This window comes from Rhinatrema bivittatum, chromosome 5, assembly GCF_901001135.1.
Source record: "Rhinatrema bivittatum chromosome 5, aRhiBiv1.1, whole genome shotgun sequence".
Lineage (NCBI taxonomy): Eukaryota > Metazoa > Chordata > Amphibia > Gymnophiona > Rhinatrematidae > Rhinatrema > Rhinatrema bivittatum.
Genome location: NC_042619.1, coordinates 238,731,683 through 239,885,115, shown reverse-complemented (window position 1 = coordinate 239,885,115; position 1,153,433 = coordinate 238,731,683). Strand labels below are relative to the sequence as shown.

At 45.0% G+C, this 1,153,433-nt stretch overlaps 10 protein-coding genes and 1 long non-coding RNA gene across 31 annotated transcripts; 8 read left to right on the top strand and 3 right to left on the bottom strand.

The window, feature by feature from the left end:
• The first annotated feature begins 86,781 nt into the window (after nucleotides 1-86,781).
• On the top strand, nucleotides 86,782-123,426 carry LOC115092579 (interleukin-22 receptor subunit alpha-2-like). Of its 3 annotated transcripts, none has more exons than XM_029603571.1 (8): nucleotides 86,782-86,933; nucleotides 87,282-87,384; nucleotides 98,791-98,920; nucleotides 108,197-108,375; nucleotides 113,765-113,946; nucleotides 118,525-118,702; nucleotides 120,717-120,811; nucleotides 122,983-123,426. In XM_029603571.1, the coding sequence occupies exons 2-8, from the start codon at nucleotides 87,339-87,341 to the stop codon at nucleotides 123,103-123,105; spliced, it is 933 nt and encodes a 310-aa protein (XP_029459431.1). In that variant the 5' UTR covers nucleotides 86,782-86,933; nucleotides 87,282-87,338; the 3' UTR covers nucleotides 123,106-123,426. The 3 variants fall into 3 exon arrangements, with proteins under 3 accessions (XP_029459431.1, XP_029459430.1, XP_029459432.1); XM_029603570.1 differs by having other exon boundaries at nucleotides 86,842-86,998; XM_029603572.1 differs by lacking the exon at nucleotides 86,782-86,933 and adding an exon at nucleotides 87,098-87,116.
• LOC115092580 lies at nucleotides 93,431-97,232 on the top strand. The gene is made up of 2 exons (XR_003857028.1): nucleotides 93,431-93,552; nucleotides 94,951-97,232. It is a non-coding gene; the product is annotated as an uncharacterized LOC115092580 (long non-coding RNA).
• Nucleotides 123,427-149,443: 26,017 nt separating the features above from the next.
• Nucleotides 149,444-192,278, top strand: IFNAR2 (interferon alpha and beta receptor subunit 2). 2 transcript variants are annotated; one of them, XM_029603567.1, is made up of 8 exons: nucleotides 149,444-149,578; nucleotides 149,939-150,034; nucleotides 156,849-156,978; nucleotides 158,868-159,043; nucleotides 160,264-160,445; nucleotides 172,151-172,319; nucleotides 176,332-176,465; nucleotides 189,549-192,278. In XM_029603567.1, the coding sequence occupies exons 2-8, from the start codon at nucleotides 149,941-149,943 to the stop codon at nucleotides 190,242-190,244; spliced, it is 1,581 nt and encodes a 526-aa protein (XP_029459427.1). In that variant the 5' UTR covers nucleotides 149,444-149,578; nucleotides 149,939-149,940; the 3' UTR covers nucleotides 190,245-192,278. The 2 variants fall into 2 exon arrangements, with proteins under 2 accessions (XP_029459427.1, XP_029459428.1); XM_029603568.1 differs by having other exon boundaries at nucleotides 149,936-150,034.
• Nucleotides 192,279-195,982: 3,704 nt separating this feature from the next.
• IL10RB (interleukin 10 receptor subunit beta) lies at nucleotides 195,983-228,765 on the top strand. Of its 7 annotated transcripts, none has more exons than XM_029603566.1 (7): nucleotides 195,983-196,001; nucleotides 211,170-211,293; nucleotides 212,502-212,677; nucleotides 213,620-213,786; nucleotides 220,196-220,340; nucleotides 223,007-223,164; nucleotides 227,636-228,765. In XM_029603566.1, exons 2-7 carry the CDS (start codon nucleotides 211,205-211,207, stop codon nucleotides 227,864-227,866), a joined length of 966 nt encoding a protein of 321 aa, XP_029459426.1. In that variant the 5' UTR covers nucleotides 195,983-196,001; nucleotides 211,170-211,204; the 3' UTR covers nucleotides 227,867-228,765. The 7 variants fall into 7 exon arrangements, with proteins under 7 accessions (XP_029459426.1, XP_029459422.1, XP_029459423.1 ...); XM_029603562.1 differs by lacking the exon at nucleotides 195,983-196,001 and adding an exon at nucleotides 196,269-196,526 and having other exon boundaries at nucleotides 211,159-211,198; XM_029603563.1 differs by lacking the exon at nucleotides 195,983-196,001 and adding an exon at nucleotides 196,269-196,528 and having other exon boundaries at nucleotides 211,170-211,198.
• A 28,555-nt stretch (nucleotides 228,766-257,320) lies between these two features.
• IFNAR1 (interferon alpha and beta receptor subunit 1) lies at nucleotides 257,321-372,217 on the top strand. 2 transcript variants are annotated; one of them, XM_029603557.1, is made up of 11 exons: nucleotides 257,324-257,555; nucleotides 290,952-291,081; nucleotides 302,557-302,744; nucleotides 309,212-309,369; nucleotides 312,045-312,192; nucleotides 333,291-333,414; nucleotides 342,033-342,226; nucleotides 355,823-355,989; nucleotides 367,583-367,733; nucleotides 370,724-370,879; nucleotides 371,716-372,217. In XM_029603557.1, exons 1-10 carry the CDS (start codon nucleotides 257,429-257,431, stop codon nucleotides 370,813-370,815), a joined length of 1,479 nt encoding a protein of 492 aa, XP_029459417.1. In that variant the 5' UTR covers nucleotides 257,324-257,428; the 3' UTR covers nucleotides 370,816-370,879; nucleotides 371,716-372,217. The 2 variants fall into 2 exon arrangements, with proteins under 2 accessions (XP_029459418.1, XP_029459417.1); XM_029603558.1 differs by lacking the exons at nucleotides 290,952-291,081; nucleotides 302,557-302,744 and having other exon boundaries at nucleotides 257,321-257,555.
• Nucleotides 372,218-411,141: 38,924 nt separating this feature from the next.
• On the top strand, nucleotides 411,142-479,494 carry LOC115092574 (interferon gamma receptor 2-like). The gene is made up of 8 exons (XM_029603556.1): nucleotides 411,142-411,872; nucleotides 412,088-412,358; nucleotides 427,282-427,414; nucleotides 435,023-435,189; nucleotides 447,738-447,880; nucleotides 451,592-451,754; nucleotides 464,867-465,024; nucleotides 471,353-479,494. The coding sequence occupies exons 2-8, from the start codon at nucleotides 412,289-412,291 to the stop codon at nucleotides 471,470-471,472; spliced, it is 954 nt and encodes a 317-aa protein (XP_029459416.1). The 5' UTR covers nucleotides 411,142-411,872; nucleotides 412,088-412,288; the 3' UTR covers nucleotides 471,473-479,494.
• A 33,274-nt stretch (nucleotides 479,495-512,768) lies between these two features.
• Nucleotides 512,769-573,863, bottom strand: TMEM50B (transmembrane protein 50B). 3 transcript variants are annotated; one of them, XM_029603553.1, is made up of 7 exons: nucleotides 573,803-573,863; nucleotides 564,535-564,689; nucleotides 549,240-549,352; nucleotides 536,323-536,390; nucleotides 535,847-535,939; nucleotides 535,463-535,520; nucleotides 512,769-520,708 (listed from the first exon to the last, which is right to left on the bottom strand). In XM_029603553.1, exons 2-7 carry the CDS (start codon nucleotides 564,631-564,633, stop codon nucleotides 520,663-520,665), a joined length of 477 nt encoding a protein of 158 aa, XP_029459413.1. In that variant the 5' UTR covers nucleotides 564,634-564,689; nucleotides 573,803-573,863; the 3' UTR covers nucleotides 512,769-520,662. The 3 variants fall into 3 exon arrangements, with proteins under 3 accessions (XP_029459413.1, XP_029459415.1, XP_029459414.1); XM_029603555.1 differs by having other exon boundaries at nucleotides 573,791-573,839; XM_029603554.1 differs by lacking the exon at nucleotides 573,803-573,863 and adding an exon at nucleotides 573,175-573,267.
• Nucleotides 573,864-603,904: 30,041 nt separating this feature from the next.
• DNAJC28 (DnaJ heat shock protein family (Hsp40) member C28) lies at nucleotides 603,905-631,423 on the bottom strand. The gene is made up of 3 exons (XM_029603552.1): nucleotides 631,328-631,423; nucleotides 622,049-622,282; nucleotides 603,905-605,911 (listed from the first exon to the last, which is right to left on the bottom strand). Exon 3 carries the CDS (start codon nucleotides 605,877-605,879, stop codon nucleotides 604,740-604,742), a length of 1,140 nt encoding a protein of 379 aa, XP_029459412.1. The 5' UTR covers nucleotides 605,880-605,911; nucleotides 622,049-622,282; nucleotides 631,328-631,423; the 3' UTR covers nucleotides 603,905-604,739.
• A 13,079-nt stretch (nucleotides 631,424-644,502) lies between these two features.
• On the top strand, nucleotides 644,503-775,654 carry LOC115092419 (trifunctional purine biosynthetic protein adenosine-3-like). Its single transcript, XM_029603252.1, has 21 exons — nucleotides 644,503-644,647; nucleotides 653,989-654,084; nucleotides 655,764-655,938; nucleotides 664,657-664,768; nucleotides 666,601-666,669; nucleotides 674,260-674,373; nucleotides 686,475-686,562; nucleotides 687,430-687,515; nucleotides 694,977-695,145; nucleotides 699,289-699,520; nucleotides 707,775-707,857; nucleotides 714,850-714,959; nucleotides 716,568-716,766; nucleotides 718,269-718,520; nucleotides 722,917-723,069; nucleotides 726,346-726,549; nucleotides 727,285-727,437; nucleotides 731,587-731,717; nucleotides 737,217-737,358; nucleotides 745,574-745,689; nucleotides 775,252-775,654. Exons 1-21 carry the CDS (start codon nucleotides 644,503-644,505, stop codon nucleotides 775,441-775,443), a joined length of 3,021 nt encoding a protein of 1,006 aa, XP_029459112.1. The 3' UTR covers nucleotides 775,444-775,654.
• Nucleotides 775,655-784,091: 8,437 nt separating this feature from the next.
• GART (phosphoribosylglycinamide formyltransferase, phosphoribosylglycinamide synthetase, phosphoribosylaminoimidazole synthetase) lies at nucleotides 784,092-914,445 on the bottom strand. Of its 3 annotated transcripts, none has more exons than XM_029603548.1 (22): nucleotides 914,212-914,432; nucleotides 891,342-891,527; nucleotides 884,654-884,749; nucleotides 867,088-867,262; nucleotides 864,870-864,981; nucleotides 864,385-864,453; nucleotides 863,646-863,771; nucleotides 858,428-858,515; nucleotides 846,418-846,503; nucleotides 843,790-843,958; nucleotides 842,675-842,906; nucleotides 821,184-821,278; nucleotides 819,955-820,064; nucleotides 818,749-818,947; nucleotides 809,983-810,234; nucleotides 806,276-806,428; nucleotides 805,249-805,452; nucleotides 802,357-802,509; nucleotides 802,021-802,151; nucleotides 794,944-795,085; nucleotides 794,223-794,338; nucleotides 784,092-784,601 (listed from the first exon to the last, which is right to left on the bottom strand). In XM_029603548.1, the coding sequence occupies exons 2-22, from the start codon at nucleotides 891,484-891,486 to the stop codon at nucleotides 784,395-784,397; spliced, it is 3,060 nt and encodes a 1,019-aa protein (XP_029459408.1). In that variant the 5' UTR covers nucleotides 891,487-891,527; nucleotides 914,212-914,432; the 3' UTR covers nucleotides 784,092-784,394. The 3 variants fall into 3 exon arrangements, with proteins under 3 accessions (XP_029459408.1, XP_029459409.1, XP_029459411.1); XM_029603549.1 differs by having other exon boundaries at nucleotides 891,342-891,488; XM_029603551.1 differs by lacking the exons at nucleotides 784,092-784,601; nucleotides 794,223-794,338; nucleotides 794,944-795,085; ... (6 more) ...; nucleotides 819,955-820,064; nucleotides 821,184-821,278 and adding an exon at nucleotides 826,601-826,748 and having other exon boundaries at nucleotides 914,212-914,445.
• Nucleotides 914,446-914,813: 368 nt separating this feature from the next.
• Nucleotides 914,814-1,151,452, top strand: SON (SON DNA binding protein). Of its 7 annotated transcripts, XM_029603545.1 has the most exons (13): nucleotides 914,814-914,987; nucleotides 937,385-937,435; nucleotides 1,037,798-1,037,961; nucleotides 1,039,195-1,040,901; nucleotides 1,041,498-1,041,667; nucleotides 1,093,148-1,093,291; nucleotides 1,118,829-1,119,008; nucleotides 1,130,333-1,130,443; nucleotides 1,144,898-1,145,014; nucleotides 1,149,457-1,149,604; nucleotides 1,150,012-1,150,080; nucleotides 1,150,188-1,150,303; nucleotides 1,150,910-1,151,452. In XM_029603545.1, the coding sequence occupies exons 1-13, from the start codon at nucleotides 914,908-914,910 to the stop codon at nucleotides 1,151,066-1,151,068; spliced, it is 3,216 nt and encodes a 1,071-aa protein (XP_029459405.1). In that variant the 5' UTR covers nucleotides 914,814-914,907; the 3' UTR covers nucleotides 1,151,069-1,151,452. The 7 variants fall into 7 exon arrangements, 3 of the variants coding, with proteins under 3 accessions (XP_029459405.1, XP_029459406.1, XP_029459407.1); XM_029603546.1 differs by lacking the exon at nucleotides 937,385-937,435; XR_003857026.1 differs by lacking the exons at nucleotides 1,150,012-1,150,080; nucleotides 1,150,188-1,150,303; nucleotides 1,150,910-1,151,452 and adding an exon at nucleotides 1,148,832-1,148,900 and having other exon boundaries at nucleotides 1,144,898-1,148,056; nucleotides 1,149,457-1,149,591.
• The last annotated feature ends 1,981 nt before the right edge of the window (nucleotides 1,151,453-1,153,433 follow it).

The window sequence follows — 1,153,433 nt, the reverse complement described above, 5'->3', positions numbered from 1 at the left end:
CAAAGAGAGGAGGAATAGCCTAGTGGTTAGAACAGTGGACTATGAACCAGGAGACCAAGGTTCAAGTCCCGCTGTCGCTCCTTGTGACCTTGGGCAAGTCACTTTACCCTACATTGCCTCAGGTACAAAAACTTAGATTGTAAGCCCTCTGGGGATAGAGAAATACCTACAGTACCTGAATGTAAACCGGTGTGATATCTCAATTGAGATGAATGTTGGTATATAAAAATAATAAAATAAATAAAATAAAATCCGGGCAGATTTAGGCGAGCAGGGCCCTGTGTGCCGGTGAGCCTATTTTACATAGGCCTACCGGCGCGCGCAGAGCCCCGGGACTAGCGTAAGTCCCGGGGTTTTCGGAGGGGGGTGTGTCGGCAGCGTTTTGGGGGCGTGGCTACGGCCCGGGGCGGTCCAGGGGCGTGGCCGCGCCCTCCGTACCCGCCCCCAGGTCGCGTCCCTGTGCGCAAGAGGCCCGCTGGTGCGCGGGGATTTACGCCTCCCAGAGGGAGGCGTAAATCCCCCGACAAAGGTAAGGGGGGGGCTTAGACAGGGCCGGGTGGGTGGGTTAGGTAGGGGAAGGTGAGGGGAGGGCAAAAGGAAGTTCCCTCCGAGGCCGCTCCGATTTCGGAGCGGCCTCGGAGGGAACGGGGGTAGTCGGCGCGCGCCGGCTATACAAAATCAATAGCCTTGCGCGCGCCGATCCAGGTTTTTAGCAGATACGTGCGGCTCCGCGTGTATCTACTAAAATCCAGCTTACTTTTGCTTGCGCCTGATGCGCCAGCAAAAGTAGGCCAATTCGCGCTATTTGAAAATCTACCCCAGTGTATAGCTGTGTTTAAAAAAGGATTGGATAGGTTCTTGGAGGAGAAGTCCATTACCTCCTATTAAGTTCACTTAGAGAACAGCCACTGCCATTAGCAATGGTAACATGGAATAGACTTAGTTTTTGGTACTTGCCAGGTTCTTATGGCCTGGATTGGCCACTGTTGGAAACAGGATGCTGGGCTTGATGGACCCTTGGTCTGACCCAGTATGGCATTTTCTTATGTTCTTATGTTCTTACTTTACAAACTTGTGCATAGTACCCACTGTGGAACCCCACCCTGCGACCTCTGCGTGCGAACTCCCTAACAATTCTAATAACCATTATGTGTAAGACCTTTATCTGAATGACTGTCCTTCCTGGGAACTTTCCAGATTTGACCTGGAGACTCCGGAATTCTAAAGACTACCAACCAGACCCATGCAAAAGAGATACTGAAATAACATCTGGCATCAACCATTATAATAGCAATATGAACCTATAATTAACAACGCTAGAAGACCATCCCAAAGATGATTAAATACCAATACTGTTACCATAATCCTTTTCCCTTCATTTCCTTATGCTCCCTTTTTCACCACCAACCTCTCCCCCATCCCTTCTTCCCTCCCACTATTAATTTGTGCAACTATGTTTTAATTGTTTATTCTCTGTTTGATTTTTGTAAACCGTTATGATGGCTGCACCGAATGACGGTATATAAAACTGAACAAATAAATAAATAAACAAATAAATAAATAAAGGAATTTCCAGGTCTCCAAGCCAACAGCGGAAAACTCCGAATGCCCTGCTGCCTCAGACTGTACCCAAGCGTTTTTCTATTCCAGGCCTGCACAGATTGGACGTGACATCTGATTGGCCCGTGTGGACTGGAAGAAGGGCCTCCGATTGGTCCTCAGGGAAGGAAGAAAGAAGAAGGCCTCCGATTGGCCCACGCAGGCTGGAATGGAGGAAGCCTCAGATTGGTTCCCGGGGCAGGAAGAAGGAGGGGAGTGCCATCGGCCCATGGAAGAGCAGTAGCATATGGCTGGAAGAAGGAGGATTTCTATCAGTGATGAGGAACCCCCAAGGAGGAGGTTACTGCTACTGGTGGGTTCCAGGTGGGTAGAGATAAAATGAAGGGGGGAGAGGGGAGGGAATGTATGTGAGTGGATATGGGTGTATGAGGAGAGGAAGGAATATATGTGAGGTGACGAGGGGGGGGGGTAGTGTGTGTGTAAGTGGGTATGGATGAGTGTGTGGAGGAGTGAGTGCATTTAAGCGGGTGTGTAGGGGAAGGGAGGCAGTGTATGAGGTGATGTAGGGGAGGAGAGGAAGTTTATGTGAAGTGACGTGGGAGGGACGTGTGTGTGGAGGAGTGAGTACATGTAAGTGGGTATGGATGTGTGTTTAGAGGGAATGTATGTAAGGGGGAGGGGCGGTTGTGTATATGAGGTGATAGGGAGGGGAGGGAGTTTATGTGGGAGGGAAATGTGAGTGCATGCAAGTTGGTTTGTGCGGACGGGAGAGAGTGTATATGAGGTGATGGGGAGTGTGTTTGAGTAGATATGGGTATGTGGGGGAAAGGAGGGAGTGTATGTGAGGTGACGTGGGAAGGGAGTCTGTGTGAGTGTGTATGTGGGGGAGAGGAGGGAGTGTATGTGAGGTGACGTGGGAAGGGAGTCTGTGTGAGTGTGTATGTGGGGGAGAGGAGGGAGTGTATGTGAGGTGACATGGGAGGGGAGTCTGTGTGAGTGTGTATGTGGGGGGAGAGGAGGGAGTGTATGTGAGGTGACATGGGAGGGGAGTCTGTGTGAGTGTGTATGTGGGGGAGAGGAGGGAGTGTATGTGAGGTGACGTGGGAGGGGAGTCTGTGTGAGTGTGTATGTGAAAGTGGGAATGCGTATAAATGGGTGGTGGGGGAGGGGAGGGAAAAGTGTGTGTGTGTATGCATGTGGGAGAATGAGGAGAATGTGAGTGAACATGTGTGTGAGAATGAACAGAAAGTTCCCGCCCTGCCTCTTCGTCCCCTGGCCCAGCACTAATCAATGGAAAGCTCAGGGTGACTAGAAATTAAAAGTTCTTAGGTATGGTGACTGTGAATTGATCCCGCTGGGCTGAGAAGCAAGTGCTCATTCCATTTTTATGAGGCTGCAGCAAGTTTTTTTTTTAAGACTCTGCAGGGCCCAAAGAAGCAGGAAGAAACTGCTGGATCAAAAATAATAATTTAAAAGAAAAAAAGCCAAGATGAGTGGCAGCAAAGAGTCTCATGGCACTTGCCAGATACTTGTGACTTGGATTGGCCACTGTTGGAAACAGGATACTGGGCTTGATGGACTCTTCTTCTGACCCAGTATGGCATATCTTATGTTCTTATGTAACTTAGGGAGTGCCCTCAGTGCCCTAACTAAACATGAAGATATTCCTTTCTGGCTCATGGCCATTACAATGTCAGGGGATGCCTGGCTCGGCTGGGTATGGATCTACTTTAGGAATACTCAGGTGTCTATGAGCCCAATGTACTGAAGAGCTTTTCCCATTCTGTGTTTATGGAAAAAATACTCAGCAGTACATCTGATCCTGTACCTGCAGCAGGGCAGCGCACAGCAAGGGTGGACTTAACTAAACCCAGGGCCTGCTCTTTCTGTGCATCCCTTTGCTGACTCAGCAGCCAGAGCAGCCAGGTCATCTCTCAGTTTTATGTCCTTTTACCAGAATCTTCTTTCTTTGTTTTAGTTTTTGGGGGGTTTTTGCTGTGATAATGCTCCACCGCCCAGATACTAGTTTGCTTTTGTTTTAGTAATTCAGAGTAACAATCGCATCTCCTAATTAGGATTCTTCCCTGTCTAGTTAATACAATGCAAACTAAAGAAAGGCCTAAAGAGTGAATAATTATATTTAAATGATCGACCTGACATTTAGAGAAAATATCATTAGAATGAATTTAAGATATATTAATTATTTGACCTTTGGAAGTAGTTTCAGGTCTAAGAAGAGGCCGTCAGATAATAAACTTCTTTTCAGGGCTGGTTCTTCAGGGCCAAGGGCATCAACATTTGCAGGGCTCCTGGGCGGCAGCAGAAACCTTCAGGTGCTGCCTACCCACTTTTAAAGCATGGCATCCCAAAAAAGGAGGGAACGGATGCTGGGCAGATGTAGGGGAAGGAGGAGTGGAGATAGAGAGGAAGCTGGGTGGGTGGGGGAGTTGTGCAGACAGGCTGCTGGGTGGGGGGAGAAATGCAGGGTGCTGGGCAGGGTTGGAGAGCGAGACACGTGATTCTGATCAGGTAGGGGTGGGGAGAGAAAGTGATGGGCACTGCAAAATATTGGCAAAGAGTCTGGGGGGATGCTGCTCTGCTGAGCAGGAAATGAAGGGAGAAAGACGAGGACATTAGAATGGGAAAAGGAGAGCTGCTGGACAAGGGGATACAGAGGAGGGTTGCTGGGCACTAATATAGACAGGAGGCAAAAGGAGGGGAATGAAGGAGTTGGCCATAGGGTAAGAGAAGGTTGCGAGGCGGATGCTAAGTGGGACGAGAGAGAGGGGGAAGTCGTCCCAGAGCCATCACCAATAGGCAGGTGTGTAAAGGGGAGGACGCGAGATTGAAGGGTCGCCTAAGGCACTTAATACCCTTGCATCAGCCCTGCTTCTTTCTGTAGGCAAGTAAAACTGTTCTCATTCAATAGTCCTGCTGGCTGGTCATCTTACAAAGAGCCTCTAGGGCCACCCTCACCAGCCTTGCAGACGGATGCAATAAAGTGTGCTCAGCTTGCACAGTTATACCCACACTTAAATGCATATTTTGTGCAGGTAAACATTACTCCTGGTGTAGGAAGGAGTTTTACCCAAAAAGCAAAGCGGAAGCCGATCAATAATGCTGGAAAGCAGAACAAATGGTGGTGGTCGGTGTATCAAGGGATTCTTTATTGGTATTGCCCAGGGCAATACCAATAAAGGTTCCCTGGAAGGAGTTTTACCTGCACAAAATGTGTGTTTAAAAATTGCGCTCAGCTCACTGCTCTCACATGAAAATTCCATGCAAACAAGGGCCTTAAGCACTCCCTCCCAATGCAGAGAGGTGAGCTGGGTGAGCGCACATTTTCTTAATGCTAGAAACTTTACTCCTGGTCAGAGGTGGAGTAAAGTCTCTAATGCTGGATCCACCGCCGGGGCTCCGCTCTCCCGCAAGGACAACTGGCAGAGGCTTGACAGCGCGTTTATTTATTATTTTTTTTAAGTCTAACCGTGGCCAGAAAAACTGACTAGCAGCACAGCAGGAAATGTGCTCCTATATCCTCTCTCCCATGCAGCCTCTCCCCTTCCTTGGGTCAGCCTGTGCTGACTGCACATTTTAACTCCTGATGCACAGGGCTTGATTTGTGGGGGGGGGGGGGGGGGGGATTGGCCTGGAATACAGTTCCGGCACTTCTTTTCAGGCTTAAGAGGCAGAACAGCTGGGGTGAGGGTGTTCTGATCCAGTCCCTCACTTCCAGGTAGCCCCAGGAAAAAGAAGAAAAGGGGGTGAGCCTGGAGCACACAGAGAAGAAAGCAGCCACTCTGCTCCTAATCCAGCCGCTCCCCCACACAGGGAACAGAAGGGGAAGGGGGTGATACTGAAGCAGAATCTGCAAAGCAAAGAAGACTTGAAAAAGGTTTGGATTAGTACAAGCTTGAAACTTATGAGCAGTAATACCAATTGTCAAGGCTTCAACTAGGGATGTGAATCGGGCTTCGGACGATTGAAAATATCGTGGATATTTTCAAAATCGTCAGAAATCGGGGGCTCCCCCAAAACGATAGGAAAACCCCACGATATTGTTCGTGGGGGTTCTCTTATCGTTTTGGGGGAGGGCGGGAAAAACGGCACACAAAAATAACCCCTAAACCCACCCTGACCCTTTAAAACTAATCCCTTAGCTTCCCCCACCCTCACGACCCCCCCCCAAAAAACATTTTACAGGTATCTGGTGGTCCAGCTGGGGTCCCGGGAGCGATCTCCCACTCCCGGGCCGTCGGCTGCCACTAATCAAAATGGTGCCGATGGCCCTTTGCCCTTACCATGTGACAGGGTATCCGTGCCATTGGCTGGCCCCTGTCACATGGTAGGAGCACTGGATGATCCCCGTGCAATTTTGGTGCCGGGGGCCGGGGTTTTTTGGGGAGTGGGGAGGGTGGGGGAAGCTAAGGGATTAGTTTTAAAGGGTCGGGGTGGGTTTTTTGTTTATCGGCTCGGGTGCAGCCGATAAACAAAACCGCGATCGTGCTGGACGAAAAAAAAAACACGATGTGAATCCGAACCGGAATCCGAACCAATTCCGGTTCCAATTCACATCTCTAGCTTCAACCCTAGCCTTGATGAATGCTACCACTCAAAACATGGCTCTTCAAAAAAGCCTATGAACTAACCTGAAATTATTCTTTGATAAATATCCTCAAAATTACATAGTCAAGTGACTGATCATTCTCTTAATATCCTATTACTTTTATAGATTCTTACATCTTCTGTTTCAATAATTCCTTGGAATTACTAATCCTTTGAAGTAATTACTAACGTTCTTATCTTTTATATCTATTATTCACACATTTATATTAATGCTGTTTGAAATTATTATTACCTTACTTACAATGTTATTCAATGCTATATATGTAAACCGTTATGATCTACCTCTGGAACAACGGTACATAAAAAGCTTAAATAAATAAATAAATAAATACTGCAGACTTGTGCTAATTCAGCCCCTTTTTGTGTCCATTACCAAGGATTTAATCTCTGGAAGAATAACCAAGAACTGTGTTCTGCCACATTTTTTTTAGGACCAAGAAAGCGGAGCAGAGCCAGCAGTGTCTCTCAGTTGTGGCTCCCCTGAGGAAACAGAACAGATCCAGCATGGATCATTCACAGCCCTTGGAGGAAGCAGAGAAGAAAGAGCGTTGGAACTGTGTACCTGGAGCCAAGGGCAGCCACATGGCTCTGATTGGGGTATGTGTTTGTGTGTGAGAGAGTTCACTCCCAGTCCCGCCCCTTTGCACAGGTCATACATGACCCCTGGCATTGCCCATCTCAACCTGCCCTCCACCCAGTTCTTCTTCCTTTTTATCTACAAATGTAAGCCCTGCTGAAGCATTAGCTTATTTCATTAGGAGTTTAAAAAAAAATGTAACCTGTGTGTTAAAACCGTGCACCGAAATTCAGTGCACAAGTGCTGAATGCACAGGGTATTGCATCAGCTTCCCAAACCCCACATTTGCAGAATGGTGAATATGCAATAAAAACTCACATCATAATTAAAGCAACATACAGTGCTGAATCTAAGCCCAAGATCTGTAGAGAAAACTAACCTTCTCAGCATTACATTACAGATATAGGGTCCCTGATTCAATCGCAATTTTTGTTTTCCATTCACACAGAATGGGTAAAAGCTATTTTTAAATTAGGCCCTTAAAGTTTTGTGTTTTTTATTTAATGAAGGGCAATACGCTCTAATATATGGTACACAACACGTTCTCAGTGATCCAGCATAGCGGTGTACAAAAGTTTTTAAAAGAAATAAAATAAATAAATAAAAGCCAAACAAAAAAAAAAACCCAACTGCATAATGAGAATATTTGTTAAATATTATTTATTGCAATGATAAGAGTTCATGCACAGCGGAGATATAGGAAAAATATGTTCTGAAGATCTAAAGTGAGATTCAGGGTTCAGTCTTATCAGAATCTGTCACAAATTATTTGGTCAGAGTCTTACCTTGAAAGAAAGATTCTTATAGTAGATAAGGCACAGGCTTCCCATAGAGAGTAGCAGGCAGTGCAAGCTTTCGGACGAGAGATTTTCTACAGACAGCAGCACGCACAGGCTTCACCTTGCTCAGCAAGACTTACATTCATTGTACTTTTACTCCCAAAAACTAAATGTGGCCCCCTCGGTCCCTTTTCTCTACTCACAAAACAGGTATACTACCTTAGACTAGGGGGGTGTATAAATTCAATGCAATCAACTTATTTTTCAACATGCATTAGGTTAGGTATGTGTCAGAAAATGAACTGTAATATTTTAGCAGTATAATACCCCCTACTCCTTGGTGCTAACTAAACCAAACCCTGTCCTCCAGAGTAGAATCTGCATGGCAGGAGTTAACTTTCCATATATTCTTTATCAATATGCCTTATTTGTAATACATGTTGGCTTTCAGCTTAATCTGTTATAAAGAGGGATTCCTGTAATAAATTTAGGGGTTGAAGGCTGCTGCTTCACAGAAAGGAGCAGTACTAGCAACAGAAAGAACCGGTTAATTCAGTTTGCAGGAATCTAAAGCTTTGAAATTCTTCCACTTCCCTCCTTTTTTTACTGAACATTTTACTTCATTGTTAAAGATATATTTAGTGTTTTAAAGCATATGCCATTGCCACCATTATGCCTTTGAGTAAATCAGGGATGCTGCAGTGCTGATCATCATCAGACACCCCACTCCACCCAAGTATCGCACATTTATTTATTTTATTTATTTATTGTTTTTGTTATACCGAGTTTCATGACAGGCATCACATCAACCCGGTTTACAATTAACAAAGTGTGAAAGGCATAACGTAGCGTAATAACAATATTCTCAATAAAAACCTTGAACTTTAAATACAGGGAATCAGAAAAGGATGTGAGAAAGTTACAAAAAACAGGGAAAATTAACTTGGAACTGGAAGAGGGGAGAATGTAGAGCAGGAGTAAGCACATGTAGAGCAGGAGTAAGCACATGTAGAGCAGGAGTAAGCACATGTAGAGCAGGAGTAAGCACAGTGCACCCTCTGGGAAGGAGATGCTTCAGCGTGGGTGTAGGACAAATAAAATACATTTGCCCATCAGAAAAAAAGAGTAAAGGGAATAATGGAATCTAGAAACAGGCACCTTGAAGAATCTAGCTAGTGTGGCTCTGTTTTAAAGTAAAACGTTTTTATCTTTAAGTCGCTTTATTTTCCATTGCCTCAGGTCCAAACTTAGAGGTCCAGGCATTCAGCAGAGCAAACAGTTTATTCCGCAGTTGTGTGCAAACTTAACTGCCACACAGCATGGCGTTTTGCACCCAAAACATGGAGCATAAAACTCTGATTTGTTCAGCACCCTCACATACGGGCCGATACAGTAAAAACGCGGGAGAGCGGGCGAATGCCCACTCTCCTGTGCACATGATTCAGTATTTTAATTTATTTTAATTAGGGCCGGCGGTAAAAAGAGGCGCTAGGGACACTAGCGCATCCCTGGCGTGTCTTTTTTGACAGGAGCGGTGGCTGTCAGCGGGTTTGACAGCCGATGCTCAATTTTGCCGGCGTCAGTTCTCAAGCCCGCTGACAGCCACGGGTTCGGAAACCGGACGCCGGCAAAATTGAGCGTCCGGTTTTCAACCCGCGAGCCGCAGGCCTATTTCAATTTTTCTTTTCTATTTTTTTTCTTTTTTTAACTTTCGGGACCTCTGACTTAATATCGCCATGATATTAAGTCGGAGGGTGCAAGGAAAAGCAGTTTTTACTGCTTTTCTGTGCACTTTTCCGGTGCCCGGAGAAATTAGCGCCTACCTTTGGGTAGGCGCTAGGTGCCCGGAGAAATTAGCGCCTACCTTTGGGTAGGCGCTAATTTCTGAAAGTAAAATGTGCAGCTTGGGTGCACATTTTACTTTCTGTATCGCTCAATAGGGCCATCAACATGCATTTGCATGTTGATGGCCCTATTAGGTTTGGGGGGGTTGGATGCGTGTTTTTGACGCGCTATTACCCCTTACTTTATAAGGGGTAAAGCTAGCGCGTCCAATTGTGGGGTAACAGTGCACTCCACCGGAGCGCACTGTACTGTATCGGCCGATAGATATCCTAAGCTAATGAAGACATTAGCAATTACCCTGCACCTCCCAATGCAGAGAGGTGCAAAGGATGAGCACGTGTTTGTTTTAGCGCTGGAAACTTAATTCCCAGTCAGAGGTGAAGTAAAAATTCCAGGGCTCAAGTTAGTCTATGGGCAGAAATGGATTTTGGTACCAGGACCTCTAATAGAGATTTGTCTGCAGAAAACTTGCATACGCTATAAAACATGTTTTCACTGCAAAAAGCAGGGAGAGGAGTGCTCAAGCAGATAAACTTAAGGGGGCGATTTCCCAAGTGTACAGTTATCTTAATAAAGCTCCTCCAACCAAGCCGGTTTTTGTGAGAGCTTGGGAAAAGGATCTGGGCAAGACGTTATCAGAGGAAACATGGGACTCCATTTTTTTGCACACAAAAAAGAGTTCAGCTTATGTAGCTTTGGCAGAAAATAGTTACAAAATCTTGCTTTCCTGGTATTTTACGCCAGAGCGCATTCATAGGATACGGGCTACTAGTAGTCCAATGTGCTGGAAGGGGTGTGGGAATATTGGTTCGTTTTTTCACTTGTGGTGGACCTGCCCTAAAATAACCACCTTCTGGCAATTTATTACACGCCTTATTAGAGAGATTTCGGGGGCTGTGGTTCTGTTAACCCCTGAATCGGTGTTGTTGAATATTCCTCTTGATGTTCCAACTAATAAACTAAACCTGGTTCATTTTATTGTAATTGCTGCTCGCAGGGAACTGGCAAGATTTTGGAGAACAGAGAACATACCATCTGAGAAGGATCTTAGACTCCAACTCGCTAAATTGGGGTCTGTACATAAGGCAATTGCTACTTATAACCCACACAATCAGCATACCTTGCATGCATTGCAGCCACTCTTTGCGTGGTTGGCCCAGGTAGACTCCTAGTGAATTTTCCTAGGATTTGTTTTTCAAGACATGTTTTTGAGGCGTGCTCCGCCTGTACTCAAGGGGCTTCTCTTGCACCTTTACCATGCAGTCACATCAGACCATTTACTTACTTATCACTCTGCAAAGGCAGGGGGGTGGGGGGGATTAGAGGAAAGCGAGTTCGCTTAGGGGAGGGGGGGGAAACGTAAAAAGTGGGTCAGACACGTTATATCAATGTGATTTTGTATTTACGTATTTGATTCTGGTTATCTTTATGCACTTGCTTTTGCTGTACAAAGGTGTTGTTTTTTCATGAGAAGTGTTGACACCAATAAACATCTAAATGGAAAAAAAAAAAAGCAGGGAGAGGGGAAGGCGACTCTGCTTCTGCCCCGTGCTTTTCTTTTTCTACAGTGCTGGAGGCTGGATCTTGCTTCTGTGCGCATAAGCTCCCCCTTCTGAGTTAAAATGTGCATGCAGCCTCAGCAAAAGGCTGAGTGTGCATCTAAACTCGGGTTTGCCTGCTTTTTTAACTCCCAATGAATTAGCATTCCATTTGCTTACTACATTATTAGTTAACATGCTTTTACGGCAAGGGTTAAAAAACTCTTTTACGTCAGGCCTGTAGATTGTGAGCCCTCTGGGGCAGGGAAAATACTGTTCCTGGATGAAAATCGTCTTGAGCTAGTAATGAAAAGGCATGGATTAAATCCAATTAAATAAATAAATAAATATAACTCTTGACTAATACAATCTTGACCAATTGTACAATTAGCTGCTCTTTCTTGCACAGATGATACCTTTTTATTGGACTAGCTTTATTTATTTGATTTAGATTCTGCTGTTACGTGTGCCGTCCGCAGCAGACCCGCAGCACGGCCCCCTCACCTTTCTACAGTGACTCCTGGTTCCTCCTCAGTGGCAGTAGTGGGCCGTCAGCTCCATCCTCGGGCCTCCCTCGGTGCCTCCGGCTCTGCCACAGTCCCCGGTGTTCCCGGTCCTGCTACCACTTCTCCACGTGGCCCACAGAGAGACGCTGCGCACGTGCGTACCATTGATCCTTAAGTAGGGACCGCGGTGGGAACCTAGCCGCGGCCCCAGATGATGACGTCAACTTAGCTACAGTATTTAAGCTCAGGCTCCGCTCCTTAGCGTTGCCTTTGCACCAGGTCTCCTCGCTGGCCGAGTACTCGTTGCCTCCTAGATATTCGTCTCATCCCTGCATTCCTGTTCCTTGTTGTTCCTGTCTCCTTGTTCCTACCTTGCTTCATATCTCGGATTGACTACACGGACTCTGACTTTGCTTTGCCTGACTTTGCCATTGATTCTCTTCAAGCCCAGATCTCCGCCTCGCCTGATTTCGCTACTGCCTATCTCCAGACCAAGACCTCTGCTTTGCCTGACTATGCTCTTGAATATCTCCATGATCAGACCTCAGCCTTGCTTGCCACTGCCTTCGGATTGCCTCCAGCCCTGACTCAAGCCTGCCCTTGGATGCCTCTTCAGCTTACTCCCTGGACATGGTTTCTTCAGGCTTCGGCCTGCTTTTGCTCAAGCGCCCTCTGTCTGCCTCTGTTCCATTGGCGCCCAAGTTTCCAGGACATTACCCAGTCCAGAGTACGACTGTACCATCTCTCACCTGCTGTCTCTGGGCTGAACCAACTCTTACTTCAACTACACACAGAGGCCCACCTAAGTCCTGCCAGCCCCGGCACCCAAAGGCTCAACCCGAGGGGAACGAGGGCTGGTATAGGTGAAGCTCCAGCGTCCTCTGTCTATCGGCCCACTCCACCTGCTGACGGTGGGGACCCGAAGGTCCTTACCTTCGGGTTGCATCAACCCCACCTCAGCCCAAGGGTCCACCTCCAACGCAACATCTGCTTTTTGGTCACTTCAAAGTGGATTACATTCCAGTACATCTGTGACTAGTTTTCCAGAGTTATTCCCTGCATATTCAAGTAGATTAAGGGGGACATCACAATTCTTTGCACAGGTGAAAATGTTTTCTTTTTTTTTTTTTTTTACAACATTCAAAATGGGTTTGGTTTCTTTTTTTTATCCCTAAATTGAAGGTCTCATCCCTTGCCTTGTAGAGAGATAGAGAGGGGAGAGCAGTATAAAGAAGAAAACAGCCTTTCTCCTGCCTGATGTTATCTCTGTCTGTGCCTCATTACTGTGTGCTGGCTGCTTTCAGGCAAACAATTGCAGGTTTCCAAAATAGCAAGGGGCCCGTGGTGTGTGTGTGTGTGTGGCACGGATTCCTCTGAGGATCAGAAATCTCCAATGGAGAGCGAGGTGGCTTCTTGTTAAGCACTGGAAAGCAGCTGAATTGTAAATGCATATTCCTTTCCACAGTAGGCCTAATTGCCCATAAATGTCATTAACTCAAGAAATGTTTTCCACCAAATTAGCTATGACTGCTTTTGTCTAATTAGCGGGAGAAGCTGCAAGATAACAACTTATCAGTTAGCGGTTTAGAAAACAACCTGTTTAAACTGTTGACTTTTTGTTAGCCATCCTGTTGTATCAGGTACTGTGGCTGTCAACACGGAGTATGATCACAGCAATTAGGCTGAGGCCGCCTGGCAGGCTCCTGGCACGCTGGCTCCTGCTCTGAAGCACCGGCGAGCCGTGGTCCAGATGCAACACAGCCTGGGAGTCGCAGGGGAAAAAGAGGGTTCTGGAAGTCCCGGACTTCTCTTTGCTGAGGGGCTTGGTGGAGCTCTCCGAAGATTTCCACAGAAAGGGGGTGGCGTCAAAGGGACAAATCCACTGCTGTGTCTCCTTCTGTACTACAGCAATACCACACTGATTAATAGAATCAGTTCTATAGTGCTACCAGGCATACACAGCACTGTACCAGCACCTATAAAAGACAAGTCTCCGCTGCATGAGTTCACAATCTAGTCAAGACAGGCAAAAAGCGGAGAGCCAGGGGGGGTTAAGATTTAAAGCAGTCTCAAAAGGTTGTTTACAGATCACTAATCTAACCGGTTAAAGCTGCGAGCAATCAGGCCTCTGGATCATCCCAATCTTCTGTGCTAGTAACTTTCACTCAAAGCATTTTCACACGCGCAACACACAATTATTATTACTATTATCACCCTGTTACAACAGATACTTCTTTCATCCACTACCAGACTGCGCAATGCCGAGGCTACACCTACGATTGGCAAGGGTTAGTGACAGGCAGCGTCAGCCCCTCACAGAGACCTCTGGCTCCGGTGGAGATCCTTTTCAGATCACACTATTAATAAAGTAAATTATAATAAGAGAAAAAGTGAGGCAGTTAGTGAAAGATAGATGTACATGGATCTGGGGAAGGAGGGGGAAGGTTAACAGTATTGAAGATGGGAGAGCTGTATTATAAAGGATTTATTTATAGCGTATCATTTAATTCAATTAATGTTATATTTATTGATTTAAAAAATATAGTATTTGGTATCCTATCTTTTTAAAAAAAACAAAAAGCAAATGTGGACACTGCATAGGCGCTGTCACAGTGGCTCATTCAATATTTAAAGGTTAATTTTACACCAGTGCTCTGGGCATACTCTCCTGTGTTCTCTCTAGCACGTCTCTTTTTTGAATGCCTGCAGCCAGTAAATTGCTCCTTTTTAGATGGCTGCTTGCCGCTTGGCTGTCCTCGGACCACCGCTGATGAAATACTTCCTCAAGGGTTCGCTATTTACTACATTCAGCATTTCCTTCGTGCACGCATGGATCCGTCTACATAATAATAACTTGCTGGGACACAATACAGCTAGTTGAGTTCCTGGGTCTTTGTCCCTCCCAACATAGCCCTTGTGGCGAAACATGGTCTGTGCCAGGGAACCGAAAAATCTTTTCCTTAAAAGCTACCTTCATTGCACTTCATTACACTTTCGAATAATGGTAGGGGGCATTTCATGAAGTTAGCAAGTAGCACATTTAAGACTAATCGGAGAAAATTCTTTTTCACTCAACGCACAATAAAGCTCTGGAATTTGTTGCCAGAGGATGTAGTTAGTACAGTTAGTGTAGTTGGGTTCAAAAAAGGTTTGGATAAGTTCTTGGAGGAGAAGTCCATTAATGGCTATTAATCAAGTTTACTTAGGGAATAGCCACTGCTATTAATTGCATCAGTGGCATGGGATCTTCTTAGTGTTTGGGTAATTGCCAGGTTCTTGTGGCCTGGTTTGGCCTCTGTTGGAAACAGGATGCTGGGCTTGATGGACCCTTGGTCTGACCCAGCAGGGCAATTGCTTATGTTCTTATGCTTATTGACTGACTGATTCATTCGTACATTCCTATAAAGATCCTTAAACTTCTACCGCTATACCACAGACTCGGGTTTAACATCAGAAAATGTTTCTTTCTAGAAAAAGTAGTGGATGCATGAAACGGGCTCCCGGTGGAGTGCTGGAAACACGAGCAGTAATTGTTTGGGAATTGAGCGTGGATGGAATTTCTCTTAAGCCCTCATAAACAAAGAACACCTAGGATGGGCCCAGAGGAAACCCTAGTGATGAGGAGGTGAATGGAAACCCTAGTGATTAACTGGGGTCTATGAGGCAAGGGGAGAGGCAAGAAGAATAAAACAAAGGGTGGATATAAGGAAGCTTGGCCCAGTGCTACTGCAGGCCATGTGGTAACTGGGTTGATACCAGCAGCCTACAACTCTCCAGAAACCCACCAGGATGGTGATGGCTGGGTACTCAGCAAGGCCATTGTTGGGGGGGGAGGGGGGAAGATCTAGGAAACGGAATGTTCCAGAAGCACTAGTGTTGGTAGCTGTTTAGATTACAAAGCTTGATGGTACGATACGGGAGTGGAAGTGTGTGTGTGTTGGGGGGGGGGGGGGAGGCGATCTAGTATGCTCATGTATCCAGGATGGTAGATAATCAATGAAATTTTTAAAAAATGACTTGAATAAGGAATGATGAGCGGCCAAGGTTCCTCGGTTGGCAATAGGGATATATCCTAGCAACGTGAACAGGAATAACTGGATGGACTGAATGGGATAATTGGACTTATTATACTGTGATCTATTATGTTGTTATGTTATAATGTTACTTTCCAGTGGTTAAAGCTGAAAATGTTTAAGCATCATCTCTGCAGTTCTGATCCCTCGCGAGTTAGAATAATCACACAAATGCCCTTGCATACGCGGGACCTGATGAGTTAATACTGACTTTCATGTAATAAACGGCTGTGATACCTTTTTAAAGGGCCAATAAAAGAGGCTGTAGTGCATGATCCCTCAGCATCCCACAGGACTTTTTTCTCAGATGAACCGATGATATACCATTCTGTGCATTGTAATTCATGGCCCTGCTTTGGGCATGGCTGCTCCCTAAGGATTCAAGAGAATTGCAAAGAAGCAGCTGAAAGAATTTTAGTTGTAATCACCTCAGCTAGAGACTTAGAAGATTTCCCAGCCAAAAATGTACCTGCAGCCACAAGCAAATAAATAATCATATCCCAAGTTTGAAAAATGCAAACAAATGGCCCACTTATCTCAGCAGCTCTGAATAAACCCCTTTTAAGTGGCTTTTAAGCCTGCCCCTGCTCTCTGTGATATACTATATTATTGGATTCATTACAATATGCATGAAGCTCATTATTCCTTTCCTGACAAGATATCCGCAACATCTGGAACTGGATGATGAAAGCCCAAGCCAAAAATGCTTGACCATAATTCCATCAACTCACTGCCTCATTTAAATATTTGCTCAAACACTTATACACTCCGGCTCCATAGGTCATCATAGAGGAAAAGTGGAAACAGAAACAGATTATAACAGCAAATAAAGCCCATATGGGCATCCAGTCTGCCCATTCATACCTCCCATTTACATTTATAATCCCTCCTACTCCCTCATAGATCCTCTGCGCTTGTCCTGTGCTTTCTTGAACAAAGACATTGTCCCCATCTCCACCAGCTCCCTGGCTCCATGCATCTATCGCCCTCTCTGTAAAAAAGTATTTCCTTAGATCATTCCTGAGTCTATCCTCTTTCACCCTGATCCCATGACCTCTGTGTCCTGGAGCCTCCTCTCCATTGAAAGGGGCCTGTCTCCTGTGTACTTATTCCATGGAGGTATTTAAATGTTTCTGTATCACCCTTTTAGCTACTTTCCTCCAGGGTATAACATTTAGTCTGTCCTCAAATATGCCTTATGATAAAGACCATTGACCATTTTAGAGCTGCCTTCTGAACTGACCTTATATGGTTTATATCCTTTTGAAGGTGCAAGCTTCAGAACTGTGAACTGTCCAAATGAAGTCTCAGAGACTTCTACAGAGGCAATGTCACCTCTTTTTTTCCTGCTGGCTATTCCTCTCCGTATGCACCAAACATCCCTCTGGCTTTTGTCGTCATCTTATCTGCCTGTCCGACCATCTTAAGATCTTGATCACCCCAGATCTTGCTCTGGTTTTAAGCCCAGAATGTTGCATTGGAGGTAGACCCTTGGGCTGAGGTGGGGTTGACGCAACCCTTAGGCGAGGACCTATGGGTTCCCACCATCAGTAGGTGGAGTGGGCTGAAGCTAGAGGCCACTGGAGCTTCACCTATAGCAGCCCTCGTTCCCCTCGGGTTGAGCCTTTGGGTGCCGGGGCCGGCAGGACTTAGGTGGGCCTTGAGGTTAGCTAGAGTAGAAAGGCAATTCAGCCCAGAGACAGCAGTTGGTAGTTGGCGCAGTCCTATTCTGGACTGGATTCAGTACTGGAACTCAGGCGCCAAAGGAATTGTGAGGAACTGAAAGCGCTTGAGCAAAGGAAGGCTGAGGCCTTGAAAGTTCACGTCCAGAGGATAGGCAAGGAGAGGCGTCACGGACAGGCTAGGGTTAGAGCCGGCGACAAGTAGAAGTTGTGGCAAGCAAGGTAGAACTCTGGATACTGGATAGTCTGTAGCATAGTCGTCCAAGGCAGTGGTCAGGGCACGGAGAAAGCAGGTGTGGTCAAACATAGTAGTGGTCCGGGGCTGGAGAGAAACTGAAGGATAGTCGTTGAAACAGGAACTAGGAGAACAGGAATCGGGAACCACAGGAACACACGATGAGATTAATCTGGGATCAGCAACGAGTACTCGGAATATGACGAGACCTTGTTGCAAAGGCAACGCTATGGAGCGAGGCCTGGGTTTTTATACACTGAAGAGTTTGACATCAGCATCCAGGTCCGCGGCCAGGTTCCCGCTGCAGGCCCTTTAAAAGAACTAGGTATGCGTGCACGCCTAGGAGGGGGCGCGGCGCTGATGGTGGCGTCTCTCCACGGGCCACGCAGAGAGGCCCAACGAGCAGGGACGTCTTGGCTGGCAACACTGGGTAGCGAGGCAGGACTGGAGGCACTGGAGGGAACCCGAGGTCGGAGCTGGCGGCTCCTCTCCGCCAGAGAAGAGGAGCCAGACCCTGGAGTCCATCCATGAAGGTGAGAGGGCCAGGCCACGGGGTTGCCGCGGGCGGCGAGCGTAACACAGAGGATCCTCACCCCTGTACAGTACTGCTCACTTGAGATTTTGCAACTCAAATGAATGATTCTGCAATTTGTTAGCATTAAATCTTAACTGCCAAGCTCTGGACCATTCCTTAAGCTTCATTAGAGCCCTCCTCATGTTTCCCATATCTTTCTGGTATTTACTCTGCTGCAGATTTTAGTATCATCCGCAAAAAAAATTTTTTTCCCAATAGCCCTTCCACAATATTGCTCATGAAAATGCTGCACAGAACCAAACTGAGGATCAAACTCTGCAGCACACCTTGAAATGAATTCTGTTTACCACTACCCTTTGTCATCTTCCACTCAACCAGTTTCTAACTCTGTTAGTCACTTTAGGGTCCACACCTAGGGCATGCAGTTTGTTTATAATTCTTATGAGAAACTGTGTCAAAGGCCTTGCTAAATTCCAAGAACATGATATCTAGCTTTCTCCCTTGATCTAACTCTCTGGCCACCCGATCAAAGAAATTGGTTAGATTCATCTGATGAGCCCTACCTCTGGTGAAACTATGCTGCTTCAGATTCTGTAATTTGGATTCCAGAAATTGCATTATCTTTTGTTTTAGCAGCAATTCCATTAATTTCCTCACTCCCAAGATCAGACTAACTGACTTCTGGTTATCAGACTCCTCCTTAGGTCCACTTTTGTGAAGAAGAACTATATCTGCCTGCCTCCAGTCCACTCCTTTGGAACCCCTCCTGACTCTCAAGAAGTATTGAAAAGAAGCTGCAACATACATATAGAAAACCTCTTATAGCCAGAAAAGGGGTCATCCGATTACAACCACAGGTCCACCTGGTCTGCTCTTCTTACTAGTAAGAGTAAAAAAATCTGCGCTGCTTAAGGAAAATACAATACTTTAACAATGAATCCACGAACGAAACAAAAAAATATCAGAAAGCAAGAATTCCACTCCAAGTGTATGCAATAGCAATAGATTAAAAGCAAATGTATGAACTTTTAGTTATGACCTTCATAAGTATGCTGATGGACTGCATCAATTGTTTGGATGGCTCACGTTCACATGGGTAACGTGGAGCATAATCATAAGTCAATGGGTGTCTTAGCACTCATTAAATGTGTATATATATATATTTATTTTTTTTATAATTTTTGATATGCACATAAGCAGCAAGAGTGGCATTTTTTAATATATAAAGTACTTTTCTGACAAAGCATGAACAGGAGGAGTCAATGAAGGCTTCTACATATAATAAATCAAATAAAACCATGTTTTCCAAGTTAACTCTCTACCTTCTCCTTAATTGACAAGCAGCTCTTTTGGTGGAAAGGTGTAGTTAACAATGGCTGCACAGACTGCAAAGGACACTTTGTGTTGACTCTGAAGAAGCAGCACCATCTTTTAAAGACAAAGCTATCTAGACCCTAGCCAAACCCATACAAATCCAAACTAAGCACCATTAGACTGTTATACAGGTTCATAATGCTCACATTCCTTATTTGATTACCTTGAACTGCTATGTTCCTACACCGTTTGCTCATCATTTTTCACGTCGCATCATTCACCTTTTCAAAGAGGTAAATGTGATTTCCACGCCTTCTCTGGGAAAGAAACGGAAGGATTGTCCATCCAAGGGCTGGAAGTCACAATCCCTCACCATGCATAACTTGGGAGGTAAGAAGGCCCAGGAACTGAGAAAAGGTGTCCAGTAACTATTACAGGGACCGTCCTTCAGCCGGGGATCACAGACCATGGCTCCCTGTGGAAGTCTACCATTAGGTGTCACCGTTACTCAATGGCTGAGGCTCCCTCCTCCCCTGAGGCTCTCCATCCCCATTTGCTGGCCTTGAATTATGAAACTCTTTACCTCAAGAGTGCCATTTTTACTAGTGGTGAGCTCCACTTTTGTGAGTTAGTAAAAGTTTGGTTCTTTCAAGGAGCTTTTGTTTAATAGCTTAGAATTTTTCTGAGGGTAAGTCTAGGACCAGACAGTTAACAGAGATTAATGTTTACTAATATGAATTGGCTGGGTTGGTTTACTGTTTATTCCTGAATTTTATCTGTTATTTATTATGTATTTGTTTGCTGTATTATTAGATTTTACCCATTTACCTGGTTACTACTTATTAAATAGTTATTTCTTATGTCATTGGATTCTAAGAATATATAAAATTTTGTATGTATATTGTTTTAGGCATGAATATTAATTTTATTACATGATCTTATTGTCTTGTATTATTGAGTCTTAGAGAGGAAGGAACAATAAAGCAGAGTAGGAGATGTGGCTGGGCCCTACCACCATGTTTTATTTTTCTGTATGATTTTGTCAGACTGTATATTGGTTTTTGTGAATCCACTTTGAGTGCTCTTGACATGAAAAGGCAGATTATAAATGCAATAAATATATAAAAAAAAAAAAGTAATTAACCTCCAATGCTATAGGAGGAGTTGGGCCTGAGCAGTGGCCACACCTACTTCTTTCATTCATTTGCTCCTCATTTTACTCTGGACTGTATGCACCAATAGAGTGGCTACATTTCAGGAAGTGTAGAAATAGTGGTCCAGAATTTAGCTGAGAATTTTACTATGAATTAGCTGCCAGATTCCTATGACCAAGTTTGAGATCATAGTGCCATAAACAGAAGATTGGGGAAGAGGGGGCTGCCTCTGGAAATTAGAAAGCAGCAGGTGGAGTCCTACTTTTGGATGGCCTTCATAATTTGGCCTCCTAAGGCACCTCCCTTTTTTGCCTGTGCCTAAATCTCACCCGCAGATTTCCCTGATAGACCCATTGTTATGCTCAGGCTTCTGAACCCTTGGGCCAACTGGAGGATGTGGTACCTTAGGAAGTGGATCCATAGGTTCTCCCGTCAGGTGGCGAGGCGGAACAGCTGACCCTCGGCACTGGAAACTGAGGCGACAGTGGAGGCAGATGAAGAGTCGTGACGTCGAGGAGAGGAGCTGTGTCTTTGCCACTGGAAGCCTGCGGTGTCGTTGTCCCCCCCCGGAGGAGCCTGTAGGGACCTGGGCCACTGGGAATTAGGTAGGCCCTTGGAGACAGTGGTCAGAAGAAGTCCAAGGTCAAGTGCCAGAGGGTCGTCGCTTACCAGTCCGAGGTCACACACCAAGGGATCGCCGCTTGCCAGTCCAAAGTCAGGAACCAGGAACACCAAGACAGACAGGAACAAGGATCCAAAGTACTAGAAGACTCACCGAAGCAAGGAGACTTAAACAGCGCTACAAGAGACGTTGCCAAGTCAAGGAATGAGCAGAGGGAGCTTCCTTTTATACTTCCTCTGCTCTGGCTCATTGAAGACAGCTGGAAGTAGTTAAAGGGATCAGATCCCTTTAAATCTAGTGAGGAGGCGCGGCCTCGTGCCTAAGATGGCGACGGCCATCTTGGATTCTGGCCGCGGGGAAGAAGCTGTTTGATGCCGCGCAGGAAGAGCAGGACGGCTCCCAGCCCGGCGGTCACATCGGGGGCCCGCGCCAACGTGCGGGAACAACGGCACCAGACCACAGCTCTCCTCCTAATGCTTGCCGCGGCGGGTCACCGTCGGGCTCAGTTAGGGGGGCGCGCCCGCGGACAGCCATATTTCTCCCTGCTCAGCTTTGCTGGCCTCGTATAATTAGGTCTATATTCAAAGTCTTTTTATAAAGATAACTTCTGAGTTATCCAGATAAATGCAGAGTTTTGAATATTGTCGGCAATTATTCAGATAAAATGTATTCATATCATCTGGTACTTATCCAGAACATTGTTTTGTGAAAGCAATGCTGGACATGCCAGGAGCTGGATGATTGTTCCAGCTTCATTAAGGGGTTTAGGGGATTTTGGGTAGGGTGGCTTTTTGGGGGGGAGGGGTGCTCCTGGAAGGGTCATCTATTTAGGGTGGGGTGGGGGATCGGGCTGCTAAGCCTGCTTTATTTTTTATTTTTTAATTTTCATCACTACTTAACTGGCTATAGTCTTTGGGGTCGGTTTTAAAAGCATCGCTCATGCAAAAATGCCCACATATGTGCGAGCAATGCAGATTGATTTTAAAAGTCATGATTTAAGTGCATATATATCCCATCTGCATGTCAAAAAATAAGGGGACAGAAAAGGGGCGGGGCATGGGCATTCTGGGGCTGGAACAACACACGTGTAACTCTATATTTTAAAAACGGTGGTCACAGCACACGGCAGCTGCGTAACTTTACTCTTGTGCCTGATGAGGAGCAAGTCTGTAGATCTCGCATTTTAGGGCCTGCACGACAGGATGGAGGGGTCCAGGTCAACTTTGAGCGTGCAGGATGAAGAAGCAGAGGGGTCTGGAAGATCTCGATATTAACTGGACAAACTGGTGGACTAACTGGAAAAACTAGGAGCATGTGTGAGCATGTTTTAAAATACATACATAAAAACCAGCAAAGTCCTACGAATGATATGCATACCGGGCTTGCTCGAGTAACATCTTAAAATTAGGAGCATACTTATGCACAGAAAGTGTTTTTTTTAAATCGTGCGCGTGTGATTTAAAATTCCAGTGTATCTTCTCTTGTGCACCGATACATGTGCGTACGGGCACACGCGTGCTTGTTTTAAAATTAGCCTGTTTGAATATAGCTGGTCACGGATAAAGGTGTCCGGATAAAGTTGAAAACTAACCAGCGATATTCAAAATTATCTAGGTAGGTAAACCCGAATAACTTTATCCAAGGATATTCAGGTTTATTCCACAAAGTATATCTGATAACTTATCCAGTTAACTGTGGCTGGATAAGTTTCCCATTTTTACATTTTTTTTTTTTTTTTTTAAATTGACCCCCTTATCTTTAGAAGTGAATTGAAGAAACAAGCTAGTCGAAGTGAAAGTGAACGTCCAATCAAGGAGGGAAGTGGATTAAGTGCATAATAATCCCCAGCCTTCATGGGTCCTGAATATGCAGGCTCCCTAAATCTTTTTTCCTGGAGCCTGTTTTTAGCTCGAGCGCAGAGAAAAGGAAAAGGCTCCTCGCCACACACAGAGGAACTCTTGCTACCTGTTGCCCACGAGCGCTTCTTCTGTCTCCGTTACGAGCCTCGCGCGGCTGTCAGGGACCACATGCTCTCAGCTCAGCTGGGGTGGCCCAGCCCTCATTAGCAAAGGATTTCGTGCGCGCTCCTTAATTGAGTCCCGTTCTCCACCACCTGCCACTCGCGAGCCTCATCTGTGCACTAACTGCTGCTAATTGTCATCATACGGCCGGGCTCCCCGCAACAACTTGCGAGCAGATCCCTGGCAGCGCGTCTGGGGCCGGCCTGCGAGCCTTCTGGGGGCGCGCCTGGGTGGGAACAAAAGGCAACTGTAACAGTTTATCCCGTCACCAGATGTTTCCGAAGGGGAGAGCACCTGGTTCTGAAACCTTGGGGGTTGTTTGGGGGTTTTTTTTAGCAGCACCTCCGATCTCGCGTTCTAAATCAAGCTAGGCTTTCCTTTCCAGGCTTGATTTACATGGCGCGTTTCTTAACAAGTTAAGAGGTTTTCAAATGAATTTCAGCATTTCACCTGCCCAGGCGCCAGCCCACAGCAGGCTTAAGCATCCCATCTCCTGAATATCTAGGAGCAGTGTACAATCGCAACTTAGTGACCCTGTAACCAGGATTCCTGCAAAACAGTCAGGCAAGGTAATAATAAACCTGCATCCTCACTTTGCAAAGACAGTTGTTCAAAATGAATTTAAGAATGCAGGGGCGGGGAGGAATACATTTCTCTTTTATCCAGATGACCCTAGATGGGAGAGGGGTTGTTGTATTTGTGAGCAAGTGGGGGGGGCCCAAGATGATCTGCAAATCCCTTGACCCGCCCTGGTTTGAAGCCACGCATCTTTTGCCCGGTGATTTTTCCTGCAGCTTCGGGAAGAGAAAAGAAATTCACAGAAAAAAAAAAAAGTTAATAAACCAGATGCATCTGCAAAAAAAACTCCCAAAAAAGTGTTTGGGGTCTTTATATCAATTAATTGCAAAGCTCTCAAGAGCCAAACCGCCCCACCTCCATTGCCCAGCACATTTTTACAGAAGTTTTTGCTTTTAGAGCTTCGAATTGTCTCCCCTTTCTGAACCTTGAACTAAAGATACACTATTTCGGAATTATACAAGTGCTGTGATAACCGTAGTAGTCTGCTTGAATATTTGGAAATAAAAGTCAACAAACAAGTTGTAGCTGAGACCTTTTAATTGGACTAACTCAAGACGTCTGTGACTAGCTCCGAGAGCTAAGCCCCTTCAGCAGGTCAGCGAAGAAACAGCACAGCTACACTGGGTCTGAATAATAGTACAGACTAGAGTCCGTTATGACGTTAGAGGGGGACAGAGACCTGTATTTCACCATGGGTGAGAAAGCTAGTGGCCTTTAGCACTTCTTTCAAAGTGTTTGCAAATTGATTTTCAGTTTCTTTGCACTTTTTTGCCCTACTATTGCCTGAAATGTAAATCTGGGCCTGCCTCTCCCTCACATATGGCCCATATATTTTATGTTGCTCAGATAAAAGGATGGCTCTGGATTTCTAAAGCTTTCTCCACCTGCTGCAGCCTTCCCAGAGCTGTGCCTACTGATGGGGAAGGACCCTGTGAAAGCTGAAACACATCCCCTGGTGAAATCCATAGGAGCTGTAGGCATGCTGCCCACCATGACATCTGCAGGGTCTACAATACTTCAGCAAACCAGGTTTATGCGCTTCATTTATATGATACAAGTACGTGACAACTGTGCCCTGGAGAGGCCTGCTTAAAACTGAGCATCAAAAACTAGCTTTCTTCATAGTAACATAGTAGAGCTTGGCAGAAGTCTGCTCAAGTGGTGATTCCAGTCTGTCCAACAAGCTTTTTATTATTATTATTATTTTATTCTTAGGGTAATTACTGCTCTGTGCAGATTACCCCAGTCAACATGGGTTACCCCTTTTCTTCATTACCCATCCTTTAGCCACTGGGGATCCTCTGTGCTTATCCCATTGCCCTTTTGATTTCCTTTACCGACTTTGTCCTCACTACTTCTTCCAAAGAAGTGAAAAAAATACTTCCTGACCTTGGCCCTGACTCTACCAATTCGGAGCCAGCGGTGGTTCTATCGTGAGGCAGCCGTCTCAGGCAGCAACATTTTAGGGGCAGCAAAAACTGCCCCCCCCCCCCCAAAAAAAACACTCCTGCGACGGCCGCCTCACTTTGCCATAAACATCCTTCTGTGGCCTCAATAAAGAAGAGGCCCAGTGGGGCCACGGGGGAGCACAATCTGCTGTGACTCGAAGAAAGAGGAGGCCCAACAGAGCCGCAACAGAGCCCATCCCTCTGTGGCCTGAAGCAAGAGGAGGCCCAACAGGAGAAGGAGGCCCTAGGACTGTGTGGGTGCATGTGTGTAAGAAAGTCTGTGTGTGAGTGAGAGCCTGAATGCATGTGTGTGTGTGACAGCCTCTATGCATGTGTGTGTGTGTGTGCGCGCACGAGTGTGACAGCCTGTGGGTGTGTGAGAGAGCCTGTATGCATGTGTGAGGATGTGGATGTGAGAGAGCATGTGTGTGTTTGTGTGGTGTGTGAGAGAGTCTATGTGCATGTGTGAGTGTGTGTGGTATGCATGAGAGCTTGTGTGCATGTTTGAGTGTGTGTGAGAGCTTGTGTGTGTGAGCAGGGCTGGATTTAAGAGTTTTGTGCCCATAGGCAGAGTTGAAGAGTGGGGTGTGAGAAACCCTGGAGATCAGAAAGTGGAGGAAGTTTCTGTCACTCCACCATCCCCCAAAGTCCCAGAATGCTATAGTAGCGCACCTTTGAAATGGATTGCTAAAGCAGGTTCCTCCTTAGCACGGTTGCACTCCATTTGGCCCTGAGTGTTTGACACCCTAGGCAATTCCCAATGTTTTTTATGCCAAAATCCAGGCCTGCATGTGAGGGAGAGAAAGAGTCTGTATATGTAAGAATGTAAGAACATGGGTGTTTGTATGTGAGAGGGAATGTATAAGTGTGTGTGTGTGAGAGAGAGAAAGAAGATAAAGTTTGTGTGGGCCCCTCCCCCAATCCACAAACTCAGTGTGACTGGAATTCAAAAGATCCCAGGTATGGAGAGTGGAGAATGTTTTGATTCTTATTAGATTTAATTGATGGGTGTTATTTGATGTCTATTGTTTTGAAATATTATTGAGTTTTGAGAACTTTTTAAAATAATTTTTTGTTTAATTATTGAATGATGTCCTGTTTGTCAGCTGTTCTGAAAATGTATTCTTTCTATTAGTATAGTTTTACTATCACGATTGATTGTTATATTTCTTGATTTTATTATTGTTTTATGAGGAATGATGGTCTTTCTGTTTTTCCACTGTTGCACTGCATTCAAAGTCTGGCTTCTTGCTTTTTCCAGTTCAGTTTTTTGTCTGCACATTTCTGTTTATACTTTATTCTGTATTTGGTGTCAGTCCATCTGTGTTCTGCATGTGTGATCAAGCTGACGTATTCTGTTTGTTTGTAGCTTCTGCTAAGGGATTTATAGCAGCCTGGCTTATTCCTTTTTCCTAATAAGAGAGGTATTGGTGTGTAGAGTCTGGTGTAATACTTGTATGTTGCCTTTTTATAGGTAGGGTTATTACTATTTGAAGACTAGCATTTAGTGCTGTTTTGGTATTGGAGGTGTACTATATTATAATTTTAATTCAGCTTACTCATGGCTTTCTCATGCATTTTTACAATAGGCCTAATATCATATGAGTTCCAAATGTCTTTTTTGCAGGATTTTCTGGTTGGCCTCACAGCTGTGTATGTAAAAATATACATGTTGTGATATTTTTACCTTAGAAGACTATAAATGTTCTTATTCATGTAAAATCTGTTATTATAAATACACAGTTTTTAATTGTGTGTGGGAAGGTGGGGGTCACAAGACTGTAAAATGTGCCTCTAATACTCTTGCACCGACCTGGGGACAGTGTGTCGCACAGAGACTCTCCACCCTTCACCTATCACCAAATGCTTGGAAACATTGGAGGCAAGTGGTAAGGGTCCTGGGGGTGTGGCAGGGTTAGAAATATCATCAATGACGCTCTCTCTGCCATGCCTCTGAGAATTCTGACCCCTACTTTCCCTGTTCTGCAGCTTTTCAGATCATTGAAAGGGCCAGACTCAAAGGGGACTTCCCCCTTGACCCTCTGGATGATTCTGCCTTGTACCGTGCCTTGAGTGTGTGTGTTTGGGGGGGGGGAGGTGCAGGAGCGCCATCTCATCCCTCGCCTCAGCCAGCAGATTGCCTTGGGTTGCCCCTGCTTGGAGCTTCATAGTATGATCCCTTGTTCTCTGGTTTTCTTTCCATCAAAAAAGATTTCATTCCTGTACATTATTAATAGCCTTTTAGGTATTTAAAAGTCTGTATCATATCACCCATCTCGCCTCTCCTCCAGGATATACATATTTAGGTCCTTGAGTGAGTAGATACTATTCTACAGAAGTTCCTTAACAAAGAGGAAGCAGTTTCAGAATGGAAGATGTTATCAAATCCAGAAGGTATATTAATGCCCTAGACTTTACACACACGTTTGTCTTAATGTAGATTACTGTAATGCCCTCCGGCATGAATATATCACACCCATCCTCTGATCTTTGCATTGGCTACCTATATCCTTTCATATACAGTACAAAATTCTCACAATGATTCACAATTTAATATACTATAACTCTTCTATCTGGTTATGTACAGCCTTATGTATCTGCAAACCTGGAAGACACCTCGTTCAGCAAATAAAAACCTCCTAGACATTCCTATGACTGAGATAGATAGTCTTGACTTCACTAAAAAGCGTGCTTTTTCCATCGCTGGGCCCACTCTTTGGAATGCTTTGCCTGACTTGCTCTGCTTAACATCTGATATTAAAGTGTTTAAGAAAAATTTAAAAACACACCTTTTTAAAAGGCTTTTGGCAACACCGGTTGAAAAGGTGTCTGTCAATTTAGATTAATAGTTTTATTATCTAAATACCGAAGCATGTCCGGAAAGTAAATGTTTTCTTTTCTTTTTTTGTAAATTGTTCACTGTATATTTAACTTATTTTAATTTTTTATTTTAAATGTCCTAAATTGTTTTATTATGTAACACTGTGAATGTCATATTGTAAACCGCCCCGATCAACAATGTTTGAAGGGTGCGGTATATAAAGAATTTTAAATAAAATAAATAAAATAGAATACCCTCAACCATGGAGAGCCAAAATGAGCCGCGCTGCCTTCCCCTGTTCCCTCCCCCCCCCCAGCCCTACTCTAACCCCCCCCCAAATTATCTTACCTTTTGCACCTGCCTCCAGCTTGCCGGCACGCAATCCTCCGACACAGCAGCAATGGCCGCTCTGTTGGAGGCCTCGGGGCTTTACGCGCGTTGCCAGGCCTTTTTAAAATCCGGCCCTAATGCTGTAAGTAGAGGGGATTTATCAAAGCGCAAGAAGTCTCAGCGTTGTCTTTTCCTGTTAATGAATTAATCTTTCTTCAGACAAAAGTTTGATCGCAAGGGCGTTGTATTGAGTACTGTGAGCATGATTTGTATATCTATCCACAGATAGGACCGGATTTTCAAAATGCTACGTGCGCCGGGCCTATTTTGAAAAGCCCTCGGCGACGTGCGTAAAGCCCTGGGACACATCTAAGTCCCGGAGCGTTCAAAAAGGGGGGGGTGGTGGTCCAGGTGCAGGGTCAGAGGCTCCCGGCACAGTGGCCATTTGCTGCTGTGCCAGGGGATCGCACGCCTGCATTCGGCCAGTGCACGCAACTTGTGCCTGCCTGGGGTTTAGCTTAGGGCTGGAGGGTAGGGGAGTTAAGGGAAGGTGGGGTGGGGGGTAGGGAACGGGGGAAGGCAGCGCGGCTCAGCACGGGCTCGGCGCGCACAAGATGCACAATTCATAATTTGGGGAGGATCCAACAAGGAATTAGTGACGTTTGGGAAGTGGATTAATACGTGTGACGAGAATATCAAATTCACTTTAAATAGCGATTTTTATGAACTTCCCTTTTTAGACTTAATTGTGTCTAAAACAGATACAGGGGAAATAAAACAAGTGTTTTTAAAAAAACCAACCGATAAAAACACTTTCCTTCATTATTCAAGTGCTCATCTGTTACCGCTGAAAAATAGTCTTCCTGTTTCACAGTTTTTTAGATATAGGCATAACTGTTCAGATACAATCAAGTTCAAGATGAGATCTGATGAATTACAAGAACAGTTTAAAAAGAGAGGTTATCTGAAAAAATGTATTAAAGCGGGTTACAAGCGAGCATTGTATAATGACAGGGATTCGCTGTTGTCTAAAAGAGAAAAATCTTGCTCTAAAAGCAGTGAAACAGCGACTTGTGTCATACGTTATTCACCACTCAGCAGACAAATAGTGAGAAGCATGCGCTCCCATTGGTCTATAATTCAAATAATAGAAGGATTCAGAATGGCATTCTCAAGAAATCGGAACCTAAAAGAGATCCTGTGTCCGGCTAACCTTCCAGAAATGGATAATGAACAAGCTACAGTAGATATGATTGTGAAAGGCATCATAAATGTGGACATTGCAGTATCTGTGATCAGACTTTACAAATAAAAGAATTCACATGTTTAAAAACAGGAATAAAATATACTCTGAAGAATTTCACAACATGTGCGTCAGTATTTGTTGTGTATGTAATACTATGTCCATGCCCATGAACTTATGTTGGTCAAACATCGAGATCGTTAAGACAACGGGTTTGTGAACATAGAAGTTGCCTCAAACATAAACGTGAAAATGCATCTTTAGTAAAACACTGCACAGAGTATAAACACTCTTTCTCAGAATTAAAGTGGTTCATGATAGAGCAAACGAGGTGGGGATTGGATGAAAATTTTGTACCATCAAGAACAGCAGTGGATATTCAAGTTGAAAAGCGAAGAACCAGTTGGTATGAATAGTAAAACAGAGTGGAATACCCTATTATGAAGGAAGACAGTTCTTTGAGAGCAAATTGTAAAATCCAATTGACGAACAGGTAAATGTGAATCGTACAACGTCATGACGTGTTGAATTATGAGTGGTTCAACTAGGCTTAAAAAGCACACCTGTGTTTTAATAAATCAGACTGTGGGATTGTTGTAAGGGATGTTTAAAAGGTAAAATGGAGCAAGTCAATATGAAAGCATTCAAAATGGAATAATTTACGAATTGGAGAATGTAATCAACAGACAAACAGATGAATACCAATACATATAAATATCATGACGTGTCGATCTACGATTGACTATAATGGGTTTAAATAGCATATCTCTGCCATCGTGGAATCTGTTGTAAGAAAGGCTTAGAACGTGAAATGGAGTAAGCACAGATGAAAGTTCTTTTTTATTAAAAACATCACACTGCACTGTACATCCGGTTGTGGGAGGGAGGGTAGAGGGGGGTTTTATTATTATTATTATTATTATTATTATTATTCTTAAAACTGGCGGTACGTGGGATTTTAGTTCCCAAGATTCATCTGTTAATTGTTGTACACGTGTTTCTTAATATTGCCTTTCTTTTGCTTGTATATAACCCGGCTGCGTGTATTGTTCCATCGCCAATAAAAAATTGTTTAAATAAAAAAAAAAAATGTGGAAAATTTCGGTATATCTAACTGAAAATAGTGTCATTACAGAATTATATTATCTTGAAAAAGAGAAATATTGCCCTGACGCAGCATTGGCGAAACGTTGTCAATGTCGGCGTCTTACTAGTAGCTATTACTGGAACCAATGCGCACACATGGACCCCAATTTTATAACATGCGCATGCAAGGGGCTGCACAATTGTGCACCTTGCGCATGCTGTGCTGCGCTGCCCCTAAAGTAGAGGCTTGTAGGCGCTTCATGCTAGATATAAGCGCTGACCACCTCACTTTCTTTTCTTGCCCTGGCCCCGCCCACATTTTAGGGGCACACATTTTATGCACTTGGCCCTAGTCGGTGTTAAAGAGGGCAAAATTAGGTGTCCCAACCCTAATGTGTGTATTATTATGGGTGAAAGAGGACAGCCTTTACCTGTGCTATTTCTATAAGCAGGACATTATCATAAAGCAAGGGGACCCTCCTAATAACACAGGCTGGGAGTTAGTTAGAAAGTGAATTTGTCATAGCAGAATTTGCTTGTCTGGTTAATGCTGCACTGATCTCAACTTGCTGCATGCAGGATGTTTTATAAAAAGGGAGTGGTCTACTTGTAAGGGGATTATTTTGTAACCGCTTGCACTGGTGCAAAGTGTGCGGATGCTTTTTATCTGCAACCTTGACATCAGTTTTCAGAAGGAATGTCAGGTATATACTTCCCCTTTTGCAAAGGATCCCAGCAAAAACTGGCCATTTACAACCGCTAATGTGCAGACAGAGTCTTTCAGAGGAAAATACCTGCATATGTTTGAAAAGTCAAAAATGCACGCAGAATCCCAAAGCCCACCTACAAGAACGCCTCCTCAAATCGTGGGCAAAGGGATGGGCACAGCCCTATGTGTGTCCTCTCACCCTCTGATCGGGCGGGCAGTTTTGTAAAAGTTCATTTCCATCAGTAAAGCACTGTTTTAAGCACGGAAATGACCGTTTATGCCCTGAAGTTCCTTCCAACGCATGTATTCAATAGATTTATTAATTTAATTCATTTAATTTGTTTTCCTTTCAAAAAGATTAATTAATGCTTGTCTTCAACATTTATTCCTAAACTGTCTCTTCTTCCTGGCGTGAACTGTGACCATTTCAAAACCAGAAAATATCCACTAATCCTGAAACGGTTGGTACATCTGTAATCCTTAAATGATGATGCATGGGGGGGGGGGGAGGGGGAGTTCTGGGTGGAGGGAAGCTTAGAGGTTATCCCCCGGCCTATGAACCAGAAGCTGGGGGGAAGCAGGGGAGCTTTGCTGTTGCAAAGCATAGCAGGCGTCAGAAAGAGAATGGCAGTTTGACACTATCCTGTCACAGTCAAAATGGGTCCTTGGTGTGACCCAGGGCTTGGACGCGGAGGCTCTGTACCCAGTGACAGCTGAAGCTGCATCTGCCGTGCTCCATGGGCTCGCTGCTCCATGCTGGGCTGACAGCTGCCTCGGTTTTGTGCAGGGGGGCTCATTGCACTCTCCTGGCCAGGCTGCAGCAAGAGAGAGCCCCCTCATATTCCATCACTGGACTTCGCCTGGCTCCCCAGACAAGATCCTGCCTGTGCAAGATTTTCACTGACTGGAAACATAAGAGGGTATTTTTTTTCACCCCCCCCCCCCCCTTTTGTTTGTATAAAGCTCAAACGAAGCCCAAGAAACTCCTGAAACTGTTCTTCTGAGACAATTCTCTAATTTCGCTGAGTCCGAGACAAGACGAGCCAGAAAATCTCATCCCTGGTTCAGGAAATAATGTGCACACTAACAGACAGATAAAGCAAAATACGTATGCCATATTTTTAGGGGGAAAAAAAAAAGTAGTACTAAGTCTAAGGATGTGCATTTGTTTAAAATGACAGGAACTGTCCAATTTTTTGTTTTTCTTTCATTTTGTTTACAGCCTGCCCTGCCCCCTATCGCCTTCCCGCCCCTACCGATAACGTCCTCTTCTCTCCCCCGCCACCCCCTGCCTTTAATCCCACTCAATCCCCCCCCCCGGGATCCAAACAGGGCAGGAGCGTTCTGTAGTCACTCCCACCCCCCAAAGGTGCTGTTTTCGAAAACTGCAGCAGCCAATGCGAACCTTATTCTTTTGCAGTAAGTGGTGCAGGCTCAGAAGTCCTATGGGCTGCTGTTCAAGCGACAGTTTGGGGCAAAGCCATAGCCATGCTCCCCGATTCTGAGAAGCACGGATTACTTGTAAGGTATCTGTAATGTTTTTATGTTTGCATTGTATGTTTTCTTGTACCTTGCGCCGAACCTCGAAGGGCACAGGAAATCAATACTTTAAAATAAATAGATAAATAAAAAAAGACGAGACCACATGGAAACTTTTCCAATAAGAGATACAAATCAAGAATCCTAGAAGTCAGAGTCACCCAGACTAGGGAGAATTATTCAAAACTGAGTGAGCTGAGGAGACAAAGACAGCATCCCAGTGACAAAGAGAACAAGGAGGGCATATTGCTAATGCAGAAATTGAGAGGCGTGAGATGCAGTAATTGCATAAGCGATATTTTGGAAGAGATGGGGGGATGTTGCAGTTGTCAGAGGGACTAAGTGAATGTTTGCTTCTTCTTACTGTAAGCTTTCATGGTTCAAAATTAAGGGGGATGGAAGATATTTTGTCATAGCCAAGAGATGTCATGGGGAATGAGCTACCAAAATAGGCCAGTTTGGAGTCAGCATTGGCGATCTTCCCCCGTAGGAGGGAACCGAGGTGATATTATCAACCCCGAAATCTGGCAAGAACTCGGGCATGGAAGGGCTGCACAGTGGCAACTGTAAGAAACTGGCAAGGACATTGGACCCTAAGGCCTAGATTCATCAAATTGCTACAATTACTGCAGGAATATGGCACGTTAGCGGGCGCAATGAAAAAGGAGCGTGGTTATGCAAAACTGTGACATTCTGCATTGCACAGGTAAGTATCGTAACCTGTGATATTTGTTTGTGTCGCGGGAAGCAGTCTTGCGGTGTGCGACGCATTGGCGCGTCGCATGTCTAAACCAGGAGATAACACCTACAAGTCAGGCCAATATGTGCAGAACGGATTTTCAAAGCCACCCGAGTACGCCCATCCCTCCCGATATGCGCACAAGTGAAAAGGTTCGAAAAAGGTGCAGGATGTTAGAGGAGGATAATAGATGTGCGCGTATATACTTAAGTGCACAGGCACTTGCTGGGGTCTTCTGCCTCGTAACTTTAATACTGCAATGGATGGCATATAAATCATTTAAAAAATCTAGACTACTCAGAGGGCTTTTATGGGTTGGGGCTAATGGGGGAAAGGAAGACAAATAAACTAGGTGGGGTTAGGAAGTCCTGTCCCTTGCCTGGGTGAACTGGGAATAAACTGGCGAAACTGTCAGTGGTATCGGGGCTTGTCCCTTTTTAGTTTAAAACTTTTTATTAACCAAAGTAACCAAATACACAAACATTCAGAGTGCAGTATCTCATATGCACTCCAAAGACAATAAAAAAACCCAAACATTTTCCATTATCACCTTGTTTCCTCTCAACCTCCTCCCTTGCAGCCCAGAACAAATCCACATGAACACATATCCCATCCTTAAAATCCCCCCACTTACTTGATGGGGGTGGGATTTGCACGTGTGCGTACATTTCAAATAGAGTGGACATGTACATGCTTTCAGCCTATTTGATACCATGCGCGCATATACACGCCTTTTAATACAATGGTGGCAGCCATTATGACATAGAGGCTTATATGCGCGCATGGTATCAAATGGGTGATAGTGCATATATGTGCACCCTTTTTGAAATGTATGTGCACATGTGCATGCAAATTCCGCTTCCATCACATAAGTGGGCCAGTGAAGCAGCCAGTATCCCACTACTAGTACACTTCCCCCTAACATAGAAGATTTAGGAAGATAGAGCAGGTAAAAAAAGATTATGGGGTAGATTTTAAAAAATTGTGCACATGTGCCCATGGGCGCACGCAACCCAGCACGCACACATGGACGCACGATTTTATAACATGCGCGCACTGGCGTGCGCGCATGTTATAAAATGCCAGATCGGCGCGCACAAGGGGGGAGGATTTTTGCAGTTACTCGCGGCGATGCATCGGGGCCTTCCCAAGTTCCCTCCCAGTCCTCTCCAATTAAGGAGGGGACTGGGAGGAAACTTCCCACCCCCTAGCCTGACCTCCCTTCCCCTATCCTATGGAAGAGAGGTGGAACTCCATGCCTCTTGACTTACGCTCTGAAACCTCCACACCCACCTTCAAAAAGAAACTCAAAACCTGGCTCTTCCTCCAAGCATACCCCCAATCATCATCACCTACCAACACCCTAACCCTACCACCCTCTCGTACTAACACCCCCTCCACAGGACCTACACCCACACCCTCTAAGGAAATACAAACCCCACACCTAACCTCCAGCACATAATTTTTGTCACTTAACACAACCGTACACACCTTCTCACCCCAAGTACTGAGCCTCTACACGCTTAAACAATTTTGTATATAAAATATGTATATATCAATAATCACTCGACCCTTGTACATATTTTTTCCTTATGTACCAGTTTCACCCTCCCCTGCCCCTCCTCTGTCTCGATCACCCCACCCCCTCCTTCCACAAGTTATCTAGTTATTTGCTCCGTTTTTTTGAGCTTATGTTTTACACTGTTTCTTGTAAAGGCTTTGCCTATATATCCTTGTTGTAAGTTATCTGTAAACCGGCACGATGTGCAAACGGTTGCCAGTATATAAAATTAAATAAATAAATAAATAAAATAAATATATTTTTTAGTGTGTGTGTGCCTGTTATAAATAGCAAGCCAAAGATAGTTAATAAAGTTTGTGGTGTGCCTGATATAAACAGAAAGTCAAAGATAGTTAATAGTTTAGAGTTTGTGTGTGCCTGAGAAAAAAAAGCAAGCCAAAAGTAGTTAATTTTAGTTTCTGACTTACCCACCCCTAGCTTATCCTTTGATTTATAGGCAAAAAACACATTCACATTAAAAATCAATTAGGCTTTTATTGAAAACATAGGATTGCCCCAGCCCTTATCAAGAGTTTAATTCTCCCCTTGCAGGTCACTACCAGATTAATAGTGAAAACACCAATAAATTTAAAGGACTGTAATTTACACATTCCTTCTTCCTTAGCAACCTAAACTTAAACTAAGAACTCAACATAAAAAAACGAAGGCATCAATCCAGCAGCAAGTGGGTGGCTTTCCAGTCTTTTGCATCGAGTGTCACGTGTATGATTTTTTACCCGCTGGTGAGAGGTTGTATGTGTGCACCTGGTGCAAAGAGCTCCTGGCTGTCAGAGAATGAGTGTGATCTCTGGAGGCTAGAGTGGCAGACCTGGAGAAGAAGAGACAGACAGAGAGGTATATACAGGAGACAAAATAGCCAAGTCTAAACTCCAATCTAGTTCCCTGGTGCTGCCTTGGAGAAAGAAGGTCACTTGGATGGAGACCATCACCCTGGTATAGCAGGAAGTGAACCTGTAGCAAGGACCTGCTCTCCAGTTGACGCATTGTCCTCTCATACTAAGGATGAGTCTCCCAGAGCTACTGCCCAGGAGGGAAGGGTTAGGTCAGCCATCATAGTTAGTGATTAGATTGTTAGGAATGTAGATAGCTGGGTGCCTGGTGGATGTGACGATTGCCTGGTAACTTGCCTGTCTGTTGTGAAAGTGGTAAATCTTTCGCATCATCTAGATAGGATTTTAGACAGTGCTGGGGAGAAGCCATTTGTTGTGGTACATGTGGCATCAACAATATAGGAGAGTTTCTGGAAGTCAAATTTAGGATTTTAGGTAGAAAGCTGAAAACCAGAACCTCCAGGTTAGCATTCTAGCTCCCTGTTCCACGCGCAGGTCCCCAGAGGCAGGCAGAGCTCCAGAGTCTCAATGCGTGGATGAGACGATGGTGCAAGGAAGAGGGATTCAGTTTTGTAAGGAACTGGGAAAACTTTTGGGGAAAGGAGAATCTTTTCCGAAAGGACGGACTCCACCTTAAATAGGGTAGAGCCAGGCTGCTGGCGCTAACCTTTAAAAAGATGATAGAGAAGCTTTTAAACTAGAAAAAGGGGGAAGCTGATAGTCACTCAGTAGCACATGGTTCAGAGGGAGGTATCTTTGAAGGATACTAATGAAACAGGAGAGTTAGGGCTTCCCATCAGAGAGGTGCTAGCAAAGCAAAAGTAGTCCATGTGCCTATAAGTAAAGAATCACCTGAGTTAAAAGATTCCAAGTTATCCCTGTCAACTGAAAAGCAAGTTGTTAATGCAAACAAAAAACATACTTGGAGATGTCTGTATACCAATGCCAGAAGTCTAAGAAGTAAGATGGGAGAGTTAGTGTATAGCAGTGAATGGACATAGACATAACTGGCATCTCAGAGACCTGGTGGAAGGAGGATAACCAATGGGAAAATGCTATACCAAGGTACAAATTATACTGCAATGATAGAGAGGATAAACTTGGTGGGAGTGGGTGGCACTTTATGTCCAGAACAGAATAAAGTCCAACAGGATAAAGATCCTGCAAGAGACTAAATGCACAGCAGAATCTTTATGGGTAGAAATCCCATGTGTATTGGGAAGAGCATAGCAATAGGAGTATACTTCCGATCACCTGGCAAAAATGAAAAGATGGATGATGAAATGCTAAGAGTGCTGCAGTCAGGCTTGGGGCCTGAACACTGGGAGAGCATGAGCCCTTGGGCCACAGCACAACCCCAGGGCAAGGCTCCAAGGTACGCATTGTGCGTAGGCGACCGCATCTGGGCACGGGCTGGGCTTCAGACTAGAACACTCTTGAACTTGGAAAGTGGCTTGATCTTGGAGCATAGCGTGAACTTGGAACTCTTGAAGGGTTCACTGAACCTGCACACACAGGCGTGAGACCCAGCAATGCAATGCTGGTCTCGGAGGTAGCCCTCCGACCACTCGATAGTCCTTTCAGACCTGCCACTTGGGAATGGCTTGTGCGTCAGGACAGATGGAGGCAGAGGACTCAGGAAACTTGGAAGAGCAGGACTCAGGAACATGACAAAGACTCGGTAACCAGGAACAAGACAAAGACTCAGGAACAAAGACTTGAACTCCGGAACAATGGTGAAGACTTGGACTCAGGACTGAAAATACTGAAGACAGGAACCAGGAACATGGAACGAAGTACAGAAGACTTTGATGGTGATAGCGATCCATTGCAAAAGCAACGAGGGACTGGCAGAGAAGACCTTTTATAGGTTTGCAGTTATGATGAGGCAAAGACGTGATCAGGAAATGTCGCAGAGCTTTTTCCGTCGTGGGCCCTTTAAATTGAGAGGATAGGCACCCGTGCGTATCTAGAGGACACCGTCAGTTGAGAGGGTGCAGGAGTGAACAGTAGCAGCATCCCAGCGCTGTGAAACAAGTTGGCGGCGGCATACAGGCCGCGAAAGGAAGGCAGCATGTCTTCTGCCATGGGGCAGAAGACAGTGCGCTGGGCAAAGCGGCACTGTCAGCTGTGCTGGCAACAGGAAGCATGGCATTGGGGTGAGTAAGCCGCTCACGGGCCTGACCACTGGGAGCAAACACAACAAAGAGAAATAAGGGAAGCTAACCAATTTGCAATGCAATAATAATAGGAGATTTCAATTACCCCAATATTGACTGGCTAAATGTAACATCAAGGCATGTAGAGAGGGAAAGTTCCTGGATGGAATAAATGACTGCTTCATGGAGCATTTGGTTCAGGAACTGACAAGAAAGGGAGCTATTTTAGATCTAATTCTTAGTGGAATGCAGGATTTTGTGAGAGAGGTAATGGTGATGGGGCCACTTAACATGATCAAATTTGAATTAATGACTGGTAGAGGGACAATAAGTAAATCTACAGCTCTAGCACTAAACTTTCAAAAGGTAGACTTTGACAAAATTGAGGAAGAAGTTAGAAAAAACTGAAAAGTGCAGCTACAAAAATTAAGAGTGAATAACACGTGTGGACATTTTTTTAAAACACCATCTTAGTAGCACAGTCCAGATGTATTCCACATTGAGAAAAGAAGGAAGGGAAAACAACTGCCAGCTTGGTTAAAAGATGAAGTGAAGGAGACTATTTTATCCAAAAAAAAGTCCTTCAAAAATTGGAATAAGGATCCATCTGAAGAAAATAGAACATGCATAAGCATTAGCAAGTTAAATGTAAAGCATTGATAAGACAGGCTAAAAGAGAATTTGAAAAGAAGCTGGCCAAACAGGCAAAAACTCATAATAAAAGCTTTTGAAAATATATCTGAAGCAGAAAGCCTGTGAGGGAGTCGGTTGGACCATTAGATGATCGAGGGGTTAAAGGGGCACTTAGGGAAGATAAGGCCATGTGGAAAGACTAAATTAATTATTTGCTTTGGTGTTTACAAATGAAGATGTGGGGAAATACCCATTCCAGAGATGGTTTTCAAGGGTGATGATTCAGATGAACTGAACCAAATTGCGGTGAACCTAGAAGACAGATTGAAAAAATGAAGAGTAGCAAATCACCCAGACCAGATGGTATACATCCCAGGGTTATGAAAGAACTCAAAAAGAATTTTCAGATCTATTATTAGTAATTTGTAACCTATCATTAAAATCATCCAATGTACCTAAATACTGGAAGGTGGCTAATGTAACCCCAATAGGTAGGGTTGTTTGGATAAGAGGGATTTGGAACAAGTATGGGTATTATTAATAGAGATGATTTACATCAAGAGAGAACTATTGTTAAGTGAAGAGGGAGCTTGTAGTACTGTGTTGTGTGTCTGCAAACAAAACGGGGGGGAGGAGAGAGTGGTGACGTAGAATTTTGGGTGGAGAGGAGGCAGGGTTTGTGCCGTTTTGTAGTGAGCATGTGCGGCTGTGTACTGTTGAATGGAAGCAGGCAATGATGCAAGTTGGAGCAGCTGTTAATGGAGGTAAGGGTGTGTAAAAGTTTTTATCTGGGATAGTTTTGAATGGATGGGATGTGAGGGTGATTTTTTGGTTTATGTTTATATTTAAGTTTTGGTGATCCCCTGATGCAGGCGGCTGTGGGCTGCCGAAACGCTGCAGTGTCAGGTCAGCAGGAGCAGTCGTAACTATGCAGAAAAATACAAGATGTAAGCAAACATAAATGAACAGAAGCTTGATAATTTGGCCCACACTAAGGCACTGTAGGAGGAGATGGTGTGCTCGGGAGGTTGAGCCACAGTCCCGGTGATTTTTGCAGCAGTAACAAGTCTGAGTAGTTAAGGAATTTAAAGGTCAAAATGGCGGTCAGCTACAAATATGTTTGAGCAAACATTGGGATAAGGAAGAAAATCAAGTTTGTGTTGAGCCTGTTTGAAATTGGAACAGTACAAGTGATCATACATGGGACAGAGAACGAGAAAGGTGGCTCAGAATTGGAAATTCTCTGTGGGCTGAGAAACAAATCACAATGAAAATTACATTTGAAAGGGATAACATTCGTGGAATAAAGAACATAAATCTGGAGTTGCGTGGATAAAGATTTTGAAGAGGGGGAATTTGTTTTAAATGTGTGGGGGTTAACAGCTATACGTCCCACAGTGCCAGGGTCTGTATAGGTGGGGTGAGAGAGGGCACGACAAGATCTGTAAGGTGTACATTGCTATAATATATGTATGGTTAAGATTGTTTCTATATACATTGTATAGTGCCCTTGGGATTTGGTGCAAGGATTGAGAGAGTGTGTGGTAGTTATGAATGTGGGATGAGTATGAAAGGTGAGGTGAGTGGGGTTTTAGGTGGAATATAGGAAAAATATTGGGAGAGTGTATGTGAACATTTGAAGATTGGGTTCGGGAGATAACGAGTGGGGGATAATGCTTTATTAAAAGATAATGTTTCAGTGATAATGTGAAGTAAAAATTGTGAAACAGAAGAAGTATGTAGGAACAGTGAAGTGTAACCATAAAGACACAAATTTAAACAAGAAGGTTAAGGGTTAGGAAGTATATTTATAGTGACTGTGTTCCTAAAGGAAATTAGGTGTCTTTTGGAGTATTGATATAAACCTATTCTCTGTTTTCTGTCTTTTAACCAGTTTGCAAGCCACAAAAGTACATTTCTTGTACTATCTGGGAACATGTGGGCCTTTAGAGGTGACATCCTGTAGAGTACTGATATGGGTTATATTACACAATGCCTGCTAGAATGGTCAGCCAGCCAGATGTACACCCAGGAAAATCCAGGCTCCCTTCCAAGGACAGCACGGGGTATAACAATGTTCTCTTACGTCATCTTCCAACTCCCTTGCCACAGTGGCTGTGGTACCTCTGGCCAACAGTGATAGCTGGAGACTGGAAGGATCTGTACCAGGTCACTTCATTCACCTCCTGAAGGAATGGAAAGGGCCCTTTCAATCTGATAAAAGTTCTCTGAAATCGAGTACATTTTCCTAGAGGGAAGGAAATGTGCTCTCCAGACCCAGCACAGCAGTCTGTCTCGGAAAATTTCTTATTAACTTCTCGCTGGCAATTGATCAAAGATGGATTATCCTTAAAAACTGAAGGGTTTTTCTGCTATTGATGGTCAGTTAATTTTCTCTTCAATCAGTGCAATAAGCTTGTAGGCCTTTATGTCATCAACTGCAGCTTCCCCACTGTTAGATTTATCATATTTTTGTTTGTAAGTCTCTGTAACTGTGAATTTGCTGTTCAGTGAATACATGGGAAGATTCCTCTGAAGTAAAATTATATCGACAGTGGCCAATATTCAAATAAAATCGAACGGATTATTTATCCAGCTAAATTTAGCAGGATAAGTTATCCTGAATATTCAGTGGAATAAACTTCCCTCTGAATATCCCTGATTAAAGTTATCCAGCCACCTTTATCTGGATCACTTTAAACAATACAAAATAAGGGGTTTAAATAACTTATTAGCTATAAATGTCCAGTATTTGTGAAACAGGTATATGCCATAACTATAGTTATGTCTTAGAACGTGTAATATACCATTTTTTAATCTCAAATTTTAGAAATCATTGTGTCTATTTTATATTTTTTTTGTTTTTGTAATGCAAATAAAAAATAAAAACAAACTTCCTCAAGTTCCTCTAAATTGAAAAACTCTCAGGCAAAATGCTCTCTCTCTGAGAAAGGAGAATCGGTGAGCAGGTCAAACATCTTAAATTGAAGAAAACCGCAGTCTCTTTAAACCTTGTTTCCTGCCTTTCCCCAATACCGATTGTCCACACGGCCAGCGTTTCGACAACAGATGTCTGCTTTGGGGGCCAGAGAGAGCTGGAGAGAGCAAAATTAAATCAAACAACATTACAGTCCTGAACTAAATATAGCTATAGGTTTTAAAACTAAATGTTTTTGTTAGCGTCGATCTTTTATGTGGCCGCCATTTTCAAAGTGTCTGACAGCGTGTGCTCACTGTAGAAGTTTCAAAGGAGCACAGGCCAATCCTAGGGGATCCATCCAGGTAATTTCAAAAAATCTTTATTGGCAAACAGACAGACCAGCTGCCCGATGCTCACTATAATGCACCATTTAACCAGCAGTATTAAACTTCTATTGAACTACATAGAATTCAATAAAATGCTGACCAGTATACCTCTTTGTTGAGATCAAAAGGAACTATGATTCCAATTATAAATAAAATGCTGTTTCTAATTGCAGTAAACAAAGATCAAAGTCACCACCTCTAGCAGAGCATTGCAATTGTATCAGACAGGCTGCTTTAATATCCAGATGCCTCAAGCCAATGTGACACTATGGGGGCCTCTGTTCTTTGACGTTGTATGCAACCTAAATGTTCTTGAATTCGTGTTTTAAACATAACACTTTGTTTTACCTATGTAGACCAAATCACAGGGTTACCACAGTGCATATATGATAAAATTTGAAAGGTTTGCAATGGGGAAGAAAAAGTTCCTTGCCTTGAAAAACCATCTTACAAAGGTTAGATTGCCCACATGAATAGTGCCCTGGTGGTAAATGCTCTTGATCAGCAGCTTCTTGTCTGTTAAACGCTGAATGCACTAAATGATCCCGTACATTTCTAGCTCTAGTCAGAGCAAAAATGGGAGGAGTACCAAAAATGGCATGCACACTTAACACTTGCCAATATTTCCAGATGCTAGCCTTCAATCTATATGTGTTTGGTGTATAAGGTAAAACACAAATGAGTTTTTGACCTGTGTCTCTTGCTGAAGGATGAAATAATAGCTATCGATTTGCCTTTCGGACCCTTTTATAAGCCCTCTTAATAATATGATTAGGATACCCTCTTTCTGCGAAGCGATGTTGCATGATGATTGCTTGTGTCTTATATTCTTCAACTGTGGAGCATAGGCGCCGAAGTCTCAAAAATTGTCCTGCTGGCAAATTATCTCTTAGATGTTTGGGATGGAAACTAGAATAGTGTAATAAGGTGTTACGAGCTGTATTTTTGCGACAAATACTGAAACAAAATTCACTTAGTGACAAAGATCTGGATGTCTAGGAAAGATACTGTTTCACAACTGTAGGTGGAAGTAAATTGTAAATTAACATCCCGGGTATTTAACCAAACTACAAATCTCTCAAAATCTTCAGTTTCCTTGCTCCAGAGCATAAAAATGTCATCAATGACATGCTTCCACAGGTGAATGTTAGTCTTAAACGGACACTGAGGTAACCGTGTATGTTCAAAATGTCCTACATATAGGAACTTGAGGAAGTTTGTATTTATTTTTTATTTGCATTACAAATACAAAAAAATATAAAATGGACACTTAAACAATGATTTCTAAAATTTAAAATTAGAAACGGTATATTGAGTGTCCTAAGGCATAACTGTAGTTATGGTATATGCCTGGTTCACAAATACCGGACATTTATAGCTAATAAATTATTTATACCCTTTATTTTGTATTGTTTTAGGCGTTTTCAAGAAGAGGCAATTTTGGTTTGTGTATCTCACGTTAAACCTAACCAGCTATCTCTTGAATATCACCAGCTGAAGGTCTGATTGGGAGGGTGGGAGGATGAGGTTTGGAGTGGAACGGAGGGAGCTTTGTCAACATTAAGCTGCATTGGGGAGTGAGAATTGGAAGGCTGACACTGGATCCCTTCAACTTTAGCTATTTAAATCCATTCTAAGGGGTCTGGGGAGGGTGTGTATGTGTGTGTGTGAAGGTTTGGCCTGCAGGACTGATGATTTAAAGTTTGAGTTGGGGGGTAGTGATTGGGCCACTAGGCCCGTGAACTTCTCCTTTTTTCAACCGCAGCACCTCCAAACCAGCTGTATTCTTTTTATGAAAATAGCCAGTGAAGGCTAAAGTTAACTGCCAACGAGGTGATATTCAAAACATAGCCAGTTAGGGTTAAATGTATCCATCTGGATAACTTTAATCAGGGATATTCAGTGGGACATTTATGCCACGGAATATTCAGGATAATATTTCTGGCTAAATTTATCTGGATAAGTTATGTTTACTTCTCTTTGAATACTAACTGCTTATATTCTGTTTGTGAATTACGTACTTTCCCCCCCCCCCCCCCCCCCATTTTTATGCAAACGAAGATTCCATTGTGTGGCTCTGGCCTGCACCTCACTGCCTGCTGTAACTTTACAGATGTTCCCCGTAGCTCAGTGAATTCTAGAAAGGGGAGAGTTACAGGCTCTCTTGTTAAGAGGTCTGCAAGCACCATTAGCTCCTAGTAGCAAATTGTGTCAGACACTTCAATCAGGCAGAGATTTGATATACATCTGCTTTTTTCTGGGCCATCAATTCTTCCCCTCCCCCTCCCCCCACCTCCAAAAAAAAGGAACAAAAATAAAACAACAGGCCCCCTTGTTTGTTGTGCCTTTTCAGAATTAAGAAACCCCTGGTTTCAGTTGCTCTTGGGACAATCCTTGGCCCGCTGGCACATTGCCAGTTTGTGTGGTGGTGGTGGTGGTGGGACAGGAGATGTATTGCCAGAGTAGGATAGGTGTCTGCACTGGGCTGGGTGAGGCCCATGTCTCTTACCCTTCTAGGAGTCAAGTGTTTCGTCACCACAAAAAACCGAGCTAGGGAATGCTGCTGCATGGACTGTACTGAATCTGTTTCCTTATTGCAAACAGAGCGAGAATCAAAGATTGTATTATAGAATCACTAAGGGGAGGCGGGGGGGAGACATGCATTTTTAAAAATAAGATCTCTCTTCTTTGTAACCAGCAGGCTTCTCTTCTCTAGCCTGTGTTACTTCTTGATACAGCCCCTGTGTCACTTTCAATGACCCCTGGGGGGCAGCAATTTTTTATTCTTTTCCTCTCCACCTCCAGCCGAACGGTCAGTACTACTGGACATCTCAGGTGCTGTCTTCTCCTTCTCCCTTCTTGCTCTTCCTGTCAGTTCAACAATTAGGGATGTGCATAGAAAAAATTGTTTTATTTCATTTTCCATTTTTTAAATTTCATTTCATTTCATTAGATTGATTTTTTTTTTAATTTTTTATTTATGCCTTATTTATAATCCATCACAAAGAAAACTTTGCTTACATATTAGAAGAAAGTTACACAAAGGAAAATTGTTAAACCTAAATTTTTAAGATAGGTAATGGTACTTTCATTCTTGATCTAAAGAAACATGCGGGAGGGAGATATTAAGGCAAAAGAGGAATATTCAGCAGAAATTATTATTATTACACGCTCTCCTTTAAACCATATCATTCATTAAATAGGCGAGCTTTGACTTGTTGGAACAACAGTTCTGGCATTTAAGAACTCCCTTAACTGTTCTGGATTATAGAAAACAAAAGTATTTCCAGAGTATTTTATTACACACCTCGCCAGATATCTCAATATGAAATTTGCGCCCAGGGCCGAAGCCTCTGCTCGCATCGTTAGGACATTTTTACGGCGTAATTGAGTAACTCTGGAAAGATCAGGAAAAATACGAATTAACCCACCCATATAGGGGAACATTCATAGCTTTAAAGTAATATCTAATTATTATTGCTCTATCCTTTGCTGAGAAAAATGAGACAAACAATACCGGTCTTTCCACAATTTCAAACCCAGAATTCTCTAAATAATCTGTTAAGTTCTCAAACCCTCCAATATCCCCCGTTGGGGATATCTGTATCTGGCTTTGTCTTTGTCTCAGGAATAATATCTTTTTCAAAGCTGGTGTTTGATCTGGGATTTTCAGGATATCTTTCAGGTACCTTTTAAATGTTAATATAGGTATTTCTCCAGTCACTTTAGGAAAATTCATAACTCTGATATTTAACTATCTCAGGAAATTTTCCACCGACTCCAACCTCCGCTGAAAAATAACCTGATTTTTCATACATTCAGCATTCACACCAGTCAGTTGTTTTAAATCATTTCCAACCTGAGTCATGGCTCTAGTTTGCTCTTCTTCTTTCAATTTGACATTGTTCTCTAACACAAGAAATTTCTGTGAGTTTTCTTCTGTTACTTGGGTATATGCTCATTAAATACCTTTGTCATCCTCGTGATCAAGTCCCAGAGTGATTCCATAGTTATCACTGCCGGTCTGACTATCTCCAGGGGGCTCTTCGAAACTCTTACTGCCTCCCTCTCTCCGGCTTCTGATATAAATCTTTGCGGTTGGCCTTCCACACCAATCCCTCCGGAGATCTGGAGGAGGTCGAGGATCTCTCCCGGTCCAGCACAGCGTCGTTCTGGCCACCTGACAAAGGCGTCTGCGTGGGCTCACTCACCGGCGACTATGCCGTCCCGGCGCTGCCTGGAGGAGGTGCTTTCGGCTGTTCTCGCGGCTCTGGCGGGGTCAACGATATCTCCCCAGGTGACGCCGTGCCTCCTCCTGCCGACTCGCCAGCGGGGCTCGAGACCCCAATATTTGATATGGATGTCGCATACTGAGATATAACCCGCTGCCCTGGGGGAAGAAAGGGCTCAGGTGGGAACACCCTTACTTTCCCTTTTCTCTTATGAGGTATATCGGTAGCAAAAGTAACTTTTTCTGAAGAAATCTTGAAAATCCTTGGGAGCGTCCGCGTATGCGACCGTATAGGGAGCCATCTTGAATCTCCCTCCCATTAGATAGATTTTTAGTTTGTGCTTATTATTTTTGCAAAGCATGCTAGTTTTACAGCGCACACACGTTTGCAAATAGTGCATGCTTCATTATTTTTTTTGGCTTGAATTATATTCTGCTTTTCATGCACCTTGAAGTGGATTACATTCAGGTACTGTAGGTATTTCCCTGTCCTCGGAGGGCTTACAATCTAAGGGCCTCATTTACTAAGCATTTTTCCCATAGACACAGAATGGGAGAAAAACTTTAGTAAATCAGGTCCTGAGGCAATGGAGAGTGAAGTGACTTGCCCAGGGTCACAAGGAGCAGCAGTGGGATATGACCTCTGGCTTCCCTGCTTTGCAGCCCACTGCTCACTAAACCGCTAGGAACTGAGCCCTGTAGGACTCCACAACTCATTCTACACCCCTCCCCATCTCAGTCATTGCAACAATGGTCATCAGCTGGGGACAGTAAGCCACAGCTCTCTTTGGAACCCTGCTAATGTGAACCCTAAGGCTGTCCACTAGATGTCACAATTGCACAATGACTAGGCTTGCTGTAGTACAGTGAATGCTTCATCTGCTTCCTCAACAGTGGGAAACTGTTATTGGCCCTTAAATAATGGGAGCTTGTGCTCTCAGTGGGCACTGCAGCACCCCCAGCTTTCTTAGTTCTAACATCTCTAGTTCCAGATTACACAGAGACTCACTCACACTGAAGACAAGAGGTAGGCCCTGCTCTAGATGTTGCCAGTGTATAATGACTGGGACTCCCTCCCCCTAGGGACTGTGTGTGAATGCTGCCTCTATAGCATTTCCTGCCATGGAATTAAAGTCTTGACCTGGGAATTGGCACTACCTCAAAGCCACCGGGTCAGTGCCAGAAAAAAACTATTTTAAAACATACCAGGCAGAGAAAACTGATAGGGGTAAATTTTCAAAGGTATGCGCGGGCGTACCTTTGAACAACATTCAGCCAAAACCATCTGCTAGTGTCTTTGTTTTAGCGTGGACTATTCCAAGTAAACACATTGCAAAACTTATCACACGCTAAAAATAACATGCATGACAAAAATGATATTTCATTAGTTTGTTGCATCATTGTGAATGGGAAACAACACAAAACAGTATAACTAATATTGTTGATACAATGACGGCACACTCCTACTGGCATTAGCTGTACCTCAAATGCAATCTCTGCATCTGAAACAAATGGCACAGGTCTTATTCAGTACATTCAGAAAGTGGTCTCCAACCAGTATTTATCTGTAAACTGTGTTCAGCTTTTGTTTACAACTGGTGTAAAATGCTTTGAAAGGAACTGGGAGAAAGTTAAATGAGGCTTGCACTGTGATGGCATCTTAAGATGCCCTTACTAAAGGTCTTTAATTCTTTATTTTGTCCTTTTGTACTCTTTTACTGGGTGTCCACTAAAGTTTCCTTCCTTCAATGCATTTTAATGGGAGATTATGAAATTACAGCCTTCATAGCTCTAATATATATATATATATATATATATATATATATATATATATATATATTTATTTATTTATTTATTTATTTATTTATTTATGATTTTTATATACCGATGTTCATTTCAAAAAGAGATATCACATCGGTTTACAATAAGGTACAATAGGTAATTCACTATCCCCTAAAAGGGCTTACAATCTAAAATTTTTGTACCTGAGGCTAAGAGATTACAAAAATAAAACCATCAAAATCAAAGTTCTTAACAATTAAGCAAAAGGTATAACAAGGAGCATATTAAAGAAATAACACAAAGGGTTGCACGAAGGGGTGCACAAAGGGGAGTGCCCCTTTGTTGCGCCCCTTCAGCGCGCGACGCACAGCACGCAGCACCTGCTGGCTTGGCGCCTTTCAAACTGCCCGGCTCCATTTGCAATGATGTCAGGGGAGGGGGCGGGTCTCAGAATCATGGCTTTCCCCACAGAAATCTCTTCTCAGTTTCAAAGGCAGTTTTTTCAATTTTTTTTGTCTTTTTACCTTGGATGTTAGCTGTTACAAGGTGATCAGCACTGGTGGGTAGCCCTCCCCAATATATATATTTTCCCAGTAGAAGACTATGGGCCGGATTTTAAAAGTCCTACGCACACCGGGCCTATTTTGTAAAGCCCTGGGACACTTCTAAGTCCCGGGGCTTCGAAAAAGGGGCGGGGAGGGGGTGGTGTGGGGCGGGGCCAGAGGCCTCCAGCACAGCGGCCATTTGCCTCCGTGTCGGAGGATCGTGTGCTAGCATGCTGCTGGCGCGCACAACTTGCAGGTGCAAAAGGTAAGTTAAAGGAATTGGGGGGGTTAGGATAGGGCTAGGGGGTGGGAGGGTTAGGGGAAGCGGTGGGAAGGTTAGATTAGGGGAAAGGGAAGTTCCCTCCCAAGCCACTCTGATTTTGGAGCGGCCTGAGAGGGAACGGGGGAAGGCCGTGGGCGTCAGCATGCGCAAGATGCACTAGTGTGCACCCCCTTACGCACACCGACCCCCAATTTTATAACTCGTGCGCATCTGTGCATGCATGTTATAAAATCGGGTGTCCATGTGTGCGCACCAGGTAACGTGCGCACATGGACGCCTGCGCGTACCTTTGAAAATGTACCCCTATCAGTTTTCTCTGCCTGGCTATGTTTTAAAATAGTTTTTTTCTGGCACTGACCCGGTGGCTTTGAGGTAGTGCCAATTCCCAAGTCAAGACTTTAATTCCATGGCAGGAAATGCTATAGAGGCAGCATTCACAGTCCCTAGGGGGAGGGAGTCCCAGTCATTATACACTGGCAAACATCTAGAGCAGGGCCTACTTCTTGTCTTCAATGTGAGTGAGTCTCTGTGTAATCTGGAACTAGAGATGTTAGAACTAAGAAAGCTGGGGGTGCTGCAGTGCCCACTGAGAGCACAAGCTCCCATTATATAAGGGCCAATAACAGTTTCCCACTGTAGAGGAAGTAGAGGAAGCAGAGGAAGCATTCACTGCACTACAGCAAGCCTAGACATTGTGCAATTGTGACATCTAGTGGACAGCCTTAGGGTTCACATTAGCAGGGTTCCAAAGAGAGCTGTGGCTTCCTGTCCCCAGCTGATGACTATTGTTGCAATGACTGAGATGGGGAGGGGTGTAGAACACCCCCCCCCTCCCCTCGGTTGTTGTAAATGAAGGTTTAGGACACAGTAGAAGCCAGTTCCAATAGAACTGGAAGCCCAAAGGACTAGGAGAAAACTGTCAAGCAAAAGGAAAAAAAGGATGGTGGACACAGAAAAGAGTCTCCCAGGGAGAGCAGCGGTGCCAACAAAATTAATAATAATAATAATAACGTAATTTTAAAAAGTAACAGACAATTGCAGAGGATCCTAAATGGCAGGGAACCGAGGGTAAATCCAGAAGTCAAACTAGAATCAATAATATTACAGCCTGCAGGGAAAATGGACATATCTTATTTGTTTTCATTTGTTGACCATTATTTCACATGTGGGTCCTTTCAGACTTTATCTGGCACCAAAGTTTGTTTCCACAATGCAGTTTTGCTTTTACGGAAGCAATTAATGTTTTAGTATTTCAGTTGGCTGTTAATTTTTTTTTTTTTTTAAGATCCCTGTTTTATGGTTTTTATTTACTGCTTGAGAAGATATTAGTGTTTTAATTTTTTTTAAATGTCCCCTTCCATTAGCCTTGGTAGCTCTGGGCTCTGCTGTGCTGGATCTTATTAGTAGCACATCCAGGCACGGCACTGATAATGTCCGTAAAACCTGAATACAGCATGGGCACTTGAAAAAAAAGAGAGGAGCAGGAAGGAGATTTATAAACCCAGGGGACAAGGTGCAGCTTTTCAAAACATAAGAGACCCAATGGGTGGGGATAAAAAGGAGACACGACCTAGGAATAAGACTAAGAGATATGACAGAAGCAAGACGCAGCTGAGTCGATATTTTGAAGACTTGCAGCTGCCTGCTCCTTGAAATCTCCAAAGCTGCTTCCTGACTGCCGGGCCTGTTTTCATGTTTTCCATAGACACAAAATGGGGAAAACCCATACATCTGGCCCTTGGAGCTGTACCTGAGTTAGGAGTTTAGGAGGTAAAGGGGCACACTGGAGGTGCTCCTTAGCCTCTCAACGCTCGGAGTATTGCCTGGGTTCACAAGGCTGTGGTAAGACTGCGCCAGAATCAACCTCTGAGAACAAACTGAAAAGGATATAATACAACATCTTCCCTCACGTGCATCCGTTTTCCTAGAAAATCCAGTTTCCATTTGTGGTCTAAAAAGCTCAGCAGACTTTGGTACTCCCATGGAGATAAAGGGAAAGGCAGATTTAATTCTAAGCAAGTGTGTTACACATCTCCCAATCCATATAATGAAGCAGAATTTAAGCCAAGTCACCCATGGTAAAGAAAGCTGGGACTTGGTTATCTGATAAGCTCCAGGGCGTAGGTGATCCCACCAGTGGGCTTATGTTACATAAGGGGCTTAAAGGTTGGATGCACTAAGGGGGTCCGAAGGGATCACAGGTGATAGGAAGTTAATCTGCATTGTTCATCTATAGAAGAAAACGTACAAAAACAAGCGTTGGGGTGAACATGTCCTTTCCCGGCTGACTGTTACATATACAAATGCAAAACAAGTGTAATCTCCTCCTGTGAGATGTGCACTACATTCCTTGGAATCCCAAGTTCAGGGGGGACCCTGTTATACTGAAGGATCGACCTTTTTGTTATAATGAATGTTCAGCTGCAGTGAGCTTTTTATGAAGTCTTACTTCCTGCGTTTCACCAAGGAACAATCTCTCTTCTAATGAACACATCTACCTGTGGAAAACTGGGGGCGCGCTCCAAAGGTTATTTGAATGGACACATCACGTTCAAGAAAGATTTCATCTCTGTCCCGCTCTTTAATTATAAATCCAAAACTCAGAATTCAGAATTGCATGCTAGACTAAGATATAAGCAAAGTTCAGGAGTGCTGAAGGGGATGGGGGGGGGGGGGGGGTTTGAAACATTTTTGTAAGCACGATGATGTTAGGTGAAGAAATAGCTTTCTGGACCATTTATTACGTGGTCTTAGGATGTTGGCCTCAAACTATCTGTAAAATGAGAAACCTCTAGAATGACAAACAATGGGTCCAGGGCAGAGCTTGGTCAGTGGCAGGGCAATGGTTGCTTGGATCCCTCCTCCACTAAAGGAGAGGTCCGGAGCAGCTCCACCGATCACAGTTTCCAGGGAGGAGGGGGCCCGAGGAACTCACTCGGGAGTCTCCTGGCCTGTGGTGTTTTCCTGGTGCCACGTGTCAGGGGCAAAGGAGCGCCTGAAGCCGGCTGGCACCAGTTTGGAAATGGGCCCGAAGCACAGTGGGTGCCGCGGCTCCCTCCGCTGTGCCACCAGGGCAAACAAGTAAGCGGATTGAGGTGAGGAGCACCAGAAGCCGCACCAGACCCTTTTGAGGCCTGAGCCTGGGAGTGTCAGGAAGTGTGTAGGCATCCCGATGCGCCCAGGGAAACGTTAGCTGCATTCTGGAGGGCAACATAAAAGTACCAAGGCTGTTGAAGCTGGCCTGGGATGGTCCTTGAATGAACGGAACAGAGCTTGCTCAGGGAGCGTCAACACAGCTTGAGACAGCCATAAGGACAACAAGAGCTGGACGAGCTGTAAAGACAAGTTGATCGTGCAAGTGCAACCTAGCATATGAATGCATCTTCCAAAGTTTTTTTCTCTGGGTTATGGAAAAAGAAAGGAATTGCTTAAACATGGAAAGTTTTACACTGTCACTGTGCAAAAATGATGTACTTTTGTCTTGCAGGCAGGCCCGGATTTAGGCATAAGTTAACCTAGGCTACTGCCTCTGGTGCCAGAGTATTGCCGCTGCTGCTGCTGCTGCTGCTGCTACTGCCTCTGTCTAAATCCATCTCTGCTGCTGCCTCTCTTTACTTGCAATGGCGGCGGCAGTAGCAGAATGTGAGGCAAAATCAGCACGGGGCCTTCCACGGATCCTTCAGTGCCGATGGACTCCGCAGCGTGAGTTTCCCTGGCAACAGGAAGCCCGTGGGGGGTGAGGAGGCAGAGTGCCGCAGGGTCCATCAGCGCAAAAGGGCTGTGGAAGGTCCTGTGCTGATCTTTCAAGGTGAGGAGGGAGAGAGAAGCCCTGAGATGAGGATTTGGGCAGGAGGGTTCATACCCTTCCCTTCCCGGCCCCTCAGGGAGGCCCTCCCATTGCTTAGATGGGCGCAGAGCAGTTTCATCCAGCCCTGGCTGTGGGATCTGCTGACGTAGAGAGGAAGGTAGTTGGGCTGTAAGTAAAGGTAGAGCCTAAGTTGAACAGGAGAAATCAGGGAAGTTGTTGGCCATAGGTTGGCACAGGAATGTGTAGAAGGCACATTCCTGACTGGGAGGAGGGACAGCTCCTGGCTCTCACCGTTCCAGAAGGATCGGCAGAATGCTGATTGCCAAAAGAAGTTTAAAGGTCAAGTTGCAAATCCTGGAGGATAAGGTGGTAGTGGAATGCTCCGTTGAATTTGGCAGTTAAGCTATTGTACCTTTATAGATGCTGGAACATGCTGGAATTTTAGTGAGGGGTGAATGTAATATGTGGAATGTTTTACTTCCAATTCTGGAATTTTCCTGAATATAATTTCTTGATTTGTGTATGATTCTATTTTATAAATGTAGTTGGTACAGTCTGGTCTTCCCCAGCATTAGGGTGTAATCCTGGAAGAAGCCTCAGTTTAGCTTTCTCTCGAAGGTAAAGGTCGCTGCTATTTGCCTCTGCAGTACTGTTCTAAATTGCAAAGATCCGTATTGATATTTCATTTATGTTGTGCATGATTTGTATGTATGACATCAGCTCTAGAGGATGGCTTTCTATCTTGAAGGAAATAAACCTGTTTACTACTTTTCCCTGTGGTGAATCCTTGGCGAGCAAGAAGGAGCTGGCCATATGGTTGAGTCTGGGAAGGGTCTGATACAGCAGGTTCTGACTGAGCTAGAAGCCCAAAAGAGCAGGAGGAAACTTCAGGGTAAAAGAAAAGCTTAAAAAGCATTATTTTAATTTAATAGAGAAAGTTGCACATTTCTATAACAATATTTGTTATATGAATTTCTGTGAAATAAGTAGAGATAGGTATTCCCTATAGGAAGCTAGGCAAGATATGTTAGCTGGTGTTCACAGATAGTAATCAATGGCAAGGCAGCTTCAAAAATGCTCAGTGTCAGTTTGCCATCATCACAAGAGAAGACCACGGTTCTGGTGAAGGTGGATTCATTCACCAAGATGGCCCATTTATAATAGCTACTACCGGTCTTCCCTTTTCCCACGAAACAGCAGATCCACTAGAAGTGATGTGCCTGCACGACCTACCATCTCATATCATCTGTGACCGGGGCTCCCAGTTTGTCGCAAGATTCTGGTGGATAACCACACTTCTGGATATCCGACCCCATTTGTTTTCAGCGTACCACACGCAATCTGACAGAACAGCTAAATGAGATTCTGCAGCGGTATTTCTGCTGCTTCTGTAAGTTTCACCCGACAAATTGGGCGCAGCTGCTCCCTATGGCAGAGTTTGCAAATAATAACTCTCGGGCCAATGCAGTAAAGTGCGCTCAGCCAAGCGCACTGCTTAACCCGTGGTTGGATGCGTGTCCACAACTCCTTATGCTAAAAGGGGATTAGCGTGTCCAAAACTCGCGTCCAACACCCCCCCCCCCCCCCCCGCAAAGCTAATAGTGCTCATCACATGTACATTTATGTTGATGAGGCTGTTAGCTATTACCCCGATGCAAACAAAATGTGCGGCTGATGAACAGATTATTACTCTCAGAAATTAACGCCTGCCCCGGAGCAGTGTTACGTTTTGAGAGAAGCCTCTAACATTGACAGAAAAGCAGAAAATTCTGCTTTTCTGAGGTTCCTCCGACTTAATATCGTGGCGATATTAAGTCGGAGGAACTGACAAAAGGAGTTAGGTGAAAATAAAAAAATTTTTTTTAAGTGTGCTGGTGACAGCCACCTCTCCTGGGCGCCCGCTGCCAAAGAGGTACTGGGGGCGCACATTTTCCCCTAGTGCCTCCTTTTTACCATGGTAGCCAATTTGCGTATTGCATCAGGTGCCCCGGAGAGGTCAATCAGCACGCATTAGGAGAGTGGGTGCTCAATCCTGAGCACCCGTTTTACACACAACAATATTGCATTGGCCTGTCTGAGCACTCGGCAACTAAAGCCTTCCCATTCTTCGCAAATTATTGCATCCACCTTTCGGAAAAGGAGGTGAAGGCAAGAACAGTGATGGAATTCAAAAAGGCGTGGGACAAGTACAGAGAATCCCTGCTCGCTAGAGAATGGAAATAAACAAATGGGGTAACTTTATTATTACTCTTAAAGTTTACATTTAACAGAAGGCTAAAGTGTACATTTCACAGAAGGCTTGGGGGGTAGCCTGCATGGAGCTACTATCCTTAAAAATTGAAAAATAAATCAAATTAAAAAAAAAACTTGCTGGACAAGACTGGATGGACCATTTTGATCTTTATCTGCCGTCATTTACTATGTTACTGTATTACACCCTTGTTTCCACTTGGAGGAGGCATGGCAGTTCAGGTTGCCCTCAGCAGTGCAGTGGATAAATGCTTTAAGAGGTACCTGTGCAAGTCCAATGTAAATTAGAACGGGCTAAAGAGTCACAGAAAAGAACTGGCAATCCCAGGGAAACCCCACAATTAGCCTTTTTTAGTTTGTTTTATTTTGTTTAATTTGTTTTATTCTGTTTCATTTTGTCTGCCCTATACATTCATGTTTTATGATTTATTTTTTTTTAGTAGTATTTTTGTGATATGTGTGGCTTGGTTTTTATAATTTCTTTTATATTGTTTAGAATGTTGTGACTTATATTGTTATGCTGAATTTGTTTTATGTTCATTTTTGATGGTTATTGATCTGTTTTTGTATTGCCTATTTTATGGATGTTGCTGTTAACTGCCTAGAATTGATGATGCAGTGGTATACAAGTATTTTAAATAAATAAAAAATAATTGTAGAGGAAATTTGCATGATGATATCACATTGGTTTCTGATCACCCTGAGATTTCAATGGAATCAAACTGAACTGACCTGTTTCTTTATAGAAAATAGCATGACTATTTGCCAAAAATGCATTTAAATGAAAGTTGGTTTGGTTTTTTTTTTGTTTTTTGTTTTTTTTTATTCGGTTCATTTGAAATGAACTGAAAACAGGCTAATTCTTTGCTGGTTTCAAATGAATACAGATCCCTAGTTTTTTCATTTTTTGGTGGGGAGGGAGGAGATGGAATAAAATACTTGTAAACGAAGGTTAACTGAAGCCCTGCCTGCTGTCCCTCAAGTTGTATCAAGAGATGCAATTAGGTAATTTATCGCTCCTATTATATGGTTCCTTTACAATAGTAATAAACAGGACATTGTTTGACACATTTCAACTCTTTCTTCAGGCAAAGATTGCCGTAGTTGGACATTGCGTAGGAGCACAGGCGAGCACCGGCATCTCAGGTCTATTACCAGAGGTGACAGGATAAATAAATACATTCTCTAAGTCTCATCAACATGTTTAGTATAAAACAACCACTAAAAGTTGAAATAATTACCTACAAACAGTGTATATGGGGGTTTTTTTTTTATACATAATTAGATAATCTGCCCAGGTGTTTAATGCTAAGAAATCTGTGCCTTAATTGGGAAAAGTCAAGAATAGAAACTAATTAGTAGCACTAAATCAAAAGCAGAAGTCTAATGATAATTAACCACAAACCACTAACAGGATCAGGTTCCTTTATTATCTGACTCTTAAAAATAAAAAGAAACTAAATAGAATATGGAGAACTGTTATACAGCTGTTACATTTTAATCATCTACATTCTGATTCCCAAAAGCAAGGAGAAAGCAGAAAATATGTAAAAAAGAAGGACCCAAGGACAAATAAATTGCATGTAGCTGCAGCATAATACAATATAACAATTTAGTATGCATTAGACGGTATTGGTGATATCCCTAACCAATCAGAAGGTAGATCCCAGGGGTCTTAGTCAGTGGTATAGGATTCCACCCTTTTGTTGAGCAGCTTGATTGTGTCTCAAGACTACTTATGGTTTGTAAGAGTTTATGGGATAGAACAGCTTCATTTATTTCCAAAGTCAGAGAATTATGGTTGAGGGATGGCTGAAGCGCAAGAGATGCCAAGCTGAGAGCAATTCAGGCTATTTATTTAAAAAAAAAAAAAAAAAAAACCCCAAACAATCACACAGCACTTGTTGGCTCCTGCCAAACTGGACTGGCAAATAACATCACTGGACTTGATTCACCTGAATCTGGGACATAGAAAAGCTCATAGCCTGCAGTTATTTACCAACCTTGGCAAACTAAAAAAAAAAAAAAAAAATCACATGTGATATTTAAACAAGCACAAAGGTCCTCTGGAAACCTGTGTAAACCTCTATTACAGAGCTTCCCAAACCTGTCCTGGTCATTCCACAGCCAGTTGGGTTTTCAGGATATCCACAACAAATCTGAATAAACCAGAGGCCTGGTATATGAAACCATTCGCAAGATGCACAATATATTCATTGCCAAAAACCTGAATGGCTGTGGGGTTCCCAGGACAAGTTTGGGAAGTCCTGCCCTAACCTTTTTTTTTTTTTTTTTTTTAGGATGTCTTTGCCTCTAAATAGCGCAATACGTTAACAGCTTCGTGCAGACATGCCATAATAATTAGGCTTCTTTTCCTTGGCATCACCAACACCTGGAATTGGGTAGAAGAAATGCTCTGTGCAAGATCCCAGCATAATGAAAACAGGAAGTAAGGGCAATAACCCCCAAAATGTTCAAACCCCATACGTCAAGTCACCACACTGCCTCAATTCCAATGAAAGTAATGGGAAACCAAGAAAAATAGAAATCCATCCTTTCTGGTGGGGGGGGGGGGGGAAATTAGAGTAAGGAACACAGGAGTTAGGGAAGACTCACGTGTTTGTAGAAAAAAAAATTAAACTAACAAAGGAGCATCCACAATGCCCACTTTGCCTTGCTGTCAAGGGAACTGGCAGTGGCCATTGTTCATCAAGAAGGATCATTCCCTCCCCAAACAACAGACTGAAAATGTCCACGATTCTGAGGCTTTCATTCTGCAGTGCACCTCCCCTAGAACAGCAGTCACGTCTTTAAACTGCACCATATAAGAAAGCTATCTAAATGGACAGAATGAGAGGGGAGGGGTTTGTGTGAGGTAGGGCCATCTGGAGAGAACACCAAGAACATCCTCAGGATCACATATCACTGATTTAAAAAAAAAAAATAAAATCTATGTCATAGAAGCACCTCGGGACAGCTTCTTTCTCATGTACAATACAGCCATAATAGATGTACTGGACTGGAGGATCATCGGGGCAATCTGATCTAATCCTGTTTTATTTATAAACCGCCAATCTAAAATACACTGAGCAGTATACAAAAATAATCTATAACATAAAAAATACAAAGCAATAAATAATAAGATTAAATACAAGTACAAACACCACATTAATAGCAAACAGGCCAATACACTACAGTGCGCTCCGGTGGAGTGCAGTCCGGTGGAGCGCACTGTTAACCTGTGGTTGGACGCGCGTTTTTGACGCGCTAGCTTTACCCCTTATTCAGTAATTTCTGAAAGTAAAATGTGTGACTTGGCTGCGGGCCCAAATTAGCATATTTTTATTTACTGTATCGCGCGCACAGGACACTGGCCTGAATAAGGGGTAAAGCTAGCGCATCGAAAATGCGCGTCCAACCCCCCCGAAACTAATAGCGCCCGTGACATGCAAATGCATGTTGATGGCCCTATTAGTTATTCCTGCATGATTCAGAAAGTAAAATGTGCAGCCAAGCCGCACATTTTACTTTCAGAAATTAGCGCCTACCCAAAGGTAGGCGTTAATTTCTTTCGCCACCGGGAAAGTGTACATAAAAGCAGTAAAAACTGCTTTTCTGTACACCTTCCAACTTAATATCATGGCGATATTAAGTCGAAGGTCCCAAAAGTAAAAAATAAATAAAAATTTAAAATCAGCCCGCGGCTCGCAGGTTGAAAACCGGACGCTCAATTTTGCCGGCGTCCAGTTTCCGAACCCGTGGCTGTCAGCGGGTCCGAGAACAGACGCCAGCAAAATTGAGCGTCAGCTGTCAAACTCGCTTACAGCCGCCACTCCTGTCAAAAAGGAGGTGCTAGGAACACGCTAGTGTCCATAGCGCCTCCTTTTACCGCGAGCTCTAATTAGCATATTTTTATTTGCTGTTTCGCACGCACAGGACACTGGCCTGTGCACGCGCCGGGAGAGCAGGCACTCGCCCGCTCTCCCATGTTTCTTTCTGTATCGGCCTGATTGTTATTACAATAAATAACTAAATTAAAACATTACTAACCTTTAAACTCAAATTCAGCACATGAGGAAACATCTCCCTTTTAACATTTTTATCTTTCTTTTAAAAAACATTATTTATAACCATGAGGAGGTCCATATTCAAAAGAATTTAGCCAGATGACTCAGAAGTTATCCAACTAAATGAATATTTGGGCACTTATTCCAGTAAATTCTAGCCAAATAATTTAGTATCTGGCTAAAATTTGGCCAGATAGTTTAGGGGCATTCCAGGGGTATACATGGGAGGAGTTGAGTTAGCCAGATACATTATCCAGCTAATTCTGATATTAGGAACTGGATAACTTATCTGGCTAAGTCTGGTCATCCCATAGACATGTCCTAAAGTTAGCCCAATAGAATTGTACACAGTGTTCAAGGTGCGGTCTCACCATGGAGCGATACAGAGCATTATGACATTTTCCATTTTATTCACCATTCCCTTTCTAATAATTCCTAACATTCTGTTTGCTTTTTTGACTGCTGCAGCACACTGAGCCAACGATTTCAAAGTATTATCCACTATGGTGCCTAGATCTTTTTCCTGAGTGGTAGCTCCTAATATGGAACCTAATATCGTGTAATTACAGCAACGGTTATTTTTCCCTATATGCAACACCTTGCACTTGTCCACATTAAATTTCATCTGCCATTTGGATGCCCAATCTTCAAGTCTTGCAAGGTCCTCCTGCAATGTATCACAGTCTGCTTCTGATTTAACTACTCTGAATAATTTTGTATCATCTGCAAATTTGATAACCACACTCGTCGTATTCCTTTCCAGATCATTTATAAATTTATTGAAAAGCATCGGTCCAAATACAGATCCCTGAGGCACTCCACTGTTTACCCTTTTCCACTAAGAAACTTGACCATTAAATCCTCTCTGTTTCTTGTCTTTTAACCAGTTTGTAATCCACAAAAGGACTTCATCTCATATTCCATGACTTTTTTGTTTTTTAGAAGCCTCTCATGAGGGACTTTGTCAAACACCTTCTGAAAATCCAAGTACACTACATCTACCTGTTCACCTTTATCCACATGTTTATAAATCACTTTAAAAAAAAATGAAGCAGATTTATGAGGCAAGACTTCCCTTGGGTAAATCCATGTTGACTGTGTTCCATTAAACCATGTCTTTCTATGTGCTCTGTGATTTTGATCTTTAGAATAGTTTCCACAATTTTTCCTGGCACTGAAGTCAGGCTCACTGGTTTATAGTTTCCTGTAACACCCTTGGAGCCCTTTTTAAATATTGAAGTTACATTGGGCACCCTCCAGTCTTCAGGTATGATGGATGATTTTAATGATAGGTTACAAATTTTAAATTAATAGATCTGAAATTTCATTTTTTAGTTCCTTCAGAATTCTGGGATGCAAACCATCCAGTCCAGGTGATTTGCTACTCTTTAGTTTGTCAATCTGGCCTACTACATCTTCCAGGTTCACAGTGATTTGGTTCAGTTCATCTGACTCATCACCCTTGAAAACCATCTCCGGAACTGGTATCTCCCCAACATCCTCATTAGTAAACACAGAAGCAAAGAATTCATTTAGTCTTTCTGCAATGGCCTTATCTTCCCTAAGAGCCCCTTTAACTCCTCAGTCATCTAACGGTCCAACTGACTCCCTCACAGGTTTCTTGCTTTGGTTATATTTTTTAAAGTTTTTATTATGAGTTTTTACCTCTACGGCCAACTTCATTTCAAATTCTCTCTTCACCTGTCTTACCAATTTTTTACACTTAACTTGACAATGCTTATGCTTTTTCCTATTTTCTTCAGATGGATCCTTCTTCCAATTTTTGAAGACTGTTTTTTGGCTAAAATAGCCTCTTTCACCTCACCTTTTAACCATGCCAGTAATCGTTTTGCCTTCCTTCCACCTTTCTTAATGCGTGGAATACATCTGGACTGCGCCTCCAGGATTGTATTTTTAAACAATGTCCAAGCCTGTTGAACATTTTTAACCTTTGCAGCTGCACCTTTCATTTTTTTTCTAACTATTGTCCTCATTTTATCAAAGCTTTGGTGACTCTGAGACTCGAAATTTAGTGACGGGGCTGGAATAGAACTGAAGCACATGAAGATAGATTTGTTGGTCCAAAGTAACCCAGAGAGTTAATGGCAGAAGACCCATCCCAAGACTTCTTTTGAATCATGGCTTAATGCTCTAACCACACCCCAGTGATGTCATTACAGTAGAATGCCATCCAGACAAAACAGGCTCAGGTGCTGAATCAACTGGAACAAAAGAAGAGAATGTTCCAAAACTATTTATTACCTAGCACTGTAAAATATCTGTGTTATTGTATGTAGCAACAGAATCCCCCATCTCACTTCATGCATTGTACAAGTGGCTTGTACTGTATATTTCCAGCTTCCACCATTTACCTTTCAGAAAAGTATTGTTTGCTTCAATGAGGCATTCTACCAGGAAAACTTTCTGATGAGTCACGCTGGAGATTTGCAACATGGAAGAGTCTGTAAATAAATCCTGCCATTGTACAGAGTACAAAGCAACTACACAGTGATGAGCTGGTAGGTTTCTACCTCCTTCTGCTGATCAGAGCAACATTTCGCTAGAAAGCACACATGGGAGAGCAGTTGTAGAGTGATTACTGGTCATTTTTCCAGCAGTGGCCAGAAGAAAAACCTGATGTAATGTTGCTGATGCTGTGATTTAGGTCTATCACAGTACCTCAGAGAATCCCTCAGGTCCTAGATCACCAGGTCCCACTTTGCTTGAGCAAGAAAAAAAAACCATCCATTTCATTTGGATTGTGTTCTAAGAATAATTACCATCCATGCTGATTGGTCCTTGGGGACTTGATTCAGAGCTAAAGATTGCAGACAGTGAAATCCCAGCTGATCCATGCACCATTTAGAGAGCTGTTTATTGTGACAGAATCCCACACTTAGAACGTAACTGAGGAGAATGGAGATTAATGCCCACACGTTTTCAGCAATAGCTAAACAGGCACTAGCAAGCCGGGCTTCATCTGCTGCCTGTCTTTGTCATTTCTCTGTTGGCCTTCACAACATCCTCTTGCGACACCAGCATCTGCATCTGTTTGATAACATGGATTCTCTGACTACCACAGAAAGGATTTTTCTCTTTTTTTATTTTTATGTTTTTCTCCAGCGGAGGAGCACAAGTCAGAAAAAACAGGAATTAACTGATCAGATTCAGTATTTTCCCTGTATGCAGTTGGGTCAAATACTCTTTACCTCCTAATACATAACCTGAAGTGGTAAACGGCTGCTTAGCAATGCCGTTCCCTTCCTAAAGTAAGCCATTTAAAAGAAAATTAAGCAAAAAGCACTGTTTTATCACATTGCTGTTCACTGTTATTTTTATTTTCACGTAGGTAAACATTGCTATATAGATGCAGATGCAAACACAGGTTAGGAGTGTGCAGAAGATAAGGAGGGCCTTGCTCTACAAAGTGTACAATCTCAGGGGCTGATGTACAACCTTGAAGAGAGCTCTGGAGGAATGGCCCAGTAATGCAAGATATTTTTCTCATGACACAAGGCCATTTACATATTATGCAAAATAACTTTGTCATTCATTTTTTTGTGATCAAGTCTGTGTGAAACTGCAGACTTTATTGCAAAAAAAAAAAAAAAATCCTTAACTACACCTCAAGTTGTACAGTAGTTGAGTTTTGCACAAAAAGACTGTTGTGTGTGTATGATAATCTAACTATGCCAACAGAGGTAATCAGTTGACTTCCATAATTATGCAGCTCCTGACCTAGCTTGGCATGGAGTTTGCATTGGGCTTTATCATAGCTGAATAACATGTGGAAAAGAGCAATCAGAGTGCACAAAATTTCACCAAGTGAATAGCACACACCTGCCCGCTTATTTTGCGTGTTAACACTTTTACATAATGTGATACACCACAGTACATTAGTCTATCAGTGGGAGGAGAGAGGCATGCAAGAGATGAGGGCAGGTGACGGAGTCATGTTGTGGTGAATAAAATCATGCAAATATGCACTTAAAAAATTTATACCACAGAGTCTTATATATTTGTTAGCTAATGTTCCGCAATAAAGCAACTGTTTCTAAGACATGGGACAAAGTAAATGCTGACTTGGCTGTTTTGGATCCAGCTCTTTCCAAAGTTAAACTGAAATATATGAAACATGTTCTCTTGAATCCTGATAATGTGCCATAGCTTTATTGGCAAGGAACTGACAATCCTCTGAAAAATATGTTAGGAACATCTCTACCAGCCCTTCACTTGTTGCTCCCAATGCTAAGCGAATTAAAAAAAAAACAACAACAAAAGCAAACTGAATAAACTAACATTTCTAATGTTTACAAGTTTCAGTTTAACGTTGAACTTTTTCTCGGCTCCAGATGTGGGGAATACTTCCCCCACCAGGGAGCTTTCTCATGTGGAATAAGAGTTAATTGGCAACTATCTCCTGTACTGCAAGAATGTTCAGGGGGATTATTCACTCTGTAACTCAGTCGCTTTCTTTTTCTGAACTGCGGTGTGTCTATTTGCTGACTTGTGATGCATGGTAGTGTGTGTTATTTACTGCCGCTCCCTTGAATGGCAGTGGAGCCGATTCACTAGTAACATGTGATCGCACGTGTTAGCACGCATCACAGGACAGTAAATAGAGACCCCTGCGAATCAATAGTTTCATCTTTATGTAGAAGCTATAGAGATAGAGGTAGCACGGATGTTAGGAGGCAGGGCCTTGAAAAGACCTGGTCTTGGTGAGAAGGCATAGCAAAATTCTTTTGATTGTTGAAGGCAGGGCCTTTGGAACAATTTCTGAAACAAAAGGTTAAAAACGTTCTCATTGTCAGTCTGTATTCATCGTACGTGAACACACGGGGGGGGGGGGGGGTGGTAATTTAATAACTGCCTGCACTGGTTCAAAGTCTGTGGTACTTTTTATCTGCGGACTTTGCCCCTAACATTTACAATCAAAGCTTGTACATATTTTCTTTTATATTTATATATATTGCTTTTACAATAATTCCAGGAACAAAATCTTGTACAGAAAATAGAAAACATGATCTAAGTAGTACACAAAGAGGTTGATTTTAAAAGAAGCGCATGTGCGTCCATGTGCACGCGGTTCCCAGCGTGCACATGGACGCAAGTGAATAGATGAAGTAAGCTCCGCGCGCTGGCCGGCTGCCGGCGTGCACGTCCCCAAGACAGGACCTAACGTCCGCTGTCCTGGCCTGCCCCTTTTTGATGGCCCAGCACTTCTGCGCATATCGGGGGTTACGCGCGTGGGCGGGCCCTTTTCTAAAATGCGGTTGGTGCACGCACAGCCCGGCCACACATGTAATCCCGGGTATTTGCGCACGCAGACCATTGAAAATTCGGGCAAAAGTGCATAGAGAGATTTTTTTTTAATTTTTAGCCCACAATAAAGAGGCGTAGTGAAGACCAGAGAAGAAACATTTTTTAAGGAAAAAAAATGGCTTACATTAGTGTCAGCTCAGCAAAATATTCAAATTTTGCCATATTTATGGAGGAGATAACACACGAGAGAGTAAAGCTGGAGAGGAAATAGATGTTTGTCTTAGAGCAATAAACTGGTTGGTTGTTGGGGATCAAAAAAAGATATATTTGACCCCCTTCAGCTTAACCACACATTTACAAGGAAAGTTTAGCTAGAATAAGGCTCCAAGTTGTAACACACCAGGCCTCAGGAGCAGAAATCTTTCTTCTAAGCTGGGTTGCTTTTGGTACATTGGGAAAAATATTAACTCGATGATTTAAAAAAGGGGTAATTCTGTTATGAAAGAAATATTTCATCACAAGGTCTCGATCAGAATCCACCACAACTTTAACCAATAAAATTGAAGTAGACATCTCCACTTGATCGGAACTTTCCAACAAATCAGTAACATTCACAACATCAGAAGAAAGTTGGTGAACAGAGTATATGTGGGAATTCTTCCTGGCAGAAAGTAGAAAGTAAACTTTGGCAATAAGCCGTAAAATGCTCTCTGGTATTTTCAATATATCCAGAAAATACCTCCAACATTTGAGATGGTGGCACTTTTCTTTAGCCTAGGAAAATGGATCAAATCTGATATTTTTTGATCTAACCGCATTTTCTAAAAGTTCCATTTTAAATTGCTAAGCTGTGTGCTTTTCATAATAGTCCCAACATTGTCTTTTAATGAGGACATCAGAGGTTGTAGCTCTGCAACGGGAGTGGAGATCTTCGCCAACTCTTTTGCAAGGACGTAACAAGAGACTGTTGAGAAACTACATACTGTCCCAAATGAGAAGAAAGACCAGCAATTGCCTCCCATATAGAGTCTAGAGTAATTATAGAAGGTCTGGAAATAGCAGAGTCTTCAATAAATTTAGAGGAGATTTCTAAAGGCAACACAGATTTACCTTGATCAGTAGCTTGAAGAATATTAACTGCTCCCACCTCTCCAATTCCCTCAACCTCTGGCTGCTTCAAAATTGCAAAGCAGCCCGTGATCATCCCATGAAATCCCTCTGGCCGCAAATCCACATAGACACCAGAGAACACCTCTTCCACCAATTCGGGCAGAGGCTGGCGGAAGGAGGGCGTTTATCCAGCGAAAGAGAGATAATGGAGTCCAGGGAGAGCGATGCAGTTCCCACACACACCACTCTACCCAAGGACTTTTCGCTGATACCCAAAGGCTGGGCTGAGTCTCCTTCTGTGATGATCACAAATCTGTTGATGGGATTGGTAACCACCGGCGAAGAAACCTCAGGGTAAGTGCGAACTTTCCTTTTCGCTTCCCCATCAGTTCAAAGCAGAAAGAAGTTTATAGAGGAAACATTTTGTTTAGGAAAATTCTGTTTATTGAGTAAAAGGTTATTAACAAACAATGCACCAGTAATGACATCATTGAAAGCATATTAGAAAGTAGACAAAAGGAGCATGACATAGTAACTCAAAGTTTCTCCAAACACCTTTGGCTCAGTCCCGTCCCCCCCCTTGAAAGTCCCTATCATTAATATTTAAATATGTAACGTTGTCCCAAACAGGCTACAGATTCTCATCGATAGCGATTTAAGATATGGATCCCACATTTTTAGAAGTTTTGATGCCTCTTTGTACTACTATAGTATAAACCACTGTTAATTTTTCCTTCAGCAATAAAGAATGCATACAGTTGCTCCACATTTCTAGACTAGGAGAGTTCTCATTCATGCATTGTGATAATATACATTTCTTAATCATGCAGTTTGCCTTCCAAGCAAATAATAACAGATTTGCGGTTGCTATAGTATGCTCATTCAATATATCTGATAAACACATCTTTACTTCAGCCATTATTGTACATCCTTGCCATTTTGAAATATGTCCAAAAACAACTTCCCAAAATTTCCGGATAGATGGGTAAGTCCAAAACAATGATACAGGGTACCTTCTAACGCATCACATCTGAAACATTTCTTTTCCAAAGTGATACGGGCTCTAAAAGCTCTCACAGGGGATAAGTATAATCTGTGCAATATCTTAAAATGCATCTCACGTACATCCGCACTTTCAATCAATTTACTTATTCTTCCCAGTGCAACCTGAAAATCATCTTCCTCCAAGGTAGAATTCAGATCATTAGACCATTTTGCCATTATTACAGTAAGGAGGTCCGAGCTGGAAAAATTTTGTTTGTGTGGAAAGCCTCGTTGGGAGTAAACACCCTTAGGGGTAGATTTTAAAAGGTACACATGGGCGCACATGTACGCTCGATTTTATAACATAAGTCGGGGGTCGGCGCACGCAAGGAGGTGCACAATTGTGCACCTTTCGCGAGCCGAGCCGCTTTCCCCCGTTCCCCCTAATCTAAGCTTCCCACCCCTTCCCCTAACCTTCCCCCCCTAACCTTACTCTAACCCCCCCAAATTCTTATTCTACCTTTTGAGCCTGCCTGGAGGCAGGCGCAGGTTGCACACGCCAGCAGCCTGCCGGCACGCGATCCTCCGCCACAGCAGCAAATGGCCGCTGTGTCGGAGGCCTCTGGCCTCGCCCCTGGACCATCCCTTTTTGCAAGCCCTGGGACTTACATGCCTCCTGGAGCTTTACACGCGTCGCCGGGCCTTTTGAAAATAGGCCTAGCGTGCAGAGCCCTCCCCCCCCCCCCCCCATGTGCGTAAGGCTTTTAAAATCCAGCCCTTAGCCTGTAGATATTTTCACTTTGAAAATTATCCTGTCAAAAATGACCTGCACACATTTACACTTGATGATTTGAGCAATCACTTTTTTCTGAGAGAAAAAATACACACTTTTTATAAATATGCAAAAATATATGAAACCCATCCCTTCCCTGCCCTCCCCCGGGAATGCCTCTTCTTCTCAACACAGATAAAGTTCCAAGTGTTGTGGCACTAGATCCATAAGTATATCTGCCCGCATAGAGGCAATTGTTTTGAAATAAATAAATAAATAAAAGCTCCTTTCCACACGGAAATGGTTTTGAAAATGACCCTCCCTATGGAGTCAACTGCTCATCTTGGTCATCACATTTGTAATATCCATCAATGTAAACTGTTGATCAGGACACTGAGTTTAGTGAGTAGCCCAGCTCCTACAAATTGTAGACTCTAGGATAAACTGTTAATAGCCCACCTAACTTCAAAAGTGCACATATACTTTCCAGCCTTCCTAAACCCAGCCCAATTCTCAAACACAAGCTACCCTCTATGTGTCTAAGAGTACACACCCACACTGACTTAGGCAGCATTGAACAACGGCATGACGAACGCACATTAGCAGCACACCATCTATACTCACGCAGATCTGAAAATTAAATATAAGCCCAGGGAGCCTAACTTTCCAACCTATCTGCAGGAGAGCATTTGTGCACATAGCTGGACATGTGGAGTTTTATGCCAATATTTTATAAACTGTGTGGCAAGACTGTCTGGCACAGTTCATAAAATACAGCTTAGTTCTGCTCAAAAAGTACGTGCATATGTTTCAGTATGCGTGAATATTTCCAATGCAATGAAAGTGCTTACTTTCGCTATTTTCTAAACAATAAGCATGTATAATTTAAGTGTAAAAAATATAATACATATGCGTAATAACCCAGATTTACATATGGAGGCAGGTATTTTATAAAATATGCACATATATACCATTTTGAAAGTACTTGCACACATACCTGACATCACCAGTTCACCCTGAACCCTCAAACTTTCCAGCCAAAGATTGCAGAAAACAGACAAGTTCAATTTCACTTGTGCCAGTCAATTAGGTGTAAAATTGTACAAATAAGTTTGATAATTTATATGTGTATATCTCTTATAAAATAACAACTTATGGGGGCGGAGCAAGATGGCGGCGTGTGAGTAGTGAGCGCTCCCTGTTTCTCTTCAGTTTGTGTTTCCTCACTGATTTATGCCCCCTGAGCAAAAGGGGCAGATAAGGGTTTTCTCCTCTGAACCAGTGTACCTTCCTGGCCAGCAAACAAACACTGCGTTCTTGCCGTTGAGCCCGCTGGTTTCAGGGGATGTGCTCTCCATTGCGGATATCAGTGGTGGAGCACCAGTTTCGCCAAGAGATGAGATCCCCCTCAGCCCTTATGATCGTATTCCACCGCCGAGAGAGCAGGTCTGATGTGGTGCTCGATGATGGTATCAGTGCGACAGATGTGGAGGGGGCCCATGGTGTCTCAGCATCCTTGCAATTGACAGACTTGACGAAGATGGTCTGGGATTAGTGCAGTTTCAGCCTCAGTGGTGGTTTGGTTTCACCAGCCATTGGAACTGCTGGAACGCTCCTCTGCGAGGCTGAAATGGTAAGACTTGAGCCTTCCTGTGAGATGTCCTTTACCACCCCCCCATCAAATCAGAGATGGTGACCCTGGAATCTATTTGGGAGTTGGTTTTATGCTTTGGGAATTTCCTCAGTACATGTGGGATATTTCAGGTCAGTTGGAAACCCTTGTACTTCTGCATCAGGGGCTCCAGGAAGAACACAGTGCTAGACTTTCTCAAGTGGAAAAGGAACTCAATAACATTCAAAAGTTAAATGTAGCCATGATAAAGGAACAAGATTTTCTATCAAGGAGGACTGAGTTTTTGAAAAATCAGGCCAGACATTGAGATTGTTTAATTTTCACAAGATTATGGGAGAATGACCTCTTTCTACTTTAAGGAACTATTTTTCTGAAGTTTTGAAGATTTCCTCTAAGATTTTCCTTCTATTAATAAGTTGGTTTTCTTACCTAATCAAGTGGCTTCTCAACAGCAAGTCCAGCTTACTGCATCTCCCTTAAATTTGTCTAATTTAACAGCTTTTCTTGGGGTTTTGACTCCTGAAGTTATACATTTACATTTACATTTTATTGATTTATGAATCGCCTAACAAATAAAGGACTAGGCGACGAACAAAAGGAAACATACATAATAAATAACATCAAATAAAACAAACTTTAAAAAAAATTCATAAAACCAAAAATGAACGTTCCACATTGTTGGTATCATTTATTTCAGAACTCGATCCAAGTATGGTAATGAAAAAGTATTTTCAAAATATAAGTATTTCATTTCTTGCTCAGAAGGTTAGGATATTCCCTGATCTCTCTAGATTAACTCAGGAGAGAAGGAAGGGATTTCTAGCATTTAGATGTAAGTATTGGCATTTTGGGGGGGAGGGGCTTTCTTTTATTAAGATACCCATGCACATGTATTGTCAATTATAATAATCATTGTGTTATGTATTTGTTGCTCCTGAACAACTCAAAGTGTTTGTGGATTCCCGCAGAATTCTGACATCACCTCCTGCTCCTATGTAGCTTCAGGTAGCAATCTATTATTGTATTCAGGGCTCGTCACTTTATTGCAGACTTCGGCTGTTTTGTTGTTCTTTGACTCGCCATTATTTCTTTCTGCACCTCTCTATTATTAGGTGTATTGAGGAAATGAGAAATGTAATGTTTGATTTGTGTTTGCTATTCAATTATATTATCTTTATTTTCTCATTGTATTTCTGATATGCAAAGTTTCTTCACTTTGCATAGATACATTTCATAAAGAAATAGTTAAAAAAAAAATAGCAACTTCCATGCGAACCTCTTGACCACGCACTGGAACATTCCAAACCACCCCTTTTTTGTGCTGATAAAATTAAAACAAAAATACATGCAAACTTTTGATGTTGCTAAAAGAGCATATACAGGAATACAGGCTACTTACGCACGCATATGCTATTTTACTATGCAGAACCGCTTTGAAAATGTACTAAATAGCTTCCACTCACACCCCTAAAATGCCCCTTGGAGTACTTCTCCCTAAGAACATAAGAACATGCCATACTGGGTCAGACCAAGGGTCCATCAAGCCCAGCATCCTGTTTCCAACAGTGGCCAATCCAGGCCATAAGAACCTGGCAAGTACCCAAAAACTAAGTCTATTTCATGTTACCGTTGCTAATGGCAGTGGCTATTCTCTAAGAGGTAGATCTTAAATAAGTACGCGCAACCATCGCGAACAAAAGTACACCAGATTTTATAAGATACGTGCGTAGCCGCGCGTATCTTATAAAATCCAGGGTCGGCGCGTGCAAGGCTGCACAAAATCAGCAGCCTGCGCGCGCCGAGCCGCGCAGCCTGCCTCCGTTCCCTCCGAGGCTGCTCCGAAATTGGAGCGACCTCGGAGGGAACTTTCCTTCTGCACCCCCCCCATCTTCTCCTCCCTTTCCCTATCTACCCCACCCCCCAGCCCTACCTAAATCCCCCCCTACCTTTTGCTGTGCAAGTTACGCCTGCTTGAAGCAGGTGTAACTTGCTCGCACCGCCTCGGCATCCCCCGGCACAGGCCGCAGTGCCAGGGAACTGGGGACCGCCCTCCCGGCCCACCCCCGAACCATCGCCATGCCCCCGGACCCGCCCCGGACCGCCCCTGACCCCCGGACATGCCCCAGGACATGCCCCCGGACTGCTGCCATGCCCCTGGACACGTCCTCTCCCGCCCCTTTTACGAAGTCCCGGGACTTACGCACGTCCCGGGGCTTTACGCGCGCCAGCGGCCTATGCAAAATAGGTGCGCCGGCACACAAGTGCCCTGCGCGCGTAAATCCAACAGGATTTACGCACGCAGGGCTTTTAAAATCTAGTCTTAAGTAAACTTAATAGCAGGTAATGGACTTCTCCACCAAGAACTTATCCAATCCTTTTTTAAACACAGCTATACTAACTGCACTAACCACATCCTCTGGCAACAAATTCCAGAGTCTAATTGTGCATTGAGGGAAAAAGAACTTTCTCCGATTAGTTTTAAATGTGCCACATGCTAACTTCAGGCAGTGCCCCCTAGTCTTTCTATTATCCGAAAGAGTAAATAACTGATTCACATCTACCCTTTCTAGATCTCTCATGATTTTGAACACCTCTATCATATCCCCCCTCAGCCATCTCTTCTCCAAGCTGAAAAGTCCTAACCTCTTTAGTCTTTCCTCATAGGGGAGCTGTTCCATTCCCCTTATCATTTTGGTAGCCCTTCTCTGTACCTTCTCCATCGCAATTATATCTTTTTTGAGATGCGGCGACCAGAATTGTACACAGTATTCAAGGTGCGGTCTCACCATGGAGCGATACAAAGGCATTATGATATTTTCAGTTTTATTCACCATTCCCTTTCTAATAATTCCCAACATTCTGTTTGCTTTTTTGACTGTCACAGCACACTGTACCGACGATTTCAATGTGTTATCCACTATGACGCCTAGATCTCTTTCTTGGGTTGTAGCACCTAATATGGAACCCAACATTGTGTAACTATAGCTTGGGTTATTTTTCCCTATATGCATCACCTTGCACTTATCCACATTAAATTTCATCTGCCATTTGGATGCCCAATTTTCCAGTCTCACAAGGTCTTCCTGCAATTTATCACAATCTGCTTGTGATTTAACTACTCTGAAAAATTTTGTGTCATCTGCAAATTTGATTATCTCACTCGTCATATTTCTTTCCAGATCATTTATAAATATATTGAAAAGTAAGGGTCCCAATACAGATTCCTGAGGCACTCCACTGCCCACTCCCTTCCACTGAGAAAATTGTCCATTTAATCCTACTCTCTGTTTCCTGTCTTTTAGCCAGTTTGCAATCCACGAAAGGACATCGCCACCTATCCCATGACCTTTTACTTTTCCTAGAAGCCTCTCATGAGGAACTTTGTCAAACACCTTCTGAAAATCCAAGTACAGTACATCTACCGGTTCACTTTTATCCACATGTTTATGAAGCAGATGTGTGAGGCAAGACTTGCCTTGGATAAAGCCATGCTTACTTTGTTCCATTAAACCAATTCTTTCTATATGTTCTGTGATTTTGATGTTTAGAACACTTTCCACTATTTTTCCTGGCACTGAAGTCAGGCTAACCGGTTTGTAGTTTCCCGGATCGCCCCTGGAGCCCTTTTTAAATATTGGGGTTACATTTGCTATCCTCCAGTCTTCAGGTACAATGGATGATTTTAATGATAGGTTACAAATTTTTACTAATAGGTCTGAAATTTCATTTTTTAGTTTCTTCAGAACTCTGGGATGTATACCATCCGGTTCAGGTGATTTACTACTCTTCAGTTTGTCAATCAGGTCTACCACATCTTCTAGGTTCACCGTGATTTGATTCAGTCCATCTGAATCATTACCCATGAAAACCTTCTCCAGTACGGGTACCTCCTCAACATCCTCTTCAGTAAACACCGGAGCAAAGAAATCATTTAATCTTTCCGCGATGGCCTTATCTTCTCTAAGTGCCCCTTTAACCCCTCGATCATCTAACGGTCCAACTGACTCCCTCACAGGCTTTCTGCTTCAGATATATTTTAAAAAGTTTTTACTGTGAGTTTTGCCTCTACAGCCAACTTCTTTTCAAATTCTCTCTTAGCTTGTCTTATCAATGTCTTACATTTAACTTGCCAACGTTTATGCTTTATCCTATTTTCTTCTGTTGGATCCTTCTTCCAATTTTTGAATGAAGATCTTTTGGCTAAAATAGCTTCTTTCACCTCCCCTTTTAACCAAGCCGGTAATCGTTTTGCCTTCTTTCCACCTTTCTTAATGTGTGGAATACATCTGGACTGTGCTTCTAGAATGGTATTTTTTAACAATGACCACGCCTCTTGGACATTTTTTACTTTTGTAGCACATTGACAAAAAGTATTGGTTTTCCCGAGGAAATTAGGGTTGACGGATTTATCGCCATAGGAATCTAGGATTCAAAGGGTTAAGCGGCTAACTCTGAATATCAGAGGTAGCAGAATAACTTTTGCAGCTGAGGCCCGCCCAACAATGCCTCTGAGTTGTGCACCTAAATTCTAGGCCCACATCTCAATGTGGACCTAGAATTTAGGAGTACATTGCGCCGAATATCCTCAGCTAGCCATTTAGATGGATAACCTTTCAGTTATCCATCCAAATGGCTTTGGAATATTGGCCTCTATATAAATAATGTGCTTGGTCACCAGATGTTGTCTGTTTGCCACCGGGAGTGGAGGGCTGCACCCCCAGCTAGGGCGGAAGGTGTTTGCCACAAGACGAAAGTGGGTGGCTAGTGACATCCATCTGACCAATCCTCGACAGAGTTGGCTATAGGGAAAGCAGAACGGCGCATTAAAGTGGGTGACTGGTAGAATAAAGCATGAGCACATCGCCAGTTCCTCAGAGGCCCATGGTCAGTCAAACGTGTCAGACAAGATATGGCTGGGGGCATGTGCATGCGCATTCCAGCAGCTGTATGAACCGTGGGGGGCTATCGAGTCGTACTCCAGACAACTCTCTGCTGCATACCACCTGTACTTGCAGCACACAGGTCTGCTGCCAGCAGTAACAGTGGTGACAGAAGAGGAGGCAGTTCCATGGACTGGCTGCCTGCAGTATGTTATGGCCAAACACTGTGGCCTACCCCTTCAAACATCTACACTCTGCATAGGGTTCTCAGCTACCCATACCTGAATTTTCTACCCATGCTTATCCAGTTGCATTGCCACCACCACCTGGGGAGGGGGATCAAGAGTGTCATCGCTTTGAGAAGAAGATTGACTTTCGGTTCCAAAAATGCACCAGAGAGAAAGACAACAACCAGCATCACCTGAATCTGGCTCCTAAATGTCAACACCCCTGGTCGCTCCTTTATGGACTCAGCTCCTACTTTGGCTCTTGAAAAACTTCAACTCAGGAGAGCAAAATTATCTGATGAAGAAAAGCAGAGACGATGTTGCTTTAACATTTGTTTATACTGTACCAGTCAGGGACACTGTGCCTCCCAATGTTCCGAGAAGATGGAAAGACTCTCGAGCCCTAGGTATTCTCCAGCCTCTCTTCAGTGCTCTCTGGAGCAGCAGCAGGTGAGCGCCCGCTCTTCTAACGGCCCCCAGGCCCCTCTCCTGGGCGCGCAATTCACTATTTAAATTAGGACCCGCGCCAATAAGGAGGCACTAGGGACACTAGCTCATCCCTAGTGCCTCCTTATTGGCGGAAGCGACTGTTGTCAGCGGGTCTGACAGCCGATGCTTAATTTTACTGGCGTCGGTTGTTGAACCCATTGACAGCCATGGGTTCGGAAAACGGATACCGGCAAAATTGAGCGTCTGTTTTCGGGCCGCGGGCAGATTTTTTTTTTTTAATTTTGGGGCCTCCGACTTAATATCATTATGATATTAAGTCGGAGGGTGTACAGAAAAGCAGTTTTTTCTGCTTTTCTGTATACTTGCCCGGTGCCGTTTGAAATTAACTCTTGTCTTTGGCAGGAGTTAAATTCTGAAAGTAAAATGTGCGGCCAAGCCGCACATTTTGCTTTCTGTATTGCGGGGTAAATACCTAATAGGCTCATCAACATGCATTTGCATGTGATGAACGCTATTAGTTTCGGGGGTTGGCTGCGCGTTTTCCACGCTCTATTACCCCTTACTGTATAAGGGGTAATAATAGCGCGTCAAAAACATGCGTCCAAACAGGGGCTAACGGTGCGCTTGGTTGAGCAGAACATTCTGTATTGGCCTGATTGATAGCAGAGCTGTCTGACTTTCCACAGGAAGCTAAAATATTTACTAAACTGGATCTCAGACGAGTTAATAATCTCATCCATATTTGTGAAGGAGACAAATGGAAGACGGTGTTTAACACGTTTGGGCATTATGAATATTTGGTGATGCCGTTTGGTCTCTGTAATGCCCTAGCTGTATTCCAATATATGGTCAATGAGATATTTTGAGATCTCCTTCACTGATGTATATTAGTATACCTAGATGATATTCTCATCTTTTTTCATTCCCTGTCACATACCGTATGGTATGGTATGGCCGGCGCCATTTTGCAATACGGCCGGCGCCATTTTGTAATACGGCAGGAGGTCGCTCCCAGACCCCCGCTGGACTTTTGGCAAGTCTTGTGGGGGTCAGGAGGCCCCCCCAAGCTGGCCAAAAGTCCCTGGGGGTCCAGCGGGGGTCCGGGAGCGATCTCCTGTGCTCGTGACGTCGGGGGACAGGAACCAAAATGGTGCCGGCGCTACCTTTGCCCTGTCATGTGACAGGGCAAAGGTAGCGCCGGCGCATTTCTATTAACGCAGCCGTGGCCCGAGAGTGGAAGATCACACCGGGACCCCCCCACTGGACCCTAGGTAATTTAAAACATTTTGGGGGGGTTCGGGAGGGTGGGGGATTTATTTTAAAGGGTTGGGGTGGGTTTTAGGGTTGTTTTAGTGTGCCGGTTTTCCCGCCCTCGCCCGATTTACGATTTAAACGATTTAAAAAAAAAAACAAAACCGCGACGATCCGATTCCCTGCCCCCCCCAGCCAAAATCGATCGTTAAGACGATCGATCACACGATTCACATTGATTATGCTATAATTGTTAGATTTCATTTATAAGATTGTTTTTTTTGCTTGCTGCTTTATTGACTTTGTATTGTAAAAACACGTTATGTGCCTTGATCATAATTTGGGAAAGGTGCTACACAAGTGCAAGATAAAGACGTAAAACCCGTCCAGTGTTGTTTCTTTTCAACCATTACTGTGCTTTGTTGTTTTCTTTCACATTTTCATTTATTTCACAAAAAATTCTGTTCCACAGATCCAAGCAAACTTTCTGGCCGTGGAGTACAGCAGGAAGAAAAGGATTCATTTTTAGCTGCTGGGCAGCTGGATAACCTTATCGGTCTGATTTGGCTGGGATATTCAGAGCCCCGCCCGCATCACTGAATATGCCCCAGCTATGTAAAAGTTAGCCGGATAACACTGTAAATCCACGTTATAACACCACTCCGCCCCAGAACATCCCCGGGCCATCCCCGACCTAACAGGATAACTTTTTTAGCTGGCTAACAACTTATCTGGGTATGTCAGGGATGGCCAAACTGGTGGGAGTTTTCAATCCCATGGTTTATCTGGCTCAATCCAAACTTAGCTGAGTAAACCGTTTTAAATATTGACCCCCAAAATATACGATACAAAAGCAAACCATTCCTGGCTTGTCCCTTCTTTTTCTTTTCTCTGTGCTCCCCTTCTCCCTTCCTGTCTCAAAGTTTCATGTGCTGCAGCATCTAATTTCTGGCACATTCAGGCACTACGAGTCTTCTCCAGTGAGTCAGAGCAGTTCTCGTTCATGCTACTGCTCTGCCTAGTGGATGCTCTGTAGTAATGCCTGGATCTCAGCAGATGCAAGCAATGCAGCTTGTGGATGTCACACTCAGTCATTAAGCACCCTATAGTTCAGAAGGCAGCATACCCTGTACAGTAAACGTTTTGGTTTTTTTTAAGTACAGTTCCCCTGGTGCAAATTTACAACTGAAAAGCCTCTTCACTGCATCCATCAATGGAATCAGTGAGCAAAAGGACCCCACTATAATCTGACCCAGAGATAACCCATGGAGGAGTCCCTTTCTTGTTGCGGCCTCTCCCACATAGTGTTGTCGTAAAGATCTCAGAGAAGGATCATTTTTAAAAGGATTTACGCACATAAACCCCAGTTCTAGGCACATAAATGGCCTTTTGAAGAGGGGTTGTGCATGTAAAGGTATATGCAAAAGCCGTTTTGGGCGTCCGTGTACGCTCTCTGCAAAGAGGCATGCCAGAGGGGAGCGGAGTTGGGCTGGTAACAGAACTTCATGCACCTAGTTAAAGTATGCCTGTAATGAGGTTACACTTTCTCCCCCGTATGTTGGCACCGGTTCTGTGCACATCCTCAAATTTTCAGAGTGGATTTATGCGCATCGATCTGCTTTGAAATTTGGCTAAAGTCTGGAGACTTTAGCTCATGCGGACTGTTTGAAATGACAACACAGTACGGTAACAACAAAGCTCCATGCCCAAAGCGAAAGAATGAAGCAGTCCTGCTTTTCCCAGATTGCATGCAGTTCCTTAGCCCCACTGCTCCGTGCAGCGCTATTAAATGCACGCAGCACTGTACAGAGGCACATGAAAGACCATCTCCGCTTCTCGGAGCTTACAGTCGAGTCAAGACACATGGACAAAATAAGAGGTTTCAGGAAATGTATTCATTACAGTGAACATGATTAAAATTGAGAAGGCGATGAACTGGAAGAGCCAGAACGGGTTTGTACATTAGGCTTACTTGGCAATTGCCTAGAGTGCAGCGATTTTGGGGATGGCAACAGGGGCATCCGTGCATGAGCTCACAGGCCTCTGCTCCATCACTTTGTTGCTCAGTGCCCCAATCTCAGGCAGCAGAGAAGAAGCTGCAGGAAACAGGAGGGGAAGAGGAGAGCCTGGAGAGCACAGAGCAGGTGGAGGAAGAGCTATCCTGATCCCTAATGTAGCCCCTCCCCCTCCTTCTTTCTCTCTTCCCTTCCTGTCTTTTAGAGCACAGGATGGGAGGGGGTGAGGGAGGGAGGCTAGAATGGCAAGGCAAGGCAAAGCAAAGCAAGGAAGAGCCAGTCTGGTCCCTAATCCAGCCCCTTCCCTTCTGTTGTTTTCCCTTTCTGTCCTGCCTTGCAGGGAACAGGAGGAAAGGGGGAAGGCTGAAGTGGACAAGAGGGTCTGCATGTTTTTATTTATATTTTAGTCTCCAGATCTGCATTTGGTGAGGAGCTTTTTGTATTCTGTATGTGACCAGCATGAGATATTCTGCTAACACCTAGTTTCTGCGTGGTCCAGCTGGTTCTGTATTCCCAATAGGAGGAGTATTGCTAATAATTTTAAGATCAGCTTTCCAAATAATGCTCAAGGTGGCTTAGAACATTTTTAGAATTCAGATACAATAAGTCCTTCCCCCAAATCGCTTACAGTCTATGGGCCTGATTTTCTAACACAGTTACACACTTAAAACTGGGTTTTACATACGTAAATGCACTTTACCCATGTTAGTAGGCTTTTTAAAATTGCTACAATATATGCCACTGAATTGTCAATAGATTTTACTGAGTTAAGTGCACTTTACACAGGTAAATGTCTTTTAATAATTGCTAGTGTTACATTTACATGTGAAACTCCTTTGAAAATTCACTTGTAAGTGGGTACCTGAGGTAACGGGAGACAAAGTGACTTATTCAAGTTCAGCAGAAGAGACAGTGGGATAAGTGGTTTCCCTTGTTCTCAGCAGGCCAGACCTTTTCCCTGCTGGAAAGAATGGTAATGCCATTCCAGAGCCTGGTAAAATATTTCCATTGCTGCCTTTTCATAGGTAGGGCTGGTACTGTTTGAGTTCTGGGAGTTGGTGGTGTTTCAGTATGAGACGTTTTCAATATAGGCTTTGAGTGACCTTTTTGCAGGATTTTGTATTACCTCACCTGCCTGTCTGTGTCACTGTTACTGAGGTGACAAAATTAATTGAATTTACTTTGCATGGTGAGTGGTAAGAGGAAACCTCTCAACTGAGCCCAGACAGACAATCATTTCAGTGACTATCTTCAGACAGTTTGTTATGGATTTCTTTTAATTTCTAAATTTTATGCCTTGATTTTTTCTTATAGTCTACTCCCCAAAATTATAGAGGCCACATTCATCAGACACTGAGGCATGATTTCTGAAACATATTTGTAATATGCATAAAATATTAAAAACTTTCAGATTCTTTTAGCAAAATGCGTTATGGCGTTATTTATCGCATCATGAGATGCGTATACAAATATTTAAATTTTAGTCAAAGGGGAGGAGGTTTGGGTAGGGTTTATGAAAATGAGGGACATTGGAGAGGGAGAGGGGAGTGGAGTGTATATATAGAGAGAGAGCCTCCTGGTTGGCACACAAAGTAGTCAACTATTTATACCACTATAGGAGGGCCAGCTAGTAACTCAAGGTGAGGTTTTGGTGGTGGTCTAGGGTTTGGGGGCCAGTTTTACATGCAAAGGCAGACATACGAACAGCACAGTACACATCAGTAAAGATTTGATGTGATTTGGAATGGGGAAAGGTACACACAGATGAGATTTCTACAGTGTTCTCTCGCCCTAGCTTGATGCACTCTCTGTCTGGGTACCTTTCCTCATTCCAAATCCCCTGGTGTAGGCCCGATTGCATCGCTGTGCATTATTTTTTAAGATTTCCCCCCCCCCCCACCCACCCTCCTGCACACGCGAGACACCATCTGCTTGCACATGCGCCCGCCGATATTAAAGTCGGGCGCACATGTGCGTACGGGAATCATATTTTATAACGTGTGCGGCGACACGCACATGTTATAAAATCGCCACTCGCACACGGACGCACGCGTGGGCCTTTGAAAATCTACCCCTTGGTGCGCAGTGAGATGTACATGCGCAGCATTTTATAACACTGTGCTGCTCCAACCACACAATTCATAAAATACAAAGGCAAATCTCTGCGCGTCCCACTTATGCGCATTAATGTTCTATTGCAAATAATTTTCAAAGTTATCCTCCCTATTTCAAAGTTGCTTTGCCCTGCCTACCAAAGAGAAAAACCGAGTATAAATTCCCTTTGAACTGTGTGTACTTTTCGCTACTTTTATGGTGGCCAATTTTCAAACAGTCCTTTTGCCCGGGCAAATCGCAATCGGTATTTACCTGCATAAATGCCTTCTGAAGTTTGTTCCCCCCACCCATGTCCAAATATGTATTTTACGGGATTGTTCTGGGAGGGGCGATGGTGGAGTCATCATGCTTGTCAAGTTTAATTATCAAAATCTCATCGGAGGGGATGGCCAAAAGGGACTGAAAGTTAATGAAGGAGAATAAAGCTGAAGGGTCACCTATGTCTGTTAGAGCTAAAGGTCAGATAGATTATTTTAGGGGGATGGGCCCCCAACAAACCAGACACGCCAGGGTCCCAGATTTCTCTTTAAGGGTCCGGATGTATGATAGAGAAAAAAACCAAAACCATTGGTCACAGATCCTTGTGATATTTGAAAATAAATACTTCTTTAACGTACACGCACAAATGTGTATTCATACATACTCGGTCTCTGCCAGTCTCCACATCATTCATAACTCATATCAAATCATATCACAAGTACATTCAGAATATTTTTTAACATTTTTTTTTATTGGAAACAAATATTTTTGAGCGTTTTCATATATTCAAACAATATTTCATTCATCGATTGTTTCTTTGCTAATTATAATATTCAGTAAACAGTCCTTAAAATGTATCTATTTTTCCCTCCCTCGGAATTTTTAGAACAAATTCATAATAAAAAGATAATTGATCTACACTGGTTAGGAAACAGTGCCATCTACAGGTCACAGCAAGTTTTTCCTTATGTAGCAAATGCCAGTTTCTACTCTCTCTGTTTTTAAGACTTTCATTCATGCCTGCAACTGAAAACAAAAATGTTTAAGGGAACAATTTTATGCTGTTAAAATTCTGTAAACTATCTTCAGGTACCATCTGGAACCAACAGATTTACAGCATCACATACTGAGGACAAGGCATAAATAAGGTTTTCATAAATGAGGTTTCTTTATAAAGAGGGAGAACCGTATTTGCTTTATTTCTAATTGATCCTTATTCTATTGAAAGAGTATTTATTACCAGTATACTATAATACACCTGCCTTTTCAGAAAATGAAGGCAATGGTGGGGAAAGAGATTTGAACTTCTGTTGTCCCCAATACCGTAGTCTGGCGTTCCTTCAATAAGTTGCAAAGTCATGAAGGTAAGGCAAAGAACTGGCACTATAGTATTACTCCACGAAGTAAAGTGGGCAGACTAAATAGGCCTTACGGGCTTTATCTGCTACCATATTCACTGTTCCTATGAGCTTTTAGCAGTACCCTGAATGTGGCCAGGATTTTCTGCATCATTTTGCTTGCCTTCGTCGAAGCAGCTCTTACTTTGACGCTTCAAGAGTCTTTAAGCATCTTGGCCTTGATCCATCCCAAACCACAGTGAGCTCTGGAGATCAAGCTAAATAGAAACTATTGTAAAAGGAGATATTTGGCTGTTGCAGCGTTACTGACCATAACCTGCTCTGTCTCACTGCCAACTCGTCTGGAAAAACACACAGCCAAGCATGTGCAGGAAAGCAAATTTAATTTCTTACACTGTCTATTCCATCACAGCCAACAGCACAATGTCATGCCTCTGCCGCACCCGGGTAATGCCAGATAAGTATAGCAAGTGTGTAGATATAAACTAACACAAATTATATGTGGCCCTCTACTGGCCACTAGAAATCATTGCTATGGTTGATAACGGGGAACTTTCCAGTTAATGGAAGGTTTCTGGGAGGTATGTGCCTAGGCTGAGTGAAAGAGAGTTCCTTCCCACAAAAAGGATGGGTTTGGGAGAAGGTTACTTAAGGGATTTTCACAAGCCCAAGGGGGAGTTGCAGCGGGAGTTAAGTAGTTGGAGCAGCTGAAGGAGGAATGAGCTGAGCTTCTCATGAGTCAAAAATCTGCAGTCGGAGGGGGGGGGGGGGGGTGTGGATGTCATTTACCATGGAAGGTATAAATAACATGGGGTCACCATCTTCTTAACGAGCCAGCAATGGCCCTAAAGAAAACCCCAAAGACCCCCATTCCCTGGCACCTCTAGAGGCGGTCCAGCAGTTCCAACAGTTAAAAAATGGATTTAAAAAGCTGTGTGGTGACACCCCGTCCATATAGAAATGTCCCCTTTCCCACAAGATCACCCCCTTCCATAAAAACCCCCGAACTCCCTTCCCATCCTAACACCCCTCCCCTGCCATACCTGGTAGTCCAAATCAGTGGTTCTCAACCTCTTTTTGTCCGGGACACACCTGACAGATGTTTCTCACGTGCGTGACACGCTGAACATGTGACCATCACAGGGCTAAATGTTAACATGCACTCTGCATCCACAGGAATCCCCTCAACCCCCAGCAATGAGTGCAGAGCAGATCTAGGGCATTACCCTGTACAACTCACCATACAAAAAGATATTCTGGTTCTGATGACATCTCAGTAAAAGCAAAACAAACTCCCTTTACTACCAGGCACAATAGCCTTCCTTATGAAAAGACAGTAATTTACCACTAATGCATATCCTATTGAGAAAACACAACAAATAAGATTGATACAAATGCCTACATGCTAGTAAAACACCTCACTTTGGTCACACACCCAGAACTGACCTTCACCAAGTACAGAAAAAACACAAATTATAAATATGGAGACAGAAACTGGAACGGAAAACCAAAAAAGCCACTCTGCATGCAGTGCGAACCTGGAGAAATGGAAAGAGAAATATAGCAGCTAACAGACTCTCAGGATTTGCAATAATGGACACAAACTAACCCGCACAAAGTTACACCTGTATTATGGAACACACTCAACAGTAACAACCCTATCTAAGAAATACAACTATTAAACCAGGCCCTAAACACTAATACATTTCCTATTGGGAAAACAGAATAAGTAAAGCTGCTATAGAGCCCCACACAGAAATAATTGTAAAGCTATACTAAAAATGTAACAAAACAGCTGCTGAATAGAATAATATCAAACAATTAAAAACTCATAAAAATTAAAACATGTCCAAATATCAATAAAATACTTCAAAACAGCAGACATTGCACAATACCCAATAATTAAAATGGCAGTCAATCAAGAAAAATAAATTTAAAAAGCCACCTTTACTTACCCTCTCCAGCAACTCTCCTACTCCTTTCCCTTCTAGGCCAATAGCACTCACCAGAAGCAGCAAGGGCTGCTGAAGCTCTGTCCTCACAGTCCTCTTCCTTAGCACCCACAACCAGTCACTCACACACACACACACACACCCAATTAGACCCCATGACCAGTCTCGGTCTCTCTCACACCAGTCATCTTCCTGACCAGTCTCTCTCTCACACACAGAAACATATCACCTCCCTGACCAGTCTTTCTCAATCACACTCTTATATACAAGCTCTCAATCACACACAAATGCTCTCGCACCCACACACACAAGCTCTCACCCAAACACCCATTCATACCCATACACACAAGCTTTCACCCAGGCACCCACACACAAGCTCTCACTCATTCACACCCACAGACACAAGCTCTCACTTAGGTACCCATTTACACACACAGACACCATCTCTCACCCAGGCACCCATTCACACCCACATACACAAACTCTCACCAAAAATTTCTTCTTCCTTCACTGCAGGGATGGGCTCCAGTTCCACCGCGGCTTTATTCCAACGGGCCTTCTTTTTTTGCTGCCACAGGGATGGGCTCCCGTGGTGGCCTCGGTCAGGGTCGGATTTCCTCTTTGCTGCCACAGGGATGGGCTCCAGTAGTAGCCTTGCTTGTTCAGGGTCGGGTTTCCTTTTCGCCACCACGGGGATGGGCTCCCTTGGTGGCCTTGCTTGGTCGGGGTCGGGTTTTCCTCTTCGCCACCACGGGGATGGGCTCCCATGGTGGCCTTGCTTGTTTTGCGCAAAATGGCGCCGGCCGTATGGCAACACGATTCGACTGCAGGAGGTCATTCCGGACCCCCGCTGGACTTTTGGCAAGTCTTGTGGGGGTCAGGAGGCCCCCCCAAGCTGGCCAAAAGTCCCTGGGGGTCCAGCAGGGGTCCGGAACGACCTCCTGCAGTCGAATCGTTTTTCCGTACGGAAAATGATTCGCGGTAGGAGATCATTCCGGACCCCCGCTGGACTTTTGGCAAGTCTTGTGGGGGTCAGGAGGCCCCCCCAAGCTGGCCAAAAGTCCCTGGGGGTCCAGCGGGGGTCCGGGAGCGATCTCCTACGCTCCTGCCGTCGGGGGACAAAAAAACAAAATGGCGCCAGCGCTACCTTTGCCCTGTCATATGACAGGTCAAAGGTAGCGCCGGCGCCATTTCTACAACGCACGGAGGTCCGAGAGTAAAAGATCACACCGGGACCCTTCCTCTGGACCCCAGGTAATTTAAGGCATTTTGGGGGGGTTCGGGAGGGTGGGGGATTTATTTTAAAGGGTCAGGGTGGGTTTTAGGGTTGTTTTAGTGTGCCGGTTTTCCCGCCCTCCCCCTTCCCCTCCCCCTTCCCCCGATTTACGATTTTTTGACAATAAATCGGGGGAATTGTTATTGTATCGCGGCTCTAACGATTTTTGACGATTTAAAATATATCGGACGATATTTTAAATCGTCAAAAAATGATTCACATCCCTACAAAGTAGCTACCCATAACCACAGAGGGAGTGTAAGAGGCAGCCAGGGTAAGGAAAGAATGAAAACATAAGACGCTACAGAGTATTGCCAGAAATTAAAGGGTTTTGTAGCCACTGCCATGAAGACTCACATAGAATGGGTTAAGGGATGGGAATGGGATTGGGGTGAGGGCTATGTTAACCTTAGACCCCCTTAAAAATTCAGTTCTGACTAAGCTGCTAGTAATAAGGTCCAAATTTCACTATTTGTGCAACTTGGTTATTTTTAAAGGGCCCGATATTGAAAGCGCCTTTTAGCGCTCAATAGCCAGATCAGTCACTTCTCCGGCTATCTCTTAGCCAGCTTGATAGTGGGCAGGCAATGGGCAGATCTGTGCGGCGCTACTTAACTGGATAACTTATCCAGATAAGTAGCAATATTTAGCCTTGGCCACATAAGTTGTACCTGCCAACAAGCAGGTTTAACATAGCTGAATATAAGTTATCATGCCATGCCACTGAATATCCCTTGTAACTTATCCCTTGTAAATGAATATCCCTTGTAACTTAGCCAGATAAGTCATATCCTCCTAAGTTACTTAAATGGCACCTTTCTATTTTGGGCCCAAACTGTTAGTGTGTATTTATTTTTTACTTGTTTATGTTTCACTTGTATTAAGTGGAGCAGCTTTGGTCAATAACAGGCGTTTGGACTCGCGTTTTCGACATACTAGCTTTACCCCTTATTCAGTAATGGTACTAGCGTGTCGAAAACGCGCGTTCAAATGTGGGTTAACAGTTGGGTCCCTTATTCAGTAAGGGGCTCAACTGTCGAAAATGCGCGTCCAACCCCCCCGAAACTAATAGCGCCCGCAACATGCAAATGCATGTTGACGGCCCTATTAGTTATTCCCGCATGATTCATTAAGTAAAATGTGCAGCCAAGCCGCACATTTTACTTTCAGAAATTAGCGCCTACCCAAAGGTAGGCGTTAATTTCTGCCGGCACTGGGAACACCCTCCAACTTAATATCATGGCGATATTAAGTCGAAGGTCCCAAAATTTAAAAATAATTAAAAATAAAAAAATAAAAATTGTTAAATCGGCCACCGGGTTGAAAACTGGACGCTCAATTTTGCCAGCATCCGGTTTTCGAACCCGTGGCTGTCAGCAGGTTTGAGAACCGAAGCCGGCAAAATTGAGCATCGGCTGTCAAACCCCCTGACAGCCGCCTCTTTTTACCACGGGCCCTAATTTGAATATTTTATTTTTTTTAGTGAATTGCACACATGAGAGTGGGCTCTCGCCTGCTTTCCCGTGAATTTTACTGTGTCCGCCTGAAAGTGAATAATGAATGTAAGTAATAATAATGTCTATTTGTGTTTTCTTTTTATGAAATGTACTCTTTATATGGTGTGGATTATTTTTACAGGACTGTTTCTTAATGTTGTAAGTTGCCTTGGGCTCCTAGGTGAGAAGGCGGGAGCTAAACAAAGCTTTTGTTATTATTATTGTAGGGCTGAGGAAGGAATCCTAATGCCACCAAGGCATACAGTCTGGTCTTGGATTTAAAGAATGATAAGGGGGAGAGAAAGAAAAGCAGATTGGTACATTAATATCTTAAGCATTATTTGATATCTTGTAGGTACTTTCTAGAGACAGAATTCGCGGGCATCAGCTGAATTTTTTTTAAACCATTTATTTATTTATTACTTTGGCAATATATGCACAAATTGTCATGCCAATAATGCTTCCAGAATCGGTAAATAATGACAGTCGTTTCGTCTTGTGCCGTTTCGCATTCTAACAAAACGTTTTGTCTCTATCGTTTTAACGGGTGCTAAAACGAATGGGGAAAACAGTAGATAGAAAATGAAGAGGAAAATGAGATTTTTTACATGCACATTCCTAATAACTCAGGGCTCGTATTTGGGTGTGGAGTGGTTGCTCAGCTTCTTATTAGTGCTAAGAACTCTGCCCAGCCTTCATATGAACAGGATTTTACCTAAGTATCTTCGGGTGCAGCTGAAATGATCACTCCGATGGGGTAAAAGAAGAAGAAAGCTCGTGGGGTTCTCCACTTGCTTAAGGGTGATTATAGAGCGGAAGAGATGCGGGGGTTAGATTCTCTCATTTTACCCCCCCTGGTGAGGCTTCTTTGTGAAGAATGTACGGCCCGTGGGTATTCCCGCACCTGAAGTTTCCCTAAATTAACTTTGTTGCCACCTCCCCCCGCTCCCGCATGTCACCGCTACAATCTGGGCCCTGCCGACTTTCTTTTTCCCCTGATTCACGGGGGCACCCCCCCCCCCCCGCTCTTCCCTCTCTGGCCCGACCCGGGCCGCCTCCCTAAAGGCGGAGTCCTTGCGGGAAGAGGCGGGGCAAGAGCGCACTGGATGTGGCACCGGCTCGTGGGAAGGAATGTAAGGAGCTGGCCGCGGGGCGGGAAGGCCGCAGTGCCGGCCACTTTCCTTCTGCCTCGCCCCGCGTAAGCTCGGGGCTTTCGGCGGAGAGATACGGCGCTGCTCTCTCGCCTGGGGCTGCAGACGGGAGGCGGCGGAGGGTTGGGAATGAACTAGTACTGCCTCCCTAGGGGTACCAGACAGGTGGGGGAACAAATCAGATTGGGGGCGCCGAGAGTCAGATCTTTGTACACTTTTTATTTGTGGCAGATCACGTTAGGAAATAGTGTGCCCCTTCTCTGATAGGCACGTAGCAGTTACGTGCACTCATCTTGCTTAGTGGTCTTATATCTTTCATTCCCTTTGCAGGTATGGAAATGAACCGAATGCCAAAGAATCTATACTAGGATATACTTTGAAGCAGAAATGTCAGTGAGTGGTCTATTGCACCTTTGTCTACTCTGCATACTGGGTAAGCTCCTATGTAGATTTAAATAAGAGAGGAGGCAACATGATAGGAAGAAAGAGCCAAAGGTTGTTGTTGTTGTTGTGTTGGGAACCCTTCTTCATAGAGGTACAGAGCTGCTAAATTTGGAGATCATAGATTCATAGAACAATAGTGCTGGAAGAAACCCCAAAGTGATCATCTAGTTCAGGGGTTCACAACCTTTCAGGGAGCATGGACCCCTTTTCAGCTTCAAAACATTTCATATACCCCTGCACACTTCTCTTTAATAGTTGCATGCCATAACAAACGCAATAATGAGATGCACTGCAGAATCAGCCATAATGCATAAAACTTTGATCTAAACTGAATATGTAGGGAGGGAAATTTCCAAAGCTTTAAAAAAAAATGCCCTCATAATTGAAGGTTGAGGCCATTCCACCTTAAAATTTAGCTGCAATGGGAAAAAGGAAGCAAGTTCAAAAAAAGTTTCAGGTTGGACCTGGCAGAAAATCAGCACTGGTACCTGCAGACCTGCAATCTAATCTTCAAAGAGAAAGTGCCCACGGTTTCCTTTTGTAAACTGAGGCTGGCAGGAGAAAGACAGTACTTTCATCTGCTTTTGAAGCAGATGCAAAGTACACCTGTGAAAGTTTGCACAAGGATTTCAAAATTAAATCTCTACATGTACTTTCCCTCTCCCAACCTAGCCCTGCTCCTTTTTTCCCCCCACAGGTTAAAGTCTGTATGCTGTTCACAGCATAGCTATTTTTACTCTCTGTGGCAGGGAACAGACATTTTCAAAAGGATCTTTTTACATAGGTAAACAGGTGTCTGCCCACATAACAAGTTTTGAAACCCTCTTTCAGCCTGCTTTCACTTTATACTTTATTATATTCTTTTATGATTAGATTTTAGAAAAAGCAAAACAATAGCCTGCTTTTTAATAGGAAGAAAGCTAATGAGATCTCCATGTCTGTCTGTATCTCCCCCTAAATAACTTGTGTTTAATGTTCTATCCAAATTGGCTGTTTCCTCTTCCTCCTGCCTCCTTGATCCCTGGCAGTCATCTTTCCCTTCTTCCCTCCTGGATCATGGTGGTCCTCTATTCCTCCCTTTCTCTCTACCTCTATCCAGCATGCTTCCTGGGGGTCCTCTCCTCTCCCCTGATAGGCTGCCATCCACTTTCACTCCCCTTAACCAGGTCAATCATGGATTCCTGTCTCCCTCTTTATCCACCTTTTCTTCCTTCACTCCTGTCTCATTCCTTCTCCCTTTCAACCCAGTTCCATTTCTTCCTTTGAGCCACTTTTTTTTGGTACAGCTCTCCTCTCTCAAGCCAGTGGCAGAGCACATGGCTGTAGTGGGAAATATTTCTCACCAATGCGGTAACCCAGCTTCCTTCTGCTTTTCTTGGTGTGCAGCAGGGGATGACAAGATTCTGACAGCCGCAGTAGGCCCTTCGCTTCCCCACAGCCTCACAAAGTGCAGCAGTAGGGTTTATGATTTGCAAGGGTTGCAATTGATCTCTCTTCCCCCAACCTCTGTTCTCCTGGGTGCGAACTGCCCCTTCTCCTCTTTCTGGTCTGCAGCAACATCAGGTGACATTTTCAGGGCCATAATGGACCCCATAATGGACCCCATAATGGACCCCACTCTCGCTTGCTCCCTAGCTACATTTTCTTGCATCCCTTCTCGAGGACCCCCTGGGATAGACTGAAACCCCAGGTTGGGAACCACTGATCTCTTTCAACCTCCTGTCCTTGGCATGATCTCCGGTATTAATAATCGGACAAATGCTTGAAGGGTTTTAAGCTTCAAAAAGCAATCACCTGCATCAAAATGCAACCTGTAATTTTTTTTTTTCAATTATATGTACGTGAAGGATTCTCTCATAGCCGGTTCACAATGACAGTTTGTTAGTGAATTTGTGAATCGTCATCGTGTCCCATCACATGTACAAGATTAATATTTTTTTCTATATGAATGCAAATAAATTTTCTTCAATCATCAATGTCTGAAGCCATCTCTGTAACAAGAGCTGATGCTCTACATGGACCGTGTTCCGAAGATGATCTTCTTCAGCAACAGAAAATTAAATGAGATGCCAGACCATCATGGAAATGTTTCTCTTCGTATTGATGTTAATGGTTGGTTTTAAGAACAGCTTAGACTAAGATCAAAATTCTGCCTACTTGTTCACATGTTCCAGTGCTGGACTGCACTCATTTAAAAAGTTCTTCCTATCATTTAACCTAAGTATTCTGTTGTGCAATTGAAATCTCTCACTACTTGCCCCTTCCTCAGGGATTGTATGAATAAAATGACTTTTAACTAGGGCCATCTTCCTTATGCAAGGTTGTCTTTGCCTTTAGTTAAACAGGCAGTATCTCGTACAGTGTCCCAGAGTGGGAAATATGTTGGTAAGGGTAATCTCTCCCCTTATTAAAGGTTATATGAACCTTTCTTAGGTATTTAAAAGATAACTAATTTGTTTCAGATAACCAATAGGCTTTTATCCAGCAGACCTGGGGCAGGGGGTGAAGCAGCTTCAGAATCCTCTTTGTCCTTGTAATCAACCTTTGTCAAAGAGTCAACAGGCTCTGAGGGTGCTTCGTGCTCATTCTTAGAGGGCTCGGGCATCCTCTGTCTGGAGCAAAGGCCGCAGCACTTGTTCCAGAGGACATTTAAGGCAGCCACTTGCTCATGACAGTCTCTCATGGACTCTATGGATTTAGATGTGCACACCAATGAATATTCCACCCTGGGACAAGCACTCTTGGATCAGCACCGTCTTCTTCCCACCTGTGTTGGAATGGGCTTTGGTACATTCCACTAGTCTAGACTGCTGTAGTAGGATGATAACGAAGGTGAAATTCGGTCTTATCTGTTCATTTCTTTTCTTGAGTCCTGTCACACCAATCCAGAACCCTCCTGGGAATTCAGGGCCTACCCTGTTATCCTGAGCAGAAAATGTTGATTTCACCTTTGAAGTGTGCCCGAGGCTGCTACTTCTGTGCTAATTATCTTGCCTCTGGCACTGTTTGGCACTGTACACATATACATGGGATACAGTTTTCTTTCTAAGCAGGACAAATAGACCAGAGAATTTTCTCTGTCCCTTCTGTTTACAAAGTCTCTCTTTTTTGTTCCTAAAATTAATTAAAGGTTATTTTCTAAGGAGTTACACGTGTAAATGTAAAATATTATCACAGTAATTTTCAAAAGCCCATTTACGTGCTTAAAGTGCACGTACATGTGTAACCTAGTGATGCTTCAATGGTATATATTCTAGCAATTTTCAAAAGCCCACTTACACATGTAAAGTGCATTTGCATGTATATCCTTTTGAAAATTACGCTCTGTTGCATTTTAGGAGCAGTTGTCGGTGCAGCACTAGCCTATATACCAAGTAATAATGTTACTGAGAGAGAAAGTGTCATTTGTCTTCATCTGCCAGCAGGTGGAGATAACCCACTAGTCTGGACTGGTGTAGCAGAAGTCAAGGAAAGGAAATGAACATATAAGAACAAATTTCACCACATGCAATAGACCCTGGACAAGTTGGCTTGAAGGACAAATGTTCTCAAAAATAAATACATAGAATAAAACTGTAACAAAACAATTATATAAAACCAAACAAAAAATAAGATATTCTAGTTCTTTGGAATCCAAAACGACTCAGCTGCATAAAAAAATGTATAAAACCAATCAAGCTGTGCAGTAGACCCAAAGCCAGACAAAACTAAAAACACAAGAGCCAGTCTGGCTAGGCTAAGGTGCCTGGAGAAGCACGTACAAAATATTGCCAAGACAGCAGCTGAAAAGTATCAAATGGAGCAAACATGCAAAATTGGGCTACATCCCTAAAAGTTACTCAATTAACAATTCCCATCAGAGACTAGTACAGAGCCTACAAAATAAACTACAACAGGTTAGCGGTCAGCAAACAAAATCCTGGCAAAAAACCAGTTCTTCACCAGGTGAAGGAGAGAAGATGTAAATTTGTGATTTGTCTATTTATAATTTGGAACACAGAACTCTCTCTGCTATCTTGCCTTTTTTACCTGTAAATGTTTGCTGTTGCTGACAAGTTCCTAATATTAGTAATAAAAAGAACCAGTTATTCTAAGAAAACCATGTCCTCTTGATCTCTGGGGGAAGTGGCCTCACAGGCAGAAATGCAGATGCCAGGATTTCCATCTTTAAGCACTCAAGAATACATGTCAGCAGGATCTAGGGATTTGCAACGATCTAGTTCATCTAACATGGACTTTCTGAATTTGGTTTTCGGATGTGCTTAGCTTTGGTTTTTTCCAATCCTAGGGAGGGTAATTTTCAAACAGACATCTGTGAGTAAATAGTACTTTACCTGCATAAATGGCCATTTAGAAAACTGCATGCTTGAAATGTGCATAAAATCCCAATCACACATACTATATAGGTGTATTTGTATGCACATAGGGGACAGACTGGGTGAGATTGGGACTTAGGTGCACACACTTTGATTTTTAAAGAGTATGTGCATAAATTTAGCACCAAATTGTAAGTGTGTGTGTAGATAATTTTCAGAGTGGACTTAATACACAGATGTCAGCTTTGAAAATTGATGCAGTTTATGCAATGCTACAAGATGACCCTCTAAATGTCACCCCAATTCTTTATTGCATAGTACAAAGCTGAGATGTTTTTTTCTTTTTGTGATACGTTCCACTCCTAAATCATTTTACTTGTTAAACAGATGCACTGTAATTTTACTAAAATAATGGTGGTAGACTGTCATACATTGGACGCTAAGGCAGATTCATGATTGTTGGCCATTGCTCTACCATGTAATTATAGATCCTTGTGCTGCTTGTGACTTAATTATTAGAGATGTGAATCGTGTCCTCGATCGTCTTAACGATCGATTTCGGCTGGGAGGGGGAGGGAATCGTATTGTTGCCGTTTGGGTGTGTAAACTATCGTGAAAAATCGTTAAAATCGTGAGCCGGCACACTAAACCCCCCTAAAACCCACCCCGACCCTTTAAATTAAATCCCCCCCCAAATGCTTTAAATTACCTGGGGATCCGGCGGTGGTCCAGAACGGCGGCGGTCCGGAACGGTCCCCTCAATAGAATCGTGTTGTCTTCAGCCGGCGCCATTTTTCAAAATGGCCGCCGCAAAATGGCGGCAGCCATAGACAAAAACGATTCGACGGAGGAGGTCGTTCCGGACCCCCGCTGGACTTTTGGCAAGTCTTGTGGGGGTCAGGAGGCCCCCCCAAGCTGGCCAAAAGTTTCCTGGGAGTCCAGCGGGGTTCCGGGAGCGATTTCTTGCCGCAAATCGTTTTCTTACGGAAAATGGCGCCGGCAGGAGATCGACTGCAGGAGGTCGTTCAGCGGGGGTTCCGGACCGCCGCTGAACGACCTCCTGCACTCGATCTCCTGCCGGCGCCATTTTCCGTAAGAAAACGATTTGCGGCAAGAAATCGCTCCCGGAACCCCGCTGGACTCCCAGGAAACTTTTGGCCAGCTTGGGGGGGCCTCCTGACCCCCACAAGACTTGCCAAAAGTCCAGCGGGGGTCCGGAACGACCTCCTCCGTCGAATCGTTTTTGTCTATGGCCGCCGCCATTTGCGGCGGCCATTTTGAAAAATGGCGCCGGCTGAAGACAACACGATTCTATTGAGGGGGCCGTTCCGGACCGCCGCCGTTCTGGACCACCGCCGGATCCCCAGGTAATTTAAAGCATTTGGGGGGGGTTCGGGAGGGTGGGGGATTTAATTTAAAGGGTCGGGGGTGGGTTTTAGGGGGTTTTAGTGTGCCGGTTTTCCTGCCCTCCCCCTTCCCCCGATTTACGATTTTTTAACGATAAATCGGGGGAATTGGTATTGTATCGTGGCCCTAACGATTTTTTGACGATTTAAAATATATCCGACGATATTTTAAATCGTCAAAAAACGATTCACATCCCTATTAATTATGTGCCAAAAGTGCATATTTGTGAAAAATATATTTTTGAGACCTTTTTTTTTTTTTTTTTAGTGAAGATTATATTACTTATCTTCAAAGTAAGTTCCACTTGAAAGATATACGACCACCACGCAAAGTCCCGGCACAGGACTGAGTTTCTGGTAATATTGATCTTCTTCAGGGGAACACCATGTCTCTTCAGACTGACATGCTGTACACAAGGAACAGAAGGTTTAACGGTAAATCATCCGTATTTATTAAAGAAAGGGCCAATAATTCCAAGACATCGCTATCTGCAATTGGTAACCATTTTTTCCAAACTATTGAATGAACCCGCTATCGACGCGGTCACACTTTACGAATGGTATAATCATTTTAACACACTGCTGCATGGACCAATCAATAGCATTTACCACATGCTGTGCTATTCTATCTCTTCATTAAACCTGAAGGGCTAAATGCATTGCAGGGTGAATATTCAATACTGTGCCCTTTGATTGAGCAGTGCATCCTGATCACCACCTCGCCATGATACTGGTATATGTTCAATCGCAGTCCATTTAAGTTGGTCAAAAATATGTCAAAACAATTTGCAGTGTCCAACATTAAGAGCCTGGACTTTTATCAGTATTGAGCAAACTCTTGTGTTCAGTAGGTCTAACACATACAGATTTCTTTATGCGACCAACATAGATAAAGGAACGTGTATTGTATGAAATAAACCACATACTTGGACTTACAATTTATGTTATACTTGTGAAACATCCTGATACTGGGTGAATCCAAAAACCACCTTCAGTGCTTTGTTGGCAAACATGCCAACATGTCCTGATTTGATATATTCATATTCAGGCACTGTTTTCTAATGTTAGGGTCTCTCAATAAAGAAGTTAGTCATCTGAAAACACCTTATGCATAGAGAGTATGTGCTAGTGTCATCCAATAGATGATGCTATACTGTGTGAGCTAAGCGCATAAGAATGCCATACTGGGTCAAACCCGAGGGTCTATCAAGCCCAGCATCCTGTTTCCAACAGTGGCCAATCCAGGTCAAAATACCTGGCAGGATCCCAAACAGAGGACAGATCCCTTGCTGCTAACTCCCAGGGCTAAGTAGTGGTTTCCCCATGTCTACTTGGCTAATAACAGTTTATGGAGTTCTTCTTCTCTAGGAACTTGTCCAAACCTTTTTTAAACCCAGCTACTTTAACTACCTTTACCACATCCTCCAGCAATGAATTCCAGAGCTCAATTGTGCATTGAGTGAAAAAGAATGTTCTCTGATGTTTTAAATGTGCTGCTTTACTATTTTATTTAATTACAATCATTTATATTCCACCAATCCACAACTCTTGGTGGATCATAATAATATGTTCAAAATCTTAGACATATCATAAAAACAAAACTAAAAGTAAGCTAATGCAAATTTTAATCTCATACTAAAATTTCTGTAACCTATAAGCCCAGAGGAAAAAAAATTGTTAAAATATTAAATTCCCCCTCTTTCCCTACCCCAAGAGTAATATCTACTATCATTCAGTTCTTCCTAAACAACTAAAAAGAGAAAGCTAATACAAAAAAATTGGCTTTGAGAATCTTTCTGAAATGGGATAAATCCTTTTCTGCTCTGATTTCAGCTTGAAGATTATTCCAGAGGGTAACCCCTGCAATTTTAAACATCCCGTTATGAGAATCCATTAATCTAATGTCTCTTATTGAAGGAATTTCCAAAAAACCTTGGGAAGACAATCGCAATAAACGTCCTGGATGATAACACTGTACTGTTGAAGAAATGCAAGGAGGAACCAAGTTCCACTGAGCTTTAAAGATTAATACTAATGCCTTGAACTTTATTCACCACATAACTGGAAGTCAATGCAGAAAAGCTAGGACTGGTGTTATGTTCCCTTGATTTTGACCAAGACACTAAACGAGCTGCAGAGCTTTGTATCAACTGAATGGTTTTCAAGTATGAGTTTGGAAGACTTAAACACATTACAGTAATTCAATTAATGACTGAGTCACTAACCAAAAATCTGAGTGGCTAAGGTAAGACTTCAAATTGTGTAACAGGCGCATTTTACAGTAGCAAGTCTGTGCTAAAACATTAAAATATGGTCGAAGAGATAGGAGTATATCTAGATCCGGTACTAAGTTCCTAGTCTGATTTTTAATTATTATTGGAGTGAGTACCTTCGAACTGAATGCTTGGGGTGACATAAATAACCCCAGACTGCAATAAAACCACAATCCCCGTCTTTTTAATATTTAACAGCAGCTTGTTCTGATAAAGCCAATTCTTAATCTGGTCCAGGCACTCTGATAACCTTACCTGTGCTGCCTCAGTTGAAAGTGAAATGGGAAAATAAAACTGTATCTCATCAGCATAACATTTTAAATGAGACCTCCAGCTTGGAAAGAAGCGAGCAAAGTGGAGCTAGGTAGATGTTAAACAAGATCGGCAATAATGAAGAACCTTGGGGTGCCCCAGTAAGAAGTGGGTATAACTTCAGCCTGGCATCCCCCCATCACAACTCCGTAAAAGCGATCCTGCAGAAAAGGAGAGCCAGGCATAGACAGCAGCTCTTCAGCCGCTCCAACAAGATTAAAGGCCGAAGATACATCTAAGCGAACCAACAGATATTTAGTGCCTGAATCAAAGCCGTGACGAATATAGTAAAAAATAATATCCAGGAATAAAGTCTTCGTGCTATGAAGTGGGCAAAAGCCTAATTGAGAGCTAATCTAAAAAGTTATTATCTGTTAAGTAATCCTGCAACTGTCTAAATATTACTGTCTCCAACAGCTTTGCCAGCAGAGGTAAAGTGGATACTGGACAATAATTGGATAGTTCATGGCAATCTAATTTCATGGAAATATCTCCTAGTTTTTGTCTTCACTAAGTGCCCTTTAACCACTTGATCATCTAACAGTCCAACCAACTCCTTCACAGGCTTCCTGCTTTGGTTATAATAGTTTTATTATGAGTTTTTCTCTTTACAGCCAGCTTCTTTTCAAATTCTTTTTGTCTGCTTTGTCAGTGCTTTACATCTAACTTGTCAATACTTATACCTTTTCCTATTTTCTTCAGTTGGATCCTTCTTCTTCCATTTCTAAAGTGTGACAATGCCGATAATTGGTTCATTCAATAGTGTTGGGGAAAAAATGGTTACACCAATTGTAAATAGCTGCATGTCTTGAAATGATTGGCTCTTTCTTTAATAAATATGAAGGATTTACCACGTAACCTTCTGTTCCTTGTATGGAGCAGGGGTGAGAAAACTCGGGGGGCTTGAACAATCCTGAAGGGGGGGGCCCCCTGGCTGCCCAGTCAAGGAAGAAAAAATGGCTACGCTGTGACGCCTCAGTCCCATGGTGGGCACTGCAAGCTCAGGAGGAAGAAGCTGCCAGAACGTAGTGACATTATAAGCATGCCGTGGCTTAGACAGGTCTCTTTTGGTGGGCCGGGGAGAGGAGCTCCTTCTGCTGTGGTGGGCTTAGGCGGGAGCTGCTTAATCTGTGGCAGAACTGGACCTGGGAGGAGCCACTGTGGTGTTCCACAGCCCCAGGAAGAGATATCATCCTCGGGCCTCATCTCAGGAAAAGTTCCTGCTGCTGCCGCCAGTGCCCTACCCAGAGCGAGAAATCACAACTGTTTCTCACTGGAGAAAAAGAAGTGGTGCTGCAGGCAAAGGGAATGGGTAGAGAGGCTAGAGCGGGAATAAGGAAGTGGAGGGGAGAGGGAGGAGATGGGGGACAGAAGAATAAAGGCAAAAAGTTAAATAAGCAAATCTAAACATGAGGAAATAAAAAAGATGAGCAAATTAAGAAAAAATAGAAAAAAATTGGAAAACTAGTGAAAAAAGTAAAAAAAAAAACAACAAAGAAAAATGTTAGTGGCATGGAGTTTCTCAGCTCCTAAAAACGTTTGGCTGGCACCTTGTAGGAGTAATGAAGAGGCATCAGACAGCTTTCATGGCAGGCAGGAAGAGGGAGAAGGCAAGAGGGCTTAGCCCTCACGAGGCTCTTCCTTTTATTGTACATTCATACAAAGGCAGATGATGTGTCATTACATGATTGGCTACTTTCCCATAGCAACAGACGAGTCATTACACCATTGGCTTTGGCTCAGGGGGTGTGCACGGATCATATCATTGGCTGCTGAAATCTATACCTCCTGACTTTGTCCTGCCTCTGACTAGGGAACACCCAGCCCCTCCCCCAGGAATTCAGGGCCAACAGGTATCCTTTCCCAGGCAGAGACTTAAGCACAAGTGATGCTTTTATTCAGGCAAATGTCAGGGAGAAGGGAAGTTAGTGTTTAACCCTGATGAAATGGCTTGCTGGCAAGCGCATATTTCCCACACACCTAAATGTTTTGAAAACTGTTCTAGCCCTTAGCATTGTGATGTGTGTGTCTAGTGTGCTTTGACCTGTGGGAGTGGTCTCTCTCGGTGTATGATGTGGTCTGTCTTGGTGTAGTACATTTGCCTCTGCCTATCAAGTTGTTGGGTTTCTGTCTCTCTGTGGAGTGTCTCTGTGTCTGTCTGGGTATGTGGTCTCTTTATGCATCCGTTTGTCTCGGTGTCCTTTTAGCTTTGTCTGCCTGGGTATGAGGTGTCTGCCTCTTTGTGCCCATGTGAACCAACTTCTTTCAGCAACTTGAAGCGATACAAACTGAGGGCTTCCAGCCACTGGTTGGCCTTGTGACTGCCTGGTGGGTATGTGTATATACAGTGTATATATTAACCTAGCTTGGGGGCCCCAACCAATCACATGAATGGAAGGGTGAACCACTGCTCAAAATGTGTGCTCAGTCTAAAGAGGCACAGCACTTCCTCTGAAGGGGAGCAATATACTAATATTTATTTTATATTCCACTTTTCAGCACTTCAATCTGTTTGTACCTGAGGCAACAGAGGGTAAAGTAACTTGCCCAGGGTCACAAAGAGTAGCAGTGGGATTTGAACCCTGGTCTCCCTGCTTCAAAGCTTGCTGCTCTAATCACTAGGCTACTCCTCCACACCAATGCATCCCTGTTGAGGAACTTTGAATGGTGGGCATGTATCTTTCAAGTGGAACATATTTTGAAGATACATTTTTGAAAAAATATTTTTTCACAAATATTCACTTTTTTGGCACATAATTAAGTCACGAGAAGCATAAGAATCATGATTACATGGTGGACAAATGCCAATAATCATTGTGAATTTGCCTTAGCATCCACTGTATGATGGTCTAACAATTTTAATAAATTACAGTGCTGCTGTGACATATAAAGTGATTTAGCAGGTGACATTTTTTCATTTTGATTTGTTTCCATCTTGTTGGGTTTTATGTACTGGTTTTGTATCTTTAGGTAATGACATTTATTTGTTAATCTTGATCTCATTTTGCCTGATCATTAAAACATGGCCGTGATTTTGTGTTATGTCCTGTCACAGGCATTGTGTTTATGAATCTTATTTCTTTTCAAGTATCAACAGCAATAGCGCTAAATTACCACAGCAAGCTAATATCTGAGAATTTCCGCCACATTCTCACCTGGGAAGCTGGAAATGAGACCACCATCCCAGCGTATTACAGAGTGCAGTATGTCAATTACAAGTATGTGAAATTTGTACCTACGGTCCTCAGAAGAATAACTTTCTGGTTTATTGGCTCTCTTCTTTCTTCTTTTGCTATCTTGAAAGATGCTATCTTTCTGATTTTAGGGTGATCCAGTGGTTAAGGTATTGAATTGTGTCAGAACTCCTGGAATGCGAGTTTAAATCCCTTTTATCACTGACTCCTTTTGCAGCCTTGAGCAAGTTGCTTTGCATCTCTATCTCATAGTTCTAGTCTCTACTCTTCTTACTGATCTGCATCACCTTGAGAAGATGGCTTCTTTTACCCAACAGTAACAGAAACATTTCTTTTCCTGTCTCTGCCTTGGAAGGTTTTATATAAACAATCAGGTGCCAGTGGTGTCCTGTGTGTGCTTCTGAAGTGTTATGTCATTGTGGTGAGGTGACTATCAGGAGGAAGGAACTGATCACAGAAGAAGAGACAGGCTGATACAGTAAAAAATGCGGGAGAGCGGGCGCTCCATGTTGAGCGCCTGCTCTCCCGACGCATGCCCAGGCACTTCTCCTGGGCGCACAATTCTGTATTTAAATGAGGCCGGATGCTAATAAGGAGGTGCTAGGTCCATCAACCGATGCTCTATTTTACCAACGTCGGTTTTTGAACCCACTCATAGCCACGGGTTAGGAAAATGGACACCGGTAAAATTGAGTGCCCGTTTTGCTAACTGCTGATCAGTGGACACATTTTTTTTTTCTTTTTCTTTTTTTTTTAAGGTTTGGTTCCTCCAATTTAATATCGCTAGGATATTAAGTCGGAGGGTGTACAGAAAAGCAGTATTTTCTGCTTTTCTGTACACTTTACCGGGTTGCTCAGAAAGTAATGCCTGCCCTTGGGTAGGTTTTAATTTCTGAGCATAAAATGTGCAGCTTGTATAAAGAGTAATAGACGCGCGTCAAACACACAGCCAATTGCAGCCATACTGTGAGCGCGCCATACTGTATCAGTCGGATAGTAATTGGGAAATACAGGTGAGGCTAATTAAGGTTTACTTAGAGAAGGCAGAGTCTCTCCAGAGAGAGAGGAGATTTCTAGGACAGGATCTGGACTAGACAAGGCCAGAATGCTCACAGCCCGCTGTTAAGCTGTTTTCTGAAGTGCCTGGCCAGGCTGTTTTCATCAGTCTTGCAGGTGGTTGGAGTGGGCCAAGGGCAGTGCCCTGACACAAAGCACATGGTGATCCCATTGGGATAGGCAGTGCTAAATTGATCCAAATAGTTATTTTTCAGTGTTTTAATTTTTTTCTCCAAGGCTTTCCTTTAGCTTAGTTTAAAGCTGTCATAGTCAATAAGGACCAATCTCAGCACCATACATGTTCTTATGGTAGTGAGGGACATCGAGTCAAGACACCATAGGCCTGTCATTAGGCAGTCCCCAGGATTTTCATCCCCTTTTTCCTTTACATCTTTCCCCTAGGCCACAGCTCAAGCTGTACCATTTCCCCTCACCCTGTGTGCTGTGAACCTTGGAGGACCTTTCAGGAGCTGTCAGCTGCAGAGAGTCAGCCAGTCAGTATCATTAGAAAGCAATGTTTAGGTTCTCTCAGACTCTGCCAGTATAATTCTGGGCTACGTAAAGGAGGAATACTCCCTACACAGCTGCCAAGTCACCCAGCTCATAGAGGGAGATTTTACAGTCCTGACTTTTTGACTCCCTCCTCCATAAGAAAATAAGAAATGCCATACTGGGTCAGACCAAGGTCCTTTGAACCCAGCATCTTTTCTCTGACTGACCGTGGCTAATTTGGGTCACAGGTTCTTGGCAGATCCCTAATAGTCTATCTGCTTCACTCCCAGGGATAAGCACTGGCTTTCCCCAAGTCTTCCTGGCTAATAACTGTTTATGGACTTTTCCTTCAGGAAGTTGTCCAGTCCTCTTTTGAACCCCACTAGGTTAATTGCCTTGACCACATCCTCTGACAACAGTGCACAATCAAACTATGGAATATGAGCGAAAAAATACTTCCTTCTAATGCATTGTGGTGCCGGTGGTGTTGATTTCAGTTGCAATTGAGCGGGATCACAAATTGCATTGGGACATAAGTTCAGTTGCAAGACCGGCCTCCCAAGCCTCTTTTCAGGAGCCGTATCACTTGTCAGGTTTGATAGCATAATCAGCTGAAGAGTGAACTAGATGGAAACGTTTTTGGAAAGGGGCCATAGCCCTAATAACATAAATGTCCATATAACCTCATTAGGCACTTCAGAATGTGAAAATATTCATAGAATCTCATAAGCTGGGTATAGTTGGCTGTATTGGCTCCTTTTAGCAATGACCACTAAAGTATCAACATACCAAAATGGGCCAGGCACCCCTTTCAAATCATTATAAAATAAAATAGTTTATCGCAAACCACAGCCATTTTATTTATTTATTTATTTATTTATTTAGAATTCTTATATACCGACATTCCTGTAAAGTATACAGATCACACCGGTTCACAGTAAAACAGAACTTTGGATCTGAAGAACTTGCAGGAAGGCATTGGAAGCAGTGATAATGGTGTAATAAAGGATTTTATTTTGCAGCAGTTTGATATTTTCATAATAAAGGGAGCATAGCTGTTAATATTTTGGAGAGTGACTTGGTGGAGCCATCAAGGAATTGCTAAAAAAAAAAAGAAAAAAAAAAAAAGTGCATTTCCTAGCGTGTAGCAGATGGACTCAGGACCAATGGGTATAGTGTACTCCTGATAGCAGTTGGAGATGGATCAGATTTCAATCTGAAGTCAGGCCCTAGCACATATACCCTCTGCAGGAAGTGCAGCTCTTCAGTATTTTCCGTCTCCATAGCAGTTAGGAGCTATCTGCATGCTCTCACAGCGTTTGAACAAATTCAACGGAGAAAACCCAAATTCGGAAGAAAACCTACCTCTGAAGACGAGCCCCGCTCTCCTGCGGTGATATCCTCAGGTCCCTCCCCCAATTGAGAATTCCCGAGGTGATTTCCGTGGTGCCTCGGTCTGGCGGCCGATTCGCGGCGAGGACCTAGCCCCCCCGATCCTGGGCACGGCTGAGAGGCAGCGGGTGCACCCTCGAGCGCGGCAATGAAGGTATTTGCCCTCTCCCCCCCGCAGCTGGAGACCGCCTGGAATGAAACCGGGAAGCGCCGAGGACAAGGTAAGGTAGAAATCTTCAGCATAGACTCCGGTCTTCGAGGTTCAAGGAGTCGCACAGGTCGCCAGCCGGGACCAGTGCCGCCGGGTTGATCCGCCCTAGCAGGGCCAGGCCCCGGTTAGTTCCAAGGGTCTTCCCACGTGGAGACCCTCTGAGGTGGTCGCCATATTGCCTGCGTGGTCGCCGTCGCTCCGTTCGCTGTCTCGACCGGGCGCACAAGGCTAACTAGGCGCACAAATTACATATGCGCATAAGTTATTCGCACAGAATTCATGTGCGCATAAAGTTACGTGCACAAGGGCCGTGCGCATAAGACATACGCGTGTTGCGCGCCTACCGGGCTGAGCGCATATCCGTGACTTGGGCGCACAACTGCGCGCGCAACCCACAGGCACATCTTAGACGCGCCAGAGCGCATAAGGGTTTACGTGCCGATAACCATGGCACCACCGGAAATGGAGATCAAGGCTCAAGGCCTCTGCCCAGCATGCCATCAGAGCCGCACAAAGTGAGGAGGCCAACGCCCTGTGCGCTCAGTGCGAGGAGACCCTGGGAGATCCAGTCCCAACCAGAGCCGAGCACTAGCTCCTCAGTGGGTACTCCGGACCTAGCAAATTCCAGTGGTACACCCCCGCAGACGGGGGCCCCCAGAGACTCAGACACTGGGTCCAAGCTAAGGGGCGTTATCTCTTGTTTACATGCAATCAGAACCTTTGGCTGATCAGCCACAGCTTCCGCCAGAAGACCTCTATGCCCCACCTATGGGGACACGGACAACTCTGAAGAGGAAGCAGAGCCCCTAGAAGAGGGGGAACACCCCCTGGGGACAGAGCCTCATCGAACCATGAGACGCTTCTTCACCAAGGACGAGCTCCCTAACCTGGTCACCCACAGCCTGAAGGAGCTCGCTATCCCGGGCGCAAGTGCCTCGGGGAAACCTAAGCCGAATCTCCTGCTAGAGGGCCTCCGCCAGACCTCCCGCCATTTCCCTCTGTTACAAACTGTCCAGCAGCTAATTGACCTGGAATGGAGTGCTCCAGTGTCCACATTCAAGGAGGGATGAGTTATGGCAGCCATGTACCCCCTGGACCCGGTGGCCAAAGACCTTCTGATATGCCCAAAAGTGGATGCCATGGTCTGCGCGGTCTCAAAGTGCACTATTATCCCAGTGGAGGGGAGGAGCAGCGCTCAAAGATGCTCATGACCGGCGCCTGGAATCCATCCTTAAACAGTCCTTTGACGTCGCTGCTATGTCCCTACAAATAGCGGCCTGCTGCACCATAGTGACACGTGCCTGCCTATCTCAGACCAGGAGCAGCACCCCTGGGGAGGCCATGGAACCAGCAGTATCATTCCTTGCAGACGCTGCTTCCAATCTGGTGCGCACAGCGGCCAGAGGAGTGTCATCGGCGGTGGCTGCCAGGAGACAACTCTGGCTCCGAAGCTGGTCGGCCAACACATCTTCCAAAACACGTCTCACAAGGATGCCCTTCAAAGGATCCCTCCTGTTTGGCAGCAAACTAGAGAAACTGGCCAACAAATGGGGCGAGTCCCCATTGCCGCGCCTACCGGAAGACATGAATAAGAGAAATCAGTGACCCTTCCCCCGATCCTCCAGGGGCAGAAGTTCACAGTGCTTCAATCCATACAGAAGCAACTATCAAGCGCCCCGCCCTACGGGCAGAATCCAGTCCTTTTGGAACAAGCACAACAAGAGGGGAACCAGCTCGGGTCCAGGCCCCAGCCGTACCCCACAATGAGATTCAGCCGACCTGTCCAAGTGAAGAATTATTCCCTTGGACAGGTCGATTATTCAGATGTAGTTACACTGCCCCACTATCCACTTTACACCAAATTTAGGCTTAAGCTCCTCCTTGGCTTCCATTGTTCAGTTAGTTTCCCCAACCGCACTATTTGCAGTCATGTCATTAAGCCAATGCCACTTAAATTATTATGCTTATGTGTTAATATTAAAGTTTAAGGATTATGCTAAGGATTTCTATTAATTTTATTAATGCTTTAATGTTTTAAGGTTCTAATGTTCATAGGGTCTCCCTCTCGTTCCATTCAAATTTGTTATATGTTTTCTTATTTCGTATTTATATCCTCTTAGACGCAATGTTTCAATGTAACGCCTTATCCGCGACTGTTCTGTTGTATTGTAAACCGGTATGATTTGTATATTATACAGGAATGTCGGTATATAAGAATTCAAAATAAATAAATAAGAAGCCATAGGGAGCAGACTAGTCCTATTCTACCACAGATGGGTCGAGATAACTTCGGACAAGTGGGTCCTAACCATCATCTGAGAAGGGTACTACCTGGATTTCCTGCGAACCCCTCCGGACAAGTTCATGGAGTCCCCCTGCCACGACCTCTTCAAGAGGGCGGCAGTGGAAACTACACTGACCAGACTACTGGCCCTCGAGGCCATAACCCCAGTGCCTCCAAAAGAGATAAATAGTGGGCATTATTCCATTTATTTTATTGTCCCCAAGAAAGAGGGGACGTTCAGGCCCATACTGGACCTCAAGTCGGTCAACCGCCACCTGAGGATTCCCCGCTTCCACATAGAAACCCTACGCTTCGTCATAAGGGTGATACAACCGGAAGAGTTTCTCACACCCCTGGATAGATCGGAGGCCTACCTACACATTCTAATTCATCAGGAACACCAGCGCTATCTATGCTTCAAAATCCTGGACAGTCACTACCAGTTCCGGGCACTACCCTTCGGGTTAGCCACAGTACCCCGGACGTTCACCAAGATCATAATGGTGATGGCGGCAACACTGAGGAAGGAAGGAATCCTCGTACACCCTTACCTAGACGATTGGCTGATCAGGGCGAAATCCCCAGAAGAAAGCCGCCAAGCAACGAACAGAGTAAAAACTTTACTGGAGAGCCTAGGATGGGTGGTTAACACAAACAAAAGTTGTCTGCAGCCCTCACAGTCTCTAGAATACCTAGGAGTCCGTTTCGACACCAAAGAAGACAAAGTCAGCCTGACTCCCACAAGGAGATCAAAACTGTGGAACTGGTTACAAATCCTGCTGAGCGAACCTCGTCCCACAGCATGGGATTACCTGCAAGTCCTCGGTCTGATGGCATCCACACTGGAAGTAGTGCCATGGGCGTGAGCTCACATGAGACCCCTGCAGCATTCACTTCTATCACGATGGAATCCATTGTCTCAGAACTACGCTGTACGTCTATCACTCCCGGGAAGAGTCCGGGCCCAGCTACGGTGGTGGCAACAGGTCAGCCACCTGAGCCGGGGAACAAGACTAGCTTCCCCAACCTGGACCCTGCTCACCACAGACGCCAGCCTACGAGGATGGGGAGCACACTGCGAGGAGTTAACCGCCCAAGGGCAGTGGAACGCAGAAGAGTTGGGATGGAACATCAACCGCCTAGAAGTGAGGGCGGTCAGACTAGCCTGCCTACGATTCGAGCACAGACTCCGAGACAAAGTGGTCAGAGTAATGTCAGACATCGCCACAACAGTGGCCTACATCAACCAGCAGGGGGGAACCAGAAGCCAGCAGGTGTCTCTGGAAATAGACCCCCTAATGGCATGGGCGGAAGTAAACCTCCAGGAGATCTCAGCCATCCACATCGCCGGGAAAGACAACATCACAGCGGACTACCTCAGCAGAGAAAGTCTAGACCCAGGAGAATGGAAGCTGTCGTCCGCAGCATTCCAAATGATAGTGAACTGGTGGGGGACACCAGACCTGGACCTTCTGGCAAACCGGTCCAACGCCCAAGTACCCAGGTACTTCAGCCGCAGGCGGGAACCTCAGTCCCAGGGGATCAATGCCCTGGTACAGACCTGGCCACAGGGGACCCTATTATACGCCTTCCCACCGTGGCCTCTATTGGGCGCAATCATTCACAAGATACAGCTACACAGGGGACTAGTACTTCTGGAGGCCCCGGACTGGTCCAGAAGACCGTGGTACGCAGACATGAGAAGACTTCTGGCAAGGAACCCCCTGCCACTGCCGCCACACAGAGACCTGCTTCAACAAGGACCGATCCTCCACGAGGATCCAGCTCAATTCTCTCTTACAGCCGGGCCATTGAGAGGGCTCGCCTGAGAGAGAGCGGATACTCGGGGGCTTTAATCGACACCCTACTCCGAGCTCGCAAGTTCTCCACATCTTTAACGTACGTAAGGATTTGGAGAGTATTCGAAGCCTGGTGCGAAGACCATGACATCATACCACGCTCAATTAAAGTTCCCGAGGTCCTGGAATTCCTGCAGAACGGGCTACAGAAGGGGCTGTCCCTCAACTCCATCAAGATACAGGTGGCCACATTGTCATGCTACGGCTCCAAGAGCGAGGGTGGCAGCATAACCTCTCACCCAGACGTGTCACGCTTCCTGAAAGGTGTCAAACACATCCGCCCACCTCTAAAGTGGCCGGTACCTCTTTGGAATCTCAACCTGGTCCTGGATGTTCTAGCAGGAACCTCCTTCGGACCCCTCCGAGGTCTGTCCCTCTGCCTGTTAACTTTAAAGACAGCATTCCTGCTGGCAGTTTGTTCAGCCCGCCGCATTTCAGAACTACAAGCACTGTCCTGCCGGGAGCCGTTCCTCAGGCTCACCCCGGGAACCATCCAGCTACGCACGGTCCCTTCGTTCCTTCCCAACGTGGTGTCACACTTCCATCTTAACCAAAACATCTCGCTACCTTTGCCAGATGAGTCAAAGAATTCAGAAGAAGCTCGTAGTCTACGCCATCTCAATATCGGCAGACTCCTATCCAGATACCTGGAAATGTCAGAACCCGTACGAAAAACAGACCACCTTTTCGTCCTCCACAGCGGGAAGAGACAAGGGGAAGCGGCCTCGCAGGCAACCATAGCCCGCTGGATCAAGGAAGTCATCAAGGCAGCCTAAGTAGAAGCAGGCAAGCCACCGCCTTTACAGGTCAAAGCCCATTCTACTAGAGCCTAGGCAGTATCCTGGGCAGAAACCAGAATGCTGTCACCCGCCGAGATTTGCAGGGCGGCGACGTGGTCCTCCATACACACCTTCTCCAGATTCTACCGCCTGGATGTTCAGGCTAGGGAGGACACGGCATTTGCAAGGGCAGTACTAAGTGGGTCACGGGCAGCCTCCCACCCAGTTCGGGAGTAGCTTTTATACATCCCGTTGGTCCTGAGTCCATCTGCTACACGCTAGGAAATGGAGAAATTACTTACCTGATAATTTCGTTTTCCTTAGTGTAGACAGATGGACTCAGCATCCCACCCTTGGCTGCCGTCACGCATGGTCCTTCAAATGATTCAAGGGTAAGCCATGCTTTTCATTCACTTAGGGCACCCACCCTACCGGGTGTCAACGCTTTCCAGTTGAGTACACTGGCGGTCTCCAGCTATAGACAATCAACCAGTTCAAGTTAATCAAGTTTTAATGTTTAACCAAGTTATGAAGTTATTCAAGTTGATCAAATTAGTCAGTCACACATATATCCACAATGCTTTTCGAGGAGAATACTGAAGAGCTGCACTTCCTGCAGGGGTATATGTACTAGGGGCTGACGTCAGATTGAAATCTGATCCATCTCCAACTGCTATCAGGAGTACACTATACCCATTGGTCCTGAGTCCATCTGCTACACTAAGGAAAACGAAATTATCAGGTAAGTAATTTCTCCATTCCTGTTCCTTGGGCCAGTGAAAGAGTGAGCACTGCAAAGGATTTTAAAAAACATCAGTTTGTATTTCAAACCTTCAGCTGATGCCATAAACACTGTTGAATTATATCTCTCTTTGTGTTGGGTATAGCGTTTAACGTTCTTGCTGTTCACTTCTAAATACCAGCCTGGAGGATCTATCCCAAGTTGTTTTCAAAAGATAATTATGATTGAAAAGCTTGGGGTTTTGTTTTGGGTTGGGTTTTTTTTACACAGTGCTGTTAGGGATTTTTTTTTTCTCTTTTTAAATGTACTGAATGTAAGGATATATGGCTCAGATCAATTCTTGATTACCCTCTGCATTAATTCTTGCTCTTTGCTCTGGAGTTGGGACTCTGGCAAGGGCACAGAGTGTTTTAAACTTTTAAAGCATAGAGAGGAGTATGAAGGTATTCCTGTTGCATTGATTTACTTTTCTACTTGACTTAAAGGAAGAAAAAGATTTTTAGCTATTCTAAAGAATGTTTCAATACCACACACCTAAGCTGTGATCTGACTGAGGAATTCTTGGATCCTCGTGGACAATATTCAACAAAAACAGAGGCCTTCACAGAAAATGGAACCTCTGTCTGGGTGGAATATGAGAAGATTTTCATCCCAGTTCATCAAAGTAAGTCCTGTCTGGGCTGGCTCACATGCAGAAAAGCCCCAGTTTGGGACTTGCACTTTCTGGGTGGGCTGGGAGTGCTGTGGAAGGAGCATTCAGAGAGGGAGGGAGCCCTGGTCATTGTGAAAACACCATTAACGCATGCGAAAGCACCATAATGCATGGTGCGATGCAAATGAGAAAAAGGGGAGGATATTGGGGTGGGATTTTTGGCCAAGTGGACTGGGCTCACAGTTTTGCAAAGCTTTTATTGCCTGATTTAAGCTCCTGGAGAGCCAGCCTAGCTATCAGGGCCCTCCTACCACCACTGGGGGGGGAGAGAGAGGCTAGCCATAATACCATCACTCTAGATAGGTATTTATATCTCTATGGGAGGCGCACCTAGTCACTCGAGGTGAGGATTAGGTATTAGTGTAGGGGTTAGGGGCCACTTTAACATTCAAAGTGAGACGTACGAACAGAACAGTGCACTCTTGTGAAGATTTGATGACCTTTGGAGTGAGGAAACTCAGCCAAAGATAAGATTTGTGCAATGTTCTCTCAACCTAGCTTGATGTTACCCAGGTAGAGAGTCCATCAAGCTAGGTTGAGAGAACATTGAGAGAATGTTAATGTGGCCCCTAACCCCTACACTAATACCTAATTCTCACCTCGAGTGACTAGGTGTGCCTCCCATACAGATATAAATACCTATCTAGTGTGAGGGTATTATGGCTAGTCTCTCTCTCTCCCCCCCACCGGTTGTATGTAGGAAATTCAACAATTCTGGCACTTATCGCAAACTGTGAAAAAGTTAACACAATTTGCACTAAGATAGCACTTCGCATAGGTATTAGCGCAAATTGCAATAAACTGCCTATTATCATAAAACACACCCCTTTTTCTTTCGCAAGCGATATTTACTGCAGTTTGATAAATCCAGGCCTAAGAGAGGAAGAGTGTGTGCTCCATACATAAGTTGGGGAAACCATCGCCTCTATACAGGGAAGGCTAACAGTAGAAACTCTGAAACCGCAGTCACATCATGGAGCCACATCACTAGCGACACAGCCAACAAGCTATGCCCCATAATAACAAAAGAAATCCCCGCCGATGCTAAATCTAGACAACCCTGGTACACTCCCGAATTAAAGCTACTAAAGCACAAATTGAGAAGCCTAGAAAAAACATGGCGCAAAGACCCAACCACCTCCAATCTCAACAAATATAAATCCATGCTACACACATACAGATCAAACACGCTCAATACTAAACGAGACTTCTACGCTACCAGAATACACAATTATCAGTTCAATCCTAAAGCCCTATTCTCCTTCGTCACAAGCTTAACAAAAACGGCACCCAACTCCACTCTGGACGAAGAAAACAACAACAAATGCAACGAGCTCGCCAAATTTTTCCATAACAAAATAGCTAACATCACCTCACGCTTCACCACCTCTCCCTCACCCACCAAAACCTCTCTTAAAGCCCCCAATCATCAAATGGATGCCTTCGAAACCACATCCACTTCTGAAATCAGATCTATACTAAGTAAAATGAAACCCTCCTCCCACCCCTCAGACTCAATACCCACCAAAGCACTTCTATCTATACCAGATTGCATCGCACAACCCCTATCTGACCTCATTAACACATCCCTGGCCTCCGGCAACGTTCCCAACCAACTAAAACTAGCCATTGTAAAACCCATTCTAAAAAAGCCCAAACTAGATCCTACAGACCCAACTAACTTTCGCCCCATCTCCAATCTCCCGTTTATTGCGAAGGTCCTAGAAAGAACTGTTAACACACAATTATCCAATTATTTAGACCAGCATCAAATCCTCCTACCTTCACAGCACGGCTTTCGCAAACAATTTAGTACAGAAACCCTCCTGACGTCACTCTCAGACTACATCATCAGAGGACTAGACATGGGTCACACATACATCTTAGCCCTACTAGACATATCAGCAGCCTTCGATACCATCAATCACTCCATACTAATCGACAGGCTGACCGAAATTGGAATCTCAGGAATCCCCCTCCTATGGTTCAAATCCTTCATCAATGACAGACACTTCAAAGTCAAAATCGGAAAGCATGAATCCAAACCCATCAATATCACGTGCGGAGTTCCCCAAGGCTCCTCCCTATCTTCAACCCTATTTAACATATACCTCCTACCCCTCTGCCACCTCCTTCTGAAACTTGGTCTCCCACATTTTGTTTACGCCGACGATGTACAAGTCCTCATTCCCATCACAGACTCTCTACCCAATGCCCTTCTAAAATGGGGAAGTGCCCTCTCCTCCATCAACAGCCTTCTCACTCAACTCAACCTAGCACTAAACACTAATAAAACTGAACTAATGATCATCGCCCCCCAACAACTCAATCCCTCTCCCACCAATATCAGATCTCTGCACCCCCTCCCAGACTTCGTTCAACACGTAAGAGACCTTGGTGTAATTCTTGACTCCCAATTCAACCTGCAAAAATTCATCAACACTACCCTTAAAGAATGCTACTTCAAACTACACACACTCAAAAAACTAAAACCACTCCTGCATCCTAGCGACTTCAGAACTGTGCTTCAGGCTCTCATCCTATCCAAAATAGATTACGCAAACGCCATACTACTAGGCCTTCCCAAAAATACCACAACCCCCTTACAACTTCTTCTAAACGCAGCCGCGCGCATACTAACAGGCACACGCAGAAACGATCACATCACGCCCATTCTGAAACAACTACATTGGCTCCCCATATCTTCAAGAATCATCTTCAAGACCCTAACTCTCATACACAAAGCCATCCACAACCCAAACATGCAATGGTTCTCTGACACCCTACACCTTCGTACGACATCAAGGCCAACCAGATCACCATACCTTGCAACAATACCTACTCCTACACCCAAACTATCCCACCTCGCTTCCACCAAACAACGCTCCATCTCCTTAGCTGGTCCCAAGCTATGGAACTCTATGCCCACCAGTCTACGCCTTGAAATCTGTCCAAAGAAATTTAGACAGAAACTTAAAACATGGCTTTTCACGCACGCCTACTCTTAATCTGCCATCCCAGTACCTTTCCCCCATCCCCCACACCCCCCTCCTAATCCACTCTACCCTACACCCTGACTCCTTCCTCCCCCCCACCCCCATCCTTCCTCTTCCCTCCTTAACCTACCCTCCCCCCACTCCCTCGTCTTGTATATAGAACGTACATAATAGATTGTATATAGCATGTACATTACTCCTGCTTTTTGTAAATTAACCCTGTACTCCCCTCCCCTGTTCCCAGCATACTCATTAGCTCCAAGTTACTGCCCTGCCCCTTCCCCCTCCTCCCCCCCCAGTTAAAATATCAGTTACAATGTAAAGCCCTGTTGGCTGATTTTGCTGTTGTCTGGAAACCGATGTGATGTCTCGTGCGAATGTCGGTATAGAAAAATGTTAAATAAATAAATAAATAAATAGAAGAAAGGCTGTTGGCCTACTGCTCATGTGCTACCAAGGTCAGGGACTTCCGAGACAGGCAAGACACAGTGAATGACACAGTTGCAAACTGCGTTTTTCATAAAGGCAGGGTAGGTGCATCCAGAAAGGGGAAGAGCAGCAGCTATATGTAGACAAGGACAGAAAGCAAGGTGTACATACAAAATGGTATCATGGTAAAAGAGACAAGGTTAGCAATACAGAACACAGAATGGGTACAGTGGCTGGCTCCCTTTCTGTTTAGAGACAGCAGAGTCGCAGCCATGTTCACAGTGATAAAGCAGTGTGCATAATATATTCAATAAAAAGAGCTCTGCCCGCACTGCTAGATAGAACAAACAAAGGTTCACATTTCATCATATGGAAAGCGAGAACAGAGCAGTAGGTTGAGAGACCCAGAGGTTCAAGCTTGTCACAGAAAACCTAAACCAAAATATGTAACTATATTTATTTTATTTTTTATTTATTTTAACATGTTTTGTATACCGTATATTCGGTTTTTCCATCATAACGGTTTACATTAGGAGAATAACATTAGAGTTTTAACAAATACAATTTGAATATAAAGTTGGGTAGCATTGGGGGGGTAATAGAGGGTTAGATTATATAGGGAAAAGTTCTTAGATGTTTGTGGTTTTATTAGTCCATCATAAGTTGCTAGGATGGGGTATCTGTTTTCTTTGGAGTTGTCTGGTTGGGAGTTTGTTGGTGTTGGTAGTTAAGATCTTCTGAAAAAGCTCTGGTAAAAAGCCAGGTTTTTAATTCTTTTTCTGAAAGTTTTGGTGTCAACTTGAGTTCTTAGATTTAGTGGTAAGGAGTTCCATAGGGATGGGCTGGCGATGGATATAGCTCTCTCGCGAGTTGATACCAGGTGTGTGATTTTTGCATGAGGAGGCCTTTATTCATTGAACGAGTGTTCCTTTTTGGAGCATGTAGTTCAGTGTGTTCAATTAGCAAATGGTTTTGTTGTCCTGTCATTAATTTGTGGAGGATTGATAAAACTTTGTATTCTATTCTGTATTTAATTGGGAGCCAGTGCAAGGATATGAGAGTAGGTGTTAATGTGTGCTTGTTTCTTGGTTCCTGAAAGAATCCTGGCGGCTGCGTTCTGGAGTATTATACCATATTATTACATACCATGGACACAGTGGCCCGATGCTTTAAATATATGGATGGGTCCATCCTCCAAGAATACATCCTTTCGTCTTGTTTAACCTGTCATGCTAGCTCACTTGTAAGTGAATGCTGTGCTGTAGTGTCACCACTAGGTGGCGGGGTGGAACTTCTCCTGCAAGTGAAAAGGGGGCTTGCTGGGAGGAGCAGGCAGAGCCAGGCTGCTGATTTGAGTCCTGGTGATTAACAGTAAAGGTTCCTAGCATACTAAACTGCCTCCAGTTTGTTCTGTGCATGAATGGCTGATGCCCATGATGCCAGCCAAGATGACAAGACAGAGTAGCACAGGGAAACCCATATTTGTCTTGAGTGCTGGAGTTAAGTCTGTTTCGAGACTATCCCTTGGTGCTGTGCTATGGTGGACAGGAAAGAAAAAAAGGTGCACACCCAATTTCTCTTTGGTTCCCTGGACATAGGCATGGTGGTGCCAAAACGCTGTAGCATTTGGTTTTGCTTGTGAATTTTCTTTCTGGACTTTGTTTCTAGAGCACAAAGCAGGGCCATAATTAAAGTCCTGAGCACTATACAGCACCTGCTAGCTTAACCACGGACATATAATATATACGACTAGCTGCTAACATACATAAGAATTTTTTGTTTCTGATTATAGAATGCTGAGCTGGTGGCCACGCTGCCTTGTTTCTAGTGCCCATGTATTCGGTCAACCCTAGTGCGTTAATGCATGTTTGTTCATTTTACATATCTGTGCTTTTGTATTTTTTCTTTTAATACAGCAATGCTGGGCCCGCCCGCTGTCCGCATGACTGCCTGTAATGGCTGCCTTGTTGTCACAATTCAACCTCCAGTCTGCCATCTCAAGTCAACTGACAAACTGACGTTTCTCTCTATGGTCCCTGATGTGTATCCTGAGCTTATATACAAAGTTAAATTAATCAAAGCAGAAGTTATGAATGAAGTAAGTATTGTTATCAAAGACTGATTAGAAATCAGACAGTCAAGGTAGAACCTAAAAATCTGTGTGTGAGCCTGGTTGACCATTGTTGTAGAGCAGTATATATCTTGCATAAGGAGCATACATAAATACGGCTAAGGTATGCAACCTTCCCAGTTAGGATAAAGTTGGGCAGCCTGCCAGGAGTGTAAAATTGGAGTTCTGTGTGCGCTTCATTTGCCAAATAACATTTTTTAAAGGAATTTTATCTGCGATGATATGCTCTGTGTTTTACTTATTTATTTAAGAAGATTTCTAGTCCTTAGACACAGTTGTTGAAGGCAGGGCAAAAATTAAAATGCAAGACAAAACAGACACAACATGAAGTGTTCCCATTACAGAGATGTCACTATTGTAGCAGCTGAAAGCTCTGAAGTCCCTTCCTCTTAAGAAGGTGGTGTGGATTACAAGATGGATCAAAAAGCAAACAGTTAAACATCTACAATAACTGGGAATGCCAGCTTAAATAGAAATATTTGTAACTTCTTTCTAAAAATCTGAGTGCATGTTATTATACAGACTATTTTGGGAGGGGGTCTCAGTGCTCGTAGAGTATTGTATATGTGCAGCATTGAGTTTATCCAATGAGAGATGTTGCAATTCAAGATCCAAAATTTTATCAACTTTAGTTCATGGTCCAAATTTGGGTTCCAGGCTGGCTGGGATAAGACTACATATAGAAACATATAAATGACGGCACAAAAAGACTAATCGGCCCATCTAGTCTGCCCAGCAAGCTCCCACACGTATTTTCCCATATGTATCTGTTTCACCAACCACCAAGTTCAGGGCCCTAATTGGTAACTGTTTGATTCAAGGTTCCTGCCATCCCCTGCCATTGATGCAGGTAGTATTGTTGGTGTTGCATCAAAGGTGAGTATAAGGCTTAATGGTTAAGGGTAGTAACCACCGCATCAAGCAAGTTACCCAGATGCTTGTTTACCCAGACTGCACAGATCATTGCCTTGTTGAATGTTGTCTGAATATAAATCCTGTTTTCCACATTTCCCCCCTGCCGTTGAAGCAGAGAGCAACGCTATATATGCATTCAAAGTGATGTATCAGGCTTAACTGGTTTAGGGTAGTAACTGCCGTAATAAGCAAGCTACCCTCATGCTTATGTGTTTATCCAGATTGTGAAGTTCAGTCTTTGTTGGTTATTGTCTGAATGCAAATCCTCTTTTCCACATTTCCCCTTGCCATAGAAGCAGAGAGCAATATTGGAGTTGCATTAACCTTGCAAAGGCTTATTGAGTAGCCTCCACTTCAGTAATCCACCCCCATGGCTCTTCACTTCCTTCCCATTCTCTAGCATTTATGGATCCACAGTGTTTATCCCATGCCCCTTTGAAATCCTTCACAGTTTTAGTCTTCACCACTTCCTCCTGAAGGGCATTCCGGGCATCCACCACCCTCTCCATGAAGAAATACTTCCTGACATTGGTTCTGAGTCTTCCTCCCTGGAATTTCAAGTCATGACCCCTAGTACTACTGATTTTTTTTTCCAACAGAAAAGGTTTGTTGTTGACCATGGATCATTAAAACCTTTCAAGTTTCTGAAAGTCTGTATCATATCACCCCTGCTCTTCCTCTCCTCCAGGATATACATATTTAGGTTCTTCACTCTCTCCTCATAAGTCATTTTATAAAGACCATCCACCTTTTTGGTCGTCCTTCTCTGGACCGCCTCCATCCTGTCCCTGTCCCTTTGGAGATACAGTCTCCAGAACTGAACACAGTACTCCAGGTGAGGCCTCACCAAGGCCCTGTACAAGGGGATCATCACTTCCTTTCTCTTACTAGATATTCCTCTCTCTAAGCAGCCCAGCATTCTTCTGGCTTTTGCTATCGCCTTGTTAGATTGTTAGACACTATCACCCCAAGGTGTCTCTCCTGCTCCGTGCACATCAGCCCTTCACCCCCATCAAATACAGTTCTTTCTGATTTCCACACCCCATATGCATGACTCTGCACTTCTTGGCATTGAATTTCAGCTGCCATATCTTCGACCACTCTTCCAGCTTCCTTAAGTCATGTCTCATTCTCTCCACTCCTTCCGGCGTGTCTACTCTGTTGCAGACCTTAGTGTCATCCGCAAAAAGACAAACCTTACCTCTATCCCATCCGCAATGTCGCTCACAAAGATATTGAACAGGGCCAGTCCCAACACTGATCCTTGCGGTTCCTGCTAAAAACCGCTGTCTCTTCAGAGAGCGTTCCATTTACCGTCACACATTGTCTTCTGTCCATCAACCAGTTTGCAATCCAGGCCACCACCTCGGCACTCACTCCTAAGCTTCTCGTTTATTCACCAGTCTCCTGTGCGGGACCGTATCAAAAGCTTTGCTGAAATCCAAGTAGATGACATCGAGTGCGCTTCCTTGATCCAATTCCTTGGTTACCCAGTCAAAAAAGTCAATCAGATTTGTCTGACAGGATCTTCCCCTGGTGAATCCATGCTGCCTCTGGTCCATCAATTCTCCCGACTGTAGATAGTTCACTATCTCTTTCAACTGTGACTCCATTACTTTTCCCACCACCGAAGTGAGGCTAACCGGTCTGTAGTTACCAGCCTCTTCTCTATTCCCACTCTTGTGAAGCGGGACCACCACCGCTCTTCTCCAATCACTCGGCACCACTCGCGTTTCTAGGGATCTATTGAACAGGTCACACAGCGGACCCGCCAGCACATCTGAGCTCCCTCAGTATCCTGGGATGAACCTCATCAGGCCCCATGGCTTTGTCCACTTTCAGTTTCTCCAGCTCTTCTCATACATTTTCTACTGTAAATGGAGTTACATCTACTCCAGTTTCTTGTTAACTAGGGACGGTCCTTCTCCAGGATCCTCCTTAGTGAACACAGAACAGAAGTATTCATTTAATATTTCTGCTATTTCTTCATCTCTCTCCACACATTGATCCTTTCAATTTCACTATACCACTTTGAACTTTTCTCTTTTCACTGATGTATCTGAAAAATGTTTTGTCTCCTCTTTACCTCCTTGGCAGTCCTCTCTTCTGCTTGACAATGGTTGTGGGTATTTACCCATCGGCCCAGGTAGTGGTAGAATAGCTCTCTCTGTAGAGAGAGCTATTCTACTTGTGAAGAATTGGGGAAGCTGTATTGTTACTTCTCAGTTACTGTGGGCTGGGCTACTCCCACCCAGGCTACAGTTGGCTATAGGTAAATCCAGCTGTTCTTAAGAGCTGGCCAGCAGAGAGTTCTCTGCTAGTACACTGACTCCTGAGCCGCCTCTGATGGGTCTGAACAAGGCTGTGCTTGAGGGACTATGAGCTGAATTGAGACTCCCTAGATTACCCACTAAAGGATACTGCATCTTTTGAGTACGCTGGTTGTTCCCTGCAAGCTGGAAATGAGGAAGCACACATTTAATTTTCTATTTTTTTTTTCTGCATATCAAGTGAAAGCGCAGCTGTTGTGTTTGTTTAGATCCTGAGACATATCTGCACTTATGAATGTGTTTTATAATTCTTTCTATATAGATAGATAAATTACTTGTTAACAAGTAATACTTTTATCAATGGTACTGGACTCAAATCATCAGCCGCCTCAAATCTTCATATTTGAGAACCAACACATACCTATAAAATCCCATGCAAAGAATTTAGGAGTGATCATTGATTCTAGACTATCACTGTCTGACAATATATCAGAAATAGAAGAAAAAATCCCTTTTCAAAATACATATGTTGAAAAAGCTCAAACCACTACTATTACCATATGACTTTCATTTAGTTACACTAGCTTTGATTCTCACAACCCTAGATTACTGCAATTCCTTATCTTGGTCTACCACTATCTACAATACAACCATTACAACTCGTTCAAAACGCCACAGAAAGAATGTTATGTAATGTATCACGCAAAGAACACATTACACCTATATTACAGCAGTTACACTGGATTCCAATACCGTACCGCACGACTTATAAAATTCTGTCTATCATTCACAATTTACTACATAACTCCAACTGAATTTGGCTGTGTTCATTACTGAGAATATTCAGACTCACCAGACAACTCCGTACCTAAGATAAATGCATACTGGAAATTCCCTCAATAAGAACTGCCAGCTTAGCACTAACCCGAAAAAGAGCTTTTTCAGTTGCAGCTCCAACTTTATGGAGCTCTCTTCCAGCAAATCGTACAGAATTTTAAAAAATGCTTAAAAACCTACCTTTTCACACGTGCTTATAATATACAATAACGAACTCCTCCATTCTGAACCTTACACTGTTTAGCATGATAAATAATTTTAATGTAAATGTGGTGATGTATTTTAAATGATGTATGTTACAATATTGTGTATGTTCTTATTGTAAACCGCCTAGATGGATAGACTTCTACCCCACGGTGCGGTATATAAAACCTTTTAAATAAATAAAATAAATATCTAGTGTTATCCTTGTGAAACTGTAATTCTGACTTTTGGCTATTAAGAGTTTGTCTTTCTCAGATAAAATGTGGGGGTGTGTATGTATATATGCATGTGCTTTAATATCAGATAATGTTTTTCTCAGTCTTTCAGAATCCGCGAGTTCTTGTCCGATAAAGGGAATTTTACCACCACAATCCTTGATTTGCTTCCATTGACAAATTATTGCATTTCTGTTAATGCCACGGCAATTATCAATCGGAACCTGCATCCCAAACCCTCCGCTTGGCAATGTGCTGTCACGGCTCTCATCAGGGAACCAGGTATGTTTTTTGTTCCGGCCTCTTTCAGCCTTCTGTAGGTTGATATTTATGTTTGTGGGAGCTATTGCATAATTCACATTTGGTTGCTAAAATTAAACACTGGCTAGCCGATACACTTCTTCATTTTCCTTGGAAAATCAGCATCATTTAAATTGGTCCTTTTAATCCTTTTACTCTTCTGTGACTGTGGCCATAGCACTTTGGGGGGGGGGGGGCAGGCACTGTGATATTCCATGATGGGAGCACTCCTCCCTCATGTGCCAGACACATGAAGAGCAAGCAATCCCAACCGTTTCATAGCAGATATGTCCGTAGTGCATTCTCTCAAAATAAAATTGAAATACTCAGTCGGTCATTGAACAAAATTTATACATTTTAGTATCTTCCATGAACCTGTAGAAGCAGCAAGAGTGGCGCACATTACATTACAGCTCCTGGAATCTGACTGATGCATATTGGCTGCGTTGTAATACACACATGCCATCCTCCACATGAAGTCATTTGTGACGCTCTTCCAAGCAGGTTCAGGTGAAACGCAGGAAAGCAGCTTAAAAGTTTTCCAAACTGATAGTTTTGATACGGACATTTTAAAAGAGTAGAGCGAGAATTTACCATTCGCTGTGTGTGCTCCAGAAATATAGCACATTTATTTATTTAAAAACTTTTTTATACCAGCATTAGTGGGTACATCATGCCGGTTCACATTGTAACTGGAGAAAGGAAAAGAAATACATCAAACAGGGGTGAGGGGAGGGGGATGAAAGGATAGAGAGAAGAAGGAAGGATTAAACTGCAGAAAAGTCATTAACAATGTAAGGTAATAATAATAAAAGCTCGTAAAGTGACAAATAATATACTGTCATTAACATCTTATGGAAGATCTCTCTTAACTGTGTCTTCTATTACTATTTTTATTTTACCTGGAAATCATTATAATAAAACCAGGATGGTGTCTGGTGCCAGTTGAATGAGGGCAAGGTCTGCATGATGTTCCCATACATAGGGCATTTTTCCACTGATAGAACCCCCTGTTAGTTGTTTTCCATTGGATGCAGAGGTCACTGGGGTTAGAAGGGGTGTTTTTTTTTTTCAGGGTGGGATTTGAGCCTGGGAGGCTGGAATTAACACAGCTCACTGCTAAAGTTATTGCCGCCTCTAAGGTGGAATTAAATTTGCATAGTGTTGGGTGGGCTGCGTGAAGCCTGGAAAGTACATCGTTCATACCTAATGAGGCCGATTGAATTGTTTTTAGATCATTTGCAAATGCATTAGCATTAGCATTACTGATGGGGAACTGTATTAGAAAAAAAAAACCCATAATGAAAGGTACAGGTCCCAGTACAAGATTCGTGCTGCACACAACACTTTCCATCTTATACCAGGCAGGATGGCATTTATCAGCACCCTGTGCATCCTGTCTTTCATCCTGTTCCCAGTCAGGTAACCTGATTTACTAGCTTTGCATGTGGCACTATGCCAGAAGCCTTTGCAAAGTGCAGGTACATGATAGCAGCCCTATTACCTTATCTCTTTCCTCACTCTGATCTCAGTGCAGTGAGGTAATCTCTACGTGACGTTACTGCTCTCCCTAACAACCAGGCCGCATCTCCACGGCACTCTAAACTGTAGAATTCCTGATTGAATATTGGAGAAATCTGACTTCTGACACTATTTCTTATGCTGCAAAAAAGATCTTCCAGCCAGCTCCATCCTGTGGAGATTTACTCCTCTGCGTTAATTTCTTGATGCACCACCACATTTTGCTGGATAGAGCCCTAACTGATTTACATTTTTCAGAGTGACAGGTGCTGATATTTTTCCTGGTACCTCTTTTCCTTTTTCCCTTTTTTTTTTTTTTCTCAAGAGTTCTGCCTAATCACAGAATGGGAGATCTTTTCAACTATAAAACTGCGTCTTTGCTCACGCTTTAACTAGCCGATCTTTTCAACTATAAAACTGCGTCTTTGCTCACGCTTTAACTAGCCTAGTAACTAAGTCTTATTCTGCACCGCAGGCTATCCCATGCCAGCAATGATATGTGGGACTTTGTTAACGTTTGGCTTCTTCCTGATGTTGGTTTTGGTTATGCTGAAGTGGACTCCAGCGCTGGTAAGGAGTTTCTACTTTTAAGATTTTCTTCAGAAAGTGCCTGATTGCTCCTTCTCCCACAATGCTGTTTAAGATGAAAAAAACCAACGTGTGTGTTGTGCACTGAAGAGTGGCGTGGCGTCCCGCGGTGGTGGTCACCGGGCCTGTGGCTGTGCGCCAGGCCTCGCGCTGAGCCTCGGCGTCCTCAGCATCCTGGGCCTTGCCCCTAGGCATGCGCAAGCATACTAGCAGCTATGATGGAGGCTCCAGGGCGCTCCTTTTGGTATGGGACAGCTCTTACTGGCATAAGAGCGACAGATTGTTCCCTATTGAATTAAGTAAATATGGCGAAAATGGCCTACAGTCTCCCATACCTCTTTTTTGCCAGGCTTTAGACCACTAGTTAGGAGCCACTTTAAAAGCTCCTCACTTTCTCCTTCTCCTTTGATACATTTGGGACACCAATTTAATATCCCAAATTGACCTTGGTAATTCATAGCCACTAATTGATCAGGCCAAATCTTCTCTAATAACCCCCCCTCTGACTGCCAGAGTTGTTTGCTCTTTGGGTAAGTGACCTGGCTGACAGGAGCGCTCTGCAGGCCTGAGGCCTTGGAAACATCCTGGCAGAAGGACGAAGCTCGTGAGAGAGGAGGAGCAGAAGTCTGGCTCTTTTTCCATTACTGTAGGCTGGCGGCTGCGGCGCTGAAATATCCAAGTTAGTTTATCTTCCTTGTACCATGCAGAAAAAGGTAAATAATTAAATTAGTGGTGATAGTTACATTCCTGACTTCCATTTTATGTTCTCGCCATCGCCAGGAAATGAACCTCCTTATTGGATACAAATATGTACCCAAATATTAGCTAACTAATTGTAACTTGCTTTGAATGCTGAACACTTTGAAAGCTGTACTTATTTAGCCATTTTTCCATGAATAACAGCACAAACAAAACTCAAAGGATGTAGCTGTAAGAAAAACTGCAAAAAAATTAAGAAATAGGTGAAAAAACTATGAGACACAAAGCAAAGCCTTGCAGTGGAACCAAAGAAACAGGCAAGATGACTCTTGATCCCATCCTGTTCTCATTATCATCCATTTTGGCTTACTCTGTATCATCAGTTCAGCGGTCCGCTATAGGTTGGAAGGTGTCCTGGTCGGGGCACTGTATAAAAACCTTCTGGCTAATATTTCTACTTAGGACAGAAGAGGGATGGTGAGTCCTGAGGTCACTGAGTTATGACAGAAGATGATTGTCTGGCATTCAGTACAGGATGTGATGGTCATTGGATTCTGAGTAGTTTACTTCTTTGTATGCAAGGAATCTTAACTATGTTTTAACTGTTTTTTTTCAGAAGCCATCTACCCACACAGATGGCTACTGACTAGAGTGAATGGGCTATCTGAAAGTTGCCCAGCCTGTGTGCGGGGCATTGGGTTCCACGACCCGCATTCTCCAGGGGCCCAGGGGAGGCAACATGAAGGGTTTTTTTGCATTTTTCAAAAGCAGGCATGTTGTTTTTGCTAAACAATTTGTATTATATATTAGCAGGAAAGAGCGGGTGCAAGTTTTCCTTGTTCCTTGGGCAGTTTTTAAAGGGAAAGAGTGCCAAGCCTGCTGGGTAACAAGCTCCAAAGTTTTGAAAGTCGTCCTTAGGAAACATTTTTATCAAAAATTGACAGATTTTCATCCCGTTTGATGATCATGAAGCAGTCTGAGTAATGGCGTGATAGTGCATACATTGAAAGCAACTCCAGAATCCTAAGCTGCCTGCTTGGGTAACATGCAGATTCTTTGCCTAATAAACGCATAATCCGCTGTTATACTGCTGGATTTTCTCTGGTTTTTGTCATAGGGGACAAAACTACTTGAAATATTTGTGGTTGCCTGCCCCTTGACTGGCCCCTATCTGTATGGAAGTCATTGTGTCTTAGGGTTTTTGTTTTGGGTCCATCTCGTCTCTCCGAGGTTAATTTCATGGATTTCCATCTCATTTTTAAACCAACCTATGATGCTCCTGGGAGATTATTCCCTTCCCCCCCCCCCCCCCCCCAATAAATCAGTGCAGAGCATCTTCCTGTTGCCAATAGGTGGGTGACTGATTTGCATTTGAGATGGTAAATTTCTTTGTCCAATAGTAAGACCAACAAATCTAGTAGCAAATCCTAATAATTCTCTGTGCTTTCTTCCAGAATTCCTACAGTAGAAGGCATGTCAGCCATACCCAGTATGCAGAGCCTGTACTTCTGTATCCTTCCCAACAGAAGGGAAATCATTCTGCTCCGACGGGCTGGAGTAAGATACCAACTGAATAACATTTTGTGATGCTCTCTTACACAGAAATACAAAAAGATTTTGCTGCTCATTGCCAGTTAGCGGCCTCCTGCGCTTCGTTTATTTCGCCCTGGCTGGTTGTTCACAGTCACTTTGATTTGGCATGTAGTAATATCAGATACAGTCCAGAGATCTGACCTGTGGAACTTTCTAATAAAGTATGATTTCCACCGAATGCTTCTTTGCTAGCTTTTTCAGATAATGAGCTGTTTGCACAGTAGTGAATCTGTCTTCTGTGTATGATAAAATAATTGCATTCTACACATTTTCCCATTACAAGTAAAAGTTCATGTTTTCTTTGATTCAGGTATTTCCCATGTGTCTTAAGTTCTACTGAATGCATTCCAGGTGCTGGTGGTGAGGAAATAAGGGATTATAAGAGGCATGAAAAAAATATCAGGGAAATAAGTGTTGCAGTTTTTTGGGATCTAACCCTTACTTGGATTATGCACTATTTTTGTATGTCTTATTTTTCTGAGCACCAATTAGAAGATAATCAGTAATTGAGGTCTGTTCTAGGAGAATCTATGTCTTCAGCTGAAAGACAAACCCCAGCTGCCCGCATGACAATATTAGATTATATTTGGTACTGACAGGGCCGTCTTTTAATCTGGACCTGCACCAATTGGTAATTTTGCAATTTTCAGTTGGTGCCTATTGCTAAATGAAATGAGGCATCTATTTTTTTGCATTTCCTTGAGTTTTGTCTATGGCAGCATATTCATTGTGGGAAGCCCCATGCCTACCCCCGTGTGAAGGGGGTTAATAAACATGTAGATAAGAGGAAGCCGATTGCTATGATGTATCTGGATTTTCAGAAGGCATTTAACAAAATCCCTCATGAGAGGAGATTCAGGAAATTCAAGGTTTATGGACAGAGTCCCCAATATCCTGTAGCAGATTTTTCAAGATTCTGCAGCACTAATATAGCAAATTTGCAAGTTAAATGTTTTGTTTTATTTTTTTACTTGACAGTAATAATAACTTTCTAATATTTGTGACAGTTAATTTATTTGGGTCTTTATTAGAGGACAGGGGATATTTAACGATTGGGGCTGGGGCGGAAGGCAGGGAAGGAATCTGGGAAGAAATGGGAGATTACAGAGGAGGGAAATGAAGAAGGAATCTTAGGCAGAAGGATAGAGAGGTAAGGGATTGAGGACAACAGAGGGAGAGGAGAGTGGTTTTAGAAAAAATAAGGAAGGAGAATGAGAGGAGGAAAGAGATGATGGTAGGAGCAGACCCTCGGAACCTAGGCAAAACCCTCCTGCCCGGCTCACCACATCACGTGACTCATAAGTCATTACTCTTATGTATTATATCACACTTTATTTATTTATTTTTATATATTGACATTCGATCTGAGATATCACATCAGTTTACATTCAGGTACTGTAGCCTAGTGGTTAGAGCAGTGGGCTATAGACCAGGGTTCAAGTCCCACTGTTGACCTTAGGCAAGTCACTTTACCCTCCATTGTTTCAAGTACAAACTTAGATTGTAAGCCTTCTGGGGATAGGGAAATATATCACACTTTTGCTAAAGAAATGTTCTGGGGAAAACTAGTAGCTAGAATATTGTAGAAAGAAGTACTTAGAAATGTATAAATGTGCCAAAGTTCAGTCCCTGTATCCCATCTTAGTTATAGGCTCATCTTACACAGTATTTGCATATTACACTGATTAGGCTTGTAGGAAGAGCCAAGGCTGCTGAGTCAGAGTCAGCACTGAGTTTGGTTTTGCCTTCTGGCTCAGTTTACAAGAAATCATATGACTTATAAGAATTCAATCTCAGCATATATAAGATAAAATTTTAATGCCAGCCAATTGGGAAAGAAAATGTTATGCAAACAAACAAATTAACTAATTGTTGTGTAAATTGAGGTGCTGATCTGTTTAATCTATTGACTCTTTCTGAATTGCCTTGCTGATATTGGCACTCTCCTGAGAGATCTCATTTCTTTCAAAATAAAAGATCTTTCTCTTTTAGCAGCTGGTGTTGTGCTTATTTACAGCCCCACATCAAGTTGGTGGGGCAAGAAATATAAAACTCGGGCATAGGTACCAGCTCTGTGGGTGCTTGAGCACTCCCAATCTTCAGCAACTCCTTCACTGTGTGCAAGGTGGGGTTATTTGTGTTGACTTTAGCACCCTCAATCATTGTGAACAGTTGGCTGCTATGAAGACCTGAACTCTAAGCCGGGCAAACCCTTTTGAATATCGAACTCACCATAACCTAAAACAAAACAGCATCTTTCACCCATAGTTTTTTTGTTTTTGTTTTTTTACCACAAAGACAGATTTCAGTTTCCATCTGTCTGCTCAGGCATCTTGTTTGGTGTCTCTCTGGTGCAGTTTAGTCTTGTGTCAGTGCTCTTCCTCAATGCTCTGTGTTTTTCTCTGGAGGCAGGGGAGGGGGTTGTCTTTCAGCACAATCAGAGCACAGGCAAAGCAGCAAAGATCTGACCTGTTTTTGCATTCTGGGTGTAGTTTTAAAGAACTTCCTGCTGAGTGTCTCAGTTCCTCATTTTGAATGGAGGTGAATGGGGGTAAAAAGGAGCGGGTCTTCATAAATCCTTTGTACCAGAGACTATGATTGTCTTTATCCTTAGAAAAATGGCTCAGCTTGCTTCTTTATAGGTACATTTAATGGTTCCAAACTTACTTTATCATAGACTTATCACATACAGGAAGTCCTCAGTCTTAAGGCATAAACTGCATCTGAAGTCAAAACTTTGTAAATGGAAACAGAGTGCCCCATAACAACAATGTTATAAATGGGGGATTGATTCCAGCACTAAGGCCTTATTGTCACCAAAATAACCCGAAATTGAGTACTATATAGTACTGTAAAAAGCGTAGACACATTTTTAAAGTATTACATTTTTTATATCTGAAGAGGAACGTGCCCAGGCATGCTTACGGAGCATTACACTGGCATTGTTTCAAGGAGAGAAAGTGCCTGGCCCTCTTCGTGCCGATGTCACCTCACTGGACCTCACACTTATCGCCGGCCGGGAAACACTTGGGCATCTTAAAGTCAGAAGAGATGTAAGTTCAATAATGACTGTCAGTTCAGAAACATTTTAACTTCACACTGTTGTAATTTGAAACACCTTAAGTCAAGCACTGCCTATAATAGCTTATTTCTGGCATCACCAAATAAGAAGGTAGCAATTTCTCTGAATAAAAGGAACAAAAATGAAAACCAGAGAATTCAACCACACTGCTCCATACGCTGGGTGGAACTTTCTCACCTCCAGCCCTGCACTGGTTTGATCTACGAATTAGATAACCCAAATACGCTTTCAAACAAAACTGTCTTCGGCAAAGAGAAAAGTCCATGTTGAGGCAGTGATATGGACAGACAATTATTTCAAATTTTTAACTTCAATTGGTTTTAAAGTTCCAACTTTTTGTCCTAGGGCTATTTGTAAATTCAGGGATAAGAGAGATCTTACGTCCTCAAAGTTTTCATAGACTGCCAATTATTATACTTATTGCAGACTTTCTGATTATCAAGTAAATTATGAAAAATTAACTGTAATGGAAATATGACCAAAGAACAAAATTCCCTGTTGCCTGGGGAGATTCACAGTGACAAGAATTGGTTTTCAATATTTAGGGATCAATGTGTCTCCCAATTTAGCAGAGCTATATATATTGAATTTCCCGGAGGCTATCCAGTAGGTAAAATCAGATCTGAATAGGTAGATGTCTTTTTCTTTGCATTTTGCTAGGGATCAGTTTGAAGGATCTCAAGCTTGGGGAGACAGCTTGGCATTATTCCTGTGTTATTCTCCTGGAGCACTTACTCTTATGAGAATTGACAGAAACAACCTGATTGTATCCCACACTATAAAAGCATGGAATCTATTTACCTTTTGGGATCCTACCAGGTGCTTGTGACCTGGATTGGCCACTGTTTGTGGCCAACAGTGACCTGGATTAACCAATGCTGGAATACTGGGCTTGATGAATCTTTAGTGTGACCCAGTATGGCAAATCTTATGCTCTTATGTACAAATAAATGATTTAAAAAAAGAATATGAGAAGTGTTCACCTATTTCATCACTGATACAAAACCCTCAGATATCTCCTCTTGCCTTTTATTTTGAGTCAAAGGACTGATATGATAAAGGGCATAGATTCGAAGGGAGATTTTTTTTTTTTTTTGGAAGGGAGATCATTTTAAATTCATTTACAAACCTAGTGGAAGAGTTTGAGAAACCAACGTATTCACATTATATGTTTTTGCAGTTATTGAAGGGACATTTTTATTAAAGGGGAGAACAAAGTACACTAAGGAAAAGAGATGGATTAGAAAAGATTCTTGAAAGACAGTTTTCTGGCAAAATTATATCACAAATTTATTGTTATCTGTGTAGCAAGGTGACAGCAATGGAGACATGCCAGTTTGATAGGTGGAATGTAGATATTGACAACTGGCACCATGCATGGTGTTCCATTGAAAAGATATCAATCTGTGAGAAATGTAAAGGGTTATTGTAAAGACTTTTTCATAGAACGTACGGGTATCCATTATATTTTTCCAGGTAACTCAAGTCCACTGTGTTGGAGAGGCTGTGGGGTATAGGCTTCATGCATTCATGTGTGTGGGAATGTGCAGTAGTGGGCCAGCTCTGGGTAGATACAAAAAAACCAAAAAGATATGCACTCAATAACTGGACATTAATTTTTCTGCCTTCTCAGGAGGCACAGACATTTTTACTATCAGAGTGAAGCAACTGATTTCTCATGTATTACATGTGGCTAAAATAACTATCTCATTTTACTGGTAAAGAATGCCACAGCTGGAATACTGGAGAGGGGAACTGGCTGAAAGGGTCTCAATGAAACGGATTACCCATTTATTTAAGGACAGATCAGAAGGATCAGAACAAGTTTAAAGAGTTTCTTGGGCATAGTGCAAGTCATTTTGCAGTCTGTGATAAAAGCAAGAGATAAAAATGTCTTTGTGCTGCCATTTTTCAGCTGAGTTCACCTAATTTTTTTTTATCCTAAATGATGTTCTGTTTTGTGTGTCCTCTCCATGAAGTTGTATTTATTTATTTATTTATTTAAACAGTTTTATATACCATTGTATGGAGGATCCGTCTCAACGGTTTACAACAAATCAATATAATAAAAACAAGAAGATATTAGAAGAAATGAAAGTACATATTATAATATTATAAAATCTAAAATTACCATCTACAAAATATAATTAACCAGAATTAAAAATAAAATACTACCATTTAAAAGAATAAGAACAGTAAAAGGTTTAAGACTATAAGAGCCAGCCAGTAACTAGATTGCGAGGAATTCTTATATGTTCTCTATTCATCTATATATGCTTGCCGGAATAACCAAGTTTTTAAGTCCTTCCGAAATTGTTTTTCATCCTGTTGTATTCTCAAGTCCAATGGTAATTTATTCCAAAACTTCGGACCAGCAATTGATATAGCACGTTCTCTCACTTCGCACAAGTGGGCTGATTTAATATTTGGGATTGTAAGGAGTCCCTTTTTAGATGATCTTAAGTCGCGCTGTGGCACATGCAATCTTATTGTTGTGTTAAGCCAATCAGACATCTCTCCATATAAAATTTTATGGATAATACAGAGTACCTTAAAAATTATTCTCTGATCAACTGGTAACCAATGTAGCTTTTTCAATACTGGAGTTATATATTCTTTCTTTTTGGTACCTGTCAATATACGTGCTGCGGTATTTTGTAAAATCTGTAAGGGTCTGAGTATGACTTTTGGTAGACCAAGGAACATAGCATTGCAATAATCCAATCCTGTAAATATCATCGACTGTAATACTAATCTAAAATTCTCCTGTGATAACAGTGGTTTGAGTCATTTCAGCATCATTAACTTCCCATATCCTTCCTTAACTATCTTTGAAATATGTTTCTGGCAATTAAATTCTGTATTGATATGGAAACCTACATTTCTTACTACATTTTCAAATTTCATATGCTTAATATCAGTAGTCAAACTTAATGTTGGTTCATCATAAAACCTTTTCCTGTCTAAAATAATAAATACAGTTTTTTCAAGATTTAAAATTAATTTCAGTTGTGTCAGTACTTGATTGATAATTTTTAGATACATATTAATAAGCTTAAAAGTCGCATCGACATCATTCTCAATAGGAAACAAAATCTGTATATCATCAGCGTACACAAAATATATCAGATTAAGACCTGCTAATAAATGACACAGAGGCAATAAATATACATTGAACAGCGTCGCTGATAACGCCTGACCCCTGTTGTTAGTTGAAAGCTCTCTGACATATTCTCGTTAATTTTAACGGCGAATGTTCTATTACTTAGAAAGGAACTAAACCATTTTAATGTTAGATCTGTTAAACCAATTTCCTCAAGTCTAGTTAACAGGGCGAAGCTCCAGTTGGCCTTTGCACCGTTGCTCTGACCTCCCTAGGTCCACCTAAGTCCCAGCGGTCGGGTCCCTACAGGCTCCTCCCGGGGGGACCGCAGACCACCAGTGGTGAAGAACACAGCGCCTCATTTCGTCTCTTCATCGCCTCCGTATTCGCCTCAGCCTCCAGTGCCAAGGGTCAGCTGGTCCCGCCTCCTGTTCTGCCTCGCCACCCGACAAGAGAGCCTACGGACCCTCCGAAAGGTACACCATCCTCTTGTCAGCCAAGGGTCCACAAGCCTGAGCATAACAGTCTCCTGTATGTACTAGTTAAAGATAATGTATATTATTGTATATAATACTTTTTGTTATTATTGTATATAATACTTTTTGGAGTGTATAATTTATATAAGGTTACCCACAGTGTATAAGGTTATACACAATCCCTTACTGAGTGTATAATTTGCAATGCTGCTTATTATGTTCTTCTGTTGTTTTCCATCAGGTACTGTTCCTTTTCTCCTCTTCCTGTTTTTCCCTCTCTTCTCTCGCCCCTTCTCTCTTCCTGTCTGCTCCCTCTCCCCCCACCCTGGCTTTTTGTAATTTCCTCCTTCAGTTATATCGTAAACCGGCATGATGTACCCACGAATATCGATATATAAAAGCAAATAAATAAATAAATAGATAGTGGCTCGAGGCACGGGATACACCGGAGAGGATCCCACAATGAGGCTTGGTATAGTTGAAGTCCATAGTGGTAAAGTACTCACAAGAGGTGGTCCCGGGAAGCGGGAACAGATCACAGTCCAAGGCAAGAAGGCCCTCCGAGGAGCAGATAGCCAGAGACGAGGAAGGGCCCCCGAGGAGCAGGTACCCAGAGTGTCTCACACCAAAGTGCAGATTCTGGAACCGGAAGTCCAAAGGATGGAGCGGATTCAGCAACGAGAGAACTCCTTGCTAACTCGTCAAACCATAGGGCCAGCCAGCTTAAGTACAGCAGCGGGATGACGGCATCCGGAGGGGTTGCCCCCGAGGTTCCCACCATGACGTGTACAAGAGTGGTCTGTGCACGCGCGGGCTTAGGTGATCCCTGAAGCAAGATGGCGGTTCGCAGCGCCCACGCCGTCCGGGGAACACCAGGCAGGTCGGCGGTACTTGGCGGAGGCCGCCATTCTTCCAATAGATGACAAGGCAGCAAAGAAAGAGGTGAGCATTAGTGGTTGCAGCCTTCTGCGACCGACGGGCGTAACAGCCTCAGTATATTGCTGATGATTTATGTGTTACAGTATCTTTGGTTGGAATTATTATGGAATTATTATTACTGGCAATGCCCTTTCCTGGATACGATCGTATCTCCAGGATCGCCTTTTCACAGTATTAGTTGATAACAATGAATCTGACCCCATCAGTCTTCCCCAAGGTGTGCCCCAAGGTTCTTCACTCTCCTCCACCCTCTTTAATATATACATGCTCCCCCTTACCACCCTCCTCACTAACCTCCACATCAAGCATTTTATTTATGCGGATGATGTGCAACTTATTTTCCCATTCTCTGACTCTCTCCTTACTGCCCTTCGCAACTGGGAATCCTGTCTCTCAGCCATCAACAAATTACTAAATGACATGCAACTAGCGCTAAACCCCAGCAAGACTGAACTTTTAATTATATCTAACAGGCCACCGCTCCCAGACATCCCACCTGCATACTCTTCCACAACTTTCCCATCACACGTTCGCAACCTTGGTGTTTTCATTGATAACCATCTTACATTCAAACCTTTCATTAAATCTATCATTAAGGAATGCTTCTTTAAGCTCCAAACCATAAAAAAACTCAAACCACTGCTACACTTTTCTGATTTCCGCACTGTACTACAGTCTATCATTTTATCTAAGGTAGACTATTGTAATGCACTTTTTCTAGGCATCCCCGCTACCCATATCAAACCCCTACAACTACTACAAAACGCTGCCGCCAGGATTCTATCAAACACGAAAAAAAGAGATCACATCACCCCTACACTCATCGAACTTCATTGGCTCCCTATACACTCTCGAATTCTCTATAAATCCTGTTCCATCATCCACAAAAGTCTGTTGAACTCTAACCTGAATTGGATTAACCCCCCACTCCTCCCCCGCACCTCGAATAGACCCACACGTACTGCCCTCCAAGGAACCCTACGTGCACAACCTATCAAATCTTTCAAATTATCGTCCACTATAAACAGAGCTTTCTCCCTAGCCGGCCCCTCTATATGGAACTCCCTGCCTCCTGATATACGCCTGGAATCATACACACCCACTTTCAAAAAAAAACTGAAAACATGGCTCTTCCAGCAAGCTTACCACACATCACCTCCCATTACATAAATCCTTACTGATTAAATAAGTGATTCTCCTAGAATCTGATACGCGACGTATGATTTATTTCTCGGATTACGTTGTATGCCTATCGATTTTGTACTTTGACTCGGCTATTTATGTACTTATCTTTTGTATATAGTTTTGGTGATATGTATATAGTGATTTTGCTGTTCTCAATTTTATGTAAGGGCCCTGCCCAAAAGTTAACCTGTTTGCAATGTTATATGTAAGGGTTCTGCCCAATGGTTCCTGTTTAATCTGTAAACCGATACGATGTGTGAACGGTTATCGGTATAAAAAAGACATTAAATAAATAAATAAATAAATAATAAATATTCTTGCTTCAGTGATATTGTTTGCTATATGTTTGTGTGGTCTTAAAATAAACAGTTATTAAAAAAAAAATCCAATTTCTGTCCAGCCTGCAGCAGGGTTATATGGAGTCTCCTGCACATTAAATACCTATTAAAAGAAACCACCGTATCGGAGAACACCAATTTATTTCTTATCACCTTCAGAAATGCCCTTTTTCAAGATACTCATCTCTTCCAAACTAGGCCAGCTTTGCGGTATGGTCTTGGGTTTTTTTGGTGAAGGTTATTGTGTCTGTGAAGTCATATGCGACTCATATTTCTAAAATGTAGAATTGCTTTATGTATTAAAATAATGTAAATGTGATCGAAATGTGCACACGTGTGCCCTAGGATTTCAAAGCCTTTCTCAGAAAATTTACTGCCTGACCTTCTGGCAGGAAGGTTAATCGCCTTGGCAACATATTCGCGAGACACATACCTTTAACCGAGCTGGGCCTGGAGCTTTAATTTTGAACTACTAAAGAGTGTTTCATTTCCTTGATTCAGTTCTCTCTGGGTTATTTCATGGTTCCCAACAGCTGGAACTCTTGCTGAAGAAGTTAAAGTCCTCAGCTGTACTTCAGTTCATCCCCATCTAGGTACTAAAGTGCTTGTAAATGTTAGAATAAGTCGTCTCCAGTGAAGGATCTCCCGTGACCTAATTGTGGGCTATGAAATGTAAGACAGAGTTATATTTCCTGTAGTGATTATGTAATACATGGTGTCATTACTAATTTTTCCTTAAATGTATACAATTGTATCATTGAAAATATTCAATAAATAAAAAATTTAAAAAAAAAAAAAGTGGTTGTAAATATGGCCTTTCTTACCATCTGTATTATTGTGGTCTGCCTTAGCTTTCAGAATCAGGCATGATTTCCTTACACGTTCATGCCCAGCCTAAACCACAACTCTCTTTTCTATATTGCAGCATTTCCTATTGAAACTCAGATGTTTGATTCATGGTTGTTTTTCTGTCTACAGCCATTTATGCAATATATATTGAATTTCCCTTCAGCTGAGGTGTTTTGAATTCTTTTTCACGTGCAGTTGCTTTCCTGCCTATAACCGAGCTGCCTTTGCTCTTCCTACGGCTGTGGCGGTTTAAATCAGTTTCTTTTGCGCTATATAGGACGCTGGATTTCTTTCCTCCCCATTCAACCTGTCATTTTACTTTTCCCTCCCATCCCACTCCTTTATCGCTATCCTATGCCCCATTAACTTTTGTTTACATTTCTTATCTACGCCCCTTGTGGTGCCTTTGTTAGTATTTAAATCCTCTCTTCTTTCCAGTTTGCTGTTCACTGCCATTACTTCTTTTTTTTTGCTGATTTCTCCTTTTGATATTGTTCACTTATCTCTGTTCTGGCCTCCCTTTTTTTTTCCAGACAAGTGCCCTGTGGGATTCCCTGTTTTAAACTGTGGTGAGGCTCCCTTCTGCGCTACCTCTTCTCTGAATATATACACATTTTTTGCATCCTTTTAGTCCATTAATCCTTCTTTCTCTGCTTTATCCCTCTGCTTCTCTGCACTCTATTCCTGAGTAATTACCCCTTAATGATTTATGTAATTACTTGTATATAATTTGCTTTGACTGTGTTTATCTTTTTTTCAGACAATTTGCGCTGTGAAGTTTTCCCCCTTAAATTGTGGTGAGATATTTGTTTTCCCTCTTTTTTTTTGCTGGTCTCATTTGTTTTTTGCTGGATTATCTGCTGTTCAGTTTTTCATTGCTTTTATTTGTCCACGATTTTAAATCTTGTATTTTTCTAATTTTAGATGTGACTTGGTCCCTCTCAGTGCAGGCCTCGAAATGCAGCCCATACCAAGGGATCGCTAAACTTTTGCTGCAATTAAGCTCGTTCTTTTTTGCTACCACTTAATAAATGCTGTTACGCTCGCCGCCCGCAGCAGCCTCGCGGTGCGGCCCTCTCACCTTTCCAAGCAACCTCTAGGCTCCAGCTCCCCGTTGCTTGCGGCAGTGGGCAGCCGGCTCCAACCTCGGGCTCCTGCCATCGCCTCCAGCCCTGCTCCACTTCCCGGGACTCTCAGCCAGGATACCTCCATCCATCGGGCCTCTCTGCGGGGGTCGCGGAGAGATGCAGCCAGCAGCGCCGCGCCCCTCCCTAGGCGCGCGCGCATCAGTAAATCTTTTAAAGAGCCTGCAGCTCTTTAAAAGGAACCTGGCCGCAGACCCAGATGCCGACGTCAGATCCTTCAGCATATAAAAGCTCAAGCCCTGCATTAGAGCTTTGCCTTTGCAGCAGGTCTCTTCGGTTACCTGTTTGATTGGGAGTACTCGTTGCGAGTGCATGTTATAAAATAGGGGGTTGGCGGGCAAGGGGGTGTACAATTGTGCACCTTGCACACGCCGAGCTGCACTGCCTTCCCCCTGTTCCCTTCCCTCTAGCCAGACCTTCCCACCCCTTTCCCTAACCTTTCCTCCCCCCCAAGGCTCTACTCTACCCCCCCCCCCCCCCGACTTTTATATTACCTTTTGCGCCTGCCGGCATGCGATCCTCTGACACAGCGGCAATGGCCACTGTGTTGGAGGCTTCTGGCCTCGCCCCCGCCCTGCCCCCAGACTGCCCCTTTAGCAAAGCCCCGGGACTTACTGTTATGGATATTGATATTTGGGTGGATCCTTGGACACTGTGGCAGCTGACCACACCCACAGGGGGCAGTCCCATGAGGGACCACAGTGTCAGGCTAGACTCTGGACACACAAACACAGATTGAATCTTTTATTAAACAGTATGGTAACCACCAGAGGTGGCAGTAGTGAGTAAATGATGATCCCAGCTGCGATGGTCTCCCACAGAACGCTGGAACAGCAACTCCTCAGTAGTCTGTGCTGTAGTGGATAGAGACTGAGAATTATGAGTACACAGAGATAAGCAGTAAGGGTCCCAGATGGAATTAGGGAAAGCTCCGAGGCAAGGAGAGCAGACCCTCGAGGAGCGAGTACCTGGTCCCTTAGAGCAGACACTTAGTTGTATAGTACTCACATTGCAGTACAGAGATTTAGCACTGGTACAGAGGGCAGGCCCTCGAGGAGCGAGTACCTGGTTCCAGTGAAACAGTACTGTGGAATAGATGGCATGTACTCACAGATGGAATCTGTTGGTGAGGTCTTCCAAGTAGCAGGTTGAAAGTTGCAGGCAGCGAGTCAGGGAACATAGGCCCTCGAGGAGCGAGTACCAGTTTCCTGATGTCACCTGTAATAGAAAGAAGGAGCCCCCGAGAAGTGGGTACTCCGAGATAACCCCGAAGGGTGTTAGAGTCCAGAAGCGCTGGAGTGGCAGAGTAGCTTCGGTAGGGAGAGCGAATCCCATCTGTAAGGAGTCCATTGCTAACTCGATGAGCTAGCCCCGTGATGGTCACATGTTCAGCGTGTCACGCATGTGAGAACCATCTGTCAGGTGTGTCCCGGACAAAAGAACCACTGCTCTAGGGAACTGATAAGCATGGGGCTAACTTGCTGATGCAGCTGTTACCACCCTTAACCAATAAGCCATGATACTTCTTATGAAACTCCAACATTTCTCTCTGCTTCAACAGCAAGGGCAAAAGAGGAATTGGATTCAGACAGCAACCAACAAAGACCTCGACTTTTATGGTCTGGAGAACTGATATGCGTAGGGGTAACATGCACGGAGCGGCAGTTACTGCCCTTAACAGAAGGCAAGGGATTACTACCCTGAACCAATAAGCCTTGATGCTTTTGATGCTACTGCAATATCGCTTTCTGCTTCAAGGGGGGAGGGAGGGCAGGAAAGAGGAATTAGATTCAAAGACAACCAACATGAGCCCTGATTTATTTTACAGTCTGTGGTATTGATGTGCAGACATAAGGGAAAAAACACAGGACTGCTTCTACGGCTAAGTCCATAACTAAAGCACATCAAGCAGCACTGTTTGAATTTTCAAGTAGGCTCATAACCCAGTAAAAGTTTTGCTAGCAGGAAATTTTTATGGGTTATCATAAGACTTGGGAATAACTGCATGGAGCGGCAGTTGCTACCCTTAAGAGAAACATGGGGGTAACCTGCACAGCACAGCAGATACTACCATAAGAAGCTTCCTGGGCACACTGGATGGACTATTTGGTCCTTTTTTGCCATCATTTCTATGTTACTAATTAGTCCCAGAGAGTGGTCCGGTGAAGCCAGGGAAGGTGAAGAACAAGCTGCATCAAGGTCCAGGCAATAGTCAGGGCAGACGGAAATCAAGCATCGTCAAGGTAGGTAACGGTCAGGGCAGGCGGAGATCAATCAGCGTCAAGGTCCAAGCAATGGACAGAGCAAAGAAATTGGTCCGAGAGGCAAGGCATGAGAGGTAACAGAGAAGCATGGAGAAAGGGCAAGGTAGAGGCAGGCAGGAGCAAGGCAAGGAAGAGCAAGGCAATGGACTGGAGAGAAGAGAAGGCAAGACAAGGAGCATTTCAGGAGGGCAAGGCAAGAAATGACAAGGCAAGGTGAGGCAACCAGTACTGTGGCTAGGAAGCATAGCAGGAGGATCCATTGTGAAGGCACTGGCTGGGAGCATGGCAGGGATTTAAATACCTTGCCACGCTGAGGTCATCAGGAGGTGCCGCTTCTGTTTCCTGCTGCAGAGCCATTATAATATGGTGTACGGTGCACGTGTGCACCTAGAGACAGAGCTAAGAGTGTACAGGAACTGAGCTCGGCATCCTGGTAAGTAGACCAGTCACGGGGAGGTGGAGGAAGGGAAAGGGGTTGGAAGGTGATGGAGTGGAAGGGGGAAGGATGGAAGGGAAGGTGGGGGTTTGAAGGTGGGGATTGCTGGAAGGTGAGGGAGAGGAATGAGAGGATGGAAGGGAAGAGTAGAAAGGGAGGGATGTTGGAAGGGAGGGAAGGCTTGAAAGTAAGGGGCTTAATTTATTTTATTTATTAAAATTGTATATGCCACCTGTAAATCATGTTAAACAAGCAAGGGTACAAAAAAACACAGTGGAAATAAAATCAAAATAAATCAACACATACAGGGGATACAATAAAACACACTCAAAATTAAAATTAACAAAAGTAATCTAATAATACAATTACAGCTAAAATAATAAGGCTACATATGTCACAAAGAATTTTAAGATCGTCCAACAAAGGTCTGTTATCCATCCCATCCTTGGAGTGAATGTGGAACACATGGATTAGGGTGGGTGAGTTTGTAGGGAGAGCAGTAACTGCGGGTCAGAATGAAGGATAAGTGGAGGATTGGACTGGAGACTGGGACTGGAAAGAGTGGCAACTCAGGGTGGGTGGGGACTGGGGTATTTAGTGGGAAGAATAGCTAGGGCATTGAGGGATAGGGATTGGGTGGGAGATGATTTGTGGGGACTGAAAAATTGGGGGTGAGTGTGTAGGGAAGTCAGCAATCGGAAGATCAGTGGTGGCTGGGGATTGGGGACTGGGTTGAGCTGGTGCTGTTGCAACTAGGGTGTGAGACTAAGAACAGTGATTATGAGTATCCCACACATCCTGTATAGTGCGGTATGGTGTGGATTACATGTGAACATTCATAAAACACATAGAATAAACATCATCTAAACCAATAACAAGACAATAAAACTAATACAATAAAACTGATACATACTAATACAGTGCTATATCAGGGTACAAATAGTATCACAATGATAAGGAGGATCAACTTAGTGGGGGTGTGGCACTTTATATCAGGGAAGGTATAGAGTCCAACAGGATAAAGATCATACAAGAGTCTAAATGCTCAGTAGAATCTATATGAGTAGAAATCCCATGTGTGTTGGGTAAGAGTATAATGATAGGAGTATACTACCGTCCACCTGGACAAAATGGTCAGACAGATGATGAAATGCTTAGAGAAATCAGGGAAGCAAACCAATTTGGCAGTGCAATAACAATGGGAGATTTCAATTACCAAGCAAAAGCATGAAGCAGAGATATCTTGCACAACAATCAAATCAGCAAATCCAGCATGCAAGGAACAGTGACAAAGTCCATCAGAGAATTTATAATAGATTTTTTATTGAACCAATATATAAACTATCATTCATGGCAACTCCATGTATCTTCAAAAGTGCAAGTGCAAGAGTCCCCCGACACGGTCCGTGTTTCGCGGTAGCTGCATCGGGAGGGACCCACGGATTAATTTCATCTATAACATAAAAAGACCAATAAACGATGGACCTTATGAATGTGGCCATTAAAACTTAAACAAATTACAAATAAACATACCTTATATGTTCATCCTGGAGCGCATCGGCTCGTACAACAAGTGAACTATTTAAAGAGGCAGTTTTGGCGCCAAGGACAGGAAATATCGCGATAGAATCACAAGATCGCGATAGAATCACAGAACAAAGAATTTGTCCTTATCCTCGCTTTTTCAGGGACCACTGCGGTTTACATTCCGGAGAGGTAACAATCTCCGGGACCAGTTAGTACACGCTAGTTTCAATAGACAAGCAAGGGAGAGCAGGGAGGGTCAACACGGCCCCTGTGGGCACTGTTCAATGTGTAGTCACACAGCTCAGTCAGACTCCTTTACTCATCCGGACACTGGGCTTCGTTTTAAATTTCGAAACATGTCGGATTGCACTACCCGGGGTGTGGTATATGTTATACAGTGCCCCTGCCCCTTACTGTACGTGGGTAAGACCTCGAGGATGGTGAAGACCCGCATTATAGAACACTGTTCAAATATCCGTCTACTCAGGATGGATGAACCCCTAGTTACACATTGGGTTCAACATCATCATTCTATTGCTGATTTAAGATTTTCAATTTTGGAGGTTGTGGTACCCCCGTTTCGGGGAGGGGATTATTCTGAAATCCTGGGTAGACGGGAACAAAAGTGGATTTTTAAATTGTCTTCTGTCCATCCGAAAGGTCTAAATAAAGATATTGAATGGTTTTTGTTCAGCTGAATTGTCTACAGTGGGGGCATGGCTTTGTTCTGTGATTCTATCGCGATCTTGTGATTCTATCGCGATATTTCCTGTCCTTGGCGCCAAAACTGCCTCTTTAAATAGTTCACTTGTTGTACGAGCCGATGCGCTCCAGGATGAACATATAAGGTATGTTTATTTGTAATTTGTTTAAGTTTTAATGGCCACATTCATAAGGTCCATCGTTTATTGGTCTTTTTATGTTATAGATGAAATTAATCCGTGGGTCCCTCCCGATGCAGCTACCGCGAAACACGGACCGTGTCGGGGGACTCTTGCACTTGCACTTTTGAAGATACATGGAGTTGCCATGAATGATAGTTTATATATTGGTTCAATAAAAAATCTATTATAAATTCTCTGATGGACTTTGTCACTGTTCCTTGCACGCTGGATTTGCAGATTTCAATTACCCCAATATTGATTAGGTAAATGTAACATCAGGACATGTTAGAGACATAAAGTTCCTGGATGTAATAAATGATTGCTTCTTGGAGCAATTGGTTCAGGAACCAACAAGAGAGGGAGCTATTTTAGATTTAATTCTTAGTGGAACACAGGATTTGGTGAGAGAGGTAACGGTGGAGGGGCCACTTGGCAACAGTGGTCATAACATGATCAAATTTAAACTAATAACTGGAAGGGGGACAATAAGTAAATCTGCAGCTCTAACACTAAACTTTCAAAAGGGAAACTTTGATAAAATGAGGAAAATAGTTAGAAAAAACTGAAAGGTGCAGCTGCAAAGGTTAAAAGTGTTCAACAGGCATGGACATTGTTTAAAAATACAATCCTAGAGGCACAGTCCATATGTATTCCACACATTAAGAAAGGTGGAAGGAAGGCAAAACGATTACTGTCATGGTTAAAAGGTGAGGTGAAAGAGGCTATTTTAGCCAAAAATACATCCTTCAAAAATTGGAAGAAGGATCCATCTGAAGAAAATAGGATAAAACATAAGCATTGTCAAGTTAAGTGTAAAACATTGATAAGACAGGCGAAGAGAGATTTTGAATTGAAGTTCGCCATAGAGGCAAAAACCCATAATAAAAACTTTTAAAAATATATCCGAAGCAAGAAACCTGTGAGGGAGTCAGTTGGACCATTAGATGACTGAGGGGTTAAAGGGGCTCTTAAGGAAGATAAGGCCATTGCAGAAAGACTAAATGAATTCTTTGCTTCCTTGTTTACTAATGAGGATGTTGGGGAGATACCAGTTCCAGAGATGGTTTTCAGGGGTGATGAGTCAGACGAACTGAACGAAATCACTGTGAATCTGGAAGATGTAGTAGGCCAGATTGACAAACTAAAGAGTAGCAAATCACCTGGACCGGATGGTATACATCCTAGGGTACTGAAAGAACTAAAAAATGAAATTTCTGATCTATTAGTTAAAATTTGTAACCTATCATTAAAATCATCCATTGTACCTGAAGACTGGAGGGTGGCCAATGTAATCCCAATATTTAAAAAAGGCTCCAGGGGTGATCTGGGTAACTATAGACCAGTAAGCCTGACTTCAGTGCCGGGAAAAATAGTAGAAACTATTCTCAAGATCAAAATAGTAGAGCATATAGAAAGACATGGTTTAATGGAACACAGTCAACATGGTTTTACCCAAGGGAAGTCTTGCCTAACAATTTTTTGAAGGGGTTAATAAACATGTGGATAAAGGTGAACCGGTAGATGTAGTGTATTTGGATTTTCAGAAGGTGTTTGACAAAGTCCCTCATAAGAGGCTTCTAAGAAAACTAAAAAGTCATGGGCTAGGAGGCGATGTCCTTTCGTGGATTACAAACTGTTAAAAGACAGGAAACAGAGAGTAGGATTAAATGGTCAATTTTTGCAGTGGAAAAGAGTAAACAGTGGAGTGCCTCAGGGACCTGTACTTGGACTGGTGCTTTTCAATACATATATAAATGATCTGGAAAGGAATACGACGAGTGAGGTTATCAAATTTGCAGATGATACAAAATTATTCAGAGTAGTTAAGTCACAAGCGGATTGTGATACATTACAGGAGGACCTTGCAAGACTGGAAGATTGGGCATCCAAATGGCAGATGATATTTAATGTGGACAAGTGCAAGGTGTTGCATATAGGGAAAAATAACCATTGCTGTAGTTACACGATGTTAGGTTCCATATTAGGAGCTACCACCCAGGAAAAAGATCTAGGCATTATAGTGGATAATACTTTAAAATCGTCGGCTCAGTGTGCTGCAGCAGTCAAAAAAGCAAACAGAATGTTAGGAATTATTAGGAAGGGAATGGTTAATAAAACGGAAAATGTCATAATGCCTCTATATCGCTCCATGGTGAGACCGCACCTGGAATACTGTGTACAATTCTGGTCGCCGCATCTAAAAAAAGATATAGTTGCGATGGAGAAGGTACAGAGAAGGGCAACCAAAATAATAAAGGGGATGGAACAGATCCCCTATGAGGAAAGGCTAAAGAGGTTAGGGCTGTTCAGCTTGGAGAAGAGACGGCTGAGGGAGGATATGATAGAGGTCTTTAAGATCATGAGAGGTCTTGAACGAGTAGATGTGAATTGGTTATTTACACTTTTGAATAATAGAAGGACTAGGGGGCATTCCATGAAGATAGCAAGTAGCACATTTAAGACTAATTGAAGAAAATTATTTTTTACTCAACGCACAATAAAGCTCTGGAATTTGTTGCAAGAGGATGTGGTTAGTGCAGTTAGTGTAGCTGGGTTCAAAAAAGGTTTGGATAAGTTCTTGGAGGAGAAATCCATTAACGGCTATTAATCAAATTTACTTAGGGAATAGCCACTCTATTAATTGCATCAGTAGCATGGGATCTTCTTAGTGTTTGGGTACTTGCCAGGTTCTTGTGGCCTGGTTTGGCCTCTGTTGGAAACAGGATGCTGGGCTTGATGGACCCTTGGTCTGACCCAGCATGGCAATTTCTTATGTTCTTATGTTCTTAAATGCATAATTACAACAATACAGACAATTCCAGCGCTGATTCATATGCCTCTCTAAATAATAAAGATTTCAACTGCTGTATAAATGCACTTAAATTAGTCTCATGCCTTAAATGAACTGGGATGGCATTCTACAGGACAGGTGCTGCCATTGAAAAGGCTCCAGCTTGGGTCTGTGCGAATCTGTAACCCCCTAAAAGGAAACCTGCAATTATTTCATCCCAGAGGAGCACTTGGTATGTATAGGGGTGTAGCACTTAAATTTAGCTGTGAAGAAATGGCAAAGTGGGAGAGGAACAGAGATGGAAATAGGAGAGCTTGAAGGAGGATAGTTGGGACAAGTGAGAGCAGATTTTTGGAAGAAAAGTCAGCTTAGGGATAGTGGGAGATAAGAGAGCCAGAAAGGAAGTATCACTGTGGTAAGAACAAGGAAGTCATATAGCTACAGATCAGTGAGGAGGAGATGGAAGGTTGAGAGGAAGCAATGAAGGATAGAGCTGGGGAAACGAATAGAAGAGGCAGGGAAAAGGAGGGCTGAATAGAGCAAGCAGAGAAATGAAATTAAAGGAAAAATGGAGTTGATTGCCTGTAACAGATGTTCTCCAAGGACAACAGGATGTTAGTCCTCACACATGGGTGACATCATCTGATGGAGCTCGACACGGAACTTTGATCTCAAAGAATCTAGAACTCTCAAACATCTCCTATTGAGCATGTGCAGCTGTAGTCATCACCCTGCCCCCTAGGCAGAGTCCCTCAATCCATGATATAGCTAATACATGGAGAAACCAACTCCCAGGGGAAGCAGGTGGGTTTCCTGAGGACTAACATCTTGCTTTCCTCTGAGAACACCTGTTAAAGGTAAGCAACTCTGCTTTCTCCGAGAACAAGCAGAATGGTAGTCCTTACATCCTTACACGTGGGTGAATCCCTAGATATAGGCTGTCCGAACAGGATAAAGCAGGAAACCACACTGTGCTGAAAGCATTACCTATCTCCCTTTTGCTTGTGAAGCAGCCAACCCACAAGGGGTCCAGGCTGGAGAAGAGTTGGGTTCTACAAAGAAAAACCATAGAAATGACTGAGACACACTCCCCAAGCGTAGCAGGGACGTCTAAGACAGCGAAGTGATGTGAGTGTGAGCAGAAGCATACTCTGCGCACAGAAGGTACAGTGAAGAGCAACCAAAATGATAAAGGGAATGGAACGACTCCCCTACAAGGAAAGGCTGAAGAGGTTAGGGCTGTTCAGCTTGGAGAAGAGACGGCTGAGGGGGGATATGTAGAGGTCTTTAAAATCATGAGAGGTCTTGAATGAGTAGATGTGAATCAGTTATTTACACTTTTGGATAATAGAAGGACTAGGGGGCACTCCATGAAATTATCAAGTAGCACATTTATGACTAATCGGAGAAGATTCTTTTTCACTCAACGCACAGTTAAGCTCTAGAATTTGTTGCCAGAGGATGTGGTTAGTGCAGTTAGTGTAGCTGGGTTTAAAAAACGTTTGGATAAGTTCTTGGAGGAGAAGTCCATTAACTGCTATTAATCAAGTTGACTTAGGGAATGGCCTCTGCTATTACTGGCATCAGTAGCATGGGATCTTCTTGCTTTCGGATACTTGCCAGGTTCTTGTGGCCTGGTTTGGCCTCTGTTGGAAACAGGATGCTGGGCTTGATGGTGCCTTGGTCTGACCCAGCATAAGAACATAAGAAATTGCCATGCTGGGTCAGACCAAGGGTCCATCAAGCCCAGCATCCTGTTTCCAACAGAGGCCAAAACCAGGCCACAAGAACCTGGCAATTACCCAAACACTAAGAAGATCCCATGCTACTGATGCAATTAATAGCAGTGGCTATTCCCTAAGTAAAATTAATAGCCATTAATGGACTTCTCCTCCAAGAACTTATCCAAACCTTTTTTTAACCCAGCTACACTAACTGCACTAACCACATCCTCTGGCAACAAATTCCAGAGCTTTATTGTGCGTTGAGTGAAAAAGAATTTTCTCTGATTAGTCTTAAATGTGCTACTTGCTAACTTCATGGAATGCCCCCTAGTCCTTCTATTATTCGAAAGTGAAAATAACTGAGTCACATCTACTCGTTCAAGACCTCCCATGATCTTAAAGACCTCTATCATATCCCCCCTCAGCCATCTCTTCTCCAAGCTGAACAGCCCTAACCTCTTCAGCCTTTCCTCATAGGGAAGATTTTCCATCCCCTTTATAATTTTGGTTGCTCTTCTCTGTACCTTCTCCATCGCAACTATTTCTTTTTTGAGCTGCGGCGACCAGAATTGTACACAGTATTCAAGGTGTGATCTCACCATGGAGCGATATAGAGGCATTATGACATTTTCCGTTCTATTAACCATTCCCTTCCTAATAATTCCTAACATTCTATTTGCTTTTTTGACTGCTGCAGCACACTGAGCCGACGATTTTAAAGTATTATCCACTATGATGCCTAGATCTTTTTCCTGGGTGGTAGCTCCTAATATGGAACCTAACATCGTGTAACTACAGCAATGGTTATTTTTCCCTATATGCAACACCTTGCACTTGTCCACATTAAATTTCATCTGCCATTTGGATGCCCAATCTTCCAGTCTTGCAAGGTCCTCCTGTAATGTATCACAGTCTGCTTGTGATTTAACTACTCTGAATAATTTTGTATCATCTGCAAATTTGATAACCTCACTCGTCGTATTCCTTTCCAGATCATTTATATATGTATTGAAAAGCACCGTCCAAATATAGATCCCTGAGGCACTCCGCTGTTTACCCTTTTCCACTGAGAAAATTTCTTATGTGCTTACGGAAAACATTATAAGCAGGATTTTGGATCAGTAATCCCTGACAATGAAAGTAGGTCTAGAACTTCCTGGGTTCAGGAAAAAGCCTAGAGATGTAAACAAGAGAAGGACTCTTGAATGAAGACTGCACAGTTTCCTTCAGTGTTAGAAGACAACCGAAAACCCAACTGGGGCCTGAGAACTCCCCAGAAAGAAACTGCAGTCCATTGATATCCGAAGGACAGAATGTCTCTGCAGAAGTGTGCCCAAATGTGACTGATAGGCACAATGGGCAGAAAAACCCAAGCAATGCTTGGAGAATAATCAACAACAAAGGCAAGGCCTCAGACAGACCCTACATGCCAAAGTACCAGACCTAGCTGACCTCGAAGGACAGTCTCAAGAGTTTCAGGGGATGAACGGCAACCCCTGGATCAGATGCTAGCCCAACTCCCGAGCAGGGAAAGAGGTTAGGCCCAAAGCTCATCCACACTGCACCCTGTCCAGGCCAGGGCTATCCATCCTGTCTATGGGATCAGTCAGATGAGCAGGAATGCACTTTGGGCAACCTAGTGAAGTGAGAAAATGAAAGGGCAGTATTGGCCAGAGCCTGGCGAAAATATTGGGAAAACGTGGTGTATCTTTCCCTGCAGGAATACACTAAGATATACCAGGAATGCCTTAGCTTTTCCTCCCCTCCCCTGACATTTCAACTGGAAATCAGAGAGAGCGAGAACACAGGAGGCAGACCGCTGGACTGCCAGAGTAGGCACAAGTTGCTAGATTGTATATCCCAACCACAAGCGAATAACTCACTGACGATTCCAGTAGGGAGTAACCCACCAAGATAGAGCCCTCAGCCTGCTTGGAACCGCTGAAACTGAGAGCGAATTCCCCAGAGAAGAAATCCAGAAACACTCCACTAAGAGACAGGAAGCCGGGGAGCCAGGATTTCTTCACCGGCCTGGAAACCCTGAGGGTACCAAGGCAGGGCCAGGGCGATCTTGGAACAGATTGCCAAGCACTTGGCTTAGGTATTAATACCTCAGATTGCAAATACTTCCCCCAAGGAAGCACGCAGTCCAGTAATGGAACAATCGTTGCATGAACCAGGACTTCCCTGTCCGCAGACAGGGTTATCCCTACAATGGGGCAGTATAGCTTGCAAGCCACTGCAACCAAAGAGCAGCACCTCTGTTGCGGGGTTCCTCGTCCCCCCCAACTCCCTAAGCCATGGGGACAGAGTACGAGGGACACCCCTTGTAGGGGTGTACAATTGGGCATCCAGAAGGGAACCCATAAGTGTTGCCCTGGAACCCAGTCAAATCTCCCCTTCCTGAAGGGAGAGCAGTAATGGGAATCGGGACCTCCCGATCCCCCCCCCCCAAAAATTTCAACTCTCCAATTGAGAGTTGAGTTACAATCACTGATCGCTGAGGTTCAGAAGTGACCAATCCATCACTGGCAGCTACCTCAGATGGGGTAGGCCACCACAGAGGAGCCCCATCAAAACCGGTCCAACGATCGCCGCTGCTGTTCCCCAGCCCTGGCCTCCCAGGAGATGCACCAATTCAAAGAATCGAGGCTCTGCTTCAGAGATAAACATGCCAGGGATGGAGCCTCAGGGGCTTCTCCACAAAAGGGGTTTGTGATATGGGAGAGGGTCGAAAGACACATTCCTCTTCTGCGGGAGGAGAGGACTCCCGACACTACCCTCCCAGTGTCTACTCCCCTTAGGGTTCGATCAGGCGTGCACTCCTAGGTCAGTACTGTGGCTGTGGCGCACAACCTGTTGCGCTCACCAGAAGGGAAATACACACACAGGCACACCCATACAGCAGAGGGCAACTGAAAAAAAAAGAGCCCTCCGCTGTAAAAGCATGCTTACCAGTTGTTGTGTTCGTGCCTCCTCTCGCCCCTCGCTCCACCCTCTCTACTCGGGATGCAACTCCCTTTGGCTGTGATGGACAGTTGCAGCCGCGGCTTCTCTCCGCCTCATGGTCCCGGTTCCCCTGGGTTGGCCCGACGCTACGGATCCGCCATGGTCTTGATGACGCAAGGGTGCGAACCTCGGGGGCATTCCCCCGTAGTGACGTCATCTATCTGCACTTTAAAGGGTTTTTGTTTGCTAACCTCTAACGAGTTAGCAAGGAACTCCAATGGGACTTGCTTCGGCAGTCCACGATACTTGCACCAACGATCCGAGTCAGCAGGGGATCCCATCCCCACTGCTCGGCCTTTTCAAACTTACCAGGAGTACCCGCTCCACGGGGGCTCCGCTCTCTCTTCTTGATTTCAGATTGCCAGAACACTCGGAAGACTCCTCATTGCCTGGAAGCGATCACGGACGTGAACACAGAGTGAGTTCTATTACATAGGAATCGGTACTCGCTCCATGAGGGCCTACATTCCTATTGCGCTGAAGACTCCCTTCCGTCCAAGACGTTATCACAGGTACAGAGATCAAGAGTTACATTGGCAAGATTACAGATAGGAACCGGTACTCGCTCCACGAGGGCCCATGTTCCTAGAATCTTATACAGACTCTCTTCTACTCTAGAAGCCATTTCATATATAGCAATTGTGAGTTCTTTTTTTTTTTTTTAAACTGTTTTTATTAGGAGTTTAATGGTTACAAACATAACTGTTACATATCCATAATACACAGAACTAATTTCCCCCTCCCCCCCCCCCTTTTTTTTTCCAACCATCCTTATCCAATATGTCTTGAAATTCTTAATATAATAGTTTAGGGTCCGTATTGACAGATCCTCCTAAAGCCTTTTTATGAGAGCAGATGTCCTCTGGTGGGGGGGTCGTGTGGTGTCTTCTCTCAGGTGTGCGGAGCCTTGTCCAAAATCCATGGGTCTCTGTAGTTTCCAACACGAGAGGCTAGATATTTTGTAAAAGCATTCCAAATTAAAGTGGTACGTACAGACTTTTTTGGTGTCTCCAGTGTGAGAACAGCATACTCCATAGAGCATAGGCGTACCATTTTTTTTAAACCAGTGGTCGTAATTTGGGGGACCATTGTTTAGCCAGTTAGTGAGAATAACTTGTTTCCCTACTAGGCCAGCCCTTAATAAAAATAGGTGTTCTGGAAGTGAGATTTTTGTGTGGGGTGAATCATCCAGTCCAAAAAGCCATAGATTGGGGTCAGGTGGTATAGATTTTTGCAAAACGTTTGAGCAAGCATGACACACCTGCTTCCAAAATTTGGAGATTATTGTGCACTCCCAAAAACAATGAAAGTAATTACTATCCGCATCTGCACACTTGAGACATTGAGGCGTTTGTGCAAATTTCATTTGATGTGCGCGTTTAGGCGTAATATAGCTCAACCAGAGAAATCTGTACTGCATTTCCTGCAAAAGTACATTTTCTGATATCATGGCACCTTGCAAGATATACTGTTTCCCTCTATCTTTCATTTAAAATATAATGTAAGAAATATTTAAGTTACCATATACTATGTTGCTAGAATGTAAGACATCTTGCAGGATATATTGTTGCCCCCATTTTCATTTGAAATATGTTAGAAATATTATGAAGTTACAATGTAAAATAAGATGCATTTGTTTTCTTAGAACCCTAGTTGCACTGTAAACCGATGTGATATTCCAGATCAAACACCGGTATAGAAAAAATAAATAAATAAATAAATAAAAATAAATAATACCATATGAGTTCCAAGAGTCTTTTGCTTTTTGTAGGAATTTCTGGTTGGCAGTGCACCACAGCAGCGCATGTAAATTTAATATGCATATTGTAAGTGATATTTTTACCTGAGAAGACGGCTTTGATTGTTCTTTTTCATGTAAAATATATTATAAATGCTTAACTTTTAATTGCGTGTGAGGAGGGTGTGATGGGTTGAGGAATGCAAGGCTGTAAGGTTTTCTTAGGGTGCCTTGCATGTGCCATGGGCATTGCTGTCCAAACAATGAACATTCTCCCAACTCCAGGTGTTGTGTTTTGGGTAATGGGTGAGGGGCCGGGCACAGTTTTTCACTTGGTCATAGGCACCACATTGCCTGGCTCTGAAAGGGGTGATAGATACTTTGGGGGGAATAAAGCATGGAAGGGGAGAAATGACCGAAGACTGGGGAGGGGGGGAGGACGGCGTATTACACAATCACTATAAAGAACACCTTCGGGAAGGTTTATACTTTTCTAATCTTGTTGTTACATGAAATTGAATTGCAGTTGCGATAAAAGCATAGAAAGCTGAAATCACCTTGCAAAGTAGTAGAAGACGACAATCTTTCCAAATGTATACCGCGTACCAGCTACGACCTCCCTCTCCCCTAGTGGGCAGGCCAGGCTAGGCCAAGCCTGGCTTCTCTGTTCTGCTTCCTCCCCGCAGCGCTGGTTCCGCTGGCGCAGGAAGTGGCAGGCGTCTTGGCTGAGCGAGCGGGTTCGCCCCTCGAGTATATGCGGCGCAGGGAGAGGCGCGTGCGGCCCCTGGGTCTCCCTCCTCCGCCGTGCGCTGCTGGTAGGGAGCCAACGCTGCCCTCCCTCGGCGTACGGGCGGGGAGAGAGAAACCTGCGCTTTCGCTTTCATTTGTATAGATTACGTAAAAGTAAAGCCCCGATACCCGCAGGGAATCCGGCCGGGCGGAAATCTGCCATCGCTCCTGGCAGAAGGTTTGTACCACAAATGCGTGGAAAGAAGCGGTGCAGAGCGAGGCTCGGGCCCGTAGATCGTGCCTCCGGCGGGAGCCCCCCCCCCCCCCCGCTGCGTGCGGGCTAGAGCTTCTCCTTCACCGGCGCAGAGCCTGGGCACCGTCTGCTCCGCTGGCGGAATTATAAACACCAGCTTTTCTGGGTTTTATTGGCACAATTCTGTTGTAGCGACAGCCTCCGGCTAAGTTTGGGGAGGAAGCTACTCCCGCTCCATCCTACCATCTCCTCCTGTTGAGGACAGTAGAAGGGACTCGTTCCCTAGCGTGCAAAGGAGCCTGTAGCCCTGCCGCACTTAACGATGACCCTTCTTTCTCTTAGCAGTTATGAAAATAAAATGCCTGCCAGTTTGTAAGATGCGCTTTGGGGCAGGAATAACAGCACGAAGTCTTTTGCACCTTTGTCAGTTTGTTGCACTCGGTAAGTACCCGTTTGGATTTTTATTCACGTTAGAGAGGAGGTAGCATAACAGGAGGTTAGAGCATAATTCCCATACTGGGTCAAAGCGAGGGTCCATCAAGCCCAGCATCATTCTGCCTCCAGTAGTGGCCAATGTAGGTCACAAGATCCCAAAAAGTAAATAGATCCCATTCTGCTATTGTGCAGTGATAAATAATGGCTATTTCTTAAGTCTGTTTGGTTAATAACAGTTTTGGACGTCTCCTCCAGGAACTTGTCCAAATCTCTTTTATACCCAATTATGCTAACTGCCTTAACCACATCCTTTGATAATGAAGTCCAGAACTTAATTATGCATTGAGTGAAAGAATTTTCTCTGACTTGTTTTAAATGTGCTATTTACAAACTGCATGGAGTGCCCCCTAGTTGTATTTTTTGAAAGGGTAAATAGATTTAAATTTACCTATTCCGCTGACTATTCCTACACTCTGTTTCCTATCTTTTAACCAATTTACAATCCACAATAGGTCATTGCCTACTAAGGATGTGAATCGTGTGCCCGATCGTCTTAACGGCCATCTTTAAAGACGGCGGCGGCCATCTTTAAAGATGGCGCCGGCCAGCCAGTGCTCCTACCATGTGACAGGGGCCGGCCAATGGCACGGATACCCTGTCATATAGTAAGGGCAAAGGGCCATCGGCGCCATCTTTATGAGTGGCAGCCGATGGCCTGAGAACTGGAGATCGCTCCCGGGACCACCACTAGACCACCAGGTAATTTTAAAATGTTTTGGGGGGATCGGGAGGGTGGGGGAAGCTAAGGGGTCATTTTTAAAGGGTCGGGTGGGTGTTTTTTTTATCGGGCCATCTGCGCCATTTTTGAGTGGCAGCCAAAATGGCGCCGCTGGACCGAGAGCAGGAGATCGATCCCCGTGCCCCCACTGAACCACCAGGTACTCGTAAAAAGTTCTGGGGAGGTTCGGGAGGGTGGGGGAAGGTAAGGGATTAGTTTTATAGGGTCGGGTGGGTTTAGGGGTTGTTTTGGTGTGCCGGTTTTCCCTGCCCTCCCCCGATTTACAATTTTTCACGATAAATCGGGGAAATTTCTATTGTATCGCGACTCTTAACGATTTTTGATGATTTAAAAAATATCTGACGATTTTTTTAAATCGTCAAAAAACGATTCACATCCCTATTGCCTACTATCCCGTGACTCTTGGACATCTCTTATGGGGTACCTTGTGAAATGCCTTCTGAAAATCAAAATACACTAAACAGGCTCACTATTATTCACATGTTTATTAACCCTTTCAAAAAAATGTAGCAGCTGGGTGAGGCAAGATTTCCCTTGTGTAGATCCATGATAGCTTTGTCCCATTAAACCATGCCTTTCTATATGTTTTGTGATTTTATTCTTTAGAATAGTTTCTATGAATTTTCCTGATACTGGTCAGACTCGCCAGTCAACAATTTCCCGGATCATGCTTGCAACCCTCTTTAAATATTGGAGTTACATTGGCCATCTCAGTTGAAGGCTATTATAGACTTTCATAATCACATGAACATTAAACAATGGGTACAAATAGAGAATGATATCGCCTATGGCATCAGGATACGACAGATCTTCTGGACAGGGGGGTTGAAAAGATTAGTTGAGGATTGTGTTTCCCCATGTACTATCCCCATGTCCTATACCCCTACCCCCTCCTCTCCTTTCCCCCCCTCGCTCCCCCTCTCCCCTTCTCCCTGCCCCTGCATTTAATTTTAATTTTGTAAATAAGTTCATATGTTAATTTCTTAAGTGTAAATGCATCCTTAACATCCTGTTGCATACCTACTCTTAACATGGATAATCATCATCCAGTTCGTTTTTCAAAGCTGTATCCCTGCTCGTTGACTCTCTCTATCCTAGTTCCTAGTTCATTGTAATATCGTTGACTCTCTCTATCCTCGTTCATTGTAATTTCCTTTCTCAGTTAATTGTGAACCAACATGATGTGTCCTACGAATGCCGGTATATAAAAATTGTTAAATAAATAAATAAATAAATAAATAAATAAATAAATGTACTGCTACCTCCATCACCATTTGGAAAGCTTGGAAGAAGGTATTAATGGGAAACCGTAGATTTTTGTATTATACTTCAATTAGAGGCTGTGTGGTGTTCCCGGCCGGGTCAGGTATGGCATGATCTATTTTCCAGATCCTACAATTTCAGCATGATCTCTTCATTTGTGTTTTGCAGAGCAGTAAGTTCTGTTTTAATGTGGGAGGCTTCCAAAACCTGGTCTTCCACAATGTTTTCCATGTCCTCCATGCGGTGGCCATATTCTCCCATCTCTGTACAGAACTCCGCCAATGCCGTGTACATGTCAGTTTTAATAGATTTTATGTCCTTTTGTATTTCTTGGAACCACAGCCAAAAATCATCTTTGGTAGGTTCCACTACTGGCCTCGACTTATCAGCCTCCTCTAATCCTTCACCGACTTGTGTTGTCGGCTCCCCGCCGCCTGCCATTCTTTCTTCTCCCGTTTCCATAGACTCTCGCAAAACGCGAACCCCCGGCTTCGTACAAGAATGTCTTTAAATCAATGGATTTCTTCCTAGATGTCATCCTGCGTGCTTTAGCAATCCCAAGTTACTCCTCAGATCGATCAATTCACATCGATGGCGCAAATTTGGAAAGGATTGTAAAAAGGGTGAGGTGAGCTAGAGCCTTAAGCGACCATTTTGCAGGGATGACGTCACTCCCCCCCCCCCCCCCCCCACGTGGCCATTCTTGGCTAAATTACTGCAGCATGCTGTATGTAGGTATCCCACAAAAATCCCTAAAATGTTAGTGCAGAATTCTGCAGCACGGGTGTTATCTGATTGCGGCCGTAGAGACCACATTAGCCCAGTCTTCCAGAACCTGCACTGACAGTCCCCTGCCAGCTCAATTCAAAGCCCTCTGCTTTGTCTTCAAGCCACTGAACAACCAGAGCTCAGCTTATCTGAAGTATTGCTGGTCTCCTTACGAACCCTCCCGCAGACTAAGATCAAAACAGGTGCACTCTCTGCCCCCTAAAGACGCCAGGCTAGCCCAGATCCATAAACACGTGCCTTCTCATCCTTCATTCCCAGGTTCTGGAATGTTCTCTCCCGACAGAAGCCGTACTGACCATTGACATACTGACATTGCATCATACAGTGAAGACTTTGGCTCTTCCACTGAGCTTACCCTCCTTAGCCAGCAGCATCCCCTTGGTCACTCTAGGAAGCAAAAATACTACCTCATACTTCCGACCTCCTCACCACCAACCTTCTGGCCTTCAACTCCACGGTTTCTTTACCATCCGTCTTGGTGTGTGATATATTTGTGCTGTGTTTGTTTTATGTTTTATTGTACATGTAAAGTATTCTGTACCCCTTTGTCAGTAGGGATCCTCTTGAAGAAATTTCCCTGCTGCTGGAAGCATTCATTTTGTGCTGCAACATCGATAGAATCTTCCAGTGGGCCCACAAAGGAGAGAGGCGCCTGCCCTCCTCCCTCCACAAAGGGGGCGGTCACCCCTGGCTGCTCTCTTGCAGCTGGCATAAGATGACCCCCAGTAGTATCAAGGAGCCCTCCGTGAGGCAGCTGGTTCATGCTCCATGTTCAGGGGGACAAACTGAGCCAGTCCTGGTTTTTACCCCTTTTGTAAGCAGGGAGCTGTAGTAGGAAACTCAGTCTCCCTGAAAATTTGATCATATTATACCAGTTCTCAATCATTTACATTGGCTTCCTATTTCAGTTAGGTCACAATACAAGGTTATTATGCTTATCCATAAAGCATTATATAATGATTACTCCACTTGGTTACAAAAACCCCTTTATCAGTGTAATCTACTAGAAACCTCCGTTCATCAGACACGGGTTTACTGTCAATTCCTTCCCACAAAGAAGTTCACCGAGCATCCACTAGGATTCGAGCCGCTTCTATAATAGGTCCTCATATATGGAACTCCCTACCATCTTCTTTAAGAACTGACTCCTCTACATCTTCATTCAGAAAAAGCCTTAAAACTTGGCTTTTTTTTTGAAAGCTTTCCTCTCACAAAGTTAATTTTTTAACAGCAGCCATTCTACAATTTCCTTTTTTTTTTTTTTTAGGTACACATAATATTGTAGAATAATAGGTTCCCTTGTTTATATAGGTTTGTTTTTTTTTAATTTATTATTGATTTTAATTTTATATTTTTAATTTTATATTTAGTATGTTTACCTGTTTTACTGTATTCTGTCTTCATAAGTTTACTTAGAGACAATTCTGTTATGTGTAAACCGATGTGAAATTTTGAATGTCAGTATAGAAAAACAAACAAATAAATAGATAAAATAAGGTAATACCAAAACTGGCTAAACTTGTCCTCCTGAACATGGAGCTACATGGTCACCCTACTCATATACCTTCTTGAGTTTAAAAATTATTCAGTGTCCAGACAGACCTTTTCTACCTTGCTGGATAACAAGCCATCTTTAGTTTTGTGCATAAAATGTTCTCTGAGTAAAATCATAGCTGTTAAAACTCCCAGTGACCTAAGAATTGGCACCTGGCAACTGCTGGGCCGAGAGAGAGAGAGAGACAGTGCCACCACCACTGTGGCTGAGCTGGACCTAGGGAGAGAGAACACCACCACTGCCACCGTGGCAGGGCTTGGAAAGAAGAGATGCGGGCAGGGCCTGCCCAGGGCTTATCTCTGCCACTAGGCTGTACTGAAGTAGAGAGGAGGGTGGGAAGAGCAGCTAGAAGAAGGGAAGAAGTTGGGGGAAAGGATGAAAGAAAAGAAGGGGAGAGCGGCTGGAAGAAGGGAAAGTAAGGGGAAAGAAGCCAAAGGATACAAAGAAAGTCAAAAGCAAGAGGAGTAAAAAAAACCTCCCAAAGAGCAAAAAATCAAAACAGGATAAAATCAAAAAACCCCAAGCAAAATAAAGAAGAAAACAACAAAATCCAAAAAATGGAGCAAAAACTCATAAGGAAAACCAGTTTCCCTGACACCTAAGTTTTTTTCTAAATAGTTTTACATCCCTAAGTAAACTTGCTTTTGATTCTGTGATATTTGAAGTGTGCATATTAGAGAATCACATGCCGAGTATCTCTGCTCTAAAAACAGTTAGACAGTGATATGGGAGTGCTCTTTGTTTCGCATCATGACCCCCAGAGAGAAAAACCTAGCAATCCCCAGTTAAAACATGCTTTTTCCTGCTTTATTTGGTTATTGTGTCCTATGCACACACGCACTGTCAGAAAAAAAAAGTTTCTCTTCTGTTACACATCTAACTGCCTGCACGGAGACTACAGACATTTTTTTTTTATTGGGGGGAAGGGGGGGGGGGAGTGGTGGTGAAGGACAGGCATTAGGGCTGTATGGGATGGCATGCTGTGGGATTCGTTGCCTTCCTGATTTTGCTCAGTTGAATGACATTTTTTGAATTACAAATGTTTTCAAATCAAAGAGGATTTCCAGATCAGCTCCTTCTCTTCTGTGCATACTATCAGATCCCCTTGCCTGCTTTCTCATCACTTCCCGCTTCAATTTCTGCAGCCTGTTCCTCGCAGGTCTGCCACTGAATGATCTTTCCATTGCAGTCTCCTCAAATTTCAGCAGCACCACTTATCTTCCTCACTATACTCGCTCCCCATCTGTTTCCTCATAAAATCCAAGCTGCTTGTTCTCACCCACAGATGCATTCACTCTTCAGTGCCTCATTACCTCTCCTCTGTCATTTCTCCATACCTTGTCTTCCCAAACTTTGCTCAGCAGGTGAGCTGCTCTTCTTTATGCCTTTCTCCATTGATGAATCTCAATTGCTCACCAACAGGATCATTTATCAAACCACGATAGTGCCCTAACGCATGCGATAAGTATATCGCATTGCGAGATGCATACGCAAATTTTAAAAATTTAGTCAAGTGGGAGGAGTTTATGAAAATGAAGAGTGCTTAACATTGCGTGTGTTACCTTATCGCACGCTATCGCAGGATTTAACGCCGGAAATAACGACATCTTTTTTTCCTGGCATTATGCCTGCGATAGCTGTGCATGATATCGCAAATCCTGTTGAGGGGAGAGGGAGTGATATCGCAAATCCCATTTTGGAGAGGGAGAGAGAGAGAACACTTCTGGGGAGGGTTTGTCTACAAGTGTATACATATTGAGATAATGACATTGGTGTGTCATCACAGTTTTTTTTGAATTTATGAACGATGGCTTATGAATGATGAGGAAAAGGTTTTTACATGCATTCTACAAATTATATATAAAAATTACATAAAAGTAGACCTTGAGTTATACAGTGTATGATATGTTCAATATACATTGTCAAACATTGACTGTCCTACAAAACATTTTTTCAAATACTTTATTGAAGTTTAATACCAAGATCTTTTTATACTTTTGGATTAAGTATTCATTTTCAGCCTACAACAGATTTGCAATTGAAGTTCTACATTTAGACTGGATTGTTCTGTGTGACTACTGTACCAATATGTTTTAACACTTCCAGTTTTTTGACCTTGCCAATTAAAGGTATTACAGCCTTTAAAGACTCCAGTTTTCCACAGGACCAATATGGCTGTTTGACTCAGCACCCCAGACCAAATATTATGCTGAAGCTGAGCCCTGGGGAATTTGCTTTCCCGGCAGTCTTGTTAAAGCAGAAAGATGGTCTGCCCACTCACACAGAACAATGTTGGGAGATGTTCAGTTTTATGGGGGTAGACCTTTATTTGGTAATATCAAGGGCTATCCTCCTTTCATTTTTCTTTCTAATGTGTGGCCATGCATCATGTTAACAGTTTTTCTCTTTTCTAGCATCACATGTGCTGGCAGCACATAGCCACATCAAGCTGATATCTGAGAATTTCTGCCACATCCTCACCTGGGAGGCTGGGAGCCAGACCACCATTCCAGCATATTACAGAGTGCAGTATTTCGAGTTGAGGTGTGTGAAATTTGTATCTACAGTCCTCAAAAGATTAACCTGTTTGTTTCTTGGCTGCCTTCTTCCCTCTGTTGCTTTGAAAATTGGGAGCTGCTTTTTCTGTATTCTTGAAATGTTATCTCTCTGAATTTAGGATGATCCAGTGGTTAAGACATTGAAGTGAGTCAGAACTTCTGGGATGCACATTCATATCCTTCATATCATTGACTCTTTATAGCCTTAGGCAAATCCTTTTTTTTTTTTTTTTTTTGCTGTCCCTCTGTTTTAGTCTCCACTCGGCCACTGATTCTGTATGACTTTGGATACATTATCTCCCTGTGCCTTATTTGTCCCAACTTAATTTGACAGTAATGAAGAAAGTATTTATTACAAAAATGTTATGTATCACCTAATCCAAAAGTTCATCGTGGTTTATAGCAGTACGTTCATAATTACATAAAAACAAAAACTTAAAAGATTAAAATATGCAAAGCTTAAGGTGTCAAATGTGTGCTCCCAGGCCATCCACCCCAGAGGTGGGTTTCTGATGTGCTTCGCCAGCATGACTGAAGAGTTAATTCATTATTAATACAAAAATGTAACGATGCTTCAGTGACCAGTCCTAAAAGTGCCTGGAAATACAGACTGATGCCTTGAAAACGTGGGCTTAGGATCAATGTTTATTCCGTTACCAAAGCTGTCTCCATCACAGGTTCATTTCTCATCCAATAATCCATGAAAGTCAAATTGATTATACAGCAATTGAAAAATTAAAAGTTGCATCAACCAATCACCATAGTGTGTCTGCAAAAACTATCCCCATGTTTGTCTTGCTGAACTAAAACAAACAGTTTCACAAAAATACAATTTAAAAAGAAAAGCTTGTTGGATAAATAAGGACACTTCACTTTCAGGTTTTATTTTATGTTTCCTGGGAATTTCAATCTTATAACAAAACAATCTGTGGGGAAAAATGACTTTGTTGTAACACACCAAAAAAAAATTCAGTGCAAGTGTCATTTTTCCTACTGATGTGTTTTGTTTTGGTTTAATTTTTTTGTTTATAACAAATATGCCCTGGCATAGGTGACGCATAAATCTGTGAAATAATAAAAAAAAAAAAAATTGAAATGTCCAGGAAAAAATAAAATAAAAAGTAAAAATGAAGGTCCCTGTGGATAAATGACGACACAACCACGTGCACTTTTAAAATGCAGCAATGTGCACGTTGGGCACTCCCGTCAGTACTAAATACCAGCCTGAAGGGCCAACCTCCAGTGGATCTCGGAAGAGGATTCTAAGGACCTTTTTTTTTTTTTTTTGTGCAATTTTTACACGGAGCTTAGTAGGGTTGTTTCCTCCCCCCCCCCCCCCCCTCCCCTTTAAAAAGACATTGAATATATAGAAGAATTCTTGCACAGATCAGTTCTTAATTGACTTGTGCCTAATTCTTGCTCTTTGCTCAGGAGCAGGAGCTCTTTGGCAAGGGCACAAATTGCCTTAAATATTTAGGGGGTCATTTACTGAAGTATTTGTGCATAAACCCCAGTTTTATGTGTGTAAATGGTCTATTAAAAATTACCCTGGGGAGGCTGTACTACAAAGAGGGGTTCTGAGGGGGGATGGGGATGGTGACTATTTATTTTATTTTATTTATGTGCATACTTTTGTTTTTTTTGAAAGTAAATGCGTAAATCTACAGGCACGGAGTTACACTTCTTCCCGAGCTGGTGCATGGATGTCAGCACCGGTTCCACGCATACCCGCACATTTTTTAAAGTAAATTTTATGGGCACCAAATGCTCTTTTGAAAATTCTGGCTAAAGTCCATGCTGTTTGAAAATGACCCTCTTAAAGCATAGAGAGGAGCATTAATGTTACACTGATTTGCATTTCTGTTTGATAAAAAGCATTTTGAAAGAGAAGCCTTCAGAAGAGTGCTTGAACACCACCCGCCTGAGCTGTGACCTGACGGATGACTTTTCGGATCACAGTGAACAATATGTAGCACAAGTAGAGGCCTTCTCAGAAAATGGAACAATGCTCTGGAGGGAAAATGGCTCTGGGTTCATTCCAGATATGAAAAGTAAGTATTGTCTCTTTGCTGGGTTGAAAAAAAACAAACAAAAAACTACAGTTACAATGTCCTGCAGCCGAGTCTGAACCAGGGTTGGGATCTGCAGCCTGAACCTTCATTTGCAACCTACTGTGGGATTTTTTTCCCCCTTATTTAATATGGGCTGGGGGCCATTTGTCCAGGGCTCCTTAGTCCGACCACTAGATGTCATCCTTGAGCGATGAGCAAGACTCCCTCCTACTGGGAGCTGTGAATGGGGCATCTCCCACATCTTCAGCCCCAACCGACCCCGGGGCATGGAAGATGTGCTCAGGGATCAAACCAGGAACCTTCTGGCCCCAAGCCTTGTCTCTGTGTGTACTCAGGCTCCGCAGCATCCTACAGATAGTCACAGCTTAAGAAGCTGTTTCTGCTTTAAGCTGTTGCCCCCATCGGCATGCATTAAATGATGCAGGATGTCAGTATGTCCATTCGAAGAGAGAAGGTGACTAAGGAGTTAAAGAAAGTTGGATAAAGAGCAAAGAGGGGATAGAAGAGAAGAAGAAACAAAAGGGAGACATTTGAAATTACTGAATGACTTCAACAAAACGCAAGAGATTTAAAGAACGTGACAAAAGAAAAAAAGGAAGCAAGAAAGCATTAAACAGTAAGTTGAGGAGAAGACCTAGTTAGAAGTATCTAATGTTGTCTGTATTCTGACCAGTCCGGCTTCTCATAGATTGTGCTGATTTACATAGTACATAACTGCTGTATTCAGAGAGGGAAAAAATATGGGGTGCCTGAGCACCTAAAATTTGGCACTTGCTGTTGGTCCTGGGCTGAGCAGAGGCTGCTTCTGCAATGGGAGCAATACGAACAGCCAGACCCTGGTACTGCCCTCTGCTACCAGGCCAAACTGAAGAGGCGAGAAGGAGGAAGCCACCCTCCTAAGACAGCTCCCTAGACATGCTGTGGTTAGAAATTTGGGTTTTTCAATATTATTTCTGTACATTATGAGGACTCGCTTGCTGGTGCCTCATGTCACTTGTGTTTAATATCATATAATTGCTTAATGCTAGTAAGAAAAAGGAAGTTAATTTTAAATATATATTGACCTAGGCTACTATTTATGCAGTCAGTACATCCAATCAGTGGATAATCTCCAACTTGATATATATATTGACTTTTAATCTGTAAAGAAATTGCACAGAGTAATTTTAGCTTGTGTGCTTTTTTTTTTTTTAATACAGCAACGCTGGGCCCACCCACAGTCCACATCTCTGCCTGTAACGGCTGCTTTATTGTCACAATCCAACCTCCAGTCTGCCACCTCAAGTCAAGCAATAAACTGACGTTTCTTTCCATGGTCCCTGATGTGTATCCTGAGCTTTACTACAACATTGCATTAGTAAAAGCAAGCAATATAAATAAGGTAAGTAATTCATTTGAATGTTATAATCGAAGCCTGAGAACAGCTATTAAATGCAACACACAACTCAGCGCACGCACGCGCACAAACAACCTCCCTCTCCTCCATATACACACGGGTGAGGAGGGGGAAGAAATGTCCCCATTCGTATACACACAGCCCCAACACTCTCTTCCCCCACCTCCACAAGCGCACATACCACGGCTTACAAAAGTATTTGACCCCCTAAAAAGTGAGCAGATTTGTGTGGGTTACAAATGACTCACAGATTGTTCCAGACAGTAGGTTTGTTGCAAGCCAGTATGCGCTTAAAGCAAATTTTCAAAGTCAGAATTCATTAGTTCTCTGCATTCTCACAGGACAAGCAGGATGGTAGTCCTCACATATGGCTGACATCACAGGATGGAGCCCAATCAAGGAACACCTCTGTCAAAGTTTCCAGAACTTTGATTGGCCCCTACTGGGCATGCTCAGCATGGCACTAACCCTGCAGCCAGCAGGGGTCCCCCTTCAGTCTTCTTTTTTCCACGGTTAAGGAGCTCTGCAGAGATTCCTGACAGGAATTTTCCTCACAGAATTACTAAAATTTAATTTACCCCACAGGGGTCCCTCCTTCAACTTTTTCAAGCTGCGGTACTCCGGTAAGTTTTTTACCAGTTTTCCGTCGATTACCGTCGAGTTTGGCCCTCACGGCCTATTTGCCATCGACCATACAGCGGCTCAATTTTTTCATGGCCATGGCGTCGAGGTTCCGCCGGTGTCCGACTGTAATCGCACCATGTCCATCACAGACCCTCACAAAGTCTGTGTAATGTGTCTCAGATGTGAGCACGATGTCCTGACCTGCACCAAATGTGCCCTTATGACACCAAAAGGTCGCAAGGCTAGAATGGAGAAGATGGAACTTCTCTTCCGTGCTCAAACCCCGACGCCATCTATTGCATCGACGTCGTCAGAACCAGCACCGTCAACTTCGCGCCAGCATCAACCGTCCGGCTTCGACGACTTTCGGCCTTTGACATCCTCTACTCCCCCTCAGGACCGAGGGGATCGTAGAGATAAACATCACCACCGGCATCGAAAGTCTCAGACCATCGAGGGAGCGAAATCATCGACCTCGCCATCGTCCGAGCCGCTGTCGAAGAAACCCCATCCAGAAAAGGCACCGACCTTTCCAGCGACCGGGTCACCGAGGCAATCCTCACCCGACAGGGTATCGGGAGCCGCGACTCCGCCTTTAACGGTGGTCCCTCCGGCTATGCCTCTGCCTTCTTCTGTTTCAGAGCCGGGGCTGCTTGCTCCAGGTCTCCAAGAAGAACTGGACTGGATGGTTCAGGAGGCCATCGGCAAGGCGATGCATCGACTCCAGGTTCTTCCAACACCGGTATCGATTGCGGAACCGACCACTGACCCAATTCCAGCAGCGTTGGTACCGCTGCTCTTGTGGATGGAAGCGCTTATGGCCGCTTTTCCACCGATGGACCCTGGGTCACCGATGGCTCCGGTGCCCTCCCCGCTTGCTTTGTCATCAGGAGGAGAAACACCGTTTCGCATCCCTCCATCGGGAGTTCTGCCAATGCCTCAGCCGTCGATGCCGATACGTCCATCGGTGCCACCAATCCACCCATTGGTGCCGACACGTCCATCGGCACCACCGAGCCAATCATCGATGCCCTCGATGCCTGCACAAGGTGCCTTCGATGCCCTCATCGGTGCTTCCAGTTATTCCTTCGAGTCCTTCAGAGCCTCGACCAGGACCTTCAGGGATCCTACCGCCCCATCCTCCTCTAGTCCCTAGAGGAGCAGGTGCTGATCCCTACGACACCTGGACTGATGATTCTTCACCAGACACCGATGATTTGCCTTCACCTACTGAAAGCAGAAAACGTTCTCCTCCAGAGGACCTTTCCTTTATAAATTTTGTGAAGGAGATGTCTGAATTGGTTCCCTTCCAATTGCAGACTGAACAAGATGCCAGGCATCAAATGATGGAGCTGTTACAATTCCTGGATGCTCCCAAGGAAATAATCTCCATCCCTATCCACCAGGTTCTTCTGGATCTCCTCAAAAAGAATGGGAACATCCTGGCTCTGTTGCTCCAGTTCACAGGAAAGCTGACACCACCTATCTCGTTCTCAGTTCCAGGCTTTCGCAAACCTCAATTGGATCACCAATCTGTGGTTCTCAAATCTGCCCAGAAAAGAGCAAGGAGATCAAAACCTCACACTTCCTTTCCCCCAGGCAAGGAACAGAAATTTCTAGATGCCATTGGTCGCCGTGTCTTCCAGAGATCAATGCTCATCTCTAGAATTGCCTCTTATCAGCTCTACATGACACAATATAATAGGGTCTTATTTAAGCAGATACAAGACTTAACAGATTCCCTGCCTCAGCAATTTCAAGAGCAACTCCAAACCCTAGTAAACAAGGGTTTTGAGGCAGGGAAGCATGAGATCAGATCTTCTTACGATATTTTTGACACTGCTACCAGGATGTCTGCAGCTGCTATCTTGGCAGGAAGATAGGCCTGGCTCAAGTCTTCTGACCTTCGCCCTGAAGTACAAGACAGATTATCTGTTTGGCGAGCAGATTCAACGAACAGTGGCGGAACTCAAGGACCATCATGAGACCCTAAGACAGCTCTCTCTGATGCCTTCTGAGTACTCACAGGAACACACAGGAATCTCAGATCTGCCAACAAAGCCCTCCTAACTATACCCTCAGTAAAAACTGCAAAACAAACCAAGTCAGAGAAAGAGCACTATCATTGGCTGGGCCGATTCTATGGAACACCATGCCCACAGAGGTAAGATTACAGAGAGACTTCAAGGCTTTCAAAAAGAGCTTAAAAACATGGCTCTTTAGAGAAGCCTTTTCACAAGGAGAGCGAGAATGAGAGAAACGCTGAAAGCTGTACACATATAATCTTTATACAGCACTAGCACAATATATGTATGTACGTCATGGTTCGTTTACTACACCCTTAATTGAAATGTTTAAATAAGTATTTTATTGTAGTCACAGGACATATTAAACAACACTGAACATATAGCCTTTTTATGAAACTTTGTTACCGAACTTATAAGGCACCACCCTAATATTAGGAACAGAAACATGTACAATTTACTATATGTGCCTCTATGTAAACCGTTATGACGGTAACATACTGAATGACGGTATAGAAAAGATTTTAAATAAATAAATAAATACTCTTCAAAGCAGCCCTTTCGGAAGGACTCTAAGAAGTCATTCTTCCGCCCAAAGAAGTCCTACCTGCCACCAACTAGAACCCGTTCTACAAGACCAGTCTCATCAGACACGAAAACAAAAACCACAAACTGCTCCTGAGCCAGGCCCTGCTTCCGGTTTTTGACTCCTGCATAGAGAGCAGCAGCCAACTTCCATTGCCCCACATACCAGTGGGGAGGTCGATTGTGCAATTCAACAAGTAGTGGCACTCAATCACCTCAGACCAGTGGATCCTAGCGATAATTGCTCAAGGTTATCGTCTGAACTTTCTCTCCATTCCACTGGACTCCCCACCTCTACTGACGTGGAGAACATCCGATCACTCCATCCTTCTGGAACAGGAGGTCTCCCTCCTCCTCCAGTCCAAGGTAATAGAACTAGTACCCTACTCTCAGCATGGCCTAGGGTTCTATTCCCAGTACTTTCTAATCCCCCAAAAATTGGGAGGCGTTCGTCCAATTCTGGATCTACGTGCCCTCAAATACCTCCAGCGAGAGAAGTTCAAAATGGTAACCCTGGGCTCTCTTCTTCCTCTTCCACAAAGAGGAGACTGGCTCTGCTCTCTAGACCTCCAGGATGCATACACTCATATTGCAATAATTCCATCTCACCGCAAATACCTGAGGTTTCTAGTAGGCCCCAAGTACTATCAGTACCGAGTGCTTCCATTTGGCCTCGCATCTGCACCACGAGTCTTCACAAAATGCCTTGTCGTAGTTGCAGCCTTCCTCAGGACTCAAGGTGTTCACGTCTACCCCTATATAGACGATTGGTTAATCAGGGCTCCCACTCAGCAAGCTGCTCTGTCGTCCCTACATCTTACTTTACACACTCTAATTTCATTCTGATTTCTCGTCAACTATGACAAATCCTACTTAGTTCCATCTCAAACCTTATTGTTCATTGGGGCAGACTTGGACACCTTGCAGGCAAAGACTTTTCTACCTCGACAACGAGCTCTAACTCTCGTGTGTCTTGCACTCCACAACTGCACACTTCTTTCTCATCCTCCTGGGACACATGGCGTCCTCAGTTCAGGTCACCCTAATGGCCCGCTTGGCCATGAGAGTCATGCAGTGGATTCTAAGGTCACAATGGACTCAATCCATTCAGCCCCTGTCGACCATTGTCTACGTAACCAACTCACTCCGTCAGTCTCTCACCTGCTGGAGAAATCAGGTCAATCTCCTCCAAGGCTTGCCCTTCCAGGCTCCAGACCCTCAAATAACTCTCACCACTGATGCTTTCAACCTCGGCTGGGGAGCCCACGTGGCCGATCTGTAGACACAAGGATCTTGGTCTCCAGAGGAAGTCAAACACCAAATAAATTTCCTGGAACTGCGAGCAATCAGATATGCTCTCAGGGTATTTCAGGATCGCCCCTCCAGTCAAGTCATCCTGATCCAGATGGACAACCAGGTGGCCACGTGGTACATCAACAAACAGGGAGAGACGGGCTCCTACCTTCTGTGTCAGGAAGCTGCGCAGATATGGGCGGAAGCCCTCTCCCACTTGATGTACCTCAGGGCCACCTACTTGCCAGGAGTGGACAATGTGTTGCAGACAAGTTGAGTCGCACCTTTCAACAACACGAGTGGTCTCTCAACCCCTCAGTAGCGAACTCGATCTTCCAAAAATGGAGTTATCCTCAAATAGACCTCTTTGTGTCACCTCAAAATCGCAAAGTAGACAACTTCTGCTCGCTCACTCGCAGCCAACACTATCAGCCAAGAGACGCGTTCTCCCTATCATGGGCAACCAGTCTCCTATATACATTCCCTCCACTTCCACTTCTCTCTCAAACTCTCGTGAAGTTACGTTAGGACAAGGGAACTATGATCCTGATAGCACCCCACTGGCCGCGCCAAGTGTGGTTTCCAATACTTCAGGATCTCTCCATTCGCAGGCACATTCCCTTGAGAAAGGACCCACTTCTAATCACTCAAAGAGACTGGTGCCTATGCCACCCCAATCTTCAAGCCTTGTCCCTGACGGCATGGATGTTGAAAGGTTAATCCTTCAGCCACTTAACCTTTCTGAACCAGTTTCCCGTGTCCTGATTGCTTCACAGAAAATGGACCAGCTTCATGTCATGGTGCTCTTCTCAATCCCTTGACCCCTTTACCTGTCCAATCACGAAGTTTCTGGACTATCTCTGACACTTGTCAGAGTCAGGTCTAAACACTTCCTCCATCAGAATGCATGTCAGTGCGGTAGCCGCCTTCCATAAAGGTGTCGGGGATGTTCCCATATCAGTACAACCCCTTGTAACATGTTTTTTGAAAGGCTTGCTTCACCTCAAGCCTCCTCTGCGTCCTCTGGCCCCTTCTTGGGACCTCAACCTAGTTTTGGGTCGGCTCATGAAACCACCATTCGAGCCTCTTCAATCCTGTGACCTTCGATATCTCACATGGAAAGTGATTTTCCTTTTGGCAATCACTTCTGCTCGCAGAGTTAGTGAATTACAGGCTCTAGTTACCTATCCGCCTTACATTCAACTTCTGCAGGACCGGGCAGTACTCCGCACTCACCCTAAATTCTTACCTAAGGTAGTTTCGGATTTTCATCTCAATCAATCCATTATATTACCTACCTTTTTTCCCAGGCCCCATTCCAATCCAGGAGAGCAGGCTCTGCATACCCTTCACTGCAAACAGGCTCTAGCGTTCTACCTAGACCATACAGCTGCCCACAGGAAAAGCACTCAATTGTTTGTCTCTTTCCATCCTATCAAATTGGGAGAGCCTGTAAGTAAACAGACTCTCTCCTCCTGGTTGGCGGACTGCATATCCTTTTGCTATCAGCAAGTGGGCATTCCACTTCAAGACCGTGTTAAAGCACACTCTGTGAGGGCCATGGCGACTTCAGTGGCACACCTACGCTCGGTGCCGCTTCCTGACATTTGCAGGGCTGCCACCTGGAGTTCTGTCCATACCTTTACAGCCCATTATTGCTTAGACAAAGCCGGAAGACAAGATTCCATCTTCGGCCATTCTGTCTTGCGCAACCTATTTCCAACGTGAAGTACCAACACCCTTCCGCCTGCCCAGTGGGGTTCAGGATGCCCTCAGCCAAATCTCATCCCAGGCCTAGTGCCTTGCACACCTGAGTACATTTGGTGCAAACTCGGACATCCTCAGCTCGGTACTCACCCATATGTGAGGACTACCATCCTGCTTGTCCTGTGAGAAAGCAAATGTTGCTTACCTATAACAGGTGTTCCTGCAGATCGTCTCCGGGTCGTAGTAGTCACGGGTGCCGAGGATGGGCCCTCCCCATCCGGCAGGCACCCGGAGCAGAGCCCGCTGCAGGAGAGCCGCGTGGCAGGCTCCCCGCAGGCGGTACACACATTTAAACGCAGCATCAGCTAAAGAAAAAAAAAATTGATGCGAAGGGAAAAACGGCTGAGCATAGCTGTGCTGAGCCAGCCGGTCAGCGGAGGCAGAGACTGAATGCTGCACGCTGCCGGAGCTGTCCACAGTTTATAAAACAGTAACTAAATAGGGCTGAGTTTAAAAAAATCCTTCTCTACCTTTTTTTTTTTAAAGCACAGCAAGTGCAGAGGCTTTCCAAGGCCCTAGAAATGACACTTTTTAAATGTGGACAGCTAGCCAAGGGAGAGCGACTGGATCACCAGTATCATCCCAGAAGGTCACCGGGAATGGGGAGCCTAGGCTGAAGATTTCAAGGGACAAGCCCCCCATGGCCCCCAGCAGAGCGAGGAGACAGAACTGTCTCCCAGACACAGAAAGAGAAATCTTTCAAAGTGGTGTTATTTTTTATTTTTATTTTTTTTAATAATATAACCAAGAACTAATACTTGCTTGATCCTGATAGAGAAAAGAAGGTAAGAATAAGAAGGGGAACCGTAGGTTCAGCTGCCTGCATCTGCTGGAGACAGACGAATACTGAAGGGCTGCAGGCAGGCTCTGTCCTGATATAGGATACCCTTTCAGTTTTGGTCTGTCTCCATCTGCTGGACAGGAGGCTCAACCCATGGTCTGGACTGATCCGGGTACGTACAGGGAACCACTCCTGTGTTGCTTTGGCCTTGTGATTGGGATCAGTGTCCTGCTGAAAGGTGAACTTTCTCCCAGGTTTCAGTTTTTTAGCAGACTGTCTTGCAGTAACTCCCTTGTATACTGCACCATCTATCCGTCCTTCCATTTTAACAAGATGCTCAGTCCCCTGTCGAGGAAAAACATCCCCACAACATGATGCTGCCACCCCCACACCTTACTGTTGGGATGGTGTTTGATGAAGAATGGGCGATGTTAGGTTTGCGCCACACATAGCATTTTGAATTTTGATCAAAAAGCTCCATTTTTGTCTCATCTGATCACAAGATCATGTCCCACATTTTAGCTGGGTCACTCTGATGCTTTCTGGCAAAACTACAGACATGCTCTGATTTGTTTTTTTCTTCAGTAATGGCTTCTTTCTAGCCACTTTCCCATGCAGGCCAGTTATATGCAAAGCTCTTGATACGGTTGACTGATGCACCTCCCCTCCAGTCTTTGCCACTGAACTCTGTAACTCCTTCAAAGTAATTGTTGGCCTCTCTGTGGCTTCCCTCACAAGTCTCCTTCTTGTTCTGACACTGAGTTTTGAGGATGACCTTTTCAGGCAGTATCTGGATGGTATGATGCAGCTTCTATTTCCTCACAATTGTTCCAACAGTGCTCACTGGGATATCCAAGCACTTGGATATTATTTTGTAGCCATTTTCTATCTTGTGCATGTCTATAATGTCATCGTTAATTTCCTTAGAATACTCTTTGGTTTTCATTTTCACAGCTTTCCTTCAGATTCACTGTCTGACCAATGGTACTGGAAGTAGGGGGTCTTTTATCCAGAAAAGCTGACTTTTTTTTTTTTTAGCGATTCACAGGTAGAAGTCAATTGTTAGGGCAATATCTTTCACCTGTGTACACTTGGAGCTTTCACAGCACAGGGGTTGAACACTTATGCAAGCAGCAGTTTCCAGTTTTTAATTTTATTTTATCAAAAAAGCAAATGTTGCTTACCTATAACAGGTGTTCTCACAGGACAGCAGGATGTTAGTCCTCACATTGGGCTCCATCCTGTGATGTCACCCATATCACGGAACACTTCTGTCAAAGTTTCCAGAACTTTGACTGGCCCCTACTGGGCATGCCCAGCATGGCACTATCCCTGCAGCCAGCAGGGGTCCCCCTACAGTCTTGTTAAAAAGCTACAGGTAGTGCCGAAAATAAAACAAGAAAACGTTACGAACCCAACACTGCGGGGCGGCGGGCGGGTTTCGTGAGGACTTTGCGCCTGACTCAGAAAACCGCAGGAACGGTGACCATTTTGGATGCACTTTCTAATGCTGAATCGGGGCTGCAGGAGGAAGGTGAGCCCGATTCTTTAGTTTCCCCTCCGGATTTGAGTCCCCCTCATCCCACGGAGGGGGGGTCTGACCCTGTCCCCCTCCCCCCCTGGGAAGTCCATGTCTCGTTTTTCTACAGAGTTTGTGCTCCTTATGCATAAATCTTATCTCGTTAGTCTACAGGAAGAGGAGAACCCGCGGGTTTCTTCGCCGCAACCTCCTCAAGCGCTGGAGAGGCATTAGGGTAAGGGGGGTCCCAGGGGTCCCCCGGCCTCTGGACCCCCCTCAGCCTCCGTCAGTCCCTGATCCGGATGCTGATCCACTGCTTCCCAACCCCCCCCCCCCTCGAGGGGGACGATCCATGGGTACTTCGCTTATCCCAAAGGGAAGAACTGGAACCGCTCATTACCTTCATATTGCAGGAACTGTGAATTGAGGTGCCCCCTGAGGATACGGTTACAGCCGCTATGCCTGCTAATGAGGACCCGGTCGTGGCAGGACTTAGGGCTCCTCCATGTATGTTCCCCTTCCATCCTATGCACAAAGCTGATGCTCTTTCGGAAATGGGAGTCCCCGGAGGCGGGACTCCGAGTGGGTAAGGCTATGGACAAGCTCTATCCTCTCCTGAGGACTGCGTGGATATGCTTAAGATACCCAAGGTGGATTCTTCCGTCTCTGCGGTTACCAAGCACACCACCATCCCGGCGGTGGGAGCCACAGCATTGAAGGATGTCCAGGACCGCAAACTGGAATTTTATCTAAAGCGCATTTTTGAAGTCTTGTCCCTAGGAGTTCGGGCGACAATCTGCAGCAGTCTCATGCAGCGGGCAAGCCTCAGGTGGGTTCAACAGTTACTCAGCACCCAAGACCTCCCATCTGCAGAGGCGGAGCAGGCGGATCGGCTAGAAAGCGCGATTGCATATGGGGCCGATGCCCTTTGCGATCTTCTACGGGTCCAGGCCAGAGCCGTGGTCTCCACGGTCTCGGCCAGGCGTCTCCTCTGGCTGAGAAATTGGTCTGCGGATGCCTCTTCTAAAGCGCAGTTGGGCACTCTCCCTTTCAAGGGTCAGTTGCTTTTTGGTGAGGACTTAGAGCAGCTTATTAAATCTCTGGGGGAGGATAAGGTTCATAAGCTGCCAGAGGACCACCCAAAGCAGTCTAAGGCCTTCTTTCCTTCCCGCACTCGCTTCAGAGGTCAACGTCGATATAACAGCAGAGCACGGGGCTCCTTTCCGAGAGGCAATGCTTCCAGAGCACAATCCTGGTCTCATTCTTTTCGTGGTCATCGACCCTTCCGGGATGGTAACCAGCAGCACTCGGCCACAAAGTCCTCTTCCCAGTGAAATGCGGCCGGCCCATTCCTCCGTTCTAAACTTAGGTGGACGACTGTCCCTCTTTCTCGAGGAATGGGCCAAGATCACGATGGATCAGTGGGTCCTCGAAGTAATAGAAAAAGGCTACGTATTAGAATTTGCTCGAGATCTACCAGACCTTCACCTAATCTCTCCCTACGGCAGTCGAAAGAGGCCTGCAGTAGACCAGACCCTGAGCAGGCTTCTGGAACTGGGTGCCATAGTGCCAGTTCCGGTGGAGGAAAAAGGCTCCGAGCAACACAGGAGTGGTTGAACAACACAAAGCTGAATATTCTACAATGGCCAAGTCAAAGTCCAGATCTCAATCCAATCGAGTTTCTATTTGAAAATTGCAGTCCATAAGTGTCATCCAAGAAACCTGAAAAATAGGCAAAAATCACTCCCAAACAGTGTGCAAAGCTGGTAGAAACTTACCCCAACAGACTTAAAGCTGTATTGCAGCAAAAGGTGGTTCTATCAAGTACTAGTCTGAAGAGGTTGAATACTTATGCAAACAGCATTTTTTAGTTTATTTTGCAAAAAACTGCAGAGAAATAATGAGTTGTGACTTTGAAAATGTGCTTTACGAGCATACTGGTTTGCCAGCCCCGGGGTGCATGTAAGTCCCGGGGCTTTACAAAAGGGGCGGGGTGGCAGGGTGGGGCCAGAGGCCTCTGACATAGCGGCATTTGCCGCTGTGTTGGAGGATAGCATGCCGGTAGGCACAAAAGGTAAGACGAGTCGGGGGGGGGGGGGTTTAGAGTAGGGTTGGGGTGGGAAGGTTAGGTTAGGGAGAGGGAACGGAGGAAAGCAGCGTGGCTTGGAGCATGCAAGGCGCACAATTGTGCACCCCCTTTGCGTGCACCAACCCTGGATTTTATAACATGTGCATGCACCGGGCAACGCACGCACATGTAGGCCATGCACACTTCTTTTAAAATCTACCCCACTGTTTGGAGCAATCTGTGTAAGTGTCATTTTGTAATGCACACAAATCTGCTGACGTTTTAAGGAGTTGAGTACTTTTCCAAGCTGCTGTAGGTAAGGAGCAGGGTACAAAGTTGAGTGTGAGAGAGAGTGTCTCCACCCATATAACATCTACACCTTTACCCTCACCCCCACATATATGGCAGAAGGAGACAGCTACAAAGGAGAGAGGAAAGTGGAGAGTACCATGGGGGAACACAGTGTACACACACACACACACAGCCAACGGTGATTTTCTGCCAGGTCAGCAGCCTGGAATCTTTTTGAACTTACTTTCCTTCTCTTGGAAAGAAGTGGAAGGTGGAGGCTGCTCCTGGCCCTGAGCCAATACCTTATTTTCTATAAAAAAAAACAAACAAAAACTATTTCCCCCCCCCCCCCTCCATCACTGGCTTAAAGAGAAGGGAATGAAGTGGAGTGTGCAAGGGGGAAAGCGTCCCTTCAGCCTTACACACCCTTGCCCCACTGTCACCCTGACCACACAACTTCCCCCCACGCACCCAGAAGGAGGGGAGAGGAGAGTGCGAAGGGGTAAGAGTACAGATGCATACCCCACCCCCCCCTATTCCTTCTACTGATACCATATAAACAACTACCTCACTGACTGGGCTGGCAAATGAAGTGAGCGGGGATGCAGATCCGTGTGTGTGTGTGTGTGTGTATAGAGAGATATAGAGATATTTACAAATATACTATAAAATGTATGCAGTGCATTAGTTAGTTTGCATGTATGAACATTCTATAATAATCGCTGTTTATTTCCACAGTCTTCTGAAATACATGAGTATGAGACAGTTGAAAAGAATTACACCATCCGTGGTTTGCTTCCAAGGACAAATTATTGCATTTCTGTTAATGCCACTGCAACTATCAATCTGCAACCTCCCAAACCCTCTCTTTGGCAATGTGCCGTCACGGGCCCTTTCAGCGAACCAGGTATGTTCTGCGCTCTTCTTTTCCTTTTCTTTTTTTCTTTATTTATAGTTTTTGGCGATAACAGTCATAGACTGAAATACTTCAGCTTTAACAATATACAGAAAGAAAATGGGACCAGCAAATTACATAATACAAAATAGAAGGCATAAAACATAACGTACCAAATATCACCTGTTTTGGTATCTTACCAGACCAGTTTGGTCATACGATTGTCCCAACTTGTTCTTAAAACAGTTAAGTAAATTCCAACGACGCATTTTTTTTTTTCTTTTTTCCCGGTAAAGACCCCCATCTATTCCCTCTCTAACCCATACCAGTAGATCCACCCTTTCTGAGGAGCTGATATAGTCGTCATATAAAAAGCTAATGCCTTTAAAACAGTGCTTGCCATGATTTATAGCGTTGCCATCTTTTTTCAAATTTGGTTGCTTGTTTTTTCCGGATGGCAGTCAAATTTATTCAAATAATAAACATTCGCTAGCCTCTGCATAATCTTTTGCAAAGGGATGCACATCCTGCTGCTTCCATTGGGATGCAATTCCAGCCCTTGCTGCCAATATTATCTGCTGCATTATATAGAAATCTAACGGTTCCAAATCTCCAGGGTAAACATTTAACAAAAACAAGAAAGGGTCTTTGGGTGTTTGTTCACCCACCATATCCAGAATTAGTTTCACAATTGTATCCCAGAAGATGGTGATCTTAGGGCATGCCCACCACATATGGAGGTATGTACTGCTTTCTCCTCACCCTCTCCAGCACTGGTCTCCTATTGTGGGGTAGACCTTAGGCAATTTGGGAGGAGTGATATACCAGCGGTATAACATTTTATAGCTATGTTCAGTAATTGATGCCGATAATGAGCTACGTTTAACAGTGGAGAAGCAAAGCCGCTCATCTTCTAGGTCCTAAAGTAATTTGTAGCTCCCTCTCCCAGTTAAAGATGTGAGATGGGTTATATTTTTATTCCTATTTGAGGTTATATATTTTAGAGATTACCCTTGTGACGATCTCAACCTTATTGCAGGACCCCCCTCAAATAGGGATTTTTCCCTCACTTAAATCTGACCTGATCTTGCGTTGTGAAATAAAATGATATGCCTGTAGATAAAAATAGTGGTCAGTAACAGGAATCCCAAAGTTCTCCATAATTGCCGAGAAATCCTTAATTTTCCCACCCTGCCAAAAATGTTCGAGCCTGGAGCCCTCTCTATTTCCCCACCTGCATGCAATGGTCCTTGAGTTCCCTGGACTGAAATCAAGGTTAGAAAAGATAGGAGACCTGTAGCAGTAATCTCTGGATCCTATAAGCTCACTTTTCCAGCTATCCCAAATTTTCAAAGTGAGTGCTACTGTTGTGACAAGTGTGTTTTGTGAGTGGCCTAGCTCTGGGGAGCAGCCACAGTAGAGATGCTGGAGGGATCCCTTGAAGAATATCATTCTCCAGCTGGACCCATCGTTTCTCTGATGCTCTTTCGTGCCAGTCAGGAATTGGTCGTAGCTGTGATGCCACATAATACCAAAGAAGGCATAGAATGCCCAACCCCCCCACTTACCTTTGGATAAATAGAACACCCTACTACTGACCCTGGGTGGATGGTGCCTCCAAATAAAGCGGAGTAATTTCCTCTTCCATATCGTGAGCGAGTCCGCTGGGACTTCACTAGGCAAAGTTTGAAAGAGGCAGCTGAGTCTGGGTAGGACATTCATCTTAATTGTTGATATTCTGCCTAACCATGACAGATCGCTCCATTGCCACCTTTGGAGGTTGGATGATATCTTTTTTCCAAACCTCTTCATAGTTGACCCTAAATAGCTCAGCCAACTTAGGGCCAATTTTTACCCCTAGGTATTTCAGAGTGGAAGGAACTATCTTAAAGGGAAGCTTCTTTTTAATCTCTCTGAGCTGTTCTTCCACCAGAGTGATGTTCAGTAGCTCAGATTTGTCAGCGTTCAATTGATATCCCGAGAGTTATGTTCTGCTCTCTTTTTGCTTCCTGTAGATTGGTGTTCAAGTTGTTTAAAGCCTGGGCGGGGGGCATTACTGTATTAAGCTGTTGCATAATTTACATTTGGTTACTAAAAGCTTCTAACTAGCCGATGTAGCCTAGAATACTGTCTTCCATTCTGGCGACTATGCCTCGGGAAGGGTATAGAGAGCCTGGAGACAATCCAGAGAGAGACAACCCAAGTGGTGAGGGCTCTGCACTAAAAGCTCTGCAAGATGAGACTGAATGATCTCAACGTGTACATCTGGAAGAGAGGAGAGATTGGGGGGGGGGGGGGGGTATGATACAGACATTTAAACACCTGAAAGGCATTAATGCCCAAGATACAAACCTTTTTCATTGGAAAGAAATTGTAAAACGAGGAGTCATGGGGATAGACTCAGAAACAATGTCAAGAAGTATTTTTTCCATGGGGAGGATGCGTGGAATGCCCGTTTGACGGGGTAGGTGGAGTTTAAATGGTAACAGAATTGTAAAAAGGACAGTGGGATAAGCACAGAGGATCCCTGGAGACAGAAGATGGTGACAAAGCACTAGGCAACCTGCACGGAGTGACAGCTGTATCCCTGGGCAGGCCCGATAGACCATTTTGGTCTTTATCTGCCGTCATTTACTATGTCACGTTCCTTGGAAAGTCAGATTTTTATTTTTTTTTAATTGTTCTGTTCGGTCATATTACTTTTCTGCGTTTTGGGGGAAGATGTTACAGAAACACACAGCTCTTCTGCACAATCCTAAAGCAGAACATCTGTTCCCCCCCCCCCCCCCCCCCCACCACCATTTGGACTTTGTTAGGCTGGAAATGGAAAAGCAGTCTGCATTTGTACACAATCCCAGCTGTTTCATGGCAGATATATTAACAATATGTTCCCCCAAAATAAAATGCTTCAATGATTAAGCCATTATTAACAAAATAAAATAATAATAATCCCTTCAGCATCACCCCCCCCTGGAACCTGTGGGAGGAGTCATTTTAGCAAGAATCTCACATATGCGTTCATACTCATTGAATCTGGTGCATAATGGCCATATCTAGGGATCTTCGTTTTCAGTTTTTATTTTATTTTTTTTTCTGGGAATTTCAATGTGACAACAAAAAAACAATCCCGTGCATTATAACAAAAGTCATTTTTCCCCCTAACTGCTTTTTGTTGTCACATTGAAATTCCCAGGAAAAATTAAAAAAAAAAAAAAATGTAATATGAAGGTCCCTGGCCATATCACAACAGACAATAACAAACACCCACCGCCTTCCAGATGAACGGGGTCCCCGGTTTGTTGTGATTCCACGGCAGTTGCTACGGGCACAACTTTATTTGCCACAAAATCTTGGCAACATTTGCCGCTCCTCTCCCAGGATGTTCGTCAGTGACCACTACCCTTTTCCTTTCTCCAGCTTCCTCTTCCCCCACCAGTGCTCTTTTCCACCTCAGCTAGTAGCTGTCTCTCTCCTCTGTTTCCCACCCCAGCAACCGTCCGATCTTACCACCATTACTCTGCCCTCACCTTACCGACGCAGCATCTAGCAATCCTTCACCACGGACTGCTTAATTTTATCTCTTGGAACTGTGAGGCCTAGCAGTGCTGCTCCTGCCTCATGACATAGTAGCATAGTAAGATGACGGCAGATGAGGACCAGTTGGCCCCCACACATTCTGCCTAATTGTTCCTGCCTACATGGCTCATGCTAAGGACCTCTGCCAGCTGTTGGGTGCATAAGCTAGACCATCTGCAGAAATACCCAAACATACCTTTTTGGTGTAATTCCCAAGATAGAAGCCTAAATGATTTCATTTTTCCATAGTTGCTAGATTCTAATATTTTCCCCGGTATTGATGTCATATAGACTGATGTGTAATTCACCAAATAACTTTTTTTTTTGGTCTAGCATTGGAGAAGCTGTTTCAAACAGAGGGTTCTTGCTATTTTGTACAAGGGTAATGATGCATGCATAAATGTACTTTACTTGGACTTAAAGCATATGTATTCTATTACTTTGCTAGATGTTGCAGACAATAATTACATCCCAGCGGTGATAAGCGGGATTTTCTTAACATCTTTCCTTTTGCTGCTGCTGGCTGTATTGTATAAAGGAGGCTTTATTTGTCTGAAGTGGATCCCTATGCCAAGATCCTTGGTAAGCAGTCTCTCTACTTTAAAACAAAAACAGATTCTTCAGAAAATGCCGTAAAACTTCAAAGAGCTAGCAGGAGTTGTAGCCTCGCGCTTCCCTAGGCTCCTTGGCTTGTGAGTCGGCAGCCTTGCACGTTCCTGTTAGGCAATGCTCTCCCAGATGAATTAAGAGCAAGCGAGTACATTCACATTCAGAAAAAGGTCATTAAAAAAAAAACTATTTTCTTCCAACTGGCTTTTTTTTTTTTTTAAATTTGAAGTTTATTGATAATACAACATGACATAATAAACAATATTAACATAATACATATTTTCCAGGTAGATCTGTCTTACACCTTATAAACCAAGAATTATCAAGGAAATCAAAATGCGTAATAACATAATAACATGCGGTGCATTCTGACAATGTCAAGGAATGTTGCTGAGATCAACTGCAATAAAATAGCATGGGTTCAAAAAGAGGATGCTATCCATTTTTTCGTTTCTTTTAGTCAACTTCCTATTGGCAGACAAATAGTTTCCCCCTGTTTCTCTTCTCTCCCCCCCCCCCCCCCCCCCCAGTAAACTGCAAACTCCAATATTAAAGTTGGACACAATGAAACTTCTAAGAGTTGTGTGGTATCAAAACGCATCAGAGTGGGGACTCAAATTGAATGTGTATAGACCCCTCCTCCCCAGAGTCCAAGTCTCAAATAACCAAGATCAGAGAGCGTCGTTGAGCAGTGGGATAAGGCCGTTACATACCTCTAGTACCCGATGTGTGAGTGTCCCCTCCCTTTCCAGGGTAGGTAAGGCTGCCATACTTTCTCAAAAATATGAAGTTGATCACATCTAATAGCTGTTAATTTCCCCATATAGAAGACTGTTTTCAACCGGGACAGAAATTGGTTTAAGGATGGCACCTTCAGCCTTGCGCCACCATAAAGCAATTTCACATGTGGCAGCAGGAAAAACATGTTGTAGCCAACGTGACATATAAGTAGAGCCTGCCTCAAATGGGGTGCGTAGTAAATATACTTTGGGATCTGCAGGTACATTTACTCCTGCCACCTGGTAAATAAAGTCTCTGACATCCTCCCACATCTTTTGACACCTTCGGACATTCCCACCACATGTGCAGAAAAGTCCCATTTTGTCCGCACTTTTTCCAGCAAGTGCCGTCTGATCCACCGTGCATTTTACAGATTTTTTCCGGTGTAAGATACCAACGGTATAATATCTTGTACCCATTTTCTTTTATGGTGGTGGACACTGAACTCTTGCTAACAGCAGTGAAAATCTGATCCCATTCACTATCCTCTAGATCCCCCCTCCCAATCCCATTCCCATGCTCACTGGAACGATGCTTTACTCTGGTATGACCCCCTAATAAAATCAAAAGTATTCTTCTAATGAGTTTTGCCACATGGGATGTCTGGGAGCACAGGCTTTCAACAAAGGCTAGCCCTTACTTAGTTCCAACCTTATAAGGGCTGTAGCGAAATAATGTAAAACCTGATTATATGCATAGTAATCCATAGCTGGTAAGCAGTATGTTATGCCCGTCAGTCGCAGACAGCTGCGAACTTTGCTGCTCTTTTTGCTTTCAGTCCCACTTCTCTTGAAGATGGCCGCCTCTGCCTTCTACACGCCGATCTCCCTGGCGTCTCTCCTGGGATGGTGTGGGTAATCCCGGTCGCCATCTTGTTTCTGGAGTGACCTAGGGCAGTGGTTCTCAACCGGTGTGCTGGCAACACACCAGTGTGTTGCCAGCACCCGCAGGTGTGTCGCCACACTTCCCGTTCCCCCGCTGACCCAGCTGCTCCCCCTCCCAAGCAAAATAGGTCCTCCACCTGGGCTTAAAATGCTGATAGCCCGGGCGGAACGCAGCAGGGGTCAGCGGCACTGGTATGCTCTCTTCTTCCTGTGCCCCCCCCCGCGGCCCGGAAGAGGGAAGTGGTGAACAACGGGTGCAGGCGCGGGACGAAGAGACTTTGCTAATGCAGGCAGCGTCAACCCGAAGAAAAGAAGAGAGGCGCAGCCTAAGGAATAGCTGTGCGGCTTGGAGAAAAACAAAGAATGTCGTCAACCCCCGCGGCCGATGGGACTCCTTTCTCTGTGAGGGCTGAAAATGAAGTAGGTTGCTGCTGCCTTTAGGGTTAGAAGTGGAGGAGGCTGCTGCTGCCGCTAGTTTGGGGGAGGGGGGGAGAGTGAGTGAATGAGCAAGCATGTGTGTTTGAGATCCTGTGTGTGTGTGAGTGAAAGAGCATGTATGTGAATGATTGAGAGCCTGTACATGTGAAAGAGAATATGTGTGTGATTGAGAGCTGGTTTAGGTGAGGGAGCATGTGAGCATGTGAGAAAGATAGAGCATGTGTGAAAGTGAGAGAAAGAGAGAGAGCATGTTTGTAAGCATGTGAATGAGAGTCTGTGTGTGTGAGAGAAAAAGACAGCATGTATGTGTGTGATTGAAAGCCTGTGTGTGTTAGCCTGAAAAGATTGACAGTATGTGTGTAAATGTGTAATAAAGAGCCTATGTAAGTGAGAGAAAAAGTACGTGTATATGTGAGCGATTGAGAGCCAGTGTGAGAGAGAGGAGAAAGTTGCAAGCAAACCATCCCTCCTCCTGCTAATTCAAAACAATCTCAGGGCACCTGGATATCAAACGTTCCCAGGTATGCAGAGCAAAAAATTGTTTGTATTCTTATTATTTTTCATTACTTTGTGTCTGCTATTTTGAAATATTTTATTGGTATCTAGAAGTTTTGTACATGTTTTTAATTATTGGATATTCCATTCATCAGCTGTTTTGAAATCTGTTCTTTTTGTTAGTATGGTTTTACTGCTACTGATTTTATATTTCTTGATTTGTTTTATAAAGAGGGGTGATGTTTCTTTTTTTCCTTTGTTACATTGCATACAGAGACTCTGGCTTCTTGTGGTTTCCAATTCAGTTTTTGTCTGCATGCTTCTAGTTATGCGTTTTGGTCTCTATTCTTTGTTAGGTGAGGGTCAGCACATGTGATTCAGGTGAGACTTTCTGCTGACGTGTAGTTTCTGTGTAGGGCTCTATAGCAGCCTGACTTGGTCCGTTTTCTCTTGGCAAAATATAACATTCACCCGTCCCCTCCTCGCCTCTTGAAAAAGAGACTTTCTTTTATAGGGCGAGTTAAGCACCTTTGTATTTACAGACTTGGGGGCGGATTTTAAGAGCCCTGCTCGCCTAAATCCGCCCAAATCCGGGCGGATTTAGGCGAGCAGGGCCCTGCGCGTCGGTGAGCCTATTTTACATAGGCTCACCGGCGCGCGCAGAGCCCCGGGACTCGCGTAAGTCCCGGGGTTTTCTGAGGGGGGCGGGCCCGAACCGCGCGGCGTTTTCGGAGCGTGTCGGGGGCGGGCCCGGGGGCATGGCTACGGCCGGGGGCGTGGCCGCGCCCTCCGGACCCGCCCCCAGGTTGCGTCCCTGCGCGCCAGTGGCCCGCTGGCGCGCGGGGATTTACGCCTCCCTCTGGGAGGCGTAAATCCCCCGACAAAGGTAAGGATGGGGTTTAGACAGGGCCGGGCGGGTGGTTTAGGTAGGGGAAGGGAGGGGAAGGTGAGGGGAGAGCAAAAGAAAGTTCCCTCCGAGGCCGCTCCGATTTCGGAGCGGCCTCGGAGGGAACGGAGGTAGGCTGTGCGGCTTGGCGCGCGCCGGCTATACAGAATCCATAGCCTTGCGCGCACCGATCCCGTATTTTAGCGGATACGCGCGGCTCCGCGCGTATCTACTAAAATCCCGCGTACTTTTGCTTGCGCCTGATGCGCCAGCAAAAGTACGCCTATTCGCGCAGTCTGAAAATCTACCCCATAATGCGTATCTCGGCCATCATTAGGTGGTGGTAAAGATTGAGTAAAAATGGAGCCCCATACATAACTCAGGTTTTGAGAGAAGAAGCCCCACCAGCACCCACAACATAAAAATCTAATATGACTTATGTAGCCAGTGTTTGCAATTTTCCCGGTGCCAACTCCACCCCATAACCAACCAGAATGAGGCCCACCACCAAACCCAGTGGGCTTCTAGATGGAGGAGTGCGTACATCGTCATACCCAACCCCCCCAATCCACCCCTCCCAATCCACCCCTCCCCCGGCTCAGTCCTTCAAAAACAGAAAAATTAAATATATAGAAAATGTAAACCCTGAACCTGAACATCAGTATGCAGCACCAGAGTCATATCTTCGAGTAAGTCGAATGTTCATCCTTGGAGTGTTTGAAAATCCACAAAGGTAGACACCATCAGCAATCAACCCAGACAGTCTTTCAGATGCATGGATCCGCTTGAGTGGCGCCGCAGCCGTTTGCCTCCCTTTTCAACGCGTTGCCATCTTGGTGTTTCGCCATGAGGTTGACCGAGCTTCTCAGTTCCAGCGGGGGCGTAGGACCTGATAGTAGGAAGAGTCATACTTGCCGCTTGCAGGATATCTCCTGCTTCCTCTGGTGAAGAAATCCTGGAAGTTACTCCAGAAACAGTGAAGCTCAGTCCAATGGGAAATAACCATCGATATTTAACATTATGGCCACGAAGCGTGGCTACCACCTCTCTGAAGTCCCTTCTCCTGCGAATGGTAGTAGGTGCTAAGTCCTGGTACACCTCGATGCGGTTTCCTTTCCAATGAACTGGTCTTGTCTTGCGTGCTTTCATGGCGACTTCTTCTTTCTGCATATAGCTATGAAAGCAAACAACAATATCTCTCGGCCAGTTAGCCTTTGGGGGCCCCAGAGACCTGTGGGCTCTTTCCAGTTTCACCACCACTGTAGGTTCAGAACCCTCAGATTCAAGCCCCAGGATATGAGCACAATTGCTATTTACCACTTGCTAACAGTCTGTGTAGTCAGATGATTCAGGGACTCCTCTAAAACATAGATTAGCCCTCCATGATCTATTCTCTAAGTCCTCCAGCCTGTTTTGCAGCTCCCCATTCACTTTTAGGAGTCTGTCCTGAGCTATCTTGCAGTTGGCAAGTTCTGAGGCCTGGTCCTCCAGCCGGATTTCCACCTCCTCCACTCGGCCTCCCAGAGCTGCGATCTCCCTGGATATCTCTGAGCGCAGATCCTTGATATCTTGCTGCAGCCCCAACATAGCGTCCCTGAGCTCGCCAAACCAGCCCATAAATTCGGCCTGACTCGGCGCTATGCCTCCCCGCTCCGTCCCCTCCAGCCGCGCTCACCTCCGATTCCACCTGTCCTGTCTGCTCCCCCTCTGTCTCCTCTGCCGCCATCTGCACCGCAGCGCTGGCAAATGAAAAACGCTGCAAATCTGCTTTTTTCCGTGTCAGGGACATCTCTGCTGTGTGAGAGCGGGCGAGGTTGACGTTCAAAACCGGCGATTCTAGCGGTTCAGGGCTGGATGGAGAGGGACTGAGCTGAGCCAGGGCAGTAGCCCGAAATCAAGCGGCCATTGCCGGCGATGACGTCCTTCCAATTGGCTTTTGATATAGGTGACAGCTCAAAGCAGGAAAATTTCAGCCTGGGGGATTTTTTCAAAACCGGCTTACTCTGGGTATCTGACTCACTTATGTGCTGTGCAGCAGCACGTGCTTCAACAACTTCCAAAAGCACACCAAGCTAATTGCTAAGAGATCCCATCACATCACCTGCAGCCTGGCAGAACCGATACAAAACAATCTCCCAACATATGTTTCATTTTTCCCTAAAAACAAAGTACAGCATATGCAAGACCAGGGGTGAACAAACTGAGCAGCATTCCCACTTCTATCCATGCAATCGGTCAGTCTCTCCCCTCCCAGGTTTGGTTACATCTCTCATATATCCTGGGTTCCTGGTTTGGTGTTAGTCTCTTGCCAACCATATCAGTTCTTGAACCATTGCCAAGTATTGAGACACTATACTGCCAGCACACTCTCAATCAGACATAGACAAAGACACACACACACACACACACTCAGACACTTGCTGAGTGCTGCTTCTCATGGGCTCATTCAGTGACTACTCCCTGCCCTAGCACTGCCGCATCATTATGTAAAAGTTGATTCTTGTTGCCAGCCTTTCCCTCCGCCTGCAGCAGCCCCCCCCCTCCCTTTCCCATTTTCACTCCCTTCTTGGCACCCTCACGCTCCAGGAGACTCGCTGGTTCCACAGCCAGCGGCTCCTCTCGGAGCTCGGCCCAGCCATTTCAGACAGAAGCCTCGCCAGCACTGGCACAGGTACCTCCTCCTCCTGGTTCACCCCCTCCCTTTCTATTACAGTAGCTTGCCTCCACTTCTCAGGGCCTCCCCCCATGCCGCCAATTCTCATGGACTGTGTGCTGCACAGAGTCTGCTGCTTTTAGGGTTCCCTAAGCAAGTCTTTCCCGCCTTTTTCATACATTAAACGAACCTACATTAACAAAAATGTTGTGTGACACACCAGCCTCCATGGAGCAGACAGTGTGAACATGGAGAGGACTTATATGGCCAGAAGGGCTAGGGAAGCACTGAAAGCCCCATCAATCTCTCTTCCAAAACAGAAGAGAGGGGGCAAAGACAACCTGTCACAATTTCTCCCAAGGAAGAAGGGAGAAATTGGTGTGGTCCTTTGCTGCTGCTGCTGCTAGCACTCAAAATGAGTCACATCCAGTGCACACTCTCCCTGTCTTATTCGACTTAAGACAGCCACGGGTTCGGAAAACGGACGCCAGCAAAATTGAGCATCCATCTTCCAACCCGCGGGCAGATTTAAATTTTTTTTTTTTAAATTTAAAAAATTTTTTTTTTTTTTGGGGGGCCTCCGACTTAATATCGCTATGATATTCAGTCAGAGGGTGTACAGAAAAGCAGTTTTGATTTTTATTTAATTCTTTTCTATACCGACATTCAATACACATGTCATCACATCGGTTCACATCAAACAAGGGAGTTTAACTTAACGATAAGCTAGATAGCTACTGATAGAGTTAAGGGAAGAGGTAAGTAGTAAGTTACAAAGAACGAGGGTTACAGGAACTTGGAGGTTGGAAGAGAGGAAGGAGAGAGGAACAGTTAAGTTACAGTAAATATATGGAATAACAATGGTAAGAACAGTTAAATGATATATGTTATGACAATAATATATATAAAATAAATATGTAGAACAATATATACAATATAGAATAAAGAATACAGAATGTAACGTTACCGCTTATATGGTTATTGATAGGCTTGTTTGAACAGCCATGTCTTTAGTTTTTTTTTTAAAGGTCCGGGGGCAGTGTTCCTGGCATAAGTCAGGAGGCAGGGTGTTCCAAAGGGATGGCCCAGCTGCAGAGAAGGCACGTTCCCTGGTGGAGGTGTGAAGAATGGATTTGGGAGGGGGAACGTGTAGGGTTCCTTTATAAGCAGTTCTAACTGGTCTTTTTGAAGTGTGGAGTCGTAGCGGGATTTTTAGCTCGAGTGAGTGCTGATTGTGGATGGTTTTGTGAAATGATAGTGAGAGACTTATGAAGGATTCTAAAGCTGATAGGGAGCCAATGGAGTTTCCTGAGGATGGGCGTGATGTGCTCTCCTCGGCTGGAATTGGTTAGGATTCTGGCGGTGGCGGCATTCTGGAGCATCTGCAAGGGTTTTGTGGTAGTTGCGGGGAGTTCTAGAAGGAAGGAGTTGCAGTAGTCTATTTTAGACAAAAGGGTAGCTTAGAGGACAGTCTGGAAGTCATAGAAGTGGAGGAGTGGTCTTAGTTTTTTCAGAATTTGTAATTTGTAGAAGCAGTCTTTTGTTGTGGTGTTAACAAATTTTTTTAAGTTTAGTCTGTTATCCAGTACTACGCCGAGGTCTCTTGCTTGGGCAGCTGTGGCGGATGAGGGGTCAGGGAGGGAAAGGTTATTGTGGTCCGAGGAAATATGGAGTAGTTCAGTCTTGGCCGTGTTGAGGACGAGATTCAGACTGGAGAGGAGGAGGTTGATGGAGTGAAGGCAGCTGTCCCAGAACATGAGGGTTTTGGGGAGGGAATCTGTTATGGGAATCAGAATCTGCACATCATTGGCGTGAAATGAGTTAGGTTTAGTTTTGCGAGGAGCTGACAGAAGGGTAAGAGAGAGATGTTAAAGAGGGTAGGGGAGCGGGAAGAGCCTTGGGGTACTCCAAGGGTAGAGCTGATGGGAGGGGATTCTTTATTGCTTATTCTGACCTTTATAGTATCTGTTGCTGAGGAAGGACTCAAAGCATCTGAGGACTGTTCCTGAGATACCTATGTCTGAGAGGCGGTTTAGGAGGGTGGAGTGATTCACGGTATCAAACACAGATGAGATATCCAGAAGTGCCAGTAGATATGGTTGTCCTTTGTATAATCCTGTGAGAAGGGTATCTGCTTTTCTGTACACTTTCCTGGTGCTGGCCGAAGGCGTTAATTTATGAAAATAAAATGTGCGGCCTGGCTGCACATTTTACTTTCTGGATTGAGCGGGAATGACTAATAGGGCCATCAACATGCATTTGCATGTTGCGGGCGTTATTAGTTTCGGGGCGGGGGGGTTGGCTGCGTGTTTTCCACGCGCTATTACCCCTTACTGTATAAGGGGTAAAAATAGCGCGTCAAAAACGCACGGCCAAACGGGGGCTAACAGTGCGCTCAGCCTGAGCACAGTTTACTGCATCGGCCCGATTGTTGGGATGAAGATACCACTGATTTATTAACAGAAGAGGCAAACGTTAAGGCCAATGTACTAAACCGCGAACAGTTTCGCAGGCATGTTTTACATGTGCTAAAGTGGTAAAGAGTGTGTTCTATCACACAATTTTGCGTATGTGAAACAATTTACAAAAATTATGCTAAAACACTAAATTAGCTGAAAAATCATGAAAATTGGTTCTCATTAGCAATTCAGCATCAGCAAAATTAGGTACAAGAAATTGCAAAAGCCACAGTTTTCCAGAAAACTTAACTACACTTCGTGGACTTTTGATGGCAAATTCCATGCTGTAAATTGGATTTAAATAATATTTAAATGAGCCGGTATTGCAAGCAAAATGTCTTGCGGTAGTGGCTGTTTGCTGTGGCACTAACCACACGGTGGTACATTGGCCCCATTGTGTGTTATCCGGTGAGAAGAAAACACGGGTATCGTGCGTCAAAGTGTGAAATGACACCCTGGATAATTAAGTGGCAGGGGCGTCCCGGATAAGTCCACTTTATAGCCACACTTTACTTGTGTGGGATGACCTTTACTGGGATAAGAGTGAAAAAGTGCTCCCTTTTTAACTAATGGGCCGATATAGTACAGTGCGCTCCAATGGAGCGCACTGTTAACCCGCCATTGGACATGCGTTTTCCCTTACCCCTTATTCAATAAGGGGCCGAAAACGCACGTCCAATCCCCTGAACCTAATAGCACCCGCAACATGCCAATGCATGTTGATGGCCCTATTAGGTATTCGCACGCGATTCAGAAAGTAAAATGTGCAGCCAAGCCGCACGTTTTGCTTTCAGAAATTTCAGAAAGGTAGGCGCTAATTTCGTCGGGAACCAGGAAAGTGCACTGAAAAGCAGTAAAAACTGCTTTTCTGTGCAACCTCCAACTTAATATCATGGCGATATTAAGTCGGAGGTCCCAAAACTTTCCAAAAGTAAAAAAATAAAAAATAAAAATTTGAAGTCAGCCCACGGCTGTTGGGTCGAAAACCGGACGCTCAATTTTGCCGGCGTCCAGTTTCCGAGCCCGTGGCTGTCAGCGGGCTCAAGAACCAACGCCGGCAAAATTGAGCGTCGGCTGTCAAACCCGCTGACAGCCGCTGCTCCGGTCCAAAAGGAGGCGCTAGGGACGTGCTAGTGTCCCTAGCGCCTGGTTTTACCGCCGGGCCTAATTAGCACAGGAGATCGGGCATTCGCCCGCTTTCCCGCGGACTTTACTGAATCGACCCATAAATATGAAGAAAATGCCCGAGAAGCCTACCGTCTCATGTCAGGGTTTTTTTTTTTTTTTGCCTCTCCTCCAGACCACTAATTGCAAGCCACTTCAAAATGTAAGAGTCTCTTGCCCCTCACTTATCTCTCCTTCCATGCTTTTTGGACACAAATTTAAGAGTTCTGACTTTAGTTCCAGTCTCCCCAGCCTGTAGATGGTATTTTAATACACTGTAGCAATTCACCCGGATTGTGGTCACATTTCCCCTGCCAGAGAATGCTCTATTACAGTATTGTGCATTGTGTTAATCATTGGCTGTCTCATCTCATTCTTTCATCCAGAGTCCTTTTTTTTTTTTTCCTTTCCTTTACATCCTGTGCGGCAGTGGCAGTAATCACTTTCAGCGAGTTTTGCACGCTCTTGTTTGCGCTCTGACTGTGGCACACTCTTAACTTCTCCCGCATTCTGCTGGGTAGGAGCAGCTTCCTGGTTTTTCGCTCATGGCTGTAATTGGGCTCAGTCTCTCCAGCTTTGGGGGCTGCTTCCTGTTGCCATACAATTGCCTTTGGTGTCCCTTGGCGGCTGAAAGTCACGTACTGGCCTGGCTTAATAAGGTGCGCTAACCTCTGGGAACTTCTATACATGCATTTTAGCTCACGGTTTTGTGAATTATAGTTTACTCACAGTTTAATAAGGTTTTTAGCACTCACAAAATGCAAGTTAAAAACGAGTACTAAAATTAGCGCACTTCCATGCAAATCCCATGTAAATAAAGGAATTGGCTATTGCTCCTCCATGCACAGAGGTTTGTTAAAGCCTTGAAGCTTAATTCATATTTTGTAATGCTGGAAATGTAACTCCTGGGTCAGAGGTGTTCTGGGGCTATGGTATTAGTTTGTTGCGGTGCCAGCACGCTCCTGGACCTGGAGTTTCTGGGTGCGGTGGTCCTGGGGCTTGAGTTTTCTGAATCTAGGGTGGACCACCACACCCAGGAGCTCCAGGACCGTGCAGGCACAGCATCAGAGACTAATATTAGCCCTAGAAATGTGACTTGACGTTGCTCTACCTCTGACCCAGGAGTTACATTTCCAAGCCTTTAATAAAAAAAAAAAATAAAAAATGGGTTAAGCATTGGGGGTAACTGAATTTGCGACCCTCGAGACTAGGAATAACCCACTCACTCCCCAACAAGACAGGCTGATACCATTAAAAAAAGTGTGGGAGAGCCGGCGCTCCGTATTGAGCGCCCGCTCTCCCGACGCACGCCCAGGCACGCAATTCTCTATTTATATGAGGTGTTGCACTACTAAGGAGGCGCTAGGGACAATAGCGTGTCCCTAGCGCCTTTGGGTAGGCGCTAATTTCTGAAAGCAAAATGTGCGGCTTGGCTGCACATTTTGTTTTCTGAATCGCGCGGGAATAACCTAATAGGGCCCTCAACATGCATTTGCATGTTGAGGGCGCTATTAGGATCGGCGGGTTGGATGTGCGGTTTCGGCCCCTTACTGAATAAGGGGTAAGGGAAAACGCGCGTCCAATGGCAGGTTAACAGTGCGCTCCCCGAAGACTCGTGGGCCGGCAGGCACGAGCAGCTTACTTCAACTCGGGAACTGAAGTAAGTTTTAAAACAAAGAAGAAAAAAAAGGGTAGGTTTTAGGGGGTGGGGAGGAGAGGGGAAGAGGGAGGGAATTTAGGTGGGGGGAGGGAACTGGGGAAGGCCCGACTACGTCGCCGTGCGGAAATTGCAAAATTCCCCCCTCCCTCCCTCCCCCTTGCGTGCACCGCCCGCACATACATGCGCGGCCCACGGATTTTCTGACATGCACGTGCCAGCGAGCGCATGTTAGAAAATTGGCACGTCCATTTGTGCGAGCCGGGAAGCACGCGCACGTTTGAAAATCTACCCCCACAGGCTTGCTCTGTCAAATTTTTGGTGACACACCAGTGAGTCCTTCACACTGGTTGAGAACCATTGGTTTAGTGAGCAGGTGGGGGGGAGGGGGGAGTGGAGATAGTTTCTGGTCCTGGGGGAAAAAGGTTTCTGAGTTCCAGTTCTTCTAGTTACACTTTCCACTAATTAGGGCAGGTTTGACAGAAGGGGAGAGTCTTTTGCTGGACTTGTTTCATTTTATGCCTGTTTTTAACGCGTCCTTTCAGTTTACTCCTTTTTTTTTGTTGTTGTTGAAACTGTCGATTTGCTTGACATTAGGTTACTGCATCCGGATTTCTACTTTGGCGTGCAAGTAAAGAAAAACGTGCACTGAATTTTTGTGCCCCTCACATTTTATTACGTTAGCCTCTTAGTGACAGGATGTTTTGATTCCATCTATTTCTCTGCTGTTTGACTGCCGGGTCAGATCTTCTCATGTTTATTACATTTTTACCCTCCCCGTTGCTTTACTTTATACTCAGCATAGCTTGTTCAATTCTAGCTATGATTTCCTGGCCCAATAAATCAAATCCGTGCCGGCCCTGTGCCGCCTAATGCTGATCTTTAACAAAAAGAGTGAAACAGGTCTGCTAATAAGAAAATTGTTCTCAAAGTATGGTATTCAGCACCATAGGGGAGTTTTAAAATATTGCAATTTAGGTAACAGACGCCAGGGAGAGGAGGGGGATCTCTGGCTTAGTTTGTTACTTAAATGATGTGTTTAAATCTCCTGCACCATGCTGCTGAGGGAGATGAAGGGAGTAAGGAGCAGGACTTGGTCGATCAGACACCAGTACATTTTAACACCATCCGGCCACGCTATTGCTACGTTTTAATGGAACTTTTTTTTTTTCCGGCCAGGGGGAGAGAGAACAATTAGATAATTAAAAGTTATAACTAAGTAACTGATTCCCATTTTATTTTCTGATTTATATATTATTACACGGGAAGAGAATAGTATTGGAAAGCTCCTCCAGTGTAGCCTCATGAATCTAAGTGAGTGGGGGGGTTGCTGTGTTCATCACATTGGGTGCATGAATTACAGCTCAAATCACCAAGAAAGACAAGGGTTGTGACTAATATACACTAGAAAAAGATAAGAAACAAAAGATTGAGCCTAAGATGATAAAGGATGAATAAGACTCAAAAGCAGAAGCAGGGGAAACCAGTAACTAGGCAAGGTATTATTTTTCAGAAGTCTAGCTAGTTCTGCTGGTTTTAGAGGAGATGGACGCATCCTGAGGTCGCTGGGTCATTGTGTGAGAATTATTGAGTTGATCTTTGAGGAATTGCTTTTTAAACTCTGTCTCTTTCTCCTGTAGCATGAGTTCCCATCCATGGAGCAGGCATTCTGCAGCAGCAAAGACCAGCTGACCCCCGAGCCTCTGTCTGCTGTGAAGATCGACTCCAAAGGCGTAAAAAAGAAAATGCAAGAATGCAATGACGAGGGAGAGACAGACAGCGAGGAGGACGATGGATACCCTGAATACACCCATCACTTCAGAGGGCGACCTCCAAGTAGCTGCGAGCATTCCAGCACCAGCACAAACAGGGCCGGAGACTCGCTGCTCGGAGAGACAAGTAACCAGGAAAGTACTCTCCTGGCTGCCGAAAAAGTTGATTCCGGAGCATGCCAGCCTGTCCTCAACGAAGATGGAAGCGTAGGCTCCGTGCACTTTGCCCCCTTGCTAGAGGAGACCTGCTCTTCCAAGCTTTCGGGAAACTGCAGCAATTTTAATGTCAACTTAAATTCAGTGTTACTGGGTGATTCTGAGGGGTCCTGTGAGGAGAGTGGATCCTCACAGGTCCTCTTATTTCAGGACCTGGAAAAATCATTCATCGCACAGGTTACCGGTGCTCTTCAGTGCGGCCTTTTGTGTGAGCCAACAGCATTGACGATGGGAACCCAGCCTCTTCTGTCCAAGATGTGCCCTTTACATGAAGCTGCTCTGTCCACTGACAGTGAAGAGTCTGATTCTGATGTGGACCAGGACTTTGGATACATGAAGAGAAAATGAAACTTTTCAGTATTCTGAGCATGAGATGAGACTTTCTCTGGTTTACATGTTAGTTCTCAGGTTTTTAGCAGATTTTATATGAGCCACTCTGTCTAATGTATATTTCACTTTTTTTTTTAACGTCTGTACTTATACACATGTGCCATTTTGTAAAGACTTTGTTTTGTTTTACTGAAGTTCACTGTTGTGAGGAGAAATGGTTGTTTTAGGGCATGGATGACCCTTCTTGATCTCATGATTGTAGAGAATGGAGTTGCCAATGGAATCTTTGCAGGGAAGGCCACAGAAACCTTAGCCTTGAAACTACAGCCTGTGTCGTTCTAGACACATTCGCATTGAGTTTTAAAAAAGACAAATGCTCTATTCCAGTATAAAAATATACTACTCCTGCTAAAGACTGAGTGGATGAAACCTGAGCTATATTAATCATGCCTAGCAAAAACTTGTGTTCCCTGGTAAATCTGGCTCTAGTTAACAATGTGCTGTGGAATCATTTGTTGTTTACAGGGCATTACCTGTTTTTTTTTATTGTTATTTTCCCTGTGGGCTTGCTTCTCTTCTTAAACTCTTTGAGCTCTCTTACTCATATTGGCTATGTTGATCCTGCTCATCTTCACCTGCTTCTCCTTGTAAAGGGAAGAAAAAGCTTACATTGCTTAACTCAGTTTTATATTGGGAAGACCCCCAAATGCTTCCCTTCGAGTGTGGTACTGCAGCAGCCTAAGGATGTTCCTTTCCCTTAGGAGCACATAGTGCTAAATAAGGAACAAGCTCGGGCATTGCATTAATCTCTCTCCTTCCCCATTTGGAGTTGCCTTTAGTGCTATTCTTGGCTGGCTGGTGAGCAGTCATCGCTGTAAGGGCTGTGTCCCAATCAGCTTCTTATCCAAGGGTCACCCCCCCCCTTCCCCCCAACACGTTCAGTTGACTGAGATGCAGGAGTCAGATTTCATGCCTAGAAGCTCCAAGGCCGCCGCCATCTTTATTTCAGCCCTTGTGAACATCTTGTGTAGTTGGTTTGGTGATTTGCTTGCCCCCACCCCTCACTCTCCTTGACCTCGTTCTCTTGGGCTGAATCTAGAGGCCATGGCTCTGCAGGCAAGTCAGTAGGGTGAAGATGAGCACAACCCTGAAGTGCTCATAAGCCGACCACTGAGAAGAAGTCTCAGATTTTAGTTTAAGAACATATGAATTATTCCAGTACTGTTCAAAAAGATGTACAACCTCAATCAAAACCTGCAAGTAGCAAAATAGGTGTCATGCGCAGGCCAAGACCATGGGCACTGTCCTCCAGCTATCAGATGGCGAAAGAACAGTTCCTCCTTTAAGGCCATTATATATGTTCTGTGTGCATTTTGTTCTATCTCTCAGCAGAAGGAAATACTGTTCCAATCTACTTAGGATAATCTACCAGTGCTAGGCGTCAAGTTTTTTTTATTCTGTCTCCATTTACTTGCTATAATATCACATACACAGAGAGATCAAGTATATTCAAATTTATCAAATTATTTATTAGAAATCACAAGGTCTTTCCCTATCTAGACATTAAAATCTAAACTCACACACTCATTCATCAATCACACATCATATAAAAACATCCATATACATGAACAATATTCAAAGGTCAATAGTTACAATTGATTGCAATCGGTATAACAGTATCAGATATGTAACATGGTTTTTATATCAAACCCTTCTCTTATCCGTCCAACAAAGGATCTCTTTATTTCGCCTAAATGATCAGGCTTCCTCAGGGACTAACAATATCCTGTAGCTGGTCATATCTCTCAGGACTTGAACTCTGGTTCCTACACTCTCAAGAATCATAAATTTTCATGAACTTCCAGTTTATCACCAATATGACCAAAGGTAATTACTGCTTTAAACATTTTCCGAAATGTGCTTTCAACCGCTACTATTTTCCATGTCTCTCGATAATGTCAATCATTACCAGACAAACCGCTACTCATTTCAGTCTTTGAATGACTTTAAATTCCAAATATGTCTCAATAAATCCATTTCAGGAACCTTGCAGATTGTGCTTCATTGTATCTGCACGTGACCAGATACAATGAAGCACAATCTGCAAGGTTCCTGAAATGGATTTATTGAGACATATTTGGAATTTAAAGTCATTCAAAGACTGAAATGAGTAGCGGTTTGTCTGGTAATGATTGACATTATCGAGAGACATGGAAAATAGTAGCGGTTGAAAGCACATTTCGGAAAATGTTTAGAGCAGTAATTACCTTTGGTCATATTGGTGATAAACTGGAAGTTCATGAAAATTTATGATTCTTGAGAGTGTAGGAACCAGAGTTCAAGTCCTGAGAGATATGACCAGCTACAGGATATTGTTAGTCCCTGAGGAAGCCTGATCATTTAGGCGAAACAAAGAGATCCTTTGTTGGACGGATAAGAGAAGGGTTTGATATAAAAACCATGTTACATATCTGATACTGTTATACCGATTGCAATCAATTGTAACTATTGACCTTTGAATATTGTTCATGTATATGGATGTTTTTATATGATGTGTGATTGATGAATGAGTGTGTGAGTTTAGATTTTAATGTCTAGATAGGGAAAGACCTTGTGATTTCTAATAAATAATTTGATAAATTTGAATATACTTGATTTCTCTGTGTATGTGATATTATTGTATGTCATTAGAGAGTTTAGCCAAAAAAATATTTTTCCCTCTGTAATATTACCTCCATTTACTTGCTGGCAGAAAGAACGTTTGCCAAGGTTTTGGATTAAGTCAAACCTGCTTTACTCATACACAGTTTGGATACTTTGTGCGATTAGTACATTTAGGGCTAATTTTTTAAAAATGTAGTTGGACATTCAAGTTGCAAAGTAAAGCATTGTGTATAAAATTGTAAATGGACAATATCGATTTTCAGCCGTCTTAAAATATGCACATAGTTTTATTACACACTCAGCATTGACTGCCCTTGAAAAGGACATTAACAGTATGGTGGCATCAGGTCTCCAGGAAGGCTACAGTAACCCCAGAATGCTATTATAACCCTAATGTATGGGCAGTGGTACAGCAACACTGGGCTTCCAAGAGGACCACAGTACTCTGCACAAAGCAGCTGCCAATATAACCCTCACAGCAATTAGCAGGTATGGGGCAGATGTAGTGGTGAGAGACCATGTAAAAGAGACAGGGTGGTGCAGAGCGAATGTTGGTTTAAATATGGAAACTTATATACTGCTGTACCCAAAGTGGTAGAAAACCGGAGAGGAAGATAATTGTGTAGACTGGCTGGACCAGCTGGTCTGTATCTGCCCTCATTTACTATGTTACATACATTTTCAAAATGTTATATAGGTAAACAGGGTATCATTTATGCATGTAACTGTGCACCACATATAAATGTATCACTTTGCCCCTTTGCATATACTAGCTGCATATGCACCCAAATTTTACTTCCCACAGCCTCCCAACACACACAAAACCACCCGCCTCACACCCCCACACACATGCCAAATGTATTTACTTCCCAGGCCCTCACAACACACACAAAACCTGACAGAAGTCCGGAAGGCTCCAGCGGGGGGCCAGGACCGGTCCGGGACACATCTCCTGCACGACGGCCGTCGGCTGCCAGCAATCAACATGGCGCCGACTGCCCTTTCCCTTACTATGCCACTCGGGGACACCAATGACGGCAGTAGCCCATGTGACATAGTAAGGGCGAGGGCCTGTCGGCGCCATTTTCAGGACTGGCAGCCAGCGGCCCTTTGCCCTTACTATGTCAGAGGACCTACCGCTGCCATTGCTCCACCCCACTGACATAGTAAGGGCAAAGGGCCGTCGGAACCCGTTTCACTGCTCGCAGCCGACGGACCAACGCCAATACATCGCTCCCGGACCACTCCTGAACGCTCGCTCCACCGACTGACATTTTTATCAGGTCTCGGGGGGTGGTAATGAATTTATTGCGAACATCTTGGGGAGGGGTCACGAGGGGGGGCAGGTTTCATTCATTTGGCAACTCTGGGGGGGCAGAGGGGTGGGCTACTGTTTTTCGCAGGGCTGGGGGAGGGGGCAGGAGAGTGTGGGGTGGTTAGTTTAAGAGAACATTTCTCATAGGGTTGATTTTTGGGGGAAGAGGGAGGTTCACACACAAATACATACACTAAACTTGCACGATCTCGAGAATGCACCAAAATAGCCCTCCCCAGACCACAAAACAAATTTGGGAGTGCAAATTTGGTTAGGCACTCCCCTATTTGGCTACATAATGCGCACAGACGCCCAGGGACAGACCACATGTAGCACCAACAACTTAAATTTCCCAGGTCTTGGGGGGGGGGGGGGGGTTATTATTTACCACACCGAATTTAAAAAATTTGTAAAACACACTTTTTTAAAAAAGCGTTTGGGGATTCAGACACAGGACTATAATTAACCCTGAAATGTTATACTTTTTTTTTCCTTTCTGCAATTGCTTAAAGAAGTGACTGTGGACTTAGGTACAGAATCTCATAATTTAGCTGGGAATAAATTGGCTTATACTGTTAACATCATAGTACTCGCAGCATATTATCAATAGGTTATTAGGTGGATACCTTATCAGTTTTTACTCTTATTTCTGACTTTACTTATCTTTGTAAAATAATTGAGCATAGTTAATTTTAATTACGGTATTATTAAGAGATTTTATTAGATTTAGGGTTTAATTGAATTTATTGTACTTTCTTTGCTTTTTCATTCTTGCTTTATCTTTTGTTTGTATAGTTTACTTATATTTTACTTTATTTTACTCATTTATTTAATTTAGTTGTTAATTATTTTATTTTCATTTTATTTTTCTCTAATTTTTATGTTTCTTTTTTTAAACCGTTTTGGTGAGCGATTTCGCTTTTGAAAGACGGTATAGAAATGTTTTTAAATAAATAAAATAAATAAATTTGATTTAAAGGGTTGGGATTGGGGGGTTTTTTTGGGGGGTGGGGGGTTCCCACAGCAATAGAAAGACAAAAGTTTTCTGCTCTGAAGGGTAGGCAGTAGGCGAGGGGAGGGAGAATGAGGGGGGAGGTGAGTGTGAGAGGAGAGAGTTGGAGTGGGGACAGGGGAGGGAAGGGGGGGTGAGTGACCAAGGGGGAGGAGGATGAGTGACTGAGGTAAATGAGCAAGGGGAAGGGGGAGGGAGGGAAAAGAACTTGACTCTGCCACTGCAACGCGTGGCGGGGTACCGCATGTGATATTTTTACCTCAGAATACTGTACTTTGATATTTTTTGTGTAAAATATAAATGCATAACTTAACTGTGTGTGGAATGGGGCATGGGGCGTTGTGCAAGGCTATAAGGTTTGCCTAGGGCACCTAATACCCTTACAAGAGCCATTGGTATTGGGGGGGGGGGGGGGTGTCAGTTTTTAAAGTTTATCATCACTGAAGGGAGCTGGGCTTTTTTTTTTTTGGGTGGGTCCGGGACAGAGAATGTATGAACTGCAGGCTGCAAAAAAACCTAGCACAGGCCCTGACTATATACACAACTGGAGAAAAGAGAACAGAAAATCTAAATAAATGAGAGGAAGGCAGGAAAAGAAGTTGTAAAAAGAGGGGCGAGGTAGAGAGGGAAGTTGTGGAAAACAAAGGCAGTTGATAGTCATCAAACTGCAAAGGCTGGAAATGTAATGTTTATTTTCATTATGGTAATAGTTTCTTGCTTTTTTTCTTTTCCGTGCTAGATACAGGCGAGGGCAGGAAAGCAGCTGGTATCGGTTGTCACTAAGGTAAATAAGATTCATTTCTCCGGGGGGCAGGTAGGTGCTTGGGGGGGGATATTTGATGTCGATCGCTGGAAAGACCCTTATTAAAAATTATTCCCGCTTGGCAGCTCTGCCACGGCAGAGAAGGCGCTTTCAGCATCCGGCGTGAGACTTTTTCCCCATCGACCAGAAAACGGGCGAAAGCCTTTCGTACATGTAGCGCAAGGTGAAGCGCTTTAAAAGCGCCCCCTCCCAGCGGCCAGATGGGGCTGCGCGTGATGTAAGAGCCGGCTGCGCCTCTCTCGTCTCGGCAAGCCCCGAAGGAGGGTCGGAAACCACCTGCGTGCGGGGAAGGCGTCGGGGCTCCGCCCACTCGCGCGCGCTGCCTTTCCTGTAAGTGCGACGCCCGCCGGCTTCTTACCGCAGTCTAGCGGAGAGCGAGGCTGGTTCCGGCCATGACCGCGTCCCTCTGGCGGCAGAGTCTGCTCGCTGTCTGCCTCGTGCTAGCAGGTGAGTGGGCAGCACTGCCGTGGCCTTGCAGACCTGAAACGGTAGGTAATGGAAATGTTGGAGGGAGGGAGGGGAAGTGTTTCTTGCCGGGCGGAGCCTATTTTTAACCCGAAAGGGTGAGTTGGATCAGGCGTTAGTTTTCCTCCCGTGCTTATTCCTTGTGCAGTTGAAGGATTCGTGAGTCCTGGACTTTGACAAGTAATAGCTATATATATATATACACACACACACACACATATATATATGTATATATATATATATATGTATATATATATATATATATGTATATATATATATATATATATGTATATATATATATATATATATATATATATATATGTGTGTGTTAGGCACTGATTGAAATAATGCTTCTATGTCTAAGGAATACAATTAAGTTCAAGCTAAATGTTGTACGTCATGAACTTATATGACCAGGATCTGAAGTGTAACTATGAGGACCTTGCCTTATCTCCCTGCTGAGAGTTCTCTGCACCACCAAAGTCAACTTTGATTGCGTTTTGTGAGTCATTTTTGTTGTATTTTCAAAGCTCGACGTTCGAGTTTAAGCATTTTGGGTGACTTTGTGTCCCTGAGCACAAAGAGAAGTAAAGCTCTCCAAGGTTCCCTTTCTGTTAAGCATTGTATATGATGATATACCTCTCAGTTGGGACAGCTTGGTGCGGTTATTTAGTTACTTATTTACTGATTTTTATATACTGTCTATATCGGAAGACCGAACTAAGATAACAAAAGCAAAGATATCAGTAAAGTTCCTTCAAGTTAAAACTATTATTGTGCCATAGGAACAGAGAGCTGGTCCGTCTTCTGGTGCCTAGTGCAATTTTGCTGTTCACTGTTCTCAGATGAAAAAAAAACCAAACTGATTAATTTTATTTAAAAAAAAAAAAAAAAAAGCTTGTATTCCACTTCCTCCAAAACATTTGTTCAGCGTGGATTACAGCTATTAGCATCCGTAAATAGAAACGCATCATAAAAACAGTTCAAACGGACATTGATCTTAGAGGCAGGTTTGGCTCCAACAAGTTTTTTTTTTTTTTAACGTCTTTTTGAGATGTATGTTGAGATCACCTGTTTTCTTGGTTCTGAATCAATAATTGTATTAATCCCTATGTTACTGCATCAGTAAAGGTGGTCTTCCTCTGGTGGAAAGGGGTCGCAACCCTTTCCTTGGGACACACCTAACCAGTCTGGTTTTCAGGCTGTCTACAATGACGATGCATGAGGCAGCTTTGCATGCACTGCCTCCTTTGTATGCAAACTTCTCATAAGAACATAAGAATTGCCATGCTGGGTCAGACCAAGGTCCATAGAGCCCAGCTTCCTGTCTCTGACAGTGACCAGTCCAGGTCCTAACTGCCAGATTCTATAAAGTAGTTGTAATTCCTGTTGCTCGCTTCCAAGGATAGCAATAGCTATCTTTAATCTACCTGGTAAATGTATTATGGCCTTTTTCCTCCAGGAACTTGTCCAAACATCTTTTAAACCCTGCTATGCCAGTTTCCTTGATCACATCCTCTGGTAACAGATTCCACAGCTTGATAGTGTGCTGAGTGCAAAAAACACTTTTTTTTCCTATGATTTGTTTTGAGCTTGCTGCAGGGCCGGCGCAACCCGCTGTGCATTTGCACAGTGCTGTGGCCTGGGGGCTTAACTCACGTGAAGGATAGGGGGCTAGTGACGGAGATAATGCCACCGCACCCCCAATCCACCAGGTGGTAAGGGAGAAAGATGCTGCCAGCCATCTCTGCCAGGCAGCCAGAAGAAGGCCATGCCACGAGGCTGTCCGCTGGTTCTGGACCCTCCTGTTCTGGAACCAAGTGGTTGAGGTGAGGGAGCTGTTGGGCCACCTACTGGTTCTCAACTGCCACGTGGCTCAAATTGTAATGCCTCTTACCTCCAAGTGCTCCTGGCAGAGCATCCCACGCCTGCCGCATGTAGCATTTCCTGTTTCCCTTGAGCTCCTCTTTTATAGGCCTGGCAGCTGGGACTTCCTGGGGTGCTGGCTGATAACATCACATCGTGGCCAGATGTATAAGAGAGTGCTTGCAACCAGCCAGTGCCTCAGTAGCTGGTCCCTGTCATACCTTGCCTGTAGTTGCTGTTGGTCCTGCTACTTTCTCTTTGGATCTTGACCACTGCCTGGATACCAGTGTTGCCTGATCTCCATCTGGCCTGACTACTGCCTGGATACTGACCTGCCTGGCTGTTCTCTTCAGACCCTTGCTTTAAGTCCGTCTGGCCTTGGAACCCAAGGGTTCAAACTGCAGGGGAAGAGGCTGATACAGGTGAAGCCCAGTCCTTGTCCCAGTGTGTGTGTGTCTGCCTGCTATCAGAGGGGGGGGGCCCAGCTGGTTCTCCAGGTGGGCAGTATCAATCTTGCCACAGTGACTTGCCCAAGATCACAAAGAGCGACTGCAGGACTCGAGCGCTGGTCTCCTGGTTCATAGCCCACTGTTTAACCACTAGACTAGGCTATTCCTCCACTCAATCCAAAGGACTTGCAAGTTGTGACAGAAATGAGGGAGCTGTGGGGCCACCTGATGGCCACAATTTAAAAAGCTGTGAGGCAGTTCCCAACCTGCCGTAGGGTAGAAGTGGAAGGCTAGGGCTGCTGGGAAAGGAGTGTGTGTGTAAGAGGGAGCATTGAGACAGATGCAAACACCAAGCTCTAGGGATGATGGCGTAAAAGGTCTAAATAGTAGTAAGCTGTAAATTCTGCAGTTTATATCAAAGGTTGTGCTATTGAAGCATAGGGTGTTCTCTTCATGTTAGTATGTGAGGGACGGAGCATGCATGTTCAGTATATAAGCATGTATGTGTGAGATATGGATCGTGTGTGTATATGTAGGGGAAGCATATATGAATGTGTGTGTACGAAGATATAAATCTACAGTATATCTACCTGTGAGAGAGCTTGTGGATTAGTGGGAGAGGGATGCACAACAATCTCAGGGTGAAGAAATCAAAATTTCCCAGGTATGGAGAGTGGGATACATTTTTTTTTTTTTTTTTTTAATCTTTATTAGTATGACTTTTGGATGTTTGTGTCTGCTGTTTTGAAATATTTTATTGGTGTTTGTACAATTTGTTTTAAATTTTCCATAAGATTTTAGTTATTGGATCTTCCATTCATCAGCTGTTTTAAAATATTCTTTTTATTAGTATTTTTTATACTATTAGTAGCCGTTAAGCCCGTAACAACGGGCTTCATTTAAAAAAAAATTTTCGGTCCATTTCCTTCCCACTTCCAACCCCCCTCCCCCCCTCTCTCTCCTCCCTCCCCCCTCTGTCCTCCCTCCCCTCCTCAGCTCACTCACTCCCCTCCCAGCTCATCCACAACCGACAGACAGGGGGGGTGTCCCTCCCTCGCGAGCGTCGCCACCGCTACTGCTCCTCCCTCGCGCGCGCCGCCGCCGCTACTACTCCTGCTGCTCCTGCTTGCCGCTGTTCCTACTCCTAAGGAGCAGGCGCCATTTTTTTTTTTCCGGGCACGCTCTGCTTTGGCCGACATGCTCGCATGCGCGGTAGAGCTGCTCTCTACTGCGCATTTGCGGCACGTCGGTCAGGGCTCCCTTATCTAGTAGATGATTTATTATATTTATTGATTTTATTGTTTGTCTGAGGATTGGTGATTGTTCTGATTTGATAATTGCACTGCATAAAGTCTGACTTGTGATTTCCAGTTCAGTTTTTGCCTGCATGTTCCTTTTTCTATTTTGTTTCTTTTCCTGTATTTCATGAGGATCTGTCTGTGTTCTGCATGTGTGACCGAGGACAGGTATTCAGCTAAGCATGTAAGAATCTATAGCAGCTTGGTTTGTTCTGTTTTCCTAATATGAGGTATCTTGGTGTTTTAGGGCCTGGTGTAATTTAGTGTTACTTTTCGTAGGTGAGGTTGGACTTTTAAAGTGTTGGCAGTTCTGTTTTTTGGTGTGGGAGGTTTATTATATAGTAATTGTAATTTACTCATGGCTTTGAGGGTCAAGCCCACTCCGTATGCATTACAGTAGCCCAAATGCCATATGGGTTCCAAATGTCTCTTGGCAGGGTAGTCTAGTTGGGTACTACAGCGGTGCATGTAAATATATTATGTTGTGATATTTTTTACCTCAGAAGATTGTACTTTTTTCATGTAAAATCTGTTATTAATGCATAATTTCTAACTTGTGTGGGGTACAAGGGTATAAAGTTTGCTTAGGGCACATACTCTTGCATAGGCCATGGACTCAGGGAGGGGGGGGCTGAAGACATAGCGGTGTGACAGGTTTTTAAAGACTGAGATGCTGGAGGGACCACTGATGTTACTGGCATTAGTAGAATGGGATCTAATTAATATGTGGGTACTTGTGACTTGGATTGACCACTGTTGGAAGCAGGATGCTGGGCTTGATGGACCCTCGGTCTGACCCAATATGGCAACTTATGTTCTTAAGGAGGTGGGCTTTTTTTTGGCAGGCCCAAGACAGAAACTGAATGAAAAGGAGGGGAGGAGGCAGTTGTTTTGAAATCCTGTTTTTTATTATGGCTTTATTTCTTGGTTGGTTTTGAGGACTGGTGATGTTTCTTTTCCCTTTGTTGCACTGCATAAGGAGTCTGGTTTGTTGTAGTTTCCAGTTCAGTTTTGTCTACATGTTTCTAGTTATGGTCTTTGTTTTTATTGGCTCATATAGTAAACAGTACAGAAAAGTTCGGCACAGAACTCATATTGGTACAAATAGCTACAAAGTGACCAACTTTTCTAACTTAAGGAAAAACTGCAACCCAGAGTACAACAACCATACACACCCACAACCACTACAATACATGCAATCCTTACCACGATAAACCCATGGACTATATAGCAAAAAAAAAAAGCCCCGAAGCCTGAAGAAGGCAGACTCCAGAAACTAGCGGCAAGTACACCTCAAGGAGTAGAGAGTAACTTATCCATAAGCAAAGTACACATTGGAGACCAGGAGAACATGAGGAGACCAAGTCTCGCTTCCAGAGTAGTTCCATTTGCGCTGTCTGCCGCATCAAGGCTTCCATTGATCAAAGGAAGGACATCCTCAAATTTCCAATGCATCAGGATAGCTTTTTTGGCTAGAAGAATGCCACCTCTAAAAAGCATCTGCCCCCCTTGTGATAAGAAACAGCCCCAATAACAAAAATACAGAGACCCCCAGACCAGGAGAACAATCACAACCCCAAAAGTTTGTCCAAATACTTCATATGCCATCCTAAAAAGATTGTAATTTATGACACCCAGTGAACATATGATAAAAAGTACCAGGAGCAATCTTACATTTTACACAGATATCAGAGTCCCACAGATTCATCAAAACTCCCCTATCCCTGGAGATGAAAGACCTGTGCTATAGCTTAAACTGTATTTCCTTCATATAGGCAGCTGATTAGTACCTACAAATAAGCATGAGCTATCCTCTCCAAGTTCTGCATTCCACTTCCCAGCCAACCTAGTCAGGTGGGGAGTGGGCAATACAGAGAGAAGTCTAGCCCATATAGCTTTTTATTGAACTTGGGCGTGGGCTCAAACTGTCCTGATCATCAGTAAGAGCAAGCAAAGAAATGTTGCCAATAGTGCTGGGCTTGAAGAAACGCACAAAACTGATATGTTATATATATCTGTTTTATATGTTATGAAATTTGCTGTAACAAGTTGTTTTAGATGTAAACCAGCGTGAAGGCCTGTACCAAACTTCGGTATATAAAAACACAAATAAATAAATAAAATAAATAAATCGCTGTATGTCTCACTTCTCCAGCAGTTGCTTAAAGGAGTAAAGACATTCCGAATCAGTCCACCCTCTGAACTACACTGCGAAGGCCCATCCCCACTCATCATTGAAAAATGTAATCTCCCAAATCCGAGCCAAAATTCAGATTGCCTGTCAAGGACAAAGGGGGTGACCATCACACTGTGAGCCCCCAGCCCCTGTCACCAAACCCAGACCTTCCTCAGACCCTGAAACCAAAATATGGAAAGTTTTTTTCATAGAGAACAATTTGCTCACTGGGAGATGTACTAGGTTAATCAGGGCAAAAGGAGCCACCCATTCTGGCATCAAGCTCTCAATGTCAAACTTAGGACGACCGGACACCCACTCTTGTAAATAGCACATAAGACATGTAGCATTGAAGATGCATAAGTCTGGCAAAGCATCACACCTCTTCTTACGGTCAGGCCTCAACACATCTTCTCCAGTCCTCGCCTGTCTATTAAAAATGACACACTAAAGAGTGATACACTTTGAGTTGAGGCAGAGAGCCATACTGGAAGCATTTCCAAGGGATAAAATAACTTCGGGAGGATCACCATTTTTAATTGGAGCACAACATCCTAGTACTGACAAAGGGAGTGCTTTCCACTTTGGCAGTAATGCCTTGATATGATTCATAGTGGCATCAATATTGATGGCATAGAGGTCCTCCAGGGAGCATGCCACCTGTATACCCAAGTATTTAAAATGAGATCCTGCCCAGGTAAATGGGAAAGGCCCATCCCAGATAGCCAGTAAAGTAGGAGAACAAGGGAAAACCACCAACTTTCCATAATTAATCCGAAGCCCCAAAAAGGATCCAAACTGATTAATAACAGTAATAATGACCCCCAAACAATCCACTGGCTTTTCCTACATAAAACAACATATTAGCAAAAAGGCTTAATATGATGATTTTTTTCTTAATCTGGATGCCTTGAATCGAGCGAAGAGCTCATACCTTTATTGCCAATAGCTTCAGAGCAAGGATGAACAATGGAGAAGGGGGGCAGCCCTGCCTAGTCACCCTTCCTAATAGAAAAGCCTCAGAGAGAGCCCCATTAACAAACAGTTGTGCCTGGAGAGAATGATATAACAGTTTGACCCAAGCCAACATAGAATCCCCAAAGTTATAATGTTCCAAGACTTGATGCAAATAAGATCACTCCACACAGTTGAATGCTTTTTTTTCAGCATCAAGTCTAAGGAGAAAGACTAGTCAAAAGTATTACTCGCAGGAGAAAGAGCAGTCAGCAAAGTTTTAAAAAGATTAGTATTAGAAAGCTGCTCTTTGATAAATCCTGTCTGATCTGGGCCTACTACTTCAGTGATGACTGAATTCACCTGCTGAGCCAAAACTGTGGCCAGTAATTTGATATCTTGGTAAAGGAGGGAAATGGGCCGGTAGGACAAGGTTAAAGCAGGATCCCGTCCGGGCTTGGGCAACAGGACCACAGTAGCAAGGTTATGTCCTCTATCAAACTCCCCCTGCTTTTGAGCTGCCTGAAACATATATTCTTTAGGGGCAGCAGAATATGATCACACAATAGTTTGTAAAATTCAGGTCTAAGACCATCAGGCCCCGGTGCTTTCAGCAGCTTCAGCTGCCGGATAGCCTGCAAATTTCTGCTTCGTGAATCGGCATTTCCAAAAGCACATGTGCACTTAAAACAGGGAGATCCAGGCCCTCCCCAAAAATCCTGGTAAGCTTGTGTATTAGATGGTCCAGTGGTGTACAGAGACTTATAATATGAAACAAAAGCTTCCAATATTAGAAGTGGTAGTGAGATTCATCAAGTTGTCCCTGATGTGAGTGATAAGACCCTTCGATGTCTGGCAGAGTTCACCAACTGGGCTAGCAATTTACCCAATTTGTCTCCCCACTGGTAAAGTTTTGTATTTAAGATATAAAACATTCTTTCGCTTTCGAATCAAGTAGGGAGTTCAGTTCCCGACAGGTGGCATCCAAACTCGCCGGTGTATCCCTGTCCAAGTTCTGCTGATGAGCCCGACGTAAAGCATAATCTTCTTAGTAAGTGCCAAAATGGCAGAAATCCGTATCCCACTTAACACGAGTGTGATAAGCCAATATATGGCTCAGCAGCCCAGCCTTAGCCATGCTCCAAAAAGTGATGGGATCAACATCAGGAGTCAGATTAAACTCAACATATTCCTTCCATTTATCTTGGAGAAATACAGCAAAACATTTATCGTTATACAGATAGGATTGCATCTTCCGCCGAAACTGAGCCAGAGGCATGGGGGAGTAAGTTCAGTGTGATCAGTACCATAGCATGATCTGAAAAGGGAATATCATGAATCTCACTAGCCACTAACTTGTTGTAAAGAAATTCGGAAATAAGAATATAAACCTGATGGACATGAGTTAAAAAAAAGTATACTCCTGATCCTCCAGGTGAAGAGTATGCCAGGCATTGATTAATTGTAGCTCATGCAACATGAAGCCCACTTCCTTATCTGCCTGAGCTTGCTTAGGGGTCTTGGATGGCTTGCAATCGACCAGAGGATTGACTACCAGATTAGTCTTCTCCCACTATTACTCATGACCCTCCCAGGCAGCTACTTTAGCCAAAGAGCAGAAAACAAAACTGAGTATTGGGTATATATATTGGGGGCATAAAGATTGACCAGTACCATCTTAACACCCTGTAATTCCCCATCCACAATAAAATAGTGCCCATTAGGATCAGACAAACATTTTGTCAAGGTGAAGCTGACAAGTTTGCTAATAAGTATGGCCACACCAGGCCGCTGAGAAGAAAACAATGACCAACCCATTCCTGCTGTAGCTTGCGATGCTTCCCATCTTCCAAGTGAGTCTCTTCCAGAAAAGCAACCTGCACCCCACGTCTCCAAGTCCATTAAAAGCTTTTTCCTCTTAATTGGGGAGGGCAAATCATCTATGTTAAGAGTAGAGAGAACAAGCTTAACCATTAGGGTCAAAAATAGCATACATCCATAGCATTATAGAGATATACATGGAGAGTGGGATTCCCCAGCATAGATCCCCCCCCCCCCCCCAAAAAAAAAGCTGGAATACTCAATGGAAAAAGAAGCGTGGGATTCAGGTGGGACAACAAACATACAACCCCAGTCTCACCCATTCACACACAACAGCCAAACCTTAACCAACCACCCAGACATAATAAACCTTAACTCTCAATACCTCAATCAGTAGGGGCACCCTCCTAACAAAAAAAAACAAGCGGCAAGGAGGTTGTTCCTTCTCTCCTCGCCAAAGGGTGTGCCCACTGCCAATTGGGGGCTTCCGGAACCGGCAAGGATCTTAGATAAGTACTCCAGGCCCCTCATCCAACACAGCCTTCAAAAAGGAGATAGAGCAGCTTTTAAACTAGCACAAGTGGGAAAGCCAATGGTCACTCAGCAGTGCATGCTTCAGAGGAATGTATCTTTTGGCATTCCAATAAAAGCAAAGTAGCCCATGTGCTATAAGTAAAGAATCACCTGAGCTAAAGAATTCCAGATTATACATATCAACTGAAAAGAAGGTTGTTAATACAAACGCACTTTGAAATGTCTGTATGCTAATGCCAGAAGTCTAAGAAATAAGATGGGAGAACTAGAATGTATAGGAGTGAATGATGAGACATAATTGGCATCTCAGAGACCTGGTGGAAGAAGATAACCAATGGGACAGTGCTATATTAGGGTACAAATTATACCACAATGATAGGGAGGATCAACTTGGTGGGGGTGTAGCACTTTGTCCGGGAGGGTATAGAGACCAACAGGATAAAAAATCATGCAAGAGACTAAACACTTATGAGATTTCTACCCATATAGATTGTACTGTGTGTTGGGTAAGAGTATAGTGATAGGAGTATACTATCGTGCACCTGGCCAAAATGATCAGATGTGGTTAGTGCAGTTAGTATAGCTGTGTTTAAAAAAGGATTGGATAAGTTCTTGGAGGAGAAATCCATTACCTGCTATTAATTAAGTTGACTTAGAAAATTACCACCACTATTACTAGCAACGGTAACATGGAATAGACTTAGTTTTTGGGTACTTGCCAGGTAATTGTATCCTGGATTGGCCACTGTTGGAAACAGGATGCTGGGCTTGATGGACTCTTGGTCTGACCCAGTATGGCATTTTCTTGTGTTCTTATGTTCTTATAGAACACGAGCCCCACCCACACATATATATTCACACCCACACACACAAATTGTCCCAGAGTTAGTTGTGCATTCCAAAAAGGCCAGAAAAACAAGGGACCTTGATCCTAAGAGGATTAACAAGTCAGTCTGCTGTGTGAAAAAATGGTTGAAAGACAATGTAACAATGACCATCTCAGCCTGGAAGTCGATCGAGGAACTCTTTTAACAGCAGGAGCCGAGGAAAATATCAGTCTCATCAGAGAGACTCGCAGCCTCGCTGGGTACTGAAGGGTGAATTTGATCCCATGATGATACAGCTGAGTGCAATATGGAGAGAATTCTTTGCATGCCACTTGTACTTTGTTGGAAAAATCTGAAAACAGTAGGAGTCTAGCCTCTCGGTATGTGAGGTTTTTCCAATTCCGGTAAGCTTGCAGGATTCTAACTTTATTCGTGTAGTTTAAGTAGCAAACAATGGTTTGGCGTGGCAGTGACTGGTTCGGTCCCCCCCAGCCCCTAATTGATGCACATGCTCTAAGATGGGCCTTTCAGCTGTACTGACCTGCAGCTGTTTGGGGATCCACTTTTCGCAGCCTTATCAATTCTTCTCCAGATAACGTTTCCGGAACCCCCACAATCTGCAGATTATTCCTGTGACTGCAGTTCTCCAAATCCTCCAGTTTATCTTCTAAGGATTTGTGATGGGTCCTGCGCTCACACGCTCCAGCATAGCCGGCTACTCCTCGTAAGCCCTGAGTGTAGTCTGCACCCCCACCATAGCGGATGCATAGGCCTCCATTCGATCAAACATCATCCACTGATGTCTGAATCTGGTGCAGCTGGTCCTTGAGCGCCGCCGAAACAGCCCAGGTGAGATCTTTCAGGGCCGCCTCAGAGAGGCCAGAGCCCTCCAGGTAAGGGCTCTGTCGCTGTTTTGTCTTCACCCCCAATGTTGTGATCGCGACTGGCACTTCAGGCGTCCCACTATTACTACTTACTATTACTACTTACAAACTCCAAAACTCAGTTGCAGGAGGGTAATTGGCATATAATCTATTTGACAGATACAGATGTCAGGGAACCGGTAAATTGAACGAGCCCCGCCGGTTCCTAGGAAGCGAGAGGGAGACGCGTGTGCTCAGGCTGCCAGCATAGCCACGCCCCTCTATGGTCTCTCTTCTTTGTTAGGTGAGGGTCTGCACATGTGACTGAGGTGAGGTTTTCTGCTGGCAGGTAGTTTCTGTGCAGGGCTCTATAGCAGCCTGGCTTGTTTCATTTTCCTAACAGGAGGTGTATTGGTGTCTTAAGGCCTGGTATAATATTTTCAGTGTTCCCTCTTCTTAGGTAGTCGTTACTGTTTGAGTGCTGGAAGTCAGTGCTGTTCTGGTATGGGAGATTTACTATCTTTGTAATTTCTGTTCAGAAAGAGTACTTATCTTTCCCTTGTGTCATTCTTAACAATGAAAGTAATACTGGCTTTTTATTTATTTTTATTTCCGCTGTGGATTATGAGCAGTGAGTGTTTTTCGTCAGGTGTGTCATGATGACAAAGGTTGAGAACCCACTGGCCTAGAGCCTCACCGGTCCAGGGGCAGTGACAGCATGGTGTCTCCTTCCTGCCCGCGCAGCCCAAAAAAGGAAGCTAGGGGACGGAAGGAGGAGAGGCCATAGCAGGAAAAGGAAGCCTCTGCCTTGGGCTCATGCAGCACAGGAGGAGCAACAGCGCACTCTTCCCCCACACCCCCCCCCCCCCTCAAGACCAGGAGGCTGCCCGCTGGACTTCTGCTTCTAAAGGGAGGGGGGGAGAGAGGGGTGCGTGTATCTGAATATGTGTTTGCACGTATATATAAGAGAGAGGAGAGAGCCTATGAGCAACAATCTGTCTCCTCTTCCCTGCTAATCCATAACAATCTCAGGGCATCTGGAAATCAAAGGATCCCAGGTATGGACAGCAGGGGTTTTATCTTTTTGTTTTAAGTATTGGGTGATGTATGAGTCTGCTGTGTTTTGAAATATTTTATTGGATGAAGGAGCTTCACTGGCTTCCTTTTTGGTGCATAGTAAGGTGCTTTCAATTTGTATTTATTTAAAAGATGTATAGACCACAAAATATGTAAAATATCACACAAGTTCAAACTTTATCGTGGACGTTTAAGGTATTGAAAAGAACTGGGCCTCAATATCTTGAATCATTTGGTAGGAGGCTGCCTCTTGAGCCCTAAGGTCTGCACATAAAGCATTTATAGTTCCCCTCTCTGTTCAATAGATAGATCAGGTTAAGACAAGAGCAAGCTTTTTCTACAGTAGCACCCAGACTCTGGAAATCCCTTCCATATCAGATCACATTAGAAGAGCCACAAAAGAATATGATTGTTCTTACAATCGAGCCGATGCAATAAGTTGCATTCAGCAGCGTACTGCTTAATACATGATTGGACACGCAAAAACTCCCGATGCAATAAGGGGGTTAGCGTTTCCAAGACTTGCGTCCAAACAGCACATAGCTAATGGCCTCATCTACATGCAATTTATGTGATGAGCGCTATTAGCTATTACCCTTTGATTAAAAAAAATTCCCGCGTGGCCGACACACCCATTGTAATGCAAGTTTTATGCCAGCCTGGGAGCTGGCATTAAGGCATGCCACACTCAAGGGCTCAACCACTAAAACAAAAATCCTGCTTTCTGTGGTTCCTCCTATTCGTACCATTGCAGTGGCTAGCAGGGTGGATAACTCTGTGGTCACCCTGCTGCTCAAACGGAGAGGTGAGCAGTACCCTCTGGCTGGCCCGGGGTAGCGGGCTTGATTGGCACTTGATGGTTCCGGTGACTCGCAGAGGGAAGGTGATGACACTTAAAACTCTTTTAATCACTCCATCACAGCGCTGATTGGTCCATTCACTATCATATGTCAATGAAAGGACCAATCCCCTTTCAGAATGCTGTCCTGAAAGGGGATTGGTCCTTTCACTGACAAGTGCCAGTGAAAAGGACCAATTGGGAACAGCCCTGCTGGGGGTGGGGAGGGAGCTCTGACCAGGTCAGCTGCTAGGTGCACAGCCACGTCTCCTGGGTGCCTGATGCTTGAGTGCTAGGGACATACAAATTTTACCTAGTACATCCCTTTTAGTGTGGCACTCCTTAGCATTCTGTCGCTCGCCCAGGAGAGGTGGATGTGCACATGTTGAAGAAAAATGCACCTAGTTTGGATGCATGTTTTTGTGCGTGATAAAGCATTGGCCTGTTTGTGGAGGTAAACCTTAACTGCTGATGCAGCAAGGCGTTTACATAAACTAAATGCGCCTGTGAAACTCTGCGTCCTGCTCAGCACCTTCAAATGGAATTTTTTTTTTTTTTTTTTTTTTTGATGGCAGAAAAGGACCAAATGATCCATCCAACCTTATGTCAGAATCTGCTGCACTGTGCACTTTACCCCCATGCTTAGTTTCCCAGCCCGTAAAAGTCAGGGTCCTCTGTTTGAATCCAGTTTCCCTTAACTGTTGCCGTGGAAGCGGGGAGCAATGTTGGAGTTGCATCAAAAGTATCAGGCTTACAGGCCGATGCAATACCTGTGCGAGGAAAATGGGTGCTCATGATTGGTGCGTGTTAGAGCGGGCGCACTATCGACCTCTCTGAGGCACCTGACTTAATATTTAAATGTGCTGCAGCAGTAAAAAGGAGACACTAGGGAGAATTGTGCGCCCTAGCGCCTCCTCGGCAGCGGGCACACAGGAGAGGTGGCTGTCAACGGGTTAGAATGGAAACTCAATTTTACAAGTGTCCGTTTTTTCCTAACCTGACCACCAGCACATCCCGTTCCCCCCCCCCCCCCCCAAAGGAGGAGAACCTTTTTGTTCCTTCAACTTTAATATCACCACGACATTAAGTCAGAGGAAGTACAGCAAAGCAGTATTTTCTTCTTTTTTGGGCTGCTCAAAAATATTTCTGAGGGTAAAAAATGTGTGCATCGGGTGCATTTTCTTTTTTTTCTTTTTTTTTCTATCAGGAGAATAGTTGTTAACCTAATCAACATGCATTTGCTTGTGATGAGCGCTATTAGTTTTGCAGAGGGTTGGACGTGCGTTTTGGATGCGTTAATCCCCTTATAGCATAAGAGATTGTGGACTCTCCTCTAACCACGGATTAACCGCTCGGCTGAGCGCACTGTATTGAATCTGCCTGTTCATGATTAAGGGTAGTAAGCGCTGCATCAGCAAGTTATCACTCATGTCTGTTTGTTCCCCAAACCGTAAAAGTCTGGGCCCTCATTGGTTGTCTGAATCCAATTCCCCTTTTTCCCCAGCTGCCATTGAAGCAGAGAGCAATGATGGAGAAGCATTAACAGTATCAAGGCTTATTTGTTAAGGGTAGCAACTGCCTCACCAGCAAGTTACTTCCATGCACTTTTTTTTTTTTCCCCTTCATTTCCATCCTCAAGCCTTTAAGGGATCACAGTGTGTATCCCATGCCCCTTTAAATTACAGTAGATAATGGCCTCAGGAATGGCCCCCACCCTAATTACAAGATCCTGTTCACATCCTGCCTCTAGTTGCCATCCGTTTTTGGACTGAAAATGCAAATTCTCTTGGATTCCATGTTCTTCCAAGTGTTCAAGATAGCCACACGACACGCCTGATACACGAGAAGGATTTTCCCATTTTGTGTCGGGGGGGGGTGGGAGGAATGCTGAGTACTTACAGCCCTGTCATTTGGAAAATGTATCTACTGAGAATTTTTTATTTTTTTTTTCGTCTTCGCAGTGTCTGGAGAAGTTCCTGTACCGCAAAATGTAAGAATGGAGTCAGTAAATTTGAAGAATATTCTGAAGTGGGATCCACCTATATCACACAAAGAGCATATGACTTACACAGCACAATATACAAAGTAGGTTTGGGAGTTGCAGGGTAAGACATAATGAAGGTGCTGTCACCTTATAATATCTCGCACAGCCCCTGTTCTGCTCTGTTCAAGTGACTTATCCATGCCCTATCTCATTTCTCTGTGTATTAACGCTTTGCTTTTGCTGTTCCTAAACAGCTAGCCTACTCTGCTGCTGGCTGACTTGTTTCCAACCAAATTCACTATAATTTATCCTCTTAACTGCTCCCTATGTGATCTAGGCCGATTTTCAGAACAGTGGATTTGTACAATTTGCATATTGATCTAATGCAGAGCCTCAAAGGCTGTAAACAAGTTGGGTTTCCCAGATTTCCACAGTGAATTTGCATGTACTGCCTCCATTGTAGGATAGGTATCTCTGAAATAAAAAGGAGCATTGACTTGGCAATGAGTCAAGCATGTTAAGGGGAAAATACAAACCACTGAGTTGTCAAAGCACTGGTTCACCCATTCTCATCATTTTGTCCCAATCCAGCCTAGCCCTGCAGCCTCTGCGCCAGCTTCAACTAGCATATTTGTATTTGCTGGCCTGCCTGAATAGATGTCTGTCTCCTTTCTTGCCTGAAGACCTCATTCTATCTAGAAGAAAGGTGTGAAAAAGAACATTTTTCATGTGTGCTATTAGGCCTGTTGTAACATGTTGGGTTTGGCTTTTGTCCACAAAAAAGCATGAATAAAATGAAACTAAACATTCAAATATCCAGTAGGCTTCAGTGAGGTACCAGAAGGAAGCATTTTTCATAGAATAACAAGCTGAAGGACAAGGGGGATTATCATATGAAACTGAAGGGAAGGTAGCTCAAAGGGAATGAGAGAAAATCCTTCTGCATTGAGAGAGTGGCAGACACCTGGAACGGTTGTCATCCAGCAGAAGTGGTAGGATTGTAAATGGTGATCAGAATGGCCCAAGTGCATGTGGACCTCCTGGTAGGGCAAAGGAGGGAGAAGACCAATGATAGTCAAAAGCAGGTACAAATCAGTGGCCTGGCTAGACAGTGACCTTTATCTGCTGACCATCTTCTGTGTTAATCTGCAAAGAATCAGTTTTCTCGGAGTGGAATGACTGCTAGATCTCTTTACTGTGTGAAATTTTTAGGTTGAGTTTTTGTTTGTAGATTCAAAAGGTGGGGGGTATGTGTAAAGCACACATTTTGGTATCTTGGAAAAAAAAGTCTTTCTTTTTTTGTTTACAGTGATTTTCTGTCTACTTCCTTCTACAAACCAGTTCCAGTTTGCCAAAATATTAAAAGGCTTGAGTGTGATTTCTCAAGGCTGTCTTATGCTGGTTACTTTTATCTGCATGTGAGGGCCGAGTTCCAGAACAGAACCTCCAACTGGGTGAAGATCCACTTCACTCCCCTTTCACAAAGTGAGCTTTACTCTCTTCTTATTGCAAAAAAATTCTCCATAATAAGGGGAAATGGAAGCTGTCCTATTCATGTACCTTCCCGAAAAGAACAGAGAAACGAGCAGAGGAAATGCAGTTCTTTGTTCGTGGTCATTGTTGCTGTTGTACACGGTTGCCACCTCACATTATTTCACTCAGATAATCCAGTTTCATTATGTAAAGAGTTTTGGTTTAAGAGTGTATCTGTTTGTTTAGCTCAACCTTGTTTGAGATGACCAAAGGTGCAGGTAGAAGTGAACGACCTTTGCAAAACTGGAGCCAGTGATCCCATTAAGGTCATCCAAGCAAATCCCTATATAAATTGTACCTGCCGCTGTCCCCAATTCCAGTGCAATCCTGGTTCACCTCTGTTGTTATATGGGTGCCATTTATTAAGGTATATCTTTTATTTCAGTTCAGGTATTTGATACCCAGATTTCCTCCCAAAAAGTCCCATAATGCCTCTTTTTCAGTGGCAGCCATGCTGCTATGAGAAAGTAAATATTGACTACAATCTGAGTAAATAACCTTAATCGTCTTCAGTCCCTCCCCTCACAATGGGGAAAGCCATGGATACCAACACAAGTAACAAAGCACTATTGAATTCCTTAATAAATGTAGATGTGTAAGAGCATGTGTACTGCTGAGGTTTCTGTACAAATCATGATAAATGTACATTGAGAAAGTTGCCCCAACAGGAACTAAAGAGCAGAAAGCACATATATGCTCAAGAAGGGCTTTTTGTATTATAGGAGATGGTTATTATTGTAACAGGTTCACTGTTCACAAACATGGCCAGGCAGCTAGGTTAGGAAATATAATGTGCTAAGCGCATGTGATATGCTCCAGTGGAAAAGGCAGCTGGTTACTGGGATAGCTAAAACTTCATTAACTTTCATTTGTGTTCCATTCTTCCTTCTGCAGCAATCATTGGACCACCTCAAGTGATTCTGGAGTCTCGGAGTGGCTATCTGGATGTGATCTGTATAGATCCTGTGCACGAGTATGAACAAAGGTCCCTGAAGGAATGTTATGGTTCTAGCTGGACTTACGAGGTGCGCTACTGGAAAAAAGATGACCCCAATCCACAGGTAATGGTTACGGAGGTAATCTTTATTCTGTATTTTTAAGCTTCTTTCTTTCAGAATTATTTCATTAGGTAGGAAAGGGAGGGGTTTCTATTTTTTCAACTTTGCATCTTTTGCAAGGGCCTGCTCTTTTCTCTCTAGCCAGTGGCGTAGTAGTTAGCAGTGGATGGGTCCCCATAACACCATGTTGCCTTGAAAACCCTGTGAGAGTGACCAAGCAAGTCTTCTGGATGGGAGCAGAAAACCATGCCGACTCCAGCCTTTTCTAATGCAATTTCAAGTTTTTATTACTATAACATCACAGAGGACTGCGTTACCTCCGGACAGTGTACTCACAAACCTTCAGAGAAGGTCAGGAGCTCCTTGCTCCTGGAGACAGGGGGGGGGGGCGCTCTCCAGTTCCAAGCTGAGCTCTCTCCCTCTATGGGATTTAAGGTGGACAAGGCTAAATGCCTTGTCCCGCACAGGTTTAAAGGGGAAAAACAGGGGCGCTTTATCACAGACCAAAGAGTCTAAATAGAAATATGCAGACATAACTGAACTAGAAACTGCAACAAGCCAGATTCTGTATGTAGTGCAACAATGAAAAAACAGGAACATTACCATTCTTTATAAAACATCAAAAAATAAAATCAAGAAATATAAAACATCAATCATAATAGCAAAGCCATACTAATAAAAATAGATATTTGAAAACAACTGACAAAATAGCCAATAAAGCTCTGGAATTTGTTGCCAGAGGATGTGGTTAGTGCAGTTAGTGTAGCTGGGTTCAAAAAAGGTTTGGATAAGTTCTTGGAGGAGAAGTCCATTAACGGCTATTAATCAAGTTTACTTGGGGAATAGCCACTGCTATTAATTGCATCAGTAGCATGGGATCTTCTTAGTGTTTGGGTAATTGCCAGGTTCTTGTGGCCTGGTTTGGCCTCTGTTGGAAACAGAATGCTGGGCTTGATAGACCCTTGGTCTGACCCAGCATGGCAACTTCTTATGTTCTTATATGTTAAGTTCTCAAACGCCAATAAAATATTTCAAAACAGACACATCAAACAATTCTTAAAACTAATAAGGATTTTTTAAAAATACCCTGCTCTTTCCATACCTGAACTCCTTTTTTTTGTTTTTTTATTCCAGTCACCCTGAGCTTCATGGATTAGTCGGAGGTGGAGGGTTCGCACAGACTTTCTCTCTCAAATATACGCTTGCTCACACATGGCCACTGATTCCTTGCATGCTTGCTGACATGCGTGTGTATTGTCACATGGATCATCGCTTGCTCTCTAATGCTCATTTATGCATACTGACACATGCTCTGTCATGCATGCACTGATACATGCCTGCTCTCATGCATGTGCACTTGCATACTTGCTTTCATATGCATTTGCACATTTGCTCTTGTACTTGCTCTCTGTGTCTCACATTTTGCTCTCATACTTGTGCTTGCTCTCACACTCACATACAGATCACTGACAAAAAAAATAGTTTTACTTTACGTAGGGGGTTCTAGAGGGGCCCTAGGAGTACATGGTCTGGATGGACTGCCAGTTAATGCTCTGGAAGGAAGTGTTCTTGGTGTAGAAAGAGGCAGGCTGCAAGTTCCCTATAATGGCTGGTGTTTTGGTTTTTGGGGGTCTCTTTTTTTTTGGGGGGGGGGAGGTTTTTGTGGCCCAAGGATAAGGTATTCCACGCTTCCAAGCAGGTTCAATTCAGCACCTGACACTTTTTTCTATTGCATTAGAATGCCAATCTTCCCCAATCCATTGAATGAGGATAATCCAAGACTGCAAGAATGAGTCTCATTGTCCCAGCCTGACAAAGGCTGAGGGGTTCTACTATCTCATCCAGTTATTTGAGCAGCTTCCGATCCCACTGGGATTTCTCCATCCCTCAGTGTGCAGGAGGATGGACAACTTTGTTATCCGAACCTCTCCTCCCTAGCCTTGATAGCATGGGTATTGAACGCACAGTAGCTTCCTCCCTGCGCCTTCCAACAGAAGTGGAAGACATCTTGATCTCAGCCAGGAAGTATTAGACTAGAAAGTCTGATAACTTCAAATAGAGGTTTTTGGCTTATAGCCAAAGGACTTAGTTATTTGTTTTCACGTTCTTCTTCATCTGGTCCTAATACATCCTCTGTGAAAGTATACCTCGATGCCATTATGGCATGCAATCATCTTGTAGAAGGAGCGCCAATATCCATTCATCTTTTAGTATCTAAATTTGTGAATGAATTGTAGCATTCAAAACTTCCTATCACTAAGCCTCTGTGCTTTGGGATTGTAATTTCATCATAACTCAGCTCATGAAGTGTCTGTCTTGAGCCTCTTAACTCTCCTTACGTGGAAACTGCTGTTTTTGGTAGTCGTATCTGCTAGGCATGAATCACGGTGAATAAGAGACTCATGTTTGTATCTCCAGTTCTTCCATAACGGTGGTCCTACATAGCTTCCCCAACTTTCTTCTAAAAGCGATTATCAGCTTTACATATCAATTTATTGCTCTTCTAACTTTTTTTTTCCCCAAGTCGTCATGTGCATAAAGATGAGAAGGCTCTCCGTTTGTTCTTTGGACTCTGACAGGCCGATGCAATACTGTGCACTGGCCGCAGCACAGGGGTTAGCATGTCCAAAACGGGTGACCAACCTGTAAATTCATGTAGATTTATGTTGATGAAGCTATTAGCTATTTCCCCCAAAGCAAAAAAAAATGTACGCCTGACGTGCACATTTTTTATCAAAAATAATGCCTGACCTGGAGCAGGTGTTAATTCCTGAGGAGCCCAAAAGGTTTACAGAAAAGCAGAAAATACTGCTTTGCTGTAGTTCCTCCGACTTAATATCATGGCAATGTTAAGTTGGAGGAACCGTAAAAGGAGAACCCTAAAAAAAAGTGTGCTGGCAGTCAGGTTAGGAAAAGGGATGCACAATTAACAAGTGTCCGTTTTCCTAACCCGCTGGGCGCCTGCTGCCGAGGAGGCACTAGGGGCGCACAATTTTCCCTAGCGCCTCCTTTGTACCGTGGCAGCCCATTTAAATATTACATCAGGTGCCCCGGAGAGGTGCATCTATGTGCTCTAGGAAAGCAGGAGCTCGGTCATGAGCTCCGGTTTTCCACACACCAATATTGCATTGGCCTGTGCGAGCTTTGGCTTACTATTTGAGAAGGACTCTGCCTCATCGTCAAGCTTCCCAGTTGTTCATATCTCTTCATCCTAAGAGAATGGGAGCAGCAGTTTTTAAAAAGAACTCTAATTCGCTAGAAGACTGTATTTCACACTGTTATGCACTAGCTAGCTTGCAAATAACAGACCCTGTCAAGGCTCATCAGGTTAGAGCCATGGTGACGTCAGTGGCTCATCTCAAGGCCACTTCAATTGAAGACATCTGCAAAGCTGCAACTTGTTTGTCTGTGCACATCTTCTTCATTCTACTAATGCCTGGACAGCAAATCCAGAAATGACACTAATTTTGTACAAACAGTTTCGTGCAACCTGCTCACCTAGTAGTCCACCTTACATTGGTGGGACAAGGTTGCTCATTCAGTTTTTGCTCTGGTGTGTGACCCTTAGCTTGGGACTCCCTACATGTTTAATGGCTAAATCAGCCCTGCTTTTCAACTGAGAAACAGTTTGCTTACCTGTAAACAGGGTTCTTCATGGACAGGATGACTTAGCCATGCTTATTTCTTGCCCATCTCCCTGGCGAGTCAACTTCCTCACTATAGCTCCTAATGGACCGAAGAACTCATGAGGCAGTATGTGTGTGGGAACCAGCACGCATTCTCTAAGATTTTTGCTGAGTCTTGAGAGACTAATCCATTTAGTGCCGTCAGATGTCACCCGCATGTCATAGCAAATGTATTCTGCTATCTATAAAGAACCCTATTTTATGGCTAAGCAACTTGCCCTATTTGCTCTTTGGGGAACAATGGGTAAAATTATATTTTGGTGAAAGAAAGTACTCTATTGTACTAAAATCAAGCTTTTAAATCTGTGCAAAAAAAGAATAAATACAAACAACATTACAAAAAGGTCACACAATATAGTTAATATTAAATTGTAAAACAATCAAACTAAACTAAAACTAATTCAGATAAGACCAAATTTGAGGCAGAGACAAGAGTGTGCCTCCTGTGTTTTAATGCCTTGGCCTGAGGTAGCATAAACTCACCTCTCTGGTCCCCATGATACTCTATTGCTCTGTCCATGTGGTAGCATCTAGTTGTTTCTACCACACTGGGCACAGTGATAGAATAACTTTAGCCACCAGAAATGTAAGTTTACTCCACCTCAGACCAAAAAGGAGTTACAGGACCAGCGTAAGCTCTCTGGGGCTCGCAGCTTTGCAAACTATAAGCTTTCTGGGAAGGACCTTAGCTGCATAGTATGCACTTTAGTGTTGTGCATCCTGAATGTGACATACTGTTCAGCTGTAGGTGCCTTCCCTGGAGAGCTTACACAATGTTCAACTGTAGGCTCCAGTTTCTGAGAACTTACATTTCTGTGTGAGTCCTTCCTGGGTCTGAGGTGGAGTACCATGCTGGACACAATAGTAGACGGCATTGACCACCAGAAATGTGAGTGTATGCCACCTCAGACAGAGAAGTTAAAGTTCCAGTGACTTTGGCATCTTGTTTAGCTGCAGATGCCCCCTAGAGTTTTATGCTTTAAGCTAGCTGTAGGTGCCTGCCCCAAGAGCTTATGCTTTGCCAAAATGGCCTTAGATGCAATAATTTACTCTCTGGATGGGCTCTTACAGCTAGCTGAACAAAATGTAAGCTCCCTGGGGTGGGCATATAGAGTTTACCAAAATTGAAGCACTGTCGGTGTACTGTTCAGCTGTAGGGGTCTGCTCCGAGAGCTTACTGGAAATTAAACTCTTGAGACCGAGGTGCAGTAAACCCAAGCTTCTGGTGGCCAAAGTTATTCTATTGCTGTGCCCGGTTTGGTAGAAACAGCTAAACACTACCACACCGGGCACAGCAATAGTAGAACATGGCCATCAGAAATGTGAGTTAAGGTTTCTTCCTTCTGACCCAGGAGTTAAATTTCCAGTGTTTAAGAAAATGTGCTTTAAGCTATCTGCATTGCTGGGGAATAGCAATAGCTAAATGCCATATTTCATGAGATGTGCATGCACCCATACGAAGATTTTTATTTTTTGGCACTAAAACCCATATTACATACCTGTGTACGGTTAGTGCCAAAAAACTCTCTGTAGGTCCAGTGCATATTACATCCACTCTAAAGCTCTTTTGGAAGTATATTCCAAATAGCAGATGCAGTGCAAGAAAGTCATTTGTCTGGTTCTGGCTGACTTTGCGCCCCCCCCTTTTTTTTTTTTATTGAAAGAACCAACAAAAGAGCTGACCTTAACGTATACACAGAAGTGTACTTTACTAGGCATTCTCGGAGATAACATGAGCCCAAAATTTATAGAGGGATTTAAAGGTCAAAATAACCTCTATAAAACAGAACCAGCGAGTAAGAGGGCCCCCGTATTTTGAACAAGTTGCAATTTACGAGTATTTTTTTTTCCCTTGGGCAAGCCAATGTAAAAGGATATTGCAGTAATGAAGCCTAGACAAAAGAAAATTTTGGATCAGAATAGCTACATTTACATAAATAGAAAACCATTGGGCGTTTCCGAAAGGTATGGCAGCCGTATACTGTTTGGCGGGTAAATTTGGTTTGACTGTCTTAGTTATTGCGCACACTTGCCTAGACAGCAACCAACCCATACTGGTAATCTTTATTTTTTTCATCTCATACATGTTATATATGCTCTCCATTAATATTACTCAACCTTAGCAGGATAACATAGGGACTAGGGTGGGGGGTTCATGGGGGCACACAAATGACACAACTTGAGGGTTTGCAATGGTTTATTATTCCCTGTTTTCACCCCTCTGTTATGAGATTACATCAATTTCACTTCTGTAGAAAGGGATGTTTTCTTTGTACTTCTATTCCATTATACCATTGTCTATTGTGTATATTGTTCTGTTGTAATTGTCTCAAAACTTTAAATTACAAAAAAAAGCTACATTTGCATTGTCAAAACAGCTCGGCGAAGGAAGAAAATGGTTTTCGAACCAGATGACTCTACACATGCTTGTAAGCATCACATCCAACACTGTTCTCAAACTCTTCACTCTCTCTTTCACTGGCAAAACGACCTTTTCCAGGATCAAGGACAAGCTTAGAATCTGTGGGGATTCTTTTCCCACAAATAGTATCTCAGTTTTGGCAGGCTTTTTAACATCAATTTTGTTTCCTGTCATCTGCACCCATAATAGCCTCAGCTCTTGCATTCAATCTTTAGCTCCTTGCATTAGACCAGGATGTAGATGTTTAGTTTCAGGCTGTTCAGGCACCGCTCATAGACTGTTTTGTTTATGCCCAACATTTCAGACTGCAGTCACTACCCAGAACATCAAAACACTCTCTGGCCTGGATCCCTGGACAATGTACTGCCTTGAAGTTCAAGCGGTTGCTGAGGACTATAACCAGAGGGGACAGCTCAGTGGTGTGCACTGCGAGAGGACCACAGACGATGGTAATCTCTTTAACATGGCTAGCTTAAGCCAGTGTGCTGGCTCTCAACCATTTGGCTGCAAAATATATTCAGATCTGTATTCAAGTGCCTTTTGCCATGGGAACATATGCCCAGCGGGGCAGAGACAGTGGGTTCAGTAAGCATCCAGCACTTTAGTATTTAGCGATTTCAACTATCATTGGTAAGCCATTGCATATAAATGTCTGCTTGCTCCTACCCACCTTCCTATCAGTAGAAATCATGCACTTCTCATCCAGCTCTCCTCAGAGAGGCTTCCTGTGGCACACCCAAAACATTTTCCCTGTATTTAGCAACTGTTCCATTAAAGGCATTAAGGAGAGATTTCCCCCTCCACTCTCCTTCTCCAGAGACATTTCTTAATGTTGGTTATTGACCAGCAACTGACCGGCAGATGCAATCCTCTGGGTGTTAAGAAGCTGTGTACTGGTTTTCAGAGCACGTTTCTAACGCCCAGATTAATTTGTTTTAACTCCTGATGCAGTAAGCCAATGGTAGGCTAATGCATTGGGAGTTTAAAAAAATAAAATGAAAGTGGGTTCTGTGTAAAATGTGTACCGAATGCACAGTTTAACTCAGGAAGGTGATGGGGAGGCATCCTTGACAGGCCGCAGCCACCTGCCCAGGTAAGTACAGACTTATCTGGCTGTCTGGTGTGGTTCACCTTTAGTTAGGCATTCAGCATGTTTTCTCAGGGCTGGTATCTGGTGATACGTCAGTGGGAGTCCAAGCTGAGGATGGCACCCAGGCCTCTTGTTACTGTACAACGTCCAAGGGACAGGAATGGAACCCAGGCTGCCCACATTAACACTAAACCCTAAGGCATGTGGTTGGGCCCCTGCTTTTTACCTCCTGAATTGTAGCAAATACTTTTGTAAGGCCTTTCTAGCATAGTAACTATTGCAGAGATACACTTCAAGATATATGAAGATCACACATCCTAACAAATCTCTATTCCGTCTCCTTATGAAGTTTATGAAAAGTATAACTCGTAGGGAGTTGCAAAATCCACAGGTCCTTTTACTCTGATTTTTGCACCTCAAAAGAAAAACGTGTGCCTACTTTTCCCTTTTGAAAATTTGTCTAGGGAAAATGGACCCACAGAGATTTGCCCCTGCTTTATCTCCGTTGCCTTTTCCCTCCCATGCATGATGTTTGCATTTTCAAACTTAAAAACCGTGCATTGTGGCATCTCCCTTCCTAACCCTACTTCTGAACCCATTTAAATTTTCCACAGATAAAAGTACAAGTGTTGATCCTGGCGCTTACCCACAGAAGGAAGGAGGGGGGAGGGGGGAGGGTGGTTTAAAGCCCAGTGATGGATTACCACCCTGTTCAAGGCCTGCACCTGCTTCTAATTCTCAGACTTGTTGGAGCTGGTATAAACCAAATAGAATTCCACTCATGGAACCATGTGGCGTTCAGGGCTGGACAGCATTACACAGTGACCAAAACGTCACATTGCCCATGTTCCAGTAGTACTGTAAAATCAGAAAACGAGTCCTCTCTACATTCCCATCTAACGGTGGCCTCTAGAGTGACTTGAGCTGCTAATCCCAATGGGAAACCTTTTAGGCTCTGTGCAGAGGGCGAAGGTTCACTGGAGCTGGAGTTCCACTAAGGGCTCCACTTCAAATCCAAAAGGAAAAGGGAGATTGAGGAAGTTAAGGAGAAGATGGCCCTAGAAGGTGTGCCTGGTGCCCTGGTCTTAAACTTCTCCTTCCAGTGTCTTAAGGCAGGAGTCTGATAAGTTGTGTCCTGGTTTTATTCAGATGTGGTTGGGAGGAAGAGGGCTATACAAGGGTAGGAGGAAAAGGTGACTAGGTGTGTAAAGGTGTCACCAAAGTGTCCTTATTATATGCATCATAGTCTTCAGATGCCAGAAGTGCATAGGGTTCTCTCCCACTCCCTAGTGGGAGCTGTCTTGTAAAGGAGTGTTTGACCAAACTCATACGCCTACTGTAGCTCATGGCCTCTCATACTAGGAAGGTGGCCTCCAGCTTTCCAGGAAGAAGGAGATTTTCTTGGGTTCCAAGGAGGATCTTGAGACTGTGAGAACCAAAGGAAGGGGGCGTTAGACCCATGCTCCTTGTGCTTATTATTGGTTTTGCCTTGAGGGTTTGCAGAGTAAAGGCTGTCTGAGTTCTTTCTTAGGATGAGCTACTGCCAATTCTTCCTTTCAGGAGAATGTTCCAGCTTTTACTGGCTACAGAGATCTGCACACCCGGGGGGAGGGTCCCACTTTCCTTAGAGCTAGTGGGGTAGTGTGCGAAGACTTGCCATGATAGTAACTATTTTGGACTGTCCTACCAGGTTTTTCTGTATGATTGCGCTGTTGTTGAGTGTGCACTATACAGAATCTATTCCTCTGCATTAGTTAAAATCCAGTAAACGATTTATTTTGAACACCACCAGACACTTTTTATTTTTTTTTTTAACTGGATGATGACAGGAGACCTAAGGGCTTTAAGACTTTACCTCCCTCCCGCCTCTGTCAAGACGTGATCCATGTTCCTGGGTTCAAACTTAGCCTTGGGATTCCCTGTGTCAGATTAGCTGGTGGAATATATACAGAGAGCCCCATATAGACACACATAACAAGAGAGCTGATGACTGAGTGAATAATACAATGCCTGTGTGTGTTGTAGGTAAAACTCCAGAATGGGTGATTATCATCACATTCCTACTAGCCATGGCTGTCATGCTGGGACTGGTCACTGCAGGTTACTTCACCATACTGTATATTTACAGGACAGCAAGATATGTCTTTTTTCCTGCATGTTCACTTCCACATCATCTGAAGGAGGTTAGTCTTTTTTTTTTTTTTCTCCTGCAGATGTAATTCTGAACTCGGGAATATGTTAAGATTCGTAGGGGGAAGTCATATACACAGTCGCAACCACCCTCTTCAAAACCTTGTACAGTGGATTCTTCAGGGCAGGATATTTATTTAAAAATTCTTATATGCCACTTATACAAATGCATTATAGATCTAAGTGGTTTATAAAAATGTACCCCCCCTCCACCCCCCCTTTTTTATACCCTCTGAAGTAACTATTTCCCAGTTTTACCGCCTTCTTCAACTTTCGACGTCTCCGTAATTCTACGTAGTTAAATGACACCTATACAGTTCTCCTGTACATAGTCTCCCCCTACTCTTTTGTATTCTCCCCTTACCTCCTAACTATGCTCCCCCCCTCCCCCCCCCCCCCCCCCAATTCGGCTCCCATGGTTTCATTTTTGTACTGTTTTATTTGTTCACTTTGTTATAATGTTACATTGTTATGTTATATTGTTATATTGTTTCACTGTATCTCCCACTTGAGTTCTTTGTAAACCGGCATGATGTGCTTCACGAATGTCGGTAAATAAAAGTTAATAAATAAATAAAATAAATAAATAAATATACAAATTCAAACATTACAAACAAAAGGAGATAAAAATAAATATGCAAGTGTAAATATGGAGAGTTATAAGAGTTGGACATATATCGTTAAGAGAGATCCTCTGGGACCCAAGGCATTAAGAGTGTCAATTACAAAGTACACTTAAAAGAATCGAAGGGACACATGACTGGGGTTCAGGCATAAAAAGTATTTACCAAAGTACTTATGGCGCAACAGGGATCTAACACAGAATACGCTTTTCTGTTGATTAAATCCACAGTCCAGAAATAAATATTTGAATTTGCAACTGGGTGCTTCCTCCTTTCTGTTACTGAGGTCCCCCTTATTCCTTTCTGAAACTTGGTCTAAATTCCAACAGCTTGTGGAAGCCTATCAGGGCTCTGTACGAATGGGCACACCCTCCACTCGTAAATTGTACCTGAATGAACAATGCTGAAGTATAAATATTTGACTCCTTACCATCTACTCCTTTCTCTTTTGACTCTGGTATACACCAGAGAGAGATTGCCAGTGAGTAATCTATCATTGTCTTCTCCTACTTCTTCTGTATACTACATGAGCAAGATGTTTGCCATGTGGGCACTGATTCTTAGGCTGAGAGAACCAGAAGGAAATAAATTTTCTAAACAAAAAGAGGAAGGTAGAAAAATGTCCTTTCAACAGAAGATTAAAAAAAACAAACAAAAAAACTCCTCTAACCTCAAATAGTAAAATCAAAGTCTTTTAAATCTCCACAAATCCCATAGCCCAGTGAACTGGGCCTAGGATTTCTCCAGGAAAAAGGGAACTAAAAAAGCCAAGACTTTCAATTCAAAATAACCACACCTCCTCTAGGGACTGTCTTTTATAGAAACACAGGAAACAACCATTACAGCAGCCTCATAGAGGGGTTGCTGTGGCTTTCTGTAAGGCTACACCTTCGTAGGGAACCTAGTGAGGGCCCTACAAAGAAAAATTAAGAAGACATGACTGAATTGTCTTGTTCTCAGTGAGGGTCGTGGTTTGGTTTGTTTTTTTGGTTTTTTTTGTTGTTTGCAATGACTAAAATCCTTAACCTTGCATTTGTGTTCTTTTGACTAGATTATAGTAATTCCCATTTAGCTGGCCTATCCTTCTCTCTTCTTCCTCCAGTTTCTTCAAAATTCACCTGCCTGACTCACAAGTGCCAGCTCTTTGTGTGCTTAGGCACCCCAATAATAAGCAAACGCCATTCACTATGTCTGGAAAAGAACAATTTTGTGTTCTGTTTAGCACCCCAATCAGTTTTAAAAGCTGGCTCCCATGGCCTAGTGTTTCCTGCCCCCTTCCTACAGAACCTTCACTGGCTGCTCTTTGTGGTTTTGCTGCTATCTCTTTCTAACTCTTCATCTCTCAGTCTCTCCCCCTGTGCCTTCAGGCCTGACCTGTCTCTCTTCCTATAGCTCCTCCCCCATCCGCAGGCTCTAGTCTGTATTTAGTCCTTGTCACTTATTCCTCTTGCACTAGAACCAGCTGTTTGCCTACATATTTATCTGCTTCTTACTGATTTTTCAAATATCAACTCAAACTGTTGCTGCCACCCCCACCCCCTTCCTATCTTCCATTCTACAAATACCTAATCTCTTTTCAGCTATATCCTGATGGGCCTGCCCACCTGTTACCTTGCATGTATTAAAATTCCTAGGAGCTACAGAGGGGGATGTATCGTCTCTGGCTTGAGGGCGTATGACAGATTGCAGGAAAAATGTTATATAATTGAGGTAAAACCTTGAATGTTTGTAAGCTAGGGAATTTTAGGAATAATGGATAAACAGTGATTATTTTTAGGATACCTTTTTAGGTTTGTGTATCAGCACGATGCACACTATAAAAATCTGCCAGTATCTTTCCTAGTAATGAAATGGCATACACAAATTAAGATTCTTAATTATGTGAAATGTATTTAATCTTAATATAAAGGGCTAGGCCCCAGAGGCAGTTGGGAAATCTAATAGAAACGAAGCCTTACACAGTCAAATAGTTTACTGTCTACCCCTCAGAATACGAGAAGCACCAAAAACCCATTCTGTCTCAGAAATAGCAATAATAAGCTATTTGAGGAGTTCTCAAGGATTAATAAAGGATTAGACTATCTCAGTCTTAAAAAGGACTTTAGAATTTCTATTTGATCCCAATTTGTGCTAAGTTACTCTTTCCTTTATAAAATAAAGGGATCCTGGTAGAATGAAGTACTTTGGGGAAGAGCATAGCACAAGGCTGGGTGGCATTGACTTGTGCGTTCTCTCTTCCCTCACAAGAAATTAGCTGGTACCAGAGGATTGCTCAGGACATATGTATATGTACATAAATGGCATGAGATCTGAATCTAGTAACTTTATTTAACATTATTTATATACTGCTTATACAATGGGTGTTAGGTCTAAGCATTTAACATCTATTCCAGGAACGTTCCTAGCGTTGATTATAATGAAAGAAGGTAGAGAATTGGCAAAAGCTTTTCTTGAGCATTTCAGGTCAAAAGATAATTACACAAAGTAGACAACCAGTTCTTAGCCATATATCTAACTATATTATCTATGCAGACAGAGGGAATAGGGAACTAAAGGTTGCATGATGATCTAACTCTACTTTACTTTCCTGTGCAGATGATGATGATTTATTTTTAAAACTGGCTTGTTTATGTTCAGAATACAAATGAAAGCACTGATGTATGAGAGAGAGATTACTTAAATAAAAGAAAGCAGAAATGAAACCTCTACTGATTAAAAAAAAAATGCTGAGACAAGTGAATAATGCTAGCTTTGTAGGATATAGGAATCAAGTTTATGCTTGTTATGTAGAATCTGACAAGACCTGTCTTTGTCATTGCTTCTGTTGATGAGTGCACATCAATAAAAGGTAATTACTTACTGCAGAAACTTGGGTGTGACAACATGGCTTTTTGTCACAAACTAAGCTGATCAGAAATAACCTAAAATATAGACCAGATAAAAAAAAGTCAATGGAAGTTACTTTGGATTTGACAAAATATTTGGTAGAAAGTTACCATACTACTTTTTTTTTTTTTTTTTTTTTTTTTATTCCAAGTGAGCAGAGAATTGGTTGAAAAGATACATCCCAGATCAATAGACAGAGCATGGATTTGATGTGGCATAAGTAGCAAGATTCAGTGTGGTCTGTTTTTAATCTCTTTATTATAACACATCTCCAAATTATCTAAAGAGTAATATTTTATTTTTGCTGACAAAATTTAAACTTGGTGGTGAAGGGGGAATTTCAGCAGAGGAGACATTGCATAAAAAGCCAGGCACCTAGGGGAACCATGCAGTTCACTGAAAGATGCAGTTTAATGTGGATAACGATAGAACAGTCCTTCCTGATAATGATAAAATAAATATTTGCTAGTGATAACCAAAACAAAGTGGCAGTAGTATCTACATGTTAGAATGGATCAGAAGTGGTCAATGTAGACTACTGCTTTTAATATTAGCATGCATTAAAAATGAGGAGCACTATTCCACCATACAAAGCTCTCATTGTGTTAAGAGTATGGTGTCTAGTTCTGGGATCCATATTTAGATAGGTTATCAGAACTTTGAAAAATTACAAGAAAAAGACATCAACTTAATAAAAGGGATGGGATCCAGGTGGAGATGCTTTCTTAATATGAGCTACTTGGTCTATCTGGTTTTCTCTCCTTTGCATGCAGTCCCAATCGGCCAGTTACGCTGGTCGATGTATGAGCCAGGTGGCCGGTCTCTTGCTAAAGGACATCCAGGCAGCTCATACAGTTATCAGTAGCATGAGAGCAGGTTCAGCTGTCCTATAAACCATATGCAAACTTAAGCACAAACAATGTGAAGAAAAATTCTTGTTTTCCTTCTTTCACAGTATCTGAATAAGCCCTTCTACAATGCTCCATTTCTTGCACCAGAGAAACAAGAAAACCATGAATCCTGCACTGTATGCACCGTGGTTACAGACGAAACTGAAGCCTACAGCCAGGAGCATGCTGCATTCACTGACAATAGAGCAGAGCTGCTTCACAACTCCCGAAGACCTCTGTCCAATGAATGTGAACACTTGGCACGGATGCCGCATACTCCTTTTACCCTGCGCTGAATGCCAGCAGTGGAAATGCTACTGAACAAGAGGCATGAACAGTAGCATAGAGACTTTTCTGACCAATCTCTGAATAAGAGATGTTCACAAGGAAAAATAAGACAGAGTGTGTTGAAGAGGAGTCTTACCCTCTACTTACATGTAAGCTAGGACCAGGAGTACCTTTTTAATGCACTGTATTACTATTCAATCATTTAGTAATTATTCATGTGTAAAATTGTATGTCAATATTTCCTGAAGTTTATTTAATTTTTCAACATTTTGTATCTTTCTGCAGTGTATATAGTTTTTGTATATAGTAAGCCTGTGTTTTGTTTTTTTAAAAACTACCCTCATAAAAGAAACACTTAGAGGTATAGCTTGGGTTGCTTAAGTAATTGATATGTAACCCAGTACTATGCTTGTACCTGTGAAAATTAGGAGCCAGTGTGGAGTATTTATCTAAAATTAGCTCTGGTATAAAACTTGCTCTAGTTTTGGTTTCCCCTACTGTAATGTCTGGAAGATTTTCAATGATAAAGCTCCAGTCAGTTTTGCGGTGAAGCACAACTTTGCTAAAATCCCCTTCCCACCCTGCATCCTGTTTAGTAAAGTCTGCACTTCATGTGCCTGTGGGGCCTGTCTAGTACACAAAGCCCTAAAGTGTGCTACACAAACTGCAAAGGAAGGGTGAATCTTGAAAGTGGCCCGGAGGCGCACATGTGCACCTATGTTGGCCCAGGGATGGGGCTATTTTGTAACCTACACGTGGCTATGTGTGCCTATTATAAAATAGCCTGCCTGCAGCACATGGGTGCTGACCTTTAAGTAGACATGTCCCATTTGCACAAATCCTACTTCTACCCTGTAAGTGGGGGGGATTAATTTTAAAAGGGATGCAGGCCAACACCATTGCCAGTTTTCCAAGTTAAGGAATAGGTCTTCCAAACTCTCTTCTTGCCTGTTAGCTCTGCCCCTTAAAATACCACTGCTCTGCCTAGATTTTTATCACTTACATGTCACCCATGCCAGAAGTAAAGTTACACTGAAGTGGATCCTGGTGCTTGCCAGTGTACGTAAGTATTTATGTACAAATTTCAGATTAAAATCCCAGAAGGCCCATGCCCTGTGCCTTTTTCAGAAATTCAGAGATGTGCACACAGTGGCCTTTACCTGTGTACCTGGGCAGCTTTTAAAATCCACTCAGTGTGTGTTGGCCTAACATTTGCATATCCTTGATTGATTGCGTGCATCAGGCATTTAAAATTCACCTGTAAGTTACAATGCATTAAATCTGAGACATATCTTCAGTATGGCACGGCAAGGAGAAAACAATGCCGTAAGGTGGCTCAGTTAGAGGAGCCTGGCATCAGAGGAGAAGCGTTGGGTTGTTTTTAAAATCTTGATCCGGGGAAAGCAGTAACAGCATGAGTAGCAGCATCCTAAAACTAAAAAGTGCCGTGGTCACTTTTAGAATGTTTCAAATTTCAAACAAGACCATAAAAATAAGCGTATGTCATAATATGGGCTAGAATTTAAAAGCCCTGTGCCGATGTGCCTATTTTGCATAGGCCGCCAGCACGCGCAAAGCCCCGGGACGCCTGTCTAGTATACAGCTTTCAGCAGACTGATGTTACAGATGTACTGGGCCGTGGAATTTTTGCCATGGATAGGTAAGGCCCCTGATTTTGCAACCCCTGTGGCAGAATCAGCCTTGCTGTGGACTTTAAGAGACTGTTCCTGGGTCCTATGAGTGGGCAAGCACACTTTTTTTTTCTCCCTGCTAACAATCTGACTGGCAAGAGGAGAAGGATGGCTATGCCGTAGGCTGTTCCCTCTGCCTCTGGCCTCCAACTTGCACTTTAAACCGCTTGCCAGTAGGCTGTCCTGCATGGTTGTAAATGCGACTGAAGCTCATGGAAAATGGAGAAGATGGCCTGAGGCGCTGCCACTTTCATGCTGCTCCTGCGGGCTGGACAGATGTACATGGGTGAGGGAATCCGAGCCAGGAACACTTGGGAGGATGAGGAGGGGCTGGGAGGGAGATGGAGTATGTGAGAGAGGAGATCTGCTTGGGGGAGGCATAAAAGAGGGGGGAATAATGGGAGGAATGGGTGATTGTATGTGAGAGAGAGTGGAACAAGGCTGGGAGTGGAGTGGGATGGGCACAGATGTCTATCAGAGGGTATATGGGATTGGAGCGGGGAGGGCTGTGGACCAGGGATGGGATTAGGAAGGAAGAAGGAGCACCCCTCCCCCTCCCCTTTTTTTTTTTTCTTCATGCTATTCCCTCACAATTTCAGACCCTCCTTCCTTCTTATCTCTAATCCCAGAATGTCATTGCTACTCCCTGAGGTGCCCTCCCTGGGGCCACAACTGAGATCCCTTTTCTTTATCCAAAAAATCCTCAAATTATACAGCCCTGCAAGCAACATCGGAAAAGCATTTTAATTTTTCTAATGTAAAAAAGTCACCTTCTTTAGGAGGCAAGTTTCAGAAAGCTCACATAGTTACGCAGTCCATGGCTACTTCATGCCTGCAGAGCTCGTAAACGGGTGCTTTTCCTTTGAGAATAGTCTGCGGGAAGAAACTATCTGCAGTGGGCAAAGACTGACTGGAAAAGTTCACATCTGGATTTGAAATTCAAATCTGCGGGTGGCGTTTCCTTACCCCATCCTCATCTCCACGAAGTGCATTCCCATCAGTCAGCTACAAGCATGCGTGCTGTACAAATCTGCCTGTAGGTTTAGCGAGGGGAATTATTCAGGCCAATTTACCCAGGTGGAGAGCTTTGAAGATTGCCCTCTTAATATGCCAATATGCCCCAGAATTGCTGCTGATTCTCCCCTTAAGCTGCCGCAGGAATCTGGAGCCTGTGTGTATATGGAGGAAGGTGCCTGGTGCAATGAGGGATTACAACACTCTTCAAGTTTACACATATTCCCAGAGACCAAAGATTGATTGTGCTGGTGCCTGTATCAAAGCACTGTGTCACATCAAATTCTACAAAAAAATCATAAATTGCTTTGGCTAAGGTGATCACAGCCAATCATGAGAGTATAATATGTTGAGATGGGATAAAAGGGCATCTCATAGCACCAAGTCTTGAACATCTGCTAAAAATGTGAACTTCTCGATTGAGCTGGGAATTGTGAAGTGATTCTCCATGATTCTCCTGTATGCTAAGAGAATGCTTTTCATATTGTGCGTCTAAGCAGAAAGTGTCCTGCCGATCAGCAGTGGGAGGGGAAAGATAGAAATGTTAACCCATTCTGCATGTGCTGGTTTGAAAGAACAAAGAATGGTAATTAATCATTTTCTGATATGTTGCATTCATAAACTCTGTATTGCAGACAACTGGGCAATAATATTCTGTAATCCATTAATGCTGTGAATTTGTCAGTAGTTGACATTCCATACTTGGGTGTAACCAATTTCTCATGTTAGAAAAGACGAGAGCCTACGCAAAGGCGTTCTGTACAGAAGTGAGTGGTTCCTGAGTTAGTTATGCAAACAATTCAAAGTCCAGCTCTAAGTGCTGAATTTCAGCAGACGTTGAGTGAATGTTCAGATTTTCACCAGCTCCACTAGGAACAATTGTTGGATTTTACCAAAGGAGTTGGTAAAAATTTGACATCCAAAGCAACTCTGGTTCAATAAAAATAAGAAATGTGGATTAAGTGTAACAATATCCAGTGTAACTGGCTGTTGCGGTCTCTACCGCTTCCCCTTCGCTAGCTCTGAACAGTGCCTACCTCCGCTGCTGGAAACGCCGCGTTCCGCGTGGCTGGGACTCCAGCAGCTCTGCCGGTTCCACGTGGCGGCCGCCATTGCTTGCCTGTCTCCCCGCTGCCTCGCACGCGCGTGAGGACGCCCACTTTGTGCGCACAGCTCCCGGAAGTCTGGCCCCGCCTGTGCTGATGCCGCCACGCCCTAAGGCCGATATAACCGGCGTCCGGACTCAGTCTCCTCACCTTGCAACGAGGTTCACTACTGCCTAGCAGTTCTGAGTTGCGCTTCGTCTGTTCCTCGTTTCTGACTTAACCTTTGGACTGCCTTTTGACTTTGCTTCAGCCTGCCGCCTGCCTCTGACCTTGGCTCGTTCCCGACTTCGCTTCAGCCTGCCGCCTGCCTCTGACCTTGGTCCATTCCCGACTTCGCTACAACCTGCTCCAGTCTACAGCCTGCTTCAGTCCACAGTCTGCTACAGATTCCATTCCACTCTTCAGCATGCTCCAGTTCCTGTATTCTACAGACCCTGCCTCAGTGTCCGGTTAGTTACAGCTCCCGCTGCCGCCCGCTGCCCTGTCATCAGCTGGCCCTCGGCCTGTACAGCCGGTCCACGGACTATCTTATACTTTTGGACTTCCTATACTACACTCCCAGCCTAGGCCTTAACTGCCACTGGACTTTGAGCATATTCCCCAAGTCCCAAGGTTCCAGGACCCTACGGGCTCCTCCTGGGGGGCTCCTGGTTCCCGGGTGAACACCGCCAGCCTGTGGCTCCGCCTCCCGGCCTACCCTGTCATCCTTGGTGGGCCGGCCCAAGGGTCCACTTCCTCGCCTGCAGTATCCAACTGCAACAGTGGCTTTCTGATTTGGGTAAGATTTTTCTCGGATGGTTTTAATGTGTATGAAGTTTCATGTTGTCCTAAATACATGAGTGCTTTTGATTTGGCATGCTCACAGACCTGTAGGTATGCAAAGCACCCTATTCATTTCCTATGCTGTATATCAAAATTGTTCAGGTAGCCAAGTAGTTGAACTGAAATGTTGGATTGGGGAACAAAAAAAAATCAATGAAGCCACTTAAAGGTGAATTTTAAAAGCCCAGCGCACGCATTAATTAGGGGATGAGCAAATAAGTTAGGCTCGCGCAAGCTGAGTGAATTTTAAAAGCAATGCAGATCCGCACATCTCCAAAGTTTTCAAAATGGGACAGGGCATAGGCGTTATCAGGGTGTGAACCAGAAATGTACACGTAAATACTTATGTGCCCGCCGAGACCCCCTGCCACATAAGTTTACTTCTGCTATGGAGGAGGTGTAAGTTATAAAATAAACTAGGCAGATTTATGGGGTTTTAAATGACAGGGCTAACTGGGGGGGGGGGGGTTTGGAAGACCTCTCTTATTTGGGTGAACTGGTGAAACTGGGAATGGCAGCGTATTAAAATCCCCCAGTTTACATGGCAGAAGCGGGATTTGCATGCCCACTTAAAATTCGGGCCATGTGCACGCAGCCAGGCTATTTTATAATATGCGTGCACATATGCACACAAGTTATAAAATGGCTGCATCCCTGGGTGCAGGCCAACGTATGCAAGCAAATGTGTGCCCATGTGTGAGTTTGAAAGTTACTGTCCCTATGTGGCTTAAATGTTATTCTGAAATAATTTCAGAGCTTGAATTTACTGAGCTTACCTAATATTCTGTTCATTGTTACTAATGACTTTTATGAAAAATTCATTTTTAGAAATAGAACATTTTCCACCCCTCATTTCTGAATGCAATCTACTTTGGATAAAAAAAAAAAAAAATCAAAAGTAGGTTTTCAAACATTGGGTTTGTCAATTGAAGAGTTAAAGTCGTTTCATGTTTATTAGATAATGGGTAGATTCTAAGTTTGGCATGCAAGAAACAGATGGAAAACCAGTAGTTTGAATAAAACTGGAGATAGCTACTTACAAATTTAGATGTTTACCTGATTATTTGCACTCTGACAACTTTGCCAATAAAGATGGAATACACAAAAGATTTAAAAAAAATTTGTGAACTAATTCAAGGAAACTTAACACTTTTACCAGGTTCTTGCGCCATCTGTTAGAGGCTATACACCTTTTGAAATAGCTGCTTCGACCCGTGCAATCAAATTTCAGTCTGACAACCAGTCAAAAAATGTAGGCATGAAATACATGAATGTCTGCATGGGTTTCTCTAGGGAAAAACATATGCAACTTGAGCCTCAAGTCCTCCCACCTTGCCAAATGCTGAAGTAAAAGCTGCCATACCATTACAGAGTTCAGTCTGTCACATGAATGCAAAGCAGTGAGGAAAAGAGGAATGGAAACCAGCTGCTTTGCAGGAAACTAGAACTGTTTTTAGAAATAAGCTTTATTGGTACTGATTTGCTCATGTCTCAGTATAAAAAAAAAGTTTCTCTTCTAATCTTGCAGTGAGCTGAAAATAAGGTTGACTTTCCCCACATACTGAACATAAACATAGGACTAGAACATCTAATCTGGGGGATCCAAGATAGTGCTAGGTTGGCAGGTTCCTTTTGTTTGAGCCCCTTTTTAAATTCCTCAGTATCGGACAAAGTACATATCGTAGGAGGAAGGAAACTCCATAGTACGGGTCCCAAGATCGAAAAGGCAGCATGTTGCTGACAAAAGGGCACCACGGAGAGAAGAAACATCAAGGAGACTTTGCCCAGAGAATCTGAGAGACCTGGTAGGAACATATATGGAAAAGACCATCTTTGGACTGTCACTGGTTCAAAATACAATCCTTTTGCACCTTGAGTAAAGTGTAGCAGAAAATTTAGATCTCCCTTGGCTCCTGAAAGATCTCCTTTCCCTCAAATACCTCCCAGACTCTTTCCAATCCCCATGGTATCAAATCTTTTCCCCAAAGAGCTTGTGGGGGAGGAACCCTCCAGAGACCTGTTGATTGAAGTCCCCATGGACAACTTCTTCAACCACATGAGAAAGCAAGATGTGCTCTCAGTAGACAGAAGATCGGGCACGTGCTCGTTCTATCTCGGAACCTGGGAGGGACACAGTCTCCTGCTGTCTTTCCTCAGCCCCCTTGGTTGATGTCTCCTCCCACTCCCTCCCGTGCCTTATTGAGTCACCTTTATGAACTCTCAAGCTGACTAACCATTTTGGGGACAGGTCCTTGCTATTATTCAGCTTTTGTTACATCTTGCCTGGAAGCTTCCATTGCTGAAAACTTCCTCATATAAACCTATGGTGAAGCCTATTGAACCTTACATGGAAATAAATATTTTATTTATAAACATCTGATATTCCACTTTTTACCAAGAATGGCCTCAAGGCATATTACAATTGATTTAAATTAAACAGTACAGAATATTGTGACGGTTACTGTATCACTGCAAGATTTTCCTTCTCCCTGGAACAAAGAGCAGCAAGGAAGGACAAAAAAAAAAAGGGGGGGAGAGAGGATTAGGAAAACGGACTCATCTTCTAGGAGTAGGTAGGATGTGCAGTAGGTTTCCAGGATTTGGGGTAATAAGTATAAGAGCATAGGTGCATCAACAATAAAGTTAACGTCTGATGCAGACGAGCGAGAATCCCGTGGTGTTTAAGTAATAGTCATTGCTCAAAGTTCTGAGGTCAAGTCAATATGACTTAGTCTTTGCTGAGAAATCTAAGGTAAATATCTTATTTCCTCTGTGGTGTTACCTTTTTTTTTTACTATGAGAAAGAGGAAGTGCAAAACAAGGGTTTATCCTCCTGCAACCTCTACTTCTTCTCAGCCATGCGCTTTGCCCTTCTTTGTGAAGAGATCCAGTGATGTGTCCTCAGATGGATCTGATGCTGAGGCTCAGGAACAGAGCCTTGGCTGGATGAAATGTCCCTGAGTCCCAACATGAGCGTCCCACTGGTTTCAATTATTTTGTCTGCTAGGACACTTGAAGGAGGAGCAAGTTGAGGAGCATTGAGGCAGCTCTTAGGAGAGGAAGCCATGGGGGAAGGTAATAGGGGGTTAACCCCATGGGTGTGAGAATACCTATGTGCAGTGCTGACCTCTCATCAGCAGGGGCCCTCAGTGGGCCACGTAATCTGCTGCCTTAGTCCTCCAAGCCCTATAGCTTGGAAGACCTGTTGATGGCCATGATCTCAGCACTCCCTGTTAAGTACCTGGCTTCAGCCTGGAGTCTCTTGCACTCTATGTTGTGGCCATTCTAGCTCTGATTTGGCTTAGTCCATAGCCTTAGCTTATGTTTGGCTATTTTGCCTTCTGTTCTTTGTGTGGATCCAGTTTAGTGGTGTTCTTGTTTGTCCGTGCTTATTGCATTGGTTCTGGCCTTTCTTTTTTTTTTTTTGCAAAATCATTTTTATTGCGAAGATGTGCATTTCCACAAACACATAAAGGTATGCAAAAAGTGAGACCAACAATATAACAATCAAAACAGTGGTTATGCAGATCTTCATTTGAACAGCATCTGCCACCCCTGTTCTCAAAGTGAACACCCCAAGCTAGTCAGAATTCTCATTCAGACCATTCATAACATGCACACCTCACGCATCTCACCCACACAACCATCCTCACCAACCAACGGATGCTGCCCCTACCCCCCACCCCCAACCAACCCAGAAGCCCCAAGTCCCACATACGGAAATAAAATCTAGGATGCAAGAAAAACAAATGGGCATCATAGTCCCACTCAAGGCTTGGGTGCGGATGGAGCAGTGGAATACCAATTGACGCGGTAGCCTGCTGAGATCAGATGACCTTGAAAGTCTGAAGAAAGAAGAGAGTAATATAAAGCCCAGCAATCAGCATATTGCTTGTCCGTTATCTTAGGTGATTTTGTATAATCCATTTGCTCCAGCAATACCATGTCCATCATTCAATGATGCCAGGTTGAAAGTGGTGGCGTAGTTAAGGGATCAGTCCAGACAGCAAGTACATGGGTACATTTTTAAAAAGAGCGTGCGCGCGTACTTTTGTTCGCGCCTGGTGCGCGAACAAAAGTACGCCGGATTTTATAAGATACGCACGTAGCTGCGCGCATATTATAAAATCCGGGGTCGGTGTGCGCAAGGGGGTGCACATTTGTGCAACTTGCGCGCACTGAGCCCTGCGCGCGCTGCCCGTTTCCTCCAAGGCCACTCCGAAATCGGAGGGATAGGGCACTGCATGCAGGAAGATCACAACACCCCCGGTAACTGGGATAGGGCACTGTGTGCAGGAAGATTTTATAAGATACGCACGTAGCCGCACGCACCTTATAAAATCCGGGGTCGGCGCGCGCAAGGGGGTGCACATTTGTGCAACTTGCGCGTACTGAGCCCTGCGCGCGCTGCCCGTTTCCTCCAAGGCCACTCCGAAATCGGAGGGATAGGGCACTGCATGCAGGAAGATCACAACACCCCCGGTAACTGGGATAGGGCACTGTGTGCAGGAAGATTTTATAAGATACGCATGTAGCCGCATGCACCTTATAAAATCCGGGGTCGGCGCGCGCAAGGGGGTGCACATTTGTGCAACTTGCGCGCACTGAGCCCTGCGCGCGCTGCCCGTTTCCTCCAAGGCCACTCCGAAATCGGAGGGATAGGGCACTGCATGCAGGAAGATAACAACACCCCCGGTAACTGGGATAGGGCACTGTGTGCAGGAAGCTCACAACACTCCCGGATTCAGGGATAGGGCACTGCGTGCAGGAAGATCACAACACTCCCGGTATCGGGGATAGGGCACTGAGTGCAGGAAGATCACAACACTCCCGGTATCAGGGATAGGGCACTGTGTGCAGGAAGATCACATCACTCCCGGTATCGGGGATAGGGCACTGAGTGCAGGAAGATCACAACACTCCCGGTATCAGGGTTAGGGCACTGTGTGCAGGAAGATCACAACACTCCCGGTATCAGGGATAGGGCACTGAGTGCAGGAAGATCACAACACTCCCGGTATCAGGGATAGGGCACTGAGTGCAGGAAGATCACAACACTCCCGGTATCAGGGATAGGGCACTGAGTGCAGGAAGATCACAATACCCCCGGTATCAGGGATAGGGCACTGCGTGCAGGAAGATCACAACACTCCAGGTATCAGGGATAGGGCACAAGTTCTAGTCATATTGACTGATCACATTACTTTTTTTGTCAAGCTACCAACCGTTTCCATTTCCCATCCCCCATATATTGTCAGTGGGAACCTTGGTAACATGAATAAATAAGAGGGCAGCCAATAGGAATACATATTCATTCCTAAACTGACCTGAAAAGTGTCAAATTGTAACATTTTCCGTTAGTGCCCACTAACCGAAAAACTGATTTTTTTACAAAAAAAAACCATGCCGATCAGATTCCCCCCCCCCCCCCCCCCCCCCCCCAGCCAAAATCGATCGTTAAAACGATTGGGCACACGATTCACATCCCTAGAAAACAATAGTTAAAAAGTGAAAAAAATGTCCCGGCAGGTAAGTGGTAGCAGCCGCCACCACTTACCCTGATAATTTACGATTTATCCAAATATCTGGCAGAGGGAAGCTGCTGCCAGATAGCCAGATAAATTGCTACTTATCTGTCTGTTTGGCATGGGTCAGTGCTACTTAGCTGGATAAGTACTTTATCTGGCTAATTAGCAGTGACCAGTGGAAGACAGATGGATAAGTACTATTCCTCCGGCTATCTGGCAGCTGCTTCCTGCTGCCAGATAGCTTAATAAATCAGTATTTATCTGACTATGTGACAACAGCAGCTGCCACCAGTTGTCAGGGTCGGCCTTCCTTTGTTAAAATGTTCATTTGCCCTGTGCCGAATGCACATTTTACAGTTTTTGCACATTTTAACTCCTGATAATGAAGGAGTTCAATTTCGTGAACCTCTGAAGACTGAACAACTGAAAAGTCTCTCGTCTAACCATGCCAGCAGTGAAACGCACAGCCATTTTTAATGTACTAATATTTGCAACGCAAACGGCACGTAATGCGTAGTGACGCAGTTACGCACTAACATTTAGTGTAACGTGACTCCATTTTGGAATAATAATTTGTATTGTATTAATACGAACGCCGCTGTAAAATGTCTAACACGTCAATTAAATGACGAAACAAAGAGACGGTTACATTACGTTAGCATATCATTAGCTTATTGCATCAGGAGTTAAAAAAAACAAATTAACCCCAGCGTTCAAAATGTGCGCTGGAATCCAGCACACAGTTTTTTAGTGGTCAGATTACTGCATCCGCCTGTTAGGTTGTGAGCCCTCTGGGGATAGAGAAATAACTACAGTCCTGATTGTAATCCATTTTGAAGTGCCTTAAAAAGTGGAATATAAATCAAATTACAGCAATGCAAAAAGACTCTATGTCTGCACAGACTAAACTAGAGATGCTAGGAAATCCAACAAGGTGGATGAATATACGATTTTGAGCTTTCCCTAATTGCTCATTACATCTCAGATTGAAATGTTTAAAAAAATATTTCTCTGGGGGGAGCCTTGACTGGGAACCTGCCTGTTTGTGGGAGACAGTGAGAGTGACAGTATCTTCACCTGAGGTGATTCCTCTGCCCTCCCAATGTCATTGGTTGGCATCTTCGAGCACTAGAAAAAATGTGCACCTGCTCAATTTTGGCTTGGTCTTAATTTTGTCACTTGATGGAGAAGAAAAAGAAAGGAGCCATTCCAACTAAGGTAGAGGTTCCCTCCTTTTTATTCTTTTTAAGAACATAAGAATATAAGATATGCCATACTGAGTCAGACGAAGGATCCATCAAGCCCAGTATCCTGTTTCCAACAGTGGCCAATCCAAATCACAACTACCAGGCAAGTATCCAAACATTAAACGAATAGATCCCAAGCTACTAATCCTTATTGATTAATAGCAGTTTATGGACTTCTGCTCTAGGAACTTATCCAAACCTTTTCTAAACCCAGCTACACCAACTGCCATAACCACGTCCTCTGGCAATGAATTCCAGAGCTTAACTATGCATTGAGTGAAAAAGAGTTTTCTATTATTTGTTTTAAGTGAGCTACTTGCTAACTTCATGGAGTACCCACTAGTCAAGTGAGCTACTTGCTAACTTCATGGAGTACCCGTTCAAGTCCTTTCATTATTTTCTAGACCTTTATCATATCCCCCCTTCTCCAAGCTGAACAGCCCTAACCTCATTAGCTTTTCCTCATAGGAGAACCGTTCCATCCCCTTTATCATTTTGGTCGCCCTTTCTCCACCTTGTGCCCCTTTAATCCCTCAATCATCTAATAGTCCAACCAATTCTCTCGCAGGCTTTCTGCTTCAGATATATTTAAAAAAAATTTATTATGAGTTTTTGCCTCTATGGCCAACTTCTTTCTATATCTTTTCTAAGATGCAGCGACCAGAACTGCATACAGTATTCAAGGTGCGATTTCACTGTGGAATGATACAGAGGCAATATGACATCCACCAGTTTTTTCACCATTCCCTTCCTAATAATTCCTAACATTCGGTTTGTTTTTTTGACTGACACATCACACTGAGCTGATGACTTCAATGTATTATCCACTATGATGCCTAGATCTCTTTCCTGATTGATAACTCCACAGCAAGGGTTATTTTTCCCTATGTGCATCACTTTGCACTTGCCCACATTAAATTTCAGCTGTCATTTAGACACTCAATCTTCCAGTCTCACAAGATCCTCCTGCAATTTATAACAATCCACTTGTGATTTAACTACTCTGCATAATTTTGTGTCATCCGCAAATTTAAACACCTCACTCATCGTGCCTCTTTCCAGATCATTTCTAAATATATTAAAAAGCACCAGTCTAGTACAGATCCCTGAGGCACTCCACTATTTACCTTTTTCCACTGTGAAAACAGACCATTTTGTCCTACTGTTTCCTGTTTTTTAACCAGTTTGAAATCCACAAAAGGACATCACCTCCTATCCCATTTCTTTTTAGTTTTCTTAGAAGCTTCTCATGAGGGACTTTGTCAAACACCTTCTGAAAATCCAAATACACCACATCTATTGGTTCACTTTTGTCCACATGTTTATTCACCCCTTCATAAAAATGTAGATTTTTGAGGCAAGACTTCCCTTGGGTAAATCCATGCTGACTGTGACCCATTAAACTATTAAATGTTCTGTGATTTTATTCTTTATAACAGTTTCCATGATTTTTCCCAGCACTGAAGTCAGGCTCTCCGGTCTAAGGTTTCCTGGATCTCCCCTGGAGCCCTTTAGAAAGACTGGAGGGTTACATTAGCCACCCTCCAGTCTTCAGGTACAATGGACGATGTTAATGATGGGTTTAAAATTTTTACTAATAGGTCTGAAATTTCATTTTTACGTTCTTTCAGAATCCTGGGGTGTATATCATCCAGTCCAGGCAATTTACCACTCTTCAGTTTGTAAATCTGGCCTACTACATCTTCCAGATTCACCATAATTTGGTTCAGTTCATCTGAATCATCACCCTTGAAAACTGTCTCCGGGACGGGTATCTCTCTAACATCCTCTTCAGAAAACACCAAAGCAAAGAATTTGTTTAGCCTTTTCGCAATGGCCTTATCTTCCGAAAAAAACTCAAGACTTGGCTTTTCCTCCAAGCCTACCCTTAAGAACATAAGAACATAAGAAATTGCCATGCTGGGTCAGACCAAGGGTCCATCAAGCCCAGCATCCTGTTTCCAACAGAGGCCAAACCAGGCCACAAGAACCTGGCAATTACCCAAACACCTAGAAGGTGTTTGGGTAATTGGGTGTTTGGCAGAGAGGCCTCCGCTCCTCGGGGGCCTCTCTGCTTCTTTCAGGTCGCTATCAGGAACCGGTACTCGTTCCTCGAGGGCCCATGTTCCCTGACTCGCTGCCTGTGTCCATCTCCTCTTCTACTTGGAAGAATTCGCTGCAAACACCATCTGTGAGTACTACTACCATCTACTCCTCAGAGCTGTTTCCCTGGAACCAGGTACTCGCTCCTCGAGGGCCTGCCTCCATTCCAGTGCCAGTGCCATCTCCTACTTGGAAATGCTGCGTGAGTACTTGCCAACGTGCCTCTGCTCCCAGGGATCTGATACTCGCTCCTCGAGGGCCAGTTCTCCCTATCTTGGGGCTTCTCCATACTGGGGACTCTGTGAATGTCTTATTGTACTCATTCTCTCAGATCTTTTCACTACAGCACTGCTACGGGAGGAACCGCTATTCCAGCACCCTGAGGAATACCCTTAAGTTCTAATATTTCAACAGTACTCTCATTCAGTCTCAGCCCATTTGGCTAAATGCCCGGTCCAGCCACAGCATAGACATACGTTCTCAGCCTCTAGTTATTTCTGTCCTTTTATTTCCAGGCTACTCTAGCCCCCAAGTTCTTTCTCCCTGTTATTTGTAACTGCGCCTCGGCCTTCCTGTTATATGGTTATGTTTAGTTAATCCCTAAGTTCCATGTAAACCGATCTGATATGAAGCTTGTCATGAAGTTCGGTATAGAAAAATGTTAAATAAATAAATCTTCCCTAAATGCATGTTGCAACCGTTGCTGCCCGACGGCTTCACTCCGCCTACCTTTCTTTTTCTGCAACTCCTCCTGCTCCTTGTGGACGTCTGGCTGCTGCAGCGTCTGCCCACCGTCCTCTCCAGCATCCCCGCCATGCTCCTCAGGTACCTTAGAGCACGCGTGCCATGCGGCCTTCATTCTTATTTCCTCTATGGCGCAAACCTCAGGGGCGTCCCCCTGTGATGACGCACGCGGCCCGGATATTTAAGCCTACTGTTTATTGCTAGCCGTTGAGTTAGCAAGGGATTTCCTATGGATCCAACTTCTGCCTCCAACTTCTATTGGACTCTTTTCTGCTAACTGGGTACCCGCTCCTCGGGGGCCTCTCTGCTTCTTTCAGGTCGCTATCAGGAACCGGTACTCGTTCCTCGAGGGCCCATGTTCCCTGACTCGCTGCCTGTGTCCATCTCCTCTTCTACTTGGAAGAATTCGCTGCAAACACCATCTGTGAGTACTACTACCATCTACTCCTCAGAGCTGTTTCCCTGGAACCAGGTACTCGCTCCTCGAGGGCCTGCCTCCATTCCAGTGCCAGTGCCATCTCCTACTTGGAAATGCTGCGTGAGTACTTGCCAACGTGCCTCTGCTCCCAGGGATCTGATACTCGCTCCTCGAGGGCCAGTTCTCCCTATCTTGGGGCTTCTCCATACTGGGGACTCTGTGAATGTCTTATTGTACTCATTCTCTCAGATCTTTTCACTACAGCACTGCTACGGGAGGAACCGCTATTCCAGCACCCTGAGGAATACTAGCCCAGCCGGGCTCCATCTTCTACACTACCACCACCTCTGGTGGCTTCACAAACTGTCTAAATAAAGATATAATCTGTGTTTGTGTGTCCAGAGCTGAGCCTGACCTGTGGCCCCTCACGGGACTACCCCCGTGGGCGTGGTCAGCTGCCACAGTGTCCAAGGGTCCACCCAAACCTTACAAAACATAACAGATTGCTAACTCCATGGATCCGGCACAGCTCAATGCAGGCCGTATCGGGCCTGGCCCTGCGCATTGCTGAACAACAAGACACATTGGAGAAACTCATTTCTGCATTCCATCAGCTACACACACAGAAGAATCAAGGTGCTGCTCCCAGTAATGATGGTCAGTTACCTGAAGTAACTAAAGACTACAGTACCTCTGGTTGCTCCAGTTCGTTTCTCTGAAGAGATTCAAAGGACTAGAGGTTTTCTAAATCAGTGCTGCATGCATTTTGCATTACAGCCTTCTCACTTCCCCACGGCCTATGCCAAGACTACTTATATTCTATCTTATTTTGATGGAAGGGCCTTGTCTTGGGTCTCAATGCTGTGGGAACGTAAGGATCCAATTCTGCAGGATATTGACGGATATTTTGATTTGTTTAAGTCCGTTTTTGACGACCCTGCTCAAGTGACTGTTGCTGGTTCTACTCTGGACCTGAAGCAAAGCAACCGACCACTGGCTGATTTTGCATTAGAGTTTAAGACTCTTGCTACGGAACTATGCTGGGATTCCAAATGCCTAAAAACCCTCTTCTTCAGAGATCTGGATACTTGCTTGAAAGACGAGCTGGCCGCTCGTGAGACACCTGACTCACTGGATGAACTAGTGGCTTTGGCTACTAGAATTGACCACTGGCTCCGCGATAAAGTGAAAGAACCCAAGCCTACAGTAGACAGGTTCAGAAGGAGGTTTGAGCTAAACCTGCACTCCAGATAGTTCCAGCAATACTTGTCACCAGTGGAAAAGGACCAATGCAACTTGGTCGCAGTCACCTGACTTCTAAAGAGAGAAGACTTCGGAAGAGGCATGGCCTGTGTATGTACTGTGGACAGACTGGTCACGATGTCCCAACATGCCCAATTCGTCCAGGAAACGGATGGGCCTAAGTCCTGTGGGAGGACTGTTCTTAGGCCTTACCACAACCTCTCCTCCACTCTCTCTCCCAGTCTCCCTGATCTGCGGACCGTCCGAAGTTCAAACTCTTGCCTTGGTGGATTCAGGCCAGGAGGCAACTTTATACTTCGATGCCTAGTGGTACATTTGAGAATTCCCCTCGCCACTTTGGAAGTTCCACTGCTTTTATCATCTATCCATGGAGAGTCTTTGCCAGGTGATGTGACCTGGCATACTGAACTGGTAACCCTTCGCACCGGAGCCCTTCATTGTGAGTTAATTTCCTTCTTTGTGTTAGAGAAGGCTGTGCACCCTATCATTCTGGGGTTACCCTAGTTGCAGTTGCATCACCCTCAATTCGACTGGTCCTCCTTGGAACTCTCCTGCTGGGGCCCAGGTTGTCATGGCAAGTGCCTTAAGGAGGTTTCTCCTGTCCTCTGCATGCCTACAACTCCAGTGTTGCCAGGACTTCTGCCTCAATACGCATCATTCAGTGATGTGTTCTCCAAAGAAGCTGACATCCTTCCTCCACACAGATCTTACGACTGTGCCATAAGGCTGAAACCTAACACTGAACCTCTTAAAGGACGTGTCTATCCACTCTCTGTTATGGAGAACAAGGTTAAATCCGAATACATCGAGGAGAATTTACAGAAGGGATTCATTAGACCATCAAAGTCTCCAGCCGGCGCAGGTTTCTTCTTCATGGGGAAGAAGGACGGTACCTTGCGTCCTTGTATCGACTATCGAGGTCTGAATGAGATCACGATCAAAGACCGATATCCCCTGCCTTTAATCTCAGAGCTGTTCGACAGGCTTCAAGGTGCCAAAATATTCTCGAGACTTGACCTGAAGGGGGCTACAACTTAGTTCCCATTCGCAGTGGCGATGAATGGAAAACAGCCTTCAACACTCGAGATGGTTATTTCGAGTACTTAGTAATGCCCTTCAGCCTGTGCAACGCAACCACCATGTTCCAGAACATGATGAACGACATCTTGCGGGACCTGTTGTACAAGAGTGTCATGGTGTACCTCGATGATATCCTGATATTTTCTCAGGACTTGTCTACCCATCTATAGGACGTCAAACAAGTACTACGAAGACTACGAGAACATCGACTGTACGATAAGCTATAAAAGTGCGAATTCCATAAGGACTCTGTGCCTTTTCTTGGCTACATTGTGTCTAAAGATGGCTTCCAGATGGATCCCCAAAAACTAGAGAGTATTAAAAATTGGTCCCAACCTACCTGCCTGAAGGCCCTGAGATGATTTTTGGGGTTCACCAATTATTATAGAAGCTTCATAAAGAATTACTCTTCTTTAACCGTGCCGTTAACTGCAATGACCCGGAAGGGGGCCAACGCTTCTAAATGGTCTGCGGAGGCCATTTCCGCATTCGAGAATTTAAAGATTGCCTTTTCCACCGAACCATGCCTGCGTCATCCAGACCCCAACAAGCCATTCATCGTGGAGGTCGACGCCTCTGACATTGGTGTGGGGGCTATATTGAGCCAAACCGGAGACTCCAAAGCATTTCATCCCTGCTCTTTCTTCTCACGACATTTCTCTCCGGCAGAGAAGAGCTACAGGATCGGAGATAAAGGCTCCTGGCTATTAAGTTGGCATTCGAGGAATGGTGGCCGCTCAACATCAAATTACCGTGTTAACGGATCATAAGAATCTAGAGTATCTCCGCCATGCGCAACGTCTTGACCATAGGTAAGCCAGATGGTCCTTATCTTTTAGCCGTTTTGACTTTGTGCTCAAATATCACCCCGGAGACAAAAATACCAGAGCTGATGCCCTAACATGCTCCTTTCTCTCAGAGGATGTTCCAGAAGAACCTCAGCATATAATAGACCTGAAGAAAGTCATCTTGGGTGCTACCCATTCTGTGCCCGCTGGTAAAACCATCGTGCCTAAACATCTCAGGAAGAAAGTGCTCTATTGGGCTCACGATTCAAAGCTGGCTGGCCATCCTGGTCAACACTGTACCCTGCTGAAGCTCCAGAAGTATTACGGCCAACTATCAAGGAAGATACATTCTCCTACGTAGCATCTTGTGCCAACTGTGCCAAGCACAAACCTACTTCTGGCCAACTGTGGGGATTGCTGCAACCGCTTCCAGCTCCGGAACAGCCCTGGACACATATCGCTACTGACTTTGTAGTTGATCTTCCCCTCTCTGGAGGTATGAATACATTTGGGTCACAGTCAAACGTTTCAGCAAGATGGCTCATTTCATGGCGCTGCCTGGTTTACCTTCAGCCTTGGAACTTGCGAAGCTCTTCATAACCAACATCTTTCGCCTTCACGGCTTACCAAAGCACATAGTATCGAATCGAGGATCACAATTCACGGCAAAATTCTGGAAGGCTTTGTGCAAACTTTTCAACATCTCTCTAGACTAAACATCAGCCTATCATCCTCAATCAAATGGCCAAACAGAACGGATGAATAGGACCCTGAAACAGTTCATTCGGGCCTATGTGAGTTGCCATCAGAATAACTGGGCCGAACTGTTACCATGGGCTGAATTCACCAATAATTCTCATCCAGCAACATCCACTGGAACACCTTTTGAAGTGGTATATGGACGTTTACCATCTCCGCCACTTCCACTGAAGCTCTCAGTGACATCCCCAGCAGCTCAATCCACTGCTGATGATATCCATCAATTATGGACTCAGACGAAAGAAATGCTACTCAAAGCGAGCGATCGAGCCAAAAGATGTTATGACGCTCACCATTCCAAAGCGCCTATCTTTCAACCTGGAGACAAAGTCTGGCTTTCCACTAAGCACTTTAGACTGAAGTTACCCTCCACTCAATTTGCTCCTCGCTACGTTGGACCATTTCCAATCCTCCGACTTCTTGGCAACATCACTTACAGTCTGAAGCTACCTCTAGATTGAACATCCACAACGCTTTTCATGTTTCACTTCTGAAACCACTCATTCTCAGTGAGTTCTCTTCCAAGTCTCAGGAACCATCGCCCATCAATGTAGAAGATGACCTAGAATACAAAGTCGAAGCCGTTCTTGATGTCCGAAGACGAGGCAAGACTTGGGAATGCCTTCTTTCATGGGAGGGTTTCGGCCCCGAAGAAAATTCTTGGGAGCCTCTGGCAAATATCCTTGACAAAGAGATGCTCCATCAGTTCCATCTCTCGTATCCTTGGAAACCAAAACCTGGTACCCGCAGAGGAGACCGCCCTTTGAAGGGGGGTACTGTTGCAACCGTTGCTGCCTGACGGCTTCACTCCACCTACCTTTCTTTTTCTGTGACTCCTCCTGCTCCTTGTGGACGTCTGGCTGCCGCGGTGTCTGCCCGCCGTCCCTGGACCTGCTTGGGCGCTGCCTCCTGCCATGCTCCTCAGGTACCTTAGGGGGCGCGCGTCGCACAGCCCTCATTCTTATTTCCTCTATGACGTGAACCTCAGGGGCATCCCCCTGTGATGACGTCACGCTGCCCGAATATTTAAGCCTACTGTTTATTGCTAGCCATTGAGTTAGCAAGGGATTTCCTACGGATGGGATTCGCTCTCCGTACCCAGCTACTCTGCCTCCAACTTCTATTGGACTCTTTTCTGCTAATGGGGTACCCGCTCCTCGGGGGCCTCTCTGCTTCTTTCAGGTCGCTATCAGGAACCGATACTCACTCCTTGAAGGCCCATGTTCCCTGACTCGCTGCCTGTGTCCATCTCCTCTTCTACTTGGAAGAATTCGCTACAGACACCATCTGTGAGTACTACTACCATCTACGCTTCAGAGCTGTTTCCCTGGAACCAGGTACTCGCTCCTCGAGGGCCTGCCTCCGTTCCAGCACCAGTGCCATCTCCTACTTGGAACTGCTGCGTGAGTACTTGTCAATGAGCCTCTGCTCCCAGGGATCTGGTACTCGCTCCTCGAGGGCCAGCTCTCCCTATCTCGGGGCTTCTCCATACCGGGGACTCTGTGAATGTCTTATTGTACTCATTCTCTCTGTTCTTTTCACTACAGCACTGCTACCGGAGGAACCGCTGTTCCAGCACCCTGAGGAATACTAGCCCAGCCGGGCTCCATCTTCTACTCACTACCGCCACCTCTGGTGGCTTCACAAACTGTCTAAATAAAGATATAATCTGTGTTTGTGTGTCCAGAGCTGAGCCTGACCTGTGGCCCCTCACGGGACTTCCCCCCGTGGGCGTGGTCAGCTGCCACAGTGTCCGAGGGTCCACCCAAACCTTACAAAACATAACAGTGCACCTTTAACCCCTCGATCATCTAACGGTTCAACCAACTCCCTCGCAGGCTTTCTGCTTTGCATATGTTTTAAAACATTTTTAATATGAGCTTTTGCCTCTACGACCAACTTCTTTTCAAATTCTCTCTTAGCCTGTCTTATCAATGATTTACATTTAACTTGCCAACGCTTATGCATTATTCTATTTTCTTCATAAGAAATTGCCATGCTGGGTCAGACCAAGGGTCCATCAAGCCCAGCATTCTATTTCCAACAGAGGCCAAACCAGGCCACAAGAACCTGCAATTATCCAAACACAAAGAAGATCCCATGGTACCGATGGAGATCTCACACAACCTAATCACACTCAATAACAACAAAAACAAAAACAAAAAAAAAACATGGAGATCTCACACAACCTAATCACACTCAATAACAACAAACAAATAATACTTGCAGAGAAAGTCCGGAATCTAGGAGTAATAATAGACACAGAAATAAGCTTAAAACAACATATATCCATAAAAGTAAAAGAAGGATACGCCAAACTCATGGTCCTCAGAAAACTCAAACCACTTCTAACGACCGCCAACTTTCGATCAGTACTACAAGCACTAATATTTGCAAGCACTGACTATTGCAATACCCTTCTACTAGGTCTACCATACACCTCCATAAGACCACTACAAATATTGCAGAACACGGCTGCAAGAGTATTAACTGGAAAAAGGAAGAGAGATCACATTTCGGAAACACTAGCTGAGCTGCACTGGCTTCCCATTGAACAAAGAATTCAGTACAAGACACTATGCACTATACACAAATTAATACACAATGAAAACGCAGACTGGCTGAACACAGCCCTTCGAGTACACATCCCCAATAGAAATCTAAGATCAGCCAACAAAGCTCTTCTGACTATTCCATCAGTCAAGACAGCAAGACTAACGCAGGTAGGAGAGAGGGTATTATCACTAGCAGGACCCATATTATGGAACTCCATGCCATTGGAATTAAGACTACAAAGAGAAAACAAAACTTTCAGAAAAAATCTTAAAAGTTGGCTATTCAAACAAGCCTTTCAAAAAGAGAAGGGAGAATAGAATCCAGGGAAATGCAAGGTTCAAACTAGGTAAGTGCAAGTGAAAAAACACCCACACAAACAGAAATCACTAAGGGTGTATGTTTTTGTTTTAATAGAATTCATCAGTAAAGGATAAGTTACTTATAGAATGAGTCCTCAACTCGAAACCGCTATAGAATTCACAGGGACATGATAGTGATCACACTCATTTAACAACTAACTTTGATTAAACTATGTTACCGAACATTATGGCACCTGTGTAAAATGATAGAGGTTAATAGCATTACTTTTGTGCCTTATTGTAAACCGTTGTGATGGTACCCACCTTAACGACGGTATAGAAAAAGATTTAAATAAATAAATAAATAATAGCAGTGGCTATTCCCCAAGTAAACTTGATTAATAGCCGTTAATGGACTTCTCCTCCAAGAACTTATTCAAACCTTTTTGAACCCAGCTACACTAACTGCACTAACCACATCCTCTAGCAACAAATTCCAGAGCTTTATTGTGCGTTGAGTGAAAAAGAATTGTCTCCAATTAGTCTTAAATGTGCTACTTGCTAACTTCATGGAATGCCCCCTAGTCCTTCTATTATTCGAAAGTATAAATAACTACTCTTTCAAGACCTCTCATGATCTTAAAGACCTCTATCATATCGCCCCTCAGCTGTCTCTTCTCCAAGCTGAACAGCCCTAACCTCTTCAGCCTTTCCTCATAGGGGAGCTGTTTGTTAGAAATCTCTGTACGGAGTTAGCAATCTGTTATATATCTGCTAAGGAGTTAGCAATCTGTTGGCGCTCACCCCGCCAAGGGGGGAGGAGTTAGTGATCTGTTATTGATCAGCTCCCCCAGAGGGGAAGAGCTGGCAATCTGATGTAGATTACCCCGCCAGGAAGGCGGAGTTAGCAGTCTGATATGGATCTGCTTCCCCAGAGGGGAGTAGTCAGCAGAGTGATGTACTCCGTAGATGGAGTTAATGATCTGTTGTGGGTTGACTCCCACAGAGTGGCAGACTGTATGATACCACTCTAGTAGTGTAAGGAAATTTGTGAATCCTTGGGCCGATGGCAGATGACAGCACCCCCAGGAGGATATCCTGAGAGGGACCACCGCCTAGGCTGGAGTATGGAGACAAACACAGACAGTTCTTTATTAGACAGGAAATAGAACCACCAGAGATGGCAGTAGTGGGTTGATGTACCTGGCAGGGCTGAAGTCCCTCAGATACTGGAACTGTGATCTCTGGGTTGCTGAGCTGTAGAGAGAGAGTATAGATAGTGAGTAGACAGGGTATGCTGGATACATAACCAGTAGTAGATGATACACTCACAATTGTAGATATCTGTAATGGCTTCTATGCAACAGAGAGTCTTCAGTATATTCAGGAACAGGAGCCATAGGCGAGAACTGCTTCCTATATGCAGTCTGGAATAAGAACTCACAATATCTGTGTATGAGGTGGCTTCTGTAATAGAAGAGAGTCTTTGGAAGGTTTTAGGAACATAGGCCCTCGTGGAGCGAGTGCCAGTTCCTATCTGCAATCTGTAATAGTACTTCACAAGATATAGGTATGCGATAGCTTCTGAGATAGAAGAGAGTCTGTGAAGGGTTCTAGGAACATGAGCCCTCGTGGAGCGAATACCAGTTCCTATCTGCAATATGAAATAGTAATGTACCAGATATAGGTATACGATAGCTTCTGAGATAGAAGAGAGTCTGTGAAGGGTTTTAGGAACATGGGCCCTCGTGGAGTGAGTACCGGTTCCTATCTGCAAACTGCAATGACAACTCACGATCTCCGTACCTGCGATAACCTCTTAGACAGAAGGGAGTCTTCAGAGATTAGGAACATAGGACCTCGTGGTGCGATTACCGATTCCTATCTGTAATAGAACTCACAGTGTTCACGTCTGCGATCGCTTCCAGGCAGTTAGGAGTCTTCTAAGCATTCAGGGACTTAGACCCTCGAGGAGCGAGTACCGGATCCCGCCTTAACAGTCTGAAATCAAGAAGAGAGAGCGGGGCCCCCGAGGAGCGGGTACCCCTTGGTAAGTTTGTGGAGGCAGAGCAACAGAGAAAGATTTCCCCTTACTAACTCGATTCGTAGTAGCAAACAAAGACCTTTTAAGTTGGAAGCGGATGACGTCGCTACGGGGGAATGCCCCCAAGGTTCGCGCCCTTGCTGGTACAAACTCTGGAGCGCGTGCGCCCATACGTCATCAGGAACATGGCAGATCTGCAGCATCAGGCCAGCCCAGGGATTCCAGGTAGACACGGCGAGTAGAAGCCGCGCCAGCATCTGTCCGTCAGACCCGAAGGGAATCGCCACAAAGGTAGAGAGAGTGGAGCGAGGGCGAGAACAGGCACGAACGCAACACTGTTCCATCCCCTTTATCATTTTGGTTGCCCTTCTCTGTACCTTCTCCATCGCAACTATATCTTTTTTGAGATGCGGCGACCAGAATTGTACACAGTATTCAAGGTGTGGTCTCACCATGGAGCGATACAGAAGCATTATGACAAGAAGGCCAAGAAGGCGCCCAAATTGGACGTGCGTTCATGCACCTTTGCCGGCGGGGCTGCTGGAAGCCGCTTTAGCCGCCGGCTGCCCCCGGGAGGCAGGGGAGCCGTGGTGGGCGCCTCGGGAGGAGGGGAGATGCATGAAAACGTATGTCCAATTTCGCCGCCGGCTGCCCCCGGGTCTTCTTCTTATGTTTGGTCTTCTTCTGCCGTCATTTCTATGTTTCTATGTTACAATTAAAGCCAGGGCTCAAATCCAGCAGCCACTCCTCATGACCTTGACAAGTCATTTCACCCTCCATTGTCTCAGGTACAAACTTAGATGGTGAGGCCTCTGGGCACAGGGAAATACCTACAGTACCTGAATGTAATCTGCTTTGAAGGGTCTGAAAAGCAGAATCTAAATCAAATAAATAAATATGAATCACATATTTAAGTATTAACAGTTTCGCTCTCTTACACAGAATAGAGCTGTGTCCGGCCTGCTGGCAAACATTTTCCATAAAACCTCCTGGGTCTTCATAATACATTAACTGAGAATCACTAATTGAGTAGCAATGACTGAAGTGATCAGATCTACCGATGTTTCAAAAATATTCAGGGTAGTTAAACCACAGGCAGATTGTGAGGAACCACCAAAGGACCTTGTGGGACTAGAGAAATGGGCATCTAATAGGTGAAATTTAATGTGGACAATGCAAAATGATATACATAGGCCCAATTAACCCTAATTTTTGATACCCAATGATGAATTCCATATCAGGAGTAATCACCCAGGAAAAGGACCTTGGAGAGTATGGTTAAATCCTCAGCTCAATGTGCAGCAGTGTTCAAAAAAAGCAAACAAAATGCTAGTAATTATTTGTAAGGGAGTGGAGAATAAAACTGAACATCATATCTCTGTATAGATCAGTACAGTACAGTTGCACCTTGAGTATTGTGTGTAATTCTGATCACCCTCATCTCATGAAGGATATAATGGAATTAGTTTCCCCTCTCTTATTTATTCTTACCGTGGAACCCCTAATCCACCGGTTGAAGGCCACCCCATCTGTTACGGGCATATCTGTGGGCAATCAGACTTATCTCACGTTATTGTTTGCTGATGACATTTTACTACTATTGTCCAGAGCTAGGCAAGCGCTCCCGGCGGCCCTAGATATTTTTTCCCAGTATAAACTGTTGTCCGGGTTTAAATTGAATCTCGACAAAACGGAAGCTCTAGATATCTCGGGATCATTGAGGGATAACTGGCAGGGCTTTCCTGTGAAGTGGGCATCCTCTACTATTAAATATTTGGGGATCACGATTCATTCCAACCCTCAAAAGTGGTATATGCTCAATATCCCTCCTACGATCCAGAAAATGACTGCTAAATTGAAAGGCTGGAAAACTCTTCCGCTGTCCCTACAGGGGCGTATTGCGGTACTTAAAATGATAGTGGCACCGCAATTACTGTATAAGTTCCTAATGTTACCATTCCTCCTGCGGATGAGGGATCGTCGGCTTTTACAATCAGAAATCCGGCGGTTCCTTTGGAGGGACAAAAAGCCCCGTTTGGCCTATACTACTCTTATGACACCTAAGACTGCAGGGGGATATGGGCTTCCTAACTTTTCTTTCTATGCTATAGCGGCCAATATGCGATTTTTGGGGGATTGGTTATGCAGTACGTCGGAATACACGGATTTTGACTTAATAAAAGCTCTGTGCTCTCCTCTGGACCCGGTCACTGTACTGCATGCCTCGACCCCAATTTTTCTACAACTACCGGTCCGCTTTAGTCTGGTAAAAACGGTCAGAGCAGTATGGAAAATTATTCGTAATCGACTGGCCTTATCGCCAGTAGTTTCCCCTCAATTACCCTTGCGGGGAGTCTCAGTGGAGTCTATGAGTGTGCTCCCCCTGTATCATAGCTTTGAGATACCAGCTAATTGGCCTTTGGGAGCTCTGTTAGCCCCTGAAACAGGCCAGATTTACTCATTTGTTCAATGTCAGGCTCGGTTGGGCCTTGGCCCTCAGCATTTTCTATTATATGGCTTCTTAAGAGCTGTGGTGACTAAGCTATTGGCTGGGGTGGAAGGGAGATTAGACAATGTTCATTACTCTGCATTGCTTACCTGCTTTCAAATGCGTAAAGGTTCACTTTCTTGTATGTACTCTTTTGTGCATGTGATCCAACCCTATATTATATATGACTCGCTGCTCTCTACATGGTCTGTTGACTGTCAAGAGGACCTGGACGTACAGATGCTTAAAAATTCATATGTGTCTATCAATCTTCTTACCAACAACGTGGGCCTTCGAGAAATGCAACAAAGGATTTTTCACCGGATTGTGTACTCACCGGCAAGAGCGTTTCAGATGGGCCTAACTCAATCGGCGGCCTGCATTCGGTGCAAGGATCTATCGGCCACCCTGATACACTGTTTATGGGCTTGCCCGCATAGCCAACATTTTTGGGACAGGATACGGAGATTTCTCTCAGGAGTGTTCAAAACTGAAATCAAGTGGTCATGCTCTTTTTGCTTCCTTAATAATGACGTCGGTGACCACAGTCTCAACATAGAGAATTCTACATTTGTGGCGAAGGCTTGCCTGATTGCCAAGAGGTGCCTCTTATTGAAATGGTTAGAGGCTGAAGCACCAGCGTGGGGCTTATGGTCCGCTAAGATGACTGAATTATACCTATTGGAATATGGTTCAATGTACAAACGTTTTACACCTAGGAAACAACGACTCTTTAGGGACATCTGGGCCCCTTATTATGAGACTCTATCCCCAACTGTCCAACAAGTAGCACCACTGCCGAGTACATGACCCGGTGATGTGTGGGGGTATCCCACTTTCCAAATCTGGGGAGCTCCACTCGGCGACAAAAGTACTTTTCCCACTGACTTTTTTTTTTTTTTTTTTTTTGGTGAGGCCATGCTGTTTCCTTTTCGTAGTAGATTGTGGTGTAGTACTACGCAGCACATTATGTGAATTTGAAACCATATATGTTTCGTTTGTACTTTTGCAACGTGAATCTCTACTGGGGGGTGGTGGGAGGTGCGGGGAGGGGGGCAAGGGGAGGGTTGGGGGGATTCTGGATACAAAACATAACCCAAGAAAACTTGTTATTGGAGTGATGTTAAAGAAGGTTTATATTGTTAACATGTTTTGTTGATGTAGTTCTGCATCCTCCAATAAAAATATATTGAAAATAATGGAATTAGTTGTTGCGACCGTTGCTGCCCGATGTCTCCACAACGCCCACCTTACCTCTTTGGCGACTCCCTTTTTGCCTGTTGGAAGTTTGGCTGCCGCGGCGTCATCTTGCCATTCTCCTCCGGCGTCCCTGAACCGGCTGAATGCTGCGCTCTGCCATGTTTCCCAGCAGCCTAAGGGCACGCGCACGGCGTGGCCCCGACTCAAGTACCAGCAGTGGCGCAAACCTCAGGTGCGTCCCCCTGAGGTGACGTCATCCTCACCGGATATTTAAGATCGCTGAAATCGCTAACGAATTGAGTTAGCAAGGGTTTTCCTTCAGGTATCGGCGGATGGGATTCGCTCTCCGCATACCTTGCTACTTTGCCTCCTCGGACTTACCAGGGGTACCCGCTCCTCGGGGGCCTCGCTTTCTCTTTTGCTTTTCAGACTGCAGTCTGGAACCAGTACTCGCTCTTAGAGGGCCCACGTTCCCGGACTTGCTACTGAATACCACTTCTGCCCATCCACTGAATACCACGGCCCATCCAGTCTGCCCAGCAAGCTATGTACTTTTTTTTTTTTTTCACATACTTGTTACTCTTGGCTTTTAGTACCTTTTTGTTCTATTTCCCCTCCACCCCACCATTAATGCAGAGAGCACTGCTGGAACTGCATCCAAGTGAATATCTAGCACAATTAGGGGTAGCAACCGCCGCAATAATCAAGCTACACCCATGCCTCCGTCCACCCAGACTACGCAATTTGGACCCCGTTGGCTGTTGTCCATATACAGATCCTCCTTTCTACATTCCCCCTGCCGTTGTATCAGAGAACTATGCGTTGAAAGAGAAGTGTTGGACTTTCTCCCCTGCCGTTGAAGCAGAGTGCTATGCTGGATATGCATTGAAAGCAAAGTATTGGCTTATCTGGTTTTGGGGAAGTAACCGCCGTAACAAGCAAGCTACATCTCGCTTCTTTGTGAATGCAAAACCTTTTCTTTTTTTACTTCCACATTTCCTCTTGCTGTTGAAGCCCAGAGCAACGCTGGAGTCTCACCAACCGTGTGCATGTACATCGAACAAGGGCATTATCTCCAGGTAGTAGCACTCATTCTCGTGAGCCACATTAACAATCAACAAATATTGAACAAGCCTAATAATTGGCAATACCTATAGCCTATGTCCTAACTGGTAAATTTACATACTCTTACCCACCCCTCTGGTTTTTTTTGGAGACGGCAGCCCTCCATCCTTCCGCTCCGTGAAGGTGGTATACCATTAGCATCCCGCTCAGTGAATGCCACTCCAGCCTTCCGCTCCGTGAAGGTGTTCCACCTTCACGGAGCGGAAATTGTTTCATACACATTCAATAGGGATATCCTGAAAACTTGACTGGCCGTTGGCCCTTAAGGACGGGAACCGCCACCCCTGGAAAAACATTGTATGAACTAGTGGAAGGAACCCCACACCTGCACTTTCTTTCATTCCGGCCATTGCTTCTCCTCCTTGGTATCCACTGAAGAGAGCAAGGACCAACATTTCACACTGTGTATGTTCGGTGTTATCATTGTGACATCCCTATCTTTTACTTAAGCAGCGAACATCTTGAAATCAGTCTCAGGCATTGCTATAGTAGCAGTTGCTTATGAATCAATTGTAGTATGTGCAGTAAAAAAGTAAAGTAAATTCTATTGTTATCTTTCCTTGTGCTATTTTTAAATATTTAGAATTTTTTGAGTTCAGCCAATGTAAGAATCATTCATCAGCGGTGTCACGGTGGAAAAAAAGGTTGACAACAACTGTACGAGATCTTTAATGAATAAGTTGTCTTGGATGGTTTGGAAAATAAGCGCAAAATAAATACAGTTACAAGGAAAGTCATTTATTTAAGGTTTAAAAGATCTGCTGTTCTCAAAACTCCTTTCTTGCAAAATGTATAAAAGACTGTTCTCATCCTGCTAAGATGTGACACAATTTCTGGGCATTTTAGGCAGGATTTCTCCACAGCAGCGCCGCCCACGGTGTGAGCTGTCATGGAACTATTAGGGCCTAAAGCAATAAAGGGGGGGGGGGGGGGTTTCCCATCTAGCGTCTGTGCGGAAAAATGGTTAGAACATGCTCCAAGCACCCCTTCCGTTGGCAGTGGCAGATACCCTGAACCCTTCCCCGTGCTGCAGTAACTGACTCTCGGAGCTTTTTCCCCACCCCAAGCCGCTCAAAATGATGTCCGGACGGGGGCGCCGCGATACCCATTTCCCGGATCTGTCACTGGGGGCTCCGTTTGCAGGAAGCAGCCGGCTATTGGCGCATGCGCATCCGGGCGCTTTGTCGCCAGGGACCGTTAGAGCGAGGGTGGAAGCTGTTTGCGGGCGCCCTACGTCACGGGTCGTCGTCGTCTTCTTGGAAAGGGGCGGGGCAGACGCAAGTTCGCTCTCACGTATGGGCCGGCGGCGTCGGTGGGGTCAGGCGGAGGTTGCTGCTGCTGCAATGGTAACGGCAGCGGGTGGAAGCTGGGCCTTACAGCCGCTTCTCCTCCTCCTCAGCCTGTGTGGACTCTGCCTGGCAGGTGAGACTCCTCGCTACCCTCTGCTCTGCTGTCTTCGCCGCTTTGCTTGCGTTAGTGACGTTCTCCCCATGGCCTTATAGACCGGATGTCTGGCGGGAGACTGTGGGCTCGGGGCTGGCGATTTGACAGCCCCATCCTCTCCCGATGCAATAATGGTATCTGCGGCGCTGATGGCAATTGGAATTCGCAGGACTATAAATGCAATGCACTTAGGGTTGCCAACTGTCCAGTCTTGGACCGGACAGCTAGATTTTCTGGCATTGTGTGCAGTGTCCAGCCAGAAGTGCCGACTGGACACTAAAAGTCCTCTCCCCCACAGCCTCTCAGTTGAAAGGCAGGGTCGGAGCCTATCGGAGGAGAGCTGTGCTGTATCCCTGCCCCCTTGCTTGTTGTTGTAACTGGACAGCATGGGGAAAGGAGACAGGACACCGCACAGCCCTCAGTTCCCAGTGGCTCCATAGATGTGTGAGCTATGGCCTTCTTGGTCCCAGCCCCTCTCTCACAGTAATGCTGGGCCGGGACCCAGGAGAGGGGCTGCAGTGAGCCACGGAGGAGAAGGTGGAGAGACAGGAAGACAGAGAGAGGTAGAGGCTGGGGAGAGGAGAGGAGAGAGACACATGGTGGGGAGCATGGGATGGTTGAGATTCAGGTGGGCATAGAGGGAGGGAATGGGTCACAGGATCTCATGCTCAGTCCAGCCAACAGCTGTCTGAGAAGTTGCTCTGTAGGCTGTATGTTCCTCCCTCCTGTCTCACTCTGGATCCACACCTTGTCCCTTAGCAACTTGGAAGTTACCTTGTGTTAAATGAAAAACATATATTGTATAGCAGTGACCGCCCCTCTCTGCCCATGACTGTATCCCTTTCCTGGCCCTTTCCCTTCCCCAAACAGTCTCCCCTCTATCTCCCCCCCCCCCCTATAATCTCCCTGCTTCACTCAGGCCTGTTGCTGGGCTGCCTAGTGCCCCAGGCAATGCAGGTAGCATGGCTAGTCATGAGGGGAGGGACAGTATCTCTCTCCTTTGACATGACTGGCCAGCAGTCACATAGGGGCTAAGGAGTGCTTGTTTCACTTCAATGGTGGCATGCAGCATTGGCACTCGGCCCCTTGATGAGATGTTTTAGTGCCCTCTAGGCTTGGCACCTTGGGTAGTTCCTGCCCCTCCTGGCAGCCCAGCCTCCCCTCTATTTCCCTTCTTCCCTGCCCAACATGTTTCTCACCCTCTGAGATAGAGTTTGAGAGAGAGAGAGAGAGAGGTAGCATGTGTGAGTGAATGTGTTTGTGTGCGAGAGAGAATGAATATGTATATGAGAGGAGAAAGTTTGTACCCCACCCACCACCATTACCCCCTAATTATCCATGAAATAAGAAATGGGGAGCAGCTAAGTGGCAGGAGCCCCCTTCTTTGGCCTGAGAGTCTGAAAGAGAAACTGTTGCCTGTGTGAAGCCTGTCAGCCAGTTTATTGCCTTGTTTAGATAGTTCACTGGCAGGATCTAAAATGTATGTAAATGGGGGTACCATCTCTTCCCTGACCCCCCCCCCCCCTTTTTTTTCTGGTCCTCTAGTGTCTAGTCCTGGTCTGTGGAAAAGTTGGCAACCCTAAATGCACTCTGATGTAAATAGGAAAACTTGGATTGGCTCAGTGTTTTCCTCCAGAGTCAGGTCTTCAGTCATTCAGCTGGAAGTATTTTATGTCATACATATGTTTATGTATCCATCTATAATAAACAGCTATACAACATAAAAAAATGACATTGCAAGTGTTCTGTATTGATTTTAGAATTTGGGCTTTTATTTTAATTTCCAAAGGTTAGAGGATGTTTCCATGTCAGAATACATGAAGTTTTTGCCTTCTGAAAAACAAACATCACTCCAGAATTTTTAAAACATATGGGTCACATGGGGATGATATTTAGGGTTAAAAAGATGTGAATGTGAATCTTTGAGACTCAACTCATTGATCAAGTGACTCCTGGAGTGCCAAAGGTTTAGTATCACTGTTTTGTTTGTTTATGGAATGTGCTGCTGTTTGGTATCCACGGATGAGGTGTAGAGCCCCAAGGTGCTTTTCTCCCCTATGAGGAAAGGCTAACGAGATTAGGGCAGTTCAGCTTGGAGGAGAGACAGCTGAGGGGAGATATGATCCTAAGGTTAGGTCAGGAGGCGGAGGGGAGATATGATAGAGGTCTTTAAAATCATGAGAGGTTTAGAACCGGTAAATGTGAATTAGTTATTTATTCTTTCGGATAATAGAAGGACTAGGGGGCACTCTATGAAGTTAGCAAGTAGCATATTTAAAACTATTCGGAGAAAATCTTTTCACTCAACCCACAATTAAGCTCTGGAATTTGTTGCCAGAGGATGTGGTTAGTGTGGTTAGTGTAGCTGGGTTCAGAAAAGGTTTGGAGAAGTCCATTAACTGCTATTAATCAAGTTGACTTAGGGAATAATTACTGCTATTTTATTTATTTATTTATTTAACATGTTTTGCATACCGTCATTTGGTTTCGCCATCATAATAGGTTAACAGTTACAACAGGGTTTCTACAGTAAGTATAATAGGTGAAAAAGTTGAGTAAAAATAAAAGCATCAGGAAATGTTGGTTATTACATATTGAAAAGTTTTCTGAGCTGTATAGTATAGTATAGTTTCCCGTATAGTAGGTTTAGGGGTTCAGATGAGACTCCATGGGTGGAAACAATGGTATCTCTGTTTTCTTAATGTTGTATTAGGTGGGAGACTGATTGTGTTGATGTTTGAGAGGATCTGAGTAGGCTCTGGTGAATAGCCAGGTTTTTAACTCACTTTTTTTTTTAAAACGTTTTGGTGTTTGAGTTCTTAAACAGGGCTGGCGATGGATATAGCTCTCTCACAGGTTGAGATCAGATGAGTGGTTCTTACGTGAGGGATTTTGAGGAGGCCTTTATTCGTTGAGTGAAGGTTCCTTTTTGGAGTGTGTAGTTCGATGTGTTTACTGGTATTAGTAGCATGGGATCTACTTAGTACCTGGCAAGTACCCAAACACTAAGTAGCTTGGATTGGCCACTGTTGGAAACAGGATGCTGGGCTTGATAGACCCATGGTCTGACCCAGTATGGCAGTTTGTTTCTTGCAGCTTATTCTCAACATCTTGGATGCTTTATGTCCCTCCCCTGCTGATGCTCTTCAATAGAATACTTCATGCCCTGTCATTCCAGTGCAGCAAAGAAATGATTTTATGTTGAGTCACCAAAAGTTAGAAAAAAGCATAGTAATCAACATTTATAAGAAATGTTATGAGCCAACACATTTATTATAGAGAGAATTTGACATACAATAACTGCTTTAACATATCGTGCATGAATGACTTTGGGAGTGAAGACTTAAATGTGTTTTGACCATGGATTGTTTTGAAAGAAAATTGATGTATTTGAATATATCTAGGAGCCTTCACTTTCATGTGTTCATTATAATCAACATAAACAGGACAAAAATCAGTGGAAAAACCTTTTTCCACTGAGTTGCTGTATAGGTGAAGAGTTGCATAATGCTGTTTCACAGGCCAATGCCTTATTTTTGTACATACTAATAATTTATAAATAGAACAAAATTATTTCAACACCCCTTTTGAAACTTGGTTCATTGCAAAGGTAGTTATTTAAATTTTAGATGCAAAAGCATCTTATACTGGAGTGTTTAGTAATGGAAATCTACAGCTTAAACCTACGGATTGAGGGGCCTCTTAATAAAATATAAAAAGAATTTCCTAAGTTTCAAGTTTTGCAGGTTGTTGGTTTGTTCGTTTTTGTTTTTTTTTTGGAATGCTTGTAAAAAGTGGGGAAAAGGGGGGGGCGGCTGAGTGGTAGGTTATATGTCACAGAATACACAACACACTTAATTACAAGTATAGAAGCTTTACTTAAGCCTGAGAATAAGCAATCGGAGCATAGAGTTTGCATTAAAAAATATATACACAAAATACTTTCCTCACAATTCCATATGTGATATCTTTTGGAAATCTGGGACAACGCGTTTCAAAATCAGCAACAAGCTGTTGGTTCTCTGATTTCACAGTTAATCTCATGTTGCTCTTTTTTTAAGTTAATATTTATTTATTTATTTATTTATTTAGAAACTTTTATATACTGACAACCGTTTGCACATCGTATCGGTTTACAGATAACTAAAAACTTTAGGCATTGCCTTTACATGGAACAGAACTGTGAACTAGGGAACAGCAAACATCTAAAAGCAAATTAATAGTATTTACAAAAGTAAGAGACAAATAGATTAATTACAGCTTGAAAACTGGGAAGGCAAGTGGGGCAAATCGTAAAAGATAGGCAACTTCGGTAACTGGCAAGACAAAGATGGACAATTTACAAAATATTAGACAAGAGTTAGGTTGCAAAAGCGTGAAGATCAGAGGGCAGGCAAGGAGAGGAAGAGGAGGGGAAGGAGAGTGTTGCTAAAAACGGAAGTAGCAGCAGGGAGTGCTGGAAGATAAAGGAGGTGTACTCAAATGGTTTAGGTGGTTTCAGGAAGGCGGTTCATGTAGGAAGGATAGGCCTGTATGAACAGCCAGGTTTTTAGTTTTTTTTTTAAATTTTGACCTTTGTCCTAGTTTCATTCTCTGGACCACTCCCCATGTGCTGGTTGAAGCCCCAACTATCCATTATCACATCAGCAAAAAACAGTGAGGTGAGGCCAGGAGGCTAAGTCCTGTTCTGTTCAGATATCTGCAGTTAGCCTTTCTGAATAATGGCTCTCCAATATATCTGATCTCAAGACTTGTTAGTTTTTTGTTACAAGCAGGCTAAGGAAAATGGCATATGTATTCTCAGTATCTAGAGGTCTTATATCAAATAATTAAACTAATATCATTGATTTTCTCTGCTTCATTCCGGTCTATCGAGGCACAATACTCTTCTGCATGCTAACTCCCTCCTTAAAATAATTTCCCACAATGCTGTGGGGCTTCTTCAACTTGACATAGTTTATGGCTTCAGTATGTCTTAATCTGGCCCTGGAAGGGGATATAAAACAAGAGAGATAAATCCCCAGGTAATTGTGAACAAAGGTTTAGGATGCAGATTTTGACCCTCGCTCCATTTGAGCTAGAAGTACAAAGGAAGAGGAGGAAACTGCCAGATCAAAACAAAGTAACCTTGGAAGGTTCATGAAATATATACTGCCACTTTGGTATTTCACAACACATTTACATGGAAATTTAATAGAAATTATATCCCCTAACTATAAGACCCTAAGTCTCAAAAGTAAAAATTGCTTTCTCTTCCTTATGGATTACTTAAGGATGTTCTATCCTAATGATGCTTAAGGACAAGTCATAAACAAGTCTATTCTTGAAAAACCTCTCAAGGAGGCAATCTGTCTGGATCTACTATAATACAATCAAAGTACCTGGCACAGCCAAGCCTAATTCTGATCTTTCCAGGATATTGGTCAGATCCAAGCAGTCAAAGGGCAGTTGGGATGTTTACAACTGTCCTATCTCTTTATTTTTAAAGAGTGGTAAGAAAACTCTCTCATTCTCTTGAAGTTTCTTCACCTTGTCTTCAAAGTACTAAATATGGTTTTTAATTGCAGAAATTTCAATTGCTTGAGTCCCAAAGTTTGCTAAGGAGTCTTCAAGTCAATCAGAAATAGTACCATTCTGACCTGAGAGATTTCTCCATAGTAATAATTGCTTCAAAATTGAAAACTTTGGGTCTCACCAACATTGGCAGTGAGAGATTCTGAGAAAATAATTCCTCTTTTACATCTGAGCCTGGGACTTGGGGATATAGTATTTTATTTCCAGCTTCTAGAGCAGTGATGGCAAACGTCAGTCCTTGAGTGCCACAAACAGGCCAGGTTTTCAGGATATCCACAATTGAATATGCAAGAAATAGATTTGCATACAATGGAGACAGTGCATTCCATGAGAGAAGTCAGCATAAAGGTGCCAATTCTATTTGTGTCTTATGATAAGAACAACTGTAAAGCTACAAACTAATCATACTATTTTGGCAAAATAGTATGGAACAACTAAATGGCACTGTATAGTTAGATGATCCTGTATGTCTTTCATGCAGCAGCAAAGCACTCACATGCAGTGTACATTGTCTATAGTCGCTGTTTTTACAGTTCGGACCATAAGTGTAGACTACACTTAAGGGAAAGTTCACAAAATGTAAATCTGTAATGTGGAAACAGTTCATATGCTGATGGCTACATTTTCCATTATCTAATTTTCAGATCTGTACTAATTCCAGTATAGGAAGATGGCTGTTATGCAAAGATGGTGATCTCAGCAGATTAAAACTGGGTTGATTTCTCTATTTTAGTGACCTTTATACTAAAAGAATAAACAACTAAAAGCTAGAATGTCGAAATTCCCCTGCTTCCCTCTCCCTCGCTGCATTTATAATAAATAGCCTGATCTAGCCTTTTTTATTATGGAAGAATTTGAAAACATGGTTTGCCAAAACATGATCTTACATGTATGTATCTGAGTGAAATAACTAAAATAAAATAAACTAAAATCCAGCCAAAAAATGCAGAGACTTTGGAATAAAAGGAAAAAAAAAACCCCTCTGAGATCAGGGTCAAACTAAACATAGTCCCTAGCACATATTCACCATTCAGAAATTGTGTGGGAGCACTGAGAGGAAAGGATCACCTTGCTGGTGGCTGAAAAGAATCAGTAAGAACTGTGTGGGGAATTTTTTAAAACGTAAGTATTGGGGAGAAGTAAACTATTGGGTTATATTATTTAGTGTGTTTGTGTGTCTGTATTGAATAAATAGGCAGGCAAATAACAGAAGTTTGTATTTCCAGCTCATCCTTTAATTTATAGGCAGGTGACAATTTCACGCTAAAAAAACTCCCTTAAATCAGGCTTTTAACTTAGATTCAGAAATTCCCCACACCTTATCAAGAGTATAATTATTCCCTTGTAGGTCACTACCAAGACCCTAATTGTACACAACCTAAAACCTAACTAGGAACCAAACAAATTTAAGATGAAGACAGCAGTCCAGTAGCAAAAGGGAGGCCTCCCAGTCTTTTGCATTGAGTGTCACATGTGTGATTTTTTTTTACCCACTGTTGAAAAATTGTATGTGTGCATCCGATGCAATGAGTTCAATCTCTGGAGGCTAGGGTGGGAGACCTGGAGGAGCTGAGGCAGACAGAGAGGTATATAGATGAGACCTTCAGGGATATAGTAGCCAAGTCCCAATTCCAGTCTAGCAACCCTGGTGCTGCCTTGGAGGAAGAAGGTCTCATGATTGGAGAGCATCAACCTGGTGCAGCAGGAAAGGATCCTGTAGCAAGGACCTGCTGTCCAGGTGGTGCATTGTCCTCTCGCACAGAGGATGTCTCTCCCAGGGCTACTGCCCAGGAGGGAAGGGTTAGGTCGACCGTCATAGTTTGTGATTCGATTATTAGGAATGTAGACAGCTGGGTGGCTGCTGGCGTGAGGATCGCCTGGTAACATGCCTACCTGGTACGAAGGTGGCAGACCTCAAGCGTCAGCTAGGTAGGATTTTAGACAGTGCTGGGGAGGAGCCAGCTGTCATGGTACATGTGGTCACCAACGACATAGGAAAATGTGGGAGGGAGATTCTGGAAGCCAAATTTAGGCTTTTAGATAGAAAGCTTATATCCGGAACCTCCAGGGTAGCATTCTCGGAAATGCTCCCTGTTCCACGCGCAAGTCACCAGAGGCAGGCAAAGCTCCAGAGTCTCAATGCGTGGATGAGACAATGGTGCAAGGAAGAGGGATTCAGTTTTGTAAGGAATTGTGGAACCTTTTGGGGAAGGGGGGAGTCTCTTCCGAAGGGATGGGCTCCACCTTAACCAGGGTGGAAACCAGATTGCTGGTGCTAATCTTTAAAAAGGAGATACAGCAGCTTTTAAACTAGCACAAAGGAGAAAGCCGACAGTCACTCAGCAGCACATGGTTTGGGGGAGGTATCTTCAAAGTATACTAATGATGCATTAGAATTAGAGCATCCAAACAGAGGTTCCAATAAAAAGAAAAGTAGTCCAGGTGCCTGTAAGTAAAAACTCACCTGAGCTAAAAGATTCCAGTTTATCCCTGTCAACTGAAAAGCAGAATGAAAATGCAAACAAAAAACAAACTTTGAAATGTTTGTATGCTAATGCCAGACGTCTAAGAAGTAAGATGAGAGAATTAAAATGTATAGCAGTGAATGATGACATAGACTTAGTTGTCATCTCAGAGACGTGGTGGAAAGAGGATAACCAATGGGATAGTGTTATACCGGGGTACAAATTATATCGCAATGACAGAGAGGAGCACTCGGGAGGAGGTGTGGCGCTTTATGTCTGGGATGGCATAGAGTCCAACAGGATAAAGATCCTGCATGAGACTAAATGCACAATCAAATCTTTATGGATTGAAATTCTTTGTATGTTGTGGAAGAGTATAGTGATAGGAGTATACTACCGTCCACCTGGCCAAGATGGTGAGTCGGACAGTGAAATGCTAAGAGAAATTAGGAAAGCTAACCAACTTGGTAATGTAGTAATAATGAGAGATTTCAATTACCCCAATATTGACGGGGTATGTGAAACATCAGGACATGCTAAAGAAATAAAGTTCCTGTATGGAATAAATGACAGTTTTATGGAGCAATTAGTTCAAGAACCAACGAGAGGGAGCAGTTTTATATCTAATTCTCAGTGGCGCACAGGATTTGGTGAGAGGTGACAGTGGTGGGGCCACTTGGCACTAGTGATCATAATATAAAATTTGAATTAATGCCTGGAAGGGGGACAGTAGGTAAATCCATGGCTCTGGCACTAAACGTTTTCAAAAGAGAAACATTGATAAAATGAGAAATAGTTTAAAACAAAACTGAAAGGTGCAGCTACAAAGGTAAAAAGTGTGCAACACGCGTGAATATTGTTTAAAAAAACAAACAAACCCATAATAGAAGTGCAGTCCAGATATATTCATGCATTAAGGAAGGTCAAATGGCTAAAAAGTGAGGTGACAGAGGCTATTTTAGCCAAAAGATCTTCATTCAAAAATTGAAAGAAGGATCCACCAGATGAAAATAGGATACAGCATAATTGATAAGACAGACTGAGAAAATTTGAAAAGAAGTTTGCTATAGAGGCAAAAACTCACAGTATAAACTTTTAAAAATATATCCAGAGCTGAAAGCCTGCAAGGGAGTCATTTGGACTGTTAGATGGAGCACTTAGCCATTGTGGAAAGATTAAACAATTTCTTTGCTTCTGTGTTTATTGGGGAGGTATCTGTTCCGGAGACAGTTTTAAAGGGTGATGATTCAGATGGACTGAACCAAATCACGGTGAACTTGGAAGATCTGGTAGGCCAGATTGACAAACTGAAGACTAGTAAATCTCTTGGACCAGATGGTATACACCCCAGGGATCTGAAAGAATTAAAAAATGAAATTCCAGACCTATTTCAATGAATTTGTAACCTATCTTTAAAATCATCAGTTGTATCTGAAGATTGGAAGATGGCCAATGTAACCCCGAAATTTATTTAAAAAGGAAACTATAGACCGGTGAGCCTGATTTCAGTGTCGGGAAAAATTGTGGAAACTGTTGTAAAGAATAAAATCACAGAACATTTAGATAGAAATAGTTTAATGGGACACAGCCAGCATGGATTTACATAAGGGAAGTCTTGCCTCAAAAATTCCTAAATTTGTTTTGAAGGGGTGAATAAACGTGTACAAAGTTGAACCAGTAGATTGTGTATTTGGATTTTCAGAAGGTGTTTGACAAAGTCCTGCATGAGAGGCGTCTAAGAAAACTAAAAAGTCAAGGGATAGGAGGTGATATCCTTTTGTGGATTGCAAGCAGGTTAAAAGACAGGAAACAGAGAGTAGGATTAAATGGTCTGTTTTCACAGTGGAATGCCTCAGGGATCTGTACTTGGCCAGTGCTTTTTAATATATTTTTATTAATGATCTGGAAAGGGGTATGACGAGTGAGGTGATCAAATTTGCAAGATGACACAAAATTATTCAGAGAGTAGTAAATCTCAAGCGGATTGTGATGAATTGCAGGAGGACCTTGCGAGACTGGAAGATTGGGCATCCAAATGGCAGGTGAAATTTAATGTGGACAAGTGCAAAATGATTCATGTAGGGAAAAATAACCCTTTCTGTAGTTACACTATGTTAGGTTCTATCTTTGGAGTTACCACAGGAAGGAGATCTAGGCGTAATAGTGGATAATGGAAATTGTCAGCTCAGTGTGCTGTGGTGATCAAAAAAGCAAGCATGTTAGGAATTATTAGGAAGGGAATGGCAAATAAAAAGATGGTTGTCATGGTGATACTGCGTCTTGAATACGGTGTGCAATTCTGGTCGACGCATCTCAAAAAAGATAGTTGCACTGTAGAAAGTGCAGAGAAGGGTGACCAAAATAAGGGGCATGGAACAGTTGCCCTATGAGGAAAGGCTAAGGAAGTTAGGGCTGTCCAGTCTGGAGAAGAGATGCCTGAGGGGGATATGATAGAGGTCTTCAGAATCATGAAAGGACGTGAACAAATTAATCTAAATAGGTAATTTATTCTCTCAGATAATAGGACTAGAGGGTACTCCATGAATTTAGCAAGTAGCTCATTTAAAACAAAGAAAATTCTTTTTCACTCCACGCATAGTTAAGCTCTGGAATTCATTGCCAGAAGATCTGGTTACAGCAGTTAGTGTAACTGAGTTTAAAAAAGGTTAGGATAAGTTGCTAGAGGAAAAAATCCATAAACTGTTGTTAATTAATAAGCAATAGTAGCTTGATATTTATTTAATGTTTGGGTATTTGCTAGGTACTTGTGATTTAGATTGGCCACTGTTGGAAACAGGATACTGGGCTTGATGGATCCTTGGTCTGAACCAGTATGGCATTTCTTATGTACGTCTTATTTTGTAACTTACCCTGCCAGTGAGACCTCAAAAACCCCCCTTTGAAATGTTAGCTCATATATTGTTCTGGAATCCCTGTGATTTACCTCTGCAATAAAAGCTAATCTGTTTGGCATAGGTTTTCAGGGGGCTTTTTTTCCCCCCGGGCACAGAGAATTTGGTCTATACTGAGAGATTTCTCCCATTTTTAGGAATATTTCATGAGTTTTATTTTTATTTTTTTTTCTGTCCATTCACAGTCTCCTCCTGCTGGTGCAAGTGCTTGTATAGGTTCGCACTAACTGTATTTACTTCCATTTAGCAAATGTCACTACACAAGAGTCCGTAGCAATGCGCAAAACTTAAGAACAAATGAAATCTGAATACTACATATCACAAAACCTGTCCCAGCCTGTTACATAAAGTACCAAAATCAATAAAATTCCCACAGCAGTGCAAAGTGACCCCTAGTGGATAATAAGTAGTTGTACATGTGCATGCGATGCAGAGAGCTCCTGGCTCTCAGAGAACGAGTCCGATCTCTGGATGCTAGAGTGGCAGACCTGGAGGAGCTGAGGGAGACAGAGGTATATAGATGAGACCTTCAGGGACATAGTAGCCAAGTCCCAACTTCAGACTGGCAGCCCTGGTGCTGCCTTGGAGGAAGAAGGTCTCATGATTGGAGAGCATCAACCAGATGCAGCAGGAAAGGATCCTGTAGCAAGGACTTGCTCTCCAGGTGATACCCTCAGTGCGAAAGGACAATGCATGTTCCCAAGGCCTACTGCCCAGGAGGGAAGGGTTAGGTCAGCCGTCATAGTTGGTGATTCGATTATTAGGAATGTAGATAGCTGGGTGGCTGGTGGGCGCGAGGGTCACCTGGTAACATGCCTACCTGGTGCGAAGGTGGCGGACCTCACGCATCACCTAGATAGGATTTTAGATAGTGCTGGGGAGGAGCCGGCTGTCGTGGTACATGTGGGCACCAGCAACATAGGAAAATGTGGGAGGGAGGTTCTGGAAGCCAAATTTAGGCTCTTAGGTAGAAAGCTTAAATCCAGAACCTCCAGGGTAGCATTCTCTGAAATGCTCCCTGTTCCACGCGCAGGTCACCAGAGGCAGGCAGAGCTCCGGAGTCTCAATGGGTGGATGAGACGATGGTGCAAGGAAGAGGGATTCAGTTTTGGGGAAGGGGGAACCTTTTGGGGAAGGGGGAACCTTTTGGGGAAGGGGGAGTCTCTTCAGAAGGGATGGGCTCCACCTTAATCAGGGTGGAACCAGACTGCTGGTGCTAACCTTTTAAAAAGGAGATAGAGCAGCTTTTAAACTAGAACAAAGGGGAAAGCCGACAGTCGCTCAGCAGCGCATGGTTCAGAGAGAGGTATCTTCAAAGAATACTAATGATGCATTAGAATTAGGGCATCCCGACAGTGAGGTTCCAATAATTAGAAAAATAGTCCAAGTGCCTGTAACTAAAAACTCACCTGAGCTAAAAAATTCAAACTTATCCCTATCACTTAAAAAGCAGAATGCTTTTTGTTTGTATTTTCAAACTTTGAAATGTTTGTATGCTAATGCCAGAAGTCTAAGAAGTAAGATGGGAGAATTAAATTGTATAGCAGTGAATGATGACATAGATTTAATTGGCATCTCAGAGAAATGGTGGAAGGAGGTATAACCAATGGGACAGTGCTATACCAGGGTACAAATTATATCGCAGTGACAGAGAGGAGCACCCGGGAGGAGGTGGGGCGCTGTATGTCCGGGATGGCATAGAGTCCAACAAGATAAACATCCTGCATGAGACTAAATGCAAAATTGAATCTTTATGGGTAGAAATCCCTTGTGTGTCGGGGAAGACTATAGTGTGATAGGAGTATTCTACCGTCCACCTGGTCAAGATGGTGAGACGGACAGTGAAATGCTAAGAGAAATTAGGGAAGCTAACCAAATTGGTAGTGCGGTAATAATGGGAGACTTCAACTACCCCAATATTGACTGGGTAAATATATCATTGGGACACGCTAGAGAGATAACGTTCCTGGATGGAATAAATGATAGCTTTATGGAGCAATTGGTTCAGGAACTGACGAGAGAGGGAGCAATTTTAGATCTAATTCTCAGTGGAGCACAGGACTTGGTGAGAGAGGTAACGGTGGTGGGGCCGCTTGGCAATAGTGATCATAATATGGTCAAATTTGAATTAATGCCTGGAAGAGGAACAGTAGGCAAATCCACGGCTCTCGTGCTAAACTTTCAAAAGGGAAACTTTGATAAAATGAGAAAAATTGTTAGAAAAAAACTGAAAGGAGCAGCTACAAAAGTAAAAAAATGTGCAAGAGGCATGGTCATTGTTAAAAAAAAAAAAAAAAAACCAAACAAAAAACAACAAAAAAACCATCCTAGAAGCACAGTCCAGATGTATTCCACACATTAAGAAAGGTGGAAAGAAGGCAAAACGATTACCAGCATGGTTAAAAGGGGAGGTGAAAGAAGCTATTTTAGCCAAAAGATCTTCATTCAAAAATTGGAAGAAGGATCCAACAGAAGAAAATAGGATAATACAAAAACTTTGGCAAGTTAAATGTAAGACATTGATAAGACAGGCTAAGAGAGAATTTGAAAAGAAGTTGGCTGTAGAGGCAAAAACTCACAGTAAAAACTTTTTAAAATATAACCGAAGCAGAAAGCCTGTGAGGGAGTCAGTTGGACCGTTAGATGATCGAGGGGTTAAAGGGGCACTTAGAGAAGATAAGGCCATCGTTGAAAGATTAAATGATTTCTTTGCTTCTGTGTTTACTGAAGAAGATGTTGGGGAGGTACCCATACTGGAGAAGGTTTCATGACCAATGATTCAGATGGACTGAATCAAATCATGGTGAACCTAGAAGATGTGATAGACCTGATTGACAAACTGAAGAGTAGTAAATCACCTGGACCGGATGGTATACACCCCAGAGTTCTGAAGGAACTAAAAAATGAAATTTCAGACCTATTAGTAAAAATTTGTAACCTATCATCATTAAAATCATCCATTGTACCTGAAGACTGGAGGATAGCTAATGTAACCCCAATATTTAAAAAGGGCTCCAGTGGCGATCCGGGAAATTACAACCGGTTAGGCCTGACTTCAGTGCCAGGAAAAATAGTGGAAGTATTCTAAACATCAAAATCACAGAACATATAGAAAGACATGGTTTAATGGAACAAAGTCAGCATGGCTTTACCCAAGGCAAGTCTTGCCTCACAAATCTGCTTCACTTTTTTGAAGGAGTTAATAAACATGTGGATAAAGGTGAACCAGTAGATGTAGTATACCTGGATTTTCAGAAGGCGTTTTGACAAAGTTCCTCATGAGAGGCTTCTAGAAAAGTAAAAGTCATGGGATAGGTGGCGATGTCCTTTCGTGGATTGCAAACTGGCTAAAAGACAGGAAACAGAGAGTAGGATTAAATGGACAATTTTCTCAGTGGGAGTGGGCAGTCGAGTGCCTCAGGGATCTGTATTGGGACCTTTACTTTTCAATATATTTATAAATGATCTGGAAGGAAATACGACGAGTGAAATAATCAAATTTGCAGATGATACAAAATTGTTCAGAGTAGTTAAATCACAAGCAGATTGTGATAAATTGCAGGAAGACCTTGTAAGACTGGAAAATTGGGCATCAAAATGGCAGATGAAATTTAATGTGGATAAGTGCAAGGTGATGCATATAGGGAAAAATAACCCATGCTATAGTTACACAATGATAGGTTCCATATTAGGTGCTACAACCCAAGAAAGAGATCTAGGCGTCATAGTGGATAACACATTGAAATCGGTTCTGTGTGCTGCTGCAGTCAAAAAAGCAAACAGAATGTTGGGAATTATTAGAAAGGGAATGGTGAATAAAACGGAAAATGTCATAATGCCTCTGTATCGCTCCATGGTGAGACCGCACCTTGAATACTGTGTACAATTCTGGTCGCCGCATCTCAAAAAAGATATATTTGTGATGGAGAAGGTACAGAGAAGGGCTACCAAAATAAGGGGAATGGAACAGCTCCCCTATGAGGAAAGACTAAAGAGGTTAGGACTCTTCAGCTTGGAGAAGAGACAGCTGAGGGGGGATATGATAGAGGTGTTTAAAATCATGAGAGGTCTAGAATGGGTAGATGTGAATCAGTTATTTACTCTTTCGGATAATAGACTAGGGGGCACTCCATGAAGTTAGCATGTGGCACATTTAAAACTAATCTGAGAAAGTTCTTTTTTACTCAACGCACAATTAAACTCTGGAATTTGTTGCCAGAGGATGTGGTTAGTGCAGTTAGTATAGCTGTGTTTAAAAAAGGATTGGATAAGTTCTTGGAGGAGAAGTCCATTACCTGCTATTAATTAAGTTAACTTAGAAAATAGCCACTGCTATTACTAGCAACGGGTTAACATGGAATAGACTTAGTTTTTGGGGGTACTTGCCAGGTTCTTATGGCCTGGTTTGGCCTCTGTTGGAAACAGGATGCTGGGCTTGATGGACCCTTGGTCTGACCCAGTATGGCATGTTCTTATGTAGATAAAACTAGTAGGAAAGTAGGAAACCAAAATCCAGACCATGCTTGTTCAGAAAATATATCTAAAATGATTTCTTATTTGTTTTGCATGTATAGACTGGTACATATACTTATCCTTGCAATGTTTATTCCATGCAGGTGTCACAATGCTACCTCTTTCCCCTGACCATGACACCACTCATGCAATATACCATTTTAGTCTCTCCCTCTCAGCCTGGTACATATTCAGTACTATCTGAGCTTACTGAAGAATCAGTAAAGATATTAAAACACAAGGCAAAAGGAATAATTTTCAAAAGGATTATGCCCTGAAAAATGGGTTTTGTGAACGTAAATGGGCTTTTGAAAATTGTTACGATATTTGCTACTTTTTATGTGCATAAATCCTTTTGAAAATTGTTTACTCCTGTGTGTTTACTTTGTGTTTCGCTGGAAGCACAGACTTCTCCAACTTGCTCATTCTGGAATTGGATTTATACAAGTTATTTGGGAAAAATAAGATCCATTACCGCCAAACAATACAAGGTATCTTCTCCCTATCCCACTACAACACGAGTTCTATCCAACCCAAATAAATCACTCTTCTATCCTTTCAGTTAGGCCTTCTTAATGTTCACTTTGCACACTGCAAATCTCGCCACATTCAGGATCTAATTGTCCTCGAAAGCTCATGCTTTTAATAATTTGGTTAGTTTATAATGTGCCACTCGACACCTGTCATTTCTGTTCAGAAGTGACTTAGTGCCAGTGGAAAAAGTGAAACTGAATCTAGCATTTAGGAATTTCCCAGAAGTGGTATTTCAGTTAGTTGTAGATTTTTAGATTAGGAAGACTTGTCAAAGCATGTTAGAACTGTTCTTGCAATTCAGTTATAATAAAACACAGGGGCCAAACCCGCTTTGACATTCAGGTTTCTTTTTTGTAATTGCATTCTCACTGCTGCTGGTTACATCATATTCCCCATCCATACTTTACCCTTGTCAATATGACTCAATCTTCTTTTAACACAGTACTCTTTGCTAATAGTATATTGACCAAACAATACAAGAATGCTTCAGAAATCAGTGTCTCAAATTATACAGTTATTATATTATCCAATGATGGTATATTCTCATAATGTCCTCATGTTAAAAGAAGATTGAGTCATATTGAGAATAAAATGTTTTAGCATGGGTATGGTTTTATTTGAGATGTGTGTGAATGGTATGAATTGAATGATTGAAGGGTAAAGTATGGATGGGGGGAATATGATATTTTAGGTAGTATAATGAAAGCACAATGATAGATTTAGAACAATGTGGTCTATTTTGTGAATAAATTGTATGTTTGAAATAAGGTTGTAATTGTATTATACAAAATAAAAATAGAATTTGGCATGTAAATTTGCTTAGTACCTCTGATTCTATATATGGGTTTGCTGAGTATTCAGAGGATATGCATGTTTTGTTCACCTTATAAATTCAGACTTAACCAGACAAACTATGAGATTTGAATTTCTCACTGCTCTGACTGTTTCTGATTTATTCAGGTAAATTTGTTTAGCTGGATAAAACTTACCGAGGTAAATTGGAGGCATTCTGAGCAGGACTAAGTTATTATGATAATGCTAATCAGCGTTATTCAGATGTCTAGTAATGCCTAAGGGTAGGCTGGATAAAATTACCCACACAATGTTAAGACAAGTTAGATTTTATCTGGGTATATTCTGCGGAATGCATAACTGGTTGTATTCTGTTGAATATACAAGTACAATTATTCAGGTAACCTCATCTGAATAAATTGGCCACTCCCTGCATTGTTAAATATGTACCTCTGTATCTAACATCTCATTCAGACACAGCTTTTTCTTCCTTCTCATTGTAGATGTAAGTAGTGTAGACAAGTAACTTTCTCAGCTGTGCTTTTTCAGATATGTAATACTGCACAAACTTTAATGTTTTGAATTTGGATTTTTTTAAAAATTGGTTTATCTGAGATAGGAAACGTCATTCAAAGTCTTTAAACTAGGAATTCCAAAGAAATTGTCAGGCACACTAATGTGCCTAGCTAGAAATCCTACTGGAAACACAATCACTTACATAGCCAGATCTCTCTGTTAGCATGCAATGATAGTTAATTAGCAGTTGGATCTAGAAGTGCCAGAGGAATCGCAGGTGCTCATGTAGTAATGTTCAGGGACGGATTGCAGGAAAATATCAGCCTGGAGATTTTTTTTCAAACTGGCCCATGAGGTATCTAACTCCCTTATACTCGTTCTCTGAGCTCATGTATCAACAGCTCTCATAAGCACACCAAGTCGATCCTGGAACCTGGCAGAATTGATCCCAAATATCTCCAAACTAGAATTTCACATTTTTCCTAAATAACTAAGAAGTAGAGCACTCTCTAGACCTGCAGTGAGCAAACAGAGCTGTAGCCCCCATTCCATCCATTTAAATTGCTTATAAGTCTGCTTATATCTCTAATATAAATATATCCTGGATTCCTGGTGGCCAGCCAAGCTGCTCAGTGCAAGTAATGAGACAACTACATTGCCAGCCAGTGTTAGACATACAAACGCTAAGTCACACACACAGAGATTTCCTTAGCATTCGGGCAGATCAGTCCCAACAAGTGGGTTATGCACCTCTGCCAGCAGATGGAGACGGAGCAAAAGCTGAAGTCACTGTCATATAGTCCCGCCTTGATTTCAGCCCGCCAGTATTATCAGTCTCCAGCAGATGGTGGTCATGCATTTCCCTTTGAGGGATTACCTGTGAGTAAAAAAAAAGGAATTGAAAGATGAGATGTCTGTATAGTACTGCTTGCCTCCTGAGGTGATACTGTGCGGTCCCTCCCTCAGTAGCGTGCCCTCAGTCCGGTAACCTTGACTAGCGTGGACCTAAAATTTTAATAGCGCTTGCAAGCCAAGAGAGGCTCGGCGATGAAGGATTTAGCCCTGTCCCCCCCCCATAGCCGGGACCCATTCCTGCTGTCGGCCAGGGAGGGCTGAGCTCAGGTAAAAGATTTTAACTTTACAAAAAAAAAAAAGAACAGCGAGAGGAAAGCAGGAGAAAAGGTCTGTTATCTTGGTGTTCAGCTGTCCTGCTCACATCTCTGGGAAGTTCAGTGAGGTGAGGAGGTAGTGCAGGTATGGTGGCTTGAGCAGCTGTTGGGCTAGGCCCTGCTCCCAGGCATCTTGCCTTTTGGCGAGTGGTAGGCCATGAGGTGATTTTGCACGTTTTTCACCGTGGGCTGTCTGCGCACATCTGTGTGCCCAGTTGTGCGCCCAACTTTGACATGTTTTGGTTTTGGTACTAGGCGACCAGTGTGGGCACCTAGTTGGCCGTGTGGCCTAGGTGTGTATACTTGCGTGCACAATTTCTGTGCGTCCATTTTGGTTGCGGGTTTTATGCGCGCATATCTAGGCTCGAGCCTTTTCTCTCTACATGCTTACAACCATGGCTCCCAGGGGCGGATTGAGGGAAAATAGTGGCCTGGGGGATTTTTCTCCATACTGGCCCATGGGTACCCAATTACATATACAATATAATTTACATATATAATTTACATATATATGCACATTCGCCTATATTTCGGCATGGTCCTCCCGTATCAACACAGTACTATTTGCCAACACTCAAAGAATAACAACCCCACCTATGAAAAAGAATACCACAAATATTACACCAGAATCTAAAATATCAATACATCTCCTATCAGGAAAACAGAACAGGCCAAGCTACTACACAGATCCCTACAGAGAAGCCACATGCTAAAAGAATGCTTCATCTCAGTCTTTGCATGCAGAGCACAAACTCTCACCAAATACAGAATACAAAATGAAGGAGCACAAATGACAAAAATTGAAATGGAAACTCCAAGAAGCCAGAATCCGTGTATTAACAATAGAAAAATAGAACCACCATTCCTCATAAAACAAAATCAAGAAACAAAGCATCAGTTATAATAGTAAAACCATAATAAAAGAACATTTTAAAACTACTGATAAATAGAATTTCTATTAATTAAAATCATATACATTTTTTACAATTTCCCAAACACTAATAAAATATTTCAAAACAGCACATATATCAAATAACATTCAATAATTAAAACTAATAAGGATTTTAAAAAGCTCCTGCTGTCCCCTTCTGTGGGAGCTCTTGATTTCCAGTCACCCTGATATTGTCGAGGATTAGGAGGTTATCCTCTCTCTCTCACACATACTCTGTCACATACATACATATTCATGCTCTTATATCCACCATAAGCTTTCACTCTCACTGACAGGCTCTAAGACACTCTCTCCCCCTACACACACACACACAAACTCTTACTCCCTTGGATTTTCTCATACACACTCATGCTCTCACACTCGCTGGCTCACACACACACACACACACCCCCAGGCAGGCTCCCATTCATTTTCTCACACTACCTTCCCATCCTCCAGGCATGCACACATTCATTCTCACACACACAGACCCCCAGGCAGGCACCCATGCATTCACACACGTACACCCCCAGGCAGAGTCCCATTCATACACATGCACACACCAAAGGCAGACCCCCCTCTCTTTTGCCAGCAACCTCGGAATCTCTCTCATTCCTCTGCTGCCACTGTCACTGATGCCGCATGGCTATTGGGGAGGCGCTGATTGCTGCTACTGACACTGAAGCCCATCCTGCTGCCTCCTCTGTGCAGGCCCCGTGGGCTTCCACTTTCTCTATGCTGATCTTGTACATTGTGAGATCCGTATAGAGAGAGTGCTATTCTTTCACATTCCCAAAGATTACATGTGCCAATCACTAAAAAGTAATTTATTTATTTTTTTTACCTTTGCTGGCTGATCTTGGTTTTCTATTCGGTTTGCCACAGGCTTTTTTTTTCCACCTTCCCTTTCTTATTTTTTTTCTAATTCCTTTTATATTATCTTTTTTTCTCTCCATCTTCTTCCCTCAAACACAGTCAGGTTCTCATTCTCACATGCATTTCTCTCTCTCTCACACACACACAGGCTCTCACTGTCACATGCTCTCTCTCATACAATCATTCATACACAGTCTCTCACTGGCACATGCTGTCTGACTCTCACACACACACAGGCTCTCTCTCACTCCCATATGCTGACTTGCACAAGCTCTCACTGTCACATGCTGTCTCTCTCACACACATAGAGGCTTTTACATGCTGTCTCTGCAAACATTCAGGTCCTCACTCCCACACACAGTCTCTCAACTCATCTCATACATGCACGCACACACCCTCTACAGACCCTCAGCCTCTCTCTCACCTCTGTGCCTCCTCTTCGCGGGTCGCCGCAGGATGGGCTCTGCAGCGGCCCTGATCTTGTCGGGCTGCGGCGGCCCTGCTCCGGGCCTCTTCTTCTTCTTGGGCCGCCTATTCCTCTTCTCTGGCCGCTGAGATAATTCGCGGCGGCCCGTAAGCGCAGCTCCTCGTCTGCTCATGCTGATGCTCCTCCTCCTTCCTGCCCATGCGGCTCCGGCAATAATTACTTCCGGGGCCGCGCAGGCAGGAAGGAGGAGGAGCATCAGCGCGTTTAAACGCGATCTTTTTCTTCGGGCCGTGGTGACGTGAGCTCCACCACAGCCCTGCCGATCTGCCTGCTACATGCGTGTCACTGGCGGCCGCATGAGCCTCCCTGCGCCCGGGGGCATTGGCTCCCCTCGGGATACCACTGCTCGCGGCACCCCCTAATACTTTGGCTGGAAACTTTATAATTAAAAAAAAAAAAAAAAATCACGTGACAGGAGTGACCAGCCCACGGGGGTAAGCCTGATCCCCCGATAGGTCAATCCGCCCCTGATGGCTCCCATGGCGAAGAAGCCTAAGCGCTTATCCATTTGTGCTGCATGCCACTTCGGAGCCATTCAGGCAGAGCTATCTTTAAGCCTATGTCAGTGCTGCTTGGTTGCTCGGTGATATTTAGCTCCTAATTTTGACGATGACGTTCCATTTCCTCGGTCTGCGAGGAGTGGGGTTGAGAGCGGCACGATGGGGGTGTCCTCTCCCTCTGTCAAACCATGGCTCTAGTCATCAGGAGACTTTCACTCTCAGTATGTCAGCTTCAGGCCTATGGGACCTGGAATGGACCTGTTCTCCTTTTCCTGGGTAGAATTCTTCCAGGGATTGCAGACATTTCTACAGGGGCGGTCTTCTGAGTCCACACTGCCTGCTAATGTAGGTCCGTGCGTGTAGACTGCTCCTCTGCCTGTCTCCACAGTCGAGCGCCATGGCACAGTGCGGTCTGACAAGGCTCAAATGCAGGTGGATCAGGATGATATCAATGATGATGGTGGTGGCTCTCCTGGTGAGGAAGGGGAGATTCCCCCAGGTTTGGAGCCTTATAAAACTCTTCTTTGTTTGTTTCATAGAGATGAATTGCCAAGCTCGATCTCTCTCTAAGATCCTGAAGACCCTCGGAGTGGCTGGGTCTGACTCCTTGGGGGATGCAGATGAAGGATCCCATTTTGGTCACCCTTCTTGTTTCTTTCCCCTCCTGGATGCAATCCAGGATTTGATTGATCTGGAATGGAATGCGCCGGAGGCGTCCTTTTAAAGGAGAATGTATCTTGGTGGGTTTATATCCCTTGGATCCCCAGCCAGAGAGCAGTTGCACTTCCCTAAGGTGGATGCCTTTGTGTGTTCTGTCACAAAACATACCACCATCCTGGTAGAGGGAGGTGCAGTATTGAAGGATGCTCAGGATAGAAGAATTGAGGCTATCCTAAAGCAAGCCTTTGAGGCAGGGATGATGAATTACAAATTGTTTCTTGTTGCACTTCGGTAGCTTGGGCTACCTTGCGTCTTTGTCAAGATTCTGCTAGCGCCATGTCTTTTCTTGGACCTATGATTGAACCGGGGGCCGTCGTCTTAGCTGGTGCAGGCTGTGACTTGGTTCGCACAGTTGCCAAAGGAGCTGCTTCGGTTATTGCGGCCAGGCGACAGCTGTGCCTGCACAACTGGTTAGCACAGGGCTTCCCAAACCTGTCCTGGGGACCCCACAGCCAATTGGGTTTTCAGGATATCCACAATGAATATGCAAGAGAAAAATGTGCATATACTGAGTCTCCATGGTATGCAAATATTTCAAACTGCTGATGGATAGACATCTGGTGATTACAAACATAACATTGTTTGGGTTTTTTTGTTTTGTTTTTAAATTTCCCAGACATCAATAAAATATTTCAAAACAGAAGACACATCAAACACCCAGTAATTAAAACTAAGCTAAAATAAATGCCCTGCTCTCTGTACCTGGGCACTTTAGATTCCAGTCACCCTGAGGTTGTTGTGACTTAATCAGAGGTGGGATGTATACACACACTTTCTCTTAGGACAAGCAGGATGGAGCCCGGCACGGAAAACTTATGTCAAAGTTTCTAGAACTTTGACTGGCACACTGAGTATGCCCAGCAAGCCACTATCCACGCATCCACACGGGGTTCCTCTTTAGTCTCTTCTTTTCCCCAGAGCTATCATTTTGCGGTTGTGGAGCTTGTGCTCTTTTTCTTTGGAAAAATTTTTGTTCAGTTTTTCGACTTTCCCGCGCCAGGTCACTCGCCATTCCTCCTGGCCTTAGTTTAACTGGGTGACGCAGTAAGTGTTTTTCATTGTGTTCTATCGATTCCTGGCAGTGGTGTCCTCTGCGATCCATCAGTCATCGACTGCTCGCCGGGTTTTCGTGTCTGCCTCCAATGCCCTCTGACGATGTCCCTCATGGATCCACACAATGTGTGCATCCTTTGCTTGGGGGCATCGCATGACATCTGGGGTGTTATTTTTGCAACCAGATGACCCCCAAGGGCCAGCGCACCTGCCTGGATAAGATGGCGAAGCACTTCGGATCGAAGAAGTCTGAGCCTTCGACACTAGCGTTGGGAGCATCGACCCCGAGGAGAACTGATGGACACAAAGTCTTCAGTGTCCACCCCTAAGCTGGGACCTTCGGAAAGGAGTGCAGATTTATCCATTTGTGCTGCATGCCATTTCGGAGTCTCTTCATTCCAAAGAAGATCTGGTTGCGCCTTCTCCTCCTCAATGCGTCCTGTTGTCGTCTGCTTTCGAGGAAGAGTTGGAGTGCATGGTAGAACTGGTAGTTGTTCAAGCCCTTCAGGGAATCGAGCAGCTTACTCCACCAGTGCCCCCACTGGTGTCATAGTCCATGCCGTTGATGTTTGTGCCACTGCTGGAGCACCTCAGTGTTCTTCTAGGCATCTTTCCCACGCAGCTGTTGCCGGTGCACAGAAGGGCCATCAATGCCTTGAAGGCCACTGTTGCTTCCTCCACCCGGTTTGTTCCCAGTTCTGGGCTCCTCCTCGGAGGAGAACCCGTCGAGCTGAGTGCTCCATTGGGGCCTGTAGTTCATCAGCCGGCCTTGCTTGGTCCGATTCCAGGGCCCTTGATGCCCAAGCTGCAGGGCCTGGGAAGGGCCCCTCTACTAGTGTCTCCAAGCACCCTCAGCGAGGATGACTTCCCTTATGGAACCGTGGGGGGATGATACGTCAGAGTCTTCCTCCGATGACTCTGGTGACCTTCCCTTGAAACTCTTTCCTCCAAAGGAGCAGCCCCGCCTTTGGAGGAAAGAGGAGGAAATTCTCTGCCACCATGGCAGAGACAATTTCCTTCCAGCTTCTTACGGAAGAGGATGCCGGGCACAAAATGCTGGAAGTTCTTCAGTTTGTAGATGCCCAAAGGAGGTGGTGGCTGTTCCAGTCCATGATATTTTCAAGGACCTATTCCTTACGTTCTGGTAGTACCCCATCTCCATGCTTCCAGTAAATAGGAAAGCCGATGTGGTTTATCTGGTCCAGCATGCCTCGGGCTTTGAGAAGCGTCAACTCCCACACCAGTCTGTTGTGGTGGAGTCTGCCCTTACAAAAGGCTAGGCATTCTCGCACCTATGCACCCCCCGGGACATGAGCACAGGACGCTGGATGCGCTGGCTAGGAAGGTGTTTCAGGGCACTATGTAGATTGCCCGTATTGCCTCCTACGAGTTGTACATGATGCAATATTCTTGAAACCTCTGGGAGCAGATCCAGGAACTGATTGAGCGCCTGCCCCAGCAACAGCAGGATGTTTTTCTGGCAGTTGTCCAACAGGGTCTGAAGTGTGGCAAGCATGAGGTGTGCTCCACCTATGATGCCTTTGAGATGGCAGCAAGAGTGGCGGCCGCAGGCATTGGTGCCCGGAGGATAGCCTTGCTCCGAGCTTGTGATCTCTGGCCGGAGGTACATGAGAAGCTCGCTAATCTGCTGTGCATTGGCAAGAATCTCTTTGGGGAGAAGGTGAAGGATGCAGGGTCTCAGCTGAAGGACCACCATGATACCCTACAGCACCTCTCTGCTAGCATGTCTGACCCACTGTCTTCTGCCAGGAAGTCCTTGCAGCAATTGCCAAGCAGGTTCTTTATCTCCAAAGGAAGTACTATCCTCCAGCCTCTTGCACCCATTCCCAGCTCTAGGGGCCGTGCTAGACAGCAGTGGACCCCTAGACCTCAGCTGGTGCCCCAGGCCTGCCCCGCTAGAGGGTTTTCACTGTCTGTGAGGGAGAATAAGCCACTCACTCATACCCTTGTCGCCAAGCCCTCCAGTCGGAGGCTGGCGATGGTTTTTTGCTGACTGTTGGCCCATGGTTACCTCAGACCAGTGAGTTCTCTCCATTGTTTGTCAAGGGTATCAGCTAAACTTCTGGAGTGTCCCTTTGAGCTCTCCCCTATGCCCTTCCTGGGGCCTGTCCTCGCATCAGGAAATACTTGTGACAGAGCTCTCCATCCTCGTAATGGCCAGGGTAGTTGAACCCATTCCGCTGCATGAGCAGGGGTTGGGGTTTTACTCCTGGTATTTCCTGATTCCAAAGAGAACAGGGGGACTCCGTCCTATTCTAGATTTGAGAGCCTTGAACAAGCTTCTTAGAAAAGAAAAGTTCAAAGTGGTTTCTTTGGGCACCTTGATTCTCCTCCTGCAAAGAGTGGACTGACTTTGCTCCCTTGATCTGAAGGTCGCGTATGCCCACATCGAGATCTTCTGCGGTCACATGAAGTATCTCGTTTGTGGTAGGCAAGCATCATTTCCAGTACAAGGTGTTGCTGTTGGCCTCGCTTCAGCCCCATGTGTGTTTACCAAATGTCTGGCTGTAGTGGGCGCGCACCTTCACAGACTTAGAGGTAGACGTGTTTCCCTACCTGGACGATTGGCTGGTCAAGAGCATCATCCAGGAGGGAACGCTTTGGGCCCTGCACATGACCCATTGGAATGTTGGACACTCTGGGGTAGAATTTATAAATTTACGTGCGCACATACTTTTGTTCTCGCACCAGGTGCGAACAAAAGTACGCTGGGTTTTATAAGATACACGCGTATCTTATAAAATCCGGGGTTGGCGTGTGCAAGGGGTGCACATTTGTGCAACTTGCGCGCGCCGAGCCCTGCGTGCACTGCCCGTTCCCTCCAAGGCCGCTCTGAAATCGGAGCGGCTCGGAGGGAACGTTCTTTCTACCCCCCCCCCTACCGTTATCGGAAAAGTTACTACTGCCTCTGGGCAGTAGTAACTTACGTGCGCTGGCGCGGCAACTCAACCACGCCCCCGACCGCCCCTTTTTGCAAGCCCCGGGACTTGCGCGCACCGCCGAGCCTATGCAAAATAGGCTCGGAGCGCGCAGGGGGGTTTTGGGGTAGGTTTTCGGGGGGTACACGCGTATCCCTTTGAAAATCTACCCCTCTGGGTTTAGTTAACTACCCAAAGTCCCATCTCGACCCGTCGCCTCAGTCGAGCTTCATTGGCGCTTGGTTGGACACATCTCAAGCTAGGGCTTCTCATATGCGATCGGGCACTAATGCTAGTATGCCTCGCGGGAATGATCCACAAGAGCCGGCAGGTCACTGCTCATCACATGCTACGGCTCTTAGGGCACATGGCTGCGACTGTCCATGTCACTCCCTTTCCTCGCTTTCATGTCCGCAGATCTCAATGGGCCCTGCGGTCCCACGTTCGCATCCACATCACTCCACCTCTCCAGGATGCCTTGTCTTGGTGGGAGAGTCTCCTCAATTTGGAGAAGGGAGTTCCTTTTTAGACTCCCCCCTACTCAAATTGTGCTCACTACGGATGCGTCCCACCTGGGGTGGGGTGCCTATGTAGAAGGGCTCCATATCTAGGGTCAGCAGTCCGCTCAGTGTAAGATCAACTTCCTGGAACTTCGTGCAATCCGGTACGCACTCTAGGTGTTCAGGGATCATCTGACCAACCCAGCAGTCCTAATCCAGACAGACAACCATATGGCGATGTGGTACATCACCAAGCAGGGAGGTATGAGGTCGTTCCTCCTGTGCCAAGAAGCAGTCCATATTTGGTCATGGGCTGTGTCCCAGGGTATGCTGGGACACAGCCATGTATCTGGCTGGGAGGGAGACTTGGTGGCAGAAAGGCTGAGTCGGGCCTTCTGACCCCACAAGTGGTCCCTGAATCAGGATGTGGCAGATCAGGGGAGGAAGTGACGTCATCGTCTTGATGGCAGCCTGACTCCGGAGCTCCTCACCAGCCAAAGCCCGATAGCGATTCAAAACGTGGTAGCCAGCGTTTTGTTTTTTTTTCTCTTCCCCACGTTTATAAATAGCCCGAGACACCAGCGATTATGGCAGCAAAACGAAAGTCTGTAGACTTTCACCAATTTTCATACCGGGGTGCGGAGAGTGCAGAGGACACAGGGAGCCAAGATGGCGCCGGCGCTGACCCCGATGCTACAATGCTGCCGGAGGGAATGGAGGATAACTTTCAGACATCGGGGGAGGCCCCCTTACATGCTGAATTTAGAGAATGGTTCACCAGCCTCAGACAGGACATTAAGGGTTATAAACAAGAAATTAAATGCATGTTGGAGGATTTTCATGAAGAACGTCTTGCATTGGGCCACTGAGTGGATGATCTTGATGTCTGCCTGGATGCCCAAACAGAAACATCTAAACATCTTCAAGAAGACTGCACAGCCTTACAGGATGACAATATGGCTATCAAAACTAAACTGGCGGACTTGGAAAATAGATCTCGCAGGAGCAGCCTACGATTCCGAGGGATATTAGAAACGCCAGCTAATGCAGACTGCTCCATAGTTGACAGTCGCTTCTGTAAGCGCCTCCTGGAATTCCACTTTGACACCGCTGAAACGGCAGTACTGGACAGAGCACTTACGGCATTGGGCCCTCCAAACAGCAACCGCGTAAGAGATATCATAGTATGCTTTAATGATTATGGTGTGAAGGAACAGGTAGCCACTGTGGCCTGAAAGCAGCAGACCTGGCAGTGGGAAGGCCAGGACGTTGCAGTATTTGCTGATCTATCACAAGCGACACTGCAAAATAGATTGGAGCTGCGGGAAGTTACGGCCTTCCTCCGTAAGGAAAATGTAAAATACAGATGGCTCCATCCCTTTGGTCTCTTTCACCTGGGAGGGATGTACTTACAAACTTCAATCTGTGACTGATGCCATTGATGCGCTCAAAGATAAAGGATTTCGTCCCAAGGAACCTCTTTCTCCTGCAGTTAAGAGATTCGTTTCTGGAAACCAGCTGCCGAAATGGCAGCGAGTGGGATCTCGTAACAGTTGCCTCAAGCGGAACTCTGGCGTAGCCACGAGTCTCTCACAGCCGACGTGAACCCAGTGTTCCTATTTTAATTATGTTCCATTTTTGGAATTTTTAGCCAAGCAGCTCGGCTGCTAATCCTGAGCCAGTGTTGGGCTATCTCAGATTATTGTTGGTTGGATCATATGAGGTTTTTCTTGTTTACAGGTTCGCTAGCTTATTGTGGAAAGGTTTACGTGAATTTGAAGCTCTGGCTGGAGAGAGCTTACATATTTTAGGTTTATATTTGGTTCCTCCTATTGGATGGGTTACATAGATCTGCTGGGAGGTACTCACAGATCAATTCATACTAGGGAGGGGATGGGGATGGGATCAAGGTACTGCACTTAGTATGTTTATTTCAATATGTGACGACAGATACGGATTACCATGGGCTATCTATATTGCTTCAGGGGAGGACTTTTACGGAGGGGTATCATGTTTCTCTTCCTTTTCTATTTTTCTACATGCAGAATCTAAGGGTAGCTCTGCTATTTTATTTCTTGATAGGTTACCATGGCTGATTTCTGCATCATTTCTTTAAATGTTAAGGGTCTTAACTCCTCCTTTAAAAGACACATGCTTTTTTGGGAATTGACCAGTATCAAGGCAGATATAGTGTTTACCCAAGAAACCCATTTAAAGGGAAGATATAAGAGGTTAATGCGGTCCCCTAAATATCCTAATCAGTATTTCGCATCATGTGGAAAGAATAACAAGTATGCAGGAGTAGGCATCCTTTTCTCTATGAATTTCATATTTGAATGTCATGCTTGCTATGCGGACCCCTTGGGAAGGTATCTTTTATTACAAATTTCTGTTAATGGGGTTGCCTATACATTGCTTAATATATACGCTCCCAAGACTGGGCAAAATGTGTTCCTAGACCAAATCCACTCACTGTTGCAGAAACACCGCAAAGGGCCACTGATTGTGGGGGGGTGATTTTAATTTAGTGCGTTCCCAGCCATCGACATGTCTAAAGGGGAGTGCCACAGCACCTCTTCTACACAGGATGTGGCAGATCGGATCTTCCAACTCTAGGGAGCCCCAGACATGGATCTGTTCGCATACCCCTGCAACAGGAAGGTAAATCAGGGGTACGGCAAACCAGCCTTGAACGCCTTTGCCTGTCATAGGGGCAAGGGCCTTCTGTATGCATATCCTTTGCTTCCTCTGGTGATAAAGACTCTCCTGAAGCTCCGATAGGATGGAGGAACTATGATCCTCTTAGCTCCTCATTGGCTAAGACAAATCTGGTTTCTGCTCTTGTGGGATCTTGGGGACAGCCCCAGACCTAATCATGCAGGATCAGGGTAGGCTGCCCCATCCCAACCTCCGGGCCTTGTCCCTGACAGCCTGGATGATGAAAGGTTAATTGGAAAGCATTGGCAACAAAGTAAAAACAGAAACATTCCTCACAAAACATCAAGCAATAAAATTGAGAGAGAAAACATCATTCATAATATTAAAACCATACTAATAAGAATAAATGTCAAAACAGCCACAAACATCCTATAATTTAAAAAGTCATGTAAATTTGTTCTAATATTTCCCAAACACCGATATAATATTTCAAAACAGCAGACACATGAAATAACACCCCAGAATTTAAAATAATGGAATTTAAAAAAAATCTTCAGCTCTCCATACCATGAAATAAATAAATACCTGAGATCTTTTGATTTCCAGTCACCCAGAGATTGCCATGGATTTGGAGGAAGGGGGCCGCTCAATATTTATCTTCTCTCCCCTTCACGTACAGAGGTGCTCTGTTGCGCTCATACACAAATGCACGCTTATTTGCTTTCTCTCGCACACACAGGCTCACTCTCATCCACATACCCTCTCTCATATGCATGCTCTCACACATACACACGCAGGCTCTTAGAAATACATGTGGATGCTTTCATATAGAAGCATGCTCTCATCACACAGGCACTCACGTGCATGGAGGCTATCTCTCTCATACGCATGGAGGCTCTCTCTCACACACAGACATACAGGCTCTCACAAGTACATGCAGCTGTTCTCTCTCGCTCTCACTCTCTCAGGCCTCCTTATGGGCTTTGGCTGCGCTGCTCCTTACTGATGGATGGGAGGTGCAAATGCTAGTTACGTCCTTCTTCCGGCCCCACAGGCTGTAGCAAACTAGGCTCTACCGCCACCCCACCAAGACCACCTTTAGGCTGCAGCAGGTTGGGCTCTGCCCTGGCCCCTTTTTTTTTTTTTTTTAGAGAGTTTTGCCGCTGGCAGGCAGTCTCAGCAAGAGCTGAGATTAAACCACAAGACTGGTGTGAGCCATCCACCAGGACATGTCCAATCCCCCAATAGGTCAATCCACCCATGGCAAGGTTTTTCTGGTAGATTATGTGCTGCTTGTGTTGACCAGCTTTATGGGGGCCAGATATTTGGGCATCAGCCACACTAATGTTGGCAACTGGATTATTGTGGAATCTTGTGGTTGACGAAAAGAGGGAAAGATGCGCTGAGTGTAAACTTTAAAAAAAAAAAAAAAAAGGGGGAGGGGGTGGGGGCATCGTGCATGCTCAGCCAGCCAGGAGGGAGGAGTACTATGGCAGAAGACGTATTGTGTGAATCCTGTATGGGATTATTGTGGTGGTGTAACTTTGCATGTAATGTAAGTTGCTATGAGCATTTTTTTTGACAAAGCGATTAATTAAATTGAACAAATAGATAACCCTTTTGGAGAAAAAAAATTGATATCCTACAGATGGTCGTGCTTTATGGCTGGCAACTGGCATAGATCCTGAGCCATGGGGGCAGGACTAACCATTTATTGTGTTACCGTATGCAGAATTAATGATATTGGGGCAATTTTTAAAACTGCCTACAGTGGTGCACAGTCCACAGGCCTTGCACCTGTTCTCAGAGAAGGTACAAGCAAACTTTCCCCTGAGAGATTTTCTTAGGAAAAAGTCCCTGCAGAGTTTGCACCTACTTTTTTTTGTAGATTGTATATAATTTTGAAAATGGAAAACTATGCACATTGTTGCATTCTCTGTCCTTGGGAACACCTCCAATCAATGCAGGTAAAAATGTTGTGGAACTTTTACCCTGGGGGAAAGCTGGGTAATTTTCAAAAGCCTTTTTATCCAGGAAAATAGCTTTTGAAATTTGTTCTCCATAATTTATAGTGCTTCAGCATTTCTGTTGCCTTCTTCCTTGGAATTTATTCAGCTGTGTTTATGCCTTTAATGTTACGTGACTTGACTTTTCCTTCAGATTGCATTAAGTAAAAAGTTTACATGGTTGTTAACATTTGTGTTATCTGCAGTAGCTTTTGTGTGAAAATGTAGCTTAATTTTAAAACAAACTAGAGGAAGAATACATTAAAAAAAAAACCTTTCTGTTCCTTGGAAGTATATCTGGTGGGCACTGTCAGGAGCTTGTATTGTTAGAGCTGCTCTCTGGTAGACTCCTACAGAACATCAAAAGACATAAGAGCATGCCATACTGGGTCAGACCAAGGGTCCATCAAGCCCAGCATCCTGTTTCCAATAGTGGCCAATCCAGGCCATAAGAACCTGGCAAGTACCCAAAAACTAAGTCTAGTCCTTGTTACCGTTGCTAGTAATAGCAGTGGCTATTTTCTAAGTCAACTTAATAGCAGATAATGGATTTCTCTTCCAAGAACTTATCCAATCCTTTTTTAAACACAGCTATACTAACTGCACTAACCACATCCTCTGGCAACAAATTCCAGAGTTTAATTGTGCGTTGAGTAAAATAGAACTTTCTCCGATTAGTTTTAAATGTGCTACTTGCTAACTTCATGGAGTGTCCCCTAGTCTTTCTACTATCCGAAAGAGTAAACAACCGATTGACATCTACCCGTTCTAGACTTCTCATGATTTTAAACACCTCTATCATATCCCCCCTCAGTCGTCTCTTCTCCAAGCTGAAAAGTCCTAACCTCTTTAGTCTTTCCTCATAGGGGAGTTGTTCCATTCCCCTTATCATTTTGGTCGCCCTTCTCTGTACCTTCTCCATCGCAACAATATCTTTTTTGAGATGCGGCAACCAGAATTGTACACAGTATTCAAGGTGCGACACAGCTTTATAAAAATATTCAATGCTTCCCTTATTTCCTCATAAGAAATGAATGAAACTTTGGTCTTGACCCATGAACAGGTTTGTATTATGGCCTTTGTGTACCAGGTTCACTTCAGTAACTTACTGTAAATGTGCCGCCATCATCACATATATGTGGAAGGCAGTCAGAGCTCCCAGCTTTGGTGTTTGTTTGTTTCAACAAAGCTGGTACATGCAGTCCAGACGTTGACGAGGGTAAGTCTGTGCCATATTGGCTGTCGCTGCCAGCACCGCGATACCGCTCCTGCCCACCTGAGGAGCGCTGCATGATGTGGGGTAAGGGAAGAAGGGGAACCAACTCAGATGGATATGCGTGTCCGCTTGGGGATGGCAGAGAGGCGTGGGTACTGTGTGGAGGCTTGAGAAGAGGGCGAAGCAGAGCAAGGCCCTTCGCTCCCATCATTTGTGGTGATGTTTTTTTTTTTGTACTAGTAATTAAATAAGATTGTGAGTAGATTTGATGCTGTGATGAGCCTCTTAGTCTTTCCTCTTCTCAATCTTATGTAACACTTCTCCGGCTTCTTTTCCATGGAAAGAGTGCCGCACACTAAATGTTTGGAACAGAAGCTTAAAGTCCACCATTTCAGTCTCTGACCACAGTTTTCTTGAGGTCCCAAAAAACACAAAGGAAGGCGATCTAAAGCCGTGAGGAACAAAACAAGGATTAGACGCCAAGATCTTTTTCCAGAAGTTTATTATACATCTCCACCATAATAAACTTCTGGAAAAAGCTCTTGGCGTCTAATCCTTGTTTTGTTCCTCACAGTTTTCTTGAGGCCACAGCCAAGCAGCATCAACTTGTGTATTTGATGTTATAAATAGTAGTTATATCCTAATTATTGGAAAAAGGGAATCCTCACATTATCCCCAGTAATATATTAATATGTAGTTAAAAAATCAAAAAGAGAGATTGTTTCCTAAAGCATGAGGCTTAGCCCCCATCTCAGGATCAATACATTTAAAATGAGGGCTAGAAACACAGTCTTCTTAACTGTTAGTGTGCTGAACTTTCTCTGCATGTTGAGCATTTATGGAGTTGATCTGCGCTGTCCTAGGTCTTTATGGACCAAACTAGATGCCTTTGGCTAGCATTTCTGAATATTGTGCATGCCTTGTTTTTATGGGGTTTTTTGTTGCCTTTTCCCCTTTACTAACCGATCTATTCCCACTCCCACCACACACGCACTTTTTTTTCATGTTTTTTCAGATCAGGGGAACCTGCCGAAACCTAAGAATGTTCAAGTCCATGTAATGAACACAAACTTTACTCTAAAATGGGACTGGGATGGTAAATGTAATGTGAAAGACTGCAATGTTACTTTTTCCACATATCATCTGTAAGTTTGTCCTTTTTATTATAAATGAAAATGTTAAGTTTGAAAATGAATTTCTGTGATCTGTTTCCTTCTATGTCCGCATGCACAGAGTTTCCTTTGCTTTATTTAATAACTTTTTATATGTAATACTTCCATATTCAGACTATCTTGTTTTGAGGTAGAATATATTGTCACGCAGATTTTAGGCTTGAAATGACTGCTAATCAGGTGCTAGCTTATTCCTTCGTATAGTACAATAAGACAAAAATGGCCAATTGCAGAACTGTCTTTTCTAGAACCTACTCCATTAATCTGCCAGTGCTTTCATGATAAATGCAGCTGCAATTATTTTGTTGGATCACACAGCCAATATGTATTCTTTTTAGCACTTTTCAACACAAGTAAAATGCTTAGGGATTTGTTCAATCCATCCATCTAGGGGCATAGTAACTTCTAGTAATATGCACCAACTGGGCCCAAACTTGGGAGGGTAAGGCCCACCATAGATATGGTACACTATGAAACATGACTGGAAGCGGTAGAGTAACATTAAAAAGCACTAGAAAGTCCATTCAAATGCATAAGCTTAACATCATTGTTATAGTGAGTAAATCACACATGAAAAGTCAAGTTAACATGTAACTAAATATTTCATGTGTGTGTGATAAGTGGAATATTACATGGCCTAATTTTTAAATACAAACTTTAATTTATTATTAATCCTTGCTTCTTTAATGTTGCTCAGGGTTTTATAAAGATCAAACATAGCTTTAATTTCCACCACCATTTCTCATATTTTCAAACTGGTCAAGTAACACTAGGGGTGTGTGTATGTATATATACTGTGATATAAATATAGCTAAATCTCTCTCGCTCTCGCATTTATATAAATATATTTATATTGAGGCATGAGCTTTCAAGGACAGAATCCACATCTGACAAAGTGAACTTTGGTCCTTGAAAGCTCATGCCTCAATAAACCGGTAGATATATATATATAGAGAGAGAGAGAGCGAGATGTACAGATATATAGATTTTGCTATATTTATATCACAGTATGTTAACTTAGTAATCATCTTATAAAGCAGCAAGACAAATGTCTAATTGTAATTATAAAATAGGTTTATCCCTAGAGCACCCTAAGATTTATATACTAAAAGGTATTTACCATACATTTCACAAGGTTCAACTGAACCCAAAAAATAATGTTGGCTGCTAATTTTCTACACTCCTAGTAAAAAATCAAATCAGGCCTTTGGGGTAGCTGCTTTGTGCAGTTTAAAAGGTTCTTGGATATTGGAAGAGGCCCAATATTGGTGCCTAAGTGCCATCGTAAAAGAAGCACATATTAAGCAATATAAAAAACAAAGGGAAAAATAATGTAAAACATTTTCAATTGAGGGTTGCAGAATCTTTGTGGGTTTTTGTTTTTTTTTTTTTGCAGAAGAATTGGGTTCTTTAACATGAACAAGAATAAACAGTAAACCACTGCTGTTTAAATTGGCTTACACTGAAGAATACATCAATATTAAAAATGGTCCACATGTCAGTAGAATTGAATAACAAAACAATATATAAAATGATAAAGCAATTTGACTGTATGGTTTTGTACTATACACAAAATTACAGCCCGAGAGAGAGATACACCCTTAACAGGTATAAAGGGCAAAGGAAGAATATTTACAGGCAAATTTACTTTCTTTAATTTGTGACTTGTCTAATTTCTTTTGCTTATTTTCTTCAGTTAGCTAAATACCTTTTTAGAAATTTTTTTGATAGTTGCTTATTTTTCTCTTGTTTGTTTTGCTAGCTATTTTCCCTTTTCTTTCTTTGCTCTCTTCCCTTCAACTTCTTTTTCCCTCTTTCAGCCTCTTCTCTCCCTCTAATTTCTTCTCTCCATCTAGCTGCTTTCTCTACCTCTTACCATGTGTATGACCCAGCAGTAGTGAGCAGGCGTAGCCCGTGACGCTGCCACTTAAGTCTGGGCTGGGCCGACTGTCCACAATGGCAGCATCTTGGTCGGGGCTTCCCACAGTCTCCTTGGTCCCAGGGTAGGACACAGCAGTAGTCTTTCCCTGAACTGGGCTGGTCTTAGTTGAGTTCTGTGCTGACCTGGTCTCTGGATGGGATTCCAAGGGAGAAGGGATTTCGGTGGGAAAAACTTCAAATTTTGATCCCATCTTTTGCTTAGGTCCATGTTCATCATGTTCTTAAAGTGTAAGTAGAAAACAGATATAGTATTTTAGAAAGTAGAAAATGTGCCCATTTGATTAGCTTCTTGTGAAGTAAAACATCATGGCATTGCTATGAAAGCAATTGGCTCATTCCATTTCGGCTGGCTTGCACAGTCTCTTAGTGAGGTGGTTGTCATGGTAGTCCACTTGGATATACAGAAATTAAGGTCAGTCTTAAAGTTGTAGGAGGTATCTTTTTTTATTTTAAACTCTATTTTCAGTACTTTTCACATTCTTACAAGTCAAAGACATTCAGAATGGATCGGATAACAAAAGGGAATATACAAATAAGGTAAATATAAATGGACCTTTTCAAATGGAGGAAAAAGCACTATAATAACAAACTAACTCGCTTTAACAAATAGATTTACTACATTAAGGGAGAACAGGTGAGGGTCTTTCACGATTTTGAAGAAAACCTTCCAACTGGTCAGGGTCAAAGAAAATATTTATTAATACCTATTTTTAAGATACACTTGTAGGGAAATTGTAAAAGAAATGATGCAACAGCATCAAGCACACTTTGCTTTTTAGCCAAAAAGGCCTTCGTCTCAGTCGCCTTGGCAACATCAGGAAATAAAGCCAGTTTTTGACCTAGGAAACATTTATTAACAGAACAAACATTTTTCATAATCCATATATGATTGTGTTCCATAGCGAATACTACAAGCAATGTAGCAGTACCCTGTATGTCAATCGGAGATTCTGGCAACAGCGCAGTTAGATTTTTTTTAATGCATTAGAAGGCAATAAGGAATGACTCTGTCTAAAGGGTAAATAAAAGGCTTTAGTCATAGGAGGAACAGAATCTTGAGGAGCTTTAAGAACTTTAACATAGGATTTCCTTAACAATTCAATTGGTGAAACACTTAAGGACTTAGGAAAATGAAATATATTCTCAAATTTAATTTCCTACAATTATTCTCAAGCGCTTCCAATCTGTTGTATAAATTCCTGTCCTTTAATCAAAGCCAGGTCCCGTTTCCCAAAAGGTTCCTGCTGTTTCTCTAAGAACTATGTTCAGTATTACTTTTAATCACTTGATTGTATCCGGGTACTTGATTTTGACCTTGCACAACAACTGAATTAATATTATTGCATTTTGACACCAAACACTGTTCTAAACCCTTAATATCAGAAACACTCTGGATTGCTATTATCTGTGCAGGTGTTTCAAAACTTAAACTGCAGGAACAGTTTCCAAAGTCAGAATTACCAGAGTCTCATTGGTATTTCTAGCAAGTTCGAGGTTCTGTAAAAGCAGGTTCCCCCACCTCTGGAAGAAAACTCTGAACACCTTGAGCTTGCAAAGAAGCCTCCAGTGAACTTGTCGAAGCACCAGAATTCAAAAAAGGTGGCAGGCGAGTATCAGGGCTGAGGGAGATAGAATTCCCAAGAGAAGTGGCATGAAAATCCATGCCAAGCTGAATAGGCCCTGAAGGGGTACTAGTGCAGACAGGTTGCATGTAACCTTCAATAGTCTGTGAGAAAGAGGATGGCCCCATAGGCATTGGTGGGGGAAAGCATACAGTTCCTTTTCTCTTCTTCCACATTCGATCAGAAGGGATTTGCAAATAAGAAAAAAAAAAAAAAAAAAAGCAAGAGAGACTTCTGGGATGAGTCAAACTTCGTGAAGGCAGAGGAAAATATGTAAGTCGCACGCCTCTTTGGTGAGTGTGCCTTTGGCGGGGGCGCTACTGTTCTCTCTCTTTGTCTCTCTCTCTCTCTCTCTCCCCCCCCCCCCCCCCCCGAGGTACCCTTTTATTGGACTCGGTTAATATATTTGTGATTATGCAGCCCTCGTCGGGTCGGTGCTGAATGAAGTTTGCCACAGTTCATTCTGTACTAACCTGACTCAAGGTACATAGCTACAAATGTATTAACTGAATCTGATTAAAAAGGTATCCCCTATAACTTCTATTTCTACTTTCTGATAGGAAATATTAAAAAAATGAAATGTTGTAGTATTGCCTTACACTGCACACACAACTCTTGATAAAGGTTAGCTAAAGCAGTATCTTTATCTGTCCTGGAATACTTTGTGCTTCTAACCTATATGTAGCAATGCTAACCTATGTCATCTTACATTTTCTTGCCTTAAGCAATTTCTAGCATATTGGTAAGTCACACAATGCAGGTTTGATAGACCCTTGGTCTGACCCAGCATGGCAATTTATGTTCAATTTCTTATGTCTCAAATGGTTGGCAGTTGCTGACATCACTTAACAAAGGATTTCTAGCATGTAGACAGATGGACTCAGGACCAGTGGGTTATGCTCCCCTGCCAGCAGATGGAGACAGAGCAAACTGATGTCACAGGATATATATACTTCTACAGTGACACCAGCCTGCCAGTATTCTCCGTCTTCAGCAGATGGTGGATGTCCATCTCCCTATGGGGATTGCCTTCACTTTGAAAGGAAAATTCTAAAAGCCCCGCTCTTCTGCGGTGATACCTAAAGGTCTCTCTCCCAGTTAAGATATTCCTGAGGTGATTTCTGTGGTCCCTCAGAGGTGTGCCTTGGTCCGGTAGCCGGTTCGGACTTTGCTGCTCGTGCAGCTAAAAGGCAGCATAGGTGCATAGGCCAAGTGAGGCGGTGATAGCAAAAGCCCTCTCCTGCTGCAGACAGAGACCGTCTCTGTGCTCAGTTGGTAAGTGCTGAGCTCGGGTAAGCTTTTTTTTTAAAAAAAAAAAAGAAAAAGTGTTTTACATTTAGCGACAGAGACAGACAGAAGGGTTTCAGGACTTCCTCCGGTCTCCATGTTCCACATGTTCCGACGTCTTTTCCCCCTCCTGACAGGGTTAAGGGACTTGGGCAGCCTGGCGGGTCAAGCTGCCCCAATGGTTTAGGCCTTGCTTTAGGGTTTGTAGGCACTGTGTGTGGTAGGCTGTGGCAACGTTTTTTTTTTTTTCATGCGCTCCTATGCGTGCCTTACTGCCCTCTACAGAACATTGGTGTGCGCAGTGTGTTGGCTCTGCGCATACGTTGTGCATGTAGAGTTTGAATGTGCCTTTGCACGCACAACTTTTTAGTGCATGCAGCAATGCTTTGATTTGGTGCTCATGTTGTGCATGTGCCTTGTCGTGTTTTATTCCTTGGTGCCTGAATTTTGTGCGCATAAATATTTTACACAAACCGATTGAACGCACTGTTACCAGTGCTAATGGCGCAGGTAACCAAGAAGCCTAAGCGCCTTTCTCTTTGCATTTCCTGTCCTATTAAGGCTTCTCAACCTGACCTGTCTTCCAAAAAGTTAACGCTGTGCAGATGCTCAGGGAGAGTTGTCTTCCTCGGATTTTGCTAAGGCTGGATCTTCTCATTCTGATGGTCCATTTCCGGTATTGATTGAAGCTATACCAAATCTTGGTACTTTCTTGACTGGTTCCTCCACAGGAGATGGCTGTTCTGTTGGGCCCACTCCAGTACCTTCTGGGCTTGGCCTGGATCTGGCTGCTTTTTCTTCGGTGGAGTTTTTCTGTTTGTTTTTTTCTGGGTTTTTTTTGTTTTTGGTTTGTTTTTTGTTTTTGTTGGGTTTTTTTTTTTTGTTTTTTAGTGCTTACAAGCCTTTGTTCGGGCTCAGGCCTCTGCTTCACCCACTGCTGTCAGGTTGGATCCTCAGCCGGTGGCCCCTTCCTTTTCCACTCCTATGGTTAAGAACTGAGGAATCTCTTGTTTTGCCATAGGTTTCCCCAGCAGGGACCCGGATGGCATGGACGATGAGATGGATTCTGATTCCTTGGAAGATGGGGAAATTCCTCTTGGTTTGGAACCATATCTGAATATGTTATGGTACTTTCATAAAGATGAACTGCCGGCCCTTTTTTCCCCAGACTTTTGGAGATACTGGGATTGCCTGGGGCGGATCCTCTGTCAGAGCAGAAGAAGAAACCCATTTTGGTTTCCTTGCGTAAAGCATCTTGCTTTTTTCCTGTTTATGGATGCTGTTCAGGAGCTGATTGATCTTAAATGGGACACCCTGGAAGCAAGTTCTAAAGGGGGTCAGGCATTGGAGGGTTTCTACTCTTTGGATCCAGCTGCGACAGAGCATTTGCATTTTCCCAAAGTGGATGTGCTGGTTTGTGCAGTCTCTAAGCAGACTACTATTCACGTGGGGGGAGGAGTGACCATGAAGGTTGTGCATGATAAACTCAGTTCTTCTATCCTTAAGCAGGCCTTTGATGCAGGGACCCGTTCTTGTCTGCTCCTCTCTCAGGAGGTGGATGATTCTGTGATCAATTCCAGAGCAGTAATGGAACCCGTTGCTGCTTGCTGTTTTTTTGTTTTTGTTTTGTTTTTTGTTTTTTTTAGCAGATGCGGGTTGTGATTTGGTCCATACCTCTGCCAGAAGAGTGGCATCGGTGGTGGCGGCCAGATGTCAGCTGTGGTTGCAGAATTGGTCAGCTGACACAGCATCCAAAGCTAATCTTACAAAATGCCCTTTAAAGGCTCACTTTGATTTGGGAATGAGTTGGAAAAGCTGGCCAGTAAGTGGGGCAAGTCTCCACTTCCCCGGTTGCCGGAGGATAAGAAGAAACAGGTGCAGCACCCCTCTTCTATGAGGGCTCATATTAGGGGTTCCCAGCGTTTTCATCCCTACAGGAACTCCACATTTCAGATGCCTTGGCCTTTTGGTAGGTCGCAGTCCTTTCGCCCCCAACAATCCAAGAGAGGAGTTCTCTAATACTGGCCCATCCCTATGAAGGGATGCCGACCCACCTTTGGGATGAGGAGATAGGGGGCCGCCTATCTCTCTTATCTGAGGTGGGTTAAGATCACATCGGGTCAATGGGTCCTGGAAGTGATACAGGAAGGATATGCACTGGAATTTCGCAGCACTCCATGTAATCATGGCATCTCCTTGCCACTCTTCGCAGCCTGACGACGGTGGCCTACATCATCTGGACTGCAAGCATGCCAACCAGACCACCCAGGCCTCCAGGCGATTGATATTCCAGAGGACCTCTTCAACCATCCAACGTCCCTGGGCTGCCAGTTCCTGACAATGAGATCACCAACCTAGGAAACTCACATCTGTCATGAGAACCAACCACATCGGGGAGGACAATGACACAATCCTTCTCAAATGAGCCTCGTGCAACCACCACTGGAGGCGAGAACAGATGGCCATTGGCAAGTAGAGGTGAACCGAATAGTCCTGAGACGGCAGTGAGCACTGAAGAGGACGCATACGCGCTCTCGCCCATGGCACCACTTCCGGGGTTGCTGCCAAACTGAGCATCTAAAGATAGCTCTACACTGTCAGGTGTACTGGGTTCATCAACTGACACTCTAGGGACATCAATTTCTAGATCCATGCATCTGGCAGAAAAATCTTGCCCAGCCTCATCGCGAACTGAACACCCAGATACTCCAATGTTTGAGAAGTCTGAAGACTGCTCCTGGCCAGATTCACCACCCAACCAAGCTCTTGCAGCAAAGAGATCACCTTGTTGGTCACCAGGCGCTCTCTTCCAAAGACATAGCATGAATCAGCCAGCTGTCCAGGTATGGGTGCACCAGAATTCCACTCCTTCTTAATGCCGCTGCCACAACCACCATAAACTTGGAAAATGTTCTGGAAGTAGTGGCCAGACCAAAGGGCAGTGCCTGAAACTGATAATGGTGACTCAGCACTACGAAGTGCTCCAAATGGATGGGAATATAAAGGTATGCCTCGGACAGATCCAGGGAGGTCTTAAACTCCTCCAATTGCACAGCCATTATCACAGAGCACAAGGTTTCCATACGAAAATGAGTCATGCACAGATAATGGTTGACGCTCTTCAGGTTCAGGATGGGGCAAAAAGAACCTTCTTGGGCACAACAAAATAAATGGAACACCACCCCACACTTTCCTGAGATGTAGGTACAGGAACCACTGCCCTCAGGCTGAGAAGCCTTAGAAGTGAAGACTCCACTGCCTGCCTCTTCTGCGAAGAGTGGCAAGGAGATGCCATGAATACATGGAGTGCTGCGAAATTCCAGTGCATATCCTTCCTGTATCACTTCCAGGACCCATTGACCCGATGTGATCTTAACCCACCTCAGATAAGAGAGATAGGCGGTGGTAGGAGTAGATAGTGTGTCAGACATTGATCGCCAGGGAGAAACCAAGAGCCAGCAAGTGTCGCAGGAGATAGACCTTCTTATGGAATGGGCAAAAGTACATCTACAGATGATTTTAGCCTCCCACATTGCAGGAAGTGTCAACATGAGAGCAGACTTTCTCAGCAGGGAGAATGTGGACCCTGGAGAGTGGGTGTTGTCCACCAAGGTGTTTCAGCTGATAGTGGATTGCTGGGGCCCCCCATCCCTTGACTTGCTGGTGACTTCTCGCAATGTGAAGGTTCCTCACTTCTTCAGTCGCGGGAGAGATCTGTGGTCCCTATGCTTCGATGCCCTTGTTCAGGCCTGGCCGGGAGACAAGTTGAATTATGCCTTTCCTCCGTGGCCCTTGGTGGGCAGGATCATTTGCAGGATCAAAGACCACAGGGGGCTAGTACTCCTGGTGGCTCTAGATTGGCCCAGGTGTCCGTGGTATGCAGATCTGAGGAGGCTTCTAGTAGAGAACCCCCTTTGACGTCTGCTGCACACGGATCTGTTGCAGCAGGGGCTGGTTCTTCACGAGGATCTGGCTCAGTTCTTGTGTTATGGTTTGGTGCTTGAGAAAGCTCTCCTGTTGAAACGTGGATATTCTTCTGTGGTGATTGCCACCTTATGTCACACTCAGTTCTCCTCTTCTCTAGCATGTGTGTGGGTTTGGAGAGTGTTTGAGGCCTGGTGTGAGGAGCACGATATTCTTCCTCCTTCGGTTAAGATCCTGCTTATTCTGGATTTTTTTGCAGGATGGGTTGAATAAAGATTTGGCCCTTAATTCCTTGAAGGTTCAGGTTGCGGCTCTTACCTGCTTCTGGGGCGAGATGAATGGTGTCTCCTTGTTGTCCCATCCTGATGTGGCTCATTTTTTGAAGGGAGTGAAGCACCTTTAGCCTCCCTTGAGGTTGCTGATTCCCTTGTGGAGTCTTAATTTGGTGCAACCTTTCTTTGTGGTTATTGACCTTGAAGACGGTGATCCTGATGGTTATATGTTCTGCGCATGAGCTGCAGGCCTTGTCTTGCCGGGAGCCATTCCTTCGGGTGACTCAAGGGGCGTTATAGCTGCATACTTTTCAATTCAAGGTTGTCTCGGACTTTCATTTGAATCATTCCATTTCATTGCCCCCTTGGATAAGGTCAGGGATGCAGAGGAGTATAGTCTATTGCGTTCCTTAGATGTCAAGAAGTTTGTAGTGTGGTATCTGGAGGTTTCTGAGCCTTTCCGGAAGACTGATTGCTTGTTTGTCCTTCAGGGTGGAAGGAAGCAGGGCAACCCAGCTTCGCGAGATATGATAGTTCGCTGGATTAAGGAGGTGGTTACAGCCGCAAATATGGATGCTGAAAAGCCATTGCCTACTCATGTTCAGGCTCATTCCACTAGGGCTCAGGCAGTGTCATGGGTGGAGATTAGATTATCTCCCTTGGATATCTGCCAAGCTGCGACGTGGTCCTCCTTGCACACTTTTTTTTTTTGTCTGGATGTGCAGGCCTGGGAGGACACAGCCTTTGCATGTGTGGTGTTGACTGGAGCGCGAGCAGGCTCCTGCCCTGTTCGGAAGTAGCTTTGGTACATCCCACTGGTACTGAGTCCATCTGTCTACTCGCTAGGAAATTGAGAAATTATTTACCTGATAATTATGTTTCCTTAGTGCAGACAGCACAAGCATTGACAGCTGAATGCTTGTGTCAATAGTCCTCCTGTGGGGCTAAGTTTTCCAAGGGATTACTAGTAAGTGTTCACCCAGTCCCTAGCTTGGGTACCTTTGTTCTTTCTTGAATTCAGTGTTTAACGTTGGTTGAGTACAGTTATGGTTGACTGTTTTTTAATGTCTTTAATCCAGTTTTTTTGCTAGTCTGTCCATAGTTGCTTTTGAAGAGAATACTGGCAGGCTGGGGTCACTGCAGAGCTATATATACTGTGATGTCAGCTTGCTCCATCTTTATCTGCTGGTAGGGGAACATAACCCACTGATCCCGAGTCCATCTGTCTATACTAAGGAAAACTAAATTATCAGGTAAGTAATTTCTCCATTTTAACTAGCAAATTGACACACTGTCTACTCCTACCACCCCTTCACCATGGATTCCATTCAGTAGTCAGTGCAATAGTCTAAATTTGGAACAAAAGGCTGCAGCTTTATTTTATAAATCATAAAAATAATTTAAAAAATTCCCTTCTAACTAAGCTAGCTATAACTAAAACTTTTCCCCAGTTCCTCACCATGCTTAAATTGGGCAAATTGATAATGCTTAAGTCATCCAGCCTGTGGTGTTCAAGCTACACTAGATTCCTGGCAGCATCTTGTAAACCCAGGGTCTCACTATGTTCACGTTAGGCGCCCTAGCCAGAGAGACTAAACCCAGCCCTTACCACTGAGACTTACTCAAGGCTCTCCAGGTGCTGTGCTGAGCCACCCATTCGATAACTCAACATAACGTTACCTCGATTGCACCCGTGTGGCCCAGAGAGCTCCTTGACAAGAGGGCTCTGGCACCTTGTGGGAGCAGGGTTCTTCCCCCCCCCCCCCCCTTTTTTTTGTCAGGAGACAGCTCTATTCAATATTATTCTCGCTTTAAACTCTTCCCCTTTAGTTCAGGTACCCATCTTTCTGTGACAGTTACACAGTTGAACGAAATGCGTATTAAATATGAATTGAAGCTGTTCTCTCGACCTATTGTCAGACAAAAATTAAACTAAAAGCTAAATACAAAAGTTTTGAGTGGGTGATTGCTACTTGCTGCAAAAGAGGCAATAGCAAGGGTACTACTGCTATGTATGGCATACATGACCTAACACCCACTCTTCCTACAATTCCCCGAAGGAAGAAAAATAGGATGGGGCAGGGAGGTCACTGCTCCATGTAAAACAGACTTTACTTTCCAAATAAGCCTATTTATGTTCTGATAATCTTGCAAGGATGAATGGTGAAAACTAGCAGAGCTGTTCATTATACCCTTCTCCAGTCTGTCACAATAATGATCTCTGAACACCAAGTTAGACCCCTGTCACATGAAATAATATTTAGAAGTGGTGTACATTATATCTGTAATGGTAAACATTTGAAGCAGATGTACAGTTCACAATTTGCTCAAGCCTTTCTAGTAACAAACAGTGCTGGGAGTTCTTTGCCATGAACTTTATTCTACAAATTTTCTTGCTCAAGGGTCAAGAAAAAACATTTCAGAGTTTGGCAGAAGCTGTCTGGATGTATCGATGTGGCTGCTACCATGTGCGATTTCTCCTCAGCGAAGCTGGATTTTTTAAGAAAGTATAAACTGCATGTAAAAGCTGAACGGGGAGAGGACAGCTCTGCGTGGTCAAATACTGTCGTATTTGTGCCAGATGAGATTGGTAAGACACAGCTGTAGCTTGGTTTTTTAGAGGCTGCGCACTCTTATTCTGTTAGTTTCCATCTTTGCTGCCATTTGCTATTGTTGCAGGGTTAAATATTGCTGCTGTGGGTATCCTGGAAATTCAGGTGTTTACATTGCAGTCATTTTCCCTTGTTCTAAGAAATACACTAAAGTTTAAAGCAGAACAAAAACTTATCTTTTTAGGCTGGCATTTTTATGAACTTGCTACTTTTATCAAGGCTATTTGTGATATATTTTCTTTATTGTTTGTGGTGAAATAGGTTCTTATTTTCACACTTTGGGACTGGGCCTAGGTAACTTAGGAAATCGCAGACATAGACACCCAAATGCATGTGACGCCTCTCCTAGGGCTTTTAGGGAGGAGAGAGAGGAGTCTTTGATCCCTTCCAGGTTCAGAATATTAGTAGCCCAGCTTCTTCTGTCAGCTCATTTCACAATTGCTTTTATGTTCTAGATACCTGATTCTCATTGATAGCAGGCCTGAATTAGCCATGCTGTCTGTGAAGCGTTGCGATCCCAAGTAGGCGGAGATTCCTCAGTGAGTCACAGAGCTTTGACTCTGTGCAGCTGCGCGGTGGTGTTCCTGCACGATTCCCTCTCTTCTTCAGTTTCTTTTTTTCCGCGAGCTGATCGCACATGGGGTTTTCTCCTCAGTCTAATTTTTTTCGGCAATTTTTCGCTTTTTTCGACTAAATTTTGATTCCAGATGGCTCCGAAGCCATCTGGCTTTAAATACTGTCAATGTGGCAAAATTATGTCCATCACTGATGGACATAATTATTGCTACATATGCTTAGGCCCTGACCACGATCAAGCCTCGTGTAGAAACTATGGTTGAATATCACCAAGGGCCTAACCGACTTCAGCTCACTCTTTGCTGGGACCGTCAAAGAAAGAAAAAGTCCCTACCAAGAGGGCCTCCTCCCTGGGACCCACCGAGCTGAGTCACTCTGCGTCAGGTACCAGGCCTGGGTTTGATACACCCTTAGAGCCTCCCAAGAAAGCCAGGGCTCCGGCAGCGGTACCGCACAGAGAAAGACTCGGAGATGCGTCGACCGGATCACAGGGCTCTGTTCCCAGTCAACCCTGTTCTCTGGCGCCAAAAGCATCGACGCAAAAGAAGCATAAAAGGAAGTCTATGCACAGCGCACGATCGATGCACTCGACTCCATTGCATGAGAAGCGTCATAAGCTCACGACGCACCTTGAACATTCAACGACTCATTCAACACAAAAAAGATCTGAAAAGAAAAAGTACACCCATGAAACACCAAGAGCTCCATGTACAAGCCCAGTCATTGATATTGAGATTCTTTCTGATCTGGAATCTCACTCTTCAAAACACACATCAATAAGTGAAAACTCTTACTCAGGACTCTCTTCGGTGTCTCGCACTAAAAGACTATCTCCTTCATTGCAGGTTCCCCTGGCTAAGCGTTTTAGACCATCACCGGTAATTCCGCCAAAACATCAGCTCAAACAAACGTCTCCTCAGGACATCTTATTAGCTGCCATTCCTACAAGACCGTCTCCCATGCTGGTGCATTTACCACCTCAGGGTACGTTGGCAGCTACCGCCATGATGAAAATTTCCAATGTTTTAAGTTCCTTTTTCGAGGATCTGGAGCAGGCAGAGTGTCCCACCAACAGAGTCTCCTAATGACTCTCCACCTTCATCTCGGTCCCTGGACCATCTGATCCAAGCGTTATACCTATACCGGTCCCTCCAGACAGTCCGGACTCTCAACTATCTTCATCTTCAATAAATTCTTCCATGGGAATTCCCTCTGACCTGCCGGAAGGTCTACCGGAGCCTAACATATGCCAAATTCATAGCAAAGGTTGGTAATCTCTTCCAAGTGGAGACCGGGAAGATCCCTGATCCCAGAGCGGAGATGATGGGCATTCTAAGAATTTTCGAAACACCTCCAGAACCAACAGCACTACTACCTCACACGGTCCTGGATAACATTCTCCATAAAATGTGGGAAACACCCTTTTCTATAACTGCCGTGTCTAGAAAAATAGATCTGAAATATAGGATGCAAAACTCAACCATTATATGAATCCTCTCAACTTCCCCATAACTCCATAGTGGTGGAATCAGCATAAGCGAAAAGTTCCAAGTTACACGCAAACGCTCCTCCAGGCCATGACAACAAATGCTTAGATGATTTTGGCAGGAGAATGTACCACTCTGTGATGTTGTCCCCCTAAGATCCAACATCACCAATTTTATACAACACAATATCTTTACGAGTGTCTCCAGAAGTTGCACCCAGTCTGCTTAGCGGAAGATAACACTCTCTCCCAACCTTTTCTAGACATTGAAGAGGGTCTCCGGCACTTGCTTAGATCAATCTACGAGGCCTTTGAATCTTTGGCAAGAGCATCCGCTTCAGCCATAGCGGTCAGGCGACTCGCTTGGCTAAAAGCAAGTGCAATTTGTGATGATGTTCACGATAAATTAGCTGACATCCCATGCAGGGGCAACAATTTGGAGATAAATTTGGAGAAACTGTCTCACTTAAAGGAGCAGAGCATGGCTGTACTCTCGCTCACCACCCCCTCAGATACTCACAAAACCCATCAAAGGTTCTATCCCTCCTATCGCAGGAAGTCTTATCAACGACCATACTCCAGACCGTTTATACACTACAGGTCTCAACAATATGGTCCACCCAGGCATTCCTCCCAAGGGGCAGATCTCAGCGACAGCAAAAACAAACACCGGCACCACAGCAAAAGCAGCCACTGGCTTTTTGAGTGCCATGGAGCCACCACCACCAACGTTTATAGGAGGACGCCTGCGATTCTTCATTAGCAAATGGGAATCCATCACAGCAGATCAATGGGTGCTCAGCATAATCAGGGAAGGTTATCACCTGAACTTCTTCAGCGTTCCATCTCTTCCCCACATCACTCATCATCCCTCAATACAGAGGTAGCGAACATGCAGATCCAGAAATCCATTCAATCAATCCCTCTTCAACAACAAAATCAGGTATTCTATTCCCAATATTTCCTCATGCCAAAGAAGTTGGGAGGTCTCCGTCCCATTCTGGATTTACGACACCTCAACAAATATATCCAGAAAGAAAAGTTCAAGATAACATCTCTCAAAAACATCTTGCCACTGTTACAACCCAACGATTAGCTATGCTCCATCAATCTGAAGGATGCGTACTCCCATATACCCATGCACCCATCTTCCTGGCGCTACTTCTGCTTTCAAGTTCAGAACATGCACTACCAATACAAAGTTCTGCCATTTGGCCTGTCCTCAGCCCTAAGAGTATTCACGAAATGCCTAGCAGTGGTGGTGGCTCATCTCTGACAACTCTCGATCCAAATATTCCCTTATCTGGACGATTGGTTGCTAGTTTCTTCGGATCCCTATACGCTACAAGCACATACGTTACACACAATCAACTATCTCCAGACACTGGGATTTCTCATCAATTACAAGAAATCACACCTACAACCTACACAATTCTACAATTCATAGGTGCTCTCATCAATATGGTGAACGAGAGAACCTACCTTCCCAGGGACAGAATGCAGACTCTTACTGCACTAGCTCAGAGCTTATTCAGCCGAAACCAAGCATCAGCACGCCAAATTCTTCAACGTCTGTCACATGGCGGCAGCCATCTATGTAGTTTCCCACACGAATCTGCATATGCACTGCTTACAATGGGGCCTGAAGATTCAATGGTCACAATTCCAGCAGCCCCTCAACTACAGAGTTCAACTCACCAAAGCAATGAAAGCAGACATTCAATGGTCATTCTCTCCCAGCAACCTATCCTCAGGAGTTCCCTTCCGGTTGCCCCCCTCATCAGCTAACGCTTACAACGGATGCCTCCAGGAAAGGTTGGGGAGCCCACCTCGACAGCCTAAAACTCAGGGACTTTGGACTCCACAAGAATCCACATACCAAATCAATCTCCTAGAGTTACGGGCAATCTGGAGAGTGCTTCAGACCTCTTCTCAAGTCTGCAGAACACGTCTCATGGTGTACCAGACAACCAAGTCACCATGTTTTACATAAACAAAGAAGGCGGGTCCGGTTCATGGACTCTGTGTCGAGAAGCGATTTGAATACTTTAATGGGTGAAAACAGCCTAGGTATCCCTCCAGGCCACTTACATTCCTGGTCTGGACAACGTATTGGCGGACCGCCTCAGCAGGGTTTTTCACCTACACGAATGGACATTAAATCCAGAGGTGGCTCTAACCATCTTCCAACAGTGGGGCTTCCACGGAAATCAACCATCAGACTCAGGTCTTTTGCTCCATCTACCCCAGCAAACTTCGATATGCCTCCAATGCCTTTCTCATCCCATGGAGGTCGGTCTTAATGTACGCCTACCCTCCCATTCTGCTGATATTGCGGAAAATTCAGAAATGCATTCAAGATGTATCGGACATGATTCTCATATGCATACCATGGCATATGAGAATACCATGGCAAAAAAAATTAAAGAATCTGAGTCCATCCTGGGCTTCCCTTATCCAAGATGCTCCACCCAGTGTGCCCTGGTAGCTCCCTTGAAAAGTATATGGTAGCCGTTGAGGCAGGAGAAATATCTGAAAGTGCTGGTGAGTGCTGAGCAAGAGCTCTGCCAATAGATCATCATAATGCGTTGTCTGTAAATGTAGAAGGAAAACTCAAGATGTCTGAAGGAGATGATGGATTCCTTTTCTAAAGATGCTGGCAAACTTGTATCTGATTTTTCTACAAAATTCCCTTTGATTTTGGAAGATGCATTGCTACAGTGGGTATTTGAGGCTAAACATATCTCTTTGGAGATGCTTTGGAGGACCTCACGTTTTGAAGCATCTTCTTACCGATTAGCTTGAATAAATCAAGACTGGACAGTTTTTGTGTATGTGTGTGGAGGAGAGGCCTGTTCCGTTGAGCTCCATTGGAACACTGATCATTATGCCATGAACCTTCGTTAGCAATTACCCAGGGTGCTCTTTCCCTTATTTCATATCCCCCTTCCCCCAAAATACCTAATCTGGTAGTTGTGGCAATGGTCAGTAGGCCCAAGAGCCATGCACCAGGTTGCCTTCTTGACCCTGCCACCATGAACCCTAAATCTGGCCATTAGATATTGCCCTGAAGTGAATACCACAATTCCTTTCCTCCTCTTTCTCCTGGTGGCTGTGAATGCTGTCTTTGTAGCATTTGCAGTCCCAGCCGACCCAGGGAATGGAAGACCTAATGCAGGGATCTTCCACATGGTGGTGTGAAATACTGCCACTGAGCCACCGGGCTGGCCGGGAACAGGAATTTAAATCTTTATTTCCAAGCTGGCCACTCAGGAAACTGAAATGGTTGTTAAAAGGCTGCCTCAACTGGAGAATAAAATGACTGAAGTGCAAGAAAGATGTTTGGTCTTACAGAATGACAATGTAACATGACACAGGCAGTCTGAGGCTCCTGAAAAGTGAATAGGGAATGAAAACCTGACTTATCTATTTTCCTAAATTAGAAAACATCAGATCTCATGAACTTTTCATCACGGTTTAATAGAAGCGCTGAAAATTGCTGAATGGTCTGTTCCACCTATTATTACATAGTGATAAAGGTTTATCAGGTTCTGGGGAGGATGTGTCATCTTATCTACAGGTGTTTTGTGAGAGTGCCGCAATTAATTTGGATATTTTATAATAATTCTGAGACATTTTTCCTATGTTTCCGTTTAAAGCAGTGTTGGTAGTTGAACTTGCATTTCAGAGAAATAAAGATTTAATTTTGAAAACTTTTTTTTTTTAATGGAAAGAAAAGTTTTCTAACCTTGCATTTTCAGGTGTTTCCTGATATGACCTGAGTCATACAGGTCAGGGAGAAAAGGTTTCTTGCCAAACATAGCGATGTGTTGAAAAGAGAGGCTTCCTTTTCCCTAATTATCCCTGCCAGATGCTGTGTAACCTATAAGGGTTTAAAATATCTTTTCTGTATCCCAGCACATCTTCAGCAATTTTATATTTCTCTAAGTTGCAGTTAAACCTGCTGACATGGCATGTTCTGAGTCGCCTCATTTCAGTGCTGTTGCTCTTGGCTGACACCAGCAAATTGTTTTCCTTGATATTGTAAATTCACCGTGATTTATTTTTATAAGTTCTTTTTGATGTTTTTCTATACCTTCCCCTTCTTTGGTTTTAAGAACTTGTTGAACACTTATGTATGTGTTTTTATCTTCCTTATAGAAGTACTTATGGTGCAGGCACCCAAACTTTCATAGGGAAACTGTGGAACATTTCCCTTTGAAAATTTGCTTGTGGGCCCCACGGATACATTGTAGTCACAAGCCTTCAAGCAATGTGGGGACCTCAAAAATTGCTCCTAAATGCCTAGTTATAGCTCTGCAAAAGCTAATTGACCTCACTATCAATGAAAATAAATGGCATGGCTTCCTTTTGCCTTTTCAGCTGAAATTGGTCCTCCCTCAGATGTTCAGGTAGAGGCCATAGATGGATTAATAAGGATTAATATTTTGGCTCCAGGCAGCACTGATAAAACACCAATGTGGGAAGCATCAGATTTTAGCTATCTGGTAGAATTGCGGAAGAACGGCTCCAATGAACAGGTAGAGCACATTCTGTCTTCAGGTTAGTGTGGTGGAAGTATGTAATCCTTACAGCGTTTACTGGATGTAAAATGTGCTATAGTGAATGTCGAGATTTAGAAATTCATCCTGTGCTTGCTTGTCTTTTTGGCTAGAGCAGCAGTGCAATTTTAGTCATTTTTCTGTTTACCATAGGGAGGATAATTTTCAAAAGGACTTCTGCAGGTAAAGTCGAAAATGTACTTAGAAAATTGTGCAATTGATGTGCAGGTAAAAATTTGTGCAAAACCTATGTGCGCATAATTTTACCCACAAAGGGGAGAGGTGCTTCAGGGAGTGGAGTCTGGGCTGGGTTGGGATTTACATGAATAGTTCTTCATTTTAAAAAGTAGGCACACAAATACTATTGGCAAAACTACATGCACCAAGTTAGCAAGTGTAATTTGTGTGGGGTATATTTGGTGAGAGAATTTTCAAAGTGGACTAATGCGTGTAAGTTTGCTTTGGAAGTTGGCATAATTTATGTGCAGTGTAACAAAACTACCCCCAGAGTGTACATATCGCTATAAAATATCTCTGCGACATATCTCAACCTTATTTATTTAACAAATGTATAACCTGCACTAATTCCATGGTTCATGGCAGGATACAGTGTAACAGACATAAAAACAAGAGACAGTCTGCGTAAAAAAATAAAGTAAGTAGTCTCAACATTTTACAGTGTCCTAGAGCAAAATGTTTGTTTGGGCTAAGTCCAAGAAGTGGTGAGTCTTTAAGCTAAGAAAATAGGGCATGAATCATTAAAATAATATAACATGTATTAGCATGAATCACACTGGTCCTCTCTTCTCTGAAAATGTGATTATGTTCAAGGTTTCAGTTTTAGGTTTAATTGATTTAAACACCAGAAAAACACCACTGCCTCTAGTATTCTCCTACTCCTCCCCTTGCCTTCCTGGGATCAGACATTGTGCCTTTTCCATGCTGACAACTCCTTGGTTGCACAAGTTTTTAGCTGCTGATAGGCCTCCATCCTTCTCCTCCCACTGGCTGTGCTGCACAGATTAGTCCTGGGGGAATTCTGTGCTACTGTGGAGCGCAGAATTCCCCCCCCCCCCCCCCCGTGCAGAATTGCCACTTTCCGCATAGAAAATGGCAGAGGAGGGCCCCGACGCGCCATTCGCAGCAAAGATGAAGGCCCTGGTGAGAGTGGGTGTAAGGGGGAGAGCAGGGAGGGGAGTGGGGGGGGAGATGTTTGAGTGCCATTGAGAGGAAGCCTATATGAGGAGATTGTGAAGGAGTCTGTGTATGTGTGTGAGATTGGGAGCTCGTGTGTATGTGAGGGTGCTAGCCTGTGTGAAGGGATTGTGTATGTGTGAGACAGAGCCTATGTGAAGGGGGTGCATGAGAGAGACATAGGTAGCCTGTGTGAGGATGTATATATGAGAGAGAAAGGGAGCTTGTGTGGGTGTGTATACAAGAGAGAGGGTCCTGTATGAGGGGATGTGTGTGCGCGCGAGGGAGCCTGTATTAGAGAGAGGGAGCATGTGTGTGAGAGAGGGAGGGACATAGGTAGCCTGTGTGAGGATGTATGTGTGAGAGAGAAAGGGAGTTTGTGTGGGTGTGTATGCAAGAGAGAGGGATCCTGTATAAGGGGATGTGTGTGTGTGTATTAGAGAGAAAGGAGCATGTGTGAGAGAGGGAGGGACAGAGGGAGCCTGTGTGAGGGGCAGTACTGAGAATGGGGTCAAACTCCCAGACTGGCGATAGAGTGGAAAGGGTTGAGGTGGAGGGGAGAGATACTGGCAGGTGGAGGAGTTGGGGCCTCAGAGGGCAAAGTGGCCAGGGGAGTAGGGAGAGCGAGTGGAGGGGACACTCTTACAGTGAATTTCTAGGAAATTCTGCTCATAATATTTAAAATTCTGCATCTCTAACTAATAACATTTTTCTGTATTAATTTAAAATGTAATTACTTAGACTGTCATGTAAATTGTTATTTTGACCAATATAAAGTTTGCAGAATTTTAAGTTTTTTTGTGCAGAATTCCCCCAGGAGTAACAGATATTTTCAACAGCAATCATCTGAGCTAGCGATAGGACAGAATGAGCAAAGAAGGGAAGTCTGATACTAGTAGGGACAAGCTGTTGGGGGGGGGGGGGGGGGGGGGGAGGGGGAGAGAGAGAGTGCAGGCACTGGGATTGTGTGGGAGAAAGAGGACTAGGACTGGCATGTGAGGGAAGGGGGCCGGAGCTATTGGGAGGGGTACGTGGGTTACTGGGAGGAATGTGAGGATTATTTTGTTATGGCAGTACATTTTTGGTAATAGAAATATTTATTTTATTCAGCTAGAAAAGGTACCCAGCAGTACTTCTGCAGCACAAATACCAATCTTTATGTATCCTGAAAGAACCCCTATTTAGCTGGAAAATTAACTCCTACATTTACAGTTCATAAACACTTAAAAATAGAAGCCCTAGTTATGTTAGAAATTCTGTTTTCCTCCATATGAAGCATCTTGCATTTCTTAGTAGTTTGCATTTCAGAATGCTACCTTAATGTTAACTATAAAAAGCATTGCAGTTAATGCAATGGCTGCTTTAACCTTACATTTATTTATAGTATTTGCAATTTTCAATGTATATTATTTACTTTACTAACAATCTTTTTTTTGTTTTTTTGTATGTTTGTTTTGTAGAAACAAATAAAATTGGCTAGTAACAATGAGAGAATTGATAAACTTTCACCAAATACTACTTATTGTTTGAGGGTCAAGGCACAATTAAATGCTGGAGAAAAAGAGGGCTCTTTTAGCCCAGAGTACTGTGTACACACTGAAAGTGCAGGTAAGCCAGATAGCACTGTACTTATCATATTAGTGATGTGTAGCTCTAGGTTAGCGAAATGCAGGTGGCAAATTTTGGTAACTGAAGTGTTGCAAATTTTAGATTAGACCTGGAATATTCCTCAAAAGATTTATTTTTTGTGGATTTGCATTGTTTTATAGTTAAGGTTGGTGTCCATTATTGATCCCTATAGTAATATTGCATCTGTATTCACATCTGCACAATAGCTTAGTGTCTTACCTCCCCCGTACTGATTAAGGTATCACTTTGATTCTTCAAGAGTAATTTACTTTTTCAAAGTGTCACAGATGACTGGTCACATGACCTGTCATGTGATGCTCTGCTTTCCAAGAGTAAAGTTCTAGAATTTAAGGCTTTGCCTCATACCCATCTGCTAACCTTTCTCTACTACCATCTGTTCCTTTCTTTTCACAGCTCAATGAGGAGCTTCACTCTGCTTCTTCAGCTATTTATTTGAAAATTAAATTCATTTTTAGCAGGTGCCTTGCTAGTTCATTATTGAAATCTTCAGGATCCCGGGTCTATTCCTCTCCAGAGGTTGCCACTTGAGGATGTGCTTGGCTCCTGAGAAAATCACACACTGCAACTCTTCTCCTGTTTTAGTTTCTAGACATATCTTCTAAAGTGCTTTCAGTCCTTTTTTTTTTTTCCTGCAGGCATTCTTGTAACCATGCTGATTGATCCCTGTCCTTATGAACCTGTTGAAATTATCTTTGAGAAGGATAATTGCATGACCATAATTACTTTCCTCAAAAGTACTCTTTCCAGGAATTCACATAAACCACCTTTTCCTTCTTGAGGAGATCTGTGGTGTGTTCTCTTTATCTGTTCTCTGTAGATTGAAAAGGAATGGTTGTGGGAGTGAATGGTTAGTAGATGGTTACCAGGCAGAATTCTAAATTCTTGAATTCTAAATTTGGAGACGTCCATATTCAGAAGCTTTTGGCTGGATAACTCAGAAGTTATCCAGCTAAATTAATATTTGGGCACTTATCCAGCTAAAATGTGGCTGGATAAGTTAGGGGAGTTTCGGAGGTGTAACTGGGAGGAGCTGAGTTAGCCGGATAAGTTATCTGGCTAGCTCCAATATTCAGAACTAGCCAGATAACTTTTCCGGTTAAGTCTGGTAATCCTGAAGACCTGTCCTAAAATTAGCCAGCAGCTAATTTTAGGATAGTCTGTGATGCTGCTGAATATACAGGCTATTAGCTGTATATTCAGTGATGCTGCTGAATAGACTTATCCAGCTAACTAGCTGAGCCACACAGCAGCTGAATATGAATACCAGAAAATCCCTTGGGGCAGCACATGTCGCCAACCATAAATGTGCACCAGTGAAAATACTTATCTTAATTGTTCTCCAGACAGTAGTATCTTATCTTGGCAGCATTAGGATGTGTGTTTGTGCTCATGGAGCTTTGACACTGCTGTGAGCACCAGTACTAAATCATTTTTGCTTGCCTCCTCAACACCCTACTCATCACGAAAGACCAAGGTGTTACATAGCCCCTGCTGACCTGACTGGTGGAATTGACATTTGTATTGCTGTTGATTACTTGGCAGTTTGTGTTTATTGTGATATCCATATTAATATTGACTCACAGTAACTCAGTATATGACAGATGCAAAAGACAAAATTGGCCCATCTGGTTTGTCCTCCTGTTCTTCTTCTTTGGGTAGGTAAGTACTGGCCTTCACTGTTAGGCCATTTCAGACCTTGCCAGCTTTCTCTTTGACTTCCTACAAGACCAACCCTAAATCCAACAGTGTCTTATTACTGTCTTTTTTTTTTTTTTTTTATATATATATATCTTCAGTAGTATGCTGATCTGTCAGAATGGCTTTAAATGTCTTGTTTCAGTATATACATAAAAGCAGATTTCTGAACACATTTTTGAAGTCTACAATGCATAGAAATTTGTAAATACTAAAAGGCATCCCCTTGGTGGTAATCTTTAATAGTGAACTAAATTTGGAAATTAAAATATAAAGCTCTTTTTGACGTAGACTAGCAAAAAGTCTTAAATATATTTGACTGTAACATAGTAAATGTCAGTAGATAAAGACCAAAATGGCCATCCAGTCTGCTTGTTACAAGTAGTCCACTTTGGGTCGATGCGCACACACATTATCACATGGAACATGACATCCACTCATCTAAGGTCTTTTAGGGTTACCCCATGCCTTCTAGGAAGCACAGTGCAGCCATATCACTGCAGTTTTAGGCTGTAACTGCCACTCTGTCTAGGTTACCCCCATTCATATCACTATTGTTTGAGCTGTAACTGCCACTACATGCATAATTTACCTTTATTTCCTTCGTTACATAGTAATTGACATCAGATAAAGATCAAAATGGTCCATCCAGTCTGCCCAGCAAGGTGTTCAGGGTTATAACTGTTGCTCCATGCAGGCTACCATCAGGTATTCTGTTTAGGGATGTAACTGCCACCACAAGTCACCCTGGTTCTTTATTTCCATCCTCTTGCCACTAGGGATCCTTTTATGTTTATCCCATGCCCTTTTGAATGCCATTGCTTTTCTTTTCTTCACCACCTCCTCCAAGAGGGCATTCCAGGCATCCACCATTCTTTCTTTGTAAAAAAAAAAAACAAAAAAAAACTTTCCTGATGTTGTTCCTGAATCTGCCCTCTTGACCTGACCCATTTTTCTAACAGTTGGCAGGCGTTAACGGACAACACACATGACAAATGTGTACATAAACAGGCACTTCTCAATGGAAGCATGAGCAACTAAAAATCACAATTTAATGTAACTTTGTGGTAACCATAGCTATGGTGGTGATACTCCAGTGCCTTAATTTTGGTATTGATAGCGTGAAGATCATAAACAGTATCTCTAGCATGTTTGATTTAAGAATGAACATATTACAGGCTGTAATAAACTCCTTTTAAAGGGTTGTATTGTTCAGATACTAATGCAAGAAATCCGTTTTTTTCCTCCCCTGTATGTTCCTTATGGGATTACAGCTCCATTTGACACACACAATTGCTTGAAAAGCTGCTTCAGTATCTCAAACGCATAAATTGTGAGATTCTTCAATATTATGATTTCTCCTTTGGTCTGCGGGTTTGATGATCACTCCTTTTTAAAACTAAAAATGGATTCCTTTTCATTTATTGTAAAACTAATTCCCTGTACGTACCAGGATCAGTCCAGACTGCTGGGTTATGCCTCCCTTCCAGCAGATGGAGTCAGAGAGAAACTGAAAAGGCACCTCCTATATACCCTGGTGCGCCACCTGCGATCCCTCAGTATATCTCTGACTCCAGCAGATGAGAGAGCATAACCTGCGGTCCTGATCTCCTCTAAATTGGGAGGGGTTCCTCGGTCAGGTTTGATTTCAATTTTGTGGGGAACCCTATGACTAGATCAATTAAAAAAAAAACAAAAAAACACTCAAACAAGAGCCTTAGCAGGCCAGGCAGGGCATTGCCCTAGAGTCTTTCCCGGAGTGTCTTTGCTCCCTTACCCAGTGAGAGGAGGGGGAGGATTAATCGGTGGGCCGGTCACTCTCCCCCTCCGCCTCCAGAGACGCACAATTCCTCGGAGAAGATGTGGCAGAGGGGTATTGTTAATTGGCAACCCTCTGCAGGCTCTCAGGTTTTCTAATAAAGTTTATGAAAAAAAAAACAAAACCAAAGGCAGCGATTGGAAAAAAAAAAAATAGAAAAACAAGGTATGTTTCTTTCCTTTGTGTTGTCCCCTGCCAGCTTCCTCACTTGGGTCTCCGGAAGGGGTGGCCTGCCACCCGGTCCCGTTTCGCGCTGCTTCAGGATGCCAAGGGGGACACTCTGTGCCGCGTGTGGGGAGGCGGGGCTACGGCTCTCGCGCTAAGGCCTCTGTTCCCGATGCGTTCCCGGGGACAAGGGGCCTTCGCGGGGAGCGACCCCGAGGGAAAAACCTCTGCTGCCACTGCAGAAAGTCTCTGGCAGGCAGCGGTACAGCTCGCTCCCGATATCGGGGGTGGCGGCCATCTTGCCCTCTTCCGAGCAGGCGGCGGCCATGTTAGAGTAGGAGGGGAGTGAAGCGGATTCAATAGGGGACAAAGAGGATCTTCCTCCTCTGTCTCCTCCGGACCTTAGCCCCCACCGACCCCGCGATTTACAAGGGGAGCTTAATTTTCGGCCTTTGGACACAAAGGGAGGTCCTTTGAAGAGGACACATCCTTTTTCATCTCAGTTTTGTACTATTGCTGCATAAGGCTTACATGGAAGCCGAGGCTGAATGGGAGCCAGGGGGTCCCTATCCCCGGTAAATGTGGTAAGCCTTCTCCAGGTCAGGTTGGCCTAGAATTGGGGGGTTCTGGTCCGGTTCCAGCTCCTAGACCTTCTCCCAGTGCAGCTCCCAGGCCTTCCCCCAGCGCAGATGCGGATCCGTTATCCCTGGGCTCACACTCTCCGGATGCAGGGATTGATGTGGCGGCTGCGGACTCAGTAGAAGGGGATGATCCCCAGGTGCTTCGGTTATTCCACAAGGAGGAGCTGGATCTTTTAATCACGCATGTCCTTCAGGAGCTGGGGATTCCGGTGCCACAGGCAGAATCCTATTCCTTGCCAGGGGACTTAGAGTTGTCCGGGCTCCGCGCACTGGCATATACATTTCCCTTTCATCATAAGCTTTTTCAGATTGTATCCCGAGAATGGGATACTCCGGAGGCTACTTTGAGAGTCAGCCGGGCTATGGATAAACTTTACCCGCTCCCTCTTGATTCCTTGGACCTCCTTAAGGTGCCTAAAGTGGATTCGGCGGTCACAGCCATTGCTAAGCATACCACCATCCCAGTGACAGGGGGCACGGCTCTTAAGGACCTTCAGGATCGGAAATTGGAAGTCTTGCTTAAGCGGATTTTTGAGGTTTCAGCTTTGGGAGTGCGGGCTGCAGGTTGCAAGGTGCAGAGGGCTACCCTCTGCTGGGTACAGCAGCTATTAATGGCTCAGGATTTGCCTCCGGAGGAAGCTGAACAAGTGAACCGTATGGAGTCGGCGGTGGCTTATGCTGCAGATGCCTTGTATGACCTCTTACGCACCTCGGCCCGTTCCATGGCTTCGGCGGTTTCAGCACGACGGCTACTATGACTGTGTCATTGGGCGGCAGATGCCTCTTCCAAGGCGCAACTAGGTTCCTTTCCGTTTCGAGGTAAACTTTTGTTTGGGGACGAGTTGGAGCAACTTATTCGCTCGCTGGGGGAGAACAAGGTGTTCAAGTTACCGGAGGACAAGCCTAAATCCTTTCGTGCTACAGGCACCTTCCGTGGCCATTTTCGAAATCAAGGCCGGTTTCGCTCCGGGAGGGGTTTATCCTCATACCCCGAGATAACCACCCACACAATCGCAAGCGTGGACACATTCCTTTCGCGGCAGACGGCCATCGCGCACTGGCACGTCCCACACCTTTGCCAACAATAAGACGACACAATGAGGGGACACTGGTCCATCCCTCCGTTCCGGAAGTCGGGGGACGACTCTTCCACTTTCGGGAGGAATGGGCCAGGATTACTTCCGACCAGTGGGTTCTCGACATTATAAACCACGGCTACGCTTTGGATTTTGCACGACCCTTGCGCGATCTGTTCCTCATTTCTCCCAGCGGATCTCCGGCAAAGCAGCAGGTGATTTCTCAGACACTAGTGCGGCTGCAGGCCCTGGGGGCTATAGTTTCGGTGCCAATAGCCGAACAACGGACAGGTCGCTACCCGGTTTACTTCATTGTTCCCAAGAAGGAGGGCACTTTTCGTCCAATACTGGTTTTAAAGCAAGTCAACAGAGCATTACGGGTACCGTGCTTCAGGATGGAGACCTTACGTTCAGTCATTGTGGAAGTCCACAAAGGTGAATTTTTGGCCTCTTTGGATCTAACAGAGGCTTACCTACACATAGGGATCCAGGAGTTTCATCAGCAGTTTCTTCAGTTCATGATCCTGGGGTCCCATTACCAATTCTGTGCCCTGCCGTTCAGTCTAGCGACGGCCCCGAGAGTCTTCACCAAGGTAATGGTGGTGGTAGCAGCGAGCCTTCGGAGAGAGGGCATATTGGTACACCCGTACTTGGACGACTGGCTCATTCAGGCAAAATCATGGATACTCTGCGAGGAAGCAGTACGGCGGTCCTACACCGTCTGAGTTCCCTCGGCTGGGTGGTAAACCGGTCCAAGAGCAAGCTGACGCCATCTCAGAGTTTAGAGTTTCTGGGAGCCCTCTTGGACACCAAATTGGGCAGGGTTTTCCTGCCGCAGGCGAGGATGGAGCGTCTGATGGCACAGGTTCGTCGGCTATTAGCTCTTCCCTTGCCGGTGGCGTGGGATTACTTGCAAGTTCTTGGGTATATGGTGTCCACTCTGGAGTTAGTTCCTTGGGCTTTTGCACATATGCGACCTTTACAGAGAGCACTCCTTTCACGGTGGGACCAAAGTCCGAGGAGTTCGGGTTGCCTTTACCGCTTCTAGACCCGGCCAGGTCCAGTCTGCATTGGTGGTTGGTGCCGGCGCACTTGCGACAGGGAGTGGATTTGGAGCCCCCTCAGTGGATCATCGTCACGACTGATGCCAGCCTGACAGGTTGGGGGGCGGTCTGCCCAGGGGCTTTGGACACCCCAGCAGACAAGGTGGTCCATCAATCGTCTGGAAACCAGGGCGGTTCGCCTGGCATTACAGTGTTTTCTCCCACTGGTACAGCATCGAGCAGTTCGGTTTTTGTCCGACAATGCGACTACGGTGGCTTATATAAATCGCCAAGGGGGTACCAGGAGTCAGCTTGTGGCTACCAAAGCAAGCAGGTTGATGGATTGGGCGGAGAAGCACCTACTTCGCATAGCGGCGACACACATAGCCGGAGTCGACAACATTCAGGCGGACTATCTCAGCCATCAGCGGCTAGATCCGGGGGAATGGGAACTGTCACAGGAGGCGCTAAAGCTCATCATTCAAAGATGGGGGGACTCCTCGATTGGACTTCATGGCGACTTATTCGAATGCGAAGGCAGCGCGTTTCTTCAGTCGCAGAAGAGAACACAGGTCCAAAGGGGTGGATGCGTTGGTTCTTCCATGGCCCACTCATGTTCTTCTTTGTGTTTCCCCCGTGGCCGCTGATCGGGAAGGTACTGCGTCGAATCGAGTCCCACAGCTGACCAGTCGTCCTCGTGGCTCCGGAGTGGCCAAGGAGACCGTGGTTCACTGACCTAGTCAACCTAGCAGTGGAAGGTCACCTGCCTCGCCTTCTGAGGCAGGGCCCAGTGTTTTTCAACCAGTAGATCGCTTTTGTCTAGCGGCTTGGCTTATGAGAGGCGGCAATTGAGAAAAAAGGGATATTCAGAGTCGGTCATCACCACTCTTCACGCTCGAAGAAGATTCGATGCTTGGTGTCGTGGGTTGCGCATGTCTCCACGGCAGGCTAAGGTGGCTCATATTTTGACCTTCTTGCAGGAGGGTCTGAAAAAAGGGTTATCCTATAATTCCCTCCGAGTGCAGATAGCAGCCTTAGGCTGTTATCGCTGCAAGATTGATGGGGTTTCCATAGCCATGCATCCTGACGTAGCCAGATTTTTGAAGGGAGTCCAACATTTGCGTCCACTGGTGAGAGCTATCTGTCCCTCTTGGAGTCTGAATTTGGTCCTTCGTGGTCTCTGTACTTCTCCTTTTGAGCTGCTACGGAGAGCTACGCTCAAGGATTTAACTCTTAAAACAGTTTTTTTCTTGTGGCTATTTGTTCAGCTAGGCGAATTTCAGAGATTCAAGCGTTGTCCTGTAGGGAACCTTTTCTCCGTATCTCTGATTCGGGGGTCTCGCTTCGCACCTTTCCCTCCTTCTTACCGAAGGTAGTTTCGGCTTTTCATGTCAATCAGACGGTTGAATTGCCAGCCTTCTCCGTGAACGACACTACCACTCCTTGGGGCAAGGAGCTACGGCGGTTGGATGTCCGAAGGGCGCTCTTACAGTACTTGGAAATTACCAATCCTTTTCAGTTATCCAACCATCTTTTTGTTTTGAGGAGTGGTCCTAAGAAGGGGACTAAGGCTTTGAAGACTACTATAGCTCGATGGTTAAAGAATGCGATTGCTTCGACTTACATTTGTCAGTGACTCGCTGTTCCGGAGAGACTTAAGGCACACTCTCTTCAATCACAAGCGGCTTCTTTAGGACAGCTTGGGTACTTCCCAGCAGTCTGGACTGATCCTGGTACGTACAGGGAAAGGAAAATTAGTTCTTACCTGATAATTTTCGTTTCTGTAGTACCAAGGATCAGTCCAGACGCCCGCCCATAGCAAGATGAGTCCCGCACGTATTCTGGTATTTCTGTTTCCTTTTTATTCCAGTTTTCGAGAGCACTTGGATGTGTGGATTATAGTTATGTACGATGGCATTTTTTCGCCTGGTTTCCTCATTTTCCAAAAGTTCAGGTTTGAATTGATCTAGTCATGGGTTGTTACTGTAAATTTTTTATCATTCTGCTTTGATATCGATTATACTGAGGGATTGCAGGTGGCGCTCCAGCAGAGCGCACTGTTAACCCGGTTTTGGACGCGCATTTTCGACGCGCTAGCTTTACCCCTTATTCAAATGCATGTTGATGGCCCTATTAGTTATTCCCGCGCAATTCAGTAAGTAAAATGTGCAGCCAAGCTGCACATTTTACTTTCAGACATTAGCGCCTACCCAAAGGTAGGCGTTAATTTCTTCGGGCACCGGAAAAGTGCACAGAAAAGCAGTAAAAACTGCTTTTCTGTTCACCCTCCGACTTAATATCATGGCGATATTAAGTCGGAGGTCCCAAAAGAAAAAAATAATTTTAAATTTAAAAAAAAAAAATTTTAAATCGGTTTGCGGGTTGCAAACCGGATGCTGGCAAAATTGAGCGTCGGCTGTCAAACTCACTGACAGCCACTGCTCCTGTCAAAAAAAAAGAGGTGCTAGGGTCGCACTAGTGTCCCTAGCGCCTCTTTTTACCGCAGGACCTCATTTGAAAACCGAATCGCACACAGGAGAGTGGGCGCTCGCCTGCTCTCCTGCGACTTTTACTGTATCGGCCTGAAAATAAGAAAAAGCAGGCAATATAAGATCAGCACTCTGCATCAAGTCTCTGGGGCAGATTTTAAAAGCCCTACACACATAAATCCAGCCAGATTTACATGTGCAGGAGACTTGTGTGCTGGCGCGCCTATGTTGCATAGGCCGCCAGCACACGCAAAGCCCCGGGACACGCGTAAGTCCCGTGGCTTTGCTTGGGGGTGTGTCGAGGGTGGTGCAGCATTCAGGGGTGTTCCGGGAACCGTGGGCATGGTACCGGCCCGGGGGTGTTCCGGGGCGTGGCCGAGGCCTCCGAACCAGCCCCCGGTCCGGGGAATTGCGCACTCAAGTTATTTATTTATTTATTTATTTAAGGTTTTTTTAAAGGTTTTATTTATTTTATTTATTTATTTAAGGTTTTTATATACCGGCAATCATGAGGACATATCTTGCTGGTTTACATGAAACGGGGTGCATTAAATACATCAAACTAAAACTGTGGTGATCGAAGGAAACAGTTACAATTAACAAGGGTCACAGAACTTGGAGAAGAAGGAAGAGATAGGAAAGAATAACTGGTTAGACAAAATACAAATTAAATTAATTAAATACTATGTACAAATGGTATTGTTAATGGTTGAATGTTTTGGGGAAAGTTGGGGTTGAATGTTTTGGGGAAAGTTATGCCTGCCTCGGGCAGGCATAACTTTCTTAACAAAGGTAGGGGGGGATTTAGTTGGGGCTGGGGGGTGGTTTAGGTGGGGGGGGGGGGACCGGAAAAAAAGTTCCCTCCGAGGCCACTCCGATTTCGGAGCGGCCACAGAGGGAACGGAGGCAGGCGGCTCGGCGCGCACAGGTTGCACAATTGTGCATCCCCCTGTGCGCGCGCCGACCCTGGATTTTATAACATGTGCGCGTGGCAGCGCGCACATGTTATAAAATCGGGTGTAGATTTGTTCACGCCGGGTTGCACGAACAAATCTACACCAGTGCATAACTTTAAAAATCTACCCCTATATGATTTTATTTTAAGATGCACTTTTAACGTTAGATAAAGAACAAGAAAGAGCGACATGTAAATTATCAAGGATACATGTAACAAATGGACTAAACATGAGATTAATCATCAAATAGTCTTTGTATTGAAATTTTCTGTAACTGGAACCCTGAGGACACTTTCTATAGTTGTATAACTTTTGATAACATACTACTCATTAGTATTTGTGCTTACTGTAAACCGTTGTGATGGTACATAATGGTATAGAAAAGATTTTAAATAAAATAAATAAAACAGTCTCTTATGTAGCCTATTTAAGAAAGATACCACGTTAGCATTAAAATATGATTCTGAATTTTGATTTAAGTTAATCAGTAAGAAGGCAGTTTTTAAATTGGGTACTTTGTACCGTGGGACTGCAAGCATATTTTTGAAAGGATTCTCTCCATGGAGTTTTCTTTTGAAAATTTGGCCAGCTGCAGGTACTTTTGCACATGCTTTCAAAATGATAGTTCCTACACATGCTCTCCCTCCCCTGACCCTGCCTCTTGTTTGCCAAAGGTATTTTTACCCATTTAATGTTGATTAGAAAAGGATTTAAGATATAAATAGTGGATGCAGTAAGATGTGATTTTGAATGAGTCGGCTTTTTGAGACACCAAATAAATCCCAAGTCATTGGTAACTAGTGGAGGAGCCAGATAAAAATGTGAAGGCTTGAGAAAGATTGAAAAGCTTGAGTGGGTGCATGTTTATATATTTTTTTATATTCCACTTTCAAAGAGCACATCAAAGTAGATTACATTCAGGTACTGTAGGTATTTCCCTATCCCCAGAGGGCTCACAATCTTTGTACCTGAGGCATATGTGTAAGGGTGACATTAAGTAGGAATGGTGGACTTCTTTTTGCTATTAGTGACTCTGCTTATTAAGTGTGGTGTTTGTAGCTAACGTATTGGAAACGTTTTGTGTGTGAGAGGCTGTCTGTTTTGTGTGGTAAGTGAGGGCAGAGTATCTGGAACTGAGTTGCAGTGCAACCTGAGACTCATTGGCACTCCCATGGTTGAAATTGGCAATTTAGTAACTCTGGTCAACCAAGGCTTTCATGCAAAGTACTTTGCAGAGAGGAGAGGTAGTGGCCGTGCAAATGGTGGTGCTGGGTAGATGTGTGAACAGTGCATGCAGATAGTAGTGAGAGGGGATGGATTGTGGGATCCAGTGCTGCAGCAGGAATGAAGGCAGGAGCTGGTTGGGATTGAAAAGTGAGTTCTAGAAGGTGTGATCACAGGATAATGGCTGTGGCATCCTCTGCAAATCTTTGAATTGTACAGTGGTTTTACCACATTCTCAACTTAATACTATAATGGGGAAGACTGTCAAAAACTATTCTGGAGTGGGGGGTTTGTTTTTTTTAATTTTTGAGTGGCTCCCTGAATTTATAAAAGCTTGTTGAATCATGAATGAAAAAGAGTTGGGGAATTATTGGACTAGAGAAGTAAAAAATAAAAACTCATTGCTCATCATGTGTCTCAGAAAAGCATTTTGTGTAAGAGTTCTGGACTCTGGAGGATGGATCTAATGGATCATCGGATGACCTTTTGGTTTTTATTATTATACCTATGCTATAGGGTCAGGGGATGTGTGCATTAAACAATGAAATGCATTTCAATTATTTGTGATACCTTGTTAAAAAAAAAAAAAATGTTTTGACCAATGATGCGTCTGCCTTCATTCATCTTGGGCACCCAATAAACTTGTAAGTGGGCAAGACTAACAATGGAAAATCAGAACCTTACATAAATTGTACAGCTGATGTGTGTATGACCCACTACTTAAAATCAACCTTGAAATCATTAAAACTCATACCAGGAGCTGCCTTGAAGAGGAGTTGGTTATTTGTCACTGGAGGCTTACCATATCCTGGGAGGGATGCAGTTTCTTTGGTAGCACATGTAAAGCTTCAGAGGAACCTAATGGCAGAAGGAGAAGCCAGATGCATAATAAGGGGCAAAAAACCTCCACATTTGTATTTAATGAGAATTGTAATAATTTCTGAAATGACTTTCTAGAATCCTTGGAGGCTGGATGACTAAGTGGATGGCACAGAGATACAGAGCCTTCTATAGCACTTCTTGGTCACCGAATCGAGCTTAGGGACAAGAGTGAACAAATGTCCTTCACATCTGAAAAAGTCCTTTAGGAGACAAGTTTTCAGTTAGCCTGCAAATTACATGTGTGCTTTATCAAGATTTTCGGGGGATAGTAGATAGATACTTTCCCTTTGAAAATTTGGGTAAAGCATAGGCATGAAAACCACTTGCATAACATGAACCTGCTCTTTTGTGCAGGCAGCCGAGAGGAGGGAAACAGCATGTAGTTCTGAAAAGGTTACGCATGTGCGCTGACCTAAACCCTCCTTTTTAATTCAGTGTTTTATTTTTCTGTCACAAGCACGACTCCGAAAGTTGTTTTCTTAATCAGTTACTTATTTATTAGTTATTCTTTAATACACTGCGTATCATCAAAGGTATACGCAGGAAGCAAAAGCATAATATACTCACATAATGTACATAGCACATCTAGGTCTGGAACGTTTGCTTAATTTTTTCTTTTTGCAGGCTCTCTTTATATACATCTTTTTCTGTAAGTTAATTGATGACTTCTATATTTGTTCTAAACCACAAGATTTCAGTTAATCTTGCTGCTAATGCAGCTGCTCTTTATTTATTTATTTTAAAGGCTTTTATATACCGGAGTTCATGCACTTGTGCATACCACTTCGGTTTACACAGAACAAGGAACAGAAAATTACATCTTTGTTCCTGTTTTATCTTATCTTACTTCATATGCACAAACTTTCTTCACAGATACCCTTATCTGTTATCTTCACAGATCTGTTATCTTCACAGATACCCTTATCTGTTATCTCGTTCTCATGCTCATCCTGTGGCTTACTTGTTTACGTTTCGACTGGATTCTGCTGATGTGTGTGTTGCTTGCAAAACTAGGTCATGCTAGTTTTCTTATCTTCTTCAAAGCCTGGTTCATTTTTGAGGTCTCTGGTATTTTTTCATCAGCACATTCTACAATCCTCCCTTGAGCCAGGTTGACTCTTGGCTCATACTGGTCTTTCAATTCTTCACACAGGGGAACAGCATAGAGACTAGAGTTTCTTCTTTATATCTGTGGACACTTACCCTGAGACCTCCCTTTTTAACTATTCTCACTTTCCAATTCCCATCTATCATCTGTACTGGTTGTGGTTTGGAGCATTCTAGCAGTCCTCAAGTTTATATTGCTATACGCTATCATATTGGTTACTGATTTTGGCGTTGGCATCTTTGGTCGACAATATTGCAATACTGAACAAATACATGGAATACAAAAACATAATATTATGCCTAAAACTAGTAATCCGAACAAAACTCCTACTATCCCCTTCAAGTGACTAGATAAATTAGAAAACCAGGAAGTTATGGAATCCCACCAAGTTACTGAGATTCCTCCCTCAAAATCGCCAACTTGAAGTCTAGCTAGTTCTTGTATCTTTTGCATTGCGTTGTAAACTATATGAGAACGATTGACCACTACTGTACAACATTCAGAGCTATTAAGTAATGTACACAATCCGCCTTGGGCAGCCAATATATAGTCCAGACCGTGTCGATTATATGTAGAAACCATAGTTAATTCGTCTACTGTGTCTTGAAGGGCTTTGAGGGCGATCTCTAATTCATGCGTGACTACATGGAGGACAGATTGTAGTCGCCGAATAGCCATTCCCAATTCAGCTGCAACTGCAGGTTGGGCAAATGGTAACCATGAGGTATAGCTTAATGCATCTAATCTAGTTTTAGTTAAAGGATAGGTGGAGTTAATATAAGCCAACGAGAGTTGGATTGCTTGATCTTCAGGGACAGCTGAGGGAACACTCCTTCGGGAGCGGGTATGCATAGGGTGATTTAATGGAATAATTCAAGAAAAATAGTTAAATGTAACTAACACACAAAATTCATAGTATGTAGGGAGTTTGAGGAAGACTATTCCATCACACAACCAATAATGTCCAACATAAAGATTCGCAAAGTTTTGTATTACGGTATCATTGCTATTGTCATAAGGACCATAAACAAAAGGAGATTTATATTTTCCTAATACACTACAAGGAACCAAAGATAAGTCATTTTCAGATGAACAGTTATTGTCTGCTATGTTGAAGAGGTCACACAGACGTGGACAGACAGTGTATGTGGAATTAAAAATGCGTATGTATTGGGTGTCGGTGGCTACATGTACAATCTTGGACAGATTTGCTATACATGGGAGGCAACCTGGTGGAGGAGATGCAGTAATATGTGAAAATGTGCAATTACATCTTATTACAATGTCAGTGAAAGGCGTGCTAGGTAATATGGTTCCCTTACGAATAATCCATGTTGTATTATATGTGGAGTAAGTATAGTTGCAAGGAATAGGGTTCGGGGAAGTAACATTACTAAGGCAAAGAAAACCAATTTTTGGTAGATCGGCTGTAAGTGGAGGAGGTTTGGCATTACCCAAATATTGTGTCCATGTTTGTCCTGCTAATGGATCTATGATCATATTATGTTTTCCATTGTCTTTAAATCCTAAAATATGGTGTAATGGAACTGGAAAGGAAATGGCTGGGACATGTGAATGGGCTTTTTGATGTGGAGTGCAGACGATACAATCCGTAATATTTGCTGGAAGAGTCTTTACTAATTCATGTATTGTCTGTACCCACAAATTTGTTAATCCTGAGAAAGGGGCCTGTTGGAGAGGGAAAGGTGTAACAAGTGGCCATGTATACATTAGTACATATAAACAGGTTAGTAAACATAACATTTTCATTTCTGCATTCGTCAGTTCACTTAAAAAAAAATAATGCAACAGTCCAATTATAGTATCGGATTAAATGTCCGTATGTCCGACAAATGTACCCAAGTGGAATGTCCCGTTAGCTTAACAGCCGTGTGACTGAGTTCTTTGATAGTAAACGGTCCAACGTAGATCGGATCCTTCCAAGTCTTGTGTGTGTAATTCTTTCGTAGTACTTGATCACCGTTTTCCTTTAACTGCTTCAATCATATCAGTGTAATCAATGTGCCATTCCAAACCTGGTCCCTGGGGAATGGGTAAGCTGCCAGGACTCACAGCTGGACCTCGACGAGCTATATGAGTAGAACAGACTAAACAGTTATGAATTATCTGTACAGCTAAAGCATAGAGATTCTGGTTCCAATTATTACTTTGTATGCCAGCTAATAATGCAGTGGCAGACAGATGCATGGTTGCATGCCATGCAAAGAAGTATCGCAACACTTCTGATGTTGTCAAACATTTTGCTTAGACATCCTTTCATTCAAACTGTCACACATCTATTCATTGCACAAAAGACAAAACAACAAATAACACATATTGTGAGCTCAAAAATCAAATCAAAAGGTAAAGTGAAACCAAAAAAAAAACTGGAAAATGTTTGAATTGGCCAGGGTAAAACAAAAATCAGAATTCTGTTTAAAAGTGGAAAAGAAAATAACCTGGAAAAATCTGGAAAAAATGAAATTATTAGTCTCACTTTTTTCATGGCAGGAAGGCTGTCGTTCTGGAAAATAAAATCTATACAACAAAATCATTATAAGAATGATTACAGTCAAATTATTTCATATTTCTGTTAAGCCTCAAGGAGGCACTACTACAAGGCACTCTAACTTGGCCCTGGTCTTAACAGGGACAGCTTTCTTCTTTGCCTTAGGAGCCACTGTGGAATAATATCAATTTTAGTTTTTAACCTTGGAGCATAAAGTCCGTTAGCAGAAATTCTGAGCTACAATGATATCTCTGCCCTCATCGCTGAGGCCTTGACTGGAGCTTGTATTGGAGACAGTTCTCCTATACAAGCTGCGGCCGTGCCGACTCAGAATTGTGTTTTCATAGTAGGGAAGACAAATACATTCCGTTCCCTTGGATAAAACTGTACTGGCAAGTAATCAAAAAGTCACCCTTTAGCATAATATACTCTAAAACATTATTAAAACATTTTGTCAATAAAACTTTAGCAGTGACTGCTTTACTTAAATGACGTCAGAAGCTATTGTGTATTCAGTGCACTTTTCTAGTCAGTAAACTCTGTCTTCATCTACACACAATGACACACAAACAAAACACATAATGACAGAGAACCACAGACAGAAAACAATTATCGAACATTAAAGTTCAAAAAGTAGGCCTTTTAAAAGTAAAAACAAAAATCTTTGGATCCAAAATTAAGCAAAAATCAGAATTTTTAAAACAGATCTGTTCAGAAAAAGAAAACCAAAATCTAGGAGAGAGAACAACCCTCAGCTTCCTGTACGACAGCTTTTATTCTTGTAAATCTGTAAAAGAACAATCTCACATACAAAGAGAGGTTAATTGTAATCTTTTAAATCACATTACAAAGTTTTAAACGGCTAGCTATAAGTAACTGAGCAGCACCGTTAAGGTTAAAAATCACTAGATGGGAGAGAAAAACAAGTTTAGTCTCTCCCTGCTTCTGTTTTAGCTAAATCTATAGTTGCACAATTAAAATATTACAAGCTTTTCATTAGGTTATCAGCTTAGGTTATCAGCTGAGGCCACATAGGGGCCTGCCAGGAAGGGAAGGTAAATACTGAAAGTAAAATCCAGGGGTTTATGACAATTTTTTCCTGTATGTCCTTTTCTCAATAACAAATGCCACAAAACTTCTAACTAAATATAAGCCTCCCTTCAACATCCTGTTACAGATGTATGCAATGGCGGATTTTCACTCCCCCCTCTTCTGGATCATTTGCTCCTCTGTTCGCAGTGGTGTTTATATTAATCAGAGGAGGATTTGGTTTTATGTTGTTCCCAAAGGATTTCTAAGTCTCACTTAAATCAGTCTTACACTGCTCATAGCGTTATATATCTTTTGCCAAATGGGCAGGGAAAAAAAATATTTGTTTTCTCCAGTTTTTAGCCAATCTTAACAATAGTCATATCAAAGCTGTGCTCATTTTTTGAGCATTGTGGCATGGATATACTTAAAAATCTTATTTTCTATATCACCAAAAGAATTTGTCTGCTAAGGCATTAGAATACCATGGATTCTTCCCACATACTGCTGCTCCAAAAAGTGCTTTTTCTTAGTTGCTGCTTTTAATTCTAGTTTAGTGTCCTTGTACTTCCTAACAAACGACACCTTCTGTTGTCACATAATGCTAAAGTTAAATACACACAGAATGGGATACATAATCATGACATATTTGTGTAAGAGTGACAGAACAAAAAAGTGTTCTACTACTGCAAAGAAAGGAATGATAGGGGCAATAAAATGTAATGGGAGTGTTGCCAGGCACTCCCCTTTTCCCAAACCTGGTATTGTGTGTTACTGGGGTATTGTGTGCCACTGGGGCATCTACCCTATCTGCTGTTGTCTCATGACAATTTTCATTCTGTCCCTCAATTATTCTTAAACACTTGTCTAAAGGTTTTAAAGAGGCTGGGTCATTATGCTGATAGCCACAGGCTCCAAATGTGTTATTAATCTGTTCACGGGCTGGGGAATCTAATTCTATATGGACTCTGTTCTTGATATCAATCCTAGCGGAGTTCCCTGTAGGCTGATATCCAGCTGCCTTTAAAGGCTGGTCACTAACTTTCTGTGTCTGTATAGCGGGAAATTCATGCTCCATTCTATCTTGCTGTGTGAAATCTTCTAACACTTGGGTAGCCTCCTGTTCTACCGCTTGCCGAACAATAGGGCATGCTTGTTCGACAGTATTTATTTTTGACGGGGATTCTACTTCTGCCTCCTCTGCACTGTCTGTATCTGTGGAATCCCAAATATTCCCGTCCCATGTTTCGGGATTCCATTCATTTTTCATTTTATTCACTTGTCTACGCTTTCGATATTTATGCTGTGCCAGCCGCACAGCCGCTCGTTCTGCCACTGATTGATAATGGTCTGCTTTCTGGGAAACTGTTTCTAAGTGGCATCGCAACATAATGTTGTCTTTTTGCAGACCATCCATTTCCTTTTCTAGTGCAGCTAATTTCAATTGCAAACTGTGCTTTTCTTCGTGACAGTTTCTATATCCTGTCAATAAAAGCCAGCCATGTCTTCCTACTGCCTCCAATTCCTTCCCTTTTTTTACTGGGACCTCTTGTAATTTGTCTACAATATTTACAGGCTCGCTACCTACATCCCATGCTTCTGCCAATCCCATATTCATTGCCCATTCCTGTGCCAGCACAGAATAGGGAGTTTTTTCCCATCCTGGGATTTTAACATCCACAGGAGTAACAGGTTCGGATGGCTGCTTTGCTTTCTTTCTAAATAAAGCCTTTTTAAATAAAGCCATCCCTACCCTCGTCGCCAAATGTTAGGAGTGAGGTAGGCGAGAATAAGGTAAGAGTAAAATAATATGTCTATTGATATACAATCTTAATAATCCTAGGTATTAAAGGTATACAGTTCTAAGTACTAAAATATATAATTCTAAGCATATACAGTTCTAAGCACTAAAGTATACAGTTCTAAGTATTAAAAGGTACAGTTCTTACAGTTCTTAAGCATCAAAAACAATTCTAAGCATATTCATCTGTATCCGTGTTCCGTCTACTTATTCTACGCACCAGTAACTGAATATAATAACCAATGCAAAATAGGAACAAAAATATATACACGCTAGTATCAAACCACACAATAAGTACAAGAAAAATATCACTTCAATCTTTTCTGCAGTATTTTAACCCTGGGTACCCGTTTTTCCAAGATTCACACAGGACTTGGCTTTCCTTTTACACCAAGAACGTGAATCTAAACCCTTTGCGCGCTTTTCATCAAGATTCACACAGGACTTGGCTTTAAACTGACTACTCCTTGACCACGGTTGATCACTCCGAGTCAAGGAAATCACCAAGAACGTGAATCTTCTACTTTTCACAATTCTGACACTTTAAATGCATAACACTGACAATTTAAATGACCAGAGTTGTTCATCAAAAAAAATTTTAAAGCCAAAACGCGGTCCTGCCGCGGTCGCCAGATTGTTTTATTTTTCTGTCACAAGCACGACTCCGAAAGTTGTTTTCTTAATCAGTACTTATTTATTAGTTATTCTTTAATACACTGCGTATCATCAAAGGTATACGCAGGAACCAAAAGCATAATATACTCACATAATGTACATAGCACATCTAGGTCTGGAACGTTTGCTTAATTTTTTCTTTTTGCAGGCTCTCTTTATATACATCTTTTTCTGTAAGTTAATTGATGACTTCTATATTTGTTCTAAACCACAAGATTTCAGTTAATCTTGCTGCTAATGCAGCTGCTCTTTGTTCCTGTTTTATCTTATCTTACTTCATATGCACAAACTTTCTTCACAGATACCCTTATCTGTTATCTTCACAGATCTGTTATCTTCACAGATACCCTTATCTGTTATCTCGTTATCTCATGCTCATCCTGTGGCTTACTTGTTTACGTTTCGACTGGATTCTGCTGATGTGTGTGTTGCTTGCAAAACTAGGTCATGCTAGTTTTCTTATCTTCTTCTTCAAAGCCTGGTTCATTTTTTAGGTCTCTGGTATTTTTTCATCAGCACATTCTACAGCAGGTAAAATGTGCATGTATGTGTGGGCTCTCTGAGAGGGGCAGCTTTCAGATACACCACTTTACCCTGATGACTTGCCTTCTTGGTGGCCTTCATAAAATGGGTTACCCGTGCTCTACCTATATAATAGAAAAATACACCATCACACAATTTACGTTATCTGTAACCCTTCACAGAGACCAAAGGATGAATGAGTGTGGACAATGGAATCATCTTTTCACTCTGGTCCGTTCCCCCCCCCCCCCCCCCCCCCCCCCCCCCCCCCCCCGAGCAGAGTTGAGAGATGTTAGTATGGCAGGCTGAGGAAAGCTGCATTCCCTCGGCCTGTGCTATACCTTTTCTATGAATGAACCCAGAACTTCACATTCAAGTGGTAATTTTCAATAGTCTATGTAAATCAGCATGTCTAAAGTTACAGCAGTGTATGTTAAACGTGTGGTGGGAGCCTCGCCGTTTATATAAATACAGCATATCTCTGTCCCAAAAGTATGTTACAGTATGCACACTTTTGTAATACAGTAAACCACATACTTTACCTATTTTATAATTTTTACAATTTTATAATTGTAATGTGTGTGCACAAAAACCCTATTGTACAGTGTGACGTGCATGTTATAAAGAATGCAGATACTCCGCTTATGAAAATACTTGTGCATGTACTTGGAATCCTCGGTTCTCGGAAACCTCCACCAGTTCACCCAGAGCCTAATTCCCCACCACCACCATTTAACCCAGAACTCCCACCCAAAAACTGCAGACAAACCAAGTGCAATTTCACTTCCATAGCTTAATTAGGTGTTAAAGCGCACCAACAAGTTTGGTAAGGTATGTGCATATCCCGCTTACAAAATCACAACTTGTGCGCAAACTCCCAAACCGCATCCTAAACTGCCCTTTTTTATTTCTCATTTCCGTTGTGACATTGCTAGTGCGTGCATACTTCGGGATTTTGCAAAATGCTATTTATGCACGTAATGTTAAATTTTACATGTGTAAATGGTTTGAAAATGTAACCTATCTACCACCTATCACTGATTTTGCTAGAAACAAAATTAAGAAAAATTTGCCCTTAATTAGAAGGAAAAACTGCCAGCTATACTGTAATGAGTCATTGGAAATGGAAACTGAAGTAACTCTGAACTTGAACCAGTCTGCGATTTTCTTTGTGCAGTGCCATAAATCCGTGCTGAGCTTAAAAGGGAAGCTTTTCTCTCTCTCTCTCTCTCTCTTCGTCATAGCACATGTCTATTAGCATGTTTTATTGTGAAGACTGGGAAAATTACAACATAGGAGATAATAGATGCATAAGGAAGTTAAGGAAAATCCATGAAAGGAAGGCAATTTAAAAAAAAATTTTAAAAAAGGGTTTTCTTACTTGCAGTTTTTAACCAGCACTTTTGCCTGTTTGATTTCTAGATGCAAATGTATTGCCTCGCCCAGAGAATGTGCGAATTCATGCCTTGAACACACACTTCGTTCTGAAATGGGACTGGGATGAAGCGTATGGGGAGAACGTGACCTTTTTGGTGGAATGCTGCAGGTAGGTTGAGCAGTTTCGAGAGCCTGTTACTTGACAGTTATTTTGTTCTAAGGGCATTTACCTGTGTTAACTTGTCTGTCAGTTGCCTACCCTTTCTCCGTTATGTATTTTCCTTTTGACAGTTGGTGCCATGTCCATGGGCTAAAGAACTTACTGACTTCCAAAGAAGGGCAACCAAAATGATAAAGGGGATGGAACAGCTCCCCTATGAAGAAAGGCTGAAGAGGTTAGGGCTGTTCAGCTTGGAGAAGAGACGGCTGAGGGGGGATATGATAGAGGTCTTTAAGGTCATGAGAGGTCTTGAATGAGTAGATGTGACTCGGTTATTTACACTTTTGAATAATAGAAGGACTAGGGGGCATTCCATGAAGTTAGTAAGTAGCACATTTAAGACTAATCGGAGAAAATTATTTTTCACTCAACACACGATAAAGCTCTGGAATTTGTTGCCAGAGGATGTGGTTAGTGAAGTTAGTGTAGCTGGGTTCAAAAAAGGTTTGGATAAGTTCTTGGAGGAGAAGTCCATTAACGGCTATTAATGAAATTTACTTAGGGAATAGCCACTGCTATTAATTGCATCAGTGGCATGGGATCTTCTTAGTGTTTGGGTAATTGCCAGGTTCTTGTGGCCTGGTTTGGCCTCTGTTGGAAACAGGATGCTGAGCTTGATGGACCCTTAGTCTGACCCAGCATGGCAATTTCTTATGTTCTTATCTTCATAGTTTTGAAAATTGTCCCCTTAATTGTGTTGCATAAAATTAGGTGTATTTGTTTTAGTCTGGTACCTGGAAAGCATTAGCTCAGTGCAGTAATGTATAAAGCTCATACTGAGATTGTCCTTATGACATATTAATCTTACCACTTATTTCTGTAGTGCTATTAGACATACAAAGTACTGTCCAGATTCATATAAACCACAGTCCAAAAATTACACTTAGAGCGGCTAAAAGTATGTGCAGGCTTTGTAGCATGGGGAGAAAAAAACTTTCCTGTAGGCTATTAGCTTAGGGAAGGAAAACAGCTTGCATGCTTTGTACTTGCTAGTTTTCAAAGAGAAACAATGCAAGTAGCTTCTTTTTGAAAATTTGCATATAGTACGTTCATTAAAAGCACCCATGTAGTTTGCAACTGTTAAGGGGCAAATAGCTCAATTAGGCAAAATAATAAATTCTATCGAAGGATTATTACTTGGCCCAAACAGAAAACCAGTCTCTTCTTGCTTTGTAAGTGTTCACTTGTGGAGATGGTCTAAACCTAAGTATTGTATATAAGAACTGCCATACTGGGTTAGACCAAGGGTCCATCAAGTCCAAAATTCAATACCCAGCCCTTTGTCTATGATTTACTACCTCTGCCTACATTAGGCTCTGTATCATGTAATTTTATGTATTTTTATGTTATGAACCCCATATATTTATTTCCAAGTTACTTCTACCTGTTCCTTGTAAGACATTTACTTGTCACTGTTATTGTTCAGAATGTAAACTGAATTGATCAGTAATTCTGTTATTGGAAAGTCGGTATAGAAAAGTTCTAAATAAAATAAATAAATATCCTGTTTCCTACAATGGCCAATCCAGTTGACTAGTACCTGGCAGGATACAAAGTAGTAGACATGCTATTTATGCTTAAGGATAAATAGTGGCTTTCTCCAAGTCTACCTGGTTAATAACTGTTTTTTAGCATCCAGTCAGATGAATCCAAAACAAGTGGGTTATGCACTTCTACCAGCAGATGGAGACAGAGCAAACCGACGTCTCAGTATATATACTCCTGCAGTGACAACAGCCTGCCAGTATTCTCAGTCTCCAGCAGATGGTGGACATGCATCTCCCTACTACGGATTACTTCATTTTAAAAAAGGAGAATTAAGGATATTACATTTGCCCTGCTCTCCTGTGGTGGTGCCAAAAGGTCCATCCCCCAGTTGAGAATTCCTAAGGTGATTTCTGTGGTCCCTCAGATGTGTACCTTGGTCCAGTAGCTGTTTCTTTCAGTCTGCATGGACTTAAGCGGCTGAAAGGCAGCAGTGCAGGAAGCTGAGCACAGTGGTGATGGAATATGCCCTTTCCCCCTGCAGCTGGAGACCATTTCTGTACTCAGCCAGGTAAGGCTGAGCTCATAAGTTTAAAAAAAAGAAATTATTTACAGAGACATACAAAGGAGGCTTTTGTAGCATGGGGTTTCCTCCTTTTTCCCAGTTTCCGTGCTCAGCGTGCCATTCCGACATTCGTCCCACTCCGTGGAAGGTCAAGGGACATGGGCAGCCTTGCGGGTTGAGCAGCCTCTCTAGGCTAGGCCCCACTCTGAGGCTTTTTTTTGCTGCGTGCCATGTGGTAGGCTGCAATGGCATTTTGCGCGCTTTCTTAGGCTGCCCTCTACAGCAGTGGTTTTCAACTGGTGTGTCGCCAAGCACACGCAAGTGTGTCTCCACACTTCCCGGTCCCCTGCTGACCCGGGCTTAAAACGCTGAAAGCCCGGGCGGAACACGGCAGCGACGCCGGCATGCTTTCTTTTTCCCACCCCCCTGCAGCCCGGAAGAGGAAGTGGTGATCATGCTAGTGCAGGCAGCGTCAGCCCGAAGAAAAGAGAGGCGCAGCTGAGGAATGAGCAGCGCGGCTCGGAGAAAAACGAAGAACGTAGTCAACCCCCGTGGCTGATGGGACTCATTGCTCTGCGAGGGCTGAAAATGAAGTAGGTTGCTGCTGCCGTTAGGGTTAGAAGTGGAGGAGGCTGCTGCTGCTAGTTCAGGGGAGGGGGGAAGAGTGAATGAATGAGCAAGCATGTGTGTTTGAGATCCTGTATGTGTGTGTGAGTGAGAGAGCATGTATGTGAATGATTGAGAGCTTGTACATGTGAGAGACTATGTGTCTGATTGAAAGCTGGTTTATGTGAGGGAGCATGTGAGTATGTGATTGAGAGCCTGTGTGTGAGAGAAAAGGACAGCATGTATGTGTGATTGAAAGCCTGTGTATGTAAGCCTGAAAAGATAGACAGCATGTGTGTAAATGTGTAATTAAGAGCCTATATAACGGGCTGATACAGTACAGTGCGCTCCGACGGAGCGCACTGTTAACCCTCTATTGGACGCGGGTTTTCGATGCACTAGCATTACCCCTTATTCAGGAAGGGGTCAAAAATGCGCGTCCAACACCCCGAACCTAATAGCGCCCGCAACATGCAAATGCATGATGATGACCATATTAGGTATTCCTGCGCGATTCAGAAAACAAAATGTGCAGCCAAGCCGCACATTTTGCTTTCAGAAATTAGCGCCTACCCAAAGGTAGGCGCTAATTTCTTCAGGCACCGGGAAAGTGTACAGAAAAGCACTTTCTGTGCACGACCGAGCCCAGTGGAGAGCGCCTCTGTTCCTTGGGTACGGTCGGGTGTTTTGGTTCCAGTACCCGGACTCGTTTGGGCATGGAAGTGCCAATAGCACCAGTCTTACCTTCCCCAGTGACAGAGGACCCAGTCCCAGTTTCCAGGGAAGAGGTGACTACCATGGTCCAGCAGGCCATTGTCAAGGCTTTTCGAAACTTCCAGCCTCCCTCCATACCATCGGTACCGACACCGACCCCAGAATCGATATCGGATTCGTCGATATTTCAGCCTTTGCTGAACAAAATCGACGCCTTGATAGGAATAATTCCTCCGGCACCTACGACGCCGGTACCACCGATGCACCCATAGACTCCATAGATGCCGACGCATCCACCAGTGATTCCTTCCATTCCGATCCCCAGGTCATTGGAAGAAGATGATAGGGACTCTGATTCAGTCCCAGGACCATCGGGCCTTCACCGTCATCTGATACCGAAAAAAAACATCGATGCCAATAAAAGATCCCTCGATGCCAATGCATCCCGGTCCATCGGGTGACACCCGACATCGATTCCCATCGATTCTCCATCGATGCCTTCATTACCTCCTACGTTGCCAAAGCAGATTCCATCAAAATCTGTTTTCAAAACAAAGCATCATGTACAACCAGAGGATCCTGAATCGCCTTATCCTCAGTATACTCCCTGGAAGGATGTCTATTCTGATATTGAGTCAGAAGAACTACAATCCGAGCCTTCTCCACCAGAAGAGAGGAAAAAGTCCCCTCCTGAAGATTTGTCCTTTACAAATTTTATTAAGGAAATGGCAGACACAATTCCTTTCGAATTAGTGACTGAGGAGGACACAAAACACAAGGCCTTAGAAGTCCTTCAATTCGTGGATGCACCAAAGGAGGTAATGGCAATCCCAATCCATGAAGTCCTTTTAGAACTCCAACAAAGGATGTGGGAACATCCCTGTTCAGTACAAGCGGTGAATCGAAGAACAGATGCCACATACCTGGTGCAACATGCTCCAGGTTTCCAAAAACCCCAACTGCCTCATCACTTGGTAGTCGTTGAATCAGCTCAGAAAAAAGCCAGAAAACAGAAACCTCACTCTTCTGTCCCACCAGGAAAGGAGCATACCAGCTTTATATGTCACACAGTACCAAAGGAACTTGTGGAAACAAGTTCAAGGTATTGCCGATGATCTCCCTCAGCAACAACAACTGGCTCTGAACACACTTATTACAAAGGGGCTGGAATCTGGTAAACACGAGGTACGGGCAGCTTATAATGCTTTTGAAACATCAACTCGCCTATCAGCGTCAGCAATTAATGCAAGAAGGTGGGCTTGGCTTAAGGCCTCGGACCTCAGGCAAGAAGTCCAGGAAAGATTGGCGGATCTCCCTTGTACTGGAGACAATCTTTTCGGAGAAAAGATTCAGGCTACTGTCTCTGTTAAAAGATCACCATGAGACACTTTGCCAGCTCTCCAAACTGCCATCAGATTAGCCATCCTCCTTAAGAAAATCAAGCAGAAGGGACACCAGGAGACCCTTCTATAGACCTAGAAGATATTACCCACCTGCTTCTTCAAGGCATCCATACCTTCCACCACAAAGAGGAAGTCCTCGCCAGCCAAAACAGCAAAAACCCCAACCCCCACCACAAACTGGTCCGGCAGCAGGTTTTTTGAAATAAATCAAGAGAACAGAAGCCTTTCCATCAACCCTATGCCCCACTTGCCAGTAGGAGGTTGACTTCATCATTTCAAACACCAATGGAGTCTCATCACAAAAGACCAATGGGTATTAGCCATACTATATCGGGGATACTGTCCAAAATTCAAAACAATACTCCCGCATTCTCCACCCATTCCACTTTGGACAAGCATGGTCATCACGCCTCAACTCCAAGTAGAACTCCCTACTTTGCTGATTGCCAGGGCTATCGAACCAGTGCCCCAGTCTCAACAGGGCAAGGGGTTCTTTTCCCGCTATTTCCTAATTCCAAAGAAAACAGGCGGCCTTCGCCCTATCTTAGACCTCCACAATCTCAACAAATTTCTTCACAAAGAAAAATTTCGGATGCTATCCCTGGGAACCATCCTTCCATTGCTTCAACGGGGAGATTGGCTCTGTTCTCTAGATCTTCAAGACTCTTATGCACACATACCAATTTCCACACAACATCGCAAGTATCTGCGATTCATAGTGGGAAGAAATCATTACCTGTATCGAGTCCTACCATTTGGACTTGCCTCTGCTCCTCGAGTACTCAAAAAATGTCTAGCAGTGATTGCTGCACATCTAAGAAAAAACAGCATTCATGTTTTTCCATACCTCTTCGATTGGCTAATCAGAAGTCCATCCAGGCAGGGAGCTCTGTCTGCCTTAAAAAGCACAATAATACTATTGCACTCCCTGGGATTTCTCATCAACTATCAAAACTCCCACATCGATCCGTCTCAACTCCTCACATTCATCGGAGCAGACCTCGACACCACAGTAGCGAAAGCTTTTCTTCCAAAGGACCGTGCCAACAATCTAGCACGTTTGGCGAACTCTATAACCCAAAACCAGTTCGCATCTGCCCATCAACTACTGGTGCTACTAGGACACATGGCCTCGACAGTACATGTTACCCCTATGGCTACGTTAGCCATGAGAAGAGCTCAATGGACTTTGAAGTCTCAATGGCTACAAGCTTTCCAACCACTGTTGTACACAGTTCAAATCACCCATCAGTTATGCCTATCCTCCACTGGTGGACAAATCAAACAGCATTGAAAGCTGGTCTCCCATTCCAACAGTCAATTCCGCAAGTTATCTTGACCACAGATGCCTCCAACTTGGGATGGGGAGCTCATGTCAACAACCTTCAAACACAAGGGACGTGGACTGCGCTCAAAATGAAGTGTCAGATAAACTACTTAGAACTTCGAGCAATGCGATATGCCCTCTATGCCTTCAAAGACTTCCTCTCAAACAAGACTGTGCTGATACAAACAGACAACACAGTAGCAATGTGGTACATAAACAAACAGGGAGGCACAAGCTTTTATCTGCTCTGCCAGGAAGCGGTGCAGATTTGGGCTTGGGCTCTAGAGCACTCCATGCATCTCCAAGCAACTTATCTAGCGGGCATACAAATCGTCCTAGCGGACGATCTCAGTCGACATTTCCATCCCCACGAATGGTGTCTGGATCCACGTGTAACGAGCAAAATCTTACAACGCTGGGGTCGCCCAACCATAGACTTCTTTGTGTCCAAACTGAACCACAAAGTGGAAAGCACCAGCCAAGTATAGATCCCTGAGGCACTCCACTGTTTACCCTTTTCCTACTTTCTGTTTCCTGTCTTTTAACCAGTTTGTAATTCACGAAAGGACATCGCCTCCTATCCCATGACTTTTTAGTTTTCTTAGAAGCCTCTCATGAGGGACTTTGTCAAACGCCTTCTGAAAATCCAAATACACTACATCTACCGGTTCACCTTTATCCACATGTTTATTAACCCCTTCAAAAAAATTAAGCTGATTTTTTTAGGCAAGACTTCCCTTGGGTAAATCCATGTTGGTTGTGTTCCATTAAACCATGTCTTTCTATATGCTCTACGATTTTGATCTTAAGAATAGGTCGAGACTGTACCTGTTAGATATCTTGGAGGATAGATGTCATATATGTATGCTTAGCAGAGAGACAGCTTTGAAGTCTGCTGGATTATTGATTTGTTGAACAATCCGTCTTCGTTAGATTAAAGAAGGCTTAGTGGAGATTTATTCTCTTTATGCATGAAAACTGAACATGCAAAATGTAGTTAATTTGATTAAAAACAAGTAGAGAATTTGTGACACCAAGTAAACCTGTTCTGTGATAAAAAGAAAATGAGTCTTTTTTTTTTTTTTTTTTTTTTTTTTATTCAATGTCCCAAAAGTAGGTTTAGTCAGACAATCTTCATAGACAATACAGTTCCCCAATAAATTCATTGTAAGAATGGTGGCAAATGCAGAATCAAAGGAAGGAACTGCAGCAGACAAAAGTATTTGAACATACCAGGGTGTGTAGTTACAGAAGACTTTTTTAGAAGATACTTCTAAACTGGGATTTCTGTGAAATTACACAAGATCAAAATAATATATATACTATGATGCACAATGTGTAAAATAATAATAAATAGAAGCTAACCTGATTCAAACTCTATTAGAATACACAGGATTCAACAGCAATTAAACGAAGAGGGTTGAGAAGGTACATTAGCGCCAGAATTTAGTATCTGGAAAGTGTACAAAAAATTCTCAGGAATATGAAAATAGCTGAAGCCAATTGTGGCAGTCTTTAAAAAAAACAAACTATGTACCTACCATAGGTTCCTAGCATTAGAGGTTTGGGTGGCGTGGCAGTATTAGTTCAAGTACCGAGCACTTACAGCAAGCGACAGTAGGGGATTTAAACTTTTTCTCGTTTACTTGATGGGTGTGGCGGAATATAAATAATTTTAAATATAACATAACAAAACATATAGTAGCATAGTTTTTTTCTGGCAGAAAAAGACCAAATGGTCCATCCAGTCTGCCCAGTAAGTTTCTTATGGAAGTAACTGCTGCTCCATGCAGGTTACCCCCAAGCCTTATGTTAAGGGTATTAATATTAGCAATCAAATCCAAGCATAGTGAAACCCATATCAAAACTACTGCTAGCAACATTTTTATGGGGTGAGCAGCCTTCTTGATAAATTCAGACAATGCTGCTTGAACATGCTTTGCTTTTGGACTTGGCTATAGAAACGGTCCTGCACTTTTTCGCTAATGTCTGTGTATCAGTACCTCGGACCGTAAAAGTCAGGACCCTAACTTTTTTCCACCCTGCTGTTGAAGAGAGCGATGTTGCTGTTGCGTCAAAATCATGAAAGCTAATTGGTTAAGGGTAGTAATCACCATGCCTTTTGTTAGGGGTAGTAGCTGCCGCTCCATGCAGGTTACCCGTGTGCACCCTTTTCTTCATTTCCACCTCTTGCCTTTAGGGATCCACAGTGTTTATCCCATGCCTTTTGAATGAATAAATTAAATATTTGTGGATTGCACTATAACAATCTCAGACTCACACTTCACCTAGTACTTGTTTTACTAATTATATTATGTCCACATATAAAACAATGTAAATGTTTCCATTTTAACATTATTTCTTAAATACACAGCTTCTCTTTAGCAGGTACCGTACTTATAAAGAGTTCTTGAAAATGACTACAAAGACAGTGTCTTTAATAAACAGCTGTCTACATCTGTTTCAGGGCCTATGATAAGAAGTACATGGCTTCGAATTGTTGGCATGCAGTACCTAGCTGTAAAGAGGTTACCACTTCTGAATGTGATTTATCCTCCGAAATTTGGTTTGAAGGAACTTATGAATTCCGTGTGCGAGCAATCAGCGGGACAGAAGAAAGAGCTTGGTCGAAGGAAATAACATGCAATCCCAGCAAAGACAGTAAGCAGCGTGTCTTAGAATTTTTTTTTTTTTACCCCTTCTCTTCTTGTGTTCATTTTTCTGCACTTTTTTTAATAATACTATTATGGCTCTTAGATTGTAATTTTGTCCAAAGCACTTTAAAGACCCAGAACACAATTATTATCCAATTACAAACAGTATTCATTATATTTCTTCTAGGGCAAGCAGGATGGTAGTCCTCATAGATAGGTAACATCATCAGATGGAGCCCAGCACGGAAAACGTTTGTCAAAGTTTCTAGAAGCTTTGACTGGCACGCTGAGCATGCCCAGCATGCCACTATCCGTGCATCCACACGAGATCCCTCTTCAGTCTCTCTGTTTTTTTTTCTGTGGTGCACTTGCTTCGCGGTGCTTGGAGCTCTAGTTTGTGCTCTCTTTTTTTTTTCCTGCTTTTAAGAAATCTTTTTCTCCCGTTCTTCGCAGTTCCCCATTCCTCTAGATGGTGTCCCTTCAGCACAGTAGGCTATTTTTTTTTTTATTTTTTTTTTTACCATTCAACCTTTTTCACGATTCCTGGCAGCTTGCTTCTCTGTGACTGCCGACCATTGACTGTTCGCCGGATCATTTTCATAGTATCCGGTTTTCACCGATGCCCCCAGTGTCCGCAGACCTTGCCCATCAAGGACCCGCATGAGGTTTGCATCCTTTGCCCTGGGGGCATCGCATGACTTCTGAGGGTGTCAGCTGTGTGATCAGATGACCTCCAAAGGCTGTTGTGCTGTGCTAGTCTTGACAAAATGGAGAAACGTTTTGGCCCCTAAAAGTCCACTCCATCTACGCCGGCTTGAGAGTCCCCGATGTCCGGGGGTGGGGGAACCGCTAGATACGCTGTCCCTCTCTACACCCCTGGCATCTACTTCTGAGGATTGGGGAGCCGGTGATTGGGCATCGCTGCTGTCAGTGCTCTCTCAGACATTGGGTTCCTTCACTTCCTCTGTGCTGGGGAAGGACTGGACTGAGCACCAGGGGAAGCATTGCCACCAGTTGCTGTTGGCGCATGGCTCCGGCACTAGCGGCCGCCGTGCTGCCACCAAAGAGGCCCCGTGGTGAGGAGATCCCACCCCCTGGCAGACCGGGATTCCTAGGCATTCCCCACAAACTTCATTGCTGGGCACTGAGCCTCCTCAGGGCTCCGAGGGTCTCTGGTGATGCCTCGTCCCGCTCCATCAGTAATGTTTTCATAGGATTCCAGGAGGAGTTGGACTGCAAGGTGCAGTGCTCAGAGCTTTATGGGGTATTGAACTGCCCACGGCACCAGTCTCCATATCAGTGTCGGAGCCCACACCATATCTATTGTCACTCCTACTCGAGCATCTGGACATCCTTCTCATTGGCCTTCAGATGTAGCCATTGCCTGTGGGGGACCATCTGTTCCCCAACGGCTGTTGATGCCCTCCTCAGGAGTGATTCCCATCATCAGGTCCTCCTCAGAGGAAGACATGCGCCGTCCGGTGCTTTGGGACAGAGGCCACAGTTCCTCGAGCCTGTGCCCAGGCCATTGGGCCTCCCACAGCCATCTGTCCCCTCCCTGCTGCTGATGCCGATGGTCCCCCTCCCTTCTGCCGGTGTCATCTGTGCCCTCTGTCCCCAGACAGGAAAGTCTAGACAGGCCTTACCCATGCAGGTCCCCACGGGCCTAAGTGAGGAGGAGGGCCCATACGATCCATGGGAAGATGAATTTCCAAGTCTTCCTGTGAAGATTCTGGTGACCTCCTCTCAGAACCTTCGCCGCCAAAGGTCTTCCCTGAAGGACCCTCTCGTTTGCGCGGGGTTTGTGAAGCCATTCCCTTCCAACTCCTAACTGAGGAGGATGCATGACATAAGATGCTGGAAGTTCTCCAGTTTGTCGATGCACCTAAGGAGATAGTGGCTGTTCCTATCCCCAACATCTTCAAGGATCTCCTTAGGATGTGGTAACACCTGATATCAATTTCTCTGTTGAACAGGAAGACTGACGCCACTTACCTGGTGCAACAGGCCTTAGGTTTTACGAAACCTCATCTCCCCCACCAATCTATGATTGTGGAGTCTGCTCTTAAAAAGGTCAAGCGTTCCTGCACCCATTCTTCTACCCCCCCCCCCCCCCTCCCCAGGGCGAGAACATCGGGAGCTTGGATGCCTTAGGTAGGAAAATCTTTCAGGGCACTATGCTCATTGCTGGTATCGCCTCCTATAAGTTATACATGACCCAGTACAACCAGAACCTGTGGAATCAGGATAAAGAACTTGCAGAATGTCTGCCTCAGCAGCAACAGGAGTCATTCTCTGCTGATGTACAACAGGGCCTGGAAGCCGGAAGATACGAGGTGAGATCCACCTACGATGTTTTTGAAACAGCAGCATGGGTGGCCGCCGTGGGCATCAGCACCCGTAGGATGGCCTGGCTGTGTGCTTTCAACCTTTATCCAGAGATCCAAGAGAAGTTGGCTGACCTCCCTTGTACAAGGGAAAATCTCTTTGGGGATAAGTTCAGGGATGTGGTAGCCCAGCTAAAGGATCACCATGAAAACCCTTCAACAGCTATCCACTAGTGCTTCTGACCCACCTTCTTCTGCCAGGAAATCTTCCCCACTGAGTTCCAGGAAGTCCTTTTATCGGCTGTGGAAGTATTATCCTCCAGCCACCCAGACTCACACGTCTCAGGCTGGTTCTAGAGGTCACCCCCATCAATAGCAAACTCCCAGGGCCCAGCCGGCTCCCCAGTAGGCCCCAGCTTATAGGCTTTTGACTTGAGGCGAGGGAGCAGGCTTCAGTGCTTGTACCCTGGCACATGATCCCCCGGTGGGGGGCAGGCTTATTGGCTTCACCCACCGTTGGCCGCTCATCACGTCGGACCGGTGGGTCCTTGCCATCGTTTGCCAGGGGTATTGTCTGAACTTCAGAGAAATCCCAACAGACTCTCCCCCATGGCCATCGTGGGGTTTGTCCATCCTGCAGGATATACTTCTAATGGAACTCTCCACCCTTCCAGTGGCAGGAGCAGTAGAACCCGTTCCCCATCGTCAGCAAGGGCGGGTTTTACTCAAGGTATTTCCTGATACCAAAGAGAATTGAGGGCTTACACCCCATTCTCGATCTCAGGGCCTTGAACAAATTCCTCCACAAGAAAAAGTTCAAGATGGTCTCTCCGGGCACTCTGATACCACTCCTCAGGATAGGAGACTGGCTCTGTTCCTCGATTTAAAAGATGCCTACGCTCACATTGCCATCCTTTCGAGGCACAGGAAGTACCTTCACTTCGTGGTGGGGCAAGCTCACTACCAGTACAGAGGTACTGCCATTTGGCTTGGCATCAGCTCCTTGAATCTTCACCAAGTGCCTGGCAGTGGTTGCAGCGCACCTCAGGCATTAGGGGGGGTGCATGTGTACCCCTACCTAGACAACTGGTTGGTCAAAAGCAACTCCCACGAAAGAGTTTTGAGTGCTTTGACCCTTGCCATACAGGTGCTGCACTTTCTGGGGATTGTCATCAACTACCCGAAGTCCAACCTCTGCCCGTCCCCTCAGCTGTACTTCATTGTAGCCAGGCTGGACATGACTCAGGCGAGAGCAGAGGTTGGACAGTAGCAGTATCAACCCGGATTTTCCACATGTGGGGAACTCTGGATGTAGATCTCTTCGCCTCTCCCCTACATTTTCAAGGTGAGCAACTTCTGCTTCCTCTTCAGGATGGACGCCCAGCCTCATATGCCTTTGCCCTCCATTGGGGCGCAGGTCTTCTCTATGCGTATCCTCCTATTCCACTTCTCATGAGGACTCTCCTGAAGCTCCAGCAGGACCAGGGGACCATGATTCTAGTGGTGCCGTACTGGCCCAGGTGAGTTTGGTTTCCTCTCCTCCAAGTTCTGTTGATAAGGACCCCCATCAGCCTAGGGATTGCGCCCAACCTATAACTCGGGACTGGGGCATGCTATGCCAGCCCATTCTCCGGATGTTGACCCTGATGGTTTGGATGTTGAGTGCCTAGTCCTACAGCCCCTGGACCTGTCTGATAATGTGTCCCAGGTGCTGGTGGCCTCCAGAAAACCTTCCACTAGGAAGTCTTACCAGTTGAAGTGGAAGAGGTTCTTAGCCTGATGTGGGGAACCAGGACTTAGATCTGTTCTCTTGCCCAATGCTGAGATTTTTGGATTACCTGTGGCACCTTTCTGAGGCTGGACTCAAAACCACCTCAGTCAGAGTCCATTTGAGTGTGGTCAGTGCTTACCATAGTGGGGTAGCTGGCGCACTCATCTCTGTTGAGCCCATAGTAGGTCGCTTTATGCCCCCTCTGTGGCCTGTGGTCTCCTGGGATCTCAACATAGTCTTGGTGCGGTTCATGCGTCCTCCTTTTGAGCCTATGTGCTCCTGTGAGCTGAAATTCCTCACCTAGAAAGTCCTTTTCCTGGTGGTGGTTACTTCAGCTTGTAGTGTTAGCAAGCTTCAGGCCTTGGTTACGTACCTACGCTATACGAAAATCTTTCATGATCGTGTGGTCCTGTGTATGCATCCTAAGTTCCTGCCGAAGTTCGTGACTGGTTTTTCACATCAATCAGTCCATTGTTTTGCCCACCTTTTTTCTGAGGCCTCATTCTCACAAAGGAGAACAGGCTCTACATACGTTGGATTGCAAAAGGCTCTGGCCTTCTATTTAGAACACTCAGGCCATAGACAGTCCTCCCAACTGTTCATATCTTTTGACAAGAACAGAATAGGGGTTGCAGTGAGCAAACAGACCTTATCCAACTGGCTAGCAGACTGCATCTCATTCTACTATACACAATCAGGTCTGCATCTAGACTGCAAAGTTAAAGCTCACCCTGTGAGGGCTATGGCGGTGTCGGCCCACTTACAGGCAGTCCCTGTTGTCGAAGTCTGCAGGGCTGCGACGTGGAGCTCCCTACACACGTTCACTGCCCATTACTGCTTGGTCAAGGATGGTCATCAAGATGGTAGATTCAGCCAATCTGTCCTACACAATCTCTTCCAGACTTAAACCCAACTCTTCCTACCAGAACCCCCTGGAAATTGAAACAAGCTGTTTCCCCACCATCCAACAGTACCTCAGTTGTATTTGTGCCGCCTGTTGGCACCTTGTTTGGTACCTGTTGGCCTGGGTTGTTTCCGGGAACAGCCTGGAGCTTTGTATTCACCCATCTGTAAGGACTACCATTCTGCTTGTCCTAGGAGAAAGTGCAGTTGCTTTCCTGTAACAGGTGTTCTCCTAGGACAGCAGGATGTTAGTCCACAGGAAACCCATCCGACACCCCACTGAGTTGGTTTCTCCATTTTTTTTTTGTTTTGTTTTTTGTGCTCGTATTTTTTCTATGTTATGAGACTGAAGGGTGACCTCGCATAGACGCACGGATAGTGGCATGCTGGGCATGCTTAGTGTGCCAGTCAAGCTTCTAGACACTTTGACAAAAGTTTTCCATGCCAGGCTCCATCTGATGGTGTCACCCATCCTGCTGTCCTAGGAGAACACTTGTTACAGGTAAGCAACTGCGCTTTACCTCGAAAGGTTAAATGATTCTGTTAACCATGCTGAGATTCAAGCCTGTAAATATTACAGGAAAATGCTAGCATATTTTTCTCTGACTTGCTAAACCGCAGTACCAAGGAATGCCACTCTCAAGCTCAGAAAAAGTGTGATTGGTATTTTGAATTGTAAAGCACTGCTGATTACAACTGGCAGGATCTTTTGGACTATGAGCACCTATTGTCTCTATTCCAGTTTGTGAAAGAATTATGCTGAACTTTGTATTCTGCTACAATGACTTTAACATCCACTTTAAACTTTCAGCATCTTTAAGACTTAAAAAGGAGATGGGTCTATTAAAGCTCTGCATAAGTGTTGATCAGTCTGTAGGGACTTTTGCAATGGAGCATAAAATCGATCAAGGTCCCCCTTTTTGCTATGCACGATCTCCCTGTTGGAGGTGGGCAGTGTTTGGCACCTGGGCAAGTCTGTCTGGCAATCTCAGTTCAGAACTGCATATATATTTTTTTATAATTAAGTTTATTACACAAGCAAAAGTACAGGGACGTCAGCTCATCATATGTACAGGATCAAAGACAACATAATATAAATAGCATCAAATAGTTTTCAACATTTTCTCCCACCCATCAACTTTGGCATCCAAAAACTTCATGGTGTGCTCTGAAAAAGATATCAATCTCAAATAAACTTCATATTATACAATCAGACACAAGGATAGCACAAGGAAAATCAGGGCTGCTGTTCACTTTGCCAGCTAATATATCTCTCCCACACCTTATTAAAGATCTTCAGTTTATCACATCTCAAAGCTGTAAGACACCCTAAAAAATATACTGTATATCATGCAACCTTTTTCTGACCACTTCTAATGATGGGCACCACGAATGCAACCAGAAGCCTGCCAAAACAGTTTCTAGCAGCTAACACAATTTGAAGTATTAAATGTTGAAGTGATTTAGACAACTCAGGGACTGGAATATTCAACAGGAAATATTTGGGATCTTTGGGAATATCTTGTGATGCAACTAGTTTGATAAAACTCAATATTTCATCCCAACAAGATATTACCTTGGGGTATTCTCACCAAATATGGAACAAAGTTCTACTATCGCATTATCTCCAAAAGTGTGAGGAGGCCTGAAGATATATTTTATTAAGTTCAGCAGGAGTTAGATACCAACGAAATAGGACTTTGCATCCATTTTCCATTAGAAGTGAAGAATGGATCTTCTACTGTACTTAAGACAAAAAAACAAAGATGCCAGTCTCTTCATCCAAAGTAACGCCAAGGTCAATTTCCCAAGATATAATGTGCTTCAGCTTAGCCAATAATTTTCCTATTTCCTGGCGTGTAGCCAGATGGACTCAGAACCAATGGGGATAGTATCCACGTGCTAGCAGTTGGAGACGGATCTGACGTCAGCACGGGGTATATAGCCCCACAGGAAGCGCAGCGATTCAGTAATTTCCGTCTCCAAAGCAGTTTGGAGTGCCTACACGCTGGTTTAGCGTGCTTTCCAAGCCTACTTTAATTTTCTCTTTTTCTCATTCTAGATTCTACCTTTCTTCTTTACAAACTACTATCGAGCCCCGCGCTCCTCAGGGGACGTTTCTGTCACTCCCCCCAGTTGAGCTTCCCGGGGCGCTTACCGTGGCCCCCCGGTGGGAAAGTCCTCGGTCCGGCCGAACCGCAGCAGGGACACAGCCTCCCGGGGGAGACTCGGGTGTGGCTCCGAGGCCCTCGGTCCCGGCGTGGACGAGGTAGCGGGTGCAGTTCCTCCAATTGCGGCGGTGAAAGGTACCGGCCCTTTCCCCCCGCAGCCGGAGACCGCCTGTGTTCCAGCCTAGAAGCGCCGAAGATCGGGTAAGGCGTATATCTCTTCGCCCAGGTCTCCGAGGTCTTGAGGATCGGCGGCGTGGCAAGCCGTGGAGGACGCCATTTTGTGGCCCTATTCAGGTATTCCGCGCCCGTAATGGGCGCGGCTTTCTTCCTCCTTGTGCGTATATTGTATTGTTTTCGCATATTGGCTGCCACTGTGAGTCTCTGCCGCATATTATTGAAAGCCTATTGCATGCCATAGCGCGTATATTGCTAAACGGCTTTGTGCTGCTTGCCTATTGAATACCATTAAGCGTATATTGCTAACTGCTTAACTGCTGATTGCCTCTTGAATGCCATTACGAGTATATTGCTCTTTGCTTAGTGCTGTGTGCCTATTGCTCTTTGTGCGCCTGTTGTATTACGCGCCTATTGACGCCGCGTATTATTACTATTGTGCGCCTTTGTATTGAGCGCCTATTGCTGCCGCATATTCTTACTATTGTGCGCCTGTTGTATTGAGCGCCTATTGCTGCCGCATATTATTACTATTGTGCGCCTGTTGTATTGAGCGCCTATTGCTGCTGCATATTCTTACTATTGTGCGCCTGTTGTATTGAGCGCCTATTGCTGCCGCATATTATTATTATTGTGCGCCTGTTCTGTTACGCGCCTATTGCTGCTGCTATTGTGCGCCTGCTGTATTAAGCGCCTATTGCTGCCGCGTATTATTGCGCGCTTGTTCTATTTGGTATGGATCAGCACGCAGCCGCATCCTCAGCGGCGCAGCCGCTTGTCTCCGGCATTTCAGCCCTTGGCCTCTGCTCTGCATGCCACCTTAGAGCCATACGCAGTACTGAGCCAGACTCACTATGTGCCCAATGTGAGGCGGCAGGGGGACCCTCCGGCCAGGACCAGTCTCAGCCACAGTTTCTTGACAGTTCCCCTGGGGCTACCCCGGATTTGGGGGGCAGTCTTGACCATTCGGGAATCCCGGGGGATCTTGTACCCCGGCGATTAGAGGCTGCTTCCATTTCCTGGGTGGATCTCTTTAAGGGGATTCATGCCTTCGTCCAGATGCAGACGGCTTCCCATCCCGGCCCTACTGTCCCTGCTGCTCCGGGGGTTCCTGCTGTTGCTGCGGTTCCTGCGCTGGCTGCATCTGCGGCGCCTGCTGCGGCCGCCGCTCCGGTGGCAGCACCTAGGGATCCTGTGCCTGGACCCTCACAGCCTTCTCGGGAGCAGGACCTCCCGCCACTGGACAGTCCAGATCAATCGGACCAGGAGGTTTTGCCGGACGAGTCCGACCTCCCGGATGAGGGGGACCTCCCCCCAGGGATTGAGCCATATCGAACCATGAGGCGGTTCTTTCCTAAGGAGGACCTCTCGGACCTCGTGACTCAGTGTCTGGCGGAGTTGGATATCACTGGTCCCAGTGCTTCGGTGCCTTCTGCGCAGAACCCCCTGCTGGAAGGTCTTTGTCCTACAGCTCGCCATTTTCCATTCTTGCAGGCAGCTCAGCAACTCATAGATTTGGAATGGGCGGCACCGGCGGCTTCATTCAAAGGGGGCCGGGCCCTGAAAGGCATGTACCCATTGGCACCGGCTCTCCAGGACCTGCTGGCTTGTCCTCAGGTGGACGCCTTAATTAGCGCTGTGGTCAAGCGCACTACTATTCCAGTGGAAGGGGGGACGGCCCTCAGGGAGCCCCATGACAGACGAATGGACACCATTCTGTAACAAACTTTTGAGGTGGCAGCTCTTTCTTTGCGGATTGCGGCCTGCTGCACTGTGGTGACGCGTGCCTGCTTGTCTCAGGTCAGGAACAACGCTCCAGCGGCTGACATGGAGTCCGCTCTTTCCTTCCTCACCAATGCCGCATCGGATTTGGTTCGCACTACAGCTAAGGGGATTTCATCCTCCGTAGCCGCCAGGAGGCAGCTCTGGATCCGGCCGTGGTCAGCTGATGTGCCTTCGATGTCTCGTCTCACCAGGTTACCCTTTCAGGGCTCGTTTCTGTTTGGCAGTGACCTTGATAAGCTAGCCACTACCTGGGGTGCCTCTCCTGTGCCTCAACTTCCGGAAGATCGATCCAGGAGGGGACAGCGCTCCTTTCCACGGTCCTACAGGGGCAGGAGTTCCCAGCGCTTTGTTCCGTATAGAGGGCGCTATCAGGCGACTCGTCCTCCGGCCAGGAATCAGTCCTTTCGGACCAAGCAGCGCAAGCGTGGGGCTGGCCCGGGCTCAGGCCCCGGTCGCGCCCCGCAATGAGAATTTGCCGATTCATCTGGGAAACGAAGCCATAGGGGGCAGGTTGACCCTCTTCTACCCCAGATGGGTCGAGATTACGTCTGACCAGTGGGTCCTCGCCGTTATCCGGGAAGGATATTATCTGGATTTTCATCTTCTTCCTCCGGACAAGTTTGTGGAATCTTCATGTCCCCGGCACAAGAAGGCAGCTTTAGAAGCTACCCTGGCGAGACTCCTGTCCTTGAACGCCATCCTCCCAGTACCTGCCTGGGAAGTGAATTCTGGACACTATTCCATTTATTTCATGGTACCCAAGAAAGGGGGTACTTTTCGGCCTGTGCTGGACCTCAAGTCAGTCAATCGCTACTTACGGGTACCGAGGTTTCGCATGGAAACTCTGCGCTCCGTCAAAGCCGCAGTCCAGCCCGGAGAATTCCTCACGGCATTAGACCTGTCAGAAGCATATCTGCATATTCCGATCCATCCGGATCATCAGCGCTACCTGCGCTTCAAGGTTCTGGGCCTCCACTTCCAGTTTCGGGCTCTACCCTTCGGGTTGGCCACGTCCCCACGGACATTCACCAAAGTGGTAGTAGTGGTGGCAGCGGCACTCAGGCGGGAAGGGATTCTGGTCCATCCCTACCTAGATGACTGGCTGATCAGGGCGAAGTCTCGAGAGGAGAGCCTGCGGACAACCGACAGAGTGATCGCCCTTCTGGAAAGTTTGGGCTGGGTAATCAACCTCAGCAAGAGCTGCCTACTGCCTTCCCAGTCAATAGAGTATCTGGGAGTGCAGTTCGACACTCGGGGCAGACACGGTCAGTCTTACGACCAAGAGACAGTTGAAACTTCGACAACGTATCCGGTATCTGATGAGGGCCGGTCGGCCCATAGCCTGGGATTATCTGCAGGTTCTGGGTCTCATGGCATCCACCCTGGACGTGGTACCTTGGGCGCGGGCCCATATGAGACCTCTACAGCATTCCCTGCTCTCTCGCTGGAGCCCCCGTCGACGGGACTATTCCACGCACCTTCCTCTACCGGACAGAGTTCGGACCCAGCTGCGGTGGTGGTTGCAGTCCAACCACCTGAGCAGGGGGTCGAAGATGTCCTCGCCCACGTGGACCTTGCTCACCACGGATGCCTGCCTGAGCGGCTGGGGAGCACATTGCGAAGAACTCACCGCGCAAAGGCGATGGAACAAGGAGGAGTCAACGTGGAACATCAATCGCCTGGAGGCCAGGGCAGTCCGACAACGCCACCACGGTGGCCTACATCAACCGGCAGGGCGGAACCAGAAGCCGACAAGTATCTCTGGAGATCGCCCCACTGATGGTTTGGGCAGAGGCGAATCTGCAAGACATCTCCGCCGTCCACATTGCCGGGAAGGACAATACCACAGCAGACTTCCTCAGCAGGGAAAGCCTGAATCCAGGAGAGTGGCAGCTGTCCCCCACAGCTTTCCGGATGATTGTCGATCATTGGGGGATTCCGGCCATGGATTTACTGGCGGACCAGTCCAATGCTCAAGTACCCAGATACTTCAGCCGCAGGCACGACCCGTTCTCGCACAGCATCGATGCCCTGGTCCAACCATGGCCTCCAGGGGCTCTACTATACGCCTTTCCTCCATGGCCTCTGCTGGGCGCCCTCATCCACAAGATTCAGACATACCGGGGCCTAGTTCTTCTAGTGGCACCAGACTGGCCAAGAAGACCCTGGTACGCGGACATGAGAAGACTACTGGCAGGGGAGCCTCTTCCCCTGCCTCCTCTCCGGGACCTTCTACGTCAAGGTCCCATCCTGCACGAGGATCCAGCTCAATTCTCTCTTACGGTCTGGCCCTTGAGAGGGGCTAGCCTGAAGAAAAGAGGTTACTCGGGGCCCGTGATTGATACACTCCTCCGAGCTCGCAAGTTTTCCACATCCCTCACCTATGTACGGATCTGGAGAGTGTTTGAAGCATGGTGCGACACTCACGGCACCAATCCACATGCCACCACCATACCTATTGTGTTGGATTTTCTGCAGGATGGGCTTCAGAAGGGTCTCTCCCTCAGCTCCATCAAAGTTCAGGTAGAGGCACTGTCTTGCTATGGTCCCAGGAGGGATGGCAAGACCATCGCCAAGCACCCAGATGTCTCTTGTTTCCTGCTGGGTGTCAAGCATATTCGTCCGCCACTAAAGTGGCCTGTGCCCTTATGGAACCTTAATCTTGTTTTGGATTTCCTCGCGGGATCCACCTTCCGATCCCTTCGGGGCTTGTCTCTCCGGTCTCTCACCTTGAAGTTGGTGTTCTTGCTGGCGGTGTGTTCCGCACGCCGCATCTCGGAGCTGCAAGCACTGTCCTGCCGTGATCCCTTTCTACGAATCACTCCGGAGGCTATCCATCTTCGGACGGTTCCCTCCTTTCTCCCTAAAGTGGTTTCACAGTTTCATCTTAAACAAACCATATCCTTGCCTACCACGGTAGGTTTGAAGAAATCTGAAGAAGGCCGTTTGTTACGCCATCTCGACATCGGCAGATTTCTGCCCAGGTATCTGGACGTGACACAAGACCTGCGAAAGACGGACCACCTGTTCGTCCTACACAGCGGGAAGAAGCAAGGTGAAGCGGCCTCTCGGCCCACCATTGCCCGCTGGATTAAAGAAGTTGTCAGAGCAGCCTACGTGGAGGCTGGGAAGGCTCCGCCTCTACAGGTTACGGCTCATTCTACCAGAGCGCAAGCGGCATCTTGGGCTGAATCCAGGATGCTGTCGCCGGCAGAAATCTGTAAAGCGGCGACGTGGTCCTCCCTTCATACCTTTTCCAGGTTCTACCGTCTTGATGTCCAGGCCAGGGAGGACTCGGCTTTTGCGAGGGCGGTACTACATGGTCCTCAGGCAGCCTCACTCCCCGGCGGGGAGTAAAGCTTTTGTACATCCCATTGGTTCTGAGTCCATCTGGCTACACGCCAGGAAATGTTGAGATTACTTACCTGGTAATCTTCTTTTCCTTAGTGTAGACAGATGGACTCAGCATCCCGCCCAGCTGCCTGTGTACATGAGTTTTCACCGGTTCCAGGTAAGCCAGGGCATTTGTTTACATAAGAGCGTACACTCTACCAGTATCTGCGCTTTCCGGTTGTGAATGCTGGCGGTCTCCAGCCACTGTCAATCGGTCAGGGGAATCCTGTTTTCACTTTTCACTGAGCGTCAGTACACACATCCATAACAGCTTTTGCAAGGAAGATTACTGAATCGCTGCGCTTCCTGTGGGGCTATATACCCCGTGCTGACGTCAGATCCGTCTCCAACTGCTAGCACGCGGATACTATCCCCATTGGTTCTGAGTCTATCTGTCTACACTAAGGAAAAGAAGATTACCAGGTAAGTAATCTCAACATTAGTTTATAAATTTTTTATATAATACCCTTTTCTTTACCACCAGTATTGTATATCCCTTCAAAGAAAAATTTATTCTTGTTCATATCCATATAAGCTTGTTTAGATTTCATGTAGTGACAAACCTGCAAATAAGGATAAACATATCTAGCATCAAGATTATATTTATCCTTAAGTGCATCAAGATTATATTTATCCTTAAGTGCATCTAAACAAATGAGGGTAGTATTAGCGAATGCAAACCCAAAGGTTCCCATCTACGAAATACTTCTGAATCAAGGCTTGGAGGAAAATCTTTTAGAGTGGTTTTCTTTAAGACCCTTTTCTATTTCCCCTTTTCCACCTTCATTGAAAGCTGAGTATGTGGTGAAAAATTGCAGGCATAGACCTACATTTCCTGGGCAATCAAAATAGAATTTCATATTTTTATAGTAAAATTTTTTTATCATTCTCTTGTCTAACAAAAATATATTTATAGCATATAATTAAACTTGGCTTAAAATCATATTGGACCAGAAATTAATTTTCTGATTCATTTTGGTGTCTGGTGTAGCAAAACTTTCCACAGATATATTTTTTTTTAGTTCTATAATAATTATGGTTGAACAAAGCATCTTTAAAATGTCCCATAATTCTTTCAGCTGAGATCGGCCCTCCATCAAAAGTAGAGATAAATTTGATCAATGACTCAATCGAAATCAAAATCTCTCATCCAGGAGAAGACACAAACAAATCCATGAAGGACATTCAAGGCTTTTATGACTTATCCTACCGAATATTTGTATGGAAGAATACTTCAGATAAATGGGTAATAAATACAGGCTATTGTTTAAAGATTTTAAATATGTTTTTACAGCCTAGTATGTTATGTTCATTTTTAAAATTGTTCAGAAAATTGGAGCATTGTGGTCTGCTAGGCAGCCTTGTGATGTGCATCAATATCCTTCAATACCATCAGCATGTCACAGAGCACTGACTGATAGCAGGACAGCTAATGACATTACTGCTGTAGTCCCAATAAAGATTGAGCTGAGACAGTTGACAGTACTACAAAGAAACATTACTTTTATAATTAAAAAATAACAAAGTCTGAAATGGTCCCCAAAGTATTTTGGAAAAGCCCAGGGTTTCTAACCAAGGATTTGTATATTTCCTAATTCCTTAAATGCCCTTGGCTTCATGCATCCCAATAAACCCAGCGTACTCATTTAAATCTTTGTGATGGCAATTTTCAAAACCCATTTCTGCGGCAAAATGGGCAATGTCTCGCCATAGGGCACTGACCAATCGCAAGCTGACTGCATTGAAGGATATTGATGCACGTTTCATAAGGCTAACAGGCTACAGTGCTCCATTTTTCTGAACAATTTATTTCTTGCAGAAAAGGGTTTTGAAAATTGCCCTTCCTGTGTGTGGATATGGTTAGATGTGTAGTGCCACTGAACACGTAACTTTACCCGCAGTGAGGGGAGGTATTGCCGGGACTAGGGTTGGGAAGGAGTTTACATTTACATTCATATGTTTTGGATTTTGACACACACACATGTAAATTTAGAAGTTAATCAGCTCTGTACTAAAGGACTGATATTTTTCATAGTCTGTTTCAGTTCAGCCAAATATGCAATGTTATCCAAAATTCAATTTTATTAAGCAAGATCCACACTCTAGTTGTTAATGAATCAAGAAACCACTTCCAGATTCACAAAAGCTTTTTATGGTGAGGCAGTTTGGACGGTAACTTTTAAAGCGGCACGTGGGCGCACATGTGCGCATGTTTGTCGGCCTGTGCCCAGGGATGCAGATATTTTTAACACATGTGCGTATATGCATGCATGTTATAAAATAGCCTGGCCATGTGCACAAACGCACTGAATTTTAAATAGGCGCACAGCTGTACACACAAATCCCGCTATTACTGCGTAAGGTCTTTTCAAAGGACGCGCGCCGACACACATTGCCAGTTTTACCAGTTCGTTTCCAGTTTGCCCAGTTAACAGGTCCTCCAACACCCCTTTGGTTTGATAGCCTTTACATCCCACAGTTACCCAAGATCCTTAAAACCCCTCTGTAATGGCTTTTTTTTTTTTCCCACTTAAAACACCATCCATAGCAGAAGTAAAGTTACACAGCAGAGAGCCACAAATTTCTGGTTAAAATCCCAAAATGCCCATGCCCTGCCTCTTTTTGAGAAGTTCTGAGATTTGCGTGCAGCAGCATTTACACGTATCCAGGCAGCTTTTAAAATTCGCTTGGAGCATGTGAGCCCAGCATATTCTCGCATCTCCTAATTTTGGCATGCGTCTGGTTTTTAAAATTCACCTTTATCGGTTTAACACAGACATTTTTTCCATGGCCATTAAACTGTGCATCTGAATCTTCCACATTTTGCATTTGTGGGCTCTTTATCTGTCCATTGGCTCAAACTACATGGTCTAATAACTACACAAGACTTGCGCACAAATATCAAAAGATCTTGATCATCCAGTACATAATTATCTGTTATATCTAAGAGACAAAGTTCAGGATCCAGGTGCAGGGATGAATTGGCCTAAACAGAGATGCAGTAAAATACATCTTCCCAAAATTTTTTAATAAAGGGGCATTCTCCTAGGATGTTAGTCCTCACAGATGGGTGACATCATCAGTGGAGCCTGGCACAGAAAACTTTTGCCAAAGTTTCTAGAACTTTGACTGGCACACTGAGCATGCCCAGCTTGCCACTATCCACACATCCATGCGGGGTCCCCCTTCAGTCTCTTCTTCCCCTCCCGCGGTGTTAGTTGCCTCATGGTTTTGAGCTTTGCTCTTCTAGTAAAATTTTCTTCAGTTTGTCACAATTTTCCCGTTTTTCAACATCTGGTCTCCCTTCTCTGGTCTGAGTCCCTTCAACGGCGTGATAGATTTATTTTTACCTTCTTTGCAGTCGATTCCCAGCATGTTGCTCCTCTGTGGCTGCTGGCCATTGACCACTCACCGGCTGTTTTTCATGGCGGCATCCGGTTTTCGGTGGTGCCCCCATGGTTTGCATCCTCTGTCTGCCTGGGGAACATCGCATGACATCCAAGGGTTTCAGCTGTGCGATCAGATGACCCTAAGAGCAGTCGTGCTCAGCTGGATAAGATGGAGAAACTCTTTGGTTCCAAAGGTTCTACTCTGTCCATGCCGGCATCGGAGACTTAGACGCCTGGGGCAGAGTCGATCCGCTAGATAACCTGTCCCTATCTACACCCCCAGCAGGTTCATCCAGGGAGAGAGAGGCCAGTGATAGGCCATCTCTGGTGTCAATGCTTTTGAAAACATCAGGATCTTCGGCTTCTTCGGTGCTGTGGAAAGTCTGGGCCGAGCATTGCAAGAAGTCCTGCAAGCACAGTCACCAGTCGCAGTCTGTGCAAGGCTCCAAAACTGGTACAGCACCAGCGGCTGCCGTGCCCCCACCAAAGCGACCCACATAGTGAGGCGCCTTATCCTCTGACAGTCCCAGGAGTCCCAGGCATTCCCCACCGATGTTGGTGCCGTGTACCGAGCCTCCTCAGGGCTCCGAGGAGTCTTCGATGACACCTCGTCGTCCTCCATCAGTCCTAGCTTCACCGGATTTCCAGGAGGAGTTAGACCACAAAGTGCACATTGCGGTGCTTCGAGTCCTGCAGGGCATCGAACCACCCCAGCACTGGCCCCATACCGGTGACGGAGCCTGTGCCATCTCTGGCACCCCTGCTAGAGCGTCTGGATGTCCTTCCGATGCAACCAGTGCCCCGGGGGTGGGCCCTCTGTTCCCCAACAGCCACCGATGCCCCCCTCCAGAATGATTCCCATTCTTGGATCCTCTGAGGAGGAAGATTTGTTGCGGCCACAGACAACGTCTGGTCTATTGGTCCCATGACCAGAGTTCCCCCGAGCCTATGCCTGGGATGTTGGGAACCTCGTTTCCACTGGTGCCTTTGCTGCCCTCGAGGTCACTGATGCCCTCTGTGCCCAGACCAAGGAGCTTGGACAGGGCCCACCCAAGCAGGCCCCCCCCAGGGACTTCAGCGAGGAGGAGGGGCCCATATGACCCTTGAGGAGATGGTATTTTGGAATCTACTTCTGAGGACTCCGGTGATCTTTCGGAACCTTCACCTCCAGATGAAAGGTATAGGTCTTCCCCAGGAGATCTTTCCTTTGCTGGTTTTGTCCAGGCTGTGGCTGAAGCCATTTTCTTCCAGCTCCTCACGGAGGAGGACGTTTTACATGAGATGCTGGAAGTTCTCCAGTTTGTCATTGTCTCAGTCCACGATATTTTTAAGGAACTCCTCAGGATTTGGGAACATCCGGTATCAGTTCCTCCAGTAAACAGGATGGCATAATGAAGAATATGTCTGAGTAAGATAACCAAGAATACCCAGACTCCTCTGCTGTACTAGCCTGTCAGAGGTGAATGAACTTTGAGAGACTTTCTGACTATCACAGATTCAACGGATGCAGAAGAGTTGGGAAACTGGTAAATCCTGCAAAGCTTATAATTACAGGCCAGGAAGGCATCAATGACTTGCAGAGAATCTCTGAGACAGATTTGCTGGCAACAAAAGGAGAGAGGCCTATTTTAATGGCCACATTTACTTCACAATGCAGGGATACTCGTTCTGCAGGAAACCAGGATGCAAGCCTTTATCTTGCAGATATTGGTTTCAATGACCTGAAACCAATTTGAATGAATCCTGGTGCCAAGCTCTATTCAAGACCCAGACTGGGAGGTGTTTACAATAAACAAAGAAGAACAACAGAAGACAAGAAGAGAATACTTGCATCAAAGCCAGTATGATACAGGAACTTGTTTACAGTGGGAGGAGAAACAGGGTTAGAAGAATTCTTAGTTGAGGGAGGTCCTCACAAGCATTTCCTATACAGGATAGATTGTCATGACAACCGTATCATGTGTTTGTGGGCGGTTACACTTTTCTGGAAGCTTCGGGAAGGTTGTATTTAATTATATAAGTCAAAGCATGGCAGAGATTCAGGGAGATGCTACTTATTACAGATAGAGGGCAGATTGCATCTCACAAGAACACTTGTCTTTGCATGTCTTTTGAAAAAGCCAAAATAAACTAAATTTTAAAACCTCTTGCTGAATTGCAGTGTTCTTGTGCCCTAAGCTATGAGTCCCAAAATTAGACAATATGCCCTCTATTTGGTCCAGCAAGCTTTGGGATTTGAGAGGCACCACTTCCTTCACCAGTCAGTGGTGCTAGAGTATGCTCTCAAAAAAAAAAAGCCAAGCACTCCCACACCCATGCTTCCACCCTTCCGGGCCAGGATCACAGGGTGCTGGATGCCCTAGGCAGAAAGGTATTTCAGGACACTATGATCATTGCCCACATGGCCTCCTTCCAATTGTATATGACCTAATACAACCGGAACCTGTGAAAGCAGGTCCAGGAGCTCTCAGAACGCCTGCCACAGCAGCAGCAAGATGCTTTCTCTGCGGTGCTACAGTAGGGTCTGGAGGTGGGAAAACATGAGATAAGGTCCACCTATAATGTGTTTGAGACAGCGGCAAGAGTAGCTGCAGTGGGCATTGGTGTCCGCAGGATGGCCTTGCTCTGCACCTCGGACCTTCAGCCAGAGGTCCAGGAGAAAGCTGGCTGATCTTCCCTGCATGGGAGAGAATCTTGTCAGGGATGCGGTAGCCCAATTGAAGGACCACCACGAGATCCTTCATTAGCTATCGGCTAGTGCTTCCGATCTGCCATCCTCAGTCAGGAAGTCCTCACAACAAGGTTTGAGGAAATCCTTCTATCTTCAAAAGAAGTATTACCCTCACTCCTCCTGGGATCATACACCCCACGCTGGTTCCAGGGGTGGTTCTCGCCAACAGTGGACCCCCAGGCCTCAGCCAGCCCCCAACAGAGCCCTGCTATGGGGTTTTGACTAGATGCGAGGGAGCGCGTGAGTCAGCCCTCCAGTTGGAGGCAGGCTACTGCGCTTCGCCCACTGCTGGCCCACTGCTGGCCATTCGTTACTTCAGAGGGGTGGGTTCTCTCAGTCATCTGCCAAGGGTATCGGCTGAATTGCAGGGACATCCCTGCAGACTTTCCTCCATGACCAATATGGGGTTCGTCCACTCCGTGGGAAATACTCTTGACAGAGTTCTCTGCCCTTCTGATGGCAGGAGCAGTAGAACCCATTTCCCTCTGCCAATAGGGCTGAGGGTTCTATTCAAGGTATTTACTGATACCAAAGAGAAGTGGGTGCCTACGCTTGACCTCAAAGCCTTGAATAAATTCCTCTCTGATCATCCTGGTCCCACTCCTCAGAAGTGAAGACTGGCTCTGCTCCTTCGACCTGAAGGATGCCTATGCCCACATTGCAATCTTCCCAAGTCACAGGAAGTATCTTCGCTTTTTGGTTGGAGAAGCTCACTACCAGTATAGAGTACTGCCATTTGGTCTGGCCTAAGCCCCTCGGGTCTTCACCAAGTGCCTGGCAGTGGTGGGGGTGCACCTCAGACTTTGGGGGGTACATGTGTTCCCCTACTTGGATGCCTTGCTGGTCAAAAGTGACTCCCAGCAGGGAGTGCGGCACTCTTTAAGTCTGACCATGCGAGTGCTGCAAACTCTTGGGTTTGTCATCAATTACCCAAAGTCCACCTGCCCATTGTCCCACCTGGACTTCATAGGAGCCAGACTGGACACTATTCAGGCCAAGGCGTTTCTGCCCCGTGATCAGGTGCTTGCCCAGTCATCGCTGGTGAGCAGGTTCCTGCTCGTCTGCTGCTTCGTCCTTTGGGCCACATGGCTGCCTCTGTCCATGTCACTTTGTTGGCCCGCCTTTGTGTGCACAGTGTGCAGTAGACATTACGGACTGCAATGGCAACAGGCATCGCAGGTCCTCAAGGTACATATCTCCATCATGCCACCTCTGCAGGTTTCCCTGTCCCGGTGGGAGATTCTCTCCAATCTGGAGCAGGGAACCCCTTTTCAGGCTGCCCCACCTCAGAGAGTACTTACCACCGATGCCTCGCCCCATGGTTGAGGGGCCCATGTGGGCAACCTCCACACGCAGGGTCAGTGGACGGATCAGGAATCTCTATGCCAGATAAACTTCCTGGAGCTTCGGGCGATTCGTTATACTCTTTGGGCGTTTCGAGACCGCTTGTCCCACAAGGCAGTCATGATTCGGACAGACAATCAGGTAGAAATGTGGTACATCAACAAACAGGAAGGCATGGGATCGTTCCTCCTCTGTCAGGAGGCAATACAGATTTGGGCCTGGGCTTTGTCACAGGGCATGTCCCTGAGAGCGAAGTATCTATCCGGGCTGAAAACCACCTTGGTCAGGGTTCACTTGAGCGCCCTCAGTGCTTACCTTCAGGGTGTTGCTGGCACACCCATCTCTGTGCAGCCCATAGTGGGATGATTTATGCAGGGCCTCCTTCAACTGAAGCCCCCGCTCTGGCCTCCTGTTGTGTCCTGGGATCTCAGCAGTGTGCTAGCGTGGCTCATGAGAGATCCTTTTGAGCCTTTGCGCTCCTGCGATCTGAAGTTCCTCACCTGGAAAGTTCTATTCCTGGTGGCGATCACTTCGGCTCGTAGAATTAGTGAACTTCAGGCCTTGGTTACGGAGCCACCCTACACAAAATTCTTCCATGATAGGGTGGTCCTACGTATGTATTCCAAGTTCCTGTCTAAGGTGGTGACTGATTTTCACCTTAATCAGTCTATTGTTCTGCCCGCCTTTTTTCCAAGGCTCCATTCACACCAGGGTGAATGGGCTTTTCGCACATTGGATTTCAAGAGGGCCTTAGCCTTCTGTTTAGAACGCACAGCATGCCACAGGCAATCCACTCAGCATTTCATATCTTTAGACAAGAATAGGTTAGGAGTTGCAATGGGCAAACAAACCTTGTCCAATTGGCTAGCAGATTCTATCTCCTGTTATGCACCAGCAGGCCTTCAGCTAGGAGGCTGAATCAAAACTCACTCTGTGAGAGCTATGGCAGTGTCAGCCCACTCACAGGCTATTCCCGTCGCCGACATCTGCAGGACTGCAATATGGAGTTCTCTGCATACGTTCGTGGCCCGCTACTGCTTGGAAAAGGATGGTCAACAAGATGATAGATTTGGCCAATCTGTCCTACCTGAACCCCCTGGAAGTTGAAACCAAGCTATTTCCCCACCATCCAACAGTACTTATGAACCAGGAGACCAGGGTTCGAGTCCCACTGTTGCTCCTTGTGACCTTGGGAAGTCACTTTACCCTCCATTGCCTCAGGTACAAAACTTAGATTGTAAACCCTCTGGGGATAGGGAAATACCTACAGTACCTGAATGTAAACCGATGTGATATTTCAGATCGAATGTCGGTATATAAAAAATAATAAATAAATAAAAATAAATACCTCAGTTACATTTGTGCCTGTTGGCACTTTGTTCGGTACCTGTTGGCCTGTAGCTTGGTATTCACCCATCTGTGAGGACTACTATCCTGCTTCACCTAGGAGAAAGAGTTACTTATCTGTAACAGGTATTCTCCTAGGACAGAAGGATGTTAGTCCTTAGGAAACCCGCCCACCACCCCACGGAGTTGGGTTCTCCTGCGTTTTGTTTTATTTTTTTCGTTAGTGAATTTTATGTTACGAGACTGAAGGGGGACCCCGTGTGGATGCGTGGATAGTAGCAGGCTGGGCATGCTCAGTGTGCCAGTCAAAATTCTAGAAACTTTGACATAAGTTTTTCATGCTGGGCTTCATCTGATGTCACCCATCTGTGAGGTCCTAGGAGAACACCTGTTACAGGTAAGCAACTCTGCTTTCCCAGACACAAGAGGTATGAACCCTCCAAAGTCTCTCATTTAAAACAATTACTAGATCACAAATGGCAGCTTTCTGAGCCCTAAGGGGGTGAATATGCATTTTGTGCAGAAATTTGAAATATAATTCCCTTAAGCTTACACTTTCTACCAACTTATATATTTATTCCCAACTATTTGTAAAATCATTCACCACTATTTCCTTCCCCAAGTCAGTACTCCTCTTCCTCACCACACCAATAACTGGATCCGATACAAACTCTTGAACCATATTTTTTTACAAATTAGAAAGTAGTTTAGATCCTGTTTTGACCTTCAACACACCACACTCTGATCTGCTAAGAAAGCCCCATTCTCTTCTGCTGGTAAAGTATGAACATATTTTCACTACTGAAGATATGTATATGGTTCCCTATTCTCCAAACTAAAGGTATCCTTTAATTGTTGAAATGAACAGGCCCCTTCCCTATTATCCTGCAAAATTTTGCCCAAGAGGTCCATCTCCAAAAAATATTATCCAGCCTGGCTGGAAATTATATTGCCTCCAATTGTAAGGTAACCTAGGGTTGGGAAGACAAGTTATATTTCTTCTCACTCACTACCAAACTGTCCAACTAGGACTAATTAGATTATGCTTCTTAAAAACCCGTCTGAGCATGCCAAACAAAAAAATGACACAGGACAAACTAGCTGCTGTTTCAACTACACATCAACTATGGTAGAGGAGGTAAACACACAATCATGAACCACTTTCAAACAGGCCACATTATTTAACAGTATATCTGGCAAATTTCAGCCTCCATCAGTGATCACCATCTGCAACAGTTTAATGCGCACCTTAGGTTACCAAATAAATACAACTAATTTGTTCTTCTTCCTAACATCTGCCGTCTTCAACATTATTGGTAAACATTGTAGGACATACAACCACTTGGGGAATAAGATTCAATTAATTAAAATTAAGTTATATAAAATTGTGACCATACAATGATAAAGGCAAACATTTCCAACTGTCAGGCAGTTTGGCTGTGTCCCTCAAGAGAAGCCCAATATTTTAGTGAATATAATTGGTTCAATTCCTGAGGGATATCAAATCCTAAATATCACAAAACATTTTCTTCCCACTACAAAAGGAATGAGCCCAACCAACTCCACCGCAGTTTCCTCAAGACATCCAACGAGAGATTTCCCTATATTTTAAGCCCAGAAAAAAATGTCCTGCAGAATCCCCATTAAATGCACCAAAGATTCATTGGCCAGGACAAACAGATGATCAAGTTATCAGGAAATAAAGCTACTTTCATTTCCATCTTTCTAAAACTAACCTCAGGGATCCATTTAGGAGGCAAGATCTTTCTTGCCAATGGCTCCATACTTAGAATAAACAAAAGTGGGTAGAGAAGACACCTCTACCTAGGATCCCTCAAAAGGGGAAACCGCTCAGAGAGAGTGCCATTACATAAAACTGCAGCCACCAGATTCTTATGTAAAATTTTAATTCTAATAATTATAGCACCATTAAACCAAAACTTCCACTAAGTAAAAAAAAAAAAGTTTCAGGCTAATTGATCAGATGCTTTCTCAGTATCAAAGCTAATCAAACTCTTCACAAATTCAGCATTAGCAAGCAAAGCCAAAACCTTACGCATATTTATCACAATATTTCTCCCTTAAACAAAACCCACCTGCTCATTGGAAATGAGAGCAAGAAAAAGTATTGACAACCTAACGACTAAGACCTTAGATTAAATTTTGACGTCCATATTCAATAATAAAATAGGGCAATAGGAAGCCGGATTCTCCAAATCGTTCCCCTTCTTAGGTAGAACTGTTATAAATGCATCTTTAAAGGAAGATAGGAGTTCCCCATTTACCACTGAATCACAAAACATGGCACACAAGGGCTGGGCCACAAATTCATTTCTAAGTTTAAAAAAAAATTCTGAAGTAAACCCTCAGACCGAGGTGGTTTTATGGTTATCAAGAGTATGAATCGCGGCAGACGCCTCCTTCATAGTTAAAGCCTGATTAAGCCAGTCTAGTTTAGTTTATCCTTATCAAGCTGAGGCAAATCCAGTCCTGCAAAAAACTTCTTTCTGCCCACAACACTATCCCTACCTTTAGCATATAAAGATGCATAAAAGCTATTAAAATAAACAAAACATTATTAATCTTTGGAATGAACTCAGCCCTCTACCTCTTTTTGCATTGTGGAAATAAAATGAGGACTACTCACGGTCTTGACCAATCTCGCTAAGCTCCTACTAACCCTATTACCATACTTAAAGAACTTATGCTTCTGGAATAACAGAGTATTAGAATTTTGCTGCTGCAACAAAGCCTTCAGATTGCTTTGTACCATAAAGAAGTGTTCTTTATTCTCTGAAGTCCTATTCCTGGCCAGCACCAGTAGTGCCTTCAGAAGTTGGTTCTCCAGCAACACAGTAGCTCTATTCAAACGCTTCTTTGCAAACGAGTAGGCTACAACTTCCCCTCTTAAGACAGCTTTAGCCATTTCCCAATACTACGTTGGTGAAGACAAGTGCTGTACATTATAGGCCGGATTTTAACTCCTTAATTGGAGCGAACTGGGGAAGGCCTAATTGCGACGCCGTGCAGACTTTGGATAAATTCACACACCCCCCCCCCCTTGCGCGCGCGGCCACCCAATTTTATAACATGCGCACGTATTATAAAATTGGTGCGTCCGTGTGCGCGCACGCGTTATAAAATCTACCCCTATGCTTCTTATAGTCTCTCTGTTTACCAACCAGAAACTCTCTAAAATTGAAATCCTCAGCTAAATTAGCCGGCATCTGCCAATAATAAGATCTATGAGCACTGGAACATGATCTAATATCACATAAACACCAATTTATGGTGATCCACCATTTTGGCCTTTTCCTCTCTTTTGCTAAACTTTGTAGCTGTAATGTCTATAAATATGCTTCCAAAAGGTTGAGGTATAGATCGAAAAGAGTTGGCAATCTCCACAAGCAGATTAAGATGAGAGAAATTGGGAAAATCACTGAGTTAATGGGGATGGCACGACTGAGCAACTCTCAGTAACGCGTGATGTCTTTATGTAATGTTAGTTTTTAGTTTCTCACTGCTTAAGATTCAGTATGGATCTAATGAAACACACAGACAGTTTTGTGAGAGGTAGGTCTTTCTGTATCCTTTAGAGGACAATTTTTTCAAACCCCCCCCCCCCCCCAAACTATGGATAAAAATGTCTGCGTTGTTCTGTGCTCAGTATACATGTCACAAAAGGGACAGGGGAGGGAAAATAGGTCCTGGCTTTCATTTTCAAAGCCCGGTGCACATTTTCCACAGGTGCAGATGTATGTGGAGGTCATTGGACCCTTTGTCTTTCTTCCCTAAACCTTTCCAGCTGAATTTTCAAATGGAAATATCACAGGCAGGTTCCACTTGAAAATGTGCTTGTAGTCCTGCAGGTAATGTAAAAATTGCCCCTATATAGCACTGCTGTCTTCTCTAAATACTAGAGCAGATTGAAACTGTTTGCCTTGTCAGTTTTAACTGATGGCTAGTATAAATATTCTCCTGAATCAGCATAACTGCTTCAGCTATAAGGAATGTGTTTTCTCTTTCAGGAAAAGTGCTTTGAAGATGAACATACTCTTTATACGCTTCCTGTATCGGAACTGAATCCTGAGACGTATTGTCTAAAAGTGCAGGCATTTTCACAAATGTCCAATAAATCTGGCCATTTTAGTGCTATTAAATGCATTACAACTGAGGCTGGTATGAAATCAACTCAAATCTATATTTTTAAGAGATGCAGTATATATCTGCGAGTGCTCCAGTACTTAAGAGGGGTTTGGGCATCCATCTCCAACTCTGTTGGACTTTCAATGTAATCAGAATTTTCTCCAATACCATTTTGATAGGGAAACTCGAAGCTGAGACATTTGTGGGCTTGACTGCCTCCTTTTCCCTGTTAATCTACCTCCTAATTGGGTATTGTGGCCAGTAATTCTTGTGCTAAGAAACATGAACAGAGACTTCTTCTGGAGCCTGCTACAAGTACTTCCTTAAACAGAAGCAGATCCAGTAAATGATCTCAGGCATACATCTACAGAAATATCTTCACATGGATTTGTGAGCATTACCTCTGCAGCCAGAGCATGTTTTCAGTTTTTTTTTCCTGCTTTCTATTCAGCCTTATCACTCACCGTTGTCGGGGGGGGAGGGGATGTTTTACATGCAGACTTTACTCTGAATTTTCAAAGTATTTATGCGCATAAATTCCCATTGAAAATTTGAAAAGTAATTGGCTGGGAATACATACAAATTTACCTGCACAGTTAAACCTGCTTGTGCAGGTTATGTTACACACACAAAGGTGAATTTTAAAAGCCCAACGTGCATCAATAAGGGAATGCGTGAATATGTCGGGCCTAGGAGCACCGAGCGGATTTTATAAACCACTCGTGTATATGCGTATATCTTGCTGCATGTACAAATAAAAAGTTTAGAAAAAGGGATGGGTTGTTGGCGTGGTCTTGGGCCATGGGTGTTCTGAGATTCACACTTGAAATTTGTGTGTGCATATGTATTTGCACAGGGGTCATGCATAACTTTACTTCTGCTATAGATGACGTAAGTGTTAAAACAAAAAAATGTAGGCAAGTCAGCAGGGTTTTAAGGGTCGGAACTAACGGGGAGGGGGGAGGCCATTAAACTAGGGAGGTTTGCAAGTCCTATCCCCCAACTGAACTGGGAAAATGGCGTTGGTGCATGTACTTTGTAAAGTTTCCCCCTTACGTGGTAGATACGAGATTTGCTCGAACATGTGCATGTCTGTAAAAAAAAAAAAAAAAAAAAAAAATGTGTACACTTGTACGTGCATCCAGGCTATTTTATAATATGCGCGCCTATAAGCATGGATGTTATAAAACGGATGTCTCTGTGTGTGGACTGACAAATGTGCACACACATGCACCTGTGCATCTCTTTAAAAGTTTCTGTCATAGGGCCTGATTTTAAAAAGCATTTACATGCTTAAAATTGGGTTTTACACATGTAAATGCATTTTACCCGTGTAAGTGGGCTTTTGAAATTGCTACAATATATGCCATAGGATTTTCATGTGCAAGTACACTCTACATATGCAAATGATTTTTTAAAATTGCTACGATAGTATATTACAATAACATGTGTAACTCCTTTAAAATTACCTCTATACTTTTTAAAATGGAGAAAGTATGAGTGGAAGTTCCAATGGCTTTGAAAATTCAGCCCTCAGGTATATAGTGAACAAGCCAGGGAGCAGGAAAGTTAACTAGGTAAAGTAACCCAGGTAAATTGGAAATTCAGTGGAAGAGAGCTAGATATGCATTCCACTGGCTAAAGTCAGTTATCTGGATAATTTTAAGGCAGCCCTCCAGTATGACCAGAGATACCCAGATCGTGCTGAATATTGACGCTAACCAGCTTAAGTTAAGCGCTGCCCTCAGATTGCCTCTCATCACTGCCTCTTCTTTTTATTTGTCTAAAGTTTGTTGGATAATGAGTTACTAGGACAAAATTTAAATGGACAACAGAGGAAGGACATTTTTTAAATCAAAGCTTTGTCTGGGTAAGCCCCATAGTTGCCCAGATAAATCTTTTGAATATGGATCTTATAGACCCAGGGCCGGCGCGTCCATTAGGCGAACGTCGGTGGTCGCCTAGGGAACTGAGCCATAGGGGATGCTGAAGAGCAGCCACGTGGTGCCGCAAGCGGGGCCTGTCCCACTCACAGCAAACAGAAATAGAGACTGTGCTTCTCAGGGCCCCGCCGCTTGCTCGCGGCCCTGAGAAGCACACAGTCTGCGCAAAAACAGGTCGGGGGGAGGGAGCGCAAGGGTCACCTAGGGTGCCCAATAGCCTTGTACCGGCCCTGTATAAATCCTAAGCTTTTCTGTGTTGGTCCTTAAAGACAATTTTTAAAATGTGCAGGACTTGTGTAATTCCTGATCCTGGCTTCTGCTCCCTAGGCCGGCAGGAATGGGGATTCTGGGGAGTCCAGCCATCTCTCACTACCACTACCACCACTCGGGGAGCTGAGGCATATGTTTTATGGTGCAGAATCATCACAGATGATGGGCTGGATGAGAGTAGAGGGGGTTAAAATAAGGGAAAATGGCAGGTAGTTGTAAATGAAGGCTCATGTTGCCACAGCTACTAACAAAGGCTGGTTCTGACTGAGCTAGAAACCCAAAGGAGCAGGAGGAAGCTGTTGAATCAAACACCCACACACAGGAAAAAAATACATAGGAGATATTCTAAAACTAATGAGCTGAACCATGACCTTGGATTCGTGACTCAGCACCACCTGCTCAGCATATTACCTTATTGTATTTGATTTGATTTATATTCTGCCCTTCAAACACTTCAAAGCAGATTACATTCAGTTAATGTAGATATTTGACAAACTCCTTTCACAATCTTCACAACTCCAGTGCTGAGCTCTGCTAACTGATGCTGCTTATCCAGTCTCCACATAGTACCTTCACTTTGAGAATTCCCACCCTCACCGGAATCCCCTGAAATATCCATTCTCATCTGAAGAAGGGGGCCTTGTTGACTTGACACTCATGTTCTGCACTATCTTAAACTGTATTACAACATAGAAAGAATCTCATTTTTATCAAATGACCTTTGTTTTGCCAGAGACCTGCTTTTTAACAGAGTGTAGACAAGATTTTTTAAGACATCTTAATTTTTAACACACATGTCTTTTCTTCTAGGTAACAATCCAGTTGTCCTGGTGGTTGCAGTTTTTTTTTTGCAACACTGTTGTCTTCAGTTTTATAGTTGCTTTTTGTTACGGTGCTTATAATTTGCACCGCTGGATCAAGTATGTGTTCTTCCCATCATGCAAACTCCCTTCAAACATAGAAGAGGTAGGTGCTTGCAGTTAGAAATAAGTAAAAAAAAAAAAAAAATAGAAACAAGAGCAAGAAAAATTCAGAATTTGATTTATTCTGGGAAGAGACTTATTGGAAAAAATGTGGACTTCAGACTATCAGTCCGATGCAACATTGGCACATGCATTGAGCGCCCGCTCTCCTAACGCATGGAGATCGACCTATCTGGGTTGCCCAGTGCAATATGCAAACTGGCTGCCGCGGTAAAAAGGAGGCGTTAGGGGAAATTGTGTGCCCCTAATGCCTCCTCGGCAGCGGGGGCCCAGCAGAGGTGGCTGTCAGTGGGTTAGGAAAATGGACGCCCAATTTATACAAGCATCCCTTTTCTAACCTGACCGCTGGTACATTTTTTTTTTTGGACAGTTCTAATTTTTCAGTTACTCTGACTTAATATTGCCATGATATTAAATCTGAGGAAGTACAGAATACCAGTATTTTCTGTTCTTCTGTACACTTTTTGGGCTCCTCAAAAATTAACGCCTGCTCCAGGGCACACACTTTTTATTTCCCCTCCCCCCATCGGGGAGGAATAGCTAATAGCCTCATCAACATGAATTTACATGTGATGAGCGCTATTAGCTATGCATGCGATTGGACGCGCTAACCCCTGTTGTGCATCAGGGGTTATGGATGTGCGTCTAATCGTGCATTGAGCCTGCCGCTGCCTAAAATTACCCTCAGACAATAGGGAAAGCAAGACAGCAGAGTAAATAAATGTCATGAGAACAACAATAGAAAATAGAGCAACTTGTTGTTCAAAGTATAATATATTTCCTTTGTAGTCTATAAAATGTTTGTTTTTCCTTAAACAGTGCTTCCATGAAGTATCTTTTGAAAAGTTCCTTCGTATCGTGTGCAGAGGAAACCACAGAAAAATGCTCTATAACCATGAACATTGTTGCTGAAGACATGGATGAGTATCTGATAAAGACTTACTAAGCACTGTACACAAAGCAGTGTTGATTCAGGAAACTATTCCAATGAAGATGAAGTGAATGAAGGTGCATCAGAAGAAACTTGACAGCAGACAATACTTGAATATACTCAGTGTGCCTTAAAATGTTTTGGCCTAGTAAGCAATCTGAAAAACAGATATGGCCAGAGAAGACCGATAGATATCCCTTGGAATACTCCTGTTTTTTTTCTCCAGTACTTTCACACTTGATATTCTGTTTCATATAGGCATCCCAAAGTAATTTATAATAAATGTTAAAATATCAGATGATACAAATTAGTGCAAAAAAATGAACACAAAAACAAATACTGCAATAATACAAAAGCAGTGAAAATTTAAAAAAGCAGAAATATATCCAGTATACCGAATGAACAAATTATTTACTCAGGAAAGGCCTGCATGAATAACCAGGCCTTTAACCTTTTCCTAGAGACTGGGTAATGAAGCTCTGAGCAGATATCTAAAGGAAGTGCATTCCACATAATAGGAGCAAAATATAAAAAAGCAGAGTGATGACTGGACTTGTACTTAATCACAGATGGTTGTGGGACCCATAACAACCCTGTGAAGATCGGGCAAGCTTGCACAGGAGATCAAGGTACTCTGGACTGATCCTGAAAAAGCTTGGCAACCAGTGAAGCTCCTCCAAAACTGGTATAATATGATCTCTGATTTTAGATCCTGTTAGTCAAGCTGCAGACTATGCAGCAAACCAGTCTGTGGAAAAACAAATGCTTATCCTCTACACTGGTCTTATGATCTTTGTTTTATGCTAGTAGCTGCTTCTGCAGTTAGTCATTTGCCATACACATCTAACAACTGGATTATAATTCTCTAGTTGATGCAAGCTATATCTGTATGCTGATGGCATCAGCTGAACTGGGTGCTATCTTCAGCTACATCTGATACATTCTTTATGGAGCCTGATGTCTCCAGAGATGAGGAAATTTTAGGCTCATGCATTATTAGTTTAGTTTAATTTATTATTTAATATACCTCGGATCCTTTGCAAAACATCAAAATAATATGCAAAATAAAGAAATCTAAAATTATGCACAAAATCATAATGTCTGAAGACTAAAATTATAATACATAATCATAACTTAATACAAATCTCAAGTTAAATGTCATCTGCTGGCAGGCCTAGGGATAATGCTTTACATTTGCGCAGACGACATTCAATTAATTCTACCAATAGACGACACAATTGAAAAAACATTAAGTCTAGCTAACATGTACCTAGACATAATTAAACAACTACTAAACCAAATGGAACTGGTTATCAACACTGACAAAACTGAATTCCTTCACCTTGAAAGAAAACATACTGAAATCATTCAAACACCGATAACCCTAAGAAATAACCAAAAAATTGAGCTAGCCAAAAAAGTAAGGAATCTGGGAGTAATAATGGACCCAGAAATCAACCTGAAGCAACACATATCTATAAAAGTAAGAGGAGGCTACGCAAAACTTATGGTCCTCAGAAAATTGAAACCATTACTCACACCTGCCCACTTCAGAACAGTATTGCACACACTTATCTTTTCTAGCACTGAGTACTGCAATGCACTCTTTCTAGGACTCCCAAGCACATCGATAAGACCACTCCAGATACTTCAAAATACTGCAGCCAGAATACTGACGGGAAAAAGGAGGAGGGACCATATAACCGAAACTCTAGCAGACTTACATTGGTTACCCATCGAATAAAGGATAAAATACAAAGCCTTATGCACCATACACAAACTAATATATGATAAAGAAGCAGACTGGCTAAACACAGCCTTACGAGTACATGTGCCACAAAAAAACCTCCGCTCAGCAAACAAAGCACTACTAACAATCCCTTCAGTAAAGTCAGCAAAATTAACCCAAGTGAGAGAAAGGGCTTTATCATTGGCTGGGCCCATACTATGGAACACGATGCCTCCTGAACTCAGATTACAGAATAATCTCAAAACTTTTAAGAAAAATTTAAAAACATGGCTCTTTAAAAAAGCCTTCACTAAAGAGTGTGGAGGGTAGAGAATGAAAATACAGGGTAATGCAGATGAGAATGAATTTACTCAATCCTAGATTTAAGAAGTAATATCTCAAAGCGATAGTTACTCAAATAATGATTTTATTTATGAAATTGTAACCGAACTTTATTGGCACCTGTTAGAATGTACGATATCCTACATTTACTTACCTTAGTCTGTGCCTATTTGTAAACCGTTGCGATGGTATATAACTTAGCGACGGTATAGAAAGGTTTTTAAATAAATGAACACAAAACCACCCAAAGTTTCATAGAATCTAATATCCTAAGATAAAAAGTTGTGAAATGAAATTTCTCCAAGGACAAGCAGAATGGTAGTCCTCATCCATGGCTGACCTCATCAGATGGAGCCCGGCATGGAACTTTGATCTCAAAGAATCTAGAACTTTCAAACACGTCCTACTGAGCATGTGCAGCTGTAGTCATCACCCTGCCCCCTAGGCAGAGTCCCTCAGTCTCTATTTTTTCCCGCAGAGCATTATGGTCATGGGAGCCATGTGTCTCACAGTATTCCGCTTTTCTTTCTCCTCACAGTTTTTGTAAGTGATTTTTTTCTAGAACTGCAGCTGTTTTCTTTCCTTTACCTTATGGTAGTTATTTCTTTTCCCTTTTCTTCTTTTCTCTGTCTGCCAGCTGCATGGCAGACCTTAGTCACTGTGCAGTCTGCAGAGTCTATATCTCTTATAAAAAATAAATAAATAAATAAATACTGCACTGGCAGTTTAGTATCTATATCATCTCCTTGTGCTGTCTGATTTTGTACCTTTGTCAGGTGCTGGCAAGACTGACTGAATGCAGTCTGTGGGTAATCTCTGTGGGCTGCTGAGCCCAGGGACTCGAATCGATGGAAGTTCAGACAGTGCAGAGATCGAGGAAAACACTGTTCCTGTTGGGGGGGAGATCTCATCCTCCCCACATTCAAAAGAACTAGTCTCCACAGGCAGGAGCCCTGGATGAGGTAGCCTTCCCTCCTGTTTGCCAGTGATGCAGTGTAGTCTCCTTGCAAGAGAAGGTAAGCAGGAGCCTGGGCAAGCAGCTTTCTGCCGCACCTTTGGTGCTATGCCCAGTAACAGTTGCCCATGCACATCTGTGACCAGCGCATCGTTGATCTGTTGCATCAAAGTCAGGACTGCATAAGGGACCAGGACTGCCATTGAGCATTATAGTCACCCATGATGTCGAGGGTCAGGGGTGCCCTAGCCATCGGGGTGCATGACTACCTTCAATGCCATAAGGGCCTTCTGTGCCGTAGGCATCTGTGGATGTAGATCTTGATGAATCGGAGACATCGAGCACCTTGGGCCTCGATGTGGCAGAGTAGTGACACCAACCTTTTGTGTCAGGGACCAGGTCTGCATGAAACGCCATGATTCCCACTCGAAGCCATTGGAGCCACCCTCAGTGACTATGCCATCGATGCCCTCGATCCCATCGAGGTGCGTGAGTGGCCACCTTCAATGCTGCAGCCACCTTCAGAGCCATCGAGTTGCATGGCCTCTGCCATCAAGGTGTGGAGCTGCCCCAATACCATCGACCCCCTTGATGCCATTGAGGTGAGGGGCTACCATGGAGGCCATTAGGCGTGTTGGCCACTGATGCCTTTCGTTGCCACGCTCGACAATGTTGAGCACCATTAACGAGGCACTGGGATCGCCATTGAATGCCCTGGTCGTCCCCAAGGCCATTGACCACTAGGGCTCTTGCAAGCCCTCACGTGACAGATTTCGGGCTTGAACGGATTGAGCACCATTTGCTCAAGGTACCCTGGTACACCAAGGAATCCAGGCACAGTGGTCTGGTGCCCTCGAGGATCCTTGGCGGTGTCCGAGGCACTGAAGGGCATTGTACTGTCCCATCACTGGTCTATGGCTATCGGGCACCGTGGATGCTGATGATCTTGGGAGCCCTGATCTGCTGGGATCAGGGGGCATCTGAGGCTCCACCTGGATTCATGCAGCATTGGTGTTTAGAGTGCTAGCAATTCTATCGTCAGCCATAGCTGCTGGTGAAGTAAGTCATTGAGCTAGCAGTACCGATGTCCTCAGACAGATAGGTGAGCCGAGGGGAACAGACGATGGTGCTGGCATTCATCTGTTCCTCTGGGTGCCGATGAGGCATGTCAGGACTGTATTGGGGCTGCAGAGCCTCTGCCTTCAAGCACCCCTGCCATCCTTGGTACCTCTGGTCCATTGGTGCCTTTGGACACCGGGGTCTCTATCGGTGCTGTTGAGGTCCATGGGTGCCTGTGGCACTGGGGATGGTGCTATATTATGTCAAATTGATCAAGATTCAGTCAAGCGCTGTTCAAACCCTGGGTGTAGCATCTTTTGGTGCCCTTGATGTGATCCATCGTTGGCAAGTGTGAAAGCGCTATGGGCCCTATAGGCGCCATCAACACTGTGGGCACCAGTAGATGCTATCAGATGCCACAGGACACAACTGCAGAGTGCCATGGGCACAGTCTGTCGCCATGGACTTCGCTGCTGTCATTCACTAAGGGAAACAGCAGTGAGCCATTCCTGACGCAGTTTCAAGGGTTGTGTCCAGCCTCTTGAACGTAATCAGGTACTGGAGGGGACAATGCCATAGAACGCCACCCACTGCCATGCCATACCCAGAGCCCCAGTGGCACTGGGAACACAGTTACTGTTCCTATGCATTCCACTGGTAGTTACTGTAATAATGGAGCACAGCATTAGTGGTCGGGTACAGCAAGGCATCTACTCCAAGCGCCTCAGGAGATGGCAGGTGGCATTCTCCCTGTCTGTGGAGTTCTGTCATGCCAGGGTTCTGCCATCGTCACACCAAGGTCTCAGCCTCCTTGTCAGTTCTGCACTACAAAGTGCTGGGGAGGACTGGTGAGGAAGGTGTCATCACATACTCTGTGATTTGCCTTTTGGCAGCACCTTTCCAATGACTCTAGCAAGCGGTGCTCTGTTCTGGCTGTTCTGTGGGATTCTATCCCCAAGCACAGCGAGTGGGGTCATAGGTGTGCCACCATCCATAGGATGGGATACCGCTGTACAAGTACTGGTCAGCTTGCTTTTACAGCAAAGGACTCTATTCTCTAGTTGTCCTCTACTGTGTGTGTGTGGGGGGGGGGAGGTGTTTCCCTCCTGGCAAGCACGATAGGTTGTGCACTACTGCCACATGACTGATGTAGGACTGCGTTCCTGGTCAAACCCTAAGGAGAGTAGGCACCAGGAGGGTAGTGTCAGGAGTCTTCTCCTGCCTCAGAAGCGGAATATGTTTTTCAACCTCTTCCGTGTCACAAATCCCCTTTGTGAGGAAGCCCCTGGGGCTCTGTACCTGGCAGATTTATCACTGAACAGGAGCTTTGAATTGGTGCATCTCCTTGTAGGTCAGGTAGAACAGCAGCGATGATCATCTTACTGTTTTTGCTGAGGCCCCTTCTTTACCATGGTGGCCTTCCCCAACCAAGACTGGCTGCCAGTGGCAGATTGGTTGCTTCTGAACCTCAGCAATCAGTGATTGTGTCTCAACGCCAACTGAAGAGTTGACGGGTTTTACGGGATCAGGAGGCCCCAATTCCCATTGCTTTCCTGTCCCTTCAGAAAGGGGGGATTTGACTGAGTTCCAGGGCAACTCTTATGGGTTCCCCTCTGGATGCCTGGTTGTCCACCCCTGCAAGATGTGACCCTCATTCTCCCGTTTCCTGAAGAAGGCATGTCGCTGCTTCTGACTGGTGGTCACTCTGTTCCTTGTTGGATCTGAGAGCCGGTCAAGTGGTACCGCTCTACTTAGGCACATCAGGTCTATTTTGCAAGGGGATCCTTTCCAGAGTAGCTCCCCTGTGAAGATTTGGGGTGTCTCCCGTCCAGGAGTCAACTTTTATACCTGCTGATCTTAAGCATTTTTTGATTAGGATCACTATTGCCAGGCATTCTCATGTGTGGGACCCTACCTCAGTGAGGAGGGTTGTAATCCATTTAATTGGGGAGTATGCCTTTCAACCTATTGCCATATCCATGGCTGAGGGAGTTGGGGATGAGGGACCCCACAACAGAGGTGCTGCTCTTTGGTTACAGTGGCTTCCAAGCTATAATTCCCCATTTTAGGCATAACCCTGTCTGCAGACGGGGAGTCCTGGTTCATGCAATGATTGTTCCATTTTCTGGACCATATGAGAGAAAAGAAAAGTGCGAAACTTGCTGGGCAGACTGAATGGGCCGTTTGGTCTTCTTCTGCCGTCATTTCTATGTTTCCTTAAAGGAAGTATATGCTATGGCTGAGATATTAATACCATAGCCAGGTTTGAGGTAATCTGTAGTGAGATTGCCCTTGCCCTGTCCTGGTATCCTTAATTTCCAGGCCGGAGAAGAAATCCTTGTTTGACGGGGGTTTGCACCTGCAGCACCCTGGCTTTCTGTCTCTTAGTGGAGTGTTTTTGGATTTCTCCCCTCTGGAATTCGCTCTGTTTTAGCTATTCCAAGCAGGCTGAGGGCTCTATCTCAGTTGGTAACTCCTGGAATCGGCCAGCGAGTTATACAACCTAGCGACTTATGCTTATTCGGCAGTCCCGCAGTCTGCCCTCCTGTGTTCTTTGCTCCTTCCGACTTACAGTGGAATTTCGGGGGGAGGGGGGAAAGCTAAGGCATTCATGGTATATCTTAGTGTATACCTGCAGGGAAAGAAGACACCACTTTTTCCCTTTTTCACCAAGCTCTGTTCCAGTACTGCCTTAGCTTTATCATTTTACTAGGTTGCCCAAAGTGTCTTCCTGCTTACCTGAATTATTCCTGTAGACATGATGGGTAGCCAGCCCCTGACAGGGTACGGTTGTAGGTGAGGCTTTAGGCCTAATGTATCTCCCTGCTTGGGGGTTTGGGCTAGTGATCCCATTCAGAGATTTGCCATTTCATCCCTGAAACTCTTGATGATTCCTGCTGGTCAGCTATGTCTAGTGCTTTTGGCATGTAGGGTCTGTCACAGATCCTGTCTTTGTTGCTGATTATTCTTCCCAGCCTCGCTTGGGTTTTCTGCCATTATGCTTATTAGCCAAACATGGGCACACTTCTGCAGAGACATTCTATCCTTTGGATGTTAGTGGAGCACGGTTTCTTTCTGGGGAGTTCTCGAGCCCCAGCTGGTTTTTCGGTTGTGTTATAACACCGAAGAAAACTGTGCGGTTTTCATCAAAGACCTTCGCTTGTTTACATCTCTAGACTTTTTCTTGTATCCAGGAGGTTCTAGATCTATTGTTGTCAGGGTTGACTGATCTGAAACCTTGTTTGTAATGTTTTCCATGGTGTAGCACTCATATCACTCCCCTGCCTTTGGCGCCTCTGGTACGCATCAGGGTTTTGTCTCACTCTTTTCTGTGGTTTTTCTCTTTTCTAGAACCCAACTCTTTCCCTGCCTAGACCCCTTTGTGGGTTGGCTGCTTCACACGCAAAAGGGAGAGAGGTGGTGCTTTCAGCACCGTGCGGTTTCCCGCTTTGTCCTGCTCGGACAGCCTATAGTTTGGGGTTCACCCATGTGTAAGGACTACCATCCTGCTTGTCCTCTGAGAAAGCAGAGTTGCTTACCTGTAACAGTTGTTTTCTGAGGACAGCAGGATATTAGCCCTCATGAAACACACCCACCTCCCCTGGGAGTTGGTTTCTCCATGTATAAGCTATATTATGCCCTGAGGGACTCTACCTAGGGGGCAGGGTGATGACAGCTGCAATTGCTCAGTAGGGCATGTTTGAAAGTTCTAGGTTCTTTGAGATCAAAGTTCTGTGCTGGGCTGCATCCGATGATGGTCACCCATGTGTAAGGACTACCATCCTGCTGTCTTCGGTGAAGACCCGTTACAGGTAAACAACTCTGCTTTACACAACAGATCAATTTCCCAATAAACAGTACAAATTAGGAGCAATATTCAAAGTCTTATATGACAGCCAAAAAGATTGTTTGAATGTCCATGTCTTAACCCTCTTAGAGAATTTTTGATAGTCTTTTGTCATATTTCAACAGGAATAGTATTTCAAAATAAAAGGGTTGCATAAGAAAAAGAGTGATGGGTACCTTCTTGTCTAATTACAGAGGGCTACCAATAAGGAAGTGCTGTACTAACTGGGGAAAAATCCATAGATTTACTTTGTAAAGAGAGATTTGTGACATTTTATACTTGTCTTTTAAGTAAAGAATATTTTTTTTATTTGCAATTATATTGCTTTTTAAATTATAAAAAAAAAATTACGAACTAACTGTATTTTGCTACTTGGTTGTCAGTAGTGGGTGAAGCTTGCTAAGTAGAAGTAGTAATAAAACTGCTTGAAAGAACATAGAGTAAAAATGTAGAAGCGTTTACAAAAAAGGCCTTTTTAATTAGTAAACAGACAATAAATTACCAGAATAGCATGGTTCAGGAAGACAATGGTAAACCAAAAATGTAGTTGTTATAAAGTTAAGTGTAGTCACCAAGGAGCCTTTTTTATTTTTGGTGAGACCTCATTTTGGAGGCTTGTACTATCACAAGGCTGGAGATAGATGAAGGCAGTCCAGAGAGAGGCTACCAATATAGGGGCCAATGCATTGTGTGCATAGATGTACACGCAGTTGGATGTGCATTTTGGACACACTAGACTAATATCCGATGCAATAAGGAGACTAGTGTGTCCAAAACACGCACCCAAACAAATGTGTGGGTGATAATGCCCATCACATGTAAATTCCATGTAGATGAGGCTATTAGCTATTACCCCAATGAAGAAAATTGCTGGATGCCCAATGCACACTTAACGTGGCAAATTTAACTCCAGCCAAGTAGCAAAGGTCAATCCGTGAGTCAAGGGCTCATGAGAAATCAAAAATGGTCCTCTTTGGCTCCTCCTATTTCAGTCTTTGTGACACTTTAATTTACTGCTTGTGGTGTTGAAAAATACATGTATATTGGCTTGATTTAAAAAATCAAGACGCCCAGAACTAAGGGATGCTTAGTTCTGGGCGTCTTCAGAAACTTCAGCAAAATCGGCCAGAAGAAGCGAGATGAAAACGGATGTTCATATTGAGCACCTGTTGCAATTGTGGGCACCCAACGCATTTGAGCACTAGGGATGCACAATTCTTCCCTAGTGTCTCCTTTTTTATGCTGCCCCTCATTTAAATACTGCATCAGGCGCCCAGGGGATGTGGCTGCGTGCGCGTTCAGAAAACGGGCTCAATGAGCACCATTTTCAACATGCGTCTTATTGCACTGCCCTATAGTGAAGGGTCTGCACCAAAAGAGATATATATATATATATATATATATATATATATATATATATATGATAAGACGTAAGGTCCTAAATATATATATAACCAAGAGGAAGAAGAGTATGTGATGGAAATATTCAGATACCTGAAGTGTATAGATAATGCTCAAGAAGCAAAACCTTTTCTGAGGAAAGAGTGCCGTACAAGAGGTCATGATATGAGATTCCAAAGAGGAATAGATTCAGTTACAAACTCAGAAAATATTTTGTTATAGAAAGGGTGATGGATGCATGGAATGGCTTCTGCATGGAGGGGATGGCGACAAAAATGGTAATTAAATTCTAGAAAGGTTAGGATAAGCATTAATAAGTCAGATTGGGGGGGGTCTATAGAATTGCACCAGAACTACAATTGGGCAAATTAGATGGGTCTTCTGGTCTATATCTGCCATCATATTCTCTGTCTTTGTGTTTCATTGTCATAATTAAGATAAGTGGGAGATAGGAAAGTAACATATACTATTTATACTGATTAGTTAAAAAGATCTTCACTTTATGCTATTGTTTATAAACACCTACCCCCAGTTACAAACAAACCTAAAAGTAAATGTTTGGAACAAATAGAAAAAACAAGTAAGTAAATATTTTAAGGAAATTCTTGTTAACAATAAAAATTCTCAGTTACAGCATTTATGTAGACCCCACATTTAATGCATTATGCTCCTGTCCCCCACTAAACCCAGAAGGAGCGGCAATGTCATACCATGTTACGGTAATTTGATAATATCCTGAGAAACCAGGTCATTGCCAACCAGGGTTTGTTATACTAGCAGGCCTTGCTGAAATCTTACAAGATATACTGATGAAACAGTGCTATATTACAGTCAAAAAGCTGCCTGCGCCGAACAGCTACATCCTTCCTTTGCTACCTCCTTGAACAGATGCGCTTTCGCTGCCATAAAGGCATTCCTGGCCCGTAATTAATGGTATATACTAAGGTGGTGCAATCGTTTTTTCTCAAATTGGAGAACCAAAAAAGATTGAATTTTTTCTGAAATTTCAGAAAAATGTATTTTCCGGTTAGTTCGCAACTTTAGTGCATGCTAACTCCCGTTAGCGCTCACTATCGGGTAGTTAATGCGCACTAACTGGAAAATTGGGGCCCCCGAAAAAAAAACCCCCGAACTGCGGGAAATGAACCCCGACACGATCTAAGAATCTGAAGCACATCTCGAGTATACACTGGAGTTTTCTTACCAGTTAAGAAAAGTAATGTTGGTGATTTATTTTTTTTTTTATATTTTGGTGCTTAAAATATATTCAGATGTACTGTGTTTTTCTATAAAGAATAAAATATTGACTCTAAGGCTATGGATCTAAAAGCGTTTTCTTTTTTCTTTCACAAGAGTAAGAAAATTTTGTGTCCTTAAGTGTCTACCGTGTACTTACTATATCTGTATACAGCATATTTATCCATATATGTATATAAATATTCTGCCTCTTATAACACATCAAAGTGGATTATATTCAAGTACTGTAGGTATTTCCCTATCCCCAGAGGGCTCATAATCTAAGGGCTTTGTTAAGTATTTTTCCTATAAAGACAGAATGGGGGGGGGGGGGGAAAGCCATAGTAAATTGGATAAAAGTTATGTCTGAGATGTTTCGTCTTTTTTTTTTTATTTTGGCTGTTAAATGTATAAATAATATTTTGTGTAACTTTGCTTTTTTTTATTTTGTTGTATAGTAATTATGCATTTTATTGCTGCAAATTGCTTTCCTTATCCCCAAACCAGCCCATAATGATTGGGTTTTTCTCTTCTTACTAGCAGATGGAGAAAAGGAAGGCTTTATTGTACTGTTTGGTACTTAAGTAACTGTCAGGCCGATACAGTACAGTGCGCTCCATGTTAACCCGCCACTGGACGCGCGTTTTCCCTTACCCCTTATTCAGTAAGGAGCGGAAAACGCGCGTCCAATCCACCGAACCTAATAGCGCCCTCAACATGCAAATGCATGTTGATGGCCTTATTAGGTATGCCCGCGCGATTCACTAAGTAAAATGTGCAGCCAAGCCGCACATTTTACTTTAAGAAATTAGAGCCTATCCAAAGGTAGGCGCTAATTTCTTTGGGCACCGGGAAAGTGCACAGAAAAGCAGTAAAACTGCTTTTCTCTGCACCCTCCGACTTAATATCATGGCGATATTAAGTCGGAGGTCCCGAAAGTTTCGAAAAGAGAAAAAAAAAAAAAATTCGGCCCGCAGTTGTCTGGTCGAAAACCAGACATTCAATTTTGCCGGCGTCCGGTTTCCGAGCCCGTGGCTGTCAGCGGGCTCGAGAACCGACGCCAGCAAAATTGAACGTCGGCTGTCAAAACCGCTGACAGCCGCCACTCCTGTCAAAAAGGAGGCGCTAGGGACGCCCTAGTGTCCCTAGCGCCTCCTTTTGCCCGTTTTTACCGCCAGGACTAATTTAAATACTGAATCGCGCGCACCGGCGAGTGGGCGTTCGACCACTCTCCCGCTGACTTTACTGTATCTGCCTGTGTGTAACCTACAGTCACTAGTATTCTCTGTTTCCATCCATCAGATGATAGAGGTGCAAAACCTGCAGTCAGACTTTGGAGACTAAATTGCTCCAAGGGTGTTAGGTTCTGATGTGAAACTTGAACTCTGTCCTTGAGGGTTTGATAGGGGTGCTGGTTCCCTCACTTCCTAGCCTCCACTCTCTCTCTCTCTCTCTCTCTCCCTCTGTTTCTAGCTGATCTTGCCTGAAGACTTCTCTAAAGGAAAGTATTATTAACTTCCTCCTTTACTATTTGTAGGAAGTTGGTGGTTTTTGGAAGGAGATTGGTCCCTTTAAGTAATACCTTTTACTTTTTGTATCACCTCCAGACAGAATGGGATCACAGATTGGTTGCAGGGAGTACATGGGCTCTGCCGGTGGTGTGGGCTGGTTCAGAGTCAGTCTTACTGCTTAGAGAGAGGGCAGATAGAACCACAAAGCCAACCCACGGTGTAAACATATCTGCTCCCACTGAGCGCAGGAAGCAGTGCCTGGCCTGTGGTGAGCACAAGGGGAAGCTGCAGGCCTCGGGGATGTGCGCAGCCTGTGATCATGGAGGGGAAGATGGCTAGGGAGCTTCTCTTTTTCTCCCACTGAGGAGACCACAAAAAAGGTAGCAGTCCTAAGGTTCAGAAACATGCATCAGGGAAGATATGGAACTGCAGGAGCAGTGACCATGTTATCTTCCTGTGTGTGGACCATGAGATCTTGGGGAGGATTAATGCTGACATCTCCACCCCTGCCCTTGGTTATTACCCATTGTGACCCAGGGGCAACGTTGCAGGAGATTCTGGGCTGAATGCTGCTGATTTAGATGCAGAAGTCGATATTCAAAAGTTATCTGTCTAAATGGCTAACAGACTATTATTAAAGTTAGAATTTAGCCGAGTAAGTTGGGGGTGATCCAGGGGCAGGCGGGGGAGGTATTTTGGGTAGGAGCGGAGTTAGTCGTGCTGTAGAGCTATCTTAAAATTTAGCCAGATATACTTATCCGGCTAACTTTAAGGTAGCAGGGTATAGAATATCCCCATTAAGTTATTTGGATAGCTATATCCGGCTAAGTTAACTAGCCAATCTGTGGCTGAATCTGTTCCAGAAGAGCCTTTTTCTGTTGATTTTGTACTTTTGATGCACAAGGCCTTTCTGAAGAAATAGGCTTGGGCTTTAAGGGGTCCTTGTTGAAGACATTCCCTAAGTGGGAGGTGGTTCCCTCAAGTCTCAAAAGGAAGGAAAATTGAAAATGTTTCACATCTGGATTTTGGGATAGATGCTTCAGGGGAGGACAGTGGGGCAGAGTTCGCAGATGTCCCTCTAGAGGATTCACCTGGGGACGATGATAGGGATCAGGAGCCTCTGGAGGAAGAAAAGCTGCTGGCAGCTGAAGGGGATGATCCAAGTGGTTATCTTTTTAAGAGGGAAGAATTGCCCATGATTGTTAATTCATGCAGATTGGTAGATGAAGGACAAGCAAGTAGAGTCAGAGCATGAAGGAGAAAATCCAATTTTGGAGGGTCTTTGGGGTCCTCCTAAAGTGTGTCCTTTTCATAGAACTTTTAAGGCCCTAGTTTTTAAAGAGTGGGATGCTCCTGAGTCTGGTCTGAAAGTCAGTAGGGTCATGGCCAATCTGTATCCTTTGCCAAAGGAGGCCTTACATCTTTTTAAATTGCTTGTTAGATGCAGTATTTCCAACGATCACTAAAAGATTACTATACCAGTAAAGGGCTGTGCATGCATAAGGATTCTTAAGTTCGGAAGATCAAGCTCTGTCTCAAGAAAATATTTGAGGTTTTGGCCCCAGTGCTCTGTTTTGCAGTGTGCAGTAGTTCTATGACTCATCCTGTTTATGCTGGGTACAGCAGGTTCCTGTAGCTGAGAACAAGGAGACACTATCTGAGAAACATGGAACAGCTGGAGGCTGGCCTAGCCTTTATTGTGGATGCCTTGTATGATTTACTTCAGACATCAACCAGGAATATGGTTTTGACTAGGAGGCTGCTGTTGTGACAGTTGCTGCCCGACGTCTCCACTTCGCCCTCCTTGGCGACTCCATCTTGCTCAAGTGGAAGGTTGGCTGCCGCTGTGTCATTCTGCCATCTTCCTGCGGCGTCTCTGGAGCAGCTCGACGCTGCAATCCGCCATGTTTCACAAGGGCCTAAGGGCGCGGCCCCGACTGATGTACCAGCAAGGGCGCGAACCTCAGGGGTATCCCCCTGAGATGACATCAGCAGTACCGGATATATAAGGTCTTAGAAATCGCTAACTAATCGAGTTAGCAAGGATTCGTTCTACGCTACTCTGCCTCCTCGGACTTACCCGGAGTACCCGCTCCTCGGGGGCCTTGCTCTCTTTGTTTTTCAGATCACAGTCTGGAACCGGTAGTCGCTCCTCGAGGGCCCATGTTCCCAGACTGGTTGCTGAATACTTATTACCTGTACGTACCTAGATCAGTCCAGACTCCTGGGTTTTGCCCCCCCTCTAGCAGATGGAGACAGAAGTTTACAAACAAAACTCCGCCTTATCTAGGCTGGTGCCACCTACAGTCTGGCAGTATTCTTCTGTCTCCTAGCAGGTGGAGAGGGTGCAAAACCTACAGTCTGAGCTGAGGCCTAGTTTAAAAAAAAAAAAAAAATTTAAGAATTCAGGATTAGTGTTAGGTAGGTCAGTAGAGGGTACTCGCTCCTCGAGGGCCTAACGCATTCCAACACCTGGACTACTTCTAGAGACTATTGTGTGAGTGTTACCATCAAGGTTCTGTTCCTGAACTCTGCCTACTCACTATATTCATCTTCTCTACAGCTCAGTTATCCAGGATCACTGTTCCAGTACCTGAGGGACTACAGCCCTGCCGGGCACTTCCAGCTTACTACTGCCACCTCTGGTGGTTCAATATATACTGTTCAATAAAAGAACTAGTGTGTGTCTGTCTCCATACTCTGAGCCTGACTGGTGGTCCCTCTCGAGATCTTCCCACGGGGGTGTGGTCATCTGCCACCGGCCCAAGGATCCACCCACAACTATCTCAAACACCAACATGCTGTGAGGTGCAACTTGTATGGTCCAAGTCTCAGCTTGGTAATCTCCCTTTTAAAAACAAACTGCTTTTTGGGGAAGACTTGGAAAGGTTGGTTAAGCATCTTGGGGAGTCAAAATCCCATAAATTTCCCAAGGGAGCCTGAAAAACCTTCCCACTAGCAAAAGTTTAGGGAGGCCAGGCATTAACAGCCAGGAAAGGGGTCATCTTCACAGTGGCCGTTTGTGTCCATGTTGCAGTCTTCTCAGGGGACCCATAAAGGTTCCTGAGAGACCTCCAGGTTCTGCTTCTGGAGGACCTAAGAATTCTCAGTGAGGCTCTCTTGGTCCACTCTTCATTGGTGTGCATAAGGGGGTGGTTGGCCGCCTTCTACCTGGAGTGGACCAAGATAAAGGATCAATGAGTTCTGTTCATGTGAAGAGATGATTATGCCTTTAGATTTTGCTCGACCAGTGGGCAAGGCCTTCATGGTATCCCCATGTACTCTGATGTGGGTGCTCATAAGCCCTTAGTCTCAGTGAAATACTTTTTGACGTCACACAAGAAGTCATTGTTCCTGTTAAGTTTTTTATTTTTAATCATAGGCAGCCTTTAACCAAGTATAATTTTGTAACATGGCATTTCCTAGCGTGTAGCAGATGGACTCAGAACAAATGGGTATAGTGTGCTCCTGCTAACAGTTGGAGACGGATCTGATGTCAGCACATAGTACATATACCCCTGCAGGAAGTGCAGAAGCTCAGTAATTTCCGTCTCCAAAGCAGTTTGGAGCTGGCTCACGCTCGCTGAGCGTTTTTTCCAAATTCTAACGACTAAATTCATAGAAGAATCCTACCTGAAGACGAGCCCCGCACTCCTGCGGTGATACCCTCTGGTCCCTCCCCCAGTTGAGTTTCCCGAGGTGATTTCCGTTGTCCCTCGAAGGTACGAGCCTCGGTCTGGTGGCCGAATCGCGGCAGGGACCTAGCCCCCGAGTGAGAAGGGCTCGGGCGCGGCATAGAGGCAGCCTCGGTCCCGATCCATTCGTGGTGAGGACTTGGCCCCCGAGCGAGACGAGTTCGGGCACGGCCTAGAGGCAGCGGGTGCACTTCCTCGAGCGCGGCGGTGACTGTAATCACCCTCTCCTCCCGCAGCCGGAGACCGCCCGGGTCACAGCCGGGAAGCGCCAAAGATCAGGTAAGGCGTACATCTTTACTTTTGCTGGTCTCCGAGGAACGAGGATTAGCGGGGTCTGCCTACGTGGCAGCCCGCCAAGGAGGTTGCCATTTTGCCTGCCTGCTCGCCGTCGCCATCTGCCCTGGTTCGCCGCCTCGCTCTAGTGCTCAGACCGGACTAAGCATACAGGCAACGGGCACGTATGTTAGGCGCCCAAAAATAATTGGGCACATATTATTTAGGCACACATTGCACGTTGCTGGGCGCACATTGGTAGCTGCACATTAATAGGCGCACATCTTTTGCGCATATTACAAGGCGCATACTTTCGGCTGGGAGCGCACCGGCGCATAGAGATAACAGACGCCATGGAGCGTATGAGAGCCCATGCGTCCACAGAACCGGCACCTCCAGAATCAGGCATAAGAGCTCTAGGCCTCTGCTCAGCATGCCACCTCAGAGCCACACAGAGCGAGGAAGCAGACTCCCTATGCGCCCAATGTGAGGAGGCCCTGGGAGTTCCAGGCCAGGGCTGGTCCCAGCCCAGCTTAATTGCCAGTTCCTCAGGGAACACCCCGGACCTAGCAGGCCGAGGTGAGCAGCCGGGGAACCCTAGAGACCTGGTGCCCCTAAGGCTAGAACCTGCTTCGCTCTCCTGGATGGAATTATTCAAGGGGATTCATGCCGTTGTCAAGATGCAGTCTGATCCCCGAATGGACCCATACGTACCGGATGACCCTGCCCCTGGACCCTCAAGACCTAGGCACGGCCACCCGCCACCCGGAAGCCCCACTTATGGGGATTCAGATTGCTCTGAGGAAGAAGGGGAGCTCCCCGAGGAGGGAAAACTTCCCTCAGGGATAGAGCCATATCGAACCATGAGACGCTTCTTTCTTAAGGAGGATCTCCCAGACCTGGTCTCTCAATGCCTGTCGGAGCTGGCTATCCCGGGCCAAGGCACCCCAGGGGAACCTAGAATGAACCCCCTGCTAGAGGGCCTTCGTCAAACGGCTCACCATTTTCCCCTCCTACAAGCAGCACAGCAGCTAATCGATCTGGAGTGGAATGCGCCGGAGGCCTCATTCAAAGGGGGTCGGGCCTTGTCTAGCATGTACCCCCTGGACCCGGCAACCAAGGAGCTGCTGGCGTGCCCCAAGGTGGACGCCATAGTTTGCGCAATTGTGAAGCGCACCACCATTCCAGTGGAGGGAGGGGCGGCCCTCAAGGATGCACATGACCGGCACCTGGACGCCATTCTGAAACAAGCCTTTGAGGTGGCAGCCATATCCCTACGAATCGCGACCTGCTGCACCGTGGAGACGCGTTCCTGTTTATCACAAGCCAGGAACAACACCCCGGGAGAAGAAATGGAATCAGTTCTATCGTTCCTCACTGACGCTGCCTCCGACCTAGTCCGTACGGCAGCCAAGGGAGTGTCATCCTCAGTGGCAGCCAGGAGACAGCTCTGGCTACGAAATTGGTCGGCCGACTCCTTCTCCAAGACGCGCCTTACAAGAATGCCCTTTAAGGGATCCCTCCTGTTCGGCAGCGACCTCGAGAAACTGGCTAACAAATGGGGCACCTCTCCATTACCCCGTCTACCAGAAGACAAGTCAAGGAGGAACCAGCGCCCTTTTCCTAGGCCATCCAGAGGTAGAAGCTGTCAACGCTTCAACCCTTACAGGACTTGCTACCAAGCACCTCATTCTCAGACCAGGAACCAGTCCTTTCGGACCAGGCACAACAAGAGGGGAACAGGCTCTGGTTCGGGTCCCGGCCGCACCCCACAATGAGAATCAGCCGACCCATCTGGGGGAAGAAGCCTTAGGGGGCAGGTTAACCCTATTCTACCGCAGATGGGTCGAGATTACTTCGGACCAGTGGGTCCTCGCCATTGTCCGAGAAGGGTATTACCTGGACTTCCTTCGTCTCCCTCCGGACAAGTTTGTGGAATCTCCTTGTCCGCCCCTCAAGAGGGCGGCACTGGAAGCTACCTTGGGGAGGCTCCTGTCCCTAAAAGCCATAATCCCAGCGCCTGCAGGGGAGATAAATTCTGGGCAGTACTCCATTTATTTCATCGTGCCCAAGAAAGGGGGCACCTTCAGACCCGTCCTGAACCTCAAGTCGGTCAACCGGCACTTAAGGGTCCTAGGATTTTGCATGGAAACTCTGCGGTCAGTCAGAAGCTTACTTGCATATCCCAATCCATCGGGATCATCAGCGCTACTTACGTTTCAAAGTCCTGGGACAGCACTTTCAGTTCCGGGCTCTACCCTTCGGGTTAGCCACTGCACCACGGACCTACAGACTAGATAATCTGCAGCTTGAGTTCCAGATCACTGCAGAGTCTCAAAACCTCATTTAGCATCTAATAATCCTTCGAACCAAAAAGGAGTTTGATTGATATACAAACCACATTTATTATTAACATCTTTTATCAAAACAGAATAAAAAACATGCTTTAAGGTTTAAGATCTTCATGGACAGTCTCCATGCTTAATATTCTTCATTCAAAAAAGCCATCAACCTAATAAATGAAGGTTGACCGACGTGCCGCAAATGCGCAGTAGAGAGCAGCTCTACCGCGCATGTGCGGGCGAGCACGTCTGTCTCAGCCAGCGTCAGAAAAAAAAAAACATGGTAGCGTCGAGTGGCGGAGGCGGCGGGTGGCGGTGGCGGCGGCAGCGAGCGGCGGCCAGTAGCGAGAGAGGGAGGAGAGAGAGAGAGGGAGGGATGGACTGAGTGAGAGGGAGGGAGAGAGGGAGGGACTGAGTGAGAGGGAGGGGGAGGGACTGAGTGAGAGGGAGGGAGGAGTGGGTGAGTGTGTGGGAGGGAGGGAGGTAGGGGGTGGGGAAGAGTGAGGGGAGAGGGAGAATGAGGGAGAGGTGGGAGGGAGGTAGGGGGTGGGGAAGAGTGAGGGGAGAGGGAGAATGAGGGAGAGGTGGGAGGGAGGTAGGGGGTGGGGAAGAGTGAGGGGAGAGGGAGAATGAGGGAGAGGTGAGAGACAGGGATGTGAGTAAGTGGGAGGGAGGGAGGTAGGGGGTGGGGAAGAGTGAGGGGAGAGGGAGAATGAGGGAGAGGTGGGAGGGAGGTAGGGGGTGGGAAGAGTGAGGGGAGAGGGAGAATGAGGGAGAGGTGAGAGACAGGGATGTGAGTAAGTGGAAGGGGGAGAGGGAGAATGAGGGAGAGGTGAGACAGGAATATGAGTAAGTGGAAGGGTAAGAAGTTGTGGAGCAGAGAAAAAGGGAGTGGAGGAGGGCTGAGGGGGAGGGGATGGGATTGAGAGAGGTGGGAGTGACTGAGGGAAGGGGAGGGAGGTGAGAGTGAGGGGAAGGAGGCAGTGTGAGACAGAGGGGTGAGTAAGACTGAGTGGAGGGAAGAGGAGGAGTGAACGCGGGGAAGGGGGAGAGAGGGAGAAAAAGTGTAGAAGGGTACTGTTAGAAAATGGACTGAAAAAAAATGTAATGTAACTAACGTTTATGTAATTAACGGCTTGTTAATTACATAAACAACTAACCAGAATGGACTAGTATGCAAGATTTGTTTATCCTGTAAAACTGGGGATATACCAACCATAGGAGTCAGAGATAATCATCATAATCCAGTAAAATGCATCACATGCAATCTTCCTTCACTCTGATGCTGTGGTGAAGGGGACTGTGTTTGTTTTTTTTGGGGTTTTGTTTTTTTTTTTTTTAGGACTCTTCCAGATTAGCCAATCTCTTTCTTGGCACTAGAGGGCAGTATTGGCCTGTGTGCCAGAGCAGTGCACCATATTAAATGACCGTGCTGTCATGATGATATTAATGCAAACTGACTCTTTAGGTAAGACTAGACATGTTTTACAAATACAGAACAATTTTATTTTATATACCTTCTATAATACAAATGTCCCCAAACCCTTCAGTCACACATAGTACACCCAAAAACCACTTAAGACTGTCTGTACTTTAGAAACAGGACACTAAAAAATAATGTGAAGACAAAATTGGGATGGGGAGGAATGACAATGTAAGTCTTTCTTTTGTAGGTGTACTATACATAAACAAGACACTAAAAATGACAGTCACATACAGTTGCTCACAATAATCAGTTGACAAACTTATTTAAATCTTTATTGATAAATTGTTCATACAAAAAACCTTAAGCACTATACATAATCCTCTTTATCTCTCACTTCTCAAGAATATCTTTGTGTATATCACTTCTCAGGATTAGCTTAGCATACATGCCTTAAACTATCCCTCAGTTCACCACCTATCACAACAACCCCTTATCTCCCCCTTCACATGTAGACAGGACACCACAAAACATTGACTAGAGCTTCAGACAAAAAAAGGGGGTGAAAAAAAGAAAACAAGTGAAAATAGCAAAACAAAAATAACAATATCACATTTAAATAAAACTCCGCATGGTTCGAGTCTTTTAAACATTTATAATCCTCTCAAAGAAAAATGCCGGTTCACCAATGTCATTATCGTGGTTATAGTCACAGTTGCTTACTTCCCTGTGTGGCTGGAGTCAAATATTATTGAGACAGAGTATTAAAACCATGTTACAGTCCAATGAAGGTCTCCCATATTTCAGGGCCAACTGAAGAGTGAGATTTGTCGCCGCACAACCTGACCCTGTAGGAAAGTAACAATTAAAACGTCACAAGGACGGCAAGGATAAAATCCATCGTCCCCCAACCAAGCGGGGAGATGGCGCACTTTCACGCCGCCTGCTGAAGGTAAGAGCGGCAGCAGCCAGACTCAAGTTCACCACACCCAACGCTGCAGCATTTAGGCACCAATGCTGCCTGCATCAGGGGATTATCATTTTTAGTCTGAAGCCAAAATATCACTAAAAGGCCTCACACTAGACGCAAACGTACACAGACACAAAAACTCACCCCAAACAAATTAGACCCAGCTTCAGTCTTCTTTTCTTACATGAGCGTGAGCATGCTCATATCTTAAACGTGCTAAGCCTGTCCACCGTTGATTTGACAGACACACAGCTCGACTCAATGGCTCCCCGCGTGTCAGATTTGTAAACATCAATTTAAAGATCGCTTAGGCCGGGATTTTCTAACCATGCACAGCTCTATGAATTGCGCGGTGCAGGGGGGGCAAAGCGGGGGACGGGCCTGCGATAGCCGGCAGCGATCGCACCTCCGCGGTGCGATCGCTGCCGGCTTTCGCACCCAATAGTGCCATCGTAAAAGGTGGTGCTATTGGGCGCGAAATTGGAAGCGAAAAGGCTCCTTACTTTTTCGCCGTCCGCGCTGTCTTCACGGTGTCCACCCTGTGCCGCCCCAATTCCTCCCCTTCCAGTGGTTACTCCTCCCCGATTTAGCTATCGCACGCGAAAAGGGACTTTTCACGTGCGCTAGCTTTAGAAAATAACCCCTTTAGTCTGTTGAAAAGGCAACCGCTAGAGATTTAATAATGGACGTAACCCTAATACAACAATATCTTTCTATTAATATAATTAATAGAAAACATTCCATTCTACCTCCTTGTTTGAATGCCCCGGAGCTACAATACCTCATTGAAAAATATTTGTTCTTTCTGTGTCAAGACCCTATTAAAGTCCCCACCTCTTATGCCTGGAATGGGCTTTTCCAACACCACAAAGGTCAAGTCTTCAATTTTGTGGCCTGCCTCCTCCCAATGAGAGACCAGGGGAGCCTCATACCTGCCTTATCTAATACAACTAATGTGTTCTGGTATTCATACTTTAAGGTTAGGGCTAGTCTTACCTACATAACACAGATAGCATGGGCACCTGTGGAATAACAGGAGGACTCAGATCGTAGTTTAAAAGGACATCTTTTGAGCAGAGCAACTATATCCCCCTCAAAAGATAAAGGACAAACACTACACTTCCCACAAGGGTAATGTCCCCTTCCGGTACATGCATGTCACAGGGGATGGCATAATGGAGTGAACCAACCGGTCTCTAAGGTTACAAGCTTGAGAGAGAGCAACAGTAGGACCCTCCTGAAACACTGGATGTAATCTTATAATGTTCCAGTGTGTAAGTATACTTTTGTGTACCTGCCATGTGTCGGGTGTAAAGGACAAAAACACAAGTCAAATTTGATTTCTCTCATGAACTATGTGATTGTAGTAAAAGATCCGGTTGGCCTACCTACCCCTCTTAAGGGACTGTTTCAAGACCCTACTAGGATAGCCTCTCTAAGAATCTGTTGTGCATGTCAGTTGTTTTATAATAATATTGAGTATGAGAAGAGCATAATTACCTTAATCTCAAAAACTGTCCCACAGGAACATTTTGTTTCAATTTCAATGGATGGCAACTATTGAAGTGTAACAACTTATTACAGGCCATCTCTTTCCTAAAAACAGAAAAATGAAAGCCCTCCTCATGTGTTATAGCTATGTCCAAAAAATGTATCAATGTGTCACTCACCATAGAGGTGAATTGCAAATTATGGTCTTGAGTGTTAAGCCAGACCAAAAAGCAGTGCGACTGCCTGACCATAGTAAAATTACATCATCAATGTAACTCCTCCAAAGAATTATATTGTTCCTAAATTGACATTGCATTAACATTTGTTCTTCAAAGTGGCCTATAGGTAGGTTAGCAATATCAGGGGCCATTAAAGCCCCCATAGCTATTCCCTTTATTTGTTGAAAAAAGGTCTCCCTAAACTAAAAAAAAATTATTTTTTCTAGCTAAAGACATAGGGCCGGATTTTCAAAAGGTTACGTGCGCCGGGCCTAAAGCCCCGGGACGCGTGTAAGTCCCGGGGCTTTACAAAAGGGGCGGAGCAGGGGTGGGGCGGTCCGGAGGTGGGGGCAGGGCCAGAGGCCTCTGCACGGCCACTGGGCCGGGGATTGCGTGCCAGTAGTCGGCCAGTGCACGCAACTTACTTCAGCCCCAGGGCTGAAGTAAGTTTTAAAACAAAAAAAAAAAAAGAAAGCATTAAAGGTAGGGGGGAAAGGGCGGGGGAGGTAGGGGAAGGGAAGGTGGGGGGGGGGGGGGTAAGGAAGTTCCCTCCGATTTCAGAGCAGCCTGGGAGGGAACAGGGGAAGGCAGCGCGGCTTGGATAGGGCTCGGCGCGCACAAGGTGCACAATTGTGCACCCCCTTGCGCGCGCCGGGTAGCACACATACACGTACTCACGTAGGCCACGCGCGTATGTTTTTAAAATCTGGCCTATAATGTCAACTAAAAACATGGCATGGGTCTGGTCGTTGTTCTAACCACTCTCATATAATATTAAACAGCCTCATCTTGGGGGCAATGTCGAAGGTAACCATCCGGAGATCTGAATATAGGAGCTGGCAAACTTTCTAAAATTGTAAAAATATGGCCCGAATCCCTAATGTAGGAAGGAAGCTCTCAACAAAAACCCTCACATTTATCAACATAAACAGAAAGGGTCTCAAATAAAGAGCCTCTTGACGACACTATTGGTCTCCCTGGGGGTTTGGTTAAACGTTTATGAATTTTGGGCAATATATAAAAAGCTGCACATATGGAAAACGGTACTGTCATGAATCTCCGTTCCTTAGCAGTGATCCACGGTTACTTTTAACTGGTGTAGGATCAGAAGTTAAATACCTAACAGAACTCTCTATTCGATAATTGTAGTTCAATTTCATCCACAGAATCACCAGTGTTCATAACAATTGCACCCCCTTTGTCTGCTGGTTTGATAATATCCTCATCAGACTGTAATTGTATTATTGCTCACCGTTCGGACTTAGTCAGATTGTCACTATGACTATAATGTAATGGATCTATTAGCCTGAACATCTCTTAACTAGTTCTACAAAAGTGGAAATAGTGGGATCCAATGAACCTGGAGGTAGCCATGAAGATTTAGGATTAACTATTGAAATCTCATTCAAAGACTCCTTTTGGGCTGAAAAAAATAATCTTAATCTCAATGATCTTGTAAATCGTTGTAAAGCCAATTGCATCTGAAATTCATTAAACTGATTAGTTGGTGCCAAACATAAACCCTTCTCCAAAATAGAGAGTGTTAGTCAGATTTTTGTTTTGTTTTTTGGTTTTGCTCGTTTTCTTTTTTAACCCTCTTTTTTTTGGTCTGAAGCTCTAAATGTTTTGTGGTGTCCTGTCTACATGTGAAGGGGAGAGATAAGGGGTTGTTGTGATAGATGGTGAACTGAGGGATAGTTTAAGGCATGTATGCTAAGCTAAGCCTGAGAAGTGATATACGCAAAGATATTCTTGAGAAGTGAGAGATAAAGAGGGTTATGTATAGTGCTTAAGGTTTTTTGTATGAACAATTTATCATTAAAGATTTAAATAAGTTTGTCAACTGATTATTGTGAGCAACTGTATGTGACTGTCATTTTTGAGTGTCTTGTTTTCGTATAGTACACCTACAAAAGAGAGACTTACATTGTCATTCCTCCCCATCCCAATTTTGTCTTCACATTATTTCTCAGCCAGTAAAGCAGAAAATCATGTCAGTCAGATGTCTTTCCGTTTTGCCAGGCAACTTCATCTGAGCGTCAGACTTGTTTTGGTGGGAGCTTTTTTTTTTTCTCCCAGCGTAACCACCCCTGAAGGCAAAGGAAGTAAAGCATAAGAGAAAGTCTCTGCAAGGAATATAAGTATAGAAAAGATGATAGAATTAAGAAACTAAAATGTATTGATATATTGGGATGGGGGATACTTTAATTTATTTTGAATTTTCAGAGAGAGAATTCTCTATGAAACATTTAGCAATGCATCTTCATTATATTTAATGCGCTTGGGGTAAATTTTCAAAGAAGCGCGTGTGTCCCCATGTGTGCGCGGTTTCCGACTGCATGCACATGGATGCGGCAATTTTACAACACGCGCACATCACTGCATGCATGTTATAAATACGATTCCCGCATGCACATGCGTGCCTGATTTTAATATCGGCGCGTGCATGTGTGGGTGGGTGGTGTCTCACGCGCGCAAGGTTGGGGGGATTTTAAAAAAATACTTGCGGCGACATGAGTAGGCCTTTTCCAGTTCCCTCCCACTCTGCTCCAATTAAGGAGTGGCCTGGGAGGGAGCTTTTCTATCCACCCTACCTAGCCTTCCTCCCTTTTCCCCCTCTCTCCCCCCTGACCCCTAAACCCACCCTAACTCCTCTAATTTTTTTTAAGAACTTATGTGCCCCTTCGAGCAGCAGTAAATTCTGCAAGCCGGCTTCCCTGGGACAGGGCCTAATGGCTGCTGTCCCAGTTGGCCCCCGCCCCTTTTTGTTCTGCTGGCACTTCTGTGCGTGGCCTGGCTCTTTTGAAAATGTGCTTGACGTGGCCAAGTGCGTATCTGCAGGATTTGCGTGCACCAGTGTCTGAAAATTTGGGCTTATGTGCAGAGGAAATTGTCTGTTGGCACTAGTATCTTGATGGCTCCCAAAACTTCTTCCTCAGAGATAGGGGAATTGAATGTTTCAGAATCTTCCACATTCAATTTATAACAATATAATGACCTTAAAAAAGGTCTGTGGGCCTATACTCATCCTCCATGTCACATGAAACTTACAATGAAACATATAACTCCCAGAAATCCCCCACCATCTACTCAGGAGATGAGCATAATGTATCACCCAAACTAGAAGAAGTTCTGGTACCTTTTAACTAGTTAGCCAGAATCCCTTTTGACTTATTGCTTTTCTCAAAGTAGAAGAAACACCTCTGGGTCTGGTGACTCATAGTGCACTGCAGGGGGTCATCAAGAACTTCTTTAATCAGAACTGAAGTGCATTGGAGGTAGAGACACTCACTGCTACCTGTCCTTGTGGCCAGATAAGTTTAATTTTTATTTAACATTAGCCATAATATAGATTTCTTTCTTGCTGACATTTATTGTTCTGCATGTCTGTGTTACGTGGTTTGAAATCTCTCTCTCTCCAAGCTGGTCTGTATTAAGTAACTGTGTATGTTGTTTAAAAAAAAAGCGGGTATCTATAAGAGTTATTTATCCTGGAGGAGAACTGTGGATTTCCATAGATTGATAAATAAGGAGGACAGCAACTTTGAATGTGAAGTTTATTTTTGCAGAGCACATTCCATGCATTCCTACAGGATACTACTACCAAGCTACGCTTGAAACTTTTCAGGTAATTTCACCAGCCTTACTTGTTAGTGTAAATGGACAGGCCCACTCTTGTAGAAAAACCAAAGAGGAATAGTCTTGTGTTTCTAGCAGCCAAACTTTCACGTGTTTTAAGAGACTCTCCAGATTATATTCCTGCCAGTTCGGGTATGATAGTCCCCCTTGAGCTCAGGATCTCAATAAAATTCATACAGGCGCCCCTGCTTTCTGCTTCCTCCATAAAAATCTTCTCATTATCTGGTGCATCGCTGTGATGCTTCTCTCTTTCAGCCAAATGGGTAGAAGCTACAAGACATATAACTACTTAAACTAGTGCCATCATTTTCAACAAATTAATTTTTCCTATCAGAAAGAGAGGTAGGGAAAGAGAGAATGAGTGGGTATGGGGAGGAGCTGGTCGGTCTGGCGTTCCACTGCCCCTGCTAGGTAGCCTTCTCACTGTGGCATGATAGTAATATAATAAATGATAGTCAATAAAGAGCAAAATGGCCCGGCACCCAGTCTGCCCAGGAAGCTGCTATGGTTGTAATTCCTGCTCCCTGCAGGCTACTTCTAGGCAGAAACGTTACCACATAGTACCTCAGTGCTTCAGTTCCATCCTCTTGGTGCTAGGGATCCTCTGTGGTTTTTCCCACATCTTTTTCAATTCCATCATCATTTTTGTCGTCACAGTCACCTCCGCCGGGCGGGCATTCCAAGCATCCACCACACTTTTCATGAAAAAATATATCCTGACCTTATTTCTGACTCTATCCCCCTGAAGCTTCCTATCATGTGGGTGGCAGGTGCTTCTGTCACACAGTGGCGTAGCCAGAACTGATTTTTTGGGTGGGCACAAGGTTAACATGGGAGGGCCATAGGCATGCAGGTCTGAGACCTACTACTTGTATTCTTATTGATAAATAATACCATATACTCCTTCCTACGATAGCTTTCTAAGTAGTTTGCAACAGCCATTATGCATCAAGTGTGAAACTTTAAAACATTTTACCTCAATTATTTCAAGCACTTACCAGCATTACAAATTCCTTATTAATCTGTATTAATTTTTTATATTTAGTGCAGTTTATAAATGCACAAGTAAGAACATAAGAAAATGCCATACTGGGTCAGACCAAGGGTCCATCAAGCCCAGCATCCTGTTTCCAACACTGGCCAATCCAATACCCAAAAACTAAGTAAAAAACTAAAACTAGGTAAAAAGCAAAGAAAACAAACAGATCCAATCAATCGTAATAAAACGAAAATCAATGTATTCTTTCATGAATCCTCTTTGCAGAAAGCCAGAAATCATCATAACTACAATAACATTGCTCTGCACCTATTCTGTGTAATGCTGAGCTAGGACAATTAACATTACAACCAACAAGAAAAGAAAAATTCAAATTCTGGTGTCACTTCAACAAAAAATATCCCTCCGTTGCTAAACATTTTGTGAAGTAACACAAACTCCTGTAAAAATAAGAGACATCCAGAGTCTTTGCCATACCATACAGTCACAGCACTGACTCTTAGGACTCAAATAATAGTAACACTATGAAAAAGCAGCAATGCATGTACTACACCAGGCCCTAGAACATTAATACATCACCTACTGGAATAACAAAACAAGCCAGACTACACACGCACACAGGCAAAACAGAGACCGACCTTTACCTAATATAGAAATAAGAGACTACAAATTAGAAACAGAAACAGGCACACAAAACCAAAATAGAAAGCCTGAGAAACTAGACTCTGAACAGTGGAATATTGAAGAAAGAACAAAATACAAAAATATAAGAAATGCACAATCCCAAAGTTGGCATATTCCAATTGTTAAAATCTCAAAATATATATATATTTTTTACCTTTGTTGTCTGATCTTTATATTTTTCTATTCAGTTGGTCCCAGTCTTTTTTTAAATAATTTAAAATATAATACAGAAAAAAAGTATTACTTAAAGATGCAGAATTTTAAATATTTTGAACAGAATTTCCATAGAAGCTCACTGTAAGAGTGTCCCTTCCACTCTCTCTCCCTACTCCCCTGGCCACTTTGCCCTCTCAGGCCCCAACTTCTCCACCTGCCACTATTTCTCCCCTCCCCCTTTAGACTCAACCTCTTCCACTCTACCTCCACTCCCAGAGTTTGACCCCTCTCTCAGTACTGCCCCTCACACAGGCTCTCTCTGTCACTCTCTTTCTCTCTCACACACACATCCTCAAACAAAATCCCTCTCTGTCACACACACACACACCCTTATACAGGGTCCCTCTCTCTCTCACACACATCCCCTCATACAGGGTTCCTCTCTCATGTGGCATACACCCTCACACAGACTACCTATGTTTCTCTCTCACACACCCCTTCACCCAGGCTCTCTCACACACTCCTTCACAATCTCCTCATATAGGTTCCCTTTCTCTTGCATCCGCACCCACAAACTTTCACACATGCTCTCTCTCATCCCCCCTTCCCCCAGGCTCGCAGTCTTACACATACGCACACACACATTTCTACACATACTCACTCTCAAAGGGGTTGCTCCATCTTTGTCCAATTCTGTGCAGAGGGGAAAATTCTGCGCTCAGTAGCGCAGAATTCCCCCAGGCCTAACAAACACAAGCTCTCACTCTCATATACTCTCCCACACACACATACACACTCTCTCACATTCTCTACACACATACACACAAGTTCTCACCCTAATATACTCTCCCACACACACACACACTTTCTCTCTCTCTCTCACTCTCACATGCTCTACCACAAATACAAGCTCTCACTCTCACTCCCTGACTCCCATTCTCTCACACAGAGATGTACACCCAGGTTCTCATTCTTATACACCCAGAGATGCACACCCAGACTCCCATTCTCACCCACAGACAGATACAGACTCAGGTTCCCAGTCTCATGCTCTCACACATACACCCCCAGGCTCCAATTCGAATTAACACACACACCCCCAGGTTCCCATTCTAACCAACACACACACAGGCTCCCATTCTCAGCCACACACACATGGGGCCTTTTCATTAGGCATAGCCAAAGTCCTACTTCCTCTGTGATTAGGATGGGATCTCGTGACAGCCTTGCAGCTACGGCTCTCCTCTTTGCTTTCACGGGGATGGGATCGCGCAATGGTCTTGCTGCTCTGATGTCAGACAGCCCTGGATGGGTGGGCCTGAGCCCAATAGTGATGGGCCATCCCCCCCCCCCCCCCCCCCCCCCGTGGCTCTCCACTGCTGCTACAAGCAAAGTCCCAGAGAAAAGGAGGCAGTACCTTTCAAGAAAAAACAAATCTTTAAGCGAGCTGCAGGTTCCAGGAGAGAAATTTTAGGCCACACCTAGATTTCTGACAACCCCACCCTGAAGCATTCTGCTACCTGCCATGCTAATTTCACATCTAGAAAGGGAGCTTAATAATTAAGTCTGAGGAGAAATTAGGAAATATGGAGAAGAGACTGACGTATTGTGAAAGTTGGCAACAAAGGCTTACTAGAATGGAAATATTATATGATAAGAAAATAGAAGGTTTAGAAAATACCTCAAAATATTGAAATTTGAAGTTGATAAATGTTCCCAGACATCATTTGATTACACCTCAGGATATGCTAAGGGAGTATATGCAATATATATTAAAAATGCCTTTACAGTCTCTGCCTCCTATATCTAAAATATATTATATTTCCTCGAGATCAAAAGGAGATGCATTAATAAGATCAGAGGAACAAGAATCATTGAATTTGACTGCAATTATAGAGGCCACTTTAGATACAGAAATAACCACTAAGGCGACACTTTATGTTACCTTTGCTCACGCCATGGACAGTCTTTAGGTTATTTATGAGAAATCGGTTAGCATTATTTCACGGTGAGAAGGTTTGGATATATCCAGACCTATCCAGGCAAACACAAGATAGAAGAAAAAAATTCATAGCCTTGAGATCAGAAGTGGTAAAAATAGGAGGCAAAATGACTTTAAAATATCCCTGTAAATGTGAAATAATCTGGCAAAATAAGAAATATATATTTTTTGAACTATCACAATTACAGAATTTTCTAGCTTCTAACCCCCAAGATATTGTAACCGAGGTTGTTGAGGCAGTGGAAAAGTAACAGTTGTATATCTCTTGAATTCAATTGTTTCCAGAGGGGATTATGTTTTTTCTCTCTCTGTTTTCCTCTTATATCGCTCAATGTAATCTAATCTTTTCCTGGATATTACATGCAACAAATACAAGATGGATAGATTTAGAAATATGTTTTTATTTGTAATTTTGAAATATATGTTACAATCCGTCCAATTAATTATGATTGTAATAATTGAAATGGCATAAATAAAAAAATTAAAAAAAAAAAAAAAAGAAAGGGAGCTTAGCAATATATCCATGCTTTGTGATGCAGTATGGAAAAAAAAAAAAAGCAGGACTAGCCAAAAGTTTCCCTTCTTGAAGTGGGTAACTTGTCAGTTCTGCTTTCTTGCAGCTGTTCACATAAGCCACAGAAGTCAGCTCCAATGTGCCTTTGGCCACTGGTTTCCTCTGGGATACTCTGAAGTGTCTCTCACTTCTAGCTCTGACTCATCTGGCAGGCATATTTTATTAGTAAGCAAAGCACGATGTGACCTCCCGCCAGGGCAGCTCACAGAGCCCGCGCTGCGGATTATGGAGTCGATGCAGTCAATATCTACTTCCTCAAATCTCTGAGGTCTTAACGATCTCTCTCTCTCTCTCTGCTGTGCTGAGGCGCTGTTGCAACTGCCATCGCACTTCCTCCAGCTCCGGGCTTGGCTCAGAGGTGGGGGAAATTTCGTGAAAGCCCTGAAGCTATTCGGAATAAAAAAAAACCCCAACAAGCCCCAATCACGTTCCTTTCCTCAGCGGCACCAAAGCCGCTTCGGCTGCGGGAGGAGGGGGACGCGAGCCGCTGCACCGGCTACGGTAAGCCAGGCTTTCTTTATACTGCGCCCACCTTTTGCTGGAATACGAAGAAAGCGATGAGACATTCAAATAAAATATTTGTGTGCTATGGAAAAACTGCTGGGTGCAGCTGTTTCTGCGCCCAGGGCAGATATTTAGGGTTAGACCCCTCTCACCCCCCCCCCCCCGACCCCATCTTACCAGTGGCTCTGGCAGCAAAGGCACCGCTGTCCTCCTGGGGGGGGGGGGGGGCAACTTACTCCTGGGGGGAATTCTGCGGACCAAAACTTACAATTCTGCAAACTTTATATTGGTCAAAATAACACCATTTACATGACAGTCTTTAAGTACCGGTAATTACATTTTAAATTAATACCGAAAAAAAGTTATTACTTAGAGATGCAGAATTTTAAATATTTTGAGCAGAATTTCCCTAGAAATTCACTGTAAGAGTGACCCTTCCACTCGCTCTCCCTACTCTACTGGGCCACTTTGCCCTCTCAGGCCCCAACTCCTCCACCTGTAGGCTCAACCCCTTCCACTCTATCGCCAGTCCCAGAGTTTGACCCCGTTCTCAGTACTGCCCCTCACACAGGCTCCCTCACTCTCACACACACACATCCCCTCCTACAGGGTCCCTCCCTCTTGCATACACACCTGTGAGCTCACTAGTGTTGCTCTTACAGTAGGTAATACAGTAAAGAAAAAACTGTATTTCCTTATTCTCTTATATTTTAATTTTAACTGCTAATATACAGACCGATACAGTACAGTGCGCACTGTTAACCTGTCATTGGACGCGTGTTTTCTCTTACCCCTTATTCAGTAAGGGGCGGAAAATGTGTGTCCAACCCGCCGAACCTAATAGCGCCCTCAACATGCAAATGCATGTTGATGGCCTTGTTAGGTATGCCCACGCGATAAAGTAAAATGTGCAGCCAAGCCGCACATTTTACTTTCAGAAATTAGCGCCTACCCAAAGGTAGGCGCTAATTTCTTCCGGCACCGGGAAAGTGCACAGAAAAGCAGTAAAAACTGCTTTTCTGTGCACCCTCCGACTTAATATCATGGCGATATTAAGTCTGAGGTCCCGAAGGGTAAAAAAAGAAAAAAAAATTTGAAGCCAGCCGGCGGCTGTCGGGTCTAAAACCAGACGCTCAATTTTGCCGGCGTCCAGTTTCCGAGCCCGTGGCTGTCAGCGGGCTCGAGAACCGACGCTGGCAAAATTGAGCGTTGGCTGTCAAACCCGCTGACAGCCGCCGCTCCGGGTCAAAAGGATGCACTAGGGACACTAGCGTGTCCCTAGTGCATCCTTTTGCCCGTTTCTACCGCCGGACCTAATTTAAATACTGAATCACGCGCATAGGCGAGTGGCCTGCGGGCGTTCGCCCGCTCTCCCGCAGACTTTACTGAATCGGCCTGAAAGTAAAGTTAGCTAGAGAAACTTCTAGTAGTTAGAAGCTGTTAGAAACTAGTTCTGCTGCACTGCCCAGCAGACCCCCCCTGCTTCTGAGAAACAGTAAGGCATAAGAATTAAGTAGCAATTATAATCTGTTTAGGCCATCAGATGGGAGGAGGGCCTGTGAACAATGGATGGTCAAGGAGGGGAGGACAACACCCCCCGTTGGCAGGTGTTAAGTATACATAGACTATGCCCCTTCATGCATTCCTCCTCACCTACTTGAGGGCCTTTGCATAGCAACAAGAATGACCAGAAAAAACACCATCTAGAAACAGCATGAAAGCATAATGATTGGATACAAGGAGGGAGGAGGGGATAAAAGGGGGGGGGGGCTGGCTTTCAGGGGTAAGAAGGAGTGTATAAAGATGCTGCTCGGACCCACGGAGGGGTGCCTACTTCTGTATGACACCCGTACTTGCAAGTTGGTGAAATAAATAATTATATTGTTTCACAAACTTTTTGTGCTCACTCTCTTACCTTCCAAGAAGGTTTAGTCAGTTTCTTACAACACCCCACACAAGCTCCCTTTCTCTCTCACACATACATCCTCACACAGGCTACCTATGTCCCTCCCTCTCTCACACACATGCTCCCTCTCTCTAGTACAGGCTCCCTCGCACACACATCCCCTCATACGGGACCCTCTCTCTTGTATATACACTCACACAAGCTCCCTTTCTCTCTCATACATACATCCTCACACAGGCTACCTATGTCGCTCTCTCTCACACACATACACACTCCTTCACAGTCTCCTCATAAAGGCTCCCTCTCTGTGGCACCCACACTCAAGCATCCCCCCCCCCCCCCGCTCTCTCACCTCCCATGCTCTCTCTCACACCCTCCTGCTCACCTTCCCCTCTCTCTCACAACCCCTCCCCTCCCCCACACCCCCTCCTTTCCCCTCTCCTTTCTCATACCCTCTCCCTTTTCTCACACCCCTCTCCCTTTCCTCTCACACACACATTCACTCTCATGGGGCCTTCATCTTCACAGGAAGCGGAGCACACTCCATTCACGGCACATGGGGGCCTTCATCTTCGCTGCGAGTGGAACACATTCCACTGCACAAGGGGGTCTTCATCTTTGCCCCAAACAGCGCACCAGGGCCATCCTTGTCGCGCACTCTGGGGTAGATTTTCAGAGCCCTGCTCGCCTAAATCCGCCCAAAACCGGGCGGATTTAGGCGAGCAGGGCCCTGCGCGCCGGGAAGCCTATTTTACATAGGCCTCCCGGCGCGCGCAGAGCCCCGGGACTCGCGTAAGTCCCGGGGTTCTCGGAGGGGGGCGTGTCGGGGGGCGGGCCCGGTCGTCGCGGCGTTCCGGGGGCGTGTCGGCAGCGTTTTGGGGGCGGGTACGGGGCGTGGCCGCGCCCCAGGGGCGTGGCCGCGCCCTCCGTACCCGCCCCCAGGTCGCGGCCCGGCGCGCAGCAGGCCCGCTGGCGCGCGGGGATTTACGTCTCCCTCCGGGAGGCGTAAATCCCCCGACAAAGGTAAGGGGGGGGTGTAGACAGGGCGGGGCGGGTGGGTTAGGTAGGGGAAGGGAGGGGAAGGTGAGGGGAGGGCAAAGGAAAGTTCCCTCCAAGGCCGCTCCGATTTCGGAGCGGCCTTGGAGGGAACGGGGGGAGGCAGCGCGGCTCGGCGCGCGCAGGCTATACAAAATCGATAGCCTTGCGCGCGCCGATCCAGGATTTTAGTGGATACGCGCGGCTCCGCGCGTATCTACTAAAATCCAGCGTACTTTTGCTTGAGTCTGATGCGCAAGCAAAAGTAGGCTGATCGCGCTTCTTTTAAAATCTACCCCTCTGTTTGCAGCATGCTGGGGTCTTCTCTGCCATTTTCTGTGCAGAATTTGGCAATTCTGTGCAGGAGAGGAATTCTGCACTCTGCAGTAGTGCAGAATTCCCCCCAGGACTAGGTCAACTCCAGCAAAGCAATCATCCGCCCCTCTATCTCTCCTCCTACCCAGCATCCCCCTATTTCTCTTTCCTCACCCTGTGCCCAGATCCCTTTCTCTTCCCCTGCATCTCCCTCAATCCACTCTGTGTCCTGTATTCCTCTATCATTCTACTCCTTCCCAGTCCATCACCCCCCTCTGTCCCCCCCCCAACTCCATGCCCTATCCCACCTCTTTCTCTCCCCCCAATGTCTTGGCCCACTCCCCCTTTTACCCTCACCCATTTCTTAACTCTACATTCTTTTCTCCCCTACCTACTTCTTGCCCTGCATCCCACTCCCTCTCCATTCCTTGTCCAGTAGCATTCCTCCTCTCTCAGCTATCCCTCTCTCGTGCTCTCTCTGTCCAGCAGCAGCAGCTCCTCTCTCTCTCTCTCTCTCTCTCTCTCTCTCTCTCTGCACCCCTCCCCCCCAACCTCACACCCAGCAAGAGCTCCTTCATTGGCTTTCCCCTTCATCCCCTGCGCAGTGCCAGCCGCCTCCTCCTCCTTTCTTTCCCTCTTGTGCTGTTCGGGCTTCAACTCTGTAGATCTTTGTGCAGCACTAATAGCTGTAGAAACTTAAACTAAAATTAGCACAGGGCCTGTGAGCCAACCTGCACCTACAGGCCCTGAGATAGCCTTAAACCTTCTCCCACCCAAGCTTAAATCATTGCAGTATCCTGAAATATCGATGGGCTTGGAACCGCTTCCCTGAGTCCTTCAGCTTTCAGCCATGTATATCCTTGCTGTCTCCTCCTCCCATTGATTTTCCTGCCCTGATTTCAGATTTTAGTGACTAAATCTCAATCATTATGTCCCCCACTACAACCCGTCCTGTGAAATCATATAATTGGACATCATACTTTTAAATATTAAAGTTTGCTTTGTTATATATATACACATAATACAAATGTATTTCAGAAATCATGTCTCAGTGTCTAATGAATGTCATCTGTGATTTCTGGAGATGGAATGCAGAAAAATAAATTCCAAGAAATACTTAAATTTATCAATTAAAAGACATTCATATTACATTGGTTGAAAGTAATGGCTGGCTGGGCTGAAAAGGAATGCTTCACCTTCATACTCGCCATAGGAAGAAGAATCAAATTATGCTGGCACTTTGGTAACAGTGCAACAAAGTCCCTCCATTACCAGTCACTTTATGAAATAACAAAACCTTGCAAAACGTCACGCAGACCCTATATAGCAAACCTACCATGCCAAAACTGTGCTAACTCCCAGAACTTGGAAAGCAACAATTCTGTGTGAAAAGGCAACACTGCAAATATTCCACCTGGACTCAATACCAAGACCCCTTCTAGTGGGAAAACAGAAAAAGCTGGACTACGACAGTGCCCTACACAGAAGCTAGTTACCAAGCATTATCCTGCACCTCAGTCACTCATGCAGAAGAGACGGACTCTCACCAAATACAGAACGAAGATTAAAAAATTAGAAATAGAAATATGCTGACAAAAACTGAATTCTTTGTTGTGCAATCCAATCTATATCATCTCTCCTCCGATCCCCCTCCTGTTCCTGTTCCCTGCAGGGAAAGAACAAGAAGAGAAGGGGACCGGATTAGGGAGCTGCAGGATCTTCTTTGCTTTACACTCTGCTCCAGGCTATACCCCACCTCCTCCATCCTGTTCCTTGCATGCTGCCTGGGAGGGGAGAGGCTGAGACAGGGGCTGGAGCAGGAAGCCAATGACTTTATTGGCTAGTGCCCCCCCAAGACAACAGAGAATAACCCATTCCTTGCTGCCTGAGAGGGGCACGAACCAATAAAGTCATTGGGGGCAGAGCCCTGTGTGCTTTTGCCCAGAGCTAATAGCAGCCCTGGTGATGACACCCCCTTGGGCTTGACCCCTGAGGCAGCTTCCCCCCCTTGCCCTCACATAGTCCTGGCCCTGAAATAAACTATTGTATCCCACAAATTGCTATTGTAAGGTTTTGAAATGTCCCCAACTTTAGCACCCTGAGTATTTCATTAGTCCAAATGATGAAGTGCCATGGTTGTAAGACTATAAGATGGCAGAGCTCCTCTGGCCTGAGGAGCTTGTAAGTGCAATCATCATCAACCTACCTGCCAAGAGGGAATTGCATGAGAGGAAGAATCTTTTAGGAAGGAGACACAGAGAAAATCAGTCACATTTTTGCACGACTGAAAGGGACTCTCCCTTTTAAAAAGGGAGAGCGTGCGAATGTGTAAAATAAGTAGGCTGTGTCTGGATAGCTTTCTCACCGTGAAGGTGACCACATCCTGATCTGGGGCCCAACCTTTTCTGCAGATGGCATTGCTGCTTGCTTGCTGCTGGATAGCAGAGGAAGGTGCCTGGTGGAAGCAGTGGAGTTCAGGCACTAACACCATCAGGCCAATGCAATATCGTGTGCTGGCCACAGCACATGACTCAAACGCACAGCCAATCGCATGTTTGGACGTGCATCCATAACCCCTAATGCAAGACGCGCATGTAGGTGATAGCGCTCATCGCATGTAAATGCACGTTGATGAGGCTACTATCTATTCACCAGCGCCCTACGCGCACATTTTTACTCGCTGAAATTAATGCCTGCCCTGAGCAGACATTAATTTTGGAGGAGCCCAAAAAGTGTACAGAAAAGCAGAAAATACTGCTTTTCTGTAGTTCCTCCGACTTAATACCATGGCGATATTAAGCTGGAGGAACTGAAAAATTAGAACCGTCCAAAAAAAAAAAAAAAAAAGTGAGCAGGCAGTCAGGTTAGGAAAAGGGGATGCTGAATTAAAGAGCATCCATTTTCCTAACCGGCTGACAGCCACCTCTGCCAAAGAGGCAGTAGGGGTGCGCAATTTCCCCTAGCGCCTCTTTTTTTTACTGTGGCATCAAATTTAAATATTAAATCGGGCGCCCGGGAGAGGTGGATTGTCGTGAGTTAAGGGAGCGGGCTCTCAATCATGAGTGCCCATTTAACGCACGTCGATATTGCATCGGCCTGCATGACAACTACAGCTCTGTCCCCGGAGGTCTATCTTTAATCAGGTTCACTTGGAAATCAAGCCAATGACTCGGACTTGCTAAGCATGTTCTCTCTAGATACCTAACATGAATAGTCTCCCACTTCAGAACTCCAAAACGTTCAGGGCTGGAAATCGCCTGAGAAGCTGATAAAGTAAGAATGCGCACATACACAGGCTCCATTTTGCACAATGCATCCATATGAGAGAACGTTATAAAATATCACAAAATCACTTTTAAAATCATTAGTCAAATTTTAGCTTTCAATAGCAGTAATCTCATCTGGAAAGAGTATTTATTTATTGTCAATTAATGCCCTTCCTCGGTTTGAAGCCCTTGGTTTCAAAATTCAACTCCACAACTTTGTTGATGGAGGCATTTAAATACCTTGAGGGCTTGAAGAATCAAACCTTTTTCAGAGGAAAGAATGCTCTAGAACAAGAAACCATGGTAGGAGGCTCGGGGGGAATGAACCATGAACAAAATCCACAAATATTTCTTCATAGAAAGGGTGGTGGATGGAAGCCCAGAAGAAGTGATGGAGACAAAAATGGTAATGGGATTTTTGAAAACATGGGATAAGCGCAACGGAACCTTAGTGACAACAGAGGATGGCAAAGAAGCACATACCTTTTGTATGTGTGTGGTGACTAGACAGAGCAGGGACTGTCTCTCTTGTGCAACTCTGCATACCTCTAGTAGCACTATAAAAAGGATAAGTAGTTGGAGTAATGGTTCCCCCTCAGGCCTTCAAGTCCATCCGATGAAGTACTTATTGACAATAAATACCTTATCCATTCAAGACTGCTATTTAACTTATCTGAAAAAACGTATAACTGTCAACTGTATTTTTCAACAGTTCAACTTAAAAGCGGGAATCCTCACTGTGTAGGGAATTTACTGGCCTGTCTGCAAGAGTCCCAGACTTAAAGCAAAGCCCAGGGCCTATAACTCAAACTGGGCATTACAATACAATAAGCACCCCCTTCAGGGAGATTTAGTGATATTGCAAGCTAAAAAATATTTGTTCTAGGGTGTTTTGAAAGCTTTTTTTTTCTTAAGTGATTGTCAAAACATTGCAAACTGATGTCACCGAAGCAAGCTTTTTCTAGACCACTAACATCCTGTGCTCCAGCCAATTGGATTGTTTGTTTAGAATCTGAGGTTCCATTTCACTTATAAAAGAAAACATACACTAACATTTTTTTATGCCTCCGCTTCTCTCCTTCCTCTGCCTGATTGCAGAGTTACACCTTAACCGCTGTGACCACAATTGTACTCTGCTAGAAAATGGTTTTTGGATGGTTAGATGTTAACAAAAAGCTCTGTAACCTTTGTAATATAAATCTGCCAAATCAAAATGGTGAATCTTATTATCGTGAAAACAATATAGAGAGAAATCATGTTTTTTTAATCAATTCAAATGTTAATCCATTCTTATCTAATTATATAATAAAACCAAAAGTTATATACAAAAATACAAAAGTATTTAAATGAAATTACAGATATTTAAATACAAGGATTTTAATTAGTACAAAAAGTATTTTAATTAGCACAAAAACATTGCTGAATATAATAGATGTAAAAATAGTATCAAAAACATTCACTCAACTTTACTCAAAAAAAAAAAAATCGCATTCACAAACACCTTTCATAAACCCATCCCATGTCACACTCCTAATGGTAAAAATAAAGGATATAAGTTCCTTCTAAATCGAATATTAATCATGAAGTATCAGATCTTCAATATATATTGATGTATAGATGAGATATCATCTTCTTCAACATTACTTCTTTTTTTTTTATTTTGCAATTTCAAAAATCCAGACATTAAATACATGTCCAAAGAAAATACAGGCATAGTAATTACATTTACCACATTACATTTTTCATCAAATTTACTGCCTGATATTGATACTTATATACTAGCATGGGGAGATCCAATTCACTTAGAGCAATATTACCAAGAACCATACTAATAAAATAATTGAAAGACAGTTAACATTTTTTAGCGCTGCTCTTTATCTTATCCTGTTTCTAGAGTCCATTGGTGATTTTGCAAAAAGTTCTCCAATTGTTCAGGGTCGTAAAATACATATCTGTTTCCTTCCACTCTTGTCGTACATTTACATGGAAATCTCAGAATTATCTGAGCTCCATGTGTTCTAGCCTGAGGTAACAGTAAGAGGAATTTCTTTCTTCTCCTCAGAGTATCCTTAGATCCATCTGGGTAGACCCAAATTTTTTGATTTAAATATGAAACAGATCAATTTTGTAGACTCTTTTTCATTATTATATCTCTGTCCCTCGATGTTAAAAATTTGACTAACATTGTGCCTGATATTGTTGAGAAGTTTCCAAAAACTCAGTAACAAAGAAATATAATAATAATACTAGCCGATACATTTCTTGACTAATTTTGAACCTGTGGAAGGGCGTGTGAATTCCTAAAAACGAGTCAAGAAATCTATTAAGTCGGTCCACTTAAAAACGATTACGGCCGTGCATCGGAGTGGGCGAACGCAGGGGACTGTACGTCTCCACGATGGATTTCTGGCTCATTTGCAGCCAGACTGCATTAGAAGGGACAGCCACCGCCATGGAAATTCCCCGCCGTCGCGGGTATTTCCAGCCCGGCAGGGACCCTCGGGCGGATCAGTGGCGAGGAGCGCAGTGCATATACCGCAAGGGGGGGGGGGCGGGGAGGAGAGAAGAGCGCGGTGTTTACCGCAGGGATCGAGGGGGGGAGGAGAGCTCCAGTTTCGGGGGCGGGCCCGGTCTTGGGCCCGCCCCCCGCGACCTCTCACTAACGCCTTGCCTCTTTCTGTCGCCCGCAGGTGGGCGGCTGCGGTGAGGGAGGCGGCGCTTCCGGTGGGGGCCGGAGCTCGCTCGGAGAGGAGAGCAGACGGGATCGGCGCCGCCGCCGGAACCAGGAAGACGGACGTGGGGCGAAGCAGCGGCTCCCGAGGATGCGGCGGAAGAAGCCTTGAGCGGAAATGTTGCGGTGAAGCTCCCCCCACCCCCCCCCCGGCTGGGACATGAGCCGCTTCCCGGCGGGCCCCCTTCTCTTCCTGCTGCTGTGCGGCCTTCCCACCCGACTGCTGGCAGGTACTGGCGCGGGAGGAGAGGGAGGGCGGAGCTGGCGAGTACCTTCTGCTCCCTTACAGAAACCCATTTTACTTCCCCTTTCTACTGTAAATTAGACGAACAGCAGCCGAGGCGGGATAAGGCCCAGTCTGCCCCCCCCCCCCCCCCTCTTAGCTTAGGATCTTTCTCAGCCGAGTTTGACAGTGCAGGAGGGTTCAGGTTTCCTCGGGGTGGCTAACTGCCTGCCAAGTTGCTCCAGTAGTACTAAAGAGGGACATAGGTGGAGTTTCCTTGGGGCCCTTCTTCTTAAATCCAAGGTCCAGAAAGGTTAGTAAAGTAAGGAAAAGTTTGTCTCTCTCCCCATCATTCATCAAAATGTGTTAAGGTGTTAACGCATGCAAAAAGTATGGTAACATATGGCACAAATGCACATTTTTTGGTTAGGGCAGGATTTAGTTAAATTAGGGGAAATATCGCACGGTTTTAATGCCGGAAATAACTACAACTTTTTTCCTGGTGTTAGCCTGTGCGATGTGCCCAAAATAGCCATAACGCAATTTGTAATAAATTCTTTTGGCCATTTCTGAGCGAGGGGAGGGGGAGAGAATCCTAAGGGTTTGTTAGTGACACTAACAGCTGCAACAAGGTGTTTGCTCCTGATGGAACAAATACAAATCCTGAAGCTTGGTCAAGTGACAAAAGCATGACAATTTATCCAAGATAGATTTCTGGATCATTTTCCGCATCTACAGGCAGCAAGCACAAGGGGATGAAGGGGAATATCTACTGCAAAGGATTTTCCCAGCTTCTTGGGTATTTCCAGCCTTTCAGCTGTCTCTCTTCTCCCCCCCCCCCCCCCCCAATGCAAAAAGTCCCTACCTGTCCCACTGATCTAATAAACAGGTTCCTCCAGGAGTCCTGCCACAACTTCCCACCCCTCTGATTATACCAAGAGGCCCTTTGGGGGGGCTGTGCCTCCCTTCCAATCCAACCTCCAAAAGCACACCTGACCACTCTTCATCTCCCTCCCACTATTCCAGAGGGACCCCGATTCTTTCCAAGGAGGAGGGAATTGCAGGCCCTCCTGCTGGCTTTGCTGCTACATGCTGTACAGTACCTCCTAGCAGTGCTTCACAATTCCTCATCTTTTACTCTCTGTGGTTTCTGTTGCTCTCCAATGCCCAGGTGGCTCAGGGCTTGCTAGTTTGAGGGCTGAAGGGTTCCCTTCTCTGAGCCACATCATTGGTGCCACTCAAATCAGCAGGGGCCACCATGATAATGGCAGCTGTCTTCCTTTCCTCCCTGGACATGAGTGCATCATCATGGTGTGTGTCCAGGCATGGCCAGCCCAGGCGGACGAGGGATCTGAAACTCAGATTAGCACTCAACATGGTTCAGAAGATTACCATGTGATAACATTACCCAGGAATTTGCCACAATTCTGGGAATGTAACTCTTGGCTGCATATTCAGTTCACATTTAGCCATGTAAAAACATTATCTCCAGTGTGTTGTCAAATATGGATTTGGATTTTAGATTTAATTACTTGTGTATATATATAATCATAATCATTTAATATAAATATATATATATAATATAATATATATAATATATATTATAATATATTTTTTATATAATCATAATCATTTAATTACTTGTGTGTATATATATAATCATCTATATATTTGATAATATTCAGTCCTGAGTACAAGTGATTATTATAGTCCTAAGTATATGTCTAGATATTATTTATTTCTGAGACTAAATATTATTTATTTCTATGTTAGCCATGACTCTGGCTTTTCCTCCTCCCAGTTCAAGTGCCCCTGTTTTATTGTAACTTTCATTCACTTTTTCTCTCTTCGCCTATTGTTCACGTTGATGTTAATGTTATTGCACCGCTGTTTATTGTAAACCGATACGATATGATTGGTATCATGAGTGTCGGTATAAAAAAAGCCCTAAATAAATAAATACTTCTTTCCAAACCGGAGCTCAAGGTGAGTTAAAATCTAGTTCCCTCTCCCCAGAGGGTTTACAATCTAAGGGCCTATTTATTGAGCTTTTTTTTCCCATAGACCAAGAATGGTAGGAAACCTTCAGTAAATGGGCCCCTAAGTTTGTACTTGAGGGCGAGGTGGCTTGCCTAAGATCGCAAAGAGCATGCGTGGGGAAAAGCGGGATTTGAACTCTGGCTCTCTAGCCTGCTCTAACCCCTAGAGCACGGCGGACACAATACACAACTGCCCTTTTCCCCATTTGTCAAAATGCTCACTGCCTTGGGGAATGTTTACAGCTGAACTGTGGGAGCAATGCTGTGTTGCTCCTCATATCTGACCATGAAAGGCTGGAGGTGGAGACAGTGTCAACCATAAAAGTAATTAGCACATGACATTTCCATCTGGAATTAACTCTTGATGCATTTCACAAGTTGGACAGAAGTGGATGAACAACGATCAGTTTGAATCGTATTCTTCAGTTTGAATCATATTCTGGCCCAACTAACTACATTTCTGGCCATGCAAAGCTGGAGGTGGGGAGTGCATCAACCAAAAGTAATTTGACAATATGGGGGAGCAATATTCAAACATTTCTATGTGAGTAAATGTGGGCTGAAAATTGCCCCCCCCCCCCCCCCCCACACACACACATGAGAAAAGTACATTTTCCTGCAGAAAAAAAGGACATGCTGGGAGGGAAAGTGTGCATAGAGGTTTCTCTGAGAGTACTCTGGTGCACCCTTTGCAGCAGCTCCAATGCAATATAGAGTACCTGGGTACTTTTGTGCCCACATTAGTGCTAGCGAGTTGTTTTCTTTTTAAAAAGGGCTTGCAGTATCGGGATTGTACTTGCTGTCTTTGATGTGAATGTGTTTAGTTCCTGGAATAACCCTTCTCTAGAAGAGAAGCCCAGAAAGAACCTTGAACAGAGCACTTCTCTTGGCTTGCCTGGAGCCATCCATGAATGAACAAGTGGTGAAAGGATTCCTCCTATGATTCAGCTGTAAATATTCCCCAAGGCAGTGTATGTTAATAGACAAATGGCAGTCATGTTGGTGTCCAGCTTCTTTATTATTTATTTATATACTGACATTCGATCTGTTTACATTCAGGTACTGTAGGTATTTCCCTATCTTCAGAGGGCTTACAATCTAACGGGCCGATTCAGTAAAGTCTGCGGGAGAGCGGGCGAACGCCCAGGCCACTCTCCTGTGCACGCCATTCTGTATTTAAATGAGGCCCGGCGGTAAAAACGGGCAAAAGGAGGCGCTAGGGACGCCTCCTTTTGGACCAGAGCGGCGGCTGTCAGCGGGTTTGTCAGCTGACGCTCAATTTTGCCGGCGTCTGTTCTCTAGCCCGCTGACAGCCACAGGCTCGGAAACCGGATGCCGGCAAAATTGAGCGTCCAGTTTTTGACCCGACAGCCGCCGGCCGACTTCCATTTTTTTTCTTTTTTTTTTTACTTTTGTGCACTTTTCTGTGCACCTTCCCAGTGCCCGAAGAAATTACCTTTGGGTAGGCGCTAATTTCTGAAAGTAAAATGTGCGGCTTGGCTTGGCTGCACATTTTACTTTTTGTATCGCGCGGGCATACCTAATAGGGCCATCAACATGCATTTGCATGTTGTGGGCGCTATTAGGTTCCGTGGATTGGACGCGCATTTTCGCAGTAAGGGAAAACGAGCGTCCAGTGGTGGGTTAAGTTTGTAGCTGAGACAATGGAGAGTAAAGTGACTTGTCCAAGGTCACAAGGAGCAACAGCGGGACTCAAACCCTGGTCTCCTGGTTCATAGCCCACAGCTCTAAACACTAGGCTACTCCTCCCTCTCCATGTGTGGTAGTATATCTTGAACTTAGCATTTTTTTTTATATTTATCCCAAGTTCTGTCAAAGTTTCAGATGTCTTGCAGATTCAGACTTTGATTTTCTCTCAGATTGGAGCCTGTTGGTTTTGTCAAGCAGAGTGATTAGTTTTATGAGGCCAATATGCTTTTCAGGGAACTGAGCCGTGCAGGCCTGGATTTGTTAATGGGTACACACTAGGCCTGTACCTTTGGCATAAAAAATCAGGCTGGCTGAAGATTTGCTGCCTTTCAGCTGTGCAGATCTCACTGGGAGGGGGAGGAAACAGCCTTCTGCTTCCTGATCCAGTCTCCTCCCCTCCCAGGTAGTGTGCAGGAGAGGGAGGGGCCTGGAGTACATATAGCAAAGCAAAGATGATCTATTCTGTTCCCTAATCTAGCCTCTCCCCTCCAGTCATTCACAAATGGGGGAGGAGGGGGGGGGGTGAGCCTAGAGTAGTGGGAGCAAAGGGAATCCTTTTAAGGAGGCTAGGAGAGGCTGAGTGGAGGATCATCAGGAGAGAAGGGATCAGCTGGGGCAGCATGTGTCTCAGGAACAGGATTGAGCAGCATTTTTGTATGTGTGTGTGGGTGAGCGAGAAGGGTTTGATGTTTATGTATACCAATTTGGATGGGAGATTAGAGAGTTAATGCCAAGGGGATCAGGACCAGAATACCCTAAGGACATCTGCCACCTCCCCCTCCCCACACTGCAATTCATATCCTCTCGCCCTTGATTTTGGATTCTGTCCCCCAGATCCTAGAACCTGCCTTACTTTTCTACCTCTTACCTTCTCTTCTCTGTACTTAAGATATTATTTTATTTTATTTTTATTGGGCGAGGAAAAGATCCCTTTTCCTCGTCCAATAAAAAGAAAATAAATTATACAGATGCAAGAAAAGTTGGAAAACTACTTTTATTAAAATAATGTAAAATAAAAGATGTAAATGTTTGTCACTGTTCTGCAGAATTTTCACATTTTTGCCACAGAATTAAAGGAAACTGGGAGTCAGCACCTTAGACTTTCTACTGCCTCTTGTCTGACCTTATGAGGAGGGTGGGGCAGATAGCACCAGCATTGCTAGGGGTGGCAGAATCCAAAGTCTCTCATGGGCTGCGTGCTGGGAGTATTGTCCTTGCATAACTTACTAACAGCAGCTAGGGGGGGGGGGGGGAATCCCAGGGTGAGACTTTTCATAGGAAGTGAGCCAGAAAGAGCTGAGTGACTCAGAGCAGAGATACCAGCTTTCTTAGCCATGTGCTTTTAATCACTGAAATATAAATATGCCTTCTGTGGTTATTTCCCCGGGTGTGCTGATGTAAACTTTTTCTGATTTGGGGATTGGAAGAACAACATTGTACCAGTAAAGACATGTGACATACACCTTATCTCTTTTTTTTTTTTTTTCTTTCTTTTTAGTCATCTCAGCTGTCACCACTAAATGGTATCTTTTTGTGCGTCTGCACTTTTTTTTTCCTTGTTTCACTTCCTTTTAATCTGATTGTAGGCAGACGTTGTACTCTGCTAGCCTGCATGTGGTAAGATACGGAGTTACCCAGGATGCAGCACAACCGATCTTTTTTTGTAATTTAACTTTTTATTTGGATAAATAACAACATACAAGCCAATAATTTTCATACAGCTACGTCTCCATAGAGACAAACAGATTATCCAAACAGTTTCCCCTGTACGTACCAGGATCAGTCCAGACTGCTGGTTATGCCTCCCCTCCAGCAGATGGAGGGGAGGCATAACCAGCAGTCTGGACTGATCCTTGGTACTACAGGAACGAAAATTATCAGGTAAGAAACTAATTTTCCTTTATACTCCCAACCCCCCCCACCCCCTACCCCCTCCCTCCCTAGTGTACAGCAAATACCATTGCTAGTATGGTTGTCACAATGAAACAATTGCCCCCTCCTGAACGGTAACAAAATATGTAGAGGCATCTTGTGCATTATACATAAATACAATTAGAATAAAATAAAATACAGTGTCCCTGACAGCCCTTGTGAACACAAATAAAATATATATGGCAAACATTTGCCTCTGCTCATACTTATAGTAAATAATCGGAGGAAAAATAAAGAAAAATGAAAATATACTAACATGCCAGAGATCAACCTATTAACCGATTGCTCTGAAGCCATTTGTCGAAGGGTGCCCAAATTTTCTCATATTTCGCTAAGCATCTCTGCGATAAGCAGCAATTTTCTCCATTGCTCTGATGCCTATGAGCTTGGTAACCACTAATCTCAGCGACGGTGCACCTTTCCTCTTCCACCACTGAGCAATCACTAACCTAACCGCTGTGGCCAGATAACGCAGGAGCCGCAAGGTAGTTATCCCCTGGTCCTCCGGCCGTAGCCCCAAGAGCCACATTTCTGGGTGTAACAATGGTTCCATTCCCAACATATCTTTAGCCAACCCATGAATTTGACGCCAAAAAGCGTGAATGAGCGGATAGAACCACCAGATATGGATAAAAGTGCCCGTTTCTTCTGTACACCGCCAGCAGATATTGGACAGCATGGGGTAGCACATTGCTAACCGGTCAGGGCAGAGATACCACCTATAAAGCAATTTATATTCATTTTCAATCATAGCAGCAGACATAGAATGGCGACCTAAACCCAAGAAACATTTATCCCATCGGCCTGTGTCCCAACTGCCCCCCAACTCCGTCCCATAGGCTTTGAGATGTATGGCAAGGTACACCCCATCATCATCCAATAGTCTATTTAATTTTGACATCAATTTAGGAGGTTTCTTAGTGACCATACAAAACCCTTCCATCAAAGAGACTCCGCGTCCCAAGTCATGAGAGACCTCAGGGCTGTGGATGAAATGACATAACTGAGCATAAGCCAAGAAATCAGACTGTGAAAGATTGTATTCCCTTTGCAAGGTTGAGAAAGGAGTCACAGCTCCCACCTCCCATACCTGTTGTACTCTATAAAGTCCCTTTAAGGCCCATTTTTGAAAAGTCTGAGATGCCCGTCCAGCAGGGAAATCTGACAGAAATCAAAATTGGGCAGGGAAAAAATACCCTTTTTCCCCGTTATGCGCTCCCTCCGGTTATACCATATCGTCAAAGTACAGTGTAAAGACAGCAAGATGGAGGGGTCCGTCAAAAATGGTTTCTTTTGCTCCCAAAAAATGCTCTCCGGTGTCTCTTCCCATTCTAGAGGCCTCAATATCCATCCACTGCTTCCTGTTACCTACGATGTGATAGTCTATGACCACTTGGAGTTGAAGGCTACATAGTATTTTTTCAAATGTGGTACTCCTAATCCTCCCTTAGCCCTGATCCTATACAAGACCATACGCGATACTCTTGGAGGGCGTTTTTTCCAGATATATGCAAAGAATTTCCTTTGTACAGCCTTGAACCAGGAGTCTGAGATCAGACAAGGTAATACCTGAAAAAGATAGCTCAACCTGGGAAATAAATTCATCTTCACAACAGCAATCCTACCCAGCCAAGATACTTGAAATCTATCCCATTTCTGCATATTTTTATACAGAGTATTGAGTAAAGGATCATAATTCACCTTTAAAAAGGGCTTTAGGATCTTCCACCAAGTTAACCCCTAAATATCATATAGGGCCTTTCGCCCAACGATATTGAAATAATTGGACAGATTAGATTGTTGTGTGAGCGAAAGATTCAGAGGTAAAATCTCTGATTTATCCATATTAATCCGGAAACCTGACACTGTTCCAAAATTGTCGTCAATGCCCTCAGGGAGATTTCTGGGTCTGTGACCGTGAAGATAATATCGTCAGCATATAAAAATATTTTTAATTGGGCTGTATCTATCCGCACTCCATGGATATCTCGGGAGTTTCGAATCAATTCTGCTAAAGGTTCTACACAGTGCAAAAAGCATAGGGGATAGGGGGCACCCCTGTCTAGTACCCCTATAAATAGGGATAGAATCCGTGTAAACACACACCCCCCCCCCCCACATTTATTTTTATGCAAGCCCTGGGATCCCTATAGAGTTCCTTCACCCAGCCTAAAAAATAGCCTCCCGGTCCCATCTTTTCCATTACTGCAAACAGGAAAGGCCAGTGAACCCTATCAAAAGCCTTCTCTGCATCGATAGTTAGCAGAATGGACGGGCACTTATTCTGGTTTAACACAGATATAATATTGAGAATCTTACGAATATTGTCAGAGGTGGATCTCCCTGGCATGAAGCCTGCTTGATCTTCCTTTACAAGACCTAAAATCACCATCTGTAAGCGAGTGGTTAGTACTTTGGCTAACAATTTGAGGTCTATATTTATCAATGAAATAGGGCAATAAGAGCCACATAACTTTACATCCTTACCAGGTTTAGGGAGGATGGTTATCCCTGTCGTATTTCCGTTAGGTAATAAATGCTGAACCTCCCTAAGGGCATTAAACATATCTGTAAGCGGATTTGCTAGAACTCCCATAAATGTTTTATAAAAGAGGGGGCGTCTACCCATCTAAGCCAGATGCCTTCCCAGCTTTGAGAGATTTGATAGCATTTTGCACTTCCAACACTTGGATAGGCGACCCCAATAGATCTTGCTCCTTTTGTGCAACTGAAGGCAATGACAGCCTACTTAAAAATTGGGAAATATCAGCCTCTGTGGTGATGTGATCAGTTGCGTACAAAGTTTCATAGAAGTTCATAAAGCAGGTCTTGATCGCTGATAACCTGGTTTGGTCCTGGCCGTGCTTATCTTGAATGACATGAATATGGGATTGTGTTCTCTATCCTTTCAGTTTATGGGCCAGCAATTTACTGGGCTTATCACCCTGCTCATAATATAATTGCTTCACTAAATCTAGTTGATATGCAACTTGATCCGCATCCAACCCCTTTAATTCCTGATGGGCCTCTTCTAAGTTGCGTAATGTATGGGGTTTTTGTCCCTGCTTATGTTCTTTTTCTAGAGCGGATATCCAGCTTAACACTTTTTGCCTCTTTAGTTCTTTTTGCTTCTTGTGATATGTGCTCAGACTAATGAGATTCCCCCGCATGGTGGCCTTCAACCCTTCCCACAGTGTCACTGGAGAGATCTCAGGAGTGCTATTGAGTGTTAAATATTCTTCTATCTGGTCACACACTTTGGGAAAATATAATTTATGTTTGAGTAAACTGTCATTCAGCTTCCAAAAACGAACTCCCGGCTCCCATTGTGGCATATCCACCTCCCACCACACCGGGGCATGGTCAGACCATGTGATATTTTCTATATCAGCCTGCCTCGTATGGGCGCTCAGATTTTTATCAATAAGGAAATAATCAATACGTGAATACGTATCATGTGGTCTGGAATAAAATGAGTAATTGTGGCTGTGGGGGGTACAAAAGTCTCCAAATATCGAGTAAATCCGTCTGCCATTAGCCACATCAAAGAACGCCTATCTCCCTGAAACGATCCATCCTTCCCTGAAGAGGTATCCTTGCCAATCTGAAGTGTCAAATTAAAATCTTCCCCAATCACTAAAAAGCCACCATCCAGGAGAAGTAATTTCTGATTGATCTCATCCAATAACACTCCCTGATTGTGGTTTGGACAGTACACATTTACCAAAATAAACTTGCAGTTATAAATCTCCACCACCAGTATGAGATATCGACCCTTTGGGCCTTCCACCTTGTTAAGTAATTTCATCCCTAGATTATTTGCAAACAGTATGCCAACCCCACTGTATTTAGAATCCGGGGTGCTGGCTGCAAAATATTTTTGGGAAAAGGAGCGCAGCTTCAGTAAGTGTTCATGGTGGCGCCTTAAATGCGTTTCCTGTAAGAAAACTACAGAAGCATGGAGCCGAGCTAGGTCATTACATAACATCTTACGCTTCATTGGCGAATTTAAACCTATCACATTAAGAGAGAGAAATCTAAGTGGAGTCATGATCCCTCATCTCCCCACCATTGCCCACACACCCAAACATACTATGGATCATTCTATCACATTCTAACACAACCATACAGAAATCAGACCCCCCCCCCCCTGAAGATATCTGAAGTCTCCCCACATGTGGCAGACGCCTGAAAGAGGGAGTGACGTCAAGAACCTCCATCCCCTCCCTCGAAACTTATGGAAAAGACATTGAAAAAACAGTCCAGTTCCAGAAAAAGAAGTTATATGAGAAAACACCATAGCAAGTCAAAGTTAAGTCTTAAACTGTATCGATGGTATAGATACTCTGGTGATGACACAGTAGTCCTCACACAGCAAACTCGCAAAACCCAGATGCATACCGAAAGTGTCTGCGCCCGTTAGATCTTCAGGTGGTAGTGTAGTCTTTCCGATTATCGGTATTAGCCGATTGCCAAAGCTCACCCGAGCCAGATGTTCTCTTCAGGCAGCGACCTCCTTTTCCCGCCCTCTGTCATTTTGCAGGTTCCACTACAGGTACGGCTGGGTCCGCAGATGAAGCCATGCAGGGAATCTCCATACCTCCTGCCCGCATAATAGTAATGGCTTCTTCTACTGTTTTGTCCCTGGAGGTCACTCCTTTAACTGTGAATGCCATCCCACATAGATATAGCCAATGATATTTATGATGATCTTTCCGGAGGAATACAGTTACCGAATGAAAATCCCTGTGCTGTTTCAAGGTAGCTGGTGAGAGATCATTATAAACAGAGAAGAGATGACCTTCCCATTCAAAAGCTTCCAAACACCAAACTGCTTTCATTATAGCTTCCTTTGTAATAAAGCTATGAAGACAAATGACGATATCCCTCGGGGTATTTCTTGGGGCCGGAGCCAACGCCCTATGCGTCCTCTCCACCACAATAGAGCAGGGGACTCCAGAGCCTCACTGCCATCCATCGTTGCTGCGGCTTGGAGAATTGCAGTACAGATGAGCTGAACTACTTCAGTGGTATTAGCGTATGCCGGTTCTTCCAGTAGGCCCCGTATGCGTAGGTTATTGCATCTAGTGCGATTCTCTATATCTTCCAATTTCAGCGCAGTGTCCTCCTGCTGCCATTTCAGAGTGTCTAGCTCGGATGTTAACGTTGTAATTCGGGTATCGTGAGCCTCAATCTGTGCTTCGTTGTCCTCCACCCGGTGCCCTAGCTCTTTGATATTGCTGCGTAGGGCAGAAACGGCGTCCCGAAATTCATCCGCCAAAGCTTTAATGTCATTTTTCAGATCTTGAAAACAAACTTGTAGATCTCTTTTTTGAATCGGCTCGACTCCCCCAGCCGATTCCTGCAGCTCCGAACGCTGTTTGTTTCCCACCACCTCCGGGCCCTCTCCCAGCCCCATGGCCTCACAGGGAGCCACAAACCGAGATCCGCCGGAATCAAAGGAAAATTGCTGGAGATCCACCGCTTTTTTCTTAGACGCCATAACTACGCTGTTTAATGCGTCTTATTAAGGGTATTGAGAGCCGATACACCGTTGGAACTGGACGTTTTATCGATTAAAGCTTAGAGGAGAGTAGGAGAGAAATTCTAAGCAGCCATCTTAGATCGATGACGTCACTTCCTCCAGCACAACTGATCTTAGTAGCCTCAGCTTGGCCCCGACAGCTGTGGAACACTTATCTCCTGGACCTCTCCATAGCAGAAGCAATCCGATTGCCAGATCTTCCAGATCTCCTAACGCAGGAAGATGGCACTCTTCAACACCCAATGCATGTATCCCTCCACTTGACAGCATGGAACAAGGAATTTCATTAGAGGCGCAAGCAGTCTTCTTGAACTCAAGAAAGCCTTCCACTACACGGGCTTATGGGTTCAAGTGGAAAAGGTATTCCTCTTGGCGCACATCTAAAGGAATAGAACCATTGAACTGTTCGCCAGAGGCCCTTCTGGACTAACTTCACAGTTTATATCAAACTGGATTAGCGACAGCATCAGTTAGAGTTCATCTCAGTGCTATTGCCACCTATCATAGATCACACCAGGGACAATCCATTTCATTTCACCCATTGATCTCCTGGTTTCTAAGAGGCTTACTACACCTCCGACCGCCAGTTACTAAGCCTCCAATACCATGGAATCTAAACCTGATCCTAGAACAACTAATGCTTTTTCCATTTGAACCGCTTGACTCGGCTCATATAAAATACCTCACATGGAAAGTGGTATTCTTAGTAGCAGTGACTTCGGCACGTTGAGTCAGTGAACTTCAGGCCTTAGTTCACTACAGCCCATATCTTCAATTCTATCATCATAAAGAAGTAATGAGAACTCACCCGTCATTTCTTCCGAAAGTGGTCTCTCATTTTCACTTGAACCAGTCAATTGAACTGCCAACGTTTTTCCCTAAACCTCACAACAATGATAGTGTTCTTTACATACATTGGACTGCAAGCATGCTCTCGCTTACTATAAGCAGAGAATGCATTCCCTAACACGGGCATCACAACTATTTGTCTCCTTTCATCCTGAAAAGATGGGATCTCCAGTAACAAAAAGGACCATCTCTAGTTGGATAACACAGTGCATTCAATTCTGTTACGATAAACATGATTTATCTCTTCCTTCAGCGCCAACAGCTCATCAGGTACGAGCAGTAGCGACATAATTGGCTCACTTAAAACACGTACAACCGAGTGACATTTGTAAAGCAGCCACCTGATCTTCTCTCCACACATTTACATCGCACTACTGCCTAGGTCAACAATCTAATGATGCAAAGATGGGCAGGGCGGTTCTGTATTCTATTTCAGAGTGATTCCTTATTCGACTATCCATGTCGTATTAGATCCCGCAAACCACGATTACAGATACCTACAGGCATGATCAAGAGCTTGGGACTCCTATGACAGCATGGCTAATTCAGCCCTGCTATCGACGGGAAAAAGCAAGTTTGCTTACTGTAAACGGTGTTTCCGTAGATAACAGGATGAATTAGCCATGCTGACCCATCCGCCTCCCTGGATAGTCAACACATACTACTGCCGTACCTATACTGCTTAATCACAGACTGAGGAGATTGCTGTTTCCTGCGCGGGAACTCATGCGCAGCCGCACAGAGCAAAGCTCTGTTTCCTTCTTAGGAAGCTCCGCCTCCCGGGCCCTGATTGACAGTTCCCCATGACAGCATAGCTAATTCATCCTGCTATCTACGGAAACACAGTTTATGGTAAGCAAACTTGCTTTTACTTGTTTTACCCCAATATATTTTATTTCTTATATTCATACGTTTTAGAATAAACTCTGAATAACTTTTAAGGCTTTCTTATAAATTTCCTTTCGAGAGTCTGTTTTCAGTTGTTCCTGCTGTAGCTAGGTTTGAGGTTGCATCATTGTGATGTTCATATCCTCAGAGCACCATATGAGCATGAGTGCCTCATTTTGCTTACAAGATGTTTGCCCTTCACTTTTGCAAGCTTTTTACACTTCCTGCCTTGATTATTGCAACATCTTACTGGCCGGTTTACCTAGTTTTGCCCTCTGATTTCTGTCCCTTCTGGGTTCTTCAAAATTGTAGACATTGACTCCTCTACCAATTACTGAGCTGCCAAGTTACTTAATTCTGGAGTATTTTTAGGGGAGGGGGCAAAGGGGCTAAGATCTCAGTTTCAGGAGGAAAATGAGAAGTTCTGTCTTGGCTAATCTGAGTTTCAGATGGTGGCTGGACATCCAAGTGGCAGTGTCAGGCAAGGGTTGTGATTTGGCTGTAGATGCTGGATGAGCATTCAGGTGCAGAGAAGTAGATCTGGGTGTCATCCGTATAAAGATGATACTGGAAACTATGGGAGGTGATAAGATCACCAAAACAACAAGTATAAAGAGAGGAGAGCCCAGAAGAGAGTCCTGAGGGGTATCAGCTAGTGGCAAAATAGCTGAAAGTGTGATGAGAGCATTAAAAAGAGAACCATAATAGAGGAGGGGTGCAAAAATCAGGTGAGGGCATAGACATCGATGATCTGCTGTGTCACAGGCATCAGATAGCTTGAGAAGGCTGTGGACTGAAGAGACCTTTGACCTGGGCCATGAAGAAGTCACTTGATACTTTGGCAAGAGCTGTTTCAGTGGAATGAAAATTGGAGTGGATTAAGAATAGCTTGAGATGTCAAGAGGCAGGACAGAATGGTATGTTCATGTAGTTTGGATGCAAAGGGAAGGAGGGAAATGGGACGATAGGGCATGTGATGGGTTTTTTTTTTTGAAGCGTGACATGATCACAGCATGCTTGAAGGCCATAGCAACAGTTGCAGTAGAGAGGGATAGGCTGAGGATATAACAAATGGAAGAGAGAATCATGGAGGAAATAGAACTGAGAAGTTGGGTGGATATGGAGGTCAGAGGAACAAGTAATGAATTTGAAGGAGGTGGGAAGATGGGCAGTTACTTCCTCCTATGATTTAGCAATAGGAGGAAAGGATGGCTGCAGGAAGGGTAGAAAGGTGGTGGTGGCCTAATAGAGACCTGTGCCCTTCTTCTCCAAATAACTTTTGAAGTATTCATCCAATTTCATTCAAATTTACGCCAAAGGTTTGAGAGTGCCTAGTGACCCCCGGCTCATGCTTTTCACATGCCCTCGATGCTCCTGGCCCTGACACAGAATCCCTTCTTTTTGTTTCAGTTAATCTCATGGAAATAACCATATGCACATTTCTGTCTCCAAGAAGGAAATATTCACATGTCTTTTCTTATCCTGTGGTAGTGTTCCTTGTATTTTTACATTTGTTTGGCACAAAGCTTCTGGCCCAGGCTTCCCACGTACCTTTTCTTGAATAGCTCTTGGTCACTCCAGCTCTTTAGTGCTCGTGAATCATGGTGGGTGGTACAAGATCTAACACAGCGATACAGAATCGCTCCCTGCCCTCTCTTTATCTAGGTCTAAAGCAGTGGGAGTGGCTATAGCAGGCACTACCAAAACTCCAAACCCTTGTTTTGTCTTGGGAAAGAAAACATGGAATGCAAATGACTTGGTTCTGTTAAGTGACATAGTAAAAAGAAAAACTGCAAAAGAAAAGGAGATGTGAATGTGGCTCTGGAAAGTGGGAAAACATCTATTTGTATATATTTCTTTCATGACCTGGAAAAATCAGTCAGTACTCACATTGATTTTTAACCTCCTAAGCTGAAAGAGTTTTTAAGAAATATTTTCACAGTCTCTCTGCTTTGCTTTGATTACAGAATCTCTATCCAAGCTGCCTGCTCCGCAGAATGTAAGAATTCACTCCTACAACCTAAAACAGGTGCTGCTCTGGGATCCTGTGCCTGTGGAGGATGATACGGGCAGAGTGACATACTGGGTGGAGTACATTGGGTAAGTGAATGTGAATCGCAGATTGGCTCTGCTGCACTCTAATGCGAAGAGCATTGGAGCAACCTCATGATGCTGGATTCGTGACAAAGGAAGCAGTGCTCTCAACAGCAGTATGTGTCCCCCATTGACTCTTGCTATAGCGAGGGCTGGTGCATCCCATTAGGCGGCCATGTGGTGCCGTGAGCGGAGCCTATCCCGCTCGTGGCCAAGACGAATAGAGGCTTGGCTGGCTGAGAGCAGTGCCCATCCTGCTCACGGCTGAGAAAAGCAAACACGAGCGGCATCTCAGTGAATGAGGTAGGGACTGGGGGGGGGGGGGGGGGGGGGAGGGAGCTGGGTGAGCGCAAGGCAGGTGGTTTTGCCTAGGGCGCCTTACACCCTTGCACCAGTCCTGTCTACTGTTCCATTTATTTTATCCTGGGAAGAGTTTTCCCATTGACCTGAGTGTGGGAGCATGAGCATTCAGTTTTAGCCTGCACCCTTTCCTGCTGACTCTACCATGGCCTCCTCAACCCTTCAGTCTTTAGCACTTAGCACACCCTATCTTTCACCAAGGCCTTGGAATGCCTCATCATATTCTATGGTGAAATCCTCTGTTTTCATAGCTTTTTGTTTGAAAAGTTCCAACCTGACAAATAGTGACTTATTGCCAGTGTTCAGTGGTTTGGAAAGAGAGGGTAGGAATGCAGTTTTGATCCCTACCAGTGTCAAACTGTGCAGATTTTGGCTCCCGACATCTGCAGCAGTGGATCAGAGCAGCACGCAGCGGTCTCTAGTGGAAGACTGCCCCTTAGTGGCACCTTTAGAAGTGTGATTTGTTAGCCCCTCTAGAAATCAGCTCTCCTAGAGCAGGTTTGGGCAACTTCTTTTTAACTGGGGCCACATTGCTGGGTCTCATTTGTAGCAGGTGCTGGAGTGGGGGGGGGGGGACCCCCTTTTGAGCTCCTTCAGTGGGAGGTTGGGGAGTCTGCCTTGGAGCTCATACCATTTCTCAGTCACTGTCGTACCTGTCTCCTCACTCATACACACGCTCTTACTGTCTCTCATGTATACACTAATTAGTGGGTAGTGAACCAAATTATATTTTCCTAGCTAACTTGATCAAGCTGATGTGAAGCATGCTTTGAACTATGCCTGCCCCCACCCCTTCTAACCCCACACATTTCTGCCCCAGTGCGGCTCACTCTGGTATGCGAGCTGCTGTCAAACTTCTTTTTGAAGACTCTGGCATTTCTGGAGGTGCGTGCGTGACACGTTACCTATCTGGGAACTCATGGCGATGTCAAAAAAAAAAAGAAAAATAGGACAGGGGGAGGAGAAAAAGAGCACTACTGCCATTACTTCCCCTTCCTCCTGGCTCTGCCGCCTCCTTATTCTCCTGGTTGTCTTGCTTTGGCTTGTGCTGGCACAAAGAAATACCCCCTTTCCATTCTAAATCTCACTGGAGTCAAAGTTTACATTGGCCAAGAAGCTTCACTGGCTAGCGATTGGTCCTCAGCTAGCTGTCCTTCATGTGCATTCCAGCCTTTCGATTGGATCCAGCCTTCCACTGCAAACATTCTGCCACTGGGGGTAGAGTAAGGGCTGCCACTTGTGCTCCTCATAGTAGCTTTTGTCCCTATCACCAGCATGGTCACATCCATGCAGTGCGGCAACTGCCTTGAGCCTCACTGCCATGCCAAGATAGGAAACGAGAACAAGGAAATGTGGAATCTGGCCTCTTCCTTTTCTTGGGATTAGAGCGGTCCAGCAAATAAACCTGCTTGCTCCTGGGTCTGGTCACTCTTCCTGCTGTCCTACCAGAAGGCGGCGTCGGTGGGCTGGTCAGAATAGAGCAAGGCAGGAGGTGGGCGGGTTGCATTAAACGGGGGTGAAGGGCTGCTTCTGGCCCCTGAGCTGTAGTGTGCCCATCCTTGTCCTAGAGAACATGCTGCAGTGAATCCAATATCACTGCAGGTCATTAAGGCAATTTCTGAATTATTCATCCAAACTGCTAGCCTAATGGAGTCCCAAGCACTGGGGTGTGTTTGTATTTAAGATGCTCATGTGACTTGTGGTTCACAAGCTGTCTGCTTGAAGCAGTCCACGAGTAGCAAGGAGCAGAGAGTCTGGGAAATTGTACCTATAGATACCTGCAAATTCTGCAATTTGTTAGCCTTGGGTGCAGTCCATGTGGTGATATAGGTCAAGAAATGAAATGAAAATGTTTCTTTGTGTAATGGGGGAAAAGTGACCTAGAAGACAAGATTGTGCATGGCATTGGGGTGGGAGAGGGATTGCTATCTCTGTGAGGGGTGACTAGAAGAGGACAGGAAGACTTGACTGGAGTTACTGAAAGGGATCAATAGGGAAAAAAATTGTAAACATAGAAAAAGTTGCTTATATCTACCTTTTGAAAATTTTGTGTACATCCAGATGGCTAAATAGCTTGCACTTGCAGTGATGGAAGTGCATGGGATCGCAGCGTATTGCAATACTGACGCTGCAAACTGGTGCTGGGTGGGAGAAGAAGGGTTTTTTTGGGGGTTTTTTTTTTTAATTTTATCATTTTCAGCAAACTTACAAGTAAGAAAACACAGAAAAAGAATGAGTAGCATATAGAATATCTAAGAAAGCATCATCCAGCAGAATATAAATTAATTTCCCTTACTCTTATTCCCAATTTAGGAAATAGTTTGAGGGGGTTGGAATACAGGGAGATCATAAGCAATAAATAAAGACAAGGTAACAGGTTTAATGTGCTCACTGCCTCCTTATTCAAAAATCTTCTAGATATTTATTAGACTGGGTAGTTATGTTCCTGGCATTAATAAAATGGTAGAAGGAAAATAAACGAATCATTCTGAGAGCATATCAAGCAATTACAAGGATATCTTAAAGAAAAAGAGTAACAAAGAGAGATTATCTGAGGCTTTAAGGAAAGCAATTCTCGTCTCCTCTCCTGAGTCACACGTGTGAAATCCGGATATAGTCGGATTTCTTGAGTGAAAGCAGACGGAGATATTTAAAAAATATATCTTCACTAATATCTTGCTCATTTTAAAAAGTGATCAGGAGAGTAGCACTTTCATAGATGAATTTTCCAAAAATGTACTTAAATTTTCCAAAGTCTCTGTTTTTTTTCTTGAACTTTAACCAGTATAGGCAGAAAAACTATTTTATTAAGAAGGTAATCTCTCTTCCTCACAGGAGGTCTGTTGTTTTTTTTTTTTTAAACTTTAGCTTACCCGAGGTGGGAGTGGGAGGGCTAGCAGAGAGAATCTTGCTCAAGTTTTGACATTTTTCATTGGAAGGTTGGTGGGGTTACAGGCTCCGCTAGTACAAGCCTTTTAAATTTTATATGGAGGGTGAGTGGGGGGATGGCAGGTTCTTTTATTTTAAAACCTAAGAGTGATATTAATAGGATATCTTCTGAAGATATCCAATTAAGTGACAGGTTATCCAACCATACTGGCTATATTCAAAAGATGGCCAGTTAGGTTTAAAATTAGCCGGCTAACTTTAATCAGGGATATTTAATAGGATGTTTATTAATATCCATGACAAATCTGGATATTTTTAACCAGATAACTTGTTCGCTTACTGAATATGGATCTCGCATGTGGAAAAATGTTTTTTTTTCTTATGACTTTTTAAAAAAATATTTTCCCCTTTGCTTTTTAATGTGGTTTTTTTTTCCATTTTATTTGCTATATAAACAGATTGATACAATATCAGTGTGCATTAAATTGGTGCTCATGATTAAGCGCTCGCTCCCTTAATGCGCATTGATCCACCTCTCCCATGCGCTTGATTTAATATTTAAATTGGCTGCCATAGTAAAAAGGAGGTGCTAGGTGAAATTGTGCACCCCTAGCACCTCCTCGGCAGTGGGCATGCAGGAGAGATGGCTGTTAGGTTAGGAAAATGGACGCTCAATTTTATGAGCATTTTCCTAACCTGACCTCCAGCACACTTTTTTTTTTTTCTTAATTCTCCTATTTCAGTTCCTCTGACTTAATATTGCAATTATGCCCCTTTAAGTTGCAACGATATTAAGTCGGAGGAACCGAAAAAAGGAACAGAAACGCAGTATTTTCTGCTTTTCTGTAATTTTTTTGGGCTCCTCAGTTGACAGCTGTTCCAGGCAGGCGTTTGTTTTTGTGGGTTAAAACGTGTGCATCGAGCGCACCCTTTTTTTTTTTTTTTTAAATCGGTGGGGGAGGGGAATAGCCTCATCAACATGAGTTTACATGTGATGAGTGCTAATCCCGTTTTGCATCAGGGGTTATGGACATATGTCCAATTGTGTGAACTGTGCGCTGTGGCCAGCACACAGTATTGCATGGGCCTGTTTGTTTTTATTTGTTTGGGATTTTTAAAACATTTTAACTTTTTTTTTTTTTTCTGGCAGGATTGAGGTTTAAAACTTTTTTTTTTTTTTGTTTATATTCTTCTGCCTTCCAGACTGTCTTTGTCTCCTCCCCCTTCAGCTCTCTTCTATACAGAGAGCAACTATGGGCCACTGTGGCCTTCTTTAGGCTTGGACCCGCCATGTCGGCAGCAGATCCCATTAGGCCTGGACCAAGCCCAGCAGCTGGTACTAGATGCGAATTTTTAGGCACTTGAGTGACAGGGTGCCCTGGACTTTTCCACTCCTGTGTGTGTGATTGCATGTATGGAGGGGACAGATGAAACCACATGGCAGCAACAAGTCAGCAACAGTGAGAAGGGGAGAGGAGCTTCGTGGAAGGGGAAGAGGCTCTTGGGAGAAGCGAATGTTAAAATTATGGTTAACAATAAGTTTTGGACAGAAAGAAGAGGTATAATTTGTTTGAAAACTAATAGTTGTACAATGTGTGGATGATCACTAATGTTGATGGACACTGGCATTTTTACTTTATGCATTTTACTTTATGCATTTGGCTCCATGGCGATCCGGGAAACTACAGACCGGTTAGCCTGACTTCAGTGCCAGGAAAAATAGTGGAAAGTGTTCTAAACATCAAAATCACAGAACATATAGAAAGACATGGTTTAATGGAACAAAGTCAGCATGGCTTTACCCAGGGCAAGTCTTGCCTCACAAATCTGCTTCACTTTTTTGAAGGAGTTAATAAACATGTGGATAAAGGTGAACCGGTAGATATAGTATACTTGGATTTTCAGAAGGCATTTGACAAAGTTCCTCATGAGAGGCTTCTAGGAAAAGTAAAAAGTCATGGGATAGGTTGCGATGTCCTTTCATGGATTGCAAACTGGCTAAAAGACAGGAAACAGAGAGTAGGATTAAATGGGCAATTTTCTCAGTGGAAGGGAGTGGACAGTGGAGTGCCTCAGGGATCTGTATTGGGACCCTTACTGTTCAATATATTTATAAATGATCTGGAAAGAAATACGACGAGTGAGATAATGAAATTTGCAGATGACACAAAATTGTTCAGAGTAGTTAAATCACAAGCAGATTGTGATAAATTGCAGGAAGACCTTGAGAGACTGGAAAATTGGGCATCCAAATGGCAGATGAAATTTAATGTGGATAAGTGCAAGGTGATGCATTTAGGGAAAAATAACCCATGCTATAATTACACAATGTTGGGTTCCATATTAGGTGCTACAACCCAAGAAAGAGATCTTCGTGTCATAGTGTGTATGTTTGGTTGTAAACCGTTTTGATTAATTCTTTGAATTGTAAAAGCGGTATATAAACATTTTTAAATAAATAAATAGTGGATAACATATTGAAATCATCGGTGCAGTGTGCTGTGGCAGTCAAAAAAGCAAACAGAATGTTGGGAATTATTAGAAAAGGAATGGTGAATAAAACGGAAAATGTCATAATGCCTCTGTATCGCTCCATGGTGAGACCGCACCTTGAATACTGTGTACAATTCTGGTCGCCGCATCTCAAAAAAGATATAATTGCGATGGAGAAGGTACAGAGAAGGGCTACCAAAATGATAAGGGGAATGGAACAACTCCCCTATGAGGAAAGACTAAAGAGGTTAGGACTTTTCAGCTTGGAGAAGAGACGACTGAGGGGGGATATGATAGAGGTGTTTAAAATCATGAGCGGTCTAGAACAGGTAGATGTGAATCGGAGAAAGTTCTTTTTTACTCAACGCACAATTAAACTCTGGAATTTGTTGCCTGAGAATGTGGTTCGTGCAGTTAGTATAGCTGTGTTTAAAAAAGGATTGGATAAGTTCTTGGAGGAGAAGTCCATTACCTGCTATTAAGTTCACTTAGAGAATAGCCACTGCCATTAGCAATGGTTACATGGAATAGACTTAGTTTTTGGGTACTTGCCAGGTTCTTATGGCCTGGATTGGCCACTGTTGGAAACAGGATGCTGGGCTTGATGGACCCTTGGTCTGACCCAGTATGGCATTTTCTTATGTTCTTATGTTTAAGAAAAATTAATAAAGATATTGTGGAGAAAAAAAGAATGTTTTGTAATAAGTACTCTGTGCCTGACATCCCAGTCTGTGAGCTTTACCCACATGTTTTTGGTATTGTAAAAATTTACTTTTAGTTTGAGCAAACCTTGTAAACCAGCAGTTCTACCTATATTGCTAAAAATATTGGTTGACCTGTTTCCAGCCTTGTTGTATCTTATTACATATTTTTGTCCTAATTTGATAATTTTGGAATAACAGATTGGTAGAGTCACATTCTGCTTTGAATCTGTCTTCCCCTGGGTGTGCTAGGTTCATGCTGTAAGTGCATTAATGTGATGTCTGCATGAGGTGCTAAGGAGTTGTCAGCACAGTATCCAGATTCATGTAGATTATGAAGATCGGGGAGAGGGAGCACTAATTTGCAGGACCTTTCAAAAGCTTTAAACTTTTTTTTTTTTCTTATTTTTTAAATAATGTTTCCTAGTGTGTAGCCAGATGGACTCAGGAGTTATATGCTCCCCTGCTAGCAGATGGAGATAGATTTCAAAACTGATGTCACCCTAGATACACCCCTGCAGTGACCTCAGCTCCTCAGTATCTCTTCGTTTCCTAGCAGATGTGAACGCGCTTTCCCTATCGAGATCACCATACTCTTTAGAAGAAGAAATGTTACCTTTAAATTGGAGAAAGATTGAGCCCCGCTCTCCTGCCATGATATCTAAAGATCCTTTCCCCAGTTGAGAATTCCTGAGGCAGTTTCCGAGATCCCTTAGAGGTGTGCTTGGTCCAGTTGCCGGTTCCCGGCATAGACATTGCTGCTGTGGATGTACTGTTGAAAAACTGTATATGAAACCTCCTCTATTTTTATACATTTTAAATTGTTTTTACATATTATGTAGTTCCCTCTCTAGAGATGACAGCGTAAATATTTTAGTAAATATTCTTCTTCTCCTAGGCCCACATGAAGAAAACATCTGAGCAGGCTTTGTGTGTGAGAAGGCCATGAGCCCAGGGTCGGCCCTTGTCTTTGGAGTTCTAGAAGGATTTGTTGTGCTTCAAAGGAAGGATAATTACTCAGATCGGAGTGCATTATATGCAGTGTCATGTATGGGTTCCCCAGATACCATTCTTGCTGTGTGGAAACTTAAGTCTGTTTCTGGGGACTGCTCTATTGACAGTATTGGAGCCCCAGTGATGAAACTGACAAATATTTTTCTGTCTTGTTTAGCCATAATGACAAAGACTGGAATGAAATAAACTGCTCGAATATCACAGAAACGAAATGTGATTTTGAACAGCACGTCTACTGGAGAGTTACACTACGTGTTCGAGCAATGCTCGGCCAGCTTACATCTGATTGGGTGAACACGACGGAATTTCAAGCAGACCGAGACAGTAAGACTCTCTCTGTCCTTTCTCCCCTCCCCTCCTCTGCCTCTCCTCATCTCCCACTCCTGCTTACAGCTGTATTTTATGGGATTGGATGGAAGCATGGGATGAGCTCTGTCTCCCATGGGCCAGGAAGCCTGTTATGTGTTGATTTATGATACTCCAAGTGATAAACATTGGGCTGCACCCTTCAGATAATTGTCAAAACTTTTTTAAAGCATAATTATACAGGGGGAGAAAGGTTCCAGGTCAGGAGCTTGAGGTAAACAGCACTCAACCTCTATAATATGCACAAAACAATCAGGCATACCCTTTATATTAAATGTGAAAGTTGTTTACTCATGTAACCAAAGGAAACCATTTCGATCTGACTGTCCATGATAGAAATGGAAACATTGGTATATTTTGACCACACAAGTATACATTGTAACCCATATATTGCTTGTTTATGTTTCCTTCAGTCATTAAAAAGACCAGAATAACTAACGTGTGAATTTTCTCCTTTTTGGTCTTTATGTTGATCAGAAGCAGGATTGAATCGGCAGTTTTGAGAGATTACGGGAAAGCTCCAGTATCAAGAGAGCAGCTCAGAGGGAAAAGGGGGAGGAGATTTACTGTGATTCATGGAAGGGTCCATATAGATAATGGCTCTGAGGGAATAGAGGGAGGAGATTTGCTATGATCCATTGAAGGATCCAATCAGAGAGCAAGTCTGAGGGATGTGGGTTTCTATCTCTCTACAGATCAGTGTGTTTGATATAGAGAGAAACTAGGCAAATAGTGGACAAATATTAGGTTTGACTATCTTTTCGCAAATATTTGCTGTTGTAAAAAGGGAATATTTGTCTGCTTTTAAGTAATGTTTTGAAACCCTCCTGAAGTGATTTGAAAGGGCATGAATAAAGATATTTGGAGTGCAGAGGAGGAGAGCAAGATTAACTCTCAAATTATTGGGCTCTGCTGTAACTCAGGTATCACCCCTAAAGAGTTAGTCACCCACCTAGATACTTGGCTCACATTTCAGTGCCACTATAACATTTTCAGCTCTAACAAACTTTGTACTTTGATCAATTTTGGTACAAGGTTTCACACGACTTTGCAGATGTTCCCTAGAAAACTTTGTTTTTAAATATCTCTACAGTTTTGATTTGATTTTTTTTTTTTAACTTGTTGACTGGAATAAAAGCTTTGGTCATTTTGGTTGATTGTTCTTTATTGCTAATATATGGATTTGAGGGCAGGTAAGAAGTCAAGCCTTCAGTGTTTTGGGGTTTTTTTGTCACTGGAGTCTGTAGCCTCCCTTAGCCCACACAAGTGATGTTGGCGAGCAGAGCCCTTAAGAGGCAGCTGGTCAAGGAGAGCAGGAAAGCTTTCACCTATGAAGGCAGCAGGGGCAGGAGAGGATTTTGCAGCTGCTAGCCATTGCAGCCCCCATGCTGCCCAGTTTTGCTGGTTGGTTTGTCCCTAGTTTCTCTTCTTCCATCTTGGGAAATGGCAACTGTTCTTCCACCCCTTGAGTGATGTCAGCAAGCTGAGCCTTAAGACTGTTTCCCAAACATTGTGTCATGGAGAAGTTACCACTGCCTGATGCTTAGGTGCAGACCAGCACCTGGGCTCTGCTCTCTGCATCTTGCAGCAACAAGAGACACTAGTGGTGACTTTTAAGCATGCAGGAATTATTTTCTGAGCTCATATGTAATCGTGCGCGACTCTGCTTCCTAACTATTTTAAGAGCCTCAGAGTGTTGGAATTAATGGGTAGCATGGATAGCTGCAACTACTTTGTGCAGCATTCACATAGAAACAGAGAAATGATGGCAGAAAAAGAGCAAACGGTCCAGCCAGCCTGCCCAGTGAGCTTATTGGTAGCATCTGCTGCGCCATACGGGTCACCTTCATATTTAGTTTCCCAGACCGTCAGCCAGGGCCCTTGGAGGTTGCCGTCTGACAGCATAAACACCTCTTTTGCTCTGGCTGATCGCCATGCCTGTGAGACGAGGAAAGTATGCACTGAGCTATGGGTGTGATTTATAGCGAGCGTTGGCAGCAGCAACTGCTGCTGAGCTTGGCAGCCACTTGCTGTTTTCTCTTACAAATAGAAGGAGATGAAGACAGAAGTGGGGAGCTCTTCTTAAATAGAAATGACAACAGAAAAGGACCAAATGGTCCATCCAGTCTGCCCAGCAAGCTTCCGGTAGTATCTGCTGTGCCGTGCAGGTTAACCTCATGCTTATCAGCTTCCTAGACCATAAAGGTCAAGGCCCTTGGTTGCTGTTATAATCCAGTTCCCCATTACGCCTTGCCTTTGAAGCAGAGAACAGTATTGGAGTTGCATCAAAGTATCAGGCTTATTGGCTAAGGGTAGTAACCACTGCATCCCCAGACCGTAAATGTCGAGGCCCTCATTGGATGCTGTTCAAATCCAATTCCCCTTTTCCCCCTGTTGTTGAAGCAGAGAATACCAGGAGCTGAGGGGGGCAGGATAAAGAGAAGTCCATGTGTGGTGAGGAGCTGAAGGTAAAGAAGGAGAAATCCGCAGGCAGTGGAGGTTGCAGGAGTATCTGCAGGGTGAGGAGTATGATGTGCCCATGTTGATAGGTGAGAGCAGAGAGAATGAAATAAAGAGCAGCAGGAGAGAAGGGAGGTGTGGGGGAGGGGCTCAAGGTGAGATTCCTTTATGATGCTTAATTGTGTTTGCAATTTATAATATAATCCACTTTGTGATGTTTTTATGGGAAACTGACTCAAATTTGGAATTAAAGTAAAGTTTCAAACTGACTGGAGCCCAAGGAAGTGTTAATGAAAAACAAATTGAAGCTGTGGGTAACCCACAAATATAACTTGTACTTCATCCTCCGGTGCCAGAGGAGCCATCGAGACAGTGGGGAAAATTCATGGAGGAACAAAACAGGCAGCAGTCATCTGTACCTGGGATTTAAAAAAAAAAAAAAAAAATAAATATATATATATATATATATTATATATATAATTTATTTATTTAACAATTTTGTCCATCTCCAGGGGCAGCAAAGGAGATGCCATGGAGACCATTGGGGTATTTTCCACATTAGTGGGGGCTGTTTGTGACCAGCCACTTTAAGGCATGAATCCAAGATCATCGGCATGTGAATTAGCGTCCCGATGCTCCTGGAAGAAGTTAGCTACATCTCTTGAATTGTAGCTAACTTCAAATCAAGTAATATAGCTTGTGATTTTTGAGACAAGCCACATTATTTGATGTACATTTATTAGGGTAGTAATGAGCTGATTAGCATGCACTTACATGTTATCCAGCTCATTAGCATACTCACAGTGCCAGGGGCAGAATAACATGCAGTATTTTATGTTTACGTACTTTTATTGAACAGTATTAAGACAAAACACTCGGTTGACACTGGTTTCTGGAGTCAATCACATGCAGTATTTTAAATACAGCACAGTCTACATATCAGTATCCTAGTCCATTAAAATGGAGGCCAGTGTTGCAGGAGGACCTTGTGAGACTGGAATATTGGGCTTCCAAATGGCAGATGAAATTTAATTTGGACAAGTGCAAGGTAATGCATTAGGGAAAAATAATCTATGCTGTAGTTACATGATGTTAGGTTCCACATTAGGAATTACCACCCAGGAAAGAGATCTAGGTGTCATACATTGAAATCGTCGGCTCAGTGTGCTGCGGCAGTCAAAAAAGCAAACAATGTTAGGAATTATTAGGAAGGGAATGGTGAATAAAACGGAAAATGTCATAATGCCTTTGTATCGCTCCATGGTGAGACCACACCTTGAATAGTATCTGCAATTCTGTTTGCCACATCTAAAAAAAAAAAAAAAAAAAAAAAAAATATACTGTGGACCCTCGAGTTACAACTGGCTTGACATACGAACAACTTGGGTTACAACCAAAATTTTAGTTTTGAGTTACAACCTGAATGCCGGCCAAGGCCATGTGTATCCGCTCGTGCGTGCAGTTGCTTCTAATTGGGCGTTTTTTCCTGTCAATCGTGGTTTTTTGGGCTTGTTGGTTGGGACATCTGCTCTGCTGTTGCAGTGATTGGCTGCTGCCGATGAGGCCTGTCCATCTCAGGCGCACCCAGAGCTGCAAATGTTCACAGGATCACATAGGCAGCCCCGGCACGGCATTGCAGCAAGCAACAGCATCACTGGTGACCAAGAAAACTTCTGTGCAGCAGCAGAAAAGGAGTGTAGCACTCAGCTGGCTACAGCAAGGTGCTGGGAGGGGGAAATGAGTGTTCCCTGTACGTACCCGAATCAGTCCAGACTCCTGGGTTCTGTCCGCTCACCAGCAGATGGAAGCAGAAAAAGTTCCAACTGACTCCGCCCCTTCCGTGAGGTGCACCTACAGTACGTCAGTATTTTTCTGCCTCCAGCAGATGGTGGAGGTGCAAAATCTACAGTCAGGTTTTTAGTCAGTTTTAAAATAAAAAGGGAAAAAGTAGATATTTTGTTGTAAAATGTAACCTTTTCTTTTAGTATTTCTTATTTTACTTTAAAAAAAATAAATAAGTTTTTTTGTGGAAGAAGGGTAAGCGGAGACTAGCCTCCCAGGGAGTTGGCAGGTCCTGAGGGGACCATCCTCCCTGATATTTGAGACTCTTGGCTTTAGGGGTTGAGAACCCTTGTCCTCAGTTTGTTGCAGCTTCTGGGGTGATACCGGGGAGCCCGGTTCACTCACCCCGCGGAACAAAGGACCCAGCTTCTATCAGGTCGTATATAAAAATAAATAACTTATTATTTCATTATAGCCTTTTTACTTTGCCGGTCGGACTCCCCGTTACCTTTTTTGCTGCTTTGGGCGGTCGACGGGCTTTTTTCTTTTGGTTTTTTTTTTTTTTTATATTTTCTTTTTCTTAAATTTTATGATTTACATAATTCAACATTACGGGGGTAGGAGTCGTCAATGCCTTGGTTCTTCCATGGCCGATGAACATTCTGCTTTGTGTTTCCTCCTTGGCCTCTCATAGGCAAGACTCTTCGACGCATAGAAACTCATCCGGAGGTGATTCTGGTAGCTCCGGAATGGCCGAGATGTCCTTGGTTCGCAGACCTTGTCACCCTCATAGTGGATGGTCCACTTCGTTTTTGGGACCTTCCCAATCTTCTCTCCCAGGGTCCCATTTGTTTGGAAGAGGCAGATCGCTTCTCTCTAGCGGCCTGGCTTTTGAAAGGTGTCGTTTGAAGGATAAAAGTTATTCTGGTGAGTTAGTCGCTACTCTTCTCATGTCAAGAAAAACTTCTACCTCTCTGGCTTATGTCAGGGTTTGGGGAGTTTTTGAATCTTGGTGTGTAGAGAATCAGGTAGTTCCTACTCGGGCTTTGATTCCTGACATTTTGTCATTTTTGCAGGCTGGTCTGGCTAAGGACTTATCCTGCAGCTCTCTCAGGGTAAAGGTGGCAGCTCTAGGTTGCTTCCATGGGAAGGTAAAAGGTGTCACCCTGGCTTCTCATCCTGATGTAGCTTGTTTTCTTCAGGGGCAAAACACTTGTCGTCCTTTCAAAAATCCTTGCTCTTCATGGAGTTTAAATTTGGTTCTTAAAGCTCTTTGTGCCACACCCTTTGAGCCTCTGAAAAGGGCTACTCTTAAACATCTTAAGTTAAAGGTGATTTTTCTGCTGGCTATTTCTTTGGCCCGCAGGATTTCTGAGCTTCAGGCTTTATCCTGTAGAGAGCAATTTTTAAGAATTTCAGATTCTGGAGTTTCTTTGAGGACTGTTCTGTCTTTTCTTCCAAAGGTGGTTTCTTCTTTTCACTTGAATCAGTCGGTTGATCTGCCATCTTTTGCTGATTCACAGCTTTCGGATCCTCAGTCTAGAGATTTGAGGAAGCTAGATGTGCGGCGGAGTCTATTGCATTACCTCGAGGTCACTAATAGTTTCCGCATGTTGGACCATCTTTTTGTGCTCTGGATCGACCCCAAGAGAGGGCACAAAGCATCTAGGGCTACTATAGCCCGATGGCTAAAAGAAGTTATTGGTTCGGCTTACTTCATGGTCAGTTGCTTCTGTCTGGTCTTCGTGCTCACTCTACTCGGTCTCAAGCAACTTCCTGGGCAGTGTGTCACAAGTATTTCCGCAAGAGATTTGTAGGGCGGCGACTTGGAAGTCTTTACATACTTTTGCTAGACCTTATTGCCTGGATGTTCAGGCTCCAGGATCTGGGGGTTTCGGTGAAGCGGTGATCCGGGCGGGACTCTCAGGGTCCCACCCTGTGTAAAGGAGCTCTGGTACATCCCAGGAGTCTGGACTGATCCGCGTACGTACAGGGAAAGGAAAATTGGTTCTTACCTGCTAATTTTCGTTCCTGTAGTACCACGGATCAGTCCAAAGTCCCACCCATTTCAGTTTGGAGATAAAGGAGAGTCCGCTCGTTCTTGTTGTTTACTTTGCAGATAAGTATTTTCAGATAATATGTTTGTTCTATGTTAGGTGCTCTGCTGCCGTTTGGGTCAGTGAGCCTGGTTCTTATGGAATGTTCTTCCAGTTTTTAGCAGTTAGCTACTTAGTTGGGTTTTTTAGTTGGGTTTTTTAGTTATTCTGCTTTGTTACATTTAAATACTGGCGTACTGTAGATGCACCTCACAGAAGGGGCAGAGTCAGTTGAAACTTTTTCTGCCTCCATCTGCTGGTGAGTGGACAGAACCCAGGAGTTTGGACTGATCCTTGGTGGTACAGGAACAAAAATTAGCAGGTAAGAACTAATTTTCCTTTTGGAGGCCAGAGATGTGCTCTGAGGGGGTTGGGAGGGGGGAATCCTCCCCCTTCCCCTCCCCCTCCTCCCTTCCTGCAAGCCAAAGATGTCAACTTGAATGGTGAGTAGTTTCTGGTAGGCTAGGCACATTTTTATAACTTTTTGGTGAGTACACTAGGAAAATTATAGGTGTTTCTGGTAATTACGCACATTATACAACCCTTTTTTTATTATGAAAATGTTAGGTAAAGGGTGCTTTGGAGGTTCGGAACCGCTTTATGGGTATTTCCATTATTTCTTATGGAAAAAATAGTCGAGTTACAACCAATTGAGTTCGAAACTCAAGGGTCCACTGTACTTGCATTGGAGAAAGTACAGAGAAGGGCAACTAAAATGAGAAAGGGAAGAAGTTCCATCCCCTATCAGGAAAGGCTAAAGAGGTTAGGGCTGTTCAGCTTGAAGAAGAGACGGCTGAAGGGGGGATATGATAGAGGTCTACAAAATCATGATAGGACTTGAACGGGTAAATGTGAATCGACTGTTTACTCTTTCATATAATACAAGTACTAGGGGGGCACTCCATGAAGTTAGCAAGTAGCTCATTTAAAACAAATTGAAAAAATTTTTTCATTCCGTGCACAATTAAGCTCTGGAATTTATTGCCAGAGGATGTGGTTATGGCAGTTAGTGTAGCTGGGTTTAAAAAAGGTTTGGATAAGTTCCTAGAACAGAAATCTATAAATTGCTATTAATCAATAAGGATTAGTAGCTTGGGATCTATTCATTTAATGTTTGGACACTTGCCAGGTACTTGTGATTTGGATTGGCCACTGTTGGAGACAGAATACTGGGTTTGTTGGACCCTTGGTCTGACCCAGTATGGTATATCTTATGTTGTCTGAATTCAATTCCCCTTTATCCCCCCATCAAAGCAGAGAGCAATGTTGCAGATGCTTCAAAAAAATCAAACCTTATTGGTTAAGGGTAGTAATTCCCATGCCTTTTGTTATGGGTAGCAACTGCTGCACTGTGCAGGTTACCCACCTTTTTCTTCATTTTTTGTCCTCTAGCCTTCAGGGGTCCATGTGTTTATACCATGCCCCTTTGAATTCTTTGACTGTTTTGTCTTCACTACCTCCTCTGGAAGGGCAGTTCAAGCAACCAGTACCCTCTCCATGAAAAAAAAAACCCTGATGTTGGTTCTGAGTCATCCCCCCTGGAGTTTCATTTCGTGACCCCTAGTTCTGCTGTTTCCTTTCCAACGGAAAAGTTTCGACGTTCCATACATCATTAAAACCTTTCAGGTATCTGAAGGTCTGTAATGTATCTCCCCTGCACCTCCTCTCCTCCAGGGTGTACATATTTAGATCCTTCAGCCTCTCCTCATTAGTCTTCTGATACAGATCCCACACCATTTTGGTCACCCTTTTCTAGACCGCCTCCATCCTGTCTCTATCCTTTTTTGAGATACAGATTGCAGAATAGAACACAGTACTTTAGGTGAGGACTTACCAAGGACTTGTACCAAGGGCATTATCTCCTTTCTTAAGGTGTTAGGATGTTTACTGCATGTTAAATGGCCTATTGCAGAGAGAAATAAGGGAAAAAGTACAGGACTGCTCCTATGGCCAAGTCCAAAAGCAAAACATGTCAAGCAGCATTCTGTGAATTTGCAAGAAGTCTCCTTGCCAAGTAAAAATGTTGCCAGCAGTAATCTTTTATGGGTTTGACAGTTGCTTGGTTTTGATTGTAAATATTACTACCCTTCTCATAAGGCTTGCGGATAACTGCACGGAGCAGCAGATGCTACCATGGGAAGCTTGCTGAGCAGATTGGATGGGCCATTTGGTCATTTTCTATTGTCATTACTATGTTACTTTGGAAATGAAGCCCTAAGTTTGCACCTTAGGCAATGGATGGTGAAATTATTACAGTCACCAATGTCACTAACAGGAAGTGTGTGTGAGAGAGAGACATAGGTAAGACCAACTGAGGTTTCTGTATTATAACGAAGCAGGCCAATGCTATTTCGTGCGCTGAGCCTAGCACACAGGCTAACAAGCTCTTGGACGTGCTAGGCTAACACCCGATGCAATAAGGAGATTAGCGTGTCCAAAAGGGGCATCCAAACCAGCGCGTAGATGAGGCTATTAGCTTTTACCCCCCGTTACAAAAAATCATCTGGTGTCCAATGTGCACATTTTAACCCAGGATTGGCATTAAGTCTTTAGTGTTCCGAGCCGTCTAACCCCCCCCCCCCCCAGAAAAAAAACAAAAGCCCAAAATACTGCTTTTCTGTGGTTCCTTCTACTTAGTATGTTTTGGGGGGGAATAAAATAATTTTGCTGGCAGTCAGATTCGGGAAACAGACACCTATTTATTGAACGTCTGTTTTTCTAACCTGTGGCTATCAGTGGGTTAGGAAAACCATGGACGCGCTAGGGACACACGATTTATCCCTAGCACGTCAATGTTTAGCATGATTCCTCATTTAAATAATGCATCACGAGCGCCTGTTTTATGCGAGCTGATTATTGCACCAGCCTGTTGGTAAATAGAATAAAGCACAAAGGGGGTCATTTATCAAAGTGCTATAATGGCGTTTTTGCATGCAAAAAAAGCCATTAACGCATGCAAAAGCACCATAACGCATGGTGTGATACAAATAAGAAAAAGGGGAGGATATTGGGGCGGGATTTTTGGCCAAGTGGGCTGGGCTCACAGTTTTGCAAAGCCCTATCACACAGCTTTAACGTGAATTTTAATTAACTACACCTTTTTCATTTGCGTAAAGCTGTGCGATAGGAATTTGCAAAACTGTGAGCCCACAAATCCTCCCCTCTTTGTTATTTGCATCGCATCATGTGTTATGGTGCTTTTGCATGTGTTAATGGCATTTTTTGCATGCGAAAACACCATATAGCACTTTGATAAATGACCCCCAAAGTTAGAACATATGGTAAGCCAGCTCCACACTGAAACACATTTGCAAGCCTCGCTACCTAAATAAACAGGGTTTTCTCTCACCCAAGCCAGTCTGTTCCCTACTTTTTGCCGGAAGTGAAGGAAGCAGGATGCCAGTGGCCAGTCAGTAGTTGGTTACTGTTTGGGTGCTTCTGCTGCTGCATACTCTGATGCTGCTGTACGGTGTTGTGTTCACACGTATTATAGTCCTTTATTTCACAGGCTGTGCTGTGTCCAAGGCTGGAATTTTTCTCTTATCTTTCCAATTAGCAGTAGAAATTCTTTGAGCCATGCTTGGCTGAGTTGTTTCAGCATCTGGTTATTGCCTTAGGAAACAGGGAGGAGATATTTTTGCAGGCATATGTGGGAGACCTTCTCTTGCTCGAGAATACATTGTCCTTGAGTTAGTAATGTAGCTCATTAGCATGTTGGAGGAAGTTTTTTTTTTGTTTTGTTTTTTTTTGCAGGTGGCTATTAAATCTCTATATTCCATGCCAAATGACCTTGAAGCTGCTGGACATACTGTTTTTCTTCTATGGGAAGGTGTAACTGTTCATGATGTCATCCAGAGGTGTTTCCTGTATATGTTCTCAAAGCAGTGAATAGGCCAATAATCCTTAACCTAACCTAAGTCTCATGCTGATGCTCATATATACCCCAACTCTGCCCAGAGTCACAAGGATCAACAGTGGGAGAAGGGGGATTTGAACCCTGGCTTTCCTGGTTCTCAAACCATAACTCTAAGCACTAGGCTACTCTTTACACATCAGTTAATTTAAAAGTCAATGGAGTTCTGTTTGGTAGCTGGATGAGTGGCTCATTCCTCTCTAGTGAGAGCCATGGTTCTGAATCATGTATGGATTGTGCTGATTAAAATGGTGTTATGCTAGTGATTTTATTTCATTTTATATTCTTTTTGTTTTTTGAGATTTACTACTGTAGTTTGTTGTTTTTATATTCCTTTGATGCTTTGTATGAAACTGGAACTTACTGATGTATTTATCATACTGCTGTATTACTTGGAGATGCTTCTAGTTTGAGGGAGACTGTAAATAAATATAACTTACCAAGTCTAGATCCAAGGTGTTCAGAGGACAGACACACAGCTAGGAGGAAGCTCACAGCCGATGAGGAAGGGTCTTCAGATCTACCGATTTGTGTAGTGCTAAGAAGACCCATGATCTGGGCACACTGTCATAAGAACATGCCATACTGGGTCAGACCAAGGGTCCATCAAGTCCAGCATCCTGTTTCCAACAGTGGCCAATCCAGGCCATAAGAACCTGGCAAGTACCCAAAAACTAAGTCTATTCCATGTTACCATTGCTAATGGCAGTGTATGTTACTTTATAAGTAGTTCAGAAGTTACAAATACATACATAAGTACATAAGATTTGTCATACTTGGTCGGACCAAAGGTCCATCAAACTCAGTATCCTTTTTCCAACAGTGACCAATCCAGACCACAAGTACCTGGCAAGATCCTAAAGGGTAGATTTCATGCTTCTGATTCCAGGGAAAGAACTGGATTTTTGTTAGTCTCTTCTGGAGAGTAACACGATGCTTTAGAAGTGACGTGCTAAACTGAATGAACTTGTGGAATGACCCGTGAAACACATTCTTCACTGATACTCAGACAAGATATTATAGAGGCATTTTACACAGGAATTTGAGGGTAAATGGTTGTTTATCCACAAGACAAAAAAATCCCTTAAATCCCCCCCCCCCCCCCCCCAATGTGGGGAAAAGTACGTGTGCTGTCTCCAGTGCACATACTATTTTTCCTATGTGGGAAAAGGAACAGTGCTAGGGACGGGGTTAGGGTAGGCCTGGAAAATTGTGCATGAGGATTTAATTAAATCCCTGCATGCTTTGCAGGTGCAGAGTACACGGGGTAAAGAATCCTGGTGGCTCTGTCCATAGTACCACTTTATCCTAGTTACTTGAAGCTGCTAGAGAATATATTACCATTTCAAATACCTTCCTGATTGGTGTTGCCCTGGGATATCTATGCATCTAATGTGCTTTTGGTTTCCCTGTTAAATCGCCCATAATCTTTGTTTCCCTATTTGCCCTGGCTTTTCTCATTTCTCGCTGCTGGGACATGCTGCAGTTGGGGTTCCAAGCCAGAATTAGGATGAGGTAGACGTAGAAGATCCCTGACTGCAGCGGTGTGCGGAGCGGCTGGCGTCCTAGAGAAGGAGCTGGCTCTCTGATGCAGGAGAAAAGAAAAAGGGCAAGCTGGAGATCGATGAGGGAGGGAGGGAGGGAGGGGCAGCTCTCACTTACTGATCCACATAGAGATAAAAAGTGCGTGTGCTTTTTATCTGCGGGCTTTGCGCTAATTCTCCAAACAAATGTATTTGTCTGCTTTCCCGCTGAAACCTGCCGTGTGCGCCTGCGTTTCCTGCAGGTAGAGTTTTGCTGGAAAGGTGCGCATGGTCGTAAAAGCTATCTACGTATGTGTTTACCTCCCTGGGAATGCCTTTCTTCACGTGTGGCAGTTTTCCAACAGCTGATTTTCACGAGTCATCTGCCTCTTCCCTGTGAAAATGATTGAACTTTGTCCTCTTAGCTGCTTTTCACTTTAGAATTCATTATTGGTTTTGTTTTTAGTGTGCTACCTCTTATTGGAACAATAAAAAGATGTCAGTTTACTGCTTTTTCAATAATGTTTATTTGAAAATTAAAGTACACACATTAAGTTCCAGGATAACCTGGAACATAATGTGTTTCCTCTCATCCTTGTTGCCAGACAGCATCAAAGCACATTAAAGAAGCCTGTATTCTTTGCAAAAAAAAACCAAACCAAAAAACTAACAATATGGATGATGATATCATCTGTGATTGATTGACTTTTGTGTATGTGTATTCATTTCCAGCAATTGTGGGACCACCAAAGTCGGTAAAAGTCAGTTCAGATTATGGATCACTTACTGTCACTTTCTCTCCTCCTGATGAGAGGATTTCTGTAATATCCTACCAATATTATGTGTACTACTGGAGAGAAAATACTGCTAAAAAGGTGAGACTTAATATTAGTTCTGTGGCTGAGCAGTTCTTGGTAATACACTGTTTCATTTTGCTTGCTACCTGTTGCTGTTCCTGATCTCATCCCTCCCATGAGTGGCCTGGTATCCCTCTGCTTGACTAGTTGTACTAACCTCCCATTCAAGGTTCAGCAAGGAGCAGTGCAAGGTGTACCAGCAAAACTACTATGGTCAGAAAAATTGCCTTAGAAATTGACTGTCTTTCCTTTGTTCATCTCTTATTGGGGGCATCAAACCTGACAGACCTTACTGCTTCCCATGCAACTTGCATCAGAGAGCCGATGGGCACAGACTCTCATTGTACCTTGCAGTTTAGCTTGTCTTTGGTAATTCCCTTGTTTTTGCCCTGTATCCCTTCTCAGCTCTGTGTGTAGTATTTTCCATGTTTATCTGGTGCTGTTAGGCTGGGCACCTTACCAAGCAGTGATCTACAATGCTGGCAGATGGACAATGGTCTACAGAAAGAGTTGGTAGCAAACTTAGTTACTGAGTTAATTGAAGATGAGTTTTTATCATAAGTGTGTTTTTATTAAGTTTTTGTTCTATTTTGGGCCTGACAGTTTCTTCCTGCTTCTTTGTACTTCCAGCTCAGTCAGAACTGGAACTGAGATCAGGCATCCTGAGCCTTCGTTCACAACTAGCCAGGGATTTTTCCCCCTGTTTTATATCCCCCTTCCCAACTCAGTCCAGCTGTCGCAGTTTGACAGTCCTCGGCCAGTGGCTCTGCACCAGAGCTCCTTCCAGAATCGTGAAATCATGGGCCCTAAATTCAGCCACTGGGGGGCACCATTGCTGGATGACTGGGACTCCCTTCCCTCAGAGGCTCTGACTGGCCTGGACAGCAAGAGACCTGGTGTGGGAGTTCAACCCAGGTCGTCTTCTGCATGGTGGCGCACGTCACTCCATTGAGCCGCTCTGTTTGTTACGTTTTGTCTACAAAAAAATCAAACTAACTCCCAAGTATTCATGTGACTACAGTTTACCAATAGAAAATTCTTCTTTCACATAGACTGAAGGAGGCGTTTATGCAAGCATTTCTGAAAAAATGGGGGTTTAATTTACCATATTTTTCCAGAAAGTCAAAATGGATGGCTTCTGCATGGAGCAAGCTTCATAGCTAGGGCCGACAATAGAAAAATGTTGAAACTACAAGGAAACCCGTTTAACATGAGGGACTAAGAGAAGAGGGAAAGCAGGGAGAAAATAAGGCCATGGATCAGACAATGGATACATTTATTAGCCAATACAAGGAATCAGAAGCGATAATGAAATTTAACTGGGAACCCATGCATGTCAGCAAGGAGTGATTTATGAAAACAAGGCAGTTGGTATAGGAAATGTGCTGCTTAATTTTGAGGAACCTGGAGGGGGGTGACTGACAAAATCCAATAAACTAGTCACTAAATAAAATTGACACAAAGCGCAAGTACTTGTCTCACTTCAATCAAACCTGACAGACAAAAGAGAGAGAGCGTCCCATGACTGTGAAACTGTGGTGGGTCCGAGAGTGAGCACTTCACACAGAGGTTTACCTTGAGTTAGTTCCCTTTTTATTCCCACTGATGCAGTCTGTCACAAAATGTTAGCTAATGGCCAAGTATTTTTATGTGCAGCTTAATAAATGTAAAGACTATTTTTGAGGGGATGATTGAGAGGACCATTTTGTCTTTGAGACAAACCTTTACTGGCTGGCTGACACCCTCTTTAGGTTATAAAAATTGCTAGTTTGTATATTTTTCATGGCAAATTAAATTGAGAGCCAAGAGGTGGTTAAAGCTTGTAAAAGTGAAAGGCCTGCAGCAAATGTTATGGGGCTGAGCAGAGAATGAGAGAGCAGCGTCAAAGCAGAAGCTCAGATTCATTGCAGGGTTTGAAACATTTAAGCCACCTACAATCAATGGAAACATCCTGAAGGAAGGGGAGGAGCGCGAAGGTCTGTGGGAGATGGATCATGTCCAGTTTGGATGCATTCAGTGACAACGTGAACACATCAAAGGTTAATATAGTAGAAGTCGGAGGAGGAGAGAGAGATTTGTGAATCTCCTGTGAAAAGAAACCAGCCAAGAATGCAAACGTCAACAAAGCAAACGCCATAGAAGTTAAATTCTATAGTGAGCATCCATGGCTGGAAGAACACCTGCGCCAGGACTGCTCTTTGCTCATGCACAAGGGGTAGTATTAAGAGTCTGTGAGCACTGTGCAAGCCCAACCTCCTCCAGGAGAATAGAGTTCACATCCTTGCTTGGCCCAAGTGGCTTGTTAAAGGTAGAGAATTGTCCCTTTTGTTGTATACTATGAGTAGATTATTCACACATGTAAATTTTTTGCATGTAAAGAGACTGAATTCAGGAACTATTATACTGACCTAAACTGATCTTCTGTTAATCAGAGACCCTCTTCCATGTGATGCTGTCTGTCTTTATGTGCAGGTATTCGTGTTTGTGTCCATGTATAAGATCAATGTGACTTACTTTCTCTGCTTCTTTGTGTTTTTCTGTTATCTCACAATTTATAAATATAAGATGACAGAGCAGCATTGCTACCAAATCCACTAGATTTATAAAACTCACAGCAGTAAAATTCCTTGGGCATCATCATCGCCCACAGCTAGTGCAAGAGTATTTGGTGCCCTAGGCGAACCTTTGGTCAGACACCCCTCTCCCTCCAACTGTAGCTCTAGCCTTCCTATCAGTGGCAGTGGTTCTAGCATAGTACCCCTCTGGGCCTTGTGATGGCTGGATTTTGCCACCACTAATATTTTGGCACGCTAGGCAACTGCCTAGTTTGCGTATTGGAAGCAGTGGCCCTGTCACCTCCTAAGATCTAGATCACAAAATCAAAGTACAGCAATAGGTATCAGGAATAGTTGGCCAGACCAGTCCCTCACGGTCTTATTTCGAGAGCTGTAAGTACCGTAATACAAAAATCTAGTAATATTTATTATTTTCTCCCCTGCACCCTGGTCTGCTGGTATTTCCCTAGGGCTCTTGGCTAATTATCCAGATCCTTGGTCTCCCATGTCAGTCACTCTTCCTTGTAACATGTCAGAGTTATGGTGACACTTGCAAGATAAGTCTGTGTGCCCATATTTACAGCTTGATCTTACCACCCATACTAGACCCCAGAGGCTAGTTTAACCTTGCCTGAATAGCCTGCATTATTTGTCCAGCTATTAGAGACCAGATCTGCTTTGTTTTAGGATGAGATTATCCTGGCCCAGGGTTGGCTATATTTCATTATATGCACATAAACTGTAACACTTTCAGTGCACTGAAATGGAAATGGGGTTCAAACATGCATCACACATTTTTCCTTGGATAGAATTTTTAGAAAATGCAACAGAAGCCTGTTTTAAAAGCTTTCTGAATGGAAAATCTTTTTTTTTTTTTTTTTTTTTTTAATAATTAAGGCTTTTATTGTGTACAAGGTGCACAAAGTACAAATACTGTTTAGACATAAGCAAATGATGTTACATCTTTTCTTCCTCCCCCTCCCTCTTCAAAGGGAAGAGATCTGGTTTGCATTTGTTTCTTTATATTGCCTTCTGCTTCAGAATGAATGTGTGAACCTAACTAAAGTGATTTGCTATATACTGGTCAGTACTGTGTGCATGTGGAAAGGAAGCCATGACATGCACACACACATCTAATTTTGACATTTTTTTTCCCGTCTTATTGTTTTTTAAGCTGGAAACATACTCCACATCCTCCACATCCGTTGTGCTTCATGACCTGGATCCATGGACGGTGTACTGTTTGCAAGTGCTGACAGAATACAAGATATGGCCAGAATCCAGGGCAAAATATGGGATACCCAGTGAAATTGTGTGTGAGAAGACTACAGCCACAGGTAATATTCTGTTAATTGTAAAGGCATTATGAGGATGAAAGCAGTTCAGAGAGAGGCTCCCAAAATGGTGCCAGCCTTCAAACATAAGCCCTTCACACAGAAGCTTAAAGTGCTCAAAATGTCTGTGCTCCATCAGAAACAAGGGAAACATTGATTTCCTAGCATATAGCCAGATGGACTCAGGACCAGTGGGTTATGTGCTCCCCTGCTAGCAGATGGAGACAGGTTTCAAAGCTGACGTCACCCTAGATATACCCCTGCATGACCTCAGCCATTCAATATCTTTCTGTCTCCTAGCACAATGGTCTCCAGCCCAGTCCTGGGGGCCCACTAGCCTGTCGTGTTTTCAGGATATCTACAATGAATATGCATGCACATGCAAATTTTCTCTCATGCATATTCATTGTGGATATCCTGAAAACCTGACTGGCTGGTAGGCCCTAGGACAGGGTTGGGGACCACTGTCCTAGCAGATGTGGACATGCTTTCCCTACACCAGCATTGATGGTTTAGCGGGATGGCAGTACTCGTTAGAAGAAGGAGAATTTACCTTTAAATTGGAGAAAGATTGAACCCCGCTCTCCTGTGATGATACCTAAAGATCCCTCCCCTAGTTGAGAATTCCTGAGGTGATTTCCGGGGCCCCTCAAAGGTGTGCCTTGGTCCGGTAGCCGGTTTTCCGGCATGGATTTGCTGCTGAAGCAGCTGAAAAGCAGCAGGTGCAGGAAGCCGGGCATGGCAGTGATGACCAAAGCCATCTCCCCCCCGCAGCCGGAGACTGTCTCAGTTCTCAGCCGGTAAGCACTGAGCCCAGGTAAGTAGAAGAAGGGATCCTCTGATTCAGAGACGTGGAAGGGCTTCAGTAAGTCTTTCCTCCAGTCTTTTGCTCGGTGCGCCATACCGACAACGTTCCTGATCTTGTTGGTGCAAGGGAAAGGGGGTTTCTGAGCGGGTTCACTGACCCTCTGATGGGCTAGGCCCCGCTTCAGGCTCAGTGGTGCCATTTTCCACTATAGACCGTCGGTACGTGCAGTGCAGGTTGGCCCTGCTGTGCGCCTAGTGCGGACATATGTGCGCACATTCTGGCACACATAACCACGCGCATATCTGTGTGCAAGTGCACAAGTATGCTTGCGCATAACCAGATGCTTAAGGGAGCTTCTACTTCCATGCATCGGAGTGGATCTGTGTGTGCTCGAATCCAAGCGCTAGCCGCTGAACACACAAGTTACAGATAACTATGGCTACTGCAGCAAAGAAGCACAAGTGACACTCTCTTTGTGCTGCCTGCCATATTAGAGCTTCACAGTCTGACCTAGAATCCTTCCTGTGTCAGCACTGTGAGGAGGCCCAGGGAGGACTGGACTCCCAGAACTTCTCCAAGCCAAGTTGGAAGATGGGTCAGCCACAAACGACCTTATCCGGTAGCACCCCGGATTTGAGTAATCCTGGGGCTGCGTCGGCCTTGGGAGAGGGCTAGGTATGGACCCGCGGGCTTTTTCTTGGATGGAATTCTTTCATGGCCTTCAAGCCTTTTGCTCCGGTGCAGTCAGTTGCTGCTCCTGCCAGGAGCGAGCCACAGCCGGGAAGGCCTTGTCCTCCCAGCCATATCAGCATACCTTGGGTCATGCCTAATCTCACCAAGGGTATCCCTGACAGGACCCAGACACCAGGGACAATAAAGGGGATGCAGACTCATTGGAAGAGGGGGAAATCTCTCCAGGCTTGGAGCCATACCAGTCCATGAATTGCCGGCACTGGGCTCCAGACCCTGAAGACTCTAGGAGTTTCCGGCACAGACCCGAGGACATAACCAAAGAAGAATCCCATCCTGGTGTCTCTATGGAAAGCCTCTTGCTATTTTCTGATGCTGGAAGCCATCCAGGAGTTGACTTAACCTGGAATGGGATGCCCCAGAAGCCAGTTTTTAAAGTAGTCAAGCATTGGAAGCTCTGTACCCACTGGATCTGCGGCAAGAGGACATCTGCGTTTCCCTAAAGTGGATGCTCTCGTCTGTGTCGTTTTGAAGCGAACAACTATCCCGGTGGAGGGAGGAGCGGCGTTAAAGGATGCGCATGATAGGTGGCTGGAGTCCATCCTTAAACAAGCCTTTGATGCAACAGCATTGACACTACAGATTGCTTTCTGTTGTGCCCTGGTGGCTCATTTGTGTCTGCTTCTCTCTCGAGAGGCAGATAGCTCAGGGGGTGCATTCCAGAGAGGTGATGGATCCCGCTGCGGCCTTTCTAGCGAACATGAGCTCTAACCTAGTTCATACCTCGGCCAGGGGAGTGGCCTCAGTGGTAGCGGCCAGAAGACAACTATGATTGTGAAATTTATCAGCAGACGTGACCTCTAAGGCAAACCTCTCAAAGATGCCCTTTAAGGGATCCCTCCTATTCAGAAGCGAATTGGAAAAGTTAGCCAGTAAGTGGAATGAACCTCCAGTGCCGTGGCTACTGGAAGATGAGAGAGAGGCCGCAGCATCCTTCGCCTATGAGGGGTCGAGCCAGGGGCTCCCAACGCTTTTGGTCCTACAGAAACTCGTCTTTTCAGCCCTCTGGAAAATTCAGTCCTTTCGGAACAGAAAACAAAAAGAGGGGCTGGTTCGAGTTCAGGTTTGGCCTGAACTCCCCAATGAACCATGAAATAGATGGAATACCTCCCTGTTCTCCGTTCTTTTACGGGAACTGGCACTACGGCCCCCAGAAGTTTCAAACAATCCACCATCTCTCAGTCCGCCAACGCTTCTTAAGCAGTCCGCAAGGGGAAATGACAAAGGGATCCCTGATGGGACAAGCAAAATCTAAAGCATAGCAGTCTCTTTCTGTAATTATGTTTTTATTGTAGAAATCAAAGTATTATACGCTCAGACAATCAGCAGTATCCCATATATGTATAAGATATAGCATTAACCATAAACAGAGCATTACATAAAATCATGTAACATGTGCCAACAATAAACATAACATCTAACTATGGAATTATACAGTAATCCACTAAATATAGAGTCTCATGGCTTTGACCCATATTTATGTATTTAAACCCCCCCCCCCCCCCCCCCGTGTTGTGCACATACAAGATCTCATATAGAGTTTGAGGCAGACCACTGTTGAAAAGCTTGCCACGTTTTGTGGAATTTCATCAAGATGTCCCTTCTTGAGGCAGTCAAATACTCCATATAATAGATCCACTTCAACCTCTGAAGTACCGCAGACAAAGAAGGCGCACTATGTTCCTTCCATCGTTTTGCAATTTCACCACGAACTGCATGAGCGAGCGCTTTAAGTAATTGTCTATGTTCAATGGACACCGTGGTTTCTGGAATGTGTAATAAAGCCTCTTTTGGGTTAAAATGTATAGGGATGTGCAACAGGTCCTAAAGCCATTTTTCAGCTTGTACCCATAATCGTTTGATTGGGCATGTCCACCACATATGGAAGAAGTCCCCTTCCTGACCACAATTCCTCCAGCATAGCGAGTCTTTATGAACCCCCATCTTTTTCAACTTATGGGGGGTTAGATACCACCCAAACAGCATTTTGTAACTATTTTCCACCATGGAAGCTGCTATAGAGCTGCGGCTGATAGCCAAAAAACAAACATCCCATTCTCCTTCTGTGAACTGTACCCCTATAGTCGTCTCTTTCTACCCCGAGGACCCGACCATCTGTGGTAATCTTGACCCCACTCCTCGAAAAAAGAAATAAATACCCTCTGACAACTGGAACCAAAGAGTGGGCCAACCTTGCATCATTGCGAAGGCTTTGCACTTCCTTAACCTGTCCCTGGTGGTTCTTTGGCCCCCTTGATAGGACTGCCCCCAGGACGAGGTCCTGGCAGTAATCTGGCACTGCGATTTCCTCCCCCTCTCCCCAGAGGTTTTGGACTGACGGAATCTTTTGTTGTCATGAAACCTAGTCCGTGCTAGTGCCAACTTCTACCCTTAGGCTTGTCCACGGGCAACTGGTGCACCTTTGTTTCAACCAGATGCTTCATGATCTTCTCCAAACAGCAACTTTCCTTTAAAAGGAAGTGGTCTAAGCTGCCACTTGGACCAAACATCTGCTGACTAATTCCGCAACCATAGCAGACGACTAGCGGACACTGCCGAATCTGCAAAGAGGTCCTAATTAGATTATAAAGGCATTGGCTCCATACGCCACCACTACTTCCAGCTGATCCTCCTGTTGCGCTTACACTGCTCTTGCAGAATGTGACTCCTGCAAGTGTTGGACCCACTGGAGGCACGCCCTCTCCACCAAACTGCAGCACACCGCAACCCTGATGGCCAGAGCAGAAACCTCAAAAATCCGCTTGAGATGGAGATCCAACTTTCGATCCTGCACATCTCTCAATGCGACAGAGCCCACTACCGGAATGGTAGTTTTCTTGGTGACTGCCAAAACTGAGGCATCCACCATGGGCAGAGACAACAACTTCAAGATATCTTCCAGTAAAGGATAGAGCTTTGCCATAGCTCTTCCGACTTGTAGACCAGATTCAGGAGTATCCCACTCTCTGACCACTAGCTTCTTCACAGACTTGTGAAGGGAAAAGCCTTAGCTGGCGCTCTCAGGCCATCCAAACCGGATCTGCGCCTCCAAGTCAGACTTTTCCTGCGGCACCTGGATTCCAAGCTCCTGAAGAACCTGTGGAATCGGCGGTCCAAGTTCCTCTCTGTGAAAGATGTGAATCACCTTGGGATATTCCCCCCTTCAGCCACAGGCACCTCCTGCGGATCCTGGAACAAGTCTGGCATGTCCTGTAGTGGAGTTTCTCCTGGGACTGCCCCAGGGTCCTCCTGCTGATCCTCCATATCATCCTGTGGGTCCCCAGAATCCAAAGCCAAGCTGAAAAGATACCAAGTTGCCTCGGTGTGCTTTCTCTTAGGAGGATTAGACTTTGTGCTTTAGACCCCGCCCCCCCAGGGGTTGAGGTAGAGTCACCTTGCCTCCCCCCTGATGCTTTTCTGGCCAGAAAAACTTTGTGCATCAGGAGAACAAACTCAGAGGAAAAATCTTGAGTCATCAGAATCTTGATCCTGAGGGGATCCAACATCTGCGAGCCCTGCATCCAGAGGGAAATCTTCCCCTTCGAGGTCATCCCAAATCATCTCAGGATCTGAAGCAGCTGGGAAGAGAAGTGGAGGAGGCGGCCTGGGCTCCCCCAAAACTGTGAGAGATCGCATGGCCAGCCACACGGCAATATCCAGAATGGCTGCTGACAGGCCCCCTCCCCCGCACTAGAGATAGAGGCCTCAGGAAAGCTCTGGCAAAGATGCAGAGAAAAAACGAGGGGAGGGCCCTGCCAATGCGCTTTCCACACCAGCAGCACACCCAGCGCGTAAGCTGAAATAATTGAGCCGTGAACATGACTCCCCGCAGACCTAGCAAAAAGCACGAGGCATGTTTAAAAACACGCGCTTAGTGCTTGAAACCATCCCCTCACAGCACTGCTGAAAAAAAAAACACCGGGAAAAACTCGCCTGCTGCACTGCACCCCTTCGGTCACCTGTCCTCCCCAAACTAAGTAACAAAACAGCTGCAGAGAAAGAGAGAAATTTACTTTTATTTATTTATTTTTTAAAAGATACCAGGAAAAGAAGGGAAGCCAAAAGAAATAAGATGGAGTGGACAGGATTGCTAGTGGGTCACAGCGCTGCCTCATGAAAACTGAGGGATCTGGACCACCAGATATCAGCCACATGGTAACAGGAGCGAGCTAAGGAAGGATCACCAACCCTCTGCTCGTCTGCCTTGATCAGGGAGGATAGCCCTACCAGGACCTCACAACTCCCCAGGATGCTCCTTATGAAATTTCTCAATCTTCTACATTTTTTTTTTAATCTCAGACTGCAGATTTTTCACTATCTGCCATCTGGGGACAAAAATGCTGAGGGACTGCAGATGGCACTGTACATTATATAGCAGTTTCAATAAAACTGTCTCTCCATCTGCTGGCAGAGGTACAAAACCCAGGAGTCTGGACTAATCTGGGTACGTACAGGGAAGGTAGTTAAGTACAACAATAGCATTACTGCACAACATCTCTCGTGCAAATACTCCCTGATGTTGCTTGATTGCAGTTTTGATCAGGTTAACATTATTCTTGGCAAAAGGAGATTTGAAAAATTTCCACTTTTGCCTCCTAGGTTAGCCAATGTATATAAATAGAAGCATACTAAGATTTGGCACATTTTAGAAATGGAGCATGCATCTTTGTTGATTAAGGATGACTTGCCCTCTTTGGACTTAATTTGGGTTGGTCCCCTTTTTATGTTATGTTGATCAAAATACTTGGGCAACTGCTGCCTCACACAATGCACACTTGTTTACTGTGGGCTCTGATATAATGAGCTGCCTGTTTCGATTCTCTGGTTTTTCCTTTTCTTGTTTCTTTCATATTTGTCTGCTTAATTCTGCATTTTGCTGCTGTGATTTATTGCCTGTCAAGCTGTTTGTTATGGAACATAAAATTTGAAATAATTCAAGCACTCTTGGGATAGATGCCTTCAGAGGGCTTTGGTCAGGGCAAGGGAAGGGAGATGGCCAGAGATTAATTAAGGTCTGCCCTAGTGGAGTAAGCGAAAGCGACTGGGTGGGCCAAGAGGTCCTTACCGGACGGTTAAATCATGTTACTGTAGTTTTCACAAATATATCTGTGTGTGAGACTCTCGGATTCCAGCTGGGTGAGAACCGGTGCCTTTTATTTATCATATACTGTATTGTGACGTTTTACATGGCTTCCCACGCTAGTCCAGTCCAGTATACGTTGTTACTTGTGACACTTGTTAGCAAGCGAGTTGTAGATAGAATTTCAAGAATAAGAATGAAATATATAAAACAGTTTTGTGACCAATACATGATTTCTTGGTTTCTGAAGCACTAATCCATATTTACTGGGCTGGGTCCATTTTGCTCCTGAAGTGGTTCCAGTTTGGAGATTTGGAACTGATGTTGTAAAGACTGGAAGGTTGTACTCCCATGGAATACACAGCATTTCCAAACGCATTATTTATATTTAGTACAAATATCCATAATCTACCACTGACTTACAATCATCCTATGCATCATGTATTAGTGCTATGAAATTATGTGCTTGAGGCTGATGGATTCTATAACTGTACCATCAAGCTAGGGTGAGAGAACATAGTACAAAATTTCATCTTTATGAGACTTTCCTCAGTCCAAATCACGTCAAATCTTCACCAAGATGTACTGTGCTGTTTGTACATCTCACTCTACATGCGAAACTGGCATCTAAACCACCACTAACATCTCACCTCGACCTATTAGATGGCCCTCCTTTAGAAATATAAATTGGTGCACACAGTGAGGCCCTCCCCAGAGTCTGTCTCTCTCTCCCGCTCCCCTCCCCAAGCCCAGAAATGGCCAAAATGCAATTCCAAAAATTTATCACAAATTGTGTTATGGCCTAACGCCAGGAAAAAAAGTGTAGTTATTTCCGGCATTAAAACCGTGCAATATTGCCCCTCATTTAACTAAATCCCTCCCCAATCCCACCCCCAAAAACTTTGCATTTGTGCCATGCATTAGTGTTTTTCACATGCGTTAACGTGTTATTGCGTGCGTTAACGCCATAATGTATTTTGATGAATGATGGGGATAATTAACTCATGTAAACAGTTACTGCAGTAAAGGCTATTTAGGTGGGTAAGTGTGCACAAATGAACAATTATGTGGTATAATCCAAAAGTATAATATCACGTTTTGTGTTATTGGTAAAAATGTGCTGTCAGAAAATTCCTTGCATGTGTTGATTGTTCCCGGTTGGTGAGTTCTGGGTTCCATGGCATAGGAACATTATGCGCCAATGTGGGCATGGACGCCATCGTGCTGCATTTGATATTGTTGACATATGTACCTGTTTTTTCGATGCCTATTCCTGTCAATAGAAGGTTATATGCAGTTTAAAAAAAAAAAAAAAGCCATGGAATTTGGCCTTAACAGTCCAGCACCTCCTGTGAAGATTGCCTAAAAAGGACTGCAGGAACATTTCTTTTGCACATACCATGTATGCAGCTTATCTGTGCTTCAGACTTGCTTTCTGCAGTGAGTAGCAGATATCGTTGCTTTTAACTTGCTTATGAATCTCTGCTGAAGAATTTGAATCTGTGTCCCCAAATTTTTTATAAAGGGCTACAGTAAAGAGTTTAATTTGCACAAGTTCAAAACTCATGAGCAGTAGCATCAGTCAAGGTTTTAACTGTAACTGTCTATTCGTGCATCTTTTGTGTACATTCATAATTCAGTCATAGTAAGCAATACATATAACCTCTATCCCACCCTTGGAAGGGACAAAGGGATACATTTAGGTGCTGCAAGTTTTTAGCTGGCTTGCTACAGTCCCTGGGATTCTTCAGTGGGGAAAAATAAAAGCTTCAGGGCCAATGGAGTATGAACACAATTGCCACTCACTCAGTGTGTTTTTAAAAAAAACAAACCAAAAAAACCCCCTCTACACAGAGCAGTATTCTAGAAAATAAAACCATATCCTGATGTACAATATATAGATGAATAATTTGGAAGACAGTGCATTTGGGTCTGTTGCAATCCATGCAGAAAACAAAACTCCTAAACAGTCCAATCATTACAAAGCACAGACATCTGCCAACTTCTGGGTTTTCCCCTGAATTAGAACTCCATTAGCAGAAAAAAAAACCCACTGTAACAATCTCCTGAATATTTGCAGCTGAGATCTTGCTGATCTTCTCTGTCAGCAATTCTATATCTGAACCACAAGTCTGGAAGTCCTCTGTTTTGACGCCAACCAGTAAAATCATTTTACATGTAAGGCAATCTTCAGACACCTTCCTAGGACAGAAGACTGGAAAAACAACACAAGGAAAAGTGGTCCTAGACAAGACCTCTAATGGAGTAGCCTAGTGGTTAAGAGCAGTGTGCTACAAACCAGGGAAGCCAGGGTTCAAATCCCACTTCTTCTTGTGACCTTGGGCAAGTCACTTTATCCTGCAAATTTCTGTGAGCCCTCTGGGGATAAGGAAATACCTACAGTACCTGAATATAATCCACAAGCATCACTGGAGTCCTGATGGGGGACAGGAGGAAATGCTGCATGGAGATCACATGAGGAAGACGCCACCACTGACTGGCCAGTTCCACCCCACAGCCCACCACCACGGGCAGAGAAGACTGGCTGCAACATCGGAGTCCTGACGGGGGCAGGAGGAAAGGACGGAGGGAGATCGCACAAGGAAGCGCCCCCTCCCCCGCAGGTGAGAGCATGAAGATGCCAGCGCTGACCACCCTTGTGCCCACCCACCACCATCACAGAGGGCAGAGAGGACCGGCTGCAACACCAGAGATGCTAGTGTGGCAGGTACGCGCACGAAGGAGCACAACAAAGGAGCTTGCCCCTTTGTGCGCCCTTTCAAGTGCACCTGAAGCAAGCAAATTCTAACTCAGCCATAACCAAGCTCAACATAAAATGAAACCGGTCCACATCATAGAAACAATTACTGGACGAAGAAACCATAGAAATCTCCAGAGAACCACAAAACACAAGCTAAGAGAGGAGAACAACTTTATCTATTCTAAGATAAATAACAATTCTCCTGTGAGCTCTTCCAGCTTAATGTTCACTCTCCTATTACTAAATGTTCAATCGGTATAAAAAAAAAATAATACCACTGATAAATTACCTAATAGAATATAGTGGGATTTAGTTTCTCTGCATTACCGAAACATGGCTCAAAGACAGTGTTAATGTCCTATTAAATCAAATTGATAACCCAACCTATGATATGTTTCACTTCCCCAGACACAAATGAAAAGGTGGGGGTCTCTTAATAATATGCAAAAGGGAACTTAAACTCAAACCATATAAAGTTGAGATAAACCCGCCCAATGTGGTTGCAATACTAAAATCTCAGTTTCTAAATATTGGTGTGATTTATAGCCCATCCGGAATACTTCAGAAAGACTGCTCACCTCTAATCGAAGTCTTCACTAAAATGTTTCCAGTCCCAGAATCAACTCTAATCGTAGGAGACTTTAATCTTCATGTAGACAGCACACACCTAAATCTACAGCATATGAAATTTTCCTAGATACCGTGGAAGCCAGGGGTTGGTCACAATTTGTATCCAACCCTACCCATAAAGCAGGACACATCCTCTACCTAATTTTTGCCAATCACAATAACTGCGTAATCAGTTCTTCTCATAAAATATTGCCCTGGTCTGATCACCAGCTAATAAAGACAGAAATAACTCTCTTCACCAAACAACAAACTCCAAAGATAGAACCCGAAATACTTAAGATATTAAAAACAAAATAATTGAGTTCAATCTCGATAATACCTCTTCATCTTTTGGCTCCTGGGATAAAATTATCAATGAAATAGCAGATACCCTATGCTCAATCCATACAAAAACATTCCAAACTAAAGAAAACACAACTAAACAAAAAAAAAAACTTGGTACAGTGAAGAACTAAGGCACACTGAACAGACCTTGAGAAAATCCAAAAAACAATGGAGAAAATACCAATCTACAGAATCCCTAGAAAAATACGAATCCCTATTAACAAAATACCAAGAACAAATCAACAAAGAAAAAAGAATACTATGCTAAACAAAATCATGTTTAACTCCAAATTATTCTTTGAAACAATAAAAACCTAATCAAAGAGCCATCCTCCTCCACATCAAACAACCACGACTTTTCTAAAAACTCACTTTTTCTTTTTTTTTAACAAATCAATACACTAAAATCACAATTCTCTACCTGCTTAATAACATAAGAACCTGAAGAAAAACCTGGACAAGTAAAATGGAGCCTGATACCCACCTACTGGACCCTAACCCCGCAAGTACCTTGAAAACAGTGAACAGCCATATATTCTGATATTTACAACCATAATAAACAGCTTGCTAGCTGAGGGATTAGTCCCTGATAAGGGAAAACAAGCTGTGATTAAACCAATCCTAAAAAATAAAACCGGCAGACAATTGCCAACCAATTTCCACCCTGCCTTTCATCACTAAAGTCCTAGAGAAAGCAGTGTTCTCACATTTAGCGAACCACCTAGAAGGCAACAATAATACTATACCCAAACCAATTCAGATTCAGAAAAAACCACTCAACAGAAACCCTACTCATTTCCTTAGCTGACCCAGTACTACAAGGGTTTAATAACAATGAATCATATCTTGGTACTAATCGATCTAACGGCTGCATTTGACACAGTTGACCATATCCTGCTATGCCATCAACTAAGAGAAATTGGAATAGATGGAAATGTTAACAAATGACTCTCTTCCTTCCTAAAAGAGATGGCATTCCAAGTCAAGCTGGGTTTCAAATTTGACACCACCTCAGTCGAATCAGGTGTCGTCCCCCCCCCCAAGGTTCAGCACTCCCGGCCACTCTATTCAACATATATTTGCTGCCTTTTTTCGCACTACTAGCGAATCTAGGCATCAACATCTTCCTATATGCAGATGACATACAGTTCTACATCCCGTTCTACAAAACAGTCAAAAAAAAAACCCAAACTGCATCGTCTCTATCAAACATATATGAAGGGAATACAACAAAAACTTTCTCAACTGAAATTGACTCTAAACCCCCCAAAAAACACGATAATTAAACCACCAACCTGAGACCTAGAAATCATTAATATTACGCCCTCAGAGCAAGTACAAGTCCTAGGAATTCAGCTCAATAAGAACTTCACTATAAAAAGCATATAAGCAAATTAATCAAAATAGGATATGCTAAGCTGAGAATCTTACACCGGCTAAAACCACTGCTAACATAGGACTTCCGCACTGTTCTACAAATATTAATATTCTCGAACTTGGACTACTGTAACTCCGTATCACTAGGCCTACCTTCAAGTCTACCAAAACCACTACAGCTACTTCAAAATGCCTCTGCTAGACTATTCCTAGGGACAAGGAAATTTGAACACTTTGCTCCCTCGCTGATAGCATTACACTGGCTTCCAGTACAATCCAGAATTCACTACAAAGTATTAACTCTAATTTTCAATATCAACAATATTAACCTTTGTTTATTAGGAGTGACACTTCAACATTACACACCACAAAGAGCCCTAAGATCACAAAACAGAGGTCTTGTAACAGTGCCTTCCACTCGGAACATACACCTAACGCAAATAAGAGACCAAATATTTTCCATAGCAGGCCTCAGGTTGTGGAACTCTTCCAGAGTCTTTACATCAGATAAGAGTTTCAAGCGAGAACTGAAAACGTGGCTCTTTAGAAATGCATACAATTTAATGTAAAATACTAAAACACCAATACCTCTGTCAGTACCAGAGACAAAAGCAGTGGAGTGAACAACAAGTAATGTTTGATGTGTAAAGTATAATGTTAGCAGAATTAGAATTGGGATTTGTGTCGTCAAAAAAAATGTATAAATAACTACATTCTATAGTTGTTAATGCAATGTCCTAGAATATATATGATTATGATCTAGAATATGCATTTGTTATGGTGCTAACCTAGAATGTGAATGTTGCCACACAGTATGTGATTGTTGATCAAGAATATGAAGGTTGATAATGTAAACTGTTGTGATCTTCTTTTGGAACGACGGTACATAAAACGCATAAATAAAAATATACAAATACTCATTCTGTCATCATACATCTAGTGTCTGAAGACAGTCTGTCATACATAGTAAGGAACACTTTGATGCCCTTACATACAAAGAAAATCTATCTAAAACGAAAGTATAATTTACAATCATTAACCTCATGCTTGGATGAGAAGCTGGGCATTTTAGCTGCAACTCTTAAGGTGTTTCCTTAGGAAATCTTAAATATCATGGGGAAATGAGGTGTGCAGAGGGATGTAGTTTAGGACGGGGAGGCTGACTTTTTTTCTTCTAAGCTGTTTTTTTTTTCTTCTTCCTAGCAACCACAGGTAGGGCCTGTGTATAGTGCAGGGTTCTGTGGGTGTATACACTTGGAGGTCCTGAGCGGAAAGTGGTGTCCTGTCATGTTTACACTGTGGGGCCCTTGAGTAAAGTGGAAATCCATCATGGTCCTACCACAAAGATCATCCCTGAAGTGATTAGTATTCTTTCTCTCTTTCAGGTGCGGCTAATGCAATCTATGCTGCCAAAATACTTTTCCCAACAATATTTATTCTCTTTGGGCTGTTAGTCGGATGTTTCATCTTTAAACAGAAGTTTCTCAAAGATGTTAAACGCTGGATGTCCCCTCCTTTTAGAATACCGCAGCACATAGAGGAGGTAGGTAGATGCTTGACTGGTCATTTTGTATTTCTTTTTTACATTTTTAGTTAACAGATATCAGGTGTACAACAGATTACATATCTTGACCATAAATGCACATGCCAGGGTACACACGCTTAATTTTCTAACCAGCACAAGTCTAAGGCGTCCTGCCAGAGCACTTCTTGGAAGCCAAACATCTGGGCTAGTTGATGTGACCAGTAAGGGCTCCATATTTTAGTGTAAAGAATTAGTGCATTTATCCACCATGGTGGTGGTGGTTAACTTTACTTTTCCAAAATATTGGTGACCCCGGCCACGTGTAACATCAGCTGCATTGCTTTTATTGTTTACAGGGATATCACCCTTGTCATCGATGTCTAGAAGGCACAGCTGTGGGGAAAAAAAAAGCATCTGCATTCCCAGCATATGCTCAGTTTCCACTCTGACCCACTCCCAAAAGCCAGTAACAAACTGACACAACCAAGATATATGCATGCGTATGCCACAAATTCTTGCCAACATAGTTGACTGGGATGGACTAAATTTTGTATTTCTAAGAATTATTTTTGAAAGAATTTTTATGAATCCCATTGGTCCATATTAGCTGATATCACAAATATTCCTTGTGAGTTTTTGGTTTTAGTTTAAAACGTATAAACAGCAAATTACAAATAAAATTGAACTAAGTACATTCGGGGTAGTTTTCCAAGCATGGCTGCTCCTGAAGTTTTAAATACAATTGTAGAGGAGCAGCTGAGAAAAAATGTTGTTTTTTTTAAAGTGTTTACCAACAAATTTGATATTCCCACCAGCTGTCTACATTTGAAAAGTTGCACAAGGGACAGCTTTCTTTTTAAGATAATTCAAGTTCCTAATATTTTGCCGCACTGTGTTTTTGTTTTTTCCCATCCGTTAGAACACACTTTGGGGCGGATTTTCAGAGCCCTGCTCGCCTAAATCCGCCCAAAACCGGGCGGATTTAGGCGAGCAGGGCCCTGCGCGCTGGTAAGCCTATTTTACATAGGCCTATTGGCGCGCGCAGAGCCCCGGGACTCGCGTAAGTCCCGGGGTTCTCCGAGGGGGGCGTGTCGGGGGCGTGTCAGGGGTGGTCCCGGTCGTCGGGGCGTGTCGGCAGCATTTTGGGGGCGGGCACGGGGGCGTGGCTACGGCCCGGGGCGGTCCGGGGGCGTGGTCGCGCCCTCCGTACCCGTCCCCAGGTCGCGGCCCGGCGCGCAGGAGGCCCGCTGGTGCGCGGGGATTTACGCCTCCCTCTGGGAGGCGTAAATCCCCCAACAAAGGTAAGGGGGTATAGACAGGGCCGAGCGGGTGGGTTAGGTAGAGGAAGGGAGGGGAAGGTGAGGGGAGGGTGTTAGAGGATTCCCTCCAAGAAATCGGAGCGGCCTCGGAGGGAACGGGGGTAGGCTGCGCGGCTCGGCGCGCGCCGGCTATACAAAATTGATAGCCTTGCGCGCGCCGATCCAGGTTTTTTAGCAGATACGTGCGGCTCCGCGCGTATCTACTAAAATCCAGCGTACTTTTGTTTGCGCCTGGAGCGCAAACAAAAGTAGGCCTATTCGCGCTCCTTTTAAAATCCGCCCCTTTGAGCAGATTGAGGGCTTGAAATTTTTTTTCATGTGTGTGCTTGTCTTTTGCAGAGAGCATTAATAATGGCAGGTATGCAGGGTGGAGGTGGGGAAACTGAGGTTTCCATACGACAGTTGCTGATTCATTTGTAGTTTTTGGTGGTGTAAAGAGTCACTAAGTGTGAGGCATTTGAGAAATGCAGTTAGAGGAACTGGAATCTTCATTCATCGCCCTTCTTCTTTCTGTAACCTGGAGCAGTGATGTTCCATTTCTGAAAGTAGGATATTTTAAATGTGCACTTCATTTTGATTTGCTGAAAAATCAGAAGGAAACTGTGAGCAGGCTTACTTGGTGGCATTTCACATCTAGAAGTTATGAGCCGGCTGTGAAGATCGGACATTCGGATATATGTCTGTAAGAAATTGGTGTAAAAAAAAAAATAATAGAATTTCTGAAATATGGAAGCACAAACTTGAAAGATTTGTTGTAGGCTGTGACTAATAAAAACTGATCCAAAAAAGACCATCAAATCCACTTCTTTTTAATGTTAGTCGAAGAACAAGCTTAATAACCTAGCCAGCATCCCACTATTTAGAATCAATAGGTAGAATGAGAAAGTGAGAATTGTGCACATTTCAACCCACTGACTGGGTTATTTTCACCTCTGTGTTTCCACTGATCCTTAATTTACCATATATACTCGTGTATAAGTTGAGGGTACTTTTTGGGCCCCCAAATCAAGAATTATCTGTCACCCGTGGATAAGGCAATGGAAAAACCTAGGGAGCTGATGAAATGGTGAAATCCATACTAAGAAACAAACCAATAACAGAGAATTGCTTTTATTTATTTGTAAAAGCAAAATAAAGTCTCTTATAAGAAACATTTTCATTTAACAACTTAAGACAATGTCCCTGCTGTATGGATCTTTCCCTCCCTCCCGTTCCTGCTCCTCCCCATGGGTGTCCCTGCTGTTTGGATCCTTCTCTTTTATTCAAATTCTGATTCTTCATCATTGGAATGTCTGAATAAATCATAGAACTGTTCTTTGGTGATGCCATCAGCGTAAATGTTGTCTTCACTGTCTCCATCTGTTGAATTATCATTCGATGCAGATTCATCTTTGTCTTGATAGATGGCATCATCATCTGATCCATCCATAGCATCGCTAATGCTGCATTTCAGGGATGACTTCTTGACCATTTCTTGTGGAGTTGACTCCCAGGCATCCTTTATCCATTTCACCACCAAATCAATGGTTTCATCAGGTTCCCTACTTTTGTTAACTTTGCTTGACCAGAACACATCCATTGTTGCCACACATTGGTCATTGAAAGGCTTGTTGAGACAGACATCTAACGGCTGGAGCATTGATGTCAGACCTTCTGGAATCACTGTTAATGTGATCGGCATTTTCTTTGCATCGTCCTTCACATCCTCTGTTATATGTGTGCGGAACATATCCCACACCAGTAGTGACTGTCGTTTTCTTAGCCCCGCGCCTGCCCGACACCGCACAGCCACCATTTCGTTCCCTCCTCATCCCATCCAGTCTTTAGGTTGAACCCGAACAGTTATGCCTGCTGGAATTTTTAGGTTCTTCGGCATCATTTTCCTTTTGCATATTACCACCGGATGCAGTTTTGTGCCATCTGCCAGACAAGACAGGACCACCATGAAATGGGTCTTTTTATGACCAGTTGTTTTTACAAGTACGGTCTTCTCACCAATGCCAGCTACAGTGCAGTTGCCAGGCATGTCAAATGTCCTAGGCATTTCATCCATATTACCAGTGATATTCATATCAAAATGATTCTTTGTGGAACGAACAGATCAGATCTTTTCATCAAGCTCTTTGGGCAGTTTCTGTGAAATTTTTGAGTGCTGACGAAGGCACAATCCATATTTGTTAATGAACCGCGAACACCAACCAGACGATGCTGTGAATTCTTTCAGACCTTCGGTCAGTGAATATTTTTCTTTTGCCATTTGAAGGGCACGAATCCTAATGCTCGAGCGAGTCACAATGTAGCCATTCTGTCTGCATTCCATTACCTAGTCGCTCACATCTTTTTCCATTCCTTCAAAAGGCATAATTTTGAGACGTAAGGCTTTGACTTTGGCATTTCTAGCAGTTTTTCATCATTTTTTTCCAATCTGATGATTTTTTTCACTGTCAAATTCTCTTGCAGCTTACACAATTATTGGCCTCCTTTGCATGTTCTATAACCTTCAGTTTCAGCAAAACGGTACAATATGCTCTTTTTCTTCTCAGCACTCATTTTTCTGAGGTTAAGATGTCATTATTCTAATGGCTGACCCAGCTGTCAGAATCCTGCTGTCCCGCCTGTTTGAATCCGTCCCCTCTCCCTATTCCTTAGCTCATCTGCTGCTATCTGGACAACAGCAGCTTCTCCCTTACAACTCCTCTGGATCCCTTAACTTGAACACACGCTGCTTGAGGATGATGGCAAACTTGTGGTTGCTCATGTTCTTTCTCCTCCCCACGGGGTCCCAGTGGTGCGCTTTGAACCATGTGGTTCTAAGTGCACCAGTCAGACCCTGTTTTGGGGGGTTGTAGGACGTGCCTGCACAACTGCAAGTGCCGTCATTGTCCTCATAGCGGGTGAGTTAAGGGATCTGGAGGAGGAGCATGCGAACAATTCACTTATGCATCGTGAATTACGGGACCAGCATTATATGGATTGACCCGTGGATAAGACTGCTTTTAAGGACCAGTTTTGGGGGTAAGATTTTTTGATTTATACATGTATATACAGTAACTTCTGCTGCATAGTATTTACCAGATCCTCCCCTGCAGCCTTCCTACAAATCTTCATTACATTTTTTTTTTTTTTGCATTCTTTGTTAAAATAACTTTGAGAGTATGTCTGGACCAGAGAGTATATTTTTTCTTAATTTAAAGATGTTTAATAAAGTGTAAAGTGTACACTATAACCTGAACCCTCCTTTTCTCTCCTTTTCTAATGCTTTGTTTGACATAATTCATAGTTTTGAAGAGTCAAAAATGGAGACTAAAGTGTGGCATATGACCAATTCCCAGGATGAGCTGCAGGAGATGTCAGACCCCACAGTGCTGAAGGAGGCTGTACTTGTTGCTTATTGTGATTGCCTATGGAGAAAGGAAAGACTCTGCAAAGCTAGAAAATACTGTACTATTTTCAAAGATTAATTTTTATGCTTCTGTCAGTGATAGGAATGAATGTAACTTCTCTACTTCCACTGCATCAGCGGTGAGGTTGAATTACCACTGATGACCTGGTGCATAGTAAGAACATTCCCTGAAGTGGAGTTGATCATAATTTAAGAGACCATCAAAACAGATTCAGATACAGCCAGAGTATGCAGGATAGGTTGGGACCTTCATTTTTGTGTTTTATTTTTTTAAACTTGTCTGTGAATTTCAGGGTTTATTAAGATAAGAACAAAAGCAGGAGAAAATTAATGGAAAGATGTGACTAATTTTCTGGGTTAAATATCAGAGTTTATTTTGGTGGATAGAAGCCAGCACAGTATTAAGATTTTCCCACTCAGCAGCATCCCTACCTTCACCCCTATGTCCTGCCTTCTTCTCTCACATCCCTGGTGAGAATATTCCCCCCTCCCCCGCTCCATTGCAGCTGCATTCTTCCTTATTCCTGGTGGCTCCAGATATTTCCTCTCTCCTTCAGCAGCTTGCTGGCTGGGGCTCCTGTGCTCTTCAGCACTGCCCTTCCTTTTTGTGGGGCCAGGGAACGTACCAGGAAGTGCTTTGGGTAGGTGTTGGCCCACTTCAGAAGCTGCATTGGTGGTACCAAGGAGCAGGTACTTTGGCTGCTTGGTGGGGCTTTTGCAGGTGGGGGGTGGGATTTGAAACACTGAGGGGCCGAGCGCACTGTATAACCCACAGTTAGATGCAATAAGGGGATTAGCGCCTCTACAACACGCGTCTAACACGGAGTAAATCTAATAGCACTCATCACATGCAAATGCATGTGAATGAGACTAATAGGTATTCACTCCCAATGCAAAATAAATGTGCATTTAGGTCGCTCATTTAGCGATCAGAAATTAATGCCTGCCTGGAGCAGGCATTAATAGCGGAGCCTCCTACTTAATATCGCCTTCTTGCTAACGTGACCCCCTAATTTAAATATTGCATGGCACCCGTGGGGGTGGGGGGGGAGCATTAAGAAAGCGGGTGCTGACTATTCAGCTTCCGCTTTCTGCGCATATTCATTGCATCGGTCCCTTTGCGTGTTTTAGCCTGTACTGGCTTCCAGCAGCTGCAGCTCTGAAGCTGCTCTTTAATCAGCCCAAAATTTGAGTGAAAATCGGTTTAAAACTATTTTCACTTTTGGAAAAAAGTCTGGGAATTTATGATGAATATCAGTTTAAACTAAAAATGCAATAATCCATTTTAGATGTTATGTGAAGTAGAAAAAGTAGGGAGAAAACATAAGAAGTTTCTTTAAAAATACAAGCATTACTGGCCAGAAACTGTTTTGGTCTGTACCTTGGATATGCTGTAGTGCCTCTGGTGTAAACCTAAGGCTTGATGTGCTAAGGCTTTTCTCCCATTCTGTGTCTAGGGGGGAAAATGCTTAGTAAATAAGGCCTGTAGATTGTGAGCCCTCTGAGGACAGGGAAATACCTACACAATGTAATCTGCTTTGATGTGACGAAAGGTGGAATAGAAATAAATTATTTTAAGCGATGTTATTCACACCAATCTTTCTTTGCCTTTCATCTTTTGCAGTATTTAAATGAACGCATGGAGCACACCTTGGTGCCAAAGTTGGAAACATGTAATTTTGATGAGCAGTATGACACATTATCGGTTGTTTCTAGCGAAGAGACAATTCCAGTGAGGCAGTGACAAGAAGAGGAGGTCTTGGTGTGAGGCAACTGCCGCCCCAGCAGCTACATTGTCTGATGTAGCCTCATGGAACTACAGTCCTGGAAGTTCACATAGGGTCGGGCCTCTACCACTGAAACACAGAAGCCAATTTATACAACTGGGCCCATGGATGTAGACCAGTAATATTCATGAGCCTAAACATGCCAAAGAGAATTGGAAGAAGAAAAGGTATACATGAGGGGGAGGGAGTAAAAGAAGGTACACTTATCCCCCACAGTGTTGTCCCCCAAAGCACTGCATGTACTTTTCTCCTTGTGGTCAGTGTCTATTTTTTTTTTTTGAGTGGGGAGAGTATACTGAGGCAGAGACATTTCTTCCTCCCACCAGTGCTTCACCTCTGCCAGGACAGCCATCAGTTCCATACCTGTAAACAAAATAAACTATTTTCTTATGGCATAAACTGGATGAGAACTAAGCCAAAACATTTGCACATAGCGAAATACAGCGCTGATAGAATATGGAGTCTGCGGGTGAAGAATGGAGGGGCCTCTATGCCAAGCACTTTCTTTGACACATAATGTTCAGGAAACAAACTTCTTTTTAAACATTTTTCTAGGTTATGAACAATTAAGCTGTTGTGTTGGTGTACAATTTTGTAATATCTCAGACAATCTAGAAGAGCCACTGCTGTTTTGGGAACATTGGTGTTAAGTGTTTATCCTGGTTTGCAGATGCATTTTTGAAGACTGAATGGAATGGGTAAATAGGAAATGGTTTGGTACAAATCAGCCAAAGGAATAAAGAACAAAAGGAATATAGTTCATGAAAAACATAGAACATTCCTTTTAAAGTGTTCTAATTATCACTCATGCCTCTGTCTTTAAAGATAATTCAGTCCCTTGTGGGTGAACGTTTATACATGTGGAATGGTCGTTTTCCATAGTATTCAGTTTCAGAAAATGTATAATTTTGGTTCCTAGATTTCTCATAATTATGTAATATCACACACTCCTCACCTTGCCATGCTGTTAATAGATTTGTTAATTTCACAAAGCCTAATGAGACATTACAGTTTACCTAATAATTTCCTTTTCTTTAAAGTAAACAGATGAATTCAGGACGAATGGATAAGCACCTCTACCAGCAAATGGAGACTGAGCAAACTGATGTCAGAGTATATATACTCCTGCAGTGCCATCAGCCTGCCAGTATTCTCTTCCAAAGCCAACGGTGGACAGACTAGCAAAAACTTGAGTAATAACAGATAACCATTTTAGTACTCTGCCACCAGGAAACACTGAATTCAAGGAATGTATTAATACTAGTCTACTGGGTTAACACTTACCAGTAACCCTTGAACATGTAAACACGCAGGAGGACCAAAGGACAATCATGTGGCAACCAAGGGTGGGAAGCTGAATTCATCTGTCTGGTTTAAAGAAAAGGAAATTATCAGGTAAGTAGTAATCTCATTTCCTAGCAAACAGACAGATAAATTCAGGATCAATGGAATGTACCCAAGCTATTCCTGAATAGGATGGGAATGGTCATGGTCCTGTCAAAACCGCACGTGCAAAGGCTGCATCCTCCCAGGTCTTGCACATTCAGACAATAGTACCTGGAAAAGATGTGCAACGAGGCCCACTTCACAGTTCGGCATTTGTAGACAGGAGCTAACAAACTAACTTCCGCTCATGACACTGCCTGAGCCCTAGTGGAATGAGCCCTAAATTGAGTGGGCAACGGCTTTGCAGCATCCACACATGCAGCTGTGACTACCTCCTTAATTCAGTGAGCTATTGTACCCTGTGAAGCTGGCTCACCCTGTTTACCTCTTCCTTGAAGGCAGACAAGATGATCTGTCTTTTGGAAAGGTTTGGAAACCTCCAGATACCTCACAACATATCTCTTGAATCCAAGGGTTGCAACAGGTGATATTTCTCAGCAGGAAAATGAAAAAAATCCATTTTTTGGCAAAAAAGAAGGAACAGTCTGCAGCTGTATCGTCCCTGGAGTCACCCGAAGGAATGGCTCCCAGCAAGACAAGGCCTGCAGCTCGGAAATTCAACATGCGGAATATCACCACCAGAAACACCATTTTCAAGGTCAGTAATGGCAAGGAAAGGCTGCACATTGGTCGAAACATAGGGCCCACTAAGAAATCCAAAACTAGATTGACTCCCCAAGGGTACTGGTAACCACAAGGGAGGATGAAGATGTTTAACCCCTCTCAAGAAATGAGCCACATCTGGATGAACCAATAAGGATTTACCATTCACCTGATGCCAGAAACAGGCAAGAGCTGCTACCTGTACCTTCAAGGAATTAAGTGCCAACCCTTTATTCAAGCCAGCCTGCAAAAATTCCAAAATAAGCAGGATCTTAACTAAAGGAGAAAGCACGCCTCTCTTTACACCAAGCCTCAAATACTTACCAAACCCACACATAGGTTAAAGAAGTGGAGAACTTTCTTGCTCGTAGTGAGATGGCAATCGCTGTAGTAGAATACGCATGCTTCAGCAAGTGAACCCTCTCGAGGGCAATACCATAAGACAAAACAGTCTGATCTGCATGAAGAACAGGTTGCTGCTACAATATATTCCTGTGTGCCAGAAACTGCAGGGGAGAGACCACAAGAAGCCTTCACAGATCTGCATATCATGGTCTCCCAGGCCCAATCTGGTGCCACAAAAAGTACCATCCCTCTGTGACCCTCACCCCTCTGAACTATTCTGTCCAACATAGGCCTTGGGGGAAAGGCAATACTGCAGCTTGTCCGCTAGCCAGTCCTGTAAGAAAGCATTAATACCCAAGGACTTTGGATCTCTCCTGTGACTGAAGAATCAAGGAACCTTCGCAATTGCGAGAAGTCACCAGCAGGTCTAGAACCGGAAGGCCCCAGCAATCCACTATCAGCTGAAACGCCTCATCTTACAAAACCCATTCTCCTGGGTCCAGACTCTCCCTGCTGAGAGAGTCTGCTCTCACATTGTCTTTTCGTGCAATGGGAGAGGCCAAGATTTCCTGAAGATGCCCTTCTGCCCATACCATAAATTGATCTATCTCCTACGACACTTGCCGGCTCTTGGTTCCTCCCTTCTGATTGATGTAAGTCACTGTTGCATTGTCAGACATTACTGAAGACTGCTTGACCCTGCAAGCATGCCAACCGGACCACCCGGGCTTCCAGCCAATTGATGTTCCAGAGAAACTCTTCCATACTCTAGCGTTCTTGCACTGTTAGTTCCTGACAGTGAGCTCCCCAACCCTGGAGGCTCACATCCGGCTTGAGTACTAATCAGTCCAGCGATTTCTTAGATGATCCACTTGCAACCACCATTGGAGGTGACAGCAGCCTTCCAGTGGCAGGTGGAGCTGAATTAAATAGTCCTGAGATTGCAGGCCCCCCATAAGAAAGCAGGAAGCACTGAAGAGGATGCATATGCACTCTCGACCAGGGCACCACTTCAAGCCTTGCTGCCATCAGAATACCTGTGCCATCAACTTCTGAATATGAGCTTCCAGCAGGAAAACCTTCCCCTGCTTCATGGTGAACCGAAAACCCACATACTCCGATGACTGAAATGGCTGAAGAGTGCTCTTGGCTAGGTTCACTATCCAATCCCTGCACTCTTGCAACAGCGAGAGCACCTGAGTCACCTGGGGGCTCTCTTCTAGAGACTTGGCCTGAATCAACCAGTTTCCTAATACAGCTGTACCAACGCTGCCGCCACCACAACCTTGGAAAATGTTCTGGGAGCAGTGGCAGAGCAAAAGGCAGTGCCCAAAACTGATAATGGCACCCCAACACTGCAAAATGCAGAAAATGCTGATGCACCCAGCAGATGGCAATATGGAGGTATGCCTTGGACAGATCCACAGAGATCAGAAATTCCCATGACTGCATTGCCATTATTACTGAGCACAATGTTTCCATGTGAAAATGAGTCAACTGTCAATGACAGCTGACCCCTTTGAGCTGCAGGATGGGAATATCGACCTGTCTTTTCTTGAGACATGGCACTAGGCTCACAGCTCTTAGATGGAGGAGCCTTGACAGTGAATACTCCACTGCCTGCTTCGTCTGTGGGGAGTGGCAGGGAGGCACCCTGAACACAGCCCAAGGAATACTACAAAACTCCAGTACATATCTCTCTCTCGTATCACCTCCAGGACCCCCTGAGCGATGTGATTTCGACCCTCCTCTGATACGAGAGATGCCCTACCCATCTCCTGTTCCTGGAGGTGGGTCAACAAGCCTTCATTAGGAGTCCGGAGAGGTTGCACTCCCCTAGCCCACACCCTGCCTGGGCTGTCTGGGATGAAAGGACTGAGACCTACCAAAAAGTTGTGTCTGCTTAATTGGTTGCACCTTTGTAGGGTTAAAAATGCATGGAACCCCTGGTATGACCTCTCATGTCAAAGGGACACGGTGTCTGCTTCTTATCCTCCGGCAACTGCAGATTCGCCCCACTTATGGGCCAGTTTCTCCAACTCGCTCCCAAACAAGACTGAGCCTTTAAAGGGCAATTTTGTAAGATTAGCCTTGGAGCTTGCATCTGCTGCCCAATTTCTCAGCCATCACTGACGCCTGCCTGCTATTACTGAGGCGTGGCTCAAATCACAGCCCACATCTGCTTAAGGTGGCAGCTGGTTCCATAACTGCAATTCATAGCAGCGTCATCTATCTCCTGACAGCGAAGTAAACAAGAGTGAGCCACCAGGGAACAAGAAGAAGCTATCTGTCATTGCTTCACATGTTTGCTTAAGGATTGCGTTGAGCCTCCTATTGTGCTTATCCTTTAAGGCCATTCCTCCGTCCACGGGGATAGTCGTCCATTTAGAGATGGCACGGACAAGCCTATCCACCTTTGGAAAATGCAAATGCTCTCTTACTACTGGAGCGAGGGGGTACAGGCCTTCCAAGGCCTGACCCCCCTTTGAAATTTGGCTCTGGGGCATCCTACTCAAGCAATTCTTGAGCTGCCTCCAAAACAGTGAAAAAACAAGAGGCTTTCTCCCTAAAGAAACCAAAATGAGATTTTTCTTTTGCTCCGACATGGAATCTGCTCCAGCTACTCCCACCATCTTCAATGTCTGGGACATAGGAGCCCATAGTTCATCTCTCTGAAAGAGGCACCACATTGTCCTATATGCTTCCAGTCCTGGAGGCATTTCCTCATCCTCCAGATCATCTGGATCGACCACATCATCATTTGATCCAGATTCTTATCCAGGAGCATCTGCTGCCAATCGAGGTGCACTTTGGCACTTAACAGTAGTGCCAGATGGGTGGGAGGTTACTGCCTGTGAGTCTGACCTGACAGGATTGGATGGGGCTGAGGACTGTGCCTGAAAAAAGGAGTGCAATTCTTGAAAAACATCTACCTAAGAAAAGGTAAAAGGCTCCATGTCAAAAATAGCAGGCACCTGTGCTTCACTCACTGAGCTGCATTCCCCTAACCACTCAAGGGAGTTGCAAGGGCAGCCATCGCTTCTGACATGTCCTAACCCTGCCCATCATCAGACTGGGCTGAACCAGGCTTAGTAAAATCAGAGAAAGATAATTCTCCCTGAACTTCTAAGCAGTGTTGGCACAAGTTAAGAGGGCACTGCAGGTAGCACAGAGGGAAAGGTGCTTGGGTTTCTTGGCCACAGGCACCATTAAGCCGACAATCCGCTTAAGAGGCAACTAAAGGTGTGAATTGAGCTGAATTCATGCCTCAAAATTTAGGTGTCACAAGGCTAGGCATTGCAATACTAGGTGCACTTTCACTGTGCTAAATTTAAGTGCACAACCAATGTGTCCCAGACTGTGTGCACAGGCACATTGCCAAAAGAGCCTGAGTGCACAAGTTGGTCACACAGCCAGATGCACTTGCATGCATTGATGGTCCTGAAGCAATTGAAAATGCTGCCTTGGCCTACTGCGTGGCACACAGAAAAGAAAGTGTAACAGTGGGGCCAAGCATGCCCAGCGTCCTCAACCCTCCAGGCTGCCCAAGTCCCTTAATTTTCCACAGGAGTGGGAATGAACGTGAGGAATGGCTCACTGTGCCCGTATAGTCAAGGAAGCCCTATAAACAACCCTTCTATTCTCTGTCTTTCTCCTCTTTATTTTTTTTTTTAGCCTTACCTGAGCTTAGCCTTTCTTGGCTGAGTACAGAGATGCTCCGTGGTCTTTGGGGGAAGAGTGCATGGACCGTCCCCACTGTGCTTTTGCTTCCTGCACCTGCTGCCTTTCAGCTATTTTAATCAGCTAAGTCTATGCCAGCTGAGAAAACCAGCTACCGGACCAAAGCACATACCTGAGGACCACAGAAATCACCTCAGGCATTCTCAACTATGAGAGGGACCATTTGGTATTGCAGGCGAGTGGGGTGAATTAAATCTTATTATTTCTTCTCTAAAATTTGAAGCAAGCCCAAGAAGTGCAATGCATGCCAACCATCTGCTGGAGAGGGAGAATACTGGCAGGCTGCTGTCACTGCAGGAGTGTATATATTCTGTAAGGTCAGTTTGCTCTGTCTCCATCTGCTGGTAGAGGTGGATAACCCTCTGCTCCTGAATTGATCTGGCTGGGTGGTAAGAAAATCAGTTTTACATTTTCCAACATTTGAAATAAGCCCAGGTTGGTTACTGGTACTCTAAAATATGCTAATGTTGGTCAAACAATCCTGTTTTAATGTGTTCTGTGCTATGATCATTTTAGATTCATAAAACACAAGGAATAACCTGTGAGCCCTGTTAATATCTATCAACCCTATACAAATAAGCCTCAAAAGCAGAATTAAAAAAAATGTAGCAGACGAGCTTGGTCTAGCTCTACGTAAATGGCCAAGTCCAGGGTTCTGCTTCTTGAGGTAGACTGGAGCAGGTGGTGCTATGGAGACAGCTTTTACTGCTCCTAGGAGAAGGGAGCTGTGGTCATTGTGCAAGGGTGACACCTGGTGGCAGGATTCAAGACTTGGGATTGTAATTGCACTCACCAGACTTAAGTGCACCTGAGTGGGGACAGGGCTGCTATAAAACAAGGAAAAAATTCCAGGGTATATGTGAATGAAGGCTCAGTGCTAGGATTTCCACCCCCATGGATTCCTAATGAACTGGAGCCCCAAAGGAGCAGCAACAAATGGCTGAGTCAAAACAAAAAATCATCAGCTGGATACTGTGAAAGGGAGCCTGTCTAAACATACAAAGCTTTGCGTGTCTCTTTACATGCAAAAGACAAAATATTAATAGCCACTGTACAACTGGTAGAGACTGATCTAACCACTTTTTAAAATTAAGTAGATGGTACTTTTCAGTGGAATGGCTGAGGGATGTACAGAAAGGATCCTTCTAAAGGTGGTGGTTCAGTCCGGTAAATGGTTCTTCAGGAAGTAGTAGAGATGGGAATGTAACAGGTTGATTGTATGTTGTTATGAAGTTATTGTGAACACTAAAGAACATGTAAATGAACGACCATTATCTAGCTGTACTGAAGCAAATTCTCTGTTGAACCTATTGGGTACACTTTTTTTTACAGCTTCTATTTATTATTGCTGCAAGCTTATTTGGTATTTAATACTGTTTTCTCTTTTTTTTATGATAATATCCATTTCTAAGCATGCTGGCTGGCAAGAACTAATTCTTTTCCACCCTGAATAGTGCTAGATGCCCATAGCACATCATATGCATTAATCCCTATGGAGCTCAAAGCTCCTCTGCAGTAATGGTGCGACCCAGCCATTTGTTCCTTTCCTTAAGTTAGGCTCCTGTAGTTAAGTTTTTAGCATGGTCAGACATGAGCTACTTGCACTGAGCTCTTGCTCTACAGCTTTGGGGCTGGTCACAGGTTCTGGACTGCACTGTGAAGGGTGCTGTGGAATCCAATTAAGCTGCTACCCTAAAACTGCTAAAGCAAATGACTTAACCAGATTCTCCATACGCAAGGGTATTTCATTGAAGAACTGGTACAGCACATAATGGTTGTCTACTTGAAAAAAGTTAGGGAAGGTCAGGCTCTAGTCTATAAGAGAAGAAGTTTCAAATCTGTTTTAAAAAAACAAACAAAAACCTCAGGAACAGTGAGAAAAATACAAATGCAACTACTAGCCTTTGCATAAGCAAAATACAACCAGTGAATTGTCTTTTTTGTAAAGGGTTTAACTCTTATTAATGCAGTTTTGGTTTAACTTGAATGGCAGCAGCCTGTGTGAAAGTGGATCTTGTAGACTGGCGGCAGTGCTGCATTGCAAGGAATATTGCTGTATTTGCTATCACTCACACCTCCTGGGCCAGACATAGACAATTAAGAATTGCCATACTGGGTCAGACCAAAGGTCCATGAAGCCCAGTATCCTGTTTCCAACACTGGCCAATCCAAGTCACAAGTACCCAAACAAATAAATCTCACACTACTCTTGCTTCTTACTTAACACAGGTCTGTGGATTTTTCCTCTAGGAACCTATCCAAACCTTTTTTAAACCCATTTACACTAACTGCTGTAACCACATCCTCTGCCAATGAATTCCAAAGCTTAACTATGCACTGAGTGAGAGAGAATTTTCTTAAGATTTGTTTTAAATGAGCTATTTGCTAACTTCATGGCGTGGCCACTAGTCCTAATATCTGAGAGAGTAAGTAACCAATTTACATTAACTTTTCCAAATCCTTTCATGATCTTGTAGACCTCTGTCATATCCCACCCTCCTTAATCTCTTCTCAAAACTGAACAGCCCTAATTTCCTTACCTTTACCTCATAGGACAGCTGTTCCATGACACTTATTTTGGTTGCCCTGCTCTGCATTTTTTCAGTGCAACGCTATCTTTTTGGAGATGTGACAACCAGAATTGTACACAGTATTCAAGATGCAGTCTCACCATGGAGTAATACAGAGGCATTATGACATGCTTTGTTTTATTTGCCATTCCCTTTTTTTTTTAAATTCAAGATTTTTATTGGTCATGAAACAATAGAAATCAAAAAGGTTGACTTTCAATTTAAAGCCATCCCCTCCCCCCCTCCAGGAGCTCACAAACATCATAATACAATGGTCATTTCCATCAAAATCCAGAGGAGATTGTCAAGACAGTGATATCCATTACCTAAAATCATGGTTGTTTAATTATGAATAGCTTTTTCCATTGTAAGTAAGGGCTCCATTCAGCTTGAAATTTTAATTTGCTATTATACAAAGCAGCTCCGCTGGCTGCTATACTGCAGTAGGAGTGTACTTTTTGTTGAACAGATTGTAAAGATGGAATTTTTGTTGACTTCCAGTGAAATGCTATGGCTATTGTTGCAATAAAAACTTGTTGACAAAATAATAGCTGTTTCGTCAATGGCTTATGTGGAAAATTAAGCAATACAAAACCCACATCAAGTAGATTACTAAGCCCCAGTAACTTTTCCAACCATTGTATTACCACCTTCCAAAACTCATAGAACTTCTCACAACTCCACCATCTATGAAAGTAGGTTCCCTTACACCCACATTTCCTCCAGCATAGTTCACTGAGGTTTGGATATCTGCAATGTAGTGTGTAAGGGGGTGAGGTACCATCTGGTAAGAATCTTATAGCAATTTTCCTGCAAGGCTATAGATCTAGAGCATTTCCGTACTGAATCATAAATCTGATCCCACGTTTCAGTTGTGAATGATTGCCCTAGATTGGCTTCCCATGCAAATGATGATGGGGTTTTTACCGGACCATTTAAGATTGCATATAATTTAGAAACCATACCTCTTTTCTTATCTGCATCCTCACAATAGTGCTCAAATAATGTCTTCCCTTGACTTAGGGAAGGCATCATTACCGAGGATCTCAGGAAATGCAATACGTGGTAGCCAGCCAGGAAATCAGTATTAGGTAATTGGTAGGCAGCTTGCAAGTTGTCCCACTGCATAATGGAACCTCCCTTTAGTAAATGCTCAACCCTGGTAATTCCACGTATTTGCCATTCGCTGAATGATTTATTAAAGCTCCCTGCCTGGAAGTGACTACTGGGTGGAATAAAAATAGTCCCTGTTTCACACTGTTCGCCATTTAAACCAGATTCTCAAGGTTGTCTCCAGAGAGCTTGGCAGTTCCCCTATGGTGGTCCAAGTGTCTCGGGGTTGCCACGGCATGGTTCGCAGAGGCATACCTCCTATTATGTTTTCTTCAAAAGACACCCACTGTTTTGTAGTGGTGTCTAGGCATATCTGGAATTGCTTTAAGTTTGGCCGCCACATAGTATCATTCTAGGTTTGGCACCCCCAGTCTGCCTCTATCTCTGGCTTAGGGGGGCTGCTTTCGCCAAATAAAGTCACTTTTTTTTTTTTTTGCCAGGCCCGTAGACTGGTGGAGCTTAGTAAGATTGGTAATGTTATAAATAGGTATAAAAGTCAAGGTAACACATTCATTTTCACTACAGCAATGCGTCCCATCCAAGAAAACTGCTGTCTGTCCCATTTATTTAACTCCTTCTCTATTGTGTGGATGAATGGAGCATAGTTGAATTGAAACATCTTTCACATTGGCTCCAATATGTACTCCTAGATATTTAATAAAGGTTGATGCCCATTTGAAAGAATTTTGGGATTTGAGCTCTGTTACTGTCTGCTGGGCTACATTAACATTTAGAATTTCGGATTTATCTTAAATCCAGAGACTGAGCTAAAACTTTGCAATTCAGTGGTGACATTCTGTAGAGATCAAACTGGATTAGATAAAGTTAATAAGATATTGTCCGCACAAAGAGAAATTTTTAAATTTAAATTTCACTTCTGTACCCCATAGATTCCTGCAGATTTCCTTATTCTTGTAGTGAGTGGTTCAAGAAAGAGTGCAAATAGCAGTGGGGACAGCAGACACCCCTGCCGTTTCCCTCTTTGTACTGAGAAAGTATTTCCATATCCTCCATTTACCTTGCCGCTAGCTCTCGGGTCTTGATAAAGTTGTTTCACCCAAGTCATGAAAAAATAGCCAAACCTCATTCTTTCCAGGGTTGGGTGAATAAAAAGTCCCCGTGGCCCATGTCGAACACTTTTTCAGCATCTATAGACAGTAATATGAGGGGTATATTCTCCTTTTTAGCCCACCAAAATATGTCCGTTACTTTACGGACATTGTCCGCTGCCATTCTTTGAGGCATGAATCCCACCTGATCCCGATGAACTAGTTGAAAAAGGACCGTGTTTAGGCGTCCCACTAGTACTTTAGCTAAAATTTTTAGGTCCACATTACATAAGGATATGGGACGGTGGGGTCTCCCCTCAGCTTCACTATTTTTGTTATTCCAGCAACGTTGGAATGGGAAGGTAAGGAAGCTCCCTCTCAAATACTATTTAAAAAGTCCATGAGGGGTCCCACTAGCAAAGGGCAACATTTTTTGTAATAGCATCCCATGAAGCCATCTAGACCTGGTGACTTGCCAGATTTCAGAGATTTGATGGCTGCTGTTACTTCAATTATACTAATTGGTTCATCTAAGAATTGTTTTTGCGTGTCAGAGTGGGCAAGGAGACCGATTGCAGATATGTGGTTATAGTATCTAATGTGATAGACCCATCCTTACTATATAGTGAGGAGTAAAACAATCCTGTAGATCCTGGGTAGATGTTAAAATATTATCCTTAATTTTAGCTATATTATTCTGTATGGATAAAATCTTTAGCTTCCTAGCTAGCACTCTACCCACCTTGTTATTCCCTTCAAAAAACCTTTGTTTCATACATTCAAGTGAATGCGCTATCTGGGTTGATTCTAAAATATTAAGTTCTTAAATACCATCGGGCCGATACAGTAAAATTTGTGGGAGCGCCCGCTCTCCCAATGCGCGCCCAGGCCACTCTCCTGGGCGCGCGATAGAGTATGCAAATGAGGGCCTGCGGTCGGTGGCTGTCAGCGGGTTTGACAGCCGATGCTCAATTTTACCAGTGTCTGTTCTCAAACCCGCTGACAGCCACGGGTTCGGAAAACGGATGCCGGCATAATTGAGCGTCCGTCTTCTGACCCATGGGCTGCTGGCCAATTAAAAAAAAATATTTTTAATTTTTGATTTTTTTTTTTTAATTTTGGGGTCTCCGACTTAATATCGCTATGATATTAAGTCGAGGGGTGTACAAAAAAAGCAGTTTTTTCTGCTTTTCTCTACACTTTCCCGGTGCCAGCAGAAATTAATGCCAGCCTTTCGGCAGGCGTTAATTTCTGAAAGTAAAATGTGCGGCTTGGCTGCACATTTTATTTTCTGTATCGCACGGGAATAACTAATAGGGCCATCAACATGCATTTGCATGTTGTGGGCGCTATTAGTTTCGGGGGGGGGGGGGGTTTGACCACGCGTTTTCGATGCGCTATTACCCCTTACTGTTCCGTTCCGATAGCGGCTAAGTCCTCCCTTACCTCTGATAAACAGGCCCATGCAGTGAAGTGCGTGGGAGAGCCAGCGCTCCGAGGCGAGCGCCTGCTCTCCCAACACACACCCAGGTACCTCTCCTGGGTGCGCGATTCAGTATTTAAATCAGGGCCCGCGCTAATAAGCAGGCGCAAGGGACACTATCTTCAATAAGTGCCCCTTTTAACCCCTCAATCATCTAACTATCCAACCAACTCCCTCACAGGCTTTCTGCTTCAGATATATTTTTTTTAAGTTTTTATTGTGAGTTTTTGCCTCTACAACCAATTTATTTTCAGATTCTCTCTTAGCCTGTCTTATCCATGTCTTACATTTAACTTGCCAATGCTTAATCCTATTTTCTTCTGATGGATCCTTCTTCCAATTCTTGAATGAAGATCTTTTGGCTAAAATAGCCTCTTTCAGTTTTCTTTTTAGCCATGCTGGAAATTGTTTGACCTCCTTCCACCTTTCTTAATGCAAGGAATACATATAGACTGTGCTTCCAGGATTTTTTATTTTTTTTTTAAACAATATCCACACCTACTGCACACTTTTTACCTTTGTAGCTGCACCTTTGGTTTTTTGTTTTTTTTTCTTCTCATTTTAGAAAAGTTTTTTTCTTTTGAAAGTTTAGTGATAGAGCCATGGATTTACTTATTGTCCCCCTTCCAATCAATAATTCAAATTTGATCATATTATGATCACTATTGCCAAGTGGCCCCAGCACTGTTACCTCTCTCACCAAATCCTGCTCTCCATTAAGAATTGTTCCCGCTCTCGTCAGTTCCTGAACCAATTACTCCATAAGACTGTTCTTTATTCCATCCAGGCACTTTAGCATGCCCTGATGTTTCACTTACCAAGTCAATATTGGGGTAATTGAGATCTAGGACACAACAGAGCAAAATGCTGCACTTCAGTAATATCCAGAGTCTGCGCTTGCGCAGACTCTGCTCAACTTGGGAGGAATTCGTATCTCAGGCTAAACTCATGACTGGGCGTTTTTTGTCAAGGGGGTACCCTTCTCGAGTGATAAAAAGTGCCTTTAAACGGGCTCTGTTTGTGAACCGGGATCTGTTATTTCTCCCACGACCTCGATCATCTGATACTGTCAACAACTGCATTTTACCTTTTTCCATTTTGAGTCGCCAGGTCACCGGTATTATCCGTAGACATTGGCAGTCTCTCTCTTTGAACCGTCTTTTTCAAGGCCCCCTGAGGTTTACATACCGTAGGGGCCGTAATCTTCGTGACAGACTCATTCACGCGGATTTAAATTCTGAACTGGGGGCTCCCTCATCCTTGGCTATACATCAGCCTTGTGGACACTGCATTATGTGTAAACATACTGTAATGTGTACGTCTTTTACACATCCCATTACACAACAAGTCTTTCCTCTTCGGGCCTCTTCGGATTGTACCTCAAAAGGAGTAATATACATAATCACCTGCCCTTGTCCCCTGGTTTATGTGGGAAAAACTTCCAGAATGATAAAAACTCGCATCATTGAGCATTGCTCAAATATACGCAACACTCGTGAAAATGAACCTCTAGTTACACACTGGGTTCAACAGGCACACACCCTCTCTGATTTATTCTTCTGCATCATTGAGGTTGTCCCCCGTTCTTCCCGGGGTGGCAACTACAATGAGCAGTTAGGACGAATCGAGCAGAGGTGGATTTTCCACCTTGACACAGTAGCCCCTAAAGGGTTAAATCGGGAACTCGAATGGCATTTATTTACATAATTGGTGTGGGGTCACCAAAATGCTTTGCTGTTTGCACTGCTAGTTGCGCCTCAGGAACGGGGCTGCTGTGATTGGCCCCGCATGACCATGTGACCTGTCAACCTGAGTTTCGCGCCAACTCCGGTAGGTTTAAATGCCTGTTTGTATCTAAGATGGACGCGCTCCCTGCCAATTTTAAAACTCCCTTGCATTCAGGTATGTGATGACATTGGTGTAAAAATTGTACTAGAAAATTCATGTCGGCATTTTGCAGCTCTATGTCCTAACCAGTATATGTTTATTTACAGTGTCTTGTGAAAAAACTGTTGCTCCCTCCCGATGCAGCCCTCTGTGAAACACGGGACCGTGTCGGGGGACGCGTTCTAAATTGGTGCGATTTTAAGTCAGTGGAGTTGCCGCTTAAAAATGAATAAAAGTTACTCTGCTCTGTAGAGCTTTTTGAACTACCTTGTGGTTTGGACTAAATCCTTTCTGCACTTTTTTGTCTGGTAATTGAGATCTCCCATTATTACCGCACTACCAATTTGGTTAGCTTCTCTGATTTCTTTTAGCATTTCACTGTCTCTCTCATCATCTTGGCCAGGTGGATGGCAGTATACTCCTATCACTATACTCTTCCCCAACACACAAGGGATTTCTACCCATAAAGATTTGATTATGCATTTAGTCTCATTCAAGATCTTTATGCTGTTGGACTCTATGCCATCCTGGACGTAAAGGACCACCCCACCGCCAAGATGCTCCTCTCTGTCATCACGATATAATTTGCACCTTGGTATAGCACTATCCCCTTTGTTATTCTCCTTCCACCATGTCGCTGTCTTGCCAATTAAGTCTTAGACTTCTGCATTAGTATATAAACATTTCAAAGTGTATTTTTTGTTTGTATTAACATTCTGCTTTTCTGTTGACAGGAATAAATTGGAATCTTTTAGCTCAGGTGAGTTTTTAATTATAGGCAGTTTGACTCTTTTTCCTATTATTGGAACCTCGCTATTGGGATGCCTTAACTCTAATGCTTCTGTCTTAACTCTAATGCACTGCCCACAACCTTCTCTCACTGAAGACCAAGTGTCCTTATTGAAGTGGTGAGATCAGCAAGCTTGAGTGACTAAAGTAAATTACATTTTCCAAACTGTTATAGAAAGAGTAAAGAGGAAAAGGGGTAGAATCAAAGATATTAAAAAGGATGTCCAAGCTTTGGAAAAGTTTTAATTTATATTTTTGTGTTTGTTATCATTGGGAAGGACAACTGCCGTTGTCCTGTCCTCTGTGGAGAAAAGTATTGTCAGCAAAACAAATGTAGTGAAACCATAAGTCCCTGATCTCTAAGGCAGGAAGCAAAGGTCTAAACCACTAGAATTTAGTCAGCCATCATCTGTAAAAAATGTAGCCTCTCGGGAATGGAACAGCTCCCCTATGAGGAAAGACTAAAGAGGTTAGGACTTTTCAGCTTGGAGAAGAGACGACTGAGGGGGGATATGATAGAGGTGTTTAAAATCATGAGAGGTCTAGAATGGGTAGATGTGAATCAGTTTTTTACTCTTTCGGATAATAGAAAGACTAGGGGGCACTCCATGAAGTTAGCATGGGGCACATTTAAAACTAATCGGAGAAAGTTATTTTTCACTCAACGCACAATTAAACTCTGGAATTTGTTGCCAGAAGATGTGGTTAGTGCAGTTAGTGTAGCTGGTGTTTAAAAAAGGATTGGATAAGCTCTTGGAGGAGAAGTCCATTACCTGCTATTAATTAAGTTGACTTAGATAATAACCACCACTATTACTAGCAACGGTAACACTTAGTTTTTGGGTACTTGCCAGGTTCTTATGGCCTGGATTGGCCACTGTTGGAAACAGGATGCTGGGCTTGATGGGCCCGTGGTCTGACCCAGTATGGCATGTTCTTATATTCATTAGTATCCTTCGCAGATACCTCTCTCTGAACCATGAGCTGCTGAGTGACTGTTGGCTTTCCCCTTAGAGCAGCTTTTGAACTAAATCAATCTCCTTTTTAAAAGTTTGTGCCAGCAGCCTGGTTCCACCCTGCCCCAAAAGATTCCCCAATTCTTTACAAAATTGAATCCCTCTTCCTTGTACCATAGTCTCATTTACGCAGTGAGACTCTGGACTCTGTTTGCCTCTGAAGCCCTGCGTGTAGAACAGGGAGCATTTCAGAGAATGCTACCCTGGATTTCAGTTTTCTACCCAAAATCCTAAATCTGGCTTCCAGAATCTCCCTCCCACCTTTTCTTATGTCATTGCTGCCCACATGTACCACAACAGCATTGCCTACATGTACTCCCCAGCACCGTCTAAAATCCTATCTAGGTGCCGCTTGAGGTCCGCCACCTTCCCACCAGGTAGGCATGTTACAAGGTGATCCTCATGCCCATCAGCCACACCAGCTGTTACATTCCTAATAATCAAATATGCTGGCAGACCTAACCCTTCTCTCCTGGGCAGTAGCCCTGGGAGAGACAGCCTTGGTGCAAGAGGACAATGCACCACCTGGAGAGCAGGTCCTTGATACAGGATCATTTCCTGCTACACCAGATTGATGCTCTCTGATCATGCAACCTTCCTCCTCTAAGGCAGCACCGGGGATGCCAGACTGGAGTTGGGACTTGGCTACTGTGTCCCTGAAGGTCTCATCTATATACCTCATCGGCTCCAGGTCTGTCAAACTCTAGCCTCCAGTGATCAGACCCATTCTCTGAGAGAGAAGAGCTCTGTGTATCGGATGCACCTGACAATTTCTCACCAGTGGGTAAAAAATTATGGGGTAGATTTTTTAAAAATGCGTGTTCGCGTACTTTTGTTGGCGCACCAGTCGCAAACAAAAGTACGCTGGATTTTAGTAGATACGCACGTAGCTTCTAAAATCCAGGATCGGCGCGCGCAAGGCTGCTGATTTTGGGCAGCCGGCGCGCGCCGAGCCGCACAGCCTGCCTCCATTCCCTCCGAGGCCGCTCCGAAATCAGAGCGCCCTTGGAGGGAACTCTCTTTCACCCTCCCTTCACCTTCCCCTCCCTTCCTCTACCTAACCCACCCCCCCGGCCCTATCTAAACCCCCCCTACCTTTGTCCACGGATTTACGCCTCCCGGAGGGAGAAGTAAATCCCTGCGCGCCAGCGGGCTGCTGGCGCGCTGAGACGCAACCCAGGGGCGGTTCCGGAGGGCGCGGCCAAGCCCCCAGACCGCCCTGGGCCGAAACCACGCCCCCGGGCCCACCCCCAAAATGCCGCGTCCCGCCCCCAAAACGCTGCGTCGATCGGCCCCGCCCCCGACACGCCCTCGACAAAAAACCCCGGGACTAACGCGAGTCCCGGGGCTCTGCGCGCACCAGCAGGCCTATGGAAAATAGGCGCGCAAGGCCCTGCTCGCGTAAATCCAGGCGGATTTACGCGAGCAGGGCTTTTAAAATCCGCCCCTTAACGTGTGATACTTGCTGCAGAAGATTGGGAAGGCCTTTTCTTGCTGCTGGACTGCTGCCTTTATCTTAAATTTGTTCAGGTCCTAGTTAAGTTTTAGGTTGCTATGGGAGTAGGATTGCGTACAATTAGGGTCCTTTAAAAGTAGTAGTGTATTCACTATATATCTGGTAGTGACCTTCAAGGAAATAATTAAACTCTTGCTAAGGTATGGGGAAGTTCTGAGTTTAAGATTAAAAAAAAAAAATCAGCCTTTTTATTTTTTAGTGTGAAAGAGTCAGCTGCCTATAAATTAAAGGATGTTAGAGGAGGTGGAAATACAAACTTATGTCTTTTGCCTGTCTTTCTATCTATTTAATACAAAACTCAAAACTATGAGTTTTGCCTGCCCTCTGACTAGCTATTTAATACAGACACACTAAATGTACCCCAATAGTTTTACTTCTGCCTTGTGTTCTAATTGAACAGAATACTTTTCTCAAGGAAAAGCTCTTTAGAACATAAGAACATGCCATTCTGGGTTAGAGCAAGGGTTCATCAAACCTGGCATCCTGTTTCCAACAGAGGCCAAACCAGGCCACAAGAACCTGGCAATTACCCAAACATCAAGAAGATCCCATGCTACTGATGCAATTAATAGCAGTGGCTATTCCCTAAGTAAAATTGATTAATAGCTGTTAATGGACTTCACCTCCAAGAACTTATCCAAACCCTTTTTTAAACCCAGCTACACTAAGGGGCGGATTTTAAAAGGAGCGCGAATAGCCTACTTTTGTTTGCGCTCCAGGCGCAAACAAAAGTACGCTGGATTTTAGTAGATACGCGCGGAGCCGTGCATATCTGCTAAAAACCTGGATCGGCGCACGCAAGGCTATGGATTTTGTATAGCCGGCGCGCGCCGAGCCGCGCAGCCTACCCCCCGTTCCCTCCAAGGCCGCTCCGAAATCGGAGCGGCCTCGAAGGGAACTTTCCTTTGCCCTCCCCTCACCTTCCCCTCCCTTCCCCTACCTAACCCACCCGCCTGGCCCTGTCTAAGCTCCCCCCTTACCTTTGTCGGGGGATTTACGCCTCCCTCCGGGAGGCGTAAATCCCCGCGCGTCAGCGGGCCTCCTGCGCACCGGGATGCGACCTGGGGGCGGGTCCGGAGGGCGCGGCCACGCCCCCGGGCCGTAGCCACGCCCCCGGGCCCGCCCCCGGAACGCTCCCGACACGCCCCGAAAACGCCGCGCGGTTCGGGCCCGCCCCCGACACGCCCCCTCCGAAAACCCCGGGACTTACGCGAGTCCCGGGGCTCTGCGCGCGCCGGTAGGCCTATGTAAAATAGGCTTACCGGCGCGCAGGGCCCTGCTCGCGTAAATCCGCCCGGTTTTGGGCGGATTTACGCGAGCAGGGCTCTGAAAATCCGCCCCAAATTGCACTAACCACATCCTCTGACAACAAATTCCTGAGCTTAATTGTGCATTGAGTGAAAAAGAATTTTCTCCAATTAGTTTTAAATTTGCTACTTGCTAAGTTCATGGAGTACCTCCTAATCCTCCTATTACACTAGAGAACACAATTTTCATTGAGGTAGATCAGACACTTGTTTTTGACTAACTTTTGACATGTGAATCCAAAATTGACCCATTTTTCTCATATCAAGTCAACTTTTTAAGGTACAGGATACCCTCCCTTTGTCCCAAAAATCATACAAAATGTACATACAAAGGAAATAAAAGAAAAAATTACCTGAATATACTGTTTATTTAGAGTTATTTTATTCATACAAAGGTTATATATTGTTACTGTAAGGCAAATTGTGTACAAGTAGTAAAGTTCTGCTACCAAACATACATTTTAAGGTAAACATTTACACTTATAACTTTTCCAGCAGTGTTCAATCTTATTTTTATTTATTTATTATTTTTATATACCGACATTCGATCTCAATCGAGATATCACACCGGTTTACATTCAGGTACTGTAGGTATTTCTCTATCCCCAGAGGGCTTACAATCTAAGTTTGTACCTGAGGCAATGGAGGGTAAAGTGACTTGCCCAAAGTCACAAGGAGTGACAGCAGGACTCGAACCCTGGTCTCCTGGTTCATAGTCCACTGCTCTAACCACTCAGTCTGTGGACAATCTTGCCTGATGCTCCAACAATAGTCAGCCATCATATGTACATCCCATCTACCCTGATACCGTGCCTCCATGACCTTCAAATTTTGGTGGAATCATTCACCTTGCTCATCACTGACTGCACCAAGGTTTTTCGGGAAGTCAGCAAGATGGTTATGCAGAAAATGCACTTTGATGCTCATGTTGCAATGAAGCATTTTGAAGCTCTCCAAGAGTTTCTGGACAATTTCGGTGTAATTCTGTGCTCTTGTATTTCCAAGAAAGTCCTCAACAAGGTTTTTGAATGACAACCAAGCATTCTTTTGGAGTTCTGACATTGTCCCGATGAAATGTTCATCTTTAATGAGCTGCCGAATCTGTGGACCATCAAATACACCAGCCTTTATCTTTTCAAACGACAGGCTAGGAAATGCCAAAATGAGATAATTAAAACAATCTCCTTCAGTTGGCAAAGCTTTAACAAATTGCTTCATGAGACCCAGTTTTATGTGCAGAGGTGGGAATATAATGTTCTTTTGTCAACAAGTGGCTCATGTAGAATGTTTGGATCACCAGGTTTTAGGTCAGATCTTGGAGGCCAATTCGACTGCACCCAATGCTTCTCACGAGCTCTGCTGTCCCACATACACAGAAAACAGGGATACTTGGTGTATCCACGTTGCTGACCAAGAAGGAAGCAGACCATTTTAAGGTCAACACCGATGATCCAATTATGCTTGTGATATTGGAACAGATCAATGACTCTCTTTATGTCTTCATAGTCTTCACGAAAACAAACTGAATGCCCAATTGGGACTGCACCAAATAAATTGCCATTGTGGAGGAGGATAGGCTGTAGAGAAAACCTTGACGTGATAGAAGAAAACTAACTGCAGTTTTGAAATCATCATGCCGATTTAAGTCTAAAACAGCTGAAAAATCAAACTCAACAGGAATTATGTTAAAAATTGTTCCCCAGTGTTATCTGAAAGAGTAAATAACAGATTCACATTCACCCGTTCTAGACATCTCATGATTTTAAAGATCTCTATCATATCCCCCCCTCAGCTATCTCTTCTCCAAGCTGAACAGAGCCCTAACCTCTTTAGCCTTTCCTCATAGGGAAGCTGTTCCATCCCCTTTATCATTTTGGTTGCCCTTCTCTGTAACTTCTCCATTGCAACTCTATCTTTTTTTAGATGCGGCGACCAGAATTGTACACAATACTCAAGGTGCAGTCTCACCATGAAGCGAAACAGGCATTATGACATTTTCTGTTTTATTCACCATTCCCTTCCTAATAATTCCTAACATTATTTGCTTTTTTGACTTCTGCAGCACACTGAGCTATTTCAATGTATTATCCACTGAAGCCTAGATCTTTTTCCTGGGTGGTAGCTCCTAATATGGAACCTAACATCGTGTAACTACAGCATGGATTATTTTTCCCTATATGCATCATCTTGCATATGACCACATTTCATCTGGCATTTGGATGCCCAATCTTCCACTCTCGCAAGGTCCTCCTGCAATTTATCACAATCCGCTTGTGATTTAACTACTCTGAATAATTTTGTATCATCTGCAACTTTGATTACCTCTCTCATCGTATTCCTTTCCAGATCATTTATAAAAAAGCACTGGTCCAAGTACAGATCCCTGAGGCATTCCACTGTGAAAATTGACCCTTTAATTCTACTCTGTTTCCTATCTTTCAACCAGTTTGTAGTCCTCAAAAGGACACCACCTCCTATCCCATGACTTTTTTAGTTTCTTTAGAAGCCTCTCATGAGGGACTTTGTCAAACACCTTCTGGAAATCCAAATACACTACACATCTACTGGCTCACCTTTAACCACATGTTTATTAACCCCTTCAAAAAAAAAAAATGAAGCAGATTTGTGAGGCAAGACTTGCCTTGGGTAAATCCATGCTATGTTCCATTAAACCATGTCTTTCTATATGCTCTGTGATTTTGATCTTTAGAATAGTTTCCACTATTTTTCCCAGCACTGAAGTCAGGCTCACTGGTCCATAGTTTCCCAGATTGGCCCTGGAGCCCTTTTTAAATATTGGGGTTACATGGGCCACCCTCCAGTCTTCAGGTACAATGGATGATTTTAATGATAAGTTACAAATTTTAACTAATAGATCTGAAATTTAATTTTTCAGTTCCTTCAGAACCCCGGAATACATACCATCCAGTCTAGGTTATTTGCTACTCTTTTTAGGCTTGTCAATCTGGCCTCCTACATCTTCCTGGTTCACAGTGATTTGGTTCAGATCATCTGAACCATCATCCTTGAAAACCATCTCTGGAACCAGTATCTCCCCACCATCCTCATTAATAAACACAGAAGCAAAGAATTAATTTAATCTTTTTGCAATGGTCTTATCTTCCCTAAGAGCCCCTTTAAGCTCTCGGTCATCTAACGGTCCAACTGACTCCCTCATAGGTTTCTTGCTTAGAATATATTTTTAAAAGCTTTTATTATGAGTTTTTGCCTCTACAGTAATCTTCATTTCAAATTTTCTCTTAGCCTGCCTTATCAATGTTTTACACTTAACTTGACAATGCTTACGTTTTTCCTATTTTCTTCAGATGGATTCTTCTTCCAATTTTTGAAGGATTTTTTTTTTGTGGCTAAAATAGCCTCTTTCCTCTCACCTTTTAACCATGCTGGTAATCGTTTTGCCTTCTTCCTACCTTTCTTAATGCATGGAATACATCTGGACTGCACTTCTAAGATTGCATTTTTTTTAAACAATGTCCATACCTGTTGTACACTTTTAAACCTCTGCAGCTGCACCTTTCAGGTTTTTTCTAATTATTTTCTGCATTTTATCAAAGTTTCCCTTTGGAAAATTTAGTTTTAGAGCATATTGTCCCCTTTCCAGTCATTAGTTCAAATTTGATCATGTTGTTATCACTATTGCCAAGTGGCTCCACCACTGTTACCTCTCTCACCAAATCCTGTGTTCCACTAAGAATTAAATGTAAAATAGCTCCCTCTCTCGTTGGTTCCTGAACCAAATTGCTTCACGAAGAAGTCATTTATTGCATCCAGAAATGTTATGGCTCTAGCATGTCCTGATGTTACATCTACCCGGTCAATGTTGAGGTAATTGAAATCTCCCATTATTACTGCACTTCCAAATTGGTTAGCTTCCTTGATCTCTCTTAGCATTTCATCATCTGTCTGATTATTTTGGCCAGGTGGATGATAGTATACTCCAATCACCATACTATTACCCAACACACATGGGATTTCTACCCATATAGATTCTGAGCATTTAGTCTTTGGTATGATATTTATCCTGTTGGACTCTATACCCTCCTAGACATAAAGTGCTATACCCCCACCAACCTATCATTGCAGTAAAATTTGTACCCTAATAGAGCACTGTCCAATTGGTTATCCTCCTTCCACCAGGTCTCTAAGATGCCAATTATGTCTATTTCATTATTCACTGCTAATCATTCTCACTCTCCCATCTTACTTCTTGGACTTCTGGCATTAGCATACAGACATTTCAAAGTGCATTTTTTGTTTGTATTACCAACTTTCTTTTCAGTTGATATGGATAATTTGGAATGCTTTAGCTCAGGTGATTCTTTACTTATAGGCACATGGGCTACTTTTGCTTTTATTGGAACCTCTCTATTGGGATGCCTTCATTCTTCTATTTCATTAGTATCCTTCAAAAGATACATTCCTCGGAACCATTCACTGCTGAGTGACTGCTGGCTTTCCCCATTGTTCTAGTTTAAAAGCTGCTCTATCTCCTTTTTTAAAGTGAATGCCAGCAACCTGGTTCCATTCTAGTTAAAGTGCAGCCTGTCCTTTTGGAAAAGTCTCCCCCTTCCCCAAAAGGTTGTCCAGTTGCTTACAAAACTGAATCCCTCTTCCATGCATCATCATCTCATGCATGCATTGAGACACTGGAGCTCTGCCTGCCTCTGGGGACCTTCATGTGCAACAGGGAGCATTTCAGAGAATGCTACCTTGAAGGTTCTGGATTTCAGCTTTCTACCTAAAATCCTAAATGTGGCTTCCAGAATCTCCCTCCCATGTTTTCCGATGTTGTTAGTTCCCACCTATACCACAATGGCCGGCTCCTCCCCAGCACTGTCTAAAATCCTATCAGGGGGGACAGTGACGTCTGCCACCTTCGCAGCAGGCAGCCATGTTACCAGATGGTCTTCATATCCACCAGCCACCTATCTTTCTAATAATCAAATCACCAACCTCTTTCCTCCTGGGCAGTAGCCCTGGCAGACTTATCCTCCGTGCGAGAGGACAAGGCATTACCTTGCTACAGGATCACTTCCTGCTATACCAGGGTAATGCTCTCCAAGTGGGAGATCTTTCTGATCCAAAGCAGCACCCGACCTGCTAGACTGGATTTGGGACTGGGATACTGTGTCCCCGAAGGTCTTATCAATGTACTTCTCTGCCTCAACTTCTCCAGGTCTGCCACTGTAGCCTCCAGAGATCAGACTTGTTCTCTGAGAGCCAGGAGCTCTTTGCACCAGGTGCACACATATGATCGCTCACCAGCAGGTACAAAAATCATATATGTGACACTCAATGCAAAAGACCGGAAAGCCCTCTTCTTGCTGCTGGCCTGCTGCCTTCATCTTAATTTTGTTGGTTCCTAGTTAAGTTTAGGTTGCTAAAGGAGTTGGAATTAGAGTACTTTAAATTTATAGGTATATTCACTAATTAATCTGCTAGTGACCTACAAGGGGATGATTAAACTTTCATACTATTGCACCAGCCCTTATTGAATTAGAAAAGAACCTGATAGATTTTTATTGAGACAGTGTCTCATGATTAAAAATCAAGAGTTGAGCTCGGGGTGTGTGGGAGGGAAAGACAGATACTAGAATTAACTCCCTCTGGCTTACTTATTATCTCAGTAACTCGCAACCTCTAAAGAATATATCCCTCTCTTAAAAAAAAAAAAGTTTAGAGAGAGGTTTAAGTCCAAGAGTTTCCAAAACTATACTTATCTATCCTCTTCAATCACCCTTAATTTGATCTTCACTCAAAGGATTAAGAGGTTTGAGATTCACACACCTAGCCACACTCGCTTCCGGTCCTCTTCTACTGCAAAAGGTGTGGGGCCTCTGGAAGCTAGGACTGTGGAGTTTGAAACCCAGATCGCTTGCTGTGACCTCTGGAATCCTCTCCCGTGGGAAGCTGGAAAGAGTATACAGATGAGCCTTCCGCTCCTCTTCTTTCTGGGATTTTTGGAAGTTTTATGTAAGTGGTGCACACAAAGTAGGGCACCTGCAGCCTCTGACAGAGTAGTTTTGTTTTGTGATAGGCCAGCAAGCACATACTCTTATGGTAGCTGAACTTAGCAGGACCTCTTGCTCCCAGATTTATCACTGGTGCCAATTGCCCACCAGATCCTCCCAAATTCTAAGGTTGTAGCATGCCTTATCCAAGTATCTCTGAGGAAACCAGCTATCTAAATCAACTGACCCTATCTGGGGAAAGCAGAGTTTCTTACCTTTAACTAGTGGTCTCAGAGGACAGGAGGATGTTAGGGCCTCATTTTCCAAGCACTTTACCGCGTGCGATAAATTCGCAAATCGCGTTAACAGCTGTTGACTAATTTGCATTCGCAAATCGCGTTATTTGGTATGCAGGGGGCGGAGTTGGGGCAGAGCATATGTAAAGCGGGAACCTGTGTATCGTGTGCGGCGAAACAGCCGCAGTGTTAGCGCGGCTGCTATCGCGGCTAATAACTACAACTCCAACCTCGCGTTATGGACTGCGCTACAGGCCTGAAAAGGATTATCGCCATCCACGATAGTTCCGGACAGCCTGTTGCAGGCTCCCGGGGCGGGGGGGAGGGAGAGAGCGAGAGAGCGAGAGAGCGAGCCTTACTATAGTGCCTATGCCCTACATAGGTATGTGAATCCCTATGGGAGGGCTACCTACTAACTCGGGGTGGGGATTAGGTATGAGCGTCGGGGGTTGGGGGCCACTTTCGCATTCCACATGAGACCTACGGACAGAACAGTGGTCTCTAGTGCAGATTTGCTGGCCGTTGGAGTGAGGACGCTCACTCCAAGCGGAGATTTGGCCAACATTCTCTCCACCTAGCATGTTGTTGCCCAGGTAGAGTGTCCATCAAGCTAGGTAGAGAGAACGTTGCCCAAACCACTTCTTGGAGTGAGCGTCCTCACTCCAACGGCCAGCAAATCTGCACTAGAGACCACTGTTCTGTCCGTAGGTCTCATGTGGAATGCGAAAGTGGCCCCCAACCCCCGACGCTCATACCTAATCCCCACCCCGAGTTAGTAGGTAGCCCTCCCATAGTGATTCAAATACCTATGTAGGGCATAGGCACTATAGTAAGGCGCTCTCTCGCTCGCTCTCTCTCTCTCTCTCTCTCTCTAAAAAACTTGCAAATAGCAAATATCGTGCACGGCGATAACAGACTGAAAGAATCATTGTGCACTGGGAAAACATCGCGTGCGGCGCTAATGTTTTCGCGAATGGCGGAAACATCACCGCACGCGATGTTTCCCCACTGCACGAAAGAAGCCTCATTTGCATTGGTAACGCCCCCTAATGCGTTACCAATGCGATATTGGAAAATAAGGCCCTTAGTCCTCACCCATGGGTTGACCTCATCAGATGTAGCCCCAGTTCAGAACTTTGATCTCAAGGATTCTAGAACTTTCATACATGCCCTGTTGTGCCTGTGCAGCTATAATTATCACCCTGCCCCTAGGCAGAGTCCCTCCGTTCATGATGTAGCCAAGACATGAAGAAACCAACTCCCAGGGGCTGCAGATGGGTTTCATGCATGCTACGCTCCACTGTCACATTACCTCTCAATGGAGTGGATAGTAACAGTGCAAAGATGGCTCCCTAGTACCACTGGGGCTTCAATTATGGCGTGGTGTTGGGTGGAATTCTATGGCGTTGTCCCTTTGATACCCCCAGTATCTGGTAATGCTCCAAGAGGCTGGACACAGCCCTTGAAACTGCATTGGGAATGGCTCAGACATTTCGCTCATGGAACAGCAGCAGTGAATTCAGTGGCAACAGACATGCCCCTGGTACTCTGTGGTCGTGTCCTGCGGCATCTGACCTCATTCACTGGTGCTTACGAGGGTGACTGCGCCTGTAGGGCCCATAGCGCTCTTGCGCTCACCCACGATGGAGCACATCAATGGCACCAAACAATGCTCCACCAAGGGTTTCAACAGCGCTTGACAGTCTCCTAATCAGTTAGATGGTTTGTAGCGCCATCCCCGGCGCTACAGGCACCCATGGACATTGACAGCCGAGCAGCACCAATAGAGACCCCGGTGCCTGAAGGCATTGATGGACTGACTGTACCGAGAATGCCAGGGGCACCTGCAGGTAGAGGCTCTGCAGCCCCAACATGCTTCCTCGGTACTCAAAGGAACCAATGACTGCCAGTGCCAGACTGTTCACCTTGGCTCACTTATACGTCAGAGGGTGTCGATGCTGCGAGCTTGATGGCATCCCTCGCCAGCAGGTATGGCTGACAATAGCCTTGCTAGCATGCATTAGCACCAATGGTGCACAAAGCCAGGCGGGGCCTCAAATGCCCCTCGATCCCTGTGGCTCAGGGCCCCTGAGATATTCAGCATCCATGATGCCCGATCGCTATAGGCCAGTGATGGGACAGCCTGATGCTCTTCAGTGCCCCTTCTGGATACTACAAAAGGGCTGCAAGGGCACCGGAATACTGCACCTGGCTTCCTTGGCATCCCAGGATGCCTCGATTAGATGGCGACACAGGCACTTGACAGCACCAAGTCTGTCCAAGGCTGAAACCCCTGTCGCCCGAGGGCTTCAGTAGAACTCAAGGGCTCTCAGGTCTTCGTGGACATTGGCCTTGAGGGTAACTAGGGAACTCAATAGCAATCCCAGTGCCCTGTTGATGTTGCTTGACCTCATCGCTGGCTAACACGCCCGATGGCCTCCAGAGTGGCCCTGCACCTTGATGGCATCAAGACAGCTCCATAAAAAGACAGCCTCGAGGGCAGCTGTGGCATTGAAACCATGGCATCAAAGCTCTGCACCTCAATGTCATAGAGGGCATCTATGACCGCGATGGGGACTGTGATGCTCAAAGGCAGTTCTGGTCCCCAACACTAGAGGTAAGTGCTGCTACCTGCCACATCGAGGCCCAAGGTGCTCGCTGATGTCAGTGCATCAATCCACGGATACCACAGCACAGAAAGCCCTTACTGCATAGAGGGCAGTCATGCACCTCAATGGCATCAAGGGCGCCCTGGCACCTTGATGGTGTCAAGGGTGACCATGGTGCTCACTGACAGTCCTGGTCCCTGACACAGTCCTGACATCATGTCAGCTCATTGGTGCACTGGTCACAGATGTATGCGGGCAGCCATTACTGAGCATAGCACCGAAGGTACAGCAGCAAGCTGCTTGCCCAGGCTCCTGCTCACCCTCTCTCACAAGAAGATTGCACTGCTATCACAGGCAAGCAGGAGAGATTACGTCATTCAGGGTTCCTGCCCTTGGAGATAGTTTCTTTGAATATGGGGAGGATGAGCTCCCCCCCCCCATCCCCCCAGAACAGTGTGGTCCTCAATGTCTTCACTGTCTGAACGTTCATTGAGGCCAATTGATCGCTGAAACAACATGGAACTCCTGGCCAGACAGAACTCAGGAGAGTTCCCAGGCTCAGTGGCCTGCATTCTGTTAGTCCTGCCAGCACCTGACAAAGGTACTAAAAAAACAGACAGAGCAAGGAGAGGACAGAAACTGCAGGTGCAGCATTTATTAATAAAGGATCTGCCAGGCTGCACAGTGACTAAGGCCCGCCATGCGGCTGGCAGACAGTGGAAAGAAGAGGGAAAAAAGGAATACACACTACCGTAAGGTAAGGGAAAGAAAAACAGCTGCAGCTCTAGAAAAAAATTACAAAAACTGCGAGGAGATAGCAAAGCTGAATACCGTGACACACACAGCTCCCGCAACCACACGGCTTCATGGAAAAAAAAAAAAAGACTGAGGGACTCTGCCTAGGGGGCAGGGGGATAACTATAGCTGCACATGCTCAGTACGGCATGTTTGAACGTTTTGGATCTTTGAGATCAAAGTTCTGGACCGGAACTCCATCCGATGATGTCACCCATGTGTGAGGACATCATCCTTGGATAAAATTGCTTTGCAACAGAAGCTAGTTTTTTGTTTTTTTTTTCCTTTCTTTGTCATTCAATCCAGGCTCCTACCCATCCTCATAGTTCCTCAGGGCATCTCTGGTGGCCCTGCATTTTCCACAGACTTAAGCAAATGGCTCCACCTCTTATCGCTATCCCCACACTTTTACTTTTGAATCATAAAAAAGGACAGCACATGGCTATGTGATATTCAAAGACAAGTATGAACAGGTAGGAGAAAGGGAGAGACAGTAGCAAAAAAGGTATAGCATGCCTCAGTTATACTGGATAGAACTTGTCACTTACCACAGCTAACCCACCAGACTGCATTTTGTTTTTCAATCTAAAACAGAACTTCCTAATTATAGCTCTGCCACTAACTCACTACATGACAGTGGTCAAATCCCTCAATCTCTGCATCATGGATCTAACTGTGGCTCTGCCTTTGGAATTAAATATGAGATACAGAGAATGTCAAATTTGCCACAAACTGCTCCTGTGACCTTGTTCAGGCCAGGTTCTCTATGCCTTCAGTTACTTTAATTGAATATGATCGGTGCTTATACCCTTGGGAAACTATGATGCAGCTCAGGCACAAACAGAGATAAGCAACTGTTATAGCAAAGGGGGCTGGCCTCCTCTCTCATTGTAAAGTGCCAAAGAAATGCAAATTAGTAGAGAACAACTTGACTGACCACACAGATCGTTTGTGTATAAAAGTAGAGTACTAGTTTATTCACTTTTTATTTAAAATTTATTGCAATGCAAGCATTATGAATACAAATCTGATTGTGATACAAATTAATATGATGTCCATATGAAGTCCTCATGAAAGAAACAGTTCTATTTTCTGAACATAATACAGTCTCTGTCAACCCCACACAATGGCCACTAGGGGAGCATCATATTCGGTACAGAAGACAGGTTTCTAGACCAACTTAAATCAGTAACATGTCTTAAATACATGACTGTCAGAGACAAGCTGTGAATCTCAAAAGGCATCAATCATCCACCATGTCCATTCAATATGCCTCCTTTATGATCAGCCAAAACATTAGAGAGGAACAAAAAACCAGCAGCTCTGCTAAGAGTATCAAAGTCTACTACTGATGCATCCGGGAAACACTATCCCTGCTAGCATAGAATCCTTTCATCAAGAAGTGCAGCAACTATGATTGAACTCTCAGATCATGAGAATGGAAACATTAGTATGGATCAGTAAAAACAAACAAGTTTTACTGGAATAAAACAAAAACATCCTTAACTTCATTGATTTAAGCCATTTGATTATGGAAAATATGTTCATTTTGAATTAGATTTAAAATAAACCCCCAATAATACAGTTTAAGTGATTGGGGACTTAATTATATTCAGATTGCACTAGACCGATTTTCCTGGCCATAGATGATAGAAACAGAGCACTAATACTCAGAGGGCCGGATTTTAAAAGCCCTGCGCGCGTAAATCCGGCTGGATTTACGCGCGCAGGGCACTCGCGCGCCGGCGCGCTTATTTTGCACAGGCCGCCGGCACGCGCACAGCCCCGGGACGCGCGGAAGTCCCGGGGCTTCATAAAAGGGGCGGGGGAGGGGGCGTGTCAGGGGGCAGTTTGGGGCGGGACCAGGGGCATGGTGCCGGCCCGGGGGCGTGGTCGAGGCCTCCGGACCAGCCCCCGGGTCAGGTGATGGTGCATCAGCAGCCCGCTTTCAGCAGGCGTAAATCTGCCAACAAAGGTAGGGAAGGGGGGGTTAGATAAGGGAAGGGAAGGTGCGGGGGGGGTGGAAAGAAAGTTCCCTCCGAGGCCGCTCCAATTTCGGAGCGGCCTCGGAGGGAACAGGCAGCGCACGCAAGTTGCACAAATGTGCACCCCCTTGCGCGCGCCGACTCCGGATTTTATAAGATACGCGCGTATCTTATAAAATCCAGCTTACTTTTGTTCGCGCTTGCGTAAATTTATAAAATCTACCCCAGAGTGTGTAGTGGGTTCTATTAATGCCGTTTTAAAAAAGCAGAAAATCTATGAAACAAGTTCTTCCATAGGAAGAAATGGAAAGAGCACATACACAAATTGCATAACTTGTATATCATTTTAGAACTGACAAGTAAAAGGAGGCGCTCTCAGAGACTTGGTTTTCTTTAACACACCTCTTCATTAAAAAAAAAATAAAATTCTAGTCTTCCCAATTTGGCTTTGATCATAATCCTTCTTGCTCATGCAGAAGGGAGGAAAGGGGAAACAGGTTAGAAAAGCAGGAAGTAAATGTTTAAAAAAAAAAAAAAGAGGGTGAAGGCAGCTACAGCAACATTTCCTCTCCCCAACAGCGATGTGCTGACAGGCATTCCCTGGGCTGGCCAATGGCAGCTTAGTCTGCCCCAATGTGGAGACAGGCACAGGAGTCATGCAACCACCCAGGAAGAAACACTGAAATGAAGTGAACAGTAGCAGCACTTGCACGCTCCTATCCCAGCAGCTAATATTAAAGTTATTAACTGGATGAACTGGTTAACATTTTACATTTCTAGGTGTCAAGTTTCCCACCACCCCAAGGTTGTTAATGTTTTCAATCTAGCTAAAAGGTCAAGTAGGATGACTCCACAGCTCCGGATCCATGTCAACAAGCTAAGCCAGTCTTGGTTTTAACCTATTACATGCAGGGAGATTAGTTCTTTAAGAAAGGCAGATCTACAATAGAACTGCATCTCCTTACATGCGATTGGTTAAAACCAAGAACTAGCTCAACTCGATACCCTGGACATGCAGCTATATGATCACCTTACCAAGAAGGAAGCATCCTTCGTTCACAGCTCAGGGCCTTACATGCCAAGGTGGTTATATACAGATAAATTCAGTGGCAAGTTACAACTCTTGTTGCTCTCTTGCATCAGCATTATCTCAAACTAGAAGCTAACTTACTAAGGGCCTTATTTTCTAAATGTATCACAGGCGGTAAGGGACGTTTTGCACGCTAAATGTCCCTTTTCGTGTGCGATACCAAAATGGGGGCGGAGTCGGCCCCGGAAGAGGAGGTGTAGGCGTGTCAGGGGGGCAGACTCTGCGAAGCCGCCGGGGACGATGAAAAGGTAAGGCCCTTTTCGCGTCCGCTCCCAATAGCTACACCTCCTATGGTGGCGCTATTGGGTGCGAAACTGGCAGCGAACGCACCGCGACGGTGTGATCGCTGCCGCTAGCGCAGGCCTGCCCCCCGTTTCGGGCCCCCTGCCCTCATTTCCTAAAGTATCGCAGGCCTGCGATACTTTAGAAAATGAGGCCCTAACTCAATTTGGGAAAACAGAGCATAGAATGCCCTTAAAAAGGTCAAAGGCAATTTAATGTCAGACAAAATTTAGATGTAACCAAGTTATTAACTACAACCTGGGTAACTAGACAAGTCTGGCACATTTTCTTTACAATTTAGGTCCACTTCTTGATGAATTTCTCTAAGGACTGGAATCTACATCCTCCCAGCTGGGGGTCAATCTATCTACTCAGTTTCAGAGATGATTTGAAGTATAATCCAATACATATACTATAAAGTCACTACACACAGAAACAAAAGCAAATAAAATCATAGAAAAAAAGTGTGCGGTGATCACCGGATTATGTGGTTCAGTAACAGAGCACAGGCAATGAAGGGTCATTCAAAAGGCTAGGAGCCTAGACTTCCAGAAAGCTAACTATTGAAACGGGGGAGATCCTCAAGGAGTTGTTAGCTAGATGGGAACATCTAGGGCAGAGGTTCCCAAACCTCCTAGATGTCCTGGGGTTTTCAGGATATCCACAATGAATACGCATGAGGTAGATTTGCATTCAATGGAGGCAGTGCATGCTGATCTCTCTCGTGCATATTCATTGTGAATATCCTGAAAACCTGAATGGCTGAGGGTATCTCGGGCCAGGTTTGGGAACCACTGATCTAGGGGTAGTACTAGAGAAATGGACAAAACTAAAAAAGAGAAATTGTAAGGGCAAAAAAATCTTTTTGTTAGGAAAGTGAATAAGAGAAATAAGAAAAGGAGGCCACTGTGGTTTTCTAAAGTAGCAGCAAAAAGGGTAAGGGAAAAAAAAAAGGACAGCATTCATGAACTAAAAGATCATAGAGAGGAAGACAGGCAACAATATCTGGAAAATATAAGAGAAGCTGGGAAAGTAGTCAGGAATGCAAATGGAAGAAAAAAATAGCAAATAGAATAAAATGGACAACAATAAGACATTTCTTAGATAAGTTAGTTATAGAAGGGAGTGCAAAAGTGGCATTGTGAGACTCAAGAGGTGAAGGGGAGGAGTATGTAGTCTGATGAAAAAGCAGAACTGCTTAAATATTTCTGTTCAGTGTTCATCAAGGCAGGACCACATAAAAAAAAAAAAAGCAAACACAAGTAAGATTGGAAGTGAGGAAAAACTCAAAATGAATTTCAGAGAAGTGCTCACGAGGAGCTAGCTACATTTAAAGTAGATAAAGCAATGGGACTAGACAGGAAACCTCCATGGGTATTCTGGAACAGAAGTTCTGGCAGCTCCCCTGCCTGACCTTTTCAATGCTTTTTTAGAGTTAGGAGAACTAGAAGGACTGAAGTCGGGCAGATGTGGTTTCTCTTCACAAAAGAGGTAAGGAGAAAGCTGGGAACTACTGGCTAATTAGTCTGACCTATGTGGTGAGAAAATTAGTGGAATTGCTACTACAACAGAGGATAGTGCAGTTTCTGGAATCCAATGGATTACAAAATCCAAAAGCAGCATGGTTTTACCAGAGGTATTTAAAATATTTGTATTGTGCATTTTCCAAAAATATTTTTAAAGCAGATAAAAATAAAACAACTAGGGATAAGAACCATAGCGTGCCTATGGCCAATATGGCCTCGGCCATAGGCACTGCTATCCAAAGGGCACCATAGCACCACCGGTACAGAAGGGAAATTGTTGCCTGCTGCAGCCGATAAAAGCAGCGTGGTCCCACCAGAATCCGCAGCATAGCCGGCAGGACTTTAGAAAGAGTAGCGATGAAGCATGGGAAGAGGAGGAGCTGCACTGTACTGTGCTGCCTCACGGAAGCATCGCTAAAGGGACCTAAGAGGAGGAAATGCTGCGCTGTACTGCCCCCCACTGGAAGTGGCAGCGTCGCCAGTGGGGCCTAGGAAGATGAGGAGATGCGCAGACTGCCCTGCACGAAAGAACACACTGACAGAGCAGGGTTGGCTCTCGCGGCTGAAGATTATTGTTGCTTTGAGTGAATGACAGAAGTAGGGGGGATGTGTGAGCATGGGGGTGTGAGAGAGCGTTTCTGCATAGGTATGTGTTTGTGGCAGTGAGCATGTGCCTGTGAGTCTAAAAGTGCACATATGAGTGTATGCATGCATGCATGTTCTGTATGTGTGCGAAAGATCACGTATGTGAGTGACAGACATGAACGCATGTATATGCTTGACAGCATACATAGGCATGTGAGCATGTGTATGTGCGAGCAAGATCTTGAGTGTGTGAGCAAGTGTGGGTTTGGGAGAGGGAGAGCACGTATGTGTCTATTAGAAAGAGAAAAAAAAAATAGTCTATTCAAAACAATCGCCCTTGCCCTCTACCTGCTAATCCATGACAATCTCAGGGCATCTGGAAATCAAAAGTTCCCAGATATGGAGTGGGGTATTTTTTAAAAAGCCTTATTAGTTTTAATTTAGGTGTTATTTGATGTCTGTTTTGAAATATTTTATTGCTGTTTGGAAAGTTTTTATATGGGTTTTTAATTTCTGGATATTATTCTGTGCCTTAGCTGTTTTTAATTATTCTTTTTATTGGTATGGCTTTACTACTATGGATATTCATATTTCTTGATTTTAATGTTTTATGAGGAATGGTGATGTTTCTGGTTTTCTATTGTTGCACTGCATACAGAATTTGGCTTCTTGTAGTTTCCAGTTCAGTTTTTGTCTGCACATTTCTATTTATGTTCTCTTTATTCTGTTTTCAAGGGTCTATCTGGGTTTTGCATGTGCGACTGAAGTGAGATATTCCAATAGGGGTGGATTTTATAACATGCGCACGCAGCCTACATGTGTGTACACTACCCGGCACGCACACATGTACACCTGATCTTATAACATGCGCACGGCAAGGGGGTGCACAATTGTGCACCTTGCGTGCATAAAGCCGTGCTGCCTTCCTCCGTTCCCTCCCCCCTAACCTAACCTTCCCCCCCCCCCCCAAAAAAATTCTTACCTTTTGCACCTGCCTCTGGGCAGGCGCAAGTTGCACACGCTGGCCATTTGCCGACACGTGATGTCTGATACAGCGGCAAATGGCAAAAGGTGACCTTGTCATGGTAGAATTGCAAGTAAGGGGGATAGTGGACTAACACCTGTAGTTCATTAACTCGTCTTGCTGAAGTTATCGCAACCAGGAACAATACATTCCACATCAGAAGTTTCATGGAGGCGGTTTGCATCGGTTCAAAGGGCGGAAACATAAGTATTTCCAATACCAGGTTGATATCCCAAGGAACTGCAGGTTTTGAAACTGGGGGATAGAGTCTTAGAGCCTTTCTCAAGAAACGAGCCACCAGCGGGTGCACTGAGATTCTTTCCCTGTGTGGAAAGATGACATGCTGCTATGGCACTGAGGTGTACTCTGATGAATGCCACCACAAGACTGGAGGAGTATAACAGATGCAGACACTGCAACAGTTGCTCTGGGAAACAGCCAAATGGGTCTACATCACCTGTTGCACACTAGTGAAGGTACTTATGCCACTTACCAGCAAAATTTTTCCTTGTGGATGGTTTTCTGCCAAATGTTAGAATATCCTGAATCTTAGCAGGGAGAGGGAGATGACTTAACACTTTCCTTTCAACCTCCAAGCCATCAGGTGAAGAGAGAAGTTCAGTGGATGTAGGTGTGTGCTGTTTCCCAAACGAGATTTGTGGTTGAGTCGAGAGTTGTATGAGATAGGCGTACCACGGTTGTCTGGGCCACACTGGAGCAATAAGTATGAGATCTGATTTCTCCGGAATGCATTTTTGGATCAGACGACCTATTAGAGATATCAGCGGGTATGCATAAAACAGGTCTCCCATCCTGGGAATTAGGAATGAATCTTGGGCAATCCTATGTCTGCTCGAATAGAGAGCACAAAAACTTAGCCGTTTTGGGTTGCACTCTGTTGTGAAGAAGTCCATGCAGGGTATTCCCCACCTCCTGAACAGGATGATCGCCACTTCTTAATGTACAGCCCACTTATGGGGATGAAAAATTCTGCTGAGCCTGTCTGCCTCTGGGTTCTTGATACCTGGAAGGTAGGTTGGCTGCAACTGGAAGGAGAGGTCTTCTGCCCATTCTAGAATCAGCACCACTTCTTTGCAAAATATCCTGGAACCAGACCAGCATTCTTTGTTTAAATAAAACATGGCCAGTTGGTTGTCCATATAAATAGTTACCCTCTTTTCTCTTCGAAGATGAGAGAAGGTGTAGATGGCATTCCTTATGGCTCTTAATTCCAAAAGGTTGATTTGGAGAGTTTTCTCCTGTGTACACCAAATGCCCTGTGTTTTCAGGTGTAGTACGTATTCCCCATCCCTTGTGGATGTGTCTTGTCATGACAAGTTGTTGCGCCAGGGGACAAAATGGTGCTCCTGATTCTAAAACCCGAGGAGATAGGCACCAGTCTACGTCTGAGATCATAGACTGAGTCATGAGCACCTATAGAGACATTGGGTGGTCATACTGAGACCATTGTGCCTTCAGTCTTCATTGCAGCCATGGCATGTGAAAGCGGGTGTGTGGAACAACATATGGTTGCCATCATGTGACCTAGAATGGTAAGTATTTGATGAGCTGGGGGGTAAGACTGGTTTCGCAAAATGTGAGCCAGTTTTCGAAAAGTTTGGATTCTTTCCAATGGAAGGAAAGCATTGCAAAGTGTCGTGTTTAAACACCGTTCCTATAAACTGAAGGACTTCAGTGGGATATAGATTGGACTTCTTGTAGTTGATTATGAATCCTAGATTCTCTAGGCAGCATATGGTCTGAATCAGGTGTGAGCGAGCATTTGGATTTTGAGAACACTATAAGCCAATTGTCTAAATAGGTAACTACTTATCCATTTCCTGCATGGTGGGGGGGAGGGGTCACAGATACAGCTAGGTGCTTCGCAAACACGGAGTGCTGACGACAGGCCAAACCAGAACCACCTTATAGTGGTAGTGTTGCACATTCACTTGAAAACAAAGGTAACATCAGGAAGATGGATGTATCAAGATGTGAGAGTATATATCCTTGTGATCTAAACACATCCAATCGTTGGGTTGCAGAAATGGAAAAATGGTTTTGAGAGATGTCATCTTGAATATCTCTCTCAGAACTACAGGCCCTTAAGTTCATTCTAAGATGGGTCAGAGACCTCTGCTCTTTTTCAGGATGAGGAAGTATTGAGAATAGAATCCTAAATCACACTGTCGTCAAGGTAGTACTTGGATCACCTATTGATGGAATAGTGATTGAACTTCCTGCTGAAGATGCATATTGCCCACTTGATCCCGGTAAGATGGTGCAAGGTGAGGCACTGTCGGAATTATCTTGATGTTGGGTCTGTATCCATTCCGCACCACTCTGAGAACCCAACAATCTGATATTATAGAAATCCAGGCATGGTAAAAAAGATATGCAGTCACCTACTGCTAATAATAGCTGTGGCTGAGCCGCATTAAAAAATTCTGTTATGGCTTTTGATTAGAGCCCTGTTTTTGTGGATGTTGTGATCTTGCGTGTCCACTTGCTTGAGTCTGTTGTCTCTGTAGTTGAAAGGGTGGTGACCTGTAGGGAGCAAACAGCCTGTATTGCTGCCTGTGGTAGAAAGGTTTTTAAACATTCTTGAAGATCACTGTTCCATCAACGATGTAAACAAGGAGACTGCCACGTTCTATTTTTTGAGTTGGGATACAGTCTCTTGCAGCCTCTCTCCGAACAAATTATCCCCCTTGCAAGGGAGATCAGTCAGCTTTTCATGAACATTGACCGGATAGCACTCACCTGAAGTCAGGCAGATAGCATAATCCTTCCTGGTTCTGCAACAAGATATCAGTTGTTGAACCCTCCTTCAGCTTTAAATACTGTAGGCATTCGTACAAGTACTGGGTAATATAGAATTGATGCTGTTGAATCTTGGCATTCAACAGCAGCCCCTAAAAAACCTTTTTATCAGAGTCATTCAGATACCTGTTATCTTTACTATTGGTGAGTTAGAACGTAGGCGTGTCTTCTTTGCCTTTTCCATGGCTGACTAGACCACAACTGTTGCGTGAGTTAGTTGTACCATCAGATTTATGCATCTGAAGCTTCAAGTCAGTCTTCCATGCCTCTGCTGTGCTCCGACTTCGATCTTCGTGGTGAGACTTTCGCCTCTTGACCAGTGGTTCCTGAAGCTGAGGTGGCTTCCGCTTGGAAACCACCAATAGGTAGACACTTCTTGGGGAAAATGAAGAACAGCCTTCAGACATGTGGTATAATTTCAATATCAGAGGCGTTGGAAGCCATAAGCTCCTGTGGCATGAAGACTATTTGCGGTTCTGGACTCCATTGCCCCTGTGAGGCCCCCTCTTGATGTTTCCGCACTGTGTGCCGCGATGCACGTTTATTGTTTCAAGTGCATCATTTTTAGTCTTTGTATCATGGGGGATTTATCATTTGACTCGTGCGTCGGTTCCTTGGTTTGTCCTGCGCTGTGCACAGACTGCATCATACGCTGCATGCGTCGATTGTAATTTTTTGTTAGTCTTCGGCACTGGTTTTGACAACGCTTTACAAGTTCTGCAGGGTTTTTCACCCAAACCCTTACCTCAGATCTCTCTGGAGGGGGGGGGGGGGTCCCCACCTGGCTCTGACCTGTTTTAGTCTGCCACAGCAAAGACACTCATTTCAGCACAGTTTGTCTCTGCAACTTGGGTCTGGGTGATTAATAGGTTGAATGTGTTGGGGCATAGGAGCCCGAGAAGGCTCCCTCATCATGCAGTCTGGACACTTTTTCAGCCCACTGTTGCTGGGCTCTCGATGATGTTTAGTCATGGGCAGGCCCCAGGCACAAATAGCAATAGTTATGTCCTTCCATGGTGGACAAAACCTTGCCACACTGGCAATACTTGAAGCCTGGGGTCTTGGGAGCCATGGATAGCACTTTAAAGTGCTTTTGGGATTCGCCAGAGAGAGAATAGAGAAGCAAGAGAGAAGGAAATCTACATCATTGAGATGCACAGGAAAACATAGAACTGAGGAAGTCAGGCAAGTCACTGTGGAGGGAATTCCCAGACAGCATGGCTAATTCATCCTGCTTATTGTCAGGAAATGTAATATTTTTACCTAAGAAGACTGTATTTTGACTATCCTATTATAAACACATAATTTAATTGTGTGGGAAGAGCGTAACGGGGGGGGGGGGGGAGGGAGGGGGGACAAGGCTGTAAGGTTAGCCTAGGGCACCTAATACCCTTGCACCAGTCTTGGACATTGTTGTACAAACATTTACTAGAGTCTCCCAACTCAGGGTGTCATGTGTGTAATATGGGTGAGGGTGACATTTTTCACTTAGCCATAGGCGCCAAGTTGCCTGGCTATGGCTTTGCTAGGGACCTTCATTTTTTGTTTTTGCTTATTTTTCCTGGGAATTTATCAGGGTTTATTATAACAGACACAAAAACAGGAGAAAATCAGGTTAAAAAAAAAAAAGACTAATTTTTCCAGATAAATAGAGTTTATTTTGGTAAACAAAAGCCAGGACAATAAAATATTAAGCAGATTCTCCCACTCATCAGCATCCCCATCCCCTGCCTAACATATCCCCCTTTCTCTCCCCTGCCAAGAATCTCCCTCTTTTCCCCCACTCCCTGCACTGCAACAGCATTCATCCCTTATGAGTGGTGGCTCCAGGCTTCTCTTCTCTCCTCTCCTCAGGCAGCATACTTACTGCTGCTCCAGTGCATTGCATGTCGGCTTTTGTGCAGGGCCAGGAAGTGCTTCTGGTGGACAGGGCCTGCTTCAAATGCATTTGCAGCACCAGTAAGCAGGCACTTTGGCTGTTTAGGGATGAGGAGGTGGGCCTTGAAACATGACATGGACAGAACTTGAAACATGTGCTTTGGCCCACAATGGCTTCAAGCAGTGGCTGGAGCTCTCGAAATGCTGCAGTTGCAGCTCTGGAGCAGCTTTTAATCAGTCTAAAAGTAGGGTAAATATCTGTTTAAATGCACAGTCACCTCTGGGAAAAATGCAGGACTTTTATGGGTTAAAAAAAAATAATTAAACTGAAAAAAAGATCCTAAACATAATCAATAAATACATGCAACAAGATAAAACAAATCACACCACAAAAAGAATCTCAAAACAAGTAATCCAGGTAGGTACTTGATGAATTTGATCAATTTCTTTGAGTGTGTGACCAGAAGAGCACATTAGAGTGGGAGGTTACAAAGGATAGTGGTAAATGGAGTAAACTCCAAGGAAGGGGGCATTACCAGCAGTGTGTCTTTGACCACTTCTTTTCAACCTTTTTGCAAATGGCATTGCAGAAGGATTGTGGGAAAGGTTTGTCATTTGGCACAGGAATCAAAATCTGCAACAGGCTAGGCAGCTAGGAAAGTGTGGAAAACATGGAGGAGGGATCTAGTGAAACTCAAAGAGTGGTCTATGGTCCGTCAGTTAAGATTTAAAGATAAAAAATGCAGACATGTATTTGAGCTGCAAAGACCCAAGGGAGCAGTACAGTATATGGGTAAAAGTCTTCTAAGCATGAAAGAGCAGGATCGCAGGGTGATTATATCTGATGATCTTGAAAGATAACCAAACAAGTGGATAAGGCAAAAGCCTGAAAGATGATTGGCTGCATAGGAAAAGGAATGGTCAGCAGAAAAAAAGGAAGAGATATTGCCCCTGTACAAATCCCTGGTAAGATCTCATTAAGAACGTGGCATGCAATTCTGGAAACCACACCTTCAAAAGAATATAAACCAGCTGGAGCTGGGTCCTGAGGATGGCTACTAAAATGGTCAGTGGTAGTCATTCTAAAGCATATGGAGAGACAATGATCTAAACATGGATACACTAGAGGAAAGGCGGGATATGGGAGGTATAGAGACATTTAATTACCTTCATGCACAGAAAGCAGAGACTAGAACAGTGCTTCCCAAACCTTTAGCCAATCTGACCCCATTTTAGCCCTTGAAAATTCACACAATCTCAGAGGACAACCAAAAATTAGCAGAGATGTGATGCCCCCTTCAACAATCATTCCACTCTCCAGCTGATCTCTCAATCTCTGTTTCCTCTCTTAACCTCTTCTCCTCCAGTGGACCTCATCTCTCAATCTCCACTCCTCCTCAGCCCATTTCTCCTCTCTCACTCCATTAGGCCCTTTTTACATTCCCCCAGCTGATCCGGTCACCTCAAGCTCATTTATTCAGGCAGGCTTTTAATCCACAGGTGGATGTAGTTTTGCTCTGGTGATAATGGGAAATGTTTATTTTAGCTGTTATATTTTAAATGTTTATGTATTATACTTGGGTTTTTTTTGTTATCCATCTAGCATGAATGTTATCACTATAGGTGAACTAAACATTTTTAAATAAGCTCTTCTTATAATCCCTAACTGAACCTGTCATCCCCTTTCCTTTACCCCATTCTGTCCTCACTTATCCCCATCCCTTCTTACCTCCTCCTCCAATCCTTTTCTCACATTCTCCCCCAGCTAATCCTCTCACCCCAACTTGCTCTTGCATCCTCTGGTTGATCTTCCATCATTTCTCCCTCACTCACCCTCCACAGCCACTCCCTTTCCACATTATCCAACCCTCAAACCACTCCTGTACTTTATCCCTACTTTCAAATAGGCCTGCCTCCAAACATGCCCCTGGCTTTGGGTCTTGGTTAAAGGTGGATGACAACTGATGGGAAGACAGAGGCAGCATTTTTCTCTTGGGTAAGGTTCAGTGGTGAGTAAGAACAGAGGAGCAGTGGCAGTGTCTGACCCATGCAAACTCATCCCTCCCCTACTACTAATGAAAGTCAGCACAGGGCCTATGGATTAGTGCAAGCTTACAGGCCTCACACTAACATCCACTGCTAAAACTTCTGGTGCCTGAAGAGTTCTGTCATTTGAGGGACTTGTGATTCCATCTGAAGGTTTCGGAGCCCCATTTGCAGTCCTGATCCAGTGTTTGGTGAAACCCTGCTCTAGATCGAGGGGGTCATGTAAAAGGGGGTAGACTCAGGAGTAATCTAAAGAAAAGCAGAGTTGCTTACTTGTCACAAGTGTTCTCCAAGGACAGCAGGAAGTTAGTTTTCACACCCAGGTGACATCATCCAATGCAGCTCAGCACGGGAAACTTTGACAGGCAAACTGAGCATGCCCAGTATGCTAACCACACTTACACATGGGGACCCTCTTCAGTCTTATAACAGAATTCGTGAAAAATAAAATTAACTGAGGGGGGGGGGGGGGGGGGGGGGGGGGGGTGTGCCCTAAAAACCAAACACTGCGGTGTGGCAGGCGGGTTTTGTGAGGACTACCATCCTGCTGTCCTTGGAGAACACCTGTTAAAGGTAAGCAACTCTGCTTTTTCCAAGGACAAGCAGGATGGTAGTCCTCACACATGGGTGAATAAGTAGGTCCAGGCCACTTTGAACATGAGCAGCAGGGAACAGGTGCCAACGTGCACAGAAACTAGAACTGCAACAACCACAGGAGCAGGCCTGCACCCAAGGAGAGGGCCCACAGAGGAAGAGGTGGGTTTTTATGGCTGGAAGAGATTATGGTGGACGGATTGTCTGAATTGACTATCCTGCCAGCCATCCTTGTCCAGGCAATGTGAGGCGAATATGTGGAGGGAACTCCATGTCGCCACTCTACAAATCTCATGAATAGGAACTGCACACAACTGAGTCACCGAGACAGACATGGTACATACGGAGCGAACTTTGAAGGGACAGTCAAGCTGCAAGCCTGCCTGTACAGAGCAAAAAGTAAAACAGTCTGCTAGCCAACGGGATAGGGCCTACTTAGAGTAAAAGGCAAGTATCCTCTTGCAATCCAGTGTGTTAGAGCACGCTCACCTGGTGGGGGTGAGGCCTTGGGGAAAAAAGGCAACAATAGAATGATTGAGCTGGAACTCTGAAACCACCTTGGGAAGGAATTTCGGGTGCATACACAAGATCACCTTGCATGACAAAACTTTGTATAAGGCGGGTACAACACCAGCACTTGCAGTTCACCGCTCCTGCAAGCTGATGTAACTGCAACCAAGAAGATAACTTTCCAGGAAAGGTTCTTTAAATCGCAAGAATGCAATGGCTCAAACGGAGATTTCATAAGTTGCAAGAGGACTTTGAGATCTTAGGAAACCCCCAGAGGGGCGAGTGGGGGGCTTGAGTTGTATAAACACCTTGTGGTACGATCCATACCCTGATAGTATGCTCCAGTTTACCCTCACTGAAGTAGTCTGTAGATCAGATTCAGCGAGGGACAACAGGTAGTTTGAAAGTGCAGGAGGGGAGCAAGTGAAGGGATCCAGACCGTGTCCCTCGCACTAAGAAGAGAATCTTCTCCACTTTAGATTATAGGATTTTCTAGTGGAAGGTTTCCTAGACTCCAGAATAACATGTGATACCCCTTCTGAGAGGCTGAGGGCCCTGACAGTCACCCGGTCAACATCCAAGGCGTGAGGGCCAGGGCTTGTAGGTTGGGGGATGGAGCCTACCCTGGTCCTGGGTGATCAGGTTCAGAGCTTTCCCCAATCAGATCGGGGGGAGGGGGGGGGCTGGGCTGCGAAGCCAGATCCCAAACCAGATTGGACAGGGCCAGAATGGGGCAAATCAGGATCATGGAACCCTGATCCTGCTACAACTTCTGGAGCATTTTCAATATTGGGGGGGGGGGGGGGGGGGTGTTAAGAGTACAATAACCACGTGCCCCACTGAATGGAGAATGCATCAGCCATTGATCCACCGCTCCTCTGGCTGAGGGAGCAGAAGCAGCACACTGTTTTCAAAAGCGGCAAAGAGGTCTATGTTGGGGGGTCTCCCAGGAGCAAAAGATCCGGTTTGCTACCTCTTGACTAAGGGACCACTCGTGAGGTTGGAATACCTAACTCAAGGCATCCGCCAGGGTGTTGTCCATCCCGGAAAGTACACCACGCAGGGGTGATGCCATATTCGATGACCCACAACCAAAAACATACCACCTCCTGACAGAAGGGGGGGAGGAGGAGGACCCAGTTCCCTCCCCCCTGCTTGTTCACATAGCACATGGCCATCTGATTGTTGGTCTGAACAAGAACTACCTTGTTCAGGAGCTACTCCCAGAACACCTGAAGGGAATACCGAATTGCCCGCAGCTCAAAAAAGTTGATCTGGAGCTGTGATTCCTAGGCAGATCAAAACCCCTGGGTGTGGAAGCACGAAACATGAGCTCCTCACTCAGTTCAAGATGCATCAGTGGTGAATCCAACCTGAGGCTGAGGGCTCCAAAAAGTGCATCGCAGCTCCAGATTTGAGGGGTTTGCCCACCACTGGAGAGACTGTTGTAATAGGATCATGATAAAGACACAAGCACGTAGGTCCCGAGTGGCCTGACACCATTGAGCGCAATGTCCACGTGCTTTGTGCATGTGCAGCTGAGCAGACAGGGTGACATGTACTATCGCCCTGTGGCCCAGCAATCAAAGGAATTGGCAAGCTGAGACATGGGGGCAACTGGAGACCTCTTGAGCAAGAGCCACAAGGGTTTCCACACTGTCCTGAGGCAGAAAGGCCTTCACTTGGATTGTGTCCAGTTGAGCCCCAATAAAATCCAGGTGCAATGATGGTTGGAGTGGGATTTGGGATAGTTGATCAGAAACCCCAGGGTCTCCAAAGTTTTGATCATGAGGCTCAAGGCAGTATGAGCCCCTTGTCAGGAGTCGTCCTTGATAAGCCAATTGTCAAGGTAGGGGAAAATGTGAATCCACTGCCTTCGAAGATAGGCTCAGACAACCGCCAGACATTGTGAAGACATGGGGCGCGGATACCAGGCTAAAGGGCAGAACGCGATACTGATAGCGATTCCAGACCAAGAATCGCAAGTACTGCCGATCCACCTGAATGATGGGGTATGGGCATATGCATCTTTTAGATCGAGGGAGCGGAGCCAATCTACCTCCTTGAGAAGGGGGAAATCAGGGTGTCCAGCGAGACCATTTTGACTTTTTCCTTCACCAAGGAACAGTTTAAAGAGCTCAAGTCTAGAATGGGTCAAAGACCACCCGTTTTCTTGGGGTTTAGAAAATGCCTGGAGAAGAACCCCTTACCCTGTTGGTTGGGTGCGACGGCTCGACCGCTTGAGCCAAAAAGAGTGGAAAGCCCTAGCCGAAGTATCTGTGAAGTCCCCTGTCACTCTCCACTGGGGACATGGAGGTGAGCAGGGTGAATGACACTGGAAATGCAACTGGTAACCCTGACGCATAATGGACAGTACTCTCAGATCTGATGTGATCGAAGTCCACTGATCTGTGAACAGCTAGAGTCGACCCCCAACCGGAAGGACAATGTCTTGTGGAGAAGGCTGGCTCTTGCTCCCTGGCCGCCAATGAAAACCCTGTGGGGCAGGGTTCTGCGGCAGAACTATGGTTACCCGGGGTGGCAGAGGTTGTCTTGACCTCGGCCGCTAAGCCCTGGACCTGGGTGCTGGTGGGTAATATTTGAGGCCTATAAAAAAGGGCCTCTTAGGGTTTAGCCATGGCAGCATCTTGGGTGGCTGGGTGTCAGAGGTACTGGCTGACAACTGCTGAAAGGTCTCTTAATAGTCCTTCAGTTGCACCACCACATCCTTAATTCTATCTCCAAACAGATTTTGCCCTGCCAGACAGTCTTGGACCTCAGGGTGCAAGTCGGAGGCTTGCAGCCACGCCTTTTGCTTGGCTGCTATACCCGCAGCAGAGGTCCTCATGGCTGTCTCGAAGAAGCCATAAGCAGAGCAACCTCATGCTTATCACATTCCAGGCCCTGCTGGATGATTGCCTGAAAGCCCTCCTGGAAATGCTGTGCTAGGTGCTCACTAAGTTCCAGGGCCTGCTTCCACAGGTTCCTGAGTAATGCCCTATGTCTAATTGATAGCAAGCAATCCAGGCAGACAACAAAGCACCCTGAAAAATCCAGCATCCCAGGGCATCAAGGGCCCTATGCTCTCACCCTGGGGGAGATTAGGCATGGGTGCAGATCCATTTTGCCTGCTTCAGGGCTGACTATCACCACCGATTGGGTGGGGGAATTGACGGCACTTGAACCCAGTGGACAGCTGGACTAAGTACACTGCATCCGTCTTCAGGTTAACCGGTAGCACAGAGATGGGGCGTTCCCAAAAGGTGGGTTACCAGCTCCTTAAAGATGTCATGGACTGGCACCGCCATCACCTCTTTCGGGGCATCAATGAATTGCAGAATCTCAAGCATCTTTTGCCTAGTGTCCTATTAAAAGTTGGAAAGGCACTGATTCTGGCATGGCCTTTATGAAACCTGTGAAGGAAAGATCCTCCAGGGGAGATTTTCGTCGCTACTCCGGTGGAGAGGGCTCGGAAGGCAGATCCTCCAATTCCTCAGAGGAGGATATGAATGCCTCCCCTTCTGCGATCCTCCGGGAATGAGAGGGGGGGGGGGTGTCGAAGATCCAATGGTGAGAGAGAGCATGGTCTCAAGGGCACCGAGAGAGGAGCTGGAGGCTTCAATGGGCCTTGCGGCTGAAGGGGCACCAATAGTTCCAACGACGTTGGTGGTATTGGAGACACCAGTGGAACCGATCCCGAGGGCCCTGGAGGAGCTGGGAGGTGACGTAGCACCGTGCGTCCCCGGGCCGCCATCGAACCCGATGGCCCTTCCTCCTCGGAGGAGTTGCACACCGACATGGGGGCCAGTGGCGGTGGCAACAGTGCTCCCTTTGGCTGCAAAGGGGCTTGGGGCACCGGAGCTGGCTGAGTTGGTAGGAAACAGAGCAGAATATCAAGCCATTCCAGTATGGCAAAAGCACCGGTGGAGAAGGCTCTTGCGGCGGTTCCGGTGGAACCGGATGCTCAAAGCCTCGAAGGGCCCGGCTGACCGCCAACCACTTGCGCCTCTATAATTCCTCCTCAAAGGCAGCCAAGGACAAAACGGCTTGATGAGGAGCAGGTAGAAATCGGGATGTCCCCTGGAGCACAGAGGGGCACCAAGCCCTCCACCGGAGTTGGTGGAGACATCGGGAGGATCAGAGGGAATCACTTCCTCTGCCCTAGACCGCTTCGTGGGAGGCACAGATGTTGATAACTGCCCGAGGTCTGGCTTAGACGATGAAAATGATTGATGACTGTTTCTTCGACCTTTCTCAATGGTCCCCACGGTTCTTGCCCGGAACAGATGGTGAGGAACCCGACTGAGAACGGGACGACAAAGACCACGGTCTGTCCCCTACCCAGAGATTGGGGCCGGGGAATGGAGGAGGGGGTGATCCTGACGGAGTCTAGACCAGGATCTCTGTCCTGAATGGAGTGGAGGTCCCTGAGGCAGAGGATGGATCCGACCCCTTGGACCTGAATAATTTTTCTATTCTATCAAAATGGGCCAGACAACCCTTGGGGGGACATTGTGGGATGCCCCCAGGCAAAGGACGCAGACCTCGTGGGGGATCTGTGATGGCCATGGTCCAGGGCACTGGCGAAAGCCAGTCGATGCCATGGAAAAAAGTACCCGGCGCACGGTCAATGATCGGTGGGCACTGGGGGAAGGAAGCCATTGGCAATAGACCCCGAAAACACAAAGGAATTACCAGATCGCTGAAAGAGGGACCCGGAGGAGAAAGGGACCCTATGCAACATGTGGAGAGAAGACTTCAAAAAAGCAAAAACTGCTCAAAAGAAGCACGAGCTCCGCTACTGTAAGGCAACAACTTTGCAGAAAAGAAGAGACTGAAGAGGGACCCCGCATGGATGCGTGGTTAGTGGCATGCTCAGTGTGCCTGTCAAAGTTTCTAGAAACTGACAAAAGTCTTCCGTGCTGGGCTCCATCAGATGATGTCACCCGTGTGTGAGGACTACCATCCTTCTTGTCCTTGGAGAATATTTCTTTATAGAGAGGGTTGCAGAAGTATGGGACAACCTTCCAGTGGAGGAAAGAACAGTATTTGAATTAAAGAAAGCCTGGGATGAGCATAGGAGGATCTCTGAGGAATTGGTAGGCATTGTTGAACTGAGCAACTAGTGTGGATGGGAAGACTAGATAGAAGACGACCAAAAGGCCTGCCATTGTTTCCATGTTTCTAAAATGTACAATGCCAAAATGATAAGTCTGGAAATTATAGAACTTGCAATATTTCTATCCCAGTTTCCTATGATCTTTAAGTCAGACTGTCATTGTTAAGTGCTGGCACCTTTCAAGCACTTTTGAATCACAGATGGCTGGCCCAGTGGTTTTCTTGTTCAGCATGAATCTGCTAAGTGTGAGCATCAACACAAATTTTACAAATCGGCTGCATCTTTCACCTGAGCCTAACTAAACAAGAAGGGATGCATTTGGGGGTTACAGCAGAAAAGAACTGGTAACTGTAGCTTGGAAAACAGAAGACAATAGAAAAAGATGCAATCTCAAGAGAAGTTTCATTTTCAGCTGGTTACAGAGCCCAACAGAAAAATTACCAGAACAAAGACGACAATCTGAAAGTAAAAACTATCAGGACTGGTTTTATCAGGATGCCTTTGTCAAAAAGATAAGCATGCTCCTGTCTGATAAATATAATATAAAACTGCACTGTCTGATAAATGGCATGGATCATACTGACAGCTATATCAGCAAGGCTACAATTATACCTCATCTTTTCTATCACATGAATTTCAATACAGTATATTTACTGTCAAAACATTGTCTTTTTAAGGAGCCTAATAAACCAAAGCATCTCCTTTGAAAACATTCATATGAACTTTTAAATAACTAATATATATATATATATATAGATATGTATAGCAAGATTTTTATATCATCCATATAAAATTTTGCTACCCTCCACCCTCCCTGTAGTTGGTCATGGTATTCCTGATGCAAATACTGATAGATATAAATCAGCCATAAAATGTTACCTCCCCCACTATCTATGGTATATACATATAGTAGGCCTGGGTATATCTATTAACAGGCCTGCCCTACAAACAAATGAACTACTTACAGAAAATGAGAAACTAAATAAACATTTTAACAATTGGTGTAGGAAGTTCATAAGACTTGTAAGCAAGTAGTAAAACATCAGCAACATAAAAATTGACCAAATATAAAAAGAACAGCAACAGTAAAGTTAGAGAATCTCCTAAAACAGAAAAAAAAAAAGACTTAAGATGGGAAGTGCCTGTTCTTATCCCCATAGTTCTTCTGTTCTTCCAAATTTGTAGACCAGGGTGCTGTATAAAAATACAAATTGGAGGCAAAAAGAAAGAAGAATGAGTAGGTTTGACATTTTATGCAATGTAAATACAGCTTTGTCCTTAGCTACTCTTGATATATTTGCTCCAGTACTCTCACTGTCCACCTGCATACACTCCTCTCCTTCTGCAATCTCTTTCTAAGGGGCAGAGTGGGATACAGACAGGGATGTAAATAGTAAGGGAGTCTCCGATCTGGCCATCTCAACCGCTGAGCTGCAGCATTATCCCACAGGAGATGTGTTTGAACATCTTGTCCTCCATCACTGGAAGAGTTTGGCCATATCATAAAAGTGATGTGCTTGAGCTTGGAGAAGGACGGACGGACAGATGATGGTCGCTGAAGGGTTCACACTTAAAAGACCACTTCCACAGCCTTCAGTCAGCAAAAGATCATTTATTTAAAATTTAAATTCCATATCCTCTGAATTGTTCAGGGTGGGTTACAATCTCACATACACAGTGTTAAGAAACCAGACAAACCAAACATGTTAAAATCATGATTGTCCAATCATCCTGGGAGGAGTCTGACACAATCACTAAAATTAGCAATTTGGAAACCAAAGACCTTGAATGAAGACCTGGCATACGGGCCGATCCAGTAAAAATGCGGGAGAGCGGGTGAACGCCCGCTCTCCCAGCACGCGCGATTCAGTATTTTAATTTATTTTAATTAGGGCCGGCGGTAAAAAGAGGCGCTAGGGACACTAGCGCGTCCCTAGCGCCTCTTTTTTGACAGGATCGGCGGCTGTCAGCGGGTTTGACAGCCGATGCTCAATTTTGCCGGCGTCTTTCTCGAGCCCACTGACAGCCACGGGTTCGGAAACCGGACGCCGGCAAAATTGAGCGTCCGGTTTTTGACCCACGAGCCTATTTCAATTTCTTTTTTTTTTTTAAACTTTCGGGACCTCCGACTTAATATCGCCATGATATTAAGTCGGAGGGTGCACAGAAAAGCAGTTTTTACTGCTTTTCTGTGCACTTTCCCAGTGCCTGGAGAAATTAGCGACTACCTTTGGGTAGGCGCTAATTTCTGAAAGTAAAATGTGCAGCTTGGCTGCATATTTTACTTTCTGTATCGCGCGGGAATAACTAATAGGGCCATCAACATGCATCTGCATGTTGCGGGCGCTATTAGGTTCGGGGGGGGGGGGGGGTTGGACGCGCGTCCAATCGCGGCGTAACTGTATCGGCCCATTAGTGCTTAGAGGACAGGAAAGGACTGTGGGTCAGAGACACTGTGCTCTATTCCCAGCTCTGATGCAGATTCTTTTGTTGTCACTCTGTTGAGGGCATTCTAAATCAGGTTTGACCTTGGTTAACCAAGCATTGCAGTGCCTAACAAATTTGTCCCCATTTACGTAAGACCAGGGATGTTTTTTGGGGGATGAGAGGGGCCCGAGGCACTACAAAGGTCTCCTTGGAAAAGCTGAGTGAGATTATTGAGGAATAGGTTCAGGATGCTGGCATTAGCTGGGCCCATTTCTTAGTTTCTGCCCTGGTCCCCTATATGTTTAATCATAACAGATAGAAGGCAGAGTTCATGGACCCCAATTCCAAACCTCACACTTCATCCAGGTATTTCCAAGGGAAGAAAGAATGATAAATAAGGGACTTTTAGCCAGATGAATTGAAGTTCGCACTAGGCTCAGCACATCATTATTTCCATTTCAGCTACTAGACAAGTAGTGCTTTTCAGACTTATCCAGCTAAGCAGACCTGCTGCTACATAGCCGGATAAAAATCAGAATATAGACGAACAAGTGCTGCTACTTATCCAGCTAAGTTCAAATTTTTCTAAGTTGCGGCAAAAGGTGCTACTTAGCTGAGTGTCTTAATTTAACCAGATAAATATGCATGATATACCCGTATTTGTACTTCAAATTTTAAAGGGATGTGAATAGAGGTGCATTTACCCCATAAATTGGCTTTTACACAGGTTAAATCAGGGGGTTTTATAACATGCTCATGGTAATGAAATTACCAGATTTACCATCAGTCTATCAGTTTGCCCGGTCTATCTGCAGCTCGTGAATGCCCCCACCTAATCATTTTTTTCACTTTTGAGATATTTACAATCACTTACACCAGAAACAGAGCAGGTGTAAATCTACACAAATAAAAAAAAAAAAGAAGACTTAGGTGCATCACTTTGGCAGGTTTTAAAATAGCAACTTATGCATGTACATCTTGGCCCCACTTCAGAACGTTTGCAGCGTAATGTGCATAAACTGGGATCTGCATGTAAAAACTATTTTGAATATAACATACTCACAAATGCACCTTTTTGTGTGCGCACGTGTACTTTTTGTGCGCACAACTTTTAAAACTTCATCTCTAAACAAGAGGCAAAAGTGGGATCATTTTAGCACATGCTAATGAATGGCATGGGGAATTATTTTCAATGCAGAAAAGTGCATTAAAAGATTAGCACAGTTTTACTTATGTTTTAGCAATGAAACTTCACTTCAATCCCTGAGGCAATTAATGTTTTAACTTCTATTTACTTCTCTGGAAAGTAAATGGAAGAAAAAAAACAAAAGGCGCCAACTATCAACAGACCTGGGAGAGCTAGGTCTATTGATAACTGGGACCCCATAGTTAGGGACCCATAGACCCAGACCCATTTCAAAGATCCTTCACATCTAGGAAGCCAGAGGGAGAGGGATGCCAAAAATCAAAACTTATTCCTCCACCCCAATTTTCTCCCCCATCCCCTACGCCAGGGAATCCCCAAACTCAGTCCTTGAGGGCCGCAAGCCAGGCAGGTTTTCCCACAATGAATATGCATGAGATCTATTTGCATGCATTGCCTTCAGTTTATGCAAACAGATCACGTGCATATTCATTGCGGAAATCAATCAATCTTGAACACCCAATTGGCTTGCAGCTATCAAGGACTGAAATTTGGGGGTCCACTACTCTAAGCTCACCCACCTACTCAAGTCCCCAATATGGCCCCACAATTACCTAAGCCCACTACTGTCCCCATCACCTAATACCTCACTCGCCAACCCCCACACTATGCACCTTATGCTTATCCATGCTGTAGACTTGCTGCTCTCCCTTCTGCCCCAACCATGTTAAAATGGCCAGTGGGACATAAAGGAGCATGCTTCGGGACGGATAAGTATAGAGGGTGGAGGTGTGTGGGATGCTCTGTGATCTGAGCCAGAGGCTCTCTGGCTCAGCAATCCTGCAGCACGTGAGACTGAGCCAGAGAGAGTCTCCAATGTCTAATTCAATGGTTAGATGTAGTAATCAAAATGGAAGTAAGGTTTAGCTTAATTCCACCTCTAACCATTGCAACTAATATCAAACGCTTACTTCCACTACTGTGTGCTATCCATCTCATTTGCTCACTACTTCAGAAAAGTAGTAGTAAAGAATTCAGTGCTAAAAAAGTTTAGCACCAATTTTTTCAGTGTTTTACTACATCAGCCTATTTTGTAATTTATGCCTGCTTCTGCCATATCACAATAATTCAACGTTACAGACTAATTCATAAAACATTCTCTCCTACAGAAGTTTATTTACAGTTAACTGTTTTCCGTAGATAGGATGAATTAGCCATGATCTGTGGGTGACGTCACCTGGCGGCACTAAATAGAAAGCAGGTTGCTTACCTGTAACAGATGTTCTCCGAATTCAGCAGGATATTAGTCCTCACACAATGGTGACAACATTGGATGGAGCTCTGCACGGAATTTTGATCTCAAAGAATCTAGAACTTTCGAACATGCCCTACTGAGCATGTGCAACTGTAGTCATCACCCTGCCCCCTAGGCAGAGTCTCTCAGTCCATAATATAGCTAAATACATGAAAAAAAACCAACTCCAAGGAGAGGTGAATGGATTTGGTGAGGACTAACATCCCACAGTCCTCTGAGAACACCTGTTACAAGTAAGCAACTCTGCTTTCTCAGAGAACAAGCAGGAGGGTAGCCCTCACATATGGGTGGAATCCCAAGCTATAGGCTGTCCAAGCAGGACAAAGCAGAAAACCACACCATGCTGAAAGCACCACCTCTCCCCCCTTTTGCCTGCGAGGCAGCTGACCCACAAAGGGATCTAGGCGGGAAAAGAGTTGGGTTCTACAAAGAGAAAATCATAGAAAGACAGACAAAACCCCCAATAGATAGCAGAGACACCTAAGGCAGGGGAGTGGTGCGAGTACCAACAGAAATATACTCCACATCACGGAAAACATTACAAACAGGGTTTTGAATCAGTAGATCTAGAATCTCCTGGATACAGAAAAAAGTCTAGCGATGTAAACAAGATAAGGACTCTTGTACAATAACCACACGGTTTTCTTTGGTGCTACAAGACGACCGAAAAACCAACTGGGGCTTGAGAATTCCCCCAAAAGAAACTGCAGTTTACTGACATCCGAAGGACAGAATGTGTCTGCAGAAGTGTACTCATGTTTGGCTGATAGGCATAATGGGCAGAAAACCCACGCAACGCTTGGAAGAATAATCACAACAATGGTAGGGTCTGTGACAGACCCTTCGTGCAAAGCAGACAGAGCTAACCAGCAGGACAGTATCAAGGGTTTCAGGGGATGAAAGGCAATCCCTGAACTGGATAGTTAGCCCAAACCCTCAAGCTGGGAGATCTGTAAGGATGGATAACCCTGCCCTTGACAGGGTGCAATGTGGGTGAGCTTCAGATCTATCTACAGGATAGTTCAGGTGAGCAGGAAGACACTTTGGGGAACCTAGTGAAGTGAAAAAAAGCTAAAGGCAGCATTGGCCAGAGCTTAGCAAAAATATAGGAGAAAAAAGGTGTACCTTTTCCCTGCAGGTACACACTAAGATATACCATGAATGCCTTAGCTTTTCTTCTCCTCCTCCTGAAATTACAACTGGAAGTCGGAAGGAGTGAAGAACACAAGGAGGCAACCCAAGCGAATAACTCACTGCTGATTCCAGAAAGGAGTTACTGACCAAGAGAGCCCTCAGCCTGCTTGGAACAGCTGAAACAGAGCAAATTCCAAACGGGAAGAAGTCCAGAAACACTACACTATGAGACAGAAAGCTGGGGTATCACAAGTGCAAACCCCTATCAAACAGGATTTCTTCATGGGCCTGGTAACTAAGGGTACAAGGGCAGGGCAAGGTCAGTCTCGGAACAGATTGCTCCGAACTTGGCTTAGGTATTATATGCTATCATGGCTGTGGTATTACTCCCATTTACTGGACCACGTGCTTCCTTGGAGGAACAGTCGTTCCATGAACCGAGACTCCTCTCCGCAGACTGGGTTATCCCTAAAATGAGGGTGTATAGCTTGCAAGCCACCAAAGAAAAGCATCTCTGTTGCGGGGTCTCTCATCCCCCAATTCCCTCAACCTTGGATATGATGATAGTTTGAAAGGCATACTCGCTAATTAGATGGATTAGACCCCTCCTCACTGAGGTAGGGTCCTGCAGGTGAGAATGACTGGCAATAGTTGCTTTACCAAAAAATGCCCATTGAGCTCAGCAGGTATCAAAGGTGACTCCTGGATGGGAGAAACCCCCCTAATATTCATCGGGAAGCTACTCTGGAATGGCTCCCTCATGAAAGACTTGCTCTGCCTTAGGACGATCTAAGGAGGGTACTATCCCTTGACCAGCTCTCGGAGCCCATGAGGAACAAACAGTGACCACCAATCAGAAGCAGTGACATGCCTTCTCTAGGAAACGGGATAATGAGGGTCACCCCCTTGCAGGGGTGGACAACCAGGCACCCAGAGGGGAATCCATAAGAGTTGCCCTGGAACCCAATTGAATCCCCCCTTCCTGAAGGGACAGGAAAGCAACGGGAATCTGGGCCTCCCAATCCTGAAAAAAACTTGTCAACTCTCCAGTTTAGAGCTGAGTTACAATCACTGAGGTTCAGAAGTGACCAGTCTGCCACTGGCAGCTACCCTCAGATGGGAAATACCACCATGATAATCAATGAAGGGGCCCCAGGAAAAACAGTCAGATGACCGACCGGCTGCTGTCCCCCAACCTGGCCTACAAGGAGATTTAGTGGTGGTCCATCTTCCTCTGAATCTAGGATAGTTTCTTGCTCTGCTATTGGTGAAGGACTGGAAGGAAGTTGCATAATTGAGCAATAAGGTTCTGGAGATTGTACATGAAGTCCTTGAGAACAGCTGGACAACTGGTGGAGATGTGGTGACAGGGGGCGGTAGGGCAGTTGGGCCTCTGCTAGTGAAGCATCATAAGAGGTATGGAGCTGTGTTGGTAGTGATGCTCTTAAAATTTCATGAGTATCTTTTGGTTGAACTGCTAGCAGTGGCAGATGATACATTTTTGCTTGACTTCTTTGAAGTAGTCGATAGCGGAGACATCAGAGAAGGTTGTGGGTCTTCATTAGAAGTTGGCATGTGTGTGGGAAGAAGAGACTCTGCAGTGACTTGCATTGATGAGTCTTCTGATGATCTCTGTTGATTTTTTCTTTGTCACAGCTTGCACTGATAACTTCTATGGTTCGTTCAAGTGCATCGATGAAAAAAAACATGTCAGTCGCTCCAGTGCAATTTTTGTTAAGTGCAGATGGTTTTTGTGTGTTGAGGATATTGACAGAATGCGTTGGGGGCATCAATGATGCGGGCATCAATTAATGCGTCAAACATGTTGACGCATGGTGTGTTAAATGCATCGATGGTTCTTGCACTGAGTGATGCATCAGTGTGTCGACTTCTTTCCCAGACGTTGCTTCGGTACATCTGTCAAGGTATCCTTCGTCAGTGCATCAGAGGGCTTACGTGTTTGATACAGTCTTCTTCAGATGCCATTGATGCATCTGCCTCACTTCATCATGCTGCATTGAAGGTTTTTGCTTTTTGGATTGTACTGCCTCTTTCTGCATCGGTGACTCTTTATGCTTTGGGTTTTGTTGGTGCTTTTTTCAAGTCTAACGACCTGGCCTCTGCATACTCTATGCTTTGCGGTTTGACCAATCTGTCACGCCTCTAACCTGTGGACTCAACCCTGGACTTATTGCTTCTTGAGGATGAAGAGGAATGATTAATCTGTGAGGAAGTCCTGCTGTGACTGGTCATGTTCCAGACCTAGGCAGAGGGAGATAATTCATATCCATACATTTTGGACATGAGGTACCCACAGGCGTAGGCCTTGAATCCACTGGCTGCTTTCCTAGACATAGTTAACTTTTTCTTTTTTTTTTAAGAAATACTGAAAAACGCACTGTTAAGGGTCGCTAAGGTTAGTGAGAAGAATTTTTTTTTTAATTAAATACTGAGGAGTCAGTCAAGGAGAGACTATAACTATATGTTCGATAGTTCGAACAAAAACAGACTGAGGCAATGCCCGCGCAGGAACTCAAAGCTCTACTAGCTTCGAGAGACAATTCCATTCAGTGCCGCCAGATGACATCACTCATAGATCATAGCTAATTCAGCCCTGCTTATCGATAGAAAAAATACCCTCCTTAAATGTCGGGGTTTAGGATTCTAGGACATGTAACCATTTTTTTGGTCCAACTTTTAATATTTGGACTTAAATCGTAATCGTATGTTAATTTTTAGAAAGATCCCACTCTGATCTTGTGTAAGTCATTTATATCACTCCTGTGTCCATATTTCTTTCTACCCACTGGAAGTTGTCATGCAACTAAAGCACCAAAAGCTATCAACCCTTGCACTCTCGAACTGGCTGCATGCATTTTTCTGGAGTGATAGGATTATATATAGCATACTGAACATGAACTATAGTATATATTTTGTAAATATTTTCTCTCTCTCTCTCTTTCTCTATATATATAGTTCATATCTATATCTCTATATCTCTATCTATCTTTCTCTCTATATATAGTTCATATCTATCTCTATATATATATAATCTATATCTATATATATTTTAGATCAAAATACACTTGTTATATTACTTCATTTCCCAGTCTCAGATCATTAATTTATCAAGGGTGCAACAAAACCTGATCTTCCAGGATTAACACCGACACAGGGAATTGGGAATTGGGCAAGACTACCCAATTCCCAGGTCCAGCTTTTGCTCTCTGGATCAGCCCAAGCTGGAAATACTGCAGTGGCAGTACTCACAGCCCCCAGGCAGAGTGAGCCCTAGTCCAGGGGTGGTCAATTCCAGACCTCAAGAGCCACAAACAGGCCTGGTTTTCAGGATATCTACAATGAATACACATGAGAGATTTTCATGCACTGCTTCCACTGTATGCAAATCTCTCGTGTGCATATTCATCGTGGGTATCCTGAAAAGCTGGCCTGTTTGGTCACTAAGTGTTTCCGTTATGTGACTAATTAGGGCAGGGGTGGCTGATCTTCAAGAGCCTCAAACAGTTAATGTCAACTGAGGTCCAGAAGTAGCTGAGGTGTGTGGTTCCCAGTGAGAAGTGTCACTCTGATGGGTGGGATGAGTTGGGGCAAGTAGGGGGAAAAATATATAAAATGGGAGAAAAGCCCTGGGGAGTTGTAAATTAAGTTTCATGGTATTTAACCCCAATAGAAGCAGTTTCCAATGGAGCTGGAAGCCCAAAAAGGAGCAGGAGGAAACTGGCAGAGTAATTTAAAAAAAGTGTTTGCAATCTACCTCCACGAGACAAAAAGTGCAATTGCTTATCTGTTATAAAATCACTCAACAGAAGCAACACCGCTCGATAGTTAACTCACGCAAGCACAGTGTGAACACTATAAGAGAGGGAAATAGTATCTTAACTATTCACCACAACCATATGTTAAACTAGACTGGAGACAATATCATAGGCGAAGTGCTCACAATCAGTTCTCGATCTGCTGTCTCTCGCCCCCAATGGGCCGCAGGCAGTAATCAGCCTGTGAGCTCAAATAATTTTTAATCATTTATTGTCTCCTGTTTACCCAACCCTCACTCCAAAGAACATCTTTTATTTAATCAAATAGTCTTTAAACCATTAAAGTGCAAAGTTATATATGTGCAAAGTTATATATGAGTGAAATATATGAGCTGTTTTGATAACTTTGCACTTTAATGGTTTAAAGACTATTTGATTAAATAAAAGATGTTCTTTGGAGTGAGGGTTGGGTAGACAGGAGACAATAAATGATTAAAAATTATTTGAGCTCACAGGCTGATTACTGCCTGCGGCCCATTGGGGGCGAGAGACAGCAGATCGAGAACTGATTGTGAGCACTTCGCCTATGATATTGTCTCCAGTCTAGTTTAACATATGGTTGTGGTGAATAGTTAAGATACTATTTCCCTCTCTTATAGTGTTCACACTGTGCTTGCGTGAATTGCTTATCTGTTAACAGGTATTCTCCTAGGACAGCAGGATGTTAGTCCTTACATGTAGATGGGTGACATAGGATGGAGCCTGGCACGGAAAACTTTTGTCAAAGTTTCTAGAAGCTTTGACATGCACATTGAGCATGCTCAGCCTGCTATCTGCTCATCCATGCGAGGTTCCCCCCTTCAGTCTCATAATATAGAAAAATATGAGCAAAAAAATAAAACAAACTGGAAGGAGAACCCAACTCTGTGGGGAGGCGGGTGGGATTCCTGAGGACTAACATCCCGCTGTCCTAGGAGAACACCTGCTACAGGTAAGCAACCGCACTTTCTCCTAGGACAAGCAGGATGGTAGTCCTCACATGTGAGCAAGTACCAAGCTCCGGACTGTCCTTGCCATCAAGGAGACCAATAGTGATCGAACAAGGTGTCAACAGGCACAACTGTGACACTGTAGGTTGGCTGAAGACTGTCTGGTTCTCACATAAGCACGGACAGGCAGAGTTTGGTTCATGACTGGAACAGTTGCGCAGGACGGACTGACCGAAGGCACTGCCCTGACATCCATCCTAATCCAAGCAGTAATGCAAAACTACATGATCGTAGAAGAACCTTGTGAGGGTGGATACGTCACCAGGGTGAGCCAAAGTAATCCTCACCTGGGAAGTTATATTCCTGGTGGAGAACTTCAGATCGCAGGACCACAGTGGCTCAAAGGAAGAGGGCATGAGCTGTGCCAAGACAACGTTGAAATCCCAGGATGCAACAGGAGGCCGAAGGGGGGCTTCAGCTGGAAACAGCCTACTAAAGGTTGCACGGAGGCGGGTGCGCCAGCAAACCCTCGATGGTACGTGTTGACAGCGCTAAGGTGGACCCCGACTGAGCTGGTTTGAAGCTCAGACTCTGAAAGGTGCCACAGGAAGTCCAACAGTCTAGGGAGAGGGCATGAGAAAGGATTAAAGTCATGCCCCGCACACCAGATGGAAAACCTTTTCCACTTTAAACTGTAGGTCATCCTGGTGGAAGGCTTCCGAGACACCACCAGTACCTGGGAGACAGAGTCAGAGTGCCAGGGGCTGAAGGACTACGTGCTTAACATCCTTGCTGTCAGCGCCAATGCCTGAAGGTTCGGATGGCACAGGTGTCCCAATTCTGGGAGATTTAGGTTGGGCGCCATCCCCAGCTGGATGGGTGGCTGTACCACTAGGTCCTGAAGAAGTGGAAACAAGACCTGTCGAGGCCAAAAGGAGGCCACAAGTATCATGGTCCCTCCGTCCTGTTGAATTTTCAGTAATATCTTCAAGAGGAGTGGCAGAGGAGGGTAGGCATATAGCAGACCCTTTCCCCAGTGGAGGGAGCAGGCCAGATGCACGGCCCAAACCACAGGGAGCAGAACTTGCTCACTTTGCAATTGTGGGGGGGGAGGCGAACAGGTCCACCTCTGGTGTGCCCCATCGGCGAAATAGTTTGGCCACTATCTCCGGGTTGAGGGACCACTCGTGAGGCTGGAAGGAGCAGTTTAGGCGGTTCACCAGCACATTTAGATGTCTCGGCAGGTACATGGCTCGCAGGGACATCCCTTGGGACAGGGCCCAAGTCCACACTTGCACCGCCTCCAGACAGATCAGAAACGAGCTCGTGCCGCCCTGCTCGTTGATATACCACATGGCCACATGGCTACTTGGGTGTCTGTCCGAATCAGGACTTCCCTGTGCAACAACTGGTCTCTGAACGCCCACAAAACGTAGCAGATCGCTCGAAGCTCCAGGAAGTTTGATAGCAGGCTTTGGAGGTGGTCCAGAGACCTTGCGTGAGGATTCCATTCACATGGGTCCCTCAGCCTCGAGGGGAGGCATCGGCTGTAAGGATCACCTGAGGCGAAGCAGCTTGGAAGGGGGTCCCCCCCCCTTTCCAAGTTGGAGAGGTCTTCCCATCAGGCCAGAGACACCCACAGCGGGTCCGTGACTGCGACAGGAGTCTCAAGGTCCTGGCAGGCCTTTCACCATTGGGACCATAGGGTCCATTGAGCCCTCCGCATGCACAAGCAGGTGAGAGGGGTCACATGGACGAAAGCAGCCATGTGGCTTAGCAGGCGGAGCAGAAGGTGGGCAGATACCCTCTGGCTATTCCGTATGAGTGTGGACAGCGAGGTGAGGGCAAGAGCCTGATCTCTGGGCAGAAATGCCCTCGCTTGTGCCATGTCTAATCTGGATCCTATGAAGTCCAGCTGGAGCGAAGGGCAGAGATGAGACTTGGCGTATTTGATAACAAACCCTAAAGTCTGTAGTGTCTGCACAGTTAGGGCCAGAGTACTCAAGGCACCTGCACTGGAATCAATCTTGACCAACCAGTTATCTAGGTACAGGAAGACATGTACCGACTGATGTCTGAGACAGGCTGCCACCACTGCCAAGCATTTGGTGAAGACGGAAGGGGCTGAGGCCAACCTGAAAGGCAGCACCCTGTACTGGTAATGGGCTTTCCCTTCCATGAAGCAGAGGTAATTCTGGTGGCTGGGGAAGATGGCTATGTGAGCGTAAGCCTCTTTGAGATCGAGGGAGCAAAGCCAGTCTCCTCTTCTGAGGAGTGGGATCAGCGTGCCCAGAGAGACCATCTTTAACTTTTCTCTTGCGAGAAACTTGTTCAACACCCTGCGGTCGAAGATGGGCTGCCATTCTTCTTTGGGATGAGGAAATACCTTGAATAGAACCCTCGGCCCTACTGATGGCAAGGGACCGGTTCTACAGCGCCCACTACAAGGAGGGCAGAGAGTTCCATCTGAAGTATGTCCCACGATGGACATGGGAGAGGGTCTCTGGGAGCCGGCTGAAGTGTAGACGGTACCACCGACGAATGATAGAGAGGACCCAGCAATCCGATGTGATCTCTTCCTAGCGGTGTGCGAAACCCAGGAGCCTGCCTCCGACGCTCCCTTGCTGCCAGTCAAAAGCCTGTGGTTGGGGCTTACTGGGGCACCGGCTGGGGTCTAGCGCTGACTGTTGGCAACGGCAGTCACTGCATCTGGTACGAGGTGAGCGAGCCCTGGAGGCCAGAGAATAATATTTCCTCTGCCTGTAAAAGGGCTTCCAGGATCCTGGCCTAGAGGCCGCTAGCGGAAAGGGTGTCATGATGGTCCTTCAATTGCGCTACCGCATCCCAGACTTTATCCCCAAATAGGTTTTCACCTGTATAGGGGAGATCAGCTAGCCTGTCTTGGACCTCCGGCCAGAGGCTATGAGTCATGCCATTCATCTGGTGCAGATGCCCACCGCAGTTACGTGGGCTGCTGTCTCAAAGACATCATAGGTGGATCGCACCTCATGCTTTCCAGCCTCGACCAAGCAGGACAATGGCCGAGAGGGCCTCCTGCTGTTGTTGGGGCAAGCCCTCCCTAAAGTCCTGCACTCATTTCCAGAGATTGTGGTTATAATGGGTCATGTATAGCCGATAGTAGGCAATGCGGGCCACCAGCATGGCGCCTTGGAAGACTTTCCTCCCCAAGGCGTCCATCTTCCTGTGCTCTTGTCCCGGGGGGCCGGAGTCATGGGTGCGGGAGCGTCGGGACTTCAAGGCAGACTCCACGACCACTGACTAATGGGGGAGGTGCCGCTTCTCAAACCCCATAGCCTGGCTGCACCAAGTAGGTGGCAGCAGCCTTTCTATTGACGGGGGGGGGGGGGGGGGGGGGAAGAGATAGAAAAGGGGTGCTCCCACATCCAAAGAAGGTGGTCCTTGAAGATGTCATCAATGGGAGCCACCACAATCTCCTTAGGAGAGTCAAACTGGAGAACGTCCAGCATTTTATGTCATGCGTCCTCCTCCGTGAGCAGTTGAAAGGGTATGGCTTCAGCCATGGCCCTGACAAATCCTGCAAAAGACAGGTCTTCAGGGAGCACCCGGTGTCACTCTTCCGGTGGCGAGGGATCCGAGAGGGGTCATCCGAATAAAATGGAGGATGACTCCATGGAGTCATCACCCCAAGGGTCATAAGGCCCTTCCCTCCTCACTTGGTCCAATGTGCTGTGGGTGAGGTCCTTGAAGGGCATCGGTCCTGAGCTCCAATGGCTTCGGAGGCCTCAAGGGCACAGCGGGATTCGACGGTTCCCCTGCATCGAGGGGAAGAGAGGCCGCAGGAGGCCAGAAGGACCCAGTAGGGGCTCGGGAAACCGTGGCCAAGGGAATATGGTATCAGCCACATCTTCCTAAATGGAGAATCAGAGGACCAGGATCACTTCAGTGGAGGGCATCGGTGGCTGCTGGGGAACAGAGGGTCCCTTGGGCACCGGCTGCATCACAAGGGAACCCAGGAGAGTGTTCAAACGCTCTAGCAGGGGTGCTAGCACTGATGGTGGAAGTTTGGGCACCGGCAGTTCAACACTCTGGAGAGCTTTGAGCACCACAGACTGCACCCTGCGGTCCAACTCCTCCTGAAAGTCCAGAGTGGCCAGGACTGAGGGAGGGGGGATGAGGCATTACCGGCTCTTCCTTGGGTCTCCTAGGCGGCACGGTGCCCGGCACCAATATCGGTGGGGAACGCCTAGGACTACCGGGGGCATCGGGGGGATGGGGCCTCTGATGGCCGCTCTTGCTTTGGTGGCGGCCCGGCAGATGACAGTGCTGCCCCGGAACAAAAGCCGTGCATAGAAGGTGATTGGTGGCGATGCTTGCGGGAACTCCCTCTGTGCTCGGCCCGGTTTTTCCCCAGTGCTGAGGAAGCAGATGATCCTGATGGAGGTACTGGCAAGAGGAACAACCAGGGGAAGTGTGTCGAGGGGCTCCCTGCGACCTCTCAGCATCGACTGAGCCGACGCAGGTGTAGAAGGAGTGGACTTTGGGCCCTGAAAAGTTTCTCCATCTTATCAAGGCGCACCCGATGGCCTGTACAGGTCATCTGGTCACACAGACTGCAGAGGCCCCCAGGCAGAGGATGCAAACCTCAGGCAGCTCTGTGATAGACATAGGAACTGGGGGCACAGATGAAAACCGGTTGATGCCATGAACAAACGCCCGGTATGTGGTCGATGACCAGCGGTCACTGTGAGGCAAGGAGTCTGGAATTAACCACAAAATTGGAAAAAGGTAATAGAAAAAACCTACCACACCAAGGAGGCACCAACCACGAAGGGGGACCAGACGAGGAAAAATCGGGAAAAACCCGAAAGTTATCGAGAAAAATAAGGAAAAATTCAGAGCTCCACAAACCGCAAGGCAACTGCACTGCAGAAAAGAAGAGACTGAAGGGGGACTTCGCGTGGACAGCAGCAGGCTCAATGTGCTGGTCAAAGCTTCTAGAAACTGACAAACATTTTTCATGCCAGATTCCATCCTATGATGCCACCCACCTACATGTGAGGACTACCATCCTGCTTGTCCTAGGAGAAAGCATGGGAACAAGTCTGAATTTAGACAAGTGTAAAATTGTGAAAATATTGCTAAAAATAAATAAATAAAAAGTTAATCAATTCAGGTACTTACCTAAAGAATATTAATGCATTCTGAAAAAATACAGCCAATCCTGGGTACACAGGAAAATCTTGAAAAACAAAAAAATGATTTAATAAAAAGCTAAAGGAAACACAATTTTTGCTGCATTCTTGGACAGTAACTGGCATGTGTGTGCTATCAGACAACAGCTCAGCAGTACCCAGATGTATTTACAACCGATAAGATTCTATCAAAGATTTACAAACACTCATTTTACTTTTGAAATTCAACAGAAATCAAACTAGAAACCAAAAAAAACAAAAACTATTTTATTTTTAAGTCAATGCTGCTAACTGAAAATCAATGATTTATTCATAAAAATAGCAACAGTGCTGCTGCAGTATCCTTGCTACACAATAAAAAACAAATTCTTACTTTGTGTGACATATGCTCCAAAAAGGATCCACATGGAAGCAATAAGTGACCCAAACATTAGCATGAAACCAATGAAGAGCCAGATCCGAGCACCTGTTGGAAATATAAGTGTTAACGTTACGCTTTTAAAAACAGAAGGTATTAAAGTAGTACTAAGACAATACCAATATGGTAATACATTTAGATAGGACATAAATGAAACCATGGTAAAACGAACTCTGTTGGATCTTTTTGGGAATGTACAGTTTTCAAGGATCTTCTGCAAGAACAGTACATTTTCAGAACAGTCTTTTCCTCGGTTCAGGCATGCCCTATCACGTCCCTCACAGTCTAAACAGATCTAGCTTTCTAGTTAAGACAAGAAAGATCTCCATTACTACAGAGGAAATCCCCTCCCCCCCATAATTTCAGAACACACTGGCATGCAAACCAGCACTACCAGTTTCAAAGATTCCTGGAATCCAGGTTAGGTTTACCTGTCCTTCCAAGGCATCCATCACTGTAGCTATCACCTCGCACTTGGGCGTTTGACACAGCATTTATCCTACAAGAAATAATTTAAATTTAACAAAAATCCTTTCCTCCTAAGCTCCACTTCAGAAAAACGTATTGCTTATACACCATGATTTTTTATTCACGCAATTAGTTTTTGTTGTAACTATGCAGGTTCTTGATTGTAAAATGTGTTTGCAAGTTGAAATGGTTAAGGGAGTTAAAGATAAGGTGTGGGTGTTATCTAAAAAATGAGCATTTAATACTGCAGCATTCCCCTTCCCTAGGATTAAAAAAAAATAAATTTCCATATAAGTTTGAGACTACCAACTCTACTGGTCAAAATCAGTTACTGTACAGCAATAGTAAAACAAAGCTCAGGATGTGTTTTCCTTCATCAGCACACAACAGAATAGTCACTGTAATGATGTCCACTATCAACCAAAGAAACCTCACATCTTATATTTTGCATTTTCTCTGCACAGTAACCGCGTGTGTTCAAAGATGACCTTTCCCTGCATACCAAGCTGTTCTAAGATGAATGTCATAAAAGGAAAATAAGTCATTTCCACAAATTTAACCTGTCACCAGAAGGATATTTACTGAATTGGACACAAGAATCTGGCCCCTTTGATTACACAGTAATAAAACAAGAGATTAGTCATATGAAGCAGAAAAGAATTCTGCTTTGCTCAATATTGGTGGTAAACATTTAAGATTTAAACACTATAAATGCCCCAAGCTAGAATCAATTCCTCTCTGGAGATTAGAGAGAGCTTAATGAGGTAGTTCCATTCATTACATGATCACATTAACTTTAGGGAGTCAAGATTAATACACTAGACAATTTGTTGCAATCAGGTTCTGCTGCAACTGCTTAAGGGGTAGATTTTATAACATGTGCATGTGGTTCCTGGCGGGCACATGGACGCACTGATTTCATAACATGTGCGCCTGCGTGCACGTTATAAAATCGGGTGGCTGCACGTGCATGTGCGCAACGGGGGGGCGTGTGGAGCAAGGCGATAATTACTGCCGCCGAATATCCACGCCTCATTAGACGAGCCCTCTGAAGGGCCAAACTGTAAGACAAAATAGAGTTGGATCCTCATGAAGGATTGGACCTCGCTGGTGCAGGTACCTGTGCAGTAGGAGGCACAGGGGGGTCTCCACCAGAAGGACTAATCCCTGTGGCGCTCGATCCTGTGAATGACTCTGCCTAGCAGGGGCCACAGAAAGAAGGCATATAGTAAGTCCTCTTCTGGACAGGTCTGAACAAGGGCGTCGATCCCCAGAGACTGCTTATCTCTTCTATGACAAAAGAATCGGGAAGCCTTTGCATTCTGAGATACAGGCAGCAGGTCGATGGACAGGAGGCCCCAGCGATCTACCAGCAGCTGAAAGGCTCTAGCTAACAATGCCCATTTTCTTGGATCCAGACTCTCCCTGCTTAGAAAGTCTGCTCTGATGTTGTCTTTTCCTGCAATGTGGGAGATTGAGATCATTTGTAGATTCAATTCTGCCCATTCCATAAAGGAGACACTTGCTGGCTCTTCGTTCCACCTGGCGGTTGATATAGGCTACCATTGTTTTGTCCAATATTATGCAGACCGCCTGACCCTGGAGGATGTGGCTGAATTTCAGACACACCAATCTGACTGCTTGGGCTTCCAGGCGGTTTATATTCCAGCGTGCTTCTTCCTTGGTTCAACGCCCCTGAGCCGTCAGTTCCTGACAGTGAGCTCCCCAACCTTGGAGGCTCACGTCTGTTGTGAGAACCAGCCAGTTCGGCGGGGACAGGCTTACACCCTGGAGCTTCCTGTAGCCACCACTGGAGCAGAGAACATACTTGCATCAGTAGGAGGCGGCGAATCGAATTGTGTTGAGACAATGGGTTCCAACATGACAGCAGGGAGAGTTGAAGTGGTCGATGTGTGCCCTTGCCCATGGTAATACCTCCAGGGTTGATGCCATCAAACAGATGACCTGAAGATAACGCCACACCTTGGGGTTGATCACGTTTGTCAACTGACACACTTGGAATATCAACTTCCTTAAACGCAAGGGCAGGAGGAAGACCTTGCCCTACTTGGTGTCAAACCGGACTTCCAGATATTCCAAGGACTAGGAGGGCTTAAGACTGCTTTTGTCCATGTTTATGACTCAACCAAGCTCCTGAAGCAGGGACGTCACACTGCTGGTCACCCAGAAACTCTCTTCTAATGATTTCACCCGGATCAACCAGTCATCCAAGTATGGGTGCACCAGGACTCCTCCTTTCCTCAGTGCCGCAGCCATGACCACCATAATCTTGGAAAATGTTCTGGGGGATGTGGCCAGGCTGAAGGGCAGCGCCTGGAACTGATAATGGCAGCCCAGTACACCAGTGTTTCCTACCCTTAAGGGATCTTGCTGGATTGGAAGGTAGGCCTCGGAAAGGTCCAGGGAGGTTAAGAACTCTCCTGGTTGTATAGCCATTATGACAAAGCGTAGAGTTTACATGTGGAAATGAATTACTCGTGTCTGTTGACACTCTTGAGGTCCAGGATGGGAGTGAAAGAAATGCTCCTCTGGGGCAGCCATGGGCAGGATGCTGAGTCCATCTCTCAACACTAAGGAAAATGAAATTATCAGGTAAGTAATTTCTCCATTCCTAGCGTGTAGCCAGATAGACTCAGGACCAATGGGATGTACAAAAGCTACTCCCTGACAGGGCGGGAGACTGCCCGTGGCCCACTTAATGCTGCCCTTGCGAAGGCTGTGTCTTCTTGGGCCTGAACATCCAGGCGGTAGAACCTGGAGAAGGTGTGTATGGAGGACCACGTTGCCACTCGACAGATCTCGGTGGGCAACAGTAGCTTGGTTTCTGCCCAAGAGACTGCCTGGGCCCTCGTAGAATGAGCCTTAACCTGTAGTGGTAAGGGCTTTCCTGCCTCTATGTTGATCCAGCGGGCTATGGTCGCCCGCGAGGCTGCTTCTCCTTGTTTCTTCCCGCTGTGAAGAACGAACAAGCGATCCGTTTTGCGCACCAGTTCTGATCTTTCCAGGTACCACACTAGGAGTCTGCCAACATTTAGATGGCAAAGGCGGCGTGAGTCTTCAGAGCCCTTATGTTCGTCCGGAGATGGCTTGGTTCAAGCGAAACTCGGAAACCACTTTCAGTAGAAAGGAGGGAACGGTGCACAGCTGTATGGTTACAGGACTAAACCTAAGGAACGGTTCCCGACAGGATAGTGCCTGTAGTTCAGAGGTGCGATGAGCTGAACATATTGCCACCAGGAATACCATCTTCAATGTTAAGAGGCGTAGTGACAGACCATGCATTGGTCTGAAGGAAGCCCCTGCTAGGAAGTCTAATACTAGATTGAGATTATATAGAGGCACCGACCACTTTAGGGGTGGTGGGAGTTGTTTAACCCCTTTCAGGAAACGGGACAAATCCGGATGGGTTGATAGGGGGGTACCGTCCACTTCGGCTCTGAAGCAGGACAGTGCGGCTACTTGAACCTTGAGGGAGTTGAGAGACAACCCCTTCTTCATACCATCCTGTAGGAACTCCAAAATCATGGGGATCTTGGCTGTCCGCGGGAGCATCCCGTGGTTCTTGCACCAGGCTTCGAACACTCTTCAGATCCGTATGTATGACAGGGATGTGGAGAACTTGCGCACTCAGAGCAGGGTGTCAATCACGGCCTTTGAGTAACCACGCTTCTTCAGGCAAGTCCTCTCAAGGGCCAGACCGTAAGAGAGAATAGACGGATCTTCATGAAGAATCGGGCCTGCTGGAGAAGGTCCCTTTGTGGAGGAAGGCACAGAGGGTTCCCCGCAAGGAGTCTTTGCACGTCTGAGTACCATGATCATCTTGGCCAATCCGGGGTCACTAGTAGAACTAGTCCCCAGTGATGTTCTATCTTGCAGATGTCCTTGCCCAGTAGCGGCCATGGGGGGGAAGGCATACAGTAAGTCTTCCTCTGGCTAAGTCTGGACAAGATGGTCGATCACTTGGGAATGTGGCTCTTGTCTGCGGCTGAAGAACCTGGGGACTTGGGCACTGAGATGGTTGGCCAGTAGATCCATGGCTGGGAGGCCCCAGTGATTTACTATCAGTTGGAAGGCTGTGGTCAACAGCATCCATTCTCCCATGTCCAGGCTCTCTCTGCTGAGACATTGTCTTTTCCCGCGATGTGGGAGGCCGAGATCCCTTGTAGGTTTATCTCTGCCCATGCCATGAGAGAATCCATCTCCAGAGACACCTGGTTCCTCCCTGGCGGTTGATGTAAGCACCGTTGTAGCGTTGTCCGACATTACTCGAATTGCTTTGCCTCAGAGTCTGTGGCTGAATCGCAGGTACACTAGTCTGACTCCTTGAGCTCGAGCTGTGTTTAAAAAAAGGATTGGATAAGTTCTTGGAGGAGAAGTCCATTACCTATTAATTGACTTAGATAATAACCACCGCTATTACTAGCAACAGTAACATGGAATAGACTTAGTTTTTGGGTATTTGCCAGGTTCATATGGCCTGGATTGGCCACTGTTGGAAACAGGATGCTGGGCTTGATGGACCCTTGGTCTGACCCAGTATGGCATGTTCTTATGCTTCCAGGCGGTTTATGTTCCATTCCGCCTCGTCCTTGTTCCATTGTCCCTGGGCCGTGAGTTCCTGACAGTGGGCTCCCCACCCTCGCAGGCTCGCATCTGTGGTGAGCATGGTCCAGTTCGGTGGGGAACTCCTCTGCTTAGGTGGTCTTCCTGTAGCCACCACTGGAGCTGAGAACGTACCTCTACTGGTAGTTGGAAGTGAATTGAGTAGTCCTGGGACAATGGGTTCCATCGTGACAGTAAGGAGCGCTGGATCGGTCGCATATGGGCCCTTGCCCGTGGGACGTCCTTCAGGGTTGATGCCATGAGGCTGAGGACTTAAAAGATAGTCCCATACCCTGGAGCATGCATTGATCATCAGTTGTCGTAATTGTTCCATCAGTTTCCTTCTCCTCGAGGGAGGGAGGAAGACTGTTCTGTTTGGTGTCGAAACGGGCCCCCAGGTACTCTAGAGATTGAGAGGGCTGTAGACTGCTCTTGCCTGTGTTCACAACCCAACCGAGTTCCTGCAGTAGGCTCTTGACTCTGCTGGTCACCTGCCTGCTCTCTTCGAAAGACTTTGCCCTGATCAGCCAATCATCCAGGTATGGGTGTACCAAGATCGCTTCCTTCCTCAGTGTTGCCACCAAGACCACCGTAATTTTGGAGAATGTTCTGGGGCGGTTGCTAGGCCGAAAGGTAGCGTTCGGAACTCGTAATGGTGACCCAGTATCGCAAAGCGTAGAAAACGCTGGTGATCTTGATGGACTGGAATGTGAAGGTAGGCTTTGGAGAGGTCCAGGGAGGTTAGAAACTCTCCTGGTTGTACTGCCATTATGACGGAGCGAAGAGTTTCCATGCGGAAGTGTAGTATCCGCAGATAACTGTTGACGTTCTTGAGATCCAAGATGGGTCGGAATGATCCTTCCTTCTTGGGAAGGATAAAAGATTGAATAGCGCCCCATATTTTGTTGGGGTGTGGGACATAACATAAGAACATAAGAAAATGCCATACTGGGTCAGACCAAGGGTCCATCAAGCCCAGCATCCTGTTTCCAACAGTGGCCAATCCAGGCCATAAGAACCTGGCAAGTACCCAAAAACTAAGTCTATTCCATGTAACCATTGCTAATGGCAGTGGCTATTCTCTAAGTGAACTTAATAGCAGGTAATGGACTTCTCCTCCAAGAACTTATCCAATCCTTTTTAAACACAGCTATACTAACTGCACGAACCACATTCTCTGGCAACAAATTCCAGAGTTTAATTGTGCGTTGAGTAAAAAAGAACTTTCTCCGATTAGTTTTAAATGTGCCCCATGCTAACTTCATGGAGTGTCCCCTAGTCTTTCTACTATCCGAAAGAGTAAATAACCGATTCACATCTACCCGTTCTAGACCTCTCATGATTTTAAACACCTCTATCATATCCCCCCTCAGTCGTCTCTTCTCCAAGCTGAAAAGTCCTAACCTCTTTAGTCTTTCCTCATAGGGGAGTTGTTCCATTCCCCTTATCATTTTGGTAGCCCTTCTCTGTACCTTCTCCATCGCAATTATATCTTTTTTGAGATGCGGCGACCAGAATTGTACACAGTATTCAAGGTGCGGTCTCACCATGGAGCGATACAGAGGCATTATGACATTTTCCGTTTTATTCATCATTCCTTTTCTAATAATTCCCAACATTCTGTTTGCTTTTTTGACTGCCGCAGCACACTGAACCGACGATTTCAATGTGTTATCCACTATGACACCTAGATCTCTTTCTTGGGTTGTAGCACCTAATATGGAACCCAACATCGTGTAATTATAGCATGGGTTATTTTTCCCTATATGCATCACCTTGCACTTATCCACATTAAATTTCATCTGCCATTTGGATGCCCAATTTTCCAGTCTCACAAGGTCTTCCTGCAATTTATCACAATCTGCTTGTGATTTAACTACTCTGAACAATTTTGTGTCATCTGCAAATTTGATTATCTCACTCGTCGTATTTCTTTCCAGATCATTTATAAATATATTGAACAGTAAGGGTCCCAATACAGATCCCTGAGGCACTCCACTGTCCACTCCCTTCCACTGAGAAAATTGCCCATTTAATCCTACTCTGTTTCCTGTCTTTTAGCCAGTTTGCAATCCACGAAAGGACATCGCCACCTATCCCATGACTTTTTACTTTTCCTAGAAGCCTCTCATGAGGAACTTTGTCAAACGCCTTCTGAAAATCCAAGTATACTATATCTACCGGTTCACCTTTATCCACATGTTTATTAACTCCTTCAAAAAAGTGAAGCAGATTTGTGAGGCAAGACTTGCCCTGGGTAAAGCCAGGGAACTGGAGTTATTGCCTTTAGACTGAGTAGTCTTGTCAGAGTGGTTTCCACTGCCAGCCTCTTGGTGTGGGAGTGGCAGGGTGACATCATAAATTTGTCTCTAGGGATGCTGCGGAACTCCAGAGAGTAACCTTCTCGAATGATGTTTAGTACTCATTTGTGAGACGTTATCTCAACCCATCTTTGGTAGAAGAGGGCAAGTTGACCCCCTATCTCCTCTTCCTGTGGATGGGTTGGACCATTCTCATTGTGGCGCACGGCTGGGGCCTGCCCCCAGGCCTGCTCCTCTTTAGGTCTGTCTGTTCCGAAATGGCCGTGACCTTCCGGAGGGACGCAGTGCCTGGAACTGCGAGTTCCTGTAGGGTCTAAAGCGTTGCAAGCCACTGCCCTTGGTTCTTCTGGGAGAGGGATGCTAAGATCTTTTATTCCTATCTTCTGGTAGCCGAGGCACTGGGGATTCGCCCCACTTGCTGGCTAACTTCTCCAATTCGCTTCCGAACAAAAGGGATCCTTTAAAGGGCATTCTTATGAGATTTGCTTTAGATGTCACATCAGCAGAACAATTCTGTAGCCATAGTTGTCTTCTGCCTGCCATTACAGAGGCTACGCCTCTGGCTAAGGTGCGCACCAGGTCTGAGCTTGCGTCCATCAGGAAGGCTGCTGCAGATTCCATCGTCTCACCGGTATACGTTCCGGAGTTATTTACCTCTCTTGAGAGAAGCAAGCAGGAACGTGCCACCAGTGCGCAGCAGGAAGCAATCTGCAGTGTCATTGCTGTTGCGTCAAAGGCCTGCTTAAGGATGGATTCCAATCATCTATCCTGAGTATCCTTCAATGCAGCCCCTCCCTCAATGGGAATCGTTGTTTGCTTTGAGGCGGCACAGATCATGGCGTCCACTTTCTGGAAGCGCAGGTGTTCCTTGGTTGCTGGTTCTAGAGGGTATAGGGCTTCTAAGGCCCAACCTCCTTTAAAGCTGGCATCCGGGGCATCCCACTCCAGGTCATTGAGTTCCTGGATGGCTTCCATCATTGGGAAGTAATATGAGGCTTTACAAAGGGACACCAGGATGGGGTTCTTCTTTGGTTCCACCGTCGGGTCCGTGCCTGGATTACCCAGAGTCTTCAGAGTCTGGGAAACAAGGGCTGGTAGTTCATCCTTGTGGAAGAAGCGAAATATGTTTCAATATGATTCCAGGCCTAGAGGAATTTCTCCTTCTTCCAGGGAATCGCCATCATCTGAGGTGTCTGGGACCCTGTCAGGGAAATTCTTGGTTAGGCAAGGCATGTCTCGAGGCTTCCGAGCAGGGCTGGGAGGATCTTGTGCTTACGGCAGGGGTTGAGCCCAGGGCACAGCCGGGGCTGATTGTGCCTGAACGAAGGCTTGCAGCCCTTGGAAAAATTCTAGCCAGGAGAAGGTCCCTAGGTCCATGTTAATCCCAGGGGGAGTCTGCATAGGAGCCCCTGAGGTGCCCCCTTGTGGAGAAGTCATCTCAGAGATGCACAGATCTGGGGAACTATCGTCTGTAGTAGTTCCGGACCCATCCCCAGACAGTGAGGGACCAGACTTTGGTTCCCCCTGGGCTTCCTCGCAATGGTGGCAACAGGCAGGACTCCAGTTCAGGCTGTGCGGCTCTTATGTGGCAGGCTGTGTAAAGAGTGCCTTCTGGCCTTCTTGGCTGCCGGTGCCATTGCCTCTAGCTTCAATGCACGCGTATAATTATAAACGCGGCTATGCGGGTAGTTGTGCGCGCGGGGTGCACTCCATTGTGCGCGCCATCTATGCGCACAGCTGTGCGTGCGTCTGTACTGGACACACACAAGTTAGGCGCATCAGCCACCCGGCCTGCCCCACACATACCGCCGGTCGAACAGGAAAGATGGCGCCCCCTAGGGTCTCCACGTGGACCCCTGCACCTGATCAGGGCCTACCCCAACCAGGGCTGCTCAACCCAATCGGTGCTCCCTTTTACTTCACCGGAAAAGAAATCGAATCGGTACGGCAATCCGAGCCCGGAGACCTGAATTTAAAGTTTTCTGCTTACCTGGTCTCTGCGTTTACCAATCAAGTGCCGGGACGGTCTCCAGCTGCGGGGAGAGAGGGCTTTACCTTCATCGCCACGCTCGGTTATGCACGTGCTGCCTTTCAGCCACTCTGGGGCTTAGTCCACGCTCGGAACCGGCTACCGGACCAAGGCACACCTCTGAGGGATATCGGAAATTACCTCAGGAATTCTCAACTGGGGGAGGGACCCTTAGGTTTCACTGCAGGAGAGCAGGGCTCGATCTTCTTTAAACATAAATTTTCTTTTTCTTTCTTCTTTGCTGTAATTCTTAACACTGTTCTAATGTGTGGAATAGTGTCCGCATCTGCTAGGAGACTGAGAGATACTGAAGAGCTGAGGTCACTGCAGGGGTATATCTAGGATGACGTCAGCTTTGAAATCTGACTCAGTCTCCCATCTGCTAGCAGAAGAGCACATAACCCACTGGGGTCCCGAGTCCATCTGACTACACGCTAGGAAATGGTATGGTATACACATCCTGGCTAGATAGAGGACGTCTAAGTGGGTTGGAGGTGTCCTCTGGACACAGAGACAGCTAGAAGTATGCAGGGATATTGCAACCTCTCTAGTATCTGACCAGCAGCTCATTGAGCAGCAAGCAGCCCAGGCTAAGATGGGTTGTGAAGAATTCCAAAGTCAACCACCAAAGAAGCTGGGAAAGGCAAGCAGATGTACTGCAACTTCTCCAGTATTTTTAAATATTTTTTTCACCTATAACAACTATGTCATGCTAGGCAAATTGTAATTTGACATAAAATAAATTCATAATCAAATCAAACAATACATCTAACACACCACACTGCAGAAAATATAAATTATATCTTAGTTAGCAAAGGCTTCACAGAATAGGAAACTTTTAAATCTTCTTTCTGAAAAGTTTAACATCTTGCAATTGTCTGATCTCATCTGGAACAGCATCCCACAAAAAAGGGCCAATAACAGACAAGGCATGTTTCCATGCTCCTGTAAATGAGCTATTTTATTACTGGGTAATTCTAACAACTTTGAATTTGCAAAGTGCCTATGAGGGAGCTCTTTAAAAGAGCAGAAAGGTACTTAGGAGCATCTTCTTGCATTGCTTTATAAACTAAAATTAAAGACTTTGAACTTAAGCCATTGCAGAATGGGCAATCAGTGCAACAGTTTTAAAAGTGGGGTTATATGCTCTCTCGTTGCTGTTCTTGTAATCAAACGTGCTTACTGAATTTTGTAAGAGTTGCAACACACACACACACACACACAGGCAAGACTTTGGATGCAATAGTCAACTGCAGTTTAGAATAAAAACGGATGAATGACAATTTTAACTTAAAGTACCCCACAGATAAAACAGTTCTCAACTAGTTGGTTTAGTCTAATCTAGAATCAAAAGTGAAAAACAAAATTACCATATATACTTGTAACCAGAAAACGTCAGGTTGAATTGTTTAGTGTGTGACCAGATAAGTCATCTTTCTGAACAGTACCTTATAGCATGAAGGGTATAACTCTTTACAATTCTGTATCTTAAACTTATTTATCTAAAATCCTTAAAACAAGAGCTCAGAAAAAAAGAACAACACTGGCGGAAAAACCCTACATCTACCAACATCACAGCATTCAAGTCCACGATGCACCTTTACAGAATTTCCATTCTCCAAGCAAAAAGAAACTTTTACTCGCAAAAAATTCACCACTTCATCTTCGACCCCAGGGCGCTTTTTTCTTTGGTATCATCACTCACTAAACCCGTTTTGACATCTATACCAGATGATAAAGCAGCAAGCAAAGCAGAAGAACTGGCTACCTACTTTAAAAATAAGATCCCAAAACTCCTAACTCAGTCCAAGAATAATATCAACACTTCACCAGTTACACCTCGAGCTGCTGTCCCATCACAAAAGGTTAGCCTTAGGGAATTCGAACCGACCTCATCCTTAGAGATCGAAAATATCTTAAAAAAGCTCAAACCTTCTTCACACCCTCAGGACTCCATACCCACCAATCTACTCATCGCCTGCGCTAAAACCATCTCCAAACCCATTGCACAAATCATCAACTGCTCCTTCTCCCAAGGGCTAGTACCTGATCCACTAAAAATGGCAATCGTAAAACCACTACTAAAAAAATCTAGTCTTTCTCCAGAAAACCCATCCAATTTTCGCCCAATTGCAAATCTACCTTTCATCGCAAAAATCATGGAACGTGTTGTAAACAAACAACTAACTGAATACCTAAACGATAACAACATTTTGTCTCCAGCTCAGTTCGGTTTCCGCCAATCACGAAGCACGGAAACTCTACTTATCTCACTAACGGACTCCATATTACTAAACCTGGAAAACCGACACCCTTGTCTTCTCATCCTACTTGATCTCTCGGCAGCATTTGACACGGTCAATCATAACACATTAATAGATCGTCTGTCAGACATAGGCATCAGAGATGAGGCCCTCAAATGGTGCAAATCATTCTTACAGAACAGACAGTACAAGGTCAAGGTCAACAAGGAAGTTTCGCAACCAGTCACCTGCACCTTAGGAGTCCCTCAAGGCTCGTCACTTTCTCCAACCTTATTCAATATATACCTTCTACCACTCTGCCAGCTCCTCATTAATCTAAATCTCATACACTACTTATACGCAGACGATGTGCAGATAATGATTCCTATCACTGAATCTCTCCAAAAAACCCTGGACTTCTGGAACTCTTGCCAACTAGCCATCAACAACTTGCTCACGAGCCTCAATCTGATTCTAAATCAAAGCAAAACAGAATACCTACTCATCTCCCAAGACGGAACCCACACACATCCCAGTACCATCTTGTCTTCTCAATTAACAATGTCCACACAAGTCAGAAATCTAGGGGTTATCCTTGATAATCAAATGAATTACAGATCTCTCATAAATAATATCATAAAGGATGGATTCTTCAAATTACAAGTTTTGAAAAGGTTGAGACCTCTCCTCCATTTCCAAGATTTCCGTTTAGTGCTACAAGCTATCATTCTCACGAAAATAGATTATTGCAACTCGCTTCTACTAGGCCTCCCCGCTAACGCCATAAAACCCCTACAGATGCTGCAAAACGCAGCAGCAAGGATCTTAACCAAGTCCAATAAAAGAGACCACATATCACCTATTTTGAAAACCCTACACTGGCTACCCGTGAAATTCAGAATACTATTCAAAGTGCTCTCAATAACCCACAAGGCTCTACACAAATTGGCACCACTCGAGCTCAAAATCCCTCTCCGATTCCACACCTCCTCCAGACCAGTAAGACAAGCCTATAAAAACAACCTACATACATTACCGATGAAGTCAGCATTAAGCAAAAGAGCCTTCTCTACAGCGGGCCCCAAAATCTGGAACTCTCTCCCACCAGAACTCAGAGCAGTGCAATGCTCATCTACATTTAAAAAAAGACTCAAGACTTGGTTGTTCAACCAAGCTTTCCCATAACAGCTTCCTGTGGAACATCTCGGCCAATGATTACCCACCTGAGAGCTATTTAGATCATCTATAGAACTCACTTAATCTATGGCAGTCGAAGACATAACCTAGTCTTATAATTAGCAACTGTTTATTTAACCTAGGCCTCCCCTTATAATCAGCAACTGTTTATTTAACCTACATTAGGCACTGTATCTTTTACTTATACCTATATTAGGCAATGTATCTTTACTGGTTAACCCCATATTTACTTATCCAAGTTATATCGACCTGTTCTTTGTAAGACATTTACTTGTCAATGTTATTGTTCTGTTAAAATGTAAACCGAATTGATCAGTAATTCTGTTATTGGAAAGTCGGTATATAAAAATGCTAAATAAATAAATAAATAAATATTTATTTTCTGGTGTTCTCAGGTTTAAATCTAGAACCAGGACATATCTAGTTGTCTCTTCTTTGTGTTGAAGTTTCTATCTCAGACTACTTACATAAAGAAGGCAATTGTGGAAAACACCCCGCAGGTATGGAACGCATGGTTCAAATCTTTTTGTTGAGGATAAATTACTGCAGCATCGATCATTATCCACCAACCTGTAAAAAACTAGAACAAAAATTGGACAGTATATTACTATCATTGGCTCTGGAAGAGTACAAATATTTTTCTATCTGAAGACCATAAAATTACTTCTTACCTGATAATTTCCTCTTTGAATGCAATCAGATCAATCCACACCAGTAGGTTATGCACGTCAACCAACAGGTGAAGACATCAGATCAACAGGCCCGCTGATGTTACTCCTTATAAGCATCTGTGCAGATACCTGCCTGCCAGTATTTCTGTAACAAGCTAACTGTGGACAACTAACAATCACCAATCAAAATATATCAATAATTTTTTTTTTCAAACCAGTGGTCTCCAGAAAAGCCCTGAAACAGAAAACAAGGATAAAGTCTCCAAATAGTAGAATCTGGAATCACTCACCTGCAGTAAAGTATATGCCTTTACTATGCTATGCTATGTAAATCCACTCACTCGCCAGCAGATACAGAAAGGTTACTCTAAATAAAGCAGCAGCACAGGGAGGGCCATGGACTGGTTTGACTGTATTCAAGGAAAGGACATTTAATCAGGTAAGAAATAACTCCACCTTCCTCTTCATACATTCAGACTAGTCCACACCAATGGGATGTACCCAAGCTACTCCCTCACAAAACCTGGTGAGGTAAAGGAAGCCTCCTCTCCAGCCTGGACATCCAGGCAATAAGGCTTCATGAAGTATGCAAGGATGACCATGTGGTTGCTTTACACATCTCCAAAGGAAAGATCAAGCAGAGCTCTGATCACGACATAGCTTGTGCCTGAACCTGCTTTGGCAATAGGATACCAGAGACCACATAAGCTCTTCAATCTAGCACACCACCAAAGCCATAGAAGCACCAACACCTTCCCATACTTTGCTAAATAGGACCAAAAAATGGCCAGATCTTCTGAAACTGCAAGCAACCATGAAATATCTGATAAGATGTCCTCGTGTCCAAGGGTCGAAGCAGCGTATAATGTACAAAACCTGTCTGCCTGCTAACTCAGGTAAGGAAATGGACTGGTTAAAATTAAATTCTGAAGCTAATCAGCAGAAGAGGAATGAGCCAAACTGTTGAATCTGAATCCTGTCTTTTGAAGCAATAAGAAAAGCTCTCTACAAGAAGGTGTTTGCAACTCTGAGCTAAGCAAATAGCAAATTGAAAGACAGTTTTCAAAGTAAGTAAATATCCTAAGAGGAGAAAACTGCTTTCCCACCACAAAGGAAAAAACTAAGTTCAGATCCCAAAAACAGAACTGTAATCTGGAGCAGAGAATTAATATGCTTAATTCCTCCCAAAAAGCATGAAACATTCAAGATGTCTGTTTTGCCATGACTACACCCTCTGGGTATGAAGAGCTAATCCCTCAGGAAGTCTGTCCTGCGAAAACCTCAGAACCAATGGAAGTGAAACATTTCCATGAGCACAGCAACAACCCAAACACCAATACTCAAAACTCTCCAATATGCACAGAAGCCAAGGAAGTGGAAATATTTCTAGCCTTCAGGAACAATACCTGAGAATCACCTGTCCTCACTAAAACGTGTCTTTGAGGTCCAAACCGGAAGACAAATTTGATCCAGCTCCATGTGAAACATTGGAGCCTGGCACTGTACTTCCTCGATAGTTGATATATACCAAGAAATCAGCATCTTAAAACTCTGACCCATTCTTAGTGATGCATGTATGCCACCACTATGGCATAGTGGTGGCATACATACATGTCAAGGCATTACCTTGACTATTTAACCCCTTAAGATGAGTGTGAATTCCAGAAACCAAGCAGATCATCTGTCCCCTCAGGATTCCACCATCTCCAAACCAGCTGTCTCAGACAGCGCACTCCCCAGTCTTATAGGCTGGTATCTGTGGCACTGTCACCTAGATCAAGGCCTCTAGACCAGGGGTCAGGAACCTATGGCTCTTTTGATGGCTGCATCTGGCTCACAGACAAATCTTTAATAAAAAAGTAAAAATATAACAAAATCCCCCACCCGACGCCCCCAAGACCTCCAAAATTAATTTACTACAACCCCCACCCTCCTGACCCCCCCAAGACCTGCCAAAAGTCCCTGATGGTCCAGCGGGGGTCCAGGAGCGGTCCGGGAGCAATCTCCTGGACTTGGGCTGTCGGCTGCCAGTAGTCAAAATGGCGCCGACGGCCCTTTGCCCTCACTATGTCACTGGGGTCGACCAATGGCGGTGGTAGCCCCTGTGACATAGTGAGGGCAAAGGGCCGTCGGCGCCATTTTGACTACTGGCAGCCGACAGACCAAGTCCAGGAGATCGCTCCCAGACCCCCGCTGGACCACCAGGGACTTTTGACAGGTCTTGGGGGGGTCAGGAGGGTGGGGGGTTGTAGTAAATTAATTTTGGAGGTCTTGGGGGGAGTCAGGAGGGTGGGGGGTTTTGTTAGATTTTTACTTTTTTATTAAAGATTTGTCTGCGAGCCCTGGACCCCCGCTGGATCACCAGGGACTTTTGCCAGGTCTTGGGGGGGGGGGGGGGTTAGGAGGATGGGGGGTTGTAGTAAATTAATTTGGCAGGTCTTGGGGGCATCAGGAGAGTAGGGGGTTGTAGTAAATTAATTTGGTAGGTCTTGGGGGAGTCAGGAGGGTGGGGGGTTGTAGTTAATACGGCTCTCACGGAATTACATTTTAAAATATGTGGCGTTCATGGCTCTCTCAGCCAAAAAGTTTCCCGACCCCTGCTCTAGACCCTCTCCCAGTTCCAAATTTGCAATCTAAGTAACTCTGCAAGCTCACTTGACTGGGTCCGGTACTGGTAGCCCAATGGCATAAGGTCAACAATAGGATTCCATGTGCCTAGCAAAGAACTCATATCACGTGCACCCTTGTTCGGGTAACCAGGACCAAACACCTGCAACTGAAACAAGAAACCGAGAAGAAGGTCATACAAGCGGACAATGGGCATTTTTTTTTTTTTTTTTTAAGAATGCAAGGACTTGTGAAACCAGTATCTGGACTTTTGGTCTGTTATCCAAACATGGCTCTCCCCACTCAGCCAATAGAGCTGACTACTATGCTGGTTTGATAAGGCTGTAGGTTGCAAGAGAGCATTCCTGAGCTAAATTCACCCTGAACAACCAGACTTCTAGAGAAGATCATAGCACTGCCTTGCGCAGAGATACTGATTCAGCCATCACCACCTGCCAAAGAGTGCTGGAGCTGCACAGCACTTGGTATGCACAGGCTGTCTCCTATCCATGAATTAATTCGTGACCATCTGGCCTAGATTTCAAGAACAGAGGTGATCGATCACTCCAGGTGAACAAGTACTCTGCCAACCAAAGACAGCAGGGTTTGATAGTGAAACGAGATGTCCTTCAAAATCTGTTGACCCCTTTCAAATCCCATATGGGAAGCAGAAGTAAAATAAAACATCACTGTAGGCCTCCCTGGATTTCTGGGACTAGCACCACGCATGAGTCCTAGTGTCCCTTCTGGCAATTCCATTCCCTGCAGAAAAGGTGGGAAACTACAAAGCATTCAAAACAGATAAGGAAAATTCCAAGGTTTACCCATACCCTAAGATCTTTGCAATTGGGCTGGTGATTGTCACTTATCCTGCGGGCACAGATAAGATGTGAAACCTCACTGGGTGTTGTGCATGAGCCTACCCTTGAAGATCCTTCCTTGCCAGCTGACACAGAACGAAAGAATTGATACTGAATCTGGAGACTACCAATCTTGCTTACCTGATTACTTCTCTGGAATCCTGGCCCGGTATCCATGCTGGAGTACAGGAAGAACCTTTGCCAGGACTTCACTAAAACCAAGGCAGAGCCCCCCCCACGCCAAGGAAGAGAGACCTGAAGAGCAAGTGATGACCCTCTTGACCTGTCCTCCAAAAAGAGTCCTGCCAGACTGGAGGCTGCACCCTGAGCTTCTCCCGAGACTTCAGCATCTGCTAAAGCTCCCTTTGAAACCTAGAACTGTTAGGTGGGAGATGCAGTTAAATCTGCCAAACAGATACACAGCCAGAGAAGTCTTCAAATGGTCAACAAGGATGCTATGTACCTGGCAGCAACCCCCATCATAAGAACATAAGAAATTGCCATGCTGGGTCAGACCAAGGGTCCATCAAGCCCAGCATCCTGTTTCCAACAGAGGCCAAAACCAGGCCACAAGAACCTGGCAATTACCCAAACACTAAGAAGAACCCATGCTACTGATGCAATTAATAGCAGTGGCTATTCCTTAAGTATAATTGATTAGTAGCCATTAATGGACTTCTCCTCCAAGAACTTATCCAAACCTTTTTTGAACCCAGCTACACTAACTGCACTAACCACCTCCTCTGGCAACAAATTCCAGAGTTTTATTGTGCGTTGAGTGAAAAAGAATTTTCTCCGATTAGTCTTAAATGTGTTACTTGCTAACTTCATGGAATGCCCCCTAGTCCTATTATTCGAAAGTTTAAATAACCGAGTCACATCTACTCGTTCAAGACCTCTCATGATCTTAAAGACCTCTATCATATCCCCCCTCAGCCGTCTCTTCTCCAAGCTGAACAGCCCTAACCTCTTCAGCCTTTCCTCATAGGGGAGCTGTTCCATCCCCTTTATCATTTTGGTTGCCCTTCTCTGTACCTTCTCCATCGCAACTATATCTTTTTTGAGATGCAGCGACCAGAATTGTACACAGTATTCAAGGTGCGGTCTCACCATGGAGCGATACAGAGGCATTATGACATTTTCCATTCTATTAACCATTCCCTTCCTAATAATTCCTAACATTCTATTTGCTTTTTTGACTGCTGCAGCACACTGAGCCGACGATTTTAAAGTATTATCCACTATGATGCCTAGATATTTTTCCTGGGTGGTAGCTCCTAATATGGAACCTAGCATCATGTAATTACAGCAAGGGTTATTTTTCCCTATATGCAACACCTTGCACTTGTCCACATTAAATTTCATCTGCCATTTGGATGCCCAATCTTCCAGTCTTGCAAGGTCCTCCTGTAATGTATCACAGTCTGCTTGTGATTTAACTACTCTGAATAATTTTGTAACATCCGCAAATTTGATAACCTCACTAGTCGTATTCCTTTCCAGATCATTTATATATATATATATATATATATATATATATATATATATATATATATATATATTGAAAAGCACCGGTCCAAGTATAGATCCCTGAGGCACTCCACTGTTTATCCTTTTCCACTGAGAAAATTGACCATTTAATCCTACTCTGTTTCCTGTCTTTTAACCAGTTTGTAATCCATGAAAGGACATCGCCTCCTATCCCATGACTTTTTAGTTTTCGTAGAAGCCTCTCATGAGGGACTTTGTCAAACGCCTTCTGAAAATCCAAATACACTACATCTACTGGTTCACCTTTATCCACATGTTTATTAACCCCTTCAAAAAAATGAAGCAGATTTGTTAGGCAAGACTTCCCTTGGGTAAATCCATGTTGACTGGGTCCCATTAAATCATGTCTTTCTATATGGTCTACGATTTTGATCTTGAGAATAGTTTCCACTATTTTTCCTGGCACTGAAGTCAGGCTCACTGGTCTATAGTTACCCGGATCGCCCCTGGAGCCTTTTTTAAATATTGGGGTTACATTGGCCACCCTCCAGTCTTCAAGTACAATGGATGATTTTAATGATAGGTTACAAATTTTAACTAATAGATCAGAAATTTCATTTTTGAGTTCCTTCAGAACCCTAGGATGCATACCATCCGGTCCAGGTGATGTGCTACTCTTTAGTTTGTCAATCTGGCCTACTACATCTTCCAGGTTCACAGTGATTTCGTTCAGTTCGTCTGAGTCATCACCCCTGAAAACCATCTCTGGAACTGGTATCTCCAACATCCTCATTAGTAAACACGGAGGCAAAGAATTCATTAGTCTTTCTGCAATGGCCTTATCTTCCCTAAGAGCCCCTTTAACCCCTCTGTCATCTAATGGTCCAACCGACTCCCTCACAGGTTTCTTGCTTTGGATATATTTTAAAAAGTTTTTATTATGAGTTTTTGCCTCTATGGCCAACTTCATTTCAAATTCTCTCTTCGCCTGTCTTATCAATGTTTTACACTTACCTTGACAATGCTTATGTTTTATCCTATTTTCTTCAGATGGATCCTTCTTCCAATTTTTGAAGGATGTTTTTTTTGGCTAAAATAGCCTCTTTCACTTCACCTTTTAACCATGACGGTAATCGTTTTGCCTTCCTTCCACCTTTCTTAATGCGCGGAATACATATGGACTGTGCCTCGAGGATTGTATTTTTAAACAATGTCCAAGCCTGTTGAACACTTAACCTTTGCAGCTGCACCTTTCAGTTTTTTTCTAACTATTTTCCTCATTTTATCAAAGTTTCCCTTTTTAAAATTTAGTGTTAGAGCTGCAGATTTACTTATTGTCCCCCTTCCAGTTATTAGTTTAAATTTGATGTTATGATCACTGTTGCCAAGTGGCCCCACCACCATTACTTCTTTCACCAAATCTTGCGTTCCACTAAGAATTAAATCTAAAATAGCTCCCTCTCTTGTTGGTTCCTGTCCAACCAGGCATCCAGCAACAATGCTGCTCCAGGATCCAATAGTGTGGAATCCTCCTCTGCATTCCCATGGCCATGGTCGCCAGATGCAATAATATGGCGTAACCCATAGCACAACCCCTACATTCAAGGCCAGTCTTCCATCCTGATGTACTTTGAGTCACCACCAGACCAGAGCATCCATGTTTAGCCAACTAAAACGCGCCTCACTCCCAAGAAGCTAAGAGGATTAACTTGGCTAGTGAGAAATCTCAATAAGGCCTTGTAGAATTCTGGGGAGTGAAAAGGTCTGGCAGACTATCCAAGACTATTCATAATAGGATGCACTATAGAAGCTATCTTTGAATCCTCAGCAAGCCAGAGTGCCCGAACAAGCAAGATGTCACCCCTTCTCTAAGGAAAAAATGGAACATAGCTGTAACATCCTCCCTCACTGCAGGATATCCTCCTCCACTCCAGAAATACCCAATAACCAAGGCAAGAAAAAAATTCTCTGAGCCAGGAAGAACCCTTCTTCCTCCTTGGATTCTGTCTCTTCATACTGTTTATTTAGATACACCACAACCCTGGGAGATCAAAGGGCAACTGCCAGGGCTAGAAATCAAGCCCTGCCCACTCAGAGGCTTAGAGACTAGTTTAAGAGGTCATGCATTAGCTATGCCAGATCTAGAAGCACTGGAGCTACCCCTGGTATAGTAGTCGCCATATATAAAAGCTTTGGTGCCCCTGTTCGAAAAACTTGAGGAAAGCCAAAGGTCATATCAAGGAGAAGGCTACTTCTGGAGACTAAAGCACAGCTGAGCTGAGAAAACAAAGGAGGGTCTAGCTCTCCTCCAATGCTCCATGGCTGCCACTGGTCCCATGTTTACAAAAACTAGGAACCAGCTGAAGGAGTCAGCCTCTCTGCAGACACGATTATTGTAGGTCCTTGCTGCAGTCTTGAGTTTCTTGATGCAAGATCACCATCTCCTGGTAATAACTTTCTCCATCTACCTTGGGCCACTTTCTTCCCAGAAAGTGCAAGGGCCTAGGAGGCACCCAGTTTGCTGAAAAAGCTGCTTTGGAGCTTCTTTATGCTTTGTGGGTTCCCCCCACCACATTTGTGAGTAGACCACCTATAAACAATCTGCAGAATGCTCCCATGCAACAGCAACCAAAAGGTGCTGATAGAGTTGCTTACCTATAACGGGTGTTCTCCAAGGACAACCAGGATGGTAGTCCTCACATGGGTGATTATGTAGCTCCAGGCCACTCCCAATATGTGCAGCATAGAACAGGTGCCAACATGCACAACTAGAGCTGCAAGAACCAGAGAAGCAGGCCTGTATCCAAGGAAGGGCCCACAGAGGGAGAGAGAGTTGGGTTTCATGGCTGGAAGATTACAGAGGACTGATTGTCCAAAATGACAGTCCCACTGGACATCCTTATCTAGGCAATAATGTATTTATTTATTTATTTAAAAGTTTTTATATACCGGAATTTAGCAGGCTGCCTTCATTCCGGTTTACAGATATAACAACTTAATACATTTGGGAGCAACTGACAATAAACAGGAAAACAACTGATATCAAACGAATTAAAAGATAATAAATAAGAGACATCAAATAAGATAAAATCAACATCAAAATGCAACTTGGATAACTTATATCAACTATAATGAGAGGTGAAAGTGTGGAGAGAACTCCAGGTTGCTGTTCTGCAAATCTCGTGAATGGGGACTGCATGCAAGTAAGCCACCGAAACTAACATGGCCCGCACAGAGCGAGCCTTGACGTGGCCCTCAAGCTGTAAGCCAGCTTGAGCATAGCAGAAGGAAATCCAATGGGATAAGGGCTGTTTGGATACCACAATCTGTTTTTATCAAAGGAGACAAAAAGCTGAGTGGATAATTAGTGAAGTGCCATCCGTTCCAAGTAAAAGACCAGAGCCCTTTTACAATCCAGAGTATGCAGAGCCCGCTCACCCTGGTGAGCATGCGGCCTTGGAAAAAAGGACAGCAACACAATAGATTGATTGAGATGGAACTCTGACTACCTTAGAAAGGAACTTTGGGTGCATAAACAGAACCACCTTATGACAAACTTTCATATAAGGGGGGTATGACACCAGAGCTTGTAGCTCTCTCACCCCATGTGCTGAAGTAACTGCAACCAAGAAGATGACCTTCCAGGATAGGCACTTCAGGTTGCAAGACCATAATGGCTCAAACGGAGCCTTCATGAGCTGAGACAGGAAGACGCTGAGGTCCCAGGAGGCTGTTGGCGGTCAGGTAGGAGGCTTAAGTTATAACAAGCCCCGCATGAACCACCCTACAAGTAGATGAGTGGAAATGGAGGCACCATCCCTACCCTGATGGTATGCACCAATGGCACTAAGGTGAACCCTCACTGATATGGTCTGCAGAAAGGTACGACAGGTAATTCAAAAGCTCTGGTGGAGAACAAGAGAAGGGATCCAGATTGTGCCTCCCACACCAAGTCAAAAATTGCTTCCACTTGAGATTGTAGGATTTTCTCATGGAGGGTTTTCTGGACTCCAACAGGACTCACGATATAACCTCCGAAAGGCCCAGAGCCTGTACAGTCACCAGGTCAACATCGAAGCCGTGAGGGACAGGGCTCAGAAGTTGGGATGGTGGAACCTGTCCTGTTCCTGAGAGATAAGGTCTGAAGCAGTCCCCAACTGGATAGGGGGGGGCACAAGGCCAGCTCCCATAGAAGCAGGAACCAGACCTGGCGAAGCCAAAAGGGTGTGATCAAGATCATGGTATCCCTGTCCCTTGGAGCGATTTTGAAATGAGTGGAAGGGGAGGATAAGCATATAGCAGCCTGGTGTCCCAGTGAATCGAAAAGGCATCCACCTAGGGAGCAGAAGCGATCCACCTTCCTATTCTCTAGGGAAGCAAAAAAAAAGGTCCATGTCCTGGGTCCCCCACAAGCGAAAGATGCTGTTCACTATCTCTTGATTGAGGACCACTTGTGAGGCCGGAAGGCTCGGCTCAAGGAGTCTGCAAGGACGTTGTCCACTCCAGAGGGGTACACCGCTTTGAGGAGAATGCCATTCAATAGCCCATGACCAGATCTGGACTGCTTCTGACAGAGGGCATACGACCCTGTTTCTCCACGCTTGTTTAGATACCACATAGCTACCTGAGGGTCTGAATAAGGACCATCTTGATGAGAAGTTGCTCACTGAACACCTCTAGGGCGTACCTGTCTCGGTCAATGGGGGGCTATGAGGATCATGGTCCCCCGGTCCTGTCGAAGCTTCAGGAGAGTCTTCATAACCAGAGGAAGCAAAGGATACACGTACAGAAGACCCTTGCCCCAATGGTGAGCAAAGGCGTCAGAGGCTGGTTTGCTGTCCGAACCGTACAGGGAGCAGAACTGAATTACCTTCCTGTTGCAAGGGGGCACGAATAAGTCCATGACTGAATTCCCCCAGAGGCGGAAGATCCGGTTTGCTATCCCCTGGTCAAGTGACCACTCATAGGGCCTGAAGGACTGACTCAGCTTGTCCACTTTGCCATTCTCCTTTCCGGCCAGGTACATGGCCCAGAGCACCATCCCATGAGACAGCCCAGGACCAGATCTGGACTGCTTCCTGACACAGGAGGTATGACCCTGTGCCTCCCTGCTTGCTGTCATACAACATGGCTACTTGGTTGTCTGTTTGGATCAGGAAATTTTTGTTGGCATGCCGATCCCTGAAAGCCCTTAGAGAGTGTACGTGATTGCCTGGAACTCCAATCTTATGGCCTGGATTGCCAACTGCTGGAGACAGGATGCTGGGCTTGATGGACCCTTGGTCTGACCCAGTATGGCATGTTCTTATTATGCTTCCTGAGCTGACCACAGATCCTGGGTGTGGAGCCCCTCTATATGGGCACCCTGCCGCAGGATGGACACATCTATGGTAAGGACAATATGGGTAGGGGAATTTTGGAAAGATATTCCCTGCTCCAAATTTGAAAGGATGCACCACCAGGACAAGGAGTCCCAGAGGGATGGCGTGATATGGTCCTGAAGGCTCTGGGTGGCCTGGTGCCACTGCGACCTTAAGGTCCACTGGGCTCTGCGCATGTGCAAACATGCCAAGGGAGTGACATGGATGGTTGCGGCCATATTGGCCCAGCAGCCTCAACATTATGGTCTGATAACCATGCTCTGTTGAATCATCTCTGCTATGGACACCAAAGTGACTGCCCTTGCGCGGCAGGAAGGCCTTCGCCTGAGCCATGTCTAGCAGGCTGAGATGAGTCTTTGGGTAACTGATGAACCCTAATGACGCCAGCACCCAGATGGTCAAGAACAAGGACCTATCTGCCTCTGCCTGAGAGGCAATCTTGACCAGCCAATCGTCCAGATTGTGGTAGGGGCACACTTCCAGTCTGCGGAAGTGAGCTCCTGCCACAGCCAGGCATTTTGTAAAGACATGTGGGGCCGATGTGACCAAAACGGCAACACTCTGTACTGGAAGTGCTGTTTTCCCACCACAAATCTGAGATACTTCCTGTGACCTGGCAAGATCTCTATGTGAGTATATGCTTCCTTTAAAAATTGAGGTAGCATAAGCAGTCCCCTTTTTGCAGGAGGGGAATCAAGGTGCCCAAGGAAACCATCTTGAACTTTTCTTATAAAACTTGTTCAAGGCCCTCTGTTCTAGGATGGGACACAATCCCCCTGTTCTCTTTGGGATCAAGAAGTACAGAGTATAATCCCTGCCCTCTTTGCCCTGGTGGAACAGGCTCGACCAATCTGGCCATTAAGAGGGTGGAGAGCTCCTGAAGTACCTCCTGATGGCCTCCAAAACGGGCAAGGAGGAGAATTTGGCAAGACACCAAATAGGTTCAATCAGTACCCCTGGCAGACAATGGGCAGGGCCCACTGGTCTGAGGTTATACTAGGCCACCAATTCAAAGAACCTTAGCCTGTCCAGCATCTCTGGTACAGGTGGCTGGCTGTTACTCCCTACGATCCAGTCAAAACACTGTCGCGGGATTTGGCTGGGGCACCGGCTGCGAGAGCTTATCCTCTAGTAAAAATAGCGAGGGGCTGGAGGATAGTATTTCCTCTAGCGGTAGAAAGACTTCCTCGGGCCATGCCTTGCCGACCTCCTGGTTGAGGAGGGCAGGTCTGAAGTGCTGGAGGAAAGTTATTGGAAGGTCTCATGGTGATCCTGCAACTGGGCCACCGTATTCCTCACTTTGTCTCTGAAGAGATTCTCCCCTGTGCATAGCAGATCAGCAAATCTTTCCTGTACCTCTGGTCAGGGATCTGAGGCCCACAGCCATGCCATTCTGCAGGCACAGATTCCCACTGCAGAGACTCTCACTGCCATCTCAAAAACATCCTGCATCTGCTTTCAGAGGTTGCAAGAGTATTGGCTCCTGTAGAGCTGGTAGGAGGCAACGCAGGCAATGAGCACAGCCCCATGAAAAGCTTTCCTCCCAAGGGCATCCAGTGCTCTGTGCTCTCTCTCCCTCCCCCCCCCCCCCCAAACCCTGGACTGAAATGCTACTGCAAAGGCTCCTTGAGCCTAAATCCAGACCAGACCACACTGAGCTCCCCTCCTCCCTCACACAAAGGCACCATCCTGAAACAGCATGCTGTTGAAAGTGCATGGTCTCTCAGCCAAGTCCCACGGGGGCCACCCCAATCCTCTCAAAAAACACAACAAAAAAACACAATCAGGTGCTCACTCAGGCAACGGTCCCCAAAAAAGTGCCAAATCCCAGTTCAGGTCTGCGACTCAGCTGCCTCCCCTCCTTTTTTTTTTTTTACATTTTACTTTGCTGTCATAGAAAAGGCTCAAAGCACTGAAAGAAGAAGCTGCAAACAGCAGATAATGAGGACTGGGTGGGGAAGGATAGCTATAGACCGCTCCTCTGGAAGTCCCCAGGTCCCTTAAGTCCCAGTGAGGAAGGAAGCACAAGACTTTCAACTCAGGGCCTTTGTCTTTTTTTTTTTTTTTTTAACTTTATTAGCAAAGAAGTCCGCTTAACAGAGCAGAAAGCAAGCCTTGTACCCCAGGAGAACCCTGCCAACATTTTTTTGTTCAGCCTACCAGGCCATAGTCCACCCCAAAGGATGCTTGCGAGCCATTTGCTGGAGACAGAGAATATTAGCAGGCGTGTGTCAGCATGGCTGCTTCTAAGGAGTTAATGTTTGTTTGTCTCCATCTGCTGGTTAGCATGCATAACCCACTGGTGTGGACTGATCTGACTGTATGAAGAGGAAATGCTGGTACTACAAGATCATGGCGTTTTTGTGCCCAGAGTTATTGAACAGCTGCAGTTTTTTGGAGACTTCTTGGGTCATAAAATACATTGAAATACATTTTAGCCAACTGATACAGAAAATGAATCTATGAAAAAAGTGTCCCATGACTACTGAAATTAAATTTAAATATCTGGTCATTTGGATAAAGTCGATTTCAATAACCTTTTTATTTTAAATCTTTTCCCAGTGATAGCTAAGAGAAGGATAAATTTGAATAAATGGGATAATCTCCCATGTCTCTTGACTAACAATAAATTAAATAAAAATTGTCACTCAAAATTCTTCCACCACTATTATTGAAAAAGTCTTTAAAACTTTAGATGGAATTATGCATACATTCATCAGAACCAATAAAAATGCAATAATGAATCTAATTACATCACAAATCTTAGAAGGTTTAGATTTACCTAATTTTAAGTTATTTTGTTGCTCTGCACAATTAGAGCATACAGCTGAATGGTTTCACAATGAACCCAAGGTAATGGAAAATCATTTTGAAAGTGTGAGTTTCACCTCATTTACACATGCAGTTACTTTATCAAAGAAATACAAATGATTGCACAATTTCACCTACTGTGGTTCTGTCAATTGTAGTTTGGGGAAGTTCACATTTTAATAAGGAAAATAATTTAACAATGCAGACCCCACTGATGGGCCGATACAGTAAAGTGCGCTCCAGCGAAGCGCACTGTTAGCCCGCGTTTTTGACGTGTCATTTTTACCCCTTATACAGTAAGGGGTAACAGCGCATCGAAAATGCACGGCCAACCCCCCCGAAACTAATAGCACCCGCAACATGCAAATGTATGTCGATGGGGCCTATTAGTCATTACCACGCGATACAGAAAGCAAAATGTGCAGTGAAGCCGCACATTTTACTTTCAGAAATTAACACCTGCCAAAGGCTGGTGTTAATTTCGGCCGGCACCGGAAAAGTGTACAGAAAAGCAGAAAAAACTGCTTTTCTGTACAACCTCCGACTTAATATCATGGCGATATTAAGTCAGAGGCCCCAAAATTAAAAAAAAAAGAAAAATCTGCTCGTGGGTTGGAAGACAGACGCTCAATTTAGCTGGCGTCCAGTTTCTGAACCCGTGGCTGTCAGCGGGTCCGAGAACAGACGCGGGCAAAATTGAGCGTCGGCTGTCAAACTTGCTGACAGCCGCTGCTTCTGTCAAAAAGGAGGCGCTAGGGACGCGCTAGTGTCCCTAGCGCCTCCTTTAAAGCGGGCCCTCATTTATATGCGGGCCGATACTGAACCACGCGCCCAGGACACTGGCCTGTGCGCGCGTTGTGAGAGCGGGTGCTCGCCGGCTCTCCCGCACTTCTTTCTGTATCGGCCCGTGTGGAAGAACCAAAGGTTTCCATATTTGGTTGACCTGGAAGGTTTTGCTCTATGGAAAAACAAGACACATGCACACCAATACACCAGTATTTAGAAAGCTCTTTTAAAATCTTCACCGGAACACAAAAGCAGTTTGATACTCCTTAAGTTCTACTTGATGAAAAAACATCATTAGTGCTATACAGAGTTCTCTGCATAAAAGGTCTGCAGCTACTTCAGCTGAATCTGATACACAGGGGTCTAAATAAGCTCCTGTCAATATTCTACAGCGCGTTGAACATTGTAAAGGAAGTGCGCTCGATTGGGGATATACCTGCAACAGCAAAACCTTTCGGCCACCCTTAGTACCAGAAAGATGGCAATCTGTGCCCATCCCAGATTAAATCACTTTCAGTCCTTACACAGGATTTATTATAGTCCATTAATACTCGATAAACTGGGGATTTTCCCTTCTCTGTGTGGTAAAAGTAAGAGAGAAGGTGGCTCTCAGTCATACGATTTGGCACCATGCTGAAAATAAGGAAATTCTGGGAAAAGGAACTCAATTATCAAGCAGCAGCGCCAGCAAGTCTGGCGCTGCAAATATAACATGGGGGGAATCTGCGGGCTAGGCGAGCGTAGATAGCAGGGGAGGGGGCGCGGCTTCAGTGCAGCGGGAAGCAAGGCCAATGAGCGAACACGACTGCTCCAGGCATTTTAAATTTAGACGGCAGAGGGCGCTTTGCGCCATTTGCCGGTGAAGCAGTAGATCAGCAGGGGCTTACTTGTCGTATTAAAAGTTTAAATCTAATCGTCCCTATTATTTTCATGAGAACTTATCTAATTTGGTATTTCAATATTTATTATTAGCCATATGCATAAGCCAAAGGCGACACACAAGGTAAACACTCAAAAGAAAAAGATATTAACACACTACATTACGTTTTACTGTTCTAACATAATGCCCTCCATTTTTTTGTGTTTCACTTCTGGTTAGATTTAAACCTGAATCCATTTTCCTAATTTGATGGGAACACGCCCGCAAAGACTTACCAAAATGCCCGCTATAACAGAGGCAATTGTATTTCTTCTCTCTCCCCAGTCAATACATTCACATTCTGGCCAGCGGAAATTATCTAGAAAACCTGCCATTTCACGTTTGCTTTATTTTCACCTGTATTCCATAGACATTTCAACAACCATGGACTCTATAAAAAAAAAAAAAAAAAAGTTAGAAAAAATAAATTCCTAAACAAAGCCTGCATACAAGGGGTAAGATATTCCTCCCCTGAAGTTCCTGCAAACCTGATCAAGCAACTAATCTGCATAGCCTTCAGCAGAATTAAGCCAGGCTGCAAAATTATAAAAAGAGGAGATAGTTCATGCATTTATTAGGGGCAATTAGTAACTTAGAGGCAGCAAAAATATAAACCTGATTGGTTGGTCAGACTATGTGAATGAGCTGCTAACAGCAAGGTTAACCTTAGATCAGAGATGGAAACTTTTTGATAATTAAGGCACCAGCCAAAACTTTTGGGTGTGTGGAAGCCATTGTAAAGCAAGTTTGTTTACTGTAAATGGGATTCTCCATGCACAGCAAGATGAATTAGCCATGACAAGTAGGTGACAGACTGCAACATACTGACCTCTTTCCTAGCTCAGAGCTTTTACTCTACAAAGCATGCGCAGGAGTTCCCGTGTGGGCGCTGCCTCATGAACTACTCTGTTGACTGAAGAGGTTAAAGCTTTAGCTCAAAAGTAGACCCTCCAGGAAGGCAGGCAGATTTTGCTCATGGCTAATTCATTCTGTCTACCAAGAACTCTGTTTACCATCAGAAAATTTGCTTTCTCAGTGAACAAGCAGGGCTGAATTTGCCATGACACATGGAGAGTCTCAAGTTGAAGGTTGCAGCGGAGCAATTATTGAAAAAAGCTATCCAGGCCCCACTGTGAAGAGTGGATTACTAGGTGAACAGGTTGAACAAAACTGCTTGCCCAAAAGTTGCACTTCTTAGATTGTCCATACCGTAATGGGGACAAAGATGTGAACTGATAATCAAGTTGCAGCTTTGCAAATGTCTTTTATAGACATGGCTCGCTTTTTGAATCTTGACAGAATCTGTGATACCAAGGAGGTTTGGCTACCTGAGGTTTCATATGCCATGTGTCTTCCTTGAACTTTGACATACAAGGATGTATGGATATTGGTTTGTTGTCCACTTGAATATGGTAAGCTGCTATGGCACGGAGATGCACTTTGACCGATGACATGCCGAGATCCAAGGATGAGAGGAAGAATAATTATTGAAACAACTCCCTTGGCTCACAAATGAAGAGATCCAGGGAGCACTAAGCAGAAAAGAAAAGTTTTTATTTAAATTTGTAAGGTTAAAGGTTTCCTGGCAGAAACCACAAGGTCATCAACTATCTTGAGCAAGGATAGTAAAGTGATTTGTGAGCACTCAACATCCATGCTGTCCAGCTGAGAGAGGAAATGTTTGAATAATGCACACAAGCCTCCTCTTGAATTAATAGTCTGACTGGCAACTGGATGAGGTATGAGAGTCACACTGGAGCAATATGATTAAGCATGCCTGATCCTTCAGCACTTTCTGTACTGTTCTGGCTATTAGTGAACGTGACGGGAAAAAAGAAAAGTAAAGTAGATCTTTATCCCATTTGAACAAAGTAGATCTGAACTTGCTTCAAAGAATGGAGCAGAATCTTTCCACTTTCCTGTTAGCCTCTGATGAACAAATTGATTGAGGGGTGATCCCACAGACAGAATAACCTGTTTGCCACTGCTTGATCTAAAGACCACTTGCTGAGGCAATCTACCAATGTGTTGGGAGATCTCAGGAAGGTAAGTTTCTCCAAAGGAAAACCTTGTGGCTGCAAGCCCACTCCCAAGTTTAGGGATTTTTGGCAGAGGGTCCATGCCCCTGTGCCTCCTTGTTGACATAGAACATTATTAACGTGTCAGTTTAGTTTAGAATTCTCTTTCCCCCAAGGAAACATGAAAAAGCTCTTAAGGCATGCCCAACTGCTTGAAGATTACGGTGAAAACACAGCCACTCTGCTGATAACCAGGTTCCTTGAGTTCAGAAACTACCTACCTGTGCGTGCATCTGTTGCCAATGTTACTTGAGGGGGTAGAAGTTGAAGGAGCCCCCATCTCTACGACCTTTGGGTCTGGCCACTACTTGAGTGACCACAATTTCTGCTGTGATCCTCACCAGGGTGGATAACAGCTGAAGTAGCTGGTCCCACTGACAGCGGAGGCCCCCACTGAAGAGTCTGCATGTTGAGGCAGGTTAAGGGAACCACATGAACAGATGCCACCACGTGACAGAGGACAACTAACAATTCCCTGGCTAGTACATGATCCTTCTGTAGAAGTCTTCAAATTAAAAGTTCAAAGGCAGCACACTCACTCTGCTAGAAGAAACACTTTCTCCTCCAGATAGTCTAATCCAATGGTCCCCAACCCTGTCCTGGGGGCCCACCAGCCAGTTGGGTTTTCAAGATATCCACAATGAATATGCATGAGAGAAAATTTGCATGTTATGGAGGCAGTGCATGCAAATTTTCTCTCATGCATATTCATTGTGGATATCCTGAAAACCCGACTGGTTAGTGGGCCCCCAGGATAGGGTTGGGGACCACTGGTCTAATCAATGCTCCTATGAACTTTATCCTCTGGATCAGGACAAGGTTTGATTTTGCAAAGGTCACAATGAATCCCAGCAATTGAAAAAGCTGGATTGTCCTGTGTAGGGAATGCAATATCCTTACTTGGGAAGACCTCATTACTAGCCAGTTATATAGGTAGGGGAAGAGACTGTCGCCCTGATTACAAAAATGTGCTGCTGCTACTACCACCAGATGTTTGGTAAAGACCCTCAGGGCTGCTGACAGCCTAAAAGGGAGAACTACGGACAGAGAAAGAAATCCACCACAAAATGCAGGTATTGCCAATGGGAGTAATGGATGAGTATGGGGACATATGCATCTTTCAGATCCAAGGCACACATCCAATCTCCAACTTGAATGAAGGGCAGGATGATGTGGAGGGAGTTTGTTTGGAATTTCTCCTGCAATGGACTCTTGTTCAAACTTTGTAAATCCAGGATAGGCTTCAATTCCCCCCGATTTCTTGGGTGATAAAGAAATAGCTAGGATGCCCTTGCCATACTGGCCAGGAAGGAAAGATTCTACCACCTACTGTATGAGAAGTGATGTCGGGGGGGGGGGGGGGGGGGGGGGGAAGCATGTTATCTGGTTTTGAACTGGGGTGTACTGGTTCAGGGCTGGGATTTTATCTACGGAGCCACAGGATGGCTCAGAGAAAGGCAAATGCAGCCTACAGATAGCCTGCTATATGGCCCCATCCCTGAGGATCCAGACTGGCCCTCAAGGGACTTAAGAAGATTGCTGGGACTCCTCTCAGATATTCCCAGCATTTAGACTGCATGGAAGACCAAAAGAGCGTGGTATCCCAGAGATGACTCACAAATTCTTATTCCGCTATGCATTAATGTGATATTGTACTGTCAAGTTGTGAAGTCTGTCTAGAGTTGTATTTATGCTGTTAGTGGAAGATTTCTACTATACAAAGACCTGGAATGATTACCTAGCGTGAAAGTAAGCCTTATCCTAATTGTATCTTTAAGTTACCTACAATTCATAAGTCAGGAAATGCTCTGTTACTTACATCTCTAAAAAAAACAAACCTTTATTGCAATCTAAATCCTGTGTGCATGTGCTGCAGAGTCTTCAGCCTTATAAGCAACTCCACCTGGAGACAGAGCTAAGAATCAAATTTAAGGCTGAGTAACTGGGTAGCCCTAATTGGCAGGAGAAGTGCAAACTAACCAAAAGTCCACGATCTCGAGGACCCAATGGTTTTGTGATCTTTCACCACTCTTCCAGGGAAAGATGGTTTCTCCCCCCCATGGGAGGAGTTGTTAGGGTCAATGGGGTTTGAACCTGTAGACCTGGAAGTTTCAGGCAATTAACCTGCCACATAGCTGAGAAGGTGGCTGTCTTAGCATTTTTACCCTCTACTAGGAAGAGCAAGACACACTTCTGCAGCAGTCTGACAGGACCAGCACTGGATGCCTTCTGAGCATGACATATATGCTGTCAATTTGTGACACACCCAGTGCTGGTCCAGATGAACTGCCGTAGAGGTGTATCTAGTTCTTCCTAGTAGAGAGTAAAAATGCTAAGAATCTTGAGAGTCAGCCACCTCTACAGCTCCATAGCAGAATGACTGCACGAAATTCCCAGAGCTATGGGTTCAAACCCCATTGAACCTGACAGGAGACAATATCTGAGAATTGAGGTTGGTCAAAAACTAGGCCTATGTTTGGGCTGGGCTTGTTGTATAATCTTTGGCTAACATTTCTCACAAGGACATCCACAAGCCAGAAGTTACTGCTGAGGAAGCCCAAGTGACGCATGATACCGCTGGAATCAGCAGAAAAGTGCTCCTCTTTCCAGAGACACCCTAAGAGAAATAAGTCTTGACAAGGACAGTTGCTCAGTGACCACTGAGAAACTGAATTGACTTGGGTGACTGTTTCTCTGAGCTCATCTCCAAAGAGGCTTTCCCCAGCATTTCTGCTAACTTATGCAGGTCTTCTCACAGACTACTGGCTCTTAACCAAGCCATTCAGTGTGCTTCAATGGCTACTGCTGACTAACCTGGCTGAAATGTCAAATGTATACCAAGTGAAGGAGATAACATTTGGCATTCCTCAGAGTACCCTCACTGGTCTCCTTCCTGACAAATAGTAGCTTCAGCTTCTCAATGCAATCACATAAGTATTGCACCATATAAAATTGGTTGGCCACAATGCAGGCATGGAGTATCGTTGCCATTAGCAATGGTTACATGGAATAGACTTAGTTTTTGGGTACTTGCTAGGTTCTTATGGCCTGGATTGGCCACTGTTGGAAACAGGATGCTGGGCTTGATGGACCCTTGGTCTGACCCAGTATGGCATTTTCTTATGTTCTTATCTGGCTCTGAAAAGCCTTTTTTCCCCCAAAACTGTCCAACAGCCTAGGAGTTTTGCCTAGTGGGGTGCTGGAGAAAATCCATCTTTGCTTTAATGTGGATTCTACTACAACACATTAATGAAGTAGCTATACTACCCCAAACCCTGGAACTGAACTTTATAATTCAGGTCCAGCTTCCTGGCTACTTGGGAGGCAGGATGCTGATTTTCTCATATTCTTGTTTGTAAATCCCACAGGATCAAGTAATCAGGACTGTTGCAGGCTCAGCTGAAAAATCAAAGACCTCAGTGCGCGAGTCGTTGTGTGTCACAAAGTCGGGGTAGTGAGCCCTTGGGCTACTGTTAAGTTTATACAGCCTTCTCTTGTGCAAGCAGAAAAGCCTTAACAGGTGGCAGCTGATTCTCAAAAAGACTAGATCTTCTGCCTGACCAGGCATCTCCCCCTTGGGTTGAGCCCACAGATTCTGGCAGACAGCAGTGCTTTCCAGGCCAGGAATGAGGAAGGTAGAAGTAAGCAAAGTCTGTGGCCGGGCTGAGGTCAAGGCAGGTGTAGAGCAAAGCAAAGTCAAGATCCAAGCTAAGGTCAGGGTGAGAAACAGGACAGACAGGAATGGACAAGGCAAGAACACACAGAAACAAGGCAGGAACACACTGAAGTAACTAGTACTGCAGAACAAGTAGGAGACCTGTTGCAAAGGCACTGGAAGGTGGTTCTAAACTTCCTTTTATACTAGGCAGTATGTGATGTCACCTGTACGTGTCACAGGTAGTCCAGCCAGCAGGTCCTATAGAAGGACTCAGGAACTTCAGGGAGTTCAGCCATGTTCCTTGGATGTGGCATGATGCCGGAGGCACTTCAGACTAGAGATGAGGGGTGTTACACCTTGTCGTCATGAACTCCAGTTCCGAGGACCTTTCCCAAACTTATCCAAGCACTTGGAATAGGAGAGGTCTTTTGGCAGCAACGAAAGCTCTGGAGGACCAGATAGTAGGTGGAAGAAAATCCCCATCAATCCTTCCTCCGATTTGAGAGATAAGGGAACACTGATAGTGCATGTGATTGGGGTGGGGTCCTTACTCATCCTGGGACACGTCCTCAGACTGGCTGGAATCTGCAGTGAGAGAATGGTGGACTAGACTCCATCTTTGGGATCTCTGATGGGACCTTCCCTGGCATGTAGACAAGTGGGGCTCTCCCCTGGGGGAAATAACTGACACTCTAGAAAGGAAAGGTTGAAGAATGCCCTCCTTGTCCCTCATTGCCAGTGAAGCAATTCTGCTACCTAATCCATGGGTTGCTATGTCCTTTGATCAGGAGTTGGGGTAGAGATTTTCAGAGAACAGTATAAGCTCACCTTGCTAGGAAAACTCCCTCTGGACTCTAGGAGTTGACCCCTTCCTGGAGCAATTGGACCAGTGGATGCAGAGAAACCAGAGGCACCAGAAAACATTTCGGGTCTGGCATCTCCAGGTAAAGCCCTTGCTCCAGAAGCTTCGACAGATACTGCTCTGGAAATGGGGGGAGGTAAAATGAAGAGAGCCTACTTCAAATCTCCCGCTGTTTGCAGATAGTACCAGGGAACAATGTGCTGACATGAACAGCTGTATCAGCTGAACAGAAGTCCACTGCCTCAATGGTGTCAAGGACTTCTGTGCCAAGGCTCAGTGCATCAATGGTGCTGAGGGCCTATATGCCAACCTGCACCAAGTGCTTTAGTGGCACTGATCTCTGATGGCACTGGGGCTTGTTGTGTCAATGGAGTTAAGTGTTCTGGAGCACAGCCAGACCTCAGTTTTGACCGTGCTACCAACTATAATGTATGGTACTTTTTGTGTACCAAGTGCCACAGGGCTCGAGAAGGGCTCACAGACTCCTGTGTCCAACACTTCTGTGCATTTGTCAAACCCATTGAGGTAGCAGGCTCAATAAGTTCATTTCATCAAAGGGAGAGCCCTGCTCAAGGAGTTCCTACTCAATTCGGCACCAGGGGAGTTTGAGAAGATACCACTCTGTGAGGAGGATCAATTTTGGCTCTTCATCATCCTGCGTAACACCTCCATCTTTCAGGCTCTGGATCTCAAGAGTCCCCAGAAACACCCAGCCACATTGTTAAGATTCATGGTCTGGCCCTAGACAGCAAATGTTGTGGCCATTGGCTATAAACATCTTTCTGCCACACACGCAGTTCTTGAAGCCGTTTAATGCAGCCTTCTTAAAACCAGACAATGACAACAAAAAGAAAGGTAAAAAAGCTGATAGCACTAAAAATGCTGTTGAGGGCTGCTGCAGCAGCAAGGCAACTTCAAACAATCCACTGAAAAGCAAAAATAGAACAAGACAATGTTAAAAAGAAAAAAACTAAGTTAAAGAAAAAGGGTACACATCCATGTGGCAGCTTAGATGAAGAGAGCAAGCGGCTCACAAGGCAGCATCCACTCGGGAACTCCTGCACATGCTCAACAGAGCAAAAGCTTCATGAGATAGAAGGGTCCATTAAGAGCCAGATATCGCCCACATGACACAGCTAATTTAGCCTTGCTTGCGACTGAGAAAGTGTACCTCCCCCACCCCAATAACTTTTTGCTTGTTCTCTCATCTGAATGCATTTATTTAATTTTAGTTTAACATTTTGCTTATTTTTGTTTTACTTTTTCTTCTCCCTCCCTCTACCAGCCAGGTTCCCCAGCCACTCATAAATATAGGTTTAGGGCTGAGACAGAGAGGGACCCTAGCATGCAAGGACTGGGACTTGGAAATGGAACGCTGAGCAGGACATAAGGCCTAGAACAAGGGAGCTATAGCTTCACATTTGGCAGGTTGGAAACTCAGCAAGTACTGGAATGTGACAAGGGCTGGTACTTGAAGCTTGACAAAAAGTTGGGATTGCAGCTGAAGTGGTGGGGAGGACAGAAGAGGGCGAGATTAGAATAAAGCAGAGTAGCAACAAGGCAAGGCAGACTAGAACAAGGTTAGGAAAACTAGGAAACAAGGCAAGAGCTTTGCTACAGAAGGGATGTGATCACTAACACAAGGCAATTCAGATTGCTTGCTGGTTGCTGTGAACAACTTCCTGTTAGTCTGGCTTTGGCCAATCCCCTTACCTTAGGGTGGAGTTGCTTTTGAAACATTGCACCCACTCTAAGGATGGGGAAATCTGAACAAAAACAAGGTACTTGGAATTCATAAGCAGGAAGAAACCACAATTCTATAATGGTACGTTTAGTACCAAGGAGCTACCTATCAGGGGGATTTATAACAAGGAATTGGTTTCTATCAGTATGCTCCAGTTGCTTATGGAGTAAAGACACAGGCCCTCTGCTTGACCAAGCCTCATACTGAAAATCAAGAAGAGCTAACTGGCACTACCCCCTCAATTCCACGCCTCCCTAGCTCCTTCTCTCAGCTCTACCCATCCAATTTTTCCGATCTAGCCCTGCTGATGGCCAGAGCTGCATCTAGTCCTGTCCCCACAGTAGCAAAAGTGCAGCATGAAGGCCCCATCCCACAGCAGCACCTACTGTCGATCTGGGAATAGTGAACAGACCCCAAATTCTAGGCACCTAGGAAACCTGGATTTTTTCTAGCCCTGCTTTAGGCAGGAAAATGTGGGTTGGGAGGAGATAAACAGCAAATATAAGCATTTTCTTGTTTTTTACATAACTGTACCTTTCCTTAGACTTGGTGTACACAACGAACCAATGTACCAAGTCTTTTGTAATTGGTGAAATTTGGTTAAAGAAAAGCCTTAATCTGATACTTCTGGAAGACAAAAATAGACGTAAGAGTGGAGTAGCAGAATAGTGGTTAGAGCACCAGACTGCAAACCAGGGATACCAGGGTTCACACCCGACTGCCACTCTGTGACCTTGGGCAAATCACTTCAGCCTCCTCTGCTTCCGATACAAATGTAGTACCTGATTCATTAAGGGTTTTCCCCCATAGATACAAAATGGGAGGAAAGTATTAATGAATTTTGACCTAATACTGCAAGCCCTCTGGGGATAGGAAAATACTTACAGTACCAGAACGTAATCTGCTTTGTTGTGTTTGGAAAGTGGAATAAGTCAAATAAAATAAAATTAGGCCTATGAACTGAGCCTATGCTTAGATGGGGGTGTCGCTTCAATAAACAGTGAAACCTCAAGTTAGTTATCTCTATTTCATTTCCTAGTATTTTTCGCTCTATAAGACGCACTTCCCCCCCACCCAAAGTGGGTGGAAAATGTCTGTGCGACTTATGGAGCGAATATAAAATAATAATAATTAACTACAACCCACCCACCCCAAGACTTGCCAAAAGTCCCTGGTGGTCCAGCGGGGATCCCGGTAGCAATCTCCTGCTCTTGGGCCGTCGGCTGCCAGTAATCAAAATGGCGCCGGCAGCCCTTTGCCCTTACTATGTGACAGGAGCTACCGGTATCATTGGTCGGTCCCTGTCACATGGTAGAGCAAGGGACGGCCCACGCCATATTTGGCCTTGCTCCTACCATGTGACAGGGGCCGACCAATGGCACCGGTAACCCCTGTCACATAGTAAGGGCAAAGGGCCACCGACGCCATTTTGATTACTGGCAGCCGTCGGCCCAAGAGCAGGAGATTGCTACCGGGATCCCCGCTGGACCACCAGGGACTTTTGGCAAGTCTTTGGGGGGTAGTTAATTAAATTTGAAGGGTTGGGGTGAGGGTTTTTTGGTTTTTTTTTCCACGAAAAAGAATGAAAAAGTTTTCTGATCCGGGGAGTTGGCACTCCCCAGATCCGAAAACGAAACGGGGACAAAAAAATTGTATGCATACCCCCTAATTTGCAGTTATTGGAGAACTGCAGAATAGAGTAAAAGTGCAGAATAGAATAAAAGTCCACACAAGGATTTCAATATGATATTCAAAATTCCCATAACTGTGTATTGTTTAAGTGCAGGATTTGCTCCCCTTTTCTGTTTTTTGGATTACCCCTAATTTGCTCCATAAGAAGCACAGATGCCCCCGGAACAGAGCCGGGTTAGCACACCATTTTTTTTTTATTTTCCCCCTCTGAATCTTATGGTCAGGTGCGTTTTATGGTGCAAAAATACGGTAGATCAGTGTCTTCACACGTGATCAGCTGTGCCACACAAAAGTCACCAATGCTCAGATCCAGGCCAGCAGCTGGTTGAGCAAAGAATCACCAGCAATGGCTCTTAAATGTGTAGGAGCTCTGTTCTAAAAACAACATGTGTAGTTATGCATGCCTTTTTTTCCTAGCTACAGCATGAGCTCCCAGAGTGTGGTAATTAATGGGCAGCATGCAGGGCATAGAAGCTTGACCCTGCTTTGTGCAGCACAGGCGTTGCATACAGCACCTCATCATCTTCCATCGAGTGTCACATGTATGGTTTTTTACCCACCGGTGAGAAATTGTACATGTGCATGCGATGCAAAGAGCTCCTGGCTCTCAGAGAACGAGTCCAATCTCTGGAGGCTAGAATGGCAGACCTGGAGGAGCTGAGGCAGAGAGAGAGATATATCAGGGACATATATCAGGGACATAGTCGCCAAATCCCAACTTCAGACTGGCAGCCCTGGTGCTGCCTTGGAGGAAGAAGGTCTCATGACTGGAAAGGATCCTGTAGCAAGGACCTGTTCTCCAGGTGATGCATTGTCCTTTCGCACCGAGGATATCTCCCCAAGGCCTACTGCCCAGGAAGGAAGGGTTAGGTCGGCCGTCATAGTTGGTGATTTGATTATTAGAAATGTAGACAGCTGGGTAGCTGGTGGGCATGAGGATCGCCCGGTAAACATGCCTACCTGGTGCAAAGGTGGCGGACCTCACGCATCACCTAGATAGGATTTTAGACAGTGCTGGGGAGAAGCGGCTGGCGTGGTACATGTGGGCACCAACGACATAGGAAAATGTGGGAGGGGGGAGGTTCTGGAAGCCAAATTTAGGCTCTTAGGAGAAAACTTAAATCCAGAACCTCCAGGATAGCATTCTCTGAAATGCTCCCTGTTCCATGCGCAGGTCCCCAGAGGCAGGCAGAGCTCCGGAGTCTCAATGCATGGATGAGACGATGGTGAAGGAAGAGAGATTCAGTTTTGATAGGAACCTTTTGGGGAAGGGGGAATCTCTTCCGAAGGGATGGGCTCCACCTTAACCAGGGTGGAACCAGACTGCTGGCGCTAACCTTTAAAAATGAGAGAGAGCAGCTTTAAAACTAGAACAAAGGGGAAAGCCGACAGTCACTCAGCAGCACATGGTTCGGAGAGAGGTATCTTCAAAGGATACTAATGATGCATTAGCATTAGGGCATCCTGACAGTGAGGTTCCAATAATAAGAAAAGTAGTCCAAGTGCCTGTAACTAAAAACTCACCTGAGCTAAAAAATTCTAATTTATCCCTATCAATGAAAAAGCAGAATGAAAATACAAACAAAAAACAAACTTTGAAATGTTTGTATGCTAATGCCAGGAGTCTAAGAAGTAAAATGGGAGAATTAGAATTTCCCTGTACGTACCTGGATCAGTCCAGACAGTGGGTTATGTCCCCAATCCAGCAGATGGAGTCAGCACAAGCTTTGAGGGGGCGTATCCATATATACTACTACCCCCTCTGCAGGAGTTCAGTATCTTCTGACTCCAGCAGATGCGAGTAGGGGAATCAGGCTTCCCCTCCTTTTCCTTCACTTTCTTGCTTGATTATGGCTTGTTGTTGTCTTTTTCTGTGGATCAAGTTTGTATCAAGTTTGTATTAAGTTTAAAAAAAAAAAAAGGCAGAGTTCTTTCAACTCCTGGGGAGTGGCTTATCTTCCTTGTCTCTTCTCTGCGGCCTTGCTGTTTATTTCTCGTTGCAGCCAGGGGTAAGTTTGTTTTTCCTTTGTAGTTTTTTCCTTTACAGCTCAGCCCCCGGTGCCTGCGAAAGCCGGTGGAGCCGGCCTCTTCGCTCTTTACTCCCTCACCCGCGGCCATTTTACAGCTCCTCATGGGCTGCTGAGCCATTTAGGGAAAGATGTCTGGGGCAGGTCGTGTGGCCAGGAAGGCCCCCCCGCGGCACCCTCCTCTATTTTCAGACAGCGGGCAGTGCGGGCCGACCGGGCCCCCCCGCAGTGGCGCCTTTGTGCGCGTGGCCCCCCCCGTGGCTTTTTCTTTTCTCCTGCAGCGATCCCGATGCCGCGGCCGTCCCGCTGTGCGGCCTGCGGAGACCCGGGGTCCCGGATTTCCCGGGAGGGCATCTGTGCACGATGCCTTCCCGGGGGGAAGGTACCTCACAGTCCCTGACTGATTTCTCTTTTTTGCCCGGGCGGTGCGGGCCGGCCACTCCGCCATTTTTGGCGGGAACGGCGGCCATTTTACATTCTGAGCGCCCTGAGGCGCAGGCCACGAGGGGGAACGGATCCCTGGAGGCCACGAGGGAGAACGGATCCCTGGAGGACTCTACCAGCGGGGGTGTTCCCCCGATTTTGGTGCAGGAACCAAGCACCCAGAGCCAGGGAGCAGGAACCACGCCGCCCCCGAAGCGCACCCGAGCAGGCCGGGGTTCTCTCCGGAGTTTATCCTGCTCATGCATACCGCTTATCTGCAGGGGCTGGAAGCACCTGTGGGACCCCCCCCCTCCTAAGATCCCTCGGATGTCGCCCTCGACGCCGGCCCCCCCCCGACCCTCCGGGAGTGGGGGCCTCCCGCCTTCCTACCAGGGTCCGATCCACGCCCGCGGCAGTGGGGGCGGTGCCAGACCCAGCGGGACATGGACTTGACCTCCCGGACGGGGGACAAGGGGACGGCACACAGGAGGGGGATGATCCGCGTACCCTACGCCTCTTCCAGAGGGAAGAGCTGGACGACCTCATCCCGCAGATCATCCAAGAATTAGATTTGGATCCGCCACCAGACCCGCCTGCCCCAGTAGCTCCCGCTGTCATCACTTCTTCAAGGAAGGGAGATCCTGTCCTGGCGGCACTCCGGCCGAGGGCTCGGGCTTTTCCCATTCATGACTCGTTTTTTTTACAACTTCTCACCAGGGAATGGGACACCCCGGAGGCCTCCCTGAAGAGCAGCCGGGCTATGGAAAAGCTGTACCCGCTCCCCGAAGATTTTCTGGACCTCATCAAGGTCCCAAAGGTGGACTCCGCAGTGTCGGCGGTCACGAAGAGGACGACTATCCCAGTGACGGGAGGTGCGGCGTTGCGGGACACACAGGATCGTAAGTTGGAAGTTTTCCTTAAGCGGGTTTTCGAGGTCTCCGCTCTGGGTATGCGGGCGGTGATGTGCAGTTCGCTTGCCCAGCGGGCTAGTCTCATTTGGGTGCAACAACAACTCTCTCTTCTACAGCATCCTGACATTGCTCGTTTTCTCAAGGGTGTCAAGCATATGCGTCCTCCGTTACGGGACCCTTGTCCCTCCTGGAGTCTTAACCTTGTGCTTTGCTCCCTGTCGGGACCACCGTTCGAGCCGCTGCGCAGCGCAACGATAAAGGATCTCACTCTCAAGACTGTATTTCTTGTGACCATCTGTTCCGCTCGACGCATCTCGGAGATGCAGGCTCTGTTGTGTAGAGAGCCCTATCTCCGTTTCTCCGACTCTGGAGTTTCGCTTCGCACCGTTCCCTCCTTCCTTCCGAAGGTGGTTTCTGCATTCCATGTGAACCAGACGGTGGAGTTGCTGTCCTTCTCTTCCTCAGAGCCGAAGTCTCTCCGTCTCTTGAATGTCAAGCGCACTCTGCGCCTCTATCTGGAGGCTACAAATGAGTTCCGAACCTCTGACCATCTCTTTGTACTCTGGGCCGGTCCTAAGAAGGGGTCTCAGGCCTCGAAGACTACCATTGCCAGATGGCTGAAGGCCGGCATTGCTGCTTCTTACATTGGGGCGGGTCGGACTCCCCCACCCGGAATCGTAGCGCATTCTACACGTTCTCAGGCGGCTTCCTGGGCGGAGGTTCGCTCGGTATCCTCGCAGGAAATTTGTAGGGCAGCCACCTGGAAATCGTTACACACGTTCTCGAGGCACTATCGTCTGCACCTCGCCTCTTCGGTCTCTGGACACTTTGGCGAGCAGGTTCTCCGAGCAGGCCTCGCAGGACCCCACCCGATTTAGGGAAGCTTGGGTACATCCCACTGTCTGGACTGATCCAGGTACGTACAGGGAAAAGAAAATTATTATTTACCTGCTAATTTTCGTTCCTGTAGTACCATGGATCAGTCCAGACGCCCACCGCGTTTGGGTTCTTGATCCTGCTCAGCTCTGCGCTGCTTCTTGCTCGCAGTGTTCTGTGTCTTCACAGTTGTTTCTTTTAGCTGTTTTTCACAGCTCCCTACAAGTTGGTAGGATGTTTGCAGTTACTTGTTGCGGTTACAATTGTTTTCATTATCTGTTTCCACAAACTTGATCCTTCGGGGGTTTCTACTCGGGCTTTGATATACTCGATACTGAACTCCTGCAGAGGGGGTAGTAGTATATATGGATACGCCCCCTCAAAGCTTGTGCTGACTCCATCTGCTGGATTGGGGACATAACCCACTGTCTGGACTGATCCATGGTACTACAGGAACGAAAATTAGCAGGTAAATAATAATTTTCTTGTATAGCAGTGAATAATGACATAGACTTAATTGGCATCTCAGAGACATGGTGGAAAGAGGACAACCAATGGGACATTGCTATACCGAGGTACAAATTATATCGCAATGACGGAGAGGAGCACCCGTGAGGCGGTGTGGCACTTTATGTCCGGGATGGCATAGAATCCAACAGGATAAACATCCTGCATGAGACTAAATACACAATTGAATCTTTATGGGTAGAAATCCTTGTGTGTCGGGGAAGACTAAGTGATAGGAGTATATTTTATTTTATTTATTTATTTTTATATACCGACATTCGATCTGAGATATCACATCGATTTACATTCAGGTTCTATAGGTATATATATACTACCATCCACCTGGTCAAGATGGGGAGACTGTGAAATGCTAAGAGAAATTAGGGAAGCTAACCAAATTGGTAGTGCGGTAATAATGGGAGATTTCAATTACCCCAGTATTGACTGGGTAAATGTATCATCGGGACATGCTAGAGATATAATGTTCCTGGATGGAATAAATGACATTTTTATGGAGCAATTGGTTCAGGAACCAACGAGAGGGATCAGTTTTAGATTTAATCCTCGGTGGAGGACAGGATTTGGTGAGAGAGGTAACCGTGGTGGGGCCGCTTGGCAATAGTGATCATAATATGATCAAATTTGAATTAATGACTGGAAGGGGGACAGTAAGCAAATCCACGGCTCTCGTGCTAAACTTTCAAAAGGGAAACTGATAAAATGAGAACAATTGTTAGAAAAAAACTGAAAGGAGCAGCTACAAAGGTAAAACGTGTGCAAGAGGCGTGGTCATCCTAGAAGTACAGTCCAGATGTATTCCACACATTAAAAAAGGTGGAAAGAAGGCAGAACGATTACCGGCATAGTTAAAAGGGGAGGTGAAAGAAGCTATTTAGCCAAAAGATCTTCATTCAAAAATTGGAAGGATCCAACAGAAGAAAATAGGATAATGCATAAACGTTGGCAAGCTAAATGTAAGACATTGATAAGAAAGGCTAAGAGAGAATTTGAAAAGAAGATGGCCGTAGAAGCAAAAACTCACAGTAAAAACATTTTTAAATATATCCGAAACAGAAAGCCTGTGAGGGAGTCAGTTGGACTGCTAGATGATCGAGGGGTTAAAGGGGCACTTAGAGAAGATAAGGCCATCGCGGAAAGATTAAATGATTTCTTTGCTTCGGATTTACTGAATAGGATATTGGGGAGGTACCTGTACCAGAGAAGGTTTTCATGGGTAATGATTCAGATGGACTGAACCAAATCACGGTGAACCTAGAAGATGTGGTAGGCCTGATTGACAAACTGAAGAGTAGTAAATCACCTGGACCGGATGGTATACACCCCAGAGTTCTGAAGGAACTAAAAAATGAAATTTCAGACCTATTAGTAAAAATTTGTAACCTATCATTAAAATCATCCATTGTACCTGAAGACTGGAGGATAGCTAATGTAACCCTAATATTTAAAAAGGGCTCCAGGGGCGATCCGGGAAACTACAGACTGGTTAGCCTGACTTCAGTGCCAGAAAAAATAGTGGAAAGTGTTCTAAATATCAAAATCACAGAACACATAGAAAGACATGGTTTAATGGAACAAAGTCAGCATGGCTTTACCCAAGGCAAGTCTTGCTTCACAAATCTGCTTCACTTTTTTGAAGGAGTTAATAAACATGTGGATAAAGGTGAACCAGTAGATGTAGTGTACTTGGATTTTCAGAAGGCGTTTGACAAAGTTCCTCATGAGAGGCTTCTAGGAAAAGTAAAAAGTCATGGGATAGGTGGCAATGTCCTTTCGTGGGTTACAAACTGGCTAAAAGACAGGAAACAGAGAGTAGGATTAAATGGGCAATTTTCTCAGTGGAAGGGAGTGGGCAGTGGAGTGCCTCAGGGATCTGTATTGGGACCCTTACTGTTCAATCTAACTAGATAAATGAAGCTTGACCGATGTGCCGCAAATGCGCAGTAGAGAGCAGCTCTACCGCGCAAGCGAGCACGTCGGTTAGAGCGTGCCTGTTAAAAATGGCGCTGGAGGAGCAATAGCGGCGGCGGCGGGGTGAAGAGCAGGAGTGGCGGCGGCGTGCGCGCGCCCGAGGGAGGGAGGGACGGACGGAAGGACACCCCCGGAGATCTTCCGAGGGGGGGAGAGAGGAGTGACTGAGGGGAGGGGGGAGAGAGGAGTGACTGAGGGGAGGGGGAGTAACTGAGGGGAGGAGTGATTGAGGGGAGGGGGGAGAGAGGAGTGACTGAGGGGAGGAGGGAGAGGGAGAGAGGAGTGACTGAGGGGAGGGGGAGTAACTGAGGGGAGGAGTGATTGAGGGGAGGGGGGAGAGAGGAGTGACTGTGGGGGCAGGTGGGAGGGAGAATGAGGGGGAAGGAAATGAACCAAAAAAAATGTTAATGTAGCCCGTTATTACGGGCTTAACGGTTAGTATATTTATAAATGATCTGGAAAGAAATACGACGAGAGAGGTAATCAAATTTGCAGATGACACAAAATTGTTCAGAGTAGTTAAATCACAAGCAGATTGTGATAAATTGCAGGAAGACCTTGTGAGACTGGAAAATTGGGCATCCAAATGGCAGATGAAATTTAATGTGGATAAGTGCAAGGTGATGCATATAGGGAAAAATAACCCATGTTATAGTTACACAATGTTAGGTTCCATATTAGGAACTACCACCCAAGAAAGAGATCTAGGCATCATAGTGGATAACACATTGAAATCGTCGGTTCAGTGTGCTGCGGCAGTTAAAAAAGCAAACAGAATGTTGGGAATTATTAGAAAGGGAATGGGGAATAAAACGGAAAATGTCATAATGCCTCTGTATCGCTCCATGGTGAGACCCCACCTTGAATACTGTGTACAATTCTGGTTGCTGCATCTCAAAAAAGATATAGTTGTGATGGAGAAGATACAGAGAAGGGCGACCAAAATGATAAGGGAATGGAACAGCTCCCCTATGAGGAAAGACTAAAGAGGTTAGGACTTTTCAGCTTGGAGAAGAGACGGCTGAGGGGGGATATGATAGAGGTGTTTAAAATCCTGAGAGGTCTAGAACGGGTAGATATGAATCGGTTATTTACTCTTTCAGATAATAGAAAGACTAGGGGACACTCCATGAAGTTAGCATGTGGTACATTTAAAACTAACCGGAGAAAGTTCTTTTTCACTTGTTGCCAGAGGATGTGGTTAGTGCAGTTAGTGTAGCTTGGTTTAAAAAAGGATTTGATAAGTTCTTGGAGGAGAAGTCCATTACCTGCTATTAATTAAGTTGACTTAGAAAATAGCCACTGCTATTACTAGCAACAGTAACATGGAATAGACTTAGTTTTTGGGGACTTGCCAGGTTCTTATGGCCTGGATTGGCCACTGTTGGAAACAGGATGCTGGGCTTGATGGACCCTTGGTCTGACCCAGTATGGCATGTTCTTATGTTCCCACTTTCGAGTCTCCTCCTTTGAGTTCTTCTAGCTACTGTCTTATTTCCAGGCTAAATAAGACAGAACATGCACTAAGCACTGGATGTTTCTCAGTTGATGTTGGGAGAGGCAGCAATGAAGGAGCTCTGGCAGCTACATGCAGCAACCAAGGTAACTAGCTGAAATAGCTGCCCGCATCACACCAATTTCTCATTTCTCCTGCACTTCTATATAGAGGAAGGTGGTCCACTGTGATGGGTTCATGTGTGTCTTTGCCCCCTCTCTATTTTAAAATTTAAGAGACTGGTGGGGGTTTTAGTACTGCCCTAGTTCTTTTTTTGGCTCTATTTTTATATCTATTTGAATGCAAAACTTCAAATAGAAGAAAAAATAGCAAACATGGTAAAACCAAGCAGGGGAAAGGAACAAAAAAACAAACGAACTTTAAATGTGTTAATGATAGAAGGAAGTGCAAAAGTGGCATTGTAAGATTCAGGAGGTGAAGGAGCCGGGTGCTCCTCTCTCATTGCGATATAATTTGTACCCCGGTATAGCACTGACCCATTGGTTATCCTCCTTCCACCAGGTCTCTGAGATGCCAATTAAGTCTGTCATCATTTACTGCTATACATTCTAATTCTCCCATCTTACTATTCTGGCATTAGCATACAAAGAAAAAACACACTTTGAAATGCTTGTATTTTCATTCTGCTTTTTGATAGGAATAAATTGGAATCTTTTAGCTCAGGTGAGTTTTTAATTACAGGTACTTGGACTACTTTTCTTATTATTGAAACATATAGAAACATGGAAATGACAGCAGAAGATGACCAAATGTCCCATCCAGTCTGCCCAGCAAACTTTCACACTTATTTTTTCTCATACTTGTCTGTTACTCTTGGCCCTTATTAGTAACGTTTTGTTTCTAGTTACCTTCCACCCCCGCAACTGATTTAGAGAGCAGTGCTGGAAATGCATCTAAGTGAAGTATCAAGCTTAATTGGTTAGGGGTAGTAACCGCCGCAATAAGCAAGCTACTCCCACACTTATTTGTTTACCCAGCCTGAGGAATTCAGTCTTTGTTGGTTGTCTGAATATAAATCCTCTTTTCTTCACTCCCCCCTGCTGTTGAAGCAGAGAGTTACGCTGGATATGCATTGAAAGAGAAGTATCAGGCTTATTTGGTTTGGGGTAGTAACCGCCGCAACTAGCAAGCTACTCCCCTGCTTTCTGTGATTGCAAATCCCTTTTTCCACATTTCCTCTTGCCATTGAAGCATAGAGCAATGTTAGTCGCATTAACTGTGTGTATGTTTATTGAATAAGGGTATTAATCACCAGGTAGTAGCTGTCATTCCCGCAAGCCTCCCCCATGTGTCTTCTCTTCATTCACATCCTCTAGACTTTATGGATCCACAGTGTTTATCCCACGTTCCTTTATTATTGGAACCTCACTGTTGGGATGTCCTAATTCTAATGCATCATTAGTATCCTTTGAAGATACCTCCCTCCGAACCTTGCATTGAGCGACTGTCGGCTTCCCCCTTGTTCTAGTTTAAAAGCTGCTCTCTCTCTTTTAAAGGTTAGCGCCAGCAGTCTGATTCCACCCTGGTTAAGGTGGAGCCCATCCCTTTGGAAAAGACTCCCCCTTTCCTTATTAATCTGTATTACATTTTATATTTATTGCAGTTTATAAATGTACAGGTATGTCATGTAAAAAGCAAAGAAAACAGATCCAATCATGTAATAAAACAAAGATTAATTTATTCGATTTTTTTTCATGAATTCTTTGCAGAAAGCTGGAAAACATAACTACAATAAAATAGCATTAATCATAAGAACAAGAGCAGAGCTAGGACAATTCACATTACAACCAACATGAAGGGGAAAAAAAAATCTTTCCATTTCTAATTTCTGAAGTAACAAACTCCTGCAAAGAAAGACATCCAGAACCTTGCAATACCATATAGTCACAGCACTGACTCTCAGGGTTCAAACAGCAACCTTATGAAAAAGCAGCAATGCATATACTACACCAGGCCCTAGAACATTAGTGCACCACCTACTGGGATAACAGAACAAGCCAGACTGCTACAGAGAAACTATATGCGAGCAGAAATACTGCACTTCAGTCCCACACCGGCAAAAAACAGACCTACTACAAATTAGAAACAAATACATGGAGAAAACTGAAATAGAAAGCCTCAAACTAGACTCTGAACAGTGGAATACTGAAGAAAGAGCAAAATACAAAAATATAAGAAGTGCACATTCCCAAAGATTGTATATTAAACTGCTAAAATCTTTTTTTTTATTTTTTATTTATGTAACTGTTTTTTTTTAAACAGCTGTGTTATCTGATCTTTGTATTGTTCTAATTATCTAATCAGTTGGTCCTGGTCTCCCCCCCCCCCCCCCTCCACTTTTCCGTCATCATTTCCTAATTCCTTTTCAGGATCTCTTCTACTGTCTCTTCCCTCACCTGCACCAGCTCATGGTCCCCCGCCCCCCCCCCCCCCCCCCCCACACACACACACCCTATCACTCCCCCCCCCCTCCCCGGCTCCCATTCTCACCCACACACACGGCCTTTCCATTAGCCACAGACAAACACCTACTTCCGCTGCCACCCCTGCAAGAATGGGATCCCGCAACAGCCTAGTTTTTCTGAGGCCCTCCTCTGCCATCACGGGGATTGGATCCCACAACAGCGTTACTCCAAACAGGCCTGGCTGGGTGGGCCATGGCCTACTCAGGCCCACCCATGGCTATGCCACTGTCTTGATTCCTGGTAGTCATCTTTCCCTTCTTGGACTACTGTGGTCCTCTATCCCTCTCTACCTCTGTCCAGCATGATTCCTGAGGGGAGTCCTCTCTTCTTCCCTGATAGGGTGTCATCCACTCATTTGCCTTAACCATGGATTCCTGTCTTCCTCTTTATCCTCTGTTTCTTCCTTCATTCCTTTCCCCATCATACCATCCACTCCAGTCTCATTTCCTCTCTTCTTCCTTTGAGCCACTCCATTTTCTGGTGTAGCTTTGCCTCCCCTCTGTCAGGTCAGTAGGGAGAGCATGTGGCACTGGTGGGAAATGTTTCTCACTATAACCCAGCCTTCCCTTCCTTTCCTCAGTGTGCAGCCAAGGTTACAAAAGTTCTGACGGCCACAATCGCCCTCCCTTCCCCTCATCCTCGTGAAGTGCAGCAGTGGGGTTTATGATTGAGGGCAGCAATTAGTCCCTCTTTCCCAATTCTGCTGAACATGCAGCAGTGCTGTTTGAGGCTTCTAATGGGTGCAAATGGCCCCTCTATCCTCTTCATGGGCTGTAGCAATGCAGGGTGAAGGTTTTGGGACCATAATAAGCCCTAATCTCACCTTCCTGACTTATGGTAGCACTCTCTCTCAAATGATTTTATTGATAAGACATTATATAGGATTTACAGTTGTACATTTCCAACCCCTAAATTAGTTTACATAATTGTTAAAATTTCTATGATTGGTTTTCTACTACAGTCTGAATGGCCATATTGTAGATTCCTTCTCACTCTGCATGCTAACTGGCCTGCCACTACCTACATTGCCAGCATGACCTTGTTGATTTTAAACATAGTTCCTGTAGCCCAATTCTTTGATAATACAGCATTTTCTATTGAGCCTGTAGCATGTTTGCCTACGAAAAGACAAATTGAAGCAGAAATATTATACAATCTTATTAGCAATTATAAAGTTATTTTGATCATAACAGTATAGTGGAAGGAGTATACTACCGTCCACCTGGCCAAAATGATCAGAAAGTTGATGAAATACTAAGATAGCTCAGGGAAGCTAACCAATTTGGCGGTGCAGTAATAATGGAAGATTTCAACTACTCCAATATTAGACTGGGTAAATGTAACATCAGGACGTGCTGGAGACAAAGTTCCTGGATGAAATAAACAACTGCTTCATGGAACAATTGGTTCAGGAACCAAATGAGACGGGGAACTATTTTAGATCTAATTCTTTAGTGCAGCAGTTCTCAACCGGTGTGTCACGCACTTCCTGGTCTCCTGCTCTTCCCTCCCTCTCCTCACCCCAGCGAGACGCACACAGTTCTTCAACAAACGCTGCTGCTGTTCCTGCCCATGTTATCAGCACTTTCAAGCCCAGAGTGGAACGGTAGCAGTGTTTGTGGAAGCCAGCAACAGCAACATGGCCTTTTCTTCTTCCCACCCCTGCAGCCTGAAGAGGAAGTGATGTTTACCAGGCACGCGGGAAGAAGAAAGGGCCATGCTGCTACTGCAGAAATCATGTCCCAAGATTCCCCCAAGATTCAGCTGTTTGCCTGTGCTGCGATCATCACGGTGCAGAGCATTCAGCTGAGAATGTGGCCATGGCGATTTCCTGCCCCGCGGCGGTTTGGAGAAATCCGTCGATTAGCTGCCTCAGGTCTGTGACATTTATCTTTTTTTTTTTTTATATGGCCCCTGCTCCAGAACTACGGGTCCCGCTGATGTCAGCAGGATTGTGGCCTAAATCGTAAGGCCCCCCCCAATGCCTTCTACAGCTCCCCTCTCTCCTCGTGTTGGCACTAGGCTCAGAGACTCAAGACTGCGGCCAAGTTCATTGTGGGAGGGTTGGCAGCTACAGCGACTCGACATGCAGCCATCCGCCTCAGCCCTTCCCCTCCGGAACACTTCCTGCCTCTCCTCAGGCTGTGAGCAACTGGCTCCTGCAGATCAAAATGCAGCCTCTTCATACCGTGGGGAGCCTGTCATTGGCTTCCCAAGGCTCTGCACATCCACAGCCTATAGCCGCTATTCTCAGCCCCTCTTCCCTGCACCCTCCATACCACAGGAACTTCCCCTGGCTCCTGCAGCTAGAATCTCTGCATTTCTGCTCTTGGCCACTCACCCCTGCAACCAACAATGGCCCACAGAGAGAGACTGTTACTGACTCCCGCAGCCCTTGCACATCACGGCTACTGGACAGATTTCTCAAACAGCAGCATAGCAGGAATTCCCCGCAGCCACATTTTCAGCTGACTGCTCTGTGCTGCAATGATCACAGCACAGGCAAACTGAGTGCTGCCTTCTTATTGCTGCGGGGCCAGGGGAGTCACTCCTGCTGCAGTTCCCAGCCTGTCACGACTGCTTTAATAGCAGAATACCAGCTGCCTTGTGCTATAGCTGCCATGTGGGGTGGGGTGGGGTGAGTGAGACAGAGTGTGAGACAGTATGTGTGTAAGTGTGTGAGAGAATGTGTGTGATTGAGACTGTATGTAAGATAGAAAAAATGTGTGAAAGCAAGAGACTGGTCAGGGAGGTGACTGATGTGAGTGAGAAAGAGAGGTCAGGGAGGTGACTGGTGTGTGAGTAACAAAGTGTGTGTGTGTGAGACAGACTAGTCATGGACCCTAAGGAAGAAGAGCGTCAGAACAGAGCTTCAGCAGCCATTGCTGCTTCTGGTGTGTGCTAAGGCCTACAAGGGAAAAAGGAGTAGGAGAGTTGCTGGAGAGGGTAAGTAAAGGTGGCTTTTTAAGCTTCTTTCTTGATTGACTGCCATTTTAATTATTGGGTATTATGTAATGTGTTTGCTGTTTGAAATATTTTATTGGTGTTTAGGAAATTTTTAATAATTTTGTACATTTTTAATGATCGGAGATTCTATGTATCAGCTGTTTTGAAACTTATTATATTACTCTAGCTTTAGAATTATTTTACATTACTTGAGAAATGTATAAATAGAATGTGGAGACAAAAACTGAACTGGAAACAGCAAGAAGCCAGACTGTATGCAGTGCAACAATGGAAAAACAAAATCATTAACCTGATGATCACTTTATTCTGTATTTGGTGAGGGTCTATCTGTGTTCTGCGTGTGTGACCCAGGTAAAGGTATTCTGCAAGCTTTTAGTTTCTGTGTAGGGCAGTGGTTCTCAACCTTTTTTCTGTCAGGTCACACCTGACAGATGGTTCTCACATGTGTGACACACTGAACACATGCCCATCACGGGCATTTGTTCCTGTATCTACAGGAACTGCGCTGACTCCCCCCCCCCCCCCCCCCCCCCCAACAATGGCCACAGAACAAGGACATTCCCCTTTCAATTTACCATGCAAAAAAGTTATTATTTATTTAGAACTTTTTTATACCGACATTCATGTAAGAAAACATATCACATCGGTTTACAGAGATAAAACTATTTTGTAATACCATTACATAGAACAGGGATTACATCAACTGGGATTTAGGGTTATAAATATGAAATAATTAAAAAGTTAAACCGATAATATGTAGAGCTAGTAGCAAAAAGAATTGTTTAAATAGAGTATTTCTGGTGTCATAGTAATAGAGGTATTTCTGGTGTCATCTCAGAAACAGCAACAAACAGTTTTTATGCGCAATAGCCCTGCTTATGATAAAACGGTAATTTACCACCAAAACATGTCCTATTGAGAAAACAGAACAAATAATATTGATACAAATGCATGCATGCTAGTAAAATACTTCACCTCGGTCACACACATAGAATCGACCTTCACCAAGTACATACAGAAAGACCACAAATTACAAATAGGGAGACATAATGGAATGGAGATCCAAAAAGGCCACTCTGCATGCAGTTCAAAACTGAAGAAATGGAAACAGAAATATAGCACTTAATAGACTCTCAGGATCTGCAATAATGTGCACAAACTAATGCGCAAAAAGTTATACCTGATTATGGAACTCAAACAATAACAACCCTACCTAAGAAAAGGCAACACTACAAATATTTAACCAGGCCCTAAATACCAGTACACCTCCTATGAGGAAAACAGAACAAGCCAAACTGCTATAGATCCCTATTCCAGCGGTTCCCAACCGGTGTGTCGCAACACACCAATGTGTCGCCAAACACCAGCTGGTGTGTCACGGCTCCCGGTGTTCCATAGCCCCAGTTATACTTCCCTTTACCTTTTTCCTGACCCGCAGGCCAATGGGAAGCCTCCCTATGCGAAGTCACCACCATTCTTTGGGCCAATAACAAATATCGATGGCTGTTCCCGTTTGGATGGAGCTTCTCCATCGCTGGGGTAACCTCATGGGTATCTACTTTAGAGAAAGCGGAGGACATTTTGCAAGCTGCTGGAATGCCTCCGAATTGCGCACCAATACCAGAACCCGAAGCGACACACTCAGATGGCTACGTGTCGAGAGGGGAGGCCGATGCCTGCGGCGACATTCCAGCGGATTTCTTCAGCTTTATGACCACCATATGTGACCAGCCACGACATTCTTTTTCTTTTATAGTGAATGAGGTCATGGTTGACATTAGTGGGATGACTTTATTATGACATTGCTTTACGCCTGACTTCTCTGTTTTCAGTTCGAGTTGGGAGCGAGATTGCATTACTTTCATTCAGGAGGGGGCCAGAAACAGAGGGACATGGGCTGATGATCAGGGGACATCGGGAGGGGGGGAAAAACTTGTCGCAGGTGTATAGATGGGCATTATTTCTGGATCAGCAAGGGTGCGTAGAAGAATGTTTCTCAGTTTACGGTAATGACCAACAGGGGTAGTTTATATATATGTTTTACTGACACTAAATGGCTGGGCTACATATAATCTCTTTAAATGTGAAGGGCCTAAATTCCCCAACAAAAAGGAAACTACTTTTTCAGGAGGCGAAAAGGGGGCAGGCAAAGGTTATCTTTTGCCAGGAAACCCACTTATTAAAAACAGACAGAACGCCTTCTTTGGGATAGATCTTTTCCTCAGCAATTTTGGCCTCCGCATCCATTCATTGGAAGTATGGTGAAATGGGGATCTTATTTTCCAATTCTCTTGTTATAGATGTTAGAAACACCTATAACAAAGGATCCTGAGGGTAGATATTTAGTCTTAAAAGTTTTAATTGATACCCTGTTTACACTTGTTACACAATATGGTCCTAACACTAACCAGCAAACCACCTTCTGCCACATCTCCACCCTGCTGGAGAGCTGGGCAAAGGGTAAAGTAATAATTGGTGGCGGTTTTAATCTCACTAGGTACCCTTACCTAGACAACACTGGTTTCACAGGTGGGGGAGGTCGGATCCACAGACAGGCTTTAAAAATCTTAATTAACGAAAGGGGATTGGTTGACATTTGGCGCTTAAGAGCCCCACCCAGCATAATTATATCTTCTTTTCTAATGCTCATCAATCCTACTCTCGTATTGATATGTATTTAATTGATAAAGATATTTCAGAATTGGTAATTGAGTCGGACATAGGACTTATCGCTTGGTCAGACCATGCTCCCATCAGGTTAGAAATTAGGTTACTCACCAGACCCCTTGCAAGTCATCGTTGGCACCTAAATGATAGCTTATTAAATGATAAAACCTTTGTGGAACCTTTGTCTGGTGATATCCATGAGTATCTGCGACTGAATTGCACATGGGAAGTAGCCCCCGTAACAGTATGGGATTGCTTAAAAGCAGTAGCCAGGGGGAAACTAATAGCCTGGGTTAGCTTCCTTAAAAAAAAGAGAGGAATGCTGAACACCTACGCCTTATGCAGCGTATTGCTAAAACTAGCTTTAAGTCATAATTGATCCCTAGATCCTAAAAAGTTAGATGAACTTCAGTCTGCCGAAGGAGAACTGCAAGCCCTTGACTTAGAGAAAATAACATTCCATCTTGACTTGCTGTGTCTGAAACACTTTGAATTTGGCAATAAAGCAGGACGCATGCTAGCTAGAAAGCTTAGAGAGCCGCACAATCCCTTATCACTAAAATCAAGGATTCCACAGGGACGATGTTATATGAAGCCTGTGAGATCCGCACTCGATTCACCCGCTTTTATGAAGAATTGTATGCCTCCGATGATCTGAGAGGTGATTCAGTTATAGATGATATTTACAAAGAGTGGAACTACCATCTCTCCCAGATGAAGCGTGTGAGTTTTTAAATGCTGAAATAACACACACTCTACCAGGCGATTCAAGGCCTGAAGTTAGGAAAATCCCCAGGCCCCAATGGCTTCACAGCTAAATTCTATAAAACCTTTCAGGCTGTGGTGATTCCTCCGTTACTCCGGACGATTAATGCTTTGAGGTCTGCGGGCTCTATGTATCCCGAAGCTAACCTAGCTGGTATTACTATCTTGGCTAAGAGTGGGAGAGACCCCTCACTCTGCGGGTCGTATCATCCCACATCCCTGATTAACATCGATATGAAACTCCTGGTCAAGATACTAGTAACCAGATTGGGAAAAGTAGCTCCCCTTCTGATCCATGAAGATCAGTCAGAGTTTGTCCCTGGCGTCAGACAGTGTGCAAAGAGTGTTAGAACTCATTTGGAGGGCGAAACAGGAGAACATACCCCCTGGTGCTCTTGGGAGTGGATGCTGAAAAGGCATGCGACAGGGACCATTGGCTATACCTTTTCAAAGAACTGGGGAAATTCAACTTGGGAACTAATTATATTAGATGGGTCCAACGCCTATTATGAAAACCCTAGGGGATACCTAAAAATGAATGGAGGGTACACTCAGCCATTTCCTGTGAAGCGGGAACCCGACAGGGATGTCCGCTCCTTGGAACCATTTGCGGATCTAATCCCTCAATTCAGGGGTTACTGGTTGGGTCCTCCACTTACAAACTGTCCATGAGTGCAGACTATCTTCTCTTCACAGGTATCTGGGGTAGTCACTCACTCCAGCTCTTGCTGCAGGAGATGCAAACCTATGGCAAAGTCTCTGACTTTAAAGTAAATGAAGATAAATCTGAACTCCTTAATATAGTCAATGCCAGACAATTTTGAAACTATCAAGGCTACACTGCTGTTTCGCATTGCGAAAGATTGGGTTAAATATCTGGGTGTTAAGATTGGCCTTGAGACCATGAGCTATTTCGCCTGAACTATGGCCCACTTTTCACTAGCATCTAAAAAGACCTGGACCGCTGGGATTGAAGAGATTTCTCCTGCTTTGGGAGAATAGCTATAGTTAAAATGAATATCTTACCCCACTTATACTATTTTTTTCAAACTTTGCCAGTATTAGTTTCAGATGCCGTACTATCCCTATGTGAGGGTGTTTATGCAAGAGAGAGGAACCCTGTATGAGGGGATGTGTGTGTGTGTGTGTGTGTGAGAGAGAGAGAGTGAGGGAGCCTGTTTGAGGGGGTGTGTGTATGTGCACTAGAGAGAGGGAGCGTGTGTGTGAGAGAGGGCGGGACAGAGGAAGCGGTGATAGAGTGGAAGGGGTTGAGCCTAGAGATGGAGGGGAGAGATACTGGCAGGTGGAGGAGTTGGGGCCTGAGAGGGCAAAGTGGCCAGGGAACTAGGGAAAGCGAGTGGAAAGGGACACTTACTGTGAATTTCTAGGGAAGTTCTGCTCAAAATATTTAAAAAATTCTGCATCTTTAAGTAATAACTTTTCTGTATTAATTTAAAGTGTAATTACTTAAAGACTCATGTAAATTGTGTTATTTTGACCAATATAAAGTTTGCAGAATTTTAAGTTTTTGTGCCCAGAATTCCCCCAGGAGTATACCCCACAGGAATAGAGTACCAATCTCTCAGCATTCACTTGAGCAACATCAAGTAGATCTCCCAACTTCACATGGCAAACATTTTACAGGAATATAAAGCTTACATTCTGTTGTAAGTTACTTGTGAACCGGCACGATGTGCAAACGGTTGCCGGTATATAAAATTAAATAAATAAATAAAATAAATAAATATACAGTTCTCCCATAGTCACACCATTAAATACTCTCTCTTTTCCATATCTCAACCCACCACAAACAACAAGGAACTGATACAACACTCCCAGCTTCCTCTTCATTTTAAAACACCAGGCTCAAACATGTGAGAAATAAGGTTCACAATCCCTCCCCCTTCATAGAAACATGACAGCAGGAAAAGGATATAGGGCCCATCCAGCCAATTCATTTGTCATTATAATTATCACCACTTCCTTAAAGATCCCATGTATTTATCTCATACTTTCTTGAATTCAGATACTGTTTTTGTCTCCATCACTGCCACTGGGAGGCTGTTCCACACATTCACCACCCTCTCTAAAAAGAAATATTTTCTAAGATTACTCCTGAATCTACCTCCCTTCAACTTCATCTCATGACCCCCTTTCCATTGAAAAAGGCTCACCTTTTTCAATGGAAAGGGGAAACTTAGATATCTGAATGCCTCTATCATATCTCCCCTTTCCTCTGGGGTATAGATGTTTAGATCTTTAAGTCTTTCCCCATATGCTTTAGAACAAAAAGAATGCTGACCATTTTAGTAGCCACCCTCAGGACTGACGCCATCCTCTTTATATCCTTGTGAAGATTCAATCTCCAGAATTGTACTCGGTATACCAAGTGAGATCTCACCAGGGATCTATGCAGGGGCAATATCACCTCCTTTTTCTTGATGACCATTCCTCTCCCTTTGCAGCCAAGCATCGTTCTGGCTTTTACCATTGCTTCATTCAACGGTTTGGCCAATTTAAGATCAGATTCAATTATCCCCAGATCCCGCTCTTCCTTTGTGCTTAGAATTCTACCTCCCATACTGTACCTTTCCCTTGGGTTTTTACATCCTAAATGCATTACTCATATTTTATCTTAGCTACCAGACCTTAAACCATTCCTCAAGCTTTGCTAGATCCCTCGTCATGTTTTCCACACCCTCTTGGCTGTCCACCCTATTAAAGATTTTGGTATCAGCAACAAGACAAAACCGTTCCAAACAATTCTTCCATTATGTTGCTCACAAAAATGTTGAAAAGAGTCAGTCCAAGGACCAATCCCTGAGGCACATTGCTAGTAACCTTCACTTGACCCTCCACTCCAATCTCTCCATCTCTTCCCGTCAGGAACATGCAGGTTTCCCTGGTATTCTTCATGAGATATTCCTCATCTAGGAGCAACCCCATCCTTCCTTAAGGGGAGAATGAGCCTCTTGTCCACCTTCAGCTCCTGGACATTTCCTCAATGGGAAGAAAGCCTATCATGCCACAGCCTTGGGACTCTTCCCATAAAAGGCCCCATTCCATACTAGAGTAGCCCCTAGGTTGGCTATTCCATCCTGGAGATCCCTCCCAATCAGACTCCAACCTAGGAAGTATAAACTCCTCCCAAACCTTCTCATTTGTATACCTTCACTAAATCTTCCACCAATCATGTAAACCCACAACTTTAAAAAGGGGACCAATACACTACTCCTTAACCTCAACAGGATTAAATACATTACATTGCTCAGATCTCACAAAATCCCATCCAAGTGTTACTTATGTTAAAATAAGAATAAACAACAAACTCCCCCGGTCTCACTCACCCAAAACTGGCATGTTACTACAATAGATTGTGATACTTTCATTCAGGCTAATACAGTACAGTGCACTCCGATACGCGCGTACCCCCCGAAAACCTACCCCAAACCCCCCCTACGCGCGCCGGGGCTTGCAAAAAGGGGCGGTCAGGGGCGTGGCCAGGGGGCGCGGTTAGGGATCGGGGGGGCGTGTGGGCGGTCCGGGGGCGTGGCCAAGTGCCCGGACACAGCAGCCTGTGTCGGGGCCTGCTGCGCCGGCGCACGTAAGTTACTACTGCCCGGAGGCAGTAGTAACTTCTCCGATAAAGGTAGGGGGGGCGGCTAGATAGGGCCGGGGGGGGTGAGTAAGGGAAGGGAAGGTGTGGGGAGTAGAAAGAAAGTTCCCTTGCGCACGCCGGCCATGGATTTTATAGGATATGCGCGTATCTTATAAAAATCCAGTGTACTTTTGTTCGCGCGCGCGTATGTTTTTAAAATCTACCTCTAAGGGGAGGAAAACGTGCGTCCAACCCACGGCACCTAATAGCGCCCTCAACATGCAAATGCATGTTGATGGCCCTATTAGGTATGCCTGCGCGATACAGTAAGTAAAATGTGCAGCCAAGCCGCACATTTTACTTTAAGAAATTAGTGCCTACCCAAAGGTACACGCTAGTTTCTGCCGGCGCCGGGAAAGTGCACAGAAAAGCAGTAAAAACTGCTTTTCTGTGCACTTAATGGCGATATTAAGTCAGAGGTCCTGAAGTGTAAAAAAAAAGTTAAAAAAGAAAAAACATTTTTAAATGGGCCAGCGTCTGTCAGGCCGAAAACAGGACGCTCAGTTTTGCCGGCGTCTGGTTTCCGAGCCCGTGGCTTTCAGCGGGCTCGAGAACCGACGCCGGCAAAATTGAGCGTCGGCTATCAAACCCGCTGACAGCTGCCGCGTTTGTCCGCTCTCCTGCAGACTTTACTGAATCGGCCTGATTGATATTAAAGCATAACTGCGTGGATTCAAATATTGTAAAATGACTTTCAAATCTCACTTTATAAAAAACACAATGTAGACTCAAATAGCAAGTGTTTCTGTAAAACTGAGGGTAAGAGAGAGAGAGAGGTACAATATGTTCAGCGGGACATTAGAATTAGTATCCTCCTTTGATTGTAAACTTTCTAGGGATAGGGAAACATCTACAATACCTGAACGTAATCTGCTTTGAAGTGCCAAAACGTGGAATATTAAAAGAAAATAAATCAAATCAAAGATACTCCTGTGGAAAGAATTTAATTCAATCCCACATTTATGTTCCAAAGTTCCAGGTGGTGAGCTCATTCAATGCAGATTACAGAGCACAGTTAAATAACCCCATTTCCCCTCCCCTCCATAATTGTGAAGGTTTATTCTAGGTGCTTCTAAGCTGGTTGGCCTCTATGCTTCTGGAAGCTGAACATGAAAACAAACCCTCTTGCTGCTACAGCAGACTATATCACAGTCTCAGTATGGTGTGGCTCAGGCAGAAGTCTGCTGTCTTCTTGGCTGTAACAGTACTTTAAATACACCTGTATCTTCTGACATAATCCCTATATATATTTCTCAGATGTTTTTATTTACTATAGTTAATAAACAGAGCTGGAGATAGCTTGGTCATGTGTGCCAAATGCCACCTTCCGACCAGACCTATGCTAAACACCTGCAGAGAAATATAAAAAGGGCCATCCCAAGGAGAGCCAGTATAAAGCAGAGCAAGAGCTAAAGGCTTGCTGTGCCCGTGCCTGACATAAAGCACAATCATTATATAGGTCACAAATCAGCAGCAACAATGTTCTCTTGTGAGAGCCTTATGCACCATCTGAGGCATGAAGAGGAATGAACGAATACGCAATATTCGATACAGCTAGTCAGGCTTGGGCACTGTGGAGGTGATACAGCTAGGGAGGAAGGGAAGCTAGCTGGCTGCCCTTGTCAAACCAGAAATGTGGAGAGTGTGCCTCTGAGGAACTGATCCTCCAACCCCAGACCGGCAAGGAATTCTTAGCCAGCAAGCAAGGCCGTCGAGGGTACCAGAGGCCATAATTCAAGACCACATCAAATCTGCATCTTAAACCCTTTGCTTACTGGTCAGCCTCTATATGCTACTTACACATTGCTCAGAGATAATCAGCGAACCGTGATTTTAATTCTTTTATGAAATCTCGTTTTCTGGTTCATTCCATTTCTCTTAACAGAGCAGACTTATGAACTAGGAAGGACGGGATCAGGCAGTCTTCTTGACAGCGGAGTAAGATTTTTGGCCAAATGCTTTTTTTTTTTTTTTAATTTATATTTTTGAGGTAACAATTTGGTACAATAAAGTCAACAAGTACAAGATATCATGTACAAACCAATTGTATACAAAATACATAACATCCGTAGTATGCTGTAATATAAGATATTATAGCATATTAGAACATTATTGCATTATCATTGTATCTTACTACTGGTGCCTTCCAACGTAGCAAAAGTCCCGTACTGTACTGTATGCTGTAGTATGTGGAATGCAAGTGAATATGAAACATGGAGTTACAACAACACCTGTAAACCAGCATTTACCTTAAGGTTTTTACTATATTGATGTGTTAAAGCAGAGAATAATAAACTATATTCAACAACCCTCACTCGTGTTTCATTTTATTCCTCCCCTTCCCATCCCCCCACCCCTAACTACCAACCCACTGATGCACGAAGCCCTGTGATGTCAGAAGTCGAATGACCTTCTAAAAGCGAGTCGTCTGACCTCCCTTACTTCTCCAGGTTGTCCAAGGGTCCCATCTAAGTTCATACTTAGTAATAAGTTTCTGCCTAAGGGCAGTCAGTTTTTTTCAAGTAGCATACAGTATCAGCCTGTTTCCAGCAGCAAGCTATTTCCATACTCGCTGCAAGTATAATTTGTTGTATTAAATATTCCTTCGTAAGAGGCTATTTGCCCATATGAATGTGCAGTAGAAACAACATCTGATCTTTATTGATCCCTACTATCTCTGAAAGGAGACTAGTTATAACATCCCAAAATTTAACCACTTTGTGGCATGTCCACCACACATGCATATATGTTCCAATTTCACCGCAGCCTCTCCAGCATTGAGCTGATACCTGGAAGTTTGGAAGGGGTGATATACCAACGATATAACATTTTATACCCATGTTTAGTGGGATGACTTTATTATGACATTGCTTTACGCCTGACTTCTCTGTTTTCAGTTCGAGTTGGGGGAGAGATTGCATTACTTTCATTCAGGGGGGGTCCTGGAGGAGGGGGCCAGAAACACTGATGACTTCATACCTCCAGGAGGAGTGGGCCCATTACAGAGGGACATGGGCTGATGATCAGGGGACATCGGGAGGGGGGGAAAAACTTGTCGCAGGTGTATAGATGGGCATTATTTCTGGATCAGCAAGGGTGCGTAGAAGAATGTTTCTCAGTTTACGGTAATGACCAACAGAGGGGTAGTTTATATATATGTTTTACTGACACTAAATGGCTGCGTCAGGGGGACCAAGAGTTTCCAAAATTTATAAGAATACAGTGTGGACAAGATGTTTGCAAATAACTTAATGGTAAACAAGCAGCTCAAGGCAGGAGATCAAAGAGCTAGAAGCACAGCAGTGAATTTAACACTAGAGCGTTCAACAAGTCTTGGAATTATACAGTCCGAAGACTTTCTCGTTTTTGAAAAATTAAATAAATCTGCACCACCGAGAGGATACATCCGCTGGGACCATCGCAGAAAGACAATGTAGAAATGCAACTTCAACCAGACCTGAAGGTCTCCGATTCCATAGCTGAAAATTTTTTAAGGATTTTCTCTTATAGTTGTGCACAGCTGGAGGGATCGCAGAAGCCAAGTCGGAAAAATGTTTTTTACAGTAGAATGATATGAAGCGGACCGGGAGGTCTCTGAATCTGTAATAGAAGATGCTGTACACTTTTTTACCGCGATGTCCCTGGGACAACCCTGGCCCCTTTAATCATATAAATTTTATCAAGCTAAGTCATTAATAGGATAATGTTTATGCGGATAAATTGGAGGCATTCCAGGGGCATTCTGGGACAGAGTTAACTTAGCTGGATAATTTACCCTGCTAATTCTGATAATCAGAATAGCAAGATAAGTTTGAAAGTTATCCAGGTAACATTACCCTGATCACTTTAGGGGAGTATATTCAGGACACAGGGCCGGTGCTCGTTTTTTTGCTGCCCTGTGTGAGCAATTACTGTGCTGCCGCACCCCCTTGCCGTTCATTCATTCTCTGTCCCGGGACCACCAAAGAAATGCTCAGCTCCCTTCAGTGATACAAACTTTAAAAACTGAGACCATCCCTGCCCCCCGGAACCGTGGCTGGTGCAAGGTATTATGTGCCCTAGGCAAAACTTTTATAGCCTTGCACAACGCCCCATGCCCCATTCCACAAACAGTTAAGAGTTATGCATTTACATTTTACATGAAAAATATCAAAGTACAGTATTCTGAGGTAAAAATATCACTTACATTATATTTACATACATTCCTGTGAAGCCAATCAGAAATCCCTGCAAAAAAGACACTTGGAACCCATATGCCATTAGGCCTATTGTGATGTGTGTTGCGTGTGGGTTTGACCCTCTAAAAGCCCTAAAATACTTCCTATTAGGAGAATACCTCACCTCAGTCAGCAACTTTGGAGCCTCTCTCGTTCCTCTGCTGCCGCTGTCACTGCTGCGTGGCTATTGGGGAGGCTCCTATCGCTGCTACTGGCATGGAAGCCCGTTCTGCTGCCCTCCTCTGTGCAGGCCCCGCAGTATTAAAAATTTGCAGGGTTTCCACTTTCTCCATGCTGATCTCGTACATCATGAGATGGGCATAGAGAAAGTGCTACTCTTGCATATTCCCAAAGATATCATATGCCAATCACTAAAAATTAAAAAATGAATTTTACCTTTGCTGTCTGATCTTCTAATTGGTTGGTCACAGGCTTTTTTTTTCCACCTTCCCTTTCTTGGTCTTTTGCCAATTCCTTTTACAGGGTCTCTCTTTTTTCTGTTTCTTCCCTCTCCACCTGTCTTCTTCTTTTCTTCCCTCAAACACACACTCAGGCTTTCATTCTCAAACAGTCTCTCTCCCTCACACATATATACACTCTCACACTCACAGCTCTCATTCTCAAATGCTCTCTCTCATACATACATATATGGTCTCTCTTTCACATGCTGTCTTCTCACTCACACACACACAGACAGGCTCTCTCTCACATTCTGCCTCACACAAACCACACAGACTCTCACTCTCACATGCTGTCATACAGGTACACACACAGAGAGGCTCTCACATGCTGTCTCTTTGATCATACAGGCTCTCATTCCCACACACAGTCGCTCAACTCAACTCACTCTCATATACACACACACACACTCTTCAGGACCTCAGCCTCTATCTCACCTCTTGGGGCTTCGCGGTGGCCCTGATCTTCTCGGGCCACTGCCAGGTGGGATCTGCAGCAGCCCTGGTACTAAGCCTCCTCTTCTCGGGCCACCGTGAGGTGAAATCCGCGGCGGCCCTGCTACAAACGCTACTGCTTCTCTGCCACGCAGTCGATACTCCTCCTTTCTGCCCATGTGGCTCCGGCAACATTTTTCTTCTGGGGCTGTGCAGACAGGAAGGAGGGGCACCTGGACATTAATTTTTCTTTGGGCTTTGAGGGGATGAGATGCACCACGGCACTGATCTTCCTGATGTGCACGGCTGGAACATAGCATCAAAGTAACACGCCACCTCCCCCCCCCACTGTACGAAACTGCTTCCTTCTTTTTCTGCTGCCGGTAAACCCAATCCACTGGCGGCAGAAAAAGCGAAATTCTTCGGCCGCTCGTGGGATCGAGTCCACCGGCAGCAACATGGGCCTCAACCTGCTCCCGATGCCGCTCCACCAGGTGTGTCACCCCGTACAGATGCAGTTTGCACACCCGGTGGTGCCGGGCCTGGAAGTACATTTATCATTCCTGACAACTTATCCGGCTGGCCTCCCTAAGTCTTTTTTTTTATAATAGAGAGACATGCTGCTGATAATGTCTAGACAGCATTGAACCTGTCCATCAGATTTTTGGTGAGGGTGGAACTCCAACTCTTTTGTTGGCTTTACATGTGGAAAAAGCATTCAATAATGCTGAATGGCTTAATATATTTAAAGTTATTGAGAGGTTACATTTTGGCCCTGGTTTAATAAATATGATTAAGGCTCTTTATAGCAACCTAAGTAGCAGGGTAAACACAAATGGAGAGATGCCCCTTTTCTCCATTTCTCTTTGCATCTTTGTGGAATCCCTGGCTCAGCTAATTAGAGATTGCCGAGATATTTCTGGAATAGTGGGAGGGGTGGACCATAAAATTGCTTTAAATGCCAATGACACCTTAATTTTCATAACAAAATGTAAGCTATTACAAAAGCACTCCCCTTGAAACAGCACAGTCATATTAAACAGAGAAAAGTATTCTAGGGGCAGTGTTTAGCTTAACATTAAAGAGTCTGTTACATTAGGTCTGCTTTAATTTGAGATGAGAGGGAAAATTCAGTTTATAAAGTAAATTAACCGTATCTAGAACACTGACCCATACATACAACTGTAAGTTACTCTTTCCAAAGAGTTGGAAAGAGTAACTTAATCAGAGATAGTCCTCCATATCAGCAGAAATGCCAATAGAAGTATTCATGTTTTCCAATCATTTACCCTAAAGCTGGAAAAAGAGGCAAATCTTTTAGAAATGGGTTAGAAGGATTGCTTCAATATAAACAGCATTTTAAAGAAATTTCAACAAAGTCAACTGCCAAACAGAAAAAAATACAAACTACTCCTTCTTTCATGATTATATTTTCTTTAGGTATTGTCACAGTTTAGATTCTGGCAAGTTTTGCTGCATCTGAAGGGCTTCTGGAAACTTCTGGGTGCCTTTATATAAAATTTCATTTTGGGATAGTTTTGGACTGAATAAGTCATCTTCAAGTCACAATATCTTGGGAACTGTTTTTCACATAAATTAGACATCTTCAGACCCAAGATGCAGCATTTAAGTGCTACAAGATAAATGTTAGGGTTGCAGCAGAACAGGAGAAATTACCATTAAAGCACCAGTATGAACTAGATTCTTAAAATATCATGCTACCTGTTAGATCTAGTACTTGAGACTTATTTTTAGGTCTTTTTTGTTCTTATACTTTTTTAGGTATAAAAGACATATCTTTTATTCAGGGCTGGTGCAAGAGGATTAGACACCCTAGGCACCTTCTTCCTTGTGCTGCCCTCTCTGTCGGTTGCAGCCCTGACTCCTACCTCTCGCAGTGGCAAAGAGGCGTGGAGATTCAAATCCCCACTCCTCTTTGCTGCCGCCGCTCACGCCCCCTAATGGTCGGCTCACTAGGCCCACGCCTTGCTCGCCTAGTGCTTCCGCTGGCCCTGCTTTTATTTGAATCACATCCTGCCCCTAATGAGAGTGGGGATATGGATAGAGATTGGGGTTGTGTTAGGATTTTACTGTATTTGATTACTTTTTTGTTCAGTGTTTTGGTTTTTAATCATATTGATTATATTTGGAACTATTTTTTTTTTAACTGTAGTTGATTATATTTCTAATTGCATTGATTATTGTACTATTTTATTATGCTGTAAACCAGCCCAAGACCTTTTATGCAGCAGGGCACTGTAGAAATGTGAAAATGAAATGAAAAATCTTTCAGGATTCGCTCTTTGGATTATATTTATAATTTACAGATATTGGTGTTATGACAAAAATAAACAGAAGAACCTGATCCATTTCTTTGACTGGATGACCAGAGAGCTGGATCAAGGAAGAGCACTAGATATAGTGTATTTGGATTTCAGTAAAACCTTTTGACAATGTTTTGCATAGGCGACATAAAAAAAACTGAGCACACTTGGTATGGGCACTAGAGTGACTGACTGAGTTATAAACTGGTTGAGTGGGAGGCAGCAAAGAGTAGTGGTAAATGCAGTTCATGCTGAAGAGGGAGCATTACTAGTTGTCTGCCTCAGGAGTCGGTCTTGGGACCAATTCTTTTCAACATTTTCATGAGTAACATTGCAGAATTGTTGGGAAAGCTATGCCCATTTGCTGATGGTACTAAAATTTGCAACAGGGTAGACAGCCAGGAAGGTGTGGAAAATATGAGGAAGGATCTAATGAAGCTTGAGGAATGGTCTAGAGTATGGCAGCTAGGATTTAGTGCTAAAAATGCAGAGTTATGCATTCAGGATACAAAAAAAAAAAAAGTACAGTATTGGGGTGAAATTCTAAGAATGAAAAATGAGCGGGATCTGGCAGTGATCTGATGATCTTAATGAGGCCAAACAGGTGAATAGAATGATGGCAAAAACCAGAAAAATGCTTGGTTGCATAGGGAAAGGCCAGCAGAAAAAGGGAGGTGATTTTGCCCTTCTTTTGGAATACTGTGTACAATTCTGGAGACCGCACCTAAAAAAAGGATATAAACTGTTTGGAGTTGATCTAGAGGGTGGCTACTAAAACGGGCAGTGGTCTTTGTTCTAAAGCTTATGGGGACAGACAAAGATCTAAACATGTATATCCTAGAGGAAAAGCGACATAGGGCAGATATGATAGAGATATTCAAATATCTCAAAGATTTCTATGCACAGCAGGAAATGAGAGGAGGGTGAAAAGTGATAGACTCAGAAGTAATCTTAGGAAATATTTTTGTACACAGAGGGTGGTGCATGCATGGAATGGACTCCCAGTGGAGGTGGTGGAGAAAAAAGTAGTATCTAAATTCAAGAAAGCATGGGCTATACACAGGGGATCTCTGAGGGAGTGTTTGGAATTGTAAAACTAAATTAGTTGGGCAGACTAGATAGGCCATATGGTCGTCTTCTGCTGTCACGTTTCTATGTTTCTAATCTATTTATATTTATAATGGCGGAGTACTAGAAACTTTCAAAGACTTTAAATGTAAGTGCATCCTTAGCAATGAAATCTGAGCAGAAAACATGGTATCATAACGATACTAGTTGTCTGCACATTTCCCTGAGTTAACTAAAACATTTCCCTTGGCTTATTGCTTTAAAATACCACAACAGAAAAGAAATTGCAGATTCTGAAACAATGTACATGAACTATTAAATGTTACATTCTTTTTGCTTACCACAAGTACAGCATTAACAAAAATCAATCAGTTCAATAGCAAAAACTGTCTTAAAGGGAAAAAAAAAACAGTTTATAAACACACGTCTAATAAGATAGACCAATGTCTATGCAAAAAAGGAAGGCTGCTGGGGTAAGAACATATAAATCAAATCCCTACAGTCTTTGCAGGAGTCCTGCCAAACATTGTAAGCATTCCAGTTTGCAAAGGCTATGAATGAAATTGTTATAAACCTGCCATCAGATTGTACGTTTGCATAAAATGGATTTGGGGGGGGGGGGGGGCTGTTTCATTGTTTTTTACTTACTCTCTTTCAGCTACAGCCTTCTGTTAGCCCCCAGGCAGCATCATTGACCCTCTCTGAAGAGGTCACTGTGCTGGAGGTATTATTAGAGAAATGTTTTACAGAATTTCTAGTAAAGTAACAAGTTATTAACGAATTATGTTGAATAACCAAGTTATCTGGATAACTGTTGAATTATTGTTTCATAAAATGCAGTTCTGAGTTATGTTTGGTGCTCTGCAAGGGTATATATCCGATGATTTGTTCTTTCAATGAATATTACACATCTATCTTCATTTTCTGATGCCTCAGAAACCCAAAGAATTATCAAGCTACTGAAAGAGAAGACAATTTGTAAATGCTTTGTGGTTCATAATAGTACATGCTTTTTAAACAATAACAAAACAGACTTTATGTTATCAATACTAGCCCTGCATCAGAGGGCATCGATATCAAGTTAAAATGGATGTGCTTCGTGCACATTACAGTGTTTTAAAATGCAGTTTAGCGTCATTTCCATACCAGACTGATCAACTTCAACCAATAGGTCTTAAACCCAACAGCTTGAGCACTCTCCAAATAAGTCACATTTATGTCTTCGTTAGTTGTCTGTGCTGTTTCCACTAGGGTCTCGTATGCCTTCTGTGCTCGTGCAATTTCTTTCTCTGCACTGAAGTGCACCATTTGCCTGTTTAAAAGGGGAACGATTAAGTTAAAATCGTTAATCCTTTTATTGAGCTTGTCAAGATCTTTGCTTAGTTGTTCACAGGCCTTATTCCATAGTTTTTCTCGATGTGGCGTCATTGGCTCCCCAAGCTTACTTCTAGCCGCCACTAGCCCCTCTCTCAGTTTCTCAATGCTTTCTCGTATTTCTTTTTGCAAAACGATCCATTCTGGCTGATATCCATTGTCTATCAGGATTCTATTCAAGTTGTGGGTCATGGGATCAATATGTGGGCAGTAGGAAAATTTTTGGAGCGGCTTTCCTTTACCGCTTAGATTATCAAAGTCTCCTCTGGCCATTGATTCCTGGATGAGGTCTTCCACCAAACGTTCAATTGCTTGGGTAATTTTGATTTTCTTACTCTGTCTCACATCTTTGGCCATCATAGCATTCTCCACATGTTGGCTCTCCAGTTTCTGCTTTCGAAAGTCCATCACTTGGTCCACGGCCCGATCTACTCTAAATTGCATGTACTGTTTCTCCCTTTGACTCGGAGTCCCAAAACCAATGCCTTCGAAGCTCAGATACTGTCTATGCTGTGGAACTTTGTGTTTACATTTATCTTCCTCCTCATCTTTTTCTTCTCCTGGTTTCCTTTCCTTAGCCATGTGAATAAGCACAGCTCTGTACGCCTCTTCAATCTGTACAAACATGTTCGCATCAGCACTGGGAGAACCACTGTCAGGATGATATTGCTTGGCAAGTTTTCTGTATGAATCTCTAACATCGCTTAAAGAACACCCTTCCTGGACATTTAGAATCTTGTAGCAATCTTTAATGTTCTTTTTAGGCTTATATGCTGAGAGCATTCTGTGACCAATGATGTAATGACTTGGAAGCCTTTGGAATCTGGCTGAAATCATTGCTGAATCTGCACAGATACACCACTTAAGTTTTAGAGCCAGCATAGCAGACAGACACTTCATGGTTCCAATGGTGTTCTGAAGAGAATGTTAACCTGAAATGTTAAAATCACATTAAACTATATTTTAAAATAATAAAGCAAATGCAGAAATATTTTGTATATCTTTGATACCTGTTTCTTTATAAGAATATAAGAAATGCCATGTTAGGGCAGATCAAGTCCATCAAACCCAGGATCCTGTCTCCGACAGTGGCCAATCTGGGTCACAAGAATCCAGCAGATCCTCAATAGTTGATCTATTTCTTGGAGCTCGCTCCCAAGGCTAAGCTCTGGATTCCCAAGTCTACCTGGCTAATAACTACTTATGGCTTTTTCCTTCAGGAATGTGTCCAAACCTTTTTTGAACCCCACTATGTTAGTTACCTTGACCGTGTCCTCTGGTAATAGATTCCATAGCTTTATTGTATGCTGAGTGAAAGCAGAGTTGCTTACCTGTAACAGGTGTTCTCACAGGACAGCAGAATGTTAGTCCTCATATATGGGTGACATCATCTGATGGAGTCCAATCACGGAACACTTTTGTCAAAGTTTCTAGAACTTTGACTGGCACTTACTGGGTATGCCCAGCATGGCACCAACCCTGCATCCAGCAGGGATCCCCCTTCAGTCTCGTGTATAGAAAAAGTACGTGCGAAAAATAAAATAAACCGCAAGCGAACCCAACTCTGCGGGGTGTCCTGTGAGAATACCTGTTACAAGTAAGCAACTCTGCTTTCTCACAGGACAAGCAGGATGGTAGTCCTCACATATGGGTGAGTAGCGAGCTGAGGATGCCTGAGCAATGCACCAAATGCACCCAAAGACGTGCAACAGGCTCAACAACAGGGGTGGATTTGGGTAGGAGGGCATCCTGAACACCCTGAATGGGTCGCTGGTAGGATGTTGGGTAGTTAAACTGAGAATAAGTTTCGCAGGATAGACTGGCCAAAAATGGAATCTTGTCTGCCAGCCTTATCCAAGCAATAATGGGCTGCGAAGGTATGGAGAGAGCTCGAGGTCGCAGCCTTACATATATCAACAAGTGGCACCGAACGAAGGTGTGCCACTGAAGTTGCCACGGCCCTAACAGAGTGTGCTTTCACACGGTCTTGTAGCGGAATGCCTGCTTGCTGATAGCAAAAGGAGATGCAGTCCACTAACCAGGAGGAAAGGGTCTGTTTTCCCACTGGATTTTCCAATTTGATGGTATCGAAAGAGACAAACAATTGAGTAGACTTCCTGTGTGCTGACGTGCACTCCAGATAAAAGGTTAGGGCACGTTTGCAGTCCAGGGAATGTAGTGCCTTTTCTCCTGGGTTTGAATGGGGCCTTGGAAAGAAAGTGAGTAAGATAATGGATTGATTAAGATGTATTTATTTTTATTTAGTGCTTTTTTATACCGGCATTCATGATACAGATCATATCATGTCGGTTTACCAGGAACCAGGGTTATAACCTTAACATTAACATAGCGAAGAAAGGCAAAAATTACAATGAAACAAGGGTAATGGAACTGGGGGAAGAAGAACCTGTTTTCTTCGACTTTTTACAATGTTTTGTTGTGTTTTTAGTTAACACGATTCCCGTTTATATCATTCGCTATATGTAATGAGTTGTTCAACTGTAAACCGGAGTGAAGGCAGAGTGCTATACTTCGGTATATAAAAAATCTCTAAATAAATAAAATAAATAAGAAGCAGAGTAAAAGTAACTCATTAACTATAACAATTACGACTAAAAGTAACTCGATGATTATAACAATTATTTAGTGTGCTGAAAGTTCGGCAATGATAGCTAGGATGGATCGATGCTTAGGGAAAGGCCTGTTTAAATAAGATGAAATTCCGACACTAATTTTGGTAAAAACTTAGGGTGTGTACGGAGGACCACCCTGTCATGAAGAATTTTAGTGTAGGGTGGATAGGTGACTAGCACCTGTAACTCACTAGCCCTGCGAGCAGATGTTATAGTGAGAAGGAATATTACTTTCCAGGTGAGAAAGCGGAGATCACAGGAGTGGAGAGGCTCAAATGGAGGTTTCATGAGCCACCCTAAGACCACATTAAGGTCCCAAGCAGGGGCCAGGGGGCGTATCGGAGGTTTCAAATGGAGAAACCTCTCATGAAGCGTGTTACTAAGGGTTGTGTCGAAATTGAGACATCTCCCACGCCGTTGTGGAAAGTGGCTACTGCACTGACAATCACTCTTATAGAAGAAGTTTTCAAGCCTGACTCTGACAAATGCCAGAGATAGTCCAGAAATCTGGCTGTGGAACAAGTGAAAGGGTCGATGGACATGGACATGCACCAGACCACAAATCTTTTCCACTTGGAACGATAAGAGCGTCTCGTGGAAGGCTTTCGTGAAGCTACCAGGACTCGGGATACCGACTCCAAAAGGTTAAAGGGTTGTAGCGTTAACCTTTCAACATCCAGGGCATCAGCGATAGGGCCTGGAGGTTGGGGTGGCGTAGGCACCTGTTGTTCTGAGTTATCAGGAGCAGATCCTGCCCCAGAGGGATGTGCCGGTGAACCGATAGATGCTGGAGGATTGAGAACCAGTTTGGTGTGGCCAATAAAGGGGCTATGAGAATCATTAAGCCTTTGTCCCTTCATAACTTCACGAGAGTCTTGGATATGAGTGGAAGTGGTTGGTAAGCATAGAGGAGACCGCTGGACCACGAGAGGGCAAAAGCATCCCTTGGTTGTGAGTGGCGGCTGCGAACGAGGGAACAGAGGTTCTCTACTTTGCGGTTGTGGATGGACGCAAAGTGGTCTATCTGTGGATACCCCAACGTTGGAAAACTGTGTCCGCCACCATGTGGTTGAGAGACCATTCGTGTGGATGGAAGGTTCGACTCAACATGTCCGCTAGAACATTGTCCATGCCCGCCAAGTAGGTCGCTCTGAGGTACATCGAGTGGGAAAGAGCCCACGCCCATATCAGGTAGGAGCCCATTCACCCCTGCTTGTTGACATACCACATCGCTACCTGGTTATCGGTCTGAATCAGGATGGCTTTGTTTGAGAGGCAATCCTGAAAAACTCTGAGGGCATATCTGATCGCCCAAAGCTCCAGGAAATTGATCTGATGTTTGGCTTCCTCTGGAGACCAGGTTCCCTGAGTCTGCAGGTCGCCGACATGAGCACCCCAACCTAAGTTGGAGCCATCCCTCGTCAATATAATCTGAGGTTCTGAAGCCTGAAAAGGAAGGCCTTGAAGAAGATTGGAAGTTTGCATCCATCAGGCCAGCGACAGTCGGAGCTGTTTGATAACATGGACAAGCTTGAGTCCACTGGGATCGCAAGGTCCACTGTGTTGCTCTCATAGCTAGGCGGGCCATGAAAGTGACATGCACCGAGGATGCCATGTGACCCAGCAGGATGAGGAAATGATGAGCCGTCGAGTAATCTCGAGCCTGGAGGTATTGTGCTAAGGATGCAAGAGTGCAAGCTCGATCCTGAGGGAGGAAGGCCATTGCCTGTACGGTGTTCAAATCTGCCCCTATGAAGGATAGGATTTGAGATGGAACTAGTTTGGACTTGGCATAGTTGACTAGAAACCCCGAGAGACAGAAGTGTATTGAGAGTTAGTCGCAAGGATTCTAGGACGTGGTTTCGGGTCGGAGCCCTTATCAACCAATCTTCTAGATAAGGATAGACATGGACTCCTTGACCCTTTAGGTAGGCTGCGACCACTACGAGGCACTTGGTGAAGACTCGAGGTGCGGACGCCAGGCCGAAAGGCAGCACCTGGTACTGGAAGTGTCTGGGGCTGACTAGGAACCGAAGGAATTTTTGGTGAGACAGTGTGATGGCAATGTGTGCGTACGCATCCTGAAGATCTTGAGAGCACAGCCAATCTTCTCTTTGTAGCAGAGGCAGTAGAGAACCCAGGGTTACCATCCTGAACTTTTCCTTCTGCAGATATTTGTTTAAGGCATGAAAGTCCAGGATGGGACAAATGCCCCCTGACATTTTGGGGATGAGAAAATACCGAGAATAGAACCCTTGCCCTCATTGAGAGAGGGGCACTGGTTCTATTGCTCTGGTTTGGAGAAGGATGGAAACCTCCTCCTCCACTTGAGGGGAATAGTCAGATGATCCCCAAGTCAACCGAGGTGGGGAATCCGCCGGCAGAGTCAGGAAGTTGAGGTGATAACCCTGAGACCCTACAGCCAGTAACCCACTGGTCTGAAGTGATTGTGTGCCATGTGTTGGTGTAGTGGCACAGTTAACCTCCGACTGGTACAGATGGTAGAGGAGGTTGGCTAATGCTCTCCAGCAAGGACTCAAAACCCAGCCGCTGGGCCCGGCTGAGGGGTTGGCTGGGTCTTCTGAGGCTGGGCTTGTCTGGGCTGACCCTTCTGGTAAGGTCTGGAAGGGCGACCTCGAGTAGCAGGAGGATAATATCTCCGTGGCTTGAAGGACAGCCCATTCGAAATGTTCCATTCGAAATGTCCTCTTAGAAGTGGACAAGAAGTCAGAAGGAACTAAGGAAAGCTGGCGCAGCGTTTCATGGTGGTCCTTTAGCTGTTTCTTGGATTTTATCCCCGAAGAGATTATCTCCAGCGCAGGGTAGGTCAGCTAACCGGTCCTGCACCTCTGGTCATAGGTCAGAGGATTTCAGCCAGGCCCACCCTCTTGCACTAATTCCCGCTGCAGACACTATAGAGGCAGTGTCAAAAATGTCATAGGCAGCACAGACCTCATGCTTGTGTTGTGTTCGTGCCCCTTCTTGCTCCACTCTCTCTACCTTGGAAGCAACTCCCTTCGGCTCTGATGGACAGATGCAGCCACAGCTTCTCCCTGCCTCTTGGTCCTGGTGTCCCCGGGCTGGCTTGACGCTATGGATCCACCATGTTCCTGATGATGTAAGGGCGCGCGCGCTCCAGACTTTGTACCAGCAAGGGCGCGAACCTCAGGAGCGTCCCCCCGTAGTGACGTCATCCATTTTCACTTTAAAAGGTCTTTGTTTGTTAACCTCTAACGAGTTAGCAAGGAACTCCAACAGGACTTGCTTCGGCAGTCCACGATACTTGCAACAACAATCCAAGTCAGTGAGGGGAATCCTTCTCCACTGCTCTGCCTTTTCAAATTTACCAGGAGTACCCGCTCCACGGGGGCTCCACTCTCTCTTCTTGATTTCAGATTGCCAAGACAGGATCCGGTACTCGCTCCTTGAAGGCCTACGTCCCTGAATACTCAGAAGACTCCTCGTTGCCTGGAAGCGATCGCAGACGTGAACACAGTGAGTTCTATTGTAGATAGGAATTTGTACTCGCTCCACGAGGGCCTACATTCCTATAGCTCTGAAGACTCCCGTCCGTCCAAGACGTTATCACAGGTACAGGAGATCGTGAGTTACACTGGCAAGATTGCGGATAGGAACTGGTACTCGCTCCACGAAGGCCCATGTTCCTAGAATCTTTTACAGACTCTCTTCTACTCTAGAAACCATTTCATATACAGCTATTGTGAGTTCTTATTACAGACTGTTTGTAGGAACCAGTGCTCGCCTACGGCTCCTGTTCCTGAATGTACTGAAGACTCTCTGTGGCAAAGAGACCATTGCAGACATCTACTATTGTGAGTGTACCATTTTCTATCCAGTATACCCTATCTACTCACTACTTCTAGTCTCTCTCTAAAGCTCAGCAACCCAGAGATTATATTCCAGTATCGGAAGGACTTCAGCCCTGCCAAACACATCGACTCACTACTGCCACCACTGGTGGTCCAGCTTCAAGCTTAATAAAGAACTATTTGTGTTTATTTCATATTCTAGCCTAGCCGGTGGTTCCTCTCAGGATCTCCTCCTGGGGGCGCTGTCATCTGCCATCGGCCCAGGGATTCACCATTTCCTCCAAGTGGTCATTCCTTACACTACAGTCACTCTGTGGGAGCCAACCACTACCGACCACTAACACCGCTTACGGAAGTATTATATAGATAGATACCTTCTCTTTCTATGGGACTTGCCAGCAGCCTATATATAACAGATTGCTACTCCGTAGCGGAGGCATGATAGATTGCTATCTCAGTAGCGAAATAGAATATACCTATTGTTAGCTCCTCTCCTCAAGAGTATCATTGAACAGATTGCCAACTCCTCTTCCCTGGGGAGTTGAGCCATAACAGCTTGCTACCTCCTTCCCTTACAGGAACATCTACAGCAGTTCGCTACCAGATTACTAACTCCGCCCTCCTGACAGAGTAAGCACTACAGATAGCTAACTCCTCCCCTCTGGAGGAGATCATGACAGATTGCTAACTCCTCCCCCTTTCAGGAGAAAAGCAGAACAGATTGCTAACTCTGCCCTCCTGGCGGGGTGAGCGATAACAGATTGCTAACTCCTCCCCTCTGGAGGAGGAGAGCGTAACAGCTTGCCAGCATCCAGGCCTTTCTGAGCCAGAGCATTACGTTGATCCTGGAATTGTTCAGGTAAAGATTCATAGAAATCCTGGATCTTCTTAAAAAGGTCTGTGTTATACTGGGTCATGTATAACTGGTAGGAAGCAATGAGAGTTATGCGCATTGAGCCATGGAAGACACGTCTGCCAAATGCATCTAGGAATTTCTGTTCCTTCCCTGGAGGTATGGAGGAATGAGGTTTGGAATGTCATGCCTTCTTCTGGGCTGATTCCACAACCACAGAGTGATGATCCAGTTGTGATCTTTGAAAACCAGGAGCTGCCTGTACAAGATAGGTGGCATCTGTCTTACGGTTGACAGGTGGTACCGAACCTGGATGCTCCCAATTTCTCTTTAGCAGATCAATTAGGATTTCATGAATAGGAATAGACATGATTTCCTTAGGAGCATCAAGAAACTGGAGTACTTCCAGCATCTTGTGCCTTCAATCCTCTTCCGTCTGAAGCTGAAATGGAATTGTCTCAGACATTTCTTTAATAAAATTAATAAAGGACAGGTCCTCTGGAGGAGAACGTCTTCTCTCCTCAGGGGGAGATGGCTCTGAAGGTAAGTCATCACTATCCTGGGAAGAATCATCGGTCCAAGGATCGTAAGGTTGATCACCAGCTCCCAAAGGATCTCCAGAGGGGAGTAATGGTGCTATTCCTGATGGACCAGGCCTAGGCATCAACGACATCGGAGGTGGCACCGATGGCGGCACCGATGGAGGCATAGGCACCAATGGAATCGGTGACATCGATGGATGAGGCAGTGGCAAGATCCCAGACGGCGGTATGGATATCGGTGTTTCTTCATCCTCCGATGACAAAGGTATCAGAGTGGAAGGCGGTGGACATACTGGTGTCCTCGGTTCCAGCAGCGGAAGAGCACCAATCAACGCATCCAGCCTGCCGAGCAGCGGTGCGAGCGCCGTGGAAATCGGGTCGGTGACTGGGGCTGGCATCGGCACCGATGGAAGTTGAAAGCCCTGCAGTGCCTTACCGATGGCCTCTTGGATCATCCGATCCAATTCCTCATGGAAGCCTGGGGCGTGGAACCCCGGCTCTGGAGTAGGAGGCAACACTGGCATAGCCGGAGGGTCCACCGGTGAAAGTGGAGTCGCAGCTCCCGGCACCATTGAAGGTGGGGGAACACCTCGGTGACCCAGTCGCAGAGGAGGATGGGGCCTTCTCAGGATGGGATTTCTTTATCAATGGCTCTGTCGACACCGATGCCGAGGGTTTGCCTGGATCAGCGGACTGAGCCTTCCTATGACGGTGTCGACGCTTTTCACGATGTTCTCCTCGGTCCTTTTCCTGAGGCGATGAGGAAGAAGTAGACACTTTTGGAAGAGTCGATGCCGGTTGGGCAGCACCAGTGTCTCCCTGCTGGCGAGAGGTCGATGGCACCGGCTCAGACGAAGTCAAAGTGGTCGATGGAGTCGGGGGTTTTGACTGAAAAAGAAACTCCATCTTTTCTGAGCAGACCTTACAGCCCTTCGATGTCATTTGGGCACATTTGGTGCAAGTTAGCATGTCATGGTCGGACCCCAAACACAATACACAAACCCTATGCGGGTCTTTGATGGACATTGTCCGAGGACAGTCAGGACACTGACTAAAACCCGACGCCATGACTTCGACAAAAATTTAGCTGCGGTGCGGTCGATGGCCGGTAGGCCCCGAAGGGAAAACTCGACGGGAATCGACCTCAAACGAGGGTAAAGCCTTATCTTTCGACCATGGAGTACAGATATTGATAGGGGGACCCTATTGGGGTAGAAGTTTTTGAAAATTTTGAAAGAAGTTCTGTGAGGATAATTCCTGTCAGGAATCTCTAGAGAGCTCCTTAACCCGCATGGCTACTGCTGTGCGGAAAAAAAAGAGACTGAAGGGGGACCCCTGCTGGATGCAAGGTTGGTGCCATGCTGGGCATGCCCAGTAGGTGCCAGTCAAAGTTCTAGAAACTTTGACAAAAGTGTTCCGTGATTGGGCTCCATCCTGATGATGTCACCCATATGTGAGGACTACCTTCCTGCTTGTCCTGTGAGAAACAATACTACCTATGATTTGTTTTAAATCTGCTGGTTGCCAATTTCATGGAGTATCCCCTAGATCTAGTGTTATTTGAAAGGGTAAATACCCATTCCCCATTTTCCCATTCCACCCTACTCATGATTTAAAAAAATAATCATATCCCTTCTCAGTCATTTCTTTTCCAAGCTAAACATTCCTAATCTGTTTAGCCTTTCTCCATAAGGAAGCTCTTCTATCCTCTTTATCATTTTTGTCACCTTTCTCTGTACTTTTTCTGAGTCCACTATGTCTTTTTTGAGATGGGACAACCAGAACTGTACATAAATACTCAAGGTGTGGTCCCACCATGGATCTATACAAAGGCATTATGATACTCAGTTTTGTTCTCTATTCCTTTCTAAATAATTCCTAACATTTTATTTGCCTTTTTGACCACTGCCATACACTGAGCCAAAGATTTCAAGGTATTGTTCAAAGAACTCTGAGGTCCTGTTCCTGGATGGTGATTCCTAACACAGAACAAAGCATTGTGTACCTGTAATTGGGATTATTTTTCCCTATGTGCATTACTTTGCATTTGTCCACATTAAATTGCATCTGCCATCTAGATGGATCCACTGGAACTCTCTACCTTCGGATCTTAGGCTTGAACAATGCCCCCTCACTTTTAAAAAAAAGACTTAAAACTTGGCTTTCTCTCAAGCCTACGATTGAGTACTATCCACAAATCCCTCCTCCAGGTCTATGCCATATAATACCTCTTAGCTCAACAACTAAAGAATTAATTTTCCAATCCCTCTTGTCTATTTTGCAGATATCTTATTCATAACTGATTCATTTTAATCGCCTGTATATAACATGTCTATTACTACTGTTGTTGTTTTAATGTTATTTGTTATTAGTATTTATTCAATTGTCTCCAAGTTCATTTTCCTGTTCCATGTAAGACTCGCATTTTAAGTCACTCCAATGTTATATGTAAACCGAAATGATTAGCAACATTGTTGCTAGAATTTCGGTATATAAAAAATGTTAAATAAATAAATAGATGCCTAGTCTCACAAGATCCTTTTGCATTTCCTAACTATCCGCTGCTATTTTTTGTGTCATCTGCAAATTTAGTTACTTCACTTATTGTTCCTTTTTCCAGATAATTTATGAATATGCTAAATAGCACTGGTCCAGCACAGAACCCCTAGGGCACTCCACTAACAACCTTTCTCCATTTGGAAAAACTGAGCATTTAGTCCTACTCTTTGTTTCCTATCTTTTATCCAGTTACTAAGCCACAATAGGACATTGCCTCTTATCCCATGAGATCCCAATTTCCTAAGCAATGTCTTATGAGGATAGACACAAAAGCTACCTCTGCTGAACTGCTGCCTTATAGTGCTATTCACCTATTTTATAGCACTGCAGACTACACCACTGATGGGAAAATATAATGGAGAAATTACTTACCTGATAATTTCGTTTTCCTTAGTGTAGACAGATGGACTCAGGACCAATAGGTATAGTGTTCTCCTGATAGCAGTTGGAGACGGATCAGATTTCAATCTGACGACAGCCTTAGTACATATACCCCTGCAGGAAGTGCAGCTCTTCAGTATTCTCCTCGAAAAGCATTGTGGATATATGACTGAATAATTTGAATAACTTGATTAACCTTATAACTTGCTTACCTTAATTAATTTGAACCGGTTCAATTGGTTATAGCTGGAGACCGCCAGTGTCCTCAACCGAGAAATGTTGACACCCGGTAGGATGGGTGTCCTAGCTGAAGGAAAGCATGCCTTACCCGTGAACCCCTCGCTCTCTGGGATGTCGCCCGAGAATTCCATGAGTAACGGCAGCCGTGGGTGGGATGCTGAGTCCATCTGTCTACACTAAGGAAAACGAAATTATCAGGTAAGTAATTTCTCCATTTCCTAGCGTATAGCAGATGGACTCAGGGCCAATGGGATGTATAAAAGCTACTTCCGAACCGGGTGGGAGGCTGCTCGTGACCCACTTAGTACTGCCTTTGTAAATGCTGTGTCCTCCCGAGCCTGAACATCCAGGTGGTAAAACCTGGAGAAGGTGTGGATGGAGGACCATATCGCCGCCCTGCAGATCTCGGCGGGTGACAGCATCTTGGTTTCCGCCCAGGACATTGCCTGGGCTCTAGTAGAATGGACCTTGACTTGTAAAGGTGGTGGCTTGCCTGCTTCTACATAGGCCACCTTGATGACTTCTTTGATCAAGCGGGCTATGGTTGCTTGCGAGGCCACTTTCCCTTTCTTCTTCCCGCTGTGAAGGACGAATAGGTGGTCCGTCTTTCATACAGATTCCGACCTTTCCAGGTATCGGACTAGGAGTCTGCCGACTTTGAGATGGCGTAGACTTCGAGCCTCTTCCGAATTCTTATGCTCATCTGGCGATGGTAGTGCGATGATTTGGTTGAGATGGAAGTGAGACACCACTTTGGGGAGGAATGACGGAACTGTGCGAAACTGGATGGTTCCCAGGGTGAGTCTGAAGAACGGCTCTCGGCAGGACAGTACTTGTAGCTCGGATATACGATGGGCCGAACAGATTGCCAGCAGGAAGGCTATCTTCAATGTTAATAGTCGGAGAAACAGGCTGCGGAGAGGTCTGAAGGAGGTTCCTGCTAGGAAATCTAGGACTAGGTTGAGGTTCCAAAGAGGCACCGGCCACTTTAGGGGTGGTCGGATCTGCTTGACTCCTTTCAGAAAGTGGGAGACATCCGGGTGAGAGGCTATGATGTCGCTCTCACTCTTGGTTCCATAGCATGACAATGCGGCCACCTGTACCTTGATGGAGTTGAGAGAGAATCCCTTCTTTAGGCCGTTCTGCAGTAATTCCAAAATCGCAGGAATTTTGACTGAGCGTGGTATGTCGTCGCGGTCCTCGCACCAGGCTTTGATTACTCTCCAAATCCTTATGTATGTTAGGGATGTGGAGAACTTGCGTGCTCGGAGTAGGGTGTCAATTATTGCCCCCGAGTATCTGCTCTTCCTCAGGCGAGTCCTTTCAATGGCCAGAACGTAAGAAAGAATCGAGCTGGATCCTCGAAGATCGGTCCCTGTTGGAGCAGGTCTCTGTGTGGAGGAAGTGGAAGGGGGCTCCCTGTCAGCAGTCTTCACATGTATGTGTACCATGGTCTTCTTGGCCAGTCCGGGGCCACTAGAAGTACTGGTCCCCTGTAGTGTTCTATCTTGTGGATGATTGTGCCCAATAGGGGCCATGGCGTGAAGGCGTATAACAGAGTTTCCTGGGGCCAGGTCTGTACCAGGGTATCAGTTCCCTGAGACTGGGGTTCCCGCCTGCGGCTGAAGAAACTGGGTACTTGGGTGTTGGACCGGTTTGCCAGGAGGTTCATGGTTGGTGTTCACCAACGGTTTACTATCAATTGGAATGCTGTGGTCGACAGCTCCATTCTCCTGGGTCTAGACTTTCTCTGCTGAGGTAATCCGCAGCCACGTTGTCTTTCCTGGCGATGTGGACGACCGAGATCTCTTGAAGATTTGCTTCCGCCCATGACATTAGGAGGTCTAATTCCAGAGATACCTGTTGGCTTCTGGTTCCTCCCTGACAGATGATGTAAGCCACTGTTGTGGTGTTGTCCAACATTACTCTGACCGCTTTGTCTTTGAGTCTGTGACCGAACCGTAGGCAGGCTAGTCTGACGGCCCTGGCTTCTAGGAGATTGATGTTCCATCCCGACTCTTCCTTGTTCCATTGCCCTTGGGCGGTTAGCTCCTGGCAGTGTGCTCCCCATCCTCGTAGGCTGGCATCCGTAGTGAGCAGGATCCAGGTTGGTGAGGATCGTCTCATTCCCTGGCTCAGATGGCCTTCTTGTAGCCACCATCGTAGTTGGGCCTGAACTCTGTCCGGGAACTGAAGATGTACGGTGAGTTCTGGGTCAGTGGATTCCATCGTGATAGTAGTGAGCATTGTAGGGGTCTCATGTGAGCTCGTGCCCATGGCACTACTTCCAGTGTGGATGCCATGAGGCTGAGGACTTGTAGGTAGTCCCATGCTGTGGGATGAGGTTCACTCAACAGGGTTCGTAACTGGGTCATCAGTTTTGATCTCCTTGTCGGTGTCAGGATGACCTTGTCTTGTTTGGTGTCGAACCGGACTCCCAGGTATTCTAGAGATTGGGAGGGCTGCAGACAGCTCTTGTTTGTGTTGACCACCCACCCAAGGCTCTCCAGTAGAGTTTTGACTCTGTTGGTTGCCTGGTGGCTTTCCTTGATCAGCCAATCGTCTAGATAAGGGTGCACGCAGATTCCTTCCTTCCTCAGTGTTGCTGCCACCACCACTATGATCTTGGTGAACATCCGGGGTGCAGTGGCTAACCCAAATGGTAGTGCACGGAACTGATAGTGACGGTCCAGGATCGAGAAGCGTAGAAAACGCTGATGATCTTGATGGATCGGAATGTGTAGGTAGGCTTCCGACAGATCCAGGGATGTAAGGAACTCTCCCGGTTGTATCGTCCTTATTACCGAGCGTAGGGCTTCCATGCGTAAGGTGACGGGTTGACCGCCTTGAGGTCCAGAATGGGTCTGAACGTTCCTTCTTTCTTGGGGACGATAAAATAGATGGAATAATGTCCAGTATTTATTTATTGTGGAGGCACCGATGTTATAGCCTCTAAGGCTAGCAATCTGGTCAGTGTAGCTTCCACTGCCATCTTCTTGGAAGAGTCGTGGCAGGGGGATTCCACAAACTTGTCCAGAGGGAGGTGGTGGAAATCCAGGTAATATCCCTCTCGAATGATGGATAGGACCCACTTGTCCGAAGTTATCTTGACCCATCTTTGGTAGAATAGGGCAAGTCTGCCTCCTATGGCTTCTTCCTTTGGACGGGTCGGCTGATTTTCATTGTGAGGTGCAGCTGGGCCCTGGGCCCGAGCTGGCTCCCCTTTTGTTGTGCTTGTTCCAAAAGGACTGGCTTCGGCCTGCGGGGCGGGCCACTTGATATGTGCTTCTATATGGGTTGAAGCGCTGTGATCCTCTGCCCCTGGAGGTTCGGGGGAAGGATCGCTGGTTTCTCTTATTCCTGTCCTCCAGTAGCCGCAGCAGTGGGGACTCACCCCATTTGTTGGCTAGTTTCTCTAATTCGCTTCCGAACAGGAGTGTTCCCTTGAAGGGCATCCTTGTGAGTCTCGTTTTGGAGGATGCGTCTGCCTACCAGTTTCGGAGCCAGAGTTGTCTTCTGGCTGCCACGGCGGATGACACTCCTCTAGCTGCGGTGTGCACCAGATCAGAAGCGACATCCGCGAGGAATGATACTGCTGGTTCCAGGGCCTCTCCAGGAGTGTTGGTCCTGGTCTGTGATAAGCAGGCTTGTGTCACCTCGGCACAGCAGGCCGCGATCTGTAAAGACATAGCAGAGACGTCAAAGGACTGTTTGAGGGTAGACTCCAGACGTCTGTCTTGAGCATCCTTGATTGCTGCTCCTCCCTCCACCGGGATAGTAGTGCGCTTCGAGACCGTGCAGACCATGGCATCCACTTTCGGACATGCCAGGAGATCTTTGGCGGCTGGGTCCAGAAGGTACATGGCTGCCAGAGCCTGCCCCCTTTGAACGTAGTTTCCGGGGCATCCCATTCCAGGTCAATTAGTTGCTGGACAGCTTGTAATAGTGGGAAATGACGGGAGGTCTGATGGAGTCCTTTTAGTAGGGGGTTCATCTTAGGTTCCCCTGAGGCACTTGTGCCCAGGATAGCAAGCTCTTTTAAGCTGTGTGTGACCAGGTCTGGAAGCTCGTCCTTGGTGGAGAAACGTCTCATGGTTCGGTGGAGCTCTGACCTGGAGGGAGTTCCCCTTCCTGCAGGGGTTCTGAATCCTCATCCGAGTTGTCAGTGTGCCCGAAGGTGGGGCTACTGGTGGGTATAGAGGGTCCCGGGATGTTGAGGTCCTCTGGTGGAGCTTGTGGCCGTATTATGGGAGGCCCCCGTTGCATGTGGACGAAGGTATGCAGACCTTTGAAGAATTCCACCCAGGAGATAGATGCTGGGTCTAGACTAAGGGGCGCCGTGTCCCTGGGGAGCCCCGTTTGAGGGGGGTACCGCCGTGCAATGCTAGGTCCAGCGTACTGTTTGAGAGGTTGGAACCCGGTACCGGCTGGGGAGAGCCGTGAGTTGGATCCCCTAGGGTCTCTTCGCACTGTACACACAGGGCCGTGGCCTCCTCATGCTGTGCAGCTCTAATGTGGCATGCTGGGCAAAGGCCCTGAGCCTTGAGTTTCTTTTCCAGTGGTGCCATGGCTTGTGCGCGTAAAATACAGTTGTGCGCTCCGGTGTGTCGAAGTTATGCGCGCTCAGGGGATGTGCGTGCTGTTGTGCACACAGATCGAAGTTATGTGCCCGGCACAGTAAGCGCGTAGCTATGCGCTTCGCTTGTCCGCACAACACCTCTGTGCACACGGATTGGAACGGCGGATAGGGCAGCAAACAGATCAAAATGGTGATGGCGACCACGCGGACAATATGGCGACCACCTCAGAGGGTCTCTACGTGGGAGGACCCTCGGATCTGACCGGGGTCTAGCCCTGCTAGGGCAGATCAACCCGGTGGCACTGGTCCCGGCTGGCGACCTGTGCGGCTCCTCAAGCTTCAGAGACCGGAGACTTTTAAATAGATTTCTACCTTACCTTGTCTCGGCGCTTCCCGGTCTCGTTCCAGGCGGTCTCCGGCTGCAGGGGGAGAGAGAAAATACCTTCACCGCCGTGCTCGAAGTTGCACCCGCTGCCTCTCAACCTCACCCAATGTCAGGGGCTAGGTCCCCGCCGAGGGTCAGCCGCCGGACCGAGGCTTACCTCCGAGGGATCGCGGAAATCACCTTGAGAAATCTCAACTGGGGGAGGGACCCAATGGGTGTCACTGCGGAAGAGCACGGCTCACCTATAGAGGTAAGATTCTTCTTATTTTGGTCTTCTTTGGTAAAATTGCTTTAATGCTGTGCGAGCGTGCATAGAGTCGCTAACTGCTATGGCGATGGAAAATACTGAAGAGCTGCATTTCCTGCAGGGGTATATGTACTAGGGCTGACATCAGATTGAAATCTGATCCTTCTCCAACTGCTATCAGGAGTACACTATACCCATTGGTCCCGAGTCCATCTACTACACACTAGGAAATTTATTTTAATTACAAAGATCTACTTTAACAACAAGTAAGTGTCATTCTACACCTATTATTAAACTTCATACAGTGACAAAAGTACATGTGAAAATAATGTAGTTACTATCATTACAGGACAGCATGGAATACCCACAGCTGGGAGTCAACAACTCTGCTGGAGGTTTTCAGGAATGTTATTAGAGATCCGCTTGTGCTAGACTCAAATGCATAAATGAACTCTCATGCTAAAGGTTTAAGAGAAATGCATTACGTAAGAATGTGTGGAAACTGCATAATACAAAGATAAAAAATGCTAGAGACTCCAGCAAAATGAAGAATACAGGAGCTGAAAATGTCTTGAGACTCCAGCAGCGCGATACAAAGGCAGAGAATGCCAGGGACACAAGCAAAATACAGAGACTGAAATGTCAGAGATGTTAGTAAAATACAACCCTGGGGGCTCAACATATTGACATTGTGAAGAGTATAAAGCAAAACCCCAGTTATAAGCTACAGACTGTTCTAGCTGTCAGGGTAAGGTTTAAAAGATAACTCTCTCTTTAGAAACATAAAAATGATTTCAGACTGTATGATGTTATACATTACCATTAAGAACAAGTCTTGACAATAAATACACATCGATTGCATTCCTTATAAACTTAGGTAGCAGCTAATACTGAACTCCTTCCGTTCTCTGGAAGCAGCCATTTTTTTTTAAATTGCAGTGTTGAACAGAGTTGTGGGAGATGTAGTTCCACAAGTTTCTTTAAACCATAGATGCTTGCTATTATGCTGTTCTAGGTGCCATCTGCAGGACGAGTACAGGAGCCTTGTGCACAGCTGAAACATGAAAAATGCGTGTTTTCTTCAGTTGGTCAACGAGGAAAAGGGCTTAGTTTAATGTAATTGTTGGCATAAAATTCCATGCATTTATATTCATATTTTTATAATAATAATATTGCAGGAAAATATCTGCCCAGGGGATTTTTCAAAACTGGCCCATGGGGTATCTGAAACCCTCATGCACTTTCCCTGCAGCACATGTATCTTCCAGCCACGGCAAGATGGGCTCTGCTATGGCCTCGCTGGCTTCCAGGGCCGGTGCTAGGTTTTCTGCTGCCCTGGGTGAACAATTACTGTGCTGCGCCCCTGCCCCCCACCTCCCCCCACATCATCCAGTCTGTATCCCGCGCCCATAAAAAAAAAAGGCCAGCTCCCTCCAGCAATCTATATTGTTAAAAACTGACACCCCCCAAACGGCACTCATAGTCAAGGGAAGGGTATTAGGTACCCTAAGCAGAACCTTACAGCGTTGCACATACACAATTCAATTATGCATTTATAACAGATTTTGCATGAAAAAAGAACATTCAAAAGTAAAGTCTTCTGAGGCAAAATATCACTTACAACATGCATATTATATTTACATGCACTACTGTGATGCCATTGCCAACCAGAAAATCCTGCAAAAAAGACACTTGGAACTCCTATGGCATTACATTTTTTGTAATGTGTGCTGGGTATGGGCTTGGCCCTCAAAAAGCCATGAATAAACAGAATTACCATTACAATATAGTAAACCTCCCATACCAAAACAACCCTAACTGCCAGCGCTCAAACAGTAACAATCTTTTCTATGAAAAGATAACACTGCACATATTAGTCCTGGGGGGATTCTGCACTACTGCGGAGCGCAGAATTTGTGCAAAATTTCCCCCTCCCCCCTCGCGCAGAAAATGGCAGAGGAGACCCCAGCATGCCATGAATGGAGCGCACGAAGATGAAGGTCCCAGCATGCCATTCGCAGCAAAGATGAAGGCCCCCGGGTACCGCAGGACGTGTTCCGCCTGCAGCGACGATGAAGGTCCTGGTGCGCATTTCGCGACAAAGATGAAGGCCCCCGTGTGCCGTGAATGGAGTATGCTCTGCTCGCAGCAACGATGAAGGCCCTGGCGTGCCTTTCGGGGCGAAGATGAAGGCCCCTGTGTACCGCGAACGGAGTATGCTCTGCTCGCAGCGAAGATAAAGGCCCTGGTGAGAGTGTGTGCGTGAGAGGAGAGGGAGAGGGGTGTGAGAAAGGGGAGGGGGTGTGAGGGAGGGGAGGGGGTGTGAGAGGGGAGGGGAGGAGGTGTGAGAGAGGAGAGGGAGTGAGAGAGAGCATAGGAGGTGAGACAGCAGGAGGAGGGGTATGCTTGAGTGTGGCTGCCAGAGAGAGGGAGCCTATATGAGGAGATTGTGAAGGAGTGTGTGTGTGTGTGTGTGTATGTGTGTGTGAGAGATTGGGAGCGCGTGTGTATGAAAAAGCGATCATGTGTATGTGAGGGTGCTAGCTGTGTGAAGGGATTGTGTATGTGTGAGACAAAGCCTGTGTGAAGGGGTGCATGAGAGAGAGACATAGGTAGCCTGTGTGATGATGTATCTGTGAGAGAGCAAGGGAGCTTGTGTGGGTGTGTATGCAAGAGAGAGGAAACCTGTATGAGGGGATATGTGCGAGAGTGTGAGGGAGCCTGTATGAGGGTGTGTGTATGTGCACTAGAGAGAGGGAGCATGTGTGTGAGAGAGGGAGGGACAGAGGGAGCCTGCGTGAGGGGCAGTACTGAGAACAGGGTCAAACTCTGGGACTGGCAATAGAGTGGAAGGGGTTGATCATAGAGGTGGAGGGGAGAGATACTGACAGGTGGAGGAGTTGGGGCCTGAGAGGGCAAAGTGACCAGGGGAGTAGGGAGAGCGAGTGGAAGGGACACTCTTACAGTGAATTTCTAGGGAAATTCTGCTCAAAATATTTAAAATTCTGCATCTCTAAGTAATAACGTTTTTCTGTATTAATTTAAAATGTAATTACCATATTTTTCGCACTATAAGACGCACCTAGGATTTAGAGGAGGAAAATAAGAAAAAAAAATTCTGCCCCATGACGGGCTCTGGCCGTCCGTGGGTTAATTTTTCTGTTTTGTTTTTTATAGTAAGGCAGAGAACATCCACACAGGTACTCACACTCACTGGTTTTCTCTCCCTCACATACATACATAGGCTCTTTCTCCTCCCCACATACACCCACAGGCTCTTTCACACTCACTAGCTCTCTCCCCCACTCCCACACAGGCTCTCGCACATACAAGCTCTCCCCCCTCCCCCCCCCCCCCCACACACACTCACTGGCTCTCCCTCACATATACACATTCCCACAGACAATCACACACTCTTTCTTCCTCATACACACAGCTCTCTCACACCAGTTATTTTAAACTTTCATGACTGCTCCAAAGTTCAATCTATATAAATAAAAATGTTAAATAGTTTGGACAAAATCGCTAATCTCAGAAACCACTGAACCAATTGCTTTCAAATTTGGACACAACCTTCATTTCGCATACAGGAAGGTTCTTCTGTACTTACATTACAGATATGTCACACCTGTGACAGGTAAAATAGGTTTAAAGATTTTTTTGAGAAAACAGCGACATCTGCTGGACATAAGCGCCATCTGTTACAGCTTACACTAACACACGCTACACTAATCATTTCGCCAGTCCAGGTCCACGTTTCACTTCCATTTTAACACATTTGCGCACTTTTTTCGCCGGAAGATAACTATTTCCTTTACAGATAAAATACCCACCACCCTCCTCACACCCCCCACACACATGCCAAATTTATTTACTTCCCAGGCCCTCACAACACATACAAAACCTGACAGAAGTCCGGGAGGCTCCAGCGGGGGGCCAGGACCGGTCCGGGACACATCTCCTGCACTACGGCCGTTGGCTGCCAGCAATCAACATGGCGCCGATGGCCCTTTCCCTTACTATGCCACTCGGGGACACCAATGGCGGCAGTAGCCCATGTGACATAGTAAGGGCGAGGGCCCCTCGGCGCCATTTTCAGGACTGGCAGCCGGTGGCCCTTTGCCCTTACTATGTCAGAGGACCTACCGCTGCCATTGCTCCACCCCACTGACATAGTAAGGGCAAAGGGCCGTCGGAACCCGTTTCAGTGCTCGCAGCCGACGGACCAACGCCAATACATCGCTCCTGGACCACTCCTGAACGCTCGCTCCACCGACTGACATTTTTATCAGGTCTCGGGGGGTCTGGAGGGTGGGGGGTGGTAATGAATTTATTGCGAACATCTTGGGAGGGGTCACGAGGGGGGGGGCAGGTTTCATTCATTCGGCAACTCTGGGGGGGGGGGGGCAGGAGAGTGTGGGGTGGTTAGTTTAAGAGAACATTTCTCATAGGGTTGATTTTTGGGGGAAGGGGGAGGTTCACACACAAATACATGCACTAAACTTGCACGATCTCGAGAATGCACCAAAATAGCCCTCCCCAGACCACAAAACAAATTTGGAAGTGCAAATTTGGTTAGGCACTCCCCTATTTGGCTACATAACGCGCACAGACGCCCAGGGACAGACCACATGTAGCACCAACAATTTAAATTTCCCAGGTCTTGGGGGGGGGGGCAGGAGGGGGGTGTTATTATTTGATTTAAAGGGTTGGGATTGGGGGGGGGTTTGGGTGGGGGGTTCCCACAGAAATAGAAAGACAAAAGCTTTCTGCTCTGAAGGGTAGGCAGTAGGCGGGGGGGGGGGGGTGACAGTGAGGGGAGGGAGAATGAGGGGGGAAGTGAGTGTCAGGGGAGGGAGAATGAGGGGAGAGGTGAGTGTGAGGGGAGAGAGTTGGAGTGGGGACAGGGGAGGGAAGGGGGGGTGAGTGACCAAGGGGGAGGAGGATGAGTGACTGAGGTAAATGAGGAAGGGGAAGGGGGAGGGGGAGGGAGGGAAAAGAACCTGACTCTGCCACTGCAACGCGTGGCCGGGTACCGCTAGTAATAAATAAAGTTATAAAGTATATAGGGCTATATTACATTGATTAGGAGAGCAATTTGCTCCTAATATTTCAACAGGTAGCCACTTAATCAGCACAGGCAGTAATTCTATTTGCTTTTCATTAATTTCAGCTGTCAAAAACTGCTAATCAGTCTGAAAATCCACATTGCTTCATATGCAAGAAACATCCTACCACAAACCACTGAACTATACCAAGAAGCAGAAAAGCAAAGGTCTGCGCCGTGTCCTCCATCCCAAGCAGCACACCACCCTCACGATTCTCCAGTAAATCCAAACAAATGAGAATGGCCCGCCCCAACCACAAACGCCAACGCCATGCATCGTCCCCCGCTGGCAGAGCCCGAGCTCCCTGCCAGTCTGCCGCTCCCGGGGCGCATCCCACCTCGAAGGTCGGCGTGGCGCAGGTCAAACATCAGCTGCCCACACACGGACACATGCGAGTAGGTTTAAAAATCTATCCCTTTGTGAAGTAGCACAAACCCCTGCAAAAAAAAAAAGGCATCTAGAACCTTGCCATACCATATAACAGAACTGACTCTTAGGACTCAAATAATAGCAACCTTATGAAAAAGACAACAATGCAAATACTACATCAGGCCCTAGAACATTAATGCACCACCTACTGGGAAAGCAGAATGAGCCAGACTGCTACAAATCTCTACAGAGAAACTTCATGCTAGCAGCAATACTGCACCTCAGTCATACACAGGCAGAACACAGACTGAGCCTTACCTAATACAGAAATAAGGGGTGACAAATTAGAAATAGAAACATGCAAACAAAACTGAAATAGAAAGCCTGGTGAACAAAATACAAAATTATAAGAAATGCATATAACCAAAGATGGCATATTCCTTTGCAAAAATCTCAACTTTTTTTTTTTTTTTACCTTTATTTGTTCTTTTTATTTTTCTAATCAGTTGGTCTAGGTCTCTTTTTTTCACTTTCCCCTTGTCAGTCTTTTCCTAATTCTTTTTCCAGAGTCACTCCCTCAGTCAAGCTTTCCTAAGGTGATATCTGCGGATCCCTCCCTCTGTAGAGTGCCTCAGTCCGGTAGCTGGTGTTCCGGCATGGACTTAGTTGTAGAGAGAGAAACAGCTGAGAGGCTAGCAGGTGCAGGAAGCCGAGCACGGTGGTGAAGGCCTTTGCCCTCTCCCCCTGCAACCAGAGACCGACTCTGTACTTGGCTGAGACGGACTGAGCTCAGGTAAAGAGTAAATATTGAAAAAAAAAAAAAAAAGCGGGAGATAATTTTAGGGATTCCATTCCCCTTCTGGTCTCCAAGCTCGGCACGCCAATCTGGCATCCATTCCCGTCTCCGGGAGAGCTTGGGGAGTCCTGGCAGCTTGGCGTGTTGAGCAGTTTTTTTGGCTAGTCCTTGCTCTCAGACTTTGCTTAGATGCTGCATGGTAGGCCATGGCGGCGTTTGTACAAGTCTGCGGCAAAACTGTGTCTGACGTTGGTTTGTGCTTACGTGCCCGGGTGTGGACTAGGGTGGGCTCTCAGATAGGCGCTTAGGTGGGCATGCAGGTGGGTGTCTACCTGGACCTCGTATAGGGCACTGATATTTTGGGCGTCCTTAGTGTGTGCTTATTGGACAGAGCTTGTTTTGGGTGCCCTGCCCAGGCTCACTTGTGCAGGTGCGCAGCTGGGCACACAATTGTCAGATGCTTTTGGGAGCATGCTGCTAGTGGGTGTTTCCCTGTCCCAGAGGACAGTTTCTTCTGTACAGTACCCTGTAGGCTGAAGGCAATGGTTAAATAGTTCCATAATTGATTAGGCTGAAAGAAGACCAGACATCCATCGTCCAGACTTATTTTAATTGCCTCACAGCTCTCTCTATGCTGAGAAAGGTAAAACTCTCCCTTGTCATCCACCTACCACTTCATATAGAGCAGGATATAAATCTCATAAATAAAAATGTAGCGAGCTCACAACCTGGGTTTGAGTACAGGGAAGTTATGTTACACTTCTGCTCGCAGGCCAGCCACAAGCAGGTGTTTACCTTTGCGGTCTGGAGGGCGCTGATGTTTCCTCCCTTCACTGTGGCAGGGAGCCGCGGACTTCGGTGCTTCCTGGCGCGGCATGGAGCCGCTCTCATTGGGACCCTCTCGTGGCAGGGAGTGCCACCGACGCCCTCTTTAGCCTTGCAGCCCAGAGGCCACAGTCCCCGTACTCGTCTGCGCGGCAGGGGCCGCCCTCAGCTGATTCTCAGCAGCCTGGATGCTGCCGCTATCATCGGAGCCTGCGCAGAGGCCCAGCTTCTCCCTGCACTGCTCAGCAGCAGCATGGCCGCTGACCATGATTCTGATACTTCCTGTTCCTGTCTTCCTAAGGCGCGGACCGTGCCTCCTTCATAGATTTAAAGGGCCCGCGGCCGGATATGCCCCGGCCGCACCTGGACTCCTCCCAGGGCGTTTCCTAATATTCAGCCCTATATAGGGCCCAGCTTCCAGTCCTTAGTAGCTTCGCAAGGAGTTAGTTCCTCTCCAGGACTTCTCGTCTCACTCCTGCTGGTATTTCCTGTTCTTTGTGGGATCCCTCATCGTTCTTCATGTTCCTGGTCTCTTCTGGATATCTCTCATCTTCTCCTGATGTTCTGTGGTATGATGTTCCTGACGTTCCTTCCTGATGCCTTGTCTCTGCTTCTGCTTCCTGGACCCATGGCTCCTCATTGCTATCTCTTCTGGTGTGCCATGTCATGTTTCGTCACCTCGTGGCATGAGCTTGTCGTCTTGTCTGCAGCGCAAGCCTCCAGAGGGTCATCCTCGCCTGAAGCCAAGTCTCGTCTTGGTCCCATGTCTCATGCCTGAAGCCAAACCTCGTCTTGGTCCCTTACCCTGAATCTCGTCACAGCCCTCGGATGTTCTTGTGGCTGCTCTGTCCATGCCTAAGACTCTGATTGAACCTGCTCCGTTCCAGCGTGGTCCGTAACCAGCCATGGGCGGCTGTTTAGGGCACGTCTCGGCGCAGGCTTCTACTGAATCTTCGCCATGTTCTGGCTTCAACTTACACGTATTCATCTGGAGTCGGCTTCGCACTCAAGCGTGGTCCGTGACCAGTCCCGTGGGTCCGCCCTGTGGTGGGCTGTGTAGAGCGCGCTGCGTCGCAGCCTCAACCCAGTGCTAGACTTTGTTCCTGAACCTTGATCTTGAGTCTTCGTGCTCAAGCTTCTCGTCTGAATCTTCACGTCCCAAACTTCTTGTCTGTGTCTTCACGTCTCCAAGTTCCTCATCTTGAGTCTTCATGTTCCAGAGCCTTTGTCTGCCCTCGTCTCCTGTACGGCCTGCTGCCTTTGCCGTTCCCAGCGGCAGATCCAGAAGGGCTTGGAGTAGTTGGAGGACCACTCAGAGACCAACCTTGCGTGGTTGGTCTCATTCAGCTGTGCAGGTCGGCAGGGGCCTGGCTTCCTGGTCTCAACCCAGGTTCGGACATGTCTCACCAGCCTCGGTACCGCCTTGGAACTCTCTAGGGTTGTGCTGTGGCCCAAGGGCACACAATCTCCTTGGAAATGGGACTGCCCTCCTAGCGCTCCCTAACAGATTGCGAAGGCCTCTGAGTTTTCCCATGCTCAAGGTCTCCATCTTCCCTAACAAGTTATAGCACTCATTTCTTCAAAACATCCACTGGCTTTTGATTTCAGTACAGTGTGCTTGCTGTTGCTAAATTTCCATCTTTATCAGTGTTCTTGGTACAGTATGCAATCCTTTTGTAAATCTCCCCCTTGTTAGTATTATCGATGCAATATGTGCTCCTTTGGTAAATCTGCCCCTTTTCGGTGTTATCGGTGCACTGTGTTCTTCTTCAGCAAATCTGCCCTTTGTCAGTGTTATCGATGCAGTTTGCGCTCCTTTGGTAAATGTCCCTTTGTTAGTATTATCGGTACAGTATGTACTCCTTTGATAAATTGCCCCTTGTCAATGTTATCAGTGCAGTGTGTGCTCTTTCGATAAATCTGTCCTTGTCAGTGTTATTGGTGTAATGTGTGCTCCTTTCATAAATCTGCCCCTTGTCAGTGTTATCAGTGCTGTGGTTGCTTCGTCAGTAAATCTGCCTTTATCAGTATTATTGGTGTCATATGCAGTAGTTTGGTAAGTCATCGCCTTGTCAGTGTTAGCAGTACTGTGTGCACTTTTTTGGTAAATCAGCCTCTTTTCAGCATTAATGGTGCAGTGTGCACTCATCTGGCAAATCAATGTCTTTTCAGCATTATCAATGCAATGTATACTCTTTTGGTAAATCTGCCCCTTGTCAGTGTTATTGGTGCAGTGGGTGCTCTTTTGGTAAATCTGCCCCTTGTCAGTGTTATTGGTGCAGTGGGTGCTCTTTTGGTAAATCTGCCCCTTGTCAATGTTATTGGTGCAGTGTGGGCTCTTTCGGTAAATCTGCCTCTTATCTGTGTTATTGGTGTCAAGTGCACACCTTTGGTAAGTCATCATTTTGTCAGTGTTGGCAGTACAGTTGCACTCTTTTGGTAAATCAGCCTCTTTTGAGCGTTATTGGTGCAGTGTGCACTCCTTTAGCATTGCACTGTTACTGTGCCAGTGCAAACCAACACAAGTGTTTTTTTTTTCACAGCATCTTAAATATATGAAAATATAAGAAATCATAAGCACACTGCATTAACGGTGAGTGTTGAATTCAGCAGCCGTGTATGCAGGATTATTGCAAGGGATGGACAAGAAGGGAAAACGGATGTGTGGAGAGTAGGAGTTCCACATTGCCCTTTAGAGTCAGTCTGTGAGCATGTGAGAGTGAAAGGGAAGGGTGGGAACACCAAAAGCTACCCTAGGCACCATTTAGTCCATCGACTGCCCTAGGTGTACCCTGCATTAATTAAACTATAACAGCACCTGACACTACGCTCCTTTACTAGTTCAGTAAGGACCAGCAGAGATTCATTTGGGGGATGAATGCCCTACTGTTCTTATTAAATTCACAAAGGATCACAGGAGGAGGCTTCATTGTAGTCATGAATTAGGTGGTTCAGGCTGAAAACAAACGCTCACAAACAGTTTTAACTTGTAAAGATTTACCTTGTGGCAGAGGGGTTCTTCCATTAGGCACCGAGAATAAATAGTCCCCTCCCCTCACTTCTGCCCCCTTCAGCTACATTTCTACACTCCTGAGGAATAAAAGCAATCCACAAGCATCAGCTAAAAGGAATAGTTGCTAGGCGATAAAGAAGACCAATAAGATTCGTTGTCTTAAGGAGCCTGTGAGCATGCCAATTAGAATCCTTCTTTCATTCAACAATAGGTGTGTGAAAACCAATCGGTTAACGCCAGCTGCACAGGGGGTGTATCATGATTGCTAGTTTCTCTGAGTCTTTCAATAAATGATAGTATACAGATTTCCAGTTGCCCTGTTGGTCCCGGAGAAAACGGAAAGCTGGATGTTTTTCTAGGTGATATCTTTTAGTTTAAACGATTTTTACTTCATCGCAAACATGTCAATAAAAAAAGGTTCCCTGTATGTACCTGGATGAGTCCAGACCGTGGGTTGAGCCTCCTGTCCAGCAGATGGAGACAGACCCAAACTGAAAGGGTATCCCATATCAGGACAGAGCCTACCCTGCATCCCTTCAGTATTCATCTGTCTCCAGCAGATGCAGGCAGCTGAACCTATGGTTCCCCTTCTTATCTTCTTTTCCTGCAGGGATCTTATACCTTTCTTTGCAGGATCAAGCAAGTATTAGCTCTTGTTTACATTAAAAAAAAAAAAGGAAAATTACAATTGAAATATTTCTCTCTATTTTTCTGGGAGTCCTGTCTCCTCATTCTGCTGGAGACCTAGGGGGGCTTGCCCCTTGATATCTTCAGCCTAGGCACCTAATTCCCAGTGACCTTCTGGGGTAATACTGGTGGTCCAGTCAATCCCCTTTGGCTGGCTGTCCACATAGGGCCTGGGAAAGGAAAGCTTTCCTCTGCACTGCAGTTTAAAAAAAAAAAAAAAGGAAGAATTTTTTAAACTGAGCCCTATTTTAGTAATTTAAGAACTGTGGACAGCGTGCAGCGTTCATTCTCTGCCTCCGCTGACCAGCCAGCACAGCACAGCTCAGCTGTTTTTCTCTGCACAGTGATTTTTTTTCTAACGGCTGATGCTGCGTTCCAGCGTCTGTAATGCCTGCGGGGAGCCTGCCACGAGGCTCTCCCGCAGAGGCCTCTGCTCCGGGTGCCTGCAGGGTGGGGAGGGCCCCTCGGCACCCACAACTACTGCGACCCGGGGATAATCTGCACGCCGCATGGCCAGGCCGTTCCCGACCTGAAAAACCGTGGGAATGGTGGCCATTTTGGAAACAATCTCTGATGCTGAAACGGGGCTGCAGGAGGAAGGTGAACCCGATTCTTTAATTTCTCCACCAGATTTGAGCCCCCCTCATCCCCCGGAGGGGGTGCCTGAACTTCTCCCCCCCTGGGAAGGCAAAGTCTCGTTTTTCCATCAAGTTTGTGCTCCTTATGCACAAATCTTATCTTGCTAGTCTACAGGAGGAGGAGGAGGACCCCCCCTAGGGCCCCCCGCCTAAGAACCCATGGGTTTCTTCTCTGCAACCTCCTAAGGAGCCGGAAGGGCAGGGCTCCATTAGAATTAGGGTGGTCCTGGGGGCTCTGCCGCCTCCGGACCACCCTCAGCCGCCGTTGGTCCCAGATCCAGATCTGGATGCTGATCCTCTGCTTCCCAAACCCCCCCCCCCCCTTTGAGGGGGACGATCCACGGGTGCTCCGCATATTTCAAAGGGAGGAACTAGAACTGCTCATTCCCTTCATTCTGCAGGAACTGGGAACTGAGGCCCCCTGAGGATACGGTTTCGGCTGCTATGCCTCCTAATGCGGACCCAGTCCTGGCGGGACTTAGGGCTCCCCCACGTACGTCCCTAATCCATCCCATGCACAAGCTGATGCTTCTTCGGGAATTGGAGTCCCTGGAGGCAGGACTCTGAGTGGGTAGGGCTATGGACAAGCTCTATCCTCTCCTTGAGGTCTGCTTGGATATGCTTAAGATACCCAAGGTGGATTCCTCCGTCTCTGTGGTTACCAAGCACACCACCATCCCGGTGGTGGGGGCTACGGCACTGAAGGATGTTCAGGACCGCAAATTGGAATTTTATCTAAAGCGCATCTTTGAAGTCTTGTCATTAGGAGTTTGGGCGACAATCTGCAGCAGTCTCATGCAGCGGGCAAGCCTCAGGTGGGTTCAACAGTTACTCAGAACCCAAGACCTCCCGTCTGCAGATGCGGAGCAGGCGGATTGGCTAGAAGGTGCGATTGCGTATGGGACTGATGCCCTTTATGATCTTCTACGGGTGCAAGCCAGAGCCATGGTCTCCACAGTCTTGGCCAGGCGTCTCCTCTGGCTGAGAAATTGGTCTGCGGATGCCTCTTCTAAGGCACAGTTGGGCACTCTCCCCTTCAAGGGTCAGTTGCTTTTGGTGAGGACCTAGAGTAGCTTATTAAATCTCTGGGGGAGAATAAGGTTCATAAGCTGCCGGAGGACTGACTGAAACAATCTAAGGCTTTCTTTCCTTCCCGCACTCTCTTCAGAGGTCAACGTCGATATAACAGCAGGGCACGGGGCTCCTTTCCGAGAGTCAATGCTTCCAGAGCACAATCCTGGTCTCATTCCTTTCATGGACATCGACCCTTCCGGGATGCTAGCCAGCAACACTCAGCCACAAAGTCCTCTTCGCAATGAAATGCGGCCGTCCCATTCCTCCATTCGAAACGTAGGTGAACGACTGTCCCTCTTTGTTGAGGAATGGGCCAAGATCACGACGGATCAGTGGGTCCTAGAGGTAATAGAAAAAGGTTACGCATTAGAATTTGCTCGAGACCTACCGGACCTTCACCTAACCTCTCCCTGCTGAAGTTGAAAGAGGCCTGCAGTCGACCAGACCCTGAGCAGGCTGTTGGAACTGGGTGCCATAGTTCCAGTTCCGGTGGAGGAACAAGGGTCTGGCAAATATTCTGTATACTTCATTGTTCCCAAAAAGGAAGGCTCTTTTCGTATGTGAGCCCACCCCCCTACCTGTTCATTGTATTTTCCGCTCTTTAGTTATGATGTAAACCGATATGATGCGCCACTAATATCGGTATAAAAAAGTTATCAAATAAATAAATAAATAAATTTTGGATCTCAAGAGTGTCAACCGGGCTCTCAAGGTTCCCCATTTTTGAATGGAAACCCTAAGGGCTGTAATAGCGGCGGTTCACTCAGGCGAATTCCTGGCATCACTCGACCTGACTGAGGCCTACTTGCACATTCCGATTCGCCTCGACCATCAGCAGTATCTCCGGTTCGAGATCCTGGGCCAACATTTCCAGTTTCGAGTGCTTCCATTCGGTCTTGCCACGGCGCCGCGCACTTTCACCAAGGTCATGGTGGTAGTGGCGGCCTCTCTTCGTCGGGACTGAGTTCTGGTCCACCCTTACCTGGAAGATTGGCTCATCCAGACCAAATCGCAGTCTCTCTGCAAGCTGGCAGTCGACAAGGTCCTGACTTGTCTGACCTCCCTTAGGTGGATAATCAACTTTCCCAAGAGCAAGCTTCAGCCAACCCAGACCCTGGAATTTTTGGGGGCGAAATTCGACACTCGAGTCGGCAAGGTGTTCCTTCCAGACGCACGGGCGCTCAAACTCAGGGACCAAGTGCGCAATTTTTGCTCTGCCCACAGCCTGGGACTACCTCCAGGTGTTGTAATCTGAAGCCATATGGGAGGAGCAATCAGATATAGATCTGTACTAGTTAGACTGCGGAGTTAGTAATCTGTTGTAAATGCTCCTAAAGAAAGCTGGGAGATGGCAATCTGTTAGCATTCTGTTAACATTTCTGCTAGGAATAGCAATCTGTTAATATTGGCTCCTATAGAAGGAGGAGTCAGGAATCTTATAGTGTTTCAGATATGGTCTTGCTACGTAGTTAGCAATCTGTTCAGGATCTGATATAGTTGTGGGTGGATTCCTGGGCCGGTGGCAGATGACCACGCCCCAGGGAGGATATCCCGAGAGGGACCACCGGCTAGGCTTTAGTATTTATTTATTTATTTATTTAAAGGATTTATATACCGGAGGTTCCTGTATAATATACATATCACCCCGGTTTACAATGAACAGTAAATATCGCTTCAAGTTAGAGGCTTACAATGAACATGGTTAATCCAAATAACAGGGAAATATATATAATAATGTTAACAATTAAGAAGTAATAATAAATAGATAATAACAATAAATACATAAATAAAATAAAAGAAGTAAATAGAAATAAATAAGTAACTAACAGTAAACAGTATGGAGACAGACACACATAGTTCTTTTATTAAACAAGTTTTTGAAACCACCAGAGGTGGCAGTAGTGAGCTGATATGCCCGGCAGGGCTGTAGTCCCTCAGGTACTGGAACAGCGATCCAGGATGGCTGAGCTGTTGAGAAACCGTAGAAAGTGAGTAGGCAGAGTTGACAGAGTTCATGAACAGAACTAGATGACAAAACTCGCATAAGGTTTCAAGGAAGCTCAGGAGCTGGAAAGGTTTAGGCCCTCCAGGAGCGAGTACCTGGTTCCAGGGAAAGCTCTGAGAGAGCGATGGTAACTCACAATTGTTTGTGGCAGTGATAGCTTCCAGGCAGTAGAGAATCTTCAGAGTGTCCGGGAACATGGGCCCTCGAGGGGCGAGAACCAGTTCTTATCTGTAATCTGAAAGTAAAGAAAAGAGCAAGGCCCCAGAGGAGCGGGTACCTCTGGTAAGTCCGAGGAGGCAGAGTAGCTTAGGATAGCAAAACCCTTCCCTTGCTAACTCAATCAGATAGCGAAATAGAGACCTTTAAATATTGGAAGTGGATGACGTCATCTCAGGGGGATGTCCCTGAGGTTCGCGCCCTTGCTGGTACTTCAATCAGAACGCGCGCATGCGCCCTAGTTCCTCAGGCAACGTGGCGGATCTGCATTGTCGAACCGGTCCGGAGACGGCATGGAGACGCCGCGGCAGCCAGCCATCTATCAGACCCAGAGGGAGTCGCCACAGAGGTAGAGAGGGCGGAGTGAGGGCGTCAATCAGCGACGGTCGCAACAGTACCCCCCTTCAAAGGGCGATCTTCTCTTCGGGTACCAGGCTTTGGTTTGGAAGGATGCGCGAGGTGGAACTGATGAAGCATCTCTCTGTCCAAGATATTGGTCTGAGGCTCCCAAGAGATTAAATCGGGGCCGAAGCCTTCCCAAATCAGGACGTATTCAAAAGTTTTGCCTCTGTTACAAACATCCAGAATCTCTTTGATCTTAATTTCTAATTCGTCTTCTGCATAGATGACAGGTGGATCTTGAGATTTGGAAGAATCTTGCAGAGTGTTATTGATGATATCAGCAGCAATGGATTGAGCTGCTGTGGACGTCACTGAAGGTTTCAGTGGAAGTGGTGATGTTAGGGTACATCCAAGACCCACTTCTAAAGATAACTCTCCAGTACAAGTTGCTGGATGAGAGTTGATGGCGTCGCCAGCAGATGCAGACTGGCTGGTTGCCAAGAGTAACTTCTTCTGGTCTAGAGATATTGAAGGACATTCACTAGGTATTGTATCGTCTTCGTCTCGAGATATTGAAGTACATTCACTGAGCATTGTATCGTCTTCGTCTCGAGATATTGAAGAACATTCACTGGGTATCGTATCATTTTCTCTTCCCCCTAAGCAAAAGTCTGCACCAGCTGACAGTCCTTCTGGAGATTTTCTTCCATGTTTTCCAACATTGCTTTATTCTCAAAAGATGAGAGAGGGTACATCCTACCCTTCGGTGGCTCAGTGTTGGGCTTCAGTCTTATGGCACAGTCATCGGGCTCCAGTGGAGGAAGAACATCAACTACTTCTTTAGAAAATATATCCACGAAGGGGATGTACTGGAGCAGCAACCCCGGTACTGCTGGGGTCGCAGGCGTGTCTATAACAGGCGATATCTCCTTAAGGCATCTCCCATGACATTCTGGGCCCCAGTGGGAGAGATCCAGAGATGCCCAGTCAAATTGGGGTTGGTGTACTTGCAACCAAGGTAACCCCAGGACGATAGGGTGCACAGCCTTTTCCAGTACAAAGAAGGAGAGCGACTCCGTATGGAGAACTCCGGTGCGGAGAGTAACTGATTTGGTTTGGCAAGTCACGTCTCCCGGTAAGGGCTCTCCATGAATGGAGGATAACCGTAGTGGATCTTTCAACTTGATGAAGGGGATCCTCAAATATTCCACTAGCCTCCAGCCCCTGAGTCCACCAGGGCAGGAGTCTGAACCGTGACTGGTCCATAGGTCAAGGAGACTGGGAGAGAGAGCATACGAGAAGGCACAGTAAGGCCTAAGAACAGTCCTTCTGCAGGACTTTTGCCTATCCATCCTTTTGGACAAATGGAGCATGTGGAGACATCATGGCCAGGCTGACCACAGTACATGCATGGGCCGTGCTTCTTCCGAAATCTTATTTCCTTGGAGGTCAAGTGTCCATGACCAAGTTGCATTGGTTCATCTTTATCAGCAGCAGAAGTTACTGGAACCATCTGAGGTGCAGTGGAAGTTCTAGCCTGTTTCAACCCAAGTAACACCTTAGGCCGGAGTTCCTTCACCTTGTCTCGGAGCCGGTGATCAATCCGAGTGGCCAAGGCTATTAATTCGTCCAGCAAGTCAGGTGTCTGGCGAGTGGCCAGCTCGTCCTTTAAGCAGGTATCCAGGCCTCTGCAGAAGAGAGTCTTGAGACAATTGGTGTCCCAGCGAAATTCTGCTGCAAGAGTCTTGAATTCTATGGTGAATTCAGCCAGTGATCTGTTGCCTTGCTTCAAGTCCACCAAAGCAAACCCGGCAACAGAAATACGAGCAGGGTCATCAAAGACGGATTTAAACAGGTCCATAAATCCTTCTATGTCCTGCAAAATGGGTCCTTGCGTTCCCACAAGGTAGATGCCCATGATAGAGCTCTCCCATCCAAGTATGACAAGATGTAGGTGGTCTTCGAAAGAGCCGTAGGAAATAAAGGTGGCTGTAAGGTGAAGTGCATGCAGCACTGGTGTAAAAAGCCCCGGGTCTTCTGGATTTATCCGGAAAAGCGGATAGGAGCTGCCAGTGGTACAGCAGTCTTTAAAGTTACCTCCTGTAACTGACCTTCTTGGTTAGAAGCTGTGCCTTGTATCTTCTGTGTGTGTAGCTGATGAAATGCTGCAGTAAGTTTCTCCAAAGTTTCTTGCTGCTCTGAGATGTGTTGGGCCAGGCCCAGTTAGCCTGCAAAGCAGAGAGATGTGCCGGATCCATAGAGTAACAACATCCAAAGTTTATGCCAGATCCAATGGAGTTAACATCCCAAGTATAAGCCAGATCCACTGGAGTTAGCAATCTGTTGTAATCTGATGCCAGATAGGAGGAGCAATCAGATATAGATCTGTACTAGTTAGACTGTGGAGTTAGCAATCTGTTGTAAATAAACCTAAAGAAAGCAGGGAGATGGCAATCTGTTAGCATTCTGTTAGTATTTCTGCTAGGAATAGCAATCTGTTAATATTGGCTCCTATAGAAGGAGGAGTCAGCAATCTTATAGTGTCTCAGATATGGTCTTGCTACGTAGTTAGCAATCTTCAGGATCTGATATAGTTGTGGGTGGATCCCTGGGCCGGTGGCAGATGACCACGCCCCCAGGAGGATATCCTGAGAGGGACCACCAGCTAGGCTTTAGTATGGAGACAGACACACATAGTTCTTTTATTAAACAGGTTTTTGAAACCACCAGAGGTGGCAGTAGTGAGCTGATATGCCCGGCAGGACTGTAGTCCCTCAGGTACTGGAACAGCGATCCAGGATGGCTGAGCTGTTGAGAAACCGTAGAAAGTGAGTAGGCAGAGTTGACAGAGTTCATGAACAGAACTAGATGACAAAACTCACATAAGGTTTCAAGGAAGCTCAGGAGCTGGAAAGGTTTAGGCCCTCCAGGAGTGAGTACCTGGTTCCAGGGAAAGCTCTGAGAGAGCGATGGTAACTCACAATTGTTTGTAGCAGCAATAGCTTCCAGGCAGTAGAGAATCTTCAGAGTGTCCAGGAACATGGGTCCTGGAGGAGCGAATACTGGTTCTTATCTGTAATCTGAAAGTAAAGAAAAGAACGAGGCCCCCGAGGAGCGGGTACCTCTGGTAAGTCCGAGGAGGCAGAGTAGCTTAGGATAGCAAAACCCTTCCCTTGCTAACTCAATCAGATAGCGAAATAGAGACCTTTAAATATTGGAAGCGGATGACGTCATCTCAGGGGGATGCCCCTGAGGTTCGCGCCCTTGCTGGTACTTCAATCAGAGCGCGCGCGCGCCCTAGGTCCTCAGGCAACATGGCGGATCTGCAACGTCAAGCCGGTCCTGGGACGCCGGAGGGAGACGGCATGGAGACGACGCGGTAGCCAGCCGTCCATCAGACCCGGAAGGAGTCACCACAGAGGTAAAGAGGGCAGAGTGAGGGCGTCGAGCAGCGACGGTTGCAACACCAGGTTCTGGGGTCCATGGCCTCCACGATCGATCTGGTCCCTTGGGCTTTTGCGCATATGCATCCATTACAGAAAGCTTTTCTATCCCGCTGGAAGCCAGTATCGGAGCAATTTCGGACGCACCTCCCGCTCTCTGAGTTTATCGTCGCCAAGCTACAATGGTGGCTCTCGCCTGCCCACCTTCTGAAGGGGGTGTCCCTTCAGACGCCACAGTGGATCGTTGTCACAACGGACACCAGTCTCTCCGGCTGGAGAGCGGTGTGCCAGACCCAGTCTACACAGGGATTCTGGTCCCCAGTCCAATCTCGCTGGGACATCAATCGATTGGAAGCTCGAGCAGTATGCCTGGCTCTCAAGGTCTTCCTTCCTTTACTCCATCGCAAGGTGGTGCGGGTTCGCTCGGACAACACCACCACGGTGGCTTACATCAATCGACAGGGAGGCATCAGGAGTCGCCTAGTGGCTCTGGAAGCCAGCAAGCTCTTCACTTGGGCAGAGCGTCACCTAGAGCGCCTAGCGGCGTCCCACATTGCGGGAAAGGAGAATGTTCAAGCCGATTTCCTCAATCACCAGCGGTTAGATCCCGGCGAGTGGGAGTTGTCAGACAAAGCAATGAATCTAATCGTCCGCAGGTGGGGTCCCCCACACATGGATCTGATGGCCACAATGAACAATGCGAAAGTGCCCAGGTTCTTCAGCCGCAGGAGGGAACATTACGTGGAAGGATTGGATGCGCTGGTCCTTCCCTGGCCTCACGACGTTCTTCTATATGTGTTCCCTCCTTGGCCACTGGTGGGCAAAGTGCTCAGAAGAATCTAGCTCCATCAGGGTCCCATCATTCTAGTGGCTCCAGAGTGGGCCCGCAGACCGTGGTTCGTGGATCTGGTGAATCTCGCGACGGACGGCTCTCTCAGCCTCGGGCATCTCCCCCACCTTCTTCGACAGGGTCCCATATTTTTCGATCAGGTGGATCACTTTTGTCTAGTGGCCTGGCTTTTGAACAGCGGAGATTGAGAAAGAAGGGATATAAGGAGGAAGTTATATGCACTCTGTTGAGGGCCCGGAAGCTGGTTACCTCTCTCGCTTATGTCTGGGTATGGAAGGTTTTTGAAAATGCGTGTGCTGCTTCGGGAGTGTTGGCTTGTAAGGCCTTGGTTTCCCAGGGTCTCTCCAAGGGTTTGTCTTTCATTTCCTTGTGGTTGCAGGTCTCCGCCCTCAGCTCCCTCTTAGGCAACATTGACGGTTACTCAGTGGCGGCTCATCCGGATGTCGTCCACTTCCTCAAGGGGGCCAAACAGTTGAATCCGCCGATACAGGCTACTTGTCCCTCGTGGAGTCTTAACTTGGTTCTTCGGGTTCTCTGCGAAGCTCCCTTCGAACCTCTATGGAGGGCTACACTTAAGGATTTGACTCTCAAAACCATCTTCCTGGTGTCCATTTGTTCCGCCAGAAGGGTCTCGGAGCTCCAAGCTTTGTCGTGCAGGGAACCTTTTCTACGTTTTTCTGATTCAGGGGTATCCCTCAAGATGGTACCCTCCTTCTTGCCAAAGGTCGTGTCTTCTTTTCACATCAATCAGTCAGTAGAACTCCCGGCCTTTTCTTCTAAAGACATCGCAAACACATCTGGGGGTGACCTGCGGCGCCTGGATGTGAAACGGGTTTTGCTACAGTACCTCCAGGTTACAAATGAGTTCCAGGGTCTCGGATCACCTGTTTGTCCTTTGGAGTGGCCCAAATAAAGGTAATAAGGCTTCAAAGGCCACTATTGCATGTTGGCTAAAGGAGGCTATTGCATCGGCGTTCATCTGTAAGTGCCGACCGGTTCCAGAGGGCTTAAAGGCCCACTCCTTACGTTCTCAGGCCACTTCTTGGGCAGAGCATGAATCGGTCTCTCCTCAGGAAATATGTAAGGCAGCTACTTGGCAATCTCTGCATACTTTTGCTCCAGTTTTTGGCTCCTTCGGGCAGCAGGTTCTTCGAGCGGGACTGTCTCGGTCCCACCCTGTTTAGGGAAACTTTGGTACATCCCATGGTCTGGACTGATCCAGGTACGTTCAGGGAAAGGAAAATTGGTTCTTACCTGCTAATTTTCGTTCCTGTAGTACCACGGATCAGTCCAGACACCCTCCCATGTTAGATCTACTCCGTCCGCTCGAAGTTTTCTTCCTTTACAGGTTTCCGGATACCTGAATTTTCTATTATTACTTAAGGCACCAGAAGCATCTCACAAATGAAAATGAACATAAATCTTTATGCAAGAGCATTTGTTTATACAGAATTCTTTCAATTGTTCAATTTGTCAGTTTTCTTGTTACTTGCTTGATCTTTGGGGAGTTATATCTGCATTGAAAGTGTTTTATACTGAAGGGATGCAGGGTAAGCTCTGTCCTGATATGGGATACCCTTTCAGTTTTGGTCTGTCTCCATCTGCTGGACAGGAGGCTCAACCCACGGTCTGGACTGATCCGTGGTACTACAGGAACAAAAATTAGCAGGTAAGAACCAATTTTTCTGTACTGCATGTGCGCAGTGGCTCTAATGCGCCCATGCCGACCAACTGCTGGGTTACAACATTTTTTTGGGTATTCTACCCCCATCCCACCCCCTTAGCCCTTCCTCCCCCTCCCCCCCCCCCCCCCCCCATCCTTCATTCCCCACCCAGGGATTCCATGAAACAGTTCGTAACTATGAGGCATTGCAATAAGCCCTATATCCGGAAATGATACCCAGTCATTTGTTTAAAATCAAACTTCTTGCCCGTTGTGGGAGAGACTGAAGATAAGAGTCCAAGATGAGTAGAAACTTCCGACGATGACGTGGTAATGTCCAGGAGGTCATACTGTCTATATGGAGCATCTTATGGAGGTGGATGCGCCATTCCCAGAACGTGGGAGGGGTTGCATCTCTCCAGTGAAGCAAAATTACTTTCCCACATAACTGGCCTTACGTAGGAATAAGCATGGGCACGGGCCACAAATTCCCAAGGCAACTATGTTATCAAACAGCAAAATATGAGGGGACATGGGGATACAGATATCTAACAGGTCTCCAAGATAGCTGGTTATTCAATACCAGTAGCGTTGGATTTATTTACAACCCCAAAACAGATGTGAGAGTGTGCCTCCCGCTTATTGACATTTCCCACATATGTCTGAAGTCACCAAATGTGAGCGACACGCTATTGGAGTAGAGATATAAGCCCTCCAAAGGAACTTAGATTGCATTTAACGGAAGTATTGGTTGGGGGTTACGCTCGCTATGATATTGAGACTATTCCTAATCATAACATCAGTAACCGTGAATACCCCATCCACATTCCATCTATCTGCCATCAATTGGTTAGGGTCTAGTCTTGCTTTTGTCCGTAAGAATCTATAAAAATAAGGACAAGGAGGGTACCTTCTCCATACTAAGCTGTAGCACTTCTTCAATTGTGTAAAATAATGCGGGATTGCGTATGTCTTCTGGGAGAGAGTGCACATAGTGTTTCAGCTGCAAATAGGAAAGCTCTGGGGCTCTTACTGTCCCATACAGAGTTTTATTTAATTATTTATTTAATTATTTATTTATTTAAAGTTTTTTATATACCGCCGCTCATCAGAGATATCGCGTCGGTTTTATTGTCTTGCAAAGGAAGTAGGTGTCCAGTTCCATCTAGCACATTCCCCAGCTGGACCATACCCCTGTTCGGTTTCTATGTCGCAGCATAGTAAATGACCCTGTTAGACAAACCCTTTTGAATATTGATCCCCAAATGAATGAGTTCTCCAGTAAAAAATCATGTCTTCTATCTCTGATACACATTTCAGTCTTGTTGCTTGTAGAGAATGTTACATAACTGTAGTTTGCTTAATGTCTTGGTCATTTCATGCATAAAAGATTTGCCTAATGTCATTTGTATTCCTTTAAAGGTCATGATCAGGGAAAGGTTCATATTTTATATTTGTCATCCTCTGTTTAAGACGATGTTAAAAAAAAAAGAAATTGTACAGAAATAAAGATGCTTTATGTTAAGACATTTAAAAAATGTATGATGTGTTGGATGGATCTGCAATTGCCTCTTTTGATAAGGGCCCTGATCCACTAAGTTTTTCTGCTATTCTGTGTCTATGGTGAAAAAAAAAGCTAAGTACATCTAGTACCAGGGAAGGGGTTGTGAGTCAATGAGGAGAAATAAAAAGGTACAAAACTGCTTTCTGGTTCAACTACTTTTTTACAGCCTGTTAAAAATAATATCCTGCAGATTCTTGTAGCTCAGTGACACACTATGAGAAACCCTGACCGATAAGCACCAGTTTCCTGTGTTATAATGGAAATTCACTGTATGTGATTTGCATAAAATTCCCATTAATGCTAGATATTGTAGACATTGCTCTGTCGGCAGTAGGTAACCTTTACCAAACCCTTTCTTTGGTCCAGGCAAGTTCATGCTGTGCTCTCTGCAGGCATTGTATATAATTAGCATTTTTCAACATGGCTTAAATAATCCATCCATCTGGAGGCAGGATAGTTGTCCATAAACTAAATAGATTGGCTTCAAATTTGAGATGAAGGTCATCCACAGTCTAGCCAGTAATCCTATTGGATGTGGCCTAAACTTGATGAGGCCGAGTTCGTTTTCCAGGCGGTCACATTGAACAGTGCTCCAAATCCATGCATATGCATGGTGTGTGTTCCCTAGTTCGTATCTCTCAGCATGGTGAGATTTTTTATGTTCTTATTCCACACATAGTGATGGCTGATCGAGTGCTCGTGATTGGTAGTGGGGGCAGGGAGCATGCACTGGCCTGGAAGCTGGCAGCGTCTCCGCGGGTGAAACATGTCTTCGTTGCCCCAGGAAATGCAGGGACAGCAAGCCTTGGAAAGATCTCTAATTCAGGTAAGGAACTTATGGCACATACTTTTTACTTTAAATCACAGAACAAAATGGAAGTTGATGGTTTTATTTTAAGACTATAAAATAATTTAGAAAATGTAATGTTTCTATCTGTCAACCAAGATCCAGTTGTCATTGACACCAGAAACTTGCTGGAACTTGTTGCCTAATTGTGGAAGGGGGACGGGGGTGCAGGAAGAGAGAGGGGGTTAAGTATTTTGTTTGAATTACATTTCTAACAGAATAGCAACCTTGGTAGCAGGTTCTGTCACAGTATTAGGCCAGTCCTTAGCTTCTATTAGTGATTTTGCCCAGATCTAGGGAAGCCAATGTAGTTTGTGTAGGACTGGGGTGATATGGTCGTTTGAATCCTTTTTTTAATCATGCAGCTGAATTTTGAATGATCTGGAACTTATGGTGGACCTTATCTGTCAGACCCTTGTACAGAACATTACAAAAACTCAGCCATGTAATTATCATGACATGGGTCACTGTGATAAAGTTCTTTTTCTAAATGAGAGGGTGGAGTCTGTGGGTTGAATATAGGGAGGCCAACTGCCCGGTTTTGGACCAGACAGTCCGGTTTTCAAGCTAACTGTACAGTGTCCGTGTCGGGTCGAAGCTGCTTGCACGGCACTAGGACAACATCTGAATTGTGCTGGCTGCACACAGCCAATCAAAGCCTAGTATACATAACTCTGGCATCAGTCCTCCAATCAGCTGCCTGTTCTTTGTCTCAGGCAGCTGAGGCAGCCACAGAAGGAGGTGTGGGAGGGAGAAGCATGCAGAATCTGTGCATGCACACTGGAGATGAATTCACTGCTACCTTTCACTGCCTCTACTTCCTGCAGCTTAATCAGTCATGCTGCCTCACTACTGACACTGTCCCTTCCCCTTCCCGGCTGGGACCTACACCATCTGATACCACAGCTCAGCCCATCAGAACTGCAGCCTCTTCTTCCCAGCTCACTGTGAAGTTGCTCTGCTGTTGGTTGTCTCTCTGCTTCTCACTGTAGGCTGTGCCTTCCACTCTCTCCCTATGGTCTCACTCTGCCTGGCTGCTTTAGCCTCACATTACAGTGGGCTGGCATCCCCCTCACCCCTTTACCTGTTTTATTGGGGGGGGGGTTGTTCTACTTTCTCTGCTGGCACTCCTCCTCCATCCGATGGCTGGCTGTTATTCTTTCTCCTGACTGCTACTGTGGCAGCCAGAGCCAGACAATCCAGCTAGGTAAACAGTCAATTTTTGTAAACAAAGATAAAACTAAAACAGAAACCATCTTAACTTGCCTCTTGGCAAGTTGCAATTACCTAGTGTTAAACCAAAATGTAGTGTACTGTAGTGACACCCCCTTCCCTTACAGGGTTTTTTCTTCTTTGCTTCTTTTCTGGGGGGCAAGCTCAAGCAAGTATTGTCTGAATTTTATTTAGTAAAAAAAATCTTTATTTGAATTTTTTGTATTTGACTGTGTCAGGGAGAAAGCACTGTCTCCCTCGCTCTTGGGGTTCCTAGGGGGGCTTTGCCCCTTGACTTGTTCAGCCTAGGTTCCCTTCCCGGTGGCCTTCTTACCTGGGGTGATACTGGTGGTGCCAGTCACTTCCCCTCAGTCTTCTGCCTTGCCCCGGGACGTCTATACCTCGGGTGCATCTTCAGGGATGTTCATTCCCCTGTTAAAATATTTATCAACAAGCTAAACAAAAAAAAAACAAGAAAAAAATTAATAAATAAGTAAATATAAGAGGCAGAAAGGTTTTGGCTATTAGGGAGAGAGCAGGGTTCGATCGCCTGTTCTTCTCCTCTGGGGCTCCCCGCTCAGCTGTTTTTTCTTTCTCTCGCGGCTGGGCTGCTCTTTTCATGCCGCGTTCAAATTTTTGTTTAGCGTGTGGAGAGCCGGCCTCCCGGCTCTCCCGAGATGGCGTATGTGGATGCCTGCTGGGTGGGGAGGGCCCCTCCTCAGCGGCGCTGAAAACTCAAGCTCGGGGATGTGCTCCCTGACGCATGGCCAGGCCGTTCCTGACCCAGCAAACCGCGGGAACGGCGGCCATATTGGGTTTTTCTCCTGATGATGATTCTGCTTAACAGGGGGCAGAGGAGCGAGATTTGCCCATTTTACCCCCCCAATATGAGCCTCTTGCGCTCTCAGGGGGATGCCCCGGACCCACCCTCGACTCCCTTGCCCCCCCCCTCGGAGAAATCGTCTCGGGCCCGATTTTCTTCGGATTTTGTTCTCCTATTGCACAAATCATATTTAGCTTGCCTGCAGGAGGAGGAGGACCCCCCTCTAATTCCCCCCCTTCAAAAATCCCTCGGATGCCCGTGCCGCTCCGCCCCGTGGTTCCGGATTCGCAAGGTCCCGTACGGGTGGTCCCGGGAGCCCTTCTCCCGGTGGACCCTCCACGGCCCCCCACGAGCCCTTTTAACAATCTTGATGAGGAGGCTTTGGCTCAGGCCCCCCCCCCCCCGCTCGAGGGCGACGATCCCCGCATCCGTTTATTCCAGTGGAAGGCGCTGGAGCCTCTCATCCCTTTCGTTCTACAAGAATTGGGGATTGATGCTCCACCGGATGATTCAGTGATGGCGGCAATGCCACCCAACGCGGACCCGGTCCTGGCGGGACTTAGGGCGCTCCCGTGTATGTTCCCCTTCCATCCTATGCATAAATTGCTTCTCCTACGGAAATGGGAAGCCCCGGAGATGGGCCTTCGAGTCGGGAGGGCTATGGATAAGCTCTACCCGCTTCCCGAAGATTGCCTGGACATGCTGAAGATTCCCAAAGTGGATTCTTCTGTCTCTGCGGTCACCAAGCACAGCACTATTCCAGTGGTGGGCGCTACAGCTTTGCGGGATGTCCAAGACCGCAAGCTCGAGTTTTTTCTGAAGAGGATCTTTGAGGTCTTAGCTTTAGGGGTCTGGGCGACAATCTGCAGCAGTCTCATGCAGCGGGCAAGCCTTAGGTGGATGCAACAATTACTCAGCACCCAGGACCTCCCATCTGCAGAGGCGGAGCAGGCAGAACGCTTGGAGGGTGCCATTGCATATGGCGCAGATGCCCTGTATGACTTGCTTCGCGTACAGGCCAAGGCAATGGTTTCCGCAGTTTCAGCCAGACGCCTTCTCTGGCTGCGCAACTGGTCCGCAGACTCCTCGTCTAAGGCTCAGCTGGGCACACTCCCCTTTAAGGGCAAGTTGCTTTTCAGAGAGGACCTGGAACAGCTTATTAAATCTTTGGGCGAAAACAAAGTCCATAAGCTGCCGGAGGACTGCCCTAAGCAGTCTAAGTCTTTCTTTCCCACACGTACCTGCTTCCCGTGGGCGCGGTTCCTTTCCCCGGGGTGGTACTTCCAGGTCCCAGTCCTGGTCTCATTCCTTTCATGGCCGCCGTGCCTTCCGAGATCACCTGGCCACCAAGACCACCCCACAATGAGATATGGCCGGCCCATTTCTCAATACAAATCTTAGGTGGGCGTCTTTCTGTTTTATGAGGAATGTGCCAAAATCACGTCCGACCAATGGGTCCTCGAGGTGATAGAAAAAGGCTAAGTGTTAGAATTGGCCCGGGACCTACCGGATCTTCATCTAGTCTCCTCTTGCGGTCGATTCAAGAGGCCAGTGGTTTGTCAAACCTTAGCCAGGCTCCAGGATCTTGGGGCAATAATCCTGGTACTGGTGCAGGAACAAGGCACCGGCCAGTATTCCATTTACTTCGTCGTGCTCAAGAAGGACAACGCCTTTCGTCCTATCCTGGACCTCAAGTGGGTCAACCGAGCCCTCCGGGTGCCCCATTTTCGAATGGAGACTCTGAGAGCGGTGATAGCGGCGGTCCGCCCGGGAGAATTCCTAGCCTCCCTCGACTTAACGGAGGCTTACCTTCACATACCGATTCGACCAGAGCATCAGAAGTATCTTCGGTTCCACATCCTGGATCAACACTTTCAGTTACGGGCACTTCCTTTCGGCCTTGCCTCCACTCCCCGCACTTTAACAAGATTATGGTGGTAGTGGCGGCGGCGGCATCCTAGTCCAGCCTTATCTGGACGACTGGCTCGTGCGGGCCAAGTCATTCGCTCTTTGTAGTTGAGCAGTCGACCGTGTTCTTGCTCTTCTCACGTCACTCGGCTGGGTAATCAACTTCCCCAAAAGCAATCTCCAGCCCGCCGAGGTCCTGGAGTTCCTGGGAGTTCGCTTCGATACACGGGTAGGAAAAGTATTTCTCCCGGACACTCGGACACTCAAACTTACCAATCAAGTGCGCAGCTTTGTTTCTCTGCCGCTTCCCCATGGCATGGGATTATCTGCAGGTCCTGGGGACCATGGCCTCCACTATCGATCTGGTACCCTGGGCTTTTGCACATATGCGTCCATTACAGAAAGTGTTATTATCCAGCTGGCACCCAGTGTCCGAACAGTTCCAGGAGATCCTCCCCCTCTCCGACTCTACCATTGCAGACATTCAGTGGTGGCTGTCGCGGGAGCATCTCCTGAAAGGGATGCCCCTTCTGACTCTCGCGTGGGTCAAAATCACGACGGACGCCAGTCTGTCCGGGTGGGGAGCAGTCTGTCAATCTCAAACAACTCAAGGACACTGGTCCCCAGTCAAGTCCCGTTGGCATATCAATCGTCTGGAAGCCCGGGCGGTGCACCTGGCTCTCAAGGTTTTTCTCCCACTAATCTGCCGCAAAGCAGTACGTGTTCTCTCAGACAATTCCACCACGGTGGCCTACATCAATCGTCAGGGGGATACCCGAAGTCGCCTGGTGGCGCTGGAAGCCAGCAAGCTCTTTGCCTGGGCGGAGAGGCACTTGGAGCGTCTAGCGGCCTCTCACATAGCGAGCAAGGAGAATGTTCAAGCCGACTTCCTCAGCCGACAACGTCTCGATCCCAGCGAGTGGGAGTTGTCAGAAGAGGCAATGGATCTGATTGTTCGCAGGTGGGGTCCCCCTCACCTGGATCTGATGGCGACCTTAGCCAATGCCAAGGCTCCCAGATTCTTCAGCTGCTGGCAGGAACATTGCTCGGAGGGAGTGGATGCCCTGGCCCTCCCTTGGCCGCCTGATGTTCTCCTCTATGTGTTTCCACCCTGGCCCCTCAAGGGAAAAATTCTCCGGAGAATAGAGCTTCACCGGGGACCGGTCGTTCTCGTGGCCCCCGAGTGGCCTCGCAGGCCGTGGTTCACGGATCTGGTAAACCTAGTGACCGTCGGTCCTCTTCGTCTCGGCCATCTTCCTCGTCTTCTTCGGCAGGGTCCCGTATATTTCGACCAGGCGGATCGCTTCTGTCTAGTGGCATGGCATTTGAATGGCGCCATTTCAGACGAAAGGGATATAAAGAAGAGGTTATCTCCACTTTGCTCCAGGCTCATAAGCAGTCCACGTCCTTGGCCTATGTCCGCCTCTGGAAATGTTTTCGAGAATGCCTACTCGGAATCGGGTGTCTCAGCTCGTTCGCCGTCGGTCTCTATGATTCTCACCTTCCTTCAGCAGGGTCTCTCCAAGGGTCTCTCCGTCGCCTCGCTCAGGTTTCAGCTCTCGGTTCCCTCCTGGGCACCATTGAGGGCCATGCGGTGGCCTCTCACCCGGATGTCGTTCGATTTCTTCGGGGCGCTAAGCACTTGAAGCCGCTCGTCCGGGCCACTTGTCCTTCGTGGAACCTAAATTTGGTCCTTCGGGCTCTCTGTGCGGCTCCTTTCAAACCTCTCCGTCGGGCTAATCTCAAGGACTTGACGCTTAAGACTGTGTTTTTGGTTGCCATTTGCTCCACCAGGCGGGTATCGGAGCTTCAAGCTCTGTCTTGCAGAGAGCCTTTCCTGCGCTTTTCGGACTCGGGTGTCTCTCTCAAAACCGTACCTTCTTTCTTGCCGAAAATTGTTTCCTCTTTTCATGTCAATCAGTCGGGGGAACTTCCTGCGTTTTCTTCTGGGGATATAGTGGGACTCGGAGGCAGTGACCTTTGTCGTCTGGATGATGTTTTTTTTTTTTAATTCTTTATTTATCCATTTTTAATATACAATCAAAACAGTATTGCATAATTGAAATATCAATAAATGGTTAACACATAAAGCAAAGGAAAAAAGAAAAATGATTTGTTAACCCCTCTATTTACTTATCAAACAAATTGGAGGGGTTTTAGTTCCTATAATGGGAGACATTATCAAGTAACTTTTCTAAGAAATCAATTAGCATATCCTACACCATCTTTTCCTTACTTAACTGGAAGCCGGGGTAGATGTAGGTTGTCTCATCTGTTCTAAGAAATTCTTTAATTGGTCTGGAACAAAGAAAATGTACACGTCTTCCTGCTTTTAACTATACATTTACAGGGAAAACGTAAAAGAAACGAGAAACCCAGTGATATTACATCCTGACGGTAAGCCAAAAAGGCTTTACGTCTCGTTTGGGTGGAAAATGCTAAGTTAGGAAAGATTTTTATTGATTTTTGCATATAGGAAATTGGGAATTTATTGAAATATCTTTTCATTACTGCGTTGACATCGGCAATAGAATAGAAGGATACTAATAATGTACCCCAGCTTATTACATTCACAGAAGAGTCCTCCAGAAAATTCGAAAGGTCTCCCTGGAACATTTCCGTTCCTGGTAATTCCCTTCTAACAGGAAGAAAATAGCAATTATTAATTACTGGGGATTGTTCCAGGGAAAAACCCAATTGCTCAACCAATATCTTTTTTAAGGTAATTAGGGGCTCTTCGCCAACAACTCTCGGGAAATTTAAAAATCTTAAGTTGAGTTTCTTGGAACTATTCTCAAGCATTTCTATACGCATGGTCATAGCTTCCCTATCTTTCACTACTGCAACATTGAAATCCAAAGATTTCCTTTCCTGATCTTCCAAATATTTAACTCTATCACTGATTTCTTTAAACTGCGATTGAATTTTTTGAGAATCTTGTTCATTTTTATTATATACCATATCAATTTTTCCTTCCAAGGTCTTAATAGACATGCCTGCCATCATTTCCCACAGCGTTTCCAGTGTCACCAATGCAGGGCGAGTCATACCTCCTGCTAGCTGAATGTTAGGCATAAGATTTTCCCCTCCATTAACTGGAGTTACCAGAGGCAACGTCTCATTGCCCCCTGTGGTACTCACAGGAGTAATTTGAGTGTCTCTCCTCTCATTTGGACTCTGAGTGTGGGTTTGAGGACTCCCCACACTAGGTCCCAGTTCTTCATCAGCATCAGCATTCACATTTAGAGTTGGTCCCAAGGTAATTTCTAACGCCCTGTGTATTGGCGGTAGCCCTGTATTCAGGCTAAGGGAAGCCTCCTCTGTAGACTCAAGGGGTTCTCCCTGACCCCTTGGTACACCAAAGTCCTCAGCGTCCCTCACTTGTGGTATAGGTGAGAGCATATAGTTGGTAATTTCTTGTTGAACAGCGGGTAGAGTTGAGAGAGTGGGGAACACTCTAACTCTGCCTTTACGTTTTGGAGGCTTTTTTTTTTTTTTTAAATCACAAAACGAAAGTCCCAACTAGTTCCCCTTATGCTAATACAATTAAATAGGAACTGATGACCCAGAGAGAGGGGTAAATCAAAAAGGTCTTACATATTCCGACGAATCCAGCGAAGCCTGGCAAAGCCCGCTGACTGCGCGCACCCCTTGAGCGCGCGCAGCTTCAGCGCACGCCGGCTCTGCTGCGCGCCGCAGCGCGGCTGATCTTTAAGCCGCTTCTGAGACCACCCCCTCTTTCAACGTCTGACGTCAGCAGGCTGGTCCAGCTGGTCGAGGAGCAATCTTGCTTCACGGCCGGCAGCTAATGGAGGTAAGCGCTGCGTTCCCGGTCCTCCTCTCTCACTCCCTCGGGTAACGAGCGCAGCGCGGCTGATCTTTAAGCCGCTTCCGGGACCGCCCCCTCTCTCGACGTCTGACGTCAGAAGGCCGGTCCAGCTGGTCGAGGAGCAATCTTGCTTCACGGCCGGCAGCTGATGGAGGTAAGCGCTGTGTTCCCGGTCCTCCTCTCTCTCTACCTCAGGTAACGAGTGCAGCGCAGCTGATCTTTAAGCCGCTTCCGGGACGCCCCCTCTCTTGACGTCTGACGTCAGCAGGTCGGTCCAGCTGGTCGAGGAGCAATCTTGCTTCACGGCCGGCAGCTGATGGAGGTAAGCACTGCGTTCCTGGTCCTCCTCTCTGTCTCCCTCCTGTCGTCTGGATGTTAAACGCATCTTGCTACGTTACCTCCAGGATACCAATGACTTTCAGATTTCAGATCATCTCTTTGTTCTGTGGAGCGGTCCAAAGAGGTGCGACTGAGCCTCTAAGACTACGATCGCTCGGTTGTTGAAAGAGGCGATTTCTTCAGTGTATATCTGTAAGGGCCGTGAGATTCCTGAGGGTTTGAAAGCTCATTCTTTGCCTTCTCAGGCTACTTCTTGGGCGGAGAGTCAAGCGGTCTCTCCTCAGGAAATTTGCAGGGCGGCTACGTGGAAGTCTTGCATACTTTTGCTCGTCATTACCGCCTTGATGTTCAGGCGCCCGTGTTTGGTTCCTTCAGTTGGCAGGTACTTCGAGCGGGACTGTCTCGGTCCCACCCTTTGTAGGGAAGCTTTAGTACATCCCACGGTCTGGACTGATCCGGGTACGTACAGGGAAAGGAAAATTAGTTCTTACCTGTTAATTTTCGTTCCTGTAGTACCACGGATCAGTCCAGACGCCCTCCCGTATCCGGTCCGCTCGAACTATCCACTGCCCTTTCCTTCTTATAGGAACCTTCGTGTGTCTCTGTATGACTTCCCTTGGTTTCTCAGCACAGGCACCGGAAGCATCTTTCACGATGATCTGGGGTAGTCATGCAAGAGCGCTTAGTCACACAGTTTCATTCAATGGTTCTATTGTTTGATTGTGTTACAAAAGTTTTTCATAGTTAATCTGTTACTTGCTTGATCTTATGCCTTTTACTGCTTTGCCAATGGTTATACTGAAGGGCTGCAGGTTAGGCTCTGTCCTGATATGGGATACCCTTTCAGTTTGGGTCTGTCTCCATCTGCTGGACAGGAGGCTCAACCCATGGTCTGGACTGATCCGAGGTACTACAGGAACGAAAATTAACAGGTAAGAACTAATTTTCCTTTATCTGCTATTAATCAAGTTGAGTTAGAGAATAGCCACTGCTATTACTGGCATCAGTAGAATGGGGAATACTTAGTTTTTGGGTACTTGCCAGGTACTTGTGGTCTGGATTGACCACTGTTGGAAACAGGATGCTGGGCTTGATGGACCCTTGGTCTGACCCAGTATGGCAATTTCTTTTGTTCTTAGCTATGCTAGTGGTTTTAGGTATATGTTGAGAAGGATTAATAAGTTGCTTACATTTGTTTTCCCTCTGCAGCTGTGCTAGTCAGCAATCACACTATCCTCACCCAGTTCTGCAAAGATCACAATATTGGAATGGTGGTGGTTGGACCAGAGGCTCCCCTTGCTGCTGGTAAAGTTCTCACAAATTCATTGCTTAGATACATCCAAGATCTCAAAAAATAAATGGATAGGTATGCAGGTAGAGCTGTGGGCTGCTGTGCAGGAAAGTTAGGCTCCTCAGTGAAGCTCTTGCTCCTTCGGAATGCAGAGGAGGCAAAATCACAGCCCATGACAGGGGCTCAAATACTTCTGCTCACTGACTGAAGAGCACACTTGTGCTGGGCTCCAGAGGAAACCACAATCTATGCTTCTGAGCCAGAGGAGCATCACTGTAATGGCTGGGGCATACAGGAATCGGGAGAGGGAGCTAAATAGGACAAAAAAACCCAGGTAACTGTGACTGAGGACTTATGGTATTGTAAATCCAGGGAGAACAGATATTGATTGAGCTGCAAACCTAAAAGCATAGTAGGAAATTGCTATTTATTTTATTTGTTATTTATTTATTTATTTATTTATTTCAGATTTTTATATACCGGCATTCGAGACAGCAGTCACATCGTGCTGGTTCACATAAAACAGGGGTGCATAGTAAACATAACTATAACAATGGTGCGGAAAAGGCAGTTACATATAACAGGGTGATAAGAACTTGGCTGAGAAGGAAGAGAAAGGACAGGTTATAATTCACACAGGTAAACGATAGAATATAAGGTTAACCATGGAGTAGTTGGAGAATAGTTAACCATGTTGGAGATTAATTAACCATGGTGTAGTTGGATATTAGGGGTGGCTTGGGGTTGTTCGATCAATTGGCCTCCGGGAAAGCTTGTGTATTTAAATTCTTTTAATATACTGATGCTCAAGACGAAGTCTTATCGTACCGGTTTATATCATAACCGGGGGAAAACCATTTAACTAGAAAGAAAGTTACAATAAACAGGGTGTATAATTCAGGGCCATTAAGAGAGAAAGAATTAGTTTAACTTAACGCTACTAAAGGAGTAGTGCAAAAAAGCAGAAAACAATTGACTAGCTTGGGGTGCTGATTTAGCAGCTAGTTTAAATAAACAGTTCGAGCATAACAGTTCCTTTGGATAAGGGGCAGAGGAGACAACCGAAAGGGGCGAGGGAGGGCAGGGGCTGGAGGGGGGCAGGGGCAGGGGAAGTGGATAAAGGGTCCAGGTGAGGAGGAAGGTAATAAGGAAGAGGTGTGAGAGTCAGTGCTAGTTGGGGAGTGATTCTTCAGGGGAAGGCTTGAGAGAACAGCCAGGTTTTCAGTTTCAATTCAGGAAATTGCTGTGCAAAAACCCACCACAAAGAATTGCCAATGTATTTACTGAAGAAAAAGAAACTATTAGATGAACTGTTTAAACATGTTAATGTTGTTCCCTTCTAAGAATTTGCGTGCTGAAAGAAATTTCCCCATACACTGAACAATATCGGAGCACCAGCACTTCTATGATATGTTCTGCTCCCTAAGACACCAGTCTTGCAAAGTTTATCATTTCTTCGGTCTATTGCCATTTCCTATTGCTAGCTCCGCTTAATAATTCTGCAATGTAATTAAGGTTGCATTAGTAGTTTGCAGCTAAGCTGTAAGTGTGATTTACAAGTGGTAAACTACACTTGTATCTTTGGTGTAGATTTGCTAGTCAGACTTACCAATTCTTTGTGGTGGCCATCACTAGGGCTGATTAATGACTGTGTAACTAGAATGCTAGTGTAACGTCTTTTGTTTCTTGCCAGGGCTGGTCGATGACTTGACTTCAGCAGGAGTGAGATGTTTTGGTCCCACAGCCAAGGCTTCCCAGCTGGAGGCCAGTAAAAGTTTTGCCAAAGACTTTATGGACCGTCATGGGATCCCAACTGCCCAATGGAAGGCTTTCTCCAATCCCCATGAAGCATGCAGCTTTATTACTTGGTAAGGCTTGGTCCACCTTCCTTTGGTCACAAGTGAAGCAAAGTCAGTGGCCTGAGTCCCATCCTTGTGGGATGAAATTAGTGTTTTGACATAGATGAAGCTGGTGCATCACCAAACTACACATAATGTTATAAGAAGCACCTCATCAAATTCTATATCCTTTCATTTCCCTATACCCCTACTTGCATCCCTTTTGTTTTCAATCCCTTAGCCACGTGGCACTACTGTGGACTTCAAAGACTGTATATCTTGTGTGAGCACAACTGTTTAATATAAAAAAATGTATTAACTCGCTCCATCTTAAGTTCTGGGCGAGTTCCAATCAACATCTATAAAATAAACATAAAATGCAAAATAACATTGCAGTCAGCCTTCGAATGCAGTTTTTTTCAGAATGTCCCTGTGGTAAAGATCTTGGGATGGGTATATGAGTCTCGGTGAGGCTGTGGTTGTATGCAAGGGAGAATGTGATTGTGTGTATTAGGGCTGCCACTTTACCCCAGATCAACTGAAGAAGCTGATCCAGTCCTGGTTTTGCCCCCTTTGCATGCTCACATTTGTATTTATTTATTATTTAATTGATTTATATTCCGTCTTTCAGGCATTACGTCGGCGGGTGTATAGAAAAGCAGTTTTTTCTGCTTTTCTGTACACTTTCCTGGTGCCGGCCGAAATTAACTCCTGCGGAGTTAATTTCTCCACGCGGAGAGAGGGACAAACGCAGGAAGGGAATCCAGCTGAGATGAGACTCCAATGATGAGAACAGGAACCGACGAGACAGATTTACCTAACAAGATGTCATCTGGAGAACCAAAGGAGCTGGAGGGTCAGGAGACTCAAAATGAGCGAAGGAGGAGCGGAACCTCGGAACATCAGGAAATGGAACATCAGGAAGTGAAACATCAGGAAGCCTGGATTAGGAACCTCGGAACATGAAGACATGGAACATCAGGAAACCACAAAGACTCAGGAACCAAGACGAGACATGGAGCTCCAATGAAGAACGAAGACCTGACGGAGTGCTGGAAGACAAACTCCCAGGAGCAAGTAACTCCAATGCAAGGAAAGGCTGAAGTGGAGAAGAAGCCCTTAAATAGGGCTAGCACAGGAAACCAGGAAAAGCTGACGTCCGGTGGGGCCAAGAGGACCCCACCTATGCTGCCTCTTTAAGAAGACGCGGGCCTGCCCCTTAGGAAGGCAGGAACAGGAAGTCCAGCACCGAGGACAGCGGCCATGCTTGCTGCTGCGTCGCTAGAGAGCAGAGCTGGGCCGCAGAGCAGGCCCCGACGTCGGCAGCAGCTCCTGCCGCTGTAGGAGGGATTGAAGGCATCTCCAGCCGCCAGGAGAGACTGGGGAATGTGGCCTGTGGGCCACGATGATGAAGCAGACTCGCGGCTCTCTGCTGCTAAGAAGAAACAAGACGCGGCAGTCCGGGCTGCAGCAGCAATGGCAGCCTCAAGGCCGCCCAGGAGGTAAGCAGGGTGGCAGTTCGGGCCGCGGAGAGCGGCAGTCTCAGCAGCTCCCTGCCACGAGACAGAAGCGAAGTCGACAGCATCTCTTTGGCGGCTTCTCGGCCGCGACGGAAAGAGCAGTGCAGAAAAGGTGGAAGGCCTGCTCGCGGGGAATAGCTCCTGGGCAGGAATCATAACAAACCAATAGGCTCATCAACATGCATTTGCATGTTACAGGTGCTATTAGTTTTTGGGGGGTTGGACATGCGTTTTCCTTGCGCTATTACCCCATACTGTATAAGGGATAATAATAGCGCGTTGAAAACTCGTGTCCAGACGGGGGCTAATGGTGCGCTCGGCCGAGCGCACTGTTCTGTATTGGCCTGAATGGAAACCCACATCTCAGAGGCGGTAAAGACCTCTTGTATGCACCTATGCCAGGTTCGTTAACTGCATAATTTCTGTGTGAAACATTTCCTAGCTATTGTCGAACACTTCACTGATCACCAATCACATCAGCTACTGCAATTCCCTATTCCATGGCTCGGCACAATACAGTTGCAAACGTCTACAACGATTGCAGAGCATGACAGCCAGTCTTTTGGTAGGGGCCAAATCCACAATCATGTAACGCTAATTTCCCTGTACGTACCAGGATCAGTCCAGGACACCTGGGTTGTGACTCCGCACCAGTAGATGGAGACAGAGCAAAACTTGTGGGCGGAGCCATATATGCCCCTGTGCCAGTCACAGCCCCTCAGTCTTACTCTGTCTCCAGTAGATGGTGCAGGTCCGGTCACAGCCCTGCCTGCCCTGATTCTGGTAGTTAGTCAGGGTTAGGGTTTTTCTTTTGTGATCAGTTCTTGAGCCTAGTTAGTGGTTTTTTTTGCCAAATTGGGGTTTGTTCTTTTGATTGAAGAGTCAGATCCCGGCTGCCCTGCCTCCCAGGGGGGTTGAGAGGTCCTGAGGGGACTACCCCCCCCTGGTCGAGGCCGCTGCTAGGGTCGAGGACCCGGCTCCACAAGTAGCAGCGTCAGGGGTGACACCGGGGAGCCCGGTTCACTCACCCCTGCAGGTACAGGGCTCCAGGACCCGGGACAGCGACAAGCGTCAGTAAAAAAAAAAAAAAAAAAAGGTTTTTGCTTTTGTTTTGTGTTCGGCCGGCTCTCAGTTTTCCTTGCGTTGCCGCTCGCCGCTCCGTTCGAGGTGGGTGCCGCTTGCAGGGGGGGAGGGCGCCGAATTAATTAATTAATTTCTATTTCTGAAGCGCGTCTTGGTCTTCCCGCGTTCGCCGGCGGCCGCGCGGCTCCCCATGCCGGGCCTGCGGCTCGGCGCGCGCGCGCCTACCTCGTGACGGTTTTTTGTTCTTCCGGCGTCCCGGGCGGGGAAGGGCCGTCCGGGACCCCTCGGGGGTCTCGCTCCCGGATCGCGCGTTCGCCGCTGCGGGTTGGAGGCGCCATAGGTAGGCCTCAGGACCGGTTCCCGCGGGAGTGGCGGCCATTTTGGCACAGAAAGAGAAATCGCGCGGGATGCGCCGGGGGATTCGGCCTTGCCTCCCGCGTTTTTTCCCCGCTGCGGGGCGCGGCGGGAGGGGGCTCCTCAGAGGGGCTTCGGTCCGGGGAGGTTTCCGGGGCCGATTCTTCTGGGTCAGGTTCTTTCTCGCAGGACTTTGCGCTATTGCTACGAAAGGTACTTGGTACTAGCGTAGCAAGCGCAGCCGAGGCGGGGATCCCTACAGAGGGTCCCCACAAGCTTACTCCACGGACGAGGGCTGCGGAGGGCGTCCAGGAGCCCTCAAGGGGGAATCGGGCCCCTCGGGGCATGCCGCAGGAATCGGATTCGGAAGATTCCCCCGTGGAGGTTACTGATTTTCCAAAGAGCCCCTGACGGGGGCCGAGGAGGCGGCGGCGGATGGCTCCGCCCAGCCCAGCATGGGAAAGGGAGTACAGACCATGGAAGGGGATGACCCCAAGGTAGTCCGACTGTTCCACAGGGAGGAACTATTGCCCCTTATTCCGGCCATCCTCCAGGAGCTGGGGATAGAGGCCCCACCTGTGGTGGTCCGCCAAGAGGCCAACATGGATCCTGTTCTGCTGGGCCTTACGGGTCCGGCAGTTGCCTTCCCGTTTCATTTTCTTCGGATATCTTCTTCTGCGCAGGGGATACTCCGGAATTAAGATTGGAGGTCAGCAAGGCCATGATTAAGCTCTATCCGCTCCCAGAGGAGGCGCTGGACCTTCTCCGTCTTCCAAAGGGGGATTCAGCGGTCTCCGCGGTGACAAAGATCTACTATCCCGGTCACAGGAGCTACGGCACTCCGGGATATCCAGGACAGGAAGTTGGAAGTGCAGCTTACGAAGATTTGAGGTATCCGCCCTGGGGTGCGGGCCGCCATCTGCACTAACTTCGCTATGAGAGCTAGTCTGCGCTGGGCCCAGGACCTTCGGGCGAAGGCGGGCCTGTCTGCGAAGGAGGCTTCTCAGGCTGATAGGTTGGAGGCGGCGATAGCATATGGAGCGGATGCCCTGCATGATCTGCTGCGTACATCCGCTAGGTCCATGGTGGCGGCGGTGTCTGCGCGTCGTCTCCTATGGCTGCGCAACTGGGCTGCGGATGGTTCGTCCAAGGCTCTCCTGGGGGGCTCTGCTTTTCAAGGGGAAATTGCTGTTTTTGGCATGGAATTGTGTGATTTGATGTTTTCTCTGGAAGAGAACAGGGCATTTAAACTGCCCGAGGATAGACCAGATCGTGGTCATCTTTTCCTGCCAGATCCCGGCTTCGGGGACCCAGGACATCACCCCTTCAAAGATCCACCGGCCCTTTGTGTAGGCCGTCTTCCTCTCGGAACCTTCAGTGGTAGCAGTCCTTTCGGGGAAACGAGTCTTCGCCATGAAGTTCGAATGGTCCATCCCTCGCCGCGCCTGCAGCACGTCATTCCACAGGTTGGAGCGCGGTTAACGTTATGTTTCGAGGAATGGACCATAGTGACGTCGGACCAGTGGATCCTCGACGTGATAAGACACGGCTACGAGTTGGTTTTTCGCTCGCATCCCAGCGTACAAGTTTCTGGTCTTACCCTGCAAGGACCCCAAGAAAAGGGCGGCGGTGCTGGACTCCATCCGACGATTGGAAGGCTTGGGGGCCATTTCCCCCGTCCCTGTCGATCAGCGAGGCAGGGGCAGGCACGCCATTCACTTCGTGGTTCCCAAGAACGACGGCACGTCACGGCCAATCCTGGCTCTAAAAGGGGTAAACAGATGCCTTCGTGTTTCCCACTTCAAAATGAAGACAATTCACTCGGTGATAGCGTCGGTGCGTCCGGGCGAATTTCTGGCGTCCCTAGATCTCACAGAAGCGTACCATTCACATGGGCATCCAGCAGGTTCTGCAGTCTAGGAAGGCACTACCAATTTCGAGCACTCCCTTTTGGGCTCGCGACCGCTCCTCGGACATTCACGAAAGCGATGGTGGTAGTGGCAGCGCGGCTCCGTCGGGAAGGACTCCTGGTTCATCCTTACCTGGACGACTGGTTGGTCCGGGCAAAGTCAGAGGATCAGTGTCGGCGGGCGGTGGCCAGAGTGTTACAGCGCTTGCAGTCACTAGACTGGGTGGTCAACTTCAACATGAGTCAACTGACTCCCACTCAATCCTTGGAATCTCTGGGAGCCGTATTCGACACGAAGCGGGGCTAGGTGGTCTTATCTAAAGATCGGATATGCAGGCTGCAGTCTCAAGTGCGGCGTTGGTTCGCCCTCAGCCGCCCGCGAGTGTGCGATTACCTGACGGTTCTGGGATTGCTGGCTTCAACGCTCGCGTTGGTACCCTGGTTTTCTACCTACCGCTCCCATTCGCGGGCCAGGCGCGGTCCAGCCTGCTCTGGTGGCTGGATCCCAGTCATCTGTCCGGTGGAGTGTCACTTCTTGGGCCCAGGTGGACGATGGTGACCACGGATGCCAGTCTCTCCGGCTGGGGAGCAGTTTGCCTAGGGAAATCGGTGCAAGGATTTTAGTCAGTCGCAAGCCCGGTGGCCTATCAACTGTCTGGAGACCAGAGCGGTCCATCTGGCTCTTCAAGCCTTCCTACGGTGCTCTGGGGAAAGGCAGTCCGAGTTCTTTCGGACAATGCGACTACAGTGGCCTACATCAATCACCAAGGCGGGACGAGACGTCCGCGGGTGGCACGGGAGGCGCAGTCCTTGATGGCTGGTCGGAATACATCCTCAACAATGTCGCAGTGTCTCATATTGCCGGGGTCCACAACGTCCAGGCAGATGTCCCCGCCTGGATTCCGGCGAGTGGGAGCTGGCGGGAGAAGCGTTTCTCCTCATCTGCAGGAAGTGGGGGGTTCCCCACATGAATCTGATGGCCACGTGGCACACCGCGAAGGCTCCGCGATTGTACAGTCGGCGTCAAGAGAGGGGAGCAGAAGGCGTCGACGCGTAGGTGCTTCCCTGACCGACGGTTCTCCGTGTTTCCTCATGGCCCATGATCGACAAGATGCTGCGGCGCATAGAATTGCACCCGTTCAACGTGATCCTGGTGGTGCTGGAGTGGCCGCGCCGCCCGTGGTTCGCAGACCTCTTCAAGTTGTCGGTGGCGGCTCCCCTTCGTCTACAGGGGTTCACGGGGCTGCTTCATCAGGGCTCCGTCTGTTTGGAGGATGCGGATCATTTTGTCTCGCGGCATGGTTTTTGAGAGGAATCGGTTGCAGAGAACAGGTTACTCGGCCGCGGTCATAGCTACGCTGTGGAGTTCCCGGAAGCAGTCTATGTCCCTGGCGTATGTCCGGGTATTGGTACTCTTTGAGGAATGGTATGTTGAGCGGGGTTTGAACCCCACTGTCGCTGCCGTTTCCGATATTCTGGTTTTTCTCCAGGCCGGGCTGGCCAAAGGCTTCGCGTGCAGTTCGCTACGGGTCCAGGTGGTGGCGCTTGGTTGTTTGCGAGGGAAGGTCCGGGGAGCCTCCCTGGCTCTTCACCTGGATATAGCCCGTTTCCTGCGGGGGGGCTAAACACCTCCGTCCTCCCTTGCGTTCACCTTGTCCGTCTCCGCCGTAGGCTCGGCACCGTTGGAGCCCTTGAAGCGCGCTACGGTCCAAGCTCTCACGTTGAAGACCGTATTCCTAGTGGCGGTTGCTTCGGCACGCCGTGTTTCGGATTTACGGGCGTTGTCATGTGTTTCGGATTTACGGGCGTTGTCATGTAGGGAGCCGTTTATGCGGATCTCTGACGTAGGGGTTTCCTTACGGGCTGTTCCTTCGTTTCAGCCTACGGTAGTGTAGGTTTTTCACGTGAATCAATCAGTGGAGCTTCCCGCTTTCGCGGTCAGGGAGTCTTCGGACCCAAAATCGAAAGAATTGCGAAAACTGGATGTGCGGAGGTCACTTCTTCACTATCTAGAAGTCACTGATCCTTTTCGGGTGACGGATCATCTGTTTGTCCTGTTTTCGGGCCCACAGACAGGTTCTGCGGCGCCTCGCACAACGATCGCCCGTTGGATCAAAGAGGCCAGTGGCTCAGCGTACCTAGTGCGGATAACTTGCGCCAGTGGGTCTCAAGGCTCATTCGACGCGGTCCCACGCTGCGTCTTGGGCGGAATCTTCTCAGGTGTCGCCTCAAGTGATTTGCAGGGCGGCTACCTGGCAGTCATTGCATACCTTCTTCACACATTATCGGTTGGATGTTCAGGCTACTGAGGCCGGAGGGTTTGGAGAGAGGGTATTCCGAGCGGGACTCTCTGCTTCCCACCCTCGGTAACTTAGCTCTGGTACATCCCAGGTGTCCTGGACTGATCCTGGTACGTACAGGGAAAGGAAAATTAGTTTCTTACCTGATAATTTTCGTTCCTGTAGTACCAAGGATCAGTCCAGGATCCCGCCCGCAGTGCTACAATCAAATAACGGAGAGTCCGCTCATAGTTCTTTAAGATTACAGCTCTCTGCTTGTTTCTTTCGCTCTCCCGGTTGGGGAGTCTGGTTCCCGTAGGGGTTGATATTGTTTCCATTTAAGTGGCGTGTTTTGCTAGTTGGCTATGGTTGCCTTATTGCTTTCTACTTTGACATTACGTATGACTGAGGGGCTGTGACTGGCACAGGGGCATATATGGCTCCGCCCACAAGTTTTGCTCTGTCTCCATCTACTGGTGCGGAGTCACAACCCAGGTGTCCTGGACTGATCCTTGGTACTACAGGAACGAAAATTATCAGGTAAGAAACTAATTTTCCTTTTGCATCAGCTATGCTGGCTCCCGATTGAGAGCAGAATAAAATGTAAAACACTCTGCTTGGTCTTCAAATTCGAGAACCAACTGGACCCTGCATATCTTTACCAACATCTTCTCTCCTACACCCCTATAAGGGAACTTTGATCCTCCCAACAGACCCTTCTAATCTCCCCTCCACTGGCTTCATCTAGACTGACTTGCACGAGACTTTGCACGTTCTGCTGCCCTGCCCCTAAAATATGGAAGGAGTATTCTCTAATGCTGCAGCGGGAAACTTGCAGTCTCACTTTCTGGAAAAAGTCACTACTTGGCTATTTAACCAAGTCTTTCCCTAGCCCTCCAGCGCTGCTTCTGTGACAGAAGAAGTGCTGGAGCACCAGGGTGGGTACGTTCATGTCCTGCTTACAGCAGGGATTTTATGATTCGGGTGGGGGGTACGGCACAGGGCATTAAGACTATGGGTGGGTGGGAGAGTCAGTGGCAGCACTATTTCATTAATAGGGACAAGTTATCTAGCTAACTTGTTATCTGGACAAATTAGCTGGCTAAATTGTCCACTCGCCAGCTTACTGAATATGGGCCTCTTTGTGTCTTTTTTTTATAGGGGTTTGTGTTACTTCACAAAGCATCAGGCAGTGGAGGGAGTTTGTTCTGCTGTTACTGAGGTGGCACCAGAACTGAATAAGGGGAAACATCCTAGCTCTGCTTGGCACCTGTTGCTGTGGATGTGGTGTGTGTTACAGAAGTGAAGATGCAGGGTTTTTCTAAGATTCTGCTTACTCTCTAGACTTCAGTCTCATATAGAAAGTATTGGTCGAATATGATGCTATCAGATCATTTTATTAGTAATTTTACTGGATGATTGAAACTGGCTGGAGGTTTCTTTATTGCACTTGCTTTGCATTTCTATGCCAAATGCAAAGCGAGTATTACTTAAATGTGTTCTCTCCCACCAGGCAGGAAACTTAAATGTCAGAGGGACTTCTTTTTGTTAGGGTATTTGGGGGTCACTTGCTCCAACTGGAACCTCTCCTCTTTGCTTAAAGTGCAGATTTCCCTGCTTTGGTTGTAAAGGCAAATGGGCTGACAGCTGGAAAAGGTCAGAGCGTTGCAGAAGACAAGGATGGGGCTTGCCGAGCTGTGCAAATCCTCATGCAGGTGAGTCATCCCCCTGCCATAACTTGAAAGAGTGTTCCCCCATTCTGTGCCTATCATAGAAATATGCCATATCATGCCTCAGCCAAATAATTTTCTGGGTTTTTCACTGTATGGTAATGCTGTTGGGCTATTTTGGACTGAGCATTTTGCAAGGCAGCCATAGAAATTCTGAGAATGTGTCAACTAGCCAATCTCTTTTCTAATTATACCACGGCTCCTTTTCTCTCCTTTTCTTGCTTCTGCTTCCTTGGGTTTCTAGCTTAACCGGCATATGGGTCTATGGTGCTATGAGCCTTCCTGGGAAGTTACCAGCAATTTCCAACATTTTTAATCTCCTCCCATCTAGACTAGTCACAACAGCAACAGACCCCTGGTTGAGAGCCATGAACTGTGGTGCCTTACAGCCAGTAGGTATCACAGTTGCGCAATGACTGGTGCTCCCTCCCAGGCAGGGGCTATGAATTATAACTGCCTCAGCAGAATTCCCAGCCCTAATCAGCTCAACAAGTGGGGAATCAAACCTAAATCCCAGGTACAGCAAAGCACAGCACTGCCACTGACTCCCACTGTTTCTTTTCTCAGTGACCTTGCCAGCACATGGTATACAAATGTAGCTGGGGTTCCTCTGGTTATGTTTATCAGGCAATATGAGTAGAGTAGAGTGACTTCAAGCTCCTGAACTATCCCTTGTCCTGTAATAAACTGGGAGAAGATTTCCAAAGATAAAAGATTCTTCAACCGTGACATCTAGTAACAGACATCCAAAACATTACCACAGGTTAACCCCTCACCTTCTTGTTCCAGGTTGTAACCACTGCTCTATGCAGGTTATTTATCCCCATACAGAAAAGTTACTAGAAGTTACCCGAGTGCTTCATTCCCATCTTTTTGAACTAGAGATCCACTGTGAAATGCCATGATTACCAACAGCAGTGCTTGGTGCACAGCTTCTTACAATGGCACACTTATTGATTACCATTGAGGATGCACAGAAAACAGACCTCAGGGTGTCAGTGTGAGTTTCATGAAGCTTCATTCTCCTGTACCACTTTCTGTAGTATGGCCTCTCTCCGTTTGATCCACTGCAACAAGGTTGTGACCACTTCAGATTTAGAACCATACTTGCCCTGTAAGGTATCTGAGGTTTTGCCACATCAGAGATCAGATGTAAAAAACAATCAAATGTCAGACAAAGAAATGCCAAAATCCTGCAACTCATGTTCCTTGCATAGTTTTGACATGGCACATCTTGGGCCCAAGACTTTAGTTTCTAGCAACTTCTAGAAGAGGTAAAATGTGTTCAGGCACATAGACGTGCTTCTACAAAATATATTTTTTTTATTTTGCACAAATGTTTGCTTGCATGCTTTTGTTCTTGAAACGTGGGGAACGAGCTGACATCAATAATTTTGTTCAAAAGAAGGCTGCCCTTCAATTTCCCTGTGAAAAGTCAGCAATATCCAGGCCTCGGGGAAACTGGTAAGCTCATTGCCAAGAAGTCATAATCATGTCCCCTCTGCTCCTCTAGGAGCTGGAATGCTTCAACTCATCTACACATTCTTTTACATTGTGATAGACAAAACACTCCAAACATTTCCTGATAGAAAAACATTGCAAAACATTTTATTCACATACATGTTTTGAATATGGACCTCCTAATGATCACAGTGCCTGGAGCCCAGTGGTGAGGTCAAGGCACTGCAAAGAAATATACTTTTCTATTGTTATATATACATTTTCTAGAGCTTTATATTTGCAGCAGTTAGTAGGATTCTGTCATGTTGGTAAAGAGTGCACAGTGGTGTGGTAACTAGAGATTGTCTTTATTGCAGGATAAGAAAGTCGGATGTGCTGCACAAACCTTCCTTGTAGAAGAGCGTCTGGAAGGAGAAGAGCTCGCTGTATGTAGACACATTCTTTGACATGGGCCGTTTGAATAGAGACATTCTAGTGTTGTGTTGTCTTTTCTCGATTCCATCTTTTCTGCACAAATTACTCCTGTCAGAAGTACCGTTTCCTAGTACCGTGCAGACTGCTACACAGGCCTGCAACCCCCAACTAAAAGGGTTTCTCTTGCAGACACCCAATGCAGAGCTGCCAAGTGACCCATTATTGATTTTATGAGCCTCTGTTCCTCGGGTGCAGATCATTGAGTATGTCCTCCCCCTTCATTTTCAAATTCTTAATAGCTAGACCAAACTGAACCAAACTTTGCCGAAGGGGTAGGCTTTTTTTTGGGGGGGGGGGACATTTGACTTTTATTCTTTTCAAAGTTCACAAGTGATTTGGGGGGGGGGGACCACAGGAGGAGGCAAAATTGGCAATCTCCCCATAAGAAATGCATGGAGGATAAATTCAGCTCATCATATCTCAAGAACCACTGGGCCAGTTCTAACAAAACTTGATATCTTGATATAGAGAATAAAGAATTTTATTTGGGTGGAATGAAATTTTGGTTGATGAAGCAGATTTTGCATGAAGCTAGTTCCCTTGGGGGATATCTGAGTTTTGTAGCTTTTAAAAGTTGCACATGATTTGTGGGGGGGACCCCCGTAAGAAATGCATGGAAGACAACTTCAGTACATCAACAGGTCTTTACACTTCTCACAGACAGCTCTGTTGGAATTGCCTGGGCTTATCTGTTACTTGGCTTACAACATAGTTATAAGGCCTACATGTTTGTGCAACTTGGTTAAATGTCCTGCTAGATACTGACTATATCTAGTTGGTTGGGGCAATTATCTTATGTTGTGCCTGGAGGTGGACCCTTGTCCTGAGACAGTGAGAAGGGGCTTCCTGGTCGGGCCCAGGAAGCAACTGCCACCAGGAGGCGGAGCACAGAAGGAGACAGAGGCTAGCTGGAGCTTCACCACTGGAAGCCCACGGTCCCCCCCGGGTGGAGCCCATGGGGACCCGGGCCGCTTGCACTTAGCTGGGCCTTGCAGGGTCTCCCGGATAGGAAGTATAGAGGTGTCCACCAGGATCAAGGGTGCACGGTCAATGTCAGAACTGGAAACTTGGGGGAATCAAGAAAGGCCAGAACAGTGTCTGTGATGACAAGGCTAGGAGCAGGGCCAGGCTCAAGGAGAAGTGGTCAGTGATAGCAGAGATCAAGTTCTAGAGGTCAGTCCGAGAGTAGTCAGCCAAAGCAGGGGTCAAGTTCCAAAGGTCAATCCGAGAGTAGTCAGCCAAAGCAGGGGTCAGGTTCCAGAGATCAGACATGGACAAGGAGGCAGGCGAAGGTCAGGGTCCAGGCAGCGATCAGCGTAGTCAAGAGCAGGCAGAGGTCAGTATTCAGGCAGCGATCAGTGTAGTCAAGAACAGGCAGAGGTCAGTACCAGAGAGTCAGTCCAAGAGGTACTACCTGAGGGAACGCAGGAACAAACAGACGCTAGAACAGGAGGACATTGGAACAAGACTGGAACAAGCGATGAGACACTGAGGCAAACTAGTACACACACAGTGTCGACCCAATTGCCAAGGCAAGGAAGTGAAGGCAGGAACTTCCTGATATATTGTGCTCAATCAGAGTGCGCCATGGAGCTTGGACCCGCCCCTGGCCCTATAAGGGATCGGGTGGTCTGCGAGCACGTGCAAGCCTAGGGGCGGGGCTGACGCCACGGAGGACGCCAAGCCCTGCCGTGAGGCCTAGTGAGCTGAGGAAGGCCCGGTGACCGCCGCCGCGGGATGCCGAGGCCTCGAGGAGCTGGCTGCGGCCGCAGGAGAGGCTGACCCGGAACCTGCAGAGGAGTTAGGAAGGTAAGCAGGCGTGTGCGTGGGGCGAGCGCGGACGGGGTGCGCAACATCTTATTAGTGAATGTATTAATTTTTAATCATTTTTATTTATATTTTGTCTTTGATGACACTTCAAAGAGGATTACATTCAGGTATTTCCTCAGAGGGCTTATAATCTCTAAAAGTCTCATTTACTAAGCTGTTTTCCCATAGACAGAGGAATCAAGCCTTAAGTTTGTACCTGAGGAAATGAAGGGTAAAGAAACTTGCCCGAGGTCACAAGGTGTATCAACAATTTTAGTATATTGCTAATTAGGGTTGAATTAGTTAGGACTGGTTGAGGGATTATGTGGGAGGGGGGTCTATGGTTTTATATGTATGTGTACCATGCTTTGATGTTCCTATGGATGTGACATACTTAATCAAGTTTTAATAAATACATTTATATATCTCAAGAATTGCTGGCTCCTTAGTTACTGATTGTTTACTTGGCAAGTCAGTTGTTTTAGTCACTGTCACTTCTATCACTTTTCATTTCTTATGACCCCTTATGAATGGACATTTAGTGTAGTTTGACTGTCTGAAAATGAATTGCAATATAAAGGGATATATTACTTTTCCAAAGCATTGTGCTGTTTTGTACTCCAGAATATATTTCAAAGTTGGTTTTGCATCGAGAGGTTCAAATATGTCTTACTAGATATATTGATTTTTACATCCGTTGGAAACATTATATATAAAGGGAACCAAGGCTCTCTGGAATGTCGCACTTTATACTGGGTTTAAAAACTTAATGTATATCCCAATGCTTTGTAGGATTATTTATCCTACTTCTTCCAGTTTAATCAGTGACACTTGGGGCCTGCTCAGCCACTTTGGTTGTCAGATATTCATTGTGGATACCTTGTAAACCAGACTGGGGTTGAGAACCACTGATCATAACTACAGGGTTTACAATGCTTTGAAAGAGGGACAGCAAAATGCTACGTATGACCTAGAGTGTCCCTGCAATGCCAGAGCTGTTACATGACCCACCTCAAGGAGGGATCTGTTTTGCCAGTCTGTGTTTTTTTAACTTACACCCCATTGCATGGTGGTGTTTGTAGTCTCTGCTTCCATAATGTAAAATCAGTACTACAGGTGCCATAATGCAGCAGGCTGAGGCTGTCAGAAATAAAGAAATGGCCTCAAATCTCTGACTGAGTTGACTTGGCATCTCCACCAAAGCTGGGTAACTTGGCAGGCTTGACAATTGGGAAAAAATCTTTAAAAGGGTTGGTCATTTTACCAGGCACTAGTATTCGATGCTAGCACTAATGCTTTGTGTTTCCTTTCAGTTCTGGTACCAATACTCTAATTTTCCTTTCATACTGATACTAATGTTGTGCCTCCAGTGCAGAACTGGCACTAATGCTGTGTGCCCCCTTGCAGTATTGGTACTAATGCTGTGTGCTCCCAATCACTACAGCTACTAATGCTGTTTGCTCCTTCCATTACTGGCGGTAATATTCTCTTGCAGTGCCGGCACTAATGCTGTGTGCTCCCTTGAAGTGATGGTATTAATGCTGTGTGCCCCTTTGCAGTACAGGTACTAATGCTGTGTGCCCCTTTCTAGTATTGGTACTAATTCTGTGTGCCCTTTTTCAGTACTGCTACTAATACTGTGTTCCCCTTGCAGTTCTGGCACTAATGCTATGTGCTCCCTTGCAGTACTGGCACTAATATTCTATTGCAGTGCTGGTTTTAATGCTGTGTGCCCGCTTGCAGTGCTGGTAATAATTGTGTGCCCCCGTGCAGTGCTGGTACTAATGCTTTGTAGTACTGCTACTAATGCTATGAGCTCCCTTGCAGTACTGGCGCTAATATTCCCTTGCAGTGCTGGTACTAATACTGTCTGCTCGCTTGTAGTACTGGTACTAATGCTGTGTGCCCCTCTGCAGTACAGATACTAATGCTCTGTACTCCCTTGCAGGGCTGGTACTAATGATGTGTGCCCCTTTGCAGTAATGGTACAAATGCTGTGTGCTCCCTTGCAGTGTTGGCACTAATGCTGTGTGCCCCTTTGCAGTACTGATACTTATGCTATGTGCTTCCTTGCAGTGCTGATACTAATGCTGTGTGTTCCCTTGCAGCACTGGCATTAATATTCTCTTGCAGTGCTGCACTAATTGTTCTGTTAGGATTTGTGGGTATGTGGGCCCTGGGCCGAGGTGAGAGATGGTACCGCTCACGGGGAGGAGCCCCATGAGCCTCACCGTCAGGAGGCGAGGTCTCAGCTGACGTCAAACACAGCTAGAAGTCTAGAGTCTTTATTAGAGAAGAAGAGCGGCGCTGCCTGCGGTGCGGGGAGTGAGGAAGGAAAGGCACATAGACACAGGGGTGCCACGGATTCTGTGAAGTGGGGGACACCCAAGGAGGATACCTCAGTAGAGATGATACGGCAATGGTCCGCAGAGCGGGGTACACCGATGAGGGTTCCTCAATAGAGATGATACGATAGTGGTCTGTGGAGCGGGGTACACCGATGAGGGTTCCTCAGTAGAGATGATATGGTAGTGGTCCACGGAGTGGGGTACACTGACGAGGGTTCCTCAGTAGAGATGGTACTGTAATGGTTCGCGGAGCGGAGTACACCGATGAGGGTTCCTCATAGAGATGGTACTGTAGTGGTCTGCGGAGCGGGGTACACCGATGAGTGTTCCTCAGTAGAGATGACATGGCAGTGGTCCGCAGAGAGGGGTACACCGATGAGGGTTCCTCAGTAGAGATGATACGGTAGTGGTCCGTGGAGCGGGGTACACCGAGGAGGGTTCCTCAGTTGAGATGGTACGGTAGTGGTCTGCGGAGCAGGGTACACCGATGAGGGTTCCTCAGTAGAGATGATATGGTAGTGGTCCATGGAGCGGGGTACTCACAGGAGTAGTGATGGTTCCAGAGGAAGCCCCGAGGAACGGGGCAGGCAGCAGTCCTGGACGAAAGGTCCTCTGAGGAGCGGATAGCCAGAGACGAGGAAAGGGCCCCCAAGGAGTGGGTACTCGGGACATCTCATGCCGAGGAAGCAGGAGCTGGAACGAAGAGTCCTTTAGCGAGCGAAGCGGATTCAGCAATGAAGGAACTCGTTGCCAAGTCGTAGGCAGACAGGACCAGCCGGCTTAAGAGTCCGTGATGAATGACGTCATCGGGGGGGACGACAACACCCCGAGGTTCCCGCCATGACGCGCACACCTAAGGAATTCCGAGGGCAAGATGGCGGTCAGCAGCGTCCACGCCGTCCAGGGAGGCCCGGGAACAGGGGCAGGCAGGCCAGCGATAGCTGGCGGAGGTCGCAAGTCTACCCAACGGAGTCAGAACTGAGAGGCAAGAGGTGAGCAACAGTGGTCGCAGCCATCTGTGACTGGGTATAACACTAATGCTGTGTGGTCCCTTGCAGTGCTGGTACTCATTCTGTGTACTCCCTTGCTGCACCAGCACTAATATTCTCTTGCAGTGCTAGTACTAATGCTTGTGCTCCTTTGCAGTGCTGGTACTAATACTGTGTGCCCCTTTGCAGTGGCGTACCTAGAGTATTTGGCACCTGGGGTGGATACTTCTTTGGCACCCCCCAAAATATAATTTTAAAATTTCCTAAACATCGATAAAATATTTCAAAACAGCAGACACATCTAATAACACCCAATAATTAAAACAAATAAGGATTTAAAAAATCTCCCACTCTCCATATCTGTCATCCTAAGATTGTTGCACGCATGCACACACACACACACACACACACACACACACACACAAAATATGCTCCCCCTCTCTCATACACACATACATGCTTGGTGAGAGACAGAAGGAGCACATGTGTGTATGTGAGAGAGAGACACACACACAAACACACACTCACACTTTCTCTGTACCTCTCTCACACACACACTTCCTCTATGTCTCTCTCTCACACACACAGTCATGCTTCCTTCATCTCTCTCTCACATACACACACACATACTTGCTGTGTCTCTCTCACATGCTAACACACACACACACACACACACACACACACACACACACACGCTTCCTCTATCTCTCTCTCTCTCTCTTACATGCAGACAAAAAACTGACCTGGAAACCACAAGCCAGATTCTGTATGCAGTGAAACAATGGAAAAGCAGAAAATCACTATTCCTCAAAACAATACAATCAAGAAATATAAATCAATCAGAATACTAAAATCATACTAAAAAATATACATTTCAAAACAGCTGATGAATAGAATAATATTCAATAATTAGAAGCTCCTGTACAAATTTTTAAAAATTTCCTAAACATTGATAAATTATTTCAAAACAGCAGACACCAAATAACACTCAGTAATTAAAACTAATAAGGATTTAAAAAATCCCCCACTCTCCATACCTGTTATCCTGAGATTGTCATGAACTGGGGGTACGCACACAAACAGAGACACAAACAAAATATGCTCCCTCTGTCTCCCATACACATACATGCTTGGTGAGAGACAGAGAAAGCTTGAGTGTGTGTGCGTGAAAGAGACAGACAGACACATTTCCTCCATCTCTCTCTCACACATACATGCTTCCTCTTTATCTCTCACACATGATTCCTCTCACTCCTGCACACACACACACACATACATGCTTCCGCTCTCTCATCCCCACCCCCACCTCCACACACAGGCACTCTCTCACACATATGCACCCACAGACACCTTCACACACCCACACACCCTCATACACACACACACCCACACACCCTCATACACACACACAGACACACATCATCATACATACACACACGTACACACATCCACACCCTCATACACCCACACACGCTCATACACACACATACACCCACACACCCTCATACGCACACACACACACACTCATCACTGGCACTTACTCTCACAGGGCCAATCTCTACCTTCTACAGCTGCCGGCAGCAATGCTGAGCCTATTCTTCTACTACTGGTTCTGGGAGCACCGACAGCAACGCTGGGCCTGTTTTTCTGCTGCCTGCTCCCAGAGAACCAGGAAATATACATCTCACATGCTAACACACACACATACACACATACATGCGTGCGTCCTCTATCTTTCTCTCTCTCTTACATGAGCGATGTTTGGAGGGATGCATAGGAGGCATGGGAGCTTATTGCCCAGTCCCTCAGGTGCAGTGCTCTTAAATTGGTTATTTACACTTTCGCATAATAGAAGAACTAGGGGGCACACAATGAAGTTAGCAAGTAGCACATTTAAGACTAATTGGAGAAAATCCTTTTTCACTCAAAGCACAATTAAACTCTGGAATTTATTGGCAGGAGATGTGGTTAGTGCAGTTAGTGTAGCTCGGTTTAAAAAAAGGTTTGGATAAGTTCTTGGAGGAGAAGATCATTAACTGCTATTAATCAAGTTTACTTAGGGAATGGCCTCTGCTATAACTGGCATCAGTAGCATGAGATCTACTTAGTGTTTGGGTAATTGCCAGGTACTTGTAGCCTGGTTTGGCCTCTGTTGGAAACAGGATCCTGGGCTTGATGGACCCTTGGTCTGACCCAGCATGGCAATTTCTTATGTTCTTAAATGTTGGCAGCGCCACTGGCCTCTCCCACTAATGCTATGTGCTCCTTTGCAGTGCTCTGCACTAATGCTGTGTGCTCCCTTGCAGTGCTGGCACTAATATTCTCTTACACTGTTGGCACTAATACTGTATACTCCCTTGTAGTGCTGGTAATAATATCCTGTGTTCTTTTACAGTGCTTATGTTTCAGTGATGGCATTACTGCTGCTCTCATGCCACCAGTCCAGGACCATGAGCCATGTTTGGAGGGATGCCTAGGAGGCATAGGAGCATATTGCCCAGTCCCTCAGGTGCAGTGCTCTTAAATAAAACATGTATTTATTTTGAAGCGTAATGTTTAATTAGGGATTTGCTGTCATTTTCAGTGCTTAGTCTGATGGTGGTCTATCTGTGGGGGTACAGGTTAAATAAGTGTCTGTCTCAGAAACCCATGCTTGCTTTAATAGTGCACATCCAGCCAAGTCTGTTAACACACGTGTCCTGAGAGCTGCTTATTTTTATTGTTAGGGTGACACCCCCCGCCCAGGTCATCACAGAGAGGCTGATCCAGTCCTGGGTTTGCCTATTGCACGCATGGACTTGCAAGTCCTTTTCCCCTGTGAGAAGAAGGGACTTCATCTCCATGCAAGACCAGGACAGGATCAGCCTCTCCAGGTTGAGGATACAAACCAGTGTTACTTATCCTGCCTGAGATCATTGTACAAGGAACAGAGTCACAATCAGCTTTATCCACAGCATGCTGCAGTGAGCTAGGGGAAGATCTGAATGTGGAGCTAGCGTCATTTGTAGCCAGCAACATTAATGCAGTGTTTCTTTCAGTGCTGCGGTAAAAACTGCAAACTACAGTGAAAGGTCATCAGTACGGAGGGGGGCAGAAGCAGACCTATGTTTCTGTCCAGCCAACTTAGGTGATCAGTGATCTGGTGCAGAGCAAAGCACACAGAGGGCGTGTTTTATAACAGGATGTTCTTCTGTGGCAGATCTGGCATTGCACTGTGGATATGGGGACTGAATGAGACTTTAGGATGGTGCACACCACGCAGCTCGTTCCATGATAGCTCTTCATGCTTCTGGTACCTTTGGTTTTGTGTCTCCGCAGCTAGCATGGGATCCCATCTCTGCTTTATAACATAACGCAGCACGGCTTAGCAGCCCGGCACTGCATCCTTTAAAAAAAAAGATTTGGCGAGAGAAATGCAAGGTATAGCTAAATAAGTGGAAATGAATATTGCTGAGATAGCACAACTGATTTTTTTAGAGATTTTCAAGTACCCAATTTGAGCAGCCCTTTCAATTATGTTTGTAATTTTTTCTGTGCATTCATAAAGTGAATATAGTGTAATGCTGATATATTTAGACTGGAAAAAAACAGAAATTGAAATTAAGTGGTACCTGATTGAGCAATTCTTTTACAGTAAACTTCAGTGAGAAACCCCCGATCCTCGAGGACTGCAAGCCAGTCAGGATATTCCTACTGAATATGCCTGAGACAGATATGAATGCACACTGCTTCAACAATATGTGAAACTATCTCATGCTTCCTGTTCATACTCCAGATCAGTCCAGTCAAGTGGGTTTTGCATCCCTACCAGCAGATGGAGGCAGAGAATAAAAACTTCAGGCACTGCTACATAACCTGCAGTCCCTCAGTATTTCTCTGCCTCCAGCAGACGGTAGACGTGCAAACCTGCAGTCTGAAAAAAAAAAAGAAAAAGAAAGAATAAATAGAAAGAAAGAATAGAAGAGAAAGAAAGAAGAGAAGAGAAGGAAGACACAAGATTTGAAAAGGTGCTCCCTGAAGTATTAGGTTCCTTCGTGGACCATCCCTCAGGTAGAGCTGGGTGAGCTGGGGGTTGCTAACCTCTGATCTGCCTCAGCTCACAGCATCCAGGTGACTGAAAGCCAGGAGTTCTGGTTTCTTCTTTCCTCCTAAAGTCTTCTCCTCCCACCTACGGCCAAGGACAGGGAAGTATTCCTTTAGTGTTTTTACTGGACTTTCCCTGCTGCTGCAACTGAAGCTCTGCTTCTTTAAAAAAAAAAAAAAAAAAAAAAAAAAAAAGAAAAGGAGAGTCAAGTGCAGGTTATCAGATGCCTTCAGTTACATGGCAGGTGCTGGGGGTGGAAGAAGCAATGAATTCTTGGGACTCCGGGGATCCAGGGCAGCTCGGGGAAGGTGACTTGTGCCACTGACAGTTTCCCTTTTTAGGCGCAGCAGTGAGGCTTGGAGCGATAGTGCCACATGCGCTCCAGTAATGGCGCCAGCCTTTGAGTGTAGGAAAGCATATCGGGCCTGTGGTTGCAGGCGTTTGCGGCTCAACTCGGCTGTGTTGTGTGCAGATTCTGCCACCAGAGGGGAGGGAACCTCCGCAGGGGTGGCAGGCAGCAGGAGAACCACCCGGTCACAAGGACCTGTCAGAGAGACTCCCGGTGGGGCTGAGAGTAGGGCAGACTCTCCCGGTGGGGCTGGTCCATGTGGTAAGAGGCAGACAGCTTCTAGAGAGCCCAGGGACTCCTTCTTCCACTGTCTCCAGTGACTCAGGTTCAGACCGAGTTAGGGGATAGGTAAGATGAAAAGAAGCCTGAGGGGGCCATGCTAGATTACGGGATCAGTGATGTGAATTAATTTTCTACAGAGTTTGTTCTTCTCCTTCACAAAGCTTTTTTGGCTAAGAAGGGAGCAGGAGGTAAATGGCCCCCAAGCCAGAAATCACATCCACTCTCTAAGAAATCCATGGTGGCTCCAGCTGGGGGGTTGGGAAGTCTTCTCCGTCATTTGGGTCTTCACCATCCTGAGGGAGATGAGGACTCAATGGCTTCGGAGGGATCTGATGGGTCGCGGGATGTCCTCGGTGATGATACTGGGGATGATCCAGGAGACAGAACCGTGGTGATGGATCAGGATAAGAGCATGGATGTATCAGACGCAGAGGAGGTTACGACTGAGGAAGGGGATGACCCTATGGTGCTCCGATTATTTCACAAGGAGGTGTTGAAGCCTCTCATTCCCCAGGTTCTGGAAGAACTGGGGATCAAAGTCATACAGGAGGAACTGGATAATGAGGGGATAAACTAGATCCTGGATGGACTTTGGAGACCACCAAAGGCTTTTCCATTGCCGAAGAAGGTGAAGAAGTTGATGAGCTGGGAGTGGGAAACTCCTGAGGTGGGCAATGGCAAAGTTATATCTGTTGACGGAGGCTACCTTTGAAGCTTTTGGTGTTGCCCAAGGTTGATACTTCCATCTCAGCGGAGACCAAAAGGATTACCATCTCAGTGGCAGGGTCGGCTATGCTGAAGGATGCTCAGGATCATAAGCTAAAAATTCAGTTGAAGAGGATGTTTGAGGTCTCGGCCTTAAATCATTGAGTGACAATTTGTGGTAGCCTGTTTGCACTGGGTGCAGAAATCTCAGGAGAAGGAGTCTGCCCCAGTGGACAATTCTAAGAGGGCAGCCTGGTTGAAGGCCAGGGTCATATATGTGGCAGATATGTGGTATGATTTGATTTGGACTTCAACCAGGAGTATGGTCTCAGCAGTGGCAGCGCAGAGACTTCTGTGGTTGTGTATTTGGTCAGCGGATGTGTGGTTCAAGTCACAGCTGTGTAATCTTCCTTTTAAAGGAAAGCTGCTGTTCGGGGAGGGCTTGGAACAGCTGATGAAGCATCTGAGGGAGTCAAAGGGGAACTGTTGTGCTGGAGGTGGACCCTTGGGCCAAGGTGGGGTTGACGCTACCCGTAGGAGGGATCCTACGGGTCCCCACTGTCGGCAGGCGGAGTGGGCTGAAGGATGGAGGCTGGCTGGCGCTTCACCAATACCAGCCCTCATTCCCTGTGGGTTGAGCCTTTGGGTGCCAGGGCCAGCTGGACTTAGGTGGGTCTCTGTATGTCGTCGATGAATAGGCAGAGAAGTCAGCCCAGAGGCAGCAACAGTAGAAAGGAGAAGTCTGTACTGGACAAGGCAGGGACCCGGAGACCCGGGTGCCAATAGATTCAAAGGACTGGGGGCGCCCGGGTAAGAACAGGCCAAAGCCTAAATAGGCCAAGTCCAGGATGTAGACTGAAGAGGCGTCGTCAAGCAAGCTGGAGTCAGGGCCGGTGGCAATCTAGAAGCGGTGGCAAGGCAAGCCTGAGGTCTGGACGAGGAGAGAGTCAATAGCGTAGTCAAGGAATTGCAGTGGTCCGGGCTTGGAGAGGGTCAATGGCGTAGGCAGGCAAAGCAGTGGTCGTGTCCGAGAAGGCAGTCCAAATAGTAGAATAGGAATCAGGAACGCAGGAACATGGAGAACAGGAACAGGAGTCAGCGAGAATCAGGAACCAAGAACGTAGGAGAATCACCAGGAGGCAACGAGTACACGACCAACATGGAGACCTGTTGCAAAGGCAATCATTGGAAGTGGAGTCCGGTCTTAAATACCGGAGTTCTGCTGACGTCATCATCTGGGGCTGCAGCCAAGTTCCTGCCGTGGGCCCTTCATAAGTCACACTGGTACACGCGCGCGCACCTAGGGAGGGGCATGGCACTGAACGGCGGTGTCTCTCCACGGGCCACGCGGAGAGGCCCAACGCGGAGCACAGGAATCCGTAGCAGTAGCTGAGGCACCAGGGGTGGCCCGAGGACGGAGCAGGTGGCCTACCGCCATCAGGGAAGAGGGACCAGATACTGGATTCATCTGAGAGAGGTGAGGGGGCCGAGCCACTGGTCTGCTGCGTCTGGCACGTGTAACAGTACCGCCCCCCTTTATGCCCCCTTCTTGGAGGTCTGGGTTTGCCCAGATGGGCACGGTGAAATTGCAGGAGCAGGGTTTTATCCAAGATGTTACGAGCTGGTTCCCATGAATTCTCTTCGGGCCCATAACCCTCTCAGGAAAGGAGGTATTCCCACCGGCAGCCCGTATGGCAAACATCAAGGACTTCATGGACCTTATAAATAGTGTTGGTCTCCGCTACCAGTGGAGCTAGTTCGGGAGCCTTACGTGAAGGCCAAGATAGAACTACTGGCTTCAGAAGTGATACGTGGAACGTATTATGGATTCCTAATGTTGGAGGCAACCAAAGCTGGTATGTAACTGGTCCAACACGATGAATAATCGGAAAAGGTCTAATATATCTCGGTGCAAACCTTTGGGAAGGTATTTTAAGCTGAATATACCGAATTCTTAACCAGACTTTTTGGCCAGGAAGGAACTCGGGCCGAGCATCGATGGATGTCCGCAGACTTCTTGGCCTGGAATGCGGCTTGGCATAAGCAAAAATTTGTCTGATTCCAGAGTGCCTTGAGAGCATCAGCAGTCGCTTGCGCAGCAGGAGAGGGCACTGATAGTGGTATAGCTAGTGGAGGTTGCCGTTGCTTCCCATACACGATTGAAAAAGGCAATGTACCTGTGGCAGTGACAATGTGGGAGTTGTGGGAGAACTCCGCCCAAGGAAGGAGTTCAGACTAGTTGTCTTGACGGTCATTTATGTAGGCGCGAAGAAAGGATTTTAAGGAGCGATTCATGTGCTTAGCTTGTCCATTGGCTTGCGGATGGTACACTGTTGTTAAACTGATGTTGATGCCAAATTTATTGCAAAGAATGTGCCAGTATCGAGCAATAAATTGTGGACCCTTATCAGAGACAATGTCCTTGGGTAAGCCTTGTAGCCGAAATATATGGAGAAAAAACAGGCGTGCCAATTGGGAGCAGATGGTAGGTCCAGTAGTGGAACAAAATGGGCCATTTTAGAAAATCTATCTATGGTAAGTCCACAATGAAATCCGTGGAGAGATGCATCCACAGTTCCTCAGGAGCTGGAAGTGGCTGTAGCAAACCCCATGGTCGACCGACCGGGGCTTTCTGTGGAACACAAGTATTGCAGGAATCGACATACGCTTTAGCATCAGAGACCATAGTGGGCCACCAGAAGAACTGCTGGAGCAAAGCTAGGGTTCACGCTCGCCCTGGGTGACCAGCAAACTTAGAATCATGTGCCCACCGGAGGACTCTTTCACAGAGGCGACGGGGCACAATGGTTTTCCCAGTTGGAACTGGGTGAGTTGCAGGCAAACAAATACAAGCTGGGTCAATAATGTGACCGGGTTCTTCAGGAATATCTTCTGGTTTGAAGGAACATGATGGGGCATCTGCCATAAGATTTTTTTCCAGCTGGACGATAGCAAAGTTCGAAGTTTAACCTAGAAAAGAACAGAGCCCATCGAGCTTGACGGGCATTGAGACACATGGCATGGCTCAAGTGTTCCAGATTCTTGTGATCTGTGAATATGGTGAATTTATGTTGGGTGCCCTCTAGCCACAGGCACCATTCTTCTAGAACCAATTTGATGGCAAGCAGTTTGCGGTCTCCAATGCTATAGTTCTGTTCTGCTGAAGAGAATTTGCGAGAGTAGGATGAACATGGGACTAGGGTTCCGGAAGTAGAAAGTTGGCTCAAGAACGCCCCAGCACCGATAGCGGAGGCATCCACCTCGACCTGGAAGGGGCAGATAGGATCTGGATGGTGAAGACAAGATCCAGCTAGGAAGGCCTCTTTGAGGCAGTGAGAAGCTGTAATAGCTTCTGGGATCTTGGCCCATTACGGGTCAATGCGGTAAGAGGAGCCGCCAGTATTGAATAATGTGGAATAAAATGGCAGTAAAAATTAATGAATCCTAGAAATCGTTGGAGTGCTCTAAGACCCACAGGCTGAGGCCAATCTTGGATTCATTTGAGTTTTTCCGGATCAATAGAGAATCCTTGTTGCGAAATTATATATCCAAGAAAGGTAAACTGGTCTTTTCAAACAGGCATTTATCCAATTTTGTGAAGAGATGGTTTTTGCGGAGACGTTGAAGAACCATGCGGACATCGGTGCAATGCGTAGCCAGATCCTTGGAAAAGACAAGGATGTCATCAAGGTATGCCACAACCTTAACATACAACAAGTCTCTGAAGATTTCATTAATCATTCATTGAAATACCAGATATTCGTAATGCCCATCTCTGGTGTTGAAAGCAGTTTTCCAGATGTCATCGGGGCAGATACGCACCAAGTTGTAAGCTCCGTGCAAATCCAATTTGGTGAAGATGGAAGCTCCGTGTAATCGATCAAATAACTCAGAGATCAAAGGTAACTGATATTTGTCTTTATGGGTGATGGCATTTATGCTGCGGTAATCGATACACAGCCTTAGGAATCCATCTTTCTTTGTCATGAAGAAAAATCCTGCACCGGCAGGGGATGTAGAGGGACAAATGAACCCTTTAGCAAGGTTCTCCTGGATGTACTCCATCATAGCCTTGGTCTCGGGAAGAGACAGAGGATACGTATGCCCTCGAGGAGGCGTAGTCCCAGGCAAGAATTCGATAGGGCAATCGAACCTCCAAAGAGGCGGTAGAAGATCTGCCTTCTGCTTTGAAAAGACATCCTCGAAGTCTGCTTAGGGAGCTGGTATGCCTGAAGAGGTGGTTGCTCCCTTATTAGCCCAGTGTGTGTTACAGATTGCCTCTGTAAGTAATCCTGCATATGTCATCAAACTAGGCCACTCTTGTGAGTTGCAATGGGCCGGGAGCCTCCTACCAGGACTCATTCTACTATCAGCACCGGAGTGCGGGCTGCTTCCAGTTCCCCCCTCTTCGGCTTCATATGGTGCTCATTTCCTCCCACCTATTTTCTCGCCATCATTCTCTACCCGAGGTGAGACTGAGCCATTTTTCTCTGTTCTCTCGAGAAATGTCGCAGCTGCCCTGGGGGTCTCGAATGATTTCCAGGTGCTGTCCACTCAGATCAACAGCTTTGCGGGGTTAATCATCCTGAATCGCATCTGTTGATTATGCAATGCCTTCTTCATCTCTGCAAATTCTGCTCTACTTTTTTGGGTTACCCCACTATAATATGGAAAATGGCCACATGATTCCCTTGATATGTAAGTGGGCCTATTTCTCGTGCTCTTCTTAGTATCCACTCTTTTGCTTGATAACTGTAATTTTATAATGAAGACGCGTGGCCTGCTAGCATATGGCATAAATTTTCCCTGCACTCGATGTCTTCTATATATTATTAGTTTCGGATCATTTTCGCCAGGTGTCAATAGCTTGCTTAAGAATTTTTCTAAGGGGATCTAAGATGGCCGACCCTGCATGCTGAGTGTGAGAGCGTTCCGTCCTGGTCTCACTGAGTCTCTTACCCCAATGCCTCATTCCGTGAGAAAATGGTGGGTGAGGGAAAGAGAAGCCCTGCCTGCTTCTTCCTCAGCGATTTTGGGCCCGATGGACGCCTATGTTCGGAGAGATTTAGACCCAGGCGAATGCTTGCAGGGAGAACGTCAGGAGGAAGCGTTACCCGATACCTCCCTTGAGCTACGATCAACTCTGTCCCCGGTGAATCGGGTGGCCCTGGTGAATCCAGCTGAGGACAGATTTTTGGATCAGCTGAGAGCTGAAATGGACTTCGGTACAGTTGGGGCTGAGGGAGGAAATGCCTAAGCTGTAATTGCCTTAGAGCTGGATACCGACTCTTATACCCCTCTGCTGGGAACCGGAGACGATGCCAGTAACACAAGGCCTTAGCCTTTAGTTGAAGAAGCAGTTCCACTCCCAGAGATCAACAAAATAGATCTGGTAAGACCTGCTGAGATTTCTTTAAATTTGATATGAAAAGCAATACAAGTTTTGATCACTAATATATATAACCAAATGGCACCTGTGTATTCTTATATGGGGAACTTTGGTAATCGGCTGAATATAGTGGAAAAAGAAGTGCTGAGAAGTAAGAAATATATGGAATTAATGGAAGAGGCAATAAAGGAAAAATCCTCAATGCATATTTCTTTGATTAAAGAAAATCAGATGCTTTCTGCGAGGATGGAGCAATTGGAAAACCAGCTTAGGGCAAAGAATCTTTGCTTTATAAACTTTCCTAAAGATCAATATACTCCTCCTAAGGAGATGTGGAAAAAATACATGATGGAAATCTTAAAGATTCCTGAGCAGACCCTCCCTCTTACCTTGAGGGTTTTCTACATCCCACCTTTTAAGAACAAGGACTTACAAGATCAGAAGAGAGTTAAAGTCCTGACACCAGCTGAACCATCTGTAATGAATCTGACTGAAATACTAGAAACATCTCAGAAAAACTTAGTTACTCCTGCAACTTTAGTGGGTTTTTTTTTTTTAGAAGCGGATAAACAATGGTCATTGAGAATGTTTTTTCGGTATCGCTCAGCTTCTTTTATGAATTTAAAAGTTAATGTGTTCCCAGATCTATCTAGAGCAATGAAGAGAAGAAGAAAACAATTCCTGTTGTTAAAGCCAAAAGTAATTGAGATTGGAGCGTTATTTCTCCTTAAATTTCCTTGTAAGTGTACTATAACATATCAAGGCCTTTCATATATCTTTTTTGCTCCTGTTGTGTTTGTGGCATAGTGTGGACCCTTGGTCGCTGTGGAGATGACTCCTCCCACGGGGAGGGACCCCCGTGGGGAACCACAGTGATAGGCTAAACTCAGATAGCAGACGCAGTAGGTGGAAGGCTTATTGTACTGCTGTAGAAAGATGGTATGAAGCAGGAAGGCAAGGCACTGAAGTTCGCAAGGTGCCAATACGTTCTGACAGTTTCAGATGTAGAAGTCTCATCCAGATGTTCACGATAGGTGGGAGCCCACAGAGCGGGTAAAGCCAAGCCCGGTGGGTGGAGTTGGAGCACCTGATCATAGAGGTACTCACAGGAGTGTAGTGCGGCGTCTTCCTGGTAATAGAGATGGTGGGACCGAAGGTCCGTGGTCCAGGATATACAGACTGGTAGGCCCTCAAGGAGCGAGTACCTGATAGTCCAGAAAATCCTGAAATTAGAAAGAGAGAGAGACTCCCGAGGAGTGGTTGTCTAGTTAGTAGAGGCCCCGAAGGGTGGCTGGAAGCGAGAGAACCTCGAGGAGCGAGTGCCTAGAGCTTCATAAGGAGCGAGGCCCAGAGAGTAGAGAAGCGTCTAAGCGTGCAGCTTAGAGCAGTCAGCATAGCTAAACCGAAGTCCTTGCTAACTCAACGATGGTAGCGAAGCGGAGGCTTTAAATACCCGAAGGTATTGATGTCATGCGGCGGGGACGCCCCCGAGGTTCCCGCCATGAAGTGTATTTGAGCGTAGGCAACGTGCGAGCGCCCTAGGAGGCCACGGGAATGAGCATGGCAGACTGGGACGCCCATGCTGAGCTGGAGATGCTGAGACCCTCGGCACCGGAAGCAGCCATCTTGCCCAAGGAGGAGGAAAATGGAAGAAAAGAGGTAAGGCAGAGCGGTCGCAGCCGTCTGCAACCGACGGACGCAACAGTCCCAAATCAGCTTTCTTCTTTTCTATCAGATAAAGCAATACCTCTAATTAGTTCTTCTCCAATTTCGACTGAACAAGTGTAAAATCTGGTATTTGGCCCCAAATAATGTAATTTGCGCTCTGTATTGTCTGTTTCTCTTTTCCTTTCTGTATTTACAGTAAAAATTATTCCTGCAGTTGTGGTATTAGGTCCCCTCTATTGAGTACTTGTATGAGAGATTAATATTATTTCCTTGATCTGTAATTGATGATTTATGTACTCTCCATGCTTCTTTATCTCTCTCTATTTTTCGCATCAAGATGTTATTTCTTGAATTGTTATATTGTGAAATTAATAAAAAATAAATTTAAAAAAAAATAATTTTTCTAAGAACGTCCGCATCTCTCAGCCCTCTGCGCATGCAGGAATACCCATCATGTGGACATTATTGCAACGAGATCTGTCTTCAAGGTCCACCACTTTTTCATCAAGGGCTTTAATCTGTTTTTTAAGGACCAGGAGGGAATTTGCTGCCGTGGATTCCCAATCTTCAATCATGGACATCTGGTTTTGTAACTCCTCCACCCTAGGGCCCACCACCTCATGCTGTGCCTTACACTCTTCTATGGAGGTTTTCTAGCTCCCATATCATGAGACATTTCTGTCCGTAGCTCCTTGATCTCTTGTAATATCTTTTCCATCATATTCTGGTCTGTCTCTCTAATCCAGATCTCCCCTCCATGGGCCACTTCCTTACCTGGTTCCTGCGCCGCCACAGCATCTCCTGCTTCCTGATAAAAATCTGTTATAGGCCGATTGAGAGCATTGCTCATTCATCTTGTGGCTATTGCTTCTATATTTACTGAACTCGATAGGGGCCTGGAGCTGCCACTAATTTCTTGAAGGCAATCCCTCAAACTTCCAAGGTATTTTTTTAAGGAATCAGTTCTCGGGCTGATGGAGCCTCACTAACACACATCTGCCTTCGTCAACGCACAACAATGTCCCACAGAGATCCATTTCTACGGATTACAGATGATGGGATTTCATTGCGTACAGTGCCTTCTTTTTTGCCAAAGGTTGTCTCCTCATTTCATATCAACCAGACAGTGGAGCTTCTGGCATTTTCGCATTTGTGAGCGGAACCTCCGCATGTGAGAGAGCTTCACTTATTGGATGTACGTTGGACTCTGTTGCGGTATCTTAAGGTCACTAACAGCTTTCAGTGCTTAGATCATCTATTTGTCTTGTTCAGCGGAGCAAAGAAAGGAAGAAAGCTGTCTAAGGGCACAATTGATCGATGGTTGAAGGAGACTATTTTTTCAGTCTATTTCTGTAAAGTTAGGAAGGTTCCAGAGGGACCTCAGGCACACTCTACTAGGGCACAGGCAACCTCCTGGACAGTGTGTCAGTTGATGTTGCCTCGGAGATCTGTAGGGCCATGATGTGGTCTTCACTGCACACTTTTACCAAACACTACTGGTTAGTTGTTCAGATGCTGGAGGAGGCTGTGTTTTGGGAAAGTGTGTTACGAGCGGATCTTTCATGTTCCTGCCCAGTGTAGGGGAGCTTAGGTACATCCCATTTACCTGGACTGATCTAGGGTATGAACAGGAAAAGAAAATTGGTCCTTACCTGCTAATTTTCATTCCTGGAATATCCCTTTGTTTTTGAAAGACCATTATTGATTTAGTATGTGTTTATTGCAGAACATACCAGTTGTATATAGGTTGGTTCTTTCAGTTCTGTCCTAGAAGTGAGGACTCCCAGTTCAAGGGGTGCCAACCGTTTCTTCTATGCTCGCCCTGGAGAGCGGTTTGGAGTTTAGTTTGGGAGTTGTTTTCTATCTTGGCTTGGGTACAGGTCAATACTGAGGGACTGTAGGTGGCACTCTTGGTTATGTAGCAGTGCCTCAAAAGTTTTTATTCTCTGCCTCCATCTGCTGGACTGATCTATGGTATTCCAGGGATGAAAATTACCAGGTAAGAACCAATTTTCCTATATTCATGAGTAATAGCCTGAAAACTTGACTGGTGGATTGGAGGTTCCCCACACCTATAATAAAATGACAAGAAATGTAATATGAACACCCTTTTCTTCTGATGTCCTTCATCAGGTTCCCAAGGCTTTATTAGAGAAAATCCACAGCAGTATTCTTCAACAAGCAATTGATGGGATGAGGCAAGAGGGCTCACCATATGTGGGTAAGGGAATGCTTATCAGGGTGTTGGCTCCTTGGAGTGAGCATCCACCTAGGTATATGTGCATAACAGTACATGTGTGTGAGAAATACCAACTAGCTCCAGGTGACCTGGACAGGATGAACAAGTTCTAGTTTCTTGTAGTTTCAATGTTTTGAAGGAAACAGATCTGGTTTAGATCAGAGAAACTCCGGTCCTATCTGCAAACAAATTTATTTTCTTTACAAGGAGAACTAGGAAGAAATCAGTGTAAGCAAAAGGTCCAAGACAATGCATACTATGACTGGGTTTGGATGATATGTGGGTGTGTGTATTTGACTATCATGATTGTGACTGGTGTGATCTTTTTCCTACAAATAACAAGAAATCTCTTGCACTGTTCTAGAGCATTTCTTGCCCCATGCTTCATTTTCCCAGAAGCAGCAATGAAATTTCTGAAGTGATATCACAGCGATGTGACTGCATATATTTCAGACAGTAACACTAGAAGTCATGTTCTCACTGTCGCAGCATCAGAATGAAAAATACTTTTATTGAATTTATGTTATTGAATGTATTTATAAATTTGTGATTAACTGCAATTCTATTGCAAGATCAAAAGAGTTTACAGTGAAATAAGCAATAATACATAAGACAGAAGGACTAATTTTTAAACTGACGGTTTCCAAAATCCACAGCCTTCCATGGTGAGTGATAGCAGTGTTCATTTACAGTAATGACCTGTGAAAAAGATGAATAAATCTTAAGTAGTGCACCTTTAAAACTGAGTGAGGGTGTAAGGGGAAAAAGTCCGAGAGTTCTTAAGAAGCTCCTGGACTGTGTGTGGAGTGACAGATGGTGATGGACAGCCTTTCCTCTCTCTCTGGCCAGGTGTACTGTATGCTGGATTAATGCTTACCAAAGATGGCCCCAAGGTACTGAAGTTTAAATGCTGTTTTGGAGAACCCGCATGCCAGGTGAGGTAATAAAATAAAGATTAATGGCAGATAATCCAATGCTGCCCATCATGCTATACACCAGAGTCACCATGCTTCCAGATTCAGAGGAGTGCAGAAAGCGAATCGCTGGAGTACCTGTCCATGTCAAAGCTAAAGAGCTGCAATATAACCAAGCAGAAGCCTCTTCACAAGAATCTTTATAACCTAATAAACAAAGGAGGTGATGTTTCGCACTCACTTAATATCTCATTTCAATAATCACTCTGTGTTTATAATTATTCATAGAACCACTGCATCAGATAAATTTTAATGTTACTTAGACATACATCCATTGCCTCGAACATGACAGAAAAAATGTTTACCCTTAGGCTTGTCCTCCAGTAACCTGAGAACTTTATTGTCCCTCAGAGACTGTATCAAATGTTCCAAATCTTCACCAAATAAAAGACTATCTTTAAAGGGTAGCGAACCCAACTGCACCTTGGAGGAAATGTCTTCCATCCAATTTCGCAGCCAGAGCAACCTTCTGGCAGAAACTGCAGATGCCATGATGCGAGATGAAGTATGAACCAAATAATAAAGAGCATCCACTCCATAAACCACTGCCGCCTCAATTCTCTCGGTCCTGTCTGCCTCCTCGTCAGAGGTGGGGAGGTTCACTTGGGACTATTGAACCCAACGGAGAAATGTTCTTTGCATAGAACTGTACAGATAGGCACGCGCAAGCCCAGTGCTGAGACCTCAAAAATCCTTTTGAGATGGACCTCTAACTTATATTCTTGAACATCCTTCAACGCTGCAGAACCTACCATGGGGATGGTCGTTTTTTTCGCAACAGCCGACACAGTAGCATCAACCTTAGGAAGAGCAAACAGTTGCAAACGCCTGCTTGGGCAAATGATAAAGCCGCGACATGGCTCTGCCCATCTTTAGACTAGCATTAGGAGAAGCCTATTCCTCTTCCACCAGTTTCTGCACTGACTTGTGATACAGAAAAGCTGTAGGAGGACCCTGTATCCCATCCAGGACCAGATCTGCTCCATCCAAATCAGAGTCCACCTGTGGGATTTTTAACTCCCAACACCTGAAAATCCAGTGGCAGCAAGGCGTTGAGTTCTTCTTTCTGAAAAAGACGTACCACCTTTGGGTCATCACCCTCGGGCAGCGGGACCGTTATAGCATCCCCTGGAGTCGGCTCACCTGAAACCGGATCTCCTGGGTCCACCGGAAGACCCTGAATTTGAGCCTCCTCCGTCACTATAGGAGCCTCGACAAAATCATCCGAGTCACCCCCCACCGGGACCCGATGCGCCCTGTACAAGAAGAACCCTATGCCGGTCAGACCGCAGCCGTTTTACATAGAAACATAGAAATGATGGCAGAAGAAGACCAAATGGCCCATCCAGTCTGCCCAGCAAGCTTTCACACTTATTTTTCTCATACTTATCTATTACTCTGACCACTGAGTTCAGGGCCCTTATTGGTTTTGGGTCAGGAATAGGCCCCCTCGCCACCTGGACCTGTAAACAACATTACTCCTTGGCTGCAGAGGCTGCATACTGCTTAGCTTAAAGCATAAGATATACCAAACTGGGTAAGACCAAGGGTCCATCAAGCCCAGTATCCTGTTTCCAACAGTGGCCAATCCAAGTCACAAATACCTGGCAAGTTCTCAAACATTAAATAAATCTCAAGTTCTATTGCTTATTAATTAATAGCAGTTTATGGATTTTTCCTCTAGGAACTTATCCAAACCTTTTTTAAACCCAGTTACACTGCTAGATAAGCTTCATGCAGCAGCAGCACAAAGTCAGTAGAGAAAGGCCTGAAAGTTCTAGCCTGCTCAGGCAAGGAACTAGGGGGGAACCAAGCCGGCTTCTTTGGAGCCTGCACAGTCACCCCGATCAAGAGCAGAGTCGGATAGGGCCAGTGACAGGTGAGGGGGGGCTTCCCCCTCCCCCTCCAATCGTGTGGGAACAGCCAAATGTAAATCAAAGATGGCCACCGTTCCCGCGCTGATCAAGAAGCGATCAGCACCCTGGCCAGCGACAAGGAGAGAAAACGGGGTGGAAGCAGAGCTGCCCCGATGCTGTTTCACGGATAATGTATCGTCAGAAGAGCTCTCCCCCCCTCTGAACATGCGGCACATAAGTTGAGACGGCTGAGCCGCGATCGAGTTGTGCTGCTCGCCCAGCAGGCCAACCCCCAGCCCATCAGAGCACACTGCTGACGAGCTTAGAAAAAAGATGGGCAGGAAAAAAATAAAAAGTACCACACTGTTAGGAGGAGGGCTGCCGCTCAGCAGGAAAAGTGTTTCTCTCCATTTTGTTTTTTAAACTTTAATAAGAACATAAGAAATTGCCATGCTGGGTCAGACCAAGGGGCCATCAAGCCCAGCATCCTGTTTCCAACAGAGGCCAAACCAGGCTACAAGAACCTGGCAAGTACCCAAACACTAAGAAGATCCCATGCTATTGATGCAATTAATAGCAGTGGCTATTCCCTAAGTAAACTTGATTAATAGCAGTTAATGGACTTCTCCGCCAAGAACTTAACCAAACCTTTTTTGAACCCAGCTACACTAACTGCACTAACCACATCCTCTGGCAACAAATTCCAGAGCTTTATTGTTCGTTGAGTGAAAAAGAATTTTCTCTGATTAGTCTTAAATGTGCTACTTGCTAACTTCATGGAATGCCCCCTAGTCCTTCTATTATTCGAAAGTGTAAATAACCGAGTTGCATCTACTCGTTCAAGACCTCTCACGATCTTAAAGACCTCTATCAGAACCCCCCTCAGCCGTCTCTTCTCCAAGCTGAACAGCCCTAACCTCTTCAACCTTTCCTCATAGGGGACCTGTTCCATCCCCTCTATCATTTGGTTGCCCTTCTCTGTACCTTCTCCATCGCAACTATATCTTTTTTGTGATGCAGCGACCAGAACTGTACACAGAATTCAAGGTGCGGTCTCACCATGGAGCAATATAGAGGCATTATGACATTTTCCGTTTTATTAACCATTCCCTTCCTAATAATTCCTAACATTGTTTGCTTTTTTGACTGCTGCAGCACACTGAGCTGACGATTTCAATGTATTATCCACTATGATGCCTAGATCTTTTTCCTGGGTGGTAGCTCCTAATATGGAACCTAATATCATGTAACTACAGCAAGAGTTATTTTTCCCTATATGCAACATCTTGCACTTGTCCACATTAAATTTCATCTGCCATTTGGATACCCAATCTTCCAGTCTTGCAAGGTCCTTCTGTAATTTATCACAATCCGCTTGTGATTTAACTACTCTGAATAATTTTGTATCATCCACAAATTTGATAACCTCATTCGTCATATTCCTTTCCAGATCATTTATATATATATTGAAAAGCACCGGTCCAAGTACAGATCCCTGAGGCACTCCACTGTTTACCCTTTTCCACTGAGAAAATTAACCATTTAATCCTACTCTCTGTTTCCTGTCTTTTAACCAGTTTGTAATCCACGAAAGGACATCGCCTCCTATCCCATGACTTTTTAGTTTTCTTAGAAGCCTCTCCTGAGGGACTTTGTCAGACACCTTCTGAAAATCCAAATACACTACATCTACCGGTTCACCTTTATCCACATGTTTATTAACCCCTTCAAAAAAAATGAAGCAGATTTGTTAGGCAAGGCTTCCCTTGGGTAAATCCATGTGGACTGTGTTCCATTAAACCGTGTCTTTCTATGTGCTCTATGATTTTGATCTTGAGAATAGTTTCCACTATTTTTCCCGGCACTGAAGTCAGGCTCACTGGTCTATAGTTACCCTGATCGCCCCTGGAACCTTTTTTAAATATTGGGGTTACATTGGCCATCCTCCAGTCTTCAGGTACAATGGATGATTTTAATGGTAGGTTACAAATTTTAACTAATAGATCAGAAATTTCATTTTTTGGTTCCTTCAGTACCCTAGGATGCATACCATCCGGTCCAGGTAATTTGCTACTCTTTAGTTTGTAAATCTGGTCTACCACATCTTCCAAGTTTACAGTGATTGCGTTCAATTCGTCTGACTCATCACCCCTGAAAACCATCTCCGGAACTGGTATCTCCCCAACATCCTCATTAGTAAAACTTTAATACAAAAAGTACAAAAAGTACCCCAAACTGAGACAGAGCCTACTATCATAAAAATTTGACAGGCTGTCTCAGACGAAAAAGGATACCCAGAGCCTGCAGCCACCAAGCAGCCTCATGAAGGGGAGGGATCTGGACCACCAGATTTACACCCCACGGGCACACGGGTCAGGCACACACAAGGGTCACCAATCCCTGGCCTGCCCGCCTCAACCGGACAGGGAAAATCTCTCAGGATCCAGAAAAAACCCCGGGGAGGAAGGCTGAAAAAGAAAAAACAGAAATTGTCTCAGAACTGCAGGTTTGCACCCATCTACCATCTGCTGGAGATAGAGAAATACTGAGGAACTGCAGGTAGTACATGTGGATAAGTGGCAGTGTCAGTAAAACTTTCTCTGTCTCCATCTGCTGGAAGGGAGGCACAACTCAGGAGTCTGGACTGATCCGGGTACATACAGGGAATATATATTTACCAAAACACTTTCAACTGAAAAACATTTTGTAATTATCTTTGAATAAACATTCACTGGGTCCCACTGTCTATAAATTCTCTATAATTAGACCACCAACATAAATTTGTGTTCCGGCAGCTACAACTGCCTGCATCAGGGTTACCACTCTTATTTCACTAAGTCAACCCATCTTACAAAATCAGCTTAGTGGAATAAGAGTGGTAACCCTGATGCAGGCAGTTGTAGCTGCCGAAACACAAACTTATGTTGGGTGGTCTAATTATAGAGAATTTATAGACAGTGGGACCCAGAGAATATTTATTCAAAGATAAGTAAAAAAAAATTTTTTACTTGAAAGTGTTTTGGTAAATATATAATAAAAATAGTGTAGAAGATCTTAGGAGATTTTATTCAGTAGAATTGGCAAATGAGTAACAACTTAAGTGTTTTACTGCTTGGGGCCCATTGTGTGGAGAGAGGCAGTGGATGTAAATCTTAAATAACACTAGAAATTATCTGATGTGATGTTCTATGAATAATTATAAACACGTAGATGAATGTTGAAATGAGATGTTAAGTGAGTGAGAAACATAGATTTCCTTTCTTTATTAGGTTATTAAGCTGAAGAGCTTCCAGATTGGCCTGAATATCTTTATTATAGAATGAGAGAAAAAATGAGGTGCATGGCATGTTACCAAATTTCAGTCATTTAATGCAGCTCAAGAACTGAGACTCAGATGTACAGCAATATTTTGGGAGGTTTTGAACTGCTGCTTTCAAAAGGAATCTGATCCTTTGCACAACCTCTCAACTGTATCCATTATAGCAGGGGTGGCCAACTCTGGTCCTTGAGAGTCACAAACAGGCCAGGTTTTCAGGATATCCACAAGGAATATGCATTAGATAGATCTGCATACAATGGAGGCAGTGCATGTAAATCTATGTCATGCATATTCCTTGTGGATATCCGGAAAACTTAGCCTGTTTGTGGCTCTCAAGGATTGGAGCTGGCCTCCCCTGCATTATGGCTAGGGACCTTCATTTTCAGTTTTTATTTTATTTTTCCTGGGGATTTCAATGTGATGACAAAAGAAATCAGTGGAAATGTGATTTTTCCACTGATGTTTTTCCTATGTATTATAACAAAGTCATTTTTCCGCTGATTTCTTTTGTTATTACCTTTAATTTCCCAGGCAAAATAAAGTAAAAACTGAAATAAATGAAGGTCCCTATAACTCAGTGGTATTTATTCCTAGCCCTTAGCTTTTCAGGCTATCCCTAATGAATATGCATGAGACAGATTTGCATGCATTGCCTCCATTGTATGCAAAGCTATCCCTCTATCTCCCTCGCTCTGCTGGCTCTCTCCCGCAGTGGCGGCTTTCAGCTGCACATTGAATTGCCTTCACTTCTGGGTTCAGGCAGCACTATAAACCACTGGCTGCAGTCCCAGGACCTCATCTATGGTGGTAGGAGCCAGTAAAATGATCTCTGCTGCTTGGGTGGGGGGTGAGCAGAGAGAGGAAGAGGAAGAGGAAGTTAGAGAGAGGAAGAAGGACTTTTTTTCAGGAGGTACTTGCTGGCACCATTTTCCTCCACCTGCTTGATTTGCCCTATGGTCCCTCAAAAAAAAGAAAAAAGCATCTTGCATTAAGTACCAACACATTGTTTTCCATAAAGATAGCACTAGGAAGAAGAATGATCCTAGGACTGGAGGGCGTGGGAGAAGCTTATGGCTGGAGCTTCTAATACCCTTGCCCGGACCTAGGACTTTGTGAGGCAATCACTGCTGAACCCTGGGAAATTTGAGAAGTGCTGCTGTAGTGAGAAACTGTGATAGTGTGCATCTTGGGATCTGTCCCTGCAGAATTCTACATCTGCAGCTGTTAGCATCCTGTAAGCATTAGAGATGGATGGAGAAATCAGGAGCCATGATCCAAAGTGCCTCCTATAATCCGTGTATTTCTGGGTATGACATCTTGATAATGGAAATCTAGGGGAAGGGGTAATGAGAAATGATAAAATCCATGATTGTATTCAGGCATTATAAGTTTTGTCTCTGAGTTGGTGGGTTCTTGGTATCGTAGCAAGCAATAATAATATGATAAGCCCCACCCATCAGGAAGTACCCAAATTATCACTGATAATTATCACTGATCTCAGTTTTTCAGTCTGTCTCCAGTATTTATTTATTTATTTAGACATTTTATATACCATCATTCCATGTAGGTGCTAGAGCCATGGATTTGCTTGCTGTCCCCTTTCCAGTCATTAATTCAAATTTGATCATGTTATGAAATAGTAAATATCACTATTAAATTGTTGACTTTGCATGTATTCATTGTTTTAGAATAGATACCATAGTTTTAAATAAGAGCCTGCTAATACAATATCATACAAAGTAATCGAATACAATTTATGTAAACCATTGTGATCTTCTGTTGGAATGATGGTATATAAAAAGCATAAATATAGATCACAACGGTTTACAAATGACATTCATAGTTATAACTCAACAAACAAACAAAGAATGGTTACAAAGGAGGTATTCATACGCAGGCATTAATATCTATCAAGTGAAACTTTCTGGTACATATTATGTGTGCTGTGCCCATGCACACCTATAAAGGTAAGGCTTTCTCTTTCTGACACCTTCCTTTTAATTTAATCCTTCTTGGCCCATGCTCCCCATCCTGCTAATATCATAAATTGCACGATGACACATCAATCACTGTCTTTCCTGTACAAGCAAGAATATTCTGGCTGGAGACGTGAATGGAGATCTTCACATGCCAAATTTAAGCCCAAACTGAAATCTTTGCTGCATTAGTTCTTTTTTTTTCCTGCTCTGTAACCGTGCAAATCATTGAACACCTGCTCTGCTTCCTTCCTGTAATGCATTTTGGCAGGTCATTCTCCCGCTGCTGAAAAATGATTTTTATGACGTGATTTGTGCCATAGTAGACTGCAGGCTGTGTAGCTGTATGCCAGTGTGGCTGGAGAACAGAGCTGCCATTGCTGTCGTTATGATGAGTGGCAAGCACCCAGAAGGCAACACCAAGGGCCAGGAAATAACTGGTAAATTTTGCTCTTCTTTTCATATTTTTTTTTGCCTGGCTGTTTTCTCCTGCTCGTTTGGGCTTCCAGCTCAGTTGGAACTGGTCTCTACTGATCTACAATACCATTCACAGCCACCCTGGGTTTTTCCGTTATTTTTATACCCATTTGGAGTGACAATCCTCATTCAAACCACAGCTTCCTCTGGAACCTGGCTAACATGGACCCTAGTTTGGCCACTAGGTATTACTGTTGCATGATGACTGGGACTCTGAATGTTGCCTACTTAGTCCCAGCCACCCTGGGGAGTAGAAGTCTTGCCCGGGTCTTCTGCATGGCAGTACGTAGCATTTATTTCTTAAACTACTGGGTGGGCCTACATTTGTTCTTAAAAGCTATAGTACAAAGGAATCTCAGCCATTTCTGGTTATTTAGAGATCTCTTAGAGATCTCCTGTGCAGTATGTGTGCATATAGTTTATGCATGGATCTCCATAGGGGAAAGGCATCCATATACATGATAGGGTTACTCACTAGCTCCATGTTCTCAGGACAGGCTGATACAGTCCTGACTCCAAGTCAGTACATAAAATGGGGTAAAACTAGGACTGGATCAGCTTGTTCCAAAATAAATAAATGTTCTGTTGTTCGTCATTATATAGACTTTCAGCAACAGTCATAAACTACATCTAAGCTGGTTATCTCAGTTGCAAAAAATTGTTTTTCAAATCCTTAAATCAGCAGCACTAGCAAACATTCTTTAAAGTTAATTTATTAGCAGTATTATGCAAACACAATTTCTGATTCCCTTTTTTCATTTGGATTGCTTCCTTCATGGGAAGCCATCACTGCCAAAAATGTGTGAAAGCTCCTCCTACTTAGTCTTTCTCACCATTGTGAATCTAAGTAAACTGGCATGCCCTTCTAAGATGATATGTGTCCTATTTCATTTTATATCCATGGAGGCTGTTACAGTGAGGTATCACTGGTGAATGTACACATACAGAGGCAGACAATTCTTGCTTCACTCCCAAGTAAGAGCATTTTATTTTCCAACCTTTTGATAACAAATTGGCAGTACATCACAAATGATATCTCACTGTTAGAGTTCTGTGGAAAAATGGAGTTTATTTATTTATTTATCTATCGAGTTTTATATACAGTCGTTCGGTTTCGCCATCGCAACGGTTTACTAAGTTTTGATGTTTAACATAGATTGTTAACATAGATATTGCAGGCTTTATAAACGTAGTTCGGATGTCAAACTATACAGTTTCAGTTATGCGTTGTATTACGTGCTTGCATTGGTTCCACATGTTTGCATAGGGCCAGTAGGAGGGAAGTAATATCTGAGAGTCATTGGGTGTTTTGGTAGGCTTTGGTAAAGATCCAGGTTTTTAGCTCTTTTTTAAAGGTTTTTAAATTTTGCTATGTTCTAAGTTAGGTTGGGAGGGTGTTCCAGAGTTTGGGACTTAAGAACATAAGAACATAAGAAAATGCCATACTGGGTCAGACCAAGGGTCCATCAAGCCCAGCATCCTGTTTCCAACAGGGATATGTTTCCTAGGGATATGGCTCTCTTCCGAGTTGAGGTAAGTTATTTGGAACGAGCAGGTGGAATCTTTAATAGACCTTTGTTAGCTGAGCAGAGGTTTTTGTTTGGAGAGTGTAGTTTTATGGATGTACTTAGCCAGTTTGTTTGTTTTTCAAATTTTATTGGGAGCCAGTGTAGTGATATAAGTGTAGGAGTAATGAGATCGTGTTTTTTTAGTTCCAGTGAGTATTCTGGCGGCTGTAATTTGGAGGATTTGGAGTGGTCAGATGGTGGTGAGAGGTAAGTTGAATAGCAGGGAGTTGCAGTAGTCCAGGCTGGAGAAGATGAGTAGTTGAAGGACTGTTCTGAAGTCGTTGGGGGAAAGGAAAGGTTTTAGGCGGCGTAGGGTTAGGAGTTTGTGATATCCGTCTTTGATTTTAGTAGTGATGTGGTTCTTGAAGGATAGTTCATTGTCAATTATGACTCCTAGGTTGCGGGCATGAATGACAGGGGAGATGGTTTCTTTTTTGCAAGAGCAGTAAAAGAGCACTGCTTTTATTAACAAGGTATAATGGAGCTGCAAGCAGCCAGCAACTCAACTCACAAACAGGAAGCAAGCAAGTACATATACAGAGCAGTACGGACGCCCAAGTAACTCAAAACTGTTCAGTACTAGCTAATTCAATAATTTTTAATTTTGATTTTTAATTCTGCTTTTCATGACACTTCAGAGTTGATTACATTTAGGTACTATAGGTATTTCCCTATCCCTAGTGGGTTTACAATTTAATGAGGTCATTTACTAAAGACTTTCTCCCATTTTGTGTCTATAGGAAAAATGCTCAGTAAATAGAGCCCTTAGGTTGGTACCTAAAGCAGTGAAGGGTGACATGACTTGCCTAAGATCATAGGGGTAGATTTTAAAAAGGTGCGTGCGCTACACGGTGTGCGCACACGTACACCCGATTTTATAACTTGCACTCGCAGGCGCGCAAGTTAAAAAATCAAGGGTTGGCACGTGTAAGGGGGTGCACAATTGTGCACCTTGTGTGTGCCGAGCCACGCTGCCTTCCCCCGTCCCCTTCCCCCTAGCCTGACTTTCCCACCCCTTCCCCTAACCTTTCACCCCCTAGTCCTACTCTAACCCCCCCCCCCCCCCGATCTTTATTTTACCTTTTGCGCGTGCCGGCAAATTGCCGGCACGCGATCTCTGACACAGCAGCAAATAGCTGCTGTGCCAGGAGCCGCTGACCCCGCCCACAGACTGCCCTAGACCGCCCACGCCCCACCCCTTTTTTCAAGCCCCGGGACTTACACGCGTCCTAGGGCTTTATGCGCGTCACCGGGCCTTTTGAAAATAGGCCCAGTGCGCGTAACCGTTTGAAAATCTGCCCCATAAGGAGTGTCGCAGGATTTGAACTCTGCCTTCCCTGGGTCACAGTCTACTGAACAAAACACTAGGTTATTCCTCCACTCCAGTCCAGCACACTGCCATGAAACATATTTCCAACAATTTATAACTTGTTTTTATTAACATTACAAAGAATGAGGAAACATTGCATAGTAATTAGTATAGTAATAGTTTTTCTCAGTGATATCTGTTACATTTTTTAACAAGCAGGAAGATTTTGTATGTAATATGAATATAGACAGGGCTGCAGTTTGGGTAGATGGGGGAAGACTGTGTTGAGGTACAAAATGCGTCTTTGTGAGGGGCATAGACTGCTCTGGTATGTGCTGGTGAAAGAGGAGAAGAGAGGATGTGTGCGGGACACTTCCTGCTAGTTCAGCACAAGATGCTAAATTCTCTAGCTATGGCACTGAATAAGCATGACCACCCTGCTAGTTCTTCTTTATCCCCTCCCAAGAAGAGCATGTGTAACAAACAGATATCTTCATCTAGTGCCATCCCCTGCCGCACTTGCTGCCAGCGCTGAAGCTGTTTCAGAGGAATTGCAAATAGCATGTTGGAAACGCAGGATTGTCTCAACTAGTTCCGTGCATCACATAGAAACATAGAAAAGGACAGCAGAAAAGGACCAAATGGTCCATCCAGTTTGCCCAGCAAGCTTATGGTAGTAACTGCTGCACCATACAAGTCACCCCCTTACTTGGTTTCCCAAACTGTCAAAGTCAGAGCCCTTGTTGGTTGCTGTCTGAGTCCAACTCCCTGTTACCTCTTGCTGTTGAAGCAGAGAGCAATGTTGGAGTTGCATCGAAAGTATCAGGCTTATTGGTTAAAGGTAGTAACAGCCGCATCAGCAAGCTATTCCCATGCTTATTTGTTTTCCCAGTTGGTTGCTATCTGAATTTAATTCCCCTTTTCCTTTTTTCCCCCTGCCGTAAAAGCAGAAAGCAATGATGGAGTTGCATCAACAGTATGAAAGCTGCACATCCTGATATCTCATAAATGTTATTTCATTGTGTATAATGATTTATACACAATGACTTAATGACTTATTTATAATGACTTATTTATAATGACTTTGTAAGCCAAGGATATCAAAGTGAGAATTCACAGTATAAGGTAGATGAAAATGCATGTTTTTAATAAAGGACTTACAAAGGGCAACAAAAAATGGGTTTATTACAGTCATAATATTATCTGATTTATTTTTCTGAATGCTGTAGGGATTTCTCAAGCTGAAGAATTAGGTCTTTTGGTTTTCCGTGGAAGGACAGCATTGAAAGATGGCAAAGTGGTGACGTATGGTGGAAGAGTCCTTACAGTAACGGCTATTAATAATGATCTAACGTCAGCTCTGGAGGAAGCCAACAAAGGGATAGCAGCTATCCATTACCCTGGTGCCATGTTCAGAAAGGACATTGGTTATCGGGCTGCAGCCTGCCTGAAGCAGTCCAGGTGTGCATTAGGTCACTAGTTGAAAATCTTACTGTGATTAGTCTTGCAAGAGTCATACTTTTGGGACTCAGAAACTTGATGGAGCAGCACATGATAGTAATGAAGCACTGACAACCATGAAAAGAGAGATCAGGAACTGATCATTTATGATTACCTTATGGGTGGTGATTAAACATAAGGCAGTTGGAAGAGTTAGCAAGATGCAGGGCTTGCAGAAAAGTCAGCCAAAGAAAAGGAAGTGGATATTTATTTATTTATTTAATTAAATCTATTTATATTCCACCTATGATAGAAACCCATGCTAAGTGGAAGATATGTCTGTAACGTTCATGCATAGAATCTTATCTGGAATGGTATGCTCAGTAATAGAGGTTATGCATCTAGAGCAACTTAGAGAAGAGATAATCAGGAAGGTGACCAGAAGCCTTACGAGGTGAGACTGAAGGACTTAAAATTGTTTATCCTGTGTTGTGTCCGTCAGTTTCTGACGCCCTCTGTCCTCCCTTCTTACCTCTTTGGTGACTCCCTCTTCAACCGCAGGAAGATTGGCTGTCGCGGCATCCTTCTGCCGAAGTCCTCTGGTGTCCCCGGACCGGCTAGACGCTACAACCCACCATGTTTCCTGGAGGCCTAGGGGCGCGGCGCGGCCCCGACTGAAGTACCGGCGATGGCGCGAACCTCAGGGGAGTCCCCCTGAGATGACGTCACCCGCGATGGATATATAAGGTCTTAGAATTTGCTAACATATCGAGTTAGCAGGGAATGGAATGGACTCGCTTCGGATTCCAAGCTTCTCTGCCTCCTCGGACTTACCAGGGGTACCCACTCCTCGGGGGTCTCGCTCTTTCCTTTGTTTTTCAGGTGACAGTCTGGAACCAGCACTCGCTCCTCGAGGACCCTTGTTCCCAGACTTACTCTGTATTCTCTTCTGCCTGGAAATCATCACTGCCAACTACACCAGTGAGTTACCATCGCTCTCTCAGAGCTTTCCCTGGAACCAGCTACTCGCTCCTCAAGGGCCTATTCATTCCAGCTCCTGGGCTTCTATGAGACCATTGTGTGAGTGTACTATCAAGGTTCCTTACCAGAACTCTGCATACCCTGCCTACTCACTATATTCAGTTTCTCAACAGCTCAGCCATCTAGGGATTGCTGTTCCAGTACCTGAGAGACTACGGCCCTGTCGGGCACTCCAGCTCACTACTGCCACCTCTGGTGGTTCCTTATATGGTTTAATAAAATATTTAGTGTGTGTCTATCTCCAAACTCTGAGCCTGACCGGTGGTCCCTCTCGGGTCTTCCCCCTGGGGGCGTGGTCATCTGCCACTGGTCCAAGGATCCACCCACAAATATCTCTATCTGTTTGCTAACTCCCTAACAGATTGCTAACTCCATGGATTCGGCATAACTTAATGCCTTGCAGGCCATACCGGGCCTGGTCCAGCGCATTACGGAGCAGCAAGAAGTCTTGGAGAAACTTACTTCAGCGTTTCATCAGCTACACACACAGAAGGTTCAAGGCACTGCCTCCAACCAAGAAGGTCAGTTACAGGAGGTAACTTTAAAGACTGCTGTATCACTGGCGGCTCCAAACCGCTTTTCTGGAGAAATCCAGAAGACCCGGGGCTTTTTGAACCAGTGCTGCATGCATTTTACCTTACAGCCGTCTCTATTTCCTACAGCTCTCTCCAAGACTACCTACATCCTTTCATACCTGGATGGTAGAGCCTTGTCTTGGGCATCCACCTTGTGGGAATGCAAGGACTCCATTTTGCAGGACATAGAAGGATTTATGGACTTGTTTAAATCCATTTTCGATGACCCTGCTCGAACTTCTGTAGCCGGTTCTGCTTTAGTGGATTTCAAGCAAGGCAACAGATCATTGGCTGAATTTGCCATAGAGTTCAAAACTCTTGCGGCAGAACTCCGCTGGGCCCCCAAATGTCTCAAGACTCTCTTTTGCAAAGGCCTGGATAAACATTAGAAGGACGAACTGGCTGCTCACCAAACACATGACTCGCTGGATGAATTAATAGCCTTGGCCACTAAGATTGATCACCGACGCCGGGACAAGGTGAAGGGACTCCAGCCTAAGGTGTCACCCAGGTTAAAACCAGCTAGTGCTGTCTGTGCTTCTCAGATGGTTCCAGTAACCCCTTCTGCTGATAAAGATGAACCAATGCAACTTGGTCATGGACACTTGACCTTCAAGGAGAGAAGATTTCGGAAGAAGCGCGGCCTTTGCATGTACTGTGGTCAGTCCGGCCATGATGTCGCTACATGCTCCATTCGTCCAGGAAACGGATGGGCTTAAGTCCTGCAGGAGGACTGTTCTTAGCCCATACCGTGACCTCTCCTCCGCTCTCTCTCCCAGTCTCTTTGACCTACGGACCGATCACGGTTCAGAGTCCTGCCCTGGTGGACTCAGGGGCAGGAGGCAACTCCATTCTCAGATGTCTAGTAGAAGACTTGAGGATCCCCCTCATCAAATTAAAAGATCCACTACTGTTGTCCTCCATTCACGGAGAGTCCTTACCGGGCGACGTGACTTACCAAACCGTTCTAGTTACTCTCCGCACCGGAGCTCTCCATACGGAATCGCTCTCCTTCTTTGTACTGGAAAAGGCCATGCACCCTATCGTCCTGGGGTTACCCTGGCTGCAAGTGCACCAACTACAATTTGACTGGGCGTCTCTGGATCTCTCTCACTGGGGCCCAGAATGTCATGGGAAGTGCCTTAAGGAGATCTCGCCTATTATATGCATGCCTACGACTTCAGCGATGCCAGGACTGCCGCCCCAATATGCATCCTTCGGGGATATATTCTCCAAAGAAGCGGCTGATATTCTTCCTCCACATAGGCCCTATGACTGTGCAATAAGACTGAAGCCCAACACTGAGCCACTGAAGGGAAGAGTGTACCCCCTCTCAGCTCTCGAGAATAAAGCAGTGTCGGAATACATTGAAGAAAATCTCCAGAAGGGCTTTATCTGACCATCAAAGTCGCCAGCCGGCGCAGGCTTTTTCTTTGTAGGAAAGAAGGACGGTACCCTATGTCCATGTTTCGATTACCGAGGTCTAAATGAGATCACGATCAAAGACCGTTACCCCTTGCCATTAATCTTGGAGCTGTTTGACAGGCTGCAAGTGTTGCAGTCTGATACTGCAGGCGAAGTAGTGGACCCTTGGGCCGGCCTACCTTGAGTGATAGGGTAGGCCGGGAGGCGGAGCCAGGGGCTCGAGGTGTTCACCTGGGAACCAGGAACCCCCCAGGAGGAGCTCGTAGGGTTCTGGCACCTTGGGACTTGGGCAATAGAGAGAGTCCAGTGACAGGGATGGCGATAAGCCGGGATGAGAGCAAGGAAGTCCAAAGGTACGTGGTAGGGCGGATACTGAGGCAGGCGGAGGATAGTAATAGAGTCTCTGTGGCAAACGGGAACAGGAGCAGGCGTAGCCTGAAACAAAGTCTGTGACAAGCAGGAGCTGGTGCAAGCTGTAACCTGGAACGGATTCCGTAGCAAGCAGGAACTGGAGCAAGCTGAAGACTGAAGCAGGACCAGAGACGAGCCGAGATCAGTGGCAGGCAGCAGGCTGGGCAAACAGGAGCAGGCCAAGATCAGGGCAGGCGGCAGGCAAGCGTAGTCGGGAACAAACCAGGGTCAGAGGCAGGCGGCAGGCAAAGCGTAGTCAAGGCAATCCAAGGTCAGCGACAGGAACTCAGTGAAGACGATACACAACTCAGAACTACAAGGCAGTAGTGAACCTCGTTGCAAGGCGATGAGATGGCGTCCGGGCGCCGGTTAAATCGCCCTGGGTGTGTGACGTCATCATTGCAGGGGCTCGACTTCCGGGTGCTGGACGCACAAAGTGAGCGCACTCGCGCGCGAGGCCACGGCAAAACAGGCAGGAAATGGCGGACGCCATGTGGAGCCATCGGCGTCTTGGGACCCTGGGATCGCGGAGCGCGGCATCTCCAGCCACGAAGGTAGGCACTGGTCAGGCACAAGGGAGAGGAAGCGGTGCAGACCGCAACAGCAAGGGGCCAAGATATTTTCAAAGCTTGACCTGAAGGGGGCTTACAACCTCATTCACATTCGGAGCGGCGATGAATGGAAAACAGCCTTTAATACGCGAGACGGCCACTTCGAGTATCTTGTGATGCCGTTCGGGTTGTGTAATGCACCCGCCATTTTCCAAAATATGATGAATGACATCTTGTGAGATCTGCTGTACAAGAACGTTGTGGTCTACCTGGACGATATACTTATCTTTTCCCAGGATTTGAGCACCCACATTACTGACGTCAAGCAAGTACTCCACCACCTCCACGAACACCATCAGTACACCAAACTCTCTAAGTGTGAATTTTACAAAGACTCTGTGCCTTTTCTAGGCTACATAGTGTATAAAGAAGGCTTCCAAATGGACCCTCACAAACTTGAAAGTATCAAGAATTGGTCCCAACCTATCAACCTGAAAGCTTTAAGGAGATTCCTGGGGTTCACCAACTATTATCGAAGCTTTATAAAGAACTACTCTTCTTTAACTGTACCCTTAACTGCGATGACCCGCAAGGGTGCCAATGCTTCAAAATGGTCAGTGGAGGCCATTTCCGCATTCAGAAATTGAAGACTGCTTCTCCACAGAACCATGCTTACGGCATCCAGACCCCAATAAGCCCTTCATAGTAGAAGTCGATGCTTCAGATGTGGGGATAGGGGCTGTGTTAAGCCAAGCTAGAGACTCGAAAGCCTTATGTCCATTCTTCTCACGAAGATTCTCTCCAGCCGAGAAGAACTACTGGATCGGCGACAAGGAGCTCCTGGCAATAAAGCTTGCATTCGAGGAATGGCGGCCTTGGCTCGAAGGCGCTCAACATCAAATAACCATCTTCACGGATCAAAAGAACCTTGAGTATCTTCGCCACGCATAACGGCTGAATTACAGACAGGCCAGATGGTCTTTATTCTTCAACCGTTTCGATTTTGTGCTCAAGTTCCGCCCTGGAGATCGAAATACCAGAGCAGATGCATTGTCACGCTCATTTCATTCAGAGGATGTGCCTGGTGAGCCACAGCACATAATTGACCCGAAGAAAATCTTCTTGACATCCACTCAGTCTGTGCCCGTTGGGAAGACTATTGTTCCAAAGAACCTCAGGAAGAAAGTGCTCTTCTGGGCGCACAATTCCAAGCTGACTGGCCATCCTGATCAACGCCAAACCCTACTCAGGATACAGGAGCTGTATTGGTGGCCTACCATCAAAAAGGATACCTATTCATACGTGGCATCCTGCATCAACTGCACCAAGAACAAACCGGCCTCTGGACCACCGTGGGGTCAAATGCAACCTTTGCCAGTTCCGGATTGATCCTGGTCGCACATCGCTATTGACTTTGTAGTTGATTTACCTGCTTCCGGAGGAATGAACACCATCTGGGTGACTGTGGATCACTTTAGCAAGATGGCACACTTCGTGGCACTCCCTGGCATACCTTTAGCCTTGAAGCTTGCAAAGCTCTTCATAATGCACATATTCCGCCTCCACGGCCTATCTTCACACATCGTATCTGACCGTGGGTCCCAATTCACGGCATGATTCTGGAAGGTTTTCTGCAAGTTGTTTGACATCATTCTAGACTACACCTCAGCTTACCATTCGCAGTTGAATGGCCAGATGGAACGGATGAATCGTACAATGAAGCAGTTTATACGAGCCTATGTCACGTCCCGACAAAACAACTGGGCCAAATTGCTTCCATGGGCTGAATTCGCCATCAATTCTCATCCAGCAACTTATACTGGAAAGTCACCATCTGAAGTGGTTTTTGGACGTCCTCCAACACCGCCACTTCCACTGAAGCTCTCAGTGACGTCCACGGCAGCTCAATTTACTGCTGATGATATCCATAAATTGTGGGTTCAGACAAAAGACATGCTAATCAAAGCGAGTGATTGTGCCAAGAAGTATTACGACGCGCACCATGCACAAGCTCCAGTCTTCAAATCAGGAGATAAGGTCTGGTTGTCTACCAAGCACCTCAGACTCAAACTGCCCTCCTCTCGGTTTGCTCCTCGGTACGTGAAACCATTCCCAATCCTTCAACGTATTGGCCAAGTTACCTATTGTCTGATGCTACCACCTGGGCTCCACATCCATAATGCTTTCCACGTTTCTCTCCTGAAACCACTCATACTCAGCGAATTTTCTTCCAAGATTTTAGATCTACCTGTCATCAATGCAGAAGATGACTTAGAAAACAAAGTCGAAGAAGTCTTGGACATTCATACAGGAGGCAAGACTTTTGAATACCTTCTGAAATGGGAAGGTTTCGGCCCCAAATAAAACTCTTGGGAGCCTCGGACCAATATCCTGGACAAAGAGATGCTTCATCAGTTCCACCTCGCGCATCCTTCAAAACCTAAGCCTGGTACCCAAAGAGGAAATTGCCCTTTGAATGGGGGTACTGTGTGTCCGTCGGTTCCCGACGCCCTCTCTTCACCCTCCTTACCTCTTTGGTGACTCCCTCTTCGACCGCGGGAAGATTGGCTGCTGCGGCGTCCTTCTGCCGAAGTCCTACGGCAACCCCGGACCAGCTAGACACTGCAACCCGCCATGTTTCCTGGAGGCCTAGGGGCGCGCACGTGGCGCGGCCCTGACTGAAGTACCGGCAATGACGCGAACCTCAGGGGCATCCCCCTGAGATGACATCACCTACGACGGATATATAAGGTCTTAGAATTTGCTAACACATCAAGTTAGCAGTGAATGGAATGGACTCGCTTCGGATTCCAAGCTTCTCTGCTTCCTCGGACTTACCAGGGGTACCCGCTCCTCGGGGGCCTCTCTCTTTCCTTTGTTTTTCAGGTGACAGTCTGGAACCGGTACTCGCTCCTCGAGGGCCCTTGTTCCCAGACTTACTCTGTATTCTCTTCTGCCTGGAAGTCATCACTGCCAACTACACCAGTGAGTTACCATTGCTCTCTCAGAGCTTTCCCTGGAACCAGGTACTCGCTCCTCGAGGGTCTATTCATTCCAGCTCCTGGGCTTCTATGAGACCATTGTGTGAGTGTTCTATCAAGGTTCCTTACCTGAACTCTGCATACCCTGCCTACTCACTATATTCAGTTTCTCAACAGCTCAGCCATCCAAGGATCGCTGTTCCAGTACCTGAGGGACTACGGCCCTGCCGGGCACTCCATCTCACTACTGCCACCTCTGGTAGTTCCTTATATGGTTTAATAAAAGATCTAGTGTGTGTCTGTCTCCAAACTCTGAGCCTGACCGGTGGTCCCTCTCAGGATCTTCCCCCAGGGTTGTGGTCATCTGCCACTGGTCCAAGGATCCACCCACAAATATCCCTATCTGTTTGCTAACTCCCTAACAGATTGCCAACTCCTAACATCCTGGAAGCAAGGAAGCAAAGGGCAGGTATAATAGTGACATTCAAATATCTCAAACATATAAATAACATAATAAATCTACCCAAACACCATCCCTCGCCAACACCCCACCCCAGGACCTACACCCTACACCCACCCCCCCTAAGGAACTACAAACCTAAAAAATTGCCACTCAGCACAACCGTATACACTTTCCCACCTCTACCATTGTCATTCTGCGCTTACACAATTTGTATATAACCTGCGTACACACTAATTGTTCCTTTTTACCCCTGTATATAACCTGTGTACACATCAATTGTTCCTTGTACCCCTGTACATAACTTCTCCTTATGTATCCATTCACCATTCCCCCCCCCTTATCCTTTGTCTTGTATACCCCCACCCCTCCCCCTCCTTATTTACTTATTTATTGTATATTACCTTTTAATTATTTACTATGTTACTTCGTTTATGTTACACAATGTTCCATGTAAAGGCTTTGCCTATATATCCTTGGTTGTAAGTTATCTGTAAACCGGCACGATGTGCAAACGGTTGCCGGTATATAAAACAAAATAAATAAATAAATAAAATAAATAAATAAAACATACAAGAGACAAGCACTTTTTTGATAGTATGGAGAACTTAGACCAGTGGGTTCATGATGCGAACCTGGAGGGACTAGACTCAAGAGGAAAAAGAAGAAGTGTTGAATTTTCTTTCACAGAAAGGATGATAGATGCATAGCACAGCTTCTCAGTGGAAACAAAAATGGTTTAAAAATTCAGAGAGGTTTGGAATGGCATAGACTTTGCCTAGTACAAGAATAGTAACTATACCTCCCCGACTGTTCTCTGAACTTTTTCAGATGCCTGCAGTACAAGATCAGCAGTGAGGACAGAGCTGTGTCAAATATCATCACACCTACTCTGAAACCACTGCTACCAGCTGGTAAGGTTTATATTTGTATGAAGTCACACATGCAAATCTTCCACTTGCTGTGGGAGACTCATGGGATATGTGTCCTCTGCTCTGGCTTTTGGACTGTTGATCCACTGGGGCAGTACAGATGCAGATTGAGTAAAAACATGCTTAAATCACCATAGTACCCCCTCCTCCTCTCCTGCAGGAGCTGTGAAAGGCACCCTCCCCAACATCCCCAGTCCCCACCCTGCTGCTGTTCAGGCAAAGGGCGGGGGAGGACTGGGAGCTGTTGGGAAGGGAGAAGCTGGGAGGAGAGTGATGGCAGGTTGAGATGGAAATAGGGCTAGTTAGAGAGTGAGAGATAACATTAATATCTTTATTACTTGGGGGTGTCCTGTCTGGGATGATGGTGTTCAAGCCCTGGCATGAGGTATGTTAACATCCATGCTGCTTACTGCTGGTATTGCTACCATCCAAGTCTGTATCTCTGTGCTCCCCATCACTGCCTCTGCACATACCCATCTCATAGTACTCTGAAGGGACTGCAGTCAGTATGGGTAACTGCTGGTTTGCACTCATTTCCCTTACACCAGACACATCAAACACCTAATAAGTAAAAGTAATAAGGATTTAAACAATTTCCCACTCTCCATACCTGGGAACTTGTGATTTCCACTCACCTTGACCCAGAGATTGCTGTGGATTTAGTCTGTACTGTATGTGTTGGGTGGGTGTGTGTATGCAAGCTCTATCCTCTACACACACATACATGCTCCCCTCTACCACATGCATGCATGCTCGCACTGCCACCCTCCACGCACCTGCTTTCTCTCTCTCTCCCCTACGACTCCCATGTATGCGCACACACACACACACATACATGCTCTCACACTGACATTCTTCCTCATCAATCCTCCAATGACACCCCTCCCCAGTCTAGCACCGATATCCCCATCCCTGTCTCCTCATTCTTTTCCAAGCCAACACCAATATCCCCCTTGCTCTTTCTCCACTCCCAGGGTCCCCTTGTCTGGTCCGGTCTCCTCTCCAGCCAGTTCAATACTAGTATTTCCCTCTCCCTCACACTGCCATGAACCTCCCCCTTTCCCTCCCAGGAACATTCCTCTCCCAGTCCCCCAGACACCTCCTGTCTCACTTCCCCCAAAACAAGCAACATCTCCATTTCAAGCCAAATACAGGATACCCCTTCCCAAGCATTTTTGTACCAGCTGCCTGCACCATGTCCCTTGCTCATGCTCCTTTATAGTAGCAGGGCATACAATATCAGCACACCAGCACTGAATAGATTGCCCGTATCCTCTTAGGCAGGCAGCAGTACCTGCTTTTTTGCCGGTCTCTGCCAGCCCTGCTTCTGTTTTGCATATGCTTACCACTGCACCTACCTGGCTGCATGCTAGAAGCACCTGGCAGGGAGGGAAGCTGTAGCAGCCATTCTGCCGCTTAAGAGGCTTTGATCTGCCTCTGTCCCAGTGAGGCTGGCAGTACCCTTCTGATCTGGTGCCTATGGCTGTGGCCATATTGGCTGTAGGCTAGCTACGGCGCTACCTAGAGTACATTATTTCTGATTGGAGCCACCTCCAATGAAACAGTATTATGTTTACTTCTAAACTCTCTTGCAAATGTATAACCTTCTCACTGGAATGTACTGAACAAAAGCATTAGAGTGTCATTAATGAGGCAGTTCATTTTTCAATCAAATTCTTTTCCAACAATCTCATTACTGTAGAGAATAACACCTTAGTGTTGCTCCTTGCTGTAGTAATTGAGGCCATAAAACATAGTTTCTTGGTCTTCATTAGCTCTGCATAATGTAGTATCAATTGGTGGCTATTGCCAATTTTTCCTATTGAAAGGATTTGCATTTTTTTTCCTCCAGCATCTCTCCAGCCTTTTAACCTTAACCTTTAAAAACACATAAAACCTGTGTAAGCCAAGATGATCACGTTGGCACAACTTTCAACAGAGCCACCTTATCCAACACATTTGCCATAGTAGCATACCAGGTATCAACCAAAGCCTCAGTTACAATAACACTACTCTCAGAAAAGTGTTAGGACATTGCTTCTCCAAAACCAGTCATATCAATAATGATGGTGTCCCCTGCAGTATACTCTGTAATAATATCATAGCACTGAACAGTGACTTCCACTACAGCTTTCTCAGTCTTAATATGGAATGAGATCTTACCCAGCAGTGCTCCAGTTCATTCTAGAGAAGAACAAAAATTCTCAGGATGACCCGAACCATAGAATCACGGGGCCTTATTCAAAAAGGCTTTTTTTCCAGAGAGTGTGTGTGGGGGGGGGGGCACTGAGAGGAGAGGGTCACCTTGCTGGTGGCTGGAATCTTTAAAACATAAAAGTGGGGAAAACATAAAACATGGGGAAATCTTTAAAACATAAAAGTATTGGGGACAAGTAAAACTATTGGGTTATATTATTTAGTATGTTTGTGTGATTGTATTGAATAGCTAGTCAGAGGGCAGACAAAAAACCAGGAGTTTTTTGTGTTTTATATTAAATAAGTAGTCAGAAAGGCAGGCAAAAAATCAGAAGTTTGTGTGTTTTGTATTAAATAGATAAACAGAAAGGCAGGCAAAAAAGAGAAGTTTGTGTGTTTACATTTCCCAACTCATCCACCCTTAGCTCATCCTTTAATTTATAGGCAGGTAACACTTTCACACTAAAATAAATTAACTTAATTAATTAATTAATCAGCCTTTTAACTTAAATTCAGAAATTCCCCACACCTTATCAAGAGTTAATCATTCCCTTGTAGTTCACTACTAGATATATAGGGGTAGATTTTTTTAAAAAGTGCGATCGCGTGCTTTTGTTGGCGCACCAGGTGCCAACAAAAGTACGCTGGATTTTATAAGATACGCGCATAGCCGCGCATATCTTATAAAATCCTGGATCGGCGCGCGCAAGGCTGCCGATTTTGGGCAGCCTGCATGCGCCGAGCTGCGCAGCCTGCCTCCATTCCCTCCGAGGCCGCTCCGAAATCGGAGCGGCCTCAGAGGGAACTTTCTTTCGCCCTCCCCTCACCTTCCCCTCCCTTCCCCTACCTAACCCACCCCCCCGGCCCTATCTAAATCCCCCCTTACCTTTATCCTTCAATTTACGCCTGCTCGAAGCCTGCACGAAGCCTGCACGACCGCGGCCCCCTACCTGATTCGCGCCCGTGCGGCCTCCGGCACTGCCCGTTGCAGGGGAAGCCGTCCTGCTTCCTCCCAGCTGCGTCTCCCCTCCACGGGAGAAATCCAAGATGGCCGCCACCATGCTTCAGCTCGAGGCCACGCCCTCTCCACAGAATTAAAGGGACCCATCCCTCTAAATGGCCTCACCTGTTCTCTATCAGCCAGGGCAGAGGAAGTATAAAAGGCAGCTTCCTCTGCTCATCCAGTGACTTGGCAACGCCCTTCCTCGCTGTCTAGTCTGCTTGCTTCGGAGAGTTCCTTGCGCTTGGACTCCGGTTCCTGTTCCGTCTTGGTGTTCCTGGTCCCTGACTTCGGATTGGCAAGCCGTGATTCTCTGGTGCACGACTTCGGACTGGTGAGCGACGACCCTCTGGCACTCAACCTAGGACTCCTTCAAGACTCTGTCTCCAAGGGCCCACCTAAGTCCCAGCGGCCCGGGTCCCTACGGGCTCCTCCTGGGGGGACCGCGGGCTTCCAGGGCGAAGCTCCAGTTGGCCTTTGCACCGTTGCTCTGACCTCCCTAGGTCCACCTAAGTCCCAGCGGTCGGGTCCCTACGGGCTCCTCCTGGGGGGACCGCAGACCACCAGTGGTGAAGACACAGCATCTCATCCATCTCTTCATCGCCTTCGTGTTTGCCTCAGCCTCCAATGCCCAGGGTCAGCTGGTCCCGCCTCCTGTTCTGCCTCGCCACCCGACGAGAGAGCCTACGGACCCTCCGAAAGGTATACCATCCTCTTGTCGGCCAAGGGTCCACAAGCCTGAGCATAACACCTGGAAGATGTGGTAGGCCAGATTGACAAACTGAAGAGTAGTAAATCACCTGGACTGGATGGCATACACTCCAAGGTTCTGAAAGAACAAAAAATGAAATTTCAGACCTATTTCAATTAATTTGTAACCTATCATTAAAATCATCTGTTGTACCTGAAGATTGGAAGATGGCCAATGTAACCCCATTATTTAAAAAGGGTTCCAGGGGTGATCCGGGAAACTATAGACCGGTGAGCCTGACTTCAGTTCCGGGAAAAATAGTGGAAACTGTTATAAAGAATAAAATCACAAACATTTAGATAGACATGGTTTAATGGGACACAGTCAACATGGATTTACCCAAGGGAAGTCTTGCCTCACAAATCTACATTTTTTGAAGGGGTGAATAAACGTGTGGACAAAGTTGAACCAACAGATGTGGTGTATTTGGATTTTCAGAAGGCGTTCGGCAAAGTCCTGCATGAGAGACTTCTATGAAAACTAAAATGTCATGGGATAGGAGGCGAAGTTCTTTTGTGGATTGCAAGCTGATTAAAAGACAGGAAGCAGACAGGATTAAATGGTCTCTTTTTACAGTGGAAAAAGGTAAATAGTGGAGTGCCTCAGGGATCTGTACTTGGACCAATGCTTTTTAATATATTTATAAATGATCTGGAAAGGGGTACGACGAGTGAGGTGATCAAATTTGCGGATGAGATAAAACTATATTTATTTATTTATTTAACACTTTTCTATACCGACCTTCATAGAAAAACCATATCAGATCGGTTTACATCGAACAGGGTAAAAAACTTTAGTGACAACTAACGTAATTGAACAAATGGTGAGGAAGAGGCAAAGTTATATACAACAGGGAGTAAGAACTTGTGAGTAGTTATGCAGAGTAGTTAAATCTCAAGTGGACTGTGATAAATTGCAGGAGGACCTTGCAAGACTGGAAGATTGGGCTTCCAAATGGCAGATGAAATTTAACGTGGACAAGTGCAAAGTGATGCATATAGGGAAAAATAACCCTTGCTGTAGTTACACAATTTAGGTTCTGTCTTAAGAGTTACCACCCAGGAAAGAGATCTCGGCATCATAGTGAAATACATTGAAATTGTTGGCTCCGTGTGCTGTGGCAATCAAAAAAAGCAAACAGAATGTTAGGAATTATTAAGAAGGGAATGGCAAATAAAATGATGGATGTTATAATGTCTCTGTATCATTCCATGGTGAGACCGCATCTTGAATACTGTGTGCAATTCTGGTTGCCACATCTCAAAAAAGATATAGTTGCACTGGAGAAATTGCAGAGAAGGGCGACTAAAGTAAGGGGCATGGAACGGCTCCCCTATGAGGTAAGGCTAAGGACATTAGGGCTCTTCATTTTGAAGAAGAGACGTCTGAAGGGGGATATGATAAAGGTCTACAAAATCATGAAAGGACTTGGTAGGCTGGGCTTAGCAGATTTTAAATTATACAACGTGGCTTGTAAACTACGTCATGTGGTGGATTGGTTATTGGTGACAAAGTTTTATACTCACATTGAAATAGGAAGACAACTTTTTTCCCGGGAAATTTGGGGAATCTTTTGCGCTCCTCGCTGATGGCAATCCCGAGCCATCGGGATTGCCATCGGGATTGCCATCGGGATTGCCATCGGACATTTTTGACATAGAGGACCCTACTCGACATTCTATCTCTTACTTCTATCGTCAACTTTTGAATCTGAAAACAGAGATCGATTTTGGATGAATATTATCCAATTGTAAATTAGAGATCGAATTAGACCTTACTGAATCTCAATATGCTCTCTGTTTCAAGAAAATAAAATCTATTACTTGCAATATGGATTTCAGGGAAGTTCAATATAAGTTCCTAATGAGATACCACTGTTCTCAAAAGAGAGCATTTCACACGCACGTTGCGGTCTCTGACATCTGTGAAAAATATAATCAAATGCCAGGAACTTTGGGGCACCAGTTCTGGGGATGCCCTAAGATAACTTCTTTCTGGAAATCTATAGTTCAAAATATCCTTGGGGTTACAGGAGTACAACTGCTGTTGTACACAGACGTGTTATTGTTTGATAATAAGGGAGGGGGTAGCTTAGGTAAGAGGTTTACATGGCTTTGGATTAGGAAGATTTAAATTTTGGCTAAAAAAAATCTATTCTGTAACACTGGGTGGGAAAAGACTGCTCATCTTTATGAGAAGTATGTTGATAAAATGAGAAGTATGTTGATAAAATGTATCTAACCAGAAAATGTAGATCTTTCCTATTAATTTGGGATGCTTACTTGCAGTCATTGACACATCAGGCTAGAAGTCTAATCCTGAATGATATTGACAATATCTGCACATAGTAGAGATTTTAGAGTTCAAATGCATGCTAGTCGGGAGGGTAGGGGGATGGGGGATGAGTAGTTGGGGAATAATCAATGAGCCCAAACCTGTTTCTATGCTACATTTTCTGCATTTATGAATTGTACCGTATTCTCTTTATTGTGAAATCAATAAAAAATATTTAAACATAAAGGGGCAGATTTTAAAAACCCTACGCGCGCTGGGTCTATTTTCAAAAGGCCCAGCGACACATGTAAATCCCTGGGATGCGTGTAAGTCCCAGGGCTTGCAAAAAGGGGCAGGTGTAACTTGTGAGATAAAGGTATGGGTTTGTTTTTTTTTTCGGGCTGGGGGGCGGGACAGGTAGGGGAATGGAGGGGAAGGGGGGAGAAAGGAAAGTTCCCTCTGAGGCCCCTCCGATTTCAGAGCGGCCTCGGCGGGAACGGGGAAAGCCAGCTGGTCTCCCTGAGGGCTCAGCGCGCACAAGGTGCACTAGTGGGCACCCCCTTGCCCGCGCCGACCCCTGATTTTATAACATGCTCGCGGCTGCGCGCGCATGTTATAAAATCGGACGTACATTTTAAAATCTACCCCAAAATCTTTATTGAAATGGGCCCTATATATGTTACCTGCTTATAAAAGGCAAGGGATAATAGATCCAATTGTTCTTTATGTATAACCACTATTTGTCCCTAGCAGGTTGTCATGCAAAGCTTGGAAGGCCAGTTTCTCTCTTTGATCTGAAAGCAGCTGGTTACAGGGATCCCATCTTGGTGTCTACAATGAATAATGTTAGAGAGCAGCTAAAGGTAATCCAGCACTGATCATCTAGTCACTTCATGCATTCTGTGCTTACTCTGACAATATTGTACAGTAAGGCCTGAATTTGTGGCAGTGTGCATAACTTCAAGTTTACATAAATACTTTCAAACCCCTTAAAAACCTCTTGATTTTCATACACAAGGCAAACTTTACATAAGAATATAAGGCTTGCCATACTGGGTCAGACCAAGGGTCCATGAAGCCCAGTATCCAGTTTCCAACAGTGGCCAAGCCAGGTCACAAGTACCTGGCAGGATCCCAAGGGGTAGAGAGATTCCAAGCTGCTTATCCCAAGAATGTGTTTCAATACATGGTACAGGGTTACATGAATGAACAGCATGCTGTTGACGTGTGATATTGCTATATTTTCTGTTCTACACATTATTCATAAGCAACTTCTTTTGAAACTCCCCTCCCAGAACACCCCATTCAGAGCAGACACTTACACAACTGATGAAAGTATGTGAACATTTTAAGGCTGCTGGAAATCCAATTGTGCATCTATGGCTGACTGACACACGTAACTTCTTATTTTACGGTCAAAGACCTGACTAAGCTTTTGAAAATTTAGCCCTAAGTATTGAATATGCAAAATATTTTAATGAAATTTAAACAAATATGGATTGTTTACAATAAATGCCAACAACGATTATCATTACCTCTGACTCTAGAGCACTATCACTGCTTCTCTTCCTAGTACCTACCTCTGTCCCACCTTGTGCCTATTTCTCCAGCACGTCACTGCTGATCCCTTCTTTCTCAGTCCTGACTTGGCTACTTGATCTCTCCAGCATTGTCACCGCTTTTCCTCCTCTCTCTGCCCCATTTTGTCTCTCTCTCCATCTATAGAGCACCATCTTCTTTGCCTGTCTCTATTCAGGCTTACATGTCTCTCACATTATGGCCATGACTCGCCCTCACTTTCAAGCCAATGCAGCGAGGTGCATTTAGCTGGATTATACCTGTACTTCAGAGTATATTTTCTGTCCACAGGACCTACTGCCAGCCAATGCAGCAAGGAGTTTTGCATGCAGAAAAATGTGTGTTCCACACATTGGGAGCATTGCTTGGCGCCTTCGCATGGCAGTCCCATGCAAATGAGGGCATTAAGCAGCACGCCTCAATGCAGAGAGTTGCATTGGCCCAACTTGCATTTTCTTAGCGCTGGAAATGTAACTCCAGGTCAGAGATGGAGTTGTTTCCAGCACTACTGCGCTGGCACTTAAAATCCCCAGAAAAGGAGGAAAAAAAAAGACAAAAAAATAATTCAGAAACACTTAAGCTGGATAAGTACTGACTTCTCCGGCTATCTTGCCGCAGTTTGCTGCTACTTAGCTGGATAAATACTCTCTCCTGTCAGCCATAATGCCCCCCCCGCCCCATGTTCAAATGTGTATTTGGCCTCTTCCAAATGCACATTTTCCTTTCAATGCATTTTTTTAAACTCCCAATGCTCCCAATTAACTTAGTGCATCAGGGAGTAAAAAAAAATTGCAATCTGTGCACTGAAATCCAGTGCACAGGTGCTTAATGCTCAGATTACTGCAGTGGCCTGTCTGAGCACTGTTGCCGTTGCTCCTCCTGTCTCTTTACAGATCGCACAGATGTGTGGTAAGCATGACACCATTGGTCAGGATCTGGTCGCAATGTGTGTTAATGACATCCTGGCACAGGGAGCAGAGCCCCTCTTCTTCCTGGATTATTTTGCCTGTGGGAAACTTGATGTTGATGTGTCCGAAGCGGTGGTAGCTGGAATAGCAGAAGCCTGTAAAGTCGCAGAATGTGCTCTCTTGGGTATGCTTACACTTTGCATATATAATTACAAATACTTTTCATGTGTGAGCTTTAAGGTTCTGATACAGATTTTGATTTACCTTTTTTTTTTTTTTTTTTCATTCAGTTCAGCGCTGATTGTATTTTTTCATTCTGTACATTGTAGCGTTTTCCAAGCTCCTTCAGCAGGGTGCTCCATGTAGATCATCATGTATCTGCCACCCCTGGGAGACCTCCAGTCTATTGCAGGTGTCACTATTTCATCACATGCCTGCAAAAATCATAGTGTGAGGCAGAGTTCCAAGAGAACGCTGTGCCTCCTGACAGACCAGTCTGACCCCTATCTCCATCTGGCAGCTTGGATCCCTCCATTGTCACGCCTTCACTTCCGTTCATTCTAATTGAAAAGAATGGCCCCTTCCCTTCACTAAGGTCTGAGTTTTTCTCAGTGGAGATCATAACTGTGATTGTCAGAGTAGCGAGGGGACTAAAGCATCTGCTATGGCACTCTCCTCTAGGAATAACCAAAATGGTGTAGGCCAGAGTGTTGGTTAGTGCAACCCAAGAATATTCTGGCCAGTGGGCTTGGAAGTGAGAGAGGGAGAAGTCCAGTCTCGCATCTCTCTGCAGGAGTTTACAGTTTAGGGAAGGGAGAAAGCCTCCTCCTGTCCCTAGTATCTTCAGAGTCCTTTAGTGCGTATAGAAGGCCACACAGAAAAGTTCCTATAATGATGCTTCTGATACTGCACTGTAAGTAGCTGTTCCTGGAAGGATCCAGTAGTTGTTTGGAGAGCATCCCGGCTCTGAAGGAATAAACCTCTAGCCCTTGGAGTGTTTATGGGGAAAGAGGACCCCGATCTGAGTTCTGTGTGTGAACAAAGACCTTCACAGGTGGAACGAGAAGTGGGTGCCCCCAGCAATGTGGAAAGAAGGCAAGAGAGGAGAGAGCTGCCCTTCTGATGCTCTGATCCAGGACTCCAAAGGATTGTAGAGGCAGAAGAAGGGGGACATGTAAAAGGAAAGATTCAAGCATTTTAGAATCAGTTACCAAAAAAAGGTCCTTGAGAGTCAGGGAACCCAGCATCTGTCCAAGGCAATCTTAAATCTCCGGAAAAGGAATGAAGGAATTTCAGGAGGGCATGACTGCAAGGACTAGAATCCCCTTTGTGAAATCCCAGTGCCGGATGGAAGATTATTCCTGCTGAAAGATTACAAATTACAACTTTCTTATTTGAACTGTTTAATAAAGACTTTATTTTGGAATGCTAATACTATCTCCTTGGTACCATCTAAACATCCTGTCTCCTTGGTACCATCCTGTCTCCTTGGTACCATCTAAACACCTTGAGCCCTGAAAGAAATCCTTCCCCCATTGAATGATCAATGCCAGGTTTTTGCAGAATTGAGACAGAGCTAAGCCCTAGCATTGAGTGTGCCCCCAGCATTAGAGGTGTACCAGGAACGGGGAGGGGAAGGAGCCTACATAATATGCATTGTTGTTTTCTTTTAACTTATTCTCGCAGGCGGAGAGACGGCAGAAATGCCGGGCATGTACTCCACCGGAGAGTACGACCTTTCTGGGTTTGCAGTTGGTATGGTGGAACGTGGGCACGTGCTCCCACAGCTGGAGAGGATCCGGGATGGGGACATGGTCATTGGAATAGCTTCTTCTGGGCTGCACAGCAACGGCTTTAGCCTTGTGAGAAAAATTCTTGAAAAGTCCTCCTTGACATACTCGTTCCCTGACCCTAGCAGTGGCGGGCACCAGACCCTTGGTAAGCTGTCTGAGCAAAAACTTCTACTTAGCTTTCATATGTGACTTAAAGTACAGTGTCTCTGTGGGTATTGGGCAAAGGAGGCTGGAGGACTGGATCGGAACTATCCTGAGACCCTGTCGACACAAGATCCTCCTCCCAGAACTGTGCTAGAATATCAATACTCGTATTGAAAATACTCTTTATTTGGCCCAGCAGTTTCTTATTACTTGTTTTAGACTTGCAGCTCAATGAGAACCAACCCCTCCTGGCTAACAGGACTATGTTTATTTCAGTTGAATTTATGCATGTTCTTAATATGCTGCCTTTCTATATTAATCAAAGCAATTTACAATAAAAATAAAAAATCATAAAAAATTATATAAAACCATAACCTGAAAACAAATAGTCCTATCCAGAACTATGAATCCTCTAATTACTAAAGATGATTACATAAATTAAAACATCAAATCATAAGTCAAACAATATTAAACATAATCTAATAAATGTGGGGGAGATCCCATTTGGGCCTTGTTCTCATTTGGTAGTACAAGATATTTTTGTTGGGGAGACCCCAAACTTTGTCATTGTTTGAAATGTTATGGAAAACATTTGAACTTACAGTTCCTGCGAAATATCCTCTGGACGGCACTTTATGTGATATAGGATCCTTGTGATCTGGTTTCTGGGATATTTTAAAGCAACTTAAATTAAGGTGTTTTGATGAGGTTGTCTCCTTAAGAGTACTGGGATGTCATGGTTCGGTGGGCTGGAATCAAGGAGTAAGCCTGCAGAAGTGGCACAGGGCTGCAGGCAGGAATGTAAGTGGTCTTCCTCCTAACCAGTCCCCTCCCTGCAAGTTGAGCCCTTGAGTTCTAGAGGCCAGAAGGCTTGCCTTCTAGAGAACATCATAGCTGTTGTGTCGGAGGTGGACCCTTGGGCCGAGGTGGGGTTGACGCAACGTGTAGGTGAGGACCTATGGGTCCCCACCGTCGGCAGGTGGAGTGGGCTGATAGGCAGAGGCTGCTGGAGCTTCAGCTATACCAACCCTCATTCCCTGCTGGTTGAGCCTTTTGGTGCCGGGGCCGGCGGGACTTAGGTGGGCCTCGAGGCTGGATAGCGAGAGAGGTTGATTCAGCCTAGAGACAGCAGACGATAGATGGCGTAGTCCTATTCTGGACTGGGTAAGGTACTGGAACTCGGGCGCCAATGGAACAGAGGCTGACTGAGGGGACTCGAGCAATGGTAGGCCGAAGCCTAATAAGTCCACATCCAGGGAGTAGGCTAGGACAGGTGTCAATAACAGGTTTGGATCAGGGCCGGTGGCAATACGGAGGTCGTGGCAAGCAATGCTGAGATCTGATCACGGAGAATCGATAGCGCTGGTCAATCGAAGCAATGGTCTGATCATGGAGAAGTCAATAGCGTTGGTCAATCGAAGCAATGGTCTGATCACAGAGAAGACAATAGCGTTGGTCAATCGAAGCAATGGTCGAGGTCTGGAGATAGGCTGTAGTGTAGTGGGGCATAGCGGAGGTCTGGGTCTGGAGATAGGCAATAGCATGGTCATGCATAGCAGAGGTCTGGGTCTGGAGATAGGCAGTAGAGTGGTCAGGCATAGCAGAGGTCTGGGTCTGGAGATAAGCTGTAGCATAGTCAGGCAAAGCGAAGTCGAAGTCCATGTAATCAATCCAAAGCATAGACAAGGCAGGAACGAGGAAACAGGAACCAGGAACGTAGTGTAGAGACGAATCTCAGTAGCAACGAGTACTCGAACAACGAGGAGACCTGTTGCAAAGGCAATGCTATGGAGCGAGGCCTGAGCTGAGTTTGATATCATCATCAGGGGCTGCGGCCAGGTTCCCGCCGTGGGCCCTTCATAAGGATCATTTTGGTCGCCCTTCTCTGTACCGACTCCAGTGCAACTATATCTTTTTTGAGATGCCACGCCCAGAATTGTACACAGTACTCAAGGTGCGGAGGCATTAAGAGATTTTCCATTTTATTCACCATTCCCTTCCAAATAATTCCTAACATTCTGTTTGCTTTTTTGACTGCCGCAGCACACTGACCCAACAATTTAAATGTATTATCCACTATGACGCCTAGATCTTTTTCCTGGGTGGTAGCTCCTAATATGGAACATAACATCATGTAATTACACCATGGATTATTTTTCCCTATATGCAACACCTTGCACTTGTCCACATTAAATTTAATTTGCTATTTGGATATTCAATCTTCCAGTCTCCCAAGGTACTCCTGCAATTTATCACAATCCGTTTGTGATTTAACTACTATGAATAATTTTGAATCATCTGCAAATTTGATAACCTCACTTGTCGTATTCCTTTCCAGATCATTTACAAATATATTGAAAAGCACCGGTCCAAGTACAGATCCCTAAGGCACTCCACTGTTCATCTTTTTCCACTGTGAAAATTGACCCATTTAATCCCTACTCTGTTTCTTGAGTTTTAACCAGTTTGTAATCCATGAAAGGACATCACCTCCTATCCCATGTCTTTTTAGTTTTTTTAGAAGCATTTCATGAGGGACTTTGTCAAATACCTTCTGACAATCCAAATACACTCCATCTACCAGTTCATCTTTATTTATTTATTTATTATTTTTATATACCGACATTTGATCTCAATTGAGATATCACACTGGTTTTACATTCAGGTACTATAGGTATTTCTCTATCCCCAGAGGGCTTACAATCTAAGTTTTTGTACCTGAGGCAATGGAGGGTAAAGTGACTTGCCCAAGGTCACAAGGAGCAATAGCAGGACTTGAACCCTAGTCTTCTGGTTCATAGCTCACTGCTCTAACCACTAGGCTATTCCTCCTCCTCCCTTATCTTATAAAATCCAGCGTACTTTTGTTCACGCCTGGTGCGCGAACAAAATTATGCGCTCGCGCAAATTTATAAAATCTGCCTCCCCGTGTTAAAGTTGTAGATTTACATATTGTCCCCCTTCCAGTCATTAGTACAAATGTGATCATGTAATGATCACTATTGCCAAATGGCCCCACTACCATTACCTCTCTCACCAATCCTGCAGTCCACTAAGAATTAGATCTAAAATAGCACCTTTTGTCATCGGTTCCTGAACCAATTACTCTATGAAGCAGTCCTTTATTCCATCCAGGAAATTTACATCTCTAGCATGTCCTAATGTTACATTTACCCAGTCAATATTGGAGTAATTGAAATTTCCCATTATTACTGCACTGCCAAAATAGTTATCTTCCCTGCTTTCTCTTAGCATTTCATCATCTGTCTGTTCATTTTGGCCAGGTGGATGGTAGTATACTCCTATCACTATATTCTTAACCCATATATATTCTACTGTGCATTTAGTTTCTTGTATGATCTTTATCCTTTTGGACTCTATGCTCTCCCGAACATAAAGCGCCACACCCCCACCGAGTTGATCCTCCCTATTGCAATATAGGGGCGGCGGTCCGGGGGCAGTCCAGAGGCGGTCCCGAGTCCTCCGGCACAGCGGCTGTGCTGGAGGTTCGGGGGTGCACGCAAGTTACGCCTGCTAGAGGCAGGCGTAACTCCATGGAATAAGGTAGGAGGGGATTTAGGTAGGACTGGGGGGTGGGTTAGATAGGGGAAGGGAGGGAAAGGTGGGGGGGAGCGAAGAAATAATAAATGTGCTGCTGCTGCATGCAAAAGATGGAGACCCCTTACTTTCCCTATGGAGGGACAGCAAAACCGAGACTTCTGCTCCTATCGAATGGGAAAATTGGCACGTTCTCAGGCAAACTGCAATTTTATCCTTTTCTAGTAGCCCTTGTGGCTGTTTATTTTAATGAAAATCTAAAAGTGGCCAAATTTTAGTGGCTGATATGGTTTTTAGCTATAATGTAAACTCCCATTTTACCAATCCTGGCAATGGCTTTTTAAATGTTTTACTATAAATGTGATGCCTTGCTGTGAATTGTCAGTGCCATGTTGCCTTGACCTGCAAGTGTGGAGCATGGTGCATATAGTACATGGTAATAAAATCATGCACAGTCTTTCTTCTGTTGAGGCTCAGGTGGCATTTGAACACATCTTCAGTCAACTGAGGCTTACCTGACTGCTTTAGCATGTAGCACCTCATATCAGTATGAAACACTTATGGATTTAAAATGCCCCCAAATTATGCCAACTGTTTGTTCCAGGTGCAGTCCTTGCTGGCCATTGATCTTTATCAGGGTCAAATAGGAAGCCAGATTATAATGCCTGTTATGTTGCATGGGAAATCAGAAGGTAGGGAATACAAAGAGAGGAAACATTGATAAAAAAAACACCTGTAAAAAGTAATTCATGTATCAGTTATTTTCAGCAAGAAGGGATAGCATGAGGATAGGTTGGCCGTACTATAATCTCTACTAGGATAATCTTCTATATTCACAGATGAACTCCTGCTAACTCCAGCTAAGATCTACAGCAAAGCACTCCTAGCCGTCCTTCGGTCGGGGCATGTGAAGGCCTATGCTCACATCAGCAGGGGAGGGCTGCTGGAAAACATCCCCAGGGCTCTGCCGGAGTCACTCGCTGTAACCTTAGGTACGGTGGAAATAAACAGTTTAAATGGTATCTTGAAAAGCAAAATAAAATAAGCAGGAAAGCACGTGGATGGGGGACGTGCCCCTCCTAACTATATCTGATCGGTGCAATGTTGCATTTCTCCAAGGACAGCAGGATGACAGTTCTCACTCATGGGTGAAATCTTCCGATGGAGCCCGGCATGGAAAACTTATTTCAAAGTTTCTAGAACTTTGACTGAGCTTCTCTGAGCATACTTGAGCACACATTATACCACACCGCCACTTGGGGTTCCTTCAGTCTTTTCTTTTACGCGGAGCCTGGTGTTTCACGGGAAAGTGAGTCTCAGTTTTTTCTCTACTTTTTCTCATGTATATGAGTGTTTCCTGGCGTAGTTTTTGCTACAAGTGTTATCGAGATCACGCGAGTAGACATGGGATCCTTCTTTTCAAACCACTATCTTCCTTAGATAGGTTTTTCGATGTTTTTGGAAAATTTCGGTGCCTGTTGATCCCCCGGGCAGGGGTGCTCTTGGTGCCATCATCAGCCACCACTATCGATTTTGATATTGCTTCCCTTTTATTTTGTGACGCTATGTTATTTTTGAGGTTCCAGCCATGCCCTCAGTGCGGGAGGTCTATGTCTATCAGCAGTAGGCCATGGAAACGGCGCTGCAGGGCCTCAGTGTCGTTGCACTGATGGCACCAGGACTGGCACTGTTGCTTCTTGAGCCACTACTCTGTTCCCTTCATGCATGTATCGGTGCCCTATTGCCACCGCTACCAGTGCTGGTGCCACAGCGGCATTAACACCTGTTGGGGCATTGGAGCTGCCTCTGTCTGGTCTGGTGGTCATCCGCAGTTCCTCAGAGGAGAAAGCTCCCCTGAAGTCTGCAGTAGCCTCAGGATGTAGGCCCATCAGCCAGTTGAACCGGTTCCCATACTGCTGGCCAAGGACCAAATGTCTTGGGATCCATCCCCTGCCAATGACAATGAGGAGGATACTGTTGACCCTTGGTGGGGGAGGCTTCTTGGAGACTTCGGAAGATGAGGCATCAGATGGCCTCCTCTCTGATCCCTCTCCTCCCGACAGCAGAAGGAAGTCTCCTCCAGAAGACCTTTCCTTTGCAGGTTTTTTCTGGCTGATAGCAGATGCCATCCCATTTAATTTACAGTCGGAGGAGGATATCGGGCACAAGATGCTGGATATTCTTCAGTACGCAGAGTCTCCTAAGGAGATCATGACAATCCCAGTACACAAAATCCTTGTGGAATTGCTGATGAAAATGTGGGAAAAACTCCTCTTGGTGGCTTCCATTTCTAAGAAGGTGGACGTGATTTACCTTGTCCAAAAGGTTTCTGGATTCAACAGCATCAACTTCCACAACAATTGATTGTGTCATATCCGCTGTCAAAAAGGCCAAGCACCTTTGGACTCATTCCTCAATGCCCACAGGAAAGGAGCCGAGGGCCATGGATACGCTTGAGAGGAAGGTGTTTCAGGGAGCTATGCTCATTGCCCACATAAGGGCTACCAGCTCTTCGTGGGCCAATACATGCGAGACATCCTGAAATAGCAGCCGCAGGACACTCTCCAAGAACCGGTGCATAAGGATCTGGAGTGTAGAAACACGGGGTCCACTCAGCCTACCAGGTAGTGATGTACTATGTCAACAAGCAGGGAGGTACAGGCTCTTATCTTCTGTGTAAAGAGGCAGTCCAGATATGGTCATATGTCCTGTCCCATGGGATGGTGCTCAGGGCAACATATCTGGCCAGTCTGGAGAATGGCCACAAAAGGTTTCTGGCCCAGGGAGTAGCGAACTGGATCTTCCACCTCTGGGCAAGTCCAGAGGTGGATCTGTTCACGGCCCCTTGGAACAAGAAGGTTCCTCAGTTCTGCTCCATGTACAGAGCACATAGAAAGCTGGCCTCAAAGCTTGCCTCAGACACCTCTGCCCTGTATTGAGGCCAGGGTCTACTGTATGCATATCTTCCAGCTCTGCTGGTAACAAAGACTTTGTTGAAGCTCATGGAGGACAAGAGGACTATGATTCTCATAGCTACCCATTGGCTGCCCAGGGGATCAATAGGCATTCCTTTGGGAGTTGTCTGTCTGGAAACCAATCAGATGTGGGACTTCCCCGGATATCATCTCCCAGGACTGGGACAGGTTGCAAAATCCCAAGCTTCGGGCTCTGTTGCTTACAGCTTGAATGTTGAGAGGTTGCTTTTGCAACTCCTCAATCTATTGGAAGATGTGTCTTATGTTCTCGTAGCTTCCAGAAAACCTTCCACCAAAAAGTCCTATGGACTGAAGTGGAGGAGGTTTTCCATGTGGTGTGAAAAAAAGGCACTAGACCCTTTCTTCTGCGCAACATAAAAACTGCTTGACTACCTTCTACACCTCTCCAAAACTGGTCTCAAGACCAACTCTGTTAGGTTTCATCTGAGTGTAATTGGTGCATATCACCATAGTGTAGGGGTTTCGCCCATCTCTGTACAGCCTATAGTTGTACATTTCATACAGGGTCTGCTTCAGTTGAAACCTCCCCTAAAACCTCCCACTGTCCTGGGCCCTCAACATGGTTTTAGCTCAGCCAATGAAAACTATTTTTGAGCCATTTGCACTCCTGTGACCTGAAGTACCTGACCTGGAAGGTTGTATTTTGGTAGTAGTCACTTTAGCATGCAGGGTCCGTGACCTCCAGACCTTAGTGATTTATCCACCTTACACTAATTTTTTTCACAACAGGGTGGTCTTGCACATACCCTCTAAGTTCCTGCCTAAGGTGGAGTCGGACTTCTGTCTTAACCTGTCCATCTCCTGTCAACATTCTTTCCCAGACCTCTTTATCACCAAGGTTAACAAGCCTTGCAAGTTTGGACTGCAAGAGAGCCTTGGCCTTCTGTCTGGAGCAGACAGAAACCCATACATAGACAGTCCACCTTTTGATCAGAACAGGCTGAGGATTACCATTGCCAAACAGACGCTATCCAATTGGCCTGCAGGCTGCATTTCCTTCTGATATGTCTAGGCAGGATTGCATCTTGGGGGTCATGTCAAGCCTCTCATAAATATTCTGTGCCGGGCTCCATCGGATGATGTCACCCATGTCTGAGAACTGACATTCTGCTGTTCTCGAAGAACATCCATTACAGGTAAGCAACTTTGCTCTACATGGGTCATAAATATATGGACCAAATCAGACTCCTCCATCCATGTAAATCATTTTGTACAGATCAGTGTATGGCTGTATGGGCCCAATGTTATGATGTGTGTGCTCTGAATTTACAGATGCACACAGCTGGAAGATCCCTGGGGTTTTCTCTTGGCTGCAGAATGAAGGTGCATTGTCGGAAGAGGAGATGGCCTGGACCTTTAACTGTGGCATCGGCGCCATCCTGGTGGTAGAGAAGGAGGCTGCAGAGCAGGTTCTGAGGGCTGTGCAGAGGCAGGAGGAGGCATGGCTGATCGGCACAGTGGTGCCACGCCAGAAAGGTTCCTCCAATTGTTTTACAAACTGGAAAAATAACATTGGGTGTGAAGGGGGGAGGGGAAGGTGGACGAAGCAGGTATCTGTCAGATTCTCTGAATAACCTGAACATGAACAGAGAAAGGTTACTTGCACCCCTGCAGAGGGACAAATATCAGGATAATCATAAGAACAAGTTGAATTTATTTCAGCAACATTCAACCAAACAGGATCCCAAAGCACTCCAGAGGTACACATGCAGGCCCCTCTGGGTTGGATAGACTGGCAGCACATGTGCTTCATCTTACCTTGGCACAATCGGGAAATCATTTTCCTTCGCCAAAGCACTTTTTATTACCTGATATCATGAATACAGTGAATTGGAAATTCGGAGGGCAATTTTGGAACTCTCTTGGAGCTCATTTTCAAATTGTGCCGACAATCACAAGGCAGGTAGAAAGCCCCTCGCCCCTCCCCCCCCCATACTTTGCACCTGTATTGAAGCAGGCATAAAGTATGCGCTGTAAAGCACGCACGGAGATTTGAAAATGCAATTCCTGTGTGCATGTTTTCTCCCCATTAAAAGTATGAGAGCTGAGAACCCCAGCACTGAGGGGGAGGGGGCAATAATCAGTCTGCATATAAATATCTAATCATTGCCCCTCTATTGTTACTCAGTTGCTGTGGCAGTCCTCATTACTCCGAGATGGAATTGGTGAATAATGATCCTTACATATAGTTTTCTCCTTTTTTATTTAAAGGATCTCCGTCTGTTGAGATCTGTAATCTTCTGAATGTATTACAAGCAAATGGTTCCCAGGCTGTAAGAAAAGCGGCAGCTACTGATAATCACCTGCCAGACAGAACGCAGGAGAGCAGAGTGAGGGTGGCTGTTCTTACCTCCTCCGGAACAGGTACATTTACATGGCCCTCCGTGAACAAATCCCTCCCCCCTCCCCCCAGACCTTTGCTCTGTTATTGGTGGTTATTCATTTAGTGAGTGTGCCAATAACTGCTTGTTTTTTAAGTATTCTGTAACACACTTATTATCATCCAAAGCATTTATTCTTGTACCAGTATTATCCGATGTGCCGATATTACAAAGTCATTATTTAAATATCATTAGGGAGATAAGTGTACATATATGATGATATTATAAAATCAATTTCCCTATAGGAAACTAGGTTTTAAATGTAATTCTTCTTCAGCCAGCTAAACCAGTCCAGGCGCATGGATTTATGCTCCCCTATCAGTAGATGGAGACAGAGAACAGGTTTGCTGATGTCACTCCTTATATGGTCCCATGCTGACATCCCACTCTCTGTCTCTAACAGATGGTAGGTGAGCATCCCGTGCTGAGAGCTGAAGGCCTGGTCTAGATCGAGTGAACTAGAAAGGAAAGGAAGCTCCTGGGATGACAGTCTTCTAGACTGATCCATCCTTGGTTAAGCAGAGACTAGAGTCAAGGGGGTGCTGCGAGGGGGCAACCCCCCCCCCCCCCCGCCACACACACACACACACACGCTTGCAAATAGTCACAAAAAAGAGCATAAAATCATAAGTAAAACATTAAGACAACAAAGGAAAAGAGATGTAGGGATAAGAAGAAAGACATAGCATCAGAGGCAGATGGATATTTTGAGCCATTTTGATGATACTGCTGCTGTACGAGGTGAAACACCTTAAGATCTATAAACAAGAATGAATAAGCCAGGAAATAATTAAAAGGACCTGGCCTGGCTACAGGACACTTCTGTAGCCCCTATTTATCAACTTGAAACAAGATCAGGTTTCAACCTGCTTACAAATAAAAAATAGTAATGAACTTAGGTTGTGAGTCTGTGGCTTATATTACAGTCCTTTATGAGGCAGAGTACCGGTTTTATTTCATTATAGCAAAAATATTTGTTATTGTTTTCAGGAAAAGCAGATTAAAAGGGAATTCTGTGCCACAGCCCCAGAGAGAGAACCAAAAGTTGTCTTTTCCATGTTGTGGCAGAAATGAGACAGTTACACATTTTGGGCCAGAGGCGAGGATCGGACAGTGCTGTATGTGCAGTTTTTAGATTTCAGCAGCAGGTGTGGGTAGTATACTCTATCACTTACATCCAGGTTTCTCCTCTTCCAACCCACTTTCTCCAGATCCATTAAAATCATCCATTGTACCTTAAGACTGGAGGATAGCAAATGTAACCCCAATATTTAAAAAGGGCTCCAGGGGCAATCCAGGAAACTACAGACCGGTTAGCCTGACTTCAGTGCCAGGAAAAATAGTGGAAAGTGTTCTAAACATCAAACTCACAGAACATATAGAAAGACATGGTTTAATGGAACAAAGTCAGCATGGCTTTACCCAGGGCAAGTCTTGCCTCACAAATCTGCTTCACTTTTTTGAAGGAGTTAATAAACATGTAGATAAAGGTGAACCGGTAGATGTAGTGTACTTGGATTTTCAGAAGGCATTTGATAAAGTTCCTCATGAGAGGCTTCTAGGAAAAGTAAAAAGTCATGGGATAGGTGGCGATGTCCTTTCGTGGATTGCAAACTGGCTAAAAGACAGGAAACAGAGTAGGATTAAATGGACAATTTTCTCAGTGGAAGGGAGTGGACAGTGGAATGCCTCAGGGATCTGTATTGGGACCCTTACTTTTTAATATATTTATAAATGATCTGGAAAGAAATACGAGTGAGATAATCAAATTTGCAGATGACACAAAACTGTTCAGAGTAGTTAAATCACAAGCAGATTGTGATAAATTGCAGGAAGACCTTGCGAGACTGGAAAATTGGGCATCCAAATGGCAGATGAAATTTAATGTGGATAAGTGCAAGGTGATTCATATAGGGAAAAATAACCCATGCTATAATTACACAATGTTAGGTTCCATATTAGGTGCTACAACCCAAGAAAGAGATCTAGGCGTCATAGTGGATAACACATTGAAATCGTCGGTTCAGTGTGCTGCGGCAGTCAAAAAAGCAAACAGAATGTTGGGAATTATTAGAAAGGGAATGGTGAATAAAACGGAAAAAGTCATAATGCCTCTGTATTGCTCCATGGTGAGACCGCATCTTGAATACTGTGTTCAATTCTGGTCGCCGCATCTCAAAAAAGATATAATTGCGATGGAGAAGGTACAGAGAAGGGCTACCAAAATGATAAAGGGAATGAAACAGCTCCTCTATGAGGAAAGACTAAAGAGGTTAGGACTTTTCAGCTTGGAGAAGAGACGGCTGAGGGGGGATATGATAGAGATGTTTAAAATCACGAGAGGTCTAGAACGGGTAGATGTGAATCGGTTATTTACTCTTTCAGATAATAGAAGGACTTGGGGGCACTCCATGAAGTTAGCATGGGGGCACATTTAAAACTAATCGGAGAAAGTTCTTTTTTACTCAACGCACAAATAAACTCTGGAATTTGTTGCCGGAGGTTGTGGTTAGTGCAGTTAGTATAGCTGTGTTTAAAAAAGGATTGGATAAGTTCTTGGAGGAGAAGTCCATTACCTGCTATTAAGTTCACTTAGAGAATAGCCACTGCCATTAGCAATGGTAACATGGAATAGACTTAGTTTTTGGGTACTTGCCAGGTTCTTATGTCCTGGATTGGCCACTGTTGGAAACAGGATGCTGGGCTTGATGGACCCTTGGTCTGACCCAGTATGGCATTTTCTTATGTTCCAGTGAGCAATGATAGCAGCGGATGTGGCAGCATTGCCCTCCCTCTTCCGGCACACTCGCTCCAGTTGCAACAAGCGAGCAATCTCTGGTGGCAGGAGGAGGGGCGCAGACACAGAAGACATATCTGCTGCAAGAGAATGGAAACGTTTGCAGGAGGAGGCACTGTTCCATATGCCTCTGCTGCCTTCTGCTTGCAAGCTGCCGCTGCCATTACCTTTTCCTCAGAACCCCCACTGCTGCCATCTGCCACAGCTGCTTTACTCACAGGCCCCGCTATAGCCTCCTAGTTGGGACCACTCCCCTACCCCTCACCCCCCACTATGAGGGGTAGGGGAGTGTTCCAACTGTGGCTTGCCTTGCTGGAAGTCACCCCCACTGCCATTGAAGCATTGCCGGTGGCAGGGTGTCCAGCCACCCTAGGCGGTGATGTCATCATGTGATTGTGATCTCTCTCTCTCATCGCATACGACAAACGACCCCCAGCTCCTCGAAGAAATACGTACTCAAAAACAGAAAAAGCCCTCCAGCTCCGTGCCTCTCCCGTGCCACTTCTCATCTTGTCCGTCCTTTCAAAACTGCTGCCCTTACCGGCTACTCTGCCACCCCACTCACTTCCAGCACCCTAGTCCTCCGCCCAATGCTTCCGCGAGCCCTGCATTAAAGCCTGGGCCTGCCTGCCCAATTTCCCCCACCTCCCCTGAGGCTGAGGCCTTCCTAGAAGCCGCCCATACCCCCATGGCCACTGAAGCTGGGCCATGCCTACCATGGAGCTCTCCAGTCCACTACCTCTGCCTCAGCTTCTGAAGTTGAGGCCTGCCTGCATGGGAGCTGCTGCACAGCACTGTGACTGCTGAAGTCATGGCTAGCCTGCCTGGGAGCACCACCACCACCACCCTCTTGGCTGCCCGCCTGCCTTGAAGGACCCCTTTGCATTCACACAATTGTTTACTGTGTATTAAATTTTGTGCACATTGTTCAGTGTGCATATGTAAAATAAACAATCTTTGTGATGTTACACTGTTATTGTCCAGTACATTTATTTGTTGTGATTTCTCTATATGTGTGTGTTGTTCACTCCGCCCTTCTCTTGTGCCATCGTTAATGAATATTGCCATAATCATATGCAGATTTCTGAACCAAAGAAGAAAACTAGGCATCATGAAACATTTAGATCTCCTTATTAAATTATAGCTACAGCCCTTTAAAATTCTCCTTCCCTGAGTTTATTTTTCAGTGTTCTGTACTGTATTCGTGCTTTGCCTATAGCAGTGGAATGAAACGGCGCATTTTTAAAGCTGCCATGGGTTAGTGCTTGTGGTCAAAGAAGGAAATGAGGCATCACAAACTGTTCACACATTTCCTGGTTTTTCTCTTCCTTTCAGGCAGGAATCTTGAGGCACTCATCGTCTCCACCAGGGAGCCCGGCAGCTGTGCGCAGGTGGCTCTGGTCATTTCTAATGAGCTCCGTGCACAAGAGCTGCAGCGAGCAGCAAGAGCAGGTGTTCCCAGCAGAGTAAGGATGCCTCCCCTCATGCATGGCAAAGCACTTCCCAGCTGCTGGCTTGCCCCTTGTCAGGGAGGGGGCGGGGAAGACTCCCTCTCAGGAATTTTTCCTTTTCCTGTGATGTCCAGCTGTGTTGCATGCAAATGGCAGGTGGGTGGGAAGGACTCTGGTTTATGAAGTCCGAAGTGTTTGCTTGCAGGATCTGGGGCTCAGAGACCCAGACCTAGCCAGGTTCAAATCTTTTTTTTGCAAAATCGCTTCCAGGCGGTCTCCCCGAGATCAGTATTATCACTGCCCTATGCTCTGTCCTGCAGAGTTCCACAGAGATCTATTTTATTGTCACTACTATGTCTAATATCCATATGATTCCCCTAGAGAAACTCATCAAAGGTTATCAGATTACTTGCTGCTAGGCCTGGATTTAGGAATAAGCCATGTAGGCAACTGCCTCTGGCACAAGATTTATAAAGGCGCCCTGGTGCTGCCATCCCTAAATGATAGCCTGCTGTCACTGACCTGCTGCTCTTCTCTAGGCACCGGAAGATGAAGTAAAAATGAGCCCAGGGGCCTTCTGCAGCCCTGATGTGCTGAGTGATCCTGCGGCATCACACACCCTCTCCTCTTCCACAGGCTTCCTATTACCATGGAAATCTGTGCGAGAGATGGAGCAGCTCAGCATCAGTCAGTACACCAGGGCTGCTGCAGACCCTGATGATTCTTACTTTAATTTTCCAGCTCCTAAAGGAGAGAAGTGGCACCCGCAACGTGAAGGGTTGGAAGGATCGTCCCCACTGCTGCCCCCCTCCCCTGCAGGAAGGAGAGGGAGGAGGACTCCTCTCCCCCATTGCCTATGTGTGCCTTCCCCCTTAATCCAGCCCTGCTTGCTACTCATGTACCGATAACATATACAGCTATTGGGACCCCCCTTGGTCAAGACCCAGACAAATCGATTGCCAACCTGAATGAAGTCTAGGGAAGAACTCCAGCTGGTTAGGCCAACACAAACAAACTAAAAGTCTTTGCCAGCTTGACTTCTAAAGTGATCCTTGAAGGGACAACTCTGCCTTTTAGCTTCAGATTTGTACTGCACTCCAAACTCCTAGTAATAGCTAAATGAGCTTTCTTTCAACTCTGCTAACTATGCCATCACCGTTCTTTCCTCAGTGGTTCTACCTTTGCCACCCATAGTCATCCAAGCTCATGTGATCTTTTGCATGTATTACTGCAACTCACTCTACATGGGGATCCCAAACCCCCCCCCCCCCCCCCTCAATTAATGCCTTCAGGTCATTAAAAATGCTGTAGTCCGAGTGCCACTAAATGCAAATAAATTTGAAAGGCTCACCCCCTTATCCTAAAATTGATGCACTGGCTCCCAATACACTATCAAGACAAATTCACAAGTCTGGTACTGGCCTTTAAGGCCCTTAAAGGTAGTTCACTGCTTTCCCTCAGCCTCATCCCCTAACAGGCCTTCTCACGCTTTACACTGATTGCCACAAGCCCGTCTGATTGTGCCAGCACCCATCCTAAAGACCTGCACCTTAGCAGTACTAGAAAGAGAACCTTCTCAGAATCATTCCCAACCCTACCACTAAACATCAGAAAACACCTAACCTGTTAGTGTTCAGGAAAGTTCTAAAAATCTGGCTCTTTGAAGGAGCCTTCAGTCCAGAAATGGAAACAGGGTTTGCCATGCAAGATGCAGCAACAATGCTCCTGCTATCTTTAAATATGGGACTCCCATGATCCCTCCTAGGCTGCTTCCCACTTTATCATATTTTCAGGTGTTACCCCTAGTCACATTAAATATCAGTGTTACTCCTTGTTACTTTAAATGCTGGATTCTTTTCCTCCTGTGCCGCTACTGATTTTGCCTCATATGTTATCCCCAGATGCATGCTCTAAATATATGCAGACCTGTGTGATTATGTGTATGTATTCTGACATAGATCTAAACCTGCTGCAATATGCTTTGAGCGCGCCTTGTTGAAAAAGCATGAAACGATGATGATAATGTCGGTTTGTCCCTGGTGAAGGCAGTGGTAACTCCTGAAAGCTAGCCAAAAAAATGTATTATGTTAATATAAGGCGATACCTTTTTATTGGGCTATATCTTGTTTTTAGGTTTTTAACCTTTATATGCACTCATGTGGACTAACACAGCAACCCCACCACTTTATCCCAATGGCTTTCTAGAGTGCCTGTTTTTCTAACAGGATCCCAGATCATTTTATAGTTTAATGCTGCAGAAGCAGACATTCATTCACCTCTGGGCTTTATTAAGAGTGGTGGGAGGAGGACTTGCAGAACATTTTGGGGGCCAGACTGTATAACAGTTTTGTAAAGGGAAGAAGAAACAGTTACCATCCTTACTACACAATTACAAATGTATTTGCATCTGAGAGACGTACTGTTCTCCCAGAGCTCCCCCGCAGCAGTATGCTTTTTATTGGTTTCTATCTTGCAAATATAGACAAGCGCAAGAGGAAGGTGCATAGTTTTCTCTCTGGAACTGTGCTGCCTGTATTACTTTTTTAGCTGCTGATGGTTGTTTTTGTGATGTGGGGAGTTGGTGTTGCATTGGGTGAGATGAGCGCCAGAGGTCAGCACTGATGTCACCATCCCTGCAGCTGCTATTACACCGTGAATGAAGCTAGGATTAATGTCCTTTAAAAGCCAGCTAGACTTTATCTCGAATGTCTTGGTGACTCTGGAGAGGTCAATTTCTAAATGTTCTTTTGACGTTGAAAAATTGGCCTCTAACATTCAAGGACAGACACAGTGACACGTGGGGTCTAGCCAGCCAATTTTTGGGAAGATACAAGATTCGAAAGTAGAAATGGAGAATTTAGAATCTTTCATCGCTGCACTGGTACAGAATAAAATGGTGGGAAACTGAAAAAAAATAGAGTTTCTGTAAAATCATACTAGCCATCTAAATCTATGCTGCTCAAATTTTTCCAGGAACACTAATGGGTCAAACAACTGCCAGTATGGTTAAAAGGTGAAGTGAAAGAGGTTCTTCTAGCCAAAGTAACTTCTTTCAAAAATTGAAAAAAGGATTCAGCTGAAGAAAATAGGAAAAAGCATAAGCATTGGCAAGTTAGATGTAAAACATTGATAAGGTAGGTAACAAGATAATTTGAAAAGAAGCTGGCCATAGAGGCAAAAACTAATAATCAAATCTTTTTTTTAAATACATCCAAAACAGGAAGCTTGTGAGGAAGTCTGTTGAACTGTTAGATGATCAAGGGCACTTAGGGAACACAAGGCTACAGTTGAAAGAATAAATTAATTCTTTGCTTCAGTGTTTACTGAAGAAGTTGTTACAGAAATATTCATGACAGAAATGGTATTAATGTTGATTCAGAAGAACTGAAACAAATCACAGTGAACCTGGGTGCTGAGATTGAGCAAATTGACCAACTAAAGAGTAGCAAATCACCTGGACCAGATGGTTTACACTACAGAATTCTGAAAACTAAAAAAAAGAAATTGGATATCTATTACTAGTAATTTGTAAACTATCAATGAAATCATCTGTTGTACCTGAAGACGAGGATGGCCAATGTGACAACGATCATTAAAAAGGGCTTCAGAGGTTATCTGGGAAATTATAGACCAGTGAGCCTGATTTCAGTGCTGGAAAAAATTGTAGAAATATTCTAAAGAGTAAAATCAAAGAACATATAGAAAGGCATGGTTTAATAGGACACAGCCAGCATGGATTTACACAAGGGAAATCTTGCCTCATCTATCTGCTACATTTTTTGAAGGGGTTAATAAACGTGTATTTGGATTTTCAGAAGGTGTTTCACAAAGTCCCCCATGAGACACTTTGAGAAAAATAAAAAGTCATGGGATGGAAGGCAATGTCCTATTGTGGATTGCAAACTGGTTAAAAGACAGGAAACAGAGAGTAGGAATAAATGGTCAGTGGGGAAAAGTAAAAAGTGGAGTGCCTCAGGGATCTGTACTAGGACCAGTGCCTTTTAATTTATATATATAAATGATCTGGACAAAGGAACAACATGTGAGGTGATCAAATTTGCATATGACTAAAAAGTATTCTGAGTAGTGAAATCACAAGTGAATTGTGGGAAATTGCAGGAAGACCTTGAGAGGGCATCCAAATGGCAGATGAAATTTAATGTGGGCAAGTGCAAAAGTGATGGGCATAGGGAAAAGTAACCCACATTATAGTTTCACGATGTTAAGTTCCATATTAGGAGTTACCACCCAGGAAAAGGCTTTGAGGATTGTTGTGGATATGCTTTATGATTTATATTCAGCTTTTCCGGCACTTCAAAGCGGATTACATTCAGGTCCTGTAGGTGTTTCCCTATCCCCAGAGAGCTCACAATCCAAGTTTGCACCTGATGCAATGGAGGGTGAAGTGATTTGGCCAAGATCATGCAGAGTGGTAGTAGGATTTAAACCCTGGCAATCCTAGGTCACAGCCTGCTGCACCAATCACCAAGCTACTCCTGCACTCCAATACTTTGATTCTCTCAGCTCAGTGTGGAGTAGCAGTAAAAAAAAAAAAAAAAAAAAGTAAACAATGTTAGAAATTATTAGGAAAGGAATGGGAAACATCATAATAACTCTGTATCACTCTATGGTGAGACCACACCCAGGGGTAGATTTTCAAAGGGTTACGCACGTAAGATACGCACGTAACCCCCGAAAAACTTCCCCTGCGCGCGCCGAGCCTATTTTGCATAGGCTTGGCAGCGCGCGCAAGCCCCGGGACACGCGTATGTCCCGGGGCTTTAAAAAATGGGCGGACCAGGGGCATGGCCGGGGCATGACAGCAGTTCGGGGTGGGGGTGTAGGGGCGTTGGGGGGCGGGCCAGAATCCTCCTGCACAGCGGCCTGTGCCGGGGATGGCGAGCTGGCGCCCGCAAGTTACACCTGCCAGAGGCAGGCGTAACAATGAAATAAGGTGTAGGGGGGGGGGGGGGATTTAGGTAGGGCTGGGGGTAGGTTAGATAGGGAAAGGGAGGGAAAGGTGGAGGGAACGGGGAAAGCCATGGGGCCTCCCCCTAGGTCTCGGCACAAGCAAGGTGCACGAGTGTTTTCAATGTGTTATCCATTATGACGCCCAGATCTCTTTCTTGGGTTGTAGCACCTAATATGGAACCCAACATTGTGTAACTATAGCATGGGTTATTTTTCCCTATATCCATCACCTTGCACTTATCCACGAAAGTGTAAGTTATTTTGCTGGGGGTGCTATAGAGCAGTATTTACAGTCCCAAGAAAGAAGGTTACCAAGTGCCAATCTCAGGTGTGTTAGCCTCGAGTCTTCAAGGATCTCTGGGTTTAGCTGTGGAAGGAATTGTGCTTTGCCTTCTTTACCCTTCTTGAGAAGTGAGAGGAAAAGGTGGATAAAATAACTAAAGAGTAAAAAAAAAAAAGGACTTTACCTTTTATCTTTGTGCTTTGCCTGTGCACAAAGTTCTTGCTGTTCTAATTCTGCTGTTATTTCCTGTGTATTTTTAGGTGATTGACCATAAGCTGTACGGAAGTCGCTCAGAATTTGAAAGCACCATTCACAAAATTCTTGAGGACTTCTCCATTGAGTTGATTTGCCTTGTAGGATTTAAAAGGATTCTGTCAAGTTTCTTCCTCCAAAAATGGAAGGGTAAGAGTTTGTGCATAATGAAACTCTTCCATGGCCTCTTTTCGGAGCATGCATTGCGCATACAATATTGTAGGCTTTACCCCTGTGCCCCGAGCACGTCTGTGAACTGACCTCAAACTGCTGTGGCATGTGCCAAGACACAAGGGTCAAATCTGCTCGTCTTCCTTGCTGTAGAAGAATATGTGCTCACCTTTCCTGGGAAGTTTGTGGCCATTGGTTAGTCTCTTCACTCATTAGGTGTTCTGCAAACAAGTTTGCATGTGTTATGAAATTGTGCGTGCACTTTCCAGCGGCTGGAAATCCACTTGCATACAATGGACTGTTTTCAGCTATGGGGTGGGGGAGAACTGGTCAAACTGCCAGCCTTGGTAAAAACTCCATGGATAGTTTTTACCGGTGGGGTTTGCACCAATTATCAAAGCAAAATTCCCCAAGTAGTTTTGCCTCGAATATAGCCCCAGGAAAAGGTACCATCTGCAGTTATTTTTTTCCGGACAAAACCATGTACATTATTTCTTTCCTCACCCTAAGCCCTCCACAAAAACCCCTCCAAAATATGCAAGTAACATTACATGCGTTGTTGAACAACACTTGTAATTTTCCCAGAATAGATGATGGGCAAGGCAATGGCTTGACTACCACCCTCTAAGTCTTGGAAAATGTACCCTATTATCCTCTGTTGTTTTCTATCTTTTGACTGATGTCATAGCAGGGCCCATCCTTACCATGGAAATGCAGCAGGGAAAACTTCAGCTTTTTTTTTTTTTTTTTGTTGGAAATCTTTTTGATTGGTATATCAGAACAACAATCAGAACCTACATGAATAACAGTCACAGAATTCAAAACATAAACATGCATTATTGCCCATTGGCCCACACCTCGTTCCCTCCCCAGCCCACCCTCACCCACCCCATACCCAGTGTCGTTAAACTTTAAAGGTCCAAAGTTTGCAGATTAAGTACTTTACTGGCTTGTACTTGCTTGTGAGCAAGGTCCAGTATGAGAGTGGAGGATAATCTTCAGGTCCTTTGGTAATGAAGTTACAAAAGAAACCCATATGCCCTGACTGATTGACCTCTTCTTTGTCGAGGAATCTAATAAAGACCTTTACTCTAACATATATAAGTCCAACATAAAAGATGACCATTTATCAACAGTCGAGCTTAACGCATTTAACCAATTAAGATTAAATGCAAAGCAACAAGGCAACCTTTCGTAATAGAAGAATAGTATCTGAAGATTTGATAGACAAAACCGGATCATTATGACCCAAGAGACAAAAGGCTGATGACCACATGCAAACAGACATCTTAAAAGAAGTGAAGAAATTCTTAATAGCAATCCAAAACTTTTGTGTTATAGTACAATTCCATAAACAATGCATTAAGGTAGCTTTGGGTTGAGAACATTTAGGACAATGATTTTAAGCAGCTATGCCTACAAGGTAAGCTTTAGGCAGCCAAAAGAGAGTGCTATGCAAAATGTTTACATGGATTTCCCAATGTACTACACCCATCACAACCTGCCCCACCTGATGGTCACAATCGTAGAGATCATCTTCGATTAACATATGCCCCAGTTGGACATAAATAGTGTAATGAGTAGAAGAATGTAGACATTTATAATACAATGATAGAGACACTTTCGACCTGGCAGACAAATGTAGAAATCTTTGAAATGGGCCATTAGTCAGGATTCTGATATCGTCCACAGGCAGTGTCTTAATATAACTAGCAATCTGTAGGTAATTAAGGTAGTCTGACATTGTGAAGGAAAAGTGTTGGCAACAATCGGAAAAAGAATGAACCCTCCCAGCCTGGAAATTAAGAAAGGGAAGTAAATGATCTAAATCTTTATTATAAAACTGTTAAGAAATTCTCATTACCCCAACTTGGCAGAAATTGGAGGTTTCCCCACTAAGGCAAAAAAGGAGACAATTTCCATGACAATCCCAAATGTTGCCTTAGAAAGCACCAACCTTTCCACATAGAACTTATTGATAAAAATAATGAGAAATATGAAAAGGCAAAACATTATGTGAGTGAAGTAGATAAATTGTACAATAAGGTTTCACAAAATCTTGTTCCATCTGCACCATATAGTTATCTGGAATTGACTGCTGCCTCATCCATTCCCAAAGAATCTGCAAAAGACAAGCTATATTATGAAACCTAATGTGTGCGAATCCCAATTCACCTTTGTCTTTTGGAGCTGATAAAATGGAAAACCGGAGCCAGGCCCATTAGAAGTTTCAAAAGAACCGAGAACACATTTTTTGAAAGAAAATAATATCCTTTTTCTTCAGAAAAAATGGTACCATCTGAAGCAAGTACAATAATTTGGGCAACAAAATTATTTTAACTAGCACCATATTACCCTGTAATGACAATGGAAGAAAATATCTCCAACTATGGAGTTTCTTCTGAAAGTCCTGAAATAACGGTGTAATATTACATTGATACCAAGTAGTGCTTGGGTTTTTATGTATTTTGACCCCTAAATATTTAACTGTATGTTTTGCCCAGGCAAGTGGGAAATTATTCCATAAGGCACATAAATGTCCACCAATGTCCATGGCCTCTGATTTAGAAAAACTCAATTTTAATCCCAAAAAGGAACCAAAATTATGAATATGCCTTAAAAGTAGAGGAAGAGTTGTCCTGACCTTAGTCAATACCATTGACATATCATCTGCGAAAAGCAGGGAATTTAACTCACAAGAGCCAATATGTATCCCAGCGATAGCTGTAGCTTGCATAATTTGCGCACCAAGAGTTCTAATGATAAAACAAACAAAATTGGGAATAATGGGCAACCCTGCCTGGTCCCCCTCCCCAAACTAAACAATGGAGGAATGGTACCATTAACACAAATGAAGGCTTTGGGGGACTGATACAAAATTTGGATATCAGATAGAAAGGCTCATGCAAAACCAAAAGTCTGTAGGGACATGAATAAATACTCCCAAGCTACGCTATCAAAGGTTTTTTCTGCATCAAAATTAATCAGGATAGGATCTTCTACCCTCTGAGTACGACAAATTACCAAAGCCAATAAAAAGCGCCATATATTATTACTGGGTTTCCTGCCAAAAACAAAGGGGTAGATTTTATAAATGTACGCCCGCACGTACTTTTGTTCATGCACCGGGCGCAAACAAAAGTATGCCGGATTTTATAATATACGCGTGTAGCCGTGCTTATCTTATAAAATCCAGGGTCGACGCGCACAAGGGGGTGCACATTTGTGCACCTTGCGTGCGCCGAGCCCTGTGCGCGCTGCCCATTCCCTCCGGCCTCCTCCCACCTTCCCCTCCCTTCCCCTACCTAACCCACCCCCCCAGCCCTATCTACATCCCCTCCCACCTTTATCGTGAAAGTTACGCCTGCTCCAGGCAGATGTAACTCGCGTGCGCCGATCGGCCGCCGCCACGCGATTTCCCGGCCTGGGAATGATTTCGGAGGCCTCAGCCATGCCCCCGAAATGCCCCCGGGCCGGCACCACGCCCCCGGAATGCTCCGAACGTCACGCCGCCCCGACACGCCTCCCTAGCAAAGCCCCAGGACTTACGTGCCGTGGTGGCGGCACTGAGGAAAGAAGGGATCCTGGTGCACCCTTATTTGGATGACTGGCTGATCTGGGCTTAGTCGTTGGAAGAGAGTCTCCAGGTGACCAGCAGGCTCAGGTCCCTCCTGCAGGAGCTTGGTTGGGTCGTGAACATGGACAAGAGAAGCCTCAAGCCCTCCCAGTCCTTTGAGTACCTGGGAGCCCGATTTGATACCAAGCAGGACAAGGTCTTCCTCCTTCCTTCAAGGAGGAGGAAACTGATGGACCAAATATGTCGGTTGACTATCACAATTTGCCCCAAGGTGTGGGACTATCTGCAAGTCCTCAGCCTCATGGCATCAAACCTGGAAATAGTACCATGGGCGATGGCACACATGCGGCCTCTCCAGCACTCCCTTCTCTCATGCTGGAACTCACTGTCTCAAGATTACTCGATTTACCTCTACCTACAGATGGAAGAATACTCTCGGCTCCAGTGGTGGCTACAGGAAATTCACCTAAGCAAGGGTGTAAGCATCTCCCCACCGAGCTGGATTGTTCTCATGACGGACATGAGCCTCCGGGGTGGGGAGCTCACTGTCAGGAACTGACAACCCAGGGGCGATGGACCGAGGAAGAGGCGAACAAACATAAATCGCCGGAAGCACGGGCAGTCAGATTAGCATGCCTGCAGTTCATCCACAGGCTCCAGGAGCAAGCAATCCGCATGATGTTGGACAATGCAATAACGGTGGCCTACATCAACCAAGAGGGAGGAACCAAGAGCCACCAAGTGTCTCTGGAAATAGACCCCCTTATGGAATGGGTGGAGTTAAACCTACAAGGGACCTCAGCCTCCCACATCGCGGGAAAAGACAACATCAGAGCAGACTTTCTCAGGAGGGAAAGCCTGGACCCGGGGGAATGGACACTGTCGACCAGAACCTTCCAGTTCCTAGTAGATCAGTGGGGCCTTCCATCCTTCGACCTACTGGCTACATCTCACAATGAGAAGGTTCCCCGGTTCTTCAGTTGCAGACGAGATCAGCACTCTAAAAGGATCGATGCCCTTGTCCAGACCTGGCCAGAGGAGGACGTATTATACTCCTTCCCCCCGTGGCCTCTACTGGGCAAGATCATCCGCAAGATCGAACACCACAGAGGGTTAGTCCTTCTGGTGGCTCCGGACTGGCCCAGGAACCCATGGTATGCAGACATGCAGTGGCTTCTCCTGGAGAGTCCCCTTTGCCTCCCTCCATACAGGGATCTTCTCCAGCAAGGCCCGATTCTTCATGAAGATCCAGTTCAATTCTCTCTTATGGTCTGGCCCTTGAGAGGGCTCGCCTGACGAAGCGCGAATATTCGGCGGAAGTAATTGCCACATTGCTCGAGCGCGGAAGTTTTCAACGTCCTTGATGTACATATGGATCTGAAGAATATTTGAGCCCTGGTGCGGGGAGCGCAGCGTGCCCCCGCGAAGGCCAAGATCACCATATTCCTAGAATTTTTATAGGATGGTCTGAACAAAGCACAGACTTTCAACTCCCTGAAGATTCAGGTAGCAGCCCTCTCCTGCTTCAAGGCCGAGGTAAGCAGAACCCATCTGGCGATACATCTTGACTTGACCCGTTTCCTAAAAGGGGTTAAACATCTACGACCACCCTTAAAGTTGCCGGTCCTCCTATGGAACCTCAACTTGGTATTGGACTTTCTGGCAGGGCCTTCCTTCAGACCATTGAGCAGTCTGTCCCTTCACCTGTTAACACTAAAGACTGTATTATTAGTGGTGATATGCTCAGCTTGTCGCATCTCTGAGCTACAGGCGCTGTCCTGTCGGGAACTGTTCCTTAGATTTACTTCAGGAACAGTACAGCTTCGCAGCGTTCCCTCCTTCTTACCAAAGGTTGTCTCGGAGTTTCACCTGAACCAGTCCATCTCCTTTCCATCCCCGGATAGACATAAGGACACGGAAGACTACCACCTTCTTTGCCATCTAAACGTCGGCAGACGTTTAATACAGTACCTTAAAATTTTGGAACCGGTGCGCGCAAGACAGATCGCTTGTTTATTCTTCACGGGAGGAAGAAACAGGGCGAAGCAGCTTGAGAAGCTACCATAGCCCGCTGGATCAAGGAAGTAATCAGGGCAGCTTACATAGAGGCAGGGAAACCTTTACCTCTACAGTTCAAAGCTCATTCTACCAGGGCCCAGGCAGTATCCTGGGCGGAAGCTAAATTACTGTCGTCTGCCGACATCTGTCGAGCAGCGACATGGTACTCCTTATATACCTTCTCCAGATTCTACCGCCTGGACGCCCAGGCCCGGGAGGACACCCAGCCTTTGTGAAGGCGGTGCTAACAGGACCGCGAGCAGCCTCCCACCCCGTTCGGGAGTAGCTTTTATACATTCCATTGGTCCTGAGTCCACCTGGCTACACGCTAGGAAATGGAGAAATTACTTACCGGATAATTTTGTTTTCCTTAGTGTAAACAGATGGACTCAGCATCTTGTCCACAGCTGCCCAGGAGAGGTGCCAAGGAATTGCCCATGAGTTAGACCTCAATTCCATGTGATTATTTATTTATTGTTTTTTATATACCGCCGCTTATCAAGATATCACGTCGGTGTACAGAGAACATATTAACATACGCCTTAGCATTATACATAGAACAAGATAGTAAAGGTTAATAAACTATACGCCAAAGCATTATACATAAAACAAAATAATAAAAAGTAAAACTATTACAATGAACAACTCAAGAATGTGGAGGAGGCAAACAAGGCTTAAGTTAATTAAATATGCATAGCAAAGTGTAATTAATAGATAAAACAACTTAGGATATTACTTAAAAATAGCTTAAAAATTAACATTGGTGGAAAAAACTTAGTATGAAGGGAAGCCGTTGCCCTACTCATAGTTCAGGGCTTCTGTAGTACTGGGATTCAGCGCTAATGTTGGTTGAGTACAGTTACAGGCGCCAGTTTTTGATCAAGTTTTTTAAATCAAGTTTTTAACCAAGTCAAATCCAAATTCTAATCAAGTTCTTCAACAATATGTCCACAATGGCTTTTTGAAGAGAATACTGAATGGCTGAGGTCACTGCAGGGGTATAGCCAGGGTGCATCAGCTTTGAAACCTGACTCCATCTCCATCTGCTAACAGGGGAACACATAATCCCATTGGTCCTGAGTCCATCTGTCTACACTAAGGAAAACGAAATTATCATCAGGTAAGTAATTTCTCCAATAAATTGGAACATCACAGAAATTACCCAAAGGACAACGAATGGAGTAAAACTCCTAATACAAAAACGATCCTCCCATGACACAAGAAAGCAAACTTGTAATGTACAGTATATGCTTCGCATAAGCAATAAAAATGTCACTAACCCCTCCCCTTCTCCCTCCCTTCCCCTGAACATTTCCCCACGCTCAAAGAATCCCCTTCCCCTTCCCCTCCCCACATTCCCTTTATCCCCACTCCAAACAAAACCATAAGAAAGTAAACTCTCTATTTAGAGAGCCGGAGTCAGGATTGTGAGTGTTCCAGTGCCAACCTCCTAGGCAGTCCGGGTTAATCCGCTGTAAAACATGTTTGCCACAACTAAAGTTTGCCAGATAAAGAGAGGCTCGAGAGAAAAAAGTACTTCACCGCCAACAAGGCAGTCACTGAGGCATGAAAAAAAAATCAATTCTTCAGATGCCGGTTCACAAAGGGCCTCTGCTCAATAAACTGTCCACAAACATTTTAGCTTTGGCTATTGAGTCAAAAACATGCAAAGTGTCATCACACCACACTTTCAGCCGGGCTGGAAATTGTAAAGCAAATTTAATTTGTTTAGCCGCAAGCCGAGCGCACATGGGCCCAAATTCTTTACGCTTCATAGTAACTTTATAAGAGAAGTCTTGAAATATTTTAATAGCACCATTATTGTAGTGCAAGACCGCTGTCTTCTGATATTCTTGACAAATAAAATGTAAGTTGTTCCGCCTTGAGTGATTTTCCAATTTGTCTATTTTATCTTCATGCACCCGCACTAGTTTTTCCAGACTTGCTATTTTCCTTTTGGTGGCCAAAGCATCATCCTCAACAAAGGACAAACGGCCTTACAGGGCTTCCACGGTTGGGTTGAACTCAGCAAGTAACGCTTTAATATCTGCAATTTGTTCCGCAATTGGAGTTAACTGTGCAGCGACCACCACCTTTACAGCTTCAGTAATCGCCAGTATGTCGGTGTTCGTAATCGCACACTGAACTGTATTGTTGACTGCAGAAGCCATTTTCTCTTCCCCTGCTCTTGGCTTCTCCTTCTCCTTTCTTACCGAGTTTGCAGGCATTCCGGAAGGGGATTTTTGCATGTAACGGTCGATATTTATAAGTGCATCCAGATTTAGTGTTTGTGACCACAAAAACGTCACTACAACTGTCAGAAAACAACAAATATTGGGGGTTGGCACCAGGATTCAGCAACAGAGCGATTGCACTGAATCAACACATCATGTGACTCCAAACTTCATTTTTTAAACACTGGGAATGGAGAACATACAATTAGTAAGAGACAATTCTTCCTGAAGTGGCAGGTGTGTTCGCCAGAGACCATTTCCTTTTTAGTGCGTTTCTTGTGCTAGTTTTGATTTATCAGCAATATTTTGGGATTCTTCTTCCTAGGTAAAATATTGAATGTCCATCCCTCCCTCTTGCCATCATTCAGAGGAAGGAATACTCACCAACAGGTCCTGCAGGCTGGGGTCCGGCTCACTGGTTGTACTGTACAATTTCTGCTGGTGAGTAGCCTTTCTTTTACCAAAATGTCCAATAAAAGTGGGTAAAGCATTCTATCAAAAGCTGTAAAAATTATATGGATTTTTGTTGATGTTGAAATATTGCTTTGTGGGGCGCTGGTCAATTTAAAGAGTAGCTCTAACAAATAGTTGATGACATAAGTTGCCAAATTTGGCTTTAGTAACAAAAGTATATGGCACAGTTGAATTTCACCTCAGTGCTGGGAGGTGAATTAACTTATCTGCTTGTAAAATGAAGCTGTTCAAGTTGGAACAATAATAGACTTCAGAGAACAGTGGGATACCATCTGAATGAAGCTGGTGAGGCAGTCATAAGGTTGTGATGATACCTGGCCTTAGACTGGCTTTCTCTCTTATGATGTCATGATGAAGATAGTATATATAGGGGTTTGTAATAGGGAGCAGCAATACTGATCCCAGGACAAAGTCAAGGTAAAAAGGGCTGTGTTTATTGCTGGAGGAAGAGGATCGGGGTATTGAGAGAAGAAATAATGGAGAGCTCAAAGATTCCCTGGAAAGATGGTATTGAGCGAAGGAGAGTGAGGGAGTTATTAAGTGAAAAAAAGGATGGGAGTGAGAAGCTAGAGACAAATCTATTCATAGAGAAAGGGTTAGTGAGAGAAGTATGTGTAAAAAAGAGGCATGTATTTATAAAAAGGGTTAGTTAACTGCAATTCCATGTATTAAGGGATTGCAGCGAATAGGATTACAAATTAGCTGGAGCGTACCCAGTCCATTGCTACATGGCGGCAGCAGGTTAAAATTTTAAGTAGTGGGCTTTGTTTAAACCAAAGTTTTGTAAAAGATTATAAATTAAATGTTTTGTTACCAATTTATTGTAACAATCACAAAAACAATATAATTTATCAAAATGTTTGTTTTATAGAGAGAAACGCTTAATACTACTTGAATACCTGTACATTTTTCTTGTGATCTTTAGGGAAAATATACTTCAGGATAATGTTTTATGTTAAATTATTTCTAAGGATAAAACAACATGACTTACATATCCTAAGCATTTTGTAGCAGGTAACCAAGCTATATTATAGAGTTCAGTAGCAGTAATTCTTCAGTGCTGTACATTTGCAGATGTCATCTTCATCTTCTTTTTCTTAGTGCATGTTGTGTCTATTTGTGAGTCTCTGGCTCTCGGCCTAGATCTTCTGTGCATATGTAGATCTATTTTGTATATGAATCTTTATTTTATTTATTTATTTAACTTCTTTTACTATACCGACACTCAAGACCAGGTCTTATCGTACCGGTTTACATTAGAACAAGGGGAAAAATCAATTAACGTATAAGTGGAAAAGAGAAGTTACATTAAAACAGGGAGAGTAAAAACATGGATGTCGGAAGATAGGACAGAATTAAGTAATTGAACAATAAGTTAACAAAATTACAAACTATAAATTAACATAAAACAATAAATTAATAATACAAAAAACATGGATTATAATCAGCGGAAATATACATGGAAATATATATATATGGAATATATACAGCTGGAATATACATGTTATGTCAGATGGGAGGAGTGGCGGGGGTGAGGGAAAAGGGTGGGTTGAGGTTGCGAATCTGCAGGTCTCTTTGTGTTCTGTAAGACTTCAACAAGGTTGTCACAAGTTGTGTGTCCCAATCACATGGCAGGCAAGACGGAGATAAGACTAGTTTTCATTGGAAAGTTTGGATGGCACAATCACTGATCTAGATCAGGTGGACAGCCAAGTTAGACCACCCTCAGAAGCTTCTAGATGATGAGATTATAGGTAATCCAGGCCAGGTGTCAGTTGACTGCTTCTTCCAGATAATGAGATCATAGGCAAGGGTCACAAATACTCAGTGTTTTACTATTCAAAGGTTAATTAGACCTTAGATGGCAAGTCCCAGACAATTATTGTCTGGAGACTACATGTCACAGCAGGGAAGTTCAGCCATTATCAATTCCAACTAATGTTTCTGTGTTCAGGCTGTGTTGCACCTGGGTTGTGGACCCTTGGCCTAGGTTGTGGACCCTTGGCCTAGGTTGGTGTTGACACTACCTGCGAGGGTTGAGCCCCCACGGGTCACCAGCGCTAGGAGGTAAGACCTGAGGCAAGCAGGTGTCAGCTGGAGCTTCGCCACTACCAGCCCTTGTCCCCCTGCAGGTTGAGCCCTTGGGTACTGGGGCCGGCTGGTCTTAGGTGGGGCCCCTGCAGTGATGCCGGTAGGCAGGGTGAAGTCCGAGTCAGAGGTCCGAGGCAGGTGAGTAGCAAATGAGGAGACATCCAGTCCGAAGGTTGGGGCAGGCAGTGAGCAAGCGTAGAGATGTCCAATCCAATGGTCGAGGCAGGCAGCGAGCAGGCATAGTGCTATCCAATCCAATGGTTGTGGCAGGCAGCGAGCAGGCGTAGTGCTGTCCAATCCGATGGTCGAGGCAGGCAGCGAGCAGGCGTAGTGCTGTCCAATCCGATGGTCGAGGCAGGCAGCGAGCAGGCGTAGTGCTGTCCAATCCGAAGGTCGAGGCAGGCAGCGAGCAGGCGTAGTGAAGTCCAATTCAAAGGTCAAGCCAGGGAGGTCCATCCGAAGGGAAGCAGTGAGAGAGGTCCGGAACAGGTATGGGACGGTGGAAGCAGGGACCGGAAAGCAGGAGCAGGAGCCGAAGCAGAAGCAGGAACTGAGGCACAGAGAAGAACGCAGCAGGTATGCAGAAGACTCGTTGCCAAGTCGAGAGAGAGATGCCAGAGGCCAGGATTTAAAGGGCAGGTCCATGACGAAGCAGGAAGGGGCCAGTGGCATTTTCCCGCCGCGGGCCCTTTAAATTCTCGCAGAATGCATGTGCGCGCCTTAGTGAAGAGTCAGCTGGGGACAGTGCCAGCGGCATCCTGCAAGCCGGGAGGCCTGTGCTGGCGCCCCCAGCGAGGGGGGCCCTCCAACCACGGGGAACAGCGCTGCAGGCCGTAAGTATAACAGTACTCCCCCTCCTAGCCCCCCTCCAGGAGGCTTTGGCTTCTTGGGATGGGAAGTAGGGAATTGATGAAGTAGGCTTTTATCTAAGATGTTGGTGGCGGGTTCCCAGGAGTTCTCTTCTGGGCCAAAGCCTTCCCAAGTGAGAAGATATTCCCATCTCCGACCTCGTTTTCTTATGTCCAAAACGTCGTGAACTTGATAGGTTGTGTCGTCATCTGAGGCTACTGGTTGTGGTTCAAGAGGTTTCTTCGTGGGCTATGAGAGGACCAAAGGTTTCAGGAGTGAAATATGAAAGGAATTATGGATCCTCAGCGATGGGGGAAGGCAGAGCTGATAGGTGACAGGACCCAAGCACCGGAGGACAGGGAATGGCCCAATATATTGAGGAGCTAGGCACATGGAAGGACATTTAAGATGGATGTATTGGGTGCTGAGCCAGACCCGTTTGCCCGGCTTGAACTGGGGGGGCTGGTCTTCAATGGGCATCTGTGGTGCTCTTGGCTCTCTGACTAGCTTCTTGGAGGAGTCTTTGGGTGTTCTTCCAGAGGAGGTGTAGCTCTTGAGCCTTCAGCTGGGCTGCAGGAGACGGTACGGTTAGTGGTACAGGTAGTAGAGGAAGAGATTGCCTGCCGTATACGAGGTGGAAAGGAGAAGATTGGGTGGCTGAGGAAGCATGCAAATTCAGCGCGAATTCCGCCCAGGGTAGGAGGGACGCCCAGTCGTTCTGTTGTATGTTCACATAACTGCAAAGGAACTGTTTTACTGTTCGATGGGTCCTCTCCGCTTGCCCATTTGCCTGCGGATGATATGCCGTGGTGAAATCCAGCGTAATGTTGAACTTTTTACAGAGGGCCCTCCAGAACTTGGCCATGAATTGAGTACCACGATCCAACACCACATGCTGCGGGAGGCCATGGAGGCAGAAAATGTATTGGATGAACAGCTGTGCCAACCGCGGAGTGGAGGGAAGGCCGTGCAGCTCAACAATGTGCGCCATCTTGGAGAAGATAGCTGAACAAAGAAGAATTCAGTTTTTTATTTATATTTCTAATTTGTGATCACTTATACTGTATTTGGTGAGGGTCTGTGTGACGGAGGTGAAATGTTCTGCTAGCATGTAGGTTCCGTGTAGGGATCTGTAGCAATGCAGCTTGTTGTTTCCCACTAGAAGGTGTACTGGTGTTTTAGGCGCAGGTGGAATATTTATAGTGTTTCCTTTTCATGCAGGTTTATTACTGTTTGATTTCTGGGAGTTAATGCTGTGTTGGTATGGCAGGTTTGCTGTATAGTTTCTAATGGAGAAATTACTTACCTGATAATTTAGTTTTCCTTAGTGTAGACAGATGGAAACAGGACCAGTGGGTTTATGCTCCCCTGCCAGCAGATGGAGACTGAGCAAGCTGACGTCACAGTATATATAACCCTGCAGTGACCCCAACCTGCCAATATTCTCTTCAAAAGCAACTTCAAAATCAGCAGCTCAGCAGATATCAACAGGAGACAACAAACTAACTTCTGCCCATGACACTGCCTGAGCTCTAGTGGGATGAGCCCTAACCTGAGTAAGCAATGGCTTTTCAGCATCCACATATACGTCCGTCACCACCTCCTTAATCCAGCAAGCTATTGTAGTTCGCGAAGCTGGAGTGCCCTACTTATTTCCGCCATGGAGGACAAACAGGTGATCTGTCTTCTGGACAGTTTCAGAAACCTCCAGATACCGCACGAGAAGTCTCTTGATATCCTTGCCATCCCTGACCTTATCCAGGGATGGCAAGGAAATGGACTTATTTACATGAAATTCCAAGACCCCTTAGTCAAGAAGGATAGAACAGTACACGCAGCTGCAACACCCCTGGAGTCATCCGAAGGAACAGTTCCTGACAAGACAAGGCCTGCAGCTCAGAAATATGATGCTCAGAACATATAGCCACTAAGAACACCGTCTTCAGGGTCAATAACCACAACGAAAGGCTACACAGTGGTCGGAACTTAGGGCCTACCAAAAAATACAGCACTAAGTTAAGACTCCACAATGGAACCAGTAACCTCAAGGGAGGCCTAAGATGCTTCACTCCTTCAAAAAACAGGCCTCATCAGGCTGAGATGACAAGGAATCACCATTCACTGGGCCTCTGAAACAGGCAAGAGCTGCCACATGCACCTTCAAGGAATTAAGGGCCAATCCTTTATTGAACCCATCCTGTAAAAAGTCTAGAATGAGTGGGATCTTAACTAAACGAGGAAGAACACCACGCTCCTCACAACAGGCCTCAAATACTCTCCAACCCCGCACATATGCTAAGGATATGGAGAACTTTCGAGCTGGGATACTTCAGAGCACGGAGTAAGGTGGCAATCACTGCAGAAGAATATCCACGCTTCAAACAGGTGAGCCCTCTCAAGGGCCAAACTGTGAGAGTCAAATCCTCGTAAAGAACCGGTCCCTGCTAAAAACAGATCCATGTGCGGCGGAAGATGAAGAGGGGTCTCCATCAGGAGTCTTTGCAGATCTGCATACCACAGACGCCTGGGCCAGTTCAGTGCCACCAGGAGTACTAGCCCCCTGTGGCCTTCGATTTCACAAATTATCCTGCCCAACTAGGGCCACGGAGGAAAGGCATAAAGCAACCTGTCTTCTGGCCAGACTTGTATGAGAGCATCTATACCCATGGACCACGGATCCCTCCTACAACTAAAGAATCGAACTTTCGCATTGCGAAAAGTCGCCAGCAGATCTAGGAAAGGAAGGCCCCATCAATCCACAATCAGATGAAATGCCTCGGCTGACAACACCCATTCTCCTGGGTCCAGACTGTTCCTGCTGAGAGTCTGCTCTTACTTTGTGTTAGGTTTTGTGGGTTCGTGGACCCTTGGGCCGAGGTGGGATTGACGCTACCTGAGAGGTTGGGCCCCGCAGGACCCCATCGTCGGTAGGCATTGTTGGCTGATTGACAGAGGCTGGCTGGAGCTTCGCCACTACCAACCCTCGTTCCCCGCATGTTGAGCCCTTGGGATTCGGGGCCGGCTGGACTTGGGTGGGATTCTGACCGAAGTCTTCGGAAGAACAATGAGAGGGTCAGCCAGGAGCCATCAGCGTGGTCGGATGAAGCAATGGACAGTGACAGGAACCAATCTGTAGCGTGGTCAGGCTAGTGATGGTCAGAGACAGGAGACAATCTGAAGCGTGGTCAGGCATGGCAGTGGTCGGAGACAGGAGACAATCTGAAGTGTGGTCAGACTTAGCAGGAGTCAAAATCAGGAGGCAGACCGTAGCGTTGTCAGGCATAGCAGCGGTGGGAATCAGGAGGGAAGCCATAGCGTGGTCAGGTGTAGCAGAGGTCGGAATCGGTAGGCATGCCGTAGCGTGGTCAGGCGTAGCAGAGGTCGGAATTGGGAGGCAGGCCGTAACGTGGTCAGGCATAGCAGAGGTCAGAATCTGGAAAGACAGGAACACTAGCAACAGCGGGCAAGCAACAGGACACACGACTAGTGTGAGGACCAGTTGCCAAGGCGAGTCCTGACAGTCAGGGCTCACCTAAAATAGGCCTCTGAACCGGTGACGTCACAGAAATGAGCCGGCAGCTGGCGTGCCGCGGACCCTTTAAATATTCTAGAGGGGTGCGTGTGCCTGGGAAGCCAGGAGCAAGAGGCTGATGGCGGTGGTGTTTCTGCCGTGCCTCTTGATTCTCAGACAGTGGACAGGCCTGCGAAGAGGAGAGCAGAGCAGAGAGCGCTCCCCCTGCCCTGCAGTGAACCCGGCGGCCACCCCAGGCAGAGCGGCGAAGAAGGTGAGGAAGGCCGGTCGTGAGCTCTGCGGCCAGCCGACGTAATACGTTGTCTTTTCCTGCAATGTGAGAAGCCGAGAGCAACTGTAGATGTCCTTCCACCCATTCCATAAGTTGGTCTATTTCCTGTGACACTTGCTGGCTTCTTGGTTCCTCCCCGGCGATTGATGTAGGCCACCATCGTCATGTCAGACATCACGTGGAATGCCTGACCCTGCAGCCTGTGGCCAAATTGCAAGCATGCCAACTGGACCGCCCGGGCTTCCAGGCAATTGATGTTCCAGAGGGACTTTTCAGCATTCCAATGTCCTTGGGCCATCAGCTCCTGACAGTAAGCCCCCCAACCCTGGAGCCACACATCTATTGTAATTACCAACCAGGTCAGGGAGAACAAGGAAACTCCCTTTCTCAGATGAGCCTTCTGCAACCACCACTAGAGGTGAGAGCAAATTTCCGTTGGCAAGTGGAGCCGAACCGAATAGTTCTGAGTCTGCGGGTTCCAGCGAGATAGTAGTGAGCGCTGAAAAGGACACATATGTGCTCTCTCCCACCACATCACTTTCAGGGTTGCTGCCATCAAGCCGAGCACCTGTAGATAGGACCACATTGTCGGGCATATAGTGTTCACCAACTGACACACCTGAGACATCAATTTCTGAATCCGAACTTCCAGGAGGAATACTTTGTCCTGCCCCATGTTGACCGAACCCCCAGATACTCCAACGACTGAGATGGCTGATGACTGCTCTTAGCCAGGTTCACCACCCAACCGAGCTCCTGCAATAAGGAGATCACTTCTTGTAGTCACCAGGTGGCTTTCTTCCTGAGACTTGGCTTGAATCAACCAGTCATCCAAGTATGGGTGCACCAGGATTACTTCTCTTTTCAGCACTGATGCTACTACCACCATAATCTTGGAAAATATTCTGGGGGCGGTGCCCAAAACTGATAATGGCACTCCAACACTGCAAAACGTAGAAAAAGTTGGTGTTCTAAACAGATGGAAATTTAAAAGTAGGCCTTGGACGGATCTAGGGAGGTCAGAAATTCCCCCAAGTGCATAGCCATTATCACAGAATGTAAGGTTTCCATGCAAGAGAGTCACCTTCAAATGACGGTTGACACTTTTGAGATACAGGATGGTACAAAAAGGACCCCTCCTTCTTGGGCACAACAAAATAAATGAAGTATCGCCCCATGCTTTCTTGAAATGTGGACACCAGAACCACAGCCCTCGGCCTGAGGAGCCTTTGAAGCATAGACTCCACTGCCTGCTTCTTCTGTGGGGAGTGGCAAGGAGACACCATGAACACTTCCCGAGGAATACTGCGAAATCCAGCGCATATCCTTCTCATATCACCTCCAGGACCCACTGGTCCAATGTGATCTTGATCCACTTCTGATAAGAGAGAGAGAGGTGTCCCCCCATCTCTTGTTCCCAAAGGTGGGTCGGCAAACCTTCATTGGGATGCGCGGGAAGAACTGCCACTCGAGCCCGCTCCTCTCTTGGGCTATCTGGAACGAAAGGAATGAGACCTACTGAAAGGTCGACCCCCTGTAGGGATGAAATCGCTTGAACCCCGGAGACGACCCCTCATACCAAAGAAGTACTGTTATTGCTTCTTATCCTCCGGCAACCGAGTAACCGGAGATTCGCCCCACTTACTGGTCAGCTTCTCCAACTCGCTCCCGAACAAGGAGCAAACCTTTACAAGGCATTTTCTAAGATTAGCTTTGGAGACTGCTTCAGCTGACCAATGTCGCAACCATAGTTGACGCCTAGTAGCTAGCACTGAAGCCACTTCTCTGGCCGAGGTACAGACCAAATCGCAGCCTGCATCAGCTAAAAAGGGGCTCCATAACCGCTCTGGAATTCACTCCAGAATCAACCTCCTGAGAGAGAAGCAAACAAGAGCAAGCCACTAGGGTGCAACAGGAAGCTATCTGTAAAGTCATCGCCACTGCCTCAAAGGCTTGCTTAAGGATAGCCTCAATCATGCATATCTTTCAAGGGCACTCCTCCCTCCCCTGGGATAGTTGTCCACTTAGAGACAGCACAGACCAGCACATCCACTTTTGGAAAACACAAACGGTCTCTCAAAGCTGAATCTAGGGGGTTCAGGCCTTCCAATGTCTGACCCCCTTTGAAATTTGCCTTTGGGGCATCCCATTCAAGATCAATCAATTCCTGAATGGCGTCCGTAACAGGGAAAAAAAACCAAGAGGCTTTACACAAGGAAACCAAAATGGGATTTTTCTTCAGCTCCAACATGGCATCCGTACCAGAAACCCCCCAGCTTCTTCAAGGTCTGGAAAATCAGGGCTGGAAGTTCATCTCTATGAAAGAACTGTAACATGTATTCCAAACATTAAATATTAAGTATTCCAAATATTCCAAATATTCCAAGTATTCCAAGTATTCCAAGTATTCCAAATATTAAGTATTCCAAACATTAAATGTAACATTTAATGTTTGGAATACTGCATCGCCTTACCAGTATTTTACCCCCCCCTGTTTAATGTATTCTTATGGTTACATGTAAGGGCCCCCGCCCGAAAGTTATTTATATTCTGCTGTTATATGTAAGGGCTCTGCCCAAAAGCTTTTGTTCTTTGTGAACCGATGCGATGTGCATACGAACATCGGTATATAAGAGACTTTAAATAAATAAATAAATAAATAAAACATGGTTCGATATGGTTCCAGTCCCGGAGGAATTTCCCAATCTTCCAGGGAATCAGGATCTATCTAATCAGTGCCATCCGGCTTCCTGTCGGGATTCCCGCAGCGAACCAAGGCGAGCCCCAGTGCTTAATCATAGGACTGGAAGAGGGAGGAGCCATTGGCTGAGGGTCCGACCTGACAGTATTGGGTGAAGTGGAGGATTGCACCTGAAAGGCTTTTAAGCCTTGAAAAAAACCTCCACTCAAGGAAAAGCAGCCAGATCCAGTCCAAACCCAGAAGGAACTGGAGTGGGGCCCACAGAACTGCCACCTCCTGGGGAGCAGCCAGTCAAAGTAGTACCAAGATCTGGCGTCCCTCCGGACAAGGCCATAACCGAAACATCATCAGGATGAGAGGATCCAGGCTTAGCGAAATTGGAGGAAGACAACTCCCTCTGAGCATCCAAACAGCGCTGACATATATTAGAGGACAGGTCAGGCTGAGAAGGCCAAATATGACAGGCAACACAGAGAGAAAGACACTTAGGCTTCTTGCTCACCGGTGCCATCAGCGGTGGTGAATGTGCATCCAAACGTCTCGCGCTCAAAAATGTATGTACACAAAAATGAGGTGCCTCATAGGTAAATGCTACCAAAACACATACACAACTTGTGCGCCAAGGCTTTAGCATATCACCATGCTAAAATCTTGTGCGCGCAAAAGTCGCGCCCAAACTGAGCACACAACATGTGCACAGAGCCGATGCACTGCGCACACCGATGTCCTGTAGAGGGCAATAAAGCACGCACAGAAGTGTGCAAAAAATGCTGCTGCGGCCTACCATTCAGTACGCAGGCAAAAAGCCTAACTGCGGGACCTAGCCCAACGGGCCACTCAACCTGCCAGCTGCCAAGCTCCCCTAACCCCAACGGGAATGAGAACGAACATTGGAACAACACACTGAGCACGGAGACCAGAGGAAATCCTAAAACCCTTCTAACTGTTTGTTTCGGAAGGTAAAATGTTCTTCCTTTTCCTTTTTTTTTTAAACTTACCTGAGCTCAGCACTTACCGACTGAGTACAGAGACAGTCTCCAGCTATGGGGGGAGAGGGCATCTGCCATCACTACTGCGCTCGGCCTCTTGCACCCACACTGCCTATAAGCTGTACAATCAGCTAAGTCCACGCTGGGAAACCCAGCTACCGGACCTGGGACCACAGAATCACCTCAGGAATTCTCAACTGGGGGAGGGACTATCTGGTATCACCGCAGGAGAGTGGGGCTTTTCCTTCTTAATTTAAAATTCTCCTTCCAAAATCTGAAGCAATCCCCATAGGAAGGTGCACATCCACCATCTGCTGGAGTCAGAGAATACTGGCAGGCTGGGGTCACTGCAGGGTTATATATACTGTGATGTCAGCTTTCTCAGTCTCCATCTGCTGGCAGGGGAGCAGAAACTATTGTTCCTGAGTCCATCTGTCTACGCTAGGAAAGTGACTTTTTGCAGCAGGATTTGTGTATTACTTCATAAAGTTCCTGCTAATTGAGGGATTTGGTGTTACTGTAACTGAAGTGACGACATCATTTTAATGTTTTTCCTACAGTGGGTAGTAAAGGGAAAAATTCCAGTTCAGTCCAGCAACCATTTCAAAGATTACCTTCAGCCAATGTAGTATGAATACTTTAGAGGTCCATATTCAAACACATTTAGCTGGATGACTTAGAAGTTATCCAGCTAAATGAAAATTTGGCTACTTATCTGGCTGAATTCTAGCCGGATAACTATTTGTCAAGCAAGAATTTGGCTAAATAGGTGAGGGGTGTTCCCAGGAGCACCTGAATTAGCTGGATAAGTTATCTGGCTAACTCTGGTTGTCCCATCCAGCAATCCTAAAGTTAGCCAGAAAAACTTATCTGACTAACTTTAAGATAGCCAGTTATATTCAGCTGCGTGGCTGAATATGGACCTCTTTGATAAATTTAGGTATTGTCCCGTTATGTGATTTTACAGGATTTTTCTGGGAAGGGTTGTGGTGAGGACATAATGATAGTTGAGTTTAATTATAAGCACTCAGGGGAAGCCTCTGAGCCTGAAAATTAATTGAGAAGGGTGCGCAAGGCTGAAGGACCTAGGGAAGTGGTCCCCAAATATGTCCTGAGGGGACCCCCAGCCACTCATGTTTTCAGGATACTGCAGTGAATAAGCTTGCGAAGCCCTGTGTTGAAGTTTCTTCAGCTATTGCTGCTGCCACTGCAGAAAGATCAACAGCATTACAGCCCAAGGAACATAGGAGGGAGGAGATAGGGAGCGGGAGGGGGCTACTGCTGCTTGGCAGGGATAAAGAGGGGAGCCAAAGAAGGGACAGTTGCTGTGCAGTAGATTGGGAGGGGGTGGCAGAAAGAGAGAGGGGGCTGCTGGGCAGAGTGGTGGAGGAGAAGGAACTCCTGCTGCTGGTCATGGGTGGGTGAGGGTGAAAGGGGGATGCAAGACAAGTAGTGAATGGGGAGAAAGAGGAAGACCTAGGGCAAGCGGTAGGGGGGGGGGAGATGCAGGGCAAGGAGTGGAGGAGAAATGGGAAGAGTGCAATGGGGGAAGGGAAGAGGCAGGGGGGAATGGTAGGTAGGAGGGGAGAAAGAGAGAGAGAGAGAACGGGGTGCTTTGCTGAAGCTGCCACCATTGTAAGGGCAGCTGTGCCTTTGACTGCTATAGGAGAAAGCAAATGTTGCTTACCTGATGTAACAGGTGTTCTCACAGGACAGCAGGATGTTAGTCCTCACAAATGGGTGACATCGAGGATGGAGCCCACCACGGAAAACTTCTGTCAAAGTTTAAACAGAACTTTGACTGGCCCCTACTGGGCATGCCCAGCAAGGCACTGACCCTGCAGCCAGCAGGGGTCTCCCTTCAGTCTGATTTTCAAAGCTACAGGCAGTGCCTAGAAAGTAAAAACAAAACAAACCCAACACCGCGGGGTGGCGGGCGGGTTTCGTGAGGACTAACATCCTGCTGTCCTGTGAGAACACCTGTTACATCAGGTAAGCAACATTTGCTTTCTCACAGGACAAGCAGGATGGTTGTCCTCACAAATGGGTGAGTACCGAGCTGAGGATGTCCTGACTTGCACCAAATGCACCCAATGACGTGCAACAGGCACAACAACTGGGGTGGAATTTGGTAAAGGGCATCCGCACCCTACCGGGAAGGTGGAAGGGTGTTGGTACATCACGTTGGAAAAAGGTTACGCAAGACAGATTGGCCGAAGATGGAGTCTTGTCTTCCAGCTTTGTCCAAACAATAGTGGGCTGCAAAAGTATGGAGAGAACTCCAGGTTGCAGCTTTGCAGATGTCAGGAAGCGGCACCGATCGAAGGTGTGCCACTGACGTCGCCATGGCCCTCACAGAGTGTGCTTTCACACGGTCTTGAAAAGGAATGCCAGCTTGCTGATAGCAAAAAGAAATGCAGTCCGCCAACCAGGAGGATAGAGCCTGCTTACCCACAGGTTGTCCTAACTTGTTAGGATGGAAAGAGACGAATAATTGAGTGCTCTTTCTGTGAGAAACTGTACGGTCTAGATAGAATGCTAGAGCCCGTTTACAGTCTAGGGTATGCAGAGTCTGTTCTCCGGAGTTGGAGTGGGGCCTGGGAAAAAAGCTAGGTAGTATGATGGATTGATTGATGTGAAACTCCGATACTACCTTAGGTAAAAATTTAGGGTGAGTGCGGAGTACCGCCCGGTCCTGCAGGAGTTTAGTGTAAGGCGGATAGGTGACTAAGGCCTGTAACTCACTAACCCTGCGAGCTGAAGTGACAGCTAAAAGGAATAATACCTTCCATGTGAGATACTTCAATTCACAGGAGTGTAGAGGTTCGAAAGGTGGTTTCATTAGCCGACCAAGAACCAGATTAAGGTCCCAAGATGGGGCCGGAGGACGTAAAGGTGGCTTCAAATGGAGCAAGCCTTTAAGAAAACGTGTTACCAGGGGTTGTACTGAAATAGGGACACCCTGTACACCTTTATGGAAGGCGGCTACCGCACTGACATGCATGCGAATGGAAGAGGTCTTTAGACCGGATTCTGATAGGTGCCATAAATAGTCCAAGAACTTAGAGATTGGACAGGAAAGGGGATCAAGGGACTGAGAAGTGCACCATGATGTGTACCTTTTCCATTTATATGAATAGGATCTTCTGGTAGAGGGCTTTCGTGAAGCTATCAGGACACGAGAAACCGAATCCGAAAGGTTGAAAGGCTGAAGGACTAACCTTTCAATATCCATGCCGTCAGGGACAAGGCTTGGAGGTTGGGATGGAGGAGGCATCCGTCGTTTTGAGTGAGCAGATGCGGATCCGTTCCCAGAGGGATGTGCCTGCGGATGGAGAGATCCTGGAGTATGGGAAACCACACTTGGAGTGGCCAGTGGGGTGCTATCAGGATCATGGTTCCTCCGTCCTGGCGTAGCTTCACGAGAGTCCTTGACAGAAGAGGAAGTGGAGGGAATGCATAAAGCAGACCTGTCGTCCACTTGAGGGAGAAGGCATCTCTCGGCTGAAAGTGTTGGCTCCGAATGAGAGAGCAGTAATCGTCCACTTTGTGGTTCTGAGGGGACGCAAAGAGGTCTATGCGGGGAAAACCCCACTTGTGAAACAGAGAGGTCACTACCAGAGGATCGAGTGACCGCTCGTGTGGTTGGAAGACACGGCTCAGCTGGTCTGCCAATACATTGTCTACTCCCGGCAGGTAAGTGGCCCTGAGGTACATAGAGTGGGAGAGGGCTTCCGCCCAGATCTGCGCAGCTTCCTGACACAGAAGGAAGGAGCCTGAGCCTCCCTGCTTGTTTATGTACCACATGGCCACTTGGTTGTCCGTCTGGATTAAGATTATCTGATGGAAGAGATGATCTTTGAAGGTTCGGAGTGCATAGCGGATTGCGCGAAGTTCCAGGAAATTTATCTGGTGTTCGGCTTCCTCTTTGGACCATAACCCTTGGGTTTGTAATTCGTCCACATGGGCTCCCCAACCGATGTGAGAAGCGTCGGTGGTTAGGATTACTTGCGGATCCGGTGGAAGAAAAGGTAAGCCCTGAAGGAGGTTGACCTGAGTTGTCCACCAGGTTAAGGATAGGCGCAGGGCCTGTGTGACTGTGACTATGGAGGACAGAGGCTGAAAAGCTTGAATCCATTGGTGTCGTAGAGTCCATTGTGTTACTCTCATGGCTAGTCGGGTCATGGGAGTGACTTGAACCGAGGATGCCATGTGTCCTAGGAGAATGAGGAACTGGCGAGCCGTGGCAGTGTTCTGAGACTGGAGCTGGCGAGCGAGGGATATTAGGGTGTGGACCCTCTGAAGAGGAAGGTAAGCCTTTGCCTGTAAGGTGTCCAAGTCTGCTCCAATGAAGGATAAGGTTTGAGACGGGACTAAGCAAGATTTCTCGTAATTGACAAGAAACCCTAAGGAAAGGAGTGTTTGAATTGTCAATTTTAGGGAGGATTGAGCTATGTGTTGGGAGGAGGCCCTGATTAGCCAATCGTCCAGGTAGGGGTAGACGTGGACACCTTCCTTCCTTAGGAATGCTGCTACCACTACGAGACATTTGGTAAAGACTCGTGGGGCAGAAGCCAGACTGAAAGGTAGGACACGGTATTGATAATGGTCGTGGCCTACAAGAAACCGCAGATATTTGCGATGGGATTGTGTGATCGCAATGTGGGTATAAGCGTCCTTGAGGTCGAGAGAGCACAGCCAATCCCCCTTTTGCAACAGAGGGAGCAAGGCGCCCAGGGTTACCATCTTGAACTTTTCTTTTTGCAGATACTTGTTGAGGGCCTGAAGGTCCAGAATTGGACGTAGCCCCCCTGATTTCTTTGGTATTAGGAAGTATCTGGAATAGAATCCTTTCCCTTGTTGACAAGGAGGGACGGGTTCTATAGCATTTGATTGTAGAAGAAGGGATACTTCTTGGTGTAATTGAGTGAAATGGCTGGTTAGACTCCATGCCTGAAGGGGCGGGGAGTCTGGCGGAAGTGTTATGAAGTTGAGGTGGTAACCCTGTGCGATAATTGCTAGCACCCACTGATCTGAGGTGATCTGTTTCCAACGGTGTAAGAAGTGGAACAGTCGACCCCCCACAGGGATGTGTGAAAGAGGGAGATGGCATGTGCTCAATACAGGGAAGTCAAAGGCCCGCCGTAGGCCCAGGAGGTGGGGCTACAGTAGGTCTTTGCTTTCTCGGCTGATGAGGCTGAGGCCTGTTAGAGGACCGTGCAGGACGAGCCCTAGTTGACGGAGGGTAGTAGCGACGTGGTCGAAAGAATGACTTCTTAGAGTCCTTCTTTTGCGATTGCTTGGAGGTCACCTCAGGTGGGACAGATGAGAGTTGTTTTAACGTCTCATGGTGGTCTTTTAACTCCGCCACAATCTGTTGAATTTGTTCTCCAAACAAATTGTCGCCTAAGCAGGGCAAATCAGCAAGACGATCTTGGACTTCTGGGCGAAGGTTGGATGACTTTAACCAAGCCCAATGTCTGGCTGAGATGGCTGTGGCTGAAACCTTCGTGGAAGCATCGAATATGTCATAGGCAGTCCTAATCTCGTGCTTCCCTGCCTCAAATCCCTTGTGAAGAAGGGCTTGAAGCTGTGGTTGGTATTGGTCTGGTAACGTGTCAGCATAGTCTTGCATCTGCTTAAAGATGGCTCTGTTGTATTGAGTCATGTAAAGTTGATATGAAGCTATGCGTGAAATCAACGTAGCTCCATGATACACTTTCCGTCCTACACTATCCAGGAACTTGTTGTCCCTGGTAGGTGGGGTAGAAGAGTGCGGCTTAAGACGCTTGGCCTTCTTCTGCGCGGACTCAACCACAACAGAGCGATGATCCAGTTGAGGTTTTTGGAAACCTGGTGCTGACTGGACAAGGTATGTGGAGTCAGCTTTCTTGTTAACTGGTGACACCGATGAAGGAGATTCCCAGTTTTTCTTGAGCAGATCCAAAAACACCTGGTGTATAGGGATGGAAGCGATGATTTTTGGAGCATCCAGAAATTGAAGTAGTTCCATCATCTGGTGTCTGTCATCAGCTTCAGATTGTAGTTGAAAAGGTACAACTTCTGACATTTCTTTCACAAAATTAATGAAAGATAGATCCTCAGGAGGAGATCTTTTTCTACTCTCTGTAGGAGATGGTGGTGAAGGTAGGTCTGTGTCAGAAGAGGTATCATCATCATCACCCCAGGTATCGTAGGGATCATGTGTGGCTTGTAGCCCTGAGGGACCTGGCTGAGGCTCTGAAGGCATCGATGGAAACCGAGGTGGAATCGGTGCAGTAGGTGGAACCAGAAATGGCATCGATGGCTTCGGTGCTGCCGATGGAATCGGTGCCTGGCGCGGAATCGATGGAGCCGAAGGATAAATCGGTGGAGATATACCAGAAGGTACCGATGGAACTACCCCGGAAGGGGGGAATTCGAAACTGTGTTTCTCCTGCCGATGAGAAACCAGTCGGAGACGGTGGTGTTGTCGATGGCACTGGAATCACCGATGGAAGGGCCGTCATGAGTGCCTCCATGCGGCTCAGTAGCGGTGCTAGCGCTTGTATCAACGGCTCGGTGGGCGGTTCCCTCCTCGGTGGCGAAGCCGGTGCCGGCGTCGGTGCCGGGGGCGGCACTGGAACCGGTGCCGGAGACGGTGCCGATGGAGGTTGTAATTTCTTCATCGCTTTCTCGATGGCCTCCTGGACCAGCCGGTCCAGTTCTGCCCGGAGACTAGGGGTAATCATACCCGGCTCGACAGGAGAGGGAGGCTGAGGCAGGGCCGGAGGGACCACCGTAACCGGTGGGATCACGGCCCCCACACCCCGAGAGGGTGAGGGTTTCCTCGATGCCGGCGAACGAGACGTGGAGGGCATCCGGTCTGTTCGCGGCTTCTTTGTCGGTGGCTCGGCTTGAGCAGAGGTCGATGGCTGTGGATCCTCGACAGGCCGAGACTTATGCCGTCGATGGCGATGCTTTTCTTTCCGATCCCCTCGCCCATCCGGGGAAGGGACGGGAGTCGACGGCCGAGAAGCGATCGATGGCGGACGGTCACCGGAGGGTTGACGATGATGGTACAACTTCGACGGTGCCGGTTCCGATGACGTCGATGCTATCGATGGCGTTGGGGTTGGTGCATGGAAGAGGAGCCCCATCTTCTCCATCCTGGCTTTGCGACCCTTGGGTGTCATTAAGGCACATTTGGTGCAAGTCAGGACATCATGCCCACTACCCAAACACATTACACAAACCCTGTGGGGGTCTGTGATGGACATAGTCCGGGTACAATCCGGACAACGACGGAACCCCGTTGCCATGGCTGGAAGCCAAAATTTAGGCTGGGGATCGGTAAGTGCCCACAGGCCTCGAGGGCCAAAATCGACGGCAGAAGGCAAAAAACTTACCGGGTTCTGTAAGATGACTAAACAATTTGTCGAAGGGAGACCCCTGAGGGGCAAATTTTCTTAGGAAATTAATTTCCAAATTCCTGTCAGGAACGTGGTTAGAGAGCTCCTTTCACCGCGTGGCAACTGCTGCGCGGAAAAAAGAAGACTGAAGGGAGACCCCTGCTGGCTGCAGGGTCAGTGCCTTGCTGGGCATGCCCAGTAGGGGCCAGTCAAAGTTCTGTTTAAACTTTGACAGAAGTTTTCCGTGGTGGGCTCCATCCTCGATGTCACCCATTTGTGAGGACAACCATCCTGCTTGTCCTGTGAGAAAGTGCTGGGTCAGAGCAGACACGGGTAAGATAAAGGGGGCGAGGGGGTGTATATCTACCCCGGGCACAGAAAAAGCCAGAGCTGATTATTTATTGAAGAAAAATAGGAAATTGGTCCATTGTGTTCAGTTTTATTCAGTTATCTGTCAGTTCTCACGTGGGAAGACTAAAGGGAAACCCACTTTTCTTCTGTCAAAGGAAGATCCAGGACCGGTGCTTTCATTAGGCAAACTAAGCACACACCCAAACCATCAAACGTTTGAGGGGCAGCAAACTCCTGCCAGCCAGAGGCCCAGAGGGTGCTGTGCCAGATCCAATATTGCTCAAGAGTGGAGCCACTGCCATCCATAAGAGGGAGTGCAAGAGACAGGCAGGGGACAATGAGAGGACTGGAGTGAATGGCGATTGCAAGGAGAGATGGATATGATGGAAGGTGACAAAATATTCAGGGTAGAGAAGGCAGTGGGGTTTTTTATTTTTTTAATTCAGAGGAATAGCAAGAGGAGTTCTTGAAAGACTGACAGAAAGGGAAGTGGTTATTAAAAGGAGGATTAAGGAATAAGGAGTTGATTTTCTTCCTTCTCTGACCTCAGAGAAGAGTTGCCCTGCCCCGTTGTGATGTCACAATGAAAGCGTGAAATTGTCCAAGTGGTTAGTAACAGGGAGCACAGAGTCAGTACACAGCTGAAAGGAGAAGGAGTAGCTGGAGTTTTGGCAAGGGAAGGGTTTGACTAATGGAGAGCTGAGGAAGACTGACCAATGAATTATAAGTGGATACTGGGAAAAAGAAAGGGGGAGGAAGACAAGATTTTGGAAAGAGGCACAGAGGAGTCAAGGTAATTATTGAGAAACTAGGATGGGATTTACAGTGTGAATTACAATATATTTTATTTGCTGTTTCCAGGGATGTGCACATTTTCATTGCACACGCTTTTCGGAGGAGAAGATGGGGGGGTAGGGGAAGGGTATGTAGGTGGAGAGGTCAAATGCTTTGTTTCTTCTTACTTTGAACGTCCAGCTCAGTCAGAACAGGGCAGAAATTTGGGATCCATGTGTCTTCATTTACAACTACCCAGCGACTTTTCCTCTATCTTCTATCCCACCTACCTCCAAACATACCTCGTCTGGTCATTGCAATGACAGTCCTGGGCTGGGGCCCCTTCCACAACCCTACAGTCATGGACTGCTGAATCCTGCCACCAAGTGTCAAGCTTAGGCAATGACCATGACTCCAGCCCCCCTCCCCTCGAGTTTGTGGCACTGAGCCACCCTGGACATCTGTTTTTAATACTAGGAGATGCTTGTTAGGAATGAGAGGGAATAGATATTGTATAGAGAAAAAGATTAAGAAGTGAATGCTTGTTGAGTCAGGGAAGGACAGAGCTGTTATGGGGTGGGGTATTTGAGAAGAGCGTGGGTACAGAAAGGGGATAAGTTTGACCCGTGGTGTGATGATACCTCCTCTGTTGTCAAATGTCACAGGTGGACTTGGACATGGAAAAGACAGGACAACGTTCAAAGCAGTCGAGCCAGGTTAAAATGGGTTTCCCTCAGCCCAGCTACAAGCATGCACGGGCTCCCAGGGAATGGGTTCAGGTTGGGATGTTGAGGGGGGGTGGGGAAGAAAACAGCACATGCAGATGACATTTTGAAAAGCACAGGTGCTATTTTACCCCTCTGGCACCTGCACACCACATGGCTGCTCTTCCACTAACCCAGGTCAGGACTGGATTAAGTCATCCTGAGGCACTAAACTATTCTAAGTTTAAGAGGCTCCATAGCATTACAAAAACCAAAACTTGAAATTTGTATTTAGAGGCCATAAACTGTAGCTTATGCTTAAATCTGGCATTGATGCAGGTAGTTTCTCTTTGGATTCAGCCATTTTCTCCTGCTCCTTCGGGCTCCCAGCTTAGTCTGAGCTAGAGCTTAGATCTGGTGCCCTGAGCCTTCATGTGCAACTCTTCAGGGCTTTAGGCAGCATAGAAATACTGAAACAACTCTGACTGCAATAAAAGATTACTTACTCTGGAAGACTGATTTGGGAGATGTAGTTGTAATATATTTAGATATTACCTCAGCCTTTGAGTCAGTTAGTCATTCTTTTCTGATGGATCGGTTGAGGGAATTGGGTCTTGAGCGGAAGGTATATCTGGGGTTTCAATCTTTCTTGGATTTAGGCAACAGCAAGTGTTTTGTAATTCAAACATTTTGGATTGGTTTGAATCCACAGTGGGAGTTCCACAGGGCATTATTATATTATCCCCTACACTTTTTAATATCTTTCTGCATGTTCCATGCTGGATTCCTTTGGTGTCTTTTTAGATGCTACACAGATGACGTCCAGATGTATTTTATCTGTTCAGGGCACAGGAGTGAATTTCTTGATCAAATTACTCAATGTCTTATAGCAGTTGAGGAACGGACGCATTTGAACGGACTTGTTTTGAATTTTGCTACATCTAAAGCATTATGGATCTCACAAACACCAAGACCAGAAATTTGCCAGCTGTTATGGTTGGCGGGGAAGTTGTTCATTATGTGGATCAGGTGAAAAACCTAGGGTTCATTTTTTACTCTATTCTGGTCTTTAACATCCAATTGTGTAGAATTCTTTTCACTGGTTACTTTAAGCTTAGTTTCCTATGTCATTTAAGATCCATCTTGGATGTGGTAGACCTTAGAGCAGTTGTCCAAGTTTTTATCTGTCAATGGTGGTTTATTGTAATTCATTTTATGTGGGTTTACTCCAAAATCGCCTACAAGTTCAGCAATTGTTGCAAAACTCAGCAATGCGTTTAGTTACAGAATGTTCTCCCCGTGAGTATATTACCCTCAAGGGCATCAGCTTCATTCCCTGTACGTACCAGGATCAGTCCAGGACACCTGGGTTGTGACTCCGCACCAGTAGATGGAGACAGACTAAAACTTGTGGGCGGAGCCATATATAAGCCCCTGTGCCAGTCACAGCCCCCCAGTCTTACTCTGTCTCCAGTAGATGGTGCAGGTCCAGTCACAGCCTCTGCCTGACCTGATTCTGGTGTTTAGTCAGGTTTGATTTTGAGTTAGTTTTTTTGTCTTAGTTTAATTGTTTAAATTGGGTTTTTGTTTTTAATTCTTTCCCGGGTGCCCTGCCTCCCAGGGGAGTTGAGAGGTGCTGAGGGGACTACCCTCCCCCGGTTGAGGCCGCTGCCAGGGTTGAGGACCCGGCTAAACTAGTGGCAGCGTCAGGGGTGACACCAGGGAGCCTGGTTCACTCACCCCTGCAGGAAAAAGGGCTTTCAGAACCAGGGACAGCGCGTTTTTTTCTGTAAAAAAAAAAAAAAAAAAAAAAAAAGTTTTACTTTTATTTTCTTGCGGCTCTCCATTCCTTGGCGTTGCCGCTCCGTTTTCGTCGGTGAGGGGGCGTCGCCAGCTGGGGGGAGGTCGCCGAATTGCGCCGTTTTGATCATTTTTTAAATTTTCAATTTTTTTCCTCTGAGGTAACTTTTTTTCGTCGCGCCTCTGTTTCCCGCGTTCGCCGGCATGCCTCGCGGTTCGCAGTGCAGGGCCTGCGGCTCGGCGCGCGTCTCTCCCGGGACAGCCTTTGTTCGGCTTGTGTCCCGGGTGATGAGGGCACCTCAGCAGCACCTCGGGGAGCTCGGTCCAGGGTCGCGCGATCACCGCCACGAGGTGGGGGCCCCTCTGACACGCCTCAGGAGCTGTTCCCGCTTAGCGCGGGAGTGGCAGCCATTTTGGCCACCGGCCGGGAAATTTCCAGGGAGACGGTGGGGGCTTCGTCTCTGCCTCCCGCGCTTTCCCCGCAGCGTGCCAAGGCGGGAGAGGTCCCCTCGGAGGGGATTCGGTCCCGGGAGGATTCGTGTAGCGATTCAGCGGATTCCGGAGAATTTTCTGAGGACTTTGCGCTGTTGCTGCGCAAAGTCCTCAAATATAAGCGCAACAAGCGCATACGGGGGAAAATCTCGCGTGCGGCTGTCCGCAAGTCCCCACCACGGAAAAAGAAGGCCAGGAAGAGTGCGGAAATGGCCCAGGGCTCGTCCAGGGACAAGCGACTTCCCCGGGGGCTCCCGCAAGAATCGGATTCCGAGGATTTTTCCGGAACGGATTCTGAGGCCTCCGAAGAGCCCCTGATGGGGGCCGGGACGGCAGCACCGGATGGAACGGTGCAGCCCAGTGGAGGGAAAAGTGCACAGGCCTTAGACGGGGACGACCCCAAAGTAGTTCGGCTATTCCGCAGGGAGGAACTGTCACCTCTCATCCCAGCCATTCTCCAGGAGCTGGGGATTGAGGCTCCCCCGGTGGTGGTCCGCCAGGAGGCGAATATGGATCCTGTTCTGCTCGGTCTCACAGGGCCGGCGGTCGCCTTCCCTTTTCATTTTTCATCCACGGATATCCTATTCAAGGAATGGGATACTCCGGAGCTGGGTTTGAAAGTCAGCAAGGCCATGGATAAACTTTATCCTTTACCGGAGGAGGCGCTGGAGCTCCTCAGACTTCCTAAGGTGGATTCGGCGGTGTCCGCTGTCACGAAGAGGTCTACCATCCCGGTCACGGGAGCTACGGCCCTCCGGGATATTCAAGACCGGAAGTTGGAGGTACAACTCAAAAAGATTTTTGAGGTTTCCGCCCTGGGAGTGCGAGCCGCCATTTGCACGAACTTCGCCATGCGAGCTAGTCTGCGCTGGGCCCAGGTTCTGCAGGCTAATGCAGATCTCTCTCCGGAGGAGTCTTCCCAAGCAGATAGGTTGGAAGCAGCTATTGCGTATGGGGCTGATGCGCTCCATGATCTTTTACGCACTTCAGCTAGGTCCATGGTTTCGGCAGTGTCGGCACGCCGTCTCCTTTGGCTGCTCAACTGGGCAGCGGATGGTTTGTCCAAGGCTCACCTCGGGGTGTTACCCTTTAAAGGGAAATTGCTGTTCGGAAAGGAGTTAGATGACTTGATGGTTTCGCTAGGCGAGAACCGAGCGTTTAAGCTGCCAGAGGATAGGGCCCGGGCGCGCTCTTCGTTTTCCAGCAGAGCTCGTTTCCGGGGACCCCGAAAGTCCAGGCCGCAAAGATCCACCGGGTCCTCTTATAGATCGTCCTCTTCTCGAAACACTCACTGGCAGCAGTCCTTTCGAGGTAAACGCTTTGGCAGGCAAGGAGGGGCCCCATCGGGTGCGGGGTCCAAGCCTTCGCAATGAAGTTCGGCCGGCCCATCCCTCCTTGCGTCCTCACCACGTTGTCCCAAACGTGGGGGCGCGTCTATCCTTGTTCCTCGAGGTATGGGCCAGCATTACGTCGGATCAGTGGGTCCTCAATGTGATAAGACACGGCTACGAGTTAGATTTTGCTCGCATTCCAGCGGACAAGTTCCTGATCTCGCCCTGCAAAGATCCCATGAAGAAGGTGGCGGTGCTAGACACCATTCGAAAACTAGAAAGCTTGGGGGCCATCTCTCCGGTTCCGGTCGATCAGTACGGCAAGGGCCGTTATTCCATTTACTTCATAGTTCCCAAGAAAGACGGCACTTTCCGACCCATTCTGGATCTGAAAGGAGTCAACAGATGCCTTCGGGTCCCTCACTTCAAGATGGAGACCATTCGTTCGGTGATCGCGTCAGTGCGGCCAGGAGAATTCCTTGCGTCACTAGATCTCACAGAAGCATACCTTCATGTGGGCATCCAACCAGCGTTCCAGCGGTTCCAGCGGTTTTGCATTCTGGGAAGTCACTTCCAGTTCCGGGCTCTTCCGTTCGGCCTGGCGACAGCGCCTCGGACATTCACGAAAGTGATGGTGGTGGTGGCGGCGCACTTACGTCGGGAAGGCCTCCTGGTTCACCCTTACCTCGACGATTGGTTGATTCGGGCAAAGTCAGAGAGCTTGTGTCTGCAGGCGGTAGCCAAGGTGCTTCAATTCTTGCAGTCCCTGGGCTGGGTGGTCAACTACAACAAGAGTCATCTGGAACCCACTCAGTCCTTGGAGTATCTAGGAGCTGTCTTCGACACAAAACGGGGCAGAGTGATTCTCTCTCAGGAACGGATATGCAAACTACAGTCTCAAGTGCGACGTCTTTTGTCTCAGCACCGTCCGCGAGTCTGCGATTACCTGACGGTTCTAGGATCTATGGCCTCCACGCTGGCGTTAGTCCCTTGGGCATTCGCTCACCTGCGGCCGCTGCAGTCTTCATTGCTTTCCCGCTGGAAACCGATTTCAGAGGAATTTTATCTTCCACTGCCTCTCGACAGTCAGGCGCGCTCCAGCCTGAGCTGGTGGCTGGATTCCAAACATCTCTCCTGTGGAGTATCTCTTCTCCTTCCCAACTGGACAGTGGTGACCACGGATGCCAGTCTTTCCGGTTGGGGTGCAGTTTGCCAAGGGAAATCGGTTCAAGGTCTGTGGTCAGAAGATCAGACCCGGTGGTCTATCAACCGCCTAGAGTCCAGGGCGGTCCGTCTGGCATTGCAAGCTTTTCTACCCCTCGTACGAGGAAAGGCGATCCGAGTATTGTCGGACAACGCTACCACCGTGGCTTACATCAATCGCCAGGGCGGGACGAAAAGCCCTCAAGTAGCGGAGGAAGCGCGTTCCTTGATGGCCTGGGCAGAGCGGCATCTCAGCGATCTCGCTGCGTCTCACATAGCAGGAGTCGACAATGTCCAGGCGGACTTCCTCAGCCGGCACCACCTGGATCCAGGAGAGTGGGAGCTGGCGGAAGAAGCGTTCCTTCTCATTTGCAGGACTTGGGGAACGCCCCACATGGACCTGATGGCCACGTGGAACAACTCAAAAGCTCCGAGATTTTTCAGTCGACGCCGAGAAAGAGGAGCAGAAGGGGGTCGACGCGTTAGCTCTTCCCTGGCCAGCGGAGGTGCTACTGTATGTGTTCCCACCGTGGCCCATGATCGGCAAAATCCTGCGGCGCATAGAATTGCACCCGTCCAACGTGATCATGGTGGCGCCGGAATGGCCGCGCCGTCCGTGGTTTGCGGATCTGATCCAATTGTCGGTGGCGCCGCCCCTTCGTCTACAGGGGTTTCTGGGGCTCCTTCGTCAGGGTCCCGTCTGTTTAGAGGATGCGGATCACTTCTGTCTCGCGGCATGGCTTTTGAGAGGAATCGATTGAAGCGCAAAGGTTACTCAGATGCTGTAGTTGCCACGTTGCTGAGATCCAGGAAGCAGTCTACATCTCTGGCTTATGTTAGAGTCTGGGTAGTTTTTGAAGAATGGTGCGTAGAGCGGGGTCTGGATCCCACTTCCGCTTCTATTCCTGATATTTTGTCTTTTCTCCAGGCTGGGCTGGCCAAAGGTTTAGCGTGCAGTTCCCTTCGGGTCCAAGTCACGGCGCTTGGTTGTTTGCGTGGTAAAATCCGGGGAGTCTCCCTGGCTCTCCACCCGGATATCTCCCGTTTTCTTAGGGGAGTGAAGCACCTCCGTCCTCCTTTACGGCTCCCTTGTCCATCTTGGAACCTCAACTGGGTGCTCTCGGCCCTATGCTCAGCTCCGTTTGAGCCTTTGAAGCGTTCTACGTTCAAAGATCTCACGTTGAAGACTGTATTCCTGGTAGCGATTGCGTCCGCTCGTCGGGTTTCCGAGTTGCAGGCTCTGTCCTGTAGAGAGCCCTTCTTGCGCATTTCTGATTCAGGGGTTTCCTTGCGGACCGTTCCCTCTTTCCTGCCTAAGGTCGTATCGCCTTTTCATTTGAATCAATCGATTGAACTTCCCGCTTTCGCGGTTGGGGATTCTTCCGACCCGAAGTTGAGGGACTTGAGAAAACTAGATGTGCGGAGGTCTCTTCTTCGCTATCTAGAGGTCTCAAATTCTTTTCGTTTGATGGATCATCTGTTTGTGTTGACGTCGGGTCCGAAGAAAGGTTCTGCGGCGTCCCGCACAACGATCGCCCGTTGGCTCAAGGAGGCCATTGGTTCCGCGTACATTCTGCGCGGTAAATCTCCGCCGGTGGGTCTTCGAGCTCATTCGACGAGATCTCATGCTGCGTCTTGGGCGGAATCTTCTCAGGTTTCGCCTCAAGAGATTTGCAGGGCGGCTACCTGGAAATCGTTGCATACCTTCATTAAACATTACCGATTGGATGTTCAGGCCACTGATACTGGGGGTTTTGGAGAGAGGGTTCTCCGAGCGGGACTCTCTGCTTCCCACCCTCGATAACTTAGCTCTGGTACATCCCAGGTGTCCTGGACTGATCCTGGTACGTACAGGGAAAAGAAAATTAGTTTCTTACCTGATAATTTTCGTTCCTGTAGTACCAAGGATCAGTCCAGGATCCCACCCACAGTGTTACGCTATAGTAACGGAGAGTCCGCTCATTGTTGTTTTAATACGCTGACCCCTTGTTTTGTTCGCTCTCCCGGTTGGGGAGTCTGTTTTCCTGTAGGGGTGTTGGAGTTATTTTCGTTTACTTAGTAAGTTTTCTATGGTTAGCTATGTTGGCTTTTGGATTTTTTTCTACTTTGACATTACGTATGACTGGGGGGCTGTGACTGGCACAGGGGCTTATATATGGCTCCGCCCACAAGTTTTAGTCTGTCTCCATCTACTGGTGCGGAGTCACAACCCAGGTGTCCTGGACTGATCCTTGGTACTACAGGAACGAAAATTATCAGGTAAGAAACTAATTTTCCTTTGGTTGCTGATTTTATATCGGGTGAAATTTAGAGTGTTGAATCTGCTTTTTAAAGCTTTAAAAACCGCTCATTTACCTTCTCTTACAAAATTATTTATGTTTTATTTACCTAGTCACTCATTATGGTCTGCTAAGCAACAGCTCTTAGTGATCCCTTTTAAGGGACAAAGTTGATTGCAGAGAGCAAGAAATCACTTTTTCCTCAATTAGTCCTAAACTTGAATGATTTACTAGTTGAATTGCAAATGCTAATTTAAAAGTTTTCAGAAGACAGCTAAAGACTATTGTTCAAGGAAGAATTTAATATTTTCATTGTATGTTTTATTTTATTGCTGTATGTTATCTTGTGATCCGCTTAACTTTAAAGTTTCATTATAAGCGGACAAGAAATATTTTTAAATAAATAAATATCCCCTCGCAAGGTGTGTTTAGTTTAATCATTTTGGTGAGAGCTTGTAATGGGCTTCCCATCCCTCCCTCACTCTGCTGGCTCTCTTCTTCCACAGAGGTTTTCTGTGGCTCTGTGACCCAGCTTCACTTCCGGGTTTCCTTGTGGCAGCACTGAAGCTGCCTGCTGCGGGATTTCACCGCTGGCAGTGGGAGCTGGCAAAAATGCTCCCCACTGCTTTCTGTGAGGTGTCCTGGGATTGAGGAAGGGGGAAGAGAAAGAAGCATACCTATGACATTTTGAGTTGTGGCCACCATAAAGACTGGAGATAAGTAGGGGAAAGAGACACCTGTTATTCTCCCCCTTCCTATTCCTTTCCCTGAGATGGACCCCAACATTCTTCTCCTTCTGAACCCCAGCACTTTCCCATCCTATTCCACTCTGCCCAGGATGGATCTCAACCCTCCCCTCCTCTGGATGGACTCCAGAATATTCCTACCCTACCCTTAAGACTGAACCACAGTCTTCCTCCTCTTCCCCTGCAAGGCTGGCCTAGCACTCTTCTCATTCTTCTCCCCTTCCTCAACATCTGCCCCCCTACTTTTCTCTTTAGCTACTTAGCTGAGCACCAGGGACAGGATTGTTTTTAGATATACACACGGTTAATGCGACTCCAACATTGCTCTAAGGTTCAACGGCAAGAGGAAATGTGGAAAAAAGGATTTGCATTCACAAAAAAGTGGGGAGTAGCTTGCTTGTTACAGCGGTTACTACCCCAAACCAAATAAGCCTGATACTTCACTTTCAATGCATATCCAGCATAGCTCTCTGCTTCAACGGCAGAGAGGGGGGGGGATGAAGAAAAGTGGATATATATACAGACAACAACCAATAAGGACTGAATTACATAGTCTGGGTAAACAAATAAGCATGGGTTTAGCTTGCATATTGCGGCAGGTACTACCCCTAACTAATTAAGCTAGATATTTCACTTACATGCAGTTCCAACACTGCTCTCTACATTAATGGCGGGGTGCAAGGGAAATAGAACCAAAAGGTTACTAAGGGCCAAGAGTAACAGGCAAGTATGAGAAAATAAAAAAAAAAAAGTGCGAAAGCTTGCTGGGCAGACTGGATGGACCGTTTGGTCTTCTTCTGCCATCATTTCTATGTTTCTATGACATAATGGGGCACACAATGAAAACTTGGGAGGGATCCCCTAACCACAGGTCCCCTCCTCCCTCTCCCCATAGCCTATATTCTTGGCACCTTCCCTCTTACCCCCTCCCCCAGGTTCCTTCTGAGATCCTCTGCCTCCTTCCACCAACTTCCTGGATCTTTTCCTCTGCCTACCCTACTCACTGCCGCTCCCCTTTTAGAACCTCTTCTCTCCTTCCCCCGGTCCCATCCCAGATATTCCTCTCTGCTTCTCTCTCCCCATCTTCTCAGATGTTTTTCTCTGCCTTCCCTGTCCTTCCTGGACCTTCTCTCTGTTTCCTACTTCTAGTCCCTTCCTGAGTCTCTCTAGTCCTTCACCTCATTTTTTTTTTATGGCTGGGTGCTCAGCCTGAAGAATCCTCAGGCAGGGAGTAGGATGTTCTGTGCCTTTCTGGACAAACCACAGCTGCCCCCTGCCCCAACACCAGCCTACTCCTGCCCAGCACTTGCCTGCAGCTCTGCCGGCACCACAAGCAAATTCAAGTTCAGAACTCATGGGCTGGCACTTCTAGGGCAGTTTTGAGAGATCAGCAGCAAAAATGCTGATTTGTGAGTTTTAAAACTTGGTGTGGGGAGTGCTGGAAAGCATTTTTGTTGCCCCTTTGACTGGTGTTTGTGTGTTGGGGGGGAGAGGGGGGGGGATTGAGAGGGAAGGGGAAAAAGAGGAGAGATGGAACATCAGGAGGACAAAACTGTAGTGCATAGAAGCCTAGTAAAACAGGGATTATTGAAACAGCTCTGATGCTTAGCGCTGGATGAAGAAAGCAGGAGTTTTACAGTATGGTAAGGAGGGAGTTCTTTAAATGAATACAGAATGAGTGGATTTAAAACTATTGTGATTACAACTCCTTGTTGGAATTCAGGAGGGAGCCATGTGTCAGATATTCCTTATGACATTCTAACTGTACATTAAACAAAAGCCAATGACAGAAAGTAGTATACTGGCTACCAGAACTAGAATAGGGCAAGGCAGCAAAGATTAAAAAGAAAGAAGGAGCTTATTAATAAAGGGGATCGTTAAGAATATATAGGAGATAAGCAGTCTCCATGCCTCAAGAAGAAGCTAAGACTGAATTGACAATTTTACTTTGAATTGCAATTGATATTAAAAATGAATTATCAAATAAAAAACTTCCTTCTGACTTTGTTAAATTCCTTCACCTAGGCCGAAGCGAGCAGTGAAGCCATACTTGTCCAGGAAGCAGTCCCAGTGGAAGTAGGCGACACAGAGGAGGCTTTGGCGGAGAGAGTGAGAGAAGCAGAGCAGAGGGCGCTTCCCAGAGCTGTGCACTTAGTGGCCAGCAGAGCCGTGCACTTGGGAAAGAAGGACACTGTTTTCTGGAATGGAGGCAGCTGAAACAGAGGCTGCATCATCACAGAACGGAGCCTGTGCATATCCCATCATGGTTTCTTATACATTTGGAAGTGGCAAGAATTAAGTTGCCACCATAAAGCCAGTGCTAATGTTATTTTATGTTCATTTTTGAAATGGCTCTGCCTAAATCTGTCATTTTTAATTTAAACCTTTATAGGCAGAGTTGACAATAAAAATGTGCATTTCTCTCATGCCTCAGTAATACTTCACCATATCTATTAATAAAATAAAGATGGATCATGGCTATGCTTATCTTAAAAATAAGTGTGATCCAGTGCTAATAGTGGTTCTGGTGAAAACTTTTGCAGACGTTGCACCATATCACCATAAGAAAGCTTCTATCTGAAATAAAATGTTTCCCTTTCCTAGCTCCAGCTTATAAAATTTTCCATAACTGTCAGCATGAAGTATGATGACAAAACTGTTACTAGTGACCTCACAGGGTTTTCAGAGCCAGAATGAATATACAAGATCAACAAAAATTTATCTCACATATATTCATTGCAATCTCCTGAAATGCCGACTGGTTATGACATAACCAGGACAGGTTTGAGAAGCCCAGGTGGAAGCTCTACATATTCACCTTTTTAAGTATTGATATCCAGGAACATCCCACATAAAAACACCCTACATAAAAAGCTCTGTTTATTGAACTAACTTAATTGCTCTTTACTATGCTTATGAGCTCTATTATAACCTGCTTCAAATAGAGAACTAATCCATGCTCTTAGTGTTTCGTATCAGGATATAAGAGTGATAGAATAATAAGAGGAACGACCTTCAGGGATTGGTTGTCACCAAGCATGCTCCCAGCTCTCGGCTGCAGCTCGACATTGGCTACAAACCACAGTCCTAGTGCTCAGCAGTGACCAGCTCAATTCTCACTCCTTCACTCGATTCCAGACATTTCACATTTACCCGTACCTGTCCTCTCATGATCTTAAAGACCTCTATCATATCCCCCCTCAGCCATCTCTTCTCCAAGCTGAACAGCCCTAACCTCTTTAGCCTTTCCTTCCCATCACTTTGGTCCAATGTTAGTTCCATAGTTCTGTGGTTATCTAATTTGTTTTATTTATTCCTTACGTTGATGTCAATTGCATACTGTGTTTTCCCCCCTTTTGAGGTAATGCCCTTACAACTGCCATAGTGACCACCGATGAGAAATTCTCCTTTTAAATTTTTTTTAAAGAAATTTCATATAACTTGTGTAATAACATATGTGAACAATAAAGAAAACAATTGATACTGCTATTTTCAGAGTCTCTCTGATCAAGGACATGGGGGCTATTCTCATAGGAATGGTACTCTTGGCTGAAGTACCAGGCCAATGACAAAAAAAAATAAAAAATCAATAAACTGTCATTTAATAAAATGTATGACAGAGTGAACCCAGAAGATTTCTCCCACAATCATGGAGGCAACCAATGGCTGGAGCAAATGGCTGACAGCAGAGTTTGAAATTCTAGAAGCTTTTAATAAGTGCCATGTGACAGAAGATGCTCAACTTGGTAAAAGCTTCCTGTACCAAGCCCTTCCACCATACAGTCCTAGAGGTAAAAGATGCTGCAAAGATGCAGAACCTATGTAGCAAAACAAGGATTTTGTGTGCTTTGTTGTTTGTTCTTCTTCCCTGTGACACTTTGTTTTCTTGTGAACAAGTGGGATAAACAGTCACACTAATGGGTTACGTCATCCAATGGCATCGAGTTGGGCCTGAGCTGTAGCCGAATCATCTAGAATTTTCCTGCACACGCGCATTAGGTTGGTGTGAAGAGCCATTGCACAATCCTTAACCATCCTGCCTACCACAATGAACAGTTGGGTCTGATCTTTCTTCGAAGTACCAATATGTCTGAAGAAGCATGCTCCCACAAGGAGATTTTCCCCTTTTATCTTTGCCCAAAATGCAACATGAAAATGTCATCTAGAGACAAACATTATCTTCTCTGGGTCCCCATCATGATTCTGCAAATTGCAAAGCCTGTGGCAGCATGTCACCAAAAGCCAGCTGTTACAGGGACCTCAAAGTAAAGTATGAATTTCCTCATGCGCAGACTGCCTTTCACAAGGGATAATATGGTGATTCTCCTGATGATTCTCAAAGAAAAAAAGTATCGTCATTCCAAGAGCAGTGATTCTCACCATCCACTGAAGCTTTCACAAATCGTCAAAATCACAAAAGAGTTCCAAGCTAGAGTACTATCCCACCTCCACATGTGGGGCAGAGAGAAATCCTGGATCTCAACCATTCTCTTCTTCTCTAGTACTTCATGGACTGGGAGAGCCCCACCGTGCTAGCATTGATTGCTCTGTTCCCATTACTCCGGTGTTACCAAAGGCACATAAGTCACTCCTGCCAGCCACGCATCATCCCACAGCACTGATGGGTTGATGCTGATACAATGCCATGTCTCAGTTGCACAAACCCAGCACTTCTGCTGCAGTGCCATCCCATGGCACCGAGTTGAAGATGTCCAAAGCTGGTGCCAAGAAGAACCATGGCCATGGTTCGAAATCTTCAAAGGTTTTCACAGCACTGAAGGCCATGGTACCATCAACCACAGCACCATTGATGGTGCCAAAGTTAAAGAATAGCGCCACTACACGCAAATTGGACACCGTTCCCTTCAGCGCCATTGCTTGGCATCAATGTTCCAACACGCTCCTCTCCAAAAGATTCTCATCGCACTACTAAATTGGAAATTTTTCTTGTTCCTTCCATGCTGCCTAGCTTCCAGCCTCTGTTTTCTTGGAGCTCCTGTTTGAAACTGCACCTGATTGTGTCAGATACCCATGCCATCTTTCAGATTCCTCCATGGATTGCAGTCTGGTCCATTCTTTGATGCCACTTTCATCTGTCCCAGACATCTGGGATCCTGTCATATGGGACCATTGGGAAGCTTTTCTCAATATGCAATCTCTGGGGTTCATAGTCAATTTTCCAAAGTCTCACCTGGTTCCGACACAGCGGTTGGAATGCATCGGTGCTCTGCTCAACATGACCTCTTGCCGTATTTTCCTGCCCACCAAAAGGGGCCTTGCACTTCGGCAACTTGTCTGTGACAGCCCAAATGATTCTCTTCCTTCTGGGTCACATAGCCTCCATGATCTGATGCCTCTTAACTATCTATTCATGCACCTTCTTCAGTGGCATTTGACACTATTGGTACCAATTCCTTCATTTGCTCTCATCAAAAGTTCCTCTGCTGCATCCCCTTCTCAAGGACCTTTCTCTCTGAATGTTGGATTACATTCTGTATGCTGGCCAGACTTGGGGAAATCCACTGCTTATTTCTGGGACAAACAGCATGCAATCTATTTACCCCTTGGGATACTGCCTTGTGACCTGAATCAGCCACTGTTGGAAACATATTGGGCTTGATGGATCTTTGGTTTAACCCAGTATGGCAAGTTATCTTCTTGACATAAGTAAGGCTGGTATGTGGTCTTCTAGCCACACTTTTACCAGTCACTACTGCCTAGATATGGATTCTATCTCTGATTCTTTTTGGTTCTTCTGTCCTCACTTCCTACCTCTTTTCTTTGCCTCACAACCTTCTCTGATTTTCATGGGGTGGCTGCTTTCCTTTCTCCCTCAGCTAGTGAGTCCCATAGTGTGACTGTTGTCCTGCTTGTCCACAGAAAAATCAAAGTTGTTCACCCGTAACAGGTATTTTTTGTAGATCGCGAGAAACTCAGTCACACGTTTCCGCCCTCCTCTTGTAGAGTATGCTAGTTAGGCTGTTGCCTGTTTTTGTTGTTCAGCTAGTCAAGTGACAGAGGGGAGGAATGAGAATTGTACAATCGCTCTTTGTGCCAACCTAATGGGCATGTGCAAGAAAATTCTAGAAGATTCAGCTAAAGATCAGGCCCAACTTGACACCATTAGATGACATAACCTGCTGGTGTGATTGATTGTCCCGCTGTCCATGGAAAACACCTGTTTCTGGTGAGCAACTTCACTTTTCCAGAGATCTCATTTCCTCTGTGCTGGCCTGCAGAGGGCGTTTTCCCTCTGTACTGTAGTTCAAACAGAGGCTTTGTATGCTGCCTTGACTCGACTCAGCAGAAGCTTGAACATACACATCTCAGCATTCCTGAGGACATGTAAGACTAAAACATCCTGCAGTGCCATTGGTCAAAAATGTATTACTAGTCAAGCGATAAAGCTATTTTTATTACTGTGTGCACCAATTGGCCCTGCAGACAGAGAACTAGCCCGGAAAGTGCTAGAAAGCAAAGCTGCTCACCCGTAACAGGTGTTTTCTGTAGATAGCAGGACAATCAGTGCACCTTACATCATCCCACAGCATCAGGTTGGGATACGGGAAAGCAAAGCCACCAACTGAAAATCTCCAGTCGCATCAATTAATCTGAGATCCTTGCCCAGAGGCACGGATGCTCTGGATCCGGAGTATTTTGTCCTGAGGAAGGTAATGGAGTTAGGAGGAATCTGTCCATGTGCATGATTGGGTCAATGTTGGACCTTGTATTGGAATCAGCCAACTTTGTCACAGGGCTATCCGAAAATGGAGTGGTCTAGACTTTGTTGCAAATCCTGCAGGGCATCATAAACCACTACAGCCCTGGTATGGCGTTGGGGCTGGAGAGATCGGAAAACCACTTTGTATGTTTTCTGGTTGTCTCCTTCACTTGTTACGTTGAATCCACTGATTTCAGCCATTTTCATTAAGGCAGCATAGTAGGTTGAATTGTCGGCTGGCATAGAGCCACCTGTAGCATCCAGCGAAGATGGGGAAGACAGATTCAGGGATGAAGGAAGAGGTGAACAGACTGGTACTAGAGAGTCTCGTGAATCAACCGATTTGGAGCAACAATGAGCAGGTGAAGAAGATAGAGGACGAGTCAGTGAACCGGGCAGAGGGCGAGCAGGTGGGGACATGGCCAAAGAAGGAGATCCTGATGAGGATGGAAACAGCCACAATAAGAATGTTATGCAAGAAGCAAGCCTTTATCAGGCAGCCCATTTCTGCTTCACAGGTGAGATGGGGGAGACCTGTCTGGACTAGAGTCCCTGAAAAAAATCGGAGAGAGTACAGGGTTGGCACAACCACTCCGGCACTGTCTTGAGATTTGGTTTGACTGGAGATACCTGCCGTAGAAGCAAAGAACTGGCCTCCAGGTAGAATGGAGCAAGTCACAGAGTATTCCTGAAGAGAAACAGTAGAGTCTGTTCGGTGGTAAGACACATGAAACTTGGGAGGAGCATTCTAGTGGAACCTTCGCGGTCTGAATGCTTCATCTCCAAATTAGAAGAATAAGAACCACCTAGAAGAAGGTGATGTACCGGAGGCACCAAGATTTGGCAATGCGGAAGGTGTGCAGGACTGCTTGGAAGAGGAACTCCCAACAGGCTTGAGCGTTTTGGATGAATCTCGAGACTGATGCAATAATTGGTGCACAAAGGACTTGTGTGCCTGAACTGCAATACTTGAAGCATGAGTGTTGCCAGTCTCGCTGGACTTCGAGGCTGTAGTAGCAGTTACCTGCTTAGGCGCCATGCCGGCAGTATTGACTTTCGGCGCTGAAGATTTGGTGCTATTGTTCACCACAGATGACTGAGCTGAGCTTTGGCATGGAGGACTTGCCGCTGGACTTTGGCACTGTGGCAACATCACTCTGAGGCCTCTCATGTGGCAAGGAGGGGTCAGGTGCTGACTCACCTTTCAACAGTCTCAGTGCTGAGGATTCGGAGCTGTGGCAAACATTCATACTGGAGATAAGGAGAGTTGAATGGAAGGCACCAGAATTGCTCTCTGCCCTTTCATGGCTGAGATAATGAAGAGGAGGCTGTCTGGAGTCCCGAATGTGAGAGCGAGTCCTGGATTGACTTCTAATAGCAATGCGACGGTGAAAGCTCTGGAAATCCTTCTTGATGTCACTTGATTCAAGAAACCTGCACCTGAAGGAACTTATACTTCACTTTCAAGTCACGAAGGCAGTGAGCTTGAGGAGACATGCTGCCGCATGCCTTGCAGTTGGAGTAATCCCGATCCATTCTGAAGCACAGGAGACCACTTTGTGTTGGTCACGGGTGGACAACTTCCTGTAGCAGTTAGGACACAGCTGAAAAAGGCAAACTCCCTTAGGTGAGTGGGTCTCTTCTGACATGATGCGCAAAATTGAAGAGAGATCAGACCCAACTGAATGTGTCAGTGGACAGAAAGACTGACCAGGAGGGGTGAAGACCTATGCTCTTGGTGCCAACCTACTATGCATGCTCTTAAAACTTCTAGAACATTCAGCTAGAGATCAGGCCTGACTCAACATTGTCAGATGACATAAACCCATTAGTGTGACTTGTCCACGGAAAACTCTCTAGCCTTGGCTGGGAGTACAGAAGGAGCAGATATCTGTGCAGACGCCCTGTTCAACTCTTGTGGACAGCTTGTTTGCTGACCTTCCCAGACACTAATAAGTAGTGAAAAGTGTTTAGTTGGTGTCTTCTATTTAATCCTTTTCTTTTACCTGTTCCTGTTCTTTTACCTGTTCCTGTTCTTTTACCTGTTCCTGATTGCAGATTTTATGTTTTTCTGTTCACTGTTCCTACTTTATGTTAATAAACTTATTACTTAGCTTTGCTGGTCTTGGACTGACTTAATGATTCTGGTATTGTGTGTATTTGGTCTGTGGGTGTTTTTCTAGGAACTTTGATATTTGGGTTGTATAGGGTCCCAGTATCCCTAGAAACCATGAGGGGATAGCTTGCGGGCAAGAAACTTTCCTAGAGGCAAGCATGAATCTAATTGGTGGGTGGGAGGTTGCCAGTGTAGGAGCATGTGTGCAGGTGGGCCTGGGCAGTGCATGGCCACAGGGTTACCCTGAGTGGGTGTTAGGGGTGGCGCTGTGGTGTTATGTGACAGTGTAGTTCCCCAGATTCATGCCTTACCCACAAAAAAGTAAAAATAATTTTCTGTCAACTGCAAATAAAGACACAATCTGGGCGTCGAGATAAGACGCATATGAGCGTCTGTCTCCAGTTTACCTCAAACGTTTTCCTGATGCTGCATACTGGCCGAAAAAAGAGAGTAAGGGAGTGGTCAGCTCCGATGCCCTCCTTGACTCCTACGGTCGTTGGGCCAATGGACGCTCATCTGCGCCGGGGAGCAGAGTGCCCGGCGTTAGGCTCGCTGAACGAACTTCGGAGGGAGGAAGAGTCTGAAGCCGTTCTTGAGCAATTAACTCTATCATCGCCGGAAGATAGACACCCACCCGAGAATCCAGCGCAGAGACAAACCACTGAAACTCAGGAGGAACCGGAGGCCCTGGAGATGAGTGCCTCCTGCGAGACTCCCTCGGAGCATGAGTTGTCGGGGGGAAGAGTCTCAGCGCAACACCAACTGGACCGGGAAGTGGAAGCTGTTCCACACGAAGCTGCACAGCAACAGCAAGCAGGAGATATGGTAGAACAAATTCCTGCAGACTCGGAAGGAACTGGGACAATCTGTGAGCTGGTAAGACCGGTTACCTTTACTCTTGAGTCAATATGGGAAGCAATAAGAGAGACAAATAATAATATATCGCGTCAAATAAAGTGGGAAAATTGGAAGTAAGAATGATCACTGTTGAAAAGGAAGCGGCAGAAAACTCTCAGAAGTTACATTCTTTGGAGGTAAAACTGGAAAGTTTTAAGGACATACAATGTAATATTATTAAAGAAAACCAAGTTATCCAACAAAAAATTGAAAATATAGAAAATCAGGTGAGGGCAAGAAATGTAAGATGCATAAATTTCCCTAAGGTTTCTTATTTGACTCCTAAAGAACTTTGGCGTAGATACATGATGGAAGTTTTGAAAGTAACAGAAGAAACTCTTCCTATAGTTTCAAAAGTATATTTTAACCCCGCCGATGAAAAAATCTGGTACTGACTCTGATAATTTCCAGATTTTGCAACCTAGAGAAATTCCTAATTTGGATATATCTGCAATCCTGGAACAGTCTGATGAGAACATTGCTGTACCATCCACTTTAATTGTCGTATTTTTGATGGAATCTGATAGGGAGTGGATTTTTAAAAAAATACTTCTCCCACCGTACAGAATCTTTCCTGGGCTGCAAACTCCAGATTTTCCCCGACCTGGCGAGAGCAAGGCAGAGAAGACGACACAATTTCTTCTTTTGAAACCCCAAATTTTGGAATTGGGAGGGTTATTCTTATTGAAATTTCCTTGTAAATGCCTGATCAAATTTCAGGGCAATTCCTATATTTTTTTTCAACCCTGTCAATTAATTTCCTTTATAACTAATAAGAAGGGTAAAGGGTTGCCTCCTGCATGTGCAAATTGACTGTGAGCTTCCAATATGTGTAACGGGTCTATCAAAGTTTGTTACTGCTTCTCCGCTATCTTAATTTCCTTAATGTGCAATATTTCCTGAGATTGTGAACATCTTTTGGGTCTTTGAATGAGGGCTTGACTAGATGCTCTGTAGCTGATCTTTTTCTTTTAGGGTGACTTTGATTTGCCCTTATTGTAATTTTCTTATTTTTTTTTGTTTGATTGTTTAAGCTGCAAAGTGGGTATATTTCAATTCAAGAGGTTTCTTGAAATTATTGTAAAAATGAATAAATAGAAAATAAAAAAAAAAAAAGACACAATTCAAGAATCCATTTGCTCAAGGGACATTGCTTTATTGTGATAAGGTGCCAGTGGACACTTGCTTAAGAGAATCTAAGATGCAGGAATGATCAACTAAATAATGTAACAAACTTGACACTAAAGGCAAAAACTGAAGAAAATTATACAACTGATGTAACACAGAGTTAGAAGGCTTTATAAAAGCCAAAGGCACTTTGATTCCAGATGAAAAATTCATCAGGGCTTTACAAAGGAAGCAACTTTTTTTTTTTTTTTTACTTACTGATTTTAATTACGTTTCATATGCTCAACAAGAACGTTCATTCTGGTGTCAGAAAGCCTGTCTGCACTTGTCCATTTTCCAACGGATTTTGCCATCCTGCCCTAGTTCTACAGCTCTGCTAGCCACAAGCTGTAAGGCAGCAGGGAAGGCTCGGTGTTCAGCTTTCTTCACCCTCTCGGATAAAGTGTCCTCAGTGTCTCCTAATTCCACTGGGACAGCCTCCTGGAAAATGATGGCTCCAGCATCCACTTCTTCCTGAAAAAAGTAACCACAGCCCTGAACATAGTGCACACAAAATTTGGAGACATGAAAACAGTAACACACAACAGTGACGCCCTCTAAACTCCACGGGAGGCAATGCTACAGGATTTCCTGAATTATTGGACCAGCTACCACAGCCCTAAATACAGAAGTACTTCCACAGATTTATATGGAGTGACAATTAAAATGGAACCAAAATTTCTCCATAAAGTAAATATAAACATTTTTACTAAAAGAGCAAGTACTTTAGTTAAAAGTTATAACTGGAAATCAGAAGAATGCCTGACAAGCAAGCATGATAAGAGTCCTGGTTTGGACAGGGTACTCCTGATTATAGGACCAGCTGGCACTAGTACACCGGCAACATTATGCTTTCTTCATACTGAACTGAAGTTACCATTCAGATACAGTAGGTTTCCTGTAGCAAGCATTTACAGAACTGTTTAATAGACAGACAACCGACAGCATCTCCACACTGTAAAAGTATTTTTAGCTGTACTATGTGGAGGATCACTGATCTACTGCAATGACTGGGATCTCTACAGTTCTTTTAATCGCTTGCTGAAAGCTGTAGAGCTCTGCTGGTGTGCCAGCATTAAAAGATTAGCAGTGCTAAGTGCTGTCCAGGAGACAATACTATGAACCACGTTCCCTCACTGCAAGAATTAGTTGGGCAGACATGTTGTATCTGAATACATTTGTACTACCAGAAATGCTGGCACCATTAAGTAGTTCAGGAATAAAGAAGAGGTATTATGTGGCACTGAACCAAGAATTTAAAGTGGAAGCTTCTCTACAGGATTCTGAATCCAAGGAGCTCAATTTTATCCAAGTCCAGCGTCACTGGGTATGCATACTGTGCATTTTCATGGGATGGCACACCTGCAGGGCAGAGAGGGGGGTAGCAGGTGGTGCCAAAGGGGTGCCAAAGAAGAGAAGCTGTGGGTTGCCGGCAGAGCTCAACCTGCCAGCAGCTGAAAATAAGGAGAGACCGCAACAACTTTTCCCGCGGGTGTGCACAGCTTCCGCTCCCTGTCCACCCCAGTGCAGGAAGGCCGGCAGGCGGTGGTGGAGCTCATCCCACCACAGCCCGAAGAAAAGAGGAAGCTGTGTGTGCATGTGTGAGTGAGAGCCTGTGGGTGTGGGTGTGTGCACCTGTGTGCCATATAGGCTGTCACAGGCATGCACAAACACATACACAATGTGTCTGTGAGGGAGATGGAGCCTGTGTATGTGACAGCATGTGTGTGTGTGTGTGTGTGTAAGAGTGAAGATAAAATTTGTGCAGCCCTATCTTCCCCAATCCAGGATAAGCTCAGAGTGACTGGTAATAAATATCCCAGGTATAGAGAGCAGGATATTTTTTTTTTTTTTTTTTAACACTTAATGGTTTTAATTATTGGGTGTAATTTGATATTTCTGCTCTTTTAAAATATTTTGTTTTTTTTTGAAAATATTAGAACTTTTTAAGTTCTAATATTTTCAACAGAAGATTTAAATTATTTTATTGGTGTCTGGGAAATTTTGGATATTTTATTCATTAACTGGTTTGAAATATTCTTTTTATGAATGTTTTACTATTATGATTGAAGTTTTATATTTCTTGATTTTTGTTGTGGAATTTTTATGAAGAATGGTATGTTTCTGTTTTTCCATTGTTGCTCTGTATACAGAGGGTGGCTTGTTGTGGGTTCCAGTTCAGTTCTACTAAGCAGAATTCTATTATACTTTCTGATCTATTATGTATTTAGTCAGGGTCCAACTGTGTTTTGGAATGTGCAACTGAGGTGAGGTATTTTGTTAGCATGTAATTTCTATGTCAGAATCTATAGCATCCTGGGTTGTTCCGTTTTCTTAATAGGAGGTATATTGGTGTTCTAAGCCATGATGCAATATGTGTAGTGTTACCTTTTTCTTAGATAAGTTTGTTACTGTTTGAGTGCTGGCAGTTAGGGTTGTTTTGGTATGGGAAATTTACTATATTGTAATGGTAATTCTGTTTGTTCATGGCTTTCTGAGAGCCAAGCCCACACCCAACACGCACTACAAAATGTCTAATTCCATAGGAACTTCAAGTGTCTTTTTTGCAGAGTTTTCTGGTTGGAAACATAGCAGTGCATGTAAATACAATAAGCATGTTGTAAATGATTTTTTGCCTCAGAAGACTGTAATTTCAAATGATTTTTCATGTAAAATTTATTATACATGCATAATGTGTGCGCGCAAGACTGTAAAGGTTTGCCTAGGATACCTAATACCTTTCCCTTGACCGTGGGAGATGGGGGCGTTTATTTTTAAAAATATAGATTGCTGGAAGGAGCCGGGCTTTTTTTTTTTCACAGACCTGGAACAGAGACTATATGCATCGGGGGCTGGGAGGAGGAGATTGGGGGCGGGAAGCACAGTAATTGGTCGCAAAGGGCAGCAAAAAAACTAGCACCAGTCTTGCCAATCTAATGAAGAAATTACTTTCCTGATAATTTCGTTTTCCTTAGTGTAGACAGATGGACTCAGGACCAATGGGTATTGTGCCCTTCTGCTAGCAGATGGGAGACGGAGTCAGATTTCAAACCTCAGCTCTTCGGTATTCTCCTCGAAAAGCCATTGTGGATATATCTATGCTTAAGTAACTTGATTAAAACTTGAACTGGTTCAACTAATTTCCAAACTGGAGACCGCCAGTGCACTCAACCAATTAACGCCGACACTGGACAAACTGTGGGTGACTTGAATTAGGGGTAGGCCGCGGCTTACATGTATTTGCTTAGTCTCAAGGTTTGATATCCGAGGTTCTCCTTTTCTGGGGCAGCCGTGGGTGGGATGCTGAGTCCATCTGTCTACACTAAGGAAAACAAAATTATCAGGTAATTTCTTCGTTTCCTAGCGTGTAGCCAGATGTCTCAGGACCAATGGGATGTACACAAAAGCTACTCCCGGACAGGGCAAGAGGCTGCCTGTGGCCCACTTAGTACTGCCCTTGTGAAGGCTGCGTCTTCTCGAGTTTGAACATCCAGGCGGTAGAACCTGGAGAAAGTGTATATGGAGGACCACGTTGCCGCCCGACAAATCTCGGTGGGCAACAGTACCTTATTTTCTGCCCAAGAAACTGCCTGGGCCCTCATAGAATGAGCCTTAATCTGTAGTGGTAAGGGCTTTCCTGCCTCTAAGTAGGCTGCCTTGATTACTTCCTTGATCCAGCAGGCTATGGTCGCCCGCAAGGCCACTTCTCCTTCTTTCTTCCCGCTATGAAGGACGAATAAGCAATCAGTTTTGCCAGTTCCGATCTTTCCAGGTACTGAACTAGACGTCTGCTGACATTTAGATGGCGAAGAAGGCATGAGTCTTCAGAGTCCTTATGTTCATCCGGAGATGGTTTGGTTCAAGTGAAACTCGGAAACCTCTTTTGGAAGAAAGGAGGGGATGGTGCGCAGCTGTATGTTTCCAGGCGTGAACCTAAGGAACGGTTCCCAACAGGAAAGTGCCTGTAGTTCAGAGATGCGACGAGCTGAACATATTGCCACCAGGAATACCATCTTCATTGTTAAGAGGCGTAGTGACAGACCACATGTTGGTCTGAAGGAAGCCCCAGCTAGAAAGTCTAATACTAGATTGAGATTCCACAGAGGCACCGCCACTTTAGGGGTGGTCGGAGTTGTTTAACCCTTTTCAGGAAGCCGGACAAATCCGGATGGGTTGATAGCCGGATACCGTTCACCTCGGCTCTGAAGCAGGACTGTGTGGCTACTTGGACCTTGAGGGAGTTGAGTGACAACCCCTTCTTCATACCATCCTGAAGGAACTCCAGAATCATGGGAATCTTGGCCGTCCACGGGAGTATCCCGCAGTCCTCGCACAAAGCTTTGAATACTCTCCATATCAGTATGTATGACAGGGATTTGGAGAACTTGCGCGCTCGGAGCAGGGTGTCAATCATGGCCTTCGAGTAACCGCACTTCCTCAGGCGAGTCCTCTTAAGGGCCAGACTGTAAGAGAATCAAGATAGATCTTTGTAGAGAATCGGGCCCTGCCGGAGAAGGATCCTGTGTGGAAGTAGGCACAGAGGGTTCCCCACAAGGAGTCTTTGTATGTCTGCGCACCATGGTCGTCTTGGCCAATCCGGGGCCATTAGTAGAACTAATCCTCTGTGATGTTCTATCTTGTGGATGACCTTGCCCAGTAGCGGCCATGTGGGGAAGGCGTACAGTAAGTCTTCCTCTGGCCAAGTCTCGGCGAGAGAGTCGATCCCTTGGGAGTGTGGCTCTCGTCTGCGGCTGAAGAACCTGGGGACTTGGGCACTGAGACGGGTGGCCGTAGATCCATGGCCGGGAGGCCCCAGCGATTTACTATCAGATGGAAGGCTGTGGTCGACAGCATCCATTCTCCCGGGCCCAGGCTCTCTCTGCTGAGGACGTCTGCTGAGATGTTGTAGGTTTATCTCCGCCCATGCCATGAGAGGGTCTATCTCCAGAGACACCTGCTGGCTCCTGGTTCCTCCTTGGTGGTTGATGTAAGCAACCGTTTTTGCGTTGTCCGACATTACTCGAATTGCTTTGCCTCGGAGTCTGTGGCTGAATTGCAGGCATGCTGGTCTGATTGCTTGAGCTTCCAGGCAGTTTATGTTCCATTCCGCCTCTTCCTTGTTCCATTGTCCCTGGGCCGTCAGTTCCTGACAGTGGACTCCCCACCCTCTTAGGCTCGCATCCGTGGTGAGCAAGGTCCAGTTCGGTGGGGATAGGTTTACTCCTCTGCTTAGGTGGTCTTCCTGTAGCCACCACTGGAGCTGAGAACGTACCTCTGCTGGTAGTTGGAGGCGAATTGAGTAGTCCTGGGACAGTGGGTTCCATTGTGACAGTAAGGAGCGCTGGAGTGGTCGCATATGGGCCCTTGCCCAAGGGACGACCTCCCGGATGGATGGATGGATGGTATGAGGCCAAGGACTTGAAGATAGTCCCATACTTTGGGGCGTGCATTGGTCATCGATTGTCGTAATTGTTGCATCAGTTTCCTTCTCCTCGGAGGAGGGAGGAAGACTTTGTTCTGTTTGTTGTCAAAACGGGCCCCCAGGTACTCTTGAGATTGAGAAGGCTGCAGACTGCTCTTGCCTGTGTTCACGACCCAATCGAGTTCCTGCAGTAGGCTCTTGACTCTGCTGGTCACCTGCCGGCTCTCTGCCGAAGACTTTACCCTGATCAGCCAGTCGTCCAGGTAAGAGTGTAACACCAAGATCCCTTCCTTCCTCAGTGTTGCCACCATGACCACCATGATTTTGGTGAAAGTTCTGGGGGTGGTTGCTAGGCCAAAGGGTAGTGCTTGGAATTGGTATTGGTGATCCAGTATCGCAAAGCGCAGGAAGCGCTGGTGATCCTGATAGACTGGGATGTGAAGGTAGGCTACGGAAAGGTCCAGGGAGGTTAGGAACTCTCTCGGTTGTACTGCTATTATTACAGAGTGAAGAGTTTCCATGCGGAAGTGTAGTACCCGTAGATCACGGTTGATGTTTTTGAGATCCAAGATGGGCCGGAATGATCCTTCTTTCTTGGAACGATAAAATAGATGGAATAGCGTTCCGTATTTTGTTGGGGCATGGGAACTGGAGTTATTGCCTTGAGGCTGAGTAGCCTTGTTAGAGTGGTTTCTACTGCCAGTCTCTGAGTGGGAGTGGCAGGGTGACATCATAAATTTGTCTCGAGGCATGCTGCGGAACTCCAGAGAGTAACCTTCTAGAATGATGTTTAGAACCCATTTGTCCAACGTGATCCCGACCCATCTTTGGTAGAAGAGGGCAAGTCGACCCATTCTCACTGTGGAGCATGGCTGGATCCTGCCCCCGGGCCTGCTACTCTCTTGGTCTGTCTGTTCTGAAAGGGCTGGAACCTTCCAGAGGGATGAGGTTCCTGGAACTGCGAGTTCCTTTAGGGTCTAAAGCATGGCGAGCCTCTGCCCTTGGTTCTTCTGGGTGAGGGACGCTGAGATCTTTTATTCCTATCTTCCAGTAGCTGAGGCACTGATGATTTGCCCCATTTGCTGGCTAACTTCTCCAATTCGCTTCCGACAAGAGATATCCTTTAAAGGACATTCTTGTCAGATTCGCTTTAGATGTCGCGTCAAAAGACCAATTCTGTAGCCATAGTTGTCTTCTGGCTGCCACTACCGAGGCTACACCTTTGGCTGAGATGCGCACTATGTCTGAGCTTGCATCTGTCAGGAAGGCTGCTGCAGGTTCCATAGTCTCACCGGTATACATTCCAGAGTTATATGCCTCTGTCTCGAGAGGAGCAAGCATGAACATGCCACCAGTGTGCAGCAGGAAGCAATCTGCAGTGTCATTGCTGTTGCATCGAAGGCCTGTTTAAGGATGGATTCCAATAGTCTATCCTTCAATGCAGCCCCTCCTTCAACGGGAATCGTTGTTCGCTTTGAAATGGCACAGACCATGGCGTCCACTTTTGGGAAACGCAGGCACTCCTTGGTCGCTGGATTTAGGTGGTATAGGGCTTCCAAGGCCCAACCCCCTTTGAAGCTGGCCTCCGGGGCATCCCACTTCAGGTCAATCAGTTCCTGAATGGCTTCCATCATTGGGAAATAGCATGAGGTTTTACGAAGGGAGACCAGGATGGGATTCTTCTTTGGTTCCGCCATCGGGTACGTGCCTGGAATACCCGTGTGTCTTCAGAGTCTGGGAAACAAGGGCTGGTAGTTCATCCTTGTGGAAGAAGGAAAGCATGGTTCGGTATGGTTTCAGGCCTGGAGGAAATTTCTCCTTCTTCCAGGGAGTTGTCATCATCATCTGAGATGTCTGGGTCCCTGTCAGGGAAATTCTTGGTTAGATGAGGCATGCCTCGAGGCATCTGACTAGGGCTGGGAGGATCTTGTGCTTCCGGCATGGGTTGAGCCTGGGGTGCATTTGGGGCTGACTGCGCCTGAACGAAGGCTTACAGCCCTTGGAAAAATTCTAACCAGGAGAAGGTCCCTGGATCCATGTTAGTCCCAGGGTGAGTCTGCGTAGGAGCCCCTGATGTGCCCTATTGTGGAGAGGCCATCTCAGAGATGCATAGATCTGTAGTAGTTCTGGACCCATCCCCAGACAGTGTGGGATCAGGTTTTGGTTCCCCCTGGGCTTCCTTGCAATGGTGGCAACAGGCAGGACTCCAGTTCTGGCTGCACGGCTATGTGGCAGGCTGTACAAAGAATGCCTTCTGGCCTTCTTGGGTGCCGGTGCCATTGTCTCTAGTTTCAATATGCTCATGTAGCTGTAAATGCGGCTGTGCCTGTTGTTGTGTGCTTGGTTGTACGCACGGCCCAGTTGTGCACTCGATTGCGTGCGCGTCTGTATTGGACGGGCGCAATTTAGGCGCATCGGCTGCCCGGCCTGCCCTGCGTGTACCTCCGGTCGAGAAGGGAAGATGGTGCAGACGCCCCCGAGGGTCTCCACGTGGACCCCTGCCCTGGATCGGGGCCTAGCCTAACCAGGACTGCTCAACCCTTTTACCTCGCCAGGGAGTAAGTCAATCACCTGCCGGAAGAGTGCATAAAACTTCTCTACCGTTGGCATTATGTACCCACTCAAATGCACAAAATGTACCCTCATACATGCTGGCGACAGTGTGGACAAGAGGGTACTTATTTACATATTTGGTGGAGTTGCCCTGTAGTCATCCCCTACTGGTCGCAGGTGGTGGACTGGCTTGCCCAAATCGTGGGACAGAATTATTGTATCTCCAACTAATGCACTCTTGGGGAAACCTGTAGAGGGTTTACCTACACACTCTCAACGTCTCTGCCAACATATATATATAGTTGCTAGAATAGCTTGGGCCTGTCACTGGCGGAGCCCCCACCTGCCACAACAAGAAGAACTCATACAGTGTCTACACCGCATACAAGTATTAGAACGTATTACAGCCATTCGCCATAGATGAATGACTACTTTTCAAGATGTCTGGGCCCTTTTTAATTCCTGGTACCAGAATCACATCTCTCCCTAAAGCCATTGTTAGTCCCCTTGACATTAATGTTTACTGCAGTACCTATGCCACATGTCTGCTTTTTATATTTTTGATTGCTTTGCTTTACTGTGGTTCTACAATTTATAGACTTGCGCTGAGAATTGTCCCCTTGTGGTTTTGCCATGTTGTCTTTCTTTTTCCTTTTCTTTTCTCTTACCATTCAGTGGAGGATCGCAGCAGTATTCGATATTGCTATTGTTACTCTTGTACGAACATTGCATGTTTGGTAGGAGGAGGTGGGGGGGGGGGGCGAAGTTTATTCTGTTTGTACAATGTTTTCATGTATTATAATCTTGCCAATAAAAGCTTTAAATACAAAAAAACGGTACGGCAATCTGAGCCTCGGAGACTGGAGACCTGATTTAAAGTTTTCTGCTTACCTGGTCTCGGCGCTTACTGATCGAGTGCCGGGACGGTCTCCAGCTGCAGGGGGAGAGGGCTTTACCTTCACCGCCGTGCTCGGTTGTGCACCTGCTGCCTTTCAGCCACTCTGGGGGCTAAGTCCACGCCGGGAACCGGCTACCAGACCAAGCCACACCTCTGAGGGATATTGGAAATCACTTCAGGAATTCTCAAATAGGGGAGGGACCCTTAGGTTTCACCGCAGGAGAGCAGGGCTCGATCTTCAAGGTAAATTTTCTTTTTCTTTCTTCTTTGCTGTAATTCTTAACACTATTCTAGTGTGTGGGATAGTGTCCACAACTGCTAGGAGAAGGAGAGATACTGGAGAGCGGATGTTACTGCAGGGGTATATCTAGGGTGAGGTCAGCCTTGAAATCTGACTCAGTCTTCCATCTGCCAGCAGAAGAGCACATAACCCACTGGTCCTGAGTCCATCTGGCTACACGCTAGGAAATAATGTGTTCACATATCCAGTGCAGTGCAGGCTCTGTTGTTATTCCCAAACCCTCAATGCATGATCATATCACTTTTGTTCTCTTTGTGCAAAATCATGGAACAAAATCTTTAACACCAAGAAGCAGAAGCCAGGCTATTGAAAATATATTGCCCAGTTAGAAGTTTGAGATCTGAAGATCAGTGCTTACTGGATGTCCCTAGCCACAAAGTTATTCGTCTTTCAGACTCAAGAGAGACTTTTTCAGTGGCAGGTGCTATTCTGTTGAACCAACTGCCAGTTCCTCTATGGAAACAGGCATGTAGAGAAACGTTCAAGAACAAACAGACATTTATACAGGCCTTTTATTAATCAGGAATGTGTATAGATTATGTCATATAACTTCTATATAATCGACTATGTGGACCAATTATTATTTCATGTAAACGATTCTGTGTTTTTATCATGTTTATTGATTATAAGTATACCTGTGTAAGCCACCTAGGTCATGAGATAGTGTGGCCTGTAAATTTAAAATAATAAAAATAAAAAAATGTTAAGGACAGATAGGAGCCTATTTATCAAATAGCACTAAAGCACGTTGCTAATAAAAAGGCCCAACTGAGATTAATGAAGTTTATTGGCTAATAATGTGGGTTATACATATATTTCAAATCCCAAAATGAAATGCCATTTGTCGGACAAAGGTAATCTATAGGCAAGCAAACCAGTTACAGGACAGATCATTCTTAGTAAAGGAATAAGTCCACTTACAGCCACGAAGTGCACAGTGCAGCCAGTGATTCGGACTCCAGCCTGCAGCACCAGCTTATGAGCGTGTGCCCCTTTGAAAGACGGCAACAGAGATGGGTGGACATTGAGAATTTTCCCTGGAAACAAATTCAAAACCACATAATCAGAAAATGTAAAGGGGCATGGCACTATCCAAGTTAGCGGAAATTTGATGCACTTCATCATTAACCTGTTTCACTTGTGCTTTCTTTCAAGTAAGACGCACCATGCTCTCCCCTTAAAAGGCTACATTTTCAGTTCCACATTGTGGGATCCTAAGATTTGTGTTGAAAAACAGGCTTTAGTTCTGTTTCTACAGTATTACTGTCCCCAGTGGTTGGCTGCTTATTTTTGCCTCTTCTCTTACAAGAACTCAGGCATCACAGTGGAAACCCTTCAGCAGAGGGAAATGGATCACAGCTGACTGTGATGCCTAATAAAACTGAACTCCCGGGGTCAGCCAGCAAGTGTCTACTGGGCAACTTTGGGGCAGCCCCTGATGTGGACTGTGAAACAGGAACTTTGCCTACAAACTGTACCTTGGTTTCCTCGTCAGCACCCCACAGAACCATTTACAAGCCTTCAAAATTACATTTTGGACCTTTCATGTTATATCTCCCTTTACTTCACTGTGGGAAAACTGAGACACATTGTAATTCGAGAATGATTGTAAACAATGAGATTTCTGACTGTATTTGCTTACCATCCCACTTTCTGACAAAAGGACCAGACAAAATCCTCATAAACCCCGCAAGGCAAATTAACTCAATGGAGAATTCTTCAAGGACTTTGTCAACTTCGCTGTCAAATTCTGTGCGACTGCCATACAACTTATGGTCAATTACCTGCAATATCACAACCAGGAACATACAGAAGTATCAGCATTGAACCTTAAAATAAAACTGGGCTATCTAAACTATTGTTTGTATTGGAGCTAGATATCATACATCTGCAGGCAGACCTGCAATTTGCTTGCTTAAAGTACTTTTGGTTTTCCAGAGCTAGGCCCTTCTGATACCTGTAATTGATACCCCAAGTGGAAAAAGTTATAGTATATGTCTGCAATGTGACTTTTTACAGGGAAGCGCAGGACTAACTTTATAATAGCAGGTCTCCCAATAAATTGTAGAGTGATACCCAAGAAGTACCCTGAAAAGGAAAGGAAAGATGCTTACCTACAGCTAACGTTCTCCAGGGACAGAACAGTCAGCCACACAAGTGAGTGACATCATCCGATGGAGCTAAGTTAGAGCAAAGTCTCTCTCAAAGCTCAGGATAAAAAAAATAAATAAATTAACCAAGCATGTGCAGAGTTTCCCATGGTGGTGTTGCCATGAGTGCTTTAGTGTAGCTGTCTGTTCTTATCTATGGAGAACACCAGCTACAGGTAAGCATCTTTGTCTTCTCTGTGGACAAGCAGGCACAAACAGCCACACAATCCCTCCCACTTCCCCATATAGCTGAAGCTAGCTTGATCAAGCACTAAGGCACTCACGTAGTGATACTAATGTGGGAAATTCTGCGCATACTCTGTTAAGTTATAATTTCTAACTTTGAAAGACTTTGCTTGGACACAGTGCCAGATGACATTAACCAATTGTGTTGCTGGCTGTTCTGCTGTCTACAGAGAATGCCAGCTTCAGGTAAGCATTTTTGCTTTCTCTGTGGACAAACAGGAACAAAGTCAGCATCACAAGTGGGGACACTCTAGCTAAGGGTTATGAATCTAAGATTATTTCCTGTGTGCATATCACAACTTACGCAGTTATGTGGAGGGTAGTTGAAACTTCTATTTAAACTGGGTTTTTAAAACATTTTATTTTTAAGACTGCTTGGCCAAATGCACCATCATTACGCAAATTCTGTTCCAGACATTTCTCATGCATTTATGACCATCATGTAGCAGTTTTACAGATGTCTTGGATGCTGACTAGAGAGGTGCTATTGTTGCTGCAGTGGCTTGGTGCAGTTTAATCCTTTCTGAAAAAGAGTAATTCCTACTGACAAGAGTTAATGAGAAATGCATTGTGAAAGCCATCTCAACATTGTTTAGAAATGTGAAGACCATTTTTTATCCTTCAAATGGAAATAATTTTATCCTTCAAAGAGAAATAATTCAGAAGACTTTCTGAACGCTATAGTTCTGCTTAGAAGCAGAGCTCTTCTACAGTCCAGCATATGAAGAGCCTGTACACAAACAAATGAGGTCTTGAGAAAAGAGTCAGAATTAGACAGATTCATGTGAAATTGTGTAACTATCTTTGGTAGGAACTTTGGATTTGTTCTCAAAACAATTCCATTTTTTTAAATCTAGGTATAAGGGGCATAATGTACCAAGGCTTGACGTTCACAGACTCTGCGTGCTGAAGTGATTGCTATCAGGAACAGAACTGTCATTTCAAGAGCTTCAAGTCCACAGTTGCTAACAGCTTGTAAGGAGACTTCATGAATTGCAACAGGACCATATTTGGATTCCACTGTGGCGATGGATGCTTGATTGGAGACTTCAGGTGAAACAATTCTTTTATGAAAAGTAATACATGTCAAGCAAAGGGACAATCCTTGGAGTGCTCATAGTATGCTGCAAATGCACTCATATGCAATCGCACTGAATCAGATAGGTGTAAAAGATATTAAAGGAGGATGGATGGATGACAAGAGAATGGATTACTGTTATGCTCTGCACACCAGAGGGAAAATCCTTTCCATTTGAAATTTATATTATCTCATAGCAGCATCCTACAGTATTGATTTTACCTTTGTTGACAAGGTCAGGTTGTGTATTAATTCGCTTTCAATCTCTGTACCATGAGGGCTAAAGACTGGAGGCTGGGACGCAGCAGAGAGTCCTCAAATTGAGTTACGTGGTTTGGAAATATCCATAGGGGTATTGTGGGGCCTACCACTAATCTTTATAATCAAGGATATTGTATCTGTTGAGGCTAAAAATGGGGCTACAGTTATCATTTCTCCTGTGTCTTTTCTCAGTTTCTGCAGTGTCCATGCAATTAGGGGAAACACACACATTAAACCCTTGTTCCAGGGAACGGAAAAAACATCTTGTGTCAAAGAGAGTCTTGTGCTAGTCTTTTGGAATAGTACAGAGAAAGTTTGTGATTCTGAGGAGAGTCAAACATCTATCCTTGGAGTTCCCTACTATTGGAACACATTTCTTACTGCACTATGGTGAAGAGACCACTTGTGTGGCTGGAGACAGCAACCTAAAGCATCTGCTATATTGTTCTTCATTTATACCCATTTTCAAATTCTGTGCACTTTCTTGAAAAGTTGAAAGGAACCTGTCCCTCCTTGTTTGGACTGTCTTGATCTGGAGGACAGTGTGTTATGCAAGGCTTAAAAACTTGAAATGCTTTGAATATGGCTCTGAGCTTCAACTGGTTGAAGTGTATAGGCTCTGAGGATGTCCATATTCCCTGTATACAAATTCTATCTATATGAGCCCCTCCAGTCCTGAGGGGATGTGTTTGTGGCTATAGTCTTCTGCACCTGTGGAGGATGAAAAGAGCTCTCTTAGAAGATTTGATGGAATTGTCCACCATTCCAGGGACTGGATGAGTTTTTTGGTTATCTAAACTCTAGGGATAGTGGATGAATATGTTGATGAATTTCAGATACTACCGAGCACGTCTTATGTATAGATGTGAATGAAGAGTTGCCATGGAGTCAATTGTGACCTAACATCCTCACAAATGATTTGGCCATGACTGATTGATGAAAAATTGCATGAACAAGGTTTTTCAATTTGTGTGCTCTGGAAGAAATGTTTTCTCCTCTAATATTCAAATATACTCCTTTAAACTCCAACCGGTGTTGGAGTCATGCAAGACTTGTCAAACTTTACTACGAACCCTAGGTACTACAATGTTTGAATTGGGAAACCAATATTAGCCAATCTAAATATGGAAAAAACATTACATTGATTCTCCTTAGATGTGCAGCTACTATTGCTAAACATTTGGTAAATATTGTTTGTGCTGCCACTAGGTTGAATGGAAGAAGTTTGTGCTGATAATTCTGATCTTCCAGTGAAAATCTTAGGTACTTTGTGTAATTTGTGGATTGGAATGTATGTATATGCATCCTTCATCTCCATCATTAGCCATGCTCCCATTTTTTAGATGTGGTAAAATAGTGCCCAGGGAATTCACCTGGAGCTTCTCTCTTTTTTTTTTTTTTGAGAAAAATATTTAGACTTCTGCAATCCAGGAGAGGCCACAAGTCTCCTGATTTTTTGTAATGAGGAAGTATTTGGAATAGAACCCCCTGCCTGTTCTATTGCTTGAGTTGATATCAGGGATTGCAGGGTTTTTTGGGGATTTTTTTTTTTTTTTAAACACTTTCAATTGCTCCTAAGAATACTGTTGAAGGCATGGTGGAACTGCAGGTGGAATAGACTGAAAATTCAGGCGGTAACCTTGTTGGTTTTCTTGAGAACCTACTTGTCCAATGTAACTTGAGACCATTGAGTACCAAAACAATTGGAGCCTCCTCCCCGGTGGATGGCTCAGAGATGGGAAGATGTGTTCTAAATGATGGATATCAAAAACCCATAGTGTTTTTTTTAGGGGACTGTTGAGTAAGGTGCTACTGTGTTCCATCTCTTGGTTGCTGTTGATGTTGAAGCTGTTGTGGCTGGCCTTGCTGTTGAGGAATCATCCGCCGATGTCTGTAATAGGAATATGGGTTGTACCTTCTCCTTGCATAGTAATCATATGGTTTTCTAAATGATGACTTGGACTGGTCCAAGGTTGAGGATGTTAATAATGGAGGAGAAGCAGAATGCTCTTTTAAGGCTTGAATGGCCTCCTTTACCTTTTCACCAAATAGGTTGTCCCCTGCACATGGTGCATCTGCTAGTTTATCATACACTTCCTCTTTTAGTCCAGAAGCTTTAAGCCAAGCTAGTCTTCTAGTTCCTATGGCTGCTGCTGAAGATCTGGAGGCTGTGTCAAAACTATCATAAATGGAGCTGGTTAAATGCTTTGAGCATTCCTCAGCCTCCTCTAGTAGAGTACTAATTTTTTCTTGAACTTGAAAGTCTGACTGGGAAGTGATCTCTCTCATTTTTTGTATGGTATTGTACAAGTATTGTGCCATTTGCAGCTGATGGGCTGCAATCCTTGACTGCAAGGTCGCTGAATGGAAAATCTTTTTGCCAAAACTGTCTAAAAGCTTGGAATTTTTACCTGGAAGAGCACTGGAGTAAATCTTTGATCTTTTTGCTCTTTTCTTGGCAGACTCTGTCTTCAAAGAATCTTGAGGTAACTGCACCGTATCAAGTCCTGAACATTGTTGCACTCTATACTTGACATCCACATTCTTTTCCACTGGTGATATAGAGAGAGGCATGTTCCAAATTCGCAACCACAGATTTTGTAGTGCTTTGTGCACAGGGACAGCCTTAATTTGTGTATGAGGCTGGGCGAGTTTTAATATCCCTTGAAATTCTTCTGGTGGAGTGGCTTCCTCTTCTAGCTTGAAAGGTACTGTTTCAGCCATTTTTTCCATAAAGGCTGGATATAAGTCTTCTGTAGGGGAGCCACATCTTGCAGGCTCCAGTGTTTGGTCTGAAAGAAGCTCCGGTGAAGTCTGAAAAGAACAGAGAGGATATGCAGAATAGCAATCCAAATAATCTTCCAAATCTGAGGCCATAATTGGTGGTTCTCTTGTGGAAGATATTTCCCTTGATGACATGGACTGAGAGGATTTCAAGACAGGAGTAACTGGTTGGGGCAAGGGTTTCAATAAAAGTTCCTTTGCCAATTTCTCTGAAATTTGCTGTTTATTTTCTCCCTCTGAAAAAGTAGATAAGTTGCTGGCATATAATGCCACAAAATCAGACCAAAGCTTCTGTATAAAGGAGTGACATTCTGCTATTGGTGGTAATGTTAATAATGGTGGTGATCCAACTTTAGCTGAGTCGTCAGACTCCAGCACCAAAATTGAAGAATCCTTTTTAGAATATTTTCCAAGCTGAGGTGAATGGTTGGTGCTGGCTGATCTTCTGCGCCGGCTACATGATGGTGCTGATGAGTTTGTACAGCACCATGGTCCTTTGGTGCCATAGTTCTTGGCACTGATGGCTGCTTTGTGTCGACCTCTTGTATTGGCACAGTATTTTTTCGATAATGGCTCCAACATTGCAGGGGAAGCCTCTCTCTTCTTCCAGGAATCTCGGGAATGGGAGACTTCCCCCTTACCCTTTTTGAGCTCGGACCTGTGAAGTTCTGGCCCTTTATGAGAGCTTTTCTTCTTTTCTGTAAGTGAAGAGAACTCATATTTAAGCTTCATTTCCCTGTATGTGTGGGCTTGCGGCGACATCCTTCTGCACTGACCGCAACTTGAAGCATCATGCTCAGGTCCCAAACACTTGAGACATGCATTGTGAAAGTCCTGCGTTGGTATTTTATGATGACATTTGACACAGAATTTTAAAGGTGATTTTCCTACTTTCGAAGATTTTTCTGACATAGTGAGGTTGTATGAGGAAACTCTACAACTTTTTCTTTCCACACTCCAAGAACAAAAGGGAAGACGTAAAAGACATAAAACAGCAAAAAAAAAAAAAGAAATCTTAAGTTGAAAAACCTTGAAAATCACGGCAACCAAGAGAGAAAAATTGCTCACAGGTCTCAAAGCGTACCAAAAAAAAAAAAAGACTAAAGTACTGGCGCAATGACACCTATGCAGGAAATCCTCATACGTGCCAAGTTTTAAATTTGAGCTTTGAAAGAAAGCGCAACTTTGCTCTGACACTTGTGTGGCTGACTGTTCCTGCTTCTCCATGGAGGAAAAAAAAGAATATGGTGTGGGTGGGGTCAGCATTGTGACATCAGCAAGGCATAAGTGCCAATAGTACAGCACATTGCATGGGTGGAGCAGGAGGGGGTAGCATTGTGACATCAGCAAGGCATAAGTGCCAATAGTACAGCACATTGCATGGGCGGAGCAGGAGGGGGTAGCATTGTGACATCAGCAAGGCATAAGTGCCAATAGTACAGCACATTGCATGGGCGGAGCAGGAGGGGGTAGCATTGTGACATCAGCAAGGCATAAATAAGCAACCTTGAGGAGCAGAGACTGAGTTATAAGGATCGGTACAAGCACTACTTTATAAATGCACAAAAACAAACAGGTAAATAATCATCTGATATACTTTCCAAACAAGGAATGTTTTGATTTTGGTTTCCCACTTCTCTAACAGTTTATTTTATCAGAACAGGTGCAAACCTGTTGGAAGCACTACACACAGCAGAAAGGAGACCTTGGACGGACAAGACAGAAAACCAACTAAAACCAATAAGTGCTTACATTCATTAGGAATGAATCTAAAACCTAACATCCCACTAGAGATGGCTGTGCGTATGCTTGAGTCCCACAACAGTGAAACACAATGGATCCTGTGGGATGAAAGGTACCGTACAAAAGCAAAAACTGAATTAATTTGATAGTAGATGTTTATAAGCCCTCCCCTGTGCTTTAGTTTATAGAAAGCACCATGTATGGGCAATGCTGACTCTCGAGGGCCACAAACAAGGACTGAGTATCTGCAAGAACTACTGACCAGATTTGCACACAAGCAGCCCCCATTACAACAATCTGGAAAATATTTGAAACCCAGAACTGCTTGTGGCCCTCGAGGACCAGAGATGGTCACCTCCATTTTCAGGGGTCTGCCTCTGGATGCCGAAGCTTGTACAATACACCCATTCAATAGTGAGAGCAGCGAAGCTGGCCAAGCACTTGAATGATTACTTACCCGTGTAGGAATCCCAGCCCTTTCGGCTTTCTTCAGTCCCTCTACCCCAGCCTTGTTAGAGATCACAAGAGATATTAGGGCACTGCTGTTTGGCTCCTTTGTACTCTTTATCAGAGCTTCCATGTTTGTACCTAAAAATGAAGCATTGTGGAATAAAATGAGGTAATCAAATTAAAACAGCCACAAGGTAGTAGTGTGCAGTCTTCCTGCCTCCTTCAAAAATGTGAAACCTGAATCATCACTTTGAATTATACAGTCAGAAGGGTCAGCATTCAGGGTGCCAAATATTTTCCCCTGGTGTAGAGGGGGTTGGGGGGGGGGGGAGAACCCGCTCACCTGTACCAGAAATCAGAACTGCCACCCTCACTTTCCTCTTCTGGGTTGTCCCTTGGAGATGCCCATCCCCATCAGCTGCATCCTTGGAAACTGGGGAAGCGCTCGCTTGCAGAGATTCCATGAGATTCTTGATCTCCACAGCAGTCTGAGAATCTTCCAATACATGAGGGAATGGGTTAGGGAAAAGCAGGCTACTCCTTCATTGACCAGTTTAAGAAAAACAGCTACACAAACATATGCAGGATTGGCTACAGGGAAATAAAGCACCACCTTCTCAATTTTCACTTCCGATTTTAAAAACAGTAGTACTGGCAAAATTGTTTTAGATACAGTAGTTAAAACAAAGTCACTGCTATGGAGGAAGGTCACTGCTATGGAGGCCTTGCAAAGCTGTGACAGCTGCTGTCTTGATTTAAGAATATATGAGCGAGTCCCACTGGGTTTCATTGCCTGTGGCCCCCCAGTCCAGGGCTGTTACTGCACTTGCTGGACTATAAAGGAATCCAATTATGAAAGGACCTTGATGGCTACTAATGAAGACCCACAGCATCCCAGATTAGACCTCTCCTTTCCAGACACGGCAGCGAGCAGGTACCGGCTGGGCTGGAATGAAAGTCAGGGGTGGAGAAAGGCGACCTAGACCAAATACATAGCTATCTAACTAAATATACAATCATTTCTTGGTCAGAATTGTGGATCTGAAATTTGGAAAATAAAAGAAAAAAATATTTGTTGCCCCAAATGGCCCCCTCTTAAAGGCTGCAGATCAGTCACCCCCTCCCCCCCCCCCTAAAACTTTGAATAAAAATGTGAGCTAGACAATAGCAAACCTTCATAAATATTGAAGAGGAGTTAGAAGTCTGAAAGTGATCTCAGCCATGTGACAGTTACGAGTCTCCCCAGCTCTAGCGCTAAGAACTTGGAGGAAAGTTCTCCAACCACTCACACCCGATCACAGGATCCTTCAGCAGAACTGTTAGACAGGCCTATCTTTAGAAAAGTCCACTAACAAGAAACAAGCAAAATAAAAGAAAAAAAGCATGCATGTATTTGGTTAAAGTGGGACTTTAATTCCTTAGATTAGTGGTTCTCAACCTTTTTCCCATTGTGACACACCCAACAGGCCACGCTCACATGTGTGACTCACTGCTCATTACAATTTACGGCGGAAATAAAAAATAAAGGTCCAGTATTATTTTTATTGTTAAGAATGACACAAGGAAAAGATACATATTCTGTCTGAACAGAAATTGCATAATCGGTAAACATCCCACATCAAAACAGCACCAATTTTCAGCACTTAACAATAACCACCTTACCTAAGAAAAGGCAACACTGAAAATATTACACCAGGCCTTAGGACACCAATATATCTCCTATTAGGAAAACGGACCAAGTCAGGCTGCTATAGAGTCCTACACAGAAACTACACGCCAGTAGAGAACCTCACCTGAATCACATGTGCTGACCCTCACCTAACAAAGAATAAAGAGACCAAAACGCATAACTAGAAGCATGCACACAAAAACTGAATTGGAAACCGCAACAAGCCAGTGTCTCTGTATGCAGTGCAACAAAGGAAAAAAGAAGCATCACCCAGCCTTATAAAACAAATCAAGAAATATAAAATCAGTAGCAGTAAAACCATACTAACAAAAAGAACAGATTATTTCAAAACAGCGGATGAATGGAATATCCAATTCAAAACAGCAGATGAATGGAATATCCAATATCTAGACACCAATAAAATATTTTAAAAAATAGCAGACACAAAGACCCAGTAATGAAAAATGATGATACAAAAAAATATTTTGCTCTGCATACCTGGGAACGTTTGATATCCAGGTGCCCTGAGATTGTTTTGAATCAGCAGGAGATGTGATGGTTTGCTTGCAACTTTCTCCTCTCTCTCACACTGGCTCTCAGTCCCTCACATATACACAAGCTTTTTCTCTCTTACTTATATAGGCTCTTAATTACACATTTACACACATGCTGTCTATCTTTTCAGGCTTACACACAGGCTTTCAATCACACACATACATGCTGTCCTTTTCTCTCACACACAGACTCATTCACATGCTTACACACATGCTCTCTCTTTCTCTCATTTACACACAGGCTCTCAATCACATATTCACATGCTCCCTCACCTAAACCAGCTCTCAATTACACACATACTCTCTTTCACATATACAGGCTCTCAATCATTCACATACATACTATCTCACTCACACACACACACACACAGGATCTCAAACACACATGCTTGCTCATTCACTCACTCTCCTCCCTCCCCCGAACTAGCGGCACCAGCAGCCTTCTCCACTTCTAACCTTGAAGGCAGCAGCAATCTACTTCATTTTCAGCCCTCACGGAGCAAGGAGTCCCATCGACCGCGGGGGTTGACTAAATTCTTTGTTTTTCTCTGAGCTGCGCATTCTTCAGACTGCGCCTCTCTTCTTTTCTTCGGGCCAATGCCGAGCGCACTAGCAATGTCTCTTCTTTCCCCGCACGCACCCGCTGCTCACCACTTCCTCTTCTGGGGCGCGGGAAGAAGAGAGAAAGCCGGTGCCGCTGACTTCTGCTCTCCTGCCATGTTCCGCCCGGGCTTTCAATGTTTTAAGCCCGGGTGTAGGTCCTGTCTTGCTCGGGTAGGGGGAGCAGCTGGGTCAGCAGGGGACCGGGAAGTGTGGCGACACACCGGTTGAGAACCACTGCCTTAGATCACAGAACCACATGCTGGTAAATATTTATAGTAGCAAAATGAAAAGCATTTCTCTTTGGACTGATGCTTAGCTGTCTGCCATGCGATCACAAGCTCCGGCTTTTTCACAAGCATGTAAACTGAATATTTAAGAGAGTGTTCCTCTTATCATTAAGTATGTTTACCTTTCTGGCGTGGCACCACTGTGCCGATCAGCCATGCTTCCTCCTGCCTCTGCACAGCCCTCAGAACCTGTTCTGCAGTCTCCTTCTCTACCACCAGGATGGCGCCGATGCCACAGTTAAAGGTCCGTGCCATCTCCTCCTCTGAGAGTGCACCTTCTTTCTGCAGCCAGGAGAAAACCCCAGGGATTTTCCAGCAGTGCGCATCTGTAAAGAAGCACGACTAGCAAATGACTGCCTATCCAATAACAAATCACTTTACAGTGAGTTTTTAGTTAGGGCTGGAAGTATGCCTATGTAATACTTAAGGAAAAGGGAACTCCACTAGCACTGAATTTCAAATCTAGATTCTGGGGTAAATGATCTTATATTTTAGAACATTTTCCTACTGGGCGCCAGCAATGTCTATAACTTGAGCTTTTTAAATAAAAACATAATACATATCTGATTGAACTTTGTTCCATGCTTCAGTAGGAAAATACTAATTCAGTAGGGCAGGCGAGAGAAAGATCCTCAGCTTAAGCTGTCAAGTTAACAGTTTTGAATAGGTTGAACGGTATTTCATGATAGTTTGAAACTGAATTAAATGGAACTAGCTGTTATTACAGAGAACAGCCTTTTAGGTATCTCAAAACATATATCACTATACTGGAGAAGACTGTGGTGTTCTCTCACTCAGAGTACAACATAACTAATTTGCAAGGCAGCCTTACAGACATAAAATCCTTACAAGATCCCAAGAGAAGTAGACACCCTTTTAGAATCATTTAGGACACAGATTTTCAGTTTGATTTCTTGATTTTATGCAGGATGGCCCAGTATAATAAATCATCTAAAGGGGAAGCAGTGCATAAACTTTGGAGACAACACAGATCCCCTCAATCAACCCATGATCTCCAAAAACCTCGTGCCCAGCATCATCTTTGGCCAAGTCTCATGGCACTCTAATAAGGAGGTAGCACAACCTGCGCAGCATCCCATTTTCTCAGTAAAGTTTCATTTCATTTCTCCACATTTTTCCCTGCCTTACCTAAGGTCACAGCAAATGACTCTGGAAGAACCCTGGGGATGTTTTCCAGCAGCCCTCCCCCAGTGATATGAGCGTAGGCCTTCACATGCCCCGACCGAAGGGCGGCTAGGAGCGGCTTGCTGTAGATCTTTGTTGGGGTTAGCAAGAGTTCGCCTGTGAATACAAGAACAAGTATATGACTGAAATGAGGGTGGGGGTGGGGAAATAGCCGTGGAAATGGCTAGTTATAAAACCGTCCACACAATACCTGGGTAAACCTACACGTTTACTTTGCACGTTAAGTTTACCCAGAATGTGCGGAGGCATTCCGAGGGGTGGAGCTGGGAGAGGTTTTCACGTCCATGTACACTTTTGGATTTTCAAAAGCGTGCATGAAAATTTTGAGATATAATTTGTGTGTGTGTGTGTGTGGGGGGGGGGGGGTGGTTGTACTTTCCATTGGATCATTTTCAAAGGAAAAATATGCACACACGTTCCCTTTCAAAATTAGTGTAACATAGGCATATGGGTAACAAATTAAGAGCAATGTTACAAAATTACCCTGTGTTACAGTGAACAGTCTTTTCCACCATCTTCAAATGAGCAAAAAAAAATCACAAAAATTATTCTTCATGTGCAGTGCTGAATGGAGCAAACATCAAGATCTGGGAAATGCCTTGTTATAAATACTGGTCTATATACACTAATAATGCTCTGTATCTTTGAACTCATGGTCTACATTATCCTCTAATAATGCATTGTATGTATACCCTATAAATACACCTTATACCCTCACCTTTTGTAATCCTACATGCAATTCTATTTTTTGAACTACTTCCGCTATTATCATCAACTTATTTGTTCAATGTTCCTCTCAAGCTCTGTTGATCCCCCCCCTCCAAGTTTTATGCACCCTGTTCAATGTACTACTTTTCAAGTTCCATGTAAACTGATATGATGTACCCACGAATACCGGTCTATAAAAGCATTTAAATAAATAAATAAATACACCACATGCATTTAAAAAGTCCAACTCTATTCAAGTTTTGAGATGAGATGGCCGGCTCAAGATTGGTACAAGGCCTAGCCCAACCAAGGCTGCTCAACCTGATCGGAGCTCCCTTCTAACCTTGACGGGGACAGATTCGAAAACGGCAATCTGAGCGCTGGAGACCGGCGACCTGAATTTAAAGATTTTTTCTTACCTGGTCTCGGCACTTACTGATAGATTTGCCTAGCGGTCTCCAGCTGCGGGGGGAGAGGGAAATACCTTCTCCGCCGCGCTCGTTTCTGCACCTGCTGCCTTTCAGCCACACTGGGGGCTAAGTCCACGCCGGGAACCGGCTGCCGGACAAAGGCACACCTCTGAGGAATATCGAAGATCACCTCAGGAATTCTCGACTGGGGGAGGGACCCTTAGGTATCACCGCAGGAGAGCGGGACTTGATCTTCCTTAAGGTAAATTTGTTTCTTCTTTGCTGTAATTCTTAACACTATTCTAGTGTGTGGGAAAGTGTTCGCATCTGCTAGGAGATAGAGAGATACTGAAGAGCTGAGGTTACAGCAGGGATAAATCTAGAGTGATGTCAGCTTTGAAATCGGACTCCATCTCCCATCTGTTAGCAGAAGAGCACAATACCCATTGGTCCTGAGTCCATCTGGCTACACGCTAGAAAATAAACAAACAATTTCTTTGCTTTGGTGTTTACTGAAGAACATGTTGGGGAGATACCCATTCCAGAGAAGGTTTTCATGGGTAATGATTCCGATGGACTGAACTAAATCACGGTAAACCTAGAAGATGTGGTAGGCCTGATTGACAAAGTGAAGAGTAGTAAATCACCTGGACCGGATGGCACACACCCCAGGGTTCTGAAGGAACTCAAAAATGAAATTTCAGATCCATTAGTAAAAATTTGTAACCTATCATTAAAATCATCCATTGTACCTGAAGACTGAAGGGTGACTAATGTAACCCCAATATTTAAAAAGGGCTCCAGGGGCAATCCAGGAAACTACGGACCAGTTAGTCTGACTTCAGTGCCAGGAAAAATAGTGGAAAGTGTTCTAAAGATCAAAATCACAGAACATATAGAAAGACATGATATAATGGAACAAAGTTAGCATGGCTTTACCTAAGACAAGTCTTGCCTCACAAATCTGCTTCACTTTTTTGAAGGGGTTAATAAACATGTAGAAAAAGGTGAACCAGTAGATGTAGTGTATTTGGATTTTCAGAAAGCATTTGACAAAGTGTCTAATGAGAGGCTTCTAGGAAAAGTAAAAAGTCATGGGATAGGTGACGATGTCCTTTTGTGAATTACAAACTGGTTAAAAGACAGGAAACAGAGTAGGATTAAATGGACAATTTTCTCAGTGGAGGGGGGGTGGAGGTCTGCACTGGGACAACATATTTATAAATGATCTGGAAAGCAATACAACGAGTGAGGTAATCAAATTTGCAGATGATACAAAATTATTCAGAGTAGTTAAATTACAAGCAGATTGTGATAAATTGCAGGAAGACCTTGTGAGACTGGAAAATTGGGCATCTAAATGGCAGATGAAATTTAATATGGATAAGTGCAAGGTAATGCATATAGGGAAAAATAACCCATGCTAGGTTCCATATCAGGAGCCAGGGGGGGATTGGCCTATCGGGGGATTGGGCATCCCGATGGGCCGGTCGCTCTAGTCACGTGGTCTGCCAAGCGCGGCCGTGAGAGCCGCGCTCGGCAGACCACGTGGTATCTCCTGGGCCGGCCAGGGTGATGAATCCCCGGGCCGGTCATCATCAGGAATCCGCCCCTGTTAGGAGCTACGACCCAGGAAAGAGATATAGGCTTCAGTGGATAATACACTGAAATTGTCGGCTCAGTGTGCTGCAGCAGTCAAAAAAGCAAACAATGTTAGTAATTATTAGGAAGGGAATGGTGAATAAAATGGAAAATGTCATAATGCCTCTATATCGCTCCATGGTGAGACTGCACCTTGAATACTGTGTATAACTCTGGTCGCCGGATCTCAAAAAAGATATAGTTGCGATGGAGAAGGTACAGAGAAGGGCAACTGAAATGAGAAAGCGGATGGAACAGCTCCCCTATGAGGAAAGACTAAAGAGGTAGGACCATTCAGCTTGGAGAAGAGACGGCTGAGGGGAGATATGATAGAGGTGTTTAAAATCATGAGGGGTCTAGAATGGGTAATTGTGAATCAGTTATTTACTCTGTCGGATAATAGAAGGACTAGGGGGCATTCCTTGAAGTCAGCATGTAGCAAATTTAAAACTAATCAGAGAAAGTTCTTTTTTCCTCAACGTACAATTAAACTCTGAAATTTGTTGCCAGGAGATGTGGTTAGTGCAGTTAGTGTAGCTGTGTTTAAAAAAGGATTGGATAAGTTCTTGGAGGAGAAGTCCATTACCTGCTATTAATCAAGTTGACTTAGAAAATAGCCACTGCTATTACTAGCATCAGTACTTGCCAGGTACTTATAGCCTGGTTTGGCCACTGTTGGAAACAGGATGCTGGGCTTGATGGACCCTTGGTCTGACCCAGTATGGCATGTTCTTGTGTTTTTCTTTGAGAGCACTAATATCCTAGAAGAGTGCTTAGAGGGGACTGGATATCAGATGTTCTCTAGTGTCCCAGTCTCCTTTGCCCAATACCACACAGATGTTGTACTTTAAGTCATGTTTAAAAGTACAGGTGTTTGCTCAGATAACTTACCAAGAGTTTGGCGCCCTCCACTGTTGGGGGCGGGGGACGAATATGCCAAGGAGGACTTTTCAAGAATTTTTCTCACAAGGCTAAAGCCATTGCTGTGCAGCCCAGAAGAAGCTATTCCAATGACCATGTCCCCATCCCGGATCTTCTCCAGCTGTGGGAGCATATGCCCACGTTCCACTGCACCAACTGCAAACCCAGCAAGGTCGTACTCTCCGGAGGAGTACATGCCCGGCATTTCTGCAGTCTCTCCGCCTGTTGGTGGAAGGTAGAAAAGATAGATATTCAAATTGGAAGAGACAAAAAAGAAACCTCCAAATTTTTAATCCAAGACACTGCAGCCTTGTGCATCCTTCAGAATAATCTTTCCTTCCACAGAATCTTACCCAATGGTAGCAGGACAGCATCACAAACAAAAGCGTGGACACAGTATTTAGAATTTGCTTGACTGGTTAAGCGACCAATGATAACCTGCTTGACTTTATCAGTACCCATACTCACCCATGAACTGCAGCCTGACAGTGATGTGGCTGAGAGAGAGGCCTAATTAAGGAAAATTGGTTCTTACCTGCTAATTTTCATTCCTGTAGTAGCACAGATCAGTCCAGACTTCTGGATTTTGCCTCCCTGCCAGCAGATGGAAACAGAGAAAGTTTCACGGACACTGTTCATAACCCAGTGTGCCACCTGCAGTCCCTTAGTACTGACCTGTACCCAAGCCAAGATGACAGCAACCACCATAAATTTCTAAGCAAACTTGATCCCCTCCAACGAGCTGGAAGAAAGTGAAATTGCCCAAAAAGACAACGGAAAACTTGTTTCCCAAATTTAACATAAGCGATCAGCATTGAAAACCTCTTAACAACTACGCACTATATACAAAGCAACAGAACAAGCAGCAGACTCTCCCTCCCAATAAATGGGAAGGTCTCTGGACTGATCTGTGGTACTACAGGAATGAAAGTTAGAAGGTAAGAACCAATTTTCCTTTCCCCGTACGTACCCAGATCAGTCCAGACTCCTGGGATGTACCTAAGCTCCCCTTAAATCAGGAGGTACGTGGAGAGTTCCGCCCGTAGAGCACTCTCACTAAAGTACATGGAAGGCAGAGCCCCGGCATCCAAGCAATAATGCCTAGCAAAAGTGGGCAATAGCCACCCAGCAAATTTCATGCGGAGACACCTGATATGACTCAGTGCAGGAAATTGCCTGATTATGCGTCAAGTGTGCCCTTAAACCCCCCAACAGCGGGTACCCTTTAGATATGTAAGTCAACTTGATCACTTCCTTCAGCCACCGCAAAATTGTAGCCTTAGATGACTTATTCCCTTTCTCTGGACCACACCACAGTGCAAAAAAAGGTAATAAGATCTACAAAGAGGAGATGCGATCTATGGAAATAAGTGACCTTTAGATACCTCAATAATGCATGCCTCCAATCTAAGAGCCTAAGCTCCCCCGCTTGAGGTATAGAGGATTCCAAATCCATAAAAGCTGTAAGCTCTACTGTCTAAGATGGAACGCCGAGACTACCTCAGGCAGAAAAGAAGGCACCATGCATAAAGATACCCCCAAATCAGACATCTGTAGGAAGGGATCTCAATATGACAGCACCTGGAGCTCTGAAATTCTCCTGGCTGAACAAATAGCAAACAAGAAAACCACTTTAAGAGTCAAATTTTAAGCATAGCTCTCTTTAGTAGTTCCAACAGAGCCTCACACAATCCTCTAAGGATTAGATTCAGATTCCAAGATGGACAAATGTTCCGCACCTGAGGACACAAGTTCTTAGCTCCCTGAAGGAGCCACAGAACCTTACCCCAAAGACAATTCAATGTTGCTACCTGGACATTCAGAGAGAATTAAAGGCCAGTCCCATGCCCAGAGCTTTTCTGTAGAAAAGCCAAAATATGCAATACCATAGCCTGAACAGACTGAGGCTGTACTCCGTCAACAGCAGATCAGGACTCGAAGATCCTCCAAATTCATACATACGTCGATGTAGACGGTGGAAATAACAGCTTTGGAATATCCCTCCATTTCAGTTGTTTCCTCTCAGAAGCAAAGTTGTGAGACAGAAGTGAACTGACTGACCCAAAAATATTTGGCCCTGGTAGAAAACAGTCGACTGATGTTTTTTTGGAGGGGTGAATAAACATGTGGACAACTATGAACCAGTACATGTGGTGTATTTGGACTTTCAGAAGGCATTCGACAAAGTCCTGCATAAGAGGCTTCTAAGAAAACTAAAATGTCATGGGATAGGATATGCGATGTCCTTTTGTGGATTGCAAGATGGTTAAAAGACAGGAAACAGAGTAGGATTAATTGGTCAATTTTCACAGTGGAAAAAGGTAAACAGTGAAGTGCCACAAGGATCTGTACTTAGACCGGTGCTTTTTAATATATTTATAAATTATCTGGAAAGGGGTACGATGAGTGAGGTAATCAGATTTGCAAATGACACAAAATTATGCAGAGTAGTTAAATCTCAAGGGGACTGTGATCAATTGCAGTAGGACCTTGCGAGACTGGAAGATTGAGCTTCCAAATGGCAGATGAAATTTAACATGGACAAGTGCAAAGTGATGCATATAGGGAAAATGGAGAAATTACTTACCTGATAATTTCGTTTTCCTTAGTGTAGACAGATGGACTCAGGACCAATGGGTATAGTGTACTCCTGATAGCAGTTTGAGATGGATCAGATTTCAATCTGACGTCAGCTCTAGTACATATACCCCTGCAGGAAGTGCAGCTCTTCAGTATTCTCCTCGAAAAGCATTGTGGATATATGTATGACTGAATAATTTGAATAACTTTATTAACTTGATTAATTTGAACTGATTGAATTGGCTATAGCTGGAGACCACCAGTGCCCTCAACCGAGAAATGTCAACACCCGGTAGGATGGGTGTCCTAGATGAAGGAAAGCTTGGCTTACCCGTGAATCACTCGCTCCCGGGGATGTCCCCTGAGAATTCCATGAGTAACGGCAGCCGTGGGTGGGATGCCCAGTCTGTCTACATTAAGGAAAACAAAATTATCAGGTAAGTAATTTCTCCATTTCCTAGCATGTAGCAGATGGACTCAGGACCAATGGGATGTATAAAAGCTACTCCTGAACCGGATGGGAGGCTGCCCGTGACCCACTTAGTACTACCCTTGCAAATGCTGTGTCCTCCCGAGCCTGAACATCCAGGCGGTAAAACCTGGAGAAGGTGTGGATGGAGGACCATGTCGCCGCCCTGCAGATCTCGGCGGGTGACAGCATCTTGGTTTCCGCCCAGGACACTGCCTGGGCTCTAGTAGAATGGGCCTTGACTTGTAAAGGCAGTGGCTTGCCTGCTTCTACGTAGGCCGCCTTGACTTCTTTGATCCAGCGGGCTATGGTTGCTCGCGAGGCCACTTCCCCCTTGCTTCTTCCCACTGTGAAGGACGAATAGATGGTCAGTCTTTCGTACGGATTTCGACCTTTCCAGGTATTGGACTAGGAGCCTGCCGACGTTGAGATGGCATAGACTTTGAGCCTCTTCCGAATCCTTATGCTCATCTGGCGATGGTAGCAAGATGGTTTGGTTGAGATGGAAGTGAGACACCACTTTGGGGAGGAACGACTGAACTGTGCGTAACTGGATGGTTCCCTGGGTGAGTCAGGAACGGCTCTCGGCAGGACAGTGCTTGTAGCTCGGATATACGACGGGCCAAACAGACTGCCAGCAGGAAGGCTGTCTTCAGTGTTAATAGTTGGAGAGACAGGCCGTGGAGAGGTCTGAAGGAGGTTCCTGCTAGGAAATCTAGGACCAGTTTGAGATTCCAAAGAGGCACTGGCCACTTCAGGGGTGGGCGGATCTGCTTGACTCCTTTCAGAAAGCGGGAGACATCCAGGTGAGAGGCTATGCTGCCGCTCTCGTTCTTGGTTCCGTAGCATGACAATGCAGCCACCTGTACCTTGATGGAGGTGAGAGACAATCCCTTCTGTAGGCCGTTCTGCAGGAATTCCAAAATTGTGGGAATTTTGACCGAGCGTAGTATGATGTCGCGGTCCTTGCACCAGGCTTCGAATACTCTCCAAATCCTTATGTATGTTAGGGATGTGGAGAACTTGCGTGCTCGGAGCAGGGTGTCAATTACTGCCCTCGAGTATCTGCTCATCCTTAGGAGAGTCCTCTCGTGGAGGATCGGTCCCTGTTGGAGCAGGTCTCTGTGTGGAGGTAGCGCAGGGGGCTCCCTGTCAGCAGTCTTCGCATGTCTGCGTACCATGGTCTTCTTGGCCAGTCCGGGGCCACTAGAAGTACTGGTCCCCTGAGGTGTACTATCTTGTGGATGATTGCGCCCAATAGGGGCCACGGGGGGAAGGTGTATAACAGAGTCTCCTGTGGCCAGGTCTGTACCAGGGCATTGATTCCCTGGGACTGGGGTACCCGCCTGCAGCTGAAGAAACTGGGTACTTGGGCATTGGATCAATTTGCCAGGAGATCCATGGTTGGTGTTCCCCAACGGTTTACTATCAATTGGAATGCTGTGGTCGACAGCCTCCATTCTCCTGGATCTAGACTTTCTCTGCTGAGGTAGTCCGCAGCGACGTTTGTTTCTCAGCAATGTGGATGGCTGAGATTTCTTGAAGATTCACTTCCATCCATGACATTAGGAGGTCTAATTCCAGAGACACCTGTTGGCTTCTGGCTCCTCCCTGATGGTTGATGTAGGCCACTGTTGCGTTGTCCGACATTACTCTAACCGCTTTGTCTCTGAGTCCATGAATGAACCTTAGGCAGGCTAGTCTGACTGTTCCATCCCGATTCTTCTTTGTTCCATTGCCCTTGGATGGTTAGCTCCTGGCAGTGTGCTCCCCATCCTCCTAGGCTGGCATTCATGGTGAGTAATATCCAGGTTGGTGAGGATAATCTCGTTCCCTGGCTCAGATGGGCTTCTTGTAGCCACCTTCGTAGTTGTGCCCGAACTCTGTCCGGGAGCTGAAGCCGTACGATGCAGTTCTGGGACAGTGGATTCCATCGTGATAGTAGTGAGCGTTGTAGGGGTCTCATGTGAGCTCGTGCCCATAGCACTACTTCCAGTGAGGATGCCATGAGGCCGAGAACTTGTAGGTAATCCCATGCTGTGGGGCGAACTTTGCTCAACAGGGTTCGTAACTGGGTCATCAGTTTTGATCTCCTTGTTGGTGTCAGGATGACCTTGTCGAGTTTGGTGTCGAACTGGACTCCCAAGTATTCTAGAGATTAGGAGGGCTGCAGGCAGCTCTTGTTTGTGTTGACTACCCACCCGAGGCTCTCCAGTAGAGTTTTGACTCTGTTGGTTGCCTGGTGGCTTTCCTCTGGGGATTTCGTTCTGATCAGCCAATCGTCTAGATAAGGGTACACGCGGATTCCTTCCTTCCTCAGTGTTGCTGCCACCACCACTATGATCTTGGTGAACGTCCGGGGTGCAGTGGCTAACCCGAAAGGTAGTGCCCGGAACTGGTAGTGACGGTCCAGGATCGAGAAGCATAGAAAAAGCTGATGCTCTTGATGGATCGGAATGTGTAGGTAGGCTTCCGACAGATCCAGGGATGTAAGGCACTCTCCCGGTTGTATCGCCCTTATTACAGAGTATAGGGTTTCCATGCGGAAGCGAGGAATCTTCAGGTGACGGTTGACCGCCTTGAGGTCCAGGATGGGTCTGAACGTTCCTTCTTTCTTGGGGATGATAAAATAGATGGAATAATGTCCAGTATTTTTTTGTTGTGGATGCACCGGTATTATAGCCTCTAAGGCTAGCAATCTGGTCAGTGTAGCTTCCACTGCCATCCTCTTGGAAGGGTCGTGGCAGGGAGATTCCATGAACTTGTCCGGAGGGAGGTGGTGGAAATCCATGTGATATCCCTCTCAAATGATGGATAGGACCCACTTGTCCGAAGTTCTCGACCCATCTTTGGTAGAATAGGGCAAGTCTGCTCCCTATGGCTTCTTCCTTTGGATGAGTCGGCTGATTTTCATTGTGGGGTGCGGCTGGGGCCGGAGCTGGCTTCCCTTTTGTTGTGCTTGTTCCGAAAGGACTGGATCCGGCTTGCAGGGCGGGCTGCTTGATATGTGCTTCTATATGGGTTGAAGGGGTGTGATCCTCTGCCCCTGGAGGTTCGGGGGAAGGATCGCTGGTTTCTCTTATTCCAGTTCTCCAGTAGCCGCGGCAGTGGGGACTCGCCCCATTTGTTGGCTAGTTTCTCTAGTTCGCTTCCGAACAGGAGTGTTCCCTTGAAAGGCATCCTTGTGAGTCTCGTTTTGGAGGATGAGTCGGCTGACCAGTTTCGGAGCCAGATTAGTCTTCTGGCTGCCACGGTGGATGAACTCCTCTAGCTGCTGTGCGTACCAGATCAGAAGCGGCGTCCGCGAGGAATGATACAGCTGGTTCCAGGGCCTCCCCAGAAGTGTTGTTCCTGGTCTGTGCTAAGCAGGCACGTGTCACCATGGCACAGCAGGCCGCGATCTGTAAAGACATAGCGGAGACGTCAAAAGACTATTTGAGGATAGATTCCAGACGTTTGTCTTGAGCATCCTTGAGTGCTGCTCCTCCCTCCACTGGGATAGTAGTGTGCTTCGAGACCACGCAGACCATGGCATCCACTTTCGGACATGCCAGGAGATCTTTGGCAGCAAAGTAGGTTGCTTCGCTTTTGCTGGGCACACCTGCAGAAAGGTCTGTAGGCCCTGGAAACATTTCATTCAGGAGGAGAAGGAGAATGGATCTATACTAGAGTCCATAGGCCCAACCTTGCTCTCTCCAACCTCTCTCAGGGAAGCTTCTGCCCTCAGGAACAAGGGAGAACTGACCATTGCCTTGTCTCCCACTCCAGAGACACCACAGGCGAGGGGTTGTCCCAACATGGGCAAAAGCTGTAGTCAAATCACTTTGAGCATCTAAACAGCACTGACACAAACGGAGAGAGAGCGAGGACTGTATTGCTATCAGACGGCAAGCCTCACAGATAGCAAGGCGCTTCGACCTGTTCGTCCCTGGCACCTAGCTCTCCTGAACTTCGGCTCTAGGCGGCCTCCTGTGCGCACACCAATGCCACCTGGGCATGCATGCACATCCCTCCAGGACACATACAATTACGTGCTCAAGAGTAGGTCACAGTCTACACACACAAATACATGTGCAAATTCACGCTCGTATAGGCCATGGTTGTATGCGCCCAAGTAGCTGCTCAAATATGTGCTCCAGTCTAGGTCGCAGCTTTATGTGCTCAAGTACCTGCGCAAATCATGCACAAGTCTAGGTTGCAGACGTACACACTCAAATGTAGGCTGTGGCCTTACACACTCAGGCCCCAGCATATGCAACCGCCACATGGTGAGAATGTGTCACATACCTACGCATGCGAGAACAGAACAGCTGCAGTGGTCTACCACATGACTAAGTAAAGTCTGCCTGCACATAGCGCATATAGGCTCGGATTCGTTTTAACATCCAGCACCAAAAATCATTGTCCTGAAGAGCTTCTCAACAGCTCAAGCCTCTTGACTAGCCGAGAATCCATGGCGAAAGGGGCCAAGAGCCAGCATCTAGCTAAATACGCTTTGTGTATAAGCAAATTAAAAATGGCAGAAGGCCTCTACTCCTCCTCAGTGCAAGGGCCTCTCTGCACCTCTGCAGGACAGGGAACTGCCGGCAATATCTGAGGAGGGGATTCCTCTGCCTCTTGCGCCAACGCTGCTAGGGAATAAAAAATGGCCGCTGTTCCCTCGTTGACGGGGAAAGCCTCAGTGCTAGACCCCGTCATCCGTGAGGCTTGTTCTACTGGTGCGGTCATGCTTGACACAGACCCCTGAATGCTTTTGCTGCATGCACACGCTGCTCCCTCCCGCACCTGCGGCACCACTAGCACCTCAACGACAAGCAGGGGAACAGTCCCTCAGCGCCTCAAAACCAACACCTGGTCTCTTCTGCAGGCAAAGCAGCTGCTGAAAAACCTCTATCTAGTTCCTTGTTCTCTCTCTTTTTTTTTTTTTTTTAAACTCTCTGAGAACAAATAAAGATACATAGAAGCCAATACTTTCCTTTGGTGTAGAGATTCAGGTTCCAGAAGCGCAGGCCGCATGGCAGATCAGAAAAAAGCCAGACCTTTTTTTCTTCAAAAAAAGGTTTACCAAACTTACAATACCTACTCCCTAGAATGGTACGCAGAGCTGCTAGCAGAAAAAAGAAAATCAACAAATTAAAAAAGGGACAGACTAAAAAAAAAACAGCCACCCTGAGCCTGTAAATGCCTCAGCAGCCTCGTGAAGGGGAGGGATCTGGACCACCGGATTTACACCCCACGGAAGAAAGGAGCGAGTGTACAAAAGGAGTCACCAACACCCCAGCTCGTCTTACTCCCTGGGAGGAAGGCTCATAAATCCAAAACAGTCTCCTGACTGCAGAACTGCAGGTTTTGCCCCATCTACCATCTGCTGGAGACAGAGAAATACTGAGGGACTGCAGGTGGCACACTGGGTTATGTACAGTGACAGTGAAACTTTCTGTCTCCATCTGCTGGCAGGGAGGCAAAACCCAGGAGTCTGGACTGATCTGGGTTCGTACAGGGAACTTGCTTTGCTTGCGGCTAAAAGTCTTGGCACCGAATAGAACACAAGATAATTTCTATTTCTATTTAAGAACATTACTTTTTCCAATGAACCAGGTTTATTTATAATGCATATAATAATCTTTCACCCTTATAATGATATCATTTCCAAAATTTATTACAAAAGCAAAAAAGTGTAAGCGTACCCAAGAGAGCACATCCTGCCACTTTACAGGCTTCTGCTATTCCAGCTACCACCGCTTCGGACACATCAACATCGAGTTTCCCACAGGCAAAATAATCCAGGAAGAAGAGGGGCTCTGCTCCCTGAGCCAGGATGTCATTAACACACATTGCGACCAGATCCTGACCAATGGTGTCATGCTTACCACACATCTGTGCGATCTGTAAAGAGACAGGAGGAGAAATAGCAACAGCACTCGGAGTGAAGGAGAGTCACGACCGTAACGTGAGAGAAATGCAAGCGGAGACAAAAAGAAGAAGTGACAGTGCTGTAGAGACAGACAATTACTGCGAGGAAAACACAATACAGGACAGAGACAGGAGAAGCAGTCACAGCATTTGAGAAATGAAGAGAATTATTGTGAGGGAAACACAAGCCACGGCAGACACAGGAAGAGCAGTGTTAATGCTCTAGAGAGAGGCACACACAAGCTGAGACAGAAATAGGGAGAGAAGATATGGCATGGTGCCACACAAAACTGGATCATGCACCCAAATGTGATCATGGCTAGGGACTATTTCTCTGGCGTTTCATTAAACTTTCCTGAAATAAAGGTAGAAGCTGAATGCTCAGATTTCTTTACGGAAAGAGACATTCATCTGTCAGCCTCTCAGACTGGTAGACCCCATCATCTCTTATGCCCAGAGTGTGACTGGATGTAGGACCTTTCCACAGCACATGTTCAAGGGAATTTCATTTACCAATACCCAATTTGTTGAGGGGATCTAGATGGCCTTGAAAGTTCATGCACATCGTCTCTGGCTTATTCTTAGGCTGGTCAACAAATTATTGTTGAGTTCTAGTAGCTGTACTGGAAGTAGAGAAAACAGCATTCTTTGCCTTTATAAATAATATGAGCGAGATCTGCAGCTGGCTAGGACAGAAATGCTCAGTTTCTTTGCATTTTTTCACAGGAGGATTACTTCTACCATAAAAGCCATTCCTGCATGGTTTTTACAGAAAGTATAAAATAAAAAATAAATTAAAAAGTCCTAGGAATAAGACCAAAATAGGCAATAACTGATCCAAGACAGATGTATGGATACTTGCTCCCACTAGTTTACTCAACATGGTCACACTAATGTAAAGTTTAACACAGATGAAAATCTCTCCCTTGTAAAAACGTTCTAAGTGTGCTGTGCCTATGTATGCAATGCTTGTGTGTTACCTTTAATTTAGTTCCAACCCCATCAGTGCCAGATACCAGAAGAGGATCAGTATAACCAGCTGCTTTCAGGTCAAAGAGACCTGCAAATCCCCCCAGCTCTGCACTGCACCCTGCCAGGCAGAAAAGGAAAAACATATTACATGCCAGCATTAACAACAGAATAAACGCCCCCGCTAAGGTCTGAAAAAAAAAAAAAAATTTGTTTGAGAACATCATGCATTAGCCGTATGTGGCCAGAGCCACCATCCAATCCTCCCACAGCATGAGAAAGAGAAGCACTGCTGATCTGCAATGGGGTGAGGAGTCAAGTGCTTCCAGCTCCAAGCCTGCAAGCTGAAGAATCCTCTATCCCCGACCATGGCTGACCTTGGGTAGTAAAAACAAGTTTTATAATAATTCTTCCTGCTCTCCTTACTCCTTTGGAGGTTCTCATGCACTTTTTGGGTGTACGATGTGCTGCTTGGGCATGCACCCCAGAAGCAGGAAAGTGAATTGATTTAAAGCCCAGTGAGATCCTGGTAGGAGGAAGGGCATCGGCAGAAAGCCAGGTCTCAAAATCAAGGTAAAATTGTCCAAAAAAGGCAATGCGCTATTTAGCCATATCAAGATGGAATATGGCTAAATCCATACAGATCGCTAGGAGAGAGAATTTACCATGCACAATGGCACTGCCAGCATGTTTTGTTCAGCCAGTTTCCTTTTTTTTTTTTTTTTGACTCAGCAGCTTCCCTTTGCTCATTTGAGCTTTCAGCTCAATCAGAACCAGACTTTACTGGGTTATACTGCCATGAGCCTTCATTCACCAACAGCCGACGTTCCCCTCTCACCACCATTTTTAATTCTCCTCTCATTTAGCAAAGTTATCATCACAGCAACAGACCTTAGACAGGGGACCACAGGCCACAGCTCGCTGTAGCAGTAGTACCTGAATGTAATCTGCTTTGAAGTACTTGAAAAATAGAATATAAACAAATAAATGCTGCTACCGTGTGCACCAAGACTGTTCAGCAGGCTCTGCCATTGTACAGTAGCAGAGACTCCCTGCTCCCAGGGCTGTGAACATTGCCTCTGCAGCATCATCAGTTGGTTCAGGGAGCTGAAGCTAGGCCTGGAAATTAAAAGGTCTCTCATATGGTAGTGCCCGGTGCTGCAATGGGGTCATCAGGCTGGCCCTGCCCTTGCTGAAGCAGTTTTATTAAAAATTCACAGGGGTGTGCGCATGATCTTACCTGGTCTGGCTGTCGCTGCCGCCAACGGTTTAATCTTCCGTACCAGAATGTTGCCAGCTTCAATGTCCACACCACTGTCTTTGTACGTCAGCCCCCTGAAGGAACGTCAAGAAAAGGGTGAACCCCCCCCCAAATTATAAAGTTTATTCTTATCCTAAGTCACTGCAAATTCAGGCATGCATCAATGCAAAAGTATTTACAAAGTTACACCAGACTACTTCTCCCAAAAGCTTTATTACAAATGAATTCCATGTGCCCAAAACTCAAGGAGTTCCCACAAGCAGAGCTCATTCTGTGCACTATAGCATTTTAGTGTTTCCTCTTCATTTCTGGAAGCGCTAGCATCTGAACTTAACTGCAAGATGACCTATAATAGGAATATGTCTTAAGTTCTTATGTTCCATACAGCACAGATCTGATAACACATCCCTTTGCTCAAAGCATCTCCTGCATCCCTCGGGTCTAGCACTGTATCATTAAACTTCCATTTTCAGAGACAAAAGTCTCACCTTGCACCGAGTCCCTGCCATTGCAACCCCAAGCCTGTGCTCAAACTGTCCCCTCTACAGGGTGGCACACCAGTCTAAATTCCAGCGACAGGTCTTTCTATACTGCTTGGTGCATGTTGAGCATTTTGGTGGCTGTGATTTTTTTTTTCCCCATTAGGCTTTGGCCTGCCTGTCCTCCTGACCCTCAATAGCTGACAGGGAGATTTAACTTAACAGCTGTGGGCAGAAATAAGAAAGACAGGAGGATGGGTGAGAGATAATCCATGCTCAGAAATCAAGCCTGATACTTCACTTTCAATGCATATACAGCATAGTTCTCTGCTTCAACGGCAGGGGAGAAGAAAAAATTGATACTTCACACATCCAGCAGAGTTCTCTGCTTCAACGGCAGGGGAGAAGAAAAAAGGGTTCGCACTCACAAAGCGGGGAGTAGCTGGCTTGTTACGGCGGTTACTACCCCAAACCAAATGTGCCTGATACTTCACTTTCGATGCATATCCAGCATGGCTTTCTGCTTCAACGGCATGGGAGAAAGGCTGATACAACACGCATTTCCAGCATAGCTCTCTGCTTCAACAGCAGGGGAAAAGAAAAACTGATGCTTCACGCATATCCAGCATAGCTTCAACGGCAGGGGAGAAGAAAAAAGGATTCGCACTCACAAAGCGGGGAGTAGCTGGCTTGTTACGGCGGTTACTACCCCAAACCAAATGTGCCTGATACTTCACTTTCGATGCATATCCAGCATGGCTCTCTGCTTCAACAGCATACTGATACATCACACATTTCCAGCATAGCTCTCTGCTTCAACGGCAGGAGAGAAGAAAAACTGATTCTTCACGCATATCCAGCATAGCTCTCTGCTTCAATGGCAGGGGAGAAAAAAAACAACCAATAAGGGCTGTATAACATAGTCTGGGTAGAACAAGCATGGGTGTAGCTTGCTTATTGCGGTGGTTACTACCCCTACTACCCCTAACTAATCAAGCTAGATATTTCACTTGGATGCAGCTCCATCACTGCTCTCTACGTTAATGGTGGGGGTGGAAGGGAAATAGAACCAAGAGCTAAGAGAAACAGATAAGTATGAGAGAAAAAATGTGTGAAGCTTGCTGGGCAGACTGGATGGGCCGTTTGGTCTTCTTCTGCCGTCATTTCTATGTTTCTATATTTCTTTGAAACTGTAAACTGACAAATGTACTGGGAACTTATTACATTTAAAAAGCACTGGGTAATTTTCTGTTAAAGTGCAGGTGGCAGATAGGAATACTCATCTTTCCACAATTCAGATTTTCACTTTTCCAATCTTTCCCCCCCCTCTTAGGAAGTTTTGACAAATGACAAGAGGGTTCTATCAGAGTGTGTACTATTGCATCGCATTATTTACACTGGCAATTGAAAGTTTTGAATAAAGCTTACATTACAAAAAAATAAAAGTGGCCACGCCACTATAAAATTACAATAAGCACCATCTAAACTGCATCAACCAATCAAATTAGCAGGGGTGTCCCCATGACTGGCCAGTGGGGGGAGCAGACATGATGCAGGAAAGAGAGAGCCTGCTGCAAGCATTTCTCTAAACTTAAGAGCCTAATTAAAGACACAAAAATGTGATTCAGCCTAGGTAGTCCAACCTTCTCCTAATTACTGATAATCCAGAAGTGGGAAAAACATGCAATTGTAAGCAATTCTGCAGCAGAATGGACAAAAATTCCTTCTGACCTGAAATACGGTGAGTGATCACTTTAAAGATCGTGATCAGGACTTCATTAGATCACCATACCTACCCATCAATGTAATCCTTCAAAGATCATGCTCAGTCTTCAGAAGAGACTGCTATAGCCACTGCAAAACATGCCACACCTTCATCAGAGTAAAGAATTCCTTCCTAGAGAGGTGGAGATTCTTCTCTGTTTTAGAAATCTCTGTAGGGTCCATTTGTATAGCGCAATTAATCTCCTCAGTAGCTTTTTTTTCCTAAGGGGATTATCCCCAGTTTGGACAGGCTTTGAACAGATATAAGCACTTGCGCTGCCTATGAATTAGCGACAGTTATCTGTATTTTTCCTACATCTGTACGTGCCCAAAATAGAACCCTATTGTCCAAACGTGACCCAACAAAACTTTACACGATAGATGAACATCAATCCTTTGCACCTCCCAACTTCATGAATACCAAAACGTACCTACCTTTGGCTTCTGCTTCTGTCTTATTACTAACTGGCTCTCAACCAGCATTCAGGTTTTTTTGCCTGCTTAACCATTCAACATTTCGCACCTGCCTGGCTAATATATAAAAAAAAATCTCGAGGCAGATTCTTCTCTGTCTCAGCGATGTATGTGGCGTGGGAAAGGATTCAGGTTTTCTTCCAAATTCCTCTAGGTTACCAACCCAGGGTGCATGGCAACCCTAACGGCAGCAGACTACAAAGGGGAAGAGCCATCACCAACAAGAGAAACCAAAAAGTTTGAGAAGATAAAACAAACCCACCCAAGGACCTGCTTACATGGCATAGTCAAACAGACAAACACATCCCCTGGAACAAAAGGCAACTCGCAGCAGAGCACGGTGTTGCTCCCCCCCATATAGAGCTCTGCGGTGCCAGTGACATACATAGGCAGGGGAAGTGGTATGACAAGGCACGGCGACCGCTGGTATGCTTTTTGAGATGCGTTTCTTGTATGCAATAATGGAACTGCATCCGCCTGCCAAAACAGAGCACCCCGGCATGCAGTGCAAAAGCACTGTTGGTGGAGGGCCTCCATATATCCAACACCACAAGGAGATCCCCTGAAGAAGCACCATGCATGTAGCACCCACTGTGTCAATACTAAGGGACTGTGGTAGAGCCAAGAAAAGGCTCTACCAGCTCTGGGCAGCGGTTGGTGAAGCTGAGAACAGCAAAGTTCTAGCTTCAAGAAATTGCCTTCATACCTAGGCACAAAGTACCTGCCCCATTGTCATAGCAATGGTTCTGCTCTTCATATATCCTGTACCTGGATTGGTGAATAGAACAGAACAACCAACAAAGGCCAATCATAATAGTTAAACTCCTTTATCTCAGTCTTGAAGCCTTTAGATCATCTGTATGTCAAGCCAGGCTAAAAATTGGAACAGTCAGGCTAATTTTTCCCAAACTAAACAGCTTACTGAATTATATCCCCTGTAATAAATCCTGCAACATTATAATCTAAAAAAAAAAAGTTCTGGCCATTTATTTTATCTTTTCCTCAATTTCTTTCTATATAGTTTGAATTTAGCCACAAGCTAGTGGAAACTGCATTCTTTAAATATGTGAAATTCTGGAACAGAGCACACAGAAAACGGCAAGATATGCCATCACCACGCACAAGAGCATTTCCACATGACACGGCAGAACGTGTCCCCCCCCGCCCCAAGCCTGCACACCGACCTTTTTAATGCAGCATGATGGGAAAACAAAAAGGGTCATGAGACGAATACCTACAGATATTCAGCATTTACATGGTTGCGCAAAATGGAGGCCCAAGGGCTTCAAAAGATCAGAGCCATTTCCAGTCATGCAAGGGGAGAAATCTCATGCCAGGCACTGCATCTTCTTGAAGCTGCTACTATAATGCACTCTTTAGACATGGTAATTAAGAACTGAACCTCAGGGAGTGAATGTGTGGGAATGGGGAGACACAGGAAGCCCCTCCGGCCAGCAGCTTTGTTAAAAGGAAGTCAGCGCACAGCCAGGCATCATTGCCATGGAAATGGGCAGAGGCTTAACTAAACACAGGAGGAACATGGGGAAAACTGAATATCCAAAATACAGAGAAAGGTAAGAGTTTCAAAGCCTGTGAACAAATTATTCTGCATAAAAAGTGAATCTAAAAAGCCCAAGAAACATTCAAATCTTACAAATCCAACATATTACATGCTGCAAAACCTGGCTCTATGCAATGACATAAGCCACCAAAAACAAGCATACATTATAGATTGCCAGAGGATTTTCAGCCCATTAGATTTGATTGAACATATCTGTGTTTACGAAATACTTCAGAGGGAATAGTCACTCTTTTTCACCATGTTGAGTTTGTTTTAGTCGGCATAAGAATATCAGTATTACAATTTGTTTTAAATCGTCTAGTTAGTGCCATGGAGTGCCCCTTTGTTTATAATTATTTGAAAAGATGAACAATCCACTCCACTCGATTTTATGAACTTCTATCAAACCCACTCTCGGTTGTGAAGAGTCCATCTCTGTTTAGCCTTTGTTCAGAATGAAGCAGTTCCATCTCCTTTATCATTTCTGTGGCCTTCTCTAGTTTCATCAGGTCTTTTTTTTTTTTTTGAGATGGGAAGACTAGAACTATACACCATAATTGAAAATAATCTTTGTTTGGAAAGAATCCTGTAATCTCTTATTTCTTTATATTGTATTGACAATAACGCTACATGATTTAGCATTACCACTTTCCAGGCCGCAAAAGTGGGCAGCTCATCATTATGCCAATGAGAGAGAATAGTCTCTGCCAACGTTATTGAATCAGCAATGAATCGGCAACCACCTCTAGGCAGAATAATAGTTTTAGCAAACAAATACAAATGTACACTTAGACTTAGTTTTTGGGTACTTGCCAGGTTCTTATGGCCTGGATTGGCCACTGTTGGAAACAGGATGCTGGGCTTGATGAACCCTTGGTCTGACCCAGTACGGCATTTTCTTATGTTCTTAACAATCTACCATCCCAAGTCACAGTATTTCCTAATATTTTTTCAATAAATGTTGTCACCTGATTCCAGAAAGCATGTAATTTATGCCACTCAATGAACATATCCAACCAGCATATAGGAGATAAAGCAGCACTCCAAAAATTATCCACACAGAAAAAGGGAGATGCAAAGCAAGTAAACAGTCCAAAAGTTAATTAATGTTTAAAGAAATTCTTCTTTATTTCTTTATGAGTTCAATATGGCAACTCCAAAGCTCATCATAGTGTAAAACAGTCTTCAACAGGGTCTCCCGTCACGGACCGGTGTTTCGCCCAAAGCTGCGTCAGAAGGGACTAGCAAAGTGTATATTTTCAACCACTATAAATAAAGCAGAAATTATTCATAAGAAACTACGGACTATACAATAGGGCAGCATTACAAATACGCAAAGAACAGAAATGGATTCACAAACTGAACTGTCTATCTCCAATGGGACTTAATAGCGAGATAGAATGGTACCATTTCATTTAACGTAGCCTTATCTGTTTCCATGTTTTGGTCCTCTATGATAGGTTCATTGGCTCTATGCTGGTGTTTCATTGGCGCAGCCTTTTGCGCCAAAATTCAGCCCTTTAAATTCTTGCTCCTGTCAGTACTGACCAATCTCCCTTGACTCAGATATGGACTACATGTTAAGGTACATGTCCCGGCATTATTTGTAATGCTACCCTACTGTACATAGTCCGTAGTTTCTTATGAATATAATTTCTGCTTTATTTATAGTGGTTGAAGACATACACTTTGCTAGTCCCTCCCGACGCAGTCTAACTTCAGTTAGTCAGTCAGAGTGACTCACTGCTCTCTTGATTAACAAATGTTGGTACCTATTCAAACCAAATCACACTCTCTCAACACCTTTCCAAGGTGAGTAACTGAGCTGAACTTTTCAACCTTTTTACATAGGTATACACTGCTCCTAGCTTATTTCTAGCTTCTGGCAACTTTTTTTTTTTTTTTTTTTTTTTTTTTTAGAGATACAAACACTCAGTTCTGCTTACTAGCTGCCTTACAGACTTTTAAAAATAACATACTACCTACTGCTTGCTAGCTGCCTTATTGACTATTTAAAAATACAAACAGTCTAACTTGTTTATTCACTGCCTTACTGACTATTAAAAGCACAAACACACTAAATAATATTCCCAAATAGTTAGCTTTGCCCCTATACTTAAAAAAAAAAATAAATGAAATTCCCAAGCAAAAACGTACTGATTCCTCTCAGCCACCAACAAGGTGATCCTCTCCTCTCAGTGCTCCCACTGGGAAAAACCACATTTAGTAAAATCAGAGGAAGATAGATCTCCCTGAGCCTTCAAACAGCACTGGAACAAGATAGAGGGCACGCCAGACTGAGATGCCCGAATGACTGGCAGTACATAGGGCAAGGTGCTTAGATTTCTTTGCTATAAGCGCCATTCTATTTTTTAAAATATGCATCCAAAACTTAGGCGTCCAAGCAAAGTGCCCAAGCTAAGTGCGCACGTCTAGCCCGATACAACTCAACTTGGATGCCCACACCGATGCCCGCCTGAGTGCCTATAAACTGGATGCACAACCAGATGCACTGCCTGAACCAATGCTCCTAAAGAGGGCAGCCGAATGCACAGGCAAAGCGCACAATACACCATTGCTGCCTACCACACGGCACATAAGAGAAAGGCCTCAGAGCTGGGCCTAGCTGATAAAGGCTGCTCAACCCGCCAGGCCGCCCACGTCCCTTAAACTTCCCTTGAATTGGGACGAACGTCAGAACGGTGTACCAAGCATGGAAACCAAGTACGGGGGAAGCCCTAAAACAAAATGCTCCTTATGCATCTCTGTATTTATATTAGATATTTATTTTTTCTCTTATCTGAGCTCAGCCTTTCCTGGCTGAGTACAGAAATGGTCTCCGTCTGCAGGTGTGAGGGCATATGCTATCACTGCTGCGCTCGGCTTCCTGCACCTGCTGCCATTCAGCTGTCCAAAAGCAGCTAAGTCCACACCGGCTAAAAAACAAGCTACCAGACCAAGGCACTCATCTGAGGGACCAAGGAAATCACCTCAGGAATTCTGAACTGGGGGAGGGACCATTTGGTACCACCACAGAAGAGCAGGGCAAATTAATATTTTTCCTTCTATTTCTTCTTCCAAAATCTAAAGCAATCTCCAGTAGGGAGATGCACATCCACCATCTGCTGAAGACAGAGAATACTGGCAGGTTGTCACTGCAGGAGTATATATACTGTGATGTCCGTTTGCTCTGTCTCCATCTACTGGTAGATGTACATAACCCACTTGTCCTGAACCCATCCGTCTATGTGCAGAAAATGAAGTTTAATTTTTTTCTTCTTAATAAAAATACCCTGAAAAAAAAAAGTATATATATATATATATATATATATAGTAATGGGGACAAAGGACAACCCTGTCATGTTCCTCTGCGCAGTGAAAAGGTATTATAAAGCACCCCTTTTACCAATATCTTGGCAGTAGGATCACCATACAGCAACTGCATCCATTTCATAAATTGCTCTCGAAAATGATACTGTCTCATAATCCACCACATGTAGAACCACAACGCAGTTGAAAGCTTTTTCAGGGTTTATATAGACTAGAAGTTTATCATTCCTCTGCTTACCATCCACATGAAGAGCCAGCAGGGCCTTTAGTAAATTAGAGGAATGTCTGCCAACTGGTTGGTCTTGAGAAATCAAAGAGGAAATACACCGGTTTACCCTAAAAGCAAGAACTGCTGTCAGAATTTTTATATCTTGATTTAGCAATGTTATAAGGATATCTAGCGCAATACTATCAGACTGCACTAGTTGAAAAAAAAATGTCATGAACAGAAAAAAAAAAAAAGCATAGTCACTCCTTCACAGAGGAACCTTTGCTAGTAAATAGCTGTTGGAAAAAAAAAAGGATTCAAAAGCATGTAAAATTGCTGGGGTGTTACTATGAATCTTATTTTTATAAGACAATCTGGTCATGAACGTTTTGGATTTAGTGTTTAATAAATTTGCTAACAATTTGCCAGATTTCTCCACTAAAAGAGCTTAAATTGGTAATAGAATAGATTTTGCTTGGCTTTAAAACTCAGCAAGACATCCAATTCCTTACGAATGTTAAGTATTTTGCTTCTTATCCCCAGGATCAAGTGAAAGAGCATGAAACCTCTTATAATATACTAATCACCTAGCAAGTTCCAGTGGCTTTTTTTGATCATTCCCTACACTTTCGAACTTGATAAGCAGTGCCTTGGTGGAATTCCAAAATGTAATAGGATTCCTATCTGCTGGAGGATTATCATGCATACACTTCCTCCATTGTTGCAAGAATTTTACAAATTATGACAACATAGCTGACATTCTCCTTCTAGATGTTATATGTGCATATGTAAATGTCAGCTGCATTTTAATTATGGAATGGTCTCAAAATGGTATCTCAATCATATCACAAGATATGACCCCATTGAACCATGACTCATATCAGGATATAGTCTAAACAAGAATATACGTTATGAACATGTGAATAACAGAATTCTCTTTCATCCAGATGTAGCAGATGCCAAATATCTACTAAGTTCAATTCTTGGCAAAGAAAGCTAATCCCAATATTGGTTTAATTTTTTTTTTGGCTTTCTGGATAGGAGGCAGTCAATAAGAGGGTTGTCTGTGATGAGACCAAGGCAGTCACTAATAAAGTGAAGGAAAGACAAGAGTAAGAATATGGTGCATAGAGTTTGGTCAAAAGTATTTTAACCCCATAAAGAGTACCCAAGATGATGATAAAATGACCCTCCAGGTCTTCAAATTGGTGCTCAAATTCAAAGAGTAAATCGTTTATGAAGTAACATAGCCAACCCCTCTGACATGAGGAGAAAGCAGAGAAATAGGAATGGCCCACCCATCCCCTCTTTAGCTTCAGGTGTTCTGCTTCATATAAATGTTTTTCGTGTAGGAAAGCAATAAATGACATCATTTATTCTCGAAATTGACAGGATTTTTTTTCCCTTATTATGGGCGAGTGTAGTCCATTTATGTTAAGAGCACATTAACAGTATAAGAAACAAGAATAAAATGAGACAACATAAGCTTGTTATTACGGCATGAGGACCCCCACTCCCCCAGCCTGGATCCTCCCCTCAAAAGAATTGGAACAATAAAATACCACAGTATTTATTGGTAAGGGCGAACAAAAAAAAAACCACAAACAAAAAAACCCCCCTTCGTTGTTAACAGCAAAGACAGCAGCACATAATTCATACCAACACTTTACATTCCATACAATCAAACCCATTCAAACCATGTACACACCAGCAAATCTCCCAGAAAATTAAAAAGATAAGCCAACCCAACCACACCTTATTAACCCCCAAGAGCTGATATTGTCCCAACAACTTGGATCGAGCACAGATGTCAGTTTCTTTAAAGCAGAGGTAGACTTCTCCCCGTGCCAAAGGTCCATGGCTCACTCGGTTCAGAGGAGCAACTGGGAACAACGGAAATGAAAGTTACGAGGTTTTGACTACATCTTGTAGCTTGAAGATCTGATTGTCAAACATACATAGATGGTAGTACCATAGTGGAGTATGTAGGGTTAGGGCCAGTAATTAACTGATTAACAAAGGCTTCTGCCACAGTGACACCATTACCTCCAAGGGAGTGTGTTGTGTGCCAGCAATCATCTCTCTAGGCTCCGCATACCCCACTGCAATTAGAGTGCACTTGCTTTTACTAAATAACTCCAGGTGAGCATTTGAATTTCCCCAGACAGTTATACCAATGCAGGGCGCAAGTTACCTAGCCATATGTGGCGATATGTCATTTGCATGTCTCTAGCGCCACCTGTGATGCAGTTACAAAAACCATAAAACATGGTGTTTGCGTCACTCATCACTGGAGCTCACAACTTGAAGCAACAATATAATAAATGCAAATTAAACTGCAGCATCTTATTTATCCATCGGCAACACTGACAGGTGCAGTCAAACAGGCATAACTGTACTTTCCCCATTATCGACGGCTAACCTTGTGGCGCTTTCACAGTTGACTCAAATATAATAAAATTCAGCATAGTAATGCCACTGCCAAAATTCACCAATTGTTGTAGCTCCATTTACATCAATATTGGCATCACAAAGGTTAATTTAACTTATCCACAAAAACCTTTGCTTTCTGACCTGAAATGAACACTTTAGGTTCTGTTACAGAAAACTGTCAGGCGAATGGGGAATAAAGAGAATTTGACTCCATTATGACATAGCTGGGTACAGTAGGGAGTGAACTCTTTGCAGCTTGCTAGTACTTTAGCAGAAAACCAGCAAAGATCAAAAGCTTGTTATTTTTATATTTTAACTCTTGATTTTTGGTAAGCCATTAATATCTTCATTTGATCCATATAGTTAAGGTATTTAACTATAACTTGTCAAGGCCTGGTTTGTTCAGAGCCTCCCCTTCCCAGTCGATGTGCCCACTCCACAATTATGGCTGATCAGCCAATTTAACATTTAATGCTTCTGGAAGCCAAGATTCACAAAATTTAATTAACGCTTCCATCTTGAATCGATTCAAGGACACCCAAGATTCTCAAATTATTGCGATGGCTGCGATTCTCAAGTTCAAACTTGTCCTCTAGTTTCTTGTTTTTTTTCATGCAGCTCTGCTCTTCGTGGTTATTAACCTTATCATTTAGATTGGTAAAGACTGCAGCATATCCATCAACTGTGTCACGGAGCTCATCAACTGACAATTGTAATTTTTGCAGCTGGTCTATAATCATGGCAGTGACAGTTTGTGTAAGCTCTTTTAGTGCTGCTTCGGAAAGGCCTTCTATGGGGCCTGTTTCAGCTGCCATTTTGTCATTTGTAGCAGGCACTTTATCTGTGCCCATCCTCTTCGATTTCGCTGCCATCTCTCCAGAGTTTTTGATAATAAAATTGTCCATAAACTCAGGAAGTGGATGATGCGTAGACTGAAATCAAACTTGCAGATTTAGATGTAAAATATGCAAAAAAACTGCTGGCCGCTAGGGACAGGAGCTCAAAGATGGCCACTCAAGGAGACATTAATGCCCTGCCTCTTGGACAGAGATTTCTAACATGCAACCCAGCATTGTGTACCTGTAGTTGGTGTTATGTTTCCTTATGTACACCACTTTGCACTTGTCCACTTTAAAATTTCATTTGCCATTGAGATGTCCATACTCGTAGTCTTGGAAGGTCCACTGCTGTTTTAACAACTTTGAAAAATTGTCATCTGCAAATCTGATCACCTCCCTGGTTGCTCCCTTTACAGCTCATTAATGAAAGCAGAGTTGCTTACTTGTAACAGGGGTTCTCCCAGGACAGCAGACGGAGCCCTATCACAGAAAACTTTTGTGTCAAAGTTTTAACACATTTGACTGGCACACTGAGCATGCCCAGCATGCCATAATCCCTGTAGCCACAGGAGTCTCCCTTCAGTCTCGTTTGTAGCAAAAGGTGCGAGTGAAAAAATAAAATAATAAAGTGTATGTGGACCCAACTCCGCGGGATGGCGGGTGGGTTTCGTGAGGACATCATCCTGCTGTCCTGGGAGAACACTTGTTACAGGTAAGCAACTCTACTTTCTCCCAGGACAAGCAGGATGGTAGTCCTCACATATGGGTGAATAGCAAGCTACAGGCTGACTCATATTTAGTTTGGACCAACAGCACACAACTTGTGCAACAGGCACAACAACTGGCGTACTGTTGGGAAAAATGAGGCAGCCTGAAAATCACAGTAGATGGATGTGGAAGGAGTTGGTATCAAACTGGAAATAAGTTCTTCAAGATGGATTGGCCAAAGGCAGAGTCTTGATGTCTTTCCTTGTATAGGCAGTAATGTGCTGCAAATGTGAGAAGAGAACTCCATGTTGCAGCTTTACAGATCTCAGCAAGCAGTACTGAACGATAGTGTGCTTCTGAAGTTGCCATTGATCTGAGTGTGCCTTCACTCGTCCCTGATGAGGAAGGCCTGCTTTTTCATAGCAGAATTTGATACAGTTTGCTAGCCAGTTGGAGAGAGTTTGTTTGCCCACTGCAACTCCTGGTTTATTGTTATCAAAAGAAACAAAAAGAGTTAGGTGGATTTCCTATGGACTGCAGTGTGGTCTAGGTAAAAGGCACGTGCACGTTTACAGTCCAAGGTGTGTAAAACTCTCGCCCTGGTGAGAGTGAGGCCTTGGGAAAAAGGTGGGCAAGACTATAGACTGATTGAGGTGAAAGTCAGTTACCACCTTAGGAAGGAATTCAGGGTGAGTAAGGAGTACCACTCTGTCATGAAGGAACCTTGTATAGGGTGAGTATGTGACAAGTGCTTGTAACTCACTAACCCTTTGAGCAGATGTAATGGCTACTAGGGAAAGAACTTTCCATGTAAGAAATTTAACATCACAGGAGTTCAAAGGCTCAAATGGGGAACGCATGAGTCTTGTAAGTACTACGTTTAGGTCCCATTCAGGAACTGGTGGCCGTAGAGGGAGTTCAAGTTGCAGTAGGCCCCTCATAAATAGACTCACAAGGGGTTGTGCTGTTATTAGGGCATCCCCTACTCCCTTGTGGTAAGCTGAGATGGCACTGAGGTGTACCCGTACCGAGAAAGACTGAAGACCGGAGTCTGAAAGGTGCCAGAGATAGTCTAATAGAGATAGAGTGGGGCAGGAAAAGGGGTCGATACCCTTTTGAGTGCACCATGTAGTAAATCTTTTCCACTTAGAAAGATAGGAGTTTTGTATGGAAGGCTTTCGTGAAGCTACAAGCACTTGAGAGACCCTAGTTGAAAGGTTGAGCAGTTGAAGGATCAAGCTTTCAACATCCAGTCTGTTAGGGATAGGGTCTGAAGGTTCGGATGGCGTACCATGTCATGGTTCTGAGTTATGAGAGTGGGTGCTGTGCCCAGGCAAATTGGTTCTCGGATGGAGAGGTCGAGAAGCATGGGAAACCATACTTGTCAAGGCCAATATGGGGCTATGAGTATCATTGACCCTCTGTCCTGTTGTAGTTTTACGAGAGTTTTGGCTATCAGTGGGGATACGCATATAGGAGGCCTGTGTACCAAGGGCGAGAGAAGGCGTCCATGACTAACCTGTTTTGCTGCCTGTGCAGGGAGCAGAACCTGTCCACTTTGTGATTCAGGTTGGACGCAAAGAGGTCTATTGTTGGTTGACCCTAACGCTGGAAGATTCTCCTCATTACGACAGGATCCAGAGACCACTCGTGGGGATGGAACTGTCGACTGAGGCGATCTGCTACTACGTTTTGTATGCCTGTAAGATAAGTGGCCCGTAGATGCATAGAGTGTGCAAGGGCCCAGGCCCAGAACTGCACCCCTTCTTGGTAGAGGAGATAAGAGGCTGTGCCTCCCTGTTTGTTCAAGTACCACATTGCAACTGTGTTGTCTGTATGACAACAGTCTTGTGTGAAAGGCAGTCTTTGAACACAAATAGAGCATAGTGTATGGCTCGAAGCTCTAAGAAGTTGATTTGAAACTGAGCTTCGAGTTGTGTCCAAGTCCCTTGAATTTGAGGGTTGTTCACATGAGCTCCCCAACCCAAATTGGATGAGTCTGTGGTTAAGGTCACTTGAGGAACTAGTTGCTGGAAGGGTAGACCTGTTAGCAAGTTGGTTTTGTTTGCCCACTAGAGAAGTGATAGATGCAGCTGGTGGATAACATGGATCTGGGATGAAAGAGGTTGAATGGCTTGGAGCCTGGCCATAGGAGTGACGTGGACCGTGGAAGCCATATGGCTCAGCATCGTGAGGAATTGATGGGCTGAGGCTGTTTCCTTGTGCGCAGAGATGTAGCTAATCTGGAGAGTGTGCCTGCGCGGTCATTGGGCAGGAAGGCATTTGCGACCATGGTGTCCAAATCTGCTCCGATGAAAGTCAGGAAGTGAGATGGAATAACGTGGGATTTCTGGTAAATGATGAGAAATCCCAATGAATGTAGCAGATGGATGGCGAGTTTGAGAGCGTTGAGAGCTCCTTGCTTGGACTGGCTCTTGATTAGCCAGTTGTCCAGGTAAGGAAACACGTGTATGCTGTTTTTGTGTAGATGGGCCACCGCCAGTGCTAGGCACTTTGTAAATACACGGGGTGCCGAAGCAATCCAAAAGGCAGAACCCGGTACTGAAAATGTTGTCCCACTATAAAGCGCAGGTATTTGCGTTGATGTGGGGATATGGGAATGTGTGCATAAGCGTCTTGAAGATCCAGAGAACAGAACCAATCTCCTTTTTGCAGAAGGGGAAGCATGATGCCCAGGGACACCATCCTGAATTTTTCTTTTTGTAGAAATTTGTTGAGATTGCGGAGGTCTGCCTGATTTCTTTGAAATGAGAAAATAGCGGGAGTAGAGCCCTCTGCCCTGCTGTGCCCAGGGAACGCATTCCACAGCCCTGGCACTCAGAAGGGCAGACAGTTCTGACTCTAGAAAGGTTGTGTGATCTTTTTGCATCCACAGTGGATTGGGTGGTGAATCCGGGGGCAGCATGAGACAGATGATATCCCTGGGTTATGATGGATATAACCCATTGGTCTGTGGTAATGCCAAGTCAGTTTGTTATGAAGTGGTGAATCCGACCTCCTACTGGCAAGTCTGGATTTGGATTTCTGGAGTGGCTTCTGTTCTCTGGATAGATTTCAAAATCCAGAGGCTTGGCCTGTTTGTGGGGCTGGCTGAGGTCTGGATGGCTTGGGCTGTCGTGGATGTCCTCTCTGAGTTGGTTTGGTTGGTCTCACGCGAGATGTAGGTGGGTAGTACCTGCGTGAGCGATAAAACTGTCTTCTGGGGTCCCTTTTCGTGGTCCTTCTTGCAGAGGAGGGGGCCTCCATAGTAACCGTGAACAGTTGACGTAGGGTCTCATAATGGTCTTTCAGTTGAGCCACTGTGTCCTGTATCTTGTCGCCGAATAGATTTTCTCCAGTACAAGGCAGATCAGCGAACTTGTCTTGGACTTCAGTTCGTAAGTCAGTTGTCTTAAGCCAGGCCCATCTTCTGGCGCTGATTCCCGTAGATAAGCGAGAAGCAGTCTCAAAGGAATCGTGAGCAGCCCTTACTTCATGCTTTCCAGCCTAAAGGCCTTTCTATAGTATGGTGTTGAGGTTATCTTGTTGTTGGGGAAGAGAGTCAGCTATTTCCTGAACTTGCTTCCAGAGATTTCTCTGATATTGTGTTATATATAGTTGGTATGCAGCTATGCATGATACTAGCATAGAGCCATGAAAGATTTTCTGACCCAAAATATCCAGGAATTTTTGGTCTTTTTCAGGGAGAGATGAAGAGTGAGGGCGTAGTCGCCTGGCCTTTTTCTGTGCAGATTCAACTACCACTGATTGGTGGGGTAGTTGTGGCTTTTGGAATCCTGGAGTAGGCTGGACCAGATACGTTGCATCTGTGTTCCTATTTACTGGTGGAAGGACTGCATAAGTTATCCTGGATTAAACAATCTGTTAAAAAACAAACTTTATTGAATTTATTTTATGGAAGAAATCCCAAAGAATAATTGTTTGTGTGAGACAAAGACCTCAGAACTGGCAAAAAGCAGGTCTGTTGACCTAAGATTTTATGACCAGTAGGTTCAATCACAGGTCTATAATATGTCTCTCTTTTTTTCTTTTTTTGTATAAACACTTCTAACTCTTCTAAGTTGAATAAAAAGAGCCGCTGAATATAGTCAGCACTACAAGATTTCAGGATTGCCGAGACAACTAACATTCTCTTTTAGAAGATTTTGCAACTTTGATACAGTTTGTCGCAATTGGATATAATTAATATCAAATGTTTTGGGAATTATAAAATTATTCAACTTAGAAGAATTAGAAGTGTTTTTACAAAAAAGAAAAAAAGAGACATTATAGACCTGTGATTGAACCTACTGGTCATAAAATCTTAGGTCAACAGATCTTTTTGCCAGTTCTGAGGTCTTTGTCTCTTACATAAACAATTATTCTTTGGGATTTCTTCCATAAAATAAATTCAATAAAGTTTGTTTTTTTAACAGATTGTTTAATCCAGGATAACTTAGGCAGTCCTTGCAGTTAGTTATTTAGTAGAAAATAAATTGGATGCTAGCTGGTTCCCTTTCTTTTGTTCCCCTATTTACTGGTGGAACAGTGCAAGGGTGCTCCCATAGATGATGTTGGAGATCCAAGAGTACCTCGTGGATGGGAACAGCCATAATTTCTTTGGGAGCATCAACAAATTGGAGGTCTTCCAATGTTTTATGACGTGTGTCTTCCTCTGGGATCAGGTCAAAAGGGATTGCCTCTGACATTTCTTTTACAAAATTAGCAAAGGAGAGGTCTTCTGGGGGAGACCGTCTTCTTTCTTCCGGAGGAGATGGTTCTGATAGTATGTCCTCCGTAGAAGTGTCTGTGTCAACATCCTCCCAAGGGTCATACGGGGTCTCTGGCTGAGATCCCGAGGGAGGGAAAAAAGCTGGTACTGCAGGATGTATTGGCACCGATGGATTCCTCGATGGAGGATGCAGTGGCACCGATGGCAGCGAGATGAAACATGGGGGTCTTGGTCCCGAGAGCCCCAAAGGACCAGGAACCGGTTCCGGCATCGGTGGAAGCGGTGCTGGGAGAGGACTGGAGTCTGTGCCTGTCTTCTGAGGATCCCGGAATGGGTATCGGGGGTTTCAGAGACTCAATAGGTTGTTTAGGCATTGGCGGCCCAAGCTGGGTCGGAAGGGCACTGATGAGTGTGTCCAGACGGTCGAGCAGTGGTGTAAATATTGATAGCTCTGGTGTTGGTGCCAGTATGGGGGCCGGCATCGATGGTGGTTGTAGGTTCTGGAGGACATCGAGGACCGCCTGTCAGACAAGTACGTCCAGCTCCTCTGGAAGTTGGTATCGGTAACACAGCTACAGGGGGAGGTAGGCTAGGTGCTACTGGGTCCTCCACAGGAGTTTGTGGGGACTCAGTACCCAGCACCGATATTTGTGTGGATCGCCTCGGTATCTCAGGTGAAGAGAAGGTTGGAGACTCCTCTACCTGTGTCCTCTTCGCAATCGGCTCGATAGCTAGAGGCCGATGCGGTGTTGGTGCCAGCACCGGGAGTGGAATCGCGTCGGTGACTATGTTTCTCTCTGTGCTCGGTCCAGTCTTTCTCCGACACAGAGGAAGACTATGCTGATGCCTTAGATGTTGTCGGTGACTGATGGTCACTGCTGCCTTGGTGCTCCCGGCGAGGTTTGTTGATGGATTTGGATTTCTGGTGATGACTGGGAGGACATTGGATGGAGTTATCTTGATTTTGAAAAGGGACTCCATCTTGTCTAGGCGGGCCTGCCTACCCTTCGGTGTCATTTGAGCACAGCTTGGGCTTCGACGAATGTCGTGTGATGAGCCGAGGCACAGTACACAGACATCATGCAGGTCCGTAATAGTCATGGTACATGGACACTCCGGGCATTTTCTAAAACCCATTGCCATGATGGAAAAAGAGGGCCGCAAAAACAGTCGATGGCCTACTAACACAGAGGAAAGGGAAGCAGGAACCGACCGAAGACGGTGGAATTTACTCACCGAGCAACAGGAGACCCTTATGAGGGAACTTTGTTTTGAAATAAACTTCAAATTATTCCGTGAGGAAATATAGTGAGAGAATTCTCACAGAGCTCCTAACTGCAAGGCAAACTGCAGAGCAGAAAAAAGAGACTGAAGGGAGACCCCTGTGGCTACAGGGATGCTGGGCATGCTCAGTGTGCCAGTCAAAAGTTCTAGAAACTTTGACAGAAAAGTTTTCCGTGATAGGGCTCTGTCTGCTGCTGATGTCACCCATATGTGAGGACTATCATCCTGCTTGTCCTGGGAGAATACATATTACATACTACAGATCCCTGGGATACTGCACTATTAACCTTTTGCATTTGGAAAATTGACCATTTAGTCCTACTCTGTATTTGCTGTCTTTTAACCAGTTACCAATCCCCAATAGGACACTGCCTCCTAGCCCATGACTTTTTAATTTTATGAGGAGTTCTCATGAGGAATGTGTTCAAATGTCTTTTGAAAATCCAAATCCTATAATCTTTTATGTATAGATAAACTCAGATGTTATACCACCGGTCTTAAAATAACACATATATAATACACAGATAGAAATAATTTAAAACAATACACATGCTCAAAAGAAAAATGTAAACAAAATACTGCAACTTGTTATGCGTCAAAACACGCTTATGGCGCTTCTCCATGGGTACAAGAATACTATACTTAGATTTTGTAGAAAGTATAACTTTTTATTGAGCAATATAAGTATTCTTGGGAGATGCTGGATGCCCGTTCTCTGACAAACTGACCAACCAGTATCTCGTCTGTATACATGAACTGATCCTTCTTTTATAGGTAAAACACAATACAGTACTAGGTCAGAAATTCTTAAGTTGTGTGACCACCTGGAGTATCATCTACATAGGTTGTCATGTCAACAGCATGATAGAGTATCCCTACATTGCCCTGACCAGTTCTCTAAGTTGGGGGCCCATTTACCATCACTCTTTAGATAATCCTTTGTTCTGTTAAAATCTTGCTGCTCAGGGCAATCTTCATATCTTAGGCTGTGCGCTGTGTTTACAGGGCATACATATCAAACTGAAAAGAAAAGAAAACTCTTATCCTGGCTCACCTTTATCCACGGTCATTTACATCTTCAAAAAATCTAACAGATTGGTAAGGAAGACTTCCTTTTGTCCTTTTTAAAAACCAGTGTTACACTGGCCAACCTGCAGTCTTTAAGTACAGTGGCTGTTTTATAGGTTACAGATTATTAGTTAATTGATTTGCCTATTCAGGTTTGAGTTCTTTCTGAACTCTGGGGTGAACAGCATCCTGTCTCAGTGATTTCTTACTCTTTAGTCTATTACATCCTGTAGTTTGACAATGGCTTGTTTTAGTTAACTCAAAGAATATTTCTAGTGTGGGTATGTCCCCAACATCCCCTTTAGTAAAGACAGAGACAAATAATTCACTTAGTTTTTTCTGCTATTTCTTTATCACCCTCACCCCTTTTTCCTCTGTCATCTAGAGGTCTAACTGACTCGCTCTCAAGAACATTTTGCCTCAAATGTACTTATGCTGGCAGTTTGGTTTTCCTTCAACTGTTTTTTATTTTTTTTTAATGCTTAGAATACGTTTCGTCTGTATTTCCAAAATTGTTTATTACTACTACAGCCATGCCTCATGTAAAAACTTTTAACCTTGGCAATTGTTCCTTTCAGTTTTTTTCTGAATTCCTCACTGTGGTAGTTTTACTTTCAATGATCCATCATCTTTATCCCTTGCAGAACCTGGGTCCCACTGAGAAATGGATCTAAAGTAGTCCCTCCCACCCAAATCCTTGACCAGTTGCTCCATGAAGTCATTTAAAGGATCTAGAAATGTTACTTCCCTAGTCTGTCCTAACGTGGCATTTATCCAATTAACTGAAATTTCCCATTACTACTCTGTTGCCAATGTTATTAGCCTGGCTAATCTTGGTTAGCATTTTACAGTGTTTCCTCATCCTGGCAGGTGCTAATAATCCATGCTACTGAACTCTTCCCTGTCACATGTGGAATTTTTATCCATAAGCATTCTAGAAGGCAATTTGTTTCTTGCACAATTTTTATCCTGCCATGATTGTGTTATCCTTAACATATAGTGCTACCCTTTCACCAATCTGATCTGCCCTATCATGTTATAATTTGTACCCTGGTATTACAGTGTCCCACTGATTACCCTCCTCCTACTAGGTCTTCGAGATGCCTATCATGTCTATATAAATTTGTTTAGTACCTTACATTCTAACGCTACAATCTTATTTGCATACCTCCAAGTGCATGCAAATATACCTTGTGCATATTCATCATTAATATGCTGAAAACCAGGCTTGTTTGTGACGTTCCAGGACCGGAGCTTCGTACCCCTACAGTCTAATTTAAAATGTTAGCACCAAGAGCAGAGTTTCACCTTAGTTAAAGTGGAGTTTATCCTGTTTCAACAGGCTCCCCTTCTCCTGTTTCTTAGAAATCTAAAATCCTCTCCCTTGTACCATCATCTCATCCACACATGTGACACTCTGGAGCTCAGTCTTCTTCTGGGCTTCTGCATATAGAACAGGGATCAGGTCTGAGAATGCCTTCCTGGAGGTTCGTGATTTTCGTTTCCTAATTAAAACCCCAACATTTAACAGAACCTCCTCTCCTGCACCTTCTTATCCCGTTGATACAGATATGCAGGGCTGTCCTTAAAGGGGGAGGTGAAATGGGGCAATTTCCCTGGGCCCTGCAACACCTGCTTAGCTCTGCTCTGGTGCAATGTCATCAGGCCTGTGCCCAGACAGCAGCAGAGTGGTTTCTGCCACTTCTATCCTGCTCCTCCTGCCACTGGCTCTACTCCCTCCTGCCCTGGTCAAATCACAGATCTGACCAACACACAGGAGGGAGAGAAGCCCACAGCAACAGGAATGGCTAGAAGCATCCGACTGCCAGATCTTGCTCTTCTGCTGGATGGGCAGAAGAGGGGAGAGAGTGAGCGAGAAGGATAGAAAGAGGCACCTTGGAAAAGCAATCTTCTAGCTAGCAAATCAGAAACTGGGAGGGGTTAGTGAGATCTGAGGGATGAAGTACAGGGGAGTGAGAGTGCAGACTGAGGGATGAAGTTTCCATGGTGAAGGGGGGAGTGTGTTTGCTGAAACAGCTGGGACTGAGAGATGAAGCTGGTAAACTGCCCCCAACATCACGTCCAGTGGGCCAGAAGGTGCTGCAGACAGGTATGCCCTTTGGGGTGGGGGAGGGGGCACCGCTCTGACATTCATACTGGGCCTTGCAACCTACTAGGGTCAACCCTGCCCACATGTACCATGATAGCCAGCTCCTTCCTAGCATTCTCTTAAATCCTATTTAGCTGACACATGAGGTCTGGTGTCTTTGTTCCAGGCAGGCAAGTTACCTTACAACAATGGCTATTAAAAGCAATCTAATGTTGGCTTGGGAGGAGACCAACAATGCCAACTTCAAGATAAACACAAATGAGATCAACTACTCTCCTTCCCCATTTTGGCATGAGACAAAAATAAAATCAGCCACTGAAAGTAGGAATGAAGCAGCTCCAATCTCACAGTGTATTTATTTTTGTACATTGCTGAGAGCATATACAATAATTTAGCTATGTTTTACAACTAAGATCTAATAATGTATAGCATACACTGAAGAATCCATATCAGCTTCTGAAAGTACCTTCCAATACACACCTGGACTGCTTCAGAAAGGCAATAGCCCGATAACCAATGTCCTTTCTATAAATGGCGCCGGGATAATGGATAGCTGCTGCCCCTTTGTTGGCTTCCTCCAGAGCTAATGTTAGATCGCTCTTAATAGCTGTTACGGTAAGGACTCTTCCACCATTCGTCACCACTTTGCCATCTTTCAGTGCCGTCCCTGCATGGAACACCTGCAGCCCAAACTCCTTGGCCTTAGATAATCCTGTATGGAAATGATGACAGCACACAGCACTCAGAAACGAACGACCAGAGCATTACCCATGGCAGCACTGAGGCCACCAGCATGGAGCAGGGTTTTCTTTCTGGTCCGCTATCTATAGGATCTACAGCACCTCCCAGCCACCAAGCTCTGCTGGAGATTTCTCAGAACGCAACTGGGGAAGCTGCTGATTTTGTTTGGGCATGTAGGATGCATTCTCCAGAGCTGCCAATATTGTACACCAGCAAAATGCATATGGGAAAACCAGAAAAGGGAAGGCATGCACACACTTGGCATCGAGATTTGTTTTACGGTAGGAATACAAGTCTCCTCTTGGCCCCATGTTCCTAAGTCTATTTGTTCTTTTGTTTTTATTATAAAAAAGGCAGTAGAAAGAAAATGAAGTAGTAATCTCTAATGGATGGAACAACTGGAGGTAGTTGGTTCCCTGCCTAGAAGAATCAAACGCAGGGCAATAAAGTGATCTTCTAAGACAATCTAGCTGAGCTGCTTGGGCTCAGATATTGAAAACAATGTAAACGGAGGCTGCATTCCTGATTAGTTGCAGCAACAAACAGAATGGGTAGGGGCAGAAAGTTGTCAAAAAGGTTTGAAGTGCTACAGGTGTATGATGCTTTACAAACATGCACTGGTGTTACAATGCACTTCAATGCAAGCAGCTACATCGGGATGTGTGTCCCATTTAGGCTCTAGGAATAACTTTTCTCCAGAGAGGATAATCACCAATACAACCTAAAGTTTGACATTTCTTATTTAAAGTTCCAAAACAGAAGCAGAAAACTCCTCTATTGCAGCTTAAGATAGTTAACTTGCAAGCATTTATGGAGGATAAATGCCAAATCTTCACAATACAGGCCAAGCTTACCAGTGATCTCTAGGCCTTTGGAATAGTCCCCTGGATAGCCGCCACTGGCCATGACCACTGTCACAGCGGCATAGCTTCTGTGCCACGCCGGCATGGAGCTCGACAGCTTGCCCTCAATGGTCATCTGCATAACCTCATACAAATCACTCTTAAGCAGTGGAAGGATTACCTACAAAACAAGTTTAGATTAACAGGTTAGCAGCATCAAAATATACCAGAACATGTATTAGATAGAGTTTAATGCCTGTTTATGAATACTACCCTATGTAACTGCCATTATTCATTGATTTATAGATATGAATCTTACTTTTGTAAAGTATGACGGTATATAAAATATCTAAATAAATAAGCATGTAAGCAAATTTAAAATTACAATCAGGAAAAAAAAAAAAAAGACTGAAGATATAAACTCAGAAGAGAAACATTAAGTGAACCACAAACAGCAAGTTTTAGGGTGAGGGAATACATAGCTCATGCATATTGGGCCATCTCATCCCTTTCAACACACCCTAGTCCAGGGATGACCAACTCCAGTCCTTGAGAGCCACAAAGAGGCCACATTTTCAGGATATCCACAATGAATATGCATGAGATACATCTGCACATAATGGAGGCAGTGCATGCAAATCTCTTTTTTGCTTACTCATTGGGGATATCCTGAACATCTGGCCTGTTTGTGGCTCTCAAGGCCTGCACTTGACCACCCCTGCTATAGTTTAGTTAGTACGGATAAAATAATGCTCCCTAAAAAAATAACTCCAAATAACCTGTCCCCCATTTTCCTCCCCTTTTTATAGCTATTTTCAAAGTTACACAATATTCTAGGAGCCAGACATGTTTGCTTAAGAGAGATACACAGCGCTGAGAAATAAATGCATTATAAGCAAAATCTAACAATCAGTTGTAACACTTGAACTGTATTCTGTGAAAAACTGACTTTTTTCCTAATTGGTAAAAGAATGGCACATATTAGTTTCTAATTGTGTATATACCACTACATCGAATGTCGCATCTATTTACATTTTGCGAAGAGCCTTCACTCGAGATCCTCCCCTCTCCATTTCTTTCTTTTTCCTGATCTGACATCTCCAATATCCTTTCTTTGTAGGGACTATCCAGGTCAGAGTCACTTCAGGTGCTACCCCATTCCCTCTACAGATTAAGAAAAACAGGACTACGAGTTGCACTGTTGTAAGCATGAAAACCAAGAGTGGTTCAGCCTGTCCCAGACGACCTGGGAGTCATCGTGTAACCCTACTCCTCTGAGCCAATTCCCCATATTTTGTCATACACTGCCCCACTATTCTTTGGCTCACATTTCAACATTAGAATCGGGGGTCACTTCGTGCACCTGTTTCTGCCAATGTACATGCTGAAAGGCGGCTATCAGAAATCTTGCCACCAACAGTTACCGTCAACATATCCTGCCCTGATATATATTCAATATCCAGCACTCTCCCCACCCCAAAAAGCACAGGGCTGCTGCGAAGCACACAGGTGTCCCAAGAATTTCCCTGATTTTAGCTTCCATCTGTGACCAGAGCCATTGAACCAAACAACAAAACCACTGCATGTGGATATCTGACCCCTTCCTCCTCCCATCTGCACCAGCAACATCTGGAAGAGCAGGGGGAAAACTTAACATAAGAACTTGTGCACTAACTCTGCCCTGCGACTGTGTAATGATACTTTATGAGCTGCCCTCCAAATCCGTTTTCAATTTCCCTCAGGCGAATTCAGCCCAAGATCCTCATTCCAAGGATTAATTAAGGAAGTCCGGGGGGGGCACTAATCTTCAAAAGTCTGAACAGTGATAAATAAATTTTGCCACCCTTTTCAGCAAGCGTTACAACTTCAGCTCACTTCTCTTCCATCTCTCCCCTCTAATTTGTGTATACATATATTTCGATTCAACCCTTAGCCCAAATTCAGATTTCAAAGACAAACTATATCCAACCCCTGTCATCCCATTAACTGACCTAGAAATTTTAAGCCCGCATTCCACCAAACCTCCATGAAAAGTAGAATGTAGAAATGCTGGGATAACCCTTCAGCTATGAAATGGAAGACAGCACATCACATGGGGCCCTTTACAGAAAGCCCTCCACTTCTACACCGTACGTGCTGTTATATAATTAGAGCTAAGGGCCTGACTTGCATGTGGAGAAGGGGACATCAGAGGAAGAAGGCAGGTGCACTCCCTCCGCCATGCCAGTCTCCAAACGACACCCAAGATGACACGTAATTCCGACTCAACCGTTGCTTCAGAGAGGCTAGTCAAGTAAGCGGCCACCTCTGTTCAGTTTACTCCTCCATGATGAACGAAGCTTAACCCTAGGCACCTTACCCTGCCACATAAATTGCCAATAAGTTCTGCTGAGAGTAGCAATGAGTGTCACGGGCAAGGTATATGGAACATGCTGAAAGAGATAAATTAACCTAGGCAATATATTAAATTTAAGAATAGTAATTCTCCCAGCCCAAGACACAAATATATGTCTTGCCATTCCTGCAAATTAGCTTGATTTCCTTTTTTTTTTTTTTTTTTTTTTTTACTACCAGTACATAATTTTAAAAAAGGTAATTTTCTAGGGATTTTTTTTATTTTTAAAATAGCATCTCACTCACCTGACACTCTGGATCACCAAATCGACAGTTAAACTCCAAAACCTTAGGACCATCCTTGGTAAGCATCAATCCAGCATATAGCACACCTAAACAAGCAGCAAAAGGTTATATCCTGAAGAGACTGCTAAAGTACCAAGGGTGAGATTTACTAAGTACTTCCCCATAGACACAAGAGGGAAAAAAAAACCCAAAACTCCTTGGTAGATCTGCCCCTCCGTGATTCAAATGTGCAGCAGCAGCAGGACGTGGAAAACAGCCCAATAATTTAACAGGCTGCGGTAAAATCAGGCCGTGGAAATCACGTTTTCCAAAGAATCTTGGGCCCGATATTCAAAGTGCGTTCAGTTCTATTTAGCCTGATAAGTGGGACATATGTGGCTAAGTTGTGGCCACTGAATATGCGCCTCTGATCAGCAGCTAATGCTCAGCTGTATAAGCCCCTTATACGGTTAAAAGTTAGACGCACAAAAAGTAGGCATGTACTGGGAGGACCAGGACAGAGCAGACTAGATGTATAGTTTATACAGCCGACTACTGACATTCGGAGTTAGATGTATAAGTATACGTGTGTGGACCCTGTGTGCCACACAAACAATTGCAGAGAGTGTATTGTGGTTAATGTGATTTCCTCCTAAGGGAAGTCCTAGAGTGCAAAAGAGCAGGGAAGATTCCAGCTAGTAAAATGTTAAATCGGTTGGTCCACAGATGGTTTTGAATTTCTTGACAGATTAGTTCAGCCCCTAGGGGCTGCGTTTTGAAAGGGAAATATAACCCTGCTCAGAGCAAGGGCAGGGGTTCCCCCCAGAGTCACCATGTGAAGAGAAGGCAGCCGCTGGGACCCTCTCCAGGGGTTTCAAGGGGAGAAGAGGAGAGAGTCTGGCAAAGATACTCCAGCAGTGTCTCAGGGAGCCTATGTGAAGCAGCTGGAAATTGTATTGGAGAAATTACTTGCCTGATAATTTTGTTTTCCTTATTGTAGCCAGATGGACTCAGGACCAATGGGTATCGTGCTCTCCTGATAGCAGATGGGAGACAGAGTCAGATTTCAAAGCTGACATCACCCTACATATACCCGTGCAGCAAACATAAACCCGTGCAGCGGCCGGTGCCTTTCCTCGGCACCGGCCTCGCCATTAAGACTCCCCTGCTGGGGCTCACGAGGCCCAATCGGGGCCAGAGCCCGCTCGCTCAAAATAGCGGCGAGCCGTGCAGAAGAGACTCCAATCAGCCCTAAATAAAAATAAAAGGAAAAAAAGAAAATCTCTGCGGCTGCCTGAAGCGGAATCGAAGGGAAAGCGGTGAGTGGAACCGAAACCGCGCCCCTGTAGTTGCAGACAGCCAATCAGGGCAAGCTGAGCAGCCCTTTAAATTTGTGAACATCCCCACGGCGTCGCGCGTCCGAAGGGGCGCGGGCTAAGGGGCTTGCCCCTTAGCGCGCCCCTTTGCGAGCTCATTTGCGAGGAGCCAACAAAAGCCCTCTTCGTCATCTCAGACACACTTCCACAATAGTTCACACCATCCATATCCAAACTCAACGGCAACCTTACTGAGCTCATTCAACAGGCAACCTTACTGAGCTCATTCAACAAGCAACCTTACTGAGCTCATTCAACAAGCAACCTTACAGAGCTCATTCAACAAGCAACCATACAGAGCTCATTCAACAATCACCCAGACAGCACTCTCTTTACAATCAACCAAATAGTGCTCATCCAGCAATCAACCATCCAGAGCTCCTTCTAACCAACCTATCTTCAATCAACCTCGGCACACTCCCCCACCTGCCGCCCAGCTACCCTCTGCACCAGCCAACTAACCATCACAATGTCTTCAGCTTTTCCAATCCCAACCCTGCAACACCGCATCATACCTAAAAGAACATCCTATAGACAAGCCCTCCATAGCAACCTAAAATCTCTCACCCCTATTCTGATTGCACCATTCACCCAGCTCTTAGGCCTTACTCTCTTCTCACTCTCACTATTCAATGCACAATCCCTAACAAAAAAATCCCTAATTTTCAATGACTATCTCACCGACGCCAATCCAGATATCTGCGCAGTAACGGAAACATGGCTCAAGCCCTCAGATACAGCTATAATAAACCAGCTACCTACACAGACCTATGACTTCTTCTCACTCCCTAGACTGAAAAAAAGAGGAGGGGGGACTCCTTCTGGCTACCAAAAAAAGCCTCAACTTCACCCAACAACCATTTACCTCCAACTCAAAACTGGAAGTCGGCTTCTTTACTTCACAACATCTACAAATCCTTCTTGTCTACGCCCCTCCGGGACTGCTGGAATCTGATGTCTCTCCCATCCTTGAAATCACCACTACGCTCCTCAACCTGGATTCTCCAGCAATCATCCTAGGAGACTTCAATATGCACATAGACAATCCCTCACCATCGAATAGCTGTGTAACCCTCCTCACAGCTCTCTCAGCAATGGGATTCCAACAACTGGTCAACAAACCCACTCACAAAGTGGGTCACACTCTGGACCTGATCTTCGTCAACAAAGGCATTACGACGTCATCCATTCTGAAGAGTATGAAGGTTCCATGGTCAGACCACACCCTCATTTCTACATCTCTCGCACTGAAAGAATCCATCTCTCCCAATATCCCTTCACCCTCCTTCCACTACAGGAAACGATGCACCACGGAAGACCTCAACAACCAGCTGGATTCACAGCTCCCTCTATTAGACCTCACCGACCCAAACTCTGCCATTCACTCCTGGAACAATATAACAGAAAACATAGCTAACAAGCTCTGCCCGACAACCTCTAAAAAATCTCACACTAATGCCTCCAACAGACAACCTTGGTTCACCAATGAACTTAGAAAACTAAAACAAAGTTTAAGAAAGAAAGAAGCGATATGGCGTAAAACCCCTTGTGACAGTACCATCTCTTCATACAAAGCCACTCTACACCATTACAAATCACTCACCTCTAAATCAAAAAAAGATTACTACGCTTCTAAGATCCACAACCTGGTCTTAGACGCCAAAGCCCTCTTCGCGTATGTCTCCAGCCTCACTCACACCATTCCCCAAGAAATCCCCAATAACCTAGCACAATCCAAAGCCGAAGAACTCGCTCTGTTTTTTCAAAACAAAATTACCAATCTCCTAACCCAACTGCCTACCAATTCCACCACCCTCCCAACATATCAGCACCCTCCCTACAAAAACATCAGCCTAAACATCTTTGAACCCGTCTCCTCCTCTGAGATACAAGCCATCATGAAAAAAATGAAACCTACTTCTCATCCTGCGGACCACATACCCACCAAACTACTTCTATCTATCCCAGACACCATAGCCTCATCATTGACAGACATCATCAACTGCTCTCTCGCCCAAGGAACCTTCCCAGACGATCTTAAAATGGCTTCAATCACTCCTCTCCTAAAGAAACCTAACCTTGACCCGAAGGACCCCAACAACTTCCGTCCCATAGCTAACCTCCCTTTCATCGCTAAGATCATGGAAAAACTAGTGAACACTCAACTATCAGACTTCATTGAAGACAACAATATTCTCTGCGCTCCACAACACGGATTCCGTAAAAACCGAGGTACAGAATCCCTCCTCACCTCTCTGACAGACTATATCATAATGGGCCTCGACAAAGGTCAATCATTCCTACTAATCCTGTTAGACCTATCCGCAGCATTCGACACGGTCAATCACGCCATCCTCCTAAACCAACTATCGTCCATAGGAATCAGCGGCACCGTACTATCATGGTTCAAAACCTCTCTCAACAACAGAGGTTACAAAGTTAAACTACAAAACAAGGAATCTTCAAGATTTGACTCTACCATAGGAGTCCCACAAAGGTCATCACTATCCCCAACTCTCTTCAATATTTACCTTCTTCCTCTTTGCCATCTTCTCACCAACCTCAACCTAAAGTATTTTCTATACGCAGATGATATTCAAATTATCATCCCCATCAAGGACACATACTCTAAAACTCTTGAATACTGGGAATCGTGCCATCAAAAAATCAAACAATTACTCAACAACCTAAACCTCATCCTAAATTCCTCCAAGACTGAAATCCTACTCATCTCGCCTGAGAATAGCATTCCTAACAATAATCTTCCTACCAACCTACCCACCACACAAGTTAGAGACTTAGGAGTGATCATAGACAACCGGCTGAACTTCAAGGCTCACATCAACAAAACAACCAAAGACTGTTTCTTCAAACTCCAGGTACTAAAAAGAATTAGACCCCCTTTTCCATGCTCACGACTTCAGAACGATCATCCAAGCAATCATTTTCTCGAAACTAGATTATTGCAATTCTCTATTGCTAGGTCTTCCTTCATCCTACTCCAAACCGTTGCAGATGGTTCAAAACTCAGCAGCCAGACTACTGACAGGCGCCAGGAGAAGAGATCATATATCGCCCATACTGAAAGAGCTTCACTGGCTACCCGTACACTTCCGAATCTTGTACAAAGCCATATCCATCATATACAAAACAATACATCAACTCACCACCCTTGATCTGCAAATCCCTATCCAAATTTACAACTCGTCAAGACCAACCAGAGACGCTTACAGAGGCTCACTCCTAGCACCCCCTGCGAAAACGACCAGACACGCTACCCTAAGAGATCGTGCCACTTCCACAGCTGGTCCCCTCATTTGGAACTCCATTCCTTCAGATCTCAGACAGGAGCCCTGCCTCCTAACTTTTAGAAACAAACTTAAGACTTGGCTTTTCAAGCAAGCGTTCCCGGACACAATCTAACGACCCCACTATCACCTCCTCAAAACTATCAGCCTTCAACCATGCATTGTATATTGTTTAACCGCTACTATTCTATCCTTTCTCTTCCTCCTTCTCCCAGTTCTGCTACCCCTGTTATATGTAACTGCACCTTCTGACACACAGTTCCAGTTTGATGTATATACTGCACCCCTGTTTTATGTAAACCAGCAAGATATGTTGTCATGATTGCCGGTATATAAAAACCTTAAATAAATAAATAAACTTAGCTCTTCAGTATGGATATATGGTGCTTAATATTTGATTAAACTTTATCTGGTTCAACTGAGCATGCATGCATATATACAATTTTGTTTCTCTTTTTTTTTTTTTTTTTTTTTAAACTGGAGACCGCCAGTGCACTCAAACAATAAACACTGACACCAGACAACTATGGGTGTCTTGAACTAGGGATAGGCCTTGGCTTACCCGTATTTGCTTAGTCTCGAGATTCATTATCAGAGGTTCTCCTTTTCCGGAGCAGCCGTGGGTGGGATGCTGAGTCCATCTGTCTACACTAAGGAAAATGAAATTAGCAGGTAAGTAATTTCTCCAATTCCTAGCGTGTAGCCAGATGGACTCAGGACCAATGGGATGTACAAAAGTTACTCCTGCACAGGGTGGGAGGCTGCCCGTGGCCCACTTAGTACTGCCCTTGCAAAGGCTGTATCCTCCCTGGCCTGAACATCCAGGCGGTAGAACTTGGAGAAGGTGTGTAGGGAGGACCACGTCACCGCCCGACAGATCTCGGCTGGCGACAGCAGCTTGTTTTCAGCCCAGGAAACTGCCTGGGCCCTTGTAGAATGAGCCTTGACTTGTAAAGGTAATGGCTTTCCTGCCTCTATGTAGGCAGCCTCGATTACTTCTTTGATCCAGCGGGCTATGGTCGCCCGCGATGCCGCTTCCCCTTGTTTCTTCCCGCTGTGAAGAACGAACAGATCTGTTTTGCGCAAGGGTTCCGATCTTTTCAAGTATTGGACTAGGATTCTGCTGACATTCAGGTGGCGAAGGAGGCGTGAGTCTTCCGAATCCTTGTGTTGATCTGGAGATGGTAAAGATATGGTTTGGTTCATGTGGAACTGGGAAACCACTTTCGGTAGGAAGGATGGTACAGTACGCAGCTGTATGGTGCCCGGGGTGAACCTGAGGAACGGTTCCTGGCAGGATAGCGATTGAAGTTCGGAGATGCGCTGAGCTGAACATATTGCGACCAAGAATGCCGTCTTTAAGGTCAGGAGACGTAGTGACAGACCACGTATTGGTCTGAAGGACTCCCCTGCTACGAAGTCCAGTACTAGGTTGAGGTTCCATAGAGGCACTGGCCACTTTAGGGGTGGTCGGAGTTGCTTAACCCCTTTCAGGAAGAGACATACATCTGGATGAGTTGATAGTTTGGTACCGTCCACATCGGATCTGAAGCAGGCCACTGCTGCGACTTGGACCTTGAGGGAGTTGAGAGACAACCCCTTCTTCATGTCGTCCTGCAGGAATTCCAGGATCATGGGAATCTTGGCTATCCGCAGGGGGAGACTGCGGTCTTCACACCAGGCTTCAAATACTCTCCAGATTCGTATGTAAGACAAAGATGTGGAGAACTTGCGAGCCCGGAGCAGGGTGTCAATCACGGCTTTCGAGTAGCCGCGCTTCTTCAGGCTAGTCCTTTCAAGAGAGAATAGAGACGGATCTTCATGCAAGATTGGTCCCTGCTGAAGAAGGTCCCAGTGTGAAGGTAGATGCAGAGGGCCCCCGCAAATAGTCTTCGCATGTCCACGTACCATGGCTGCCTTGGCCAGTCTGGGGTGACTAGTAGGACTAGCCCCCTGTGGTGTTCTCTCTTGTGGATGATCCTGCCCAGTAGTGGCCAGGTGGGAAGGAGTATAGGAGGTCTTCTTCTAGCCAGTTTTGGACGAGAGCGTTGATTCCCTGGGACTATGGTTCTCGTCTGCCAGAGGATATGGTTAGTGCAGTTAGTGTAGCTGGGTTCAAAAAAGGTTTGGATAAGTTCTTGGAAGAGAAGTCCATTAACTGCTATTAATCAAGTTTACTTAGGGAATAGCCACTGCTATTAATTGCATCAGTGCATCAGTAGAATGGGATCTTCTAGGTGTTTGGGTAATTGCCAGGTTCTTGTGGCCTGGTTTGGCCTCTGTTGGAAACAGGATGCTGGGCTTGATGGACCCTTGGTCTGACCCAGCATGGCAATTTCTTATGTTCTTATGTTCTTAAGAACCGGGGGTCTTGGTCTTTGAGGCGGGTTGCCAGTAGATCCATGACTGGGATACCTCAGTGATTTACTATCAGCTGGAAGGCCGTGTCCGCCAGCAACCATTCCCCCGGGTCTAGGCTCTCCCTGCTGAGATAGTCCGCTGAGACCTTGTCTTTTCCTGCAATGTGGGAGGCCGAAATCCCTTGTAGGTTTATTTCCGCCCATGCCATGAGGGGGTCTATATCCAAAGACACCTGCTGGCTCTTGGTTCCTCCCTTGTGGTTGATGTAGGCCATGGTTGTCACGTTGTCAGACATGACTTTGACTCGTCCCAGAGTCTGTGGCTGAATTGTAGGCAGGCTAGTCTGACAGCTCAAGCTTCCAGGCGGTTTATGTTCCATCCCGCCTCTTACTTGTTCCATTGTCCCTGGGCCATCAATTCCTGACAGTGGGCTCCCCACCCTCGCAGGCTCGCATCTGTGGTGAGCAAGATGCAGTTCGGTGGAGATAGGTTTACTCCTCTGCTTAGGTGGTCTTCCTGTAGCCACCATTGGAGCTGGTCCCAAACCTCTGCTGGTAGCTAAAAATAAATTGTGTAGTTCTGGGACGTTGGGTTCCATCGTGACAAAAGGGAACGCTGTAGCAGTCGCATGTAGGCCCTTGCCCACGGAATGACTTCCAGAGTTGATGTCATGAGGCAGAGGACTTGAAAGTAGTCCCATACCTTGGGACGAGCACTGGTCAGTTTTTGCAATTGATCCATCAGTTTCCTTCTCTTTGGAGGGGGAAGGAAGACCTTGTTCAGTTTGGTGTCGAACCAGACTCCCAGGTACTCCAGTGACTGGGAGGGCTGTAAGCAGCGCTTGGCTGTGTTCATGACCCACCCGAGCTCCTGCAGCAGCTTCTTGACTCTGGTGGTCGCCTGTCAACTCTCCTCCAGAGACCTGCCCTGATCAGCCAATCATCCAAGTAAGGATGTACCAGGATGCCTTCTTTCCTCAGTGTTGCTGCCACTATCTTGGTGAAAGTTCTGGAGGTGGTAGCTAGCCCAAAGGGTAGCGCCTGGAACTGGTAATGATGACCCAGTATCGCAAAACGTAGGAAGTGCTGGTGGTCCCGATGGACTGGGATGTGAAGGCAAGCTTCGGAAAGGTCCAGAGAGGTTAAGAATTCTCCTGGTTGTACTGCCATTATAACCGAGCATAGGGTTTCCATGCAGAAGTGTGGTACCCTCAGGAAACGGTTGATGGCCTTGAGGTCCAGGATGGGCCGGAATGCCCCTTCTTTCTTGGGGATGATAAAATAGATGGAATAGTGGCCAGTATTTTGTTGGGTCGTGCGCACCGGGGCTATTGCCTTCAGGCTGAGTAATCTTGCTAGTGTGGTTTCCGCTGCCAGTCTCTTGGGAGTAGGAGTGGCAGGGTGATCTCATAAATTTGTCTCGAGGGATACTGTAGGAATTCCAGAGAGTACCCTTCTCGAATGTTAGGACCCATTTGTCCGATGTGATCTCGACCCATCTTTGGTAGAAGAGGGCAAGTCTGCCCCCTATTTCTTCTTCTTCCTGTGGATGGGTCTACATTTTCTCATTGTGGGGTACGGCCGGAGCCTGCCCCTGGGCCTGCTCCCCGCTTGGTGTGTGTTGCGAAAGGACTGAGACCTTCCTGAGGGGCAAGGTGCTTGGGACTGTGTGTTCTTGTAAGGTCTAAAACGCTGCGATCCTCTGCCCTTGGGTCTTCTGGGGGAGGGACACCGAATTCTTTTGTTCCTATCTTCTGGTAGCCGGGGTACTGAAGATTCACCCCATTTGTAGGCTAACTTCTCCAATTCGCTTTCTAGTAAGAGAGATCCTTTAAAGGGCATTCTTGTGAGATTCGCTTTGGATGTTGCGTCAGCCGACCAATTACAGCGCCATAGTTGTCTTCTGGCTGCCACTGCCGAGGCGACATTCCTGGCTGAGGAGCGCATAAGATCTGAGGTAGCATCAGTGAGGAACGAGATCACAGGCTCCATCGATTCTCCGGACATAGTTGCGTCTCTAGAAAGGAGCAAACAGGAATGTGCCACCAACGCGCAGCAGGAAGCAATCTGCAGTGTCATTGCTGATACGTCCAAAGACTGCTTAAGGATGGATTCCAGTCATCTGTCCTGGGTATCCTTCAGTGCCGCTCCTCCCTCAACGGGGATTGTTGTGCATTTTGAGACTGCACAGACCATAGCATTCACTTTTGGGAAATGTAGGCATTCCTTGGCCGTGGGTTCCAAAGGGTATAGGGCTTCTAGGGCCCGCTTCCCTTTGAAGCTGGCCTCTGGGGCATTCCATTCCAGGTCAATCAGTTTCTGGATGGCCTCCAACATAGGAAAGTAGCATGAGGCCTTACGGAGGGAAACCAAGCTGAGGTTCTTCTTTGGTTCCGCTATAAGGTCAGTGCCTGGAATACCCAGCGTCTTCAGAGTCTGGGATACGAGGGCTGGTAATTCTTCCTTGTGGAAGGAAGGATCTAAGCATGGTTTGGTATGGTTCCATCCCTGGGGGAATTTCTCCTTCTTCCAGGGAGTCAGTCTCGTCATCTGAAGTGTCTGGATCCGTATTAGGGAGGTTCTTTGTTAGGAGAGGCATGTCTCGGAGCCCGGGAGGTGCCGGGGAGGTCCTGTGCCTCTGGCAGGGGTGTAGTCTGGTGCACTGCAGGGGCTGGTTGTGCCTGGACAAAGGTTTGCAGCCCTTTAAAAAATTCCACCCAGGAGAAGATCCCTGGATCCATGTTGATCCCAGGAGTGGTTGTAGTAGAAGCCCCAGAGGTACCTTCCTGTGGGGGCACAAGGTTGGAGATACATAGGTCCGGGGTACAATCATCAGTGGTTCCGGATCCCTCTCCTGGCTGGAGGGGGCCTTTTCACACTGCTGGCATAGCAAGGAATCCAATTCAGGTTGCGCGGCTCTTAAGTGGCAGGCTGGGCAGAGTGTGTCCCTTGGCCTTCTTGGATGGCGGTGCCATTGTTTGTGCGCGTGGAGAGCCTCAAGCTCGGCTGTGCGTGTAGGTATGCGCACTGATGCGCTTAGTTGTGCGCGCCGGGTGCGCCAAGGTTATGTGCATGGATTACGGACTTTGTGTGCCCGATTCCGATGTGTGCGCCGCTGTTCACACAGCTCTGCGTGTACCTCTATAGATGTGTTCAAGTTAGGCCTGCTCCGTGCTTACCACCGGTCGGGGGGGGGGGGGGGGGGGGGAATGGCACCGACGACACCAATGGCAAGATGGCGCCCCCCCTGAGGGTCTCCATGTGTGTGGACCCTTGCACTGAATCGGTGCCTAGCCCAGCTCGGGCTGCTCAACTCGATCAGTGCCCTTTAAATCTTGCCAGGAGGAAGATTGGTACGTCTATTCGAGCCTAGGAGACTGGAGACTTAAATGTAAAGGTTTCTACCTTACCTGGTGTCTGTTCTTACCGGTCGCGTGCCGGGCAGTCTCCAGCTTTGGGGGGAGAGGGAAATACCTTCACCACCGCGCTCGAATCTGCACCTGCTGCCTTTCAGCCACCCTGAGGGCTAAGTTCACAACGGGAACCGGCTGCCGGACCAAGGCTCACCTCTGAGGGATATCAAAAATCACCTCAGGAGGTCTCGACTGTGGGAGGGACCGTTAGGTTTCACTGCAGGAGAAGTGGGGCTCTCTTCTTGAAGGTAAAATTTTCTCTCTTTCTTGTTGTAAACGTTACACTATAGTGTCCGCATCTGCTATGGAGACGGAGAAATACTGAAGAGCTAAGCATGCTGCACGGGTATATGTAGGCTGACATCAGCTTTGAAATCTGACTCCGTCTCCCATCTGCTATCAGGAGAGCACTATACCCATTGGTACTGAGTCCATCTGGCTACACGCTAGTACTGGAAAGGAAAGGAACTGTGAAGGGACCAGATGGGACTAGAAAAGGAAAAACCTGTGCCCGGCTGGATCCTTGAAACAGGGATGAAAGTCTCCCGTTTCTTCCTGCAACAAGGGGAAGTGATTCGCTTGCAAGTGTCTGAGATCTAACGCGAGTACACTGAGATTTGCTGGGTTTGAGAAGAGAAGTTAAACAGTGTGGCCCAGTACTGGCTGCTGTATACAGACCTTAACATAAAGCTGTTTGAGGCTGTCTGGGAGAGAAAAATCTTACTGGATTTGGTTTGAAGCTGAAATCTGTACTCTTTTCTACAGTAACTGAATATGCTTTAATAAACTCTTCTTTTTGGAGCACAATTCTGGATGTGGAAGGTGTTTTTTTTTTTTTTTTTTTTTTTTTTTTTTTTTTTTTAAGTGCCTCGTGTGTGTGTGGGTCCTGCATTCAGTTTGGCCTTGCAGTTTAGCTGCCCCCAAGCCCACGACCCACCTGAGATTTATTTCCTCACTTTGGGAGAGTTACCCCAGGCTCCCCAAAGCAGAGAAGGTGATCCCCTATAGTCAGGGGGTTACACATGTAAATTTAAACACCCCTTAGAGCAGGTCTAAATTTAGCCGGGTAGACATATATTCAGTGGCTTCATCATGCCACTAAATATACATAAAAACTTAGCTGGATTAGTTCAAACCAGCTAACTCACTTACACAGCCAGCTTTGAAAATCTACTCCATTATACCTTTCTTTAGCAATTTTTTCTTATTGTCAAGTAGACTACAATTTTCCTCCTCTTCGAACACCTCCTCCCCCTGGCCCAGAGCTGAAGTAGAAGCCTCCAGCACTATGTACTGCTAGTAAAGGTCAGACCCAAGTGAACTGTTGTTACCAAGCAAGCCTAGGACTCAGCAACACATGTGAAAGTCACAGTTCTAAAAACCTTATCCGGGATGTACAAAATTATATCCACATTCGCTAGCTGTCATTTTAGGGATTATTTATCGCTAGGACACCACTTAGCATTTGTAAGTCCCCTTTTAGATGATCTAAAAGGGGACTTATATATATATATATTTCTCTTTAATAGGCTTTACCCAGGAAGCAATGCCAAGCACCAGGCGTGCATACTCACCCACATAGGGGGCTCCTTCACATCTCATCCCATCGACCGTTTTCTGCAGAACAGTATCTTGGATTTGCTGCATCAAGTTTTCAGAAACCTAATTAAAAGTTGTCAAGGCAGACTTAAGAAGGGGCTCTGTTCAATGTTGCACAGCACCGTTTTTCCAGGAGACGGTAGATGCCTGTAGCACTATGCTGGCATCCATCCCTCCTCCATTCACTGTGGCAGCACCACCACTCACAAAGCAGCATGGGAAGAGTGAAAAATATAAGAAAATGCTAGCAATGACAGCAGACTCTGTATTGAGGATAACATCTAAAATATTACACCATACCACATTCTCATCAGCAGGTAGCTGAATAGAGTGGCAGCCTAGTGGTTAGAGCAGTGGGCTACAAACCAGGGAAGCCAGAGTTCAAATCCCACTGCTGCTCCTTGTGACCTTCCATTGCCTCAGGTCCAAACTTGGGGACTGGGAAACACCTACAGTATCTGAATGTAATCCACTTTAAAGTGGCTGAAGGGAGGAATATAAAAGAAATAAAAGCACAAATGAAACCCAAACTCCCTGATATTAAAATCCATTTCACAATGGAGGGTGAGTAGAAGATGGGGCTGCCTCTAGGGCAGGGCTTCTCTATGCTGGCTTTGTTTTCAGGGTGTCCACAATGAATAGGCAGCATGTATTTCCTTATACTTGCTTCAAGATCCCAGTTATTGGAGAAATTACTTACCTGATAATTTCAGATGGACTCAGGACCAGTGGGTTATGTTCCCCTGCCAGCAGATGGAGACTGAGCAAGCTAACATCACAGTATACATAACCCTGCAGTGACCCCAGCCTGCCAGCATTCTCTTCAAAAGCAACTGCGGACAGACTAGCAAAAACGTGATTAAAAAACAGGTAACCAGAACTGTATTCAGCCAACCATAAACACTGAACTCGCATACGATTCTAGGTACCCCAAGCTAGGGACTGGATGAATGCTTACCAGTAATCCCTTGGGACCCAGAGCCCCACAGGAGGACTATTGACACTCTAATGCGGCAGCCGAGGGCGGGAAGCTGAGTCCATCTGTCTATATTAAGGAAAACGAAATTATCAGATAAGTAGTTTCTCTATTTCCCAGCATGTAGACAGATGGACTCAGGACCAGTGAGATGTACCAAAGCTACTCTTAAACAGAGTGGGAGGTTGCCCACAGTAGAGTCAACACTGCACGTGCTAAGGCTGCATCCTCCCCGGCCTGCAAATCCAAATGATAAAACCTGGAAAAAGTGTGTAAGGAGGACCACAACGCAGCTCAGCAGATATCGACTGGAGACAACAGACTAACCCCTGCCCATGACACTGCCTGAGCCCTAGTGGAATGAGCCCTAACCTGAGTAGGCAATGGCTTTCCAGCATCCACATATGTGGCCGTGACCACCTCCTTAATCCAACGAGCTATGGTAGCCCTTGAATCCGGAGTGTCCTGCTTATTCTCACCATGGAGGACAAACAGGTGATCCGTCTTTCGAAAAGACTCAGAGACCTCCAGATACCACAGGACAAGACACTTAACATCCAAGAAGCAAAAAAGACAAAACTGCATCACATCCCTGACCTTATCCAGGGATGGCAAGAGATGGACTGATTCAAATGAAAGTCCGAGACTACCCTGGGCAAGAACGATGAAACAGTAAGCAGCTGTAATACCCCCTGAGTCACCTGAAGGAACGGCTCCCGGCAAGATAATGCCTGCAGCTCAGAAATAGGATGCGCAGAACATATAGCTACCAGGAACACAGTCTTCAAGGTCAACAACCATAAGGAAAGACTGGGCAGTATTCAGAATGTAGGGCCCACCAAAAAGTCCAGCACCAAATTAACACTCCACAATAGAACCGGTAATCTCAAGGGAAGCCTAAGGTGCTTCACACCCTTTAAAAAACAGGTCACATCAGGATGAGATGACAAGGAAACACCATTCACCAGGCCTTTGAAACAGGCAAGAGCTGCAGCCTATACCTTCAAGGAATTAAGGGCGAAGCCTTTATTCAATCCATCCTGCAAAAAATACAGAATGAAAGGGATCTTAACCGAATGAGGAAGAAAACCCCGCTCCTCACACCAGGCCTCAAAACCTCCCCAAGCCCACACATAAGCCAAGGAAATGGAGAACTTGTGAATGCAGAGTAAAATGGCAATCACTGCAGAGGGATAGCCATGCTTTAACAAGCGACCCCTTTCAAAGGCTAAACCGCAAGACAGAATGGAGTTGGATCCTCGTGAAGAACTGGTCCCTGCTGAAGCAGATCCATGTGTGACGGAAGATGAAGGGGGGCCTCCATCAGCAGTCACTGCAAATCTGCATACCATGGATGCTTGGGCCAGTCTGGCACCACCAGGAGTACTAGCCCCCTGTGGCCTTCAATCTTGTGAATTATCCTGCCCAGCAAGGGCCACAGAGGAAAGGAATAAGGCAATTTGTCTTCCAGCCAGATCTGTATGAGAGCGTCTATTTCCAGGGACCACGGATCTCTCCTTCGACTATAGAAGCGAGGTACCTTTGCATTTCAAGAAGTCGCCAGCAGGTCTAAGAATGGAAGGTCCCAGCAATCCACGATCAGCTGAAACACCTGAGCTGACAATACCCACTCTCCTGGGTCCAGACTCTCCCTGCTGAGAAGGTCCACTCTCTTACGTTGTCTTTTCCTGCAATGTGAAAGGCCGAGATAATCTGCAGATGACCTTCCACCCATTCTATCAGCTGGTCTATTTTCTGCGACATTTGCTGGTTCTTGGTTCCTCCCTGGCAATCACATTGTCAGACATCACGAGAATTGCTTGATTCCTCAGCCTATGGCTGAACTGCAAGCATACCAGCCGTACTACCCGGGCCTCCAGGGGATTGATGTACCAGCGGGACTCTTCAGCATTCCAGTGCCCCTGGGCCATTATCTGCAGACAATGAGCCCCCAACCGTGGAGACTCACATCTGGAAAGGACAAAGGAACTCCCTTTCTCAGATGATACTCCTGCAACCACCACTGGAGGCAGGAGCAGATTTCCATTGATAAGTGGAGCTGAACCGCATAAACATGAGGCTGCGGGTTCCAACAAGATAGCAGAGAGTGCTGAAGAGGATGCATATGCACCCTTGCCCACAGCATCACTTCCAGGCTAGCTGCTATCAAACTGAGTACCTGTAGTTAGGACCAACTGACGCACTTGAGACATCAATCTCTGGATCCGAACTTCCGGTAGGGAAACTCTGTCCTGTGTCAAACCGGACTCCCAGATACTCCAATGACTGGGATGTTTGAAGATTGCTCTTGGTCAGGTTCACCACCTACCGGGTTCCTGCAATAAGATCATCCTGTGTGTCACCAGGTTGCTCTCTTCCTGAGACTTTGTTCGAATCAGCCAGTCATCCAAATACGGGTGCACCAGGATTCCTTCTTTTTGCAAGGCCACCGCTACTACCACCATAATCTTGGAAAATGTTCCGGGAGCGGTGGTGAGACCAAAAGCAGTGCCTGAAACTGATAAAGGCGACCCCAACACAACAAAGCGTAGAAAGCGTTGGTGTTCCAATTGGATGGTAATATGAAAGTAAGCCTCTGACAGATCCAAGGGGATCAGAAATCCCCTCGACTGCACCACCATTATTACAGAGCGTAAGGTTTCCATCAGAAAATGAGTCGCCTTCAAGTGATGGTTGACCCTCTTGAGATCCAAGATGGGACGAAAGGAGCCCTCCTTCTTGGGCACAATAAAATAAATGGAATATCACCCCGTACTTTCTTGCAACATGGGCACCGGAACCACAGCCTTCAATCTGAGTCTTTGAAATGTGAACTCCACTGCCTGCTTCTTCTGCGGGGAGTGGCAAAGGGACACCATGAACACGTCCAGAGAAATACTGTGAAATTCCAGTGCATACCCTCCAGGACCCACTGGTCCAACGTGAATATGACCCAATTCCGATAAAAGAGAGACATCTCCCTATTTCCTGTTCTGGAAGGTGGGTCAGTGAACTTTCATTGGGAAGCTCGGGAAGGTCCACTACCTAAGCCCGCTCCTCTCTTGGGCTGCTGGGGATGAAAGGACAGAGACCTACTGAAAGGCCAAGTCTGCTGAAAGGTCATCCCTCAGTAGGGTCTAAAATCACCCCTGCATACCAAAGAGTCACTGTAACTGTTTCTTACCTTCCGGCGTAGAAAGCGTGCCCAAAACCCAAGCACACAACGTATGCGCAAGGCCGACACACTGATGGCCTATAGAGGGCAGCAGAACATGCACAAGAGTGCGCAAAATCGGTCGCCGCGGCCTACCACACGACGTGCAAGAAAAAAGCCTAAGTGCGGGGCCTAGCCCAAAGTGGGCCGCTCAACCCGCCAGGTTGCCCAGTTCCCCAACCCTAATGAGAGCAGGAATGAACATCAGCACAGCACACAGACAATGGAGACTGGAGGAAGTCCTGAAACCCCTCTAACTGTTTCTGATTCAGGAAAAATTGTTTGTTTGTTTTTTTAAACTTTACCTGAGCTTAATACTTACTGGCTGTGTACAAAGTCTGTCTCTGGCTGCCGGGGGAGAGGGCATCTGCCATCACCGCCGCCTTCAGCCTCCTGCACCCGCTGCCTTCAGGTGAGCTAGCAGCTAAGTCCACGCCGGGAAACCCAGCTACCAGACCAAGGTACATCTCTGAAGGACCATGGAAAACATTTCATGAATTCTCAACTAGGGGAAGGACCTTTAGGTATCACTGCAGGATTGCGAGGCTCTCTTTTCCTGAATTTTGAATTTCAAATTTCTCCTTTCAAAAAGCTGAAAGCAATCCCCATAGGGAGATGCATGTCCACCATCTTCTGGAGACAGAGAATACTGGCAGGCTGGGTCACTGCAGGGTTATGTATACTGTGACGTCAGCTTGCTCCATCTCCATCTGCTGGCAGGGGAGCATAAACCCAATGGTCTTGAGTCCATCTGTCTACACGCTAGGAAATTTCATATTCTGGACCCAAAAGCTAGACCTGCTTCTGTTGATCAAGGACCAGAAATGACACCCTAGAGCGGTGGCTCACAATACTTAAACCCTATCGCCTCCTGGACAATCCCAGCCCCATGCATCCTGAGGCAGGTGAAAGGGGCTTCCTCCCAGGATCTAGCATGGAAGCAAGCTGTACTGGCCAGTCAACATAAGCAAACAGACTGTTTTCAGCCCCAGCACACACCTACCTGAGGAGCAGGGCAATAGGCTCCCATTCCTCCTGTGTTAGGCCCCTGGTCTCCATCCATCAGTCGTTTATGATCCTGGGCTGGGGGCATCGGGGCAACAGTGATACCATCAGTGAAACACAAGCACTGCACAGAAACACAAACAGATCAGACTTATGTTGCATGGCTAAAAACCTGACAAGTTACAGCACATGGAAAAAAGTCACCAGTTCTCTTCTCAGTGCTTGTAGACAGAAGAGGAATCCACTACCAAGGCTTACAGTTAATTTCAAAGTGGCTGGTTGAGTTAAAAAAAACAAAACAAAAACACAACCCCCCCCCCCCCCAAAACATAAACCTAATCTTCTCAGGAATAAAATAAAATTAATGCCATCTTAAAAATCATTAAGTGACATCTGAATTACATAAATTGTTTCTGCCAGCTTCAGATACTTCAGTTTCTTTCACATTTTTAGTTCCTGAAAAAATATTCAGGCTTAAAAATTCCTGAAAGTTTCTCCTTCACAACCCCTTGCACATCCCAATTGGAGTGTGCATAACAGATACACAAATTATCTGGTTAAAAAAAAAAGAAACATAAAATGTATTAGAACCCCCCCCCCCCAAATGATTAGAATACCGCCACAAGGGGAAGTAAGAGACATGCAAGTTACCTCACTACACCTCCATCACTACCTTGAAAGAATGTTACCTAATGTTAAGAGAGAGTGAAAATTTATGCTCCAACAGGGGTACATACAGAAACCTCTTCTCCCTCCAGCAGCTCTTCAACAACTATGGTCTCTCCCGCCGCTCCAAACGCTTTGTTCTGCATAAGAGACAAACAGGTTAGAAGCCATTCTGACAGGACACCACTCTGCCTGTCTCTTGTGAAGGAAGCCTGGCAACGCGATTGCTGGTTCAGGCATGGAGTTTAAAACCCTAATTGCCCACTATTCTTCTGAAATTAAACTTACTCCAAAAATGTTCGCTTTTGAATGCATTAGTAGCCTTTACTTTTTTTTTTTTTTGGTAAAATTTCCCACATGGCATTTTGTCAAAAATAAAAATGAAAAGTAGAATGGAAACACCCTCACCCCTTACAAAGTAAACATTTTAAATTTAAATACAAAAGCACAGGCCAGATCTCAGATACCTTGCAGAGCAAGCTGCAAACATGAAGTTCTTAGATTATAGGAGATCTCCTGATGCAATGTCCATGACATACAAGCAGCAGACACTCACCTGCATGATCTCTTGCACAGCTTTGCAGGCCTCACTTTTATCGGTGGCAACAATGACTCCTTTCCCAGCAGCAAGGCCGCTGGCCTTCACAACCAGAGCTGGAAAGTCTGCACTGTGGAGAGACCAAAACGTATACAAGCAAACCTATCCTTGCACGGCCTGTGAAGAACCCGAACGTGTCCCAAGAGAGATGGTAGCATTGAAGGATCATTTCTGGGAGTCGCACAACTGGTGTTATGGTGACGTAACCAAAAATGCTTTACAGGGAGCCATGTGAAAAAATGTTACAACCGTCACCAACAGAGAAAATATCGTGTCTAATTTTTCACTTGCTTCAAACATATAATTAAAATGCAGATGCTTAAGGGCATACAATTGTTGTAGTAAATTCTCCCTCCCCCAACAACTGCTTCGATGTAAAGGAACAAAAAGGATAGTAATAAATCCAGATTGACTTGCGTAGAGTGGACTAATACCCAGGGCTCTGTAGTGGAATCCCTATTCATCATGATGCTTTATAGGTTTGCACAGACATAACTGCAAGTTTTACAGAGCCACAGTGGCAGTGATGGGAGTAAGCACTCCAGAAGACCCTGGAGAGCTGCAAAGTGATTTAGGTAACCCAGAAAAATGAGCCAGTATACAGAAAAAAAAATGCATTTGAGTGGAGCCTTGCCAGGTCATACATTTGGGGAAACAAAAGTTGATAGAACTTCTAGGGGGATGTCTCTGGGTCATATGAATCTGGAAAGGCTTGAGGAATAATGAGACAACAGCACACAAACTAAAATGTGAGAAGAGTCAACTGACAAGGTATCAAGATTCCTCATGTGCATAATAAGGGCAATTGGCAATAGGGAAAATATACTATTCAGTATGCCACCAATGAAACAGTTCAAAGGAGGAACAAACCTGCTTAAGAAGGGGGGAAGAGAATATTTATTTCCAGAGAGACCAGTAAGATGTACCCAATAAGGAAAATGAGAAGCTAAAGTGAGTGATAGCACCACAAAATACTTGAGGGGACCTGACAGATCTATGTGAGGACAAGTCAAGACTTCAGGATGTACACAGCATGGAGTACATCAAGGCAAATAGAAGTCCATAGTGAGCCAGCAAACAGCAAAGTCATCTGGATAACGTCAGCCAAATATCCAGCAGAACTTAGCAGCCCACTCCCCAATCCAACTAAACACCCAAATTAAAAAAAAAAAAAATAGTGTATCACCCCGACAAGAATCCCTATATCCTTGCAGAAGGACGACAGATTCTTACCTCCTCCCTTGGGGAGATAGGTTTGTTTATCCACTGCATTTTCTGCAGTACAAGTCAGTTCACTGACAGCTGACCAATCCCTTTCAGAACTACCTTTGGGCTGGGAGATCTGGTGTCAAACAAATGCTGCCCAATATGCCAGCTAACTTTAGACCTGCCCTGCTCTGGAATCACTTCTTTTTTAGCTGCATAGTGACTTACCTGGCTAAAATGTACCCGCTGCATGCAGTGGGATATTTAATATTCCCAGATTTGTCCAATTAAGTCAGGAACATTGCCAGACAAACCTTTTTCATAAAGGGAATCTTAGGGCGAGGGCACAGGGATAATACATTTAGACCCAGAATGGGCTGGAGAGACAAGGCACTGAACAGTCACCATCAAGATTTCCCTTTAAGGCCTTGGCCATCAACGGAACCTAAATCAACTAAGGAAAACCAAAGCAATCATTCTGGGGCGAGAGAGGACAGTCAGGGTCTTCAAATACAGGGAATTTAGCTTGTTTTTTTCCCTTCCACAAGGGCAAAAAGACTCTGGTGTAATACAGCATCAAGTTTAAAGAAATCAGAGCAACTTTAATAGAAGCATACTTTATCTTTTAATATAAAGGAGAATTGGGATGTATGAATAGACTAGACTACAAGTAACTAGAGCACGAGAAGGCTAAACCGATAAATATAAAATGTATTATATTTTGTTACTGCTTGCCACCGAAAAACATACACTTGATATGGAGTGTTTTCTGTTGTGATCTCCTACAAGCGTCACTGACAATCTAGCGGACTAGAAAATTAAACCAGCCAACTTTTTCAGACTGAATTACGCATGTTGCAAGATCAAACATCAGTATCACAACAGAATGGGATTGAAGGCTGTCAACAAACGAGTGCCGAAACAAAACCTGTACAAACCACTCCCTTTATAAACCATGTCCAATATTTACCCAGTAATAAAGCTGCATGCCTCCTGTGGATTCGTAAAAGCTTTCCATCGGGCGGTTGGGATCCCATGACGGTCCATAAAGTCTTTGGCAAAACTTTTACTGGCCTCCAGCTGTGCTGCCTTGGCTGTGGGACCAAAACATCTCACTCCTGCTGAAGTCAAGTCATCGACCAGCCCTGGCAAGAAACAAAAGACGTTACACTCAGTCCGGTTACACAGTCATTAACCAGCCCTAGTGATGGGGGTGGACAAAGTGAAGTGTACAAGAGGGCAGGTGTGCACTCCTCCACTTCCCCTAGACACTATCACCTTTTATACCCCTACATGCAGGGGGGTGGGCTGGGTTGTAAGAGGAGTGGAAAGAAACTGGAAAGCACAGGAGGGGATAAAGTGTGTGTGTATGGGTGGGGGGGGAAGTGTTCCCTTCCAAAATGAACACATCCCCCCTCACCAGCCTACTGACCCACGGATAGCCAACACTATTCCCTCCACCCACACACACATCCAGGTCATGGAATCATAAACAAACACACTGAGGTTGGCATGCAATTCTAAACTTCTCTTTTTGGGGTTTTGCCTCAACCAACCAACCAACCAACCACACACACACACAAAAGGGGGGGGAGGGGGCAGGAGGAATGGGGTCAAGAGTTCTATAGCTCTCTCCTCACCCTTCATTAGGTCCCTAAGCAACTATCAGTACATAATCCGTTAGCCGCCCACCCACTCCTTCCATATTCCACCTACGTACCAACACACAGTTCCAAGCAGAGAGCCCACTGGCAAAGCTGGTGAGCAGGGGTGCAGCCTTTAGTATGTTTATAAAACGTATCGGCGCTACACAACTTGGTTGGTTTTCTTTCATTTTGAAACTTTAACAATTCCATTTCTACATTTTAGAAGCTGCAACATTTAGATGCCAACAACTGCAGAAAAATCACCATCCTTTGTTCTCCTGCGAGCACAGCTGGCAGTGGTGAAGGTCATGCATCAACTGCTCCCTGACTTGGGACCCCACTCGGCTATTAAAGAGTAGGGGCTTTAAAAAGCAGAGGGTGGAGCTATAAACTGCAGAAACCAACATTACAGAACACAAGGCAGCAAAACCTTACAGCCCAGGTAAGAAACAAACTAAGTTAAGTGACATCTTTGGTCTTCAACCCTTGGCTTTCCCCTCCACTCTTTAAAAGGTTTCAGAAGTTTTTTCTCAGACAAAAATTACCCTGATCAGAAAACTTATAGCCACATGCTGAACAATTTATCAAGAAATTCAATAAAAACAGTTGGAGTAATGAAACCAGGAATGGAAGCAGCCAGGTGGTGTCCTGAATGGTGAAGCAGAGAATACCAAGTCTGCCCTTCTGAGGTGAGGCATGGCAAGAGAGAACAAGAGGACCCATCAGTCAACTCATTACCCAAGGTCAAAGATTCCATCACTGCCTTTCTTAGCTTGGAAAGTTATGGGCTGACACAGTTAAGAGCCTGTCTCCTGCCTGCAAGTCAGGATTCTCCCTTCCCCTGCTCTGCCCAGCCTGTGTCCCAATTTTGCTCTCAAGTCCACTTCAGAGTGCTGCTATCCCAATTCAAAATATAATAGCTTTCCATGCTCCCATAATATGAAACAAATTAGAAGATAATTCTCCTTGCACTCAAAGTTACAGGCTAATCATCAGGCCAAGAAATTTACTGTATCACACAGAGCAGGTGGCAATGTTCAGAACAGACACAGCTGTAAAACAAAAGACTAATACCCTACCACACAGGAACATGGGACATGCCAATGAGATGCTCGTTTTGTATGTTTACAGGAACCCGACTGATCTGAGCTGCTGGAAGACTGGCATTATATGGTAACAGAAAACTGTCAGCTGTCTCCAGATCTTTTCCTATAACTTCTGCCCTCTGAGCCTGTATTGTATTCAGACATTATTTCATATAAACCAGAATACAGGATGAAGCCTGTACCATATCTATCATCCAGAAAAATCTTCAGATACCTGTTTCAATTTATCTTGTGGGTGTATTTGCAAGCTGCTGCCTCCTGTGATCTCAAACCCAGAACTGATGGGGGCTTTACTTTGCCAGCCTAAGCACAGATTCTGCCTAGACAATAAATACCTCCTCATCAGCATAATATCTTCTCCAAATTTTACAGCCACCAAACCATGGAGCAGATCACTGCCTGGTAACCTCCCCTTCCTTGCAGCATCCAGAATCTCTCTCCCAACTTCCACACAGGACTCAAAAACCCAAGCATAAATAGTTTACAGTGCGCTTTGGTAGAACAAGACCTGCGACTCCGAGACACCCAATGTTGAAGCATTCTGTGTATCCACTCCCACTCTCAGAGAAGGCAAATATCCAGGATTCAGAAACCATGGAATAATTGGAGAACAGTGGGCTCTGGCAGAAAAAGGTCTGTGATGAAGAGACACCCTCTGAAATTACCCTTATATATCACCTTGTTGTTTTTGTTTTTTTTTTTTTTTTTAAATTAAAGATTTTTATTAAGCCAACATTGTACTTCACAAACATATTCATCATTATATTCCCAAAACTCTTAATAACTACCAATCATATTCATCGTCCAATTATCATGACATAATGGATATCCACCATGTATCACACTTTTCATAGGTACTTAGGTTCATTTCCTCATCTTCTCTCCTCCCCCACCCTTAGTTGCCAAACTGGGGTCTTCACATCTTCTCATCTAACCAAATTGGTGAGAAAAATCCATTTCCCATTTTAACTACTATTCATAACTACTTGCTCCCTTCTGCTTCCACTGCTCATAGGGTTGCCAAGTTTGCTCAAACGTCTGTAAAGTGTCTCTTTTCAAAGCTCTTAATTATTCAAATATACTCTCTCCAGTTGCATGTATACATATTCCTTTGCCGGATCTGTATGCTCACATCTTGCCACAATTATCCTCTGGACGAGATCAAGCTGGCCCCAGCCTTGCAGTTCAAGTGGTATGTTTAAAATGAACCTGGGGTGTCTTCTAATTATGTATATAAAGTCTATTATATCATCCCAATAAAGAACTATCACTGGACCAGATTGAGGTTCCATAGGGGCACCAGGCCACTTTAGGGGTGGCTAAAGTTGCTTAACCCCTTTTAGGAAATGGGCCAAGTCCGGATGAGCTGATAGACTGATTGTGTTCACTTCGGCTCTGAAGCAGGAGAGGGCTGCTACTTGGACCTTGAGGGAGTTGAGTGACAACCCCTTCTTCATACCGTCCTGTAGAAACTCCAGCATCATGGGGATCTTGGCTGTCTGCGCACCAGGCTTTGAATATTCTCCAGATCCAGATCAGAGATGTTGAGAACTTGCACACACGGAGCAGGGTGTCAATCATGGCCTTTGAGTAACCGCGCTTCTTCAGGCGAGTCCTCTCATGGACCAGACTGTAAGAGAATCGAGATGGATCTTCGTGAAGAATCGGGCCCTGCTGGAGAAGGTCCCTGTGTGGAGGTAGGCACAGATGGCTCCCCGCAAGGAGTCTTTACATGTCTGCGTACCATGGGCGTCTTGGCCAATCCGGGGCCACTAGTAGAACTAGTCCCCTGTGGTGTTCTATCTTGCGGATGATCTTGCCCAGTAGTGGCCATGGGGGGGGGGGTGTACAGTAAAGTCTTCCTCTGGCCAGGTCTGGACGAAAGCGTCGATCCCTTGGGAGTGTGGCTCTTGTCTGCGGCTGAAGAACCTGGGGACTTGGGCACTGAGAGAGGTGGCCAGTAGGTCCATGGCTGGGAGGCCCCAGCGATTAACTACACTGGGCAATAAATTTTCACAAAATCATGTTACTGAAATGAAATTAGTCAATTCTTATAAATTTCCATGTGCTAAACATGAATGTGACTGTGAAAATGCAAAATTGGCTCTAGTTTTTTTGTAATATGCAATAATATAATTATATCTTGAATTGTATGCCAATAGTAGGAGACCTATGGTTAATACCATTTGAAAAATGAAGTCATAGACTACATCTTAGATTTCTTTGCTTGTCTCTTGTACACCTGTTCGGGAGCATCTCTGCAGAGTGTCCAGCAGTAGTCAGCCAGCATGAATATTTCAAATGCTCACCCTTTCTGACTGGGCTTCATATAGTACACTGCTGACGTCAGCTTACTCAGCAGCAGCATGGCAATAGAACTGCATTGCATCAGAAAATGATGTAAAACTCTGGATGATGTGTGCATGATGGTATTAATGTGTCCATTAATGGCTATTAATCAATTTTACTTAGGGAATAGCCACATCTATTAATTGCATCAGTAGCATGGGATCTTCTTAGTGTTTGGGTAATTGCCAGGTTCTTGTGGCCTGGTTTTGGCCTCTGTTGGAAACAGGATGCTGGGCTTGATGGATCCTTGGTCTGACCCAGCATGGCAATTTCTTATGTTCTTATATGATGCAATATTAAATCATTCTAGGCTTATTTACAGTCCTACTGGATAAATTTACATGACTAAACATAGAAAGTGAACTATATTAAATATCTTCAAAACGAGAGCCAATAAAAACTTTTCATGGTCATATTCATGTTCAGCACATCAAGATACTACAGAGTAGGACCTTTTTAGGTCAGTAACACTTTCATTGTTGCCCAGTGCTATCAGTTGGATTGCTGTGGTCGACAGCGTCCATTCCCCCAGGTCCAGGCTCTCTGCTAAGGAAGCCTGCTGAGACGTTGTCTTTTCCTGCGATGTGGGAGGCCGAGATCCCTTGTAGGTTTACCTCCACCCATGCCATGAGAAGGTCTATCTCCAGAGACACCTGATGGCTCTTGGTTCCTCCCTGGCGGTTGATGTAGGCAACCACTGTAGCTTTGTCAGACATTACTCGGAGTCTGTGGCTGAATTGCAGGCACGCTAGTCGGACTGCTCGAGCTTCGAGGCGGTTTATGTTCCATCCCGCCTCTTCGTTGCTCCATTGTTCCTGGGCCGTCAGTTCCTGACAGGGGGCTCCCCACCCTCATAGGCTCGCATCTATAGTGAGCACGATCCAGTTCGATGGGGATAGGCTTACTCCTCTGCTTAGGTGGTCTTCCTGTAGCCACCACTGAAGCTGAGAATGTATCTCTGCTGGTAGTTGAGGCAAATTGAGTAGTCTGGGACAGTGGGTTCCAGCATGACAGTGAGGAGCACTGGAGTGGTTGCATGTGAGCCCTTGCCCATGGAACAACCTCCAGGGTTGATGCCAATGAGCCCGAAGACTTGAAGATAGTCCCATTCCTTGGCGTGTGCATTGGTCATCAATTGTCGTAATTGTTCCATCAGCTTCCTTCCCCTCGGGGGAGGGAGGAAGACTGTTCTGTTTGATGTTGAAACAAGCCCCCAGGTACTCTAGAGACTGAGAGGGCTGTGGACTGCTCTCGACTGTGTTCATGACCGAACAGAGTTCTTGCAGTAGGTTCTTAACTCTGCTGGTCACCTACTGGCTCTCTTTCAAAAAAACTTTGCTCTGATCAGCCAGTCGTCCAAGTAAGGGTGTACCAAGATCCCTTCCTTCCTTTGTGTTGCCACCACGACCACCATAACTTTGGAGAATGTTCTGGGGGCAGTTGCCAAGCCGAAGGGTAGCGCTCAGAACTGGTAATGGTGTCCCAGTACCACAAAGGGTAGAAAACGCTGGTAATCTTGATGGACTGGGATGTGAAGGTAGGCTTCGGAGAAGTCCAGGGAAGTTAGGAACTCTCCCGGTTGTACTGCCATTATTACAGAGTGGAGGGTTTCCATGCGGAAGTGTAGTACCTGCAGATGACTGCTGACGTTCTTGAGGTCCAAGATGGGTCGGAATGATCCTTCTTTCTTGGGAACAATAAATCTATGGAATAATGCCCCATATTTTTCTGGGGCGTAGGTACCGGAGTTATAGCCTTCAGACTGAGTAGTCTTGCCAGAGTGGATTCCACTGCCAGTCTCTTGGTGTTGGAGTGGCAGGGTGATATAAATTTGTCCCGAAGGACGCTGCGAAACTCCAGAGAGAGTAACCTTCTCGAATGATGTTTAGTACCCATTTGTCCGACGTGATTTTGACCCATCGTTGATAGAAGAGGGAAAGCTGACCCATTCTTGGCCCATTCTCATTGGGAAGCACGGTTTGAGCCTGCCCCCAGGCCTGTTCCTCTCTTGGTTTGTCGGTTCCGAGAGGGCTGGGACTTTCCGGAGGGGCGAGGTACATGGAATGATGAGTTCCTGTAGGGTCAAAAACGGGAGCCTCTGCCACTAGTTCTTCTGGGGGACGGGCGTTGGGATCTTTTACCCCTGTCTTCCAGTAGCCGAGGCACTGAGGATTCACCCACTTGCTGGCTAACTTCTCTAATTCGCTTCCGAATAGGAAAGATCCCTTAAAGGGCATTCTTGTGAGATTTGCGTTAGAACTCATGTTTGCCGACCAGTTCCGCAACCATAACTGCCTTCTGGCCGCCACTACCGAGGCTACTCCTCTGGTTAAGGTACGCACCAGGTCTGAGCTTGCGTCCATCAGGAAGGCTGTTGCAGATTCGATCATTTCACTGGCTTATGTTCCAGAATTATCTGCCTCTCTCGATAGGAGCAAGCAGGAACGTGCCACCAGCACGCAACAGGAAGTTTTCTGCAGTGTCATAGCTGTTGCGTCGACTGCTTGCTTAAGGATGGATTCTAATCGTCTATCCCGAGTATCCTTCAATGCCGCCCCTCCCTCTACAGGATTGGTTGTTCGCTCCGAGATGGCACAGACCATGGCATCCACTTTCAGGAAATGCAGGTGTTCCTTGGTCGCTAGTTCCAGAGGGTACAAGGCTTCCAAGGCCCGATCTCCTTTAAAGCTTGCCTCCGGGGCATCCCACGCCAAGTCAATCAGTTCCTGGATGGCTTCTATCATTGGGAAATAGCATGAGGCCTTACGAAGGGACACCAAGATGGGGTTCTTCTTTGGTTCCACCATTGGGTCCTTGCCTGGGATCCCCAGAGTCTGTGGAACAAGGGCCGGTAATTCATCCCTGTGGAAGAAGCGAAGCATTGTTCTGTATGGTTCCAGGCCTGAAGGGATTTCCCCTTCCTCCAGTGAGGCACCATCATCATCTGAGGTGTCTGGGTCCCTGTCAATAAAATTCTTGGTGAGGCGAGGCATGTCTCGTGGCACCCGAGCAGGGCCGGGAGGGTCAGGTGCTCCTGGCTGGGGTTGAACCTGGGTCGCAGCCAGGGCTGATTGCGCCTGAACGAAGGCTTGCAGTCCCTGGAAAAATTCTAAACAGGAGAAGGCCCCTGGTCCATGTTAGCCGCAAGGGAGTCGGAGCAGGAGTCCCTGAAATGCCCTCTTGTGGAGATGCCATTTTGGAGTTACATAGATCCAGGGTGCTATCGTATGTAGTAGTTCCGGATCCATCCTCAGACTGTGAGGGACCAGGGTTTGGTACCCCTTGGGCTTCTTTGCAGTGATGGCACAGACAGGACTCTAGTTCAGGCTGTGCAGCTCTGATGTGGCAGGCTGTGCAAAGAGAATGCCTTCTGAGCTTCTTGAATGCCGCAGCCATTGCCTCTGTATATAGACGCACAGATAATGCGTTTCAATATGCGCGCAGTTATGCGCGTAAGCACTATGCGCGCGTGTAGTTATGCGTACAGAGTGCACTCATCTATATTGGATGCGCTCAAGATGGGCGCATCGGCCATCCGGCCAGCCCCGCGCGTACCGCTGGTCAAGAAGGGAAGATGGTGCTGACGCCCCCCATGCCTAAGATGGCACCCCCGAGGGTCTCCACATGTCTGGACCACTGCAACGGATTGGGGCCTAGCCTAACCAAGGCGGCTCAACCTGATTGGTGCTACCTTTTTACCTCGCCAGAAGAAAAAAACGGATCGGTAAGGCAATCCGAGCCCCGGAGACTGGAGACCTTAATTTAAAGTTTTCTGCTTACCTGGTCTCAGCACTTAGCGATCGCCTGCCGGGATGGTCTCCAGCTGTGGGGGGAGAGGACTTTACCTTCACCGCTACGCTCTGTTGTGCACCTGCTGCCTTTCAGCCACTCTGGGGGCTAAGTCCATGCCAGGAACCGGCTACCGGCCCAAGGCACACCTCTGAGGGATATCGAAAATCACCTCAGGAATTCTCAACTGGGGGAGGGACCCTTGGGTATCACCACAGGAGAGCGGGGCTTGATCTTCTTTAAGGTAAAAAATGTTTTCTTCTTTGCTGTAATTCTTATTTATTTTATTTATTTAGTGAATTTTTATATACCGCGGCACGTTAAAAAACATCACCTCGGTTTACAAAGAACAATAAATCAGCAACAGGCTTTACAATCAAATGAAATTAAAATGAAACATTACATATATCAATTAAAACCAGAAGACAAATGATAATCATATCATACAATTGAGACATGCCTAACAAGGGAAGGGAAAAATCAGTGAAAATTATATGTAACTTAGCAATAAGCGATTCACTGGTTTAGTATAGATCCATGGATCAGAAAACAGTCTTTACAAGGAGTGAGTGTAGAGCAAACATTTAGAAACATGAGAGGAGATGGAGTTATTGAATAATATCTATTTGAAGAATGATAATGTATTGTATGCTGCCAATATTCAAAATGGCGCCGATCGCCTTTGCCCTCGCTATGTCACAGGGGCCGACCGTCGGTACCTGTGACATAGTGAGGGCAAAGGCGATCGGCGCCATTTTGAGTATTGGCATCGGACTGCCGGCGTGCAGGAGGTCGCTCCCGGACCCCCACTGGACTTTTGGCAAGTCTTGTGGGGGTCAGGAGGCCCCCCCCAAGCTGGCCAAGAGTCCCTGGGGGTCCAACAGGGGTCCCGGAGCGACCTTCTGCACTCCGGCCGTCCGATGCCAGTACTCAAAATGGCGCCGATAGCCTTTGCCCATACTATGTCACAGGGGCTACCGGTGCCGTTGGTCAGCCCATGTCACACGGTAGGAGCACAAGATGGCGCCGATGGCCATGTGACAGGGGCTGACCAATGGCACCGGTAGCCCCTGTGACAAAGGCTATCGGCCCGTGATGAAACCGGCACCGAGGGTGTGAGTGCAGGGGATGGCTCCCGGACCCCCCACTGGACCACCAGGGAGTTTTGGTAAGTCTTGGGGGGGGTTCAGGAGGGTGGGGGTTTGTTTAAATTTTTATTTAGGTGGCCGTATAATTCGGCGAATATTCGTGGGGAATCGCTATACGTTTCGCTTCCCCATGAATACTATGAATAGTGCAGTATACGTTGCGGATCGCCAATACGGCGAAAACGAATGCACACCCCTATGCCTTATAGTAGTTTTCTATGTTTCGAATCATGGCGGCCAATTTTTACACTATGTCCTGTCCTTCAGAAAAGATTGGAGCCAGCATAGGGCAGTGCCTGCAATGCCAATTTGTGAGAGGCGAGTAATGAGGGTATTGTGGTTGACAGTGTCAAATGCAGAAGAAACGTCAAGCAGCGCAAGTAAGTAAGAGTGTCCAGTGTCTAGGGTTTTTAGTATTGATTCTGAGAGTGACAGGAGAAGGGTTTCAGTACTATGGTTCTTGCGGAATCCGTATTGGGATGGGAAGAGTAGTTGATTTTCATCTAGAAATTCTGAGTTGCTTGTTGATGACTCTCCAGCAAGTGTCGCAGGAGATAGACCTCTTTATGGAATGGGCAGAAATGCATCTCCAGATGATATGGCCTCTCACATCGCAGGAAAAGACAACATCAGAGCAGACTTTCTAAGCTGGATTCAGGAGAGAGGGTATTGATGGATAAAGCCTTTCAACTGACACTAGATCACTGGGGCCTCCCATCTATCAACCTGCTGGCTGCATCCCACAATGCAAAGGTACCCAGAGTCTTCTTTCGCAGAAGAGATCTGTGGCCCCTGGAATAGACGCCCTTGTTCATCTCTGGCCAGAAGAAGAGTTACTGTATGCCTTCCCTCCGTGGCCCCTGCTGAGCAGGGTCATTTGCAGAATTAAGCACAACAATAGTCCTACGAGTAGCTCCAGATTGGCCAAGATGTCTGTGATATACGGACATGCGGAGTCTCCTGGTGGAGAAACCCCCTGTACCTCCCACCGCACAGGGCCTGCTGCAGCAGGGACCGGTCCTTCACACTTGTACGTACGCCAATGAAGTCGACTTCTTTCATGATCTCAATAAAGAGGAAACCACCGTGTCAGAATAACCTTTGCTCTTTAGACGAAGCCTTTCAAAAGCCATACCGCTAGACAAAAGCGATCTACTTGATCGAAGCACACGGGTCCCTGATGAAGGAGATCCGGTAGATTCGGAAACCTCAGCGGCCCCTCCACGGCTAGGTTGAGGAGATCAGCAAACCAGGGCCGTCTTGGCCATTCGGGAGCCACCAGAATGACCTCGGAGGGATGGGCCTCTATGCGCCAAAGAAGACTGCCGATCAGAGGCCAAGGAGGAAAGACATACAGAAGAATCAAGGTGGGCCATGGTAACACCAGGGCGACCACTCCTTCTGCCCTCGTTTCTCTTCGGCGGGCAAAGAACCTTGGCATTCTGGAAGGTCACCATCAGATCCATGGCCGGCGTGCCCCATCTGTCACAGATGAGTTGGAAGGCCTTGTCTGTCAGTTCCCATTCTCCGGGGTCGAGATGATGGCGGCTCAAGAAGTCCGCGTGAACATTGTCGACCCCTGCTATATGGGACGCCGCTATGCTGGACAGGTGCCGCTCCATCCACTGGATCAGAAGGCGAGCCTCGAGGGCCACCTGTTGACTTCTGGTTCCACCTGGACGATTGATGTAGGCCACTGTTGTCGCGTTGTCTTGAGAGGACCCTGACAGACTTTCCCCAGAGCAGGGGAAGAAACGCCTGCAACGCCAGATGCACCGCCCTGGTCTCTAGCCGATTGATCGACCAGCGCGCCTCAGTTGCAGACCAGCTGCCTTGAACCGACTTCCATAGACACACTGCCCCCCAACCACGGAGGCTCGCATCCATGGTGACCACTGTCCATTCTGGAGTTACAAGGGGCACTCCCCTGAGAAGATTGATCGAGGAGAGCCACCAGCCGAGGCTGAGACAAGCCAGCTTCATCAACAGTAACAGGAGATAAAACTGTTCGGACACCGGGCTCCACCTGGAGAGCAACGCGGACTGCAAGGGTTGCATGTGTGCAAAAGACCAGGACACCAGGTCCAGCGTTGACGCCATGGATCCTATCATCTGTAGATAATCCCAAACTGTCGGTGGTTGTTTCAGGAGTAAGGACCAAATCTGCCCCTGCAATCTGCGGCAACGCTCCGCCAAAAGGAAGACCGCTCCTTGGCGAGTATCGAACAACGCTCCCAAAAACTCCACAGACTAAGAGGGGGTGAGATGACTCTTCGTGACGTTAACCTCCCAGCCTAAGGAACGCAACAACTGCATTACTCGAGTGATCGCCGACCGACAGAGGGCCTCTGACTTCGCCCAGATCAACCAATCGTCCAAGTATGCGTGTACCAGCAATCCTTCCCTCCGAAGCTGCGCCGCTACGACCACCATGATCTTGGTGAAGGTTCTGGGAGCTGTGGCCAGACCAAAAGGCAAGGCCTGGAACTGATAGTGCTTCCCCAAGACGTGGAACCGGAGATGCCTCTGGTGATCCTCCCTGATCCCGATGTGAAGATAAGCTTCCGTGAGATCCAGGGATGCCAGGAATTCCCCCGGCCGCACCAACGCTATGACGGACCATAACATCTCCATGCGGAAGCGCGGGATCCACAGAAATCTGTTGATGCATTTGAGATCTAGGATGGGGCGGAATGTCCCTTCCTTCTTTGGAACGACGAAATAAATGGAGTAATGTCCTCTTCGTTGTTCCTGATGCGGGACAGACACAATTGCTCCCAGGTCGAGCAAACTTTCCAAAGTCTGCTGGACCGCTCGGCGCTTGTCTGCGTTTCCGCAAGGTGACGGGAAGAATCATGGACAGGGCTGGCATGCAAAATCTAAGGCGTAGTCGTGTTTTATTACCGAAAGCACCCATTGATCCGACGTGATTCTGGTCCATTCCTCGTAGAAGAGAGACAATCTGCCCCCTACCCTGGGTACCGAGGAATGGTCCGGCCAGACATCATATCATCCAACTCCTTTCCGAACAGCAGCTTACCCTTAAATGGTAAGGAGCCCAGCTTGGACTTGGACGCACTGTCCGCAGACCAGTTCTACAACCACAGAAGTCGCCTCGCGGAGACGGCCGAGACCATGGAGCGCGCAGAAGTTCGTAAAAGATCATACAGGGCATCCGCACTGTAGGCCACCACCGCTTCCAAGTGACCGGCCTGTCAAGCTTCCTCTTCCGACAGGCCCTCATTGGCCAGGAGTTGTTGGACCCAGCGTAGCCCGGCTCTGAGCGCGAAATTACTACAAATTGCTGCCCGGGCTCCTAGGGCCGAAACCTCAAATATCTTCTTCAATTGTATCTCCAACTTCCGATCCTGGAGATCCTTCAGAGCCGTGGTGCCCGTGACTGGGATAGTAGTGCGCTTCGTGACCGCTGACACAGCGGCATCCACCTTAGGCACCTGCAGGACTTCCAAGGCGTCCTCCGGTAATGGGTAAAGCTTGTCCATTGCCTTCGAGACTTTTAACCACAAGTCCGGGGTGTCCCATTCCCGAAACAGCAAATCCGTAGCTGAAAAATGAAATGGGAAGGTCGTAGGAAGGCCGCTCAGGCCCAACAACACTGGATCCATGGAGCACAGCCTAGACTCTTCTGGAGGCGTGGCGATCCCTAACTCCTCCAGGATGGCGGGAATGAGGGGCCCCAGTTCGTCCCTACGGAATAGCCGGATAACCCTGGGATCATCGCCCTCGGCAGCCTGACTCTGCCGCATTGACCCTGGCGACGGATTCCCGTCTCCCTCAACCCCCCTCGGGGGTGGGGACGGACCCTCCAAGTCCTCCTGGTCCGAGGTATCCTCCGAAATATCCGTATCATCCTGTGGGGGAAGGGCCCTCAAGGACCTTTTCACCTACGGCGGTTCAGATGGGGCCCCCCTCCGTGGGCGTACCCCTTATGTGTTGGGTGGGGCCCCTCGGGTCCACCTTGTGCCTCTGCGGGTCGTTTGCGGGACTTAAAGGCCCTGTGCATGGCCAAAATTAATTCTGACAAAAAGGAGGAGCAGGAGACGTCCGAATCGGACCCCGTGATGTCCCCTGCTCCGTTCCCTGAGGGTCCCGTGGGTGAGGACGGCCGTGAGAGGGCGGCGAATTTCTGCCCCCCCGACGCGATCGGGACCGCCAGCAGGACCGGCGCAAAAATGGCGGCTTTTGCCGTGATCTAGGAAGCGGCGAGGAGAGGGTCCCAAACTCGGACATGGCGCCCCGTTTAACTACCACCCCCCGCAGGCCTCCCAAAGGTCTCTCGTCGCCAAGGATGCAGGCTGAACAAAGCCCATCCCTGGACAGCCGCGTGTGCGCCGACCCGCAGGCCGTGCCACGTGGCATCGCAGGTCGGGTCGCGCTGCCGCTAAAAACTGTAAAAAAAAAAAAAAAAAAAAAAAAGAAAAAGAAAAAATGTCCCCAGAAAAACAAATACCGACCCCGAGGAGAAGAAAAACCCCGGACCACCACCGCGAGAAGCAAGAGAAACACTAACCTGTTTTTTTTTTTTTTTTTTTTTTAAGCGATGCTGTCCCCCGGCGAGTGCTGAATTGGCATGGTTGGGGTGAGAGAGCCGGGCTCCCCCGGTATCACCCCTGCTGGGCCGGTTTACACCTGCAGGGTCCTCGACCCTAAGCCACAGCTGCCTGACAACCAGGGGGGGGGGGGGGGGGGGGGGGATGGTCCCCTTGGGACCTGGCAACCCCCTGGGAGGCTCAGACCCATCCAAATGATACCTGTACTGGGAAAAAAATATCTACAACTTTTTTTTTTTCTTTCAAATTTTACTGTCAGGAGAGTAGGAAAGACAAAACCTAGCTAACCAAAGACCCTTCCTCTCCTAATGCTAACAACCAATTTAGTTCAGTAGAGACTGTGGGTTAAGCACCCAGCATCTGCTGGAGACAGAGATATACTGACAGGCTGTGGGTGGCACCCTAGTATATATGCGGAGCCTGACAAGTTTGGCTCTGTCTCCGTCTGCTGGTGCGGAGGCAAAACCCAGGAGTCTGGACTGATCCGGTACGTACAGGGAAATCATCTTATTTTTTTTTTTTTTTTTATCTTACTTGGGCTCAGCGCTTACCGGCTGAGTACAGAGACAGTCTCTGGCTGTGGAGGGAGAGAGCTTTGGCTGTCACTGCCATGCTTGGCTTCTTGAACTCGCTGCCTTTCAACTGCACAAGCAGCAAAGTCCACGCCGGGAACCGGCTACCAGATCAAGGCACACCGCTGAAGGATCTCTGAAATCGCCTCAGGAATTCTCAACTGGGGCTCGATTATTTTCTCTAATTTAAATGTAGAATTTCTCCTTCCAAAAGGAGAGAGGTATGTCCACCATCTGCTGGAGACAGAGAATACTGGAAGGCTGAGGTCACTGCAGGGGTATATCTAGGGTGACGTCAGCTTTGAAATCTGCCTCCGTCACCATCTGCTGGCAGGGGAGCATAACCCATTGGTCATCAGTCCATCTGGCTACATGCTAAGAAAGCTGATGTTTATAGGGAATATTCAGCCCTCTTAGCATTAAGTCAAACAAACTTAATAGGGATCATGGTCTCACAATCCAATCAGCCTCGAGCCCCACGTCTGAGTCCTATGAACCCATCTACTCCATACAATATCACCCCCCCCCCCCCCCAAATCTCTGCAACTAGAATCCATTCAAGAACGATAGACCAGCACTTCCTAAGAACTTACACAGAATATCATCCCTTTCTATCCCATCTCTCACCCCCAGCCCAGCCAATAATCTGATAAACCCCTAACCCTATACTCCCTGTCACTAACTTGTAGTAGACTCCTATCCCTTGGAGGAACGAATCACCCCACCACCTTCCCCTCTTCCACAAGTACAATCTGATCTGCTTGCCTACAACCCCACCTTTACCTCCTGAAAGAGATAGGATTATAAATGAACAGCATAATAAACCAGGCTGAATATAACCTCTCCCCAGCTGAGGTAACACAAAATGAACAGTTAAATAAACCAGTACACCCTGAAACAGAACTAGAAAGAAAGAAACATTTTTTTAGTCCCATATTGCTTCTTCCTTGTCTTGCCCTCCCCATCTCCAATCCCCTGCCAGGTTCAGGTAGAAAGGAGTCTCTGATAACCTTGGGAAGGCAATGATAGTTGTGACACAGTATCTCCAGAATTTCTTTTCAAATGCCTGCCTCCTTTACCAACTCTTTGCCATTTTGTTGTTCTGGCAGAGGTGCAGCATTGCTCTGCTTTCCTGAGGATGGAATAGAGATTCCTGCAGCTCTCAAAATAGTATAAGCCTTATCTTCTGTTTTAATTTAGATGTCACTCCACTGATAATAAAGGCCATTCCACTAAGATATAATTACCTATTACGGATATTCTCCAGTCTTAAAATAGCCGTTAAAGCTTGAAGGTCCCTTCTCCGTTTCAAAGTTGCAGGAGAGATGTCAAACAGAAATAGTACGGCCCTCCCATGTAACGTGGCCCATTTTCCACGCAGCACGCATAATATCCTCTTTGGAAAGGAAGCTATTATGTCTCTAGGACTGTTGCGCGGAGCAGCTCCTAAGGCCCTGTGCGTCCTTTCATTGATCACCTTGGAGCTCCTGCTCGGCTCACCAGGCGCAGTACTTGCATTGAGAACTGCACCACACATTTTCCATACCACCTGTGACACATTAGGAAATTCTTCTGTTTCCGGGAGACTCAGAATCCTAATATTGGAACAATGCAAGCGATTCCTCAAGTCTTCCAGTTTAAGAGCCAGCTCTGCATTCACCTTACACAGCTCAGAAACCTCTGTAGATAAGGATTTCACATGTGCCACCTGCTCCTAAACCTGAACCTCTGCATCCTCCACCTGCTTTCCCATAACAAGCATATGAAAACGGAAGTCAGAGATCTTCTTGCAGAATTCTTCTTTCAATGGTCGATTACCTTGTTTAATTTCCATAAACCAGTTAAAAGTCTTGTTTAGTAAGTATATCATTATTACCGGCCAAGCCTGCAATATCACTCATGTCAAGGCCCACATCCGGCACCACTTCCGCAGGCTCAGGCAAGGCCTCAAACCGAGATCCTCCCGCACTGAAAGAGAACTGCTTGAGATTGATAGATTTTTTTCTGGTCGTCATGATCTCCAATCATGGAGCTCTCCAGTCTGTCAAAAAAATCAGGCTGCATGATTCGATCATGGGGTTTTATTAAATAACTTGTGAGGAGGAGCAAATATCTCTGAGATATCCATGTTAGTCAGGTAACATCACTTCCTCTATCTGGTCCTTTTCTGCCATCATTTTAGAAGTATTTATTAGTTTTTAACATTTTGGATGTATTGTCTATTTGAAATATTATACTTGTTTTAATTTCTGTATTTTTATTATGTATGTTTTATATTTTGTAAACCGCTTAGCCAGACAGATCCTGTTTAATTCGCGGTATATAAATTCTTTTAAATAAATAAATAAAATAAATAAATTACTAAGTTTGATATACTGGCACCAGCTGATGTGGGTCATGCATTCACAGCACTGCAGTACCCTGCTGAATGCCAACAGAAGTGCACAGAAAGACACGAGACATTAGATGCCTTGGAATGGGTGATAATCTTTATAAAACCAAGAATAAAAAATAAAAAGTTACCACACAAGTCCCATCCCTCTGATGTGTCTGCAATAGTGACAGAGAATGATTACATAATCCGAGTCAACCAATAAAAGTTATGATCCATAAAAATGGAAGACTCTCTCCAAACACTTTACTTTCCAGTGACAAAGTGAGCGCCATGTTTATTTATTTTATTTATTTACTTTTATTTACCGACATTCGTGAAGCACATCATGCCGGTTTACAATGAACTCAGGCGGAAAATACAATAAAACATGTTGTGTAAATTGTCAAACAGGCTTGGGCTGCTCCTTGCAGGGCACATTAGCAGACAACTGTTTTGTTACCAGTTAGTTAACTATGAGCAAAACAGGAGAGGAAAATTAAAAAAAGAAAAACTAGCACGAGAAATTTATAATCACCCATTTGTACAACAGTACATACAAACTGATCTTAAAGGCTAACAGGTTTATTACAGTTAGCTAAGAGTTCTTTTCTTCTTTTCCTGCCAGCTCAATCGGAACCAGGGCTGGAATTCTGGTGCCACGACCCTTCATTCATCACCACCTCACTATTTTATTAGACCCTCACTGTAGCAAAAGTCCTGAAGGAACCTATCATGGTTTCTAAATCAGGCCACCAGGTATCGCCCTTCATGATGACCATCACCCTCTCCTCTCAGAGACTGTGAATGCTGCCTCCACAGCATTTTCAATCCCAGCCAACCTGGGGTGCGGAAGACCCAATTTAGAACTTTTGCATGGTGCCCCCAAGCTGGCCCAAGGCTGATGGTCCTACCTCAATTTAGAACAAACTCTAGGACAAAAACCAGAAATATCTTCAGATTTAGGACTTTGTTTGATTTTACCTGCAGCAAGAGGAGCCTCTGGGCCAACCACCACAAGTGCAATGTCATTCTCCTTGCAGAACTGGACAACAGCAGCATGATTACAGACAGGGATCTCTACAACAGATGATAAAAATAAAATGGCATGGAACCTCTACCATATAACATGTGCGCTACTAGGCATTTTATTAGGAAAGTTTTGATTATGAAATAGATGTGCCTTTATTATCACTCTGCTTTGGTAGCAGTGCTAATTCTAGAAATAGATACAACAGGACCCTACCTCTCAGCTGTAAGACACCGAATACTAATCTGATCCCAACCCAAGAATACAAAAGTCAGGAAATAATCTGGAGAGCAGATGGCCAAGAGCACAGATGTGGAAGCACATTCAGCACAGGACAGTCTGGACTCAGCAAGGCTGAATAGAGTGGCCTTCCTATGGAATTATTACATGTGCCTTGGGGAAAGCTCTTTGGTTCTCTCTCACTATGATCAAAGCAAATGAAAGTTTCTCCTCCCCACCCCCTTCCCTATCTCCGCATGTATGGACAATTATGCTAAACAGGTCTCCTTGTGCTAGAAGTCAAAAACTTGTGTTGTATCTTATTGGTGATGAAAAAAAGATAAGCAAATCAGCATGGCCATAAAGAACACCATTGTTCATGGGATTTCACATTATCTTCATTTTTTGCCCATTTGTGAACAAGAGAGGAAAAAAAAGGAGAAATTACTACTTACCTGATAATTTCCTTTCCTCTAGTAAGGGCAGGTCAATACCCATGAGTGGGTTATGCACCTCTGCCAGCAGATGGAGATGGAGCCAAAAGCAGCCACAGCCATATAGTTTCGTCCCAAAATTAGCCCGCCAGTATTATCCAGAAAACCCAAACTGTGGACAAAACTGATTATACTTGAACATTAATCAACCAACCATTCATGTTTCCCAACCAACAGGAAAACTGACTCAGCCAAAAGGAGGAACATATCTAGTAAACTAAGGGCTAGAGAAGCCACTTGCCAGTTTTCAACGAAGAGCAGGAATCACACTCTGCATAGCTTGCCTGAATAAAGGCTAACCATAAACTAAAACATCGGTAACTGAGGGTAGGTCATGGATTGACCTGCCCTTAGAGGAAATAAAATATTTAGGTAGTCATTTCTCTTTCCTCAGTGTTTGGGCAGGTTAATCCCCACTAGTGGGATGTACCAAAGCTAATCTCGAGAAGGGCGGGAAACTACCACTGGTCCAATCAATACCATTCGCGCAAACATGGCGACCTCCCTAATCCTAACATCCAACTGGCAATGCTTGGAGAACGTGTGCAAAGATGACAATGTTGCTGCTCGGCAAATTTCAGCAGGCGAACACAAACTAAGTTCATCCCACAATACTGCCTGAGCCCTCTTGGAATGCAGCCTGTTTCAGCAATGCAATCTTAGCAGCTACACAGGCTGCTGTAATGACTTCCTTAACCCAGCATGCTATTGATGCCTGCGTTGCTGGTCCTCTTTGTTTACCTCCACCATGGAGCACAAACAGGTGATCAGACTTCCGAACAGTTTTAGTCATTTCCAAGTACCACGGTAAATGCTGCTTAACATCCAAGGAATGCAAAAGATTATACTCCGCTTCATCTCTGTCCCTGTCCAAAATGGGCAGGCAAATGTACTGATTCGAATCAAACTCTGAAACCGCCTTTAACAAAAAAAAGAGGGTACAGTCCGAAGTTGATCTGCACCCAGAGTCACACGGAGAAAAGGCTCATGGCAGGAAACAGTCTGCAGCTCATAGACCTGATGTGTTGAACAGATTGCTATCAGAAAAATTGTCTTCAAGGTAAGCAGCCCTCAAAGACCCTCCAAACTCTAACATAAGCTAGAGAAATAGAAAGTTTCCAGGCCTAAAGAAGACTGGAAATTACAGCAGGTGAATAACTGCACTTCAACAACCGAGCCCTTTCAATGGTCAAACTGAATCGACCCGGATCCTCGTACAGAATGGGCCCCTGACATAACAGATCCATCCAAGATGGTAGCCAGAGGGGACTGCCCAACAGAAGCCTTTGGAGATTAATATACCATGGCCTTTGAGTCCAATACAGAGCCACTAAAAGGATGGTGTTTGACTTGCAATCTTCTGTACCACCCTGCCTATCAAAGGCCAGGGCAGAAACACATACAGCAGGGCATCACGTGGTCACTCCTGAATGAGAGCATCTATGCCCATTGCTTTTGGGTCCCACCTGCGACTGAAGAAGCATAGAACCTTCACGTTGTTGAAGCTCGCCAACATGTCTAGATCCTGTAGGCTACAGTGGTTCACCAGGAGCTGAAAGGCCTCGTCCACCAGCTCCCATTCTCCTGGGTCCAAGTTTCTCCTGATGAAGAAATTGGCTTAGATATTGCCCTTTTTGGCAATCTGAGGTGGATATGCTTAGAAGATGCTGTTCCGCCCACACCATGAATGCATCTCTCTCCTCCAACACCTGTTCTCTTAGTTCCACCCTTGCGATTGGTGTAAGCCACCGTCACATTGTCTGACATTTATCAGGACTGCCCAAGCCTCTAGCTACGTGGCGAACTACAGGCACACTAACCAAACCGCTGGGACTCCAGCCTGTTGATGTTCTACTGCTGCTCAGCTGCATTCCAGTACCCTTTGTACCACTGCCTCCTGACAGTGAGCCCCCCAGCCCTGGAGGCTCACATCTGTTGTGAGCTTCAATTAATCCGGTGTCTTCAGGAAAATTCCCTTCCTGACATGATTCCCCTGTAACCAGCAGTCCAACTGGGACCTCACTTTAACGGAAGGAGCAGCTTCACCGCATAGTTCTGCAACTGTACATTCACATTAATTTGAATATCTGAATCGCTTAACACAATAGGCCTAGGTGATGAACATCCTTACATACATAATCAGAAAATAAGACTGTGAATGATCATAAAAACAAAATTAAACAGCACATTGCAAATCTGAAATCAAATAAAACCAATAAAAACAAATAAGGTAACTCAGTAATAAAACAAATAAAATACATTTCAGAATTAAAAGAAAAAAGTTAACTTAAAATAAGCCAACTTAATAATATGCCAATTTAAAAAGAAAGGTCTTAATTTATTTTCTAAAATTCTTAAGTGAGTCACTGTGTCTGAGGTCAATAGGAAGTGAATTCCAAAATGTTGGTCCAGCAACTGAGAAAGCACTCTCCCGGGTGGTATGGAGTTGAGTGAGACAGGGAGATGGAGACTTCATTAGGACAGCAAGGCACACTGAAGAGGGTGCATATGAGCCCTCATCCAGGGAACCACTTCCAACGCAGCAGCCATCAACCCCAGGACCTGCAGATAAGACCACATAGTTGGACAAAGAGTTCCACAGTGATCGAACTCGCATTATCAATGTGCGGATCCGAGACTCCGGCAGAAATATTCTGCCCTGCCTTGTATCAAACCGAACCTCAAGATATTCCAGGGTCTGAAACAGTTGCAAATTGCTCTTGGCTAGATTCACCACCCAGCCTAGCTCCTTTAGCAAGGAAACTACCCTGCAGGAGGCAAAAAGACTTTCTTCCAAGTCCTTGGCTCAAATCAACCAGCTGTCCAGATAGGGGTGAACTAGAATACCCTCCTTGCAAAGGGCCGCTGCTACCACCACAATGACCTTGGAAAAGGTCCTGGGCACTGTGGCTAGCATGAAAGGCAAGGCCTGAAATTGGTAATGATTATCCAGAAGAGCAAACCATAGGGAACTACTGATGTTCCCGATGGATGGGAATATGCAGATACGCCTCAGTCAGATCTAGAGACGCGAGGTACTTTCCTGCTTGTATTGCCATTATGATAGAGTGCACCAGATCCATCCTGAAATGCATGACCTGTAAATGTCGGTTGACGCCCTTGAGATCCAGTATGGGCCAAAATGACTCTTCCTTCTTGGGCACAACAAAATAAATAGAATAGCAGCCCATATTTTGCTGCAATTCGGGAACGGAAATCACTGCATTCAGGTTCAACAGCCTTTGTAATGTCGCTTCAACTTCTACCCTCTTCTGAGGTGAGTTGCATGGAGAGACCATAAAAGAATCCAGAGAAATGCAAAGAAATTCGAGAGTATACCCGGCCCAAACCACTTCAAGAACCCATTGACCCAAAATCTGGACCTACCTGTGATAAAAACGGGATAGGTGACCACCTGTCTCCTGCACTACCAGGTGAGCCTGCAAACCTTTATTGGGAAGACTGAGGGGCTCCACCTCCAAAGCCTGATGGGACTGAGACCTGTGGAAGGGACAGGACCTCCGGGAAGAACCTCCCCTATAAAGCTGAAAATGCCAGTAGTCTTGAGAGAGGCCACTTGCCCGAAAAGTCTGAGCAATGGGTTTCTTGTCCCTTTGGGTCTCTCCCTATTTACTTGCCAGTTTTTCTATTTCACTGCCAAACAAAAGCAAGTTCTTGAAGAGCAGCTTGGTAAGATTGGCCTTTGAAATAGTATCTGCCGACCAGTTGTGTAGCCACAGCTGTTGCCTGGCCACAAAAACTGAAGCAGCTCCTCTGGCAGCTGTGCGAACCAAGTCATAGCCCGCACCAGCTAAGAAGGTGGCTCCCGGTTCTATCATAGGTTCAAGATCAGACATGGCACTAGCAGAATCCTGACAAAGATGCAAGGTAGCCTGAGCTACCAAAGTGAAACAAGAAGCAATCTGTAAGTTTATCGGCACTGCCTCAAAGGCTTGCTTTAGGATAGTCTCAATCTTTCTATCCGGAGCATCCTTCAATGCCGCACCCCCATCTACTGGGATGGTGGTACGTTTTGTGACAGAACACACTAAGGCATCCACCTTAGGGAAATGCAACTGCTCTCTGGCCTGTGGAACCAAGGGATATACAGGCCAAGATACATCCTCCTTTAAAGGACACCTCTGGCTCACTCCATTCCAAATCAATCAACTTCTGAATTGCATCCAGGAGGGGAAAGAAACAAGAAGCCTTGCGTAGGGTGACCAAAATGGGATCCTTCTTCTGCATCCCCAAGGAGTCAGACCCTGCCACTCTGAGGGTCTTCAATGTCTGAGATATCAAGCTCGGCAATTCATCTCTATGAACAACGGAAAAAAGTTCTAAGGCTCCAAATCTGGGGGAATCTCCCCTTACTCACTGGGAGAGCCACCATCAGCAGCATAATCTTGTCCACCTGCATTCGAACTTTTTAAGACCATGCTGCACCATGGTATTTGACTGTGGAGACAGGCAGAGCAGCAGTCTGTGCACATGGACCTACATTAGCAAACACTGCCAACTCAGAAGACTGCCCCTGTAGAAAATGTCTGCAATCCCTGGAAGAATTCTACCCAGGAAAAAGGAGGACCGGTCCATTCCAGGCCACACAGACCCAAAGCGGACATCCTGACAACTTGGTCCGTAGATCGACCTAGGGAGGAGACACCCCTGTCATGCTGCCCTTGGTCCCATTCCCCACAGACTGAGGAGATGGACCCTCATCGGCAAAATCAGAAGGAGGTAAATCTCCCTGACCATTCAGGCAGTGCTGACACAGGCTTGAAGAAAGCACCAGCTAAATGGCTCTGATTGGCATGCAGCACAAATGAATAAATGCTTAGGCTTCTTCGCCAGGCACAATGGTTGTAAGCGTCCAGAATGGTAAAAGCTCGCACCTAGATTACCTGCGCATAAAACCCACACCCAAAGTGGATGCACCAAAAAACATGCGCCCAAGTATACTCACCTAGGCTGCAGGTCCAACTAAGTGCCCAAACTGGGCACCCAGTACCGAACCAAAAAAAGATGTCAAAGTTTGGCGCACAACTAGACGTGCAGCGTGTGCCAGTGGCCCACGGTGAAAAATGCACAAAATCACCTCGCAGCTTATCATGCGCCCAAAAGAAGAAAAATCTGGGAGCTGGGCCTAGCGAAATGGCTGCTCAACCCGACATGCCTGCACTTCCTCCTTACCTCACAGAACTCCCCAGAAATGTGAGTGGGACAGCTGAATGCAGAGTAACAGACCCTTTCTCCTGATGTTTTTTTCTTATTGATTTTTTTTTGTACAGTTTAAAAAAAAAAAAAAAAAGCTTACCTGAGGTCAGCTCTCCCTGGCTGACAGCAGGAATGGGTCCTGGCTATGGTGGTGTGGGGGGGGGGGGGGGGGGGGGGGGCGCTACAGCCTTCACCGCCAAGCCTCTCTTGGCCTGCAACCGCTAATTGAAATTTTAGGTCCACGCTACCGGACTGAGGGCACTCTAGTGAAGGAAAGTCCACATGGTATCACCCCAGGAGGCAAGCGGTGCTATATAGATGTCTCCTTCTTCCATCATCTCCTCCTTCTCTCTTTTTTTTTTTTACTCATAGGCAATCCCCCGAAGGGAAATCATGCCCACCAGAATAGTGGTGGGCGATGTCGGGGCAGGACTACAGGGCCTTGATGTCAGCTTTTGCTCCATCTCCATCTGCTGGCAGAGGTGTTTAATCCACTTGTGGTAATTGATCTACTCTAATGCTGATTTTCGAGTGACACAGGTGGACAAGAGAGCCCTTTAATACTAAATGAAATAACCTATCTGCTTGTTACAACTACATGCAGCAAACAAAAACACAAAAGCTTGACACTAAACTGTGTGGTTATGACCCTTAAAACCTGCCGTGTCTGCACATCAATAATCCAGAATTCTGTACCATACATTTTCTTTACCTGAATTGGATATTTTTTCCTGGCTTGCTGTCCCTGCATTTCCCGGGGCAACGAAGACATGTTTCACCTGTGGAGATGCTGCCAGTTTCCAAGCCAGAGCATGCTCTCTGCCTCCACTCCCAATCACGAGCACTCGACCAGCCATTGCTGCTTGGAACAAGAACACAAAGCTATTTTCAAAACCACCTGCATAAAAGGATGACAAATTGCTTTACAATCGTACTATATAAAAAAAAATACAGTGAACACGCACCAACAACCCAAAACACACTGTATGCTTCTTGACTAAATGAACACTTCTCAATATCAAAACACAGAACCATATAACATGACCATAAATGAGGACCAGAGGGCCCATCTAGTTTTTCTAATTTTAGATCCAACATGCTTTATGAACAAGACACTTTCCATACTGCCACTGGGCACAAATGTGGTGAATTGACATGATGTGTTAATTTGGCCAAGAGGTGTACACTGGATTTTGCTGTGTAGGTTAAATGTTGGGATAAAGATATGAGCGGCACAGAGACACAAAACAAGAGGATGGTGAAAATCTCAGTGAGGTAGGCAGGAACAAGTCTAGGGAGGAGTCTGCACTTCTGGCCTTCTCTTAAACAATAAGCACATTTACTTTAAATCTACTGTCTGGCAACAGACCAAAGTCCACAAATATTGTAGCTAAAAGTAATGAAAAATCAAAACTGCATCCAAACTCCATCCCCTGGTACAAAGATCTTGTGCTCTTGTTATTTCTAACCTCTATGGATACTTTTTTTTTGTTTTAGGACTTCATAACTCTGCAATTCTGAACACAAAGAACTCCTTTCCCCATTTTATCACTTAGCTGCTGAAACAAAAACTGTTTAAACAGAATTCTGTACAAAAGGACAGAAATACTGGGAACAGCCATAAGAACATGCCATACTAGGTCAGACCAAGGGTCCATCAAGTCCAGCATCCTGTTTCCAACAGTGGCCAAACCAGGCCATAAAAACCAGGCAAGTTCCCAAAAACTAAGTCTATCCCATGCTACTGTTAGTAAAAGCAGTGGCTATTTTCCCAAGTCAACTTAATTAATAGCAGGTAATGGACTTCTCCAAGAACTTATCCAATCCTTTTTTAAACCACATCCCCTGGCAACAAATTCCAGAGTTTAATTGTGCGTTGAATGAAAAAGAACTTTCTCCGATGAGTTTTAAATGTGCCACATGCTAACTTCATGGAGTGCCCCTAGTCCTTCTATTATCCGAAAGAGTAAATAAATGATTCACATTTACCCGTTCTAGACCTCTCATGATTTTAAACACCACTTTGGGAATGCTAGGGAATCTCAGGCTAAGATGTGCTGTCATTCACAACAGCCCAGGTGTTTCTCCTCTGATCCTACCCTCAAATCCGTTTGACTGTAAACCAGTGCTAATCGGATATTATAGTTCTGGCCTACATCCCCCAAGACAGATTTCCCATGGAGGTCTTCCACGCTGCTAAGTGGCTGTCTGGGATTCTGAGGTGAACTCACTCTTGGGAATGGTATGGGCCATGCTCTCTAGCCACTACTGCTGGTTTCTATGCATAGCAAGCCCATGGCTCTGAAGATCTCGCTGGGAAATCTGTCGAGGGATGTAGGCCAGAACTATAATATCCAATTAGCACTGGTTTACAGTCAAACAAATTTGAGGGTAGGATCAGAAGAGAAACATCTGGGCTGTTGTGAAGGAAATTTAGCCTGAGATTCCCTAGCATTCCCAAGGGGGTGTCAGATTTAGACTGACCTGATTACGTTTGGATAGAAAAAAGAATCAAGTAGAACAAGTATCCCTTCAGTAGCATTTAAAAAGAATATTACATGCAAACAAGTTCCCTTTGCTATTAGTGGCATTAGATGTGGACAGCAAGATTGTGTGCCTGAAGGGGAGGCCTGGGTGCTCCTGTGGTTCTGGCTACGCTATGGATATTCATTTCCCCCCACAGAAAGAAAAAATTTAGAACTGAAATGTGATTATAATTAAAATAAGCAAATATCAATGTGTGGTAATCCCAGCTAACATGACATCTGCCCACAAATTTCCTTCTAACTTCTGTTTCTTGAACACAAACAGGTGACTACCTCTGCGATTTGTCCTTAACCATACTGGGACCAGAAATTTCCACCATTTGGGTCAAATTTATTGATTCAATGTGATGTGTTTATTTAGCCAAGAGGCGTACACTATATTTTGTTTCAATGGTTAAGTGAGGTGCAAGCAGTATAGGCACACACAGGGCAAGAGGGCGGGTGAAAAGGTCAATGAGACAGGCAGGAGCCCTAAAAGAAAACCAATATGATTTGTTGAAGTAGCTGGGGAAAAAAAAGTAAAAAAAAAATAGATCTGCATTTGAAAAGTACAAAGGACCTCAAAAAGACAACAGAGAAGAATATCTGGCAAAACTCAAGAGACAAGGAAAGAAATCAGGATGACAAAAGCATGGGTGGAAGACAACTGCTAAAGAGACAAAGTGAGTTGACAAAACATTTTTCAGGTATGTCAGAGAAAGGAAGAGGTAGAAGTAAGACTGAAAGGTGACAAGGCACAACATACAGAGAGAAATGAGGAAAATGTAAAAATATTAAATACTTCTGTTAAGCATTTGCTGAAGACAACCTGAGAGAACGAACACTGCTGGTTAGCAAGAAACCATGCCACTTATGGAAGGGAGCATGTGTGTGGAACTAGTCTAAGTGGACAAGGCCACGAAACTGGATGAGACACGTCTGCTACGAAGGGAGCTCAAAGAGATTCTGGCAACTGAAAAAGTATGGGAAGGTTTGAGCATAGAACTGGCTCTGGCTTCTTGGTTATTTTGGAATATAATCATTCATGTTTCCCTTCCTGCTTCACTAACCTAGTCAATGTTTTTGGTTGTGTATAGGACACAGATAACTTTGGCAATTTGCACTGATTTTCCTGCCCAAAAGAATGGATTTTGTTGGTCATATAATAAGGATCAGGACTCCTATCACAAATGTTTTATGGCTCAGATTTATAGGATTATTGAATTGAGGAATGGGATCAAATCATTGCTGTTCTGACACTTTAATGTTCCAGTTTCTAAAAGTATTATTATTTCTAAGCCCTTGGCTTTAGGTATTTTGCTATCTCACTCTAAGCAGAGGCTTTTGGACTTTATGCTTTCGGCTGCAATCAAGCTCATCTTGAGTAACTGAAAGGATAATTCATCACTGTCCATGAATATGCGGTGAAATATTTTGTGTTTTTATTCTAATTTTGAAATAGCATCTGAGAAGAACATTTCTGGTCTACTCAGGAAGAAGATGTGGGACCTTATCACTTTGTATTTATTGCATCTCCTTTGGACATAGATTCCTAGCAGATGGTTTCTTGGCTTTTTTTCTTGTAATGTACTGGTGTATGATGTTGGTACATTTATTGTTTGCTGTTTTATTCTTATATTCTTGTGTATAATTCTTCAATAGGTAATCTGAACTCTGTTATGGTTAATGGTGTTTGGGTGGATCCTTGGACACTGGCAGCTGACCACGCCCACGGGGGGCAGTCCCATGAGGGACCATGATGTCAGGCTAGACTCCGGACAGACAAACACAGATTTGAATCTTTTATTAAACAGTGTGAATGACCACCAGAGGTCGCAATAGTGAGTAGTGGTTGTAGAGCCCGGCTGGGCGCGTCTCACACAGAATGCTGGAACAGCGGATCCTCTGCAAGGCAGTGCCGTAGTGGAAAGAGACAGAGTTATGAGCACACAATAAGATTAACATTCAGAGTCCCAATGTAGCAATAGGAGAAGCTCCGAGACAGGGAGAGCAGGCCCTCGAGGAGCGAATACCTGATCTCTTAGAGCTGAGAGACTCAGAAGCGTTGTATTCACTTAGAGGTAACAGAGATTCCACTAGATGAGAGGTCTGGCACCGGAGCAGAGAGCAGGCCCTTGAGGAATGAGTTACTGATTCCAGTGAAGCAGTACTGTGGAGAGAGATTGTTTCTGTACTCACGGATGGTAACTGTAAGTTAGTTCTTCTAGGTAGAAGGGTAGAGGTTGCAGGCAGCGACACAGGAAACATGGGCCCTCGAGGAGCAAGTACTGGTTTCCTGATAGCACCTGAAAGAAGCAGAGGCCCCCGAGGAGCAGGTACCCCATTAGAGACCCCGATCGGTAGTAAGAGTTCCAGATAGCACTGGAGTGGCAGAGTAGCTTAGGAACGGAGAGCGAATCCCATCCATAAGAATCCTGTTGCTAACTCAACGAGCTAGCAAATACTGTAGGCAGATATACCTGGAAGTTGTGACATCAGAACAGGGGGATGCTCCTGAGGTTCGCGCCAACGTAGAGTTAAGATGAGAGCGGCGTGCACACGCGCCCTAGAGGTACCTTGAAGGAGAATGGCGGGAGGCAGCACCAAAGCCGGTCCGGGGACGGTGGAGAGAACGTCAAGCAGATGCCGCCGCGGCCATCAGTCCAAGGTGAGAGAGTGGGAGGAGTCGAGAGTAGAGCGCCCTGCTTACTCCCACCATGGAGAACAAACAGGTTCGGAAACCTCCAAATACCGCACAAGTCTCCTGATATCCAAGGAGTGCAAGAGGAGATACTCCTCCACATCCCTGACCTTGTCCAGGGATGGCAAGGAGATGGAAGAGTACGCAGCTGTAACACCCCTGGAGTTACCCCAAGGAACGACTCCCGACAAGACAAGGCCTGCAGCTCAGAAATTCAACATGCTGAACATATAGTCACCAGGAACACAGTCAAGGCCAACAACTGCAAGGAAAGGCTACACAGCAGTCGGAACGTAGGGCCTGCCAAAATATCAGCACCAAGTTAAGACTTCACAAGGGAACTGGTAACTTCAAGGGAGACCTAAGATGCTTCACTCCCTTCAAAAAAATCAAACACATCAGGGTGAGATGACAATGAACCTGGTCCCTAAAACAGGTAAAAGCTGTAACCTGCACTTTCAAGGAATTAAGGGCCAAATCTTTATTCAATCCTTCCTGCAAAATGTCCAGAATGAGTGGGATCTTAACTGATCGAGGAAGAACACCACACTCCTCATTACTAGGCCAAAAGCACTCTCCAAACCCGTAAATAAGCCAAGGAAGTGGAGAACTTGCGAGCACGGAGTAAGGTGGCAATTACCACAGAGGAATAACCATGGTTCAACAGGCAAGCCCTCTTAAGGACTAAACCGTAAGACAGAACAGAGTCGGATCCTCGTGAAGAACCAGTCCCTGCAGTAACAGATCCATGTTTGGCAGAAGACAAAAGGGGGTCTCCACTAGGAGTCGTCGCAAACCCACATACCACGGATGCCTGGGCCAGTCCGGCGCCACCAGGAATACTAGCCCCCTGTGGCCTTCGATCTTGCGAATTATCTTGCCCAGCAAGGGCCACAGAGGAAAGGCATAAAGCAATCTCTCTTCTGGCCAGACCTGTACGAGAACATCTATTCCCAGGGACCACGAATCTCTCCTGTGACTATAGAAGCGAGGAACCTTTGCATTAGGAGAAGTCATCAGCAGGTCTAGGAATGGAAGGTCTAGTGATCCACAATCAGCTGAAATGCCTTGGCTGACAACACCCACTCTCCTGGGTCCAGACTCTCCCTGCTGAAAAATCCATTCTTATGTTGTCTTTTCCTGCAATGTGAGTGGCAGAGATCATGTGCAGATGACCTTTCGCCCATTCCATCAGTTGGTCTAATTTCCTGTGACACTTGCTGGCTCTTGGTTCCTCACTGGCAATTGATATAGCCTACCGTTGTCACGTCGTCTGACATCATGCGAACCACTTGATTCTGCAGCCTGTGGCTAAACTGCAAGCATACGAGCCGTACCACCCGAGCCTCCAGGTGATTCATGTTCCAGCACCCCTGGTCCATTAACTCCAGACAGTGAGCCCCCTAAACATGGAGACTTGCATCTGTCGCGAGTACCAACCAGGACAGAGAGGACAAGAGAACTCCCTTTCTTAGATCATCTTCCTGCAAGCACCACTGGAGGTGGGAGCAGATTTCCATCAGCAAGTGGAGCTGAACCGCATAATCCTGAGACTGCAGGTTCCAACGAGATAGTAGACAGAACACATATGCACCCTTGCCCACGGCACCACTTCCAGGGTAGCTGCCAATGGAGCACCTATAGGTAGGACCACACTGTCGAGCACATGGTGTTCATGAACTGACACATCTGAGACATCAATCTCTGAATACGAACTTCCAGTAGGAAAATTCTGACCTGTCCCGTGTTGAACCGGACCCCCAGATACTCCAATGAATGGGATGGTTGAAAATTGCTCTTGGTCAGGTTCACCACCGAACCAAGCTCCTGCAATAAAGAGATCACCTTGTGTGTCACCAAATGGCTCTCTTCCTGAGACATGGCTCGAATCAGCCAGATGTTCAAATACGGGTGCACCAGGATTCCTTCGTTTTGCAAGGCCGCTGCTACTACCACCATAATCTTGGAAAACGTTCTGTGAGCGGTGGCGAAACAAAAAGGCAGCACCTGAAACTGATAATAGTGCCACAACACACAAAGCGTAGAAAGTGTTGGTGTTCCAATCTGATGGGAATATGAAGGTAAGCCTCTGACAGATCCAAGGAGGTCAGAAATTCCCCCTACTAGAGCGTAATATTTCCATTCGAAAATGAGTCATGTTCAAGTGACATTTGACCTTCTAAAGATCCAAGATGGGACGACAAATAAAAGGAATATACCCCATACTTTGAGATGTGGGCACCGGAATCACAGCCCTCAGTCTGAGGAGCCTTTGAAGCGTGAACTCCACTGCCTGCTTCTTCTGCAGGGAGTGGCAAAGTGACACTATGAACACATCCAGAGGAATACTGTGAAATTCTAGTGCATACCCTTCACGTATCACCATCAGGACCCACTGGTCTGATGTGATCTTGACCCACCTCCGATAAGAGAGAAACGTCCCCCTATTTCCTGTCCCGGAAGGTGGGAAGGCAAACCTTCCTTGGGAAGCTCAGGAAGGTTCACCACCCGAGCCCGCTCCTCTCTTGGATTGCCGGGGACAAAAAGGACGGAGACCTACTGAAAGGCCAAGTCCACAGAAAGTTCGTTCCTCTGAAGGGACGAAAACACCTGGAACCCTGAAACGACCCCTCATACCAAAAGGGGCGCTGTAACGGTTTCTTATTCTCTGGCAACAGAGGCACTGGAGATTCGCCCTACTTACAGGCCAGTTTCTCCAACTCACTCCCAAACAAAAGTGAGCCTTTAAAGGGCACCTTGGTAAGACTGGCTTTGGAAGCTGTGTCAGCTAACCAGTTTCACAACCAGAGTTGATGCCTGGCTGCTATCACCGAAGCCACTCCTCTGACCGAGGTCTGGACAAATCACAACCTGCAACTGCTAAAGAGGCAACAGGCTCTATAAGCGCTCTGAAATTCCCAACAGACTCATCAATTTCCTGAAAGAGAAGCAGACAAGATCTCGCCACTAGGGCTCAACAGAAGGCAATCTGTAAATTAATTGCCACTGCATCAAAGGCTTGCTTAAGAATAGCCTCAGTCCTATCAAGTACATCCTTCAAGGCCGCTCTCCTCCCTCTACGGGGATAATCGTCCACTTAAGAGATGGCACATACCAGAGCATCCACTTTGGGAAATCACAAATGTTCCCTCACAGCTGGATCCAGGGGGTACAGGCCTTCCAATGTCCGACCCCCTTTAAAATTTGCCTCTGGGGCATCCCATTCCAGATCAATCAATTCCTGGATGGCATCCATCACAGGGAAAAAAACAAGAGGCTTTATGTAAGGAAACCAAAATGGGATTCTTCCTCGGCTCTGACATAGCATCTGAACCAGGGACACCCAGCTGTTTCAAGGTCTGGGAAATCAGGGCCAGCAGTTCATCTCTATGAAAGAACCATAACAAGACTTGATATGGTTCCAGTCCTGGTGGAATTTCCCCATCTTCCAGGGAATCAGAATCAACCTCATCATCAGTGCCATCCGGATTCCTGTCGGGAACACCTGCAGGGAGCAGAGGTGAGCCCTGGTGCTTAAGCATAGGACTGGAAGAGGGAGGAGCCACCGGCTGAGGGCCTGACCGGACAGAAACGGGGGAAGCTGAGGACTGCGCCTGCAGAAAAGCTTATAAGCCTTGAAAAAATTCCACCCAAGAAAAGGCAACCGGGTCCAGACCAAGCCCAGAAGGAACTGGAGCTGGTCCCACAGAACTGCCCTCGCTGGCATATATTGAAACACCACAGTTAATTTAAATTTTACATGCTCAAATACTGGGAACCAATACAATGCAATGCAATGCAATCAACAATGGCCTAGCACTCTCATAGTGACTCTAGCCATCAGGGGTGGAATGCCCATTGGAGGATTGAGAATGCCCTAGAGGGCCACTCTAGCTGATCACGTGGTCTCCCCCCAGCTCCTGTTTTGCAGAAAGAAAAATCCAGATTTTCAATGTTTTTCCTACCATAAAGAAGGGAACAAAGACTTAGACGGCCTACCCGATCGAGAGGCCCGAGACCAAGATGGCGTCTGTTCGCTCGCTGAAAGCCCCGAGTCTCACAAGTTATGCCCTGAACAAACCGATAACCAACCATCGGATCACCCGACTAGGGCTGAATTCCGGGACTGGTTTGCTAGCCTAAGGGCTGATATTAAAGCTTATTGACAAGAGCTTCTATAGCTCACGTCGAAGAAATACAGGAAGATCTCACGTCCCTGGGGCACCGGGTGGACGAAATTGATGTGCGCCTAGATGGCCAATCTGAACAATCCTCTATAAATAAAAACTCTTGCAATGCTCTACGCGCAGACAATGCACAATTAACTGCAAAAATCGCATAATCGATAATCTTGTTCCCTGGCTCAGGTGGCTGACCTGCAGCACCTTCGTAGCTGGGTCCGAACTCTGCCCGGGAGTGGTAGGTGTATGGCGTAGTTCTGAGACAGTGGATTCCATCGCGATAGAAGTGAGCGCTGTAGGGGTCTCATGTGAGCTCGTGCCCATGGCACTTCCAGTGTGGATGCCATCAGACCAAGGACTTGCAGGTAATCCCATACCGAGGTTCGCTCAGCAGGATTTGTAACTGGTTCCTCAGTTTTGATCTCCTTGTGGGAGTCAGGCTGACCTTGTCTTCTTTGGTGTCGAATCGGACTCCTAGGTATTCTAGAGACTGTGAGGGCTGCAGACAACTTTTGTTTGTATTGACCACCCATCCTAGGCTCTCCAGTAGAATTTTGACTCTGTTGGTTGCTTTCCTCTGGGGATTTTGCCCTTATCAGCCAATCATCTAGGTAAGGGTGTACAAGGATTCCTTCCTTCCTCAGTATTGCCGCCACCACCACTATGATCTTGGTGAACGTCCGGGGTGCTGTGGCTAACCCGAAGGGTAGTGCCCGGAACTGGTAGTGACGGTCCAGGATTTTGAAGCGTAGGAAGTGCTGGTGTTCCTGGTGAATTGGGACGTGTAGGTAGGCATCCGAAAGATCCAGGGATGTGAGAAATTCTCCCGGTTGTATCGCCCTTATTACCCAGCGTAGGGTTTCCATGCGGAAGTGGGGAATCCTAGGGTGGCGGTTGACCGACTTGAGGTCCAGGATGGGCCTGAACGTCCCCTCTTTCTTGGGGACGATAAAATAAATGGAATAATGCCCAGTATTTATTTCTTGTGGAGGCACTGGGGGTTATGGTCTCGAGAGCCAGTAGTCTGGGCAGTGTAGCTTCCACTGCCACTCTCTTGGAGTTTGTGGCAGGGGGATTCCACGAACTCGTCCGGAGGGGTTCGTAGGAAATCCAGGTAGTACCCCTCTCGAATGATGGCTAGGACCCACTTGTTGAAGTTATCTCAACTCATCTGTGGTAGAATAGGGCTAGTCTGCCCACTATGGCTTCTTCCCTTGGACAGGTCGGCTGAATCTCATTGTGGGGTGCGGCTGGGGCCTGGACCCGCATTGGTTTCCCTCTTGTTGTGCTTGTTTCGAAAGGACTGGTTTCTGCCCGTAGAGCGGGGTGCTTGATAGTTGCTCCTGTATGGGTTGAAGCGCTGTGAACCTCTGCCCCTGGAGGCCTGGGAGAAGGGTCGCTGGTTTCTCTTATTTCTGTCCTCTGGTAGGCGTGGCAATGGGGACTCACCCCATTTGTTGGCCAGTTTCTCTAGTTCGCTGCCGAATAGAAGGGATCCTTTGAAAGGCATCCTTGTGAGACGCGTTTTGGAAGATGAGTCAGCCGACCAGCTTCAGAGCCAGAGTTGTCTCCTGGCGGCCACAGCTGAGGAAACTCCTTTGGCCGCTGTGCACACCAGATCGGAGGCAGCGTCCACAAGGAATGATACTGCTGGTTCCATGACCTCCCCAGGGATGTTGCTCCTGGTCTGAGATAGGCAGGCACGTGTCACAACATTGCAGCAGGCTGCTATTTGTAGGGACATAGCAGCGACGTCGAAGGACTGTTTAAGGATAGATTCCAGAAGCCGGTCATGAGCATCTTTGAGCGCTGCTCCTCCCTCCACTGGGATAGTAGTGCGCTTCGAGATTGCGCAGACCATGGCATCCACTTTTGGGCATGTCAGGAGGTCTTTGGCCGCCGGGCCCAGGGGGTACATGGCTGCCATGGCTCGTCCCCCTTTGAATGTGGACTCTGGAGCACTCCATTCCAGGTCAATTAGCTGCTGGACGGCTGTAAGAGAGGGAAATGGCGAGAGATCTGGCAGAGTCCCTCTAGTAGGGGATTCGTCTTAGGCTCCCCCGAAGCACTTGCGCCCGGGATAGCAAGCTCTTCCAAGCTGTGGGTGACAAGGTCTGGGAGTTTGTCCTTGGAGAAGAAGCATCACATGGTTCGGTGAGGCTCTGTCCCCGGGGGAGTTTCCCCTCTTCTAGGGGCTCTGCTTCCTCTTCAGAGTTGTCTGTGTCCCTATAGGTGGGGCTTCTGGGCAGTGGAAACTTTGTCTAGGCCTAGAGGGGCCTGAGGGATAAAGGTCTTCTGGTGGAGGCTGTGGCTGTTTGGCTGGAGGCTCCGTCTGCATGTGGATGAAGGTGTGTAACCCTTTGAAGAATTCCACCCATGAGATAGACGCTGGGTCCAAGCTAAGGGGCGTTGAGTCCCTGGGGGTCCCCGGCTGAGGAGGAGTTCCGCTGGAATTTGCTAGGTCTGGGGTACTCACTGAGGAGCTAGTCCCCGGCCCTGGGTGGGACTGGCCCTGGCCTGGATCTCCCAGGGCCTCCTCACACTGAGCGCACAGGGCGTTGGCCTCTTCACTTTGTGCGGCCCTGATATGGCATGCTGGACAGAGGCCTTGAGCTCTGTTTCCGGTGGTGCCATGGATATAGGCGCGTAAACCCTTATGCGCTCCGGCGCGTCTAAGATGTGCGTGCAGGTTGTGCGCGTAAGTATGCACCCAAGTTGCAGGTATGCGCTCAGCCTGATAGGCGCGCGTGTATCTTATGCGCGCGGCCCTTGTGCGTGTAACTTTATGCGCACATGTATTTTGTGTGCCTAGCTGGTCTCGTGTGCCCGGAACGAGACTGCGGACAGAGCGGCGAATAGGGCCAATATGGCGATGGCGACCACGCAGACAAACTGGCGACCACCTCGGAGGGTCTCCACGTGGGAAGACCCTTAGTACCAACCGGGGCCTGGCCCTGCTAAGGCGGATCCAACCCGGTAGCACTGGTCCCGGCTGGCAACCTGTGTGACTCCTCGAACCTCGGAGACCGGCGTCTATGCAGAAGATTTCTACCTTACCTCGTCTTCGGCGCTTCCTGGTTTCATTCCGGGCAGTCTCCGGCTGCGGGGAAGAGGGCAAATACCTTCACCGCCGCGCTCGAGGGTGCACCCGCTGCCTCTCAGCCGTGCCTGAGATAGGGGGCTAGGTCCTCGCCACGATTCGGCCGCCAGACCGAGGCTCACCTCCGAGGGACCATGGAAATCACCTCGGGAATTCTCAACTGGGGAAGGGACCCGAGGGTATCACCGCAGGAGAGCGGGGCTCGTCTTCAGAGGTAGGTTTCTTCCGAATTTGGGTTTTCTCCGTTGATTTTGTTCTATCGCTGTGAGAGCATGCAGATAAGTCTCTAACTGTTATGGAGACGGAAAATACTGAAGAGCTGCACTTCCTGAAGGGGTATATGTACTAGGGGCTGACATCAGATTGAAATCTGATCCTTCTCCAACTGCTATGAGGAGTACATTATATTCATTGGTCCTGAGTCCATCTGCTACACGCTAGGAAAGATTCTGATTTTACTCTTAACATATATGCCCCAAACAGGGAACAGGCTGTTTTCTTTAAGCATATTCATCACACTATAACCCACCATGTCATTGGGCACCTGATCTTGGGAGGCGATTTTAATGTCACCATCTCTCCCCTCCTTGGATACCTCCAAGGGGCATTGTCATACAGCCATGGTTCACACTAGAGTTTTTAAAGAGCTTTTGAATGAGCATAATCTAATGGATCCTTGGAGAACCACCTTCCCACACTCGCGTTCATACACATTCTATTCCAAGCCGCACGATTCATACTCTAGAATTGACTACCTTTTGGTAGATAAATCACTCTTCCACATAGCTCAACAACCAGAGGTGGGAATTATCTCCTGGTCTGATCATGCTCCGATCCTTCTAACACTTCAACTACCTGGGGGGGGGGGGGGGGGGGGGGGGGGGGGGGGGGGACACCATGGCTGTAAATTTTGGAGGCTCAATGACTCTATTCTACAAGACCCCTCTTTTATACACACCTCCGCACAGGTAATCGGCGACTTCTTCCAGACCAACGAAAACTCAGTTGCTTCCCCGATTATGGTGTGGGACTGCTTTAAATCATACATCAGGGGCCACTTTATCTCCCATTCATCCTTTCTTAAAAAGCAGAAGGAAGCAGCCTGATCCCACCTACGGGATAAGATTACAGATCTAACCCACAAACATGTTTAAATGGGCTCCAAGAAAGTGCTTGCTCTAAAACCAGGGAAGATATGCATAGATTAGATTTGGATCATATTACACATGTATTAAATCTTACCAGTCAAACTCATTTTGAGGGAGGAAATAGAGCTGGAAGGATCCTAGCACACCAATTAAAAAAGCAAACCTTTCTGAATCATATTCTCAAAATTAAAAATGAGTAGGGCTGAGTTGAGTCCACCAACACGGCTATCACCCAACAATTTCTGAAATTCTATCAAGACATTTACTCTGCTGAATCCCACATACAGACTACAGACATCAATAATCTCCAATCTACCAATTTGCCTCATCTCACGCCAGAGATGCGTGATCTTCTTACTGCTGAAATTACATCACCAGAAATACTGTTAGCCATAAAAAATCTTAAAGTAGGAAAGGCCCCTGGGCCCAATGGCCTAAAAGCCAAATTTTACAAATCCTTTAGTCCTATTTTGACACCATATCTTCAACGTCAATTTAATTACCTACGAGGGTGAGAAGCACTGAATCCAGATTCCAATAAGGCTGGAATCACTATCATAGCCAAACCTGGTAGGGATCCCACTCTCTGTGCCTCATACCGCCCAATATCCTTGATAAATCTAGATCTTAAACTGTTAGCCAAAATTTTAGCTGATAGGTTGAATTGCGTCATAGAACAAATTATCCATCCAGACCAGACGGGATTTATTCCAGGCCGCATGGCCAGTGACAACGTCTGTAAAATCATTAATATTATCTGGGGCACTACTAAACAGAAGGCGGCACACCTACTATTGGCCAGAGATGCGGAAAAGGCCTTTGACATTGTTCACTGGCCCTTTCTCTTTCAAACCCTTCAATATATGGAATTTGGTACTCCCTTTCATAATTGGATTAAGGCTCTTTACAACTACCCCTCAGCTTGCCTAAAAATTAATGGCAGATATACCGCTCCATTTCAAGTATGCAGAGGCAAAGACAGGGGTGCTCTCTATTCCCTTTGCTATTCGCCATTTTTCTTGAACCCTTGGCCGTACATATACAAAATAACCCGAAGGTGCAAGGCTTTTCCCTAAACTCTCATCAATCTAAAATGTCACTATTTGCAGATGACATTATATTCACAGTGAGCAATCCTACCACATCCCTACAAGAAATAGAAACCGAACTAGCCCATTTTAGTGCTATCTCTGGCTTCAAAATTAATTGGGATAAGTCAGAGATTTTAAATATTTCATGCCCGCCAGACATGGCATGTTCCTTGCAATCACCTCACACTTTTAAATGGACATCCACCAAACTTAAAATATCTGGGGGTCTACCTCAGCAATAACATATCTGATCTGTTCCAGCTTAATTATACCCCCCTTATTAAGAAGATGGATACAGACTTAGATAAAATGGAATTCTCTACCTCTTACGTGGTTGGGCAGATTGGCAACAATTAAGATGAACCTACTTCCTAGATTCCTATATCTTTTTCAAACCCTGCCTATTTCTGTTAGCAAAGCTACACTGATCCAGTGGCAAAGGAAACTACTTCGATTTCTTTGGCATCACCGTCCACCAAGAGTGGTGCGGATTATTCTTTATCAGCATAAGACATCTGGTGGATTGGGCCTACCCAATCTGACCTGGTACTATGCAGCAGCACAGCTCCGTCCGATCGTTGAATGGCATCATATGGACGATCCTAAACCATGGGTGAAATTGGAACAGGAATGGTCGGCTCCGGTGCTGCTCGCTTCCCTAATATGGCAACCTGGCAAAACTTGGCGTCCAGATATATCTTTGACCCCCTTGCACGCGACACGCTTTAAATATATGGTATCAATGGAAATTGAAGTTGGGGGGCAAAGCTGACTATTTTTTTTACAGACTTTTCTATTTCATAATACTTCCTTCTCTCCAGGTTTACCCAGATCTGCCTATAACATCTGGAAATCCAGAGGCATTACATGTATCTCCCACCTCATACAACAGGGATCCATTCTTTCATTTTCGATGCTCCAGGAGAAACATCAGTTACCCCACTCGGAATTTCTCTCTTACATGCAACTACGACACTTTATCCTACAAATCCGGGCACAGGGCCTACTATTACCTACGCATTCCCTGATTGAAGGCTATTGCATGACTAGAGTACATGGAGGTCTTATATCCAAACTTTATAAAATTCTAGCCTTCTTGTCCGTTCACTAAATATGCTCATATGATAGCCTGGGAACGTGACATGCAAAGGTCGATTCCTGAAGAGGAATGGTTAACAATATTTTCAAGAATTACTCGTGGAAACATCTCAGCTCGAATTATTGAAGCCAATTACAAAACCCTGAATCGTTGGCATCTAACTCCAGCCGGATTGCATCATTGCTATCCTAACTCGGATCCATACTGCTGGTGCAAATGCTGACAACTTGGAACTTACCTACACCTCTGGTAGGACTGTATTTACATCCAACCAGTCTGGACATATATCTCGGAGATGTTATCAGAGATAATCAACATCAATCATACCCTCTCTAAAGAACAGGCACCCTTACCAACAACTATACAAACTCTCATACATCAGATTTGTACTTCCACTAAGATGGAGATCGCGTTCACATGGAAAAAGGACCTCATCCACCCACTTCGGATGAAATATTACGACGTTTGGACGGAGTATGTACTCTTTACCATTTAACTGCGCTGAAGTACCATAGTCTTTCTAAATTTAATCTTGTTTGGAACCCTTACATTTCCTGGTGACGAATGATCTTTTCATCTCATCTCTGAATCACTTGGATACCAAATCGACCTCTGACACTACGCGAACATCAACTTGCATGGTGTATCAACAAACAGGCAATCACTTGTTATATATAGCATGATGGGGGAGGAGGGGAGGGATAATGTATACTTTAAATTGTAATATGCTGTTTGATTCTATGTATATTGATAATACTGTTTATAACTGTTTCTGATTAACAGCAATAAAAATTGTAAAGAAAAAAAAAAAAGAAAAACCATGGGGTGGCGAAGAGTACTGACTTGCTGGTGGGGTTCCCACAACTGAAATAGTCCATCCAGTCTGCCTAGAAAGCAGGTTACTTCCATGTTTCTCTTAAGGGTAGCAACTGCTGATCCGTGCAGATATACCCAAGGCATGTTATAACCCATAGAAAATTTACTGCCAGCAATATTTTTACTGGATGATGAGCCTTCTTGAAAATTCACACAGTGGTGCTTGACAAGCTTTGCTTATGGACTTGACTGTAGATTCAGTCCTGCACTTTTTTCCTTATCTGTACTCCAACCCGTAAAAGACTCATGCTCATGTTAGTTGTCTTCCCTCCCTACCATCAAAGTGGAGAGCAATTTTGCAGTTGTGTCAAAAGCAACAAGGCTTATTGGTTAAGGGTAATAATCCCCATGCCTTCTGTTAAGAATAGTAACTGCTGCTCCGTGCAGGTTAAGCCCCATGCTTATCAGTTCCCCACACCACAGAAGTCAGGACCCTCATTGGTTGTTGTCTAAATCCAATTCCACTTTTTCATCTGCCGATGAAGCTGAAAGCAAAGTTGCAGCAAAAGCATCAAAACTTATTGGTAAGCGTAGTAACCGCCTCACCAGCAAGTTACCACCATGCACCCTTTTCTTCATGTCCATCTCTAGCCTTGAGGATTACACAGTGTTTATCCCATGCCCCTTTGAATTCGTTGACTGTTTTCACCTTCACCTCCTCCTCTGGATGGAGATTCCTGGCATCCACAACCCTTCTCCGTGAAGGAATATTTCCTGGCATTGGTTCTGAGTTTCATTTTGTGGTTCTGGAGTTTCATTTCGTAACCCCTAGGTTCTACTGTTTCCTTTCCAACAAGTGTGGACCCAAAAAACAACAAGGTAGGCGATCCAGTGAAGCCGTGAGGAAATAACAAAATGGTGGATGCCACAAGAGAGTCTTTTTCAATATTTAATCATGGAGACGTAAAATATCATGTACAAGTGCCCGATTCTGGCCGAGTTTCGCCACCAATGGTGGCTGCCTCAGGGGCTTATGATTCAAAGAACAGTGTTCAGGTGATGGTCCGAATAGAATCCACTGTCTATATATATATCTATTGTTTATGTGCCGACATGATTCGTCTCCTCTCATTGAAAAGCAACATAAACAATAGATATATATAGACAGTGGATTCTATTTGGACCATCACCTGAACACTGTTCTTTGAATCATAAGCCCCTGAGGCAGCCACCATTGGTGGCGAAACTCGGCCAGAGTCGGGCACTTGTACATGATATTTTACGTCTCCATGATTAAACTTTCCAACAGGTGTGACAGAAAACTCGTCAAACTCCTATTTCACATCCATTCCCCCCTTTCTTCTCACTCACTCCCTTTCCTTTCCCTCCCCATACTCATCTCTCTGTCACTCACCCCTATGCCTTTCCCTCTCATACCCCTACACACAAATATTCTTTTTATTAGTATGGGTCACTATTATGATTTATGTTTTACATTTCTTGATTTTCTTTTATGAGGAATGGTGATGTTTTTGTTTTTCCATTGTTGAACTGCATACAGGGTCTGGTTTGTGATTTCCAGTTCAGCTTTTGTCTGCGTGTTTCTATTTATAGAAACTGTAAGAGATAATGGAGCAGGGTCCTTCATTAGGACTGGCCCTTGAGGAGGGAAGAGGCCCTGGTCCTTGGGAAAGCATAATGGAGTCCTGCTCAGAGGTATACCTCTGGAGGTGGCCATGGGCACAGAGGCACATCTATGCCACTGGAGCCTGGTTCTGCCCCGAGACTGAAGAAAATGCTGACCTTAGCATTCAACCGTGTTGCCATTACATCTGCGCCTAGTGACCCCACTGATCCACTATCATCTGAAAGGCTTCTGAACTCAGCTCCCACTCTCCTGAGCCTGTTCCTGCTGAGAAAGTCCACTTGATGATTGTCCTTCTCTGCTATATTCACTGCCAAAAGCATATTTTCTTTTGTCCAGTTGCACAGCTGGGCTGCCTCTCATGCTAGTGAATGGTTTCAGGTGTCCCCTTTTTTTTGTTTATATATGCTACCACCAAGGCATTCTCAGACATCACTCCAACTGCTCTCCTTTTCAGTGAGGGAAGGAAGTATTGGAGAGCTAACCTGATAGCTCGTCTCTAGTCTGTTTACCATCCATTGCATCTCTTCCTTTGACTATTGCCCCTGGGCTGTCTTGCTTTGACAGTGGAGCCCCATCCTCTCAGGCTGGCATCCATGGTAACTACAATCCAGTTGGGGGGGGGGGGGGAAGTTTCTAGAGCTACTTCTTTCAGCAGGTTGTAAGGATGTACTCACTAATCCTGATGTTTTTATACCTCTGGAGGAACTTGTAGTAGACATAAGAACATGCCCATACTGGGTCAGACCAAGGGTCCATTAAGCCCAGGATCCTGTTTACAACAGTGGCCAATCCAGGCCATAAGAACCTGGCAAATACCCAAAAACTAAGTCTATCCCATGGTACTGATGCTAGTAATAGCAATGGCTATTTTCTAAGTCAACTTAATTAATAGCAGGTAATGGACTTCTCCTCCAAGAACTTATCCAATCCTTTTCTAAACCCAGCTACACTAACCACAACCTCTGGCAACAAATTCCAGAGTTTAATTGTGCATTGAGTGAAAAAGAACTTTCTCCGATTAGTTTTAAATGTGCCACATGCTAACTTCGTGGCGTGCCCCTTAACCTATTATCCGAAAGAGTAAATACCATATTTTTTGCTACATAAGTCGCACCTGACCATAAGACGCACCTAGGATTCAGAGGGGGGGAAATTAAAAAAAAAAAAAATGATGTGCTGAACCAGCTCTGTTCCCAGGCGTCTGTGTGTCTTACGGAGCAAATTAGGGGAGTGCATAACATTTTTTTGTCCCCATTTTGTTTTCAGAACCGGGGAGGACCATTTCGGTCCACTCCCTGGATCAGAAATCTTTTATCATTCTCTTTCTGTGGGGGAAAAAAAACAAACAAACCCCCAACCCTTTAAATTTAATTAACTACAACTCCCCACCCTCCCGACCCCGCCCCCCCCCGCCCAAGACTTGCCATCCATTGCTCCTACCATGTGACAGGGGCCGACCAATGGCACCGGTAGCTCCTGTGACATAGTAAGGGCAAAGGGCCATCAGCGCCATTTTGATTATTGGCAGCCGACAGCCCAAGTGCAGGAGATCGCTCCCGGACCCCCGCTCGACCACCAGGGACTTTTGACAAATTGTTGGCAAGTCTTGGAGGGGGGTCAGGAGGGTGGGGGGTTGTAGTTAGTTTTTTTTTTTTTAATATTTGCTCCATAAGACGCACAGACATTTCCCCACTATTTTTGGGGGGAAAAAGTGCGTCTTATGGAGCGAAAAATACGGTAACTGATTCACATTAACCAGTTCTAGACCTCTCATGATTTTAAACACCTCTATCATATCCCCCCTCAGCCATCTCTTCTCCAAGCTGAAAAGTCCTAACCTCTTTAATCTTTCCTCAAAGGGGACCTGTTCCATTCCCTTTATCATTTTGGTCACCCTTCTCTGTACCTTCTCCATCGCAACTATATCTTTTTTGAAATGCGGCGACTAGCATTGTACACAGTATTCAAAGTGCGGTCTCACCATGGAGTGATACAGAGGCATTATGACATTTTCTGTTTTATTCACCATTCCCTTCCTAATAATTCCCAACATACAGTTTGCTTTTTTGACTGCCGCAGCACACTGAACCGACGATTTGAATGTGTTATCCACTATGACACCTAGATCTCTTTCTTGAGTGATAGCTCCTAATATGGAACCTAACATTGTGTAACTGTAGCATGGGTTATTTTTCCCTATATGCATCACCTTGCACTTATCCACATTAAATTTCATCTGCCATTTGGATGCCCAGTTTTCCAGTCTCAGAAGGTCTTCCTGAAATTTATCATAATCTGCTTGTGATTTAACTACTCTGAACAATTTTGTAAGATCTGCAAATCTGATTACCTCACTTGTGGTATTTCTTTCCAGATCATTTATAAATATATTGAAAAGTATGGGTCCCAATACAGATCCCTGAGGCACTCCACTGTCCATTCCCTTCCACTGAGAAAATTGTCCATTTAATCCTACTCTCTGTTTCCTGTCTTTTAGCCAGTTTGTAATCCACAAAAGGACATCGCCACCTATTCCATGACTTTTTACTTTTCCTAGAAGCCTCTCATGAGGAACTTTGTCAATCGCCTTCTGAAAATCCAAATATATTACATCTACCAGTTCACTTTTATTTACATGTTTATTAACTCCTTCAAAAAAGTGAAGCAGATTTGTGAGGCAAGACTTGCCCTGGGTAAAGCCATGCTGACTTTGTTCCATTAAACCATGTTCCATTAAACCATTAAATACTGGTAATATTGGGAGAGGATAGTAAACTACCTACAATCCAATGGATTTTTGATTGGATGATTAGAGAATTGGATTAAGGAAGAGCACGATGTGATTTACTTCTATTTCAACACAGCTTCTGATAGGGTCCTGCATAGGAGGCTCATGAATAAAACGAGCTTTGGAGTCGGCTCCATAGTGGATTACAAATTGGTTGACTGATGGGAGACAATGTGTAATGGTAAATGAAACCTACTCTTAAGACAGAACCGTGTTAAATGGAATGCCTCAAGGATCGGTTTTGGAACTGGTTTTGTTCAATATCTTTGTGAGTGACATTGTGGAGAGGTTAGAAGGAAAAATTTGTCTTTTCACGGATTATACTAAGGTCTGCAACAGAGTGGACACATCTGAAGAAGGAGAGCGAATGAATAGAGATTTAAGAAGACTTGAAGAGTAGTTGAAGATTTGGCAACTAAGATTCAATGCCAAGAAGTGCAAAGTCATGCACCTGGAATGCAGTAATGCAAAACAGCTATATGTGATGGGGGCAGGGGGTGAAAGACTAACATGCATAGACCAGGAGAGGGACCTTGGGGTGATTGTGTCTGGCGATCTGAAGGCAGTGAACCAATGTGACCAGGTGGTAGCGAAAGCCACAACGATGCTGGGCTATATAATGGGAGAAATAACCAGCAGAAAAAAGGAGGTGTTAATGCCCTTCTACAAGTCCTTGGTGAGGCCTCACCTGGAGTACTGTGTTCAGTTCTGGAGACCATATCTCAAAAAGGATAAAGACAGGATAGAAATGGTCTTGAGGGAAGGGGACCAAAATGGTGTAGGGTCTGTTTCGGAAGAGCTATGCTGAGGGGCTGAAATATCTAAATATGTATACCTTGGAGGAGAAGAGGTGCAGGGGAGATATGATACAGACCTTCAGATATCTGAAAGGTATTAATGATAAACAAACATAAATCTTTTCTGTTGAAAAGGAAAGTGTACAACTAAAAATCACAATATGGAACTCCAGGGGGGACAACTCAGAAGCAACATCAGGAAATATTTCTTCATGGAGAGGGTGGTGGATGCCTGGAATGCCCTCACAAAAGAGGTGGTAGGAACAAAATCAGAAAATGAATTTAAAAGGGCTTGGAATACATTGCGAATGCCTAAAGGCTTGAGGATGGCAATGAAGAAAACAGGTAACCTATGTTAATTTTAGGTGTAACATTTCTGCAAGAGAGCATCCTGCACAGAATAGCCACTACTAGCCTTAATACAAGGCATGGGGGTAACCTGCATGGCACGCCAATTGCTACCATTAACATAAAGTATGGAGGTAACTTGAATGAGATGGCAGTTACTACCAGAATCCATTTGCTAAACAGACTGGATGGACCTTTTGATCTTTATTTGCTATCATTGATATGTTACTATGGTACAATATGTCATCTTGCTGTTTATAATTTCTATTGCACTGTATTAATATACTGTACTATATGTACTGCATTACTGTACTTCCTTGCCCCATTCCTGACATTTGTTACTGCACTGTAACATATGCATTACCCCCTTTACCCATAAGGCCTCCCACTAACCCATTCACTGTTCTTTCATATCAATTTGATACCATATGTACAGCTTTATCCTGCATCGTGCCAAGATAATGCAGTATAGCTTATGCACTGCATTACCCTAGAAGTCCTGCCTTCTGCCCTGTTTCCTGATCTACACTGCCATCTATTCTACCTCTTCTATCGAATGAATGTAAACCACTAAATAACCCTATACCTTGCTCTGAGTACTACTGCAGAAGGAGTAATAAATCCTTTTAATAAATAAATCTCAATAGAACACAATATTTTGCTTGTTACTGGCAGAGGGTCGAATAGAGACCAAAATCTACCATTCACCCACTTCGATGACAACATTGTATAATAAGCTTCCAGATGAGTTAAATATCCCATCTCTTGAAGCTACAGGGTTGTCAAGCTGGCACGGAATACCAGCCAAAAGAATCACTTATTACTGCAGTTATCTAAAATTATGAAGCATCAAAAATATCTCCTCCTCTCTCATATATAATTCTATAAGGTAGCCAGAGAGGCCATAATTACGCAAACAGGACCCCCCTATTGTGAGGAATTTTCTCTCACAAACTGAAAGGAGAAATGAGAGATTGGGATATAGAAACAATTTAACTAGACAGTAAAACTTAATGTTTATCTTTGCAACTACAAAGTGGTTAATGACATTTTTTAAAAATGCCCCTCAGCTACTGAGAAAATTAAGAATAATTCAACGTGGCAGATCATACAACAACGGGGGCACATTCCAAGTTTCCTATGTTTCTATAGAGGATATGCCAAAGACCGAATAGTACAGGAGACCAGTGCTTGAATTCGGCAGCTGAGAGACTGCAGGACAATATAAAACCAGCAAGAAATTCAGAAACTGCCATGGAATGCCCAGAAGATTTCCCTTCTCCTCTAGCCCTCACCATTAACCCAAGAGCCCGAATCCTTCCCCTTTACGTCTTACTTACGAGCGATTTCTCTTTCTGTATAACACGTGGGTAGCACAATTGAGCTACACAGTATCCTGGTATTTGTCTTCTCTTACGCAATATCACGTGACTCTAACCGAAGCCACCCGTCAGCCATCTTCCGTGCGATCAAATCCCACCGAAATCTCGGATATTGAGATAAACATATATAAGTGATACAAAGCATCTTAGCTATCAGGTGGTTTTTCTCCCTTCCTTGGATAAATAGTGGTTAACTGAAAATTATATATTCATAGATTTTCATTGTAAAAATTTCCCCTATACATGCCCATATCAAAGATGGCACCGAAGGCCTCGGGTCAATCTAACCGTAGTACCTTAACCAATCTTGCAACTTGGAAACTGATTGGCTATGAGAGCTCGGATCTGCGCCTATGCAGTATCTATTAACTAGTCCATCTAGAAAGGTTTATAACATTTCACTCAACATTTTTGTATCTACTGAAATAATTCCACGGGCCTCCAGAATCTATTTTTTTTTATTTTAAAATGCTCTAGCAAACGTTCCTAAAAGTCGTAGGGCGGTGACGTCACCTACTACTTCCGGACAATAGAGTCTTCAACTAACTGAGAATGGAGCATTGTGGGATGGTGGAGGACTAAGATTCGTTCACGCGGTCTAGTGCATTATGGGAGAGTGGAGGACTGAGGGCCGAGGAAGAGAGGTGGAGCGTCATGGGGACGAACATCGAGCAAATCTTTCGCTCGTTCGTGGTCAGCAAGTTCAAGGAAATCCAGGAAGAAAAGCTGAATAGGTAACCGATCAGCTGGATGTTTTAGCAGTTCAAGCCTTCATTTTGGTTAAAATGGTGATATTTTCACTGTTTTGTACAAACATTATGTATCCACTTCATCGTATCTCACTGTTATTTTATGATCCGTTTCGCTTCCATTACATTGGTCCTTAAAATAGAATTAAGAAGTTAATCACCTCTTAGCAACGACTTCTCAAAACCTTCTACTGCCTGTGCTAGGCGGTTGAAGTAGTGTGGTTTGAGGAGGACTAATTCTGTATCCCTGAACAGGAAGGGGAAGGCTTTCACTGCATTTCACCTCAGGAAGGGAAAGCATTCCCTCCATCTCTCGCTAAGAAGGGGAGGTAAAGGTTAACAAAAATCAAGATGATTCCTTTTTATTAGACTACCTTGATACATTTCTTGACTGTATCACATTATTTTATGTTAACCTTTATGTCTGTATTCAAGTATGCTAACATGGCAACCACGCTACCTTTACAAGCGGAGAGTTTTCATTGCGTCTCTCATCGGTGAGAGGAGTGAGTTTCCTTGCCTCTTTCAATAAGGGAAGATGGGGGAAATAGGTTCTCTGCATTTATTATTGAGGGGGAAGGGATCCCCTTCGTTTCTCACCAAGAAGATAAAGTTTGTATTTTCTTAAATCAAGAAGCGGGGTTCTTTGATCTTCTATGGGTGAAGGGGGATGGAGTTGCTTGCAATTCCTGTCAAGGAGGGGGCATTCTTTTTATGGAAGGAGGAAAATTTCCTGCATTCGTTGCTGAGGAGGAAATGCAACAGTGGTGACTCCATTTTGACAGGAAGGCCTTAAACATAATATCCAGGATGTTTCTATAGTTACAGGCGGTGAGCAAAAGCTTAGGTACTCCTGGTCAAATTGTATGTTTCAGTGAATCTTTAAGTGAACAGAAGCTGTCACAACATAGTGCAAAGTTAAACACAACCAATATAAAACACTCTTGAAACTTTTATCTGACTTTAAAAGCTGCAGTTTAAAGGACCATTAGAAACTAACCCACCAAATTTTGACAGTATAAGGCTAAGGGAGAGGCATGGTCAGAAAAATTGAGGTAATATTGCCCCATGTATAGGTTCCTGGTGAGATCTCACTTGGAATACTATTTACAGTTCTGGAGACTGCACTTTCAAAAGGATATAAGCAGGATAGAGTGGGTCCAGAGGGTGTCTACTAAAATGGTCAGTGGTCTTTGTTCTAAAGCATATGGGGATAGATTGAAATACCCTAGAGCAGTGGTTCTCAACCTTTTTTCCGTCATGACACACCTGACGGATGATGCTCACGTGCACGACACATTGCACACTACATTTAACAGCCTTACCAAAAAAAAAAAAAGAAATCCTAGATATTTTATTGTTGAAAATGATGCAGGAGAAAGACAACATATTCTTTAAATTCAATAACTGCTTATAAAATATCATTATTTTTTTCACAAAAATGTTAATCTTTGCTTTCTGCATCAGTGAGAAATCTGGGATTGAAATGCATATGTAGTGCAAAGTTTTTCGATACAGACACTCATGCATTTCCCTGTCAACCTCAGAAAGTTCTGACCTCTTCTGGAGTTTATACAAAGAAGAGAGAGGAAATCTCCCCTTTCAACTCACCATACAGAAAATATATTCAAATTCTGATACCCCCTCAGTAATAGTACATCAGAATCCCTTCCCTGCCAGACTAGTTTGCGAAATAACATGAAAACCTGTTGAAAATACATTTAGAAATGATATAGTGTACCAGCCTTACCATAAGTGAACTAACACCTAGGACTTGAACAGCAACAACCTTACCAATGAGAAACTAAGACTGCAAATATAGAACACAATTCACTTACTATTGGAAAAACAAAGCAAGCCAGACTGCTCTAGATCCCTACACAAAATCTACATCCTAGTTAGCAGAATCCCTCACCTCTGTCAACCATCCAGAATGCAGATTGACCTTTATCTAATACAGAGCAAAAGACCATAAATTATTTTTATTTATTTATTTATTTATTTATTTATTTAAGGCTTTTGATACAGAGGAAAAATGGGGAAAAGCAAGAACAGGGAGTGATGATGGGGAATTTTAAGTCCCAGGCTCCTTACTCTGCACTGTCCGCAAGCAGCAAGCACATGTAGCTGTTATAGAAAGCATAGGCTTGCTATGTCAAATTTTTGGTGACACACCAGTGTGTCCCGACTCCTTGGTTGAGAACCACTGCCCTAGAGGAAAGGGGAGATAGGGGAGATATGAAAGAGACGTTCAAATTTCCCATGCACAGGAGGTGAGCCTTTTTCAATGGAAAGAAGACTTTAGAACAAGGGGTCATGGGATGAGGGTGAAGGGGGGTAGATTCAGGAGTAATCTTAGGAAATATTTCTTTACAGAGGTTGGTGGATGCAGGAACAGCCTCCCAATGGAGATGGTGGAGACAAAAACAGTAATAAATTCAAGAAAACATGGGATAAATAAAAGGGATCTCTAAGGAAGTAATGCTAAATTTTATTGGATGCATGGCTAGACTGGATGGGCCATGGGGTGTTTCTATTGTGTTTCAATTATCAGTCCAAGAAAGTTTAAAGTCTGTTTAATAGCGACTTAGTGCAAAAATAGTAAAAAAAAAAAAAAAAAAGTTAATGTTTTACCTTGCATATAAAAACACTTATCTCAAAGCTTGGACAAAGACCTCCAGACATTGGCTGTGTTTCGATGTTACTGCATCAGGGAGTCTTCTCTGGCATGAGAATCACCAAAAGAAAGCCTTCTTCATGCATGAGAAGACTCCCCTGATGCAATAACATCAAAACACAGGCGGTGACAGGTTTGTCCAAGCTTTGAGATGTTTTTATATGCAATGTATAACTTAGAAAACAATTTTGACTACTTTTGCACTCAATAGTAATTTTGCAGAAAAATGATGTATTTAACTTTGTCACACCCAAAATAATCAAGTTCACAAAGAGAAGTGTACCTCTGTAATAAAATCAATATAAAATACTCTTGAAACTTTTACCTGGCTTCAAAAGCTGCAGCTTTAAAGTACCATCAAAAGCTAGCCCACCTGGTCTTGACAGCATAAAGGCTATTGTGTTTCAATCATCAGTCCAAGAAAGTTCAAAGTCTGCTTAATAGTGACTTGTTGATGTTAATAAATTAAAAATAATAAATTGGTAAATATGGCATGTGCAAAAGTTTGGACACTTGGTCAGAACTTTGTAAGACCTCCACTGGCAGAAATAACAGCTTCCATACATTTCCTGTAGCCAACTAAGAGTCATCCTATTCTTGCTGTTGCAACTTTTTTCGGACTGTTCCTTGCAGAACTCTTCTAGCTCCAAAATATTCTTGTCTCCTTGCATGCACTGAGTGCTTGCGATTTCCTCAAAGATTTTCACTTATAGTCAAGTCCAAGGACCGTGAAGGATATTCCAAAAACTTCATCTTTCTTTCCTGTAAGTACTTAATGTTTGATTTTGATGTATATTTCAGATCATTACTTGGCAGGAATATCCAACTTTTCTTCAACTTCATCTTCTTCACTGATTGTGGGGCATTAGCTTCTGGGATATGTCTATGTTTAGTTGATCAGTTTCTCCTTCTACCTGTACAATATTTCCTGAGCCATTGGCTGATACACACCCCCAAAGCATAATTGATCCAACCCTGTCCTTATCAGTTGGAAAGGCATTCTTTACTTCAAATGTGTCACCTTTTCTTTCTTCAAATGTATCTTGTGTAGCTGCAGTTGAACAGTTAAATTTTCATTTCATCAGTCCAAAGCACTTTGTTCCAAAATGTTTCAGGCTTATTAAGGTTTTGTTTTGCAAATTTTAGATGAAGACTTTTGTGACAAGGTTGTAGAAAAGGTTTCCTTCTGACAACTCTTCCATTAAGATCATTGTTCTGTAAGCAGTGCTGTATTGTGGATCAGTGGACAAGTAGATCAGTGCCAGTTAAATTATTCAGCAATTCATCTGCAAAACCAGATTTCCTAGCGTGTAGACAGATGGACTCAGGACCAGTGGGTTTGTGCTCCCCTGCCAGCAGATGGAGACGGAGCAAGCTGACATCACAGTATATATAGCTCTGCAGTGACCCCAGCCTGCCAGTATTCTCCGTCTCCAGCAGATGGTGGACGCGCATCTCCCTATGGGGATTGCTTCTAGCTTTTTAGAAAAAGAAATTTGAAATTCTAAATTTAGGAAAAGAAGCCCCGCTCTCCTGCGGTGATACCTAAAGGTACCTCTCCCAGTTGAGAATTCCTAAGGTGATTTCCGTGGTTCCTCAGAGGTGTGTCTCGGTCCAGTGGATGGGTTTCCCGGCGCGGACTTAGCTGAAAGGCAGCGATGCAGGAGGCCAAGCGCGACGGTGATGGTAGATGCCCTCTCCCCCTGCAGCCGGAGACCGGCTCTGTACTCAGCCGGTAAGCACTGAGCTCAAGTAAAGTTACAAAAAACCCCCATTTTACCTTTTGAATCAGAGACAGGGGGTTTTCACGATTTCCTCTGGTGTCCTTGCTCAGCGTGTCATACCAACATTCGTTCCTGCTCCTTTTGGGGTTGGGCAACTGGGCAGCCTGATGGGTTGAGTGGCCCCTGGTAGGCTAGGCCCCGCACTTAGGCTTTTTTCTTGCATGCTGCGTGGTAGGTGGCGGCGGTGTTTTTCTTGCACTCCTGTGCATGCTCTACTGCTCTCTTCAAGCCATCGGTGTGCGCAGTGCGATGGCTGTGCGCACGCGTTGTGTGCTCAGTTTTTGGGCATGCTTTTTACATGCTTAGCTTTGCGCACAAGTTGTGCATGCGCCTTGCCACGCTTTCTTCTGGGCGCTTATTTTTCGTGCACATTCCCCTTTGAGCACAAGCCGTTCAGATGCACGTTTACCATTGCAATGGCGCCAATCAGCAAAAAGCCTAAGCGTCTTCCAATTTGTGTTGCCTGTCATATAAGGGCTTCTCAGCCTGATCTGGTTTCTAACCTGTGACAGTGCTGCTCAGATGCTCAGGGAGCATTGTTTTCCTCGGATTTTGCTAAACCTGGTTCCTTCCATTCTGATGATAGGTTGGTCACGGCCTTGACTAGGAGGACGCCAGAACTTGGATCTCCCTTGACTGGCTCCTCTGCTGGCGAGGGCAGTTCTGTGGGACCAGTTCCATTTCCTTCTGGGCTTGGTCTGGACCCGGTTGATTTTTCTTGGGTGGAATTTTTTTCAAGGCTTATAAGCCTTTCTTCAGGCGCAGTCCTCTGCTTCCCTCATTTCTGTCCTGTCAAACCCTCAACTGGTGGCTCCTCCCTTTTCCAGCCCTGTGTTTAAGAGCCAGGACTTGCCTTGGCTCCCTGCGGATGTTCCTGACAGGAATCCGGATGGCACTGATGATGAGGTTGATCCTAATTCCCTGGAAGAGGGGGAAATTCCTCCAGGACTGGAACTCTATTGAGCCATGTTGCGGTTCTTTCATAGAGATGAATTGCTGGCCCTGATTTCCCAGACCTTGAAACAGCTGGGTGCCCCTGGTTTGGATGTCATGTCTGAGCCGAGGAAGAATCCCATTTTGGTTTCCTTACGTAAAGCTTCATGTTTTGTTGTTTTTTTTTTTTTCCCCCTGTGATGGATGCCATTCAGGAATTGATTGATCTGGAATGGGATGCCCCAGAGGCAAATTTTAAAGAGGGGGGGGGGGGTGCGGACATTGGAAGGCCTGTAGCCCCTGGATCCGGCTGTGAGGGAGCGTTTGTGATTTCCCCAAGTGGATGTGCTGGTATGTGCCATCTCTAAGTGGACGACTATCTCAGTAGAGGGAGGAGCGGCCTTGAAGGATGTACATGATAGAATTGAGGCTATTCTTAAGCAGGCCTTTGAGGCGGTGGCAATGACTTTACCGATTGCTTCCTGTTGTGCCCTTGTGGCATGATGTTGTCTGCTTCTTTCTCAGGAGGTTGATGAGTCTGGAGGGAATTCCAGAGTTGCTATGGAGCCTGCCTTCGACTTTTTAGTAGACCCAGGCTGTGATTTCATCCGTACATTGGCCATAGGAGTGGCTTCGGTGATAGCGGCCAGGAGTCAACCCCTGGTTGTGAAATTGTGATCTTACCAAGATCCCTTTAAAGACTTGCTCTTGTTTGGGATCGAGTTGGAGAAACTGGCCAGTAAGTGGGGTGAATCTCCGGATTCCTCGGTTGCCGGAGGGTAAGAAGCAGTTACAGTGCTCCTTTGATATAATGGGTCGTCTCTGGAATTCAGGCAGTTTCATCCCTACAGAGGGTCGACCTTTCAGCATACTCTGCTTTTTGGTAGGGCTCAGTTCTTTCATCCCTGACAGCCTAAGAGAGGAGCGGGCTCGGGTGGTGGACCTTCCCAATGAAGGTTTGCCGACTCAACTTCTGAACCAAGAGATAGCAGAATGTCTGTGTATGTGTGTGTCTCTCTGTCTCTGTGTCTCTGTCTCTCTCTCTCTCTCTCTCTCTCTCTCTCTCTCAGAGGTGGTCGAGATCACGTTGGACCAGAGGGTCCTGGAGGTGATACGAGAAGGATAAGCGCTGGAAGTTTGCACTATTCCTCAGGATGGTGTCCCCTTGCCACTCCCCTCAGAAGAAGCAGGCAGTAGAGTTCACGCTTCAAAGGCTCCTCAGGCTGAGGTCTGTTGCTCAGTTGCCCACGTTTCAAGAAAGTATGGGGTGATATTCCTTTTATTTTGTTGTGCCCAAGAAGGGGGGAATCCTTTTGTCCCATCCTGGATCTCAAGAGTGTCAACTGTCATTTGAAGGTGACTCATTTTCACATAGAAACCTTATGCTCTGAGATAATGGCGGAGCAATCAGGGAATTTCTGACCTCCCTAGAACCGCCAGAGGCCTACCTTCATATTCCCATCTGACTGAAACACCAAAGCTTTCTATGCTTTGCAGTATTTCAAGCCCACTCCAAAAATACTGAAAACTCAAGCTAGGCCTTATTTTCATGGTATGGCTTATTTTTGGGGAAACACGGTAGGAGAGATGGCCTTGTAAAAAGAAGGCTTCCTGGTGCACCTCTATATGGATGACTGGCTGATTCGAGCCAAGTATCAGAAAGAGAACCACCTGGTGACACACAAGGTAATTTCCTTATTGCAGGAGCTTGGTTGGGAGGTGAATCTAACCAGGAGCAATCTTCAGCCATCCCAGTCATTGGAGTATATGGGGGTCTATTTCGATATGGGCAGGACAAAGTGTTTTCCTACCAGAAGTTCGGATCCAGAAATTGATGTCTCATGTGCATAGGTTGGTGAACACCATACGCCCGACTATGTGGACCTACCTACAGATGCTCGGCTTGATGGCTTCTACCCTGGAAGTGGTGCCGTGGGCAAGGACGCATTTGCGTCCTCTTCAGCGCTCTCTGCTATCTTGTTGGAACATGCAGTCTCAGGACTATGCGGTTTGGCTCCACTTGCTGATGGAAATCTGCTCCCGCCTCCAGGGTTGGTTGGTTGGTTGGTTGCAGGATGATCATCTGAGAACGGGAGTTCCCTTGTTCTCTTTGACCTGGTTGGTACTCACAACAGATGCGAGTCTCCATGGTTGGAGGGGGCGGGGGCTCACTGGTATGGAGTTAAGGTCCCAAGGGCGTTGGAATGCCAAAGAGACCCGCTGGACAGACAATTACCTGGAAGCCCGGGCAGTACCGCTGGCATGCTTACAGTTCAACCACAGACCAAGGGATCAAGTGGTTCGTGTGATGTCGGACAACGCGATGATGGTGGTCTACATCAGTCACCAGGGAAGGAACCAAGAGCCAGCAAGTGTCACAGGAAATAGACCAGCTTATGGAATGGGCGGAAGGTCATCTGCAGATGATCTCTGCCTCTCACATTGCAGGAAAAGACAATGTAAGAGCGGACTTTCTCAGCAGGAGGAGTCTGGACCCAGGAGAGCTGGTGTTGTCAGCAGAGTCATTTCAGCTGATTGTGGATCGCTGGGGCCTTCCGTTCCTAGAGCTGCTGGCGACTTCTCGCAGTGTGAAGGTTCCTCAATTTTGTAGTCGCAGGAGGGATCCGTGGTCCCTGGGAATAGATGCTCTCGTACAGGTCTGGCCGAAAGACAGATTGCTTTATGTCTTTCCTCCGTGGCTCTTGCTGAGTAGAATAATTCGCAAGGTCACAGGGGGCTAGTACTCTTGGTGGTGCTGGACTGGCCCAGGTGTCCGTGGTATGCAGATTTGTGTAGATTTCTGGTGGAGGGCCCCCCTTTGCCTTCTGCCACACATGCATCTGTTGCAGCGGGGTCTGGTTCTTCACGAGGATCCAGCTCTGTTCTGTCTCATGGTGTGGCCTTTGAAAGGTCTCGCCTGTTGAAGCATGGTTATTTCTCTGCAGTGATTGGCACCTTACTCCACGCTTGCAAGTTCTCCACTTCCTTGGCTTATGTGCAGATCAGGAGAGTTTTTTTGAGGCCTGGTGTGAGGAGCGGGGGTGTTATTCCTCATTCGGTTAAGATCCCTTTCATTCTGGATTTTCCACAGGTTGGGTTGAATAAAGGATTGGACCTTAATTCCTTGAAGGTGCAGGTTGCTGCTCTTGCCTGTTTCAGAGGGCCAGTGAATGGTGTTTCCTTGTCTCAACCTGATGTGGCCTGTTTTTTGAAGGGAGTGAAACATTTTAGGCCTCTCTTAAGGTTACCGTTTCCATTATGGAGTCTTAACTTGGCGCTGGATTTTTTGGTGGGCCCTATGTTCTGACTGCTGGATAGCCTTTTCTTGCGGTTGTTGACATTGAAGACTGTCTTCCTGATTGTTAAATGTTTAGCGCGTTGAATTTCTGAGCTGTAGACCTTGTCTTGCCGGGAGCCATTCCTTCAGGTGACGCCACGGGTGTTACAGCTGTGAACTGTTTCATCCTTCTTGCCCAAGGTAGTCTCGGACTTTCATTTGAATCCGTCTGTTTCCTTACCATCCCTGAATGAAGCCAGGGATGCAGAGGAGTATTGCCTCTTGTGTTCCTTGGATGTCAAGCGACTTGTGCAGTATCAAGACAGATCGCCTTTTTGTTCTCCATGGCAGGAATAAGCAGGGTGCTCCAGCTTCGCGGGCTACTATAGTTCGCTGGATTAAGGTGGTAGTTGCGGCTGTGTTTGTGGATGCTGGAAAGCCATTGCCTACTCAGGTTAAGGCTCATTCTTCTAGGGCTCAGGCAGTGTCATGTTAATTTGTTGTCTCCCGTCTATATCTGTCGAGCTGTGACTTGGTCCTCCTTACACGCTTTTTCCAGGTTTTATTATCTGGATGTGCAGGCATGGGAGGATGCAGCCTTTGCACGTGCGGTGTTGATTGGACCGTAGGCAGTCTCCCACTCTGATGGGGAGTAGCTTTTGTACATCCCACTGGTCCTGAGTCCATCTGTCTGCATGCTAGGAAATGAAGAAATTACTTACTTGATAATTTGTTTTCCTTAGTGTAGATAGATGGACTCATGTGGTAGCCAAGGGTTGGAAGCTGAGTGTGTCAATAGTTGTCCTGTTGGGCTCTGGGTCTTAAGGGATTACTGGTAAGCATTCATCCAGTCCCTGGCTTTGGGTACCTAGAATCTTATGTGAGTTCAGTGTTTATGGTTGGTTGAGTACAATTCTGGTTGTCTGTTTTTAATCAAGTTTTTGCTTGTCTGTCCACATTTGCTTTTGAAGAGAATACTGGCAGGCTGGGGTCACTGCAGGGCTATATTTAAGAACATAAGAAATTACCATAATGGGTCAGACCAAGGGTCCATCAAGCTCAGCATCCTGTTTCCAACAGTGGCCAATCCAGGCTACAAGTACCTGGCAAGTACCCAAAAACTAAGTATATCCCTCGCTAATGATGCTAGTAATAGCAGTGGCTATTTTCTAAGTCAACTTGATTAATAGCAGATAATGGACTTCTCCTCCAAGAACCTATTCAAACCTTATTTAAACCCAGCTACACTAATTGCACTAACCACAAACCCTGCAACAAATTCCAGAGTTTATTTGTGCGTTGAGTAAAAAGAATTTTCTCCGATTAGTTTTAAATGTGCTACATGCTAACTTCATGGAGTGCCCCTAGTCCTTCTATTAGCTGAAAGAGTAAATAACCGATTCACATTTACCTGTTCTAGACCTCTCACGATTTTAAAGACATCTATCATGTTCCCTCTCAGCCATCTCTTCTCCAAGCTGAACAGCCCTAACCTCTTTAATCTTTCCTCAAAGGGGAGCAGTTCCATCCCCTTTATCATTTTGGTCGCCCTTCTCTATACCTTCTCCATCGCAACTATATTTTTATTGCGGCAACCAGAATTGTATTATTTATTATTTTTATATACCGACATTCAATCTGAGATATCACATCGGTTTACATTCAGGTACTTTAGGTATTTCCCTATCCCCAGAGGGCTTACAATCTAAGTTTTGTGCCTGAGGCAATGGAGGGTAAAGTGACTTGCCGAAGGTCTCACCATGGAGCGATACAGAGGCATTATGACATCCTCATTTTATTCACCATTCCCTTCCTAATAATTCCTAACATTCTGTTTGAAATCGTCAAAAAAGCAAAGTATTATCCATTATGACACCTAGATCTCTTTCCTGGGTGGTAGCTCCTAATATGGACCCCAACATTGTGTAACTACAGCATGGGTTATTTTTCCCTATATGCATCACCTTGCACTTATCCACATTACATTTAATCTGCCATTTGGATGCCCAATTTTTCAGTCTCACAAGGTCCCCCTCCTGCAATTTATCATAATCCGCTTGTGATTTAACTACTCTGAATAATTTTCTATCATCTGCACATTTTATTACCTCACTCGTCATATTCCTTTCCAGATCATTTATAAATTTATTGAAAAGCACAAGTCCTAGTACAGTTCCTTGAGGCACTCCATTATATACCCTTTTCCACTGAGAAAATTGTCCATTTAATCCTACTCTGTTTCCTGTCTTTTAGCCAGTTTGTAATCCATGAAAGAACATCGCCACCTATCCCATGACTTTTTACTTTTCTTAGAAGCCTCTTATGAGGAACTTTGGATTATCAGAAGACATTTGACAAATTCAGTACATCCACCGGTTCACTTATATCTACATATTTATTAACACCTTCAAAAAAGTGAAGCAGATTTGTGAGGCAAGACTCTCTTTGGGTAAAGCCATGCTGACTTTGTTCCATTAAACCATGTCTTTCTATATGTTTTGTGATTTTTGATCTTTAGAACACTTTCCACTATTTTTCCTGGCCCTGAAGTCAGGCTCACTGGTCTATAGTTTCCCGGATTGCCCCTGGAGCCCTTTTTAAATATTGGGGTTACATTGGCCACCCTCCAGTCTTCAGGTGCAATGGGTGATTTTAATGATAGGTTACAAATTTGAAATAATAGATCTGAGCTTTCATTTTTTAGTTCCTTCATAACCCTGGTATGTATACCATCCAGTCCAGGTGATTTACTACTCTTCACTTGTCAGTCAGGCCTACCACATCTTCTGGGTTCACTGTGATCTGGTTAAGTCCATCTGAATTATTACCCATGAAAACCTTCTCCAGAACGGGTATCTCCCCAACATCCTCTTCAGTAAATACTGAAGCAAAAAAATCGTATAATCTTTCCGCCATGGCCTTATCTTCTCTAAGTGCCCCTTTAACCCCTCGATCATCTAACAGTCCAACTTACTCCCTTGCAGGCTTTCTGCTTCAGAAATATTTTAAAATTTTTATTGTGAGTTTTTGCCTCTATGGCCAACTTCTTTTTAAATTCTCTCTTAGCCTATCTTATCAATATCTTACATTTAACTTGCAAGCGCTTATGCTTTATCGTATTTTCTTCTGTTGGATCCTCCTTCCAATTTTCAAATGAAGATCTTTTGGCTAAAATAGCTTCTTTCACCTCACCTTTTAACCATGCCGGTAATCATTTTGCCTTCCCGCCACCTTTCTTAATGTGTAGCATACATCTGGACTGTGCTTCTAGGATGGTATTTTTAAACAATGTCCATGCCTCTTGCACACTTTTTACCTTTGTAGCTGCTCCTTTCAGTTTTTTTTCCAACTATTTTTCTCATTTTATCAGTTTTCCCTTTTGAAAGTTTAGCACTAGAGCTGTAGATTTACTTACTGTCCCCCCTTCCTGTCACTAAATTCAAATTTGATCATATGATCACTATTGCCAAGCAGCCCCACCACTGTTACCTCTCTCACCAAATCCTGTGTTCCACTGACAATTAGATCCAAAATTGCTTCCTCTCTTATCTGTTCCAAAACGCATTGCTCCATAAAATTGTCATTTATTCCATCCAGGAACTTTCTCTCTCTAGCAGGTCCTGATATTACATTTACCCAGTCAAGATTGGGGTAATTGAAGTCTCCCATTATTACAGCACTACCAATTTGGTTAGCTTCCCTAATTTCTCTTAGCATTTCACTGTCCATCTCACCATCTTGACCAGGTAGATGGTAGTATACTCCTATCACTATAGTCTTCCCCAACACAAGTGATTTCTACCCATAAAGATTCGATTGTACACTTAGTCTCATGCAAGATCTTTATCCTGTTGGACTCTGTCATCCTGGACACAAAGCGCTACCTTGCCTCCCGGATGCTCCTCTCTGTCATTGTGATATAATTTGTACCCCGGTACAGCACTGTCCCATTGGTTGTGCTCCTTCCACCATGTCTCTGTGATGCCAATTAAGTCTATGTCATCATTCACTGCTATACATTCTAATTCTCCCATCTTACTTCTTAGACTTCTGGTAATAGCATACAAACATTTCAAAGTATGTTTTTTTTGTTTGTGTTTTCATTCTGCTTTCTAATTGATAGGGATAAATTGGAATGTTTTAGCTCATTTGAGTTTTTAATTACAGGCACTTGGGACTAATTTTCTTATTATTGGAACCTCACTGTTAGCTGCTTTCTGACTATTTAAAAAAAAAAAAAAAAAAAATCCAAACACTATTTAAAAACAAATACTAACTTCTATTTATAAGCTTTCTTACTGATTATTTAGAAAAATAAACACACTAATTAATATAACCCAATAGTTTACTTCTCCCCAATACTTTTAAAAAATTTCCCAAGCAGAAGTTACTGATTCCTTTCAGCCACCAGCAAGGTGATTCTCTCCTCTCAGTGCTCCCACTTTGATGTCCGCTTGCTCCGTCTTATCTGTTGGCAGGGGAGCATAAACCCATTGGTCCTGAGTTGATCTGTCTACATTAAGGAAAACAAAATTATCAGGTAAGTATTTTCTCCATTCACTGATCGGGTATTTCTATCATAGTTTTTTTGTTCTTTTAGATCTAGCCTTGATTCTTAACAGTCCAGTAACTTCCATTTCTTACCACTGTTTCTGACAGTTGAACTTGCTAGCTTGAAGTTTTCACAGAAGCTTTTTATAACCTTCCCCCTACTCTAAGAGTGAATTAAAAAGTGCTGAAAGGTGTTGTGTTTAACTTTTTGGTACAAAATTATTTTTCCTAGCATGTAGCAGATGGACTCAGGACCAATGGGTATAGTGTACTCCTGATAGCAGTTAGAGACGGATCAGATTTCAATCTGATGTCAGCCCTAGTACATATACCCCTGCAGGAAGTGCAGCTCTTCAGTATTTTCCGTCTCCATAGTGAAGAGTTAGAGTAATCTTACCAAAGAAAACCAAATTAAGAAGAAAATCTTACCTCTGCAGACGAGCCCTGCTCTCCTGCGGTGACACCCATTGGATCCCTCCCCCAGTTGAGATTTCCCGATGTGATTTCCGCGATCCCTCAGAGTTAAGCCTCAGTCCAGCGGCCATGTACCCTCTGGACCCAGCCACCAAAGATCCCCTGGCATGTCCGAAAGTGAATGCCATGGTCTGCGTGGTCTCGAAGCGCAGCACTCAAGGATGCTCAAGACAGACGTCTGGAATCTATCCTCAAACAGTCCTTTGACGTCTCCGCTATGTCTTTACATATTGCAGCCTGCTGTGTCGTGGTGACACACGCCTGCTTAGCACAGACCAGAACGACACTCCTGGGGAAGCCCTCGAATCAGCTGTATCATTCCTTGCGGATGCTGCTTCGGATCTGGTACGCACAGCAACTAGAGGAGTCTCATCCGCTGAGGCAGCCAGAAGACAAATCTGACTCCGAACTGGTCAGCCGACGCATCCTCCAAAACGAGACTCACAAGGATGCCTTTCAAGGGAACACTCCTGTTCGGAAGCGAACTAGAGAAACTAGCCAACAAATGGGGAGAGTCCCTACTGCTGCGGCTACTGGAGGAAAGATATAAGAAATACCAGAGATCCTTCCCCCAGACCTCCAGGGATCCTGGACTGACACTACCTTTCGGGTTAGCCACTGCACCCCGGATGTTCACCAAGATCATAGTGGTGGTGGTGGCTGCAACACTGAGGCAGGAAGGAATCCGAGTGCACCCTTATCTAGACGATTGGCTGATCAGGGCAAAATCCCTAGAGGAAAGCCACCAGGCAACCAACAGAGTCAAAACTCTACTGGAGAGCCTCGGGTGGGTGGTCAACACAAACAAGAGCTGCCTGCAGCCTTCCCAATCTCTAAAATGCTTGGGAGTCCGGTTCGACACCAAACAAGACAAGGTCATCCTGACACAGACAAGATCAAAACTGATGACCCAGTTACAAATCCTTTTGAGCAAACTTCGCCCCACAGCATGGGATTACCTACAAGTTCTCGGCCTCATGGCATCTACACTGGAAGTAGTCCCATGGGCACGAGCTCACATGAGACCCCTATAGCGCTCACTACTATGACGATGGAATCCGCTGTCCCAGACTACACCATATGCCTTCAGCTTCCGGATAATGTTCGGATCCAACTACGATGGTAGCTACAAGAAGGCCATCTGAGCCAGGGAGTGAGACTATCCTCCCCAACCTGGATCCTACTCACAACGGATGCCAGCCTACGAGGATGGGGAGCACACTGCCAGGAGCTAACCGCCCAAGGGCAATGGAACAAAGAAGAGTCGGGATGGAACATCAATCGCCTAGAAGCCCGGGCAGTCAGACTAGCCTGCCTAAGGTTCGTTCACAGACTCCAAGGCAAAGCAGTCAGAGTAATGTCGGACAACGCCACAACAGTGGCCTACATCAACTGTCAGGGAGGACCCAGAAGCCAACAGGTGTCTCTGGAAATAGACCTCCTAATATCATGGGCGGAAGTGAATCTTCAAAAGATCTCGGCCGTCCACATTGCCAGGAAAGACAATGTCGTGGCGGACTATCTCAGCAGAGAAAGTCTAGATCCAGGAGAATGGAAACTGTCAACCACAGCATTCCAATAGATAGTAAACCATTGGGGAACACCAACCATGGACCTCCTGGTAAACTGGTCCAACGCCCAAGTATCCAGTTTCTTCAGCCGCAGACGGGATCCCCAGTCCCAGGGGATTGATACCCTGGTACAGACCTGGCCACAGGAGACTGTTATATGCCTTCCTGCCGTGGTCCCTATTGGGCGTGATCATCCACAAGAAAGAACACCACAGGGGACCAATACTTCTAGTGGCCCCGGATTGGCCAAGAAGACTGTGGTATGCAGATATGCAAAGACTGCTGGCAGGGAACCCCCTGCCACTACCTCCACACAGAGACCTGCTCTAACAGGGACCGATCCTCCACGAGGATCCAGCTCAATTCTCTCTTACGGTCTGGCCATTGAGAGGACTCGCCTAAGGAGGAGAGGATACTCGGGGGCAGTAATTGGCACCCTACTCTGAACACGCAAGTTCTCCTTATCCCTAACATACATAAAGATTTGGAGAGTATTCGAAGCCTGGTGCGAGGACCACGACATCATACCACACTCGGTCAAAATTCCTGCGATTTTTTGGAATTCCTACAGAACGGCCTACAGAAGGGATTGTCCCTCAACTCCATCAAGGTACAGGTGGCCGCATTGTCATGCTACGGAATCAAGAGCGATAGCGGCAGCATAGACTCTCTCCCAAATGTCTCCCGCTTCCTAAAAGGAGTCAAGCACATCCGACCACCCCTAAAGTGGCTGGTGCCTCTTTGGAACCTCAACCTGGTCCTAGATTTCCTAGTAGGAACCTCCTTCATACCTCTCCGCGGCCTGTCTCTCAGACTATTAACATTGAAGACAGCCTTCCTGCTGGCAGTCTGTTCAGCCCGTCGTATATCCGAGCTACAAGCACTGTCCTGCCGGGAGCCATTCCTCAGACTCACCCCGGGAACCATCCAGTTACGCACAGTTCCTTCGTTCCTCCCCAAAGTGGTGTCTCACTTCCATCTCAACCAAACCATCTCGCTACCATCGCCAGATGAGCATAAGAATTCGGAAGAGGCTCGAAGTCTACGCCATCTCAACGTCAACAGGCTCCTAGTCTGATACCTGGAAAGGTCTGAATCCGTACGAAAGACTGACCATCTATTCGTCCTTCACAGCAGGAAGAAGCAAGGGGAAGCGATCTCGCGAGCAACCATAGGCCGCTGGATCAAAGAAGTCATCAAGGTGGCCTACGTAGAAGCAGGCAAACCACCGCCTTTACAAGTCAAGGCCCATTCTACTAGAGCCCAGGCAGTGTCCTGGGTGGAAACAAAGATGCTGTTACCCGCCGTGATCTGCAGGGCGGCGACATGGTCCTCCATCCACACCTCCAGGTTTTACCGCCTGGATGTTCAGGCTCGGGAGGACATAGCATTTGCAAGGGCAGTACTAAGTGGGTCACGGGCAGCCTCCCACCCGGTTCGGGAGTAGCTTTTATACATCCCATTGGTCCTGAGTCCATCTACTACATGCTAGGAAATGGAGAAATTACTTACCTGATAATTTCGTTTTCCTTAGTGTAGACAGATGGACTCAGCATCCCACCCACGGCTGCTGTTACTCAAGGAATTCTCGTGGGACATCCCCGGGAGCGAGTGATTCAAAGGTAAGCCATGCTTCCCTTCATCTAGGACACCCAGCCTACCGGGTGTCGACGTTTCTCGTTTGAGGGCACTGGTGGTCTCCAGCTATAGCCAATTCAACCAGTTCAAGTTATTCAGTCACACATATATCCACAATGCTTTTCTAGGAGAATACTGAAGAGCTGCACTTCCTGCAGGGGTATATGTACTGGGGCTGACGTCAGATTGAAATCTGATCTGTCTCTAACTGCTATCAGGAGTACACTATACCCATTGGTCCTGCGTCCTTCTGTCTACACTAAGGAAAACAAAATTATCAGGTAAGTAATTTCTCCATTATTTTAAATGTTGAGGTTATGTCGGATCTTTTTCTTGTAGAGATTCATTGAAATGTGCAGTTTGATCAGTGGTGCCTAATTTTTTACATACACCTGTAAACAGGAGGTTGCACGCAAAACTAAAGGAGCCTACTTTCTGGGATGCATGTGTATCTTTGGTTTGCAGATATACATGGATCTGAAAAATAAAATACCCCAACATCCTGACAATTTGGTTTGTATAGAACATGAAACACAAAGGTTAGTGGTGTTGGGGGACACACACAGACATGGTGATGTCATAATTTCTTTTTTTCCGTTTGGAAAGCAGGCAGAGGAAAAAATGGACCACTAGTCAGCAGTCCAGTTTGTATATGAAAACCTTACTTTTAACCTTAGTCCTTTCACTTCTTAAATAAGTTAGCTTTTGAATTTTTTGGAATTATAGACTATAAAAGAAGTGCAGTTACATTCCTTGTTGATGCAATTTATTCTAATCTTTCTTGTTCCTCCTCTTGGTGCCAGTGGCCACTGTTCCTTCTGGTCCGCAGCTATTGCTGCTCTTTCCTGGCTTCACAACTGTTTTTGTGGCCTGGGGTGCTGCCACTCTACCCTGTACTGGGCCAAACTCCTCTGCCCAATTGTAGGCACCAGATTCCGAATTTTAGGCATTGGAGCGACCTGGCACCTGGGTTTTTTCCAGCCCTATTTATGATGACTCTTTTTCTCACATGTGCAGGTTAGTGGGTCTCATTTTGTCCATGAGATGGTATTGGGTGACTATATCTATTACTTTCAAATAAACAACCCAGTGATATCACAATGTTGTAAGGGCTAATTGGATTAAAAGGAGAGAGTATTTTAACTTTAGGGGTTATTTCTTTTGGTGCACAATTTAATTTATATCCATGTAAATGTATATTTTAAAGTCATGATTTGGTAAATATATATTCTGGGACTCTGAACAAGTCATTGCTTTTCTATAGGGGCATAAGAAGAAAGTGTTTTCTGCTAAGTTAAATGAATAGAATTCTGTCTCCAGACTCTCATTTTGAATTTGCTCAAAGCTTGTTAATGTTTTCCAGTGCCACCTATCAGACTTTTCTGTACTGTTTCTTTTTTCTTTCTTTCTCCCTTATGTAAGGAGTATGATCTTTTTAGTTTCTTGATCTTATGCTTAGGTAATTTTGGCATCTCCCCTAGTTATTTATTTCCTCTAGTTTATTTGGTATGTTATCTTTTTTTTTTTCTCTGTCAGCTAGCAGGGTTGAATTAGCCATGACTCATGGGTAATGTCATTGGATGGTGCCAAAAGGACCTATCTCGCATAACTCAATACAACTTAGTATGTAATCGCTGCCTCATGAGCCCCTCAGTCTCTCTTTGTCTGAGCTACCGCATAGATGTGTATGCTGCCCTCACTCTTCTCTTTTTCGAGATTTTGTCTATTGCTGCTACTGCCTCATTGCAATCTTTTTGCCTTTACCATCTGCCTCGGTAACCCCTCAACAGAATTTTTAAGTGTTATCCAAAAGGAAATAAAAAGAAACTTGACAATGAATACAAGGATATAGAAGAAGACAAGGACCAAAAAGGTTGTTAGCAGTTTCCTGCCCTGCATCATGTGAAGACTCTGCTGCAGATGCAGTAAAAGCTGGGATCCAGTTTTTGATAGAGCTCAACTTTTCCAACTCTTCGCCTCCACAGGTGGGGGAAGTGGAAGTTTCCAGTCCTTCCTTCTGGAGTGGCGGAAGATCACCAAGGTTGTAAATATTGTGTAGTGTGGCTACTGCTTGCACTTTTCTCACTGTAAGATTTATAGACCCTTGTGCTGTGGTGGAGTTGGCTTAACCTACAAGGAGGGCCCTGTAGATCCCCACCAACAGTTGTCTGAACTGGATGAGGAAGAGACTGATCAGGAACTTCACCTATACCAGCCCCTTTCCCCTTAGGTTGAGCCCTTGGGTTGAGGCGCCCAGCATGTCTTAGACGAGAGTCTCAAAAGCGAAGATTCAGAGTCAAGTTAGATCAGGGGTAGGTGGAAGATGAGTGGTCAAGGTTCATGCAGGGCTCGAGGTGAGGAAGTCAGGACAGGGACTGGCTAGGACTGAAGGAGAAGAGGCAGGTTGGGCTGGAGGACGAGGCAGGCAATAACTGGAACGACAAAGCAGGCAGGAACTGGGACACGGATTGTTGCTGAGGTGAAAATAGGGAGTCCTGGAAGGCCCTTTATAGGGCTGAGGTAATGAGGTCATCAGCAGGCATCATGTTGTGTTTTCTGCCGCGGGCCCTTTAAGTTGTGTGTGGTCCAATGCGCGTGTGAGCATGCTAGGGGGGAGCATCAGAGCGGCAATATTGGAGTCCAGCCATGAAGAAATGGGTCGGCTACCTGGTGTTGGGTGAGTGGTGTGGTTTGTGGGGTCTAGCCATGAAACATAATGCTCACTTTCCTCTGGATGAGCATTTTTCAACCTTTAGACCAGTCTTATTCTGTTCAGTTACAGCTAGATGTAAAGTCACTCCTTCTGCAGAAGGCGATTGAACTAGTACCATTCCAGGAGTGTGGTCAGGGGTTCTACTCTTGGTATTTCCTCATTCCCAATAAAATAGGGTTTGAGATCCGTTCTAGATTTGAGGACTGAAATTCAAGATGTAACTCCCTGTAAATGATCCTCACTTTCACTCAACCTGGGAATTGGATATGCAACCTAAATCTCAAAGACACACATGCGTATATCACCATTCATTCGTCTCACAGAACGTTACTCAGATTTGTGGTGAAGGATGTGCATTATCAGTATAAAGTGCTCCCCTTGGCCTGTCAGTGACCCAAAGGATGTTCACAAAGTACCTAGCAGTGGTAGCAGCACAGCTTCAGTGACTGGGTGACTACATATTCCCTTAACTATATGATTGACTAGTGATGGACCCAAGCACATCAAAGGTTCTGGAGTCCCTTGAAAAGGCCATCTTGGCTCTTCTTGTCCTTGGGATTTCTGTTCATTTTTGCTAATTCAAGCTTTACACCAGTTCAGAGAATTCAGTTCTTAGGAGTATGGCTAGACTCTGTACAGGAGCAAGCGTTCTTCCTGGGCGAGAGGGCTGTAGTACTAAGGGGCCTATCAATGACTGGACTCTAGAAACAGCAGACTTGATCCTCCATGGTCACAAAGCATCTGCGGTGCATGTAGTTTCTACAATTCCATTAAACATGAGATGCCTTCATTGGGATCTTCGAAGCCAGTAGGACCAGCTAAATGAACCATGTTCTCATCTGATATCAGTAGTTACCAGAATGAAAGCATCCTTGTGGGGGTAGTTGAAATCTAGTCGTGAGTGTGGGCCTGCTTCTGCGGGCTCTGCCTCATAAGGTGACTAGACACCGAAGCATCCATGAGGGGATGGGGAACTCATACTGATGTGGCACACGCACAAGGAGTATGGTCTTTAGTAGAGAGCCATCCTTAGATCGCTCTACTGGAACTACATATGCACGTGGAACTTTCTCTCATCTTCTCTTTGGAAAAAGAATCTTAATCCAGATGAACAATCAGGTAGCCATGTTCTGTATAAACAGGCACGGGTTTGCACATCCTCTGCCAGGAGACTATCTGGATTTGGTATTGGGCTCTTTGTCATATGGACTACCTGTAGGTGTCCTATTTTCAAAATATACTAGCAGATCGTTTTAGCAGAGTACTCCTACTACATGAATGGTCCTTTGGATCAAAGGGTAGTGGAGAGTTTATTCAGTCTCTGATAACAGCCAATGATCTATTTGCTTCAAAAAGTAACAGAAAGAAGTACAGGTCAACTTCTGATGCCTTTCTGCTATACTGAGGTGCTAATTTACTATATGCAAATCTGCTAATTCCACTAATTACTAGGACAGTTCAGAAAATCCTTTGGAATCATGCATGGATGATCCTTATTGCACTGGCCTGGCCATGGCAAATGTGGTTTCCATCTCTCGTTGAGCTGTCCATACAGTTTCCAGGCTTGTTGGGAACATCTCAGACTCATCACACAGGAGAATGGCAAGCTCTGCAATCCACATTTCTTCTCCCTGACCTCCCAAAGAGCGTGGAGGTTATTCAGATTTTGGCCAGGAAACCTTCAACTGGAAGATCCTACAGCTTCAAGTATAAAAGGTTTGTGCCCTGGTGTTCGTCCACCAGCCTGGACCTTTTTCCAATAATCCAAGGGATCTATTCCAGTATTTGTCCTTCCTTTTATCTTTAGGTTTTAGTACATCGTCAGTAAAAATTCACCTCTGTGCTATTGCAGCGTTTCACCGATAGGTGGAAGGAGCTCCAGTCTTTATCCACCCTATGGTTTCTAAGTTTGTGGAAGAGATTTGATATTCCAAGTCTCCAATTAGTAAGCCGCCAGTGCCTTGGGACTTTAATGTAGTACTGGATGAACCTCTGGAGTTGATGAGTTTGAAGTTTTTCACTTGGAAAATCATATTCCTCATAGCTGTCACTTCTGCTCAGAGAGTCAATGAATTGCAAACACTGGTGATCTGTTCACCATTCCTGCAGTTATTCCACAACAGGCTGGTTCTATGTACTCTCCCCAAGTTTCTTCCTAAAGTGGCATCAGCTTTTCACATTAACCAACTACTGTGCTACCTATCTTTTTTCCGAGACCCCATGCTCATAAAGGGGAAAAGGCTATTTTCTTTTTGGACTGTAAGAAAGCATTGGAATATTATTTGAGAAGGGCTCAACCTCATTGTCAAAGTCTCTTAACTGTTTGTATCCATTGATTCCAATAGATTGGAAGTGACAGTAGCCAAGAGAACTCTGTCAAGTTGGCTAGCAGATTGTATTATGCACTGTCGTGCGCTGGCTGGCTTATAGATTACAGACTCCTGTCAAGGCTCATCAAGTTGAGAGCCAAGGCAGCTTCAGTGCCTTACCTCATGGCCACTTCCATTCAGGACATTTGCAATGATGAGACTTGGTCATCTATTCACACCTTCATGTTCCACTGTTGTCTGGACAACATATCAGGAAGCGAACATAGCACTGGGCAAGCATTTTTACACAGTCTGTTCTCCCAGTAGTCGTCTATCCACTGGTGGGACCAGGTTGCTTTTTTAGTAGAAACCCCACAAGTCATGGCTCATTCAATTCTGCTTCCTTTTCCTCCTGCTAGACCAGTCCTTACACTTGGGATTTTCCTGCTTTTCAGCTGTCGGAGCCAGAGGGCACACACCTGTCAGTCTCAAGATCCCTGCAAGTGGTAAGTACAACTATTTGTTTGAGAGCACAAGAATTCAGGAGGAAGAGTGGAATGAGCTAAGAATGCTGCAGAGTTTACAGGCATGTTCAGAAGTGCTATAACGCAGAGGTTTAATTGGGGGAAAAAATGTTCCGTGTCCACATATGTATGACCTGCAGGTTGAAGAAGATCCCCAGCATTGCCAGCTCATTCTGACTGGCATGCAATGGGGATCCTGACTCTGCATCCCCTGATAGGCCCAGCAATGACCTGCCTTGACCAAGGGGAAGGGCTGTGGGAGGGGAGTTGATTCTGAAGCGGACTTGGCCCTAACTGCTCCAGCAGAGAAGGAGCTGTTGCTTTCAGTTCAGCTAGGCCCAGCAGCTCCCGCTCTGGAAGGGGTCTTTGGGGAACGTGTGGGAGACAAACTAGTGTACTTTGAACAGGTCTTGGGTAGAATCTGGCAGGGGTCCCAATGGGGACCCACCCCATGGGGATTTTGTCAGATTCCTTATTGACCACAAGAAAAAACGTTTAGAATTGGAAATTCAAAGCACAGAACATTATATATGTTGGAGTTAAAACTTCAGATGCCATATCTCAAGCCATGTATGTCTTTGAAATCGTTTTTATAAGAGAGCCCCATCACGAGTTAAAACATTTGCAGGGCTGCCACTTGGTCATCCCTGAGCTCATTTTCCAAATACTATAGAGTGGACATACAGGTTAAGGAGGACATGGCCTTCGGATTAGGGGTCCTTAAGGCAGCCCTGTCTTCCTCCCACCCAGCCTAGGGATAGCTTCTGTAACTTCCAAGTGTAAGAACTGGTCTAGCAGGTGGGAAAGGAAGGTAAAATATAATATTCTTTCCTTGAGTCTTGCTAGACCAGTCCAGACCACACAAGCTGAGATGCCGGAGGTAATCTGGCTCTCTTCCTCTTTTCTCTTCCCCTCTTTGCCCTTCCCTGGGAGAGAGAATAACCTCAAGGTAGCCAGAAAGAACGGATGATAAGGGGTTTGTCTGGTTGCTTTGGCAGAAGGTTACTAGCAAGGGCCTACAGCCACTTCCCTCATGGCTGAAAGGAGGTTATGAAGGGGTGGTACCCTCTGTCCCTGGTAGCTGAGGAGTGAGGAAATCTAGCAAGACTCAAAGAAAAAAAATTATCAAGTATGAACAAATTTTACCTTGTTGATGGATAAAATGTTTACTTACCTATAAGCAGGGTTCTCTGTAGATAGGTAGTAAGCATGGCTAATTCATCCTGCTATCTGCTGCCCTGGAGAGTTGATTGCCTTGCTAAAGTTTAAGCTCTGCAAAAGACTCAAGGGCTGAAGAGGCAGCATGTGTTTTGGGTACTTGAATGCATATTTGGAAAAATGTTATTGAGCTATAAGAGAGAGGTTCGTTTGGTGTCATTGGATGAGATCACATACGAGTCATAGCTAATTCATCCTGCTGTCTACGGAGAACCCTGTTTATAGGTAATGAAACTTGCTTTGCCTTCTTTCAAGATTTTGTAATGTCTTCAATTATTGAAAAACAAATAAGCAGATTGAATTCTAAACTGAAATAGATAGGGCTGATCTGGAGTTCACTGACAAGTGTGTGCTGCCATGTGGAGAGCATGGGTTCAATTTTGCGCCAGCCAAGAATGCTGGCCCCTGGCCGAGGGCTGTTACTGAGGTTGCTTGCTTGAGCTGGGGTGGCTTATAAAAGAGAATAAACTCCGGGTAGTGGTGTGAAAGGTTGGTTCTAATTAAGCTGAAGCAGAAGGAAATTGCTGAACAAAAAAAAAATACATATCGAAAAATGTATTAAAATTAATTTAATTTGTTTGATTAGTGACTTAAATCAGTGTTTCTCCGGCCAATCCTGGAAATCTACAGTGGGTATGCATATGATAAATTTGCCTGCAGTGGAAGCAATTCATGTAAATCTCTCTCTCATGCATATTCAGCTTTTTTTTTTTTTTTTAATATCTGCCCCGTAGTTACTCTTTGCCTGATGATGGTGTAAATCCATATATGTGTGTGTGTGTGTGTGTGTTAGAGCTCTTAAGAGAAACAGTAAGTAGAGGTCAGTAATTTATGATACAGACCGAATTAACAGTATGCAAATGTATACAGCAGATAAGCAAGTGAGGTCTGGGGGCTGTTTAGTTCCTAGATTCTTTGCCAAAATGGTATTTATTTGATTTATATTCTGCTTTTTCATGCCCTGGGTATGATTGCTGGTTTGAAGAGAATGTACTGTTATAAGAACATAAGAAAATGCCATACTGGGTCAGACCAAGGGTCCATCAAGCCCAGCATCCTGTTTCCAACAGTGGCCAATCCAGGCCATAAGAACCTGGCAAGTACCCAAAAACTAAGTCTGTTCCATGTAACCATTGCTAATGGCAGTGGCTATTCTCTAAGTGAACTTAATAGCAGGTAATGGACTTCTCCTCCAAGAACTTATCCAATCCTTTTTTAAACACAGCTATATTAACCGCACTAACCACATCCTCCGGCAACAAATTCCAGAGTCTAATTGTGCGTTGAGTAAAGAACTTTCTCAGATTAGTTTTAAATGTGCCCCATGCTAACTTCATGGAGTGCCCCCTAGTCTTTCTACTATCCGAAAGAGTAAATAACCGATTCACATCTACCCGTTCTAGACCTCTCATGATTTTAAACACCTCTATCATATCCCCCCTCAGTCGTCTCTTCTCCAAGCTGAAAAGTCCTAACCTCTTTAGTCTTTCCTCATAGGGGAGTTGTTCCATTCCCCTTATCATTTTGGTAGCCCTTCTCTGTACCTTCTCCATCGCAATTATATCTTTTTTGAGATGCGGCGACCAGAATTGTACACAGTATTCAAGGTGCGGTCTCACCATGGAGTGATACAGAGGCATTATGACATTTTCAGTTTTATTCTTTAGCCACAAGAGTTTGTTTTTCCATTTGGCATTGCAACATAGTTGTCAGTCTGGAGGAGGTACTCATGCCAGAAATGGTATTTAATGGTGATGATTTGGAAGAAGTGAAACATCTGTGAACCTGGATGATGTAATAAGGCAGATTGACAAACTAAGGAGTAGTGAATCGCCTGGACCAGATGATTTATACCCCAGAGGTCTGAAAACTCAACAATGAAACTGTAGATCTATTACTAGTAATTTGCAACCTATCATTAAAATTGTCTGTCGTACCTGAAGATTGAAGGCTTACCAGTGTGATGCTGATCTTTAAAAAGGTTTCCAGGGGAGATGCAGGAGACTAGACCAGTAAGCCTGACTTCAGTACTGGAAAAAAATCATAGAAGCTAGTCTAAAGAACAAAATCACAGAACATGTAGAAAGACATGGTTACTAGGACACAGCCAACATGAATTACACTAGGGAATCCATTGCCTCACCAATCTGCTATATTTTTTTTGAAAGGGTTAATAATCATGGATAATGGTGATATGGTGGATATAGTATATTTGGATTTTCAGAGGGTGTTTGACAAAGTTCCCCCTGAGAAACTCATAGTAATGGTTCTCAACCTTTTTTCTGTTGGGACACACCTGATAGTTCACATGTGTAACACACTGAACACATGATAGTCACAGGGCTAAATGTAAATGTACACTTTGCATCCACAAGAACCCTCCAGCAATGTGTATAAAGCAGAACTAAAACCATTCCCCGTACAACTTACCTTACAAAAATGATATTCTGGTGTTATCTCAATAACAGCAACACAAACTCCCTCTACTACCAGGTGCAATAGCCCTACTTATAAAAAGTCAGCAGTTCATCACCATAACTATGCCTTGAGACCTGCCCTAAGAAATTCAGATAGAATCTCAAAACTTGGCTGTTCACACACGCCTACGCATGAGCCCCCCTCCTTCTTGTCATGCCTATACTCCCACGCCCGTCCCGCTTCCTCCCCTCTCCCCTCCTTTACTCCCCCCCCCCCTTTTCTGCTCCCAGCCCCCCCATCGCCCTCCACGCCTATGACCCATAACTCGTCCACTTAACTCACCCCCCTTGTATTATTATTGTATATATTCTATATTTTTGTACTTAATTATGTTTCGCGTTTACTGATTGTACAGCAAAGACCCTGGTTACCTCCCTCCCCGCCCACCCCCCCCCCCCCCGTTCTAATATCAGTTTCATTGTAAAGCCCTGTTGGCTACTTTCTTGTTCCATGGAAACCGATGTGATGTTTTCTTAACGAATGTCTGTATACAAAAACTTTAAATAAATAACATGTCCTATTGAGAGAGTACAATAAATAAGATGAGGTATTTTATTAGCCTACATGGTAGTTAAATTCCTCACCTCGTTCATACACACAAAATCCAATTTTACCAAGTACAGAAAGACCACAAATTACAAAGACTGGAATGGAAACCCAAAAAAGCCACTCTGCATGCAGAAAACTGAAGAAATAGAAATATAGCATCTAACTTAGTACCAGGATCTGCAATAATGCACACAAACTAATCTGCACAAAGTTTTATATCTCCATTATAGCATGCACTCAAATAGAACAACCCTACCTATAAAAAGGCAACACTACAAATATTAAACCAGCCACTAAATACCAGTATTCCTCCCATTAGGAAAACAGAAAAAGCCAAGCTGCTGTAGATCCCCACACAGAAATAATTGCAAAACCATATGAATAAATGTTTCAAAACAGCTGATAAACAGAATAACATCTAACAATTAAAAACTCTGGAGAATTTTTAATAATTTTTAAAACACGAATAAAATATTTCAAAACAGCAGACACATCACATAATACCCAATAATTAAAAGGGCAGTCAGTCAAGAAAAATGAACTTAAAAAGCCACCTTTACTTACCCTCTACAGCAGTTCTCCTACTCCTTTCCCTTGCAGGCCACACCAGAAGCAGTAGTAGCAGCTGTCTTCACGGTTCTCTTCCTTAGGGACCTCAAACCTGTCAAACACATGCGACCAGTTTCTGTCTCTTGCACATCAGTCATCTCCCCGACTGGTCTCTCTCACATCACACACCTCACCTCTCTGACCAGTCTTTTTCTCTCTCGTGCGCACACGTCGGCTCTCTGACCAGTCTCTCTCTCTCTCACACCCATCCTCTCTGACCAGTCTCTCGCGCACACGTGCACGTCGCCTCTCTGACCAGTAAGAACATAAGAAATTGCCATGCTGGGTCAGACCAAGGGTCCATCAAGCCAAGCATCCTGTTTCCAACAGAGGCCAACACAGGCACACACACACAACCCCCCCCCCCCCCCCCCCCCCCCCCCCCGACTGGTCTCTCTCGGTCTCTCTCGCACGCATCGCCTCTCTGGCCGGTCTTTCTCTCTCGCTCGCACCCACACAGCCTCTCTGACTGGTCTCTCTCTTGCGCACCCACACACACACACACACACGTCACCTCTCTGACCAGTAAGAACATAAGAAATTGCCATGCTGGATCAGACCATGGGCCAATCAGGCGCAGCATCCTGTTTTCCAACAGAGGCCAAACCAGGCTACAAGAACCTGGCAAGTACCCAAACACTAAGAAGAACCCATGCTATTGATGCCAGTAATAGCAGAGGCCACTCCATAAGTCACCTTGATTAATAAGCAGTTAATGGACGACTTCTTCTCCAAGAACATATCCAAACCTTTTATAAACCCAGCTACATGCACACACGTCGCTTCTCTGACCAGTTTTACTCTCTCTCGTGCACACGATCTCAAACACACATGCTCGCTCACTCGGTCTCCCCACCAAACTAACAACAGCTCCCTCCTCTTCCAGGTCTCGCAGCTTGAGAAGGGAGTCTCATCGGCCGCTGGGCTGATGATGCTCCTCTTTTTGCTTTGGGCTGCACTGCTCTTCTTCAGGCTGCTGCTGCACGCATGTTACCTAGCATGGTCTCTTTCCCATGCACACGGCCGCTGCAATTCCTGGGGGTGGGGGGGGGAAGAAAAGACCATGCTGGTTTCGCTGACTCCAGCTTTCCTGCTGCGTTCAACCTGGGCTATCAGTATTTTAAGCCCGGGTGAAGGAAGATGTTGCGTTCGTGCCTGTTCTCGCCCTTGCTCCACCCTCTCTACCTTTGTGGCGACTCCCTTCGGGTCTGAAGGTCAGATGCTGCTGTGGTTTCTCCTCGCTGCTTCTCCCTGGAATCCCCGGGCTGGCCTGACGCTGTGGATCCGCCATGTTCTTGATGACGTTAAGGGCGTGCGCTCCAGAGTTTGTACCGGCAAGGGTGCAAAACTCAGGGGTGTTCCCCCCCCCCCCCCCAAATAGTGACATCATCCGCTTCTTTGTTTGCTACTATGAATCGAGTTAGCAAGGGGAATTCTTTCTCTGCTGCTCTGCCTCCACAAACTTACCTAGGGGTACCGGCTCCTCGGGGGCCCCGCTCTCTCTTCTTGATTTCAGATTGCTAAGACGGGATCCGGTACTCGCTCCTCGAGGGCCTACGTCCCTGAATGTTCAGAAGACTCCTTACTGCCTGGAAGCGATCGCAGATATGAACACTGTGAGTTCTATTTCAGATAGGCCCTTGTGGAGCGAGTACCGGTTCCTATGTTCCTAAAACCCTCCAAAGACTCTCTTCTATTCCAGAAGCCATCTCATACACAGATTATGTGAGTTCTTATTCCAGACTGCGTATAGGAACCGGTACTCGCCTAGGGCTCCTGTTCCTGAATATACTGAAGACTCTCTGTTGCATAGAAGCCATTACAGATATCTACAATTGTGAGTGCATCATCTACTACTGGTTATGTATCCAGCATACCCTGTCTACTCACTACCTATAGTCTCTCTCTACAGCTCAGCAACCCAGAGATTGCAATTCCAGTATCTGAGGGACTTCAGCCCTGCCGGGCACATTAACTCACTACTGCCACCGCTGGTGGTTCTACTTCCTGTCAAATAAAGAACTGTGTTTGTCTCCATACTCCAGCCTAGCCGGTGGTCCCTCTCAGGATATCCTCCTGGGGGTGCTGTCATCTGCCATCGGCCCAAGGATTCACCAATTTCCATTAAGTGTTTATTCCTTACACTACTAGAGCTGTATCATACAGACTGCCACTCTGTGGGAGCCAACCCACTACAGATCATTAACTCCGCCTACGGAGTATTAAAAATTGCTAACTTCTCCCCTTGGGGGAACAGCATGAACAGATTGCTAACTCCTCCCTTCTTGAGGAGTAGATCTATAACAGATTGCTAACTCCGCCCTCCTAGCGGGCAGATCGCTAACAGAAGAGTTCCCATTTCGCTGGGGCAGGGAGAGCGAAAGTGTGTCGCAACACACTGGTTGAGAACCACTCCTCCACAGCTTGATGGAGACAGAGGACACCTTTTTCATGACCTCACTCTGTGCTATAAATGGGGTGTAGTCCTGGTCTAACACCAGTAGCCTGTTGTCAAAGCAAGGTGACACTAGAAATTCCCCCTAGCACCACTTTTTTTTTTTTTAACAGCACCTGCTAAACTCTTGGGTCATTCAAGGTATTGCGTGGATTTCAGGCCTTATGATTGGAACCCAACACTTTAAAGTCGTGGCCTTTGCAAATGACCTGTTGGTGCACTTGAGTAACCCAGTGGAATCTGACGGCCTTGATGGAGGGGTTTGCGCTCTTTGGTTCCTTTTCTGGTTTTAAGCTAAATCTTAAGGCTGTAGCCTATCCCACACATTTCCAGACAGATTGGGGACAGAGATTCTCTCTTAAATGGACTTGGGAGTCTTTTTAATATTTGGGCATTCAACTGTCCACAGCCCTTGATCAGATCTACGATCTAAACATTCTCCCACTCTTAAAATCCCTTAAAACAAAATTTTTAGACTGGTTGAGTCTGCCACTTTCAGTAATGGGAAGGGTGAACCTATTTAAAATGCTTGTCTGGCCACGGTGGCTATATTTTCTACAAAACCTTCCTCTGTCACTTCAGAAGAGGGATGGTAGACTAATTTATGCTATGCTATCACGTTTTACATGGTGGAGAAAGAAGGCTCAGATCGTGGTAGCTCACTTGGTGGGGTCCTGGCAGCAGGGGTTTCTAGGGGTCCCAGATATAGAGGAATATAATATGGCTTGTCTCTTATGTCACGTGATGGACTGGATATTTAATGCTTCCCACTTACCCCCCCTTGGTTTAGAGAGAAAGCTGCTCAAACCACTGAATCCTTTTGTGCTCCATGCTAGACTAGCCCTTTTACCTTCTTTTATGCATAGCAATAACTCCATTGCATCTCTACGCAAGGCATGGAGTTATTCCCGAGGGAATCTGTGTATCTACCGATAAGGGGCAATTTGGACTTTGTACCAGGCCTTCAGAGCTCAGTATGCTGTCAGTGGGCGGAGCGAGGGGTTGCATCTCTATCACAGCTTGTGGACTCTCAGGGAGGAGCTGCGACTATGGTATGCACTCTCTTCTAAGGCTTTTTTTTTTTTTTTTTTTGCTGTTCTCCAATTGCGTCACTATTTTCTCACCTTGCAGAAAGACCATCTCAGTGATATCTTTGCTGACCGACTTGAAGAATTTTTTTCAAGTAGACAGGCGGGGCAGGTTGGGGATCTCACGCATTCGCAAATCCTTAACTGGCTTAAAGTCTGAGGTTTCTTTCTCTCAGCTAAATGGATAGCAGAAATACCACACTAACAGAGTTTCCTCTTCCTCACTCCATTAAATATATACCTGAATTGATGGAAGATGCAGCTTTGCGGGAGATGCAATACAAACTTTTATGCAGGGTGTATTTACCACCATTATGGCTTCACAAGGTGGGTTTTTTGGATTCAGAACTGTGCCCTGAGTGTATGTTAGCCAAGGGCACCCTGGGGCATTGCTTCTAGGCTTGCTCTACCATTCAAACCTGGGGGAAAATTTGCAGGTGTTTCTCTTCTTTGCTGGGACAACCAGTAGTGTTTGCGCCAGAGGGTGTAATTTTCGATATAGCTTCCTGTTTTCAGGTCTGGGGTAAGGACAAGTGCCTTTTGATCCGCAGGGCGTGTCTTGTTGCTAAAAAGACCATACGCATGCAGTGGTGCGAACAGGAACCTCCTAGCTTCTGGCTTTGGGGGAACAAATTTCACACGGCAATGCAGTTGGAGATTCAAACTACTACAAGATCATTTAAAAGGAAATGTACTTTTATTAACGTCTGGCACCCTTATTTCCAAAAATTATCCCCAAGGGCCAGAAGCGAAGTGATTGACTACCCCTGAACACACTAGATAACAGTGATACCCAACTTATGTTCCTTTTTTGCTATCAGATGGGGGAGGGGGATGAGGTTTTTTTTACAGGTATGAGAACTAATTTTATTGTAAACATAAGGGGTAACGCTGAAGCAAAATTCTGTACTTGACCGGCTTACGTTGTTATATACTCTGCTTGACATGCTTCGGTCGTGTGTCAAATGTTTGCAAATGTTTTTTCTTAATAAACAGTTTCTAAATAACAGTACCTGCTATCGGCTACTATGACCACTCTTGAGTGAAATCAAGAGGTGTAGGCTGAGTGACAAGATAGCAAGAGGCTGAAGAGGAAGTACGCGCCCAGGTGTTCCCATCCCCAAGCTGCCCATAGTTCCCATAATTCTCTTCACCCTTATTTTCCTGCTTTGGGTTTGGACTGGTTTAGCAGTACTCTAAGAGAAAATCATCAGATAAGTGTAATTTCACCTTTTTATCTGGTAGATCATTCCATTAGGGAGCTACAAGTGCATTTCCCTTACTCGGGTGGGCAAAAGACAAGGCTGTCTTCCCAATCCTTGCCTCGATGGTAGCATCTGTCTTGGTCCATGTGCCCAATCTATAGAGTTCACCCCAAGGTTGTAAGAGTGACCAGGCCGCTGCCTTGCAAATTCCTTCTGGTGAGACTGAGCTGCTTGTGCCCAGTATAAGGCTTGTGCCCTTGTAGAATAAACTCTGAGTCTTCAGAAATACGCCCTTAATGGCACTTTGTTTTAGTGATTGACTGCCCCAGGCCTTTAGCCTGATTGAGATCCTTCTGGGTCACAACTGAGTCAAATAATGGCATAATGTGGTCTAGCCTTCACAGGAGATGATATATAATCGGATGTACCTCTACTAGGGTGCCTTTAACTTGACTTCCATCAACTGCGAAGAGTGCTACCTTGGTCTTTGCAAGACTGGATGCCAGACCTTTGTTCAGGCCCACTTATAGGAATTCTAAGCCTGTGGAACACTGCTTCCTAGAAGGGAAAGTCCTTCTTAGCAGAGCCAAACATGACATGGGTAAGGGATATGGACCTTCTCTGCCTTTACTCTAGTTGGGATTACTCAGGTAGAATACCCTTTCTGTCATCTGTGTCCCCTTTCAAGGACCAGATCACCAGCAAGAACTTAGATGGGTCCTCCATCGGCCCTGAATACTGGCAGATAAGTCTCAGTTCCTTAGGCAGATATGATAGGCTATCAGATTCATGTTTATTTATTTAGCCTCTTTGGCTAAATAGACATGAATGGTCTCATACTCCTTTATTGTCTAGCTGTAAGTGGCTGTGGTGAGGCCTAGAGATTGGTTAAGCCTTGGCCATGGGCACACGAGTACAAGCTTGCCTGGCTCTGGCTTTTCCATATGACTGTAGAATATATCTGTTTTGGTGTTCTCTGTGCTGTCATTAGGTCTGAGCGAGAGACCTTTGCCAACTTACTGTCGACTGAAATATTGTTGGCCCTGTTGTTCCAACGTTTGGTTTCTGCTGGGGAATCTGTCTTGTAGGTTCCTCTTCCTTGCTATGTAGGCTGCTGGAGAGGATGTTCTTCCACCCACTTGAGCAGCCAAGCTGCTTCCTGCTCTAGCATGAGCTGCTACTGCCCCCCTACCCATGTCGCTACTATGGCCTTATTTGTGAGAGTCCTGACTACTGACCCTCTTACTAGTGGTCAGAGGCATCCCAGCTAGCCCTGATGGCTCTTGCTTACTGAATCAGATATCTGTACTGGCCCATGCAGTTGGGTCATCTGGCTTGATCACTGTGCATCCTATCTTCTCCGACTGGTCTCCATTATGACCACTATGCTGTCAGAGGGTACCAGGGTCATACCTTTTTGGAGGTTTGAGGGTTAAGCCCACTGTTAAGAACTTTGCTGCCCAGCATGACTGAGAGAGGGGAAGGAGTACCATTTCAGAGGCCTGATGACTCCTTTGAGCCAACTTGCTTTAATACGCTATGCCTCTAAGGTTGCTTCTATCTCCTACCTTGGTAAAGGTTCTGTGGGTTGTCGCCAGGCCTGAAACCATGCTTGAGATAGAGACTGTTTGCCCAATGCCCAGGATCTTAATAGGCTCTGGTGGAATATCAGATGTGAATATCGGAGTAAACTCCCGCCAGGTCCCAAGACATAAGATGCTTTTCCAGCCTTTCCTTACCTGCCGGGACCAAGCCCTCAACTCAGGGAATTCTAGGGGCATTCCACTCTTGCTGCGTCCAGGGGTAGTTTTTGATCAAAACTATTTCCTTCTTTGATCCCTTTCCAGGGTATTTCAGTTTGGTAAGGGCCTTATGCCTCATGGCACTATGTGAGGGAAGAGCCTTTGTTTGCTTCTTAATTCCCTGAAGGGTAAGATACTATTGCATTAGGTCCTTAGTGCAGTAACTACTACCTCTGAAGGGGAGGGAGGTACCGTGGAAGTGAGGACATTGGATCCTCTTTTCCAGAATATGTGTAACATGGTAGGATTGCCCTTATCTGATGACAGCTCACTTCTCCAGGGCCCCTGGAGTGAATCTTTTCCCAGATTGCATGCATCACTAGAAGCTTCATTGGCTCTACATGAAACAAACAAAATATCTACATTCGTGTGTGTGTGTGTGTGGTGTGTGTGTGTGTGTATTGTTGCCCTAGGAGGTGACAGTTATCCCTTAGGGAATCATGGATACTAAGATGTGTATGGTTAACTAATGCTTTATGTATCGCCCTAATAGGATTTGGGATAAAGGCTCCCTTGAGACACCCCGTTGAGTTATATTCCATAACCCCGGCTGAAGGAGCCTGCTGGCTGAGCGCCTGCAGGATTGAACCTGTTTGCTCCTTAGCTAGTTTATTACCAGGCAAAAGGAACCTGAGGGATTGGACACTGCTTGTTCCCTAGCCAGCTTATTACTAGGCAAGAGGAGCCTGCTGGGATAAAACCTCTGGTTTCTCCATGCACAGTTTATATTACTAGTCAAGAGGAGGCTGCAGAGTGGAGACCTGTTTGGGTCGACAGTTACCACATCATTTAGCCTGCTTGACTTTCCAGATCATTACCACCTGCTTGGATCTGTAGATAAAGCATTACCATTTAAATGGTACCTGCAGAACTGAAAGCCTGCTTGGCTGTATAGATAATTACCACCTCTTATGTGCATTTATCTATTAAATGCTGCTGGGCTGCAAACTATATACTAATTCCTTAAGAGCTGCTAGGCTTGCAGGCTGATGCAATACAGTGTGCTCGGCTGAGCGCACGACTTTACCAGTGCTTGGATGCACGTCCAAAACCCCTCATACAATAAGGGGATTAGTGCATCCAAAAAGGGGAAAGCTAATAGTGCTCATCACATGTAAATTCATGTTCATGAAGCTATTAGCTATTACCCCCCAATGCAAAATAAAATGTGCACCCATCACGCAGAAAATACTGCTTTTCTGTAGTTTCTCCAACTTAATATTGTGATATTAAGTCTGTGGAACCTAAAAAAAGAACAGGAAAAAAAGTGTCTCTGGCAGTCAGATTAGGAAAATGTTAAATCTGGTACCTGGGAGAGGTGGATGGATGAGCGTTAAGAAAGTGGCCGCTCAATCATGAGCACCCGTTTAACCCGTGCTAATACTGGAATGGCAGGTGTGGTCAGGCAGCCTGATTTAGGCATTCCTTGGTAGAAGGACTTCTCAGTTTTGCCCTGCAGCTGTAGTTAATACATTTTAACTACTACTTTCCTCATTTTTTTTTTTTGGTAACAGATTTCTTTCATTTAACTCTGTTTACTTGACCAGAGTTTTAACCCATTAAGCTACAAGCTCTCTCATAGGTGAAATTGTACTAATGCATATAAGTAATAGGAGGCAATAGTTTGATCCACTCTTCAGAAAATTTCAGCTCGGCCGATACAGTACAGTGCGCTCTGACGGAGCGCACTGTTAACCTGCCCTTGGACGCGCATTTTCCCTTATTAAGTAAGGGGCGGAAAACGCGCATCCAACCCGTGGCACCTAATAGCATGTTGATAGCCCTATTAGGTATGCCCGCGCAATACAGAAAGTAAAATTTGCAGCCAAGCCGCACATTTTACTTTAAGAAATTAGCGCCTACCCAAAGGTAGACGTTAATTTCTGCCGGCGCCGGGGAAGTGCACAGAAAAGCAGTAAAAACTGTTTTTCTGTGCACCCTCCGACTTAATATCATGGCGATATTAAGTCAGAGGTCCTGAAGGGTGGTAAAAAGTTAAAAAAAAAAAAAAAATAAATTTAAAATTTAAAATGGGCCGGCAGCTGTTGGGCCGAAAACCGGACGCTCAATTTTGCTGGCGTCCGGTTTCCAAGCCCTTGGCTGTCAGCGGGCTCAAGAACAGACGCCGGCAAAATTGAGCGTCGGCTGTTAAACCCGCTGACAGCCGCCGCTCCGGGTCAAAAGGCGTCCCTAGCGCCTCCTTTTGCCCGTTTCTACCGCACCACCTAATTTAAATATAGAATCGCGCACACAGGCGAGTGGCCCGTCCGCTCTCCCGCGGACTTTACTGAATCGGTCCGATAATGGGGATGCTGATAATTAAAGACACAAGCTCTAGGATAGCTGAGCCTGGTTTATTCTTCTGAGTACCAATCAACCAATGTGCATGCATATTGTCCACAATTTGGAAACCCACACTGAATAATGTTTGCAGTTGTTCTTATGGGCCTTGCCTGAACTTGGTAAATCTCATAAAGGTATCATACTATGCATGTATATGTAGCCAAGTTATACCAGCCTTACAGACATGCCACAGAAACTTCCAGACCAACAGTCCAACCACAGGGGGTTAAATTTCCCTTCTTCTGTGGTAAATGAGCCCGCTCAGCTACTGTTTTCTCTCTTTCAGCCATAGACACAAAGAATATGGTGCAGCTGCTACTCACCACCTCCAGAGAGCCACTGGCTGCTTTTAGCAGACCCAGCTCGCTCTTACTTCTGCTCTTTCACCTGAAAGAGTCTTGCTAGGCCTCTCTCTCTTTTTTTTTTTTGGAAGGGGCTACCAGGCTCTTGAGCATTCAGGAACTACTCTCTAGAGGTTATGTAGAACCCAAAGAGTACTGTGACCACCATTGTGCTCTGTAGGCTGCACAGACCCCTAAGGGTGCTGGGCTTTCTGGAGGTTCCTCAGGCTCCTAAATGTACTGAAATAAACTTCCATGAGCTCGACTAGGGCAGAGCATGTGAGACCACTCCCACTGGGAAAATCAGCCCCTAGAGATTGTTTAGCCAGAAGCAACAAGGACTCAACTAGGCCGGGCCACACCCTGGCTCTGGGAGCTACGTCCTCTTCATTTGTCAGCTGCTGCACGGAGACGGAGACTGCTGGGTTGGACCAGGATCACACCCCCTTTATAGCCCAGATAATCACAATTATCTCTGAAATTAATTGCTGGAGGATGTGCTAAAGAGGTGTCTCCTCCATCTCCATCGAGCTGTGCAAGAGAGAAATCCCTATTCTAATGGACTAGTCTAGCAGACAAAAAGGAGTGTACTATTGTGGATTGCAAACTGGTTAAAAAAAAAAAAAGGAAACAGTAGGACTAAATGATCACTGTTTACCTTTCTCCACCGAAAAAACTGAAGTGCCTCAGGGATCTGTTCTGGGACTGGTGCATTTTAGTATATTTATAAATGATCTGGAAATGGGTATGATGAGTAAGGTGATCAAATGCGCCGATGACACAAAATTATTCTTGAGTTGTTGGATCACAAGCGGATTGAGAAAATTTGCAAGAGGACCTTGCGAGACTTGGAGGCCGGGCATCCAAATGTCATTTGAAATTGAATGTGGACAAGTGCAAAGTGATGCACATTAGGAAAAGTAATCCATATTGTAGCTACGAAATATTAGGTTTCATATTAGGAGTTACCACCCAGAAATGGGATCTGGGCATTATTGTGGGCAATACTTTGAAATCCTCGGCTCTGTGTGTGACCATGGTCAAAAAAGCAAACAATGCTAGGATTCATTAGGGAAAGGAATAGAGAATAAAACGGAGAACGTCATAATGCTTCTGTATTACTCCATGGTGAGACCGTAGCTAGAGTACTGTGTGCAGTTCAGGTCATTGCATCTCAAAAAAGATATAGTTGCATTGGAAAAGGTACAGAGAAGGGTGACCAAAATGGTAAAGGGGATGGAACAGCTCCCATGTGAGGAAGGTTGAAGCTGTTCAGCTTGGAGAAGCGATGACTGAGGGAAGGATATGATAGAGGTCTATAAAATCATGAGTGAATAGAACAGAAAGTGAATCAGTTGTTTACTCTTTCTAAAAATTGAAAACACTAGGGGATACTCCATGAAGTTAGTAAGTAGCACATTTAAAACAAATCAAGAGAAATTTCTTTTTTACTCAAATCACAATTCATCTCTGAAATTGCTGGAGGATGTGCTAAAGGCACTTAGTGTAGTTGGGTTTAACAAAGGTTTGGAAAGTTCTTGGAGGAGAAGTCCATACATTTTTATTAACCAGATAGACATGGGAAAAGCCACTACTTATCCTTGGCTGTTAGCATGGGATTGATCTACTGTTAGGATCCTGCAGATACGTTTGATCTGGATTGGCCACTGTTTGGTATAGTTTACTTGTGTGTGTGGCAAGTCTTGTGTTTTTTCCTCAGTGAGCAGGTTATTGCCATTTTTTTCTCATGCACATTAGAAGCTGCAGTTACAATGAAATCTACAATAAAACCTGACTGCATATTTGGCCACCATAGTGGGGAGAGTTTTTCTGTTGAGTCACTGGTAAGTTTCTGTATAGCAGATCTTTGAATAGTGCATTATGGAAGAGTCTTCATGGTGCCACTGAAGGATCCATTCATAATCCAGGTGGTGCTGTCCCAGATGTTCATAAAATCGTTCCGTTCGGATGGAAAGCATTGCCCGGAATTATAAGATGGTGCTTGCTGAGGGGAGTGTCATGGGGAACTGTGGGGTGGCCTGATGGATATTTGTGGTCAGGAACAGGGATTGCTCAGTTCTAACCTTATCCTTCCTGCTCATGACATCATTAAAGAAAGAGCTGGTAATTGTCTGAAGATGTCATGAGCAGAAAGAACTCAGTCTGAGCAGAACATTCCATCTTCATAGAGCAGAGACTGTGAGGGTAAAAAGATGTTTAGAGCAGATCTGACAGGGAAAGCGCCTACAGTACTTGCAGAACCTAGCTAATTCTGACAACATTGCATTTAGCCGTATAGTGTGCTTTAAGCCAGGCATGTCAACATTATCTAGCCTCAAGGGCTATTTAAGTCTAAAATCTTTATTTGGTGGGGCTATGCTGTAAAAAATGTAGGCCAGTAATAATGCATACAGCTCCCAGTTTCCTGTATTTTATGTATGAAACATATTTACATTATTTTATATAATAAAAGTTTTTCAACCCTGCTTTGTGTTTGAATAATTTATTTTATTCTTTTGGGAGTTTTGTGGGTGTAGAATCCCCCCCATGGTTGAGGGAGGAAGAGAGGGGATTTCGGGGATGGAAAGAGGACAGGGAGGAAGAATGGGGAGAGGAAAAGGTGTGGCAGGTTCTGGAATCATGGAGGGAGGGATATGGAAAGAAGTGAGGATGGTGTTTTGCTCCAGCTCTCTTTCCCCTCACATCCCAACTCCTCAGTCCACACTCCACATTGGTCTTTACCCATCATTCTTCCACTCTGATTCTTTGTTTCCCCTCCTCTCCCCATCTCAGGTGTCCCCTCTCTCTCTTTCATCCCAAGTGCCAATACAGACACTTCACCCTTCCTTAGCTTCTCTTTCACATCCACCCCCCCGCTGATTGGGAGCACCTCAGACCTTGTTTTCTTCTGCTGGCCAGATTCTGAATGCTGCTTTAAACCATACAGGACACCCTAAAGACATGTTCAGAGTGGCAGTCTGGCCCTGGACAGCAAAGGAGATCATGGCCAAAGTTGCTGCTGCTATTCTCTTCTTGTCACCCAATCGGTGTCATCGTGGGGAGGGGGGGATGTTAGAAATGTGCCACAGTCCAGCTTTTTGATCCAGTTCAGCCCCTGCTCTGCCATAGCAATTCTATGGCAAAGATCAGATTTTGTGCTTCCTGCAGAATCACAGGAGAACTGGGGCCCTGAGACTACATGCTAGTAAAATCAGGGCTGAATAAAGCCCAGGCACCTTGGGCTGGGACCAGATGGGAGAGCAGTGGGCCCATGAGCAGTAAAAGGAAGAGGCTGGAGCAGAGGGTGAGAGAAGAGGAAAAAATTCAGAATATAAACAAAGTAAAAAAAAAAATGTTTTCCCTGGCTCCTAAGAATTTGGTTGATGCCAAAGATTTTTAATAAAACTTTTTCCACCCCTCTAGTAGACAAGATATATTACCTCTATCCACCACGATTCTTATAAAGGTGTTTGTAAGCACTGTTTCAATCAGTTATTTCAGTCGCCATATTACTTTCTTTTAGTCTCACAAATAGAAGGAGTTGCTTTTAAAACAAAAGAATCAGCATCAAATGTTAATACTGGATTTCATGGTTAACAGAAAAGAAGGAAGAGGCCAATGTATTAAAATGCTCAGAATTGTGCACAGGCTGCTTTGCTTACTAAAAGGATATAGTTTGCATTATCCCCTTTAACATACACTATAATGATTTGCTTTGCAAAAAGCTATTCTTCACTAGTGGTTTTATGCTTACAAAATTTTAATTCATAGATAGAGACTGCAAAATTATGCAAAGCAGTTAATTAGCTATGAATGCATAAGTAAGCTATGTGCAAAAAATATTTGCAGACATGAATTTGCAAAAAAATAAAAAATTACACTTCAGTGAGGTATAATTAAAGTTTTTGTAAAATTTTCCATAGGAAAATTACACACACTATTTTGCTAGTGGTATTATTTGTATAGAAGTCCTAGTAGCAAAATAGAGTATGCTAATTACTAAAGTGCCCGTGAAATTCAGTGTAATTTAGTACATTGGAATCAAAGTATTTTTCCCCTCTGTCTTATATCTCCCCCCATGCTTGATCATTGCAATAACTGTCTTGGGCCCAGGCCATGCAGCAGACAGCAGAGCTCCTTTAGGGCCCCTACAGTCATGGGTCCTGACTCAAGTCACTAATTGTTACCTTTGAGGGATAACTACAACTCCCTTCCTGCCCACTGGGGCTCTGAATGCTACCTTTAGGAGCTCAGCATCTCCAGCCTTCCTAGGGAGCTGAAGATTCGACTTGTGGATTCAATCGGGGACCTTCTGAGCTGACTGGAAAAAAAAAGTATTTTAATGTCAATGTAAATTTCAAACAGTACAAAGTGGATATCAGAAGGCAGTATAGAATTCATCATCATGATGAATGCAGATGGTATATTATAGAAAAAATGTCCTTATCCTGCTAGACAAGCCCAGATGTATGGGTTTACACTGCCTACTTGCAGATGGAGACAGAGGGCACATCTTTTTCCAGTGACATCATCACTAGTATACAGGATGGTGCAGTGTAGGCAAAAGCCAGAATTCTCTGTCTCCAGCAGATGGTAGCAGTTCTGGACTGGTGCAGTAGGATTTCCAATTCCTAGGCTTCTGGTGGCGTGTTTCTCAGCTTTACTACTAGGGCAACACTTTGCACTATTTCCCTAGTTGAGCTTCTCTGATGACAAGCCAGGGATGAATTAACCATGACACGTGGGTGATGTCATCCAGTGGGCTGAATAGACCATTCTCTTCTAGCTGATAGAGCTTTGCTCTACTGAGCATGTGTGGAAGTTCCTGCACGTGTGATGCCTCATGAGCCCCTCGTTCTTTTTTTGACTGAGCCTTTGTATGGATGTGTACATTCTCTCTCTGTTTGGTATAGTTTACTTTTCTTTAAATTCACTTTGAGTTGCTTTGCTACCTTGGTAGCCCCTCAGAAGCACTTTTCATTTCTACTGGAAAAAAATAGTTGATTACTCTCACTATGGGGCCGATGCTATAATAAACACTGAAAGCGGGCGCTGACTTTTCAGTGCTCATTTTCTTAATGCGCATTGGGGAGGCACCATGCTGTACACAAATTAGGGGGTCGTGCTAGCAAGGAGGCGCTAGGTTCACTTGCACAACCTTAATGCCTCCTTGCTAACGAGACCCCGCGGTTTCTGGCAGTCTGCCGGTTATGCCGGTGAACACAGCGTCGGTTTTTGTAACGCAGCCGCCCGGTAATGAAAACCGACGCTGAGCATATCGGTGTCTATCTTCAATGCGGCCCGCTGAGGTTTTTTTCTTTCTTTTTTTTTTTTTTTTTTTTAACTTTTAAAGAAGTACAGAAAAGCAGTTTTTCCTGCTTTTCTGTACTTTTTTTCAATGCGCTCAGCTATTAAAGCCTGCTCAGGCAGGCTTTAATAGCTGAGCGATAAATGTGCGTCTGAGACGCACATTTATTTTTTTGCATTGGAGTGAATGAGTAATATCCTCATTCACGTGCATTTGCATGTGATGAGCGCTGCCTCATTCACTCTGTGGATGCGCGTTAAATAGGCGCTAATCCCCCTATTGCATTACGGGGTGGATTAGCACCTATTTAACCCGCATCTGACTGCAGGTTATACAGTGCGCCCTGCCCCAATGAATACAAGCTTCTCCCTTTCAGGCATTCAGCATTCCTGAGGGCCTTCATGAAATGCCTAGCAGTAGCAGCGGAGCTTCTTTGTCACTAGGAAATTTGCAATTTTCCATACATGGACGACTGGTTAGTGATGGGGATTTCCCAAGCAGGTGTGTTGGACTCCATGCAAAAGACTATCCAGCTCCTTCAGTTGCTGGGGTTGATTATCAACTTCGCCAAGTTGAACCTTGTTCCTACCCAAAGAATCAAGATCATCTGGGCAGGGATTGACTCCCTAGAGGAGAGAACATTCCTTCTATAGGCATGGGCATTCTTCCCCCTACTACAACGGGATTAGGTCCTGGCTCGAGAAGTTCTGGTTATCCTGGAATATATGATGGCAGCAGTACACGTGGTTTCCATGTCCCGCCTGAAGATACGGATTCTTCAGTGGGCCTCTGCGCTAAGGTTTAGGTTTGTTTAAAATTTGTAAACCGCCAAATCATAAGAACATGCCATACTGGGTCAGACCAAGGGTCCATCAAGCCCAGCATCCTGTTTCCAACAGTGGCCAATCCAGGCCATAAGAACCTGGCAAGTACCCAAAAACAGTCTATTCCATGTTACTGTTGCTAGTAATAGCAGTGGCTATTTTCTAAATCAACTTAATTAATAGCAGGTAATAGACTTCTCCTCCAAGAACTTATCCAATCCTTTTTTAAACACAGCTATACTAACTGCACTAACCACATCCTCTGGTAACAAATTCCAGAGTTTAATTGTGCGTTGAGTTAAAAAGAACTTTCTCTGATTAATTTTAAATGTGCCACATGCTAATTTCATGGAGTGTATCCTAGTCTTTCTATTATCCAAAAGAGTAAATAACTGATTCACACTAACCCGTTCTAGATCTCTCATGATTTTAAACACCTCTTATTATATCCCCCCTCAGCCGTCTCTTCTCCAAGCTGAAAAGTCCTAACCTCTTCAGTCTTTCCTCATAGGGGAGCTGATCCATTCCCTTTATCATTTTGGTCGCCCTTCTCTGTACCTTCTCCAACGCAACTATATCTTTTTTGAGATGCGGCAACCAGAATTGTACACAGTATTCAAGGTGTGGTCTAACATGGAGTGATACAGAGGCATTATGACATTTTCCGTTTTATTCACCATTCTCTTTCTAATAATTCCCAATATTCTGTTTGCTTTTTTTGACTGCTGCTGCACATTGAACTGATGATTTCAATGTGTTATCCACTATGAGGCCTAGATCTCTTTCTTCGGTGGTAGCTCCTAATATAGAACCTAACATTGTGTAACTATAGCATGGGTTATTTTTCCCTATATGCATCACCTTGCACTTATCCACATTAAATTTCATCTGCCATTTGGATGCCCAATTTTCCAGTCTCAGAAGGTCTTCCTGCAATTTATCACAATCAGATTTTATCAAAGTTTCCCTTTTGAAATACAGTCTAACTTCAGTTAGCCAGAGTGACTCACTGCTCTCTTGATTAACAAATGTTGGTACCTAATCAAACCAAATCACACTACCTTAACACCTTTCCAAGGTGAGTGCTGAACTTTTCAACCTTTTTTACTTAGGTATACACTGCTCTTAGCTTATTTCTAGCTTCTGGCTACTTTTTTTTTTTTTAATATACAAACACTCTAACTTCTGCTTATTAGCTGCCTTTTATTGACTATTTAAAAATACAAACAGTCTAACTTCTGTTTATACCCTGCCTTACTGACTATTAAAAGCACAACACACTAAATAATATTCCCAAATAGTTGACTTCGTCCCAATACTTAAAAAAAAACAAAAAAACAGAAATCAGTAAGTTTTTGCTTGGGAAATTGTTTTTTTTTTTTTTCAGCCACCATCAAGGTGATCCTCTCCTCTCAGTGCTGCCACTGGATTGTCATAAAATTTCAAAGCGGTACACAATAGGCAGTAAAACATACATAAAAAAAATAACAGATTAGTAGGATCAGTTGCTTCAGCCCTTGTCATTCTCAGTTAGTGTCACCATAGATATGCAGGAGTCTTTCCAGAGGTGGCTAGGACCAAATGTCTTGGAGGTGGGATATCTCCTTTGGCTTCTATCTCATCAAGTAACACTGGCAATGGATGTATCCACCAAGGGATAGGGCACATACACAAAGGCTGTTTCTGAATCAAGGAGTCTGGTTGTCAACAGAATGTCTCTTTCAATTCAGTTTCTTGGAGCTACAAGCAATCAGACATGCACTGAGAGTTTTTTCAGTCTCTTTAGTGGAAACAGAGTTCTGATCCAAACTGAATCCCAAGCAGCAGTGTTTTGCAAGCAAGGGGACACAGGGTTGTGAACTTTCTTCTGGGAATCCCTAAGAATTTGGGAGTGGGCTTGCTATCATCACTGAGGCTTCCTACAGGCAACTTGCCTTCTCAGGATTTCCAGTATTGGTGCATTGCCTCAGCAGTGTGTTTGTTTCATCCCCATAAATGGTCTCTAGATCAAATAGTGACAGACAGGTTGCTTTTCTCTGGGATTGCTCATCGATCGATTTATTCACATCAGAGGGCAACAGGAAAGTAGAAAACTTCTGATCAGTTCTTCAAAGCAAATTCAGTTCAACTTTTGATGCTTTTCTGCTTAGTTGGGCTGCAGATCTACTGTATGCATGTCTACTGTTTCTGTTAGTGGCGAGAATAGTGCATTTTCTAGTGTGTAGACAGATGGACCCCTGGACCAGTGGGTTATGCTCCTCTGCCAGCAGATGGAGATGGAGCCCCACAGGGGGGCTAGTACTCCTGGTGGCACCTGAGTGGCCCAGTCGTCCATGGTATGAGGAGACTCCTGGTGGAGACCACCCTTTCTCTTTTGCTGCACATGGATCTGTTACAGCAGGGTCTGGTTCTTCACAAGGATCTGACTCTGTTCTGTCTTACAATTTGGCCCTTGAGAGGGCTTGTCTGAAGCATGGATATTCTTCCATGTGATTGCTACTTTACTCCGCGCTAGAAAGTTCTCCAATTCCTTAGCGTATATACGGGTTTGGATAGTTTTTGAGGCCTGGTGTGAGGAGCATGGTGTTTTTCCTCGTTCAGTTAAGATCTCTGCAGTTCTCAAAAATACCCTGCATCATGATACCGCTCATTCTGGATTTTTTACAGGATGGGTTGGCTAAAGGTTTGGCCTTTAATTCCTTGAAGATGCAGATTTTGGATCTTGGCCATTTTCTTGTTGTCACATCCTGATGTGGTCTGTTTTTTGAGGGGAGTGCAGCATCTTCTGCCTCCCTTGCAGTTACCTGTTCCCTTGTGGAGTCTTAATTTGGTGCTGGATTTTTTGGTGGGCCCTACATTCCGACCGCTGTGTAGCATTTCTTTGTGGTTGTTAACCTCAAAGACAGTTTTCCTGGTGGCTATATGTTCTGGGTGTCAAATTTCTGAGCTGCAGGCCTTGTCTTGCTAGGAGCCATTCCTTCGGGTGACTCCGGGGGCTTTACAACTGTGTATTGTTCCATCCTTCTTGCCCAAGGTAGTCTCTGACTTTCATTTGAATCAGTACATCTCCTTGCCATCCTTAGTTAAGGCCAGGGATGCAAAGGAGTATCGCCTCTTGTGCTCATTGGATGTCAAGAAACTTTTTGTGCGGTATCTGAAGGTTTGTGAACCTTTCCAGAAGACAGATTACCTGTTTGTCCTTCATGGCAGAAGTAAGCAGGGCTCTCCAGCTTCACGGGCTACAATAGCTCACTGGATTAAGGAGGTGGTCACGGCTGTTTATGTGGCTGCTGGGAAGCTGTTGCCTACTCCGTTTTGGACTCATTCCACTAGAGCTGAGGCAGTGTCATGGGCGGAGGTTCGATTGTTGTCTCCCGTCAATATCTGTCGAGCTGCGATGTGGTCCCCCTTAACACACTTTTTCCAGTTTTTATCATCTGGATGTGCAGGCCCGGGAGGATGCAGCCTTTGCACTTGCAGTGTTGACTGGACCCCAGCAGCCTTTGACCCTGTTGGGGAGTAGCTTTGGTACATCCTGTTGGTCCTGAGTCCATCTGTCTGCATGCCAGGAAATGGAGAAACTACTTACCTAATAATTTCATTTTCCTTAGTGTAGACAGATGGACTCAGCTTCCCGCCCTCGGCTGCCGCATGAGTGTGTCAACAGCCCTCCTGTGGGGCTCTGGATCCCAAGGGATTGCTGGTAAGTATTCATCTAGTCCCTAGATTGGGGTACCTAGATTCTTATGTGAGTTCAATATTTTCTTGTTGGTTGAGTACAGTTATGTTTGCCTGTATTTAATCAAGATTTTAATCCAAGTTTTTTCCTAGTCTGTCCACAGTTGCTTTTGAAGAGAATACTGGCAGACTGGGGTCACTGCAGGAGTATATATACTGTGATGTTAGCTTGCTCCGTCTCCATCTCCTGGCAGGGAATCATAACCCACTGTCCTAAGTCTTTTTGTCTATACTAAGGAAAACAAAATTATCAGGTAAGTAATTTCTCCAGTAGGCACTCAAGGTCTAGGCGCACTTGATCTACATTGCTCCTAGCGTGATCTAGACCAGGTGTGGTTCTCTTACCTCCTCAGATTGTCCATCAATCCTCTGATCTCTCTGGCTTCCAATCTGACTTTGCTAACTCAAAAGGAGTGTCATCTGTGTCAATCTGAACTCTCTCTCTCTCAACTTGACGGCATGGATGTTGAGCACGTGCTAGTATCATTGCTAGGAAGTCTAGGATATTGTTTTCTGCCAGGAAGCCTTCAACTAAAAGAGCTTACAGTTTAAAATGGAAAAAGTTTTCATCTTGATATCAAGCAAGCAAAGGAGTTGCTACAGTTCTTATTCTTCTTCTTCTGCTCCTCAGGTCTCAGTAAATCATCGGTCAAAGTGTGCATCTTGATGCCATTGCAGCTTACCATGTTCAAGTGGATGACAAACTGATATCCATACAACCTTTAGTGTAGAAGTTAATAAAAAGCTTGTGGCATTCGAGGCCTTTGGTTGACAACCCACTGGGGCCATGGGATCTCAATATTGTATTGGCACAACTAATGAAACTGCCTTGTGAACAACTAGAATTGGCTTAATTGAAGTTCCTCACCTGGAAAGCAGTGTTTCCTAGTCGACTTTGTGACGGCTAGAAGAGTCATTGAGCTTCAGGCATTGGTTCACTATTCACTGTACATGCACTCACCCCAAGTTTCTGCCAAAAATAGTTTTGGCTTTTTATCTGAATACGTTGCCCATATTCTCCCCAAGACCTCATTCACACAGGGATAAGGCCTTCCATTCACTGGATTGCAAAAGGGCCTTAGCATATCGTCTGAAGAGAACTCAACTACATTGTCAAGCTTCTCAGTATTTCATATCTTATGATCCTAACAGACTTGGTTAATAGAGATTGCCAAGCATGTATTGTCCAACTGGCTGGCAGAAATTATCACACACTGCTATGCTCTGGCTGGCCTTAAGATTACAGACTCTGTCAAGACTTATCAAGTAAGAGCCATGGCTACCTCAGTCACTCATCTGTAAACCATGCCTATTGATGACATTTGCAAAGCTATAACTTGGTTGTCAATTCATACCTTTACATCCCAATACAGTCTGGATAGTTTATCAAGAGGTGGCAGTAACTTTGAGCAAGCAATTTTGCACAGCCTGTTCACCCAGTAGTCCACTCTTTATGAGGGGTGGGTTCTGGGTTGCCTTTTAGTAAGTACTCTACTGTAGCCCTCAGCTTGGGACTCCCCGCATGTCATGACTAATTCAATCCTGCTTGTCACCGTAGAAAGCAAGTTTGCTTAACGGAAACAAGTTCTCCATAGACAGCATGATGAATTAGTAATGCTTGCCCACCTCCCTGGAGAGTTGACTCCCTAGCTAAAGCTATGCTCTTCAACTGAGAAATTCATGAGGTAGCATGCGTGCAGGAACTCCTGTGCATGCTTAATAGAGAAAAAGCTCTACGAGCTAGGAGAGAAGGGTCTATTTGGTGCTATTGGATGATGTCATTCACGTGTAATGGCTAATTTATTCTGTAGTCTATGGAGAACCCTGTTTAGGCAGTAAGCAAACTTGCTTTTCTTAGGGCCAGGCCCTCTGGTTCTGTGCCAAGTTGAGCAAGTCCAGAACCTGGTTGAGCTTGGTTAGCAGGCTAGCTCAGGAATTTTTAAAAATCAGAACAGGTGGCTCAGTTCTTGGGAAGTTAGTTTTTATTTTTTTTTTTCCCCCTTGAGTCCCTAATCCCCCCCCTTTGCTCTTTATTTTTTGCCTTTGGCCTCTCCTGTTTTATTAAAGTTTTAAAAAAGAGAGCAGGTGAGAGAAGAAGAGCAGAGAAGTGGCTGCAGGATAAGTCTTCCTATGCCCATGCTTTGAGTTGGGGAGGGGAAGGTGGATGGATGGGATTGGTGGGGAGAGGAAATTTGGAGCAAGATGGGACCGGGATATTTATTTAGGTCATCTTTGTCAGCCTCCCTTCTCACCTATTGGTAAGTTGCCAACCAGGTCAACTTTGGTCACTTGGTTTTCTTTTGTTTGCCGGAAGTGAGAACTGGCAGGCCCGTGGACATTTTTAGCATGTCTGAATGGAGCTGCCAGTGTGGGGGCTACAGGAGCCGGCAGCTAGTGTGGCCATTTCTTTTTCTCCTGCATGTGATGGGGGAAAGGCCTGAGAATTGGGGGAGGGGTTGTAGAGGGAGTCAGCGTGGAGAGTCTTTGGCTCCCCTGTGCTTCTTCAGCTGGTTTCTTAAGCGAGTCAAGTGGGAGGAGGTTCTTCACCCTCCTGTCTTATTGAGACCTGTGCTGTGATGGGAATGGCTACCATTTTGAATTTTTCTTGTGGAACTTGCTGGCTGTGCTAATATTGGGTAGCCTTCATTTCTCAATGTTACTCTCAGAAGGGAATTCAAGAATCTCTTGAGGGCCACTCTTTTCCCCCTCAGGGTGGCTTTTTTTTTTTTTTTTTGACGATCCTTTTTAGAATTTATTATTATTATTTTTTTAAATATTGGGTGATCTGTGCCATACAGAGGCCTGGGGAGAATGAGCTTTATCGGCCGGGTCCAGGATATTTCCCTGCCCTTCCTTCAGGGAAGTCTCAGCAGCAAAGTCTGGGGAAGTGCTGAATTTGGGTGAGGGATCTTTTCAGAGGATTTTCCTATATTTTAGGATAGAGGAGGAGCTGGAGACTTAACAGTCATCTTGATTCCTTGGAGAAAAGTGAGTTATCCTTTGAAGGAAATGGATTCTTTGTCATCAACCTATTCTGTCATTTCCTATGTGGTTTTGTTGCTTCAGGTATCAGATTCCAAACCCAAGGAGGTTTCTGTGGGAGATCCTATCCTTCAGGGAGTCTGCAAGCCATCAGAAGCTTTTTCCTTCCATAGGTAGTGGAGGGAATGCACCATTTGAAATGGAAGTCCTCCAAAGAGGGACTCAAAAGGTGTTAAGTCCTTCGACAAACTTTATCCATTGCCAATGTAAGTCCAGGATCGATATTTTAGCATGCTGCTGGTCGATGTCCTTGTTTCAGCTGTGACTCACAAGATGACTATTCTGGTGGAGATCTTAAAGATCCTCAGGATAGGAAGATTGAGTCCTTCTTGAAGCATGCCTTGGTGTCTTCGCCCTTGACAGTTCAGGTTTCGATTTGTGGAGGATATGTGATGCATGCAGTTTTATGCTGGGTACAACAGCTCCCGGAGAGGCAGGAGGCTTCATTGTTATAACTGGGAGCTACATTTTTGGCAGACACTTTGTATTTGATTTCCTCTAGATCAGTGGACTCTACGGATGCAGCCATGAGGCTGTTATGGCTGTGTCATTGGGTGGTAGTTACAAGCATGCAAGTCCCCTCTTAACAAGCTTTCTTTTAGAGGGAAATTATAGTTTGGTAATGGATCTAGTATTGACTATGCCTCCAAAATGTCTTGAGGATAGAGGCTGTTCAGCTTCTCAATTCTTCAGAGGCTATGGTTGTTTCAGGGAGATTAGAAGATAAAGTCTGGGTATGCAGTCGTCCTCTCAGATGAACAGGTTTAGAGGGAAGAATAAGTCCTTTCTTGGAGCCAAAAGAACAAGAATCGACAGTTCCTGCTCTTCAGGGCAGCGGGTCTTTTCTGGTCCTGGTGGGTGGCCGCCTTCAATAGTATTACCAAGAGTGGACCCACATCATTTCAAACCAATGAGTCTTGGATGTGGTACAGAACATTTATTCCCTAGAGTTTGCCACTCCCATTTTTTATGCCTTTATGGTGTCTTATTACATGTCCCAATCCAAAAGCTTGCGGTGCAGATGACTGTAGGAAGGCTTCGAGTTCTGCAGGCTATAGTTTCAGTGCCATATGAGGCTGCGGATCAAAGTTGCTACTCCCATCTACTTTGTGAAAAGGATGGGCTATGGGATTTCTGGGCATGCAAAACATTGCCTGACCTTGCAGCCCGACTCTTCTCTCCATCCACATGTTTCCTGTTCAAAAGAGGTTGCAGGGATGGGCAGTACTGCATTTGTTCAGAGACTCCACATCCTGTGCTGCTGTAAGTGTTCAGGAGAGATTGGGTGGGACAGAAGGAGTAGGGGAGGAAAGGTTGATTGAGTTAAAATGATAGGGGTAGAAGGAAAAGATATGAGGGAGGAAAAGAAGTGAGGGAAGAGGTGGAAGAAAGATGATGTAGTGGTGAAAGATAGAGGTGGGGGGAGAAAACAAGATGACGACCTAAGAAGATGTAACTCAGTTTGCTCCCTCTTTGAGATTCCTAAATTAAGCTTTTAGCATTTTTCCTGAGGAAAAAATGCCTCATAAATGGGTAAAATCCAAGTTTACCCACCCGAATCGGAGATTATCTCGGGGCAACGTATAATATCTGAGTTTACCTCTGTACCACCCGAATTGAGGGCTTCAACCCCCGCTGGAGAGCCGGGGAGAGGAGACCCGTACTCCCCTGGGGAATTGTCGTTGAGCCCTCCGCATCACAGAACGCCACAGAGAGCCCTGCAGCTAACCAGCGACAAAGGAGCTGAGTCGCAGCTTGATGACCTCATCGAGCGTGCTCAGTATGGTGGCTCAGACACCGCTGGAGTGGTTGGGGAAGCGCCATTAACCCAGGCTGTTGCTTCGGAGGGGATAGCAGGAGGAGAAGAAGCCGGCACTTCAAGACCAGCAGAGGTTGGTAGCGTGTCTACTGGACTGGGGGTAAGCCGCCTGTACCCACAGCAGTTTGTCAAACCAGCGGTTGTCACCCTAGAAGCGATCTGGGACCTTATAGCGGGTATGGCATCCGACTTAAACGATCAGGCCAAACGACTGGATGATGTTACAAACAAAGTCGAGGTACTTGAACTAGACCAACGTCAGAAATTTAACGAACAGGCTAATTCCTTATAAAATGCCACTGAGGAAATAAAGAATCTCCAAAGTGCAAATGCCATTATTGCTAATGAAAGGGTCTCCTCTTTGAGAAGGCTCGAATTGATTGAAAATTATTTGAGGCATCTAAATTTAAGATTCTTCAACTTTCCTATAATGGTGAAATGCCATTTTTTACTTTAAAAAAAATATGCTCAAGAGATTCTCAAAATCCCACCGGACGAGATCCCACTGGTAAAGAAGCTTTTTTTTTTCTTCCAAAGGGGAAGGGATGGATTTTCAGAATCTGACCGAGTATTTGAAAACTCTGATTATAGAGATTGTGGACAAAGCCGCTCTTTTTGTTTCCTTTTATGATGAGTCCGATGTTAGTAAAATTATGAAGAATTATTTTAAGAATTTAGATAAGCAATAATCATGGAGGTCTAGTACGAGTATACCTCGATATTTCAAAATCTACTCAACAACGTAGAAAGAGTTTCCTACAGATGCGTTCCGAAACCATAGCACTAGGGGGTAGCTTTACTTTGCGCTACCCATGTTAAGTGCATTATTAAACTGTCTAGGAATACATATATTTTCTTTGTGCCAGACCAGTTGAGGGCCTTTTTGGATGGGAGGAGGCAATCCATTGGGGCTATAAGGGAAGATATTCAAGGAACATAGGGGTGTGAATGTGGAGGCCTGTAATGATGTACTAGTTTCAGTTATGAACTCCTCTGAAAAATGGTTTCTTTTCTCTTCAAGTTTCCTGTGTATCGAGATAAAATGTTTTTTTTAAATGCTTTAATAGAAATGGTTAAAGACATGGTTGTTCTTATAATCTATTGTTTATCTTGTATTTCAAATGCAAAAATTTATTTTGTAATTCATATTGAAAGATGATAAATTAAAATAAAAAAAAAGATAGAGGTAAGGGAGGGAGAAGTGAAGAGTGGGATGGAGAAGAAAGGTGAAGGAAGGAATGAGAGGAAGCAAAAGATGAGGGAAGGAGGAAAATAGGGTTGTAGGTATGAGTGAGGAGCAGGTGAGCAGTGTGTGACAAGAAGGGAAGATGAGAGAGTGTACCAGAGCAAAACGTTATGTGTGTATGATAAAAGAGAGTTTGGAGAGAGAGATGTATGTGCTAGGAGGATAGGAATGAGCTGCGTATGTTTGAAAGATGTGTGTTTTAGGAAGAGGGATGTATGTGAGAGGAAGGGAGGCAGAGAAGGGAAGTATGTGACAGTTTCGGAGACAGTTTTCAAGGGTGACTATTTAGATGTACTGAAGCAAATCACGGTGAACCTGGAAGATATAGTAGGCCAGATTGACAAACTGAAGAATAATAAATCACCTGGACTAGATGGTATAACACCGAGAGTTCTGAAATAGGTTACAAATTTCATTTTTTAGTTATCATTAAAATCATCTGTTGTACCTGAAGACTGGAAGGTGGCCAAAATTATGCAGAGTAGTTAAATCTCAAGCGGATTGTGATAAATTGCAGGAGGACCTTGTGAGACTGGAAGATTGGGCTTCCAAATGGCAGATGAAATTTAATGTGGACAAGTGCAAGGTGATGCATATAGGGAAAAATAACCCTTGTTGTAGTTACACAATGTTAGGTTTCATCTTAGGAGTTATCACCCCAGAAAGAGATCTAGGCATCATAATGGATAATACATTAAAATAGTCTGCTCAGTGTGTTGTGGTGGTCAAAAAAGGCAAATAGAATGTTAGGAATTATTAGGCAGGGAATGGCAAGTAAAATAGTGGATGTCATAATGCCTCTGAATCGCTCCATGGTGAGACCGCACCTTGAATACTGTGTGTAATTCTGGTCACTGCATCTCAAAAAAGATAGAAAGTTCAGAGAAGGGCGACCAAAAATAAGGGGCATAGAATGGCTCCCCTATGAGGAAAAGTTAGGGCTGTTCAGCTTGGAGAAGAGATGGCGGGCGGGAGAGAATATAATAGAGGTCTACAAAATAATAAAAGGATTTGAACAGGTTAATGTAAATCGGTTATTTACTCTCTCAGATAATAGGAGGACTGGGGGGGGGGGGGGGGGGGGGGTGTCACTCCATGAAGTTAGCAAGTAGCTCATGTAAAACAAATCAGAGACATTTCTTCTTTTACTCAATGCTTAAGCTCGGGAATTCATTGCTAAATGATGTGGTTACAGCAGTTAGTGTAACTGGGTTTAAAAAAGGTTTGGATAAGTTCCTAGAGGAGAAGTCCATAAACTTCTACTAATCAATAAGGTATAGTACCTTGGGCTCTATTTACTGTTTGGGTACTTGCCAAGTACTTGTGACTTGGATTGGTCACTCGTAGACACAGGATGCTAGGCATGATGGACTCTTGGTCTGACCCAGAATGGCATATCTTATGTTCTTATGTAAATATTTTACTGAAAAATATTAAATCACATTGCAGGATTAATTGGCAGACCAAGAGTTATAAGGTGGTGGTGGCCTTGGGATTGTTCAGGCCCTGGGCAAGCGTGTCACTTGGTGACCCTCCGAGGCTTAAGTTTGATGACTAATAAACAAGTAGGATTTGTTCTGTTTGTTCTATTGTGGATCTTTTTAATGGTCTTTGGGATAATTAGCTAAATAGTTGTTAAAATGTAAATAGAACCACTTCCTTGCAAAAACTTCACCTAGTTGCAAACATTTGGGGGCCCTCAGATGTTTGAGGCACTGAGTGGTTGCTTGGTTTATCATCCACTAAAGCCACCACTGATACCAGGTTAGCAAGTACTGGACAGTTGAGGGGTGAGACATTTTGTAATTGTTATGCTGATGGACCCTTGGACCGAGGAGGAGTTGGCGCTGCCTATGCGGAGGAACCCCATAAGCCCCACTGTTGGTAGAATAGGCTGAAGAGGGAGCCAAGACCCCACTGGAGCTTCATCACTATCAGCTCACGTTCCCCTCGGGTTGAACCCTTGGGTGCTAGGGCCGGCTGGACTTATTGGGGTCTCTGTAGAGAAGGGAGTCCAGGCGAGAGAGGAGACTGTAGTGTAGGCTGAGTTTAGAGCAGGAGAGGAAGCCCCAAGGGGAGATCCACACAAGGATAGAGAAAGGCAGTGAAACTCGAAGTCAATGTCCAGGCAAAGGTCGTGGCAGGTGGTGTAGCTCATTTTCAAGGCCCAGGCAAGGGTTGTGGCAGGTGACGTAGCTAATAGTCAAGGACCAGGCAAGGGTCGTGGTAACAGTCCAGTCCGAAGTCAAAACCAGGTCAAACCAAGGAATGAGGAAGAAGGTTGGGAACGAGGAAGGGCTCAGGAATGGCAAAGCATACCACTGGGAGCGTGGAGACCTAATGCCAAGGCAAGGAGTGTAGGCAGGGACTTGTCTTAAATAGTCCTGGGGCAGTGAGGTCATCAGTAGATTGCCGGCACTTTCCCGCCATAGGCACCTTTAAATGTAGAAGAGGGGCGTGGTGTACCTAGGGAGCTCTAAAGGAGGAAGCAGTATCAGGATGGTGGTGGAAGGGCTGCGGGTTAATGGCAGCATTGGCAGTGGCGACTCCCTGCCGCAACTAGGAGGCCCGGAGCTGACCCAAAACCATGTTGGGTGAGTGAGGTCGCGACTGGCAAGCGTAACAGTAATCATCTGGATCAGCATCTACCACTGCAGGAGAGGTGCTCTCTGAGCCTGACAGAGGGATTGGTGCTGCAAGGTGATGTCGGCACGGAGTAAGGAGATCGATCTTGGTGTGTTCCTCATTCCTGCTTTGGCTGGGGCTATGAGAGAAATTTTGATGGACATTTGGGCAGGAAGAAGTGAGATAACACATGCTACTGGAGGAGAAGTGGAGCCCTGGGGAGGGACTGCTGTCCTAGAATTCATCTGTATTAATGCTCAGTAACTCACTCTTTGCTCATTAAGTCTGCAGTGGTTCGTGGTCAGTCCTGGTGAGATTAGATGCCTCCTTAATAACATTTTTCTCTGACATAAGTTTTTTGTCACAAAATTTGTAAGTACTGTCACAGAGCCAAGAGTCCTTTTCTAAGAAACTGCTGGGAAGAGTTGAAGTCTTGGAAAAAGATGTTAATAAAATTAAATCTGTGAAAGCTGCCCTTGTCCAGGATAAAGTCAATGTACATATGAAAATGAAGCAGCTGGAAAATTCATGTTGGATATCTGAATTGGTACCAAGAGTTAGTATTAAAAAATAAAATAAAAATCATGTGGCAGTCCTGCATATTTCTCTTGAGGCCATACCCCTCATGAATATTTTTTTCTTGGTTGTGAGAGAGTGCAGAAACATGGGTGAAAAACAGCATACAGTTCAAGAGGACCAGAAGGCTCATCTGCATATCTTACCCAGCTACACCTGGGAGAGGACTCTAGGCTTCAGTCTCCACAGCTCCAGCTTCTAGAAGCTCTGTACTTGCAGGAGAAGAGGACTGAGGCTCATTTGCATATCTTACCCAGCAGCCCCTGGAAGAGGACTCCAGAGGTCACCATGAGTTATCCAGGCTTCAGTCTCCATAGGCCCAGCTTCCAGAAGGCCCACCCGCCTTGCAGCAGAAGAGGACTGGAGCATGCATGCCTCAGAACGCCTTACTATAAATTTAGTACTGGTTTGATACAGAAGGAATTGAATTGAAAATGGAGTCTGTAAGGTGGGTAAGTAAGTAGTTTATACGTAGATTAATCAAGCTAAAAGTACTTTAAATTAGCTTTACATTCCTACTCCCTTAGAAATTTTAACTATAACACATCAACAAAATTAAGATGCAGATGATGGTCCAGCAGCAAGAGGGAGTGCCACATGTATGATTAGCTTCAGTTTGTGAAAGGTTGTATATAAGCACTAGGTACAAAGAGATTTTAGTCCTCAGAACGAGTCTGATCTCTGGAAGCTAGAGTGGCAAACCTGGAGGAGCTAAGAGAGACAAAGAAGTATATAGAGGAGACCTTCAGGGATATAGTAGAGCAGTCCCATCTCCAATCTTGCTGGCCCCTGTGCTGCCTTGGAGGAGAAAGGTCACCTAGAAAGAGAGCATCACCTTGGTGAGATATGAAGCAATCCTGTAACTAGGACATTCCTCAAGGTGATATGGTAGCCTCTCACACTGAGGTTATGTCTTCAGGGGCACGTGCCTAGGGGGAAGGTCAGGATGTCTGTTATAGTTGATGATTCAGTTATTAGGAATGTAGATAACTGGGTGGCTGGTGAATGTGAGAATCACTTGATAACTTGCCTGTGAAGATTGCAGATCTCATGCATTACATAGGATTTTAGATGATGGTGGGGAGGAGCCAGCTGTCTTGGTGCATGTAGGCACCAATGACATAGGAAAATGCAGCAGGGAGCTTCTGGAAGCCAAGTTTAGGATTTTAGGTAGAAAATTGAAATCTAGAACCTCCACTCAAACATTCTTAGAAATGCTTCCTATTCCACATGAAGGACCCCAGAGGGGTGTAAGGGGAGAAGGGTTTAGGTTTGTTACGAGCTGGGTATCGTGAGTAGAACCAGGCTGCTGGTACTAACCTTTAAAAAGGAGAGAGCGCAGCTTTTAAACTAGATGGGAGAAAGCCAACAGTTGCTCACAAGCGCAAGATTCGTAATGATGTATCTTTGAAGGCTGCTAACAGAACAGGAAGTTAGGGTATCCCAGTAGAGAGGTTGCAATAAATGCTAAAGTGGCCCAGATGCATTTAAGTAAAGAGAAGACAGAGCAAAAAGATTCCAAATTAACTCTGTCAACTGATAAGCAGATTGTTTAAAAAAACAAACTTTGAAATGTCTATATACAGATGCTAGAAGTCTAAAAAATAAGATGGGAGAGTTGAAGTGCATAGCACTGAATGAAGAGGTAGATATAAATGGCATCTTGGAAACCTGGTAGAAGGAGGATAACAAATGGGACACTATATGATAAGAACATGCCATACTAGGTCAGACCAAGGCTCCATCAAGCCCAGCATCCTGTTTCCAACAGTGGTCCAACCAGGCCACAAGAACCTGGCAAGTACCCAAAAACTGAGTCTATTCCATGTTACCATTGCTAGTAATAGCAGTGGCTATTTTCTAAGTCAACTTAATTAATAGCAGGTAATGGACTTCTCCAAGAACTTATCCAATCCTTTTTTAAACACAGCTATACTAACTGCACTAACCACATCCTCTGGCAACAAATTCCAGAGTTACAAATGGTACGAGGGTACAAATGATTTCAAAATCACATTAGTCGCAGGAGCTGCGACTAATGTGCCTACAAAGGCACATTAGTCGCAGCTCCTGCCAAATCAACACTAAGAAAAAGAGCTCTCTCCACTGCAGGACCACACCAATGGAATGCGCTCCCACCAGACCTACGACTCGAACCCAATCTACCAGAATTCAAAAAAAGGTTAAAAACCTGGCTCTTCAGGCAAGCATTCCAATTCCCAGAGTGTAAATAAGCACCTCCTCCTGACTTTCAGATCCAACCATCGTAGGGTGTCACGAATTGCTTGACACTTAATTTCTTACACGTAATTTCTTACATGTACTTGCTTAGTCGCAATGCCTATTTAACAGTCATTTAATAGAGGACATATTATATAACCATTTACTGCAGTCGATATACGCTACTAAAGTCCATTGTAAAAAGGGGAACACACACATACCATTCAAAACACGAACAAGGTTATTCATTATTTGTTAAATATTATTGATACTCTCATTGTTCCTTGTAATAATGTTAATGTTAATGTTCATTGGTTGATTGTTATTGTTCAATGTTCTATGTAAAAAACCCCGGTCTAACCTCCCAGACCAGGGCAACCTTTTTGTTACATGTAAACCGGATTGATTTGTATTGCATACAGGAATTCCGGTATATAAAAATTAAAAATAAATAAAATAAATAAAAAATAAATAAAATGATAGAATGGATCAAATTGATAGAGGAATGGCACTATATATTAACGAAGGCATTAAATCAAACAGGATAGGTGTTTTGCAGGAAACAATGCAGTGTTGAATCTTTATGGATAGAAATTCTAGGTGGAAAGGGGAATAAAATAGCAGTGTGGGGGGGGAGGAGGGGGTATTATGTCCTGATGTGACTAGGGGTGAATGTCTCATCAGGACACATTAGAGAGGTAAAGTTACCAGATGAAATAAATGACTGCTTCATGGAGCAGCTGGTACAAGAAAGTTTTTCCTTTTGTTCTATTTTAGACTAGTCCTTAGTAGAACACAAGATTTGGTGCAAGAGGTAACAGTTTTGGAGCCATTTGGCAATAGTATCACAAAATGATCAAATTGACTTAATAAGTGGAGGGAGGACATTAAAGAAATCTATTGCAAAAGCATTTAGCTTTCAAAAGGGTGACTAATAAAATAAAGAAAATTGTTAGGAAAAAGCTGAAAGAAGCAGCTGCTGAGTTTAAGAGTTTACTCGGGCATGGACCATGTTTAAAAATACCATCTTGGAAGCCCAGACCAGATGTATTCCACATATTAGAACAGGTGAAATGAAGGCTAAATGACTACTGGCATGTTTAAAAGGTAAGAGAGGTTATAATAGCTAAAAGAACATCTTTCAAGAAATGGAAAAGGAATCCGAATGAAGGAAACAGCATAAGCACTGGCAAGTTAGATGCAAAGCATTGATAAGGAAGACAAAGAGAGAATTTGAAAAGAAGTTTGCTGTGGAAGCAGAAACTCGTAATAAAAATGTTTTCAGGTACATTTGAAGTAAGCCTATGAGGGAGTCATTTGGACTGTTAGATGATCAAGGGATAAAAGGCCATAGCAGAGACTAAATTAATTATTTGCTTTGGTCTTCACTGAGGAAGATGAGAGAGAGAGCCATTTTGTAGAAAAAAAAAATACATTTGGGTATCAAAATTCAAATTTCTCAAGACACAAAGGATTCTTTTACCTCTTAAGGACATCATAACTACGAAGCGGTTTAGTTGGTTAATCATAACTTTTCCTCTGCTTAACCTGTCATATATAATCACCTGTCCATTTGAAAGCTCTTCAGCTGAATATATTTTTTACTTGTTTTGAAATTGCTCATAAAAAATAATGCTTGCAATAAATTTGTGCTCACTCATGCTTCAGATCAAAATTTGCCCAACATGGGCACCATGTTTCAAAAACACTGCTTTAGAGGCTTAATCACTTCTCATGCAGCCATACACGAAGCTATAAACGTTTGTGAGCTGCTGCGATTCTTACTCAGGGATTCTACTAATGTGATGAGCACAGGTTGGCACATTGAATTTGTGATTAAGCCCCTGAAGCAGTGTCCTCGAAGCGTGATGCAATGTTGGGCGAATTTTGATCTGAGTGAGCACAAATTTATTGCAAGCATATGACTGATAAATAATATAATTTTTTTGAGCAATTTCAAAAAAAGTAAAAAAAAAAAATTCCATCTGAAGAGTTTTCATATGGATTGATGATTATATATGGCCGGTTAAGCGGAGGAAAAGTTATGATTAACCAAATAAACCACTTTGGTGTTTTGATGGTCTTTAAGCGATAAAAGAACATTGTGAAATTTGTATTTTTTACAAAATTGATTTGTTTTGTTACACTTTTTGGGCTTTGGAGAGAGATCAGTGCCAGAAATGATATTCAAAGGGAATGATTCAGCAGAACTGAAACAAATCTGTATACCTGTAAGATGTAATAGGGCAAACTGACAAACTAAAGAGTAGCAAATCACCTGGACTAGATGGTATACATCCCAGAGTGCTGAAAGAACTGAAAAATTAAATTCCGGACCTGCTATTGGTAATTTGTAAACTATCATTAAAATTGTCTATGGCATCTTAAAATTGGAAGGTTGCCAATGTAATTCCAATTTTTAAAAAGGGATCCAGGAAACTACAGACCCAGTGAATCTGTTGTCTACTAGGCAAAATGGTAGAAACTTTTATAAAGAACATAATTATTGAACATACAGATAGGCATAGTTTAATGGCACAAAGTCAACATGGATTTAGCCAAGGGAAGTCTTGCCTCAGAAATTTGCTACATTTTTTTGAGGATGTAGATAAAGGCAAGCCAGTTGATATACTGTAACTGGATTTCCAGAAAGCATTATCAAAGTCCCTCATGAGATACTTAGGAAATTAAAAAGTTATGGGATAGGAGGCAGTCTCCTTTTTTGGATTGGCAACTGGTTAAAAGATAGAAAACAGAGTTGGGCTAAAAGATACATTTTCCCAGTGGAGAAAGGCAAATACTGGAGTGCCCCAGGGATCTGTTCTAGGACCACTGCTTTTTAATATATTTATAAACAACCTGGAAATGGCAACAAGTGAGCTGATCAAATTTGACAATGACACAAAATTATTCAAAGTCATATATATACATGATCCATTGTTGCAACCAAAAGAAAAAAGAACACCTTCCATTACTAAAGTTCACCACAAATGGGAGAAGAGGTCACAAACAAAGAACATATTTATATAAATAGAAAAAATGAAAAAGCTATTCACCTGTAGAGAAAAATTCTTAATACATACAAGGAGGGAATAACAGAGGAACAAATCCCATATCTTCATTCTCTGGGCATGGATGCTGCATCATGTCTAGCAACAATTTTATCACTGAGGAAAAAAGACAGTTGTGCAGGCTCAAAGAATACATACTTCATGTTCTTGTAATTAATCAAGCATTTAGAAGGAAATTTCAACAAAAACAAGATACCAATCTGAATCACTGTAGGATGCAACAGTATAAATTGTCTTCTCTTCTTTTGTGTGGCCTTAGCCATATCAGGAAAAATCCTAATCTTCATTTTCTCAAATAAATTGTTCTTATGTTTGAAAAAGGACTGTTCAATATCTTTGTTAGAAACATTGCAGAAGGGAGGGAAGGTAAAGTTTGTCCATTTGCGGATGATACTAAGATCTGCAACAGAATGGACACTCCGGAAGGAGTAGAGAGAATGAAAAAGTGATTTAAGAAAGCTTGAAGAGTGGTCAAAGACTTCGCAGCTGGGATTCAATGCCAAGAAATGCAGAGTCATACATCTGGGATGTGGTAATCCAGAAGAGCTATATATGATGGGTGAAAGACTGATGTGCATGGACTAAGAGAGAGATCTTGGTGTGATAGCGTCTGAAGATGGGGAAACACTGTGACAAAGTGATAACTAAAGCCAGAAGAATGCTGGGCTGCATAGAGAAAAGAATAACCAGTAAAAAAGGATGTGATGATACCCTTGTACAGGTCCTTGGTGAAGTCTCACTTGGAGTGCTGCATTCAGTTCTGGAACCCGTGACTCAAAAATGATAGACACAGAATGGAGGCGGTCCAGAAAAGGGCGACCAAAATGTTTTTTGGTCAATAACGGAAGACTAATGTGGAGAGGCTGAAAGTTCTAAATATGTATACCCTGGAAGAGAGGAGGTGCAGGGGAGATATGATACAGACCTTCAGATACCTCAAAAGTTTTGATGCATGAACTTCAAATCTTTTCTGTTGGAAAGAAATCAGTAGAACCTAGGAGTCAAGAAATTAAACTCCAGGGGGCGGGGGGGACGACACACACAACAGAACCAATATTAGGAAATATTCTTCACAGAGAGGGGTGAAAGATACCTGGACTTCCCTTCTGAAGGAGATGGTGAAGACAAAAACAGTCAAAGAATTCAAAGGGGCATGGAATAAACACTGTGGATCCCTAAAAGCTAGAGGAGGTAAATGAAGAAAAGAGTGGTTGGGGTTAACTTGCTGGAGAATTGGTTATTGCCCTTAACAGAAGGTATGGGGATTTCTACCATTAACCAATAAGCCTTGATGCAACTGCAACATTGCTGTCTATTTCAATGACAGGGGGAAAAAGGGGAATTAGAATTGGACAACAACCAATGAGGGCCTCAACCTTTACAGTCTGGGGAACTGATAAGCATGGAGGTAACCTGCATGGAGCGGCAGTTACTACCCTTAACATAAGGCATAGAATTAATGGCCTTAGCCAATAAGCCTGGATTCTGTTGATGCAACTGCACCATCACACTCTGCTTTAATGGTGGGGTGGGGTAGGGTGGAAAGAGGTATTGGATTCAGACAACAACCAGCATGGGCCCTGACTTTTATGATCTGGGGTATTGATAGACAGTATAAGGGAAAAAGCACAGGACTGCTTCTTCGGCCAAGTCCATAAGCAAAGCACGTCAAGTAACACTGTTGACTTTTCAAGAATACTCATTATTACCCAGCAAAAGAGAAACATGGGGGTAACCTGCACAGCATGGCAGATAATACCATAAGAAACTTGCTGGGCAGACTGGCTAGACCATTTTGGTCCTTTTCTGCTGTCTTTACTATGTTACTATGTAATATCCAGTCATGGTCTGCTTCTCATTCAAAATTCACCAACAGAATAGCCAAGGTAACAAAAACCCCTCCAGAAAAGCAGTAAGCTCAAAAGTATCCAATGAGATGATAGATAAAGCAGATTTATTTTCAGACTTAGCTTCTCTTGGAGGTGGAGGTATATTTAAAAAAAACAAAACAAACCCCCCCCCCCCCCCCCCCCCCGCCTTAATCAGAAATGGCATAGAGTCTGGGGGAATTTTCAAAGACTCAAGCAGATATTGTTTAAACATTTCTGCAGCAGATATTTTTTCTGATCTAGGAAAATTAATCAAGTGAAGATTCTTCTATTTTAGTTTTCTTATGAAGAACAGAAATCTTTTACTATCGAATTATATCTATTGTTAATTTTGCAGCAAATATTCACCCTCAGTCATTGGGGCTTCTAAGCCAGAGATTTTATATGCCATAGGACCTTATTGTGAAGAAAATTGCAAAATCTGTCCAGATAGTCTTACCCAGAATTTGTCTCCTTCCAGACCGCCTCCAAAGTGAAAACATCTGGTTTCTGCAAAGAAAATATCCACTGTGCAACACTCTTGAGTGGCATTTTCAATAATTTGATGTCCCAAATCAGAAAGTCCGGTAGTTGATCCACTCCTCAAGGCTCCATCAGGCAAGGTCCCTGAAGCTCCAGGAACCAGAGAGACAGCTCTTGTGGAAATTTTGCCAGTGTTGACTTCAGCAGTGATGTCATCTCTAATTGACAGTGGATCCTCCTGCACCCTCATTGTTGAGTCGTTGGACTGCCTCCTGTTCTTCGGACTTGGAGAAGTTTCCTCTGCCTGGGAGACCAGCAATCCCTTGGCCCCCAATTGCAGCACATCCATGGAGGAACCAGAAATTTTCTCTCCCCTCATGACAAAAAGATCCATTACTCCATAGGTATGGAGCAGGACAGTTCAGAGGGAAAGGAGCGTGCTTTACCCTTCCTCTTACCCACATCAAACCGCTTTTAAAGAAAAGTTGAAGTAAACCAGGAGCACGATGAGTGTGGCAGCCAGCTTGCTTTCTGGGACCACTGCATTTTAACATATTTATAAACTACTACCTGGAAATGGGAACAAGTGAGGTGATCAAATTGGCCAATGATACTAAATTATTCAAAGTTGTTAAATCACAAGAGGAGTGTGAGAAATTGCAAGAGGACCTTGCAAAACTGGAAGACAGGGCATTCAAATGGAAAATTACATTTAATGTGAACGAGGGGGGGGGGGGGGGATTTCAAGATGGCGTCATGAGCTGTATCATATTCAGCTGCTCTCTACTCACCAGTTTCTTGTTTGGGAGAAAGTCCCACAAAAGGAAAGAGGAGCGTGAGGGTCTAACCTTCTGAACCCTTGGTCACCGTGGATCAGCAGACCAGTATTGAATACACCATTTCCACCTCTGAATTGTGAGTTTCGAGCCCCGTCGATGAGACAGAGAGGAGCTCTGTTTCCACCTGGGGACATTTCTCTCAGCCTGCCCAATATGTGCCCCCTGCCCAGATGAATGCCGACACAGCGGGGGCGCACTCTGATGATCGCATCCCTGCTTCCCATCTGGAAAGTGCTGCTGGTGTTTTGCTTGAAGAGGGGTTGAACTCTTTGCCATCGCAGTGTTCCCAAACCCTTGTGGAAGAGGACATGCAACCATGCTGGACCCGAATCTGCCGGGGACTGAAACCATTTTGGAAGGTGAGCCGTCTGCTCCTTGGGCACACACTCGACCTCCTTTTTGTTAATACCTGCATCTCTACACCCCAGGCAGAGGAAACTTCTCCAAGTCCGAAGAACAGGAGGCAGTCCAACGACTCAACAATGAGGGTGCAGGAGGATCCACTGTCAATTAGAGAACAAAAGAGGAGGTGGTATTCTCCTAGCCGCCAAGAAACACCTGAACCTCAAACTACAAACCAGCTCCCCCTCCCCCCCGAGACTCGAGATTGGGCTCTTTAACTCCAAAGCCCTGCAGGTCTGCCTCATCTACGCCCCCCCCCGGTATGCTGGAACAGGACCCCTCCCCCCTCATCGAATACATCACCAACTTTATAAAGCCAGACACCCCAGCAGTGATACTTGGAGATTTCAACCTCCACGTAGACATCCACCCCCTCACCACATCCTGCGAAACCCTACTTGTCTCTCTCAAAGCCCTGGGCTTCAAACAGCTCATCTCCAAACCCACGCACAAAGCTGGGCACACACTCGACCTCCTTTTTGTTAATACCTGCATCTCTACACCCCATGCACCAATCCCCACACCCATCCCCTGGTCCGACCATTACCTCATCAATGCCCAACTCATCATCAACAACAATGCCTCCAACACAAAATCACATAAAAAGACAATCTCCTACCACAAACCATGTTCCTCGGAAGAACTCTCCCAAGCCTTCATTAAAGTAAGTGAAAACCTCGACCTTACCAACCCAGATAATGCCCTCCTCTCATGGGATAAGCTCACCGCTGACATAGCCAACGACACCTGCCCCATCATCCACAAAATAATAAACCCCAACCAAACAGAAAGAAAACCATGGTACACCAGTGAACTTAAAAAATTAAAACAAGACCTTAGAGCCAAAGAACGCTCCTGGCGTAAGCAACCTACCCCTACACTCAAAACAATCTACAAACACACCCTACACCTATACCGACAAGCAACACTCCACGCCAAACGTGACTTCTATGCAGCAAAAATTCACAACTACAAATTCAATCCCACTGCCCTATTCTCCTATGTAGCAGAACTCACAAAATCCACTACCCCATCCCCCCAGGAAGATAATAGCATAGAGAAATGCAATAAACTCGCAGATTACTTTAAAAATAAAATCAGCAATATTATCACTCGCCTCCCCCCTAACCCCACTCCCATCGATCTTCCACCCACCACCAACAACATTAACCTCACATCCCTTGATCTCACCACCACGATGGAAGTCGAATCCATCTTAAGAAAGATGCGGCCAGCCACCCACATCGCCGACAACATCCCATCTAAACTCCTCCTCAATATTCCTTCCGTCATAGCAAGACCCTTAGCGGATATCATAAACTGCTCCCTCGCCTTCGGGACGGTTCCTGACCCGCTTAAACTTGCCATTGTAAAGCCCCTACTGAAAAAGCCCACCCTTGACCAAAATGACCCTGCAAACTATAGGCCCATCTCCAACCTGCCTTTTATTTCTAAAATCCTGGAGAAAGTGGTCAACACACAACTTACCGACTTCCTAGAAGACAACAATATCCTCCACCCCGCCCAGTACGGCTTTCGTAAAAACCGAAGTACGGAAAAGCTCCTTCTTGCATTAACAGATACCATCCTAAAAGGTATGGACCACGGCCAATCATACATTCTAGCCCTCCTAGATATCTCAGCAGCGTTCGATACGGTGAACCACAAAATCTTAATATCACGCTTAGCAGAGATAGGCATCGCAAACACAGCCCTATCGTGGTTCTCCTCTTACCTTGACCACAGAAAATATTTAATCAAACTCGATAAATCCGAATCTACACACATTGACCACAGAATCTACACACATTGACCACAGAAAATATTTAATCAAACTCGATAAATCCGAATCTACACACATTCCTCTTGCACAAGGCGTTCCCCAGGGCTCCTCCCTTTCCTCCACCCTCTTTAACATATATCTACTCCCTCTTTGCCACCTCCTATCTAAACTGGAACTAAAATTCTTCTTGTACGCTGACGACGTACAAATACTTATCCCCATCCAAAAATCCCTCAACGAAACCCTGCACTTCTGGGAAACATGCCTTGCATCTATCAATTCCCTCCTTTCCAATCTACACCTTGCACTCAATACCTCAAAAACTGAAATTCTTATTATTACTAATCAACCCAGCCTTTCCATCCAACAAACGCATCAAAACACTTCACAAAATCTCACGCATCCACCCACTGTCAGAGACCTAGGAGTTTCCCTAGATACTCAATTAAGCTTCAAATCTCACATCAACTCGCTCCTAAAAGGGGGCTTCTATAAACTACAAACCCTCAAAAAACTAAAACCTCTCCTCCACGTACACGACTTCCGCACTGTTATGCAAACCACCATGCTATCAAGACTTGATTATTGCAACTCACTGCTAATAGGCCTTCCCTCCTCCACAATCAAACCCCTCCAAATCTTACAAAACGCCATGGCCCGCGTCCTCACAAACTCAAGAAAGACTGATCACATCACCCCCATACTTCAAGACCTCCACTGGCTCCCAATCACCTATCGCTCTCAATACAAAACACTCACTATCATACATAACACACTATACAAAAATAATTCCCCATGGATAGAAGATATGCCACACTTCCGCCAGGCCAACCGCCCCACCAGAAACGCCCTTGCTGGCACCCTCTACACCCCCTCACTCAAAATCGCTCACCTCACCACCACCAGAGAGAGAGCCTTCTCCATCGCCGGCCCCACCCTCTGGAACTCCCTCCCTGCCGAGCTCTGACTAGAACCATCACTTAATCAATTCAAAAAAGGAATCAAGACCTGGTTATTTAAACAGGCCTATCCCAACACATCACAATCCTAGCTCTGTAACTCCTTCGCAACACTTTTACTTCCCCACACCCTCACTGTTTCCCCTGCCTCCTGCCCCCCCCCCCTCACCTCCCCCCACCCACCTCCACCACCTTCCTTCCTCTAAGCAGCTTCCTCCTTCTGTTACCAACTCACCATCCTCACCGTTACCCACAGCTCACTTGTACAGTTTCACCCCCCTCCCCCCCCACTTATTACACCCTTCCCCCCGCCTCTTGTACAATTACTCATAATGCTCGCCATATCTCGTGTACAGCACCCCTCCCTCCCTCCACCACCCTACCCTCTTCCCCCCTCCCTTTTATTGCCCCTGCTTCCCCTGTCACCCTCCGCCTCCCCAGCCCCTCCTCCTCCCCCTCCCCCCCACGCCTCACCTTCCACCCCCCGCCCCCCGCACCACTTCCCCCTGTAATTAATTAATTTTGTCTAACTTTGTATAATATTATCTAATTCTTCTCTAATATGGTTTATCATATATAATCGCGTTTTAACTGTGATGCATGTTGGCACCACAGTAAAGTTAACCTACCTTTTAACTATTTATCTTTCTTCCACCTATCATTGTAATTTCCTTTCTCAGTTACATGTAAACCGACATGATGTTTTTTACGAATGCCGGTATATAAAAGTTATAAAATAAATAAATAAATAAATTTAAAATGTATTTCTGTTCCGTCTATATCAAAAATGTATTAGATGGATTACAACAATAACAAAATAAAAATACAAACATTTATAAAAAGATAATACAAAATACATGTTATATATTAAAATTAATACATAATACAATAAAGCAAGAATACATAAAATGCACTAAATATTAAATTAAAAATTAAAACTCAAAGGAAACACCTGAACAAACAAATGTGCCTTAAGCAGCTTTTGAAATATCTTTGTCATCAGAAGCTCACAGAGCCCCAAGTAGGGCATTCCATAATTTTGGCCCTACAACCAAGAGCGACCTACTACGTTTTTCTTGCAGTCGAGCATAATTTAGTAAAAGGAATCACCAGAAGGTTCTTATCAGTGGAAAATAAGTTACGACTTGGAATGTACTGTTGCAGCTGATTAGCCAAATAAGCAGGGCCATTTAGTTTCAATGCCTTAAAAACAAGTAGTTGCATCTTGAACCTCAGTCTAAACTTCTCAAGAAGCCAATGAAGTTCCTTGAGCCAGGGTGTGATATGATCACATCGCTGTCCCCCAAATATCAGCTGAGTGGCTGCATTTTACAAAGCCTGAACAGCTCTCAATGACATAACAGGCAGGCCAACAAAAAAAAAGTTGAAGTAGTCTACCGAAAACAATTCAAAAACCTGAACAATAGTCCAAAAGTTGTCCTTATCAAGTATACATTTCATATGATGTAGCACCTGTAGTTTAAAATAATCCTCCTTCAGAACATTCTGCAAGTGAGCCCTAAAATTAAGACTGTCTGTGATTACACTCAGATTCTGTACTGAATTTGAAAACTGAATATCAATGTCAAGTAATGACAAAGAATCAATATTGTATTTTATTTTTTTTAAGTCTGGGTCACAGGAAAAGCATTGCTTTGGTTTTACGAGCGTTCAGTAATAGATGGTTCTTGTGCATCCAGTGATTGAAAAGCTGAGCACAGTCTGCAATATGAGTTAGGGTAGCTGACAAATCCCTCTTTATAGGAAAATGCAATTGCAGATCAGCTGCATAAAGTCTAAAGTTTATAGACTGCAAGTCAAGCAAGGAACATAGTGGTCTCATAAATATTAAACATCGCTGCGGGTAAGACTCAACCCTGTGGAACACTACAGGGTTGTTTCATACCAAGAGGAATAAATGTCTTGCAAAAGAATTTGCTGTTTTCTTGATTAAAGAAAAGAGCTAAACATGCAAGAACCACATCAGTAATTCCAATTGCTTCTAGTCACTCAAGTAGAACTGAGTGACACACAATGTCACATGCTGCTGATACATCAAAATATAGGGCAATAACTGATGCCCCCTTATCAAATTCCAGTAACAAAAAGTCTAGTACAGAGCGAAGTAGTGTCTTGGTGCTGTGCTTTAACCTGAACCCCCTTTGATTATAAAACCGGCAGTGGTCATCCTAGATTCTCTCTGGGATTTGATTGTATTTATTTATTTTATTTATTTAAAAACTTTTCTATACTGTCATTAAGCTAGGTACCATCATAACTGTTTACAATAAGGCACAAATATTAATATTGGAACAGATTACAAATTCTATCACTATACATGTGCCAAGACTATACGGTAACAAAAGTTGTTATAAAAAACTCATAATTGGATGTGTTATGTTATGTCCGTTTATTTTTGAAGCGGGATTAAAAATAGAGAATCTCTGTCATCTTGTAGATCTGTCCCAATCTTTTAGAGTTCACTCTTCATTGGTTGAGGTTGTCTCTCAGAAGTTGGATAACATTGCTCTGGATCATCAGAAAATCCTGCAGGAGCATTCAGAGATTTTGCAGTCCCTGGGGAAAGATGTTGAGGACATCAAGGCTGTGAATGCTACAATAATTTGGGAGCACCATTTTCTCTCTAGGAGGATGGAAAATTTTGACAATCAAGCCAAGTGTTTAAATTTGAGATTTTTAAGCTTCCCCAAAGTATTGGGTGAATTGTCTCGTTTAATGCTTAGACACTACTTCCTTGAAGTCTTGAAGATTCTAGCGAAGAAGATTCCCTCTTTTGATAAAGTGTTTTCTTCCCTTTAAGCCAAGCCTTAATCAAGAATTCTAATGTTTAAATGACTGACAGGTCTATAATGCTGGTTTCATTTTTTCATGAGCAAGATGTTGCTTTAGCAATGAAGTCTTATTTCTCAAATTTTATATTTTCTTCTTGGGGGGGCTTGGTCAGAATTTATCCTGACTTAGTCAAGATAACGCAAGATTGACAAAAGGGGTTTTTGTTAATGCGTCCTGAGGTATTAGCTTTTGGTGCTATGTTTCATCTAAGATATTGATCTAAATGTGTTATTAAGAAGGGTGTAAACACATTTACTTTCTTTGAACTCAACCTGTTGAAGGAATTTGTAAGTACTAGAGAGGCAAATTCTGCTATCAACCCAGAGTCACCTTAGGGCTGTATCTGTTTTATTATTTGGGGTTTCAAGCCCCATCATCGAGACAAGAGAGAGGAGCTCTGTTTTCACCTGTCTGTTGTATTAATATAGATTTGTTTATTTCTCCTTGATTTCTGATTCCCCCCTTTCGTGTTTTAGATTATTAAGGGAGAGAAAAGATTTATAAATATAAATTTTGTAAACTGTTTTATTCATTTTTCTTTTTTGTTTCTCTGTTACTCTGCATAGATTTGTTCTTTTTATGATTTAAAATTTCAATAAATAGAAAGTTAAAAAGAAAATTATGGACAGGTGTAAAGAAATGCACTTAGGGAAGAATAACCCACATTATATCTACACAATGCAAGGTTCCACATTAGAAGTCACCATTCAGGAAAAGGATCTAGGTGTCAGCAGCAGCCAAGAAAGCGAATAGTATGCTAGAAATTATTAGGAAAGAAATGTAATGGTGCAACCACATCTCAAAAAGGATATAGCAGAATTAGAAAGTTACAGAGAAGAGTGATCAAAATGATAAATTGGATGGAATGATTCCCCTATGAAGAGAGGCTAAAGAGGTTAGGACTCTTCAACTTGGAGAAGAGATGACTGAGGGGAAATATGATGGAGGTCTGTAAAATGAGTGGAGTAGAACAAGAAATTGTTAATCGGTTGTTTACACTTTCAGAAAGTACAAAGACTAGGAGACCCACAATTAAGTTACTAAGCTGTACATTTAAAACTTATAAGAGAAAATATTTTTTGTTCAACACATAATTAAACTCTGGAATTCATTGCCAGAGAATGTGGTGAAAGCTGTTAATGTAGCTGGGTTTAAAAAAGATTTTGACAAGATCCTGGTGAAAAAGTCCATAAACATCATTAAGATAAGAGTTGAAGAAATCCACTGCTTATCCCTGAGATAAGCAGTATGGAATCTTATCTATCCTTTGGGATTCTGGCAGGTACTTGTGATCTGGATTGGCCACTGTTGGAAATAGGATACTGGGCTTAATGGACTTTTGGTCTGATCCAGCATGGCAAATCTTATGTTCTTATATTCTAATTTAACAATGGACAACTGTATTCTTAAGTGTGGTCAAGCTCAGAAGGGCAGGATAGGGCTACTCTATTGGTCTCCTTTGTGTTCAAAGAGAATTTAAGAATGGTTATGCACCTATATTTTTGGAATACTCAAATTTTATTTCTGGAGCAGAGTCTGGATTTATCTATATTTAGCAAAATTTCCACAAGAAAGAAAAAAGTTATTTTTGGGAATATATCAGGAGAAGTGTGTTCCTGGAGCTTCTTTTCTTTTGCGTGGTCCCTGTAAGTGTATGCTAAGATATTGTAATATAAATTATTTTTTTTTGTCCCAGAATAGTTGAGATTTTTCTTTGATGCTAAAAAGCTTATTAGTTCTACACAAGTGGCTAATGAGTCTAATGGTTGAATGCTTATCTATTATACTATGTCCAAGCTGAAGCACACTTAGATCCATTTCTACATAGAATGTTACTTTTTCTTCTAGTGTTACCTGGTATTTTCCCTCATCCTTGAAGGCTAACAAAGGAGGGTGGGGGAAGGAAAAATCATAGAAACTATTCTAAAGAATAAAATTACAGAACATATAGATAAGACATTTAATGGGACATAACTACCATGGATTTACCCAAGGGAAGTCTTGTCTCACCATTCTGCTACATTTTTTAAGGGGTTAATAAACATAAATAAATGGTGAGCTGGTGGATATAGCATATCTGGATTTTCAGAAGGAGTTTGACAAAATCCCTCATGTGACACTCCTCAGGAAATTGGGAGGTCATGGGATAGAAGACAATGTCCTGAAAGTTCTCGATGTAGGAAGGTAAATAGGGGTGTATCCCAGAGATCTAAACTGGGATTCATGCTTTTGAACATTTATAAATGGTCTGGAAAAGGGAACAATGACTAAGGTGATCAAATTGCCAAAAAGTACAAAATTATTCTAAGTTAAAACACAAGTGGATTGTGAGAAATTGCAAGAGGACCTTGGGAGATTTGGCATCCAACTGGCAGATGTAATTTGATTTGGACAAGTGCAAAGTGATGCGCATAGAAAACAATCCAAACTGTAGTTACACAATGTTAGGTTCCATATTAGGAGTTACTAACTAGGAAAGGGATCTTGGCGTTATTGTGGACAATTGTGGAAATTCTTGGCTCAGTGTGCGCTGGTGGTCAGAATAGCAAACATGTTAAGACTAATTAGGAAAAGGATGGCGAACAAAACATAGAATTTCATAATGCCTCTGTATTGTTCCATGGTGCAACCACATCTAGAACTGTGTGCAGTTCTGGTCGTTACATCTCAAAAAAATATAGCGGAATAAGAAAAGATAGTGAGAATGGTGACCGAAATGATAAAGGAGATGGAACGGCTCCCCTATGAGGAAAGGCTAAAGAGTTTAGGGCTCTTCAACTGGGAGAAGAGACTGCTGCGGAGAGATATGATAGAGGTCTTTAAAATCATGAGTTGAGTGGATCGGGTATATTCAAATCGTTGTTTTACTCTTTCAAAATATAAAGTGGGGACATAATTCAGTTATCCAGTCAACTTTAGCTCACCAGCTAACTTGTCCTGGATATTCAGTGGGTTAAATATCTCACGGAATATCCATGATTATAGTTATCTGGTTCTTTTAACCAGGTAACTTTTACACCTAACCAGCTATATTTGAATATAGCTGATTAGGTTAAAATATATCTGGCTGCTTGTGGCCAAATAACTTTACCTATATTCAAAAGAATACAGCCGGTTAAATGGCAGAGGTTTAAAAAAAACAAAAGTCCCTTGTGGCCTTCTGGCCCGAATTCCTGACCCCCAGCTGATATGGGATCTGACCAGCTGTTCTGAACACCTAAACCCCTCCAATGGAAATTTAAAAATAAAAGCATGCCTGTTTGGTGCCAGCCTCTCTTACCCTCCTCTTTCCCAAGTTCTGCAACATATAAAGTCTAGGACCTATTCCTCTCTCTCCCCCCTAACCCTATCTCTCCCAACCATCTGGCCTTGGGATCGTGACAGGCTAGTACCATAATCCCTGCAGCTTCCAAAGTTACTAGGAAAGGAACATTGGAAATGCAAGCCCCCAGCACTGCTGTTAGAAGATTCTTCAGACACATTTTCCACTTAATTCAGAGTCATGATCTTGTGATTACCCATTATTATGAAGATGTTTACTGTTATGTTCTTGTATTTCTTGGTTTTTGATATTTCATAGAGGACGACTTAATCTTTTCTCTTTCGTGAGATTACCCATTCTGTAGACTTGATAAGGCAACTGAAGTTTGGATTTCATACAGAGGTAGTGTCATCAAATGAGTTAGTTTTGTGTATACCATGACAGGAGTGACCTTCACTCATAAGCCAGGGTATGCTGGATATTATTTGTCTCTTAAATTTACTGCTAATGCTGGTCTTAATACTTACGTTGTATCAAAGAAGGTTCCTTCTAGATTTGATAGTATGTAATATGCATAGGCAACATTTCAAGGTGCACTCGGAAGTTCTTTTAATGAGGCCCATGGCATCTAATACTCTTGGGACTATATTTCTAGCTCTGTGTCACATTTTCTTGATTTCTGAATCAGTTGGTATTTGTGGATTTCTCTCTCTATACATTGTATGGAATAGTCACTTGGTATTGACACGTCTATTAGCAATGCCGTTCTTGTGTTTTGTTCCTTTACCACGGCTGGCTTTCTTGCATCAAGCTTTTAATCCATTGGAATTGGAATCTCCCAGGTGATCATAATGTCTTCATTCTCTACAGTTTTGTTAGGGTCATGATCCCACGGTTTTTTGTGATGTTATAGTGTTTACACAATTTCCAGTGGATAAGCCTTGCCACCTTAATAGCAGCTCTGTATATGTAATCTATTTCTTCTATTAGACCTATACTGTCTTCAACTCTTGGAATGTACAATCTCAGCATTCTTACAGATTACTTGGTGGGTTTGGAGGTGTTTTCATGATCTTGCATTTAGCTGTTCAAGATCTTCATGGAGCAGGTCTGCAATTTAAAAATAATAGGAGAGTGTGAAAATTGCAAGTTGATAGCTTGTATCCTATTCTGAGCTGTTAAAGCACTTTTCAATATCTGATTCTCTCTTGTAGTATTCTTTGATTGTCTTTTCTTTCAGCAACTTGTGTTAAATTGCTGCATCTTCTAGTCCTAGATATTTATATATACCTTCCTGCTCAAGTTTTATGTTAGTCTTCAGCCTGAGAGAGGTTTTTAGTTTTGATTAATTTTCCTTTAGGGAGGTCGCCTTAGCACATTTTGTCCAGACCCAATTTCATCCTAATGTCATCTGACAAGTTCTCAGCTACTCAGAGTTGTTCCACCTATGTGACTATTATGAGAGTTGTAAAGCTTCAACTTTTATACAAATAATAGATGGATGTTGCTTGGATCATTACTATCTTTAGGATTCAGGCTAAACCCATAGCTCAAGGAGTTAATAAGAATACTCAGTGTTACATTTGTTAGTCGCAGAAAGCTGCTGTGACCGACTACACTCACCTCAGCACCACTGCAACGTCGCAGATAGACCCCTTCCATGGCCAGTCTAGCCTTCCTCCATGGGGCGCTGCCTGGCGAGGCTTGAAATGCCGCTCCCCCTTGTGTGCATGGTATGCAGTAATTCTTAAAGGGGACATGGCAGGAAAGTCCCCGCAGTGCTCTTTGATGACATCACGGACTCCTCCTATTTAAGGCTCCCCATGACGCATCCACGATGTCTCAGCAACAGATCTCCTACATTTGTAGTGCTTGTTTCTCCTGTATCTTGGTTCCTGTCTTGCCTCGTCCATCCATGCCTTGTCCTGCCCGTCTCATCTAGTGTCTTCTGTGTGTCTTCGTCCACTTTTGGTCTGACTTCAGATTCTTACTTCTTGTACCTGACCGCAATTGCCTGGACCTGAGAACTTGCTTGTATTTGACCATGATTGCCTGCCACCTGGACCTGATCTCTTACCTGGACCTGACCAGCTTTGTCTGCTACTTGTCCTGATCCCGGCATGCCCTTGGACTCATGCCTATCCAATCGCCCTAGGGACCCACCTAAGTCCTAGTGGCCTCCAGAATCCAAGGGTTCACCCCAATGGAGAGGTAGCTGGTATAGGTGAAGCTTTAGCTTGTCCCACTACAGGGCGTGTCTGTGTAGGCCTCATAGGTTCGCCTTCGAGGTAGTGTCAATTATGCCACAGCCACAAGGACTCACATCCATGCCACTGATCACATTCAATGGATATTTTGCCAGATAAAACAGGAGTGATGAAGGAAATCTCCCTGAAATATTCCTTGCTGGATATTGATGTTAGGAGTGATATTGTCTATATTCATAATTCAGATGGAGTGTAATCTGCTACATTTTCATGTAAACCTGATATACTTGGTGAATCCATTCTGTAAATTTCAAGGCTCTTTATTATCCAATGTGTGAGATATTATCGAAATCTGTTTCATAGTCAGTCCATGCTATGCTGCAATTTTAACTTTCTTGCAGTTGGCTGATAGATGACAATGAGTAAAAAGGGTGCTTAGGGAAGACAAGGCCATAGCAGAAAAACTAAATTCATTCTTTGCTTTAGTCTTTTCCCGTCGATAGCAGGAATGAATTAGCCATGCTGTCCTGGGATCTGTCAATCAGGTCCGGGAGGCGGAGCTTGATAAAGCAGAGGATAGATCTTTGTTCCCTCTGCGGCTGCGCGTGGGTTCCCGCGCAGGAAGTACAGATTCTCCTCCTCCAGTCTGTTCTTTCCGCGCGCGGGATCGCACGCGGAGCCAACACTCTCCTCAGAATGTCAAAATCGGGCTTCAAGCGCTGCCGCTGTGGTAAGGTGATGTCGGTCACGGATGGCCATGACCGGTGTTACCGATGCCTCGGCGGTAGCCACGATGTCCCGAACTGCGAATTCTGCTCCAAAATGTCTCCCAGAGCCAAGCGACAGCGAGCGTATCGCTTACAAGAACTTCTAAGTACCTCAGACCCCTCTGAGGTACACTCTTCACCGGGCCCGGTGAAAAAGTTAAAGTATTCCGCACCAAGGACGGCGTCGTCGGACACCGCACGCCCCAGTGACAAGAAGGTAGGGAAACAGGGCTCTGTTTTTCCCGACAAGCACGGAGCGCCCAATATTTCGAGCAGAGACTCGAAGGGTGGCCTATCGCCAAACAAGCGCGCAGACATGGCGCACAAGAAAATACATAAGACGGCGCCGGAAACTCCACGGAGTGAGTCGGCGCAGAAGAGGGCGCCGAGCCCAGGGGCGCGGACACTCACGGCGCCGAAGATACGTCATGAGGCGGCGCCGAGTTCAACGGCGCCGATCTCCAAACACCGTATGGCGCCGGGATCAGAGCACCTGACCAAGACAAAATCGGACCACCATAGAGTTCCGAAGCAGACGGCGCCGAAGACATCTACTTCCTCGGCGCGAGAAAGATCCAGCCACGCGCCGTCTCTTTTGGCGCCGTCTAAAACGCTAGCGCCGACGCGGACGCAGGAGATAGCGGAGCCGTTGAAGGTACAGGAAACACCGGCAACCATACCAGCGCAAGAGACAACGGCGCCGACAACGGCGCGGGGGCCGGGCTCCAGGGCTGATTCCCCAGAAACAGCAGCTCCAAAGAAGGTACCAATTCCATCGGCCTCACACAAGACAGGAGTACATAAGAAGAGAACCTCCGAATTGGGGTCAAAAACACGTCCAAAGAAGCGACCACTCCCTACCTCACCTGACTCTTCCTACAAAAGTGACAGAGAATCAGAAAAGAACTTGACAGGCCCAGAGGGACGGTTTGTCACAGAACATACGGGAAAAAGTCCTGAATGGTACTCACTCTCAAAACATCATAGGGAGCATTCCCACAAACGTAGTAGGAAATCGCCTTCCAGAGATTCTAGGGACTACAAGAGACAGTCTCCACATGACTCAACTACCTCAAAAACAAAACATGCTACGCAGGTACGGGAAGCTCACCATCGACGCAGACAGGACAGGGCGGTCAGCCCTTCCACCTCCAGATCATCCAAACGATCCAGGTCACGGAGATCACATTCCCCTATTTACGTGACTTCCTCCCAGGCATCCTCTCCATCCAAGACCTCCAGCACACCAAAAGGTGCGACTGATCCTAGCACTAGCCAACATAGACCAGAAATGACAAAAGCCACCAAGGATGCGTTCTGGCAACTATCCCAATCCTTGGCGGGATTTTATAGCACATTGGAATCATCATTCAAGTTGGGGAAGGATTCTAGGAATACAAAACCGGAATCGGAAAACACACCCCCATCGCCTGATAGGGATGATACACCAACCTCGCCTGATCGGGACACTCCACAACCCTCTCCACAGCATTGGACCTCACCAGAACACTTCCAATCACCGACGGAATCCCTCACTTCATCCACTGGATATCCCTCGGATGTGCCAGACACTCAACCGGAACCATACTCACCTCCGGAGGATTTGTCATATCCTCGTTTTTTAGAAAAAATGGCGAGCATCCTCCATTTACAATTTCTAAAGGAACCTGACCCTAGAACAGAAACCCTAGGACTGCTAAAAATTTTTGATGTACCGGGGGAACCCACCACTCTTCCACCTCATGATCTCCTGCATAAACTCATGTTAAAGTCATGGGAAACTCCCTTCTCTCTGCAGGCAGTATCTAGGAAATCAGATATTAAGTTCCGTATAAAGAAGGAAGCTCCGTACGCGCTCCCTCAACTGCCGCACGAGTCCGTAGTGGTGGAGTCGGCTATGCAGCGATTTAGAAAACAAAAGCTTCATGCCACATATCCCCCCAATAAGGACCTTAAGTACCTAGACGAAATTGGTAGAAAAATCTATCAAAATTCAATGCTCACTACTCGTATCATCCACCACCAATTTTACATGATTCAATACATGTACGAGTGCATACAGGCCACTAAAGGATTCCTCTCCACAACAGCGGAGAAATTACCACAAACACTTCATGATATGGAGGAATGCTCAAGGCATCTCCTACGTTCCATGTACGAGGGAATGGAGACTTCAGCAAGAGCGTCGGCCACAGCCATAGCGGCGCGAAGGACCGTGTGGCTACGTTCCAGTTCTATTCGAGAGGATGTGCATGAAAAACTCGCTAACCTTCCATGCACTGGAGAACACCTTTTCGGCACCAAACTGCAAGAGACGGTGGGAAAACTAAAGGAAGAAGCATTAGCGGTACAGTCGCTACAATCGCACCAACCTTACCAGTCTTCCAGACGGGGCTACCCATACCCTCGCAGATCGTCATATGGACGTCGTCCATATCGCTCTTATCAAGGATACCGTGCTCAACCGTATTCTACATACCAGAGACCACAATCTAACCAACACACGGCTCAAATTCCACGAAGAGGCAAACAACGGGCGCCGCGTCAACAAACCCAGACACAACCGGCGGCAGCTAAGCCGGTTCAATCTTTTTGAATCTAATGCCACCACCACGTCCATCACTACCGCCGGGACGAATCCAAGCTCGTCTACAAGTGTGGGAACATATAACATCAGACCAATGGGTTCTCGACATTGTACGTCAGGGGTATCATCTACATTTTCAGTCCAAGCCTCCCCTTCCACAATTCACCTCTCCAGACCAGCTGCGGACTCACCCACAGCTTCAACAGGAAATATCCCTCCTTTGTCAAGCAAAGGCCATAGCACTTCTTCCCAAGAACTTTCACAACCAAGGTTTCTATTCCCCATACTTCCTCATCCCAAAGAAATCAGGCGGCCTACGTCCGATCCTAGATCTACGGGAACTCAACAAATTTCTGATAAAGGAGAAATTCAAAATGGTATCCCTGAAGTCAATCCTTCCACTCTTGCAGACCAACGACTGGATGTGTTCAATCGACCTGAAGGATGCATACACCCACATTCCAATGCACCCCTCTTCCTGGCATTACCTATGCTTTCGTTACAAGCACAATCATTACCAGTACAGAGTACTCCCCTTTGGGTTATCAGCTGCACCCAGAGTGTTCACCAAGTGCATGGTAGTGGTGGTGGCTCACCTCAGACTACAGGGAATGACAATCTTCCCTTATTTGGACGACTGGCTAGTAGTAGCTCCAACCCGAGAACTGCTCAACTCTCACCTACATCGCATCCTGCAATGCTTACAACAATTGGGGTTGGTAGTCAACTTCCAGAAATCTCACTTACAACCGACGCAACAACTCCAATTTATAGGAGCATATCTGGACACTACGCGAACCAGAGCATATCTACCGCAGGACAGACAACTTCAGTTACGACGGCTCTTACTGAAGTTACACACAAAGCAAAGAACATCAGCACGTCAGGTACTAGTAGTCCTCGGCCACATGGCAGCAGCCAATTTCCTGGTTCCGAATACCAAATTACACATGAGAAGATTACAGTGGGGACTCAAACGACAGTGGAAACAGCATTCGCAGCCTCTCACTCAGTCAATCCTCTTAACAAGGGAAATGCTCAAGGACATAGCTTGGTGGCTCCTTCCATCCACCCTAGTGAAAGGAGCTCTCTTTCGACAGCCCATACACAACACAGTACTCACGACGGACGCTTCCCGAAAGGGATGGGGAGCACATCTAGAGGTATACGAGACGCAGGGATTATGGACGTTAGCAGAACAATCCCTGCAGATCAACTTACTGGAACTGCGAGCAATTCGACTGGCGTTGCAAGCATTCCAGACATTCTTGCGTGGCCGCAGACTCATGGTATATACGGACAATCAAGTAGCAATGTTCTATATAAACAAACAGGGGGGCTCAGGCTCCTGGATCCTGTGCAGAGAAACACTACAGATTTTTCACCTAGCTCAAAAACAGAGCATCCATCTTCAGGCTACTTATCTGCCAGGAATAGCAAACACAAGAGCGGACAAATTAAGTCGTATATTTCATCCCCACGAATGGTCCCTCAATGGGGAAGTAATACTCCACATATTCAACAAGTGGGGAACTCCGACAATAGACCTGTTTGCTACGGAACACAACACGCGGCTTCCCCAGTTTTGTTCCATCCATCACAGCAGGCTCAGGATAGCACAGGATGCTTTTCTGATCACGTGGTCTTCAGGCCTACTATATGCCTTTCCACCGATTCCCCTGATCACCAGGACCATACAAAAGTGCATAGCAGACAGAGCACAAATGATACTCATCGCCCCAGCTTGGCCACACCAACCATGGTACAGTTACCTCCTTCGCCTTTCAGTGGACGATCCGATCCGACTTCCGAATCGTCCAGACCTTCTACTTCAGGAACAAGGAACGCTGCTCCATCCGCTACACTCCTCCCTCCATTTGACAGCCTGGAGGCTGACAGGTGGTTGCTAACACAACAGGAAGTTTCTCAGAGGGCACAGCTCATACTTCTCGAATCCAGGAAACCCTCCACTAGATTAAACTATAGTTACAAGTGGAAGAGATATACCTCATGGTGTCTTTTGAACCAGGTTTCTCCCGTGGATTGCACGCCACAGCAATTACTGGATTATCTGCACACCCTTTACGAAGCGGGCTTAGCAACAGCATCCATTCGAGTCCATCTGAGCGCTATTGCAGCCTACCATAGGCCAGTTAATAATGTAACGATAGCGGCTCATCCTCTTCTTGCTCGATTTCTCAAGGGCATGCTCCACATTAGACCACCTTCTAAGAAACCAGCAGTTCCATGGAACATCAACATAGTATTAGAACAACTTATGCGTTCTCCATTCGAACCCATGGAATCCGCACACTTAAAATACCTAACCTGGAAAGTAGTCTTTCTTGTCGCAGTCACTTCAACGAGGCGTGTAAGCGAACTACAGGCATTGGTTCATTATGAGCCATACCTACAGTTTTTCCATCAGAAGGTAGTACTAAGGACACATCCCTCCTTCCTGCCAAAGGTCATGTCACAATTTCATATTAACCAAACTATAGACCTACCAACCTTTTTTCCAAAACCGCATGCCAATGAACGCGAGTCATTACTACATACCCTGGATTGTAAGAGAGCTCTGGCTTATTACAGAAATAGGACGGCTGCTTCATCACGACCGTCTCAACTATTTTTGTCTTTTGACCCGAAAGGGCCTGGACTTCCGGTCACAAAGCGAACCATATCGAGCTGGATAATCCAATGCATCCAGTTCTGCTATAACAAACAGAACTTACCATTACTTCAAAAACCTAAGGCTCACCAAGTGCGGGCCCTATCCACCACGTGGGCTCACCTCAGGAATATTCAGCCCATAGATATATGCAAGGCGGCGACTTGGACATCGCTTCACACTTTCACAGCACATTACTGCTTGGATCAACAAACTACGGCGGATACGATGTTAGGTCAGATAATCCTACAGTCCGCAACAACTCAGACGAAGTGATTGCCACAACCATTTCACGTTCACAAAAAAAAAAAAAAAAAAGATACACTGAACGTGATTGGGAGCTTGCAACTCCCAGGACAGCATGGCTAATTCATTCCTGCTATCGACGGGAAAAAACAAGTTTGCTTACCGTAAACGTTGTTTCCGTAGATAGCAGGATGAATTAGCCATGCTGACCCACCCTCCTCCCTGGCAATCACCTGTTTTTCGATCGACCACTGCTTAATCACAAACTGAGGAGAATCTGTACTTCCTGCGCGGGAACCCACGCGCAGCCGCAGAGGGAACAAAGATCTATCCTCTGCTTTATCAAGCTCCGCCTCCCGGACCTGATTGACAGATCCCAGGACAGCATGGCTAATTCATCCTGCTATCTACGGAAACAACGTTTACGGTAAGCAAACTTGTTTTTACTGAGGAGGGTATTGGGGAGATATCTACGCCGGAAACATTCTTTGAAGATTATTCAGAGAAACTGAAACAAATAACGGTAAACTATGACGATGTAATAGAGCAAACTGACAAACTAAAGAGTAACAAAACACAGCCGAACGGTATACACCCCAGTTTTCTGAAAACTCAAAAATAAAATTGTAGACATTATTGATAATGTCTGTCTTCTTATTCAGTATATAGTGCCCATTTTTAAAATGAACTCCAGGGGTGATCTGGGAAACTACAGAGCTTCCTGTTGATGCTGGGTAAAATGGTAGAAACTATTTTCAAGAACAAAATTATTGCCCATCTGGATAGACACAGATTGATGGGTCAAAAGGAAGTCTTTTTTTTTTTTTTTTTTTTTTTTTTTGAAGGGTTTAGTAAACATTTGGACAAGTGAGTTGATTGATATAGTGTATCTGTATTTTCAAAAGGCACTTGATTACACATGGCAAATAAAAAGAGAATAGGCGGGGTTATAGTACCAATAGATGCGGATAAAGTGTTTGAATGAGTCTCATGGCCTTTCATGTTTGCAGTACTAAATCATCTCAAGTTTCCATATCTTAGATAAGGGCACTATATACTAGACTGGGGATGAGAGTGGTGTCAGGTGGGGTAGTTTCAGAACCCTTGTAGGTATTTCTCTATCCCCAGAGGGCTTACAATCTAAATTTTGTACCTGAGGCAATGGAGGGTAAAGTGACTTGCGACAGCGGGACTCGAACCCTGGTCTCCTGGTTCATAGCCCACTGCCCTAACCACTAGGCTATTCCTCCTCTGGCTCAAGCTGTTAGGGTATCGCCGGCAATCTAAGGAATACAATTAGGTGGTGAGCTTCACAAAATATCCTTATATACAGATGATACACTTTTGCACTTAACTAATATTTCTAGTTCTATGGCAGCGATACGACAGCTTTTGGATCATTATGAATCCTTGTCAGGTTATATTGTTAATTACTCAAAATCTGAAATTGTTGGTAGGAGAGAGAGGACAGAATATAAGGGGGCTAGATATGCTTCAGTATTTAAGTATTTGGGATTATGGTTGTTCCTGGGTTTTTTTTAAAGATGTCTAGAGAAAATTACACCTCTTTATTTACTAAAATTAGAAGGGATCTCAAAAGCTGGATATATCTTTCCACCCTTTTGATAGAAAGAGTTAATATGATAAAAATGGCTATACTGCCCCGGTTAGTATATCCATTCATACACTTACCCTGTGATATATACCAGTGATGGTGTTTAGAACTCTCAAAAGTGCCATTATAAGCTTTTTATGGCAAAGGAGACCTCCAAGGTTGAAGTACACAGAGATGGTAAAGCATAGGAATGCAGGAGGGTTGGGTCTTCTAGAGTTTCAGTGGTAATTTTGGGCATGCTGGCTGGCTGACCCACCACGGCTGGTGGGTCGGGCATGCTGGCTAGATGGCAGGACTATGGTTCCCTCAATAAAGACAATCTAGATGACCCGGTATTTTTCTGGTATACAGCCAAGGCTTTCATACGTGGGGATGTTATCTCATAGGCGGAAAATGTTGGACAAGCGACACTTATCCTTGACTGCACAATTAAATCATGCCAAGTGCGATGTGCTCCAGTCCAACACCTGCGTTAATCGAGAAAAGCTGCTTGTCATTCAGACAGCATTAAATTCTTTGATACATCAAAGGTCTAAAAAAAGTATCTTGTACTATTAATACAAATTCTTTCAGTTTGGCAACAAAGCTAGCAGGATGATGTCTAACTTAATTAAGTCTGCCTGCACATCACGGCGATACGCTCTTCTCATGGTTGTATGGTTAGTGATACCTCCACTATTCTAGAAAGCTTTAGGGAATATTCTTCTCTGTATACGTCTGAAGGTTGGGACCTGGATCAGTGTGCCCAATTCTTTTGTCGGGTGACACTTCCCCGTTTGACGCAGGAACAATGTGTATGGCTGAACCGTCCAATTGAGGAGGCAGAGGTGAAGCTTGTCGTCTGGAATGCGCGCCGATTCAAGGCTCCGGGGCTGGATGGCTTCATGGCGGAATTTTATAAGTATCTGACAGACAAAATCAGTCCTCCCTTATGTTTTAACTCTTAATGCTTTGGTCCAGTCTGGGAATTATCCGGCGTTTGTTAATTTGGCGCATTTCACGTTGATTCCTAAACCGGGCTAAGATCCCCATCTGCCAGTTTCATATCGCCCTATTTCTGAACTCTAAACTGTTAGCACGATTCAGCATCTTAATGTAAATGTGATGTATTTTAATGATGTAAGTTATAATATTGTGTATGTTTTAATGTAAACCGCCTAGACAGATAGACTCCAACCCCACAGTGCGGTATATAAAAACTTTTAAATAAAAAAATAAATAAATAAATTTCCTTATTAAATTTTGACTAGAAAGTTCTCACTAAGATTCTGGCGGATAGATTAGCCACTGTTTTGCCAATCTTAATTAATCCAGGACAAGTAGGGTTTGTTCGCCGGCGCTACGGTCTTACCAACATACATTTAGTGCTCATGGCTATGGCCTTGTGCCGTAGGGTGGGGGATTCTTTCTTGGCGATCAGTTTCGATGCCAAAAAAGTGTTTGATCGCGTTGAATGGGGATACATGTTTCATCTATTGCGTTGCATACAGTTTGAGGGTTTTTTCTTTAATCAAATCCAGCTCTTGTATGATGGTCCTGCTGCATCTATCATCGCCAATGGTTCGCAATCCGCACCCTTCCCCATTAGGCAAGGCACCCGGCAGGGTCGCCCCTCTCCCCTCTTCTCTTCTTATTAACATTAGAACCATTGCTGTTATATATTCAGGGCACATGAAAAATACGGGGGATTAAACTCCAAAGTACCTTATTTAAATATGCCACTTTTGCCTTGTTAAAAGCCTTTTATAGCTTCGGTGTCTTTTCTGGACTTCGGATAAATTGGGGGAAATCTGAGGCACTCTGCTACCCTGATGCTCTCAGAGAACGATGGGTGGGGCCATTTCCCTTGCGCTGGGTGGATGGAAGATTTTTCAGGGTGTTATGCTCATCGCCCGTATCACTTCCTACCAGTTGTACATGACCCAGTACAACCGAAACCTGTGGAAACAGTTCCAGGAACTCGCAGAACTCCTGCTGCAACAGGACCAGGAGTCGTTCTCTGCCGTGGTCCAGCAGGATCTGGAAGCCAGAAAACACGAGGTGAGATCCACCTACGATATTCTTGAAACAGCTGCCCAGGTAGCCGCTGTGGGCATCAGGGGCCCGGAGGATGGCCTGGCTCTGTGCTTCGACCAGAGGTGCAGGAGAAGTTGACTGACCTCCCATATATGGGTGAAAACCTTTTTGGGGATAAGGTCAGAGATGCGGTAGCTCAGTTGAAGGGATTACCACAAAATCCTTCAACAACTCTCCGCTAGTGCTTCAGACCCTCCATCTTCTGCCAGGAAATCTTCCAGGCCAAGTTTCAGGAAGTCCTTTTACCGGCAGTGGAAATATTATCCCCGCCTCTTGGACTCGCACGCCTCATGCTAGCTTCAGGGGCCGTTCGTTCTCATCAACAACGAGCACCTAGGCCCCAGCCAGTCCCCCAACAGGCCTCAGCTTCGGGCTTTTGACTGGAGGAGAGGGAGCACGAGTCAGCAAGACACACTCCTGATGCTAGATGCCCCAATGGGAGGCAGACTTCTTTACTTTGCCCACCACTGGGCAGCCATCACTTTGGACCAATGGGTCTTCACCATAGTTCGCCGGGGGTTATTGTCTCAATTTCAGAAAGATCCCAGAGAACTCTCCCTCATGTCCATTGTGGGGTTCATCCACCCAGCAGGTCATACTTCGGACAGAGCTGTCCGCCCTTTTCATGGCAGGAGTGGTAGAGCCCATTCCTTGCCCTCAGCAGGCCTGAGGGTGCTATTCGAGGTATTTCCTTATACCGAAGAGAACTGGGGGCGTGTGCCCCATCCTCAGTCTCAGGGTGTTGAACAAATTTCTCGCAAGAGAAAAGTTCAAAATGGTTTCTCTGAGCACTCTGCTTTTCCTCCTCAAAAGAGGAGACTGGCTGTGCTCCCTCGATCTCAAGGATGCCTACGCCCACAATGCTGTCTTCCCTGGGCACAGAAAGTATTTGCACTTTGTGGTGGGGAAGGCCAGCACAGGGTGCTGCCTTTTGGTTTGGCCTCAGCCCCTTGCGTCTTCACCAAGTGCCTGGCAGTGGTGGCCGTGCATCTCAGGTGCCGTGCAGTGCACATTTTCCCATACGTAGATGACTGGCTGGTCAAAGGCGAATCATGCACGGGGGTAATGGATGCTTTAACCCTGACGATGCACACACTGCAGTCCTTGGGTTTTGTTATCAACTACCCCAAATCTCATCTTTGCCCATCTCCCCGGCTGGACTTCATAGGAGCCAGGCTGGACATGGTGCAGGCGAAAGCATTCTTGTCATGCGATAGTGCCCTTGCCTAGCTTCGTTGGCAACCTTCGTGCGCAGCAGTCGGAGTGTAAGTGCTTGCCTACTGCTTCGCTTATTGGGCCACATGGCAGCCTCAGTACATGTGACGCTGTTAGCCTGCCTTTGCATGTGTAGGGTGCAATGAGCAGTGGCAGCAGGCATCCCAGGACCTCAAGGCCTGTGTCTCCGTCACACAACTGAAGACCTCTCTGTCCTGGTGGGAGAATCTCTCCAATTTGGAGTAGGAGATTCCCTTCCAGGCTACCCCGCTTCAGGTGGTGCTTACCACTGATGCCTCCCCTCATGGCTGGGGAGCCCATGTGAACAGCCTCCACATGCAAGGTCGCTGGACTGCTCAGGAAGCTCTCTGCCAGATAAACTTCTTAGAGCTTTGGGCGATTCATTACGCTCTCTGGGCTTTCCGAGACCATTTGTGCTACAAGACAGTCCTGCTTCGGATGGACAACCAAGTCACGATGTGGTATATCAACAAGGGGTCATTCCTTCTCTGTCAGGAGGTGGTACAGATCTGGTCCTGGGCCCTGTCTCAGGGGATGTTGCTGCGAGCGGCTTATCTGCCCAGGACTGAATGTGCTGGCAGACTGCCTAAGCTGCTTTTTTCAGCCGCATAAGTGGTCCCTGAATCCGGAGGTGGCAGCCTGGATTTTCCAGCAGTGGAGAACACCCGATATGGACCTCTTCGCCTCCTCGTACAACTTTTGCTCCCTGTTCACGGGCGAAGGCCATTCAGCCTCTGATGCCTTCGACCTTCATTGGGGGAAGGGTCTCCTGTACGCATACCCTCCTCTTTTGCTGCTCTTTAAGACTCCTGAAGCTTCAACAGGACTGAGGGACCATGATCCTTGTGGCGCCCTACTGGCCCAGGCAGGTCTGGTTCCCTCTCCTTTGGGATCTGTCAATTGTGGATCCCATCGGGCTGGGGACCGCACCCGATCTGATAACTCCGAACCAGGGTGCCCTGTGCTATCCAAACTTCTGGGCGTTATCCTTGACAGCTTGGATATTGAATGCCTAGTCCTTCAGCCCCTTAACTTCTTGGAAGTTGTCTACCAGGTGCTGGTGGCTTCTAGAAAGCCTTCCACCAGGAAGGTGTTATAGGCTGAAATGGAAGAGGTTCTCCACCTGGTGCGCGGGGCATGGCTTAGATCCATTCACATGCCCCCTTCATAGGTTAGAATGCTGCGGCAAGAATTTTAACAAATACAAGAAAAAGGGATCATATTATGCCAGTCCTAAAAACATTACATTGGCTGCCAATTGAGTATAGAATAAAGCACAAGACTTTATGTATGATTCACAAGATTATATATGGAGAAAAAACCGACTGGCTGAACTCAACTATCAAACTTCATGTGCCCCAACGAGAACTAAGATCAGCAAATAAAGGTTTACTATCAGTACCCACAGTAAGATCCGGCACATCTTAGCGAAGTGAGGGACCAAGCAATTTCGATCGCCGGGCCAAAATTGTGGAATAGTCTTGCCAGTTCATCTTAGAGTGCAGGACAATTTGAAATAATTCAAGAAAGACCTAAAAACATGGTGTTTCCAGCAGGCCTTTGGAATTGAACCCAAAGAGTGTTAGCTAACACAGAAGTCATTTGAGGAGTCTCTTATTTTCTTAACTTAGTTAAAATCTACTCATTAAAAAGATAACAATCTTAGTATTTTATTTTTATTGAAATTTTTAATGTATTTATATCTGTTTCTAACTGTTTTTTATATATTATCATGTAAACCAGTGGTCCCCAAACCTGTCCTGGAGGGCCACCAGCCAGTCGGGTTTTTGGGATATCCACAATGAATATGCATGAGAGAAAATTTGCATGCCCTGCCTCCATAACATGCAAATTTTCTCTCATGCATATTCATTGTGGATATCCCAAAAATCCGACTGGCTGGTGGCCCTCCAGGACAGGTTTGGGGACCACTGATGTAAACTGTACAGATAGAATTTTTTATTCTGTGACACGGTATATAAAAGTTGCATAAATAAAAAATAAATATTTTGGCACCTTTCCGAGTCTGGCCTTAAAACCACCTCGGTCAGGGTTCAACTAATTGCGGTTAGTGCATACCACCAGGGTTTCGCTGGCACACCCATATTGGTGCAGCCTAAGTAGGTCGCTTTATGAGGGGTCTGCTTCAACTAAAGCCCCCTCTTCGGCCTTCTGTTGTGTCCTGTGACATCAACATTGTCCTGGCACAGTTCATGCGTCCTTCCTTTGAGTCCTTGAGCTCCTGTGACCCGAAGTTCTTCACCTGGAAGGTTATATTCCTACTGGCGACGCTTCGGCTCATAGAGTTAGTGAGCTTCAGGCCTTGGTTATGTATCCGCCATACACTACGTTTTTTCATGTTCGTGTGGTCTAAGGTTGTGACTGATCTTCCTATTAATCCATTGTTTTGCCCACCTTCTTTCCGAGGCCTCATTCCCATCCAGGGGAACGAGCTCTTCATATGTTGGATTGCAAGAGGACTTTGGCTTTCTATTTGGAGTGCACAGCAGTTTACAGGCAAGCCACTAGCTCTTTGTGTCTTTCGATAACAGGCTGGGAGTTGCGGTGGGTAAACACTCTATCTAATTCGCTGGCGGACTGCATTGCCTTCTGCTGTGCACAAGTGGGCCTTCAGCTTGGAGGCCGAATCAAAGCTCACTCTGTGAGGGCCATGGCGGCATCGGTAGCTTACCTGGTCCCCGTTGCCGACATTTGCCGAGCAGCGACATGGAGTTCCCTGCACCTATTTGCTGCTCACACCTGTTTGGACAAGGATGGTCGACAAGATGGTGCCTTCGGCCAATCTGTCCTCCGCAGTCTCTTCCAGGTTTAAACCCAACCCTACCTAAGACCTCTGATTGGAACCAGGCTGCCCCCCTGCTGACCAACAGCACCACAGTTATTGTTGTGCCTGTTGGCACCTTGTTCGGTAACTGTTGGTCTTAGTTGTTGCTGGGAGCAGCCTGCAGCTTGCTATTCATCCATCTGAGAACTACCATCCTGCTTGTCCTAGGAAAAAGTGCAGTTGCTTACTTGTAACAAGTGTTCTCCTAGGATAGCAGGATGTTAGTCCTCAGCAAACCCGCCCGCCTCCCCACAGATGTTGGGTTCTCCTTCCTTTTTGTTATTTTATTTTTTCGCTCGTATGTTTGCTATGTTATGAGACTGAAGGGAGACCTTGCGTGGACGTGCGGATAGTGGCATGCTGGGCATGCTTAGTGTGCCAGTCTAGAAACTTTGACAAAAGTTTTCTGGGCCAGGCTCCATCTGATGATGTCACCCATCTGTGAGGACTAATATTCTGCTACTCTAGGAGAACACCTGTTACAAGTAAGCAACTGTGCTAACTATGGAATTTGTTGCCAGAGGATGTGGTGAAAGTAGTTATTGTATCTGGGCTTAAAAAGTGGTTAGACAAGTTCCTGGAGGAAAAGTCCATAAATCACTATTACCTATATCGACTTGAGAAAGGTACTGCTTATTACAGGTTATAAGCAAGACGGATTGTACCTATTGTTTTGGATTCAGCTGGGCACTTGTGTCCTGGTTGGCCACTGTCTGAGATAGGATGCTGGGCTTGATGGACCTTTAATCCGACCCAGTATGGCATTTGTTTCTTATTCAGTATTGGCTGGTCCTTGGTTCCATATGCTCGTTACTGCCCTCAAACATTAAGTCTTATACTTCACATTGATGCAGCTCCAACACTGCTCTCTACATCTATGGCGGGGGTGGAAGGAAATTGGAATAAAAAAGTTACCAACAAGGGCCCTGAACTCAGTGGTCGGGGTAACAGAAAGATATGGGAAAATAAGTATGAGAGCTTGCTGGGCAGACTGGATGGGCCTGTTGGTCTTCTTCTGCCGTCATTTCTATGTTTAGGAAGAGAGGAAGATGGGGGGATCAGAGAGAGAGGGAATGAATAGAAGAGAAGTAAGGGGCAGTTCAAAGAGGGGGAAGGAAAAAGAGAGGGGACCCAGGATAGGGAGGGACGATTCAATCACATTCTTCCTTTCAAAACGAATCCCTTCTTTCACAACTCTTTTCCCCTCATTCATAGCTCGTCCAATCAACTCACCACAAGCCTCTTCCAATCCCCTCACACACACATCACCAGACCCTCTGATCTCCTCACGCATTTTCTTGCCCTCAATCCCTTTACGTTCCATCTTCCCCCCTCTGCATGCCTTCTGATCCCTTCATTCACTCTGGCTCCCTACCACTCCAACCCCTTACCCTTGTCCCATTCCAGGAATCCACCACCCTCTCTGAAAAAATATTTCATGACATTGTTCCTAAGTCTTCCTCTTTGTAGCTTCATATCATGATCCCTAGGTCAACAACTTTCTTTCCACTGAAAATACTTTGTTTTTTGTACATTAATACCTTTCAGGTATTTAAATGTCTATATCATGTTCTCCCTTCTCACCTCTCTTCTAGGGTATACATATTTAGGTCCTTCATTTTCATCTTATAGGATTTTTGGTACAACCGCACACCATTTTTGTTGCCTCTGGACTGACTCTAGATTCTCTATATCCTTTCTATGATACAGCCTCTAGAACTGAACACAGCACTCTAGATGAGGTCTCTTCAATGGCCTATAAAAAGGCATTATTAACTTTCTTTTTTTCTACCTGTTATACATCCACCCATTGAAACATGATGGCAGAAAAAGACACTGTAGCCCATTTTAACATTATAATTTTCATCACTTTCTTAGAGATCCCCTATATTTATTCCATGCGTTCTTGAATTTTTGTCTTCACTACTTTCACTGGGAGGCTGTTCCACACATCCACCACCCTCCTTGTAAAGAAATATTTCCTAAGATTACGCTGAATCTATCTCATTCTAGAGTCTCCATTGAAATATGATCACTTCCTGTGAATGGAAACCTTTGAGATATTTGAATGTCTGTCATATCTCCCCTATCTTGTCTTTTCTTTAGGGAATATGTGTTTAGATCTTTAAGTCTATCCCCATATGCTTTAGAACAAAGACCACTGACTATTTTAGTAGCCATCCTCTGGACAGATTCCATCCTGTTTATGTCCTTGTGAAGGTGTGGTTTTCAGAATTGTACACAGTATTCCAAGTGAGGTCTCACCAGGGACCTATATCACCTCTCTTTTTCTGCTGACCATTCCTCTCCCTATCTGTAGTCAAGCATCTTTCTGGCTTTTACTGTCGCTTTATCAATCTGTTTGGCTGCCTTAAGATCATCAGATACAATTACTCCCAGATCCCACTCTTTGTACTCAGAAGAAATTCACCTCCAATACTGTACCTTTGCCTTAGGGCTTTGTATCCTAAATGCATGACTCTCCATTTTTTTAGCATTAAATCTTACCTGCCAGACCTTAGACCATTCCTTGAACTTCGCTAGATCCCGCCTTATGTTTTCCACTCCTTCCTGGCTGTCCACTCTGTTACAGATTTTGGTATTGTTGGCAAAAAGACAAACCTTTCCCAACAACACTTCCGTTTTATCGCTCACAAAAATGTTGAAAAGAACCGGTCCAAGGACCAATCCCTTGAGGCACACTGCTAGTAACAACCCCCTCCTCAGAGAAAACTCCATTACCACTACCCTTTGTTGCCTTTCATTCAGCCAGTTTCTAGCCCAGTCAGTCACTCTAGGATCCATACTAGGGACACACGATTTATTTATGTCTTCTGTGTGGAACCGTGTCAAATGCCTTGTTGAAATCTAAGTACACTACGTCTAGCACTCTCCCTTGATCCAGTGGTCACCCAATCAAAGAAATTAATCAGATACATCTGACAAGATTTACCTCTGGTAAAACAAAGCTGCTTCAGATCTTGCAATCCATTGGATTCCAAAAATTGCACTATGCTCTATTTTAGCAGCAATTTCATTAGTTTGCTCACCACAGAGATCAGACTCGACTGGCCTGTAGTTCTCATCCTCCTCAGAACCACATCTGCCCTTTTCCAGTCCTCCAGACTCTAAAGAAGCATTTAAAAGATCTTCCAGTGGAGCTGCCAGGACTTTTAAGTTCCCTTAGTACCCTCAGATATATCCTATCCGGCCCCATTGCCTTATCTACTTTTAGTTAGCCCCTCATGAACACACTTCTGAAAATCGATTGAGGTTTACCTCACTTCCAATCTTGTGTGTGTTTTATATGGCCCTGTTCCAGACTGTTCCACATTGAACTCCGAATAGAAATATTTGTTAAACAATTTTGCTTTTTCCTCATCAACCTCTACATATTCCTCCCTTTCACCTTTGAGACTTACAATGCTCCTTTTGCACTTCCCTCTATCACTAACATATCTTTAAAATAAAATTCTTGTTCCCCCCCCCCCCCCCCCCACATTTTACTGTATTTGCTACTTTTTCTTCTATTTGAATTTTCACATTCCCGACTACTTTCCCAGCTTCTCTTAATTTTTCCAGATATGGTTGCCTGACTTCCTCTCTCTTATAGTTTATGAATGCTAGCCTTTTCTCCTTTACCTTTTCAGCTACTTCTTTAGAAAACCATACTGTCTCTTTTTCCTCTTCCCTTTATTTACATTCCTAACAAAACTATTAATTGCCCTTATGGTATCTCCTTTGCCCACTGCCCTTCTACTTCCCCTAGATTTCCCATCCAGCTAATGACTCCTTTAGGTACTCCCCCATTTTGAGAAAGTAAGTTTTCCTGACGTCTAGGACCCTTGGCTTAGAATGAACCTTCATATCTTGCATCCTGATATTGAACCACACCATCCAGTGGTCTCTGGTTCCCAGAAGATTATCCACTGCAACATTAGAAATACTGTCCCCGTTGGTAAGCACCAGGTCTAGTATCGCCCCCTTCCATGTGGATTCTGTTACCAGTTGACTGAATAGTTCTGCTTGCAGAGAACCCAGGATCTCCCTGCTTCTAGATGTCCCAATCAACATCTGGAAGATTAAAATCCCCTAACCGCAGTACCTCGCCTTTCTCAACAATTCTGTGAATATCCTTCATTAAATCTCTATCCATCTCCTCTCTGCTCAAGCATCCTCCTGGCTTTGGCCACTGCCTTATCACACAGTTTTACTAACTTGAGATCATCTGACAATGTCACCCCAAGGTATATCTCATGGTTGGTGCACATCAGTTCCCCACTACCTAGTACATACTGCTCCCATTGATTTCTGCACCCCAAAAGTGCACTTTTTGTCATCAAATCTTAATTGCCACACATTCAACCACTCCTTGAGCTTTCTTAGATCACTTCTTATTCTATCTATGCCTTCAAGGATGTAGATGTTTGTGTCATCTGCAGAAAAGCACATTTTTCCCTCTAACTCCTCTGCAGTATCACTGACAAAGATATTGAGAGAACCAGCCCTAGGATCAATCCCTGAGGCACTCCATTTACCACTACTCTCTGTCGTCTATCACTTAACCAAGTTCTAAGCCATTCCACCGCTTTAGCACCCCCCACTTTCCCCAGGCCAGGCTGCTCAGTTTGATGAGCCTTGTATGTGGGATGGTGTCAAAAGCTGTGCTGAAATCCAAATAACCCATATCCAGCGCATGTTCTTGATCTAATTCTCTAGTCACCCAATTGAAGAAATTAATGAGATTAATTTGACATGATCTGCCTGTGGTAATACTATGCTGCCTATTATCCAGCAATCTGCTGGATTGCATATAGTCCACTATCCTTTCCTTCAATAGGGTCTCCATTAGTTTTCCCACCGCCAAGGTAAGGCTGAGTAGTTTCCATCCTCCTTTCTGTTTACACTTTTATGAAAAGGGATCCATCTCATCTTCTCCAGTCCTGCGGGATCATGCCTGTCTCCGAATATCTATCTAACAGATCTTTCAGCAGAACTACCAGAGCCTCTCTAAGCTCCCTTGGTATTCTAGGATGCATTCCATCTAGTCCCATGGCTTTGACTATTTTCAGAGGTATCACCTCCTATGATTTATTTTTGTTTATTAAACTTTATTTCCATAGTACAGCTAGGAAATTGTAGCACAGAATTTCAGTATTGTGGTTCAAGGATATGGGTTAAAGATGGTTTGTAATGGATAATGCTGCACTTTCCTTGCATCCTTTTTTACATTTTTCTAGCTCATTTTTAACCTCCTGCTGCAAGCACGTTGTGCAACACTTTCTGTGCTTGGTTAATATTGTAGGCTCCTCTTCCTAAGATGGTAGAATAAAAATAAGAAAGGTGACAAAAATTGTCCTAGATAAGGAGAGAGATCTTGCAAAACAGTTAACATTGTGGCTAGCAGCTGGGATATGTCCTTAGCAGAGTGGATGAGTCAATTGGCCTTTTTCTGCAATCATCTACTTCAGTAGTTCCTAATCAAAGGTCCACAAAACTATCCCAGGAGGTCCTCCAAAAGGAATGCCAGAAAGTTTAGCTAAGGAGAAAATGATTAGGCTGCTGCCTTCTGTGATTGGTTAAGCTGCCACTGGCCCAGGGGCTTGAGAATGAAAATTTTATCCCCACATTGCCGTACACCTGGAAGAGAAGGGACAAAGGCTGTTTACACCCATTAAAAGCCTCAAACTGCACTGCCACATGTTTAGCAGAGGTATAGAAGAGAGGGACCGAATGCAGCCCACTACTGCACTTTGTGAGGATGTGGGGAAGAGAGGGGTCAATTGCAGCTGTTAGAACCTTTGCAGCCTCTGCCACACACTGAGGAAAACAGAGGAAGACTAGATTACCACAATAGTGAGGAGCATTTCCCACTACTGCCACGTACTCTGCCACTGGCCTGACAGAGAGAGAAGAGAGGATAGCTGAACCAGAAGAGTGAGTAGAGTGGCTCAAAGGAAGAAAGGAGGAAATGGGACTGAGGAAAGACAGAAGGGAGAAGGAATGAGGAATGAAGGAAGAAATGGAGGAGAGAGAAGAATTTGATTGACCTGGTTAAGGGGAGTGAAAGTGGATGGGAGCCTATCGGGGGAGAGGAGAGGACCCCTAGGAAGCATGCTGGATAGAGGTAGAGAGAAAGGGAGGAATAGAGGACCACCATGATCCAGGAGGGAAGAAGGGAAAGATGACTGCCAGGGATCAAGGAGGCGGGAGGAAGAGGAAACAGCCAGGTGTGGATATAATATTTAACACACAAGTTATTTAGGGGGAGATACAGACAGACATGGAGATCTCATTAACCTTCCCATTGAAAAGCAAGCTATTGTTTTGCTTTTTCTAAAATCTAAATTATTTAGTGACAATCATTTTCTGTATGTTTGTAAGAATCCTAAAAGAAAATAAAGTATAAAAGAAAAGGCTGAAAGGGGGTGAATTTTTCATGGAGAGTAAGTTTCAAAACTTTTTCTGTAGGTAAACACCTGCTTATCCATGTAAAAAGGCCCTTTTGAAAATAACTGTTCCCCACGGCTAAGGGTAAAAGTACCTACACTGTGAACAGCAGGCATACTTTTACCTGCGGGGAAAGAACGGAGCAGGACTAGTTTGGGAGAGGGAAAGAACATGTACGTGTTTAATTTCAAGATCTTCATGCATATTTTCACACGTACTTTGCATCTGCTTCAAAGTAAATGCAAAGTACACAGCTACAAAAGTACTGTCTTTCCCCCTCTGGTCCGATTTTTCAAAAGGAAACTCCACAGTCAGTGTCCCTTTTGAAAATTCGATTGCAGGTCTGGAGGTACCAGTGCTGATTTTCTGCCAGGTCATAACAAGTTGCCAACCTGGACCTTTTTTGAACTTGCTTCCTTTTCCCCATTTCAGCTAGACTGGAAGGTGGGATGGGCTCAGCCTTCTGAACGACAGTATAGAAAATCTGATAAATAAATAAAGTATGAGGGCAATTTTAAATAGCTCTGGAAATTGCCCTCCCTACATATTTAGTTTAAGTCAGAGTTGTATACATTATGAATGATTCGGCAGTGCATATAATTATTTCTTTTGTTATAGCATGCAGCTTTTAAAGAGAGGTGTGTGGGGGTACTTGAAAGTTTTTGAAGCTGAAAAAAGGGTCTGTGTTCCCCGAAAGGTTGAGAACCCTGATCTACTTTGTTAACCACTGCTGCTTTAACTAGCTAGCACGAGCCATGTGTTTTATTCTGCTGAATTCACTGATTTGCAACTGAAAGTTAAATAGGTTTTGAATAGATAGAATGTAGGGGAGAATTTGCTCATTTTACAAGCCAAATCCCCAACCAAGCTATTAAAAGCTAAAAATGGCCAGTTTTCTGCTTGCAATGTCTTATTCTCTCAGACCTAGCCATCCATTGTCAGTTAATGCTTTGCCTATGTTTGCTTTACCTCAGGTTCCTTCATTTCTGCCAGCCAGAATATTAACTGCTGGTTAATGGTCTGCACTAAAGAGATTATTGTCATATTCCTTGTATTAGGTTTGAGATAGTAGTAGTTCATTCAGGAATGAAAAGTGAATCATGACTTGTTATTGCAGTGTTGTGTAAAGCAAGTTTGCTTACAGTAAATGGTGTTTTCCATAGATAGCAGGATGAATTAGCCATGATCTGTTGGTGATACCCATCTGCACCGAACTGGACTCCTTTCTCCAATCTAGTAGAGTTTGACTCGACTGAGTATGTTCAGGGATTCTTGTGCAGGTGTTGCCTCATTGTCTCCTCAATATGTAACATAGCTCATTGTAAGCAATGTCTGCTCTCTGGGGAAGTGGGTGGGTAACTCGTGGCTAATTCATTATGCTATCTATGGAAAACACTGTTTATGGTAAATAAACTTGCTTTTTCCATAGATAAGCAGGTTGAATCAGCCATGATCTGTGGGGAGACCCAAGCTTAGATTTGCAGCAGAGCTACCTATAATATGCAACTTAGACTCTTCTCCCCCACCCACCCCCACCTCCCACTGGTATAGCACGGACTCATGGAACATAGTTTTTGGGGGAGAGTCGTCTTTAGACCAACTTCCTAATTGTAACGCAACAGGGTGGTCCTGCATATTCACTCTGAGTTTTTTTCCAAAAGTAGTACCAGCTTTTCACATTGGTCTTCCTACCTTTTTCCCAAGGCCACATGTACATAAAGATGAGGAGGCTCTCCACTCTTCGGACTGTAAGAGAGCACTAGCTTGTTTTTTGAGAAGAACTCAACCGTATCATTAGATTCTAAACTATTTCATTTGATCCCAATAGAGTGGAAGTTGCCAGGAGAACTCTGTCAGATTGGTTAGTGGACTGTATTGCGTTCTGTTTTGCACTGACCGGCTTACAGATTATTAATTTTGTCAAGACTCATCAAGTGACCCTCAGGGTCACTTCAATTGAAGATGCTTGCAAAGCTGTGACTTGGTCTGTGAATACCTTCACATTCCACTATTGTCTGGAAAACATATAAAGAGCTGACAGTAGTTTTAGACCAGCAGTTTTGTGCATCCTCTTTTCCCAGGTAGGGCCAGGTTGCTATTTAGTAATTGCTCTGCTGTGCAACTGTCAACTTGGGACTCCCCATGTATCATGACTAATTCGGACCTGCTTGTGCTTACTAAGATGTGTTTTTTTTGTGCTATTGAATGACATCCACATATCATGGCTTATTCATCCTGCTGTCTACAGAGAACCTTGTTTACAGGTAAGCAAACTTGCCTTCTGAGAAACCAAAAACAAATCACTGTGACAGTGGAGAATGTAGATCAGATTGACAGACTAAAGAGTAACAAATCATTGGGAGCGGATGGAATCCACTCTAGAATCCTAAAAATCTCAAACCAAAAATTGCAATCTGCTGCTAGTCATCTTAAACTTATTTAAAAAACCCATAATACATGAAGACTCAAGGTTGGCCAGTGAGATGTCAGTTTTTAAAAAGGTATCCTGGATCACTCCTGGAGCCTATAGACTAGTGAACCTGACATATCTGCTGGGCAAAATGGTAGAAGCCATTCTTAAAAACATCTTCACTGGCCATATAAATTTATTTATTTTATTTTTAATTTTTATATACCGAAGTTCTAGTAGGGACTACAAATCACTCCGGTTTACATAAAACGAAGAACTGCTCAACAGATAAATAGACATGTCTTAATGGGGAAGAGTCACATGGTTTTAGCAAAGGGAAGTCTTGCCTTACCAATCTTTTAGATTTTTTGAACATATAAATAAACATGTAGATAAAGGTGATCCAGTTGATTATAGTGTATTTGGATTTTCAGAAGGCATTGGACAAAGCCCCCATGAGAGAGTTTTCAGATAATTAAAAAGTCAGCAGATAGGAGGCAGTGTTCGATTATAGTTTTGATATGTGGTTAAAAGATAAGAAACAGAAGGAAAGACTAAATGGTCAGTTTTCCAAATGGAGGAAGTCATTAGTGGCGTACCAACCGGATCTGAGCTGACTAATGTATTTATTAATGATCCGGAAAAAAAGAATAACAAGTGAAGTCACCAAATCTGCAGATGACACAAAATTATTAGATCATAAGAAGAAATTGCCATACTGGGTCAGACCAAGGGGTCCATCATGCCAGCGTCCTGTTTCTAGCAGAGCCAATCCAGGCTACAAGTACCTGGCAAGTACCCAAAACCTAAGTATATCCCATGCTACTGATGCTAGTAATAGCAGTGACTATTTTCTAAGTCAACTTCAAGAACTTATCCAAACTTTTAAACCCAGCTACACTAACTGCACTAACCACATCCCCTGGCAACAAATTCCAGAGTTTAATTGTCTGTTGAGTGAAAAAGAATTTTCTCTGATTAGTTTTAAATGCTAATTTCATGGAGTGCCCCCTAGTCCTTCTATTATCCGAAAGAGTAAATAACCGATTCTCATTTACCCATTCTAGACCTCTCATGATCTTAAAGACCTCTATCTTATCCCCCCTCAGCCGTCTCTTCTCCTAGCTGAACAGCCCTAACCTCTTTAGTCATTCCTTATAGGAGAACTGTTCCATCCCCTTTATCATTTTGGTTGCCCTTCTCTGTACCTTCTCCATCGCAACTATATCTTTTTTGAGATATGGCGACTAGAATTGTACACAGTATTCAAGGTGTGGTCTCACCATAGAGCGATACAGAGGCATTATGACATTCTGTTTGCTTTTTGACTACTGCAGTACACTGAGCCGACGATTTCAAAGTATTATCCATTATGACGCTAGATCTCTTTCCTGGGTGGTACCTCCTAATATGGAACCTAACATCATGTAACTACAGCATAGGTTGTTTTTCCCTATATGCATCACCTTGCACTTATCCACATTAAATTTCATCTGCCATTTGGATGCCCAATTTTCCAGCCTCACAAGGTTCTCCTGCAATTTGTCACAATCTGCTTGTGATTTAACTACTTTGAATAATAATTCAGAATTGTGAAAACAGCATTAGATTGCGAGGAATTGCAGAAGGACCTTGTGAGACTAGGAGACTTGTCATGTGAATGACAGATGAAGTGTAATGTGGAAAAATGTAAAGTGATGAACACAGGGAAACTTGATCTAAACTCCAGGTACTCAATGCTGGGTTTTGTATCGGGACTCCTAATTTGGGAGTCAGTAATCAAGAAATGGACTTTGGGGTCCTTGTGGACAAAACATTGAAATCCCCAGATGTGTATGTGGCAGCCATCAAAAAGCAAATGGGATGTTAGGAATGATCTGTAAAGGAATGGAAAATAATATATTGCCTCGGTATTGAGCCATGATGCGACCACACTTTGAGTATTGTGTGGAGTTGTGGTCGCACCATCTAAAAACAAAACAAAACAAAAACATAGCGGAACTAGAAAAGGTGTAGAGGAAGGCAACAAAAATGCTCAAGGGGATGGAATGATTTTTCTATGATGAGAGGATACGCAGATTAGGGCTCTGTAGCTTGGAAAAGAGATGGCTGAGAGGGGCCATGATAGAAGTTTATAAAATAATGAGTAGGGTGGAACAGGTAAATACAGGACAGTTATTTATCACTTCAATTAATACTAACACAAGGGAACACTCCAAGAAGCTGAGAACCAGCAGATTTAAAGCAAATTGTAGGAAGTACTTTGTCACTCACCTCACAATCAAGCTGTGGAATCTGTTGCAAGAGGATGTGATTAAGGTGAATACCTCAGTGAGATTTAAAAGAGGTTTGGACAATTTCCTAAAGGAAAAGTCCATAAAACATTATTAGCCAGGTAGAAAAAAGACAATTATTGCTATCCCTAGGAACAAGAAACCAGAAATAGATCTACTTAAAGGAATTTGCCAGGTATTTGTGACCCAGACTGGTCACTGTCAGATACTGGAAGCTGGGCTCGATGGAGCCAGCATGGCACTTCTTATGACAGACAAAGAGGAAGAAAAAACATATATATATATATATTTTTTTTTTTGGTTATTTGACTTTGGAGAAATTTAGGATTCTTTATTTGCTTAATGTGTTTTTGCCGTAAATTAAAGACCTGGCTGATTGACTTCCGAGATCTGAGTTCAACCTAGATTTTTAAAGAATTTTAAGCTAAAGTTTCCCTGGTCCAATATTGATTTTAATCGATTGATGATTTTATTTTATTGCATGTTTTAATTTCCTGGCGTGTAGCCAGATGGACTCAGAACGAATGGGATAGTATCCGCGTGCTAGCAGTTGGAGACGGATCTGATGTCAGCACGGGGTATATATATCCCCACAGGAAGCGCAGCAACCCAGTAATTTCCGTCTCCAAAGCAGTTTGGAGAGCCTGCACGCTAGTTGAGCGTGTTTTCCAAATCTACTTTTCTTTTCTTTTTCTACTTACTAAAACTTCGATAGCATCGAGCCCCGCACTCCTGCGGTGATACCCTAAGGTCCCTCCCCCAGTAGAGTTTCCTGGGGTGATTTCCGTGATCACCCCGGAGGTGTAAGTCCTCGGTCCGGTGGCCGAATCGCGGCAGGGACACAGCCCCCGGGCGAGGTTCGGGTGAGGCTTTCGAGGCGCCTCGGTCCCGGCGTGGACGAGGCAGCAGGTGCATATCCTCAAACGCGGCGGTGAAGGTACTTGCCCTCTCCCCCCCGCAGCCGGAGACCGCCCGGGTTCCAGCCGGGAAGCGCCGAGGATCAGGTAAGGCGTACATCTTTTATTTCTCGTCTCCGTGGAGCAGAGGATCGGCGGCGTGGCACGCTGTGGAGGACACCATTTTGGGGCCTTGTTCAGGTATTGAGCGCCCGTAATAGGCGCGGCTCTATTCCTCCTTGTGCGTATATTGACTTATTGCTGTGTGCATATGCCACTGAGCGTGTATTACTAACCGCCTGTTGATGAAAGCATATTGAATGCCACTGAGTGTGTATTGCTAACCGCCTATTGCTGAGAGCATATTGCATGCTATTGAGTGTGTATTGCTAAACGCTTATTGCTGAGAGCCTATTGAATGCCATTGAGCGTATATTGCTAATCGCTTATTGCTGAGAGCCTATTGAATGCCATTGAGCGTATATTGCTAAACGCTTATTGCTGAGAGCCTATTGAATGCCATTGAGCGTATATTGCTAAACGCTTATTGCTGAGAGCCTATTGAATGCCATTGAGCGTATATTGCTAATCGCTTATTGCTGAGAGCCTATTGAATGCCATTGAGCGTATATTGCTAATCGCTTATTGCTGAGCGCTTATTGAAAGCCTTTAAGCGGTTATTGTTGGCGGCATATTGCTGAGAGCATATTGCATACCATTGTGCTGTTTTCATGACCGCCTAGTGCTGAGAACCTATTATTATTTTTGTGCGCCTGTTGTACTACGCGCATATTGCTGCCGCATATTATTCTTATTGTGCGCCTGTTGTATTAAGCGCCTATTGCTGCCGCATATTATTATTCTTGTGCGCCCGTTGTATTAAGCACCTATTGCTGCCGCATATGATTATTGCGCGCCTGTTATATTAAACATATATTATTGCCGCTTCTCTTTCAATGGAACAGAACGCATCAGCGCCTTCAGCGGCGGCGCCGCCTGCATCAGGCATTAAAGCCCTTGGCCTCTGCTCTGCATGCCAGCTTCGAGCCACGCACAGTGAAGAGCCAGACTCCCTATGTGCCCAATGTGAGGAGGCCGTGGGACCCTCGAGCCAGGCCCAGTCTCAGCCACGATTTGCTGACAGTTCCCCAGGGGCTACCCCGGATTTAGCGGGCAGTCTCGACCAATCGGGAATCCCGGGGGATCTTGTACACCGGCAATTAGAGGCTGCTTCCATTTCCTGGGTGGATCTCTTTAAGGGGATTCATGCCTTTGTACAGATGCAAACGGCTTCCCGTCCGGGCCCTGCGGTTCCTGCTGTTCCTGTTGTTCCTGTGGTTGCTGCGGTTCCTGCGGTGGCTGCGACTGTGGCGGCTGCTGCAGCTGCCGCTGCGGTGGCGGCTCCTGCGGATCCTGTTCCTGGACCCTCACGCCCTTATCGTGAGCGGGACCTCCCACCGCTGGACAGTCCAGATCAATCTGACCAGGAGGTTTCACTGGACGAGTCCGAACTCCCGGACGAGGGGGAGCTTCCCCCAGGGATTGAGCCATATAGAACCATGAGGCGGTTCTTCCCCAAGGAGGATCTCTCCGACCTGGTGTCTCAGTGTCTGGCGGAGTTGGATATTACAGGTCCCAGCGCTACGGTGCCCTCTGCGCAGAACCCCCTGCTGGAAGGGCTTCGTCCTACAGCCCGCCATTTTCCATTCTTGCAAGCAGCTCAACAACTGATAAATTTAGAATGGACGGCACCAGCGGCTTCCTTCAAAGGGGGCCGGGCCCTGACGGGCATGTACCCATTGGCACCGGCTATCCAGGACTTGCTGGCGTGCCCTCAGGTGGACGCCTTGATTAGCGCTGTGGTCAAGCGCACTACCATTCCAGTTGAAGGGGGGACGGCCCTCAAGGAGCCTCATGACCGGCGACTGGACGCCATTCTGAAACAGACCTTTGAGGTGGCAGCTCTATCTTTGCGGATCGCGACCTGCTGCACAGTGGTGACGTGTGCCTGTTTGTCACAGCTTAGGAACAACGCTCCAGCAGCTGACATGGAGTCAGCTCTTTCGTTCCTCACAGATGCTGCATCAGACCTGGTCCGGACAACAGCTAAGGGGATTTCATCCTCCGTAGCCACCAGGAGGCAGCTCTGGATCCGGAGATGGTCAGCTGATGCGCCTTCAAAGACACGTCTCACCAGATTGCCCTTTAAGGGCTCTTTCCTATTTGGCAGCGACCTTGATAAACTGGCCAGTACATGGGGTGCAGCTCCAGTGCCTAGACTGCCGGAAGATTGATTCAGAAGGGGCCAGCGCGCCTTTCCAAGGCCCTCCAGGGGCAGGAGTTCACAGCGCTTTGTTCCTTACAGGGGTCGCTACCAGGCACCACGTCCTCAGGCCAGGAATCAGTCCTTTCGGACCAAGCAGCGCAAGAGGGGAGCAGGCCTGGGCTCAGGTCCCGGCCGCGCCTCACAATGAGAATCCGCCGATTCATCTGGGGGACGGAGCCATAGGGGGCAGGTTAACCCTCTTCTACCCCAGATGGGTCGAGATCACGTCGGACCAGTGGGTCCTCGCCATTATCCGGGAGGGATATTATCTGGACTTTCATCATCTCCCTCCGGACAAGTTTGTGGAATCTTCATGTCCCAGACACAAGAAGGCAGCATTGGAAGCTACCCTGGCGAGGCTCCTGTCCTTGAAAGCCATCATCCCAGTACCTGCCTGGGAAGTGAATTCTGGACACTATTCCATTTATTTCATGGTACCCAAGAAAGGGGGCACTTTTCGGCCTGTGCTGGAACTCAAGTCAGTCAATCGCTACTTACGGGTACCGAGGTTTCGCATGGAGACTCTGCGCTCCGTCAAGGCTGCAGTACAGCCAGGAGAATTCCTCACGACGTTAGACCTATCAGAGGCATATCTGCATATCCCGATCCATCCGGATCATCAGCGCTACCTACACTTCAAGGTTCTAGGCCGCCACTTCCAGTTTCGGGCTCTACCCTTCGGGTTGGCCACGTCACCACGGACATTCACCAAGTTGGTCGTAGTGGTAGCAGCGGCACTCAGGCGGGAAGGAATTCTGGTCCATCCCTACTTAGACGACTGGCTGATCAGGGCGAAATCTCGAGAGGAGAGCCTTCGGACAACCGACAGAGTGATCGCCCTTCTGGAAAGCTTGGGCTGGGTAATCAACCTCAGCAAGAGCTGCTTACAGCCTTCCCAGTCTCTGGAATACCTGGGAGTACAGTTCGACACCCGGGCGGACACAGTCAGTCTCACTTCCAAGAGAAAGTTGAAACTTCAGCAGCGTAGCCAGTATTTGATGGGAGCCAGTCGGCCCATAGCCTGGGATTATCTGCAGGTTCTTGGTCTCATGGCATCCACCCTGGAAGTGGTGCCTTGGGCAAGGGCCCATATGAGACCTCTACAACACTCCCTGCTCTCTCGCTGGAGCCCCCGTCTACGGAACTATTCCACGCACCTGCATCTGCCAGCCAGAGTGCGGACCCAGTTGAGGTGGTGGTTGCAGTCCAGCCACATGAGCAGGGGGTCGTCTTCACCCATGTGGACTTTGCTCACCACAGATGCCAGCCTGAGCGGCTGGGGAGCACACTGCGAAGAACTCACCGCACAAGGGCGGTGGAAGAGAAGAGTCAGCGTGGAACATCAACCGTCTAGAGGCCCGGGCAGTCCGATTGGCATGCCTTCGATTTGCTCACAGACTGAAGAACAGAGCAGTCAGAGTGATGTCCGACAACGCCACCACGGTGGCATACATCAACCGTCAGGGCGGAACCAGAAGCCGACAAGTATCTCTGGAGATCGCCCCACTGATGGCTTGGGCAGAGGCGAATCTTAAGGACATCTCCGCCGACCACATTGCCGGGAAGGACAATACCACAGCAGACTTCCTCAGCAGAGAAAGCCTAAATCCGGGAGAGTGGCAGCTGTCACCCACAGCCTTCCAGATGATTGTGGATCACTGGGGGATTCCGGACATGGATTTACTGGCGGACAAGTCCAATGCTCAAGTACCCAGATACTTCAGCCGCAAGCGCGACCCGTTCTCACACGGAATCGATGCCCTGGTCCAGCCGTGGCCTCCAGGGACTCTGCTATACGCCTTTACTCCGTGGCCTCTGCTGGGGGCCATCATCCACAAGATTCAGAAACACCAGGGCCTAGTTCTTCTAGTGGCACCAGACTGGCCAAGAAGACCCTGGTACGCAGACATGAGAAGACTACTGGCAGGGGAGCCTCTTCCCCTGCCTCCTCTCCGGGACCTTCTACGTCAAGGTCCCATCCTCCACGAGGATCCAGCTCAATTCTCTCTTACGGTCTGGCCATTGAGAGGGCTGGACTGAAGAAAAGAGGTTACTCGGAGCCCGTGATTGATACACTCCTCCGAGCTCGTAAGTTTTCCACGTCCCTCACCTACGTAAGGATCTGGAGAGTATTTGAGGCATGGTGCGACACTCACGGCACCAGTCCACATGCGACCACAATCCCTATTGTGTTGGATTTCCTGCAGGATGTACTTCAGAAGGGTCTCTCTCTCAGCTCCATCAAAGTTCAGGTGGCTGCGCTGTCTTGCTATGGTCCCAGGAGGGATGGCAAGACCATCGCCAAGCACCCATATGTTTCTCGCTTCCTGCAAGGGGTCAAGCATATTCGTCTGCCACTAAAGTGGCCTGTGCCCTTATGGAACCTCAATCTTGTTTTGGATTTCCTCGCGGGATCCACCTTCAGACCTCTTCGGGGACTGTCTCTCCGTTCTCTAACCTTGAAGATGGTGTTCCTATTGGCGGTATGTTCGGCACGCCGCATCTCAGAGCTACAAGCACTGTCCTGACGTGATCCCTTTCTCAGAATCACTCCTGAGGCTATCCATCTTCGTACGGTTCCCTCCTTTCTACCTAAAGTGGTTTCACAGTTTCATCTTAACCAAACCATATCCTTGCCTACCACGGCGGGTTTGAAGAAATCTGAAGAAGGGCGTTTATTACGCCATCTCGACATTGGCAGATTGCTGCCCAGATATCTGGAAGTGACACAAGAACTACGAAAGACGGACCATCTGTTCGTCCTGCACAGCGGGAGGAAGCAAGGTGAAGCGGCCTCATGGCCCACCATCGCCCACTGGATTAAAGAAGTTATCAGAGCAGCTTACGTAGAGGCTGGGAAGTCTCCGCCTCTACAGGTCAAGGCTCATTCTACCAGAGCACAAGCGGCAGCCTGGGCAGAATCCAGGATGCTGTCGCCTGCAGAAATATGTAAAGCGGCGACATGGTCCTCCCTCCATACCTTTTCCAGGTTCTACCGTCTGGATGTCCAGGCTAGGGAGGACTCAGCATTTGCGAGGGCGGTACTACATGGTCCTCAGGCAGCCTCCCGCCCAGGCTGGGAGTAAAACTTTTGTACATCCCATTCGTTCTGAGTCCATCTGGCTACACGCCAGGAAATGTTGAGATTACTACCTGATAATCTCCTTTTCCTTAGTGTAGACAGATGGACTCAGCATCCCACCCAGCTGCCTGTATACATGGGTTTCATCGATTCAAGGTAAGCCATGTCATCTATTTCCATAAGAGCGTACACTCTACCAGGTGTCAACGCCTTCCGGTTGTGAATGCTGGCGGTCTCCAGCTACTATCAATCGGTCAGGGGAATCCTGTTTTCACTTTTCACTGAGCGTCAGTACACACATCCATAACAGCTTTTGCAAGGAAGATTACTGGGTTGCTGCGCTTCCTGTGGGGATATATATACCCCGTGCTGACGTCAGATCCGTCTCCAACTGCTAGCACGCGGATACTATCCCATTCGTTCTGAATCCATCTGTCTACACTAAGGAAAAGGAGATTATCAGGTAGTAATCTCAACATTTGTTTTCCTTTGCTGTACATCACTTTGCAAAGACATTGTACATTTTGGAAGGCAATTCATAAATCTTGTAAGTACATTTTTAAATAGCGTTTCGTGATTTAAGTGTAGTAACTGACACTAGGTCTGTGGCAGTGCTTTGCTTATGTTTTGTTCTGCTTCCTGCTGTATTTATAAACCTCTCTCAAACTTGTGCATAAAGGCAATCAATTAGTGGCCTTACATAAATAAATGCAAGATGAATCCGAACTAAAATTTAAAAAATAGCAGGTCCATTTTAGATCATAAGTAAACAGGTTAGCAAGAATTATTTGTCAGTTATTTGGCTGAAGTACTGCTTTGTACCAGGAAATGGAGATTAACAGGCCGATTCAGTAAAGTCCGCGGGAGAGCGAACGTACACCCGCTTTCCCGCCCATAGCGCCTCCTTTTAGCCCGGAGCGGCGGCTGTCAGCGGGTTTGACAGCCGACGCTCAATTTTGCCGGCGTCTGTTCTCTAGCCCGCTGACAGCCACGGGCTCAGAATCCGGACGCTGGCAAAATTGAGCTTCCAGTTTTCGGCCCGATAGCCGCGGGCCGAAATCAAATTTTTTTTTTTTAACCTTTTTTACTCTTCGGGACCTCCAACTTAATATCGCCATGATATTAAGTCAGCACTTTCCCGGTGCCGGAAGAAATTAGCGCCTACCTTTGGGTCGGCGCTAATTTCTGAAAGTAAAATGTGCGGCTTGGCTGCACATTTTACTTTCTGTATCCCGCACGCATACCTAATAGGGCCATCAACATGGATTTTGCTTGTTGAGGGTGCTATTAGGTGCCGCGGGTTGGATGCGCGTTTTCCTCCCCTTACTGAATAAGGGGTAAGGGAAAACGCGCGTCCAATACCAGGCTAACAGTGCGCTCTGTCGGAGCGTACTGTACTGTATTGGCCTGTAAGTGATTTAGGTGCAATTTTCCCCCCAGCGCTCTCTTTATTTTCCTTCCTCCTCTGGCCCCCACCCCTAGACTTGACACCCTTCCCAGCTCTCTCTGCTCTTCCAGCAAGCACCAAAGCTCCTCTCTAGCTCTCTCTCTTATTTTGGCCACACAAACAAACTCCAGCCACTGCAATCTCCTCTTCTCTTTGGGCCTGCACAGGCCAGTTCCTGCAGCCGTAACATGCTTCATTTTCCAGCCTGAATGTATCTCGTCCTCTTTCCTTCTGCATGAGGACTTCCAGCCTGTACTGCTAGCTCCTCGCCATGCTGAATTCTGCAAGACAAATGCAGAATTCTGCATAAATTGTCACACAGTTTGTATTTTTCATTTTTTCATACCCCCGAACAGGTTGCCCAGACTTCCCCCAGGAGTACCTTGTATACCATATAATTATTCAGTTTCTCTTTAAAATGTCTATTTCCTAGCGTGTAGCAGATGGACTCAGGACCAATGGGTATAGTGTACTCCTGATAGCAGTTGGAGACGGATCAGATTTCAATCTGATGTCAGCCGTAGTACATATACCACTGCAGGAAGTGCAGCTCTTCAGTATTCTCCTAGAAAAGCATTGTGGATATATGTGTGACTGAATAACTTGATTAACTTTATAACTTGGATAACGTGCTTAACTTTATAACTTGGTTAACTTAATAAATTTGAACTGGTTGAATTGGTTATAGCTGGAGACCGCCAGTGCCCTCAACCGAGAAACATCGACACCCAGTGTCCTAGATGAAGGAAAGCATGGCTTACCTGTGAATGCCCCGAGAACTCCATGAGTAACGGCAGCCGTGGGTGGGATGCTGAGTCCATCTGTCTACACTAAGGAAAATGAAATTACCAGGTAAGTAATTTCTCCATTTCCTAGCGTGTAGCAGATGGACTCAGGACCAATAGGATGTATAAAAGCTACTCCCAAACTGGGTGGGAGGCTCCCGTGACCCACTTAGTACTGCCCTTGCAAATGCTGTGTCCTCCCGAGCCTGAACATCTAGGCGGTAAAACCTGGAGAAGGTGTGGATGGAGGACCATGTCGCCGCCCTGCAGATCTCGGCGGGTAACAGCATCATTTTTTTCCGCCCAGGACACTGCCTGGGCTCTAGTGGAATGAGCCTTGACTTGTAAAGGCGGTGGCTTGCCTGCTTCTACGTAGGTCACCTTGATGACTTCTTTGATCCAGCGGGCTATGGTTGCTCGCGAGGCCGCTTCCCCTTGCTTCTTCCTGCTGTGAAGGACGAATAGATGGTCCGTCTTTCGTATGGATTCCGACCTTTCCAGGTATTGGACTAGGAGCCTGCCGACGTTGAGATGGCGTAGACTTCGAGCCTCTTCCGAATCCTTATGCTCATCTGGTGATGGTAGCGAGATGGTTTGGTTGAGATGGAAGTGAGACATCACTTTGGGGAGGAACGACGGAACTGTGCGTAACTGGATGGTTCCCAGGTTGAGTCTGAGGAACGGCTCTTGGCAGGACAGTGCTTGTAGCTCGAATAAACAACAGGCCGAACAGACTGCCAGCAGGAAGGCTGTCTTCAGTGTTAATAGTCGGAGAGACAGGCCGCGGAGAGGTCTGAAGGAGGTTCTTGCTAGGAAATCTAGGACCAGGTTGAGGTTCCAAAGAGGCCCTTTTCCTAGCGTGTAGCAGATGGACTCAGGACCAATGGGTATAGTGTACTCCTGATAGCAGCTGGAGACGGATCAGGTTTCAATCTGACGTCAGCCCTAGTACAGGAAGTGCAGCTCTTCAGTATTTTCCGTCTTCATAGCAGTTAGGGACTCTATGCACGCTGGCACAGCATTAGAGTAATTTTACCAAAGAAAACCTAAATAAGAAGAAATCTTACCTCTACAGACGAGCCCCGCTCTCCTGCAGTGACACCCATTAGGTCCCTCCCCCAGTTGAGATTTCCTGAGGTGATTTCCGCGATCCCTCGGAGGTAAACCTCGGTCCAGCGGCCGACCCTAGGCAGGGACCTAGCCCCCGACATCGGGTGAGGATGAGAGCGTGGCGGTGAAGGTATTTTTCCCTCCTCCCCACAGCCGGAGACCGCCCGGAACGAGACCGGGAAGCGCCGAGACAAAGTAAGGTAGAAATCTATTTAAAAGTCTCTGGTCTCCGAAGCTCGAGGAGCCACACAGGTCACCAGCCGGGACCAGTGCCACTGGGTTGATTTGCCCTAGCAGGGCTAGACCCTGGTCAGATCCGAGGGTCCTCCCACGTGGAGACTCTCCGAGGTGGTCGCCATATTGTCTGCGTCGTCGCCATCACCATTTTGCTCTGTTTGCCGCCCTGTCCGCCGTTTCGATCCGGGTGCACAAGTACCGAGCAAACAAGTGACGCGCATAGCCACGTGCTTACTGTGCCGGGCGCATAACTTCGACCTGTGCGCACAACAGCGCGCACATCTACCTGAGCGCGCACCAAACCTATGCGCACAACTTCGCACACCAGAGCGCACAACTGTATTTTACGCATACAAGCCATACAAAATTGAGACCTACAGATTGTTACTTGAGGCTTTTCTATGACTTATATTTAATATCTGCTTAGTTTGCTGAATATAAACTCACTCAGTTACTGCATAATAAAAAAAAAAATTCCTGGATTTAGGGTTTACTTTTATTAGACAGTGCCTTCCTGCTGCTGCGGTCAGCTGATGAACTAGACCTCTTGAGCGCTGTATTACATTACTGTTACTTTCTTTCACAAAGCCCAGTGTGAATCGGAAGGAATGACTCACCAAGGTAACGTGGTTATAATGACAATTCTGTTTACTTCAGAGGTCCTTACTAGTGAGCTAAGGGCATGCCGGGGTAAACAGATTGTGAGGTGATAGTTAATCAAAATATGGAATTCTGCACCAGCATGCTAAGCCTTGCCGACACTTATAATAGTTTACTTGGTTCCTAAAGATTGCTTTCGCATGTGGTTTGCAACTTCTATAACTGTTGTATAGTCTCTTTCCTGAATATCCTCCTCAGTTGTGTGCCATGTTATGTCTAGCACTGATGCAAGGGATTAAAAATATACATTCTTAAAGTCTGGCATAAGTAAGAGTTGGTGAATATAGCAAGCAGAATTGAAAAGGGAAATTCCATTAAAGCAGTTAGACTTACAGGATTATGAGTTATTGCAAATGATTTTTTAACTGTTAAAATAGCACCTGTAGCTGGTGTTCTCTACGATCCGCAGGATAAGCAGTGTCACATGTGGGTCACATGTGGGTGATGACATTACAGAGCACCATATATGGAGAGTATTATAGCATTGGGTGGAAAAGCCTAAAAGGCTTTTGTACTTGTGCGATTTGTGAACCGCTTTGGGTCTAATGCTGAGGAAGGTAGTGTAATAATAGAATAAAAAGAGTGGGTTTACATTCTAAGGGGAGGTGGACAAGAGTGTGAGACTGATTATCCTGTTGTCCACAGAAAACACCAGCTACAGGTAAGAAACTTTTCTCTTTTTCTGTGGACAAGCAGGAGGAACAAGCTAAGGGTTGTCTTAACATCCCCTGCCCTAATTTTACCCATTGACAACCTGCATAATGGCTAATTATGGGAGGAATTTAAACACATACAATGGAGAAGTCGGAATGGGTTAGGATTTAGATTCTTAAGAACTGCCTGGCCAAACCTGTTGTTCTGACAAGAACTGGCATCTAAACAGTAGTGTGAGGTGAATATATATGCCTCCGACATTGTGGTAGCTTTACATATTTCCTCGCTAGAGTTGGAAGCCAAGAAAGCTGTGGAAGCTCTCATTTTCCTTACACTGTGGACCTTTATATGTCCTTGTAAGGGAAGGCCAGCCTCCTGTAAGCAGGTGGAGATTCACTCTGAGATCTAGGTGGCTATGGTATATTTTGATACTGCTCATTCAGGTTGGTTAGGGTCATAGGAGACAAAGAAAGCAAGTCTACTTATTTATAAACAGGATTCTTCTTAGCTTTTAGCAAGGTAGTCAATTCTCCAAGGAGGTGGGTGGTTATTAAGTAAGGCTGATTGATCCTGCTGTCTATGAAGAACCCTGTTTATAGGTAAGCAAATTTGCTTTCTCCATTGACAAGAAAACATGAATCAGACATAAAACATGGCACGTCCAAGGCTGAAGGTTATATTGTAAAGCAACTACAGAATAGACAACTCAGTCCTACCAGGTGGAGAGTGGCCTACTGGGTGAACAGACTGTGCAAAATTGCTTGTCCAAAGTTACTGTTTCTTTGGGACCTGATGTCCAGAAAGTAGTGGGACATAATTGATTTTTTATTTCTCTTAGGACAAGAAGGATGGTAGTCCTCACCCACATGGGTAACATCATTAAATGAAGCCTGGCATGGAAAACTTATGTCAAAGTTTCTGGAACTTTGACTAGGCACCCTGAGCATGCCCAGCATGCCTAATCCACATGGGGTCCCTCTTCAGTCACTTTTTCCATGAAGCTTTTGCATAGCAGTTTCTGAGCTTGTGTTATATTTATGTAGAAAAAAGTGTTGGAAAACTTTTCGCCGATCCTTTTCGGTGTCCCTCACCTTTTTCTCGCTGCTGGTCCCTCTTCAGTTCCCCCTCGCTTTCCAGTCAGGTTTTTTGTCTGTTTGGTAAGTTTCCTTTTGCTCCATTCCGCCATGGTGGCAGTGCCTCGGTGCCCGGTGGCATTGATCACCCACTGCTTCCATTGTCATTTTCATCCCTTGCAGTTTGCCTTGCCATGGCCTCGTTGGGTTTTCACAGATGCCTTCAGTGCCCGAGGACCGTGTGCATCCTCTGCCTCGGGGCATCACATGATGTTTGAGGGTACCGCATGTGTGACCAAATGACCGTGAAAGGATGTTGCGCTCACCTCAACAAGATGGAGAAGCACTTCAGGGCGAGAAAGTCCGAGACATCTGCATTAATGCCTAAAGACCATGGAGCCACACCGATGGACACCGTGACATCAGCGCCGGCGGGGCCCTCTGCTCCATTGGTGCCTCTGGTGGATAGGGGCGCCAGGAACCGACCTTTGTTGGTCTCCTCCAGCTTGAGGACATCGGATTTGTCTTCAGCACTGGGGAAAGATTAGGCCGAGCACAGAGGAAAGCCAAGGAAACATCTGCATCAGTTGCCATCGATGCACGGTGCCAGGCTTGGGTTGGCACCGGTGCTTGCCATGATGCCCCTGAAGCGACCTCGTGGCGAGGAGTGCCTATCCTCCATTGATGCCGGGAGTCTGCAACAGTTTCTGCCGGTCCCAGTGTTAGTCAGAGGTCCACTACAAGATTCCGAGGAAGATGTGGCCATCTCTCCTACCTCCCAGTCTGTTTTGGCATCAGCAACTTTTAAGGAGGAGTCGGCGCGCAGGGTCCAGCTGGCAGTCGATCAGGCACTGAGGGCCATCGAGCCGGCGACACTGACTGTATCATTGCCTGGGCTCTTCCTACTGGAAGCGCTTCAGGAGCATCTCAATGTGTTTGTCGGTGTGTTACCGATCCAGCTGATGTCAGTTCTCGGGGATCTATCGATACCCGGTGGTGCATCGATGCTTCCCGCCGCCCGATGTGGTTGTTGTCACCGGCTCTTCAGAGGAGGAAGCCCAGTTGGTGACAGTGACAGCCCTGCAGCCTGAGGCTCCTGTCCAGCTTTGCTGGATGCGGCATTGGTACCACCGATGCCTAGGCCTTTGGATGAAGGCCAAGCACCTAGGGCCCCCCATCCCCTGTGGATTCCAGCAAGGATGAGGCTCCTTATGATCCTCCTCAGATGACTGTGAAGGTTTCCCCTGCGAACTCTCTTCTCTGGAGGACCTTACCTTCAAGGGATTTGTGCAGGAAATGGCAGAAGTCATCGCATTTCAGTTATTGACACAGGAGGATGCCTGGCACAAGATGCCGGAGATCCTCCAGTTTGTGGAGGCTCCTAAAGAGATTGTGGTGGTCCCGGTGTACGAGATATAAAACTTCCCTACATCCAGATCTGGTCACCCCCACACTTCCATACATACACACCATCATTCACACAAACACTCATTAAAAACCACTAAAAAATCATATACAGAGAGTCCCGTGAACAATTTAAAAAAAACACTCCTAGATCAAACAAGGAACTTGGCTTATAATGTCCATTGGAAGGTCCAGAATGTTCCAAATGTAATATTCCAAAAAGATAGTATTCCAAGAAAAAAGGTTTTTGTAAACACCAAACAAGCTAATAAGTCACAATGTCAGCATCAAATGACTATAGTATTTTCTGGTTGAAGGCTTTTTAGCTAAGTTCAGCACATCTTCTACCTCCTTAGTAAAGAGAAAGGAGGAGACTACTGCACATTCAACATACAAGTCATGAGGACCAGCGATATTAGATTTGGATGGAAGAAACTGCTGCCTCCTTGTGATGAGAGCTGGAGACATTGGATAGATGAATGAGATACAGATACTATGGTGAGGTTGTGCTATGAAGATTAACCTTGATTTGTCTTGAAAATCCTTCTGAAAAATTCTAGCAGCAAGAAGAGGAATTGTTCAAGAATAGATGGGAGAAAGTTCTTAGAGCATAATGGATGGCCCTCAGCTCCAGAAAGTTGATTTGTAGTTGATTCTTCATCAGAGATCAAGGGTCCAGGCAGCAGTAGTGTGCATTCCTTACTTTTTGGTAGACATATTGTTAGACTGGGTCTCTTGATGCGCTGGGATATGTAGCAAGAGACCAACCATCAGAACCTTTGGGTTCATCCACCACTGGAGTGACATTTGCTTCTTGAGAGTTACAGAGATTTGATGGGAAAGAGACTGGAATAGTTCATCCTACTGGCTTTGGAGGACCTACTGAAGACCCTGCATGTGCAGATGAGTCAGAATCACATGTACTATTGCAGCCATGTGCCCAAGAAGACCCAGTTGATCTTACCTGGCCTTGCTATAGAAGGGAACTCACCAGGCCCTGCAAAATTCAACAGAGAGGAACGCTGCCTCTTGAAGGGAGTCTATTCAGATTCCTATGAACTGAATCCTTTGAGATTGGACCAAATTGGATTTTGCATATTTGACCAGAAACTCTAGGGATTTAAGAAGCTTGGATGGTCATGCTGAGGGACTGAAGTACTCCTGTCCGAGACTGTCTATCACCAACCAATTGTTCAGCTAAGGGAATATGCAGACTCCTTTCCAGCAAAGCTGTGGAACCCGAACTGCGAGACATTTTGTGAAGATTTTCAAGGCTGCCAAGAGGCCAAACGGAAGCATCTATACTGGTAGTACACGTCATGCACCACAAACCTGAAGAACTTTTGTTGGGCAAGATGAATCAGAGTGTGCACATAAGCATCTTTCAGAACAGTGCATACATCTAGTCCCTCAGCTGAATGAAAGGCATAATCGTCTAGAAGGAGTTCATCTTGAACCTGTCTAGGACAAAATCTATTACACTTTTATAAATCCAGGATAGGCCTTAATCCTTCTGACTTCTCGGGGATTAGAAAGTATCAGGAATAAAATCTCTGGCCATATTTACGTGTACATAAGAATTTTGGGCTATGTGCTGACATCCTAATTTCTCTGAATAAATCAGTTATACACACTTGATGAATCTTATGGACATTTATAATATTTTCATCCTTCCAAATTTTTTGTTGATCGTTTTTTGAAAATACCATCTTGGAAGCCCAGATCAAATGTATTCCACACATTAAAAAGATGGAAGGAAAGCCAGACTACTGCTGGCATGGTTAAAAAGTAAGTTGAGAGAGGTTATTCTAGCCAAAAGAACATCTTGCAAAAAATGGAAAAGGAATCTGCATGAAGAAAATAGGAAACAGTATAAGCAGTGGCAAGTTAGATGCAAAGCATTGATAAGGAAGGCAAAGGCAGAATTTGAAAAGAAGTTTGCTATGGAAGCAAAAACTCATTAAAAACTTGTTCAGGTACATTTGAAGCAAAAAGCCTGTGAGGGAATCAGTTGGACTATTATATGATTGAAGGGTCAAAGAGTCGCTAATGGCGTTCAAGGCCATAGAGAAATTAAATTAATTAATTCTTTGCTTTAGGCTTTACTGAGGAGGATGAAAGGGAGGTAGTTATGCCAGAAGTGATACTTAAAGGGGATTATTCAAAGGAACTGAAACATCTCAGTGAATCTGGAAGATGTAATAGAGCAAATTGATAAATTAAAGAATAGCAAATCACTTGGACCAGATGATATACATCCCAGAGTACTGAAAAACGAAGTATCATTAAAATCAGCTACAGTACCTTAAGATTAGAGGGTGGCCATCATAAACCCAGTTTTTAAAAAGGGTTCCAGAGGTGATCCAGGAGCCTGATGTTAGTGCTGGGAAAAATGGTTGAAACAATTATTTAAAAAAAAAAAAAAAATGACTGAATATATTGATATTCATAATTGAATGAGATAAAGCCAACATGGATTTAGCTAAGGAAAGTCTTGCCTTATCAATTTTCTACATGCTTTGAAGGCGTGAATGAACATGTGGATAAAAGTGAGCTAGTCGATTAAAGTTAAGCACCTTCATTTTCGTTTTTTATTATTGTTTTTTTCCCAGGAATTTATCAGGGTTTATTATGCTAAGAATAAAAAAAAAACAGGAGAAAATCAGTTGAAAAAAAAAGACACAATTTTTCTGGGTAAATATCTGAATTTATTTCGGTGGGCAAAGCCAGAACAATAAAACAATATTAAGCAGATTCTCCTAAATGCCTGCTCGTTAGCGTCTCCATCGTTACCCCCATCTCCTGCCTCCTCCCACACTCCCACTGCAACAGTGTTCATCTTTACCTGTTTTGGCTCCAGGTTCATATAGGTGGGCCTGAGCTCGCTCAGAGCCCACCACTATCCGGGCACAACATGTTGCAATCCGAAGCAGCCCAGAGCTGCAGTGGGGTGTGGTGATGTCGATGATGCATTTCGCTGCCTTCCTTCCTCTCCTCGGTCATGCTATCCATGGTCCATCTGGGCTGGGTGGCACAGCGATAACAGGGGAAGGGGGAGGAGCAGTGGGCGCTGGGTTGTGACATCAAGGCACTATTATAAGGACTGAGTAAAGGATCAGCTGCCCTTTTTGTTTGAGCTGGCACTTGGGGCAGGACTCTTCAGCATCCGCAGTTACCAGCAGTCCAGACAATAAAAAAAAAAACAAATAAAGAGAGCTGCAAGTCCAGCGATGACAGGACATTCCCTGCAGATACCCCCTAAGAAATAGGAGTGCCATTTGAGCTATCGCATGCCCTACCGAGAGAGGCCACATGGTTTGCAGCAGCACTGGAAAACGTCATGAGTATTGCTGGAGTTTGTGATATCCTGGGATGGATATCACATGGCCTGACTGAGGCCAGCAGAAATAATAATTCAATAAATAAGGGAAAGCCAAAAATTGAGGGGGATCATAGTTTAAAATGGCTGAGACATTGTGCCCTCCGGAGACATGCTTGAGCCCGAGAAGAGACGGCTGAGGGGGGATATGATATAGAGATCTTTAAGATCATGAGAGGTCTTGAACGAGTAGATGTGAATCGGTTATTTACACTTTTGAATAATAGAAAGACTAGGGGGCATTCCATGAAGTTAGCAAGTAGCACATTTAAGACTAATCGGAGAAAGTTCTTTTTCACTCAATGCACAATAAAGCTCTGGAATTTGTTGCCAGAGGTTGTGGTTAGTGCAGTTAGTGTAGCTGGGTTCAAAAAAGGTTTGGATAAGTTCTTGGAGGAGAAGTCCATTAACAGCTATTAATCAAGTTTACTTAGGGAATAGCCACTGTTATTAATTGCATCAGTAGCATGGGATCTTCTTAGTGTTTGGGTAATTGCCCAGGTTCTTGTGGCCTGGATTGGCCTCTGTTGGAAACAGGATGCTGGGCTTGATGGCCCCTTGGTCTGACCCAGCATGGCAATTTCTTATGTTCTTAACTTGCCGTCCAGGGACAGGCTCAAGCCAAAAGGCCAGTTTATTCTTATGCTTGCGGGGGGGACGACAAAATTGCAATGTGGGAGGCAGAAGCCATCTGGCAAGGCAGTTCGCTGGGGGGGGGGGGGGAGGACGCAATATATGAGTGAATCCAGCAGCCAGCGGAGGGGACAACATGGGAGTCTTATCGAGCAGGCACATGGGAGTAGCATGACTACCTTTCCGTGGTTGGGATGCATTTGAATAAAGTTTCTGTTGATGGGCACAATCTGAAAAGTCCATCTGAGAGTGAGGCAGCATTATGGCCATCAGCAACATCCCTCCCTCAACCGAGTTATGGGGGCATCTCGAGCGAGGCCATTGCCTGGGCTAACCAAGTGGGGCAGCCTGAACTTCTGAGGGGTCTGCCGGATCACCTGTTTTGGCAGCAGGGGTCAAGCTGGTTCCTCGATCCTCTTCACCTTGCAGGTTGGGGAGCCAGTCCCTGTTCACCTAACGGAGCTAATTGTTGGAATTTTTCACCTTTGCCCACTTATGCTGGCGCGTATGCGTCCTTGGGGATACTGGCCATTTCAAACACCCAGGGCACAGCCTGAATTGGCAAGGCCTGCAAGCATAGCAGGAAGGCAGCAGCAGAGGGCAATGCTGCAGTGCCATGGATGCCTGTAATTGCCCAAGAGCAACCTGTGCCGATGGATGCAGAGCTGGACGTTCCTGTACTCAGGGCAATCCAGGAGGGCAACAGTGAAGCAAGATGACTGCACCAGTTGGACCTGCAGCCAGCATGACGGCCAGTGGTGAGTCTCAAGTAGGCATTGGGGGTGGTGTACATACTGAAAAAGAGCAGGGTGTTTTTTTTTTGCCGGCAATTAAAAGAAAGGCCAAGCAAAAACACAAGTGGAGGGACAGCCTCAGCACGAGTAGCAGATCTTTCAATCCAGCCGATTCTGACTCCTCCTTGGACTGCACTGCAGCACACACTGCCTATCAGCAGAGGCCAGTGAAGTGTCCAGGGGTCCTTCAGCCTTGACTACTTTATCCCAGCTATTCAAAAGCATGCCTAATGTACTATGAAGGAAGTTTGACAAAAAAAAAATGCTTGTACATCAATATGATGGAAGGCAAGGCATAGGCAGTCAGCACAGATGAAGGAGAAGAATGGGGATGTGCTGTCCAATGCAGAGAGGAAGGTTCCCAGGAGTATCATCACAGTCAGGGCGTGCCACGTGCCAGGGGTTGATAACAGGATTGCTGATGCTTTATCACATGCTAATGGGATGTGTTTTATCAGCAGGTGCTGTATAAGGGGTAAAGCTAGCGCATCGAAAACACGCGGCCAAACCCCCCCCCCCCCACCCCCCCCGAAACTAATAGTGCCCGCAACATCAAATGCACGTTTATGGGCCTATTAGTTATTCCCGCGCAATCCAGAAAGCAAAATGTGCAGCGAAGCCGCATATTTTACTTAAAAAAATTAATGCCTGCCCAAAGACTGGCTTAAAAAACTGGTTTTCTATACACCCTCTGACTTAATATCATAGCGATATTAAGTCGGAGGCCCCAAAAATAAAAAAAATCAAAACTTAAAAAAAAAAAAAATGTAAAATCGGCCTCTTGCCCACAGGTCGGAAGACGGACGCTCAATTATGCTGGCGTCTTTTCTGAACCCGTGGCTGTCAGCGGGTTTGAGAACAGACGCCGGCAAAACTGAGCGTCGGCTGTCAAATCCGCTGACAGCCGCCGCTCCTGTCAAAAAGGAGGCGCTAGGGATGCGCTGGTGTCCCTAGCTCCTCGTTTTACCGCGGGCCCTAATTTGCATAGGCCACCCTCCTAAATCGTGCGCCCAGGAGAGTGGCCTGTGCGCGCGCTGGGAGAGTGGGTGCTCGCCGCACGTTTTTCTGTATTGGTCTGTATGTTGGTCTGGATTGGGCAAACTCAGCATTCACAACAATTAAATGTCTTTACAGTTACACCTCATTTTCAGCTCACCTTATGGATTATCAGCCATTCATTTGTGCACTGGGCTATCATTTGCTCATATGGACAACACTTCGGATTGACACCTTGCAGCATTCGCGTGACCTGGATGGTCAAGCGGGGCATACGTTGGGAGCAGCCGATTCCTTTGTGCCACCATTTAAAGGAATCATCAGCCACTGTTGACAAGTTGATATTTCACCTAGGCAGCAACAACCTTGGGGATCTCTCTCTAAGCAACTGATCAATAGAATCAAGGTGGACTGGGCTGAGTTTGCTGTGTGGTTTCCTCAGACTTGCATTTTATTGCCTGATATCATCTTGTGACAGAAGTGGAACAACTCAAAGTTATGGGGGTGAGGTCGCAAGAAGGTGAATGGTCATATCGGTGTGTGGACCAAGTTTGGGGGTAGTCAGATCAAGCACACTTGGGTGGATGTGGAATGAGAGGGCATATTCAGACCCAATAAAGTACATTTGACGGACATAAGATATGACTTGTTTAGCAATGCTCTGCAGGAGGCTTTAGAAAATCTATTTAAGAATTGAGGTGTTGGCCACAGCTATATAGTGATTGGGGGCATGAGGCAAGGGTTCACCCTATCTCATGGCAGTGGCAGGTACCTGTTCCGGTTTTGGGGGTTTCAGACGTGGTGCAGGATGCATCATGGTACGTATGGTGCCAGACTGGCACCTTAAGGCTAATGGCGAGGCATCGGTACACTTTGGTCAGCGTGTCCCCCTTGCGGGGAGCCCGATAGATTGCCACCTTGCTCGATACACGGTGGGCAGCAGAGGGTGGCCCAGTTGGCTGTTTGTGGGTCAGCTCAGGTAGGGTTTGTTTAATAAAGCTGCAGCCTTTACATTCCACCTAATGCTCGTTTTAATTGTGTGGGTTGCAGATGTTTATGCTAGTTAATGTTTGTGCTGCATTATATGTTTGGGGAGCGTATGCTTTTTTGGATGGCGTCATTGTTAGCAACTGCTAGAGTTACTCATTTCCCCTTCAGCTGCATGTTTACTAAGGCTCCCACGCTCTGCACTTCTGCTTTTGCGCAGGGCCAGAGAACATGCCAGGAAGTGTTTCTGGTGGACAGAACCTGATTCAAATGAATTCATGGCATCAGACAGCAGGCACTTTGGCTGCTTGGGCGTGAGGGGGTGGAACTTGAAAGCCAGCATGGGTGGTACTGAAGAGTGAGTGCTTGCATTAGTAGGGAGCTTGAAACCCAGCATGCACTTTGGCCCACACTGCTTCCACAAGTGGCTGGAGACTTTGAAACACTGCATCGACGGCTCTGGAGCATCTTTTAAATCATCCTAAAATTAGGGTGCATATTGGTTTAAATTGAAAATAAAGGACCCTAGAGATAGTATATCTCTGTTTTCAGAAAATGTTTGACAAAGCACCTCACGAGAGACTCTTGAGGAAATTAAAGTGTCATGGGATAGGAGGCAATGTTCTGTTGTGGACTGAGAACTGGTTAAAAGGTAGAAAACAGCGGGTAGGGCTAAATGGTCAATTTTCTCAGAGGAGAAAGGTGAATAGTGGAGTGCCTCAGGGTTCTATACTGGGACTACTGCTTTTTAACATATTTATAAATGACTGAGAGATGGAAACAATGAGTGAGGCGATCAAATTTGCTGATAATACAACATTATTCAAAATTGTTAAAACACAAGAGGTTGTGAGAAATTGCAGAGGGACTTGGAAGACTGGGCATCCAAATGGCAGTTGACATTTAATGTGGACAAGTGCAAAGTAATGCACATAGGGAAGAGCAACCCACATTATAGCTAGACAATGCTGGAAGTCACCACCCAGGAAAAGGATTTAGGCAGCATTTTGGATAATGCGCTAAAATCCTCTGCTCAGTGTGTGGCGGCTGCCAAGAAAGCAAGTAGAATGCTAGGAATTATTAGGAAGGAATGACAAAACTGAGGGTGTCATAATGCCTTTCTATCGCTCCATGGTGAGACTGCACAGTTTGTTGCATAAGAAAACAGACTACCTGTGCAGTGATTACTGTACGTGTGTAAAATCCTTTTAGCCTTTTTCAGTTAATGCTAGGACACTCTTGCTATATGGTGCCATACAATGTTGTTACCTGCATGTTAGGACTGTTCATCCTGCTTTGCCCATGGAGAAAAATTAAGAATATTAAAAATAAACAACATGTGTAATTAATCCATGTGCTGTTTCTGATACTTATTCTTTGTATCCTATACAATGAACAGGAAATACAGTTACAAATCTTGGTTTATATATATATATATATATATATATTTTATTTTTTTTTTTTTTTAAAGTGACCAAGCAGGAAGTCTGTTAAATGGTGAGAATGTTGCACCAGTGATGGAAGCCTCTTCCAGTGCCATAGTTGTTTGTGATGAGGGTGTACTAGATGAGAAGACGGTAGAGAAAACAGAGGAAGTGCTTCTGGAAGGCCTTGATGTAGAGCCACAAAAATCAGGTAAAAAACACATTTAAGTACCTCAGAATCGCTATAAAGTATTGTTAATCATTAAAGAAACCCTTCCAGTGATCACATCTCAATTTTGAGTTTGAAGTCTTTATAGACATCGGATTAGCTTTTAACCATTTGTTAAAGGGTGCTGATATGCCCATATTCATTATTTCTTAGTTTTCAAGTTGTGTTTTCAGTTCTTTCCCTTGGGGGCCATTTGGATAAAGAGAAATATAGAACAAGACTCATTTTGTCTCTTTGTGCTGTTCCTTTAAGATGACTGAAGCAGCTGCTCCTTTCTACCTCCAGACTGTGACTATTGCTTTGGACTTGTTTGTTGACAGTATAGTAATGCTAGTAAATTACTTTGCATGAAAAAATGTTGCTGTTATGTTTTGGCACACTTCATGAACGCATTTCATAATACTAATAAGGAGTTTCCATTTATATAAACTATGGTTCACGCCCTGCTACTCATTGTTTTAGGAACTGATATATAAAAGGGTTTTTCTATAGGTATAAAATTGGAGAGAAACCAAAAATCTGGAACAAAGTGTGTAGGTAAGTATCTTCTTTGTTCCCTGCTTATGACTTTATTCTCCATTTCCCCACTCCTAGCTTCTTTGTTCAACTGTTTCATCCAGTCATTGTGAGTTATTGACTAAGTACTTGGTAAACTCCCTTGAAAGAGTTCCACAGGTAGTTACAGATTTCTAATGCAAAAAGCATTTTAAAGAGAAAGTCGGGTATGGTAAAATGGGGAAAAGACAGGGAACCTTTTATTTTACATCATTTTATTGATGCTTTGCATACTTCTAGCTTTTACCATTTAATTTTTTTCAGTGTTTAATATGCATGAAAAGGCAGTACAGCCTGAGTGAGCCATGCCATAGTGGCCGACATCTCTTTATAGCTTGCATGTTGGTAGAAATTAGCGTGATCCTCTGCTGCTGCACTGTGAAGAAGATAAAAGTAAAATAGCTTTACCAAAGTAATTCTTTCATTGCAAAGACTGTAAATTACCTACCCTACTGGTACATTCACCAACTAAAGGACCAAGAAACTTACATTCTTTGGTTAATGCTACAAAGGTGCACTTCTCAAATCTGGTTTTTTTTTACATTTGAATAACCATTTTGTTTAACATTTTCAGGTTGTGGGTATTTTGCGTATCATATTGGCGGCAATCTGGGGTATAAAGAAATATAATTCTCCAAAGAAAAAATCTTTATTTTTCAGATGTGAAAGAAACTCCAGCAGAAAGCAGCTCAACAGTTCCTGAAATGAACCTCGTTGAGGAAGTTCCAAGGAAGAAATCAAAAAAGCATAAAAAACACAAAAGCAAAAAAAAGAAAAAGAAAAAGAAGAAAGAAGAGAAAAATAGAAGTCACTCGAAATCAAAATCAAATTCCAGCTTTCAAGGTCAGGGTGAAATAGATTCAGAGTCTGTCCCTCTTCAGAGAGGTGACTCTGAATCGCTTTTGAAAAATCTAGAAGACAATAAAACAAATGTGGTTTCACTGGATACACAAAGCATGGCTGATTTAGAAAACAGCAAGCTGAGCGTCCAAGAACAAAATCTTAGTGTGGTTACATCTGTGGATGGTAGCAAAGAAGCCCCATTCGAGGTGACACAACCAGAAGATGAGTGTCACACAAATATAAACCTAATGGATATCAACACAACGGTAGAAGGACTTCTGTTGGCCCCTGAGCCAGAAAGTGACCTTATTCCTGCTGCTAGTGTTGTGAGTATCAGTAAAGAGGAACCAGAAAAGTCTTTGGAAATAGCAGTAAAATGTGAAGATGAGTGTAGCATACAAGCTTCTATAACAGATAATGGCACAGCAGATGAGAAGGATAGTGATAAAAACCAAGAGGTGGATATAAACACATTAAAAAGGAGCCGATCAAGGTCTGCTTCCACATCTAGGAAGCAGCCGAAATTATCCAGCTCACATGATACCTCAAACCATTCTCAATCGACAAGAAGTGGATCTAGGAGTGGAAGCCTCTCAGACTCCAAAAGAAGCCCATCTCCATCATGCCGCAAATCAAGATCCAGGTCTGCTGAGAAAGGGAAAAATGTAGAATATTCTCCAAAGTCTAGAACTAAATGCTCTGGATCTACATCAGACAAGGACAAAGCTAAAACACATTCTAGATCACATCGGTCTAGATCTAAATCAGTAGCACGCATTAAGCGATCCAGATCGAAAACTGCTAATCGATCTAAAAGTCGCTCATTATCACATTCAAGACATGAACAAAGAACCCGATCCAGATCAAAATCTAAAGGGAGGAGATCTTGTTCAAGAGAGAGGCGCAGGCGGTCCCCCTCGCGGGAGCGGCGCAAGAAATCCCCCTCGCGGGAGCGGCGCAAGAAATCCCCCTCGCGGGAGCGGCGCAAGAAATCCCCCTCACGGGAGCGTCGCAAAAAATCCCCCTCGCGGGAGCGTCGCAAGCGGTCCCCGTCTCGGGAGCGGCGCAGGCGGTCCCCCTCTCGGGAGCGGCGTAGGCGGTCCCCCTTGCGGGAGCGGCGTAGGCGATCCCCCTCGCGGGAGCGTCGTAAGAGGTCCCCCTCGCGGGAGCGTCGTAAGATGTCCCCCTCGCGGGAGCGGCGCAGGCAATCCCCCTCAAGTGAGAGGCGCAAGCAGTCTCCAAGGAACAGTTCCAGTGATAAACGAAGGCAACGGTCAAACTCAAAAGATTGCAACAGTACAGGGGTGAAACTTCGGTCCAGAAGCCGAACGCCTGATTATCGGCAAAGGTCAAAATCTGCGGGAAGAAGGTGGAGCTCATGTAGGTCACCAGGCAGACAAAGGAAATCTAGATCGCCTGTCAAGAAAAAAAGCTTTAGTAGATCACCTGAGCGACGAAAACGATCAAGGTCACCAGATAAGCTAAAGGATTTGAGCAGATCACCCAAGCGTCTCACAGAATTAGGTGAGTGATGTTAGGTTATGTACAGTCTGCTTTGAGAGTCCTTGCAATTTCAGAAAAATACATTTTTTGAATCTCATTGGTTTACATTTTGATTTGTTTCATTCCCAAGGAGATTATTAGTTTTTGTGATGTTTTGAAAAGTACCCCAACTCAGCCCATCCTACCATTATGAGTCTAAGTAAATTGGGGTGCTGCTGTACTGATTCTCATCAGAGCATCATATAGACATCGTGCTGACACATACAATATGCATGAACAATGAACTACTGAGAAAGTGGATTCAGGGAAAGAGATTTTTAAAATAAGGGGCAAGTTTATAATTAAATATCTTGTATTTGGAAAGAAACAAGATATAAATATATTGGAAAAAAGCAAGAAAAATCTGGGCATAAGATTTGGGGAGGAAGCAATGAAGAAAAAGGCAAATTGCTATTTTTTTGAAGACAAATACTGCTGTTTTAGACAGAATTGAGTAGTGTAATAGTAAAATAGTGCAACTGAGCTGAGAACTATTTCTAAAGGGCATTTTGTATTTTAAGTACTTGTTTTTGGTACAGTAATGAGCAGGTTCTTATTTTTACCATGTATTTGGTTAGATAAGGCACAGCTACTTGAAATTGCCAAAGCTAATGCAGCTGCCATGTGTGTCAAGGCCGGTGTCCCACTGCCAGAGAGCCTCAAGCCTACTGTGGCACCAGCACCAGCACCAGTGGAGGAAAAGGTTTCTCACAGGTCAGGAGCTGTTACAATACAAGAGCTCACAGAGGTAAGCTAGGCCTGGCCATTGTCCATCAGAAATATGATTACCTAGCTAGTGTGACTGAAAGAATACATCTTCTCTTGTCCATGTCTTTTTCTCTCCCTTCCACCAGCTTATCTGAAAATCTCTCTCTCTCTGTTCTTTATGTATTTTCCTTGGTTTATCTCTCTTGTGCCACTATTTTGTCGTCCTGGCCAATCATATTCTGTGTAATTCTCTTGCAACAGGAATGAGAATGGGTGTTAGTGGCTGTTTTTGATTGTTTTCAAACAATTCTAGCACCTCTGAGTGTTAGTCATCACTTTTAGCTCCTTCACTGTTTGTCTAGTATATTCTCAAATCCTCCTTTATTCCAGGGTACACCTCTTTAGACTCCTGGATCCATAACTTTCAGCAGATATCTCTGATTCAAACAAAGCCTATCACTGGAGCTTCAGGTGATTTAAGTACAGAAATACACATGCCTGTACGTTAGAGTATACAGTAGCATAATTTTTTATGACATTCTCTTCAGTAGGCCACTATTCTTAAATACACAGAAAGCAGAGTTACTGGTATGTAACAGGTGTTCTCAGAGGACATCAGGTTATGTAGTCCTTACATTTGGGTGGCATTACTGATGAAGCCTGGAATTGGAGCTGTATTACAATCTTTTCAAAGTTCTCTCAATGTGCTGCATTGAGGATGTGCAGGAATTCCCATGCTGCAACATGCTCACAGGGGCCCCTACTATTTCAGAATTCAGCTTAAAACTGAGAATTCAGCTCCACAGATGGGTGAGTTTTGTCAGGACTACATTTTCTCAGAGAACACTTATTACAGGTAAGCAATTCTGTCATTTTCATGGGCAAACAGGATACTATGTCCTTACATCTAGGAATTCCTAGCTACAGGCTGTCTTCAAACAAAATGAGAAAACTAACATGCCAATGAGCAACAAATGTTTATTTTTGTTAGCAACCAATTCAAATAATTTTAAGTCATTTTTGAAAAAATTATATTCATTTGTGGGGGTTTCAGCCTTTCTTGACTGTATTGGATACTAATTGTTGAGCCCCTATTTAGAATAGGGTTTGGTGCCATTTGCTATATATATAGAGATAGATATATAAATATTTAGAGAGATAGAGATATCCAGTTAGACAATGTGTGTTTGGTTATGGTCATTCTAGGTTTAGTAGGATCAAAAGAAACACAGATATGGATGGACTTTCTGAGAACTTCAGTCTGTTCCAGATAGAAGGTGAAAGCTCTTTTGCAGACCAAACTGGATAAGGCTTGTTCACCTTTGTGAGCATATAGTTTAAGGAAACATAGGGAAGAACAATTGATTGATTAATGTGAAAATCTGACACTATCTTAGATAGGAGCTTTGGAAGTGTGCACAGAACCACCCTATTATGGAAAACGTTTATGTAGGGTGGATGAAGTCATTAGGGCCTTGAGCTCATCGATTGCATGCTAAAGTGACCACCACCAAAAATATGATTATCTAGGGTCAAGTACTTCAGCTCACAGGAATCTAAAGATTCAAAGAAAACTTTTATCAGCTGGGATCAGTACCATGTTAAGGTCCCTGACACAGCGGGAGACCTGATGGGATGCTTCAATAGAAGCTAGCCTTGTATGCGTTGAACATCTAAAGGACGTACAGAGATGGGTTTACTTTCTACATTGTGGTGGTAAGCGCAAGTTGCACTAAGGTGAACCTTTGCAGAGTTAGTTTTCAGACCAGACTCTGAAAAATGTAGAAGGTATTCAAGCAGTTTTTCTATGGAACAAGTGAGAGAATCTAGGATCTTTCCCTCACACAACAGGGCAAACCACCTCTATTTAAAATCAAAAGAGCTTCTGGTGGAAGTTTTTCTCGAAGCTAGAAGAATACAAGACACTTCCTTTGCCAGGTTTAGGTAAACCAGTACTATCCTCTGAACATCCAGGTTGTGAGGCCTAGGGACTTAATGCTGGAGTGAAGCAGTGTTACTTGGTTAGATTTGATGAGGTTTGGAGAATTTCTGAACCTGATTGATTCCCTGATGGACAACTTCCAAAGGAGCAGGAACCAAATCTGTCTTGGACACTAAGGGATATTAGAATTGTAGGTCTCTTTTTTTTCCGTTTGTTTTAAAGGCCTCTGGAGGAATTAGAGTATATTCATACAGAAAATCCTCACCCCAATTTAGGGAGAAGGCTTCCAAGCCTAATTTGTGTTTTGACCTTTTCCTGGAACAGAACTGAAGAACCTTCTAGTTCAGAGCAGATGCAAACAAATCTACTAGGGTGTTCCCTAAGCATGGAATATCCTGGCTTGCCCTGTATCCAAGGACCATTCGTGTGGTTTCAGGACTTGACTTGGTTTGTCTGCTAGGCTTGCCTACCAGATAGGTGGCTCTTGGGATCATTCCTTTCGAAATGTCCCAAAATATACTCTGTTCCTCCCTGTTTCTATAAGTAAAACATGGCCACTTGGTTATCTGTTTGATTGGCTAACAAATTTTTATAATTTAATCTCTGAAAGCCTATAGAATGTTCTAGTCATCTGTAGTGCTAGGAGATATATATGGTAATGTTTCTCCTGAGCAGACTATAGATTCTAGGTTCAGAGCGCATCTACCTGTGCACCCCAGCACAGATTGAATGCATGTGTAGTTATGGCAATTTGGAAAAGAGGAATTTGGAAAGATACTCCCTTGGTTAAATTCCCCTGGACGTGCTACTAGAACAGTGAGTCCTCGAGTTGCTGAGTAATTTGGACTTCTGTTCATACCCCAGATCAGTCCAGATGTATGGGTTTTTCTCCCCTACCAGCAGATGGAGGCAGAGAAGAAAAGCTTTACTGACGCTGCACTATTTAGGTGTTAAGACTTTACCTTTGTTCAAGATGGGCAGGAGGTCGCCGAGTTGGTTGGTCGGCGCGTCGGTCAGGGAGTGTGGTGGGTTTCCTGGGGCTTGCTGCGGCTCGTGCACTTCGGTGCGTCTGACAGGGTATATGTGTATACGTGCTCGTGCGTGACGTTCAATGCACGCATGCGTGATTGAGTTCAGGGAGCTGGCCTGAACGCGCGCGTTCACCCAAGATTTTTAAAAGAATCTTCAGAAGGAAAAGGGGGCTCGAACTGTTTAGAACTGTTTAAGGTACATCATGGTTCAGATATTTATATGTACTGAAGGGAAGCGTTCAAGTTGCCTTGGCAACTGATAGCAATGGTGTGTGCTTCTCTTCTGCTTGTCTCTGTACTTGATCTCTGTATTTTGCCAAGTATTTACATTTTTGAAAGTTCCTGTTGAATTTTATTCTTGAATCCATGTTTTTTACAAAGAAATAAATAACGTTTAGAGTGAATCACCAGCTTGTTCAGTTCTACTTCTCACTTTTGGATTCACTGTACTTGAAGAGACATTAGGTAATTATTTCATGTTTGTTTTAATTCTGACTCAGCATACTTCCATATCTCTGTGGATTATATTCTAATCAGCTTCAACATTAGAATCCGATAAGCTCAGTTTCGTTAAAAGACTGTGTGCTAATTTGATCCACCTGTTGACTTATTTTTTTAATCACATAAGTCAATCTAAGAGTCCACGAACTTAAGTTTGCCAAGGCCATGGACTCAGCGGATTTGTCAGGACTTCAGGCCATTCCTGGTTTGGCTCAACGGATTCAGCAACAACAGCATTGCCTAGATCTTTTAGTAGCAACAGTAGAACGCTTAGCAAATCGTCAGGATTCATCTTCTTCTGAAGCCAGTTCATCACTTAATTCAAATTCTGCTTCTGTTCCAACAACTTCAATACAAATGTCTGCACCATCTCGTTATTTATTTATTTATTTATAGTTTTTTATATACCGCGGCACGTAATGCACATCACCTCGGTTTATAGCAAACAGTAATTTAGCCACAGGCTTTACAATAAACATAAGTGGAAAAAGCAAAACGCTTATTTAACAGTAAAACTAGGAGTATAAATATCAAATACATATGTGTAACAATGATAATTGAAATAATTAACTTAAAGTCTGTCCTGTAGGGAGATATTTCTAGGGAGTCACGCAGGAAATGTTAAACAGTGTCGTGGATTTTTGAATCAATGTTTTATAAGATTTGCTCTTCAGCCTAATCAGTTTTCTACGGATCAAATTAAGACAACCTATATTATCTCTTTACTCAATGGCAGAGAATTAGCGTGGGCCTCTCCCTTGTGGGAGAGGGGAGATTCATTACTTGGAAATTTACAACAATTTGTCCACAGGTTTCGACAAATTTTTGATGTACCGGCACATCAATCTACGGCTGCTACAGAAATTCTTAATTTAAAACAAGGTCCACGACCTTTGGTAGATTATGTAGTCGAATTCCGTACATTGGCATCTGAATTGGGATGGCAAGAAGACATTCTACAGAGCATTTATTTAGAAGGCTTATCTTCTCATGTTAATAAGAACTGGCAGCTAGGGATCTTCCAGATAATCTAGAAGAATTAATTAATCTTAATGGATGAATTGATCAAATTCAACAAAGACTTCGAGAAACTAAACCTATAAGGAAACAAATTTCTTTAGCTCCATCTTTCTCACGTCCAATGGTTCAATCTACTGAGAGTTCTACTAATCGAGTAGAAGAACCTATACAATTAGGACGCAGTTCTCTTACTTCTGAGGAAAGGAGGAGATGTTGTTCATTAGGCCTTTGCCTTTACTGTGGAGGCAAGGGTCATATGTTAGCTCAATGCAAGGAGAGACCGGGAAACTCCCAAGTCTAGGAATCTCAGGGGAGCTGATCCTAGGCTGTACAGCTCCTGCTCCCCTACTTACTCTTCCCGTAACCTTGGAGAATGCTGGTGATTCATTTTCAACTCAGGCTTTTGTAGATTCCGGTTCTGGAGATAATTTTATTTTAATTGATGTAGTTCAACAGTTGCAAATTCCTATGTTACATCATATTCCACCTTTAAGAATATCTTCTATTCATGGAACTCCGTTGCCTGGTGTGATATTACATACAGGAATATTGCATGAAGAGAAGATTTCTTTTTATGTTTTAAAGAAATCTATACATCCAATCGCCTTAGGATTACCTTGGTTACAAAAACATTCACCATCTATTTCATGTAATACTTTACAATTAACTGCCTGGAATAAAGAATGTTTTACTACATGTTTGCTTAATTGAACTTGTATAAATGTTCAATTATCTACTATTTCTTGGACCTTACCTTAACAATATATGGAATATGTAGATGTTTTTTTCTAAAGAAAAGGCAGACGTACTTCCAGAACATAGGACTTTTGATTGTGCCATTACCTCCTTCCAGGTGCAATTCCTCCACGTGGTAGAGTATATCCATTGTCTTTACCAGAAACACAAGCTATGTCCAAATATATTGAGAAAATTTGGATAAAGGATTCATTCGTCCATCTACTTCTCCAGTAGGAGCTGGTTTTTTCTTTGTGGCAAAGAAAGATGGTTCTCTTCGACCTTGTATAGATTATCATGGACTTAATTCTATTACTCGAAGGGATAGATATCCCTTACCCTTAAGAACATAAGAAAATGCCATACTGGGTCAGACCAAGGGTCCATCAAGCCCAGCATCCTGTTTCCAACAGTGGCCAATCCAGGCCCTAAGAACCTGGCAAGTGTTGCAGTTGGACACTGCTGGAGAGATAGTGGACCCTTGGACCGGCCTACCTAGGGGGACAGGGTAGGCCGGGGGGCGGAGCCACAAGCAGGAAGTGTTTACCCAGGAACCAGGGACCCCCCCCCCCCCCCCCGGGAGGAGCCCGTAGGGCCCTGGGTCCTCGGGACTCGGAGTTGAGACAGAAAGTCCAGGGGCTGAAATAGGCTTAGACCGGGACCAGAGCAAGCAAGAAGGATAGGAAGTCCAAGGTACCCGGGAGGCAGGGGACTGGCTGTACAGGGCCGAGGACCGGCTGAAGGCAGAGCAGCGGGCGGCAGCGGAGTCTGTAGCAAACCGGAGGCTGAAGCAGGCTGTAGGCTGAAGCGGGGTCGGTAGCAAACCGGAGGCTGAAGCAGGCTGTAGGCTGAAGCGGAGTTGGAAGCAGGCCGGAGTCAGAGGCTGGCTGCAGGCTGAAGCGGAGTCAGAAGCAAACTGGAGTTGGGGCAGGCAGCAGGCTGAAGCGGAGTCAGAAGCAAACCGGAGTCAGAAGCAGGCAACGTGGAGATCACCAGGAACGCAACTAAGAACAACTATGGAGTTGTGAACCTCGTTGCAAGGCGATGAGAGAGAGTTTGAGCGCCAGTTATATCGGGACTTGGGCGTGACGTCAGCAGCCCGGGTGGGGGCCAGGCTTCCGGGAGCTGAGCGCTCAAGATGGACGTCCTCGCGCGCGAGACTGAAGGGAAGCAGGCACGTAATGGCGGCCGCCACGTGGAGTGAGAGAAGCCCCCGGGGTCTGGAGCGGGGGAATGCAGTGATCCCTGAAGCGGAGGTAGGCGGGTTTGGGCCCTAACCGGAGGGAAGCGGTAGAGACCGCAACAGCAAGTACCCAAAAACTAAGTCTATTCCATGTTACCATTGCTAATGGCAGTGGCTATTCTCTAAGTGAACTTAATAGCAGGTAATGGACTTCTCCTCCAAGAACTTACCCAATCCTTTTTTAAACACAGCTATACTAACTGCACTAACCACATCCTCTGGCAACAAATTCCAGAGTTTAATTGTGCGTTGAGTAAAAAAGTACTTTCTCCGATTAGTTTTAAATGTGCCCCATGCTAACTTCATGGAGTGCCCCCTAGTCTTTCTACTATCCGAAAGAGTAAATAACCAATTCACATCTACCCGTTCTAGACCTCTCATGATTTTAAACATCTCTATCATATCTCCCTCAGTCGTCTCTTCTCCAAGCTGAAAAGTCCTAACCTCTTTAGTCTTTCCTCATAGGGGAGCTGTTCCATTCCCCTTATCATTTTGGTAGCCCTTCTCTGTACCTTCTCCATCGCAATTATATCTTTTTTGAGATGCAGCAACCAGAATTGTACACAGTATTCAAGGTGCGGTCTCACCATGGAGCGATAGAGGCATTATGACATTTTCCGTTTTATTCACCATTCCCTTTCTAATAATTCCCAACATTCTGTTTGCTTTTTTGACTGCCGCAGCACACTGAACCGACGATTTCAATGTGTTATCCACTATGACACCTAGATCTCTTTCTTGGGTTGTAGCACCTAATACGGAACCCAACATTGTGTAATTATAGCATGGGTTATTTTTCCCTATATGCATCACCTTGCACTTATCCACATTAAATTTAATCTGCCATTTGGATGTCCAATTTTCCAGTCTCAGAAGGTCTTCCTGCAATTTATCACAATCTGCTTGTGATTTAACTACTCTGAACAATTTTGTATCATCTGCAAATTTGATTATCTCACTCGTCATATTTCTTTCCAGATCATTTATAAATATATTGAAAAGTAAGGGTCCCAATACAGATCCCTGAGGCACTCCACTGTCCACTCCCTTCCACTGAGAAAATTGTCCATTTAATCCTACTCTCTGTTTCCTGTCTTTTAGCCAGTTTGCAATCCACGAAAGGACATCGCCACCTATTCCATGACTTTTTACTTTTCCCAGAAGCCTCTCATGAGGAACTTTGTCAAATGCCTTCTGAAAATCAAGTATACTGTATCTACCGGTTAACCTTTATCCACATGTTTATTAACTCCTTCAAAAAAGTGAAGCAGATTTGTGAGGCAAGACTTGCCTTGGGTAAAGCCATGCTGATTTTGTTCCATTAAACCATGTCTTTCTATATGTTCTGTGATTTTGATGTTTAGAACACTTTCCACTATTTTTCCTGGCACTGAAGTCAGGCTAACCGGTCTGTAGTTTCCTGGATCTCCCCTGGAGCCCTTTTTAAATATTGGGGTTACATTTGCTATCCTCCAGTCTTTCAGGTACAATGGATGATTTTAATGATAGGTTACAAATTTTTACTAATAGGTCTGAAATTTCATTTTTTTAGTTCCTTCAGAACTCTGGGGTGTATACCATCCGGTCCAGGTGATTTACTACTTTTCAGTTTGTCAATCAGGCCTACCACATCTTCTAGGTTCACTGTGATTTGATTCAGTCCATCTGAATCATTACCCATGAAAACCTTCTCCATTACGGGTACCTCCCCAACATCCTCTTTAGTAAACACCGAAGCAAAGAAATCATTTAATCTTTCCGCGATGGCCTTATCTTCTCTAAGTGCCCCTTTAACCCTTTGATCGTCTAACAGTCCAACTGACTCCCTCACAGGCTTTCTGCTTCGGATATATTTAAAAAAAGTTTTTACTGTGAGTTTTTGCCTCTACTGCCAACTTCTTTTCAAATTCTCTCTTAGCCTGTCTTATCAATGTCTTACATTTAACTTGCTAACGTTTATGCTTTATCCTATTTTCTTCTGTTAGATCCTTCTTCCAATTTTTGAATGAAGATCTTTTGGCTAAAATAGCTTCTTTCACCTCCCCTTTTAACCATGCCGGTAATCGTTTTGCCTTTTTTCCACCTTTCTTAATGTGTGGAATACATCTGCACTGTGCTTCTACAATGGTATTTTTTTAACAATGACCACGCCTCTTGGACATTTTTTACTTTTGTAGCTGCTCCTTTCAGTTTTTTTTTCTAACAATTTTTCTCATTTTATCAAAGTTTCCCTTTTGAAAGTTTAGCACGAGAGCCTTGGATTTGCACACTGTTCCTCTTCAAATCATTAAATCAAATTTGATCATATTATGATCACTATTGCCAAGCGGCCCCACCACTGTTACCTCTCTCACCAAGTCATGTGCTGCACTGAGAATTAGATCTAAAATTACTCCCTCTCTCGTCTGTTCCTGAACAAATTGCTCCATAAAGCTATCATTTATTCCATCCAGGAACGTTATCTCTCTAGCATGTCCAGATGATACATTTACCCAGTCAATATTGGGGTAATTGAAGTCTCCCATTATTACCGCACTACCAATTTGGTTAGCTTCCCTAATTTCTCTTAGCATTTCACTGTCCATCTCACCATCTTGACCAGGTGGACGGTAGTATACCCGTATCACTATAGTCTTCCCCGACACACAAGGGATTTCTACCCATAAAGATTCAATTTTGTATTTAGTCTCATGCAGGATGTTTATCCTGTTGGACTCTATGCCATCCCGGACATAAAGTGCCACACCTCCTCCCGGGTGCTACTCTCTGTCATTGTGATATAATTTGTACCCCGGTATAGCACTGTCCCATTGGTTATCCTCTTTCCACCATGTCTCTGAGATGCCAATTAAGTCTGTCATAATTTCTGAACTCTTAGATCGGTTGCAAGGAGCTAAAATTTTTACTAAGCTTGATTTAAGAGGAGCATATAATTTAGTAAGAATCAAACCAGGTGATGAATGGAAAACATTATGAATATTTAGTTATGCTATTTGGATTATGTAATGCACCTGCTGTATTCCAAAATCTTATGAATGAAGTACTTAGAGATCTGCTTCATTCTTCTATAATAGTTTACTTGGATGACGTTCTTATATATTCGAAAGATATTTCCACACATCGTTTTTATGTGCATCAAGTTTTGCAAAGACTTCGGGAACATCATTTATATGCTAAATTGGAGACGTGTCTTTTTGAAAAGAAATCATTGCCTTTTTTGGGGTATATAGTTTCTACTACAGGAATTCATATGGACCCTGCGAAGGTATCAGCTATTAGAGATTGGCCTCAACCATTGGGACTTAAAGCACTTCAATGATTTCTAGGATTTTCAAATTTTTAGCATAATTTTATTCCTCATTATTCTCAACGAGTGGCACCATTGACAGCTTTAACTAAAAAAGGAGCTAATATTAAAAATTGGTCTTTAGAAGCTATCAAAGTTTTTCAAGAATTAAAACAAGCATTTTTAGAAGGTGGTTGTTTGTCATCCAGATCCCATGCGATCATTTGTGGTTGAGGTGGATGCTTCGGATTTAGCTGTGAGAGCAGTACTTAGTCAACTATCTAATGATGGAATATTACTACCCTGTTCATATTTTTCTAAGAAATTTTCTCCTTCTGAAAGAAATTATAATATTGGAGACAAAGAATTATTAGCTATTAAAATGGCTTTTGAAGAATGGCGTCAATGGTTAAAAGGAGCTCAACACCAAGTGGTGGTGTATACACATCATAAGAATTTACAATATTTGTCGGGCACAACATTTAAATCCACGGCAAGCAAGATGGTATTTATTTTTCAGTCATTTTAATTTTTTATTAAGATACCATCCAGCTTCAAAAAATACTCGAGCAGATGCTCTTTCACATATTAGTGAAGTGGAAGATACAGACAGTGCACCTCAATATATTATTGATCCAGCTAAGGTTTTAATTGTGAACAATAATTTATCTTCTGAAGGGAAAATGGTAGTATCCTCTCGTTTGCGAAGACGAGTTCTCTCCTGGGCCGTTAGAATTAATTTCTCGCTATTATTGATGGCCAAATGTTAATCTTGATGTAAGAAGATACGTAGAGTCTTGTCCTACATGTGCCAAACAAAAAACATTGCCAGGATGACCTTGGGGATTATTACAACCTTTACCTATTCCAGTAGAACCTTGAACTCATCTTTCTATGGATTTCATTGTGGATTTACCAATATCTGAAGAGAAACAAGTTATCTGGGTCACAGTAGACAGATTTTCCAAAATGGCTCATTTTGTAGCTCTTAAGAAACTTCCAACTGCACCAGAACTTGCACAGCTTTTTACAGAACATATCTTTCGTTTACATGGATTACCGCAACATATAAATTCAGATCGAGGAACACAATTCACTGCGAGATTTTGGAAAGCACTTTGCAAAAAATTTGACATTCATTTAGATTTCACTACGGCTTTTCATCCGCAAGGAAATGGGCAAGTTGAAAGAATTAATAGGTCCCTAAAGACTTATTTACGATTGTTTATAGGAGAAAAACAAGATAATTGGGTATCTTTACTACCTTGGGCGGAATTCTTTTATAATCATCATATTCATTCTGCTACAGGATTCTCACCATTCCAATTAGTTTATGGGAAGCAACTGAAATCTCCTTTACTTCTTCCTATGACAGTTCATTCATCCACAGCTCAAATTACTACACAACAACTTCAATCGCTCTTGGATTCTACACAAGTTAATTTGATTTGGGCTACGTCTGCAGCAAAGAAAGCAACAGACAAACATCGTAGAACAGCACCTATTTTTCAGCCTGGAGATAAAGTTTGGCTCAGTACTCGCAATATTTGTCTTCAACTGCCTTCTATGCGTTTAGCTCCTAGATATATTGGACCATTTGCAATAGTTGAGCGAATTGGCATGGTTTATCATTTAAAACTACCTTCTAATCTTCGGATTCATAATGTATTTCATGTATCGTTACTTAAGTCATTAATCACATCAAAGTTTCATCGTAATCCACCTGAACCAACAAGTACAACTGCGGATGCAGACATCATTTATCAGGTGCAAGATATTCTAGATGTTCGTTTTCATCATCGACATTGGGAGTATTTGATTTCCTGGGAAGGTTTCGGTCCAGAGGAAAACACATGGGAACCGGCCTCCAATATTTTGGACAAATCTTTTATCTCAATTTCATCAGGAAAATCCAAATAAACCCAAACCTCCGGGAAAAGGGCGTAAGAGAGGGGGTACTGTTAAGACTTTTTCTTTGTTCAGGATGGGTTTAAGTGGTATTAAGGCAGGAGGTTGCCGAGTCGGTTGGTCGGCGCGTCGGTCAGGGAGTGTGGTGGGCTTCCTGGGGCTTGCCGTGGCTCATGCGCTTCGGCGCATCTGACGGTACATGTGTGTACGTGCGCTTGCGTGCGTGCGTGCGTGACGTTCGCACGCATGCGTGATTGAGTTCAGGGAGCCGGCCTGAACGCGCTCGTGCACCCAAGAGTTTTAAGAGTCTTCGGAGGGAACAGGGGGCTCGAACTGTTTAGAACTGTTTAAGGTACGTCATGGTTCAGATATTTATATGTACTGAAGGGAAGCGTTCAAGTTGCCTTGGCAACTGATAGCAACGGTGAATGCTTCTCTTCTGCTTGTCTCTGTACTTATCTCTGTATTTTGCCAAGTATTTACATTTTTGAAAGTTCCTGTCGAATTTTATTCTTGAATCCATGTTGTTCTTTACAAAGAAATAAATAATGTTTAGAGTGAATCACCAGCTTGTTCAGTTCTACTTCTCACCTTTGGATTCACTGTACTTGAAGAGACATTAGGTAATTGTTTCATGTTTGTTTTAATTCTGACTCAGCATACTTCCATATCTCTGTGGATTATACTCTAATCAGCTACAACATTAGAATCTGATAAGCTCAGTTTCGTTAAAAGACTGTTCTAATTTAATCCGCCTGTTGACTTATTTGTTTAATCACATAAGTCAATCTAAGAGTCCACGAACTTAACATTAGGGTAACATGCCACCTGCATTCCTTCAGTATTTATATGTCTCCAGCAGATGGTAGAGGTGCGAAACATGCAGTCGGATAGTTGTCCGGAGAAATGACTCCCAGGGGTGCTAGTTCCTGGCGTGGGGGCCATTCCCTTGGTAGAGTCAGATCGAGCAGGGAATCAGTGGCCCTTTTGTGTCTTGGACCCATGCCCTAGTTCTCCCGTGATCAACCGAGATTCTCCTGTTTGTGTTTCTCTCATGGTCCAAGATAAGAAGGGTGCTACGAAGTATCAAGTCTCACCCGGGGAAGGTGGACTTGGTGGTTTCAATGGGGCCGTGTCATCCATTGTTCGCGGATTGGATAATTCTGGCCATAGCCTAATCTTAGAGACCTGACAATCTTTCTCAATGGCTTTATCAAGCTTCAATTTATTTGGATCAGGTGGCTTGGCTTTTGATAAGCATAGCCTGCAATTGAGAGCGTGTTTGAAGGAAGTCTTTACTATCTTGTTGCACGCGAGAAAGTCTTCCACTCTTTTGGCTTATGTGTCAGGGTGGGGAGGGTGTTTGAGAAGTGGTATCTTAGAGAAGGGGTTCTTCCTCTTCAGACATCAGCTTCTAGTATTTTTTTTTTTTTTTTTTGCAAAGGGGCTTGCATTCAATTCTCTAATGATCCATGGCGGCCTGGGACAGTTTTAAAGGTAAAGTGTAGAGGATGACTCTGGTTTTTCATCCTGATATAGTCCATTTTTCTAAAAGGAATGAAGAGTTTGTGGCCGCCAGTGAGAAGGGTGTTTCCCTCATGGAACCTTAATTTGTTTTGCGAGTTCTCTGTGGTCTTTCGTTTGAGCTGCTAGGGCCTTACTTTGAAAGGGTTCTTTTGGGTGGCAGTTTGTTTGGCCAGGAGGAGTTTGGAGGTTCAGGTGTTGTCCTGTAGAGATGCTTTCCTGCAGTATGGTACCTTTTTTTTTTTTTTTTTTTTTTTTTCTGAAAGTGGTATCTTCGGTTTGCCTGATTCAAACAATGTAACACCCCTCTCATCAAAATCTGGACAATTCAACTCCACATGAGGGTGGGCTTCACTTGCTGGATGTGCGTGAGGCACATCCAGCAAGTGAGGCACTGTGGCATTATTTTATTGATCCAATCATCAGTTCATTCTATTTCGTGAGGCTTCCAAAGGGAATAAAGCATCCAAGGCAACCATTGCGCAATGGCTAAAAGAGGCCGTCATCTTACTGGTATTTGCAGGGAACATCCAATCTTCTTCCCTTTCTACTAAGGAGAAGGCAGTGTCCTGGGCTGAATGTCAGTTGGTGTTCCTGCAGGAGATTAGCAGAGCAGAGACCTGATCTTCTCTACACACTTTCACAAAGCATTACTGGCTGGGTGTTTGGGCACCTGAAGCAGCTCGTTTTGGAAAGAGAGGGCTGCAAGCAGGTCTTTCAAGTTCCTGCCCAGTTTAGGGAAGCTTGGAGCATGAAAGCATCAATAAAGGCAATCTTAAAAGATGGCTTCTATAAATTAAGAGTGTTAAGAAAATTGAAGCCACTACTGCACACAAATGATTTTAGAATTGTGCTACAGGCCCTGATATTACCAAAATTAGATTACTGTAATGCGCTATTTCTCGGGGTCCCGTTATCAACTATTCACCTGTTGCAATTATTACAGAATGCCGCGGAGCGACTCTTGTCTAATACAAATAGGTGTGACCATGTTTCTCCCGTGTTAATGAAGCTGCATTGGCTACCTGTTCAGTTTCGCATCCAATATAAGTGCCTTACACTAATTCATAAAGCCATATATGGAACCAATACCGAATGGCTGAACGCTTCCTTACGTATTCACGTCCCAGTCCGAAATTTAAGATCACTTGGGCAGGCATTATTAACACTTCCATCACCCAAACTAGCTCATCTGGGTTCAGTGAGAGAGAGATCACTATCTCTGGCAGGTCCAAAGTTGTGGAATTCCCTCCCGGTTGATATTCGCTTGGAGGACAATATCAACAGTTTTAAGAAGCAGATAAAGACCTGGTTATTTGAACAGGCTTTTATTCAAGTCAATTGATCCTTCTACCTTCTATCAAGATCATATAGTGGACGAGTGATGATGAAATAGTTATAATATCTAAAGGACTTAGATGGGAATAAGGGTATAAAAAGAGGGGTAGGAACAAGTGAGGTTGGGTAAGATAAAGAAAGGGGATGAAGGGGGATGGGTTATCTAACATTTTAGAATTATCTTTAATCTACTAGATAAGGGAGCCTGGACCGACATACCGCAAATGCGCAGTAGAGAGCAGCTCTACCGCGCATGCGAGCACGTCGGCCAGAGCAGAGCGTGCCCAGAAAAAAAAAAAAGGCGCCTGCTCCTTAGGAGCAGGAGCGGCGGCAGCAGCAGCACCATCAGGAGCGGCGGCGGCGAGCAGCAGGAGCGGCGGCGGCGACAAGCAGGAGCAGCAGGAGTAGTAGCGGCGGCGGCGCGCACGAGGGAGGGAGGAGCAGTAGTGGCGGCGACACGCGGGAGGGAGGGACGGACACCCCCTGTCTGTCGGTTGTGTATGAGCTGGGAGGGGGGGGAGGAGAGAGTGAGCTGAGGGGAGGAGGGGGGAGAGAGGGAGAGAGAGAGGGAGGGAGAGAGTGAGGGGAGGAGTGAGGGGAGGGGTGAGGGAGGAGAGGGAGAATAGAGGAGGGAGGGAGGAGAGGGAGAATAGAGGGGGAGGTGGGAGGGAGGAGAGAGTGAGGGGGGGAGGGAGGAGAGGGAGAATAGAGGGGGGAGGTGGGAGGGAGGAGAGAGTTGGGGGAGGGAGACTAGAGGGGGGAGGTGAGGGGGGGAGGAAGTGGGAAGGAAATGGACCGAAAAATTAAATGTAGCCCGTTGTTACGGGCTTAACGGCTAGTATAATTATATTTTAAAGTGTTTTTAAAAGTATTTAAATTTTTTATACTGAAGTACTATGTATTTTAGACTAATATACTAGCGAAACAATGTAAAATTATAGTGACAAGTTTGTTATATGTATTTTTGAATTTTGCTACTGCAAATTCCATGAATGTAAACCGCCTTGATATCTATGTGAAAGTCGGTATATAAAGTTGAATGAATAAATAAATAAATAAATCCTATACATCTGGACTGATCTGGGGTATGAAAAGGAAAGGAAAATTGGTTCTTACCTCCTAATTTTTGTTCTTGGAATACCACAGATCGGTCCAGAGCCTCACCCTTTGTGGAAAAGACTGCTCTATTCTGTGTGTAGATAAGTAGTTCTGCAATTGGGAGTTTTTAGTCTCCTTTATGGATTGAAAGGCCTCTTTGGGGCATTTTCAATCTCCTTTCTGGTCTGAAGGACCTTTTCCCCCCCGTTTAGGTTAGGTGAGGGAGTTGTTTGTTAATCTCATCTTGGCTTGGGTACAGGTCATACTGAGGGACTGTAGGTGGCATGCTAACCTAACCAGTGCAGTCTCAGTAAAGCTCTTCTTCTCTGTCTCCATCTGCTGGTAGAGGAGAGGACTGATCTCTGTGGAATTCCAGGAACAAAAATTAGCAGGTAGAATCAGTTTTCCTTCTGTCTCGAAAATATTGTATGCTCTAGAATAGGGGTCATGGAATGATGGTGAAATGGGGTAGATTCAGGAGTAATCTTAGGAAATATTTCTTTACAGAGAGGGTAGTCAATGTATGGAACAGCTTCCCAGTGGAAGTGGTGGAAACAAAAATAGTATCTGAATTTAAGAAAACCTGGTATAAACACAAGCAATCTCAGAGGGAGTGATGGGAAATGTAAAGTTAAATTAGTTGAGGGGATGGGCAGACTGGATACGCCATATGGTTGCCTTCTGCTGTCACATTTCTATGTTCCATTGATATGTTAGGGTTCATTGGGTTTGTTGCATATGGAGACATGCCAAGTTTGTCACACATACTGTTGATACCATAAGGCCCAACATGTTCCATGCTGATGCCTGCTGACTCTCTTATTACTATTTTTTTTTTTTTTGTTTGTAATTCTTTTCACCATGAGCACTAAATTGGTTATCGGCTTGTGCCAGAGCATTGTTTAGCAGAGCTTCTATGAATGCCAATTGAAATGACATGTTTAATTGGGATTTTGGTAGTTTATAATGAACCCTAGCAACTCTGATACCTGAATGGTTTTGTTCATTGATTCAGTGTCACCTCCTTGAGACCAATCGTCTGGATAGAGAAACACATGCACTCGCAATATGCAAAGTTGCTCAGCCAGCATTGCTAAGCATTTTGTGAATACTTGGGGTTGCAAAGCTAGGCAGTACACAATATTAGAGGTTGTGTTTCTCTATTACAAATCTGAGATACTTCCTGTTAGTTGGAATGGTCCCTGTAGGTATCTTTTAAATCCAGAAAACACAATAAGTCTTTTCCAGAAAAGGAATTAAGGTCCCTAGAAAAGCCATCCAGAACTTTTCCTTTACAAGAAATTTGTTCAAGGTGCTTATGTCTGGGATGGGATGAAATCCTGCTGTCTTCTTTGGAATCAGAAACTACTCTGAATAAAATCCCACTGCCCCACGGTAGAACAGGTTCAGCCGCCTTGGCTTCTTAAGAGGAAGGAGAGCTCCTTTAGTAGCAGTTTCTGATACTGAAAGGTAGATCAGGAACCTCTCTTTGGGCAGTATGGTGGGTTTTCTAATAGATGTAATCTGTATCCATTCGAAATTATACTGAGAATTATACTATCTGAAGATATACTTGGCTAGCAATTTATGTAAAACCTTAGCCTTTTCATCACAGGTAGGTTCTCTGGAATGAATATTGGAATACTGGCTATAGTTACATGGATCCAGTCAAAATACTGTCATGGGCCAAAGTTGTTGATAGTGATGAGGGGGTGAAGGATAATTCTTTTTCGGAGACTTCCTCGGTGCCTCATTCAAAAATCTCTTAAATGATGTGGAGAGTGGATCAGTAGTTCCTGCAGAGAGAGTCTGAAGCATGGCACAGTAGTTCATAATTTAACTCACCAGTTCCTTGATCTTTTCCAAAGAGATTCTCTCCCTTGCAAAGCACATCTGCAAGTCTTTGTTGCACATCTAAATGGATATCTGACGTTTGCAGCCACAAGAGTCTGTGAACACCAAAACCAATGGCATAACCTCTTGACGCCTTCTTGAAACTTCATAGATTGACCTCACCGAGTGTTTCCCATACTCTTAACCCTAGCTCATCCTGTTTCTCCTAGAGAGGGAACTTGACAGGGCCTTTACGTTTAACAGAATGTTTTGCATGTACTTACCCGTGAAGAGCTGGTAGGATGCTTTGCTGGAGCATAGCATTCTGAAAAGCCTTTCTCCCAACTAAGTCAAAGTTATGGGAATTGCAGCCTGGGAGTATCAAGGAGTGAATTCTCAGCCATTTAGTTTTTTGAGAGTGGAATTGACAACAACAGTCTGGTGAGGCATCTGCTGTTTATGGAATCGGGGAGCCTCTAAATATAGAGTCTGCCTTCCTGTTAACAGGTTATACAGAGATGGTGCCACCCACATTCTAATCTGTACATTCTTCAAGATATCATGGACAGCCTCTGGCAGAATTTTCTTAGGGGCATTGAGGAATTGGAGGATGTCTAGTAACTGTGCTGTGGGCTCAGCCTCCTCCTCCAACTGAAATATAATTACTGCAGCCAGTGAAAGTGAGGTTTTCCAGTGGACAGACACCTCCATTCTGTGGAAGAGAGGTGTCTGAGGGGCTACCTTCTGTCATCTCCTGATCAGAGTAGTTCTCAGATCCATAATTATATCCCCAGGAATATTCAGAATGAAGAGAAGGTATTGTAAGTTAGCAACTGACTGGTCCCTTGTAAAGATTCCTCCGGACTTTTGGGGACTAGTCACTGATGATCTCCTTTGTCTTGATGAAGCTTCCTTCACAGATGCACTAAAGATTGATATAGGGGCAGTGGGAATCTGTGCCGATGCTTCTCAGAGTCTCTGCATTAGTTCGATACAGCTAGGTACCATCAAAGTTTCCAGGAGTGGTTGAACTTCAGGGTCATCAGTACTAAAAATGTTGATGTCAATAAATTGATGCCAGAGAGCTTTTGATTCACTACCTCCTGGACACTTCTTTCCAACTCTTCAAAAATTATTGATGTCAAATCAGCATGGGGTGCAGGAGTTGTGACATCTTCCTGGGTTACCTGAGGTATCCCTGGTGGGCCTTGGAGACTGGAACAATCCTCCAAGATGCCTTGAGAATGAGTAGCCTGCTTTGTGGAGATGCTTGGGACAATGTAAGGTATTGACTTGTCTCTTTCTGTTCCTGCCATTGTGCATCAACAGTGATTGATATTGATGCTTCCTTGCCTTCACTTGATGCATCAATGTCAAATCCCCTGATACCAGCACAGATGAAGAAGAATCCTTTGCTTTCATCAGATGGGAGGAGTTAGAAGATGCTCTATCACCCTGGCCATTCTTGATGCTTGACTTTGAAGATCAATATCACCTTGAGGTTGATGTACCACCAGTGTCTGAAGCAGCTTCTGGGCCTGCTTATGCCTTCAATATGAATGTAGATGAACCTGACTTTCTTGACTCAAAAAGCTTTTCTGTGATTTTCGACCAGATATAATGACCTCTGGGAGTTATCTGTTGGCATATCCTTTATTCAGAGATGTGACTGGCTCCTAGGTACACCATACAAATGTGAGGGTCAGTCACCCACACTGTATGTCTGCACTTGAGGACACTTGCTAAAGCTGCTGGTTGTTTTCATTTTTTGGGACATCAGGCAAAAAATAACTGAGGTGAAATCAAATGACTTAATCTTGGGACAACAAAAGCCTGCCCAAAGTTCTTGATGCACTAGGCTATGCGGAGAGTTGATGAGCCAAAATAGAAGAAAACTTATGAAAGACAAAAAAAAAAACCAAACAAACTAAGGGATATTCAGGGGAAACCCTGAATCGAGAGAGATCAAAATTGGGGGAAAAAAAACACTTGAAAAATGTATTTAGAAAATTACCTCAGCAGAAGGGAGAGTGGCAAAGTGTGACTGCTGGGCTCCACAGAAAAAACAAAATTGAGAGCGGCCGTGAGTACATTGCAGCACGGGAAGTCCCACACATGCTGCTTAGAGCACATTTAGAGAACTTTAAAGAGTGTGTAATACTGCTGTGATAACTGGCTCTGTTGGTGACATTACCCCGATGTAAGGGGTAATGCCACCTTTTTGTTAAACTATATGCTAGTCACTTGTGGCTTAATATAGAAAGATATACAGTACCTACAAGTATTTGCTAAATTTGTGCAAGAAAAAAAAGTGAAATAAGTGATCATCATGATTCTTGGTAAATTAAGGCTAAAACTTCAGTATTTCACCAGTAAACTATAGAAAAGTTTGTCTTGGGATGGAATTGGTAGGAGAACACTGTTATTCTTGCACTGCCCAGTAAGCATGTTAAACACAGAAGGAGCCAGGGATTCTTTGCTTGTTTGAGCAAGCTGGGATAACTGCTTGTGACTGTGCCTTGTTATGGCACGTTAGAGTGTAGCAGCTGATCTGGTCTATTTGCTGGATGCCAGAGCTGTGTCTTTCATTCCTGCTTGTTCAGGGGCCATCTACACTACACTGGTACTGGTGACTTCTTGTGGTAGTGCATTGTGGTGCAGCATAGCCGAAAAGTGTGGACACTGCAGAATGTGGAGCTCAGGTTCTTTTTCATTTGAGGAGAGTACCTGGTCCTGAGTCTTCAGGTCAGTGATTTCTTCTTGGATCTCCTGGGGTCCTCTGGCCATGGCACTGTGGAGATGAATTGAGTGTGGGAACACTCAGCAGGTGTGTGTGGAGCGCAGGTTGCACCTTAAGCTTTGGCGACAATATGTTTCCTGTATGCAGAGTTGGAGCAAAGCCTGTGCACATGTGGGAGAAGTAAAGGCATGATAAACATAAGATGTGCTTTACGAGGTCAAACCAAAGGTTCATAAAGCCCAGAATCATGTTTCAGACAATGGCCAATCCAGGACACAATTACACAGCAGGATCCCAAAGAAATAGATCCAGTCCTTCTTACTCATAACCAGGGATAAGCAGTGGCTTTCCCAAGGCTACATGGCTAGTAATTATTTTTCCTCCAGGAATTTGTCTAAATCTTATTTGAAACCAGCTATGCTAACTGCTTTAACCACATCCTCTGGCAGCAAATTGCACAGTTTAATTGTACACTGAGTGAAAAAAATCCTTTCTCTTGATTTGTTTTAAATATGCTTCATATTAGCTTCATGAAGTGTCCTCAAGTCATAATATTATTTGAAAGGGTAGATTACCATTCCCTGTTTCTCTGTTCTACCCCATTCAAGATTTTTAGAACTCTTATCATATCTCCTCTCAGCTGACTCTTTTCTAAGCTGAAGAGCACTAACCTGTTTAGCCTTTCCTCATAGGGGAGCTGTTCCTAACCCCTTTATCATTTTGGTCACTTTTCTCTTTACCTTTTCTAGTTGCACTCTATCTTTTTTTAAGATGGAGGTGACTGGAGTTGCACACAGTAATCTAAGATGCAGTTTCACCATGGATTGATAAAGAAGCATTATGATATACTTTTTTATCTTCCATTCCTTTCCTAATGTTTTATTTGCTTTTCTGATCGTTGCTGCACACAGGGCTGAGAATTTCAAATTGTTGTGCACAATGACTCCAAAGTCCTTATCCTGGGTGGAACCTTGCATCATGAATATATAGTTTGGATAATTCAATCTTAAATGCATCACTTTGCATTTGTCCACATTAAATTTCATCTGCCATTTAGATACCCAATCCCCCAGTTTCACAAGGTTTCCTTGCAATTTGTCACAGTTGACTTGTGCTCTAAAAACTGTGATTTCCTAGCGTGTAGCAGATGGACTCAGGACCAGTGGGTATAGTGTGCTCCTGATAGCAGTTGGAGACGGAGTCAATAATATTGTGTCATCTTGGAATTGATCACCTCACTCTTCACACTCTTTTCTACCCTGTTTCCCCGAAAATAAGACAGTGTCTTATATTAATTGTTGCTACCAAAGATGCACTAGGCCTTATTTTCAGGGGATGTCTTATTTTTCCATGAAGAAGAATTCACATACCGGTATATTGTTGAAGAAAAAAATGAACTTGCTCCTCGAGGGCCTGCTCTCCCTGCCTCGGTGCCTGTATTCAACTACTTCTGCCTGCTGGGATCATTTTTAACTTGCTTCCTTTTCTCCATTGGGAAAAACTGAAAGGTGGAGGCTGCTGCTGACTCAAACCTAGAAAATGACCACTGATGTTACTGAATCCTGAGAGAACGGGGCGTTGAGCACATTGTCCATTTACATCCATTCTTCTCCATTCATTTGTTGATCTTTGAGAGAATGCAGAAGAAAGGAAACTCAGACTAATCTGATTAATTTGATTCCTTCCTTCTTATAGCAATTTGTATGAGATTTTATTAATCTAGATGTCCAATTATATCACCAATATATAGGGCAGTTGCTGAACAAAACAAAAAAAAAAACAAAACAGGGGCCGCTTTCGCCCATGCAGGCATCCATCTTCGCCTCCGGGAATAATAGGTAATAGGTGTTCTCACAGGACAGCAGGATGTTAGTCCTCACGAAACCCGCCCACCTCCCCGCGGTGTACGGTTCGTAATCTTTTAATATTTTATTTTCGGCACTACCTGTAGCTTTTAAATAAGACTGAAGGGGGACCCCTGCTGGCTGCAGGGTTAATGCCATGCTGGGCATGCCCAGTAGGGGCCAGTCAAAGTTCTGGAAACTTTGACAGAAGTTTTCCATGATTGGGCTCCACCCTGTGATGTCACCCATATATGAGGACTAACATCCTGCTGTCCTGTGAGAACACCTGTTACAGGTAAGCAACATTTGCTATATTTTTTATGTTTCTATGCACATCGTATATGTCTGTGAGACCAAGCCTTGCCTGATCAATCTTATGCTATTTAAAGAATAGTAGTCGTCCACATTACATCCTGATTGTTACTTAGTTGCATACATCTAAAAATTTTTTTTAAATACTGATTAAATCATTTTATTGCAGAAATGCACTGACTTGTGTTCAGATTTAGAACAAGTCAGGTATTTCCCTAACTATTAATATTAATGGTTTACTTCTCACCTTGGGTTTTTGTTTTTTTTAAAGTGTATTGTAATAATTTATATGATCTCTTTATGGGTGCAGTGTACATTTATTTTATATATATATATATCTATATATATATTTTATTTATGTACCTTGCTCACTGATTTGAATGGTTGATTTACTTTAACCTTTTACTGTTTTTTGTGCTCAAAAATTAGTATTTTATGTCACCATTTTAGCTGCAATTATTTTTTATGTCTTTTATATTTAGTACTTTTATTTGTGTAAGTTATGTGTTCCCTGTACGTACCAGGATCAGTCCAGACGGTGGGTTATGTCCCCTGTCCAGCAGATGGAGTCAGACCAAGAAACATGAGGAGGAGGCGGTCCTATATAATCTTCCTGCCCTTCCTCAAACCTCAGTATCGTCTGACTCCAGCAGATGTGAGCAGGGGACGTTTTGTCCCCAGCACTTGAGCTTAGTTTTCTAGGCCCACTGGAGGGATCAATCAATCCAAAAAAAAAAAAAAAATCAAAGAAGGGGAACAAGGCCTTGTTTTCCCTCTCAGCTTGTCTCGCTCTCTCTCCCTCTTCCTGCCGGCTTCTGGGGTAAGTTTTTGTTTCGTTTTCTTCACAGCTTGCTACCGCGCCGAATCTTTGGGGGTGCATGCTAGTGGGGCTAGCCACTCCCCCCCCCCCCCCTCCTGCTTGCTTCCTCGCTCCCGACCAGCGGCCCCGCGACGTCCCATTCCCCGGGGCCGCCAGCCGCTGGGAGGTTTGTTTTCCCCGGCGGCTCCTTCCGGTCGGTGGGGGGAGGGGCTCAGATTCGCAAGGGCCGGCTCAGAGGACACGCAAGGCTTGGAGCCGCGTCTTTTTTTTTTTTCTTTCTCTCTCTCTCTCTCTCTCCTTCTCTCCTCTCTCTGCCGGCCCCCCCCCCCCTCCCACTGCCAGGAGGGACTTTGCACCAGCTGTCAGCCGGCCGAAGAGGGCAGCTCGCTCCTGGGGGATGGTGTGGAGGACCGTGCGGTGCGCAAGCGGCAGGCTCTGGTCCTGCTGAGTGCGGAGACGGCAGCCATCTTGTTCTCAGAGGAGGAGGCCGGTAGGCTGGTTATGGAGCAGGGAGGTACTTCAGGGGGCCCCATGTCGGGCCTACCCCCGTTTTCTCCAGAATTCGTGGTGCTGATGCACCAGGCTTTCCTGCAGAGCAGGAACCTCTCACCGCCCTTGTTGATGGGGCCCCTTCCCCCCAAGCTGGCACACCCGGGACCCTCCCTCGGGGAGCTACAGCCACAGGGCAGCGCCCAGCCATCCTCCCTGTTGCCATACCCTCCCCCCGGGGGCTGGAGAGGACTGGGTCCCCTAGGGGGGAGACCCTTCCCTGGCGGGGGATGATCCCACCCTGGCGTCCCATGTGGAGGGTGACGATCCAAGGGTTCTCCGCATCTTTCAGGCGGCGAAGTTGGATGACCTTATCCCCTACATTTTACAGGAGATGGACATCGACACACCCCCCCCCCCCCCCCCCCCCGGAGCCCGTGGGAGAGGATCCCGGGTCGAAGAAGGGAGACCCGCTTCTAGCAGGGCTCAAGCCTCGCTCCAAGGTGTTCCCAATGCATCCCACCTTCTTACAGTTGATTTCCCGGGAGTGGGATACGCCGGAGGCCACGCTCCGGGTCGGCAGGGCGATGGAGAAGCTCTACCCCCTCCCGGAGGATTTTCTCGAGCTGCTAAAAGTACCGGCCGTGGATTCCGCTGTCGCGGCTGTCACCAAGAGTACCACGATCACAGTCACGGGCGGCACCGCCTTAAGGGACCTCCAGGACAGAAAGCTGGAGGTATATCTCAAGAGAGTCTTCGAGGTCTCAGCGCTGGGAATGCGAGCGGCCATCTGTACCTCCCTGGCGCAGCAGGCGGGCCTTTGTTGGGTCCTGCAGCTCCTCACCTCTCAGGCCCTGCCACCCGCGGAGGCCCTGCAGGCGGATAGACTTGAGGCTGTGATGGCATACGGGGCGGACGCTTTATATGACCTCCTCAGAGTCTTGTCGCGCTCCATGGTAGCGGCAGTTTTGGCCCAGCGTCTCCTGTGGCTCCGCAATTGGTCGGCAGATGCCTCATCCAAAGCTCGCCTAGGGTCGCTCCCTTTTCAGGGCAAGTTCCTCTTCGGAGAAGGCCTGGACCAAATCATCAAGTCCCTCAATGAGAATGTGGTACATAAGCTTCCAGAGGATAGGCCATGCGCCCCGAGGCCCTTTGGGCCATCTGCAAGGAATAGATACCGGAACCAGCGCCGGGCACGTACGGCAAGACAGCAACAGCAGCCTCCCCGGGGCCCGTCCTTTCGCTCACAGCACTGGAACCGGTCCTTTCCAGGGCGCAGGCCAGGCAGGGAGGGCCGAGCGTCAGGTCCCTCTTCGAAGACATCCCAATGACGCCGGGCGGGCCCACGATCCGACCCTACGGATAGGGGGCCGGATTGCTCTATTCTACAAAGAGTGGCTCCGTATCACGACGGATCAGTGGGTCCTAGATATTTTAAGGCACGGCTACGCGTTGGATTTTGCCCGAGTGCCCAGGGACAGTTTCCTGTTTTCTCCTTGCGGGTCCCTCCTCAAGAGAAGGGCCGTCTGCCAGACGCTCGAGCGCCTTGGGGCGTTGGGGGCAATAGTTCCAGTTCCCGTCTCAGAACTGGGCCAAGGTCACTACTCCATCTATTTTGTGGTGCCGAAGAAGGAGGGCGCCTTCCGTCCCATACTGGATCTCAAGATGGTGAAACGGTCCCTCCGGGTTCCGCACTTCCGCATGGAAACCCTCCGGTCGGTGCTGGCCATGGTCCACCCGGGGGAATTCCTTGCCTCTTTGGACCTCACGGACGCGTACCTCCACATCCCGATTCATCGGGATTTCCAATGCTATCTTCGCTTCAAGATCCTGGGACAGCATTTTCAGTTCCGAGCCCTCCCCTTCGGCTTGGCGACGGCTCCACGTGTGTTCACCAAGGTTATGGTAGTGGTGGCAGCGGACCTTCGCAGGGAAGGGATCCTGGTTCACCCGTATCTGGATGATTGGCTCATCCGGGCAAAATCACTGCCCCAGGCCCTCCGGGCGGTGGACCGGGTAGTACAACACTTGCGGTCCCTGGGGTGGATAATCAACTTTGGCAAGAGCAACCTTACTCCATCCCAGTTGCTGGATTTTTTGGGCGCACTCTTTGACACGAAAGTGGGCAAGGCGTTCCTTCGCCCAGAGTGAGCCCAGGCACTACGACGGCAGGTTCGTTGCTTCGCATCACTCCCAGGACCCACGGCTTGGGATTACTTGCAAGTCCTGGGAACCATGGCTTCCACGATCGACCTGGTCCCATGGGCCTTTGCGCATCTCCGGCCTCTCCAGTGGTCTCTATTGTCCCAGTGGAATCCGGCGTCCCGGGACTTCCAGGCAGTACTCCCGGCGCCGGCTCGTCTCAGCCTCAGCTGGTGGTTGGCTCCCCAGCACCTAGCACAGGGTGTCTCACTGGAGGTGCCGGAGTGGATAGTAGTTACCACAGATGCCAGCCTGTCAGGCTGGGGGGCGGTGTGTGGATCCAGCTCCATTCAAGGCCGTTGGACGGCGGCTCAGGTGCAGTGGCCTGGAGACCAGAGCGGTCCGTTTAGCCCTGCGGGGCTTCCTTCCTCTGGTTCACCATCGGGCAGTCCAGATACTCTCGGACAACGCGACTACGGTATCCTACATCAACCGCCAGGGGGGTACGAGGAGCCGACACGTCGCATGGGAGGCAGACAAGTTAATGCAGTGGGCGGAGACCCACTTGCTCCACCTGACGGCCTCGCACATTGCAGGCGGGGACAACGTACAGGCAGACTTTCTCAGCCGGCAACGCCTCGACCCGGGAGAGTGGGAACTCTCCGAGGAAGCAATGACTCTGGTCGTGAACCACTGGGGGACCCCTCACATGGACCTCATGGCCACAGCGGCAAATGCGAAGGTGCCTCGCTTTTTCAGCCAGAAAAGGGACCACGGCGCAGAAGGAGTCGACGCCCTGGTCCTCCCATGGCCCAGCCAGGTCCTCTTGTACGTTTTTCCCCCGTGGCCCCTAGTGGGAAAGGTGATCCGGAGGATCGAGTCGCATCAGGGCCTGGTAATTCTGGTGGCGCCGGAGTGGCCCAGGCACCCGTGGTTCAGGGACCTTCTCAACCTGGTGGTGGAGGGTCCGGTACGCCTCGGGCATCTCCCACGTCTTCTTCGACAGGGCCCCATATTTTTCGAAGAGGCAGATCGCTTCTGTCTTGCGGCTTGGCTTTTGAGAGGTGTAAGTTGAGATGCCAAGGTTACCCGGAGCTGGTTATGTCGACTCTCTTACGGGCTCGCAAGACGTCCACCTCCATTACGTATGTAAGGGTATGGAAGGCTTTCGAGAACTGGTGCGATTCGCGCTCCATCCATCCGGCGCGCGCCTCGGTGGCTCAGATACTCTCGTTCCTCCAGGGCGGTCTGGATCTGGGGCTTGCGTATAACTCCATCAGGGTACAGGTGGCGGCCTTAGGGGCTCTGCTACTCGATGAGAACGGTTCGCAGCTCTCCTTCCACCCGGATATTATACGATTTCTCAAGGGGGCACAGCAGGCAAAACCACCCTCTAAGCCTCCTTGTCCGTCCTGAAGTCTCAACCTGGTCCTCCGGGCCCTCGGAGGCCCACCCTTCGAGCCCCTCCGAGGGGCCACCCTCAAGAACCTCACCTTTAAGACTATTTTCCTGGTAGCAATCAGCTCGGTGCGCCGCGTCTCGGAGCTCCAAGCGTTATCCTGCCGGGAGCCATACTTACGCTTTACGGAGGAAGGGGTTTCCCTACGAACGGTACCCTCCTTCCTACCTAAGGTAGTCTCGGCTTTCCATCTTGACCAGACAGTCGAGTTACCGTCATTTTCCCCTTCCGACCCCAGGGAGCTTCGCAAGCTCGATGTCCGACGCTGCCTGATGCAATACCTGGCGACCAATGAATTTCGTCTCTTCGATCATTTGTTTGTCCTCTGGTCGGGTCCTAGGAAGGGTCGCATGGCTTCCAAGGCCACCATAGCTCATTGGCTGAAGGGAGCGATCGCATCCGCCTATATTGGAGCCGGCCGACTTCCGCCTCTGGGAGTCAAGGCGCACTCCCTCCATTCACAATCTACCTCCTGGGCGGAAAGTACTTCGGTTTCCAGGGCAGCCACCTGGAAGTCGCCTCACATGTTCCTGAAGCACTACCGCCTGGATGTTCGGGCACCATGCCAGGGTTCCTTCGGGGATAGTGTCATTCGAGCAGGTCTGTCTTCGGCCCACCCATAGCGGGAAGCTTTGGTACATCCCACCGTCTGGACTGATCCTGGTATGTACAGGGAAAGGAAAATTATTCCTCACCTGCTAATTTTCGTTCCTGTGGTACCATGGATCAGTCCAGATGACACCGTCTGTTCACCAAAGTAGGGGGGCTGTTCGGGGGGGCCCGCCTCTACTCGGCTCTACTCTAGGATACTCCGGGAGTCCTCCTGGAGATTCAGGGCTGTTCTGTCTCCCTCAATCCTGTCGGCAATTCCTCCCGGGGGGAGGGCCTTGCTGCGGGGACCCCATATATATATATATATATATGGTATTCTGCCTCTACGGAGGTTCTGAGTGATTGATCCCTCCGCCTCTTTACCCTATTTGCTTTGCTAGGCTAGGTACTGAGGTTTGAGGAAGGGCAGGAAGGTTATATAGGACCACCTCCTCCTCAAGTTTCTTGGTCTGACTCCATCTGCTGGACGGGGGACATAACCCACGGTCTGGACTGATCCATGGTACTACAGGAATGAAAATTAGCAGGTGAGGAATAATTTTCCTCTATATTTTATGTTTTTATTATTTATTTTTTTATGTCAATATGTGCACATATTTATATGTATGAATATTTATGCATTTTATCATAGCCCCTGAGGCAGCCACTTGAGGAGTGGTGAAACTCGGCCTGAGTCGGGCAATTTGTGCATCTCCACTACAATAAATGATTTAAAAGACGTCCGGCATCTATCCTTTTTGTTGACACCATTATGGCTTTCATAGATCGCCTCCCTTCCTACTTTGTGGGTCCATCCCTTGATTTGAAGTACTTGTACACCCACATCTTTTCATGTCACAGGAAGTATTTCAGATTTGTGGTGGGAAAACAGAACTTCTAGTACAGAGTGTTGCTGTTCGGGCTAGCATCGGCTCCACATGTCTTTACAAAGTGTCTGGCCATGGTGGCGGCTCACCTCTGCAGACTAGGGATGCATGTTTTCCCTTATCTGGACGTTTGGCTGGTCAAGAACAGTTCTCAGGCAGGGGCATTTCAGTCCTTACGCTTGACCATCTGGGTGCTGGAATCACTAGATTTCGTCATCAAGTACCCGAAGTCTCACCTCAGCCCGTCACCTCAATTGGACTTTATAGGAGCCCTGTTAGACATGGCTCAGGCGAAGGCCTTCCTGCCGTGTTCCAGGGCACTCACTTTAGTGTCCATAGCGACGGTGACTCAACAGAGCTAACAGTTTCAACTCGACACATGTGGGCCATGTGGCCACATGGCCACAGCAGTCCATGTTACTGCCTTGGCATGCTTCAACATACACAGAGCCCAATGGACCTTAAGGTTGCAGTGATGCCAAGCCACCCAGAACCTTCAGTCTCGCTTCTCCATCACTCAGTCCCTACGGGACTCCTTGGCCTGGTGGTGAGTTCTTGCAAATTTGAAGCAGGGAATCTCTTTCTAGATTCTTCCTACCCAAACTGTCCTTACCATGGATGAATCCACCCTCGGGTGGGATGCCTATGTAGAGGGGCTCCGCACCCAGGGTCTATGGTCCGCCCAGGAAGCACGATGTCAAATCAGCTTCCTGGAGCTCCGGGCGATCAGGTGCACTCTCTGGGCTTTCAGAGATTGGCTGTCCAACAAAATTGTCCTGATCCAAACAGTCAACCAAGTACTGATATGGTTGGTCAACAAGCAGGGAGGCATGGGGTCATACCCCCTGTGTCAGGAGATGGTCCAGATCTGGTCCTGGGCCTTGTCCCCACGGGAAAGTGCTCCGGGCCATGTATCTGGCCAGAACGGAGTATGTGATAGCGGATTGACTGAGTCGAGCCTTCAGACCCCACGAATGGTCTCTGGACCAGGTGGAAGTGAATCGGATCTTCTGCCTTTGGGAAAGCCCGGACATGGACTTATTCACGTCCCCCTGCAACAGGAAGATGACTCAGTTCTACTCCCTGTATAGGTCAGATGGAAAACCAGCCTTGGATGCCTTTGCTCACCACTGGGGCAAGGGTCTTCTATATGCATATCCTCCAAATCTTCTAGTAACAAAGACTCTTCTGAAGCTGCTAGAACAGTGGTTCTCAACCTTTTTTCGGCCGGGACACACCTGACAGATGTTTCTAACATGTGACACTGAACATATGACCATCATGGGGCTAAATGTAAACATATACTCTGTATCCACAGGAGCCCTCTCGATCCCCAGCAATGGGTGCAGAGCAGAACTAGGGCATTACCCTATACAACTCGCCATACAAAAAAGATATTCTGGTTCTGATGACATCTTAGTAAAAGCCAAACAAACTCCCTTTACTACCAGGCACAAAGCCTTCCTTATGAAAAGACAGTAATTTACCACTAATGCATATCCTATTGAGAAAACACAACAAATAAGACTGAAAGAAATGCCCACATGCTAGTAAAATACCTGACCTCAGTCACACACCCAGAACTGACCTTCACCAAGTACAGAAAAACCACAAATTATAAATATGGAAACCCAAAAAAGCCACTCTACATGCAGTGCAAACCTAGAGAAATGGAAAGAGAAATATAGCACCTAACATAGTCCCATGATCTGCAATAATGCACACAAATTAATTCACACAAAGTTACACCTGTATTATGGAACACACTCAAACAATAACAACCCTATCTATGAAAAGGCAACACTACAAATATTAAACTAGGCACTAAACACTAATACACTTCCTATTAGGAAAGCAGAACTAGCCAAGCAGCTATAGATCCCAACACAGAAATAATTGTATAACTATACTAATAAATGTTACAAAACAGCGGAGAGTGCAGAGCAAAGACGCGACCATCTCCTGCGAGCTGTGAGAACGGGGGCAGGAATTCCTACCTGTCTGCAGTACTCCAGCTCCCTGCCGACGCGGAGGGGCGGACCCAGAGGCGGAGCCCGGAAGTGGCACTTTAAAGCGGGGCGTCCTGGAACAAACTGTGAGAGTGCAGAGCAAAGACGCGACCATCTCCTGCGAGCTGTGAGAACGGGGGCAGGAATTCCTACCTGTCTGCAGTACTCCAGCTCCCTGCCGACGCGGAGGGGCGGACCCAGAGGCGGAGCCCGGAAGTGGCACTTTAAAATCAGGACGTCAGCGGCGCGCAGCAGAGCCGGCGCGCTGCTGAAGCCGCGCGCACTAAAGGGGCACACTGAGTAACGGCTTTGCCCGGCTTCGCCCGGAAACGCCCGGACGCTTGGACCTACGCCTGGATTTACATCTGCAGGTTTTGGTACTTGCTAAAGGTACTTTGATAATTTTTCTTTTACAGAATATGTTTCCGGTTCTCTGAGCAACCATCTATGCACTTAAATCCTTAGGCCACATAATAAGAGTCTCTGCTGAAATTCCTCTTGGTAATCGTTTTGAGAATGCCTCCAAAACGTAAAGGGAAAGTGAGAGTTTTTCCCTCACTTCCCATACCATCTCCAATCCAACAGGAAATCAGCAGGTTTTTACTCTCTCCTGCTTTAAATGAGGTGAATGGCAAGGACTCTGATGTGCCACTCAGCCTGGGAGGGCTGAATGTGCCCCCAGACGAGGCTTCACTGAGCCCAAACACCGGCATACCTCCTGCTGAAAGACTGGTGGGAATAAGCTCTGAGGGAGCTATAGCAGAGGTCACCAATGAGCAAGCTTTTATTATTACCAACGGAGCAACTCCAAGTGGTGGAGGAAGAGACTTGGAGTTAGTAATTCCTTTAGAAAGGAACATGGAACCATCTATACCGGGTTATAATCCAGAGTTACCCACCCGTCCAGCGGTGGTAACACTCGAAGTTTTGTGGGAAAAGATGGAGGGAATGTCCCTAAATATAAAGGCTTTAGATAAAAAGGTTGATATGCTAATGAGTGGGAATCAGAAGGAAATGTTACAAATTCAGAGACAAATTAAGGATGTAGTTGACAGGACAAAGAGTTTAGAAAATATTCAAAAGAAAAATATAGAATTTCAGGTAGCTGTAGTTAGGGACAGAGAATCAGTTACTAGAAGGTTGGAATCTCTAGAAAACAGTACCAAGAAATATAATTTACGTTTTTTAAATTTTCCAAGAGTCATAGGGGAATTACCCTTAGTCACTCTAAAAAAGTTTCTATTGGATAAACTTGGCATTGGTTCTGGGGAAACCATAAATATAGTAAACTGTTATTTCCTCCCTAGAAATAGAAATGTGAATAACAGATCTGATTTACCATTCCAAGGAGACCTCACCAATTTTCTGGAGTCCAGTGCTCAGATCATTGATTGGGGTACACTGTTGGTAAATTTTTCATCACTTAAAGAGATAAATCTAATAATGAAGACATACTTTCAAAAGTATCCTGTCAACTATATGGATAAATTGATAAAGATATTCCCCGATTTGGCATATCCCACACAATTGAGAAGGAAAGCCTTCTTGGCCTTACGCCAAGAGGCAATTGAATTAGGCTATGCCTTTACATTAAGATTTCCATGTAAATGTATAGTGAAAAAACAGAATGATATATTCATTTTTTTTGTACCGGAACAACTTAAAGAATTTATAGAGCAAAGGAAAATTCCATCCTCCTCCCCTATTTCGAGTTCAAATTGAATGGAATATAGCAGGTAATATGTTGGCCCTGAATTGTTTTTCTTTTCCTTATTTAACTCCCCTTTGATTATCGGTTTAAGTGCAAATCACTCTCAATATGTTTGATACTAAATGATATTGGGGTTCATTTTGGTTTCATTATAGATTTTGATAATTTAATACTGTAAGCAGTACAGATGTTTCCTAAAATATAAATGTAACCCAATATATGTATTTCTATGCAAACTATATTTTATTGTTTGTTTTGAAAACGAGAAATAAAGAATTTAAAAAAAAAAAAAAAGTTACAAAACAGCTGATGAACAGAATATCATCCAGCAATTAAAACTCATAAAAATTATTAAAACTTGTCCAAATATCAATAAACTATTTCAAAACAGCAGACATTGCATAATACCCAATAATTAAGATGGCAGTCTATCAAGAAAAATAAACTTAAAAAGCCACCTTTACTTACCCTCTCTGGCAACTCTCCTACTCCTTTCCCTTGCAGGCCAATAGCACTCACCAGAAGCAGCAATGGCTGCTGAAGCTCTGTCCTCTTCCTTAGGGCCCACAGCCAGTCACTCACACACACACACCAATTAGACCCCACAACCAGTCTCGGTCTCTCTCTCAATCACCCACACGCATCAGTCATCTTCCTGAAGCAGTCTCTCTCAATCGCACACCCAAGCTGTCATGCAGGCACCCATTTTCACCCACACCCAAGCTCTCACCCAGGCACCCATTCACACCCACACCCAGGCTCCCATTCTCACATGCATGCACTCGGCCTCACTGCCAAACCTCTTCCTTCCCTGCAGGGATGGGCTCCAGTTCCACCGAGGCTTTACTCTGGCAGGCCTTTTTTTTCCCGCCGCCACAGGGATGGGTTCCCATGGTGCCCTTGCTTGGTCAAGTTCAGGTTTCCTCTTCACCATCACAGGGATGAGCTCCCATGGCGGCCTTGCTTCATCGAGATCAGACTTCTTCACCGCCACGGGGATGAGCAGCCTGCAGCTAGGGATTTACCCATGTGCGAGGACTACCATCCTGCTTGTCCTCGGAGAAAGCAGAGTTACTTACCTATAACAGGTGTTCTCCTAGGATAGCAGGATTTTAGTCCTCACGAAAACCGCCAGCCACCCCGCGGAGTTGGGTTTCTCCTGTTTATTATTTTATTTTTTCCATAATTCTATGTTACAAGACTGAAGAGGGACAACGCATGGAATGGGGCATGCTGGGCATTCTCAGTGTGCCTAGTCAAAGTTCCAGAAACTTGGACATAAGTTTTCCGTGCCGGGATCCATTTGATAATGTCACCCCCATGTGTGAGGACTAACATCCTGCTGTCCTAGGAGAACACCTGTTACAGGTAAGCAATTCTGCTATCCAGTACTGGTGATTTGTTACTCTTTAGTTTGTTGATTTGCTCTGTTACATCTTCCCAGTTTACCATTTCATTCAATTCCTCTGAATTATCACTCTCAAGGATTTTTTCTTGCATAGGTATATCCCCACCACTCTTCTTACTAAAGACTGAAGCAAACAATTTAGTTTTTTTTGCTATGGCTTTGTCTTTTCAGAGTACATCTTTTACCCCTATGTCATTGTAGCCTAACCAACTCTCTCATAGGCTTGTTGCTTCCTATTCGGCAAGCTACTTTTCAAATTCAGTTACCACTGAGAGTGTGATTTTACCAGTCCTTCTTAGTGTAAAGAGTCTGGGGATTTGGGTTAATTGTAATTTAACATTCTAATAACTTATTAAATCTATAGTCAGATGTTTTAATCTCTGGGTACTGCGTTGCCTACAGCAACTGTTGGACTATGCTGACCTCCAGATAATGGTACAAGCCTCAATTCTTCGTTTTATTATTGCAACACCATTTATATTGGACTTTAGCATACTCATGAAGACACTATAGTTATTACAGAACTTTGTTGAATGGCTGATTTCAGGAAGAAGTACCAGAGAGCATTTTACTCTTGTTTTGGCTGAGCATCATTGGTTCCCTGTTCAGTACTGTGTGCAATTTAAAATTGCAGTGATGGTCTATAAGTTGCTGAAGGCTAATTCTTTATCTTGGGCAAATGCACTATTGTGGCTGTATAACCTAATGCGTGCCTTCAGGTCTTCTCAGAGAGGCCTTTTGGGTATTCCGTCTTCAAAGTGGCATGTCTTTCTGAGACGAGAGAGAGCTTTCTGTGTTGCTATTCCCAAATTGTAGAACATACTCCTAGAACAGATGCATCTTTTGGAATGTTTAAAAACTTTCAAATCTATATTGAAAACATTTTTTTTTCAATTTACATATACGTAGCATTTCCCTTGATTTTTATATTTTGTTTTAATTGTTGGCTTAAGTTTGTTTTACTGTGTCGTCTACTGCTATGGTAGTAAGTGATCAATAAATTTGGAATAAAGATAAGATAAAGCAAATGTTGCTTACCTGATGTAACAGGTGTTCTCACAGGACAGCAGGATGTTAGTCCTCACAAATGGGTGACATCGAGGATGGAGCCCACCACGGAAAACTTCTGTCAAAGTTTAAACAGAACTTTGACTGGCCCCTACTGGGCATGCCCAGCAAGGCACTGACCCTGCAGCCAGCAGGGGTCTCCCTTCAGTCTGATGTTCAAAGCTACAGGCAGTGCCTAGAAAGTAAAAACAAAACAAACCCAACACCGCGGGGTGGCGGGCGGGTTTCGTGAGGACTAACATCCTGCTGTCCTGTGAGAACACCTGTTACATCAGGTAAGCAACATTTGCTTTCTCACAGGACAAGCAGGATGGTTGTCCTCACAAATGGGTGAGTACCGAGCTGAGGATGTCCTGACTTGCACCAAATGCACCCAACGACGTGCAACAGGCACTACAACTGGGGTGGAATTTGGTAAAGGGCATCCGCACCCTACCGGGAAGGTGGAAGGGTGTTGGTACATCACGTTGGAAAAAGGTTACGCAAGACAGATTGGCCGAAGATGGAGTCCTGTCTTCCAGCTTTGTCCAAACAATAGTGGGCTGCAAAGGTATGGAGAGAACTCCAGGTTGCAGCCTTGCAGATGTCAGGAAGCGGCACCGATCGAAGGTGTGCCACTGACGTAGCCATGGCCCTCACAGAGTGTGCTTTGACACGGTCTTGAAAAGGGATGCCCGCTTGCTCATAGCAGAAAGCAATGCAGTCCGCCAACCAGGAGGAAAGAGCCTGCTTACCCACAGGTTGTCCTAACTTGTTAGGATGGAAAGAGACGAATAATTGAGTGCTCTTCCTGTGAGAAACTGTACGGTCTAGGTAAAAGGCTAGAGCCCGTTTACAGTCTAGGGTATGCAGGGTCTGTTCTCCAGAGTTGGAGTGGGGCCTGGGAAAAAAGATAGGTAGTATGATGGATTGATTAATATGAAACTCAGAAACTACCTTAGGTAAAAATTTAGGGTGAGTGCGGAGTACCGCCCGGTCCTGCAGGAGCTTAGTGTAAGGCGGATAGGTAACTAGGGCCTGTAATTCACTAACCCTGCGAGCTGAAGTGATAGCCAAAAGGAATAACACTTTCCATGTGAGATACTTTAACTCACAGGAGTGCAGAGGTTCGAAAGGAGGTTTCATTAGACGACCAAGAACCAGATTAAGGTCCCAGGATGGGGCCGGAGGCCGTAAGGGTGGCTTCAGATGGAGCAAGCCTTTAAGAAAACGTGTTACTAGGGGTTGTACTGAAATAGGGACACCCTGTACACCTTTATGGAAGGCGGCTACCGCACTGACATGCATCCTAATGGAAGAGGTTTTAAGACCTGATTCAGAGAGATGCCATAAATAGTCCAAGAATTTGGAGATTGGACAGGAAAGGGGATCAAGGGACTGATAAGTGCACCATGATGTGTACCTTTTCCATTTGTATGAGTAAGACTTTCTTGTGGAAGGCTTTCGTGAAGCTATCAGGACTCGAGAAACGGAATCTGAAAGGTTGAAAGGCTGAAGGACTAACCTTTCAACATCCATGCCGTCAGGGACAAGGCTTGGAGGTTGGGATGGAGGAGACATCCGTCGTTTTGAGTGAGCAGATGCGGGTCCTTTCCCAGAGGAATGTGCCTGCGGATGGAGAGATCCTGGAGTATTGGAAACCATACTTGGCGTGGCCAGTAAGGTGCTATCAGGATCATGGTTCCTCCGTCCTGGCGTAGCTTCACGAGAGTCTTTGACACAAGAGGAAGTGGAGGGAATGCGTAGAGCAGACCGGTTGTCCACTTGAGGGAGAATGCATCCCTCGGCCGAGAGTGCTGGCTCCGAATGAGAGAGCAGTAATCGTCCACTTTGTGGTTCTGAGGGGACGCAAAGAGGTCTATGCGGGGAGAACCCCACTTGTGAAACAGAGAGGTCGCTATCAGAGGATCGAGTGACCACTCGTGCGGTCGGAAGACACGGCTCAGCCGGTCTGCCAATACATTGTCTACTCCCGGCAGGTAAGTGGCCCTGAGGTACATGGAGTGGGAGAGGGCTTCCGCCCAGATCTGCGCAGCTTCCTGACACAGAAGGAAGGAGCCTGTGCCTCCCTGCTTGTTTATGTACCACATGGCCACTTGGTTGTCCGTCTGGATTAAGATTATCTGATGAAAGAGATGATCTTTGAAAGTGCGGAGCGCATAGCGGATTGCTCGAAGTTCCAGGAAATTGATCTGGTGTTCGGCTTCCTCGTTGGACCATAACCCTTGGGTTTGAAAGTTGTCCACATGGGCTCCCCAACCGATGTGAGAAGTGTCGGTGGTTAGGATTACTTGCGGATCCGGTGGAAGAAAGGGTAAGCCCTGAAGGAGGTTGACCTGAGTCGTCCACCAGGTTAAGGATAGGCGCAGCGCTTGTGTGACTGTGACTATGGAGGACAGAGGCTGAAAAGCTTGAATCCATTGGTGTCGTAGAGTCCATTGTGTTACTCTCATGGCTAGTCGGGTCATGGGAGTGACTTGAACCGAGGATGCCATGTGTCCTAGGAGAATGAGGAACTGGCGAGCCGTGGCCGTATCTTGAGACTGGAGCTGGTGAGCTAGGGACATGAGAGTTTGGACCCGTTGAAGCGGAAGGTAGGCCTTTGCCTGTAAGGTGTCCAAGTCTGCCCCAATGAAAGATAAGGTTTGAGATGGGACGAAGCAAGATTTCTCGTAATTGACAAGAAACCCTAAGGAAAGGAGTGTGTTGATTGTCAATTGTAGGGAGGACCGGGCAATCTGAGGGGTGGAGGCCCTGATTAGCCAATCGTCCAGATAGGGGTATACGTGGACACCTTCCTTCCTGAGGAATGCTGCTACAACTACGAGGCATTTGGTGAAGACTCGTGGAGCAGATGCCAGACCGAAAGGTAGTACTCGGTATTGATAATGGTCGCGGCCTACTAGAAACCGCAGATATTTGCGATGGGATTGTGTTATCGCAATATGGGTATAAGCTTCCTTGAGGTCGAGGGAGCATAGCCAATCCCCTCTTTGCAGCAGAGGGAGTAACGTGCCCAGGGTTACCATCTTGAACTTTTCTTTTGAAGGTACTTGTTGAGGGCCCGAAGGTCCAAAATTGGACGTAGCCCTCCTGACTTTTTTGGAATTAGGAAGTACCTGGAGTAAAATCCCTTGCCTCGTTGAGAGGGAGGGACAGGTTCTATAGCATTTGATTGCAAAAGAAGGGATACTTCCTGTTGTAATTGAGTCAAGTGGCTGGATAGACTCCATGCTTGAAGAGGCGGGTGTCTGTCGGAAGAGTTATGAAATTGAGGTGGTAACCCTGTGCGATAATTGCCAGCACCCACTGGTCTGAGGTAATCCGTATCCAATGCTGCAAAAAGTGGCACAGACGACCCCCTACAGGGATGTGGGGGAGTGGGATATGGCATGTGCTCCGTATCGGGAAGTCAAAGGCCTGCCGCAGGTCCAGGAGGTGGGGCTACAGCAGGTCTTTGTTTCCGAGGTTGGCGTAGCTGAGGTCTGGTGGAGGATCGAGCCGGACGAGGCCTAGTCGACGGAGGGTAATAACGACGTGGCCGAAAGAATGACTTTTTAGAGTCCTTCTTAGGTGGTGGTTTGGAGGATACCTCAGATGGAACAGACGAAAGTTGTTTCAACGTCTCGTGGTGATCCTTCAATTCCGCCACAATCTGTTGAATCTGTTCTCCGAACAGATTGTCCCCCAAGCAGGGTAAATCGGCTAGACGATCCTGGACCTCTGGGCGAAGGTTGGATGATTTTAACCAAGCCCAACGTCTGGCTGAGATGGCAGTAGCTGAGACTTTCGTGGAAGCATCGAAGATATCGTAGGCCGTTCTGATCTCGTGCTTCCCAGCTTCAAATCCTTTGTGAAGGAGGGCTTGAAGCTGTGGCTGGTATTGGTCCGGTAATGTGTCAGCGTAGTCCTGCATCTGTTTAAGGATAGCTCTGTTGTATTGAGTCATATAAAGTTGGTATGAAGCTATGCGAGATATCAACATAGCCCCATGATATACTTTCCTGCCCACACTATCAAGGAATTTGTTGTCCTTGATAGGGGGAGTGGAAGAGTGTGGTTTTAGGCGCTTGGCCTTCTTTTGCGCAGACTCAACTACAACAGAGCGATGATCCAGTTGAGACTTCTGAAATCCTGGTGCTGACTGAACGAGGTATGTTGAGTCAGCTTTTTATTAACTGGTGACACAGATGAAGGTGATTCCCAGTTTTTCTTTAAAAGATCCAGAAATACCTGGTGAATGGGGATGGAAGCGATGATTTTTGGGGCATCCAGAAATTGGAGCAGCTCCATCATTTGGTGCCTGTCATCGGTCTCAGATTGCAGCTGAAAAGGCACAATTTCTGACATCTCCTTTACAAAATTTATAAAGGAGAGATCTTCAGGAGGAGATCGTTTTCTACTCTCTGTAGGAGATGGTGGGGATGGTAAATCTGTATCTGAAGATGTATCATCACCCCAGGTATCATAAGGATCATGTAGGGCTTGCAGTCCTGAAGGACCTGGTAGAGGATCCAAAGGCATCGATGGAATCGGTGCTGCAAGCGGAACTGTGAACGGCATCGAGGGCTTCGGGGGTACCGATGGAATCGGTGCCGATCTTGGAATCGATGGAGCCGAAGGATAAATCGGTGGAAAGGTATGTGAAGGCACCGATGGAACGACACCGGACGGGGGAATCCGGAACGGTGTTTCTCCTGTCGATGAATGTCCTTCCGGAGATGATGGTGTAGTCGGTGCTACTGGAATCACCGATGGAAGGGCGCGCATGAGTGCCTCCATACGATTTAGTATCGGTGCCAACGCTTCCACTAGAGGCTCGGTGGTCGGTTCCCTCCTCGGTGGCAGAGTCGGTGCCTGAGGCGGTGCCGGAATCGGTGCCGGAGGCGGTGCCGGTGGAGGCTGGAATCTTCGCATCGCATTCTCGATGGCCTCCTGGACCAGCCGGTCCAGTTCTGCCCGGAGACCAGGGGTAACCATACCCGGCTCGACGGGAGAGGGAGGCTGAGGCAGGGCCGGAAGTACCACCGTAACCGGTGGGATCACGGCCCCCGCACCCCGGGAGGGTGAGGGTTTCCTCGGTGCCTGCGAACGAGACGTGGACGGTGCCAGGTCTGACCGAGGCTTTTTCGTCGGTGGCTCGGCCTGTTCAGAGGTCGATGGTTGTGGATCCTCGACGGGCCGAGACTTGTGCCGTCGATGGCGATGCTTATCCTTCCGATCTCCTCGCCCATCCGGGGAGGGGACAGGAGTCGACGGCCGAGAAGTCATCGGTGGAGGACGGTCACCGGAGGGTTGACGATGGTGGTGCAACTTCGACGGTGCTGGTTCCGATGACGTCGATGCTATCGATGGCGTTGGGGTGGGTGCATGGAAGAGGAGCCCCATCTTCTCCATCCTGGCTTTACGACCCTTAGGTGTCATTAGGGCACATTTAGTGCAAGTCAGGACATCATGCTCACTTCCCAAACATAGAACACAGACCCGATGGGGATCTGTGATTGACATAGTCCGGGTGCAATCCGGACAACGACGGAACCCCGTCGCCATGGCCTAGGGCCAAATTTAGCCGCGGGATTGGTAAGTGCCAACAGGCCTCTAGGGCCAAAATCGACGGCAGTCGATGAAAATCGGCAAAAAACTTACCGGGTTTCGCGGAGGTGACAAAAATTTGTCGAAGGGAGACCCCTGAGGGGCAAATTTTCTTCGGAAAGAAAAAAACCGAATTCCTGTCAGGAACGTGGTAAGAGAGCTCCTTTCACCGCGTGGCAACTGCTGCGCGGAAAAAAGAAGACTGAAGGGAGACCCCTGCTGGCTGCAGGGTCAGTGCCTTGCTGGGCATGCCCAGTAGGGGCCAGTCAAAGTTCTGTTTAAACTTTGACAGAAGTTTTCCGTGGTGGGCTCCATCCTCGATGTCACCCATTTGTGAGGACAACCATCCTGCTTGTCCTGTGAGAATGATTGATTCAGCGAGATTAGGTTCCATGATGGGGATGGTATTTTATTTTGTTTTAATGTGTATTTTTATGTCTTATTATTATGACATTTTTGGACTTGGATCATGTATGTAGTTTTATACATTGCCTAATGCCTTACCTTAGGTGATTCATAAATCCTTGATTAAAGATAATGCTTTACATTTCATTTGCCGGTACTTAAGCTCTTTATTTTCTTTGTTTGGATTCAACTTCCAGTTTTTGAAAGATGTCCTTTTGGCTTTAATAGCCTCTTCCACCTCATTATATAATCATGCTGGCAGTCGTTTGATCTTCTTTCTACCTTTTTTTATGCCTAGAATGCATTTAGTCTGGGCTTCCAAGATGGTGTTTTTAAACAGTGTCCAAGCTGCATGCAAACTTTTAATCTTTGCAATAGCTCCTTTTAGTTTTTTTTCTAATTTCTTTATTTTATCATAGTATTCCTTATTAAAGTTAAATACTACTGCAGTAGTTTTCCTTAATATCTTCCCTTCAGTGAATGGAAGATTAAATTTATGTTCACTATTGCCAAGTGACTCCACCCATTGCTTCCAAATATAGCTCCTTGCTATCTCTGTTGCTACATATAACATCTTTCAGCCTTTTATGTAAAGACCACATTCTTAGTCTTTCCAGACTTGAGTTGCACAGCTTAGGGAATATTCGATTAGTAAGATAGTCTTCTCAGCAGCTTCAAAATGATTACTTAAGTTTTTGAAAAGTCATGAAAGCTTAACTATTTAAGTAGGTATATGGTTGATGTATGACTACTGAGGATAATGTTGGGTTTTACTTCAGAATAGAAAGGATGAGGTATGATTGAGGGTTGTAGGGAAGCGAAAACAGTATTGTATGTATTAGACAGTGGATTAATGTTAATGGGGACATATTTAAATAGTACGTATGTGATTATTTTTGTTAACTTTTATGGGTTTCAGGTGAGTCGGGGTTTGGTGGATTTGTATTGGATGATGAATTAACGACAAGCTGGGAGCCACATGGAGAATAGATTAGCTATTTTATGTATTAGACAGTAAATTAGTCTTATTGGGTACTCATTTTAAATTGTATACATTTTTGTTCTTCTTTTTTTTTTTGTGTAAATTGCTATGGGCCTTTGGATAGCAGCAATAAATATAAATTAATAACTTCAAACATAGTTTTGTTTTTAGGAACTTAATATCTTTTGTATCTGTTTCTAAGTTTTTGGAAATTTATGAAGGATAACTTTTTCGGGTGACTTACTTTCTTTGGATCTGAGATGTTTTCTAGATTGTATATTATTTCTATTTTTATATATTATTACTATTCTTTATTTTAATTAGTTGGAGGAGTAACCTACTGGTTAGAGCAGCAAGCTACGAACCAGGGGCACCAGGATTCAAATCCTGCCTCTGCTCCTTGTGACATTGAGCAAGTCACTTCACCCTCTATTACCTCAGCTGCAAACTTAGGGCCTGATTCACTAAGGCATTTCTCCCATTCTGTGTCTATGGGAAATGTATCTCTTGTATTTTTTACTCCAAGTTATAATGTGTCTCCAATGTTAGAATTGTACCTCATGTTTTAATTGTTTCACTTTTATTTTTATTCCAAGTTAACTTGTTACAATGCCTTATTTGTTACGTTTGATGTAAACCAATGTGATATCTCGATCGAATGTCAGTATATAAAAACAAACAAACAAATAAATAAATAAACTGCCTTGATTAATTAGGCCCTTAGTTTGTAAGCCCTCTGTGGACAGGGAAATATCTACAGTATCTGAATGTAATCCGCTTTGAAGTGTATGAAAGGCTGAACATAAATCAAACTTATATATACATACTTGCACCACAAGGTATTGAGCTTTAATGCCAGGACTATAATTTTGTCTTTTCTCTTTTGGTGCTCTGATTTTTATCTCTGAATTGTTCTGTACATTGGTAATCTGTTTGTTTTTCTTTTAATTACTATGTTAATTTATGAAAAAAGAATAATAAAAAAAATCACGTTTATACCAGACTCTTGATAAGAGATTACATTTAAGTCTGCAGGTCCTTTTGGATTAATTTTTTCTTTCTTTGAAATACAGTGGCCCCCATTGCAGTGTTTGCTCTTCTCTGAGCCTGGAATCTATTCTCTTGCTTTGTCAGGGTATTCTCAGTCTTGTGTAAACTTTCCCCAGCCCACATGTGGATTTGGCAAGTTGGAAATTTATTCTGAGTCAGAATTTTAAGAAGGAACAGTCTCCCCAGAATCTTTGTAGTAATAGGCTTTAGTGCCTTCACTTAAATTTCGAGTGCTAGATCCCAAGAGATCATCTACTCCATCTCCCATGTGGGATTCCCTGTATTTACTGTATATAATCTTAGACAAATGTTTATCTAACTTTTTCGTAAAATCATCTAATAATGGTTATTCTATACCTCAAGAGGTGTAACCTATTCCAGTGCTTTGACTAATTTCACAGTTAGAAAGTTCTTCATAGTATCTAACCTATCATAGTATCTAACCTAAATCTCTCCTGCTGCAGTTTAAACCCAGTTGTCTTGTCCCTTCCTCAGCAGAGAAGGAGAATAATAATTTCTTAGCATATGGTCAAGTGAATCCAAAACCAGTGGGTTATATACCTCTACCTGCAGATGGAGAGGGAGCAAAGATGACATCACAGTATATATATATCCCTGCAATGATATCAAACTGTCAGTATTCTCCATCTCCAGCAGGTGGTGGATGTGCAATCTCCCTACTGGGGATTGTTAAATAAATAAATAAATAAATAAAATTAAAATAGAGATTTGCCCACTCTCCTGTGGTTATATCTTATGGCCCCTCCCACAGTTGAGAATTCCTGAGGTGCTTTCCATGGTGCCTCAGATGAGTACCTTGGTCCAGTATCTGGGTTTTCAACTGGCATGTACTTAGCTGTTTAAAAAAAACAACAAAAAAACCCCAAAAAACAGCTGAAAGGCAAACGAATACAGGAAGCCAAGTGCAGCAGTGAAGGTTTATGCCCTCTTCCCCCCCCCCCCCCCCGCAGCCGGAGACCAATCTTGTACTTAGCCGGGACGGGCTGAGCTCAGGAAAAAGGTAATTTTAAAATAAATAATGAAGAGAAGGGGAGTTGAGTAGGGATTCCTCCCTACCCCACCGAACTCCGTGCCTGATCAGACTGTCTTTCCTGCCTCCGGTGGAGTTCAGGGGACTGGGGCAGCTGGCAAGTTGAGCAGCCCTTGCGGCTAGGCCCTGCTTTAAGGCTGGTCTGGTTCGCCGCATGGTAGGCCACAGTAGTGTTTTCATGCATTTTTCTGCACCGCAGACTGCTCTCTTCAGTTTCCGATGGATCGTGCTTGTGTGTCCAGATTGTGTGGCCGGTTGTGCACTTGGTTGGGTGCCTAGTTGAGCACATAGGAGCGCCTTACTGGGGCACCCATTTGTGCACACACGCATGTGTTTGTTTGCACGCACTATCTGAGGAGCTCAGTTTGGGCAGTTATATAATCATGGTGTTGATTGCCTAATATTTTTGGGTGCACTATTGTTAGACGCATGTTAGGGTGTACTGGCAGTCTGATGGCGCCTGTAGCAAAGAAAACTAAGCGCATTACCCTATGGGTTGCTTGTCATATGGGCATCTCAGCCTGGCGATCCTTCTAATTTGTGTCAGCACTGTTTGGATGCTCAGGAAAAATTACCTTCATCTGATTTTACTACCCTGGTTCTTCCCACCCTAGTGTGGGAATGGAAAAAGAGCTGCCAGAAGGGTCGCTTGATTTTGGAGCTTCCCTAACTGGATTCGGCAGCGGGAGAAGGTAGTTCAATGGGCAAGGACAGCTGCCCCCTGGTTTTGGCATGGATCCTTCTGCCTTTTCTTGGGTAGAGGTTTTTACAAAGACTACACTCTTCCCTTCAGGTGCAGTCCACGGCCAATCTTAACAAGTCAGGATCACAGGCAGTGAAATCCCGCATGCCTGGTGCTGCGGATAAGAGACGAGGTGGGCCTGAAGCCGGTCTTCCTGATAAGGGATCCAGATGGCACGGATGATGAGATCGATCCTTGTTCCCTGGAGGATGGGGGAAATTCCTCTGGGATTGGAGCCGTATAGAACTATGTTGCAGTTCTTTCATAAAGATGAGGTACCAGCTCCGATTTCCCAGACATTGAAGATACTGGGAATACCTGGGGCTGAGTTCATTGATCTGGAAGCTAATTTTTAAAGGGGGGCGAGTCTTGAAACGACTGTTCTCCCTGGATCCAGTAGTGAGTGAGTAATTGCGTTTTACGAAGGTGGACGCACTTGTATGTGCTGTTACCAAGCAGACAACAATCCCCTTAGAATGGGAAGCGGCCTTGAAGGATGCACAGGATAAGAGAATTTAGGCTATCCTTTAGAGGCCTTTGAAGCAATGGCAATGAATTTGCAGATAGCTTTCTGTTGTTCCTGCTGGTTCGCTCTTGTTCACTGCTCTCAGGAGATCGATGAATCTGGTATAAATTCCAGGGCAATGGTGGAACCAGCAGATGCCTTTTTGGCAGATGCGGGCTGTGATGTGGTCCACACTTTGGCCAGAGGGGTGGCTTCGCTAATAGCAGCTAGGAATCAGCTGTGGCTGAGAAATTGGTTGGCTGATACAGTCTCTAAGTCTTAGCTCACAAAGTTGCCCTTTAATGTCTTGCTCTTGTTTGGGAGTGAGCAGGAGAAAATGGCCAATTCGTGGGGTAAGTCCCCAGTTCCTCAATTACCAGAGGATAAGAAACAGGCGCTGCGATCCTTCAGCATGAGAGGTCGTACTAGGGGGTTAAGATGTTTTCGACCCTACAGAGGAATGGCTTTTCAGAGGACTCGACGTTTGGGTAGATCACAGTCCTTTCGTTCCAGGCAACCCAGACGGGGCGCAGATTAAGATCGTGGAGCACCCTGAGCCTACCATTGAAGGTGTGCCAACCCACCTCTGGGAACAGGAGATAGGAGGACGCCTCTCTCTTTTTTTTTATTGGAGGTGGGTCAAGATCACAACAGACCATAAGAACATGCCATACTGGGTCAGACCAAGGGTCCATCAAGTCCAGCATTCTGTTTCCAACAGTGGCCAATCCAGACTACAAGTACCTGGCAAGTACCAAAAACTAAGTATAGCCCGTGCTACTGATGCTAGTAATAGCAGTGGTTATTTTCTAAGACAACTTGATTAATAGCAAGTAATGGACTTCTCCTCCAAGAACTTATCCAAGCCTTTTTTAAACCCAGTTACACTAACTGCACGGGATGCTGGGCTTGATGGACCCTTGGTCTGACCCAGCGTGGCAATTTCTTATGTTCTTATGTTAACCACATCCCCTGGCAACAAATTCCAGAGTTTAATTGTGTGTTGAGTGAAAAAGAACTTTCTCCAATTAGTTTTAAATGTGCTACATGCTAACTTCATGGAGTGCCCCCCTAGTCCTTCTATTATTCAAAAGAGTAAATAACCGATTCACAATTACCTGTTCTAGACCTCTCATGATTTTAAAGACCTCTATCATAATCCCCCCCTCAGCCATCTCTTCTCCAAGCTGAACAGCTCTAACCTCTTTAGTCTTTCCTCATAGGGGAGCTGTTCCATCCCCTTTATCGTTTTGGTCACCCTTCTCTGTATCTTCTCCATCACAACTATATCTTTTTTGAGATGCGGCGACCAGAATTGTATACTGTATTCAAGGTGCTGTCTCACCATGGAGTGATACAGAAGCATTATGGCATTTTCCGTTTTATTCACCATTCCCTTTCTAATAATTTCTAACATTCTGTTTGCTTTTTTGACTGCTGCAGCACACTGAGCCGACTATTTTAAAGTATTATCCACTATGGCGCCTAGATCCCTTTCCTGGGTGGTAGCTCCGAATATGGAACCTAACATCGTGTACCTATAGCATGGGTTATTTTCCCTATATGCATCACTTTGCACTTATCTATATTAAATTTCATCTGCCATTTGGATGCCCAATTTTCCAGTCTCACAAGGTCCTCCTGCAATTTATCACAATCCGCTTGTGATTTAACTCTGAATAATTTTGTATCAACTGCATATTTGATTACCTCACTCGTCATATACCTGTCTAGATCATTTATTAATATGTTGAAAAGCACGGGTCCTAGTACAGATCCCTGAGGCACTCCACTGCCCACCCCCCTCCACTGAGAAAATTGTCCATTTAATCCTACTCTCTGTTTCCTGTCTTTTAATCAGTTTGTAATCCAAGAAAGGACATCACCGCCTATCCCATGACTTTTTACTTTTCCTAGAAGCCTCTCCTAGGAACCTTGTCAAATGCCTTCTGAAAATCCAAATACACTACATCCACTGGTTCACTTATATCTACATGTTTATTAACCTCTTTAAAAAAGTGAAGCAGATTTGTGAGGTAAGACTTGGGTAAAGCCATGCTGACTTTGTTCCATTAAACCATATCTTTCTATATGTTCTGTGATTTTGATCTTTAGAACCCTTTCCACTATTTTTCCTGGCACTGAATTCAGACTAACTGGTCTGTAGTTTCCTGGATTGCCCCGGAGCCCTTTTTAAATACTGGGGTTATATTAGCCACCCTCAAGTCTTCAGGTACAATGGATGATTTTAATGATAGGTTACAAATTTTTACTACTAGATCTGAAATTTCGTCTTTGAGTTCCTTCAGAACCCTTGGGTGTATACATCTGGTCCAGGTGATTTACTACTCTTCAGTTTGTCAATCAGACCTACCACATTTTCTAGGTTTACCGAGATTTAGTTCAGTCCATCTGAATTATTACCCATGAAAACCTTCTCTAGAACAGGTATCTCCCCAATATCCTCTTCAGTAAACACCGAAGCAAAGAAATTGTTTAATCTTTCTGTGATGGCCTTATTTTCACTAAGTGCCCCTTTAACCCCTCGATCATCTAACAGTCCAACTGACTCCCTCGCAGGCTTTCTGCTTCGGATATATTTTTAAAAGTTTTTACTGTGAGTTTTTGCCTCTACGGCCAACTTCTTTTCAAATTCTTTCTTAGCCTGTCTTATTAATTTGGGTTCTAGAAGTGATAGGAAATGGCTATGTGCTGGAGTTTCGCAATGTTCCTCAGGTCGTGTTCATGGTGTCTCCCTGCAACTCTCCGCAGAAGAGACAGGCAGTGGAGTGTACATTTTCAAGACTCCTCAGCCTGCGAGCTGTGGTTCCAGTGCCCACGTTTCAAGAAAATTCGGGCTAATATTCCATTTATTTAATTGTGCCCAAGAACTGTCATTTGCGTGTGACCAGTTTTTGCATGGAAACTTTGCACTCAGTGATAATGGCAGTATAGTCGGGGGAGTTCCTGTCATCTGTGGATCTGTCTTGAGGCATACCTGCATATTCCCATCAGACTAGAGCATCAACGATTTCTGCATTTTGCGGTTTTGGGGTGTCATCATCAGTTTCGAGCGCTACTTTTTGGTTTGGCCACTGCGCCCAGAACTTTTTTCAAGGTTATGGTGGTGGTGGTGGCGGAATTGAGAAAAGCGGAGATCCTGGTACACCCATATTTGGACAACTGACTGATTTGGGCCAAGAGTCCTGAAGAAAGCCTCTGGGCCTTGTGCAGGGTGATCTCCTTGTTGCAGGAGCTAGGTTGCTCTTGGCCAGGTTCACGACCCAATCTTCAGCCATCACAGTCACTAGACTATCTTGGTGTTCAGTTCAACATGAAACAGGGCAGGCTGTTCCTGCTGGAAGGCTGTATTCATAAGCTAGCGGTGCAGGTGAGTCAGTTGACTAACACAATAAGCCTGACAGTGTGGTCCTGTCTACAGGTGCTCAGATTGATGGCGGCAACTCTGGAGGGGGTGCTGTGGGTGAGGGCGCATATATGTCCTCTTCAGCACACTCTGCTGAGTCGTTGGAGCCCAGAGTCTCATGACTGTTCGATTCAGCTTCACCTGCCAATGGAGGTCTGCACTCAATTGCAGTTGTAGTTAAAAGCGGATCATCTAAGAAAGAGGGTTTCCCAAGATCAAAGATCACCGTACTGGCTAGTACTCACGAGAGATGTGAGCTCCCCTGGAGCTAACAGCGCAAGGACGCTGGAGTACAGAAGAGTCTCCCTGGAACATCAATTGGCTGGAAGCCCATGCGGTCTGATTGGCATGCTTGCGGTTTGACGACAGATTGTAGGGTTGAACGGTCCAGATAATGTCAGACAATGCAATGACAGTGGCGTATATCAATCGACAGGGAGGAACCTAGAAGCCAGCAAGTGTCGCAGGAAATAGCCCAACTTATGGAATGGGTGGAAGTGCATCTTCAGGAGATCTCAGCCTCACACATTGTAGGAAAAGACAACATAAGAGCCAGCTTTCTCAGCAGACAGAGTCTGGATCCAGGAGAATGGGAATTGCCAAATGAGGCATTTCAGCTAATAGTGGATTGCTAGGACCTTCCGTTTATGGACCTACTGGCGACTTCTCGCTATGAGAAAGTCCCTCACTTCTTCAGTCACAGGAGAGATACAAAGTCTTTGGACATTGATGCCCTCGTGGTGGAATGGCTGGCGGACAAGCCCCTTTGGCCCATGTTGGGCAGGATAATTGGGAAGATCAAGAGTCACAGGGGGATGGTGCACCAGAATGGCCCAGAAAACAGTGGTTTGCAGATTTGTGAAGGCTCCTGGTGGACTCTCCCCTTTGGTGTCCTGCTCAGAGGGATCTGCTATGGCAGGATCCTGTTCTTCATGAAGATCCGAATCGATTTTGTCTTATGTAGGGTCCTTGAGAGAGCTAGGTTGCTGAAACATGGATATTCTACTTGCTACGAGTGAGAAAGTTCTCCACTTCCTTAGCCTATGTGCAGGTTTGGTGAGTGTTTGAGGCTTGTTGGGAAGATCGAGGGCTTTCTCCTTGTTCAGTTAAGATCCCGCTCATTTTGGAATTTTTGCAGGATGGATTGAGTAAAGGGCTGGCCCTTAATTCCTTAAAGGTACAGGTGGCAGCTCTTGCCTGTTTCCGAAGTCAGATGAATGGTGGGCCCTTGTCGGCTCATCTGGATGTGGCCCGTTTCTTGAAAAGAGTAAAGCATCTTCATACTCCCTTACGGTTACCGGTGCCCTTGTGGGGTCTTAATCTAGTTTTGGATTTTTTAGCAGTTTTCCTTGAGGTTACTGAATTAAAAACAAAACAAAAAAACCCTATATTTCTTGTGGCAATTTCTTCTGTGTGTCCAGTATCCAAACTACAGGCCTTGTCTTGCTGGGAGCCGTTTCTACAAGTGACTCAAGGGGTGATACAGCTGCAATACTATTCCTCCTTTTTCCAAAAGTGGTCTCGGATTTTCATTTGAATCAGTCTGTTTCCCTGCCATCTCTGGACAGGGGAATAGATGCAGAGGAATATCGCCTGTTACAGCCCTTGGATGTCAAGAAGGCATATCTTGAGGTATTTAGAGGTTTCTGAACCTCTCAGGAAGACAGACCGGCTGTTTATACTCCACAGTGGGAGTAAACAGGATGAGCCGGTTTCGCTGGCTACAATTGCCTGCTGGATTAAGGAGGTAGTCACAGCAGCATATGTGGATGCTGAGCAGCCATTGCCTAGTCAGGTTAGGGCTCATTCCACTAGGATTCAGGCAGTGTCATGGGTGATAGTTGGATTGTTGTTTCCCATTGACATTTGCCGAGCTGCCATGTGGTCCTCTTTACATACCTTTTCCAGGCATTGTCGCCTGGATGTACAGGGCCTGGAGGATGCAGCCTTCACCAATGCGGTTTTGACTGGACCGGGGGGTAGCCTCCCGCCTTGTTTGCGAGGAGCTTTGATTCATCCCATCATGGTTTTGGATTCACCTGTCCATATACTAAGAAAGGAGAAATTACTACTTACCTGATAATTTCCTTTTCTTTAATAAGGACAGTTGAATCCACCTTCCCACCCTTGGCTGCTGGATGGTTGTGCCATTGTCATCCTGCATGGCTGTGTGTTCCGGGGGGTACTGATAAGTGTCAATCCAGTCCCTAGACTAGTGTTACTACACTCCTTGTCTGAGATTAGTGTTTTCCTGTTGGCTGAGTGCTGGAATGGTTATCTGTTAATAATCAAGTTTTGTTAGTTTGTCCACAGTTGGCTTTTACAGAGAATACTGGCAGGCTGATGTCACTGCAGGGGTTTATATACTATCATGTCAGCTTTGCTCCGTCTCCATCTGCTGGTAAAGGTGCATAACCTACTGGTTTTGGATTCACCTGTCCTTATTAAAGAAAAGGAAATTATCAGGTAAATAGTAATTTCTCCATCCATGCCAATGTAGTTTCCTGATTCTTGGAACAACTTGTCACCATCATTGGAATTCCCTCTTATGCATTTGAAGACTTCTATAAAGTTACCATTTAGCCTTTGTTTTCCATGCGAAATAAACCCAATGCCTTAAACTTATTCTAAGTCAGATTATCTTGATGTGTAATCATTTTTGCTCTGGGCTTTCTCCAAATTCGTTATGGGTGGTGTTTTGCAGTAGATCCAAGCATTCTACAGACCATCACTTTGGTAGTGTAATAACTACTCTGGGAAGCTGAGTTTAGATATTTTGATTTTCTTGCAAATTGTAAATAGTGTTCCTTTTCTTTGTTTTTCTAAGAAATGTAAACAGATTGCTCAAAGCAAGGATGATGAGATTGTGAATAAGCCTCACGTTTCTGATGATGAGGAGGAGGAAGAGCATCTTTTCATTAATCATCCCTTCAAAGTCAATGAACCAAAATCCATTTCTTTCAGCTTAAGTGTAAGTATGAGGCTTTTCCAGGCTATGCTTTTGGTTTCTTTTAATTGTAGTTGTCTATAGGTTTATAGCTTGTTTTAAGTTATGCAAAGATATATAGAGCACTGTCCCTACCACCATCAGGGGTTAAAACCTTGGCCACTTGAGGGTCCCAGCAGGCACTGCACCTGCGCAAGTGCATCTGCTGGTAACCTTCCACCCAGTTAGGCTTCCGCTTGTATCTGAGCCAAGTACCCTGCCCACAAGCTACTCCCTGAGGGTTTCTGGGGACATTGTGACCTCACAACAGTCTGAGGTCACAGGATTCTGAGGCATTCACAGATCATTTACTAGAAATATTGGGATCCTATAGCACTCACTCACTTGGGTCACTAATCACTGTATTGCAACATACATGGGAAAGGAAAGAGGATTTTCACTGTAACACTAACTGATATATTTAAATCAGTTTGTCTGCAGAGTTGAGTGCTGCAATTTTCACAGTTAGATCTGACGATTTTAGTAATCTCCCAACTACTACCTGGTTATTTATTAGGCTGATATGAAAGACAATTAGAAATCATGTTACATTTCTTGTCAGCACCCAGCTGTAAATTCCCCTGCTGAAAGAATAACATTCTCCTCTCAGCTATAACCAACTGTGTCTCAACCAGTTTTGTCTGTCCTAGAAGCTGAAACAGAAACACTGAGACTCACAGCAGCAGCAGCAGCTGGTTCTGACTCTGGGATTAACTCTGTCAGCTCCAGCTGCTGGTGACTATGGGACACTATATTGTTATGCTGCCACCTCCTGTCCAGCTCAAATTGTCAGAAGTTCTCAAAGGGAGTTTTACATAGTAACAAGCAGGCCAATACAGAGCGATGCGCTCGGCTGCGCTTTTTAAATGTACTTTTATTACCCCTTATATACTGTAAATGGTAATAGCACGTGGAAAACGCGTGGCCAACCTACCCCCCCCCAAAAAAAAAATTAACAGCGCTCATCACTTGCAAATTAGTTATTTGCCCAAGGGCAGGCATTAACTTTGAAAGCACCAGGATAAGTGTACAGAAAAGCAGAAAAAAAAGGTTGACTTAATATCATAGCGATATTAAGTCGGAGGCACGAAAAAAAATCTGCCCGCTGGTCAACAGGTTTGAAAACAGACACTCAGTTTTACAGGCGTCTGTTTTCCAAACCCATGGCTGTCCGCAGGTTAGAAAACAGACGCCGATAAAATTAAGCATCTGTTGTCAGGCCCTCTGATAGCCACCACTTCCTCTAATAAGGAGGCGCTAGGGACTCACTAGTTCCCTAGCGCCTCCTTATTAGCACGCGGCCTCATTTGAATACAAAACCGCACGCCCAGGAGAGCTGCCTGGGCCATCGGGAGAGCGGGCTCTCAACTCAGAGCGCCGGCTCTCCTGCACCTCTTATTGCATCGTCCTGAAAGTATGTGATGGCAGAAAAAGACCCAACTGTTCTATCCAGTCTGCCATTAATAGTTAAAACTCCTGTTTTGCCACAATAGTGTAATAACACATTACTTCCAGATAAACTGTTTGGTTTCTGTAATTTTGTGGGTAAACATAGGTTATTAATTATTTTTAAAAAATCCTGAAATGCAAATTAGTGTATATGATGACTGGAGCCATTTATTAAAGTATTTGGTTATTGTAGCAAAAAGTGTATAAATCAAACTAAATGAAGAGTAGGACACTGGGCCACATGGAACATAATTATCTGTGGTATTTTGTATAAAACAGGAACCATTGGGACTTGCTTTAGGTGGAGTGTCAAAAAAAACAATCCCAAATTCAGTAGCCTGGTATGGTTAGTTATGGTGTTGGGTAAATGATATTAGTTGGATAATGTATTCCTGACACACCTGAAAAGTGACCATGTTAAATGTCAGCATGATACAATGATGAGTAAGAGGGTGAGAGATAGTGCCAAGATTTACATTAGTGATCAGAGGATAGTTATTTGATCTCATTACTCTAAACTAAACCACTACAGGGCTGTGGTTGATGGTTGAGTGTAAATGTGGGAAATCTTGGGCAAGTTGTCATCTCTGTTCACTTGTGTGATGGCTAATAAAGTCCTGGACTTATTTTTGTACACTGTTTCAAGGGTAAAAGTAATAACAAATGTTTAGTTAAAGATACAATTTAATTAGAGAACAAACAAGTTCTGAAACAAATATGATTTTTTTTTTTAGAATAAATGAATATGAAATATGTGCAGTTGCGTGCAATTGTTATGGAGCATGATTTTCTCCGTGGACAAGCAGGACAAATCCATCCACACAAGTGAATGATGTCATCTGACAGTACCAACATGGAAGCTTCTCTCTTCCAGCTTAGCAAAACTTAGTCTTTCTGACCATGCTCAGGAATTTCTGTGCAGCTGCCTACTTGGAATTTTTTCATCCACCAAAGCAAATGGAAATATTGCTCTCTCTCTTCAGCTGCTTTTGCCTCACTTATATTTTTTGTTCTCATTTCAGTTCTCATTTATTCTTTTGAACCTCCAGAATTATTAGTTTAGTATTCTAGATTTTCTTGATTCTTTCCTTACATTGGACATAAGATCTTGCTCAGGTAAATGCTTTCAAATTGAGTTCCAACTGTCATCATAAGATATCTAGCCAGGACCTCCGTGACTTGTGACTTTGATGTTTGGGGCCTTCACATGATATGTCTGCCTGCTCAGCATGTGGAAGAATGTCCCTACAAGTTCAAATTAACAGTGAGCTCAAGGTGAAATATTTTTCATCCCCATAGGATAAGGAGAAAGGTGGTTCTTCAGATAGACCAGTACCTAACTCAAAAAGGTCAGGGTCCTCTATAAATCATGCTTAAGGCATCCAGAAAAAGGTCTCAGGTGCCATACTCTTCCAAAGACTGAAGGAGCCAGTCTTCGAAATCAAAAGCCGCAGACCCAAAGAGCCTTCAGATGTTGGCACCATCAACCTTAGTGCAGATATCATTGGTGCTGATGCACCACTTCAGAGCCATAAATCATATCAATCAATTTTAATACCAGAGTCTTACATTTCATATACAGTACACTGTTCAGTCCCTGCTGAATATCATTTTTTGTTCTGAGAATGTGGATGGATTTTATCCTTTCTTACATGAAGCATTTCCCTACAACTCCTTCTTATAAGAATCTAATATTGATTATCGCAGATTCTGAAAATGACTGTCCTCTTATGGATCTCATTCTTATATCGATTGCAGGCTCCATAGATTTTCCATCTAATCTAATCTATCTCTGGAAACAGAGGACTGCAACACCACCAGATGACAAGACATATCCTGCTTTTATTCAAAAGATGGCCGCTGCAATTTCTTTTAATTTAGAAAATGAAAAAACTGTCAATGAAGAGTTTCCTGGAGTGTTGAAGTTCATTCAGCCTCAAAAGCAGTCTATGGCTATTCCAATGCATAAAAGTCTTCAGGATGTCCAACTTAAAATCTGGCAGGAACCCTTAAAAATCGCACCAGTGGACTTCAGGTATAAAGTCCAACAGTGTTCAGGAGACGAGAACACAGGTTCTTCCTGATGAAAGTGTTTTTTTAGCACCCCCTGGGGAGAGATACCAAGCAGTTAGACACAGCTGGCAAAAAAGTCTTTCAATCAGCGATGGCTCAAGTAAGAATCTCTGCTTACTAATTCCAAATGGTGTAATATTTATATAACACATTGTAGAATATCGAACAAACCACAGAGTCTCTGAGCCCAGGGATTCAATAAAAATTTTCTTTGCACATTTCAGATGCCAGAGGTATGCTTAAAGCATTTGGTGAAATCTATTTTCGATATCTTTAACACCTCTTTGAGATATTCTGCAATAACAATAGATTCAAGAAGACTAGTTAGTATGGCTTAAAGTGTTAGGATTGCATGAGGATGTCCAAGATAAAGTAGCAAATGCTTCCTGTATAGGAAATAAACCTATTTGGAGATAAAGTAAAAGAAGCTCTTGACATCAGCAACTGTAGAAACCTCTTCACAAAAGAGATAGCAGCAGCCTTACAAAAGACAGTAATACTACTCTTGGAAAATATATCCACCTTGTACATGTTATAGGCAATGGTCACAGGCACCTCAACAACAGCAGCAGACTAGGCCTTCTTCAAAAGACAGAACAGAATAGCAAACAGTCTGTTCAAAATCAGTGCCCTAGTTTTGACTACAAGACTTCAGCAACTGCTCTTTCTCTCCAATTGCTTCCACTTATGGGGAAGACTAGTACATTATATCAACCAGTGGTCAAACATCACAATAGACCCTTGGGTTTTAAATTTTGTTTGGGAAGGTTGTCTAAATTTTCTTCATCTACTACCAACCAACTCAGCAAGCTGTCCTCTGTAATCCCTAGAGCAATTACAAATACTAAAACAAGTGTTATGTCTCAGGGTCTGGCTGGATGTAGTGGCGCAGGACTACAGGGCAAGACTAGGGCTGGTCTTCCGCCTAACCAGCCCCTTTCCCCACTGGTTGAGTTATGGGTTCTGGGGGCCAGCAGGTCTCTGAGGTGGCAGTACATCATGGTGAGTTGGGAGCAAGGCTTGGACAGGCTGTATGGTGGGAGCAAGGCTTGGACAGGCTGGTAAGGCAGGGGCAAGGCTTGGACAGGAACAGAGTGCAGGTGAGTCCATGGTGAGACAGCACCTTGAATACTGCACACAATTCTGGTCGCCGCATCTAAAAAAAGATATAGTTGCGATGGAGAAGGTACAGAGAAGGGCAACCAAAATGATAAAGGGGATGGAACAGCTTCCCTTTGAGGAAAGGCTGAAGAGGTTAGGGCTGTTCAGCTTGGAGAAGAGATGGCTGAGGGGGGATATGATAGAGGTCTTTAAGATCATGAGAGGTCTTGAACGAGTAGATGTGAATCTGTTATTTACACTTTCGGATAATAGACTAGGGGGCATTCCATGAAGTTAGAAAGTAGCACATTTAAGACTAATCGGAGAAAATTCTTTTTCACTCAACGCACAATTACGCTCTGGAATTTGTTGCCAGAGGATGTGATTAGTGCAGTTAGTGTAGCTAGGTTCAAAAAAGGTTTGGAGAAGTTCTTGGAGGAGAAGTCCATTAACTGCTATTAATCAAGTTTACTTAGGGAATAGCCACTGCTATTAATTGCATCAGTAGCATGGGATCTTCTTGGTGTTTGGGTAATTGCCAGGTTCTTGTGGCCTGGTTTGGCCTCTGTTGGAAACAGGATGCTGGTCTTGATGGACCCTTGGTCTGACCCAGCATGGCAATTTCTTATGTTCTTATGTAAAGGCTGGAGCAAGGCTTGGACAGGAACAGAGTACAGGTAAGGGCTGAAAGTGAGGCTTGAGTATAGGCGACGACTGGAGCTAGACTAAGACAGGACAGGGCGAGACAAGGACAGCAAGGAACATGGAACATAAAGGCCCGAAGGCAGCGTTAGGCAGGGAAGGCACCAAACGCAAGACAATAGAAAGGCCTTGATAGGCCAGAAGGCAAGGCAAGGAGTAAGTAGGCCGCAAGGCAAGGTGCAAGAACACCATATGCCATAAGACAAAGTAAGGAGCAAGAAGGCCCGGAGGTCACAAGGCAACAATGGCTAGGGGAAGGATGCAAGGGCAACTCTATGCAAAAACGAGGAGGGTTTGTCAAGGCTGGAGAATGTAGGACTGAGGCTTGGGTATAGTGCGGGCAAGGAGGAGGAGCTTAGCAAGGCTGGAAACATGGTTCGCTGAGGACTCATGCAGGCTAGGAGGCTGCACCACAGGCTGAGTTTGAGCTGTGAGGAGCTAATTGGGATAGCACTAAACAGAGCTCCGAGGAGACCTCTGCTGGTGGGGAGGCATCATAGTTTGGGTACGATGAGGCTGTGGAGCAGGTGAAATCATAACAGTACCCCCACTCTTTAAGACCCCCTCCTCCTGGATTCCATTTTCCTAGCTGGGTAGGCAAGGCAAAGCTTGGCTGGGAGGCTGTCAGGACAGGTGCCCCCTGCTGGTTGGATTGGCTGTGAGCAGGCACTCCCTGCTGGGCTGACTTTGTCTTGGCAAGAACTCTCTGTTGGGCTGATTGGATCAGAGCTGGAGCTCTCTCTGAGGCTGACTTCGTCTGAACAGTCACCCTCTATTGGATGGTCCAGGACTCAGGGTGCCCGAAAAGCAGGACCACTGGCACAGAATGACTGGAGAGTAAGGCCACTGGCTCAGGATCCTGGAAAGACTGGACCACCGGCCCGGTGAGTGGAGAGTGAATCCACTGGCATAGGGTGACTGGAGAATAAGACCACTCGCTCAGGATCCTGGGAAATCTGTTCCACCAGCACAGAGTGAGTGGAAGGTAGGTCCCTCGGCACAGTGTTTCCTCGAGGTTGGGAGACAAGACCCACAGCGCTGCCTCCTGGATGCTGGATTCCCAGTATTTCCTCCTGGATGCTGGGTGATTGGAACAGCGCCTTCCTGGCAGTGGACTGTTGGGACAGTGTCCCTATGGCGCAGACTGGCTGAGATAGACTGCCCCTTCTGGAGTGGGTCAGCAGGAGTGGAACCTCTCATAAGAGGATTTCTCCCGGAGTGGAATGGACAGAGTGGACTTCTCCAGAAGCTGAGGCAGGGCTGCGACCGGCAGAAGTTCAGGTGGAATTACTATTCCCTCTGCCTGGGAAGATAATGGAAAATGTGCAGAAGGCATTGAAAAGGTTTCACCTGGCAAGAGGACTGAACGGAAGCACAAGACTTCTCTAAAGGCAGAACTACAGTTGTGGTGGGAACAGCAGCCTGGAGTGGCTTCTGTGTAACAGGATTGGAGTCAGTTGCTGAGCCTTGTATACTCGGGAAAGGTCCAGAGAAGGCTGGCATAGAGTATGTACTCCCTGCTTTCCTAAGAGTCAGAGTTGATCTTGTTAGCAGTTTATTATCTGCACATGAAGATTGCTGGGTTCTCAGGACTGAATCAACCAGTTCTTTCTGTTTCAAAACTTCTACTGTTTGAGACCGGGGTAGGAAAACTGAAGTAGTATTACAAACAAATAGAATTTGTTTTTGCAGGTGAGGAGCTTGGCTTAATTTGGCAGGTTGCCTTGACTGTGCTGTTTAAATCAGTTTGGCAAGCTGTGGTTTTCAAAGAACCAGTGTATGCTGTGGATTTGAAAGACTCTTGGCTTCGCTCCACCTTAACAGCTTGTGTGGAAACAGAATTTAGTTTTGTAGGTAAGAAACTTGATTTAACTTGGCCAGTTGTAGTTGCATTAGTTGTGCTTCTCAGAAAGGCTGTGCTAAATGTTTGTTGTGAGGTAGCTTTCATGCTGTGAATGGCAGAAATGTGCATCATAGAAACAGATTTTAACTTCCTTTGGCTATTTTTAGTTATGCCTGGATATGCTGGGGGTTCTAGATAATCAGGGCTGAATTTGGAAGCAGGCTGTACCTTTATAGGTAAAGAAGTAATGTTTTCTTGGCAATTTAAGTCTGCAGTAGTGGGATTTTTTAAAATTTATGCATTGTATAAATTATAACAAAAATATAATGTATACTAGATAAGTATGAGAAAAAAAATAAAAGTGCGAAGCTATAAGTATGAGAAAAAAAATAAAAGTGCGAAGCTTGCTGGGCAGACTAGATGGGCCGTTTGGTCTTCTTCTGCCGTCATTTCTATGTTTTTATGTTTCTATAAAGAAATACTGTTAATACACCAAATGAATAAATCATCATATCATGTAACAAATCATATCCGTTTTTCCTTTAAGGTAATTTCAGGAGATACAGAGTATACATGAGCGATAAGACAAAACTTAACTTTCCACAGAGAAGGGAGCTGCATTACGCCACCCCACCCTGACTAGCAATCAGAGATAACGGCAAACTCTACTACTTTCTCTTAACCTATTTCTGCGTTGGGGGGATGGGATTCTAGGAAAGCCTGTAGAGAAGATGTTTCATAGAAAACATATTTATGTTCCATATGCCATATTTCACATCTACATGGAAATCTCAACATGAATCTGGCACCTCTAGCAAGAACATCTGATTTTAATCTAAGGAATTCCTTCCTTCTGATCTGTGTTGCCCTTGCAGGTCAGGGTATATCCAAATCAATTGCCCATGAAACTTCTCCAATCGATGTTTCAGAAATAAACGTAACACAGTATCTCTCTCAGTAGGAAGTAAAAATGAAACAAATAATGATGCTCTATCAGATATTTCAGTATTAATCGTAGTTTCCAATATTTCAGAAACATTCATGGATACCTCTAATTGTACATTCCCCCCTTGACTTCCTAAAGATGTTTTTTGGGGAAAATAATACTCTTTCGCTATGGCAGGAATAGACTGATCTGGTATTTTCAAAATAAATTGTAAATATTCCTTAAGCATTTCCTAGCTGATATTAATTTCTGATAAGGGAAATTTATAATCCTTAAATTGGAGTATTTTAAAGTATTCTCCATATATTACAATTTCTTAGAATTCGATAACTCTGTCTTAACTAGGTTTTTCTGGATATTCTCAACTTTTTCCATTCTTTCATCATTTATACCCCATTTATTATTACTCTGAACCACAAAATTTCCAGATCCTGTACTCTTTGTTGAGAATTTAAATTGGTTTTAGTCAAGTTTATGATTGCCTTTTCTAAGGATTTAATAGCTTGCCATAAGGTATCCATGGTAATTTCTGCTCCTTTGTTATTTACAATTATTTCTATCTCAGGCCTTACTTCCCCCACTCTCCCCGCAGCTTGGTCTCCTCCCCCCTGTTGTCCAAGTGGAAAATCTTGATCTCGAGGACCCTCTCCTATCGATAGGGGATCCTCAAATGTATTTAGAAGAGTAAATGGTGGGGAAGGCGTGTTAGGAGCCCCGGGGCTCAATGAGATGGCATCAGTCTATGGTGTAGGTTCTCGCTCTGAGCCTACAACCAAAGTGGCCTTGTCCTCCAGTGCCTTGTCTGCTGCTGCCATGAAGAAAGAGGATATCTGAGGCTGAGTTGACAAAGGTAAGGGGGATGACGATATTGCCTCCCTTATCCGAGCCTTTCTTTTGGTATGTGGCATAATATGTATAGGAAATCAGTCAAATAGTAACCAAACAGAGTCCTCTTTCTTGATCCTGTTCACATATATCAATCTGAATTCTCCTGAAGTTGGGGGGTATTAGAGAAGTTAAAAAGTACTTATTTACTTACTCAAATTTGAAGAAAAACCTTCCAATTATTTAATCTTCACGAACTGACAAAGAAGTCCAAGAAAGCTGCAGGGAGGGCTGGTTTTATATCTTACCGGTCCCTCCCAGATGATGTCAAGGGCACCGCCTACCTTGGGGCCGGGATTCCTCCTCACCCTCGTTCGGGGGAAGCGGCAGAACAGCAGGTAATTAAGTCCAGCAAGCAGGTAATAGGTATTCACTCGGCAATATTCTCTCTCCTTTTTTTTTTTTTTTTTTTTAAGAAGGCTGTACTGGGTGTTGCAATAGATTTTTTTTCTCCTGATGCTGGGTTTAATTGTCTTTGGATAAATTTGCCTGTGCCTGAACGTGCTGTGCTCTCCAAGGAAGCTAGTTTGGTTGCAAAACAAATTGGGCAAGCTCAGTCTGGAGGTATATAACCAGGAAGGCACTGACATTCCCACCAGGTTGGGTTAAGAGAACCATACCCCATACAATCTAGAAAGGTAGGAGAGTTTTTTGCTGGGCATTTGCTGCACTTCCAATAAGCTGGGCTTTGAGGTACAATCGTATCAGGCAGTGGGATCCTTAGCTTGGAGGTCTGGTTGCTGCAGATGTTTATGGATCAGCATTGGTGGAGCAGTATTCTACACAGTTCCACGATTCAAAATTAGGAAAATGACAAGTAATGCACTCCAGATAGTTTGAAGGATTCCAAATTCAGCAGGCAGTACAGACAAAATGAGGTTTCCCTGTACGTACCAGGATCATTCCAGACGGGTGGTTATGTCCCCCGTCCAGCAGATGGAGTCAGAACAAAAACTCTCAGGGGAGGTCCTATATGACCACACCTCCCCTGGCTCAACTCTCAGTATCGTTCTGACTCCAGCAGATGTGAGCAGGGGACACTGAGGTCCCCAGCATTTTAGCTTAGGTTTTCTAGGCTTACTTGTAGAGGGATCAAGTATAGGATATTAATTCATAGAGACAGTGAGGGATCTGCATTCCTTGGTAGTCTGTGCCTTGCTGACAGACTGTCTCATTTTCTCACTGTTTTCCTTTCTTTCCTCCATCTCCCTTTTTGGCATCGGGCCTGGGGGTAAGTGTTTTTTGTTTCTTATTTTAAGGTTTTTCAGGCGGATCAGGTTGTTGCACGTTTAGGGAGGACTTGGGGTGCACGTCGGTGGTGCCGATCTCTCCCCCCTGCCCTATTCGGATTACCTCCTCCCCTCCCTAGTGGAGCGAGGGACCTCCCGACCTGCGGCCCTGCGAAGTAATATTCCCCGGGGCCGCCTCACGTCGGGAAGACCAATTCCCCGACGTCTTCGCCGGGTCGGTGGGAGGGGGGGTCTGGCCCAGTCCTAGCCTCCTCATCCATTTCACTGCGGCGGGCTTTGCCGCGCGCACGCGAGTCTGCCCCTCCCCCCGCCTTTGCTCCGATGCAGCGTTCAGAAGTCGGGGGCAGGCAGGGAGAGGCCCTGTCCCGGGAGGAGCGTCACATGAGCGGTTCTTCAGAGGAAGGAGGACTGCCCTTCTCCGGGGGATGCCGGGCACCGTCAGGACCGCGTGGGGAGAAAGAGACAGGCCCCGTTCCCGCTGAGCGCGGGAACGACGGCCATTTTGCAGGTTGTTCCTCATGCCGGGCTGTCAGAGGATGACACGGAGGCCCCGATCGCAGCGACACTCCCCTTCCTAGACTCCGGTGCGGCTATGCAGGCGAAGTTTCAACTCGGGGGGTCTCAGAGTGGTCCTCCCTCGGGAGTTCCGGCGTTTTCGCCGGAGTTTATAGTCCTGATGCACAGGGCTTTCGTTCACAGCAGGGACATGCCCTTGGGAGTGGGGTCTCAGCCTCCGGCCAAAATAGCTTGCTCGGCTGCCCCCCTGGGGTTTTTTTTCCCCCAGGGTAGCGTCCCACGGGCCGGGGAAGGACCGGGACCTTCTCGGGATGCCTCCTTGCTGCCGGCGGCGCCGCAGCCCTCAGTAGAGGTCGATCCTCTTCTGGAGCCGGGCGGCGATGACCCCACCTTGGCGGCCCAGGTGGAGGGTGACGATCCGAGAGTGCTACGGATTTTTCAGGCGGGGGAGCTGGATGAGCTCATCCCTCACATCCTTCAGAAAATGGACATCGACCCTCCTCCGGATCCGGTGGAGCCCGACCCTAAGGTCAAGAAAGGAGACCCCCTCTTGGCGGGCCTCCGTCCCCTGGCGAAGGCTTTTCCCACTCATCAATCTACTCTACAGCTAATTTCCAGTGAGTGGGATACGCTGGAGGCCAACCTTAGTGTTGGTAGAGCCATGGAGAAGTTGTACCCGCTTCCGTCGGATTTCTTGGAGCTCCTCAGAGTACCCGCGGTGGACTCTGCGGTGTCGGCGGTTACAAAACATACTACGATTCCCGTCATGGGCAGGACGGCGTTAAAGGATATGCAGGATAGGAAGCTGGAAGTGTACCTCAAACGGGTCTTCGAGGTTTCAGCTCTGGGAATGCGAGCAGCGATCTACAGTTCGCTGGCGCAGAGGGCGGGACACCGGTGGGTCCAACAGCTCCTCATGTCTCAGACCTTGCCGGAGGCGGAAGCGCAACAGGCGGACAGGTTGGAGGCCGTGGTCGCCTACGGAGCGGACGCCATGTACGATCTCATAAGAGTCCTAGCCCGGTCGATGGTAGCGGCGGTGTCGGCTCGTCTCCTCTGGTTGCGAAACTGGTCGGCTGATGCCTCCTCCAAGACCAGACTGGGGTCTCTCCCCTTCAAGGACAGGTATCTTTTTGGGGAAGATCTGGACCAGATTATCAAGTCACTCAACGAAAACGCGGTGCACAAGTTGCCGGAGGATAGGCCGCGTTCCTCCAGATCATTCAATTCCTCCAGGAACAGGTACCAAACTCAGCGCCGGTTTCGACCTACGAGACAACAGACGCCTCGGACGTCATCCTCTCGCTCGCACTCCTGGAACCGATCCTTTCGAGGGCGCCGTCAAGGTAAGGACGGTCATGGCTCGGGCACCTCCCAGAAGGCTGCCCAATGATGTCAGGAGGACCCACGAGTCTGTTCCCCGGCTGGGGGGTCGGCTTGCACTCTTCTACAAAGCGTGGGTCCAAATCACTTCAGACCAATGGGTCCTAGATATTCTAAAGCATGGCTACGTGTTGGATTTTGTACACGCCCCTCGAGACAGGTTTCTGTTCTCCCCTTGCGGGTCTCTTCTCAAGCGTACGGCAGTTCGGCAAACCCTAGATCGCCTCCTTTCGTTGGGCGCGATAGTTCCGGTTCCGGCCGCCGACCTGGGTCGCAGCCATTATTCTGTTTACTTTGTGGTTCCCAAGAAGGAAGGTACCTTCCGACCTATTCTGGACCTCAAGACAGTCAACAAGTCCCTCAGGGTGCCCCGTTTCCGGATGGAGACGCTTCGCTCGGTACTGGCGGCGGTGCATCCAAGGGAATATTTGGCCTCACTGGACCTTACGGAGGCGTACCTCCACATCCCGATCCATCAGGCCCACCAGCGATACCTTCGGTTCAAGATCCTGGGACAACACTTCCAGTTCCGGGCCCTACCTTTTGGTTTAGCCACGGCTCCACGAGTATTTACAAAGATCATGGTGGTAGTGGCAGCGGCTCTTCGAAGGGAGGGGATCCTGGTGCGTCCTTACCTGGACGATTGGCTAATCCGAGCGAAATCCCGATCACAGGGCTGTCAGGCAGTCAACAGGGTGGTACACCTTCTCCAATCGCTGGGGTAGATTGTCAATTTCCCAAAGAGCAGACTGCGTCCTTCCCAGTCGCTGGACTTCCTAGGAGCGCACTTCGACACAAAAGCGGCCATGGTGTTTCTACGCCTGGAGAGGGCACAGGCTCTACGCGAGCAGGTTCGCAGCTTCATAGCGCTCGAGTCACCCACGGCGTGGGACTACCTGCAGGTGTTAGGAACCATGGCCTCCACTATCGATCTGGTCCCGTGGGCCTTCGCCCACCTGCGTCCCCTTCAGAGGGCCCTGCTTTCTCGGTGGCAACCAGTGTCGTGGGATTTCCAGGCGATCCTGCCGATTCCAAGATCAACGGTCCGCAGCCTCCGGTGGTGGCTGGACCCTCATCGCTTAGCTCAAGGGGTGTCTCTGGAGGTCCCAGACTGGGTGATAGTCACCACGGATGCCAGTCTGACCGGCTGGGGAGCGGTTTGTCAAGCCAGCTCGATACAGGGCCGATGGTCTGCGGAGGAGTCAAGTTGGCCCATCAACCGGCTGGAGGCCAGAGCAGTCCGTCTAGCCCTAGAAGGATTCTTCCGGTTGGTACACCATCGGGCGGTCCGAGTGCTGTCGGACAACGCGACCACGGTGGCGTACATCAATCGTCAGGGGGGCACAAGGAGTCGCCTCGTATCTTTGGAGATCGACCAGCTGATGGAGTGGATGGAGCTCCATCTACAGCGGCTAGCGGCTTCCCACATTGCCGGCGTCGACAATGTACAAGCGGACTTCCTCAGCTGACAGCACTTGGATCTAGGAGAGTGGGAACTCTCGGGGGACGCGATGGATCTGATAATCAAGCGCTGGGGGGTTCCGCACATGGACCTCATGGCAACCGCCAGAAATGCAAAGGCCGTGCGCTTCTTCAGCCGCAGACGGGAACACGGCGCAGAAGGGGTCGATGCGCTGGTCCTCCCGTGGCCGTGACAGTGTCTCCTGTACTTACTGTACATACTCCTGTATGTTGTTCCAAATTATTTCTACCCTGTTCTTTGTAAAACAGGACTTTGTCTCTGTTAATTTTGCTGGTTGTAATGTAAACCGAAGTGATAATTAATCTTGTTAATTGAACCTCGGTATATAAAAGTTATAAATAAATAAATACGTGTTTCCTCCATGGCCACTGGTGGGAAAGGTTATCAGGCGGATAGAGTCTCACCAAGGACCGGTAATTCTCGTGGCACCGGAATGGCCCAGGCAACCGTGGTTCACTGATCTTCTCCATTTGGCGGTAGAGGATCCTCTTCGCCTCAGACATCTGCCACGGCTACTCCGCCAGGGTCCAATATTTTTCTAAGCGGCAGATCACTTCTGTCTTGCGGCTTGGCTTTTGAGAGGCGCAAGTTGAGGCGCTGCGGTTATCCTGAGGCCGTCGTATCCACTTTGTTGCGGGCGCGTAAGACGTCCACCTCCATTACGTATGTTCGCGTGTGGAAGGTCTTTGAGGAATGGTGCGCCTCGCGTGCGATCCAGGCAACCCAGGCTTCGGTAGCACAGACTCTCGCGTTCCTGCAGGCAGGTCTGGATTTAGGACTGGCCTATAACTCCCTCCGGGTCCAGGTGGCAGCGTTGGGGGCCCTTCTCCAGGGGAGAGGCGGGGCGCTTCTGTCTTCCCATCTAGATATCTTTCGTTTGAGACACCTGAAGCCTCCTATTCGGCCGCCAGGTCCATCACGGAACTTGAACCTGGTGCTCCGGGCTCTTGGTAGCGCACCTTTTGAGCCCTTGGGTTCCGCTTCCATCAAGGACGTCACTCTCAAGACCATTTTCCTGGTTGTAATCGCCTCGGCGCACCGGATCTCCGAGCTGCAGGATTTATCCTGTCGGGAACCATACCTCCGGTTCACGCCGGCGGGGTTTCCCTGCGTACGGTACCGTCCTTCCTTCCTAAGGTGATTTTGGCGTTCCATCTTAACCAATCGGTGGAGCTCCCGTCATTTTCATCCTCTGAGTCAGGGGACTTGCGCAGGCTAGATGTACAGCGTTCTTTGATGCATTATCTAGAGGTCACGAATGATTTTCGATTCTCTGATCATTTGTTTGTCCTTTGGTCGGGACCCAGGAAGGGTTGCATGGCCTCCAAGTAATCCATTGCTCGCTGGCTGAAGGGGAGCGATCATAGCAGCGTACCTGGGAGCAGGTAAGTCTCCCCCTTTAGCGGTCAAGGCTCATTCCCTTCGCGCACAGGCAACTTCTTGGGCAGAGAGCTCTTCGGTCTCCACTCAGGAAATCTGTAGGGCGGCCACCTGGAAGTCGCTCCATACTTTTGCGAGACATTATCGCCTAGACTTCCGGGCGCCGTCGGGCGGTCAGCTGGGAGACAGGGTCATAAGGGCAGGGCTGTCCGCGGCCCACCCATGATAGGGAAGCTTTGGTACATCCCACCGTCTGAAATGATCTTGGTACGTACAGGGAAAAGAAAATTATTCCTTACCTGCTAATTTTCGTTCCTGTAGTACCATGGATCATTCCAGACACCCTCCCTAGTCTTGGGGGTTTGATTTGGTGGGACATCCCTGCTTACCTGTCTTGTTCCATTTCTCACTCTATCCTTTTTCGGGACTAAGAGTCTGCGTTCATGCAGTGCTGTTTGCAAGTTCACAGTTGAGCTTTATACTTCCAAATTTAGTTACTGTCAGTTTGACAGCGGTTTTCTGAAATTTTGCATACTTGATCCCTCTGGGTCTCTTCTCTTCTTGGCTCTGGTAGTCTAGTTACTGAGAGTTGAGCCAGGGGAGGTGTGGTCATATAGGATCTCCCCTGAGAGTTTTTGTTCTGACTCCATCTGCTGGACAGGGGACATAACCCACCGTCTGGAATGATCCATGGTACTACTGGAACGAAAATTAGCAGGTAAGGAATAATTTTCTTATAGAAACAGGAATGTCAGAATTAAAGTCTGACTTGCTGGAAGGGCAAGGAGTCCCATACCTACTCCTGAAGGTGATTATTGGCTTTTGCATCATATTATGACTCGCATCCTGGTTGGATGTACAGAACACCATCCTTGGAGTGGTGCAGGACTGCAGAGAAAGGATAGTCTTCCGCCTAACCAGCCCCCTCCCCCACTGGTTGAGCCCTTGGGTTCTGGGGACAGCAGTTCTCTGCAGCAGCAGTACCTCATGGTGAGTCTAGAGCAGTGGTTCTCAACACTGTCCTGGGGACCCTCCCAGCCAGTCGGGTTTTCAGGATATCCACAATAAATATGCATGAGAGAAAATTTGCATGTTATGAAGGCAGTTTATGCAAATTTTCTCTCATGCATATTCATTGTGGATATCCTGAAAACCCGACTGGCTGGGGGGGGGGGGGGGGTCCCCAGGACAGGGTTGAGAACCACTGGTCTGGAGCAAGGCTTGGACAGGCTGGTAAGGCTGGGGCAGGGCTTGGACAGGAACAGAGTGCAGGTAAGGGCTGGAACTGAGGCTTGGACAGGAACAGAGTGCAGGTAAGGGCTGGAACTGAGGCTTGGACAGGAACAGAGTGCAGGTAAGGGCTGGAACTGAGGCTTGGACAGGAACAGAGTGCAGGTAAGGGCTAGAACTGAGGCTTGGACAGGAACAGAGTACAGGTAAGGGCTGGAAATAAGGCTTGAATGTAGGCGAGGACTGGACCTGAGGTTTGAGTACAGGCAAGGACTGGAACTGGATCTTACCTGCAGGCCAGGACTAGAACTGGAGCTTGAGTGCAGGCAAGGACTGCAACAGGAACTAGACTGACAGGACAGGGTGAGGCAAGGACAACACGGGACATGGAACATAAAGGCTCGAAGGCAGAGTTTAGGCATGGAAGGCACCGAAGGGCAAGACAATGGAAAGCCTAGATAGGTCACAGAGATAAACAAGGCCTGGATAGGCCAGAAGGGAAGGCAAGGAGTAAGAAGGCCCTTAGGCTGAAAGACAAGGTGTAGGAAGGCCTTTAAGCCACAACGCAATGCAAGAAGCAGGAATGCCTGAAGGCGTTCGGAGCTGTTCCAAGAAACTAGCTCCAAATGCTCTAGCATCCAGCGATTTCCTTCTCCAATGAAGCACACACCTACTTTATGCATTTCCTCCAATACCATTCATTCATAAAACTGTGTTCAAACTGAGGAAAGACAAGGGAAGGATGATTCTCATTGCATAATTTTGGCTGCGCCAAATTGGGTTTCCTTGGCTATACAAATTGGAAATATTTCTGCCCATACTTCTGAAAATATTTCCAACACTCATTACACAGAACGGATCCCTTCTTCACCCAAACTCTCTAGCTCTGATGGCATGGATGTTGAACAAATTAATTCACTGATTGCTTTTTCCACAAGAGCTGAGAGGTAATCCTGGCACCAAGAAAACCTTCAACTAGACTATTATATAGCTACAAATTGAAGAGATTTTCCTATGATGTGCTACTTATAAACTAGATCCTCTTTAACAGTTCAGCTTCCTTCGTTCTTCAAAATCTACTTGGTTTTTCAGATTCAGAATTGAAATTAAACTCTGTCAGAGTGCATCTAAGTGCTATACCACTTAATGCAATCAAAGAGACTGTCTTCCTATTATTTCTCAACACTTTAGTATATGAAAGTTCATAAAGGGCCTTTATAACCTTCATACTCCAATTAAGATTCCCTTTACTCAGTAGGATCTCAGTATAGTTTTAGCAAAGCTAATGTCCAGTCCATTTGAACCTCTAGCCACAGTTCATCTCAAATATCAATTTTGGAAGGTGTTATTTCTAGTAGTGATAATTACAGCTCATAGGGTAAGTGAGCTCCAGGTTTTAGTTACTCGAGCTTTTCACACAGTTGTTTTTTTTCTTTTGTTTTTTTTTAAATAGTCATTCTTAAAGGCTTAGGAAAAAAGGCTTATCCTCTTCTACAGTCTAGTGTGGGTAAAGTCTGCTTAGTTTTACATAAGTGAAGCGTAGGAAAAAAAAGTTTGGCAAGACAATTCTCTGATTTAGATAAGAACATAAGAAAATGCCATACTGGGTCAGACCAAGGGTCCATCAAGCCCAGCATCCTATTTCCAACAGTGGTCAATCCAGGCCATAAGAACATGGCAAGTACCCAAAAACCAAGTCTATTCCATGTTACCAATGCTAATGGCAGTGGCTATTCTCTAAGTGAACTTAATAGCAGGTAATGGACTTCTCCTCCAAGAACTTATCCAATCCTTTTTTAAACACAGCTATACTAACTGCACTAACCACATTCTCTGGCAACAAATTCCAGAGTTTAATTGTGCGTTGAGTAAAAAAGAACTTTCTCCGATTAGTTTTAAATGTGCCCCATGCTAACTTCATGGAGTGCCCCCTAGTCTTTCTACTATCCGAAAGAGTAAATAACAGATTCACATCTACCGGTTCTAGACCTCTCATAATTTTAAACATCTCTGTCATATCCCCCCTCAGCCGTCTCTTCTCCAAGCTGAAAAGTCCTAACCTCTTTAGTCTTTCCTCATAGGGGAGCTGTTCCATTCCCCTTTATCATTTTGGTTGCCCTTCTCTATACCTTCTCCATCGCAATGATATCTTTTTTGAGATGCGGCGACCAGAATTGTACACAGAATTCAAGGTGCGGTCTCACCATGGAGCGATACAGAGGCATTATGACATTTTCCGTTTTATTCACCATTCCCTTCCTAATAATTCCCAACATTCTGTTTACTTTTTTGACTGCTGCAGCACACTGAACCGATGATTTCAATGTGTTATCCACTATGACGCCTAGATCTCTTTGGTAAAAATTTAGGATAAGTTTTTAGTTTACCAAAAAGTGTATTTGAATTTCATCTGGATCAGAGAATTGTCTTGCCAATCTTAAAGGGAACAGACTTTATAAACACTAGACCAGGGGTGGGCAAACTAGGGCCCGCGGGCCCTATCTTACTTTTAATCTGGTCTGTGTAAGAAATTTTAAAATGCATTAGATGCAGCCTGCTGAGGCTTTTGCAGCTGCCCAAGTTCTCAACGTCATTAAAGGCCCAAAATGTGGTCTCTTTGCTGGCACGCTGAAACGGGCCTTTGATGATGACGTCAGTGGGGCAGGCAGGCAGGACAGCGTCAGTGCGCAGGCAGGACGTCGGCATCGGTGTGCGACCTTTCTGACGAGGAGAGACACCATTTGCTGGAGCCAAAAAAGAAGAAAGACATGGCAGCAGCACTGACAACAAAGAAAGATCCAGCAGTGGTGCTGAAAAAGAAGAGAGATGTGGCAGCGGTGCTCATTGGACCCAGGCCAACGGAGCTGAAAATGAAGAAAAAAGATGTGGCAACGGGGCCGAAAAAAAAAAATGCGATAGCAGTGCCTGTTGGAGCCCAGTCCAGCGGGGCCGAAAATGAAAAAAAAAAGATGTCTGAGCTCAAATCAGCAAGCCAAAGGAGGAGAAGTGTGAGACACAGCAGCGGCGCCCACGGGAGAAGAGGAGAGACTAGGTGGTGGGCTGCTGCTTCAACCTAAACCAGCGAAGCTGAAAAATGAGCGAACTTGCTTGTGTGCGTGCCTGTGAAAGAGAGAGAGATTGGGAGCCTGCTTGTGTGTGTGAGAGAGAGAAACTGGAAGCCTGTTTGTGTGTGTGTGTGCTTGTGAAAGAGAGAGAGATTGGGAGCCTGCTTGTGTGTGTGAGAGAGAGAGAGACTGGAAGCCTGTTTGTGTGTGTGCGCCTGTGAGAGAGAGATTGGGAGCCTGCTTGTGTGTGTGTGAGAGAGAGACTTGGAAGCCTTTTTGTGTGTGTGCACCTGTGAGAGAGAGAGTGGGAGACTGCTTGTGTGTGTGAATGTGTGTGCCTGTGAAATAGAGCGCGAGAGAGTGGGAGCCTGCTTGTGTATGTGCCTGTGAAAAACAGTGCAAGAGAAGTGGGAGCCTGCTTTTGTGTGTGCCTGTGAAAGAGAGTGCGAGAGAGTGGGAGCCTGCTTTTGTGTGTGCCCGTGAAAGAGAGTGCAAGAGAGTGGGAGCCTGCTTGTGTGTGTGCCTGTGAAAGAGAGCAAGAGAGGGAACATGCTTTGTGTGTGTGTGTGTGTGCCTGTGAAAGAGAGAGAGATTGGGAGCCTTCTTGTGTTTGTGTGCGCCCCTGTGAAAGAGAGCGAGAGTGAGCATGCTTGTGTGTGTGTGTGCCTGTGAAAGAAAGCAAGAAAGGGAGCATGCTTGTGTGTGTGTGTGTGTCTCTGAAAGAGAGTGGGAGCCTGCTTGCATATATGCCCATGAAAGAAAGAGAGAGAGAGAGATTGGGAGCCTTCTTTTGTGTGTGTCTGTAAAAAAGAGAGATTGGGAACTTACTTGTCTGTGTGCTTGTGAAAGAGAGAGATTGGGAGCCTGCTTGTGTGTGTGCCTGTGAAAGAGAGAGAGGGACAGATTGGGAGCTTCCTTGTATGTGAATGTGTGTGTGTGCCTGTGAAAGAGAGCGAGAGAGAGTGGGAGCTTGCTTGTGTGTGTGTGCCTGTAAAAGAGAGAGAGAGAGAGAGGGGGAGCCTGCTTGTGTATGTGCCTGTGAAAGAGAGAGAGATTGGGAGCCTGCTTGTGTGTGTACCTGTGAAAGAGAGAGAGGGACAGATTGGGAGCTTCCTTGTATGTGATGTGTGTGTGTGCCTGTGAAAGAGAGCGAGAGAGAGTGGGAGCTTGCTTGTGTGTGTGTGTGGTGTGTGCCTGTAAAAGAGAGAGAGAGAGAGGGAGCCTGCTTGTGTATGTGCCTGTGAAAGAGAGAGAGATTGGGAGCCTGCTTTTGTGTGTGCATGTGAAAGAGAGATTGGGAGCCTGCTTGTGTCTGCGCCTGTGAAAGAGAGAGACAGATATATATTTGGAGTCTGCTTGTGTGTGTGAGGGAGATTGGGAGCTTGCTTGTGTGTGTGCCTGTGAAAGAGAGATTGGGAGCCTTCTTGTGTGTGTGTTTGCCTGTGAAAGAGAGAGATTGGGAGCCTGCTTGTGTGTGTGTGTGCCTGTAAAAGAGAGCGAGAGATTGGGAGCCTGCTTGTGTGTGTGCCTGTGAAAGAGAGAGAGACAGATTGGGAGCCTGCTTGTGTGTGTGTGTGCCTGTGAAAGAGAGATTGGGAGCCTCCTTGTGTGTGTATTTGCCTGTGAAAGAGAGAGATTGGGAGCCTGCTTGTGTGTGTGCCTGTGAAAGAGAGAGAGAGAGGTTGGGAGCCTCCTTGTGTGTGTGTGTGTGTGCGTGCGCCTATAAAAAAGAGAGAGACAGATTGGGAGCCTGCTTGTGTGTGTGTGCGCGCTTGTGAAAGAGAGAGAGAGATTGGGAGCCTCCTTGTGTGTATGTGTGTGCCTATAAAAGAGAGAGAGACAGATTGGGAGCCTGCTTGTGTGTGTGCCTGTGAAAGAGAGCGAGAGAGAGTGGGAGCCTCCTTGTGTGTGTGTGTGTGTGTGCCTATAAAAGAGAGAGAGACAGATTGGGAGCCTGCTTGTGTGTGTGCCTGTGAAAGAGAGCGAGAGAGAGTGGGAGCCTCCTTGTGTGTGTGTGTGCCTATAAAAGAGAGAGAGACAGATTGGGAGCCTGCTTGTGTGTGTGTGTGCCTGTGAGAGAGAGAGGTTGGGAGCCTGTTTTTCTGCGTGCCTATGAAGGAGAGAGTCTAGAATCTCAGGGTAACTGGAAATGAAATGTTTCCAGGTATTTGGGGGGGGGGGGGTGTTGGGGGTTATCATTATTGATTTTAATTATATTTTTTGACTTTGTTTTATGAGGAATGGTGATATTTCTGTTTTTATTGCACCGCATATGAGTCTGGCTTTTAGTGGTTTCCAGTCCAGTTTTTTTGTCTGCGCCTTACTATTTATTCTTTATAGCCTATATTTGTGACTGAGGTGAGGTGGTCTGCTAGCTGGGAAAATGCCTTGTACCTGTTAGGGTGAAGGTTTTTCTGATTTTGGTAGAGACTGGCAATCCATGATTGAAGGGGCTCCTTAGGTGCTAAAAATGATGGCACTTAAGCCTGCTGGATACTGAAATAGCCTGCAGCAAGTGGTGGAGGTTTGATTGCTGTGTTGAGGACCTGTCACACCCTGCCACGTCATGCACCACTCTCCAACCCTCATTGCATTTGATAACTTGGTTTGTTGAGTTATAACTGTGAATGTTATTTTGTAAACCACTGTGATCTATACATGGAATGACGGTATATATAATATATCTAAATACTTAGAACTAAATCTTTCAGAAAGCTTATACAACTTTTTATATCTTATGATCAAGCCAGACAAGGATTATCAGTTAAAAAAAAAAATAGACTTTATCAGCATGGCTCTCTAACTGCATTTTTTTCTTCTACATTCAATTTGGAAAGCAACTACCTGCAGATGTTAAAGCCCATCAATATGTACATCAGTAGCCCATCTCAAATTTTCCTAAGTTTAGGATATATATAAGGCAGCCACATGTTCATCCATTCACACTTTTATAAAATATTACTGTTTATAAGAAGAGCCTCACAGAGATAGTAACTTTGGAGAAGCAGTGTTAGGAATTTATTTGATTAAAGCTTCAAGTTCCCTGCCATCCACTTCTTAATTTGCCAAAAAAAAAGAATCGTTTTCATTATAAACCTCAACTTAGGAGTCTCTGCTTGTATAGCTGGGTTTGTTCTGCTTGCCCACGGAGAAAGTGGAGTGGCTTACCTGTTACAGATGTTCTCTGTGGCCAGCAGGACAGACCAGCCACACAATCCCACTCTCCTCCCAGCCACACAATCCCACTCTCCTCCCAGCCACACAATCCCACTCTCCTCCCCTGGACATAGAGCTTAGCTAGGTAAGGGATTGAGGAGGCTTCTGTGGGGCAACTGCAAGAGAATTCCCTCGCATTCTCAGAAAGCCTTTTAAGTGTTTCTGTGCTAAAGAGAGCGCTGTTGGATAACATCATCCACGTGTGTGTCTGGTTTGTCCTGTTCACAAAGAGCACCTGTTACATGCAAGCAAATCTGCTTTCTTCTTTCAACCCTTAGTGGGAGCAGACAGTACTAGGAAACACCCTGTGTGCTCAGAGTGAGGTTTGTGGCTGAGGTTTGGACTAATGCTCTGATGTGCCCAGAGGCCCATTTAAATAGCACAGGATTTTATATTCAGACATAAACGAGCAGGATTTGATTGAATTTCAAGCTCTGTTTTTTGGGTTTGCTGTATTTTGCATCAGCCCACTTTATGAATTACTGTTAAAGTTAGGGAGTTGGAAAAAGAGAGAATCCGGAGATCTCATGAACTGAACACCATGTGTGAACTGATGCTTCTCTAACCTGAAGTGGAGTGGAGGAGTAGCCTAGTGGTTAGAGCAGTGGACTATGAACCAGGAGACCAGGGTTTGAGTCCCGCTGTCACTCCTTGTGACCTTGGGCAAGTCACTTTACCCTACCTTGCTTAAGGTACAAAACTTAGATTGTAAGCCCTCTGGGGATAGGGAAATACCTACAGTACCTGAATGTAATCCACTTTGAAGCGCTGTGAAAAGCAGAATATAAATAAATAAATAAGTGTAAGCTGTTTGGGGCAAGGGGATTGTAAGCAGGTAAATGACCTTATATATCTGTGTATACATTAAAGTGCTGCATACATAAATACTGTTAATATATATTAAACTGACTGAGCTGAAAAGAGATCTACGGTAATGCAGCTTTTTTGCCAAAAGCTTTTTTTTTTTTTTTGCTCAGTTTATAGATATAAAACAACTCTGTACAATCACTGCAGTTTTTGCATTCTCTAAACTTTGATTTTGTGCCCATTTGTTATGAAAATTGATTTTGACCTCTGAATATTGACCATTGATTATAAATAGGGATCTTCATTTTCAGTTTTGTAATTTTTCCCAGAAATTTATCAGGGTTTGATTTGAGAAGAAATAAAACAGGAGAAAATCAGTGGGGAAAAATATTTATTGTTTTTTCCAGGGGAATTTATTCTGGTGGACAGAAACCTCCTGTCTAATTCTCTTCCAGTCCACAATAAAACCTTCCTTCAAATGATTCTTCAGGTGATCCTGATTCCTCTCCCCAGCATTTCCCCTCTGTCTCCCATTCTTTCATTATCTTCCTTCCTCCTCCACCCCAGAATCCTCTCAAAAACCCCTCTCCCTTACCAAGAAATCCCCCTTCTCTCACTCCTCACAAAATCTCCCTCCTCCCAAAAAGTATTTATTCTTACTGGCTGTGGTGGCTCCAGGATCCTCCTCCCTCCATTTTTGGCAGCATGTTCATGTACCTGCGCTCTGTAGTTCAGCCGTACACACTGCTTTCTGAATCTGCGCTGAGCCAGAGAGACAGGGATCTTACCAGAAACTTCTTCTGCTGGGGGGGGACTGCTGCTCAACTGTGCTTGGGTGGGTGACTGTGAAACCAGGTTCTGGCCAATGCTTCAGTTCCAGCCCTTTCCTGGAGCTAAGCCAATGGCCCAACCCTTCTCCCGATTGTATCCACACGCTCTTACAGGAGCCAGGAAGAGCTGTGCAACTTCCGTTCTGCACCATCTCATCTTCGTGTGCTGGAAGGCTTTCAGCTAAGCAGTGGCTTCCCAGGAGAATGGAGATGAGGTCATCAGAACTGAGCATGCAAAGCTCCTCTCAGCACATGGAGTTGCGATCATTAAAACTTGAGCCTACAGGGTTCCTCTCAGCTTTTCTAGGCGAGCGTTGCTGTCGTCGGGAGGAGGTCTGAGACACATTTTCACTGCTTGGAGGAGGAAGAGGGACTTGAATGCAGCTGGCTCTTATGCCTGCACTAGCTTTGAGAAGGTTTGCAAATGTTACCTTCACAGCAGTTCAAGAGACACAAAATTAGGGTGAAAATAGGCTTAAAACAATTTCCACCTTTGGAAAAATTTACCTTTGCCTGGAATTTACAGGCAAAAATTGGTTTAAATTGAAAATGAAGGTCCCTAATTATAAGGTGATCTTATAGTTCCATGTTTTGGGAAATAAGATAAGCCAGTCCTGGTTTTACATCATAGCTTGCAGGGACATATATTTCTGATTTCCATATTGAGTCCCCTAAGAAAAGTAGGACTCCATCTCCCTGCATACAGTGGGGTAAAACCAGGACCAAATCACCTTGTCCCCCTAGACATGGAGTTATATGGTCACCCTATCCCTAAATGAGTTGTCTTTAGATGTTGTTAATGTCTCTGTGCTTGGTTTCATGTAAAGAGTCTTGTGTAGATTGTAACATGCTCTAGCTACTTATAAATTATCCCCCCTGAAAATTTTGATATGAGAGGAAAGGTAAAATGGGAGTGAGAAATTGATATTTGTTAATAGCCTTCATGCTGCATCCAGCGGCACATATATGTAAATGGAAGCAACAGAGGCAGGAGTAATCAATTCTGCTTCATCCATCAATATATTTGATGCAGCATGAAGGCTATTAACAAATAAAGAGGATTTAAAAAACAGCCAACAAGCTAAAAGAAATTAGAAGTACAATGAAATAGGTGGCAAGAGAAACACATAAGTCAAAATAGACAGCAATGTCCCTTTGATCAAACCAGCATGTAAATGTTTTTAACAGACAGGTCAACAACCTCCTGGCATTGTATTTGTAAAAATAAAAAAATCTGTTTTACAATGAAAATACACTGCTTGCCAGTTTACCAAAACATGCTATAATTGTGTTCTGGAGCATTGATGTAAAGTGCACTCTGTGTAAAAATTCCTGACTTGAAAAACATTTTCTTTTCCATAAGAATCCGACGATAAAGCCAGCACCAAAAAATCAGGTCACTTTGACGAAAGAATTCCCAGTTTCATCGGGCTCCCAGCATAGGAAAAAGGAAGTGGATGCCGTCTATGGGGAGTGGGTCCCTGTGGAGAAATCTTCGGAGGAAAGCAAGGATGATGTTTTTACCACCACACTTCCTCCACCGGTGAGTGTAGCATGCTGGTACTTCTATATCCTGCTCAGTTTGGGACTCAGTTTCAAGCTGCTTGAAAACAATTAACTTACGGTTAGGACTTCTCGTCGGCTCAGCAGAGTTTTCCTAGGAGTCCCAGCCATCATGTGACTGACACCTAGAGGTGGAATTCAGGATGCAGAGGGAACTTGTAGTCTGTGGCCCCTGGCTGAGGATTGTCACTGCAATAGCTGAATTATAGAGGGCAGAGATGGGTGGAAGTGGAGAAGCTGAAAAAAAAATCCCAGGAGACTAAAATAGGGACAAAAGACTACATTTTGGCAGTAAAATACTCAGGTTTTCCACTTTCATTAATGGTTTATTCCAGCACAGAAGTGGAAGAAATTGTAACATTTAAATATTCACTGCATTTCTTTTTGAGTTTCAAATAAAAGGAAAATGCTATTTTGTCAGTAAATATACAGTCCCTTGTGTTTGTAGTATTGCAGCACTGAAGCCCATCAGCATAGTCCTGTTACTGCTGAAGCTCATGGGTCTGCTGTCTCGTCCTCTCTGTCCAAATATTTTCCTCTTTAAAATGATAACCAGGTCTGTCTGTAATTGACCAGCCCTGCCAGAGCAGACATGAAAGGATTATTTCCATGACAGGATTAATGCTAAGCAGAATGTTTCTCCTACCAGCCAGGACCACTCTGCTTGCTACCTTCTCTGGAAACTAATGAAATAGTTCACCAGCTGTTCTGTAAAAAATAGAGCCCTGCAGGCCACATGTTCTCATTTCAGTTGTATTACTATAATGTTTGGTCTGCTCCAAACACTTCCATCAGTTGAGAGCATTTGACATAGGGACACTTCTGTCAGGGTCCTGTACTTTGTGTATTCCTTGCTGCCTAATCTTCTGCTAGGCTCTGTTGGCCTCTTCTATGTGTGCTACTCTCTGATCCCTTGCTGGGCAACGTTAAGATACCTACTTTATGATATGGCAAGACACTAGGTCTTAGAGTCTGTAGGCCCAAACTTAGGCTTGAAAACAGGAAGGAAAATAAGTTGTTATGATACCTGTGCAGACTGAAAGGTTTAATAGGAAAAAGAAAAACTAGGAAATGATTCTTTAAAAGATACTAAAATCTGCCAAAAAATTACAATGAAAGTACATCTTGAAAACTAAAAAGAAAGTTCAGTGTTTTGGTGCAAATATAATATTTTGACTTATGGGCAGAACCTAATCAAGTGTTGGGAGAAAGTAGTAAGGTTAGCCCTCAAAAGGGTTTAAACATATTAAGAAACCAACAGAAAATGATAGTATGCCAAGGCAAGGAGCTGACCCAGCAGGAGCTTACTCTCTGCCCTTCCTGACATGCATATTCCAGCAAAGAAGTCTCTCCACCGAGTTGAACGGAACCATTTTTGGCCAAATATAAATGACTTCACCACCATCAACAAAAGCATGTTCTTGGAAAAGACAATTTGCTTGTTTTGTTCATGTATGCATTCTTTATAGGTTGTGATCCTTTTTATCAAATCATCATCAGAATTACCCAAAGATTATATATACGTACTTTCCAGGCTACCTCTCTTCTGGAAATCTCCTGTCATCTTTGGGTAAGTCTTGAGCTGGTTTAATAAAAGGGATCATAAACTGCAAAGAATCCAGTTTTCTCAAGGACCAAGAGCATCATTAGTTTGGAAGTACCTCTGCAAAACATAGCAATATTGCAAAATGTAAGCATTTTCTAGATACCTAGAAATAAAACCTTCCTTGGCTACATTAATATCATAAAATACAACTGACTAGTATAAATATCACATATCCTGTGTATCCACAGTACCCAAAACAGTCAGCCCCAGTGCATTACGGAGATGATTTTTCCATTCCAAATTGCCTCATAATGTACTGAGGCTAAGCCTGTCTTGGGCCTCACGCTCCCCACAGCAGAATGCAAACAAACCTGCCAGCGGGACCGTGATGTTTTATAGGACCTTTCAAAGATATCTTTGTATTGGTTTTAAACTGTGTTGTGGGCCTTCCACTCCTTTACCTCATAAAAGGAAGGTGGGTGCTACAAGGAAGACATGCAATACAATCCAGTGATTCTCAGCTTAAACCTTGAAGCATCTAACAGATTTGGTTTTTAAGGTAATGAAATTTTCCTTTTTATTATTCTGAAGGGATGCTGGTATCTCATGAATTTATTGTGGATATCCTGAAAATCTGACCCTTTTGGAAGCCTTTTGGGCTGGAGTTGAGAACCACTGCTTTAATCCTCAAGCATAAAATGGAAAAAAAAAACACTGCATGACTGTGGACATTTTAACTAGAATTTCACCATTACCTTCCTCTCCCCCTCCCCCAAAGTCCTTATTGATTAAATGACTGTGATGTTAAGTGAGGTGTGGAGCATTTGCAAACTGTATATAAATTCTGCCATTTTGGCATTTTTTTGTTTTACAGTTCTAGAATTGTTTGAGGAAAGTGGATTAACCGTAATTAAAAAGCTGTTGCCAAAACACCAGCATTCTCATTGGCTGAAGCCCCTTTCTTAATGGCCTGACAAGGACCAAAAGCTGCCAGATCCTGAATTCTGACTGGTTACAAAACGGTCATTAATGAACTCTTAAGGACCAATTTTTCACAGCTACAGAACGAGCTTAAGAAAACCATCTCCTGTGGAAGTCCCTGATGAGCCGAAATAATTCAGATTTCCAATGCGCAGTACCGTTCAGCAAAGCAGTGGATTGTACATTTGCTGAGAGCTCAACAGCTGTTCAGCCACTGAGAATCAGCTGCTCACTTCATACTATAACAGCAGCTGCCCAGTTTCTAAAGGAGGAAAAATACCCATTGCAAGTCATTGGAAAGTTCACTGTAACACAGGCTAGAGCAGCAGTATGAAGGAAAACTTTTTATAGTTAATTTTGTGGCACTTAAAAACATGCATGGCTCACATGGACTACGGCATTATTGCTCTGCGTTTCCTTATTTTCAGAATAAACACTCACTGAGGTTGAATCTTTCTTTTCTAAGTGCATCATGCTATAATAAAGTGCTCATTGTATTCCTGCCTTGCTCTGATGCTATGCTGGCAGCTGCTGGGCTGTCTATCCCAAGAAAAAAAAAAAACAACAAAGATTTTTTTTGCAACCCTAAGTCCCAAACTTTTTTTTTTTTTTTTTTTTTTTACATTAACAACAGGACATCTTGGAAGGGAAAATATCATCATTTGTGGTCCCCGTCCCCCCTCCCCCCAACTATCTCTCTTGTATCTAGAAAGAGCTGAGTACTTAAACATTTCTGACTTCAGATGTAACAACCAATACTGATTACAACAAATCATCAAGGTCCCATCCAAAAACCCTGTAAATAAAAACATATCTTTATAAATTCAAAGAGCTGTTTTATCAAAAACCTTTTCCAAGGCATATAAATGAGTGGGAATTGTAGCTTTGTATGCCATTTCAGTGATAGCGAGCAATATAGAAGCTAAGAAACAGCTGACTTTTCGTGTAAACACACACAAGCTCCCTTCTTAATATTGTTTCTGAGAAATGTGCAATACTGTGTTCAGACAGGTTTATATTTTTGCTAAAAGTTGGTGCAGCTGAAGTATGTTTAGAGGTAGAGAAAGTTCCCCCGCAATCAGGATGTCTCAATAATTCAAAATGGTTTGGTATTACTGTATCCAGTAGATAGGGTAAATCTTTCCAGCCTACTACCCCAAATACCATTTCCTCTTTCAGCATCATCCTACTTAAGTGACTTCCAATGTATTTCACGTATTGTATTTTAACTTTTTAAGAACGTTCAAAATCCGAAAGACTGTCTATGAACTAATTTCATTAATTCCGTTTGCGCTCCCTATGCATAATGTCCCTTGTACTTTATTACTTTCAGATTTGTATTCAGAATAAAACTGAATTTGACTTCTGAAAACTGCAGTTGTCGCTCTCCATTTCCTAAAAATGTCTCTCCTCCCATTTGTTTATTTCACTATTCTATCTCCAGTACCTTCCTTCCCCTTTCTCAGCCAGATTCTGATGTAAATTGATCTCTCCAGTCACTTTTCCATTAATAAATGCTACCCTAGGTCAGATGGGTCAGTTCAACAGGCCCATGACCTAGCAATAAAACAACTCTATTTACAGTCAGTACACACTGCTCAGGAGTTTCTTGGAAAGTGGCCAGGAAACTTCATGCAAAGCAGTGCAGTCTTCAGTAAACACTTAGAGGTTGCCTTTAGAAGCACAAAAACATTGTAGCTTTCTGTACTGTACATAAAATGCAGTGAATCGCTAGATATTTACAATATCCAATGAACTTTTACAATATAATTCAGCAGTCAGAAATAAAAAGAAAGGTAAGTACTCTCACAGCTTTTGGGTCATAGCAGAAAGGAAGACAGAGAAAGTGATATGATTCCCTCTCCTCAAAGTTTACTTTCTGTTGCTGTTTTCTGTTCAAGTTAGGACATGATCAAGTTAGGACATGCTTGGGTAGTAAAGTACTCTGCAGGTGTTAGAAACATATTAGAGCAGATTGTTGAGAAGCTGGAGTCTGTGTTAGGAAAATCGTATATAAGCACACCATAAAAAGGGGTAGAAAAGCCTTCCAATAATATTTAGCAGTACTAAAAGGCTGCAGTGAAATTATCCCTTTAACTCGTAAACTCCCTCTCATAGCATAAAGTGTGCAGACACAGTTGATGGAAGATCTTTCTAAATACTGTCCTCAGTGTCAGACATGACCTTGTCTTTTTTTCTCCTTGTTGATTACCTCTTCAAATCCTGTTTTAAGCCTCTCTTTTCTCCTTTGCCTTAGAGTGCTAATCTTGACCTGATCTGTTCATGTTGTTTTTTTAATAATTGACTGTATTACATATATGTATTAACACAATGCAGTTGTAAATCATTTTGAGATGTGTGCATAACGTGTGTGTATATATCTCTAGCTCTCTTTATCTATATCTGTATCTATATCTACACATACAACCACATGGAGGGTAATGTACATTGTCTAGTCTCTCATGTTAAGCGTACTTATTTACCTGTAATAGATGTTCTCAGTAGACCGCAGGGCAGTTCAGCCACACAGTGGGTGGTGATGTCATCCGAAGTGCTATCAGAATTCAGAAAGACCTAGAAGTCTTTCTGAGCATGTCTGGGTGTTCCCACGCTGCCTCCACTGTGCAAGTCTACTTGGTCAATTCACAAGCTACATTCCAACTCTGTGGAAGGCAGATGGGATTATGTGGCTGAATTGCCCTGCTGTTTATGAAAAACATCTGTTACAGGTAAGCAAATTTGCTTTCTTTGTGAGCAAACAGGACTTAATTCAGTCACACAAGTGGAGATTCCCAAGCTATTACAAGGAATAATTGTATTTCTTGAAGATGTGTCTAAAGTGTGGCAACCCGTTGTTGAGAGGAAGAAGGTAGAGTTGAAGGATGCAGTTAAATAGGCTTTTAAATATTGCTTGGCTAAAGACACTATCCTTAAAAGGGTCCTCCTCACGATAGTAATGCCTAATAAAGATATGGATAGAAGACCATGTAGCCACCTTGCAGAATTCTTGAATGGAAGTTGAACAAAGATGCACTAGGGTTGTAACAAACAGCTGACAAGTTTTTCTATAAAGTTTAGATCTTTCCAAATAGAATAATAAAGCTCTTCTGTAGTCTAAGATGTGAAGGATTTGTTCACCTTTGTTAGAATGAGGTTTCAGAAAACATGTTGGCAGGTGAATCTGAGAATCCACCTTAGGTAAAAACGTAAGATGGATTCCTAGAGCTAACCTGTTTTTGAAGATGTGTGTGTGTCACTAAGGCCTGGCAATTGCTATTAAAATAATAACTTCCAAGAATTGAGAGCCACAGCTGCTAAGCATTTGAAGGGAGGATTCAGTATTTGAGAGAGTACTATATTTAGATCCCACTGAGTAAGTGGGACTCTTATGGCAGATGAAGATGGTAAAGGCCTTTAATGAATCTTGCTGCTATCAGATGTTGGGAAACTGGAAGACTTTTTAAATGGTGATATGCTGCAATAGCACTCCAGAGTATTCTGATTCAATTTTGATCTCAAGATGCTGAGAAGATATCATAAAAGGGCAGAAATAGAGCAATTAAATAGTTCCTCCTTCTGTGACATACACTATTTGAAAAATCGTTTCCATTTCAAATTGTAGAAACATCTGGTGGAACACTGTCTTACTACCTTAACTTCCAAGGGTTGGTGTATAGTCTGAACTAGCCTGCTTTCAACATCCAAGCCATAAGTGTCAAGGATGGAAGGTTGGGGTGAATAAGTGTTTCATTGTATTGAGTTAAGAAATTCTGTAATATTTGCAAACATAATGGTTGAGCAATTGCTAGCTGTTGAAGACAGGAAAATCAAATCTATTTTGGCCAGAAAGGGTTTATTAGAATCATGTTTTCCTGGTCTCTTCTTAACCTGAAGATTGTCTTGGACATGAGCAATGGTGGAAATACATACATTAGTTCTTGATTCCATGGAATGTAAAACAAATCATGTGAGAGGGAGTCAGGTGCTGGTCTTTTCGAGCAAGAGAGGAAGTTTTTGGTCAAATGGAGTTATAAAGAGGTTTGTGTGTGGAGTTCCCCAGAGTTGAAAGAGATACTGCACTAGTCATAGGGTAGTAAACGATGACTCAAGGAATCTGCCAAGACATTGTCTTGCCTAGAAGTGAATAGCATTGAGGAATATTTTTGTTGGAATTGCCCATTCCATATCTTGCATGCTTTCTCTTACTCTGTATTTAAATAATACATAGCTATCTGATTGTCTGTTTGAACTTGAACTACTGTTCGTTCTTCAGCCACAATTTGAATACTAAAAGAGCTTTAAAAATGGCTTTCCATTCCATATGATTTGTGCACACTCCAAGTTCCTTGAGAGCAAACAGTGTTGAGATGTGCTCCCCAATCTTGATTGGAGGCATCCATAGTCAGTCCGTTGCTGAATTTGCCTTTGGTGAAAGGATTGACTATGAAGAAGATTGATAGGATGGGTCTACCAGTTGAATGAGTGAGGATATCTGATTATAAGGATTCTGTGAGACCTTGATTACAAATGCTGCTTCCATCAGAATACTAAGTTACCATTAAGCTGCTCTGATATGGAGACGTGTAAAGAGGGTCATGTGAATTGTAGCTGCCAACTGGCCCAACATTTCCATGAAGGATCTGGCTGAAAATGAAGTTTAACTGGACACTGAGTGAACTATGCGAGTTAGTGTGCTTACTCTTTGAAAAGAAAGAAAAGTCTTTCCCTTCAGGGTGTTTAAATATGTTCCTATGAATTCTAGTTGCCATGTCAGAGTTAGATTGGACTTCTGGAAATTGACAATGAAGCCCACAGACAGGAGTGTGTGAAAAGTGTAGGAAGTTGTCAGGTTGACCTCCTGCTCGATATTAGCCAGTTGTCTAAGTATGGAAAAACCAAAACATTTTTTCTGACATGGGCTGTAACCACTGCTAGGCACTTTGCGAAAATTTGCGATTGCTGCTCGATGGAAGGAGAGTGCACAGTACTGATAGCAATTCTGTGCTACTGTGAAACGAAGATATTTCTGTAATTCGCATGAATTGCAATATGTTTGAATGCATCCTTGAGAATCAGGGTTGTCAGTCAATCATGGATCTCCATGTGAGGAAGGATGGTGTCTAGGAAATTATTAACCTTCCACTCATGAGGTATTTAAGTTTCTTAGATCCAGAATAGGACGAAAACCTCTTGACTTCTTTGGAATAAGGAAATATCTCGAGTAAAATCCCTTATTCTTCTCTATCAAAGAGACTGGCTCTATCGTATTGGCTGCCAATAAAGAGATTAGTTCCTGTTGCAGCATCTGAAGTTGCATAAGAGACACTGAATAAGGGGCCAGTGGAGTAAGGGAAGGTAGAGTTTGAAAGTATAAGCGATAGCCTTTCAGGATTATTTTGAGCACTTATCAGTCAGTAGTAACAACGGACCACTGAAAATAAAAAAAAAAAAAAAAAAAAAAGGAAACCTTCCATTCACTGGAAGAGCTTCAGAAGGATAATTTATTTTGTAGTTAAAATTTGGACCTTGATCTTTGAGTGGGTTGAGCAGACTTTGCTTGGGTTTTTTTCTCTCTTAAGATGCATCATGCTTTGTTGTTTTTGCTGAGCTTGTTGCTGTTGCAAGTTTTGCCTCTGGAAAGGGTATAGTTGGTACTTTCTACGGTGTAATAGAACTGCCTTCTGTAAGTTCACAAAGGCTATTTCCCATGAGTAGGTTGTTGCTCAAAAGTGGCTGCTGATAATGTTTGGAGGGTTGAGCAGCACTTTTTTTTTTTTTTTTAATAAGATCAACAGTCTCCTTAACTTTGTCCCCAAACAAATTATCTCCTGAACATGGGATGTCTGCAAGTCTGTGATGAATATCTCCTCTTAGGTCTGAGGCTTTCAGCCTGCCTCCTGTTATTATGGCAGCAGACCTTGAACCTTATTTCAAAAACATAAGAAGATCGTATGAGGTGTTTTGGGCATTCTTTTATTTCATTCAAATGAGTTGTAAACAGATCTTGCATGTCTGAAGGAAGCTAACGTATGACTTCTCTTATGTTTTGAAATTATTTGAAACTGATGGGTTGAGATCCTGCCTAACAACATAGATGACTGGAATATTTTCTTCCTTGTATTGTCACATAATTTGGCATCCTTACCTGAAAGAGTACTAAATGTAGTTTTGATCTTTTTCCCTTTTGTTATGGCTTGGACAACACTGAACATTATACTTTAAGTCTAGTTTCCTGGCAACTGGAAGAGTAGAAAGATGGGCCTGCCATCGTTTAAAGTGAAGTTTCTGAAGGGTTTTGTGGTTTGGAATGGCAATAGCCAGTTTACGTGCTTGAATATATATTAGAATCCCAGGTATGTCCTTTCTTTGAGTCTCTGTCTTCATCCAATTTAAAGGATATGTCTGCTGTTTTATGGAGAAAAGACAGATATGTACTTCTAGCTGGCTCTAGGGAAATCTGATTCTTTTATGGAATGAAGAGAGTCTGAATCATAAGTTGAACAATAATTTTATTCAAAAGCAGAATGGGAGGAGCCTCATTTCTTGAGGAGATAGAGCTGAGAGACTTTTCATGATATTGTTATTCCACCTTCTGAAAAAGAGCAATAGTAGACTAGGAGTCTAATTGGGCAGATAGCTTCTCCAAAATGGGTGAAAGAGATGGAGGAGTGGATGGAATACTCTTCATGCAGTTATGGACAAACTCCAAGCAAAGTATCTGCATGAATAGATGGCATTCAGTTGATGGAAGAAGTGGTGTCCAATTCTGGCACCATGATGGGAGGACTGGATTTTCCTTCAGGAATCTTTGGCACAGAATTTTTGCGTCAAGACGTTGTCAGTTCGGTGCCAATACAGCCACTGTAGATGGATTTGAGACTCAGTGCCATAGGTTGATGGCTCTAGTGGTGAGTTGGCATGGTGAATATTTTGGGAATGTTTCAAATTCTTTAGTGCCAGTGGAGATGATATCCTTTATTTTATTGTGCCCAGATTTTGAAACTGAGAAGACTGTGACCTTATTTTCCTAGGCGCTGGTCTTTCTAAACTCATCCTTCCCTCTGATAGGAAAGCTAAGTGGAATTTCTAAATGAAACTGTGGGGACATTTGTCCACGTGCTGCACATTTACTCACATCATTTGAAAGACCCAAGCAGCAGAAGCAGGCATTTACAAGTTAAAGGTCAACATCTTATGCTTGCACTTGGTGCAAGGCTTGAAGGGCTTTTTATCCTGACATTCCAGAATACGAAACGTAAAAAAAAATAAAATAAAATGAAAAAAAGTAAGAATCACGCTACATTTTTCCTTTTAAAGAGACTCACGAAGTGAGATTTAAAAACTAAAAAATAAAGAAGAAATTGAAGGAAAAAATATAGAAAAATGCAGAGAAAAATCAATGAACAGTAAGAATGAGAGCAAATATCATTACACCTCAGCAGAAAACAAATGATTGAGGAGCCTTGTAAGGGTGGCAGCAGCACAGGAACACCCACACATGCTCAGAAAGACTTCTAGATCACTCAGAAATCACTGTCAGATGATGTCACCCACTTGTGTTGCTGAATTCAGTCCTGCTTGTCCATGGAGAATAATTGATGCATTTCCTTTCTGAGATTTGTCCTTTGAACTCAAATTTTATCTGTATGCTTCTGGTACTTACTGTTACATGATCAAAATTGTCTTTATATTAGCAGAAGTAGTTTTACTACTTTTTCCTATTGTTAATTGCCCTTTTTAGGCATTTAAAGAAGTATTTTCCAACACTCTTCTAAATGCACACCTAACTGGGTCTGGTTTTTAGTATATTTGTAATGAATATGCATGAGTTAGATTTGCATACATTTGAAACTCAGTGTTTGCAAATCTATATCTTGCATATTCATTGTGGCAATCCTGAAACCTGACTGGCTAGGTGTGTCTCCAGGAGAGGTTTGGGAAACACTGATATAAGGTCATTGATGCTTAACTTTTAACAGAGTTTGAAATACCAGGGGTCTCAAAATCCAGTCCTCAAGGAATGCAAACACGTGTGGTTTTCAGGATAACCAAAATATATACATTTTTCATAAATGAGCCACTGCATACAAATCTCATGAATATTCATTGTACATATGAAAACCAAGCCTTTTTAGGTCTCTGTTCACCTCATGTTTGCAAAGAAAATTGTATTCAACTCCTCGAAATGACTATCAAATTATTCTAGGCTAGATTAGTCTTTTGAAGCTCTGTTTTTAGGAATCAAATGATTTTAATAATTTAATTTCAAGTATAGAAAATCTGCTTGCTTTAGGGGAAGGAGGGGAAAAAAGTTTGAACCAATGCTCCTGTTCCTTCCCATTCTCTCTCAGGACTTTTCATCAAAGAGCTCTCATGGCCAGTCTCCACTGGTTTCTCTGTTTGTCCTTCTATGCTTCCATCTATAAGTTGAGTACTACAGCGCCTCCCTGAGGCTGACAGCAGGAATTCTACATTCTCACTGCTGTTTGCAGTGTTGGTCTTTGGTTGGTCACAGAGTGTAGCTTTGTGTAATACATGGATGCCTTCTTGACTGTTAGCTCTCCAAACCTCAGGAACAAGCATTTCATTTCACTGTATTTGAGCTGTCCCCCATGTCCCATAAAAATAAATAAATAAATAATCGTAAATGGATAGTTTTTTTTCAGGTCACATCAAGATCACATGCAGTGGTCAGACTTCAGGGCTTGTACAGTGTGTCTCTGCCTGAAGAATTTTCTTTGTGAACCGAGACATGAGGTTTTTCTCTTTCTTTCTAGTCTGTGGACATTTCTGCTGCAATGACCAAGCGAGCTGCAGCTCAGAAGAGGCTCACAGGAAATCCGTTTGACATGGTGGCCTTGTGCCTGTTAAATCGTGCACAGGAGCAGGTGTGTTGGGAGTTCCTTCTACAAAACAGCACCCAGAAATGGTAAACCCTTGTTGGCTGAGTCCAGGTCAGCTTATTGATACAAAATCAGATTGAAGAGGTTGTGTGTTTTTTTTTTGATAGGTGTTAACTGTAGGACATTTTTTCTTTTCATTCAACTTTCCAAGGTAAGGGTACTTGAGCGAGTCAGATCCCGTCTAGCTAGTGGTTGAAAGCTCTACTTGTGTTTCAGTAGGGGTTTCTCACTGTGCATGCTCTCATCCATCCATCATGTCTCGGTTCAGTCACATAACTGCATTATAATGTGATAATGAAACAGATGTGCTAGAAGCCTTGTGTTTTAATTTCTTTTGAAAGTTGCACTTTTAAGGCTGAGCAGTTTGAATTTTTTTTTTTTTGAAACTTTCTTTATTCAGATTTTTCAATAATGATACAAACAAGCAGATAAACAGCAACGTGAAGCATCATAACAAATTCCCCTTAACAACTAAAAAAACCCCCAATAAAATAGTGCTCTTTCCCTCCAGTTTGAATTTTTAAAGCTTAGTTTTCTGCTTAAAGCTAGCAATAAAAATATTTCCACTGTAGTACTCCTTTTGTTTCTGGCCTTTCAGGGGGTAAATATGGGCATAGGTGCTTATTCTGAAACTTTCAAATTAGCTTTTGTTCTTTGTTGTCACTCTCCTGCCTTCTCAGCTCTGTGGTTTGTTTTATCTCTTGTCATACTGCTTGTTCTTTCCCTGTGCGATGTTTGTCATTCCGAACTTTGCTAGGGCTGGAGGTTAAGTTACAGAGCTCAGTTCAAAGAGAGGGCTGCAGCAGCATTGCAAGTAATCCTATCATACAAAATGTCTCAGCAGCATGAAGAGGAAGAGCAGAAACTGGGCAAAGCAGGATAAAAGTTAGAGCCATAAATAGTGAGAGCAGAGACAAAATAAAGGGAAGATGCTTATATAAGGGAAAAGTCAGGAAGCTACTTAAAAGAAGAAATAATTGTTACTGTAACCTGCACAATCCTCTGTGTTCGTGAGGGCCTCTGCAGTATCTTAGATGTTCTTCCTCCCACTGTCAAGTGTATTTCATATAGAGGTTTGCATTTCAGAACACTAAAGTCCTAGTCCAAATTATCTTATTCTCCAGCATACAAACATAACCCCATACGCTGACATTCAATCAGATAACAATTCTTTTCAACTAATGCACTGGTTAGATGTTACATAACACTAGTGCTTAAGTTCTACTGGACCCCCCAGGCATTTCGTTTTCATTTAACTGAGATTCCTCAATAACAGATTACTTCACAACATGGAATAATACTCACTATAGCAGATTGAAGATCTCTAAATAAAGAAAATCCAATTAGGCTTTTGTGGCGTAAGCTCCCACATGCTCTACAGGGCGCCAGATGCATTAGGCTGACAGAGCTCAGAGAGAACATCTACCTTCTTTTGCTCCAACTGGTGAACTCTCAGAAAACAGAAACTCTCTCTACAGGGACATGTTCAATCCACATGGGCTGAACTATTGTTGATTTTAGCAAAGGGGTTACTATTGTTAGTATGGGTTACATTACCATTAAGTACATTAGCAGGAAATATGCCAATGTGTATTTTATGCACATCTCTATATATAGAAGTGTGATAACGTGGGAGCAGTCTTTGGCTTTATAAGGATGCCAGAGGAAAGAATAGTCTGGACTCCAGCCCTTTCTCCACAAAATCAGTTTTATTATTTACAGCATAACAGAAACTGGTAGAAGGTCTACTTGCCTAAGCAGTTCTAAATCAAAAGTTACAGCACTAGGTCTTTATAAGACCAAAAGAAATTGCCATACTGGGTCAGACCAAGGATCCATCAAGCCAAAAATCCTGTTTCCAACAGTGGCCAATCCAGGCTACAAATACCTGGCAAGTACCCAAAAACTAAGTCTATCCCATGCTACTGATGCTAGTAATAGCAGTGGCTATTTTTTGTCAACTTAATTAATAGCAGGTAATGGACTTCTCCTCCAAGAACTTATCCAAACTTTTTTTAAACCCAACTACACTTACTGCACTAACCACATCCCCTGGCAACAAATTTCAGAGTTTAATTGTGCATTGAGTGAAAAAGAATTTTCTCCGATTAGTTTTAAATGTGCTACTTTCCTAGCGTGTAGCCAGATGGACTCAGGACCAGTGGGTTATGTGCTCTTCTGCTAGCAGATGGGAGACTGAGTCAGATTTCAAAGCTGACGTCATCCTAGATATACCTCTGCAGTGACCTCAGCATCTCAGAATCTCTCGGTCACCTAGCAGATGCGGACGCTATCCCACACACTAGCACAGTGTTAAAGAATGCCCTTTAAGGGATCTCTCCTGTTCAGAAGCGAATTAGAAAAATTAGCCAGCAAGTGGGGCGAATCTCCAGTGCCTCAGCTACAGTAAAACAGGAAAAAGATTCCAGCATCCTTCTCCCAGAGGAACCTAGGGGCAGAGGCTCCCAATGCTTTCCACCCTACAGGAATTCATTGTTCTAGGTATCTCGTCCCTCCGGAGGAGCCCAGTCCTTTTGGAACTGATAAACCAAGAGAGGAACAGGTGCAGGGGCAGGCTCGAACAGAGCTCCCCAATGAGAATGGGCCAACCCATCCACAGGAAGAGGAAATAAGGGGGCAACTTTCCCTCTTCTACCAACGATGGGTTGAAATTACGTCGGATAAATGGGTACTAAACATCATACGAGAAGGTTACTCTCTGGAGTTTTGCAGCACCCCTCGGGACAAATTTATGATATCACCCTGCCACTCCCACATCAAGAGACTAGCAGTGGAATCTACTCTGACAAGACTACTCAGCCTGAAAGCTATAACTCCGGTACCTACACCCCAGCAAAATACAGGGCGTAATTCCATCTATTTTATTGTTTCCAAGAAAGAGGGTTCATTCCGACCCATCTTGGACCTCAGGAATGTCAACCGTCATCTGCAGATACTACACTTCCGCATGGAGACTCTCCGCTACGTAATAATGGCAGTACAACCGGGAGAGTTCCTAACCTCCCTGGACCTCTCCGAAGCCTACCTTCACATCCCAGTCCATCAAGACCACCAGCGTTTTCTATGCTTTGAGGCACTAGGACACCTTTACTAGTTCCGAGCGCTACCCTTCGGCCTGGCAACCGCTCCCAGAACATTCTCCAAAATTATGGTGGTCGTGGCGGCAACACTGAGGAAGGAAGCTTGTTACAACCTTACTTGGACATCTGGCTGATCAGGGCGAAGTCTTCGGAAGAGAGCCTTCAGGAGACCAGCAGAGTCAAGAACCTACTGTAGGAACTCGGTTGTGTCGTGAACACGGGCAAGAGCAGTCTACAGCCCTCTCATTCTCTAGAGTACCTGGGGGCCTGTTTTGATACCAAACAGAACAAGGTCTTCCTCCCTCCCCTGAGGAGGAGAAAGCTGATGGAGCAATTATGACAATTGATGACCAGTACGCACCCCAAGGTATGGGACTATCTTCAAGTCCTCGGGCTCATGGCATCAACCCTGGAGGTCGTTCCATGGGCAAGGGCTCACATGCGACTACTCCAATGCTCCTTACTGTCACGCTGGAACCCACTGTCCCAACACTACTCAATTCGCCTCCAACTACCAGCAGATGTATGTTCTCAGCTTCAGTGGTGGCTACAGGAAGACCACCTAAGCAGAGGAGTAAGCCTATCCCCACCGAACTGGATCGTGCTCACCACAGACGCGAGCCTCCGAGGGTGGGGGGGGGCCCACTGTCAGGAACTGACGGACCAGGGACAATGGAACAAGGAAGAGGTGGGATGGAACATAAATCGCCTGGAAGCTCGAGCAGTCAGACTAGTGTGCCTGCGATTCAGCCACAGACTCCGAGGTAAAGCGATTTGAGTAATATCTGACAACACTACAACAGTTACCTACATCACCGCCAGGGAGGAACCAAGAGCCAACAAGTGTCTCTGGAGATAGACCCTCTCATGGCATGGGCGGAGATAAACCTACAAGGGATCTCGGCCTCCCACATCACAGGAAAAGACAACGTCTAGCAGACTTCCTCAGCAGAGAGAGCCTGGACCCGGGGGAATGGACGCTGTTGACCAGAGCCTTCCAACTGATAGTAAATCGCTGGGGCCTCCCAGTCAAGGACCTTCTGGCCACCTCTCTCAATGCCCAAGTCCCCAGGTTCTTCAGCTGCAGACAAGAGCCGCACTCCCAAAGGATCGACACCCTCGTCCAGACCTGGCCAGAGGAGGTCTTACTATACGCTTTCCCACCCATGGCCGCTACTGGGCAAGTTCATCCACAAGATAGAACACCTCAGGGGACTGGTTCTGCTAGTGGCCCCAGATTGGCCAAGACGCCCATGGTACGCAGACATACAAAGTCTCCTTGCAGGGAGCCTTCTGTGCCAACCTCCACAAAGGGACCACCTCCAGCAGGCCTGATTTTTCACGAAGATCTGTCTCTCTTCTCTTTTACGGTCTGGCCCTTGAGAGGAGTCGCCTGAAGAAGCGCAGTTACTCGAAGGCCGTGATTGACACTCTGCTCTGCGCCTGGATGTTCTCAATATCTCTGGTATACATACGGATCTGGAGAATATTCGAAGCCTGGTGTGAGGGGTATCCCTGCAAACAGCCAAGATTCCGGAATTTTTACAGGACGGTAAGAAGAAAGGGTTGTCGCTCAACTCCAAGGTTCAAGTAGCAGCCCTCTTCTGCTTCAGAGACGAAGTGAACGGAATCAGTCTATCAGCTCATCCGGACTTGGCCCGTTTCCTAAAAGGGGTTAAGCAACATCGATCACCCCTAAAGTGGCCGGTTAATAAGAACATAAGAACATGCCATACAGGGTCAGACCAAGGGTCCATCAAGCCCAGCATCCTGTTTCCAATAGTGGCCAATCCAGGCCATAAGAACCTGGCAAGTTCCCAAAAACTAAGTCTATGCCATGTTACTATTGCTAATGGCAGTGGTTATTCTCTATGTGAACTTAATAGCAGGTAATGGACTTTTCCTCCAAGAACTTATTCAATCCTATTTTAAACACAGCTATACTAACTGCACTAAGCATATCCTCTGGCAACAAATTCCAGAGTTTAATTGTGCGATGAGTAAAAAAGAACTTTCTCCGATTAGTTTTAAATGTGCCCCATGCTAACTTCATGGAGTGCCCCCTAGTCTTTCTATTATCCGAAAGAGTAAATAACCGATTCACATCTACCCGTTCTAGACCTCTCATGATTTTAAACATCTCTATCATATCCCCCCTCAGCCGTCTCTTCTCCAAGCTGAAAAGTCCTAACCTCTTTAGTCTTTCCTCGTAGGGTTGCTGTTCCATTCCCCTTATCATTTTGGTAGCCCTTCTCTGTACCTTCTTCCCCTATGGAACCTCAATCTGATATTGAGGGGGCTTCCTTCAGATCAATGCGCAGTCTGTCACTACGCCTCTTAACATTGAAGATGGTATTCCTGGTGGCAATATGTTCTGCCCGTTGCATCTCCAAGCTACAGGCACTATCTTGTCGGGACCCGTTCCTTAAGTTCACTCCTGGAACGATACAGCTTCGCACCATCCCCTCCTTCCTACCGAAAGTGATCTCAGAGTTTCATATGAACCGAGCCATCTCCGGATGAACATAAGGACTCTGAAGACTCCCCCTTCTTCACCATCTAAATGTCGGCAGACTCCTGGTATGTTACCTGGAACAATCGGAACCTGTGCGCAAAACAGATCGCTTGCTTGTTCTCCACAGAAGGAATAATCAAGGCGAAGCGGCTTCGTGAGCGACCATAGCTCGCTGGATCAAAGAAGTAATCAAGGCAGCCTAAATCGAGACAGGAAAGCCCTTACCCCTGACGGTTAAGGCTCATTCTACTAGGGCCCAGGCAGTGTCTTGGGCAGAAACCAAACTGCTGTCACCTGCCAAGATCTGTTGAGCGGCGACATGGTCCTCCCTACACACCTTCTTCAGGTTCTACTGCCTGGATGTCCATATCCGAGCTTTTGTACCTCCCACTGGTCTTGAGTCCATCTGGCTACATGCTAGGAAATGGAGAAATTACTTACCTGATAATTTTGTTTTCCTTAGTGTAGACAGATGGATTCAGCATCCCGCCCATGGCTGCCCCCAGAGAAGGAGGACCTTGGAAAGTGAACCTCGAGATTAAACAAATACAGGTAAGCCGTTGCCTACCTTTGTTCAGGACACCCGCAGTTAGACTGGTGTCGGCGTTAACTTGATTGAGTGCACTGTCTGTCTCCAATTTTTGAAATCAGTTGAATCAGTTAATCAAGCTTAATCAGTTTTAATCAAGTTGTTTAAGCAATATATATGTTCACAATGGCTTTTCGAGGAGAATACTGAGGAGCTGAGGTCACTGCAGGGGTATATCTAGGGTGACGTCAGCTTTGAAATCTGACTTTGTCTCCCATCTGCTAGCAGAATAGCACATAACCCACTGGTTCTCAGTCCGTCTGTCTACACTAAGGAAAACGAAATTATCAGGTAAGTAATTTCTCCAATGCTAACTTCATGGAGTGCCCCCTAATCCTTCTATTATCTGAAAGAGTAAATAACCGATTCATATTTACCCATTCTAGACTTCTCATGATTTTAAAGACCTCTGTCATATCCCTGCTCAGCCATCTTTCTCCAAACTGAACAGCCCTAACCTCTTCAGTCTTTCCTCATAGGGGAGCTGTTCCATTCCCTTTATCATTTTGGTTGCCCTTCTCTGTACCTTCTCCATCACAACTATATCTTTAATTGAGATGCGGCAACCAGAATTATACACAGTATTCAAAGTGCGGTCTCATCATGGAGCGATACAGAGGCATTATGACATTGTTTTATTCACCATTCCCTTCCTAATAATTCCTAACATTCTGTTTGCTTTTTTGACTGTGCAGTATACTGAACCAATGATTTCAATGTATTATCCACTATGATGCCTAGATCTCTTTCCTGGGTGGTAGCTCCTAATATGGAACCTAACGTCGTGTAACTACAGCATGAATTATTTTTTCCTATATGCATCACCTTGCAGTTGTCCACATTACATTTCATCTGCCATTTGGATGCCCAAACTTCCAGTCTCACAAGATGGTCTTGCAATTTATTACAATCTGCTTGTGATTTAACTACTCTGAATAATTTTGTATCATCTACAAATGTGATTACCTCACTTGTCGTATTCCTTTCCAGATCATTTATAAATATATTGAAAAGCACAGGTCCCAGTACAGATCCATGAGGCACTCCACTGCCCACCCGCCTCCATTGAGAAAATTGTCCATTTAATCCTACTCTCTGTTTCCTGTCTTTTAGCCAGTTTGTAATCCACGAAAGGACATCGCCACCTATCCCATGACTTTTTACTTTTCTTAGAAGCCTCTCATAAGGAACTTTGTCAAATGCCTTCTGAAAATCCAAATACACTACATCTACAGGTTCACCTTTATCCACATGTTTATTAACCCCTTCAAAAAAGTGAAGCAGATTTGTGAGGCAAGACTTGCCTTGGGTAAAGCCATGCTGACTTTGTTCCATTAAACCATGTTTTTCCATATGTTCTGTGATTTTGATCTAGTATTTGCTTGCTTCAGGTGTGCATAAAAGGGCACACAAAGGGGCAAGCTCCTTTGTTGTGCTCCTTCGTGCCTGTCGCCTGCCACACAAGCACCTCTGGTTTTGCAGCCAGTCCTCTCTACCCTCGGTGGTGGGGGGGGGGCAGTAGTGGTGGGGGCAGAGGGGTGGAGATGGCCAGTCGGCACTGGCATCTTTACGCTCTCATCTGCAGGGGTAGGGGCGCTTCCTTACGTAATCTTTCTCCAGCCTTTCTTCCTGCTCCCTTCGGGGCTCCATTGATGCTGGGGCCAGGGTGTGCACAACTCTTGCGTTGCAACCGGTCGTCTCTGCCCTTGGTGGTGGTGGGTGGACAGAGGGCGGGCTGTGGGGTAGAGCTGTGGGGGAGGGGGTGCTTCTTGCGTAATTTCCCTCGGGCCTTTCCTCCTGCCCTCATCAGGGCTGCTGGGCCGGGGCATGCACAACTCAGGCGTTGCAGCCGATCCTCGCTGCCCTTAGTGGTGGGCGGGCTGTGGGGTGAAGTTGGCCGGTCGGAGATGGCGTCTTCGCACTCTCAACTGCGGGAGGAGGGGGGCACTTCCTCGCGTAATCTTCCTCCGGCCTTTCCTCCTGCCCTCCATTGGGGCTCCAGTGAGGCTAGTGGATTATATTTAGGTATTGTAGGTATTTCCTTATCTGCAGAGGGCTCACAAAAGTTTGCAGGATAAAGTGACTTGTCCAAGGTCACAAGAAGCAGCAGTGGGATTTGAACCCTAGCTTCCCTGGTTTGTAGCACGCTCTAACCACTAGGCTAGTCTTGTAGTAGGAGCTGCCTGCTCCTCCTCCCCAAAACATGTCTGTTCCCTCCTGGGTCTGATCTCTTATTCCCCTGCTTAGGGAAACAATCTGGGATCAAGATTCCCTTCTGGGTTGTGCCTTAAGGTGGATCAGACTAAATGCCTGGTACTGATCTTTTAAAAGGGGTCCTTCCCAGGTAAATGTCCTGCTCCTACTATGTGCCTCCAGCCAAAGATAAGGGAAACAATTTTGAGTGGTGTTACCATCCCCTATCTTATCTGGGGAACCAGTTAAAGTTTCTTGGAGTGCCTGTGATTCATCCTTTGTCTTGGAATCCTTCATATATTGTTCGCTCTGTTCCATGCTACCATGCCATGTAGAGACAATGAAGTCCCTGGCATGCATCTTGCCAGTTAACCACTCAGCTTTTCTCCTTGTATTTAGAAGAATAACCGCCTGTATAAGGATCAATGTCTCATACAAGTCACAAAGCGTATCGGAGTTCCAGAGCTATTTAATACCTTCAAGGGTCACCTTTTCCTTTTCCTTTTCCACGACAATAAATTCTGGACTTCCCCAAGGGGAGATCTCTAGTAAGGACTCTTTTGCATAGTTGGTTGATGCAATGTCAAGGTAAGCCCACAGCATCTCAAAATCCAGGAAATAGTGTCCCAGGACAACTAGATATGAGGGCTGCTGGAGGGTTTCCAATTTATAGCTGGCCTATCCAGCTGACATCCCCATGTGACAGAGCCCTGCCACTGGTCTCTGTAAGTGTAGGATAAAATCACTGGAGGTTCATAATCACTGTAGCCTTGCTTAACTATCTCCCTCCCAATCCAGGGGTTTTCCCACACCCAGAATTAACTAGGGCCTGTGCAAGGACCCCCATCCAGCTCAATCGGGACCATAAAAGCACCAAGGCTGGGATAAGAAGTATCCACAACCATGGGGTATTGTTAATTTGGCACCCATGGAATGGAGGGCAACAATTATTTTAAATAAATATATAGCTGCTTCTTCTGTCCCGGGACCTTCTTTGGTGAAGTATCTTCTTTCTCCACAATGAAAGCACACCTGTGGGTCTAAGTCCTGTGTCTTTTCTTTCTGGGTCTTCTGACTCTTTAGGTTACATATTTTCCTTTCTTGTTCATCATTCACAATAATCCTCTCATACTCTGATTGCCATCTCCAGTATTGCTCCCCTCGATTACCTCATCATTGGCATTCACCTCCTTTTCTAGATCCGCTCCTGTCTTAGATATCATAGGACTAAGAAAGGTACTTCAGGCTATACTAGCTTGCAGAGCTTCTGTAATCCATTCCAACGAAGCCTATTACTTGTTTGAATCCTTTTGTAGGACTTGCTGCTGGGCACTCGGGGTCTGAACCAGTTTGTAGCCACTGCTACTCCTCCACAAGGGTCTGGAGTAATGCTTTCATGCTGGTTTAGAAGGTGCTTTGCTATAGCCAAGGCTTTTCAACTCCCAGAGGACTTTTGCCCTGCTCAAGAACACAGGAAAAAAATCCTCTACTTTTTTTTTTCTCCTGTTTTTGTAACAGGAAAAAAAAAATCCTAGCCTTCTGGCTCTGATTCACTCTGTCCCTCACGCTCTGCGCAGAGCTGGCCTGTTGTATGTGCTTCCAGGACTATTACTGCAGCCAGAACTCAGAGAAAAAACATTTTTTAGTACAGTTCTCTGCTCTATGCGAATGCTTAGGGCAGAAGTCCTTTAGCACAAGGCTCCAAATTTTGTTTCCTTTTATTCTAGCTTGGGTCTCTGCTCTGTGCAGGTGCATAGAACAGACATCCCACTCTTATCACCTAATATGGTTTATTTGGTTTTCTATACCGTTGCATCATTGGGAACCTTCACAACGGTTTACAATCATTTAACAAGGAAAGTACAATAATATATAGTAAAAGAATTATGACAGCTATAATATATAAAGAAGTAAAACATTAATAATAGTAGTTAATCTAAAATATTGTAGACTAAAGTTGTATAAATATCAAAGGACAATAACAATCGTGGGAGCACTGCTAAATAGCATAACTATGAAATAAGCAGTTATCAACCTTTTGCATTTGTTTTTATCTAGTACAGACAGCTTATCCAATACAGTCTTTGTAGGCTTGTCGGAATAGCCAACTTTTGAGTAGTTGTTTGAAGAGTTTTGTGTCGTTTTGAAGACTTATGTTTTCTGGAAGTGAGTTCCATAAGTATGGTCCGGCTTTTGATGTCGCTCTTTCTCTGACTGTTGTGAGGTTTGCTGAGGAGATTGGGGGAATTGCGAGTAGGGCTTTGTTCGCTGATCTTGTGTTTCGTTGGGGATGATGCTTTTGGAATAATGTATTTAGGCAGTTGGGTTCATTGTTATATATGGTTTTGTGGATTATTGTGAGCATTTTGTGTTCAATGTGTTTTTCAATGGGTAGCCAGTGCAGATCTTTTAATAACGGGGTGATGTGTTCTGATCTTTTGTGTCCGGTGAGAATTCTGGCTGTGGCGTTCTGAAGAATTTGGAGAGGACGTGTGGTTGTTTTCGGGAGTCCTAAGAGTAGTGAGTTGCAGTAGTCAGAGCATGAGAAAATGAGTGATTGCAGTATCGTTCTGAATTCTGGTTGGTTTAGAAGTGGTTTTAGTCGTTTAAGTATTGCGAGTTTATAGAAGCCCTCTTTGGCTTTCAAGCTGATGTTTCTTGAAGTTCATTTCAGGGTCGAGCCATATACCTAGGTCTTTCACGTTTTCTCAGAGTTTGATTATTGTGGTGCCGGTTAGACTTGTGTTCATGGGAGGGATTGTTGAGCCTTTTCTTTCGAGCAGAATGTATTCGGTCTTGTCGATGTTCAGGCATAGTTTCATTTGATTTAAGGTATTTTTTATGTTGGTAAGATATGTGGCTGAAAGGTTGAGGGCATTCTCTATTGTGCTTGTTACAGGGACGATAAGTTGGATGTCGTCCGCGTACGTGTAATAGGTGATAGGGATGTGAATCGTTTTTGAACGATTAAAATTATCGTCAAATAATTTTTAAATCATTCTAAATCGTTAGAGTGCACGATACAATACAAGTGCCCCCGATTTATCGTCAGGGGCATTTGTATTGTATCGTTAAATAGGGCACGGGAATTATTTGGGAGTGGGCGGGAAAACCGGCACACCAAAACAACCCCTAAACCCACCCTGACCCTTTAAAACCAATTCCTTACCCTCCCCCACCCTCCCGAACCCCCCCAAAATGTTGTTACCTGGTGGTCCAGTGGGGGGGGGGGTCCCGGCGCGATCTCCCGCTCTCGGGCCATCGGCGCCATTTTGGCTGCCACTAATTAAAATGGCGCCGATGGCCCGATTAAAAAAGAACAACCCACCCGACCCTTTAAATCGACCCCCCTTAGCCTCCCCCACCCTCCCGACCCTTTTTTTTTTTTAGGGAGGCCCGCGCCATCTTTAAAGATGGCGCCGGCCATCTTTACTCATCAGCCCCTGCCCCTGTCACATGGTAGGAGCACTGGATGGCTGGCGCCATCTTTAAAGATGGCGCCGGCCAATGGCACGGATACCCTGTCACATGGTAAGGGCAAAGGGGCATCGGCGCCATTTTTTTTTTTTTTTAGAACAGCTGATGCCTGGGAACGGGAAATCTTTCCCCGAGGCCCCACTGGATCTCTCCTCTCCCCGAGGCCCCCCTGGACCACCAGGTAATTTTAAAAGGTTGTGGGGGGGGGGGTCGATTTAAAGGGTCGGGTGGGTTTTTTTTTTTTAGCGGCGCGGGCCTCCCTAAAAAAAAAATTAGCGATGTGAATTGGAATCGAAAACGATTCCAATTCACATATCTTAACGATCAGATTCCCCCCCCCCCCAGCCGAATCTGATCGTTAAGACGATCTGGCACACAATTCACATCTCTAATAGGTGATGCCGAGATTTGATAGTAGTTGGCATAGCGGTAGGATATAAATGTTGAACAGGGTGGCAGAGCGGATCCCTGTGGCACTCTGGTTTCAAGAGGGATTGATTCTGAGAGGAAGTTGTTGATGGCAACTTGGAATGATCTGTTTTGAAGGAAAGAGGAAAACTATGCTAGATTATTTCCTGTTATGCCTATTTCGGTTAGTCGTTGAATTAGGATTTTATGGTCAATCATGTCAAATGCTGCAGATAGATCTAGTAAGATGAGAATGTATTTTTGGCCGTTGTTGAACCCTTTTAGAACAGTGTTTGTTAGGTTGATGAGTAGTGTTTCGGTGCTGTGTTATCTTCGGAAGCCATGTTGTGTGGGATATAGGATGTTGTTTAGTTCCAGATGTTCATCTAGTTGTTTCAGTACAACTTTTTCTGTTAGTTTTGCAAGGAAGGGTAAGTTAGATATGGGCCGGTAGTTATTTAGGTCGTGGGGGTCAAGGTTCACTTTTTTTAGGATAGGCTTAATTGTTCCCTTTTTGAGAGAGTCTGGTAGATCTGCATCTTCAAGGGACTTTTTGATGATTGATGTTATTGTTGGGGATATGACTTGAGATATCTCTTTCAGCGTACGGGTGGGAATTGTATCAAGTTCATGACTTGCTGGATTTATTGTTCTAATGAGGTTTTCAATCTCCATGGATGATATGGGTTCGAAGGATGACCATGGTGATAAGTTAGTGTTGGTTAGCTGTATGTTTTGATTAAGTTCTCAGAGATTTTACTGATTTTGTTTTTAAAGAAATTTGCAAGTTCATTGCTTAGGTTTTTGTTTGTGTTGATGTTTTCTGCAGTGAGGTTTTTTACAATGTTGAATAGAGTTTTTGGATTGTTTGAGCAATTTTGAATTTTCTTACTGTAGTAATCCTGTTTAGTTTTGGTTATTGTGTTTTTATAGTATGCCAAGTAGGTTTGGTATCTGGCTAGTGTTAGTGGGCATTTGTTTCTGCACTATTCTTTTTCTTTTTTTCTTAGGGTTGATTTGGTGTCTCTTAAATGTTTATTGAACCACGGGTTCTCTGTTTTCCTTTTGTTCCTTATCAGTCTGGTTCTTTCTGGGTTAATGTTGTTGGCAACTTCTGTGGTTATTCTATGCCAAGAGTGTGTGGCATTGTTGATGTTAGTTAAGTCGAGGTTCTTTAATTGCGTTCCAAGTTATTGTTGTAGGGGTTCAAGGGAAATACAGGTCTGTATTTGATTGAGTATGGGGTGTTTATTTCTGGATTGTTGCTAGCTTCCACAAGAGTATGGCATTTTATAAGATGATGGTCGGACCATGGAACTGGTGTGTTTGATACAGTGGGGTTTGATCGGAATTTATCGTTGGTAAATATCAAGTCTAGTGTTTGGCCTGCTTTGTGTGTTGGGTGGTGTATGAGTTGTGTGAAATTGAGGGCTGTAAGTGCATTTAGTAGTGTTTGCGTGGAGTGTGATGGGGTGATTTGTCAGTGTAGAGATTGAAATCTCCAAGTATAATTGTGGGTTTTTTGTGATAGATGGTTGCTAATATGTGATAACATGCAAGCAGTCTTTGGCTTTATAAGGGTGCTGGAGGACAGAATAGTCTGGATTTTGGCCTTTTCTCCACAGAATCCGCTTTATTATTTACAGAATAACAGAAACAGATAGATGGTCTACTTGCCTAAGTTCTAAATCAAAAGTTACAGCATTAGCTCCCTTCTGAGCTGTGCCTTAAGGTGGATCCAGCTAAATGCCTCGTCCTGGTCTTTAAAGGGGGTCCTAATATGCACTGTCTTACAAGGGGGCAATAATCAAACTGTTTGCAAACTCTGCAGGCACTTTTTACCCATGGAGTTTGCACCATGTGTAGTTTTGCTTTGATCATTGACCAGCAAAAAGAACCCACAGAGATTTACAGCAGCTTTCTCTGCAGGTACTTTTTCTAACCTAACTTCACTCTGATAGAGCCTCCAATTACAGTGTAGATAATGCCCATTGTAGAATTAAAAAAAACATTTTGTTCCTTGCAGTATTTCCCCACATGAGCTACTGAATTATTTTCAAAACATTAACCTAGGAAACCATTTTAAACAAACAAAATATTGGTAATTTTTTTTTGTAATAGCTGTATGTGTTAATGCCTTTTGCTTTGCCTTTTAGATTGATGCCTGGGCCCAGTCCAGCTCCCTGCCAGGGCAGTTCACAGGAAGCACTGGTGCACAGGTTCTGTCTTCAGAGGAGCTGACCAACAGCGGTCCTCAAGCTTGGATTAGAAAGGTAGACCACAATCAGCCAGATGTGACTGTGTGTGTCTGAGTGCTTCATTAATTAGTATAAACTTTACTAGCCAGCTAAATGTGCAAGGGAAAATACAAATCTTACACGTTATGAATGAGTTCATGCATCAAATGTGTAGTTAAGCTTTGAGCATGTTATAACTTGGTACCATCCATATGATCCAAGCGATGTGAATGTCAGAAAATTGGCTGCAAAACCAGTTTTCATCACAAAAGAGGATAGCTATAATTAGCAGCCCAAATGTATATTGTAGAAGAAAGTATGGTATATATTTTCACTAAGTCATAGCGTGCAGTTGGCTCACTGCAGGCATTATCATGAAATTGCTACCCATGTTGATAGTTACCTGTTCCAAGCTGGTGATGCCTGCTGTGAAGGGCACTGTTACTATTAAAACAGGTGGACTCAGCAAAAAAATTATTAGTTTTTAACATTTAATTTTTAAAAACATTTCTGTATTCAAGATAAGATTCAGCAGGCTTCTACTTTGGATCTGACTGCCAATTGGCCAGCACTAATGTTTCATATTATATTGCAAAATAAAGAAGGCCTTGCTTAGCTGGACAAGTCTACCATAGACAAGGGTGGGATTAAATTGTTTTTTAATTTACAAAACTGTATAGTTAGAATTCTAAGGTCACATCCATGTTGCACTGTGTGAAGTAGGAAGTTCCCAGTCCTGTCTTGGGCATCATTCAGCTCCACATTCCTGAGTCCAGATGTACACATTCATTTTAAATCAGGTACCTTGTGGTATTTAGAGGGATCAGGACTGAGTGAGATATCGCAGTCTGGAGGTGGAATGTGTTGCAAATGTGAGAATTTGCATGTTTCATAAATTTGCTATGGACCTTACTGGTCCATAAAATCAAATGCAGACTGTATTGAGTTTAGGAAAATGCAAGGGGGCCAGCCTCGTGGCTCTGGGGTAGTTGTGTGCACTGTTGCACAGAAGGATCTGGGCTCAATTCCTAGCTTGCCTAGGGCTGCTGCAGAAGTGGCATTCAAAGCCCTAAAGCAGAAGCAGTCATAAGTATTGTGACACAACATCTACTGGCCAGATTATAGGATTCCAGGAGTGCTGGTCTATGGCTCCCAGCTGAGGACTGTCACTGCAACGCTTGGATTAAAGGAAAGTGGAAAGGGATATAAAATAGTTGTGAATGGGGGCTAATTATGCCAGATCCAAGCTCTGGTTCCAATTGAAGTGGAAACCCAAAAGAGCAGAAAAAGAACATATGGGTCCAAATAAAATGTAAAATCTAAAAAGTTGTTTTAGTCAGCACCTGATTAGCATTAAGCATACAGATGAAATAGACAATGGAATCCCTGCCCTCAGATGTTTAGTACCTGCATATTAAGTGGAAGAGTTAAAGCTTACCTCCTGTTAATGAGCATTACAAGTTTCACATATGTAGAGAGCTTGTCTGCCTCTGCTTGTGAGGACATGGTTCTGATCTGCTGTTCAGACAAACTTCTTACTCGGATTAACTAAATTATAGGTGTTGTGTTATCCCATTGCAAATATGTCTTAGTATTATTTTCCTCGGACATGGTTCCTGTTTCACTTTATCTTCCTGCATGTAATCAGTTCACAAATGCTAAGCTGTAATCCATTCCTTTGTAATTCAGATAAGATTCTGAAGCTAAAGTGTTCTTACCCTGCCTTTCTGCATGCAGTGCTATTGCAGGAGTCCTAAGATGTGTGGCTGCCTCCCTCAAGGAGGGGGTAGTGGACAGTGTCTTAAAAACTTGCACCTTGCATGTTTTCTGGGCGCTGCTAGAGAATCAATATAACACAGTTTCATTGACACTTTCCTAGCACAGTTGGATAATAATTGTCAGACCATCAGTGCAAACTGACCTGTGCAAAATAAGATTAACATGTTCCTTTCCCAAAGAACTCCCAGTCTGATTCTGAGGATATGTCACTTTCTTTGGGTGACTGGGGGAGGAGAGGGGAATGGATCCATAGTATTTACTTCAGTCACTACATCATACTGCTAATGTACATTAAATTCATTTGTATAGCTGAAATGATCTGAATCCTGCCACTATACAGTAAGTAATGTGTTTTTCATGTGAGAGACCAGACTTCAAACTATGGTGAGGAAGGTAAATTAGGAGTTCAATATTCAACAGCTTTTAGACAGATAGCTTGTGCGTGGTCTGGCCAAATGCCTGCTTTGAATATTCCCCCGCCCCAACTTATCTGTCTAAAATTTAGCCTGATTATGTAGGAGTGTTCCAGGAAAGAGTTAAGTTAGCCGGATAACTTATCTAGTTAACTCTGATCATGCCACAGCGTAGTCCTAAAGTTAGCAGGATAAACTTATCCGGCAATTTTAAAAAGTCAGGTATATTCAGTGGTGCGACTGCACCACTGAATATCCTGTTAGTTAGCTAACTTGGTAGTGCAGCCAGTAGCTGAATATTATCCCCTAGGTATCCAAGGCTCAATTTCCTGTAATAGTTCTTTCACAAACTTTGTCAAATTTTTACAGTGTATTGCAGAAAAAAAAAGCAAAAGAAAATATTCCCCCTCTCCCCCAAAAAAGAAAAAGTAATCTTATTTCTGTTTTTCTATGTATTTGTACCTAGGACAACAGGTCTGTCTCTGCTTTCCTGTTCTCCTGGAAAATACCTCTAGCACTACTTCAGTATTTGAATGGGACTCCACCTTTTCCTAGTCCTATTAATTCATTATTCCAGTCTGGCCAGACACTCACCAGTGTTTGGTGTGTATAGTGTGCCAAGTTCACTGAATGCTTAAAAAAAAATTGTTAGAATATAGGGAAAGATACGATGCACAGAAAATGTTTCTTCCTCGTAGAGCAAATAGTGAGATGTAAAATTGACCTTGTATTGGTACTTAATACAACATTTTTATCTTTTCCCAAGACTTGCTAAGTGGAACACGGAAGGCCCAAGAAATTGGTCTATCGTTTGTGAACTGACTACATGTTGGAGATAATGAAACACATCTTGATGTTTTAAAAAAATTCTATCCTTGCAAAGCAGGTACAAAAGAGGCATCGGAAGCCTGGGGGACTTTGGCTGGGGTTTGTACTTTCTCTGCATGGTTGCCCTTTTCTTATGAGAGGTGCCTGGAAAAGAAAGGGAAGGAGGAAGCCAGAAGTAAGTAAAAGCTGCTTTAGGTGGATAGACCAAGGATGCTGGTATCTAGAATGGACTAACTTTTTTTTTCTGTACACACAAAGTGCATGGCCTACCCCAATAAGAAACCTACGGACAGGAAAGTTAGAGGCTCCCTCCATCCCAGCCATATTCCTCGCTAGGAGCACCTTCATGTCACACAGAGCATATAACATGTGTGCAGTCTGTGCTGCTAACTATTGTACTATACACAACTAAATATATGTATTTGAAGTATTGCTGCAAAGTGTATGTTATTTCTAAACACTCATTTAACCCCTAGAATGTGGGGATTAGGCTTTGTCTTAAGTTTATAAACCCACTGTTAAGAGTGACTATAAAGAAGGAAAGCATCCCATATCCAGGACAGCATTCAGTGCCTCAGGTACTACATACAAGTGTGATGGTGTGCTGTTAATGATGTTAGGCATTGTGCTGTGTCATGCTGTGTTTTCCTACAGGAGCTTACTTGCAAGGCTGTGGCATTGTGCAGAGATGTACAGTTTTAGGATGCCAGTTTGTTTCTAAGCTGTGACAGACCTCACTTAAACTACTTGGGTCAGCAGGTGTGGGTAGAAGAGGTGATAGTTCACAGAATAACCTGTGAACTTTCACCCCTCTATATGGAAACTTGTTGCAGGGTCAAATCCTTGTAGCTGTCTCCTTGCCGCGGTCAGTGCCAGCCAACACTGCAGCCACAGAGGCCTAGGTACGTAAAAATTTTAAGGAGTTTTTTTTTCTTTTTTTTCTTTTACACCGTAATGTATGTTTGATAAGTTGCTGTGTGGTTCTGTAACATTTGAGCACATTTTGTTTGAAACAGCCATTTGATATCAGGTTACTATGTGTCACTTGTTCTCCATGGTTTGCAGAAACCGCACATCTAAAGAATAAAAAAAAATCCCTTTAATTGGCCAGCTGAACCAGAGTGTATTTTTATACATTTCAAATTTGCCTTATTTCTATTTCAAATTAATACGAGCAGCTGATGCCAGACTAGTGTATTATTAAAAAAAAAAAAAAAGTCCAGTCCTATTTCAGTATCTGTATATACTCCAAATTTATATTGTTAGTTAAAAAAAAAACCCCCAAAAGATTTTAGGTGATCTTATAGATTTAACATATAGAATATCATATAGAAAGCAAACGTGAACATATTAAAAGAATAACGGCTAGGATAAGGAGCAGCCATTTTGTTTGGTTGTCAATTCAACACTGCCCTAATGTCAGGAATGGATTCTTCCCTCTCTCTCTTTTCTGCACAGGATCAATTTCTAAAAGCAGCTCCTGTAACTGGAGGAATGGGAGCCCAACTAATGAGAAAAATGGGCTGGAAGGAAGGCGAAGGCCTGGGCAGAAACAATGAAGGGACTGTGGAGCCCATACTGATTGATTTTAAGAGAGATAGAAAAGGCAAGTATAGTGACACTAATAATGGGCATAAGAAAAATTCTCTAGAGAATAAGATAAAGGGTCTTGCTACCTAGGTCATGGATTTTCCAGCCTAACCTAGAATAGAGTGGCACATTTAAACTTTTTTTTTTTTTTTTTTTTTTTTTTTTTTAAGGAAAATGTTACTATTTTATAGCTAAACATAGATTTGAAATGTGTTTTAAGTCAAAACCATGAGTTTTAATGTACAGTAGTTTTCCTAAAACAAAAAAAAATTTTTCATTTGTTTGGTATCATTCAGATACATCTTGTCGGTATCAAGTGTAATCTAAAATTTCTGTTTTTTCAGTTTGTTAGTTAAATGTAAGTAATCACAGGAGCGAAGTGCTAGAAGGCCCAGCTTTAAATATTCTCAATGTGCTCTTCAGGTTTGGTTGCAGAAGGGGAAAAGACCCAAAAGAAATCTGGAAATTTGACAGTAATGAAAGATCTATCAGGTGAGCCCTCTTTAGGAACATTAGATATATGGATCTGTCTGTGTTTATTTATTGCTAATTGACAAGGCACTAAATTAAGAGATTGAATGCTTTTTATCTTAATGAAGGCAAACACCCAATTTCTGCACTGATGGAGATATGTAATAAAAGGAAATGGTCACCCCCTGAGTTTGTGTTGGTACATGACAGAGGTCCTGATCATCGTAGACATTTCCTATTTAAGGTAAGGCCTGATCTCATTTTTGATAAATTTTATAAAACTGCCTTTGTCAACTATACAGGGATATTTTTTTGTTTTTTTAAAATTTGATTTAGTTTCTATAATAAACAGGATCACGCCACCATTTAATATTTCAGAGACATTTGCATAGCCACACTAAAAGGGGATGTCCTGGATGTACAATACATAAAGGCATTGGGTTTGCTTGAAAACTTCCAAAAGGAAGAACATCATGGCATTGTTATATCCCAAAAGCAGCTGGGTAAAGGGAGGTGAAGGACTGAGAGATAAGAGAAAAGGTCCATAATTTGAGTAAACAGCTAACCCTACTTGACTGCTCCTGAGATAATAGATTTGGACAAATAACCAAGTATGGTCTCTTTATAAGTAACTTCACATTCGAGGGTTCAATGCATGTTAAAATATAACAGGCTAGGATAAAAGCATTAGCTGCTTTTGTCACCCTGTAAGTATAAGCCTCTGTGGGAGCTAGCTGCTAATATGGCATAGTACTGACCGTAATGATGCAGCAGCCCTCTTCCCATCGTAGAATAAAAGATATTACCTTTACACTGTTGTGGTTAATGTAATGTTTGTTTTCTGGTCTAGGTAATGGTGAATGGAAGTGAATACCAGCCAAGCCTTGCAAGCCCAAACAAGAAACTTGCCAGAGCCACAACAGCAACAGTGGCACTTCAGGCAATGGGCCTAGTACCACGGGACAACATAGCTAATGCCACTAGCTTTATGAGTGCCTCAGACAGCTAGATGCTACCTTTGCAAGCAATCTTTGCAGAGACTTTTTTGAGCCAAAAAATGATGGCTTTTTCTTTTGTAAAATAAATTGTGAATAAACCCCCAATTTTCTGCTCCCTGTAAACATCTCCAAGATTTCCTTTCACAGGATTGAAGCCTTGACTATTGGCGCTGGGCTCACAAGTTTCAAACTTGTACTTATTCAACCCCCTTTTTTGTCTTTCATAGTGTACATTTTTTTTGTGATAACACTCAATATCATTACAGTACCTAAAGTATTATTACAAATTTCTTAAGTCAATTTCATGTCAATGCTCCTGTTATGGTGGTTCTGAAACTGCTGATTTGTCTTGTATGTTTCTCATCAAGTTATTTAAAAGAACTTTTTATACTGTATTTTGTATGTAGATTTTGTTACCTGCCCGTTGTGCTTTTTTTTTTTTTGTATCTGTCACCAGCCCATGGTTAAAAACCTACTAATTACACTATTCCATGAATAGTAGGGAGTGCTATACAGGTATACTACTAGTAGCATAATTTCCTGGAGATGGATAAGGACCTTTATTTCATGTTGGTAAATTAACTTTTTCCATCATGACATTTGTTTGAAAACACAAACAAGTAGTCCTGGTTCATTTGCAAAGCTCCTGCATCAGGCTGGTAAGAGATAGAAGAGTTCTCTACTCCTACTTACCCAATAAAGGAAAAAACATTTGTGATTGAACAGCAAGAGCAAGGACTGCCATGGCTTAACAGCTGTATATTGCCAGAAGTGAAGAAAAACACTATCTGAGACTTGGCTTGGTATAGTATGGTTTGAATATTCTTTGTTAATTGGAGAAATTACTTACCTGATAATTTTGTTTTCCTCAGTGTAGACAGATGGACTCAGGACCAGTGGGTTATGTGCTCTTCTGCTAGCAGATGGGAGATGGAGTCAGATTTCAAAGCTGATGTCACCCTAGATATACCCCTGCAGTAACCTTAGCTCTTCAGTGTTCTCTTCGAAAAGCCATTGTGGATATATCTTTCCTTAATTAAATTCATTAAAATGTATTAAACTTGATTGAACTGATTCAACTGATTTAAAAAAAACTGGAGACCACCAGTGCACTCCACCAATTAACGCAGACACCGGACAACTGTGGGTGTCTTGAACTAGGGGTAGGCAACGGCTTACCCATATTTGCTTAGTCTCGAGGTTCACTTTCCTAGGTCCTCTTTCTCTGGGGCAGCCGTGGGCGGGATGCTGAGTCCATCTGTCTACACTAAGGAAAACGAAATTATCAGGTAAGTAATTTCTCCATTTCCTAGCGTGTAGCCAGATGGACTCAGGACCAGTGGGATGTACAAAAGCTACTCCCAGACAGGGCGGGAGGCTGGCTGTGGCCCACTTAGTACTGCCCTTGTGAAGGCTGCATCTTCTCGGGCCTGAACATCCAGGCAGTAGAACCTGGAGAAGATGTGTAGGGAGGACCATGTCGTCCCCCCAACAGATCTCGGTAGGCGATAGCATCTTGGTTTCTGCCCAAGATATTGCTTGGGTCCTAGTAGAATGAGCCTTAACCTGCAGTGGTAAAGGTTTTCCTGCCTCTATCTAGGCTGCCTTGATTTCTTCATTGATCCAGTGGGCTATGGTTGCCCGCAAGGCCGCTTATCCTTGCTTCTTCCTGCTGTGAAGAACGAACAAGCGATCCGTTTTGCGCACCAGTTCCGATCTTTCCAGGTATCGCACCAGGAGTCTGCCGACATTTAGATGGCTAAGAAGGCATGAGTCTTCAGAGTCCATATGTTCATCCGGAGATGCTAGGGAGATGGCTTGGTTGAAATGAAACTCAGAAACCACTTTCGGTAGGAAGGAGGGGACGGTGCGCAGCTGTATGGTTCTCAGGAACGGTTCCGACAGGATAGTGCCTGTAGTTCGGAGATGCGACAAGCTGAATATATTGCCACCAGGAATACAGTCTTCAATGTTAAGAGGTGTAGTGACAGACCGTGCGTTGGTCTGAAGGAAGCCCCCACTAGGAAGTCTAATACCAGATTGAGGTTCCATAGGGGCACCGGCCACTTTAGGGGTGGCCGAAGTTGTTTAACCCCTTTTAGGAAACAAGTTAAATCCGCATGAGCTGATAGACTGATACTGTTCACTTCGGCTCTGAAGCAAGAGAGGGCGGCTATTTGGACCTTGAAGGAGTTGAGTGACAACCCCTTCTTCATACAGTCCTGTAGGAACTCCAGAATCATGGGGATCTTGCCCATCCGTGGGAGTATCCCGCGGTCCTCGCACCAGGCTTCGAATATTCGCCAGAGATGTTAAGAACTTGTGCACGTGGAGCAGGGTGTCAATCACGGCCTTCGAGTAATCGCGCTTCTTCAT

Bases quoted from the DNA above. Each gene is read 5' to 3' on its own strand.
- LOC115092579 (XM_029603571.1), top strand. From the start codon at position 87,339: ATGTCAGTGAGTGGTCTATTGCACCTTTGTCTACTCTGCATACTGG. The intron at 108,376-113,764 runs GTAAGTCCTGTC...CTTTTAATACAG, and splicing joins TTTCATCCCAGTTCATCAAA to CAATGCTGGGCCCGCCCGCT. The intron at 120,812-122,982 runs GTAAGGAGTTTC...GCTTTCTTCCAG, and splicing joins TGAAGTGGACTCCAGCGCTG to AATTCCTACAGTAGAAGGCA.
- IFNAR2 (XM_029603567.1), top strand. From the start codon at position 149,941: ATGAAAATAAAATGCCTGCCAGTTTGTAAGATGCGCTTTGGGGCAGGA. The intron at 150,035-156,848 runs GTAAGTACCCGT...TCTCTTTTCTAG, and splicing joins TTGTCAGTTTGTTGCACTCG to CATCACATGTGCTGGCAGCA. The intron at 176,466-189,548 runs GTAAGCAGTCTC...TTTCTCCTGTAG, and splicing joins TCCCTATGCCAAGATCCTTG to CATGAGTTCCCATCCATGGA.
- IL10RB (XM_029603560.1), top strand. From the start codon at position 196,433: ATGACCGCGTCCCTCTGGCGGCAGAGTCTGCTCGCTGTCTGCCTCGTG. The intron at 211,294-212,501 runs GTAGGTTTGGGA...TTTTGTTTACAG, and splicing joins TACACAGCACAATATACAAA to TGATTTTCTGTCTACTTCCT. The intron at 212,678-213,619 runs GTGAGCTTTACT...TTCCTTCTGCAG, and splicing joins CTTCACTCCCCTTTCACAAA to CAATCATTGGACCACCTCAA.
- IFNAR1 (XM_029603557.1), top strand. From the start codon at position 257,429: ATGGGCCGGCGGCGTCGGTGGGGTCAGGCGGAGGTTGCTGCTGCTGCA. The intron at 309,370-312,044 runs GTAGAGCACATT...TTTGTTTTGTAG, and splicing joins AGAACGGCTCCAATGAACAG to AAACAAATAAAATTGGCTAG. The intron at 367,734-370,723 runs GTATGAAATCAA...CTTTTCTTCTAG, and splicing joins ATGCATTACAACTGAGGCTG to GTAACAATCCAGTTGTCCTG.
- LOC115092574 (XM_029603556.1), top strand. From the start codon at position 412,289: ATGAGCCGCTTCCCGGCGGGCCCCCTTCTCTTCCTGCTGCTGTGCGGC. The intron at 435,190-447,737 runs GTAAGACTCTCT...ATTCATTTCCAG, and splicing joins ATTTCAAGCAGACCGAGACA to CAATTGTGGGACCACCAAAG. The intron at 447,881-451,591 runs GTGAGACTTAAT...TTGTTTTTTAAG, and splicing joins GAGAAAATACTGCTAAAAAG to CTGGAAACATACTCCACATC.
- TMEM50B (XM_029603553.1), bottom strand. From the start codon at position 564,633: ATGGCAGGTTTTCTAGATAATTTCCGCTGGCCAGAATGTGAATGTATT. The intron at 549,353-564,534 runs GTAAGTCTTTGC...TTTTTGTTCTAG, and splicing joins CTGTTATAGCGGGCATTTTG to TTTTTTACAGGTTGGTGGAT. The intron at 535,521-535,846 runs GTAAGAATTTGT...TTGTTTTTCAAG, and splicing joins TGGAGCATATGTCACACAAA to ATTTTCCTGTGTACCCAGGA.
- DNAJC28 (XM_029603552.1), bottom strand. From the start codon at position 605,879: ATGAAGTGTCTGTCTGCTATGCTGGCTCTAAAACTTAAGTGGTGTATC.
- LOC115092419 (XM_029603252.1), top strand. From the start codon at position 644,503: ATGGCTGATCGAGTGCTCGTGATTGGTAGTGGGGGCAGGGAGCATGCA. The intron at 686,563-687,429 runs GTAAGGGAATGC...CTCTCTGGCCAG, and splicing joins AGAGGGCTCACCATATGTGG to GTGTACTGTATGCTGGATTA. The intron at 718,521-722,916 runs GTAAGCTGTCTG...CTATATTCACAG, and splicing joins TGGCGGGCACCAGACCCTTG to ATGAACTCCTGCTAACTCCA.
- GART (XM_029603548.1), bottom strand. From the start codon at position 891,486: ATGGCTGGTCGAGTGCTCGTGATTGGGAGTGGAGGCAGAGAGCATGCT. The intron at 821,279-842,674 runs GTGTGTATTGGA...ACGTTCCTTCAG, and splicing joins GCCTTTCTGAAGCAGTCCAG to GGGGCTGACGTACAAAGACA. The intron at 805,453-806,275 runs GTAAGGCAGGGA...GCTTCTTTACAG, and splicing joins GTCATTTGCTGTGACCTTAG to ATGCGCACTGCTGGAAAATC.
- SON (XM_029603545.1), top strand. From the start codon at position 914,908: ATGGGGACGAACATCGAGCAAATCTTTCGCTCGTTCGTGGTCAGCAAG. The intron at 914,988-937,384 runs GTAACCGATCAG...CCTGCTTTTCAG, and splicing joins CAGGAAGAAAAGCTGAATAG to CTGTCGGAGCCAGAGGGCAC. The intron at 1,145,015-1,149,456 runs GTAGACCACAAT...TTTTCTGCACAG, and splicing joins CTCAAGCTTGGATTAGAAAG to GATCAATTTCTAAAAGCAGC.